This window comes from Dendrobates tinctorius, unplaced genomic scaffold (assembly GCF_039654945.1).
Source record: "Dendrobates tinctorius isolate UK_male_01 unplaced genomic scaffold, ASM3965494v1 ptg000162l, whole genome shotgun sequence".
Classification (NCBI taxonomy): Eukaryota; Metazoa; Chordata; class Amphibia; order Anura; family Dendrobatidae; genus Dendrobates; species Dendrobates tinctorius.
In genome coordinates, this window is record NW_027361829.1 from 12,859,679 (window position 1) to 14,013,111 (window position 1,153,433).

The 1,153,433-nt window shown below is 46.1% G+C and overlaps 2 protein-coding genes and 1 long non-coding RNA gene across 5 annotated transcripts in view; 1 reads left to right on the top strand and 2 right to left on the bottom strand.

Annotated features, from left to right (window-relative positions):
* Positions 1–83,055: 83,055 nt before the first annotated feature.
* Positions 83,056–141,572, bottom strand: LOC141052638 (uncharacterized). Its single transcript, XR_012220871.1, has 3 exons — positions 140,811–141,572; positions 127,865–127,955; positions 83,056–83,450 (listed from the first exon to the last, which is right to left on the bottom strand). It is a non-coding gene; the product is annotated as an uncharacterized lncRNA (long non-coding RNA).
* Positions 141,573–168,808: 27,236 nt separating this feature from the next.
* On the bottom strand, positions 168,809–844,237 carry RECK (reversion inducing cysteine rich protein with kazal motifs). Of its 2 annotated transcripts, XM_073549858.1 has the most exons (21): positions 844,083–844,237; positions 726,546–726,601; positions 681,386–681,460; positions 626,870–626,906; positions 612,629–612,714; positions 595,453–595,500; positions 569,219–569,252; positions 547,165–547,362; positions 504,921–505,188; positions 473,073–473,252; positions 471,815–472,027; positions 454,159–454,295; positions 421,444–421,584; positions 373,220–373,399; positions 314,436–314,558; positions 299,241–299,412; positions 296,651–296,843; positions 245,886–246,096; positions 242,737–242,810; positions 229,272–229,427; positions 168,809–180,910 (listed from the first exon to the last, which is right to left on the bottom strand). In XM_073549858.1, the coding sequence occupies exons 1-21, from the start codon at positions 844,162–844,164 to the stop codon at positions 180,695–180,697; spliced, it is 2,880 nt and encodes a 959-aa protein (XP_073405959.1). In that variant the 5' UTR covers positions 844,165–844,237; the 3' UTR covers positions 168,809–180,694. The 2 variants fall into 2 exon arrangements, with proteins under 2 accessions (XP_073405959.1, XP_073405960.1); XM_073549859.1 differs by lacking the exons at positions 168,809–180,910; positions 229,272–229,427; positions 242,737–242,810 and adding an exon at positions 296,501–296,547 and having other exon boundaries at positions 246,006–246,096.
* A 188,043-nt stretch (positions 844,238–1,032,280) lies between these two features.
* The window catches only part of LOC141052640 (TGF-beta receptor type-1-like), a 184,007-nt gene continuing 62,854 nt past the window's right edge, over positions 1,032,281–1,153,433 (top strand). Inside the window, exons 1-6 of one of the 2 annotated variants that reach the window (XM_073549860.1) lie at positions 1,032,283–1,032,529; positions 1,064,178–1,064,423; positions 1,125,258–1,125,497; positions 1,142,645–1,142,875; positions 1,144,410–1,144,577; positions 1,150,183–1,150,339. In XM_073549860.1, the coding sequence (XP_073405961.1) occupies positions 1,032,433–1,032,529; positions 1,064,178–1,064,423; positions 1,125,258–1,125,497; positions 1,142,645–1,142,875; positions 1,144,410–1,144,577; positions 1,150,183–1,150,339 (1,139 nt within the window). In that variant the 5' untranslated portion in view covers positions 1,032,283–1,032,432. Of the gene's footprint in view, positions 1,032,530–1,064,177; positions 1,064,424–1,125,257; positions 1,125,498–1,142,644; positions 1,142,876–1,144,409; positions 1,144,578–1,150,182; positions 1,150,340–1,153,433 lie in introns of both variants that reach the window. The other variant, XM_073549861.1, reaches the window with a different exon arrangement.

Below are 1,153,433 nucleotides of genomic sequence, written 5' to 3' on the forward strand. Positions count from 1 at the left end.
CTCCAGGGTGGTGTCTGGCTGTGGCTGCTGGTCCCACTCGGGGACAAGTCACTTTGACAGAGGCTATAGACAGGCAGGCAGGTAGACACGACAGGCACAGCGGAGACACAGGGCAGGCGGGCACGGCTTGGAGACACAGGACAGGCGGGCACGGCTTGGAGACACAGGACAGGCGGGCACGGCTTGGAGACACAGGACAGGCGGGCACGGCTTGGAGACACAGGACAGATTGGTGTGGTATGAGAAGGAGCAGGTAGGGACCTGTTCACACAGCAGATGTAGGCAGGAGGGAGTGGTGTATGCTGGAACAGGATCTGGACCTGTTCACACAGGAGGTGCAGGTATGGATATAGGTAGGAAGGAGTGGTATATGAGAGAACAGGTTTGGACCTGTTCACACAGGAGGTGCAGGTATGGATATAGGCAGGAAGGAGTGGTATAGGAGAGAACAGGTTTGGACCTGTTCACACAGGAGGTGCAGGTATGGATATAGGCAGGAAGGAGTGGTATAGGAGAGAACAGGTTTGAACCTGTTCACACAGGAGATGCAGGTAGGCAGAGCCGCAGGAGTGCGGAGCAGGCAGAGCCGCAGGAGTGCGGAGCAGGCAGAGCGGCTAAGGAGCCCTGCAGACAGAGCTGCGAGGGTGCAGATGCACAGATAAAGCTGCGAGGGTGCAGATGCACAGATAAAGCTGCAAGGGTGCAGATGCACAGACAGGGAGGACACAAGGAAAGACACGGCAGAGAAGGAACCACAAACAAGGAGACTGACAGACAGAGGTAAGACTGAGTTCTGACAGAGAGACAGGGACAAAGACACAAGAACCAGGATATTCAGCCTCCTGGCAGGCGGGCAGAGAACAGACAAGGCACTGGGAACAAGACTCAAGGGCCAGGATATACAGCCTCCTGGCAGGCAGACAAGGTACAAAGCAAAACTACGAGTAATCCTCCAGAGAAGGAGATACACAGAACAGGGCCTGGCTTCCTCAGCAGCAAGATACTAACTGAGATTAGACATTGCACAGGCAATGTTTCAGTGGGAGTGGCAAAACTAAATAGTCAAGGGCTCCAGGTGATTGGTCAGGGACAGATTACACAGGTGCACCCTGACTGCATAAGAACCAGAGAGTTCAGGCGCCGCCCCCCTATACACACAGTCTGGAAACATGGAGAGCAGAGGCACAGAGCTGGCAACAGACAGAAATCACAGCATGGCTTGAAGCAGAAAGTAAGTTGGTGTGCGGGGGATGGGAGGCCATACAGTGATGCCAGCAAGGTTGTTACAGTACCCCCCCTTTACGGCCCCTCTTCCTCAAGCCTGCCAGAATGACCTGAAGAAGGAGTATGGGGCCACACACAGTCCAGGTTGACACAACATCCTTCAGGTAGGGTGGAGTATGTGTGCCATCAGGAATCCCAGATTGCCCGGTTTCTTGGTGCCTAAGGGAGTCAGTTTCCAACACAGAGGGTACAAAGACTTCTTCCTCCTGATTGGCAGAGGGCAGGGACCTGGAAGCTTCAGACTTGACCCCTACATCAGCCGGCCAGCTGGAAACAGAAGAGACCTTCACTGAGTCCAACTTCAGCCCGAAATCCCAAGAAAATTGGACCTCCTCCTTAGGATCAGGAGGAAGCATCTCTGCCCAGGTATCTTCACCAAGTAGCCAAATGGAAGCTGGAGGCATACATACAGGATCCATCTTCTGCCCATGGCCTAAAGAAAAATTTTCAAGCGACAGGGATGCTTCTGGGAACTGGTCACAGGAGGTGTGTGGAGAGGGCGCCACTGCTTCCTTTTCTTCTGTAACATCAGCACACCATGACCCAATAGCCAGCAGAACAGATGGGGAAGGTAACACTGTAGCCTGACCTTGTAACATTGGAATTAGATACCTTTGGTGACTAGGTAGCTCCAAGTGTGGAACCACGCTGGGTCTTCGGACCAGAACGGGCAGTAGAGTATCCGGCTCAGAAGGACCGATGGGCAAACTGGTCATCAAGTGTAAAATGAACTTCTCCAAATATAATGCTCCGATTTGGAGCTGTAGTTGTCCCTTCGACACTCGACTGTTCATAAGTAGGGCACGACCATCACCAAACACCGTCACCGGATCCTGGAGCTGTGGAACAGGAACCCTACACAGACTCCGTCTGGCTTGCAGCTTTAACACATCTGCAGGGCCGAAGCTCCCACAAGGCACACGAACAGTCACCGATCTTAGTGAGGAGGAGGGACTCTTACCAAGGGCAGCCTCTCCCACTGACCCAAGGTTTTGGAGCTTGCGCTCCTTCGGACAGAAGCCGTCCGAGTGTTCCACACAACCGCATCAATACTGTATGCCCATCTTACGACTGGTTTCAGGCTGCTGCTTTGCCAGCCCACTCTTAACAGTCTTCTTGGGTTCAACTCGAGTAGCTGCTTTAACAGGTGGAGGAACTAGAGGGTTTCGGACGGTGGTCGCGGTCTGACGAGGCGGTTTCTTCACTGGTTTCGCCCGTCTGGCGCGCCTCTCAGATCTGGAAAGGGAAGACTTGGCAGACGTAGCTGGACTAGGTACTTCGAAGGCTTTACGGAAGGCCACTAGGAAGGCCTCTAGGTCCATGATGATAGGATCCCCTGCTTCCCAGAGGGGACAGATCCACATCAAAGCTTCTCCTGCTAAGTAGGACATTATATATCCAACTTTGACCCAATCAGAGGGGAAACAGGCTGAATTCCACTCAATGTACCACAGGCACTGCTCCAGGAACCCTTGGCACTCCTTAGGATCTCCATAGAACCTTGGAAAAATATTCAGGATTGAGAGTCCTCAGTAGTTGATACCTTTTAATGGATAACTGAAAAGATGGTAACACATTGCAAGCTTTCGAGACTACTCAGGTCTCATCAGGCTAGACTAATACAAAATCTGAAGTCACATATTTATGCACAATACAGCCTAGAAAAAATGCAATAGATAAGACAAGTGACGTGAAGCAGAACTATCAATATGGGAGAGGGAGAAACATAAATATAAACATTGGACCAGTTCATAGATAAGGAGTCTGGATGTTTTATGGTCCTCTGATTGGGGTCTAGTTCTGTGTTGTGATGCCCCCACGAGGTTTTAAAAGGAAATTCCTTAGTTGATGTAAAAAGACATAAATCCATGCGACACATTCATTCCAGCACTGAGAGTGTCAAAGTTTGTCATAAATTTGTACTCCCAAACTCGTCTCTCTCTCTCTCTCTGAGAATTGAAGTTACCTTTCAATACCAGTAATTTCATATCCATCAAATTTATGACGAACTTTGACACTCTCAGTGCTGGAATGAATGTGTCGCATGGATTTATGTCTTTTTACATCAACTAAGGAATTTCCTCTTAAAGCTTCGTGGGGGCATCACAACACAGAACTAGACCCCAATCAGAGGACCATAAAACATCCGGACTCCTTATCTATGAACTGGTCCAATGTTTATATTTATGTTTCTCCCTCTCCCATATTAATAGTTCTGCTTCACGTCACTTGTCTTATCTATTGCATTTTTTCTAGGCTGTATTGTGCATAAATATGTGACTTCAGATTTTGTATTAGTCTAGCCTGATGAAGAGACCTGAGTAGTCTCGAAAGCTTGCAATGTGTTACCATCTTTTCAGTTAGCCATTAAAAGGTATCAACTACTGAGGACTCTCAATCCTGAATATTTTTCTATCTACTGGCTAACACGGTACAAAGATATACATCTTTCCTGCATAGAACCTTGGAGGATCTTCAGGGTCAAGCCTCTCATAAGCCAGGAGCTGGTTGTAGATGGCATTGGAGACAATGATGGGTTCAGAAGTCTCAACAATCGGAACCACATAGGGTGGAACAAATTCTTCCAGATGCTCATACTGGCAGAGAGAAAGTCGCTCATGCTCTGCAAGCTGAAGGACATGGGACTCAGCGGGGACCATGGCCTGTGCAAACTGTCACGCTTGCGCCTTGGCTGAATGGCGCGAGCCGGGGATTTGTGGCCCCACTGTGTCACAGACCAGACTACCCTGGAAGGGGCGTGACTACGACAGCTACCTCGGTCTTCACTGGAGCCCCTGATGGTGAGGTCAGGCTTGTGCGGCAGATAGCTGTCGGGTGCCACTCCAGGGTGGTGTCTGGCTGTGGCTGCTGGTCCCACTCGGGGACAAGTCACTTTGACAGAGGCTATAGACAGGCAGGCAGGTAGACACGACAGGCACAGCGGAGACACAGGGCAGGCGGGCACGGCTTGGAGACACAGGACAGGCGGGCACGGCTTGGAGACACAGGACAGGCGGGCACGGCTTGGAGACACAGGACAGGCGGGCACGGCTTGGAGACACAGGACAGGCGGGCACGGCTTGGAGACACAGGACAGGCGGGCACGGCTTGGAGACACAGGACAGGCGGGCACGGCATGAGAAGGAGCTGGTAGGGACCTGTTCACACAGCAGGTGTAGGCAGGAGGGAGTGGTGTATGCTGGAACAGGATCTGGACCTGTTCACACAGGAGGTGCAGGTATGGATATAGGCAGGAAGGAGTGGTATATGAGAGAACAGGTTTGGACCTGTTCACACAGGAGGTGCAGGTATGGATATAGGCAGGAAGGAGTGGTATAGGAGAGAACAGGTTTGGACCTGTTCACACAGGAGGTGCAGGTATGGATATAGGCAGGAAGAAGTGGTATAGGAGAGAACAGGTTTGAACCTGTTCACACAGGAGATGCAGGTAGGCAGAGCCGCAGGAGTGTGGCGCAGGCAGAGCCGCAGGAGTGCGGAGCAGGCAGAGCGGCTAAGGAGCCGTGCAGACAGAGCTGCGACGGTGCAGATGCACAGATAAAGCTGCGAGGGTGCAGATGCACAGATAAAGCTGCGAGGGTGCAGATGCACAGATAAAGCTGCGAGGGTGCAGATGCACAGACAGGGAGGACGCAAGGAAAGACACGGCAGAGAAGGAACCACAAACAAGGAGACTGACAGACAGAGGTTAGACTGAGTTCAGACAGAGAGACAGGGACAAAGACACAAGGACCAGGATATTCAGCCTCCTGGCAGGCAGGCAGAGAACAGACAAGGCACTGGGAACAAGACTCAAGGGCCAGGATATACAGCCTCCTGGCAGGCAGACAAGGTACAAAGCAAAACTACGAGTAATCCTCCAGAGAAGGAGATACACAGAACAGGGCCTGGCTTCCTCAGCAGCAAGATACTAACTGAGATTAGACATTGCACAGGCAATGTTTCAGTGGGAGTGGCGAAACTAAATAGTCAAGGGCTCCAGGTGATTGGTCAGGGACAGATTACACAGGTGCACCCTGACTGCATAAGAACCAGAGAGTTCAGGCGCCGCCCCCCTATACACACAGTCTGGAAACATGGAGAGCAGAGGCACAGAGCTGGCAACAGACAGAAATCACAGCATGGCTTGAAGCAGAAAGTAAGTTGGTGTGCGGGGGATGGGAGGCCATGCAGTGATGCCAGCAAGGTTGTTACAGGTACTATATGAGGAGCGAACAGCTGTATAAGGTGTAGTGAAAATGTTAAATCTCCTTATATATTTCCTTATTCACAGACGCTCTCCCAGTATGTATTTGACCGTAATCCAACCAGCCGATATACGGTACTGTATCAAAAACTGACAGCTGTATAAAGTGTAGGGGAAATTTTAAATCTTCTTTTATATATTCCCTTACTCACACCCAGTTGCTCCCCCAGTATGTATTTGACCGTAATCCAACCAGCAGATATACAGTACAGTAACAGAAGCGGACAGCTGTATAAAGTGTAGGGGAAATTTTAAATCTCCTTTTATAACACTTGGTGAATGTTTTTCCCAGCAGTATGCGCTCCTGAAGGATGATGATGGAACTTGATATTTAGATTCCAGGATGATTTTTATTTTTTTATTTTTAATTCAAAAATAGAATACAACCGGTTTCGACTGCTAAGAGTCTTCCTCGGGTATAATGTCAAATAGCAGATATACGGTACTGTATCAGAAGGGAACAGCTCTATACGATGTATGTATGGAAAAATGTAACTCTCCGTCTTTTTTTTACGGAGTCATACACAGACGCTGTCTCACTATGGATTTGACCGTAATCAAACTAGCAGATATATGGTACTGTATCAGAAGCGGACAGCTCTATACAGTGTATGTATGGAAAAATGTAAATCTATGTCTATTTTTTTTCCAGAGTCTCACACAGATGCTGTCTCAGTATGGATTTAACCATAATCCAAATAGCAGATATACGGTACTGTATCAGAAGCGGACAGCTCTATACGGTGTACGTATGGAAAAATGTAAAGCTCCGTCTATTTTTTTCAGGAGTCACACACAGATAGGATGTATTTGTCCGTGATACCAGCCGGTACACGGTAGTGTGTGGGGAGCGTACAACCCCAATACAGTTTGGGAAAAAATGAACACTTGGTAACTGTTCAGAAAAAAAGAATAAAAGTAGGAGTGCTGTGTAAAATTCAGTCTGCACAGCAGTGTGCACACAGCAATGCAGCTATCAGGTAGCCTAATAAGGCAGCCTAATAACCAGCGCTGCTGCACACTGAAAAATACTCCCCTGTCACTACACACTAACTGTACAGCACAATTGCTATCAGCAGAAGCACAGATTCTTTTTTCTTCCCTGCCTATCTGTTTTCCTTCCTGCCTAACACTCTCCCTATTGAGAAGCAGCGGCAGCCAGCAACCTCTCCCTATGCTAAGATTGGCAGAAGTAAGATGGCGGTCGGTGGTCAGGGCTTTTATAGCCACTGTGACGCCACACAAAGCAAGCCAATCACTGAAATGCCCTTCTCTAAGATGGTAGTGGCCGCTGCACATGTCATTGCGTTGCCCACAGTGTGCGTCCTTGCTCATTGGCTGAGCAAAGGTGCCTGTAAGCATTATGGGAAACTCAACTTTGGCGCTCGGGTCGGTGACCGCATGGCTGACCTCACGCTATGGTTGGGTTTCGCTCGGCGAAACCCGACTTTAGCGAAAGTCGGCAACTTTTGAATTTGACCGACCCGTTTCGCTCAACTCTAGTGAAGAGCACAGGGCGTGGTGCCAGTGGCGAATTTGCAAATCCTGGCATTCTGTGGCAAATGCCAAGCATCCTGCATGGTGTTGGGCTGTGAGCACAACCCCCATCTGTGGATGTCGGGCACTCAGACCATCCTCATGGAGTTGGTTTCTAACCACTTGTGCAGACACATGCACATATGTGGCCTGCTGGAGGTCATTTTGCAGGGCTCTGGCAGTGCTCCTCCCGTTCCTCCTTGCACAAAGGCAGAGGTAGCGATCCTGCTGCTGGGTTGTTGCCCCCTCCACGTCACCTGGTGTACTGGCCTGTCTCCTGGTAGCGCCTCCAGCCTCTGAACACTACGCTGAGAGACACAGCAAACTGTTGTGAACACTTGTGACCTGATTTCTGAGTTTGGGCTCCCTCTGGTGGTTGCTGCGGGTAATGGAGCTGGTCGGGTTGACAGAAGTCAATCACCTGAAGAGGATGATTGGAGGTCAGGTGTTACAAACTGGGAAGATTTAAGTCAGCAAGCTTCCCTGTTATGATTGGGTCAACGAGGAGGAAAGGAAGACCAAGCTAAGCCACAGAAAACCAGAGAGGTTGGTAACTAAGCAGATTGCAGACCCCTGATCCTATCCACACAAGTAGAAGTAGCCGTGGAGCGTACCTACGATGATTCTCGACGCCTCGACACAGCCAGAGAACTAAATAAGCCTAAAGCAAGAAAGGGGAAATCAAAACTGCCCAAGAGCAGATCCCCAAAGGAATAGATAGCCCCCAAACATATATTGTCAGTGAGACAAGATGAAAACACAAGTGCAGGTAGGAAAATAGGCTGAGCAAACGATGGGGCCCAAACTAACTTGACAGGACAGGAAAGGAAAGACACTGTCTGCAATCACGCAAAAAACCCTGCAAAAAATGCCCAACAAGTCTGATAGAAAAAATACTGAAGTCACTAGACTTCGCCCACTACATCAGCACTCTGGTATATTCTAAAAGCAGAGCAAAGAGAGGCCAATCTAATAAGGGACAAAAACTAACTGGCACAAACAGTAACATAAGGATGGAAATTCAGCACAGCCCCAGCCGGGGCTGGCTGACCACACAAAACTGAAATAGACAAAACCAAATCAAATGTGAACAATAGCAAAAGAGCACTTAGCTTGAGCATGCAGGGACTGAGCTGGAAACTAAGACCTCTGGAGGCAGGAAAAAATCACCAGCAGGGATAGAGGCTGTCTTAAATCCAGTCAAAAACTCCCAATGTCCAATCGTCCTCCTCATTATCAGGTGGCAGACCTCTGTTAATTAGATCAGCTCCATTATCTCCTGCAACCACCAGAGGGAGCTTGGAAAGAGAAGTCGCGACCCCTCTGTCAATATAACCATCACCACTGCCTTCACCAGTAACCAGAGGTAGGCCAGAAAGTGAATTCACAACAGTACCCCCCCTTGAGGAGGGGTCACCGAACCCTCATCCACGCCACCAGGCCGATCAGGATGGGCCCGGTGAAAAGCACGATCCAATCTATCGGCATGAATGTCAGAAGCAGAAAGCCAAGAATTATCCTCCTGGCCATAACCCTTCCATTTGACAAAGTCCTGGAGACTCTGTCTAGCCAAACGAGAATCCAATATTTTCTCTACCTCATATTCCACATTGCCTTTAACCAATACAGGGTCAGGAGGTGCCGCCATAGGAACTACTGGCTCCACAAACCTCTTCAACACAGATTTTTGAAACACGTTATGGACCTTAAACGTAACTGGAAGAGCCAATCGAAAAGAAACAGGATTAAGAATCTCCAAAATCTTATAAGGTCCAATGAATCTTGGCTTGAACTTTGGAGACGCAACCTTCATGGGAATATTCTTTGACGACAACCAAACCATATCACCCACTTTAAACCGGGTCTAATGGTTCTGTTCCGGTTGGAAAACCGTTGAGCTTTTTCCTGAGAGAGGGACAACTTATCCAACACTTGGTCCCAAATCTGCTGCATTCTCTCTACCACAGTGTCCACACTTGGGCGCGTCGAAGATTCCACTTGCCCTGAAGAAAATCGAGGATGAAACCCAAAGTTACAGAAAAAGGGCAACATCAAAGTGGCAGAACTAGCTCTATTGTTTAGCGCGAATTCGGCCAAGGGCAAAAATGAGACCCCGTCATCCTGATCAGCAGATATAAAACATCTCAAATAGGACTCCAAAGTCAGGTTTCTTCTCTCAGTCTGCCCATTGGTCTGAGGATGAAACGCAGAGGAGAAAGATAACTGAATTGTCAAGTCGGACACTGTTCGCACCAAGGTGTCCGGCAGACAGCGGTAATACCCCATCCTACCACTTGGTTCTCAGCGGCGCTGGTTGGTCTTCTGATCCGGCTTGGATTGGGTTAACCATGTTGTCATTCTGGCTGAGGGCTTAGCCACGCCCTCTGTCTTTAAATTGTCCTGCTTGACTATGGGCGTCGCCGACTATAGCTCTTGCCTTGTGCTAGCGATACCGGTCTGGAGTGGTGGTCTAAGGAGCATACGGTTTCTGGTGTAGTATATTCCGTTGTTGCCATTTTGCCCCCCTGTGTTGTATTTTTTGGCTGCCCTTGCACATTATTGTATTCTCTTGTGTGTACATGGTGTGGTGCGTTTCCTTTATCCCTGTCCATACTTATTTGTGGGGTCTGGTGTTTGGTCTCCTCACTGGGTGGAGGGTGGTGGGTTCAGCTTAGGGCTGGACAGGAGACAAGGACAGGGTGGAGGCCCAGGCAGGCACACCTTCAGTGTAAACCCTGGGTTGAGGGACAGACAGGGTTTCCCCTAGTCTGAGGGACACCGCAGGGGCCCCAGGGTTTCAGCCTAAAGTTACATAGGCTTCCCATGACATTATAGTTGGCCCAAAAAAAAAAAAAAAAAGAATTATTTACCATGGATCCTATAGTCTCCATAACCAAGCAGCTGGAGGCTCTGTCCATACAGGTCACTGAACTGAGGGGGGCGGTCCAGCAACAAGGCCTGTCAGTTCCTGCTGTGCAAACTGAGGCAGCAGTCAGGGCAGCTGAACCCAAGTTACCTCTTCCTGAACGATTTTCTGGTGATCGTTGTAAGTTCGTTGTATTTCGTGAATCCTGCAAATTGTATTTTCGTATGCGTCCACTCTCCTCAGGAAATGAGGCTCAGCGTGTGGGCTTGGTAATTTCCTTGCTGAGTGGTGATCCTCAAGCATGGGCCTTTTCACTCCCTTCTGATTCACCTGCATTCGAGTCCTTAGACTTTTTTTTCTGCTCTTGGTTTAATCTATGACGATCCTGACAGACTGGCATTAGCAGAGTCTAAAATACGCTCTCTACTCCAGGGTGAGCGACTGGCGGAGGATTATTGTACGGAATTTCATCGCTGGGCTGTGGACACTCAATGGAATGACCCTGCACTAAGGAGTCAATTTTTGCATGGGGTTTCTGGAAGGGTTAAACAAGCTCTGCTTATGTATGAGACTCCCGCCTCTCTGGAGGCTGCTATGGTGCTTGTAGTACGCATTGATCGCCGCTTTCGTCAGAGGTCGCAGGAGACATTGCCTATGGGGGGGCAGTCTCTGGTGAGGTTGCCTCGGGTGAATCCGTGGAACCTATACAGATCGCTGGTATATCACATACACATAATAAAAAGCATAAATGTCCCTTGCCCAGAAAGCAAGGGGTCTGTTTTTTTTGTGGCAAAAAAGGACATTTTATTAATGCTTGCCCCCTGGTACCTAAGAGAGACGTGCCGGCGGAAAACTGCTAGGTTCAGAGGGTTTGGAGGAGTCTAGTCTGAGCCTTTGCATATCCTCCGTGGTGGTCTCCCAGTGTATGCTCCCTGCCAAGGTAGTAATCGGGGGCCAAGAGCTGTCGATTACTGTATTTGTAGATAGTGGTTCAGCCGCTCATTGATGAAAAGTTTGCGCGTACAGCGGGATTTAAGGTGGAGACGCTGCCTAATCCTATCCGGGTGGTTACCATCAATGCTTCCCCTCTCTCACAAGGGGAGATTAAAGAGTTTGTGGCTGATGTAAAACTCCACATTGGGGTCCTACACTCTGAGCGGGTAACATGTAAGGTGCTCAGTAATTTACCTGCTCAGGTAGTTCTGGGGTTTCCATGGTTGCCTATGCACAATCCGGTGATTGATTGGAAAACCCAGGACATAATCCAGTGGAGTAGATATTGCCAGGAGAGTTGTCTGGCCACGTGTATCTCTGCTGTGACTCCCAGCATCCCGGAGCCACTGCTGGACTTTGCTGATGTATTTTCTGAAAGAGGTTGTTCAGAGCTGCCACCGCACCGACCCTATGACTGTGCTATTAGGTTAAAACTGGGGGGCCAAGTTACCGAAAGCCAGGATGTTTAATATCTCAGGTCCTGAGAGGCAAGCTCTCAAATAATACATTGCAGAAAGTCTAAGCAATGGGCACATCAGGCCTTCATCAACTCCATTGGCGGCGGGGTTCTTCTTTGTCAACTTTGTCAAGAAGAAAGATGGCGGATTACGCCCGTGTCTGGATTTCAGGGAATTCAACCAGATTACGGTTCGTGACCCATACCCAATGCCACTGATGCACGATTTGTTCAACCAGGTGTCTGGTGCCAAATGGTTTTCCAAGCTTGACCTCAGGGGGGCGTACAATCTCATAAGAGTCCGTCAAGGGGATGAATGGAAGACGGCATTTAATACCCCTGAGGGTCATTTTGAGAATTTGGTGATGCCATTTGGGTTGACAAGCGTGCCAGCAGTATTTCAACATTTCATAAATGATGTCTTTTCTCATCTCTTGGGGAAATTTGTTATTATATACCTTGATTACATTCTTATTTACTCACGCGACCGTGATGCACACATAGAGCATGTTAGGCAGGTATTGCAGTTGCTCATGGAGAACAAGCTCTATGCCAAGCTTGAGAAATGTGTATTTGTCGTCCAAGAATTACCTTTTTTGGGTTACGTAATTTCCACCTCAGGGTTTAAAATGGACACCGCTAAGGTGCAAGCGGTGCTGCAGAGGGATCGGCCTGAAAATCTCAAGGCGCTTCAGCGATTCCTGGGCTTTTCCAACTATTATAGGAAATTTATTAAGAATTTTTCTATGATTGCTAAACCGCTCACCGACATGACTAAAAAAGGTACCAATTTTTCTGACTGGTCTGAGGCTGCTGTGCGCGCGTTTGAATTCCTCAAAAACAGTTTTGCTTCAGCTCCTATCCTGTTTCAGCCTGATGTCTCCCTACCATTTACCGTGGAGGTGGATGCATCTGAGGTTGGAGGGCGGTACTGTCTCAGGGTCCATCCTTGGGCAAATTGCATCCGTGTGCCTACTTCTCCAAGAAGCTGTCGCCTGCCGAGCGTAATTACGATATTGGTAACGGAATTGTTGGCCATCAAGTTGGCATTTGAGGAATGGCGACACTTCTTGGAGGGGGCTGTCCATCAGATTACTGTTATAACAGACCATAAAAATCTGCTTTATTTAGAGTCTGCTAAACGCCTGTCCCCCAGACAGGCTCGCTGGGCGTTATTCTTCACCCGGTTCAATTTTTTTGTGACATACCGACCAGGTTCTAAGAATACTAAGACGGACGCCTTGTCCAGATGTTTTCCGGGTGGAGAGCCACGTGAGGATCCGGTGCCGATCCTCCAAAAGGGAGTTGTGTTCTCGGCTCTCACGACAGAAGTTGAGGCAGAGATTGCTGAGGCTCAGGAGGAGGTACCGCCGGATCTGCCTCCTAATAAATCGTTTGTTCCACTACACCTACGCTTAAAGGTGTTAGGGGAACATCACGATACTGTCCTGGCGGGCCACCCAGGGGTTAAGGGCACTCTGGAACTTGTATCACGTCGTTTTTGATGGCCCAAAATCCAGCAGGACGTGGCCTCATATGTGTCAGCCTGTACTACGTGCGCACGGGCCAAGACACCACGCTCCCGTCCTGCTGGCACGTTGCATCCTGTCTGTGTGCCCAGTAAGCCATGGACTGAGATTTCCATGGATTTCATTATGGATTTGCCCTCCTCAGCTGGGAACACGGTCATTCTGGTAATAGTTGATCGAATCTCTAAAATGTCGCATTTCGTTGCTTTGCCATCTTTGCCCAATGCGAAGACCCTTGCTCAGGTATTTATTCGCGAGGTGGTCAGACTTCATGGTGTCCCGTCTGACATTGAATCTGATAGAGGTACACAGTTTGTGGCAAAATTTTGGAGAGCTTTTTGTTCACGCCTAGGGATTAAATTGTCTCATTCATCTGCTTTCCATCCGCAGTCGAATGGGCAGACTGAGCGTATGAACCAAAACCTGGAACAATACTTACGCTGTTTTGTGTCTGATAATCACGAAGAGTGGTCGGCGTTTCTTCCTCTGGCTGAATTCGCGATAAACAATCATTGTCAGGAATCGTCTGGGGAATCTCCTTTCTTTTGTGCTTATGGTCAACATCCCCAATTCTGTACCTTGCGCCAAGGGTGCTCTGCGGGACCAGTTGGGAGCACAATTGTCATCCGTTTGGAGGAGAGTAAAGCAGTGCTTGCTGAATGTAGATTCTAGGTACAAACGTGTGGCTGACAGTAGACGTGTGCCAGGTCCGGACCTGTGTGTGGGTGATTGGGTGCGGTTGTCTACAAGGAACATCAAACTCAAAATACCATCGCTTAAGTTGGGTCCCAGGTTCATTGGTCCGTTTAGGATCTCTGCAATTGTCAACCCTGTGGCATTTCGTTTGGAGTTACCTGCCGTATACAAGATACATAATGTTTTTCACAAGGCGTTACTTAAGAAAGTCGTGGGTGCTGTCGATGTTTCTCCCGTGCCACCACCTCCCGTCTTGGTGGATGGCACGTTGGAGTTTGAGGTGTCCAAGGTGGTTGACTCTCGGGTAGTGCGTCGCACTCTACAGTACCTGGTCCACTGGCGTGGCTATGGTCCTGAGGAGAGGACTTGGGTGCCGGCTTCGGACATACATGCAGACCGACTGATTACAGTGTTTCATCGCCGCCATCCGGACAAGCCGGGTCCTCGACATTGTGAGGTTCCTGGGGTCCCTCATAGAAGGCGGGGTACGGTCATGTCGGACACTGTTCGCACCAGGGTGTCCGGCAGACAGCGGTAATACCCCATCCTACCACTTGGTTCTCAGTGGCGCTGGTTGGTCTTCTGATACGGCTTGGATTGGGTTAACCAGGTTGTCTTTCTGGCTGAGGGCTTAGCCACGCCCTCTGTCTTTAAATTGTCCTGCTTGACTATGGGCGTCGCCGACTATAGCTCTTGCCTTGTGCTAGCGATACCGGTCTGGAGTGGTGGTCTAAGGAGCATACGGTTTCTGGTGTAGTATATTCCGTTGTTGCCATTTTGCCCCCCTGTGTTGTATTTTTTGGCTGCCCTTGCACATTATTGTATTCTCTTGTGTGTACGTGGTGTGGTGCGTTTCCTTTATCCCTGTCCATACTTATTTGTGGGGTCTGGTGTTTGGTCTCCTCACTAGGTGGAGGGTGGTGGGTTCAGCTTAGGGCTGGACAGGAGACAAGGACAGGGTGGAGGCCCAGGCAGGCACACCTTCAGTGTAAACCCTGGGTTGAGGGACAGACAGGGTTTCCCCTAGTCTGAGGGACACCGCAGGGGCCCCGGGGTTTCAGCCTAAAGTTACATAGGCTTCCCATCACATGAATTCCCAGATTGGAACAAAAAGTTCTCCAAAATCTGGAAACAAACTGGACTCCTCTGTCCGACACAATGTTCTCAGGAATCCCATGCAACTGAACCACCTGTTGTAAAAACATGGGCACCAACTCTGAAGAAGATGGCAACTTTGGGAGTGGTACAAGAAGGATCATCTTAGAAAATTTATCACAAATCACCCAGATAACAGTCATTCTCTGAGAGACAGGAAGATCAGAAATAAAATCCATTGAGATATGGGTCCATGGCCTCTTTGGCACCAGCAGGGGCATCAACAACCCACTAGAACGAGAACAGGGTTTAGACCGAGAACAAGTCCCACAGGACTGCACAAAATTCCTGACATCACGAGATAAGGCAGGCCACCAAAAAGACCGACTCACAAAATCTCTGGTACCAAAAATACCTGGATGACCAGCCAACGCGGAGCAATGAATTTCAGACAGTACTCTCTTCCTCCACTGGTCAGGAACATACTGTACAATTTTCCCATAGGGCAACACTCAGGTTTGTCCTCCTGAAATTCCTCCAGGGCACGTCTCAAATCGGGCGAGATGGTGGATAGAACTACCCCCTCACCTAGAATGGCAGTAGGCTCGGTCACAATAAGAGAATCCGCAAAGAAACTCCTAGAAAGGGTGTTCGCCTTAACATTCTTAGTGCCCGGAAGAAAAGAGACCACAAAATTAAAACGCGTGAAAAACAAGGCCCACCTAGCCTGTCTAGGATTCAAGCGTTTGGCTGATTCAAGATAAATCAAATTCTTGTGGTCGGTGAGGACCACAACTTGATGTCTAGCTCCCTCCAACCAATGTCTCCACTCCTCAAATGCCCATTTCATGGCCAACAATTCCCGATTCCCCACATCATAATTACATTCAGATGGGGAGAATTTTCGAGAAAAGAAGGCACAGGGATTCATTTTAGAAGTCACCGGATCTTTTTGGGACAAAACAGCTCCTGCACCAATCTCAGAAGAATCTACCTCCACCTGAAATGGAAGTGAGACATCAGGTTGCCGTAGAACCGGAGCAGAAGTGAATCTCCGCTTAAGCTCCTGAAATGCCGAGACTGCCTCTGGAGACCAATTCACCAGATCAGCGCCCTTTTTGGTCAGATCAGTCAGTGGTTTGACAACACCAGAAAAATTACCTATAAATTTACAATAGAAATTAGCAAAACCCAAAAACTTCTGGAGAGCCTTCAAAGAAGTGGGCTGAACCCAATCATAAATGGCCTGTACCTTGGCCGGGTCCATTTCAATAGCCAATGGAGACAAAATAAATCCCCAAAATGAAATCCTCTGTACACCAAAGAGGCATTTCGATCCCTTAACATACAGGGAATTTTCCCTCAAAATTCGTATCACAGTCCGGACATGTTCCACATGAGAATCCCAATCACTGGAAAAGATCAAAATATCATCCAGATAAATGATCAAAAACTTATCCACAAAGTCCTGGAAAATATCATTCATAAAGGATTGGAAGACAGAAAGGGCATTAGTGAGCCAAAAAGGCATCACCAGGTACTCAAAATGTCCCTCAGAAGTATTAAACGGTGTCTTCCATTCATCCCCGTGCTTGATGCGAATAAGATTATATGCCCCCCTGAGGTCAAGCTTGGTAAACCAGCAGGCACTTTAAACTCTGGAAAATAAATCAGAAATTAGGGGTAATGGGTACTGATATTTAACAGTGATTTTGTTAAGGGAACGATAGTCAATACAAGGCCTTAATGAACCATCTTTCTTGGTCACAAAATAAAAAACCAGCACCTAAGGGTGAAGAGGATGGTCTTATGTGACCCTTCTCCAACGACTCCTTGATATAAGATCGCATAACATCATGTTCGGGTACCGATAAGTTGAAAAGCCGACCCTTGGGAAATTTACACCCGGGCATTAACTCAATTGCACAGTCGTAACTCCTATGAGGAGGCAAAGACACAGACTTGCTCTCACTAAATACATCAGAAAAACCAGCCAAATAATCAGGAATATCATGAGACTGGGGAGAGGTGGAGAAAACAGGAGTGTCACTAAGAACACACTGACAACCCCAACTCACCAGAGACACAGATTTCCAATCCAAAACAGGATTATGAGTTTGCAATCAGGGAAAACCCAGAACAATAGTATCATGCAAATTGCGCAACACCAAAATTTTACAATTCTCTTGGTGGTCCGGGGCGACCCGCATTATCACCTGGGTCCAAAACTGGGGTTTATTCTCCACCAAAGGAGTAGCATCAATACCCCTCAAAGGGATAGAAGTCCGCATGGGTATCATGGGAAAACCACAACGATTAGCAAAGTCCAAATCAATCAGATTCAAAGCTGCTCCTGAATCCACAAAAGACTGTGACAACGAGCGGAAAATGTAGATAAGGAGCAGATCAGAGTAACTGCCAAAAGGAACTTAGGTTGTACACTGCCCACAGCAAATGTGTGCACAAAACGTTTCTCTCCTTTAGGGCAGGCAGAAATAGTATGAGAGGCGTCTCCACAGAAAAAACACAGCTTATTACGCCTTCTAAACTCCTGACGTTGCGCCCTAGACAAAACCCTATCACATTGCATGGGTTCAGACGTTTGTTCAAAAGGCGGCAACGCCTCTCGTGTAGTTTTACATTCACGTAAACGCCGATCAACTTGAATGGCTAATGACATAGAATCATCAAGACCAGGAAATCTCACCACAAAATCTGTTAAGGTTTCTGATAAACCCTTCTGAAAGAGAGCTGTTAAGGCCTCGTCATTCCATGTAGTAAGGACCGCCCACTTTTGGAATTTTTGACAGTATAACTCTGCAGAATCCTGACCCTGGTTCAATGCCAATAGGGTTTTCTCAGCTTGATCAATAGCATTAGGTTCATCATACAACAACCCCAAGGCATGAAAAAATGTGTCCACATTAGTCACAATAGGATTTCCAGGTGTCAGAGAAAAAGCCCAATCCTGGGGATCGCCGCGCAGCAAGGAGATGACAATTTTAACCTGCTGCACAGAGCTCCTCGATGAGCTAGGCTTCAAGGCAAGAAATAGTTTACAATTATTCTTAAAATTCAAAAATTTAGACCGATCCCCAGAAAACACATCAGGAGTAGGGATTTTTGGTTCAACAGCAGGTGATTGAGCGAGACAGGCGGAAATTCCCCACACTTCAGCAGCGAGCTGCTCAACACGATCAGACAATTGCTTAATCTCCATTAGAGAAAAAAAAAAATCCTCCTACGGCCCCAGAGAAAAAGAGGAAAAAAAATATATATTAAAAAAAAAATTCTGACTTTTTTTTCTTTCTTTTTCTTTTTTTTACAATTCTCTCCTGCTTTTGAGCATCCTAGAATCTGCGGTTTAGGCTGGTGATTCTGTTATGATTGGGTCACCGAGGAGGAAAGCAAGAACAAGCTAAGCCACAGAAAACCAGAGAGGTTGGTAACTAAGCGGATTGCAGACCCCTGATCCTATCCGCGCAACTAGCAGTAGCCTTGGAGCGTACCTACGATGATTCTAGACGCCTCGACACAGCCGGAGAACTAAATAAGCCTAAAGCAAGAAAGGGGAAATCTAAACTGCCCCAGAGCAGACCCCCAAAGGAATAGATAGCCCCCAAACATATATTGTCGGTGAGACAAGATGAAAACACAAATGCAGGTAGGAAAATAGGCTGAGCAAACGATGGGGCCCAAACTAACTTGACAGGACAGGAAAGGAAAGACACTGTCTGCAATCACGCAAAAAACCCTGCAAAAAATGCCCAACACGTCTGATAGAAAAAATAGCGAAGTCACTAGACTTCGCCCACTACATCAGCACTCTGGTATATTCTGAAAGCAGAGCAAAGAGAGGCCAATCTAATAAGGGACAAAAACAAACTGGCACAAACAGTAACATAAGAATGGAAATTCAGCACAGCCCCAGCCGGGGCTGGCTGACCACACAAAACTGAAATAAACAAAACCAAATCAAATGTGAACAATAGCAAAAGAACACTTAGCTTGAGCATGCAGGGACTGAGCTGGAAACAAAGACCTCAGGAGGCAGGAAAAAATCACCAGCAGGGATAGAGGGAGTCGGCTGTCTTAAATCCAGTCAGAAACTCTCAATGTCCAATCGTCCTCCTCATTATCAGGTGGCAGGCCTCTGTTAATTAGATCAGCTCCATTACCTCCTGTAACCACCAGAGGGAGCCCGGAAAGAGAACTCGCGACCCCTCTGTCAATATAACCATCTCCACTACCTTCACCAGTAACCAGAGGTAGGCCAGAAAGTGAATTCACAACACTTCCCTCAGTTGTTGCTGGTGCTTGGTTTTCTTCCTGTGCATTTTGAAGTCCGCTTGCCCCCTGCTTGGTCCTGCATCGTTCAGATAAGTTGTTTGTTTGCTGGAATCTTTTTGCATTTGATCCAGTTTTTGCCTTTCTCTGCTTTCTGCTTTGCGGGTTCAGCATTGTTCCCTGCTGGGACCAGTGCTTGACCCCGTTCTATATGTCACAGCTTATGTCAGTCTGTTCAGTATTGCTAGTCCCTGTTATATCAGTATCTTTTGTTTTGCTTCCAGTTCACACCAGAATGCTGATCTAGTGGGGGAGAGCTCGTGTGGCCTCAGTATGTTTTCATATCAGACGTGTTGGATTTTTCTTAGGGTTTTTTGCATGATTTGCAGACAGTACAATCAGGGAAATTGTTACCACCCACCTTTCATGTCTACCTTTCTTTCCTCATAGATTGTAAGCTTGCGAGAAGGGCTCTCATTCCTCTTGGTATCTGTTATGATCTATGTGATTATTGTTATGCTGTAATGTCTATCGTCTGTCCCCTCTGAAATGGAAAGTGCTGCGGAATTTGTCGGCGCTATAGAAATAAAATTTATTATTATTATCTTTCCTGTCCTGTTCTATCTAGACAGTTTGGGCCCCATTATTTGCTTACTCTATTTTCTGCCTGTGTTTGTGCCTCATCTTGTCTCACCGGCAATATATGTTTGGGGGCTATCTATTCCTTTGGGGTTCTACTCCGGGGTCGTTTAGCTTTCCCCTTTCTTGCTTTAGGCTTAGTTAACTCTTTGGCTGTGCCGAGGCATCTAGGGTATCGTAGGTGCGTTCCACGGCTAATTCTAGTTGGATTTTAAAATTTTGTTCAATAAAATTAATTTTTGGAATATACTCTTGTGTTCGTCGGTGTTAACATATATACAGTGTGTCTGTAAAGTCATGGTGCACTTTTGACCAGTCACTGGAAAGCATCAAAAGACTATAGAAAGACTATAGAAATGTGAAATCTCCTCCAAATAAAAGAAAAACTTTCCCAGTTTCATACCTATTCAGTGCAGTTTGATGTGGGCTCCATTTGTTGCCCTACACACATCCAAACGATAGTGAAGTTCTTGTCACACACGGGTAATGACGTCTGGTGTAACAGAGTGAATAATGTCTGTGATTCTCTGTTTTAAGGGATTAATGTCATTGATACGTTCAATGCACATGCTGCCACATCATCCTACAGAAACTGGGAGGGTTTTCCTTTTATTTGGTGCAGATTTCTATTTCAAAAGTGCACCATGAGTTTACGGACACACTGTAATATATATATATATATATATATATATATATATATATATGTCACCTTCAGCAGGTAGGCACCGATAGATTTTTCTAAATTTATTTACACCAGCAAATAAAATAATTAAATGCACATTATACAAGCGATGATGCTGCAGCACCGCTGCCTGCTGAAGGTGATTTAATTTTTTTTCAATATATAAAGTATTCAGTATGTAAAATAGGGGGCGGGTCACTGAGAGATCAGTGACCTGTCATAGGCCATCAGCAGAGGCGTATCTAGGCTTTCTGGCACCCGGGGCAAGAATTTGGTTCGGCGCCCCCCCCCCCCCCAAGTACATTTGCGACTTGCACACTAAGGCTGGTTTCACATTTGCGTTTTTTAGCGCTGGAAAAAAACGCACATGTGCGCATGCGTTTTTTCCCCTATATTTAACATGGGTGCGCATACCTGCGCGCTTGTAAGCGCATGTATGCGATTTTCATGCGCTGCGTTTTTTTGGGGTGTGCGATTGGATTTTCCAGATGCAGCATGTTGCATTTTTTGGCCCTGCAAAAAAGCGCATGCGCACATATGCGCACGTTTTGCGCTAAAAATGGCCATTATAGCCTATGTGCGCACTGGCATGCTCATGTATGCGTTTTTTTGCATATGCGTTTTTTTTTTTTAACCATGGAATTTAGGGGTTTGGGTTAGAGTTAGGGTTAGTTAAGGGGGTTTAGGGTTAGGGTTAGGGTCAGGGTCAGGGTTAGGGTTGGGTTTTGGGTCAGGGTTAGGGTTAAGTATGGTTTGGTTAAGGGTTAGGGTCAGGGTTAGGGTCAGGATTAGGGTTAAGTATGGTTTTGTTAAGGGTCAGGGTTAGGGTTAGGGTTAGGGTTAGGGTCAGGGTTAGGGTTAGGGTTAGGGTTAGGGTTAGGGTCAGGGTTAGGGTTAGGGTTAGGGTTAGGGTCAGGGTTAGGGTTAAGTATGGTTTTGTTAAGGATTAGGGTCAGGGTTAGGGTCAGGATTAGGGTTAAGTATGGTTTGGTTAAGGGTTAGGGTCAGGGTTAGGGTTAGGGTTAGGGTCAGGGTTAGGGTTAGGGTTAGGGTTTGGGTCAGGGTTAGGGTTAAGTATGGTTTTGTTAAGGATTAGGGTCAGGGTTAGGGTCAGGATTAGGGTTAAGTATGGTTTGGTTAAGGGTTAGGGTCAGGGTTAGGGTTAGGGTTAGGGTCAGGGTTAGGGTTAGGGTTAGGGTCAGGGTTAGGGTTAGGGTCAGGGTTAGGGTTAAGTATGGTTTTGTTAAGGGTTAGGGTCAGGATTAGCGTTAAGTATGGTTTTGTTAAGCGTTAGGGTCAGGGTTAGGGTTAGGGTTAGGGTCAGGGTTAGGGTCAGGATTAGGGTTAAGTATGGTTTGGTTAAGGGTTAGGGTCAGGGTTAGGGTTAGGGTTAGGGTTAGGGTCAGGGTTAGGGTTAAGTATGGTTTTGTTAAGGGTTAGGGTCAGGGTTAGGGTTAGGGTTAGGGTCAGGGTTAGGGTTAGGGTTAGGGTTAGGGTTAGGGTCAGGGTTAGGGTTAGGGTTAGGGTCAGGGTTAGGGTTAGGGTTAGGGTTAGTTAGGGTTTAGGGTTTGGGTTAGGGTTAAGTATGATTTGGTTAAGGGTTAGGGTCAGGGTTAGGGTTAAGGTTAGGGTCAGGGTTAGGGTTAGGGTTAGGGTCAGGGTTAGGGTTAGTAAAGTCATGGTTTGGGTAGTGTGAGGGGCCACCTAAAAATGTTGGAAAAAAACGCAAACGCGGTAAAAACGCACTAAAAACGCATACAAACGCTTAAAAACGCTGCGTTTTTTTCATGCATGCTCATAAAAATGCTTGAAAAAAACGCAGCAGTTGTATGCTTTTGTATGCGTTTTTTCAATGCGTTTTTTGCGGGAAAAACGCGCTGCAAAAAAAAGCAAGTGTGAAACTAGCCTTAGCCATGTACCCACGAGCTGCTCTCCCTAATGCTCTCAATGTTCAGTAAAAAACTGAAAGCAGGAAGAGAAGCTCGTTGTCACAGGACCATAAGTATGAAAATCGCATATGAGTGAAGTGTCTATGTGATGGCACTGGAACCTGCAGAGCTGAATCCTGACATTGCAGCTTCTGAATTCTCACAACGAATGCACTGCACACTTTTAGGATTCTCCCTTGTCGATGTACAGTCATGTCAGCACAAGTATGTGATTTATATACTTCTGGCCACATTCCGACTAGACGTGTCCGGCCTCGCTCCGTTCATTTTCATGGAGTGAGGCCACACATGTCTAGTCAGCATGTGACCGCATGTATGTAAATTACCGGCACAAGAGAATCCTGACAGCGTTCAGTGAGCACTGTGAGAATTCAGAAGTCTGCAGTCACATACAATGTCTGCAGACTCAGCGCAAACCTGGACAATCCCTTTAATGCTCCTAACAAATAAAAACATGAGACTTAGTCAGTGTCACAAATAACATTTACATCCAGGTACCTTATAGATGTCGTCGTCTCTGCAGTCGTTCTCCTTTTCTTCTTCTTGTCCAGAACCCATGATGAGTTTTCTCATCCACAGCCATCTCTGTAGACTTCCAACTTCTCCGGTCTTCTGCAGCAAATCCCTACACGATGCCCTTAAAGATAGAAGTGTCATTATAATGCTCCTGAATAAAAATATCTGCAATATACTGTCGCCTCACACTATTCCCCTCCCTCCTCATATATTTACCCCCTCACTCTCTATACTGTCTGCTCACACATATCCCCGACTCCCCATACTGTGTCCACATACATTCACCCGTTCGCACCCCTTACTGTCTGCACCCATCCCCCATACTGTTTCCTCATACTCTTCATTTTGTGTCCTCAAATCTCCCCACACACATTAAATACCATCCCCACTCCAAATCCCCCATCACTAATCCCCCACACACATTAAGTACCCCCATCCCCACTCAATAACCCCTCATCCCTACTCCCAAATCCCCCCACACATTATGTACCCCCACTCCAAATCTCCCCACACATTATGTACCCCCACTCCAAATCCCCCCACACATTAACCCCCATCCCCACTCATTAACCCCCATCCCCACTCATTAATCCCCCCACTCATTAACCCCCATCCAACCCCCACAGTCATTAACCCCATCTCCACTCATTAAACCCCCAATCATTAACCCCCATCCCCACTCATTAACCCTCCACATTAACCCCCATCACCACATTAATCCCATCTCCACTCATTAACCCCATCCCCACATTAATCCCATCTCCACTCATTAACCCCCATCTCCACTCATTAACCCCCACACATTAACCCCCATCTCCACTCATTAACCCCCCACTCATTAACCCCCATCCCCACATTAACCCCCATCTCCACTCATTAACCCCCACACATTAACCCCCATCTCCACTCATTAACCCCCCACTCATTAACCCCCATCCCCACATTAACCCCCATCTCCACCCATTAACCCCCATCTCCACTCATTAACCCCCATCTCCACTCATTAACCCCCTTCCCCACATTAAGCCCCATATCCACTCATTAACCCCCATCCCCACATTAAGCCCCATATCCACTCATTAACCCCCATCTCCACTCATGAACACCCCCATCTCCACTCATTAACCCCCATCCCCACATTAACCCCCTTCCCCACATTAAGCACTATATCCACTCATTAACCCCCATCCCCACATTAAGCCCCATCTCCACTCATGAACACCCCCATCTCCACCCATTAACCCCCCACTCATTAACCCCCATCTCCACTCATTAACCCCAATCCCCACATTAACCCCCATCCCCACATTAACCCCCATCCCCACATTAAGCCCCATATCCACTCATTAACCCACATCTCCCATCTTCGGTGGTTCTTCAGCTCCACAGTGGAGCACACTTACCACCAGGGTTCTCTCTGGGCGCCAGGGAGTGACATGACCTGATCACGCTGCTGACGTCGCTCTGGCCCGGCGGTCAGAGCTTCAATTGTACTGGCGTCTGTATAGACGCCAGTACAATTGCTGCCTGGGAGTCGGCGCGGCCTCCTTCTCTGCGTCGGCTGTCAGCTTGACAGCCGACACAGAGAACCGCCGACACACAGGACGGGGGGCGGCAGAACGCAGCCGCAGGGGGAGAGACACTGCCGACCGCTGCATTAGGCGGCCGGGCGGCCCGACTGCGCCCCCCTGCTGCCTGCGCCCGGGGCAACTGCCCCGGCTGCCCCCCCTGGATACGCCACTGGCCATCAGTATGAATACCTAATCAAAGCACCACATAAAGACCCTCCCACCCCTTCAGGCCTGCCCCGGGGCACGAGCATATCATTAACTCAAAACTGAAAATAAAGATTAAACAACCACAAGACGGATTTCACCAACCCAGGTATCATTTTAATCAGTATAACAGCGCCAACCTGACACTTTGTGTAGGTTACTGTGCACAATCCTATCTACCACAGTATTTATTTATCATCTACCTTCATCTATTTTATCTTCTATGTAGAATGTAGATGTTTTTGACTAATAGTAATGTTGAGGTAGCTCCTTCCAAGGAGAGCTTATTTCGTCTGAGATGTAAACTATACTTATTTTCCACCATAATATGCAAATAAAATGAAAAAAAAACAGACAATGTGATTTTCTGGATTTTTTTTTCTCAGTTTGTCTCCCATAGTTGAGGTCTACCTATGATGTAAATTACAGACGCCTCTCATCTTTTTAAGTGGTGGAACTTGCACTATTGCTGACTGACTAAATACTTTTTTGCCCCACTGTAGATAGATAGACAGATAGAGAGATATATAGAGAGATAGATATAGAGATAATAGACAGATAGATAGATAGATAGATAGATATGGAATAGATATGGGATAGATAGATAGATAGATAGATATAGAGATAGAGAGATAGATATAGAGATAGATAGATAGATATATAGATATAGAGATAGCTAGATATAGAGATAGATAAACAGATATAGAGGTAGATATGGGATAGATAGATAGATAGATAGATAGATAGATAAATAGATAGATAGATGGAGGTAGATATAGAGATGGATAGATATAGAGATAGATATAGAGATAGATAGATATGGGATAGATAGATATATATAGAGATAGATAGATATAGAGATAGATATAGAGATAGATAGATATGGGATAGATAGATATAGAGATAGATAGATAGATATAGAGATAGATATGGGATAGATAGATAGATAGAGAGAGATAGATGGTGATGATGATTTGTACATTTTAGTGCCAATCTTTTACATTCTCAGGGTAACACCAAAAAGTAGCTTAAAATGGTGCCTAAATGTGGCCCCTGGGTCCCATATTTGACTTATGGCTGGATCATATGCACTTGCTAACAATGGTGGGGATCAGTCTGGGCCGTAAGTGACTCACGCGTCAGCATGGGGTGGTGAGTCACATAGGGACCCCACATCCCGACCACCTCTGCAAGAAGGGAACGCGGCCACCGTCACCTAGCAACGGCCCAAGTCTGCATTCGGGATCCGGACCCTCCCATGTGACGCCAGAGGCGGGTGAGCAGCACTCCGGGCAGCAGGCACTGAGCGGTGAGCAGGCAGGTCCGGTGCACAAGACCATGGCACACACTGTCACTCTCAATGGCCCCTCTCCCCGAGGGTTCAGGCTGGTGGGAGGCAAGGACTTCAGCACTCCGCGCTCACCATCTCCTGGGTAAGTGCGCAGCTGTAGGAGCTGGAAACTGACAAGTAGAGGCTGTGGATGCCCAGCTGGCAGGGATCATTGTGCCGTCATGCCGTGCTCATCATCCTCCCTGGCATGGGCTCTGGGTCAGTTGAGGGCGGCGCCCTGATTTACGGCCGCATAGCAGCTTCCTGTGCTGGGGGGGCCGGGCCTCTGGGGGAGTGGAGACCATGAAATGATATTCACTGCTTCCCACGCCCATGTGGGTGTGGGAAGCAGTGAATATTCATTTCTCTTTAGCAGTGGGGACAGGAGCTCCTGCATCCTGTCACCCGCTGCTGCTCTGCTGGCACAGGGCCCCCACATCACTGGCTGGGGGCCCCTGGAACAGTGGGGGGCCCTAGGCAACTGCTGGCCCTTTATGCCAGCAGGTGCCAGGGCCCACCAAATGCCAGGGCCCACCGGAGAATCCTCCGGTTCTCCGGTGGGCCAGTCCGACGCTGCCTGTCAGTGTACAATTATGGATTGTGTCAAATTATTTTCAAAGCAGTTTTACCTAGATTACTATACTTTCAGAGACGAAGGATTGTTTAACACACACAGATGCCTCTGTATCAGAGATGACGCCCTGTGTAATTGCTATTATGAATAACACTTATAAAGCTAATACTAAAATACAGAATTATGGCAGCAAAGATATATAGGTAGATTTAAATCAAATCAAAGATTTAATCAAAGGAAAGTTTAAATATTTCCCATAATAATTCCTCCTTTTTATTATTACAGACAATTTGTCCATTAGTTACTTCCCCATGTTATGGTAGCCTGGAGGGGACAAATCCCATACACCGACAGATACCTTGTTTGTAAATCTCGTCATAACAAATATACCAGTTCTAGCGGTTACATACACTAGTAATACCAACATTTATGTAACGAAAGGGTAAATGAATATACTCTTATTCCCTATATCCATTTCCACTTTATGAGGTCTACCATTCGGGGCGACTGTCTGCAGCTCGTTTATATAGGGAATGTTAGGGGACAGCATTTATATCTAGGTCACCATACAGAAGTATGAAGGTAGCAGGCATAAGGCATGCTAAGGTGCAGGTTTCTTCTGCACTTGGGAGAAGCCATTTACAGTGAAGGAAATAATTATTTGATCCCTTGCTGACTTTGTTATTTTGCCCACTGACAAAGACATGAACAGTCTATAATTTTAATGGTAGGTTAATTTTAACATTGAGAAATAGAATATCAAAAATAAAATCCAGAAAATCACATTGTATAAATTATATAAATGTATTTGTATTTTGCAGTGAGAAATAAGTGTTTGATTTCTCTGGCAAACAAGGCTTAAACCCTTAGTGAGAGAGCCATTTTGCAGCTTAATGACCGGGCCAATTTTTACAATTCTGACTACTGTCACTTTATGAGGTTAAAACTCTGGAACGCTTTAACTGATCCCGTTGATCCTGAGACTCTGAGACTGTTTTTTGTGACATATTGTACTTCATGTTAGTGGTAAAATTTATTCTATATGACTTGTGTTTATTTATGAAAAAAATGGAAAAATGGAGAAAATTTAGAACATTTTGCAATTTTCAAACTTTACATTTTTATGCCCTTAAATCAGAGAGATATGTCACACAGATTTCTTAATAAATAAAATTTCCCACATGTCTACTTTACATTAGCACAATTTTGGAAACAATTTTTTTTTTCTTAGGAAGCTATAAGGGTTAAAAGATGACCAGCGATTTCTCATTTTTACAACAAAATTTACAAAACGATTTATTTTAGGGACCACATCATATTTAAAGTCATTTTGAGGGGTGTACATGACAGAAAATACCCCAAAATGACACCATTCTAAAAACTGGACCCCTCAAGGTGCTGAAAACCACATTCAAGAAGTTTATTAACCCTTTACGTGCTTCACAGGAACTGTAGCAATGTTGAAGAAAAAAATGAACATTTAACTTTTTTTTGCAAAAAATTTACTTCAGAACCAATTTTTTTTTATTTTCACAAGTGTTAAAAGAGAAAATGAACCATCAAATTTGGTGTGCAATTTCTCCTGAATACACTGTTACCCCATATGTGGGGGTAAACCACTTTTTGGGCGCACGGCAGAGCTTGGAAGGGAAGGAGCGCCGTTTGACTTTTTCAACACAGAATTTGCTGGAAATGAGATCAGACGCCATGTTGCGTTTGGAGTGCCCCTGATGTGCCTAAACAGTGGAAACCTCCAACAAGTTACCCCATTTTGGAAACTAGACCCCTTGAGGAACTTATGAAGATGTGTGGTTAGGACTTTGAAAAACCAAGTGCTTCACAGAAGCTTATAACGTAGAGCCGTGAAAATAAAAAATCATTTCATTTTTTTTCCACAAAAATGGTCTTTTTGCTCCCAAATTTTTATTTATACAAGGGTATCAGGAGAAAGTAGACCCCAAAAGTTGTTGTGCAATTTGTCCTGAGTACGCCCATACCCCATATGTGGGGGTAAACCACTGTTTGGGCGCATGGCAGAACTCAGAAGGGAAGGAGCACCATTTTGGAAACTAGACCCCTTAAGGAACTTATCTAGATGTGTGGTAAGCACTTTGAACCCCCCAAGTACTTCACAGAAGATTATAACGCAGAGCAGTGAAAATAAAAAGTCATTTTTTTTCCTCAAAATTGATTTTTTAGGCCACTATTTTTTCATTTTCACAAGGGTAACAAGAAAAATTGGACCACAAATTGTTGTGCAATTTGTTTTGAGTACGCTGATACTCTATATGTGGGGGGGACCACTATTTGGGCACATGGGAGAACTCAGAAGGGAAGGAGCGCCATTTTGGAATTCAGACTTCAATGGAATGTTCTCCGGGTGTCATGTTGTGTTTGCAGAGCCCCTGATGTGCCTAAACAGTAGAAACCCCCCACAAGTGACCCCATTTTGGAAACTAGACCCCCCAAGGTGCTTATCTAGATGTGTGGTGAGCACTTTGAACTCCCAAGTGCTTCACAGAAGTTTATAACGCAGAACCGTGAAAATAAAAATCTTTTTTTTCCACAAAAGTGATTTATTAGCCCGCAATTTTTTTATTTTCCCAAGGGTAACAGGAGAAATTAGACCCCCAAAGTTGGTGTGCAATTTGTCCTGTGTACGCTGATGCCCCATATGTTGGGGTAAACCACTGTTTTGGCACACGTCTGGGCTCAGAAGGAAGTGAGCACCATTTGACTTTTTGAACGCAAAATTGGCTAGAATCAATGGTGGCGCCATGTCGCGTTTGCAGATCCAACCCTAACACTAATCCTAATCCCTAACCCTAACCCTAATCCTAACCCTAACCCTAATTCTAACCCTAATGGAAAAATGAAAATATATATATATTTTCTTTATTTCATTATATTTCCCTAACTAAGGGGGTGATAAAGGGGGGGTATTTACTATTTTTTTATTTTAATCACTGTGAAAGGGATTTTTCCATCAACTGTGGCGATAAGCAGCCGTGATGGTGACATCCCTGGGGATACCTCACCATCTGGGATGCCGCATAACAGTAAGCGGACGACATGGCAACAGTTAATAGGAAGCGCTCACTGTGAGATAAGTTAATCATGCGCACAGGTGAGGCAGCTCGTCACTGAGGTAAAACCGTTTCCCTCAGGTCTCGACGGCGCGCACATTTACTTGCATTTAAATAAAATATTATTGGACTTTTACACTACATTTGAATGCGGAAAGCACTTCCAAATGGAGCGATGAGTAGAAGGCTTTCGTCGAACACATATAGGTGAACTTAGCTGCCACTAAAAGTTTGCGTTTAGAGCTCGGTACGGATGTACCTTTAAGCGGGGTTGTATGACTGTAGCCAAAGTGACATTTTTATTTCTGTTGCCCTCATAGCCACCAACAGACACTGCTTACTTGCCCCAAATACTACAGGGTAAACAAATATATGTCCACACATTTGAAAGAAGTATGCCTGAGACCCAAGAGTGATTCCGAGATAAAAAATGCCTTAGCTATAGCCAAGGATATGCTTAAATGTATTGCACAAAAGGGCACAAGTATCTAATTCAGCAAGCTCAAGCCTCTCCAATCCCAGAGGGAGACAGTTGCATTTGTGAAAGGTCGCGGCTTCTTAATCTTAAATAAGCCTAGTTTTGAATCACACGACATGCACTAACCTCTGAAGTTCCTGCTCCGGGACAAACAGACAGTTTGGAGCCCTGCTCCATGCCTCTGGTGGAGCTAGATTCATATTTGGCGGACGCGCCTGTCCATTTACAGCCGGCAGCCAGTCGGCGGTTTTGAGGGAGACCCATGTCCAGAGCCTGAGCACACAAGGAGCTTCTCTAACAACATAGACGATAAGGAGATCGTGGATGGCAGTGAGGATTCAGACTACACAGTGGAAAAACAAAAAACGCCAGGCTGCAAAGGCCACCGGCTTGTATAAGCGTCACTCAATAAATCACCCCATTCTGAAGGGGTTCCATTAATGTCTATTAGTTACACTTGGCGTCCCCGACTGTCAATAGGAGGTATCGAACTTGGCAAGGTTTCTGTTCTTTATCAACCCAAGAGCTCTAACTTTGGAGTATATTGCAAAGCCTAGCAAAGTAAATGAATATTTCGAAAAGCTTAGAAGCCTTCGACTATCGAACCAGACCTCCCTCAGGATACTGAGGCCTATTCGGAGATTCACCACCTATCGGATGAGAGGCATACAGCTGAGTACACGGGAACCTCAGCTATACAGAACCTGTGAGGTCTTCAGTCTGCAGAGAGTCGGCCAGCAAAAGGTACCCAGTTCACACGATCCTCTAATCTGCATGAATATTACACACAATAACCGTGAATTTCTTTTCCCCCACAGGTACGACATCTATCAGGAAGGTCATTGTTAATCCATCCATTGTCCTCAGACGGTACCACGCTAGGTAAGACAGTCTTCATGTCAAGTGACCCACAGCCATATGTAGTAATAGGTACTGACAATATTATACTCTCCTCCACAGTTACAAACTACCAAACATCACTAGCCAACTTGTACGAAGTATATACGAGACATGGACTCTGTCACGATACTCCGATTCCGGAAAGCGCCTGTTTGCCCATACTTGGCACATACGAATGACATGGCTGAGAGAGTTTATGTGTCATGCGCACGAGTTGGTAGTGAATTCAGGAAAGGCTGACAAGGCTGACTGGCAGCCACCAGTATTGGCTTCAACCAGTCTATCGGAGAACCAGCAGGGAGACAACACGGAAAGTGCCCCAGTCAGGAGAACCAGGGCCACTGTGAAAATGGCAAACATGTACACCCATTAATAAAATCATTCAACTACATGTACGGCTTTGCATATCTGTTCAGGCCTGTGGGGTAGAAAGTCAGAAAAGTATCCTCCCTCCTGGAGCCTCTCTCGGCCCGAGGCCTGCGGAGTCACCCTCCACCGACCTCCACAGGGCGAATATTAAGCCCTCCACCGCCCTCCACAGGGCGAATATTAAACTCTCCATCAACTATTTATCCCCCTTCCAAATCCACTCAGCCAGGGTATGAGCTGGGAGGTGGGAGTTCGCAGCCCAGCCGCGGCCAAAGTGCTTTGCCACGGTCAGCACTGTCTCCACCAAAGTGGCACATTGTTTGTTTGTACTGGGCCCATTTGTTGCAGGCCCAGAAGCCAGCAGCCGTACGGTTACATATTTGGAACGTGCTTCGACAGAGCCGCTCAGCCTGTGTTTTCATAGGCTCCAGCTTCAGCTGAATCCAAGAAATCCAGAAGTATAAGTTACTGTCAGCTCAGACTGGAGCCAGTTCTTGCCTGAGAAACCCGAGATTCAGAGAGTCTGTGATGCATTATGATGTATCGTCCATCCCCCTCATAGCATGGTCAGCCTGAAATGATCTAAGCAAAATGTAAGTGTTTCTTTTTTAATCCCTGTTATTTTGTAATTGCCTTGTACATACTTTAATTGTCTCATATTGTAAATTCTTTTTATACCTTATGTTAACACTGTCTACCTTTTTGGAGTAAAATATAAAATTACTAGATTCGTTTCACCTTGCTCTATAACAAATTTGCACGTGCCCTGAAGTGAATTACGCTACTAATTTGGGCTGGCTTCGGACCCCCTTTATTAATTAAGAAATATTAATAAAGAAATCGGAGCTGGTGGCAGCGAAGTGTGTTCTGGGCTAGTTGGGTAAATCTGGCAGTGACAAAACGGGTTTTATAAGCTTATTGTCTAGCTGCGACTAGGAGAAGTTATAATTCCCTCGCTGCAGCGCGCCTAATAGCGAGTCCACATTGAAGCAGGCCCATCCAGTGACCAATTATCCTAGGTGCAGTTCCCTGACTGACCTGAGGGTAAGGGGGGGGTGCCGGAGAGCTGCGAATTCCAAAGTGGAACCAAAAAGTGGGATATACATAAATCCCTGCAGTTCGGACTTAAGGCAGGTGCCCCCGGGGCGAGCAAGCCTTAAGGCACGTGCCCCCGGGTGTGCAAGGCTAAAGGCAGGTGCCCCCGGGGTGGGCAAGGCTAGAGGCAGGTGCCCCAGGGGCGGGCAAGGAGTAAATCAGGTGCCCCCGGGGCATGCAAGGCATAAGGCAGGTGCCATAGGGATTGCTAAGCTTAAGGCACATGCCCCAGGGCGGGCTAGTCATTAGGCAGGTGCCCCTGGGGAAGGCTAGGCATAAGGCTGGTGCCCCAGGGCGGGCTAGGTATAAGGTCAGTGCCCCATGGTGGGCTAAGCATAAGGCTGGTGCCCCAGGCCGGGCCAGCTAGGCATGAGGCAGGTGCACCAGGGTTTGGGTAAGCTTAACACAAGTGACCCTGGGGCAGGCTAGGCATAAGGCAAGTGCCCCAGGGTGGGCTATACATAAGGCTGGTAGCACAGGGTGGGCAAATTATAAGGCTGGTGGCCCAGGGTGGGCTAAGCTTAAGACTGGTGGCCCAAGGCGGGCTAAGCGTAAGGCTGGTGGCCCAGGGTGGGTTAGGCATAAGGCTGGCACCCCAGGGCAAGCTAGGCATAAGGCTGGTGTGAAAGGGCAGTCTAGGCATAACTATGGTGCCCTAGGGAGGCTAGGCTTAAGGCAGGTGCCGCAGAGCGGGCTACACCTAAGGCTGGTGCCAAAGGGTGGGCTAGGCATTATGCTGGTGCCCCAGGGTGGGCTAGGCCTAAGGCAGGTGCCGCAGGGCGGGTTAGGCATAAGGCTGGTGCCCCAGGGTGGGATAAGCTTATGTCAGGTGCCACAGGGTAAGCTAAGCTTAAGGAAGGTGCCTCAAGGCAGGCTAGGCTTAACAGAAGTGCCCACGAGGCGGGCTACATTTAAAGCAAGTGCCTACGAGATGGGACAGGAATAAGGCAGGTGCCCCAGGGCAGGCTAGACATAACACTGGTGCCCCAGGGTGGGCTAAGCAAAAGGCTTGTGCCTCAGGGTGGGCTAGGCATAAGGCTGATGCCCCAGGGAGGGCTAGGCATAAGGCTGGTGCCCTAGGGCGGGCTAGGCATAGGGTTGGTTCCCTAGGGCGGGCTAGGCTTAAGGCAGGTGCCCCCTGGGCAGGCTAGGACTAAGGCAGATGCCTCCGAGGCGGGCTAGGCTTAAGAAAGGTGCCCCAGAGAGGGCTAGGCTTGATGCAGATGCCTCCAAGGTGGGCTAGGCTTAACGCAGATGCCTCCGAGGTGGGCTAGTCTTAACACAGATGCTTGTGAGGGTGGCTAGGCATAAAGCAGGTACTGCAGGGTGGGCTAAGCATAAGGCTGGTTCAGCAGGGTGAGCTAGGCATAAGGCTAGTTCCCCAGGGCGGGTTAAGCATAAGGCTGGTGCCCCAGGGCAGGCTAAGCATAAGTCTGTTGCCACAGGTTGGGCTAGGCATAAGGCAGGTGCCCCCGGGGTCAGGCTAGGCATAAGGCAGGTGCCCCCAGGTTCAGACTAGGCATAAGGCAGGTGCCCCCTGGGTCTGAGGTCAGGGTAGGCATAAGGCAGGTGCCTCTAGGATCGGGCTATGCATAAGGCAGGTGCCCCTGGGGTCAGGCTAGGCATAAGGCAGGTGCCCCCGAGGTCGGGCTAGGCATAAGGCAGGTGCCCCCGGGGTCGGGCTAGGCATAAGGCAGGTGCCCCCGAGGTCAGGCTAGGCATAAGGCAGGTGCCCACATGGTCGGCGGACTAGGCATAAGGAAGGTGCACCCAGGGTCGGGCTAGGCATAAGGAAGGTGCCCAAGGGTGGGATAGGCATAAGGCAGGTGCCCCAGGGGTGGACTAGGATTAAGGTTGATGCCTCCGATGCGGGCAAGGCATAAGTCTGGTGCCCCAGGGCATGCTAGGCATAATGCAGGTGCCCCAGGATGGATTAAGCTTAATTTAGGTGCCACAGGGTGGGCTAGGCATAAGGCAGGTGCCCCAGGGCGGGCTAGGCTTAAGGCAGGTGCACAAGGGCGGCCAAGGCATAAGGCAGGTGCAACCGGGGTGCACTAGGCTTAAGGCAGGTACCCCAGGGAGAGCTAGGCTTAATGCTGGTGCCAAAGGGCGGATCAGGCATAAAGAACGTGCCCCTGGTCGGGCAAGGCATAAGCCTGGTACCCTAGGGCTGGTGTTGTGAGTTCATTTTCCCCTTCACCATTGAGGTCTGATGAACTCCCTCTTCTGGTGAAGGAAGGTAGTGAGACTGATTACCAAGCATCTGGGCAGGATGATGATGACTGGGTGACGGGAATTGCTGACTGGATACAAGGCAGCCGACGCCCTTCTGCCTTGCTGGTGATCTCTCTGAGGGATTCTAGGAGACCAGTCTGATTCCTGCTCCTCAAAAGCTAAGTTTTCTGCTCTGTTTTTTGCATTTGTGTTTTGGTTTTGTTTTTCCTTGTTTTTCTGTATTTCTGCCATTCCCTGCTGGGGTGTGCTGAATTCCTTTATGCTCTGTCTTCAGAAAATACCTGAGTACTGATATAGTCTTTTTGAAGCCTAGCGTCTTCAGGGCTTTTTTCCCTATCAGCTGTTGGCTCTTGTTTTGATAGGGTTTTGGCGGATTACAGACAGCAGCTTTTCTATCCTCTCCTATGTAGTTAGCTTGGGCCCCATCGTTTGCTCAGCCTATCTTTCTATCTGTGTGAGTGTTTTTTCATCTTGCTTCACCGTCATTATATGTTGGGGGCTGCCTATTGCTTTGGGGTCTGCTCTGGGGCAGTTTAGATTTCCCTTTCTGTCTTTAGGCTATGTAGTTCTCCGGCTGTGATCGAGGGGTCTAGGGCACCGTAGGAACCCCCCATGGCTACTGCTAGTTGTTGTTGATAGGTTCAGGGGTCTGTAATCCGATAGCTGCCAACTTCTCTGGTTTTCTGGACTTAGGTAGTATTTCTGTTTTTGCCTCCTACGGTGACTCATTCATAAAAGAATCACCAGCCATACCGCAGATCCTAGGGTACTCAATAGCAGGAAAGAATTGTGTAAAAAAAAAAAAAAAAAGTGTGTATATTTTTTCCTCTATATCTCTGAGGCCGTAGGGGGAATTTTTTTTCTTTCAATGGAGATAAAGCAATTGTCTGATCGTGTGGAGCAGCTCGCTGCGGAAGTGCGGGGAATTTCCGCCTACCTTGCTCATTCACATGCTGCTGAACCAAAGATCCCTACTCCTGATGTGTTTTTTGGGGACCGGTCTAAATTTTTGAATTTCAAAAATAATTGTAAATTATTTTTTGCCTTGAAGCCTAACTCGTCAGGGAGCTCGCAGCAGGTTAAGATTGTCACCTCTTTGCTGCGTGGCGATCTCCAGGATTGGGCATTTTCTTTGAAACCAGATGATCCTATTCTGACTAATGTCAGAATGACTAATTCTGACTAATGTGAACGCATTTTTTCAAGCCTTGTTGTTGGCATTGAGCCAGGGTCGAGATTCTGCAGAATTGTACTGTCAAAAATTCCGAAGGTGGGCGGTCCTTACTACCTGGAATGATAATGCCTTGGCAGCTCTCTTTCGGAAGGGTTTGTCAGAAGCCGTAAAAGATACTATGGTGGGATTTCCTGTTCCCTCTGGTCTTGACGATTCTATGTCATTAGCCATTCAGGTTGATCGGCATTTACGTGAACGCAGGACTGCACGAGAGGTGTTGCCACCTGTTGAACAAGTGTCTGAACCTATGCAATGTGATAGAGTTTTGTCCAGGGAGCAACGTCAGGAGTTCAGAAGGCGTAATAAACTGTGGTTTTTTTGTGGAGATGCCTCGCATATTATTTCTGTCTGTCCTAAACGAGAGAAACGTTTTGCACACACGTTTTCTGTGGGTGGTGTTCAACCTAAGTTTCTTCTGGCAATTACTCTGATCTGCTCCCTGTCCACATTTTCCGCCAAGGCTTTTGTGGATTCGGGAGCAGCCCTGAACCTAATGGACTTGGATTTTGCTAAACGTTGTGGATTTCCGATGACACCTTTGCGGACGCCTATCCCTTTGAGGGGGATTGATGCTACTCCTTTGGCGAAAAATAAACCTCAGTTTTGGACCCAGGTGGTAATGCGGGTCGCCCCAGACCATCAAGAAAATTGCAGATTTTTGGTGTTGCATAATTTGCATGATACCATTGTTCTGGGGTTTCCCTGGTTGCAAATTCATAATCCAGTTTTGGATTGGAAATCTGTGTCTGTGGTGAGTTGGGGTTGTCGGTGTGCCCTTAGTGAGGCTCCGGTTTTTTCCACCTCACCTCAGTCGCATGATGTTCCTGACTATTTGGCGGATTTTTATGATGTATTTAGTGAGAATGAGTCTGCATCTTTGCCTCCTCATAGGAGTTATGACTGTGCAATTGAACTGAGCCCGGGGTGTAAATTTCCTAAGGGTCGGCTCTTCAATTTATCTGTACCCGAGCACGAGGCTATGCGATCCTATATTAAGGAGGCGTTGGAGAAGGGTCATATTAGACCATCCTCTTCACCCTTAGGTGCTGGGTTTTTTTTCGTGGCCAAAAAGGATGGTTCATTAAGGCCTTGTATTAATTATCGTGCCCTCAACAAAATTACTATTAAATATCAGTATCCGTTACCCCTGATTTCGGATCTATTCTCCAGAGTTAAAGGTGCTTGCTGGTTTACCAAGCTTGACCTCAGGGGGGCGTATAATCTTATCCGCATTAAGCATGGGGATGAATGGAAGACGGCATTTAATACTCCGGAGGGACATTTTGAGTACCTGGTGATGCCTTTTGGGCTCACTAATGCCCCTTCTGTCTTCCAGTGCTTCATGAACGATATTTTCTGAGACTTTGTGGATACATTTTTGATTATCTATCTGGATGATATTTTGATCTTCTCCAAGGATTGGGATTCTCATGTGGAACATGTTCGGACTGTGTTCCGGATCTTGAGGGAGAATTCCCTGTATGTCAAAGGATCGAAATGCCTTTTTGGGGTACAGAGGATTTCTTTTTTGGGATTTATTTTGTCTCCGTCAACTATTGAAATGGACCCGGCCAAGGTACAGGCCATTTATGATTGGGTTCAGCCCACTTCTTTGAAGGCCCTCCAGAAGTTTTTGGGTTTTGCTAATTTTTATTGTAAATTTATAGCTAATTTCTCTGGTATTGCCAAACCATTGACTGATTTGACTAAGAAAGGTTCTGATGTGCTGAATTGGTCTCCGGAGGCTGTTTCTTCCTTTCAGGAGCTGAAGCGAAGGTTCACTTCTGCTCCGGTTTTGCAGCAACCTGATGTCTCACTCCCGTTCCAGGTAGAGGTGGACGCTTCTGAGATTGGTGCAGGAGCTGTTTTGTCCCAAAAGGATCCTGTAACATCTAAAATGAATCCCTGTGCTTTCTTTTCCCGAAAGTTCTCTCCATCTGAACGTAACTATGATGTGGGGAATCGGGAACTGTTAGCCATGAAATGGGCATTTGAGGAGTGGAGACATTGGTTGGAGGGAGCTAAACATCAAGTCGTGGTCCTTACTGACCACAAGAATTTGATTTACCTGGAGTCGGCCAAACGCTTGAATCCTAGACAGGCTAGGTGGGCCTTGTTTTTCACACGTTTTGATTTTGTGGTCTCTTTTCTTCCGGGCACTAAGAATGTCAAGGCAGACGCCCTCTCTAGGAGTTTCTTTGCTGATTCTCCTGTTGTGACCAAGCCTGCTACCATCTTAGGTGAGGGGCTAGTTCTTTCTGCCATCTCGCCCGATTTGAGACGTGCTCTGGAAGAGTTTCAGGAGGACAAACCTGAGCGTTGTCCCATTGGAAAATTGTATGTTCCTGACCAGTGGAGGAAGAGAGTGATGTCTGAAGTTCATTGCTCTGCATTGGCTGGTCATCCAAGTATTTTTGGTACTAGAGATTTGGTGAGTCGGTCTTTTTGGTGGCCCGCCTTGTCTCGTGATGTCAGGAGTTTTGTGCAGTCCTGTGGGACTTGCTCCCGGTCTAAACCTTGTTCTCGCTCTAGTGGGTTGTTGATGCCTTTGCCGGTGCCCAGGAGCCCATGGACCCATATTTCAATGGATTTTATCTCTGCTATGCCTGTCTCTCAGAGAATGACTGTTATTTGGGTGATTTGTGATAGATTCTCTAAGATGGTCCATCTTGTACCACTCCCTAAGTTGCCATCTTCCTCAGAGTTGGTGCCCTTGTTTTTGCAACAGGTGGTTCGCTTGCACGGGATTCCTGAGAACATTGTATCTGACAGAGGAGTTCAGTTTATTTCTAGATTTTGGAGGACTTTCTGTTCCAAGCTGGGAATTCAGTTGTCCTTCTCCTCTGCGTTTCACCCTCAGACCAATGGGCAGACGGAGAGAACAAACCAGACTTTGGAGTCGTATTTGAGATGTTTTATTTCTGCTGATCAGGATGATTGGGTTTCATTTTTGCCCTTGGCCAAATTTGCTTTAAATAATAGAGCTAGTTCTGCCACTTTGATGTCACCTTTTTTTTGTAACTTTGGGTTTCATCCTCGATTCTCTTCAGGGCAGGTGGAGTCTTCTGCCTGCCCAGGTGTTGACACTATGGTGGAGAGAATGCACCAGATCTGGGACCAAGTGGTGGATAGGTTGTCTCTCTCCCAGGAAAAGGCCCAGCGGTTTTCCAACCGTCATAGGGCCATTGGTCCCCAGTTTAAGGTGGGTGATATGGTTTGGTTGTCATCAAAGAATATCTCTATGAAGGTGGCTTCTCCAAAGTTTAAACCTAGATTTATCGGACCTTACAAGATTTTGGAGATTCTTAATCCTGTCTCTTTTCGATTGGCTCTTCCTGTTACATTTAAGATCCATAACGTGTTTCATAAGTCTCTGTTAAAGAGGTTTGTTGAGCCAGTAGTTCCTGTGGTGGCACCTCCTGACCCTGTATTGGTGGAAGGTAATGTGGAATATGAGGTTGAGAAGATACTGGATTCTCCCCTGGCTAGACGGAGACTCCAGTATTTGGTTAAATGGAAGGGTTATGGCCAGGAGGATAATTCTTGGGTCCCTGCATCCGATATTCATGCCGCAAGATTGGTTCGTGCTTTTCATCGGGCCCATCCTGATCGCCCTGGTGGCGTGGATGAGGGTTCGGTGACCCCTCCTCAAGGGGGAGGTACTGTTGTGAGTTCATTTTCCCCTTCACCGTTGATGTCTGATGAACTCCCTCTGCTGGTGAAGAGAGGTAGTGAAATTGATTGGGATGGGAAAAACCTGTCATCTGAACAGGCGGAGCGTGATTGGACACCCGGAATCACTGAGTGGATATAAGGCAGCTGATGCCCTGCAGGGTTGCAGGTGATCCTTTCTGCTCTGAGCTCTTGCAAACCAGTTCAGTACCAGTCTTCTGAAAGCTAAGTTTTTGCTCTCTTATTTTTCCATGAGATTGTGTCTGTTTACTTAGTGTTTGTGTTCTGCCTGCCCTTGTTGGTACAGGCTGAGCTCCATTTTTGTCTCTGGTCAAGTTGTTCTTTTGCTCAGTCTTCAGAATATACCTGAGTGCTGATATAGTGTTTTTGAAGTCTAGTGACTTCAGGGCCTTTTTTCTATCAGACGTGTTGGACATTATTTTGCCAGAATTTTTGCGGATTGCAGCTAGCATCTTTTCTGTCCTTTCCTATTTAGTTAGTTGGGCCCCATCGTTTGCTCAACCTGTCTTTCTGTCTGTGTTTGTGTTTTCATCTGCTTTTCACCGACAATACATGTTGGGGGCTGTCTATTGCTTTGGGGTCTGCTCTGGGGCAGTTTAGATTTCTCCTTTCTTTCTTTAGGCTTATTTAGTTCTCCGGCTGTGAACGAGGGGTCTAGGGCACCGTAGGAACCCCCACACGGCTACTGTTAGTTGTGTGAATAGGATCAGGGGTCTGCAATCCGATAGCTACCAACCTCTCCGGTTTTCTGGACTTAGCTTGTATTTTTGTTTTTTCCTCCTTCGGTGACTCATTCATAACAGTGACCCATTTATAACAGCAGACATGGAGTTGTCTGGTGTTCAGTGGTCGAAGCTGAAAGTCCTCTGTAAAGTCCTTCAGTGTTTTGAGGAATTCACACGGCTGGTAAGCGCAGACAACGCCATCATAAGCATGAGCATCCCACTTATGCGTCTGCTCATGCAAACTTTGACGCACATTAAGGAGCAGGCATCTGCAGCCGAGGAGGAAGAGGAAGAGGAGGGAAGCCTTGATGACAGTCAGCCATTGTCTGCTCAGGGAACTCTCCTGGACGAGGTGGAGGAAGAAGAGGAAGAGGAGGAGGAGGATGATGGGGATGATTATTTAGGGGAGAAGGATGCTTCTCAGGGGGCAAGAGAAAATGTTGGCGTGGCAAGGTCAGGTACAGGGTTTGTGTGTGACTGGAGGGATGTGGATTTGCCAGAAAGTGCTCCTCCACCCAGCACTCGCAGTGCATCATTGACACCTGGAACATTGGCCCACATGTCAGCATATGCCTTGCAGATCCTAAAAAGGGACCCCCGCATTGCCAAAATGATGAACGATGACGACTACTGGTTGGCCAGCATCCTGGATCCACGCTATAAAGGCAAATTCCAAAACATCATGCCACAGGAGAACCTAGAGTTAATATTGGCTATAAAACAAGCAACTCTGGTAAACCGTTTGTTTGAGGCATTCCCAGCACACAGCAGCGGTGATGGTTCTCACATGAGCCGTAGGGGGCAACATGGAAGAGGTGTTCGTGCTGCACACATCCAAAGTAGCGTTGGAGCAGGGGTTTCATGACCATGTTGTGGACTGATTTTTCAAGTACCGCTCACACGACTGGTAATACTGCATCATTTGAAAGTGACAGGAGACAGCAGTTGTCAACTATGGTTACAAACTACTTCTCCTCCCATATCAATGTTCTCCCTCACAAGTCATTCCCATTTGACTATTGGGCCTGTAAACTGGACACCTGGCCTGAATTGGCACAATATGCCTTACAGGAGCTCGCTTGCCCTGCTGCTAGTGTGCTATCCGAAAGAGTCTTCAGTGCTGCTGGATCAATCCTGACAGAAAAAAGGACCCGTCTGTCGCCCCAAAATATTGATGATCTAACCTTCATTAAAATGAACCATGCATGGGTTTCAAAGGATTTTGTCCCATCTTCCCCTGCTGACACATAGGTTGCCAGAAAAATGGCTTGCTTTTGTCTTCCTCTTCCTCGGACTTCTCCAATTCCTCCATTTGCAGCTGCTGAATGTCCAATATCAACATATGCCATTTTTTCAACCTCCCTAACTGGGCTGCCTCCCCCTCCAGGGCCGGGGTCACCACCTGGCGCACGCACCCGTGCGAGTGCCGTTGCCCTGGACAGGTGGGTGGGCCCACTTTTGGGCGACGGCACTGGCACAGGGTCCCTCATTGTACAATCAGGTGTCTCTGACGGTGGGGGTGCACACCCGCAGTCAGACGAACCGGCGTACTATGAGGGGTCCTGTGCCAGTACGCCGCCCACGAGTGGGCCCCCCCTGCTTGCTCAGGGCCCCAGCACTTGCAATACTTACCTCTCCCTGCTCCACCGCTGTGTAGTCTGGGCTGTTAAATCCTTCACTGGGACTGCCACTACAAATTTGGTGAACTGATAGATGATGGTTAAGACGTAGCTATGCCCTGTCCTGCTGGGCTCTATCTTCAGATGATCAATGGCTTCCATTTGTTATGAACATCGACTCACAATGAGATGCAGTGGTGATTTATCATCAGCTTTCACAGTTTTCCTACTCACAGACGTGTGACATTCCTGCCCACATTTTTAAATGTGTCTTCTCACGCCAATCCAGTAGAATTGCCTGTGGCTTCTGTCTTTTGCACTCCAAAGTTACCTGACAGATCATGATAGGCAGTGAGGACCATGTCTACATCTCTCCCTGTGATCACAATTTGATGGAGATGAGTAACGGTGATGGGATCCATGGTACTGTGATACAGCAACCCTTTCTTCACAAAGAACTGTTTTCGCTGTCTCCACAGACAAAGTAATTGAGGGTCAGCATCACCTCTGAGAATTCTCCCGGGAGTTTGTCCCGTGATTAGTAATTTCAACATTTTTGCAATCACTCGACTTTCCGTCTGTACTTGTATCCATCTCGTTTCCTCTTGCGGAGTGTCTGGACTGTCTTACTGAGACTGAAATATATATGAAGATTTAAAAATACCCCAACAGTGTATACTGGCGTACGCTTTGAATCCATTACCCTTTTTCTACTTTTTAGATTCTTGTCTAATCCATACTGAGGCTGTGAGTGTCTTTGTCGGACTCCGGAAATATACACAGAGATTTTTAATGTTTAAACTATGCTATATATACCTGTTATCCGGTGATACTGTACCCTTTCTCAACTTTCTACAATCTTGTCGAATCCATACTGGGCCTGAGACCATCTGAGTCTGCCTCCTGATATATACACATAGATTTTTAATGTGTAAACTATGCTATATATACCTGGTATCCGGTGATACTGTACCATTCTCAGTTTTCTACAATCTTTTTGAATCCATACTGGGCCTGAGACCGTTTGAGTCTGCCTCCTGATTAGAGATGAGCGGTGTTCGAGTCGAACTGTTCGCCAAGTTCAAATTCGAGCTGTTTTTTGCGGTGTTCAGGCCGTTCGTCGAACTCGAACGCTTTGCTTAAAATTCGGCTGTTTGAGGTTCCGTTCGAGAACGGTTCGTTCACCAAAAGTGTAACTTTATTTTCACATTAATAATGGTTTTCAATGTTAATAGACAGTTTCATGGCATAGTAGCGGTGTCTGGTAGCCAGCGGTGTAGTACACCTGTCAAGGAGCTACACCGTGTGTGTTTCTAATAATTTTTTACCGCATCTTGTCCAGAAAATCCATTTGGGCCTTGTAGCACTGTCTGCTACTCAGCAGAGGAGCCCACCCGTGAACCTAGCTATGCCGCCTGTTTATGAAAAAAACAGTTTTTGACTGCATTTAGCCCAGTTAATACTTTGGGCCTAGTAACTGTGTCTGCTACTCAGCAGAGGAGCCCACCCGTGAACCAAGCTGTGCCGCCTGTTTATGTAAGAACCATTTTTTAACTCCATTTAGCCCAGTCAATACTTTGGGCCTAGTACCTGTGTCTACTGCTCAGCAGAGGAGCCCACCTGTGAACCTAGCTATGCCGCCTGTTTATGTAAGCACTGTCTGCTACTCAGCAGAGTTGCTCACCCGTGAACCAAGCTATGCCGCCTGTTTATGTAAGAACTGTGTGCTACTCAGCAGAGGAGCCCAGCTGTTAAGCAAGCTACAGCACCTGTGGTTTGGACACTTAATTCTTGCACATTCTTTCTGGAATGCCGGTTAGGCCTAATTCCGGAACTCCGGTTGACCTGCACTTACTGGGAAATTCTCGTTCGCGGGGAAGAATTGGAATCCCAGATCCCCATCACTAACGGGGTTCAGCAGGTTATCCGCACCTGTAAGCGACACACACTGGTCCTTTCAGTGTAGCGCGCGTGCAGCCCCGGACATGTAAGGGCATGACAGACCTGTTATTGCTCGATCTTGCGTGCCAGAGCCTCGCGTGTCCCTCTAGTAAGCTGGACACGGACCACGGGGGCATGCCGGAGTCTCGTTCATTAACGGAATTAAGCTGACAAATCGCTAACACAACTAAAAACCGCCATGCACCACCACCCACAGAATTGAGAAAGCTTGCAATCTGTCCATCCTTTCCGTGGCTGGCATAGTTGAGGTTGCCCGTGTGGAGTCCAATTAAGCCGCAGGCTCCACTCCTTGTGGTGGGGCCCTTCTGGACATTCCTTTAAGGTTCAGCTTTGCAACCATACTGCCCCCGTAAACCAAACACTTTGCCTTCATGGACGCTGTTCGGAGGGTCGTGGGAATAACGCCGCCCGATCGGCAGTTGGCATAATTTATGGTGGGAAGTCCGACGGTAGATGATCGTCTTCGATTTTATAATTTTAGAATTTTTTTTACTCCTACACCTCTTTTCTATATGTAGTTGCCCTTTTCCATATGTTATTTGTGTCTTCTGAGCATTTTGTCTGCAATGGGACACCTTTTAAGGTGTTTAGCATGTGTTTTCTATGTGTTTGCATGTGTTTGTGTTTGTCTGCCATTGTTTTTAATGGGGTTCGACAGTGTTTGTCGAATGTTCGACGAATATTCGACGAACTTGCCTCCTGTTCGACGAACCGAACCGAACTCGAACACTAGTGGGGTGGCTCAACACTACTCCTGATATATAGAAATATATTTTTAATGTTTAGACTATGCTATATATACCTGGTATCTGGTGATACTGTACCCTTTCTGCCAGAAATTCCTCCTCCACCCACCACTCTAAGTGTATCATTGACACCTGGAACATTGGCCCACATGTGTGATTATTTCTTGCGGATCTTCTTTTTATATTGTGGTGTGATCCATCCTGAGCATGTGAGAGTCTGTGGGTTACTCCTGCAATTTATATGTAGATTTTAAAATTACCCCAACACTGTATACAGCTCTACGCTTGTGATACATTACCCCTTTACTGGTTTTTATATTCTGGTCTAATCCAAACTGACCAAGTGAGAGTCTGTTTCTGACTCTGGAAATAAATACTGAGATTGACAATGACCCCTACACTGTATACAGCTGTACGCTTCAGGTCCATTACCGTTTTACGGCTTTTTATATTGTGTTGTAATCCATACTGAGCCTGAGAGCGTCTGTGTCTGTGCCTTAACTCTGCTCATCCTCCAGCTCCCCTTCTCATGTCCACACACTTCCCCTTCCCTTCACAGACTGCCCTAACTTCCCTCATCCTGACCACAGAGAGCAGCTCCTCAGCAGTCAGGTTCAGAGTTCTCCCTGCTGGCCTGGAGTGGGAACTGTGTTGTGTGTTGGTTTAACTGCTAGAGAGATCCTTCGTTGCTCCCAAGCATGACATCACACTCCCTAGGAGGAAGGTAATGCCACTGTGGTGACCGTACTCCTGGGGGCGCCACAAGTGCACTGATGCCCAGCCACTGCTAGATGATTCTGCTGGTACATTGACCCAGACCACTACATTCCCCTCGCACTCTACACAGCCAGAATCTGACCCTGATGAAACTCAAGTTCCCCTTCTTGCATACTATACCACCTTACATGATGACAAAGAGGAAGGTGCAGATGAAAGTGCAGGTTCCTTGAGCAGGTGTGGGGGGGCATACTCATGGGCGATGGCCCTGGCACAGGGCCCCTCATAGTACGCAAAAGTGTCTCTGCCAGTGGGAACGCCCACCCGCCGTCAGACACACCGCCACACACCGCCGTACTATGAGGGGCTCTGTGCCAGTGCCGTCGCCAACGAGTGGGCCCCCCCTGCTTGCTCAGTATCACAGCACTTGCAAAGTTGAAATACTTACCTCTCCCTGCTCCACCGCCGTGACGTCTTCCGCGTTTCCTGACAGTGACATTCTGGTCAGAGAGCGCGATGACATCACGTCTGTACGCCCTCTGCCTAAACAGTCCAAGTGCAGAGAGATGGAAGATGGGGACGGCGAGGAGTCCAGACTAGTACAGGGATTTCCTAGCGAGGAGACTTATTTAATTGTTTTAAAGGTTGGGAGCAATTATGGGGGAGCACTAAACTCTGGAGAATGATATATGGGGCCCACCATACACTGGAGCATTCCAAAGGTGGACATCAGACACTGGGGCAGCATGTACAGGGCCCATTATACACTGGAGCATTAGAAATGGAGCCCATTATATATGGAGCATTATTTGGGCCCATAACACAGTGGAGCTTCATCCATGGGGACCAACATATACTGTAGCATTATGTGAAGCTCATCATATACTGTATCGAACATTATATGGGACCAATGATTCTGTATGGAGAAGTATATGGGCCTCATTACTCTGTATGGCGCACTATACGGTGGCCATAATACTATATGGAGTAATATACTGTCTGTTTTTGGAGCTATTGGAGAATTTAAAATGGATATCAGTCATGTGATGTAAGAAGTGAAGTATTTTTCATTGTACTATACCGCTATTTCTCTGTCGTATCAGAGGATCATGAATTATGGCATGTGTTAAAGGAGCCCAGTGACACTCTTTGGCCCTGGGCCCATGAAAATCTGGAGCCAGCCCTACCCCCCCACAACTTTAGCCAAATAACCCCCAGTTTTCAATGTCTAACTGTTATTATAAAGTAAATTAAGGTTGACAAGCTTAAGTAATAAGAATTGATGTTTTGGGCATTAAAATGGGCACTGTAGTTGTGTTTCTGTTAGGCATCAGGTTTCTGCGTCTGCTCTGCAGGAATCCAGAGCCTCACATTCTGCGGTCTCTTGCTGTCTATCTACTGCAGAAAAGATTACTTTGCAGCAGACCGCTCCAGAGACTAAGTTCCTCTGTGCTCATACTGGGCATGCTCATGAGACGATCTCCCATTGGAGATCGGGAGTCATGTGCCCAGGTCCTGCTCCAGATCTCATTGGTCCATCTCGGAGATCTGGAAGGTCCCGCACGGCTATAAAAAGCACGCATGACTGTTTGGCCATGCGCTAGTATAGACTATACTTGCTATGTGTGAATGGTGACGGATGTATGGTTCTGGTGACTGACTCATTATAAAACCCCTTCCCTCTGATATTACGCATGTTGATAGGGAATTAGTTTAGCAGTCAGCGCCAGTCAGTGAGAAGCCTTAAGCCACTGTGCACACCGCACCGCTACGCTAGCGTCCAACATTGCGCTTGCTTTCTGGCTTTGTCGTCGAGCGGCAGTGTCCTACGCCATGCTGCAGTTGCAGCCCTTCTTGGCGTTCGCAGATGCGATGCCGCACACACGGTAGGTCTAGAGGGACCCAGCTCCTCTGTCTTGGGTCCTGCTCCTGTGACCAGATACCGTGTGTGCATTTACCCGAGGCCTGTGTCTCTAACAGGTTCAGCATTTTGTATGTTTTGGTGCGGCACCTCTGTGTGTGAACAGAGCCCGCTCTGCACACTCCGGGTGAAGTTGAACCCATGCGCATCATACCGCCATATTGCTCCTCTGTCATTACCTAGCAGCGGTGTAACACCTACTGCACGGTGGACCCCGAGCGGCGAACGCACTTTATTATTTATTTTTATTTAGTGCGTTCAGCTGTTCCTAACATTATACTAGCGCCATGGTCTGGCTAGTAATGGCAGATCAACAGCAACTCCATCAATGCATTCGCCAGCTAGAGGGCCGGTTGACTACTCTTGAGAGTGTTATTGCAGCGGCGAAGTCTTCGGAGGCTGCTGTAAAGGCGATCGCAGAGGCGGTTTCACGTATGTCCACGTCCTCCCACGCACCGACAGTTACCCGATAAATTTTCTGACGATGGCGCCTCATGTAGGGGTTTCGTCAGCCAGTGCTCTATCCAGCTGGCGTTACTGGCTGTGCGATTCCCTATGGAACGGGCCAAGGTAGGGTTTATTGTTTCCCTTCTGTTGGGCAAGGCGTTGGAGTGGGCTACGCCACTATGGGAGCGTGGTGACCCAGAGGTTCGGACCGCTGCTCAGTTTCTAACAGCTATTAAGCAGGTCTTCCTGGGACCACGGGTCACACACGACACCTCTCTTCAGCTACTCGCTTTGACATCCGGGATCCCTCTCGGTTAGTCAGTATGCCGTTCGTTTTCGGACACTTCCGAGCTGGAGTGGTCTGACAAAGCCCTCATCCCTGTGTTTTGGAGAGGTTTGGCGGAGCATGTTAAGGATGCTCTCTCTACCTGAGAGGTTCCTGCAAGTTTGGAAGAGCTGATTACCATTTCCACGAGCATTGATCTCCGTTTTTCGGAGCGCAGCCTGGAGCGTGCTCAATCCAAACGGAAGGTTACCTCGACTCCCAACTTTTTTGAGCCTCTGGAACCACCCGAGCCAGAGACTCCACTCCCAGAGCCCATGGAGGTGTCTCGCGCCGTTTTCAAGGTGCGTCCGGCACAAAACTCTATTTGCAGTTACCATTGTCAACACGCTGTTCCCCAGGATAACGGGGCCCCGCAATGGCCAAACTCTGTGCCGCCGGGCAAGACCTTTGTCCCCCCTCGCCTTTGGCCGAAGGTTCTCGCGTGGGCACACGCGTCCAGGGCGGGTGGTCACTGTGGCTACATGCAGACCACAAAACTCCTGGCAGGGTCTTATTCGTGGCCGCACAGGGCTCGGGACATTAGAAAATATATTCAGGCATGCGCCTCATGTGCTCGGGTTAGCCTCCTTAAACAGAGAGTGGAGACGTCCGCCGACACACCATGGCGTTCCACTTCAACTTATGCTCCGGGAGGTTTTGCCGCTCCCGTTGTCTCCCACGTGTCCCTTCTTAAACCTGGTGATCTTGCCGCCTCTGATACCTTCCACGTGTCCCGGTTTTCTGTGTCACCTACCGGGACATCAGACTTGCCTTCGGAGGAGTCTGAGGCCTATGCCTCTGATGGGCACAAGGTGGTGGATTGGAAGGCTCACAGGGGAGGGGGCCCTAGGAGGGGGGTAATGTTAGGCGTCAGGTTTCTGCGTCTGCTCTGCAGAAATCCAGAGCCTCACATTCTGCGGTGTCCTGCTGTCTATCTACTGCAGAGAAGATTACTTTGCAGCAGACCGCTCCAGAGACTAAGTTCCTCTGTGCTCATACTGGGCATGCTCATGAAACGATCTCCCATTGGAGATTGGGAGTCATGTGCCCAGGTCCTGCTCCAGATCTCATTGGTCCATCTCGGAGATCTGGAAGGTCCCTTCCGGCCATGCGCTAGTATAGACTATACTTGCTATGTGTGAATGGTGAAGGATGTATGGTTCTGGTGACTGACTCATTATAAAACCCCTTCCCTCTGATATTACGCATGTGGATTGGGAATTAGTTTAGCAGTCAGCGCCAGTCAGTGGCCAGCCTTAAGCCACTGTGCACACCGCACCGCTACGCTAGCGTCCGACATTGCGCTTGCTTTCTGGCTTTGTCGTCGAGCGGCAGTGTCATACGCCACGCTGCAGTTGCAGCCCTTCTTTGCGTTCACAGAAGCGACACCGCACCCATGGTAGGTCTAGAGGGACGCAGTTCCTCTGTCTTGGGTCCTGCTCCTGTGACCAGATACCGTGTGTGCATTTACCTGAGGCCTGTGTCTCTAACAGGTTCAGCATTTTGTATGTTATTGTTGCGGCACCTCTGTGTGTGAACAGAGCCCACTCTGCGCACTCCTGGTGAAGTTGAACCCATGCGCATCACACCGCCATATTGCTCCTCTATCATTACCTAGCAGCGGTGTAACACCTACTGCACGGTGGACCCCGAGCGGCGAACGCACTTTTTTATTTATTTTTATTTAGTGCGTTCCGCTGTTCCTAACAGTTTCCTGCCCTCCACTCACTGCCACCTTTTCTTCCCCATTGACTTGCATTGGGTTTCATGTTTCAGTCGGCCTTCGACTTTTCATGATAATCGGCCGATTGCGTTCGACCCGACTTTTGCGAAAGTCGGGTTTCATGAATCCCGACTCGACCCGAAAAAAGGCAAAGTTGCTCATGTCTACCCAGAATGTCATTTTTTGTCAGGTTTCAGGTTTTCTTGTCTTCAGTCGTCATGTAGTAGCCATCCGGCTCTACGACCTCTCTCACTTTTCCATATTGTCTTCCTCTGGCTGCTTCTTTGACTGCCACGTCTGCCATGTCGATACCCCGTGCCTCTACTGTGTTCAGTTTTCCATGTGACTTGACCTTTAACACTGCCACCACTTTTAGAAGTTGGAGAGCATCCAGCAGGTCCCTGATGGCTCCATGATTCTTCACGGTTGTCCCGCTTGCTATGATAAAGTCTCTTGCAGCCCAGATGGGTCCAAATTCGTGTGCTATGCCTTTTGAGTACCTGGAATCGGTATAGACGTTTGCAGTTTTGTCCTTCATCATCTGCAAAACTGGAGCCCTCTACTGTATCCTGCAGATTTTGTTCTGAAGAGTCCGTATCTGCATCTCCCCTTGGGAGTGGGAGTAGAGTGGCGGTGGAAGATGTATCCACATCCCCCCTTGGGAGTGGGAGTAGAGTCAGGCAACAGCTGAGAGCACTGAAGGGCGGCGAAGAGATGTTTTGGTGGAGAGAGGATCTCTAGTGGTTGTCCAAGAATGACGTCAGCAACCTTGTCCAGGAGGGCGTGCGCTGCAAATACTGTTTTCATGCAGGAGGGGGCCCCCCTTGCAACTGGATCCAGGCGGGCTGAGAGGTAGCCTAGAGGCCTCTGATTTTCCTCCGTTGGTCTGTTTTAGGACGCCAGTAGCATGGCCTTCTTTTTCCATTTGGTAAAGACGGAATGGCTTCTCGTAGTCAGGGAGGCCTAGAGCTGGAGCAAAGACTATGGAGTCTTTCAGTTTCCTGTATGAGATGAAGGCTGAAAACAACAGGAGGAACGGGGTTGCGTTGATGCAATCGTACAGAGGCTGCATTAAGACTGGAGCACCAGGGATCCAAGTTCTGCAGTGCGAAACTAGACCAAGGAAGGCCTGCAGCATCTTCGGAGTCTTTGGGGGAGCCAGCCTCTCCTCAGTGGTCTTCCGGTCATCCATCAAGCGTTTCGTCTGGCGGGCAATACAGTATCTCAGGAACGTAACTTGCTTTTGACACCACTGGACTCTGTTTTCCAGGACTTGCGTTGCTGCTCCACCAGGTAGAGTAGAAGAGATAAGGAAAGGGCTGTGCAGGTAACGATGTTGATAACTTCTGCATGTTCTGCGATCCAGTTGACAAGAATGGAGGACAATGCTTTGGTGGGCTGTGAAAGGCTGTTCTGGGCCCTCTTGGGCATCACTGTCCATGTGTTCTGCAACCCCCTGGTGTGTGAAGGTAGACAGGAACTAGCCGTCCAGGTGAAGGGGGAACATTGAGGAAAGCATTGGACAGATCCATCACCGTGAGCACTGTTGCTGTGGCTGGCACGTTTGACAGCAGAGTGTGCAGATCTGGCACAACTGGGGTTTCAAACACGGTTGCTTCGTTCACAGCCCTCAGGTCATGCACCATTCTGAACCTGGCTGGTTCTCCTTTCACAGTCTTCCCCTTGATCAAGAAAAGCTGGGACTGCATGAGGATTCCTATGGATGAGGCGGCAGAGTCTGGCATTGCTCTTCACAATGCCGTGAGGGACTCCCATCTTCTGTCACAGAGCCGGCAGGAAAACTAGCCGTTTACTGGGGTCCTCTTCATCAGAGATGACATCCAGCTGAGCTTTCTTGCTCTCCACCAAGGTGGTCATTGTGGTAACCCCTGCTCTGATCACAGGGGGTCTTTTTGCTGGGATGTCTTCTTTACCAGCCAGCAGCCGTTCCTTTCACCCAGCTTGGCCTCAGGTCAGCATTTGTGTACCAGTTTGTAAAGCTGAGTGGCTGTCTTCTGGTCCAGGGCCGGGATAAACTTCAGGGAGCACCTTCAGAATCTCGTCCAAGATGATCCTCTGGCGCTGGAGCCGGAAGCAGCGCAGCCTTTTCACAAAGCGGGTAAGGTCCCTTTGGGTCGAAAATTTCTTGGCCCATGCCAAAGTTCTTAAGCCGTTTCTTGAACAGTGGTTCAACTTAGACCTCCAGTTGATCAGAGACAGTTTGACTCAGGGTGATGGACAGGGGTTGCTGGACCTTATGTGGGTACGGGGTTCCAGACTTGAGTGACACCCAAACTGGCGCAACTTGAAGTCTCCCTTGGGTCATAGGCTTTCGGGTACTATGTCCAGCACCTCCTTGGGTAGGCTTGCCCCAGTTGTTTTGAGGCTCTTGTAGGGCCACCAGCATGATTGATTCTTCTTGGGTCAGAGGTGGAGAAAATGTCATGTCACATCTCCTGCAACACTTTGGTCACCTTCAGCTCCTGCAGTAGGTCTGCTCCCATCAGGTTTACTGGGCAGGTCTCCATCATAAACTGGAATGGGATGGAGTGTCCTGGCTGTTTTTACAGCTCAGGGGCTTGTAAGCTGGGAATGTCTGACTTGACCTTCAATCCCCACACAAGACACAGAGTGTTCTGATAGGCAGGTGGGGTCGGGGCGTTCCACATGCCTCATCACACCTCTGACTGCACCAGTGTCCACAAGGAAAGATATGACAATCCCCAGTGATTTGAGGTATTGGGGTTTCACATGTCAGGGGCGTGATGTCTTGCGGACCTGGCTTGCCTCTGTCCTATGGACAGGGTTCTTCACTGCTTCCTGTGTTTCTTGCTTGGCCTATTCCTCTGCGTGATGTCCTGGGTTGCCGTGGTACTGTGCACTGGTTCCGGAAATGGCCAAGGATGCCACAGTTGTAACACCTGATGTGTCTCCTGTCCCTGTAGGGTGGTTGCTGTTCCACATCGGTGGCCATCATAGAAGGGGCTGTCTTCCGCACTCCTGGGTGGGACTCAATTCTTTTGGCTACTGTGAGCAGGGTCTCTACTGCTCTTGACCTGTACTCAGGCCTGGCCACTATCAGCAGTTTCTTGATTGGTTCTCTTAGTCCATGCACAGAGGCCTGTGCCAACATTTGTCTGTGTATCTGATCATGAATAGTGAAGCCTAAATCTTGGAATACTTGCCTCACTCTGCCATGAAACTTGTCTACAGACTCTGCCTTGGCTTGGCTCATGTCATGAAGGCTAAGTGCTTGACTGGCTTTGGCCCACTCTCTGAGCTGCTCATTTAGCTTTGATCCTGACTCCCAGGAGTGCACATCTAATTCTGATGGAAGCTTAAAGTGTTCCTTCATGATTGGCCAGAGTGTTTCACCTGCTTTTATTTCCATTATGGACCAGAGATCAATCCAGGTTGCAGCATATGTATGCTGCTCTGCTGCATTCTTTGGTAAAATGGAATGGGGTCCATATCTGGGTCTGGCAGATTATTTAGAATACTGAACACCTTACTAGGGGTGAAGGGCACATAGTGTATGGGTTCTGGCTCTATCTGCCCCTGCCTACTTGGTGCCTGAGGGTTTATTCCCCTAGTACTTGGCAGCATATATGATGTCACCTCTTTATATTCATCAGAGGAAAAACTGTGACATTGTGTGTTTGCCTTTTTGTGTGACGATGCTCCCCCCTTCTGAGGCTGCACTGATAGTGATGTAAATGCTGGCAGCTCTGTCTGGCACTTAGGTTCCTCATTTTCAGACCCAGCAGTTGCAGACACTGATGGAGCTGTGGGCTCTGCTGGCTGTTGTATCGGGGGGCACCTGTGGTGTTTTGTGTAGGGAGATTATCACTTTCTTCTCCCGGTATCATAGCTGGCTCTTTAGATAGGGACACCTCAGTGTCTGGATTTGGCACTGGCCCAGCTGGTGACAATGAACTGAGAGGTGGGGGGGAGAGCATAAGGAGCAGGGAGGGGTGGTGGAGAAAGTGGAAAGATGAGGAGGAGGAAAGAGAAATGAGGGAGGAGAGGAAGAAGGTGACAGATGAGGAGGAGAGAGAGAAGACGAGGGGGATGAGGAAGGAGGAGAGATAGACGAGGGTGGAGAGGATAGAAAAGGAGGAGAAGGAGAAAATGAGGGAGGAGAGGAGATGGAAGGGGGAGAGAGAGAGATGGGAGGAGGGAAGAGAAAGAGAGGGGAGAGAGGAGAGGGAGGGAGGAGCAGATTCCTTCCCCTTTTCTGCAGTCAAAGAGGGCATGCTTGGACTTGTGGTGCCTTCTCCCTGGGGGGGGGGAAGCGGGGTGCCTCACAAGCGGCACAGGTTTAAATTCCACTGAAAACACCTCTTCCTATCTTGTAAACGTAAAAATAATCCTTTCCTGTTCACATAACTCTTAGTACCTTCTACTGTAAGTCCGCTGCTACTTTATAAAACGCAGACAGCAATTCAGCTTCAACTAACTAGCTTCCCTTTTTCCTTTCAATACATCATGCCATGTGCAGCCTAAAAGCTGCCCCTGTAAATCAACATAATGTGATAAAACACTGCGGGATCGCCTTTGCTGGGGTCAAAGGTCACGTGGGTTCAGCATGAAACTCAGGCGCAGAGCTGGGATACGGGTGTAACTGACCCTGGGTCAGGTTTTTTAACGGTGAAAGCAATGCAAAAGGAAATAAAACATAAAACAAATCCTTGCCTGTCCGGCACTAACTAAACAATGGACAACCTAACTACCAACTGGCGGGCTTCTCCCGTCCAGCCAAACCACAGTTGCAGTGGGCACTGCTTTCACTCACATGTGTCTCTCACACAGACAGGCTCTCTGTGTTCCCAGGCTGAGACCCTCACACAACCACCTGGCATCCTTTTATATCCACCTCCCATTATTCATTAGCAAGCAGGTGCGATACTGACCAGACTAGGCCACATAGGAAAGGAATCTGGGCGAGATATACCTGCCCTCATCCACTATTCCCACATGATTCTCACATATCCCCCCCTCTGCTCAAACCTGTCACGTCTGCCATGTCTGTCTCAAGAACTCCTGGAGCGATGTGCATGCGCATGTTTTGTCTGCTGTCCTGCATGTTCCCTAGAGCAGTGTGCAGACTCACCTCATCTCTGAGCTGCAGGATGCCTGCGTTTCTGCTCTGCCTTCTGTGATCTTCTCGTCATGTCTGGAGTCCTTGATCATGTGATGTTTCTTAAGATCCTGCACTGTCTGGTTCTGCAATCATCTCGTCATGTCTAGAATCCCAGATCATGTGTTCTTCCTAGGATCCTGCACTGGTTGGTTCGGTGATCATCTCGTCATGTCTGAAACCCTGATCATGTGACGTTTCCTAAGATCCTGCACTGTCTGGTTCTGCTATCATCTCGTCATGTCTAGAATCCCGGAAGTTCTCCCCTGGTCCTGACCTGGAGGAGGAGGTGCTATGCCCTATATCAGGCCGCCTCTTCCTATGCTCAGGGCCTGATTATTGTGTTGCTTCCCTGCAAGGCTCTGGGTCTGTGGGGTCGCTCCCTCTATTCTGTGCCCTTGCACTTTGCTCTGTAGTGTGTCTCTGCACACGCTCCGTGCTCGTATTCCGCCTCTTGTCTTGTGTTGTCTCTCGTGCCATGTTTGTCTTTGCCTTGCTTTGCCTTGTAGTCCTTCTGCTGTTCTTTGTCTTAGTCTGTTTTGCTATGTCTCGCCTTAGCTATGCTTTGACTTGTAGTCCTTCCTTTGTTCTCTGCCTCGCCTGTTTTGCCATGTCTTGCTTTTGCTATGCTTTGACTTGTAGTCCTCCCTGTGTTCTCTGCCTTGCTATTCCTTGCTTTGTGTTCCTCCCTATGGTCTCAGTCTTTGCTTGCTCTGCCTCGCTCTCTCCTATGGTGCTCTGTAGTGCTCCCTGGCACACGCACCATTTCTCCTCTCCTTAGTCCTCGTTTCTTTGTCTAGTCCCAAGGTCTTTCCTTGGCCCGGCTCTGGGCTTCTGCCTACGCTCCGCTGCTAGACTCTGTCCTCGCTCTGACCTGGCTCTGTTTCTGCTTGTGTTCCTTGCCTTGTTCCCTGCCTTGTCCTTGCATTGAACCCCGGCGTGGGTTCCCCTTGGCCGTCTCCTGTGCCGTGGTAAGTGCCACGTGTTTGTGTACAGCTGTGTGTACTGGCCAGTGTGGCGTGCCCCCTGCGTGGCTCCTAGCACGCAGCCCTTCCTTGTGCCCCCTGCGTGGCTCCTAGCACGCACCCTGCCTTGAACCCTGGCGTCGCTTCTAGCACGCACCCTGCCTTGAACCTTGGCGTGTCTCTACACGCACTCTGTCTTGTACCTTGGCGTGTCTCTACACGCACTCTGTCTTGTACCTTGGCGTGTCTCTACACGCACTCTGTCTTGTACCTTGTACTTTGGCGTGTCTCAACACGCACTCTGTCCTGTACTTTGGCGTGTCTCAACACGCACTCTGTCCTGTGCCTTGGCGTGTCTCAACACGCACTCTGTCTTGTACCTTGGCGTGTCTCTACACGCACTCTGTCTTGTACCTTGGCATGTCTCTACACGCACTCTGTCTTGTACCTTGGCGTGTCTCTACACGCACTCTGTCTTGTACCTTGGCGTGTCTCTACACGCACTCTGTCTTGTACCTTGGCGTGTCTCTACACGCACTCTGTCTTGTACCTTGGCGTGTCTCTACACGCACTCTGTCTTGTACCTTGGCGTGTCTCTACACGCACTCTGTCTTGTACCTTGGCGTGTCCCCTACACACGCACCTCGCTTTGAACCCTGGCGTGTCCCCTACACACGCACCTTGCCTTGCACCTAGTCTTGAACCCTGGTGTGTCCCCCTACACACGCACCTAGCCTTGGACCCTGGCGTGTCCCCTACACACGCACCTAGCCTTGGACCTTGGCGTGTTCCCTACACACGCACCTAGCCTTGGACCTTGGCGTGTTCCCTAAACACGCACCCTGCTTGGATATCTGTCGTGCCTCCTTGCCTGAACCCTGGTTTGCCTGCCGGATGCCCGGAACCTGCCGACCGTTGCCAGAGGTCCGGAACCAGATGACTGCGGCCTGATGTCCGGAGCTGACGTCCGCAGCCTGATCCCTGGACCCTGTCGGTTTGCCAGCAGTCCGGAGTCCGATGCCATCATGCCATTACCTGTGCCTAGGCGTGCCATCTGGCACGTACCATTTTATGGACCATGTCGTGCCCACGCGCGCACCTTGCACGTTTTGCTTGTTTTCTCTGTATGTGATCTTGTGTTATTCTAATGAAGATACCTTGCACCTACGTCTAGTCTCGTCTTGCTTCCTGCTCGTCCTTGTCGTCAGACACTCGTCTAGTGTCCCCTGAGCCGGCCGTCTGGTCCCAGCAGTCGTGGTGGCTCACCCCCTTGGTCTTGCCCCTGACACTCCCTGTATAGGGGGTGGATTCTCACAAGGTCAGCTCGCCCTCGGTGGGTGGGTGCCACGACCCAGAGGGTCCACTCAAAAAATGGGCTCAGCAGGAGCTGAGTCCGTCACAAGACCACTCCGGTCGAGCAATGACACCCGCCAAACAGTGCACTCGAGACAGGGCATCTGCATTTCCCATCTGTACCCCTGGGCGGTGCTCCACCGTAAAAGTGTAGGCCTGCAGGGCAAGGAACCACCGGGTCACCCGGCTATTCCGTTCCTTGTTCAAGTGCATCCACTTGAGAGGGGCATGGTCAGTGATCAGCCTGAACTTTCGGCCCACCAGGTAATATTTGAGGGCCTCTAGAGCCCACTTAATGGCGAGGCACTCTTTTTCTACGATTGCATACCTTTGCTCGTGTTTATTCAGCTTCCTGCTGAGATAGAGGACTGGGTGTTCCACTCCGTCCCTCACTTGTGAGAGTACGGCCCCGATACCGGTATCAGAGGCATCCGTTTGTACCACAAACTCGCTGCGGAAGTCCGGAGTCACCAGTACGGGCTGAGAGCAAAGTGCCCGTTTTAGGCTATGGAAGGCTTCTTCAGCCGCTAAACTCCATTTAATCATGATGGAGTCTTTCCCTTTTGTAAGATCCGTCAGGGGGGCAGCGATGGCTGCAAAATTGGGTATGAACCAGCGATAATAGCCGGCGATCCCCAGGAAGGCTTGCACCTGCTTCTTGTTGACAGGTTGTGGCCAGTCCTGAACCGCCTGAATCTTATTAACCTGGGGTTTAACAACACCCCTCCCAATTACATACCCCAAATACCGGGCTTCTTCTAGCCCGATGTGACATTTCTTGGGGTTCGCGGTTAGACCTGCCTCCCACAGGTCGTCAATCACAGCTTGTACTTTCTGGAGATGAGTCTCCCAGTCCAAGCTGTAAATGACAATGTCGTCCAAATAGGCCGAAGCGTACTGCCTATGTGGCCTCAGGACTCGATCCATCAGTCTCTGGAAGGTCGCCGGTGCTCCGTGCAGTCCAAACGGCATATACACATACTGAAATAGACCCTCTGGGGTAGCAAATGCCGTCTTTTCTCTGGCATCCTCCGCCAGAGGGATCTGCCAATACCCCTTTGTTAGGTCTAGGGTCGTAATATACCAGGCTTTTCCTAACCGATCTATTAACTCGTCGACCCGGGGCATAGGGTAGGCATCAAATTTTGAGACCGCATTCAGTTTCCTGAAGTCTTTGCAGAACCGGATGGTGCCATCCGGTTTAGGAATTAGCACAATCGGGCTGGACCAAGCACTGTTTGATTCCTCAATGACACCTAACTCTAACATTGCCTTCACTTCTCGGGAAACGGCTTCACGGCGCGCTTCCGGGATTCGGTAGGGCTTTACGTGAACTGTGACACCAGGTTCCGTTACAATGTCATGTTTCATTAGCGTAGTCTGCCCGGGTTTTTCTGAGAAAAACTTTTGGTTGTGAAGTAGAAACTGCCTGACCTCAGTCTTTTGCCGCTCCGAGAGAGTCTCTGCAACCCGTACCTCCGGTACGGTATGCGAGCAGACGGGACGGGCCAGCTCCGCTGACAAGGCAGACCGATCTTTCCAGGGTTTTATCAGATTTACATGATAAATCTGTTCAGGTTTCCGTTTACCTGCCTGGTATACTTTGTAGTTTACTTCACCAACTCTTTCCTTAATTTCAAAGGGGCCCTGCCACTTTGCCAGGAACTTACTGTCCACCGTGGGGACCAGGATCAACACCCTATCTCCGGATGCAAACGTACGGATCTTGGCGCCCCTATCATAGATTCTTTTTTGGGCTCCTTGAGCCTGTATCATGTGTTCTTTGACGATAGGCATAACAGCCGCAATACGGTCCTGCATTTGTGTGACGTGATCTATCACTGTTTTAAACGGTGTGACCTGACCCTCCCAGGTTTCTTTTGCAACGTCTAACAGTCCGCGAGGACGTCGGGCGTACAATAACTCGAAAGGCGAGAATCCCATGGAAGACTGAGGTACTTCCCTGATGGCAAAAAGCAAATACGGAAGTAAATAGTCCCAGTTCTTCCCATCCTTGTCTATCACCTTTCTCAGCATCTGCTTCAGAGTTTTATTGAACCGTTCGACCAACCCGTCTGTTTGAGGGTGATACACGGATGTGCGTAACGGTTCGATTTGTAACAATCGGCAGAGCTCCTTCATTACCCTGGACATAAAGGGGGTCCCCTGGTCGGTGAGTATCTGTTTTGTTATACCGACCCGACTAAACACATGCACCAGTTCCTTGGCAATCGTCTTGGTGGCCGTGTTATGCAAAGGGATGGCCTCCGGGTAACGAGTGGCATAATCCAAGATGACCAGGATATGTTGGTGTCCACGTGCAGACCGTGGAAGGGGCCCAACTAAATCCATCCCAATCCTCTCAAACGGGACTTCAATAATAGGTAGGGGTACCAAAGGGCTACAGAACCGGGGCTTAGGTGCAGAGGCTTGACAGTCAGGACAAGACTCACAATATACACGAATATCGTGATGCATGCCTGGCCAAACAAAACAGTGTAATATCCTTTCGGTGGTTTTCTGGACTCCCAGGTGACCTCCCATCACATGTCCGTGGGCCAGGTCCAGCACCTGCCGCCGGTAGGGTTTTGGCACGAATAATAGTTGCTTCCCCCTTTTTCTCTATCTGATAGAGTAAATCATTCTCCAGAACCATGTAAGGATATACCAGCCTAGAGCCAGGTTCTACGGGTACCCCATTTATCACTTTTACATTTGTCCTAGCCTGAGAAAGGGTAGGATCCTTTATTTGCTCGCTTCGGAAGTCATCTTTCTGAACTTCTAAATCCGGCAAACGGGGAGGTGGACGGCTGTCGGCCTCCTCCTCTTCCCCGGTCTCCTCCGTATCACCCGCCATGACTGAAAACGGGAACTGCAGGTCATTTCCCGCAGACTCTTCCCCCGAGTCTTCCGGGGAGACATCTTCCAGGGGTTCGAGACCTCCACGTGCCCTAGGAGAAGAATCATGTACACTATTACCGGAGGGCATCAACTGATTCTCCCACAATTGCCAGAAGTGGGGAAAATCCCGGCCCAGGATAACATCATGCAATAACGCCGGGACGAGTCCCACTTTATGTTGCACAGACCCATAGGAAGTAGTAATGCATATGACCGTGGTGAGGTACGAACAGGTGTCTCCATGCACACACGTTACAGAAAATTTGTCTGATGGTCCAGTCGGGGCTGACACCAGACTGGCCTTCACCAGAGTCACCACACTTCCCGAGTCTAACAATGCCACCACATTTTTGCCATCAACAGTTAAATCACACAAGTGTTTTTCCACATCCTTTTGACCGGCATTCACACTCACTACCCGTGCAACCATAGACATGCGGTTTTTAGAGTCTGTGACGTCGCACTGCATGGGTTCAGTAGTGACCGGACAGTTTGCAGCAATATGTCCCATCTCTTGGCAGCGGAAACACCTAACGGGCCCATTACTTAGACCATAGTTCGTTACTCTCGGCCTCGCAATGCGGGCAGTCCCGTTTTCCTCCCCCACTGTCTTAGGGATTTTTCCATCTCCCCTACTCCCTGGAACAGTCTTACCGGTTCCACGTGGAGATGATGAAGAACGAGGTGGGGTAGCGTCGTCTCGGAGTCCTTCCGCCACGGAGTAACGTTCAACCAGATCCACCAGTTGATCTGCCGTCGTAGGATTTCCATGGCTTACCCACTTCCTCAGGGCTGGCGGTAGAGCTCTCAGATACTTGTCCATGACGACTCTCTGGATTATCTCTGGCGCTGTCAACACCTCGGGTTGTAGCCACTTCTTCGTCACATGGATCAGGTCGAACATCTGTGACCGCGGTGGTTTATCCGGCTGATAAGTCCATTGATGCACTCTCTGTGCACGGACAGCGGTCGTCACTCCCAGCCGGGCCAAGATCTCGGCTTTCAATTTGTCAAAGTCCTGCGCAGCTTCAGGTTCCAAGTCATAATACGCCTTTTGGGCCTCACCGGAAAGAAACGGGGCAATCAGGCCGGCCCATGGTGCCTTCGGCCATTTTTCTCGCACCGACGTCCGTTCAAACGTGGTCAGGTATGCCTCGACGTCATCTTCGGTCGTCATCTTCTGCCAGTACCGACTCACGTGAATCACTCTCGACTCTGCTTCCAGGTTAACCTCAGGTAAGGTTGCCAGGCGCTGTGCCACCTGCTGGAGAAGCGAACGATCGGTAGCTGTCATGTCCACCAACTCCTTCAGCTGGGCCATCATCACCCGATTAGCTTCTTGCTGGACGGCGGTGGACTGTACCAGCGCTTTCACCACGTCCTCCATGCTCATGCTTGCAACATGATGCCCGCATTCTCCACCACAATGTGATAAAACACTCCGGGATCGCCTTTGCTGGGGTCAAAGGTCACGTGCGTTCAGCATGAAACTCAGGCGCAGAGCTGGGATACGGGTGTAACTGTCCCTGGGTCAGGTTTATTAACGGTGAAAGCAATGCAAAAGGAAATAAAACATAAAACAAATCCTTGCCTGTCCGGCACTAACTAAACAATGGACAACCTAACTACCAACTGGCAGGCTTCTCCCGTCCAGCCAAACCACACTTGCAGTGGGCACTGCTTTCACTCCCGTGTGTCTCTCACACAGACAGGCTCTCTGTGTTCCCAGGCTGAGACCCTCACACAACCACCTGGCATCCTTTTATATCCACCTCCCATTATTCATTAGCAAGCAGGTGCGATACTGACCAGACTAGGCCACATAGGAAAGGAATCTGGGTGAGATATACCTGCCCTCATCCACTATTCCCACATGATTCTCACAATACTTAACCTTCTGAATCATACCTACTGTGTCTATTCCAAAAACTTAAAAAAAAAAGGTGATTAAAACTTCAAAAACTTTACAACCCTTTCTAAAACTTGCTTAAAAAAAGGAAAGAAAAAGGCAAAAAACCAAAATGTTTAGGAAAAGAAAACAAAAAGAATAATCAAGAAGTTGGTAAAACTTGGTAAAAACACTCCGAAAAGAAATAAAAAAAATCCAAAAATCAGTACAACCTCCAACAATGTATATTTTTATGTCTGTGCACAGATGCAAGACATACACTTCCCCTTTCCTCTGCCCCGTCTATCTCAGTTAAGCAGCTTCTCTGAAAACAAAGGGCACGCTGAACAATAGCATATACAGCTTATACAGCTCAAGCAACCAAGCTTTCCTCAAAAATCTTCACACTGTAGTTAAAACCCTCACCAAAAAGCAAAATTGATCACCGGAAAACACTGCACAAAAACAGATGTGACAATATGAAACATATCAGAGACACACCCTACGGGCAAGAGAGGAAGTGTAAAAAGAAAAAAAAACTTTTTCTGCTTCAGATCTTCATGGAGAGCAGCAGTGAATTCACAGGTTGGTGCACATATAGATGTCTGGGAAGAAATCGAGGTCCTCTTTGTTTTGTGACCCGTAGTACAAGCAGCTCTGGTAACCGATAACTGCCAATCACACCAGGCGCTTAGGTTGGCGCCGGGATGTATCACCCTCCGTCCTGGAAGACGGGCCCTGTGATACCCCACTAGATTATCACCATCCGCGTGCACTCGGGAACTGTGATAATCTCTCCAATGATCAGCCTGTGATATCTCTCCAAGCTGACACCATCCGTATGTGTGCGGGAACCATGACAGCCTATCCCGAGGGATTCACCTGTGATACCTCCTTAAAACTGACACTATCCGTGCCTGCACGGGGACCGTGACAGCTTACCCAGAGGGATTCACCTGTAATACCTCACCAAGCCAAAACCATCCGTACCCGGGCCTCACCTGTCCCAGTTATGTACGGGAACCGTCTTAACTTAACCAGAGAGATTCAACGTCCTGTTATCGGTTTCCCAGCAACCACAAGCACAATCAGCCACCGTTTCCACCAGCTCTCTCCTGGATCAAAACACATACAGGACACGCAGCAGACAACTTGGCTTATATCCCAGGGTTTGGATAAGGGTGTGAACTTTTTACACTAACTGGGATGCAGTGGTGACCACACCTGACCGGCTAGAGGTACAGACCCGGACTGGGCACTGGGGACATTCAGGTAAGATAACCAGATTTTCTTACCTTACTTTTGGAGTTGGGAGTTGCGCAAATCTCCGTCCCCATGAGCCAAGGCCTTAGCCAACACCTCCGTCTTTCCGGTCAGCAGGGTCCCCGTGCGTTTCGTCCACTGCCCCACGTCCAGACGCCAGATGTTATGGAAATTTGTATGGATATATATATCCCTGTGTGTGCTGCGGCCTGTCCTAATTAGAACAGAGTCTCATTGAGCGCTCAAAGGAAAAGAAGACGCTAACACCTGTTAGCAGCATCTCATTCGAGAGCTAACTAAGCCTAAAGCAAGAAAGGTGAAATCTAAACTGCCCCGGAGTAGAACCCCAAAGGAATAGACAGCCCCCAAACATATATTGTCGGTGAGACAAGATGAGGCACAAACACAGGTGGCAGACTTCTGTCAATCCGGCCAGCCCCACTACCTGCAGTAACCACCAGAGGGAGCCCCAACTCAGAAGTAAGAGAATTCACAACAGGAGACACCGGAGAGGAGTGATCCCTGAAGCAGGCTACAGCTGCCTGTCATGCGAGTGGAGTTCTACTTAAGTAGCAGACAGAGAGGAACTTGAATAGAGTTCATAGCAGCAAGTACCTCAGAGAATAGTGCTAGAAAGGACGCCTCCAGAACCGTCTGTAACCTGAGCCTCGGACTATAACTACACAGCTCATTAAAAGGTAAAGGAAACTGCACTCTGTTGTGTCCTCTAATTATTCCTGCATCACCTATCCAACTCTGCTGCATCTACCAACATTGCCAAAAACTACATCTCATCTATTACAACTGCCCTGGGACAAAGCTCTTCCTGTGGATAGCTATACCGACTCTGCTGCATCACCATCAGTCCCAGAGGATCTTCTCTGCAACGCTGGTCACCTCTGACCAGAAACCACAGGTGGCGTCACAAACACTTTATAAACTTTATTACAAATTCTTTATTTCTCCTGTAAATAACCCCTTTAATTGGATGTCCAGGGCCGCGGACCGAGTCACTGCCGCTGTGACACATCCCTTTAACCCCTTCCCGACCAGTGACACAGCGTATGCATCATGAAAGTCGGTGCCAATCCGACTAATGATGCATATGCTGTTTCATGACTTGATAGCCCCCCTGCGGGTCAGGTGACCGGGTCAATGAAAGGTCACCGGACCTGCAGGTACAGGGGGCTTTGTACTTCACCCCAGGGGAGGGTGGCTTTGCCCCCCCATGGCTACGATCGCTCTGATTGGCTGTTAAAAGTGAAACAGCTAATCAGAGTGATAGTAATATTTCATCAATGAAACTTGATGAAATATTACAATCCAGCCATGGCTGATGCTCTTTGACATGGGCACGGGAAAGAGTAATCGAGATAAATGGGGTGGATCAGCAACTGGGTGCAGAGATGGAGTTCCCACAGATGGTGATCAACCAGGAGTTACTGTCCAGGGTTGATAAAATCTGGGGTGAGGTGGTAGAACAACTGGAAGTACCCCAGTCCTATCGTCGAGTGTCGCTCATCATGGCTCACACGCACATGCTGGGAGGGCATTTGGGAGCCAAAAAGGCGCAGGAGCGCATACTGCAGCAGTTCTTCTGTCCAGGTGTCTACATTGAGGTCCAAAGGTATTGTGAGACGTGTCCGAAGTGCCAACTGACCTCACCCACCACGAACTACCGGAGTCCATTAGTGCCTCTGTCCATTATAGAGGTACCTTTTGAGCGGATTGCGATGGATTTGGTAGGGCCAATAGTAAAATCCGCTCACGTCACCAACACATATTGGTAGTCGTAGACTATGCCTCCCGGTATCCAGAGGTGATACCACTCCTCCACACATCGGCTAAACTAATATCCCATGAACTATTTGCCATGTTTTGTCTTGGGCTACCTAAGGAGATCTTGAGAGATCTGGGAACCCCTTTTATATCTAAGGTGACCAGGGAGCTGTGTAAACTGTTCCAAATTAAACAGCTACGTACATTGCTGTACCATCCACAAACCGACGGGTTGGTGGAAAGGTTTAATAAGACCTTCAAAGCCATGCTAAAAAAGGTGGCTGCCAAGGATGGGAGGGATTGGGACATGTTACTGCCCTATCTAATGTTCGCCATCCGTGAGGTACCACAGGAATCCACGGGGTTCTCCCCATTTGAGCTATTATATGGCAGGCACCAGAGGGGACTGAGCTGATACTACCTTATGCCCCCTGGTCGTGACATCACTGAAGGGGCTGAGTTATGGAAACCCTCCTCTTTTCTCAGAGGGGTTAATATGTACTGAAAACTCATAAGTATCATATCTCAGGGAGGGAAAGTCGTATGGTGAAGAACAGAGTATCATCTTACTCAGCATGACGTTGGTATTCATTTAAGTCCAAACTCAAAATACTTGTATGGATCGGCTAAGTAGGAAACCATTTCTTGGATTCTGCTGAAGCTGGAGTCTAGAAAATGACAGGGTGGGTAGCTCTATTGCAGTACATTCCAAATATGTAACTTTCATACTCATAACATCAACTGGGGTCAAGATATGCCCTAATGGTTAAATCCTAAATCAACTCTATCTTAGACAACAGAGCACATGTTTCTGACAAAGGACTGGTTTCTTCTAATTAACACATTCCTGAGGGAGGGGTAGGAAGGGTTTTGTATTACATGCAGGCGAAGTGAGCTAGGGAGAGAAAGAGCTCACAGTGTGATGGGTGAGCAGGAGGAGGATCACAAGCCCACAGCGTGTGTAGCAGAGCTCAGTGTGTGGAAAGTTCTAGAAAGGTACTTTGAAGGTGAGCATTTTCGTAGTATCATTACACCTCCCCCCTTTTGGATTGCACTACGGAGGCAGGACCTCTCAGTATTCCTCCATGCGCACCTCGGCAGGTTTGCCCCAGCGGGACAACCCATTTGTGTTGCCATGCTCGCTGCCCTTTTTGTGTTGCACGGTAAAGCCGTACTGCTGGATGGTAAGGCTCCAGCGTAGCAACCTTCCGTTGGTTCCAGACACGGTATGCAGCCAGCTCAGGTAGGGCTGCAAACGTTGCAGTGCCCAGACCATGGCCAGGTACTCCTTCTCAATGGTGGAATAGGCCACTTCCCTCAACAAAAGCTTCCAGTTCTGGTACAACACGTGGTGCTCTTGGTTCCCCAAGTCGACCTGGCTGAGCACAGCACCGAGGCCAAACTTGCTGGCATCGGTCTGTACTAGGAATGGTCGACTGCTGTCGACTGCTTTCAACACGGGAGAGCTGCCCAGGGCTGTTTAAAAATCTCGGAAGGCCGCCTCACAGCTGTCTGTCCAGTCGACTGTTTGGGGTAGCTTCCACTTGGTGAGGTCCATCAAAGGCTTTGCAAGGCTGCTATAGTTCTGTACGAATCGTCTATAGTACCCTGCAGTGCCCAAGAAGGACATCACCTGTTTCTTGGTCCTGGGGGTGGGCCAGGATGCGATCGCGTCCACTTTATCAGGCTCTGGAGTTCCCGCCAAACGGTACTCCAGGTAGTGGACCTCTCATGCCCAGCTGGCACTTTCCCGGCTTGATGGTCAGACCTGCTTCTTGGACCCACCTGAGCACCTCCTGGAGATGCTGAAGGTGTTCCTCCCAGGAGAGACTGAAGATGACAATGTCATCCAGGTACGCCAGTGCGTACTTCTCCAGTCCCTGAAGCAGGTGGTTGACAATCCACTGGAAAGTGGCAGAGCCATTTTTCATGCCAAAAACATGACCGTGGACTCGTACAGTCTGAAGGGGGTGATAAAGGCGGATTTCTCCTGCACCTTGGGGCTCAGGGGAATCTGCCAGTATCCCCGACTCAAATCCATGATGGATAGGTATTCCGCTTTTGCTAACTGTTCAAGTAGCTCTTCGATGCGAGGCATTGGGTACCCGTCAGAAGCTGTGATGGCGTTGAGCCCCCTGTAGTCCATGCAGAACTGGGAGGTCCGATCCTTCTTTGGCACGAGAACTACAACTTAGGCCCACGTGTTTTTGGACCGTTGAATCACCCCCAGCTGCAACATCTCATCGATCTCTTGGCGCATAACATGCTGCACCCTTTCAGAGATCCGATACCGTGTCCGGCATATTGGGGCATAATTCCCGGTGTCCACCTCGTGGACAGCTAACTCAGTCCTTCCAGGTCGGTTGGAGAACACGGCCCGGAAGGGTTCCAGCGTGGCCCGCAACTGCGATGGCTGGGGTTCGGTTAACAAGGCACTTACGTCCATGTCTTTGATGGACCCACCGGCCTTGGTTGGGCCAGCATGTCCAGGAGGGGGTCTTCCTCCCTGTCCTCGGGCAGGTTGCAGACCGGTAGGGTGCAGGCCTCACATTTATGATGAACCTTCATCATATTGACTTGGAAGGCCTTTCGCCTAAACCGAGTGTGGTGAAGCGTGATCACGTAGGTGACTGGGTTGAGCTGTTGGTGGACGATGTATGGGCCTTCCCAGGCTGCCTGAAGCGGAACGCACCTAATTAAATAAACATAGAGACTAGGTGCGTTCGCAGTCTGGGGTCCACCGTGCAGAGGTGTTAACTGCCGTTAGACAATAACGGACAGTGTATGGCCAAATTCACGCGGGTTAAAGTCACCCGGTGTGTACTAAGGCAGACTCTGTTACTATACAGAGACTGCGAGTAGGAGAGTGCAAGTGTGATGTCACAGGACGCTGCCCCAAGACATGGGGTCAGCGCCCCTCTAGACCCACTCGCGCACGGAACCGCTGCTGCGGTGCCAGGGGTAAACAATCACAGGGTGCAGCAAACAGTTGCTGACCACACAGAGTGTGTACAGCGCCGCACTGACGGACGCCACTAACCAGCCTAAGCTGGAAAGTGCACTATCTGCGCACGGCACCACTCTGACGGACACTGCGGTGAATGAGTCATTCATCAGTCTCAGACATCCATCATTATACACACAACTTTAGCAACAAGTCTCTATAATAGCGCATGGCCGGGCGGCCATGCGAACCTTTTATAGCTGCAGCCTTCCGGGACCTTTCTGGAAGTCCAATCGGAGCAGCAATAGTGCCTGAGCATATGACCTCCAATGTGAGGTTGTCCCACGGGCATGCTCAGTAGGGGAAAAGCAGGACTTAGTCCCAGGAGCGTCTGCTTGCTGCTGACTCATGATACAATAGCAGAGCCAGAAGGAGCAACCAGACACCTAGCATTAGCCTGGGCAAGGCGCTGAGACTGACGTCTCTGCTGAGCAGTCTCCTCTCCGGCTGGAGAGGAATGGGAGACCGCAGAAGGCAAGGCTCGAGTTCCCTCCTGTGCAGAGGCAGGAACCCAATGCCTAACAGTGTGTGGAAAGCTCTAGAAAGGTACTTTGAAGGTGAGCATTTTCGTAGTATCATTACAGTACCAACCTGGGAAAAGGAAACCTGAGCAGCTGTACCATGTAAACCTGCTAAAGGCCTAGAAGGACCGGGAATGTTTGATCACGGAGGTGACTCCGGTCGTACTAATAGGGGTCCCTTTGGCACTGGCCAAGAACACAGCAGGGGGTCAGTTTAAAATAAATGATGCTCTCACCAAATAGCAGCAGCAGGAGGCTTGGGCCCTTGTACAGAAGAATACGGACATATTCTCAGAGGTGCCGGGGCATACCTCAGTGATACAACATGACATTGTCACTGAGCCCTGGGTAAGAGTGCGAATGAAACCGTACTGAGTGCCGGAAGCCCGAAGGCAAGTCATTGCGGCCGAGGTGAAGCAAATGCTCCAGCTGGGAGTCATTGAGGACTCCCGAAGTGAGTGGGCCAGCCCCATTGTCCTAATTCCGAAACCAGATGGGTCATTATGCTTCTGTAATGACTTCAGGAGGTTAAATGAAGTGTCAAAATTTGACCTCTATCCCATGCCATGGTTGGACGAGCTAATTAAGAGACTGGGGGAGGCCTAGTACTTCACCACGCTGGATCTCACAAAAGGTTACTGGCAGGTCCCCTTATCCGAGTCAGCGAAAGAAAAAAATGCTTTTATAACACCAGAGGGTCTCTATCAATATGATGTCTTGCCTTTTGGGTTACATTGGGCTCTGGTCACATTCCAGAGGCTGATGGACATTGTGTTGGCGCCTCATCAGAATTACGCCTCGGCCTATTTGAATGACATAGTCATCTTTAGTACCGACTGGGATACCCATCTGTCCCAGGTACAAGCAGTGCTGAAGTCACTTAGAAACAGCAAACCCAAACAAATGCGCAATAGGTCTCACAGAGGCCTGGTACTTAGGAAATGTGATCGGCCGTGGGGTTATCAAGCCCCAAGTGAACAAGATTGAGGCCATTCAAAACTGTGAGGGCATTCTTTGGCATCATTGGGTACTACCGCTGATTTATACCCAATTTTGCTGGGAAATCAGCACCCCTAATGGACCTGTTAAAAGGGAAGAAGATGGTGATGGTCCGGTGGAATCCTCAAGTGGAGGAAGCGTTCTAGTCTCTGAAGTTGGCATTGTATGGACAGCCGGTTCTCATCAGCCCCAACTTTAAGAAAACCTTTATTGTCCAAACCGATGCCTCAGAGGTAGGCCTAGGATTGGTGCTGTCGCAAGAGGTGTATGGGGATGAGCATCCAGTCACCTATTTGAGCCGGAAACTGACCCCGGAAGAGAAAAATTATAGCGTATTGGAGAAGGAGTGCTTGGCGATCAAATGGACCTTGGAGTCCCTACGCTACTATTTGCTTGTTGGGCTTCAGTTTCAGTTGGTAATGGACCATTCACCCCTCGTCTAGATGAGAAATGCAAAAGAGAGGAATGCCCGAGTCATCAGATGGTTCCTGTCCCTACAAAACTTCAGTTTCTCATTGGAACGTCAGATAGGGAAATCACAGGGAAATGCGGATGCCCTGTCACGGGTCCCCTGTATGGTGACAAATATTCAACCCCACAAGTTTGAATTTGAACAGAGCGGGGGGTGTATGTGAGGCAGTGACCGGTGTCATATTTGAGGGTCCCTATGTGTCCCCCAGGATGTGCTCAGATGCGTATTAGATCCTCTGGAGTTCCTTGTGGTCACAGCAGTGTGCCTGTGACTCACAAGGCAGAATAAATGGAAGTTTGAACCTGGTCAAGTTATTTTGACCAAGGAGCTTGTTCAGGAAAACCTGGTATGGGCTTTTATTTTTTAAATGGACTGCAGGAAGGTAGTGTGGTCCGGTCTGCTTCCTCCAGCCCAGATCTTATAAGTGGCCTATGGCCACAGACTGGAGGAACGAAAAAAAAACCTGCAGGAAGAGTTTTGGGTGTGTCAGTTTTGCTCTGGAATAGAGACAGAGCAGTTGGTCTGCAGAGCACTCCCTGTGTGAGGCAACACAGGGCCAAACTGAGCCAAAAGGTCTGGAACCCCTGCATACCCAGCAGTGTGGTCGCTCACGGCAACCCGTCTCGGACTGTTTTGAGTTTTTCCCGGCTGCGATCTGGGGGATACAGCGTGCTGAGCACTGTGTGAGTTTTGAGCTTTGGACATTAAACATGTTTCTTTTGAACTTGCTTGGGTCACTGCCTCATCACTGCACAGTGTGGACACCGCTGCACTACTATATATATATATATATATATATATATTGTACATACAGTATATAATATGTGTACGTATATTATATTTGCATACTGCATGTGTGCACTATATTGTGTAAATATATTGACTTTATATGTATGTGAGCATACTGTATATAAACTGAATATTTGTATATACTTTATATATGTGCTTGTACACTGTATGTGTCTGTATACTGTATATACAGTATATAATGTGTTTCTACTATATATTTATAAAGTATATATAATGTGCATACATGTATAGTGTGTCTGTGTATATGTGCTGCATATATGGTTCTGTACTTGTAGTGTCGCCACAATAGGAATCAGTAGTTTACCGTATTTTGCAGATTATAAAATGCTCCAGCCGCACCCCAAATTATGAGGAGAAAAATAGTAAAATAACCTTTTTTTTTAATAAAATGGTGGTGCTTCTTATAATTCATGTGTCTTATTACTTACCGTGGGGGGGGGATGTGTGTGGCTGCGGTGAAGTGGGGTCCCACGGATGCTGCTGAAGGAGGCAAGAGAGGAGTGTTGCTGCGTTCAGCGATGAAGGGGTGTTCGGATGTGTGACGCGCCCCTGTGGGGGCTCTACCGACATTTTGTAAAAGGCAGAACCCCCGCGGTTTATTTTTACTCATTTATATAGCGCTATTAATGCCACAGCGCTTTACAGACATTAGCGGCACTGTCCCCAATGGGGCTCACAATCTAAATTCCCTATCAGTGTGTCTTTGGAATGTAGGAGGAAACCGGAGTACCCAGAGGAGACCCATGCAAACACGGGGAGAAAATACAAACTCCTTGCAGATGCTGTCCTTGGTTGGATTTGAGCCCAGGACCCTAGCACCGCAAGGCTGCAGTGCTAACCACTGAGCCACCGTGCCTTCCTAATTGCATAGTTTCCTAGGCGGTGGACTCCTGGGAAAATGGCTGCCGGGGGCGGCGCACGCGCAGATGGAGGTCTTGGCACCAAGATCTTGGGAGATGAGATTTCTGCCTACTCATGGCAAACAGAAAAAGAAGAAACGGGAAACAAGAACTCTCGTACTACCTCCACCCTCACCTCCCAATGTGTCTGTGTTGTCCAGCTTGTCTCTCCCTTCCAGTTTGCCACTCCCGTCCCATGCTTCCACTCCTAATGTGTCTACTTCCATCCTTGACCTCCCAGACCCCACAAATTTAGTAGGCCCTTCCCCTGGAACCCCTTCATTATCCACACCTAGCCAATCCTAGCCAATCCCTCCCATTTCATAAAAAAAAACATTTTTTTTGTTTGTGTTGTAAAATAAATTTGTGTCGTTTTTCCCGTATCATTGCTTGTTCTTTATCTCTTTTGTTGCCGTCAACACAAACGTCGCCATCTTCACACACACTGTGTTTTTGCCAGCTCATAGCTCCATGACACACAATCTGCTCCACCTTTTCTTTATTTGCTTTACACTGCAGCTTTGCTTCTTGTGTCTGTCATGGAGCTATGAGGTGGCAAAAACACAAAGAGGACTGAAAATGAAAAAATAATACAGCACAAAGGGTCAGGGGTCAGCAATGCTCACCTGCCCTGGTGTCAGCACTAGTGCACTCAGGATGCTGGGTTTTCGTTATCCTGAGTGCACTACAGTCATGGCCAAAAGTTTAGAGAATGACACAAATATTATATTTTCACATGATCTGCTGCCCTCTGGTTTTTATGTGTGTTTGTCAGATGTTTTTATCACATACAGAAATATAATTGCAATCATATTATGAGTAACAAAAGGTTATATTGACAGTTAGAATGAGTTAATGCAGCAAGTCAATATTTGCAGTGTTGACCCTTCTTCTTCAGGACCTCAGCAATTCTCCCTGGCATGCTCTCAATCAACTTCTGGATCAAATCCTGACTGATAGCAGTCCATTCTTGCAAAATCAATGCTTTTATTTTGTCTGAATTTGAAGGTTTTTGTTTGTCCACCCGTCTCTTGATGATTGACCACAAGTTATCAATGGGATTAAGATCTGGGGAGTTTCCAGGCCATGGTCCCAAAATCTCTATGTTTTGTTCCCTGAGCCATTTAGTTATCACCTTTGCTTTATGGCAAGGTGCTCCATCATGTTGAAAAAGGCATTGTTGAGCGCCAAACTGCTCTTGGACGGTTGGGAGAAGTTGCTCTTGGAGGACATTCTGGTACCATTCTTTATTCATGGCTGTGTTTTTAGGCAAGACTGAGAGAGCCCATTCCCTTGGCTGAGAAGCAACCCCACACATGAATGGTTTCAGGATGCTTGACAGTTGACATGAGACAAGACTGGTGGTAGCGCTCACCTGGTTTTCTCCGAATAAGCCGCTTTCCAGATGTCCCAAACAATCGAAAAGGGGATTCATCAGAGAAAATGACTTTACCCCAGTCCTCAGCAGTCCACTCCCTGTACCTCTTGCAGAATATCAGTCTGTCCATGATGTTTTTTCTGGAGAGAAGTGGCTTCTTTGCTGCCCTCCTTGAGACCAGGCCTTGCTCCAGGAGTCTCCGCCTCACAGTGCGTGCAGATGCACTCACACCTGCCTGCTGCCATTCCTGAGCAAGCTCTGCACTGCTGGTAGCCCGATCCCGCAGCTGAAACACTTTTAAGAGACGGTCCTGGCGCTTGCTGGTCTTTCTTGGGCGCCCTGGAGCCTTTTTGGCAACAAGGGAACCTCTCTCCTTGAAGTTCTTGATGATGCGATAGATTGTTGACTGAGGTGCAATCTTTCTAGCTGCGATACTCTTCCCTGTTAGGCCATTTGTGTGCAGTGCAATGATGACTGCACGTGTTTCTTTAGAGATAACCATGGTTAACAGAAGAGAAACAATGATGCCAAGCACCAGCCTCCTTTTAAAGTGTCCAGTGGTGTCATTCTTACTTAATCATGACAGATTGATCTCCAGGCCTGCCCTCATCAACACCCACACCTGTGTTAATGGAGCAATCACTGAAACAATGTTAGCTGGTCCTTTTAAGGCAGGGCTGCAATGATGTTGAAATGTGTTTTGGGGGATAAAGTTCATTTTCTAGGCAAATATTGACTTTGAAAGTAATTGCTGTTAAGCTGATCACTCTTTATAACATTCTGGAGTATATGCAAATTGCCATTAGAAAAAATGAAGCAGTAGACTTTGTAAAAATTAATATTTGTGTCATTCTCTAAACTTTTGGCCATGACTGTAGTTCTGACACACGGGCAGGTGAGTAAAGATATGAGGCGGATTTGCTCCATCATCTGTTCAGTCTGCATTAATCTATTGGACTATAGAACGTGGACTGGATGGCCTGTGGAGAGAAGCAGAAGGTCTAAGCGGTCTCCTCTCCCTAGCGGCCTCGCGTGCGCATTCCTGGAACCGGAGGTCAATCCGTGTAGCCAAGGAAATGAGATCCTCTAAGGTAGCCGGGGTATCTCGTCCCGCCAGTTCATCCTTAATCTTGCCCGAGAGACCACGCCAGAAGGCCCCGACCAAAGCCTCATTATTCCACCCCAACTCAGAGGCCAAGGTGCGGAACCGGATGTCGTATTGTCCGACCGTAAGAGAACCCTGAGTGAGGCAGAAAAGGGACTCGGTTGCGGAAGCCAACCGGCCGGGCTCATCAAAAACTTTACAAAAAGTGTCCGAGAAGCTCTGGAGACTAGAGACTAGGGATCGTCCCGCTCCCACAGAGGATTCACCCAGGAGAGGGACTCTCCCTCCAAATGGGACACTATGAAGGCCACCTTAGCCCGGTCATTGGGATACTGCTGAGGCAGGAGTTCAAAGTGCAACCTGCACTTCGGTCCCGAGGAGAGGTCTTGGGAACCATCCGAGAACATCAACGCTCCACGTATTCTTAAGCGGTTCCTTTCCAGACACAGTAGAGTGGGGTGTAAGGGAGGGGGTACTGTTAGCACCGCCGCAATGGGTCCCGCTGTCCCTGCCGTCCCCATACTCACCGCCACTGCTTCTGCCTCCGGTCCGGGTTCCTCCTGCCTCTCGGTCCCAACGCGCACCTCCAGTCATCCTCCGTTCCGGCGGGCGGCTTCCTGGAGCGCTCCTCCTCTGCCCTCGGCCGCGCGCACTGTGCCTCTGCGCACGCGCCGGGGTGCTAGACTGTGCGTCCCTGCTGTATGGGCGCCCGCTTGCCTGACCTGACCCAGACCCACCACCTGGCCTGTCGGGGGATACCATCAGGTATTTCAGGCCGCCCTCCCTTACGGGAGGCGCCTGACTATCGAGTTCTCCTCGCTGCGTCCAGGCCCTGCTTGCTCCTGCTGGTCTCCAGCTCTCGCTCGCTCTCCCGGCCCCCGTGTCTGCTCCCGCCTATGTCTCCCTGCTAACCCTCCTGTGTCTTCCTTTTGCAGCTCCCTGTACCCTGCTTCCGTCTGGTTCCCGCTGCTCTCCTTCACCCTCCAGCAACAACCTCCATTCCCTGGACCCTGGTTACCCCGGATCTCTCATTGGGTTCTCCACCTCCCCTCCGCTGCTCACCCTCTTGAGCCGACCCCTGGTCCTGGCCACCGTGACGTTTGAGCTTCCTGAGCCTGCTTCCAAACGGTCCCTGTATAGGGGTCGGTCCACCTGGTGCGCTCGCTCGGGGAGAATTCGGCGTCACGGTCCAGTGGGTCTACTCTTGCCCTCGTATCCAGCATCGTAACAGAATAGTCAGGCCATGGACCCCACCGGGGCCGCCGCCCAAAAGGAGCTAGTGTTCCTATGGGAGAACCAGACCCGCATAATGTCTTTTATGAAGACTATGGACTCCCTCCTCTCGGCCTTGCAGGCCGCAGATCCCAGCAATGCTTCCCAATTGGCCAGTCTTCAGCAGGAGCTGGGTCAACAGCGAGATACCCAGGCCCATATTCTGTCCTATATGGCTTCGGTCAACGATCGGCTGCTCTCCCTTCAGTCTGCAGCCGCACGAGACCCGTCTCGCAGTCCAGATCCTGTACCTGTCCCGTCCCCTAGGCTTGGAAAACCGCCGCGGTATGGCGGCGACCGAAAGCTGTGCAGGAGTTTTTTGAATCAGTGCAGGTTGCACTTTGAACTCCTGCCTCAGCAGTATCCCAATGACCGGGCTAAGGTGGCCTTCATAGTGTCCCATTTGGAGGGAGAGTCCCTCTCCTGGGTGAATCCTCTGTGGGAGCGGGACGATCCCTAGTCTCTAGTCTCCAGAGCTTCTCGGACACTTTTTGTAAAGTTTTTGATGAGCCCGGCCGGTTGGCTTCCGCAACCGAGTCCCTTTTCTGCCTCACTCAGGGTTCTCTTACGGTCGGACAATACGACATCCGGTTCCGCACCTTGGCCTCTGAGTTGGGGTGGAATAATGAGGCTTTGGTCGGGGCCTTCTGGCGTGGTCTCTCGGGCAAGATTAAGGATGAACTGGCGGGACGAGATACCCCGGCTACCTTAGAGGATCTCATTTCCTTGGCTACACGGATTGACCTCCGGTTCCAGGAATGCGCACGCGAGGCCGCTAGGGAGAGGAGACCGCTTAGACCTTCTGCTTCTCTCCACAGGCCATCCAGTCCACGTTCTATAGTCCAATAGATTAATGCAGACTGAACAGATGATGGAGCAAATCCGCCTCATATCTTTACTCACCTGCCCGTGTGTCAGAACTACAGTCATTGCCAAAAGTTTAGAGAATGACACAAATATTAATTTTTACAAAGTCTACTGCTTCATTTTTTCTAATGGCAATTTGCATATACTCCAGAATGTTATAAAGAGTGATCAGCTTAACAGCAATTACTTTCAAAGTCAATATTTGCCTAGAAAATGAACTTTATCCCCCAAAACACATTTCAACATCATTGCAGCCCTGCCTTAAAAGGACCAGCTAACATTGTTTCAGTGATTGCTCCATTAACACAGGTGTGGGTGTTGATGAGGGCAGGCCTGGAGATCAATCTGTCATGATTAAGTAAGAATGACACCACTGGACACTTTAAAAGGAGGCTGGTGCTTGGCATCATTGTTTCTCTTCTGTTAACCATGGTTATCTCTAAAGAAACACGTGCAGTCATCATTGCACTGCACACAAATGGCCTAACAGGGAAGAGTATCGCAGCTAGAAAGATTGCACCTCAGTCAACAATCTATCGCATCATCAAGAACTTCAAGGAGAGAGGTTCCCTTGTTGTCATCAGAGCTGACTGGAGGAGAAGAGTTCGGAGCCGGGTGGAAACAATTCAGGACAACTGGCTTAAGGAGAGAGACATGGAAGGTGTTGGGAACTCGGAGCGAGGCGGGCAACGCCAACCGGTAGGACACGTTGTTGATGCGTCTGAGAATCTTGAAAGGCCCAATGTAGTGGGGTCCAAGCTTGTAAGACGGGAGCTTTAGCCTAATATACTTGGCCCAAAGCCAAACTTGTTGTCCCGGGAGGTAAGTCGGAGAGTCCAAGCGTCTCTTGTCAGCATGTCTCTTCATGCGCTCCCTGGACTTCTTGAGAGCTTCTTTAGTCTCGGACCAGACCTTGGAGAATTCTATGGCCAGGGAATCCGCTGCAGGCACACCGGAGGCAGTGGATATCGGCAGTGGAATACCAGGATGCATCCCAAACGCCACAAAAAATGGAGACTTGGCTGAGGACTCGCTGGAATGATTATTGTAGGAGAATTCTGCCCAGGGGAGGAGATGGACCCAGTTATCCTGGTGCGCATTTGAGAACAGGTGTAAATATGATGCTAGCACCTGATTGACACATTCCACTTGGCCGTTGGACTGAGAGTGGTAGGCGGAAGAAAAGTCCAATCTGACCTCCAGAAGTTTGCATAAGGCTCTCCAAAATCGAGAGGTGAATTGTACACCACGATCCGAGACAATATGCTGCGGGAAGCCGTGAAGGCGGAAGACATGCTGGATAAAAATCTTCGCCAACTCTGGAGCAGAGGGCAGTGCTGGAAGAGGAACAAAATGGGCCATCTTAGAGAAGCGATCGACTGCCACCAGGATAGTCGTACATCCGGATGAGTTAGGCAAATCGGTGACGAAATCCAATGCTATATGTTGCCACGGAACCGAGGGGATCGGCAGAGGAAGCAGAAGACCGGAGGGTGGCCGTCTAGGAACTTTGACCTTGGCACACGAGGAACAAGATGCCGTGAAGTCAGTTACATCCTGACGAAGTGAAGGCCACCAATAAAAACGAGCAATGAGGTCCAGTGTCTTCTTGACTCCGACATGCCCGGAAAGTTTAGAGGAATGTCCCCAATGCAGCACCTCTTTCCTGTCCACCTCAGAAACGTAGGTCTTGCCTGGAGAAGGAGAGATTAGACTCACAGGGGCCACCGTGATGATCTTGGCCGGATCGATGATGTGAGTCGGTTCCTCCACCAAATCAGGCGACTGCAGAGAGCGAGACAATGCATCAGCCTTGACGTTTTTAGGTCCGGGACGAAAACGCAGCTCAAAATCGAACCGGCCAAAAAAGAGAGACCATCGGGCTTGTCGGGGATTCAGTCTGTGGGCTGACTGGAGGTATGCCAAATTCTTGTGATCGGTAAAGATGGTAAACGGGTGGACCGCTCCCTCAAGAAGATAGCGCCACTCCTCCATTGCCAATTTTATGGCTAACAACTCGCGGTCCCCGAAGGAGTAATTACACTCGGCAGGGGAGAAGGCCTTCGAGAAGAACCCACAGGAAACCAGTCGTCCAGAGGAAGATCTCTGAGAGAGAACTGCACCCGCTCCTGTGGATGAGGCATCTACCTCCAAAACGAATGGCTTGTTGGCCTCGGGTCGCTGGAGCACAGGGGCTGTTGCAAAGGCTTGTTTCAACCTGGAAAAGGCCTCTTCAGCCTCGGAAGGCCAGGACGAGGAGTTGGTGCCCTTGCGAGTAAGACTGGAAATGGGTTTGATGAGAGATGAAAATTGTGGCACAAACTGACGATAATAATTGGCGAAGCCGAGAAACCGTTGAATCGCCTTGACACCTACCGGACGAGGCCATTGAAGAATTGCCGACAATTTGTCAGGATCCATCTCCAGCCCAGAATCCGAAACAATGTAGCCTAAGAAGGGCAACGATGACTGCTCAAAGAGGCACTTCTCAAGCTTCGCGTAGAGGTGATTCTCCCGCAGGAGCTGCAGTACCTGACGAACACTCCTCCTGTGGGATGCCAGATCCGGGGAAAAAATAAGGATGTCATCTAGATACACGACCACGCAGGAGTACAGCAGATCTCGGAAGATGTCATTAACGAACTCCTGAAACACCGCGGGAGCATTGCAGAGACCGACGGGCATAACAAGATATTCATAATGCCCGTCCCGGGTGTTAAAGGCCGTTTTCCATTCGTCGCCGGAGCGGATGTGGACGAGGTTGTAGGCTCCGCATAGATCCAACTTCGAGAAGATGCGGGCTCCACGTAAGCGGTCGAAGAGTTCAGGAATGAGAGGCAAGGGGTATTTATTCTTTATCGTGATGTTGTTTAATCCTCGGAAATCGATGCACGGACGGAGCGAACCGTCCTTCTTTTTCACAAAGAAGAACCCGGCACCGGCAGGAGAAGAAGACTTCTGTATGAACCCTCTGGCAAGGTTATCACGAATGTACTTGGACATGGCAGTAGTCTCAGCTGGAGACAGAGGATAAATTCGACCCCTGGGCGGAGTGGTCCCGGGTCGTAGATCAATAGGACAATCATACGGGCGATGCGGGGGAAGTGTCTCTGCCTCCTTCTTATCGAAGACGTCCGAAAACGACCAGTATGCGGCAGGCAAGCCTGCAGGACCCAAGGGAACTGGACGAGGAGTGACAGGAAGAACGGAAGCTAGGCACCTCTCTTGGCAAGGATGCCCCCAGCGGAGAACTTCATCGGAACGCCAATCCAATACGGGTTCATGTGTCCTAAGCCAGGGAAGGCCAAGTAGCAGACGTGGGACAGGTTGGGTAGGACATAGAACGAGATCAGCTCCTGGTGCAATGCCCCGACGTGCAGACGCACCTCTTCCGTAACCAGGGACACCGACACTCGTAAAGGTCTCCCATCAACCGAGGCGATAACCCGTGGAGTCCTCAGAGTAATAACAGGAATCTGGTACTTCTTCACCTCCTTCAACCGGATGAAGTTCCCCGCCGCGCCCGAGTCCACATAGGCCACCTCCGAACCACGTCTCTGACCAAAAACAAGCTGCACAGAAAGAGTAAGAGGATGAGAGGAGTGAGACACACCTAGGACAGCCTCTCTTACCTGGCCTAGGTGGAGGAGTTTCCCGGCCTCTCAGGACAAGAACGCAGGAAGTGAGACGCGCTGCCACAATACAGACACAAGCCATCCGTCAATCTTTCCCTCCGGCGCTGTTCTGCTAACTTGACCCAATCTACTTGCATCGTCTCTGGCGCCGGACTGGAGGACGACCCAAGGGAACGTGGACTGGATGGCCTGTGGAGAGAAGCAGAAGGTCTAAGCGGTCTCCTCTCCCTAGCGGCCTCGCGGGCGCGTTCCTGGACGGCAGGGACAGCGGGACCCGTTGCGGCGGTGCTAGCATAGTGGCAGCATGCGGGTCCCACTACCTGACAGAATCCCCCTTGAGATGCTGTGAGATAGTCAAGCACCATAGAGTGCTAGTTAGTTATGACAATGAGCTGTCTCATATAAGCAGATTCTACATTAATGGCATCAAATAAGCACTCAGTCACATTATCAAAGATATCACCTAATTCTTCTATCATCTGAGCATTTCTTATGGTTATGAACATAACTCCCAGAGGACCAGTTAGGACCATTCCAGTTTTAAGATACCATGTAGTGTGCATTAAATGCTTGGGTGGCTGTGGAGAGGGTGCACTACATTTTGCTATCATGTGGCTAGGGACAATTTTATAAGGAAAATCACTTTCATCCCATACCCAGGTGGCTGGCTGTAATCTAGCCAGTGTACATGCACCTTCAGCTCCTTTAGGAATCCACCTATATGCATTGCTCCCGCATCTATATATATAAACGCCTTATCATGTCTGCCTGTAACCGAAATCGCGGGCCGCTGATTGTAAAGGTAAGCTGCGCCTGCCGCTGATTGGTCGCGGCCGCCAGGCCGTGACCAATCAGCGGTGGGCGCAGTCGGGCGCAGTGCTCAATAGGGCGGCAGGCCTTGATCTGTAAAAAAAGAGAATTAAAATAAAAAAAAGTTATTCTCACCTTCCGACGGCCTCCGATCTTCTTTCCACGCGCCCGGCCTCGCGGTCCCAGTAATGCCTTGCGCCTTAGACCGGAGATGACGTCACTCTTGCGAGAGTGCGACGTCATCAGCGGTGTTTTGCGCAATGCATTACTGGGACCGCGAGGCTGGGCACGTGGAAAGAAGATCGGAGGCTGTCGGAAGGTGAGTATATAACTATTTTTTTTTTTTAACAGAGACCACGCATACCAGGAAAGGGGGGTGAGGGGGACCATGCATACCAGGAAAGGGGGGTGAGGGTGACCATATATACCAGCAAAGGGGGGTGAGGGGGACCATGCATACCAGGAAAGGGGGTGAGGGTGACCATATATACCATCAAAGGGGGGTGAGGGGGACCATGCATACCAGCAATGGGGGGAGGGGGACCATGCATACCAGCAATGGGGGGAGGGGGACCATGCATACCAGGAAAGGGGGTGAGGGTGACCATGCATACCAGCAAAGGGGGGTGAGGGGGACTATGCATACCAGCAATGGGGGAGGGGGACTATGCATACCAGCAATGGGGGGAGGGGGACCATGCATACCAGCAATGGGGGGAGGGGGGCCATGCATACCAGCAATGGGGGGGAGGGGGGCCATGCATACCAGCAATGGGGAGGAGGGGGACCATGCATACCAGCAAAGGGGGTGAGGGGGACCATGCATACCAGCAATGGGGGGGAGGGAGGGGGACCATGCATACCAGGAAAGGGGGGTGAGGTTGACCATACATGCCAGCAAAGGGGGGTGAGGGGGACCATGCATACCACCAATGGGGGGAAGGGGGACCATGCATACCAGGAAAGGGGGGTGAGGGTGACCATGCATACCAGGAAAGGGAGGGTGAGGGTGACCATGCATACCAGGATAGGGGGTGAGGGTGACCATGCATACCAGGATAAGGGGGTGAGGGTGACCATGTTTAGCAGGAAAGGGAGGTGAGGGGACCATGCATACTAGGAAAGGGGGGTGACGGGACCATGCATACCAGGAAAGAGAGGTGAGGGGGCCATGCATACCAGGAAAGAGGGGTGACGGGACCATGCATACCAGGAAAGGGGGGTGTGGGGGACCATGCATACCAGGAAAGGGGGGTGAGGGGACCATGCTTACCAGGAAAGAGGGGTGAGAGGACCATGCATACCAGGATTGTAGGGTGAGAGGACCATGCATTCCCGGATTGGGGGTGAGGGAACCATGCATATCAGGATTGGAGGGTGAGGGGACCATGCATAATAGGATAGGGGGGAGGGGTACCATGCATATCAGGATTGGGGGGTGAGAGGACCATGAATATCAGGATTGGGGGTGCATTATTGCATTATTATTAAAACTTCATAAATAAATACATACATATTCTAGAATACCTGATGCATTAGAATCGGGCCACCATCTAGTACTATATAAACCCCCTTTGGTAATTCAAACTGAAAGTTAAAAAAAAAGCTATTGCTATTGAAACCAACCGGGTGGTGGCAGTGTAAAGACACCAAGAGTCTTCTAAATCTGTAGTGACTGCCCTATACTATCGTAATGGCTGGCACTGTGGGTCAGTGTTTATACTTATGGACATCTCAGCAGCTCCATCTCCATACTGACCTCTAGTCTCTTCATCCACAAAAACTGCCTCTCTCTCTGTGCACTGTGCTGTATTACCATCAATGAAAAAATTAATTCCTGGACCAATTAGAATCATGTAGAGTTCGTTCTAAACACACCTGGTTACTGCAGATTTGCTTACCTCCTAGAAAAAAAGGGGTTTTAACTGCAAAACTAAGCTTTGCTCTTGATCTGGCACTTTCCCTATATAATTTCTATCAGTTGCCTTATTTCCCCAGTTTCCATCATATTCCTTAAACTCAAACAAATTAATTGGCCGTTTACAGGTTCTTGTTTCCTAGTAAGATTTATTTGGAACCACGGCTGCTTTGTCCAACCGGTAATAGGTAAGACAGCAGAAGTTTGACTCTGCTGTTCAGCCAGATCCAGGGATCGCAATTCGCAATTCCCAGCATCTACCGCTGAACAGCTCTTCCTCTGCCAAAGGAGTTACAAGATACGGCATAGTTTTTGCTGCTATTGGGGCACGTGAACAAATCCAGCAATTGGATGGATTTCGGGCCTGGGCAATATAATTATGGTACTGGACAAATTTATTAGCCCACTGTTTTAACACATCACTATCCCATGGCTCAAAGACATCATTATCTTTTTTGCTTTTTTACATTGAATAGATACAGTACAATCACAGTGAGAAGCAAATTCCATTCTCCTTTAGTTCTTGTGAAATTTCTTGCAGTTAGATGCGTGAATCCACGTAGACTTTCCTTCCAGCTTAACAGAAGTAGGTGTGGTCAGCTGGACTTGATAGGGTCCCTCAAAGCGAGGATCTAGACTTTTCCTCAGGTGCTTTTGCGTCACCACCCAGTCTCCAGGCTTAAGGTCATGCGAGCCCGATAAGGAGGATGGATCTGGAAGGGAACTGAAAACATGTGTATGAATTTGCTGCAATACCTGTTGTAATGCACCTACATAGGCCGTCATATTTGAATGTGAGGCCTGCATCTGCTGGGGAAAGTACAATCCTGTCTTGGGAGGGCTCCCAAACAATACTTCATATGGACTCAAACTTGTCTTCTTGTTGGGAGTCACCCTAACAGTGTACAATGCAATGGGAATATACTCAGTCCATGGTTACCCGTTTCTGCCATTGCCTTTTGAATTTTCAATTTTAGAGTACTGTTTAACCTTTCCACCCTGCCACTGCTCTGAGGATGATAGGGAGTGTGAAATGATTGCTCTATCCTTAAAGCTAGGGTCATTCCTTGGCACACTTGTGAAGTGAAATGACTACCTCGGTCACTTTCAATTACCTCTGGTACTCCAAATCTGCAAACACCTTCTGACAGCAGCTTTTTAACCACAGTGCGTGCATTTGAATGAGCACAGGGCCATGCCTCTGGCCAATTGGAGAAAAGATCCACACATACCAGCTAGGCATGAGCGAGTATACTCATTAGGATTCGGTACTCGGCGAGTAATGCGGTACTCGAATCCTGGCGAGTATTTCACTACTCGCCTCACAATATTCGGCATAGCCCGCACAGTCCCCGCACAGCGCGGCACAGTCCAGGACAGCCTGGCACAGTCCCCGCACAGCCCAGCACAGTCCCGCACAGTCCAGTACAGTCCCACACAGCCCGGCATAGTCCCCACACAGCCCAGCACAGTTCCACACAGCCCGGCATAGTCCCCGCTCAGTACCTGCAAAGCCCAGCACAGTCCAGCACAGCCCAGCATAGTCCCCGCACAGTACCTGCACAGCCCAGCACAGTCCCACACAGGCCAGCTCAGTCCCACACAGCCCAGCATAGTCCCCGCACAGTACCTGCAAAGCCCAGCACAGTCCCACACAGCCTGGCATAGTCCCCGCACAGTACCTGCACAGCCTAGCACAGTCCCGCACAGGCCAGCACAGTCCCGCACAGGCCAGCACAGTCCCGACAGCCCAGCACAGTCTTCTCACAGGCCAGCACAGTCCCGCATGGCCCGGCACAGTCTTCTTACAGGCCAGCACAGACCCGCACAGCCCGGCACAGTTTTCTCACAGGCCAGCACAGTCCCGCACAGCCCGGCACAGTCTTCGCACAGTCCCCGCCCAGCCCAGCACACACACACACAGCCCATTACTCGCATTTCCCATAGACTTACATTGGACTCGCTACTCATTACGAGTACCCGAGTATTAGGAGGTACTCGTAACGAGTACAGCGAGTCCGAATACTTCACTACTCGCTCATCCCTAATACCAGCGCATATTCATAGTTGCCTACTCTTGGAAGCTGAATGAAATCAATCTGCAGTCGCTGAAAAGGGTACAATGGCCTGGGGGTGCACTTTGGTGGCACCTTCAGCGTTTTTCCTACATTATGGCATGCGCAGATTACACATCCCTGTACGAATTTTGCAGCAGAATAATGGAACCCTGGTGCAACCCAACTTGCTTTTACCTAGCTTACCATTGCATCCTTGGATTGATGTGTTAGTCCATGGGACAGGGAGCATACCATAGGGAACAGTGCCCTAGGCAAGCAATACTTATCATCCGCTCTCCACAATCCATCCTCTTCTTTCGCACCTGAGTGCCTTTGCCATTCTTCTTTTTCCGGTGCAGAGGCCTGTTCTTGCAGGCTCTGAAGCAATTGAAGATCCACTTCCCCCGACACTTGTACAGTGTATTTTTCTTTGGGAAGAGGGAACAAAGCAGCAGCCTTGGCTGCAATATCAGCTCAGTTATTACCTTCGGCTTTCTTAGTGCACTCTTTAGTGTGAGCTTGCACTTTCACTATAGCAACTTTTTAGGCAACTCCAATGCTCTGAGAAGCTGAGCCACCAATTCTGCATTTTTAATGGGCTTACCAGATCAACCAACAAACTTTCTTCTCTTCCACATGGGACTGCAATCATGGAAAATGCCGAATGCGTGACACTGTCGGTAAATGCTCCGCCATTATACATGCCTCAGCGAGTGCTTTCAATTCAGCTTCCCCGAGCAGACATCCTAGAAGGTATAGCTTTACTTTTTACCACCTTATGTTGATCAACCACTGAATAACCTGTATAAGGTACTTCATCTTGGTAAACCTGTGACATATCTACATAAAACTCTGGATCTGCATTAGGGATTGGTGTCTCTTGCACATTGGCAAGTAGCCGTGTTAAAAAAACAGTATACCCTTAGCGTGTCCCCCCCATTCATGACAGTACAAATGGAAGGGAAGCTCATAATTTGGGATTCCTAGAGCCGAGGCTGAGAGAATGGCTTCCTTCAGGTTCTTGAACCCCTCTTTTGCTTCCGGGGTCAGTTGGTATGGCTGTCCCTTGTTGTACATTGACAGCACATCAAAGAGAGGCTGCATGATTTGTGATGCAGAGGGAATCCATTCTCTATAGTAGCTGATCAGCCCCAGGAATGTCCTCAGTGTACTGATGGAAGTGAGCTCCATTGCTTGGCTTATGGCTTTTTTTTTTCCTTCTGGTGTTATGTGTTTCAGCTGAGGTGAAATGCAATGACCTGGGAAAACAACCTTTTCCTTTGCTATTGGCAGTTACCTCTTGACACCTTACATACTTCATGGAAGGAAGCTGTTTCCATTAGACATACCTGTTTTCTCTCTGCTCAGGGGATATCGTCTAATATGACCAGTACAGTTCCTGGTTTCAATTTGATGGATACTGGTGTTATCCTAAACCAACGTCTGTCTTATCCTTTACCCATACTGCAGGACGTACCTGCTCGAACATTTGCCAAATGTCCTCAACTTGGTCAGTTGCAGTTTTTCTCGTCATCTAGCTAAATTAGCAACATCATAATAGAGAGGGTTGCTTCAGACAACGGGCCTGTAACAGTAATGCCTTTCTTCCAAACTTAATTAAAAAAACTGCAAACTCAGGATATCTGCACATATTAAGCTTAGATGACATATATCTAAGACTAGCAATTGGGCACACAAGTCTGTGGTACGTGCTGTTCACACATTCATGGGTTCTGTTTCATACAAGGGATGAACTATTCCACCTGCTCCTAATCCCTCTAAACATGGGAAGGGATTGTATATACATTCTGGCCATAGTTTCATCACTTCTATGCTTAGATCTTCTTTCAATCCTGTCAGAAACATATTTTTACAAATCTGGCTTCTCTAGGGTTTTTCAAATCATAGTTATGAGGTGTAAGGGTTGTCTGCAAGTAAAATGTTTCCTCATTTCTCCACTCCATAAGAATTGTACAGAGGTTGAGGCTGCAGACACAGAAGAAATCTCAAGTCTGCACGTAGCTTCGTCCATCTTTGGGCTGCTTTCAAAAAGGGGGGCTAGTCTCAGCCCCTGCTCACACAGGGGCGGAGGGAGCTGTGGAAACACAGACTGACATTGCGAAGGGGGGGAACAGACTGTGTGTGGAGACGTTGCAGATTGCCTTCCATACATTCTCTCATACTAACTTCATCACATTCATCATTCTTAGTATTTAAAACAGACCATATCATTCAGAGGTTCTGATTCCCGCTGCAACTTGCAGACCATAGTCATATTTTCCAATCCATACAGCATTCTCCTTACTTAAACACTCGTTGTATCTCTCAGCATCCAAAATTCCATTCCTTGGCACTACTGCCTTTTCAAGAATTGTCAGCGGTATTGTTTACTGCTACATAATCCTGCCCAAGACGCACCAGGTCCTTTATCTTATATCTCGGATCCATGGTGTACCTAGCACCAATAACAGCTGTCAAAGGTAGCGAACCTTATCTTCAGCCCTGTTATGTAATAGCGGGATCCCACTGGTCTAACTACAATAGCCAGCAATCCTACTATCAAAGCAATAACCTGAACCGCAACTCTCTGTTCTATCCTGATGCTGATCCATACTCTCCCAAACAATCAGACAGAATACTATAAACAACACAGTTCCTAACATAAGCGCTATATACTCCTCATACATCTGGATCTGAGCCCTTACTAGACTCTGAATATGCAAGGTCTATTCCTGAATCCACTCCGGGTTCAATAAGATAATATTCGTGCGTGATATTATCTTGCCACCTTGGCATATACCAATGTGGGGAGGAGGACCCCCATGTAGTGATTGGCCAGAACCGGGGAGACCGCCATCAGGGTTATTGAAGGAGCCACACCAGGGGGATTACAAAGGGAGACATGCGACTGAAGTTGTCAGGGCAACAGGGGGCGGGGCTAGGAGACAAGGAGCAGGGGGCGCGCTGAGGTGGCAGTTGGGAGAGAGCCTGGGAGGAGGCAGGAAGCAGGGTGACTTGCTGGGGCACCGACGGGAGTCTGTGAGTAGAAAACTGCGCATTTACCATCAAGAAAGACGTGAGAGACTGATACCGGAAATTGCTCCCCGCCCCCGTTCTCAGAGAACCATCCCCGCCGCCACCCGCCTGTGTGGGAGAGAATCTTTACCTCAGGTTGAGGCCGTGTATACACGTAACCAGGCCACAGAGGCCTGGACACTTCCCCCCAGCCTTACCCCACCACAGCGACCCTGTCGTCACCGGCCTGAAGATACGCCACCTCGTCATAGGCGAGATTAAAGGCCTGCGACCCAGCTTTGGGGAGAGACTCCTTGATAAAGGACGGCTACGGGTGATCTGGGGAACTGCATCATCACCGCGCGCCACCATCAACGCTTTCTTCAGGGCCTGTTGCGCCCCACCGGCATCATTTCTTCAGGGCCTGTTGCGCCCCACCGGCATCGCTTTCTTCAGGGCCTGTTGCGCCCCACCGGCATCGCTTTCTTCAGGGCCTGTTGCGCCCCACCGGCATCGCTTTCTTCAGGGCCTGTTGCGCTCCACCGGCATCGCTTTCTTCAGGGCCTGTTGCGCCCCACCGGCATCGCTTTCTTCAGGGCCTGTTGCTCCCCACCGGCATCGCTTTCTTCAGGGCCTGTTGCGCCCCACCGGCATGGCTTTCTTCAGGGCCTGTTGCGCCCCACCGGCATCGCTTTCTTCAGGGCCTGTTGCGCCCCGCCGGCATCGCTTTCTTCAGGGCCTGTTGAGCCCCATTCCTTCCAGGAGTAGCGAAGGCGTCAGGACAGCCGCCTCAGTGACCTCTACGCGGCCACGCTCACGAAACCGACAGCCCCTGGAAGGCTAAGTTACTAAATAGTTTTGTTTAGATTGTTGAGTCCCTGCGTGGACTGTTTGTTTGTTCTTATTTTTAGGCTTGTTCAGCCAAGCCCCAGCGGCTACAGTTTTGATAAAAGTTATTTCACAATCCACCATCCGTCTAGTGTCTCGTCACTACATCCTGCGAACCTGCTCAACCCTACACTTGGCGTAGTCGGCAGGATGCAGACTCCGAGCGTGGACAGTGGTGGCCCAGGTCAGGGGGAAGCTGTAAACTCTGTACATAATGAGGGCCCCCGTACCAGCATTTCATTAGGGGCCATGCTGAACAACCTGCCTAGATTCTCCGGCTCCAATACTATGCTATGGAGCTGGACAGAGCGAATGCGGAGGCTCTTTCGGATGCACCCAATGACCCCTGACCTGCAAACTGAAGTGGCACTCATGGCCCTAGATGGGGAGGTGCGGAGGTCAGTGATGTTGAAACCTCCGGGGCACCGCAACACTTTTGAAAAGGTGTTACAGATAGTGGAACAGACCCACGGGGATCCCACTAATGTGGGAGAGTTAAGGACCCGTCTGTTTAGTCGGATGCAGGCAGAGGGGGAGACGATTACTCAGTATATGAATGTACTCCAAGAATTGCATACGGCTATTGAAAGAAAAGACGGGGTAGGGGTAGGACCTGTTGACATTACCCTACGTGACCTACTGGTGACTGGACTGCGAGATCCACTGATAAAGCAGGCATTACGGGAACAGATGAATCCCCAAATAGACTTTTCAGAAGTGGGAAGTCAGGCACGGGTTCGGGAGCAAGAGCAGGGGATGGCGGTCCCCGTGGGGAAGGTCCGAGGTGTGGAGGCCTCCTCGAACACAGTTGAGGAACCTCAGTGGGTGGCGGAGATGAAGCGAGAATTGAAAAATATTAAGAGCGAGTTGGCTGAAGTAAAGAGAAGAACCGAACCTGAGACTGGACGACCTAGCGTTAATCCCGGTCCCTGGGGGTCACGCTCTCCGCGGGGTGGTCAGTCTATACCGGCCCGGTGTTATGAGTGTGGAGAACCAGGCCACTTTGCCCGAGAGTGTCCGCGGCGTGGGAGATACCCACCCCGGCGGCCATTAAACTAAAGGGCTCTGGGCTGGGGGGACGCCGCTCGGAGCCGAAAACCACAACTAGGGGTGGTGGAAGTCCCGAAGATTTGGTAGCAAAGTGTCCGGTAGTTTGGCAGAAGTAGAGGGCCGGGCCGTCCGGTGCCTGGTAGACACGGGGTCACAAGTAACCACTATGCCCGTAACGTACTTTCAACAAAACTTTCCGGAGGCAGCAAGGCCTCAGTGGGGGCCCATGATCAGACTAGTAGCTGCTAATCAACTGCCGGTCCCGGTTGCCGGAGTAGTGTGGGTGCAGGTGACGTTGTGCGGTAAACCCCTTGGCCGCAGAGGGGTGGTGCTGACTCAAGGAGAAGCTGATCAACGACACCCCATCACCCTAGGCATGAAAATTTTAAAAGAGTTTGGTAACCTGTTGCTTAATGATCCCACACAAAAGGTACTGAAGCAGTGGGGTTCTCACACAGCTCAGGGACAGGTATTCCAGCAGCTGGTGCGAGGTACGCGGGTGCATCAGGACTGCCAGGAGGGTGAGGCTCTGGGTAAGGTCATCGCGTCAGCGGCTCCCCTGCTTGTGCTGCCTCCTGGACAGACAGTGGTGGCCCTGCGAATACGAGCCCCGATACCTTTGGAGGTCGTGGAGGTGCAGGTGGAGCCGTGTCACTCGGAGCACCTACCTCCTGGCATACTGGTGGCCCGTTCCCTCGCTACGGTGCAAAAAGGAACCGTCCTGGCACGCTGCGTTAATCTTGAAGACTGAGACACCGTTCTGAAAGCACGGACTGTACTGGCCAAACTAGTGAGGCCTTTAGAAGAAGTGCTGCCAGCCCCTGCGGTTCAATTACGAGTACACCCCGAGAATCCTTGGGAAGTAACAATACGAACCTTACAGGCCCACAAAGTCTCGGCACAAGAGAGGGGCCGAAATATTTTGGAGCAGATGCAGGCTGAGCTTTCTGGATTAACTGCAGCCCAACTCTCACAGATAAAAATATTGCTTGGACAGTACCATGACGCATTTGCTAGCCATGAGGACGACTTTGGGTGTACCACCACCATCACTCATGAGATCCCCACAGCAGGAGCGGCCCCTATCCGAAAACAATATCGACAGATTCCGCCACAACTCTATCAAGAGGTGAAAACTTTGCTGGCCCAAATGCTGCGAAAAGGGGTGATACGGGAAAGTCAAAGCCCCTGGGCAGCCCCAATCGTGTTGGTCCGGAAGAAAGATGGTACACTACGATTCTGTGTGGATTATCGTAAACTGAATGCTTGCACTATTAAAGACTCATACCCGCTGCCCCGCATAGAAGAGTCCCTGTCTGTGTTGGGGAAGGCAACATATTTTTCGACCCTGGACTTGGCCAGTGGGTACTGGCAGGTGCCCATGTCAGAAGAAGATAGAGCTAAGATGGCGTTCATTTTGCCCATGGGACTGTTTGAGTTTAATCGGATGCCATTTGGGCTGGCCAACACCCCCGGGACCTTTCAGCGATTGATGGAGCGATGTCTGGGGGATCTCAATTTTGAGGCCACGTTAATCTACCTGGATGACATCATTGTCTATGCCGCCTCCTTCGAGGACCACCTGAAGCGGTTGGGACAGGTACTCAGCCGGTTGCAAAAGTACGGGTTGAAGGTGAAGCCTCAGAAATGCCATCTATTTCGCTCTCAGATTGAGTATCTGGGTCATGTCGTTTCGGCAGAGGGTGTGAGGCCATCCCGGGAGAAGGTTGCTGCTATCCAAGAATGGCCTACCCCCGAGACGGTGAAAGATGTGCAGGCTTTTCTGGGGTTAGCTGGATATTACCGTCGCTTCGTAAAGAATTTTGCATGTCGAGCTCGAGCCCTGCATGACCTGCTGAAGGGGGCTCCCGCTGGGGCCAATGGGCGAAAAATCCAGTGGCAACACCCTCAGGAAGAGGCCTTTCGAGACCTCAAGGCTGCACTTTCGGATGCCCCAGTTTTGGCTTATGCGGATTTCTCTCAGCCGTTCATCCTGCACACTGACGGGAGTCTTCATGGGCTGGGGGCTGTGTTGTCACAGGTTCAGGATGGCCGGGAGAGAGTGATCGCATATGGAAGTCGCTCACTCAATGACTCCGAGCGTAACCCTGGCAATTACAGCTCTTTTAAGCTCGAGCTCCTCGCAGTGGTGTGGGCTGTGACGGAGAGATTCGCAGAGTAGCTAGCTGGCTCCGAGGTGGTAGTGCGAACTGACAACAACCCACTGGCACATTTGGAAAACGCCAAATTGGGGGCTTTGGAGCAGCGATGGGTGGCCCGGATGGCGAAGTACAATTATAAGATTATGTACAAAAGAGGGGCCGAGAATGTCCATGCAGATGCCCTCTCCAGGATTCGACATACAACTCCCGGACAGAATCGAGACGAAGAATTAGAAGGAGAGGAAATACCGTTCGCTCTTACTGCTGCCGTGCTCAACAATGTTGATTCAAAAGTATCCTCCCCAGAGGCCCACAGGGGCATCCTGGAACAATCTCGGGATAAGTGGTGTGAGGTAGCGCTGTCATCTTGTAGGGGGTCACGCGCTTGGCAGCGAACAAAACACATCCGACACCAGGTTTTCCATAAAAACATAGCAGTCCATGCGGTTTATTCACCCTCATAAACCACAGCAGCAATGTACAACAGCTTCATATCACCAGCATAGCGTCCATTAAACAGGCTATTCAGCCCCAGTGTTATCTCACCCATCAGGGTTCCTTATGCGGCTTATCAGGACGTTTTATGTTAGTTCCCTCCAGGGAGCTCTCAGGCACACATCGCCCTTGCACACGCCCAGCCGCTCCACAGGCTGTTAGTGAGGAGATCCTTCTCCTCACGGGACCTTCCAAACTGGACCAAACATGGCCTACCTGCGAGTGACTGGAAGGTAGAAACCCTTTTCTCTGCCTCTGGTGCACACACAGGCTGCAAAACGTTGCTGTGTGTAGCTCCAATTATGCAGATTCAAAAAATATAAGTTTCCTGCCTCTAGGATTGTGTGTTATTAAATTCAATCTGAAATAGACAAAGGGAATTTGAATTCTTGGTGGGAAGTGCTGCTTTTAACCAGTCAGATCATATGTTGAATGGAAGGGAGGGAGGGAGAGTGTCTTACAAAGCAGAGAGAGGGAGGGGGGAAGCTGCAGCTAGGTGCCTGCACATGGGCTTCATGTTTACACTGCACAGAGGGAGAGAATGGAGAAAGTTTTTGCAGGGGGATAGCTGCATGTTCAAATGCACAAACGCAAAGCACAAACCAACTGGGTGTAGGGCGACGGCAGTGTCAGAGGTGTACTTAGGACAGAAGGAAATACTCATATTTTTCTGACACCTCCCCCTTTTGAAGTGCGCTACAGAGGAAGGACCTCTGTGATAACCTGTCTGCATTACCATGCTCGCTGCCCTTTTTGTGTTTAACGGTAAAGTCGTACTGCTGGAGGGCAAGGCTCCAGCGTAGCAACCTTCTGTTGGTACCATACACGATGTGCAGCCAACTCAGGGGGTTGTGGTTAGTCACCATGGTGATGGTACGCCCGTACAGGTAAGGCTGCAAACATTGCAGGGCCCAAACCATGGCCAGGCACTCCTTCTCTATGGTGGAATAGGCCACTTCCCTCGGCAGGAACTTCCAGCACAGGTATAACACGGGGTGCTCTTGGTTCCCCGAGTTGACCTGATTGTATAATAGGGTGCAGGAGATGAGTATGTCACCACAGAACAGACGGACCAACAGTTAAAGGGAGGTTTATTTACAGGGGATAACACTGACAAAATTAACAGTGTAAATATGAATATAATGAATACGAGATAAGCAAGCAGGCAAAAGGCATGAACAGTATTGAACAGTAGTAAGGGTAGTTTTACTATGGGGAATATATCAGTCTGAAGGGGTCTTGATTGAAAGGTCACTCTTCTCCAACGTTGGTGCTGAATCACCGGCAGCGCTTGTAGTCTGAAGTACTCTGTATCCTTTGCCTTTAACAGTGTCCAGCCGAGATATGCGGGGTTACTGGGGGAGCCAGAGTGGCATGAGACAAACTATATCCCCTATGCTCCAGGTCCTTCTTTCCAACTCCGCAGTGGTGCTTTACCACCAGAATCAGGGGCTCTGCATTAACACAAGGGTCACCGGAACTTCGTACGTGGTACAGTTTCTCTAAGCAGGTCACAGCCTTGTCACTGGGCGCAGTGTCTTTGCAGGGAAAAATCTCAGCACAGAATGCAGTCTCTTTGCAGGAAAAAGTCTTAGCACAGAGCGCAGTCTCTTTGCAAGGAAACGTCTTATCACAGAACACAGTCTCTTTGCAGGGAAACATCTTATCACAGGGGTGACACTGCAGTACCCGGCTTCACGTACTCACGGTCTGCAGTCTTTGTCTGTGTCAGCATCCTCCCCGTCTGATGTCTGCGCTGCTCTGAGGAAAACCCGCACACTTTTTCCACTCTCAGCTCTCCTCCCTTCCTGTTCCTGGCTGCTGAACAGGCTGATTTTGTGTCTCCCGGGGAACCTGCTGCCCTGCTCAATGGTTCCGGGCACGGAGCAGAGGAGGCAACTCTCTCTTGGCTCTTCCTGTACTTCTCCCTTACATTCCCTCCTCTCTGTGAGCTCGACATTTCATGAGTGAGAGTTTCTGGAGCTCCTGTTGACAATCTTCCAGCCCTTGTACAATTTGCTGCCAGATGAATTTGTCCTGGTTGTAGCCTTTTCTGGGGTACACCCGCCGTTGATCGTTCAGAGCATCTTAATTCAGTAGAGGTTGTGGTATCAGTCACTGGAGGAGTGGAAGTCGAGGTCTCCTCTGTTACTTCTGTAGTTTCAGGCACCAGCTTTGCTTCTGGGTTCCCCAGGAGGGGTTGCAAGTCTCCCTCATCTCCGTCGTCAGCAGTGGACACTGGTTCAGCTGCCGGGGGCACCGGGGTAGATGGTACTGTGGCGCCCCTGAGGCTCAGTCGCCACAGAGGTACTGCACCTTCTCCTAAGGTGTAGTGCCCCACCACCTAGGTAAGTTGGGAGCTCCTATCCACACTCCAACACTCACACCCCACACAACAGGGTAGTTCTGCACAACCACATTGCGGCTCAGTGCTTAGAGAGTTGCAGAGCACCTCTGGTGGTTCCCTGCATGAGACACTGGATGTGCTGGGAGGTGGGTGGAGTTGAGATCCATATAAAAGGTTGGGATGGTTTAGAATTACAGGTCAGTCTGACGGGAGGTCAGGCGAGAGAAGGACAGTCAGTCAGGAGAGTCTGAGGACGGTCTGAGGAGAAGGAGTGCTGCAGCTGCCTCAGTGATCTGAGCCAGCTGGCACGGGAAAGGAACAGAAGGAGAAAGTCGTAGAACTGCAACCTAAGCTTCCATAAGAGAGAGAGAAAGAACAGTGCAGAACGAGTAGGAGAACAGAGAGGAGACGTGGGTTGGAAGAGGAACCCTGCCTATAGGTTCTCAGTGCAAGGCCGGAGCCCGGTCCCCGAGGTTGTATGGGCACTTATGGTTCTGCAGCAGACATCGGTGGAGTAGTTGGCTGTAAATGCACTACTCCCATCTAAGACTTGGGGCACAACAGCAACTGAATAGAGAGCCAGGGCTCCGGAGAAGGGAGTCCCCGAGAGAGGCTACAGCTGTCTGCCATACGAGTAGAGTTGTTAGGAACATCTGACAGGAGGAACTCCAGAGTAACACGGTACTGGAGCTCTTCACACTTTAAGGCGAAATAGAGAAGTCGTTCAGGAAAGGTACATGTTTGCGGAGTGTTGGAGAGGAGAATCCTGACTTGCCCAGGAGGTTGATTGAGTCTCTGCCCCGGAGGACACGGCACGGAGGCAGGCACCAGTGTGTACCACGGACTGTGAGTAAAGCTTTGGAACTGCAAGCCCTGGTGTCTTCCAGTCATTTGTGCGCTAACACCGTCAGCACCGCTACATCTGGGTACCAGTATTCCTCACACCACCTGCGCCTATCCTCATCTATTGCAATTACACTGCCCTGGGGTTACAGCTTCACCTGTGGGGAGCTACACCATCTATGCTGCATCACACCATCAGCCCCAGAGGATCTGCACGCAGCGTTGGCTTAACATCTTGCTTGCCAAACACCACAGGTGGCGTCATGAACTGTTCACATATACTATATCACAAACCACCATTGATTTGGGCGCCCAGGGCCATGGACTGGGTCACCGCTGCTGTCACACATTTCCCCCTGACACCGGCCTGGTACCGAGTACCCCATGGCCCTGGGAGGGCGACCCAGCACCACTCGAGGGTCCCGAGACAAGCAGGGATGCAGCATATTCTGATGCAGTGTACGGGTGGGAAGCTCTTCACCTGTTTCTGGTTGAATCTCATAGATGGGACCCCTTCCACCGAGCCGTCGCTTCACCCTATACAGCCTCTTCTCCCACCGGTACTCCAACTTGTTATGGGGGCGCTTCTCCCTTACCAAGACTCGATCCCCAGGTTGTAGGGCTGTCCCTGCTTGGGGAGTGACCTGAGGATGTTCCAATTCACGGACACGGTTTTGCACCAGCCGTTGAATGGTCCGCAGCCGACGTGGATGTTCTCGAACCCAGGAGTACACCCCCCTTCTGCGGGTAGTCCTCCTCAGGCTCCAGCACCAATTCTGTCAGTCCCTTCCCGAGCCAGCCAAAGAACAGTGAATAGGGTGTGAATCCTGTGGTACTGTGTTTACGGTTGTTGTACGCCCACACCAATTCAGGGACAGACTCAGTCCAGCGCACTTTCTGGTCCTCTTCCAGTGTCCTCAGCATCTGAATCAGGGTGCGGTTAAATCTTTCACAAGCCCCGTTCCCCTGTGGATAGTAAGGGGTGGTCCGGTACTTATCGATTTTGTACAGCTGATGCATCTCTTCCATCACCTTCCCCAGGAAGCAGGCTCCTTGATCAGAATGGATACGCTTGGGACACCCGTACACCTGGATGAAGTGTTTGCAGATGGCATAGGCCACAGACTTGGCAGTCTGGTCCTGAATGGACGTTACTACGGCAAAATTGGAAAAGTGGTGGATCATCACTAGGCAATGCTCGTAGCCCTGATGCGCTGGTCCAATCGTCAAGAAGTCTATGGCCAGTAGTTTCATGGGGCCAGAGGATCTCACCTTCTCTGTGGGATCTCGCTGCTCCTGCGGCTTGACTAGTTCACAATTCCGGCACTGCTGGCATACTCTCTCCACGATGTTCCTCAAGTGGGGGTGGTAGAATAAACGGTGCAGCCACTGGAATGTTTTTTTCTGGCTCGAAGTGTGCTCCTTTCTCATGCACCTCCTTAGACACCTGTTCTACCAAGGACGAGGGGATGATCGTCTGCCAAACGAGATTAAGTTCAAATTGTAGGTACACCATCCTGTACAGTATACCATCCCGCAACTGTAGCCGTTCCCACTGACGCAGTGTAGCGCCCCGGAGGGATCAGTCGCCACAGAGGTACTGCACCTACTCCTGAGGTGTAGTATCCCACTCTCCAGGTAAGATGGAACACCTGACCAGTCTCCAACACCTGCATCCCACACAAACACAGTAGTGTAGCAGAGCAGCCTTCATGGCTCCCTGCTTGGAACACGAAGAGTGCTGGGAGGTGGGTGGAACTTAGACTGCACAAGAGAGCTGGAGAATATTAGGAAAAGGGCAGTCTGGGAGAGAAGATCCCCTGAGAGGGATGGAGTGAAGGAAGGGCTGCAGCAGACTCCTGTGACCTGGAGCTGCTGGCACAGGAAAGAGCCATAGAAAGCTTGAGTCTTCAGAAGGAAGATAGTTTAGTACGGAACATAAGGAGAAGAGAACTAAGGAGTAGGGTCAGAGCAGAACCCTTCCTGAAGTTTGAAGCGCATGGCCGGGGTCCGGTCCCCGAGGCTGTTTGTGAAACTAATGTTCCAGCAGCAGACACCGGAGGAATAGGAGCTGTGACCACTCTATTCCCACAAAAGACTCGAAGACATGGTGGCAACCTATGTGTGAGCCGGGACATGACGGATGGAGTCCCCGAAGCAGGCTACAGTCACTTGTCATGCGAGTAGAGTTCCAAGGAACATATGAGAGGAGGAACTTGGGTTTAATACACAACCAGAAGTACTTCAGTTTAAGCGCTAGTGAGTAGACGTTCAGAACAGGCACACAAAAGGGATAGCTGGAAAGGTTAATTCCATCTGCCTGGGAGTTGGCTGAGCCCCTGATCTGGAGACAGCAGCATTGAAGCGGGCACCTGTCTGTGCCAAGAACGTGAGTAAAAGAACTGGAACTGCACTCAGCTGACTCATTGCCTTTTTCCTGCGCCAACCCACTCAGCACTGCTACATCTCTGTGCCAGACACTGCACCATCTACTTCTCATTATCTCCTCATTTGCCAACCTCATCTACTCTGCCCTGGGACTAACAGCCCTACCTGTGGAGGGCTACAACATCATTGATGCACCACACCATCTGTCCCAGAGAAGCAACCCTGCAGTGCTAGTCAAACTGACCAGAAACCACAGGTGGCGTCACAAATCATCTCAATGACTTCATCCCCATCACTCTACCCCTTTTACATGGACGCCCAGGGCCAAGGACTGGGTCACCGCTACTGTGACACTTCCCTCTGAGATACCGGCCTGGTACCGAGTACCCCACTGCCCTGGCGAGCGATCCAGCAGCATCCATAACATCTGACACTAAATCCTGTCTTGGAAGATTTCATCCAGTGTCTGCTGCTTAGGGCTAGTTCAGCTGGAAGGGAAGCCTGGCTACAGGATTGCTTACATCGTCTTGGTCCTGGCATTGCAGGAGCTTATCAGCCATCAGCCATTATTGACAAGGCTATTACCTCAGATTTGCTTGTCATAACAGCACCTGTCGGCTTAGTGAACTGTGAAAAGAGACAGTGCACTAGGAGAGAGATTTACTCACCTCCACTATCAGGGAGACGCCGGGCTCTGGAGAAGCAGCCGTCCACGTGAAAATTCTGACTGTTCAGGAAGAGCATCCAAAAGATGTCTGACGAAGTCCACAAGCATCTGAGCAGACCACAGCTAAAGAAACATGGGGAGTTCCTTTGCCACCGGAAAAAGCAGGACCACCAAACCACGGACCCAAAAACTGTCCTTCTTCTTCCCTCCTTCAGATGTATACTGTGACAGAGGGTGCAGCTAATCCAGATGGTAGACATCTTCAGTACATGGATGTTGGTGAGCATTCTGTTAGTTAATTTAATGTTGTTGAGCTTGATTTGATGCAGCCTTTAAAATATTTTATTTTCAAGTCTGTTTCTCAAGCTGTTAGTATTTTAGCTACTGAGCAGATGGCGAGTGGCTCAGTTAATAGTCAAGTTCCCCCAGTAATCTGGGCGGATTAATTTTGGTATTTTATGTTGTCAGTGGCCTGTATGAATGAGGCTCTGACTTGTGTTATGTCCCCATTGGGGTGTCATCTTGCAGATGCAGTGGTTCATATGTGGATGTGTTCTCTTCCTACCAGTGAAAGAGCAGTTTCTCAGTTCTGACAGGAAAGATGAGAAAGCTGTTTAGAGGCAAGATCGCCCAGTGATCTGGGTGGATTGGTTTTGGTATTCATTTATTATTTATTGTGGTTTGATCACAGGTAAAATCACCCAGTAATCTGGGTGGATTGGTTTTGGTATTCTATAAAGTTGATTATTTAATAATTATTTATTCCAGTTAAATCGTTTAATAATTAGTTGCAAGTGTTTGCAATTTATGAATCTGTACTGGGTGCAAGAAAACTGCACTGTGTTGTAGATTATTTCAGCATATCAGTGCTATTTTATCGGCTTATAGACATTTTGGTAGCATGGCGTGGCTCGTCTATGATGAAAGCTTTTGTTTTGCTTATAATGAGGCAGTATGTAAATAGCAAGCTGGTGCCAATACCGGCACGAGTGTTCCTTCTGTACAGGTATTCATCCTGCTTCCAAATGTTTTTAGCAAGTGAAATCAACACCTACATCCTTCATCCAAGGAGTACTGTTCTAAAGGGTCAGAGCCCAGTGATATTTCAAAACATGCTGACATGGCGAGACTGGTAACTTGTCAGCCGGTTATCTATTATGATTTTTCATGGGTTCAGTGATGGGTTCTATGTTCCTGAATATTTATTTGTGGGTTGTGTTGATCATGCTAATTTGCATTACGTGGGTAAATATCATGAAGCGGAGGCTGAAAGGTTGTTTTATGAAGTTTGATCCGGGAGGATGGTGGCCCCCCTTTTTTCTTCCTCTCCATGTGCCAATTTTTAGAGTGTCTGCTCTTGGTATTGAGTCAGAAAAGGAGGTTGGATCATTCTGCCTTATACATCGTTTTTACTACCTTTACGGTGATTCCCTTATTTTTCAAGTGGATTTTAATTCGGCTTCTGTGGTTTTTGCTGAGGGGAGCATGCGCTCACACATGGTTGTTTAAGACAGATGTTAAATCAGCGTTTAGGCTGTTACCTGTTCATTCATCTGGGTTTAATTCTTTAGGTTTACACTTTAGGAATTTAATATTCCCTGATAAGTCGCTTCCTATGGGTTTTTCTCTTCCTGTTTTTTATTTTGAAGGTTGTGCTATGTTTTTACAATGGTGCGTTCAGCAGGAAGTTACCAACGGTTTATTGTTCATCTGTCGTAGTTTGTTGGAATTTTTTTGGTGTACCATTACAGAGGATAAATGGTTTGCCATGTCGTCAGTTATAATTTCTTTGATTCTTGATTATTTCTGACAGTATGACGTGCTGGGTGCAATTTTTATTGTGTCAGTGAAAGTGACACTGCGGTAATGTCAGTCTGCTCTAGGCTTATTTAACTTTGTTTTAGGCAGTATTCTGATGGGTACATTGTTCTTGCGTGGAATGTAGGATGCCACAGTTTGTGTTAACTTCCTTAGGTTCACATATCTGTTTGATAGTTTTTGTTGAAATCAGATCTTTTGGTTTGGTTTCAATTTTAGATAATTACAAGGAATTTCTTGTTGGCAATACGCCTTTCAAGATCTGCTTTCTATCCCTTTATTTAATGCAGTTAGTGAGTTTGGCTTTGGTGTTATTTTTGATCATGAGTGGTGTGCTGCCTCTTGGCACCCGACTTGGCCTTCAAAAGGTTTTACTTTTAACAACTTAGTCTTTGAGATGTTCTGTAACTTGGTGTTTTTATTTTCTTTGGAATTCAAAATTATCAAATTAAAAAATTTGGTTTTCGATCCCTCAGTAAAGGAGGTTGTTTTTTTGCCATTAACACTCAGACTTCCAACATCACATGGGCCTTTTGTTCTCCTTAGGCATACATTTTGCATTATCTGACAATTAATATTTTTTTAAGGCTAGTTTCTGTTATCAAAATCGTCATTTTCCCTGTTAAATTGTTGTCTCATCAGCGTCGATCAGATTCTTGAGAGTCGTTGCTGTGTGGTTCTTAGGATGGTAGCCCATTTCTGTACCAATGGTGGTCCCTCACTTGATGTAAATACCAGATTTGGTCCCTGAATATGTGGCCGTTAACACCTGGGAGTCTTATTTTTACTCCTCGAAAGTATGGGGTAACTTTTGTAAAGGTATGGCTTTCCCATACTGAGGCGCATTCCTGAGTCATTTTTATGCTTTTTGATTTATTAGGCTAGAATCGGTAGGTTTCATATATTCAGACTACTTTAGCAGGGATTTTCATTTTTTCTACGTCTTCATGGTGAAGTGGGGTTGACCGATTTCTTTGTAGTGAAACACGCTATATAATGTTTCAAGTTGTCTTGTTTTTGCCCATGATGGGCATCATCACATTACTGAAGCCCATAGTCAGGTTATTCGGTGCCTTAACCCCTTAACGACCGCCGATACGCCTTTTAACGGCGGTAATTAAGGGTACTAAAACCACAGCGCCGTTAATTCACGGCGCTGTGATTTAAGTGAATAGCGCCCCCCAGTGTCGGATTTTCTCCGGGGTCTCGGCTGCCAGAGGTAGCCGAGACCCCAGAGAACATGAATCGGTCGGTTTTTACCGACCCCCGCTTTTGCGATCGCCGTTATTAACCCTATAACGGCGACCGCAAAAAAAAAAGCCGCGATTTTACATTTAATTTCTCTCTCCTCTGATGTGATCGCACATCAGAGGAGAGAGAAATAGGGTCCCCGATCCCCCCCCCGGGTACCTCTCTGTGGCCCTCCGTCCCCTCCCGGTGGTCCCACGTCCCGCCGGCATCCTCCGATGGGCGCCGCCATCTTGAAAATGGCGGGCGCATGCGCAGTGCGCCCGCTGGGAATCTGCCGGCTCCGGCTGGCAGATTCCATTCATTATTTTGATCACTATGATAAGCGATCATAGTGATCAAAATAAAAAAAATAGTACATAACCCCCCCGTTTACCACTCCCTTATATAGGCCAATATAATGAAATAAAGAAAATATTTTTTTTTTCAGTTTTCCATTAGGGTTAGTGTTAGGGTAGGGTTAGGGCTAGGGTTAGGGTTAGGGTTAGGGTAGGGTTAGGGCTAGGGTTAGGGTTAGGGCTAGGGTTAGGGTAGGGTTAGGGCTAGGATTAGGGCAAGGGTTAGGGCTAGGGTTAGGGTTAGGGTTGGGCTAGGGTTAGGGTTAGGGTTGGGCTAGGGTTAGGGTTGTGCTAGGGCTAGGGCTGGGCTAGGGTTAGGGCTCGGGTCATGACTAGGGTTAGAATTAGGGTTAGGGAGAACTAGAATTAGGGTTAGAATTAGGATTAGGGATTAGGGTTGGGATTAGGGTTAGGGTTGGGATTAGGGTTAGGGGTGTGTTGGGGTTAGGGTTGGAGCAAGAATTGAGGGGTTTCCACTATTTGCCAACTTTGGGGGTCTAAAAATTGGGGTCTAAAAAAATCACTTTTGTGGAAATAAAAAAAGACTTTTTATTTTCACGGCTCTGCGTTTATAAACTTTTGTGAAGCGCTTGGGGGTTCAAAGTGCTCACCACACATCTAGATAAGTTCCTTAGGGGGTCTAATTTCCAAAATGGGGTCACTTGTGGGGGGTTTCCACTGTTTAGGCCCATCAGGGGCTCTGCAAGCGCAACATGATGCCCGCAGACCATTCCATCAAAGTCTGCATTCCAAAATGGCACTCCTTCCCTTCCGAGCTCTCCCATGCGCCCAAACAGTGATTCACCCCCACATATGGGGTATCGGCATACTCAGGACAAATCGCATAACAACTGTGCGGGTATGATTTCTCCTGTTACCCTTGTAAAAATAAAAATTTGGGGGCGAAAAGATCATTTTTGTGGAAAAAAATAGATTTCTTATTTTCACGGCTCTACGTTATAAACTTCTGTGAAGCCCTTGGGGGTTCAAAGTTCTCACCACACATCTAGATAAGTTCATTAATGGGTCTAGTTTCCAAAATGGGGTCACTTGTTGGAGGTTTCCACTGTTTAGGCACATTAAGGGCTCTCCGAACGCAACATGGCATCCGATCTCAATTCCAGCCAATTCTGCGTTGAAAAAACGGCGCTCCATCCCTTGCGAGCTCTGCCGTGTGCTGAAAAAGTGGTTTACCCCCACATATAGGGTATCAGCGTATTCAGGAGAAATTGTACAACAAATTTTGTGGTTGATTTTCTCTTTTAACACTTGTGAAAATAAAAAAAATTGGTTCTGAAGTAACTTTTTTGTAAAAAAAAGTTAAATGTTAATTTTTTCCTTCCACATTGCTTTAGTTCCTGTGAAGCACTTAAAGGGTTAATAAACTTCTTGAATGTGGTTTTGAGCACCTTGATGGGTCTAGTGTTTAGAATGGTGCCACTTTTGGGTATTTTCTGTCATGTACACCCCTCAAAATGACTTTAAATATGATGTGGTCCCTAAAAAAAATGGTTTTGTAAATTTTGTTGTAAAAATGAGAAATCGCTGGTCAACTTTTAACCCTTATAACTTCCTAACAAAAAAAAATTTTGCTTCCAAAATTGTGCTGATGTAAAGTAGACATGTGGAAAATGTTATTTATTAAGAAATTTGTGTGACACATCTCTCTGATTTGAGGGCATAACAATTTAAAGTTTTAAAATTGCAAAATTTTCAAAATTTTCGCCATATTTCCGTTTTTTTCATAAATAAACACAAGACTTATCGAAGAAATTTTACCACTAACATGAAGTACAATATGTCACGAAAAAACAGTCTTAGAATCAGCGGGATCCATTAAAGCGTTCCAGAGTTATAACCTCATAAAGGGACAGTGGTCAGAATTGTAAAAATTGGCCCGGTCATTAAGCTGCAAACTGGCTCTGTCGCTAAGGGGTTAAAGAAGGTTTGCCTTGATGATTGTGAACTTGCTCGGTCAGTGTTTTGGTTTCAACTTCCCGCACAGTTTGTTTGGGTTTGTGTTTGTCGGATATCCAGGTTTCTGCATTTAATAGGTTGATTTTCTTATGAAAATCCAAGACAGACCAATATGATGGAGGTGCATCGGTCACTCTTTTTTCGATGTCCAGATTCTTCAGGTTTCCCAGTTAACAACGTCATAGCAACGTCATAGCAACGGTTGCCTTGCAACCGTTTATCAGTTCAATTTTATTTTAAAGAAATGCCTTAGTCAGCATCTTGTTGATGGTTTTGGGTCCACTTCCCTTTCATTCTTGATTGATTCGGCTACGACTGCTGCTAGTATAGGTTTATGTGATCATTGATTCAAAAACTTTGGGGATGTCAGTCTATTAAAAATAAAATCTTAAGTTGTACATTGGCCCTCATTTGCTTTTGCTGCAGTGACCTAACATTCTTTTCTCTATTTCCTCAGGCTCAAAGGTTGTATGGTTGGTGGGTTGCTAATTTATCCACTGTGCTCACTAGAGAGCTGAGAGTCGATGTTATTCCAATAACTTGGCTTTTCAAACATGTCAAGTGCGGGTATTATAGTATTGTTAAAGGTGCCTTCGTTGGGCTGACCTGCCTGAGTTTTTGATTGCACTTTCTGTTGTTTTTTTTTAATTCCATAGACATTTTAGTTATTCATTTAGGTAAGTTTCGGACTTGGGATTTATTGTCTTAAATGAAAAGAGGCATTGCTTAGATCTAATGTCAATTTCCGGCTTGCTGATTGGTATTTACCAAAATGGTCCAGAGGTTCCTGTGGCGTGCCTCCGAATTATGTTTCCAGGAGTGGATCAGGAAGCTTATTATTAATATTACATGCAAGTTTCCGTTAACTATTAAAGGGAATTACATAGATGCATTGTCTTGGAGGGCTTCATTTCGGGTCTCTATCAGACAGATTTAATTTGTCTTTCAAATGTGGATCTTGATATATTTAATGTAGGACTCCGGAGCATTTCTGAAAATTGGCTGAGGTGTTTGTGTGTGTGTGTGTGTGGGGGGGGGGTTAGTAAATTCTTGAATCCCCACCCTTGTGGCGGATTGGTTCTTGTATTTTATTAAATTGATTATTTAATTAATGATTATTTATCCCAGTTTATGGATTCATGAAATTAAACTCATACTAATATTTTCAGGTAATCTCTTAATAAAGGCACCTTGGCAAATTTTTGACACCACAGCAGTTGTCCTGTGTCTTATTTCGAATTAGAGTTAAATGGGGTTGGTGCAATAGGTCTTGTGTCATCATGCACTCGCTAAAACTTAGATGACACAGCTAATTATTCTTTTTACAAAAGAAAAGCGAACACCACCAACAGTGTGACGTACGCTCCCCTAATGCACTCGCTAAAACTTAGATGACGCAACTAATAATTTTTTTTGCAAAAGAAAATTGAACGCCACTAACAATGTGACGGAAATAGTGGCGCCGTACTAGTGCTGCGGCTGGCACAAATGCAGTTCACGCAGCGCAGTACGGCGCATGTCGCAAAGGGGTTAAGGATTAACTACACTGCACTTAAATCCTGAGGTGTAGCTATACTCACAAGGGGTTAATTAAGGGTGGGAGTTCATAATAAAGGGTTTTTTAAGTGGCAGCTGGTTGGAAGTTCCAGTCCTTTGGAAGTGCATTGAGCTGTAGGTTGGATTGCTGCTAAAGGGGGAAAACATTTTTTTAAAGGGAACTTGTCACCTGTTTTGGCCACTATAAGTTGCGGCCACTGCCTTTCAGGGCTTATCTACAGCATTCTGTAATGTTGTAGATAAGCTCCTGGTCTGACCTGAAAGATAAAAATACGTTTTATTATATTCACTGTGCGGACCGGTCCGATGGATTTTGGAGGTCCAAGTCTGGCACCTCCAATCTTCTTTCGTTGCCGCCCTCCTGCTTGCTTCATCGCTCAGGGCATCGTGCCTCTGTGCAGGCATATTTCTCTGCCCTGTTGAGGGCAGAGCAAATTACTGCAGGGCGCAGGTGCCAGGAAGGGTCAGAGAGACCCAGTGCCTATGCACTGCAGTACTTTGCTGTGCCCTCAACAGGGCAAAGAAGTATGCCTGTGCAGAAGTGTGATGCAGGGAGCGATGAAGCAAGCAGGAGGGCAGCGGCACAAAAAGATGGGAGGCGCCAGACCCAGACCTGCGACACCCATCGGACCGGACAGCACTGGACTGACCCCCCGGGTAAGTATAATAAAACTTATTTTTCTTATCTTTCAGGTCAGACCGGGGGCTTATCTACAGCATTATAGAATGCTGTAGATAAGCCCTGAAAGGCAGTGGCGGCATCTTATAGCGGCCAAAACAGGTGACAGGTGCACTTTAAATCTTCCTTGCAATGAAAATGAGCTGAGTGTGACTGGAGCGTAAGTGCGAGCTGAAGTAAGTGTGTGACTTGTGATTCAGTGACTTTGGATTCAGGGAGTTTACAAAGCAGGAATTACTGAATTGCTGTTTGTAGTTTATCAATACTTTGCATTTCTTTTTACTTAACATTTCTGTCTGCTGCAATCCCCATTAGGGGAAATGTGCTCCATTATTGACAATGCCATCCAGTGTACATCTTGCCACATGTATGCAATCCTTGAACAGTCAGTAAAGGGTACATACTGCTGTGTGAATTGTGAGCACGTTGTGCATTTGGAAGCCCAGGTACTGGATCTAAATGTGCAGCAGGCAACAATGAGATCCATAGACAATATGCAAAGCAGTCTGCTGATCACTGAGCAGCAGCTCACTGTCATAGATGAGGGAGAGGATGGTAGTATTGAGCTGCAGGACAGTAAGGCAGCTAGCTGGGTGACAGTTAGAAAGCGAGGTAGAGGAAAGAGTGCTAGGGAGGCTAGTCCTGATCTGGCACACCCCAATAAGTTTGCTAAGTTGGCATCTGAGGGGAGTGTCAGTACAGGGGTAGCACTACTGCAGCAAGGCATGTTCTCTGAAAGCCGACGGAGTGTCTGCTCCAGTAAGGGGGGGAAATAGGAGAGCAAGGCAGGCCAGACAGGTGCTGATAGTGGGGGACTTTGTAAGGAGATAGACCAGACCGCTGGTACCTGCTTGCCGGGTCCGGAACTAGAAAGGTTGCAACCTTTTTTGCCAGGGGGAATCCTGAGTGGGGTGGACCTTCCCTTGCTGCAGGAGGAAAGGAGGAGAGAGACAGAGCTTCCTGCTGACCCAGAGAGGCAGGGAGAACGAGAAAAGGGCACACAGCAGCAGAGGCATAAAAGGAAAAAGCGCACAAAGCCGTTCAGTGTGGCACCGGCGAGGAGCAGCACAGAGAGCATTGTGCAGAGTGGTGAACAGCGTGCTCTGCTTCCCCCACCAGAGAGTACCGGTGTGTCAACGGGCCGTATAGAAGGAGCCCCCGTCGCCTGCAGAGAGAGCTGTGCAGAGCAGAGTTGTGTCAGCAGAGCAGAGCCATGCAGAGCCGTGTTAGCGGAGCAGAGCCATGTACACAGAGCAGAGCTGAGCAGGGTGTTGTAGCAGCAAGAGAGAGAGAAGTGCTCTGTCCGGGGAGCACCAGCCCCACACAGACCAGTGACCGCCGTCGCCCGCCGTCTACCGCAGGGACCAGAGAGAGAGAGACGGGCAGTGTGTGCCCATTGACCGACATAAAGTCAGGAGTCAAGCACTTCAGGATTGTGAGTACCGTGTGTGTGCTGCCTGAAAGGGACCGGTAGCATGACCGTTACCTACACCCTGACTGTGCTAGTAAATCTCGGCCCCAGACACTTACAACTTGACTTGACCATTGTGTACTTCTACAGCCACTTTGGGCTTGTACAGGACTGTGGCCCTCACCGTTGTTTAGCCTCCACAGTATATGGACTGGGGCAGTGGAAGGTACCGGAGACTGACAACTGTCACCAGAAGATCCCCGTCTTGCTAGACCCCATTATTAAGGACACTGCATCGTTCGTTGCCAGCGCAATTGAGTTTGCTGCAGGAGTTGCCGTTCAGGAAGTTCCTTACTCCTGGTATAATGAATTGCCAATATTTGAATCATTGTTTTTCACCTCAAGTTATCGCCTGTCTTTATGTACTGTTTGTCTCCCCTATTTAACCCTTTATGTCCCTGAGTGTTGTATTCCCTGTAAATAAACCTGTTAACCCTTGCTCTGCCTGCACCCCATCACTGCATCCCGTGTTCCTGCTTGTTACCTTACAACTCAATTATTAGGGGAACAGATAGGGCAATTTGTCACAAAGACAGGGATTGTCGAACAGTGTGCTGCCTACCTGGCGCTCAAGTCTGACACATCGCTGATTGGGTTGACAAATTACTGGGAGGGGCTGGTGAGGACCCAGCAGTCACGGTGCACATTGGCACAAATGATTCAGTTAGAGGTAGGTGGAAGGTCCTTAAAGATGATGTCAGGGAATTAGACTGCAAGCTTAAAGCAAGGACCTCTAAGGTTGCATTCTCTGAAATACTGCCTGCACCACGTGCCATGCCAGAAAGGCAATGGGAGATTAGGGAGATAAATAAGTGGCTCAGGAATTGGTGTAGGAAGGAGGGGTTTGAGTTCCTGGAGAAGTGGGCCAACTTCTCAGTTGGCTACAAGTTCTATACTAAGGATGGGATGCACCTCAATGCGGAGGGTGCAGCTGTTGGCTTGTCTTTTCTGTGAAGGAATGTCTTGGTTTGGATAGCTCTGTGTTTAAACGGGCCTCTAGAATTCTGTTGCTGGGGGCTGAAGTTCTTAAGCAAGATGATTTGTATGACCGAGCATTGCGTTTAGATGACACTAACTGGTGCGATCTAGTTTCTTGCAGATGAGTGATACGAAGCTCTGCTTTATCTTTGGCATCTTTCAAGGCAGCGTCCCTTTCTCTGTGGAATCTGCCTTGTTTAACTCTGATAAGGCTTTGTCGATATTAGAGTCTTTTAGGAAGGCAATGTACCTTGTGGACAGTCTCTTGTATCTTCCGTGGGCCAAGTCTAGCCATAAACTCACTGCATCATTTTTGTGGTGTTGGACGCTTGACATAAGAGAGGCGACTCATTCCCATAGGTCATCCAGGTTGTCATTGAACTCCTCCCTTGTGGAACGGTAGTTCTTGTGGACCTTTAGCATTGTTTGAGGGAGCATACTGGTGCTGTGTCTTGGTCTGTTGTGGGAGCAGGCTCTTCTTCCCGTGCTTCATGATGTTCAAGGTCGGGCTGCGCCTGCAGAGGAGCGGCGCGGAATGTTCATCGGCCATTTTGTGGTATTATATACAGAGAGTCTCTATGCACAATGCGGTCTGAGGTAATGCTGCAGGAGATTTCTTATGGAACAAATTCATGGACTTTTAGTGTGCTGCTTGACAAAATGACGAATCCAGGTTATGATGAAGGATTTAACTATTTATTTACCAACGCGTTTCGAAGTGTACAGCACTTCTTCCTCAGGGGATGACATATATGAACAGTTAGCTCTGCCTCAGTTTAAAAACATTCATGATTTGAAAATTGGCGCCAATGATCACATGTCATGCAGCCAGAAAGGTCAAAGTTCAAACACACCAGTAAACATGAATTGTCATCATAGTTAACTTTTGATTATTTAAGAATTATTCTTTAATTATTCCACAGATAAAAAGCTCAAAAAAAATGAACAAAAAATATATATATAAATAAGAAAAAAAATATATATGTCTAAGACGTGAACTCACACAGAAAAAAAGAGGGGAAGTACCGATGGTCAGCACCTAAGCCGCCATACCAAAGCTGAATCAGTGTCCCGAAGGGAATATAAAAAGGATATATATATATATATATATATATATATAAAATAAAAGAAGAACATGTATACATTATAGTATATTATAATAAAAAAGTGTATATATATTTCTGTATTATAATAAAGGACAATCTATATATAAAAATTGAGTGGATTTCAATTAATTATCACCATGGTTTAATCACCACTAATTTACTTGCTCTATTGCTGAGACAGTATGTGACAGCCAACCAGAGAAACGGACCAGCAAAGGGTAATAGAAAAATGTCTAGAGAGACCATGTTGTAAAAAACCCCTTTTGATGTTATACCTATGTGAATTAACCCTTAAATGCAATGGTTGTGTTGTCCTTCCAACATACTGCTTTTTGCATTCACATTCTATCAAATATATGACAAATTCAGTGGTGCAACTAAGATACTCCTTGATAGGAAAACTTTCATTAATGCTGGAGGATTTGACATATTTCTCTTTATGTGTGATATTATTGTGTGATAATATTACAACAAAGACAATTTTTTCTCCCGCATTTAAAAATCCCTTTTAGAGGAGTATTGTTAATTGAGGTAGATTTATAATTAGTTTTTAATCGACTTGGGGCCACCAAACTTTTAATGGTTGGTGCCCTCCTAAAAGTAACCCCTGGATTGCTAGGAAGGAATTTTTGTAGTATAGGATCAATTAGTAAAATATGCCAATTATTATGTAGGATTTTTCTTATTCTTATGGGTTCAGCACAATATTGTGTGGTAAAATTGACCATAAATTTTTTATTATCCGGTTTAATTGTCTTAGGTCCATTAATAAGAGTATCTTGTGGTATATTAATACATTTACTATAAGCATTTTTTATCAGATCATTAGGATATTTTTTCGCCACAAACCTCTTTCTTAAAATATCCGCTTGTTCCTTAAAATTCTCCAAATTGGAGCAATTTTTTCTGATCCTCCTGAATTGGTTGTCAGGAATATTCCTCAACCATTTGCCAAAATGTCCACTATTAAAAGGTATATAACTATTAATATCCACGTTTTTAAAAAAAAGTTTTGGTTAAAATAGTATTATGCTTAATAAAAATAGAAATATCCAGAAAATTAATATTATTCTTATCATATATCGAGGAAAATGATAAGCTCCAATTATTGTTGTTAATATCATTAATGAAATCATTAATATTATTATTGGAGTTATCCCATATAAAGAACAAATCATCAATGAATCTCTTATAAATAATTATGTTGTTGCACCACTTGGAATTAAAAATATAAAAATCCTCAAAAACCCTCCTAAAAATATTTGCATAAGTCGGTGCGACTTTAGAACCCATCGCAGTCCCAAGGCGCTGATGATACAGAAATCCATCAAAGGTGAAATAGTTATTCTTCAAATAAATTCCATACCTTTTAATAAAAAGTTTTTTTGTTCTTTGGAAAGTCTATTATCTCTTATTAAAATTTTATTAAAACAAGCAAGACCTAAATTGTGCGATATATTTGAATATAATGAAGTAACATCCATAGAAAGGAACAGATAAGTAGGTTTCCATTCAACCTGCTGTAGAAATTGAATTAAATGAGTAGAATCTCTAATATAACTCTTCAAAGTAGGAACATGTACAACCATAATCCTATCGATAAAATGGGATAAATTACTGGTAAGAGAGCCAATACCAGATATGATTGGTCTTCCTGGGGGGTGTTCTAAATTTTTATGTATTTTGGGTAAATGATAAAAAAAGGGGTACGTGGATTTTGTATCATGAGAAATTTTAGTTCATTTTTATCAAAAATATTCAGATTTTTTCCTTCCTGAATTAATTCATCATAGTTCACTTTTATTCTCGCAATAACATCAAATGTTGTTCTACCATAATATTTCTCATCTGATAGTATTCTGTGCGCTTCATCACAATAATCAGTTCTATCTTGAATAACTATTCCACCCCCCTTATCTGCTGACGAATCACATTATTAGTATTAGTCTTCAGTGATTTTAGAGCTATTTTTTCTTTTTTGGTCAAGTTATGCTTATAATAATAATTATTATTATTAGTGAATGATATTTCCTTAAATTTCTTTTGAACAACATCATTAAATACATTCAGGTAGTGACTCTTATTTTCGATTGGATAAAAATTGGATTTTACGGGTACATCCAAATGAAATCCTAATTCAGTTGTATTCTCATTTATATTTACATTAATATTTGCACTGTTATTGGATATATAGTTAACACCATTATCTTTGCATGAGATTTGATTAATATCCTTCAATAAGAAATGTCTTTTTAACGTTAGTTTCCTAATGAATACTTGAAAATCCAAAAAAAATCAAAGTCATTTATTTTATATGTAGGACAAAAGGTTAATCCTTTGGAAAGGACTTTCTTTTCATCTATTGTAAGATCATAAGATGATAAATTGAAAATATTATTTCCAATATCGGAAGAATCATTATTAGCTTTCTATTTATTTTCCATTATTTTACTTTTCCTTTCTTTTTTTCTCCCCCTTCTTTTTCCTCTATAAAGCCTTTTCTTTTTCCATTTTTTGGAGAAAATTTTTTTTTTATTTGTGTGTTTTTCAGTGCCCGTGGTAAAAAAGGAACAATGGCTGTGTTATCAGTATTAGAATTATCTGTTAGGATCATATCACCATTGGGTGTATTTGGAATATCATTATCATAAACAGAAAATTCCAGTAGTGATTTCGGTGTGGGCTCAGGAAATTCAATAAGTGCAGGTGAAGGTGAAGGTGAAGTGCAATAGGTATAGGTGTAATAATATTACTTATATCAGTAATCGGATTTATTGTATCAATGAGGTTCTTTTTAGTCTTATCCTCATTAAGGCGTTTCATTTGTTCCTTAATACTTTCCAAATGTCTCATAGCCTCAATTAATGGTGCGGTCATTTTAGTAGTCTTTATTAGTGGTGGTTTAGAAAAAATATTATTATTTTCAATAGTCACCTCCTTGTTCTTTAACGATTTTGGAAGTGCATTGAGCAGCAAGGTGGTGTGCTGGTAAAAGGGGAAAAAAAACAAAAAAAAACTCTTAAATCTTCTTCCTGAGCGAGTGTGAACGAGCTGAGTGTGACCTGAGCGTAAGTGTGTGACTTGAAATTCAGTGAAGAGGTATTTGGAAAACCTATAACAAATACCTGTGTGAGTTGCTGAATTGTAAGTTGCTGAGTGCTTTCTACCTGTTCAATTTTTGTGGGGCTTTGGGGGCTTGTTTAACCTATATTTTCTCTCTTCAGGGTTAATCTCTTATTTTACTATCTGTGTTTTTAAGGGTAAACTATATTGCATTTAAATCTTGAGGTGTAACTATATTCACAAGGGGTTAATTAAGGGTGGGAGTTCATACAGTAATTAAGGGTTTATAAGGGGCAGCTGGTTGTGGCTCAACTCCTTTTGGAAGTGCATTGAGCAGCAAGGTGGTGTGCTGGTAAAAGGGGAAAAAAAAAACTCTTTTAAATCTTCTTCCTGAGCGAGTGTGAACGAGCTGAGTGTGACCTGAGCGTAAGTGCGAACTGTGGTAAGTGTGTGACTTGAAATTCAGTGACTTTAGATTCAGGGCGTTTCCAAGGGAGGTCTTACTGAATTGCTGTTATATTAATACTTTTTTTTTTTTTTTTTTATTTATTTTTGCTTATCTTATTGTCTGGTGCAATCCCCATTAGGATGTGCTCCACTATTGCCAATGCCATCCAGTGAACGTCTTGCCGCATGTATGAAATCCTTGAACAGTCGGTCGAGGGTGCATACTGCTGTGCAAGATGTGAGCACGTTGTGCATTTGGAAGCCCAGATACTGGATCTAAATGTGCAGCTGGCAACACTGAGATCCATAGACAATATGGAAAGGAGTCTTCTGCTCACTGAGCAGACGCTCAATGGGATAGATGAGGGGGGGGATGCTAGGTTGGAGCTGCAGGACAATGAAGCAGCTAGCTGGGTGACAGTTAGAAGGCGAGGTAGAGGGAAGAGCACCAGGGAGGCTAGTCCTGATCTGGCACACCCCAATAAGTTTGCTAAGTTGGCAGATGAGGGGAGTGTTAGTGCAGGAGTAGCACTGCTGCAGCAAGGCATGTCCTCTGAAAGCCGGAGGAGTGTCTGCTCCAGTAAGGGGGGAAATAGGAGAGCAGGGCAGGCCAGACAGGTTCTGGTAGTGGGAGACTCAATTATTAGGGGAACAGATAGGGCAATCTGTTACAAAGACAGGGATCGTCGAACGGTGTGCTGCCTACCTGGCGCTCGAGTCCGACACATCGCTGATCGGGTTGACAGATTACTGGGAGGGGCTGGAGAGGATCCAGCGGTCATGGTGCATATTGGCACAAATGACAAAGTTAGAGGTAGGTGGAAGGTCCTTAAAGATGATTTCAGGGAATTAGGCTGTAAGCTTAAAGCAAGGACCTCCAAGGTGGTATTTTCGGAAATACTTCCTGTACCACGTGCCACGCCAGAGAGGCAACGGGAGATTAGGGAGGTTAATAAGTGGCTCAGGAATTGGTGTAGGAAGGAGGGGTTTGGGTTCCTGCAGAACTGGGCCGACTTCTCAGTTGGCTACAGGTTCTACGCTAGGGACGGGCTGCACCTCAATGGGGAGGGTGCAGCTGTGCTGGGGGAGAAAATGGCTAGAAGGTTGGAGGAGTGCTTAAACTAGGGACGGGGGGGAGGGTATTCCTTTTATAGGAGGGGAAGACAGTGCAGATAGAGACCTGGGCACAAATAATGACATTGGGGGTGGGGGTGGCATGGGGGGTGGGGTTAGAACAGTTAATAATTTAAGAAAGAATAGAAGTACAGAGAGATACATAAAGTGCATGTATACTAATGCCAGAAGTCTCGCCAACAAAATGAAGGAATTGGAGTTAATGTTGTTGGAACATAATTATGACATGGTGGGGATATCTGAGACATGGCTGGATGAGAGCCATGACTGGGCTGTTAATTTACAGGGCTATAGTCTGTTCAGAAATGACCGTACAAATAAGCGAGGGGGAGGCGTGTGTTTATATGTAAAATCATCCTTAAAACCCATCCTTCGTGATAATATATATGAATCTAATGAAAATGTAGAGTCCCTGTGGCTAGAGATAAGGGGAGGGGGGAAAAATAATAAATTACTGATAGGGGTTTGTTATAAATCTCCAAAAATAATGGAAGCTACAGAGAATATCCTCATAAAGCAAATAGATGAAGCAGCGACTAAAGGAGAAGTCATTATTATGGGGGACTTCAACTACCCTGAAATACATTGGGGAACCGAAACCTGCAGTTCCAGCAAAGGTGACATGTTTCTGACAACGATGAGAGACAATTACCTTTCACAACTGGTTCAGGACCCAACAAGAGGGGGGGCACTGCTAGACCTAATATTAACCAACAGGCCAGACCGCATATCAAATGTAAGGGTTGAGGGTCACTTGGGTAATAGTGATCACAAATTAATAAGTTTTCATGTATCCTTTAATAAGATGTGTAGTAGAGGGGTTACAAGGACACTAAACTTCAGGAAGGCAAATTTCCAACAGATGAGAGATGATCTTGGTGTAATTAACTGGGACGATATCCTGAGACATAAAAATACACAAAGAAAATGGGAGACGTTTATTAGCATCCTGAATAGGACCTGTGCACAATATATACCGTATGGGAATAAACATGCGAGAAATAGGAGGAAACCACTATGGCTAAATAGAGCTGTAAGGGGCGCAATAAGAGATAAAAATAAAGCATTTAGAGAATTAAAGCAAGTAGGTAGTGATGAGGCATTAAATAAATACAGAAGATTAAATACATTCTGTAAAAAGCAAATCAAGACAGCAAAGATTGAGACAGAGAGACTCATTGCCAGAGAAAGTAAAAATAATCCCAAAATATTCTTTAACTACATAAATAGTAAGAAACTAAAAAATGATAGTGTTGGTCCCCTTAAAAATAGTCTGGGTGAAATGATGGATGAGGATGAGGAAAAAGCCAATATGCTAAATGACTTTTTTTCAACAGTATTTACACAAGAAAATCCCATGACAGATAACATGATCAGGGATAAAAATTCTCCATTAAATGTCACCTGCTTAACCCAGCAGGAAGTACGGCGGCGTCTACAAATCACTAAAATTGACAAATCCCCGGGCCCGGATGGGATACACCCAAGAGTACTGCAGGAATTAAGCACAGTCATAGATAGACCACTATTTTTAATCTTTAAAGATTCCATAATAACAGGGTCTGTACCACAGGACTGGCGTATAGCAAATGTGGTGCCAATATTCAAAAAGGGGACAAAAACTGAACTTGGAAATTATAGGCCAGTAAGTTTAACCTCAACTGTGGGTAAAATCCTGGAGGGTTTTCTAAGAGATACTATACTGGAGTATCTGGAGAAGAATAACCTTATGACCCAATATCAACATGGGTTTACAAGAGACCGTTCCTGTCAGACTAATCTGATAAGCTTTTATGAAGAGGTAAGTTCCGGACTGGACCAAGGGAATGCAGTGGACGTGGTGTACATGGACTTTTCAAAAGCTTTTTATACGGTGCCACACAAAAGGTTGATACATAAAATGAGAACAATGGGGATAGGGGAAAATATGTGTAGGTGGGTTAAGAGCTGGCTCAGGGATAGGAAACAAAGGGTGGTTATTAATGGAGCACACTCGGATTGGGTCACGGTTAGCAGTGGGGTACCACAGGGGTCAGTTTTGGGCCCGCTTCTTTTTAACATATTTATTAATGACCTTGTAGGGGGCATAGAGAGTAGAATTTCAATATTTGCAGATGACACTAAACTCTGCAGGGTAATTAATACAGAGGAGGACAATTTTATATTACAGGAGGATTTATGTAAACTAGAAGCTTGGGCTGATAAATGGCAAATGAGCTTTAATGGGGATAAATGTAAGGTCATGCACTTGGGTAGAACGAACAAGTTGTATAATTATGTGCTTAATTGTAAAACACTGGGCAAAACAGTCACTGAAAAAGACCTGGGTGTATGGGTGGATGACAAACTCACATTTAGTGGCCAGAGTCAAGTAGCTGCTGCAAAGGCAAATAAAATAATGGGATGCATTAAAAGAGGCATAGATGCTCATGAGGAGAACATAATTTTACCTCTATATAAGTCACTAGTGCGACCACACTTAGAATACTGTGTACAGTTCTGGTCTCCGGTGTATAAGAAAGACATAGCTGAACTGGAGCGGGTGCAGAGAAGAGCGACCAAGGTTATTAGGGAACTAGGGGGTCTGCAATACCAAGACAGGTTATTACACTTGGGGTTATTTAGTTTGGAGAATCGAAGGCTTAGGGGTGATCTTATTACAATGTATAAATATATGTGGGGACAATACAAAGACCTTTCTAATGATCTTTTTACTCTTAGACCTGTGACGGGGACAAGGGGGCATCCTCTACGTCTGGAGGAAAGAAGGTTTAAGCATACTCACAGACGCGGATTCTTTACTGTAAGAGCAGTGAGACTATGGAACTCTCTGCCATATGATGTTGTAATGAGTGATTCACTACAAAAATTTAAGAAGGGACTGGATGCCTTTCTTGAAAAGTATAATATTACAGGGTATATACACTAGTCTCCTTAATATTGCGTTGATCCAGGGAGCTAGTCTGATTGCCGTATGTGGAGTCGGGAAGGAATTTTTTTCCCCAATGTGAAGCTTACTGTTGCCACATGGGTTTTTTTTGCCTTCCTCTGGATCAACATGTTAGGGCAAGTTAGGATAGGATATGGGTTGAACTAGATGGACTCAAAGTCTCCCTTCAACCTTAATAACTATGTTACTATGTTACTATGGTGATGTCTTATCAATGGTGTTCACTAAAGATATATTTTGTTGATCCAGATCAATTTTATCATACTTTTTATTTTTTGTCCTATTCAAATCATGTTGGTCTCAATTGTTTTAATAATATCCATTTCCTTTGAAACATCCATAGCAGTTTCCTTCTTTTTAGTTTTATTATTCATTCTCCTGTAATCTTCTCTATCCCTTTGTAATTTTTTAGATTTTTTCAAAATAGTCTCATGTTCGACTTGCATAACATGAGTTATAACATTAGAATTAATCTTTTTATATTCAGGGTGATTATGGAAAGGACTCAGTTCCTTAGATTCATTACCTTAATAGCTACTAACTCTGCAAGTTTGGATCTTTTTTTATACAATAATAAAATCATCCTATGCATACAATTATTTAGATTAGTATTCCATTCACTGGTAAAGTCCAGATCATTATCAAAAGGTGAATCAAAAACTAACCTCAGTCCACGAGGGCAAATGTTCTCCTCTAAGTAGATGGATAAAAAGCGAGCGTCCATACTATAATGAAGTTCTTCTTTAATAGCCTCCTTAAAGTTTAGGAAGATTTTTCGGAAATTCCTCGTTTCCTCTTCATTGAAAGAATTAGTACTTTCCTCAGTATGAGTTGAAAAACCAATATTTCCAATGGTTTGTAATATCAATCGTTCCCTTGATGAAAGCAGATTCTGAAAATATTCCATCCTGGTACACAGTGACAAACCCTCTGCTGCTGCACGTTCCTATGCACCGACAGTGCTTTCCAAGGACTGTCAGAGAAACTTCAATGTAGATAAACTATAGGAAAAGAAAGCGCAATAGGGTCTTATCCGGATAAAATGTTAAAGGAAATAGTAGGAATACACTCACCCTTTCCAGGAGAGTTTAAGACATGTAAGATCCATAGTCAGCCTGCTGCACGTCCAAAGGTCAACTCTGTGACCGCCAAAACTTCAGTTTCTTATGGAACAAATTCCCGGACTTTTAGTGCACTGCTTGACAAAATGACGAATCCAGATTATGATGAAGGATTTAACTATTTATTTCCCAACGCGTTTCGAAGTGTACAGCACTTCTTCCTCAGGGGATGACATATATGAACAGTTAGATCTGTCTCAGTTTAAATACATTCATGATTTGAAAATTGGTGCCAATGATCACATGTCGTGCAGCCAGAAAGGTCAAAGTTCAAACACACCAGTAAACATGAATTGTCATCATAGTAAACCTTTGATTATTTAAAAATTATTCTTTAATTATTCCACAGATAAAAAGTTAACAAAAATCTGAATAAAAAATATATATATAAATAAGAAAAAAAATATATATCTCTAAGACGTGAACTCACGCAGAAAAAAGAGGGGAAGTACCGATGGTCTTGGGGCTTATCATTTTCCTCAATATATGATAAGAATAATATTAATTTTCTGGATATTTCTATTTTTAATAAGGATAATACTATTTTAACCAAAACTTTTTTAAAAACGTGGATATTAATAGTTATATACCGTATTTTCCACTTTGTAAAACGCACTTTTTTTCCCCAAACTTGGGGGGAAATTGGGGGTGCGTCTTACAAAGAGGATATACATTACCGGGTGTAGGCCGCAGGGGTGTCCGGCTGTCCGTCGGCACCGTGTCTCCACGTGCCCAGCGATGTCTCCGGTTCCAATCCCGGGGCTCTGGCGACATTTTGCGACAGGTCAGAGCCCCGGGGCTCCCCCTCGGTTCCCTCTGTTTTGGCTCCGACAATATGGCGGCCGCCGCCAGGGGCGGCGCATGCGCTGATGGTGATCTTGGGACAGATCTCGCTGAAATCTCATCTCTCGAGATCTCAGTCCCGAGATCACCATCAGCGCATGCGCCGCCCCCGGCAGCGGCCGCCATATTGCTGGAGCCCAAAACAGAGGGGACCGAGAGGGAGCCCCGGGGCTCTGGCCTGTCGCAAAATGTCACCAGAGCCCCGGGATTGGAACCGGAGACACCGCTGGGTACGTGGAGACATGGCTGGGCACCCGGAGACACCCACAGCGCCGACGGACACCCGGTAAATGTGGGCAGAGCCCCGGGCTGCTGCACAGACCCCCCTGACAGTAGCGCAAGCCCCCCCTGGTAGCAGCATGAGCCCCCCCTGGCAGCAGTACAGCCCCCCTGGCAGCAGCGCAAGCCCCCCTGGTAGCAGCACGAGCCCCCCTGGCAGCAGTACAGCCCCCCTGCCAGCAGCATGAGCCCCCCCTGGCAGCAGCACAGACCCTCCTGGCAGCAGTACTGCCCCCCTGGCAGCAGCGCGAGCCCCCCTGGTAGCAGCACGAGCCCCCTGGTAGCAGCACGAGCCCTCCTGGTAGCAGCACAAGCCCCCTGGTAGCAGCACAAGCCCCCCTGGCAGCGTGCTGCACATCGGAGCACCCTCTCATCCCTTCCTGCGGCCTGCAGTATCACCCCACTCCTGCCTCCTCCAGCAGCGACCCTGGGACCCCACTTCACCGCAGCCCCCACCCCCGGTAAGCAATAAGACACCTGGATTATAAGAGGCACCACCATTTTATTAAGAAAATGTTTTTTTCCTATTTTTCTCCTCAAAATTTGTGGTGCGTCTTATAATCCGGAGCGTCTTATAAAGCGAAAAATACGCTGCCTTTTAATAGTGGACATTTTGGCAAATGGTTGAGGAATATTCCTGACAACCAATTCAGGAGGATCAGAAAAAATTGCTCCAATTTGGAGGATTTTAAGGAACAAGCGGATATTTTAAGAAAGAGGTTTGTGGCAAAAAAATATCCTAATGATCTGATAAAAAATGCTTATAGTAAATGTATTAATATACCACAAGATACTCTTATTAATGGACCTAAGACAATTAAACCGGATAATAAAAAATTTATGGTCAATTTTACCACACAATATTGTGCTCAACACATAAGAATAAGAAAAATCCTATATAATAATTGGCATATTTTACTAATTGATCCTATACTGCAAAAATTCCTTCCTAGCAATCCAGGGGTTACTTTTAGGAGGGCACAACCATTAAAAGTTTGGTGGCCCCAAGTCGATTAAAAACTAATTATAAATCTACCTCAATTAGCAATACTCCTCTAAAAGGGATTTTTAAATGCAGGAGGAAAAATTGTCTTTGCTGTAATATTATCACACATAAAGAGAAATATGTCAAATCCTCCAGCACTAATGAAAGTTTTCCTATCAAGGAGTATCTTAGTTGCACCACTGAATTTGTCATATATTTGATAGAATGTGAATGCAAAAAGCAGTATGTTGGAAGGACAACACAACAATTGCATTTAAGGGTTAATTCACATAGGTATAATATCAAAAGGGGTTTTTTACAACATGGTCTCTCTAGACATTTTTCTATTAAACATAATAGAAACTTTAATGGATTGAAAATTAGCTCAATAGAGCATATCCCTGGTGATATTCCTGATAGAGTAGGACAATTGAATAGAAAAGAGGTTTTTTGGATATACAGGCTAAATACTTTGAAACCCAATGGACTGAACAAAATTACGGAAGTCTTTCTTTAAAATTTGTTAAAATTATCATTTTTTATTTGGAACAAATCTGTAATAAGTATTCACATTATTTATATATTCATTTTTAATTATTTGTGATTTTTAATGTAATTTATTATGTGCGACTTTTTTATTACATATGGATATTTATATTTATTTTATTTGTTATTTGTGTATATATTACCATGATATGAGTATTCATTTTATTATAACTCAGTGTCCTAAAGTGTCAGTATTGTTAAAATGTATTCAAGGTTTCTTCTTTTTCATTTTCCCTTTTCTGTTCTGTGCGGTGATACACGGGAGGCGATCCAGGAATGATTTCTGAGTCTTTTGTGGGTCCGTTTCTCTGGTTGGCTGTCACATACTGTCTCAGCAATAGAGCAAGTAAATTAGTGGTGATTAAACCATGGTGATAATCAATTGAAATCCACTCAATTTTTATATATAGATTGTCCTTTATTATAATACAGAAATATATATACACTTTTTTATTATAATATACTACAATGTATACATGTTCTTCTTCTTTTATTTTCTATATATATATATATATATATATATCCTTTTTATATTCCCTTCGGGACACTGATTCAGCTTTGGTATAGTGGCTTAGGTGCTAACCATCGGTACTTCCCCTCTTTTTTTTCTGCTTGAGTTCACGTCTTAGAGATATATATATATATTTTCTTATATATATATATATATATATATATATATATATATATATATATATATTATTCATTTTTTTGAGCTTTTTATCTGTGGAATAATTAAAGAATAATTTTTAAATAATCAAAGGTTAACTATGATGACAATTCATGTTTACTGGTGTGTTTGAACTTTGACCTTTCTGGCTGCACGACATGTGATCATTGGCGCCAATTTTCAAATCATGAATGTATTTAAACTGAGACAGATCTAACTGTTCATATATGTCATCTCCTGAGGAAGAAGTGCTGTACACTTCGAAACGCGTTGGGAAATAAATAGATAAATCCTTCATCATAACATGGATTTGTCATTTTGTCAAGCAGCGCGCTAAAAGTCCATGAATTTGTTCCATAAGAAAATGAAGTTTTGGCGGTCACAGAGTTGACCTTTGGACGTGCAGCAGGCTGACCACGGATCTTACATGTCTTAAACTCTCCTGGAAAGGGTGAGTGTATTCCTACTATTTCCTTTAACATTTTATCCGGATAAGACCCTATTGCGCTTTCTTTTCCTATAGTTTATCTACATTGCAGGAGATTTCTAGCAGAGCAGGGCTGCGGTATGTAAGCAGGAATAGTGTGGGCACGTGGGTAGGGATATAAGGCAGTTTTCGACTGTTCTGTCCCTGCATGAGGTGAATGGAGATGTGATTAATTGGTGATTAAATGGAGATTGATTAATAGAGGCTGTGAGAGATCCTACCTCCATTTCCTTGATGCAGAGCAAACAGGACCAATGCTGTTCAGCGTCTGGAAAGATGATGCATACCTGGGATTGTGCAATCCAGACTTGTTTATTTGTAAGTCTGGACATACAATGTTTGATCAGTAGTACAATAGCTTCTCCAAGAACGCAGATGTAAGCAAAATGAAGCAAGGTGCAGCAAAGTGTGGTCGATGCCTTCCTCAGCTCGGTTAAGGGTGTCTCTCACACAGAAAGTGAAAGTAAAAATGAAATGGCTGCTAGGAGGAAAGGTGATCCCTGAACTGGAGGTGAAAGGCACGCCATTAAGAAAATAATTAACTACAGACACAAAAAGGCCAGTAGGTGGCATCAGAGTAACATGTAAGAACAGATAGTATACATAGCATAAAAAATACAACCCATAAAAACTGGAGCGCTTAAATGCCCAAAAACCAGCCAAACGGAACAGCACAAAGAGTCAATAATCTGCACAGAGGGAGGAATGATCTGCAGACAACGGAGACCTGACACTCGCAGCCACCATAGTAATCATAGGAGGTGAGGGCACATCCACCCTCATATCGATAGAGAAGGGTGAACAATTTACACAGAGGGTAGAATTCTCTGCAGGCAGTGAAGATCTGACACTCGCAAACACCATAGTAATCATAGGAGGTGAAGCACGTCCTCCCTCATATCAATAGAGAAGGGTGGACAGCCTGCACAGAGGGAGGAATGGTCTGCAGGCAGCAGAGATCTGACACTCGCAGTCATGCAAGACAGAAGGGGTGTAATAATCAGGTGCTCAAATGTAGGTAGCAGGGTGTGTAGGGTTGGTGGGCCGAGCTGGGGGGGTGGTCCCTCTTCTTACCGCGCAGAGATATAAACAGAGACACGATGAGGCAGATTCTGGGTGCAACAGGTCCAAGTTTATTGTTCACCGTCCGACTGACGGCCCTCGCAGCACACCGCGATATCTCTCTCTCTCACAGCCCTCCGTGTCCAGGGCCGCTTCAACACCGTACGTTACACTAGGGACGTATTTATACGTACCGTCCCTTCTCACACTGTGACAATCCTGACAGCTCAGTCACTGTGGCCGCCTTAGGCCCGTACACCATCAGCACTTTACTGGCCAGTTTCGTCGTTACACATACGGTGTCCTTCACCCAGAGCCTCGTCTCTGCTGCGGTCCTTTCCTGTCAGGGCCACCCCCCTGACGTTCTCTCTCCTCAGTCCCCCTGGTCTGGATTCACCTCACAGCGGACAGACCGTCACAGTCCTCCTGTCACTGCGGCTCCCCCTGGGGACTGGAACCTTCTGGAACCCTCCCTCAGTATTTATAACTCTCCCGGGTCCTTGAAACTGTCACTCTAACTGTCACTCCGCCCCCCATGACCAACGGTTTCTAAAGCCCTAAGCTGATGTCACATCCTTTGCTCACACTCCACCCTGCCATCTAATGGTCATCCCAAGGTACTGCACGTCACCTACACTTTCCTAGCTGTTTCCCACTATATTACTGACACCTACCTAAACTGTGCAAACCTATCTTTCTTCACTCTGACTAGTCCGTCTGTCCGTCAGGTCACCTTCCCTACACTCCCCCTTCCTTTGTCCATTGTCGTCCTCGACAATCGTCATCCCTGCCTTCGTCGTTCTGAAGCTACACCTACATTCTGTTGTCGGACCAGCTGTTGAGCCAAACCCATTATCTGCAGGGGCCGAACCATACTGGGAGCACTATGCTCTGAGCAGCCTACTGCTACTCACCAGCGTGCACGCCACATGACAACGTCTTTCAAACTGGGCAAGGTACACCCGTATTCTCTCTACGGCGTGTATCTTTCCCCTACTCTCCCCTTCTGTTACCTTTCACTATCCGGTACGCCAGGATCGAGGCCACACACCTACCAGATCATTACCAGCGCCCGCCTTCCTCCTTCAGGGGTGTCCGTGGTGTTGGGGACCTGACCTAGGACGGCTGTCTTTCTCACGTCTTCCAACTCATTCTCCCTTCTTTCAATTACATGTCATGGTCGGCGTCCCGGTCTCCCAGACCTCAACTCTTAGATCCCTACCGGATCTCACACTTTCCTTTGGTCCCGCAGACCTTCCCTTACCCGGACCTGTTGCATTTTACTTTGCATATTATACATCAAACAACTTTATAATAGCACAAGTACCCATTTTTATAATTTTTTTTTTTTTCATTTTCTCTTGCTTTTAAAACCAACATATAACAGAAAAAAACAAAACATTGCAAGTCTTCTTTCTCCCCCCTTCCTTGGATATGGACACTCCCTCTCTTCTAAGTATCCCCCCTCTGTCAGTCTAACAAGTAAACATGGACTATCCTGTAAGAGAAACATAGAAAAAAAAACAGAAATAAAAATCACAGAGAAACAATTTTTTTTTTTTTAAAATCTGACCGCAAACTGTCCTTTTGACCTGCACAACGGTGCAACGAAGTCCTGACAGTTCAATCCTCCTTCCGGTGGTCAGTAGTAAGGGACCCCACAACCGTGGAGCTCCCAGGATGCAAGAAGTGTCCCTTTCTGCAAGTTAGTATAAACGAGCCGTCCCGGGGGTCGTGCAGCCGCCATGCCAACCTCTCCCCTCTCATGGAGCAGGTTCCAGACTTCTTGCTCCCTGGCCCTCTTCTTCTCTATAACTCCTGCGACCCAAACAGAGGGTCCGGCACGAGCCCTGGAGTCCGGTGGGCGGGACTCCGCTGAAAAAGACCGCAAGACAGAAACGGCCGAAGATTTCTGTGGCCCAGCAGCCGCTGGGGTCAGGTGGCAAATGGGGACAACCGGGTCCTCGGGGGCTGGAATCACAGGGCCCGCTAAGCTGGCCGCAGCCGACTCCAGCAGCGGCATAACCGCGGCCTCAGGACAGGCCGCATCCACTACTTCCAACGGAGCCGAAGTAACAGCCGATTTTAACGATGCAGCTGCTATTAGCAGGGGAAGCGCAGCAGCGTCTTCTTTGGGTGAGCTCTGCACTGGTGACTCCGGGCGGGGTAGTTCGGGGACATGAGCGGGGGCCTCACTCAGTTCTGCATACACCACAGGGCCCGATGTAACTAGGCCTTCTGGTGCGCAGGGGGCCGTGTGCTGTGACAGAATGGTGGGGGCCGCTTGCGGAGGCACTGGTGGGGCCGGGGGTACTCTCACCTTCCCCGACGCTGCGGCCTCCGTCTCACCATCACGCGGCTTTCCCCGCAGCCTCCGTTCCTCGGTCCACTGTCCTGCAGGCCTTTCCTCCAGACTCGGGGCCTCCGCGGAGAAGTCCTCTGCCGGTATTGGTGGTGGCCACTCTCGCTGACTCCGCTCAGGCTCCGCTCCCCGGCTCAGCATCCTGCTGCCTGCCCGTGGTTCTACAGATGACTTCTGGTGCAGCTCCATCTCCTGCCGCCATTGCCACTCTAGGCGGCTAATGCCCCGACACCCGCAGCATCTCGTACCGTCGGTTGGGCAGCAGTCGAATGGCGTCAGACAGCCGCAGCCAAGTTTTTCTTCTGTGCCACTCCCTCTGTGAGGTGGGGTGTCGGCAGGCCTCTCCACCCACCTGTCAGGGTCCAATATATGGAAGCGTCGATCTCCAGGCACATACTGCTCCTTTTTGGGGTACGTTGGAGGGGGTCCCAGTCCATTCTGAACAACTGCGAACACCCGGACCTCTCCTCTGCGCTGAAGCAATACCGCCATACTGCACAGTACCTGGTACCGCCCCGGATCCTCTGCTGGCCACACAGATCCGACACAGCGCTCCCAATTCATATTCCACAGGTAAGTTATTTGTAATCCACAGGTGTTTATAATCCATGCAGCATAGTCCAAGTCCTTTTCCATTACTTGAGGCAGGCCTGCCGCAGAAGATGATGTATTAGCGGCGGCGATCCTGCCGACTACGCCAAATGTAGGGTTGGTGGGCCGAGCTGGGGGGGTGGTCCCTCTTCTTACCGCGCAGAGATATAAACAGAGACACGATGAGGCAGATTCTGGGTGCAACAGGTCCAAGTTTATTGTTCACCGTCCGACTGACGTCCCTCGCAGCACACCGCGATATCTCTCTCTCTCACAGCCCTCCGTGTCCAGGGCCGCTTCAACACCGTACGTTACACTAGGGACGTATTTATACGTACCGTCCCTTCTCACACTGTGACAATCCTGACAGCTCAGTCACTGTGGCCGCCTTAGGCCCGTACACCATCAGCACTTTACTGGCCAGTTTCGTCGTTACACATACGGTGTCCTTCACCCAGAGCCTCGTCTCTGCTGCGGTCCTTTCCTGTCAGGGCCACCCCCCTGACGTTCTCTCTCCTCAGTCCCCCTGGTCTGGATTCACCTCACAGCGGACAGACCGTCACAGTCCTCCTGTCACTGCGGCTCCCCCTGGGGACTGGAACCTTCTGGAACCCTCCCTCAGTATTTATAACTCTCCCGGGTCCTTGAAACTGTCACTCTAACTGTCACTCCGCCCCCCATGACCAACGGTTTCTAAAGCCCTAAGCTGATGTCACGTCCTTTGCTCACACTCCACCCTGCCATCTAATGGTCATCCCAAGGTACTGCACGTCACCTACACTTTCCTAGCTGTTTCCCACTATATTACTGACACCTACCTAAACTGTGCAAACCTATCTTTCTTCACTCTGACTAGTCCGTCCGTCCGTCAGGTCACCTTCCCTACAGGTGAACAAAGAGTACAAAGGTAAAGCTAAATAAAAGTTGGTTAACTAAACAGTCTCTTGTTAACGGTTTCACTCATCGTGACTCCGCAGCCTATCACTCTCTGAAGGCCCCATGGGTAGCAGAATGCCGGTAGTGTTCTGTGTAATGTCTGCTAGCGTTCTCGCCTAGCACACGGTCCTTCTTCTGGCGGCAGTGGACAGTTTTCGGCAGAGGCATAGCTAGAGGTTCAGGCTCAGGGGGGTGAAACATTTGAGTGGGCCCCTAACAGTAGGACATATCATTGGAGCAACCTGCGCAACCGCACATGGGCGCAAGAGGTAAGGGGGCCCATATCTACCTCCAAAGAGTGTGCAATTTTGCATTTTTAGGAGCTCTTGGGCTGCAAAGGGCCCATATATTGTTCTTGCACAAGGGCCCTTTCTGTCTGTGTCTCCTTGTGGCCCCTAACCAGGAAATCAAGATTATAGCTATGGTGGTATAGGGGACCCTCAGGAGACCACACTTATTGAAATTAAATCTCCATACAAAGACCAGCACTGATATTATCGCCTTATGGTTACATATAGTGGTAGATACCAGTCCTGCAGAACATATAAGAGATTGCAGTACAGTTATAAATGGTGACTTACATATGACGTTGTTTCTGGTGGAGTCATTTACTTTTCCCGTCTTTTCCATCTGGCCCAGACCAACATGTCGACTTCTCCAGCCAGGACTCATCTGCAAAGTTTACAACAAAGACACATCTAAGTGCATTTCCAGCACCGTTCACATGTAGAATAATAATCCTCGTGTCCTACCCCCTGCTCAATGCAGGATTCACTAAATCATCCCAGACAGATGTCTGTCCAGCCTCTGTTTGTAGACCTCCATTGAAGGAGAACTCACCACCTCTCGTGGCAGCCTGTTCCACTCATTTATCACCCTCACTATCAAAAGATTTTCTATTATCTAATCTGTATCTTCTCCCTTTCAGTTTCATCCCATTGCTTCTTGTGTTTCCATGTGTAAATGTATTCACAACCTGCACAAACTCCTAATCCTGCTGATACCCCTATACTGAGCCACTGCTGTTATATGTGTCCCTATTACTGCACCTTCTGTGTGGTACAAAAACAGAGCTCCTCCAAGTGCCCCACATAGTAATGCCACCACTGTGCCCCTTACATCGTAATAATGCCTCCTTTGTGATCTCTAGATGGTAAAATTGCTTCCAAGAAAATATTAATTTCCTGTGTATGTGCCCTCCACATTTTGTCCCTAAAAAATAATAATACTCCATATGCAACTTTGATGGTCACAATACTGAGTGCCGGGGTGAGTGGCTTAGGCGCAGGTGATGTAGGTCGCAAACGTGCGAGCTCCTGAGGTAACCCTCTAACTCGACGTACACTGCAACTTTTTTGCTAATTTTTTGTTTCCATTTATATTTAAATTGGTTACAGAAGTTTTTGTGATCATTTTGAGACATTTCCCATCTTAGCATTAATTATCCTGTTTTCAAGATGACAAACTGTTAAAATGGCGTCATTCAACGGCTTGTCCCTGTGAGAGACTAATTCTCTGAGGTAAAATAAACTCCATAAATACAATTTTTCTTTTCAAAACTTTTTTTAATTATTATTAAATACATTTGTGTGACTTTCTGAAATTTTTAAGTCAATTTTTGCTATTTGCGTTTTTTTTGGGATTGCCTATTTTACCTTACAACTGTGAGGAAATTATATCTGTGTTGATAAACTGTACAGCTTTTCTGGGGGCATTTTCATTTCTTATTTTAATTTTTAAAATCCCTGTTAATGTGAAAGACTTTTCCATCTGTTTTTTTTTCTTGCTGTCTGGAATTTTCTTCTCACCTGAGGACATGACCACATAGGACTTGCAGCTGGACGTTGGTTGCGATAGCAATGCGGCTGCTACCTGCAAATAGTGAGTTCATCCATTGCTTGTTTTTTCCTTGGAACATAATCACAGACCCTCTTTAGTGTTGCCCCTTGTCAACCGGGGGTTTTCGCCCTCTTCTGATGATGCTAACACCGGGCACTCCGGCTGTGAAGTTCCTGTTGCGGGCCGCAGCTCTCCCACTTCATCTTTCCTCCTCCCAGTGACGTCCCCGCTGACTGCGGCCATTCTGTGAGCGGTGTGGAGAAATACCGCTGAGCACCTACGTGGAACTTCCTGGGAGTTGCCCCTTGCCAGACGAGAGGTATTGCTGCTTCTTTGCCTTTGTTTGCACTGGGCACACCGGTGGTGAGGATCCTGATATGGTCCGCTGCACGCGCCATCTTCCCTCTCTCCGATGAAGTCACCGCTGATATCAGACATCTTGGGGCTGGTACAGACTTCACTGTGGTTCTTCATTGCAGTTGCCCCTAGCTGACCGGGAGGCTTTGGACCTCATCTGACTGCGTAAACACCGGACACGTCATCAGTAAGGACTCTGTCATAGACTGCTGTGTGCGCCAGCTCTCCAATTCTATGGCATCTTTCTTCCTCCCTCCAAGTGACATCACCGCTGACCACAGCCATCTTGTGAGCGGTGTCTTCAGCTATACTGCTACTTTGTATTGCTTTGTTTGCCATATATTATCATTAAGAGAGGAGAGGGGGAGTGTTTCTAATTGTCTCAAAGGTAACTGCTGGGGGGCATTGGGGTCTTTTTGCTTATTATTATAAGAAAAGTTGTGCATATTATATTTCTTATTGCTTGCCTTCTCCTTGCTTTTGGTTGATCCCTTTTTGGCTCAAACAGCAAGGCAGGGGGGAGTATAGGTGTTTGTTGTGATGACTATAAATGGGGAATAACAAACAATAAAATAACAATAAATAATAAATAATATATCTATAGAAGGCACAAAAGAGGAAGGTGAGCTGTTTGGATTTAAAGGAGTCTATACTTTTCACCACAAATTCTGATGGTTCCGTACCTTGTTGTCCACTGATTCCTGAGGATCGGGATTTGGTTTTTCATAGTCATTATTCTTGATTAAATTTAAGGTCCAAGTTCGAACATAGTGTATTTTGGAGAGACCCTTTTTACATTTTACAGGTCTCTACATAGAATTCTATTGGGAGTACCTTGTTCTGTCATTTTTGTTCTTCTCAGTTTTCTTATAACAATATTTGACAGGATGAGTCATCTTAATTCAAAACTGCCTGGTACGAAATCTTCAGGTTCTTCTAAAATTCCAAAGCACAATAGGGACCTCAAGACTAATTTTGGTTCTTTAAGGGACTCGGTTGATTTATTGAGTCCGATCAAGTCTTGGTCTCCTATTGAGAGAGATCGCTCGCAGTCTTCTACCAAGACTCTGTCCCCTTCTTTGTCCACACATAAAGCTTGCTTGGCAGAGCTAAGTGGGGACCATCCTTCCTCATTCACTCATATGGAATCCATGGACCTTTCTTCCTCTTCAAAGAGGAAGGGTTACTCGGGTTGGGGAGTAACTCAGTCCTCCACTAACAATTCTTCAGAAGAGGACTTTAATAATTACTCCCCCAATCCCAGTCCAAAAAAATCCAGTCCGAGGACTGAGTAAACATCTGTGTCTTCCCCGTCTTCATGTGCCTGTCATGATGCAAATTCACTTGAGGCTTGTATGAATAGTCTCGTTGATAAAATTAGCACCAGGTTGTGTCTCGATATGGAGAACCGGACAAAAAATTTTCAGGAAACTTTTGAAATTTTCACTTCTCGGTTGGACAACCATGAAGTCAGGATAGGAAAATTAGGGAAAACAAATGCATTTTCCCTGAAGGAACAGACTGACTCCAAGTCAGACATATGACAATTGAAGCTTAAGTTGGCAGATTTAGAAGATAGATCTCGTCGTAACAACATTAAAAGCAAAGGTATATCTGGGGATATTTTGCCCATTAAGCGCCCTGATTTTTTTTAAAGTGATTTTTAGGAGGATGATCCCAAATCTTTCGGCTACTGATCCCATTATAGATCTTATTCATCGTCTTCCTAAGCCTTCATCTTTCCCTAAAGACCTCCCTAGGGATGTTATAATGAAAATACACTTTTACCATGTTAAAGAGAGAATACAAAATTTGGTAAAACTTAAAAGAGGATTCTTGGAACCCTATCAACATCTTAAATTGTTTGCTGACTTGTCCAAGGCGACCATAGAGGGTCAGAAACAATTTAAACCACTCACTTCCATTCTGAGGGAGAAGGACCTTGCTTATAAGTGGGGTTTCCCTCTGAAGCTTATTTTCAATTCCAGGGGTAAAACTACAATTTTTCTTACACCTGAAGTGGGTCTCCTTGTTTTGAAATCCAACGGAGTTGTTTCTTCTGCTCATGCCTCTACTTCCACACATCCAGGTCATGTCACTTGAGTCCAAAATGTCGCTTCATAAATTGAATACCTGGGTTTATTATTCTATCTATTAGGTATTAATATTGTATGATATTGCACTTCTGTTGTTCATTTGTTTACTCTGTAATTGGAATAGAGTTAGACATTTGCTATTGGTACTGAGGAGGGTCTCCTTAGTCTTGCGCTTCACGGACTTTCCCCCCGGTGCAAGTAGGAGAGCCTTTTTATTGGTTTCCCTCTAGTGTTCTAGTGCTTTAAAGTTTGTAGTTTTCTTTGTATTAGCATTTTTGGTAGTGGTCTATTTTTCTTGTTCATTTCCAGCTGGTGATAGCCAGCTAATACCAATTTTTTTCCTTTCTTTTTTTTCTTTCTAATGGTAATTAATTTGTTTACCTACAATGTGAGGGGCCTTAATAGACCACATAGACGCTTCTCCTTTCAGAGAGAAATTAATAAATTTGCTGTGGATATGGTGTGCCTGCAAGAGACTAAATTTAAGCTGAATAATCACCCTACTTTGGCCCTGAAAAATGACCCACATAGTTTTGAAGCCTCCGGCTCCTCTAAAAAAGCAGGGGTTATGACATTGATCAGAGATTCCTTGTCGTTTAAACTGTTGGAGGAGTTGGTTGATACAAATGGTCATTTTCATGTCCATGTTTGCAAGCTAAATTCACAAACTTACACAATTGTAAATGTTTATGCTCCCAATAAGGGTCAGGTTAAATTTTTAGATAAATTATTGAATAAAAATGAATCACTTAAAAAAGGCATTCTTTAACTTCTATGTGATTTCAATTTGGTCCCCGATAATTTGCTTGATTCCTCTTCCACACTGTAACAACCCTGCTGGCATCACTACATGGCCTCCCATCCCCGCACACCAACTTACTTTCTGCTTCAAGCCATGCTGTGAAATCTGTCTGTTGCCAGCCCTGAGCTCCATGTGCTATGCCTCTTGTTTTCCTGCTTGCTCTCCATGTTTCCTGACTGTGTGTATAGGGGGGCGGCGCCTGAACTCTCTGGTTCTTATGCAGTCAGGGTGCACCTGGGTAATCTGTCCCTGACCAATCACCTGGAGCCCTTGACTATTTAGTTTCACCACTCCCACTGAAACATTGCCTGTGCAATGTCTAAACTCAGTTAGCTCCTTGCTGCTGAGCCAGCCAGGCCCTGTCTTGCCTTCTCTGAAGGCTCTTACTGCGTACTCTTGTGTCTTGGTACCTTGCCTAGCATTTCTCTGTCCGCCTGCCAGGAGGCTGAATATCCTGGCCCTTGAGTCCTGGTCCTTGTGTCTTTGTGTCTCTGTCCGAACTCAGTCTTACCTTGTCTATCAGTTTCCCTTTCTCCTTGTCTGTGGCTCCCTTCCTTGCTGTGTCTTTCCTTGTGTCCTCCCTGTCTGTGCATCTGCACTCTAGCCGCTCTGTCTGCACTGCTCTTGCTGCCACTGCAGAACCTCTTGCTGCAGCTTCTCTCCACAGACCTTGTGGTTCAGCTTTGCTCCATTCCTGCTGCCACTGCAGAACCTCTTGCTGCAGCTTCTCTCCACAGACCTTGTGGTTCTACTTTGCTCCAGTCCTGCGGCCGCTGCAGAACCTCTTGCTGCAGCTTCTCTCCACAGACCTTGTGGTTCTGCTTTGCTCCATTCCTGCTGCCACTGCAGAACCTCTTGCTGCAGCTTCTCTCCACAGACCTTGAGGTTCTGCTTTGCTCCAGTCCTGCTGCTGCAGAACCCCTTGCTGCAGCTTCTCTCCACAGACCTTGTGGTTCTGCTTTGCTCCAGTCCTGCTGCCGCTGCAGAACCTCTTGCTGCAGCTTCTCTCCACAGACCTTGTGGTTCTGCTTTGCTCTACTCCTGCTGCAGAACCTATTTGTGCAGCTTCTCTCTCCACTCCTGCCTTCACCTGCACCTCCTGTGTGAACAGGTCCAAACCTGTTCCTTCTTATTTCACTCTTGCCTGCCTGCATCCATACCTGCACCTCCTGTGTGAACAGGTCCAAACCTGTTCCTTCATATTCCACGCCTGCCTGCATCCATACCTGCACCTCCTGTGTGAACAGGTCCAAACCCATTCCTTCATATTCCCTGCCTGCCTGCATCCATACCTGCTGTGTGAAGAGGTCCCTACCTGTTCCTTCTCAAGCCGTGCCCGCCTGTCCTGTGTCTCAAGCCGTGCCCGCCTGTCCTGTGTCTCAAGCCGTGCCCGCCTGTCCTGTGTCTCAAGCCGTGCCCGTTTGCCCAGTGTCTCCAAGCCACGCCTGCTTGCCCTGTATCTGTCGTACCTTCTTGCCCTGTGTCTCAGTCTGCCTGTCAGTCACATCTGTCCAAGTGACTTGTCTCCAAGTGGGATCAGCAGCCACAGCCAGACACCACCCTGGAGTGGCACCCGACAGCTATCTGCCGCACAAGCCTGACCTCACCATCAGAGGCTCCAATGAAGACCAAGGTAGCTGTCGCAGTCACGCCCCTTCCAGGGTAGTCTGGTCTGTGGCACAGTGGGGCCACAACCCCCGGTTCGCGCCATTCAGCCTAGGCGCGAGCGGGACACACAAATAGATTTAAATTCCCCTCATTAAATAATTGGATCTTTAAACACAAGCTTTTTGACATCTTTAGATGTTTACACTCTACTTCGAAGGAGTACACATATTTTTCTGATGCTCATTTGTCAGCTTCTCGAATTGATCTGATGTTGTCAGATGTTTTCTCCTTACCTAGATTTTCCTCCATATCTATAGGTAACAAATCTATTTCGGACCATGACCTTGTAGTTGCCAAATTGATAGAAGGTCATTCTATAAATAGTCAATTGCTGAGGAAATGTAATGCCTCTATTTTTCAAAATCCTAGATACCATGAAGAAATATCCCAAACTCTTAACCTTTATTTTTTTGAAAATGTGTATGACCCTTCAAAACCATTCCTCCAATGGAATGCAGACAAGGTAGTTCTTCGCGGCACTCTGATTCATATTTCCTCACGGATTAAAAATTTTAATCGAGAAAAGATTAAGCATTTGCAAGCCTTGATCAAGGAGAAGGTGACAGAGTTGGCATTAGCCAATAACCTTACCCCTTGTGCCAAAACTTTAGCTGACTTATCCAATCTTAGGAATGAATTGAGGGCCACGATTTTTTCATTTTATGACTCTGCGGTCAAATAGTCAAAATTCAATCAGTATATGTCCCTTAACAAGCACACTCGCTTTATGTTTAATAGGATTAAAAAGGCTAGAATACGTAATAGAATTGACAAGATTAATACTCGTAAGGGAATTTCTCTGACCCACATGCAAGACATTGCTAATGAATTCGCAAAATGTTTTAATAAGATATATAACTTGCACTCTGATCCCTCTCTGCCCGTTCCAGATGTGAAATCTTTTCATGACCTTTTGTCTTCTATCAATCTTCCAAAAACTGACTCCACAAATGCAGACTTTCTGGCGGCCCCTTTTACTGCAGATGAGATTAGTGGGACAATAAAACAATTGAAATCACATAAGGCCCCTGGTCCTGATGGGTATAACAATAATTATTATAAGTCATTTAGTGAAATTCGAGTCCCCCATTTGACTCAAATTTTCAATGCTGCTGCATCCGTTGGTTCTTACCCTAGGGAGAATTTAGAGGCTACGATTATTCTTATTCCCAAGCCTAACACAAATCCTGACCAAATACTTAATTACCGTCTCATTTCCCTGATTAATACCAATCTCAAAATATATTCCAAAGCCTTAGCTAATCGACTTAACCTTATTTTACCCAAATTGACTTCCACGGACCAGATTGGATTCATTAAACATCGGCAATCGATGGAAGGTACCAGGAGGCGGATAAATATTATTAAATTAATTAATTCCCAAAAACTCAACTCCACTTTAATTTCCTTAGACGCAGAAAAAGCTTTTGATCGTTTAAATTGGACTTTCCTCAAATGTTCCCTTCAAAAATTTGGTTTTGATTTGGATATTATAACTAAAATTATGGCCCTATATGCTGACCCTCAGGCTAAGAATTATGTTAATAACCATTTTTCTTCCCCATTTAGTATTTCTAATGGTACCCAACAGGGTTGTCCTCTTTCCCCATTACTTTTTGCCCTTGCCATAGAACCCTTAGCCCAACTCATTAGAGATAATCCCTCCATAGAGGGAATTAGAACAGACCATAAAGAATTTAAAATTATTTTATATCCCGATGATATCCTCCTCTCCCTTACTAATCCTTATCGTTCTATTCAACATTTACAGACTCTTCTTCGCGAATTTTCATCTTTTTCATATTTTAAAATAAATGAATCCAAATCAAAAAAATTTCATTTTAACCTTACTGATTCTCAAATCCAAAGTATAAAGGATGTTTCTCCTTGGGGATGGGCGGAGAGGGACATTGTGTATTTAGGCCTAAAATTTTCTAGAAACCTTAATTCCCTGATTCTCAGAAATTTGGATTCCCTTATTGCTTCTCTAAACAACTTAAATTTTATGATGATAAAGAGATATCTTGGTGGGGAAAGTGCCTTATTGTAAATTATTATTCCCAAGATCCTCTATGTCTTTAGGTCCCTTCCCTTACTTATCTCTACTTCCTATTTAACCAGTTTGCAGGCACACCTCAATCTTTTTATTTGGGGCAACAAGACTGTATAAACATAAATTACGTGGTGGTATGGGCCTCCCCAATATATCAGCCTATTATTTTTCTAACTTAATTAAACAAATATCCAATAATTTGGGCAAAAATATTAAGTTTCCCAACCAATAATTAAACTATCCTACAAAATAGCTTAGGAAACTATTAAAAAATAGACAATTCTTAATAATAATAATAATAATAATAATAATAAATTTTATTTCTATAGCACCGGATAGAAAGGAAAAATACAGGGCGCATCCACTGTGTAAAATCCGTATCAAAAAACACATTAACAGAGAAAAAGGAAGGTGCTCACCTATTGGGGTTGTGAGAAAGTCACAACACCCATAAACGCATGAGAAGCAGCAGCAAGTCTGCACAGGGTCCTAGGACAAATTTGCAAAAACGGCGTGAAAGTGCAATGAGGACTGCGCTTCCTTCTGGTGGAGTACAAGGTTCTTTATTCAGCCAACGTGTTTCCTGAGCCTACTGGCTCACTTCATCAGGGCAGATTACATTGAAAGATAGTGAAACATTCTTATAGAGAAAAAAAAAAAAGGAGGAATTGGCGCCAATGCAGGGTTAAATGACATCAACAAAGGTCAAAAACAAAAAAAAAAAAAAAAAAAAAAAAACTCAAAAACAATGAAATTTTATTACAAACATAAAAACACTACAATAAAAGTGTATTAAAATAAGAAAAAGTATAAAATTATGCAAAAATAAAAATAGAACAGAGTGCTATGGATCACGGGGTAAAAAGTGGCTAAGGTTAATGAAAAAAAAGGGGGGGGTGAGACCTCAAGGAGTATTAGAGCCTGGCTCATGAAGTGCAGATGTATACTGTAAAGTGCAAGTACCAGGTATTAGTCCACTAAACCATTGGATTTAGCTGAAGTGGTTTAAGAAAATTTTTTTAGAAATTATTTGTTTTATAGAAATCAAAATAACTTGAAGTGGTATTAGAACCTGACTAATAAAGTGCAAGTGCAGGTTGTAAAGTACGAGGTATTAGTCCACTGAACCATTAGAATAAACAGAAGTGGTTTGAAGAACATTAAAGGAATTGTTTGTCAATTTATTTTATAGGAATCAAAATTCAAAAAAATAACTTCAAATGGTATTAGAACCTGGCTCATAGCGGGCTATAAGGTGCAATTATAAGGTATTAGTCCACTCGACTATAAGACTGTAATGATGTTTTTTTTGTATGTATTAGTCCATTATACCATTAAACTTTAATGATGTTTTTTTTTTTGTAAAGAAATTGTCTTTTCATTTTATTTTGTAGAAAGAAAATCAAAATCGGACATCAGAAAAAAAAAAAAAAAAAAAAAAGGGGCATAAAATTGGGTAAAATGTAATAAAAGTGTATGAAAATCACAATAAGGATAAAATCAAATGAAAGCATCATTGATAATATTGAGGCCATAGGAGCCAATTGTCTTCAATTTATAGATCCAATAGACCTCTTTTCTGTTTAATGCTTGGGTTCTATTGGAAACGTGTTCAGGGATGTGTTCTATAGGAAAAATGATGGCTTTAGAGAAATTTCTTTAGTGAAATGAATCAAAGTGTCGTGACAGACCATGTTGTTGATATCCAGTTTTAGTGTTGTGTCTATGTGAGTTCATTCTACAATGAAGGGGTTGTGTGGTTCTCCCAACATACAATTTAGGACAAGGACACAGGATAACATAAATAACAAAGGCAGACACACAGGACAGGTGATTAGTGATGGTGAATTTTCCTGAGGTGAATGGATGTGAAAAGATGAAAGTATTATGGGCAATATTACTGCAAAGGCTACACCTGGGCCTCTGGCATCTAAAAATGCCTGGTGTCAAGCCGGTATGATTGTCGGGAGTATATTGGCTCAATCTGCTAGGGGCCAGATGATTTTTTAGTGATCTGGCCTTCCTAAATGTAACAGTAGGTTTGTCAGGAAGAACTTTATTAAGTACAGGATCTTTTTGGATAATGTACCATAGGTCCCCTAGTATATTTTTAATCTCCTTATGTTGAGAGTTGTAGGTAGTGATAAAATTGGTCTGATAGTTAGCATGTGTATCTTTTTCTTTAGATCTCCCACTTAAAAGAATTTGCTGGTTAAAATTTTTTGAAACATTATTAAAAGTAGAATGAACCAATTGGGAAGGGTATTTTTGAGCCAGGAATCTTCCCTTGAGGACCTCAGCCTGATTATTAAAATCCTCATCTTCTGTACAGTTCTTTCGGATTCTCTGAAATTGATTATGAGGAATGTTAAAAAGCCATTTAGAATAGTGGCTGCTCTTAAAATGGACATAACTATTGGAGTCTACCTTCTTAAAAAAAGTTTTGGTATAAATTTTGGAGTTTTTTATATAAAAGGTGATATCAAGGAAGTCCATCTGGGTATTACTAATGTGGGGGGTGAACTCCAAACCCCATATGTTGTTCTGTATGGAAGAAGTAAAGACATCAACTGGAATAAAACTGGTGTCAAAGATTAAGAATAAATCATCAATGTATCTTTTATATAAAACCACGCCCTCTAGAAATGAATCAATGGTAATAAAAGTATTCTCAAAGACCCCCATAAAAAGATTAGCATAAGTTGGCGCGACCCGTGATCCCATAGCGGTGCCTCTGATCTGATGATAAAAATCCCCAAGAAAAGTAAAAAAGTTATTATGTAAAATAAAATCCATCCCATTAAAAATAAAATCCTTTTGAGGGTCAGACAATCGACTGTCAGTAAGTAGAAATGTTTTAAAACAGCTCAAACCCAGTTGGTGATCAATATTGGAATACAAAGCAGATACATCAAATGAAATAAAAACATAAGAATTTTTCCAAGGTATATTGTTAGTTAGGTTGATCAATTGTGTAGAATCCTTTAAAAAACTGGGGAGCTGTAGGACATGAGGCTGCATGATTCTATCTATATAAAATGATAAATTGCTGGTGAGAGAGTCAATACCTGAAATAATAGGTCTTCCTGGTGGATTAATGGTACTCTTGTGTATTTTGGGTAAATGGTACAGGAAGGGAGTAGAGGGGTTCTTAACTGTTAAAAACTTCCTTTCATGGTCATTAAGAACCCCAGAATCATGCACCTTTTTGATAAAATCATTGTAAATAACGGTAGCTTGGGGGATGGGGTTCTGGGGGATGGGCAGATAACATTTTTTGGCAGATAAAATTCTAAAAGCCTCATTCACATAATCAGTTTTATCTTGGATCACTATCCCTCCACCTTTATCTGCCGATTTGATAACTAAATTCGTGTTTTTCTCCAATCTTTCCAATGCCATACGTTCTATTGAGGACAAATTCCGTTTTACTGGTATATTTTGTGTAGGTAGTGTATTAAGACGATCCAATAGAAGATCAGAGAATGTTTCTACATGATGTCCTCTACTTTCTAGTGGGTAGAATGAGGATTTCCCTCTGACATCAAGGTGGAAGGAAGAGACCACTGTGGTGTTCGAAGTGTCAGGGTTAGAATGAACTTTTTTGAGTTCAAAATGTCTCAGTAGGGTAAGTTTCCTAATGAATTTTTGGGCATCAAGAAATAATTCAAAACCACTGCTTTTATTTGTGGGGCAGAAGGAGAGTCCCTTGCTTAATAACCCTTCCTCATCCGGGGACAGGGGGTGAGATGATGAATTAAAAACATTTGATTTTATGGATTGTCGCTTTTCCCTTTTTTTCTTTGCTCCTTGGCCTCTGGCTCCTCTATAGGATTTTTTCTTTTTAGTGTGACCTTCTGAAAAAAAGAAGGGATATCTCTTTTTGCTTGGGGAATGGGATTGCATGCAGCTGGTAAAAAGGACACTGCTGCTGATGAACCAGCAGCTGAGTTGTCAATAATGACCTGGTCATTAATGATCAACCTCTTTTCAGTAGAAACAGCAGGGAGTTTGTCTATACAGGAGGTAGTAGGGTTGTCAATATTAAGAACAATGAGATCAGTGGTGACCGGAGGATCAAGATCAAAGACCTCAGTAGTGTCTAATTTTGCAGGGGTGAGCGGGGGGTCAAAGAAAGGTAGGGGGAAGGAGGAAGACCTCCTTCTATCAATAATTAGTGCTGCCATGTCATTGGCAGAATTAGGAGTGACATTAACAGTGGGTATGGAAGTAGGGCTTTCCCCACATGACTTGAAGGAATTGATGTTGGAGTCCATCAATTCAGAAAGGGTACGTGTGGGCATAGTAATGGTGGAAGGAGTAGGTGTAATAGGTACAGCTGGCCCAGGGGGATCCCTCGGTTTGCTTCTAGGGTGCTGGTTTTTCCCTCTATTGCTATTAATAAAGACTCTCCCTGGGTTGGTGTTCATGGAGGAGTGAGTCTGAGTGTTAGGAAAAAAAAGGGGGGGGTTTTTAATGTGAGAAAAATTTTTAAAGTGAGAAGAATTATTAGGAACTACAGAGCTTTCTTCTAGAATGGGTGAGTCAAGGGTAGGGGAGGAAGGGGACTCTCTGTCCCTGCTCAATTTCTTTGACTTTTTTACAATTGTATCATGCTCCAAATTAAGAGCTGCAATAGAAATACTAGAATTGATTTTTCTAAAGAGAGGGTGATCAGAGAAATTGGATAACATTGCATTAGTTTCCAGTACCTTTTCTGCTGCAATCTGAGCAAGAGTAGTCCTTTTCTTATGTAGGCAATGTAAAAGCCTCTGCATACAGTCATACTGAATATCCTCCCATTCATCTGAGAATGCAAGATCTTGCGGAAAAGGTGTCTGTAAAGAAATCCTGAGTCCTTTAGGACAGATGTGTTCGTCCATATATATAGCTAGAAATCTAGCGTGTAGGCTGTTGGAGATTTTTTCTTTGATGGAATCTTCTAAGGTGTGGAAAAGGGTCCTCATGGTCCTGGTGTCGTCCTCCGAAAAGGCTACTTGTGGGATCTCCTCCTGGTTGACCGGGTGGATTTTGCCAACCACCTGTAATATGAGGCGTTCTCTGGAGAGAAGGCGATGATTGAAATAGTCCATAACGGATCCTGGACAGTGGAGCAGCTCCTGAGAAAATCACCGAACGCTGAGCCCCCGCCAAGGGACACGAGTGAACTGTGAATAGAAAGGAAAAATACAGGGCGCATCCACTGTGTAAAATCCGTATAAAAAAACACATTAACAGAGAAAAAGGAAGGTGCTCACCTATTGGGGTTGTGAGAAAGTCACAACACCCATAAACGCATGAGAAGCAGCAGCAAGTCTGCACAGGGTCCTAGGACAAATTTGCAAAAACGGCGTGAAAATGCAATGAGGACTGCGCTTGCTTCTGGTGGAGTACAAGGTTCTTTATTCAGCCAACGCGTTTCCTGAGCCTACTGGCTCACTTCATCAGGGCAGATTACATTGAAAGATAGTGAAACATTCTTATAGAGAAAAAAAAAAAAAAAAAAAGGAGGAATTGGCGCCAATGCAGGGTTAAATGACATCAACAAAGGTAAAAAAAAACCTCAAAAACAATGAAATTTTATTACAAACATAAAAACACTACAATAAAAGTGTATTAAAATAAGAAAAAGTATAAAATTATGCAAAAATAAAAATAGAACAGAGTGCTATGGATCACGGGGTAAAAAGTGGCTAAGGTTAATGAAAAAAAGGGGGGGGTGAGACCTCAAGGAGTATTAGAACCTGGCTCATGAAGTGCAGATGTATGCTGTAAAGTGCAAGTACCAGGTATTAGTCCACTAAACCATTGGATTTAGCTGAAGTGGTTTAAGAAAAATTTTTTAGAAATCATTTGTTTTATAGAAATCAAAATCTAGCAAAATAACTTGAAGTGGTATTAGAACCTGACTAATAAAGTGCAAGTGCAGGTTGTAAAGTACAAGGTATTAGTCCACTGAACCATTAGAATAAACGGAAGTGGCTTGAAGAACATTAAAGGAATTGTTTGTCAATTTATTTTATAGGAATCAAAATTCAAAAAAACAACTTCAAATGGTATTAGAACCTGGCTCATAGCAGGCTATAAGGTGCAATTGCAAGGTATTAGTCCACTCGACTATAAGACTGTAATGATATTTTTTTTTGTATGTATTAGTCCATTATACCATTAAACTTTAATGATGTTTTTTTTTTGTAAAGAAATTGTCTTTTCATTTTATTTTGTAGAAAGAAAATCAAAATCGGACATCAGAAAAAAAAAAAAAAAAAAAAAAAAGGGCATAAAATTGGGTAAAATGTAATAAAAGTGTATGAAAATCACAATAAGGATAAAATCAAATGAAAGCATCATTGATAATATTGAGGCCATAGGAGCCAATTGTCTTCAATTTATAGATCCAATAGACCTCTTTTCTGTTTAATGCTTGGGTTCTATTGGAAACGTGTTCAGGGATGTGTTCTATAGGAAAAATGATGGCTTTAGAGAAATCTCTTTGGTGAAATGAATCAAAGTGTCGTGACAGACCATGTTGTTGATATCCAATTTTAGTGTTGTGTCTATGTGAGTTCATTCTACAATGAAGGGGTTGTGTGGTTCTCCCAACATACAATTTAGGACAAGGACACAGGATAACATAGATAACAAAGGCAGACACACAGGACAGGTGATTAGTGATGGTGAATTTTTCTGAGGTGAATGGATGTGAAAAGATGAAAGTATTATGGGCAATATTACTGCAAAGGCTACACCTGGGCCTCTGGCATCTAAAAATGCCTGGTGTCAAGCCGGTATGATTGTCGGGAGTATATTGGCTCAATCTGCTAGGGGCCAGATGATTTTTTAGTGATCTGGCCTTCCTAAATGTAACAGTAGGTTTGTCAGGAAGAACTTTATTAAGTACAGGATCTTTTTGGATAATGTACCATAGGTCCCCTAGTATATTTTTAATCTCCTTATGTTGGGAGTTGTAGGTAGTGATAAAATTGGTCTGATAGTTAGCATGTGTATCTTTTTCTTTACATCTCCCACTTAAAAGAATTTGCTGGTTAAAATTTTTTGAAACATTATTAAAAGTAGAGGAATGAGGGCCCTGCTCGCAAGCTTACAAGCTTTATTTGATATAATGACACATAAGACATGCACATTAAAAATGGTACATTATTAGACAACACATGGTACGTCTCTAGTTATTTACAAAGTTTTATTAAAAATTATTTGAGAAAATGCCTCATGTATAGAGTTGAGCGATACCGTCCGATACTTCAAAGTATCGGATCGGAATGGATCGGCCGATCTTAAAAAAAAGTATCGGTATCGCCGATTCCGATACCGGAAGTCCCATTCAAGTCTATGGGACTTCCGGTATCGGAATAAGAAAAACCCTATTTTTGCCTTGTACAGCCTCTCTGGGGTCTGTACGGGCCTTTCGGGGGGCTGTGCCGGCCTGCCAGGGGGTCTGTGCAGGCTCCGGTGGTCTGTGCCGGCCTGCCGGGGGGCTGTGCCGGCCTGCCGGGGGGCTGTGCAGGCTCCGGTGGGCTGTGCCGGCCTGCCGGGGGGCTGTGCCGGCCTGCCAGGGGGTCTGTGCAGGCTCCGGTGGTCTGTGCCGGCCTGCCAGGGGGTCTGTGCAGGCTCCGGTGGTCTGTGCCGGCCTGCCGGGGGGCTGTGCCGGCCTGCCGGGGGGCTGTGCAGGCTCCGGTGGGCTGTGCCGGCCTGCCGGGGGGCTGTGCCGGCCTGCCGGTGGTCTGTGCAGGCTCCGGTGGGCTGTGCCGGCCTGCCGGGGGGCTGTGCCGGCCTGCCGGTGGTCTGTGCAGGCTTCGGGGGTCTGTGCAGGCATCGTCCGATGGGACTACAAGTCCCATCGGGCGATGCCTGCTACCATGACAGTGATTGACACATTAGCCAATGATGGGACAGTAGTAGTCCCATCATCCGGCTAATGTGTTGAATGTAAAAAAAAAATAAAAAAAAAAAAATTACATGCTACATACATGCTACATACATACAACATGCATACTACATACATGCTACATTCATACTACATACTACATACATACTACATTCATACTACATATATACTACATGCAACATACATACTACATATATACTACATGCAACATACATACTACATATATACTACATGCATGGAACATGCATACTACATATATACTACATGCTACATACATACTACATATATGCTACATACATACTACATATATACTACATGCATGCTACATACATACTGCATGCTACATACATACTGCATGCTACATACATACTACATGCTACATACATACTACATGCTACATACATACTACATATACTGTATGCTACATACATACTACATATATACTACATGCATGCTACATACATACTGCATGCTACATACATACTACATGCTACATACATACCACATATATACTACATACATACTACATGCATGCTACATGCTACATACATACCACATACATACTACATGCATGCTACATACATACTACATGCTACATACATACTACATATATACTACATGCATGCTACATACATACTACATGCTACATACATACTACATATATACTACATGCATGCTACATACATACTACATGCATGCTACATACATACTACATGCTACATACATACCACATACATACTACATATATACTACATGCATGCTACATACATACTACATGCATGCTACATACATACTACATGCTACATACATACCACATATATACTACATATATACTACATGCATGCTACATACATACTACATACATACTACATGCTACATACATACCACATATATACTACATGCATGCTACATACATACTACATATATACTACATGCATGCTACATACATACTACATGCATGCTACATACATACTACATGCTACATACATACCACATACATACTACATATATACTACATGCATGCTACATACATACTACATACATACTACATACATACTACATGCTACATACATACCACATATATACTACATACATACTACATACAATACATTCATACAATACATACATAGACATACAGTACATATAACATAGAGTAACATACTTACCAATACTTGTCACATTGTTCCCCGAAGCCATTGTCTTTTACGGAATAAATATTAACATAACAAACCACAAAAATACTCACCCACGATCCGAAGCAGTCCACGAGTGTGTCCCACGACGATCTTGGGTAGAGAACTGCAGCATCAGCTGTTGCTGTCGTTCTCTACGGGCTGCAGGAATCCAATGACGGAAGGTAGGTATCCTTCCGCACTGTATTCCTCCGCCACTTAAAAAAAAAAAAAGTCCCTAGTCTCACTTTATGCCATTGCTGTGTGGGAATTTCCCACGCAGCAATGGCATAAAGTGAGACTAGGGACTTTTTTTTTTTTAAGTGGAGGAGGAATACAGTGCGGAAGGATACCTACCTTCCGTCATTGGATTCCTGCAGCCCGTAGAGAACGGCAGCAACAGCTGATGCTGCAGTTCTCTACCCAAGATCGTCGTGGGACACACTCGTGGACTGCTTCGGATCATGGGTGAGTATTTTTGTGGTTTGTTATGTTAATATTTATTCCGTAAAAGACAATGGCTTCGGGGAACAATGTGACAAGTATTGGTAAGTATGTTACTCTATGTTATATGTACTGTATGTCTATGTATGTATTGTATGAATGTATTGTATGTAGCATGCATGTAGTATGTATGTAGTATGTATGTAGCATGTATGTAGTATGTATGTAGCATGTAGTATGTATGTAGCATGCATGTAGTATGTATGTAGCATGTAGCATGCATGTAGTATATATGTAGTATGTATGTAGCATGTAGTATGTATGTAGTATGTATGTAGTATGTATGTAGTATGTATGTAGTATATATGTGGTATGTATGTAGTATGTATGTAGCATGCATGTAGTATGTATGTAGTATATATGTGGTATGTATGTAGTATGTATGTAGTATGTATGTAGCATGCAGTATGTATGTAGCATGCATGTAGTATATATGTAGTATGTATGTAGCATGTAGCATGCATGTAGCATGCATGTAGTATGTATGTAGTATGTATGTAGTATATATGTAGTATGTATGTAGCATGTAGTATGTATGTAACATGCATGTAGTATATATGTAGTATGTATGTAGCATGTAGTATGTATGTAGCATGCATGTAGTATGTATGTAGTATGTATGTATGTAGTATGTATGCAGTATGTATGTAGCATGCATGTAGTATATATGTAGTATGTATGTAGCATGTAGTATGTATGTAGCATGCATGTAGTATGTATGTAGTATGTATGTAGTATATATGTAGTATGTATGTAGCATGTAGTATGTATGTAGCATGCATGTAGTATATATGTAGTATGTATGTAGCATGTAGTATGTATGTAGCATGCATGTAGTATGTATGTAGTATGTATGTAGCATGTAGTATGTATGTAGCATGCATGTAGTATGTATGTAGTATGTATGTAGTATTTTTTTTTTTTTTTAACATTTAACACATTAGCCGGATGATGGGACTACTACTGTCCCATCATTGGCTAATGTGTCAATCACTGTCATGGTAGCAGGCATCGCCAGATGGGACTTATAGTCCCATCGGACGATGCTTGCACAAACCCCCGGACATCAGCACAGCCCCCCGGCAGGCCGGCACAGCCCCCCGGCAGGCCGGTACAGACCCCCACAGGGTGCACAGACCACCGGCAGGCCGGCACAGCCCCCCGGCAGGCCGGTACAGACCCCCACAGGGTGCACAGACCACCGGCAGGCCGGCACAGCCCCCCGGCAGGCCGGTACAGACCCCGGGCAGTCCACACAGCCCCCCGGCAGGCCGGCAGAAACCCCCGGAAGGCCCGAAATGACGGCGCATCATGATGCGCACACACCGCGCATCATGATGACGTCAGGCTGTCAATCAACTTTGAACTTCCGATTCCGATGCCGACTTCCGATATTGAAAAAATATCGGAAGTCGGTATCGGAATTCCGATACAGCAAGTATCGGCCGATACCCGATACTTGCGGTATCGGAATGCTCAACACTACTCATGTAGTCTTATATATATTTTTTATTGTTATGCTGCCACCTAGTGGTACAAAAAATACATTATCCTTCGAAAAATTCATGAGTATCCAACTTCATTTCTTTCTTACTAATCCTCATATATGGATTGTAAAGAGTGCCGGGCACTACTCAATTGCATAAAAATTAAAAAATCAATAAAGTGCATAATGCAGAAATAGTTTGTAGAAAAGTGCATACATAGTGCAGAAACGCTTGTTATAGATAGTGCCAGGCAGTCTTCACAACACAAACATACATGAGCCTCAGAACGAGATACCACAGGTTAAATATTGAAGGGCCACGTGTAGGAATCCCCGTAACGCGTGTTTCGCATTATTCCTGCGTCAGCTGACAAGATATGGTTTGTCTAAGAATCTGCTGATCTTATTCTTTAATGCTGTCATCAGATCTGTGATTTGTTCCTCTCTGATAGTCTGGTATGGGGGAGCCACTGCGCATGACAAACTCCGCTTACAAAGGACTTTCAGAACAGCAGAGAGAATTATAGGTTCCCCCCTGCCTAAAATCCAGGATCTTTATGATAAGAGTATTCGATCCCGCGCATTGAAAATTTCATCCGATCCCTCTCACCCGGGACACTCCTCATTCCAACTACTCCCTTCAGGACGTCGCTTCAGAGTCCCCAAATGCAGCACCAACCGCCATATGAACAGCTTCTATCCACTCTCTGTTCAACAATTAAATCGTCATGTGTAGACTGTATACTGTATCTGTCTTGTTGGATGTTACTTGTTGTATCTGTTGTTATATATTATGTTGCCTCTTTGCCACAAAGAATTCCTTGTATATATGTAATATGTACTTGGCGATAATAAATTTGATTTGATTTGATTTATTGTTTTGTCCAAAGGATAATGTATTTTTTTTACCACTAGGTGGCAGCATAACAATAAAGAATATATATAAGACTATATGGTGTATTTTCTCAAATAATTTTTAATAAAACTATGTAAATAACTAGATATATTTATAAAATGCACATCGCTTTTCCTTTTATTAATTAATGTGAATAATTAATTTCCAGAGGTTAATATACATGAATTAAGGACGACTTTATGAGAGGATAATTGTGTCCTGAAAAAATCTCTATAATGGATATCACGTTTTAAAAGGACGTACCATGTGTTGTCTAGTCATGTACCATTTTTAATGTGTATGTTTTATTATGTGTCATTATATCAAATAAAGAATTGTCTATTCCTTAATGAAACAAAGTCTGTATTGGTGGTCTACTGATCATACGTCTTCATGGTTGGAATTGGAATCATATATTAATAGAAACTCTCCGCCTTGTGATATTATTCTGAATTTATTCAGGAATAAGTCTTTGATTCAGTATGACCATCCAATCTTTATGGCTGTCCTTATGGCATGGCAAAAACTCCTAAAAATTGAAAGTGGTTTCATTAAGTCGGAGCTCCTACTGAGACTTCCCCTTTCCTTCGCAGCCACTGTTTTCACATTTGATCTGGATTCAAACTGGGCTGATTAGGGAATCTCCAAAATACATGACATTTTTGATGGTAATAATTTTGTTTCATTTGCTCACCTTAAGGATAGATTCAATATTCCCCCCATCGGCTTTTATGCCATTTATTTGTCATGATACCAGTGCTGGGTGACCGGCACTGCTGGGGTTAATGTTCTGACCTCAGTGCAGACTCTCACCTGCACACCTGGGACCTATTATGGTGGCCTCTCATTGGTTCTGGGTAGGCTTCTTATAGCCTCAGGAAGCTCCCATCCCCCGTCAGTTATACTTTCGCCCTTGGCATTGTGTGGTGACCCCTGAGTGTGTTAGTGCTGTGTTCTGGTTACTTGATTCTCTGTGTATGACTCGGTCTGTTCTCTGGATTTTGCTTTGGATTCTGCCTGGTACCTTCCACGTCTGTTTGGTTTTGATCTCTGCTTGGCCCTGACTATCCGTTCAGTCTCATCCCTGGTACTTTACTGATATCTTGTGTATGACCTTTGGCTTTGTCTGACTTCTCGTCTGTTTATCCCTCCTGTACCTCGCTTGCCTGTACTGTGCATGACCCCCGCTTTGCCCGTCTTTGAGTTTTCTACCTTCTTTGAAAGCAGGACGCTATGCCCCACCCCCTTGCAGTCACATGACCGTCCACATGACCGTAGGTCCTGTGTCGGCTTGCTAAACTTCTACATTCAGGTCCTGTGCATCATTATTTTCCGGATGTTCTTGTCCCAAGGGGTCCCTACGGTGCGGGTGAGTCCCTGCTTAGCGGAAGCTGTACGCCGGCGCTGTCAGGACCCTGACATTATTATTTTGAAAGATAGGCCATAGCATATTTTGGACCATTCTGTATGTATACCAGTGGTTTAATAAAGATTTTAAATTTGTAAAATCCCCATACATGAGCAAATGGGAATCTAATTTGAATCTTTCTATAGATTTGGATAATTGGGAGCTGGCCATATCCTTAACTTATTCTTTCACCATATCCATGGCTCTTCAGGAGTCTTATTTTAAAATCATTTCTCGATGGTATTACTCCCCATCTCGGTTGCCATTTATAAACCCTTCCAATTCCCCTCTTTTTTGGAGAGATTGTGGGCAATGCGGCAGTCTTTTACATTTGGTTTGGTTTTGCCCACGTATTAGACCTTTTGGGATGAGATCTCTTCTCTCATTGCAGTTCTATTAAGGGATTTGGATTTTTCGTCATCTCCCCAGTTGGTCCTTCTCTCTTTGAGTGCAGATCAATTGAATCCACCGTTAAGGAAAATTGTTTTGCATTTGCTTTTAGTTTCCAAAAATACTATTGCTCTATTTTGGAAATCTACTAAAGTGCCCTCCTCACAAGAGGTTATTGATAAATTGTCACTTCACCATTCTTATGAACGTAAATTAGCATTTATGAATAATTGTTTTCCTGCATTTTCTAAAAAATGGTCTCACTGGCTGGAAATATTTTCGTAAGATTGTATTTTTAGTTTTGTTTTGTTGTTTTTTTCTTCCATGCAATCTGAATGATTCATGTCATTGCGTTCACTATGTCTTGTTTTATCTTTTCTTCTTGAAAATGTTAATAAAATTATTTGGAAAACAATACTGAGTGCCGCTATGACAATAATGTTTAAGTTCCCACTTAACATTTAATTATGTCCCTTATGTTCCCCATGTACAACTCCCCTATATACAGTATGGTGGGCCCACAGCTCCCCTCTACACCATATGATGATCCCACAGCTCCCTCATACACAGTATGATGATCCACACAGCTCCCCTATACACCATATGATGATCCCACAGCTCCCCTATACACTGTATGATGATTCCTCAGCTCCCCTATACACCGTATGATGATCCCAGAGCTCCCCTATAAACAGTATGATGCTCCCACAGCTCCCCTGTACACTGTATGATGATCCCACAGCTCCCTTATACACAGTATGGTAGGCACACATCTCCCTTATATACAGTATGATGGGCCTGCAGCTCACATACATACAGTGTGATGGGCCTGCATGTTGTGAGTTCATTTTCCCCTTCACCATTGAGGTCTGATGAACTCCCTCTTCAGGTGAAGGAAGGTAGTGAGGCTGATTACAAAGCACCTGAGCAGAATGATGATGACTGGGTGACTGGGATTGCTGACTGGATATAAGGCAGCCGACGCCCTTCTGCCTTGCGGGTGATTACTCTAAGGGATTCTGGGAGACCAGTCTGATTCCTGCTCCTCAAAAGTTAAGTTTTCTGCTCTACCTTTTGCATTTGTGCTTTGGTTTTGTTTTGCCTTGTTTTTCTGGATTTCTGTCTTTCCCTGCTGGGTGAGCTGAATTCCTTTTTGCTCTGTCTTCAGAAAATACCTGAGTACTGATATAGTCTTTTTGAAGCCTAGCGTCTTCAGGGCTGTTGGCTCTTGTTTTTGAGAGGGTTTTGGCGGATTGCAAACAGCAGCTTTTCTATTCTGTCCTATTTAGTTAGCTTGGGCCCCATCATTTGCTCAGCCTATCTTTCTATCTGTGTGAGTGTTTTTTCATCTTGCTTCACCGTCATTATATGTTGGGGGCTGCCTATTGCTTTGGGGTCTGCTCTGGGGCAGTTTAGATTTCCCTTTCTGTCTTTAGGCTATGTAGTTCTCCGGCTGTGATCGAGGGGTCTAGGGCACCATAGGAACCCCCCACGGCTACTGCTAGTTGTTGTTGTTAGGTTCAGGGGTCTGCAATCCAATAACTGCCAACTTCTCTGGTTTTCTGGACTTAGCTAGTATTTCTGTTTTTGCCTCCTACGGTGACTCATTCATAACACCTGCAGCTCCTGTACATACAGTATGATGGGTCTGCAGCTCCCGTACATACAGTATGATGTCCCCCAGAGTTCCCCTATATATAGAATGATGTCCCCACTGCTCCTCCAGTACACAGTATAATTGTTAATAGTGTTCTGACACTGTGCGGCGCCTGCACTGAGAGCCCCTCTACCAGGAGGAAATTAACTTTATTCCTCCCAGAAGCCTTGCTCTTCCAGTCATAGTGGTTTCGCTAGCACGGTTTCAGTCACCACTCTGTGTATAGAAAGTGGCGGCTGTAACCTCACCACGGCACTGACTGACAGCCGCCTCAGCACCGGCTGCCATCCAGTAACTACCCTACTGGTGCCCCTATAAATAATAATGCTTTTTAAGTGCCCACTTAATATTTAACTGAGTCCACCTATGTACAGTAGTAATGGCCCCAACATCGCTGATGTGAACAGGGGGTGGTGTGATGACCGGTTTGGCTTCTCCCAATTATCTTCTATTGAGAGAAGTCAAACTTATCTAGTTGACATGTGCAAATAGCAAACGTGGTCACATGACCACCTGATTGCACCAGTGGTATTGGAGTCTCATGACAGCAGGTGCACCATATCATGATTTGGCTGTCTGTAGTCTCAGAGTGACTGCAGACAATTATCCGAGCCTTTAATAACTTTATAATAATAAATTAATTATGAAATTATTAAATAGAATACAGCTTGTGTTTACTGTATGGTTATACATGTTAAGAGACCGACAGACGGACATATTTCTCTAGCGAGGATTGTATTGCAATCCTAGGACTGACCGTCGTCTCTCCTGAACTGAGTGTGACAGCTGCATAGTAATCTATTACACTGTCACACTCATGTCAGGACCAGTACCGGCCACACCTTGGATTGCGGTGCGATCGTCGCATGAGTTATACGGCCGTCTGCCTGCGCCCTTATGCTTAGGCCGGGGTCACATTTGTGAGAAACTTGCACGAGTCTCGCACCTCAATACTCAGCACTGCCGCCAGCACTCTGGAGTGGAGTGTGTGGCTGCATGTATTACTATGCAGCCGTACACGCCGGTTTGAGTACCGGCGGCAGTGCCGGGTGTTGATGCACGAGTTTCTCGCTGTAGTGCTGACGAAAACTATGTCAGAGAGTGGACCCTCTGGATCGCGGATCCGGAGCCCCCGGGTCGAGCACGCCAGGTGAAGACCGACCCCTATACAGGGACCGTTTGGGGCAGGACCACAGAGGACGGAGGCGCGACAGCCGGAACCAAGAGGGACGGCTCCACAAACAAAAGGCCTAGAGAAACAGCGGACAATATACTAGCAGGGACAGGTGGCTCAGGGAAGGGCTAGATACGAAATGGCAAGAGGAGCAAACAAGGCAAACTGGAGACAGGGGACGGAACGAGGAATGGAGGAACCGGAGAACCTGGACCGACTGGGGAGAGCGGGAAGGACGACACAGAGACAGGCAGGAAGAATGGGCAGGGATAAGACTAAGTACAGAAGAACTGTAGGGGCCAGATGCTACACAATCATCAGGCGTCCTCCTAACAGCGAGGACGCCTGAAATATACCAACCCCCGGAAGTGCGTGTGCCTGGCCGACCCCTCAGCGCCGCCCACCGCTGGAGACAGAGGAGGGGAGGAGGCGCGCGCGTGACAGAGAGCGGAAGGCAGGAGCCGCCGTGAGGGAGCGTGGACGACGGGCGCGAGGCCGGACGGGGGCGCGCAGGTAGGGAAGCGCTGCGGTGCGCGCTGCTCTGGAAGGGGCATCGGCGGACATAGCCGCCGATGTCACAGTACCCCTCTACTTACATCCCTTCTTACTGAGATTGGCAAAAAACCTTTTCAGAATCCGGGGAGCATTGACATTCTCCCGGGGTTCCCAGGACCGTTCCTCGGGACCAAAACCCACCCAATCGATAAGAAAAAGGGTCTTACCCCGGACTCTTTTCATAGCCAGGATGTCTTTGACCTCGAAGACGTTGTCCGAGATAACAGGTGAAGGAGGGACGATGGAAACTGGTTGGAACCGATTCAGGACTACGGGTTTCAAGAGCGAGACATGGAAGGCGTTGGGAACCCGGAGCGAAGCAGGCAACCTCAGTTTGTAAGCCACCTCATTAATGCGTCCAATTACTTCAAATGGCCCAATGTACCGAGGGCTCAGCTTATAAGAGGGAACTCTCAGACGGATATGTCGAGTTGAAAGCCAGACTTTGTCACCTGGATGGTACGGAGGCACGTCCCTCCGTCTTTTGTCTGCATGCTTCTTGATTCGGTTGTTGGCACTCTTCAGCGCGTCCCTGGTCTCTCTCCAAATCTGCGAGAATTCTTTAGCGAGAGAATCGGCTGCGGGTACTCCTGTAGACGTGGAGAAAGGTAACGGAATACTTGGGTTTTGACCGGTTACCACAAAAAAAGGTGACTTGGTGGTAGATTCGCTGGGATGATTGTTGTGCGAGAATTCAGCCCAAGGTAAGAGCGCGACCCAATTGTCCTGATGGGCGTTGGCGAAATGACGTAGGTAGGTGGTTAACACCTGATTAATTCGCTCCACTTGCCCGTTGGTCTGAGGATGGTATGCGGAGGAGAAGTCGAGAGATGTTCCCATAAGCCGGCAGAGAGCCCTCCAGAAGCGGGAGGTGAACTGGACCCCCCGATCAGACAGAATCCGCCGAGGAAGACCATGCAGCCTGAAGATCTGGTGGATGAAGATCTCGGCCAACTTCGGAGCGGATGGTAGTCCTGGTAAGGGAACGAAGTGGGCCATTTTGGAAAAACGATCTGCTACGACTAAGATGGTGGTACATCCGGCTGAGCGGGGTAAATCAGTTACAAAATCCATGGCGATCTGCTGCCAGGGGGCCTCAGGAACTGGCAATGGGTGAAGAAGACCGGCGGGCAAGGTCCTAGCCACCTTGTTCTGGGCACAGATTGTGCACGAGGCAACATAGTCCATCACATCCTGGCGAAGCGTGGGCCACCAGTAATACCGAGACAGCAGTAGGAGTGTCTTTTTAGACCCAACGTGCCCTGCAATCTTGGAGGAATGCCCCCAGCCCAACACCTCCGTACGTCTGTTTTGAGGGACGAAAGTCTTACCGGGCGGAGGAGTAGCAAAATTCACAGGAGCCACGGTGATCATTTTGGTGGGCTCGATAATATGGGATGGGACTTCTTCCTTCTCCGATGACTGTAATGACCTGGAAAGGGCATCGGCCTTGATGTTCCTATTACCAGGACGAAAATGAAGTTGGAAGTCAAAGCGGGAGAAGTACAGGGCCCATCTAGCCTGCCGGGCATTGAGTCTTTGGGCAGACTGTAGGTACGCCAGGTTCTTGTGGTCAGTGAGGATGGTAAAGGGATGTACAGCCCCCTCGAGTAAATACCGCCATTCAGCCAAAGCCATCTTAATGGCCAGTAATTCTCGGTCTCCAATGGAGTAGTTGCATTCCGCCGGTGAGAAGACTTTAGAAAAGAAGCCGCAAGGAACCAACCGTCCGGATGAAGCCTGCTGGGACAGGACTGCTCCAGCTCCAGTGGAGGAGGCATCCACTTCCAGGACGAAGGGCCTGCTGGTCACAGGCCGATGCAAAATGGGTGCTGATGCAAAGGAACGTTTCAGGGCTTGGAAAGCGTTTTCAGCTTCAGGGGACCAGCTGTTGGGCTTCACTCCCTTGCGGGTCAAGGCCGTGATGGGTTTGGTAACCGTAGAAAAGTGAGGCACAAACTGACGGTAATAATTTGCGAACCCAAGAAAACGCTGGATGGCCTTAATCCCCACTGGACGGGGCCACTTGAGTACCGCACTGAGTTTTTCGGGATCCATCTTTAGGCCGGAATCGGTGACGACATATCCCAAGAAGGGCAGTGACGACTGCTCAAAGAGGCATTTCTCAATCTTGGCATAGAGTTGGTTCTCTCGAAGGCGGTGCAAGACCAAGCGTACGCTTTTGCGATGGGAGGACAAGTCAGGCGAGAAAACGAGAATGTCGTCAAGATAGATAACCACACAGGAGTAGAGTAGATCCCGGAATACCTCGTTGATAAATTCTTGAAATACAGCGGGGGCGTTGCAGAGGCCGAAGGGCATAACCAGGTATTCATAATGCCCGTCACGGGTGTTGAAGGCCGTTTTCCACTCATCCCCTGCACGGATCCGGACCAAATTGTAGGCTCCCCGCAGATCCAACTTCGTGAAGATCCGGGCTCCTCTCAGACGGTCAAAGAGCTCAGGAATCAACGGAAGGGGGTAACGATTTTTTACGGTGATATTGTTTAGGCCCCGGTAATCAATGCAAGGCCGCAGTGATCCGTCTTTCTTCCGGACGAAGAAGAAACCTGCGCCCGCAGGAGAGGAGGATTTCCGGATAAACCCCTTGGACAGATTTTCTTGGATATATTCCGTCATGGCAGAGGTTTCGGCAGGAGAAAGAGGGTAAGTTCTACCCCTGGGGGGAACCGCTCCAGGAATCAGGTCAATGGGGCAGTCGTAGGGCCGGTGCGGAGGCAGGGAATCCGCCTCCTTTTTGCAGAAAACATCAGCGTAGGCGTGGTATGGAGCAGGAAGGCCGGGGAGGTCCGTTGGCCTAAGCTGAGGATGGGAACGAACCAGGGTACGTAAACAGCTGGCATGGCAGGGGTGCCCCCAACGTAGGATCTCTCCGGAGCGCCAGTCGATGACTGGCTCATGCCGCCTAAGCCAAGGAAGTCCTAAGAGAATGGCATGGGATAATTGAGGCAGGACATAGAAGGCAATTTTCTCAGAATGGAGTGCGCCAATTTGTAGCTTTACTTCAATGGTAACCGTGGTAATGAGCCCAGGAAGAGGTTTGCCATCGACGGAGGTGATTGCTCGAGGGTTACTTAGGACGACCACGGGAATCTGGAGTTTGTCAACCTCCTCCTGGCGGATGAAGTTGCCTGCTGCGCCTGAGTCCACATACGCCTCCACAGAGCCACGCCCCCGACCTGCAATAAGCAGAGCTGAAAGAGTAAGTGGGAGAGAGGGGGTCAGATTACCTAGGGGGCCCTCTCCTACCTGGCCTAGGCGGATGCGTTTCCCGGTCTCTCAGGACAAGTGCGAACGAAGTGATTGGCCCCTCCGCAATATAGGCAGAGTCCCTTAGTCATCCTTTCCTTACGGCGTTGTTCGGACAGCTTGATGCGATCCACCTGCATAGGCTCGGGAACAGAGTTACTAGGAAGGGCAACGGTGCGCGGAATGGGAGCTTGGTATAACCTAAAGGACCTCCTCTCCCTGACTGACTCTCTAGCGCGTTCCTGAAAACGCAGGTCAATACGGGTAGCCAGGGAGATGAGATCCTCCAGGGTGGTTGGGAGATCACGCCCGGCCAACTCGTCTTTGATTTTACAAGAAAGGCCTCTCCAAAAAGCACCCACCAGGGCCTCGTTATTCCACCCCAGCTCCGAGGACAGGGTCCGGAAACGGATGGCGTATTGCCCTACAGTAAGGGACCCCTGGCAGAGGTTAAAAAGGGCCTCTGTAGAGGAAGCAAGGCGTCCGGGTTCATCAAAAACCTTACGGAACGTTTCCAAAAAACTCTGGATGTTAGTCACCACCGGGTCATCCCTCTCCCACAACGGATTCACCCAAGCCAGCGCCTCCCCTTCTAGATGGGAGATAATAAAGGCCACCTTGGCACGGTCCGTGGGGTATTGTTGGGGAAGAAGATCAAAGTGCAATCTGCACTGATTTAAAAATCCCCTACATAATTTTGGGTCCCCACAGTACCTGGGCGGCTTACCAAGACGGGGAGGGGGGAAAGAGACAGCGTCCCGGGCTTGGTTAGAAGCGGCCGCTGAGGACTGTAAAGAGAGCAGCCGATCATCCACGGACGCCATATACCCCAAAATGTGAGATTGCGCATCGCGCTGCTGTGCGAGCTCCTGCTGGAGACTGACTAAGAGGGGTGCATGCGCTGGGTCAGTGGTTTGCAAGGCGGAGAGACGGGTGTCCATGGACTTCATGAATGACATGATACGGGTCTGATTCTCCCTTAGGAAAAGCAGTTCCTTTTGAGTGCCTGCCGCGGCACCGGCGGGGTCCATGGCCTGATGATACTGTAGTGCTGACGAAAACTATGTCAGAGAGTGGACCCTCTGGATCGCGGATCCGGAGCCCCCGGGTCGAGCACGCCAGGTGAAGACCGACCCCTATACAGGGACCGTTTGGGGCAGGACCACAGAGGACGGAGGCGCGACAGCCGGAACCAAGAGGGACGGCTCCACAAACAAAAGGCCTAGAGAAACAGCGGACAATATACTAGCAGGGACAGGTGGCTCAGGGAAGGGCTAGATACGAAATGGCAAGAGGAGCAAACAAGGCAAACTGGAGACAGGGGACGGAACGAGGAATGGAGGAACCGGAGAACCTGGACCGACTGGGGAGAGCGGGAAGGACGACACAGAGACAGGCAGGAAGAATGGGCAGGGATAAGACTAAGTACAGAAGAACTGTAGGGGCCAGATGCTACACAATCATCAGGCGTCCTCCTAACAGCGAGGACGCCTGAAATATACCAACCCCCGGAAGTGCGTGTGCCTGGCCGACCCCTCAGCGCCGCCCACCGCTGGAGACAGAGGAGGGGAGGAGGCGCGCGCGTGACAGAGAGCGGAAGGCAGGAGCCGCCGTGAGGGAGCGTGGACGACGGGCGCGAGGCCGGACGGGGGCGCGCAGGTAGGGAAGCGCTGCGGTGCGCGCTGCTCTGGAAGGGGCATCGGCGGACATAGCCGCCGATGTCACACTCGCATCACACTCGCAAGTGTGACACCGGCCTTATACTTTTCCTGGTTATACTAATACTTAGATATTAACCCACTATCAATGTATTAATTCTTTTAACCTGCATGGTTATGCTTGTCATACTAATACTTAGAAAAGACCCAGCTCGCAAGTATAAAAAGCTCCGTAACTCCCTATCTCCAGCCCCCCATGACAGCAACTGTTACATGTGATGGGAGTGCATATAATTTCATATCAAAACAGTATAATAATCAGCCCCCTAGTGCCCTGTCCCCCTCCCCCACAAAACCTCCATCCTCTCACATTCACCCCTCAGTGCCCTATCCCCTCTCCATCACCCCAACACACACAATACTCCCATCCTCTCACTTTCACCCTTCAGCACCCTGTATCCTCTCCCCCATAATACCCGCATCCTCTCACATTCACCCTCCAGCACCCTGTCTCCTCTCCCCCATAATACCCCCATCCTCACACATTCACTCCCCAGTGCCCTAGCCCCCACAATACCCCATCCTCTTACACTAACCCCCCAGTGACCTAGCCCCCACAATATCCGATCCTCTCACATTAACCCCCTGTGCCCTAACCCCCACAATACCCCCATCCTCTTACATTCACCCCCAGTGCCCTAGCCCCCACAATACCCCCATCCTCTCACATTAACCCCCCAGTGCCCCATCTCCCTCTTCAGCCCCCATAATATCCTCATCCTCTTATATTCAGCCCGTGTTTTGTCTCCTCTCCCCTATAATACCCCCATACTCTCACATTAACCCCCAGTGCCCTAGCCCACACAATACCCCCATCCTCTTACATGAACCCCCCAGTGCCCTAGCCCCCACAATACCTCCATCCTCACACATTAACCCCCCCACTGCCCTAGCCCCCACAACACCCCCATCCTCTCACATTAACCCCTCAGTGCTCTGTCCCCACTTAAGCCCCCACAATACCCCCATCTTCTCACATTCACCCCCAGTGCTGTCTCCTCTCCCCCATAAAACCCCCCATCATCTCACATTCAACTCACAGTGACCATGACATGGCCAAACTAAATGAATTTAATCAATTCCATCCCCACTTACTGATGAAGTTTGCAGGCACAGTGAGGCAGGACCAGGAAGTGTCCAGATTAATGCGAGGAGGGCACTAGGACCCAGAGGGCCTGAGCCAATCAGAGTCTGCACAGAGAGAAAGTAACTGCAGCCAGGAAGGAGCTTCTCCCGTGAGATAGCAGCACACTGCAGGGACTGAGACTCTGGCTCTGCAACCGGCCGCTGTGCAGTCTGTCAGACAGGGGAGCCGGCATTGTGCTGCTCTCCCTGCATGTCAGACACGGCCTCATGACATAAGCGGCTGTGTCTCCTGGAGGGCCCCTTGTTGTGAATTCCCTTGCTCGGATTTCTGAGCCAAAGCTCCCTCTGCTCCCTCTGGTGGTTACTGAGAGTAGTGGAGCTGGCCAGGTTGATGGAAGTTCCCCATCTGATGACGATAATTGGGAACCTGGGATTACTGGCTGGGAGCATATACAGTTGTGGCCAAAAGTATTGACACCCCTGCAATTCTGTCAGAAAATACTCAGTTTCTTCCTGAAAACGATTGCAAACACAAATTCTTTGGTATTATTATCATCATTTAATTTGTCTTAAATGAAAAAACACAAAAAGAATTGTCCTAAAGCCAAATTGGATATAATTCCACACCAAACATAAAAAGAGGGTGGACAAAAGTATTGGCACTGTTCGAAAAATCATGTGATGCTTCTCTAATTTGTGTAATTAACAGCACCTGTAACTTACCTGAGGCACCTAACAGGTGTTGGCAATAACTAAATCACACTTGCAGCCAGTTGACATGGATTAAAGTTGACTCAACCTCTGTCCTGTGTCCTTGTGTGTACCACATTGAGCATGGAGAAAAGAAAGAAGACCAAAGAACTGTCTGAGGACTTGAGAAACCAAAATGTGAGGAAGCATGAGCAATCTCAAGGCTACAAGTCCATCTCCAAAGACCAGAATGTTCCTGTGTCTACCGTGCGCAGTGTCATCAAGAAGTTTAAAGCCCATGGCACTGTGGCTAACCTCCCTAGATGTGGACGGAAAAGAAAAATTGACAAGAGATTTCAACGCAAGATTGTGCGGATGTTGGATAAAGAACCTCGACTAACATCCAAACAAGTTCAAGCTGCCCTGCAGTCAGAGGGTACAACAGTGTCAACCCGTACTATCCGTCGGCGTCTGAATGAAAAGGGACTGTATGGTAGGAGACCCAGGAAGACCCCACTTCTTACCCCGAGACATAAAAGCCAGGCTGGAGTTTGCCAAAACGCACCTGAAAAAGCCTAAAACGTTTTGGAAGAATGTTCTCTGGTCAGATGAGACAAAAGTAGAGCTTTTTGGGCAAAGGCATCAACATAGAGTTTACAGGAGAAAAAAGAGGCATTCAAAGAAAAGAACACGGTCCCTATAGTCAAACATGGCTGAGGTTCCCTGATGTTTTGGGGTTGCTTTGCTGCCTCTGCACTGGACTGCTTGACCGTGTGCATGGCATTATGAAGTCAGATGGCTACCAACACACTTCAAAAAGCACTAGAAAATGGTTTGCGAGAAAGCACTGGAGACTTCTAAGGTGGCCAGCAATGAGTCCAGACCAGAATCCCATAGAACACCTGGGGAGAGATCTAAAAATGGCAGTTTGGAGAAGGCACCCTTCAAATATCAGGGACCTGGAGCAGTTTGTCAAAGAAGAATGGTCTAAAATTCCAGCAGAGCGTTGTAAGAAACTCATTGATGGTTACCGGAAGCGGTTGGTCGCAGTTATTTTGGCTAAAGGTTGTGCACCCAAGTATTAGGCTGAGAGTGCCAATACTTTTGTCTGGCCCATTTTTGGAGTTTTATGTGAAATAATCAATGTTTTGCTTTTTGCTTCATTCTCTTTTGTGTTTTTTCATTTAAAACAAATTAAATGAAGGTAATAATACCAAAGAATTTGTGTTTGCAATCATTTTCAGGAAGAAACTGAGTATTATCTGACAGAATTGCAGGGGTGTCAATACTTTTGGCCACAACTGTAATTGAGCTGGCTGCTCTTGAAGGTTGCTGGTGATTTTCCTCCTTGTGCATTTGGAGTTCTTTTGTCCCCTGCCTGATCTGTATGGTTCAGTTAAGTGATTCTTTTGCTAATCCTTTGCATCTAATCTGGTTGTGCCTTTTTTTGCTTTCTGCTTTGTTGCTAGGGTTCAGCGTGCTCCCTGCTGATGGCAGCGCTGGGCCCTGCTTCATATGTTACAGCTTGTTCAGTTCCCTGTTATGTTAGTATCTTTTTGCATTGCTTCCAGGTTATACCAGAGTGCTGATCTAGCGGGGGTGAGGTCGTGTGGCCTCAGGTTTTTTGTATATCAGAAGTGTTTGACTTTTTTAGGGTTTTGTGCGTGATTGCAGACATTATCTTTTCTGTCCTGTCCTGTCTAGGCAGCTTGGGCCCCACTGTTTGCTCAGTCTGTTCTCTGACTGTGTTTGTGTCTCATCTTGTCTCACCGACAATATATGTTTGGGGTCTGTCTATTCCTTTGGGGATCTGTTCTGGGGCATTTTAGGTTTCACCTTTCTGTCTTTAGGCTTAGTTAGTTCTCTTGCTGTGACGAAGCATCTAGGGCACTGTAGGAACGCTCCACGGCTACTGCTAGTTGTGTTTATAGGATCAGGGGTCTGCAATCCGCTTAGTTACCAACCTCTCTGGTCTTCTGGAGGCTTAGCCTGTTCCTGCCATCCTCCTCGGTGATCCATTCATAACATCCCCTTCATGTGATGGGCCCGGGGAAATAGCCCCCTCTGCCCTCCCCAGTAGCTATGCTACTGGTCTCTGGTTTTGTCCGCAGTCCATGTATCTGTAGAGTAAGAGAGCAGAACTTCTCACAAGATTCCTCTCAGCATGGGTCTCCTTGAGCAGCCGCCGTAACCTGAAGGGCTGCGCTGCAATGCTTTAACCAGCGTGCGCCTCTCTGGATATCAGCCGACACCCAGATGTTCATACTGTGATGCTCTGTCGATCGCACGCTCCCCTGTTCACCCGCCGGTTTTGGTGAGTCTCTCACTATACTGCCCTTTCTCTTCATGCAGCGGCCTGTCGCTCCCCTCACAGAGGTTGTGGTCTGACCCTCATCAGCGTTTTGGTGGGAAGCGCACTTCAGTTGCTGTGCAACCCATTTTACCTCACACTGACTGGTCACGCCCCCTTCACCCTGGTTACTGGCTCACTCTGGCTGCAATATCATTCCCCTAGGAACCAGAGGTTTGGTGCCCGCAGTTCCGGACCCGATGCTTCAGCAGCCGCAGCAGTCCGGTCCTCCCTTCTAAAGGGGAATGAGGGATACACCCATACCAACACTGATTGGATGATAGTAATGAGTGGTAAGAAATTAAAATATTGAAAACTACACCTCTGTTGAGTGATTGTCCCTTTTGACATTAAAGAATGGGAGAAGCTGGACAATCCTATAAATACATGCTGGTTTGGCCGCTGAACACGGCCTGCAACCGTGCAGACATGTTTAACCATAGACTATGAGCGTTAACCAACATAAAACTATTTGAACTATCTGAAGCTCAAATACTAAAGAAAACTGCTAGCCCTGATGATCATGGCAGTTACCATACATGATGAAACGCACAGGGCTTAGGTAGTTACTAAATGTAGGGAGACCGATTGTGTTATCACCACCCAGAGCTGATCACTGGCTTTGTACTTGAGACAGGAGGGCAAAAAGAGTATAGCTGAAAGCCTTCCTATCCACAGAAGTTTAGGGCTGTATAACTAGAATACCTGAAAAAGCATATTAGCACTTTATAAAAAATCCAAAGCAATGCACCACTGCTGATAACACACAATCAGCGTAATGGATGTAAAGCTCATGGATAGTGAATAATGTCCCATATATCACAGCTTCAGCCCATGAATAGTGATAATATTTCTGGGTCCACACCTGCAATTAGAATAGCTCCACTGGTGGAATGATTGTGAAACAATTCTGTGGACATTGAATAGTGTCCCAAATAAGACAGTTGATAATATCCCTATTCCACACTCACAACTTTAACCAGACTGCCAATGATTCGTTTGCTTGATAATAGAAAATTGTTAAGACGGTGAACAAATTTTAATCTTAGGAATAATCATTAAAAGTTACATTTTAAAATGTATTACTCCAATTGGATTAGTCAGTGAAATTTTGTTAATTAATATTGGGGACATTTTCTTATCACTTAAAAGTAGAGTTGAGCGACTTTGGTCAGATCGGGTTTCGTGAAACCCGACTGAAACAAAATTTGAGTTGGATGAAACTGGTCCGACTAGGTTAAAAAAAGTCGGAGTTTCGTCCGAAATCCGACCAAAAAGCAAGTCAATGGGGAATAAAAATCGGCATTGAGTGGATGAATGTCATCCGCTCAATGCTGACTTTTATTCCCCCATTGACTTGCATTGGGGTCAGGTTTCGGATGAAACTCCGACTTTTTTGCCCTTGATAGACCAGCCTATTTTTAGTGCAGCTGTTTTGCATTGTTGATCCTGGGGAAGGCAAAAAATCCACAGAGTAGAAGCCAATTTTCTCCATAGGGAAAAAAATTTCTTCCCCTAAGCTGGGTCAATCATCTACCTATAATATTATGTTATTCGCAACCTTCTATACTGTTACTCACAAGAAAAGCATCCATTCCTTTCTTAAATTCATTCAGTGAGTTGGCCATCACCACTTTCTCAGGAAGAGAATTCCAGAGCCTCACTGCTCTTACCGTGAAGAACCCTCTTCTGTGCTGGTGCAGAAATTGTCTTTCCTCCAAACGAAGAGAATGCCCCCTTGTTCTTGTCACAGTCCTTGGTACAAACAGTTCATTGGAGAGATCTCTGTATTGCCCTCTGATATACTTGTACATATATTAGGTCTCCCCTAATTCTTCTGTTTTCTAGAGTAAATAGACCTAATTTTGATAACCTTTCTGGGTATTGTAGTGAACCAACTCCATTTATCATTTTAGTAGCCCGCCTTTGAACCCTTTCAAGTTCAGTAATGTCTTTCTTGAGCACCGGCATCCAAACTAGCACACAATACTCCAAGTGTGGTCTGACGAGTGATTTGCATAGAGGGAGAATTATGTTTTCATCTCGTGTCCTCATACCTCTTCTAATGCATCCCATGACCCTATCTGCTTTGGTGGCAGCTGCCTGACACTGGGCACTCCAATTTAGCTTCTTATTGCCTAAGATGCCTAAATCTTTTTCCATGTCTGATTTCCCCAGTAGTTTCCAATTTAGTAAGTAATTGTAGCATCTGTTTCTCCTTCCCATGTGCATAACCTTACACTTATCTGTGTTAAACCTCATTTGCCATTTTTCAGCACAATTCTCCAATTTACTCAAATCTGTCTGTAGTTGCAAACTGTCCTCCTTTGTGTTAACTACCTTACATAGTTTTGTATCATCTGCAAATACTGATATTTTAATGTGTAAGCCATCCACTAGATCATTAATAAATATATTAAATAGTAGGGGGCCCAATACAGAACCCTGTGGTACCCCACTAGTAACCCTGGCCCAATCTGAGTATGCACCATTAATAACCACTCTTTGATTTCTATCACTAAGCCAGCTACCTACCCATCTACACACATTTTCCCCTAGCCCAAGCTTTCTCATCTTACTTACCAATCTTTTATGTGGGACAGTGTCAAATGCTTTAGAGAAGTCGAGATAAATGACATCCAATGATTCTCCTTGGTCCATTTGAGAGCTTACATCCTCATAGAAGCTGATCAGGTTAGTTTGACAGGAGCGATCCTTCATAAATCCATGTTGATATGGAGTTAAACATTTATTAACATTGAGATATTCCATAATGGTATCCCTTAGAAACCCTTCAAAAATTTTACCCACAACAGATGTTAAGCTTACCGGCCTACAGTTTCCATGTTCCCTTTTACACCCCTTTTTGAATACTGGTACCACATTTGCTTGCCGCCAATCAAAAGGAACAGACCCTGTTTCTATAGAGTCTTTAAATATAAGGAATAGAGGCCTGTCTATCACATTACTTAACTCCCTTAATACCCGAGGGTGAATGCCATCAGGGCCTGGTGATTTGTCAATTTTAATCTTACTAAGGCGGTTCACCACTTCTTCCTGGGTTAGGCAGGTAATACTTAATGGGGAGTTTACATTATCACTCTGCATTTCCCCTGGCAAATCCTTTTCCTGTGTGAACACTGTTGAAAAAAATGTATTTAAAACATTTGCTTTTCCCACATCGCTCTCTATGATTTCACCCTCATTGTTCTTTAAAGGGCCAACACCATCAATTTTAATCATTTTACTGTTTATATAATTAAAGAATAGTTTGGGGTTTGTTTTACTTTCCTTAGCAATGAGTCTCTCAGTTTCCACTTTTGCTAAATGTATTTGCTTTTTACACATTTAATTTTTTTCTCTATAACTTTTTAATGCTTCTTCATTGCCTTCTTGTTTTAGCTTCTTAAATGCCTTGTTCTTGTTATTTATTGCCCTTTTTACATCCTTATTTAGCCACATTGGTGTTCTCCTGTTCCTAGCCCTTTTATTTCTGTACAGTATGGCTAGCTCGCAGTGGGTGTGTAAAACTGATTTAAATATTTCCCATTTATTTTCTGTGCTCCTATTTTTGAGGACATTGTCCCAATTAATTTGGCGAAGGTCCTCTCTAAGCTGATCAAACTTTGCTTTCCTGAAATTCATCGTTTTCGTAACCCCCTTACAGGGCACCTTACTGAAGGACAAGTGGAATTGTATTATATTGTGGTCACTGTTCCCTAGGTGCCCATCGACTCGTATTTCTGTTATTCTATCTGGCCTGTTGCTTAAAATTAAGTCCAGAAGGGCTGTCACTCTAGTTGGGCCCTGCACAAGTTGTGACAGATAATTATCCTTCGTCACTGACAGAAATTGGTTTCCTTTCTGAGATACGCAGGTTTCAGTTTCCCAGTCTATGTTGGGGTAGTTGAAGTCCCCCATAATAATCACCTCATTGTGATTTGCTGCTTTGTCTATTTGTTTCAATAATAGATTTTCAGTGGCTTCTGTTATATTTGGTGGCTTATAACAAACCCCTATGAGGATTTTATTACTTTTCTTTCCTTGTATCTCCACCCATAGAGATTCCACCTCTTTGTTTCCCTCTTGTATATCTTCTCTTAGTGTGGGCTTTAAAGTGGACTTTATATATAGACAGACTCCACCCTCTTTCCTTTTTTTACGATACCTCCTAAACAAATCATATCCTTGCAAGTTAGCCACCCAGTCATAGCTGTCGTCTAACCATGTCTCAGTTATTCATACTATGTCGTATTTTTCCTCATACATTACCAACTCCAGATCTTCAATCTTATTGGTCAGGCTCCTTCCGTTGGTCAGCATGCAGGAAAGAAGTTTTGCTTCCTTTTTCTTAGCTTCCTTCTGAGTACCCTGTCTTGGGTCCTCTGTACCACATCTATGTAGTATCCTTGATTAGTTTGTCCTTCTGCTGCATGTTCTTGTCTGCTGTTTTTCCTCCCATCCCCTTTTCTTCTAGTTTAAAGCCCTCCTGATGAGTGTGGCAAGTCTTCTGGCGAATGTGTGTTTCCCAGGTTTTGTGAGGTGTATCCCATTTCTTGCGAGAAGTCCATCGTAGACGTAATTCATGCCATGGTCCAAGAATCCAAATCCTTGCTGCCTGCACCACCGTCGTAGCCAGTTGTTCACCTCTAGTATCCTATTCCATCTTCTGATGCCATGACCATCGACTGGGAGGATTGATGAGAAAACAACCTGTAATTTCCGTTCCCTTATTTTCTTCCCCAGAATTTCAAAGTCTTCGCAGATAGTTGGTAGGTCGTTTCTTGCCGTGTTGTTTGTGCCTACATGTATCAGTAGGAAAGGGTAGTCGTCCTTGGATTTGAGGATAGTTGGTATCCTGTTGGCCACATCCTTGATTTTTGCTCCTGGGAGGCAGCATACATCTCGTGCAGTTATGTCCGGCCTGCAGATAGTTGCCTCCGTGCCTCTTAGTAGTGAGTCGCCCATAACTACCACTCTCCTTTTCTTTCCGGACGCACTGCTTGTTGCTCGTGATTGTTTTTGAGTGTCATTTGTTTCCGCCTTTGTTGACAGTAACTTCTTTTGTTGATAGTGTGTCTTCTCTTGTAGATACGGTATCATCCTGAGCTGTGCCATTTTCGTTCTCCAGCATGAGGGCTTCATATTGGTTGCTAAGCTGTGTGGGTGGTGATGACCACTTGATCCGTTTGCTTCTTTTCATCACATGGCTCCACTTTTCAGCCTCTGTATGTGCTCTGAAGCTTTTCTCACTTTCCGTATCCTGAATGGTTGCTTCTGCTTCATCCAAGAAGTCCTCATGTTCTTTAATTACCTTCAATGTTGTGATTCTTTCTTCCAGTCCCTGCACCTTTTCCTCTAAGAGGGCAACAAGGTTGCACTTCTGACAGGTAAAGTTGAGTTTTTGGGCCGGAAGATCCGTAAACTAATTATTTATAATCTAATGTATCTAGTCAACTAATACTATACTAAACACCTAAGCTATATTACCCTATATCCTAACTAATAAATTGATGGGACTGAGAAAGGGGATAATCTATTGATTTGTCCGTGTGAGTTTTTACAGTATGATAAGGTCGTTCACTGACAAACCTCTTGTCAGAAGCTCTTGTCACACTATTTCTTTAATCGCTCACTGACAGAAGAGAAACAGTGTTTAATCTGAGGAAAATCACCTGGGAAAAGTTGTTATTATATTGGCTGGCATGACGGTGACATCATCAGGACCTGAACCAATCAGGTCTCGATGAGGTTAGGGGTCAAAGCCAGTGCTCTGCACCGGAATCCAGGTGTTTAGAGGTATGTGGGGTTCTGATCTGTGCAAGACCGCTGACCGTAGACAAACGTCGGCACTGTACGAAGCCCAGCGAGCGCAGGCGTTTATCTACAGTCGGTGGTCGTGAAGCCGTTAACACTTAAACATCTGTAATTTCTATTCTGCATTCTATTTTGGAATGTATCACACGAATGGCACACGCATACACATGGATGTCATGCAGATGGTGCACACATACTGTATACAGCCAATGGATAGTAAAACCGGTCCATCCAAAGCGTATTTTTTTAAGTGGACATGTGAAGAAGGTCTAATAGTTTCCAGTACAAGAGATTGTGCTGATGCTGTGTGATGCTTGGGGAGGAGAAGGAGGGGTTTATGCAAAATTACAGGTCTGTGCTGCTACCAGCTTGCAGCCCAGCACAAGGAATGATTGTAAATGTAGTCAGATGAAGCAGAGAATTGTGAAGAGGAAGTGATGGCTGTAGCAGCAGAGCTGGTGCCAGGGCATAGCAAACGAAGCAGTAAGGCTTAAAACCCATTAGTGAGTCAGGGAAGTGGATCACCTCCTTAACTTTCATGTTTAGTGTCATTGAGGCTTAGTCCAATTTGTAAGATATTCTACCAAACAAATTTTGAACAAATAAGAAGAAAAAAACACAGGGAAACTAGATTGTTACTGAAAACATTTTTACAGAGATGGTTTAGCCTTTGTAATAGAAGCTAAACATTCAATCTGGCAATATATCTGTTTTAGAAATAAGCTTACAAAGATTCTGTAATTGTAATGAAAGACAATACTGCATAAAACAGCCCATGTGCAAAGCAAAATGAAAAATGACAAATAAAAAACAGTAAACATTTATTTAAAAAAGAGACAATATTTACAAGTTTACAAACATTATGTAAGACAATGATTGTCATGTAATTGATTCAATACTGTTTATAATTGTATATTATGTTAGACATGCTAAAATGTAACTATATATACTTTGTATATATATATATATATAAATATGTATATATATATATATCCATATATATATTGTAGCAGCAGCTTATAGAATGGATATGTATCTGGAGCCTAGTATATACCATATATTTTTTGCATCCTGGTAAAAGGAGCATTTTTTGCTGAAAAATGTTCCATTAAAACAGTATACTACAGGGTATAACATAAGACAGGCGGAAACTTTCTCCCCTGCTAAAGAACAAGATGGTTCCTGTTCTCCATTTGTACTGTATATTAGAAAACAGCCACAGAAGGATGCAACAAGATCCCCATCAATTCTGTTTTAAAGGAGCCTTTTTTTCTATTGCAAAAAACAACACTTTTAATAGGGTGCAAGAACATGGTGTGAACAGAGCCTTAACCAAGCATTGCTATTTTTTTAGATTCTTAGCCCTTAAAAATGTTGAACTCAATATCAGTTCTTAACTTGCACAAACTACATTTAAAAAAATATTTTTTGTTCAATTTACTAAGACACATAATAAAAGCTCCTCTAAATATGCAATATGCATTTCTGTTTACCAAGTGCAAAATTCTGCCAATCCCTGTGGCACATTCCACTGTAGTGCACTCAATGTTCAAATGGAAAATGTAAGGAAACATTGTAAAGATACAATTTCCCAGTTGCACAAATAAAATTTATTAAAAATATAGTATTACCGTGATTTTCCAGTACTTACCCTTAGAAGTACTGTAATAAGAATTGACAATCAATCATAAGGTTGTGTAACCTCTGCCGCTGCCAGATGTAAGCAACACAGCCTCCTAAAGTGCCAATTGTGATTCTAGGAGACAGTCTAATAAACCTATATGCCCTTCCATGCAAGCACTTAGTCGTTTAGCAAAGCCAAATCTTGTCCCGCTCCTAAAGTCCGAGGATGGATTCTAGTTTTCTGAACCTTCATATATTGGAGTTTTAGAGGGGCATTTAGTGTGTGCAGCTGCCTGGTCATCGTTCATACACATAAAGGTGCCCTAATGTACAGATTAATACTGATTTTTCTTAACATACATAAGTTATATTTAAATGAGCCAAACAAAGTAATAAAAAAAAATATACAATAACAATGAGGTAACTTTAAGAATTATTTGAATAAAAAATAAACATAAGTTATAAAGTGTGCATACAAATATCAGCATAATGCTAAACAATGATTATCTGTATTTGGCAAAATTCAAGATTTCCAGATTTAACTAATACTTCTGCATAGAAAATCAAGCTTAATTGCAATATATCTAAATGATCCTTTGCATTTACGGTATATACCATACACAAGCAGGTGCGTTTTTTGTAGTTTGGATTTATGATTGGTGTCATGGCTTTTGTGAAAAGACAGGGTTACCATAATTTATCTACATATGCAAACCTGATGGATAGGGGAGGTTTTTTTGGTCTGAGTGAGGTCCGTGAAAAACGGGCAGCACGTGGGCCAATGTAATTCAATGGGGCAGTGCAAACAAGCTATTTTTTCACTAACCAAATTTGTGCGTGAAAACAACTCGCATGACGCACTGGTTTCTTCTGTGTCAGATGGGACTCACCCCTTCAAGTCCCAGGGTGAGCAAATAATTTGGATTCCATACGGACTCACAGTATAGCATCTGTTTTTATGGTGCAGTTTTTCAACATAGGCAGTTGTAAAAGGTCCTGTAAAGTACTAATAGCTGTTAAGTAAAAATAAAAAAAACGAGAAAAAAATCATTCAAGTTTCCTTGATGAAACTCTGACAATTTTTTATATGGTGGTGTGAACTTAGCCTTTTAAGCAGAGAAAGATCCAAACAGTCTGATCTGCATATTGATACCTATGAATATTCTTGTTATGATTGAAAAAAGGCCTCCATCTCAAGCCTCCTACCAGCCCAGTCTCCCCAACAGGGAGATCGAACAGTCCTCGGATGAACAGGTCCAGTCAATAAGACTGAACCTTGAGGAAGAGGGAGAAATTACCTCGGAACCTCCAGAAGGTGGTGAAGAGTTACCTTTCTTCGTCAGAGGACACGGACAAGCTTCTGCAGGCTGTAAGGAATACAATGCAGATTGAGGAATCCCCAAAACCTCAGTCAGTTCAGGACGAGATGTTCGGGGGCTTGAGGTCACAGATACGTCAAGTTTTCCTGGTGAATGACTGCAATGATTCAGGAAGAGAGGTAAGACACAGAAAAATGTCTAGTTATCCCTCGAGATTTCACACTCCGTTTACTGTTTGAACCGGAGGATATAAAGACTTGGGATGAAATTCCTAAAATTGATGTTCCAGTACTTAGGGTATCAAAGAACACTTCAATCCCCTTTGAAGATTCTTCTAGCGTCAGAGAGCCCATGGATAGGAAAGCTGATGGACTCCTTAAGAGGGCTTGGGAGGCTTCTGTGGCACTTATGAAGGCAAATATAGCTGCTACATCAGTTGCTACATCAATGCACTTATGGATCGATCAACTGGAGGACTAGATAAAAGGGAAAACTCCTAGGAGTAATATCTTAGAAAATCTTCCCCTTTTGAGACTCGCAACCAGGTTTTTAGTTGATGCTTCGGCTGAATCTGTGCGGTTTGCGGCCCAAAATAACTCTTTGTCCAATATGGCTCGTAGAGCCATATGGATGAAGACCTGATCGATGTCATGCTCGCACCTTAGCTGGTGCGAGCCGGGGGTTTGTGGCCCCACTGTGCCACAGACCAGACTATACTGGAAGGGGCATGACGAAGACAGCTGCCTAGGTCTTCTCTGGAGCCTCCAATGGTGAGGTCAGGGTTGTGCGGCAGGCAGCTGCCAGGTGCCACTCCAGGGTGGTGTCTGGCTGTGACTGCTGATCTCACTCGGGGACAGGACACCTGGTCAGGTCAAGCGACAGGCAGGCTGAGACACAGGGCAAGCAGGCACGGCTTGGAGATACAGAACAGGCGGGCACAGCTTGGAGACAGGACAGGCGGGCACGGCTTGGAGACACAGGACAGGCAGGCACGGCTTGGAGACACAGGACAGGCAGGCACGGCTTGGAGACAAAGGATAGGCGGGCATGGCTTGGAGACACAGGACAGGCGGGCATGGCTTGGAGACACAGGACAGGCGGGCACGGCTGGAGACACAGGACAGGCGGGCATGGCTTGAGACACAGGACAGGTGGGCACGGCTTGAGACACAGGACAGGCTGGCGTGGTATGACAAGAAACACGTAGGGGCCTGCTCACACAGAAGTTGCAGGTATCGGTATAGACAGAAAGGAGTGGAATATGAAGGAACAGGTTTGGACCTGTTCACACAGAGGGTGCAGGTATGGATACAGGCAGGAAGGAGTGGAATATGAAGGAACAGGTTTGGACCTGTTCACACTGCGGGTGCAGGTATGGATACAGGCAGGAAGGAGTGGAATATGAAGGAACAGGTTTTGGACCTGTTCACACAGGAGGTGTAGGTATGGATACAGGCAGGAGTGCGGAGTAGCCAGAGGTACAGGAGTCTGGAGTAGGCGGAGCTGCAGGAGAGCGGAGTAGGCGGATACGCAGGAGTGCATAGTAGGCAGAGACGCAGGAGTGCGGAGTAGGCGGAGCCGCAGGAGTGCGGAGTGAAGCTGCAGCAAGAGGTTCTGCAGCGGCAGCAGCAGCGGAACAAAGCTGAACCACGAGGTTTGTGGAGAGAAGATGCAGCAAGAGGTTCTGCAGCAGCAGAGCAAAGCTGAACCACAAGGTCTGTGGAAAGAAGCTGCAGCAAGAGATTCTGCAGCAGCAGAGCAAAGCTGAACCACAAGGTCTGTGCAAATAAGCTGCAGCAAGAGGTTCTGCAGCAGCAGGAGCACAGCAGGCAGAGCTGCAAGTGTGCAGAGCAAGGACGGGGAGGACACAGGGAAAGGCACAGCAGGGAATGAAGCCAAAGACAAGGAGGCAGGGTAAGGACAGAGTTCAGACAAGGTACAGGGGGGAAGACTCAAGGACCAGGATATTCTGTCTCCTGGCAGGCGGAAGGACAAGTAAACACAAAACTAGGACCAAGACACAGAGACCAGGATATGCAGCCTCCTGGAGGGTAGACAAAGAACACAAAGCAAGGCTAAGAGTATTCCTACAGAGAAGGAGATACATAGAACAGGGCCTGGCTTCCTCAGCAGCAAGATACTAACTGAGTTTAGACATTGCACAGGCAATGTTCCAGTGGGTGTGGCGGACCTAAATAGTCGAGGGCTCTAGGTAATTGGTCAGGGAAAGATTAGACAGGTGTACCCTGACTGCATAAGAACCAGAGAGTTCTGGCGCCGCCCCCCTATACACACATAGCCAGGAAGCATGCAGGAGAGCAGAGGCACAGAGCACAAAGCACAGGGCTGGCAGCAGTCAGAATTCACAGCATGACTTGAAGCAGTAAGTAAGTTGGTGTGCAGGGGATGGGAGGCCATGCAGTGATGCCAGCAGGGTTGTTACAATCGGGCGATTATCATTCAAAAAATAAGCTGTGTGCCATCCCTTTTTCTGGGTTAAAGGTATTTGGGCAGATCCTAGATAATATGCTAGAAAATGCCACTGATAAAAAGGGTTTCCTGAGGAAAAATCAAAAAGATACTATCCCTTTCAGAGATCCCGCCTTCCCCAGAGACAGGAATTTCGGGGAAAAGCAAAAATGGGTCGTTGGAAATACCCTTAAGGGGGAGAAAGTAGAGCCCCACCCTCACGCTTTGGAGCGAGTTCAAGTAACAGACGCCAATGATTCTTGGGGACTCATCTCTCAAAATCAGAGGGTCTTGAACACTATATCTCAGGGGTATACCCTTAAGTTTGCCAGACCTCCCCCAGTATGGTTCATGGTCACATGGTCATGGTCCCCTTTCCGGAACCTTCGACTCCCCTATATGGAGAGATGTAAAGGACCTGTTAAGGTTAAATGTAGTGGTCCTGTTTCCCCAGCCAGAAGTGGGTCAGGGTCATTACTCGACCCTTTTCACAATAAAAAAACCATCAGGGGAGAGTCGCACTATTATAAACCTGAAACCTCTAAATCAGTTGCTAAAATATAAGAGGTTCAGAATGGAGTAGCTAAAGACCACCATTCTCCTCATAAACAAGAATGCAGTAATGCCCACGATAGACCTGAAGAGCATGTACTACCATGTACCAAACCACCCTCGCTCTCAGAAATTTCTACAATTTGTGCTAAAAATAAAAAACAAGTGCTACCACTTCCAATTTTGAGCTCTTCCTTTCGGCCTTGCATCAGCGCCTCAGGTCTTTACGAAACTGGCTGCCGAGATCATAGCCTACCTGAGCCAGAAGGAGGTAGTCATTGTCCCATACTTGGACGACTTTCTCCCAATATCACGTTCAAGTTCTGAACTAGAAAAGCAGCTCAGCCTGGTGATTTCTACATTGGAAGATCTGGGTTGGATTCTTAACCAGGAAAAATCAGATTTACTACCCGGAACCAAGAAAAAGTTCCTAGGAGTCATTCTAGATTCCAGGCAAAGAATCTCGCTGTGGTCAGAGGAAAAGAAAAATGCAGTAGTAAGAGACATGGTCCATCATCTCCTTCGGAATCGAGTCTCCATAAGAAGAGCGATGAAGGTATTGGGTACGCTAACAGACTGCATATCGTGTGTCAGATGGGGTCAGTTCCACATGAGGAGACTGTAGAGAGCGATCCTTTCAGCATGGCACAGACGACACATTTCTTTCGACGGAGAGATTCGTCTATCGCCAGCATTAAAGTCATCACTCAAATGGTGGACCATTAACAGAAGCATCAGTCAGGAAGTTCCTTGAATCTTGTCGCCATGCGTGACTATCATCACAGATGCAAGGAAGGATGAGGAGCTCATCTGAAAGGGAGATATTTTCAAGGAGTTTGGTCACCGGACATCAGGTCCCAGTCCTCAAACTACAGAGAATTACGTGTGGTTTTGGAGACTCTGAAGCGAAATTAGTCATGCTTGCAGGGCCAGAATGTAAAGATTATGTCAGACAACGTGATGGCTGTATCATTTCTTCGTCAACAGGGGTGCCCAAGACTTGGGCCCTCCAGGATCTGGCCACACAAATTTTCATCTGGGCAGAGAAGAGAGTCTGGTCAATATCAGCTGTACATCTAGAAGGATCCAGGAACACGGTGGTCAATTACTCGAGCAGGCGGGAAATCCGGGCCACCGAGTGAGAACTGAAGGGAGAGATATTCAACTACCTGTGTCGTCAGTGGGGAACTCCTCAGCTGGATCTCTTCGCAACCAGGGAAAACGCCAAGGTGCAGAAAATCTATTCCATCAATCCAACAGATCACTCGAAAGGAATAGATGCCTTGAACCAGGTATGGGAAAGAGGTCTTCTATACGCCTTCCCTCCCACTGCCATGATCTCAAGAGTCCTCAGGAAGATTCAGGAGGAAGGTGTATTGGTGATGCTGGTGGTACCATTTTGGCCAAGACAAAGTTGATTTCCCTTGCTAAGGAAGATGGCCTGGGAAGACCCACTCCGATTACCGGAGACGGAGGATCTCCTCTCTCAGGGGCCAGTTCTGCATCCAAATCCAAAGACTATGCAGTTATCAGCATGGATACTGAAATGAAGATCTTAAGAGCTAAGGATCTCTCCAACCAGGTAATCTCCATGATCCAGGCCAGCCATAAACCCGTCACCTCCACAATCTACAATAAAATTTGGAAGTGCGGTTCTGCTTGGAAAGTGGAAGCTCTTCTATACACTGGTCCTGACCTGACATCCCTAGAATCCTCGATTTCCTCCAGGCAGTATTTAACAAAGGGTTGAGACCAAGCACGTTAAAAGTACAAATAGCGGCCCTAAGTATCTTCTTCGATTTCCCCTTGGCATCTCATCCATGGGTAGCACGATTTTCTAAAGCCATCCAGAGGTTAAGGCCCACAATAAGAAAATCAGTTCCCCCTTGAGGTTTAAATTTAGTCCTCAATGCTTTGTGCAAAGCCACGTATGAGCCAATAGACAGTTTAAACATAGCAAAACTCACGCTCAAGACAGTCTTTCTAGTGGCCATCACCTCTGCTAAGAGACATGGTGAAATTCAGGCTCTTTCAGTACAGAACCCTAATATTCTGATCTTCGATGATCATATAGTTCTAAAGCTTAACCCCGTTTTTCTGCTAAAGTGGTTTCTCCTCAAAATTTAAATCAGGAGATAATACTTCCATCATTTTACCAACACCCAAAAAACGCAAAAGAAAAATTCTTCCAATCATTGGATGTTAGACAGGCAGTCATTGACTACCTGGAGGCCACTCACGAGTGGAGGCAGGACATTAATCTATTTGTCCAGTATGTGGGCAAAAATAAAGGGAAAAAGGCATCCAAGCATTCTTTAGCTAGATGGATAACAACTACCATCTCCCTAGCATATGAGGCCAAAAAATTACCCATAACTGAAGGTCTTAGGGCCCATTCCACCAGAGCAGTAGCAACATCATGGGCCGAAAGGGCGGGGGCTTCGGTAGAGAAAATTTGTAGAGCAGCTACATGGTCTACTTTAAACACTTTCTGCAAACACTACAAGTTGGATATGTTGGCAGGCGGACAGATGGCCTTCGGCCGTTAGGTGCTGCAGGTAGCAGTCCCACCCTAGTGAGATCTTACTTTGGTATTCTCCATGGTGCGGTCAGGAGGGACATCCTGGAAAACAAAGATTAGACCTACCGGTAATATTGTTTCCAGGAGTCCATCCTGACAGCTCTGGTAATTCCCTCCCTTAAATTTTGTATTTGTGATGATAAACTTGTATAGAATTTCAATAAATAAGATTGCATTCATCCTGGTGTGGTACTTGGAAAAATCACTGGGGTGTGTGGGTGGGAGGGTTTCTTTTAACCTCTCGTGTGTTTCCTGTCCCTATAAGGATGGAAGGACAACCTCCATTGTGCTGTCAGGATGGACTCCTGGAAACAATATTACCGGTAGGTCTAATCCCCGTTTTTGATGGGTTGATGGGGCGTTTGTCCCCCAGACTAATCATCCCACCTAGCATGTTATCCTGCCCCAGTGTGTAATTAAAATGACTTTTTTAAAAAACTGGATGCACATGTACTAGTCTTAGGGGTTTAGAGATGTTTTAGCTATGGTACAATGGAGGATGATACTACCTGTTACAGGAGGTGCCTGAAGCTGGATGTGACAGTGCGGTGGAAGGCCTTGATGGGAGAATACTGAATTGGGGCATTGTGGGAACCCCTGGATCTCAGTGTACTGCTTTGGATTGATTTCTGTGGAAAAGCTTTGGTTATCATTATACCCGTAATGGGGGCTTCGGTTGACACTACTTTGAGGGGGATAGGAGCAGGATGTTGCTCGTGACCCTCTCTCAGAGCTGAATGTGGCTTGCACCTTCTCTCAGTGCTGAATGTGGCTCTCAGTGTCAGTAAGGTTGGGGACCGCTGCTCTAGACAGTGTACACGTGTATAATATATGTACAGTACATGTGTGTAATGCATCTTTGTGTCTGTATTTGTGCACTGAAATTCCTATATGTGTGCATTTGAATTTGTGTGTGTGAAATAGCATGTACATAGGTATGTACACATGTTAAGTATTTGCTGCAAATATTTCTGCACCAAAAACGTGTCTTATGGCAAGAAAAACATAATATAAAATACACATGGTTTTACCTCATTTTTACTTGCTTTTTTTCCTTCCTTTGTACTGGATATGGTAATCAACACTGAGGCCGGATGTCCATGATCCGGAACCAGCAGGGCTTTATACGCAGCGCATGTCCGCTGTCTCCAAAGCATTGCCATCTATGGAACGCAGGTAAATCCGCAAGTGTTCATTGAATCATGCGGATTTACTGCATTCAATACATTCTATCGCTGAAATTTCTGTTGCGGAGACTGGCCTCTCCGCAAGAGAAATTGACATGTTGAGGTCTGGACAGAAGCACCGCATGTCAGTCTCCACAGGGAAGCCATGGGCGCACATACACGCATAGTGGACATTGTAGAAATCCCATCCAGTATGCTGTCACAGATGGACACTGCAGGTTTGACGCTGCATAAATACGCAGCCTCAAACCCGCAGCACATACCCTAAAAGAATTGACATGGTACAGATTTGAAACAGCTTCAAATATTCAAGGCAAAACTGAGCAACATGTGCATGAATTTCATTCACTTAGTTGGTACTAAGAACTGCTGCAGTTTTTTTATTTCACCTCTGGAATGGTGCTTTAAATCCAAGTCCCCTGCCACCTGTCTAATACTCACCTTCCAGAATCTTCATGTATTATCACCACCGCTCTGGTCTGTCTCCAGCAGTTTGTGACCTGAGTTTTTTGCCCACTGCATGTGATATTATTCAGTCATTATATGGTCTGGTCATGATGTGAAGGTATTTGTCCCTTGTATATGGTAGTATTTGGTCACTAGATGGTGGTAATATGTGGTCTGGTCATGATGTGGTTTTTGTCTTGTATGTGGTATTATTCGGTCACTATTTGGTGATAATGTGGTCTGTTCATGGTGTGGCGGTATTTGTCCCTTGTATGTGATATTATGATGTATGTGGTATTATTGGTCTTGGTATACTGGATTATGTTGTGTATGGAGGTCACTTCTCTATGATATAAATAAGGGCAAGATTCTTTATTTTCAATAGAGATGAATTACTTGGATGGTTAACCCCTCCCTGTCCTGTGACTATTAGACAGTAGCAATTATACACAACACATTCAGAGGTTCTACAGTGAAAACAAGTAATCTTCTATTCCAAGGACACATTCACACGTTCAGTATTGTGGCCAGTGTTTTACATCTGTATTTGTAAGCAAAAACCAGGAGTGGGTGATAAATACAGAAGTGGTGACGTGTTTCTATTATACTTTTCCTCAGATTGTTCCACTCCTGATTTTGGCTTACAAACACTGATGCAAAATACTGAATGTGTATGGCCTAAGAATAAGTGATAAGTTATTGATTGTTGGGGGTCTGACTGCTGGGACTCGCACGGATCGGCATAATCTGGAACTTTTATCCCCATTAGAATGGAGCTCATATGCAACTCGAACACTGATCCATTCATTCCCTAAGTGGCTGCACTTGGATTTTTCTGGAAGCCCCAAAGAGGATGAATGGAGTTGCTGTCAGACATCCCACCTGCCACTGCATTTTAAAATGAGGATAAAAGTTCCCTTCTCTTCTGATCGGTGTGGTTTCCAATGGTCAGATTTTTTCCAAGAGTGGGTGGTAGGACTGTGGAAGGTTCGAAGAGTGGAGGTGGAGCGGAGCATAGTCTCAAGGGGGCATGAAAATTTTGCCAATATGGGGCCCTGAAATTCCTGGTGGCAGCTCTGAAGTAATCCTTATAAGATCAGTGGGGTCTGGCTTTTATCACCTTCAGTGGCTACCAGATTTATCCAGTGGACAGTGTGGAACAACACTATTTAGTGGTTACTGCAGATCAGCTCCTATTGAATAGATCATGCCCTGCAGATAACAGTTGATCTGTTGGGGAGCTTTATGTCAGATTCCCTATAAGTATTGATGCGTTATCCTGTGGATAAGTCATCATTATAAAAGTAGTGGACAATGCTTTAAGTTGTGAAAGGAGTGTTTCATAGCACTATTTTAAATTCTAGTGACAGATAATAAGAATAAATCCTCTAGCAGCAGCTGACAAATTCTAAGTATTGATCACTAAATAAAAAAACAGCATAAACTATGGCAGACATACGAACTGCTGGCTATAGACCAAAGATAATCAAAGTGGTGCATTACTTTCATGGGAATAGGTAATGTCAAAACGCTATTAACCGGCAGATTTGTGTTTAATAGCTCTGTTAATCTACCGGACGCCTGCACTGAAAGCCACGCTGACGGGAGGAAATGTACTTTAGCCTCCAGCTATCGGTTATAGGTGTGGGCTGGTGCAGCTTCAGTCAGCGCTCAATTTCATAGTGAGCGGCGATTGTAACTACAACCCATCATTGACTGACAGCCAGCTCAGCATCAGAGCTGGCTGTCAGTCAGTGCTGGGGCGCGGTTTCAGCACTGCTCACTATGAACTGAGTGCTGACTGAAGTCGCACCAGCAACCTGCACAACTAAAAACCTGAGGCTGTGAGAAGGAATAACATTTATTTCCTCCCTGCAACGAGGAGGATGACGGCCACAAGGCTTTCAATTGCTGTTAACCTGCAGACTAATTGCATATCGGAAGGTTAATAGCTTTGTTTTTAATATGACAGGTTCCTTTAAAAGGGGTTGTAATGTAAAAAAATTAATGATGTGTCTGAGTGCTGCAGCCAATCACAGGCCTCAGTGGTAATGCCAGAAAGTAAAGGCACTGAGGCCAATGATTGTCTGCAGCTGCTGTATGCTGTTATGGCATCCCAATGTTTCTGGATTGTGAATAACAATCAGCAATGGCCACTGCAGTATCTGCACTGGGGGATTCAACAAGTGAGTAATGGAGGGAAAGGGGAATTTGGGGTTTTATTTAGTTATATTTTGTTTTGTAACACTTGTTACCACCATTTTTAACTATTGGACATCTTTAAAACTAACTTATAAACTTTTTAAATAATAAAATATATATTTTTAATAACAGCATATATCATACATTGCTGAGTGAATACAAGAGAGTAATCAGAATATATATACATAAATAATTCATATGACATCTTATCATGTTACAGTTGGACTTAAGCGTTGGTGATATCTGAACCTCCGAAGTGATGAGGGCTGATAATGGCACCTGGGATGCCAGAGTTGGACTGTCAGAATTTATAAGTGAATTTATCTTCTCCGCCTCTTTATTACATGCTTCAATCTAGACAGAAAAAAAGGACATGCTGAGAACTTGGCTTTATCATGTGAGATATTTCAAAACTTATTTCCAGTGTTAAAAGATCTACAATAACTATTTTATATAATTAGAAAGAGCTGAGAAATCATTTGTATCATGTACTGGTTCCACCTACAATGCTGTGACAATTTATCCTCTGCACACAAATAGACTTTATTATGGCTTATTTATCACAATTTGTTTGTACTCTTAAACAGAACCAGTCAGAGCCATCGCCCCATATCATTTATATGACCGTGTAGCCCTTTAAAAGATAAGCCAGCCAATCCCATTTGGGACCCTAAATATCGCTCTAGCAGCAAGAAATCATGTTTTGATGTTGTGTCTGGAACTTTATTGGGACATGAAAATACACTTCCAGGGTGAAGGACAAATCATTTGTTCTGGTACTTGGCCATTGGCCTGTCATACAGCCAGGGGAGGGTGCTGCCAGGCAGGAAGCAAAATGGACATCATCAAAAGGACCAACTGACTTATCTTTTAAAGGGCTACTCAGTCATATTAATGGTTCGGAGAAGTAATAGGAAAAGTTTCTGACAGGTTCCCATTAAACTCTTTTGCTGCTGAGAGTTCAGTCGCCACGGGGGTACTGCACCTCACCCAGAGGTGTGGTATCCCATGACCAGGTAAGATGGAGACACCTGACCACAATCCACACCTGCATCCCACTCACACTTAGAACAGCAGAGCACCCAATATGGGCCCTGCTTGGTTCATGAAGGGTGTTGGGAGGTGGGCGGAGCTTAGGTTGAGAGCAGGAGAATTGTAAGAGGTGAGGAGAGTTCCCTCAGAGGGAGGGGAAGTGACAGGACCTGTCTGGAGCAGCTTCTGTCAGTAGGAGCTGTCGGACGGAATTGCTTTGAAAGGAAGCTCCCTGAATAGAAAAGGGGTTCTTCTAGAGGCACGGGAGGAGAGTACTCCCCGTGGGGCTCGTTCCACGCTGACAGACTTCAGGTGGGGGAAGGATCCAGGTCGCAGAAGTCTTGAAACGGCATTCAACTGTGTCATCTGCGTTCTTCCTGCATCACCAACCCAGCACTGCTACATCCTTTACTCCACACTACATCACCGTCTTTAAACTTCTCTCAACTGCCCTGGGACTACAGCTCTGCCTGTGGAGAGCTACTACACCTCAGCTGCGTAATACCATCTGTCCCAGAGGATCTGCACTGCAGCGCTGGTCGCCTCTGACCAGAATACCACAGGTGGCGTCACGAACTTATATACACATAAACTTTATTCCTTATCAATTCTTTAATTTTACATGGACGCCGAGGGCCACAGACTGGGTCACTGCCACTGCGACACATCCCTTTAAGACACCGGCCCGCTATCGAGTAACCCACGGCCCCTGGTGTGCTTCAATAGCCCTTTAACAGGCTTGACATCAGGCAACATAGTTTTTTACATCTGGTGATTTATAGAGACAGAGAAAACATTAAGACATGTGCCGCACCGCCTTGTGAAATGCAGGGCCTAGTACCTCGGAAGATGGTTCAATCACGGTGACTCCGATGGCTCTAACAATCCCTAGGTTAGGTGCAAATTATAAAGAGGGAGATGATGCGTATATGAGACTGAGAGTTTTGTTGATGCCCGCAAGAAATGAGGCAGCGGACGAAAAGAAGCATACACTGAGGGTCTCATACAAACTTGAAAGATGAATTTTACTGAAGACTGGTAACAATTCTTATATTTTTTCAATATAACAGTCATGGATAGCAGATACAATTTTCCTTACACATTGCGTCTGTCACGCTCGCACCTAAGCAGGTTGTCGCGAGCCGGGGGGTTGTGGCCACAGACCGGACTAGCCTGGAAGGGGCGTGACTAAGACAGCTGCCTTGGTCTTCTCTGGAGCCTCCAATGGTGAAGTCAGGGTTGTGTGGCAGGCAGCTGCCAGGTGCTACTCCAGGGTGGTGTCTGGCTGAGATACAGGGCAGGCTGGCATGGCTGAGACACAGGGCAGGCTGGCATAGCTGAGACACAGGGCAGGCTAGCATGGACGAGACAGTGCAGCCTGGCACGGACGAGACACAGGGCAGGCTGGCACGGACGAGACACAGGGCAGGCTGGCATGGACGAGACACAGGGCAGGCTGGCGTGGTATGAGAAGGAACAGGTAGGGGCCTGTTCACACAGCAGGTGCAGGTACCGGTATAGGAAGGCAGGAGTGGAGTATGACGAAACAGGTTTGGACCTGTTCACACAGGAGGTGAGGCACGGGTATTAACAGAAGAGAGTGGAGTATGACAAAGCAGGTTAGGAACAGAGATGCAGGAGTGTGGAGTAGGCAGAGCCACAGGAGTGCGGAGTAGGCAGAGCCTCAGGAGTGCAGAGTATGCGGAGCCTCAGGAGTGCAGAGTAGGTGGAGCCTCAGGAGTGCAGAGTAGGCGGAGCCACAGGAGTGTGGAGCAGGCGGAGCCACAGGAGTGTGGAGCAGGCGGAGCCACAGGAGTGTGGAGCAGGCAGAGCCACAGGAGTGCGGAGCAGGCGGAGCTACAAGGGTGCAGAGCAGGCGGAACTGCAAGGGTGCAGAGCAGGTGGAGCTGCAAGGGTGCAGAGCAGGTAGAGCTGCAAGGGTGCAGAGTAGGTGGAGCTGCAAGGGTGCAGAGCAAGCAGAGCTGCAAGGGTGCAGAGCAGGCAGAGCTGCAAGGGTGCAGATCAGGCAGAGCTGCAAGGGTGCAAAGCAGGCAGAGCTGCAAGGGTGCAGAGCAGGCAGAGCTGCAAGGGTGCAGAGCAGGCAGAGCTGCAAAGGTGTAGAGCAGGCGGATCTGCAAGGGTGCAGAGCAGGAAGAGCTGCAAGGGTGCAGAGCACAGACAGGGAGGACACAGGGAAAGACACAGCAGGGAAAGAAGTCAAAGACAAGGAGGCAGGGGTAGGACAGAGTTCAGACAAAGTACAGGGACAAAGACTCAACAATTAGGATATTCTGCCTCCTGGAGGTTGGACAGAGGTACTAGGCAAGACAAGGTCAGGAGCTATAGCACATAGACCAGGATATTCTGACTCCTGGAGGGCAGACAGACAGGCACAAGACAAAGCTAGGAGTGTAGCCTCCAGAGAATGAGAAACACAGAACAGGGCCTGGCTTACTTAGCAGCAAAACAATGAGTTTAGACATTGCTCAGGAAATGTTCCAGTGGGTGGGACAGCCCTAAATAGTAGAGGGCTCTTGGTAATTGGTCAGGGATACATTAGCCAGGTGCACCCTGACTCCATAAGAAGCAGAGAGTTCAGGCACCGCCCCCTATACACACAGTCAGGAAACATGAACATAGCAGACAGGAGACAAGGCAAGGAGCTGGCGGCAGAGAGAAACCACAGCATGACCTGGAGCAGTGAGTAATTTGGTGAGTGGGGGATGGGAGGCCATGCAGCAATGTCAGCAGGGTTGTTACAGCGTCAGTCAAAGCCTTTTCTCGGTCCCGGCCTTGGGAGGATGGCAATAACTTTTCCTTTGACTAACTGTGCTGTGTGAAGGGGAGGATCAGCCGAACTTAGGATTATCAGGGAAATGTGCCGCACAGTTTTGCAGTACCTTCTCTTATCCCAGCACTCTGTTGCTGTAAACGCGGCACTCTCCAAAAAGGGTGCTATTTGTACTCCCCGCCTGTCCCAATCGAGGAGCCACAATTTTCTACCTATTCTCACCACCAAAACCACCTGTAACTGGACCTTTTCAGTCCCACATGCACCATCTCCAACTGCCACTTATCTTCAAATCAGAAAAAACAAGTTGCAATGCCAAACTAAGGCAGAAGAGGGTAGCATAGTACAACAAGTTGTAATACCAAAACAAGGCATGAGAGGGCAGCATAGTATTAAATAATTTACCTCCTCCCAAGGCAAGACGGGGACCATTGTCACAAATGCAATCATGTAAGGAATAGAGAACACACTTACCATATGACATATAACATACTGTATATTAGTAATGGGTTTTCTGGTCACTACATATACCCCCCTAGTTTAAACAGAGCCATCCCCGGCGTTTGCCAACATATATATTTTTATAAAATCATACAGGTCAACGTCTAGTTTGAACCAAAGTGCTTTTATAGTCAAAATTCCCAAACAGCGGCGTGTGACACCAGCGTCTACACCTTCCCGGTACAGGGTGTAGACTGGTAACTGAGCAACATGTGAGTTACAGTGGGCTGCTAAGTGAGGGCAGAACCCCATATCTATAGCAAATCTATGGGGTCCATACAATACTTCCCCCCATAGGTCACATCGGAACTCCAAGATAGAGTTCCGTCAAAGGTTAATTGGCAGATCTGTAAATATATCGGTGGAAACCCGAATGACAGCAAAATATGAACCGAGGTAGATGTTGAGGTACCAGAAATAGAGTAATATTCTCTCTGCCCCCTGTACAAACTTGGGGGCACTAAATAATCATGAAAGTATCGAAACATCCGATAAACATGCATTTTAGTGCAACAATAAACTTTCGAACTCAAACCTTGGTTTCACTGTAATAGGATGACTTAACATTTCTTCATAACTCAAAAAAAAGTCTCTCCGGAGGTAGAATATCTTGTAGCAAATCTTCCTGCTTATAGACGTAACAGCCTTAAAGTAATGCGTAAAATGTGAAAGTGTTTTGGTCCGTGGGTGCAGGGTCGGGGCACACAGTCCATCAACGTGGCTGCACCATTTTTTTTTTGTTTCTTTTGTTTAAACAAAAAGTAGTCCCGGTGTTTCACTAAGAAGGGACATAACATGTGTTAGAACCAACAAAAATTAACCAAAAATTCTCTAACAAACTGAGGAAAAGTCACAGTAATGTCTCTGTGCTTAACAGGGGAAGAATGTAGTCTTTTCCAGAAGAAAACAGTAGTAAAAATGTGCAGTTCATTCTACAAGTTTAGACCAGATATCTAGCTGGTAACTGACCTTTGTTGTTCCTTTGAGAGCGTCGAACCAGAGTGAATTCCTCCATAGGGCCAGGATATATCTCTGCAGAGTCAGTTCTGAGATTAGTTGTTCTTGCAAGGAGCAATTCTTGATTAGGAGTCGTCTGTCTTTGTCCACAGGTAAGCATCACAGGACCAAAATACCATTGATATCGAATTCTGGAAAAGATGAACTGTGGGATCTTTTGGACCCTGGAAAAGGTTCGCACTCAAATAACTCGTCCACAGGTGTTGAATAAGGATGGAGGTATTCTGACCTACAGAGTTTTAGTCGATTCCTGTGAACAACCTTGGGTTGTTGAGTATCTCGCTGGATACAATAAATGTCATTCCCCGGGTATAGGATACTGTCTCTCCCATTGTGTCTCAAGCTTTCCTGTATGATGATTGTAGGTGATAAGATCTGGCTGAGAAACATTCAAAGGTGTAGCTTTCGCTTGTCTACCAAAATCATGTTGCTGTCTTTTGCGAGCTTCTTCCATACGGGTATCCATAATTTCTTGGGCTTCCACTAGGCGTCTTTGATGATCGCTCACCCACTCAGTAGCAGGCAGAGGATATTTAATCGGAGTCAGTAACTCCTAGAGCAAGGTCAGCGGGTAGTTTACCTTGGCATCAGAACATCAGCTAATAGAATCGTAGAATCGTAGAATCGTAGAATCGTAGAGTTGGAAGGGACCTCCTGGGCCATCTGGTCCAACCCCCTGCTCAAAGCAGGATTCGCTAAATCATCCCAGTCAGATGCCTGTCCAGCCTCTGTTTGAAGACTTCCATTGAAGGAGAACTCACCACTTCTCGTGGCAGCCTGTTCCACTCATTGATCACTCTAACTGTCAAAAAGTTTTTTCTAATATCTAATCTGTGTCTCCTCCCATTCAGTTTCATCCCATTGCTTCTAGTCTTTCCTTGTGCAAATGAGAATAAAGTTGATCCTTCTACAATGTGACAGCCCTTTAGATATTTGTAGACAGCTATTAAGTCTCCTCTCAGTCTTCTCTTTTGCAAACTAAACATTCCCAAATCCTGCAACCTTTCCTCATAAGACAGGGTTTGCAGACCGGTCACCATTCTGGTCGCTCTTTTCTGAACTTGCTCCAGTTTGTTGATGTCTTTTTTAAAATGTGGTGCCCAAAACTGGACACAATATTCCAGATGAGGTCTGACCAAAGAGGAGTAGAGGGAAATAATGACTTCACGTGATCTAGACTGTATGCTTCTGTTAATACATCCTAGAATTGCATTTGCCTTTTTTGCTGCTGCATCACACTGTTGACTCATATTCAGTCTGTGATCTATTAGTATACCCAAGTCTTTTTCACATGTGCTGTCACTTAGCCCTATTCCTCCCATTCTATATATGCTTTTTTCATTTTTATTGCCCAGATGTAGTACTTTGCATTTCTCCCTGTTAAAAACCATTCTGTTAGTTGCTGCCCACTTCTCCAGTTTATTTAAATCTTTTTGAATCCTCTCTCTCTCTTCTCTAGTATTAGCTATCCCTCCTAGCTTTGTGTCATCAGCAAATTTGATCAGTTTACCCTCAATTCCTTCATCTAAATCATTGATAAAGATGTTGAACAATACAGGGCCCAGGACAGAGCCTTGTGGTACCCCACTTGAGACATTCCTCCAACTGGATGTGCAGCCATTTACGACCACTCTTTGGGTCCGATCACTAAGCCAGTTATGAATCCACCTAACAGTTGCCTTGTCCATTCCATACTTAGTCATTTTTTCAATAAGGATTGTATGAGAGACTTTGTCAAATGCTTTGCTGAAGTCAAGATATACTATATCTACAGCATTTCCTTGATCCACCCAATCAGTGATACCGTCATAGAAGGAAATTAAGTTAGTCTGACATGACTTATTAGTTACAAACCCATGCTGACTCTGTTTAATCACTTCATTCTTATCCAGGTATTGACATACATGTTGTTTAATAATTTGTTCAAAGATCTTTCCTGGTATAGAAGTCAGACTCACCGGCCTATAGTTGCCTGGGTCCACCTTCTTCCCCTTTTTGAAGATAGGAACAACATTTGCTCTTCTCCAGTCTTCTGGCACTTCTCCTGTTCTCCAAGAATTTTCAAAGATTATGGAGAGGGGTTCAAAAATTTCTTCTGCTATCTCCTTCAGTACTCTGGGGTGTAATTCATCTGGACCTGGAGACTTGAATTCATTTAGGTTAGCTAAGTGTTTCCTCACTATCTTTCTGTTTATAGATATCCTGGATTCTTCTATTCCCTTAATAGGACAGTGAATAACAGTTGATGTTACATTTCCTTTCTGAGAGAAAACAGATGCAAAATAGGAATTTAAAAGTTCAGCCTTCTCAACATCCTGTCTTACCATGTCATCATTTTCATCCTGTAAAAATCCTATAGCATCTTTGACTTTTCTTTTACTTTTGACATATCCCCAAAATCCTTTATTATTGCTTTTGACATCTCTTGCAAGCCTCAATTCATTTTCAGCTTTAATAATCTGATTTGTGCCCTGCAGGTTCTGCAGACAGCATTATATTCTTCTTTAGATATGCCTCCCTCTTTCCATTTTATAAACATTTTTTTCTTCCTTTTTAGCATGTGCTTAAGTTCTGTGTTCATCCATCCTGGCTTCCTTAAATGCTTCCTATTCTTCCCTCTTTTCGGAATTGTTAACAACTGTGCTTTGAGAATTTCATTTTTCAAGATTTCCCATCCTTCCTGGACATTTTTGTCTTTAAGGATATCCAGCCATTGGATCCCTCCAATTCTCTTTCTGAATCCCTTAAAATCTGCCTTTCTGAAATCTAACCTTGATGTCTGAGTCTTCACAGGTCTTCCGCCTCTAGTTATCCAAAATTCTAAAATAGCATGGTCGCTACCTCCTAGGGTCCCAGCCACTTTTACCTCCTCAACCATTTCCTCCCTGTTTATAAGGATTAGATCCAAGGTAGCAGTTCCCCTTGTTTTCTCCCTTACCTTTTGGAAGATAAAGTTGTCAGCAAGAGAGGATAAGAATCTCCTTGACCTGTTAGTTTTGCCTGAGAGAGATTCCCAACAAATGTCTGGATAGTTGAAATCTCCCATGATATGGGGTGTAACCCGTAGAACATTGCGGTGTATTATTATACACATAGATGAGCTCTGGGAGTAGTGTTGGCCTGTCAGCCTTTCTGTGAGCTGGAATAGCTCTTAGCAAGTTCAGGATGGTTTGATTCATCTTCTCGCAAAGCCCATTGCACTGCGGGTGGTATGCTGTAGTCCTGAGCTTCTGACAATTGTAGTACTTGCACAATTCTTGGAAGAGTTGTGATTCAAAGGAGGAGCCTCGATCAGTCAATATCTTCTCTGGGCATCCATAAGGTAGACAGAAGGCTTTCCATAGGATAGCAGTGGTAGTCTGGGCAGTTAAATCCTTCACAGGGACAGCCACTACAAATTTGGTGAAGTGATTGATGATGGTTAAGACATAGCTATAGCCTGTCCTGCTGGGCTGTACCTTCAGATGACCAATGGCTACCATTTCTAATGGACGTCGACTCACAATCGGATGCAGTGGTGCTTTCTTATCAGCTTTCACAGTTTTCCTAGTCACACATGGGTGACATTCCTGGCACTATTTTTCAATGTCTCCCCTCATGCCAATCCAATAGAATTGCCAGTGGATTCGGTCTTTTGCACTCCAAAGTGGCCAGACTGATCATGATAAACGGTGAGAACCATGTTTACATTTCTCCTTGGCATCACAATTTGATGTAGACGACTACCTGTGATGGGATCTGTGGCACCCCTGAGGCTCAGTCGCCACAGAGGTACTGCACCTCCTGCTGAGGTGTGGTGCCCCACCATCCAGGTAAAGTGGAGACACCTGACCACACTCCAACACTTGCACCCCACACCACAAAGTAGTGTAGCAAAGCCCCTTCGGCGGCTCCCTGCTTGGAGTATAGCAAAGCACCCCTTGGTGGCTCCCTGCTTGGAACACGAAACGTGCTGGGAGGTGGGTGGAGTTTAGTTCGCACCAAAAGAGCGGGAAGAGTTGAGTTAGTCGGTCAGTCTTTCATTCAGTCAGTGAGTGAGGATGTAGAAGGACAGAGCGTGAGACAGAGAAGATCCCCGGGAGAGGGATGGAGGAAGGAAGTGCTGCAGCAGGCCACAGTGATCTCGGTCTGCTGGCACAGGAAAGAGACAGAGAAAGGAAGCTTGTTTCTCCATTGGGAAGAAGGATTAGCACGGAACGTGAGGAGAATAAGAGAACAAGGACCAGGGTTAGAAGAGAACCCTTTTCAAGTTCTAAGCGCAAGGCCGGGGTTCGGTCCCGAGGTTATACGGATACTAATGTTCCTGCAGCAGACACCGGAGGAATAGAAGTAGTGACCACTTTATTCCCACACAAGACTTGGGGGCACAACAGCAACATATTAGTGAGCCGGGACTTAATAGCAAGGAGTCCCCGAAGCAGGCTACAGCTGTCTGCCGTACAGCTAGAGTTCATAGGAACATCTGACAGGAGGAACTCCAGTGTAACTCAGTACTAGGAGTACTTCACTCAAAGGCGCTATAAGAGGAGACGTTCAGAAAAGGCACATATGTTGGCGGAGTGTTGGAAAGGAGTATTCCATCTGGCCTGGAGGTTGACTGAGTCCCTAACCCGGAGGACATGGCACGGAAGCAGGAAACTGTTTGCACAACAGACTGTGAGTAAAGCTTTGGAACTACATGCCCTGGTGTCCTCCACTTATTCCTGCGCCAACCTGCCCAGTACTGCTACATCCCTCGCGCCTGATACTACACCATCTAAGTGTCACTTCACCTACGCTGCCCTGGGACTACAGCCCTGCCTGTGGAGGGCTATAACATCACTGCTGCACCACACCATCTGTCCCAGAGGATCTGTCTGCAGCGTCGGCTTACATGTTTATTGCCGAATACCACAGGTGGCGTCACAAATCACTTATAAACTTTCACTACCATAAGCACACTGATCATTCTCCTTTTACAATGGGTGCCCAGGGCCACGGGCCGGGTCCCAGCTGCCGTGTCATCTCCCGTTAAAGCTCATCGGGCCCGGTACCAAGTACTCCACAGCCCTGGGTGTGAGGGTGTCCCATTTTGGTGTCACGAACAGGATGACGAGAGCCGATGCTAACGGGTTCTGTGTGCCTGAGATCTGTTGGACCTAATTTGATAGACTGTGAAATGAATGCTAAAAATGGTCGCCGGCGCAGTGAAGAAGGGCGTGACAACCTGGGTGGTCCTAAGAAAAGACCGCGAACTGTCCTGGGCCTCCCCTGTCTGAACTTCTATGCGACAGCGACATAGCCCACTCCCCCGAGCGGTTCGTATACTGGCTTTGTATGGAGGAGTTGGAAGAAGACGCCGCCCCCAGAAGGAGGAGCGGAAGCCAGTGGCGGGAAAAGGGCCGAGGCGGGAAGAAGAATGCCAGAACCCCATATTGTAAGGAGAAGGGAGGAGGCCTGCGGAACGCGAGGAGGTTGAGCTGAGTCTCCCTGGTGCAATGGCTGAAGGCTCTGACCCGGCTTCCAGGATGGACTGTCAACAGCTGGAGGAGGAGATTGCCCAGTTGACTCGCGAACTGCGGCTGAAGCAGGAGGCGTTCTGGAGGAAGAAGTGGCAGCCCGCCTTGGAGGGGCCTACACCCGCGGTACCCCAGTTACCGGTACCCGCCATCACTGCACCGGATCTCCCCCAGACAAACCCTGTAGAGCCTGCGACCGCTGCAACACCACCGGCAGCATCCCCTGCAATCTCTCTGTTACCACCGCCGCTGCGTGAGGCATTGGGAGCTGAAGCGGAGGAAGAGGAGCTCCCGCCTGGACCTGACGCGGCCGCACAGGTCCCACCAGGAACCCCCGCAGACCCGGAGCCGCTATCTGCTCCACCACCACCGGCATCTGGGCCCGCTACCCCGGTGAATACCCGTGCAGCTGCCCACCGTCTCAGGCCTGCACCGGAACCGCAACACCGCCGGGAAGCACCAGGTATGCCCGTCGGCCCTGAAGTCAGGGAAGCCACTGGGTGCCCGCCGGCTACAGCGGCCGGACAGGTGGTGCTGGACTTGGTTTGGGACCAGGATATCAGTCCCTGGGGGGAAACACCTGAACCCCTGACCGTGGTGCCGCGGTCCACAGTGAGCAGAGGCCGATCCCGGGAAGAGGAGGAGGAAACAAGAGTCTGATGCCAGGAGACCCTCCGCCAGCTGGCAACCGAGCAGCGGGAGAGAGAACAGCGGAGGTTGGCTGTGCTGGGCCCTGATCTGGACCGCAAGGAGAATGCCCGTGCTGGTCACTTTGGGTCCCGGGACTCGGCAGGATGGGGCCAGGTCCTTAATGTGAACCACGAGAGAGGGTTCGGTTTCATCGCCGACCCTACACGAATCTCCGACCTGTTCTTTAGCCAGAGAGACGTGGAGTCTCATCTCCGGAAGGGACACCCTGCTCGAGACTTACAACCGGGGGAATATGTGACCTTCCCACAGCATGAAGGACTTTGTGGCTGATACGCTTTAAACGTACGCCGGATACCAGAGGATTTCCTCGCCACCTTTAAGAAGGAAAAGGCCTGCGCTTCCCCGGTACCTCCCACCGTGATCACCAAAACTGTGTTGGTACCCACGCCCGTAAACCAAGCTACGTCTGTACCAATCCAGCGTCCCTTGGTACAAATCACTACTGAAGATCAGCGATTCCTCAACCCATCAAGACACCCAGAGCATCTCCCCTGGAAGCAGCCCAAGCAACCCGCTTCCGGAACCCCAGGAGGGGATAACTAGCCCTAATAACTAACTTTGTTACCCAGGAGGGTATTTGCACCCTTTGCTCTTGTTTTCTATTTTTCTTTTTGGTTATCATGTTTTTGTTTCTTCCCAGTTGTTGCCCAGTTTGGTTGGCAGCCTTTATACTTGAACTGTGGAGATCATAGACGCTGAGTGATCCCGAACTGTTACTGTTCATAGTTTGCACCTCTTTAGGTGCTTTCTCTTGGTTTTACATAGGAACCTGCCCTTGGAACAAGGACTACCTCGTTATAAGGACATTTCCAGACATGATGGCCGGTCCAATGTCTACTCTTAGCACGTATTGATGATGTTTAGTATTTTTGAACAAGAAACTAGAAAGTGAAAGTATTAATGACAGATTTCACAGGGTTTAATTGAGAAAGAAATACAGTGAATGTTTTACAATGCTTGAATAAAGATGTGAGATTTGAATAAAAGTATGCAGATGACAAATCAGGCAATAACGGTTGTCACTCCTAAGACGAAAGGAAAGAAGAGAGTAGAAAATGTGAAAGATAACAGAAAAGAAATGTGTTGCTAGAAAATGTGTTACTCAAGCTGATAGTGAATTTGCTTCTACACTGTGTTCCAAATTATTTTGCAAAAAATATTTCCTCATATTTTCTCTAAATTACCTATATGAATTGCAGTCATTGTTATTTTCCAGTCATCTACTATTCTAGTATTATTGCAATGTTTTTTAACAAACTGCCTATGAAAACAGTATATTTTTTAAAATAATAAACACTCAAAATGAATGTTCCAAATTATTATGCACAGCAGCGTTTTCAACCTTTTTATTTTTATTTTGAACAAAAAAATGGTCAATTGTGAAATTATAAGCATTATCAGCTTATTACAAAATGAAATCAAACAGTTTTCAAGTCAAAACTTTATTCTAGGTGATATTACATTTGAACATAGGACCCCTTGTTCGAAAGAAGCTTCTGAACGCTCTCGTCCATTGAATTTGTCAGTTTTTGGATGGTTTGTGCTTCAATTGTTTTGCATGTGGACAGAATACCCTCCCAGAGCTGTTGCTTAGATGTGAACTGCCTCCCGCCATCATAGACACTCCTTTTGATGATGCTCCAGAGGTTCTCAATGGGGTTGAGGTCAGGGGAAGATGGTGGCCACACCATAAGTTTGTCCTCCCATAGCAGCCAGAGATGCAGATGTGTTATTTGCAGCATGAGACGGTGCATTATCATGCATGAAAATTATCTTGCTTCGGAAAGCATGGTTCTTTCTCTTGAACCATGGCAGGAAGTGCTGTTTTAGAAACTCCACATAGATTATGGAGTTCATCTTGGAGTTCATCAGGGTTCGGTGACCCCTCCTCAAGGGGGGGGTACTGTTGTGAGTTCATTCTCTGGTTCACCAGTTGTGAGTTCCCCTTCTGGACTCCCTCTGGTGGTGACGGGAGGTGGTGTGGCTGGTTTGATCGGTGGAGATCTGCCACCTGAGAATGAGGAGGACGATTGGATCTCAGGATTCTCAGATTGGATTTAAGATAGCCGACGCCCTATTCAGTTGCTGGTGATTCCTGCTGGCTTGTCAGCTCTTGGTTTTCAGCTCTCTTCCAGTCATCTAAAGCTAAGTTTTTCTGCTAATGTTCACACTTGATTTTGTTGGTCTATTCAGTTTTTTGTGTAGTCTGCCAGCCCCGGCTGGGGGCTGAGCTGAATTTCCACTCTTATTTATCAGTATTTTGCCAATTGGCTTTTTGTCCCTTACTAGTTCGGTCTCTTTTTGCTCTGTTTCAGAATATTCCAGAGTGCTGATATAGTGGGAGAAGTCTAGTGACTTCAGGGTTAATTTTGTTATCAGAAGTGTTGGACATTATTTTTGTAGGGTTTTTTGCAGGTTGCAGACAGTGACTTGCCTTTCCTTTCCTTTCTATTTAGTTTGGGCCCCATCATTTGCTCAGCCTATTTTCCTGCCTGTGTTTGTGCCTTCATCTTGTTTCACCGTCAATACATGTGTGGGGGCTATCTATTCCTTTGGGGTCTGCTCTGGGGCAGTTAGTTTTCCTTTTTCTTGCTTTAGGCTTATGTAGTCCTCCGGCCATGATGAGGCATCTAGGAACATCGTAGGCACGCTCCACGGCTACTGCTAGTTGTGTGGTAAGATCAGGGATCTGCAATCTGCATAGTTACCAACTTCTCTGGTTTTCTGTGGCTTAGCTTGTTTTGTTTTTTTCTCCTCGGTGACCCATTCATAACAGAATCACCAGCCATACCGCAGATTCTAGGGTACTCAAAAACAGGAAAGAATTGTAAAAAAAAAAAAAAGTGTCAGAATTTTTTTTTTTATGTATATTTTTTCCTCTTTTTCTCTGGGGCCGTAGGAGGATTTTTTTTTCTTAATGGAAATTAAGCAATTGTCTGATCGTGTGGAGCAGCTCACTGCTGAAGTGCGGGGAATTTCCGCCTATCTCGCTCATTCACATGCTGCTGAACCAAAGATCCCTACTCCTGATGTGTTTTTTGGGGATCAGTCTAAATTTTTGAATTTTAAGAATAATTGTAAATTATATATTTCTTGCCTTGAAGCCTAATTTATCGGGGAGCTCTGCGCAGCAGGTTAAAATTGTCATCTCTTAGCCCCCACACATGCATTGACGGTGAAACAAGATGAAGGCACAAACACAGGCAGGAAAATAGGCTGAGCAAATGATGGAAAAACGTGGATAAGGAGCAGATCAGAGTAATTGCCAAAAGAAACTTAGGTTGTATACTGCCCACAGCAAATGTGTGTGCAAAACATTTCTCTCATTTTGGGCAGACAGAAATAGTATGAGAGGCATCTCCACAGAAAAAACACAGCTTATTACGCCTTCTAAATTCCTGACGTTGCGCCCTAGACAAAACTCCATCACATTGCATAGGTTCAGACGTTTGTTCAAAAGGTGGCAGCACCTCCCGTGTAGTTTTACGTTCACTTAAACACCGATCAACTTGAATGGCTAATGACATAGAATCATCCAGACCAGAGGGAACAGGAAATCCCACCATAACATCTTTTATGGTCTCTGATAAACCCTTCCATGTAGTAAGGACCACCCACTTTTGGAATTTTTGACAGTATAACTCTGCAGTATCCTGACTCTGGTTTCATGCCAACAGGGTTCTCTCAGCTTGATCAACAGCACTAGGTTCATCATACAACAACCCCAAGGCTTGAAAAAATGCATCCACATTAGTCAGAATAGGATTTTCAGGTGTCAGAGAAAAAGCCCAATCCTGGGGATGGCCACGCAGCAAGGAGATGAAAGGGTTGCTGTAACGCAGTAGCGTGGATCTGGGACGCCCTCACACCCAGGGCTGTGGGGTACTCGGTACTCTGCTGCACAGAGCTCCCCGATGAGTTAGGCTTCAAGGCCAGAAATAATTTACAATTATTCTTAAAATTCAGAAATTTAGACCGATCCCCAGAAAACACATCAGGAGTAGGGATCTTAGGTTCAGCAGCATGTGACTGAATGAGGTAGGTGGAAATTCCCTGCACTTCAGCAGCCAGCTGCCCCACACGATCAGACAATTGCTTAATCTCCATTAGGAAAAAGAGAAAAAAAATCCTCCTATGGCCTCAGAGAAAAAGAGGAAAAAATATAAAAAAACAAAATTCTGACATTTTTTTTTAACAACTTTTTCCTGCTTTTGGGTACCCTAGAATCTGCGGTATGGCTGGTGATTCTGTTATAAATGGGTCACCAAGGAGAAAAAAAGCAAAACAAGCTAAGTCACAGAAAACCAGAGAGGTTGGTAACTATGCAGATTGCAGATCCCTGATCCTACCACACAACTAGCAGCAGCCGTGGAGCGTACCTACGATGTTCCTAGACGCTTCGTCACAGCCGGAGGACTAAATAAGCCTGAAGCATGAAAAGGGGAAAACTAACTGCCCCAGAGCAGACCCCAAAGGAATAGATAGCCCCCACACATGTATTGACGGTGAAACAAGATGAAAACACAAACACAGGCAGGAAAATAGGCTGAGCAAACGATGGGGCCCAAACTAACTTGAAAGGAAAGGAAAGGAAAGACACTGTCTGCAACCTGCAAAAAACCCTACAAAAATAATGTCCAACACATCTGATAGCAAAATTAACCCTGAAGTCTCTAGACTTCTCCCACTATATCAGCACTCTGAAATATTCTGAGACAGAGCAAAAGAGAGACCAAACTAGTAAGGGACAAAAAGCCAATTGGCAAAATACTGATAAATAAGAGTGGAAATTCAGCTCAGCCCCCAGCCGGGGCTGGCAGACTACACAAAAAACTGAATAGACCAACAAAATCAAGTGTGAACATTAGCAGAAAAACTTAGCTTTAGATGACTGGAAGAGAGCTGAAAACCAAGAGCTGACAAGCCAGAAAGAATCACCAGCAACTGAATAGGGCGTCGTCTGTCTTAAATCCAATCTGAGACTCCTGAGGTCCAATCGTCATCCTCATTCTCAGGTGGCAGATCTCCACCGATCAAATCAGCCTCACTACCGCCTGTTACCACCAGAGGGAGTCTGGAAGGAGAACTCACAACTGGTGAACCAGAGAATGAACTCACAGCAGAGTGCCTCTCATATTGAGAAGATTAGATAAGAACTGTTTATTAGCAATATAAAAATTTGTGTGTTCCTGTATTGTCAACTTTGTTTCCTTGCCGTCCGCGGATGTGCTGTGTTTAACGGGGGGTATGTGGCACCTCTGAGGCTCTGTCGCCACAGAGGTACTGCACCTCCTCCTGAGGTGTGGTGCCCCACCATCCAGGTAAGGTGGAGACACCTGACCACACTCCAACACCTACACCCCACACCACAAAGTAGTGTAGCAAAGCACCTTCGGTGGCTCCCTGCTTGGAGTATAGCACAGCACCCCTTGGTGGCTCCCTGCTTGGAACACGAAATGTGCTGGGAGGTGGGTGGAGTTTAGTTCGCACCAAAAGAGCGGGAAGAGTTGAGTTAGTCGGTCAGTCTTTCAGTCAGTGAGTGAGGATGTAGAAGGACAGAGTGTGAGACAGAGAGGGATGGAGGAAGGAAGTGCTGCAGCAGGCCACAGTGATCTGGGTCTGCTGGCACAGGAAAGAGACAGAGAAAGAAAGCTTGATTCTCCATTGGGAAGAAGGATTAGCACGGAACGTGAGGAGAATAAGAGAACAAGGACCAGGGTTAGAAGAAAACCCTTTTCAAGTTCTAAGCGCAAGGCCGGGGTCCGGTCCCGAGGTTGTATGGATACTAATGTTCCTGCAGCAGACACCAGAGGAATAGAAGTAGTGACCACTTTATTCCCACACAAGACTTGGGGGCACAACAGCAACATATTAGTGAGCCAGGACTTAATAGCAAGGAGTCCCCGAAGCAGGCTACAGCTGTCTGCCGTACAAGTAGAGCTCATAGGAACATCTGACAGGAGGAACTCCAGTGTAACTCAGTACGAGGAGTACTTCACTCAAAGGCGCTATAAGAGAAGACGTTCAGAAAAGGCACATATGTTGGCGGAGTGTTGGAAAGGAGTATTCCATCTGGCCTGGAGGTTGACTGAGTCCCTAACCCAGAGGACATGGCACGGAAGCAGGAAACTGTTTGCACAACAGACTGTGAGTAAAGCTTTGGAACTACATGCCCTGGTGTCCTCCACTTATTCCTGCGCCAACCTGCCCAGTACTGCTACATCCCTCACGCCTGGTACTACACCATCTAAGTGTCATTTCACCTACACTGCCCTGGGACTACAGCCCTGCCTGTGGAGGGCTATAACATCACTGCTGCACCACACCATCTGTCCCAGAGGATCTGTCTGCAGCGTCGGCTTACATCTCTATTGCCGAATACCACAGGTGGCGTCACGAATCACTTATAAACTTTCACTACCATAAGCACACTGAACATTCTCCTTTCAAAATGGGCGCCCAGGGCCACGGGCCGGGTCCTAGCTGCCGTGACATCTCCCGTTAAAGCTCATCGGGCCCGGTACCGAGTACCCCACAGCCCTGGGTGTGAGGGCGTCCCAGATCCACGCTACTGCGTTACAGCAACCCTTTCATCACAAAGAACCACTTTCGCTGTCTCCACAGAAAATTCAATTCAGGGTCAGCATCGCCTCTGCGAATTCTCCCGGGAGGTTTCCCCGTGATTAGTAATTCCCAAATTTCTACAATAGCTCTACTTTCAGTCTATACTTGTATCCATCTAGTTTCCTCTAGCGGAGGGTCTGAACTAGCTCCCTGGGACTGGGAGGAGGAAGTCTCCTGCCAAAGGGCACTGGACACATTTTATTGAGGAAATCGTGTATAAAAGTTCGGCATCTCCACTTCCTCCCAGTGATCTTCGTCTGGCAGGGGATCTGAAAAATTTAGTAATTGGGACAAGGCATCAGCATTTTCATTGGACTTTCCAGCCCGATACTTGATGATAAAATTGTAATTAGCTAGTCTTGAGGCCCATCTCTGCTCTAAAGCTTCCAATCTAGCTGTGCTCAAATGAGCAAGAGGATTGTTGTCAGTGCAGGCGATAAATGGAGAGGCAGCTAGATAGTCCTTGAATTGCTCCATTACGGCCCACACAAGATTGAGAAACTCTAGTTTAAAAGAATTGTAATTTTGATCATCCCGTCCCTCTCATTTGAGAGATCTGCTAGCAAAAGTGATTACTCGCTCTTTTCCATCTTGCTTCTGGTTTAAGACTGCTCCTAGCCCCTTTAGACTGGTGTCGGTGTAAAGAAGGAAAGGCTTGCCGTAATCCGGGTAAGCTAGAATAGGTGGAGAGGTAAGCTTTTTCTTGAGATGCTGGAAGGCAACTTCCTGCTCTATCGAATGACTAATAATAGATTTTTTTCCTTCCTTTTTTTGGTGTTCTTGCAATGGTGCCGCGATTTGGGCATAGCTAGGTATAAAGCGTCTATAGTAGCCCGTAAATCCTAAGAAACTCTGGACTTCCTTCAAAGTAGTAGTCATGGGCCAATTAGTGATGGCAATGGTCTTGTCCGGATCAGGTCTCACTCCTTCAGCACTCACAACATGTCCTAGACAGCGTACTTGGGTCTGCAATAAGTGACACTTCGAAGGTTTGACTTTGAGGCCGTGTTTGATGAGAATCTGGAGAACTTTTGCCATGTGCTGTAAGTGGTCTTCATAAGATTTTGAGTAGACTATGACATCGTCTAGATAAAGCAAAACAGTCTCAAAGTTTTTGTAGCCCAAACAACATTCCATTAGAGTTTGAAAAGTTCCTGGGGCATTGCAGAGTCCGAATGGCATGTCATTGAATTCAAAAAGGCTCACTGGGGAGGTAAACACCATTTTCTCACGATCTTCCTCCGACATAGGCACTTGCCAGTACCCACTTGTTAAATCTAAGGTGGAGAAATATGCAGCAGACCCCAGAGCTGTTAGTGACTCTTCAATGCACCGTAATGGATATGCGTCTTTATGGGTAATGCTGTTTAACTTGCGGTAGTCACCGTCTTTTTTTTTCACCAAAGCTAAAGGTGCGGCCCAGGGGCTGTGACGTTTGTGAATTACCCCAGCATCTTTCATTTCTTGCATCATTTTTTTGACTGGATGATAGATGGCTAGTGGAATGGGTCGGTACCGCTCTTTAATGAGAGGATGAGAACCAGTGGGGATGGTATGCTTTATCTCCCACGCTTTACCATAATCCAGGGGCGGACCTACCACCCATGCAGCCGGTTCATTGCACGGGGGCCCCGGGGTAGAGGGGGCCCCTCCAGCCTCCAGCACCACATGGCTAATTATTCATGCAAATTAGCCATGTGGACTTGTGGAGAGCGAGCGCCGCGGAGCCAGCAAGGAGGAGAGGAGAGCAGCCCCCCTGCAGGAGGCAACGAGAGGGGTCTGACTCCTCCTGAGGCTGCGTGCAGCGCGGCCCATTGCAGAGGAGCCAGCCCTGAGGGCTGAGGTGAGATATCATCAGCGATCAGCCAGCAGCATCAGTACCGTGGAGGAGGAGAGGAGGGAAGACAGACTGTCTGTCACTCACACTGCCTGCCCTGTGGCGCTGGCCAGACGGTGGCTGCAGTTCAGCCGCAGGTCAGTGTGTGATATCACGTGTCTGTCTGAGTCTGTGTGGCCATGCCCCTGCCCATAGCAGCAGCTCAGTCAGGAGGAATGTACGGAGTGCAGACACTGTGACTGGAGAGTGGAGTGGACACAGTGTGGATCCTCTTGGTCTGGACACTGGCCTGCCCTGCCTGCCTGCACAAGGTAAGAGTACCAGATCTGAGCAGGACTGAGGGACTGGGACCGAGGAGGCAGGCATGATTTTGGGGGGCTCCTTGGGTGGGGGAGAAAACTGAAGCATGGCAGGCATGATTTTGGGGGGCTCCGTCCTGGGGGAGAACTGAAGCATGATGGCCTGGCTGCTCATGAATGGGGGGCTCCTGGCCTTGGGAGAAGCATGGCCTTGGCTGCTCATGAATGGGGGCCCCTGGGGAGAAACTTGGCTGCTCATGAATGGGGGGGCCCCTGGGGAGAAGCATGGCTGCTCATGAATGGGGGTCCCTGGCCTGGGGAGAACCATGGCCTTGGCTGCTCATGAATTCGGGGCCCCTGGGGAGAAGCCTGGCTGCTCATGAATAGGGGGGCCCTGGGGGAGATGCTTGGTGCTCATGAATGGGGAGGCCCTGGCCTGGGGAGAAGCATGGCCTGGCTGCTCATGAATGGGGGGGCACCTGGCCTGGGGAGAAGCATGGCACTGGCTGCTCATGAATGGGGGGCCCTTGGGCAGAAGCATGGCTGCTCATGAATGGGGGGCCCTGGGGGAGATGCTTGGCTGCTCATGAATGGGGGGGACCCCTGGCCTGGGGAGAAGCATGGCCTGGCTGCTCATGAATGGGGGGCCCCTGGCCTGGGGAGAAGCATGGCCTTGGCTGCTCATGAATGGGGGAGCCTGGGGGAGATGCTTGGCTGCTCATGAATGTTGGGCCCCTGGGGGAGATGCTTGGCCACTCATGAATGGGGCGGCTCATGGGGGGAGAAGAAACCTGAATCAGGCGGCCCACATAGGGGAAGAAGCAGCATAAACTGGGGGGGGCACATGGGGAGAAGCAGCATAAACTGGGGGGCCACATAGGGCGAGAAGCACTATGCCAAAAGTAGACCGCATTTGGGGGAGAGCATTATGAAACAAAGGGAAATGGGGGGGGCCTATATATATTACCTGTAGGCTGTCTTGGGCTATATATATTATTTAGAGGCTATGCTGGGCTGTATATATTACCTGAAGGCTATGCTGGACTGTATCTATTACCTTAAAGCTATGCTGAACTGTATATATTACCTGGAGTGGAGGCTATGCAGGCTGTGGTGGGCTGTATATATTACCTGAAGGCTATGCTGGAAGCATACCTGAAGGCTATGCTGGACTATATCTATTACCTTAAAGCTATGCTGAACTGTATATATTAACTGGAGGCTTTGCTGGGATGTATTATATATTACCTGGAGTCTGTGCTGGGCGCTGTATATATTACCTGAAGGCTGTTGCTGTACTGTATATATTAACTGGAGTCTGTGCTGGGCTGTATATATTAACTGGAGGCTGTGCTGGGCTGTATATATTAACTGAAGGCTATGCTGGGCTGTATATATCAGCTGAAGGCTGTGCTGGGCTGTATATATTAACAGAAGGCTATGCTGGGCTGTATACCATATTTTATTTGGAGGCTGTGCTGGGCTGTATATATTAACAACTAGAGGCAATGCTGGGCTAGTGGGCTATATATGTTATTTGGAGGCTGCAACTGGCAAATAATAAATACAGCCCAGCAGCACCCTACAGATATTATATCCAGCCCCGCATAGCCTCAATATTAGATATACAGTACATTTACGGTGGGAAAATCCGCAGCAAAAATTGACATTGTGTAGATTTTCCTGCTCTAAAAAACGCAGCATATCCGCTGTATATTTTAGTGGCACCATGTAACGCGGATCTAGCACAACTGCACTTGCCGCGGCCGGCCGCAAGCCCAATAGAGAATGAATGGGGCTTGCCGGTTCGGTACCACAAGTCGCCCTTTAGGCAGCAGAGGTGCGGAAGTCTGCCAGATCTGCTGCTAGTAGGGGGGGGGGGGGCGAAAAATTTCTTGCACAGGGGCCCACTACAGTCTGTGTCCGCCCCTGCCATAATCCATAGGATGTTTGCTTAAGGCTTGATGGAAGTCTCGAGCAAGCTTCAGTACTTCTTCGATTTGCTTAGATGGGGTGGTTACATCTCCTACATGTATGTCAGACATGGAGCTACACTGTACCCCTCTACTTCTTGAGTCGCCTGTTGCGCTTTTTTTTTAGTTGGACTCACTACATCCTGGTGTCATGATCTCAGTGCGGGTTTGACTCGCACATGTGGGGTTATTGTCTGGAACCAGTGCTGATGACTGGCATTTCTGGGGTTAAAGGTTGTGATCCCAGTGCAGGCTTACCTGCGCACCTGGGGCTATGATTGTGTCCTCTCCCAGGTTCTGGGAGAGGCTTCTTATAGCCTCAGGATGCTCCCATCCCCGTCAGTTATACTTTCGCCCTTGGCATTGTGTGGTGACCCCTGAGTATGTTTGTGCTGTGTTCTGGTTGCTTGATTCTCTGTGTATGACTCGGTCTGTTCTCTGGATATTTCTTTGGATTCTGCTTGGTACCTTCTATGTCTGTTTGATTTTGACTTCTCTGAAAGCAGGACGCTAAGGCCCACCCCCTTGCAGTCACATGACCGTAGGTCCTGTGACTGCTTGCTAAACTTCAGCATCCACAGGTCCTGTGTATCTGTACTTTCCGGCTGTACCTGACCCCGGGCCCCCCTACAGTGTGGGTGAGTCCCTGCTCAGCGGAGGCTGCACGCCGGCGCTTACAGGATCCTGACACCTGGTATAAAATTATGGATAATACCTTCTCAGTTCCACTGCAGTGTCACCTAGGTTTAACAGATGAATTGGTACCCTTCCTGCAGATACTGTAACAAGACTCCTTGTGGTCATAAGCGTAGGATGCTCTGCCATGGGTAGGGATTCTACTAGGGCATGATACTCTTGTCCTTGGATCCCTGGTCGAGCACGACACCACAGCATAGTTTCAGTGTTGGGTTGCAAAATGACAGGACGTACATCACAGATGCGTTCACGGCAGATCTCGCCTCGAGGATTACTGAACAACACTTTGATAGTTCGCTGCAAGGCTCTTTGCTGTTCTTGTGAAGCAGTGGGTACTGATTTGCGAACAGCCTCTAACATTTCTCTATAACAGTTGCGCAGGACGTTTATGCCTAGAATTACAGAGGTTCCTGGCTTTTCTGGGACATTTACAGCCAGAACTCCCTGTTGTGGAAGTTGGGTTTCTCCTGCACAAATGGTGGGTTCCCAGTACCCAGTTATAGGTACAGACTGTCCATTAGTGGCTATGACATCAAACCCACTGATCTGGAGGTTGCATTAGTAGGTTAGGGTCCCAATGTCTTTCAAAGGTGTCTTTGGTTATGGTGGTGACCTGGGAACCAGTGGCTAACAGTGCAGTAAATGGAACTCCATTAATTCGAATGGTCACTTCCGGACGAGGTCCAACATATCTAGAGAACAAAGTAACATTTTCGGGACCTACCGTCTGTCCTCCCGAGGGGCGGCCCTCTGCCTCGGGGGTTGCTCTTTTAAACGCCAACATTGACGTTCCAAATGTCCAGATCGATGACAATATCTGCAGATTGGCCTACCCTGCTTGTCAAAGCGGTTGGTGGATCTTTTCTCAGATGGGGTTTGATATTCCTGGCTAGTGCGTTCAGCAGGGAATTCCATTTGGGTTCTGAGTGTAGATTCTAGTAACGGGCTCTCTAGCTTTTCTATTTTCTTGCAGACCTCGGCTAGTTCGCTACCTAACTCTGCCATCTGTTTCTGTAACTCTATCATAGCATTAGTATTTGGAGCCTGCGTTTGGGCAGCTTGCGACAGCAGGATGTTACTTCTTGGAAAATTAGGCAACGATTGAACTGCTGTATCCACCTTTGTAACTGCTGCAAAGGTGAATAGTTTAAGTTTTTTAGCCACTGGGCAAAATTCTCTCCCTAAAATCCGAATAGCAAGTTCTTTGAATTCCTGGAAGGAGCTATCTGCATGCTGGAGCGCTAACATTTTTAGCTGATTGCGTAGGATTTCTGTGGCAGACCCTTCAATAAACTGCTCTTTCAGGACTTCATCTGTAACCCTGGCCTCCTGGGGTTCCACGTGTATTATAGCCCGCCAAGCTTCTTGCAAGGATAAAGCACAGTCTCTTAGTGACTTGATAACATCTTGTTTTTTCCCGAAAAAAACTCATTTTTAATTCTGATGCAAAGGGGACCTCAAATATGCTTTCTAACCGCTCCGGGATTTGTTCTACAGACCTTTTCTGAACTTTGGGCCAGGACTTGATTTCTCTCAAAGCTAAACCTCGGAATTGGCCACTCACGATTTCCACTTTTTGTCATTGGTCATGGGGTACAGGCGAAACAATGCAGTCATTTTTTCTCTAAAGTCTCGTAATGTGTTGGCTTCCCCATTATAATGTGGCATACAGGGAGCTCCCAAATAATATGGCATGGTGAGAGGCATAAATGCAGTGGAGGCTTTATCAGAAGTACTATTGCAAAGAGGCTCATTTTCACTTTTGTCTGCCATTGTGAGTTTCACTTTTAGAGTAGTGAGCTCCGTTAAAACAGTCTTAGTATACAGAGTACATGCAGGCACAGAAGGTTCATCCTGTTCGTGATGCCATTTTAATTGCTGCACCTCCTTGTGAGATGCAGGGCCTAGTACCTCGAATGATGGTTCAGTCATGGTGACTCCAATGGCTCTAACAATACCTAGGTTAGGTGGCAATTATAAATGGGGAGATGACAGATATATGAGACTGAGAGTTATGTTGAAGCCCGCAAGATATGAGGCCATGGACGAAAAGAAGCATACACCGAGGGTCTCGTGCAAACTTGAAAGATGAATTTTACTGAAGACTGATAGCAATTCTTATATGTTTTCAATATAACAGTCATGGGTAGCAGATAAAATTTTCCTTACACATTGCGTTGGTCAAAGCCTTTTCTAGGTCCCGCCCTTGGAAGGATGGCAATAACTTTTCCTTTGACTCACTCTGCTGTGTGAATGGGGAGGATCAGCTGACCTTAGGAGTATCAGGGAAATATGCTGCACAGTTTTGCAGTACCTTCACTTGTCCCAGCACTCTGTTGCTGTAAACGCGGGGCACTCCAAAAAGGGTGCTTTTTGTACTCCCCGCTTGTCCCAATCGAGGAGCCACAATTTTCTACTTCCTCTCACCACCAAAACTGCCTGTAACTGGACCTTTTCAATCCCACATGCACCACCTCCAACTGCCACTTATCTTCAAATCAGAAAAAACAAGTTGCAATGCCAAACTAAGGCAGAAGAGTTCAGCATAGTACTACAAGTTGTAATAGCAAACAAGGCATGAGAGGGCAGCATAGTATTAAATAATTTACCTCCTCCCAAGGCAAGACAAGGAGCCGTTGTCACAAATGCAATCATGTAAGGAGCAGAGAACACACTTACCATATGACATAAAATATACATTATTAATGGTTTTTCTGGTCACTACACATGCCCACTGTGGAAATTTATAACGGCTTCTGGAAATAAACATAAGTTAGTGCATTATAGAGATCCAGTCAATACATTTTGCCACCTAATCTGGGAGCAGCATAATGTAGAGGCAGATATCCTGATTTCAGTGATGTATCACTTACTGGGCTGCTTGTTGTAGTAAGTGACACATTGCTGGATTCAGGATCTCTGCCCCATCATTGTGCTGCTTTCAGACAGGGCAGCAAAAACCTGATGACTGATTCCCTTTAAGATTTGCTATGCTCAGACCAAATCTAAGATAGAGGTTCGATTTCGAAACCTATTTTAAGTCAACAGGATCCATTAAGTAACAGTGATATCTATCACATTTACTTATAAATCCACAATGCGGTTTCACAGACATAGGCCTTTTTTACATTTTGTTTACAGGGTAATAATGCAGAGCAGTCTAATAACACACCCTGAGAGACTCCCATCAGTCAGGCCTTCTTGGTAAACAACATAACTATTAGCACTGCCTTTTTGCCTATATTTCATCAACCATATGGTGGATACAACCTTTGCATCCTCAGACAATTTTCCTTTTGCACTTTTGTTTTTCTGTCAACATAGCAATACGAGGGCTTTTTTATGTTGTGACAAGTTGCAGTTATGAATGACACTGTTCATTTTACCATATAATGTACTGAAAAATGGGGGGGAAATCCAAATGAGCTGAAACGGTGAAACGAATGCTGTTCAGAAATAACGTTTGGGAGTTTTGTCTTTACAGCGTTCATTGTATGCTAAAAATTACCTGGATAACATGATTCTCCAAGTAACTAAGATTAAGTAATACCAAATGTGCATCATTTTATTCTGTTTAAGTGGTGAAAAAAAAATCAGAAGTTTGTTAAAAAAATAATGTTGCTTTGTTTCATCATTCTCCAGGACCCATAAGCTCAAATCACCCTCCTTTTGCACCATTCAAAATAAAACAATTTAAAAAAAAATCATTAAGAACACATATATTTGGTATTGCCGCACTCAGAAACGCCTGATCTATCAAAAACTAAGAATTAATCCGATCGGTAAATGACTTGATGAGAAAAAAAAATCAAAATGCCAGAATTACATTTTTTGTTTACACAACACTGCAGTTAAATGCAATAATGAGCGATAAAAACAACATATCTAACCCCAACTTTTATTAATAAAAATGTCAGCTTGGCGCTAAAAAGTAAGCCCTCACCTAGCCCAAGATCCCATAAAATAAAAACGCTACAGGTTTCGGAAAATTCCGCCAACTGTGGAATTGCACTTTTTTGTAATTTCACGGCACTTGGAATTTTTTTCCCGTTTTCCAGTACACTATATGGTAAAATCAATGATGTTGTTTAACCCCTTTACTCCCAAGGGTGGTTTGCATGTTAATGCCCGGGCCAGTTTTTAAAATTCTGACCACTGTCCCTTTATGAGGTAATAACTCCGGAACGCTTCCATGGATCCCGGTGATTCTGACATTATTTTCTCGTGACATATTGTACTTCATGTTAGTGGTAAAATTTCAATGCTATAACTTGCATTTATTTGTGAAAAAAAACTGAAATTTGGTGAAAATTTTGAAAATTTTGCAATTTTCCAACTTTGAATTTTTATACCCTTAAATCACAGAGATATGTGACTCGACCCAGAGGCTGTAGGGTACTCGGTGCCGGGCCCGTTGATTTCAATGGGAGATGTCACAGCGGCAGTGACCCGGTCCATGGCCTCAGGCGGTCAATGTAAAAGGGGTAGAGTGATGGGGATAAAGTTATTGAGATGATTCGTGATGCCACCTGTGGTTCCTGGTCAGTTTGACCAGCGCTGTAGGGTTGCTTCTCTGGGACAGATGGTGTGGTGCAGCAATGATGTTGAAGCTACCCACAGGTGGAGCTGTAGTCCCAGGGCAGTGCAGATGAGGTTGGCAAGTGGGGATATGATGTAAAGAAGCAGATGTAGCAGAGCCGGGTGTAAGGCGCAAAAATAAGTGGAGGACACAAGGGCATGTAGTTCCAAAGCTTTACTCACAGTCTGTTGCGCATACAGGTGCCCACTTTGGTGCCGTGTCCTCCAGGTCAGGGGCTCAGCCAACTTCCAGGCAAGGTAAAGTACACCTTTCCAGCACTCTTCCAACATGTGCCTTCTCTGAACGTCTCCACACTAGCACCTAATCTGAAGTACTTGTAGTTGCGTATTAAACTCAAGTTCCTCCTTCTTGATGTTACTTAGAATTCTACTTGTACGGCAGACAGCTGTAGCCTGCTTTGGGGACTCCTTGCTATCAAGTCCCGGCTCACTCACATTGCTGTTGTGCCCCCAAGTCTTAGGTGGGAATAAAGTGGTGACAACTTCTATTCCTCCGGTGTCTGCTGCAGGAACATCAGTATCCATACAATCTCGGGGACCGGACCCCGGCCATGCGCTTAGAACTTGAGGAAGGGCTCTGCTCTGACCCTAGTCCTTAGTTCTCTTCTTCTCCTTAGATTCCGTACTAAACTATCTTCCTTCTGAAGAATCAGGCTTTCTATGGCTCTTTCCTGTTCCAGCAGCTCCAGGTCACAGGAGTCTGCTGCATCACTTCCTTCACTCCATCCCTCTCAGGGAATCTTCTCTCACAGACTGACTTTTTCCTAATCTTCTCCCGCTCTCTTGTGCAGTCTAAGCTCCACCCATCTCCCAGCACTCTTCGTGTTCCAAGCAGAGAGCCACAAAGGTTGCTCTGCTACACTACTGGTGTGCGTATGGGATGTGAGTGTTGGAGTGTGGTCAGGTGTCTCCACCTTACCTGGATAGTGGGGTACCACACCTCAGGAGGAGGTGCAGTACCTCTGTGGTGATTGAACCCTCAGGGGTGCCACATATGCCACACAAAAAAATTAACAAGTAACATTTCCCACATGTTTACTTTGCATCAGCACAATTTTGGAACCAAAATTTTTTTTGGTTAGGGAGTTATAAGGGTTAAAAGTTGACCAGCGATTTCTCATTTTTACAACACCATTTTAATTTTAGGGACCACATCACATTTGAAGTCACTTTGAGGGGTCTATATGATAGAAAATACCCAAAAGTGACACCATTCTAATAACTGCATCCCTCAATTTGCTCAAAACCACATTCATGAAGTTTATTAACCCTTCAGGTGCTTCACAGGAATTTTTTGAATGTTTAAAAAAATGAACATTTAACTTTTTTTCACCAAAAAAATTACTTCAGGTCCAATTTTTTTTATTTTACCAATGGTAACAGGAGAAATTGGACTACAAAAGTTATTGTGCAATTTGTCCTGAGTACGCTGATACCTGTTATGTGGGGGGAACCAATGTTACGGCGCATGGCAGAGCTCAGAAGGGAAGGAGCACCGTTTGACTTTTTCAGTGCAAAAGCTATCAGTTTGGAGGCTTTTAGTTAAAGTTATCACCTGCAAGGTGTCTCCCAGCCAATAGCTGGTAGTTATCTTGTATAAAAGGCACCCTTCTCCAATAAGGTGGTTGCTGAGAAACCCCTATAGTTAGTCTTAGGCTAGTTTCACACTAGCATTCAGGAGGACTGCAGATGGCAGCCACGTCCTAATTTCTTCCTCCATGAAGCGCCGCCCAAGCTCCACCTACTGCCACATGCGTCCAGCATTTCCCTGCGTACCTATCTTTAACATTGGGTACGCAGGAACATGCATTTCCGTGCGGTCGCCACACACATCAAATCGCTACATGCGGATGCATCCACTTACAACACATATCCCTGTGTACCCAGTTTTAACCTCTTTACCCCCAAGGGTGGTTTGCACGTTCAAGACCGGGCCAATTTTTACAATTCTGACCACTGTCCCTTTATGAGGTAATAACTCTGGAATGCTTCCATGGATCCTGGTGATTCTGACAATGATTTCTCGTGACATATTGTCCTTCATGTTAGTGGTAAAATTTCATTCAAATAACTTGCGTTTATTTGTGAAAAAAATGGTACTTTGGCGAAAATTATGAAAATTTTGCAATTTTCCAACTTTGAATTTTTATGCCCTTAAATCACAGAGATATGGCACACAAAAAACTTAATAAGTAACAATTCACATAGTGTATGTTTACTTTATATCAGCACAATTTTGGAACCAAAATTTTTTTTGTTAGGAAGTTATAAGGGTTAAAAGTTGACCAGCGATTTCTCATTTTTGCAACACCATTTTATTTTTACGGTCCACATCACATTTGAAGTCACTTTGAAGGGTCTATATGATAGAAAATACCCCAAAGTGACACCATTCTAAAAACTGCACCCTTCAAGGTGCTCAAAACCCTTGGTTTATTAACCCTTTACGTGCTTCACAGGAACTGAAGCAATGTGGAAGGAAAAAATTAACATTTAACTTTTTTTGCAAAAAATTTACTTCAGAACCAATTTTTTTCTATTTTCACAAGTGGAAAATGAACCACAAAATTTGTTGTGCAATTTCTCCTGAATACGCCGATACCCCATATGTGGGGGTAAACCACTTTTTGGACGCACGGCAGAGCTCGCAAGGGAAGGAGCACCGTTTCACTTTTTCAATGCCAAATTGGCTGGAATTGAGATTGGAGGCCATGTCGCATTTGGAGAGCCCCTGATGTGCCTAAACAGTGGAAACCCTCAACAAGTGACCCCATTTTGGAAACTCGACCCCTTCAAGGAACTTATCTATATGTGTGGTGAGCACTTTGATCCTCCAAGTGCTTCACAGAAGTTTATAACGCAGAGCCGTGAAAATAAAAAAAATTATTTTTTTCCACAAAAATTATCTTTTCGCCACCAAATTTTTATTTTTACAAGGGTAACAGGAGAAATTAGACCCCCAAAGCTGTTGTGCAATTTGTCCTGAGTACGTTGATACCCCATATGTGGGGGTAAACCACTGTTTGGGGCACGACATAGCTCAGAAGGGAAGGAGCACCATTTGACTTTTTCAATGCAGAATTGGCTGGAATTGAGATTGGACGCCATGTCGCGTTTGGATAGCCCCTGATGTGCCTAAACAGTGAAAACCTCCCACAAGTGACACCACTTTGGATACTAGACCCCTTAAGGAACTTATCTAGATGTGTGGTGAGCACTTTGTACCCCCAAAGAGGTCATAAGTATGGTTTAATTGAGATTATTAAAGGAGTCTCTGTCATTTTTTCAGTTAAAGTACTGTATTCTGGATGTCTGTGTTTTCTTACAATGTGATTATGGGGTTAGTAATGGTGGCGTCTTATTGACCCCTCTCCATTACTAACCTCGGGGCTTAATGTCACCTGACAGTAAAAAGGTGACATTAACCCCCCAACTATCACCGCACTTGCTACTGATATAGAAGGGTTAATGTTTTTCCTTCTTTTGCTAGAATTTGTTCTTATATTGTTGTAGCCTTATAGTCTCCGGATTCAAGGATTTTATACTTCTTATCTCATATGCAATGTTTTCAAAAGTGTCTGAAAACATGTCCTCTCCCGACGCCTGCGCACTGCAGGACTCTGCTCTGCCCTCAACAGGGTAGAGCAGTGCGCCTGCGCCGGAGCCATTACAGGACGGGAGAAGAGGACGTCATCGCATGAAGAAGGGAGGCGCCGGACGGGATGGCGACACCCATCGGACCGCCCACCTCCGTGAGTATAATATAACGTGTTTTTCTTCTCTTTCAGGTTACATCGGAGGCTTATCTACAGCATTACAGAATGCTGTAGATAAGCCCCCGATGTCTATGCCGGCAGGTGAAAGGCCAAAAAAAGGGTGACAGATTCCCTTTAATCTCTTAATTCAGCCTCACTGGTGATCCGACATGTCTGACTTTGGGTCAGAACAAAAACAGCTACAACAGTTTTGGCTCCCAATGTGAGGCCGTAGAAACCAGCCTATTTGAAATCCGTATGTGAGAGTTTCCTGAGAGATTGGACATACAAATTCCAGCTGCAGCAAGGTAGGAAGCCTTATTCTTACACTTTTGTTTTTGTGCTCGCAATCTCTTTGGATCTCTCCATATCTCTGGGTAAAGGCTGCAAACACGGTTCAAGAACAGACATCACCAGTGAGTTTTCTGATTTTATGTCTGTTTATGTCTGTATGAGAGTTGAATAATAGAGTAATAAGATAATAAGTGTTATCTGTATTATCTGTCAGTTTATTAAATGGTTGTATAGTGCAGAGCTGGCACAGTTTCTATGCAGTTTTATTGGTTTGGTCATCTTGGGTTAGCAGTACATTGTATAAAGCTGTGTTTTGTATTAGGCTGTGTTTTATGTCTATGTAGTTGGTTTCAGCCGTTCTAGGGAGTGTCAGTGGGCACTGCAGTCCTCATAAGTTATGCAAATTTTTACGTACAGTAGGCAGGCTGTGTGAATTATTATTATTATTTATTGTTATAGCGCCATTTATTCCATGGCGCTTTACATGTAAGGAGGGGTATACATAATAAAAACAAGTACAATAATGTTAAACAATACAAGTCATAACTGGTACAGGAGGAGAGAGGACCCTGCCCGCGAAGGCTCACAATCTACAAGGGATGGGTGAGAATACAGTAGGCGAGGGTAGAGCTGGTCATGCAGCGGTTTGGTCGATCGGTGGTTACTGCAGGTTATAGGCTTGTCGGAAGAGGTGGGTCTGATATGTTGTGGTAGAGAGTTCCAGAGTAGGGGTGATGCGCGAGAGAAATCTTGTATGCGATTGTGGGAAGAGGAGATAAGAGGGGAATAGAGAAGGACATCTTGTGAGGATCGGAGGTTGCGTGCAGGAAAGTACCGGGAGACGAGGTCACAGATGTATGGAGGAGACAGGTTGTGGATGGCTTTGTATGTCATGGTTAGGATTTTGTACTGGAGTCTCTGGGCAATGGGGAGCCAGTGAAGGGATTGACAGAGGGGAGAAGCTGGGGAATAGCGGGGGGACAGGTGGATTAGTCGGGCAGCAGAGTTTAGAATAGATTGGAGGGGTGCGAGAGTGTTCGAGGGGAGGCCGCTGAGCAGGAGGTTGCAGTAGTCAAGGCAAGAGATGATGAGGGCATGGACTAGGGTTTTTGCAGATTTTTGGTTGAGGAATGAACGGATTCGTGAAATATTTTTGAGTTGTAGTCAGCAGGAAGTGGAAAGGGCTTGGATATGTGGTTTGAAGGAGAGATCAGCGTCAAGGATTACCCAGAGGCAGCGAGCTTGTGGGACTGGGGAGAGTGGGCAGCCATTTACTGTAATGGATAGGTTCGTTGGGGGGGGTCACGTGAGATGGGGGAAAGATGATGAATTCTGTTTTGTCCATGTTAAGTTTCAGAAATCTAGCAGAGAAGAAGGATGAAATAGTGGACAGACATCTTTGTATGTATGTTTATGAGAACCTCTGAATTACGTTAGTGATGAGTAACTGAATATAAGGAACAAATAAAGAAGTCCCTGATTGATGAAGGGTTCCTTTAGGTGTGGTTCTCTGTATGTGACAGATGACATTAGTCAACTCATTTTGAGCTGAATCAGGCGGAGTGAGTGACATAAGGGATTCTGTTCTTTTTTTGTAAAATGAGCTGATTTCAGATTGCTGGGAAATAATCCCTGAATCATCACACTCCATTCTGTGAAGGGTTTAAAGGTATCCTGGTGTAGTGTTTCAAGGGGCTGAGCCCTACAGGATTTTTTTTCATGGATCCCTGATACCTTTACTTTGCCAATAATTGCAGTTGGTCCAGGACGGATATGTTATAGATATCTGAGATTCAATGATGCCTATTTTGTAAATTGTATGACATTAGACAGGTTCCTGTATTTGTTTGGCTAGACGCATTCAGATTATTCAAATCTTCAAGTCGTGCAGTGATCTGCACTTATAGTGAGCTAGCTTGGTTTTCTGAGAATGAGGATGAAGATATTACATTACAGTATTTTTCGCTTTATAAGACGCTCCGGATTATAAGACGCACCCCAAATTTTGAGGAGAAAAATAGGAAAAAACTTTTTTTAATAAAATGGTGGTGCCTCTTATAATCCATGCGTCATATTGCTTACCGGGGGTGGTGGCTGCGGTGAAGCGGGGTCCCAGGGTTACTGCTGGAGGAGGCAGGAGTGGAACGATGCTGCTGAGATGAGGGGGTGTTTTGATGTGCGGCGCACCGCTGTGGGTGTCCGATGCTGCCGCTGTGCTATGTCCCTAGTGTTGCCAGGTGCTGTCACCATGCTCTGTCCCTGGTGCGGCCGCCGTGCTCTGTCCCTGGTGCTGCCACCCGCCCTGTCCCCCAGTGCTGCCGGGTGCTGCTGCCCGCCCTGTCCCCCCGGTGCTTGCTGCCACCATGCTCTGTCCCTGGTGCTGCCGCCCGCTCTGTCCCCCAGTGCTTGCCGCCACCGTGCTCTGTCCCTGGTGCTGCTGCCCGCTCTGTCCCCCAGTGCTGCCAAGTGCTGCTGCCTGCTCTGTCCCACTGGTGCTTGCTGCCGCTGTGCTCTGTCCCTGGTGCTGCCACCCACTCTGTCCCCCGTTGCTGCCAAGTGCTGCTGCCCGCTATCCCCCCAGTGCTTGCCACCACCGTGCTATGTCCCTGGTGCTGCCGGGTGCTGCCGCTGCGCTCTGTCCCCCGGTGCTTGCTGCCGCGCTCTGTCCCGTGCAACGCTGAAATCTCATCTCCCGAGATTTCAGTGGCGAGATCTCCATCTGCGCATGCATGGCGGCCATTTTCCCGGAAGGAATCCACTGCACGGGCACAGAAAGCAAGGATGGAATGGCAGAGCTCCCCCACGCAGCATGGGACAGAGCACGGCGGCGGCAAGCACTGGGGGACAGAGCGTGGCGGCAAGCACTGGACACCCACAGCAAATCAGGTATATCCGCATTGTAAGACGCACACCTATTTTCCCCCCAAATTTGGGGGAAAAAAGTGCATCTTACAAAGCGAAAAATACGGTAAGTCTGAAAACTGCTACATTTTGTTCTGCGTAAAAGATACTGTAAGTTCTTATCTCTGTTAGGCTGTGTGCACACGCTGCGGATTAGGTGCGGATTCATCCGCGCGGATTTTGTACAATCCGCAGGTGAAACCGCAGGTCAAAAGACCTGCGGTTTTACCTGCGGATTGCTCTGCGGTTTTGCCCTGCGGTTTTTCATCTCCTCAATGGAGGAGATGGCAAACCGCAGGGGAATCGGCAGAAAGAATTGACATGTCAATTCTTTCTGCGGATTGAAACCCGCAGATAATCCGCGCGGAAAATTCCGCACCGTCTGCACTGCGGTTTTTGATTCCCATAGGGAATCATGGTACTGTACACCGCAGCAAAATCCGCAGCGTGTGCACACAGCCTTAGTACATGAAGCTGCGTGCAAGTTCTCTGTATTCCGTGCTGGGTGTAATGTGCGCTGAGAGATTTGTGCTTTTAAAGCAACAGTACTGTATTGAATTGGAAAGTAATATTGTAATTTGAAGTTGGAAGTTTAAAGTAAAATATTGTGCATATTTTAGAAGAAAACTTGAAAGTGATTGTTTGGTCATTAGTGTGTTTGTACCTTCTTCTAGTTGTGTGATGTACAGATAGTTGAGGATCAGCAGAAGGGGGTAGCAAACTACACAGCTGGTCTAGTAAGTGAGAGGCCTATCACACCTGGGCCTTCCTACTTTAGTCAACAGTCTTTTTTTTGTGGGTGAAAGAGCCACATGAGCTTTCCCATTGTCCATGGCGCTGGTCTAATAGGTGAGATGCCTATCACACCTGGGCCTCCTTACTTTAGTCAGCTGGTCTAATGGGTGAGAGCTGAAAGAGCCTTCCCATTACACCCTGCAAATCTACTGGATGAAAGAGCTGAAAGAGCCTTCCAGCTACACTTTGACAAGCTCATTCTGACTTGCTAGAGTGTGGCCAGCACTGGCATTAGGGTTTGAAATGGATGAGAACACATGTTTATGTACCACATTGTCTTTTCTGCAAGGCCTGGACATAGGCTTTCATATAACAGTGTTGCATTTATATGCAAATGAATGGTGACATTTGGCTCCTCCTCCCCGCATGGTTCTGCCCAAAATGATCTAAACAATATGCAAGTTTATCTCTGTTTTTTAAATCCCTTTTATTTGTAGTTGCATTGTACATACTGTTATTGTCTTATATCGTAATACCTTTTTATCTTCTGTAAACACTGCCCATCTTTTGGGAATAAACCATAAAATTTATGATTTCTGTCTCCTTGCTCTGTGACGAATTCACGTGCCTATAAGCTAATCACGCTACTAATTTGGGTTAGCTTTGAACCCCTCTATTAATTTTAAATATTAATAAGTGAAATCTGAAGCTTGTGGCAGCGAAGTGTGTTCTGGCTAGTTGGGTAGTGCTGGCAGTGACTGAGTGGATTTTATAAGCTGATTGTGTGGCTGTGACCAAAGCATTTATAATTCCCTCACTGCACAGTGCACAACAAGTAGCCCGTCCGGCGACTAATTATCCTAGATGTAGTTCCCTGACTGACCTAAGGGTAAGGGGGGCACCGGAGAGCTGCAAGTTCCAAAGTGGAACTGGAAAGTGGGATATCCATAAATCCTGACAGCTTGCAACATATTGTGGCAGTGGTGGGATAACTAAACTAAACCCCCCCTGCGGTAAATTGTTAGGGCAAGACTAGCTTGCTGTTTTTTATCACAAGTTGCCAGCAGTGGGATAACTAAGATAAGCCCGCCTGTGATAGCCATGTGCGGCCAAAGGTCACACCCCCTGATCATGACACTTGCACTTAGTGGATACGCTTTACCAGTATAGAAGACCCACCATGGGTTTCTCTGGATCCACCTTCTAACTGAGGGAACCTTTTTTGAAACCAAAATAGCCAATGGGTTCTCTTAGTATATGATCCAGTGCCTTTTTGTAGGTTGTCAGGTGGTCGTCACATGAGTTCTCACACTGCATACAGGATTTCACAGCCGGGACAGTAAAGTTTGTAGAGTAAGAACAGAAGATCCTGGTATCCTTCATATGAGGGTAGGTAGATGCGAGACCGAAACACGCCACTATTTTCCCCAACAGGGTTGCTGAAATAACAGTCCTTGAGGCTGCTACATTAAACTAATTGCTTTTATCAGGGCTATTTCAAATAGATTCTATTCTGTTATAATAAGGCTACGTTCACACGTAGCGTAACTCTCGCGGAAGTTACCGTGAGAATTCCGGATTCCATTCCATGGGAAAATCACATTTTAAATTCCCGCGATTTTCCCGCGGAAAATCTAGCGATTTGCAAGCGTAATTAGCTTGCAAAATGCTAGCGTTTTCCAAGCGATCTGGAGCATCGCTTGGAGAACTGATTGACAGGTTGGTCACACTCGTCAAACATAGTGTTTGAAGAGTGTGACCAACTTTTTACTACTGATGCTGCCTATGCGGCATCAGTAGTAAAAGATAAAATGTAAAAAATAATAAAAACAATAAAAAATATTGTTATTCTCACCTTCCAGCGTCCCGCGCCGCCTTCCCGCCTTTGTCCACGCTCCCGATCCCAGTAATCCTTTGCGCGAATGACCGCGAGACATTCCGCTCCCGCGATGTCATCGCAAAAGACCGCGAGACGTCACGCTCCCGTGAGATCTCGATGTTGTCGCAGTCATTCTCGCAAAGGATTACTGGGACCGGGAGCATGGAGAGAGACGGGAAGGCTGCGCGGGACGCTGGAAGGTGAGAATAAACAATATTTTTTATTTTAATTCTATTTTTTACAGGGATATGGTACCCAAAGCCCGGAGGACAGTATCCTCTCCTCCGGGCCGTGGGTACCATCTGCAAATGTTCTGCTTACTTTACGCATGGTGGGCACAGCCACATGCGGGAAGTAAGCGGAACAATGCAATCCTATGGGTGCGGGATCGCCGCGATTCCGCTAAATTAATGAGCATGCTGCGTTTTTTTACCGCGAAGCGATTCCGCCGCGGAAAAAAACGCAGCATTAGCACAGCATTGCAGAATCCCATAGGATTTCATGGGATGCTTATTTTTCGCGTTTTTGTGGCAAAATCGCGCGTTTAAAACCGCCGCAAAAACGCGAAAAAACCGCCAAGTGTGAACTCAGCCTAATACTGCTATTATCTACAATTTGTATAGGGTGATGTGTGGCAGTCGGTGTAGCGTATGACAGACAACTAGTCAGGGATTATTGCATTAAAAATTCTAAGCCTTCCTTTTGCTTCTTTTTTTAATGGATTCATTGACCGATTCATGAGTTTTATGGTAATCTATACTCTGAAATTCATCCAGGCTGCCAATGTTACTTGTGTTCCTCCAGATTTTGTGGCTGACTGGCATTTAATCAGGGAATAAATTCTAAGGCTAGTTTCACACTAGTGTACTCGGGCGCAGCGCAGGACCGCCGCTAAGCCCCGCCCCCGTCCGCACTCCCTCCGCTCCGGTCAGTTACTCCTCTGATCGCATGAGGCTGCATGCAATCAGCGTATCCTATATTTGGTGTTGGATACGCTTCTCCCCTCTGCAAATCTCTTCGCTGGGTCCCATTCCCTCAGCATATCCAATTCATCTATAACCTGTCTCCTCCATATATCTCTGAACTAATCTCCCGATATGTTCGCTCACGTAATCTCCGGTCCTCTTAAAACCTCCTTCTCTCCTCCACAATTATTCGCCCCTCACCCAACAGCCTCCAAGACTTCTCCTGAAAATCCCCCGTCCTCTGGAATTCTTTGCCCCAACACGTCCGACTATCAACCACATTCAGATCCTTCAGACGGAACCTGAAAACCCATCTCTTCAGGAAAGCTTACAGCCTGCAATGATCCCCGCTGCCTCCCCACCACTACTGGAGCTATCGCCTCACCATCACTGGAGCTGCTGCAATCCCCCAACCTACTGTTTCCTTCCCCACCATCCTGTAGAATGTAAGCTGGAAAGGGCAGGGTCCTCTCTGCCCTCTATATCAGTCTGTGATTGTTAGTTTACTGTGATATCTGTAATTTATATGTAACCCCTTCTCATGTACAGCACCATGGAATCAATGGTGCCATATAAAAAAATAATAATAATAATAATAATTTCCTGTTGAATGTTTTTTTGACCATTGAAAGCAATGCAAACGTGCAAAACACAGCAAAAACTGTGAACATAGCCCAAGGTTTGGAGGAGCATTTTTTTCTCTCAATAATTTTTCTTTATATACAAGTCATTGTCCAGGAAAGAATGTTTCTTAACATTTTTTCCAGTCAAATCCAATTTAAGTGTGGTTTGGTATGTTTTCTTCTCAGTCTGTAGAAGTGGCGTAATACTCTGACAACATTGTTCCCACCAGCGACCTGGGATTCAGAGATGCTTCCAGGACTGTTCCTATGCCATTTCAGCACTGTTTACATTGTTTTCAGCAATTTTTTGATGCCCTCCAGACCTCCGGGGGGGGGGCACCCGGAAAAATGCTCCAGTTTCCCATTGACTTCCATTATACTCGTTATTTAGATCAAGCACCCAAGCATTCCGATTTGCATGACTTGTGTGACAAGTACCCGAACATTTTAGTGCTTGCTTATCACTAGACCCTAAGTTGTTTTTTTATTTATAGCATAGGCACCAGCCGATGAATACTTCCCTCATCGGCACCTGCTCTCACTGTTATCAGTGACAGCAGGCATAGGCTGATGGGAGTAGTACTGTGACTGGAGGTAACCTTTTTACCACTGTCACAGCTGCTGGCTGACGCTCTCATCAGACAGGGTGGGAACCACAGCTCTCTGGCAAGCGGTATTTGGGCCTAACATAGAACTTTTAGTCCTCACTGCTGTCTTAGAGAATGTACCATTTTTAACAACTGTTTGTTTTTGTCCCTTAACTGTAACAGAATGACTGTTCAAATCAAGTAAACACTTTGTGCATGTTTCACATCTTAAGCTGGCTTCACACTAGCACAATGGTCCCCTATCTTTAACATGGCGGGTGCAGGGTCTAGCGCTTGCACGCATTCATCATCGTTTTCGTGTGCTGTGCATTTTCCAGGTGTGCGCCCAGACGCACTAGACACTGCATGTTGCATTTTTGGATCCGCCCAACCTCGTAAAAAAAACACATGCACACGTGTGTCCACGGAATGAGCAAAAAAATAACATTACAGTCTATGGGGTCACATGCGTGCGCATGGAAGTGCGCACGTCAGCGCTTTTTGCGCAAATGCGATTTTTGAGTAAACAATGTCTAGACACTGGTTTAAACCACCCCCTACACAAGCAACATTGTTTGGGATGAGTGTACATAAAAGAAGGTGTCTGCAGTGCCAGACCAATACTCGTACTACAGACAGACTGCAAGACACAGCCTGCAAGACACAGCCTGCAAGACACAGCCTGCAATCTGCATCACCAAGAATGTGAGTATCCTTAAACCTAATGTCTGCCTCTCCTTTCAAATGTATTATGTACTGTTTTTTTTTTTTAAATTGCAGCACATCTTCTGGATCGGAACACTCACCATCCCAGCAATAACTGGCCCAAGCAGAGCGTGAGGTGAGCATCTTCCTGCCTTTGCTGCATCTGCAAATGTGTAATAATTTTTGTTCTTTTTCAGACATCATCATCGGACCCGGCAAGTGAAGCCGAACAGCGGGAGCAGTCTAGCCAAGTCCCGGCGAGGAGACGGATTGTAAGTATATAGTCTTTGAATATTTTTGAATGTCCCTTTTTTTAAATTTAGTTTTTCTCTTCCTTTTTTTCTGTCCTGTTTTTCATCTTCTATCTTGCTTCTTTTATTTCTATTTTTCTATCTTTATCCTTCAAAAAAATGTGCAAGATTTTAATGTATTTTTTTTTTCTAGGTTCCACAATGGGACAAAGACGTCTATCTGGACAACGAGCACCTGATCCGCCTGGTCCAGGAGCGTGTCCCATTGTGGTACAGCAGTGACCAGCAGTACAAGGACACTGTGGTGACCCGGCAGCTCTGGAATGAGGTGGCCGCAGCGTTGATGGATGGCTGGGACAGCGCCTCTCCAAGTTCAAAAAAGGCTTTTAGTAAAGTATTTCCATGCTCTGTGATGCCGCATTGACTCTTGTTACTGATGACACTGTTGTGTTTCCTGCTAGATATATTCTAGCAGGAAACACAACAGTGTTATCAGTATCAACAGTGACTGCATTGTCTATTGTATAGTTGTATTGTGCCACATTGACTCATGTTCCTGATGACACTGTTGTGTTTCCTGCTGGATATATTCGAGCAGGAAACACAACAGTGTCATCAGGATCAACAGTGACTGCATTGTGTATTGTATTGCTGTATTGTTCCTGCTTTGACTCTTGCGCCTGATGACACTGTTGTGTCTCCTGCTAGATATATTCTAGCAGGAAACACAACAGTGTCATCAGGATCAACAGTGACTGCATTGTCTATTGTATTCTTTTGTGATGCCGCATTGACTGTTTGCCAAGTTAACTCAGGTGTGTGTGATGATACAGATGTTGCCATCAGTGCATTGTATAAAGTTTTTTCTTTGTTTTTCCAACAGTGAACAAAGTCCGCACACGTTGGCGCTCAATGAAGGACCGCTTCAACACTGATGTTTGTGCTGAGGGACAGATTCGCTGTGGTTCAGCAGCAAGGACCAGAACAAAATACCGCTATCATCACGAGTTGGCATTCCTAAGACCGGTCTGTTATGATTGAGTCACCGTAGGAGGCAGACACAAAAATAGAAGCTACGTCCAGAAAACCAGAGAAGTTGGCAACTATCAGACTGCAGACCCCTGAACCTATCAATACAACTAGCAGTAGCCGTGGGGGGTTCCTACGATGCCCTAGACCCCTCGATCACAGCCGGAGCGCTAAATAGCCTAAAGACAGAAAAGGAAATCTAAACTGCCCCAGAGTAGACCCCAAAGTAAAAGGCAGCCCCCAACATATAATGACGGTGAAGCAAGATGAAAAAACACTCACACAGATAGAAAGATAGGCTGAGCAAACGATGGGGCCCAAGCTAACTAAACAGAACAGGAAAGGAAGGTTGCTGTCTGCAATCTGCCAAAACCCTATCAAAGACATAAGCCAACAAGCTGATATGGAAAAAGACCCTGAAGCAGCTAGGCTTCAAAAACTAAATCAGCACTCAGGTATTTTCAGAAGACAGAGCTAAAAGAATTCAGCACACCCCAGCAGGGAATGGCAGAAATCCAGAAAAACAAAGCAAAACAAAGTCAAAGCACAAATGCAAAAAGCCGAGCAGAAAACTTAGCTTTAGAAGAGCAGGAATTCAGACTGGTCTCCAAGGATCCCACAGAGAAATAACCCGCAGGGTAGAAGGGCGTCGGCAGCCTTATATCCAGTCAGTAACTCCACTCAGCCAGTCATCATAATCAGGCTCAGGTGTTTGATAATCAGGCTCACTACCTTTCTTTACCAGAAGAGGGAATTCCTCGGGCCTCAGTAGTGAAGGGGAAAATGAACTCACAACACCGGTCCTTGCCACCAGAGTGTAAGTATTTTTTTTTTTTTATCTGTGCTTTTCTATTCCACAGCAGTTGGAGCTTGTAAATGCATGATGCTAATGTTTTTCTTTTCTTTTCACAGCACCCAGAAAAACACCCTGCAACCTGTCCCTAGAGAGGTCCTTCATCGGACGACCTTGGACCAGTCCTAGCCATCCGACAGCCAGGAAGCAGCTTGCAGATCAGCAACACGGACAGCTGGTGACCAGGAAGCTGGTCAATCAGGTGTTCCCCTGTCCCAGGTCTCTGCCACTGGTTATGTGGGCACTTCCCGCCAGCAGCAGAAGGCCTCAGACAGGAGTGTCATGCCCGAGTTCATGCACTTGAGCGAGGCCTTTCATGCCAGCCTCAAGGCACTGTCAGACAGACTGGAAAGCAGTTTTTCACTCATGGAACGCGGTTTTACCCACGTGGAACACCGCTTCCACTCTGTCGACAGTCGCCTTGACCGTCTGGAGGCCGACCTCAACAGACCAGCGCACCATTTTTTCAGTAAAATTGAACGGGGCATGGCGGAACTCCTTAGTCCTGAGCAACAGCTGAATTTGTTGCAGGCCTGCAACACTGCTTACTTGCAGACTATGCAGCAGAATTGGTACGTGCAGCAGTCAGTGGTGTCATTTCCAACTGTGCCACCACTGACTCGCTACACCTCACTACCTACTTCTGCTGCATACCACTGCACGGCCACCTGCATTCCAAACCAAGCCGGACACCACTACACCATACCAATGCCGAGTGCTGCTGGATACTCCACCCCCGTCACCACCATGGCAAGCGCTGCTCCTGTCTGGAGCACCACCACCGCCACCAGTACACCATCTTGGAGCACCGCCACCGCAGAACATGCTTGGAACACTGCCACCTATTCTCCTGTTCAGAGCACCGCCACTTCTCCGTCTGGGAGCACCTCCACCACTCCTCATCATTCTAGGAGCACCGCCACCACTTCTCCTTCTAGGAGCACCGCCACCACTCCTCATCATTCTAGGAGCACCGCCACCACTCCTCATCATTGTAGGAGCACCTTCACCACTTCTTCGTCTAGGAGCACTGCCACCACTACTCATCCTCATAGGAGCACTGCCACCACTTCTCCTCCTAGGAGCACCGCCACCACTTCTCCTCCTAGGAGCACCACCACCACTTCTCCTCCTTCTAGGATCTCTGCCACCACTTCTCCTCCTTCTAGGAGCACCGCCACCACTTCTCCTTCTAGGAGCACTGCCACCACCGAGCATCAGAGGGTTGAACCACATTCCCTCTTTTACCAATCAAGGCCACTGTCCACCAGCTCAAGGTGGTCACGTACTGTAAGGCGGTCACACAGTGGCAGTAGGTCCAGGCAGAGACTCCGGCACCCAAGAAGAATAAAAAACAAATGCCTTTGTTTGTTCCTCCCCCTCTCCTCCTAATGTGTCTCACCCTGCCTCCAGTTCCATCCCTGATCTCCCTTCCCCCATTACTTTCGTCGCCCCTTCCACTAGAACCCCTTCCTCGCCTTCCAGCCGTTCCTCGTCTCTCCACACCCCCAAAGTAGCCCAATCTTCCCCCAAACGTCCTTCACAATAATTTTTTTTAAAAATAAATGTGCAATTCTGCTTCCACCAAATACGTTTTGATTAATGTGTCTTTCCCCGCGTACACACACTGCGCCATACACCCTGCATTTTTGCCCACACATAGCTCCATTATAGTGACACATGTTTCTTGTGTCATTCCTGGAGATATGTGTAGTCAAAAACAGAAATATATGACTTGTATTTTCCCAACCAGACTCTTCAGTATGCTAATATTGCACAGACTGAATAGAGGATGGTGTTGAGCGCAAGGCATATCTATTGTTACCTTGCCAGGTATCATAAAAAGTTAATTGAGGGTGGTGTGTTTTTACCATCATCAATTCACTTATTGTGAGACAAGGCCTGGGGCTTCTAGATATACCTTGTAATTAACCACATCCTCTATTCAGTGTGTGTTGAATAAACTGAGGAGATGATGGGGAAAATACACGTTACCTGTACAATACCCTGGCCTTGTATCATAACTATTTATCACACCTGGCAGGTGAATACACATATGAGTTTTAACCTGCAGCATCGCTTCAGTCTGCATATATTTCAGGCAGACTGTAGCGATGCTGCAGTATAACTCATATGTGTATTCTCCTGCCCATGTGTGATAACATTCTGAAGTCAGGATGCGTTAGTTTGGGCATCCTTACTTCAGCATGACACCAGGCCTGGGGATTGTAGAAGTTGTATAAACTTTATTATCTCTCCAGTCTGAGTTTAAACTCAAGCCACAGTGGTGATCCTACAAATAATATTTATAGTCACATGGTCAGGTATCATAAAGAGTGATGGATGCTAGTGCATCCCCAAATCACTATTTGTAACATCAGGCCAGGTGACACAAATATTAGTTGCATTATCTCCACCGTCACTGCAAATTGAACACAAACTGTAGAGATGATAAAGGTCATACAACTTGTGTGTGTGTATAGTCACCTGGTCAGGAGTGCTATTAAATTCATAATGCACAAAACACAGCATCATGAATTCACTGGTACACCTGGCCAGTTGATTATTGTATTGGAGTGTAAAAAGACAGAGTGCACTCTGTACAGGTAGCAAAACAGTTTTTTTATTAACATACACACAAGAAAACATTTTTATACCATTTGATCTTGCCATTCCACCCGTCCTACATCTGAGATGAAGTAGGCCGCAAATTGGTCCCTTATTTGACCAACTTCAATGGTGACCAGAGAGGGTGCTGAGTGAATTCAGGCAATGGGTTAGGAGCTGCATCATCGAGTTCAAAGTTCAGGTGCTCTTTAGCCATCACAAAATTATATAGAACCACACAGGCCTTCACCACCTCATCCACTGTTTCCAGTTTCAGATTAATGGTTGTGCCGAGAATGCGCCATCTGGAGACAAGTATACCAAAGGCACACTCTACAGTTCTTCTGGCCCTGGTCAGCCTGTAATTAAAAATGTTTTTGGTGTGGTCCAAGTCCCGTCTGGAGTAGGGTTTGAACAGGTTTTGGCACATCTGAAATGCCTCATCCCCAACCATTACAAATGGCTGTGGCGTACATTAGGTGTTGGGAAGAATCCGTGGCATGGGGAAATTGAAATTGTTGCCATACAACCTCCGGCCCATGTCCGAGTTCTTAAAAGCCTGAGAGTCATTCCCACGGTCAAATGCCCCAATGTCCACAGCAACAAACATACAGTCTGCAATTTGTAATTATAGTACTCAGAGCCTGTTCTTTTGGGTTTGATTATCCGGATGTTTCCCATCAACCGCTACCAAACAGTGGGGGAAATTGCAGACTGTCCAGAATTTTTTCGGCTATTTCAAACCACTTTTCAGTGGTGGGCTGGGGCATAAAATCTTGACAAAGAACGTTCCACAAAGCCCGGCAGGTGTCCGCAACAATTCCCGACAAGGCGGAGATTCCAATCCGGTACTGGAAGTTGAGTGAAGAAAGGCTTTCTCCAGTAGCCAGGAATCTGCAAAACAGAGAACAAAAATTAATATTATATACAGTACAGACCACAAGTTTGGACACACCCTCTCATTCAAAGAGTTTTCTTTACTTTCATGACTATAAAATTGTAGATTAACTCTGAAGGCATCAAAACTATGAATTAACACATGTGGAATTATATAGTTAACAAAAAAGTGTGAAACAACTGAAAATATGTCTTATATTCTAGGTTCTTCAAAGTAGCCACCTTTTGCTTTGATTACTGCTTTGCACACTCTTGGCTTTTTCTCAATGAGCTTCAAGAGGTAGTCACCGGAAATGGTCTTCCAACAGTCTTGAAGGCGTTCCCAGAGATGCTTAGCACTTGTTGGCCCTTTTGCTTTCACTCTGCGGTCCAGCTCACCCCAAACTATCTCGATTGGGTTCAGGTCTGGTGACTGTGGAGGCCAGGTCATCTGGCGTAGCACCCCATCACTCTCCTTCTTGGTCAAATAGCCCTTACACAGCCTGGAGGTGTGTTTGGGGTCATTGTCCTGTTGAAAAATAAATGATGGTCCAACTAAACGCAAACCGGATGGAATAGCATGCCGCTGCAAGATGCTGTGGTAGCCATGCTGGTTCAGTATGTCTTCAATTTTGAACAAATCCCCAACAGTGTCACCAGCAAAGCACCCCCACACCATCACACCTCCTCCTCCATGCTTCACGGTGGGAAACAGGCATGTAGAGTCCATCCGTTCACCTTTTCTGCGTTGCACAAAGACACGGTCATTGGAACCAAAGATCTCAAATTTGGACTCATCAGACCAAAGCACAGATTTCCACTGGTCTAATGTCCATTCCTTGTGTTCTTTAGCCCAAACAAGTCTCTTCTGCTTGTTGTCTGCCCTTAGCAGTGGTTTCCTAGCAGCTATTTTACCATGAAGGCCTGCTGCACAAAGTCTCCTCTTAACAGTTGTTGCAGAGATGTGTCTGCTGCTAGAACTCTGTGTGGCATTGACCTGGTCACTAATCTGAGCTGCTGTTAACATGCGATTTCTGAGTCTGGTGATTCGGATGAACTTATCCTCCGCAGCAGAGGTGACTCTTGGTCTTCCTTTCTTGGGGCGGTCCTCATGTGAGCCAGTTTCTTTGTAGCGCTTGATGGTTTTTGCCACTGCACTTGGGGACACTTTCAAAGTTTTCCCAATTTTCCGGATCGACTAACCTTCATTTCCTAAAGTAATGATGACCACTTGTTTTTCTTTACTTAGCTGCTTTTTTCTTGCCATAATACAATTTCTAACAGTCTATTCAGTAGGACTATCAGCTGTGTATCCACCAGACTTCTGCACAACACAGCTGATGGTCCCAACCCCATTTATAAGGCAAGAAATCCCAATTATTAAACCTGACAGGGCACACCTGTGAGGTGAAAACCATTTCCGGTGACTACCTCTTGAAGCTCATCAAGAGAATGCCAAGAGTGTGCAAAGCAGTAATCATAGCAAAAGGTGGCTACTTTGAAGAACCTAGAATATAAGACATATTTTCAGTTGTTTCACACTTTTTTTGTTAATTATATAATTCCACATGTGTTAATTCATAGTTTTGATGCCTTCAGAGTGAATCTACAATTTTCATAGTCATGAAAATAAAGAAAACTCTTTGAATGAGAAGGTGTGTCCAAAATTTTGGTCTGTACTGTATATGGTTTTTTAAAACAATACAAGAAAAAAAAAATATTAGTACATGGCATAAAAATAATTCTGCAGGTCTTTGTTTACTACATGGCAGAACAATAATTCTGCCAGCTTTGAAATAGTACATGTCACAACAAAGAAAATTATGCAGGCATTGGTTTTGCAATATTACGTACTGTAATGTGACCAGGAGCCGTTCCACAGGAGGAATTGCACGACGGAGCTGTGAGTCCTGTCTCCGGATGGATTCTTGGACACGACCAAGCAAATCCTTGAAGCTTTGTTGGAACATCCGGGTATAATCAGTAAATTTCTCCGGGTTTGCCTGGAGCTCGCTGTAGAGGGTGTGGTACGCTCCACGGCTCTCCCGGAGTTCAATAATCGGATGTATCCACAAATGCCGCCGCTGCCGTCTTCGCTGTCTCTCTCTCTCCCTTTGTTGATGGCAAGCAACTGCATAAGCCTGAGCCATCGCGATGTCCAGATCCAAGTTGAAGTGAAAACTCTTCCAGCGCAGATCCATGTTTCGCAAAGGAAAATGCAAGAAAATGTGAAGAATTTTGATGTAAACAGGGTCTATATAAAGAATTCCCATGACACACGCCCACTGATGTCCCATTGGTGGAGTCTGTTGCAAGAATTTTTCAAGGATTTTCCTCCTGTGAAATGTGACACCTAGACAATCCATGCGCATAAAAAACGCAAACGCATGGAAAAACGCTTGAAAACGCATACAAACGCTGCATTTTTTGGCGTAATGCACACGATGATGCGAAAAAATATCGTAGCGCTTACAAGCGTTTGCAAGCGCTTTTTGCATGCGTTTTATGTGCGCTCGAAATGGTGCGCAAAATGGCGCAAGTGTGAAACTAGCCTAACTCTGCCGTTCTCTGACTCTATGTAGTCAGAGCTGTCAATAAAAGAAGAGGAGGGGGTGAATATAGAGGTAAAACAAGCAGGGAGGAAGGTGCGCTTAAATGATTGGCCACACCTTTGTGCATCGAGCACCTGTACTTGATTTGGACAGTCTTTCTGCACTGAAAGAGTCCCTTCAACCAGTTCTTTACCTATCTGCATACAGTTTCTCCCAGCCCTTGCTTTTGAAGCTTCAGTACCAAGCTGTTGTATAGAACGGTATTAAATGCCTTTATATATTCCAGATAAATCACATCAGCTTCATGAACAACATCCATAATTGCACTTACCTCCTCACAGAAGCCAAGCATGTAGGTTACACATGACTGTTCTTTCATAAATCCATCATATTTAGATTTTAAAATATAATTTTTAAAATATAAATATAGCAAAATCATGGTTCAACAGTAATCGGTCACATGAGAATTGTAATAAGTTTATTTATCCTGACTAAATGACCCTAAAGAATAATATGCAATCTTACCTGTATTGTTTTCGTTTGATTGTCGACTGGTACAACAAGAACAATTATCTCTGACTCCACACTGAGATAACCAAAAACGTCACACTGGGGTACAGATATGTGAAGTCTTATTTTATGAAGTATATCCAAGATATTTATAGGCCATTTCTTTGTTGCCTGTGAAAATATACATTTTAATTTTACTTTAAAGAAAATTCATCAGACTAATGCTTTCTAAATCAGCATGAAACAAGGATAGGTCCTCCAAATTGCAAACATCTATGTTTACTCTAAAATGCTGCAGTGTTTCAAAGAAAACATTGTTCGAAATACAGTAAACTTCTATGAAACAGTTGTATATGAACAGCTATATGACTGGCTATATACAGTACAAATATGGAGAGACATTTCCCTGCTCTTAAAGGGGCAGCATGTGTGACATGCAGAAATAGTGCTAACTGCTGTTGCTTCAAAAGCATCCAGCAACTAGAGGGGTTAACATAGTCACAGGAGTCAGGGAGTGGTTAGCAGAGCCCCAGGGGGATTATGGAAAACTTGTTTACATTCTGGCAGCAGCCGAAAGGGATGAGTGGTGTATGATCTGTCTCTAAAATACATTCAGGCTAGTGAACCATAGGAACGCAGGATTCCATTACAGAATGGAGCTGGGCTACCCCTATACTGGGACTTGAGAAAGTCTATCAAGAGCAGGAAGATAAGTAGGATAAGAAGTTGTGTTACAGGGATAATCTCCCTCAGCAAACCCTCCACCTCCTCCATCTCACTGAGATAGAAGAAATGCTGAGTACTGCTGTGCCTTTGTAGACTCATGATCTATGCTGAACTGTGCTAACAAAAGAGACGGCTAAGGCAAGGCCCCGTTACATTTAGCAATACACCAGCAATCTCGACCACGATATGACCCGGTCAAGATCGCTGTTGCATCGCTAAGTGGTCGCTAGTGACCTGCCAAACAGGCAGATCTCACTAGCGATGCAGCAGCGGTCAGCGGTCGTACTCACCTGTCAGACGCGGCAAGGGTGACCGTCTTCCTCCTGCGTCCATGGCTCGCTCGTCAGCACCTGCAGGAAGCCGACGACGAGTAATGGACCAGGCTGATCTCGCGCGATCAGCAATAGCCAGCGGGGGAGCCGGTCGGAGGTGAGTATCACATGTAGCAATATCGCTAGTGATATTGCTGCTGCGTCACAAAATCGGTGACACTTTAGCGATATCGCTAGCGATATCGCTATGTGTAAAGGGCCCTTTAGTCAATGTGCCTCTAAGAAGCAGCTGTACTGTTTATGAAGTCTGTGCTTAAGAGACTTGAATTGTACTGAATGTGCTGTGACATTCAACTACACTGTTCATCTGTTCATGAGGACTAAGTGGATCCACCTTGTGCCTTAGGAAGCTGCAGTATATGGTCGCCCTGAGTAACCATTCCACCCAGAGTTCCAAAGAATTCATGAGACCTGTTCCACCCCTATCTGAACCTAGCGGCGTGCAACACATGCACATATAGTAAATGTCTTCAGCTTGTCACAAGATCACAAGCTCGAGATTCTTTTACACGCACCTTTTGATTTATTTTAGAATGGCGGTTATGCACAGGCGCACGAACATCATCATGGAAATGGGAGGGGTACGGTGTGCTGCAAATCTGAGTCCCAGGGAGATTTCCTAGATTGATGTTATTCAAATGGAGCAGTAGTGGAACGAGAGTATGTCATCACAGTAACCCGGAAATGTCTGGGCAGGCGACGTATTGATAGCTGAGTTTTATGATGAATACAGATGGACCAAAAAAAGAAATAGATAGGTACTGATGGGTCTGATGTCACTGTACTGTACTCCTAGAACACTACGTCATCCTTTTCATACCCATAGTAACTAGTCTTGCAGGATACTCACATATAGCTCAGCCTTGAGACCACCATCAATCGTGGTCAAGTATTCAATGCCTTTGGCTGTTAAACAACACCTTATTATCAGGCTTCCTCCCCTGAACTTGACAGTTCCTTCAATTTCTCAATCCTTTATTTCTTTCAGATACATTTGCACTCATCGGAACCTAGTCTATTGATTTTCTTCACTCCAAATCACTCGTTTCCAATCTTCTACTGTCCACTTTTTGTACTTTTTTGCAAACTCGAACAGAAGCTTATTGAAGCAGAGTTTTCTTCACTTTTTTTCAAGAAACCATTCCAGACTTGTGTAACATGCGTTGCAAGGTGCTAGCATGGACGTCTGTGATCTCACTATTGCAAAGCATACGAACCACCTCCACTGCCATGTTTGTTGATGCCGATATATTGCCTGGACGTCTACCTCTTGGTTTTTGAATGGATGGATGGACTTCATTTAGTATTTTTACAACTGTCATGGCACTCACATGATGCAGTTTGGCAATTTTCTTGAAAGAGAGACCACTATCGAAGAGCTGGATAATGAGGTTTCTCTTTTGTTAGGAATTCTTCTTCTTGTTTGCTCCTCATTTTGAACTAGTGACCTTTCGCTTAGGAATCAACCTAATAACACTCTGAGCTATTAGGTAAAGTGAGAACAGGTTGTATACATGAAGAAAAAGATTACCAGGTGGAAAACAATAATGCCGAGACATGACAAGAATCTGCATAACTAATTTCTGTATGTGTTAAACAGTTAAAAGCTAAATTTATCTGTGAGAAAGCCAAGATGATTGTCTGTAAAATGATGTAATATACAGCAATTAGTGAAATTTAAAACATAACTTTTACTAATATATAATATAAAAGATAGAAACAACATGTGTGTCACCAAAATTCATAAAAGAAATAGTCGATCAAGTAAAGATACCTGATAATACAGCAAAGAATCAGGCCCTAGAACGACCAATACAAGGATTTTTGTTACCTAAATGCAACTAGACAACAAACCATAGGAAATGGCGACCTATTAGTTCATTTTACACGCCATGACCAAAACCTTCACATATAAATAAATGCAGATGTTAAAAGCCTGTAATACTGGCTAAACATATGTATATATAATGCGAATGAGATCATAAACACAATAAAAAAAATAGAATGATCTCACCCAAGAGTTGAGAGAGAGACGGGAGTCTTCAGTGATCAAACAATGACCATATTTCCTGGAGGTTGGGAGGACAATACCCTGTCAATCCCTATGGGGCTAGCAATCATCTAATCCCCAGAACTCCCGCCCTGACAAGGGCAGTCCACAAAGGACACCCCCCGTTATAGGGAAAGTGCAGGGCATGTATAATAGGGTCAGTTGTGGACTGCCCTTGTCAGGGCGGGAGTTCTGGGGATTAGATGATTGCTAGCCCCATAGGAATTGACAGGGTATTGTCCTCCCAACCTCCAGGTTCACTGTGCCAGTGCGGGTGTCCTGAGTACAAAGACAGTACTCACAGATACCTGTGGAGCAGGGCAGCAGCGGTGACGATGCGTGCTTCAGAGTATCAGGACCTGAAGCACATGACTGCTGGGGGCGTGGCCTAAGCTCCACAGATCTAGGAGCTGCAGGGAAACTCCTAGAAAGGTAACTACGGGGCAATGTTACCAAGGGGCATAGACAGAGACAGAAACCAGACGAAGCCAGGGTCAAAGCACCAGATAGCAATACAGTACCACGGGGTTTAGACAGAAAGGATAGTCAGGACGTAGCAATAGGTCAGAAAACCAGAACGGGCAATAGACGGTACAATAGGGACAAACTGTAACGGAGTAACGATAGCCAAGCCAGGAGGTCAGAACCGGAGAAGACTGTAGTACGAAAGCGAGAGACGGAGTACAGAGTGAGGGAACAGGCCGGGTCATACACGGGAATCAAACAAGCAACGCAGAATACACGCACACCAGGGGTCAGACACACCAGAACAACAGTATAGCTGACAGAGAATCCTGGTAAAGAGTGAGTATAAATACCCCTCCCAGATCCAGAAAGAGGCCACGAACACTTAACCCTGTGAGTGCAGGGCAAGAACCCTGTTCAAACCATGACAGCCGGGGCCCGGTCCCCGAGGTTGTATGGACACTTATGGTTTTGCAGCAGACACCGGTGGAGTAGTTGGCTGTAAATGCATTACTCCCATCTAAGACTTGGGGCACAACAGCAATCGGATAGAGAGCCGGGACTCAGGAGAAGGGAGTCCCCAAAGCAGGCTACAGCTGTCTGCCGTACAAGTAGAGTTCTTGGGAACATCTGTCAGGAGGAACTCCAGAGTACCACGGTACTGGAGATCTTCACACTTAAAGGCGCTATAGAGGAGACGTTCAGGAAAGGCACATAAGTTGGCGGAGTGTTGGAGGGGAGCTTTCCATCTTGCCTGGAGGTTGACTGAGTCCCTGACCCGGAGGACACGGCACAGAAGCGGGCATTACTGACTGTGAGTAAGGCTTTGGAACTACATGCCCTGGTGTCCTCCATTCCTTCCTGCGTCCGTCTGCCTGACACAGCTACATCCCTTGCGCCGGACACTACACCACTTAAGTGTCCCCACTTCTACACTGCCCTGGGACAACAGCCCTGCCTGTGGAGGGCTATACCATCATTGCTGCACTACACCATCTGTCCCGAAGGATCTGTCTGCAGCGTCGGCTTAACACCTCCCTTGCCGAACACCACAGGTGGCATCACAAACTATTCCATTCTATTAACTACATTCCCCCATTACTTGGGTGCCCAGGGCCACGGACCGGGTCACCGCTGCTGTGACACATTCCCCTGTCACCGGCCCGGTAACGAGTACCCCACAGCCCTGGGAGGGCGACCCAGTAGCATACAGCTAACAACATACAATTTAAAGGTATGTTCAAAAAACGTTCACCAATCTCAAATTCGGCACGAACGTAGCACATTCGGATTCGTGTTAGCTTTCTCAAGAGTTTTTACTTAAAGTCAGAAAAAATCGGTCACAGTTCAGTAAATCATCACGTTTCCACTAAAGCTTTTGTTATTACTGTGGCTAGGATAGTAGTGCGGTATGATGAGTGGGGGGTAACGGGGGGACATGTTTGATGAGGGGAGGGGATGTGGAGAGGTTACAGGAGCGGCGCGCCATTTTTTTCTCTTAACTTTGTGTTGACTCCGGCAGCCAATCAGGGCGCCGAAACCATACACAACGTCATGACACATTCTGTGATTGGTTGCCGAAGTCACATGTCCCTGGCCATAAAAAAAGCAGAGATCTTGTTTTGCTGGCACCATTGTCTCAGTGTCACACTGCAGAGAGGTGCTGAAAATGAACTTGCCAGTTAAATAGATAGGATCCTGTTCTGTGTGAAATCGATCTTTTAGCATCTAAGTAGATTGTGCAAGACCTGCGTGGCAGTCTCCAAAAGCCCCATTTGCTGCTACCAATTGTTTGCGCTAAAACGGTGTTTCAGTGGCAAAAAAGAAGGCCAGATTTCCACTTAAAAATGTTAGGCCTAATATTGGGGTGCAGCCTGGATTGTCAATTAGCTTTTCCCAATAGTTTGTGCTAAAACTGTGTTTTAGTAGCAAATCAGAATTCAGATTTCCACTTAACCCTTTCATGACGGAGGAATTTTCATTTTTTGCTCCCATTCTTCCCAAAGGCATAACTTTTTTATTTTTCAGTCAAAATGGCCATGTTAGGGCTTGTTTTTGCGGGACAAGTTGTATTTTTCAACGACACCATTAGTTTTAACATATCGCATACTGGAAAATGGGAAAAAATTCCAAGTGCGGTGGAATTGCAAAAAAAGTGCAACTCCACAGTTGTTGTTTTTTTTTTTTTTTTTACCATGTTCACTAAATGCTAAAACTGACCTGCCACTATGATTCTTCAAGTCTGTACGAGTACATAGACACCAAACATGTCTAGGTTCTTTTTTAAAGTGGGGAAAAAATAATCCAAACATTGGTGAAAAAAACAAAATGCGCCATTTTCTGAGACCTGTAGTGTCTCCACTTTTCATGATTTGGGGCTGGGTGAGGACTTAATTTTTGTGGGAACAAGCCGATGTTTTTATTTATACCATTTTGGTGTAGATACAATTGACTGTAGCATCCCTGACTTAATCTTCCCTCTACAGCTATAGACCTCACTGACAGCATAAATATAGTGCGGTATCAACAATGTGGAGCAACAATACCTTTGCTCTGGAACCATCACTTTCATCCTGACCGTGGTTCCAGAGTAAAGGTATGCAGGCACATTATCTAAGAAAATAAATAGTGATTGTTCATTCAGTGATAGGTGACTGACAGTTGTAGGCCTAAGATTGTGAAAAAGCAGGTTACAAGAGGGGAAGGCTATTTACAACATGAGTGGGAAAAAACGAGGTTGTGGTGGAAGAAGGAATAGTGTTATGGATGACTCACCGAAGGAGGAAAAAACAAAAATAATAGCTAAGTGCAGAAAACCAGAGAAGTTGGAAGCAGACACCTGAACCTATCCACAACAACTAGCAGTAGCCGTGGGGGGTTCCTACGGTGCCCTAGACCCCTTGATCACAGCCGGAGAACTAAATTAGCCTAAAGACAGAAAGGGGAAATCTAAACTGCCCCAGAGCAGACCCCAAAGCAATAGGCAGCCCCCAACATATAATGACTGTGAAGCAAGATGAAAAAACACTAACACAGATAGAAAGATAGGTTGAGCAAATGATGGGGTCCAAGCTAACTAAATAGGACAGGATAGAAAAGCTGCTGTCTGCAATCCGCAAAAACCCTATCCAAAAGTGAACCAACAGACTGATAGGAAAAACAGGCCCTGAAGTCGCTAGGCTTCAAAAAAACTATATCAGCACTCAGGTATATTCTGAAGACAGAGCCAGAGATCAATAGATCAGAGACAAAAATGGAATTCAGCTCACCCCCGGCCGGGGATGGCTGAACTCCAAAAAACAAGGCAAACAAAACCAGAACTAAAGTGTACAAAAGGCAGAGCAAAACTTAGCTTTGAGAAGAGAAATCAGACTGGTCTCCAAGAATCCAGCAGGAAAATCACCGGCAAGGCAGCAGGGCGTCGGCTGCCTTATATCCAGTCATCAGTTCCTGTGACCCAGTCATCATCTACCTGCTCAGCTGTTTGGTAATCAGCCTCACTACCTTCCTTCGCCAGAAGAGGGAGTTCATCAGACCTCACTGGTGAAGGGAAAAATGAACTCACAACAGAATAGGCTTGTTCGACATGTACGTGGGTTAGCCATTAATGTAAATGAAAGCTCAACTGAACAAACACAGTCTTGTCCTGCCCAAAGACCACTGGCAATATCTGTTACAGGCCTGGCTACTTGACTGCCTTTCTTTGGCAGCTGCACAGCAGTACGCCTTGTAGATGAGGCTCAGAAAGAGCATGTGCTACAGTGGATGGCAATCGCTGCATCAAATGGCCTCCCCTCCTCTTCCACCACATAACACACAGTACAATCCTCAGAGGTGGCACCACAATTGCCCTTGTTTCCCCCATGCCAAAAATTTGCAAATGCCCAACTGACTGTGGTGAACCTCAGATGTGCCATTCTCCAGAGCTGTTCACACATTCTATTCCATGGGCATCAGAGGTCTGCTGCCAAGAATCACAGAATCGAAAGGAGGAAAAGATCTGCACCGATGCCCAAAATTTGTTTATGTTGGATCTGGGACCAGATGAAGTAGGGTCTGAGCAGAATTCAGCCCCTTGTCAAAAGACGTTAACCACCAAAGGTGGAGGTGATCCCGAGGAGACTCAGATACCAGAGGAGCATGTGGAATGTACAGTGGTGTCAGGGCAGGAAGAGGTGGAGGGTGACTCTCAGGGTGAGGAGTGTGAGAACAAGGAGGATGACGATCAGGTTGTAGATCCCACGTGGTGTGAACCCTGAGGTACACAGCTGAGTAGCTCAGCAGAAGAGGTGGAGGAGAAAGATGAAGAGGTTACATTGTGGTTTACCACACAGACACAAAGTGATGCAACCATAACAAGCACTGCATCCTCAGCCTTAACTCTGACTGTGGCCAGCACTTGTTCCGAGTGTGCAGTTTGCAGGATTAGGCAAGGGTTGCCTAGCCTGGGCCTTTTTTGAGACAAAGGCTGAACCAATACACATTATCTGTCAAATTTGCAAAAAAAAAAAAACTCATTAAAGGCAATAATTGAAATAATTTGACAACTACATGCATGAATCGACACATACGTGATCAGCATGCCTTAGTGTGGGAATCTCACTGCGCTAAAATGCGGACTAGCGGACCTCGCCAACCACAGGCCATCCCATCAACTCCATCTGCTGCTTCTTCCTCCTCCGTCACCATTCCAAGTCTTCTCACACAGGTCTCCGGCCGCAGAAACTACAATTATTTACCCATCACTGGGAGTCTGTCAGCTGTTATGGAAGTAGACATGACTGCTGTTTTTGTGTCACCTAGCACAACACATCTTGATCAATCCACCATAACATCTCCGCCTGCATCTCACTCACAATCCAGCAGTTTGTCCTGTTCTCCTTACTATGCCCTCTCTCAGCACAGCAGCCAGCCCTCGGTCCCACAATTGTGGTCACGAAAAAGAATGTTTCTCCTATGCATGGCAAAGCTAAGAACTTGAACTCCACCATCTTCAATTTGTTGGCCACGGAAATACTGCCTTTCCGCCTGGTGGATACAGATGGTTTCAGAAAGTAGATGGCCGTCGCAGTCCCCCAGTATCAGTTGCCCAGTCGCTATTACTTCTCTAAAAAAGCTGTGCCTGCGCTACACCAGCATTTTGCCGACAACATCACCTGCTCCCTGAAAAAAATCTATGTCTAGCAGAATGTATTTCACCACTGACACCTAGACGAGCAAACATTGACAGGGGTGTTATATCTCACTGACTGGGCGACTATGGGGCCTGGCAGTCAAGGGGCTGCTCCACAAGTCTTGGAATCCCCAAGACTTGAGGGACAAACCTCTGTATTTAACAGTTCCTTCACTGCTTCTGCCTCCTCCACCTCCTCTATATCCTTCACCTGTGCCCTCAACCACTCCTGTACTCAGACACGCATTCCAACATTGAGATAGAATCTCTCCCACCTCTATACTGGCAGCCATGGTTCACAGCAATCAGGCAATGTTTAAATTATTATGCATTGGAGATTGCAGTCACACAGCTCAAGAGTTGTGGACATGTATTCAGGCCAAGTTAGAGCAATGGCTGTCTCCACTAGAGTTGAGCGACTTTGGTCGGATCGGGTTTCATGAAACAAAATTTGTTTCAGATGAAACTCGTCCGACTAGGGCAAAAAAAGTCGGAGTTTCGTCCGAAACCCAACCCCAATGCAAGTCAATGGGGAATAGGTTTCAGACGAAACTCCGACTTTTTTTGCCCTAGTCGGACGAGTTTCATCTGAAACAAATTTTGTTTCATGAAACCCGATCCGACCAAAGTCGCTCAACTCTAGTCTCCACTAAACCTGGAGCCAGGGAAATCCGTATGCGATAACAGTGCAAACCTGGTGGTTGACCCTACACTGTGGCAACCTCACACACATGCCTTGCATGGCTCACATCCTCAATCTGGTGGTACAGCAAATTCTTTCCCACTATCCCAGCCTGGATGTGCTGCTGCAGAAAGCTTGGTCACTGTGTGCTCACTTTTGGCGATCGCACCCCGAAGGTCATCGACTTGCATTGCTACAGAGGTCTTTCTGCCTATCGGTTAACCGTTTGATTAGCAATGTTCCTATATGGTGGAATTCCACTCTCCACATGTGGCAGCGCAATGAGCCCTGGAGCAGTATATCCTTTTGCATGGCCTGGGCCAACGCAGTACGGACTGATGCAAATCACTCTTGCGGAGTGGGCACAGATGAAGGACCTCTGCACCCTTCTGCACAGTTTTGAAATGGCAAGTAAGGTGATTAGTGCTGACAATGCCATCATCAGCATCACTATTCCAGCTATCTACATGCTGGAGCACACTTTGAATAATCTGCGTGAGGAGGTGATGGTCCCAGAGAAAGAGGTAGAAGCAGAGGAGGATGCAGAAGGGACAATTTCCAGACTGTCGTCGTGTCGTCATACAGGCGAATGACATGGGAGGGTGGCTTACAGTGATCAAAGGGGGACTCATGGTACCAGATAAACTGTTAGTGAAGATGCAGGAGCCGAGGAACACATGCAGGAGGATGAGGTGATGGACACGCAACAGTCAGGAAATGAAGAGGATAATGAGCCTCACTCTGTTGTCTGTGGTTGGCAATAGGGGACAGAGGAAGAAACCTTGCATGTTACCCTGCCACCAACACACCATGGACATGAAACTCATTGAAGAGCCCGACACATGAGCAATTTCTTGCTTCAATATGATGCTCGTATTCTTAAGGTTAGAAATAGTGCTGACTACTAGGTTGCCACTCTGTTAGATCCACAGTACACGAGGAAATTTAGCCACATGTTTGGGATGCGCGCATGTTGGAGTATCGAAACACGCTTGTAGATAATCTTAAGTGTGGTTTCCCCAATACAGCAGTGAGGCACACAGTGTGCATCCCAGCTCTAGCCGTCCTACCCCAGGAATATCAAGGCGTAATCGCAAAAACATTAGAAGCAGCAGTGTAACTGGCATAAGCACTTTTTGTTATTCATTTAACACATTTTTTAGACCAGCCCGTGCACTAGCAGAACAGAGTACAAGTCTGACATGTTGTGAATGACTGGAAAGGATGGTGCAGGAGTATCTGGAGCTCAATATCAATGCCATCAGGGGGAATTTGGACCCTATTGCATTTTGGTCTTCAAAAATGGAAGAGTAGCCTGAGCTCGCCTGTCTAACTTTCATCAACATGAACAAGTCATGAATCTCCAATGACTTTTGCACCCGAGTCGCAGATTGGGCAGAGTAGGTGATGGTGTCATTTTTATTGTCTTGTATTGATCTTGCGTTATTGTAGTCTGCGCTATCTTTGTGGTGTCTACTGTGTCTGCTTTAACTACTGCTGCTGATGTTACAAACTTTTTTTTTTAAATGTGGAGACTCCAAGTTGTCTCCATCTGGTGGGTTTCCTATACTAGAAGGTTTGTCAGAGGCCTATTATACTGTTTCTACTCTGTGGAAGTTGATGCCACTTGAGTGGTGTGTGACAATTATTTTTTTGAAATGTGGAGAATCAAAGTTGGGTCTCCATCTAGAGGGTTGCCTGTAGTAAAAGGTGTGTCAGAGACCTATTATATTGTTTCTACTCTGTGGATGTGTGATGGTCCAAATGCTGGAACTCCAACAATGGTCAGAATGGGGCACTTTTTTTTCTTTCTTAGAATGAAGTGGCAGTCCACATGCATTACTGCTGTTCCATTCATTTTCAGTCTTGATCTGCATAAAAATGCTGCCATGGTGATGTCATACTGAAAAGAGATGGGGTTCGCTGATAAGTGAGTGCCTAAGGAAGCACAAACTGTAAATACGGTCTTTTAAATACAAAAAGAAGTTAGTATAGCTACTTGCTGTGTATCCATGATAAATATAGAGCCTACGAATATGATACACAGCCACATGTACATAACACACTATATGTGTATATATATATATATATATATATATATATATAAAAATATATGTTTATTAAATATATAATTAAAATTAACAATTCCAAATTAATTATGAAAAATGGAAAAGGGGTAAAGAAAACCTAATAGTGTCAATATGATTATAATAAAGCACCATGTGTGTACATTTTAAGTATATAATACATGATGGTTCAAACAGATTTCAAATTTTTTTTTAAATAAAAAAGCCATCGGCAAAACGCGTATCGGGCAGGTGCAATAGCAGTGGGTACTCATACTTTGAATCAATTACTTACCATCTGTCTGTATTTATTTCTTTACCTTGGTCATCTGTTGTCATTATATTCTATGTTTTTATGTAGATCTTAGTACAAACATTGTTTTTATGTGCACATTTATGTTTGGCCTTTTTGCCCACTTCTTTTGCTCACAGATGAGCACTATTACTTATAGAAATTGCTAGTCTATTTTAGCTATATACTTACAAACTGTGCATTTTCCTGTGGCCATTTGAGCCTCTTAACTAGCACTTTAATCATTCCTATTTTAAAAAAAATGTCGCCATCTGTTTGAATCATCATGTATTATATATTTATAATGTACACACATGGTGCTTTATTGTAATCATATTTTGACACTCTATAACCTTGATACTTACTATCCCTACATAAGCACTGTGATGCAGTGACCCCTGTTACAGCTAGGGGGCGCTGTATGTGCTCCTTAGGATATGCATGTGGGCGTTTCCTTGATTGTGATGGTGAAACAGTGACCAGCATGATTGCAAATGGCCGGTATGTGTCACAGAGATCATCTGTGCTGTAAGCCCAAAAATGATGTTGTTGTGCTGGGACTTGTAGTCCATGAGTTTATTTACCTATAAGGGGGCTTATAGGGCTAGTCGGAGAGCTGGGTGGGATCGGCTAGCCACACATACACCGCCCACTCATGGGGGTGGTTTGGGATATATAATGTGACTGAGGTCTGGTCACATGGTCATGTATTTTGAACCTGAGTGGTCAGAGTGCAAGGTCCTGGAAGGTCCTGGGAGCTGCTAACTTCCTGAAGAGCACATAGTGAGGCCTTGGACCTGGAGGCCAGTGTGTTTGGAGGTCCTGGCCATAGGATCGGATTCCTGAATAGCACCCAGTGAGGCTGGTGTGTTGGAAGGTTCTGGCCGAAGGATTGGATCCCTGAATAGCACCTGGTGAGGCCTGTGTGTTGGATGGTCCCAAGGGGGATGGACATCCTGAATAGCACCCGGTGAGGCCATGTGTGAGCAGAGTCTGTGAGGGCCCTGCATTGTTGGAGCTACCGACCTTCTGTGGGTCTGGACTGTCAGGAGTGCCCTGGTCACAAGGACAGTGATCCCAGCAAGGCAGCTTCCCCTGGGAAAGAGAGAACTGACAAGGAGTCGGCGTCTGGAGCAGGAGCTCCTGTAAGGTACCTCCACAGACTGTTGGTGCTTGTATTGTTCCATGAATGTTAAGAAACTGTTTGGTGTGCGGTCGCCCAGGGTCACTGGACAGAGAGGTCCAGCGTGTTTAGGGACTGCAAGGAAAAGCCATATGTTGAAATATTATGGACTGTGGTAGGCCCGTGACGTGCAACAGGGCTTACAGTGTGGGTTATGCTGTATAAAATAAACCTCATAGACTGTTTATGTGAGAAAAAAAGTGCCTGTCTACGTTAATCCTGTGCCAAGCGAATTTCCCCCAACGCACCCAGTGAGCGCTGCATTACAGCACTTTATGATGTTTTCTTTACCCCTTTTCTGTATTACTTAATTAATTTGTAATTGTTCATTTTAATTATATATTTAATAAACATGTATTTTAATATATATATTGTGTTTTGTACATGTGGCTGTGTATCATATTTGTAGCCTGAAAGTACGGTCTTGTTTATGTCAAAATATGAAAAACTTCTGAATTGCTATAAAATACTTATCTATACATGTATTCAATTTCTAGAGTAAATACTATACCTCAGCAAATCTGTCTAACTTTTCTTTGTCATATAAGATCCTTAGAACTCCAGCACATAAAGAACAGCATGCTCCTGTATGAAACAAAAAACAAACAAACCAACAAATCAAAACATTAGTTCCTGCATAATCCACAGCAAAGCATTACAAATGGCTAATTTTAGAGGACCTGTCACTTTCTCAAAAAATTGAGTTATATACCTTTGTAAGAATCCCTGATTCATCTGCTTATTCCATTTTGCGCTGCATTACTCTATTACAGAGAAATTCACATTTGTTTCTTCTGGAGCGCACTACATGAAACCTCTGCTTTGCTGTCCAATTGGAGCTGATTCTTCACAGACCTTTCTGGCTGAGAGCTGTAGTTGGAAAGGTCATGGAGGAATGGGATGATAGTACATGCCCCTGGAGAAGACTGTAAACAAATGCCCAAATGGACTGCAAGAAGATATTTCACATAGAGCATTCCAGAAACAAAATGTGATGCAGTGCAAAAAGGAATTGAACAGCAGAATCACTGGAGCTCAGAGATAATTAAAAGGCATTCAAAGTGAATCTGTCAGCAGGTTTTCCCAAAATTAACTAAAATCACCACCTCTTGTACCACAGTCCAGCAATCTGCATGTAAACCCCTAACTCTTGCTACCTATCCAAGCGCATTACAACACTGCCTGCCCAGGTCTCTGTGCTATCGGTGCGCAGATGTGAGATTTCCAGGTCTGGTGTGGATGATGTAAGATGTATGATCCACATCAATCAATACATGAAGATGCAACCGTAGGAAGAGAGAAGGTGCTGGGCAAAGACTAGCAACACGCCTCAGACCAAACCATTCCAATTACCATACGGCATGGGAGAATTATAAAAGATATTTCCTGGATATGCATGGGGCTTATATACAGATTCTGGACTACGGTACAGAGGAAATAGAGGTTGTGGCATTTGGGAAAACCTGCTGGCAAGTTCCTTTGAACTAAATGTTTTTGAGCAAGTGACAGATACTCTAAAAGATTATGATCTAATGCTGCATAACATAATCTGATAGAAGGTATAAGGGCTCATACTCACTTGCGAGAGACTCGCACAATTCTTGTGTGAGTCTCTCGCATGAAAACCTGGCACTGCCGCTGGCAATCGGACCGGAGCGTGCGGCTACATGTAATTCTATGCAGCCGCATGCTCCGGTCCAAGTGCCGGCGGCAGTGCCAGCTTTTCATGCGAGAGACTCGCAAGTGATGTGGTACAGTAAAGGGTGTTTTACTGGATGGGAGATACATTTCTCCCAGCAGATTAATATTTGGCCGGTTTTTCCCTAAAGACAGGACCTGCGATGATGTCATGGTCACGTGATCAGCCCATGTGATGTCTACCTCACTTGTGGGAGGGGCTAGGGGCTATGTAATGGAGGTTGGTACTTGGCACGTGGTGAGTATGTGTCTGGAAGTTAAAGGAACTTGGCTGGACTTAGCCTACTTTCAGACTTCAGTTTTTTAAATCCGGCGCGCTGCGGCGAAAAGTTGTCAAACCTGATCCGGTAGAAGCCGCAGCCCGCCGTATCATCTATTGAGGCCAGAGACGGTGCAGGAGAGGGAGAGGGCGAGAGTCTTCTGGCATGCGCAGTGGAGAAAAGCGGTCCGGCGCTGTCAAAAAACTTTGCAGGGAACGTTTTTTGCAGACGCCGGACAGGCATTTTTTGCCGTATCCGGCAAAAGCCGGACACGCCACATGGCGATCAGGCGCAATGTGGCGATAATGCTAGTCTATGGCAAAAAAGCCGGATACGGTGGCAACCGGCGCCGGATACGGCTTTTACATTTTTCGCCACATCGCGCCTGATGCAGAAAAACTGAAGTCTAAAAGTAGCCTTAGCCTGAACTTGTATACAGGATCCCCGTGCTGCAGGACTATAGCAGCAAGACTCTCAACAACCCTGGGAATGGCACCTGGTGGATGCCGCGGACCTGGCAGCCTCTTAATTAAGCCCGTCCTGTGCAAGGGGTGAGTCTGGGCCCAGTGGTTCTCCAAGCTGGAGTATATTTATGTTTTTCCTTACTTACTGTTAATCTGCTGTTTGCAAACATGGCATTAAACCACTGAAATTGGACTTTAAAGGGGTTGTCAGGGCTTTTCACATAATCTCAGTGCATATCTGGGCTGCAGAATGCTGACAATAAGTAATTTACCTTCTGTGGCCAGTTTGCAGCGTTTGCTAGATATCAGCTCTTGCTTGTAATAAAAACGTCCTGGGGGGGTGTGTTCTGGCATTGAAATGAGAACTGGTCGTTTCCTCCTACTCTACTAAAAACATGCTCTCTATAGCAACAACCCCACCCTCCATAGCAACAAGCCCTCCCCGGCCACATGAACAAGCCTATCCCTCCTCACACAGTAACAAATCCTCCCCCTCTAGCAGCCTCAGTGCAGAGAGCAGCACCACCCAGCTGCTCCTCCCTCAGACACACGCTGAACAGTGATCTATGGAAAGCTAGCAGCCTCAGTGCAGAGAGCAGCACCACCCAGCTGCTCCTCCCTCAGACACACGCTGAACAGTGATCTATGGAAAGCTAGCAGCCTCAGTGCAGAGAGCAGCACCACCCAGCTGCTCCTCCCTCAGACACACGCTGAACAGTGATCTATGGAAAGCTAGCAGCCTCAGTGCAGAGAGCAGCACCACCCAGCTGCTCCTCCCTCAGACACACGCTGAACAGTGATCTATGGAAAGGGAAACTAGTGAGGAGGAAACGACCAGTTCTCATTTCAATGCCAGAACACACCCCCCCCCGGACGTTTTTATTACAAGCAAGAGCTGATATCTAGCAAACGCTGCAAACCGGCCACAGAAGGTAAATTACTTATTGTCAACATTCTGCAGCCCAGATATGCACTGAGATTATGTGAAAAGCCTGGACAACCCCTTTAAGCCTGTGTGTTGTCTCATTACTGCAGCCCTGCCATTACCTACCAGAGCGAATCCCTACAGTGAGTATGAGCCGTAACAAAAATAAAAGTCTGAAGTAATGCAGATTTATTGGTCCCAAATGGTATTATTTCTTCATATGAAGATGATGTCAAGGTCAAATCCTAAAGTAATGACTTTACTATTATCAGGAGTCAGTAAGACGTCTCTCACTATAAATACACATACTTACCAGGAGGTATGACTGCTTTACAGCCAACCTTAGGTTTGGTAGGGCACTTAATGGAGGCACATTCTGAATGAAAACTGTGCTCTGATAATATCCCAACATCTTGACATCTGCCATAATAATCCACAGCAACGCGGTCGGAATAAGCACTGCATACATTAGCATATGTTTCCCCATTGTGTCCACAGACTGGTTCCATAGATTTGCAGAAAGCCTATAACATTTCAAAGCATTTACAATTACATAATATTAAATGATTACAATTAGATAATAAAAAAGTATTTGGACTCTAAGCCGAAAGAAAAATATGAACAAAGTCACAGATTTATTAATACTATTCTACTTTTAGACAGGCTAAAACTAGATTAGATAAGCAGAAACTTAGACAAATTTATCACAATGGTGCATGCTCGATGATAAATCTGGCACATCTTACTAGACTCATTAGACACTTTCCTATCTTAGGGTTAGTTCACACTGGGTGGTTTTTTTTTGCTGCTTTTTTATGCTAATATTCAGCTGCTTTCTACAGTACCAGCAAAGCCTATGAAATTTCAGAAATCTCATGCACATGCATTGGTTTTCTTGTCATCAGGATTTTGTGCTTTGCAGCGTTTCTTTGACATAGAGCATGTCACTTCTTTCAGCGTTATTTCAGCGTTTTTGCAGCATTTTTCACCCATTGACTTGAATGGATGGTGAAAAAACGCTGCAAATACACAGGTTAACTTTTTTGCAGCATGCTCGCTGCAGAAAAGTCAAGGACAGCAGGATGTGACCTCAACGTCAGCTCTGCTACATCTAGATGGCAGGCTGCATGGTTGCATGATGCATCCATACAGCCTGTCATCCAGCAGAGCGGATCCGAACCCGCTTTCACTTTAATGGGGGGGCCCGACAATACAGTGTTTGAAAAGCTGTCATATGCATGACAGCGCGGCAATCACCACTTCTGATCGGCAGTGAAACCATCCCCACCGGTCAGAGAGCCGTGGTTACTACGCTGTCCAAAGACAGCATAAGCACTCAGCTGTGATCGGAGGTATAAAGCTTACCTCCGGTCACTGGTGTCAGCTGTTGGGACTACCGCTCCCATTATCTGACACCTGCCTGCTGCTGCTAATAACAGTGAAAGCAGGAGAGTATGATGGGTGTATTCATCAGCTGCTCCTAAGCTGTAAATAAATCATTTAAAAAAAAACCTGCGTGGGGCGTGGCCTGGCTCTTGCTGTGTGGGGACGCAGAAGTTTGGAGCTTCTGCATAGATCCTTAAAACAAGAGACAAAAAGCAACATTTGAGATTCACAAACATTATCTATAGGCTCCTGCTCAAAAGCCTACACTACAAGGATCAAAACGAGACCAACACCGGGTCTCTAGCCCGCAGGGGACCAAGGATATCTACTTCTGAAGACAGCGGTGCTTCCTCAGCCCCTGGGTGATAGCTGCAACGGACCCGCCATCTTTAAGCTGAAGACCCTGAGAACAAGACCCATCTTCCAGAACCAGAGGCAGATCCACCCCATAATTATCACAAGCACAGCAACTGGAGCCTCCATACTTACCGGTGAGTCAAGGGTCTCAGCTCCGGCGTTATCTCCTGACACTGAGAAGCAGCCCCATATAAGGAAGTACTGCTTTCTGCTCTTGGGCGGGAAACCCCAGGCAGGGAAGGAGCCGGCCATTACATTCAAGCTCACAGAGCAACCTCAGACTCACTGCCGTCGGCTCTATTACAGTTTCAGTCAGAGCTCGCTGATCTAATTGCTTTGCCTCCACACTGTGTCCAGTGACCTGCGACGGTCGAGTGACATTAACTCTCACAGTGCCGGGCTTGCAGACTATCTGATCCTGGAGGTGGGTGACTTTCTGAGGCGAAGGAGAAGCCTGGGACCAATCTGGGGTGCAGGAGGGCAACGGGTACCATATCATTATTGCCTAAGAGAATTCTCCCCAGTCTGTGGAGCCCTGAAAGTGCTGAAGGTACCCTCCTGTTTACATATTAGAGGGTTATATATTTTACCTGTCTCCAGCTGGAGAAGAAGCCATAAGACTGCAAAACCTAGTGTAATCTCCAAAGCTGCCTCACTCTATATCTGAGGAGCTGGGACTCCATCTGTTGGTCATTCGACAATATTGCCTACATTGCAAATTTTTCTTTTTCTTCACCTCTTCTCTGGACCGACAATATTCCCTGGTGCTTAGACTTATTGGCCTGCCCGCCCTTATATTTCTGAAATATTAAAGGGGTACTACAACAGAGCTTTATTAGAGACATATTTTGCCCTACAAAGTCTACCCCATATTCTGCTATAATTCAACACAGAGGGCATAGACGTTACTGGTGGACTATGAAAATGAAATACTAGGTCTGTCACCACGGGCACAAAGATGCGCCCATTCTCATAGGAAGTTGTCATGTACTGACTTTCAGAACACAGGTGGTCTCTGAACAAAGCGCCCCAAAAAATCTGCCTCATCAGAAATCAATACCCGATCAATCACACAACTATTATCTCAGCGTACAAAACCATCTAGCCACACTATGTCGGCGTCAAGATCAACCTCTCTGAGCTCCAAGGGCTCTCCTCAAAGATCTCAGCAAACTGACCAGGCCACCTCAGCAAATATGATCCCAATGACAATGGAGGATCTTTTGGTCACTATTCAGAAAACGTTCAGAGCTGAGTTGTCATCTGCTGTGGATAATTTCACGCAACAAATTCAAGACATTGCTCAAAGAACCAATGATTTGGAGAGGAGAAAGGATGACGCTGCTGACGCTACTGAACATAATAGCGAACTACTCCAGGAACAAGAGGCCATAATCGAATTCCTGGAACTTAAATGTGAAGATCTGGAGAATCGCTCACGCCGAAGTAACATTAGAATTAAAGGACTTCCAGAAAGTTGCTCCAACCTAATGGAAATTACCTCAAGCCTCTTCCGCACACTCTTACCCCAGGCAGACCCTAGTTCCTTGAAAATAACCAGAATTCACAGGGCCCTGGGAGATACGAAATCTGATGCCTCCCCAAGAGATGTTGTCCTCAGAATGCATCATGAGGAATCCAGAGACCTAATTCTATCCGCTGCTCGCAGATTGAATAAGCTGCCAGACGTTCCAGACACTGTGTCCTTGTTCCCTGACATCTGCCCAGCGACTCTAATGAGGAGAAAGGCCATGAAAGACATAACAATTGCCTTAATAAAAGCAAATATCAAATACAGGTGGGGATTTCCACATGCTCTAATCTTCTCAGATAACAATTCCACCTACTTTCAAAGAAATCTTGAAAAAGGCAGAAAAGTACTGGAAAAAGCAGGCATCCCAGTCCCAGAACCAGGGGCTTTACCACAGAGAGAGAGGCCTCGTAGAGAATGGATAGAAGATCACCGTACCAGACCCAATAAAAACAGCATAACGAACAGTCTACTCCTTGAAACCATTGCCGGTGTTTGTACTGGAACAGATTCAAAGAGCAATCAAAATGCTGAGACATTGTTCTGATAAGTATTATTACTTGATATGATTTTTGACAATTTTCATATAATATTGTTTACTTTTTTCTTGTTTCTGGGCGCTGTGCCCCTGGAGTAAGTATGCCACTCCAATTTGGGCTGCTGTTGCTTCTGGTCCTCTTAATATTGGGCCGGCACACTTTAGCCCGCATACTGGTCATAGGTTGTGACCATTTCTCATGTTCTTATATTTTTTGTTGGTTTCCCTCCCTCCCTTCTACTAACAGAGTGCTGATGTTTTACAAACAGGTTCCTAGATCAATAGATGACGTGAAAGTATCCATCCTGGATGTTTTTTTACTCAGAGATTTACTTAGAATTTATTTTACCAAACCAAATGTTTAAGACTCTTTCACACAATGTTAGGGGGTTCAATTCACTGATAAAAAGAAAACGCGCCTTTATTGATTACCTGAAGCATTCCCCTGATGTGCTATTCCTACAGGAGACCCATTTTCTAATAATTCATCCCCCAAATTTTTCCATAAGCTTTACTCTAGATTTTTTCTTGCCTCTCATGATAAAAAAAACGAGGGGAGTAGCCATCTTCCTTCATAATTCTTTCCCATTTGTGCAGGAGGGTATGACTGTGGACGCAGAGGGAAGATACATAATCCTTTGGGGCACGGTACAGGAGAAGCGACTCTGTCTTGTTAACTGTTATGCACCCCCGACATTACAAATGAAGACAATTAAATCCATTTCAAAATCCCTGAGGTCCGTCCCCTATGATACTGTCATATGGGGGGGTGATTTCAATCTGATTTTAGACTCAACTCTTGATAGCTCTAATAATAACAGGTCAGATATGTCAAGGAAGGATAAAATTATACTTGAAAATATCCTTCAAGCTCATCATCTGGTTGATACATGGAGAGAGTCCCATAAACAGTCAAGAGGTTACACATATTTTTCTAGGATTTTTCATTCTTATTCCAGGATAGACTGGGTTCTCACCAACTCAGAGAATATACCATCACTGATGTATTCCAGACATATCCCCTCCTCTTGGTCTGACCACGATAGTGTACTCTCTGTATTAAACTGGGTGTAGCAAATACACGTTTGTACACATGGAGACTGAACGAATCCCTATTGTCTGATCCTCAGACTCGACTTTTGGTCGAACAAGAGCTTAATACTTTCTTTCTCTCTAATATCACCCCCGACACCTCTGTGGGTAATGTGTGGATGGCTCATAAAAAATATATCACAGGGGTACTCATTAGGGTGGCATCCCAAAAAAAGAAAAATCGTCTCCAGGAGCAATTGAGTCTCGAGAATGAACTCTATAAATTAGAAACCGCCAATCAGTTACACCCATCATTATACTTAACTAAGCAAATTTATGATCTAAAGCTAAAGCTAAATACTCTTTTAACGACCCGCACTGAAAGGGCAATTAGATGGACGCAAGCGACATTTTATCGGTTTTCTAATAAAATGGATAGAAAGCTTGCTCGAAAATTAAAACAGAAGGAACGATTAAACTCAATCTTTTCTATAAAAGACTAACAGTCTCAAACTACTTTTAATCCTAATAAAATCTATAAAACGTTTCAAAATTACTATCAAAAATTATACACTGACAGTGCAAATTTCTCAATGCCCAAACTGGAGGACTTTTTAACTAATGTGCCATTACCTTCCCTAACCTCGAATTACGCTGCCACACTACACTCTCCTATCTCCGAAGAGGAAATGTCATCCACAATAAACCACCTAAAAGTTGGGAAGGCTCCGGGGCCCGATGGGTTGACCGCACTATATTATAAAAACTACCTTGCTTAAACATATCCAAATCTATTGCAATAACATGCTAACAGGCCAAGCAATGCCGCCGGAATTTAACAAAGCACACATCACTGTTATCCCAAAACAAGGGAGGGACCCGTTACTCACCAAAAACTACAGGGCAATATCCCTATTGAATGTGGATCTCAAGATCTTTTCCTCTATAATAGCTAACAGGATAAATAAATGCTTACCTAGCCTTATTCACAAAGATCAGGTGGGTTTTATCCCAACAAGGCAGGCCCCAGATAATATCCGCAAAACCTAAACCTTATTCATAACGCCAATAAACGTAAAACCCCCTTAGCTATACTTGCTTTAGGTATAGAAAAAGCTTTTGATACTGTTTCCTGGTAATATATGTTTAATATAATGCACAAATTGGGGATGTCGCAACAATTAATCAACTCGCTCAAACTCCTCTACAACAACCCGGTAGCGTACAGTTGTGGCCAAAAGTATTGACACCCCTGCAATTTTGTCAGATAATACTCAGTTTCTTCCTGAAAATGATTGCAAACACAAATTCTTTGGTAATAATTGGAAATAATTCCACACCAACCATAAAAAAGAGGGTGGACAAAAGTATTGGCACTGTTCGAAAAATCATGTGATGCTTCTCTAATTTGTGTAATTAACAGCACCTGTAAGTTACCTGTGGCACCTAACAGGTGTTGGCAATAACTAAATCACACTTGCAGCCAGTTGACATGGATTAAAGTTGACTCAACCTCTGTCCTGTGTCCTTGTGTGTACCACATTGAGCATGGAGAAAAGAAAGAAGACCAAAGAACTGTCTGAGGACTTGAGAAACCAAATTGTGAGGAAGCATGAGCAATCTCAAGGCTACAAGTCCATCTCCAAAGACCTGAATGTTCCTGTGTCTACCGTGCGCAGTGTCATCAAGAAGTTTAAAGCCCATGGCACTGTGGCTAACCTCCCTAGATGTGGACGGAAAAGAAAAATTGACAAGAGATTTTAACGCAAGATTGTGCGGATGTTGGATAAAGAATCTCGACTAACATCCAAACAAGTTCAAGCTGCCCTGCAGTCCGAGGGTACAACTGTGTCAACCCGTACTATCCGTCGGTGTCTGAATGAAAAGGGACTGTATGGTAGGAGACCCAGGAAGACCCCAATTCTTACCCTGAGACATAAAAAAGGCTGGAGTTTGCCAAAACTTACCTGAAAAAGCCTAAAACGTTTTGGAAGAATGTTCTCTGGTCAGATGAGACAAAAGTAGAGCTTTTTGGGCAAAGGCATCAACATAGAGTTTACAGGAGAAAAAAAGAGGCATTCAATGAAAAAAACACGGTCCCTACAGTCAAACATGGCGGAGGTTCCCTGATGTTTTGGGGTTGCTTTGCTGCCTCTGGCACTGGACTGCTTGACCGTGTGCATGGCATTATGAAGTCTGAAGACTACCAACAAATTTTGCAGCATAATGTAGGGCCCAGTGTGAGAAAGCTGGGTCTCCCTCAGAGGTCATGGATCTTCCAGCAGGACAATGACCCAAAACACACTTCAAAAAGCACTAGAAAATGGTTTGAGAGAAAGCACTGGAGACTTCTAAGGTGGCCAGCAATGAGTCCAGACCTGAATCCCATAGAACACCTGTGGAGAGATCTAAAAATGGCAGTTTGGAGAAGGCACCCTTCAAATATCAGGGACCTGGAGCAGTTTGCCAAAGAAGAATGGTCTAAAATTCCAGCAGAGCATTGTAAGAAACTCATTGATGGTTACCGGAAGCGGTTGGTCACAGTTATTTTGGATAAAGGTTGTACAACCAAGTATTAGGCTGAGGGTGCCAATACTTTGGTCTGGCCCATTTTTGGAGTTTTGTGTGAAATGATCAATGTTTTGCTTTTTGCTTCATTCTCTTTTGTGTTTTTTCATTTAAGACAAATTAAATGAAGATAATAATACCAAAGAATTTGTGTTTGCAATCATTTTCAGGAAGAAACTGAGTATTATCTGACAAAATTGCAGGGGTGTCAATACTTTTGGCCACAACTGTATTTAAAACTACCCTCAACCTCTCAAGAACCAATAGTTATTAATAGGGGAACTAGGCAGGGTGGCCCCTTGTTACAGCTCTATTCGCTATGGTAATGGAACCATTAGCGCAAAAGATCCGCCTACACCCCAACATTAGAGGCCAAACTATAGGTATACGTGAATACAAGGTTAGTCTGTTTGCTGATGACCTTCTTTTGACTTTGACGAACCCACATGTGTCCCTGTCTAATCTTATAAATACACTTAAATATTTTGAGGAAATTTCTGGTTTGAAGGTCAACGTTGACAAATCAGAAATTATGTTTCTTAATACTCCCCCTTCCGAACAAACCATAATTTTGGAGAACTTCCACTTCCACCATTCGAAGCACTATATTACCTACTGAGGAATCAGCCTTACAGTATCCGAATCCATGCTATTTAAGTATAACTATACCCCTCTTCTCCAAAAACTAACGCAATCTTTATCAAAATGGTCCTCCGCGTCTCTTTCCTTTTTAGGAAGAGTCCACTCGATTAAAATGGTCATTCTGACTCAGTTCCTATATTTGTTTCGATCGTTGCCTATCCCAGTGCCTCTGTTGACCTTCAAAACGATAAACTCGCACATAACACGTTTTATCTGGAATAATAAAAAAACCCGTATTTCTCAGCAAATTTTGTACAGACACAAAAAACAGGAAGGAGTCTCTCTGCCAAACTTTTCTCTTTATTACAGGGTGGCCCAGATTGCCCAGCTGGCAGGGGTCAACGCAGAACAACACGCTCCCATCTGGCCACAAATAGAAAATTCGCTGATAGCACCTTATTCCTTGGAGAGCCTAATTTGGGCCACGGGACCTTTGCCGAAGGACCTAACTCTACATTCGCCGTATACTTCTCACTCCCTACGTCTCTGGAGGGCGAACAGATTCCAATTTGCACTACAATCTCACCCCTCCCCTCTTTTAAACTTGTTTAACAACCCCATTTTTTTGCCAGGAGTTACGTCTCGGAACCATACGTGGTGGCAGCAGAATAAATTAACTAGGCTGCAAAATCTATCTACCCACTTTAAGCTAATGTCAAAACAAGAGTTTGTCGCAAAATATCAAGTTCCGAGCTCTGAGGTCTTTAGACTGGAACAAATTTTCCACTTCCTGCAAAATCTTACAGTAGGTTCTCCAAACATAAAACCTACAACGTACGAGTTAAAATGTTTATATGACCCCCTTGGTAATGGCCTTATATCCCATCTCTATTCTATATTTAATCAACCTAGAGACGGCTTTAAATTGAAATTTATGGAGCAATGGGAAGTTGACCTACAAATTTCCCTTACACATCAAAGGTGGTACAGATGTTACGAGAACATATTGAGAGGTAATAATCAAGTTTCACTCACCGAAACATCCCTTAAATTGTTTCATAGGACTCATTACGTACCTAGTTTCTTGCACAATATTTACTCTTCTATCCCTGGCAATTGTTTTAGAGGGTGCACGGATAGTGGGGATACCCTCCACATATGGTGGACATGCCCGATAGTAAAGTCTCTGGAAAGATGTGGTAAAACTAATTGACACTATACTGGGTAAGAAATTGCTTCTGTCACCGTCAGTACTATTGCTGGGAGACAGACCAATCAATGCCAATAATGGGACCAGTCGTCTTATTGACTTTATTGCTATGGCAACGAGGAACCACATAGCTAGCAGATGGAAGACTAGTACGCTATCAATAACGAGAAAGAAAATAGAAGCCATTAGATCTGATTCACTTGATGTTTTTCGTAATATCTGGGACCCTTGGATTCGGGCACATGGGGATGATGACCTTTCCAGGATGATATCTTTATCCACATAGCGTGCTGACATGGTAGCTGTCGCCTACAATTATAGTATCTGAAGTGTACTCTCTGGTACCTCACGTCTATTTATTTACTTTATATTATCGGCACTCATTATACATTCCCCCTCTTTCCCTCCCTACTCTGTTAAGAATAGAGTGATATTACTAAGTCAAGGATAATGTACAACATATTGTGTTTTTTTTTCTTATATACTTCCCCCTGCGAGGGGATCCTTGAACTTTAATGTGAATGTACTTCATGTTTAATGATGTTTCCTTTTCAATAAAACCGTTGAACCGAAAAAAAACCTGCGTGGGTTCCCCCCTATTTTTGATAAAAAGCCAGGAAAAACTCACAGCTGAGGGCTGCAATCCTCAGATGTCAGTGTGGGAAGAAGGGCCCCCGCCGAGTGTCCGGGCAAGAACAAAGGGGACCGTCACCTAGGTTCCGGGGGAAACTGTTCCTGGGGGACAGAGTTCAGGGACGGATCGTTGAGATGGACAGATGGGCTGGGGAAGGAGCCAGTATAAAAGGGTGTGGGGAACGCTAGTCACGATGAGTCAGCAGACCGGGACAGAAGCAGCAGGAGACCGTGGGAGCGATTGAGAGCCAAAGCGACTTACCAGAGCCTGAAGAGACGTTCACCTAGGACATCAGAGGGACGGCGCCCAGATGGCCATCCGAGAGCCGCTGCCCTGCTTCAACCCGCGGCCGCTGTCGCCTCACCCCAGCCCGCAGCTGCGGCCTGCCCGCAGTCGCTCGCGGCCGTTGCCGCCTCACTCCAGCCCGCGGCTGCGGCCTACCCGCGGTTGCTCGTGGCCATTGCCGCCTCGCTCCAGCCCGCGGCTGCGGCCTGTCTCCCGCCACCTGCAGCCGCCCTGCTCTCACCCGTGGCCGCGGCAAGTCCAGTGCCATCGGCGGCCACCACTGTCCCGCTCCGGTCAGCGGCAAGGGCTGGGCCTTTGCTCGCCATGTATTCCCCTTTGCAGCTGTTAGCTGCACAGGTGGCCTGCCAATCGCCACCCCGCATCGCTGCCGCTTGCCCCAGTCCGACGTTACCCTGCGTGATCTGTTAGTGACTGGACTCCGGGACCCGTTAATCAAGCAGGCATTGTGGGAGCAGATCTGAGTGAACCCACGCATAGCTTTCTCTGAGGTGGGGAGTCGGGTCTGGAGCATGGAGGCTTCTGTAAACGTTGTCGGAGAGCCTCAGTGGATTGAGGATGTGAGACAAGAGCTGAAGAGTATCCGGGGGCGAGCTGGCTGAAGTGAAAAAGAGAACGGAGCCCGTGCCCGGCCTGCTTGGCTACAATCCCGGGCCCTGGGGACCTCACAATACCCGGGGTGGCCGGGCCTCACCGCCCCAGTGTTATGAGTGTGGAGAACTGGGCCACTCCGCACGAGAGTGTCCACGGCGTGGGAGATACCCACCCCGGTGGACATTAAACTAGAGGGCTCCGGGCATGGGGGACGCCGCTCGGAGCCGGAAGCCACAACAAGGGGTGGTGGAAGTCCCGAAGATCTGGTTGCTAAGTGCCCAATAGTGTGGGCCGAAGTCAAGAGTCATGCTGTACGGTGCCTAGTGGATACGGGGTCGCAAGTAACGACCATGCCTGCAACTTACTTCCTGCAGCATTTCCCGGAAGCGGCAAGGTCCCAGTGGGGGCCCATGATACAACTAGTAGCCGTGAACCAACTGCCGGTACATGTCGCCGGAGTGGTCTGGCTCCAGATGACGCTGTGTGGTAAATCCCTCGGCCACCGGGGAGTGGTCCTAACTAAAGGAGAAACTAACGACCATCATCCAGTTATCTTGGGCATGAACATACTGCGGGAGTTCGGCAATCTACTCCTCAACGATCCCACGCAGGAGACCCTGAGCCAGTGGGGTTCTCGCATGGGCCAAGGGCAGGTCTTTCAGCGGTTTGTGCAGGAGGCGCGAGTGCTCCAGGAGTGCCAGGAGGGTAAGGCGTTGGGCAAAGTCATTGCGCTGGTGGCTCCCCCGCTCGTGCTTCCTCCAGGGCAGACGGTGGTGGCCCTGCCGATCAGCGGCCCGATGCCACTGGAGGGCATGGAGGTGCAGGTGGAACCATGTTACTCGGAGCGCCTGCACCCTGGAATACTGGTAGCCCGCTCCCTGGCCTCGGTGTGGGAAGGGACCGTCCTGGTGCATTGTGTCAACCTGGAAGACCAAGATATCGCCTTGAAGCCCTGGGCCGAAATGGCCAAACTAGTAAGGCCTTTGGAGGAGATGCTGCCGGACCCTGCAGTCCAGTTGAAGGTGCAGCCCGAAGATCCTTGGGCAGTAACGGTACGAACCCTCGACCCAGGCGAAAGGTCAAGCCATCCGGGAGAGAATGCGGGCCGAACTTTACGGCCTAGCGCCAGTCCAACTTCTCCAGGTAGAGACACTTCTCTGACAATATTACAGTGTCTTCGCCAGTCATGAAGATGACTTCGGATGTACCACGGCCATCACGCATGGGATCCCCACGGCAGGAGCAGCCCCCATCCGGGAGCGATATCGGCAAATACCACCGCAGCTATACCAGGAAGTGAAAACCCTATTAGCTCAAATGCTTCGGAAGGGGGTCATACGAGAAAGCCAGAGCCCCTGGGCGGCCCCCATTGTACTGGTTCACAAAAAAGATGGAACTCTGTGTTTTTGTGTGGATTACAGAAAGTTCAACGCATGCACCATCAAGGACTCGTATCCACTGCCCCGCATAGAATAGTCTCTGTCCGCCTTGGGGAACGCGATGTACTTCTTGACTCTAGACCTGGCCAGTGGGTACTGGAAGGTGCCGATGTCGGAGGAAGACAGAGTCAAGACGGCATTTATCCTTCCCATGGGACTGTTCGAGTTTAATCGGATGCCGTTCGGGCTGGCCAACGCCCCAGGAACCTTCCAGCGGTTGATGGAGCGGTGTCTGGGAGACCTCAACTTTGAAGCCATGTTGATATACCTGTACAATATCATCATCTATTCTGCCACGCTCAAGGACCACCTGCGGCGGTTGGGGCAGGTGCTCGGCTGGCTGCAGAAGTACGGGTTGAAGGTAAAGCCCGAGATATGCCACCTGTTCCGCACCCAGATCGAATATATGGGGCATACCGTCTCGGCGGAGGGTGTCAGACCATCCCTGGAAAAGTTTGCTGCCATCCAGGGGTGGCCTACCCCCGAGACGGTGAAAGACGTGCGGGCCTTCCTGGGGTTGGCCGGCTCCGGCTACTACCGTCGGTTCGTGAAGAATTTTGCACGCCGAGCCCTGAAGGACCTGCTGAAGGGGACTCCAGCCGGGCGAATGGACGGAAGGTCCAGTGGCAGCAACCGCAAGAGGATGCATTTCAAGATCTCAAAGCTGCACTCTCGGAAGCCCCGGTATTGGCATATGCGGATTTCTCGCAACCATTCATCCTGCATAACGACGGGAGCCTCCAGGGACAAGGAGCTGTGTAGTCACAGGTGCAGGACGGCCGAGAGAAAGTGATCGCCTATGGTAGCCGGTCGCTGCATGACTCTGAACGCAACCCGGATAATTACAGCTCCTTTAAGCTCGAGCTCCTCGCGGTAGTGTGGGCAATGACGGAGCGGTTCGCAGAGTACCTGGCGGGCTCCAAGGTGGTGGTGCGGACTGACAACAACCCACTAGCCCATGTGGCTCGGATGGCCAAGTTCAACTACAAGATCATCTACAAAGCTGAAAACGTGCACGCTGATGCACTCTCCAGAAACCAACACATCACCCCAGGGAGGAATCGAGACAACAAATTAGAAGAAGAGACGCTGCTCGCCCTCACCACCGCCGCGCTTACAGCCAATGCGCAAGAAACGCCTCATCCGGGACCCTTAGGGGGAATGCTGGAACAGCCACGCGACAAGTGGATCCAGCAGCAACAGGAAGATGGAGAAATTGGACTCCTGCGCCGATGGGTGGCCACCGGCAAATTGTCCACTGGCTCACAGAGACAGACTTTGACCCAGGATATGTTGCTGATGTTGCGCCAGTGGGAGAAACTAGTCATCAAAAAGGGACTTTTTTATCGGAAAGCCGTGTCACGAACAACGTCTGCTACAATATGGCAGGTGATCGTGCCCTGAACCCATCTCAGCCAACTGGCTCGGGAAGCCCACGAAAAGGGGGCTCACTTTGGTGCTCAAAAGACTGCAATGGTTGCAGCAGATAGTGTACCATCCACGCTTGCACGCTGCTGTGGAAGAAGTTTGCCGAACCTGCTGCCCGTGCGAGCTCGCTAAACCTCCCGCGCAACGAGCCCCGGTGCAGACAATTGTAACATCAGCTCCCCTCGAGCTCCTCACGGTGGATTATCTGACCATAGGTCCTGCCTACCATGTTGGGGTATGAACATTGTCTCTGTCATGATCTGAAGTGATCTGACAGTTTTAAAAGCACTGTGTGAACTTTTTTTCCTTTTGGCAAGTTGCCAAGGTGACTTGACTGTCCCTGGTGGTGGTTAGTGGTATCGCACCTTAGGTTTCAGTTTAATGTGCACGTAATTAGGAATCAGGTGTGGGGCTCTATAAAGGAGTCTCAGGGTGTGCAATCACTGCTGGTGATATTCATTCATTCGGGGATTGATTCTGAGTTGGGGAGAGCCTGGAGGAAGGATGGAGCTGGTGAGGAGTCCTGCGCAGCTTAGCCAGGGGGGACGTGTTTCAGCTATGGTGTCTGGACGAAGGGCTGGCATGGCGTGGTGGGGTCGCAGTGATGGTGTCAGCGGGAAGTGTCTGCATGGGCTGGTGGAGTGGCGACTATGGAGAGTGGCACTCACCATGTGGGACTTGGCTGCTGAGCTGGACTCAAGCATGCTCGACTTCGTGTCAGAAGCTGAACTCATCCTTGGGACTCTGTTACTAAGCTGCAGCAACTGGTGGTGGACTCTGCTCCTAGGCAGCACTATGGTGCAGGATCCTGTTATGGTGATGGATCCGGGTGGAGAAGACGCACGCAGGTGGAGGGCTCTGTTGCAGGAGCATAAGCACAGAGCATAAAGCTAAGTGGTGTCCCCCTGTATTGTCTCTTCCCCTCATGTGTGTTATTAGTGCAGTGGTGGATTAGTTTCCGCACCGACCTATTCCCTAGTGAGGGTTTAGGGTCAGGGCGAGCTAGGGCGTTGAGGTACGCGTGCGGCGCCCGGTGCGAAACCGGCATAGGGAACGTTAGGAGTGCAGGGACACTGGCTCAGGGGAGCTCAGGAGGTCTCCAATTCCCTTTTCCCTATTGCAGGGCCCACCACTGTTAATGTTTCCCAGGTCCCCCTTATTATTTAAATTCACCGTACTGGAGGCGGGGTTTCCAGAATGTTTATTAACGTGTAATACCTAAATTCGCCAGGTGGAGGCGGTGTATCCATCTGCACGTTTTATTATTTAAATTCGCCCCACTGGAGGCGCTGTATCCAGGGTCACGTGTGTTATGGGTTCGCCTTGCGGTAACACCTGCGCCCAGACACACAGTGACCATGACAGTCTCGTTATGGTGGATCATTTCACCAAGTTCGCCGTGGTCACCCCCACCCGAGACCAGACAGTGGAGCCGGCCGCCTATGCGATTTGTAAAAACTTTATCCAAGTGTATGGCTTCCCGCAACGAATACATTCGGACCAAGGAGCGTGCTTCCTAGGAAGAGTCATGGAAGAACTACATCATCTCTACGGTATCGATAAGTCTCGGACTACACCATACCACCCGCAGGGAAATGGAGCCTGCGAACGATTCAATCGGACACTAATCCAAATGCTGCGTACCCTGGAGAGCGACCGAAAGGCCCGCTGGCCTGAATACGTCTCTGAGCTGGTGTGGGTATATAATAACCGGGTGCACCGGGTGACTGGTTACACCCCCTACTCATTGCTGTTCGGACGGGAAGGCAAAGGAATCACGGAAGTGGAGTTAAACTCGGAGGAACCCCAACCCTGGACCGGAGTATCCTCGTGGGTCCGAGACCAAAGGCTGCAGACCCTCCACCAAATCATCCATACAAAGCTCCAGGATCTAGAACACCCAGGGGGAGCACTGCCCCCACCAATTGACTTCCAGACTGGGGATTGGGTACTCGTACTAGATCAATGCCCCCAAAACAAGTTAGAACGACAATGGGAGGAGAACCCGTACCGAGTGTTGCGCCGGATAAGCCCCGACGGACCTGTGTATGAAATACAATCCGAAGGAAACGACGCACCTCTCACTCGTGTTGTGCACCGTAACATGTTACGGCCTTGTGAGTCCACTGATCCCATGCAACCCGAACCGATCCCTCAGGTCCCCGACCCCCCGCCCACGGTCTGGGACCTGTATGATGAAGAGGACTCCCCAACTGCATCCGCGGATCACCCAAGTAGTGACACTACAGTGGACTCGGGCATCCCACTAGAATTGACTATCCTACCACCATCCACCACCCCAGAAGACTCCAACATACCCAAACTTTGATGCTCCGAGCGATCAACAGCTGGCAAACCCCCTGAACGTTACGAACAGGATCAGTTCATATGGCGACAAGGACTGTCGTCTCGAAAGACTAACCCGAGTCTACCAAAACCCTCGCCCGAAGACTGGCGAGCATACAGGACGGGGGAGTGTGGAAAGAAGGGCCCCCGCCGAGTGTCCGGGCCGGAACCAAGGGGACCGTCACCTAGGTTCCGGGGGAAACTGTTCCTGGGGGACAGAGTTCAGGGACTGAATATTGAGATGGACAGATGTGCTGGGGAAGGAGCCAGTATAAAGGGGTGGGGAACGCTAGTCACGATGAGTCAGCAGACCGGGACAGAAACAGCAGGAGACTGTGGGAGCGACTGAGAGCCAAAGTGACTTACCAGAGCCTGGAGAGACGTTCACCTAGGACATCAGAGGGACGGCGCCCAGACGAACGTCCGAGAGCCGCTGCCCCACTTCAACCCGCGGCCGCTGCAGCCTCACCCCAGCCCACGGCTGCGGCCTGCCCGCGGTCGCTTGCGCCCATTGCCGCCTCGCTCCAGCCTGTGACTGCGGCCTGTCTCCCGCCACCCGCAGCCGCCCTGCTCTCACCCGTGGCTGTGGCAAGTCCAGTGCCGTCGGCGGCCACCACTGTCCCGCTCCGGTCCGCGGCAAGGGCTGGGCTGTTGCTCGCCGCAGATTCCCCGTCGCAGCTGTTAGCTGCACAGGTGGCCTGCCAATCGCCACCCCGCATCGCTGCCACTTGCCCCAGTCTGGCGGTTGCGGCCCATCCATCCAAGGACTCCTCCGGGGCCTGTGGTGACCCGGTGTCGCCGGAGCGCCGGAACGCTTGAAGACTACGTCAACTCTTCAGCAGCTGGGCCCAGCGGCTGCTATGCCGAAGAACCACCGTCCAGAACGCCGAGGGACGTCAGGACGGCTAAGTTGACTATATAGTTAAGCACCCATAGTTGGCCATACCGCGGCCCTATAGTGACCGGCTTTCGCCGGACATAGTCGTGTTCTACTCTGTTCGTGTTTGCTTGTATTGAGCCCCTGCGAGGGCAACTCTTGTTACCCCTTTGGTTGGTCAGGCTACGACTGAGGACAGTTACCTCTAGGCCTATAAACATTATTACTAAAAGCAATAAACCTTCTCGTGCCTCGTCACTACGTCCAGCATATCTGCTAGAACCACATCAGCTTCAGAAACTTTGATTATCATGAATAGAGGGGTCCCCCCGCTGTTTTTTTAATTATTTAAATAAATAGTTTAAAAAGCGGCTGGTTGTCAAAAATGGGGGAACCCCACGCCGCTTTTTAAACTTAGTTTTCAACCTGGATGGTGGCAAGATGCGAACGTCCAGGCTGAGAACCACTGGTGAATGAGCTACTGGGAGTGCAGCGTCAGTGACTAGCCATGATGTCACTGAGGCTGCGTTCCCAGCCGGACTGAACTGCGGTGAGCTCGGTGATATCCCCGCTAGCACCATGAGAAATTCGCATGGTGCATAGGCGAGTTCAATGCAGTTGAAATTCACAGCAGTGAAATTCTCCTGGGCTATAAACATCGTTCTCCAGCCATCGGCTTTCCCTCTGCTAGTTACGAAAATTACGCGGGAGTCCATGCCATTTTCTTCACAAAAATAATCTTTTATTAATTAAATACATGTCCAGTTAACTGCACACACACTGCACTAATTGTATTTGTCACTGACATCTATATATTTATCTATTCTATGTGTATTTTCTGTATGTAATCCATCTCTTCTATCCTGTCGGTTCCTGCTGTGATTTTACTGTACGCAGCTGCTGAATTGCCGTCTTTTCTTATATGAATCTATGTAATATACTTTATACTGCTCAAAAAAATAAAGGGAACACTTAAACAACAGAATATAACTCCAAGTAAATCAAACTTCTGTGAAATCAAAGTGTCCACTTAGGAAGCAACACTGATTGACAATCAATTTCACATGCTGTTGTGCAAATGGAATAGACAACATATGGAAATTATTGGCAATAATCATGACACCCTCAATAAAGGAGTAGTTCTGCAGATGGGGACCTCAGACCACATTCCAGTACCAATGCTTTCTGGCTGATGTTTTGATCACTTAAGAATGTTGGATGTGCTTTCACACTTGTGGTAGCATGAGACGGACCTTACAACCCACACAAGTGGCTCAGGTAGCAGCTCATCCAGGATGACACATCAATGCGAGCTGTGACAAGAAAGTTTGCTGTGTCCAGAGGCTGGAGGCGCTACCAGGAGACAGGTCAGTACACCAGGAGATGTGGAGGGGGCCGTAGGATGGCAACAACCCAGCAGCAGGACCGCTACCTCAGCCTTTGTGCAAGGAGGAACAGGAGGAGCACTGCCAGAGCCCTGCAAAATGACTGGCGTATGACGTTGCTGTCATATGTCAATGCTTTCGCTCCTCAAACGGTTCAGGAAGAGGACACCACTGCTGGGCAACAGCCAGTTAAGGAGAAACTTTTTTTTGTACTTAAATCTGCAATATGGGGAGACATATGGGGGGGCAGGATGAAGACATATATAAGGTTATGATAGAGACATACAGTGGGTATGGAAAGTATTCAGACCCCTTTAAATTTTTTACTCTTTGTTTCATAGCAGCCATTTGGTAAATTCAAAAAAGTTCATTTTTTTTCTCATTAATGTACACTCTGCACCCCATCTTTACTGAAAAAAAACAGAAATGTGGAAATTTTTGCAAATTTATTAAAAAAGACAAATATAACATGGTCATAGGTATTCAGACCCTTTGCTCAGTATTAAGTAGAAACACCATTTTTAAGCAAGTAGAACCATGAGTCTTTTTGAGAATGATACAACAAGTTTTTCACACCTGGATTTGAGGATCCTCTGCCATTCTTCCTTGCAGATCCTCTCCAGTTCCATTAGGTTGGATAGTGAATGTTGGTGGACAGCCATTTTCAGGTCTCTCCAAAGATGCTCAATAGGGTTTAGGTCAGAGCTCTGGTTGGGCCAGTCAAGAATGGTCACAGAGTTGTTCTGAAGCCACTCCTTTGATACTTTAGCTGTGTGCTTAGGGTCATTGTCTTGTTGGAAAGTGAACCTTCGGCCAAGTCTGAGGTCCAGAGCACAGTGCCTGGTTTTCTCCACACATACCGCTTAGAATTATCACCAAAAAGTTCTATCTTTGTCTCATCAGACCAGAGAATCTTATTTCTCATAGTCTAGGAGTCCTTCATGTGGGTTTTAGCAAACTCTATGAGGGCTTTCATATGTCTGGCACTGAGGAAAGGCTTCTGTTGGGCCCAACTGGTGGCTGCAGTGATAGCTGACTTTGTGGAACTTTCTCCCATCTCCCTACTGTATCTGTGGAGCTCTGCCACAGTGATCTTGGGTTTCTTCTTTACCTCTCTCACCAAGGCTCTTCTCCCACGATTGCTCAGTTTGGCTTGGACAGCCAGGTCTAGGAAGACTAGACAATTCTGTCTCTGAGCACAATTCTGTGTCTGAGCTCCTTGGCCTGTTCCTTTGACCTCATGATTCTCATTTGGTCTGACATGCACTGTGAGCTGTGAGGTCTTATATAGATAGGTGTGTGCATTTACAAATCAAGTAATCAAGTCCTATCAGTTTAATTAAACACAGCTGGACTCCAATGAAGGAGTAGAACCATCTCAAGGAGGATCACAAGGAAATGTATAGCATGGGACTTAAATATGAGTGTCTGAGCAAAGGGTAAGAATACTTAAGACCATGTGATATTTCAGTTTTTCTTTTTTAATAAATTTGCAAAAATGTATATATTTCTGTAGTAGTATATTTACTGTAGTAAATATTCGTCCCAGAAGTGGAGTGAAAGACTACAATAACAGGTAGTAAAAATATTACTACTTACAGAATAAGTAACAGTAGGTCAGACAATCAGAGGTCAGGTACAGGAAATGGCGCAGTACAACAAGGAGAAGACACAGACGAAATCCAATTCATGAGCCGAGGTCAGGAAAACCAGAAAGACAACACAGTTTACAGGGAGCAGGCACAAGAGAAGTCAGGTCACAAGCAAAGGGTCAAGGGAATCAAGTCAAGCTGGGTCAGGCACAGAGCATAGAGGGATCAGTCTTTCACTGACAGCAGCAAGTGTCCGATTGACACTGGGTGAAGGAGCTAGCATGCTTAAGTAGAAGACTAATCAAAGAAAGTGAGCACAGATGATTGCAGCACAGGCCCAGCACAACCAAAACATACTGACAGCCCCTACACAAAGAAACATATCAGACAGGAACAGAGTAGAGATCGTGACAATTTCTGTTTTTTTCAGTCAAGATGGGGTGCAGAGTGCACATTAATGAGAAAAAAATGAACTTTTTTGAATTTACCATATGGCTGCAATGAAACAAAGAGTGAAAAATTTAAAGGGGCCTGAATACTTTCCGTACCCACTGTATGAGGGGGCAGCATGGAGACATATTGGGCCAGAATGAGAGGACATATATGGGGGTAGGATGGAGACATATAGGGGCAGAATGGAGACATATAGGGGCAGGACAGAGACATATGGGGGACAGGATGGTGACATATGGGGCAGGATGGAGACATGAGAGGGCACGATGGATACATATGGGGGCAGGATGGAGACATATGAGAGGGCAGGATGAGATGACATATATGGGGCAGCATGGAGACATATGGGGCCAGAGTGAGAGGACATACACGGGCAGGGTGGAGAAATATGGGAGCAGGATGAAGACATATGAGGGGGCGGGATGAAAACTTATGAGGGGGTAGGATGAAGACATATGAGGGGGCAAGATGGAGACATATGGGGCCAGGATGAGAGGACATAAATGGGGGTAGGATGGAGAAATATAGGTGGGCAGGATGAAGACATATGGGGGAAGGATGGGAGAACATATGGGGGCTGGATGGAGACACGGTGGCAGGATGAAGACATATGGGTGCAAAATGCAGATATACAGTGCCTTGCAAAAGTATTCGGCCTCCTGGGACTTTTAAACCTTTTCCCACATATCATACTTCAAACATAAAGATACCAAATGTAAATTTTTGGTGAAGAATCAACAACAAGTGGGACACAATTGTGAAGTTGAATGAAATTTATTGGTTACTTTAAATTTTTGTGGAAATTCAAAAACTGAAAAGTGGGGAGTGCAATATTATTCGGCCCCTTTAACTTAATACTTTGTTGCGCTACCTTTTGCTGTGATTACAGCTGCAAGCCGCTTGGGGTATGTCTTTATCAGTTTTGTACATTGAGAGACTGAAATTCTTGCAAATTCTTGGCAAACAGCTCAAGCTCAGTGAGCTTGTTAGGGCTGGCGGAATGCACCAAATTAGAAAATAATAGTAGGTGCGTTCACAGCCCGGGGTCCACCGTGCAGAGGTGGTACACTGCTGCTAAGTAAAGGCAGAAGTATAAAGCGGTGTGTGAAGGTCACACGTGGGTTAACGTCACCCAGTGTGAACAGCAGCGACTCTGTTAACTCACAGAGCCGCACTATCGCTGAACATAAACACCGGAGCCTGTTTAGCTCACAGAGCCCGGCCAAGGAGCGCGCAGAAAGTGGTCACAGAACCCTGCTCCAAGGACACGGGGTCAGAGTCCCTCTAGACCTTCTGAGCGCTCGGCGCCACAATTGCGGACGCCGGTATAGACAATGACTTCAGTTTGTAGAGCACGTGCACTGGGGCGTGCCGAGCCACTGGTGGAGACCAATGCCTGTCACTGACTCTGACCTACCTACACCTAAGCTTGGGCGCTTAACAGGCTAGGCGGCACAACACATGTGTACCAAGGGTAGGGGTTCTTAATGAGTCATTCACCAGAGACATTCATACATGCATACGACACACACTCTTGATAGTCAGCTAATGCAGTCTATACTAGCGCATGGCTGAGCGGCCATGCGAACCTTTTATAGCCGCGTGCTTCCGGGACCTTCCTGGCCTTTCGGATAGACCAATCCTAGCTGGAGAAGGACCTGAGCACGTGACCTTCGATCTCCAATGGAAGATCACACCACGGGCATGCTCAGTGGACCGCAAGGAGGACTTATTCCCTGGAAAGACTCGCTGCTGGCCAGCCTGCGTTGCTAAAGGTGGACCAGAGGTGGCAGCAGCAAGCAAGCCCACAGTGCTGGTCTGAGCAGAGTGCTGGGAATGACGAGTCTGCTGAGCAGGCTCCTCTGCGGCTGATGAAGAATGGGAGACCGCCGAGTACAAAGCTCGGGATTCCTGCTGTGCAGCAGCAGAAACCTGACGCCTAACATTACCCCCCTCCTAGGGCCCCCTTCCCCTCCGAGCCCCACTACGCTCAAATGCCGCAATAAGGAACGGAGTGTGGATGTTCTCCACTGGCTCCCCGGTCCGAGCCTCTGGACCATGACCCTTCCAGTCCACCAAATAAAACTTTTTACCACGCACCACCCTACGTCCCACAATGGCATTGACCTCAAACTCGTCCAAAGACAGGTCTGATGTCCCGGCAGATGTCTCGGAGAACCGGGACATGTGAACAGGTTTAAGGAGGGACACGTGGAAGGCATCAGAGATAGCCAAGTGCGGTGGAAGGGCCAGACAATTGACCACAGAGCTGATTTGCTCGAGGACTTTAAAGGGCCCAATGTAGCGAGGAGCAAACTTAGTGGACTACTCGCAGCCTGATGTTACGGGCGGAGAGCCACACTAAGTCGCCAGGAGAGAAGGTTGGAGCAGGACGCCGATGTGCGTCCGTGGAGGACCTCATTCTCTCCTTAGAGGCCCGAATGGTATCCTGGGTGCGGTCCCAAATATCACGTGCCTCCACCACCCAGTCTGCCATTCTAGAGTCGGTGGACGACACGGGCATGGGCACAGGGACACGAGGATGTTGGCCGTAGTTAAGGAGGAATGGAGTCTTGCCGGTGGAATCGGCCACAGTGTTATTCAAGGCGAACTCTGCCCATGGCAACAAAGACGCCCAGTCATCCTGCCTGGCCGAGACAAAATGTCGGAGATATGTGACCAGGGTCTGGTTGGCCCTCTCTACCAACCCGTTCGTCTCGGGATGATAGGCCGAGGAGAGATTCAGCTCAATACTGAGCAAGCGACAGAGCTCTCTCCAGAAGCGAGATGCCAACTAGGGACCCCGGTCACTGACAATCTTGTCTGGCATGCCGTGTAAGCGGAAAACATGTTTGATGAAAAGCACTGCTAAACCCCATGTGGAAGGTAGCCGAGAGAGAGGCACCAAGTGCACCATTTTGGAAAAATGGTCGGTGACGACCCAAATAACTGTGTTGCCACTGGATTTGGGTAGACTCACCACAAAGTCCATGCTAACCATCTCCCAGGGCCTGTCCGCCACCAGTAAGGGGTAGAGTAACCCAGCAGGTCGTTGCCGGGAAGGCTTATTCTTGGCGCAGGAGACGCACGCCTGAATGTAGTCTTTGACGTCATGAGCCAGAAGCTCAACTGTCCGCTTAGTACCAAAGTGTCCACCCACCCTGGACACGTAAGCCCAAGAGAGGACCTCCGGATGCAATCGGGCAGGAACAAAAGTCTTGCCCGGGGGTACAGACTCAAGGGCGACCGGAGACACTGTCCTCAGACTCTCAGATGGTACGATTAACCGAGCCTCCTCCTCCTCCGCTGATACCACGGAGCGAGAGAGTGCATCGGCTCGGACATTCTTCTCACCGAAAAGGAAATGTAGGGTGAAGTGGAACCGGGAGAAGAGGGACTATCGAGCTTTGGCAACAATTTAACCGCTGGGCGGTTTGGAGATAGACCAAATTTTTGTGGTCAGTGTAAACTTGGAAGGGATAGCGAGCCCCCTCTAGGAGGTGTCTCCATTCAGAAAAGGCCAACTTCATGGCTAGCAACTCCCTGTCCCCAATGGAATAATTCCTCTCCGCCGGCGAGAAGGTCTTGGAAAATAAGAAGCAAGGATGCGTCCGACTTTGAGCATCCTTCTGAAACAGGATTGCTCCAGCACCGACGGACGAGGCATTCATCTCTAGAATAAACGGCTTATCCACATTGGGGCAATGTAAAATGGGAGCACTAGAGAAGTGAGACTTGATGGAGAGGAAGGCCTTAGATACCTCCTCTAACCACACTTTAGGATTCGCTCCCTTCTTGGTGAGGGCAACCAAGGGAGCTACCAAAGTCAAGAAGTGCGGGATAAATTCGCGGTAATAATTAATAAATCCCATAAAGCGCTGCACTGCTTTGAGGGAGTGAGGCTCCTGCCAATCCATTACCGCCTGCAGTTTGGCAGGATCCATGGCCAACCCCTGGGCCGAGATGATATAGCCCAGGAAAGGCAAGGACTCCTGCTCAAACACGCACTTCTCCAACTTAGCGTATAGGGCATTTGCCCGTAGGAGATCGAAGAGTTTGCAAACCTCTCTCCGATGGGATTCCAAATCTGGAGAGACGATGAGAATATCATCCAGATAGACCACCGAAGAGGAAAGCATATCTCGAAAGATATTGTTTACGAAGTCTTGAAAGACGACCGGAGCATTACATAGGCCAAAGGGCATGACCAGATACTCAAAGGCCATCCCTGGTATTAAAAGCCATCTTCCACTCGTCTCCCTCACGTATGGGTATCAAGTTGTACGCTCCTCGCAGATCGAGTTTGGTAAATACTCTTGCTCCCCGCAACCTATCGAACAGCTCCGATATCAGGGGCAGAGGGTACTTATTTTTAACGGTGATGGCATTAAGACCCCTGTAATCAATGCAAGGCCGCAATTCACCACTGTTCTTCTGCACAAAGAAGAATCCCGCCCCTGCTGGTGACACCGACTTCCTAATAAATCCCCTGGCCAGGTTCTCCTTGATGTATTGTGACATGGCCTCCATCTCCGGAAGAGACAGGGGATACACCCGATCACAGGGAGGCTCTGCACCAGGCAGGAGGTCGATAGGACAGTTGTAAAGGCGGTGCGGCGGAAGAGTCTCTGCCGCTCTCATGGAGAACACATCTGCGTACTCCTGATAGTGTTTAGAGAGTGAAGAGAGATCTGTGGGAGCCGCAGTGGAAGCAACCTGAACGCACTCGCTCAGCCATCTACCCTCACAAGACTTACTCCAATTAAGAATTTTCCCCGAGGACCACTCAATATGGGGAGAGTGGCAGCGCAACCAGAGAACTCCCAAGAGAACCTGATCGATACCCTCGGGCATAATAAGGAGGGACACTGTCTCGTGATGGGTCGGAGACAGTGAGAGTCTTAATGGAGCAGTCTGATGGGTAATCTGCGAGGGTAATGTCGAGCCGTTCACCACTCTGATGGTGACCGGTTGAGGTAATCTGGCCAAGGGTATCGCATGCTGAAGAGCGATGGCTGAGGACATAAAATTACCCTCCGCTCCAGAATCCACGCAAACCTCCACCGCCAGAGTTGAGGAACCGACCTCCAGCTCCCCCTTGAAGGTTAGCTTGGAGGAAAATGGTGTGGAGTCACGTAACCCTTCTGCTGTTGCCACTAGACGTGGGCATTTTTCTGAGCGCTGTGGGTACCTATTGGCAACGTGACCAGACTGTCGGCAGTAGGAATGAGCTTTGGAGGTTCGAGCAGGGCGGAACTTAGAGCCCGTGCGAGGCACCTCCATAACCACCGACGACTCGGATGCTCGATCGGGTGGCTCCAGAGGTTTAAAGAAAGTTGGAGCCAACCTAAACCTCTGTCTGGACTGGGAGCACTCCAACCCTCGCTCTAGGAAGCGGAGATTAATGCGCGTGGAGATGGTAATAAGCTCCTCCAGAGTACCGGGAACCTCCTGAGTGGCCAGAGCGTCCTTAACATGGTCAGCCAAGCCCCTCCAAAATATTGGTATTTGGGCCTTATCCGAACACTCCAACTCGGAGGCCAGTGTCTGAAAACGGATGGCATACTGGCTGACCGGGGACGAACCCTGTGTCAGGGCCAACAGCTGGAGCGTGGTATCGTGCGTGACCCATGATCCCAGAAAGACCTGCTTCAGAGAGCCTAGGAACTGAGAGGCTCTCTGAACTGTGGGGTCACCACGCTCCCACAGAGGGGTGGCCCACTCCAGAGCCCTGCAAGCCAGAAGGGAAACGATGAATCCGACCTTAGCCCGCTCAGAGGGGAATCGCGCGGCCAGCAGCTCTAATTGAATAGCACGCTGGCTAATGAATCCCCTACAGGAGGCACTATCGCCCGAGAACTCAGGCAGCGGGAGGTGGGATAACATCGGTGCAGGGATGGAAGTGGGAACACGAGAAACAGCCTCCACGGCTGCCTGGGCAGCGGCTGCAGTAACATTCGCAGCTGAGGTTGAACGCTCGAGAGCCGCCAACTTGCCCCCCAGCTGCCGAATGTGCTGCAGTAGTCGCTGTTTATCCGCCATTACTACCCAGACCCTGGAGCTAGTATAATGTTAGGGCTGGCGGAATGCACCAAATTATAAAATAATAGTAGGTGCGTTCACAGCCCGGGGTCCACCGTGCAGAGGTGTTACACTGCTGCTAAGTAAAGGCGGAAGTATAAAGCAGTGTGGGAAGGTCACACTTGGGTTAACGTCACCCAGTGTGAACAGCAGCGACTCTGTTAACTCACAGAGCCGCACTACCGCTGAACATAAACACCGGAGCCTGTTTAACTCACAGAGCTCGGCCAAGGAGCGCACAGAAAGCGGTCACAGAACCCTGCCCCAAGAACACGGGGTCAGAGTCCCTCTAGACCTTCTGAGCGTGCGGTGTCACAACTGCGGACGCCGGTATAGTAGCTGACTTCAGTGTGTAGAGCACGTGCACTGTGGCGTGCCGAGCCACTGGTGGAGACCAATGCCTGTCACTGACTCTGACCTACCTACACCTAAGCTTGGGCGCTTAACAGGCTAGGCTGCACAACACATGCCTACCAAGGGTAGGGGTTCTTAATGAGTCATTCACCAGAGACATTCATACATGCATACGACACACACTCTTGATAGTCAGCTAATGCAGTCTATACTAGCGCATGGCCGAGCGGCCATGCGAACCTTTTATAGCCGCGTGCTTCCAGGACCTTCCTTGCCTTTCGGATGGACCAATCCTAGCTGGAGAAGGACCTGAGCATGTGACCTTCGATCTCCAATGGGAGATCACACCACGGGCATGCACAGTAGACCGCAAGGAGGACTTAGTCCCTGGAGAGACTCGCTGCTGGCCAGCCTGCGTTGCTAAAGGTGGACCAGAGGTGGCAGCAGCAAGCAAGCCCACAGTGCTGGTCTGAGCAGAGTGCTGGGAACGACGAGTCTGCTGAGCAGGCTCCTCTGCGGCCGAAGGAGAATGGGAGACAGCGAAGTGCAAGGCTCGGGATTCCTGCTGTGCAGCGGCAGAAACCCGACGCCTAACAGAGAGTGGCGACACGCATCGGGTCTCTAGCTCTACCTGCCCCACCTCACTTCTCATGGGTTTTGTATTGTGCTGATTTGTATGTGTGGTTATCATTTGGGGTGGTTATGGAGATTTTCTCTGTTCACTTAGACCCTCTCTAGCCCCTAATGGTCTGGCTGATCTGGTCCTTGATGTTCCCTATGCCTGATCTTGGGCTGGGGTACCTCTACGCATATATGAGGTCTATTTAGCGTGCATTTCTATCTTTTTTGTACACCTCATAGTGATCAGCATCTTCTTGGGTTTATATTATCCCTTGTACTGTTTTTTGTAATTATTGGGTTGGAATTGCATCATTTTTTCATTGTATTTGTATATTATTGGTGTTTCTGACTCATATGCTCTATATTACCTATGTGTGGGCTTACTAATTCTCCTATTGAGAATCCTGTTTAAATCGACCTAGGAATATAGGCATCATTCTCGGTGAGGGTGATAGTTGGTAGCAGGTGGGTTGCTCTATTATGAGCATTGTATTATTTGTGTATGTGTCACATTTGTGACCATTTTTAATGTTTTTAAGAATTTTTGCTGTTTGCTGTGTTTAATAAAATTTGCACTATATATGCTATGTCCTATTCAGGGTGATCCCTTGCTCATGGCCTACTTCTTTCTCTCCTTTTTGAGAGACCATAGCCTGTGACTACATGAAGCTGGAGTCTGCAGTGACAGATGAGGTGTGTCCTGACCTCAGTGTAGAGACTGTGTCCAGTGCAGAGACAACAGCTCATGCAGAGACAGCAGCTCGTGCAGAGACAGCAGCCCGTGCAGAGACAGCAGCTAGTGCAGAGACAACAGCTCGTGCAGAGACAGCAGCCCGTGCAGAGAAAACAGCTAGTGCGGAGACAGCAGCTCGTGCAGAGACAGTGATCCATGCAGAGACCGTGACCCCCGAGCGTAGCCCTGGTACCCGCGGTGCTGGTGCAGAACCCCTGATTCCTGCTGAGATATCTAACAAGGGACGGAGTGTTGTTTCCCCTGGGAGAGGCTGTTGTGCTTAGACAAAAGACTCTGAACAGAGGGGACCCCGTTTGTCCAGTACCCCCTCTGCCTCCTACAGTAACCCATGAGACCCCAGCGGAGGATTGTAAAGGCCACAGAGTACAGAGAGTCTTCAGACGACAAGCGCCGCTGGTGATTCAGTGCCAACGTGGGAGAAGTACAACTCTTCAATAAAGACCCCTTCAGACTGATAAGTTCCTTCATAAGAAAACTCTGTATAATACTGTTTAATTCTGGTTATGCCTTTTTGACGGTTTTCCTATTACCAATATTTGCACTGTTATTTTGCCAGTGTTAATCCCTGTAAATAAACCTCCCCTTTAACTGTTGGTCCATCTATTGATGACATACGCAGCACCTGCACTTTATTACGCCACTGTCACTGGGTGCCTTGAATGTATGCAAAGCATCATGAAATCTGAAGATTACCAAAGGATTTTGGGTTGCAATGTAGTACACAGTGTCAGAAAGCTAGGTTTGTGACCTAGGTCATGTGTCTCCCAGCTGGACAAAGATCCCAACATACTTCAAGAAGCACCCAGAAATGGATGGAATCAAAGTGCTGCGGAATTCTGAAGTGGCCAGCAATGAGTCCGAATCTAAATCCCATTGATCACCTGTGGATGTCTTAAAATTGCTGTTGGGAGAAAGCACCCTTCAAATATGAGAGACATAGGAGGGTTTGCAGAAGAAGAGTAGTCCAAAATTTCAGTTGAGTGGTGTAAGAAGCTTGTTGACGGATATATGAAGCGATTGATTGTAGCTATTTATTCCACAAGGCGTGCAACCAAATTTTAAGTTGAGGGTGCCAACAATTTTATCCGGCCGGTTTTTGGGGTTTTGTGCAAAATTATGTCCAATTTGCCTTTTTTTCTTTGTGTTTTTTGTGTTGTTCCAATACACACAAAGGATATAAACATGTGTATAACAAAATGTGTAAATGCAATTATTTTCTGAGAGAAATACCTCATTTTCTGGAACAATTTCAAGGTTGCCAACACTTTCGGCCAACTGTATCTCTATATTTTATGTATGTATATACATACATATACACACTTCTTAAAGAGAAACTGTAAGCTGAATTTTCCATAGTAAAGTACAGACATGGCCATATTAGTGCTGTGATACTGATTAACATGATAACGGTGGCGAAGAAATTAGTTTTGTGTTTTTTGTTTAATCAGGGTTTGAAGCTCTCCTGTATCTTCATGCATCAGGGCGTGACTGTGGGCAGGGTCTTTTCCTGGTGCTCTTGTCCCTTATTAAGCCTCCAGTTTGAATGACAAGTCACTGATGCATCAGTGACCTGCCTCCTAGCTTTAATATTGCGCCGACACAGTAATTTCTGTGGTCTCCAAAAATAAATTATGTCTCCTGCAAAATTGTGTAGCCAGCAGCTCAAAACATCTTGGTAGTGAAGAGCGGTATAATATTCTAAAAAAAAAACAAGTTCAACCCCACTGTGCCACCAATCCATCAAACTATATAATGAATATTAGTGTTCATGTAACCTAGTTAGATAGGTACAGGGTGAGTAAATAACACAGAAAAGGCAGTTAATGAATAGATAGGTAGATAGATAGATAGACAGACAGACATGGACAGATGGAGGGTGACAGACAATAATAAATAGCATTGCTAAATATAAGATTTCATAGATATGCAGATAGATATAGTGCATATATAGACAGATTTGGTCATTAAATAATTCTGATAGATATATCTATTATATCTATATCAACCTAACTATATGTATCTTCTGATCAATGTCTTACCTTTCAAGCTATTTATTATCTATTATGTACCTACTTATTTATCTAGAATGTACAGATGCTTCTCACAAAATTAGAATATCATCAAAAAGTTAATTTATTTCAGTTCTTCAATACAAAAAGTGAAACTCATCTAATATATAAAGCTCAAGTGTGTGTATTTATGTATGTGTGTATGTCCGGGATTGGCATCCGCACCGTCGTAGCTACAGCCACAAAATTTGGCACAGTCACACGTCTGGAACCCGAGAGTGCCCTAGGCTATGTTGTGAGGTGAAATTTTAACCCCGCGCGTTCCAATTCACCAAACAATTTTGCCCTTATCTACATAATGGGGAAAAAGTGTGTGTGTGTATCAATAGCCGCCCCTCATTATGATGTCATAATGGTTGCCATGGCGATGCTGATGTCATCATAGGTTGCAAGCCCCGCCACTCATTATGATGTCATAATGGTTGACTATGGGATGGAGGATGTGTGATGGGTATATGGGCACTGGACTATGGGATGGAGGATATGTATGATGGGTATATGGGCACGGGACTATGGGTTGGCGGATATGTATGATGGGTATATGGGCACGGGACTATGGGATGGAGGATATGTTTGATGGGTATATGGGCATGGGACTATGAGATGAAGGATGTGTGATGGGTATATGGGCACTCGACTATGGGATGGCAAATACACTGTGTTCCAAATTATTATGCAAATGATATTTTTCTATGATTTTCCTAAATAGTCAGTACAAATGACAGTCAGTCTAATAAAAGTCATCACCCATTAGAGTATACATCAAATTTTATTGAAGAAACCTCCCAATGATAACAGTATACTCTCCAAAATGAATGAAAACTCAAATTGCACTGTTCCAAATTATTAGGCACAGTAGAATTTCTAAACATTTGATCTGTTTTAAAGAACTGAAAATGTTAATTTGTGGAATTTGCAGCATTAGGAGGTCACATTCACTGAACAAAAAAGCTATTTAACTCCAAAACATCCTAACAGGCCAAGTTACATGCTATCATAGGAACCCTTCTGTGACATCACCTTCACAATTCTTGCATCCATTGAACTTGGGAGTTTTTGGAGAGTTTCTGCTTGGATTTCTTTGCATGAAGTCGGAGTAGCCTCCCAGAGTTGCTGTTTTGATGTGAACTGCCTCCCTCATAGATCTTTTGCTTGATGATACTCCAAAGGTTCTCTACAGGGTTGAGGTCAGCGGAAGATGGTGGCCACACCATGAGTTTATCTCCTTTTATGCCTATAGCAGTCAATGACTCAGAGGTATTCTTTGCAGCATGAGATGGTGCATTGTCATGCATGAAGAGGATTTTGCTCCTGAAGGCACATTTCTGCTTTTTATACCATGGAAGACAGCTGTCAGTCAGAAACTCTATATACAGTACTTTGCAGAGGTCATTTTCACACCTTCAGGAACCTTAAAGGGCCCCATCAGCTGTTTCCCCATGATTCCGGCCCAAAACATGACTCCTCCTCCTCCTTGCTGAAGTCGCAGCCTTGTTGGGACATAGTGGCCATCCACCAACCATCCATCTGGACCATCCAGGGTTGCTCGACACTCATCAGTAAACAAGACTGTATGAAAAATAGTCTTCATGTATGTCTGGACCCACTGCTACAATTTCTGCTTGTGAACACTTTTTAGGGGTGGCCGAATAGTAGGTTTATGCACCACTGCAAGCCTTTGAAGGATCCTACACCATGAGGTTCGAGGGACTCCAGAGGCACCAGCAGCTTTAAATATCTGTTTGCTGGATTGTAATGGCTTTTTAGCAGCTGGTCTCTTAATCCGATGAACTTGCCTGGCAGAAACCTTCCTCATTCTGCCTTTATCAGCACAAACATGTCTGTGCTCAGAATCAACCACAAATCTCTTAACAGTATGATGGTCACGTTTAAATTTTTGGGAAATATCTAATGTTTTCATCTCTTGACCAAGGCATTGCACTAGTTGATGCTTTTCAGCAGAAGAGAGGTCCTTTTTCTTTCCTAAATTCCTTGAAACCTGTGCCCTGCTTAATAATGTGGAACATCATTCTTAAGTAGTTTTCCTTTAATTGGGCTCACCTGGTAAACTAATTATCACAGGAATTTGAGATTGATTTCAGTGATCCAAAGAGCCCTGATACACAATACCATCTATGAGTTTATTTGAAAAACAAAAAATTACATCTTTATGACACTTAAATCCAATTTGCATAATAATTTGGAACGCAGTGTATGTATGATGGGTATATGGGCATGGGACTATGGGATGGAGGATGTGTGATGGGTATATGGGCATGGGACTATGGGATGGAGCATGTGTGATGGGTATATGGGTACTCAACTATGGGATGGAGGATATGTATGATGGGTATATGGGCACGGGCCTATGGGATCGTGGATATGTATGATGGGTATATGGGCACGGGATTATGGGATGAAGGATAATTATAATTTGCTATAACTAACCACAGTTAGTTACTATGCCCGGGCAGCGCCGGGCTCTTCAGCTAGTATATTATATAGAGTCATTACAAAAAGAGTGATCTATTTCAAGTGTTTATTTCTGTTAATATTGATGATTGTGGCTTACAGCCAATGAAAACCCAAAAGTCATTATATATTCGAATTTACTGAAACAACAAAAAACACCTGCAATGGCTTCCTAGGCGTTTAAAAAGCTCCCTTAGTCTGTTTCAGTAGGCTCCACAATCATGTGCTGACTTGACAGATGTCCAGAAGGCAGTCATTGACACACTCCACAAGGAGGGTAAGCCACAAAAGGTCATTGCTAAAGAAGCTGGCTGTTCACAGAGTGCTGTATCCAAACATACTAATGGAAAGTTGAGTGGAAGGAAAAAGTGTGGTAGAAAAAGGTGCACAAGCAACCGGGATAACTGCAGCCTTGAAAGGATTAAGAAAAGGCCATTCAAAAATGTGTGGGAGATTCACAAGGAGTGGACTGCTGCTGGAGTCATTGCTTCAAGAGCCACCACAAACACACGTATCCAGGATTGGGCAACAAGTGTCGCATTCCTTGTGTCAAGCCACTCATGACCAATAGACAACGCCAGAAGAGTTACCTGGGCCAAGGAGAAAAAGACCTAGACTGTTGCTCAATGGTACAAGGTGTTTTCAGATTAAAGTAAATTTTGCATTTCATTTGGAAATCAAGGTCCCAGAGTCTGGAGGAAGAGTGGAGAGGCACACAATCCAAGCTGCTTGAGGTCTAGTGTGAAGTTTCCACAATCAGTGATGGTTTGGGGAGCTATGTCATCTGCTGGTGTAGGTCCACTGTGTTTTATCAAGATCAAAGTCAGTGCAGCTGTCTACCAGGAAATTTTAGAGCACTTCATGCTTCTCTCTGCCGACAAGCTTTTTGGAGATGGAAATTTCATTCTCCAGCAGGACTTGGCATCTGTCCACACTGCCTAAAGTACCAATACCTGGTTTAAAAACAACAGTATCAGTGTGCTTGATTGGCCAGCAAACTCATCTCACCTTAACCCCATCGAGAATCTATGGGGTATTGTCAAGAGGAAGATGAGACACCAGACCCAACAATACAGATGATCTGAAGGCTGCTATCAAAGCAACCTGGGCTTCCATAACACCTCAGCAGTGCCACAGGCTGATCGCCTCCATGCCACGCCACATTGATGCAGTAATTGATGCAAAAGTAGCCCGACCAAGTACTGAGTGCATTTACTGAACATACATTTCAGTAGGCCAGCATTTCAGATTTTAAAATAATTTTTCAAGCTGGTGTTATAAAGTATTCTAATTTACTGAGATAATGACTTTTGGGTTTTCATTGTCTGTAAGCCATAATCATCAACATTAACAGAAATAAACCCTTGAAATAGATCACTCTGTTTGTAATGACTATATAATATACAAGTTTCACTCTTTGTATTGAAGAACTGAAATAAATTAACTTTTTGGTGGTAATCTAATTTTTGGGAGATGCACCTGTATATGCATACGACCGATCAAACAATAGGACTGATGTCTACTAAACATTATTATTTTTGCCTTCTTAATTATTAAAAAAATTCATACATGTACATTTCTTTTCTTTATGAATAATTTACATCACAGAACAAGAATTAAACATACATAAAAAGTTGTCATTGGCACACACTGTTAATTTACTGAGATACCTTGCAAATGCAATGGTTTAAAGATTTCTTGCGGCCAGAGAAATCACTTTGAATAGAACAGCAGTAATTCATCATCATGTGGGGTTACCAATGTCCTCGGTATCTTTCTTATATAGTTCTTAAATCTTGGTGGAACCGTTCAACCTGCTCTTCACTAAAGGTACTGTCACACTTAGCGATGCACCAGCGATCCCGACCAGTGATATGACGTGGTCAGGATCGCTGGTGCATCGCTAAGGCCTCTTTCACACTTCATTTTTTTGCATCAGTCAAAATCCGCCAAAAGGACGGATGCTGGATCCGTTTAGAACTGATGACAACGGATGCCACCCATCCGTTTTTTTGATGGATCCGCAAAATGAAGAATTTTAAAGGAATCGCAGCCTGGAAAAGGAGAGAGAGAGAGAGAGAGAGAGATTTCTTTTTGGTCCGGCACCCAGAAAGAATTTCGGGTTAAATGAGTGTCTGGAGGATCCGCCAGAGAAAAAAACGTTGCAAGCTCCGTTTTCAAATCTTTGAGGATGGTGACGGACAGCAACTTTTGGCGGATCCTCAAAAAAAACGGATGCAACGGACGGCAATCCGTCACAATCCGCCATTAATGGAAGTCAATGGGGAAAAAAACGGATCCTCAAAAGAAAATTGAGGATCTGTTTTTTTTCAAAACCTGGCGGACTGTGACTGATTGCAAAAAACTGAAGTGTGAAAGAGGCCTAAGTGGTCGCGAGTGAGCTGCCACACAGGCAGATCTCACCAGCAACGAAGCAGGGGTCGGGGTCGCTACTTACCTGTCAGACGAGGTGATCCTGACGTCCTCCCGCCCGCGTCCACGCGTCGCTCGTCGGTGCCACAGGAAGCCCAGCAGGAATAATCAGCGGGGGAGCCGGTCGGAGGTATCAGACATAGCGATATCGCTTCCAATATCGCTGCTACGTCACAAAAACCAGTGACGTTATAGCGATATTGCTAGCGATATCGCTTAGTGTGATGGGGCCTTTAGGTCACCAAGGTTTTCTGAGAAAGGATTCATGTGGCTATGGAGATAATGTACTTTGATACTCATTGTACAGCCAAGGTGACGAAAAGAAGATAGAATTCTTTCTACTAGTTCAGTGTAATTATCTGCTTTAAAAATCCCAAGAACATTCTGTACAACTATAGTGAAAGAAGACCATGCATCTGCCTCAGCATTGTTTAATGAATCTTTGAAGTGTGGATCTTTCATGAGTACTCTGATTTGAGGACCGGCAAAAATACCTATAGTTTCTACATGGTCAGTGGAGGAAATTTTCTGCAGATATAGTTTAAGCATCTTCTCTCTTGGTTCAATTGTAGAACCCAATGGTTCTAAAGAACAATTACATTCTTTTCTCTAATCAACATATTTTCTGTCAGAGGCCACTGTTTTCTAACCCAGTGCTCACTTTTTATCTACTATCCCAGAGACAGATAAAACAGATGTCATGCTGGTGGATTGTGGACCCATTGCGCCACTGGCTGGGATTACCCTTGAGGGACTTAGCGAAGTGGCTACCTGATTTCCACTGGAGCCTCTGATGGCGAGGTAAGACTTTGGCTGCAGATAGCCACCAGGTACTTTTCCAGAGCAGTGTCTGGAACAGTAGCAGCTAGTTCAGGTTAAAAAAGTCCCAGGCAGGACCGGATACTGGTGTAAGTGCAGACAGAACGACCACTGATAGGGATTAAGACTGTGTGACTTCTGGATAGAAGACAGGACGGTCACTGGTACAGATTCAGACTATGCAATTTCTGGATACAAGACAGGAACGGACAAGACAGTTTCAGATTCGGGTTGGTACTGGCAGGAGAGGTACAGGAACAAGTTCAGATAGGACAGTACAGGATAAGGACAGGCAGGACAGACTCATTGCAAGACCTAGCAGCAAGGAAGCAAGTACAAACTGACCATATACTAAAGTTGCTCAAGCACCTTCCAACAGGGGAAGGTGCCGTAAAAATTAACTGTCTTCCAGCTATTGGCTGGAGACACATTAAGTGCACAGGCACTGTCTCTTTAAGAGTCAGAGAGCATGCATTCATCCTAGACATGCTCCCAGGACACCTGCATGCCGTGCACAGGCCCTGGGACACTGAAGCAGAAGAAATTGTTGGGCAGCCTGGGTGTTGAGCATAACTGCCTTCCTGCTAGAAGGGAATAGAAGCATGAAGGGATGCCAGTATTACAACAGGGATACCGAGTGTATCCACTCTGATGTCCCAGTAGAAAATTCACCATCTTTATGTCCAAATTGGCCACTCGTGATCATGGTATGTGTTAGGCATCGGATTTCTGTCGCTGCACAGCGAGAATCCCGAGCCTTACTTCCAGCGGTTTCCCATTCCTCTCCAGCCGCAGAGAAGGTTGCTCAGCAAACTCATCTGTCCAGGCGCTCTGCCCAGACCAGCTCCATGGGTTTGCTTGCTGCTGCCACCTCTGGCGCAGCTATGAAAATACATGCTGCTCAGCAGCGAGATTCTCCAGGGACTAAGTCCCCATGTTGGGCCACTGAGCATGCCCGTGGAGTGATCTCCCATTGGAGATCGAAGGTCACGTGCTCAGGTCCTGCTCCTGTTCGGATTGGCCCATCCAAGAAGCCAGGAAGGTCCCGGACGCTCGCGGCTATAAAAAGTTTGCATGGCTGCTCGGCCATAAGCTAGGATAAGACTGTATTTACAGACTATGTGGAGTGAGTGATGTATGAACGCATGAATGTCTCTGGTGAATGACTCATTAAGAAACCCCTACCCTTGGTACGCATGTGTTGTGCAGCCTAGCCTGCTAGCGCCCAGGCTTTGGCATAGGTAGGACAGAGGTTGAGTCAGGCATCAGTCCTCACCAAGGACTCGGCACGCCTCAGTGCACATGCTCCATAGCCAGCGTCTGTGAGCTTAACAGGCTCCAGGATTTACGTTCAGCGGTGGTGCGGCTCTGTGCATTAACAGAGTTTGCCACTGTTCACATTGGGTGACGTAACCCACGTGTGACTGGTTTCACACCGCTTAATTCTTCTGCCATTACTTAGCAGCAGTGTACCACCTCTGCACGGTGGACCCCGGGCTGCGAACGCACCTACTATTATTTTATAATTTGGTGCGTTCTGCTAGCCCTAACATTATCCTAGCGCCAGGGTCTGGCTAGTAATGGCGGATGAACAGCGACTGCTGCAGTACATCCGGCAGCTGCAGGACAGGTTGGCGGCTCTCGAGCATTCAGCTTCAGCTGCGGATGTTACTGCGGTCGCTGTCCAGGCAGCCACAGAGGCTGTCTCCCGTGTGACCACAGCCATCCCTGCCCCGACTTTGTCCCGCCTCCCGCTGCCCAAGAAGTTCTCGGGTGATAGTGCTTCTTGTAAGGGTTTCGTAAGCCAGTGCTCTATACAGCTGGAGCTGCTGGCCGCACGATTCCCCTCTGAGCGGGCTAAAGTGAGATTTATTATTTCCCTCTTGTCGGGCAGGGCTTTGGAGTGGGCCACACCGCTGTGGGAGCGTGGTGATCATGTGGTGCAGAGTGTCTCACGGTTCTTGGACACTCTGAAGCAGGTCTTCCTGGGACCACGAGTCACCCATGACACCGTGCTCCAGCTGCTGGCATTGTCACAGGGCTCGTCCATGGTCAGCCACTTTGCCATCCAGTTCCGGACACTGGCCTCAGAGTTAGAGTGGCCAGATAAGGTCCTCATTCCGGCATTCTGGAGAGGTTTGGCTGGCCATGTGAAGAACGCTCTGGCCACCAGGGAGATTCCCGCTACACTGGAGGAGCTTATCACTGTCTCCACCCGTATAGATCTTCGCTTCGCCGAGCGAAGGTTGGAGCGGGACCAGTGTAGGCAAGGTTTAGTTTGGCACCTAGTTTTACTAAACCTCTGGAATCTTCCAATCGGGTGTCCGAGCGTCAGGGGGCTTCCCGTGAGGGATCCAGGCGCCGGTCCGCTTGAGCTCCTGTGAGCTGTCATGTTTACCGGCAGTCTGGTCACCTTGCCAACAGAAGCTGGGAGAATGCTCGCGCCTAGTGGCCGTAGGAGGTGGCGCACTAGAATCAGCGACGTTTTCCTCTAAGCTGTCCTTTAAGGGGACACTTGAGTTTGATTCTTCCACTCTGGCGGTGGAGGTCTGCGTGGATTCCGGGGCAGAGGGCAATTTTATGTCATCAGCCTTTGCTCAATGGCACGCTATACCCCTGGTTATGATGTCTACACCAGTCACCGTCAGAGTGGTGAACGGCGCCACTCTACCCTCACAGATAACCCACCAGACCGTCACCTTGTTACTCTCAGTGGCTCCATCTCATCAGGAGACGATATCCCTCCTCGTCATGCCCGAGGGTATTGACCAGGTACTTCTAGGGGTCCCCTGGCTGCGGTACCACTCCCCCCATATAGAGTGGTCCTCAGGGAGGATTATTGGGTGGAGTAAATCATGTGAGGGTAGATGTCTGAGGGAGTGCATTCAGGTTGCCTCCACCGAGGTTCCCGCTGATCTCTCCTCGCACCCCAAACACTATCGACAGTATGCGGATGTGTCCTCCAAAAAGGCTGCAGAGACCCTTCCACAGCATCGCCCCTATGACTGTCCTACTGACCTCTTGCCTGGTGCTGAGCCTCCCCGGGGTTGAGTCTATACTCTATCTCTCCCGGAGACAAATGCCATGTCTCAATACATCAGGGAGAATCTGGCAAGAGGATTCATTAGGAAGTCAGTGTCACCAGCGGGGGCGGGATTCTTCTTCGTCCAGAAGAAGAGTGGGGAACTACGTCCTTGCATTGATTAGAGGGATCTTAACGCCATCACCGTTAATTATAAGTATCCTCTGCCCCTGATATCAGAGCTGTTTGATAGGCTACGGGGAGCGAGGCTGTTTTCGAAACTTGATCTGCGGGGGGCTTACAACCTGATTCGCATCCGTGATGGGGACGAATGGAAGAAGGCATTTAACACCAGGGATGGGCACTATGAATACCTGGTGATGCCCTTCGGCCTCTGTAATGCCCCGGCCGTCTTCCTAGACTTTGTGAACAATATCTTCCAGGATATGCTTACCACCTCGGTTGTAGTCTATCTGGATGATATTCTCATCTACTCTCCAGATATTGACTCCCACCGGAGAGATGTTTGCAGAGTTTTCGATCACCTGCAGACAAACTCCCTCTATGCCAAGTTGGAGAAGTGTGTGTTTGAGCAGGAGTCCTTGCCTTTCCTGGGCTATATCATTTCCGCCCGGGGATTGGCCATGGATCCTGCCAAGCAACAGGCGGTGATGGATTGGCAGGAACCTCATTCTCTCAAAGCGGTGCAGCGCTTTATGGGGTTCATAAATTATTATCGCCAATTTATCCCCCACTTCTCGACTTTGGTAGCACCCTTGGTAGCCCTCACCAAGAAGGTCGGAACCGGTCTCCAAGGCCTTCTCCTCCATTAAGTCCCATTTCGCTGGCGCTCCCATTCTACATCGCCCCGATGTAGATAAGCCCTTCATTCTGGAAGTGGATGCCTCTTCCGTCGGTGCTGGAGCGGTCCTGTTTAAGAAGGACATGCAAGGTCGGAAGCACCCATGCTTCTTTTTCTCCAAGACCTTCACACCAGCGGAGAGTAATTATGCCATCGGGGACAGGGAGTTGCTAGCGATGAAGTTGGCCTTCTCGGAGTGGAGACACCTCCTGGAGGGGGCTCGCCACCCTTTCCAGGTGTTCATCGACCACAAAAACTTGGTCTATTTGCAAACAGCCCAGCGGCTAAACTCTTGCCAGGCCAGATGGTCTTTGTTCTTTTCCCAGTTCCACTTCACCCTGCATTTTCTCTCCGGGGAGAACGTCCGGGCCGATGCTCTCTCCTGCTCCGTGGTGTCATCGGAGGAAGAGGAGGAGCCTCGGTTGATCGTCACATTCGAGAGTCTGAGGACTGTGGCTCCGGTTGCCCTTGAGTCAGTACCTCCGGGCAAGACATTTGTCCCTGCCCGTCTGCGACCGGAGGTCTTCTCTTGGGCTCATTCGTCCAGGGTGGGTGGACATTTCGGGACAAAACGGACCCCTGAGCTTTTGGCGAGGACATACTGGTGGCCGCATTTGGCCCGTGACATCAGGGATTATATTCAGGCGTGCGTCTCTTGCGCCCAGAATAGGCCCTCTCGGCAGTGGCCCGCTGGGCTTCTTTTCCCTCTGCCCGTAACGGACAGGCCCCGGGAGATGGTCAGTATGGACTTTGTGGTGGGGCTACCAAAGTCCAGTGGCAGCACGGTCATTTGAGTTGTCACCGACCATTTCTCTAAGATGGTGCACTTGGTACCTCTCTCCCGGTTACCTTCTGCGCGGGGCATGGCAGTGTTGTTCATTAAGCACGTTTTCCGCCTGCATGGCATGCCGGACAAGATTGTCAGTGACCGGGGTCCTCAGTTTGCGTCCCGGTTTTGGAGAGAGCTTTGCTCCCTGCTCAGCATTGAGCTGAATCTCTCCTTGGCCTATCATCCCGAGAGGAACGGGTTGGTAGAGAGAGCCAACCAGACCCTGATCACATATCTTCGACATTTTGTCTCGGCCAGGCAGGACGACTGGGCATCCTTGCTGCCGTGGGCAGAGTTCGCTCTGAACAATGCTGTGGCTCCACCGTTCAGACCCCATTCCTCCAAAATTATGGTCAGCATCCGCGCGTCCCTGTGCCCATGCCCGTGTCATCCACCGACTCCAGGGTGGCAGACTGGGCGGTGGAGGCACGCGACATTTGGGATCGCACCCAGGATGCTATCCGAGCTTCTAAGGAGAGAATGAGGACCTCCGCTGACGCACTCCAGCGCCCTGCTCCGACTTTTGCCCCTGGCAACTTGGTGTGGCTTTCCGCCCGAAACATCAGGCTGCGGGTAGAGTCCGCTAAGTTCGCACCGCGCTACATTAGCCCCTTCAAGGTCCTCAAGCAGATCAGCTCTGTGGTCTACCTTCTGGCCCTTCCACCACACTTGGCTATCTCTGATACATTCCACGTGTCCCTCCTTAAGCCTGTTCACTTGTCCCGGTTCTCTGAGTCATCTACCGGGACATCAGACTTGTCTTCGGATGAGTTTGAGGTCAATGCCATTGTGGGATGCAAGATGATGAAGGGCAAAAAGTTTTATTTGGTGGATTGGAAGAGTCATGGTCCAGAGGCTCGGACCTGGGAGCCAGTGGAGAACATCCACGCTCCTCTTCTCATTGCGGAGTTTGAGCGCAGCAAGGCTCAGAGGGGAGGGGGCCCAAGGAGGGGGGGTAATGTTAGGCATTGGATTTCTGTCGCTGCACAGCGAGAATCCTGAGCCTTACTTTCAGCGGTCTCCCATTCCTCTCCAGCTGCAGAGAAGGTTGCTCAGCAAACTCGTCGGTCCAGGTGCTCTGCCCAGACCAGCTCCGTCGGTTTGCTTGCTGCTGCCACCTCTGGCGCAGCTATGTCAATACATGCTGCTCAGCAGCGAGATTCTCCAGGGACTAAGTCCCCATGTCGGGCCACTGAGCATGCCCGTGGAGTGATCTCCCATTAGAGATCGAAGGTCATGTGCTCAGGTCCTGCTCCTGTTCGGATTGGCCCATCGAGAAGCCAGGAAGGTCCCGGACACTCGTGGCTATAAAAGGTTCGTATTTACAGACTATATGGAGTGAGTGATGTATGCACGCATGAATGTCTCTGGTGAACGACTCATTAAGAAACCCCTACCCTTGGTACGCATGTGTTGTGCAGCCTAGCCTGCTAGTGCCCAGGCTTAGGCATAGGTAGGACAGAGGTTGAGTCAGGCATCAGTCCTCACCAGGGACTCGGCACGCCTCAGTGCACGTGCTCTATAGCCAGCGTCTATAGCGGCGTTCGCGGCAGCGTCGCCGCACGTTCAGTGGGCCTAGAAGGACTCTAACCCCGTGTCCTTGGGGTAGAGTTCTGTGGCCGTACACTGTGCGCTCTTTTGGCCGGGCTCTGTGAGCTTAACAGGCTCCAGAATTTACGTTCAGCGGTGGTGCAGCTCTGTGCCTTAACAGAGTTCACCCCTGTTCACATTGGGTGACGTAACCCACGTGTGACTGGTTTCACACCGCTTAATTCTTCCGCCATTACTTAGCAGCAGTGTACCACCTCTGCACGGTGGACCCCGGGCTGCGAACGCACCTACTATTATTTTAGAATTTGGTGCGTTCCCCCAGCCCTAACAGTATGTGTGTTTTGCTCTTCAGTAATCTTAGTTGAGTGACCTATTCAGATTGATCCACATTTATTTTAATTGTTTAGCAAACATTTTAGGCTCTGCTTAGAACTGTCTATGAACAGCTGTCATTCACTTGGTTAATATTGTAAGATATGCCTGTTATAATAAGTAAGCCTAGGACATTGTTGCAATTAAAAAAATTACTTTCCTCCCAGAAGAATGGCAGTAAATCTTTTCCTCTGTTACGATAGTATGTGATTTTGGTTTCCAGATGTAATAAATTCCTCTCTTCTAGTCTATACGCCAACAATTCTGATAATTTCTTTGGGAGATTTAGCTCTCTATCTAGGTAATTGAGCTCTGGCTGATTAAAAACTTGTGGTACTGATGAAGTTCCTTCAAAATCACTACTGTTTATAAGGGAAAAACAGGATTCCTTTTCAGGGAGCTCTTTTAGCTTATTTAATGATGGGACTGGTATTTCATCTGAGTGTAAAATAAGTCGTTTTGCCGAGTCTTGTTCAGGATACATTCATTTACTTTGATTGCAACTATTGATGTCCTTTATGTTAACCCCATAGAATTAGCAATGATCACTGTGGTTACTCTGTTTTCTTCAGACTATAGGTATTTCAAATTTCAGACATTTCCTCCCTCCATTTTGTCCACTGCCTGAAGATGCCCCATACAAGGTTTACAGAAAATGTGTGGATCCTAGGTCTTATCTTGGTCCCCTATTTTTATTTTGAAATAGCTTAGGAACGCCTTTTTCACAAAATAAGAAATGGATTATCTTTGCTCCCTCAATATATGTTCTCCACAAATGCAGAGAATGCAATCAGGATGACTGAAACACTGTATTCGTGAGGAAGCTATGTTATCATCTGCAAGGGTGAAAAATATAAAGATTAGACAAAATTAAAAATAAATTTAAGAATGGTGTTCTGCTGAATCAGTAAGCACCATACCTTTACATTCTTAAGTAGGAAGGAACATACAGCATCTAGTTAATACCAACCTTTCATTTACAAAGCCAGGAGCACACTGACTCAGCTTGAAGTGACAAGTCATCAACAAGGTTGCCAAATGCTACATTGCCTCAAATTTCTGTGGAGCATGTTGCTGAAAGAGTTGGTATAGAATCACAGATGGTCAGTTATGTATTTGACCTTACTACATATTGAAATGCATTTTGCATTTAACAAGTATTCAAGTATTTGTCACATACCTTATAGACGATCTTTAACCCCTTCTTGACATGTGACGTACTATCCTGTCCACGGGACTCGGGCCCCTATGAGCGGTGACGGGATAGTACGTCATTGCGATCAGCGGCGCTCACGGGGGGAGCGCCGCTCATCATGATTATCACAGCTGACACCCGGCACTATGTATCAGGGGCTGTCACGGACCGCCCCTCGACACATTAACCCCTGGCACACTGTGATCAAACACGATCCCAGTGTATCGGGGGTATAGGGAAGCATCGGCAGGGAGGGGGCTCCCTCCGTGCGTCCCTGAGACTGGGGGCCTCCTTCCCTGCAGGTCCCCGGATCCAATATGGCGGCGGGGACCTTCGGGGGCCTGCAGGGAGGGGTCTTTCTCAGTGTCTTGCAGATGGCCGATCTGACACACTGCTGTGCAACCTGTCAGATCAACGATCTGACATATTACAATAATGTGCCCCCCCGGGACAATGTAATAAAGTAAAAAAAAAAAAAAAGTGTAAAAATAATTTATAAAAAAAAAAAAAATCGCTAAATAAATAAAAAATAAATAAATATTCCGTAATAAATTCATTTTTTGAAAATGAAAACAACAAAACAATAAAAGTACATATATTTAGTATCGCCGCATCCGTAATGACCTGCCCTATAAAACTGTCCCATTAGTTAACCCCTTTAGCGAACTCCTTAAAAGATAAAAATAAAAAACAAAGCTTTATTATCATACCGTCGAACAAAAAGTGTAATAACGCGCGATCAAAGAGACAGATATAAATAATCATGGTACCACTGAAAACGCCATCTTGTCCTACAAAAAATTAGCCACTATACAGCGTCATAAGCGAAAAAATAAAAAAGTTATAACTAGCAGAATAAAGCGATGCAAAAATAATTATTTTTTATATAATTATTATTATTATTATTATTATTTATTGTATAAAAACGCTAAAACATAAAAAAAGACATAAATGAGGTATTGTTGTAATCGTACTGACCTGAAGAATAAAACCACCTTATCAATTTTACCACACGCAGAATGGTGTAAACGCACACCCCAAAAGAAATTCATGAAATGCTGGTTTTTGTTCATTCTGCGTCCCAAAAATCGGAATAAAAAGCGATCAAAATATGTCACGTACCCAAAAATGGCACAAATAAAAACGTCAACTCGTCCCACAAAAAATAAGACCTCACATGACTCGGTGGGTCAAAATATGGAAAAATTATAGCTCTCAAAATGTAGTGATGCAAAAACTATTTTTACAATTAAAAGCGTCTTTTAGCGTGACAGCTGCCAAACATAAAAACCTGCTATAAATAGTAAATCAAACCCCCCTTTATCACCCCCTTAGTTAGGGAAAAATAATAAAATTAAAAAAAAATGTATTTATTTCCATTTTCCCATTAGGGCTAGGGCTAGGGTTAGGGTTAGGGCTAGGGACGAGATTAGGGTTAGGGGTGTGTTGGGGTTAGGGTTGGAGTTAGAATTGGGGGGTTGCCACTGTTTAGACACATAAGGTGCTCTCCAAATGCAACATGGCTTCTGATCTCAGTTCCAGCCAATTCTGCGTTGAAAAAGTCAAATGGTGCTCCTTCCCTTCCAAGCTCTGCCATGCGCCCAAACAGTGTTTTACCCCCACATATGGGATATCAGCCTACACAGGACAAATTGCAAAACAACTTTTGGAGTCCAATTTCTCCTGATATCCTTAGGAAAATAAAAAATTGGGGGCAAAAATATCATTTTTGTGGAAATAAATGAATTTTTTATTTTCATGCCTGGGTGTTATAAACTGCTGTGAAGCACTGGGGGGTCTAAGTGCTCACCACACATCTAGATAAGTTCCTTGGGGGGTCTAGTTTCCAAAATGGTGTCACTTGTGGGGGGTTTACACAGTTTAGGTACATCAGAGGCTCTCCAAAGGCAACATGACACCCGCAGACCATTCTATCAAAGTCTGCATTACAAAACGTCACTACTTCCCTTCCGAGCCCTGACATGTGCCTATACAGTAGTTTTCTCCCACATATGGGGTATCAGCGCACTCAGGACAAATTGGACAACAACTTTTGGGGTCCAATTTCTCCTGTTACCCTTGGCAAAATAAAAAAATTGGGGACTAAAAGATCATGTTTGTGGAAAAAATATGATTTTTTTATTTTCACGCCCGGGCGTTATAAACTTTTGTGAAGCCCTTGGGGGTTCCGAGTGCTCACCACACATCTAGATAAGTTCCTTGGGGGGGGTCTAGTTTCCAAAATGGTGTCATTTGTGGGGGGTTTCCATGGTTTAGGCACATCAGGGACTTTACAAATGTGGCATGGCGTCCGATCCCAATTCCAGCCAAAAAAGTCAAATGGCGCTGCTTCCCTTCCGAGCTCTGCCATGCGCCCAAATAGTGGTTTACCCCCACATGTGGGGTATCAGCGTACTCAAGACAAATTACACAATAACTTTTGGGGTCCTGTTACCCTTGGGAAAATAAAAATTGGGGGTGAAAAGATCATTTTTGTGGAAAAAATGTGATTTTTTAATTTTACGGCTGTACGTTATAAACTTCTGTGAAGCCCTTGGGGAGTTCAAAGTTCTCACCACACATCTAGATAAGTTCCTTGGGGCATCTAGTTTCCATAATGGTGTAATTTGTGGGGGGTTTACACTGTTTTGGCACATCAGGGGCTTTCCAAATGCGACATGGCGTCTGATCTCAATTCCAGCCCAAAAAGTAAAATGGCGTTGCTGAACTCTGCCATGCCCCGAAACAGTGGTTCCCCCCCACATATCAGGTATCACCGTACTCAGGACAAATTGCACAATAACTTTTGCAGTCCAATTTCTCCTTTTACCCTTGGTAAAATAAAAAAAACTGGACCTCAAGTAATTTTTTTGTGAAAAAAGTTAAATGTTCATTTTTTTTAAACATTCAAAAAATTCCTGTGAAGCACCTGAAGGGTTAATAAACTTCTTGAATGTGGTTTTGAGTACCTTGAGGGGTGCAGTTTTTAGTATGGTTTCACTTTTGGGATTTTCTATCATATAGACCCCTCAAAGTGACTTCAAATGTGATGTGGTCCCTAAAAATGAAATGGTGTTGCAAAAATGAGAAATCGCTGGTCAACTTTTAACCCTTATAACTTCCTAACAAAAAAAAATTTTGATTCCAAAATTGTGCTGATGTAAAGTAAACATATGTGAAATGTTATTTATTAAGACTTTTGTGTGCCATAGCTCTGTGATTTAAGGGTATAAAAATTCAAAGTTGGAAAATTGCAAAATTTTCAAAATTTTCACCAAATTTCCATTTTTTTCACAAATAAACGCAAGTTATATCAATGAAATTTTACCACTAACATGAAGTACAATATGTCACGAGAAAACAATGTCAGAATCACTGGGATCCATGGAAGCGTTTCAGAGTTATTACCTCATAAAGGGACAGTGGTCAGAATTGTAAAAATTGGCCCGTCATGAACATGCAAACCACCCTTGGGGGTAAAGGGGTTAATTCTATAATTAATACCCCTGTAGAGGAAAAAATCCCAATTTCATGTGTGAGCAACTGTACATTATCTCAAAAAGTAGAGTTGCTGCAAAAAATAATGACATATTCTGATTTTACCTGATTTCAGCGTTCTGTGAGCTGGATATCCTTCTTTCTTGTCAACTTGAGCGCCTGCACACAGTGGGCAGCACATACACAGATTAAGAATGTAATTGATAACTTGGAGATGAGACTGCACATGGGTCACTGCTGGGGATGCCATTTTGTTGGAGTCATAATGTACTTTTGGAGACCACAGTAGTTACTGCCACAGCGCGATATTTAAAATAGGAGTCAGGTCACTGACAGATCAGTGACCTGTCATTCAAATTGGAGGATGACTTAGGGCCCAGAGAACCAATAAAAAACCCTACCAACAGTCTCACCCTGATGCACAAAGATATCATTACAGGAGAGCTTCAAAACCTGATTACACAAAATGGATTTCTTGACCACAGGTATCGTTTTAATTTGTATCAAGGCGCTATATGACCATGTCTGTACTTTGCAAATCCAGCTGACAGGTTCTCTTTAACATTGAAATTGCAACACCGATAAGCAAAAGTTGTGGAATTAAGTAAATCACAGGATCAATAGACATGCTAATGATATGCAAATGATGACCACTGGAAAGAAAATTTTTTTTAAAATAACTCAATTTATTCAGTATCAAGTATGAGCTCCACACACAGAAATACATGTGCTTACATGCTTTGGCATGCTATCAATTAGGTGATTAATGGTTGTCTGAGGAATATTGTGTTACACTTAATGCACTTTATTTTCAAACTTCAAAACCAAAGTAAAGCGGGAATAGAGGTTTGTCACAGAAGCAATGATAGCTAGAGATTAGTCTGTAGACCATGTGGGCAGTGCCATAAAGATGCCGTTACAAGGGAATGTTACAAAAGTCCTATTTCGAGGCTTATGATGTGAGATGGCATAATGTATGGCAGCCGGACCCCCCCCCCGTCTTCAATCCATGTATACTAACTGTTCATCATTGTATTTGGTGGTGAAACCATTGATGCTGCAGAGTCCCAGGAGTTGTTTTTCAACACAGAAACGCCAGGCCGCATGTTGTTTGTACTAGTGTGAGAAGCCTGTACAGCCTAAACATGCTACTATAGTCTGCAGAATCAGTGGACTTCTCTCCCATTGAGCCTATCTGGGATGTCATTGGTTGGCAATTGCAAAGGGAGCTTGTAACAGCAGATCTTGAGGATTTGCGTTGCGTGCACAAGTGTATTCAACATGACACAACATTCCAACGGGGTGTCCTACATTTTTCCAGGGTAGGTTCAAACTGGGGCAGGACAGGTATCAGAAATTCTTTGGAACTCTGGGGGAACCATTACTCAGGGCGACCATGTACTGCAGCTTCCTCAAGCACAAGATGGATCCACTTGCTCACACAGAAACAATTGATGAAGTCCTCATGTAGTTGAATGTCACAGCACATTCAGTACAATTCAAATCTCTTAAGCACAGGCTTCATAAACAGGACAGCTGCTTCTTAAGGGCCTGTCACACTAAGCGAAATTGCTAGCAATATCGCTATAACGTCACTGGTTTTTGTGACGTTATAGCGATATTGCTAGCGATATCGCTATGTCTGATACTTACCTCCGACCGCTCCCCTGCTGGTTATCGCTGATCGCGCGAGAACGTCCTGGACCGTTTCTCGTCGTCAGCTTCCTGCTGGGGCTTCCTGCTGTGGAGATGAGCGACGCGTGGACGCGGGCGGGAAGACGTCAGGATCGCCTCGTCGGACAGGTAAGTAGCGACCCCCGACCCCTGCTATGTCGCTGGTGAGATCTGCCTGTGTGGCAGCTCACTAGTGACCACTTAGCGATGCACCAGCGATCCTGACAGCGTCATATCGCTTGTCGGGATTGCTGGTGCATCGCTAAGTGTGACAGTACCTTTAGAGGCACATTGACTATTTTGATAGCACAGTTCAGCACAGATCAAGACTCTTTACAAAACAAGTTTCCCACAATACCCCTGGGGTTCTGCTCACTGTCTCCTGTGACTGTGTTAACCCCTCTAGTTGCTGCATGTATTTGAAACAGCAGCACTATTTCTGCTTGTCACAGGATACATAAATGAGAATACATACAGAACAGCAGTGGTTTGTAGGTGCTTGTCTTTGTTAGGGTACACATTTCTCTGACTGTTTGTTTTATCACAGTAGTAAGTGTTTCTGCCATGTCATCAGTCCTCTAAGCTCATCATAAACCAAGTCAATGACATATAAACTCTTGCACTAATATTGTATGCCACTAACTTGATTTATGATAAGCTTACATGGCTATTGACATGGCAGAAACATTTGCTCCTGTGATAAAACACATAGACAAATGTTTCCCTAACACAAACAAGCTGCTGTGAGCCACTACTGTGTCATCTGTGTACTCACTTTTGATTTTACTCCTGGACAGGAGCTGTGGTGTACGCCGACAATAGTCCTGCATGATGGGACAGCAAATAAGACTGTATATAGCAGGAGCACATTTATAGGATTATTTCAGCACAGGAACATTTTTTAACATCCAATTGTGTAACTTATTATTATTTAAAGATCTATAGATTAAAATATATTTTGTTTGTGGGACAACCCCTTCAAAGGGGATGTCCATTACAAGGACAATAACTTCCTGACCTGAATGTTTGCCCCTATGAAAATTAAAACAGTTTCATGCTCTTTCTATGCCATCTCTGTTTCCGTAGCTCACGTGAGGTTGTTAAATCAGTTGAGCCCTTTGTCCAATCTCTGCTGGCGTCACTTTCCCCTGACTTCGGACATATTGGTAAGCAAGAGGAAGTGAATGGCCAGCAGTTGCTCTCACATCCTCTTGATTACTAATACGTCTGGTGGGGATAGTGACACCAGCAGTGATTGGGCGCAGGAATCACTTGTCATAATAAACGCACAAGAGTACCAGGAATGCAAGTGCCAACACCGCTGGAGCGGTGCTGCCATGGGAGGTGAATATGTGTGTTTATAATTTTCATAGGGCAAACATTCAGATCAAGAAGGGGTTGTTTTAGGTGTGGATAACCCCTTTCATAACCATATTGATAGTATGCCAAGGCATGTAAGTGTACAGTGCGCATACTTGTATCTGAATAAATCAAGATGTTCTAAAAATTTAGCTTCCATTCTTTCATCATTGCAAATCATTGATCCTGTGTCTTCCATAAGTCTACAACTTCACATTCTTGTTGCAATTTCAATGTTAAAGAGCATGTATACACACACACACACGCACGTGCATATATACATATAAATGCCTTATCCTTGATGATGATTTTCCTTTAAAATTTTGTTATTGGCAAGAACAAGTACTGAACATAAAATGAAAAATGAATTAATGTATTTTTGGACAACATCTGCAACAAACTTCAGATTACTACAGGTAAACGAAACATTCTTTGTGCCCAGTCAAACAATTCCAAAGAACATAACTCGACACTATAATTCATAATAATGGGATAATTTACATCTTTTAGGATTACTAAGGTCATCTGCACATGAAACCTGAAGTTGATTGCATTAAAAGCTGTTACATATTGAAACAGACATGAACTAGGATCTCATAAGCTCAGAAATGTATTTTTTATATTTATGGATGAGGATATGAGACAATGCAGACAAATAAATGGATGGAGACATGATGGGAGTTGTTTTATGGTAACAAAATTCCTTACTTAGGAACTTAAGCATTCGTGCCTGTTTCAGTGATATCCATTGCAGTCTTGGGAGAAAAAAAGTAACACATAGCGAGAATCAATAAATCAATAGATACAACAGCCTTTTATAAAAAAAATAGTACTTTTGCTGTGACTATATTACATTACCTGACATGAGCCTTTATAGGACAACTGTTTTCCCCTTTGGAATAGAGTACAAATGTTAGGGTGTTCTGTATTTTCAATGTCGCACACAGGCTCTCTCGTATGTTCACACTTCATCTGTTTTGGAATGCATTCATACTGTAGGCACTGAAACCTTTCAAAGCTGGTGAGGCACACTTGTCTTTTTGACACACACCTACATGAAAAAGATTTGGGGTTACAGCATTTGCCTATATTGTATCAGAGTCCTCAAAGGAAAAAAAAAATCAGTGTTCTAAAAAAAAGTATGAAATATTTACTATATTAGGAGAAAGAATAAGCTTACTTTCTACAAATCCCTTTAAGGCTATGGGCCCACGTTGCGTGTTAAAACGCACACAGAAAACCGGACTCCTTCACAGAAATCGCGTGTTTTTTTCCGCGCGATTTCACCGCGATTATGATCGCGATTTTGCCGCGATTTTCGTGTGCGATATTCAAGCACTTTCCAAGCGATTTGAAGCATCGCTTGGAAAGTGATTGACAGGTTGGTCACACTTGTCAAACATAGTGTTTGACAAGTGTGACCAGGTTTTTACTATTGAGGCCGCCTATGCGGCCTCAATAGTAAAAGATAGAATGTTAAAATGCTAAAAAAAATAAAAAATCGGGGTATATTTACCTTCCATCCCGGGCCTCAGCGTTCCCAGTAATGCCTTGTGAGACCTGTGATGACGTAGTCTTGCGTTGCTATAGCGATCTCGCGAGACCGCTAGGGTCACGCGAGACTACGTCATCACAGGGAACGCTTAGGCCACGAATGCAGCGCGGGATGCCGGAAGGTAAATATACCCCGATTTTTTATTTTTTATTCTTTTTTTACAGGGGTATGGTACCCAGGGCCTGGAGGACAGTCTCCTCTCCTCCACACCGTGGGTACCAACCGCACATGAGACGCTTAACTTCCCGCATGGTGGGCATAGCCACATGCGGGAAGTAAGCGATTCTCATGCATTCCTATGGGTGCGGAATCGCGGCAATTCTTTTGACGGTGCGCCGTGCGCGCCAATATCCGAAAAGTTTGATTTTGGCGCGCACGGCGCACCGTCAAAAGTGCGCAGCACAGGTCAAAGCGCAACTAGCGCACGGCCTGCGCACGATCTGCGCACCCTATGCTAAAGATAGGGTGCGCCGATCGCAGGCGCCGCTGTCCGCTAGTAGGCGGCGCTACAAGCAAAGGGCGGGCACGCCAGGCAGAGAGCCGGCTCGGGGGCGGAGCTACCCCCGGCCGTGCGCGCGCTGAAAATGCGCTAATGTGAAACCGGCCTAAGTCCTGGGAATATGGATTTACATTTCATCTCAATTATTCTTGTCCGTAAATGGTCTATATACAATAATATTACCTTTCCCTAATAAGACTGACAATTCAACTTCCCTTTATTAAATAAAAGCACTAGATGCGATTTATTAGAAAGGAAATTAACCTAATGTATAGTATCAGTATTTTTTCTTTTGGGTGTAAGTGTAAAGCAAAATTCCCAGAAACACAATCATGAAACTAAATAAGCATCCTACCAACAATCCAGTGTGAGCCAAGCACTAAAATGCTGCAAACAATAGAAGTAACCATTAAGGCCCCTTTCACACATCAGTTTTTTGTCGTCAGTCACAATCCGTTGTCTCGACGGATCTGTCGCAGATTGTGAAATACTGATGCGACAGATCTGTTTTTTCGACGGATCCGACTAGCGGATCCGGCAAAAAAACAAATCCGTCACGTCAGTTTTTTCATCCGTTTCTTCCGTTTTTCGATGGATCCGTTTTTTAAATCATGAATTTTTTCTATTTTAACCAAAGTTTTGTACCTTTTTGCCCCAAGTATTGTACCTTGCTACCCAAAGTATTGTACCTTGTTACCCAAAAATTGTACCTTGTTACCCAAAGTATTGTACCTTATCATTAAATAAATGAAAGACAATAAAGCTTTTTATCAAAAAAAATATTTTTATTTATTAATTAAGATAGTTTGGGGTGGAGATAGTAATCGGAGCATGCTCAGTTAAAAAAAAGGAATCCGGTGCCGGATTCCGTCCTTTGACAGATTACAACGGATCCTGTGCCCATAGGCTTCCATTCTAGCAAATGACGGACGGCGACAGATTCGTCGCTGTCCGATTTTTCGACTTAGACAAAAAACTTTACTTTGTCTGTCGTCTCCGGCAGATGGACAAACAATTTTCAATGGATCCGGTGAACGACAGATGAAACGTGAGGCCATCCATCGCATCCGTCGCTAATACAAGTCGATGAGGAAAAAAACGGATCCAGCGGCATCAGTCGCTGGATCCTTTTTTTCAAAATTCGACGGATTGCGACTAATAGCAAGAAAACTGATATGCCAGGCTTATCCAGAGAAAAGAGTGAAAAATATACCTCTACCATGTTTGGTTTTTACTGGGTACCATAAAGTAGTTACAATAACTAAACTATTCAATCCATCAAAAACTATAGAACTGTGATGGATTGGAACTGAATATACTGTATATCAACTAATGACCAAAAAAAATTTTCCCAGAGCATACAGATCTTACTTCCCAAAACTATAACCGCTTACCTTTGATTTCTGTGACAAGGGTTCGGATTACATGGATCTTTTGAGGAACACTGTCCAAACTCAAACTGATGATCCAACAATCCAACGCATCTTGCTATACATGCACTCGGATAGGTGCGTCCATTGTTACCACATACAGGAACAAACTTATCGGCACAGTTGCAGGGCAATCCTAAAATATTAGATTCACAACACTGTTACTAAACTGTCTTGTCTACATCTACAGTACTTTTCAGAAGGTCTATCACCAGAAATATGCTGTTTCCTTTGAAATATTTTTTGCTTTACCCCTCATAAGAAATAAATATTTTGCATATGTAAAATATTAAACAAAAAAAAATCAAAAGTAAAATAGATAAACATGCTGCAACTTAGCTTGCCTAGTATGTAGATGACCAGACTTCCTGCTGGATTTGGGTCTTAAATTCCAAGGAAGTTGCTTTCTGAAATCCTTGGGTTCTCTCTTCAAATCCTTGTCGCAGCATGAATTCTCTGAACATGAGATCTCATGGCTCCAACTAATAGTGCCCTGACTACTGAATTACCGTAATACATCAGGTATTGATTACTAACTGGGGTATGACTGCAGTCATTGATCAAAATACATTATTAGTGCAGTTATTTTAGTCAGAAGTGCAAGATTTTGAGATAACCAGCAAAACCTAACTGTCTAAGGCCTCTTTCACACTTCAGTTTTTTGCATCAGTTCAAATCCGCCAAAAAGTCAGACAAGCGGATACGTTCTCAACTGATGTGAACGGATGGCACAGGATCCGTTTTCAGACGGATCCTGAAAATGAGGAAATTTAAAGGAACCGCTGGCCGGGAAGGGGTTCCTTTAAATTTCCTCATTTTCAGGATCCGTCTGAAAACGGATCCTGTGCCGAGAGAGAGAGAGAATTTCGGGTTAAATGACTGTCTGGAGGATCCGCCAGAGAAAAAAACGTTACAAGCTCCGTTTTGAAATCTTTGAGGATGGTGACGGACAGCAACTTTTGGCGAATCCTCAAAAAAAACGGATGCAACGGACAGCAATCGGTCACAATACGCCATTAATGAAAGTCAATGGGGAAAAAAAACAGATCCTCAAAAGAAAATTGAGGATCCGTTTTTTTCAAAACCTGGCGGATTGTGACTGATTGTAAAAAACTGAAGTGTGAAAGGGGCCTAAGGCTGCAGTCACACATTAGGCTACTTTCACACATCAGGTTTTCGGCGTCAGGCGCGATCCGGCGTCGTGCCGGAACGCCGGATCCGGCAAATGTTTAGTAAAACCGGATGTGACGGATCCGGTTTTCTGCCGGATCCGTCTTGTTCTTGACAGACAAAACCGGATCCGTCTCATCCGGTTCATCCGTTTTTCTATCCGTTTTTCGACGGATTACGCCGGATCCGGTTTTTAAAATTGACCCTTGTGGCCTTCCGAACGGGATTGGCTACTGGAAAACTATATATAGAGTGTTCCTACAGCCCTTCTTTGACAGGTTGTCGAGGAGAAAGTGCAGGTTGGAGAGAAGAGCAAGTTACTGGCGAAGATGGATGTTGTGATTGGAAATATTTTGAAGAATTTGGCGGATTTTATAGCGGAGGCGAATCGTTTGAGGGTGATTGTTCTGGAGAAGGAGAGAGCGAGACAGCAGCGCATCAGGCATCGTAGACGACGTTTGTGGATCCACCCCATCACAGCCAAGAGAATGACGCGTGGGGTCTATTCTACACTCTGCATGGACCTTCGACGAAACCCGGATAAATTTTTTGGATATGTTCGGATGAAAATGGAGAATTTTGATTACTTGGTGGAGTGCATTGCACACCTCATAAGAAAAGCAGACACCTATTGCCGCTTCTCTGTTTCACCCGCAGAGCGTCTGATGGTGACTTTAAGGTAAGCCACATTTATTGGATGTGATCGCATCAGAGCACACTTTCACTGCAATCTTGTTGGTGGTAGTTTGCATCTCCAAGTGTTATAGCTGAGTTTTGGTATGTAATGCTGTGATTTTAAACTAATTTATTGTTTTTTAATTCCCCACAGATTTCTTGCAACTGGAGAATCCCTTTCGTCACTGCATTTCCAGTACAGACTCGGGATTTCCACCATATCAGGAATAGTGAAGTACACATGCCATGCACTGTGGGACTCCTTAGCTGAAGAGTTTTTACCAGAGCCCACAACAGAGAGGTGGATTGAAATTGCTGACAAGTTTCAACAGATATGTCAGTTTCCCAACTGCTTGGGCGCTGTGGACGGGAAACATATCCGCATTGTAAAGCCAGCCGGATCGGGATCGGAATATTTCAATTACAAGAAATATTTTTCAATTGTCCTCATGGCCATCGCTGACGCGGAATACAAATTTATTGCTGTGGATATTGGGGCCTATGGCCGCTCCAATGACTCTCAAGTTTTCAAACTGTCTGCCATGGGGCGTAAACTGTATGGAAACACCTTCCAGTTCCCACCCCCTAGACCGCTGCCGCAAACATCTGGTCCACCTATGCCATTTGTCTGTGTAGGGGATGAAGCCTTCCAGCTGTCAGAACACCTTTTGAAACCATACTCTAGCAGAGGATTGACAAGACAAAAACGCATTTTTAATTACCGCCTCACAAGAGCAAGAAGAATGGTTGAATGTACCTTTGGTATTCTGACAGCCAAATGGCGGGTCCTATTGACTGCGATCAACCTCAAGACAGAAACTGTTGACGAGGTGATCAAAGCTTGCGTGGTACTCCACAATTTTGTTATCTGCAAGGAACCCATTTCCATTGAGGACACCTCTGAAGAAACCACCTTGCAAGATTACCATGACATTACCACTAGAAGTTCTGTGACGGTTTCAGTAATGAGGGACAATTTTGCACTATACTTTATGTCACCTCAAGGCAGAGTACACTGGCAGGATGACAGAGTGTGAAAGATTTGTGCCCAACCAAACTTGTGTACCTTCTGTACCAACAGTATATACCTTTGCCAACCAAAGTTGGCTATCTTGTCATGGTCTCTATTTTTAGCTTTAGGCCACAGGTGTGTACCTGGTTGTGTTTTATGCAAAGTATTTCACCTTTTAACAAAAGTTGTGTACATTGTTATGAAATCACCAACAATAAACACAACTTTTTAGGTTAAATACTTTGCTTCAAACACAACCAGGAACACAACTGTGGCAAAAAGCTAAAATTTACCCACAGTTATATACCTGGTTTTGAATACCTTTTTACCTTTTAAATACCCTTTATTTAACCTTTTTTTTAAACATATTTCGCCGCAGAAAGAAATGACAGACAACCAGTGTAAACAATAATTTAACTTTTATTTAAAATATTTTTTTGTTTGTAAACTGTTTTTAAAGTTAAAAAAACTTTTTTAATAAAGGTTTGAAAAAAAACTGGGCATTTTTATTACAAAACACATCATAAATCTGTGTAGTGTGGGGTGGAAATACTGCTGGAGGGGCTGCGGGACACTTCGACACTGGGAGTGTGGAGAGAGGATTGGGATCGTGGTGGGGAAGGAACAGTTAGAGGTGATGGTGTGGAAAAAGCTACAGAATGGGTGGACATGTGGGAGGCAGAAGAGGTGGTGGGCGGTGGAGTGGAGGGTTGGGCAGGGACTGTAGGAGCAGATGATGTTGTATGGGGAAGGAGTTTGGTACGGGGAAGGAGTTTGGTACGGGGAAGGAGTTTGGTACGGGGCAGGTTGCTGGAAGTGGGGAGATGTCTGGTACTGGGGAGGTTGCTGGTACTGGGGAGGTTGCTGGTACTGGGGAGGTTGCTGGTATGTAATAGGAGGGGGAGGATGGAAAGTGGCTGGAGGGGGTGCAGATGTAATAGGAGGGGGAGGATGGAAAGTGGCTGGAGGGGGTGCAGATGTAATAGGAGGGGGAGGATGGAAAGTGGCTGGAGGGGGTGCAGGTGGAGGAACTACAGTGGTGGGAGGTGGAGGTTGGGAGGTAACCTGCTGTAGAGCACCGTGGCACGAATGCATTACATGCATCTGCTGGGTAGGAGATAGTGTTGCCATGCGCTCCACAACAGACCTGAAAAAGGTGTGGTTTGGCGAAGATCTTGCTTCTGAATACATGGTTTGCAGAAGTGTCTTCACCTCCAGAATGCTGGAGTTGATCTGCTGAAAGCCTGCGGAGATTTGCTCTGACAAGACTTTTAGACAGTTCTGGAAAGATGCATTCAGATGCATGAACTCTGGCGCATAACTCTTTTCCTGACCCCTCTGCCGCTGCCGCCCAGTACCCGCAGGTGTACTAGAGGTGGCAGGGGCAGAAGGGTGGGGTAAAGGGAAAGCGATCTCCTCACCAGCAGCTTCATGTAATGTAGGCGGCCACGATGCTCCTGTGCTGGTGGATGGGACAGATGGGTCGAATGTGTGGGAAGGCTGGGAAGGTGCAGATGTACCGGGGCGGTCGAAGTGTCCCTCGGTGCCGGTCTCCTCAGGGATCGCCTCAGAAGGGTCCAATCGTGCAGGCTCCCGAGTGCTGCTCACCGTGCTGTGGAATAAAGAGAAAAAAAAACAATTAAAATAGTGACATGGTATGGCCCTGGCTGAAAAAAAAAAGTTACATCTAAACATTTTTTTGTCACATGTGGTGTGTAATATTTACCTTCTGGTGAGCATTGTCTCCCGGAGGAACGACAGGGCTCGTGCGTACTTGTACTTGCTCCTGCGTCCTCCAGATCCACTCGGGGCCCGCATCTCTTTATTGAACTCCTTCTTGAAACGATCCCTCACAGACCGCCACCGCTTCACAATTCTCTCCCCTGAAACGAGAAAGGACAAAGTGGTTAGTATACAACATCAGTGTTTCCCAAACTCCAGTCCTCATGGTCCCCAGGGGTCATGTTTTCAGGATTTCCAAAGTAAATAGAAATCCTGAACACATGATCCGTGGGGACCACGAGGACAGGAGTTCGGGAAACACTGGTTTAAATCAAGCAACCGGTACTGTATATACTTACGCTCTTTAATCTGGGCCCGAGCTTCGAGGTCCTCCCAGCGGTCCACAAGGAGCGAACAGATTTCCTCCCAGAGTCGTCGGGTAACGATCAGGTCAGCGTGGCGGCGGTCAGCCATATTCCAGAGCGGCTCCCTTTCTCTGACGAGATCGATGAGGCGGTCCACATCAATCCCTCCATCCTCACCGTCAGAGTCGGGAGCACGCTGTGAAGGCTGTTAAAGAAAAAGACAAAAATAACATAATTAGCCTCCACAAAAGAAATGAAATAAAAAGTGCAAAAAAAACAAAGCAAAAATATTTATACTTACACGCTGGTGACCGCCGCGTTGCTGTCGCCGACGACCCTGGGAGGCACTGCGAGGACCTCTTGGCCGAGCACCAGATTGGGAAGACTAGAGAAGAAAACAAAAAATGTTATGTCTTTGGATGTAGGCATTTGTTTGCTGTGTGTGGTCTGCAGAACATTGTTTTCTATGTGTTGTGTGTAGTGTGATGTTGTGTTTCTGCGTTTGATGCAAAAAACTTACCAATTGTGAGCCCACTCCAAGTGTCTGTCCACCCCTTCCTTCTTCTTCTGGGAGCTCCTCTTCATCTTGTGATTCCTGTTTTGAAATAAAAGGCAATGAATACACATATATTACAGAGATGATGGATTTTGGAAATAAAAACTTACCGTCAAACGCTGACGATGCGAGGGAGGGCTCCCAGAAGAAGATGTGCTGTCTTCCTCATGGCCAGACTCCATTGCTGTGGGTGGTGTTTCTGCTGCTGCCATTGCTGCTGCTGCTGCATCTATTGGGCGGCTGTTGAATAAAGAGAAACAAAGGGCCAATGAATATCTTGATATTCCATAGCCCTAGTTTGGAGGAATGGGGGATTTGATAATTACCGTCTCTCATCTGCTGCTGGACTCCCCTCCCGTTGTTCAGCATGCTGCTCCATTTGGGGTGGTGCTGATGGTGCTGCTGCTGCAGATGTCTGCTGCCTTCTCCTGCTCCTGGTTCTTGGCTTGGGTGGCATGTTGGGTGTGGCTGAGGGTCCCACTGTCTTGCTTTTATATATGTCTTGTGGGCAGAGCTACTGAGCATGCTCAGACCAAAGAAACCGGATCCGGCCGCCGGATCCGGCTGTCGCCGGATCAGGCGCATTGCGGCGCTCATAGGCTTTCATTGTATGAAAAAGCCGGACACGCCGGATCCGGCGTGTCCGGCTTTTTCGCCGGAGACAAAAAACGTTACAGTAGCCGTTTTTTCCAGACGCCGGATCGCGTCACATTGCCGGATCCGGCGAAAATCGGATGAAACGCATGGCCATCCGGCTCGATCCGGCTCTAATGCAAGTCAATGGGGGGGAAACCGGATCCGGCATTGCATTTCGCCGGATCCGGTTTTAGTCAAAAGCGCCGGATCGCGCCTGACGCCGAAAACCTGATGTGTGAAAGAGGCCTTAGTTTGACACATCTTAGTGTTTTTCATTTTTTTCTAGAACAGCACATGGACTAATAGAGCTTCACTAATCAATGAGCACAACAGTTATAAAAACTGAACTTTACGGATCTCCATTACAAGAGACTCGGAGCAAGTCCTATTCTCATCCATTTTGTGGATCAGACTCAACACCAAAAGTTTGTGTGAATTTGTTAAAAATGAATGAAAAACAGAAGACATACTTTTTTACTTTAGTGTTCTAACTGTATTTAATTAGCTTTTACAGATTCATTGTCGGCGGATAAAAAAGTTCAGACTGTCTACCTCTTGCTTTTAAAATACGGAAGAGAAAAATGGATGCAACAATGGAGATAATACAAATGACACATGAGAAAAATGGCCAATTATTCATGGATATAAATATAGACCTGGATGTACGAATTTTAAGCATACAACGTTTGAAATAAGTATTGAGCACATCACCAATTTTCTAGGTAAATTTATTTTTAAAGGGGTTAGGCTAAGTGCACACGTACCGGAACTCTCGCGGAAATTACAGCGAGAATTCCGGAATTCCAGTCCGCGGGAAAATCGCATTTTAAATTCCCGCGATTTTCCCGCGGAAAAACTAGCATTTTGCAAGCGTATTTAGCTTGCAAAATGCTAGCGTTTTCCAAGCGATCTGTAGCATCGCTTGGAGAACTGATTGACAGGTTGGTCACACTCGTCAAACATAGTGTTTGACGAGTGTGACCAACTTTTTACTACTGAGGCCGCCTATGCAGCGTCAGTAGTAAAAGATAGAATGTAAAAAAAAATAAAAAATAGTGTTATTCTCACCCTCCGACGTCCCGCGCATCCGTTCCCAGTAATCCTTTGCGAAAATGCCCGCGATGACATCAGTTCTTGCGGGATCGCGACGTCTTGCGGTAATTCGCGATGACGTCGCGCGAATGACCGCGAGACTTCGCGATCCCGCGAGAACGGACGTCATCGCGAGCATTTTCGCAAAGGACTACTGGGAACGAGAGCGTGAAGAGAAGCGGGAAGGCTGCGCGGGACGCCGGAGGGTGAGAATAATATTTTTTATTTTTACATTCTATTTTTTATAGGGATATGGTACCCAAAGCCCGGAGGACAGTCTTCTCTCCTCCGGACCATGGGTACCATCCGCAATTGTTCTGCTTACTTTCCGCATGGTGGGCACAGCCACATGCGGGAAATAAGCGGAACAATGCATTCCTATGGGTGCGGGATCGCCGCGATTCTGCAAATTAATGAGCATGCTGCGGTTTTTACCGCGAAGCGATTCCGCCGCGGTAAAAACCGCAGCATTAGCACAGCATTGCGGAATCCCATAGGAATGCATGGGATGCTTATTTTTCGCGTTTTCGCGGCAAAATCGCGCGGTTAAAACCGCCGCGGAAACGCGAAAAAAACGCCACGTGTGAACTCAGCCTTATTAACATGAAATTCTCATCAAATGTAGGTAACAACCTATCCAATCCATGCAGGCAAATAAATCAAGCCATAGATGTTAATAAATTTAGCTATCTATAATAATCAGAAATGACACAGGGAAAAAGTATTGAACACGCTTACTGAAATTTATATAATACCAACAAAAAACGAGCAACTAAAAATCCCTTATAGAGAGACAAACCCTCTAAGGTAAATCAGAAAACCAACATGAGGACACAGAGTGCAAAAGAAGTCTCATAAACCATCACATTTTATTTCGATATACTTAAAAAATGAAATATATATAATCAGACATAAGTAAGATGCAGAGTATTGCTAAAAAGGGTGATGTCAGTACATACGTACAAAAATTTTTTTTTTAAGACAGAAATATATATATATATGACAATATATGAATAGCTGGGTCTAAAAACAAGAGCCCCTAAAAGTACACCCCAGTCAAGGACAATTGCTATGACTATTGCTAAATCCATTTCAGCTGAGAAAAAAGATCAAGTAAAGTACTTCCATCAAGCTGGTATGTAGATATTTAGGGGTAAAGTACAAATGTGCTTGTCCACCAGTCCCAATGCACGTTTCACCCAAGGCTTTGTCAGGGGGCGTTTGACGTGTTTTGTGCATATGTACTGGCATCACCCTTTTTAGGAACACTCTGCTTGCATTTTATTAATGTCTGATTATATATATTTCATTTTTTAAGAATATTGAAATAAAATGTGATGTTTTATGAGACCTGTTTTGCACTCTGTGTCCTCATGTTGGTTTTCTGAAATTTATTTAGTACTTTATACAAAAACCTTTGTTGATGATGAAAGCTTCAAGAGGTCTCCTGTATGGAGAAACTAGTTGCTTGCTTTGCTCAGGTGTCATTTTGGCCTATTTTTCCACACACTCTTCAAATCTTGAAGATTCCATTGGCATCTTTTATGAACTCTGGGCTTTAGGTCCCTCCATAAATGTTCTATTGGATTCAAGTCAGATGATTGGCTGGGTCATTTTAGCAGCTTTACTTTCTTTCGCTGAAACAAATCATTGTCTTGCTGAAATGTCCGCCCTTGTTTCATCGTCATCATCATGGTAGATGGTAGCAGATTGTCATGCTCGCCATGTCTGTTATGTCCGCCATGTCTGTTTTGCCTCATGACCCTGGAGCGGTGTGCACGCGCATCTCATGTCTGCTTTCCTGCTTGTTCCCTAGAGCAGTGTGCACACTCACCTCATGTCTGCTGAGCTGCAAGATGCCTGCATTTCTGCTTTGCCTTCTGTGATCTTCTCGTCATGTCTAGAATCCCTGATCATGTGTCTTTCATAAGATCCTGCACTGTCTGGTTCTGCAATCATCTTGTCATGTCTGAAGCCTTGATCATGTGACGTTTCCTAAGATCCTGCACTGTCTGGTTCTGTGATCACCTCGTCATGTCTGAAACCCTGATCATGTGATTGCGCTCTGTGATCCTGGAGCATCTGAACTAGGAAGTTCTCCCCTGGTCCTGACCTGGAAGAGGAGGTGCTATGCCCTATATTAGACCGCCCCTTCCTATGCTCAGGGCCTGAGTATTGTGTGGTGTCCCTGCATGGCTGCTTGGTCTGTGGGGCGCTCCCTCTATTCTGTGCCCTTGCACTCTGCTCTGTCGTGCATCTCTGCACATGCTCCGTGCTCGTACTCCGTCTCTTGTCCCGTGCCTTGTCTTATGTTTGTCCATTGTGCCATGTTCGTCCTTGTCCTGCTTGGACTTGTAGTCCTTCTGTTATTCTCTGCCTTGCCTGTTTTCGCTATGCCTTGTTTCGTAACTTGCCTTGCTCCTCCCTATGGTCTCAGTCTTTGCTTGCTCTGCCTCGCTCTCTCCTATGGTGCTCTGTAGTGCTCCCTGGCACACGCACCATCCCTCTTTTCTTTCCTTTGTGCTCTTTTCCATGTCTAGTCCCAAGGCCCTGCCTTGGCCCGGCTCTGGGCTTCGGCCTACGCTCCGCTGCTAGACTCTTTCCTATTATGCTCTCTTGCATGTTTCTAGGCTAGTCCCAAGGCTCTCCCTTGGCCCGGCTCTGGGCTTCGGCCTACGCTCCGCTGCTAGCTCTGTTCTTGCTCTGACCTGATTCCGTGTTTCTGCCTATGCTTCCGTTCCTGGTTCTGTACTCTGCTTAAGCTCTGCCTTGTTTCTCGTCTTGTCTTCCCTTGATCTGTTTCTTCATGTGCCCTCTGCATACGCCTGGCCTTCCTAGCCTCCTGTTTGTGCCTCAGCCGTGCCCGCCCTAGCCGTGCCCGCCTGCTTGTGCCTCAGCCGTGCTCGTCGGTCAGTGACAGCTGTGTCGCCTGCCATGCCTCAGTCGGGTTTGCTGGAGTCTTGCCCGTCTGTCAGTGCCGCAGCCCGATCAGCTAGCCAGTGCCCCAGCCGTGCCCTCTGTGCTCCCTTGCACTTCACGCTGTTTCCGCACTGTGCTCTGCGTGCTCTCTAAAGCACGCGCAGGCCCTCGCCTGCCCATGGCATACCTCCCCGTGCTTCTGTAAAAGTACGCGCAGGCTTTGCCATGTCCCCTGTCGTGCCCTCTTGCACGCACAGGCCCTAACCCTGTCCTGGAACCCTGACCCTGACGTGCCTCCCTGCACACGCAGGACTCTGCCTCGCCTGACCCTGGCGTGCCCCTTTGCACGCGCAGGACTCTGTCTAGTATCTTCTGCCTTGGCGTGTCTCTACACACGCACTCTGTCTTACCTTGTGCTTTGGCGTGTCTCCAAGCACGCACCCTGCCTTGAACCCTGGCGTGTCTCCAAGCACGCACCCTGCCTTGAACCCTGGTGTGTATCCAAGCACGCACCCTGCCTTGAACCCTGGCGTGGCTCCAAGCACGCACCCTGCCTTGAACCCTGGCGTGGCTCCAAGCACGCACCCTGCCTTGAACCCTGGCGTGTCTCCAAGCACGCACCCTGCCTTGAACCCTGGCGTGTCTCCAAGCACGCACCCTGCCTTGAACCCTGGCGTGTCTCCAAGCACGCACCCTGCCTTGAACCCTGGTGTTGCTCCAAGCACGCACCCTGCCTTGAACCTTGGCTTGCCTGCCGGATTTCCGTAACCTGCCGACCGTTGCCAGAGGTCCGGAACCAGATGACTGCGGCCTGATGTCCGGAGCTGATGTCCGCAGCCTGATGCCTGGACCCTGTCGGTCGTTGCCAGTAGTCTGGAGTCCGATGCCATTGCACCCCGTCTTGGATCCTGGCGTGTCCTAGCATGCATCCCTTCTAGGAACTCTTGTGTGATCCCTATCACGTATCTTGTCCTGGACCCTGGTATGTTTTCATGCACGTGTTATGCCTGGAACACTTGGCGTGCCCTTGCACGCATCCTGACGTGATTCCCTGTTATTCCTTGCACCTGAATAAAGTGTGAATCCACGTTTGAGGAAGAAACTGTGTGACTTTGCTTTGTTTGGTATCCTGTCCGTCCTGTTGTCAGACACTCAATAGTGTCTCCTTGAGCCGGCCGTCTGGTCCAGCTGCCGTGGTGGCTCACCCCCTTGGTCTTGCCCCTGACACTCCCTGTACAGGGGGTGGGGTCTCACTAGGTCAGCTCGTCCTAGGTGGGTGGGTGCCATGGCCCAGAGGGTCCACTCTAAAAAGGAAAATGGGCTCAGCAGGAGCTGAGTCCGTCACACAGATTTTTTATCAAGAATGTCATGGTACATTTGTTCATTCATCCTTTCTTCCATTATATGAAGTTTGTCAGTGCCATGTGCTGAAAAACAGCCCCATACCATAATGTTCCCACCTCCAAACTTCACTGTTAAGTATGGTGTTTTTGAGGTGATTTGCAGTGCCTTTTGGCTTCAAAACATTGTGTTTATTATAGCATCCAAGAGTGTTCAATTTTGGTCTGATCTGACCAGACTATATTCTCACAGTATTTCACATGCTTGTCTAAATGTTATAGAGCAAACACTAAATGCGCTTTAACATGCTTTTTGTTCAGAAATGGAGAGCATGCATACAGACCATGGAGGTTGGGTGCATCACTTATAGTTTTCTAATCCTTCTGATTCCAGGTCTTTCTGTAGTTCTCCACAGGTGGTCCTTTTCTCTTCAATAACTTTTCTGATAATTCTTTTCACACCTCTGGTGAAATGATGTTCTTTACACTTCTGGATTATAGCTTCAACAGCATTCACTGGAACCTTCAGTAGTTTAAAAATTCTTCTGTAACCAATGTCATCAGTATATTTTGCAGCAATAAGGTTAATCGTCATATTGTCACAGCTTTTGTCACCAGGCCCAGCCGTATTCATGGCACAAGGTGGTCAGACCTCAGCTGCTAATAAGAAACATTTTAGAGGCCAAAGCTTTGGAGTTGGGGACAAGGTATGATTGTCCACAAAAAAATTAAGCTTAATATTCCTTCTGATAAGCTGGGTCTCAGATTTTTTGGTACTATTGAGATAATCAAGGTCATTAACCATCCATCTTTTAAGATACCCAATGTATTTTATAAGTTCCTCCTCAAGCCATATCGTTCCCCGGCTCATCAAGTCAGAAATCATTTCCGCCTGTTCTAGTTAAAGGAAACTTAGAGTATGAAGTGGAGATAATTTGAGATTCTTGTATGGTAAGAGGGTCTGTACAATGTCTGGTGCAATGGAGGTATTATGGCCTAGAAGAGAGATCCTAGGTCTCAGCGAGTAATATTAGCACCAAAAATCGGATCTAAAAGTTTCATCTTTGGTTTCCTAATAAGCCTAGTTCTAAGGGTCAATAGGTGTCACGTGCCCCGTCCTGAGTGACGCGGCCAGAAGGCCGGTAACTGATACAACAGGACGCGGCACGTGTAATTGTCCTATGTGACACGGCCCGCAGGCCGCTAACTAATACAATAAGACAAAGGGAATAGGGAAAACCTGGGTAACAATAACAATGGTGGCCCTGAGATAGGGAATGGGGACGTGGAGACCTCCTGCACTCCCCTGAGTCAGTGTCTCTACACTCCTAGCAATCCCTAGGCCGGTTCCGCACCGGGCGACGATCAGGAACCTCAAAACCCTGACTCGCCCTGCACCTAAACCCTCACTAGGGAATTGGTCGGTGCAGAAACTAATCCCACCACTGCACTAAACACACATAAGGAAAAGTGACAAAACAGGGGAACACCACTTAGCTTTGCTCTGTTGCTTACGCTCCCAGCAACAGAGCCCACCACCTGCGTGCATCTTTTCCTCCACCGTGTCCGACATCTGGGTGCACTGTCCAGAAGCGGACCTTCTCAGCATCATAGTGCAGCCTTGGAGCAAACAGAGTCCACACCTGCGTGCAGCTGTCCAGAAACAGAGTCCCGCTAATGAGTCCAGCTTTTCTGCCAAAAAGTCCAGCATGCTTGAGTCCAGCTCTCAGCAACAACGTCCAGCATTTTGAGTGCAGATCTACACCATAGCCGCCACTCCACCAATCCATGCTCGAACACCTTGCCGACACCATAACTGCGACTCCACCACGCCATGCCAGCCCTCCTTGCAGACACCATAGCTGACACTCCCGGACTCTCACTGAGCTGCCCGTGACTCTCCTTTAGCTCCATCCTTCACCCAGGCTTGCTTGCAAATGAATACGTTATCACCAACAGTGATTAACACACCTGATACTCTCTTATAGAGCACTCACTCCTGTAACATAATTACGTGCACAAACTAAGGTAACCAGAGTGCAATGACCCTAATGGCCACCGGGGGGAAAACTACAACTGAAATCACCACAGTGCAATGACCCAAATGGCCACCGGGGGGCAAAACCACCTTTGGCACACAGCCAAGGGGAAAAAAAAGGTTACCTTGTGCATTTAACCAGTCAGATCCGACTTGGATCGTGACAATAGGCCACTCATAATAGGGGGTTACTGTCACATCTCCACAAGAACCTGCTACTGCGACTTCTGCTTATATCGCCAGGCGCCACCACATTTACTCTGTGGGTGACGCTGGTGATATAAATGTCAGAACCAGATGCTCCTGATGGCGGGAGCAACTAAGGTTTCAGTGGCTAGGACCTGTAGTGTCATCAGTCTGCCAGTGTGGGCTTGTGTGCTTCCAGCAGAAGTTATAAGCGCTCTTCTCCGGTCAATTGGAGAGCACCACACCCTACTAAGGAATCCAGCTTGCTGCTGAAAGCTGCCAGATATAGCTTAGTGTTTCCCTGGCTAGGTGTGTGGCTTCTGCTCCTATTTAATTTAGCATATCCCTTTTTTGACCCCTGCTTGTTTCTGACTATTCTTGCTGATCCTGATATTGTCCTTGATGTGACCTCTTGGCCCTACTGTAAAACCAAATCCCAGTACAGTGGTTAAAATGTATTGGGATTTCTCTGGAGTCTGCCAGATGGAGTGACTTGAGCCAAGTCTGTCCGAGGCAGCATTTTGAGACTTTTTTTTTTTCCTCCAATCTCATGAATACTAGAAGTTGAGTGCCAAGTTATTTTCATTATCTATGGTTTGATTGACATCTGGTAGGAATTTCAAATCAATAGCACCATTAGAAATATATTTACTAGAAAATTGGTGACATGTTTAATACATATTTCACCCGCTGCATATTCCAAAGAGCAAACCCAAATCAAAAGAGGGAACAACCGTAACTAAACCATAACACAGATGCATGAATATTATTTTGCTATTAGGGGGGTTGTTTGAAGGGTGGCCGGGATAACTTAACCAGACCTGACTCCTGCAAGAATTTAAGTTATCTACAAATCAGACAGGCAACATCCCCCCTCAATAAACATTCATCAAAACTTAAACCAGTTGAGAAGTCTTTTAGTGTTTTCAAGTCAGTAGATATACTTACAGGAATTTCAAGTTATTTGATTTTCACTACTTCTATATTTCTTATTGTTGCCTATTCTGTTTGGTACGGATAGGGTACATGCCCACGATCAGAAAGTAGCAGCACTTTGGAGGCAGTGTATCTTCGCTGTGTCCAAAGCACTGAGTTCTAATTAAGACGCTAAATCTGCCTGTGTTCACTGAACAATGTGGATTTACCGCATTCAATACATACCTATTGTGTAATTTCTGTTGTGGAGACAGAAATTAACATGCTGCAGCTCATAAAACTGCGCCATAGGTGAGTTTAAAATAGAAGCACAGTAGGCATGGGATTTCTATAAAATTCCATCCACTGTGCTTGTATTGTAGAACTGTGCTTGTTTTGGATGCAGTGCATGTGAGCTGCATCCAAACCGCTACTATTCCTGATCATGGGCACGTACACTTAGGTGTTTATTAACTGCTTGTGTCTCCTTTTATATTTGTTGTTTAACAGCAAAAAGTAACTTAAGATCTTACCAGTAAACATGTTGCGATCAGTGTCAGAGCTGAGTTCATTTATACACTGACGTTTAGAGCATTGGACTTTACCAGCAACACATGAACAGCTATTACAGGCAACTTTGAAGAATGTCCCATGATCTATTAAATAAGAGTTATACATTGAATCAATCAATATGCTTATGACTATACAAGGTATTTAACGGGTTAATGTTTATCTCATGACAATCTCTTCATCAAGCGCAGAGGAAAGCAAGGAACAGTAACTCAAATGTCATAACACATGTTACCTCTGCCGGCGCCTCTGCATGTTTCCCCTCCTCCTACCATGCGGGGGACACCAGCTTAGTCAATGCTCCAGCTGCAGCAGCGTCCTCCTTCCTTGTGTGTGGTGCACAATGATCCCGGTAGCGCACTCCCCTGCTCTTAAAGGGGCAAAGCATGCACATGGTAAAATGACCCCAGCTATCAGTTTGGAGGCTTTTAGTTAAAGTTATCACCTGCAAGGTGTCGCCCACCCAATAGCTGGTAGTTATCTTGTATAATAGGCACCCTTCTCCAATAAGGAGGTTGCTGAGCAACCCCTATAGTTAGTCTTAGGCTAGTTTCACACTAGCATTCAGGAGGACTGCAGATGGCAGCCACGTCCTAATTTCTTCCTCCATGAAGTGCCGCCCAAGCTCACCTACTGCCACATGCGTCCAGCATTTCCCTGCGTACCTATCTTTAACATTGGGTACGCAGGGACATGCATTTCCGTGCGGTCGCCACACACGTCAAATCGCTACATGCGGATGCATCCACATACAACACATATCCCTGTGTACCCAATTTTAACCCCTTTACCCCCAAGGGTGGTTTGCACGTTCATGACCGGGCCAATTTTTACAATTCTGACCACTGTCCCTTTATGAGGTAATAACTCTGGAACGCTTCCATGGATCCTGGTGATTCTGACATTTTCTTGTGACATATTGTACTTCATGTTAGTGGTAACATTTCATTCAAATAACTTGAGTTTATTTGTGAAAAAAAACGGTAATTTGGTGAAAATTATGAAAATTTTGCAATTTCCAACTTTGAATTTTTATGCCCTTAAATCACAGAGATATGGCACACAAAAAAACTTAATAAGTAACATTTCACATACAGGGGTTGGACAAAATAATGGAAACACCTAACGTTTTGGCATCATAATCTTCGAACATGTTATAAACATGCAAACCGTGACACATGGTAATGTTTTGTAGTTGATAATTTGTGTTATGTGATATGTGTATGTAAATTAGCTGTTTGTTTTGCAGAATTTTAAGAACATTGATGAAAACCTGATACCAATGGCAGACCTCTTGGATTTTCAACGAGGCCAAATTGTTGGTGCTCGTATGGAAGGCGCTAGTGTAACAGAAAGTGCCCGAATGCTTGGCGTGTCAAGAGGTACTATCTCCAAAGTAATGACTGCGTTTGAAAGAGAAGGAAAAACGTCCGCAGCAAAGCACAGGTCCGGCCGAAAGTCGAAGTTGACTGAGAGAGACTGTCGGACTCTAAAACGAATTGTGAGAGAGGATCGCAAGACCACAGCTCCGAAAATCACTGCTGAGCTCAATGAACACCTACAGAACCCAGTTTCCACAAAAAATGTTCATCGGGAGCTGCACAAATCTGGATTCCACGGAAGAACTGCAATTCGAAAACCACTGCTCTCAATGACTGTTTACTAGCGTTTAGAGTGGTGTAGAAACCTCCAGAATAGGTCCCTCGAGCAGTGGAAACATGTGATATTCTCAGACGAATCAACGTTTACCCTATTTCCGACCTCCGGCCGAGTGTACTTTTGGAGACAGACGAAAAAAGCATTCCATCCAGACTGCCTTCTCCCAACCGTAAAACATGGCAGAGGTTCTGTGATGATCTGGGGTGCTATTTTGTGGAGATCCACCGGGCCAATGATATCCCTTCATGGAAGAATTAACAGCCGCGATTATTTAGGCATTTTGGGTGACCAAGTGCATCCTATGGTTAAAGCACTGTTCCCCTCCATCCTATGGTTAAAGCAATAAAAAAGAAGAAAAAATGGTTGGTTCAAAAGATAAGCTGCTATACTGTACAGGCTCTCAGCAACGGATAAATGACAGGAGCTCTTGCCAACAATAATTGCAAAAAAGAGATAAATCCAGCGAGCCAAGTTTGAAGTACCTAAAAAATCTTTTCCTTTATTTCAAACGTAGATTAAAAATATTTATCCATAGCAGCATATTATAGATATAGGCAGAAATAGGAAAAATTACTGCTGTAAAGCGCACGGCAAGACGCGTTTCGGCTAGACCTTTATCATTGCCATAATACACATTGCTATTTTTCTGGGATATAAGAAGGAAAAGATCCTAAGATAGGTGGCGCTATAGTTGATTAAGCGTTAATAGATCACACTTGTGGGCATCCACCTATAAGATTAACTATTTAAAAACAAGTGTTAACCCTAACAAAAGCTAATACGCTAGCAGTAATTTTTCCATATATTTTACAAATATTTTACAATACATGATATAACAGAATATATATACAGAGATTTTATTCTCATGTTATCCTCCACAATACTTCTATAATATAATTTTCGCTCAAAAAAGTATATTTATAAACTTAGGACAGAGCAGGTTGTAATTATTAACATAAGAATCATAATTTTAGGATTTTTAATAAATTCTAATTAGATCTTGTCTATTGTTTAAGCCAATTGGCATCCTAGTTTCCAAAGTAAAAATCCAAGCAGATTCTCTGTTAAATAGTTTACGTTTTCTATCGCCCCCTCTGGTAGATCGTGTTACTAACTCTATTGCTTTAAACCTGAAACTATCAAAATTGCCAGAATGATATTGTGAAAAATGCCTGGAGACCGCTGATGGAAAGCTGGAGGGATTAATAGCATCAGAAATGTGTCTTCTAATTCTTTTCCTCAATTTTCCCGTTGTACAACCTATGTACTGTTTACAACATGATGTACAGTCAATCAAATATACTACATAGGTGGAATTACAGATCAAAAAACTGTTAATAGAATATTCTTTGTTGCTATGGAATGAGGAAAATTTGTTGATTTTATGTGCATATTGACAACAAGTACATCTCTTATTTCCACATTTGAAAAACCCCTTTAATTTCATCCAGGTGTCACTGGTTTCCAGCGAGGAATTCAAATACAGACTCGGCGATAGTTTATCCTGCAAAGTAGGTGCTTTTTTTGCTACATAAGTGATTTGGTTTTCTGCAATAATTTGTTTTAGTTTTGGATCCTGGCTTAACACTGGAATATATTTCTTTATAATGGAAACTATGTTGTTATACTGAAGACTATATGGAGTAGAGAAAACATTTTTTTTATTATTTGGAAATTGTGTTTTTTTTGTTGTTTTTTTTTATTTATTATTAAGTCCTTTCTATCAATATCCTTGACTATTTTAGTTGCTCGCTGTAACATCCAATTTGGATATCCTCTATTTTTTAGTCTCATATTAACTAATTCCTGTGCATTTTTATATGTTTTTGGATCAGTCGAGTTTCTTTTATACCTTATAAGCTCTCCTATGGGGATATTTTTTATCACATGTTGAGGATGGCAAGAATCAGCTGCCAGTAATGTATTTTTGGCAGTGCTTTTGCGGTAGGGGCTAATAAAGATTTTTTTATTATCATTTTCATCTAGACCTGCTGTTAATGTGACATCTAGAAAATTCACTGAATTTTTATTCCAAAAATGTGTAAAGGCTAAGTTGAAATCATTCACATTAATGCTGTTTATAAAACTGGAGGCTTCCTCCTGTGTTCCTTTCCATATAATGACCAAGTCATCTATATAACGCCCTGTCCACACCAGGCTTTTAGAAAAAGGATTGGAGTCAGCATATAGGACCAATTCCTCCCATCTGGCCATAACTAAATTTGCCAGAGACGGGGAGAACTTGGCCCCCATGTTGACTCCAGTCTTCTGCAGGAAAAATCTGCTGTTAAAAAAAAATAATTGTGACTAAGTAAAAACCTTACTGCCATTACCAAAAAATCCTTGATTTCTATAGCATAATTACTAAATGTTTCTAAGTGATAAATTAAGGAATCTATGGCCACCCCATGAGGGATCGATGGATATAATGAAACTACATCACTTGTAATCCAGGAGTATTGATCATCCCATACAAAATTTTCCATCATGGTAGCTAAAGCTTTGGTATCTCTGATGTAACTAGGGATTTCTTTCACCAGAGGCTGTAAGTAGTGATCCACCCATTCTCCTAATCTCTCTCCCAAAGATCCAATACCTGCCACTATAGGGCGTAGTGGAGGTGGAAATACATCCTTATGGACCTTAGGGAGGGAATGGTAAATAGGAACAATTGGACAGGTGACATGTAAATAGTCAAATAACCTCTGTGTTAGAGCCCCATTGAATAAGCCCTCCTCTAGCAATGCTTTAAGCTCCCCATTAAATTCAATAGTAGGATCATAGAATATTTCTTGATAAGCATGAGAATTCTCAAGGTCTAATAAATTCAACTTTTCATACAATCCTGCATTAAGAATAACTACTCCTCCCCCTTTGTCAGCCTCACGTACTAACAGATCTTTATTACTTATTAAATCCTTTAAAGCCATTCTTTCTTTTGTAGATAAATTATTTCTATTTATAGGGTTATTTCTAATTTCTTTATCCAGCTCTATAAGTTCACTTTCCACCAGCTCCTGGAAAGAATCCAGGACTGGTGGACGTGACTTCAGGGGATAAAATTGAGGATTTTTTGTATGAAAGGTTGAATTCAGATCTATATAACTATCTATGCTTTCACATTGTAGTTTTTTTTGCAGACAAAAGTGTTTTTTGTTCTTCATAGGACAACATGATATCTTCATCTATAATAGGCATATCATCATATAACTTTGTAACATTATCATCAGAAAAATGACATTTAATGGTAAAATTGCGTGCCAATTTGTTAACATCTAACAAGGTTTTATACAAATCAAAGTTATATGTCGGACAATAGCCTAGTCCTCTAGATAACAAGGAAATTTGATCTTCCGTTAGTATATAACTAGAGAGGTTCCATATAGGAACCTCTAATACCTCCGATTTTTGTTCCTTTGCGGATTTCTTCTTGCTGGCACTATGGTGTTCCCGCCCGCCTCTTTTCCTCCGTTTTTTGAAACCTTTCTAGAAAAATAGCAATGTGTATTATGGCAATGATAAAGGTCTAGCCGAAACGCGTCTTGCCGTGCGCTTTACAGCAGTAATTTTTCCTATTTCTGCCTATATCTATAATATGCTGCTATGGATAAATATTTTTAATCTACGTTTGAAATAAAGAAAAAGATTTTTTAGGTACTTCAAACTTGCCTCACTGGATTTATCTCCTTTTTGCAATTATGGTTAAAGCACTGTTCCCGGAGGGGAATGCCATCTTTCAGGATGATAATGCACCAATTCATATAGCTAGAATCGTTAAAGCATGGCACGAGGAACATTGTAATGCAGTTGAGCATCTCATCTGGCCCCCACAATCCCCAGACCTCAACATTATTGATCGTTTATGGCCGATTTTAGAGATTCAAGTTAGACGTCGATTTCCGCCGCCATCGTCGCTCAAAGAACTGGAGGGTGTTTTATCTGAAGAATGGGCTACAATTCCTTTGGAAACAATTCACACCTTGTATGAATCCACACCTCGGATAATTGAGGCTGTAATCGCCACAAAAGGTGGACCTACACCATATTAAACTAACTTTTGTTGATGTTTCCAGGTATTTCCATTATTATGTTCAACCCCTGTATGTTTACTTTATATCAGCACAATTTTGGAACCAAAATTTTTTTTGTTAGGAAGTTATAAGGGTTAAAAGTTGACCAGCGATTTCTCATTTTTGCAACACCATTTTATTTTTACGGACCACATTACATTTGAAGTCACTTTGAGGGGTCTATATGATGAAAATACCAAAAAGTGACACCATTCTAAAAATTGCACCCCTCAAGGTGCTCAAAACCACATTCAAGAAGTTTATTAACCCTTCGGGTGCTTCACAGGAAATTTTTGAATGTTTAAAAAATAAATGAACATTTAACTTTTTCACAAAAAAATTAATTCAGGTCCAATTTTTTTTATTTTACCAAGGGTAACAGGAGAAATTGTACTGCAAAAGTTATTGTGCAATTTGTCCTGAGTACGCTGATACCTGATATGTGGGGAGGAACCACTGTTTAGGCACATGGCAGAGCTCAGAAGGGAAGGAGTGCCGTTTGACTTTTTCAATGCAAAATTGGCTAGAATTCAGATCGGACGCCATGTTACGTTTGGAGAGACCCTGATGTGCCTAAACAGTGGAAACCCCCCACAAGTGACCCCATTTTGGAAATTAGACCCCCCAAGGAACTTATCTAGATATGTGGTGAGAACTTTGAACCTTCAAGGGCTTCACAGAAGTTTATAACGCACAGCCGTACAATTAAAAAATCATATTTTTTCCACAAAAATGATCTTTTCACCCCAATTTTTATTTTCCCAAGAGTAATAGGACCCCAAAAGTTATTGTGCAATTTGTCCTGAGTATGCTGATAGCCATTATGTGGGTGTAAACGACTATTTGGGCGCATGGCAGAGCTCGGAAGGGAAGCAGTGCCATTTGACTTTTATGGCTGGAATTGGGATTGGACGCCATGCTGCGTTTGGAAAGCCCCTGATGTGCCTAAACAGTAGAAACCCCCCACAAATTACACCATTTTGGAAACTAGACCCCCCCAAGGAACTTATCTAGATGTGTGGTGAGCACTTTGAACCCCCAAGGGTTTCACAGAAGTTTATAATGTAGAGCCGTACAATTAAAAAATCATATTTTTTCCACAAAAATGATCTTTTCACCCCCAATTTTTTTTTCCCAAGGGTAACAGGACCCCAAAAGTAATTGAGTAATTTGTCCTGAGTACGCTGATACCCCACATGTGGGGGTAAACCACTATTTGGGTGCATGGCAGAGCTCGGAAGGGAAGCAGCGCAATTTGACTTTTTGGCTGGAATTGAGATCGAACACCATGCCGCGTTTGGAAAGCCCCTGATGTGCCTAAAGAGTGGAAATGCCCCACAAATGACACCATTTTGGAAACTAGACCCCCCAAGGAACTTATCTAGATGTGTGGTGAGCACTTTGAACCCCCAAGGGCTTCACAGAAGTTTATAACGCCCGGGAGTGAAAATAAAAAAATCATATTTTTTCCACAAACATGATATTTTAGTACCCAATTTTTTTATTTTCCAAGGGTAACAGGAGAAATTGGACGCCAAAAGTTGTTGTCCAATTTGTCCTGAGTATGCTGATATCCCATATGTGGGAGAAAACTACTGTATGGGCACACGGGGCTAGGAAGGGAAGTAGTGACGTTTTGTAATGAAGACTTTGATGGAATGGTCTGCGGGTGTCATGTCGCATTTGGAGAGCCTCTGATGTGCCTAAACTGTTGAAATCCCCCACAAGTGACTCCATTTTGGAAACTAGACCCCCAAGGAACTTATCTAGATGTGTGGGGAGCACTTTGAACCCCCAAGTGCTTCACAGAAATTTATAATGTAGAGCCATACAAAATAAAGAAAATCATATTTTTTTCCACAAAAATGATATTTTTGCCCCCAATTTTTTATTTTCTCAAGGGTAACAGGAGAAATTGGACCCCAAAAGTTGTTGTGCAGTTCATGCTGAGTAGACTGATACCCCATATATGGGTGTAAACCACTGTTTGGGCACATGGCAAAGCTTGGAAGGGACGGAGCACCGTTTGACTTTTTCAACGCAGAACTGGCTGGAATTGAGATCAGATGCCATGTTGCGTTTGGAGAGAACCTGATGGAGAGAACAGTGGAAACCCCCCAATTCTAGCTCAAACCCTAACCCCAACACACCTGTAGCCCTAATCTCAGCCCCAGCCCTAGCCCTAACGCTAACCCTAGCCCTAACTCTAACCTTAGCCCTAGCCCTAAGGCTAATGGGAAAATGGAAATAAATACATTATTTTAATCTTATTATTTTTCCCTAACTAAGGGGGTGATAAAGGGGGGTTTGATTTACTATTTTTAGTGGGTTTTTATGTTTGGCAGCTGTCATATGCTAAAAGATGCTTTTTATTGTAAAAATAGTTTTTGCATCACCACATTTTGAGAGCTATAATTTTTCCATATTTTTACCCACCAAGTCATGTGAGGTCTTATTTTTTGCAGGATAGTGACACTTTTATTGGTACCATTTTCGGGCACGTGACATTTTTTGATCTCTTTTTATTCCGATTTTTGGGACGCAGAATGAACAAAAACCAGCATTTCATGAATTTCTTTTGGGGGATGTGCTTACACCATTCCGCATGTGGTAAAATTGATAAAGCGGTTTTATTCTCCGGGTCAGTATGATTACAGCGATACCTCATTTATGTGGGGTTTTTTATGTTTTGGCGCTTTTATGCAATGAAAACAATTTTATATAAAAAATAATTATTTTTGCATCACTTTATTCTGCGAGCTATAATTTTTTCGTTGATGACACTGTGTGGTGGCTCATTTTTTGTGGGACAAGATGACGTTTTCAGCGGTACCATGGTTATTTATATCCATCTTTTTGATTGCGCGTTATTGCACTTTTTCTTCTGCGGTATGATGATAAAGCATTGTTTTTTGCTTTGTTTTTTATTTTTATTTTTAAGTGGTTCGCTAAAGGGGTTAACTAGTGGGACAGTTTTATAGGGCAGGTCGTTACGTATGCGGCGATACTAAATATGTGTACTTTTATTGTTTCTTTTTTTTATTTCCCAAAAATTTATTAGGGAATATTTTTTTTTTACTTAGTGATTTTTTTTATAAATTATTTTTACACTTTTTTTTTTCATTTCATTTTATTGTCCCAGGGGGGACATCACTGTCATGTGTCAGATCGCTGATCTGACAGTTTGGACAGCACTCTGTGTCAGATCAGCGATCTGACAGGCGCTGCTGCAGGCTTCTTCGTGCCTGCTCTCTGCAGGCACTGAGGAAGTACCTCCCTGCAGGCCCCGGAGGCCCCCATGGCTATCTTGGATCTGGGGGCCTGCAGGGAAGGAGGCCCCCAGAGCAGCACACTGGGGGTCTCAGGGAAGCATGGAGGGAGCCCCCTCCCCACCGATGCTTCCCTAATCCCCCGGTACACCACGATCATGTTTGATCGCAGTGTGTCAGGGGTTAACATGCTGGGAGTGGTACATGACCACCCCTGACACATAGTGCCGGGTGTCAGCTGTGATAATTAGCTGATACCTGGCCGCGATCACTGAGACGTACTATCCCGTCCCCGGTCATAGGGGCCCGGGCACCGTGGATGGGATAGTACATCTCATGTCAGAAAGGGATTAATGGATGGTGAAATGTTATTTTCCTATAATTCTGTGCCTTTTTTTTCTCCACACATTTTATTCATTGTGGCCAAACAGTTCTATTTTAACCTTATCGCTACACAGGACTGGTTTCCAAAATGCATCAGGCTTATTTAGATGTTCTTTTGCATACTTCTGATGCTGAATGTTATGGGGCAGACACAGGAGAGGTTTATTTCTGATGACTTTTCCATGAAGGCCATATTTGTGCCGGTGTCTTTAAACAGTAGAACAATGTACCACAACTCCAGAGTCTGATAAATCCTGCTGAAAGTTTTTTCGCAGTCAAGCAGGGATTCCGATTTGATACTATAGCAATTCAACGAGCAGCTCTCACTGAAATTTCGCTTGGTATTCCAGACCTAATCTTGACCTCCACTGTTAACTGCCATTTCGCAATTACATTTCGAACTGAGGAAAGGGCAATTTGAAAATGCTTTGTTATCTTCTTATAGACTTCTCCTGCTTTGTGGGCCTGCATGACATTTTCATTTTCAGAGTGCTAGGCAACTGCTTTGAAGAACCCGTGTCAGTTGTTTTTTTGGCACAAGGGTAGAGGAGGATAGAAATTTGGCAAAAACTTAATTTTTTTGCTCTTTTTTTTTTTTTTTAAACCAGTTATTTTTATTTAGGTTTCAAAAGATTTTAAACAATAAACAGTGGATATCAATATACATGTAACAATTCACATATCTTGTAGTAATACAATCAAAGCCATCCCCCCCTCCCCCCTCCCCCAATACTCCTTATGCCGGGTATACTTGAGAGTCTTAGCAATCATATCACCGCCATCCAGGCGGACCATATTTTTTCGAAAGTGCTTTCACCATGCCTTCGCCTGTAAATGCTTTCCTCTAAATGCATTACCGTACGTGTCTGAGCAATAAATTCCCTCCTAGTGGGGGGTTCCGAATCCTTCCATTTTCGTGCTACTAGTTTGCGTGCCACATACAGCAACCTCGCTATTGCCACTTTGTAATGTTCTGAGACAGGTATCCCATCCACCTCCCCCAAAACACACAGCACTGGATTCCTGTCGAGCGTACATGCATAAGCTCTCTCAATTTTGTTGATAACGACCAGCCAGTATGCCACCAGCCGCGGACACGACCATAACATATGTAACAGTCCGGCCTGGTCTGTGCCACATCTAGGGCAGCTAGAGTCTCCCCTCAAGCCCACCTTGAATAGGACCAGCGGTGTTTTGTATGTTCTATGTATTACATATAATTGCGAGAGCCGTGCCTGCTCGCTTAGAGAGATCTTCGGGACATATTCAAGTATAGTCTCCCATTGTTCTGTTGTGAGGGTACCCACCTCCCTCTCCCATTTACTCTTTGCAGTGAGGTGATTGTCCCCCAGATAGGAGTGTAGTAGATCATGATATATGCTCGATATAACTCCCCTCGTCCCTCCTTTCATACACACAAATTCTAGTACAATGTCGCCCTGAACCGTCATGGCTCCCAATCTACACTGTGCCCTCCAAGCATGTCGAAGCATATAATATTGAAACCCCCATACCGAAGGCAAATCAAATTCCTCTCTCAATGTCTCAAAGGTCTTCAGGTCCGTTCCACTCTGCAGCTGGCACACATATCTTACTCCTTTCGCCTTCCAATTGCCCATTTGACGCAGCTTATTAAGTTCCGGCAGATGCTCATTGTCCCACACCGGTGAGTACCTAGTCAGCTCATCCACCCCTCTGATCCTTTTAATGGTATCCCATACCTTCTGAATCATGCCTATGGTAGGATATGGTGCTCCCAGTTTCTTAAAGGTACCATCCTCTAGACCCTGGATAAGTGGGCATCTCCCCGTCACATGTACCAGCACCCGGTGAGCTGCTCCTCCACAATCGAGCTCTCTCCATCCCCTGACATGCTGGCCCTGTACTGCCAAGAAATAGACCCATGGATTTGGTGCGGCCAGTCCTCCCTCTTCCTTTCCTTTTTTGCAGAGTTCCAAATTTAATCCGTGCCTGCTTCTTGCCCCATATCAAGGATCTGAAGATAGAATCAATGCCCCGAAACCGTTTTTTTGGTAGCCATATCGGCGAATTGTGCAAAACGTACATTAGTTGTGGCATAAGGACCATCTCAATCAGGTTAGTTCTACCCGTTACCGTTAAAGCCAATTTGCACCATGCACCTATTTTCCCTTTAAATTTCTCTAGCAGAGGAACCAAATTCAGATCCGTGAATCGGGACAGTGGAAGAGCTACCCATATCCCTAGGTATTTAAACTGTGAAACTAGCTGGAGTTGTTTCCCCCTCTCATCTATCTCCTCCGCTTCTATTGCTCTATCCACAGCCATGACATAAGACTTGTGCCAATTTATCTCCAGTCCCGAAATGCTCCCAAATTGTTTAATTACATCCATCGCGCACCCCAGTGTCTCTCCTGCACTTTCCAAAAACAACAGGATGTCGTCGGCATACAATGATATTTTTTCTTCCAGCTTCCCAAATTTAAATCCGACCACTCCCCTCTCAGCTCTAATCTTGGCCGCCAGGGGCTCCACTGCCACCGCGAACAATAGCGGGGACAGCGGACACCCCTGCCTTGTGCCCCTATGCAAGTCAAACATCTCGGACTGTTCTCCATTCACCTTAACTACCGCCTTTGGGGATGAGTACAATAACTTCACCCAGGCCATGAACGCGGGGCCGAATCCCATCAGTTCCATGATTTTCCATAAGTATTGCCATTCCACGCTATCAAATGCTTTCCTAGCATCCAATGACATCACTATTCTCCTGCCACCATTATCAGCAGGCAGTTGCATATTAAGAAATAATCTTCTTAAGTTAACAGCCGTGGAGCGGTTAGGCATAAAGCCCGACTGGTCCTCGTGTATAATGGTATGCGCAACCCCGATGAGCCGGGTGGCCAGGATCTTAGCGAGTATTTTGACATCCGTTGTCAACAACGAAATGGGCCTGTACGACTCCGCATCCATGGGATCTTTTCCCTCCTTCGGCAGAACCACTATCACTGCTTCCTCCATTGATCTCGGCAGTGCCCCCATCACTAAAGCCTCATCAAACACAGATTTCAATTTCGGAGCCAGCAGTTCCACTAACTCCCTGTACACCTCCCCAGGTAGACCATCAGCTCCCGGTGATTTGTTATTGGGCATAGACAGTATTGCACATTCCACCTCCTTCACACTCACAGGTTCTTCCAACCTCAACCTATCTTCCTCAGACAATTTAGGTAGTGAAATGCCTTCCAAAAATTTCTCCACATCCCCCTCTGTGTCCCGTGCTCTCGAAGTGTACAGTGCCATGTAATATGCCTTGAAGACCTCCAGTATGTCCTTTGTGTCTGTCAGAGTCGCCCCTGTTTGATCTCTCAGTTTATACACCCTGGAAGACTCCCTTTGTGCCGCAGATATCACCGCCAACAAGTGAACTACTCTCTCTCCTTCTTCAAAGAATTGAGCTTGCTGAAATGCCCTTTTCCTCTCAGCTTGCATCATGTGCAGTTTATCAACTGCCTCCTGAGCCAATTTTAGTCTATTGTGAGCTTCACTCGGCGCCAAAATCATGTCTGCCTCCGCTCTTGTCAGGTCATCCTTTATTTGTTGATCTGCCAATTTAGTTTTGGTCTTACACCTCGCAATCTCACTTATAAAAAGTCCCCTCATAAATGCCTTCATGGCATCCCATACCGTTGTGGCCTCAGTACTCCCTTCGTTCATTTGGAAGAAGTGCTCTAGCTCTTTGGTTATGCCACCCATGTCCACCACTTTAAGCCACGTCGGGTGTAGACGCCAACCTCCCCTCTGACCCCGAGCAGATCTCACCAGAAGCGTGACCACCATAGGACCATGATCCGAGAGAGTCCTCTGTAGGTATTCCACCTCCCCCACCATCCCGTCCATAGCGGTATCCCCCAAAGCCAGGTCTATCCTTGACAGTGTTCCATGTGTTGCCGAATGACATGAAAAAGTCCTCTTACCCTCATTTCGTACTCTCCACAGATCTACCAGCCCAAGTTCCCCTACATACTTGCCAAAGGCAGTCATCCTATCCTGTCCTGTCCAGCTTCCGTACCTGCCGGTCGTACTTTATCCCAAAAATCATTCATAGTGTTATTAACATCTCCCATAATCAACAATGGAGTCTCCCCCCATCTGCCCGTCAGTTCCAGTACTGCTTGTAGTTTCTTTTTAGAGTAAGGTGGAGGGATATATAAAGCCACTAAAATCATTTTGTGTCCGAACAATCTGCAAGCAATCCATACATACTGCCCTTCACTGTCTACATGCACTTCCAGCTCTTCATAATGTGTGTTTTTGTGTATTAGGACTGACACCCCCCTGGAGTACGAGGAATAAGTAGAATGATATGTCTTTAGCATCCAGGCTCTTGACAACCAGTGCATAGTGTCTCTAGTGAGATGTGTCTCCTGCAAGCACGCGATCATAGGTTCACAGGATTTGATATGATTCAGAACAGCCGCCCTCTTAACCTTATCAGATATACCACGTACATTCCAACTTAACATCCGAACAGTACGGTTACTCATTGTGCATAAGAAAGAACAATCCATCATCATCAAGTAACATCATTACATTGTGGTCCCAATCATACCCGGTCAAACAGCATGAAAACCCCCATCTCCCTACAAATCCACCCCACCCACCTCCCCCCATCCCTCTCCGCTTCCCCTCCCCCCACCCTTCCCCTTTTGCACTTGTCACTCTCTCCCCAACGTGAGAGTGGGAGCTCAAAGAACCTGAGCAACTTCTCAGTATTTCGCACTTCAACATGCGTCATGTCCTCCTCCATCATTGGCAGCCTCTCCGCCATATTGTCAACAGTATGCATAGTCCCGAACCATTAGTCAAACAATTAACCATAATACGTAGATCCCAGTGGGGAGTTCTCCCCCTCCTCTGCGCTCCTATTTCGCAGAGAAAAGCAGCGCCACAACCCTGTCCAGTGATCAGTCTAGCAGGGTCATGTGGTCATATTGCCATTATCTTCTCTCAATTTGCTCCGGTTGCGCTCCAACCACGAAGCAGCCTCAACCGGTGACGGGAAAAAAATGACCTTTCCAAAAGCTTCCACTCTTAATTTAGCAGGATAAATTGTAGAGTATTTCAAATGCAAAGAGCGGAGCTGTTTCTTCACTTCGCCATACCGCAGTCGCAACTTTTGCACCTCGGCTGAGTAATCCGGGTATATTTAGATTCGTTTGCCCTCCAGGTTAAGATCTGTCAACTTTGCAGCCTTTCGTAAGATAGTGTCCCTGTCTCTGCAATTCAGGATTCTGGCTAGCATCGTGCGAGGTCCATCTCCCGGCACTGGGGTTCTCATGGGTACGCGATGGGCACGCTCCACCGCAAACACTCTCGACAAGTTATCAGCACCAAACTTGTCCAGCAGCCAGGTTTCAATAAAGGTTGTGGGGTCAGCACCCTCAGCTCTCTCAGGGATGCCCACAATGCGCAAATTGTTCCTACGTGACCGGTTCTCCAGGTCATCATTTTTATTGGCTACTACCGTGATCCTCTGAGTGTGCTGTTGTTGTGTCTTTTGCACTGAGGTTAAGTGATCTTCTGTTACACCAACTCTGTCCTCCACCTCAGTTAATCTGGCTGTAACTTTCTGCATAGATGTTTTTATGCCTCCCATTTCTTCTTTCTTTTTTTTTTTTTGCTCTTTAATCAGAGAGTTATGTCACACAAAATAGTTCATAAAAAACATTTTCCACAAGTCTACTTTACATTAGCACAATTTTATAATCAATGTTTAGTTAGGAATTTATAAGGGTTAAAAGTTGACCTGCGATCTCTCGTTTTTTCAACAAAATTCATAAAACTATTTTTTTAGGCACCACATTAATTTTAAAGTGACTTTGAGGGGTCTATATGACAGAAAATACCAAAAAATGACACCATTCTGAAAATTCTACCCCTCAAGGTCCTCAAAACCACAATCAAGAAGTTTACTAACCCTTCAGGTAATTTACAGGAATTTTTAGAATATGAAAGTAAAAAAATGAACATTTAACTCTTGTTCACAAATATTTTATTTTAGATCCAATTTTTTTTTCACAAGGGTAACAGAAAAAATGGACCCAAAATTTGTTTTGTCTGTTTGTTGTCTGTTTGGGAACATGGCATGGAAGGGAAGGAGCGCCATTTGACTTTTTCAATGCAAAATTTGCTGGAATAATTAGCGGACATCATGTCGTATTTGGAGAACATCTGATGTGTCTAAACAGTAGAAACCCCCACAAGTAACACTATTTTGTACACTACACCCCTCAGGGAACGTATCTAGATGTGTGGTGAGCACCTTGAACCCCCTGGTGCTTCATAGAAGTTTATAACATTGAGCTGTGAAAATAAAACAAAAAATCACATTTTTTTCACACAAAAAAGTTTTTTAGCACCAGATTTTGCATTTTTATAAGAGTAACAGGAGAAATTGCACCATACAATTTGTAAGCCAATACCCAATATGTAGAGGAAAACTAATGTTTGGGAATGCACGAGAGCCTGGAAGACAAGGAGAACCATTTGATTTTTTGAATGCAAAATTTGCTGCAATAATTAGCGGATGCCATGTTGCATGTGGAGTGCCCCTGATGTGCCTGAACAGTGGAAACAGCCCACAAGTGCCAATTTTGGAAACTAGACCCCTCAAGGAACTTATCTAGATGTGTGGCAAACATCTTGAACCCCCATGTGCTTCAGCGAAGTTTATAACCCTGAGCCATAAAAATGAAAAAATCTCATTTCTCCCACCCAAATTTTTTTTTTAGTCCAACATTTTTCATTCTCACAAGGTAACAAGAGAAAATAGACCCCAATATTTGTTGTGCAATTTCTCCTGAGTACGCCGATACCCCAATATGTACAGAAAAACTACTGTTTTGGAACACAGGTTTTAATGGAATGATCTATAGGTGTTATGTCACGTATGGAAAGCCACCGATATGCCTAATCAGTGGAAACCCCAAACAAGTGAGCCCATTTTAGAAAGTAGACCCCTAAAGGAATGTATCTAGATGTGTGGCAAACACCTTGAAACCCCAGGTTGTTCGCTGAAGTTTATAACCTAGAGCCGTGAAAAAAAAAATCAAATTTTTCCCCAAAAAATGTTATTTCAGACTCAAATATTTTATTTTCACAAAGGTAACAGGAGAAAATGGAACCCAAAAATTGCAACTTCTCCTAAGTACGCTGATACTTTATATGTGGTGTATGATAGCACTCAATAAGTGCATTGGGGGACACTCGCTTGGCACGGGATTAATGTAGACAGGCACGGTTTTGCACATAAAACAGTCTATTTTGGTTTATTTTACACTGCATAAACCACACGGTAGGCCCTGTTGCACGTCACAGGCTGACCATTGTCCATAGTACTTCATAACATACGGCTTTAACTTGCAGTCTCTAAACACGCTGGACTTCTCGCTGTCCAGTTACCGTGGGAGATGGCATGCCGAACAGTTCAGTAACCTCCACGGAACCTCACGAGCACCAACAGTTATTTCTCCATGTCTGGGGATACCTAGCAGGAACAGGAACTCCTGCTGCAGATGCCGACTCTTACTTAGTCTTCTCTCCCAGGGAAGCTGCCTTACCGGGATCACCGTCCTTGTGACCAGGGCACTCCTGACAGTCCAGATCCGCAGAAGGAATGGTAGCTTCCCCAATGTAGGGCTGTCACAGACTCTGCTCACACATGGCCTCTCTGGGTGCTATTCAAGACGTTCGTCCCCTCCTGGGACCGTCCAACACACAGGCCTCACCGGGTGCTATTCAGGATGTCCGTCCCCTCCTGGGACCATCCAACATACAGGCCTCACCGGGTGCTATTCAGGGATCCGATCCTACTCCCAGGATCTCCCAACACACTGGCCTCACCAGATCCAGGGCCTCAGCATGTGCTCTTCAGGGATCCAATCCTACTCTCAGGATCTTCCAGCACAGACCTTACAGGACCTTGCACCATGAACTGTTATGAATGGGTCACCGAGGAGGATAGTAGGCCCAGGCTAAGCCACAGAAAACCAGAGAGGTTGGTAACTAAGCGGATTGCAGACCCCTGATCCTGTCCAAACAACTAGCAGTAGCTGTGGAGCGTACCTACGATGATTCTAGATGCCTCGGCACAGCCGGAGAGCTAACTAAGCCTTAAGACCTGAGAACAGACAGGGTGGAGGTGTTGGTTTGCTCCTTTCATCACAATGTGCTTTCCAGGTCATCCCCCCGGTTCCCTCACTTACATTTCCTTCCTTTGAAGTCCACGCCGTCAGACTCTTTAAGCCCTTCTCCTTACGAGTGGCGGTTGTTTATCGCCCTCCAGGCTCCTCCCGCCAGTTTCTAGACCACTTCACCACCTGGCTTACTCACCTTCTATCCTGTGACATCCCCACCCTCATCATGGGAGACTTTAACATCCCCATAAATGATCCGCTCTCCCAGTCTGCCTCTCATCTTCTTTCTCTAACTTCTTCATTCGGCCTCTCACAGTTTACTAATTCTCCTACACATGAGGACGGGAATACTCTGGACCTGGTTTTCTCCCGTCCCGGCTCGCTGCACGACTTTACTAACTCACCTCTCCCGCTCTCGGACCACAACCTTCTTTCCTTCTCTGTCAAGAATTGTCTCCTCACCCGGGACACCCCAGTAACCACCAGAGGAAGTCCAGAAAGAGAACTCACAACCCCTCTGTCAATCTGACCTCCCTCAGCAATCACCAGAGGGAAGCCAGAGAGAGAATTCACAACACTAAACCATTCAGGTACACACACTCTGCCCATGTGACCCACCTCAGGCACATTACATGGTACATAACCACACCCACAGCTGAGGTATAGATCACATGGTCATGACTACACTGCAGGTCCTTTTTACCCACATAGCCACACACACACAGGCTTTACTTTGGGCGTTCAGACACACGCCCCTGGGTGGGTTTGTAGAAGACTGGTCCCACCCATCTCACCAAGTCACCTGGAAACCTCCCCAATGTTAAGCAAAACCATCAGCAGTATATCATGCTGATTAAAACACGTTCCGGCTTCCATCACAGGGCACCCACCCCTGTGATACATATCAGCCATTTACCACGCTGTCGCTCACCATTTCCCCATCAAAATAAAGGAAATGCCTGCATGCATGTCCTGGGAAGCCCATACAGCGCCCCCTAGCTGTCACAGGGGTCACTGCATCACAGTGGTCAAAATCTACTTTTGTGGCTGTAGGAATTGCACTCACTCAGCTGCCATTGCGGTATTACTGGAATGTCCAAGCAAGTTTATTTAAATGGCATAAACTGCTCCGGGTAGAAAAACAAATTAACAGCCTTTTCCAGCACAAGGTAGCAAGCAGAAAAAAAAATACACAGCCCATGTATTACTGTGGGTCCGCCTGCACATGTCAGCATCTTTAGCACACAGACAATGGAGGTCTTCACACCTCCAGCCACAGACACTGAATAAAGCAATTGGCCTCCAATTCAGCAAAACACGTCACTGGGGTGGGGATATGTGAGCGGTCATTCCCACCAATCTCTTAAGACCACTCGTAAAACCCAGCCCTGGAGCGGCCCCAAACAGTCCTCTCAGCACTATATGTGATGGAGCACACTTTTGAGCTCACATCAACGCAGCAAATAGCCGCAATGACCCATATCTCCCCTCAAGGACTTGTCCGGTGGCCATCTTACAAGGCACAGTGCAAAGTTCAGAAAGGAAGAAGCGCCATATTGGAGTTAAGATTCGGCTGGAATGGTTTGAGGCTGCACTATCACATTGGCAGAGCCCCTGAGGTGCGAAAACAGCACAACCACCCTTAAGGGACACCTGTTGTGAACACTTTTGACCTGGCTTCTGAGTTTGGGCTCCCTCTGCTGGTTGCTGCTGGTAATGGAGCTTGTCTGGCTGACAGAAGTCAATCACCTGAGGAGGATGATTGGAGGTCAGGTGTTACAGACTGGAGAGATTTAAGTGAGCAACCTTCCCTCAGTTGTTACCGGTGATTTAGTTTTCTTCCTGAGCATTTTGGAAGTCTGCTTGCCTCCTGCTTTGTCCTGCATCTTTCAGATAAGTTATTTGTCTGCTTGAATCTTTTTGCATTTGATCAATTTTTTTGCTTTTCTCTGATTTCTGCTTTGCTGGTGTGAGTTCAGCCTTGTTCCCTGCTGGGACCTGTGCTAGACTCTGTTCCATATGCCACAGCTCATGTCAGTCTTTTCAGTATTTCTAATCCCCTGTTATATCAGTATCTTTTGTTTTGCGTCCAGTTCACACCAGAGTTCTGATTTAGTGGTGGAGAGGTCGTGTGGCCTCAGTATTTTTGCATATCAGACGTGTTGGATTTTTTCTAAGGGTTTTTTGCATGATTGTATCCTTTCTTGTCCTGTTCTATCTATACAGTTTGGGACGCATCATTTGCTTAGTGTATTTTCTGCCTGTGTTTTGTGCCTCATCTTGTCTCACTGGCAATATATGTTCTGGGGCTATCTATTCCTTTGGGGTTCTACTCCAGGGCAGTTTAGCTTTCCCCTTTCTCTCTTTAGGCTTAGTTAATTCTTTGGCTGTGCCGAGGCGTCTAGGGCATCGTAGGTACGTCCCACGGCTAATTCTAGTTGTGTTGTCAGTTTAGGAGTCTGCAATCCGCTAAGTTACCAACCTCTCTGGTTATCTGGTTGCCTAGCCTATTCCCTTGCTATCCTCCTCAGTTGCCTAATCATAACAGAATCACCGGCCCCACTGTAGATTCAAGGGTACTCTAAAGAAGGAAAGAATAGTAAAAAAAAAAAAAAAAAGGGTGTCAGAATTTTTTATATATTTTTTCCTCTTTTTCTCTGGGGGCCGTAGGAGGATTTTTTCTTTAATGGATACTAAGCAATTGTCTGATCGTGTTGAGCAGCTTGCTGCAGAAGTTCGAAGAATTTCTGCCTATCTCGCTCAGTTGTTTGCTGTAGAACCTAAAATCCCTATTCCTGATTTATTTTCTGGGGATCGGTCTGAATTTTTGAACTTTAAGAATAATTGTAAACTGTTTTTTTGCCTTGAAACCTAATTCCTTGGGGAAGTCGGTGCAGCAGGTTAAAATTGTCATCTCCCTGTTGCACGGCGACCCTCAGGACTGGGCTTTTTCCCTGACACCTGGGGATCCTGTTCTGGCTAATGTGGATGCGTTTTTTCAGGCTCTGGGGTTGTTGTATGATGAACTTAACGTTATTGATCAAGCTGAGAAAACTTTATTGGCATTGAACCAGGGTCAGGAAGGGGCAGAGTTATATTGTCAGAAATTCCAAAAGTAGGCGGTCCTTACTAAATGGAACGATGATGCACTAGTGGCTCTTTTTGGAAAGGTCTGGCAGAGACCGTAAAAGATGTTATGGTGGGATTTCCTTTCCCCTCTGGTCTCAACGACTCTATGTCATTAGCCATTCAAATTGACAGACGTTTACGTGAACGTAAAACTATGCGAGAGGCGGTGTTGCCTTTCGAACAAACTTCTGAGCCCATGCAGTGTGATAGAGCTTTTTCTAGGGCTCAATGTCAAAAATTTAGAAGGTGTAATAAGTTGTGCTTCTTTTGTGGGATCACCTCTCATACTATTTCCGTCTGCCCTAAGCGGGAAAAACGTTTTGCTCACTCACTGGTTTTGGGCAATATACAGCCTAAATTCCTTTTGGTGGTTTCCTTGATCTGCTCCTTATCTTCATTTTCTGCTAAGGCTTTTGTTGATTCAGGAGCAGCCCTGAACCTGATGGATTTTGACTTTGCCAAATGTTGTGGTTTTCCCATGGTACCCCTGTGGACTCCTATTCCTTTAAGGGGTATTGATGTTACCCCTTTGGCGGAGAATAAACCCCAGTTTTGGACCAAGGTGATAATGTGGGTAGCCCTGGACCACCAAGAGAATTGTAAATTTTTGGTGTTGCATAATTTACATGACATTATTGTATTGGGTTTTCCTTGGTTGCAGACCCATAATCCTGTTCTGGATTGGAAATCCTTGTCTGTGGTTAGTTGGGGTTGTCAATGTGTTCTTAGTGACACTCCTCTTTTCTCTATCTCTCCCCAGTCTCATGATGTTCCTGACTATTTGCCTGATTTCTCTGATGTATTTAGTGAGAGTAAGTCTGCGTCCTTGCCTCCTCATAGGAGTTATGATTGCACGATCGAGTTAGTGCCCGGTTGTAAATTTCCCAAGGGTCGGCTCTTCAATTTATCTGTACCTGAACATGATGCTATGCGATCTTATATCAAAGAGTATTTGGAGAAGGGTCATATCAGACCGTCCTCTTCACCTTTAGGTGCCGGCTTTTTCTTTGTGGCCAAGAAAGATGGCTCATTGAGGCCCTGTATTGACTATCGTCTCCTTAATAAAATCACTGTTAAATATCAGTATCCGTTACCCCTGATTTCCAATTTATTCTCCAGAGTGAAAGGTGCTAGTTAGTTTACCAAGCTTGACCTTAGGGGGCGTATAATCTTATTCGCATCAAGCAGGGTGATTAATAGAAGACGGCGTTTAATACTCCTGAGGGGCATTTTGAGTACCTAGTGATGCCTTTTGGCTCACTAATGGCCCTTCCATCTTCCAATCTTTCATGAACGATATTCTCCGGGATTTTGTGGACAAGTTTTTGATCGTTTATTTGGACGATAATTTGATTTTTTCCAATGATTGGGATTCTCATGTGGAACATGTTCGGATTGTATTCCGCATTTTGAGAGAAAATGCTCTGTATGCTAAGGGATCGAAATGACTCTTTGGCGTACAAAAAATTTCGTTTTTGGGATTCATTTTGTCCCCGTCCGCTATTGAAATGGACCCGGTCAAGGTCCAGGCCACTTATGATTGGGTTCAGCCCACTTCCTTGAAGGCTCTCCAGAAATTTTTGGGTTTTGCTAATTTCTACCGTAAATTCATAAGTAATTTTTCTGGTATTGTTAAACCACTGACTGATTTGAACAAAAAGGGCGCTGATGTGGTGAATTGGTCTCCAGAGGAAGTCTCAGCGTTTCAGGAGATTAAGCGGAGATTCACTTCTGCTCCTGTTCTACGGCAACCTGATGTTTCACTCCCATTTCAGGTGGAGATAGATGCTTCTGAGATTGGAGCAGGAGCCGTTTTGTCTCAAAGAGATCCGGTAACCTCTAAGATGAATCCTTGTGCCTTCTTTTCTCAAAAATTTTTCCCCATCTGAACGTAATTATGATGTGGGGAATCGGGAATTGTTGGCTATGAAGTGGGCGTTTGAAGAGTGGAGACATTGGTTGGAGGGGGCCAGAAATCAGGTTGTGGTCCTCACCGACCACAAGAACTTGAGCTATCTCGAATCAGCCAAGCGATTGAACCCTAGACAGGCTAGGTGGGCCTTGTTTTTCATGCGTTTTAATCTTGTGGTCTCCTTCCTTCCGGGCACTAAGAATATTAAGGTGGATGCCCTCTCTAGGAGTTTCTTTGCGGATTCTCTTGATGTGACTGAGCCTACTACTATTCTAAATGAGGGTGTGGTCCTTTCCACTATTTCACCCGATTTGAGACTTGCCCTGGAGTAATTTCAGGAGGAAAAACCTGAACGATGCCCTATGGGGAAATTGTATGTCCCCGACCAGTGGAGGAGAGTAATGTCTGAAATTCATTGCTCCGCGTTAGCTGGTCATCCAGGTATTTTTTATGTACCACAGATTTGGTGAGTCGGTCTTTTTGGTGGCCTGCTTTATCTCGTGATGTCAGAAATTTTGTGCAGTCCTGTGGGACTTGTTTTCGATCCAAACTCTGTTCACGTTCTAGTGGATTGTTGGTGCCACTGCCGGTGCCCAGGAGGCCATGGACCCATATCTCAATGGATTTTATTTCCGACCTCCCTGTCTCTCAGAGAATGACTGTTATCTGGGTGATCAGTGATAGATTTTCCAAGATGGTCCATCTTGTACCACTGCCGAAGTTGCCATCCTCTTCTGAGTTGGTGCCCTTGCTTTTACAGCAGGTGGTTTGTTTGCACGGTATTCCGGTGAACATTGTGTCTGACAGAGGAGTCCAGTTTGTTTCCAGATTTTGGAGAACTTTTTGTTCTAAACTGGAAATTCAGTTGTTCTTCTCCTCTGCGTTTCACCCTCAGACCAATGGGCAGACTGAGAGAGCAAACCAGACTTTGGAAACCTATTTGAGATGTTTTGTGTCTGCTGATCAAGATGACTGGGTCTCCTTTTTGCCCTTGGCTGAATTTGCTCTAAATAATAGGGCTAGTTCTTCCACTTTGATGTCTTCTTTTTTCTGCAACTTCAGCTTTCATCCTCAGTTTTCTTCAGGACAGGTGGAGGCTTCGGCCTGTCCAGGTGTTGATTCTATGGTAGAGAGAATGCAGCAGATTTGGGATCAAGTAGTGGATAAGTTGTCTCACTCTCAGAAGAAGGCCCAATGGTTTGCCAACTGGCATAGGACTATTGGTCCCTGGTTTAAAGTGGGTGACATGGTTTGCTTGTCCTCAAAAAATATTCCTATGAAAGTTGCATCTCCAAAATTTAAGCCAAGGTTCATTGGACCTTAAAAAATTTTGGAAATCCTTAATCCCGTTTCTGTTCGTTTGGCTCTTCCATGAACATTTAAGATTCCCAACGTCTTTCATAAATCTTTGTTGAAAAGGTTTGTGGAGCCAGTAGTTCCCATGACTGCGCCCCCTGATCCTGCATTGGTTAAGGGTAATCTGGAGTATGATGTAGAGAAGGTACTAGATTCTTGTCTGGCTAGACGGGGACTCCAGTACTTGGACAAGTGGAAAGGTTATGGTCAGGAGGAAAATTCTTGGGTGTTTGCTTCTGACATTCATGCTGAGATTGGTTCGCACCTTTCACGGGGCCCATCCTGATCAGCCTGGTGGCTTGGGTGAGGGTTCGGTGACTCCTCCTCAAGGGGGGTACTGTTGTGAACACTTTTGACCTGGCTTCTGAGTTTGGGCTCCCTCTGCTGGTTGCTGCTGGTAATGGAGCTGGTCTGGCTGACAGAAGTCAGTCACCTGAGGAGGATGATTGGAGGTCAGGTGTTACAGACTGGAGAGTGCTAAGTGAGCAACCTTCCCTCAGTTGTTGCCGGTGATTTGGTTTTCTTTCTGAGCATTATGGAAGTCTGCTTGCCTCCTGCTTTGTACTGCATCTTTCAGATAAGTTATTTGTCTGCTTGAATCTTTTTGCATTTGATCCATTTTTTGCTTTTCTCTGATTTCTGCTTTGCAGGTGTGAGTTCAGCCTTGTTCCCTGCTGGGACCTGTGCTGGACTCTGTTCCATATGCCACAGCTCATGTCAGTCTTTTCAGTATTTCTAATCCCCTGTTATATCAGTATCTTTTGTTTTGCGTCCAGTTCACACCAGAGTTCTGATTTAGTGGGGGAGAGGTCGTGTGGCCTCAGTATTTTTGCATATCAGATGTGTTGGATTTTTTCTTAGGGTTTTTTGTGTGATTGCGGACAGTATCCTTTCCTGTCCTGTTCTATCTATACAGTTTGGGCCCCATCATTTGCTTACTGTATTTTCTGCCTGTGTTTTGCGCCTCATCTTGTCTCACCGGCAATATATGTTCGGGGGCTATCTATTCCTTTGGGGTTCCACTCCAGGGCAGTTTAGCTTTCCCCTTTCTCTCTTTAGGCTTAGTTAATTCTTTGGCTGTGCTGAGGCGTCTAGGGCATCGTAGGTACGTCCCACGGCTAATTCTAGTTGTGTTGTCAGTTTAGGGGTCTGCAATCCGCTAAAATACCAACCTCTCTGGTTATCTGGTTGCCTAACCTATTCCCCTGCTATTCTCCTCTGTCACCTAATCATAACATATAAAGATGAACGGGGTGCTCAATGTTATATTAGGTGCTCAGAGGTAAAATCCAATACTGAATGTTGTGTGCCGAGGTTTTGTACTACACCTAATCATAACAGACACCATTTTACAAACTACACCTCTCAATGAATTAATCTAGGGGTGCAGTGATCATATTGACACCACAGGTGGGTCACATAATTTTATACCATTGGGCATTGCAGAACAAATAATTACATTTTTACTACCAAACATTTTCTGGCCCCAAATTTTACATTTTCACATAGAAAATAGGTAAAAATAGCAACAAAATTTGCCCCACAAATTCTGCAGAATGTAGAAATACTCTCTATATGGCTGTACAGTACTGCTTAGCCACACGGAGAGACTCAGGAGGGACGAAGTGTTATTTGCCTCTTGGAGCACAGATTTTCTTAGAATACTTTGTGGACTCCATATGCAGAGCCCCTAAGTGCTAGAAGAGCAGAATCCCCCCTCAAGTGATCCCATTTTGAAAATGATACCTCTTTGGGAATTTATCTACATGTGTAGTGACAAATTTGATTTCAATGGGTGTTTTCCAAAAACAAGCACATTGGAAGTTGATGAGTGAAAATTATAAACTGCCTGTCATGGTTGGTTTGTGTCGGACCTTCTGGGGTTAATTTCTGTGGTGTCACTCTGATGGGGGGAGGGCTTTTTATAGCCTGGCTCAGGCATTCCCTGCTGTCAGTTATACTTTTGCCCTTGGCTTAGTTAAGTGACCCCTGTGAGTTGTGCTGCGTGCCTGCTTTTCTGCCTGATTACTTGCTTTTGACCCGTCCGTTGCCTGTTGTGTTCTTGCCTGCTGATTCGGTACTGTGTGTCTGTTCTCCTGGTTTCTGACTTCGTCTATGTCTCTGAATATCCCTTTGTCTAACCCCCTGGTACTTCTGCTGCCCGTACGGCTTTGACCCTTGGCCTGTTTCCTGACATCCCTCCTGTCTAGCGCTCTTCGGCGCTTCTGTTTGTGCTAATACCTGTTGGTAAGGTCTTTATTTCAGGCGAGTATCTCTCTCTGCTCCTGCTCCCTCTGGGAGACCTGCGGCAGGCACCGCCCCTTGATAGTCACATGGTGCAGGTCCTGTTAGTACACAATCGCTGGGACGTGCTCCTCTCCCTAGGGACCAGGTAAACTCCTGCAGCAGCGAGGATTTATCAGGGTCCAGACACTGACTGATGTCAGTTCTGGATATCCTGACACTGCCATTGTAGTGCCCAGTACGTTGTAGAGACCAGTATGTTGTAGTGACCAGTATATTATGCTCAGTTCATGCTTCTGAAGACACATAGTCATTAATTAGGCGGGCTCTTATCGCTACAGAAATGCAAACATGTAGATGCTAAATGTGGTTTAGGCACACAGTGGGGCTCGGAAGGGAGGGGGGATTTGGATTTGGGAGCGCAGAATTTGCTGAATTTCTTTTGGGGGAGGCGAGGAGCCATTTCACTTTTCCAGAGCTTTTGTGCTACCAGTAATGTGGAAGCAACCTTATATTTCCATTGACAGATGAAGGACCTGAGTCGGGATTTATTTTGTGGATTGCGTTATATGTTTCATTGGGAAAATTTACATAACACTTGGGATCAAATTTATCCTGTGCGCTATGCTGAGCACTAACTTTGAGGTTTCCATCGAAATCTTCGAGTGACGTGATTCAGATGAAGCCCCTGAAAGATCCATTCACTATAATGAGGCAGCAGTTACCTCTGTTCAGCTATGTCCTTTTTTCAGAAGCGCATAAAACTGTGGCGGACCACAATTGGAAGGACTCTATTGGTAGATAGTTTCGACACTGGTCGATCCACTGAAGGGGAGGCAGTCCAGTTGGCGGTGATATCCTTAGGGAAGGGATATAGGATCCCATACCGGCTTCCTGTCTGAGACTGCCTGGTTGGGTTCTCCCTCTCCCTGGCCAATACTTCCTCAAAATCTCTGTGGGAAGCGAAGACTTTGGAGGGGGACTTATGCCACTTAAACAAAAACACCTGATCATCGGGTTTCGATGCAGAGTCCTTAATGTTAAAGGTCTCATTGACCGCAGCAATGAGGCCCTGGACCATATCCTTGATGTCCTGGGACTGCTCTGGCCCGTACCCCGAACCCTCCTCTGAGTGCATCTCTGATAATGCCTCGCCTGATTCTGGGGAGGATCGAGACGAGGCAGACTGCCAGACAAACTCTGGCGGTGAAATGGAGCGAGAAGAGGACCTGGGCTGGTGGTCCTGTCTGAACCTTTTACGGCCTCTAGAAGACCCAAAAAGGACGGAAGCCACTGGAGTTTGAAGTGACAATTTGTCGAGTGCCGTTACCAAGGTCGGTGATACCTTGGTAAGCTCGGCCATGGATTTAGACAAGGAAGAGGCCCAACCTGGGCAAGGAATCTCATGGTCCCCTGAGGCAAAGGATGCCCCCTGGGCGGCAGGCAAGGCAGCTTCATCAGACTCCTGGGATAATGCAGGTGTTCTGGCAGGGAAGGCAGGGGGCTACTCCTGCTTTCCTGCGTAGGTGATAGAGTGGCTTTACTACAGTCCAGGCACAGAGAGGAAGTCTGACCAGAAGGAAGCCTGCCATTACATGAGGTACATACAAAATATTTAACCATGGTAGCCGATGAAGAGGATGAGGAATGAGACCACTCTCCCTTGGACATACTGACTGAGCCGCTAACTGATGCTGGCCGTCAGGGGTTACAGAGCGGTGTGTGGAGAAAGTAACCGCTGTAGTGCAGCAACTCACGGTACCGGTGTCCTGTGTCCCCGATACGGCAGTCAGGAAGACCAGCTGAGTCCCGCTACAGAGAAAGCACCGCCAACCTGGAGAGAGAGAGGGGAGAGACGTGGACAGCATATGCCGCTGTCCAGAAGCCATGGGTAAGCACCTTTAAAAATTGTGACCTGGTTTGTGGTCCCTCTGGTCAATATGTGCGATACTATGCTGGATTGAATACTGTGTTGAAGTGGTCACATACTGGGTTACTAAACTATCTTCTGGATTGGACTTGAAGCACTGTCACTTTATTATAGTCTATATATCATTTTATGTACCCTTGCCTGGTTGTTTGGTACAGCTGCATGTGTGTTTTTTCTGCACCTGAATTCCTCTTCTTATAGGAGCTCTGTATTAATGTGACCTTGTTTCATGTATTTTGGTGTCTCATAACTTATGAATTAAAATAAAATTATTCTGATTTTATTTCTTTTTGGTGGAATTTTTTATACTCCTTTTTCTTTTTGTATATGGCTACTGCAGGTACTGCAGCATCCCTTATAGTGGAGCCGTGCGTGTCCTATGCACTTTCCAGTCCTAAGCTTAGGCTGGTTAGTGGCATCCGCTAGAGCTGCGCTGTACATACATAGTGTGGCAAAGGGGATGTGGAAACCACAAATTACGACCAAAAGATCCATTAGAAAAACATCTTTATTAAGGAATCACACAGAACGGGGCGAAATGGGGAGACACATACAAGGGAACAAAGTGCTACAGTGCAACAGACACGTGACCAGCCCTTAACCAAAATTTACAATATCAAATTCTACAAAATAAATTGATTCACATCATTCCTATAGCCTAAAGAGGCCTGGCAAGCCGATTATCTTCCTGTTATTACAATGTATTAATTTATGAATATTAATGGGCTACATTATATATGGGCAACCACAAATATTCAGGGCATATCCTCACCACTATAACAAGCCCAAACTATAAGTGCCCAATTAGGAAATAATACAATGACCATATATGAGGTCTAGTATCCACCATGTGTGTAACACGTAATCCGCCCGCCAACACACTGGTGGATGGCACAAGGCAGAGGTAATTACCTGCAAAAGGAATGAATGAGAGGCCTGGGCAGTCAACGCGTCACCCCGACGCGCGTTTCGGAGAAAATCTCCTTCGTCAGGGGGCGTGTGTAATCTAAAACCGGTGAGTTTAAATATCGCCAAACCGGAAGTGCCCGTGACGCGGACCGGAAGTGACGCGGGTGCAGTCATGGAAACCGGGAACGCCGGATGGGCATAGCGTCATGCGATAGGGAGGGGCCCAGCAACCTGAGACACTCCCACCGCATAGAGACACCAGTACCATCCGACGCACCGGGACATGACTCACGCGCGTGCAGGGTCAGCGCCACGTCAGATCCACCGTCACTAATCATGGAAGAGGAGGGGAGAGGAACCAAAATCAGACACCAATCAGGCTGATCAGATGTAGAATTACATTACATATATTATGCCACCCCGCATCATATTAATGCAAAAACAAATCACAGCCACTTAAAAAGTCAGCTAATATAACAATATGCATAGTCCATGACATAATGTCATACTAGATGTTCACATATAACAATGAAAATCAATCTCCTAATTTCGAACCTTAATGCATAGAAATAATGTGTCAGTAAACAACATGTACATCCATGTACCTATATACCCGCACATAATTGTAATCAACAATGTATACAATGAAAAAATACATATACAGTGTGGAAAAAAAGTATTTAGTCAGTCAGCAATAGTGCAAGTTCCACCACTTAAAAAGATGAGAGGCGTCTGTAATTTACATCATAGGTAGACCTCAACTATGGGAGACAAACTGAGAAAAAAAAATCCAGAAAATCACATTTTTTTTTTTTTTTTTTTTTCATTTTATTTGCATATTATGGTGGAAAATAAGTATTTGGTCAGAAACAAAATTTCATCTCAATACTTTGTGATATATCCTTTGTTGGCAATGACAGAGGTCAGACGTTTTCTGTAAGTCTTCACAAGGTTGCCACACACTGTTGTTGGTATGTTGGCCCATTCCTCCATGCAGATCCCCTCTAGAGCAGTGATGTTTTTGGCTTTTCGCTTGGCAACACGGACTTTCAACTCCCTCCAAAGGTTTTCTATAGGGTTGAGATCTGGAGACTGGCTAGGCCACTCCAGGACCTTGAAATGCTTCTTACGAAGCCACTCCTTCGTTGCCCTGGCGGTGTGCTTTGGATCATTGTCATGTTGAAAGACCCAGCCACGTTTCATCTTCAATGCCCTTGCTGATGGAAGGAGGCTTGCACTCAAAATCTCACGATACATGGCCCCATTCATTCTTTCATGTACCCGGATCAGTCGTCCTGGCCCCTTTGCAGAGAAACAGCCCCAAAGCATGATGTTTCCACCACCATGCTTTACAGTAGGTATGGTGTTTGATGGATGCAACTCAGTATTCTTTTTCCTCGAAACACGACAAGTTGTGTTTCTACCAAACAGTTCCAGTTTGGTTTCATCAGACCATAGGACATTCTCCCAAAACTCCTCTGGATCATCCAAATGCTCTCTAGCAAACTTCAGACGGGCCCGGACATGTACAGGCTTAAGCAGTGGGACACGTCTGGCACTGCAGGATCTGAGTCCATGGTGGCGTAGTGTGTTACTTATGGTAGGCCTTGTTACATTGGTCCCAGCTCTCTGCAGTTCATTCACTAGGTCCCCCCGCGTGGTTCTGGGATTTTTGCTCACCGTTCTTGTGATCATTCTGACCCCACGGGGTGGGATTTAGCGTGGAGCACCAGATCGAGGGAGATTATCAGTGGTCTTGTATGTCTTCCATTTTCTAATTATTGCTCCCACAGTTGATTTCTTCACACCAAGCTGGTTGGCTATTGCAGATTCAGTCTTCCCAGCCTGGTGCAGGGCTACAATTTTGTTTCTGGTGTCCTTTGACAGCTCTTTGGTCTTCACCATAGTGGAGTTTGGAGTCAGACTGTTTGAGGGTGTGCACAGGTGTCTTTTTATACTGATAACAAGTTTAAACAGGTGCCATTACTACAGGTAATGAGTGGAGGAAAGAGGAGACTCTTAAAAAAGAAGTTACAGGTCTGTGAGAGCCAGAAATCTTGATTGCTTGTTTCTGCCCAAATACTTATTTTCCACCATAATATGCAAATGAAATGAAAAAAAAACAGACAATGTGATTTTCTGGATTTTTTTTTCTCAGTTTGTCTCCCATAGTTGAGGTCTACCTATGATGTAAATTACAGACGCCTCTCATCTTTTAAGTGGTGGAACTTGCACTATTGCTGACTGACTAAATACTCTTTTTCCCCACTGTATATTATTGTATCCTAGTATATGAAAATCAAATAACACCAAAGAACAGGGCATAAAGATATAATATACATGTATGCACATATGAAATGAAGTCCATCCATAGGAGGGGGAGTGTGAGGGGATTTTGGGGAGGAAAGGAAAGGGGGGGGGAGAGGAAAGGGAGGGAAAAGATGGGGGGAAGGGGAAGGAAGAACCACTCTTCATCCATGACGGTAAGGGGGATCCAAGGTGTAATGGTATTGCCGGTCCGGACCAAAATAGAATCCTAAAAAGATTAAAATTGAAAACAAATTAAAATCAATAAGAACAAACAAACTGCAGCGCAATGCATCTCCGTGCATTGCTCCAACCACAGGGACATCACAAGAATGGAACATAAGATATATTTTCATTTAATCCTAGGGGGTGTACCGTGTCCAAAGTCCAAATCCAACGTGTCTCTCTCTGAGCCAATCGTTGAGACACACGTCCACCCCGAATACCCACATCAATCATATCTATGCCTTTCACCTTTAGGCCACTACTGTCGCAGTTATGATGGATCTTAAAGTGTCTTGGTAGAGTTTTAAGTAAATTAAGATCTTCCTCATTTGCTGCGGCCTGTATGCCAAGAACATGCTCCCTGATCCTCACCTTTAACTGATGAGTGGTCAACCCTATATAGATCAGGGAACAGGGGCATGTGGCATAATAAATTACATTGCGGGACGTGCAAGTAATGGCTTTCCTGATATTAAACATTTTCCGTCCAGAAGAATCGAAAAACTTATCATCCCTAACCATATTACTGCATGCCACGCAATGACCACAGGCCTTACTTCCACCACTCCTCTTTCTGGTAAAATTATCCAGAAAGGTCTTTGAAGATTCATCAGTATAATGACTGCGCACAATATGGTCCCGTAGGTTTTTGGCCCTCCTAAACGTGATCTGCGGTCTATCTGGAATAATTTTAGTGATAATGGGATCTGTCTTTAATATAACCCAAGACCTTTCAAGAATCCCACGCACTTGACCCGACCGTGCATTGAAATTTTTTATTAATTCTCAACACATCCTTCTTTTCCTGTACCTCCTTGGTTTTATATAGGAGGGAATTCCTACTGCTATGTTTAGCCCGGAGATATGCCCGTTTAATAGAACGATTGCTATATCCCCTTTCGGAGAACCGATTTCTCAGATCCAGGGCCTGGGATTCAAATTCTTGTTCTGTTGAGCAGATCCGTCGGAGACGTAAAAACTGGCCAACTGGTACAGAACGCACCATATGAGCTGGGTGGGAGGAAGATGCATGTAGGAGTGCATTCGTTGATGTTGATTTACGAAATATAGTTGTATGGATCAGACCCTCATCACCCCTAGTGAGAGAGACATCTAAAAACTCAATCTTGTCCCTATCAAAAGTACCTGTAAGCCGAATGTTCCAATCATTATTGTTAAGTGCTTCTATAAATTCATTTAATTGTCCAGCCTCACCTTGCCAGATAACAAAAATATCATCTATGCAGCGCGTCCATAACAGGGCGCGCTCCATAGATGATAGATGATCTGACATCAGGAGGTTCCTCTCCCACAGCCCAGGAACAAATTAGCATAGGAGGGCGCATAGGCCGCTCCCATAGCGGTGCCCTGGAGCTGTAGGAAGAAGGACCCCCTGAAAACAAAGAAGCTGTGCGTAAGAGCGAATTCCAGAACCTCTAAAATAAGGGCCTGGAATCCCAAAGATAAATTGGACATTGCTAGAAAAAATTTCGTGGCACGCAAACCATCACCATGGCGGATGCTCGTGTATTAGCGACTCCACGTCCATGGTGACCAGCAGCGTGTCATTATCCAAAAAAAGAGAATCCATCCTGCGCAACAGCTGATTGGTGTCTTTATGGTACGAGGGCATCAATTCTACAAGTGGCTGAAGAAGAGAATCCAGCCACTTGTTCACGCATTCCAAATAGCTCCCCCGTCCCGACACTATGGGCCTACCTGGCGGTGACTGTACATTCTTGTGAGTTTTAGGAAGTAGATAAAACGTCGGAATCGTGGGTTCCACCACAATCAAAGCTGACAAGAGCTCCTTAGAAATAATGTCATTTTCCATCGCTCTAGTCAGAATCTCCCTGAGTTGTCCACAAAAGGCGGAGAGGGGGTTATATGTCAATCTTTTATAACAAGTAGTATCAAAGAGTTGACGCATGGCTTCTTTTACATAAAGCTGTTTAGGCCATAAAACAATGTTACCCCCTTTATCCGCCGGTTTGATTACAACATCAGGGAGACTTTTCAAATAGACAAGGCGTCTTCTCTCTTCCCTAGTTAAATTATCCCTCTGGATACACTGAGGTACTTTCAGGAATTCCTTACTAACCACCTTAACAAAAAGATCAATGGCACTACAGCTTGAAAGTGGGGGGAATTTCTTAGAGTGTGGCCTAATTGACAGGGGTACCTTACCTCCCTCTGTGATTAAATGTTCTTCAGACAAGTCCTCTAATATCCTCAGGGCTGATCGTTCTTTCTCTGTGGGAAATAATTTATTTAGGTTGTCATCAAAGAAAAAACGTTTAAACAAAAGAGACCTGGCAAAAATGTGTAGGTCTTTAATGGCCATGAATCTATCGAAGCCTGCCACAGGCGAGAAAGACAGTCCCTTATGTAGAAGTGTGCAATCAGCTGATGTAAGGGTATGAGTGCTAAGATTAATTACCTTATTGTCCCTGTTCGGGCCTCCAAACGAGCGATTTCTCTGTCTTTTATATGGGTGGAAATTATAATTCCTCATCTTCCCATAGTTAGCTCTAGATCGAGTAGTCATTGAGGAGGCGGAAACATCTGACTGCGCACTCATTGATGACACCGAGGTATTGGAAATACTGCGATGCATAGATGGTAAATGTGAAGAAATTTTCTTCCATTGATATACTGTTTTCATTTGGTAATCTTTAAGATCCCTATTAAATTTAGAGGTCTGTGTTTCATTGATTTTCTTCACAATGGCATCCACTGACTTATCCAAATTTTCCTCATATAATTTCAACTGTTCAACTGAACAGATGGTCCGGAGATCAATCAAAGCCTGATCGATCTCTTTATCCAAACCGTTGATAATTTTAGTGTTATGTCCCACAAGTAATTTCATCAAGGTAGTTGAGCAGGTCCCACATGCATCCTCCCATCCAGTCATAAATTCAGCATCATCAATGGGAAAGGTGGGTAGAACTCGGACATGGAGACCCCTAGGTATCATGTTTTTTGTAATATATTTCTCTAAAAAAACTCTATTCCACCAAATTTTTGTACGTTTCGTCAATTTCTTCTTAATGGAATCAAATAACACATCATTCTTGAGATCACCAGCCTGTGTACCACTGGTCCCGTCCTGTCCAAAAACATCATCAATCTGTCCTAACCAGGCTTTTTCCCTGGCTTTATAATCCATCTGACCCGTGCCAGAACCTGTGCGAAACACAGAACAATAATATGACAACAAAGCAAGGGTAAATAGCAGCATCATATGTACTATAACTAAATAGGATGCCTGTATTATGGAGTAAACAAGGGATCAGTCGTTGATATGCATAGCAAAGGGGATGTGGAAACCACAAATTACGACCAAAAGATCCATTAGAAAAACATCTTTATTAAGGAATCACACAGAACGGGGCGAAATGGGGAGACACATACAAGGGAACAAAGTGCTACAGTGCAACGGACATGTGACCAGCCCTTAGCCAAAATTTACAATATCAAATTCTACAAAATAAATTGATTCACATCATTCCTATAGCCTAAAGAGGCCTGGCAAGCCGATTATCTTCCTGCCCAGGCCTCTCATTCATTCCTTTTGCAGGTAATTACCTCTGCCTTGTGCCGTCCACCAGTGTGTTGGCGGGCGGATTATGTGTTACACACATGGTGGATACTAGACCTCATATATGGTCATTGTATTATTTCCTAATTGGGCACTTATAGTTTGGGCTTGTTATAGTGGTGAGGATATGCCCTGAATATTTGTGGTTGCCCATATATAATGTAGCCCATTAATATTCATAAATTAATACATTGTAATAACAGGAAGATAATCGGCTTGCCAGGCCTCTTTAGGCTATAGGAATGATGTGAATCAATTTATTTTGTAGAATTTGATATTGTAAATTTTGGCTAAGGGCTGGTCACGTGTCCGTTGCACTGTAGCACTTTGTTCCCTTGTATGTGTCTCCCCATTTCGCCCCGTTCTGTGTGATTCCTTAATAAAGATGTTTTTCTAATGGATCTTTTGGTCGTAATTTGTGGTTTCCACATCCCCTTTGCTATGCATATCAACGACTGATCCCTTGTTTACTCCATAATACAGGCATCCTATTTAGTTATAGTACATATGATGCTGCTATTTACCCTTGCTTTGATGTCATATTATTGTTCTGTGTTTGGCACGGGTCAGATGGATTATAAAGCCAGGGAAAAAGCCTGGTTAGGACAGATTGATGATGTTTTTGGACAGGACGGGACCAGTGGTACACAGGCTGGTGATCTCAAGAATGATGTGTTATTTGATTCCATTAAGAAGAAATTGACGAAACGTACAAAAATTTGGTGGAATAGAATTTTTTTAGAGAAATATATTACAAAAAACATGATACCTGGGGTCTCCGTGTCCGAGTTCTACCCACCTTTCCCATTGATGATGCTGAATTTATGACTGGATGGGAGGATGCATGTGGGACCTGCTCAACTACCTTGATGAAATTACTTGTGGGACATAACACTAAAATTATCAACGGTTTGGATAAAGAGATCGATCAGGCTTTGATTGATCTCCGGACCATCTGTTCAGTTGAACAGTTGAAATTATATGAGGAAAATTTGGATAAGTCAGTGGATGCCATTGTGAAGAAAATCAATGAAACACAGACCTCTAAATTTAATAGGGATCTTAAAGATTACCAAATGAAAACAGTATATCAATGGAAGAAAATTTCTTCACATTTACCATCTATGCATCGTAGTATTTCCAATACCTCGGTGTCATCAATGAGTGCGCAGTCAGATGTTTCCGCCTCCTCAATGACTACTCGATCTAGAGCTAACTATGGGAAGATGAGGAATTATAATTTCCACCCATATAAAAGACAGAGAAATCGCTCGTTTGGAGGCCCGAACAGGGACAATAAGGTAATTAATCTTAGCACTCATACCCTTACATCAGCTGATTGCGCACTTCTACATAAGGGACTGTCTTTCTCGCCTGTGGCAGGCTTCGATAGATTCATGGCCATTAAAGACCTACACATTTTTGCCAGGTCTCTTTTGTTTATACGTTTTTGCTTTGATGACAACCTAAATAAATTATTTCCCACAGAGAAAGAACGATCAGCCCTGAGGATATTAGAGGACTTGTCTGAAGAACATTTAATCACAGAGGGAGGTAAGGTACCCCCGTCAATTAGGCCACACTCTAAGAAATTCCCCCCACTTTCAAGCTGTTGTGCCATTGATCTTATTGTTAAGGTGGTTAGTAAGGAATTCCTGAAAGTACCTCAGTATATCCAGAGGGATAATTTAACTAGGGAAGAGAGAAGACGCCTTGTCTATTTGAAAAGTCTCCCTGATGTTGTAATCAAACCGGCGGATAAAGGGGGTAACATTGTTTTATGGCCTAAACAGCTTTATGTAAAAGAAGCCATGCGTCAACTCTTTGATACTACTTGTTATAAAAGATTGACATATAACCCCCTCTCCGCCTTTTGTGGACAACTCAGGGAGATTCTGACTAGAGCGATGGAAAATGACATTATTTCTAAGGAGCTCTTGTCAGCTTTGATTGTGGTGGAACCCACGATTCCGACGTTTTATCTACTTCCTAAAACTCACAAGAATGTACAGTCACCACCAGGTAGGCCCATAGTGTCGGGACGGGGGGCTATTTGGAATGCGTGAACAAGTGGCTGGATTCTCTTCTTCAGCCACTTGTAGAATTGATGCCCTCATACCATAAAGACACCAATCAGCTGTTGCGCAGGATGGATTCTCTTTTTTTGGATAATGACACGCTGCTGGTCACCATGGACGTGGAGTCGCTATACACGAGCATCCGCCATGGTGATGGTTTGCGTGCCACGAAATTTTTTCTAGCAATGTCCAATTTATCTTTGGGATTCCAGGCCCTTATTTTAGAGGTTCTGGAATTCGCTCTTACGCACAGCTTCTTTGTTTTCAGGGGGTCCTTCTTCCTACAGCTCCAGGGCACCGCTATGGGAGCGGCCTATGCGCCCTCCTATGCTAATTTGTTCCTGGGGCTGTGGGAGAGGGACCTCCTGATGTCAGATCATCTATCATCTATGGAGCGCGTCCTGTTATGGACGTGCTACATAGATGATATTTTTGTTATCTGGCAAGGTGAGGCTGGACCATTAAATGAATTTATAGAAGCACTTAACAATAATGATCGGAACATTCGGCTTACAGGTACTTTTGATAGGGACAAGATTGAGTTTTTAGATGTCTCTCTCACTAGGGGTGATGAGGGTCTGATCCATACAACTATATTTCGTAAATCAACATCAACGAATGCACTCCTACATGCATCTTCCTCCCACCCAGCTCATATGGTGCGTTCTGTACCAGTTGGCCAGTTTTTACGTCTCCGACGGATCTGCTCAACAGAACAAGAATTTGAATCCCAGGCCCTGGATCTGAGAAATCGGTTCTCCGAAAGGGGATATAGCAATCGTTCTATTAAACGGGCATATCTCCGGGCTAAACATAGCAGTAGGAATTCCCTCCTATATAAAACCAAGGAGGTACAGGAAAAGAAGGATGTGTTGAGATTTATTACAAATTTCAATGCACGGTCGGGTCAAGTGCGTGGGATTCTTGAAAGGTCTTGGGTTATATTAAAGACAGATCCCATTATCACTAAAATTATTCCAGATAGACCGCAGATCACGTTTAGGAGGGCCAAAAACCTACGGGACCATATTGCGCGCAGTCATTATACTGATGAATCTTCAAAGACCTTTCTGGATAATTTTACCAGAAAGAGGAGTGGTGGAAGTAAGGCCTGTGGTCATTGCGTGGCATGCAGTAATATGGTTAGGGATGACAAGTTTTTCGATTCTTCTGGACGGAAAATGTTTAATATCAGGAAAGCCATTACTTGCACGTCCCGCAATGTAATTTATTATGCCACATGCCCCTGTTCCCTGATCTATATAGGGTTGACCACTCGCCAGTTAAAGGTGAGGATCAGGGAGCATGTTCTTGGCATACAGGCCGCAGCAAATGAGGAAGATCTTAATTTACTTAAAACTCTACCAAGACACTTTAAGATCCATCATAACTGCGACAGTAGTGGCCTAAAGGTGAAAGGCATAGATATGATTGATGTGGGTATTCGGGGTGGACGTGTGTCTCAACGATTGGCTCAGAGAGAGACACGTTGGATTTGGACTTTGGACACGGTACACCCCCTAAGATTAAATGAAAATATATCTTATGTTCCATTCTTGTGATGTCCCTGTGGTTGGAGCAATGCACGGAGATGCATTGCGCTGCAGTTTGTTTGTTCTTATTGATTTTAATTTGTTTTCAATTTTAATCTTTTTAGGATTCTATTTTGGTCCGGACCGGCAATACCATTACACCTTGGATCCCCCTTACCGTCATGGATGAAGAGTGGTTCTTCCTTCCCCTTCCCCCCATCTTTTCCCTCCCTTTCCTCCCCCTCCCCTTTCCTTTCCTCCCCAAAATCCCCTCACACTCCCCCTCCTATGGATGGACTTCATTTCATATGTGCATACATGTATATTATATCTTTATGCCCTGTTCTTTGTTGTTATTTGATTTTCATATACTAGGATACAATAATATATATGTATTTTTTCATTGTATACATTGTTGTTTACAATTATGTGCGGGTATATAGGTACATGGATGTACATGTTGTTTACTGACACATTATTTCTATGCATTAAGGTTCGAAATTAGGAGATTGATTTTCATTGTTATATGTGAACATCTAGTATGACATTATGTCATGGACTATGCATATTGTTATATTAGCTGACTTTTTAAGTGGCTGTGATTTGTTTTTGCATTAATATGATGCGGGGTGGCATAATACATGTAACGTAATTCTACATCTGATCAGCCTGATTTGTGTCTGATTTTGGTTCCTCTCCCCTCCTCTTCCATGATTAGTGACGGCGGATCTGACGTGGCGCTGACCCTGCACGTGCGTGAGTCATGTCCCGGTGCGTCGGATGGTACTGGTGTCTCTATGCGATGGGAGTGTCTCAGGTTGCTGGGCCCCTCCATATCGCATGACGCTATGCCCATCCGGCGTTCCCGGTTTCCATGACTGCACCCGCGTCACTTCCGGTCCGCGTCACGGGCACTTCCGGTTTGGCGATATTTAAACTCACCGGTTTTAGATTACACACGCCCCCTGCCGAAGGAGATTTTCTCCGAAACGCGCGTCGGGGTTACGCGTTGACTGCCCAGGCCTCTCATTCATTTCTTTTGCAGGTAATTACCTCTGCCTTGTGCCGTCCACCAGCGTGTTGGCGGGCGGATTATGTGTTACACACATGGTGGATACTAGACCTCATATATGGTCATTGTATTATTTCCTAATTGGGCACTTATAGTTTGGGCTTGTTATAGTGGTGAGGATATGCCCTGAATATTTGTGGTTGCCCATATATAATGTAGCCCATTAATATTCATAAATTAATACATTGTAATAACAGGAAGATAATCAGCTTGCCAGGCCTCTTTAGGCTATAGGAATGATGTGAATCAATTTATTTTGTAGAATTTGATATTGTAAATTTTGGCTAAGGGCTGGTCACGTGTCCGTTGCACTGTAGCACTTTGTTCCCTTGTATGTGTCTCCCCATTTCGCCCTGTTCTGTGTGATTCCTTAATAAAGATGTTTTTCTAATGGATCTTTTGGTCGTAATTTGTGGTTTCCACATCCCCTTTGCTATGCATATCAACGACTGATCCCTTGTTTACTCCATAATACAGGCATCCTATTTAGTTATAGTACATAAGATGCTGCTATTTACCCTTGCTTTGTTGTCACATACATAGTGTGGTAAGCAATGTTCAGCTGCACCCTGTGACTGCTAACAGGGCACAGCATTCTATTAGTGTCTGTCCATGCATCGCTGTGCGGTGCTGAGCACTAGTGGGACTAGAGGGGCTGTGTCTCAGCTCTAGCGCTCTCCTGCCTAGTCATGTGAGGATAAACAGGCTCTCGCACTTGTTCCAGCGGCTCAGTGAGGTAACTTAGTTAGCTTCTGTACACACCGGGACAGCGGTTAATCCGCCGGTGTCTAGTTAGTACTCCGCCATTACCAAGCAGCACTTAACATCTCTGCACGGTGGACCCCAGGCTGTGAACGCACCTCTATACCATCTTATATTATTTGGTGTGTTCCGCAAGCCCGTAACACCGGATGCTTGCGTGTGCTGAGCCTCGCGGGACGCTGGGGTCCAGTGCCGCCAGTAAAAACAGCGCCACCGCCCGGAAAAAGGGAGAGGGGGAGAGCGCTGGAAAGCGGCACTCCGGGGTTTGCTGGAAGGAAGCTCTGGACTCTGCATGGAGCCGGGATTTCTGGTGCCCCTACCACGGGGCTTCGGTGCCTGACCTGCTCCAAAGAACAAAAGGTAAACCTATTTTCTTCTTCCTCCCATCTGTGGCTTAAAAATAAAAAGGAGCAAAATATTTAAAATGCAAAATTCAAAATGCACAATATAAAATGCTGCAGTCTCTTGCCTCCTGCACACCTTATGAAAGGGAGCAGTTTTTTACCTGGAAGAAAAGATTTCTGTCCTAAATCTTTTCTGCAGGGCGTCTCCCTCAATCATGAGGCTCTGGTGGGCGAGTGATGGGAGACGGAGGTCAGGACCGGGTCGATCACCTAAACACGGTTCCATGTTAGGGGTTAAGGTCCTGCCTATGGGAACGATGAGGATACGGGGTGGCAGTACACGCCATACTCATAGTCCCTGTGCAGGAATACTGTACAGTAGTAACAGATCTACTCTGTATCCCTCCAATGGTTACCTGAAAAGGAATGACACACATTGAGGTAGGAATGGGACTGGTAAGAGACCCCTGTCCACCTCCTGCTGACACTAAGCAAAAACTGATTGTCCTACAGCCGGTCGGAGGGGTGTATACTGTAGACTGAGTTAACATTTTTTTCACGGCATAGTGTCAACCTCCTAGTGGCAGCAGCACACACCCATGGTTCCTGTGTCCCCCAATGAAGCGACAGGGAAAAGCCCTCATCCGGCCCCAGATCCCAAAATATAAAGACACTACGAGTCTCGGAAAATGGCAAAAAAAAATTTTTTTTCCAGACTTTAGAATTTTTTTTCACCAATGAAATAAAAAAGAACCTAGACATGTTTGGTGTCTGTGAACTAGTAATGACCTGAAGAATCATAATGGAATGTCGGATTTAGCATTTAGTGAACATGATAAACAAAAATCCCCCCAAAAATGTGAAAAAGTACAACTCGTCCCTCAAAATACAAGCCCTCACATGGCTACATGGCTATATTGACGGAAAAAAATAAAAAAGTTATGGCCGTGGGAAGAAGGGGAGCAAAAAATGGAAACGCAAAGTGGAAATACCCCTGGTCCTTAAGGGGTAAATTCTGTATTCAGAGAATTCATTGTGTATTAGCACAAGAGTCCTGTCTTTGGCGCATTATACTGATCTTTCCGTGTTATATATTTGGGAAGTGTCAGTTCTTTAGTATCAGAGCGAGTCCCTGCGCTCTCACTGTGTTCTGCCAGCAGGGGACTCGCACACAGCGTGTTTTCACAGTTTCTGCAGGATTAACAGTTAATGGTACAAAAATAAACCTAGTTTCTTTGCTTACACTGTGTTGTACTCCTAAAAAAACAGGTGTTCCCTATAGAAGCTGGAGTGCGACCGCCAGGAGTTCCTGCACTCCCTGAACTGTGAGTCCTGCTGGCTGGAGATGTCCTTTTCTCAGCGCACCGCTCACCGCTGACACAGATGGATCCTCTGATCTCCACAAACCAATGAAATCAATAAAAAATGATGCCAAATTGTACAGAGAAGTGATTATTCCTTCCCAAGGCTCCAGGAGTCAAATCTTCTGCTTTATCTTGCTGCGAGTCGTAGTGGGACATGTTCACCCTAACCTCCCATCCACACTGCCTGCTCCCAGAAACACCTAAGGCTGGAGTCACATCAGTGTTCATTCTCTCATCTGAGACAATCAGGTTGATCATGCACATCAAACTCTGCACATAGAATAGCCCCATAGAATAACATTGGTCCAACGGCGAACTGATGTTTTGTTGGCATGCACTCAGACCGAAAGTATGACCATATGCACACGCCTCTAAGGGCTCATCCCCATTTGCGAGAAAAAAAGGTCCGTTTTCTGGATGAAAAAAATGGGCCGATTCTATGCAATTGTCATGCGAGTGTCATGCGATTTCAGTGTGATTTTTCAGTATGACATGCGTATGACATCCGTATGCAATGCGGTTTTAACATGAGGTTTTACATAGAGCAGTTCTCTCCATGTAAAAACTCATGTTAAAATAGCATTGTAAACTAACACTGTACACATTGTTTAAGAAAAAAAAAAAACCTTCAAAACACACACACACACATATATATATATATATATATATATATATATGAGAAAAAGATAGCAGAATAGCCGTTAATTCATTTGTCGGCTTTTGTAAAATAATTGCAAAAGCCGACAGGATATGAGACATGGTTTACATACAGTAAACCATTTTATTTCATTTAGTTTTTTATATGTACATATATACACATGGAGTACATACATATACACTCACTGGCCACTTTATTAGGTACACCTGTCCAACTGTGTGTTAAGACTTAATTTCTAATCAGCCAATCACATGGCGGCAACTCAGTGCATTTAGGCATGTAGACATGGTCAAGACAATCTCCTGCAGTTCAAACCGAGCATCAGTATGGGGAAGAAAGGTGATTTGAGTGCCTTTGAACGTGGCATGATTGTTGGTGCCAGAAGGGCTGGTCTGAGAATTTCAGAAACTGCTGATCTACTGGGATTTTCACGCACAACCATCTCTAGGGTTTACAGAGAATGGTCCGAAAAAGAAAAAAAATCCAGTGAGCGGCAGTTCTGTGGCCGGAAATGCCATGTTGATGCCAGAGGTCAGAGGAGAATGGGCAGACTGGTTCGAGCTGATAGAAAGGCAACAGTGACTCAAATTGCCACCCGTTACAACCAAGGTAGGCAGAAGAGCATCTCTGAACGCACAGTGCGTCGAACTTTGAGGCAGATGGGCTACAGCAGCAGAAGACCACACTGGGTACCACTCCTCTCAGCTAAGAACAGGGATCTGATGGCTACTTTCAGCAGGATAATGCGCCATGTCATAAAGCTCGATTCATCTCAGATTGGTTTCTTGAACATGACAATGAGTTCACTGTACTCAAATGGCCTCCTCAGTCACCAGATCTCAATCCAATAGAGCATCTTTGGGATGTGGTGGAACGGGAGATTCGCATCAGGGATGTGCAGCCGACAAATCTGCGCCAACTGTGTGATGCCATCATGTCAATATGGTCCAAAATCTCTGAGGAATGCTTCCAGCACCTTGTTGAATCTCTGCCACGAAGAATTGAGGCAGTTCTGAAGGCAAAAGGGGGTCCAACCCGTTACTAGCATGGTGTACCTAATAAAGTGGCCAGTGAGTATATATATATATATATATATATATATACACACATGTCAGTGACACACACATACTGTGTATATATATATATATATCTAATATATCAATAAATCTAATATAATATATATACATAATATATATATTATATATGTAACATATAATATATATATGATATATATATATAGTTACATATATAATATATATATCTAATATATATAATATATATTATATATTTTATATATTTAATATATTAATATATATATACATATCATAATACATATATATATATATACACATGTTAGTGACAAATACAATTATTCTACACTATACTACGGTAATTGTACATGTATCTGACACATATATATATATTTTATATGTATAGATTATATATATATTATGTATCATATATATGAAATGTATGTATGTATACTGTATATAGCCTCATCCTGGATCTGCCCCATCCACCTTTCCTACAACCCCTTCCCAACATCCCTACAGTCCCTATCCCCATTCCCTTCTGTACACTTGCTTTGGCAAAACTAATGTGTATTTAGTCCTGCCAATAAAGCTTCTTTGAATATATATGTATATATATATATATATATATATATATATATATATATATATATATATTGCTAGAGTTGAGCGAAACGGGTCGAAAAATTTCAAAAGTCTAAAGTCGGGTTTCATGAAACGAAACCCGACCCTAGGGTGAGATCGGCCACGAGCTTGGCGACTTTATCGCCAAAGTCGCGTTTCAAAAGTTTGTTTTCCGCCCTTTTTCAGCCAATCAGGATCCACGGACACTGTGGGCAACGTGATGACATAGGCAGGGGTCACCACCATCTTTGAGAAGGGCATGCAAGTGATTGGCTTGCTTTAGGGGGCGTCACAGGGGGTATATAAGGGCGTGCACGCCGACCGCCATGTTACTCATGCTGATCTCAGAATAGGGAGAGCTGCTGCTGCTGCTGATTCTGTAGGGAGAGCGTTAGGCAGGGAAGAAGACAACAAAAACTGCTTCTGCTGGTAGCGATTTTGCCTGCACAACACACCAGTCACTGTGTGTGCAGTGCAAGTGGAGGCTATATTTTGCTGGATCAGCTGTGTTGGTTGTTAGGCTGCCTTATAAGGCTTCCTGATAGCTGCATTGCTGTTTTCCCACTGCTCTGCAAACTGCTTTTTTAAAAGCAATCCAAATTTTTTTTTGTCCTGTGAGGTACTGAGCGTGCATTTTTCCACACCATACAGCGGTGTACGCTCCTCACACAGTACCGTGTAACGGCTGTTATCAAGGCCACAGCAAAGCTATCTGTGTGTCACTCTGTAAGAATAAGTCGAGGACATGTTCCGTTCTTACAGACCTACACCTTCTAGTTTTGTCTGCTTTTCAAACAGTTAAGTATATTTGCTGTTTGATCACATTCAAAACTATAGAGAGACAGCGTGTGTCAGTCTGTATACTTAAAAAACACGGAGCTTGACAATTTTACGGACACCGGACAGCGGTGTACGTGCACGCTCCTCTCTCAGTACCGTGTAACGGCTGTTATCATGGCCACAGCGAAGCTATCTATGTGTCACTCTGTAAGAATAAGTTGAGGACATGTTCCGTTCTTACAGACCTACACCTTCTAGTTTTGTCTGCTTTTCAAACAGTTAAGTATATTTGCTGTTTGATCACATTCAAAACTATAGAGAGACAGCGTGTGTCAGTCCGTATACTTAAAAAACACGGAGCTTGACAATTTTACGGACACCGGACAGCGGTGTACGTGCACGCTCCTCTCTCAGTACCGTGTAACGGCTGTAATCACGGCCACAGTGAAGCTATCTGTGTGTCACTCTGTAAGGATAAGTCGAGGACATGTTCCGTTCTTACAGACCTACACTCTAGGGAGATTCCTATTCTGCCCAATTCTATATACACCTTGTAGTTTGTCATACACTAGCCAATTTCTGCCTGTGACATAGCGGTGTGATATTAACTGGGCCTCACACAATCCAACAGTGTCCACAAGTGTGTTCAGAAATTCTACATCTCCCCTGTCCTATAGTGACATTTTTCACACCTGCGACATTGAGCCTGTGACATAGCGGTGTGATATTAACTGGGCCTCACACAATCCAACAGTGTCCACAAGTGTGTTCAGAAATTCAACGTCTCCCCTGTCCTATATACACCTTGTACCTTGTTTTACATTACTATATAGTTTGTATGCAAATTGCCTCTTCAGAAAGAAAGAGGACTTTTACTCTACAGCGCCACCTATTGGTAGTAGCGATCCTACAAGTCACAATCAACCCTTTAACGAGTCTTGTAGTATGACTTAGGATACAAGCCAAATCAGATATATAGTTTAGTTTGTGGGATTTTGTGTACATTTTTACCAAAAATGAGGAAGGCTGGTGGAAGAGGCCATGGAATTGGGCGGGGGTTGCTAGCTGGTAATGATGGTGTTGGTGGTGGATCTGATGGTAGTGGCAAAAGCAAAATAGGACCGAATGCAGGAGGTATTGAGCCTGCGTCATCGTCTGGCTCCACAAGGCCTCGTAGGCTTAGTTTTCTAGGAGTTGGCAAACCGCTTTTAAAGCCAGAGCATGAGGAAAAAGTTTTGGCTTACATTGCTGACTCAACCTCCAGCTCTATCGCCTCCTCTTCTGAAGTTGTAAAAAATAAAAGCACTGAGTCGTCAGTGGAGGGTCATGTTCATGAACCACACCTTTCCTTGTGTCCTTCACCCCAACCAAGATTGAAGGATGATGTAGGCCATACAACTGATTACTCCATAGAGCTGTTTTCACATACCATGCCTGGGTTATCAAGTGAAATGGTGAATTACCCAGGCCAAGATGAATCTGACATGGAGTGCACTGATGCACAGCCACTGATAGATGATTCTGCTGGTACATTCAGTCAGAGCACTACATTGTCCTCGCAGTGTAATGAGCCAGATTCTGACCCTGATGAGACTCAGGTGCCCCTTCCCGCATACTATACCACCATACACGGTGACACAGAGGAAGGTGCACATGACATTGAAGAGGAGGTGATGGATGACCCAGTTGTTGACCCAGATTGGCATCCATTGGGGGAAGAGGGTGCTGCTTCCAATAGCTCAGATGAGGAGGAGGAGCATCCACAGCAGACATCGACATCGCAACAGCTGTTATCTGGCAGGCCCGGAGCACTCCAAAGACAGGTTTCAAAAATCAAAAGAGTTGCTGGACAGCTTGTCCAGACGGTCAAAATAGCACAGCGTGCTAGGCCGCAAAATGTCTTCCAAAGTAGGAAGAGTGCAGTGTGGCACTTTTTTGGACAAAATCCTCATGATCAGGCCAAGGTTATCTGTAAGAAGTGCGCAAAGACCTTTAGCCGAGGGAAAAATCTGAAAAATTTGAATACCAGTTGCATGCTTAGACATTTAACCAGCATGCACTTGCAAGCGTGGACACAACACCAAACCTCAAGTACCACATGTGCAACTGATCACAAAGAAGGTAGTCAGCAACGCTACATTGTTTCCCCCACTGTAAGCCCACCGGTTAGCACAGCAGCAAATGTTGAGGTGTCGTTGCAAGGCCAAAGCAGTCAGGGAATCCCACTGTTATATCAACGAAAGACTGAATCTAGGCATCAGAAAGAACACCAACTCCATCACCATCATCAACCCTCTCTCAGTCCGCCCTGTCCACCGCTAGTTCCACCATATGCAGCTCTCAAGTCCAGCTCACCCTCCCAGATTCTATGAGTAGGTCAAGAAAGTACTCAGTCTCTCATCCGCGTACACTGGGTTTGAACGCCCACATTGCCAAACTAATCTCGTTAGAGATGATGCCCTATCGGTTGGTGGAAAGCGCAGCTTTCCGCGAACTCATGGCCTATGCAGTACCACGCTTTGACCTACCCAGTCGCCACTTCTTCTCTCGCAAAGCCATCCCAGCCCTCCACCATCATGTGAAAGACCGCATTGTCCATGCACTCAAGCAGTCAGTGAGTGGAAAGGTGCACCTCACAACAGATGCATGGTCCAGTCGGCATGGCCAGGGCCATTACGTGTCCATAACTGCGCACTGGGTTAATGTGGTGGATGAAGGGTCCACAGGGGACAGCGGTGGTGGGACAGTGCTGCCTAGCCCACGGTATAGGAAACAGTTGGCTGTAGGCGTTCGACCCTCCTCCTCCAGAAGCAAAAGCTCATCCACAGAGCGCAGTCGTACGAGCACTCCATCTGCAGCTGGCACTGTTGCACACGAGGTGTCCCCCTATCGAGCAGCTAGTGGAAAGCGTCAGCAGGCTGTGTTGCAGATGATGTGTTTGGGCGACAGACACACCGCGGAGGTGCTGGCCGAGTACTTTCAGCGACAAACTGAGTCATGGCTGGGCAGTATACATCTTGAGGCAGGCAAGGTAGTTAGTGATAAGGGCTGTAATTTTGTGGCAGCCATAGCCCTTTCAAAACTCAGCCACATACCTTGCTTGGCTCACACCTTGAACCTGGTGGTGCAGTGCTTCCTCAACAATTATCCGGAGTTAACAGCCCTGCTCCAGAAAGTGCGAAGACTGTGCGCGCACATCCGCCGGTCGCCTGTACAATCCATTCGTATGCAGAAGCTGCAGCGATTGCTCCTCCTTCCCAACCACCGCCTCATTATCGACATTGCAACAAGGTGGAACTCCACCCTGCACATGGTTGAGCGGCTGTGCGAACAGAGACAGGTCATAATGCATTTGTGGGAGGATACACGGCCAGGCAATTTGAGAGCAGACATGGAGTTGACAGGTGTGCAGTGGTTGAAGCTGAAAGACCTCTGTAAAGTCCTTCAGTGTTTTGAGGAATGCACACGGCTGGTAAGCGCAGACGACGCCATCCTAAGCATGAGCATCCCACTTATGCGTCTGCTCATGCAAACTTTGACGCACCTTAAGGAGCAGGCGTCTGCAGCCAATGTTGACGAGGAGGAAGAGGAGGAGGGAATCCTTGATGACATTCAGCCATTGTCTGCTCAGGGACCTCTCCTGGATGAGGTGGAGGAAGAAGAGGAGGAGGAGGATGATGATGGGGATGATTACTTAGGGGAGGAGGATGCATCTCGTGGGGCAAGTGAAAATGTTGGCGTGGCAAGGTCTGGTACAGGGTTTGTGCGTGACTGGAGGGATGTGGATTTGACAGAAAGTGCTCCTCCAACCAGCACTCGCAGTGCATCATTGACACCGGGAACATTGGCCCACATGTCAGATTATGCCTTGCAGATCCTAAAAAGGGACCCCCGCATTGCCAAAATGATGAACGATGACGACTACTGTTTGGCCAGCATCCTGGATCCACGCTATAAAGGCAAATTACAAAACATCATGCCACACGAGAACCTTGACCTAATATTGGCTAATAAACAAGCAACTCTGGTAAACCGGTTGGTTGAGGCATTCCCAGCACACAGCATCGGTGATGGTTCTCACACGAGCCGTACGGGCCGGGGGCAGCTTGGCAGAGGTGTTCGGGGTGCACACAGCAGAAGTGGTGTTGGAGACAGAGGTTTCATGACAATGTTGTGGACTGATTTTTCAAGTACCGCTCACACAACTGGTAATACTGCATCGATGGAAAGTGACAGGAGACAGCAGTTGTCAACTATGGTTACAAACTACTTTTCCTCCCATATCGATGTTCTCCCGCACAGGTCATTCCCCTTTGACTATTGGGCCGCTAAACTGGACACCTGGCCTGAATTGGCACAATATGCCTTACAGGAGCTCGGTTGCCCAGCTGCAAGTGTGCTATCGGAAAGCGTCTTCAGTGCAGCTGGATCAATCCTGACAGAAAAAAGGACCCGTCTGTCAACCCAAAATGTGGATGATCTAACCTTCATTAAAATGAACAATGCATGGGTTTCCAAGGATTTTGTCCCACCTTCCCCTGATGACACATAGGGTGACAGAAAAATGGCTTGCTTTGGTCCTCCTCTTCCTGGGACTTGAACAATTTCACCTTTTGCATCAGCTGAATGTCCAACATCAACATATGCCACTTTCTAAAACTCCCTAACTGTGCTGCCTCCCCCCCCATGGCCGGGGTCACCACCTAGCGCACAAAACCGTGCGAGTGCCGTTGCCCTGGACAGGTGGGTAGGCCGACTCTTGGGCGCGGGCACTGGCACAGGGTCCCTCATAGTGCAGTCAAGTGTCTCTGACGGTGGTGGTGCACACCCGCCGTCAGACACACGGCCATACTATGAGGGGCCCAGTGCCAGTACCGACGCCCACGAGTGGGCCCCCCTTGCTTGGGCAGGGCCCCAGCATTTGCAATCTTTACCTCTCCCTGCTCCTCCGCTGTGTAGTCTGGGCCGTCAAATCCATACTGGGCCTGACACCGTCTGAGCCTGCCTCCTGATCTATAGACATATATTTTGAATGTGTACACTATGCTATCCATACATGTTATCCGGGGATACGGTACCCTTTCTCACCTTTGTGCAATCACGTGTAATCCATACTGGGCCTGACACCGTCTGAGCCTGCCTCCTGATCTATAGACATATATTTTGAATGTGTACACTATGCTATCCATACATGTTATCCGGGGATACTGTACCCTTTCTCACCTTTGTGCAATCACGTGTAATCCATACTGGGCCTGACACCGTTTGAGCCTGCCTCTTGATCTATAGACATATATTTTGAATGTGTACACTATGCTATCCATACATGTTATCCGGGGATACGGTACCCTTTCTCACCTTTGTGCATATCACGTGTAATCCATACTGGGCCTGACACCGTCTGAGCCTGCCTCCTGATCTATAGACATATATTTTGAATGTGTACACTATGCTTTCCATACATGTTATCCGGGGATACGGTACCCTTTCTCACCTTTGTGCAATCACGTGTAATCCATACTGGGCCTGACACCGTCTGAGCCTGCCTCCTGATCTATAGACATATATTTTGAATGTGTACACTATGCTATCCATACATCTTATCCGGGGATACGGTACCCTTTCTCACCTTTGTGCAATCACGTGTAATCCATACTGGGCCTGACACCGTCTGAGCCTGCCTCCTGATCTATAGACATATATTTTGAATGTGTACACTATGCTATCCATACATGTTATCCGGGGATACGGTACCCTTTCTCACCTTTGTGCAATCACGTGTAATCCATACTGGGACTGACACCGTTTGAGCCTGCCTCCTGATCTATAGACATATATTTTGAATGTGTACCCTATGCTATCCATACATGTTATCCGGGGATGCGGTACCCTTTCTCACCTTTGTGCAATTAAGTATAATCCATACTGGGCCTCACACCATCTGAGCCTGCCTCCTGATCTATAGACATATATTTTGAATGTGTACACTATGCTATCCATACATGTTATCCGGGGATACGGTACCCTTTCTCACCTTTGTGCAATCACGTGTAATCCATACTGGGCCTGAGAACAGCTGGCGAGCTGTTAAGCAAGCTACAGCACCTGTGGTTTGCACACGTAAGTTTTTCATTTTTTTAGGAATGACGGTTAGGCCTAATTCCGGAACTGCGGTTGACCTGCACTTACTGGGAAATCATCGTTCGCGGGTAATAATTGTAATCCCAGATCCCCATCACTAACGTTGTTCAGCGGGTTATCTGCACCTGTAAGCGACAAACGCTGGCCTTTTCAGTGTAGCGCACATGCAGCCACGGACATGTAAGAGCATGACACACCAGTTATTGGCCAATCTCACGTGCCAGAGCCTCGCATGTCCCTCTAGTAAGCCGGAATCGGACCGCGGGGTATGACGGAGTCTCGTTCGTTAACGGAATTAAGCTTGCAATGTGTGCATCTTTTTTGTGGCTGGATGGTTGAGGTTGCCCATATTGAGTCAAATTACGCCGTAGGCTCCACTCCTGGTGGTGCCCTTCTGGACATTCCTTTAAGGTTCAGCTTTGCAACCATACTGCCCACGTAAAACAAACACTTTGCCTTCATGAACGCTGTTTGGAGGGTCGTGACTCGTGGGAATAACGCCGCCCAATAAGTTAACCTGCTAGAGAGATCCTTCGTTGCTCCCAAGCATGACATTACACTCCCTAGGAGGAAGGTAATGCCACTGTGGCGACCGTACTCCTGGGGGCGACACAAGTACACTGATGCCCAGCCACTGCTCAGGTTACTCTTCCCATATACAGTTCCATCTTACACGGTGACAAAGAGGAAGCTGCAGATGAAAGTGCAGGTTCGGCACACCCGCCGTCAGACACACCACCGTACTATCAGGGGCCCTGTGCCAGTGCCGTCACCAATGAGTGGGCCCCCCCTGCTTGCTCAGGATCACAGCACTTGCAAGGTTGAAATACTGTGCAGTGAGATGGAAGATGGGGACGACGAGGAGTCCAGACTAGTACAGGGATTCCCTAGCGAGGAGACTTATTTCATTGTTTTCAATGTTGGGACAGCAATTTTTGGGGAGCACTATACTCTGGAGAATGATAGATGGGGCCCACCATACACTGGAACATTCCAAAGGTGGACATCAGACACTGGAGCAGCATTTACAGGGCCCATTATACACTAGAGCATTAGAAATGGGGCCCATTATGTTTGGAGCATTATTTGGGCCCATAAGACAGTGGAGCTTCATCCATGGGGACCAACATATACTGTAGCATTATGTGGAGCTCATCATATACTGTTTCAAACATTATATGGGACCAATGATTCTGTATGGAGAAATAGATGGGCCTCGTCATGAGATGTAAAAAGTGAAGTATTTTTCATTGTACTATACCGCTATTTCTCTGCCGTATCGGAGCATCATGAGTAGTGTTGAGCGATACCGTCCGATACTTAAAAGTATCGGATCGGATGGTATCGGCCGATCTAAAAAAAATATCGGGTATCGCCGATTCCGATACCGGAAGTCCCATTCAAGTCTATGGGACTTCCAGTATCGGAATAAGAAAAACCCTATTTTTGCCTTGTACAGCCTCTCTGGGGTCTGTACGGGCCTTTCGGGGGGCTGTGCCGGCCTGCCGGGGGGTCTGTGCAGGCTCCGGTGGTCTGTGCCGGCCTGCCGGGGGGCTGTGCCGGCCTGCCGGGGGGTCTGTGCCGGCTCCGGTGGTCTGTGCCGGCCTGCCGGGGGGCTGTGCCGGCCTGCCGGTGGTCTGTGCAGGCTCCGGTGGTCTGTGCCGGCCTGCCGGGGGGCTGTGCCGGCCTGCCGGTGGTCTGTGCAGGCTCCGGGGGGCTGTGCCGGCCTGCCGGGGGGCTGTGCCGGCCTGCCGGTGGTCTGTGCAGGCTCCGGGGCCGGTGGGAAATTCCCACGCAGCAATGGCATAAAGTGAGACTAGGGACTTTTTTTTTAAAGTGGTGGAGGAATACAGTGCGGAAGGATACCTACCTTCCGTCATTGTATTCCTGGAGCTGGTAGAGAACGGTAGCATCAGCTGATGCTGCTGTTCTCCACGCAAGATGGACGTGGGACCGTCGTGGACTTCTGCGGATCGGGGTAAGTATATTGGTGTTTTTTTATTTTGATATTTATTCCTCAGGCGACAATGGCTTCGGGGATCAAAGTGACAAGTGACGGTGAGTATGTACTCTATGTTATATGTACTGTATGTCTATATGTATGTATTGTATGTAGTATATATGTATGTTGCATGCATGTAGTATATATGCAGTATGCATGTTGCATGCATGTGGTATATATGTAGTATGCATGTTGCATGCATGTAGTGTATGTATGTAGTATGTATGTAGCATGAATGTAGCATGTATGTAGTATGCATGTAGTATGTTGCATGTATGTAGCATGTAGTGTGTATGTTGCATGTATGTAGCATGTAGTATATATGTAGTATGTATGTTACATGTAGTAAATATAGTATATATGTAGTATGCATGTTGCATGCATGTAGTATATATGTTGTATGTATGTTGCATGCATGTAGTATATATGTAGTATGTATGTAGTATGTATGTTACATGTAGTATATATGTAGTATGCATGTTGTATGTATGTAGCATGTATGTAGCATGTATGTAGCATGTCAATTTTTTTTTTTTTTTTTTTTTTTTTACATTCAACACATTAGCCGGATGATGGGACTACTACTGTCCCATCATTGGCTAATGTGTCAATCACTGTCATGGTAGCAGGCATCGCCCGATGGGACTTGTAGTCCCATCGGACGATGCCTGCACAGACCCCCGGAGCCTGCACAGACCACCGGCAGGCCGGCACAGCCCCCCGGCAGGCCGGCACAGACCACCGGAGCCTGCACAGACCACCGGCAGGCCGGCACAGCCCCCCGGCAGGCCGGCACAGACCACCGGAGCCTGCACAGACCACCAGCAGGCCGGCACAGCCCCCTGGCAGGCCGGCACAGACCACCGGAGCCTGCAAAGACCACCGGCAGGCCGGCACAGACCCCCGGAGCCTGCACAGACCACCGGCAGGCCGGCACAGCCCCCCGGCAGGCCGGCACAGACCACCGGAGCCTGCACAGACCACCGGCAGGCCGGCACAGCCCCCGGCAGGCCGGCACAGACCACCGGAGCCTGCACAGACCACCGGCAGGCCGGTACAGACCCCCCGAAGGCCCGAACTGAAGGCGCATCATGATGCGCACAGACAGCGCATCATGATGACGTCATTTCGGCAGCCAATCAGAGCCACAAAAGTGGCTCATTGCATTTTGGACTTCCGATTCCGGTATCCGATACGAAAAAAGTATCGGTACTCGGTATCGGAATTCCGATACGGCAAATATCGGCCGATACCCGATACTTGCGGTATCGGAAAGCTCAACACTAATCATGAGTTGTGGTATGTGTTAAAGGGGCGCTCTTTTGCCCAGGGCACATGAAAACCTGGAGCCAGCCCTACCCCCCCACAACTTTAGCCAAATAACCCCCATTTTTCAGTGCGTAACTAGTATTATGAAGTTAATTAAAGTTGAAAAGCTTAAGTAAGAAGAATTGATGCTTTTGGCATTCAAATGGGCACTGTAGGTGTGTTTCCTGTCCTTCTCTCACTGCCGACTTTAATTCCCCATTAACTTACATTGGGTTTCATGTTTCGGTCGGACCCCCGACTTTTCCCTATAGTCGGCCGATTTTGCTCGACCCGACTTTTCCAAAAGTCGGGTTTCATGAAACGAAACTCGACCCTAAAAAAGCAAAAGTCGCCCAACTCTATATATTGCATAGTAACATTGAACAAAAGCTGCAAATTCAATTGCCGACTTCTGTAAACTCAATACAAAACCTGACATGAAATAACACATGGTTTACATACAGTAAACCATTTCATTTCATGTATTTTTTATATGTCCCTGACTAATAATTAGATTAGGGTTTGTGTGTAAAATCTGGGAAGCTGGCAATTGAATTAACGGCTTTTGTTCAATCTTACTGTGCAATATAAATCTCTCTCTCTCTATATATCTGTAAAAGAGATTATATATGTATATATATATATATATATATATATACACGTATATATACATATTATATATATATGTATATAATATATAATTATAAAATATATATTGTTAAAAAATATATATATATTAATATATATATATGTCAGTGACAAATACAATTAGTATAGTGCTGCGGTCTATAAATTATAGAGGGACCCTACGCCATTTTGTTCCTGGAAATAATCATTTATTTAGTAAATACATGCCCATAATTTAGAACAACACTATACTAATTGTATTTGGCACTAACATGTATATATACAGTTGTGGCCAAAAGTATTGACACCCCTGCAATTCTGTCAGATAATACTCAGTTTCTTTCTGAAAATGATTGCAAACACAAATTCTTTGGTATTATTATCTTCATTTAATTTGTCTTAAATGAAAAAACACAAAAGAGAATGAAGAAAAAAGCAAAACATTGATCATTTCACACAAAACTCCAAAAATGGGCCAGACAAAAGTATTGGCACCCTCAGCCTAATACTTGGTTGCACAACCTTTAGCTAAAAAAAACTGCGACCAACCGCTTCTGGTAACCATCAATGAGTTTCTTACAATGTTCTGCTGGAATTTTAGACCATTCTTCTTTGGCAAACTGCTCCAGGTCCCTGATATTTGAAGGGTGCCTTCTCCAAACTGCCATTTTTAGATCTCTCCCCAGGTGTTCTATGGGATTCAGGTCTGGACTCATTGCTGGCCACCTTAGGAGTCTCCAGTGCTTTCTCTCAAACCATTTTCTAGGGCTTTTTGAAGTGTGTTTTGGGTCATTGTCCTGCTGGAAGACCCATGACCTCTGAGGGAGACCCAGCTTTCTCACACTGGGCCCTACATTATGCTGCAAAATTTGTTGGTAGTCTTCAGACTTCATAATGCCATGCACACGATCAAGCAGTCCAGTGCCAGAGGCAGCAAAGCAACCCCAAAACATTAGGGAACCTCTGCCATGTTTGACTGTAGGGACCGTGTTCTTTTCTTTGAATGCCTCTTTTTTTCTCCTGTAAACTCTATGTTGATGCCTTTGCCCAAAAAGCTCTACTTTTGTCTCATTTGACCAGAGAACATTCTTCCAAAACGTTTTAGGCTTTTTCAGGTAAGTTTTGGCAAACTCCAGCCTGGCTTTTTTATGTCTCGGGGTAAGAAGTGGGGTCTTCCTGGGTCTCCTACCATACAGTCCCTTTTCATTCAGACGCCGACGGATAGTACGGGTTGACACTTTTGTACCCTCGGACTGCAGGGCAGCTTGAACTTGTTTGGATGTTAGTCGAGGTTCTTTATCCAACATCCGCACAATCTTGCGTTGAAATCTCTTGTCAATTTTTCTTTTCTGTCCACATCTAGGGAGGTTAGCCACAGTGCCATGGGCTTTAAACTTCTTGATGACACTGCGCATGGTAGACACAGGAACATTCTGGTCTTTGGAGATGGACTTGTAGCCTTGAGATTGCTCATGCTTCCTCACAATTTGGTTTCTCAAGTCCTCAGACAGTTCTTTGGTCTTCTTTCTTTTCTCCGTGCTCAATGTGGTACACACAAGGACACAGGACAGAGGTTGAGTCAACTTTAATCCATGTCAACTGGCTGCAAGTGTGATTTAGTTATTGCCAACACCTGTTAGGTGCCACAGGTAAGTTACAGGTGCTGTTAATTACACAAATTAGAGAAGCATCATATGATTTTTCGAACAGTGCCAATACTTTTTTCCACCCTCTTTTTTATGTTTGGTGTGGAATTATATCCAATTTGGCTTTAGGACAATTCTTTTTGTGTTTTTTCATTTAAGACAAATTAAATGAAGATAATAATACCAAAGAATTTGTGTTTGCAATCATTTTCAGGAAGAAACTGAGTATTATCTGACATAATTGCAGAGGTGTCAATACTTTTGGCCACAACTGTACTATCTATTCTATTCTAACATGTCAGTGTGATTGTACAGTAGCCGTAGATGAATTGTCGGCTTTTTTCAAAGGACACGGGTGCGTATCAATCGGACAGCACTTGCATGGTGCGAGTGCTGTCAGATATTTTATCGCACCCATTGACTTGTATTGGTGATTTTCACGTGAAAATCGCAGCAAATCGCAGCATGCTGCGATTTTTTTCTCAGTCCGATTTCGGCTGAGAAAAAAATCGCAAATGAGATGTGACACATTGCCTAACATTGGTCAGAGTGCAATCCGATTTTTAATCGGATTGCACTTGTCCGATTTTCGCACCAGTGAGTATGAGCTCCAAGCAAAGAAGTAGATGAGAACGAGTGCAGGTAGTAAATACGCTAGAATGGAGCTCAGCTGTAGTGAGGCTTTCCAGAAACTGACCCTGGAGCTTCTTATGCTTGGAGTTGGGATTCAGCCATGTGGCATTAAGCATATTCTCAAAAAAACCCTGGTCGTGAAAGGTTTGAAAGTCATGAAAAAAATGTTAGCTTAATATAAAGAAAATAGTAAAAATAATTTGATTGAAATCATAGAATCGTAGAGTTGGAAGGGACCTCCTGGGCCATCTGGTCCAACCCCCTGCTCAAAGCAGGATTCGCTAAATCATCCCAGACAGATGTCTGTCCAGCATCTGTTTGAAGACTTCCATTGAAGGAGAACTCACCACTTCTCGTGGCAGCCTGTTCCACTCATTGATCACTCTAACTGTCAAAAAGTTTTTTCTAATATCTAATCTGTGTCTCCTCCCATTCAGTTTCATCCAATTGCTTCTAGTCTTTCCTTGTGCAAATGAAAATAAAGATGATCCTTCTACAATGTGACAGCCCTTGAGATATTTGAAGACAGCTATTAAGTCTCCTCTCAGTCTTCTCTTTTGCAAGCTAAACATTCCCAAATCATGCAACCTTTCCTCATAAGACATGGTTTGCAGACCGGTCACCATTCTGGTTGCTCTTTTCTGAACTTGCTCCAGTTTGTTGATGTCTTTTTTAAAATGTGGTGCCCAAAACTAGACACAGTATTCCAGATGAGGTCTGACCAAAGAGGAGTAGAGGGCAGCAATGACTTCACGTGATCTAGACTGTATGCTTCTGCTAATACATTCTAGAATTGCATTTGCCTTTTTTGCTGCTGCATCACACTGTTGACTCATATTCAATCTGTGATCTATTAGTATACCCAAGTCTTTTTCACATGTGCTGTTGCTTAGCCCTATTCCTCCCATTCTGTATATGCTATACTGTTTATCTGATATTAAGTGTAAAAGATAACTTGTATTGCACGTACTTCTTTGTTGCCCACCAACATTGCACGATATCTGATCAACACAATTCATTTCCATGCAGGATTCCAATGTTCCACTTTGTCTACAAGCACAGATCTTATAGCAGCCCACTTTCCCTGATGGTACTTGGATGAGTTCTCCTTGCCGGACAAGGAAGTCAGATGCTTCTCCCAACTTACAACCTATGTGAAGAAATATACATAAGAAAACTGAAAATATTTTCAAACACAAAACACATGTGAGAATTCTGAAGACGTACAGTATATATGATACTATGTGAAAATCATCATCCATTCTGATTCATTTTTATTATAAAGGCTCATGCACATATTGAGTATTTGTTGAGTTTTTACCCCAGTATTTTTAAGCCAAAACCAGAAGGTCAGAGGAAAAGCATAAAACCGGGGTCAGACTTGCGAGAAACTTGGACGAGTCTTGCACGTTAATACCCAGCACTGCCACCATCACTCGGGACCGGAGTGTGCGGCTGCATAGAAATACATGCAGCTGAACGCTCCGATCAGAGTGCCAGCGGTAACGTGCGATACTCGTCCGAGTCTCTCGCAAGTCTGACCCTGGCCTAATAAAAACATTTGCACCCCTTCTGCATTTATCACCCACTCCTGGTTTTGGCTTACAAATACTGGGGTAAAAAAGTCACCACATACTGAATGTGTGCATGAACTCTTAGTCATTTTTCGCTTAGAGTTTGTTCACACGGGGTGGTCATAATGTTACTGTTATATGACTGCAGTGTGTGAATATCTATATATATAAAACTGAATGTACAGTATGTATGTGTGTATCACCAACCAATCAGGAAGCATCTTTCATTTCACCAGAGCTGTTCAAAAGAAGCTGAGCTGTGATTGGTTGCTATGAGCAACAGTTTTACTTGCAACCAATCACTAAGCATCTCTCATTTCACCAGAGCTGGTTAGAGGAAGCTGAGCTGTGATTGGTTGCTATGAGCAAGTTTTCCCACTTGACAACACCTCAGCAGACACTGACATGGTGGGAGAAATCTAGCATCCCTGGGAACATAAGCTCCCAGCCATTGTCTGCCCCCCAAAAAGGAGCAGAGAGCACATGACAGAAATGAATCCCCCCTACTGTGCCCATATACCATCACACATCCTCCATCCTATAGGCACATCTTCCCTCTTAAAGGGATCATTGGTATGGACGGCAGAGCAAATCCATGCAGCGCTTTGGTTTTGACCCCAGGCCTCTCTTAAAGGGATCCCCGGTATGGAAGTTAGGACCGTTCCACTCAGCTCTGTGGTTCTGACCCCAGGGTCTCTTAAAGGGATCATTGGTATGGAAGTTAGGGCAAATCCACTCTGCGCTTTGGTACTGACCCCAGGCTCTTTTAAAGGGATCTCCTGCATGGAAGTTAGGGCAAATCCCTCAGCACTTTGATTCTGACGACAGGGTTCTATTAAAGGGATCATTGGTATGCAAGTCAGGGCAAATCCACTCAGCGCTCTGGTTCTGACCCAAGGCCCCTCTTAAAGGGATCATTGGTATGGAAGTGAGGGCAAATCCACTCTGCACTTTGGTACTGACCCCAGGCCTCTCTTAAAGGGATCTCCGGTATGGAAGTTAGGGCAAATCCACTCTGCGCTTTAGCTCTGGCTGACGGGATGATATGGGAGATCAGGGGGAGTAGTCTGGTGGCTCTGGCTGACGGGATGATGTGGGATATTAGTGGTAGTTGTCCGGTGACTCTGGCTGATGGGATGATGTGGGATATTGGGTGTAGTAGTCCGGTGGCTTTGACAGGATGATGTGGGATATTAGGGGTAGTAGTCCGGTGGCTCTGGCTGATGGAACGATGTGGGATATTAGGAGTAGTAGTCCGGTAGCTCTGGCTGACGGGATGGTGTGGGATATTAGGGGTAGTAGTCCGGTGGCTTTGACAGGATGATGTGGGATTTTAGGAGTAGTAGTCCGGTGGCTCTGGCTGACAGGACGATGTGGGATATAGGGGTAGTAGTTCGGTAGCTCTGGCTGCCGGGATGATGTGGGATATTATAGTGAATGTGGCTATGCGGAGTGGGTGGGGCTCTGTACTCAGCTTTATATATATATAGATATAATCATTATAATTTATTATAACTAACCGTAGTTAGTTACTATGCACGGGCAGCGCCGGGCTCTTCAGCTAGTATTTTTACAAAACCGACAAATAAACAATGACTCTCCTGAGACCTAACAATATATGCAGTAAGATACAGGATCCTGCATAGTCAAGCAACACAGCTGACTTCTAACCACTACAAGAAATTACTTGTTTGCTTGGAAAGGAAAGAGTGAAAAAGAAACAAGTTTTGTAGAGTAATATCTATAAAGTCATAAAACTTAAAAGGTGTGTTTACCGTTTGTCAATCTCAGTTTATTCAACTCAGGACCCCATATAAAATAAAGCCAGAATGCACTCACTTTCTGCTTCAGCGCCATTCCAGTGATGTCAGCGCCACTGTTCCTGGAGAGTGAGATGACACCGATTCATGTGCTATATCACACCACGGAAACAGCAGCGGCAACATTGCTGGAATGGCAGTAGCGAATGAGTATACACTGCTTTTATTTTATATTACGGTAAGTCCAGAATTGGTTAAAGTGAGGTTGTCCAGTAGTGGAAAACACCTTTAAAAGATTTTTTACTTTTAAATATTACATTTCTTTGTTGGATCTTATAAACACATAAAAATATATTTTTATTTAGACTAATTAGAAAAAAAGCTCTTTTGTCTATATATTTCTTTCTCATTATTGTTGTGGCATTCAATGGTATTTTTTGATCCTTTTAGACCATCAATCTAATGTAGGACTGCACAACATACAGCTCGCGGGCCACATGTGGCCTCCCTAAGGATGCGGTGTGTAACCAGCAGGGAATCGGCAGGCTTCAGTTCTCAAATCAGTATTTGTGCAATTATATTCATGTCTTTTAGACACAAATACAGTTGAAGACTTCGACAACGGGACTGGGACAGAGCAGAGGAATACTTGTCAGCCAGTGCCCTGACATGCAGCAGCATGAGGAGGTCATCACACCACACAGTAATCTCATCAGACTGCTGCTGTCACCAATGCTGTATCGCAGAGGAGACAAGGTTTGCGAGCCAGGAGAAGGCAAACATTAAATATCCTATTAAAGGGTAGGAGGATAAGAGTGGGTGTCACTATTAAAGGCATCTTATGGGGCATTGTGGGGGAGATTGTGAAGAACACATAGTATGTAGAGGGTCAGGCTGTGTGAGGGACATTACTGAAAGGGGCATTGTGAGGGACAGGACACAATGGAGAGGAGCTGTGTGGGGGACACTATAGAAATGAACAGTGTGGGGAGACATCATGCAGAGGAGCTGTGTGGGGGGAAATTACAGAGATGGGCAGTGTGGGAGAAGCATTATGGAGAGAGCATTGTCAGGTAGACATTATGGAAAAGAGCTGTATTGGGTGACATTACGGAGAGGGGCAACGTGGGGAACACTACACAGAGTGGCAATGTGGAGGACATTATAGAAAGGAGTTATGTGGGATGGATATTATGGAGAAGGGCAGTATGAGGGGAAATATTATGGTGTGGAGCTGTCTGGGGGACATCATGTAGAGGAGCAGTATGGGTACATTATGGAGAGTAGCTGTGTGGGAGGGACATTATGGAGAAGGGAAGTGGGAGGACATTATGGAGAGGGGCAGTGTGGGGGACATTATGAGGAGGAACAGTGTGTGTTTGGGGGGCATTAAGGACAGGAGCAGTGTGGGGGGACATTAAAGAGAGGAGCAGTGTTGGGGAATATTTTAAAGTAGGGCAGTGTGCGGAAAATATTACAAAGTGGGGCAATGTGGAGAATATTATGAAGGAGGACAGTGTTAGCGGATAAACCGCTCAGAAGCCTGCAATGAACTGCATGTTGGCTAATGGGTTAATGTCACCTTACAATTGGAATGTGACATTAAGTCGATTAATAATGGAGAGGTGTCAATAAGACACCAATTCATTATTAACCCTAGACTTTTAAACAGTTAAAAAACTCACACAGACATTAATGAAAAATTATTTTAATGAAATAAAGACACCTAGTTTTTGACCATATTTATTCCTCTGTTAATCTAAATAAAAGCTATCAACCTGTAACAAAAATTAAACAAAAAAGCAACCATATCTTTACCTCTCCGCTGCTCAGTCACGTCCCCAGCTGCAATCCATCAGAAAGTGTTAAGTGGTTTACACAGGGACCGGTGCTAATGCAACCAGCCCCATATAAACCACTGCCAGAATGAATTATTTCATCTCTGCGCAGCCTCCCTGGCTGCCCGGAGATGAACTAATGAGCATGGGAAAGTTTCTGCATTTTTTCCCACCCTCATTAGTTCACCTCAGGTCAGCCAGGGGACTCCGCGCAGCCTCACTGACGTCAATGGCTGACCTGACATGTGTATATTTATATATATGTATATATATATATATATATATACACTCACTGGCCACTTTATTAGGTACACCATGCTAGTAACGGGTTGGGCCCCCTTTTGCCTTCAGAACTGCCTCAATTCTTCGTGGCAGAGATTCAACAAGGTGCTGGAAGCATTCCTCAGAGATTTTGGACCATATTGACATGATGGCATCACACAGTTGGCGCAGATTTGTCGGCTGCACATCCCTGATGCGAATCTCCCGTTCCACCACATCCCAAAGATGCTCTATTGGATTGAGATCTGGTGACTGAGGAGGCCATTTGAGTACAGTGAACTCATTGTCATGTTCAAGAAACCAATCTGAGATGATTCGAGCTTTATGACATGGCGCATTATCCTGCTGAAAGTAGCCATCAGATGTTGGGTACATTGTGGTCATAAAGGGATGGACATGGTCAGCAACAATACTCAGGTAGGCTGTGGCGTTGCAACGATGCTCAATTGGTACCAAGGGGCCCAAAGAGTGCCCAGAAAAAATTCCCCACACCATGATACCACCACCACCAGCCTGAACCGTTGATACAAGGCAGGATGGATCCATGCTTTCATGTTGTTTACGCCAAATTCTGACCCTACCATCCGAATGTCGCAGCAGAAATCGAGACTCATCAGACCAGGCAACGTTTTTCCAATCTTCTACTGTCCAATTTCGATGAGCTTGTGCAAATTGTAGCCTCAGTTTCCTGTTCTTAGCTGAGAGGAGTGGTACCCAGTGTGGTCTTCTGCTGCTGTAGCCCATCTGCCTCAAAGTTCGACGCACTGTGCGTTCAGAGATGCTCTTCTGCCTACCTTGGTTGTAACGGGTGGCAATTTGAGTCACTGTTGCCTTTCTATCAGCTCGAACCAGTCTGCCCATTCTCCTCTGACCTCTGGCATCAACATGGCATTTCCGGCCACAGAACTGCCGCTCACTGGATTTTTTTTCTTTTTCGGACCATTCTCTGTAAACCCTAGAGATGGTTGTGCGTGAAAATCCCAGTAGATCAGCAGTTTCTGAAATACTCAGACCAGCCCTTCTGGCACCAACAATCATGCCACGTTCAAAGGCACTCAAATCACCTTTCTTCCCCATACTGATGCTCGGTTTGAATTGCAGGAGATTGTCTTGACCATGTCTACATGCCTAAATGCACTGAGTTGCCGCCATGTGATTGGCTGATTAGAAATTAAGTCTTAACACACAGTTGGACAGGTGTACCTAATAAAGTGGCCAGTGAGTGTATATATATATATACATATATGTGTATTCTATGTGTATGTATCTATTCTTTCGTTTGGGTTTTAACCTGTCATTGGGCTCCATTATATGTCCACTTTGCAAGCCTGCGAGAAATCTCAGCAAACGGATGCCATACGGATTACATACGGATGATTACATGCGCAAAATACGCGGTCACACCTTGACATCTGATGACATACGAATCACTATTCAGGGACCATTTCTGCGTATTACGACAGTACAATACGGTCCATATTTTTTTTACGTTAAGTGTGACTCCAGCCTAAATGTTAAACTGCAACCTCATACAATCTTCTCCAAATTTCAAGACATTTTATTAACCCTTTCAGCCCCCCAGCCTGTTTTCACCGTCATTACCAGGCCAAATTTTACAATTTTGACCAGTGTCAATTTATGTCTTAATAACTCTGGAACGCTTCAACCGATCTGTGGGATTCTGCGACTGTTTTTCCTGACATATTCTACTTCACAAGAGTGGTAAAATTTCTTCAATATGACTAAATTTTTATGCCCTGGAATCAGAGCGTTATGTCACACAAAATAATTCATAAATAACATTTCCCACATGTCTACTTTACATCAGCACAATTTTTGAAACTATTCTTCTTTTATTAGTTATAAGGGTTAAATGTTGACCAGCGATTTCTCAATTTTTCAAAAAGATTTACAAAACCATTTTTTTAGGGACTACATTACATTTGAAGTGTCTTTGAGGGGTCTGTATGACATAAAATATCCAAATTTGACACCATTCTAAAAACTGCAAACCTCAAGGTGCTCAAAACCAAATTCATGGAGTTAATTGACCCTTCAGGTGCTTCACAGGCATTTTTAGGATGTGGAAGAAAAAAAACATTTAACTTTAATTTTTATGCCCTGAAGTCAGAGCGTTATGTCACACAAAATAATTCATAAATAACATTTCCTACATGTCTACATTACTTTTGAAGCGACTTTGGAAGAAAAAAAAAATGTTACTTTAGACCCAATTTTTTCACAAGGGTAACAGGAAAAAGTGGGCCCAAAGATTGTTGTGAAATTTCTATTGAGCATGCCATATGTGGGGGAAAATCACTGTGTGGTGAGCACCTTGAACCACCAGGTGTTTCATAGAACTTTATAACACTGAGCTGTGAAAAATCAAATTTTCCCTACAAAAATTAGCCCCAATTTTTTTTTATTTTCACAAGGGTTACAGGAGAAATTGCACTGTACAATTTGTTTTGCACATTCAGCATCTCCCACTCCCAAACTACCTCCTCATCCCACCCTCTCTGTTGGAGTCCCCCAAGGCTCTGTTCTAGGACCCTTCTCTTCTCAATCTAAACACTTGGCCTGTGGTAACTCATAAAGTCCCATGGATTCCAGTACCACCTTTATGCCAATGATACTCAGATCTACCTCTCTGGCCCAGACATCACCTCTCTGCCCTCCAGTGTCTATCAGCCATATGCTCCTTCTTCTCCTCTCGCTTCCTCAAACTGAATGTGGACAAATCTGAACTGATCATCTTTCCCCCATCTCACAGATCTTCCTTACCCGACCTATCTATAACAATTGACAACATCACGCTTTCCCCAGTACCAGAGGTCCTCTGCCTCAGAGTAACTCTTGACTGCTTTGTCCTTCAAACTGCACATCCATGCTCTCTCCACTTCCTGTCGCCTCCTGCTCAAAAATATTTCCAGAATTCGTCCCTTCCTTAACCATCAATCTGCTAAAATGCTTGTGCATGCCCTCATTATCTCCCGCCTCAACTATTGCAACATCCTTTTCTGTGGCCTCCTTTCTAACACCCTTGCACCACTCCAGTCCATCCTTAACGCTGCCGCCTGACTAATTCATCTCTCTCCTCGCTACTCCTCCGCTTCTCCCCTCTGCAAATCTCTTCACTGGCTCCCATTCCTTCCAATTTGAATGACTAATACTGACCTACAAAGCCATCTATAACCTGTCTCCCCCATATGTCTCTGAACTAATCTCCCGATATCTTCCCTCATGTAATCTTCGGTCCTCCCAAGACCTCCTTCTCTCCTCCACACTTATTCGCTCCTCACCCAACCGCCTCCAAGACTTCTCCCAAATATCCCCCATCCTCTGGAATTCTTTGCCCCAACACGTTCAACTATCAACCACAGTCGGATCCTTCAGACGGAAGTTGAAAACCCATCTCTTCAGGAAAGCTTACAACCTGCAATGATCCCTGCTGCCTCCTTATGTGGCGCCCCCAGGAGTATGGTCGCCACAGTGGCATTGCCTTCCTTCAGGGAGGGTGATGTCATGCTTGGAAGCAAGGAAGGGTCTCTCTAGCAGTTAATCAATTTCATGCAACACAGTTCCCACTCCAGGCCAGCAGAGGGAGCTCTGAACCAGGATTGGGGGAGGAGCGTGCTCTGAGGGCCAGGAGGGGAAATAGTTAGTGTGAGGAGGGCAATGTGTGTAGACGTGTGGAGAGAAGCTGAAGGTTGAGCTGAGGAAAGAGAGCTCCCTCCCAGTGAAAGCGCATGATCTGGAGCCTGGTCTCCACGGTTGTATGGATACTGAAGGTCCTGCAACAGAAACCAGAGGAATAGGAAGCTGTAACTGCTCTATTCCCAACTAAGACTCGGAGGCACAACAGCGACCGGTGAGCCAAGAGAGATAGAGGGCTACAGCTGTCTGCCATACGAGGTAGTTCTAAGAAACAATAAGAAGGAGGAACTTCAGTGTAACACTGTACTGCATGTACCTCAAGCCAGCGCTTGGAAGGAGACAACACAACCCATCTGATAGAGAGATCCCTGAGTTGCTTCCAGGCTAGCCTGCTCCTGTGCCATCTGTAATCAGGACCCTGGACTTCCTTTGCCAAGTAAAGGTAAAGAAACTGCACCCTGTTGTGTCCTTGCCTCCTTCCTGCAACATCCTCAGCACTGCTACATCTCTGTGCCAAACACTGCACCCTCTTCCTATACATTCCGCTACACTGCCCTGGGACCAACAGCCCTACCTGTGGAGGGCTACAACATCATTGCTGCACTGCACCATCTGTCCCAGAGGATCTGCTGGCAGCGTCGGCTTAACACCTCCCTTGCCGAACACCACAGGTGGCGTCACGGATCACTTATAAACTTTATTCCCAACTCAACCCCTTTTACATGGGCGCCAAGGGCCACGGACCGGGTCACCGCTGTTGTGACAATCCCCTCTGAGAGACCGGCCCGGTACCAAGTACCCCACAGCCCTGGGAGGGCGTCCCATTTTGGCGTTACGAACAGGATTACGGAGCCGGGTATCCCCGGGTGCTGTGTGCCAGAGACTGTTGTGTGCTATAGACTGTGTGCAAAATTGGCGTCATCGCCGCCATTTTCCCGCTGATTGGCGCACGTGGGAAGAAAAGGGGCAGGCCTTCATGGGCGGAGCCTGCCGCAGAGCGCAAAGAAGTGAAGTGCCGCACGGGAAGAGAGGACAGCGCTTGAGAAGGGGTGGAGCTGAGGCCTACAGCCGGTAAGCCGCTCAACCCCGGGGCCTGGCAACCGTTAACTAGGGGGGAAGGAGGATGTCTCAGGTAAGCATCGATGCAGCGGCGAATGCCCCCGCCAGCCCCTCAGCGCCGCAAGCTGCAGTGCCCAACGTGGCTGCGGCTCCGGTAGCACCAACCGCAATGCCACTGTCTATGCCCTACATACCGGGAGCGGCCTGGCTACCGCAGTACTCGGATGAGTCCCATACCCTGAGTGAATTTAAAGAGAGACTGTGCAGTTTGTTTGAGGTGTATCCTCTATCTGAAAGCCAGAAGGTGAACATCCTGATTGGGCAGCTAACAGGTGCAGCACAAAGAGAAGTAAAAGCCTGGCAGGACACTGATAAAGAGACTGTTAAAAAGATTTTGGCCAAGCTAAAAAGCACCTTTGACACCCGCACTGCAGCTGAAATCAAGATGAGGTTCTTTGGATGCAAATAGAAAGTGCAGGACAGTATAAGGGACTATGCTCTTAACCTGCAGGAGGCGCTGCGAGCCGTCAAGCAAATTGATCCTGACAGTGTGAAAGAGGAAGACAAACTGTTAAAAGAGCAGTTCATCGAAGGACTCCTATCCAGTACCCACAGAGCGCAGCTGCGCATCATAACCCTACAAAACCCTGACCTGGACTTTGCTGATTTCAAGGACAGGGCTATTCGGGTACTGCAGGAATCAACTGTCAGCCGTCCAGCGCCCCCTAGGCGCCCAGCGATCACCTACCACCAGGAAGCAACATCTTTCCCTTCCATTCCTGTGGAGGCTGATGCATAGACTCTGGATAAAGATCAAACAGAAGAGCTGCATCTTCAAGTCCAGGAGTTGACCAAAGGTATGGCTGCACTTACTAAAACCGTGCAGTCCCTGCAGGTGTCCTCCAAGGAGAAGATCCAGCTTGCTTCCAGTCCAGAGGATGTCCTGTGGCTCCGGAAGAGGAGAACCTCGCCACTCCGAGGGAGGAACAACGATCGCTATGACCAGGACGGACGTCCCACCTGTTGTCGCTGCTACAAGGCAGGTCATCTTGCTAGATTTTGTCCTTTAAACAAGCAACCCCTGGGGCAGAGGGCCAACCCCCAGGAGTAGGACCACAAGGCCCAAGGAACTGGCGAGCCAAGTATGTGGGAGGGAGACCGGTCCTTCCTGTGGTGATTGACGGCATCCCCATGAACGCTTTGCTGGACACAGGCTCCCAGGTGACCACTATGCCCTATATCCTCTACAAGCGGTATTGGACTGATTCTGAACTCACCCGTGGCCCAACTGATGAACTAACAGCAGTTGCCAGTAATGGTCAGTCTTTACCACAAGTGGGATGTAAAGAAATTACTGTTAAAGTGGGGAGGGTGGAGTTAAAATCTCAAGGTGTGATAGTTGTGGATATTGATCGACGAGAATGTAATCCCATGATGACTCTTGGTACAAATGTAATTGAAAATTGTCATTCCGAGGTTATTGTCTTGTTGCAACAGGTGGCTGAGACTGCTGGTTCCAGTGAACAATGAGTCCTGCAGAAGGAGATCAAGGCCCTGATGCAAAGACAGCAGGTAGAACTCTCTGGCGGAGAAATTGGCAGCGTCAGAGTGAGTGATGCTTTTCCCATTGCAATACCCCCCAGATGTGAAATGTTGGTTTGGTGTCGGGCAGCCATAGGCCTCAGAGGGAAATATTACCAGGTATTGGTAGAGCCAGTATACTCTGATAGCAGGCCCACTGTCCTGACAGCCAGAGGGGTAGTTGATGTACGAAAAGGGAGAGTACCTGTACGCCTTTTGAATTGTGGGGAGGAGGAGGCCACAATACCTCGGTATGCCACAGTTGCTAAGCTGCTCACTGTCAGTAACAATGCAATGCAGGCAGCAGAGCCCTTGGTCTCATCCGACCAGGTGGAGGACAATGGCTCTGTCAAGCAGCTGGAGGAGTGGTGCCAGCAACTGCAGGTGGGTACTGACTCTACACATTCATACCAAAAAAATGGGGTTTACAGGGTGACCCAGGAGTATGAGCGGGTATTCAGCAAACACCCTCTAGATTTTGGGAAGGCAAAAGGGGTTCAACATCATATCCCCACTGGAGATCATCCACCCATTAAAGAAAGGTACCGGCCTATACCGCCAACACAATACCAATGTGCCAAAGGTATGTTGAAGGAGATGAAGGAAGCAGGGATCATAAGAGACAGTTGTAGCCCCTGGGCCGCCCCAATAGTTTTTGTAAAGAAAAAGGATGGTACCATGAGAATGTGTGTTGATTACAGAAAAATTAACAGCATTACACATAAGGATGCCTACCCATTACCCAGAATTGAAAGGTCATTAGCTGTACTTAAAACTGCTAACTACTTTTCCACCTTGGATCTCACTAGTGGGTATTGGCAGGTTCCCGTGGCAGAGGCAGACAAGGAGAAAGCCGCATTTACTACCCCAATGGGTCTCTGTGAGTTCAATTATATGCCATTTGGGCTCTGCACCGCCCCAGGAACATTTCAACGGCTGATGGAGTGCTGCCTGGGACACATGAACTTTGAGAGAGTCCTGTTGTACCTTGATGATGTCATTGTTTTCTCTAAGACTTATGAAGACCATCTGGAGCACCTGGCTGAGGTGTTTGAAGCCTTGTCCAATTTTGGCCTAAAGGTGAAGCTTTCCAAATGCCACCTCCTGAAGCCCAAGGTACAGTACCTCGGTCATGTAGTGAGTGCAGAAGGTGTGGCACCAGATCCTGACAAAGTCACAGTCATCCGGGACTGGCCGAAGCCCAGCAACCTCCATGAAGTACGCCAATTCCTCGGGTTGGTAGGCTACTACCGAAGGTTCTTCAAAGGCTTCACTGAAATAGCCACTCCTATGCAAAATCTTCTGGTGGGGCAGTCCAAGAAAGCCAAACAGGAGAATTCCACATTTGAATGGACTGAGGAGTTGGAGAGGTCCTTCACCCATCTGAAGATGGCTCTCACAGGAGATGAAGTTCTGGCCTACCCAGATTATGACAAACCATTTGTGTTGCATACGGATGCCAGCAACGTGGGACTGTCGCAGGTACAGAATGGCAAAGAAAGAGTGATCTCCTACGCCAGCAGGAAGCTTCGCCCCACTGAAAGGAACCCAGACAACTATAGTTCCTTCAAGCTGGAGTTCCTCGCCATAGTCTGGGCTGTGACTGAAAGATTCAAGCATTACTTAGCTTCAGCCAAGTTTACCATCTTCACGGACAACAACCCGTTGACTCACTTGGACACTGCAAAACTGTGTGCACTGGAGCAGCGATGGATGGCTCGGCTGTCTAACTATGAGTTTACCATCAAGTACCGAATGGGGCACAAGAATGCCAATGCTGATGCTCTGTCCAGGATGCCTAATCTGCCAGATGCAGGAGAAGACCCTGAGGCTCTTGAAGAAATAGAGTTACCTCCCTTCCACCGGCCAATTGCAGCCCAACGTGCTCAAGGAGTGAGAAACAGACGGTCTTGCTTGAAAGAGGTCACCCTAAATCCATTGCCCCATCATGACTGGGCAGAAATGCAGGATAGTAACCCCGCAGTCCGCCTGGTGAAGGAGCTACTGTCACAAGCTGACTCACGCCCAGAGTCGGATGCTCTTGAAGAAACCCAGCAGTTGTGGAAGGAAAGAGGTCGGCTGTTCATTTATGAAGGAAAGCTGTGTCGGAGGAGTATCAATGCCTGCACTCATGAGCTGGTTTGGCAGGTGATAGTCCCAAAGAGGGAGGCATCAACGGTCCTGGAAGCATACCACAATGGAGCTGGCCACTTCGGATGGAAGAAGTTGGAAGTATTGCTCCGGGAGAGGTTATACTGGGCTGATATGAAGAAAGCCATTGAAAAGTGGTGCCGGGAGTGTGGACAATGTAACCTGCACAGAAAGGATCGAAACAGCCAGAGAGCTCCTCTGCAGCCCCTAGTGACCAAGCAGCCACTCGAGTTGGTTGCCCTGGACCATGTGAAGTTGGTCCCTAGCCGGTTGGGCTACATCTATGCTCTTACCATCGTGGATCACTACTCAAGATTCCTGGTAGTTGTGCCTGTCAAAGATCAAACAGCCAGGACAGCAGCCAGAGCCTTTCAACAGCACTTCTGTAGACCACATGGATATCCTGAGCGAGTGCTTACAGATCAAGGTCCTGCTTTTGAGGCAGAAGTGTTCCAGGAATTCTGTAACTTGTATGGTTGTAAGAAGATCCGGACAACACCGTACCACCCACAGACCAATGGCATGTGTGAGCAGATGAACCAGGTAGTGATTGACCTACTGAAGACCTTGCCTTTGGAGGCGAGGAATCTGTGGCCAGAAAAGTTGCAGATCTGGTAGACCTCTACAACCACATTCCTGTGAATTCCACCAACTGTACTCCAGCCTACCTAATGAGAGCGAGGCCTGGTAAACTGCCTATTGATTTGGACATGGGAGTCCTGACACCTGAAGTAACGTCACCAGATGCTGACTGGGATACAGAGAGGCAGCAACAGTACAGAAGAGTACAAGAATGTGTGGAAAAGAGTTTAACCCAGGCAAGACAAAAGCAAGAAAGGCACTACAATCAGCATGCACCTGCAGTTCCCTTGTCACCAGGAGAACAAGTCCTCAAGAGGAAAAGAAGACTGCATAAGCTGGATGATCAATGGGAAGCTGAGCCCTACACCATTCTACCCTCAAACTTTGACAATACCAAGGTGTGCCTTATCAGTAAAGATGGAGGAGAAACCTCAGCAGCAGTATTAAGGGATCATTTGAAATTATGCCCTGATCAGTTAAAAGAAAGAATGGAAGTGTTATGGTCGGCGGAACGCACCAGATATAAAATAATAAGAGGTGCGTTCGCCGCCCGGGGTCCACCGTGTGGTAGTTGGTAAGACCGCTGCTGGGTAATGGCAGATGCACCAGAAGGTGACGTAGTGCGCACGGGTTAACGTCACCCGAACGCTAGGAGCGGCTCTGTTCAGACACAGTCGCTTGCCAGAAATATATGCAAAGGCGCTGGCCCTGTTAGCGTCACAGGAGTCAGCGTGTGGCGTCGCAGCCGCGAACACCAATAGCTGCAGTTAATGCAGCGCAGCGGCAACTATAGCCGCAAGCGTCGGCGCCGAGAACCGGGCACCGACGGACGCTAGTGTAGGCGAGGGAGCACTGTGGCGTAGCTTGCCACTACCTGGTGCTGACCTAAGAACACACTGTCACCAATCGTATTATCCGAGGGAAGGGGTTTCATAATGAGTCAGATACCAGTCCATGCATCAGTCACCATTCACACACATAGCAAGATAAGTCTACACTAGCGCATCGCCGAGCCGCCCTGCGGGCTTTTTATAGCGATGCACTTCCGGAACCTTCCATTAGCTTGGGAAGGGCCAATCAGATCCGACACAGGACCTGAGCATGTGACCCCTGCTCTCCAGTGAGAGGTCAAGTTGCGGGCATGCCCAGTAGCACGGCATGAGGACTTAGCCTCAGCAGCGGTTCCCTGCAAAGCAGGTTGCGCTACCATTGCTGCACCAGAGGTGGCAGCAACATCCAGGCTGTCAGAGCGAGTCTGAGCAGCAAGCCTGGCTCGCCGTGTTTGCTGAGCAACACCCGGAGCAGTTGAGGAAGAATGGGAGACCGCAGGATGCCTGGCTCTGGATTCCCGCTGTGCAGTGCCAGGAATCCGACGCCTAACATTGGCCCCCTCCCCTCTGAGCCTCACTGCACTCAAAAGCCGCGATCAGGAGCGGTGCATGAATGTTCTCCACCGGCTCCCAGGTCCGAGCCTTGGGACCATGACCCTTCCAGTCCACCAAATAAAATTTTTTGCCACGGACAAACCTGCGCCCCACGATGGCGTTAACCTCAAACTCGTCAGACGATAAGTCTGATGACCCGGTGGATGGCTCAGAAAACCGGACCATGTGAACTGGTTTGAGGAGGGACACATGAAACACGTCCGATATGGCCAAATGTGGAGGAAGAGCCAGGCGGTAGACCACTGAGCTAAGTCGCTCGAGGACCTTGAACGGTCCAATGTAACATGGTGCGAATTTAGGAGACTCGACCCGCAGTTTGATATTCCGGGTGGAGAGCCACACCATGTCGCCAGGGGAGAAGCTTGGTGCGAGTCGCCGATGCGTGTCGGCGGACGCCCTCATCCTTTCTTTAGATGCCCGGATAGCATCCTGCGTGCGATCCCAAATGTCCCGGGCCTCCACTGCCCAGTCTGCCACCCTGGAGTCAGTGGAGGACACCAGCATCGGGACAGGGACGCGTGGGTGTTGACCATAATTTAGGAGAAAAGGCGTCTGACCAGTGAAATCAGCCACCGCATTGTTTAGAGCAAATTCAGCCAAAGGCAGCAAGGATGCCCAGTCATCCTGCCTGGCAGAGACAAAATGCCGTAGATAGGTGACCAAGGTCTGATTGGCCCTTTCGACCAAGCCATTCGTCTCGGGATGGTAGGCGGAAGACAGATTTAGCTCGATGCTGAGTAAGCTGCAGAGCTCCCTCCAAAATCGAGACGCAAACTGGGGACCTCGGTCACTTACGATTTTGTCTGGCATGCCATGTAAACGGAATACATGCTTAATAAACAGGACGGCCAGACCTCGGGCGGAAGGTAGGCGTGCGAGTGGCACCAGATGTACCATTTTGGAAAAATGGTCGGTAACCACCCAGATGACCGTACTGCCACCGGACTTGGGCAGGCCAACTACAAAGTCCATGCCCACCATTTCCCATGGTCTATCCGCTACTGGCAGGGGGAACAAGAGCCCCGCCGGCCTCTGTCTAGAGGGCCTGTTCCGGGCACACGAGACGCATGCTTTCACGTATGCCTTAACGTCTCGAGCCATATGTGGCCACCAATATGACCTTGCCAGGAGTTCGGTGGTCCGTTTATTACCAAAATGGCCACCTAACCTGGAGGCATGTGCCCAGGCAAGAACCTCCGGCCGTAGCCAAGGGGGCACCAAGGTCTTGCCTGGCGGTACCGACTCGAGAGCGATAGGGGCCACGGTCGTAAAACGCTCCGGAGGGAGAATTAACCGAGGCTCCGCTTCTCCCTCCTCCACTGAGACCACCGAGCGTGAGAGGGCATCTGCTCGGATGTTCTTCTCCCCGGAGAGGTAGTGTAGGGTGAAGCGGAAGCGAGAAAAGAAGAGCGACCACCTGGCCTGACGGGAATTCAGGCGTTGGGCCATCTGAAGATAGACCAGGTTTTTATGATCCATGAAGACCAGAAAGGGGAACCGGGCTCCCTCCAGGAGATGTCTCCACTCGGAAAAAGCCAATTTCATGGCCAGCAGCTCCCTGTCGCCGATGGAGTAATTTTTCTCCGCCGGTGAGAAGGTCTTAGAATAGAAGAAGCAGGGATGCTTCCGACCTTGAGCATCCTTTTGGTAAAGGACTGCTCCTGCACCGACGGAAGAAGCGTCTACCTCAAGGATAAACGGCTTATCCACATCGGGATGGTGTAAAATGGGAGCGCCTGCAAAGTGGGACTTTATGGAGGAAAAGGCCTTAGAAACCTGTTCGGTCCATGCCTTAGGATTAGCTCCTTTTTTCGTGAGAGCAACCAAAGGAGCTACCAGGGTGGAGAAGTGGGGTATAAACTGGCGGTAATAGTTAACGAACCCTAAAAAGTGCTGCACCGCTTTAAGAGAATGGGGTTCCTGCCAGTCCATAACCGCTTGCAGTTTGGCCGGATCCATAGCCAACCCCTGGGCCGAGATGACGTAGCCCAGAAATGGCAAGGACTCCTGCTCGAACTGACACTTCTCCAGCTTGGTGAACAGGGAATTCGCCCGTAGGCGGTCAAATACCCTGCAGACATCTTTCCGGTGGGTGGGCAAATCTGGCGAAAAGATGAGGATGTTATCCAGATAGACCACCACCGAGGTAGAAAGCATGTCACGGAAGACGTCGTTGACGAAGTCCTGGAAGACAGCGGGCGCATTACAAAGGCCGAAGGGCATGACCAGATATTCATAATGGCCATCCCGAGTATTAAAAGCTGTCTTCCACTCGTCTCCCTCGCGAATACAGATCAGGTTGTATGCCCCTCGTAGATCTAGCTTTGTAAAGAGTCGCGCCCCACGCAACCTGTCGAACAACTCGGAGATCAACGGGAGAGGGTACTTATTCTTTACCGTGATGGCATTGAGACCCCGGTAGTCGATGCAAGGGCGTAACTCTCCGTTCTTCTTCTGAACGAAGAAGAAGCCTGCCCCGGCCGGTGACACCGACTTCCTGATAAAGCCCGTGCCAGGTTCTCCCGGATGTATTGGGACATTGCCTCCGTCTCCGGGAGAGATAATGGGTAGACACAACCTCGAGGAGGTTCTGTGCCTGGCAGGAGGTCAATCGGGCAGTCATAGGGACGGTGCGGCGGGAGTGTCTCCGCGGACTTCTTAGAGAAGACGTCCGCATATTGATGGTAAGGTTCAGGGAGCGTGGAAAGATCTGTACGCAGCTCCGTAGACGCTACCTGAAGACTGTCCCTGAGACACCTACCCTCGCAGTCCTTGCTCCAGCCCAATATTCTCCCCGAAGCCCAATCAATGTGAGGGGAGTGACAACGAAGCCAGGGAACCCCAAGGAGTACCTGATCGATGCCATGAGGCATAATAAGCAAGGACAGGGTCTCCCGATGTGAGGGGGACATGGTGAGACCGAGTGGGACCGTCTGATGGGTCACCTGAGACGGCAATGGTGCCCCATCCACCACCCTGATGGTCAGAGGTTGTGGGAGTAATACCAGAGGGATAGTGTGACTCTGGGCAAAACTCGAGGACATAAAGTTCCCCTCGGCCCCGGAATCCAGAGTGACCTCTGCCTCCCAGGTGGAGGAACCGTTATCTAGGGTACCCCGGAATACCGGCTTAGGCAAAAAGGACTCCATCTGGGACTGGCCACCACCTACAACCATGGAGCGGGGTCGTCCCTTCGGCCGCTGAGGACATGTGCCAGCCGAGTGGCCAAAGTGTTGGCAGTGATAACAGCGCACGGAGCCCCGCACCTGACGTGGCTTAGTGCCGGTACGAGATACCTCCATGGGCTCGGTGGAGGGAGACTCCTGTGCGGAATGGCTCAGCGGTTCGGTAAAGGTGGGAGCCAGGTTAATTTTACGTCTGGATTGAGTCCTCTCCAACCCGCGCTCCGTGAACCGGAGATCAATACGGGTGGAGACGGTGATCAATTCCTCCAGAGTTGTGGGAATATCTCGGGTAGCTAGAGCATCCTTGACGTGCTCAGCTAGGCTTCTCCAGAACACTGGGACTAATACTTTGTCCGGCCACTCCAGTTCGGAAGCCAATGTCCGAAACCGGACAGCATAATGGCTAACCGAGAGTGACCCTTGTGTTAACGACAACAGTTGGAGAGCTGTATCGTGCGTGACCCGTGGTCCCAAGAAGACCTGCTTCAGAGCCGCGAGGAACTGAGCAGGACCCTGAACCACGGGATCATCACGTTCCCACAGTGGCGTGGCCCACTGCAATGCCCGGCCAGACAACAAGGAGACAATGAAGCCCACCTTAGCCCGCTCTGTAGGAAACCGTGCAGCCAGCAACTCCAGGTGAATGGAGCACTGACTGACGAATCCCCTACAGGTGGCGCTTTCATCCGAAAACTTATCGGGGAGCGGGAGGGAGGAGATTGTCGGCAAGGGCAAGAGTGTGGGCACACATGAGATGGCCTCAGCGACCGTCTGGGCGGCAGCTAGCGCAGCATTTGCAGCTGAGTTGGTGCTCTCGATAGCCGCCAACCTGCTCTCCAGCTGCCGAATGTAGCGCTGCAGCTGCTGCACATCTGCCATTGTCAGCCAGACCCTGGCGCTAGTGTAATGTTATGGTCGGCGGAACGCACCAGATATAAAATAATAAGAGGTGCGTTCGCCGCCCGGGGTCCACCGTGCGGTAGTTGGTAAGACTGCTGCTGGGTAATGGCAGATGCACCAGAAGGTGACGTAGTGCGCACGGGTTAACGTCACCCGAACGCTAGGAGCGGCTCTGTTCAGACACAGTCGCTTGCCAGAAATATATGCAAAGGCGCTGGCCCTGTTAGTGTCACAGGAGTCAGAATGTGGTGTCGCAGCCGCGAACACCAATAGCTGCAGTTAATGCAGCGCAGCGGCAATTATAGCCGCAAGCGTCGGTGCCGGGAACCGGGCACCGACGGACGCTAGTGTAGGCGAGAGAGCACTGTGGCGTAGCTTGCCACTACCTGGTGCTGACCTAAGAACACACTGTCACCAATCATATTATCCGAGGGAAGGGGTTTCATAATGAGTCAGACACCAGTCCATGCATCCGTCACCATTCACACACATAGCAAGATAAGTCTACACTAGCGCATCGCCGAGCCGCCCTGCGGGCTTTTTATAGCGATAAACTTCCGGAACCTTCCATTAGCTTGGGAAGGACCAATCAGATCTGACGCAGGACCTGAGCATGTGACCCCTGCTCTCCAGTGAGAGGTCAAGTTGCGGGCATGCCCAGTAGCACGGCATGAGGACTTAGCCTCAGGAGCGGTTCCCTGCAAAGCAGGTTGCGCTGCCATTGCTGCACCAGAGGTGGCAGCAACATCCAGGCTGTCAGAGCGAGTCTGAGCAGCAAGCCTGGCTTGCCGTGTTTGCTGTGCATCACCTGGAGCGGTCGAGGAAGAATGGGAGACCGCAGGATGTCTGGCTCTGGATTCCCGCTGTGCAGTGCTAGGAATCTGACACCTAACAGGAAGAACAAGATAACATCCAACCCATAGAAGAAGATAAGGTCAGTACCATACTTGGTGAATTGGACTGAAGAAAATGATGCAATGGTGGTGCCAGTGTTGACCTTTCCCCAGCTGGTAGCACAGGAAGAAGTGACTCAAGATAATCCTGAAGATCAGGCAGCAGAAGCCACACCAGCAGTGGAGCCGGAGAGTCCTCGCCCTGCCAGTGGTGAATCTGTTATACCCATGGTGAGTCTAAGAGTTTGCAGACAATCTAGTATCCCTGTTCCCTGTGCCATGCAGGACCACCAGTAGTGTATCCAGTACACTACACCAGTAGTTAGCCCCAGACAACCAGTGCTACGCAGGTCTACCCATACTACACAAGGTATACCACCCATCAGATATTGTATATAGCTAAGTTTATGTGAATGTTGAAATTGTGCATATATGCAACTGCTTTCAAGTTTTGTGCCTACAGGTAATCTGTAAGAGTTTCCTTTGAATTTGCCAGTTTTGTTTTATGGACATTGTACCACAGGACTTGTGTGGTCACCAATTTGTATATAGTTCACCATTTACTCAGGAATGGACCATGGACATTGATGTTTGGACTTGTCATCATAGGACTGTTTTTGGAGCTTTTGATTTTTGTACATTTTTCATTTTTAAAAATCTTGTAACCTTCATTCTGTTTACATGTTTTATATGTTATTCATGTTTTCTTTTATCAGCCCAGGAGTGCTGACTTGCACTAGGGGGGGAATGTGGCGCCCCCAGGAGTATGGTCGCCACAGTGGCATTGCCTTCCTCCAGGGAGGGTGATGTCATGCTTGGAAGAAAGGAAGGGTCTCTCTAGCAGTTAATCAATTTCATGCAACACAGTTCCCACTCCAGGCCAGCAGAGGGAGCTCTGAACCAGGATTGGGGGAGGAGCGCACTCTGAGGGCCAGGAGGGGAAATAGTTGGTTAGTGTGAGTAGGGCAACGTGTGTAGATGTGTGGAGAGAAGCTGGAGGTTGAGCTGAGGAAAGAGAGCTCCCTCCCAGTGAAAGCGCATGATCTGGAGCCTGGTCTCCACGGTTGTATGGATACTGAAGGTCCTGCAACAGAAACCAGAGGAATTGGAAGCTGTAAATGCTCTATTCCCAACTAAGACTCGGAGGCACAACAGCGACCGGTGAGCCAAGAAAGACAGAGGGCTACAGCTGTCTGCCATACGAGGTAGTTCTAAGAAACAATAAGAAGGAGGAACTTCAGTGTAACACTGTACTGCATGTACCTCAAGCCAGCGCTAGGAAGGAGACTACACAACCCATCTGATAGAGAGATCCCTCAGTTGCTTCCTAGCTAGCCTGCACCTGTGCCATCTGTAATCAGGACCCTGGACTGCGTTTACCAAGTAAAGGTAAAGAAACTGTAGCCTGTTGTGTCCTTGCCTCCTTCCTGCAACATCCTCAGCACTGCTACATCTCTGTGCCAAACACTGCACCCTCTTCCTAAACATTCCGCTACACTGCCCTGGGACCAACAGCCCTACCTGTGGGGGGCTACAACATCATTGCTGCACTACACCATCTGTCCCAGAGGATCTGCTGGCAGCGTCAACTTAACACCTCCCTTGCCGAACACCACAGGTGGCGTCACAAATCACTTATAAACTTTATTCCCAACTCAACCCCTTTTACATGGGCGCCCAGGGCCACGGACCGGGTCACCGCTGCTGTGACAATCCCCTCTGAGAGACCGGCCCGATACCGTGTACCCCAGAGCCCTGGGAGGGCGTCCCATTTACCACTACTGAAGCTACTGCCTCACCATCACTGGAGCTGCTGCAACCCCCCAACCTACTGTCTCCTTCCCCACCATCCTGTAGAATATAAGCCTGAAAGGGCAGGGTCCTCTCTCCCCTCTATATCAGTCTGTGATTGTTAGTTTGTTTACTGTAAGAGATATCTGTAATTTGCATGTAACCCCTTCTCATGTACAGCACCATGGAACCAATGGTGCTTTATAAATAGATAATAATAATAATAAGAGACATGTTACAAACTACACCTCTCAATGTACTCCTCTAGGGCAGGGTTCCCCAACTCCAGTCCTCAAGGCCCACCAACAGATCATGTTTTCAGGATTTCCTTAGTATTGCTCAGGTGATAATTGCTTCACCTGTGCAATACAAAGGAAATCCTGAAAACATGATCTGTTGGTGGGCCTTGAGGACTGGAGTTGGGGAACCCTGCTCTAGGGGATGATCATATTGACACAAAAGGTGTGTCACAGAATTTTATACCATTGGGCAGTGAAGAAAAAATATAATTAAATTTTTACTGCCAAAATTTTGTTTTAGCTTCAGATTTGACATTTTCACATTGGGAAATGGGTAAAAATGGCACTGAAATTTGTTCCACAATTTCTGCTGAATGTAGAAATATCCTATATATGGCAGTACAGAGCTGCATAGCCACACAGCAAGACTCAGGAGGGACGGAGTGCTATTTGCCTCCTGGAGCTTGGGTTTTAATAGAATAGATGTGCTAGATAAGCAAAATCCCCCCTCAAGTGACCCCATTTTGGAAATTATACCCCTTTGAGAATATAGCTACACGTGTAGTTACAATTTTGACTCCATGTAGCAGTGAATGTTGTTGCTGAGTGAAAATTGCATACTGTCGTTGAAGTGAGCAGTACATTGCAGTGACCAGTACATTATGGCCAGCTCATGCTTCTGGTGAAACGTACCCGGAAATTAGGCAGACCCTCATTGCTACAGAAATGCCAAACATGTGGACACTAAAAGAGGTTTGTCTGAATCATGTATTTCAGAGATTTACACAGAAACCCCGGTATAAGGCTAGTTTCACACTAGCGTTTTTTTGCGCTGCGCATCATGCGCATACCAAACGCATGCAAAAAACATATCATGCGTTTTGCATGCGTTTGCTGTTTTTTTGCGCAAGCGATTTAACCAGTTTGTCACCATGTTAACTCAAAAAACGCATGCAATTTTAAACGCATGAGTGCGCATTTCCTAGCGCACGCGTGCGCTCCTATAGACTGTAATGCTGTTTTTTGCGCATTCAGTGCGCTAACATGCGCATGCGTTTTTTTGAGACAGGTTGGACGAGCAAAAAATGCAACAGGTTGCGTCCGGCGTGCCTAGGTGCACTCTACAGAAAAACGCATGCGAGCAAAAATGCATACAAACACGTGCATGCGTTAGACCATGCGCCCCCATGTTAAATATAGGGGAGAAATGCGCATGCGCACGATAGCGCACGAGGCGCAGCGCTAAAAAACGCAAGTGTGAAACCAGCCTAAGTGCTCAGCGTAGAGCACAGGATAAATGTGAACCGAGCCTTACTGAGATCTTTGGGAAGGAGAATTAACAAATTAACAGCAGGTGATGAATTTGTTTTATTTATTCTTTATGTGTTTCCTCGTGAATGATTAGTCAACTTTATTCTTTTGGTCGGTGCGATTACAGCGATACCAGATTTATATAGTTTTTTTCATTTCAAGAGCTAAAACTTTTCCATATTTCAGCCAACACAGTCATGTGAGGGCTTGTTTTTTGCGGGACAAGTGCACGTGACATTTTTTGATCACTTTCCATTCCGATTTTTGTGAGGCAGAATTAACAAAATCGTGCAATTCAGGAATAATTTCTTTAATTTTTTATGTCGTTCCGCATGTGGTAAAATTGAGGCAGCTTTATTCTTAATATTTTATATAAAAATAATTAGTTTTACATCATTTTATTCTGAGAGCTATACTATTTTTAATTTACTGCTTATGGAGCTGTATGGTGGCTTGTTTTTTGCGGGACAAGATAATGTTTTCAACTATACCATTTTTATTTACCGTATTTTCCGCTTTGTAAGACGCACTTTCTTTCCCCCAAACTTGGGGGGAAAATGGGGGAGCGTCTTACAAAGAGGATATACCCGATATACCTTACTGGGTGTAGGCCGCAGGGGTGTCCAGGTGTCCGTCGGCGCTGTGGGTGTCTCCGGGTGCCCAGCGGTGTCTTCAGTTTCCATCCCGGGGCTCTGCCGACTTTTTGCGACAGGCCAGAGCTCCGGGGCTCCCTCTCGCTTCCCTCTGTATTGGCTCCGGCAATATGGCGGCCGCCGCCGGGGGCGGCGCATGCGCTGATGGTGATCTCGGGACTGAGATCTCAGCGCTGAGATCTCATCTCTCGAGATCCCAGTCCCGAGATCACCATCAGCGCACGCGCCGCCATATTGCCGGAGCCAATACAGAGGGAAGCGAGAGGGAGCCCCGGGACTCTGGCCTGTCGCAAAATGTCGGCAGAGCCCCGGGATGGGAACCGGAGACACCGCTGGGCACCCGGAGACACGGCTGGCCACCCGGAGACACCCACAGCGCCGAGAGACACCCGGACACCCCTGCGGCCTACACCTGGTAAACGTCGGCAGAGCCTTGGGCTGCTGCACAGACCCCCCTCGCAGCAGTACAGCCCCCCTGGTAGCAGCACGAGCCCCCTGGTAGCAGCACGAGCCCCTCTGGTAGCAGCACGAGCCACCTCCCTGCAGGCCTCCGAAGGCCCCCACGGCCATCTTGGATTCGGGGGCATGCAGGGAAGGAGGCCCCCAGAGCAGCGCAGCACATCGCGCTGCTTCGGGGGTCTCAGGGAAGCACGGAGGGAGCCCCCTCCCTGCCGATGCTTCCCTAATCCCCTGGAACACTGCGATCATGTTTGATCGCAGTGTGCCAGGGGTTAACATACCGGAGGGTGGCCCGTGACCACCCCTGACATAGTGCCGGTGTCAGCTGTGATAAACAACTGACACCCCGCCGCGATCAGCGGAGCCCCCCCCCGGAGCACCGCTGATCGCTTCGACTATGTGCACAAATTGGCGAAAATTGTGGTGACCCAAGACTCCATTCCATGAAAAAAGGAATAGGGAATGGGAAAAGTCAACTCACCATTTGCAGTCTTTTTCCAAGAATGAGTTCCACACACGGAGCCGCCTGGTCTTGGGCGTGCAAGTTCCAAAAATGAAGAAAAAAGGCACTCAGCATAGAAAAATACGTTGTCTTTAATGGAAAAGTTCATAAAAGCAGGCACAATACGGACAACATATAGATCCCAGAGAGCTACCAACCAACGTGTTTTGACACTCTGATCTTAACCCTATTACCCTCATGGGTGGTTTGCACGTTCTTGACCGAGCCAATTTTTACAATTCTGACCACTGCCCCTTTATGAGGTAATAACTCTGGAATGCTTCAATGGATCTTGGCGATCCTAAGATTGTTTTTTTTCGTGACATATTGTACTTCAAGTTAGTGGTAAAATTGTGTGTACGAGGCATACAAAGCGGAGCCGTGCATGTACAAGGTGTATGGTTGGGAGCATTTATACCTCCCGAGTCCCAACTGTCCTGGATCCAGCGAGAGAGTCCCGATTTTGAGAGAGAGACTGCCCCAGCCGGGAGCTTTTCCCGTGGACACAGGAGTACACGGCGGAGCCCCAAGGAGCAATTTAAAACTCGCACGTAACGTTTTACCAGAAGTGACGTGCTGGAAGCTGACCAGAAATGAGGTAATTTCGGGAGGAGATTGTGACGGAACCATGGAGGCACTGCAGGGAATGCATCAGATCCATCACTGTGTCCTCCTCTGACAGAGCGGACAGCGGGATCGCCTTGGAATCAGGGATGTCGGCCATGTGAGCGGATCATGATATGTCCTGCACCAGGAGACTCTGGTGGGCACTACAATGGGAGCTGGGCTGCTATGGTATCTTTGTAGAATTTTTCTTTCTCTGTTTCTTTCTCTCTAATCTTTTTTTCTCTCTCTCTGTTCTCTTTCTTTCCCCTCTTCTTTCTTTCTGTCTCTGTTCTTTCTCTCTCTCTCTGTCTGTTTTCTCTTTCCTCTCTTTCTTTCTCTCTCTCTGTTCTTTCTTTCCCTTCTTTCTTTCTTTCTTTCTTTCTTTCTCCTTTCTTTCCCCTCTTTCTTTCTTTCTCTCTGTTCTTTCCCCTCTTTCTTTTTCTCTCTACCTCTCTGTTCTTTCTTTCCCCTCCTTCTTTTTCTCTCTCTCCCTCTCCTTTTTTCCTGTCCACTCTTTCTTTCTGTTTTTTCTTTCTTTTTTCTTTCTCCCTCTTCCTTCTTTCCCCTCTTCCTTTCTCTCTCTGTTCTTTCTTTCCCCTCTGTCTTTCTCTCTGTTCTTTCATTACCCTCTTTCTTTCTCTTTCTCTCTGTTCTTTTCCTTCTCTTTCTCTCTCTGTTCTTCCTTTCTTTCTCTTTGTTCTTTATTTCCCCTCTTTCTTTCTTTCTCTGTTCTTTCTTTCTCTCTGTTCTTTCTTTCTCTCTCTGTTCTTCCTTTCTTTCTCTTTTCTTTCTTTCTCTGTTCTTTATTTCCCATCTTTCTTTCTCTCTGTTCTTTCTTTCTCTTTCTGTTCTTTCTCTCTCTTCTTTCTTTCATGCGTACACTACTAATCAGTAGCCTCCTTCACATGAGCGTGTTTTGCCACAGAGCAAGTGTCCATGTGGATCACATGCATGTCCGTGTGATCCACACAGAGACAAGTCCGTTTTTGGCCGTCACCACGGATGTCACACGGCATGAATTGTGGTATGTGTTAAGGGGGGGGGCCACTGAGACTCTTTCACCCGGGGGGCTCAAAAACCTGGAGCCGGCCCTGCCTAGTACCTCCGTCCGCCTTCTAGGAGGCAGTATATCCTGGTCCTTGAGACTTTGTCCCTGTACCTTGTCTGAACTCTGTCCTACCCCTGCCTAATTGTCTTTGGCTTCTTTCTCTGCTGTGTCTTTCCCTGTGTCCTCCCTGTCTGTGCTCTGCATCCTTGCAGCTCTGCCTGCTCAGCACCCTTGCAGTTCTGCCTGCTCGGTACCCTTGCAGCTCTGCCTGCTCGGCACCCTTGCAGCTCGGCCTGGTCGGCACCCTTGCGGCTCCACCTGCTCTGCACTCTTGCAGCTCCGCCTGCTCTGCACCCTTGTGGCTCTGCCTGCTCTGCACCCCTGTGGCTCCGTCTGCTCGGCCCCCCTGTGGCTCCGCCTGCTTGGCACTTCTGTGGCTCCGCCTGCTTGGTACTCATGTGGCTCCGCCTGCTTGGCACTCCTGCGGCTCCGCCTGCTCGGCACTCCTGTGGCTCCGCTTGCTCGGCACTCCTGCAGCTCCGCCTAATCTGCACTACTGCCTGTATACATACCTGCTCCTCCAGTGTGAACAGGTCCAAACCTGTCCCATCATATTTCACTCCCTCCTATCAGTACCCGTACCTGCACTTCCTGTGTGAACAGGACCCTACCTGTTCCTCCATATTCCATTCCATCCAGCCAGCACTCACTCTTGCTGTGTGCTTGGCACTCCTGCGGCTCCACCTGCTCAGCATTCCTGCGGCTCCGCCTCCTCAGCACTCCAGCGACTCCGCCTGCTTGGCACTCCTGCGGCTCCACCTACTCTGCACTACTGCCTGTATACATACCTGGTCCTCCCATGTGAACAGGTACAAACCTGTCCTGTCATATTCCACTCCCTCCTATCAGTACCTGTACCTGCACCTCCTGTGTGAACAGGACCCTACCTGTTCCTCCATATTCCATTCCTTCCGGCCAGTACCCGCTCCTGCTGTGTGAACAGGTCCCTACCTGTTCCTTTGTATACCACACCTGCCTTCCCTGTGTCTCCAAGCCGTGTCTGCTTGCTAAAGTATCAAGCCGTGCCTGCTTGCCCTGTGTCTCAGCCATGCCAGCTTGCCCTGTGTCTCAGCCGTGCCTGCTTGCCCTGTGTCTCAGCCGTGCCTGCTTGCCCTGTATCTCAGCCATGCCTGCTTGCCCTGTGTCTCAGCCGTGCCTGCCTGGGTACCAGCCGTGCCTGCTATGCCTACCTGCCTGCCTGTCTGTAGCACCTGTCCAAGTGACTTGTCTCCGAGTGGGATCAGCAGCCACAGCCAGACATCACCCTGGAGTGGCACCCGGCAGCTACCTGCCGCACAAGCCTCACCTCACCATCAGAGGCTCCAGTGAAGACCGAGGTATCTGTGGTAGTCTTGGGTAGTCTGGTTTGTGGCACAGTGGGTCCACAAACCCCCGGCTCATGCCAATCAGCAAAGACACAAGCGTAACACCCTGTGTCTGCTCCCAGAATGCTGCGATCATATTTGATCGCAGTGTTCCGGGGTTAAAGTGCTGTCGGGTGTCAGCTGTGAGAATCAGCTGACACCCGGCAACGATCAGCCACGCTCCCCCCATGAGCGCGGCTGAACGTCTATGAAGTACTATCCCGTCCATGGGCATTAAGGCTCAGGGCACATGGATGGGATAGTAGGTCATATGTCAGAAAGGGGTTAATAATGGTTACTGATAAATTGTTGTTTTACATGATTTAATAGAAAAATGCATAATTGCAGACAATTAATTTAAGGGGTTGGTCTGTTACCTTTACTTAGTTTACAAATGGACCCTTGTTGGGCCTAACCCACCAACCAGAACCATACTGCTTCTCTTCCTCCAGTATCTCCCCACCAGTCTAATGGTTGAGGGCTGTTACAGTAACTACTTCCATATGAGTTAGAAGAAACAGTCTCCTATCTCTTATTTTTTTTATTAGGACCAGTGTAAGCAGGTTTCGGGATGCAGTGACAAACAGGAGGTAGCGCGAGGGTTAACAAATTTAACTAACAATAAAGGTACTCCTCGCAGGGAGATTAACAGTTAAACTGGAAAAGAATAACGGCGAATAGCAAAAATAGCAACAGTTCACTCGGTAAACTTATCGTGTATATGGTTTCCTCAGCTACAAATGTTCCAATGAGGGTAGTAGTCCTTGTAGCTGTCGACAAAATGTCCTCAAGGGGGGTCCAAGGTTAGCGATCCATTTCTGACAGTAGCGGTCCATCTCCGGTACCTTCTGCTGAGCCCCTAGTCCTTAAGCTGGTGCAGCCAACGCAACAATAGCTGCACCAATCCGGGGGTTAGACGAGGGTTGTGGTACTCTGTCCGGTAGTAAGGTCCGCAAGGTACTGTCCTGTAACTTGCCCTGGGCTCTCTGCACGTGCACCAACTTTACTGTCACTGGGCGCGCAGTGCCTCCTACACTAGCAGTCCCGCTGGTGGCATCGGGAGCTTCGGGCGCCAAGCGCAATGCCCACCTTGCTGCTCGCACACTGACGGCGGGAACCCCACTGCTGCTTCGCATGCTTTTCTCTCAGCATCCAGCCAGGTAACCTGTCTAAACACATCCCCACTACCCGGGTCATTGGGGCCTGTCCGGTCCCCTATGTCTTCCCCTGGGAAACATGGGACATAGCCTCAACAGTTCAGGACTCGGCCCAGTACAGGTACCCGCAGCCCGGTCTTCCTCCTTATACCACCATGGTCTTATTTTTAAACTATACTAGCTGAAGAACCCGGCGTTGCCTGGGCATAGTACCTAACTGTGGGGCCCGCTGTCTTCCTCAACAGCCCCGCTCTCCTCCCGCCATCACGCTCTCTTTCACAGCCCCGCTCTCCACCCGTCATCACGCGCTCTCCTTCCGGAGCCCCACTCTCCACCCGCCATCACGCTCTCTCCTTCCGCAGCCCCACTCTCCACCCGCCGTCCCGTTCTATCCCTCTGCAGTCGTGCTCTACATCCGTGTCCCGGTGTCCGTCCACAGCCCCGCTCTCTCCAGCCCTACTGTCCCTCTCTCCCTCCTGATTGGGCGGCCTGAAGGGGGCGTGGCCTAGCACGGTCGTCCGGAGTGGGCGGAGCTGGCCAGAGTGGGCGAAGCTAGAGCGAAACTGCAGCGCGTGTGATTGGGCGGCCTGTGGGGGCGTGGCCTAACGCTGTAGTAGGCCGCAGTAGAAGCCGGGGACTAAATTTAGGCTTCCCGGAGTGGGCAGAGCTGGCTGGAGTGGGCGGAGCTAGAGCGGAGCTGCAGCGCGTGTGATTGGGCGGCCTGTGGGGGACATGGCCTAGTGCTGTAGTAGGCCGCAGTAGAAGCTGGGAACTAAATTTAGGCCGGGAAGCTGCAGGGGAGAGGGGGGATAGCGCAGTTAGCGACAGGGAGAGCCGACAAAGCCGGGACAGGGCTGGGAGGGTGCCGGCACTATTCGGCCCCTGTCCTGAAGACTGTCTTCCTTCACAGCCCCGCTCTCCATGCACTGTCCTGCTGTATCTGTCCTCAGCCCCGCTCTTCATCCGCGTCCCACTCTGCTGCTTCGTGATTGGTTGGTGTCCCACTCTGCTGCTTCGTGATTGGTTGGTGATACACACACACACATTCAGATTTATATATAGAGATAACAGTAGAAGACAGGCCCTTTTTAAGGTACATTTACATTGGTAATAATAAATGGACAGTATGAGTGAAAGAGAAAATCAAATATCTCATCTCTGTCTGTTTAACCATATTTTTTTTGCCTCAGTGGCAATGTGTTTGTTAGCGTGGCTGGTCTGGAGCCGGAATCTCCAGGAGTGGACCCTCTGGGCCGTGGCACCGAGGGGCCCTGGGCGAGCTGCCAGGTGGAACCAACCGTTAGGAGCAGGCCCAGGGGTTTGAGTACCACGGTAGCCGGTACCGAGAGGGGCGGCTCAGGATGGACTGGAGTAGGAGTGTGGGACTGAAGTATAGATGACAGATCAGAGCTGGAACACAGGAGACAGGATTAGAGGAAGATGGAAGGACTGGAGCAGGATGGAACAGGAACACCGGAGGCAGGACTGGAGTAGGATGGCAGGACTGGAGCAGGAGTGAACAGGAACACCGGACTGTGAGGCTGCTGCAGGGAGCACACGAGAACGGGACTGTAAGACTGCAGAGAGCACACGAAGAAGCGAGGCCCAATGTGCTAGGAAACACAACGATCAGGCGCCTCCCTCAGGGGGAAGCGGCCTGATATGCCCCTGTCCGGTCTGCCATTGGTCAGGGGGTGCTTCCGGGTCAGGGCATAGCTGGAGCACAAGAAGCAGAAGGGAGGCGTGGCCGCGGCCTATGGCGCAGAGAAGCCGTCAGCCGCGCGCCTGTCAGAGGTGACCGCCGCGGCCGTCGGGCGGCGAGGGGCTGCGGCGTGGGAGCGATGGCCGGGTGAGTATGCAGAGACGGCATGGGAGCTGAGGCCGGGTGAGTATGTCGGCACAGCGTGACAGTGTTTAGAATAATAAAAATTATTTTCACCTGCCAATAACTGGAGTCATTCAATTTTTGGTCTAAATTCATGTACAGACTTAACCACTTAACTTTCTTAATACATTATTTTATTGCCTAAGACATGGAAGCAGCCCAACCAGAGTCATTCTGAAGTGACTCCTACACTTCAAGAAGGGCTAAAGAAGACAGATGCGTGAAAACTTTGTTGCTATATTTAAAAAATCACACCTCTCTGTGCACAATACCGCCCGATCCAAGAAGTCATGTGTCATACTGTATATACTACTGGAGGGGAAAAATAGAACAAAGCAGATGAAGGACCAAAAGGATATAGTACCCCAACGACTAAACACAGTCACTCCAAGATGGCAGACAGCAGGTCTTAGGCTAGGTTCACATTAGCGTTTGAGTCCGCAGCATATCATCCACATCCGCAAATGCACACAAAAACGCATGCATACGCATGTTTACGCAGTGTTTTTTTCATCTTACGCATGACGCCAAAAAACGCTACGTTTGCATGTGTTAGCGTTGTTTATGCGCTCGATATGACATCAGACAAAAATGGGCGTGTCTCATGGAATTTCTATTTACATTTTGAAGAACGCATGCGTTCCCATAGACAGTAACGCACTCATCCGCATGCGCATGGCTGCGCATATTTGACGGATTTTTGCCACTTCCAAAAATGCAACATGTTGCGTTTGCTGGACCCCACCGCACATCAAAAAACGACGCATGCGTACGCAGACACATGCGAACTGATGCAAACGCATGCCCCTGCGAACACCATGTTAAAGATAGGTACACATGACGCATGCGGATCTATGCGGACGATACGCTGCGCAAACAGGCGCAATGTGAAACCAGCCTTACTAAGCTGATATGAGTACAGGTCCATCACAAACCAAAACCCAGCTGATCAATCATCCTGTCCCCAGTAGTGGAGAAAATAGCCTCATTGTTTCTGTGCTAATGGGCAGGATGACCAGGAAATTAATATTAATAACATACACAAATTAAGTCTCCCCAAATTTCTAATGGAACGCACAATAAAGCTTTTCTTGTCTAGTATAGTAAGCAGTAAACAAAAATACATAGATAAATACATAAGTTATAATACAGGTCTATGCCCAAAGGAAGCAATATTTAAACCTCTAAGTATTACATGCAACCAGAATTTAATGAAAACCAATTCAGAAATTTATTAATATATAGCATCAATACATACACTTAAATAAGATGTTCAAGGGAAAGAGACTACACAAATAAATATATTAAAAATACATGATGTGGGAATGAAGTGAATCTAGGAATAGCATAATAACAAGGAGATAAAGAAAAGTAAAAAATCAAGTACTGTGATGTATTCCATTATTAAATAGCATTCAGGTCTAATGGGACTAGTGCCAGAGAAAATATATATGTTTCAGAACAATAGGGTGATATGAAAACAAGATAGTGTAAAATAAAGTGACATGCTCATTAATAAATAAACCAATACATAACAGAGGCAGACAGTGAAAATGTAATAGAAAAAATAGATAAATTTGCTAAACGCGGGTCGGTGTCTGGAGGATCAGCTTGTCACTGGACATTACACATTGTGGGGACCACCATCTCGGGTATGAATAATTGAACTGGGCTTTTCACTTTCCTTTAGCTATGTAGCTGTATTGAGCGCCACATTGGCTCTCTTTTAGACTAGAGACGTATGGCATGTTCCAGATAGTTCGCTCTGGACATGTGGAAGTTACCCATATACTGTGAATTATGCATTTGCACTTTTGCTATTTATTAATAAAATAGCATTTGGAATCATGGACTTCATATCTTGAGCTCTATTAGCCTATTCAGCATATTTTGTGCAATATATTTTTTAAAAAAATCTTTTTTTGTACTATGTGCATAAAATGCTAAGCCCTGTTCCATGAGAACTGTGGTTGTTAATTGTTCCCCTTAATCTGATTCCTTCATTTTGTCTGGTTTGAGGCACCAATGTACTTTTCTTGTATGAATTTTATTGACATTTTGCAATAAAAATCTATTTTTTAGTATTTTTGTGTCAGACACTATTTGATCTTGTCTATGGTTTAATAACTATGGGATCAGTATGTTGATCTATAATGTCTAGTGTTACCCATCCTATATTCTAGGAAATGGGTTTGGGTAGTATGTTTATAAATATAAATATGTAGAATAACCTCCAATAGATTAGTCAAAAGTTCACATGAGGAGCAGTGGTACATCAAGAGACACAAGTATATTATGGAGAACAATTCAGGATACTCTCCAAGCATGTGACAACAGAGCTTCTTTATTCAGGAACAATATATGATAAGCTTAATAGATCAGGAATAAATCATTTGTGTGTCTCTATCTGTGCATCATCTACAGCAGGCTGCTTCTCTCATACACAGACACAGGAAAACAGGAAAATACAGTCACATGCTCTCCCTGTGTGACCCTCTGGGAGTTTTTTTTTGTCAAACTTTATAAACAGCATACAAATTTAGCAACTAAACATGCATAGACAGGAATGGAGTTGTTGCACCAAACATTCCAACACCCCTACTCAATAACTACTTATCACTGTTAGTCCCACTGCGGTTCTGAAGTCCACAAACTTGGCTCTTGAAAATGGCTTTGTCATACCATCAGCTTTCATCTTGTCAGACTCGCCATAAACACACTTGAGTACATCACGTTCCACTAAGTCACATAATGTCATGATCCAGCGTGGATCTGACAGTTTAAATGGATACAGTCATATGTTAAAGTTTGGGCACCCCTATTAATGTTACCCTTTTTTCTTTATAACAATTTTGGTTTTTGCAACAGCTATTTCAGTTTCATATATCTAATAACTGATAGACTCAGTTATATTTCTGGATTCAAATGAGGTTTATTGTACTAACAGAAAATGTGCAATCTGCATTTTAACAAAATTTGACCGGTGCAAAAGTATGGGCACCCTTATCATTTTCTTGATTTGAACACTCCTAACTACTTTTTACTGACTTTCTGAAGCACTAAATTGGTTTTGTAACCTCATTGAGCTTTGAACTTCATAGCCAGGTGTATCAAATCATGAGAAAAGGTATTTAAGGTGGCCACTTGCAAGTAGTTCTCCTATTTGATTCTCCTATGAAGAGTGGCATCATGGGCTCCTCAAAACAACTCTCAAATGATCTGAAAGCAAAGATTATTCAACATAGCTTTTCAGGGGAAGGATACAAAAAGTTGTCTCAGAGATTTAACCTGTCAGTTTCCACTGTGAGGAACATAGTAAGGAAATGGAAGAACACAGGTACAGTTCTTGTTAAGCCCAGAAGTGGGAGGCCAAGAAAAATATAAGAAAGGCAGAGAAGAAGAATGGTGAGACCAGACAAGGACAATCCACAGACCACCTCCAAAGACCTACAGCATCATCTTGCTGCAGATGGTGTCACTGTGCATCGGTCAACAATACAGCGCACTTTGCACAAGGAGAAGCTGTATGGGAGAATGATGCGAAAGAAGCCGTTTCTGCAAGCACGCCACAAACAGAGTCGCCTGAGGTATGCAAAAGCACATTTGGACAAGCCAGTTACATTTTGTAAGAAGGTCCTGTGGACTGATGAAACAAAGATTGAGTTGTTTGGTCATACAAAAAGGCGTTATGCATGGAGGCTAAAAAACACAGTGTAATACTAGAGGGAACCTAAGTTAGAGAGTGGACCCTCTGGATCGCGGATCCGGAGCCCCAGGGTCAAGCACACCAGGTGAAGACCGACCCCTATACAGGGATCGTTTGGGGCAGGACCACAGAGGACGGAGGCGCGACAGCCGGAACCAAGAGGGACGGCTCCACGGACAGAAGGACAGGGAAGGCAATGGTACGAAGAACGAGCAGGGACCAGAGGAGCAGGACAGAACCAATACGGAAGACAGGCACGTGGAAAGACCTAGGTGGACTGAAGACGGAGGACGGCACCGGGGATGGAAGACAGCGCCCAGGCAGGCTGGAAGGGAAGGGAGCAGGAGACAGGGAGCGACAGGGCGAGTCAGGCGGAAAGCGGTTAAGCTACAGGAGAACTGTAGAGGCCAGAGGGTGCAGGAAAACTACACAATCATCAGGCGTCCTCCTAACTGCGAGGACGCCTGAAGTACAGCAACCCCCGGATGTGCGTCACCCAAGCCCGCCCCTCAGCGCCGCCCATCGCAGGAGAGAGAGAGCGGAAGGCGGCGAGCGCGAACCAGGGGGCGGCAGCCAGGGGCCGCCGTAAGGAGGAATTGACGGCGGGCGCGTGACCGGGCGGGAGCGCGCAGGTGAGGGAACGCTGCAGCGGCCGCCGCAGCAGAAGGGGCATCGGCGGGCATAACCACCGATGTCACAGTACCCCTCCCCTTACGGCGTCCCTTACCGAGATTGGCCAAAAACTTTTTTAGAATGCGAGGGGCGTTGATATTCTCCCGAGGCTCCCAGGACCTCTCCTCGGGACCAAAACCCACCCAATCGATAAGAAAAAGGGTCTTACCCCGGGCTTTTTTCATAGCCAAGATGTCCTTGACCTCGAAGACGTTGTCCGAGATGGCAGGAGAAGGAGGGACGATGGAAACTGGTTGGAACCGATTCAGGACTACGGGTTTCAGGAGCGAGACATGGAAAGCGTTGGGCACCCGGAGCGAAGCAGGCAACCTCAGTTTGTAAGCCACGGCATTAATACGTCCAATCACTTCAAACGGTCCAATGTACCGAGGACTCAGCTTGTAAGAGGGAACTCTCAGACGGATATGTCGAGTTGAAAGCCAGACCTTGTCACCTGGATGGTACGGGGGCACGTCCTTCCGTCTCTTGTCTGCATGCTTCTTGATTCGGTCGTTGGCACTTTTGAGCGCCTCCCTGGTCTCTCTCCAAATCTGCGAGAATTCTTTAGCAAGAGAATCGGCTGCGGGTACCTCAGTAGAGGTGGAAAAAGGCAACGGAATACCTGGGTTTTGACCGGTTACCACAAAAAAAGGTGACCTGGTGGTAGATTCACTGGGATGATTATTGTGCGAGAATTCAGCCCAAGGTAAGAGCGCAACCCAGTCGTCTTGATGAGCGTTGGTGAAGTGACGTAGGAAGGTGGTTAACCCCTGATTAATTCGCTCCACTTGCCCGTTGGTCTGAGGATGATATGCGGAGGAAAAGTCGAGAGATGTACCCATAAGCCGGCAGAGTGCCCTCCAGAAGCGGGAGGTGAACTGGACCCCCCGATCCGACAGAATCCGCTGAGGAAGACCATGCAGCCTGAAGACCTGGTGGATGAAGATCTCAGCTAACTTCGGGGCGGACGGTAGTCCCGGTAAGGGAATGAAATAGGCCATCTTGGAAAAGCGATCTGCCACGACTAAGATGGTGGTACATCCGGCCGAGCGGGGTAAGTCAGTCACAAAGTCCATGGCGATCTGTTGCCAGGGGGCCTCAGGAACTGGCAAAGGGTGAAGAAGGCCGGCGGGCAAAGTCCTAGCCACCTTATTCTGGGCACAGATTGTGCAAGAGGCCACGTAGTCCATCACATCCTGGCGAAGCGTGGGCCACCAATAATACCGGGAAAGCAGTAAGAGAGTCTTCTTGGTCCCAACGTGTCCAGCAATTTTGGAGGAATGTCCCCAGCTCAACACCTCTATACGTTTGCTTGGAGGGACGAAGGTCTTACCGGGCGGAGGGATAGCAAAATTCACAGGAGCCACGGTGATCATCCTAGTAGGCTCGATGATACAGGATGGGACTTCCTCCCTCTCTGAAGACTGCAACGACCTGGAAAGGGCATCGGCCTTGATGTTCCTATTACCCGGTCGGAAGTGAAGTTGGAAGTCAAAGCGGGAAAAAAACAGGGCCCACCTGGCTTGCCGGGCATTGAGCCTTTGGGCGGATTGCAGATAGGCCAGGTTTTTGTGGTCCGTGAGGATGGTAAAGGGATGTACAGCTCCTTCGAGTAAATACCGCCATTCAGTCAAGGCCATCTTAATGGCCAGTAATTCACGGTCTCCAATGGAGTAGTTGCACTCCGCCGGTGAAAAGACTTTAGAGAAGAAGCCGCATGGAACCAGCCGTCCGGACGAAGCCTGCTGGGACAGGACCGCCCCAGCTCCAGTGGAGGAGGCATCCACTTCCAGGACAAAGGGTCTGCTGGTCACAGGCCGATGCAAAATGGGTGCTGAGGCAAAAGAACGTTTCAGAGTTTGGAAAGCGTTTTCCGCTTCAGGGGACCAGCTGTTGGGCTTTGTTCCTTTACGGGTCAGATCCGTGATGGGTTTGGTAACCGTAGAGAAGTGAGGCACAAACTGACGGTAATAGTTTGCGAACCCAAGAAACCGCTGGATGGCCTTAATCCCCACTGGACGAGGCCACTTGAGTACCGCACTGAGTTTTTCGGGATCCATGCTTAGACCGGAGTCGGTGACGACATATCCCAAGAAGGGTAGTGACGACTGCTCAAAAAGGCATTTCTCGATCTTGGCGTAGAGTTGGTTCTCTCGAAGACGGTGCAAGACCAAGCGTACACTTTTGCGATGAGAGGGCAGATCGGGGGAGAAAACGAGGATGTCGTCCAGGTAGATGACAACACAAGAATAGAGTAGATCCCGGAATACCTCATTGATAAATTCTTGGAACACAGCGGGGGCATTGCAAAGGCCGAATGGCATGACTAGGTATTCATAATGCCCGTCACGGGTATTGAAGGCCGTCTTCCACTCGTCCCCAGCACGGATTCGGACCAAATTGTAGGCTCCCCGCAGGTCTAACTTCGTGAAGATCCAGGCTCCTCTCAGCCGGTCAAAAAGCTCCGGAATCAACGGAAGAGGGTAACGATTCTTGATGGTGATTTTGTTCAGGCCCCGGTAATCAATGCAAGGCCGCAGTGATCCATCTTTCTTCCGGACGAAGAAAAAACCCGCGCCTGCAGGAGAGGAGGACTTTCGGATAAACCCCTTGGACAGATTTTCGTGGATATATTCCGTCATGGCAGCGGTCTCGGCTGGAGAGAGAGGGTATGTTCTACCTCTGGGAGGAACCGCTCCAGGAATCAGGTCGATGGGGCAGTCATAAGGCCGGTGCGGAGGCAGGGAATCCGCCTCTTTCTTGCAGAAAACATCAGCATAGGCGTGATATGGCTCAGGAAGACCAGGGAGGTCTGTAGGCTTGCGCTGAGGATGGGGACGGACCAGGGTACGTAAACAGCTTACATGGCAGGCGTGCCCCCAGCGCAGGATCTCTCCGGAGCGCCAGTCGATAACAGGCTCATGCCGCCTAAGCCAAGGTAGCCCCAAAAGAATGGCGTGGGATAACTGAGGCAGGACATAAAAGGCAATCTTTTCAGAGTGAAGTGCGCCAACTTGCAGGTTTACTTCAGTGGTTACCGTGGTGATGAGCCCAGGAAGAGGTTTGCCGTCAACGGAGGTGATTGCTCGGGGATTACTTAGGACGACCACGGGGATCTGGAGTCTGTCAACCTCCTCCTGGTGGATGAAGTTGCCTGCCGCGCCCGAGTCCACATACGCCTCCACGGAGCTACGCCCCCGACCTGAAATAAGTAGAGCTGAAACAGTAAGTGGAAGAGAGGGGGTCGAATCACCTAGGGGGCCCTCTCCTACCTGGCCTAGGCGGATGCGTTTCCCGGTCTCTCAGGACAAGTGCGTATGAAGTGATTGGCCCCTCCACAATAGAGACAGAGTCCCTTGGTCATTCTCTCCCTACGCCGTTGTTCAGACAGCTTGATGCGATCAACTTGCATGGGCTCAGGGGCGGTGTTACTAGGAAGGGCAACGGTGCGCGGAATAGGAGCTTGGTATAACCTAAAGGGCCTCCTCTCCCTAGCTGACTCTCGGGCGCGCTCCTGAAAACGCAGGTCAATACGAGTAGCCAGGGAGATGAGATCCTCCAGGGTGGTGGGAAGGTCACGCCCGGCCAACTCGTCTTTGATTTTACCAGAAAGTCCTCTCCAAAACGCACCAACCAGGGCTTCGTTATTCCACCCCAGCTCCGAGGACAAGGTCCGAAAACGGATGGCGTATTGCCCTACCGTAAGGGACCCCTGGCTGAGGTTAAAAAGGACCTCTGTGGAGGAAGCAAGGCGTCCGGGTTCATCAAAAACCTTACGGAATGTCTCCAAAAAACACTGGATGTTGGTCACCACCGGGTCATCCCTCTCCCATAATGGATTCACCCAAGCCAACGCCTCCCCCTCTAGGTGGGAGATTATAAAGGCCACTTTAGCACGGTCCGTAGGATACTGTTGGGGCGAAAGATCAAAGTGCAACCTGCACTGATTTAAAAATCCCCTACACAATTTTGGGTCCCCACAGTACCTGGGCGGTTTACCGAGACGGGGGGGGGAGAAGAGACGGTGTCCCGGGCTAGGGTGGAAGCGGCCGCAGAGGACTGCAAGGTAAGCAGCCGATCATCCACGGACGCCATATACCCCAAAATGTGGGACTGAGCATCGCGCTGTTGTGCGAGCTCCTGCTGGAGACTGACTAAGAGAGGTGCGTGTGCTGGGTCTGCGGTCTGAAGAGCGGAGAGCCGGGTGTCCATGGACTTCATGAATGACATGATACGGGTCTGATTTTCTCTAAGGAAGAGCAGTTCCTTTTGAGTGGCAGCCGCGGCACCGGCGGGGTCCATGGCCTGATGATACTGTAATACTAGAGGGAACCTAAGTTAGAGAGTGGACCCTCTGGATCGCGGATCCGGAGCCCCAGGGTCGAGCACACCAGGTGAAGACCGACCCCTATACAGGGATCGTTTGGGGCAGGACCACAGAGGACGGAGGCGCGACAGCCGGAACCAAGAGGGACGGCTCCACGGACAGAAGGACAGGGAAGGCAATGGTACGAAGAACGAGCAGGGACCAGAGGAGCAGGACAGAACCAATACGGAAGACAGGCACGTGGAAAGACCTAGGTGGACTGAAGACGGAGGACGGCACCGGGGATGGAAGACAGCGCCCAGGCAGGCTGGAAGGGAAGGGAGCAGGAGACAGGGAGCGACAGGGCGAGTCAGGCGGAAAGCGGTTAAGCTACAGGAGAACTGTAGAGGCCAGAGGGTGCAGGAAAACTACACAATCATCAGGCGTCCTCCTAACTGCGAGGACGCCTGAAGTACAGCAACCCCCGGATGTGCGTCACCCAAGCCCGCCCCTCAGCGCCGCCCATCGCAGGAGAGAGAGAGCGGAAGGCGGCGAGCGCGAACCAGGGGGCGGCAGCCAGGGGCCGCCGTAAGGAGGAATTGACGGCGGGCGCGTGACCGGGCGGGAGCGCGCAGGTGAGGGAACGCTGCAGCGGCCGCCGCAGCAGAAGGGGCATCGGCGGGCATAACCGCCGATGTCACACACAGCTTTCCAAGAAAAACACTTGCTACCCACAGTAAAATTTGGTGGAGGTTCCATCATGCTTTGGGGCTGTGTGGCCAATGTCGGGACCGGGAATCTTGTTAAAGTTGAGGGTTGCATGGATTCAACTCAGTATCAGCAGATTCTTGACAATAATGTGCAAGAATCAGTGACGAAGTTGAAGTTACGCAGGGGATGGATATTTCAGCAAGACAATGATCCAAAACACCGCTCCAATTCTGCTCAGGCATTCATGCAGAGGAACAATTACAATGTTCTGGAATGGCCATCCCAGTCATCAGACCTGAATATCATTGAACATCTGTGGGATGATTTGAAGCGGGCTGTCCATGCTCGGCGACCATCAAACTTAACTGAACTGGAATTGTTTTGTAAACAGGAATGGTCACAAATACCTTCATCCAGGATCCAGGAACTCATTAATAGCTACAGGAAGCGACTAGAGGCTGTTATTTTTGCAAAAGGAGGATCTATGAAATATTAATGTCACTTTTATGTTGAGGTGCCCATACTTTTGCACTGAGTCCATCAGTTATTAGATATATGAAACTGAAATAGCTGTTGCAAAAACCAAAATTGTTATAAAGAAAAAGGTTAACATTAATAGGGGTGCCCAAACTTTAACATATGACTGAAAGTTAACTTTTTTTCCTTTGGCTAGGTGCCAAAGTGATGTGATTGCCCCGGTGGCCATTAGAATTATTACACGTGGTGTCGTTCATTCTAAGTTGCCCCGGTGGTGGTGAGTGGTATCGCACCTTAGTTTTAGGGTTAATGTGCACGCAATTACAAATCAGGTGTTAGGCTCTATAAAAGGGAGCCAGGTGGGTTCAATCACTGTTGGTGATATTGATTGTGTGTTCATTTGGCAAGGAAGCCTGGGTGAGGAAGTTGCTGAACATGAGTCCTGCGCAGCCCAGCCAGAGGGGACGAGTGGCAGCTAAGAGGTCTGCAAGAAGGGCTGGCATGGCGTGGTGGAGTCACAGTCTATGGTGTCGGCAGGAAGTGCTTGCATGGCTTGGGGGAGTGATGACTATGGAGAGAGTTGCACTCGGGACTTGGTTGCTGAGAGCTGGACTCAAGCATGCTTGACTTTTTGGGCAGGAGCTGAACTCATCTTTGGGACTCTGTTACTGGACTTCTGCAATTGGTGGTGGACTCTGCTCCAAGGCTGCACTATGGTGAAGGATCCAGTTATGGTGATGGATCCGGGTGGAGGAGAAGATGCAAACAGGTGGTGGGCTCTGTTGCTAGGAGCGTACGCAACAGAGCAAAGCTAAGTGGTGTTTCCCCTGTTTTGTCATATTTCCTCATGTGTGTTTTAGTGCAGTGGTGGGATTAGTTTCCGCACAGACCAATTCCCTAGTGAGGGTTTAGGTCAGGGCGAGCTAGGGTTTTCAGGTTCATGTGCGCGCCCGGTGCGGAACCGGCATAGGGAACGTTAGGAGTGCAGGGACACTGGCTCAGGGGAGCACAGGAGGTCTCCACTTCCCTATTCCCTATCGCAGGGCCCACCATTGTTAATGTTACCCAGGTTCCCCCTTATTATTTAAATTCGCCTTACTGGAGGCGGGGTTTCCAGACTATTGTACATAACGTGTATTACCTAAATTCGCTAGTTGGAGGTGGCGTATCCAGCTGCACGTTTTATTATTTAAATTCGACCCACTGGAGGCGGTGTATCCAGGGTCACATGTGTTATGGGTTCGCCTTGCGGTAGTCGCTGCGTCCAGACACACGTGACCGTGACACCGTGACACATAAGCGGTGATGTTTTACATCAATGTGCTTAGTCCTTGCACTAATCTTCTCACTGATGGCAAGTTTAATGCATCCTTGGATGTCCTCATAGATAACTGTTGGTTGAGCTAATGGCTTGCCGAAATCTTCCAAAAGTTGTTTCAACCAAATTACTTCTTGACTTACATAAGCAGCAGACATATATTCTACTTCTCTAGAAGATAATGCGACTGACACTTATTTTCTGCTGAAACAAGAAAATGAATTTTCTCCTAACTTCACCAAGTAACCACTTGTTGATTTCTGATCACTTGAATCTCCAGCCCAATCTGCATCCGCAAAAAATGTGAGAGTGAGATCTCCTGATGCAGATATCTTAAGATTTAGCCTTTGATTTTCTTTAAGATACTGAAGAATTCTCTTAATTGAATTCCAGTCTCTTTGGCGTGGCTTGCTTACACGTCGGCAGAGAATTCCAACTGTGGCTGTGATATCTGGATGAGTTGTGGTTGCTATATACAGAAGCACCCCCACTGCTTGTCTGTAACTCTCGTTGCTGGGTAGCAGATCTTCTTCTCCTTCCAACTTTTTAAGTAGGACAGATCCATTGGTGTTGACGCACCTTTGGCTTCTGACATTCCAAACTAGTTTAGTATTGCAGAAATTTTAGAACTTTGGTTTTGAGTCTATGTATTAATAAACTTTTTTTTGTTTGTGTCTAGGGCGGCACGGTGGCTCAGTGGTGGCTCACGGTGGCTCAGCTGGGGTCCTGAGTTCAAATCCCACCAAGGACAACATCTGCAAGGAGTTTGTATGTTCTCCCCGTGTTTGCGTGGGTTTCCTCCGGGCACTCCGGTTTCCTCCCACATTCTAAAGACATACTAATAGGGAATTTAGATTGTGAGCCCCATCGGGGACAGTGATGATGATGTGTGCAAAATGTAAAGCGCTGCGGAATATGTTAGCGCTATATAAAAATAAAGATTATTATTATTATAAATTCTGGTTGCATGTCATACTTATAAGTTTAAATAGTAAACAGTAAAAAAAATCTTGAATTCTTGAATTTTCCATTTTAAAAAAGTAATAAACTAAAACATTAATTCAAAAATAATGTCTAAAATAATGTCTAAAAAGATCTACCAAGTAGTCTTCCAGAAAAACAATAACAAACAGCAATGAAGATGTAAAAAATATAAAAGCACAGACTTAGGCATTTTATGAGGCAAAATAAAAAATGACGTTATTCTACTATTATTTATCAGTTTAATTATATGATGCATAAATGACTATGTTATTAAACCAATGAATTATTGCCTCCTACATACCTTTCTCTAAGGATATGTGCACACGTAGTTTTAGGTGCTGCGGATTTTTCTGCGCGGATTTGGAAAAATACACAGGTAAATTCTCAGGTCAAAAGACCTGCGAATTAACCTGCGGTTTAGCCCTGCGGTTTCACACCTCTACAATGGAGAAGGTGTGAAACCGCTGCGGATTCCGCACAAAGAATTGACATGCTGCAGATTTGAATCCGCAGCAAATCCGCATGAAAAAATCCGCAGCATGTGCACAGCGTTTTTCAGTTTACCATTGAAAACAATGGTACTGTACAACGCAGCTAAATCTGCTGCGGACCCGCAGAGCCTGAAACTCTGCAGATCCGCAGCAGAATCCGCAGCGTGTGCAAATGGCCTAAAGGTGAAGAGATAGAAAGAGACTTAGGCCAGCGTCACACTAGAGAGAAATGCAGACGAGTGAGAGGCGTTAAAAAAACACATTGCACACGGACCAATGATTCTTTATGGGGTAGCACCCTTCAGCCGTAATATTGTCGTGTATTTTTTACGGGCCTAGCCAATCGCAGCATGCTGCGATTGTCAGCGTACTACCACCGTAGTACGCCAATGCAAGTCTATGGGTGCGCAAAAAATACGGATTACACACGGACCACACGTGTGACTTGCGAGAAATACGCAAGACTTCTCCTGGTGACAGAAAATGGGCCAATCCATCATCAGGAAGCTTAGACATGCAAATTAGCTCAAAAAAGCGCTCCAGACATCCAGGAAGTACGCCTCCACGGAGTACAGCAGCATGTCTACCCACATTAATGTTTACTGTTTTGGTCCAGGAAAGGCCCGAACTTTGGGACCAATGGGATGGCCATTATTCCGACAGGGCCAGAAAAGAGGTGGCATGGAGGCGCATCTGTGTGCAGATGTTTCCAGACTTTTCCCAATGGCCACGTGAGGAGCAAGAACAAATTCGTAAGTAATTGCCTTTTTTTACCAATCATCTTAAAGGCCAGAAGTGAGCTTTTTTAAGTAGCCCCTACAATCCTATACTGTGTATGTAGGTATCCCTGTTAGCTAACAAAAACTTTTGCTAAAAAGCACCCCCTACTAGACCACATGACTATGTGAAGTGTTAGGAATATTGCTTGGCACATTTCCCAAAGGTTAAATTCCATTTTCCCTTCACATTGCAGTTGAGGATGTGAAGGGACGCTAGCGCAGCATCCGCGACCAGTACCAGCGGGAAAGACAGCAGAGGGCCAGTAGTGGGACAGCAGCACTGACCAAGCTGAAATACATATATTTTGACCGCTTGTCATTTTTGGCACCCATTATGGATCTCAGACCGTAAGTACAGACATCACACCACATGACACATGTGCTGTTTAGGGTCAGAGCTACATTTTTTTTTTATTACATTTCCTAACAGAACTCAGTCCAACCTCACAGAGAGGGAGACAGGGTCGGATACTGAGGCCATTATAGACCCAGACGGGAGATGTGAAGAGGTGGCTGGCCCATGTTCTGACCCGAGCATTTGCAACCCCCAACCTCCACCAGCACCAGGACCAGCATCAGGTTCTGGACCTGGTCCAGAATCAGCAGAGCCAACAGCACCCAGCAACGTCGAAGACCCCGGCAACAGCAGCAGCCCTACTGGCCATGTTGGGGGGGCTAACCCAGCCTGCAGCCGTAGGCTGCTGTGGGAGACGGAGAAGAGACAACACTGCCTCTGATACCCGGAGGCATGTAGACACAGGTGTCCTCAATTACCTGTCTAGGGCTGCCCAGGATGAGGGTGAAGAGCCATATTCCCGAAGCCTGGCCTGGTACTTCCGTTCCCTACCCCGTGAGGTGAGGCTATGCGTGCGAGGTTCCATTCAGATCCTAATTGATGCATGCACACACCCCAATGACCCATATGCGTTGCTTGAGTATCTTGAGATGTGGCAGCTCTCACCCCGTAACCGTCTCCACCTTGCCCGACAACCAGATGTGCATACTCAATTAGGATCTGAAGTTCCGCCTGTACGTGTGCCTATACCTCCACCCATTCCCCCCCCAAACCAACCTTGGCCACAACAGGGCCAAATGGCAGCCGATAACCAACCTACCCAATATGGCCACTTGTACAGACCCGGTGTTGGAGGCTGGCCCCAACCTGGGTTTGGACGCCATGGTCATATTAGGGGGTATGATGGATGTGGCTACAATCAGCCACAGGATTTTAATCGCCATTATCCTTATGGTCTCTTTGGAGCGCAGCTACATGACCATGGCCACATATTACCACAGGGCCAAGAATATCGACCCCAACAGGGTGATGGTCAAGCTGGGCACCTCAACCTCCAACAAAGAGATGAATGCCTCCTGCCATCATCTCCACCAAGCTACCAGCAGTTCTAAAACCAAAAAGTTGTTTATGTTTTTGCGTTAGCAAATGTTTCTTTCTATTTACCTATTGGGTGTCCAAATAATATAATGTGCTATACAGAAAAGCCTAAATGGCCAGGGCAATATCTGCCATATGACAAAAATATGGTAAACAGTATTCTAAGTTACTTTTTGCCTTTATAAAAATTTTGAAAATGCAACTTTGGGCCTCTTCTTTCATTATTTTAGGCATTTGAATAAGTAAGACAACTTTAGGCCATGTAAACAGAACACACAAATCATAGGACAATAAAAAATACTATATATATACAGTACACACACATAAGAACATCACAACATAGATATAGCCTGATCTTGCCAGGTAGTAACACCATGAGGTGAAACAAAATACTGGGTGAACACATCACGTACTTTGAGTCCTGAGAGAGGACGCCGTAAAGGGAGCACATGTGGCCTAGGCCTATCCCCATTGTCCACCACACCTTCAGTCACATCAGATGAGGAGCAATCATGCAGTCTAGTGAAGTTATGGAGGACCACACAAGCTTTGATGACCTCATTGACGTTGGCTTCACTCAGCTGAATGGCAGACTGGAGGACACGCCATTTGGCACAAAGAATGCCGAAGGCGCACTCCACGAGTCTTCGGGCACGTGAAAGGCGCAAATTAAAAATCCTGCGCCGGTGGTCAAGGTTTCTGCGCAGGTATGGCCTCATTACATGCCTGGTCAATTGGAAGGCTTCATCCCCCACTAGGACATAAGACACCGCTTCTTGATTTGAGCCTGGCAGCTGACGTGGTGGTGGTAGGTCAAACTGGTTATTGCGCAGCCACCGACCCATAATGGAAGAATTGAAGACTCGAGCGTGTCCAGTTCTTCCATAAGCCCTAATGTCTACAATTATAAACCTGTAGTTACTGTTAACCAGAGCCAACAAAACTACAGAAAAATATTGTTTATAATTATAGAATTGGGATCCTGAGTTTGGCGGCTTACGCACAAAGATGTGCTTCCCATCAGGGCTCCAATAAAATTGGGGAATTGGCAGTGCGACTCAAATCACCTGGCAATCCTCAGCCAGTCTCCCATCTTGGGCTCTAGCATGACCAGTTGATTAAGTCTGGACCAGATTTCCGACCATATAGCCCGAACGATGCCAGATATTGTCGATCGCCCAATCAAAAACTCCAGATGGAGTGCGGCATAAGAAAGGCCAGTTGTGAGGAACCTATAATTAAACAAATGTAGAAAATATATACATTACTACATGCTAAAGGATGCACACATTACATATAGATCACCAGAACAGTGGGTAAGTAAGAAGATAGGCGAACAATACATACACACATGTACCGCGGCTATGTAATGTGGAATAACACAACAAAGTCTTCTAACTTAGGGCATATATTTGGGAACAATTTCATAATGTCACTCAGCCAAAAAGGTGTCACTGAGTAAGAGAATTATTTTTTAAACTAATCATCTACATTCATTCTGTGGCTGAGGAATACATACCATAACGTAAGGAGAAGCCGCTCCTCCGTAGAGATACATTTGCGCATCCGGGTGTCCTGGAATCCTGGAAGGTGATCCCTGGGCGCAGTCTCCAACAAAACATCAAAGGTTGAAACGGTCATCCGAAAATAGAGGAAAAACTTGTCAGGATGTGTCCTCAGAGCTGCATAAAGCCTGTGATAATGGCCTTTATTGAGGCGTTGTCTCAAATGTGGATGCACCCACATTCGTCTCTTCCTCCTCGGATCCACAATCACTGGGTATGGCTGGCCAAAGTGGCGGGACAAAACCCAGTTGAACAGAACACGGTCAGTTGGGGTGAACTGAAGTGTGTCTGACATGTTTACTAACAACCACCAAGACACCAACACAAGCACAGCACCAAAATGGGCAGATTGAAGGCTGCCACCTGATACAGAGCCAATAAATAGGGCTGGTGATGATGATTTAAATTATGTGCAGGCTTCAAAACCATTAAATGTCCATTTTGTAAGGTTGCGAGAAAAAAATGCTATACAGATCACATACGAATGCTTACATGGGAAAAATACGCGGCCACACCCTGACCCCTGACAGCGGATGACTTACAGATCACTATTTAGGGACCATTTATGCGTATTACAGTTGTACAATACGGTCCGTATTTTTCTACATTGTGTGTGACACCGGCCTTAGAGTAAACTAAAGTGGATGCTCCTCACCTGGTTGAGTCCCTGGTCCATTGGTGGTGTGAAGAACTGTAACAAGTACACTCATTTTTCCTTACAACATAATGTGCAGAACAGATGTAAATACTTTATTTTGATTTAAATTTGATTGCTGATAGTATGTACCTTTAATGACATTTATGTATTACCTTTAGTGCAAACATATGGAAGACACGGTTCTTCAAGAAAACATTCTTTTCTGTTCACCTCACACAGGTGATTAGCCGGACATGGATTTGGGTTGCATGGATGAGTAACATCCTCAGTAACGTTATCCAGTGGACTTGATCCTAAGTAAATGTAGAGAATACCCCAGGTAACATTGCCATTTATACTATTACGAGAACTTAATATAATAACGTGGCAGAAGCAATCATCTAACAAAGAAAAAGGTGGTATGATGCAAGAAAAAAGAAAAAAAATGACTTTATACAAATCTCGCAAACAGGTTCGTCAAGAATAGTAAATTAAGGAGCTGTGTGAATATCCTTATGTTCACACAGCTCCTTAGTTTATTAGGAAGGAAGCATCTTAAACCTTTTCTCGCACTGCACTGTAAGGCCGGGGTCACACTCGCGAGAAACTCACACGAGTCTCATGTCTTAGTACCCAGCACTGCTGCCAGAACTTGTGTATTTCTATGCAGCTGAATGCTGCGAGTGCCGGCAGCAGTGTCGGGTATTGAGAAGCGAGACTCGTGTGAGTTTCTCGCAAGTGTGCCTCTGGCCTAAATGTATAACGCTGGAGCCTAGGTCTTAGCACAAAGCACTGCACGTTCATGGCACAGGGAAGAACCAGACTGAGCTCCCATTCTGACTGATTGACCTTTAGATGCTGTGGTAAATCGACAGCAGGACATTTAAGGCTACGTTCACACGTAGCGGAACTCTCGCGGAAATTACCGCGAGAATTCCGAATTCCATTCCGCGGGAAAATTGCATTTTAAATTCCCGCGATTTTCCCGCGGAAAAACTAGCATTTGCAAGCATTATTAGCTTGCAGAAATGCTAGCGTTTTCCAAGCGATCTGTAGCATCGCTTGGAGAACTGATTGACAGGTTGGTCATACTCCTCAAACATAGTGTTTGACGAGTGTGACCAACTTTTTACTATTGAGGCTGCCTAATAATTAAAAAAAAAAAAAAATTGTTATTCTTACCTTCCGGCGTCCCGCGCAGCCTTCCCGCCTCTCTCCACACTCCCGGTCCCAGTAATCCTTTGCGAGAATTACCGCGATGACTTCCGTTCTCACGGGATCGCGACATCTCCCAGTCATTAGCGATGACGTCGCGCGAATGACCACGAGACTTCGCGATCCCGCGAGAATGGACGTCATCGCTCGCAAAGGATTACTGGGACCGGGAGCGTGTAGAGAGGCGGGAAGGCTGCGCGGGACGTCGGAAGGTGAGAATAACAATATTTTTTATTTTAAATTCTATTTTTTACAGGGATATGGTACCCAAAGCCCGGAGGACAGTCTTCTCTCCTCCGGACCGTGGGTACCATCCGCAAATGTTCTGCTTATTTTTCGCATGGTGTGCACAGCCACATGCGGAAAGTAAGCAGAACAATGCATTCCTATGGGTGCGGGATCGCTGCGATTCCGCTAAATTAATGAGCATGCTGCGTTTTTTACAGCGAAGCGATTCCGCCACGGTAAAAACCGCAGCATTAGCACAGCATTGCAGAATCCCATAGGAATGCATGGGATGCTTATTTTTCGTGTTTTCACGGCAAAATCGAACAGTTAACACTGCCACGAAAACGCGAAAAAAACGCCACGTGTGAACATAGCCTAACAGTCAGAGGGAGGGGGTTTTATCAGCCATTTGTGAATTATGTTAAAAAATGAAACATTTTATGACTTTAAAACAAAGAAAGTACATAATTTTGTTATTGCAACCTTCATTGCCCATATAACAAATTGATCTATAAATTTATCATGTTAATTATCTGATATGGTGATTGCCAATAAATACAACTCTACACCAGGAAAAAGCATTTTTACTGTGTAAGATTAGCAAAACATTAAAACAATATAAATTTTGCATCGCAGTAAGATAAAACTCTGCTGGGATCACACATGCGAGAAACTCGGACGAGTCTCGCATCTTAATACTCGGCACTGCCGCCGGTACTTGGAAGCTGAGCGTGCGGCTGCATGTACTGCTATGCAGCCCCAAGCTCCGCTCCCGAGTGCTGGTGGCAGTGCCAGGTATAAAGATGAGCGACTCGTCCAAGTTTCTCGCATATGTGATCACAGCCTTAAAAAAATAATTGCTTCCAATAGCCCGAAAACTGTTGTTTCTATTTTTTGCAACATTTATATGTCATTATCGTGTCTAGCGATCCAGTGATGTCCACATTTCCCTCACATTACCTTCTGGGGTTGCAATTCCAAAACATGGCAAAACCATGATATTTTAAAGATTTAATTGCAGATACTAGAAGTACTTAACCCGTTCACCCCTGGACCTTGCATTCACCTTCATGACCAGGCCAAATTTTACAATTCTGACCACTGTCACTATATGTGGTAATAACTCTGGAATGCTTCAATGGATCCCAGCTATTCTGAAAAAGTTTTTTCATGACATATTATATTTCATGATAATGGTCAAATAAATATTTTTTATTGAACTTTTGATTATTAATAATAGGAAAGGAGGGGAAGGGATAGGGAGGTAGGAAAGGGGAAAATTTATAAAAATTAGAGAACCCAATGACATGGATTAATTGTAGCAAAAATGTGTAAATGTAAAATACAAAAAATAAAGTGTACTGTACATAGAAATCACTTACAATTATGTAATAACACAGTAAAATAATATAGTCTATCTAACTATACAAAGTAAAACTTTAACTAACTAATAAGTTACCCAGACCCAGAACAAAACAAAAATAAAAAACAGACATTTCTGGTTTAAAGTCCCATATATTTAGCGTTTCATTTGTCTCATTTTTTATTGTATTTACTCAGCAAATCATTGTTTATAGCAAATCTATAATGGTCAAATATTTTAAACCCCTTTCTGACATTTTTCATAATAATATGTCCTTGTGCCTTGGGCCTATCTGACCAGGGATGTATTATTACTGCATGGTGATCACCGGCCCACACAGTCAGTGCACAGGCGTTCGCTGCCGGGTGTCAGCTGATTCAGATAGCTCACGCCCAGCACTAAGTGCCATGAGTCACAAACCACTCCCGGCACTTTAACCCCCTAAATGCTGCGATCGAAAGCAATCGCAGCATTTCGGGAGCCGGCAGAGGGATGACAGCCGTGGGGTCCCGATTGTTGCCATTGTCACCTGATGTCATCACGACAACAGCCAGGTCACCAGAGCTAGGAAACTTGCTGATCATGTGCAATGCAGTGAAAATAAATCACATTTTCCCTAAAAATATTATTTTGGCCACAAATTTTGTATTTTCATAAGGGTAACAGGAAAAATTGCACTATATAATTTGTTTTGCAATTTCTCCTGAGTACGCCGATACTCCATTTGTGCAGGAATACTACTTTTGAGGCAAAGTGCAAAGCTCAGAAGGGAAGAGGTGCCATATTGGAGTTCAGATTTTGCTAGAATGGTTTGAGGGTGCCATGTCACATTTTCAGAGCCTTTGATGTGCCAGAACAACAGAAACCCCTATATGTGAACTCATTTTACAAACTACACTCCCCAATGAATTAATCTAGTGGTGCAGTGATCATATTGACACCACATGTGCCTCACACAATTTTACTTCACTGAGCAGTGAAGAAAGAATATGTCACGACTGCAGCCGCAGACGCGGCCCAGCAGGCGCCTCCACACCGATGGCGAGGGACGGGCATCCCCCGGGGACGCAATATGGACCCTCTATACCAGAGAGGGGGACCCGGGCCTACCCGAACTAGGGAAGGGCAGCGTCTGGGATTTTGTGGCAGCTGAGCATGTGGACAAAGAAGACACGTAGAAGTAGATAACACCGCACAACTTCAGGTATAAATAAAGTTGAGTTTACTTAAAGTCAAGTCACTGTACATAGACAAAACAGGGCTAAACCAGGCTCCCGATTCCACACCTCCCAGAAGGGTACCACCCAGTGGACCCCAAGGCACCATCGGATCACCGAGGCACTCATAAGCGGGACATTGGGACACAGGCAGGACATCAGGACACACGAGGTCATCAGGACATCAGGACACACGAGGTCATCAGGACATCAGGACACACAAGGTCATCAGGACATCAGGACACACGAGGTCATCAGGACATCAGGACACACGAGGTAATCAGGACATCAGGGAACACGAGGTCATCAGGACATCAGGGCACACGAGGTCATCAGGACATCAGGGCACGCGAGGTCATCAGGACATCAGGGTCACCGGCAGACATCAGACGGGAGTTGTTTGGTTCCGGACATCCAACACGACCTACAGGCACCACTGCAGTCATCCATCTCCAGGCAGCGGTCATCAGGTTCCAGACTGCGGTCGACAGGCTCCGGGCATCGGACCTTGGAAGCAACTCAAGCATGATGGTGCTAACACCGCAGGATTGCTCGTCCTATGTGGCGCCCCTGAGGGTTCAGTCGCCACAGAGGTACTGCACCTCCTCCTGAGGTGTGGTGCCCCACCACCCAGGTAGGGTGGAGACACCTGACCACACTCAAACACCTGCACCCCACACCACAAAGTAGTGTAGCAAAGCACCTTCGGCGGCTCCCTGCTTGAAATGTAGCATTGCACCCCTTGGTGGCTTCCTGCTTGGAACACAAAACGTGCTGGGAGGTGGGTGGAGTTAGTTCACATAAAAGAGCGGGAAGAGTTGAGTCAGTCTGTCAGTCTTTCATTCAGTCAGTGAGTGAGGATATAGAAGGACAGAGAGTGAAAAAGAGAAGATCCCCGGGAGAGGGATGGAAGAAGGAAGTGCTGCAGCAGGCCACAGTGATCTGGGTCTGCTGGCACAGGAAAGTGACAGAGTTAGGAAGCTTGATTCTCCATTGGAAAGAAGGATTAGTACGGAACATAAGGAGAATAGGAGGACTAAGGATCAGGGTTGGAAGAGAGAACCCTTCCCAAGTTCTAAGCGCAAGGCCGGGGTCCGGTCCCCAAGGTTGTATGGATACTAATGGTCCTGCAGCAGACACCGGAGGAATAGAAGTAGTGACCACTTTATTTCCACACAAGACTTGGGGGCACAACAGCAATGATAGTGAGCCGGGACTAGGTAGTAAGGAGTCCCCGAAGCAGGCTACAGCTGTCTGCCGTACAAGTAGAGTTCATAGGAACATCTGACAGGAGGAACTCCAGTGTAACTCAGTACTGTGAGTACTTCACTCAAAGGCGCTATAAGAGATGTTCAGAAAAGGCACATATGTTGGCGGAGTGTTGGGAGTACTTCATCTTGCCTGGAAGTTGGCTGTGCTCCTGACCCGGAGGATATGGCATGGATGCGGGCACCTGTACCACAACAGACTGTGAGTAAAGCTTTGAAACTACATGCCCCGGTGTCCTCCACTTATTCTGGTGCCAACCCATCCAGCACTGCTACATCCCTTGCGCCCGACACTACACCATCTAAGTGTCACTTCACCTACTCTGCCCCGGGACTACAACCCTGCCTGTGGAGGGCTATAACATCACTGCTGCACCACACCATCTGTCCCAGAGGATCTGTCTGCAGCGTCGGCTTACATCTACATTGCCGAACACCACAGGTGGCGTCACGAATCACTTATAAACTTTCCCCTTTTTACAATGGGCTCCCAGAGCCACGGGCCGGGTCCCAGCTGCCGTGACATCTCCCATTGAAGCTCATAGGGCCCGGTACCGAGTACCCCACAGCCCTGGGAGGGTGACCCAACTTTGGCGTCACGAACAGGATGATGAAGCCTGGTGCCACCGGGTTCTGTGTGCCTACGATTTATTGGACTTAAAAAGTTTGTGGAAATGTGCAGAATAACCAATTTGATAGACTGTAAAATGAATGCTAAAAATGGCCGCCAGCGCGGAGAGGAAGGGCGTGACAACATGGGTGGTCCTAAGAAAAGACCACGAACTGTCCTGGGCCTCCCCTGTCTGAACTTCTATGCGACAGCAACATGGCCCACCCCCGAGGAGTTTGTATACTGGCATGGTATGGAGGAGTAGGAAGAAGACGCCGTCCCCAGAAGGAGGAGCGGAAGCCAGTGGCGGGAAAAGAGGCGAGACAGGAAGAGAAAGGATAGAACGCCATGATGGAAGGAGAGAGGAGGCCTGAAGAGCGAAGGGAGGTTAAGCTGACCCTCCCCGGCACAATCGCTGAAGGCTCCGATCTGGCTTCCCATCTGGACCGTCAGCAGCTGGAGGACGAGATAGCCCAGCTGACCACCCGTCTGCGGCTGAGGCAAGGAGCCCTATGGACGCTGAACCTGCAGCGCGCCCAGGAGGGGCCTACACCCGCGGTACCTTCACCACCAATACCCGTTGCCACTGCACAAGCTCTGTGAAGGATTAAAACTAAAATCAGAGTTGAAGTTTCATTTTATCCATTCTCTGAAGGTTTTGTTTCTCCATTTTTGTTGCTGTAAGATAAATTTTGGTAATTGGGATGGGCTGTCATGAAACCAGACTGTTCCCATCAGGTGCAAGATAAGGGAACCGGGGGTGTACTACTCTGAAGAATATGCCATTATACTACTTTCTATTTGGATACGGACATATATGTAGTTTCCGGTTTTCTTGCAATATTATTGGCTTATAAAGTGAAGTATTACCATGATGCTATAGGTAGCTGATAACTTTACATAATTAAGCAAAATGTTATAAAAGAAGTGACTAAAATAAAGGGGCTTGGTGATCTGTCTCAATCCTCCCGTACAGAGACCCCCGTCTCCGTGTGGTCATTTGAGTTGCTAGCAACACTCTGTGGAATAATTTGGACATCACTGGCTCAACCGTGAAGGGTTAATTTGGCCCTCCCTCAATAGCTACCCTGACAGCTCTACCCCAGGCAGCGCCCCTGGAGCCAGAGGAGGCTGCAATATCACCGGCAGCGCCCAACACCATCTCTGCACTGCAACTGCCGCTAAGCGTTGTCTGCCCAGAGGAGTCATCTGAGGGCCTGTGGCCTGAAGCGGAGAAAGCTGAGCCCCTGCCTGGACCTAGCGTGGCTGCGCAGGTCCCACCGGAGATCCCCGCGGATCCAGGGCCACCATCTGCTCCACTGCCGTCTTCAGGACTTAACCGGGCAGTTCCAACTGCCACTGCTGCCACCGGGAGCCGCACCGTGCCTGAACCAGAGCCAAGACCGCAGCGCCAGGAGGCCCCAGGTATGCCCGTCGTCCCTGAAGCTAGGGAAGCCACTGGGTGCCCGCCGGCTACAGCGGCCGGACAGGTAGTGCTGGACATGGTCTGGGACCGGGATACTAGTCCACGGGGAGAGACACCCGAACCCCTAACAGTGGTGCCGCGGTCCACGGTGGGCAGGGGCCGATTCCGGGAAGAGGAGGAAGAACCTTACTGTCAACAGACCCTCCGCAAACTGGCAGCCGAGGAGAGGGCACGAGAGCAGAGGAGGCTGGCAGTGCTGGGTCCTGATCTGGGCCGTAAGGAGAAGGTCCGTGCTGGACATTATGGCCCCCGGGATTCAGCGGGATGGGGTAAGGTCCTCAATGTCAATCTCGAATGGGGCTTTGGGTTCATAGCAGACCCCCAGAAGATCTCTGACCTATTTTTCAGCCGGAAGGATGTTGAGTCTCACCTCCGGAGGGGACACCTAGTGTGTGACCTACAGCCAGGGGAATATGTCACCTTTACCCGGCATGAGGGGCTATGCGGCTGGTACGCCCTAAATATACGCCGCATACCGGAGGACTTGTTGGCAACTTACCTGAAGGAGAAAGCGTGTGTTCCCCCGGCAGAAAAACCTCCCACAGTAGTTACCAGAACTGTGTTTATACCCACATCAGCGGGCCAGGCTACGTCGGTACCAATCCAGCATTCCTTGGTACAAGTCACCACCCCTGCTGTACCTCAGGCAGCAGCTATGCCAGCTGAATACTGGCAATTCATCAACCCACCAGGAGGTGGACACCCAGAGCATCTCCCCTGGAAGCAGCCCAAGCAACCAGCTTCCAGAACCCCAGGAGGAGACTATTAGCCATAATGTTTACCTGTACTAACTGCTACCCAGGAGGGTATTTGCACCGTTGTGCTTTAAAGTTATTTTTGGTTATGTATCATGCTTTTCCAGTTGTTGCCCAGTTTTATTGGCAGCGTTTTTCATGGCTGAACTGTGGAGATCATGGACGCTGAATGATCCAGAACTTTATTGTAAATAGTTGCACCTCTTTAGGTGCCATTTCTTGGTTTTACATAGCCCCTTTTATGGATAAGAACTACCTCATCGTGGAGCATGGCACTACATGAGATCCCGGCTGGGAGCGGTGTCCAGCACTTACAAGAATTATTGAAGTTTTGATGTGAAGTATTTTATAATGTGCCTTATGAAAGTATTACTAGAGAATAGCTTTTACAAAGAATCTAGTTCATAGAATGTTTTAATAAAGAGATGTGAATAAAGATGAAGATTTGAAAAATGCAGGTGGCGAACCAGGCATTAACGGTTGTCACTTAAGGTTAATAAAAGAAAATAGTAAATGTGAAAGAAAAGAGAAAGTGAAGAAGTGTGTTAATGATGTTAATTGAAGTGATAGTGAGTTATTGCTAAAAGCACTTTTGAATTAGGTACTATAGTAAAGTATGGATAATTAGTAAGAATTGTTTTGCAACGTTCAAGAGACAACGCCTCTCATATTGAGAAGATAAGATAAGAACTGCTTATTAGCATTGCAAAAATGTTGTATGTTCCTGTATTTGTCAACTTCTGTTTTCTTGCAGCCCGCGGACGTGCTGTGTTTAACAGGGGGTATGTGGCACCCCTGAGGGTTCAGTCGCCACAGAGGTACTGCACCTCCTCCTGAGGTGTGGTGCCCCACCACCCAGGTAAGGTGGAGACACCTGACCACACTGTAACACCTGCACCCCACACCACAAAGTAGTGTAGCAAAGCACCTTCGGCGGCTCCCTGCTTGGAGTGTAGCATAGCACCCCTTGGTGGCTCCCTGCTTGGAACACGAAACGTGCTGGGAGGTGGGTGGAGTTAGTTCACATAAAAGAGCGGGAAGAGTTGAGTCAGTCAGTCAGTCTTTCATTCAGTCAGTGAGTGAGGATATAGAAGGACAGAGAGTGAGAAAGAGAAGATCCCCGGGAAAGGGATGGAAGAAGGAAGTGCTGCAGCAGGCCACAGTGATCTGGGTCTGCTGGCACAGGAAAGGAAGCTTGATTCTCCATTGGAAAGAAGGATTAGCACGGAACGTAAGGAGAATAGGAGGACTAAGGATCAGGGTTGGAAGAGAGAACCCTTCCCAAGTTCTAAGGGCAAGGCCGGGGTCCGGTCCCCGAGGTTGTAGGGATACTAATGGTCCTGCAGCAGACACCGGAGGAATAGAAGTAGTGACAACTTTATTCCCACACAAGACTTGGGGGCACAACAGCAACGATAGTGAGCCAGGACTAGGTAGTAAGGAGTCCCCGAAGCAGGCTACAGCTGTCTGCCATACAAGTAGAGTTCATAGGAACATCTGACAGGAGGAACTCCAGTGTAACTCAGAACTGTGAGTACTTCACTTAAAGGCGCTATAAGAGGAGACGTTCAGAAAAGGCACATATGTTGGCGGAGTGTTGGAAGGGAGTACTTCATCTTGCCTGGAAGTTGGCTGAGCTCCTGACCCAGAGGACACAGCACGGATGCGGGCACCTGTACCACAACAGACTGTGAGTAAAGCTTTGGAACTACATGCCCTGGTGTCCTCCACTTATTCCGGCGCCAACCCGTCCAGCACTAGAGTTGAGCGAAACGGGTCGGTCAATTTAAAAGTCGCCGATTTTCGCAAAAGTCGGGTTTCATGAAACGAAACCCGACCATAGCGTGAGGTCGGCCACAAGGTCGGCAACCAGAGTGCCAAAATCGCGTTTCAAAAGATGCTTCCAGCGCCCTTTTTCAGCCAATGATGGAGGACGCACACTGTGGGCAATGCGATGACATAGGCAGCGGCCACCACCATCTTTGAGAAGGGCATGCAAGTGATTGGCTTGCTTTGTGTGGCGTCACAGGGGCTATAAAAGGGCGTGCACGCCGACCACAATCTTACTTCTGCTGATCTCAGAATAGGGAGAGCTGCTGCTGCTGATTCTGTAGGGAGAGCGTTAGGCAGGGAAGAAGATACAAAAAACTGCTTCTGCTGCTAGCGATTTTGCCTGTGCATCACACAAGTTAGTGTGCACTGCAAGTGGAGGCTATATTTTGGTGCATCAGCTCTGTTGGTTATTAGGGTGCCTTATAAGGCTCCCTGATAGCTGCATTGCTGTTTTCACACTGCTGTGCAAACTGCTTTTTTAAAAGCAAAAATACTTTACATCCTTTTTTTTGCCCAGTTATCAAGCGTTCATTTTTCCACACTTTTGTGTGCAGCAGTCCTGCTTAGGCCTTATTTCTCACATCAGTTTTTTCAAATCAGTCAAGATCCGCGGTTTTGCAAAAAAAACGGATCCGCCATTTTGCTTGGCGGATCCGTTTTTTTTCCCATTGAGTTGCATTACCGGCGGATCTTGACGGATGGCCATCCGTTGGATACGTTTTTTTGCGGATCCGCCAAAATTTTGGCGTCCGTCAACATGTCTGGACGGACCATGCAACGTTTTTTCGGGCGGCCGGATCCGCATTTTACATTGCGTATGCCCAGAGGATTTCCTTTGGCTGGAAATTTAACCCTGTTCTGGCGGCTGAAAAAAATTCTCTCTCTCTCCTTCTCCCCCTCCCTCCCTCCCCTTCCCCAGGCAGCGGTTCCTTTAAAATTCTTCCTTCGACGGAACCGTTAAAACAACGGTCCAGTGCCAAACGTTGTGGTCCGTACAGGAACGGATCCGTTGTCCGCCATTTTAGCAAATTTTAACTGACCACAAAAACTGATGTGTGAAACAGGCCTTATTAGGCTGCCTGCTGCCATACTTGGGACTGAGCATCATTGTCAGCTTGCTAAAATCTCTAGGAAGATTCAAATTCTCCCCAGTCCTATATAGACATTTTATACACCATCCAATTTCAGCCTGCTATATTGAGGTGTAATCTACACTGGGCCTGAGATAATAGTTCAGTGTCCTCAAGTCTGTAGGGAGATTCAAATTCTCCCCAGTACTAAATACACCTTGTACCTTGTTTTACAGTACCATATAGCTGGTGGTATTTTGGGTACATTTTCCCAAAAATGAGGAAGTGTGTTGGAAGAGGCCGTGGAAGTGGGCGGGGGTTGCCAGCTGGTAATGATGGTGTTGGTGTTGGATCTGCTGGTAGTGGCAAAAGCACAATAGCACCTAATGCAGGAGGTGTTGAGCCTGCGCCATCGTCTGGCTCCACAAGGCCTCGAAGTCTCCCTTTTCTGGGAGTAGGTAAACCGCTTTTAAAACCGGAGCTTCAGGAACAAGTTTTGGCTTACATTGCTGACACAGCCTCCAGCTCTCTCGCCTCCTCTTCTGAACTTTCAAAAAATAAAAGCACTGAGTCGTCAATGGAGACTCATGGTCAGGAACCACACCTTTCCTTGTGTCCTTCACGCCTACCAAAAGTAAAGGATGCGGCAGGCCACACTACAGATTACTCCATGGAGCTCTTTTCACATACCATGCCTGGGTTATCAAGTCAAATCGTGAATTACCCAGTCCAAGAAGAATCTGACATGGAGTGCACTGATGCACAGCCACTGCTAGATTTATCTGCTGGTACATTCACTCAGAGGACTACATTGTCCTCGCAGTGTACTGAGCCAGAATCTGACCCTGATGAAACTCAAGTGCCCCATCCCGCATACTATACCACCTTACATGGTGACACAGAGGAAGGTGCACATTACAATGAAGAGGAGGTGATGGATGACCCAGTTGTTGACCCAGATTGGCATCCATTGGGGGAAGAGGGTGCCACTGCCAATAGCTCAGAAGAGGAGGAGGAGCATCCGCAGCAGGCATCGACATCGTAACAGCTGTTATCAGGCAGGCCCGGAGCAGTCCAAAAACGGGTTACAAAAACCAAAAGAGTTGCAGGACATCTAGTCCAGACGGTCAAATTAGCACAGCGTGCAAGACCTCAAAATGTCTTCCATAGTAGGAAGAGTGCAGTGTGGCACTTTTTTGAACAAAATCCTAATGATCAGGCAAAGGTTATCTGTAAGAAGTGCGCAAAGACCTTTAGCCGAGGGAAAAATCTGAGAAATTTGAATACCAGTTGCATGCTTAGACATTTAACCACCATGCACTTGCAAGCGTGGACGGACTACCAAACCTCACATACCACATGTGCAACTGCTCCCAATGAAGGTAGTCAGCAACGCTACATCATTTCCCCCACTGTAAGCCCACTGGTTAGCACACAACCAGAAGCAAATGTTGAGGTGTCGTCGCAAGGCCAAAGCAGTCAGGCAATCACAATGTTATTGCTACGAAAGACTGAATCTAGGCCATCAGAAAGAACCCCAACTGCATCACCATCATCAACCCTCTCTCAGTCCGCCATGTCCACTGCTAGTTCCACCATATGCAGCTCTCAAGTCCAGCTCACCCTACCAGAGACTATGAGTAGGACATGAAAGAACTCATCCTCTCATCTGCATACACTGGGTTTGAACACCCACATTGCCAAACTAATCTCATTAGAGATGATGCCCTACTGGTTGGTTGAAAGCGAAGCTTTCCGCGCACTCATGGCCTACGCAGTACCACGCTATGACCTACCCAGTCGGCACTTCTTTTCTCGCAAAGCCATCCCAGCCCTCCACCTTCATGTGAAAGACCACATTGTCCATGTACTCAAGCAATCAGTGGGTGGAAAGGTGCACCTCACAACAGATGCATGGTCCAGTAGGCATGGCCAGGGCCGTTACATGTCTATCACTGTGCACTGGGTTAATGTGGTGGATGCAGGGTCCACAGGGGACAGCGGCGGTGGGACAGTGCTGCCTAGCCCATGGTATAGGAAGCAGTTGGCTGTAGGCGTTCGACCCTCCTCCTCCTCCTCTAGAAGCGAAAGCTCGTTCACAGAGCGCAGTCGCACGAGCACTCCATCCGCAGCTGCCAGTGCTGCACACTCGGTGTCCCACTATCGAACAGCTAGTGGTAAGCGTCAGCAAGCTGTGTTGAAGATGAAGTGTTTGGGCGACAGACACACCACGGAGGTACTGGCCGAGTACTTGCAGCGACATACTGAGTCATGGCTGGGCAGTCTACATCTTGAGGCAGGCAAGGTAGTTAGTGATAACGGCCGGAATTTTGTGGCAGCCATAGCCCTTTCAAAACTCCGACACATACCTTGCCTGGCTCACACCTTGAACCTGGTGGTGCAGTGCTTCCTCAATAATTATCCGGAGTTAACAGGCCTGCTCCAGAAGGTCCGAAGACTGTGCTCGCACATCCGACGGTCGCCCGTACACTCCAGTCGTATGCAGAAGCTGCAGCGATTGCTCCAACTTCCCAAGCACCGCCTAATTATCGACGTTGCAACAAGGTGGAACTCCACCCTGCACATGGTTGAGAGGCTGTGCGAAAAGAGGCAGGCTGTAATGCATTTGTGGGACGATACACAGCCAGGCACTTTGAGGGCAGACATGGAATTGTCGGGTGTGCAGTGGTCGAAGCTGAAAGACCTCTGTAAAGTCCTTCAGTGTTTTGAGGAATGCACACGACTGGTAAGCATGAGCATCCCACTTATGCACCTGCTCATGCAAACTTTGACGCACCTTAAGGAGCAGGCGTCTGCAGCCGAGGAGGATGAGGAAGAGGAGGAGGGAAGCCTTGATGACAGTCAGCCATTGTCTGCTCTGGGACCTCTCCTGGACGAGGTGGAGGAAGAAGAGGAGGAGGATGATGATGGGGATGATTATTTAGGGGAGGAGGATGCTTCTCGTGGGGCAAGAGAAAATGTTGGCGTGGCAAGGTCTGGTACAGGGTTTGTGCATGACTGATGTGGATTTGCCAGAAAGTGCTCCTCCACCCAGCACTCGCAGTGCATCATTGACACCTGGAACATTGGCCCACATGTCAGCTTATGCCTTGCAGATCCTAAAAAGGGACCCCTGCATTGCCAAAATGATGAACGTTGACGACTACTGGTTGGCCAGCATCCTGGATCCACGCTATAAAGGCAAATTCCAAAACATCATGCCACAGGAGAACCTTGAAGTAATATTGGCTAACAAACAAGCAACTCTGGTAAACCGTTTGTTTGAGGCATTCCCAGCACACAGCAGCGGTGATGGTACTCCAACGAGCCATAGGGAGCAACATGGAAGAGGTGTTCGTGGTGCACACATCAGAAGTGGTGTTGGAGACAGGGGTTTCATGACCATGTTGTGGACTGATTTTTCAAGTCCCGCTTACACGACTGGTAATACTGCATCGATTGAAAGTAACAGGAGACAGCAGTTGTCAACTATGGTTACAAACTACTTCTTGTCCCATATCGATGTTCTTCCTCACAGGTCATTCCCCTTTGACTATTGGGCCTCTAAACTGGACACCGGGCCTGAATTGGCACAATATGCCTTACAGGAGTTCGCTTGCCCTGCTGCTAGTGTGCTATCGGAAAGAGTCTTCAGTGCTGCTGGCTCAATCCTGACAGAAAAAAGGATCTGTCTGTCGACCCAAAATGTTGATGATCTAACCTTCATTAAAATGAACCATGCATGTGTTTCAAAGGATTTTGTCCCACCTTCCCCTGATGACACATAGGTTGCCAGAAAAATGGCTCGCTTTTGTCCTCATCTTCCTCGGACTTCTCCAATTCCTCCATTTGCAGCTGCTGAATGTCCAACATCAACATATGCCACTTTTTAAACCTCCCTAACTGGGCTGCCTCCCCCCCATGGCCGGGGTCACCACCTAGCGCACACAACCGTGCGAGTGCCATTGCGCTGGACAGGTGGGTGGGCCGACTCTTGGGCGCCGGCACTGGCACAGAGTGCCTCATAGTGCAATCAAGTGTCTCTGACGGTGGGGGTGCACACCTGCCGTCAGACACACCGGCGTACTATGAGGGGCCCAGTGCCAGTACCGACGCCCACGAGTGGGCACCCCTTGCTTGGGCAGGGCCCCAGCATTTGCAATATTTACCTCTCCCTGCTCCTCCGCTGTGTAGTCTGGGCTGTCAAATCCTTCGCTGGGACTGCCACTACAAATTTGGTGAACTGATAGATGATGGTTAAGACGTAGCTATGCCCTGTCCTGCTGGTCGGGCTCTAGCTTCAGATGATCAATGGCTTCCATTTCTTATGGACGTCGACTCACAATGAGATGCAGTGGTGGTTTATCATCAGCTTTCACAGTTTTCCTACTCACAGACGTGTGACATTCCTGCCCACATTTTTAAATGTGCCCTCTCATGCCAATCCAATAGAAACGCCTACAGCCTGTGGCTTCTGTCTTTTGCACTCCAAAGTTACCTGACAGATTATGATAGGCAGTGAGGACCGTGTCTACATCTCTCCCTGTGATCAAAATTTGAGGAAAAGATGAGTAACGGTGATGGGATCAACGGTGCTGCGATACAGCAACCCTTTCTTCACAAAGAACTGTTTTCGCTGTCTCCACACACAAAGTAATTGAGGGTCAGCATCGCCTCTGAGAATTCTCCCGGGAGTTTTTCCCCTCATTAGTAATTAGTAATTCCTAAATTTCTGCAATCACTCGACTTTATGTCCGTACTTTTATCCATCTCGTTTCCTCTTGCGGAGAGTCTGGACTGTCTTACTGAGACAGAAATATATATGAAGATTTAAAAATACCCCAACAGTGTATACTGGTGTACGCTTCAAAAACATTTCCTTTTTTCTACTTTTTAGATTGTTGTCTAATCCATACTGAGGATGAGAGAGTCTTTGTCGGACTCCGGAAATAAACACGGAGATTTAAAATGTTTAAACTATGCTATATATACCTGTTATCCGGTGATACTGTACCCTTTCTCAACTTTCTGAAATCTTGTCGAATCCATACTGTGCCTGAGACCGTCTGAGTCTGCCTCCTGATTACAGATGAGTGGTGTTTGAGTGGAACTGTTGGCCAAGTTCATATTCTAGCTGTTTTGGGCGGTGTTCGTCGAACTACAACACTTTGATTAAAATTTGGCTGTTCGAGTTTCCGTTCGAGAACGTTTTGTTAAACAAAAACGTATCTTTTTTTTCACATTAATAATGGTTTTCAATGATAATAGACAGTTTTAGGGCATAGTAGTGATGTCTGGTAGCCAGCGGTGTAGTACACCTGTGAAGGAGCTACATCGTGTGTGTTTCTAATAATTTTTTACTGCATATTGTCCTGAAAATCCTTTTGGGCCTAGTAACTGTGTCTGCTACTCAGAAGAGGAGCCCACCCGTGAACCGAGCTATGCCGCCTGTTTATGAGAGAACCAGTTTTTGACTGCATTTACACCACTTAATACTTTGGGCCTAGTAATTGTGTATGCTACTCAGCAGAGTTGGCCACCCATGAACCAAGCTATGCCACCTGTTTATGTAAGAACTGTGTGCTACTCAGCAGAGGAGCCCAGCTTTTAACCCCTTCACCCCCAAGGGTGGTTTGCACGTTCATGACCGGGCCAATTTTTACAATTCTGACCACTGTACCTTTATGAGGTCATAACTCTGGAACGCTTCCATGGATCCCAGTGATTCTGACAATGTTTTCTCGTGACATATTGTACTTCATGTTAGTGGTAAAATTTCATTCAAATAACTTGCGTTCATTTGTGAGAAAAATGAAAATTTGGCAAAAATTTTGAAAATTTCGCAATTTTCCAAATTTGAATTTTTATGCCCTTAAATCACAGAGATACGGCACACAAAAAACTTGATAACTAACATTTCCCACGTTTACTTTACATCAGCACAATTTTGGAATCAAATTTTTTTTTGTTAGGAAGTTATAAGGGTTAAAAGTTGACCAGCGATTTCTCATTTTTACAACACCATTTTATTTCTAGGACCACATCACATTTGAAGCCACTTTGAGGGGTCTATATGATAGAAAATACCCAAAAGTGACACCATTCTAAAAACTGCACCCGTTAAGGTGCTCAAAACCACATTCAAGAAGTTTATTAACCCTTTAGGTGCGTCACAGGAATATTTTTGAATATTTAAAAAAAAAATGAACATCTAACTTTTTTTCACAAAAAAAATACTTCAGGTTCAATTTTTTTTATTTTACCAAGGGTAACATGAGAAATTGGACTGCAAAAGTTATTATGCAATTTGTCCTGAGTACGCTGATACCTGATATGTGGGGGGGAACGACTGTTTCGGCGCACGGCAGAGCTCAGAATGGAAGGAGCGCCGTTTGACTTTTTCAATGCAAAATTGGCTGGAATTCAGATCGGACGCCATGTCACGTTTGGAGAGTCCCTGATGTACCTAAACAGTGGAAACCCCCTACAAGTGACCCCATTTTGGAAACTAGACCCCCCAAGGAACTTATCTAGATATGTGGTGAGAACTTTGAACCCACAAGGGCTTTACAGAAGTTTATAACGTACAGCGGTACAATTAAAAAATCATATTTTTTCCACAAAAATGATGTTTTCACCCCAATTTTTATATTCCCAAGGGTAACAGGACCCTAAAAGTTATTGTGCAATTTGTCCTGAGTACGCTGATACCCCACATGTGGGGGTAAACCACTATTTGGGCGCATGGCAGAGCTCGAAAGGGAAGCAGCGCCATTTGACGTTTTTGGCTGGAATTGAGATCGGACACCATGTCACGATTGGAAAACCCCTGATGTACCTAAACAGTGGAAACCCCCCACAAATGACACCATTTTGTAAACTAGACCCCCCAAGGAACTTACCTAGATGTGTGGTGAGCACTTTGAACCCCCCAGTGCTTCACAGAAGTTTATAACGCCCGGGCGTGAAAATAAAAAATTCGTATTTTTTCCACAAACATGATCTTTTAGTCACCATTTTGAAATTGGACCCCAAAAGTTGTTGTCCAATTTGTCCTGAGTATGCTGATACCCCATATGTGGGAGAAAACTACTGTATGGGCACACTTCGGGGCTCGGAAGGGAAGTAGTGACATTTTGGAATGCAGACTTTGATAGAATGGTCTGCGGGTGTCATGTTGCCTTTGGAGAGCCCCTAATGTACCTAAACAGTGGAAACCCCCACAAATGACCCCATTTTAGAAACGACACCCCCTAAGGAACTTATCTAGATGTGTGGTGAGCACTTTGAACCCCCAAGGGCTTCACAGAAGTTTATAATGCCCGGGCATGAAAATAAAAAAATCGTATTTTTTCCACAAACATGATCAATTAGTCCCCAATTTTTTTATTTTCCCAAGGGTAACAGGAGAAATTGAACCCCAAAAGTTGTCCAATTTGTCCTGAGTACGCTGACGCCCCATATGTGGGAGAAAACTACTGTATGGACACACGTCGGGGCTCGGAAGGGAAGTAGTGACGTTTTGGAATGCAGACTTTGAGGGAATGTTCTGCGGGTGTCATGTTGCCTTTGGAGAGCCCCTAATGTACCTAAACAGTGGAAACCCCCCACAAATGACCCCATTTTGGAAACGAGACCCCCTAAGGAACTTATCTAGATGTGTGGTGAGCACTTTGAACCCCCAAGGGCTTCACAGAAGTTTATAATGCCCGGGCATGAAAATAAAAAAATCGTATTTTTTCCACAAACATGATCAATTAGTCCCCATTTTTTTCATTTTCCCAAGGGTAACAGGAGAAATTGGACCCCAAAAGTTGTTGTCCAATTTGTCATGAGTACGCTGACACCCCATAAGTTGTTGTCCAATTTGTCATGAGTACGCTGACACCCCATATGTGGGAGAAAACTACTGTATGGACACACGTCGGGGCTCGGAAGAGAAGTAGTGACGTTTTGGAATGCAGACTTTGATGGGATGGTCTGCGGGTGTCATGTGCTTTTGGAGAGCCCCTGATGTACCTAAACTATTGAAACTCCCCATAAGTGACCCCATTTTGGACACTAGACCCCCCACGGAACTTATCTAGATGTGTGGTGAGCACTTTGAACCCCCAAGTGCTTCACAGAAGTTTATAACGCTCGGACGTGAAAATAAAAAAATCATTTTTTTCCACAAAAATGATATTTTTGCCCCCAATTTTTTATTTTCCTAAGGGTAATAGGAGAAATTGGACCCCAAAAATTGTTTTGCAATTTGACCTGAGTAGGCTTATACCCTACATGTGGGGGTAAAACACTGTTTGGGCGCATGGCAGAGCTTGGAAGGGAAGGAGCACCATTTGACTTTTTCAACTCAGAATTGGCTGGAATTGAGATCAGACGCCATGTTGCATTTGGAGAGCCCCTGATGTGCCCAAACAGTGGAAACCCCCAATTCCAACTCCAACCCGAACCCCAACACACCCCTAACCCTAATCTCAGCCCTAACCCTAACCCTAACCCTAGCCCTAACCCTAATGGAAAAATGGAAATAAATACATTTTTTTTATTTTATTATTTTTCCCTAACTAAGGGGGTGATAACGGGGGGTTTGATTTACTATTTATGGCGGTTTTTATATTTGGCAGCTGTCGCACGCTAAAAGACGCTTTTTATTGTAAAAATAGTTTTTGCATCACCACATATTGAGAGCTATAATTTTTCTGTATTTTGACCCACCGAGTCATGTGAGGTCTTATTTTTTGCGGGACGAGTTGACATTTTTATTGGTACAATTTTCGGGCACGTGACTTTTTTTATCGCTTTTTATTCCGATTTTTGGGACGCAGAATGAACAAAAACCAGCATTTCATGAATTTCTTTTGGGGAGTTGCGTTTACACCGTTCCGCATGCGGTAAAATTGATAAAGCGGTTTTATTCTTCGGGTCAGTACGGTTACAGCGATACCTCATTTAGGTCGTTTTTTTATGTTTTGTCGGTTTTATGCAATGAAAACTATTTTATATAAAAAATAATTATTTTTGCATCGCTTTATTCTGCGAGCTATAACTTTTTTATTTTTTCACTTATGATGCTGTGTGGCAGCTCGTTTTTTGCGGGACAAGATGACGTTTTCAGTGGTACCATGAATATTTATATGCGTCTTTTTGATCGCGCGTTATTACACTTTTTGTTTGGCGGTATGATAATAAATCATTATTTTTTGCTTCGTTTTTTATTTTTATTTTTTAAGCGGTTCGCTAAAGGGGTTAACTAATGGGACAGTTTTATAGGGTGGGTCGTTACGGACGCGGCGATACCTAATATGTGTACTTTTATTGTTTTGGGTTTTTTTTATTTCCAAAAAATGGATTTATTTGGGGGAATATTTTTTTTTTTCTAATTTATTTGGCGATTTTTTAAAATTTATTTTAACACTTTTTTTTAATTTTTTTTTAACTTTATTAAATAGTCCCAGGTGGGACATCACTGTCCTGTGACAGATCACTGATCTGTCACATCACAGATCACTGTGACAGATCAGCGATCTGTCACAGGCAGTGCAGAAGGCTTCCTCATGCATGCGCTTTGCAGGCACCGAGGAAGCCAGCTTCCTGCAGGCCTCCGAAGGCCCCCGTCGCCATCTTGGATTTGGGGGCTTGCAGAAAAGGAGCCCCCCGCAGCAGCGCTGCACATTGCGCTGCCGTGGGGGGCTCAGGGAAGCACGGAGGGAGCCCCCTCCCTGCCGATGCTTCCCTTTAACCCCCGGTACACCGCGATCATGTTTGATCGCGGTGTGCAAGGGGTTAACGTGTCGGGGGCGGTCCATGACTGCCCCTGACACATTGTGCCGGGTGTCAGCTGTGATAATCAGCTGACACCCGGCCGCGATCAGCGGCGCTCACCACGTGGGCGCCGCTGATCGCGGTAGACGTACTATCCCGTCCATGGGCATAGGGGCCCGGGTCCCATGGACGGTATTGTACGTCGGATGTCAGGAAGGGGTTAAGCAAGCTACAGCACCTGTGGTTTGGACACTTAATTTTTTCACATTCTTTCTGGAATGCCGTTTAGGCCTAATTCCAGAATTACGGTTGACCTGCACTTACTGAGAAATGTTTGTTCGCGGGGAAGAATTTTAATCCCAGATCCTCATCACTAACGGGGTTCAGCGTGTTATCCTCACCTGTAAGCGATACACGCTGGTCCTTTCATTGTAGCACGCGTGCAGCCCCGGCCATGTAAGGGCATGACAGACCTGTTATTGGCCGATCTTGCGTGCTAGAGCCACACGTGTTCCTCTAGTTAGCTGGACGCGGACCGCGGGGGCATGCCAGAGTCTCGTTCGTTAACGGAATTAAACTTGCAATCTGTGCAGCTTTTTTGTGGATGGCATGGTTGAGGTTGCCCGTGTTGAGTCCAATTAAGCCGCAGGCTCCACTCCTGGTGGTGCCCTTCTGGACATTCAGTTAAGGTTCAGCTTTGCAACCATACTGCCCCCGGAAACCAAACACTTTTTCTGACAGTGACATTCTGGTCAAAGAGCGCGATGACATCACGTCTGTACGCCCACTGCCTAAACAGTCCAAGTGCAGAGAGATGAAAGATGGGGACGACGAGGAGTTCAGACTAGTACAGGGATTCCCTAGCGAGGAGACTTATTTAATTGTTTTAAAGGTTGGGAGCAATTTTTGGGGAGCACGATACTCTGGAGAATGATATCTGGGGCCCACCATACACTGGAGCATTCCAAAGGTGGACATCAGTCACTGGAGCAGCATTTACAGGGCCCATTATACACTGGAGCATTAGAAATGAGGCCCATTATATATGGAGCATTATTTGGGCCCATAAGACACTGGAGCTTCATCCATGGTGAACACCATATACTGCAGCATTATGTGGAGCTCATCATATACTGTATCGAACATTATATGGGATCAATGATTCTGTATGGAGAAATATATGGGCCTCATTACTCTGTATGGCACACTATGCGGTGGCCATAATACTGTATGGAGGATTATACTGTCTGTTTTTGGAGCTATTGGAGAATTTAAAATGGATATCAGTCATGTGATGTAAGAATTGAAGTATTTTTCATTGTACTGTACCGCTATTTCTCTGCCGTATCAAAGGATCATGAATTGTGTCATGTGTTAAAGGAGCCCAGTGACTGTCTTTGGCCCTGGGCCCACGAACATGTGGAGCCAGCACTACCCCCCCACAACTTTAGCCAAATAACCCCCAGTTTTCAATGCCTAACTATTGTTTTAAAGTAAATTAAGGTTGACAAGCTTAAGGAATAAGAATTGATGTTTTCGGCATTAAAATTGGCACTCTTGGTGTGTTTCCTGTCCTCCACTCACTGCCGACTTTTCTTCCCCATTGACTTACATTGGGTTTCGTGCTTCAGTCGGCCTTCGACTTTTCACGAAAATCGGCCGATTTCGTTCGACCTGACTTTTGCGAAAGTCGGGTTTCTCGAAACCCTAGTCGACCCGAAAAAAGGCAAAGTCGCTCATCTCTATCCAGCACTGGTACATCCTTTGCGCCCGACACTACACCATCTAAGTGTCACTTCACCTACTCTGCCCTGGGACTACAGCCCTGCCTGTGTAGGGCTATAACATCACTGCTGCACCACACCATCTGTCCCAAAGGATCTGTCTGCAGCGTCGACTTACATCTACATTGCCGAACACCACAGGTGGCGTCACGAATCACTTATAAACTTTCCCCTTTTTACAATGGGCGCCCAGGGCCACGGGCCGGGTCCCAGCTGCCGTGACATCTCCCATTGAACCTCATCGGGCCCGGTACCGAGTACCCCACAGCCCTGGGAGGGCGACCCACCTGCATGGAGCTAGCACCGCATGGTAGTCAGAGCACAGCATAGTAGATGCTCAGCAGGAACACCAGTTACAAGAGTCTCAGAGTCACTGGGTGCGGGGCTCCAAACACAGAGGGATTCCAGGAACATAACACAGCAGACAGTTCAGACATAGTCAGGTACGGGATAGGTACAGGATCAAGGATTCAAGCCTGGAAACTCCGCCTCCAGGCCAGGGCGAATTTAGACAGGGTCAGGTACAGGATCAAGGATTCAGGCCCGGATATACCGCCTCCGGGGCAGGGTGAGGGTACAGAACAAAGCAGGAATCAAGGCAGGGACTTTTGTACCATAACCGAGACAGCCGAGGTCCAGAGACACAGACACGAGACACACATGGCAAAGTCCAGGAGCGTTGTGAGTAGCTCTGGCCCTGCCCATAGGGCAGGGTAAGTTTATAAAGGAGCTGCCCCTCAGCAACTGGCTGGGGACAGCATTTCAAGTACACACACTAACCCTGATAAAAGCAGGGGAGGTGTGGCCGCGCACACCCTAAGCACACACAGAAACCAGTGCAGCACAATCAGTGCAGGAACTGCAGCTTAGAGCACCTGGCATCGTCTGCAAGCCTAGACAAAGTGGAAAGTCATGCCCCAGATGCAAATGACCTCACAATCCATGTACAGCTTCCACAGCGGTAACCAGGGACCGCACATGCGAATGGTCAAACAGCAGAGCAAAGACCTAACATCACATGTGCAGCTACGCCGCAGAGCAGGGAACTGAGCAGGCTCCATACAAGTAACAGCCAGCAGTATCCCAGCTCAATTAGGGGGAAAGGAGTAAGGGGTTAGAGCAGACATGCATTGTCACGCCGACAAGCAGATACAGACAGAACGGCGTGACATTATCCCCTCCTAAAGCCCCCTCTTCTGAAGTCCCAAAAAAATACACAGAAACTTTTCTTGGGATAGGCGGTAAGTCCCAGTTCACAAGCAGCAGAGTTCATTGCTCCAGAAATCCAAACTGGTTACCAAGCGCAGGGTTGAGCAACCTAGTCCACCACCAGCTGGGATCTGAGCCATCTCATCCGCTAGCCAAGCGGGGCTCGGAAAAAGTCCTACCGTCCATACATGCTCAGCTGAGTCCAAGGCCAGAGCTTCTGTCATGACTGCAGCCGCAGATGCGGCCCAGCAGGCGCTTCCACGCCGATGGCGAGGGGCTGGCATCCCCCGGGGACGCAATATGGACCTTCTATACCACAGAGGGGGACCTGGGCCTACCCAAACTATGGAAGGGCAGCGTCCGGGATTCTGTGGCAGCTGATCATGTGGACAAAGAAGACACGTAGGACTAGACAACACCACACAACTTCAGGTATAAATAAAGTAAAGTTTACTTAAAGTAAAGTCACAGTACATAGACAAAACAGGGCTAAACCAGGCTCCCGATTCCACACCTCCCAGAAGTGTGCCAGTCAGTGGACCCCAAGGCACCATCGGATCACCAAGGCACTCATAAGCGGGACATAGGGACACAGGCAGGACATCAGGGCACACGAGGTCATCAGGACATCAGGGCACACGAAGTCATCAGGACATCAGGGCACACGAGGTTATCAGGACATCAGGGTACACGAGGTCATCAGGACATCAGGGCACACAAGATCATCAGGACATCAGGGCACAGGAGGTCATCAGGACATCAGGGCACACGAGGTTATCAGGACATCAGGGCACACGAAGTTATCAGGACATCAGGGTCACCCACAGGACATCAGAGTCACCAGCAGACATCAGATGGGAGTCGTTTGGTTCCGGATATCCAACACGACCTACAGGCACCACTGCAGTCATCCAGCTCCAGGCTCCAGGCAGCGATCATCAGGTTCCAGACTGGTCGACAGGCTCCGGGCATCGGACCTAGGAAGGAACTCAAGCGTGATAGTGCTAACACCGCAGGATTGCTGGGCCTGCATGGAGCTAGCACCGCATGGTAGTCAGAGCACAGCATAGTAGATGCTCAGCAGGATCACCGGTTACAAGAGTCTCAGAGTCACTGGGTGCGGGGCTCCAAACACAGAGGGATTCCAGGAACATAACACAGCAGACAGTTCAGACATAGTCAGGTACGGGATAGGTACAGGATCAAGGATTCAAGCCTGGATACACCGCCTCCAGGCCAGGGCGAATTTAGACAGGGTCAGGAACAGGACAGGTACAGGATCAAGGATTCAGGCCCGGATATACCGCCTCCGGGGCAGGGTCGAGGGTACAGGACAAAGCAGGAATCAAGGCAGGGACTTTGGTACCATAACCGAGACAGACGAGGTCTAGAGACACGAGACACACATGGCAAAGTCCAGGAGCGTTGTGAGCAGCTCTGGCCCCGCCCATAGGGCAGGGTAGGTTTATAAAGGAGCTGCCCCTCAGCAATTGGCTGTGGACAGCATTTCAAGTACACACACTAACCCTGATAAAAGCCGCACACACCCTAAGCATACACAGAAACCAGTGCAGCACAATCAGTGCAGGAACTGCAGCTTAGAGCATCTGGCATCGTCTGCAAGCCTAGACACACATGTAAAGTCATGCACCAGCTGCAAATGACCTCACAACCCGCAGACAGCTTCCACAGCGGTGACCAGGGACCGCACATGCGAATGGTTAAAGAGCAGAGAAAAGAACTAACACCACATGTGCAGCTACGCAGCAGAGCAGGGAACTGAGCAGGCTCCATACAGGTAACAGCCTGCAGTATCCCAGCTCAAATAGGGGGAAAGGAGTAAGGGGTTAAAGCAGACACATGCATTGTCACGGCGACAACCAGATACAGACAGAATGGTGTAACAAAATAAATTACAATTGTTACCACTAAAATTTTGTTTTAGCACCAAATTTTAATATTTTTCAGGCAAAGTGCAAAGTTCAGAAGGCAAGGAGCACCAGATTTTACTGCTATGGTTTGCAGGTGTCATGACCCACTGGGAGAGCCCATGAGGTGCCAGAACAGCAGAACCCCCCCATAAGTGACCCCATTTTAACTACATCTATTAATGAATTCATCTAGGGGTGCAGTGATCATATTGACACTACGCGTGTGTCACAGAATTATTTACCATTGGTCATTGATGAAAACATAACTACATTTTTACCACCAAAATTTTATTTTAGCCCCAGATTTTACATTCTCACCTAAGAAGGGGATAAAAATGGCACCAAAATTTCTCCTGAGCATGTCAATACCCCATATGTGGCTGTATAGTACTACTTAGCCATATCTAGAGACTCGAGAGGAACGAATTACTATTTGCCTCCTGGAGCGCAGATGTTTCTAGAACAGTTTGCGGACTCCATATACAGAGCCCTTAATTGCTAGAAGAGCAGAATCCCCCCTCAAGTGACTCCATTTTCGAAACTGTAGTGTAGTGACAATTATTACTCCATGGGTGTTTTTCAGAAACAAGCAGCATTGAATGTTGCCGAGGGTAAATTGCAACATTATGCTGTATGTTTTGAGCTCTCTTGATACGACTTTTGAGGCAAGTCTCCCTCTGGTGGATACTGCTGGTAGTGGTGCTGGTCAACATGATGTTAACCCAACAGCTGCAGAAGATAATTGGAGGAGTGGTGGTAGTGACTGGGACTACATAAGCGAGCAGACTTCTCTCAGTGACTGCCGGTGATACTCCTTTCTTTGCTTACTGAAGATTCCTGTCTGCTGCCTGATCCTGCATTTTTTCAGCTAAGTGTCATTTGCTAAACCCTTTGCATCTGTTTTTGCCTTGCTGCCAGGGGTCAGCTTGCTCCCCCTGGGGCTGCTGGCTCCTGCCCTGTACTTTTGTATCTTGTGTTTGTTTGCTCAGTCCCCTGCTGTATTAGCCTGTTGCTAGCCGCCAGTTCACACCTGAGTGCTGATATAGTGGGGGGAGGTTGTTCAAACCTCAGTATTCTTGTACATCAGTCGTGTTGGAATTATTAGGGTTTTTGCGTGATTGCAGACAGTACCTTTTCTGTCCTGTCTAGTCAGTGTGGGCCCCATCATTTTTCTGTCTGTGTTTGTGCTTCATCTTGTCTCTCCGACAATGTTTGGGGGCTGTCTATTCCTTTGGGGATCTGCTCCAGGGCAGTTTAGATTTCACCTTTCTGTCTTTAGGCTTAGTTAGTCCTCCGGCTGTGACGAGGCATCTAGGGCAATGTAGGAATGCTCAATGGCTACTGCTAGTTGTGTTGTTAAGATCAGGGGTCTGCAATCCGCTGAGCGACCAACCTCTCTGGTGTTCTGGTGCTCCTCAGTGACCCATTCATAACAGCTGTAGTCATGTAAAGCCCAGCCCGTGCTTCTGGAGGCATGCACTCGTAGGTTAAGCGGGCTCTCATCGCTTCAGAAATGCCAAATGTGGACACAATATGTGATTTAGGTACAATGTGGGGATCAGAAGGGAGGGGGCATTTGGATTTGAATGCGGAGTTTCTTTTGACTTGTGAGGAGCCATTTTTCTTTTCTACCAATAATGTAGAAGCCCCCTTTTTTTTTTTACTCATTTATATAGCACCATTAATTCCCCAGTGCTTTGCAGACATTATTGGCACTGTCTCCTGATGGGGCTCACAATCTAAATTCCCCATCAGTATGTCTTTGGAATGTGGGAGGAAATCAGAGGAAACCCATGCAAACACGGGTTCATGCAAACTCCTTGCAGATGTTGTCCTTGTTAGGATTTGAGCCCAGGACCCAGCGCTGCAAGGCTGCAATGCTAACCTCTGAGCCATCGTGCCGCCCATATTTTCCATTTACAGATAACAAACCTGTGTGAGGGCTTGTTTTTTTTTTTTGTGGATTGAGCTGAAGCTTTTATTCAGGACATTTTACATAATGTTTGGGATCACAGTTATCCGTCGCTCTACGCTGATCACTTACTTTGGGGTTTCCATCTAAATCTCTGAGTGACGTGATTAAGATGAAACCCCCCGAGAGATCCATTCACTATAATGAGGTAGCCAAGTAACTCTGGACTCCGTCTGGCATCTGTTCAGCAGTGTCCTTTTCAGAAGTGCACAAAACTTATTTTCATGGTTCAACGATAAAAACTTCTGTGAGGCACCTGACAGTTTAATATGCTCACCACATATCTAGATCAGTTCCCTGAGAGGTCTAGTTTCCAAAATGGTGTCACTTATGGCACATCAGAGGGGCTCTCCAAACACAACATGGCATCCGCCAATTGCTCCAGGCAATTTTTTCATTCAAAAAGTCAAATGGCGCTCCTTCCCTTCCGAGCTCTGTCGTGCGCCCAAACATTTTTTCCTGTTACTCTTGTCAAAATAAAAACATTTGTATCAGCAGTAATTTTTGTGAAAAAAAAGATAAATGTTAATTTTTTTTCCACATTCCAAAAATTCCTGTGAAGCACCTGAAGGGTTAATAAACTTCTTGAATGTGGTTTTGATCACCTTGAGGGGTGCAGTTTTTAGAATAATAATGATAATTTTATTTCTATAGCGCCAACATATTCCGCTGCACTTTAAATTTTAGAGGGGGCTTGTACAGACAATAAAAACAATAATCACAAAAATCAACAGATACCAAGAGGAGTGAGGGCCCTGCTCGCAAGCTTACAATCTATAAGGAAATGGGAGAGACACAAAAGGTGGATGGTAACAATTGCTTTCATTGTTCTGGCCAGTGATAATGTAATAAATCTGGTGTTCATGTAATGCTGCATGAACCAGTTATCAGCAAGAATGTGTTAAAGTACAGACACAGAGGGCTATTAAATGCATAAAGCATGTGAGAACATGATACGAGGGTCCTGGTTATGATGAAAAGTTTGAATGGGCAACACAGGGATAGTTAAATAAATGTGTTGAGGCGGTAGGCCAGTCTGAAGAAATGCGCTTTTTGATAAAATACAGTATTAGTAAGAACTCTGTATTACTTAAATGCACTTTTGCCTTTTATTTAGTTAATTACAGCAGGGTTTTTCTCCTTTTGTCTTTTGTAGGTTTTGTATGCTTTATGGCCAATGTAAACATGCGTTTATATGCTGCATGTATACCAACTCAAACCAAGCTCAATTTTTGTGTTTTTGTTTTCTATGAACCGGTTATCAGCCAGAATGTGTAAAAGTACAGACACAGAGGGCTATTAAATGCATAAAGCATGTGAGAACATGATGGGATTGTCCTGGCTATGATGATAATTTTGAATGGGCAACACAAGGACAGTTAAATAAATATGTGGAGGTGGTAGGCCAGTCTGAAGAAATGCATTTTTAGGGCACACTTAAAACTGTGGGTATTAGGGATTAATCAAATTATCCTGGGTAGTGCATTCCAGGGAATTGGCATAGCACGTGAGAAGTCTTGGCAGAGGTGTATCTAGGCTTTCTGGCACCCGGGGCAAGAATTCGGTTCGGTGCCCCCCCCCCCAGCAAACATGCAATTTGCACACTTAGTCATGTACCGACGAGATGCTCTCCCTATTGGCCTCAATGTTCAGTGAAAAACTGAAAGAAGCAGGAAGAGCTCGTTGTCACAGGATTATAAGTATGAAAATCAGATATGAGTGGAGTGTCCATGTGATGACTACTGGAACCTGCAGCGCTGAATCCTGACATTGCAGGCTTCTGAATCCTCACAACTAATGCACTGCACACATTTGGGATTCTCACTTGCCAATGTACAGTCATGTCAGCTCAAGTATGTGATTTATATACTTCTGGCCACATTCCGACTAGACGTGCCCGGCCTCGCTCTGTTCATTTTCATTGAGTGAGGCCACACATGTCTAGTCAGCATGTGACCGTATGTATGTAAATTACAGGCATGAGAGAATCCTAACAGCGTTCAGTGAGCACTGTGAGAATTCAGAAGTCTGCAGTCACATAGAATGACTGAAGACTCAGCACAAACCTGGACAAACCCCTGTAATGTTCCTAACAAATAAAAACATGAGAATAAGTCAGTATGACAAATAATATTTATATCCAGGTACCTAAGGCTACTTTCACACTTGCGTTTTTTTGCTGCGTGCTTTTTGCGCTCACAAACGCATGAAAAAACCACATCATGCGTTTGTGTGCGTTTTTTTGCAGGTTTTGGTGCGTTTTTTTAAAAAACGCATGCTTTTTTTGCGCATTACAATGTGCACCAATAGACTATAATGGGTGTTTTTCTGTAAAAAAAACGCATTGCGTGCGCATGCGTGTTTTGGGGGCAAGTCGGACGCACAAAAAATGTAACAGGATGCATTTTGTGCGCCCGAGCGCACACTACAAAAAAACGCATGGGCATACAAACGCGTACAAACGCATGTGTATGCGCACCTATGCGCACCCATGTTAAAGTATAGGGGAAAAAAACACATGCGGTTTTTTGCGCAAAAAAAATGCAAGTGTGAAACCAACCTTATAGATGACGTTGTCTCTGGAGTCGTTCTTCTTTTCTTCTTCTTGTCCAGACCTCATGAAGAGTTTTCTCATCCACATCTCATCTCTGCAGACTTCCATCTTCTCTGGTCTTCTGCAACAAATCTCCACATGATGCCCTTAAAGACAGAAGTGTCATTATAATGCACCTAAATAAAAATATCTGCAATATACTGTTGCCTCACACTATTCCCCTCCCTCCTCATACTGTCTCCTCTAACATCCCACCTGTTCATCATACTGTCTCCTCATATATTTACCCCCTCACTCTCTATACTGTCTGCTCACACATACCTGACTCCCCATACTGTTTGCACACATCCCATCACCCTCACTCCCCATACTGTATCCATATACATTCACCCGTTCGCTCCCCATACTGTCTGCACCCATCTCCCATACTGTTTCCTCATACATGCCCTCATACATACTCTTCATTTTGTGTCCTCAAATCTCCCCACACATATTAAATCCCCACTCCAACCCCCCACACACATTAAATCCCATCCTCACTCCAAATCCCCCCATCCCCACTCCAAATCCCCCCACACATTAAATAACCCCCCCATCCCCACTCTAAATTCCTCCCACACATTAAATAACCCCCGTCCCTATCCCGAATCTCCAAACACATTAAGTATCCCCCATCCTCACTCCAAATCCCCCACACATTATGTACACCCCCACTCCAAATCCCCCCCACACATTATGTAAACCTCCCTCCTCCTCTTCTAAAAAATCCCCCCTCCTCCTCTCCAAATCCCCCCTCCTCCTCCTCCTCTTATCCAAATCCCCCTCCTCCTCTTCCCCAAATCCTCCCCTCCTCCTCTTCTCCAAATCCCCCCTCTTCCTCTTCTCCAAATCCCCCCTCCTCCTCCTCATCCAAATCCCCCCTCCTCCTCCTTCTCTTCTGCCCGTGACGTCAGCGACACCGGCGGATCAAGCCAGTACAGAGCCGACTGTGCCGCCGGCGCCTGCTTGAACACCAAGCACTCGGGGGACCCGTGGACAGTGCTTCCACCACTCGAAGGCCGGTGCCACAGATACGAGACCTGCTCTTCCCATGCTGGGACAGGCCGGGTACTTTTCCTTTCATCCATTACAGGTTACTGTCCATTTTTCAGCATGGGAATCCCATCAAGAACAGGAACCCAACTGAAGCAGGGGAGAGGTACCACCCTTATGTTTCAGTAGGTTCCTGTCCTGGCTGGGCTGATCCCTCTCTCAGGTGTGCTGTCATGGGTGAAGGGAAAAAAGTACCTTATTTTTCGGAATATAAGACGCACTTTTTTCCTCCAAAAATGTGGAGGAATATGGGGGGGTGCATATTATAGTCTGGATGTCCCTGCTCTGGCTGAGGTGGGTGAGTGTCAAGGGTGGGGAGGTGGGGTAGCGACAGCAGCGGAGCAACGGGTCACAGGAGGCTGGAGCCAGCTGCTGGGGCTAATTTCTGTGCCCGCTGCTAATAGAAAAGAATATTTGCTCCATTCCACTCCCAGGGAATCTGTGAGCAGGGTTTTGATATGTAATCTGCAGACAGCAGGAGATAGCGGCTAAGACACAGAATACAAGGAAGTGTCACTTGTCAAAGTGTGTGATGTTGATGTTATTTACTAACTACGAAGGATTTATCACTAAGAGATTAACATCAGTCTAGCAAAACCCTCTCCTGGAAAGCCTTGGGAGTGGGGGTGGGGTTAGCTTTCTCAGCTCTGCTTCATTCTAAATCTAAAAGTTCTGATTGTGTCAGAATGGCAGTAAACTAAAGGCTCCGTCACACACAGGAATCTCGCTAGCGAGATCGCTGATTTTGTGACACCACAGCGATCTCACCAGTGAGATCGCTGTGTGTGACTGGGATCAGCGACCGGCCCCCCTGCTGGGTATCACTGATCGTGCACTATCGTGCACAGCCGTTTTTGATCGTTGCTCTCCCGCTGGCCAGCGTGCATCGCTGCGTGTGGCAGCGGGAGCCAACGATCAGTGAGGCTCCCAGCACTCTAAGCAGGTGCTGGGAGCTGGTATCTAAGGTAAATATCGGGTTACTAAGTGACGCACGTCACTTAGTTACCCGATGTGTACCTTAGAAACCTGCATGCTCGCAGCTCCTGGCATGAGCACGCAGGTTTCTAAGGTACACATCGGGTAACTAAGTGACACGCGTCACTTAGTAACCCGATGTGTACCTTAGAAACCAGCGTCCTCGCTGGTGCTTCTCGCTGGTGAAGCTGCCTGTTTGGCTGCTCACCAGCGATCATGTAGCGACACACCAGCGATCCTGACAAGCTCGTATCGTTGTCGGGATCGCTGGTGCATCGTTTAGTGTAACAGGGCCTCAAGTGAGACATTGCTGGATTCAGCTTCTTTTTACCTACATTACATTGCTCTCAGATGAGGTAGCAAAAACCTACCAACAAATTCCCTTTAAAAGAAATAAACTACAGTAGGTACCACAAAATAAATACAGGAGGGATTGGTACAGCTCACCCTTCCAGGAGTAATATTTAATACCTTGAAGCTGGATTTTCAATATATCTTTGGAGGCAAATCAGGTGCTTAAAAAGATTTTACTCAAAATTACTAAAATGATGATTAACTTACGGAGATACGTATCCAGTGGAATACAATCATCTGTGTCATCAGTAGAAGACAGACGTTCACATATACTTTCTGCAGTGTCACTTTCTGAGAATTTGTTGTGGTCACCACACATTTTCAGTATTTCAACACAGTCTGTTCTTTAAGAAAAAAATGTTTAGAATACAACATTAATTTCCCTTTGCACACAAGTCCATAAAAATATTAAAACAAGAAAGATACAGTTGTGGACAAAAGTATTGACACCCCTGCAATTCTGTCAGATAATACTCAGTTTCTTCCTGAAAATGATTGCAAACACAAATTCTTTGGTATTATTATTTTCATTTAATTTGTCTTAAATGAAAAAAACACAAAAAGAATTGTACTAAAGCCAAATTGGATATAATTCCACACCAAACATAAAAGAGGGTGGACAAAAGTATTGGCACTGTTCAAAAAATCATGTGATGCTTCTCTAATTTGTGTAATTAACAGCACCTGTAACTTACCTGTGACACCTAACAGGTGTTGGCAATAACTAAATCACACTTGCAGCCAGTTGACATGGATTAAAGTTGACTCAACCTCTGTCCTGTGTCCTTGTGTGTACCACATTGAGCATGGAGAAAAGAAAGAAGACCAAAGAACTGTCTGAGGACTTGAGAAACCAAATTGTGAGGAAGCGTGACCAATCTCAAGGCTACAAGTCCATCTCCAAAGACCTGAATGTTCCTGTGTCTACCGTGCGCAGTGTCATCAAGAAGTTTAAAGCCCATGGCACTGTGGCTAACCTCCCTAGATGTGGACGGAAAAGAAAAATTGACAAGAGATTTCAACGCAAGATTGTGCGGATGTTAGATAAAGAACCTCGACTAACATCCAAACAAGTTCAAGCTGCCCTGCAGTCCGAGGGTACAACAGTGTCAACCCGTACTATCAGTCGGCGTCTGAATGAAAAGGGACTGTATGGTAGGAGACCCAGGAAGACCCCACTTCTTACCCCGAGACATAAAAAAGCCAGGCTGGAGTTTGCCAAAACTTACCTGAAAAAGCCTAAAACGTTTTGGAAGAATGTTCTCTGGTCAGATGAGACAAAAGTAGAGCTTTTTGGGCAAAGGCTTCAACATAGAGTTTACAGGAGAAAAAAAGAGGCATTCAAAGAAAAGAACACGGTCCCTACAGTCAAACATGGCGGAGGTTCCCTGATGTTTTGGGGTTGCTTTGCTGCCTCTGGCACTGGACTGTTTGATCGTGTGCATGGCATTATGAAGTCTGAAGACTACCAACAAATTTTGCAGCATAATGTAGGGCCCAGTGTGAGAAAGCTGGGACTCCCTCAGAGGTCATGGGTCTTCCAGCAGGACAATGACCCAAAACACACTTCAAAAAGCATTAGAAAATGGTTTGAGAGAAAGCACTGGAGACTTTTAAGGTGGCCAGCAATGAGTCTAGACCTGAATCTCATAGAACACCTGTGGAGAGATCTAAAAATGGCAGTTTGGAGAAGGCACCCTTCAAATATCAGGGACCTGGAGCAGTTTGCCAAAGAAGAATGGTGTAAAATTCCAGCAGAGCATTGTAAGAAACTCAATGATGGTTACCGGAAGCGGATGGTCGCAGTTATTTTGGCTAAAGGTTGTGCAACCAAGTATTAGGCTGAGGGTGCCAATACTTTTGTCTGGCCAATTTTTGGCGTTTTGTGTGAAATGATCAATGTTTTGCCTTTTGCTTCATTCTCTTTTGTGTTTTTTCATTTAAGACAAATTAAATGAAGATAATAATACCAAAGAATTTGTGTTTGCAATCATTTTCAGGAAGAAACTGAGTATTATCTGACAGAATTGCAGGGGTGTCAATACTTTTGGCCACAACTGTATATATCTTTGTACCGTGTTAGCCAGTAGATAGAAGAATATTCAGAATTGAGAGTCCTCAGTGGTTGATGCCTTTTAATGGCTAACTGAAAAGATGGTAACAAATTGCAAGCTTTCAAGACTACTTAGGTCTCTTCATCAGGCATAGACTAATACAAAATCTGAAGAATCACATATTTATGCACAGAAAGAAATGATGCAATAGATAAGACAAGTGACATGACGTGAAGCAGAAATGCCATTATGGGAGAGTGATTGTCATGATCCAGTTTGGATGATGACAGTTAAAAGCACATGTAACCTTTTTTTTTCTTAAAGCTGGGTGCTTATGTGTGGTTTTTGCCCCCGGTGGCCATTGGGATTATTGCACTGTGGTGTCCTTTGTGCTAAGTTTGCCCCCGGTGGTGGTGAGCATCATTGCACTCTGTTTCTTTAGTTAAGTGCACATGTTTGTAATGCAGGTGTGATTTGTTGTGAGTTCATTTTTCCCTTCACCAGTGAGGTCTGATGAACTCCCTCTTCTGGCGAAGGAAGGTAGTGAGGCTGATTACCAAACAGTTGAGCAGGTAGATGATGACTGGGTCACAGGAACTGATGACTGGATATAAGGCAGCCGACGCCCTGCTGCCTTGCCGGTGATTTTCCTGCTGGATTCTTGGAGACCAGTCTGATTTCTGCTTCTCAAAGCTAAGTTTTGCTCTGCCTTTTGTACACTTTAGTTCTGGTTTGTTTGCCTTGTTTTTTTGGAGTTCAGCCATCCCCGGCCGGGGGTGAGCTGAATTCCATTTTTGTCTCTGATCTGTTGATCTCTGGCTCTGTCTTCAGAATATACCTGAGTACTGATATAGTCTTTTGAAGCCTAGCGACTTCAGGGCCTGTTTCTCCTATCAGTCTGTTGGTACATTTTTGGATAGGGTTTTTGCGGATTGCAGACAGGAGCTTTTCTATCCTGTCCTATTTAGTTAGCTTGGGCACCATCATTTGCTCAACCTATCTTTCTATCTGTGTTAGTGTTTTTCACCTTGCTTCACAGTCATTATATGTTGGGGGCTGCCTATTGCTTTGGGGTCAGCTCTGGGGCAGTTTAGATTTCCCCTTTCTGTCTTTAGGCTAATTTAGTTCTCTGGCTGTGATCGAGGGGTCTAGGGCCCCGTAGGAACCCCCCACGGCTACTGCTAGTTGTTGTGGATAGGTTCAGGGGTCTGCAATCCGATAGCTGCCAACTTCTCTGGTTTTCTGGACTTAGCTATTATTTTTGTTTTTTCCTCCTTCGGTGACTCATCCATAACAGTGATTGCTGGCTCTGCTATAAAAGAGTCACAGGTGTTGCAATCAGCATTGGTGATAGTATTCATTTCCAACCATCCCTGGTGGAGGAAGGAGCTGGAGAGAGCTCCTTGCAGCACAGTCAGAGCCCTGGTGTGGAAGGAGTCAGAGGGGATTTCCTTGCAGCTCTGACAGAGCTTGGTGGCAGCGTTTCAGGAGGAGAGCTGAATTCTGGTGGTGGACTCTGTTGCCAGGAGCTAGTGCAACAGAGTAAAGCTAAGTGGTGTTTCCCTGTGTGTGCCTTTCCTTTATGTGTGTTTCAGTGCAGTGGTGGGATTAGTCTCTGCATCGGCCATTTCACTAGAAAGGGGTAGGTGCAGGGTGAGCTAGGGTTTAAAGGCATCCTGAGTGGCGCCTGGTGCGGAACCGGCCTAGGGATCGGTAGGAGTGTAGTGACACTGACTCAGGGGAGTGTAGGAGGTCTCCACATCCCCGTTCCCTATCACAGGGCCCACCATTGTAATTGTTTCCCTGGTGTTTCCCCTTATTTAAATTCGCCCTGCTGGAGGCGGTGTATCCGGTTTACGTGTATTTCTGAAATTTGCCAGCTGGAGGCGGTGTATCCAGGGTCGCGTGTGTCACATAAATTCGCCCTGCTGGAGGCGGTGTGTCCAGTCACACGTAACCATTACAGTGATAAGTAGTTATGGCCATAAATATTAGAGCAGTTTATAGATAAGGAGTGAGAGCTTTATAGTCCTCTGATTGGGGTTTGGTTCTGTGTCCTGATGCCCCCATAAGGTCTGAGGGGAAAATTTCTTAATTGATGTAAAAAGACATAAATCCATGCGACACATTCATTCCAGCATCGAGTGTGTCAAAGGTCTATGGTGCTGTGATCCGGCATACAAAAGTGTTTGGCCACAGGTAGATACATTCTTTTTTCTCATTGTGTGGCGATGAGAATTAATTCTTGTTCTAAGCTTTTGCCCTGTCTGCCCTATATACAGACCCCCAGCTAGACATTTAGTACAAATAATTAAGTACACCACATTAGATGTGATGCAGCTTAAATTACCTGGGATCTTGTAGTACAAGGTTGGCACACACTGTTGGTGGTATGTTGGCCCATTCCTCCATGCAGACCTCCTCTAGAGCAGTGATGTTTTGGGCCTGTCGCTGGGAAACACGGACTTTTAAATCTCTCCAAAGGATTTCTATGGGGTTGAGATCTGGAGACTGGCTAGGCCACTCCAGGACCTTAATATGCTTTTTACGAAACCACTCCTTCTTTGCCTTGGTAGTGTGCTCGGGATCATTATCATGCTGAAAGACCCATCCACGTTTCATCGTCAATGCCCTTGCTGATGGAAGGAGGTTTGCACTCAAAATCTTACGATACTTGGCCCCATTCATTCTTACATGTACACGGATCAGTCGCCCCGGTCTCTTTGCAGAGAAAAAGCCCCAAAGCATGATGTTGCCACCCCCATGCATCACAGTAGGTATGGTGTTCTTTGGATGCAACTCAGCATTCTGTCTACTCCAAATACGACGAGTTTTGTTTCTACCAAACAGTTCTACTTTGGTTTCATCAAACCATATCACATTCTCCCAATACTCTTCTGGATTATCCAAATGCTCTCTAGCAAACTTCTGACAGGCCTGGACATGTACTGGCTTAAGCAGAGGGACACGTCTGGCACTGCAGGATCTGAGTTCCTGGCATTACTGATGGTAGCCTTTGTTACGGTGGTCCCAGCTCTATGCAGGTCATTCACTAAGCCTTCTCATGTGATTTGGGGATTTTTGCTCATCGTTCTTGTGATCATTTTGACCCCATGGGGTGAGATCTTGCGTGGAGCCCTAGATCGAGGGAGATTATCAGTGGTCTTGTATGTCTTCCATTTTCTTATTATTGCTCCCACAGTTGATTTCATCATACCAAGCTGCTTGCCTATTGCAGATTCAGTCTTTACAGCCTAGTGCAGGGCTACAACTTTGTTTCTGGTGTCCTTCGACAGCTCTTTGGTCTTCACCATAGTGGAGTTTGGAGTGTGACTGTTTGAGGTTGTGGACAGGTGTATTTTATACTGATAACAAGTTCAAACAGGTGCCATTACTACAGGTAATGAGTGGAGCACAGAGGAGCTCCTTAAAGAAGAAGTCACAGGTCTGTGAGAGACAGAAATCTTGCATATTTTTAGGTGACCAAATACCTATTTTCCACCATAATTTGCAAAATAAATCTTGCCAAATCAGACAAGGTGATTTTCTGGATTTGTTTTCTTATTTTGACTCTCATAGTTGTGGTCTACCTATGATGTCAATTACAGGCCTCTCATCTTTTTAAGTGAGAGAACTTGCACCATTGGTGGCTGACTAAATACTTTTTTCCCCACTGTATGTGGTCTCTTGGGCGATAGTCACACAGACCTCCAACCTCTTTAACCAGTGTACCAGTATTGCTGCCAATTGCAAGTATTGTGTTTTTGTTGGGACTTTTTACCATGTTTTTGTTCCCACAATGAGTATTTAGTGCATATTTCCATTTTCTGCACAATTTCTGCACCAATTTGGTTACTTGCATTTTTTCATTGCGTTTTTCTTGTGTTTTTTTTACATGCGTTTTTATTCCTTTTTGGTATGTAAGGCTTTAAATAAAACTGCTTTGGTTAATTCCTGTTATTTAGTTTTGATTAAACTTTATTGATAAAGTCAAGTGTGGATAGCATTCATATGCTTTTCTTAGCTGCTGATTTTCCTCATGTCATTCAAGTCTATGGAGGAAATATGCAAATAAAACACATATTTACAGAATGAGAAAGCACAGTGAGCATAAGAATTCGAGAAATCCCATACACTTTGCTGGAACTGAAATATGCTGTGTTTTTTGAGCTTCCAAAATATGTAGCATAAAAACACACCAAATACTCATTGTGGGAGGTTAGCCTAATATATTGTCATGCTAATTATACCATAAAATGTGAAAAATTAATTAAAAAACTCCATATACAAACACATACAGTGGTGTGAAAAAGTGCAAGACCTTCATTTTACAAACTGCATTTTATGTTTACTTGTGTTATCTTTGTCTAATATTTACATTTGTTTTGTGATCTGAAACATTTAAAAGTGACAAACATGCAAAAGAATAGGAAATCAGGAAGGGGGCAAATGCTTTTTCCCACCACTGTATACTAGGGGAACACTAGCTCCAGTTAAGAACTTGTGACACTGCACAAGCTACAACTTTTTGTTTTTGTGATGACATAGTTCTTTGAATTTTTGTGCAACAAGCCTGTTTTAAGCGAAATTGTGTAATATCACTAGTGTTTAATCTATGTTAAAAAATGTTTTAACTTTTTTCACAATATTTTTAGTCCCTAAAAGGAACTTGAACATGTCAAATATTACACCATAATTCTTATGCAATATACTGATTTAATAAGCTTTGATAAATGGATGACACAGAGGTCTCCAGTTTCCGTATACATACAGAGAGGATAAAATGCACAGGATATCCTATAGACTTTGATTGTGCAAGAATAAAAGGGAATAGACCTGAATGCTTCTAGAAGACAATAGTGTCATTGGGAACTTGGATACCCTGTACCCTGACCTATGTAAATAGTGACAATGTTCCTTTCCCAGAGGTTTGTTTTTTGGAATATGCCATAGCTAGTGTTGAGCTTTCCGAAACCGCAAGTATCGGGTATCGGCCGATATTAGCTGTATCGGAATTCCAATACTGACTTCCGATACTTTTTTCATATCGGATACCGGAATCGGAAGTTACCATAATGCTATCATCCCGCTCGCTTTGATTCAGCCAATGGGAATCCTCAGAAGTGTGGGCACATCCTGTTAGGCATGTAGGCATGTTAACTATTGGCATGGCTGTGATTGGCTGCTGAAATGATGTCATGATGCACTATAAAAGCCACTGCCGCCGCCATTTCTGGTCACTCTGCTGTGAATTCAGTTAGGGACAGGCTGCTGTTGAAGACCGTGAGGGACAGTTAGAAATAGCGATTCTTAAAACAATATTGTGCTTTACCCAGGCTACATAAACCACCACTGTAGCTTGCTTTTCCCTAGCAGCAGTGTTCACAGCTGTCTGCAAGGGCTGTGTGAGTGCAGCTCACACTGTGGAGTGGGTCCTGCAGCCACGTCTGGTTGTAGGCCGCCCAGCGTGCCTCACTGCTGCCTCATACATATTTTTCTTTTTGAGCTGCTAATTTTAAAAAAATTCTATCTAGTGTGCTTCCATCCGTATCCATATACGTTGGTTGCAAACACTAGTAGTAGACAGCGGAGCCTTTCTGCAGCCTTTCAGTGCTAGTGCCCACTTAGCTGCACTGTTCACGGCTGTCTGAGAGGTCTCTGACTGTGTGTGAGTGCAGCTCACGCTGAGTAGTGTGTCCTGCAGCTACGTCTGGTTGTAGGCCGCTCAGCGTGTCACTGGATCACACATTTTTCTTTTATTGCAGCTCATTTTTTCTCCTATTAGTGTGCATCCATCCGTATCCATATACGGTGGTTGCAAACACTCTAGGAGTACACAGCGGAGCCTTTCTGCAGCCTGTCAGTGCTAGTGCCCACTTAGCTGCACTGTTCACGGCTGTCTGAGAGGTCTCTGACTGTGTCTGAGTGCAGCTCACACTGAGTAGTGTGTCCTGCAGCTACGTCTGGTTGTAGGCTGCTCAGCGTGCGTCACTGCCTCACACATATTTTTCTTTAATTGCAGCTCATTTTTTCTTCTCCCATTAGTGTGCATCCAACCATATCCATCTACATTGGTTGGTTGCAAACACTATATAGGAGTAGATAGAGGAGCCTTTTTTCTGGCTTGTGCCCTTCAGCTGCAACCAGATTAGTATTACCCAATTTTTTTTGAGCCTCATCGTTTGAATTGTAGGTTACCTGCCTGCATTGCAATAGCTCCAGAAAGTTGGTGATACTCTGACTTTCAAATCTTTGGTCACATCCTGTTAGTTTTTTTTCCCCCCCAAAAAAACAACAAAGTTCACCAAACACTACATTTGAAAGTTGTGTAGGCCACATTAGCTCCCATTAAAGTGTAGTCGACACACACACTTCATAAAATTAGTGTTTCTTATACCTGTAACCAGCTGTTCAGGAGTAAGCACACTAAGGCCCCCCTTTGTACTTTTCTGCCTATCTTTCTCAGTCTAGCAAGATGAAGAAGGCAGGGAGAAAGGCACGTGGCCGTGGGCGTGGAGTTTCAGCAGGGAGAGGACGTGGGGATTCTGCAGGGAGAGGACGTGGGGATTCTGCAGGGAGAGGATGTGGGGATTCTGTGCCTGCTGTTGGCACCAGTGAGTCAGCATCCCCCAGTTTTAGCAGGGAACAGTCCTTTATGCGCAGCTTTGTAGGACCTCACCGTACCCCGCTGCTGCGGGAGGAACAAATTGAAGCCGTTGTCAGATGGATGGCAGCTAACGCATCGACTTCAATGACTTCCACATCCTCTCAGGGTCAGAGCACCGAAGAGCAACCATCTGTCTCTTCACCACCTGCCAAAGTGCCCAGGCAGTCAGAGAGCCCTGGACAGGAGCCATCACAGTCTCTACTTTTGTTCTCGGAATCTGTTGGTTTGGAAAGAGGGGGCCAGTCAAGCAGCATTCCAGAATGTGAAGAAGAGGGAGTATGCAGTGATGCGCAACTTCTTTGTCCCTCTGAATCTGAAGAGGCGGGTGGGCCAGAGCCTATGGTCAGCACACCTCAGTACGCATCAGATGATGACGAAACGCAGTTACCACTTTCTGGTGCGTACGGTGCTGGCGAGACAACCCAGGAGAAGCAGGTGTTTGAAGAGGGGAGTGTAGATGATGAGGTCCTTGACCCATCATGGCATGAGGAACAGGAAGGTGGTGGGAGAAGCTCTGAGGAAGAGATTCCCCGAACGGCCAAAACCGGAGGGAGAGGGAGGGGGCAGACTTGGTTGCCTGTAGCCTCCACTTCGGCACCCGTTAGGAGCATTCCACTTTCAAAAGGCAAAAAGGGCGCTCCCAAGACTTGCAGTGCGTGGTCCTTTTTTGACACAGTTGCAGATGACATTTGCTTTGTCAAATGCAAGCTGTGTCATCAGAGAGTCAAAAGAGGGAAAAATGTCAGCAACCTCAATACCACTAATATGTGGAAACATGTGCAGACCAAGCACGAGCTGGAGTTACACAGACACACTGAAGACGTAGGCCAATGTACAGCACCACCTACCACCTCTTCAGCTCGTGTTGGGGCCTCTTCCTCCAGCTCACACACAGCTGGTTCGGCTTCCTCACAGGATCGCCAAGGAAGAACCTCTGGCACTGTTGTCCGGAGACCCTGTGACATTCCACCCACAGCACCACGTTCCAAGTCATCCTCACACTCCCAGGCCACTCGGCAGCCATCGGTAGCACAGGCATGGGAGAAAAGGCGGCCATACTCGGCAAACCATCCCCGAGCACAGGCTCTGAATGCTGGCATTGCCAAACTACTGGCCCTTGAAATGCTGTCATTCAGGCTGGTGCAGACTGACACCTTCCGGGATTTCATGGCATTGGCAGTCCCACAATACACCGTGCCCAGCCGCTTTTATTTCAGCAGGTGAGCCGTCCCTGCCTTGCAGAAACATGTGGAGGCAAACCTAAAACATGCGCTACTAAACGCCGTCAGTAGCAAGGTCCACCTGACCTCTGATGCGTGGACCAGTAACCATGGACAGGGACGATACCTTTCCCTCACTGCCCATTGGGTCAATGTTGTGGAGCCGGGTACAGATCTGGAGAGTGGCGCTCTACGTGTTCTGCCAACTCCACGGATTGCAGGAATCCAGTCTGTACATATTGACTCCTCCTCCTACTCCAGTTCCTCTGAAACAGCACAGCAGGAGCCTGTTACGACCGATATGAGCACAGCCGTGGCCAAACGTCAACAGGCCGTACTGAAATTAATTTCATTGGGGAATCGAAGCCACACAGCGCAGGAGCTCTGGAATGCCATCAAGCAGGAGAGCGACGTGTGGTTTGCGCCAGAGAATCTCCAGCCGGGCTTGGTAGCGTGTGACAATGGCCGAAATCTGGTGGCAGCTCTTGGCCTAGGCAACTTCACTCACATCCCATGTCTGGCACATGTGCTGAACTTGGTCGTGCAGAGCTTTCTGAGGGACTATCCGGATCTTGATGCACTGCTGCACAAGATCCGCATAGAGTGCGCTCACTTGCGTCGTTCCAGCACGGCAAGATCGCGCCTTGCTGCTCTGCAGCGCCGATTACGCCTTCTGGAACATCGCATCATATGTGACCTACCCACCAGGTGGAATTCAACGTTACATATGTTGGAGCGGTTGTGTGAGCAGCAGGCAGCAGTCATGGAGTACCAGCTACATCAGGCGCAAACAAGTCGCAATGTGCGCCGGTCACACTTCAGCACCACTGAGTGGGCCTCTATGAAGGACATCTGCTTCGTTTTGCGTGCCTTCGATGATTCCACGCGGATGGCGAGTGCAGATGATGCACTAGTCAGCATGACTGTCCCCCTTATCTGCATGCTTCAAAAAACACTGCAAGCACTAAGGGATGAGGTTTTGGAAGAGGTGGAGGATGAGGAGTCCCAAATGCCATCTGCTTCTGGACAGTCTGCGCTACGTGCTTCCTCACAAAGGCCTAGGCAGGGGACACTTTGTGAGGAGGATGAGGAGGAGTCGATGGAGGAGGAAGACATCTCTCCACAGGAGGGAGGTACACAAAGCTCTAGTCAGTATGTACAGCGAGGGTGGGGTGATGCAGAGCAGGCAGAGATCACGCCTCAAGAAGGGGACAGCGGTTCTTTGGCAGTTGGGAGTCTGCAGCACATAGTTGACTTCATGCTGCAGTGCCTGAGAAACGACCGCCGCATCGCCCACATTCTCTACACGGCTGATTATTGGGTGTACACCCTCCTAGATCCTCGCTACCGGGACAACTTGCAAACCCTCATACCAACGTTGAACAGGGAGCGTAAACTGCGGGAGTACCAAGACACACTGGTGCAGTCCATCATGTTTTCCATTCCACCCGACAGCAGTGGTGCTAGTGCTTTACAAAGCACCTCTGTGCGTCGAGCCAGTGGAGGAAACTCGGCACAAAGAGGGAGCAGAGGCAGCGCCTCAGCACAAGGCAAGACCACTATGGCCCAAATGTGGCAAAGTTTTGTGTGTCCGCCACAATTGTCTACACCATCACTGACGGCTCCAGTCAGCAGGAGGCAACGTTTCCGTCAGATGGTGACAGACTACATGTCTTGCCCTGTGACTGTACTCCCAGATGTCTCTTCCCCCTTCAAGTTTTGGGTCTCTAAGCTGGATACATGGCCAGAGCTTAGCCAGTATGCATTGGAGGTGCTGGCTTGCCCTGCTGCCAGTGTATTATCGGAACGCGTCTTTAGTGCCGCAGGTGGTGTACTAACAGACCGTCGCACGCGACTTTCTTCCGATAACGTCGACCGGCTTACTTTTATGAAAATGAACAAGGCCTGGATCTCCCCAGAATTTGCCAGTCCTCTTCTCGACTAAATAATCGGTTGGCAACTGTATCCAGGTCTCCTGTTGTGCTCATGTTTCTACCACCTGAACTATAATCCCTGGGCTTCAACACAGCCAGTTGTCGCTCAGATGTGTCGTCTGCACAGAGAAAAACACTAGCTCCTGTGTTAGTGGGGTTCAGTAACACCAGCTGCTCCCCTGCTGTGTGGACGGCAAAGTCTCCTGCTCCATCCACATTCAAACTACTACTGATTTTTAACCCTGCTCCACTTAGGCCTCTGGCTCCACTGTCTCTAGTATTTCCCCTGGCCTCCAACCCCGCCAGTGACAGCTCTTAAGTGGCGTCTGCATAATCCACACTTGTTCCAGTGTTACTTGGCCTCAGTCACGTCAGTTGATCCCCTGATGTGTGTCCGGCAAGGTCTCCTGCTCTGTCCACATTCCCATTACTAGTAGTGTGAATGAGGACAGAGCAGGAGACCTTGCCGGACACACATCAGGGGATCAACAGACGGGACTGCGCCCAAGTAACACAGGAACAAGTGTGGATTGTGCTGACGCCACTTCAGAGCTGTCACTGGCGGGGTTGGAGGCCAGGGGAAATACTAGAGACAGTGGAGCCGGAGGCCATAGTGGAGCACGGTTACAATCAGTTGTAGTCTACTACCTCTATAAAACGTGCTGCAAGTTGGCCTCAGCCAGCTCCATGCCTCATCCTGGGCTCCAACAACGCCAGTTGGTGTTCAGAAGTGCCGTCTTCACAGAGAAAAACACACTAGCTCCTGTGTCAGTGGGGTTCAGTAATGCCAACTGTTCCCCTGCTGTGTAGACGGCAAAGTCTCCTGCTGCCTCCACATGCCAACACCATCAGGCCTCAGCCTGCTCCATGCCTCATCCTGGGCTCCAACAACGCCAGTTGGTGTTCAGAAGTGCCGTCTTCACAGAGAAAAACACACTAGCTCCTGTGTCAGTGGGGTTCAGTAATGCCAGCTGTTCCCCTGCTGTGTAGATGGCAAAGTCTCCTGCTGCCTCCAGATGCCAACACCATCAGGCCTCAGCCTGCTCCTTGCCTCATCCTGGGCTCCAACAACGCCAGTTGGTGTTCAGAAGTGCCATCTTCACAGAGAAAAACAAACTCGCTACTGTGTCAGTGGGGTTCAGTAATGCCAGCTGTTCCCCTGCTGTGTGGCCGGCAATGTCTCCTGCTCCATCCACATGCAAACTACTACAGATTTGTAACTTTAGTCAACTTTGGTCTTCTGCTCTGTCCACATTCACATTACTAGTAGTGAAGACTTAGCAGGAGAGCTTGCCAGACACACATCAGGGGATCAACAGACGGGACTGAGCCACAGTTACACAGGAACAAGTGTGGATTGTGCAGACGCCACTTCACAGCTGTAACTGGCGGGGTTGTTGGCCAGGGGAAATACTAGAGACAGTGGAGCCGGAGGCCATAGTGGAGCACGGTGACAATCAGTAGTAGTCTACAACCTCTATAAAACCAGCTGCAAGTTGTCCTCCGCCTGCTGCATGCTTCATCCTGGGCTACAACACAGCCAGTTGTAGCCTGGAAGTGCCATCCGCACAGATAGAAACACTCGCTCCTGTGTCTGTGGGGTTCAGTAACGCCAGCTGTTCCCCTGCTGTGCGGATGGCAAAGTCTCCTGCTGCCTCCAACATCACAATACTACTGACTTTTAACCGTGGTCCACTTAGGCCTCTGGCTGTACTGTCTCTAGTATTTCCCCTGGCCTCCAACCCCGCCAGTCGCTGCTCTGATGTGCCGTCTGCACAATCCACACTTGTTCCTGTGTTACTGGGGCTCAGTCACGTCAGTTGATCCCCTGATGTGTGTCCGGCAATGTCTCCTGCTCTGTCCCCATTCCCATTAATAGTTGTGGGAATGTGGACAGAGCAGGACACCTTGCCGGACACACATCAGGGGATCAAGTGACGTGACTGAGCCCCAGTAACTCAGGAACAAGTGTGGATTGTGCAGACAACTCTGCAGAGCAGCAACTGCCGTGGTTGGAGGCCAGGGGAAATACTAGAGACAGTAGAGCCAGAGGCCAAAGTGGAGCACGGTTACAATCAGTAGTTGTGTACAACCAATATAAAACTTGCTCCAAGTTGGCCTCAGCCTGCTGCATGATTGACCCCTGGGCTTCAACATCGCATGTTGCTGCTCAGAAGTGTGTTTGCCACGGGTACTCCCTCCTGCCCAGCCGGGTTCCAGCACCGTCAGCTGTTTCTCGGCAGAGCCTTTGTCCTAGCTGCCTCCTTCTTGGTATCCGAGTTACAGCAACGTCTGCTGGTCCTTGGTAGTGCTTTTTAGCACAGGTACCTCCTGCTTAGAAATCGTGTTCCAGCACCGTCAGCTGGTCCACGGTTGTGCCATTGGCTCTTGTTCCTTTTGCTGCCCCTCCGGGTTCCAGCACCATCAGCTGGTTCTCGGCAGTGTCTTTGGCACGGGTACTCCCTCCTGCCCAGCCTGGTTACAGCACACCTGCTGTTTCCGGGTAGTGTCAACGTTACTTTGCCACTGATACGTTGTCCTGTCGTGTTGCGGTCGGGTTAGCGGAGTCTATGGTGCCTGCAGTTTCAGTGCTTCCTATGTGGGCTGCGGGTTCTGGTAACAAAGGCTGGTTCCATAGTGCCAATAGGACAAGCACTCCCTGTAGGACTGTGGGTTTTGGTAACTGCGGCCGGCTCGCGGCCTTGCAACTGTGTTTTTCATGGGTACTCCCTCCTGCCCAGCCGGGTTCCAGCACCGTCAGCTGTTTCTCGGCAGAGCCTTTGTCCTAGCTGCCTCCTTCTTGGTATCCGAGTTACAGCAACGTCTGCTGGTCCTTGGTAGTGCTTTTTAGCACAGGTACCTCCTGCTTAGAAATCGTGTTCCAGCACCGTCAGCTGGTCCACGGTTGTGCCATTGGCTCTTGTTCCTTTTGCTGCCCCTCCGGGTTCCAGCACCGCCAGCTGGTTCTCGGCAGTGTCTTTGGCACGGGTACTCCCTCCTGCCCAGCCTGGTTACAGCACGCCTGCTGTTTCCGGGTAGTGTCAACGTCACTTTGCCACTGATACGTTGTCCTGTCGTGTTGCGGTCGGGTTAGCCGAGTCTATGGTGCCTGCAGTTTCAGTGCTTCCTATGTGGACTGCGGGTTCTGGTAACAAAGGCTGGTTCCATAGTGCCAATAGGAAAAGCACCCCCTGTAGGACTGTGGGTTTCGGTAACTGCGGCCTGCTCGCGGACGCGACACTTTGTTAATCATGGGTACCTTCTGCTACCCATCCGGGTTCCAGCAACGTCAGCTGGTTCCCGGCAGAGCCTTTGGCCTAGGTGCCTCCTTGTCGGTATCCGAGTTCCACCAACGTCTGCTGGTCCTTGGTAGTGCTTTGGAGCACAGGTACCTCCTGCTTATTAACCGTGTTCCAGCACCGTCAGCTGGTCCACGGTTGTGCCATTGGCTCTTGCTCCTTCTGCTGCCCCTCCGGGTTACAGCACCGTCAGCTGGTTCTCGGTAGTTCCATTGACTCTTGTAGCTAATGCTACCCATCCAGGTTCCAGCACCGTCAGCTGGTTCTCGGAAGTGTCTTTGGCATGGGCACTCCCTCCTGCCCAGCCTGGTTTGAGCACGCCTGCTGTTTTTCGGGTAGTGTCAACGTCACTTTGCCACCAATACGCTGTCCTGTCGTGTTGCGGTCGGGTTAGCCGAGTCTATGGTGCCTGCAGTTTCGGTGCTTCCTATGTGGGCTGCAGGTTCTGGTAATAAAGGCTGGTTCCGTAGTGCCAATAGGACAAGCAGCAAGCACCCCCTGTAGGACTGTGGGTTTCGGTAACTGCGGCAAGCTCACGGCCTTGCAACTTTGTTTTTTTCCTGGGTACCTTCTGCTACCCATCCGGGTTCCAGCACCGTCAGCTGTTTCTCTGCAAAGCCTTTGGCCTAGGTGCCTCCTTCTTGGTATCCGAGTTCCAGCAACGTCTCCTGGTCCTTGGTAGTGCTTTGTAGCACAGGTACCTCCTGCTTAGAAAGCGTGTTACAGCACCGTCAGCTGGTCCACGGTTCTCCCATTGGCTCTTGTTCCTTCTGCTGCCCCACCGGGTTCCAGCACCATCAGCTGGTCCTCGCTAGTGTCATTTGCTCTTGCAGCTTCTGCTACCCATCCGGGTTCCAGCACCGTCAGCTGGTTCTCGGCAGTGCCTTTGGCCTAGGTGCCTCCTTCTTGGTATCCGAGTTCCAGCAACGTCTGCTGGTCCTTGGTAGTGCTTTGGAGCACAGGTACCTCCTGCTTAGTAACCGTGTTCCAGCAACGTCAGCTGGTCCACGGTTGTGCCATTGTCTCTTGTTCATTCTGCTGCCCCTCCGGGTTCCAGTACCGTCAGCTGGTTCTCGGCAGTTCCTCAGCCTTCTTGTACCTTCTGCTACTTTTCCAAGTTCAAGCTTGTGGAAATGGTTTTTGATCCTCACTCTGGATCTCCCTGACAATGACCCTGAAGCTGACGACCCTGAAGACCACACAGAAGAATACCTAAAAGATGACCCTGAAGAAGATGACCAAGAGGACAAAGAACAGGAAGACAACCACCAAGATGCAGAAAAATAAGAGACAGAAGACCAAGAAGCATAAAAACCAAAAGCTGAAGAACATGAAGCATAAGACTAAAAATCAGAGCAAATGATATTATCTAATTTATAAGCAGAAGAAGACTAAGCAGTGTATGGGGGTGAGTCCGTTCCTCCTCGTGGTGCCCCTGGAAAAGGCCTGCTGCTGCAGGCCAAACTGAACGCGGACAAATCCTGTTGTAAATCTTTTGTGACAGGCTGAACGGAAGGTGTAATCTTCAAACTTTTATAGATAACAACTACAGGAATGCCTGACACAAATAAGAATATGATGAAGAAGAATAGGAAGAAGATGAAGAAGTAGAATATGAAGAAGAATAAAAGAAGAAGAAGAAGAAGATACTGCTGCTGCTGAAGATGATGAAGGAGAAAGTGTGGGAGAAGTAAAAAAGAAGGTGAAAAGCATGGAAGTAGTGAAACATACATATCTGACAAAAAATTAAAGACTTTAACATAGTCAATATCTTTGTAACTACGAACGTCTTTAAAAAAAAAAAATCTTGCTATTCCATTTGATTGGGCTAAAGCTCAATGGCTTTAATGTCTCCTACACCTCCCACAATACATTCTACATTATTATTAGTTTTTTTTCTCCATGTAGAATTAACCAACAGGGAAAGAAAGGGTTTTTTTTAGTTCCATTGACTTGAATGGGACTTCCAGGATCGGAATCGGCGATACCCGATACTTTTTTTAGATTGGCCGATCCATTCCGATACGATATTTTTCAGTATCGGGTGGTATCGCTCAACACTAGCCATAACTCATGTGTAAAGTATATTGTTAAGGACACCAACTGATTTGATGCTTTGTGACCGCTGTGATGTCAATTCATCAACATAACTGATCCACGCAGCGTGACAAACATTTATACATTGTCATATCTGCTACGGTAGGTCTGACAACTGTCAGGACCCTCAATCTATTCTGATCTCAGATGGTTAATTCCATACTTATATTGTAGTATCTGTTTCTTTTTCCGCTGCCACTGATAGGATACATACTGGTACTGTTGAATTGATGCTGAATCCCTTTCTAGCTCTGTCAGATAAATTCTATTTTTTTAATCATCTTTTCAATTAATTTTTAGCTTATTGTGGCATTTATTTCTATTGATTTATGAAGGAAAACGTATGTTTTAATCTAACGCTTTCAAACTACTGCTGTCAATTTATTTTTATGAAAGCATGATTGGTTATTGTTCAATGTCACCTGATGTGGTTATCAGCTGTATTCTGCACAGTATACTTTTTTTGCAAGATTCCTTGAAGACTTGTTCAAAATGGCGCCCTGAAAAATGTTTTCACTATGCTACAACTGAGATTGCCCACTATAAATCTAAAAGGAATAATTTGGTTCGTACAGTAATGAGCACCACTTACTTGCAGATGATGCTCCCTCTAGATTTACTATGACACGGTTTAATCTGGAGTGAGCAAGCAATAGCCTTCCACATTTCAGGATGACATTTCCTAATATCTAGAACAGGAATATTCATGAAAGGCATCTTGATGCTCCCTTTCTCCCACAACTTCATGTCATTCATTGCTCCCTGGTCTGATTGAGCATTACAGCTTCGAAATAATTCAGTAGGCCTAAATAGAAATGTAAACAAAAAAATAAGTTATATATATTTTGCTTAATAGATGTTTTTTGTATTTTCACTAAAAAAGAATCTCAGTCATATCTGCATGCACATGTATTGACATCAACTACAGGGATAAAGGAGCACATTTTTTAGAGTGGAGGCTAGTTTTCCAGTATCATGTTACCACATGATGTGCTTAAAAATGGAAAATCCAAGTGAGGTGGAATATAAAAAAAGTAAAACAATTTTGATGATTTTTTTTGCTTGTATGGGTTTCTTTACATTCAATTTGCAGTAAAAATCAGTTGGGAACTTTGTTGTATTAGTTAGTATGGTTAATGCTATCCCAAATTTCTATAGGTCTTTTTTGCAACACTAATCAAAAAGATGTAAAAAAACAAATTCTGAGAGCCAAAACTTTTTTGTTGACAAAGTTGTACGAGTGGCTATTTATTACTGCACATGCTGTAGTTTTTATTTTCACTACAATGTAATTCATAATTTTTTTTTTGGGGGGGAGGGTGGAGTTGAAGGTCAAAAATCAACAATTCTGTAACTTTCAATATTTTTCCATTTTGGAGTTGATTGTATGGGATGCATATTTTTTATATTTTATTTGTTTAGGCAATTACACATGCAGTGATGCCAAATGTTTTTTGGTTTTTTTTACATTTTGTACTAGTCCCACTAGGGGATTTGATCCTCTGATTGCTTCATAGCCTATACTGCACTATACTAATGTAGTATTGTAGTCTATTGAATAATTACCATTCTTCTGTTCCAAACTTCCTAAATGTCACTGTTGGTGCAATTGACAGGAACATCCATGAGGTTGAACTGTCACGGTCAGAGATAGTTCTGTTCCCAGAGGATACTCTCAGGTGCTGGCACTCACACTGTTTGGAGCAGGCTTAGCTCCTGACCTGCACCATGCAGTTCATAGGCAAATCCCCGTACAAGTATAGTAGAAGTTGCCAAAGTACAAGATGATACTCGACCCTTTTTAAATGTCTCTTAAAACAAGTTGGAGAATATTAAACAATTATTTTTACCGGTTGTTAAAATTGGTACAGTATGTAAGATTTCGGCATCCCAGTTGGCAGGGTTCTCGAACATCTGATAGGCATGTCAACATTTGTGTCTCCATAGGATTGTATTCACATGAATGGTCAAATTCTTGCCAGTTCTGGGTGTTTCCCCAGCTTGTGTTGTACAGTTTTGTACACAAATCTCTAAAATCAGAGAAAATAATGAAATATAATAATATGCATCAATAGGATATTGAAATCTGTTTTGTTTATACATGTCATGAGAAAAATACACTGATAAATAGTTATAAATGTTCAAAATTATACAACTTGGAATGTAAATACATTTAATAAATACTGAAATACCTTCTTAATGATACTGGATAATTTCACAAACCAATAATCATTTTTTTTTACGCTTGAATAATTCAGATATATTTTAGTCTTTCATACTTGAATACACATGTGGATGGTCTAAAATATATAATTTATATAACTCTAATAATCCAAGGGATATCGTTTCTCCTTGAGGAGAGTGACATGTCAAGCATGCCGAGATGAGGAGACTTTCAAGCTGCCATGCTACTCTGAGAAATATGCAAATTGTCTCTTCAGAAAGGAAGAGGACTAGAACTCTAGTGTCACCTATAGGAAGTAGCAATTCTAAAAGTCAATATCGACCCTTTAATGAGCCTTGTCACATGACTTGGGATAAAAGCCAAAATCAGCATCTCAATTTGCAGATGCTGTGTTTTGGGGTACTGCCCCGATATATGATAGAAGAGTGGAGGTATGTCCCCACATTATAGAGCTCCCAGATGCAACCCTTCATGCCATCTGAAACTGCACATTACATTGTACCCAGTGTCGGACTGGTATGCAAGGGCCCACCAGTAACACTGACTTTGGGGGGGCCCACTTTTCACCTGCATACAAATATTACACTACCCTTGTTCACACTTTTACCTATATCTCTATATAATAATACACTGTGTAGTTTGGTTAGTGAATGATGAGATGTTGGTTTTCTCTTTACAGATTGAATCAAGTGAATTGTGCCAAGCAATGCCCATACAGTGAGGTTGGAGGCCAAAATCTGCACTGGTACCCACCGGGGGATTTCCCTGTTAGGCCGGGGTCACACTAGAGAGGAATTCGGACGAGTGAGAGGCATTAAAAGCACGCATTACACACGGACAAATGATTCTCTATGAGGCAGCTCCCAACAGCCATATATTTCTCGTCCGTATTCTACGGTCCGTGCCAATCGCAGCATGCTGCGATTGTCAGCGTACTACACCTGTAGTACACCAATGCAAGTCTATGGGTGTGCTAAAAATACGCATTACACACGGACCACACGTGTGACTTGCGAGAAATACGCACCCGGTGTCTTTTAGAAAAGCCGGCAATTCAGTGCGCTATACAGCAAACTCACACTGACAGGTTTAATAAAGAAACAAAAGAATAGATATATACATATAGAGTATATATATATATATATATATATATATATGCATACACACGTCATTGAGACACACACATATATTTATATTTCAGAGTTCTTCAAAGCAGAATAGCCGCTAAGGCAGGTTTCACATTTGCGCTTCAGGGCGCAGCGACGGCCTGCGCACGGCCGCCGCTAAGCCCCGCCCCCTGCCGCACCTCTGCCGGTAGCTCCGCCTCCGGGCGCATGACGCTGCATGCGTCCCCTATCTTTATCACTGAGGACGCAGGCCGTGCGCAGTATGCGTTTGGTGGCGCCTGCGTCCTTTTGACGGTGCACCGAGCGCAACCAAATTGCAACAGGTTGCGTTTGGCACTGGTCGGCGCACCGTCAAAAGGACGCAGGTGCCGCCAAACGCATACTGCGCACGGCCTTCATCCTCAGTCATAAAGATAGGGGACGAATGCAGCGTCATGCGCCCGCAGGTGGAGCTACCGGCGGGGGTGCGGCAGAGGGCGGGGCTTAGCGGCGGCCGTGCGCAGGCCGTCGCTGCGCCCTGAAGTGCAAATGTGAAACCGGCCTAATTCAATTGCCGGCTTCTGTCAAATCATTCCCCAACCCGACATGAAATGACACATGGTTTACATACAGTAAACCATTACATTTCATGTTTTTTTTCTATATGTCCCTAATAATTAGATGAGGGTTTGTGTGCAAAATTTGGGAGGTGTAGGTGTTATTTTAAGGGGTTAATTCATTGTAAAAAATGCGTGGGCTTCCGCTGTAATTTGTCAACCAGAGAGGTTAAGCAGGTGAGTGAGGGCAGATTTTAATAGTCATGAGAGGGACCATTGTTTTTGGCCCCCCCGGCTACAAAAATCTGCCCCCAGACCGCCCCAGAAATGGCGCATCTATAAGGTGTGCCAATTCTGGCACTTATCCAGTCTATTCCCATTGCCCTGTAGCGGTGGCGAATGGGTTAATATAACAAAGGGTTAATGTCACCATTCGATTATAAGGTGACATTAAGCCGATTAATAATGGAGGGGTGTCAATAAGACACCGATCCATTATTAACCCTATACTAAGAAAGGGTTAAAAACCACACACAGACATTAATTAAAAAGTCATCAAATGAAATAAATACACCAAGTTTTTGACAAATTATTATTAGTCTGGAAATCCCCCAAAAAAATGACCTGCAAAAAAAACATAAAAAATCACCAATATCCTTACCTCTCCGCCATTCAGTCATGTCCCACACTGCAATCCATCAGAAGGGGTTATTAGTTTACAATGAGGACCGGTGCTAATGCGACCAGCCTCACTGTAATCTACTACAAAATGAATTGATTCAGCTCTGCCCAGCCTCAATGGCTGCCTGTAGATGATCTATTAACCGTGGGAAAGTTTCTGACTTTTTTCCCACGGTCATTTGTTCATTCACAGATCAGCCGGGGGACTCCCACTGACGTCACTGAGGCTGCAGGGAGTCCCCGGCTGATCTGTGTGTGTGTGTGTGTATATATATATACAGTATATATATATATATATATGTCTCAATGACGTGTGTGTGTAATATATATATAATATGCATTCTATGTGTCTATATCTATTCTTTCGCTTCTGTTAAGGGCCTGTCACACTAAGCGATATCTCTAGCAATATAACTATAACTTGTGACGTTATAGCGATATTGCTAGCGATATCGCTGTGTCTGATACTTATCTCCGACCCGAATCAATGGTGGTGCCAAGTCGTGATTGGAGACCTCCTGATGTAACTAAACAGTGGAACCCCCTCAATTCTAACTCCAACCCTAACCCCAACACACCCCTAATCCCAATCCTAACCATTACCTTAACCACAACCCTAACACACCCTTAACCCTAATCCCAACCCTAACTGTAATCCCAACCATAACCCTAACCACAATCCTAGCTCAACTCTAACTTTAGCCCAACTCCAACTTTAGCCCAACCCTAGCTCTAGCCCCAACCCTAACCATCGCTCTAGCCCCAACCCTAACCCCTAATGGAAAAATGGAAATAAATACTTTTTTTTTTCAACGCAAAATTGACTGGAATTGAGATCGGACGCCATGTCGCATTTGGAGAGCCCCTGATGTGCCTAAACAGTGGAAACCCCCCAAAAATGACCCCATTTTGGAAACTATACCCCCAAGGAACTTATCTAGATGTGTGGTGAGAACTTTAAACCCCCAAGGGCTTCACAGAAGTTTATAACATACAGCTGTAAAATTAAAAAATCATATATTTTCCACAAAAATGATCTTTTCATCCCCAATTTTTATTTTCCCAAGGGAAACAGGACCCCAAAAGTTATTGTGCAATTTGTCCTAAGTACGCTGATACCTGATATGTTGGGGGGAAAGCACTCTTTCGGCGCATGGCAGAGCTCGGAAGGGAAGGAGCGCCGTTTGACTTTTTCAAAGCAGAATTGGCTGGACGCCATATCGTGTTTGGAGAGCCTGTGATGTGCCTAAACAGTGGAAACCCCCCCACAAGTGACACCATTTTGGAAACTAGACCCCCCCAAGGAACTTATCTAGATGTGTGGTAAGAAGTTTTAAACCCCCAAGGGCTTCACAGAAGTTTATAACGTACAGCCGTAAAATTAAAAAATCATATTTTTTCCACAAAAATCTTTTCACCCCCAATTTCTATTTTGCCAAGGGAAACAGGACCCCAAAAGTTATTGTGCAATTTGTCCTGAGTATGCTGATACACTATATGTGGGAGTAAACCACTGTTTGGGTGCATGGCAGAGCTCTCAGCAGGCACTGAGAAAGCCACCTCCCTGCAGGACCCAGAAGGACCCTGTGGCCATCTTGGATCTGGGGGCCTGCAGGGAGGAGGCCCTCAAAACAACGCGAGCACATCAAGTTGTTCCCTGCGCGATTCTTCCCTATGCCCCCGGAACATTGTGATCAAGTTTAATCGCAGTGTGCCGGGGGTTAATGTGCCGGGAGTGGACCGATCCTGGCATACTGCCGGGTGTCAGCTGTGATAATCAGCTGACACCTGGCCGTGATCAGTTGCACTCCCTCCGTGAGCACAGCTGATCGCGTATGACGTACTATATCATCCATGGGCATTAAGACCCAGTGCACATGGATGGTATAGTACAGGGGTGAGGAATCTTTTTTTCTCCCAAGGGCCATTTTGATATAAATGGCCCTGGGGCCTGAGGCTCCCCACCCCTGGTATAGTATGTCATATGTCAGAAAGGGGTTAATGAAAAGGGTGCCAATACCAGTGTCACAACAACCTTTAGGTTTTTCTATAGTTCTATTTGTTTTAAATTTTCTTTTATCATTTGTTCTTTTGCATTTAACATGAGTGCTCTATAGAAAAAAATTGTTTCACTTGATTCATTTTTTTCATAAGATTCCACATTAAGTACTTCAACTTAATAGGTGTCAATAACGATAAGCAGGACTGTACATAGAATAGATAGCTACAAATATGTGAGTGATATATATAATTAGTGCATTGCTTGTTTAATGATAATATATTTAATAAATAAATTACAGAATAAATGGAGTGGTATTCCCCTCAAATTTCTTAACCAGCAGAGGTAAAGTGGACAGCTGGTGGCTGATATTTATAGCCTGGGAAGGGTGTAATATCATGGAGCTTCCAAGGCTATTAATGTCAGCTCACAGCTGTATACTTAGCTTTTACTGGCTAATAAACTGTGGGACCCCCCAAAAAAATCACGCAGGGTCCCCCTATAATTAACCTGCAAAGCCAAGGCAGACAGCTGTGGGCTGATATTTATAGGCTGGGAAAGGGCCGTAGATATTGGCCCCTCCCAGATTTAAAACATCAGCTCTCTGCCCCAGAAAAGGCATATCCATAAGATGCGCCAGTTCTGGTACTTAGCCTCGCTCATCCCGGTTGCCCTGGTGCATTGGCAAGTGGGATAATAGTAATGGGGCTGATATCAGCTTAGTATTGGCAACTGACATCAAACCCAGGGTTTAGTAATTGACTGGCATCTATAAGATGCGCTCATTACTAACCTATAGTCATATTGTAAATAAACAAAACACCTTGAATAAAGTCATTTAATTGAAATAAAGACACTGACACCTTTTATGTAATTTAAAAATAAAAAAGCAAAACTATACTTACCTTGATGCCCAATCCACTGAAGCCCATGTCCTCTGTAAAAGAATTAAAATACCATATTTTTCGGACAATAAGATGCACTGGACCATAAGACGCACCAAGGTTTTAGAGGAGGAAATTAGGGAAAAAAATTGAAGCAAAAAATGTGGTCAATTCTGCACTTAATATTCCCCTATACTGGTATATATGATTCCCCCATCCTGATACACATGGTCCTCTCATCTCTATCCTGGTATGCAGGGCCCCCCTCATCCCTATTCTGGTATGCATGGCTCCCTCATCCCTACCCTGGTGTGCATGGACCCCCTCACCCCTACCATTGCATGCATGGCACCCGTAATTTCTACTCTGGTATGCATGGCCCCCTCATCCCTATCCTGGTATGCATGCCCCCGTTATCTCTACCCTGGCAGGCATAGCCCCCTTATCTCTACACTGGTAGGCATGGCCCCCTCATCCCTATTCTGGTAGGAATGGTCCCCCTCATCCCTATCCTGGCAGGAACGATAGCCCTCATCCCTATCCTGGTGTACAGGGCCCTCATCTCATCCTGGTATGCATGGCCCCATCCCTATCTTGGTATGCAGGGCCCCATCCTTAACCTGGTATGATTGGCCCCCATCCCAGTCCTGGTATGAATGGTCCCAACCTTATCCTGGTATGAATGGCCCCCATCCCGGTCCTGGTATGCATGGTCCCATCCTTATCATGGTATGACTGGTCCCCATCCCAGTCCTGGTATGCATGGTCACATCCTTATCCTGGTATGATTGGCCCCCATCCCGGTCCTGGTATGCATGGCCCCATCCTTATCCTGATATGATTGGCCTCCATCCTTGGTATGCATGGTCCCATCCTTATTTTGGTATGATTGGCCCCCACCCCCATTCTGGCATGCATGGCCCCATCAGAAAACATTAAAAAAAAACAACCCATTACATTTACCTTCCCAGTGCTCCCTCACAGCGCTCTGCTCTGATGCTAGCAGCTGCTTAATGCTCGTAAACAGCGCATGGCAGGAACGTCATGCACTGCTTGCAAGCCAAAGGGCAGCTTCCGGAATACTCAGTGCTCTGCACACCGGGACTGTGTGCACGTAAAGCAGTGAGTATTCATTGCTCTCTAGAGAGCACAGTGTCAGCTGGAGCCTGCCTGCTGCTGCCGGTGGTCACGTGTGGCAATACTTAAGAGAAATTAATATTCACCCCATTCCAAGAATATACATTTCTCTTAAGTATCGGCACACGTGACCGCCGGCAGTAGCAGGAAGGCTCCGGCTGACACTGTGTACGCTAGAGAGCAATTAATACTCACGGTTTTGCATGCACATAGTCCCGGCGTGAAGAGTTTTGAGTATTCTGGACGCTGCCCTTTGGCTTGCATGCAGCACATGACGTACCTGCCATGCAATGCTTACAAGCATAAAGCAGCTGCTGGCATCAAAGCAGGTCAATGTGAGGGCTCACAGGGAAGGTAAGTAAAATGGTTTATTTTTAAATGTTTTGTGATGAAGCCAATGATAACAAGATAAGGAAAGGATGGGACCATGCATACCATGACTGGGATGGGGGCCAATCATACAAGGATGCCAATAAAGAGAAATGAATATTCATTACCCTCCATGCCCATGGTCGTGGAATGCAGTGAATTTTCCTTTATCTTCAGCAGCGGGTACAGGATTTAGCCGCAGCAGCCGGCTCCTACCTCTGTGACCCGCTGCACTGCCGAAACTGCTCCCCCACCTAACCACCACAGCCAGAGTCGGTACATCTGGACTATAAGACACCCTCCCCTATTTTCCTCCACCTTTTTGGAGGCAAAAAGTGGGTCTTATAGTCTGAAAAATACAGTAATAAACAGCCATATCTATCACCTGTCCAACGTGAAGATAATCCTCCGATGTCCATGTCCCCTGTAAATGTCACAAGGGTGTCACCTCCCCTATAAGACCGGGAGTTAGATGGTCATGCTGAGTAATGAATCGCAGGTCTTCTTTAGAGATGGTGTGATTTGTGCCCCATATTTATTGGATTTATTTTTTTCTGGTGCTGAAAAGGTTAACGACCCATTGTATGCTGGTCAGAAACATGCAGCTCCATTTCTGCTTCTTCTAATCTGGTCATTACCTCTATCTATATAAACTTCTTGTCCCTGCTGGTGAAAGATTCGTCTTCCTGTACCGTGTGCTAAAGCTAAGTGCTTGTAGTAGAGTTGTTGTAGAAGTGTTCTGTGGTTTGCTGTAGTTCGCATGTATTAACATCCTGCTTCCTGTTTCCATTTAGTTTGTTCCTCCCTGTTCCTATCCTCCCTACTGTTGGTTCGTGCTTTTGAATGATAGAGGCTTTCATTTATCCCTGTTTTGTCTTTTGTGAATTTTTTACATTACATTTCTGTCCCATGCCTCATGGGGTAAGAGAGGGGTCAGACCGGGATTTAACAGGAGCATAATAGGTTTGGAAACTCGGGCCTCTCTACCTTCAAGAGTACCCCAATGACAGGGACAGTTAGGTTTCCAGTTCCAGGGACATTTTGAGGCCTCTTTTCCTCCCCAAAGACCGTCACAGCGTGACATTTTCACAGGACCCACATTTTGTATTTAGGTATGGATCCCGTTGCAGACCTTGCCAAACATTTGCAGGGTCTGTCGCTTGAACTGTCAGACCTGTAATCTAGGGTCTCACAACAGCAGACTGTTTGTCTGGCGGTCAGTCAGGCTGAACCAGAACCTAAGGTGACCCTCCCAGATAGGTTTTCTGGAGGACGAGATAACTTTGTTGTGTCCCGTGAAGCCTGCAAGCTTTATTTTAAGCTTCTTTCTCCTTCATCTGGGAGAGAGGAGCAACTGGTTGAGATTGTTATTTCTCTCAAGGAGAACCTCAATCCTGGGCCTTTTTACTTCCATCAGCCTCACAGTTTCTCCGGTTGGTTGATGGGTTTTTTGAGGCTCTAGGCCTCGTGTATGTTGATCCAGACTGTCTCTCTTGCCGAGTTTCAGGTACGTAAGCTCCAGCAGGGAGGTCGTCCAGGAGAGGAATTCTGCTCAGAGTTCTGACACCCGGTGGAATAATTCTGCTCCTAGGAGACAGTTTTGTCAGTGCCTGTCTGAACGATTAAAAGACACTAGCGCTTAACGAATTTCCTGAATCATTGGAGGCCACCATGGCACTGGCCATACGCATAGCCTCAGGGATAGACTTATTATGACTCTGCCTCCCATGGTACTCCCTACAACCGAAGTTCTCACTGTGTGTTCTGAAGAAATTATGCAATTGGAATGGGCCTCCCCTCGGTATGAGGCTTTGCTGTTCGATGCAAAAACGGGGTTGTGTTATTTTGTGTGGTCAAAAGGGGCATTTCATTGGGGTTTGTCCTCCTTTACCAAAGCACAAAAAGTCGTCGTAAAACTTAACCCCAGCTTGTGTGGAAGATAACAACCTGGGTGTATACAGTGGGTAGGAAAGCATTCAGACCCCTTTAAATTTTTCACTTTTTGTTTCATTGCAGCCATTTGGTAAATTTAAAAAAGTTAATTTTTTTCTCAGTAATATACACTCTGCACCCCATCTTGACTGAAGAAAAACAAAGGTAGAATTTTTGAAAATTTATTAAAAATGAAAAACAAATTTCCCTGAAGGATAAGAAGAGGCGTCATATGTACATAATAGTTTAACTCTCGCTGGTCATCCAGTTAGTAAAGCAACCTTACACCTCCTTTCTAATTGCTTTTGGTGGCCAAAATTGCATTGGGATGTAGTTGACTTTGTGTCTTCCTGTAATGTCTGTGCACGATTTAAGGACCCGCATACTTGTTTGTCTGGGGCATGTCTACCATTAACCAAACCAGACCAGCCATGTGTTCCTTCCTCCTCTGGTAAGACTGTTATCTTCACTGTGGTGGATATGATCAGAAAAATGGCAAACTTCATTGCTTTACCTGCTCTCCCTAAAGCTAAAACCCTGGCTCAGTTGTTTGTCAACGAGATTGTGAAGCTTCACAAGGTGTTCCCTCCGATGTGGTGTCGTATCGGGGGGACTCAGTTTGCATCTAAATTCTGGATGGCATTTTGTTCTTGCCTAGGGATGCATCTATCCTTTTTTTCAGTGTTTCATCCTCAAACCAATGATCAGATTGAACATCTAAACCAAAGTCTGGAGACATACCTCTGATGTTTTATGTCAGCTAACCATTGGTCATCTTTTCTACCATTAGCAGAAATTGTCTTAAACTTAAACTTAATCGTTGTAGTGAGTTCACTGATAAGTTGCCATTTTTTGATGCATATGGCTTCCATCCTCAGTTCTGTACCTTCTGTAAGGAGGGGTCTTCATTGGTTCCTTCCTTACTCTGATCTGTATGGCAAGGGGTTCAGAACAACTTAAAGATACAAACGCAACTATGATAAACACTTATCAGGTCTGGTTCTGGATGTGAATTATTTACTATGGCTGTCTAAATATTAAACTAAAGAAATATTAAACTAAAAATTCCTTCCTGGAAATTAGGTCCTAGGTTCATTGGTCCTTACAAGGTGGTCCCCATAATTAACCATGTGGGTTTTATCTTGAGCTTTCTCTAACTCTTAAAATCCGTAACGTTTTCCGCACAACATTGCTCAAAAAATACCGTATTTTTCGGACTATAACACACACTTTTTTTCCCCAAAATTTTTTGGGGACAATGGGGGTGCGTCTTATAGTCGGAATATACCGTACTTACAATTAGCGAGGTGGCAGCAGGAGTCAGGCGATTCTTCCTGTGGTCCGACCCTGATCTCACTCTCATCCCGGGGTGGCAGGTTTAGCAGTGCTCACCGGTGGTCAGACTCTGGTGACATTTTGTGAAAGCCCATCTCTGGGGCCATTTTCACAGAGGCCACAGCATCAAGGCAATGGAAGTATGTGGGCTCTGGGCTTTCACTGTCAGCGGAGCCCCCGCACCGCCAAACCTGCCACAGGTTTGGCGGTGAAAGCCCATCTCTGGGGCCATTTTCACCGAGGCCACAGCATCAAGGCAATGGAAGTATGTGGGCTCTGGGCTTTCACTGTCAGCGGAGCCCCCGCACCGCCAAACCTGCCACACCAGTCTGGGTCATATCATTGCCGAACCACAAACACCCCCTGTGACTCCGCTCCACCAGCGCTGCTGATCCCCCCCCCCCCCCGGGTAAACAGGATTCAGGACTGTAAGAAGGACCCCTATTTGACTCATTAATTTTTTTCCCCATTCTCTTTATGAAAATTTGGGGTGTGTCTTATGGTCTGGTGCATCTTATGGTCTGGTGCCTCCTAGTCCGAAAAACGCGGTACATCTTTTTAGGTGTGCACAGATCTGTAGTCGACCACACTTGTGTGCTAAAAAGACACCTAAAATGATGGGACACCGCCGGGACAGAAACCACTCCAAATTTACTCCATCTCCCTCATAAGTGAGGGTTTTGGCTGAATCGTGGTTTGGGGGAATTTTCACAGAAGCCTCGACATAAGCACTCAGCGGGGAGAGCAAAATAAATGTGGGGCAAGCCTCATTCAAATTTTTGGAAGGCAGAATGAACAAATAGTCAGCAGTTTTGCACAGTTCACCATGCAGTATAAGTGATGTGGTGGATTTATTCTTCAGGTAGGTGCGATTACAGTGATACCAGATTTATATGTTTTGAGGTTTCTTTTACAGGTTTTGCTGCTATCACAAAGTAAAAATGCTTTTTTTTAAATAAAAAGTAGGGTTTTCTTGTTGCCATATTCTGAGAGCTGTAACTTTTTTTAATTCTTTTTGGCTAACAGAGCTGTATGAGGGCTTATGTTTTGTGGGACGAGTTGTAGATTTTTTTGGTAGTGTTTCGGGGCATATAATATTTTTTGATCGCTTTTTATTCGAATTTTTCATACAAAATGAACAAAACTCAGCAATACAATTATTGTTTTTTTATTTTTTTTTGCACTGTTCACCATGCGGTAAAAGTCATAAGACCAATTTGTTCATCAGGTTGGTACGATTACAGCGATACCAGATTTATAACAGTTTGTTTTTTTTTACATATTTTTTGTAACTTTTAGGCCGGTTTCACATTTGCACTTTATAGCGCAGCGACGGCCTGCGCACGGCCGCCGCTAAGCCCCGCCCCCTGCCGGCTCCCTGCCCGCCCCTTCCACTTTTGAAGGTGCGCCCGTGTGCGCCGAACGCAGCATGTTGCATTTCGGCTTCGCTCGGCGCACCTGCAAAAGTGCGCAGCGCATGGCAAAATCCTGCTAGCGCACGGCCAGCGCACGATCTGCGCACCCTATGCTAAAGATAGGGTGCGCAGATCGCAAGCGTCCTTGTGCGCTAGTAGGCGGTGATGACCGGAAGGGGCGGGCAGGGAGCCGGCAGGGGGCGGGGCTTAGCGGCGGCCATGCGCAGGCCGTCGCTGCGCTATAAAGCGCAAATGTGAAACCGGCCTTACACTCTTTTACTTAGTACCACTGTGGAACATGCATGTTTTTTAGTTTCATCACTGGTCTCACAGTACTTGTGAACTGCAGTGCATGAGAGCAGTCAGTGAGTCACGTTATCAGCCTGTGAGATCCAGCTTATAGCTGGATCTCACAGGCCACCGTACCCAGGATACCTCAGGATACTATGGTAACCATTTGGACCTGCGATTCTGATCGCAGGAGTCCGATGTTTATTAAGGGGGTCTTGTGGCTCCCTTACATTAACTTAAATACCGCTGTTGTGATTGACTGGTATTTAAGGGGTTAATTTGCCCCGATCGGCTTCAAAACCAGCCGGGACCAATATTGCATGCTATCAGCTGTCATGTACAGTTGATTCCCGTGGGAATTGCGGCCGCCAGGTGGCGCTACCCTCTCACTCCTCAGTGCTGCTAAAAAGCGGTGATGAGGAATAAAGCCCCTTAACGACTGCCCTTAAAAGGCGTATCGGAGGTCGTTAAGGAGGGAGTTGCTGTTTACAGAATTGATTGTTGATTCTTTATTATTGATTATTATGGTTTATTTATTAATGATTAAAACCCATAATAAAACATAGTGGACTGTTTTCCCACAACTTGGTTCATGTCTATTATTTTAATAATTTAATTCAGTTATTGGTTGCAGTTAATGTATAGCCATTATAATCCCATATTAGCCCCCGTGTATTAAACTAAGGGGGCAGATGGGATTTGTAAGGCTTTTGGTGTACATACAGTGGGTACAGAAAGTATTCAATTGAGCATCTCTGGAGAGACCTGAAAATGGCTGTCCACTAGAGTTGAGCGACTTTGGTCGGATCGGGTTTCGTGAAACCCGAATGAAACAAAATAAGTTTCAGATGAAACTCGTCCGACTAGAGCAAAACAAAGTCGGAGTTTCGTCCGAAACCCGACCCCAATGCAAGTCAATGGGAAATAAAAGTCGGACGAAACTCCGACTTTTTTTGCTCTAGTCGGACGAGTTTCATCTGAAACTTATTTTGTTTCATTCGGGTTTCACGAAACCCGATCCGACCAAAGTCGCTCAACTCTACTGTCCACCATCGTTCACCATCCAACCTGACGGCACTGGAGAGGATCTGCAAGGAAGAATGGCAGAGGATCCCCAAATCCAGGGGTAAAAAACTTGTTGCATCATTCCCAAGAAGACTTATCGCTGTACTAGCTCAAAAGGGTGTTTCTCAATACTGAGCAATAGGTCTGAATACTTATGACCATGTGATATTTCAGTTTTCTTTTTTAATAAATTTTCAAAAATTTCTACATTTCTGCTTTCTTATTAATCAAGATGGGGTACAGAGTGTACATTAATGAGAAAAAATGAACTTTTTTAATTTACCAAATGGCTGCAATGAAACAAAGAGTTAAAAAGTTAAAGTAGACTGAATAACTTTCTGTACCCACTGTAAATGGTTAAGATCAGTGTGACTAATATGGTTTGTGTCTCTCAGTTCCTTCAAGGGTTAACCCTGTTGAGATTTGGTTGGTATCTCAGTTGCTGGGCAGATAAGAAACACCCACAGAATCTTTTCCCACCAGAATCCAGGAATCCCAGGGCTGGTGGATCAGCAGGAAGGAAGCAATGGTCTTTGACATTTAACCCTCCGTGATGGCCCGCGATGGAGCATTGCTAACCTGACGTTTGAAGAAAAATCAAATGTCTTCATTTTGTTATATTTTAAGTGTCACGTGTTTTATTAGAGGGAGGTTACATCCATCCTTGTGGCTGGGTTGTGTTTAAATATTTCTGGTGCGGCTCGGGTCAAATAAGGACTGAGTCGCTGTTTACAGAATTGATTATTATTTACTATTATGGTTTATTTATGAATTGTCGATTAAAACCCTTAACCCTTTTCCGATATGTGCCATATATATAATGCTCTGCTGGAGCGGTGTTCCCGCAAAGAGAAGTACATATACAGCGCCTAGATCGTGCGGGCTCACGCTGAGCACTGCAGCAATCACGTGAGGGTGTCAGCTGTGGGTGAGACCTGACACCCTGGAGCAACACCCACAATCAGTGCTAGCACTGATCGCAGACATTTAACCCCTCTGATGCAACTGTCAGTAGTGACAGTAAAATCGAGGATGCATCGCACAGGGAGTGAGCTCGCTGCCTGCTGCCATTGGCAGAACATGATACGATCACATTGTGTCGATGGTTTTCATGGTGACCCCAGGCCACAAGATGACTGTGGGGTCCTTCAGGGAAGGTGGCCTGTGAGCGCCTGCTCAGTACAAGAGCTGACACGCCTCCTCCCTGCTTGTCAGACGATGCTCTGATGACCTGCAGTACAGAAGCATTGCAGAGTATCAGATCAGCGATCTGTCACTGTAAGCATGATGTCCCATAGTGGGACAATGTAAAGAAGTAGAAAAAAAAAGAAGTTATTAAATTGTAAAAATATTTTTTTTAAATCCTAAATAAAGAAAAAAATTTTTTAATCCAATAAATACATTTATTTACGCAAACAAAAAAAAGTAAGTTTGGTATTGCTGCAATTGGAACGACCCATAAAACTGTCCCACTAGTTAACTCCTTAAGTGAACACTGTAAAAAAAAAAAAAAAAAAAACCAAGGCAAAAAACTATGCCTTATCATACCACCGAACAAAAAGCGCAATAAAAAGTGATCAAAAAGATGAAATATAAATAAAATAGTAGCACTGAAAACATCATCTTGTCCCTCAAAACACAATGCGCCATAGAGGTCAATGGAAAAATAAAAATAGTTATAGCTCTCAGAATAAAGCGATGTAAAATATTTTTTTCGATAAAAGTTTTTATTGTGTAAAAGCGCCAAAACAATAATAAAAAGATATAAATGTGGTATTGCTGTAATCGTACTGACCAAAGAATAAAGCTGCCTTATCAATTTTACCACACAAAGAACGGCATTTAAAAAAAATCCTGAATTGCTCTTAATTGTTCATTTTGCATCCCAAAAATTGGAATAGAAAGCGATCAAAAAAATGTGATGTGCCAGAAACTGGTACCAATAATAATGTAAACTCGTCCAGCAAAAACAAGCCCTCACATGACTCTGTTGGACAAAATATGGAAAAATTATAGCTCTTAAAATATGGTGGTGCAAAAACTATTTTTTGCAACAAAAAGCGTCTTTTAGTGTGTGATAGCAGCCAAACATAAAAACCTAATATAAATCTGGTATCGCTGAAATCGTACCGACCTAAAGAATCCCTTCTACCACATGAGGAATGGTGTAAAAAGTAAATAAAACAAATTTTTCACCTATTGACTTTTTCCTTCTGCCTCCAAAAGATCGTAGTATGGCTTGGCTCACATTTATCCTGAGCTCTGAGCTGAGCACTTACACCAGGGTTTCCTTGTAATTATCTGAAATATATGATCCAAATGGAACCCACGGTGAAAGACTCCCTATAGTCAGGCAGATGGAGGTACTGTGGCTGCTATAGGACCTGTGAGCTGGTGGTGTCCATCTTTTTAAGTGCGCATGATAGCACGGTCGACCACAGTTTTGTGCAATTCTCAAAAGAAGGACAACACAGAACAGAGGCCAGACGTAGTCCAGAGTTACTCTGCTGCCTCATTATGGTGACTCCCATGATAGTTTCATCTGAATCACGTCACTCGGATATAGATGGAAACCCCAATGTAAGTAGTCAGCATAGACCGACGGATAAATGTGATCCTAAATGTTATGTAAAATGTTCCCAATAAAAGCTTCAACTCAATCCAGAAAATAAACAAGTACCCACTCAGGTTTGTCATCTGTTAAAGGAAATATAGGGGGCTTCCACATTACTGGCTCTGGAAAAGCGCTATGGCACCTCATTCCACACAAGAAATCCAATCAATTCTGCACTCCCAAATCCAAACTCCCCCTTCATTCTGAGCCCCAGTATGCCTAAACCACATTTAGTGTCCACATGTTTTGCATTTCTGTAGTGATGAGAGCCCACCTAACTTACAGATGCTTGACTCCAGAAGCTGTGCAATACATACTGGTAACTACAACATACTGACACTATAATGTACGGGCACTATAATAGCAGATTAGCAATTTTCACTCTGCAATATCCACTGCTGCTTGTTTCTGGAAAACACCATGGAATCAAAATCGTCACTATACCTGTAGATAAATTCCCAAAGGGGTATAATATCCAAATTGAGATCATTTAAGGAAAGAATCTGCTTTTCTGACACTTAGAGGCTCTGTATATGGAGTCTGCAAACTCCAGTATGACCATTTATTGAAGTGCTTGGAATGGGAATAGTTAGCTAGGGCGAATCTGAGTTCGAATGATCTGTGGAGGGCTATTTGGTCAGTTAAGTCTTTAAAGTTAGGGAGAGCTTGGTTTTTCCAGTTGAAGGCAATAGCTTTTTTAGCTTCTAGCAGAATGTGGATAATTAGAGCGCTGAGGTTGGGTCTAACGTTTACTAAAGGGCCTTTCACACATAGCGAGATCACTAGCGATATCGCTAAAGCATCACCGATTTTGTGACGCAACAGTGATATCACTAGCGATCTCGCTTTGTGTGACACGTACCTGCGACCGGCCCCACCCGCTGGATATCGCTGATCGCACTCGAATGTCCTGGGCCATTTTTCCTCATTGGCGTCCCGCTGGCGCCGACTAGCGATGCATGGACGCAGGCGGAAGTCGTCATCATCGCTGTGTGACAGGTAACAGCGATCGCCGACGGATCGCTTATCGCTGCTGCGTTGCTGGAGAGATCTGCCTGTTTGGCAGCTCACTAGCGACCATTTAGCGATGCACCAGTGATCCTGACCAGGTCGTATCATTGTCGGGATCGCTGGTGCATCGCTAAATGTAATGGGACCCCTAGTCAAATGATAGCAATGCCATCTGCAGGGAGAGATAGATGTTTTGATTGGAAATTTTGTTAATAAGAGACGAAATCCGAGACCAGAAAATGCAGCGGATTGGGCAGGATCAGAAGATGTGGAGTAGGTTGCCCCTGAGACCGCAATTTCTCCAGCATAGGGGGGAGTTATGTAAAGCCATTATAATCCCATATACACAGGCTATACCTCCAGAAAACTAAAAGTTTGCATTTCCGAACATTTAACTGATAGTTAGTGTTGAGCATTCCGATACCGCAAGTATCGGGTATCGGCCGATACTTGCTGTATCGGAATTCCGATACCGACTTCCGATATTTTTTCAATATCGGAATTCGGCATCGGAATCGGAAGTTCAAAGTTGATTGACAGACTGACGTCATCATGATGCGCGGTGTGTGCGCATCATGATGCGCCGTCATTTCGGGCCTTCCGGGGGTCTCTGCCGGCCTGCCGGGGGGCTGTGCCGGCCTGCCGGGGGGGCTGTGTGGACTGCCCGGGGTCTGTACCGGCCTGCCGGGGGGCTGTGCCGGCCTGCCGGTGGTCTGTGCACCCTGTGGGGGTCTGTGCCGGCCTGCCGGGGGGCTGTGCCGGCCTGCCGGGGGGCTGTGCAGGCTCCGGGGGGCTGTGCCGGCCTGCCGGGGGGCTGTGCCGGCCTGCCGGTGGTCTGTGCAGGCTCCGGGGGGCTGTGCCGGCCTGCCGGGGGGCTGTGCCGGCCTGCCGGTGGTCTGTGCAGGCTTCGGGGGTCTGTGCAGGCATCGTCCGATGGGACTACAAGTCCCATCGGGCGATGCCTGCTACCATGACAGTGATTGACACATTAGCCAATGATGGGACAGTAGTAGTCCCATCATCCGGCTAATGTGTTAAATGTTAAAAAAAAAAAAAAAATACTACATACGTACTACATGCATGCTACATACATACTACATGCTACATACATACTACATATATACTACATACATACTACATACATGCTACATACATACTGCATGCTACATACATACTACATACATACTACATGCATGCTACATACATACTACATGCATGCTACATGCATACTACATGCATGCTACATGCATGCTACATACATACTACATGCTACATACATACCACATACATACTACATACTACATATATACTACATGCATGCTACATACATACTACATGCTACATACATACCACATACATACTACATACATGCTGCATGCTACATACATACTACATGCATGCTACATACATACTACATGCATGCTACATACATACTACATGCATGCTACATACATACTACATGCTACATACATACCACATACATACTACATACATACTACATACATACTACATGCATGCTACATACATACTACATGCATGCTACATACATACTACATGCATGCTACATACATACTACATGCTACATACATACCACATACATACTACATACTACATACATACTACATATATGCTACATACATACTACATGCTACATACATACCACATACATACTACATACATGCTACATACATACTACATATATACTACATGCATGCTACATACATACTACATGCATGCTACATACATACTACATGCTACATACATACCACATACATACTACATACTACATACATACTACATATATACTACATGCATGCTACATACATACTACATGCTACATACATACCACATACATACTACATACATGCTACATACATACTACATATATACTACATGCATGCTACATACATACTACATACATACTACATGCATGCTACATACATACTACATGCATGCTACATGCTACATACATACCACATACATACTACATACATACTACATACATACTACATATATACTACATGCATGCTACATACATACTACATGCTACATACATACCACATACATACTACATACATGCTACATACATACTACATATATACTACATATATACTACATGCATGCTACATACATACTGCATGCTACATACATACTACATACATACTACATGCTACATACATACCACATATATACTACATACATACAATACATTCATACAATACATACATAGACATACAGTACATATAACATAGAGTAACATACTTACCAATACTTGTCACATTGTTCCCCGAAGCCATTGTCTTTTCCGGAATAAATATTAACATAACAAACCACAAAAATACTCACCCACGATCCGAAGCAGTCCACGAAAGTGTGTCCCACGACGATCTTGGGTAGAGAACTGCAGCATCAGATGATGCTGCCGTTCTCTACGGGCTGCAGGAATCCAATGACGGAAGGTAGGTATCCTTCCGCACTGTATTCCTCCGCCACTTAAAAAAAAAAAAAAGTCCCTAGTCTCACTTTATGCCATTGCTGTGTGGGAATTTCAAAGATATTGACTATGTTAACCTTTGTTACATTTTGTCAGATATGTATATTTCACTACTTCCATGCTCTTCACCTTCTTTTTTACTCTCCCACATTTTCTCCTTCATGATCCTCAGCAGCATCGTTTTCATCAACTTCTTCTTCACCTTCTTCCAATTATTCTTTTTTTTACATTCTTCATATTCTTATTCAACTATTATTCTTCTTCATATTCTACTTCTTCATCTTCTTCAGATTCTTCTTCTTCATCATATTCTTATTTGTGACAGGCATTCCTGTAGTTATCTATAAAAGTTTGAAGATTACACCTTCCCTTCTGCCTGTCACAAAATATTTACAACAGGATTTGTCCGCGTTCAGTTTGGCCTGCAGCAGCAGGCATTTTCCAGTGGCACCACGAGGAGGAACGGACTCACCCCCATACACTGCTTAGCCTTCTTCTGCTTATAATTTAGATAATATCTTTTGCTCTGATTTTTAGTCTTATGCTTAATGTTCTTCTGCTTTTTGTTCTTCTGCTTCTTGGTCTTCTGTCTCTTGTTGTTCTGTATCTTGGTGGTTGTCTTCATGTTCTTTGTCCTCTTGGTCATCTTCTTCAGGGTCATCTTTTTGGTCTTCTTTGGGGTGGTCTTCAGGGACGTCATCAGGGAGATCCAGCGTGATTACCAAAAACCATTTCAAAAAGCTTGAACTTGGAAATGTAGCAGAAGGTACAAGAAGGCTGAGGAACTGCCAAGAACCAGCTGACGGTACTGGAACCCGGATGGGTAGCAGAAGGAACAAGAGCCAATGGCACTACCGAGGACCAGCTGACGGTACTATAACCCGGCTACTAAGCAGGAGGTACCTGTGCTAGAAAGCACTACCAAGGACCAGCAGACGTTGCTGGAACTCAGATACCGAGATGGAGGCACCTAAGCCAAAGGCACTGCCGAGAGCCAGCTGATGGTGCTGGAACCCAGAGGGGCAGCAGAAGGAACAAGAGCCAATGGCACTACCGAGGACCAGCTGACGGTACTGGAACCCGGTTACTAAGCAGGAGGTACCTGTGCTCCAAAGCACTCCCAAGGACCAGCAGACATTGCTGGAACTCGGATATCGAGATGGAGGTACCTAAGCCAAAGGCACTGCCAAGAACCAGCTGAAGGTGCTAGAACCCAGAGGGGCAGCAGAAGGAACAAGAGCCAATGGCACTGCCGAGAATCAGCTGACAGTGCTGGAACCCGGAAGGGTAGCAGAAAGTACCCCTGAAAAACAACGTTGCAAGGCCGCGAGCCGGCCGCAGTTACCGAAACCCACAGTCCTACAGGGGGTACTTGTCCTATTGGCACTACGGAAACAGCCTTTAATGCCAGATCCCGCAGCCCACATAGGAAGCACCTAAACTGCAGGCACCATAGAGTCGGCTAACCCGACCACAACATGACAAGACAACGTATTGGTGCCAAAATGACGTTGACACTTCCCGGAAACAGCTGGTGTGCTATAACCAGGCTGGGCAGGAGGGAGTACCCATGCCAAAGACACTGCCGGGAACAAGATGGCGGTGCTGGAACCCAGGGTAAATACTACAAACAGAGTGGAGACAGAGGCCTAATTGGAGCAAATTTAAAATCTGTAGGTGTGAGTGTGGACAGAGCAGGAGAAATTGCCGGACACACAGCTGGGTATCAGCTGACCTTACTGAACCCCAATAACACTGGAGCATATGTTGACTGTGCAGACGGCACTTCTGAGCAGCAACTGGCGGTGCTGGAGCCCAGAGTCAATAGTACAAACAGAGTGGAGGCAGAGGCCTAAATGGATCATGATTAATATCTGTTGTAGACTACTACTGATTTTAAACTTGCTCCAATTAGGCCTCTGGCTCCACTCTGTTTCTAGTATTTACCCTGGGCTCCAACACCACCAGTTGCTGCTCAGAAGTGCCGTCTGCACAGTCAACAGTTGCTCCTGTGTTATTGGGGTTCAGTAACGTCAGCTGATCCCTGGCTGTGTGTCCGGCAATTTCTCCTGCTCTGTCCACATTCCCGTAGCACTGCTCTCGGGTGGAATGGAGAACATGATGGAATGCACCAGTGTGTCTTGGTACTCCCGCATTTTACGCTCCCGGTTCAACGGTGATATGAGGCTTTCTAAGTTGTCCCGGTAGCGAGGATCTAGGAGGGTGTACACCCAATAATCAGCCGTGTTGAGAATGTGGGCGATGTGGCGGTCGTTTCTCAGGCACTGCAGCATGAAATTAACCATGTGCTGCAGACTCCCAACTGGCCAAGAAACGCTGTCCCCTGCTTGAGGCGTCATCTCTGCCTGCTGTGCATCACCCCACCCTCGCTCTACATACTGACTACTAGAGCATTGTGTACCTCCCTCCTCTGGAGAGAGGTCTTTCTCCTCCATTGACTCCTCCTCATCCTCCTCACAAAGTGTCCCATGCCTAGGCCTTTGTGAGGAACCACGTTGCGCAGACTGTCCAGAAGCAGATGGCATTTGTGACTCCTCATCCTCCACCTCTTCCAAAACCTCCTCCGTTAGTGCTTGCAGTGTTTTTTGAAGCAGGCAGATAAGGGGGACAGTCATGCTGACTAGTGCATCATCTGCACTCGCCATCTGCGTGGAATCATCGAAGGCACGCAAAACATGGCAGATGTCCTTCATAGAGGCCCACTCAGTGGTGGTGAAGTGTGAACGGCGCGCAGTGCGACTTGTTTGCGCGTGATGCAGCTGGTACTCCATTACTGCTGCCTGCTGCTCACACAACCGCTCCAACATATGTAACGTTGAATTCCACCTGGTGGGTAGGTCACATGTTCCGGAAGGCGGAATCGGCGCTGCAGAGCTGCAATGCGAGATCTTGCCATGCTGGAACGCTGCAAGTGAGCGCACTCTATGCAGACCTTGTGCAGCAGTGCATCAAGATCCGGATAGTCCCTCAAAAAACTCTGCACGACCAAGTTGAGCACATGTGCCAGACATGGGATGTGAGTGAGGTTGCCTAGGCACAGAGCTGCCACCAGATTTCGGCCATTGTCACACACTACCAAGCCTGGCTGGAGATTTGCTGGCACAAACCACACGTCGCTCTCCTGCTTGATGGCATTCCAGAGCTCCTGCACTGTGTGGCTTCGATTCCCCAAAGAAATTAATTTCAGTACGGCCTGTTGACGTTTGGCCATGGCTGTGCTCATATCGGTCGTAACAGGTAAGCGTTCACGGGTCCATGTGGAGGTAGACCGTGACGGCTCCTGCAGCGCTGACTTGAGTATGAGGAGGAGTCAATGTGTACAGACTGGATTCCTGCAATCCTTGGAGTTGGCAGAACACGTACAGCGCCACTCTCAAGATCTGTACCCGGCTCCACAACATTTACCCAATGGGCAGTGAGGGAAAGGTATCGTCCCTGTCCATGGTTACTGGTCCACGCATCGGTGGTCAGGTGACCTTGCTACTGACGGCGTTTAGTAGCGCATGTTTAATTTTTCCCTCCACATGCTTTTGCAGGGCAGGGACGGCTTGCCTGCTGAAATAAAAGCGGCTGGGCACGGTGTGTTGTGGGACTGCCAATGCCATGAAGTTATGGAAGGTGTCAGTCTCAACCAGCCTGAATGAGAGCATTTCAAGGGCCAGTAGTTTTGCAATGCCAGCATTCAGAGCCTGTGCTCGGGGATGGTTTGCCGAGTATGGCCGCCTTTTCTCCCATGCCTGTGCTACCGATGGCTGTAGAGTGGCCTGGGAGTGTGAGGATGACAGGGAACGTGGTGCTGTGGGTGTAATGACACTGGGTCTCAGTACAACAGTGCCAGAGGTTCTTCCTTGGTGATCCTGTGAGGAAGCCGAACCAGCTGTGTGTGAGCTGGAGAAAGAGGCTACAACACGATCTGAAGAGGTAGTAGGTGGTGCTGTAGGTTGGCCTACGTCTTCAGTGTGTCTTTGTAACTCCACCACGTGCTTGGTCCGCACATGTTTCCACATATTTGTGGTATTGAGGTTGCTGACACTTTTCCCTCTATTGACTTTCTGATTACACAGCTTGCATTTGACAAAGCAAATGTCATCTGCAACTGTGTCAAAAAAGGACCACGCACTGCAAGTTCTGGGAGCACCCGTTTTGGGTTTTGGAAGAGGAATGCTCCTAATGGGTGCTTAAGTGGAAGCTACAGGCAACCAAGTCTGCCCCCTCCCTCTCCCTCCTGTCTTGGCCGTTTGGGGGAATCTCTTCCTCAGAGCTGCTCCCACCACCTTCCTGTTCCTCATGCCATGATGGGTCAAGGACCTCATCATCTACACTACCCTCTTCAAACACCTGCTTCTCCTGGGTAGTCTCGCCAGCACAGTACGCACCAGAAAGTGGCACCTGAGTCTCGTCATCTGATGCGTACTGAGGTGTGCTGACCATAGGCACTGGCCCACCCGCCTCTTCAGAGTCAGAGAGACAAAGCTGTTGCGCATCACTGCATACTCCCTCTTCTTCACATTCTAGAATGCGGCTTGGCTGGCCCCCTCTTTCCAAACCAAGAGATTCAGAGAACAGAAGTAGAGAATGAGATGGCTCCTGTCCAGGGCTCTCTGACTGTCTGGGCAATTTGGCAGGTGGTGAAGAGACAGATGGTTGTTCTTCAGTGCTCTGGCCCTGAGAGGATGTGGAAGTCATTGAAGTCGATGCGTTAGCTGCCATCCATCCGACAACGGCTTCAATTTGTTCCTCCCGCAGCAGTGGGGTACGGCGAGCTCCTACAAAGCTGCGCATAAAGGACTGTTCCCTGTTAAAACTGGGGGATGCTGAGTCACTGGTGCCCGCAGCAGGCACAGAATTCCCACGTCCTCTCCCTGTTGAAACTCCACGCTCACGACCACGTGCCTTACTCCCTGCCTTCTTCATCTTGGTAGACTGATAAAGATAGGCAGAAAAGTTCTAAGGGCTTAGTGTGCTTATTCCTGAACAGCTGCTAACAGGTATAAGAAACACTAATTTTATAAAATGTGTGGACTACACTTTAATATGAGCTAATGTGGCCTACACATATGTAAAGTGGAGTGTTTGGTGAACTTTATTTACGTGTTTTGTTTTTTTCTAAAAAACAAAAAGGATGTGACCAAAGATGTAAAAGCAATAGTATCACAAACTTTTTGGAGCTATTACAATGCAGGAAGGTAACCTACAATGCAATAGATGAGGCTCCAAAAAATAGGCTAATACTAATCTGGCTGGGGCTGCAGGGCATAGGCCAGCAAAAAGGCTCCTCTATCTACTCCTATATAGTGTTTGCAACCAATCTAGCTGGATACGGATGGAAGCACACTAATAGGAGAAATTCAGGAAAAATAAGCAGCACTACAGCAAAAAAAGGACAAGTGCAGTGACGCACGCTGAGCGGACTACAACCAGAGGTGGCTGCAGAACACACTCACACACAGAGACCTCACAGACAGCCGTGAACACTACAGTGCAGAGAACTGTGCACTAGCAATGAAAGGCTGCAGAAAGGCTCTGCTATCTACTCCTATATAGTGTTTGCAACCAATGTAGATGGATACGGATAGATGCACACTAATAGGAGAAATCGGTAAAAATGAGCAGCTATAAAAAAAAAAAAATATGTATGAGGCAGTGACGCACGCTGAGTGGCCTACAACCAGAGGTGGCTGCAGAACACACTACACCGTGAGCTGCACTCACACACACACTGACCTTGCAGACAGCTGTGAACAGCGCTGCAAAGGAAAAGAAAGCTTCACACAGGGGTTGCTACAGTAGCCTGGGTAAAGCACAATATACCAAATCGCTATCTCTAACTGTCCCTCAGAGTCAGAAGGGCAGCGTCCTGTCCCTAACTGAATTCACAACAGAGTGAACCCAAAATGGCGGCGGCGGCGGCTTTTATAGTGCATCATGACATCATTTCAGCAGCCAATCACAGCCATGCCATTAGTTAACATGCCTACATGCCTAACAGGATGTGCCCACACTTCTTAAGATTCCTCATTGGCTGAATCAAATCAAACTGGCTCATAGCATTATGGGAACTTCCGATTCCGGTATTCGATATGCTAAAAGTATCGGAACTCAGTATCGGAATTCCGATACCGCGAATATCGGCCGATACCCGATATTTGCAGTATCAGAATGCTCAACACTAGTCTCAACATAAGCAAAGAAAATCATGTTCCATCGTTAATTTTGTAAATTTTTTCTTTCTCTTTTAATTATCTGTTGTACCATGTGATCCGCAGAGACCTATCCTTAGGCTCTAACTCTGTATATAAATATCATGAGACCAATTGTTATTTAGATCAGACAAAACACTGAAGGGCGTTTGAAACGCGTTGCTCTGTATTTGTCACATGGAATCTAATTTTATTATATTTTAATAAAATTTTGAAATTTTAAGGAGCTTGAATCAATTCCTTTTTTCTTTGCAGTTACACATTTGGTCATAACAATTTCCTTGGCTCCTGCATGCCCTGAGCTGCGCAGATGAGGTGGTTTCATTACTTTTCTCAGCAATTGTATTCTCACCATGAATATCAACTTCATTTTAGAATTAATATACTGAAATATTAATTCATACAATCATTGTGTTGTCATTCCTTAAACAAAAGCTCGGGTGTTCCAGTATCTGGCTATTATCTAATCTATTGAGGATCAATATGTTAGAGTATCACGTTGCCATTATCTATAAAGAGCACCCTAACTTAATGATACCCTTAGGCCTCTTTCACACATCAGTTTTTTGCCGTCAGGCGCGATCCGGCTTTTTTTTGTAAAACCGGATCCAGCAAAATGCAATGCCGGATCCAGTTTTTCCCCATTGACTTGCATTAGCGCCGGATCGCGCCGGATGGCATTGCGTTTCATCCGTTTTTTGCCGGACCCGGCTACTTGTCTCATTCCGGCGTCTGGAAAAAACGGCTACTGTAACGTTTTTTGTCTCCGGCGAAAAAGCCGGAAGCGCCGGATCCGACGCTTCCGGCTTTTTGCTACAATGAAAGTCTATGGGCGCCGGAATGCGCCGGATCCAGCAGAAAAAGACGGATCCAGCCACCGGATCCGTTTTTTTAAGTCTGCGCATGCTCAGATCCAATTGGCCAGCCCCCAGGAAACAGATATAACCTGCTAGACGGATCCAGCAGAAAAACGGATCCGTTTCTACTGTTCTCCAAAATTTATGCCGGATCCATTTTTTCTAAAAATAGCCGGATCCTGCCTGAGGGCAAAAAACTGATGTGTGAAAGTAGCCTAAGGAAGCAACGTTATGTGATAAGGAAATATATTAACACAATGCTATCAGAAACTTCTAAAGTATATTCCTATCAATCACCAAAAATTATTTGAAAAAGATGATTGATTACATTGAAAAACCGCTAATGCTTTTAGCAAAGCCAGACGGCCATTGGACACAGTTCACATGCAAGAGGTAATTATTTGATTGTAAGATTATATGACTTATTGGACAAAAGATGAAACTATTAAAAGTTATAAAAAAAAGGCCTCCCCTAAACATACACTACAAACAATCAGAGAACACAATAATGTTGCAGGAGTGCCACGCTCAGTAATCAACACATTACTTACTTGTAGCCATGGAAGTGTGCATGTCTGTCAGAATCTACAATTAAAGGCAATTTTCCATCACGATTAACCCTCCCAGACCACTTATGAGGTCATGTAGCTGTCTGAAAGATATGCCATTCTCAAACTTTATTTATAATATCCAAAAATCCATTTCTGAAAAATGCTTGTTTTCATACAAATGGAAATGAGACAAAAGTCTTTTGGGCATGATCACAGCATTTCCTGAGCCACCATGACTCCAGCTCCACCTTCTGATTGAATGACAGCTCGTTGGCTTGACTACATAGTCAGTGAGCTATCAGTCAGGCAGAAAAAGGTGACGCTAGTCAAGGATTATTAGAGGCAATGAAGCAGAAGCACAGAAGGTGCTCCAAACACACCCGAAGCACTTCTGCGTCATCTACATATGGATTAAACCGTGGATTTTTGAGCTATGGAGCAGCAGATTTGCTGCACAAAGGTTTAGATTGGCTTTTCTTCAATTTAGGTTAAGGGGTTTCATAGCGATAATAGATCCTCATTAACCCCTTAACCCCCAAGGGTGGTTTGCACTTTCATGACCTGGCCAATTTTTACAATTGACCAATGTCCCTTTATGAGGTAATAACTCTGAAACGCTTCCATTCTGACACTGTTTTCTTGTGACATATTGTACTTCATGTTAGTGGTAAAATTTTATTCAAATAACTTGCGTTTATTTGTGAAAAAAACTGAAATTTGGCGAAAATTTTTAAAATTTCCCAACTTTGAATTTTTATGCCCTTAAATCACAGAGATATGGCACACAAAAAACTTAATAAGTAACATTTCACATATGTTTACTTTACATCAGCACAATTTTGGAACCAAATTTTTTTTTTGTTAGGAAGTTATAAGGGTTTAAAGTTGACCAGCGATTTCTCATTTTTGCAACACCATTTTATTTTTACGGACCACATCATATTTGAAGTCACTTTGAGGGCTCTATATGATAAAAAATACCCAAAAGTGACACCATTCTAAAAACTGTACCACTCAAGGTGCTCAAAACCACATTCAAGAAGTTTATTAACCCTTCAGGTGCTTCACATGAATTTTTTGAATGTTTAAAAAAAATGAACATTTAACTTTTTTTCACAACAAAATTACTTCAGGTCAAATTTTTTTTATTTTACCAAGGGTAACAGGAGAAATTGGACTGCAAAAGTTATTGAGCAATTTGTCCTGAGTACGCTGACACCTGATATGTGGGGGGAACCACTGTTTCGGCGCATGGCAGAGCTCAGAGGGGAAGGAGCACCGTTTGACTTTTTCAATGCAAAATTGGCTGGAATTCAGATCGGACGCCATGTCACGTTTGGAGATCCCCTGATGTACCTAAACAGTGTAAACCCCCCACAAGTGACCCCATTTTGGAAACTAGACCCCCCAAGGGACTTATCTAGATATATGGTGAGAACTTTGAACCCACAAGGGCTACACCGAAGTTTATAACTACAGCCGTACAATTAAAAAATCATATTTTGTCCACAAAACTGATCTTTTCACCCCCAATTTTTATTTTCCCAAGGGTAACAGGACCCTAAAAGTTATTGTGCAATTTGTCCTGAGTATACTGATACCCTATATGTGGGTGTAAACGACTATTTGGGCGCATGGCAGAGCTCGGAAGGGTAGCAGCGCCATTTGACTTTTTTGGCTGGAATTGAGATTGGACACCATGCAGCGTTTGGAAAGCCCCTGATGTACCAAAACAGTGGAAACCCCCCACAAATGACACCATTTTGGAAACTAAACCCCAAAGGAACTTATCTAGATGTGTGGTGAGAACTTTGGACCCCCAAGGGCTTCTCAGAAGTTTATAACGTACAGCCGTACAATTAAAAAATCATATTTTTTCCACAAAAATGATCTTTTCACCCTCAATTTTTATTTTTCCAAAGGTAACAGGACCCCAAAAGTTATTGTACAATTTGTCTTGAGTACGCTGATACCCCATCTTGGGGGTAAACCACTATTGGGATGCATGGCAGAGTTCAGAAGGGAAGCAGCTCCATTTGATTATTTTGGCTGGAATTGGGATTGGAAGCAATGCCGTGTTTGGAAAGCCCCTGATGTGCCTAAACAGTGGAAACCCACCACAAATGACAACATTTCGGAAACTAGACCCACCAAGGAACTTATCTAGATGTGTGGTTAGCAGTTTGAACCCCCAAGGGCTTCACAAAAGTTTATAATGCCAGGCGTGAAAATAAAAAAATCCATATTTTTTCCACAAACATGATCTTTTAGTTCCCAATTTTTTTATTTTTCCAAGGGTAACAGGAGAAATTGGACCCCAAAAGTTGTTGTGCAATTTGTCCTGAGTACGCTCATAACCCCATATGTGGGAGAAAACTACTGTATGGGCACACGTCAGGGCTCGGAAGGGAAGTAGTGACGTTTTGGAATGCAGACTTTGATGGAATGGTCTGCGGGTGTCATATTGCCTTTGGAGAGCCCCTGATGTACCTAAACAGTGGAAACCCCCCACAAGTGACCCCATTTTGGGAACTAGACCACCTAAGGAACTTATCTAGATGTGTGGTGAGCAGTTTGAACCCCCCCAGTGCGTCACAGAAGTTTATAACGCCCGGGCGTGAAAATAAAAAAATCATATTTATGAGGGGGTAAAACATTGTTTGGGCGCATGGCAGAACTTGGAAGGGAAGGAGCACCATTTGACTTTTTCAACGCAGAATTGGCAGGAATTGAGATCAGACGCCATGTTGCGTTTGGAGAGCACCTGATGTGCCCAAACAGTAGAAACCCCCAATTCTAACTCCAACCCTAACCCCAACACACCCCTAACACTAATCTCAGCCCTAGCCCTAACCCTAATGGGAAAATGGAAATAAATACTTTTTTTAATTTTATTATTTTTCCCTAACTAAGGGGGTGATAAAGGGGGGTTTAATTTACTATTTTTAGCGGATTTTTATATTTGGCAGCTGTCGCACGCTAAAAGACGCTTTTTATTGTAAAAATAGTTTTTGCATCACCACATTTTGAGAGTTATAATTTTTCCATATTTTGACCCACTGAGTCATGTGAGGTCTTATTTTTTGCAGAACGAGTTGACGTTTTTATTGGTACCATTTTCGGGCACGTGATATTTTTTGATTGCTTTTTATTCCGATTTTTGGGACGCAAAATGAACAAAAACCAGCATTTCAAGAAATTCTTTTGGGGGGTGCGTTTACACCATTCCATGTGCAGTAAAATTGATAAGGCGGATTTATTCTTCGGGTCAGTACGGTTACAGCGATACCTCATTTATGTCTTTTTTTGTGTATTGGCGCTTTTATGCAATGAAAATAATTTTATATAAAAAATAATTATTTTTGCATCGCTTTATTCTGCGAGCTATAACTTTTTTATTTTTTGGCTGATGATGCTGTGTGGTGGCTCGTTTTTTGCGGGACAAGATGATTTTTTCAGCGGTACCATGGTTATTTATATCTGTCTTTCTGATCGCGCGTTATTACACTTTTTGTACGGCGGTATGATAATAAAGCATTATTTTTTGCTTTGTTTTTTATTTTTATTTTTTAAGCGGTTCGCTAAAGGGGTTAACTAATGGGACATTTTTATAGGGCGGGTTGTTACGGAGGTGGCGATACCAAATATGTGCCTTTTATTAAATTCATTTTTTGGAAAAAAAAATTAGGGAATTTTTTTTTTTAATTTATTTATGGATTTTTTCTTATAAATTATTTTTACACTTTTTTTCTTAACTTTATTATACTGTCCCAGGGGGGACATCAATGTCATGTGGCAGATCACTGATCTGTCACATGACAGATCGCTGTGACAGATCAGCGATCTCACACAGGCACTGCACAAGGCTTCCTCATGCCTGCGCTCAGCAGGCAGTGAGGAAGCCGGCTCCCTGCAGGCCCCCGAAGATCCCCGCCACCATATTGGATCCGGGGACCTGCAGGGAAGGAGGCCCCGGGAGCAGCACAGCACATCGTGCTGCTCCGGGGGGGCTCAGGGAAGCACGGAGGGAGCCCTCTCCCTGCCGATGCTTCCCTAAACCCCCGGTACACTGCAATCATGTTTGATCGCAGTGTGCTAGGGTTTAATGAGTCGGGTGCAGTCCGTGACCACCTCTGACACATAGTGCCGGGTGTCAGCTGTGATAATCAGCTGACACCCGCCGCAATCAGCAGCGCTCACCCCGTGAGTGCCGCTGATCGCTATGACGTACTATTCCGTCCCTGGGTATTAAGTCCCAGGGCACATGGACGGGATAGTACGTCATATGGCAGAAAGGGGTTAAGGCCCTCAAACACATAAAACTAAAATTGACTGAGCCTGTCCATATTGGCAAGATCTCATGTGCATATTAAAATTGGTCATTTGAATTTAAAAAAGATTGACAATTTTGTTCTCTGAGGGATAAGTCTCCACTGGAGGGGTGTGGGGCATCTCTCTCTGTTTTTCACATTAAAAGCATGTGAATTCTCACCAAACTAAACGTTCATATCTAATCAACAGTCTAAACACAGTGTTTCCAAAACTTCAGTCTTCATGTCCCCCAATAGGCCATGTTTTCAGAATTTCATTATTACTGCACAGGTGGTGGAATTATCATCAAGGTACCAGGGATTCTCTCACCCGTGCAAAACTATGTAAATACTGAAAACATGACATGTGGGGGGCCGGAAGCACTGGAGTTTGGGAAACACTGGTCTAACAGCTATTGCAGGTGTACGGCTAGTTTATCTCAGAATTTAGTTGCACTACAGTATTTGCCCATGTTTCAAAGAAATAATGTAATGCAGTGAAAAATAAAAAAAATTAATACATTTTCCCCCTAGTTTAGCAACAGCTTAAAATATAAGGAATATAAATCTATTAAGCTAAAATAAATGAATACTGTAACTACAGACATAGACGGATAAATTACTGTGTATTTTCACAGAGTAAAAATACATTTGCATAGAATTCTGTTTTGAAGCAAGACCTACCTACATAATGATGAGTTTGCTTTTGAGCAGCAATGAAGTTTTGCACCATCAAGTCCTGTGGAAGGTTGATGAGCAACAGTGACCCCATTTTGGACCGACCTAGAACTCTCCAGGAAGCACTGCCAGAGCGGATCTTGTGGTAATGGGGACTTTTTACACTCTCTAATGAGGTCTTCAACAATGTCATGTTCTGATTTATTGGACATGAGAATCATTTTACAAGCTGTTTGGCATGCCTTTTCTTCAGCTCTGTCACAGCAGTGAACACCTAAAAAAGTAAAGATTCAAGATTGAGTATATATTTAGTGTATGTGAAAAAAGGGGAATTGTAAGATGGGAAAAATAGAAAATTCAACACTGCGTTAAATGAATGATAACATTTTGAAATGACTGACATATAATTGGCGCAACCTCCATCCCACACAGGTGCTTAAGAGGTTCTGGCACAGGGGCCTCTTCTGTTTGTGTCTGCCAGTGATATTTTGTATACAGCCACCCAATAATTCCATGTGACTGTATGCAGATTATAATTACTAAAAGGGAAACAAACCATCACCTCCTATATAGTTTAATCTCTGAAGGGCCGGCGGCATATTGTAGTTAGAGACACACTTATTTCAACATACGGTAGCTCCTAAAAGGTCCCAAATTTAGTAGAACTGTCCCGATTTCAGGGTCAGACCTGCTGTCCTGGCAGGCAGCTTCCACTCTTGTGAATGGCTGATTTGATGTAGTCTAACTGCACATATTTGTGATGCCCTGCGTCTTTACCACCACAAAAGGGTTAAATATGTACTGTTTTGTATGTGTGTTTTGTGAGCAATGGGAGTTATGCTTTCTCTGCTAGAGACCACAACACACACACACAATTTACCTCATTCCCTTACTTGTCTGAAGCTTTGAGCTTTGCAGACACACCCTAACTGGGAGGGGTAGGAGCAGTGTTGTTGTTTTCAGTGAAGAAGAAGGAAAGATGGAGAATGCTCTTGGAAGCCATGCCATGCGCTTCCTTCAGGGCCAAAGCTAAGAAGCATCAGGGAATCAGCCCCTAGGCCATCCATGCTTTCAGAGCAGGGTGGTAAGCTGAGAGACTGTTTGAGTTTATACAATCAATAGCGCAGTGTTTTCCTCTGGGAAGACTGCAGCAAGCTAGGATCAGTGAAGGATTGTGCAAGAAGGAACGTGAGCTTCACACAGGATCCAAGCTGCAAGTTGCCAGAGGAGGAATGAAAGTTCTAGACTCCGGGAAGCTTTGGTCCCAGAAGGGATTGGAATAGCAGGAAGCATACACCAATTCACAGCAGAGTGAAGGATAACTCCCATTCTGCAGAGCAGACTGTAACCTGGTGAGAGTTGTAATATCTCCTCTGAACTGCACCTGAACAACAGTAAATGGTAAAGTGACTTCCCTTGTCTCCTGCCTTATTACTCCGTGCCTTCTACTTCCATCACAATCTCTGGGGGTCAGCCCTGGTTGGAGAGGATTAAACATCTGCACTGCCATCACCATCTACTTCCCCAGGGATCATCTGCAGTGCCAGCTATACTACAGTTCAACACTCCAACTGGTGTCACGAATCACTACATAAACTTTATTCCCATTCAATTCTACCCCTTTTACATGACCGCCTGGGACAACGGACCGGGTCACTGCCACTGTGACACATCCCATTAACCCCTTCACGACAAATGACGCCACATAGGCGTCATGAAAACTGGTGCCAATCTGACCAGTGACGCCTATGTGGCGTCATGACTTTAAAGCCCCCCTGCGGGTCGGGTGACCTAGGTCACTAAAAGGTCACCCGACCCGCAGATACAGGGGGCTTTGTTCTTCACCATAGGGGGTGTGGCTTCACCCCCACGTGACTACGATAGCTCTGATTGGCTGTTAAAAGTGAAACAGCCAATCAGAGCGATAGTAATATTTCATCAATGAAAATTGATGAAATATTACAATCCAGCCATGTCCGACGCTGCTGTAGCATCGGACATGGCTGGTGACAGCGATCCAACACCCCCCACACCTGTTAACGGGGGCGATCTGCCCCCCACCACTGAATGACAGCAGCGATGTGCCGCCGCTGTCATCATCTCCCCCCTGGCTTCCGATTGCCCCCCCTCGCACCCCCCGGTACTCACCGAGTGCCGTTATGGCTCCCAGTGTCCCGCGGTCCCGGACCATGGGCTCCGCCATATTGGAAAATAAACCCCCCGTTTATCACCCCCATAGGCAGGATCAACTAATAAAATAAAGAAATTATTTTCATTTTTCCATTAGGGTTAGGGTTGGAAAGAGGGTTAGGGTTGGAAAGAGTGTTAGGGTTAGGGTTGGAAAGAGGGTTAGGGTTGGAAAGAGGGTTAGGTGTTGTGAGTTCATTTTCCCCTTCACCGTCGATATCTGATGAACTCCCTCTTCTGGTGAAGGAAGGTAGTGAGGCTGATTACCAAACACCTGATCTGGTAGATGATGACTGGGTAACAGGAAATTCTGACTGGATATAAGGCAGCCGACGCCCTTCTGAGTCGCTGGTGATTTCTCTGCTGGATTCTTGGAGACCAGTCTGATTCCTGTTTCCCAAAGATAAGTTTTTGCTCTGCTATTGAACGTATTAGTTTTGTTTTGTTTACCTTGTTTTTTGGAGTTCAGCCATCCCCGGTCGGGGGTGTGCTGAGTTCCATTTTTGTCTCTGATCAGTTTGTCTCTTTGCTCTGTCTTCAGAATTTACCTGAGTGCTGATAGTCTTTTTGAAGTCCTAGCGACTTCAGGGCCTGTTTTTCCTATCAGACGGTTGGGACATTTTTTGGTAGGGTTTTTTACGGATTGCAGACAGCAGCTTTTCTATCCTGTCCTTTTTAGTTAGCTTGGGCCCCATCATTTGCTCAACCTATCTTTCTATCGGTGTTAGTGTTTTCATCTTGCTTCACCGTCATTATATGTTGGGGGCTGCCTATTACTTTGGGGTCTGCTCTGGGGCAGTTTAGATTTCCCCTTTCTTTCTTTAGGCCTATTTAGTTCTCCGGCTGTGTTCGAGGGGTCTAGGGCATCGTAGGAACCCCCCACAGCTACTGTTAGTTGTTGTGGATAGGATCAGGGGTCTGCAATCCGATAGCTACCAACCTCTCCGGTTTTCTGGACTTAGCTTGTATTTTTGTTTTTTCCTCCTTCGGTGACTCATTCATAACAGTTAGGGTTGGAAAGAGGGTTAGGGTTGGAATTAGGGTTAGGGTTGGAATTAGGGTTAGAATTAGGGTTAGGGTTGGAATTAGGGTTAGGGTTGGAATTAGGGTTAGGCTTGTGGTTAGGGTTATGGTTAGGATTAGGGCTGTGGTTAGGGGTGTGTTGGGGTTAGGGTTGAAGTTAGAATTGTGGGGTTTCCACTGTATAGGCACATCAGGGGGTCTCCAAACGCGACATGGTGCAACCATTGATTCCAGCCAATTTTGCGCTCGAAAAGTTAAACGGTGCTCCCTCCCTTCCAAGCCCCGACATGTGCCCAAACAGTGGTTTACCCCAGCATATGGGGTATCAGCGTACTCAGGAAAAATTGCACAACAACTTTGGGGGTCTAATTTCTCCTGGTAGTACCCTTGGGAAATTAAAAAATTGGGGGCTAAAATAATATTTTTGTGGAAAAATTTTTTTATTTTCACGTCTCTGCGTTATAAACTTCTGTGAAGCACTTGGGGGTTCAAAGTGCTCACCAGGCATCTAGATAAGTTCCTTGGGAGGTCTAGTTTCCAAAATGGGGTCACTTGTGGGGGGTTTCTATTGTTTAGGCACATCAGGGGCTCTGCAAACGTAACGACGACCGCAGTCCATTCCATCAAAGTCTGCATTTCAAAACGTCACTACTTCCATTCAGAGCCCTTACGTGTGCCCAAACAATGGTTCCCCCCCATATATGGGGCACCAGCGTACTCAGAACAAACTGTACAACAACTTTTGGGGTCCAATTTATCCTGCTACCCCTGTGAAAATAAAATTTTTTTTTATTTTTTATTTTCACGGCTCTGCATAAACTTCTGTGCTGCGCTTGGGGGTTCAAGGTGCTCACCACACATCTAGATAAGTTCCTTGGGTGGTCTAGTTTCTAAAATGGGGTCACTTGTGGGGGGGTTCCACAGTTTAGGTACATCAGGGGCTCTACAAATGTTATATGATGCCCGCAGACCATTCCATCAAAGTCAGCATTTCATAATGTCACTACTTCGCTTCTGAGCCCCGATGTGTGCCAAACAGTGGTTCCCCCCCACATATGGGGTACCAGCATACTCAGGACAAACTGGACAACAACTTTTGGGGTCTAATTTATCCTGGTACCCTTGTGAAAATAAAAAATTGTGCACTTAAAAAACTTTTTGAGGAAAAAAAATATTTTTTATTTTCACGGCTCTGCGTTATAAACTTTTATGAAGCACTTGGGGGTTCAAAGTGCTCACTATGCATCTAGATAAGTTTCTTAGGGGGTCTAGTTTCCAAAATGGGGTCATTTGTGGGGGAGCTCCAATGTTTAGGCACACAGGGGCTCTCCAAACATGACATGGTGTCCGCTAACGATTAGAAGTAATTTGCATTTCAAAAAGTCAAATGGTGCTCCTTCCCTTCCGGACCCTGCCGTGCGCTCAAACAGTCGTTTATAACCACATATGAGGTATCGGTGTACTCAGAAGAAATTGTTTAACAAATTTTAGGATCCATTTTATCCTGTTGCCCATGTAAAAATGAAAAAACTGAGGCTAAAAGAAAATTTTTGTGAAAAAAAAGTTCTTTTTTATTACAGATCAATTTGTGAAGTACCTGGGGGTTCAAAGTGATCACTATGCATCTAGAAAAGTTCCTTGGGGGGTCTAGTTTCCAAAATGGGGTCACTTGTGGAGGAGCTCCAATGTTTATGCACACAGGGGCTCTCCAAACGTGACATGGCAACTGCTAAATATTCCAGCATATTTTCCATTCAAAAAGTCAAATGGTGCTCCTTCCCTTCTGAGCCCTGCCGTGCGCCCAAACAGTGGTTTATGACCATATACACTCACTGGCCACTTTATTAGGTACACCATGCTAGTAAGGGGTTAGACCCCCTTTTGCCTTCAGAACTGCCTCAATTCTTCGTGGCAGAGATTCAACAAGGTGCTGGAAGCATTCCTCAGAGATTTTGGACCATATTGACATGATGGCATCACACAGTTGGCGCAGATTTGTCGGCTGCACATCCCTGATGCGAATCTCCCGTTCCACCACATCCCAAAGATGCTCTATTGGATTGAGATCTGGTGACTGAGGAGGCCATTTGAGTACAGTAAACTCATTGTCATGTTCAAGAAACCAATCTGAGATGATTCGAGCTTTATGACATGGCGCATTATCCTGCTGAAAGTAGCCATCAGATGTTGGGTACATTGTGGTCATAAAGGGATGGACATGGTCAGCAACAATACTCAGGTAGGCTGTGGCGTTGCAACGATGCTCAATTGGTACCAAGGGGCCCAAAGAGTGCCCAGAAAAAATTCCCCACACCATGACACCACCACCACCAGCCTGAACCGTTGATACAAGGCAGGATGGATCCATGCTTTCATGTTGTTTACGCCAAATTCTGACCCTACCATCCGAATGTCGCAGCAGAAATCGAGACTCATCAGACCAGGCAACGTTTTTCCAATCTTCTACTGTCCAATTTCGATGAGCTTGTGCAAATTGTAGCCTCAGTTTCCTGTTCTTAGCTGAGAGGAGTGGTACCCAGTGTGGTCTTCTGCTGCTGTAGCCCATCTGCCTCAAAGTTCGACGCACTGTGCGTTCAGAGATGCTCTTCTGCCTACCTTGGTTGTAACGGGTGGCAATTTGAGTCACTGTTGCCTTTCTATCAGCTCGAACCAGTCTGCCCATTCTCCTCTGACCTCTGGCATCAACATGGCATTTCCGGCCACAGAACTGCCGCTCACTGGATTTTTTTTCTTTTTCGGACCATTCTCTGTAAACCCTAGAGATGGTTGTGCGTGAAAATCCCAGTAGATCAGCAGTTTCTGAAATTCTCAGACCAGCCCTTCTGGCACCAACAATCATGCCACGTTCAAAGGCACTCAAATCACCTTTCTTCCCCATACTGATGCTCGGTTTGAACTGCAGGAGATTGTCTTGACCATGTCTACATGCCTAAATGCACTGAGTTGCCGCCATGTGATTGGCTGATTAGAAATTAAGTCTTAACACACAGTTGGACAGGTGTACCTAATAAAGTGGCCAGTGAGTGTATGAGGTATCGGTGTACTCAGGAGAAATTGCCCAAGAAATTTTAGGATCCATTTTATCCTGCTGCCCTTGTGAAAATGAAAAAATTGATGCTAAAAAAAATTTTTGTTAGAAAAATTAAAATGTCCATTTTTTCTTTCCACGTTGTTTTAGTTCCTGTGAAACACCTGAAGGGTTAATAATCTTCTTGAATGTAGTTCTGAGTAGCTTGAGGGGTGCAGTTTTTAGAATGGTGTCACTTTTGGGTATTTTCTGCCATATAGATCCCTCAAAGTGACTTCAAATGTGAGGTGGTCCCTAAAAAAAATGGTTTTGTAAATTGTATTGTAAAAATGAGAGATCGCTGGTCAACTTTTAACCCTTATAATTTCCTAACAAAAAAATATTTTGTTTCCAAAATTGTGCTGATGTAAAGTAGACATGTGGGAAATGTTATTTAGTAACTATTTTGTGTCACTTATCTCTCTGGTTTAACAGAATAAAAATTCAAAATTTGAAAATTGCAAAATTTTCTAAATTTTCGCCAAATTTCTGATTTTTTCACAAATAAACGCAAAAATTATCTAAATTTACCACTAACATGAAGCCCAATATGTCACGAAAAAACAATCTCAGAATCGCTAGGATCCGTTGAAGCGTTCCTGAGTTATTACCTCATAAAGGGACACTGGTCAGAATTGCAAAAAATGGCCTGGTCATTAATGTCAAAATAGGCTTTGTCATGAAGGGGTTAAGATGACCGGCCCGGTACCGAGTATCCCACTGCCTCTGGGGTGCATCATTTAGGCATCACAAATAGGATTCGAACAGGATTCCGTGCGAGCCTAAAGTCCTACAGGAGCAACGACCTGCAGCAACTGAAGCGGTGAGTAGCACTCCTGCAAGGGTTAACTAGGGGGGAAGATGTCTAATCCCAGCGACGCTCAGGGTGCAGCAGCTGCAGCTCCCATATTGCCTCTCACCATGCCTTATATACTGGGTGCGACATGGCTGCCACAGTACAATGGCGAATCGCACACCTTAAGTGACTTCAAAGAGAAGCTGCGCAGCATGTTTGAAATTTACCCTATGTCAGAGCAGCAGAAAGTCAGTATACTTACAAGTCAGCTCAGTGGTGCTGCTCAGAGAAAAGTTAAATCTTGGCCAGCGACTGATAAAAGGATTGTAAAAGACATTTTTTCTAAATTAAAGGATACTTTTGACACCGATACTGCTTCAGAAATAAAGATGCTATTTTTCAGCTGCAGACAGAAATCACAGGACACTATTAGAGACTATGCCTTAAACCTGCAGGAGGCGCTGTGCGCCATTAAACAAATTGATTCAGACAGTGTAAGAGATGAGAACAAAATGCTGAAAGAGCAGTTCATTGAAGGTCATTTGTCTGATTCCAGTAAGGCACAACTGCGCATGATGTCATTGCAGAACCCTGACATGGACTTTGTTCAGTTTAAGGACAGATCCATCCATATCTTAAGAGAATCTACCTATGTCTGCACTGAGCCAGTTAATCATCCAGCAGTAACACACCACCAGGGGGCAGTATCCTCACCCCAAGTGCCTGCAGTACAGCATGTGTAGATTCCAGTTGATGATTCTACTGCAAATTTTCAACTGCAAGTGCAGGAACTGACTAAAAATATGGCTGCTCTATGTAAAACGGTTCAGACTCTCCAGACTTGTTCCCCCACAGAGAGGATCCAACTAGCATCAAGCCCGGATGATCTCCCATGGCGACGGCCAAAGAGGATGCCGCAACATCAGCAACGACAGATTCACACTGACATGAGAACAGACCGATTTGACTGTTCTGGGAGACCCATCTGCAGACGGTGCCATAAGGTTGATCATATTGAAAGGGAATGTCCTTTAAATGGGCGACCCCTGGGGCTGAGGACCACCCCCCAGGAGTAAGACAATCTGGCCCAACTAACTGGACAAACAGGTATGTTGGTGGACGTCCACTTATACCCATGGTAGTGGATGGTGTCCTCTTCACTGCCCTCATGGACACTGGATCACAGGTAACCACCATGCCTCACACACTGTACCAGAGATATTGGACTGATGCAGATATCACCCAACTTCCTGATGGTAACTTGTCATTAATAGCAAGTAATGATCAACCTCTGACACAGGTGGGGTACAAAGAGGTTGTCATTAAAGTGGGAAAGGTGGAGCTCAAAGCTCAAGGTCTCGTGGTGGTAGAGGTGGACAGAGCAGAGTGTCAACCTATCATAACATTGGGTACAAATGTGATTGAAAATTGTTTAAATGAGGTCATCACCATTTTGAAAGATATAGCCGAGTCGGCCCTGTACAAAGAACAGCATGTCCTCAATAAAGATATCAAGGCCCTTGTGCAGCAACAGCAGTAGTGTTAACTGGTGGAGAGATTGGTAGCATAAGGGTGAGTGATCCCTACTCCATTTTGCCTCCCCCTAGGAGTGAGACCCTCATCTGGTGGAGAGCAGCCATAGGCATCAGAGGACGGGACTACCAAGCCCTCCTTGAACCAGTCTATTCAGATAGCAGACCTACTGTACTGACGGCCAGTGGAATTGTTGATGTTAAAAGGGGCAGGGTCCCGGTACGTGTTCTGAACTGTGGAGCGGAGGAAGCTTGTTTGCCCCGTTATCCAACCGTAGCCTAACTATTCACAGTCAGCAACAACGACATTCGATATATGAGGTGGGGGCCAGGATTGGGGAATATGTCGCCAGCAGTGAGAAGCAGAGAAAAGGAAAGTAGGTGGGTGAAGGAGAGTGACTGGCTCATATTATATTTTAGTAGGAAAGGACTGAGATTATGGAGCAGGTCTGCAGATGACGCGAGGTAGGGGGGTAAAAGAGAGGGTGAGATAGTGATTTGGTTCAAGGGTGCAGGGGTTTGCAGATAGCGAAGGAGAGTGAGGATTAGTGGAGTAAAAACGGTGAGAGCAAATGTGAGCATGGTTAAAGGGCAGGGTAAGAAAAGAGAGGCAAGTAAAATTAGAAGGCAATGATTATTCTTACCTTCTGACTGATTTCTGGATTATTTCTGGTATATTTCTGATGTTACAATTTAAAGATGTCACACTTCAAATGATGTCACATCTGACCAAGGTCATAATATCTGGTCAAGGTCATAATATCCCCTTCCCCATAATATCCACCCCCACAATGCCCTTCTTCTTAATATCCCCATCACCTACACACTGTGACCCCATAATATACCCCCGACATTTGAGTCATAACCCGAATCCTTTCTCTCCAGCCCCTACCATGTAAAATGATTATACATTTAATCTTTAGTTCCTACTTGGAGCACTTACCATTGCCTTACTTGTCCATTGATACTGCTGCATCAGCGATAGCAGCAGTGTGATGTCAACATCGTGCTAACCTCCCTATGCCCCTTGCGTGTTGGGGCTGATGGCGTTCCTCTGCCCCAGTCTTGGAGCGCAAGTGTTCAAATGTAATCACATCTGAATGACGCAAATATATTTGAATATAAGGAGGGAGCGGCGTCTCCTGGTCAAGTCTGCAGACATCAGTAAATCCTTTGGTGGCACACCTCATGTGCAGGCCTGCTGTAGACTGACAGATTCTGCAATCATTTTGTGTTGAACATTACTAGAATCTGGTATCTGGCTATGTATTGCATATATAGCAGTTCATAACAGTCAACGGGACTCTACTAAGTACCAGCGATATATGTTATGAAGACAGGTGCAGGCTGGGCAGAGGGACATTTGCTCCTTGGGCAGGTCTTGGAGTTGATTTTAAGGACTGGAATGATTACATATGACCAGTGGTTTAGTCAGCTGCACGGGGCGAAGGCTCACTGAGGACTTGTGGCAGTCCAAACCACTGATCATCTTAATGTAGTTCAAGTAAATGACAGGTGCTCTGCAGCTGTGAATACACCGCTGCTGAGGGTCGCACTCAACCTCAGCAGACTTGGGGTGGAAATCATCCTGTTATCCAGGAGACTGCCTATAGCTGTGTATCTGCATAGAAGGTTGCTTATGTGTGTATATGTACTATTTGTAAGCTAGCCTGTATGTATGTACAGTTGGTACCTAAAGTATTCAGACCCCTTTAAAATTTTCACTCTTTGTTTCATTGCAGCCATTTGGTAAATTCAAAGAAGTTCATTTTTTTTCTCATTAATGTACACTCTACACTCAATCTTGACTGAAAATAAAAACAGAAATGTAGAAATTTTTGCACATTTATCAAAAAAGAAAAGCTGAAATATCACATGGTCACAAGTATTCCATCCCTTTGCTCAGTATTGAGTAGAAGCATCCTTTTGAGCTAGTACAGCCATGAGACTTCTTGGGAATGATGCAACAAGTTTTTCACACCTGTATTTGGGGATCCTCTGTCATTCTTCCTTGCAGATCCTCTCCAGTTCCGTCAGGTTGGATGGTGAACGTTGGTGGACAGCCATTTTCAGGTCTCTCCAGAAATGGTCAATTGGGTTTAGGTCAGGGCTCTGGCTGGGCCAGTCAAGAAAGGTCATAGAGTTGTTCCGAATCCACTCCACTTGTTATTTTAGCTGTGTTCTAAGGCTATGTGCACATGGATCGCCTGCCAGGGCAGTGGGGTACTCGGTACCGGGCCGGTATTTCACTGGGAAGTGTCACAGTAGCGGTGACCCGGTCCGTGGCCCTGGGCGTCCATGTAAGGGAGTGAAGTGATGGAATAAAGTTTATGAATAGATGATTCGTGACGCCACCTGTGTTGTTCGGCAAATGTTAAGCCGACACTGCAGACAGATCCTCTGGGACAGATGGTGTACTGCAGCAATGATGTTATAGCCCTCCATAGGCAGGGCTGTAGTCCAAGGGCAGTGTAGGTGGTTGTTGGGAAGGAAGGTGCAGTGTCAGGCACAGAGATGTAGCAGTGCCGGGGAGGCTGCAGCAAGAAGGCAAGAACACAATAGGTTGCAGTTTCTTTACCTTTACTTGGTAAATGCAGTCCAGGGTCCTGAGTACAGATGGCACAGGAGCTGGTTAGCCTGGAAGCAAATCAGGAATCACTTTGGCAGATGGGTTGTGCAGTCTCCTTACTAGCGCTCTCTATGAAGTACTCCCAGTACTGAGTTACACTGGAGTTCCTCCTCTCTGATGTTATCCACACTCCACTCGCATGGCAGACAGCCGTGGCCTTCTATCTCTCTTGGCTCACCCGTCGCTGTTGTGCCTCCGAGGATTATGTGGGAATAGGGCATTTACAGCTTCCTATTCCTCTGGTTTCTGGTGCAGGACCGTTAGTATCCATACACCCTTGGAGACCAGGCTCCAGATCATGCGCTATCACTGGGACTGAGCTATCCACTTTTCTCAGTCTCTTCTCCTCCACGTCTGCACACGACGCCCTCCTCACACTAACTAACTAATTTCCCCTCCTGGCCCCCAGAGAGAAGCTCTTCCCCTTAGTATTGGTTCAGAGCTCCCTCTGCTGGCCTGGAGTGGTAACTGTGTTGCATGTTATGGTTAACTGCCAGAGAGACCCTTCATTGCTTCCAGGCATGACATCACTCCCCCTAGGAGGAAGGCAATGCCACTGTGGCGACCATACCCCTGGGGGCACCACACTCCCCCCTAGTAAAATTCAGCACTCCTGGGCTGAAGAAAAACATGTAAACAACATAAACAAATAAACAATTATAGGTGTACAAGATTCAAAAAGGAAAAATCTACAAAAAACCAAATGCTCAAAAAGAGTCCTATGATGATAAGTCCATGCGTCAATGTCCATGGTCCCATTCCTGGGCAATTTGTGAACTATATACAGGTTTTTACAGTCTCTGTAGGCACAAAACTTGAGAAAGGTTACATATTTGCATTTTTATTAAACCATTCACTATTACTAAAGAACATTAGACACTATCATTATTTACTTTAACTTATTTATATGCGAAATCTGATGGGCGGTATACCTTGGGTATCACGGGTAGACCTACGTAGCTCTTGTGTGGGTAAACTTGAAAGTAGCCGTCGGCGAACTCTTAGACTCACTGTGGGCATGACAGATTCACCACTGGCAGGGCGAGGATTCTCTGGCTCCACTGCTGGTGTGGCATCCGCTGCCTGAATTTCCTGATTTTCAACGTTCTCTGGAGTCTCTGCTACTTCAGTTGCAGTAGGCTGGGGAAAGGTTAGGACAGGAACTACAATGGCGGGACCCATTCTTGTCCAGTTTGCAGGGAATTCACCAAGTACAGTGCTGACCTTTTCTTCCTCTTCTTCAATGGGCTGAAGATTGTTTTGTTCTTCCATCCTTTCTTTTAACTGGTCAGGGCACAGTTTCAGATGATCCCTTGATACTGCTATACTGCTGCTGAGGTCTCACCTCCATCCTTACTGATAAGGCACACTTTGGTGTTGTTGAAGTTCGATGATAAGACGGTGTAGGATTCAGCTTCCCATTGGTCATCCAATTTATGCAGCCTTCTTTTCCTCTTGAGGACTTGTTCTCCTGGTGACAAGGGAACTGCAGGTGCATTTTGGTTGTAGTTCTTTTCTTGTTTTTGTTTTGCCTGAGCTAGACTCTTTTCCACACACTCTTGTACCCTTCGATATTGCTGTTGCCTTTCTCCATCCCAGTCAGCATCTGGGGATGTTACTTCAGGGGTAAGGACTCCCATATCCAAATCAATAGGTAACTTGCCAGGCCTCGCTCTCATTAGGTAGGCTGGAGTGCAGTTGGTGGAATTCACAGGAATGTGATTGTAAGAGGTCTACAAGATCTGGCAACTTTTCTGGCCACAGATACCTCTCGCCCAAAGGCAAGGTCTTCAGTAGGTCAATCACTACCTGGTTCATCTTTTCACACATGCCATTAGTCTGTGGATGGTACAGGGTTGTCCTGATCTTCTTGCAACCGTACAAGTTACAGAATTCCTGGAACACTTCTGCCTCGAAAGCTGGACCTTAATCTGTAAGCACTCTCTCAGGGTAACCGTGTGGTCGGCAAAAGTGCTGTTGGAATGCTCTGGCTGCTGTCCTGGCTGTTTGATCCTTGACAGGCACTACTACCAGGAATCTCAAGTAGTGGTCAATGATGGTAAGTGTAACACCCCTTTATGGCTACCACTGTACCCTGGGTGTTATGGGGGGTCTCACCTCTTCTGTACGCAGTGCCTCCACCCGAATCTTGATTGGAGCTCTGTCTCTGGGCTGCAGAAGGACAGTTATCTTCTGCCAGGGACTGATTCAGGAAACCCCTGCCACAGCTCAGTACACACTCAGGAAGCAGGAGTAAAACAGTTTAACAGATTTATTGCTATGAAGCAGAATTAAAATGGATTTACAGGAATAAACATACAATGCGATTAATTGTGCTGTATAAAAGTCATATACCCATCACAGACTAATTAAACCCCAACCCTGTAAATATAATGTGGCCAATTCCCCCTCTTTTGCATTTACTCAGTCCGACCGTTGGGGCCCAGTTGCCGCAGATGTTGGCACGCAAAGGAAGGTTGGCGCGCAGAGTAGACAATGTAGGTGCACTTAAATGAATGTTGCTGTCAATAGTCTCGGTTGCAGTGTACTCACTGTAAGTTGCACTGATAGAATCACAAGTCTCAGCAGAACACTCACTGTGTCTCCAACAATCGGAGGATTCTTTAGACTCCAGCTGAGGGCTGCAGGTTTTAGACCTTTATTCGATGGGAGTGCCGACAGAACTCTCTGGATCTTTGCTCTCTCCGGCAACACTGGTATCTCCGCGGGGTCCCCCACACTCGGCAACTTAGGGGAATCAAGATCCACACCACTCTGTTTCTCATAACCAGCAGCAGCAGCCATGTTTTCTCTCCTCTCCCTCTTTACTTTCACTTTCTCCTCAGCGTCCTCCCCCAAGTCCCTCCTCCTCCCTTCTTCTATCATCTCTCTGGAACAAGGATCCCTGGGAGTTGTAGTCTTCTGCCACTCAGGAGAAAAACGATTAGTGTCTGTAAGCTCCAGCATGCTGGTAGATGCTATGACAGTTCCCTGTGCATGTGTTACATAAGAGCATAAATGTAGCCGGAACGTCTTGGGACCAGCTTCACATGGTCCAGGGCAACCAACTCAAGTGGTTGCTTGGTTATTATTGGCTGCAAAGGAGCTCGCTGGCTGTTACGGTCCTTTCTGCGCAAGTTACGTTCTCCACACTCCCGCCACCAATTTTCAATAGCCTTCCTCATACCAGCCCAGTAGAATCTCTCCCGGAGCAAGGCTTCCAACTTCTTCCATCCGAAGTGTCCAGCTCCATTGTGGTATGCTTCCAGGACCATTGATGCCTCTCTCTTTTGGACTACCACCTGCCATACCAACTCATGAGTGCGTGCATTGATACTCCTCCAACACAGCTTTCCTTTATAGATGAACAGTCTGCCTCTTTCCTTCCACAACTGCTGGGTTTCTTCAGGAGCATCTGAATCCGGGCGTGAGTCAGCTTGTGACAGTAGCTCCTTCACCAGGCGGACTGCGGGGTCGCTATCCTGGGTTTCTGCCCAGTCATGGTGAGGCAATGGATTTAGGATAGCCTCTTTCAGGATAGACCGTCTGTTTCTCACTCCCTGGGCAAGTTGGGCCGCAATTGGCCGGTGGAAGGGAGGTAACTCTACTTCTTCGAGTGCCTCAGGGTCTTCTCCTGCATCTGGCAGATTAGGCATCCTGGACAGCGCATCAGCATTGGCATTCTTGTGCCCTGCTTGGTACTTGATGGTAAATTCATAGTTAGACAGCCGAGCCATCCATCGCTGCTCCAGTGCACCTAGCTTTGAGTTTCCAAGTGAGTCAACGGATTGTTATCCGTGAAGATGGTAAACTTGGCTGAAGCTAGGTAATGCTTGAATCGTTCATTCACAGCCCAGACTATGGCAAGGAACTCCAGCTTGAAGGAACTGTAGTTGTCAGGGTTCCTTTCTGTGGGACGAAGCTTCCTGCTGGTGTAGGAGATCACTCTTTCTTTGCCATTCTGTACCTGTGACAGTACTGCTCCCAGTCCCACGTTGCTGGCATCAGTATACAGAACAAATGGTTGGTCATAATCAGGGTAGGCCAGAATTTCATCTCCTGTGACAACCATCTTCAATTGAGTGAAGGACCTCTCCAGCTCCTCATTCCATTCGAATGTAGGACTCTGCTTTCTGGCCTTTTTGGGCTGACCCACCAGAAGATTTTGCATAGGAGTGGCTATCTCAGTAAAGCCTTTGATGAACCTTCGGTAGTAGCCTACCAGCCCGAGGAATTGACGTACTCCATGGAGGTTGCTGAGCTTCTGCCAGTCCCGGATGACTGTGACTTTGTCAGGATCCGGTGCCACACCTTCTGCACTCACTACATGACCGAGGTACTGAACTTTGGGCTTCAGGAGGTGGCATTTGGAAGGCTTCACCTTCAGGCCAAAGTTGGACAAGGCTTCAAACCCCTCAGCCAGGTGCTTCAGATGGTCTTCATAAGTCTTGGAGAAAACAATGACATCATCAAGGTACAACAGGACTGTCTCAAAGTTCTTGTGTCCCAGACAGCACTCCATCAGCCGTTGGAATGTCCCTGGAGCGGTGCAGAGCCCGAATGGCATGTAGTTGAACTCACAGAGACCCACTGGGGTGGTAAACGTTGTTTTCTCCTTGTCTGCCTCTGCCACGGGAACTTTCCAATACCCACTAGTGAGATCTAAGGTGGAAAAATAGTTAGCAGTTTTAAGTGCGGCTAATGACTTCAATTCTGGGTAATGGGTAGGCATCCTTATGTGCAATGCTGTTAATTTTTCTGTAATCAACACACATTCTCATGGTACCATCTTTCTTTTTCACAAATACTATTGGAGCTGCCCAGGGGCTACAACTGTCTCTGATCACCCCAGCTTCCTTCATTTCCCGCAACATACTTTTAGCACACTGGTATTGTGTTGGGGGTATAGGCCGGTACCTTTCTTTTATGGGTGGATGGTCTCCAGTGGGGATATGGTGTTGAACCCCTTTTGCCTTCCCAAAATCTAGAGGGTGTTTACTGAATACCCGCTCATACTCCTGAGTCACTCAGTAAACCCCATTCTTTTGGTATGAAGGGGTGGAGTCAGTCCCCACCTGCTGTTGCTGGCACCACTCCTCCAGCTGCTTTACAGAGCCATTGTCCTCCACCTGGTCGGATGAGACCAAGGGCTCTGCTGCCCGTATTGCATTGTTACTGACAGTAAGCAGCTTAGCAACTGTGGCATACCGAGGTATTGTGGCGTCCTCCTCCCAACAATTCAAGAGGCGTACAGGTACTCTCCCTTTGCGAACATCAACTACCCCTCTGACTGTCAGGACAGTGGGCCAGCTATCAGAGTACTCTGGTTCTACCACTGCCTGGTAATCACCAATCAGCGACAGGTGCAGTCCACCCGCGAATTACCGCAGGATTTGAACCACGCTTTTCTGATTGGTCGCGCCTGGCGACCAATCAGCGATATTGGCGCGGAATTTAACCCTCAGATATTCATGTAATGGTATATATTTTGATAATCTGTTTAATAATTTCGTTCAGTTGTATTAATTTCTATGAGCAATAACATTTAATGATAATGTATATATTTTAACTGGAAAATCCTGTGTATTCATTGCATTATTCTTAAATCTTCATAAATAAACTACATACATATTCTAGAATACCCGATGCGTAGTGCAATAATAACCATGTTAAACCAAAATATTTTGAAAGTGTAGATGATGAACTTATACAGTTATAAAGGCTTTGCATAAAGTACAATGCAAGACAGAAAATATAAGGGTCATCATAGACCCCTGAAAGCAACAACTGGGGGGTCTAATTCAAATATTGAATATTACCAACACTTTATGTGCCGCTGTCATCTGGTGGTATGAAAAAGTGTGGGCTAATCAAGGCTTTATGTATTTTTATGACAGTGAGCCTGTCTGCATTCTCTGTTGACAGGAGAAATGTTTGTCTGTTATGACTCCCCGGCGGCACTAAAAACCCACTCAGGCAAGAAGATAGCGGCAAGGATGCACAAATCCAAGGCACAGAGGGACAGCTCATGCCAGGTGTCCAGCTTAGAGACCCAATAGTTGATAGCTGCAGCAGAATTATGGAGTACGCTGGTTTGGTCGGGCCAAGTATTGTTTGACTATCTTCAAAAACTTTTCCCTCCTTGTCAAAAATACCCAGTCATCAGGCCCTGGGCTGGTGTCATGAAATTGGCCAACACCTTTTGACAGTGTACCCCTGCCTATGTTGTGTGTCTACCTGGCCTCTCCTCCTTGGTTTGGCAAGGAAGCTTGCCCCCTGCCACTAGCATTGTCTGATGGGAATGTTTTCAACATATTTTCCACCATTTTAGAAGACCTCTCCACCTCAGGAACATATGCAAAGTTCTCCTTTTAGCATGGGTCTAGCAGGGCTAACAACCAAAAACATCCTTTTTTGCCAAGATGAATGTAACGCAAGGGTCAAAGGAAAGGCACCGGTACATAAAGTCGTCCATACGTACCAAACTCCATACAGCCAACACTTTCCTGTCTCCACCATGATGACTACTCTCCATCTCCTCCTCCCTCTCTTTATTCTCATTGCAATCCTCAGCCCATTCACGTAGGAGAGACAGGACAAAGGCTACTAGCCTCCTTTGCCCTAGTCACCAGCTCCTGTTTCTCCTCTTCCTCCTCCTCAGCATCCAACTCCTCATTGTTACCCAATCTGCACTGAGCAGATGAGATTAGGCTGGGCTGGCTACAATCTCTCTGTGTTATGCTTCCTCCATCCCCACCTTGTACGCATGCTAAGCTTAATATTTAATTGTGAGCAGCGACTGTTTAAGTAGGCACAGAAGCGGGCTAGTTTCACTGACAATGGCTTCATTGCTACTCACCATCTTTGTGAAGTTCTCAAAGTCTTGGTGAAACAAACAAATGTCAGACATCCATGTCCACTCTTCAGTTGTTATGTGCAGAGGCTGACTAGAATACCGACAGTATTCAACCACTGGCCTCTTTTGCTCACTAAGGATAGCCAGCATGTGATGTGTGGAGTTCCAGTGCATGGTGAGGTCGCACATCAGTTGGTGTGCTGGCACTTTTATGTGCTGCTGCTGTTATGGAAATGTATATGTATTTCATATAGATCTCACTCCATATACTGCTATATACTCATGTATTCTTATATAGCCATAATGCACACAGACACATATTTACAGTTTGAACTCTATAACTAGTTGGTGGAAATAACCTGCTACCCCCCCCCATGAGAGAGTCTGGGGAGGTGATGTGATCTCATGATAGCATTGTCTTGTGACGTTTGTCCCAGACATACAGAAGAGGAAGAAAGGCCAGATGTGCCAGCCGATACCAGAACATGCTGAGACAGCAGGAAAATGGGCCGTAAATTATATTGTTAGAATCAGCTTTTCGGTAAACTCTCCCATATATGTTCATGTAGTCAAACTGACCAATTAGATAAGAAGTAAAGCCTTTATGTTAATGAATAACCACTCCTTCTGTACGAACTGATAAAAGACCATGAATGTGAATAAAGTTTCCAGAGTTTGCTGGAAGGTATTGCCGCTAACCAGGTGTGGCGTCTTTCCTTCCTTGAGCGCTCAATAAGACTCTGTCTAATTAGGACAGGCCACAGTACACACAGGGGTAAATCTACCCAAATCAAAAATATTTCCACATCAAGTGGCGCCCAACAGCTGTGGACGAAAACGCACGGACCGGAGAGGACAGAGGTGCCGGCCAAGGTCTTGGCTCATGGGAACGGAGATTTGCTCAACTCCATAAGTAAGGTAAGAAAATCTAGTAATCTTACCTGAATGTTCCCTGTGCCCAGTCCGAGTCAGCAACTCTAGCCGGTCAGTGTGGTCACCAAACCCAGGTAGTGTGAGAAAAAAGTCCACCCTTATCCAAACCCTGGGATAAGCTAAGTGTCTGCTGTGGTCCTGTGTGTCTGTGATCCGGGTGACAGAGTTGGTGGAAAAATTGTGACAGATTTGTGCTTGTGGTTGATGGGAAACCGATAACAGGGGAGTTTGACCCACTCAGATAGGTCCTCACAAATACACCTGGACACAGGGAGAGGACAGGAGAAGCCTTGCCCAGGGACAGGTGGTGGGGTCTTACGGAGTTATCACAAGGCAAATCTCACATCAAGCTATCACAACAAATACCCGTGCACAGGAAGGGACAACAGCGCCCACGCCAGGCCACGCGGTGGTGTTAGCTTAGGGGGGATATTGCAAGCCAAACCACTTGACAGGTTGCCACCAACACACCTGGTCACAGGGAAGGACAGGAGAAGCCGGCCCAGGTATCAGGTGGTGGCAACATTGTGGGAGTTATCACATTACTGATACCGACGAGCCAGCCAGGACGTCCGGTACAGCGTGTTAACATTCCCGGGTCAACAGCGTAGTGCACCCAGTGTGGTTGGCAGTTATCGGTTACCAGCAGCTGTTTCACATACGCGTCACAAGACAAAGGCTTTCGATTTCTCTCTCCAGATGTCTATATGTGAATTCTTTCCAGGTTTCCACAAAGATCTGAAGATTGTACACTTCCTTTTTTTTTGCCTACAGGGTGTGCCCCTGATATATATTTTTCATATTGTCATATTTGTACTGTGTTTTTCCCTATTTTATGTTTTATCTTGCATTTTTGGTGGAGATTTTTTTATTCTTGTTACTGCAGTGTTAGAAGTTTTGGGAAAGTTGAGTCTTTGGGCACTAGCCCCCCTCCCCTTACATTGTTCTCAGAAGATTTCACTGAGAGACGCAGGCAGAGAAAAAAAAAGGGAAGTGTGTGTATCCTACATCATTTCTGCATTAACCCTTTTATTATTGGAAGTGTACTCGTATTGTATTTTTTTAATTTTTCCAAGTGGTTTTATATACTTTTTGATTTTATCAACTTTTTGGGGTTTTTATCCTTCTAAAATCTTTTAAAAATCATTTTTCCCTTTTTATTTCTTAAGTTTTCTTCCACTTTTTGTGACATTTTATCGGGTTTTTTTTAGGTTTTAGTTTTCACTTCTTTCTTTCAGTCTTTTTTGTTAAAAAGAGAAATTTTTTTTACTACTTTTGGAGGTTTTTTTCACTAAATATACTGGTTTTGTTCTTTTTCCCTTCCTTTTTATGCAAAGTGTTTTTTTTAGGTTTTAGTCACCCTTTTTTTTTAAGTTTTTGGAACAGACACCGTAGGTGTTATTCAGAAAGTCAAGTACGTGTTTTTTTCCAAGGGCAGCTTCATATGCTGCAGCATGGTATGATGTATTGAAAGGAAAAAGGGAAGTAGCTAGTTGAGCTCAATTGCAGTCTGCATTTCTTAAAGTGATAGAGGATTTTACAGCGCAGAAGGTGCTAGCAGATAGTGTGAACAGGAAAGGATTGTTTTTGTTTTTTTTATGTGAAGGAAAAGTGTTTTCAGTGGCATACTAATCTGTGCCGTCTGAGAAGGACCACAGGTCCAAGAATGCCTTCCGTGATGGCAGAGGGGGGAAGCAGTCCACTCCCCCCATCTTCTCTCTCCTCACTCTTCCCTCCTCCCATATCTCTCCTCCCTCTATCTCCGCTATTCTCACAATCTCCTCCCCTCTCTCACCTATCTCTCCTCCTATCCCTTCTCCTCCTCCTCCTCCTTTTCTCTCTCCTATCTCTCCTCCTTCTCTATCTTCATCACCAACGCCCACCTCTCATCCCTCTCCTCTTCCCTTCTCCTCCTCCTTGTCTTCACCATCTCCTCCCCTTTTGTCTCCTCCCCACTGTCCTCCACTATTTCCCACTTCTCCTCCTATTCCAAATCTTTCCTCCACCCTTCCCTCTCTTTCTTTTCCTCACCCACCTCTCAGTTCATCGTCACCCGCTGGCCCAGTGCCAGATCCAGACAATGAGGCGTCCCTATATCCACAGGACACCCTCACTAGAGAGACAACTGTGACACCGGGAGAAGAAAGTGAATCACTCCCCACACATGACAACACAGGTGCCCTCCTGATACAACAGCTAGCAGAAGGGAGGTGTGGGCCATGAGACACTGCACCTGCTAAGACTGAAGATCCTATGTGCCACACTGAGCTGCAGTCTCAGGGGGGAAGTATACACACACAGAAAGACAATCACACAATGGCACAGTTCCTCCTCTGATGAAAATGAAGGAGGGACAGACATGCTGCATAGTACTAGGGGAAACTCACAGACACCAAGAAGGCAGGGGCAGATAGAGCCAGAACTCTTGCACTATGTGCCCTTCACCCCTAGTCAGGTGTTCAGTATTTTAAGAAATCTGCCAGACCCAGAGATGGACCCCATGCCATTTTACCGAAGAATGCAGCAGAGCCAGCAGACATATGCTGCAACCTGGAGTGATCTCTGGTCCATAATGGAGGTAAAAGCAGGTGAATCACTCTGGCCAATCATGAAGGAACACTTCAAGCTTCCATCAGAATTAGATGTGCATTCCTGGGAATCAGGATCAAAGCTAATTGAACAGCTTAGAGAGTGGGCCAATGTCAGACAAGCGCTCAGCCTGCATAACATGAGCCAAGCCGAGACAGAGTCTATAGACAAGTTTCATGGCAGAGTGAGGCAAGTATTCCAAATTTTAGGCTTCACCATTCATGATCAGATACACGGACAAATGTTGGCACAGGCCTTTGTGCATGGACTAAGAGAACCAATCAAGAGACTGCTGATAGTGGCCAGGCCTGAGTACAGGACAATAGCAGTAGATGTCCTGCTTGCAGTAGCCAGAGGAATTGAGTCCCTCCCAGGAGTACGGAGGACAGGCCCTCCCATGATGGCCACTGACATGGAGGAGCAACTATCACACAGAGTTAGGAGAGCTGGCAGGTGTTTCAACTGTGGCAACTTTGGCCATTTCCGGAACCAGTGCACAGCACCCCGGCAACCCAGGTCATCCCGCAGAGGAATAGGCCAAGAAAGAAACACAGAAGACAATGAAGAACCCTGTCCATAGGACAGAGGCAAACCAGGTCCACCAGACGTCACACCCCTGACATGTGAACCCCATTAGCGGACCCAATACCTCAGATCACTGGGGGCTGTCATATCTCTCCTTGTGGACACTGGTGCAATCAGAAGTGAAAATCCCCGACCCCACCAGTCTATCAGAGCACTCTGTGTCTTATATGGGGACTGCAGGTCAAGACAGACGTTCCCCAGCTCGCAAGCCCCTGAGCATGTGGACACAGCCAGGATACTCTATCCTGTTCCAGTTTATGGTGGAGACCTGCCCACCACACCTGAAGAGCGCAGACCTACTGCAGGAACTGAAGGTGACCAAAGTGTCCCATGAAGATGTGACCTTGACTAAACCTGACCTCTTCTTCACCCCAGACCCAAGAAGAATCAATCATGCCCATGCTGGTGGCCCTACAAGGGCCTCGCTCGAACAACCGGTGCAAGCCTACTTGTTATGGATGAGTGTTGTGAGTTCATTTTCCCCTTCACTACTGAGGCCCGAGGAACTCCCTCTTCTGGTGAAGAAAGGTAGTGAGCCTGATTGTCAAACACCTGGGGCTGATGATGATGACTGGCTGAGTGGAGTTAATGACTGGATATAAGGCTGCCGACGCCCTTCTGGCCTGCGGGTGATTTCTCTGTGGACTTCTAGGAAACCAGTCTGATTCCTGCTCATCTAAAGCTAAGATTTCTGCTTTGCCTTTTTGCATTAGTGTTTTGTTTTCCTTGCTTTTCTGGATTCTGCCATTCCCTGCTGGGGTGAGCTGAATCTCCTTTTGCCTGTTGCTCTGTCTTCAGAATATTCCTGAGTACTGACATTGCTTTTTTGAAGCTTAGCGTCTTCAGGGCCTTTTTTACTGTCAGTTGGTTGGCTCTTATTTTCATAGGGTTTTTCACGGATTGCAGACAGCAGCCTTCCTGTCCTTTCCTATCTAAGCTAGCGTGGGCCCCATCTTTGCTCAGTCTATCTTTCTGTCTGTGTTTTGTTCTTTCTTCTTGCTTCACTGTCATTATATGTGGGGGGCTGCCTTTTGCTTTGGGGTCTGCTCTGGGGCAGTTTAGATTTCCCTTTCTGTCTTTAGGCTATGTAGTCCTCCGGCTGTGATCGAGGGGTCTAGGGCATCGTAGGAACCCCCCACGGCTACTGCTAGTTGTGTTGATAGGTTCAGGGGTCTGCAATCCGATAGCTGCCAACTTCTCTGGTTTTCTGGACTTAGCTAGCATTTATATTTTTGCCTCCTACGGTGACTCAATCATAACAGATGAGTCACCGAAGGAGGAAAAAACAAAAATAATAGCTAAGTCCAGAAAACCAGAGAAGTTGGCAGCTTTCGGATTGCAGACCCCTGAACCTATCCACAACAACTAGCAGTAGCCGTGGGGGGTTCCTACGGTGCCCTAGACCCCTCGATCACAGCCGAAGAACTAAATTAGCCTAAAGACAGAAAGGGGAAATCTAAACTGCCCCAGAGCAGACCCCAAAGCAATAGGCAGCCCTCAACATATAATGACTGTGAAGCAAGATGAAAAACACTAACACAGATAGAAAGATAGGTTGAGCAAATGATGGTGCCCAAGCTAACTAAATAGGACAGGATAGAAAAGCTGCTGTCTGCAATCCGCAAAAACCCTATCCAAAAATGTACCAACAGACTGATAGGAGAAACAGGCCCTGAAGTCGCTAGGCTTCAAAAGACTATATCAGCACTCAGGTATATTCTGAAGACAAAGCCAGAGATCAACAGATCAGATACAAAAATGGAATTCAGCTCACCCCCGGCCGGGGATGGCTGAACTCCAAAAAAACAAGGCAAACAAAACCAGAACTAAAGTGTACAAATGGTAGAGCAAAACTTAGCTTTGAGAAGCAGAAATCAGACTGGTCTCCAAGAATCCAGCAGGAAAATCACCGGCAAGGCAGCAGGGTGTCAGCTGCCTTATATCCAGTCATCAGTTCCTGTGACCCAGTCATCACTACCTGCTCAGCTGTTTGGTAATCAGCCTCACTACCTTTCTTCGCCAGAAGAGGGAGTTCATCAGACCACACTGGTGAAGGGAAAAATGAACTCACAACACCTACCCAAGGAGGTGCTGGACATAGCACCCAGAAGCCTATGGCCCAAGGGAGACTTCAAGTTGCGCCAGTACGGGTGTCACTCGAGTCAGGAACCCCAGACGCTCAGAAGGCCCAGCATCCGCTGCTCATCACCCAGAGCTAAACTGCCTCTGACCAACTGGAGGTCTGAGTGGAACTGCTGTTCAAGAAATGGCTTAAGAACTTTGGCATGGGCCAGAAAAACTCTCAACCCAGAGAGACCACACCTGCTTCATGAAATGGCTGCACTGCTTCCAGCTCCAGCGCCAGAGGATCATCTTGGACAAGATTCTGAAGGTGCTCCCTGAAGTTAGTTCAGGCCCTGGACCAGAAGACAGCCACTCAGCTCCTCAAACTGATTAACAAATGCAGACCTGAGATCAAGCTGGGTGAAAGGAACTGCTGCTGGCTGGTAAAGAAGACGCCCCAGCAAAAAGACCCCCTGTGAGAGCAAGAAAGCTCAGCTGAATGTCACCTCTGATGAAAAGGACCCCTTCAAACGGCTTGTTTTCCTGCCGGCCCTGTGCCAGAAGATGGGAGTCACTCACGGCACTGTGAAGACCAAGGCCAGATTGAGCCGCCTCACCAACGGGAATCATCATGCAGTCCCAGTTTTTCTCGATCAAGAGGAAGACTGTGGAAGAAGAACCAGACTGGATTGAATGGTGCATAACCTGAGGACTGTGAGCTAAGCAACCGTGTTTGAAACCCCAAGTTGTGCCAGATCTGCACACTCTGCTGACAAACCTGCCAGCCACAGCAACGGTGCTCACGGTGATGGATCTGCCCGAAGCTCCCCTCAATGTTCCCCCTCACCTGGACGACCAGTTCCTGAAAACGCACAAGGGGGGTGCGGAACAAATGGACAGTGAGGCCCAAGAGGGCCCGGAACAGCATGTCACAGCTCGCCAGAGCATTGTCCTCCATCCCCGTCAACTGGATTGCGGAGCATGCAGAAGTCATCGACATCGCTACCTGCACAGTGGTTTCCATGTCTCCCCTACTCTGCCTGGCGGAGCAGCAACGTAAGTTCTGCAAAACAGAGTCCAGTGGTGTCAAAAGCAAGTTCCTGAAGACACCGTATCGCCCACTAGACTAAACACTTGACAGATGACCGGAAGACCGCGGAGGAGAAGATGACTCCCTCAACAACTCGGAAGATGCAGGTCTTCCTTGGTCTAGTCTCGTACTGCAGAACTTGGATCCCTGGTGCTCCAGGCTTAATTCAGCCTCTGTACAATTGCATCAACGCATTGAAGCCTTCATCTCGTACAGGAAACTGAAAGACTTCATAGTCTCTGCGCCAACTCTAGGCCTCCCTGACTACGAGAAGCCATCTCGTCCTGACTGAACAGAAAAAGAAGGACAAAGATGGAGAAGGTCATGCTACTGGCCAGGCTTAAAACAGACCCGCCGAGGAAAACCAGAGGCCTCTAGACTACCTCTCAGCCGGCCTGGATCCAGTTGCATGGGGGGGCCTTCCTGCAAGAAAACAATATCTGCAGCACACGCCCTCCTGACAAGGCTGCTTGCCACCACTTTTCAGTGCCCTCAGCCGTTACCTGTCTCTACTCCCACTCCCAAGGGGGGATGCGGATAGGGACCCTCAGATGAAAAATCTGCAAGATACCGTAGATGATGAAGGAAGATTCCACACGGGATGTGCAGTGACCAGCAATCAAGACATCCTATGGTCCAGAAGTTTGTCAGCCAAGAGCCCAAGAAGCGGAGCTGATAGAGCTGACGAAAGACCTGCCAGATTGCGAAGAACAAAAACTTCCAGGTACTCGCATGACATGGCACCCGACTTCGGACCCATCTGGGCTGCAAGAAACTTCATCACGGCAAGCGGATCGACCGTGAAGCACCACGGAGCCATCAGAGACCTGCTGGACGCTCTTCAACTACTAAAAGTGGTGGCAGTGTTGAAGGTCACGGCACACGTAAAACTGAACACAGTAGAGACACGGGGCATCAACATGGCAGACGTGGCAGCCAAAAAAGCAGCCGGAGGAAGACAATATGGAAAATGGGAGAGGTCGTAGAGCTGGATGGCTACTACATGACGACTGAAGACGAGAAAACCTGGCAAACAGAAATCAATGGGAAAACCGTTGAAGATGCCATCTCTGAATTGGACAGAAGTGCTGCCTCCTCCTCCACCAGCCAACAAGCTGAATCACTTCCAGGATGAGGACTCTGACGTGGATATGAATTCTGAGGCAGAAGAATGGTGCCCACCTTTACCAGAAAGGACGTATTTGATGGAGAACATTCCAGAAGATTGTCCTCCACCACCCTCTCGTGGGGAAGCTTCTTCTCCAGCACAGTCCTACGATCGGCAGTTCACAACAACACTTTCCGAGACGAGATGCATGAGTCCGAAGGCATCCCAAGGCTACAACAGTTTGACCTTCCCCCTCATTCCCGAAGAATGTCGTCTGGATCTGTACCAATGCAAAGAGTCCCATGTCCTTCTCTGACACAGTCTAACCCGAGTCTTCATACAGAGGGCGGGGAGACTCCGCGGCATGGACATAGATGAAACCTCAGCTAAAAACCCACAATCAGCTCAGAGAATGTCAATTACCACAACCCAGTCACTAAACCTGACAAAATAACTTCCTGAAACCTATACAAGAAGTAACAGGATCAGACTCGGAAGGAGGAGAAGGAAAGCTGGATCCTGAAGGCCAAAAGCACTGGGCTCCAAGAAACCATCTACCTCACAACGTCTACCTCAAGACAGACCTAGTCTACCTCAAACCGTCTACCTCAAAACGTCTACCTCAAAACAGACCCAGTCTATCTCAAAGTGTGTACCCTACGGTGGTTCAATGGGCACATGGCCCTGCACAGAATTGAAGACACAAATGAATGACCTGATTGGACTCAACTCACACCTTAACAGCCAAATTCCCAGCAGCTGTTTGGCCTCCGACAAATTTAACATTGGACAAGCGGGAAAAGTTCCCCCACATCGTCTGGCCTGAAGACTTCCCAGTAAGGAACGGGTTGGCGAAGACTACTGCAAAGAAGCTACTCTCAAAAATAGTGTGCAGATATGGGGGTTCAAGAAGCAATAGCAAGTGATCAGGGACCCGCATACACAACAAACCTGACACAAGAGATCTGATCAGCAGTAGGGTCAGACTTAGGCCTACACACACTACCCACCATCCCACACCATAGACTAGGTGGGACACTTAAGAGCAGCATGTTAAAGAAAAATCTGCCCAAGAGACAGACAAACCCTGCCATTAGACACTCCCATAGGCTCAGAAAAAGCTGTTACCAATATGAAACTTTATTTGGGTCTAAACCCAGGTTAGGGGTATTCTTTACTTAGCAGTTGACTATGCAATATGATACTTTGTCTGCATGTGTAATTGAATTTATCAAGAATCTTGCTAATGTCCATTCTTGAGTTTCTCTCCTTCATTGCCAGGTCGAGATTGGGTGCCTGGTATGCACGCCCTGAAGTCAGGAGACTGCTGAGTGTTGGTGAAAAAAGTCCGTAAATAGAAGCACTCAATCCCAGATCCGATGGCCCTTCTCCAAGTGCCGACGTCACCAACTTGGAGGAAAAAACCCCACCTGGATTCACGCACCGTATTGCAGGAAAAAGCCTTCATACCAGAGGACACACGTGAGCTGGAATGATGCTGTGGATGGCCTACCTGACAGAATAAATTACCTACCTGACAGAGAATACACATGCACTGACTGCATAGACTGCTAACTAAGAGACTTTGATTACATTGCACCACACCACCTTTAGGGACAGATCTCCTGACCGCCCATTTGCGAAAGTCTGTACAGAGGAGGATGTATGCACTAGGCATATGTCAGTCCACTGGAAGCATAAAAGAGTTGCAGCGCTTTGGGCCAGGAGCAGGATTTTAGGGCAAGTGGTATCTAAGGGGGGATTGTTATGGAAATGTATATGTATTTCATATAGATCTCACTTGCCTACTATAGGCTATATACTCCATATACTGCTATATACTCATGTATTCTTATATAGCCATAATGCACACAGATACATATTTACAGTTTGAACTCTATAACTAGTTGGTGGAAATAACCTGCTACCCCCCCCCCATGAGAGTCTGGGGAGGTGATGTGATCTCATGATAGCATTGTCTTGTGACGTTTGTCCCAGACATACAGAAGAGGAAGAAAGGCCAGATGTGCCAGCCGATACCAGAACATGCTGAGACAGCAGGAAAATGGGCCGTAAATTATATTATTAGAATCTGCTTTTCGGTAAACTCTCCCATATATGTTCATGTAGTCAAACTAACCAATTAGATAAGAAGTAAAGCCTTTATGTTAATGAATAACCACTCCTTCTGTACGAACTGATAAAAGACCATGAATGTGAATAAAGTTTCCAGAGTTTGCTGGAAGGTATTGTCGCTAACCAGGTGTGGCGTCTTTCCTTCCTTGAGCGCTCAATAAGACTCTGTTTAATTAGGACAGGCCACAGTACACACAGGGGTAAATCTACCCTAATCAAAAATATTTCCACATCACTGCAGCACTAGCCAGATTGGCATCCAACTTGCTGAAATGGGCGCTGACAAGACATACCTTGACCAGAAGCTCTGGCAAATCTGGGTATGTTTTTAGAACCTCCTGAACTACCAAGTTGAGCCCATGTGCCAAACATGGTATGCGTGTGAGCTTTGCAAACTTCACAGCTGCCACCAAGTTATGCCCATTATCACACACAACCATGCCTGGTTGTAAGTTTAGCAGCAAAAACCACAGATCTATCTGATCTGTTATTTCTTTAAGTAACTCAGCAGCAGTTGCCGTTTTGTTTTGTCAGAGCTTCCAGCTTCTGGCTGATGTGGACGACATGCTCTGAGATACCACATCGAACATGGAAGATGAAGAGGAGCAGGAGGGAGGTGCAGGAACTGTTGTAGAAGGTGGATGAAATTCTAATAGAAGTAGGGCCAGCAATCCTTGGTGTCGGGAGCACATGCACTGTGTCAGGGTGTGACACAGTCCCAGCCTTCAAAATGTTCCCCGAGTATGCTGTCAGGGAAATGTAGCATACTTGCCCACAAGCACTTGTCCATGTTTCGGTCATGAAATGAACAATGCTAGTAAGTGTGTTGGTAAGGGCACAGGTGATGTTCCTGGTCACGTGCTGGTACAAGGCAGTGACGCCACACCAGGAGGAAAAAGTGGTGGATGGGGACGGAGTACCGAGGGACAGCTGCCGTCATGAGTCTACCAGCGAAAAATGGCAACATTTCCACTGGAAATGTGCCTGTTTAACATTTGGACCTGTGGGTTTTTGGCTGGGAACTTTCTTTTTCATTCCAAGGCCTAGTTTAGAGACAGCTGAACGCTGTGCCAGGACAAGGATTTGGAAGTCCCTGATGATGGCAAGTCAGAATATGCAAGGATAGGTGCATCTGTGCCAGTGTTTTTGACAGGGGACTGGGAAACACCAAGCACAGGGGAAGAGGCAGTTTTGTCACCCGATGTGTTGTGAGTTCATTCTCTGGTTCACCAGTTGTGAGTTCCCCTTCTGGACTTCATCTGGTGGTGACGGGAGGTGGTTTGATCGGTGGAGATCTGCCACCTGAGAATGAGGATGACGATTGGATCTCAGGATTCTCAGATTGGATTTAAGACAGCCGACGCCCTATTCAGTTGCTGGTGATTCCTTCTGGCTCGTCAGCTCTTGGTTTTCAGCTCTGTTCCAGTCATCTAAAGCTGTTTTTCAGCTAATGTTCACACTTGATTTTGTTGGTCTATTCAGTTTTTTGTGTGGTCTGCCAGCCACGGCTGGGGGCTGAGCTAAACTTACACTCTTATTTATCAGTATTTTGCCAATTGGCTTTTTGTCCCTTACTAGTTCGGTCTCTTTTTGCTCTGCCTCAGAATATTTCAGAGTGCTGATATAGTGGGAGAAGTCTAGTGACTTCAGGGTTAATTTTGCTATCAGAAGTGTTGGACATTATTTTTGTAGGGTTTTTTGCAGGTTGCAGACAGTGTCTTCCCTTTCCTTTCCTGTCTAGTTAGTTTGGGCTCCATCATTTTCCCAGCCTGTTTTCCTGCCTGTGTTTGTGCCTTCATCTTGTTTCACCGTCAATACATGTGTGGGGGCTATCTATTCCTTTGGAGTCTGCTCTGGGGCAGTTAGTTTTCCCTTTTCTTGCTTTAGGCTTATGTAGTCCTCCGGCCGTGATGAGGTGTCTAGGTTCATCGCAGGCACGCTCCACGGCTACTGCTAGTTGTGTGGTAAGATCAGGGATCTGCAATCTGCATAGTTACCAACCACTCTGGTTTTCTGTGGCTTAGCTTGTTTTGCCTTTTTCTCCTCGGTGACCCATTCATAACACCGATGATGCCTATCGTGTAGCCATAAATTTGGCCCACTAAGTCGGGTGCTTAGATGACATGTGCCTGATCATGCTGGTGGTAGTTAGGTTCTTAGTGGTCAGGACCCTGCTGATTTTGGCATGGCACCAGTTGCAAATTGTTTGTCTCAGAACTCTCTTTTATAAAGTCCCATACTGGGGAACACTTAACTCTTTGACATAAAAATTCAGGACTGTCGGTACTCTGTAGAACAGTTGCCCAAATTTCTCCCTTGGGTCACCCCAAAACATCTTCCTGTCTGTTTCGGTGCTGCCATTCTCTTCCCCCTCAGTGCTGCTGGACTTGCACTGCATGCCATCTTCCTAGGTTGTGTCGGTGATTTTGTTATCCACCACCTCGTCTTCATAGTATCACCTTCCCCACGTCCTCAATATCTGCTTGCACCATCATCAGCACTTAAACTTCCCTGTCCCTTGCGCCTTACACATTTTGTGAATGCTAGGTCTCTTGAAACCAAGTTTATTTTTAATAAAATAAAAAATTAGCCACCAGAAGCAAAGTGTTTTTGTGAGTTTACTCCACCGGAATGTAACAGAAAGAACACAAAAGTGTATGAATGACAATTACATTCAATCCAGAAAAAATGTTTCAATGCTTTTTCTCAGTTTTAGAGATCACAGAAATGTTTACAGACTATACACAACACGGTCCCCCGAAGAAGGCAACGCGAAACGTGCGTTGGGGGCTGCGGTACTGGGTGTCCTGGACGGAGGCACTATGGATAAGAGCAAGTCCTTTACTAGATTATGATTATCTTAATATCTGTGGGTGTTTAGCTGAATGGATAACAAGAGTGTTATTGGGTCTCCAGTACTTATGGAATGTAGCCAGCAACTGCAATATTGCACCTTAGATATTTTTCTTCTATATACTACAACTAATTGTTTTTTGCTCCCCCACCTCGTCTTATAATGTCTGGACACACTGTACATTGTGCATAAACCTTCTGTCTTTATTGTAAAGACCTTCTGTCGGATATTAATGAGTTTATTATATATATTGAACTGTTGTGCTATCTAATAAAATTGTATATTTTTCACACAAAAAATCTTGTGGACATTTACTCTGTGTGTATCAAGTGTTTCAATGTTTACAGACCATGTAACACTGTATGGTTGAAAAATGAAAGGCTATTGTCATGATCCAGACAGGGTTTTGTGTCTGGCTTCTCCTTTCCCAGTCTGGTCATGTCAGGGGCTAAATTTCTCTGCCTTGTTCCGGGGTCAGGTCTGCTATTTCTTTACGCTGCATCCTGCAGGCTGTGCCATTTATATTTCCTGCCTACGGTGTGTGTAGCTGGCTCTGGTGAAACCCTGATTTGTTCTGCTGCGTTTAGCTGACCATGCCCGTGTCTGTACACTCCTCTCCTACCCGTCCTGACTCTGTATGTCCCTGTGTGTTTGGATGTCCTGGTACTCGACTCTGCTTTGGCTCTGACCTTATTCTGTCTTTCTTCTGGTACTTCTGCTACGGACCGGTACTGACCTTTTCGGCGCTCCTCTGACACTGTGTTTGGGACTCCCCTTGGTACTACGCTACTCTCTGGTATCGAGCCGGCTTGTCTGGCTATTCTGCTGCCACATGGTGGTAGCCTCGCTCCAGTTCTTCTGGTGTGCTCTGAGCAGGATTTTAGCCCTCTCTCCACTCTTCTGCCATCTAGTGGAGTTTGCGTTACTCTGTACTTACCTGCAGTGCTGCAGCATGACAACTTTTTAAAAGCTTTTGTTCACTTTTAGAGATTACAGAAATATTCACTGACCAAGTAACACTGCATGTATGAGAAATGGAGGCGTACAAAATGTTTAAAAGCTTTTGTTCACTTTACAGATCACAGAAATTTACTCCACACTACAGAATTTTGTCGGGGAGGTGTGGCCATCCACATGTTTGCTATAAGATCCTGGCCACAGTGACTGCTTCAGGCTACCTACTTGTAGGGAAGAGGACTGACCCGTGGACCTGTCTGAAGAGGAAAAGTGAATGTAAGATGGGCAGTAAATATACTTGACGTGAATTTGTATATACGTATGGGGAAACAGCTGGAATTAGGAAGAGATGGTGTAGGACTGGGTTTTGGCCACTAGGGGGAGACAAAGAATAGCAGGAAAAGGAGATGGTGCAGTACTGAGGTTTGGCCACTAGAGGGAGACAAAAGAAAGCAGGGAAAGGGCATAACGGCAGCTAATGCTTAAGAAACCGCAAAGTCATGGTGGGCGGAGTTACAGGGACTTGGGAGGGGAATTCCCAGGCAGGGGAATAAAAAGGAGAGAGTCCTGGGGAGGAATCCAGTCCAGGAGGAGTTCAGTGCAGACGTAGACTGAAGGACGAGCTCCGGAAGGGACTGGAAGGAGAGACAGTCAGGGGGGGCCCTGACAGGATAGCCGCAGGACAGAGGACGCCCAGGGGTACCAGATGGACTCGGCCAGGGGAAGCGCTGTGTGTCTTCCACACAGGGCAGCCAGACCACAGACCAGGACTTCACCAGCTGCCTGTTCTAATTTTGGACGGCTCAGTCCACATACGCTTTCCAGACGTCAGCCATTTAACATTTCTACTGGCCATCCAGATTCTCTACTTTGTCCTTCTTTTGGCTACCATTGCAAGGATTTATTTATTTCAGTAAACGAGATTTTTCTGATGAAGATCCTATGCTGGACCGAAAACATTTAAACCTTTCTGTCTGGATGCACAAAATAAAAGTGTCTGAATATTTCACATATTGAGTGTCAAGATTTTTGTCATTTTTGATTGATGGGTTGGATACCCAACTTGAGCACCAACAACCAAACTATTCCTGAGTGCCGTGCTCTCTTTATAGGACTGGAAGGAGAGACAGTCAGGGGGCGCCCTGACAGGATAGCCGCAGGACATAGGACACCCGGGGGTACCAGATGGACTCGGCCAGGGGAAGCGCTGTGGTGGTGGGCCTAAGGCAGCCACAGTGAAAGAACCACGAGGGATGTCGCTCTAGGAGAGAGAAGGAGATGAAAGGTACCGGGCCTGTGCGTAGAAGCTGTCGTGGTGCTGTGGTCATCGGGAGGACGGCCAATAAAGAGGACCTGTTTGAACGCACGTTGATTTCTGTCTCCAGTCTGTTCGCGGCGAAAAACGACCACCCTTAGTCGGCACACGTACCTACATACTCACTATATATCTTTGGTACTATATACTGCATCTTTGATGCTTTAATTGTTTTACCACTTAGGTGGATACTGCATTCATATATGTGATCTTCAGTATTATCCATTGTATTATGAGTAGAATTCCCTGTTACACCGCTCCGCCATACTCACCCGGCCTCCGCTCCCACGCCGCAGTCGCCCTCCGCTCCCACGCCGCAGCCTCTCTCCACCCGACGGCCGCGGCGGTCACCTGAGACAGACCCGCGACCGATGCCTTCCCTGCATGCTATGCGCATGCGCCATAGGCCGCGGCCGCGCCTCCTTCCTGCTTCTTATGCTCCGACTGTGCCCTGACCCGGAAGCACATTTGGACCAATGGCTGACCAGACGGGGCCATATCAGGCCGCTTCCCCCTGAGGGAGGCACCTGATCGTTGTGTTTCCTGACACTCTGGCCTCGCTCCATCGTGCACACTCTGCTCCTGCAGTTCCTGTCTCGGCTGCTCCTCACAGCAGCTTCTCAGTCCTGCTACCCGTGTTCCTGTCGTCCTACTCCAGTCCTGCCTTGTGTTTCTGCCGTCCTACTCCAGTCCTGCCTTCACTGTTCCTGCCGTCCTACTCCAGTCCTGCCTTCACTGTTCCTGCCGTCCTACTCCAGTTCCGCCTTGTGTTCCTGCTGTCCTACTCCAGTCCTGTCTTCTGTGCTCCTGCCGTCCTACTCCAGTCTCAGTTTTACTCCGGTCCATCCTGAGCCGCCCCTCTCGGTACCGGCTACCGTGGTACTCGAACCCCTGGGCCTGCTCCTAACGGTCCCTGTATAGGGGTCGGTTCCACCTGGCAGCTCGCCCGGGGTCCCTCGGTGCCACGGCCCAGAGGGTCCACTCTCGGAGCTCCCGCTCCTGACCACCCACGCTAACAGTACGATCAGGCCATGGACTCCGCCGGTACTACGGCTGCTACCCAGAAAGAGTTGCTATTCCTACGGGAGAATCAGGGGCGCATTATGTCAATCATGAAGTCGATGGACACCCGTTTGTCGGCCTTACAGGTGGCCGATCCTGGAAATGCCACTCAGCTGGCCAGTCTCCAACAGGAGCTGGGCCAGCAGCAAGATACTCAAACCCACATTTTGTCCTACATGGCCTCCTTTGATAGTCGCTTGTCGGCCCTCCAGGCTGCCGCTGCAGTGCCGACTCCTCCCCCTGCATCTGCTGCTCATCCGACGCCCCGCCTCGCCAAGCCGCCTCGTTTCACCGGGGATCCCAAGCTCTGTAGGGGGTTCTTAAATCAGTGTAGTCTCCACTTTGAATGGCTGCCGCAGCAATATCCCTCGGACCGGGCCAAAGTGGCCTTCATCATGTCCCATCTGGAGGGAGAGGCCCTTTCTTGGGTAAACCCGCTCTGGGAACGTGACGACCCGGTCGTTTCGAGTCTCCCGGTTTTCCTGGATACGTTTCGTAAGGTTTTCGATGAGCCGGGCCGGTTAGCCTCTCTCACTGAGTCACTCTTTAACTTACACCAGGGCTCTCTCACGGTCGGACAGTACGCTATTCGCTTTCGCACTATTTCCTCTGAGCTCGGCTGGAATAACGCAGCTTTGGTGGGGGCATTCTGGCGCGGTCTTTCTAGTAAAATAAAGGATGAACTCGCTGGTCGAGATACCCCGTCCACCTTAGAGGACCTTATCTCGCTGGCTACCCGCATTGACCTGCGCTTCCTGGAGCGCGCTCGGGAGTCAGTGAGAGACAGGCGCTCCTCCAGGTCAGTTCCTCCTTTCACTCAGTCGGCCAGCTCACGTTCAGTCGGATCTTCTTCCCTCTCTTCGGGTGAGCCCATGCAGATAGATCATCTCAGGTTGGCCGAGTTACGTCAGAGAGAGAGACGGGCACAAGGTCTGTGCCTCTATTGCGGTCATTCGTCACACTATATCCGCACCTGTCCTAAGAGACAGGGAAACGACTCCACCTAGGTCAGGTAAGAGAGGCCTTCCTAGGTGATGATGATGATTCCTCTCAACCCCTTACGATTTCTGTGCTTTTGGTCTCAGGAGGGAGGCGTGGTTCCGAGGTGGCCTACGTGGATTCGGGCTCAGCGGGTAACTTCATTCGGCCGGAAGAGGTAGACAAATACCAAATTCCTGTAGTCACTCTATCTAACCCAATTCAGATTGCCACCGTGGATGGCAAACCGCTACAGGTGACCGTCACCTTGGTCACTGAAGAGGTGGAATTGCAAATCGGAGCCTTACATCGAGAGAAGATAGCCTTTTACGTTTTACCTAAGCTCTCTCATGCCATTCTACTCGGTCTTCCATGGTTAAGGACTCATCAGCCTGTTCTCGACTGGTCTTCTGGGGAGATACTCCGCTGGGGGCACCCGTGCCAAGCTCGCTGTCTGACTCCTGTCCGCCTGGCGGCCGCTCCACGGTCACCTCCAGACCTCCCGGGTCTTCCTCCAGCTTACAGCTCCTACGCCGATGTTTTTGATAAGAAGGAAGCAGAGGTCCTCCCTCCACACCGGCCGTTTGACTGCCCAATTGAACTTGTTTCTGGTTCAACCCCCCCAAGGGGCAGAATCTACCCTCTGTCTCCCGTGGAGACCACCGCCATGTCCGAGTACGTCCGAGAGAACCTCGCCAAAGGCTTTATACGGAAATCCTCTTCGCCCGCGGGAGCCGGGTTCTTCTTCGTCAAAAAGAAGGACGGGACTCTACGGCCATGCATTGACTATAGGGGCTTGAATGAGATTACCATCAAGAACAGGTACCCTCTTCCACTCATTCCGGAACTGTTTGACCGTCTCAGAGGGGCTCGGGTCTTTACCAAGCTGGACCTCAGAGGAGCCTACAATCTGGTCCGTATCCGTGCAGGTGACGAGTGGAAGACCGCTTTCAACACTCGAGATGGCCATTACGAGTACCTGGTCATGCCCTTCGGTCTTTGCAATGCTCCTGCAGTCTTTCAAGAGTTCGTCAACGAGATCTTCCGGGATCTCTTGTACTCCTGTGTGGTCGTGTACTTAGACGACATCCTCGTCTTCTCGCCGGACCTCTCATCCCACAGAAAGAGTGTCCGCCTGGTGCTTCAGCGTCTTCGGGAGAACCGTCTGTATGCAAAGATCGAGAAATGTCTCTTCGAACAGACCTCTCTGCCATTTCTGGGATACATTATCTCCGACGCTGGTCTAAGGATGGATCCCGAGAAGTTGTCTGCCATCCTCAAATGGCCTCGCCCCGTCGGATTAAAGGCGATACAACGATTCCTCGGGTTCGCCAACTATTACCGGCAATTTGTCTCCCACTTCTCCGCGATCACAAGACCCATTTCTGTGCTCACCCGTAAAGGGTCTACTTCCAAGGATTGGTCTCCTGAGGCAGAGGAGGCCTTTCTGTCCCTAAAACGGGCTTTCTCCACGGCTCCGGTCCTGCATCGCCCTGAGAGCGATCGACCTTTTGTACTCGAGGTGGACGCTTCCTCGACTGGTGCCGGGGCGGTGCTGTCCCAGAGAACCGCCTCCGGTCGCCTGCACCCTTGTGGCTTCTTCTCGAAGGCCTTTTCTCCATCTGAGTGTAACTACTCGATCGGTGACCGGGAACTTTTGGCCATCAAGTTGGCCTTGGAGGAATGGCGCCACCTCCTGGAAGGAGCTGTCCATCCTTTTGTCATCTTCTCGGACCACAAGAATCTGGCCTATCTCCAGTCTGCCCAGAGACTAAACCCTCGCCAGGCCAGATGGTCTTTATTTTTTGCCCGATTTGATTTCGAGCTCCGATTCCGTCCCGGCAGCAAGAATTCCAAAGCCGACGCCCTGTCCAGGGTCTTCCAACCACACGAATCCACGGAGGAACCGTCACATATCATTGATCCCACTAGGATCATCACCGTGGCTCCAGTGAACTGGCTTACTCCTCCGCCTGGCAAGACGCTTGTGCCAGAGAATCTCAAGCAAAAGGTTCTTCTATGGGGGCACTCCTCCAAACTGGCCGGCCATGCCGGAACTAAGAAGACCCTTGATCTTATCAAACGTCACTACTGGTGGCCCTCACTTCGCCAAGATGTACTCGATTTTGTGGCTTCTTGTCCATCCTGTGCAAAGAACAAGGTACCACGGAGATCTCCGTCTGGCTTGTTGCTTCCGTTGCCTGTCCCTACGGTTCCTTGGGAGAACATCGCCATGGATTTCATCACCGACCTACCCTGCTCTGCGGGCTGCTCAGTCATTCTGGTGGTGGTGGATCGTTTTTCCAAGATGGCTCACTTCATCCCTCTGCCCGGTCTTCCCTCAGCGCCGGAGCTGGCCGAGATCTTCATTCATCAAGTCTTCAGGCTTCATGGACTACCTCGACGCATTGTGTCTGACCGAGGGGTTCAGTTTACCTCCAAGTTCTGGCGTTCGCTTTGTAAGCTTATGAACGTTTCCCTCGACTTCTCCTCGGCCTACCATCCACAGTCCAACGGACAAGTAGAGCGTACCAACCAGACGCTTACGGGATACTTACGCCACTTCTCTAACGCCCACCAGAACGATTGGGTCAGCTTACTCCCCTGGGCAGAGTTCGCTTATAACAACCATGCTGGTGAGTCTTCGGCCAAGTCTCCGTTTTTCATTGTTTTTGGCAGACATCCTGGTGTCCCTCTTCCGATAACCCCTGCCTCTGAGGTACCCGCGGCCAATGCCTTGTCCTCGGAATTTTCTAAGATTTGGGCTGAGACCAACACATCACTCAAGAGATCCGCTGATCAGATGAAGAACTATGCAGACAAAAAGAGGTTGGATTCTCCTCCGTATCGTGTTGGCGACAAGGTCTGGCTCTCCTCCAAATTCGTCCGACTAAAACTGCCCTCCTACAAGTTGGGTCCACGCTACATCGGTCCGTTTGAAATTCTGGGACGTATTAACGAAGTTGCCTACAAATTGAGGTTGCCTGCTTCGCTCCGGATCCCGAACACCTTTCACGTCTCTCTCCTGAAGCCTGTGGTGCTGAATCGTTTCCATTCCTCGCTTGATCTTGGTCCTCAGCCGGTGGGTGCCAACGACGTTTTTGAAGTGCAGGACATCCTCGCTGTGAAAAGGGTTAGAGGTAGGACTTTCTTTCTCGTTGATTGGAAGGGCTTTGGTCCTGAGGAGAGATCCTGGGAGCCTCGGGAGAATATTAATGCTCCCCGTATCCTCAAGAGGTTTCTTGTTAATCTCCGGGGGGGGCGGCTTAGGGGAGGGGGTACTGTTACACCGCTCCGCCATACTCACCCGGCCTCCGCTCCCACGCCGCAGTCGCCCTCCGCTCCCACGCCGCAGCCTCTCTCCACCCGACGGCCGCGGCGGTCACCTGAGACAGACCCGCGACCGATGCCTTCCCTGCATGCTATGCGCATGCGCCATAGGCCGCGGCCGCGCCTCCTTCCTGCTTCTTATGCTCCGACTGTGCCCTGACCCGGAAGCACATTTGGACCAATGGCTGACCAGACGGGGCCATATCAGGCCGCTTCCCCCTGAGGGAGGCGCCTGATCGTTGTGTTTCCTGACACTCTGGCCTCGCTCCATCGTGCACACTCTGCTCCTGCAGTTCCTGTCTCGGCTGCTCCTCACAGCAGCTTCTCAGTCCTGCTACCCGTGTTCCTGTCGTCCTACTCCAGTCCTGCCTTGTGTTTCTGCCGTCCTACTCCAGTCCTGCCTTCACTGTTCCTGCCGTCCTACTCCAGTCCTGCCTTCACTGTTCCTGCCGTCCTACTCCAGTTCCGCCTTGTGTTCCTGCCGTCCTACTCCAGTCCTGTCTTCTGTGCTCCTGCCGTCCTACTCCAGTCTCAGTTTTACTCCGGTCCATCCTGAGCCGCCCCTCTCGGTACCGGCTACCGTGGTACTCGAACCCCTGGGCCTGCTCCTAACGGTCCCTGTATAGGGGTCGGTTCCACCTGGCAGCTCGCCCGGGGTCCCTCGGTGCCACGGCCCAGAGGGTCCACTCTCGGAGCTCCTGCTCCTGACCACCCACGCTAACATTCCCCTTATATTTAATTGTAGGGACAACACTTTTCATCTTATGTTGTGAACATTTACTGTGCTCTAATGGATGCAATAATATTGGTAGAGACTGCTCTATAACTTAGGAACAATGCACTTTATTTATTGTAATAGCAGTTTTTCTCTGCCTTGCATAACTTTCACTTCTACCATTGAGTATTGCTCACTTATTCTATAGCGATTGTTCTGCAAGTATTTATATATGTATAGCAGGTTTACATTTAGGGACCTGAGGTAACTCAGCCCTACTCTTTGTACCTCCTCCCTTTGGAGGTCTTTCCCACCCTGTTTTTTTTCTGTTTTTACATTTATGTATTAATAAAAGGATACTATTTTATTTTAGATAGAATCTCTTTTGTGTCCTGTGGTATCATTCATAGCGTCAGGGACTGTTTGTGTTTATACTTCATTGGAAGTGTCTAGCATCCTATGTGTTGCATTTGGGACATAAGTGATTACTCACGTAATGGTGTATGACTTAGAAATAGAAGCCTACAACTTTTTTAACAGCTTTTTCTCACTTTGAGATCACAGAAATATTGACCGACCAAGTAACACTGTATATCTGAGAAATGGAAGCCTACAACATTTTTAAAAACTTTTGTTCACTTTTAGAAATCACAGAAATCTACTCCACATTACAGAATAGTGTATGGCTGAGAAATGTTACCCATGAAAATGTTTCAAATATTTTTGGGTGCGTTATATAACACAAAAAATAACCTCTAATCACGTAATACTTGATGGATCAAAATATATTCAATTTTTCCAGCACCCACAAAAAAATTACAGCTCTTTATTTACCAATGGACTGCATAGGCATAATCCCGGTCTGCAGACTGGATTCTGTCACTCTTCCTGCTCCTGCGCCTCTCTCTTGCCCCCAGGCTAAACGAAGATTGTATGTGCACCAATTGATTAGCGCTTAAAAGGGCTGTTAGCATGATGGCTCATCTTCAGCACCGGTATCTACACTACAGGTCTTTGATTCATTATACTGTACACACAGGCCTAGACAAGCTCACTCTCCCTCCAATATGAAGTGTCCCAGACCTGTACAATGGTGTCAGTGTGTTGAGCCGGGCGGCGTCTGTCCTTTTATCATCTCTGCTCATGTCAGATGGCCAGCCAATCACAGCAATGCCACTACCAAGATGGCTACGGCATTACCGTGACTCACAGGCAATCCTTGCATGCTTATTAGCTGCTCAACAGGTGTTAAAGATTCGGGGCGGGGATTTAAGTTTTAAATCGAGCACCGCAATTGTTCACTGAGTAACGAGCCCATCCAAGCACTGTGATACTCGCGTGAAAATATTAACATAGTAACATCTGGTTTCATTAAAAAATGCAAAAGCACTGCAAAGTTCTGTATGTCAGTTTTCTTGTACACATAAGTTAAGAACCAGTTCTATTCAGCACACAACCAGCTATGTAGTCTAAAAGAAGACAAAGGAATCTGCAACAAGGGATGGGCTCAACACAATAATGTATTAACCTTAAACCTGACATCTGATACATGCTTCTCAATCCGTGAACAGAATGTACCAGGATGTGGTGTTTCAATGAAAAACATACTTTAATAGTTGCCGAGGATCGAGCCACAAGAATGATTACCGTAGTTGGATAGGTGGGTCCCTGGCAGCTTCTCCTCACCCACTGTCCTGCATTGATCTGTCTTTGCCTACATGTGCGAATAGGCAGAAATCTGTCATTCACTGACAGAGGTGGGCAGCTATTAAGGCATATTTTTCTCTGGAATGCTTCAATGTTTCAAAGTCACACATGCCAGGCTGAGAATACAGCCAATGTCCAGTCCAGGCTGCCTAAGGATTGGGCAGCATGTAAAAGTTGACTGTGACAGGCCAAAGATTGCTAGGTATTTCACAGTGCATTGTGACTCCCCGGGGGTTCTGCAACCACGTCAAGGAAGTTACAAGAAGTCAAATTGCATCAGAGTTTTTGCGACTTGCTTGTTGCATAGGATGTACCCTCGGTGTCGCAACGCAACAGAATGCATTCGGTGCAATTTAGTAGCAACACCTAGCAAACTTTGGCTTAACATCGGGTGTCATGTCCGAAGTCTTTGTGTGGTGTCTGTAAGCTCTTACGAGCTGGGTCTTCATTATTTTTGCTTTAATTATTATATTATGTTTAACGTTGCTACTTATGGCTTGTATATGAACTGATGAATTGTAAAACGCTGCGGAATATGTTGGTGCCACATAAATAAAGATTATTATTAAGTGTTAAAAACTAAGATTTGTCATTTGAGAAATACAATATTCTGTATATTCAGCTCTTTTTCTCTACGTGTAGTAATTTTAATTTCCTGATAGAAATGGACCCATCAATAATGTTTAACAGCTCAATAGTGCAAAATGATAACTTACTGTCGCTTGCATTTCTCACTGGGTAGGACTGTGTATAGTTATTTACACACTCCAGGAGTGGCGGACTGATGGCTGCACAGTAATTTTCCACTGCTTTTATCTGTGATGGTCCTGGAGATGAATCAGTTCGAAATATAGCTTGGCAGTATTCTCGACAGTTAGTGTGCCGACCAGCATAACTACAGCACACAGAACCCACTGAAAAGTAAAAAAAAAAAACAATAATACACTTTTAATTCATCACTTTTATACCAAGTATCTAGATTAGTTACCGTAAATATGGAGAATACTATTATACCATGTTGTCCACAATAATCATTTTCTAACATATAGTACAGTATATTAAAGCTATGAAATTATTACAGAATCTTACATTAAAGTCACAAATAAAATGCTACACCAGAGTACAAAGGTCAAAAACAAGAAGCGCTGGGGAAAAAAGGTCTATACCCGTCACACCTACAGTGATTACCAAATTATTCACAATGGCACGTATTAATTTTTAATTTGGAGAAGTAAAAGGTTACAAATGTGTTTATTATACCTTTTCTTGAATTTGTTAAAGGGATGGTCCAAAGGCAAAGTAATGTTCCTCATAAATCTCTATTTGAAGCCATTATCCATACAATTTTCCACATACTTGCATTAAAAATTCCCTATCCTTACCTAGCTACACTATCTAACTGCGATTGTACTTTTTTCGCTACTTCCTTTTTGAGGATGCTTCATTTGAGAATCCAAGTGCATGCTGGGTTACTCAAACAAAGTGGTATCAGGGGGCATAGGCTGCGGTTACTGCCGCAGCCCGAGCCTTGAAACGGAGCGTCATAAGTGACACTTGTTTCAGGGGCCTATCCCTGTTCAGTATGCGATGTGCCCAATCACAGAGTGCTCTGTTCTTGGTTCACATCAGCAGTAGCGAGCATGCAACACAACATTGTTGGAATACCAGTGTACAGAGACCAGCGCCACCACTCACAAGTGATGTCACTGGTCTCTGCACGCCGATTATTCCGTTACCAGTTAATTACTAGGTTAGGGAATTTTTAATGCAATTATATTAGAAAACAGTTTGGATTATGGCATCAAACAAATAGGGATTTGGGAGGAAAATTACTTTATCTTCGAACCACCACGTTAACAAATTCACATCACGACTTGTGGGTGGCCCCACATAGAAATATATTGTTAGGGACGGCAGAACGCACCAAATATAAATAATAGGAGGTGCATTCGCCGCCCGGGGTCCACCGTGCGGTAGGTGTAAAGACCGCTGCTGGATAATGGCAAACTCGCTAGATGGCAAAGTAGAGCACTCGGGTTAACGTCACCCGAGGTAGTTAAGGCAGACTCTGTTTACGACACAGAGACACCCTAATATAAAAGAGAAAGTAACGCTGGACCTGTTAACTCCACAGGCCAGCCGGCGTGTGGCGTCGCAGCCGCGAACGCCAATAGATGCTGCTACTGCAGCGCGGTGGTAACTGTAGCCGATAAGCGACGGTGCCGGAGAGCCGGACACCGATGGACGCTAGTGTAAGGTGCGGTAAGCACAGTGGCGCCTAGCTTGCCACTACCTGGAACTGACTATGACCAACACTCTGTCACCATTCATAATATCAGAGGGAAGGGGGTTTCAAATAAGTCAGTCACCAGACACATGCATCCATCACCTTTCACACACAGCATAATAGTCTACACTAGCGCATGGCCGAGCCGCCATGCGGGCTTTTTATAGCCATGCGCTTCCGGGACCTTCCAGTACTCTGGGAAGGACCAATCAGATCCGACACAGGACCTGAGCATGTGACCCCTGCTCTCCACTGAGAGGTCATCTTGCGGGCATGCCCAGCAGCACAGCGAGAGGACTTAGCCTCTGGAGTGGTTCCCTGCAGAGCAGGTTGCGCTACCATTGCTGCACCAGAGGTGGCAGCAACATCCAGGCTCACAGAGCGAGTCTGAGCAGGACGCCTGGATCGCTGGGATTGCTGAGCAGGTCCCTGAGCGGTCGGAGAGGAATGGGAGACTGCTGGATCTATGGCTCTGGATTCCTGTTGTGCAATCCCAGGAACCTAACGCCTAACATGGGCCCCCCCCTCTGAGCCTCGCTGCACCCAAAGGCCACAATCAGGAGTGGAGCATGGATATTCTCTACCGGCTTCCAGGTCTGAGCCTCTGGTCCATGACCCTTCCAATCCACCAAATAAAATTTTTTGCCACGGACAATCCTGCATCCCACAATGGCGTTAACCTCGAACTCGTCAGACGACAAGTCTGATGACCCGGCAGATGACTCGGAGAACCGGGCCATATGAACTGGTTTGAAGAGGGACACATGGAAAACGTTCGAAATGGCTAAGCGTGGCGGAAGAGCCAGGCGGTAGACCACTGAGCTGATATGCTCGAGAACCTTAAAAGGTCCAATGTATAGCGGCGCGAACTTGGGGGACTCGACTCGCAGCTTGATATTTCAAGTAGAGAGCCACACCATGTCGCCGAGGGAGAAGCTTGGAGCGGGTCGCCGATGTGTGTCGGCGGACGCCCTCATCCTTTCTTTAGAGGCCCGGATAGCATCCTGAGTGCGATCCCAAATGTTGCGAGCTTCCACTGCCCAGTCTGCCACCCTGGAGTCAGCGGAGGACAATGGCATCGGGACAGGGACGCGTGGATGTTGGCCGTAGTTTAAAAGAAATGGCGTCTAACCAGTGGAATCAGCCACTGCATTATTCAGGGCAAACTCAGCCCATGGTAGCAAGGATGCCCAGTCATCCTGCCTGGCAGAGACAAAATGACGCAGGTACGTGACCAAGGTTTGGTTGGCTCTCTCAACCAAACCGTTCGTGTCAGGATGGTAAGCGGAGGACAGGTTTAGCTCGATGCTGAGTAGACTGCAGAGCTCCCTCCAAAACCGAGACGTGAACTGAGGACCTCGATCACTAACGATTTTGTCTGGCATGCCATGTAAATGGAATACGTGCTTTATGAATAGAGTGGCAAGACCACGAGCGGAAGGCAACCGTGCGAGTGGCACCAGATGCACCATTTTGGAAAAATGGTCAGTGACCACCCAGATGACCGTACTGCCGCCAGACTTGGGCAGGCCAACCACGAAGTCCATGCCAACCATCTCCCAAGGTCTATCCGCCACTGCCAGAGGATACAAAAGCCCCGCCGGCCTCTGTCTAGAGGGTCTGTTCCGTGCACACGAGACGCATGCTTGTACGTATTCCTTAACATCTCGAGCCATATGCAGCCACCAATATGACCTTGCCAGGAGTTCAGTGGTTCGCTTATTGCCAAAATGACCACCTACCCTGGAGTCATGTGCCCAAGCGAGAACCTCCGGCCGTAGCTGGGGAGGCACCAAGGTCTTGCCCGGTGGCACTGACTCGAGAGCAATTGGAGCCACGGTCGTAAAACTCTCCGGCGGGAGAATTAGCCGAGGCTCAGCCTCTCCTTCTTCCACAGAAACCACCGAGCGTGAGAGAGCATCCGCACGGACGTTCTTTTCCCCTGAGAGATAATGCAGGGTGAAGCGGAAGCGGGAAAAGAAGAGCGACCACCTAGCCTGACGAGAGTTCAAGCGCTGGGCCGTCTGTAAATAGACCAGATTTTTATGGTCCGTATATACCTGGAAGGGAAACCGAGCTCCCTCCAGGAGATGTCTCCACTCGGAAAAGGCCAACTTCATGGCTAGCAACTCCCTGTCACCGATGGAGTAATTCTTCTCCGCCGGTGAGAAGGTCTTTGAGAAGAAGAAGCAGGGATGCTTCCGACCTTGAGCATCCTTCTGGAAAAGGAATGCTCCAGCACCGACGGAAGAGGCATCAACCTCCAGAATAAATGGCTTATCTACATCGGGACGATGTAAGATGGGAGCTCCAGCAAAATGAGATTTTATAGACGTGAAGGCCTTGGAGACCTGTTCAGACCAAGCGTTGGGGTTAGCTCCTTTTTTAGTGAGAGCAACCAAAGGAGCCACCAGTGTGGAAAAGTGCGGTATAAACTGACGGTAATAATTTACGAACCCTAAAAAGCGCTGCACCGCTTTGAGTCAATGGGGTTCCTGCCAATCCATCACCGCCTGCAGTTTGGCAGGATCCATAGCCAACCCCTGGGCCAAGATTATATATCCCAGGAACGGCAAGGACTCCTGCTCAAACTGGCACTTCTCCAGCTTGGCAAAGAGAGAGTTCGCCCGCAGACGGGATCATCACGTGCCCACAATGGCGTAGCCCACTGTAATGCCCTGCCAGACAACAGTGAGACAATAAAGCCCACCTTAGCCCGCTCTGTAGGGAACCGTGCAGCCAGTAACTCAAGCTGAATAGAGCACTGGCTCACGAATCCCCTACAGGTGGCACTGTCACCCGAAAACTTGTCGGGAGCGGGAGGCGAGAAATTGTCGGCATAGGCAAACATGCGGGCACACGTGAGACAGCCTCTGCGACTGTCTGAGCAGCAGCTAGCGCAGCATTCGCGGCTGAGTTGGTGCTCTCAATAGCCGCCAACCTGCTCTCCAGCTGCCGAATGTAGCGCTGCAGCTGGAGCAGGTCTGCCATTACCAGCCAGACCCTGGCGCTAGTGTAATGTTAGGGAAGGCAGAACGCACCAAATATAAATAATAGGAGGTGCGTTCGCCGTCCGGGGTCCACCGTGTGGTAGGTGTAAAGACTGCTGCTGGATAATGGCAAACTCACTAGATGGCGAAGTAGAGCACTCGGCTTAACGTCACCCGAGGTAGTTAAGGCAGACTCTGTTTATGACACAGAGACGCCCTAATGTAAAAGAGAAAGGAACGCTGGACCTGTTAACTCCACAGGCCAGCCGGCGTGTGGCGTCGCAGCCGCGAACGCCAATAGATGCTGCTACTGCAGCGCGGTGGTAACTGTAGCCGATAAGCGACGGTGCCGGAGAGCCGGACACCGACGGACGCTAGTGTAAGGTGCGGTAAGCACAGTGGCGCCTAGCTTGCCACTACCTGGAACTGACTATAACCAACACTCTGTCACCATTCATAATATCAGAGGGAAGGGGCTTTCAAATAAGTCAGTCACCAGACACATGCATCCAGCACCTTTCACACACAGCATAATCATAGAATAGAATCATAGAATCGTAGAGTTGGAAGGGACCTCCTAGGAAATCTGGTCCAACCCCCTGCTCAAAGCAGGATTCGCTAAATCATCCCAGTCAGATGTCTGTCCAGCCTCTGTTTGAAGACTTCCATTGAAGGAGAACTCACCACTTCTCGTGGCAGCTTGTTCCACTCATTGATCACGCTAACTGTCAAAAAGTTTTTTCTAATATCTAATCTGTGTCTCCTCCCATTCAGTTTCATCCCATTGCTTCTAGTCTTTCCTTGTGCAAATGAGAATAAAGTTGATCCTTCTACAATGTGACAGCCCTTTAGATATTTGTAGACAGCTATTAAGTCTCCTCTCAGTCTTCTCTTTTGCAAACTAAACAATCCCAAATCCTGAAACCTTTCCTCATAAGACAGGGTTTGCAGTCCGGTCACCATTCTGGTTGCTCTTTTCTGAACTTGCTCCAGTTTGTTGATGTCTTTTTTAAAATGTGGTGCCCAAAACTGGACACAATATTCCAGATGAGGTCTGTCCAAAGAGGAGTAGAGGGAAATAATGACTTCACGTGATCTAGACTGTATGCTTCTGTTAATACATCCTAGAATTGCATTTGCCTTTTTTGCTGCTGCATCACACTGTTGACTCATATTCAGTCTGTGATCTATTAGTATACCCAAGGCTTTTTCACATGTGCTGTTGCTTAGGCCTATTCCTCCCATTCTGTATATGCTTTTTTCATTTTTATTGCCCAGATGTAGTACTTTGCATTTTTCCCTGTTAAAAACCATTCTGTTAGTTGCTGCCCACTTCTCCAGTTTGTTTAAATCTCTTTGAATCCTCTCTCTCTTCTCTAGTATTAGCTATCCCTCCTAGCTTTGTGTCATCAGCAAATTTAATCAGTTTACCCTCAATTCCTTCATCTAAATCGTTGATAAAGATGTTGAACAATACAGGGCCCAGGACAGAGCCCTGTGGTACCCCACTTGAGACATTCTTCCAACTGGATATGCAGCCATTTACGGCCACTCTTTGGGTCCGATCACTAAGCCTGTTATGAATCCACCTAACAGTTGCCTTGTCCATTCCATACTTAGTCATTTTTTCAATAAGGATTGTATGAGATACTTTGTCAAATGCTTTGCTGAAGTCAAGATATAATATATCTACAGCATTTCCTTGATCCACCCAATCAGTGATTCCGTCATAGAAGGAAATTAAGTTAGTCTGACATGCCTTATTAGTTACAAACCCATGATGACTCTGTTTAATCACTTCATTATTATCCAGGTACTGACATACATGTTGTTTAATAATTTGTTCAAAGATCTTTCCTGGTATACTGTAGAAGTCAGACTCACCGGCCTATAGTTGCCTGGGTCCACCTTCTTCCCCTTTTTGAAGATAGGAACAACATTTGCTCTTCTCCAGTCTTCTGGGACTTCTCCTGTTCTCCAAGAATTTTCAAAGATTATGGAGAGGGGTTCAAAAATTTCTTCTGCTATCTCCTTCAGTACTCTTGGGTGTAATTCATCTGGACCTGGAGACTTGAATTCATTTAGCTTATCTAAGTGTTTCCTTACTATTTTTCTGTTTATAGATATCCTGGATTCTTCTATTTCCTTAATAGGACAGTGAAGAACAGTTGATGTTACATTTCCTTTCTGAGAGAAAACAGATGCAAAATAGGAATTTAAAAGTTCGGCCTTCTCAACATCCTGTCTTACCATTTCATCATTTTCATCCTGTAAAAATCCTATAGCATCTTTGACTTTTCTTTTACTTTTGACATATCCCCAAAATCCTTTATTATTGCTTTTGACATCTCTTGCAAGCCTCAATTCATTGTCAGCTTTAGATAATCTGATTTGTGCCCTGCAGGTTCTGCAGACAGCATTATATTCTTTTTTAGATATGCCTCCCTCTTTCCATTTTATAAACAATTTTTTCTTCCTTTTTAGCATGTGCATAAGTTCTGTGTTCATCCATCCTGGCTTCCTTAAATGCTTCCTATTCTTCCCTCTTTTCGGAATTGTTAACAATTGTGCTTTGAGAATTTCATTTTTCAAGATTTCCCATCCTTCCTGGACATTTTTGTCTTTAAGGATATCCAGCCATTGGATCCCTCCAATTCTCTTTCTGAATCCCTTAAAATCTGCCTTTCTGAAATCTAATCTTGACGTCTGAGTCTTCACAGGTCTTCCTCCTCTAGTTATCCAAAATTCTAAAATAGCATGGTCGCTACCTCCTAGGGTCCCAGCCACTTTTACCTCCTCAACCATTTCCTCCCTGTTTATAAGGATTAGATCCAAGGTAAAAGTTCCCCTTGTTTTCTCCCCTACCTTTTGGAAGATAAAGTTGTCAGCAAGAGAGGATAAGAATTTCCTTGACCTGTTAGTTTTGCCTGAGAGAGATTCCCAACAAATGTCTGGATAGTTGAAATCTCCCATGACAACTATGTCATATTTTTTGGAGAACTTGGCCATTTGATGCATAAAGAGTTCATCCATATCTTCAGCTTGCACAGGCGGCCTGTAGTAAATGCCTACAATGGTGTCCTTTCCATTGTTCTGTCCTTGTATTCTTACCCAAACAGTTTCCACAGAACTCCCAGTCTCCGAAGCTTCAATCTCTGTGCAGATATACGCGTTTCTAACATACAATGCGACACCTCCTCCTCGTTTATCAAGTCTGTTTCTTGCAAATAAGTTATATCCTTCTAGTCTTGTATTCCAATCATGTGTATTGTCCCACCAAGTTTCAGTGATTTCAATGAAATCATATTTATTTTCCTTTGTTAGTAGTTCCAATTCTCCTTGTTTGTTGCCCATGCTTTGTGCATTAGTATAGAAACATTTTAGTTTGTGATTGGTTTCTCTTTCTCTAATATTTTTATTAATTAGATTCTTTTGTCTTTGTTCTTCCTTTCCACTTCTAATAGCAGAGTTCTCAATAGCATTTGTCAGGTGTATGGCTTTATCTGGTCTTTTGCTTCCCTTCCCATGTTGTTCTAGTTTAAATCTCTCCTTACAAGTGTAGCAAGGCGACTTCCAAATACATGTTTTCCAGTCTTCGTAAGGTGCACCCCATCTCTAGCAAGTAGTCCATCGTAAAGGTAATTCACTCCGTGATCCATAAATCCAAACCGTTGCTGACGGCACCATCGACGTAGCCAGTTGTTCACCTGCAGAATCTTATTCCACCTCCTTGTTCCATGGCCATCCACTGGGAGGATGGAAGAGAAGACCACCTGCGCTCCTAGTTCTTTCACTTTCTTGCCTAAGTCTTCAAAGTCTCTGCAGATGGTTTCCAGGTTGTTTCTTGCGGTGTCATTTGTCCCCACATGTAGTAGCAGGAATGGGTAGTCATCTGTAGGTCTACACTAGCGCATGGCCGAGCCACCATGCGGGCTTTTTATAGCCATGCGCTTCTGGGACCTTCCAGTACTCTGGGAAGGACCAATCAGATCCGACACAGGACCTGAGCATGTGACCCCTGCGCTCCACTGAGAGGTCATCTTGCGGGCATGCCCAGCAGCACGGCGAGAGGACTTAGCTTCTGGAGCGGTTCCCTGCAGAGCAGGTTGCGCTACCATTGCTGCACCAGAGGTGGCAGCAACATCCAGGCTCACAGAGCGAGTCTGAGCAGAATGCCTGGATCGCTGCGATTGCTGAGCAGGTACCTGACCGGTCGGAGAGGAATGGGAGACCGCTGGATGTACGGCTCTGGGTCCCTGTTGTGCAGTCCCAGGAACCCGACGCCTAACATGTATAATCATAAGCATCTTGCAATAGAGTATAATGAATTTTTTTTATTAAAAAAAATAGTTATTCCATGCCATGTATCTAGCAAATTGTTGAGCCTTGAACAAAGAAAAATAAGGAGGCTTGTTAGTGCTAACTTTTAATACCAACTTATAGTACAGTGATAGTCACTGACAGTTATAATATGGGTGTTAAGGTAAAAGGTGCTTCATGTTCCTGGGCAACCTACCTGGGGTATTGGAGATTTATATTTACTCTTACATAAACAAAGGCCGTCTGGCTGTGCCTGGCTTTGAAAGGAGGATGACATGACAGGGTTTTGGGTGGGAATAGAGTGAACAAGGGGATTAAGGATAGGAAGGATTAATGGAAAGGGGAGTTAATAAGGGTGATATCAGAGTGGGGTGGGCCACTGAAGGAAGGAGGGCTTTAAAAGGTTGTGAGGAGTCAGCTATTTCAGGTACAGCTCTGAGGAAAGCAATTTTCCTGCTATCCCTGTCTCTGGCTGTTTTTTCATATGATACAGTCCGAAAATTAGATGCTGCAGCAGCCTAGAAATACTGCCGGCGTCAGAGGTGCAGACTGGCTGCAGACCTCTGTCCAGAGCATGCTGCATGGGATAAGGGAGGGATATGCTCAGTCACCCCTTGAAGTATGCCAGCTGAGAAGGACAAGACATCCAGTGATTTAGAGTCCAGAAGAAAAGCATAAGGAGTCCCTCTCGGGAACCTCCAGGTTGGGTAATGGTGTAGGTACGTGTGCCGACTGAGGGGTGGTCCCTTTTTCGCCGCAGACAGACTACAGACAGAAACCGATGTGAGTTCAACAGGTCCTCTTTATTGGCCATCCTCCCGACGACCACAGCAACACGACAGCTTCCGTACACACAGGCCCGGGTACCTTGCACCTCCTTCTCTCTCCTACAGTGACGTCCCTCGCGGTTCTATCGCTGTGGCTGCCCTAGGCCTACCACCACAGCACTTCGCCTGTCCGAGCCCGTCTGTTTGGTACCCCCGGGCTTCCTCTGTCCTGCGGCTCTCCTGTCAGGGCCACCCCCCTGACTGTCTCTCCTTCCAGTCCCTTTCGGAGCGCTTCCTCTTTTAGTCTCTTCCTCCTTCAGTCTTCCCCTCCGCTGAACTCTTCCTCCTGGACTGGCTTCCTTCTGGAACTCTGGCTCCCTTTTTATTCCCCTCCCTGTGAATTCCCCTCTTGAGTCCCTGTAACTCCGCCCACCTTCACTTTGCAGTTTCTTTAGCTTTAGCTGCTGTTAAGTCCTTTTTCTACTTTCTTCTGTCTCCCTCTAGTGGCCAAACCTCAGTCCTGCACTGTCTCCTACTCCTGCTTTTCTTTGTCTCCCCCTAGTGGCCAAAACCCGATCCTGCACCATCTCTTCCTAATTCTAGCTGTTTCCCCATATATATACACCAGTCCATGTCAAGTACACATCTTACATTCACTTTCCTACTTCAGACAGGTCCATAGGTCAGTCCACTTCCCTACAATGGGCTTGCCACCTCCAGTTGTTACCGACCTCAGAGGAAAGCAGGGAGGAAGGAGCAGGCTTCCAACACATTAGTGATGTCACAAAAGTTGTCCAGACTAGAAACGGTGGGCTCCCCGGGCACCCAGGGACTTGCCCAGTGAAGTGTTCACATTGGTGAGTGTAGGATGGACAAGAAGTAGGGGGTCACAGCCCATTGACTCTCAGTGCCAAGAGAAAAGCAGGCAACTTTTGCCTGTCCCCAATACTTAAAGTACGGCTAAGCAAGCACTGAGTCCCTTTCCTGTGAAAGGGGGTGCTGCTAGAGAAAGATGAAGTCCTCTTTCTGAATCATGTGATGGACATCGGCATCAGAATCCTGGACACACAGTTGTTGGGGAAACAGCATCCAGGCAGATAGGTTGAGTATTATCATATTTTTCTTGTAGGTATCTACTACCTGTTCCTGAAAATAGTGGGCTAGGGGTTTTTTTGCTGCATGGATGCAATTGGAGAGGCTTAGGCTGGTTTCACATTTGCGTTTTTTAGCGCTGGAAAAAAACGCATACGTGCGCATGCGATTTTTCCCCTATATTTAACATGGGTGCGCATACCTGCGCACTTGTAAGCGCATGTATGCGATTTTCATGCGCTGCGTTTTTTTGGGGTGTGCGTTGGTATTTTCCAGACGCTGCATGTTGCATTTTTTGGCCCTTGAAAAAATCGCATGCGCACGTATGCGCACGTTTTGCGCTAAAAATGGCCATTATAGCCTATGGATGCGCATACGTGCGCACTGGCATGCGCAGGTATGCGCTTTTTTAGCGCAGCGTTTTTTGGGTGGTGTCCACTTTTTATCCTAGTTAGAATCTTCTAAAGTCCAAAAAAAAAAGGCTATATAAAGGAGGTGCCTGCCAAAACTCTGCCACTACTACACTAGACAGATTGAAGAGCAGACATTCAACCAAGAACCCATTATATCAGCGAAGAATGTGAGTATATTACATTATATGCCTGTCCTTTTAAATTATGTATGTACTAATGATTTTTATTATTTTTACATGCAGTATGTCTTCAGAATCGGAGTATTCCCCATCGCGGCAGGAATTGGCGCAAGCAGACCGTGAGGTGATTATTTTCGTGCATCTGGTAAGTATATCTGCTGCTTCTCCAAATCTCTTACGTTTTTTTCAACTTTCAGACATCGTCATCATCATCTGCGGACGGGAATAGTGAGGGCGAACAGCAGGAGCAGCGAAGCCAAGTCCCGGTGGTGATACGTAATGTAAGTATCAAATGATTTGTAATGTTTTTTTTTTTTTTTTATCTTCTATTTTTACTCTTTTTTTTTTTTCTTTTTTTGTAACTTTTTAGTCAATTTAAATTTGATTATTCTAATGAATGTGTTTTGTCTAGGTTCCACAACGGGATGAAGACGTCTACCTGGATAATGAGCAGCTCATCAGCCTGGTCCAGGAGCGTTCGCCGTTGTGGGACAGCCGTGACCGGCTGTACAAGGACAATGTGGTGACACGGCGGCTATGGAATGAGGTGGCCGCAGCGTTGATGGATGGCTGGGACAGCGCCACAGCATCCGCCAAAAAGGCGTTTAGTGAGTATTTCCCTGCTCTGTATTGTGCCGCAGTGACTGTTGTCCTTGACGGCACTGTTGGGTTTCGTGCTAGGCGTATTCTAGCAGGAAACCCAACAGTGTCATCGTGGTCTACAGTGACTGCTTTGAGTATTGTATTGCTACATTGTGCCGCAGTGACTGTTGTCCTTGACGGCACTGTTGGGTTTCGTGCTAGGCGTATTCTAGCAGGAAACCCAACAGTGTCATCGTGGTCTACAGTGACTGCTTTGAGTATTGTATTGCTACATTGTGCCGCAGTGACTGTTGTCCTTGACGGCACTGTTGGGTTTCGTGCTAGGCGTATTCTAGCAGGAAACCCAACAGTGTCATCGGGGTCTACAGTGACTGCTTTGAGTATTGTATTGCTACATTGTGCCGCAGTGACTGTTGTCCTTGACGGCACTGTTGGGTTTCGTCCTAGGCGTATTCTAGCAGGAAACCCAACAGTGTCATCGGGGTCTACAGTGACTGCTTTGAGTATTGTATTGCTACATTGTGCCGCAGTGACTGTTGTCCTTGACGGCACTGTTGGGTTTCGTGCTAGGCGTATTCTAGCAGGAAACCCAACAGTGTCATCGTGGTCTACAGTGACTGCTTTGAGTATTGTATTGCTACATTGTGCCGCAGTGACTGTTGTCCTTGACGGCACTGTTGGGTTTCGTGCTAGGCGTATTCTAGCAGGAAACCCAACAGTGTCATCGTGGTCTACAGTGACTGCTTTGAGTATTGTATTGCTACATTGTGCCGCAGTGACTGTTGTCCTTGACGGCACTGTTGGGTTTCGTGCTAGGCGTATTCTAGCAGGAAACCCAACAGTGTCATCGTGGTCTACAGTGACTGCTTTGAGTATTGTATTGCTACATTGTGCCGCAGTGACTGTTGTCCTTGACGGCACTGTTGGGTTTCGTGCTAGGCGTATTCTAGCAGGAAACCCAACAGTGTCATCGTGGTCTACAGTGACTGCTTTGAGTATTGTATTGCTACATTGTGCCGCAGTGACTGTTGTCCTTGACGGCACTGTTGGGTTTCGTGCTAGGCGTATTCTAGCAGGAAACCCAACAGTGTCATCGTGGTCTACAGTGACTGCTTTGAGTATTGTATTGCTACATTGTGCCGCAGTGACTGTTGTCCTTGACGGCACTGTTGGGTTTCGTGCTAGGTGTATTCTAGCAGGAAACCCAACAGTGTCATCGGGGTGTACAGTGACTGCTTTGAGTATTGTATTGCTAAATTGTGAAGCAGTGACTGTTGTACTTGACGGCACTGTTTTTTTTTATCAACAGTGGACAAAGTCCGAACACGTTGGCGTTCGATCAAGGACCGCTTCAACAGTGATGTTCGTGCTGAGGGCCAGGTTCGCAGTGGATCTGCGTCAAGGACCAGAACTAGATACCGTCACTATCACGCGTTGCAGTTCCTAAGACCGGTCCTTGCCACAAGATCGTAAGTATTATACATTTTGGGTTTTTATTTCTATTAATCTGTGTTTTTCTAATCCACAGCTGATGCTTCTTGTAAAGGCATGGTAGTAATGATTTTCCTTTCTTCCACAGCACCTGGAGCAGCACCCTGCAACCTGGCCCTGGAGCGGTCCTTCGTCGGACGTCCTCTGACCCGTCCCAGCCATCCGACAGCCAGGAAGCACCTTGCAGGTCCCACACACACACAGCTGGTGACCAGGAAGCTGGGCCATCAGGTGTTCCCCTGTCCCAGGTCTCTGCCACTGGTTATGCGGGCACTACCCGCCAGCGGCAGAGGGCCTTGGACAGGAATGTCTTGCCCGAGTTTATGCATTTGAGCGAGACATTTAATTCCAGCCTCAAGTCACTGTCCGACAGAGTTGAAAGCGGTTTTGCACTGATGGAACGTGGTTTTAACCACTTTGAACACCGCTTCAATTCTGTAGAACAGCGCCTTGACCGTCTGGAGGCCGACCTCAACAGACCAGCACACCATTTTTTTAGTAAGATTGAAAAGGGCATGGCGGAACACCTTAGTCCTGATCAACAGCTGAATGTTTTCAATGCTTTCTTGCAGGCTATGCAGCATAATCGGTACGGTCAGCAGTCAGTGGTGTCCTTTCCACCTGTGCCACCATTGACTCGCTTCACCTCACTACCGACTTGTGCTGCATACCACTGCACGGACACCTCTCTTCAAAGGCTGGACACCCACCGTTACACCACCACAAGTCTGAGTGCAGCTGGTCACTTCACCGACACCACCATGGCAAGCGCTGCTCCTGTCTGGAGCACCACCGCCAATCCCATGCATGCGTGGAGCTCAGCCACCACTAGGCAAACATGGAACAGCCCTGCCGCTACAACAACATGTAGTAGCCCTGCCACCACCACTCTGCAAACCTGGGCCATCACTGCCGCCACCAGTCCTCCTGCAAGGACGAGCACTGACCAAGAAGAGCAGCATCAGCCACCTCAGCAGCAGCAGCCAACTCAGCAGCCGCCACCTCAGCAGCAGCAGCCACCTCAGCAGCAGCCGCCACCTCAGCAGCAGCAGCAACCACCTCAGCAGCAGCCGCCACCTCAGCAGCAGCAGCAACCACCTCAGCAGCAGCAACCACCTCAGCAGCAGCTGCCACCTCAGCAGCAGCCGCCACCTCAGCAGCAGCCGCAACCTCAGCAGCAGCAGCCGCCACCTCAGCAGCAGCAGCCATACCAGCAGACGGGGGACCTACATTCCATATTTGCCCCTACTTCAAGGCGAAATCAATCAAGGCGGGCATTGGGCCAAAGTCGGTCCAGGCACACAAGCCTACGGCGACATGCCATTACAACTAATGTAACTGAACAGATTTCCTCTCCTACAAGTGTTCCAAGTTTAATTCCCTTAACTGGACTACCTTCCCCCACAAGTTTTGTTGCCCCTTCCCCTCAAACACCGTCTTCAACTGCAAGTGTTGCATATTCCCTGCACACCCCCAAATTGAAACCATCTGCCCCCAAACGCCGTAAAAAATAATTTTTAAATTTTTTTTTTGTGATAAAAAATAAATTTACATTTGTGGTTCACCATTAATAAGTTTCATTAATGTTGTTTGCGCCGCTCACACACACTGATGGGTAAATACATGTTAAAAACCAACCCAAGGGCTAGTATAGTCATATGTGAAATAACATGGACTAGTATAGTCATTCAAAGGCCTAGTGTAATAACTCTAGTTTTACCAAATAGAATCTGGTTTCATGAAAAACAAATTGTTGAAACTTGTCTAAAAAATAAAGTTTCTTTCTAGTTTCACCACTTTGTTTTTGGTGAAACAAGATGCTAGTTGTTTAAAATGCTAGTTGTTAAAAATCGAGTTATTACAGTAGGCCTTGGTATGACTATACTAGGCCGTGGTATTTCACATATACTACTAGCCCCAAGGCCTAGTATACTCATATTTGAAATACCACGGCCTAGTATAGTCATTCCAAGGCCTAGTGTAATAACTCTAGTTTTACAAAATAGAATCTGGTTTCATGAAAAACAAACTGTTGAAACTTGTCTAAAAAATAAGTTTCTTTCTAGTTTCACCAGTTTGTTTTTGGTGAAACAAGATGCTAGTTGTTAAAAATCGAGTTATTACAGTAGGCCTTGGTATGACTATACTAGGCCGTGGTATTTCACATATACTACTAGCCCCAAGGCCTAGTATACTCATATTTGAAATACCACGGCCTAGTATAGTCATTCCAAGGCCTAGTGTAATAACTCTAGTTTTACAAAATAGAATCTGGTTTCATGAAAAACAAACTGTTGAAACTTGTCTAAAAAATAAGTTTCTTTCTAGTTTCACCAGTTTGTTTTTGGTGAAACAAGATGCTAGTTGTTAAAAATCGAGTTATTACAGTAGGCCTTGGTATGACTATACTAGGCCGTGGTATTTCACATATTACTATACTACTAGCCCCAAGGCCTAGTATACTCATATTTGAAATACCACGGCCTAGTATAGTCATTCCAAGGCCTAGTGTAATAACTCTAGTTTTACAAAATAGAATCTGGTTTCATGAAAAACAAACTGTTGAAACTTGTCTAAAAAATAAGTTTCTTTCTAGTTTCACCAGTTTGTTTTTGGTGAAACAAGATGCTAGTTGTTAAAAATCGAGTTATTACAGTAGGCCTTGGTATGACTATACTAGGCCGTGGTATTTCACATATTACTATACTACTAGCCCCAAGGCCTAGTATACTCATATTTGAAATACCACGGCCTAGTATAGTCATTCAAAGGCCTAGTGTAATAACTTTTAATGGAGCAGATTACATTCATCCACTCAATGCTGACTTGTATTCCCCATGGACTTTCATTGGGGTTGGGTTTTGAGTGTTGTGTTTTGAGAAAATCACATACTTTGTTTTAAACTATTTGCACAATTTTATCTTGAAAAAAAATGGTTTCCTGATTCATGGCCTGCAGCTTTGCTCATTCCAATATATTTAACGCAGACTAGCAATGCTGCATTTTAACTCGTATGTGTATTTACCTGCCCAGGTGTGTGAACATAACAAAATTCAGTTATACATGGGAAGTTTTTTAATTAATCGGAGTTTAAAAAATATAGTGCACTCAGTAATGGTATCAAATAAGGATTTTTATTACCATAAACAACAACATTACACCATTTCATCTTGCCAGTGCACCCGTCCTACATCAGAAATAAAGTAGGCCGCAAATTTGTCCCTCATTTGGCCAACTTCAACGGATGACCTGAGAGTGTGCTGAGTGAATTCAGGCAATGGGTTAGGAGCATCATCGTCCAGTTCAAAGGTCGGGTGCTCTTTAGCCATCACAAAGTTATGTAGAACCACACAGGCCTTCACCACCTCATCGACTGTTTCAAGTTTAAGATTAATGGCCGTGCCCAGAATTCGCCATCTGGAAACAAGAATCCCAAAAGCACACTCGACAGTTCTTCTGGCCCTGGTCAGCCTGTAATTAAAAATTTTTTTGGTGTGGTCCAAGTCCCGGCTGGAGTAGGGTTTCAGTAAGTTTCCGCACATTTGAAAAGCCTCATCGCCAACCATTACAAAGGGCAGTGGCGGAGCTTCGGTGTGAGGAAGAGGCCGTGGCATAGGGAAATTAAATTGGTTGCCATACAACCTCCGGCCCATGTCTGAGTTTTTAAAAGCCTGCGAGTCATTACCACGGCCAAATGCTCCAATGTCCACTGCTACAAACATACATCCGGCATCCGCAATTGCAATGAGTACTATTGAAAAGTACTTTTTGTAATTATAGTACTCAGATCCCGTTCTTTGGGGTTTGATGATCCGTATGTGTTTCCCATCAACAGCTCCCAAACAGTTGGGAAAATTGCATACTGTCCAGAATTTGTCAGCAATTTCCATCCACTTTTCAGCGGTGGGCAGGGGCATAAATTCTGGGCAAAGAACATTCCAGAGAGCCCGGCAGGTGTCAGCAACAATTCCAGACAAGGTAGAGATTCCAATACGGTACTGGAAGTGTAGTGAGGATAGGGTTTCTCCAGTCGCCAGGAATCTGTGAACAGACAAAGAAGTAAAATTAATATTTATGTATATTATTTTTAAAAACTATAAAAAAAATATTAGTACATTCACGAAAACTAATTACCCAAGGTTTTGAATACTAAATTTACAAAAAAAAACATCAGACCACACCCCTTTGTTTTTAAAACATACCGTAATGTCACCAGTAGCCGTTCCTCAGGAGGAATCGCACGACGGAGCTGTGTGTCCTGTCTCCGGATGGATTGTTGGACACGAGCAAGCAAATCCATGAAACTTTCGTGGGACATCCGGATATAATCAGTAAATTTCTCCGGGTTTGCACGTAGCTCGCTGTAGAGGGTGTGGTATGCCCCACGGCTCTCCCGGAGTTCAACAATCGGATGTATCCACAAACGCCGCCGTCTTCGCTGCCTCTCTCTCTTCCTTTGTTCATGGCAAGCAACTGCATACGCCTGAGCCATCGCGATGTCCAAATCCAAGTTGAAGTGAAAACTCTTCCAGCGCAGATCCATGGTCACGAGAAGAATCAAGCAAATGTGAAGAATACTGTAGACAGGGTGTATATATATTAACATACCACACCCACAATGAAGTCCCATTGGTCTTGTGTGTTGTTGAATGGTTGTTTTTTCTTTTTTGTGGGGTTTTTCCAAAATCTGTAAAAAAACGCAAACGCACAAAAAACACATACAAACGCGCAAAAACGCTGCGTTTTTTTCCTGCATGCGCATTAAAATGCTGGAAAAAAACGCAGCGTTTGTATGCATTTGTATGCGTTTTTTTAATGCGTTTTTTTGCGGGAAAAACGCGCTGCAAAAAAAAGCAAGTGTGAAACTAGCCTTACAGTGTAAATGAAGTCATGGGGTGGTTGTGCTATGAAGAACAATTGTCGTAAAGATATCATCTTATGACTAAAGGTGACTTCTCAGAATAAGTTGGGTCAAGGTGCTGCCCAGTTCTTTCCAGGGAACATCGAAGGATCAGGATTATCAGGGCATTTTGTAGGCATGCCAAAAGGACTGTGCTTCCTATTTAATTAATGGGCTTGTAAGTTTGGAGCCAACTGCAAATTTAAGCACGAATGCTCCCCTGGTGGAGGGGATTACAGCACATCAAAATGATTTCAGAGAGTGAAACAAAAAGGGGGTAATAGTGCTGAAAAAAGGAGTGACATTGGTTCAACTGGCAGAGATGGAACACTTTCTAAATAGATACCCAGATATGGTGGCGGTGGTTTTGTTAGATAATGGTTTTCAATAGGGTTTTAGGATTCCCATTCATCGATGGTGAAGTTAAGATGTCAACAAAACTTACAGTTGGGTGTTACAAATTCCTGAAGTAGTTTCAGAGAAATGAAATAAGGAGGCATTATTGGGTCGAATAGTGGGGCAGTCGAGTGAATTCAGTCATTTGGAAGAGGGGCTCTATTGACAAAAATGGATATTGAGGTGGCATTCAGGATGTTACCAGTACATCAAGGTAGTATGCACTTGTTGAGTTGTTTCTGGGAAGGGGGTTTCATAGTTGATATGCATCTCCCAATGGAGTGTTCATTATCTTGTGCATATTTCAAAATGTTTAGCACCTTTTAGGAGTGTGTAGTGAAAAATGTTTCTAGTGTCCAGTCTTTTATTCACTACCTGGATGATTTTGTGTGTGTAGGTCTAGCTAATTCTTTTGAGTGTTCACCGTTGTTACATACTATGGAAGGATTAAACAGAAACAGAACAAATTTGTACAAAATCAATAGGGGTCATGCACAAAAATAGATAGAGATTATATAGAAAAAAATGATGCAAAAAAAGACCACATAGAAAGAACGTAATAATATAAAATGCAAAATTTTTATTACGGATAATATATAAAACAGAAATGAAAAACAGCTAAAAAAGTTGGTGGAGCACGTTACAACAAAGGGGAGTAGAGAAAGGTATAATCTCCTATGAGATTGCTATATTACAAATTGCCCCAAAAATAATATAAAGACTACAATCAGCTTAATCATAGTATAGTGCAAATATCATAGTAGTACCTTAGATAAAATATATAGTACAGATTATAAGCTATATATATTTACAGATGCATACACCAGTTATATATAATGTCAAAGGAATAGGTCCACATCAGTGTGTTAGTATAGTCTAAACAAGTAGTAAGGTGCTGGGGTGCATAAGTCAGATAACTGATCAGGCTTATGAACACATTAAGTTCTGGCAGATAAAGTAAAGTGCATGTGCAATGGGCACAAAGTAAGGTCAGAATATCATTTTTACCTGATATAGGAACGTGCTGCCAGGTCCTCTATGCGCGTTTCGGCGCTTGCCTTCTTACGGGGGGAATAGGGAACCTGGCAGCACATTCCTATCACCTCCTAGGAGATTATGCCTTTGGAAGTGATCTCTACTCCCCTTTTTTGTAACGTGCGCCACCACCTGATTCAGCTGTTTTTCTTTTCTGTTTTAATACATTATCCTTAATACAATTTTGCATTTTATATTATTACGTTCTTTCTATATTGTCTTTTTTTGCATTTTTTTACGGTATATGATCCATGCTATGGAAGGAGTAGTCTGGAAGTCTGGCTACTGAGGCTGCAAAAATGGGGTTAGGTGATGACTGATTGGAAGTTGGTAGATTTAGGTCTTATGTGTGACCTACCTGAGTGTAATTTTTGTTTGTTTTTTTTATTAAAAAAAAAAATTATTAGAGAAATTAATTTACTGTAAGTACTGTTATTGATGGCCGTCAGCTTGTCTGGATCATGGGCCATTCTTTTGTATTTTGGGCGACATTGAGAGCAGCGGTTTGGCTAGTTTGGTGGCAGCTGGGCATAGCAAGGGAGGGAGCCATACTCTGGTGGATTGCTTAATGGGGCATGGTGTGGAGTCAATTTCTCCTGGAATTACATTGTTTTGCAAATCTAAATCGTTCCCCGATATACTGGTGATTCACATCGGGGGTAACGATTTGGGGCAAGGCTGTTTCATGAGTTGATAATCTACATCAAATTTGATCTATTAAGGTTATAAGCAATGTTGCTGAGAGTAACCATAGTTTAGTTGGACATTACTCCAAGAAAGTTGTGGTGCGGGGTCTCAATCTGTGGATATATTTTACCTATCGTAAGTCTGAAGCTTCGAGGACTGCCTTCCATTTTTCCCAAAGCGGTTTGTTTTGCTATGTATGATGTTTGCTTATTAAAAGGCTGCTGTGGCCAATTGAATACAATTCTGTGTGTAATCTGATAATTTCTAAGACAGGGGTAAGATATAGGTTACATCACACATGGCTTGCCAATAGCCTTTGTCATGATTCTGACAATTTTATTTTTCCAAATATTAGTAAGTCTTTGTAATTAATTTAGGGGTGGGCATACAGTCAAACAAAGGCCCAAGTGGTAAGGAGGTCTGATTCCACCTCCAAAGCAGTAAGCAGCAGATTTCACAGACACATAAATGGGTGCATTGTGTGGAGCTATTGGAATGCAGAGTCCACCTACTGTTTTTGCACAGGGGACCCTCTTGGGACTATGTCCGCCCCTGGATTAATAATTATGTACCATAAATTATTTAGTAAAACCCTATATATTTCATGGCAGAATCCAATTAGTTAATAAAAAACAGTGCAACAATATTTTTATTGTACTTTAAATAAGTAGCAAAAATAGTAAATTGCAAAACAGGATAAAAGAACAATTACCATATTTTTCGGACTATAAGACGCACTTTTTCCCCTCAAAATTTTTGGGGAAAATGGGGGTGCGTCTTATAATCTGAATATACTTACAAATACTGTGGTGGCAGCAGGAGTTGAGCAGTTCTGCGGCGGTCTCGGTCCGTCGCTGCAAGGTGATTATCACACTCCCTTCCCCGGCTGGTGCAGCAAGTGTGGCAGGTTCGGTGGTGGTGCTCTGTGGTGCGGGGGGGCTCCGCCAGAATTTTGTGAAAGCCCGGAGGCCCCGCACATTCATTGCTGCAATGTGACGGACTCCGGGAAAATGGTCACCGGGCTCGGGACGAGATCTCGTTGCCGAGATCTCAATCTGAGCATGCGCCATCCCCCGCTGGCCATTTTCCTGGAGGCCACTGCATCGCAGCAATGGATGAGCGGGGCCTCCAGGCATTCAGAAGATGCCGGTGGAGTCCCCAGCACTACAGAGCACCACTTCCAAACCTTCCGCACCAGCCTGGGATGGGATTTCCCAGAAGCCACCACATCGCAGCAATGGATATGCAGGGCCTTCAGGCTTTCACAAGATGCTGGCGGAGCCCTGAGCATCACCACCGAACCTGCCACACCAGCCTGGGATGGGATTTCCCGGAGGCCACTGCATCTGCCGTACCAGCCTGGGATGGGAGTCATATCGCTGGACCACCGAACACCCCCTGTGACACCGCTCAACCAGTGCTGCTGATCCCCCCGGGTAAGCTGAATTTGGACTGTAAGACAGACCTCCATTTAACACATTAATTTTGTTTCACTATTTTCTTTCTGAAAATTTGGGGTGCACTTTATGGTACAGTGAGTCTTATAGTCTGATAAATATTGTAACATACAGGACCCACTACAGTTACCTGTAAATATATATAATACTTACTTTCATTCCTACTGACACAGCTAATTAGTGCATTCTAAAAAGAAAAGGAGAAACATTAGTGCTTTTAAATATTTCCTATACTCAAGTTAGGCCCTGTTCACCCCAGTGTTGTGTTTTGTTTCATGTAGCGGGTTTGATAGCAAAAATAGAACATACTGCCATAATTCGTGGCATTCTAGACACAGAAATCCTGTCCATTATGCTGTATGCTAACGGAAGCTTTTAGGATTTGCTAAGTATGTTTGTCACTTAAAAAGACATAGATCCATTTACACATGAAAATTACTGTTGAGTGAAAAGTGTTTGCCCCCTTCTGGATTTCCTATTCTTTTGCATGTTTGTCACACTTAAATGTTTCAGATCACAAAACAAATTTAAATATTAGACAAAGATAATATAAGTAAACACAAAATGCAGTTTTTAAATGAAGGTCTTTATTATTAAAACAAACTCCATAATTTATTTCTTCTTAATGCGATGATGCACCATATGTGGTCAACACCTTCTGCTTGGGCACATGGCAGGGCTAGGAAAGGCAAGAGCACTATTTGCCTGGAATAGATATAATGTTAGTAACAGATGGCAGCCACTAGGCCAAGAGACGCAGCAATTACTGTTATGTAGTTTCTCATTGTCGTCAGTTTACGAAGTGCCATCTTTTTTATTTTACACCTTGCTATGCTCAACTTGTATAGTTAATAAATACCTTGTTTTACTGTACCACTGAATCTTTCCTCTCTGTGCCGCTTCATTCCTGCACCTGTTTACGCTAGTCTTATTCTTACAAGCCACTGTCTTCAGCTCTTTCGAGCGCCACTCTGGTCCAACGCTGCCATCTTGCAATCACAACTGCTGTCTGATTATCGGTCAGAGGTAACAGTCACAAGCTCTCAATGCAGATCTAAGAGGTCCTCTCACACACTTATATTGAGCTGTAGCTCCCGAATCAACCAGCAAACACTAAAGCAATCCAGCAGGTAACAAACTGCTGAAGGCAGACAGGAGTAGCCCAGGAAACCGCTGAAGACGACGGCTGATTAGCATGGGACTAAATGCATGGAACTTAGATTAGAAGTACCACTCCAGAGCTGCAAGAAAAAAAATGCCTGGCAGATCAAGACAACACTGATCTTGATATATCAGGCCCTTAGAGTTTGAAGAATTATATTAAAGGGAATCTGTCAGCAGGATTTTGCTATGTAATCTGACGACAGCATGCTGTAGGGGTTAAAACAAAGATTTCAGCAATGTCTCTCTTATAATGCTCAATGCTGTTTTTTACTTGTAATGACTGTTTCTGCACCAGCTAACAATTATTGGCACTCCTTAATTTTTTCATACACTATACAATATCTTCAGAAATAAGTTGAAATCTACCATAGTTATATCCTCAGGATTTTTTATTTAGTGGTGCCTGTATAAGCCGAGATTTTCATGCATGCATACACGGGGGAGGATGCTGAGCCATGCATACAGCAAGGGGAGGACGGAAGAGTTATGCATACAGCAGGGGGAGGACAGAGGAGCCATGCATACAACAGGTGGAGGATGGAGGAGCCATGCATACAACAGGGGGAGGACGGAGGAGCCATGCATACAACAGGGAGAGGACGGAGGAGCCATGCATACAGCAGAGGGAGGATGGAGGAACCATGCATACAGCAGTGGGAAGACGGAGGAGCCATGCATACAGCAGGGGGGGGATGGAGGAGCCATGCATACAACAGGGGGAGGACTGAGGAGCCATGCATACAGCAGGGGGATGACAGAGGAGCCATGCATACAACAGGTTGAGGATGGAGGAGCCATGCATACAGCAGGAGGAGGACGGAGGAGCCATGCATACAACAGGGGGAGGACGGAGGAGCCATGCATACAGCAGGTAGAGGACGGAGGAGCCATGCATCCAGCAGTAGGGAGCCACACATTGCAGGACAGGGATGAGGGGACAATGCATACCCGGCTTATACTTGAGTCAATAAGCTTACCCAGTTTTCCGTGGCAAAATTAGGTGACTCGGCTTATACTCGGGTCGGCTTATACTCAAGTATATACTGTACATGTTGTAATTTCAAAGAAGAACAGAATAAACAGCATGTGCAGCAATAAAGGCACTACTAATTAATGCCTGGTTGTACACCCTTTAGCATTGATGACAGCCTCCAAACATTTCTTGTAGCCATTTACATTTTATTTTCTCCCAATCTTCCTTTGCAGTTTGTTCAAGCTCTTGAATGTTTGCAGTGTTCTTTTTTTCCAGTGGCAATTTTCAGCTCACCCCAAAGATTTTAAATGTGATTGAGGCCAGGACTCATTGCTGGCCATTTTAAAACAGTCCATTTATTCTTTTTCAAGCATTCCTGAGTACTTTAGGATATGTGCTTTGGATCATTGTCTTGCTGGAGGACCCATAATCTACATATAAAACCAAATGTTCTTACATTCTTTGGGTAGGACATTTCACTCCACAATCTCTTGATAGTTCTCTGATTTTATGATTACTGTGATATGGTCAATGCCTCCAGTACCAGACGAAGCAAAGCAACGCCGCAGCATTATGGATTCTCCACCATGCTTAACTGTTGGTAGGGTGTTGCTTTACATTGCTAAAAAGTGCTATTTTTGTTTCATCCATCCACAGAACATTTCCCAGAAGGGTTATAATTTGTGAAAGTACTATTTGGCAAAGCTCAAACGTTCCTTTTTATGTCTTTTCTTCAGCAATGGTTTCTTCCTTGGCCTTTACCTATCAAGCTCTGCTTAGTTTAGTGTTCAGCGTATGGTACTTGTTGAAACCATGAACGCACTGTTCCCGGTTGGCCTACAGGTATTTGGATGATTGATATGGTATTTTTTTCGACCATTCGCACCAACCTTTGAAGATATCTCTTGTCACTTTTCCTCTTTCCCCCATGTCCAGTGAGGTTCTTGATTGTTCCATGCTTGGCAAACTAGGGTGAGTCACCATGGAGCGGGGGCGCCAAATCCCATATTATTAGGGTGCCAACCTCTGCTACTAGGCAGGTGCAGCCTAGTATTTTTCCAAGGGATACCTAAGCCTTATACATTTTGTGATATGACCTGAAGTTATTTCCATTAATCTGCAACACTGGAATTATGAATTATTTGGTTCATTTCTTGATGGTGATAGCAATTTCTAAGTACCATGTTATCGATATAATATTATCATTCATGCATTTAGTGGCTTATATTGGTACCCAAATAGTTTCTTGTCCTATTATTACCGTGCACAGGGCCGCATGTTTTTTTATTGATAATTTAATAAATTGATGTTTTAAAGGGTTTGTTTGATGTACACTTGCAAACTTCTTTTTTTTATAACTCTATTGAATTTTCAGTAACAAACTCAATACAATACATATTGGTAATACAGACGTCTCCAACATTAAGGATAAATAAAATATAAAAACTACAAGCTTTTTGGACACATATCTTACAGGTTCATGACGAATTTTCAAGAGTAGAAAGCTTGTGGTCTGGGACCACATCAATAAATGTTCCCAGTTTATAGGATCTGTGCAAACTTCTTAATAACATTTCTGACTAAAACTGGGATAACAAGATCTTCAGAGAAGGCCTTATACCCTTTGGCAGTCTTGTGTTTGCTAATAGCAGTTCTGACGTCCTCAGACAGCTCCTTTTTCTTCGTCATTGTGACAAAGGAACAGGGCCTACCATGTGGCTTTTAAAACACCAAAGTCATCATTCATCGAATAATGTCACGTGGGCACCAACAATCACAGGTGATTCTCATTTGTGATTTACCATAGGTGAGTTAAAATGTGTTTCCATACTATTTTATTGTAAAGGGTGCCAATACCAGTGTCACAGCAACCTTTTGGTTTTGATTAGTGATGAGTGAACGTGCTCGCCACTACTACTACTTTTTGGTGTGGTATCTCCGTGTCAGCTCATAGCTGTGCGTGCTGAAAGTTTGGCCAGTTTACGGCTTTTTTCACTTTTTTGCCTGGCTGTTAGTTTTGGTTAAATAAAGCAGTATTTAGTCCCCCCAAAAAACTATACAGGCCACACATGTTTTGGTGTGGTATCTCCATACAGCTCATATCTGAGTGTGTTGAAAGTTTGGCCAGTTTACGGCTTTTTTCTCTTTTTTGCTTGGCTGTCAGTTTTGGTTAAATAAAGCAGCATTTAGTCTAAAAAAAAAAAACATACAGGCCACAAATTTTTTGTTGTGGCTTCTCCGTGCCAGCTTATATCTGTGCGTGTTGAAAGTTTGGCCAGTTTACGTCTTTTTTTTCTTTTTTGCCTGGCTGTCAGTTTTGGTTAAATAAAGCAGTATTTAGGCAAAAAAAAAATACAGGCCACACTTTTTTGGTGTGGTTTCTCCATTCCAGCTCATATCTGCGCATGCTCAAAGTTTGGCCAGTTTACGGCTGTTTTCTCTTTTTTGCCTGCCTGTCAGTTTTGGTTAAATAAAGCAATATTTAGTCCAAAAAAAACCATACAGGTCACACATTTTTTGTTGTGGTTTTTCCGTGCAGCTTATATCTGTGCGTACTTAAAGTTTGGTCAGTTTACGGCTTTTTTCTCTTTTTTGCTTGGCTGTTAGTTTGGGGTAAATACAGCAGTATTTAGGCCAAAAAAAAAATACAGACCACACATTTTTTTGGCTTGGTTTCTTCGTTCCAGCTCATATCTGTGCGTGCTCAAAGTTTGACCAGTTTACGGCTGTTTTCTCTTTTTTGCCTGCCTGTCATTTTTGGTTAAATACAACAGTATTTAGGCAAAAAAATACACGCCACACATTTTTTGGTGTGATGTCTCAGTGCCAGCTCATATCTGTGCGTGCTCAAAGTTTGGCCAGTTTACGGCTATTTTCTTTTTTTTGCCTGGATGTTACATTTGGTTACACAGCACTAATTAGCACAAAAATAAAATAAAAACAGGGCACATTTTACAGTGGAGTCTATCTCTGACACGCCTCATGCATCCGTGTGTCGAAAATTCAGGCATTTAGGCCAAAAGTCCCTTTTTTAGGCAGTCTGTCACTCTTGTTATATCCAGCAGTCTTTTGCATCCACCATTAAAAAAACAAACATATTTTATGGTGTGGTATATCTGTGACAAACCTCATATGCCCGTGTGATAAAAATTTGCCAGCCAGTACTTTATTGTTTGGCTGTCTGGTACTCAAGTTATAAACAGCACTATGTTGCATTTTTGCAAAAAAAACAGGCCACATTTTACAGAGGGGTCTATCTCTGACACGCCTAATACATCCATGTGCCAAAAATTCAGGCATTTAGGCCAAAATACCCTTTTTTGGGCAGTCTGTATGTTAGGAACGGCGGAACGCACTAAATAAAAATAAATAATAAAGTGCGTTCGCCGCTCGGGGTCCACCGTGCAGTAGGTGTTACAACCGCTGCTGAGTAATGGCAGACGAGCAATATGGCGATATAATGCGCACGGGTTCAACTTCACCCGAAGTGCGCAAAGCGGACTCTGTTCACACACAGAGGCGCTGCAACAAAAACATACAAAAAGGCTGAGCCTGTTAGAGTCACAGGCCTCAGGTAAATGCACACACGGTATAAGGTCACAGGAGCAAGAACTAAGACAGAGGGGCTGTGTCCGTCTAGACCTACCATGTGTGCGGCATCGCTACTGCGAACGCCAAGAAGGGCTGCAACTGCAGCGCGGCGCAGGACACTGCCGCTGGATGACACAGCTACAAAGCAGGCGCTATGTCGGACGCTAGAGGTGCGGTGTGCACAGTGGCCTAAGGCTTGCCACAGACTGGCGCTGACTACTGAACTAATTCCCTAACCACATGCGTAATATCAGAGGGAAGGGGTTTCATAATAAGTCAGTCACCAGAATCATACATCCGTCACCATTCACACATAGCAGTATATTCTATACTAGCGCATGGCGGAAGGGCCGTGCGCACTTTTTATAGCAGCCGGGACCTTCCGGAAGCTTCCAGATCTCCGAGATGGACCAATGAGATCTGGAGCAGGACCTGAGCACATGACTCCCGATCTCCAATGGGAAACCGTCTCATGAGCATGCTAAGTAGGAGGACAGAGGGACTTAGCCCCTGGAGAGATTTGCTGCAAGGCAATCTCCTCTGCGGTAGATAAAGAGCAAGAGACCGCAGAATGTAAGGGTCTGGATTCCTGCAGAGCAGACGCAGGAACCTGACTCCTAACATTACCCCCCTCCTAGGGCCCCCTCCTCTCTGAGCCTTCCAATCCACCACCCTGTGCCCATCAGAGGCATAGGCCTCAGACTCGTCCGAAGGCAAGTCTGATGTCCCGGTAGGTGACACAGAAAACCGGGACACGTGGAAGGTATCAGAGGCGGAAAGATCGCCAGGTTTAAGAAGGGACACGTGGGAGACAACGGGAGTGGCAAAACCGCCCGGAGCATAAGTTGAAGTGGGATGCCGCGGTGTATCGGCGAAGTCTCCACTCTCTGTTTAAGGAAGCTTACCCGAGCACACGAGGCGCATGCCTGAATATATTTCTTAATGTCCCGAGTCCTGTGCAACCACCAATACGACCTTGCCAGGAGTTTTATGGTCTGCATGTAGCCACAGTGACCACCCGTCCTTTAAGCGTGTGCCCACGCAAGGACCTTCGACCAAAGGCGAGGGGGACAAAGGTCTTGCCCGGCGGCACAGAGTTTGGCCATTGCGGGGCCCCATTTTCCTGGTGAACAGAGTGCTGACAGTGGCAGCCGCAAGTGGAACTTAGTGTCGGACGCGCCTCGAGACTGGCGCGAGACACATCCATGGGCTCTGGGAGTGACCACTCTGGCTCGGGTGATTCCAGAGGTTCAAAGAGGTTGGGAGCCGGAGTAACCTTCCGTCTGGATTGAGTACGCGCTCCGAAAAACGTAGATCAATACAGGTGGCAATGGCAATCAGCTCCTCCAGACTTCCAGGAACCTCTCTGGTAGAAAGAGCATCCTTAACATGCTCAGCTAAACCTCACCAAAACACAGGGATGAGGGCTTTGTCAGACCACTCCAGCTCGGAAGCCAGTGTCCGAAAACGAACGGCATACTGACTAACTGAGAGGGATCCCTGAGTCAAAGCGAGTAGCTGTAGAGAGGTGTCGTGCATGACCCGTGGTCCCAGGAAGACCTGCTTAATAGCTGTTAAAAACTGAGCAGCGGTCCGAACCTCTGGGTCACCACGCTCCCATAGTGGCGTAGCCCACTCCAACATCTTGTCCGACAGAAGGGAAACAATAAACCCCAGGCATTTAGGCCAAAGTTCCCTTTTTTGGGTAGTCTGTCACTCTCGTTATATCCAGCAGTCTTTGGCATCCACCATAAAAAACAAACATATTTTACAGTGTGGTATATCTGTGACAAGCCTCATACGTCCGTGAGATAAAAATTTGTGGATTTTAGGCCGGTGCTCCATTGTTTGGCTGTCTGGTACTCAAGGAATATACAGCATTATGTTGCATTTTTAAAAAAAAACAGGCCACATTTTAGAGTGGGGTCTATCTCTGACACGCCTCATATATCCGTGTGCCAAAAATTCAGGCATTTAGGCCAAAATTCGCTTTTTTGGGCAGTCTGTCACTCTCGTTATATACATGCAGTGCCTGGGCGGACAAAGATTTCCCCATGGGGGGTACATTTTTTTAAAATATACCATGGGCATCATAGACACCCTTGCCAAAAATTGAGTGACTTTTGCATCACGAAATATGTTCACCCTGGTGTTCTACTGGTTGTGGATGATGAGGATGAGGATACGGAGGAGGATAACACGAAACAGACCAAATCAGGGTCTGAGAAAACTGTCCCAGAACTTTGCCATTGTTCCCCCACCTGAGCTGGACTGTACTTCTGTCTCTCTCGCTTGGACTCCTTGGTTGTACAACAAACTCTGACGTCTGCTGCCAGCGTTCTCACATGGGAATTTTTTCAGTAATTCCGCTACTAGGGCCCTCTGGTACAGCAACATTTTTGTACACCTCTCTGCCTCTGGAAGAAGAGATTGAACGTTGTCCTTGTAGCGTGGGTGTTAAGAATGGGTCACCGAGGAGGATAGCAGGACCAGGCTAAGCCACTAGAAAACCAGAGAGGTTGGTAACTAAGTGGATTGCAGACCCCTGATCCTATCCACACAACTAGCAGTAGCCGTGGAGCGTATCTACAATGCCCTAGACACCTCAGCACAGCCGGAGAGCTAACTCAGTCTAAAGCAAGAAACGTGAAATCTAAAATGCCCCAGAGCAGACCCCAAAGGAATAGATAGCCCCCAAACATATATTGTCAGTGAGACAAGATGAAAACACAAACGCAGGCAGAAAAATAGACTGAGCAAATGATGGGGCCCAAACTGACTAGACAGGACAGGAAAGGAAAGACACTATCTGCAATCACGCAAAAAAACACTGAAAAATCCAACATGTCTGATGCACAAAAAAAACACTGACGTCACAAGACTTCGCCCCCACTATATCAGCACTCTGGTATATACTGAAAGCAAAGCAAAAAGAGACCAATATAACAGGGGACAGAACAAATTGACACAAGCAGTAACATATGGGCGGTGATCCCGTACAGCCCCAGCAGGAGCAAGCTGACCCGCACAAAGCAGAGATAGACAAAACCAGATCCAATGCAAGAAGATTAGCAAATGAACCACTTAGCTGAACCATGCAGGAACAGAGCAGGAGACATCACACCTTAGAAGGCACAGGAAGAAAATCACCAGCAGGGATTGAAGGAAGTCAGCTGTCTTAAATACAACAGTCAGAAACCCCAGATCTCCAATCGTCATCATCATTATCAGGTGGCAAGCCTCTGTCAAACTGACCAGCTCACTACCTCCAGTAACAAGCAGAGGGAGCCCAGAAAGAGAACTCGCAACATCTCTGTCAATCTGACCAGCTCCACTCTCTTCAGTAACCACCAGAGGGAACCTAGAAAGAGAATTCACAACACGTAGGTCTAGAAGTGTCACCCACCAGTAATGAGTGCACAGAAAATTTTGATAATGCGAGGGTCACGGGGAATGCAGCGCAACATAAAGTCAGCCCAATGCATCCCAGACTGCTAACAGGCAACACTTTCGTGTCGTCACCAAGGGGATGACTGACCATGCTGTCCTCCTCCTCTTCCTTGTCCTCAAGCCCACAACACTTACAACGAACCTCAGTAAGATCATAGTACAAACATCATTGTAAATAACTTCTTGTAAATACACCCCTGTATTTTTAAGCTCCCCCACCTCATTTTAGATTTTTTAGTTGTGACAAGCAAGATTGTTTTGTTTGGGTTAAATTTTTGTTATCGTTTTGTAGATTGTAAGCGGTCATGAGCAGGGTGGTTTTATTTGAGCAAAATTATTGTCATTGTTATTTAGGACTGTTGTGTTTGAAACTGTTAAACTGTAAATATGTTTTCGCTCTAATAACTTTCAATAACTTTCAATATTCAAATTAGAACAAAGATAAGCAGGATGAAGACATTAATTATGGTATCATTGGTGCTCATCCTCTTAGTGGAGTCCTCAAAGTTTTGGAGGATGGTACACATGTCAGACATCCATGTCCACACCTCAGATGTTATGTGTGAAAACAGAACTGAATACCGACAAACTTGTTGATGCTGGTAGATTAGTCACCAACTGCCCTCTTCTGCTCAGAAATCCTTTCCTACATCTGCAGTGTAGAGTTCCAAGGCCAGGGGGCATCACACACCAGTTGGTGAGCCAGAAGCAGCAAGCGCTGCTGAATCATGGCAAGGGTGGATGAAGCTGTAGCTGACTTTCTAAAATGGAAATTTAGGGCGTTGTACTTTTAACAGCAGATCTACCAGCTCTGTGTCGCTTTTCAAAATTTGACCAATTTGGTTAAGCGCATGAGCCAGGCATGGCACACCAAAGAGATGCCACCAGGTTCCACCCATTGTCAAACACAAACATGCCAGGCTGTGGGTTCAGCGGTCTCATCCACCGATATGCCTGCTGTTTCATAGCTGTCCACAACTCTTCAGCATTGTGGCGTTTTCCACAGAAGCATATTAGCTTCCGCACTGCCTGTTCCTGCTTTGATTAGGCAGTGCTGCAGTGCTTCCAGCTTGTGACTGATGTTCTACCTTTTTGAGCTGGAGGCTGAAGAGGAGGCGAAGGGGGGCACTATGCACCCGAAGCGCCGACGCTGCGTCAAAATGCAGCAGACAGACCCTGTGAACTAAATTAGAGGCATGGGGCCAGCTTAAGAGAAATCGGGCAAGACATCAAAGATTTGTGGCGTGGACAAGCAGCACATAGGAGGCTGAGTAGTGTGCTCTGTCCTTAGAGCTGTGGTGCTGCAAAGGACAGTTCCCATTGTCTCCCGCCACTAAAAGAGGTACTGCCATTTACCAAGACACAGTTTGGCCAGTAACCTCCAGAGAACGAGGCGCCGTGCACTCTTTGACGTGTGCAATAGAAAGAGTCAGTTCACTCCACGTTTTCAGCGTTGATAACCAATAATTTGAAGGCACAGAGGAATGACAGAGGACATTGGCATGGTCAGCAAGGTACTCTCTCAGCATTTTCAAAAACTTGCACTCCATGTGAGAGTCCCCTGTGCCTCAGGGACAGGGCGATGGGAGGTGTAATGTCCACACGGTATAAAGAATTCAAGAGAGAACACATTAATTGTATTTTATTCTTCTCCTTCTTCCTCCAGCACACAGCATAACATTTCTCTCCTCAGGCTAAACTGAAACTGAAACTCTCCTGACCCACTTCCTGTCTATAGCCTTCTAGTCACAAGATTTCCTTTCTTAAAGGGACAGGTCAAATCATTATACATTACAGGAGGGTCTGAGAAAACTCTCCCCAAACTTTGCTAGTGTTCCACTGCCTTTGCTGTCTTGGAGTTGTGTCTCTCTCACCTGTACTCCTTGGTTGGCCAACAAACTTTGACCTCTGCTGGCAACGTTTTCAGATGTGAATTTTTTTAAGCATTCTGCAAGAAGGGCCCTCTGTTCCTGCAACATTTTAGTACACCTGTCTGCCTCTGGAATAAGAGATGTCAAGTTCTCCTTGTAGCATGGGTCTAGAAGTGTGACCAATCAGTATTGGCTGTCACCCAAAATTTTGATAACGCGAGGGTGACAGGAAAAGCAGCGTAACATACACCATGTTCCAAATTATTATGCAACTGATATTTTCCTCTGATTTTCCTAAATGGTCGGTGCAAATGACAGTCAGTCTAATAAAAGTCATCACTCGTTAGAGTATACATCGAATTTTATTGAAGAAACCTCCCAATGATAATAGTATAATCTCCAAAATGAATAAAAACTCAAAATACACTGTTCCAAATTATTAAGCACAGTAGAATTTCTAAACATATGATATGTTTTAAAGAACTGAAAATGCTCATTTGTGGAATTTGCAGCATTAGGAGGTCACACTCACTGAACAAAAAAGTTACTTAACTCCAAAACATCCTAATAGTCCAAGTTACAAGTTAACATAGGAACCCTTCTTTGATATCACCTTCACAATTCTTGCATCCATTGAACTTGTGAGTTTTTGGAGAGTTTCTGCTTGTATTTATTTGCATGAAGTCAGAATAGCCTCCCCGAGCTGCTGTTTTGATGTAAACTGCCTCCCACGCGCATAGATATTTTGCTTGATGATATTCCAAAGGTTCTCTATAGGGTTGAGGTCAGGGGAAGATGGTGGCCACACCATGAGTTTATCTCCTTTTATGCCCATAGCAGCCAATGACTCAGAGGTATTTTTTTGCAGTATGAGATGGTGCATTGTCATGCATGAAGATGATTTTGCTCCTGAAGGCAAGTTTCTACTTTTTATACCATGGAAGAAAATTGTCAGTCAGAAACTCTATATACTTTGCAGGGGTCATTTTCACATCTTCAGGAACCTTAAAGGGCCCTACCAGCTGTTTCCCCATTATTCCGGCCCAAAACATGACTCCTCCACCTCCTTGCTGACGTCGCAGCCTTGATGGGACATTGTGGCCATCCACCAACCCCATCCACTACTCCATCCATCTGGACCATCCAGAGTTGCTCGACACTCATCAGTCAACAAGACTGTTTGAAAATTAGTCTGCATGTATGTCTGGGTCCACCGCAACCGTTTCTGCTTGTGAGCACTGTTTAGGGGTGACCGAATAGTAGGTTTATGCACCACAGCAAGCCTTTGAAGGATCCTACACCTTGAGGTTTGAGGGACTCCAGAGGCACCAGCAGCTTCAAATATCTGTTTGCTGGTTTGTAATGGCTTTTTAGCAGATGCTCTCTTAATCCGATGAACTTGCCTGGCAGAAACCATCCTCATTCTGCCTTTATCAGCACGAACACATCTGTGCTCAGAGTCAGCCAGTACGGTGATCACTTTTAAGTTTTTGGGAAATATCTAATGTTTTCATCCCTTGACCAAGGCATTGCACTATTTGATGCTTTTCCGCAGCAGAGAGATCCTTTTCCTTTCCCATGTTACTTGAAAACTGTGGCCTGCTCAATAGTGTGGAATATCCAGTTTTCCTTTTATTGGGCTCACATGGCAAACTAATTATCACAGGTATCTGAGATTGATTTCAGTGATCCAAAGAACCCTGAGACACAATGGGTTTCATTTAATAAAAAAAAAACGTTATGACACAACACCTATTTGCATAGTGATTTGGAACATGGTGTAAACTCAACCATGCGTGCAGCACTGCTAACAGTCAATACATCCATGTAATCAACAAGGGGATGACTGACCATGCTGTCCTCCTCCTCGTCCTCAGGCCTACAACACTTACAACAAACCTCAGTAAGATCATAGTACAAACATCATTGTAAATACCTTCTTGTAAATACGCCTCTCTCGGCCTTTCACAGCTTACTAACTCTCCTACTCACAAAGAATACAATGTACCTGTGTGATGCTAGTCACTTCTCATGGCCAAGTCTTGAGTCAGGATAGTCAAGAAGTCCAAGGTCAAAAGCCAGGAGGGTATGTCATAAACAAAAGGAAGAGACAAAAGTATAGTCAGGTAAGGTTTCGAGGTCAGATTACCAGGAGATAGTGGTTCAGACTAGAGAGGGTTAAACAGATGGATGGTCAGAACGCAGTCCAAGGTCAGGCAATGAAAGATCAACATACAGAATGCAAGGTACAGAGAGAGAAAAACCACACTTAACTGAATGTGCGTCTGGCAGAGGTCTGTGAGAAACAGCTCACTTAAGTAGCCTGGCAATGACCTGGAATAATGAACATCTGGAGAGAGTTAACATCTCCCAATCTCAGACTGGACAGCTGAGCTGTCAATCAACACATCAACAGCTCAGCACGCCCCTGCACCAGATTGGATGACTGAGCTGTCAATCAAAGTACTGACTGCTTCAGCAGGTCCCTGTACCAGATTGGATGGTTAACCTGTCACACTGAGGGGTGGAACCGTGACAACCTGGTCTTCAACAGGCTCTGCTCAGTGTATGAATTTACTAACTCCCTTCTCCCACTTTTTGACCACAGCCTTATTTCTTAGATCTTTCTAAGATCTTATGCATCAGCGTTGGTAGTGCCTAGTGTCCCCTACTCACTCTCATTCTGGACACAGCGACTATTTGATATAGATTTTGGACGGGTTGAAACGTTCTTCTTGAATTTGTAGCTTTATGCTCTGATGATTTTCATGCCCTCACACTTTGATGTGTTATTGCTATTTTCACAATAAAAAATGCAATTTAACTTTTGAGAATGCAGTGAATACTTAACCCAGACTTCGCATTGTGAAATTACATAGAAATTGGAAAAGGATTCAGGGCTGTTAGATTCAAATACACTGAGAGCCAAAATAAAAAACTTGGACAGTCACCAGCCAACCTTGATATTTATTAACCCCTTTACCCCCATGGGTGGTTTGCACATTAATGACCGGGCCAATTTTTACAATTCTGACCACTTATGAGGTAATAACTCTGGAATGCTTCCATGGATCCTGGTGATTCTGACATTGTTTTCTCATGACATATTGTACTTCATGTTAGTGGTAAAATTGAATTCATATAACTTGCGTTTATTTGTAAAAAAAAAAAATGGAAATTTGGCGAAAATTTTGAAAATTTTGAATTTTTATGCCCTTAAATCACAGAGATATGTCACACAATAAACTTAATAAGTAACATTTCCCGCATGTCTACTTGACATCAGCACAATTTTGGAACCAAAATTTTTTTTGCTAGGAAGTTATAAGGGTTAAAAGTTGACCAGCGATTTCTCATTTTTACACCATTTTATTTTTAGAGACCACATCACATTTGAAGTCACTTTGAGGGGCCTATATGATAGAAAATACCCAAAATTGACAACATTCTAAAAACTGCACCCCTCAAGGTGCTCAAAACCACATTCAAGGAGTTTATTAACCCTTAAGGTGCTTCACAGGAATTTTTTGAATGTTTAAAATAAAATTAACATTTAACTTTTTTTCACAAAAAAAATTACTTCAGGTCCAATTTTTTGTATTTTACCAAGGGTAACAGGAGAAATTGAACTGCAAAAGTATTTGTGCAATTTGTCCTGAGTACGCTGATACCTGATATGTGGGGGGAAAACAACTGTTTCTGCGCATGGCAGAGCTCAGAAGGGAACGAGCGCAGTTTGACTTTTTCAGCGCAAAATTGGCTGTAATTGAGATTGGGCGCCATGTCACGTTTGGAGAGTCCCTGATGTGCCTAAACAGTGGAAACCGCCCACAAGTGACCCAATTTTGGAAACTAGACTCCCAAGGATCTTATTTAGACGTGTAGTGAGCACTTTGAACCCCTAAGGGCTTCACAGAAGTTTACAACGTACAGTTGTAAAATTAAAAAATCATATTTTTTCCAAAAAAAATGATCTTTTCACCCCCAATTTTCACTTTCCCAAGGGTAACAGGACCACAAATGTTATTGTGCAATTTGTCTTGAGTACGCTGATACCCCATATGTGGGGGTAAACCACTATTTGGGCGCATGGCAGAGCTCAGAAGGGAAGCCACGCCATGTGACTTTTTTGGCTGGAATTGAGATCGGACACCATGTTGCATTTGGACAGCCCTTGATGTGCCTAAAGTGTGGAAACCCCCCACACGTGACCCCAATTTGGAAATTAGACCCCCCAAGGAACTTATATAGATATGCGGTGAGCACTTTGAACCCCTAAGTGCTTCACAGAAGTTTATAAAGCCCGGGCTTGAAAATAAAAAAATCATATTTTTTCCACAAACATGATCTTTTAGTGCCCATTTTTTATTTTTCCAAGGGTAACAGGAGAAATTGGACCCCAAAAGTTGTTGTACAATTTGTCTTGAGTATGCTGATACCCCATATGTGGGAGAAAACTACTGTATATCAATGGCATAAGTAAAGGGGAAAAGGAAAATAGTCAGCTCACCAGTCTTCTGCAGGTTTCTCTGATTGAGCACACACGGAGCCGCCTTGATCAGAGGCGTGGTTCACAATGAAAAATGGAAGAGGAAACAAAAATTCTCCAGCATGTAATCCAATAAAATCAATTCTTTAATTCAAGACATATTAAAATTTAAGTATCAAAAATACAAATGAACAAAGGAAAGGAAGGCTGGGGTCCCCGTAACAACCAATGCGTTTCAACCTCTTGCGGTCTTAGTCATGGTATGAAGTGAAATCCCTTGTCCAAACCTTAAATGATTAACTGCACATGACAAAACAGGTGCAGTAATTAAAAATCTTAAGAACACACAATCAAATCCACTTGGACAAGAAAATGCCAAAAATACAAATATACATATCATAGGGAACCTATGGCTTATAATGAAATGCATTCATTAGAATCATATTATGACATCTTAGGAAAGCGCACTTAAGGATGAAAAAAAAAACCTGCACAAAAATGTTTTTCCTCCCCCTTTGAGGGCTATTGTGTCGGGCATTGGGTCCCTTATGGAAAATTTGGGTGAGTGGGTTGATTTTTACCTGCAACCCTTGGTTGTAAATTTACCTGGTTACATCAAAGATACTAAAGCGATTATCTCAGCACTAGATGGATACACTGGGTCTCCCTTATATTCTTGGGTAACTTGTGATATTGTTGGTCTTTACCCTTCCATTCCTCACCACACTATAATGTTGAGTCTCTCATTTTTTCTTCAAAAGTACAGTCCGTATAAAGAGGAAGTTATTCATTTTGGATGCGTTTTTTTTCTCCTTACACATAATAATTTATCCTTTTATGGTTCTTTTTTTTTCTTCAAAAACAGGGAGTTGTATGGTTGTACGTTATAAACTTATGTGAAGACCATGGGGGTTCAAAGTTCTCACTATTACTTAATAAAGGTATTTTAATCGTATATCTGTTTTATGACTTTTTTATTATTCATATATCTTATTTAATTTTTATATACATTTTTTGACCAAAATTTGGGTTTTTCTTTGATTCGGTTTACAAATCTTTTCTCGAATGGTCTACCATTCTTCCAGTGGCACACACTTATACACATTGAAAAAGGTATACTAATAGAATTATAACCATTTCATTATTATTGTTATATATATAAAAAATATATAATTTTTTTTTTTTTTTTTTTTCTTTCTTTCACGTGTTTTTTGTGGTATTGCCTTAAAATCAGGTTAATTTGAGTTATCACACTATAATGTTGAGTCTCTCATTTTTTCTTCAAAAGTACAGTCCGTATAAAGAGGAAGTTATTCATTTTGGATGCGTTTTTTTTCTCCTTACACATAATAATTTATCCTTTTATGGTTCTTTTTTTTTCTTCAAAAACAGGGAGTTGTATGGTTGTACGTTATAAACTTATGTGAAGACCATGGGGGTTCAAAGTTCTCACCACACATCTAAATAAGTTCCTTGGGGGGTCTAGTTTCCAAAATGGTGCCATTTGTGGGGGGTTTCCACTGTTTAGGCACATCAGGGGCTCTCCAAATGCAACATGGTGTCAGCTCTCAATTCCTGCTAAAAAAGTCAAATGGCGCTGCTTCCCTTCTGAGCTCTGCCATGCACCCAAATAGTGCCAACATAGTTGAAAATGCAATGCCGCTCGGGTGAAGGGAGGGAGGCGATGCCATCATCATGGGCCAACAATAATCACCCTACTGGATAGAGTTTGACATGTTTGCCGTACATGAAGCAACACCTGGTACACGCAGAAAAATCCAACTCAGACAATGGCAACCTTGACACAAGCTGCAAGCACGGTTTCTCCAGTGGTGCTCTCGGTGTGAAGAAAATGTTAGTGTGAAGAAAATCACTTTCAGCAGCTGTAAGTCAATGCTTAAAGCTTACAACTCTGCTCTTCATCTAGCCAAATAAGTCTACTTCATCACCCTACTCTGTGTATTACCAGCTCCTTCTCAATACACTTTGATCTTTCCCCCTCAAGGACACTGTCCTCTCTTGGTTCTCCTCTTTCTCCTCTAACCACTCCTGCACTGTATCGTTTTCTGACTCTTCTTCCTCTAATCTTCCTCTTACTGTTGGAGTTCACATAGGCTCAGTCTAAGGCCCCCTCCTCTTCTCTCTATATAATGTATACATCTTAGATGTCGATATAGTAGAAAGCATTGATGGAAGATATTGGCATTGGGTTACACTCCCTCTCCCATCATTTCCTCTCTGTGTCTGACATATCAGCCAGCAGACACAATGATGTTAATTTATCATGCCACGCTGTGATGGGCAGTGGAGCTGCTGAGACGCGTTGCAGAAATCAGAGCAGCGAGGGAACAGGGAGAGGTGAGCATTGTTTTTTTTATTAAGTCAGCGACTTTGTGGTGGCCATAATAATGGAGGACTATGGGGCTACATTATACCATGTGATGGCCATAATAATGGAGGACTATGGGGGCTGAATTATACCATGTGATGGCCATAATACTGGAGGACTATGACAGTTGAATATACCATATGGGGGGCTGCATTATACCATGTGGTGTCTATAATACTGGAGGGCTATGGGGGTTACAATATACCACATGATAGGTTGCATTATACCATGTATAGGAGTTGCATTATAACATATGGGGGTGCATTATACCATATGGGGGCTTGTCATGTCCCACGACTTGGGAAATCATTTAATATTTGCATTGTTTGTGTTGCATCTCTGTTGCTAGGCAGAAGTTTGCCTTTCCCTGTATTTTGTTCCAACTCTCTCCCTGTAGTCCTGTGATGTATGTTTGTTCCCTCCTTTATTCTCCATTTTGTGATCGTCCCTCCATCTGTATGCTTCCTGTTACATGTCCTCTGAAGAATATTCCTTTTTACCTGCTGCTTTCATCATAATACAAGAATTTCAGTTAAAGCATCCCTCTTTTCCTGGAGTCTTCTTACATGAGATCGTGGCTGAGTTAAGCTGTCTGATTAATCGGTATGAACGTGAGTACAGGTCAATACTGTAACGTCCGCCTGCGGTTCTGGGCTGCAGCCAGACAACACCCCGAGAAACACTGATACCCTTTACCCCTATACAGGGATCTGGATTTACAACAGAGCCCAGGAGGTAGCTGTCTGAATAAGAGCAGCGGCCAGAGCAGGACGGTCGTCAGAGGGAAGTACAAAAACGGTAGGCAATAGCAGAGTCAAATTCAGGCCAAGGTCAGAGTAAAAAACCAGGAGGGCGGCAGAGGTACAGAATCGTTAGGAAGTAGCAGAGTCAGAATATCCAGGCCAAGGTCACAAACCAGGAGAGTAGCAGAAGTACAAAATCGTCAGGCAATAGAGGGGTCAGAAATCCAGGCTGAGGTCAGAGTCAAACAGAAGTCAATCACTAAGTAGCACACAGGGGAACCAAGAATATATCCGGCGGCTTGCAAGACCAGTCCCAAGGTATTTGAGGGATCAGGTCATCCCTCACAGGTTCCTGGACTGGTGATGTCATTAGGGCCGCCCCCAGGACCAGGCTAGATGGTGATGCAGTAACCCCCGACGACTGACAGAGGGGCGGAGCCTGCGCCCACCAGATGCCTGCGCAGGAGCCACTTCTCTGTCGCCACCATAACTCACGGGCGAACCACGGCGCCTCCCAGTGGCCGAGGCAGGAACAGCCGTCCCCGAGTCTGACGGCGAAGTGGCGGTCCGACGCCTCCTAGTGGCTGCGACCGGAACAGCAGGCCTCAAATCTGACGGAGACGTGACAAATACGGAAGGGGCGCAGAAAGAGAGGTCTATCCAGGTACCATACATTCTACATATCCATGAGTCAGAATAGTAAAAAGGAATAACCTGCCTTCAGAGACAGTAACTCAAGGTCTGTGCTAAATCTCAGCGGAAAAGGACATTTCTCAGATAGACTGTAACCCAGTTCCAGCCAGACCCCAGCGCGCATAGAAGCCACACACTGCAGCTGAACAGAGAGGAATATAACTCCCATCATTACACAGGACCCTGCAGCTGCTCCAGCATTAGATACAAAGTATCAACTCCGTGCAGATTTACTGTGTATTTCCTGTTGCTGAACAGTAGGAAGTATAACCCCCATCATCAACTCTTCCTGCCTGCAATCTAATCATGTCTGAAGCAAGGAATACAATGTCCCTACCAGACTTACAAGCACAGGAAAGAGACCCAGACCCCCATCCACCATCTAGCGAAAGGGGAAAACGTACAGTCAAACCCACATGGAAAGTCATGGAGAATTTAGAGACTGCAAAATGTGAATTATATAGTGATGTGTCTTCAGTATGGAAGAAAGTGCTGAGTCACATAGACACTGTATCAAGGCCTGCTTCTCATGAGTTACCACCAGAGGGAGTCCTAGAACAATTATGCACAGCATACCAAATGTATATGGAGAAGAGTGACCAATACATTATTCTCCTGAAGAAACTAAATCTCCCAGAGACTTTAAACGAATTGCAAGGTTTCCAGCAGCTTAATTCTGAAAGAGACTGCACTGTACGTGACATTAAAGCCAAGATAGAGGCTAGAATCGCACGAACACCAGATGCATCAACTCGCTCATCCAAATCGTGTAAGCACTCAAAACGTTCATCTAGGTCAAGTTCATCAAAATATTCTACTCTTACTGAGCAGCTTATAAGAGCACGTGCTAAGGCTGAAACTACTAAGGTACAAGCTGCCTTTGCACAAAAGAGAGCAGAAATGGACGCAGCTGCTGCACAAGATAGAGCAGAAATGGATGCAGAAGCGGCACGCGTGAAAGCGGAAATGGAAGCTCTAGAGAAGGAATGTGAGCATGCAACAGCCGTGGCAGAGTTAAAGGTACTCGAGCAGGCTATCAGTGGGAGTCAAAGAGACAGCGTCAGTTTGTGTGAAATGGAGGCAGAAGACCCTATTGAACGCACAAGAGACTACGTGCTAAGCCAAGATGGCGAACCGCAGATCATCACTAACACTCTTGATGGTGTTGACGTTTCTCTAGAGCACCAGGATGCCGATCCACTTACAGAATCCTGCATTCAAGGTCATTATACCCTCGACAACCACACAGTGCCACCTCCACATGTAGCAGAAACTATACCCACCAAACCAGTTGCTGGACTAAATGCATCTGCCACTCCATACTTCCCCATGTTTCAAGGCCAAGATGTCTCCACCCCTATGTACAACACCGCTCAGCCTACAATTGTGCATCCTAAGTCAAAAAGAACAGACATGTCCGACTTCGCAAGGTACATGATTCGCCGTGAACTTACTAAAACCGGTCTCACAAGGTTCGACGACCAACCTGAAAATTACAGAGGTTGGAAAAGTGCCTTTAGAACCGTAACTGGTGACCTCGGCATCACTGCTGTGGAAGAGCTGGACCTGCTGATCAGATGGTTAGGACCACAATCCACAGAGCGTGTCAAGAGACTCAGGTCTGTACATATCAGTAATCCAACGGCTGGTCTCATGGCTGCATGGGAAAGACTAAAGAGAAACTTTGGCAGTCCAGAAGCCATAGAGGATGCACTGTTCAAGCGACTACAGAATTTTCCAAAGATATCAAGCAAGGACAGTTCAAAGTTCCTAGAGCTCAGTGACCTGCTGTTAGAGCTCCAGCTGGCCAAGGCAGACACCCACCTACCTGGCCTTAGCTACCTGGACACTGCTCGTGGAGTAAACCCCATTATCTCCAAGCTATCATACAATGTACAAGAGAAGTGGACTGCAATAGGGTCAAAATACAAGAAAGACCATCAAGTGTCATTTCCTCTGTTCTCCTACTTCTGTGAGTTTATAAAAGACATTGCAGAACGTAAGAACGACCCAAGCTTTTCCTACGGAGAATCCAGTGGCCCAGTTTCACCTCCCTCTAAATACGTGAGCACACGCTCGAATGACAGAAACTGCAGGGGTTCAGTGTCAGTGAAGAAGACGGATATTCTTCCCTTACCAACATCAGCCCCAGGCAAGAGCAACAAGGGTGAAAAGATAGAGAACCCAAATCATGAGTGTCCCATCCACAAGAAGCCACATCCCTTAAAAAAGTGCATCGGCTTCAGGAAGAAACCGCTCCAAGAACGCAAGGAACTTCTAAAGAAGTTCGGGGTATGCTACAGATGTTGTGCTTCTACTGAACACCTTGCTAAAGACTGTAAAACTACAATTAAGTGTATGGAGTGTGACAGTGAGGATCACGTACAAGCACTCCACCCATACCATCCTGACTCTACACGTACTCCTTCCCCCACTACGAGCCATGGCGGGGAGGACGCAGCTCAAACTGCAAGTCATACCACAATATCTTCTTCGTGCACAGAAGTCTGCGGAGAAGGTCTCTGGGACAAGTCCTGTGCAAAGATTTGCCTGGTGAATGTATATCCCAACGGTCACCCAGAGAAAGCCGTGAAGGTGTACGTCCTCTTGGATGATCAGAGCAACTGATCACTTGCAAGGTCAGAACTCTTTGATATGTTTAACTTAAAGGGAAATGCTTACCCTTACACCTTAGGTACCTGCAACGGTGTTACAGAGGTCTCTGGGAGAAGGGCCAGTGGTCTTATAGCGACATCCCTCGACAGCACCGTGGAGATACCCTTACCCACACTTGTCGAGTGCAACCAGATTCCATCCAATCGAGAAGAGATCCCAACGCCAGAGGCTGCTCTTCATCACCCACATCTCAAGGGGATAGCAAACAAGATACCAGCCCTCAACAACAGCGCAGATATCCTGATTCTGCTTGGCAGAGACATTCTCCGGCTGCACAAGGTACGTCAGCAAATTAACGGACCACACGACGCACCATTTGCCCAACGCTTTGATCTAGGCTGGGTAATTATAGGCGATGTTTGCATACATAAGATGAAGAGACCTAATAACATCTCCTCTTACAAAACACACATCTTGCCAAATGGTCGCAGCACTCATTTTCAGCCATGCCCACATCATTACTGGGTGAAAGAGAAAGTGAGCAACACCAAGAGGCAACAGGAATCCTTCAACAACATGAACATGCTCCAGCCCTGGGACGAAAACCTCGGGTCAACAGTGTTCGATTCCACAAGTGAAGACAACAAGTTAGCACCCACAAGGGAAGATAAAGAATTCATAAAGGTTATGGACAAAGAATTTGTTCAAGATGACTCCAACAGTTGGGTAGCTCCCTTACCCTTTCGTTTCCCAAGAGCGAGGTTGCCAAACAACCTGCAGCAAGCAACTGCAAGGTTCTCATCCTTAAAACGTACCCTAAAGAGGAAACCAGAGATGGAGAAGCATTTCATTGACTTTATGCAGAACATCTTTGACAAAGATCATGCTGAACCTGCGCCACCACTGAAGGAAGGAGAAGAATGTTGGTACATTCCTTCCTTTGGCGTCTATCACCCTCGCAAGCCTAACCAGATCAGAGTGGCGTTTGACTCCAGTGCTCAGTATGAAGGCCTCTCTCTCAACAACCTGTTACTAACTGGACCCAACCTGAACAACAGCCTCCTTGGAGTACTGATCCGCCTCAGACAAGAACCTGTTGCTATAATGGCCAACATCCAGCAGATGTTTCATTGCTTCATCATGAAGGAAGACAGCAGAAACTATCTTAGGTTCCTATGGCACAAAGACAACAATGTCAACAATCAAGTCATAGACTACCGGATGAAGGTCCATGTCTTCGGCAACAGTCCTTCACCTGCTGTGGCGATCTACGGACTGAGCACAGACCAACCATTCTCATACGTTGGTGTAGACGTCTTCGGCCCATGGTCGGTTGTTGCCAGAAGAACCCGTGGAGGAGCCGCAAACAGTAAGCGGTGGGCTGTCCTGTTCACATGTCTCAGTATCCGTGCAGTTCACATCGAGGTAATTGAATCCATGGATATCTCTAGCTTCATCAATGCCCTAAGAAGATTCTTTTCCATCCGGGGACCTGCCAAGCAACTCCGGTCCGACTGCGGCACCAACTTTGTAGGAGCCTGCAAGGAATTGCAGTTTGACAATTTCTTGTCCGACAATGGATGCACTTGGGTATTCAACCCTCCACACTCTTCACACATGGGTGGATCCTGGGAACGCATGATTGGGGTTGCACGAAGGATCCTTGACTCCATGTTGCTGGACCATAAACTTCCTCTTACTCATGAAGTTCTGGTCACTTTCCTCGCAGAAGTGTCAGCCATAATAAATGCTAGACCTTTGGTCCCAGTATCATCTGACCCTGATGCTCCAATGATTCTTACCCCAGCTACACTTCTTACACAGAAGATTGGAGCTGCTACAGTTCCTCTCGGGAATTTCGATAACAAGGACATTTATAAACGTCAGTGGAAGCAAGTACAACACATAGCCAACGTGTTTTGGCACCGTTGGAAGACCGAATACTTGCACCTGCTTCAAAACCGTCACAAATGGCAGACACCCAGTCCCAATCTCCAAGAAGGAGACCTTGTTCTCTTAAAAGACAAAGAGGCTCATCGTAACGACTGGCCAATGGGTCTTATCACCAAGGTCATGCCCAGCGAGGACGGAAAGACTCGTAAGATAGAAGTTAAGGTGACAAAAGGGGGCTCTACCCGAACCTTCCTCCGTCCGGTCACCGATCTCGTGCTGCTACTGCCAAAGGAGGACGTCACATGAACTGAACATTGCTCCTGGACGTTGCTCACGGCGGGGAGCATTCCTCCTCATTCCCCAGTTTTTTATTGAACATTGACATTTTCCATTGGATTGCTGGGTTGGTGGAATAGTTGGCATGTTTCCGGCTTCCCCAATCCGAAGATGGGTTTATAGTCTTGGACTTATCTCCCGGTGTGGTCTACGGGTCAACAACAACGAGTTGGGCTTTAAAAATGCTTGATGTTTATTATTGCATACATGTTTTTTTTTCTCTTTTTTCTTGTTTTTCAGGTTCGAACGACTTCGAAGAATTACGGACATCGTGAAATCCAAGGATTTCAGACGGGGAGTGTCATGTCCCACGACTTGGAAAATCATTTAATATTTGCATTGTTTGTGTTGCATCTCTGTTGCTAGGCAGAAGTTTGCCTTTCCCTGTATTTTGTTCCAACTCTCTCCCTGTAGTCCTGTGATGTATGTTTGTTCCCTCCTTTATTCTCCATTTTGTGATCGTCCCTCCATCTGTATGCTTCCTGTTACATGTCCTCTGAAGAATATTCCTTTTTACCTGCTGCTTTCATCATAATACAAGAATTTCAGTTAAAGCATCCCTCTTTTCCTGGAGTCTTCTTACATGAGATCGTGGCTGAGTTAAGCTGTCTGATTAATCGGTATGAACGTGAGTACAGGTCAATACGGAAGGGGCCCAGAAAGAGAGGTCTATCCAGGTACCATACGTTCTACATATCCATGAGTCAGAATAGGGCTACATTATACTCTATCAAGGACTATAGGCTAGGTATTATACTATATGTACTATATGAGGAGTGAATCATGCTCTATCAAGGACTACGTGATATGCATTATACTATAAGTATATAGAAGCTGCATTATACTCTATCAAGGACTATGCGGAGTGCATTATACTATATATACTATATGGGGGCGGCATTATACTCTACAGGGCACTATACTTTATGAAGGACTATGGACTGCATTATACTATGGGGAGTGCATTGTACTATATGGAGTACTATGGGGTGCATTATACAATATAGAGGACTATGGAGCGCATCATACTATATGGAGGACTATGGGTGTGCATTATACTATGTGAAGGATTATTTAGGGCATTATTCTAAACTAGCAAAATGCTGCCTATTCATTGAGTGATTGGATTGTTTATGCCAGAACAAATATCATTGTTCTCAGCAGCACATCACCAAGTGAAAACTGCAGGTATGCTGCTGATAACATTATACTGTATGGGAACAGATTGGTCTACTAGTGATCATTCTGTGCCCATCATTCTTCCTCAGGTGGTATAAAGAGGCTGGGAAACAATCACTGAACGGCTTCAATATTGTCGCTCACGATTATTTAACGGCCTGAACTGAGAACATGTAAATACAACCAAAATGTTTCTGTGTGATGGTGCAATATGTGAGCGTTTGGTGCCCCACTTTAAACTTTTGTCCAGGGCCCCACTTTGTCTAAAATTGTTCCTGCATGTCTTGATGTCATATTTGACATGGAACTTTCCTTTCCTATATCCAATCACTCATTTATGTTACCTGTATCTTAAAAACTTCTCCAGAATTCGACCTATTATCACCTTTAAACATGCAAAAACTCTTATAGTGGCTTTTATTGATTCTCATCGGGACTACTGCAATTCTCTATTGATCGGTCTCCCTCTTACCAAACTTTCTAATCTTCAATCCATCCTGAATGCAGCAACCAGGTTCTTATTTCTGTTCAGCTGCTTCACCAACGCCTCCACATTGTGCCAGTCATTGTATTCGTTACCAATCCAGTAGAGTACAATATAAACTTATTTCTCTCAGTTCTACACCACCCTACATCTTCTCATTGATCTCTGTCTATCAACCTATCCATACTCTCTATTCTGCAACTGATCTAAGACTAACATCCTCCATAATCTAATACTCACACTTTCGTCTCTAAGACTTCCTTTGTGCTGTGCCAGTTTTCTGGAATGCACTACCCCAGACGAAACGATTAATACTTTAACCCCACATTTTTAAAACTGCTTTAAAAACATGTTTCTTTAGACAAGCCTATGATCTCATTTAGTTTATCCAATTCTTCCCATGTCATTCTTCCTAAATTTTTAGTAGAATCTGGTAGCTTCCAAACTATTTGTCTCAACATCCTCCATGCACCCAACAGCACTTGGTAACTATACTTAAACAGATACTGCTCTTACCTCGTATTCTTTTCTGCAGCTTTTTAAAATGTCATTTGTGGACGATGCCTAAATAAAAATAACAAAATGACATATTATGTTGATCAGTATAAAAAAAGTACAAATCAGAAAGAAGGAGAAACTTACTTGAAAATATTGTTCACATACAATGGTATATTTATCAACTGTCCTTTCTTTATTAGTCCTATATACAGTTAACATCAAATTACAATGTTTTTGCAATGCATTTGCATGGTTTGCAAAGGTAAAATACATATTACATCCCACCCCAGCACACTCCTATCTACCATGCATGCAGAAATCTACAAGCCGTTAACCCTCATATACTTAAAGATTCCCTGAACTCATCACTGTTCCCAGTGTCCTATTTTTCTTGTCCTAATTTAGCTGAACACCACTCCAGTGACACTCAGAAGCACCCTGGACCAAGTAGCGCCCCTCACACTCAGAACCTCCGAACACAGAGTAAAACAGCCCTGGCTCACATCACAAACTCGACTGCTCCAGCGATGCTCTAGGATTGCTGAACGCCTATGGAGGAAAACTCGCACAGCAGAAGACTTCACCGACTATAAATTTATGTTAATGACCTATAACTCTGCCCCTCACGTCGCCAAACAGACCTACTACACCACCCTGATCTCCTCACTATCTAACAACCCGAAAAAACTTTGACACATTTCACTCCCTCCTCAGTCCGAAAGCACAAGCCCATATCACAGACATCTGCGCTGATAACCTGGACCTTCAACTTTATTATTTATTATTATAGCGCCATTTATTCCATGGCGCTTTACATGTGAGGATGGGTGTACATAATAAAAGATAAATACAGTATTCTTAAACAATACAAGTCAGGACTGGTACAGGAGGAGAGAGGGCCCTGCCTGCGAGGGCTCACAATCTACAAGGGATAGGTGAAGATACAGTAGGTGAGGGTAGAGCTGGTCATCCAGTGGTTTCCTTTATAGGGAAAATAGATGATATCCGTCAGGAAATCCGCTCCCAGCCACCAAGTGCTGTGACTTTCATCCCTCCCCGCACCTTCCCTGGTTCACTCTCCACATTTGATCCCATCACAGAAGAAGAAGTCTCCAGGCACTTTTCTTCTTCTCACCCGACTACATGCACTACCGACCCCATTCCCAGTCTCTCTCTCCAGTTGTCACTACTCACCAAACTACAATCTTCAATCTCTCCCTCTTCTCTGGCATTTTCCCCTTCTCTTTCAAACATTCTATCATTACTCCATTATAGAAAAAAACCCTCTCTCGATCCATCCCGCATAAATAACTACAGACCAGTCTCCAATCTCCTCTTCATCTCTAAACTCTTGGTGCGCCTGGGCTACTCTCGTCTTACCCGTTACCTCTCCACTTACTCCCTCCTAGATCCCTCACAGTCCGGCTTCCGCCCCCTACATTCGACAGAAACTGCACTCATCAAAGTGACCAATGACCTTTTGACAGCAAAACGTAACGACGACCACTATCTGCTCATTCTTCTCGACCTCTCTGCAGCTTTTGACACTGTGGACTACCTCTCTATGCTCCAGTCAATAGGCATAAAGGACACTGCTCTCTCCTGGTTCTCTTCCTATCTTTCTGACCGCTCCTTCAGTGTATCGTTCGCTGGCTTCACTTCATCTCCTCTTCCTCTCACTGTTGGGGTCCCTCAGGGCTCAGTCCTTGGCCCCCTTCTCGTCTCTCTCTATACGGCCCCAATTGGACGGACCATCAGAAGATTTGGCTTTCAGTACCATCTTTATGCTGATGACACACAACTATACACATCAAAAATTACCTTACCCCTGCTGTACTACAGAACACCTGTGACTGTCTGTCCGCAGTCTCCAATATCATGTCCGCTCTATATCTGAAACTCAACCTTTCCAAAGCTGAACTTCTGCTGCTCCCGCAGTCTACTAACCTCCCTAAATCTGACATTTCTCACTCACTGTGGGTAGCACCATAACACCCCAGCAGCAGGTGCGCTGTCTGGGTGTTATGTTTGACATCAATCTCTTCTCCATCTCCCATATACAGTCTCTTGCCCGCTCTTGCCGCTTACAACTAAAGAACATCTCTAGAATCCGCCCCTTTCTCACCATGGAAACAACAAAAACCCTCACTTTCACCCTGATCAACTCCCGCCTGGACTACTGTAATGCTCTATTAACTTGCCTCCCCCTCACCTGACTTTCCCCTCTCCAGTCCATCCTTAATGCAGCAGCCAGGGTCGTCCATCTGACTAATTGGTACTCGGACACGTCCGCTCTTCGCCAGTCGTTGCACTGGCTGCCCATTCACTATTGGATCCAATTCAAACTGCTTTTTCTCACCCACAAAGCTCTCCATCATGCGGCACCCCCCTACATCTCCTCTCTCATTTCTGTTTATCAACCTACCCGCTCGTTACGCTCTGCAAATGACTTTTGACTAATCTCTGCACTAATCCGCACCTCCCACTCCCGGCTCCAAGACTTAGGGTACCGTTACACCTAGCGATGCACCAGCGATCCCGACCAGCAATATGACGCGGTCAGGATCGCTGGTGCATCGCTAGGTGGTCGCTAGTGAGCTGCCACACAGGCAGATCTCACAAGCGACATCGCAGGCGTCAGGGATCGCTACTTATCTGTCAGACGCGGCGATCCTGCGTCCTCCCGCCCGGCTCCATGCGTCGCTCGTCGGCGCCACAGGAAGCGCCGCAGGAAGTGGCCGACGAGGAATGGTGCAGGAGCTTCTCGCGCGATCAGCGATAACCAGCGGGGGAGCCGGTCGGAGGTAAGTATCACATGCAGCGATATCGCTAGCAATATCGCTGCTACGTCACAAAATCGGTGACTTTACAGCGATATTGCTAGCGATATCGCAGTGTGTAACGGGGGCTTTATCCCGTGTTGGGCCAATCCTCTGGAATGCTCTACCCCAAGAAATTAGGACTATCCACATCTTGCACAGTTTTAGGTGCTCCCTCAATACACATCTGTTCAGAGCGGCCTATCACGTTCCCTAATCAGTCATTTTACATGTGTGTATGTGTGTGCAGCCAAGGGGTGGGAAATTAATTTTTCAAAAGGGCCACATAAGAAACTGGGACTGTTGTGGAGGGCCAAACCAATTGGCTGATCATAATTCTCCTTAAGGCTGTTCACATGCAGCGTTCTTGCTGCGTTTTGTTTCTGAAGCCAAAACCTGCTCTCTTGGTAGAAAACTACTGTGTTCAAAATGCCAGTTTTGCTGCATTCGTTTGCTACATTTTATTGGATGTTGATTACACATGATCTTTGTCTACATAAAGTGTTTAATAAAGTTATTTTTCTTTCCCAAAAATGCTTATCAGTTTATAAGAAGCAGTAAGTTATATGTTTTTAATTTGCTGCTAAGACTCATAGTAACATGTATTAGCCATTAATTAAAGGGGTTTTCCAATTTCAGAAAACCTTTCTCAGCTGCAGTTATAAAAAATATGTTTTTCTCCCCTCCCAGGACCAGCCCTGAGTCTCTGTGACAGTTCTTGATGCCTGTTAGGCCGGAGTCACACTGGCGAGGAATACGGGTGCGTGAGAGGCGCAAAAAGCACGCATTAGACACGGACCAATGATTCTCTATGGGGTCACTCGCACCAGGCGTATATTTCTCCTCCGTATCCTCCGCTCCGTGCCACTCGCAGCATGCTGCGATTGTCAGCGTACTACGCCCGTAGCACGCCAATGCAAGTCTATGGGTGCGCAAAAAATACGGATTACACACTGAACACACGTGTGACCTGCGAGCAATATGCAGGTCATTTGGCTGGTGAACAGGAAATGGGCCAATCCATCATCAGGAAGCGTAGACATGCAAATGAGCTCAAAAAGCGCTCCAGACATCCAGGAAGTCAGCCTCCACGGAGTACAGCAGCAGCATGGCGTCCACTTACATAAATGTGGAGATGCTAATTGTGCTGGTGCAGGAGCATCCAGAAATATGGGACCCACGCGACGCAAACTATGCGAACCGCACAAGAAAGGAGGCGTCATGGAGGCGCATCTGTCGCCAGATGTACCATGACTTCGGTGACAGACCACGTGATGACCAGCAGAAAATTTGTAAGTGCAACCATAAAAATATAATTAACGTTAGCGCGCGCTATAAAATGACTCTACAATCAGCCCCCCCCCTTCCTGGGCATGTAATTTTAGCCTCATGAGGCCGTTACATTAGGATGTGACACGTGGCTTCACACAGCCATAATTAGGGGTTAGGCCACAAGCTCCTCATCCTCCTAGCCACTAAAATTAGTTTCAGGGGAGCTAATGAGACCCTGGGTATCGGCCCAATTACATATGCCACCATGGGTAGAACGCACACCCCATAAGGCCTCATGCCTAGACTACTGTTTGAAAATGTGACCTCTCAAATATGTGATTTTGACAATCTTTCCTGTCACATTGCAGTGGAAGATGTGATGAAACGGTGGAGAAGCATCCGGGACCAGTACCGCCGGGAACGCCAGCAGCGGTCCAGGAGTGGGGATGCTGGCCATGTAAAGCGGAAATATATACAGTGGGGAAAAAAAGTATTTAGTCAGTCAGCAATAGTGCAAGTTCCACCACTTAAAAAGATGAGAGGCGTCTGTAATTTACATCATAGGTAGACCTCAACTATGGGAGACAAACTGAGAAAAAAAAATCCAGAAAATCACATTGTCTGTTTTTTTTTCATTTTATTTGCATATTATGGTGGAAAATAAGTATTTGGTCAGAAACAAAATTTCATCTCAATACTTTGTGATATATCCTTTGTTGGCAATGACAGAGGTCAAACGTTTTCTGTAAGTCTTCACAAGGTTGCCACACACTGTTGTTGGTATGTTGGCCCATTCCTCCATGCAGATCTCCTCTAGAGCAGTGATGTTTTTGGCTTTTCGCTTGGCAACACGGACTTTCAACTCCCTCCAAAGGTTTTCTATAGGGTTGAGATCTGGAGACTGGCTAGGCCACTCCAGGACCTTGAAATGCTTCTTACGAAGCCACTCCTTCGTTGCCCTGGCGGTGTGCTTTGGATCATTGTCATGTTGAAAGACCCAGCCACGTTTCATCTTCAATGCCCTTGCTGATGGAAGGAGGTTTGCACTCAAAATCTCACGATACATGGCCCCGTTCATTCTTTCATGTACCCGGATCAGTCGTCCTGGCCCCTTTGCAGAGAAACAGCCCCAAAGCATGATGTTTCCACCACCATGCTTTACAGTAGGTATGGTGTTTGATGGATGCAACTCAGTATTCTTTTTCCTCCAAACACGACAAGTTGTGTTTCTACCAAACAGTTCCAGTTTGGTTTCATCAGACCATAGGAAATTCTCCCAAAACTCCTCTGGATCATCCAAATGCTCTCTAGCAAACTTCAGATGGGCCTGGACATGTACAGGCTTAAGCAGTGGGACACGTCTGGCACTGCAGGATCTGAGTCCATGGTGGCTTAGTGTGTTACTTATGGTAGGCCTTGTTACATTGGTCCCAGCTCTCTGCAGTTCATTCACTAGGTCCCTCCGTGTGGTTCTGGGATTTTTGCTCACTGTTCTTGTGATCATTCTGACCCCATGGGGTGGGATTTTGCGTGGAGCACCAGATCGAGGGAGATTATCAGTGGTCTTGTATGTCTTCCATTTTCTAATTATTGCTCCCACAGTTGATTTCTTCACTCCAAGCTGGTTGGCTATTGCAGATTCAGTCTTCCCAGCCTGGTGCAGGGCTACAATTTTGTTTCTGGTGTCCTTTGACAGCTCTTTGGTCTTCACCATAGTGGAGTTTGGAGTCAGACTGTTTGAGGGTGTGCACAGGTGTCTTTTTATACTGATAACAAGTTTAAACAGGTGCCATTACTACAGGTAATGAGTGGAGGAAAGAGGAGACTCTTAAAGAAGAAGTTACAGGTCTGTGAGAGCCAGAAATCTTGATTGCTTGTTTCTGACCAAATACTTATTTTCCACCATAATATGCAAATAAAATGAAAAAAAAACAGACAATGTGATTTTCTGGATTTTTTTTTCTCAGTTTGTCTCCCATAGTTGAGGTCTACCTATGATGTAAATTACAGACGCCTCTCATCTTTTTAAGTGGTGGAACTTGCACTATTGCTGACTGACTAAATACTTTTTTTCCCCACTGTATATTATGACCGGCTGAACTTCCTCGCCCCAATTCTGGCTCTGAGACCGTAAGTACATACCTCACACCACATGACACAAAAACATTACACAAATACTTTACAGGGACAAAAATATTGATGTATTTTTGCCTCAGTTCTATTTCATAACAGAACTCAATCCAACCTTACGGATCGAGGAACGGCCTCAGAGGCAGAGCCCATTATTGATCCTGTAGGGGATGAGGTGGCTGGCCCATCTTCTCCCCCTACAAGAAGGATGTCTGAAGAGGAGGCATCACAAGACCACACAATGGCTGCCCGACACAACACACCACCAGGACGGTCTGCAGCTGCAACCTCACCCATCCTGGAAGAGATGGGCAACTTGAGCAGCAGCCCAACTGCCCAGATCAGGCCCTCCCCACAGGCTGCTCTTGCATCACGGCGAATAAGAAGAAGGCGCCAGGTTGCCATTCAAGAGAGCCGGACCCATGTGGACACTGGGGTGCTGAATTACTTGTCCAGAGTCACTACAGATGATGGTGAGGAGGCCTATGCACGTAGCCTCACCCTTTATCTCCGTGCCCTTACCCGTGAGGTCAGGCTCCGTATTAGGGGGTGTATTCAGATCCTGCTTGATGCAAGCACCCCCCCCCAATACCCCATATGAGGTGTTTGAATTTCTGGAGAGGTGGCAGCTCTCACCAAGAAATTTAATGTGCATGAGACCATCCACACAGATGCTTGCTCAAGCAGGGTCTGAACAGCCCCTAATACGTGGGCCAACACCTCAACCCCTTCCTCCCCCTACCCATCCTTCTATTCCGCAGCCCCAAATGTCTTCATCAAGCCAACCCCACCAATATGGCCACTTGTACCCACCCAGTGTTGGAGGCTGGTCCCAACCTGGTTGGGGACGATCTGGCTATCTTGGTGGGTATGAGCCACGGGCCTACCAGAGCCAACAAGAAGCCCCTCACCATCATCATTATTACTCTGGGCAGTATCACCAACAGGCCCAGGAGGCTGGACAACAACAGCATCATGGGCAACAGTATGGCCCCACACAGGGCGATGTTGTCCACAATGTCCAGCAGCACCCACAGGCTGTTCCTCCCCGTTCCCCTTCCCCTACATATGAGGATTTATGACTCAAAAATTTGGAGATGTCCAGTGACATGTAACTGGTGATTCTAATCTAGACAAAAAAAGGTGTTCTCCTTCACCAACATTTAGAACATAATTTAACACTCACATTTTTAAACAATGTTTTCCAAACATATGAAACAATCCATCATAACAGGCAACGCTACCTCACGCCTTTCACACAGATATTACATGTGTGTATAAAAGAGAATATTTAAATGCGCTATGCTGTTTTACCTGAAAAGATGAAAATACACTAATCACTTGCTAATGCATAGGAAAGGCGTGCTTGCCTTTAGTTAAGTAGTCAACTTTGTTATTAGCATTCTCTAGTAAACCAATTTGAGGCGACCAGCATTCACAATATCACGCTCTCTCAATGTCTTAACAAGTGATTTTTGTATTTTCATCCTTTCCAGTATAGCATGCTTAAATATTGTCTGTTCTACAGACAGGTAATATCTGTGTGAAAGATGTGAGGTAGCCTTGCCTGTCATGGTGGAATCTTTCTATGATTGGAAAATATTATGAGGAAATGTGAGTGTTATCTTATTCACTTTATTTAGGTGATGGAGCTCACCCTTTGTTGCCTAATCAAGGTTAATGTAGGCATGCAGCAATGTTGTAATTGCATAATGTTTGGTGCATTTTTTTTCCGTAATGTTAATGTTACACCAAGTTAAAGAAGGCCCAAAAGGTCATTTTGGCCATTGCCAAATTTGTGTTCTGGCAAAATTATGTTTGCCTTTAAGCAAAACAAACAAAAAAAAGGCAAAACTAAAAATTTGTCTACTCTAGTTAACGTCTCTGTGTGATTTCTCACTATCCATCACAACATACTTACAGACACCAACCAATGCAAAGAAACACTCATAGAATCATAAAAAGGCTTGAGTAATATATATTTAGACACACTTTGAAAAAAAGAAATTATAACATAGACACAGCATTCTCTTGCCAAGACGTTGCCCCCTCAGGTGAGATAAAGTAATTCGTGAATATATCACGCACTTTGAGGCCAGAGAGCGGTCTACGTTGAGGGATGATAGGTGGTCTCACCCTACGCACATTGTCCGGCCTACGCACAACACCATCAGAGGAGGAACAATCATGGATCCTGGTGAAGTTATGCAGAACAACACAGGCTTTCACAACTTCATTCACATTTTGCTCACTCAACTGAATGGCAGACTGGAGTACCCGCCATTTGGCACAAAGAATCCCAAAGGAACACTCCACCAGTCGCCTAGCACGTGATAGGCGCAAGTTAAAAATTCTGCGCCTGTGGTCAAGGTTGCGCCGGGGATATGGCCTCATGACATTACGTGATAACTGAAAGGCCTCATCTGCCACAAGGACATAAGGGACTGATTGTTCGGGGGAGCCTGGTAGCTGGCGTGGTGGTGGTAGATCCAACTGGTTGGTGCGTAGCCGCCGACCCATTATGGAAGTATTGAAGACTCTAGAGTCTCCCGTCCTTCCATAGGCCCCAATGTCAACAATTATAAACTTGTATTGAGGGTCTACCAGAGCCAACAATACAACAGAAAAGTATTGCTTATAATTGAAGAATTGGGACCCTGAGTTCGGCGGCTTACGCACCCTGATATGTTTGCCATCCAGGGCCCCAATACAATTTGGAAACTGGCAGTCCTCCTCAAAGTCCCTTGAAATCCTTAACAAGTCTTCCATCCTGGGCTCGGGTAGGACCACCTGATGGAGTCTTGTCCAGATTTCTGCACATGTAGACCTCACTATGCCTGAAATGGTGGACTTTCCAATGAGAAACTCATGGTGGAGGGCGGCATAAGACAGGCCAGTGGACAGGAAGCTGTAGAACAACAGAAATAGTACAGGTTAGAATGGCAAAAGTAAAAAAAAATCAGTTACATGCCGACCAAACTTGGTAGGAAATGAGAGATAACAACACACACATATGTGGTGGCACAATGACTAAGTGATATGCAGTACATATTAGATGTAACATTCTGCTGTGTCAGGTGAAACATATTTTGAGTAAGATGAGGGTATTAAACATTGTCCAAGAAGGCCAAAAAACATAAATTAACACACACATTATGAACATAGAGAATGTGGTTGTGGAGTACATACCGTATTGTGAGTAGAAGTTGCTCCTCTGCAGATATGGCTTTGCGCATCCTAGTGTCCTGAAAGGTGATCCCAGGGCGCACTGTCTCCAAGAGGCGATCAAATGTGGAAATGCTCATTCGACAGTACTGGTAAAATTTGTCCGGATGCTCCCGCAGAGACGAATAGAGGCGGTGAAAATGCCCTCTTGTGAGTCGTTGCCTCAAAAGTGGATGTACCCACATGCGTCTCCTCCTCCGCGGATCCACTATCACAGGATATGGTTGCCCAAAGCGCCGTGACAAAAGCCAGGTAAAGAGAACCTGCTCGGTTGTATTGAATGTCAGACCCTCTGCCATGCTGCACAAAGAACACCAACACACCTCGTGAAAGCAAGGTGAGAAATGTACAGAATGTAGGCAGCCACCTGTTTCTGAGTGTCTAAATAGGGTGCAGGCTAATGATTTAAATTGTTTGCAGGCCTCAAAACCGTTAAATGTCCATTTTGCAAGGCTGCGAGAAAATCTCGCCATACGGATTGCATACGGATTACATACGGAGACACACATGCGCAAAATACGCGACCTCACCTTGCTTACGGATGACCTACGGACCACTATTTAGTGGTCATTGATCCGTATTACGCATGTAAAATACTGACCGTATTTTGCGCAGGTTAGTGTGACTCCAGCCTTATTGTCTGCAGTGCTCATGTCACATCTACAACGCTGCAGCCAGTCGGTGAGCTCATTGACTATGGGCGACTCATGGCATCAACCCACGTGAGGCTGCTGAGCTCAGTTATTGGATCTAGTGGTGTCGACATGATGTCAGTTGTGCAGACAATAACAGGCACCGGAATCAGCAGCTGAACCTGGGAAGGGCGAGTAAGGGCCACGCCTCACATAGCGAGATCGCTAGCGAGATCGCTAATGCCTCACCGATTTTGTGACGCAACAGCGATCTCGCCTGCGATCTCGCTACATGTGACACATAGCGGTGACTGCCCCCCTCCCCCGCTGGATATCGCTGATCGTGCTCAAATGTCCTGGGCCATTTTTTCATCGTCGGCGTCCTGCTGGCCAGCATGCATCGCTGTGTTTAACGCCGACGAGCAACCTCCTTGGTGACGCAGAACTCAGGGACGCAGGCTGGAATCGTTTAGAAGAGCTGCTGTGTGACAACGCACCAGCGATCCTTACCAGGTCGCATCGTTGTTGGGATCGCTGGTGCGTCGTTGAAGAGATCTGACTGTTTGACAGCTTACTAGCGACCATTTAGCGACGCACCAGCGATCTCTACAGGTCGTATCATTGTCGGGATCGCTGGTGCGTCGCTATGTGAAACGGGACCCTAAGAGATTCAGATGTGCATTTTTTTCATGTATCAGAAAAACAGTCCTTGTTTCATTATAATTATGTTCAGACTTTCATCAGATCTTCCAGTGTCAACATTTCATCTGAGTTTGGCCTGAGTTTCATCATTTTTTTTTTCAATGAGGAAAAGTTTTTTTTTTTCTAGCAGCCGATGACACCTCAAGGCTGGCAGATTTTTTTTTTAACAGACTTGCATTGCTGATTTTTATAACACGCTCAATCAATACCAGACATGTGTCTGTGATTTTGCAAAGACCACTCAGTATGCAAAAATAAGGCTGGGGTCACACTGGCGAATAAAACGGACGAATGCAATGCGATAAAAAATCGCATTGCATTCGAACCCATGTTATTCTATGGGGCAGCTCCCATCATGCGATTTTTTATCGCATCCGATCCTCTGACCGAGACAATCGCAGCATGCTGCGATTGTCACCGATTTTCGGATCGGATTCGACAATGCAAGTCTATGGGGGCGAGAACAAATGGGAGTAAAAACGGACCCGATGTTTGAGTTGCGATAAAAATCGCACCAAAAGCCAGCAATTTTTTTTCCTAAAGACAGTAAAATCACAGTGTCCAGTTAAATAAAGCAACAAATTAATAGATATAGACACAATAAATAAATATATATATATATTTTTGATATATATATACACTCACTGGCCACTTTATTAGGTACACCTGTCCAACTGTGTGTTAAGACTTAATTTCTAATCAGCCAATCACATGGCGGCAACTCAGTGCATTTAGGCATGTAGACATGGTCAAGACAATCTCCTGCAGTTCAAACCGAGCATCAGTATGGGGAAGAAAGGTGATTTGAGTGCCTTTGAACGTGGCATGATTGTTGGTGCCAGAAGGGCTGGTCTGAGTATTTCAGAAACTGCTGATCTACTGGGATTTTCACGCACAACCATCTCTAGGGTTTACAGAGAATGGTCCGAAAAAGAAAAAAAATCCAGTGAGCGGCAGTTCTGTGGGCGGAAATGCCTTGTTGATGCCAGAGGTCAGAGGAGAATGGGCAGACTGGTTCGAGCTGATAGAAAGGCAACAGTGACTCAAATTGCCACCCGTTACAACCAAGGTAGGCAGAAGAGCATCTCTGAATGCACAGTGCGTCGAACTTTGAGGCAGATGGGCTACAGCAGCAGAAGACCACACTGGGTACCACTCCTCTCAGCTAAGAACAGGAAACTGAGGCTACAATTTGCCCAAGCTCATCGAAATTGGACAGTAGAAGATTGGAAAAACGTTGCCTGGTCTGATGAGTCTCGATTTCTGCTGCGACATTCGGATGGTAGGGTCAGAATTTGGCGTAAACAACATGAAAGCATGGATCCATCCAGCCTTGTATCAACGGTTCAGGCTGGTGGTGGTGGTGTCATGGTGTGGGGAATTTTTTCTTGGCACTCTTTGGGCCCCTTGGTACCAATTGAGCATCGTTGCAACGCCACAGCCTACCTGAGTATTGTTGCTGACCATGTCCATCCCTTTATGACCACAATGTACCCAACATCTGATGGCTACTTTCAGCAGGATAATGCGCCATGTCATAAAGCTCGAATCATCTCAGATTGGTTTCTTGACCATGACAATGAGTTCACTGTACTCAAATGGCCTCCTCAGTCACCTGATCTCAATCCAATAGAGCATCTTTGGGATGTGGTGGAATGGGAGATTCGCATCAGGGATGTGCAGCCGACAAATCTGCGCCAACTGTGTGATGCCATCATGTCAATATGGTCCAAAATCTCTGAGGAATGCTTCCAGCACCTTGTTGAATCTCTGCCACGAAGAATTGAGGCAGTTCTGAAGGCAAAAGGGGGTCCAACCCGTTACTAGCATGGTGTACCTAATAAAGTGGCCAGTGAGTGTATATACACTCACTGGCCACTTTATTAGGTACACCTGTCCAACTGTGTGTTAAGACTTAATTTCTAATCAGCCAATCACATGGCGGCAACTCAGTGCATTTAGGCATGTAGACATGGTCAAGACAATCTCCTGCAGTTCAAACCGAGCATCAGTATGGGGAAGAAAGGTGATTTGAGTGCCTTTGAACGTGGCATGATTGTTGGTGCCAGAAGGGCTGGTCTGAGTATTTCAGAAACTGCTGATCTACTGGGATTTTCACGCACAACCATCTCTAGGGTTTACAGAGAATGGTCCGAAAAAGAAAAAAAATCCAGTGAGCGGCAGTTCTGTGGGCGGAAATGCCTTGTTGATGCCAGAGGTCAGAGGAGAATGGGCAGACTGGTTCGAGCTGATAGAAAGGCAACAGTGACTCAAATTGCCACCCGTTACAACCAAGGTAGGCAGAAGAGCATCTCTGAATGCACAGTGCGTCGAACTTTGAGGCAGATGGGCTACAGCAGCAGAAGACCACACTGGGTACCACTCCTCTCAGCTAAGAACAGGAAACTGAGGCTACAATTTGCCCAAGCTCATCGAAATTGGACAGTAGAAGATTGGAAAAACGTTGCCTGGTCTGATGAGTCTCGATTTCTGCTGCGACATTCGGATGGTAGGGTCAGAATTTGGCGTAAACAACATGAAAGCATGGATCCATCCAGCCTTGTATCAACGGTTCAGGCTGGTGGTGGTGGTGTCATGGTGTGGGGAATTTTTTCTTGGCACTCTTTGGGCCCCTTGGTACCAATTGAGCATCGTTGCAACGCCACAGCCTACCTGAGTATTGTTGCTGACCATGTCCATCCCTTTATGACCACAATGTACCCAACATCTGATGGCTACTTTCAGCAGGATAATGCGCCATGTCATAAAGCTCGAATCATCTCAGATTGGTTTCTTGACCATGACAATGAGTTCACTGTACTCAAATGGCCTCCTCAGTCACCTGATCTCAATCCAATAGAGCATCTTTGGGATGTGGTGGAATGGGAGATTCGCATCAGGGATGTGCAGCCGACAAATCTGCGCCAACTGTGTGATGCCATCATGTCAATATGGTCCAAAATCTCTGAGGAATGCTTCCAGCACCTTGTTGAATCTCTGCCACGAAGAATTGAGGCAGTTCTGAAGCCAAAAGGGGGTCCAACCCCTTACTAGCATGGTGTACCTAATAAAGTGGCCAGTGAGTGTATATATATTTGATACATGTTATAGAGACAAATTAATATATATATTTCTAGTTCATACAGTTCTTAATTGCAGAATAGCCGCAGACACATTAGCCGGCTTTTGTATAACATTCTCCTGCCCGACATGAAATGACACATGGTTTACATATAGTTAACCATTTCATTTCATGTTTTTTATTTTATGTCTCTCACTATTAATTATATGAGGGCTTGTGGGTTAAATTTTGGGCTTGTAGGGGTTCATTTAAGGGGTTAATTCGTTGTATTAAATTACGGGGACTCCGTGCAGCCTCAGTGACGTCAGCGGGAGTCATTTCCATGCAGCTGAGCGATCCGGCCCAAGTGCCGGCAGCTGTGCCGGGTATTGAGACGTGAGACTCGTGCAGAAATTCCAAACTTTATTAAAAAAAATTGTGCCATTTTCCGGTACCCGTAGTGTATCCATTTTTCTTGATCTTTGGGTGGTTGAGGGCTTATTTTTGTGTGCCGAGCTGACGTTTTTAATGATACCATTTTGATGCAGATACGATCTTTGAATTTGCTCCTTATTGCATTTTAATTCAATGTCGCGGTGACCAACAAAAAAAGAATTCTGATTTTTTTTTTCTCGCTATGCCGTTTAGTGATCAGGTTAACTTTTTTTTATTGATAGATCTGGTGATTCTGAACGTGGCGGATACCAAATATGTGTATGCTTGTTTTTTTATGTTTATTTTGAATGGGGCGAAAGGGGGGTGATTTGAACTTTTTAATTTTTTATATTTTTAAAATCATTTTCCTTTTACTTTTGACATACTTCAATAGTCTCCATGGGAGACTAGAAGCTGCCGCAACTCAGTAATTCAGTTACATAGAGGTGATGATCAGTTTGCCTCTATGTAGATGAATTACTAACTTGCTATGAGCACTGGGTGGCTCTCACAGCAAGCCGGCACTGATAAACATAGAGGTCTCCAGGAGACCTTGGGTTGTCATGCCTACACACCGGTGACCCATGATCACATGACGCAGGTCAACGGTGAAGCGTATTGCCGAAAGCGCCATTTAAATGCCGCTGTCAGCATTTGACAGCGGCATTTAACTAGTTACTAGCTCCGGATGGATCTCGATTCCACCCGCAGCTATTGCGAGCACATGTCAGCTGTTCAAAATACGGGAAAGATGTGGGCTCACCAGCGGAACCCACATCAAAGGGAGGGAGTCCGACATTGGCGTAAATGTATGCCCGATGTCGAAAGGGGTTAAACTTGTTTTTCAAGATTTATTTTTATTTGACCATCGGAATTAAAAAATAATGAACCCACTAATAATAACCCTCCCGAAGTCCAATGTCGCTTCTCCAACAACAGGACAGGAGAAAAATATATAATAATAAAGATAATGAGAATTGCAGCCAATATACAAGACCGGACAAATGGTACAGTGTACTGTATCTATACATACTAAGGTCACGTTCAGACATTCAGAATTTGGTATGTGTTTTACATCAGTATTTGTAAGTCAAAATCAGAAGTGGAACAATCAGAGGAAAAGTATAACAGAAACACGTGAACCACTGAGAATGACACTCAGTATACAGCACAGCAAAAGTGGCAATGTGCAGTATATATTGCACATATATACACTGTTAAAAAAATAAAAGGGAACACTTTAAAGCCTTAGTGACCAAGCCAATTTTGACCTTAATGACCAAGACAATTTTTACAATTCTAACCACTGTCACTTTATGAGATTATAGTAACATAGTAACATAGTTATTAAGGTTGAAGGGAGACTTTAAGTCCATCTAGTTCAACCCATATTCTATCCTAACCTGCCCTAACATGTTGATCCAGAGGAAGGCAAAAAAAACCCATGTGGCAAACAGTAAGCTTCACATTGGGGAAAAAAATTCCTTCCCGACTCCACATACAGCAATCAGACTAGCTCCCTGGATCAGCGCAATATTAAGGAAACTAGTGTATATACCCTATAATATCATACTTTTCAAGAAAGGCATCCTGGCCCTTCTTAAATTTTAGTAGGGAATCACTCATTACAACATCATACAGCAGAGAGTTCCACAGTCTCACTGCTCTTGCAGTAAAGAATCCGCATCTGTGAGTATGCTTAAACCTTCTTTCCTCCAGACGTAGAGGATGCCCCCTTGTCCCCGTCACAGGTCTAATAGTAAAAAGATCATTAGAAAGGTCTTGGTATTGTCCCCGCATATATTTCTACATTGTAATAAGATCACCCCTAAGCCTCCGATTTTCCAAACTAAATAACCCCAAGTGAATTAACCTGTCTTGGTATTGCAGACCCCCTAGTTCCCTAATAACCTTGGTCGCTCTTCTCTTCACCTGCTCCAGTTCAGCTATATCTTTCTTATACACCGGAGACCAGAACTGTACACAGTATTCTAAGTGTGATCGCACTAGTGACTTATATAGAGGTAAAATTAAGTTCTCCTCATGAGCATCTATGCCTCTTTTATTGTATCCCATTATTTTAATTGCCTTTGCAGCAGCTGTCTGACACTGGGCACTAAATGTGAGTTTGTAGTCCACCCATACATCCAGGTCTTTTTCAGTGACTGTTTTGCCCAGTGTTTTACAATTAAGCACATAATTATACATCTTGTTTGTTCTACCCAAGTGCATGACCTTTCATTTATCCCCATTAAAGCTCATTTGCCATTTATATCATCCCAAGCTTCTAGTTTACATAAATCCTCCTGTAATATAAAATTGCCCTCCTCTGTATTGATTACCCTGCAGAGTTTAGTGTCATCTGCAAATATTGAATTCTACTCTCTATGCCCCCTACAAGGTACCTTTTCCAGCCAGGTAATATCAGACCCCAGGTATCTGCTTTACATTGGCTGGTTATCAAAAATTGAGGAGACCCCACGTCATTTTTTTAAATTAGTTATTTGCTTACTTCCCACCAGAGACCTGGGAGTCAGAGATGCATCCAGGCGTCTTCCCCATGCTATTCCCATTACATTTGAGCGCTTGTTCCATCTATTTCAGAGGTTTTCCTGCCCTCCCAGACTTACTGCTAGAGTCTGTAGGAAAATGCTTGAGCTTCTCATGGACTTCCATTGTACTCGTTACTCAAGTCAAGTCCATCCGATTGTCTGACCTGCCTGATTCGAGTCACGAGCACACAAGCATTTTAGGGCTCGCTAATCAATATTAGTTATACATGTGCTCTAATGCATCTCTGTTAGTGGCTTATTACTGTTTTGCACAAAAAGACTTCAAGTATAAACTGTGTGCTTTCTTTTTTTTCTAGACTGAAAACCCTATTGATACAACTGAGAAAAATAAGGGTGCTATCTAACCTGTTTGCAGGTTCGTCGGCACTCTGCCGCAATTGCTAATTCACAGCATCCAAGGCCAACCCAGCCATCTGACTTCTTAGAGGCACCTGTTAGGGGGATAGTGAAAATTAATGAATATGTAATTTAAGATATGGATTAACAGCAGCTATAGCAAAACAATTATTCTTGTGTGTAAGGTAATGATCTCTTCTGTTTGTACCACTCTGTTAATAACACAAGTGGAGTGAGATAAGCAATTTATACAGTTTTTAAGTACAGTTTGAAAAAAAAAACCCATTAGGAATCATTTACTAAAAGAGTCTTAAATTTAAACAGCACAGAATGGGTCTCAAATATTACAAATCTGATATCTCAAATTAATAATCATTTTTATTTTTATAGCACCAACATATGCGAGTGGAACTTTATATTTTAGAGGGGACTTGTACAGACAATAAGACATTACAAAATAACACATAAATCAATAGATACAAAAAGGAGTGAGGTCCTTGCTCGCAAGCTTACAATGTATGAGAAAATAAGGGAGACACGAAAGGTAAATGGTAAACAAATGCACGTACTGTATGGTTCGGCCATCAATAAAATACTTGGGAGAATTCTCATAATGCTGCATGAACCAGTCATCAGCCGGTATTAATACAGTTGTGTGAAAAAGTGTGTTAAATAGTGTTTGCCCCTTCCTGATTTCCTATTCTTCTGCAGGTTTGTCACACTTTAGGCTATGTTCCCACGTTAGCGTTTTTAAACGCTCAGGAAACGGGTCTCCTTCCCAGAAAACGTGCGCTTTTTGCCGCGATTTTTTGCGCAAAAAACGCGCGTTTTTGATGCGTTTTTTCCGTGCGTCTTTTGGACTATAGGAAATAGCCAAAAACACGGACCTAAGCGGAAATTATTGAACATGCTGCGTTTTTTACCGCTAAGCGCTTCCTTAGCGGTAAAAAACGCATCCATTGGCACAAAAAGGCCAAAATGCATTCAAATGAATGGGATGCTTCTTTTAAGCGTTTTTGATGCGGTTTGACCCCGAAAAACGCATCAAAAACGCTTAAAAAAAATGCAACGTGGGCACACAGCCTTAATGGTTCAGATCACCAAACGAATGTAAATATTAGACAAAAACAACCCAAGTAAACACAAAATATAGTTTTTAAATTAAAGTCTTTATTATTAAAGGAGGAAGCAATCCAAACCTCCAGAGTCTTGTTTGAAAAAATGAATGCCCCACCCCCCTTAAAATATAAATTAACTGTGGATTATCACATCTTTGGGAAGCTGAGTAGTGATGAGCGAGTATACTCGTTACTCGAGATTTCCCGAGCATGCTCACGTGATCTCCGAGTATTTGGATGTGCTCGGAAATTTAGTTTCTTTCGCCGAGGCTCCATGATTTGTGGCTGCTAGCCAGCCTCAATACATGTGGGGATTGCCTATTTGTTAGAAAATCTCCACATGTATTCATGCTGTCTAGCAGCCGCAAGTCATGCAGCTACTATGACAGAAACTAAATCTCCGAGCACATCCAAATACTTGGAGAGCACCCAAGCATGCTAGGGAAATCTCGAGTTACAAGTATACTCGCTCATCACTAAAGCTGAGTTAAAATTTCAAAACCAAACCCAGGCCTGATTACATCCACACTTGTTCTCAATCAACAAATCATTTAAATAGCACCTTCCTGACAAAGTGAAGTAGAACAAAAGATCCTCAAAAGCTAGACATCAGGACACAATCCAAGGAGATTCTGGATGAAATGAGAAAAAAAAGTAAGTGAGAGCCATTATCCACAGAGAGTGAAAACTTAGAACAGTGGTGAACCTTCCCAGGAGTGGATGGCCAACCAAAATTACCGCTATAGCACTGCAACAACTGTTCCAAGAGGTCACAAAAGACCCCACCAACAACATCAAAGAACTGCAGGTCTCATTTGCCTCAGATTAGGTCAGTGTTCATGACTCCAACATAAGAAAGACACTGAGCAAAACTGGCCTGCTTCGAAGAGTTCCAAGACAAAAAACACTGCTGAGCAAAATGAACATAAAGACTCATCTCCGTTTCACCAGAAAACATCTTGATGATCACTCACTGGGAAAATTCTCTGTGGACTCACGAGACAAAAGTTGAACTTTTTGGAAGGTGAATGTCCCACTACATCTGGCGTAGAAGTAACACGGCATTTCAGAAAAGGAACATCATACCAACAGTAAAATATAGTGAAGGTAGGGTGATGGTATGGAGCGGTTTTGCATTTTTAGGACTTGGAAAACTTGCTGTGGTAAATGGAACCATGAATTCTGCTGTCTACCAAAGAATCCTGAAGGAGATTGGCCATCTGTTTGTGACCTCAAGCTGAAGCGCACTTGTGTTATGCAGCATGACAATGATCCAAAACACACCAGCAAGTCCACCTCTGAATGGCTTAATCCCTTCAAGACCCTGCCCTTTTCCGTTTTTGTGTTTCTGTTTTTGCTTCCCTTCTTCTCAGAGCTATATTTTTTTTATTTTTCCATCAATATGGTCGTGTGAGGGCTTGTTTTTTGTGGAACAAGTTGTACTTTTGAACAATATCATTGGTTTTACCATATTGTGTACTGAAAAATGGGAAAAAATTCCAAGTGTGGTGAAATTGCAAAATAGTGTAATTCCACAACGGTTTTTTGGATTGTTTTTTACCATGTTCACCAAATGCTAAAACTGACCTGCTATTATGATTTTCCAGGTCATTACGAGTTCATAGACACCAAACATGTCTAGGGTCTTTTTTATTTAAGTAGTGAAAAAAAATCCAAAGTTGTTAAAAAAAAATTGAGCCATTTTCTGAGATCCGTAGAATGTCCATTTTTCGTGATCTCAGGTTGGGTGAGGGCTTATTTTTTGCTTGCTGAGCTGACGTTTTTGTTGATACCATTTTGGAGCAGATACGATCTTTTGATCGCCCGTTATTGCATTTTAGTGCAATACCAAAAAAAGTAATTCTGGCGTTTTTACTTTTTTTCCCCCATGCTGCTTAGCGATCAGGTTAATCCTTTTTTTTAACAGAGCGGGCGATTTTGAACGAGGCGATAACAAATATGTGTGTTTGATTTTTTTTTATTGTTTTATTTTGAATGAGGCGAAAGGGAGGTGATTTGAACTTTTATATATTTTTCATTTTTTAATATTTTTAAAAACCTTTTTTTTTACTTTTAGCATGCTTCAATAGTCTCCATGGGAGACTAGAAGCTGCCACAACCCAATCGGCTCTGCTACATATAGGCGATGATCAGATCGCCTCTATGTAGTAGAATTACTCACTTGCCACAGTTGTGGCCAAAAGTATTAACACCCCTGCAATTCTGTCAGATAATACTCAGTTTCTTCCTGAAAATGATTGCAATCACAAATTCTTTGGTATTATTATCTTCATTTAATTTGTCTTAAATGAAAAAACACAAAAGAGAATGAAGCAAAAAGCAAAACATTGATCATTTCACACAAAACTCCAAAAATGGGCCAGACAAAGTATTGGCACCCTCAGCCTAATACTTGGTTGCACAACCTTTAGCCAAAATAACTGCGACCAACCGCTTCCGGTAACCATCAATGAGTTTCTTACAATGCTCTGCTGGAATTTTAGACAATTCCTCTTTGGCAAACTGCTCCAGGTCCCTGATATTTGAAGGGTGCCTTCTCCAAACTGCCAGTTTTAGATCTCTCCACAGGTGTGTTCTATGGGATTCAGGTCTGGACTCATTGCTGGCCACCTTAGAAGTCTCCAGTGCTTTCTCTCAAACCATTTTCTAGTGCTTTTTGAAGTGTGTTTTGGGTCATTGTCCTGCTGGAAGATCCATGACCTCTGAGGGAGACCCAGCTTTCTCACACTGGGCCCTACATCATGCTGCAAAATTTGTTGGTAGTCTTTAGACTTCATAATGCCATGCACACGGTCAAGCAGTCCAGTGCCAGAGGCAGCAAAGCAACCCCAAAACATCAGGGAACCTCCGCCATGTTTGACTGTAGGGACCATGTTTTTTTCATTGAATGTCTCTTTTTTTTCTCCTGTAAACTCTATGTTGATGCCTTTGCCCAAAAAGCTCTACTTTTGTCTCATCTGACCAGAGAACATTCTTCCAAAACGTTTTAGGCTTTTTCAGGTAAGTTTTGGCAAACTCCAGCCTGGCTTTTTTATGTCTCGGGGTAAGAAGTGGGGTCTTCCTGGGTCTCCTACAATACAGTCCCTTTTCATTCAGACGCCGACAAATAGTACGGGTTGACACTGTTGTACCCTCGGACTGCAGGGCAGCTTGAACTTGTTTGGATGTTAGTCGAGGTTCTTTATCTAACATCCGCACAATCTTGCGTTGAAATATCTTGTCAATTTTACTTTTCCGTCCACATCTAGGGAGGTTAGCCACAGTGCCATGGGCTTTAAACTTCTTGATGACACTGCGCACGGTAGACACAGGAACATTCAGGTCTTTGGAGATGGACTTGTAGCCTTGAGATTGCTCATGCTTCCTCACAATTTGGTTTCTCAAGTCCTCAGACAGTTCTTTGGTCTTCTTTCTTTTCTCCATGCTCAATGTGGTACACACAAGGACACAGGACAGAGGTTGAGTCAACTTTAATCCATGTCAACTGGCTGCAAGTGTGATTTAGTTATTGCCAACACCTGTTAGGTGCCACAGGTAAGTTACAGGTGCTGTTAATTACACAAATTAGAGAAGCATCACATGATTTTTCGAACAGTGCCAATACTTTTGTCCACCCTCTTTTTTATGTTTGGTGTGGAATTATATCCAATTTGGCTTTTTGTGTTTTTTCATTTAAGACAAATGAAATGAAGATAATAATACCAAAGAATTTGTGTGTTGCAATCATTTTCAGGAAGAAACTGAGTATTATCTGACAGAATTGCAGGGGTGTCAATACTTTTGGCCACAACTGTATGAGTGCCGACCACTGGGAGGTGCTCATTGCAATCCGTCACTGACAACCATAGAAGTCTCCAGGAGACCTCTGGTTGTCATGCCAAAGAACCGATGACCCGCGATCACGTGACGGGGGTCACCGATGCGGGGAATTCCGTCCCGATGGCCGGAGCTGCGCGCTAAATGCCGCTGTCAAGAGTTTGACAGCGGCATTTAACTAGTTAATAGCCACGAGTGGATCACGATTTCAACTGCAGTTATTTCGGGCACATGTCAGCTATTCAAGACAGCTGATATCCCGGGAAAGGTGTGGGCTCAGCATCGGAGCCCACATCAAAGGGAGGGAAGCGACTTCTGCCGTACTAGTCCGGCGGAGGTCGTAAAGGGGTTAAGAGAAACAAAATTAAGACTTTGGAGTCAAAGTCCTCACATTAATCCGATTGAGATACTGTGTTATGACCTTTAAAAGGTGGTTCATGCTCAGAAACCCCCAAATGTGGCTGAATTACAACATTTCTGCAAAGATGAGTGGGCCAAAATTCCTTCAGAGCATTGTAAAAGAATCATTGCCAGTTATCATGAACACTTTATTGCAGTTGTTGCTGCTAAGGGTGGCCCAACCAATTATAAGGTTTAGGGACAACCACTTACACACTGGGCCCTGTGGGTTTGGATTTCTTTTTCCCTTAATAATAAAAGCCTTCATTTAAAAATTGCATTTTGTGTTTACTTGTATTATCTTTGTATAATATTTAAATTTGTTTGGTGATCTGAAACATTTACCTGTGAAAGACATGCAAAACAATAGGAAATCAGGAAGGGGTTAAACACTTTCACACAACTGTAACTGAGTGAAGGGTGTGTGAGCAGATGCTAGGAATGTCCTGATTTTGAAGAAAGTTTTGTATGGGCAAAACAAGAATAGTTAGGTAAATGTGGTGTGGCGCTAGGCCAGTCTAAAGAAATGCGTTTTTAGGTTCACTTAAAACTGTGGATATTGGGGATTAATCAAATTGTCCTGGGTAAAACATTCCCAAAAATTGGCGCAGCACAGGAGAAGTCCTACTAATGGAAGTGGGAGATTACAGAGGATGTTAGTCTTAGGTCTTTAGCAGAACAGAGGGCACGGAGAGGGTGGTAAACAGACATAAGGGAGGAGATATAGAGTGGTGCTGAACCGTGGAGAGCTTTGTAGGTGAGAGTGATAAGTTTGTGCTGAACTCTGTAGCGATGGGCAGCCAGTATAGTAACTAAGTTAAGGTAGAGGCATCGGTATGGAGGTTGGAATTGAATATGATCCTGACTACTGCATTCAGGACAGATTGGAGAGAAAAAAGTTTAATAAGAGGGAGCCCGATCAGTAGAGAGCTGCAATTGTCCATATGAAAATGAGTAATAGCTACAGTAAGAGATTTTGCAGAGGTAAGAAAAGGTCGAATTCTAGAGATATTTTTGAGTTGTAGGTAACATGATCGAGCGAGTGACCGGATATAGAGGCTGAATGAAAAATCTGAATCAAGTTGTGACTCCAAGACAGCGAGCATGTTGCTGGGGATTAATGGTAGAACCACACATGGAAATGACATAGGTAGGTCAGTAGAAGGCGGAAACGCAAGGAGTTCAATGTTTGATAGATTCAGTTTTAGACAGAGCAAGGACATAATGTTAGAGACAGCGAAAAAAACAATCAATGGTATTTTATAGTAATGCAGGGGTAATGTCAGAAGACGATGTGTATAATTGGATGTCATCTGCATAGACATGGTACTGAAAACGAAATCAACTGACGGTTTGTCCAATAGGAGCAGTATAGAAGGAGAAGAGTAGGGGGCCTAAGACTGGGCCCTGATAAACCCCGACTGTAAGGGGAAGAGGAGATGAAGAGGGGCCAGCAAAAGACAGCAAAGGAGTTGTCAGAGAGGTAGAAGGAGAACCAGGATAGAATGTTATCTTTGAGATGGACAGAGAGGAGCCTAGTTAGCAGTAGCTTGTGATCAGTGTCGGACTAGGGTGACAAGAGACCACCAGTAACATTGACTTTGGGGACCTACTTTTCACCTGCATACAAATATTAAGCGACCCTGGTTCACAAATTTACCTATATCTCTATATAATAATAAACTGGGTAGTTTAGTTAATGAATGATATGCTGCATTTTTCTGTACAGAGTGAATCAAATGAATTATGACAAGTACTGCCCATACAGTAAGGTTGGGAGTCCAAATCTGCACTGAGGCCCACTGGGGGATTCCCCTGTTCCCCTATGGGCTAGTCCGAGCCTGCCCCTGGCTGCCTATGGGGTGCTCATCGTTTTGTGCTTACTTTGAATCCTTTAGCATCTTTTTGGAGTGGGTAGTGAAAGATGTTTTCGTGGGTTAAATACCTCATACATTAATTGACTGACTTTTTGCATATAGGCCCAGCAAACTCTTGAGTGTTCTTTGTTGCTGCATACTATGGAGGGATTAACCCGCAAGTTTGGGTCTCAGTTGGCAGAGGATAAGACAAAAGAGCCAGTTATAGAATTGAGTTTTTTAGGCATAGTTAATCACACATGCGCTTTAGACTGTAGGCTACTGCAAGAAAATTTAGTGGATCTCATGGCTGAGGTAAAAAGGGTCAGAGAATTGAAGAAAGTAAAGCTGAGGGCAGTACAGTACTTGATTAGCAAATTAAATTTTGCATGTCACATTATGTCAATGGGTAATGTTTTCTGCCAAAGGTTGGCTAGGGTCAGGGCCCCGTATCATTTTGTTAGATTGAAAAAGGAATTAAGTGATCACTTGCGAGTTTGAGCCAAATTTTTAGGAACATAACGAAAGGTCCTTGAGGATGAAACCGGTAATTAATGCTGGTGAGTTGGAGCAATTCACAGACGCATCTGGGCAGAATGGCTTCGGAGATTATTGTCAGGGTAGTTGGACTTTCGTCAAATGGCTCAGGGTTTAGTTAAAAACTTAACATAACTCAAACGAATATTGACGAGGAAGGTTCGTTGTTGCTATTAGTAGGTCATTACTGGGAAAAACGATAGTCAGTTCCAAAAATCAACAGGTTTGTGGTGGGATTAGCATTTGGTTTTAAGCTTAGAGGCATTAATGACACTGCGCAACAAATTTCAGGGAAGTTGTTGTCTCCTGAGAAAATTTTATTGTATCTTATAGATTTTGATATGCTGAACATGAATATGTGCTCCAAAAGTCTGTATCACATAAGGTTTTAAACCCCTTCATGACCGGGGCTTTTTTCGATTTTTCGTTTTTGCTTTTCGTTCCCCTTCTTTCCAGAGCCATAACTTTTTTATTTTTCCGTCAATATGGCCTTGTTAGGGCTTTTTTTTTGCGGGACGAGTTGTACTTTTGAACAACACCATTGGTTTTACCATGTCATGTACTTGAAAACAGGAAAAAAATTCCAAGTGCTGGGAAATTTCAAAAAAGAGCAATCCCACACTTGTTTTTTGTTTGGCTTTTTTGCTAGGTTCACTAAGTGCTAAAACTGACCTGCCATTATGATTTTCCAGGTAATTAGGAGTTCACACCAAACATGTATAGGTTCTCTTTTATCTAAGCGGTAAAGAAAAATTCCAAAGTTTGCTAAGAAAAATTGCGCAATTTTCCGAGACCCGTAGCGTCTCCATTTTTCGTGATCTCGGGTTGGGTGCGGGCTTATTTTTTGCATGCTGAACTGACGATTTAATGATACCACTTTTGTGCAGATATGTTCTTTTGATTGCCTGTTATTGCATTTTAATGCAATGTCGTGGCAACCAAAGAACTGTAATTCTGTCGTTTTGATTTTTTAGCGCTACGCCATTTAGCGATCAGATTAATTCTTTTTTTTATTGATAGATCAGGCGATTCTGAATGTGGTGATACCAAATATGTATAGGTTTGAATTTTTTTAATTGTTTTATTTTGATTAGGGCGAAAAGGGGGTGATTTGAACTTTTATGTTTTTTTATTTTTTTATATTTTTAAACACTTTTTTTAACTTTTGGCATGCATCAATAGCTTCCATAGGAGGCTAGAAGCTGCCATAGCGTGATCGTCTCTGCTACATAGAGGTGATGCTTAGATCACATCTATGCAGCAGAATTACAGGCTTGTTATGAGTGCCGACCACAGGGAGGCGCTCATAGCAATCTGCCATCAACAACCATAGAGGTCTCGAGGAGACCTCTGGTTGTGATGGCAATGCAGTGATGACCCCCGATCACGTGACATCTTCATGTATTTGCGGACCGGCGTCCGGAAGTGCATTTAAATGCCCGCTGTCAGAGTTTGACAGTGGCATTTAACTACTTAATAGGAGTAGCGGATCGCGATTCTGCTCGCGCCTATTGCGGGCACATGTCAGCTGTTAAAAACAGCTGACATGTCGCGGCTTTGAGGTGGGCTCACCGTCGGAGCCCACCTTAAAACGGGGGATACTGCCAGCTGACATACTATTCTGTCAGCTGGCAGTAAGGGGTTAAGAAACAACAGTTTATAATCTACATTATGACATCTGAGACACTACATTCATGAGCATCGATGTCAGTAGCAAAAGCAATTGTTCAAAAGTGTTTTGCAGACGACTTTTGTTTATAATCCATGTCAGATGCTTCTTGAATAAGATTCCAGCAATAGTCAGCCAGCATTGATGTACTCCACATTCCCTGGTACCTTTTCTCCATCAGCGCAATGTCTTGGTGAAATCATTCACCGTGTTCATTGCTAATGGCACCAAGACTGGCTGGAAAAAAGTCCAAGTGAGAATGTAGAAAATGCATTTTTAGTGACATATTGCATTTCATCAAATGATGTGAGCATGTTGCCCACGACTTGATCAACGCTCGGTGCTCTGCTGTTGCAAAGGAAGTTGAAGGTCATATCTTTAAAGGCTCTCCATGCCAATTGTTCAGCACCTTGCAAAAGACCATCTAAGCTACATCAATCATTATATCTCTGATCTGTGGGCCAATAAAAATACCTTCTTTAATCTTTGCATCACTTATTATTGGAAATTTCTGTCGCAAGTGAGAAAAGGCTTCCGATTCTTTGTTCATTGCTTTGACAAAATTCTTCATAAGCCCAAGTTTAATATGCAAAGGAGGGAGAAATAGCTTTGCTGGATCAACGAGAGGATTATGTTTAACATTCTTCTGTCCAGCAACCAGGTTTTCACGGAGTAGCCAGTCCTTTCTGAAATAGTGCATTTCTCTTGCACGACTGTCCCACTCACAAATAAAACAACAATACTTGGTATATCCAAGCTGCAGTCCAAGAAGAAATGCAACAACTTTTAGATCACCATATATGTTCCAGTTATAATTTCTATAATTAATTTGAGTCAATAGTAACTCCATATTCTCATACGTTTCTTTCATGTGTACGGTATGTCCAATAGGTATAGAAGGATAGATATTTCTGTTGTGTAGTAAAACAGCCTTCAGACTTAAAACTGACGAGTCAATGAACAGTCGCCATTCCTTTGGGTCATTTTCACATCCAAGAGCACCAAACAACCCCAAGATGTCATTGCAAATGGTTAAACTGTCGACATGGCTGAAAAATTGATTAAGGTCTTCTTGACGACTGCGAAAAACAGAAACTCTTGTTCCTGGTAATAAGAGATTCCGTTCTTGTAGCCTTGATCCCAATAATTCTGCCTGCCTCTTTGACAATTTCAAATCTCTGACCAAGTCACTCAGATCAGCTTCACTGAACAGATGTGAATTAGATGTAGAAGGCTCAAAGTCTGGGTCTGCAGCAGTTTCATTTTCCACTGACATTGTTAGTTAATCTTCGTTGTCCTCCATTGTCCATACTTTGAGTGGCTTTGGAACACGAAGGCTTTGCACTGGTCTTATGGCTGAAGGAAGATTAGGATATCCTATTGATTTCTTGTTCTTTGCTGAATATCGCGTTACATTTGTAAGGCAGAAGTAGCAATCTGTTACATGATCTCTCTGCTCTCCATATCATTGGGACAGCGAACGGCATTGAAGGTTCTGATCCATTCAGCCACGCTGTAAGTATGTCAATATTGTCTTTTGAATCCCCCCCTGCCCAGGAGTTGTGGTATGCTCCGTACATGGACAGCCGAATGATTCACTGCGCCTGCGTGGAATTCGCATAATAAGTGCTTGCATATGTGTAGATCAGTGATTTATGTCATTTCAGTGGAAAATTCAGAATATACTGTTTCATAAAAAGTTCATATATGAATTTTTAGAATTATAACAGAATATTATAATGTTTCGTATCATTTCTCAAAGACCTTACGTGATAGGAAAAACCTGATGTCATTTCTGAAGTCAGCATGAAAAAATCTATCAGGAACACTCAAAATTGTCGAAGGGACAAAACCTTGGCCACACAGTGTGATCTGACAAAATCCTTCCTAGTGTCACAGGCCTTAGGGAGATGGAAGAAAGACTGGAAGGTATCCGGTAGAAGATAGCCAGATTCGTATGAACTGTTTCACCTTTTGGGTAGGTAAGCAGAGGTGGTTTTTAAACCCCTATGGGAGCTTCGTCTATATAAACTGTTTTTTTTATTGTCTTTCTTTGCAGCTTTGAGGCTGGGGGAACTGGTGTCATGTCACCGTCAGACTTGGGGACTGCTGTTCTGGCCTCAGCCACTGGGAGGCGCCATGGTTCGCCCATGGGTGATGGTGGTGACAGAGAAGGGGCTCCTGCGCAGGCATCTGATGGGTGCAGGCTCCTCTCCTCTGTCAGTCATGAAGGGGTTGGTGCATCGCCATCTGGCCTGGTTCTGGGGGCGGTCCAAATGAGGTCATCAGACTGGACTGTGAGCCTGTGAGGGATAGCCTGATCCTTCAAATACTTTGGGGCCTGTCTTGCAGGCTGCCAGATATAGTCTTGGTTTCCCCAGTGTGCTAGTGTGTTATTTCCTATTGCTGACTCTGAGCTTAGCCTGGATTTTGACTCTGCTACTGCCCGCCGATTTTGTACCTCTGTTGCCCTCCTGGTTTAAGACTCTGACCTTGGCCTGGATTTTGACTCTGCTACTGTCTGCCGATTTTGTACCTCTGTTGCCCTCCTGGTTTAAGACTCTGACCTTGGCCTGAATTTTGACTCTGCTACTGTCTGTCGATTTTGTACCTCTGCCGCCCACCTGGATTAGACTTGGACTCCTGACTACTCCTTCGGTTCCGTTAATTTATCCCTTTCTGGCGACCATCCTGCTCTGGTCCGCTGCTCTTATACAGACAGCTACCTCCTGGGCTCTGCTGTAAATCCAGATCCCTGTATAGGGGTAAAGGGACTCGGGTTGCTCGGGGTGCTGTTTCAATTGCAGTCCAGACTCGCACCAGACGGTCGTCACAACTGGTCAGCCCCTCAAAAACAAAGAAGGGGGGTTTGCTGAGAAAAGACACGGACTTAAAGTATGACAGTATTGAGTTAGTTATTCGTTCAGCCAAAACAGATCAGTCTGGAAAAGGTCGCAGAGTAGAGATTTTCCCGGTGACGGGGTCAGCATTGTGCCCAGTGAACTGCTTAAGGGGATTCGGCAAATATGGTGGGGGACTTTTTCGACACTGTTTGCAATCAGGTGGGATGTCACCAGTGGCTAATGAGGTTGCGAGGAGAAGGATAGGCGATGAGGTGATGAAGCAGATTGACAGGTGGGAATTAGCTAGATTCAGGTCTTATGTGCGGCCTAACTGATGAGTTTTTTGACTATGAGTTAAGTTTTGATTAAAAAAAGGGGATCATTTCAGAGGAATAGAAATTATTCTTGTTTTTACTCTTGCAGGTGCTGGGCCCCACCTAGTGTGGATTATGGGTCATCCCTTTATATTCTGGGCAGCGCTGCAGACTCTGGTTCGGCAATCGGGCAGGCTACTTCAATGGAGGAGGCCACTCTCCTGTAGATCGATAATCGGGGGATGGTTTGGAATCAATTTCTTCCTGAATTTCACCAGTTTGTGGGGTTATATGGAGCTTCGGATGTACTAATACTTCATTTAAACACTTGCACTTTAGGTCAGGTTTCCTTGATTACATCCTGGCATTATAAGTTTCTCTTATTGGCTTAATAGGGTGTCAAAACCAATCTCATTAGCAACCAGAGTGTTATAACAGGATACTTTAATATTTGATTATATCTTCAGCATTTTTTGAGGATATTTTTAATGTCCGGTGGGGTATGTACACTTTGTGTTGTTTTAAATGTTTAAATGTTTGGTGCCGTGTTGACTCTAATGAAACTTTATATTATATACTCAATCGGTGGTCCCTGATGATAGCATGTTTCTTTTCTTTGTCTTTGTACACTACTTAGACATGCTACAGGTTGATCCCCTTTGCTGATTCTGTTTGATGGTGCCCTCCTTCTTCATTTTAATAAATTCAGTGCATCGTACTTCAGTGAGCCATCCATTAAGGCTAGTATGCACAATGTTAGTCTTAAAGAGGTTTTATAGGATAGGTAATCTACATCTGATCTGCTGATATGCTGAGTTGCAGAGCTACACAGCAAAGCTCCATCGTGGGCACGGCCAGGTAATGGTCATCCACCACCTATTCAAATCAGCTCCAAAACTCAACATATCTCTCAGGCTCTGGGAACAGGTGATTGTTGGAGGTGTCGGGGTGTTGATATTGATGATATTTTCAAAGTAGAGGCCATCAATAGAAACATTCTGCACAATCCCTTAAGTGAATCAACTCCAAAATGTATTCGTAAATAGAATTCTTGTGAAACTCATGTCTGTTGTCGTTTTTATTTTTGGCTTTTTGTATTTGTGTTATTTCTGCCTGTTTCAAATGCTGGCCATCCATATTCAGCCTAATATTGAGCTGTATATGGTATAATATTTTCTCTTGTCAGATTTGAAGAAAGATGTTACATTATTCTTTTCTAATGGTCTGAACCTGGGAGGACCTCACATAATTTAGTAAAGATCTGCAATATCTATTTGGTTGTGTAATATGGATGTGACATTTTCACCATTTTATTGAGGCTTTACTTAGCTTTGGCTATATTTATTATAATTAAACATGCTGTACTGCCCACTGATGTTAATTTAGTGTGCTGATTCCCTTTTCATTTTGATGAGACCATTTATTACATCAAATATCAATAAAGATTAAAAAAAAATTATTGTCTGCTGTCTCTCGTTTAACTACTGGCTCCATAACTGGTTTTCTAGACACAACAGTGGTACACGTTTCCTGGCTTGTCTCAATTTAGCTAGTGTATACAATCAACTGAAACTACAAGTTGTTAAAATATAACCATTACTATAATTACACTATTTATTTAATCAAAAAGTCTCAGAGAAGAAACATAAAAAAGGACAAGGAAGAATTTAGTCTTACCTGGTAGTGATGAATTCATACAACTCCAAAATTCAGTCTAAAAATAAGCAAAATTCAAAAAATGCAGTATAAACATATGCTTTCTACTGAAATCAAATAAAATTACATACTAAAATTGGGAGCAAAAATACTCAGCTCTTCATTTAAATAATTAAAAGTTAAAGAAGCACTACCATTAACGTTTTTCCAAATAAATATGTGTATATGTATAGTAATCATCTGATAAATTGAAAGCTTGAAAGCAGGTCCCTCTCTCCTCTAGGTATGTCTTGAACTACATGTGTTACTTAATAATGTTTTTTGTTTAAGTTCCCCCTGAATTGTAAAATGTTGTGGAATATATTGGTGCTAAAGAAATAAAAATTATTCTTAAAATTATTCTAGTGTGAATGTATATGTGTTAATCTACTCGTTTACCTACCTTCTTCAGTATCCAGCGCCGTTCCGTTAATTTTCTGAGTAATGTCATCGGTCTTTAGACAATTCAGCTCAATCTATACTCTAGGCGGGAGCTGAAAGTCTCTTTTAAAGCTTATAGATCCTCATTGTTACTCTCTACAGAATAACACTATAAAGCCACTGCCAGGTCACACAGATTCCTGTTTTAACTGCAGAAAAGGACAGGAATGGCGCTGGATACTGGAGAAGATAGTAGGTAAGTAGATTAAAACACATACACACACACTGCAGTGCATACAGTTGAGTGAAAAAGTGTTTACCCCTCCTTCCTGATTTCCGATTCTTTTGCATGTTTGTCACAATTAAATGTTTCAGATTCTCTATTATTTAATTTTTTGGCAAAGATAACACAAGTAAACACATAATTCAGTGTTTAAATGAAGGACTTTATTACTAAGGGAAAAAGAAATCCAAACCTACAGGGCCCTTGTGAAAAAGTGATTGCCCATCCCCCCAACCTCTTAAAAACATAAAGTAACTGTGGCAGAGGCATAGCTAGGGTTTTGGTTCAGGGGGGGCGAAACTTCTGAGTGGGCCCCTAACCAGAGAACCTAAGCAGATGACCGCGCTGTTGCCAAAAATAATCTATACATAAATAGACCAATATTGATATTATGTCCTCGCTGTGCGCTGGTCTGACTGCAGCGCAGCTCCTGACATCGGAGCAGAGTTGCCGCCAAAATCAGCGTGGGAGCGAGGAGGAGAGGTGAGTACAGTTTTTTTTTAAATTTATATAGTAAGTCCTGGTTGCATGATTATGATACCACATAAGGGGGGGCCACATGATATACCCCGTATGATGGGGGGCAGCATGATACCCCGTATGAGGGGGTAGTATGATACCCCACATGAGGGGGGCAGCATGATACCCCATATAAGGGAGGGCAGCATGATACTCCATGAGGGGGGCAGCATGATACCCTATGAGGGGGGCTGCATTATATTCTGAAGGGGCTACATTATATTCTTTGGGGGGGCTGTATTATACCATATGAAGGGGGCTACACTATAGAGAAAGAAAGAACAGAGAGAGAGAGAAAGAGAGGAAAGAAAGAACAGAGAGAGAAAGAGGGGAAAGAAAGAGAACAGAGAGAGAGAAAGGAAGAACAGAGAGAGAAAGAAAGATTAGAGAGAGAAAGAAAGCGGGGAAAGAAAGAAAGAAGAGAGAAAGAAAAGAAAGATTAGAGAAAGAAAGAACAGAGAGAGAAAGAAAGAAAGAACAGAGAGAGAGAGAAATAAACAGAGAGAGAAAGAAAGATTCTATAAAGATAGATTCTATAGCAGCCCAGCTCCTATTGTAGTGCCCACCTGAGCCTCCATACACCTCGTACACACATGGCTCCGTACACCTCATACACACACAGCTCCACTCTGTACACCTCGTACACACACAGCTCCGCTTCGTACACTTCGTACACACACAGCTCCGCTCTGTACACCTCGTACACACATGGCTCCGTACACCTCGTACACACATGGCTCCGCTCTGCACACTTTGTTCACACAAGGCTCCGCTCCGTACACCTCGTACACACACGGCTCCGCTCCGTACACTTTGTACATACACGGCTCCGCTCCGTACACTTTGTACACACACGGCTCCATACACCTCGTACACACATGGCTCCGTACACCTCGTACACACACAGCTCCGCTCCGTACACTTTGTACACACACGACTTCGCGCTGTACACCTCGCTTGTACACACACGGCTCTGCTCCGTACATCTTGTAAACACACATCCACCCTGTAAACCCCTCCTGACCCCTCACATAAACTTTACCCGCATCCAGCACCACCAATGCAACCAGCACAGCAGAGTCCTGCAGACACAGAGGCCTCTGATCATGTGACCCCTGACTCCTCCCCTCCTGTGACCTCATCACAGGTCCTGTGCACATAGAAGAGAACATTGCAGAGCAGGGAGATGATCGATTCTCCCTGCTCTGCCGCAGATACAGTTACATAGTGTAGCTCCAGGTGGGCCCCCTCAGAGCGCGGGGCCAAGGGCCACTGCCCCCTCTGCCCCCCCGGTAGCTACGCTACTGAACTGTGGTTTATCACATCTTTGAGAAGTCTAGTTTAAATTCTATAGCCACATGTAGCCTAATTACTGCCACATCTGTTCTCAATCAAGAAGTCACTGAAATAGGACCTGCCTGACAAAGAGAAGTAGACCAAAAATCCTTAAAAGTTAGACATGTCGCCATTTAAAAACATTTTGGAACAAATGAGAAACAAAATTATTGAGATCTATCAGTCTGGAAAGGATTAAGCTATTTCTAAAGCTTTGAGATTCCAGTGAGCCATAGTGAGAGTCATTATCCATAAATGATGAAAACATGGAACAGTGGTGAACCTTCCTAGGAGCGTCCAGCAGACCAAAATTACTTCAAGAGCGTAGCAACGACTCATCCAAGAAGTCACAAAAAAACAACAACAACATCCTAAGAACTGCAGTCCTCACTTGCTTCAGTTAAGATCAGTGACACCACCATAATAAAAAGATTCTGCAAAAATGGCCAGCATGAGTTGTAAGCTGAAAACCATTGCTGAGCAATAAGAACATAAAGGCTTGTCTCAGTTTTGCCGGAAAACATCTTGCTGATCCTGTTTTGCTGCTTCAGGACCTGGAACACTTGCTGTGGTAAATTAATTCTGCTGTCTACCAAAAAATCATAAAGGAGAATGTCTGGCGATCTGTTTGTGACCACAAGCTGAAGCACACTTGGGTTATGTGGCAGGACAATGATCCAAAACACACTAACAAGTCCATCTTTGAATGGCTTAAGAAAAACAAAATTAAGACTTTGGAGTGGCCTAGTCAAAGTCCTGAACTTTCAATTGAAATGCTGTGGCATGACCTTAAAAAGGCAGTTCAAGCTCAGAAACCGTCCAATGTGACTTAATTCTGCGAAGACGAGTGGGCCAAAATTCCTCCAGAGCATTGGAAAAGACTCAATGCCAGTTATCAAACGCTTGATTGCAGCTAAGGCTTCTAAGGGCAGCTGTGAGGCTAGTCACTTCTCACTGCCAAGCTCTGAGTCAGAGTGGTCAAGAAGTCCAAGGTCAGAAGCCAGGAAGGTACGTCATAAACAGAAGGAAGAGACAAAAGCATAGGCAGGTAATGTTCCGAGGTCGGAGTACCATGAGGATATCGGATCAGAGCTGAAGGAGATAAACAGGCGGATTGTCAGAACAAAGTCCAAAGTCAGGCAACAGATCAAGCTTAAAGAACTCAAGGCACAGGAGAGCACAAACCTCACAAAATGAACATGTACATCTGGCAGTGTTTTGGGAAACTCAGCTCAGCTAAGAAGCATGGCCATTAATTGGAATAATGAACACATGAGACAGCAGATGCCCCGCAGTCACAGATTGGTTAGCTGAGCTGTCAAAAAACAAACCGACAGCTCAGCTGGAATCAGACTGGATGGTCATGCTGTCAATCACAGTACTGACTGCTTCAGCACGTCCCTGTACCGGATTGGATGGCCGAACTGTCAGTAACTGCATCCTAGACACCCTGAGGGGTGGAGCTGTGACAGTGGCCCAACCAGTTATTAGGTTTAGGGGGCAATCACTTTTTCACACTGGGCCTTGTAGGTCGGAATTTCTTTTTCCTTTAATAATAAAGAGCTTAATTTAAAAATGTAATTTTGTGTTTATTTGTGTTATCTTTGTCTTATATTTAAAATTCTTTGGTGGTGTGAAACATTTAAGCGTGACAAACAGAAAATAATAGGAAATCAGGAAGGGGCAAACATTTTTCACACAACTGTATGCACAGATTTGGTGAAAAAAAAATCACGAAAGTGCTTCTGACATGGGGTCAGAAACCACACATGCCTAAGATAGACATACTGCACCTTTTATGGGTCCTTAAGGACTTAGAAAGAATATAGGAATTCTACACACACCTGTTAAAATACATACCAAGAAGAATGTTACATTTTTCACCCTTGAGCGACTTCCTATAATTGGGGATGTGATTGTGTTCGGTTTTAGACAATCACATTTAACCCCTTTCCCATCTTAGATGTACAGTTATGTTAGGTAGGCTCCCCCTTCTTGCTGTGGGCTCTAGCGGTGAGCCTGCAACTTTTCCGGCACATGTTAACTGATATGAACAGCTGACATGTGCCCCTAACAACCGTGGGTGGAATCGCGATCCACCCGTGGCTGTTAACATGTTAAATGCCGCTGTCAATCTCTGACAGCGGCATTTATCATCCTCGCGCTAGAAGTGAGTCACTGATCCCGCCCATTGGCGCCCATGTCACATGACCACGGGTCGACAATGGGTTGACATGACAACCCAAGCTCTGCAGCACACCCCTGTGGTTGTCATAGCATGTGAGTATTTCTGCTACCCCAAAAAATACAGATTTGGTATCACCACGTTCAGAATCACCTGATCTATCAATATATATCAATATATAAAAATAATTAATTCGATTGGTAAACTGTGTAACGAGAAAAAGTCAAAATGCCAGAATTATGTTATCTTGGTCACCGCAACATTGCATTAAATCGGGCGATCAAAAGATCATATCTACACCAAAATGGTATCAAGAAAAATGTCAATTAGGCACGCAAAAAATAAGCCCTCACCCAGCCCAAGATCACAAAAAATGGAGACGCTATGGGTCTCGGATTTTTTTTTTTATAAGGAAACTTTGGATTTTTTTCACTATGTAGACAAAAATGAACTTATACATGCTTGTTATCTACAAACTTTTAACCCCTTCATGACCCAGCCTATTTTGACCTTAATGACCTGGCCATTTTTTGCAATTCTGACCAATGTCCCTTTATGAGGTAATAACTCACGAACGCTTCAACGCATCCTAGCGATTCCGAGATTGTTTTTTCGTGACATATTGGGCTTCATGATAGTGGTATATTTAGGTCGATAATTTTTGCGTTTATTTGTGAAAAAAATGGAAATTTGGCGAAAATTTTGAAAATTTTGCAATTTTCAAATTTTGAATTTTTATTCTGTTAAACCAGAGAGTTATGTGACACAAAATAGTTAATAAATAACATTTCCCACATGTCTACTTTACATCAGCACAATTTTGGAAACAACATTTTTTTTCGTTAGGAAGTTATAAGGGTTAAAAGTTGACCAGCAATTTCTCATTTTTACAACAAAATTTACAAAACCATTTTTTTTAGGGACCACCTCACATTTGAAGTCACTTTGAGGGGTCTATATGGCAGAAAATACCCAAAAGTGTCACCATTCTAAAAACTGCACCCCTCAAGCTACTCAAAACTACATTCAAGAAGATTATTAACCCTTCAGGTGCTTCACAGGAACTAAAGCAACATGGAATGAAAAAATGGACATTTTAATTTTTCCAACCAAAATTTTATTTTAGCATCAGTTTTTTCATTTTCACATGGGTAACAGGATAAAATGTATCCTAAAATTTGTTGGGCAATTTCTCCTGAGTACACCGATATCTCATATGTGGTCATAAACCACTGTTTGGGCGCACGGCAGGGCTCAGAAGGCAAGGAGCGCCATTTTACTTTTTGAATGTAAAATATGCTTGAATGTTTAGCGGTTGCCATGTCTTGTTTTAAGAGTACCTGTGTGCCTAAACATTGGAGCTCCCCCACAAGTGAGCCCATTTTGGAAACTAGACCCTCCAAGGAACTTATCTAGATGTATAGTATGCACTTTGAACCCTCAGGTGCTTCACAAATTGATCTGTAAAAAAAAAAATCCTTTTTTTTTTCACAAAAATTTTATTTGGCCTCAGTTTTTTCATTTTCACATGGGCAACAGGATAAAATGGATCCTAAAATTTGTTGGGCAATTTCTCCTGAGTACATCAATATCTCATATGTGGTCATAAACCACTGTTTGGGCGCACCGCAAGGCCCGGAAGGGAAGGAGCGCCATGTGACTTTTTGATTGGAAAATTAGCTCCAATCGTTAGCGGACACCATGTCGCATTTGGAGAGCCCCTGTGTGCCTAAACATTGGAGCTCCCCCACAAGTGACCCCATTTTGGAAACTAGACCCCCGAAGGAACTTATCTAGATGTGTGGTGAGCACTTTGAACCCCCAAGTGCTTCACAGAAGTTTATAACGCAGAGCAGTGAAAATAAAAAAATAATTTTTTTTCCTCAAAAATGATTTTTTAGCCCGCTATTTTTTATTTTCCCAAGGGTAACAGGATAAATTGGACCCCAAAAGTTGTTGTCCAGTTTGTCCTGAGTACACTGGTACCCCATATGTGGGGGAAAACCACTGTTTGAGCGCACGGCATGACTCAGAAGGGAAGGAGCGTCATTTGACTTTTTGAATGGAAAATTAGCTCCAATCGTTAGCGGACACCATGTTGTGTTTGCAGAGCCCCTGTGTGCGTAAACTTTGGAGCTCCCCCACAAATGACCCCATTTTGGAAACCAGACCCCTTAAGGAACTTATCTAGATGCATAGTGAGCACTTTGAACCCCCAGGTGCTACACAGAAGTTTATAACGCAGAGCCGTTAAAATAAAAAATTTTTTTTTCCCTCAAAAAATAAATTTTTAGCCTGCTATTTTTTATTTTCACAAAGGTAACAGGATAAATTGGACCCCAAAAGTTGTTGTCCAGCTTGTCCTGAGTACGCTGGTACCACATATGTGGGGGGGACCACTGTTTGGGCACACGTTGGGGATCAGAAGGGAAGTAGTGACGTTTTGAAATGCCGACTTGATGGAATGGTCTGTGGGCGTCATGTTATGTTTGCAGAGCCCCTGATGTACCTAAACAGTGGAAACCCCCCACAAATGACCCCATTTTGGAAACTAGATCACCCAAGAAACTAATATAGATGTGTGGTGAGCACTTTGAACCCCCAAGTGCTTCACAGAAGTTTATAACGCAGAGCCGTGAAAATAAAAAAAAATTTTTTTTTCCTCAAAAAATTATTTTTAGTCCACTATTTTTTATTTTCACAAGGGTAACAGGATAAATTGGACCCCAAAAGTTGTTGTCCAGTGTGTCCTGAGTACGCTGGTACCCCATAAGTGGGGGGGGACCACTGTTTGGGCACACGTTGGGGCTCGGAAGGGAAGTAGTGACGCTTTGAAATGAAGACTTGATGGAATGGTCTGTGGGCGTCATGTTACGTTTGCAGAGCCCCTGATGTACCTAAACAGTGGAAACCCCCCACAAGTGACCCCATTTTGGAAACTAGACCCCCCAAGGAACTTATCTAGATGTGTGGTGAGCACGTTGAACCCCCAAGTGCTTCACAGTAGTTTATAACGCAGAACCGTGAAAATAAAAAATCTTTTTTTTCCACTAAAATAATTATTTTAGCCCCCATTTTTTTATTTTCCCAAGGGTAACAGGAGAAATTAGACCCCCAAAGTTGTTGTGCAATTTTTGACTTTTTGAACGCAAAATTGGCTGGAATAAATGGTGGCTCCATGTCGCGTTTGGAGAGCCCCTGATGTGCCTAAACAGTGGAAACCCCTCAATTCTATCTCCAACCCTAACGCCAACACACCCCTAACCCTAATCCCAACCCTAATCATAACCCTAACCACAACCCTAATCCCAACACACCCCTAACGAAATCCCAACTCTAACCCTAACCACAAGCCTAACCGTAATCCCAACCCCAACCCTAATCCCAATTCCAACCCTAACCCTAAATTCAACCCTAACCCTAAATTCAACCCTAACCCTTAGTGCAACCCTAACCCTTAGTCCAACCTTAACCCTTAGTCCAACCCTAACCCCTAGTCCAACCCTAACCCCTAGTCCAACCCTAACCCCTAGTCCAACCCTAACCCTTAGTCCAACCCTAACCCTTAGTCCAACCCTAACCCTAACCCTAGCCCTAACCCTAGCCCTAACCCTAGCCCTGGACCTAACCCTAATGGAAAAAAAAAAAAAAAAAAAATTTATTATTTGTCCCTACCTATGGGGGTGATAAGGGGGGCGGTGATTTACTTTTTATTTATTTTGATCACTATGAAAGTTTATCATAGTGATCAAAATAAATGAATGAATCTGCAGCGTTGCAGATTCGATTCGGCGCACTGCGCATGCACCCGCCATCTTGCAAGATGGCGGCGCCCATGACGCTGGACGGCAGGACACCGGGACGGATAGCGGGAGATCGGAGGCACAAAGGAGGGTGAGGGGGTGATCGGAGGGTGAGAAAGGATGATCGGAGGGCTGGGGGGGCGGAGGGAAGGCGGGGGGGCAGATCATGACGGCGGCTGCCGATCGGTGCCGTCAGAAGGTGGCGGCAGCCGATCGGTGCCGTCAGTCGGTGTGGGGGGGGTCGGGTCTCGATGTTCAGCCATGGCCGATGCTATTTCAGCATCGGCCATGGCTGGATTGTAATATTTCACCAATTTTCATTGGTGAAATATTACAATCGCTCTGATTGGCAGTTTCACTTTTAACAGCCAATCAGAGCGATCGTAGGCACGTGGGGGCTAAGCCACACCCCCAGGTGTTAACTCTGAAGGGTCCTTTGTGTGCGGGTCGGGTGACCTTTCAGTGACCCCGGTCACCCGACCCGCAGGGGGGCTATTTATAGCATGGCGCCTACGTAGGCGTCATAGGTCGTTTGGGCACTGCTTTTCATGACGCCTACGTAGGCGTCATAGGTCGTGAAGGGGTTAATGGCCTGTAGAATCATAATGGCGGGTCAGTTTTAGCACTAAGTGAACATGCACTTTTTTTGCGATTTCACTGCATTGTTTCCCCATTTTTCAGTACAATATACACTCACTGGCCACTTTATTAGGTACACCTGTCCAACTGTGTGTTAAGACTTAATTTCTAATCTGCCAATCACATGGCGGCAACTCAGTGCATTTAGGCATGTAGACATGGTCAAGACAATCTCCTGCAGTTCAAACCGAGCATCAGTATGGGGAAGAAAGGTGATTTGAGTGCCTTTGAACGTGGCATGATTGTTGGTGCCAGAAGGGCTGGTCTGAGTATTTCTGAAACTGCTGATCTACTGGGATTTTCACGCACAACCATCTCTAGGGTTTACAGAGAATGGTCCGAAAAAGAAAAAAAATCCAGTGAGCGGCAGTTCTGTGGCCGGAAATGCCTTGTTGATGCCAGAGGTCAGAGGAGAATGGGCAGACTGGTTCGAGCTGATAGAAAGGCAACAGTGACTCAAATTGCCACCCGTTACAACCAAGGTAGGCAGAAGAGCATCTCTGAACGCACAGTGCGTCGAACTTTGAGGCAGATGGGCTACAGCAGCAGAAGACCACACCGGGTACCACTCCTCTCAGCTAAGAACAGGAAACTGAGGCTACAATTTGCACAAGCTCATCGAAATTGGACAGTAGAAGATTGGAAAAACGTTGCCTGGTCTGATGAGTCTCGATTTCTGCTGCGACATTCGGATGGTAGGGTCAGAATTTGGCGTAAACAACATGAAAGCATGGATCCATCCTGCCTTGTATCAACGGTTCAGGCTGGTGGTGGTGGTGTCATGGTGTGGGGAATTTTTTCTTGGCACTCTTTGGGCCCCTTGGTACCAATTGAGCATCGTTGCAACGCCACAGCCTACCTGAGTATTGTTGCTGACCATGTCCATCCCTTTATGACCACAATGTACCCAACATCTGATGGCTACTTTCAGCAGGATAATGCGCCATGTCATAAAGCTCGAATCATCTCAGATTGGTTTCTTGAACATGACAATGAGTTCACTGTACTCAAATGGCCTCCTCAGTCACCAGATCTCAATCCAATAGAGCATCTTTGGGATGTGGTGGAACGGGAGATTCGCATCAGGGATGTGCAGCCGACAAATCTGCGCCAACTGTGTGATGCCATCATGTCAATATGGTCCAAAATCTCTGAGGAATGCTTCCAGCACCTTGTTGAATCTCTGCCACGAAGAATTGAGGCAGTTCTGAAGGCAAAAGGGGGTCCAACCCGTTACTAGCATGGTGTACCTAATAAAGTGGCCAGTGAGTGTATGGCAAAACCAATGGTGCCTTTCAAAAGTACAACTTGTCTCTCAAAAACAAGCCCCCATATGGCCATATTAACGGAAAAATAAAAAAGTTATGACTCTGTGAAGAAGGGGAGCAAAAAACGGAAACTGAAAAACCCAAGGTGTTGAAAGGGTTAAACTGTAGGGAGATGCCCTCCCAATCTGCCAGATTTCCTAACTGCGCAGCTTGAATTTTGCAGTGGATATAAAACGTCTAACACACCCCTGTTAAAATGCCCGTTTTTTGCCATGTAAAAAATTATACCAAAAAGAATAATTTCAGAATATTTTCCACCTTTAATACCACCAATTATCTAATGTTATGTCATTCGGGTGCAGTTTGATGTTTTCTATGCACCCATTTAAATTGAATGCCACTCACCTATTCTAGTCTAAGTGAAATCAGATCATGATGTGATTTTTTTCACTGACAGATACTATCAGTGAAAAAATTTGTCCATCAGCACTACCCCATTGGATAACATTGGTCTGAGTAGTATCCTACCGCAAATCACACAGCACTCATCTAATGTTTACGCTGGTGTGAGTGAGCCCTTACACTCAGAATTCTTCTATGGCGGGGGCAAGTTCTTCATTCCTTAGGGTGTTGTAGGGACGGTGGGCCAAGCTGGGGGGTGGTCCCTCGATATACCGCGCAGTGACGTACAGACACACGAGGCAATTTCGGGTACAACAGGTCCAAGTTTATTCTCTTGCCGTCCACCTGACGGCCTACGAAGTACACCGCACTTCAATTCACTTTGCTTCACTTCACTTATCGGCCCTGTGATAAAACACTCCGGGATCGCCTTTGCTGGGGTCAAAGGTCACGTGCATTCAGCATGAAACTCAGGCGCAGAGCTGGGATTCGTGTATAACTGACCCTGGGTCAGGTTTATTAACGGTGAAAGCAATGCAAAAGGAAATAAAACATAAAACAAATCCTTGCCTGTCCGGCACTAACTAAACAATGGACAACCTAACTACCAACTGGCGGGCTTCTCCCGTCCAGCCAAACCACAGTTGCAGTGGGCACTGCTTCCACTCACGTGTGTTTCTCTTACACAGACAGGCTCTCTGTGTTCCCAGGCTGAGCCACTCACACAACCACCTGGCATCCTTATATATCCACCTCCCATTATCCATTAGTAAGCAGGTGCGATACTGACCAGACTAGGCCACATAGGAGAGGAATCTGGGCGAGATATACCTGCCCTCATCCACTATTCCCACATGATTCTCACATATCCCCCCCTTCTGCTCAGACCACTCTGGTCGAGCAATGACACCCGCCAAACAGTGTACTCGGGACAGGGCATCTGCATTCCCCATCTGTACCCCTGGGCGGTGCTCCACCGTAAAAGTGTAGGCCTGCAGGGCAAGGAACCACCGGGTCACCCGGCTATTCCGTTCCTTGTTCAAGTACATCCACTTGAGAGGGGCATGGTCAGTGATCAGCCTGAACTTTCGGCCCACCAGGTAATATTTGAGGGCCTCTAGAGCCCACTTAATGGCTAGGCACTCTTTTTCCACGACTGCATACCTTTGCTCGTGTTTATTCAGCTTCCTGCTGAGATAGAGGACTGGGTGTTCCACTCCGTCCCTCACTTGTGAGAGTACGGCCCCGATACCGGTATCAGAGGCATACGTTTGTACCACAAACTCGCTGCGAAAGTCTGGAGTCACCAGTACGGGCTGAGCGCAAAGTGCCCGTTTTAGGCTATGGAAGGCTTCTTCAGCCGCTAAACTCCATTTAATCATGACGGAGTCTTTCCCTTTTGTAAGATCCGTCAGGGGGGTAGCGATGGCTGCAAAATTGGGTATGAACCGGCGATAATAACCGGCGATCCCCAGGAAGGCTTGCACCTGCTTCTTGTTGACAGGTTGTGGCCAGTCCTGAACCGCCTGAATCTTATCAACCTGGGGTTTAACAACACCCCTCCCAATTACATACCCCAAATACCGGGCTTCTTCTAGCCCGATGTGACATTTCTTGGGGTTGACGGTTAGACCTGCCTCCCACAGGTCGTCAATCACAGCTTGTACTTTCTGGAGATGAGTCTCCCAGTCCAAGCTGTAAATGACAATGTCGTCCAAATAGGCCGAAGCGTACCGCCTATGTGGCCTCAGGACTCGATCCATCAGTCTCTGGAAGGTCGCTGGTGCTCCGTGCAGTACAAACGGCATATACACATACTGAAATAGACCTTCTGGGGTAGCAAATGCCGTCTTTTCTCTGGCAGCCTCCGCCAGAGGGATCTGCCAATACCCCTTTGTTAGGTCTAGGGTCGTAATATACCGGGCTTTTCCTAACCGATCTATTAACTCATCGACCCGGGGCATAGGGTAGGCATCAAATTTTGAGACCGCATTCAGTTTCCTGAAGTCATTGCAGAACCGGATGGTGCCATCCGGTTTAGGAATTAGCACAATCGGGCTGGACCACGCACTGTGCGATTCCTCAATGACTCCTAACTCTAACATTGCCTTCACTTCTCGGGAAACGGCTTCACGGCGCGCTTCCGGGATTCGGTAGGGCTTTACGTGAACTGTGACACCAGGTTCCGTTACGATGTCATGTTTCATTAGCATAGTCTGCCCGGGTTTTTCTGAGAAAAACTTTTGGTTGTGAAGTAGAAACTGCCTGACTTCCGTCTTTTGCCGCTCCGAGAGAGTCTCTGCAACCCGTACCTCCGGTACGGTATGCGAGCAGACATGACGGGCCAGCTCCGCTGACAAGGCAGACCGATCCTTCCAGGGCTTTATCAGATTTACATGATAAATCTGCTCAGGTTTCCGTTTACCTGCCTGGTATACTTTGTAGTTTACTTCACCAACTCTTTCCTTGATCTCAAAGGGGCCCTGCCACTTTGCCAGGAACTTACTGTCCACCGTGGGGACCAGGATCAACACCCTATCTCCGGGTGCAAACGTACGGATCTTGGCGCCCCTATCACAGATTCTTTTTTGGGCTCCTTGAGCCTGTATCATGTGTTCTTTGATGATAGGCATAACAGCTGCAATACGGTCCTGCATTTGTGTGACGTGATCTATCACTGTTTTAAATGGAGTGACCTGACCCTCCCAGGTTTCTTTTGCAACGTCTAACAGTCCGCGAGGACGTCGGGCGTACAATAACTCGAAAGGTGAGAATCCCGTGGAAGACTGGGGTACTTCCCTGATGGCAAAACGCAAATACGGAAGTAAATAGTCCCAGTTTTTCCCATCCTTGTCTATCACCTTTCTCAGCATCTGCTTCAGAGTTTTATTGAACCGTTCGACCAACCCGTCTGTTTGAGGGTGATACACGGATGTGCGTAACGGTTCGATTTGTAACAATCGGCAGAGCTCCTTCATTATCCTGGACATAAAGGGGGTCCCCTGGTCAGTGAGTATCTGTTTTGGTATACCGACCCGACTAAACACATGCACCAGCTCCTTGGCAATCGTCTTGGTGGCCGTGTTACGCAAAGGGATGGCCTCCGGGTAACGAGTGGCATAATCCAAGATGACCAGGATATGTTGGTGTCCATGTGCAGACCGTGGAAGGGGCCCAACTAAATCCATCCCAATCCTCTCAAACGGGACTTCAATAATAGGTAGGGGTACCAAAGGGCTACAGAACCGGGGCTTAGGTGCAGAGGCTTGGCAGTCAGGACAAGACTCGCAATATACACGAATATCGTGATGCATGCCTGGCCAAACAAAACAGTGTGATATCCTTTCGGTGGTTTTCTGGACTCCCAGGTGACCTCCCATCACATGTCCGTGGGCCAGGTCCAGGACCTGCCACCGGTAGGGTTTTGGCACGACTAATAGTTGCACCGTATCTTCCCCCTTTTTCTCTATCTGATAGAGTAATTCATTCTCCAGAACCATGTAAGGATATGCCAGCCTAGAGCCAGGTTCTACGGGCACCCCATTTATCACTTTCACATTTGTCCTAGCCTGAGAAAGGGTAGGATCCTTTATTTGCTCGCTTTGGAAGTCATCTTTCTGAACTTCTAAATCCGGCAAACGTGGAGGTGGACGGCTGTCAGCCTCCTCCTCTTCCCCGGTCTCCTCATTATCACCCGCCATGACTGAAAACGGGAACTGCAGGTCATTTCCCGCAGACTCTTCCCCCGAGTCTTCCAGGGAGACCTCTTCCAGGGGTTCGGGACCCACACGCTCCCTGGGAGAAGAATCATGTACACTATTACCCGAGGGCATCAACTGATTCTCCCACAATTGCCAGAAGTGGGGAAAATCCCGGCCCAGGATAACATCATGCAATAACGCCGGGACGAGTCCCACTTTATGTTGCACAGACCCATAGGAAGTTGTAATGCATATGACTGTGGTGAGGTACGAACAGGTGTCTCCATGCACACACGTTACAGAGAATTTGTCTGATGGCCCAGTCGGGGCTGGCACCAGACTGGCCTTCACCAGAGTCACCACACTTCCCGAGTCTAACAATGCCACCACATTTTTGCCATCAACAGTTAAATCACACAAGTGTTTTTCCACATCCTTTTGACCGGCATTCACACTCACTACCCGTGCAACCATAGACATGCGGTTTTTAGAGTCTGTGACGTCGCACTGCATGGGTTCAGTAGTGACCGGACAGTTCGCAGCAATATGTCCCATCTCTTGGCAGCGGAAACACCTAACGGGGCCCTTGCTTAGACCATAGTTCGTTACTCTCGGCCTCGCAGTGCGGGCAGTCCCGTTTTCCTCCCCCACTGTCTTAGGGATTTTTCCATCTCCCCTACTCCCTGGAACAGTCTTACCGGTTCCACGTGGAGACGATGAAGAACGAGGTGGGGTAGCGTCGTCTCGGAGTCCTTCCGCCACGGAGTAACGTTCAACCAGATCCACCAGTTGATCTGCCGTCGTAGGATTTCCATGGCTTACCCACTTCCTCAGGGCTGGCGGTAGAGCTCTCAGGTACTTGTCCAGGACGACTCTCTGGATTATCTCTGGCGCTGTCAACACCTCGGGTTGTAGCCACTTCTTCGTCACGTGGATCAGGTCGAACATCTGGGACCGCGGTGGTTTATCTGGCTGATAAGTCCATTGATGCACTCTCTGTGCCCGGACAGCGGTCGTCACTCCCAGCCGGGCCAAGATCTCGGCTTTCAATTTGTCAAAGTCCTGCGCAGCTTCAGGTTCCAGGTCATAATACGCCTTTTGGGCCTCACCGGAAAGAAACGGGGCAATCAGGCCGGCCCATCGTGCCTTCGGCCATTTTTCTCGCACCGCCGTCCGTTCAAACGTGGTCAGGTATGCCTCAACGTCATCATCAGGCGTCATTTTCTGCCAGTACCGACTCACGTGAATCACTCTCGACTCGGCTTCCAGGTTAAGCTCAGGTAAGCTTGCCAAGCGCTGCGCCACCTGCTGGAGAAGCGAACGATCGGTAGCTGTCATGTCCACCAACTCCTTCAGCTGGGCCATCATCACCCGATTTGCTTCTTGCTGGACGGCGGTGGACTGTACCAGCGCTTTCACCACGTCCTCCATGCTCATGCTTGCAACGTGATGCCCGCGTTCTCCACCACAATGTGATAAAACACTCCGGGATCGCCTTTGCTGGGGTCAAAGGTCACGTGCATTCAGCATGAAACTCAGGCGCAGAGCTGGGATTCGTGTATAACTGACCCTGGGTCAGGTTTATTAACGGTGAAAGCAATGCAAAAGGAAATAAAACATAAAACAAATCCTTGCCTGTCCGGCACTAGCTAAACAATGGACAACCTAACTACCAACTGGCGGGCTTCTCCCGTCCAGCCAAACCACAGTTGCAGTGGGCACTGCTTCCACTCACGTGTGTGTCTCTCACACAGACAGGCTCTCTGTGTTCCCAGGCTGAGACACTCACACAACCACCTGGCATCCTTATATATCCACCTCCCATTATCCATTAGTAAGCAGGTGCGATACTGACCAGACTAGGCCACATAGGAGAGGAATCTGGGCGAGATATACCTGCCCTCATCCACTATTCCCACATGATTCTCACAGCCCCCTGTTTCCAGGGCCGCTTCCTGCACACCGTACTTTGCACCGGGGACATACATTTACACACCGTCCCCTCTTCACTCTTCAACGCTCCTGTCAGATCCGTCACTGTGGCCACTTTAGGCCCGTAAACCAACAGCACTTTTAATGATCAGTCGTCTCTCTCTCTATGCGGTATGCTTTAGAGAGAGAGTGCCTCGTCTATACTGTGGTACTCTAGTGTCAGGACCACCCCCCTGACTTTCTCTCTCCTCAGTCCCCCTGGTTCAGTTTTCCTCACAGTGCACAAACTGTCGTAGTCCTCCTGTCACTGGAGCTCCCTCTGGGGACTGGAACTTTCTGGAACCCTCCTGTCAAATTTATATCATTCCCGGTTCCCTGTAACTCTGCCCCCATGACCAACGGTTTCCTAAGCCTAAGCTGATGTCAAGTCCTTTGCTCACACTCCTCCCTGCCCTCTAATGGTCAACCCAAGGTACTGCACGTCCACTACACTTTCTCAGCTGTTTCCCCACTGTAGTAACTGACACCTGTCTAAACTGTGCAAACCTTCCTTTCTCTGTTCTGACACGTCTGTCCTTCCGTCAGGTCACCTTCCCTACACTCCCCCTTCCTTTGTCTATTGTCATCCTCGACAATCATAATCCCTGCCTTCGTCGTTCTGAAGCTTCATCTACACTCTGTTGTCGGACCAGTTGTTGGGCCAAACCCAATACCTGCAGGGGCCGAATCATACTGGGAGCACCATGCTCTGAGCAGCCTACTGCTACTCACCAGCGCGCACGCCACATGACAACGCCTTTCAAATTGGGCTAGGTACACCCATATTCTCTCTATGGCATGTACCTTCCCCTACTCTCCCCTTCTGTTACCTTCCACTGTCCAGTATGCCATGATCGAGGCCTCACACCTACCAGATCATTGCCGGCATCCACCTTCCTCCTTCAGGGGTGTCCGTGGTGTCGGGGACCTGATCTAGGACGGCTGTCTTCCTCACATCTTCCACCTCTTTTGCCTTTCTATCAGTTACATGTCATGGTCAGCGTCTCGGTCTCCTAGACCTTCTCTACACATAGACCCCTGTCGGATCTCACACTTCCCTTTGGTCCCTCAGACCTTCTCTTACCCGGACCTGGTGCATTTACTTGTGCATATTATACACCAACACAACTTTACAATATCACAAGTACCCCATTTTTTATATTTTTTTTTTTCATTTTCCTTTGCTTTTAAAACCAAAATATAACAATATAACATTGCATATCTTCTTCCCCCCCTTCCTTGAACATGGACACTCCCTTGTTTCTTTGTATCCCCGCTCTGTCAGGTAAACATATCTACGTATACTTTCCTAGAAAAGGTACACAGAACGGAGAAGGAAAGAAAAAAAAATAAAAACAACAGATAAACAACAAAAGAAAATTTCCTCTACATACAACTGTCCTTATAACTTGCACAACGGTGCTACGAACTCCTGACAGTTCACTCCGCCTCCTAGCGGTCAGTCGTGAGGGGCTCCACAGCCGTAGAGCTCCTAGAATACCGAGGGTGTCCACACAAGTCCTCTTTACGGGGGTTCACATCCTTCAGGCTCCGCCAGAACGGCCACTGCATAATAACCGCGGGGACAGTACTCTTTGTAGTAAGACACATAGTCTCCTTCTTTCAAAGCCCGGCCGTGACGAATGGAAGCCACATTTACGTAAACTTTCTGGCCAGTCTCATCCCAAATAAAGCTGTATCCTTGAGCGATGTTGGTATACACCAGCCGTCCCTTAGACCTCTTAGCCGCCATTCCAGCCTCTCCCCCTGCATGGAGCTGGTTCCATATCTCCCGCTCCCGGGCCTTCTTCTTCATTATAACCTCTGCGACCCAAACAGAGGGCACACTACAGGCTCGGGAGTCCGATGGGCGGGACTCCGCCAAAGAAGGGAGTGGGACAGAGGCGGCCAATGATGTTAGTGGCCCAGCAGCCGCTGGGGTCGGGTGGCAGATGGGAGCGGCCGTGTTCTTAGGAGATTGGGCCACAGGGCCTGTCACACAGGCCGCAGTCGATTCCAGTGCCGGCATAGAAGCCGTGGCCGCAGGGTAGGCCGCACCTGAAATTTCATCCGGAGCCGGGGCAGCAGCCGCCTTTGAAGATGCTGTCGCTAGCAGCAGAGGGGATGCAACAGTGTCACCTACGGTCAGACTCCACACCAGCGACACCGGGCGTGGCGCCACCGGGTGGAGTGGTTCAGAACCAGGAGCGGAGGCCCTACTCAGTTCCGCGTATATGGTAGGGCCCTCCTTGGCCGGGCTCTCGGGGACACAGGATGCCGTGCGCTGCGGCCGAATGGTAGAGGCTGCTTGCGGAGCCACTGTCGGGGTCGGGGGAACTCTCACCTTCCCCGGTGCCGTGGCCTCCGTCTCCCCATCACGTGGCTCCTCCCGCAGTCTCCACTCTTCATCCCGCCTTCCGGCGGGGCTAGCCTCCAGGCTCAGGGGCTCCGCAGGGAGGCTCTCCGCTGGTAACTTAGGTGGCCGCTCCCGGTGGTTCCGCACAGGCTCCGCTTCTTCACTCACCATCCAGCTGCCTGCCCGTGGCCCTGAGAGGAACGTTTCCTGGCGTGACTCGACCTCCCGGCACCACCGCCACTCTAGGCGCCCGATGCCCTGACATCCACAGCGTCTCATATTGTCCGATGGGCAGCACTCGAATGGTGCCAGACAGCCGCAGCCAAACTTTTTCCCTGTGCCACTCCCTCTGCTGGGTGGGGCGATGGCAGACCTTTCCACCCACTTGTCAGGGTCCAGTACATGGGAGCGCTGGCCTCCTGGTACATATCGCTGGCTCCAGGGGTACGTAGGAGGGGGCCCCAGTCCATTGGGAACAACAGCAAACACCTGGAACTGTCCTCTGCACTGAAGCAGCACCACCATCTTGCACCAGTTCTGGTACCTCCCCGGATCTTCTGTTGGCAACGCAGATACGCCACAGCGCTCCCAAGTTGTAATCCACAGGTGGGTAATTTGTATTCCACAGGTGCTTATAATCCACACAAAGCAGTCTGAGTCTTTTTTCCACCCCTTGGGGCAGGCCTGCCGCAGAAGATCTTGTATTAGCGGCGTTGATCCTGCTGACTACGCCAAGTGTAGGGACGGTGGGCCGAGCTGGGGGGTGGTCCCTCGATATACCGCGCAGTGATGTACAGACACATGATGAGGCAATTTCGGGTACAACAGGTCCAAGTTTATTCTCTTGCCGTCCACCTGACGGCCTCCGAAGTACACGGCACTTCAATTCACTTTGCTTCACTTCACTTATCGGCCCCCCGTTTCCAGGGCCGCTTCCCACACACCGTACTTTGCACTGGGGACGTACATTTACGCACCGTCCCCTCTTCACTCTTCAACGCTCCTGTCAGATCCGTCACTGTGGCCGCCTTAGGCCCGTAAACCAACAGCACTTTTACTGATCAGTTATCTCTCTCTCTATGTGGTATGCTTTACCTCAGTGCCTCGTCTATACTGCGGTACTCTGGTGTCAGGACCACCCCCCTGACTTTCTCTTTCCTCAGTCCCCCTGGTTCGGTTTTCCTCACAGTGCACAAACTGTCGTAGTCCTCCTGTCACTGGAGCACCCTCTGGGGACTGGAACTTTCTGGAACCCTCCTGTCAAATTTATATCACTCCCGGTTCCCTGGAACTCCGCCCCCCATGACCAACGGTTTCCTAAACCATAAGCTGATGTCAAGTCCTTTGCTCACACTCCTCCCTGCCCTCTAATGGTCAACCCAAGGTACTGCACGTCCACTACACTTTCTCAGCTGTTTTCCCACTGTAGTAACTGACACCTGTCTAAACTGTGCAAACCTTCCTTTCTCTGTTCTGACACGTCTGTCCGTCCGTCAGGTCACCTTCCCTACAGTGTTGCTACCTGTTAATGATTGGTCAGCATCATATAGGGTTAAGAAGCACAAACAGTTGGACTAATTTTTCCACAATAGAGAGGTTATGTTAAAGAAAACATTTTATTCCGTTCATCTGGCAACTATCACATGTCTAGTTCAACATAAAAATGGTCAAAGGTCCTGTTTAATTTTTCACCAACCTTTTCGTCACCATTTTTTAGTTTATTGGGTTGGGGATAGCAGTCTAGAAGGTTTCCTTCAGTGCACAGCCTGACATACGTATACACAACTGGGTGAAAACTGCCTGTTACAGATGTTATGTTGCCCACTTAAAAGCTCGTACCTGACAGAGCAAAATGGAACATAGAGGGTGATTGATAATCTCAAGAGGAGCATGTTGCTTACTGAGTAAGCAATTAATGTAGTAATGGGAAGTGGAAAAGGGTCTAAGAAAAGGAAGGCCACTAGTGTTGCTGTACTTCCAAACAAAATTGACAAAATGGCTTTTGATGCTGTCAGTCTCAGAAATGGTAACCCTAGTGGATACTGCTCTTCCTAACAACCAAAAGACCTCAGCTAATAGACAGTTGAAGGATAATGTAGGAAGAGTTACAGTTGGTGGTTATAGGGGATTCTGTAATTAAAAAGAAGGATAGAATAATTTGTGGTCAAGATTACCTCAATAGAATGGATGTCTGTCTCCCTAGTGCCAGAGTTTGAAACATGTGATCTAAAGGTGTTGATACATTACTGTGGGGAACTAGTGATGATCTAGCTGTCCTTATGGGAACCAGGATAAGTGGTAGGTGGAAATACCTTAAAATAATTGAAAGAATTAGGCCTCTTTCACACATCAGTTTTTTTGTATCAGTCGAAATCCGGTGTTTTTAGAAAAAAACGGATCCTGCGTTTGTTGCTGCTGGATCCGTTTTTTCCTCATAGACTTGCATTAGCGACGGATTGAGATGGATGGCCACACGTTTCGTCCATCGTGCGCTGGATCCGTCTGAATGTGTTTGTCCATCGTCTGGAGACGATGGACAAAGTAAGGTTTTTTGTCTGCGTTGAAAAGACGGACAGCGACGGATCCTGCACCATCCGTCGTTGGCTATAATGGAAGCCTATGGACGCAGGATCCGTTGTTGTCCGTCAAATGACGGAATCCAGCAACGGATTCCGTTTTTCATTTTTTTTAAACTGACCATGCTCCAAATTGTTGCTAATTGGCCAGACAGCCCCAAATCTATATAAATCAGCTTCACTTGCTTCACTTCTTATGTGCCAGCAAGACTACAGCCAGCCACACTACTGCCAGCAAGAATATGTCCTGCCAGCCAGCAAGCCAGAGTCCTGCCTGCCAGTCAGCCAGCCAGAGTCCTGCCTGCCAGCCACAGTCCTGCTTGCCAGCCAGCCACAGTCCTGCTTGCCAGCCAGCCACAGTCCTGCCAGCCAGCATGAGTCCTGCCAGCAAGTATGAGTCCTGCCAGCGCGTGTGCGGCGTGGGTGGGAGTGCGGTGCCGGTGGGAGTGCGGCGTGTGTGTGTGTGTCCAGCCATGCATTTTTTTTTCATATGTACATGTATTTCCAACAAAGTGCTGCGGAGTGTTTGTGTGTGAGTGTGGCGTGTGTGTGAGTGTGTGTCCAGCCATGCATTTTTTTCATACTGTACTTGTATTTCCAACAAAGTGCTGCGGCGTGTGTGTGTGTGGCGTGTGTGTGAGTGTGTGTCCAGCCATGCATTTTTATACAAATGTTATGTTACATCAGTATGCAAAAGAAATCATTGCAGTAGGGAGGGAACTAGTACTGCTGTTAGGATGTATTCCTGGAAATACAATTACCGGTGGTTCTAATTACCGTTTTCCAGTTCACCATCTGACAGCACCATGGAGAAGTACCAAAAGATGGTAATTTTAGGGCAGGACTACTGCATGTAAGACTTTCCTGGCAAAAGCTAATTGCTCTGAGACAACATCTAGCTTATAATGTTTAGCGAAAGTACTAAGACTAAACCAAGTCGCGGCCCTGCAAATTTGTTCTGTAGAGGTCCCCCCTCTCTGCCCATGATGTAGCCATAGCTCGAGTGGAATGGGCTCTAAGAATATCCGGGGGATCTTTCCCTTGTGCTTTATAGGCTAAGTTTATAGTTGTCTTTATCCACCTCGCAATCGTTGCTTTTGCCGCTTTATTGCCCCTATTTGGCACCCCATACTGTATAAACAGATTTTTATCTCATCTCCAACCCTCGGTTGCCTTCAGATACTTCAGTACTGTCTCTTTGACATCTTAATTATGATAGCATCTTTCTTTTGGATTTCTGGGGTGCTGGCAGAATGAGGGGAGGACTACCTCCTGGTTCATATTTGTGGATGATACCACCTTGGGGACAAAAGCTGGGTCAAGTCTCAGAACTATTCTATCATCAAACACCTGCAGGTATGGATCCTGAATAGATAGGGCCTGCATTTCCCCCAGCATTTTTGCCGACGTGATAGCCACGAGGAAGGTCGTCTTTAATGAGAGTTTGGCTATATCCATCTCCTCTGACAGGAAATACAGGGGTTTACACAGGGCATTAAGGACCAGGTTAAGATCCCATGGTGGAGATGACCTTCTTACGAGGGGTCTTAATCTCTGTATGGCTCTAGAAAACCTCGCTATCCAGGGATGTGCGGCTAGAGAATAGTCAAAGAATATGCTAAGGGCTGAAATTTGTACTTTTAATGTACTAGGCCGAAGGCCCTTCTTAAAGCCTAACTGGAGAAAATCAAGGATTTTGGGAATGTCTGGACTTGCAGTGTCTACTGGAGCCCCTCCTCAAAAGGTACAGAACCGTTTCCATATTTTATTGTAGATTGCCGAAGTAACCGGTTTTCTACTTGCTTGAAGTGTGGTGATCACTTCATCGGACAGGCCTCTGGAACTCAAGGTTTGGCGTTCAGGATCCAAGCTGATAGTTGAAGTGAATCTGGATTGGAGTGGAAGAGCGGACCTTGGTGTAGGAGATCTTGTCTCTTCGGTAAAAGAATGGGCCTTTGTGCTGCTATTCTGCTTAACAGAGGAAACCTGCTTCTTTTTGTCCAAAATGGTACTACTAAGATTACTGTCGCTACATCGTCCAGTATCTTCCTGAGTGTTCTTGGAATCAGCGGAAGGGGCGAAAAGGCGTACAGGAGCCCTTCTCCCCAAGGTTGAGATAGAGCATAGACCGCCGCTGCCCCGTCTAGGGGATTTAATGAAAATAAGGTTCTGACCTTTTCATTTGTTCTGGTGGTGAAGAGATCCACTTGTGGTGTTCCCCAATGTTTGCACAGCATGCTGAATACTTCCGCATTCAATTCTCATTCTGTGGGATTTATCTTTGCCCTGCTCAGGGAATCCGCCACCTGGTTTCTGGCTCCTTCTAGGTGTACCGCCGAGATAGATTCGACCGAGTTCTCTGCCCACTTGAAAATTCGGTTTGCCAGATGTTGCACTGATGGGTGTTTTGGGCCTCCCTGGTGCCTTAGAAATGCAACTGCTGTCACATTGTCGGATAGTACCTTCACAAGTTTGCCTCTGACCCTTGACCAAACCAGGTAGAGTACTTTCCATACTGCATACAACGCCTTGAAGTTTGATGATCTGGACTTCATTCCTGGATTCCATTGTCCCTGGTAGTATCTTCCCTCTACATGTCCGCCCCATCTGAACTGACTGACATCGGTGGTAACGGTGATACATGAAGAAAGAATCCACGGCACTCCTGCTCTTAGGTTCTCCGGGATGGTCCACCATTTTAGTGCTTTCTTTACTGAAAGAGAAAGTGTCATCTTTTTGTCCAATGAACACTGTCTTCTGTCCCAGGTCCGCAAAATCTTCTTCTGCAACTTCCGTGAGTGAAACTGACTTCACTTCATACTGGGGATACATGCCGTCATCAGACCCAGTATCTTCATTGCTTCCCTTATAGAACAAGGCTTCTTTCTGAACCGGTGTATCTTTTCGATTAATGTGACCTGTGTTTCCTCTGGCAGAAAATATGTTCTGGTGTGAGAGTCTAGTATGACTCCCAGAAATTTTATTCTGGACTGTGGGACCAATTTTGATTTTTCCCAATTTATGATCCACCCTAGCTCCTGTAGTATGGAGATTGTGAGGTGGCAATCGATCCTGAGCTGTTCTTCGGATCTTGCTACTACCAGAAAATCATCCAAATATGGTATTATGGTTGTCCCTTGGTTTCTTAAGTAGGCGAACACTTCTATCATCAGCTTGGTAAAAAATCTGGGGGCTGAGGCAAGGCCAAAAGGAAGGCACCGGAATTGGTAATGATGGCTAATAATAATAATAATAAATTTTATTTCTATAGCGCCGACATATTCCGCAACACTTTACATTTCAGAGGGGATTTGTACAGACAATAGACATTACAGCATAACAATAATCACATAGATTATAACAAATACCAAGAGGAATGAGGGCCCTGCTCACAAGCTTACAGTCTAAGAGGAAAGAGGTAGACACGAAAGGTGGGTGGTAACAGTTGCCCTGATTGTATGGACCAGCCATAATGTTAAGTGTGCAACAGTACAGACACAGAGGGCTAATGGATGCATAAAGCATGTGGGAACATGATGCGGGGCACCTGGTTATGGTAAAAATTTTGGCTGTGCCACACAGGGATAAATTAGGTTAATGTGTTGAGGCGATAGGCCAGTCTGAATAAATGCATTTTCAGGGCACGCTTAAAATTGTGGGGATTGGGGACTAATCATTTGACCTGGGAAGTGCATTCCAAAGAATTGGCGCAGCACGTGTAAAGTCTTGGAGACGGGAGTGGGAGGTTCTGATTATTGAGGATGCTAACCTCAGGTCATCAGTAGAAAAACAGTCGCACTCAAGTGTGCAGGTCCAGGCTGCTCCCATGCCATCAGCCCCTGTTTGGGACTTCTGAAAATGCTCTAATTAATCTTTTCCTTGACACTACTTGAGTATGGTTTGAGAAAGGCCTCTTAGTAGGTCGAAACGTAACCATAGTATACTCATATCCTGGATTACGATATTATACCCACATTTTGGATACTTCTTTTGTCTGCGGTGTTACACTATTTGATGCATTTGAAATAAAATAAAAATCCAAAAATTTCACAAAATCTTCAAGATTTTTTGCAAGATTAATCCACACTTGAGTGCGACTGTTTTTCTACTGACTACTGTTTGTGGACCCTCCACGTATAGTCAGCACCTATCTCCTCCACAGCAAGAGTGCGCGTCTTTCTTCTTTTGCTTAACCTCAGGTCATCAGCAGAACGGAGGGCGCGGGTAGGGTGGTAAACTGAAACAAGGGAGGAGATGTAGGGTGGTGCTGAGCCATGGAGTGCTTTGTGGGTGAGGGTAATAAGTTTATACTGAATTCTGGAGTGGATGGGTAGCCAGTGTTATGACTGGCACAAGGTAGAGGCATCTGTGTAGCGATTGGTGAGGAATATGATCCTGGCTGCAGCATTCAAGACAGATTGGAGAGGGGAGAGTTTGGTAAGAGGGAGACCGATTAGAAGAGAGTTACAATAGTCGAGGCGAAAATGAATAAGAGAAACAGTAAGAGTTTTTGCAGAGTCAAAAGTAAGAAAAGGTCGAATTCTAGAAATGTTTTTGAGGTGCAGATGACAAGAGCGAGCCAGTGATCAAATGTGGGGGGCAAAGGAAAGCTCGGAGTCAAGTATGACCCCAAGACAACGGGCATGTTGCTGGGGAGTAATAGTGGAACCACATACAGAAATGGCAATGTCGGGTATAGGTACATTAGTAGCGGGAGGAAACACAAGGAGTTCAGTCTTTGACAGGTTCAGTTTCAGATATTGTGAGGACATGATGTTAGACACAGCGTTTAGACAATCGCCGTTGTTTTCTAGAAAGGCTGGCGTGATGTCAGGAGAAGAAGCGTATAATTGGATTATCCCCTGGTTTCTCAGGGCGAATCTTAGATACTTTGGATAGGAAGTGTGGATTGGGACATGGTAGTATGCACTTTTCAAGTCTAAAGTGCACATAACCATGTCCTTGTCTATCAGGGGTGTTGTGGATTTTATGGATTTATCCACTTGTTCAGGGGCTTGAGGTTTATGATTGTCCAGGAATCTCCTGATGGTTTTTTTTATTGAGAAGAGACTCGAGTAATGACCCTTGCCTCTCTCTAGAGTGGGAACCGGGACAACTGCGTTTATTCTTAGTAGCTCCCGGATGTCTGTCCACATGGGGGAGGCTAGTAGAGGTTAGGACCAGGTTATTATGAACCTCTCTGGAGGTACATCAGTGAATTCTAGCCTGTAACCTTGACCGATTGTGTGTAAAATCTAAGGATTCTGTGATATTTTCTGCCAACCACCTAGAAACTCTTTTAACTGACCCCCCACTCTGATGGCGTCTTTTTCTGTGTGTCCCTGAGCCGGAACCAGAGAAGATGGAGTCTCTACCCTTACCCCCTTTGGGATAACTCCATCTTTCTGACTTCTCTTTCCCCTTGTAGTCTGTTTAATGACTAGGACGGGATCTACGAAAGGGCTGGTATCTCTTTGCTTGCATTTTTTCCTCAGGGAACCACTTTTTCTTATCTAAGGCCTTTTCTAGTATGTCATCTAAAACTGGCCCAAACACTTTACCCCCTGAGAAGGGAATGGCACAAAGTTTATTTTTTGACTGGGTATCTCCTAACCAAGTCTTTAGCCAGATTGCCCTTCTGGCCGCATTAGATAACGACTCATTTCTGGCTGTGAATCATACTGACTCTGCTGACGTGTCCGCCATGAACCCTGTTGCGAGTTTTAACAAAGGTAGAGATTTAAGTATGACATCTCTGCGAGTTTTGACTTTAAGATGCTCCTCCAGATCGTCCACCCATAAATGCATGGACTGGGCCACAGAAGTTGCTGCGATGTTGGCCCGAATTATGGCTGCCGAAGCTTCCCAGGATCTTTTTAACAATGCATCTGCTTTACGGTCCATCGGCTCTTTCAGGCTGGAGGAGTCCTCGAACGGGATTGCAGTTTTTTTCTCCACCTTGACCACTGGTACATCTATCTTGGGTACTTCATCCCAGGTTTTTATATCCTCTGGGTTGAAAGGCAATCAGAGCCTGAAATCCCTCAGTACGACTAGTCTCTTTTCTGCATCTATAGTCAGTCAAAGAAAAAAGAAACATCCGGCACTGTCCCTGAGGAAGAAATACCCACAAAGCCACTTATAACCGCTATCAGTGTGACACCTGTAACCCTTGCTGAACGGGTGCTCTATCCATGTGAAGAAAAAACATGAACTATCATGGTAGAAAAAGTCAGCAGGATGGCACTCACCGTTCTCTTGAAATGATTCACTTTATTTCATGTTAATAAAGCATAGGCAATGTGCCATGTGGGAGAAATGCAAAAAGACGGACGACAGCCGTTTCGTGCACAATGCACTTCAACAGGTCCCAACAGGTCCCATGATAGTTCATGTTTCTTCTCTGCATCTTCCTACTCCTCTAAGATCATGGACCGGATATGGTTATTAACCGGGAACATCCTAGTGATCTGGGTACGCAGGCCGCCGAACATTTCATCCTGTATTGACATTTCTTCCGGGGTGTTCTGCAATTGCATTGTGTCCCGTACTGCCTGCAGGAGCTCATCCATGTCTGCAGATGAAAAGAGATATCTCTTTCCCCTTCCTTTTCGTCCTGTTGTGAATCTTCCGATTCTTCGTCTTCCGTGGAGGGGCTATATTCAATAAGCCTTTTCCGTGACCTCTGGGGTTCTGCTTGGCTGGTCTGAGGAAGACCCAGGCTCGAGATGGAAGCCTGGACTTCTTGCCTTATCATTGACCTCATGTTGGCCATTAATGATATCTGCTCCTCCACGACAATTTTAAATGTACAGGACTGACAGAGCGGCTTCCACCAATTTTCCGTGAATTTAGAGGTTCAAATGGGACATTTATTCTTCCCGGACTTCTTTTTTGCTGCTGACAGGTTGGCTGGCTCTCCCTAAAACACACAGAGATCTTGATATTATCCCAGTGTGTATAGGGTACGAGCATGGGTACGGCGGTATGGCTTTGTGAGAGCCTACTCACGTGCCACGGGCTCTGCTCTGGCCCCTCTGGCCTGGCTGTCTCCACCATTGCTACAGCCATGTGACTGGAGCCTGTTCCCTCCATTCAGGATGGCCGACGGTGGGTATAGAGCCCTCCCCCCTTATATCCTCTTCTTACCTGGTTGATCCTGCTCATCCCCAGTCACGCACCTGCGCGCCATGACTGTGCCCGGAAAAAACCCTCCACAAGGCTGGCGCCGCGGCTAGGCTCTGCTGCCGATTGGCAACGACGCAGCCTCCATGACCCGGAAGTAACACGCTGCCAATCCCGGAAGTGATGCAGGCCCTGCGGCCAGAAGTGACGCAGCTGCTGGATCCTAGACGCTTCGCCGGCCTGTTCCCCACCGGCTGCCCCGAGAGACTGTGTGCTCGGCGGTATGGTGCTGGGACTGAGAGCCCCTACGGAGGAGGAAGCGGACCCATCCCCAGGAGCAGCGCTACACTGGGGCTGGCTGAGGGACCCCCATAGCAGGTATCAGCTGCAGACTTCTTGAGGCAGGAAGGGAAAGGCTGGGCCCCACGATCCTCACCATCTGCACAACACAGTCCGAGGACAAGGCTCGCCATTCCTATCCGCAGTGGTACAGGAAAACACTGATGGGTGGTAAGGGGAGGGTCCTTTTAACAGCTCATTGTTCCTGTCCCACTGAGGGTGAGAAGGATGTCCTCCATGGTGCTGTCAGGTGGTGAACTGGAAAGTTATATTTTGATAATCACGCAAGGTGGTTTCAAACACATTGTCATCCATGGCAACCTGTTCCTTGCATATGACAAAATTTTGCAGGACCACACAAGCCTTCACCACCTCATCCACTATATCAGTCTTAAGTTTAATAGCGGTCAACAGAAATCGCCATTTTGATGTTAGAATGCCGAAAGCACACTCCACCACTCTTCGTGCTCGTGTTAACCGATAATTGAAAACTCTTTTTGTTGGCGTCAAGCCACTACTTCCATATGGCTTGAGCAGGTGTTGCGAAAGTTGGAAGGCTTCATCTCCAAAACACACAAATGGAATTGGTGGCCCAGAGGTTCCAGGGAGTGGTCTTGGAGGTGGAAATTGGAATGTGTCTTCGTATAAATGACGCCCCATTGCAGACATTTTAAAAACCGGAAAATCATTGGAGGGGCCATAGGCACCAATATCCACCGCTATAAACTTGCATTGGGCGTCTGCAATGGCCATCAGCACAACTGAAAAATATTTTTTATAATTAAAAAATTCTGAGCCAGATGCAGCTGGTTTGTCAATCCTTACATGCTTTCCATCCACTGCACCCCCACAATTTTTTAAACTGGCAAATCTTTTAAAAGTTTTCTGCAATCTCCAGCCACCTCTCCGTTGTTGAATGTGGGAAATACTCCTCCTGTAAACAGTCCCACAATGCCCCGATATTGTTGAAATCCCAAGCCTGAATTGATAATGTAGTGAGGAAAGGGATTCGCCAGTTGCAAGGAATCTGTTCAAAAAGGCAAAGATAATAATTAATACAAACTACCAGCAACAACATTACATTTATAAGTCTGCTGGAGGAGAAACTATAAAAAAGGCTTACCGAAGAGTCACTATCAGACGCTCCGCCGGTGATATGGAAAAGCGGCAATAGATGTCATTTCTCCTGATTAGTTCTCCAACACGTTCCACCAAAATATCAAAATTTTCCACTCTCATGCGTACATAGTTGAAGAACTTCTCAGGGCTTACTCTCAATTCCATATACAGAGTTGACTAGACCCCACGTGTCATTCGCAGTGCAGTGATCGGGTGGATCCAAACACATAGCCGCCGCAGATGCAGGATGCGCTGTCTTGCTTCCTCCTTTTCTCTAACAATCACTGCCAACCGATTTGCCTCTAAAGCAAAATCCACATAGATGTTCAAAATCTTCGCTATAACTCCTTCCATTTGCTCTACAACCTTTCAAAGATGGGGTGTTAAAATGCTCTATATATAGGTTTCCAGTAGTTTCCAGTAGCCAATCATGTTTGGGAGCCTCCCATTTGGCATTTTAAAAAAACAGATCCATCGAAAAATGGAAGAAACGGATAAAAAAAATGGATGCTACGGATCCATTTTTTTATGGATCCGCTAGTCAGATCAGTCAAAAAAATGGATCCGTCGCATCAGTTTTTCACAATTTTCGATGGATCCGTTGATCCGTCGCAACGACGGATTTTGACTGATGCCAAAAAACTGATGAGTGAAAGAGGCCCATCAGAGACTCTCCAAACGCGACATAGCGTTTGATCTCAATTCCAGCCAATTATGCGTTGAAAAAGTCAAACGGTGCTCCTTCTCTTCCGAGCTCTGCCATGCGCCAAAACAGTGGTTTACCCCCACATGTGGGGTATCAGCGTACTCAGGACAAATTGCAAAATAACTTTTTGGGGTCCAATTTCTCCTGTTACTCTTGGGTAAATAAAAAATTGGGGGCAAAAATATAATTTTTGTGAAAAAAATATGATTTTTTATTTTTATGGCTCTATGTTATAAACTTCTGTGAAGCACTTGGGAGTTCAAAGTTCTCACCACACATCTAGATAAGTTCCTTGGGGGGTCTAGTTTCCAAAATGGGGTCACTTGTTGGGGGTTTCCACTGTTTAGGCACATCAGGGGCTCTCCAAATGCGACTTGGCGTCCAATCTCAATTCCAGCCAATATTGCGTTGAAAAAGTCAAATGGCGCTCCTTCCCTTCTGTGCTCTGCCATGTACCGAAACAGTGGTTCCCCCCACATATGGGGTATCAGCATACTCAGGACAAATTGCACACTAACTTTTGGGGTCCAATTTCTCCTGTTACCCTTGGGAAAATAAAAAAAAATTGGACCTGAAATAATTTTTTTGTGAAAAAAAGTTAAATGTTCATTTTTGTTTAAACATTCAAAAAATTCCTGTGAAGCACCTGAAGGGTTAATAAACTTCTTGAATGTGGTTTTGAGCACCTTGAGGGGTGCAGTTTTTAGAATGGTATCACTTTTGGGTATTTTCTATCACATAGACCCCTCAAAGTGACTTGAAATGTGATGTGGTCGCTAAAAAAAATTATGTAAAATTGCTTCACGTCACTTGTCTTATCTATTGCATTTTTTCTAGGCTGTATTGTGCATAAATATGTGACTCTTCAGATTTTGTATTAGTCTAGCCTGATGAAGAGACCTGAGTAGTCTCGAAAGCTTGCAATGTGTTACCATCTTTTCAGTTAGCCATTAAAAGGTATCAACTACTGAGGACTCTCAATCCTGAATATTTTTCTATGTAAAATTGAGAAATCGCTGGTTAACTTTTAACCCTTATAACTTCCTAATAGTGTTGAGCATTCCGATACCGCAAGTATCGGGTATCGGCCGATATTAGCGGTATCGGAATTCCGATACTGACTTCCGATACTTTTGTCATATCGGATACCGGAATCGGAATCGGAAGTTCCCATCATGCTATGAGCCTGCTTGCTTTGATTAAGCCAATGGGAATCCTCCGAAGTGTGGGCACATCCTGTTAGGCATGTAGGCATGTTAACTATTGGCATGGCTGTGATTGGCTGCCGAAATGATGTAATGATGCACTATAAAAGCCACCGCAGCCGCCATTTCTGGTTCACTCTGCTGTGAATTCAGTTCTGTCCTATTAAGGGAATAGAAGAATCCAGGATATCTATAAACAGAAAGATAGTGAGGAAACACTTAGCTAGCCTAAATGAATTCAAGTCTCCAGGTCCAGATGAATTACACCCCAGAGTACTGAAGGAGATAGCAGAAGAAATTTTTGAACCCCTCTCTATAATCTTTGAAAATTCTTGGAGAACAGGAGAAGTGCCAGAAGACTGGAGAAGAGCAAATGTTGTTCCTATCTTCAAAAAGGGGAAGAAGGTGGACCCAGGTAACTATAGGCCGGTGAGTCTGACTTCTATACCAGGAAAGATCTTTGAACAAATTATTAAACAACATGTATGTCAATACCTGGATAAGAATGAAGTGATTAAACAGAGTCAGCATGGGTTTGTAACTAATAAGTCATGTCAGACTAACTTAATTTCCTTCTATGACGGTATCACTGATTGGGTGGATCAAGGAAATGCTGTAGATATAGTATATCTTGACTTCAACAAAGCATTTGACAAAGTCTCTCATACAATCCTTATTGAAAAAATGATTAAGTATGGAATGGACAAGGCAACTGTTAGGTGGATTCATAACTGGCTTAGTGATCGGACCCAAAGAGTGGTCGTAAATGGCTGCACATCCAGTCGGAAGAATGTCTCAAGTGGGGTACCACAGGGCTCTGTCCTGGGCCCTGTATTGTTCAACATCTTTATCAACGATTTAGATGAAGGAATTGAGGGTAAACTGATTAAATTTGCTGATGACACAAAGCTAGGAGGGATAGCTAATACTAGAGAAGAGAGAGAGAGGATTCAAAAAGATTTAAATAAACTGGAGAAGTGGGCAGCAACTAACAGAATGGTTTTTAACAGGGAGAAATGCAAAGTACTACATCTGGGCAATAAAAATGGAAAAAGCATATATAGAATGGGAGGAATAGGGCTAAGTGACAGCACATGTGAAAAAGACTTGGGTATACTAATAGATCACAGACTGAATATGAGTCAACAGTGTGATGCAGCAGCAAAAAAGGCAAATGCAATTCTAGGATGTATTAACAGAAGCATACAGTCTAGATCACGTGAAGTCATTATTTCCCTCTACTCCTCTTTGGTCAGACCTCATCTGGAATATTGTGTCCAGTTTTGGGCACCACATTTTAAAAAAGACATCAACAAACTGGAGCAAGTTCAGAAAAGAGCGACCAGAATGGTGACCGGTCTGCAAACCCTGTCTTATGAGGAAAGGTTGCAGGATTTGGGAATGTTTAGTTTGCAAAAGAGAAGACTGAGAGGAGACTTAATAGCTGTCTACAAATATCTAAAGGGCTGTCACATTGTAGAAGGATCAACTTTATTCTCATTTGCACAAGGAAAGACTAGAAGCAATGGGATGAAACTGAATGGGAGGAGACACAGATTAGATATTAGAAAAAACTTTTTGACAGTTAGAGTGATCAATGAGTGGAACAGGCTGCCACGAGAAGTGGTGAGTTCTCCTTCAATGGAAGTCTTCAAACAGAGGCTGGACAGACATCTGACTGGGATGATTTAGCGAATCCTGCTTTGAGCAGGGGGTTGGACCAGATGGCCCAGGAGGTCCCTTCCAACTCTACGATTCTATGATTCTATGATTCTAGGGACAGGCTGCTGTAGAAGACTGTGAGGGACAGTTAGAAATAGCGATTCCACCAAACATCTAGTGCTTTACCCAGGCTACATAAACCACCACTGTAGCCTTCTTTGCCCTAGCAGCAGTGTTCACAGCTGTCTGCAAGGGCTGTGTGAGTGCAGCTCACGCTGTGGAGTGGGTCCTGCAGCCACGTCAGGCTGTAGGCCACCCAGTGTGATCACTGCTGCCTCATACATCTTTTATTTTTTGAGCTGCATTTTTTACATAATTTCAATCTAGTGTGCTTCCATCCGTATCCATATACGTTGGTTGCAAACACTAGTAGTAGACAGCGGAGCCTTTCTGCAGCCTTTCAGTGCTAGTGTCCACTTTGCTGCACTGTTCACGGCTGTCTGAGAGGTCTCTGACTGTGTGTGAGTGCAGCTCACGCTGAGTAGTGTGTCCTGGAGCTACGTCTGGCTGTAGGACGCTCAGCGTGCGTCAGTGCCTCACACATATTTTTATTTGAGTGCAGCTCATTTTTTCTTCTATTAGTGTGCATCCATCCGTCTCCATCTACGGTGGTTGCAAACACTATATAGGAGTACACAGCGGAGCCTTTCTGCAGCCTGTCAGTGCCAGTGCCCACTTAGCTGCACTGTTGACGGCTGTCTGAGAGGTCTCTGACTGTGTGTGAGTGCAGCTCACGCTGAGTAGAGTGTCCTACAGCTACGTCTGGTTGTAGGATGCTCAACGTGCGTCACTGCCTCACACATATTTGTCTTTGAGTGCAGCTCATTTTTTCTTCTCCTATTAGTGTGCATCCATCCGTATCCATCAACATTGGTTGGTTGCAAACACTATATAGCCACACAGCGCAGGAGCTCTGGAATGCTATCAAGCAGGAGAGCGATGTGTGGTTTGGGCCAGCGAATCTCCAGCCGGGCTTGGTAGTGTGTGACAATGGCTGAAATCTGGTGGCAGCTCTTGGCCTAGGCAACCTCACACACATCCCATGTCTGGCACATGTGCTTAACTTGGTCGTGCAGAGCTTTCTGAGGGACTATCCGGATCTTGATGCACTGTTGCACAAGGTCCGCATAGAGTGCGCTCACTTGCGGCGTTCCAGCACGGCAAGATCGCGCCTCGCTGCTCTGCAGCGACGATTTGGCCTTCCGGAACATTGCATCATATGTGACCTACCCACCCGGTGGAATTCAACGTTACATATGTTGGAGCGGTTGTGTGAGCAGCAGGCAGCAGTCATGGAGTACCAGCTGCATCAGGAGCAAACAAGTCGCACTGTGCGCCGTTCACACTTCAGCACCATTGAGTGGGCCTCTATGAAGGACATCTGCCTCGTTTTGCGTGCCTTCGATGAATCCATGCGGATGGCGAGTGCAGATGATGCACTAGTCAGCATGACTGTCCCCCTTATCTGCCTGCTTCAACAAACACTGCAAGCACTAAGGGATGAGGTTTCGGAAGAGGTGGAGGATGAGGAGTCCCAAATGCCATCTGCTTCTGGACAGTCTGCGCTACGTGTTTCCTCACAAAGGCCTAGGCAGGGGACACTTTGTGAGGAGGATGAGGACGAGTCGATGGAGGAGGAAGACATCTCTCCAGAGGAGGGAGGTACACAAACCTCTACTCAGTATGTACAGCGAGGGTGGGGTGATGCAGAGCAGGCCGAGGTCACGCCTCAAACAGGGGACAGCGGTTCTTTGGCAGTTGGGAGTCTGCAGCACATGGTTGATTTCATGCTGCAGTGCCTGAGAAACGACCGCCGCATCGCCCACATTCTCGTCTCGGCTGATTATTGGGTGTACACCCTCCTAGATCCTCGCTACCGGGACAGCGTACAAAGGCTCATACCAACGTTGAACCGGGAGCGTAAACTGCGGGAGTACGAAGAGTCACTGGTGCAGTCCATAATGTTTTCCATTCCACCCGACAGCATTGTTGCTACTGCTTTACAAAGCAGCTCTGTGCGTCGAGGCAGTGGAGGAAACTCTGCACAAAGAGGGAGCAGAGGCAGCGCCGCAGCACAAGGCAAGACCACTATGGCCCAAATGTGGCAAAGTTTTGTGTGTCCACCACAATTGTCTACACCATCAGCGACGCCTCGAGTCAGCAGGAGGCAACGCTTCCGTCAGATGGTGTCAGACTACATGTCTTGCCCTCTCACTGTACTCCCAGATGGCTCTTCCCCCTTCAAGTTTTGGGTCTCTAAGCTGGATACATGGCCAGAGCTTAGCCAGTATGCATTGGAGGTGCTGGCTTGCCCTGCTGCCAGTGTATTATCGGAACATGTCTTTAGTGCCGCAGGTGGTGTACTAACAGACCGTCGCACGCGACTATCTTCCGATAATGTTGACCGGCTGACTTTTCTGAAAATGAACAAGGCCTGGATCTCCAAAGACTTTGCCATTCCTCTTACAGACTAAATTAGTGGTTGTCAACTGTATCCAGGTCTGCTGGTGTGTTCATTTTTCTACCACCTGAACTATAATCCCTGTGCTTCAACACAGCCAGTTGTCGCTCAGATGTGTCGTCTGCACAGAGAAACACACTAGCTCCTGTGTTAGTGGGGTTCAGTAACGCCAGCTGATCCCCTGCTGTGTGGACGGCAAAGTCACCAGCTCCATCAACATTCAAACCACTACTGATTTTTAACCGTGCCCAACTTAGGTCTCTGGCTCCACTGTCTCTACTATTTCCCCTGGCCTCCAACCCCGCCATCTACATCTCTGAAGTGTCGTCAGCACAATCTACACTTGTTCCTGTGTTCCTGTGGCTCAGTCCCATCAGTTTATCCCCTGATGTGTGTCCGGCAAGGTCTCCTGCTCTGTCCACATTCCCATAACCAGTAGTGGGAATGAGGACAGAGCTGGCGAACTTGCCGGACAAACATCAGGGGATCAACTGACGGGACTGAGCACCAGTAACACAGGAACAAGTGTAGATTGTGCTGACGCCACTTCAGAGATGTAGCTGGCGGGGTTGGAGGCCAGGGTAAATAGTAGAGACAGTGGAGCCAGAGGCCTAAGTGGAGCATGGTTAGAATCAGTAGTAGTCAACAACCTCCATAAAAACCACTGCCCATTGGCCTCTGCATGCGGCATGCGTAATCCTAGGCTCCAACAGTGTCAGTTGGTGTTCAGAAGTGTCGTCTCCACAGAGCCAAACACATTCGTTCAAGTGTTAGTGGGGTTCAGCACTGCCAGCTGTTCCCCTGCTGTGGAGATGGCAAGTCTCCTGCTGCCTACACCAGCCAAAATCCAGTAGGCCCCAGCCTGCTCCACGCCTGATCCTGGGCTCCAACAGCGTCAGTTGGTGTTCAGAAGTGTCGTCTCCACAGAGACAAACACATTCGTTCAAGTGTTAGTGGGGTTCAGCACTGCCAGCTGTTCCCCTGCTGTGGAGATGGCAAGTCTCCTGCTGCCTTCACCTGCCAAAAGCAACAGGCCCCAGCCTCCTCCTCACCTAATCCTGGGCTCCAACAGCGTCAGTTGGTGTTCAGAAGTGTCGTCTCCACAGAGCCAAACACATTCGTTCAAGTGTTAGTGGGGTTCAGCACTGCCAGCTGTTCCCCTGCTGTGGAGATGGCAAGTCTCCTGCTGCCTACACCAGCCAAAATCCAGTAGGCCCCAGCCTGCTCCACGCCTGATCCTGGGCTCCAACAGCGTCAGTTGGTGTTCAGAAGTGTCGTCTCCACAGAGCCAAACACATTCGTTCAAGTGTTAGTGGGGTTCAGCACTGCCAGCTGTTCCCCTGCTGTGGAGATGGCAAGTCTCCTGCTGCCTTCACCTGCCAAAAGCAACAGGCCCCAGCCTCCTCCTCGCCTAATCCTGGGCTCCAACAGCGTCAGTTGGTGTTCAGAAGTGTCGTCTCCACAGAGCCAAACACATTCGTTCAAGTGTTAGTGGGGTTCAGCACTGCCAGCTGTTCCCCTGCTGTGGAGATGGCAAGTCTCCTGCTGCCTACACCAGCCAAAATCCAGTAGGCCCCAGCCTGCTCCACGCCTGATCCTGGGCTCCAACAGCGTCAGTTGGTGTTCAGAAGTGTCGTCTCCACAGAGCCAAACACATTCGTTCAAGTGTTAGTGGGGTTCAGCACTGCCAGCTGTTCCCCTGCTGTGGAGATGGCTACACCAGCCAAAATCCAGTAGGCCCCAGCCTGCTCCACGCCTGATCCTGGGCTCCAACAGCGTCAGTTGGTGTTCAGAAATGTCGTCTCCACAGAGCCAAACACATTCGTTCAAGTGTTAGTGGGGTTCAGCACTGCCAGCTGTTCCCCTGCTGTGGAGATGGCAGTCTCTCCTGCTGTCTCCGCATTCCAAAGACAGTAGGCCTCTGCCTACACCCTCCTATTTCCTGGGCTTCAACACAGCCAGTTGTAGCTCGGAAGTGCCGTCCACACGGAAAGAGACACTTGCTGCCGTGTCTCAGTGGGGTTCAGTAACGCTAGCTGATCCCCTGCTGTGTGGATGGCAAAGTCTCCTGCTGCCTACACAGTCCTACTACTACTGATTTTTAGCCATGCTCCACTTAGGCCTGTGGCTTCACTGATTTTCGTATTTCCCCTGTCCTCCAACCCCGCCAGTTACAGCTCCGAAGTGGTGTCTGCACAATCCACACTTGTTCCTGTGTTACAGGTGTTCAGTCCGGTCAGTTAATCCCCTGATGTGTGTCCGGCAATGTCGCCTGCTCTGTCCACATTCACTAGTTATGGGAATGTGGACAGAGCAGGCGACATTGCCGGACACACATCAGGGGATTAACTGACCGGACTGAACACCTGTAACACAGGAACAAGTGTGGATTGTGCAGACGCCACTTCGGAGCTGTAACTGGCGGGGTTGGAGGACAGGGGAAATACGAAAATCAGTGAAGCCACAGGCCTAAGTGGAGCTTGGTTAGAATTAGTAGAAGTCTACAACCGATCTTAAAATTTCTTCAATGCAGCCTCAGCCTGCTCCGTGCTTGTCCCTGGGCTTCAACACAGCCAGTTGTAGCTCGGAAGTGCCATCCACACGGAAAGAGACACTTGCTGCCGTGTCTCAGTGGGGTTCAGTAACGTCAGCTGTTCCCCTGCTGTGTGGATGGCAGTCTCTCCTGCTGTCTCCGCATTCCAAAGACAGTAGACCTCTGCCTACACCCTCCTATTTCCTGGGCTTCAACACAGCCAGTTGTAGCTCGGAAGTGCCGTCCACACGGAAAGAGACACTTGCTCCCGTGTCTCAGTGGGGTTCAGTAACGCCAGCTGTTCCCCTGCTGTGTGGATGGCAGTCTCTCCTGCTGTCTCCGCATTCCAAAGACAGTAGGCCTCTGCCTACACCCTCCTATTTCCTGGGCTTCAACACAGCCAGTTGTAGCTCAGAAGTGCCATCCACACGGAAAGAGACACTTGCTGCCGTGTCTCAGTGGGGTTCAGTAACGTCAGCTGTTCCCCTGCTGTGTGGATGGCAGTCTCTCCTGCTGTCTCCGCATTCCAAAGACAGTAGACCTCTGCCTACACCCTCCTATTTCCTGGGCTTCAACACAGCCAGTTGTAGCTCGGAAGTGCCGTCCACACGGAAAGAGACACTTGCTCCCGTGTCTCAGTGGGGTTCAGTAACGCCAGCTGTTCCCCTGCTGTGTGGATGGCAGTCTCTCCTGCTGTCTCCGCATTCCAAAGACAGTAGGCCTCTGCCTACACCCTCCTATTTCCTGGGCTTCAACACAGCCAGTTGTAGCTCAGAAGTGCCGTCCACACGGAAAGAGACACTTGCTCCCGTGTCTCAGTGGGGTTCAGTAACGCCAGCTGTTCCCCTGCTGTGTGGATGGCAGTCTCTCCTGCTGTCTCCGCATTCCAAAGACAGTAGGCCTCTGCCTACACCCTCCTATTTCCTGGGCTTCAACACAGCCAGTTGTAGCTCAGAAGTGCCGTCCACACGGAAAGAGACACTTGCTCCCGTGTCTCAGTGGGGTTCAGTAACGTCAGCTGATCACCTGCTGTGTGGATGGCAGTCTCTCCTGCTGTCACCACATTCCAAAGACAGTAGGCCTCTGCCTACACCCTCCTATTTCCTGGGCTTCAACACAGCCAGTTGTAGCTCGGAAGTGCCGTCCACACGGAAAGAGACACTTGCTCCCGTGTCTCAGTGGGGTTCAGTAACGCCAGCTGTTCCCCTGCTGTGTGGATGGCAGTCTCTCCTGCTGTCTCCGCATTCCAAAGACAGTAGGCCTCTGCCTACACCCTCCTATTTCCTGGGCTTCAACACAGCCAGTTGTAGCTCAGAAGTGCCGTCCACACGGAAAGAGACACTTGCTCCCGTGTCTCAGTGGGGTTCAGTAACGTCAGCTGATCCCCTGCTGTGTGGATGGCAGTCTCTCCTGCTGTCACCACATTCCAAAGACAGTAGGCCTCTGCCTACACCCTACTATTTCCTGGGCTTCAACACAGCCAGTTGTAGCTCGGAAGTGCCGTCCACACGGAAAGAGACACTTGCTCCCGTGTCTCAGTGGGGTTCAGTAACGTCAGCTGATCCCCTGCTGTGTGGATGGCAGTCTCTCCTGCTGTCACCACATTCCAAAGACAGTAGGCCTCTGCCTACACCCTCCTATTTCCTGGGCTTCAACACAGCCAGTTGTAGCTCGGAAGTGCCGTCCACACGGAAAGAGACACTTGCTCCCGTGTCTCAGTGGGGTTCAGTAACGTCAGCTGATCCCCTGCTGTGTGGATGGCAGTCTCTCCTGCTGTCACCACATTCCAAAGACAGTAGGCCTCTGCCTACACCCTCCTATTTCCTGGGCTTCAACACAGCCAGTTGTAGCTCGGAAGTGCCGTCCACACGGAAAGAGACACTTGCTCCAGTGTCTCAGTGGGGTTCAGTAACGTCAGCTGATCCCCTGCTGTGTGGATGGCAGTCTCTCCTGCTGTCACCACATTCCAAAGACAGTAGGCCTCTGCCTACACCCTCCTATTTCCTGGGCTTCAACACAGCCAGTTGTAGCTCGGAAGTGCCGTCCACACGGAAAGAGACACTTGCTCCCGTGTCTCAGTGGGGTTCAGTAACGTCAGCTGATTCCCTGCTGTGTGGATGGCAGTCTCTCCTGCTGTCACCACATTCCAAAGACAGTAGGCCTCTGCCTACACCCTCCTATTTCCTGGGCTTCAACACAGCCAGTTGTAGCTCGGAAGTGCCGTCCACACGGAAAGAGACACTTGCTCCTGTGTCTCAGTGGGGTTCAGTAACGTCAGCTGATCCCCTGCTGTGTGGATGGCAAAGTCTCCTGCTGCCTACACAGTCGTACTACTACTGATTTTTAACCATGCTCCAATTAGGCCTGTGGCTCCACTGTCTCTCGTATTTCCCCTGTCCTCCAACCCTGCCAGTTACAGCTCCGAAGTGGCGTCTGCACAATCCACACTTGTTCCTGTGTTACAGGTGTTCAGTCCGGTCAGTTAATCCCCTGATGTGTGTCCGGCAATGTCGCCTGCTCTGTCCACATTCCCATGGGAATGTGGACAGAGCAGGCGACATTGCCGGACACACATCAGGGGATTAACTGACCGGACTGAACACCTGTAACACAGGAACAAGTGTGGATTGTGCAGACGCCACTTCGGAGCTGTAACTGGCGGGGTTGGAGGACAGGGGAAATACGAATATCAGTGAAGCCACAGGCCTAAGTGGAGCTTGGTTAAAATTAGTAGAAGTCTACAACCGATCTTAAAATTTCTTCAATGCAGCCTCAGCCTGCTCCGTGCTTGTCCCTGGGCTTCAACACAGCCAGTTGTTGCTCGGAAGTGCCGTCTTCACAGAGTAAAACACTAGCTCCTGTGTTTGTGGGGTTCAGTAACGTCAGCTGTTCCCCTGCTGTTTTGATGGCAATCTGTCCTGCTGCCTCCCAACTGACAGCACATCAGGCCTCAGCCTGCTAAGTGCTTGTCCCTGGGCTCCAACATCGCCAGTTGCTGCTCATAACTGACTTTGGCACGGGTACTCCCTCCTGCCCAGCTTGGTTCCAGCCCTGCCTGCTGTTTCCGGGAAGTGTCAATGTCAGTTTGCCACCCCAAGTTGCCATGTCGTGTTGCGGTTGGGTTAGCCGAGGCTAGGGTGCCAGCAGTTTAGGTGCTTCCTATGTGGACTGCGGGTTCTGGTAAGAAAGGCTTGTTCCGTAGTGCCAGTAGGACAAGCACCCCCTGTAGGACTGTGTGATTCGGTAACTGCGGCCAGCTTGCGGCATGCCAACTTTGCTTTTCAGGGGTAACTTCAGCTGCCCCTCCGGGTTCCAGCACCGTCAGCTGGTTCTTGTCAGAGCCTTTGGCCTAGGTGCCTCCATCTCGGTATCCGAGTTCCGGCAACGTCTGCTGGTCCTTGGTAGTGCTTTGTAGCACAGGTACCTCCTGCTTAGTAACCGGGTTCCAGCACCGTCAGCTGGTCCTCGGTTGTGCCATTGGCTCTTATTCCTTCTGCTGCCCCTCCGGGTGCCAGCACTGTCAGCTGGTCCTCGCTATTTCCATTTGCTCTTGCAGCTTATGCTACCCCTCCGGGTTCCAGCACCGTCAGCTGGTTCTCGTCAGAGCCTTTGGCCTAGGTGCCTCCATCTCGATATCCGAGTTCCGGCAACGTCTGCTGGTCCTTGGTAGTGCTTTGTAGCACAGGTACCTCCTGCTTAGTAACCGGGTTCCAGCACCGTCAGCTGGTCCTCGGTTGTGCCATTGGCTCTTATTCCTTCTGCTGCCCCTCCAGGTGCCAGCACTGTCAGCTGGTCCTCGCTATTTCCATTTTCTCTTGCAGCTTATGCTACCCCTCCGGGTTCCAGCACCGTCAGCTGGTTCTCGTCAGAGCCTTTGGCCTAGGTGCCTCCATCTCGGTATCCGAGTTCCGGCAACGTCTGCTGGTCCTTGGTAGTGCTTTGTAGCACAGGTACCTCCTGCTTAGTAACCAGGTTCCAGCACCGTCAGCTGGTCCTCGGTTGTGCCATTGGCTCTTATTCCTTCTGCTGCCCCTCCGGGTGCCAGCACTGTCAGCTGGTCCTCACTATTTCCATTTGCTCTTGCAGCTTATGCTACCCCTCCGGGTTCCAGCACCGTCAGCTGGTTCTCGTCAGAGCCTTTGGCCCAGGTGCCTCCATCTCGGTATCCGAGTTCCGGCAACGTCTGCTGGTCCTTGGTAGTGCTTTGTAGCACAGGTACCTCCTGCTTAGTAACCGGGTTCCAGCACCGTCAGCTGGTCCTCGGTTGTGCCATTGGCTCTTATTCCTTCTGCTGCCCCTTCAGGTGCCAGCACTGTCAGCTGGTCCTCGCTATTTCCATTTTCTCTTGCAGCTTATGCTACCCCTCCGGGTTCCAGCACCGTCAGCTGGTTCTCGTCAGAGCCTTTGGCCTAGGTGCCTCCATCTCGGTATCCGAGTTCCGGCAACGTCTGCTGGTCCTTGGTAGTGCTTTGTAGCACAGGTACCTCCTGCTTAGTAACCGGGTTCCAGCACCGTCAGCTGGTCCTCGGTAGTGCCATTGGCTCTTGTTCCTTCTGCTGCCCCTACGGGTGCCAGTACCGTCAGCTGGTTCAAGAGGACAAAGAACAGGAAGACAACCACCAAGATGCAGAACAACAAGAGAGAGAAGACAAAGAAGCATAAAAAAACAAAGCAGAAGAACATTAAGCATAAGACTAATACTCTGAGCAAATGATATTATCTTATTTATAAGCAGAAGAAGACTAAGCAGTGTATGGGGGTGAGTCCGTTCCTCCTCGTGGTGCCCCTGGAAAAGGCCTGCTGCTGCAGGCCAAACTGAACGCGGACAAATCCTGTTGTAAATCTTTTGTGACAGGCAGAACGGAAGGTGTAAACTTCTAACTTTTCTAGATAACAACTACAGGAATGCCTGACACAAACAAGAATATGATGAAGAAGAATAGGAAGAAGATGAAGAAGTTGAATATGTAGAATAATAATTGTTGAATAAGAAGAATATGAAGAATGTAAGAAAAGGAAGAAGAAGAAGAAGAATGTAAAAAAAGGAAGTAGAAGAATGTAAAAAAAGGAAGAAGAAGAAGAATGTAAAAAAAGGAATAAGAAGAAGAATGTAAAAAAAGGAAGTAGAAGAATGTAAAAAAAGGAAGAAGAAGAAGAAGAAGAATGTAAAAAAAGGAATAAGAAGAAGAAGAAGAAGGTAAAAAAAGGAAGAAGAAGAAGAAGAAAGAAGAAAGAAGAAGAAGACATACATGTCTGGCAAAATATAAATGAGGCTAACATAGTCAATATCTTTGTAACTCCTAACGTCTTTAAAAAAAAAGTTTAATTCCTGCTATTCCATTTGATTGGGCTAAACCTCTATGGCTTTAATGTCTCCTCCACCTCCCACAATACATTCTACATTATTCTTAGTTGTTTTTCTTCATGTAGAATTAACCTACAAGGAAAAAAAGGGTTTTTTTTAATTCCGATATTTTGGCCCCATTGACTTGCATTGGTTCCCGGTATCGGAATCGGCGATACCGATACTTTTTTTTAAGATCGGCCGATCCATTCCGATCCGATATTTTCAAGTATCGGCTGGTATCGCTCAACTCTACTTCCTAACAAAAAAAAAAATTTTGGTTCCAAAATTGTGCTGATGTAAAGTAGACATGTGGGAAATGTTACTTATTAAGTGTTTTGTGTGCCATATGTCTGTGATTTAAGGGCATGAAAATTCAAATTTGAAAAATATCGCGTGAATGACCGCGAGACTTTGCGATCCCGCGAGAACGGACGCCATCGCGGGCATTTTCGCAAAGGCTTACTGGGAATGGGAGCGTGGAGAGAGGCGGGAAGACTGCGCGGGACGTCGGAAGGTGAGAATAACAATATTTTTTATTTTAAATTCTATTTTTTACAGGGATATGGTACCCAAAGTCTCCTCTCCTCCGGACTGTGGGTACCATCCGCAATTGTTCTGCTTACTTTTCGTATGGTGTGCACAGCCACATGCGGAAAGTATGTGGAACAATGCATTCCTATGGGTGCTGGATTGCCACGATTCCGCAAAATTAATGAGCATGCTGCCGTTTTTACCGTGAAGCGATTGCGCCGCTGTAAAAACCGCAGCATTAGCACAGCATTGCGGAATCCCATAGGAATGCATGGGATGCTTATTTTTTGCGTTTTCGCGGCAAAATCACACAGTTAAAACCGCCATGGAAACGCAAAAAAACGCCACGTGTGAATTCAGCCTTAGCCTCCTATATATTCAGACACAGCTTGGGGATCCCAAAGTGGGTCGTGCAATTTCCTCCCCTGGGCAACTACTGTTCCTTGGAGGGGGAACTGAATTCACGGTAGACCACTGTGCGGGTCTCACACTGGCTGGATATACCACTTTGATGGTTTCAATGTGACCTAACATGGTATTTGGATCCAATCTAATTTCTTGTTTTGTGGTATTCATCACTGGCACTGGCACTCGGGCAAACCTACCAGTAGAAATTGTAAGCACAGTCTCACCTTGAACTAGGCCTTCTGGAAGTTCAGAGGAGTCTATTGGCATGAACAGTCTCTTCTAGACTTTTCTTCCTAGTTCCACCTGGACTCCACACCTCACTATCACCATTTGGTTTGCAGGAATGATGGTTGGGGGCAGGCCTACCTTGATTTCATTCAGGTCCATTGTATTCTGTGCTTTCTTTGCTCTTATGAATCACGTTTTCTGCCACAGCATTGAGTATGGTGAATGATGTGGCAATTGCATTCACCATCAGTGTCCCTGACTTGTATTTCGTGATGACCTGACTGATTACATTATAACCCAGGATAGGATCCTCTGCCACGTTCTGATTACTGGTCACGAGAAAAGGTACCAAAAGCTCAATGGTGTTGCTGTTCTTTATGGCCCAGAGTTGGAAAGTCACTTCCAAACAGCCTATCAAAGGAATTTCAGTCTGGTTGATGGCTTTGCCGTGGAGTTCCACTGGTCCTAAGAGTTCCTTTAGCGACCTAACACAGGTATGTGGCAGGTGGCGCCTTCTACATTCTTCATTTAAAAGGCTTGCTTGGGCTCCTGTGTCCCACAATGCTTTTACCAGGAGTCCAATCAGCTGGCACTGTACATAGCACCTTTCACGGATTAGGCTAATGAGTCTATCTTTACTGGCCGAGGAAATCTCCTCAAAGGAGTATGACATTAGACCTCTGCACTGGGCATTAAGTAACTGATGCCTCTGTGTCTCTTGCAGCTGTATTAGACAGGAACACACTTGGATAGTGCTGACGCAGCCGTTTTACCTTGGCATAATGTCCTTCTTCACCACATCTTAAACAGTGGACACATACCGCACTCTGATTTGATGAACGGCACTCCTCACAAGCCAGGTATCTTCTGTTTTGGAACCCACTCCTGTGTCTGAGAGATACAGATTCTGGCCTGGAACAAATCAACTCTTTCACCTCCATAAGCTCAGCTCGCAGTTCTACTATTACCTCTTCAAAGTCAGCTCTGGCTGACCTCCCTTTTGTTGGTGGTTTAAGGTTCACTCTCGGCGGTGGTACTGGAGAGTCTTCATCATGCTCTTCGGACTGGCAACCTGGGGTCTCCAACTTCAGCAGATTCGTTATGGTGGTTTTAGGAGCAGAGCCCTTCTTTAACTTCTTTGCACTCTCTAACTCCAAACTAGCTGCCTGATTCATTTTTTCAATTAGGACTTCATTCAGAATCCCAGGATTTTCTAGGTACTGTTTCAGCTGTAACTTAATATCTTTGCTGATTAAGCCCTTTCCCAAAAATCTTAAGAACTTCTTCTGGACTAGCCCAGGATCAAACTTCTCCTCTGCCCCTATATCTCTGCATGCAAACAACAAGAAAATTTGGGGTAATTCACTATTGTTCTGTGAGATGTCAATGAGTCGATGGAGCAATTCTGAAGGACTCTCTTCGATATAGTGCCCTTTTAAAATCATCTTCAACTGTGGTAGGATCAATTGATTTTTCATCTCTAGCACACTGCGGAGGTTCAGTCATGGGCTGATCGCTTTCACCACCCTCACAATGATCTCATCTAGCTGGTAGCCTTGCAAGAATCCTGCATTGATCTGGTGCAACAAGTTCACATAAGACAGTTTCTCTTTCTGCTCACACTCTCCAATCTGTCCCAGGATCTTGAATTCTTTTCTTATGGTGATTTGTATTGTTGGAGAGTACCGTTTTCCAGATTTATCAAACCCAAGCAGGTTAAAGGTTCTGTCAGAGTCTGTCACATGTTCAGAGGGTTGGACGGATTTCTGCAGGGCTGTTGTCAAGGCTTTGAATTGTTCTTTCAATTCCAGTAGTTCTGTCTGCGGAAGGAGATTCCCGCTCTTTGTAATTGGCTCCGCCCATCCATCTTCCGACTTCAACCCAGTTAGAAACTGTGTTAACTCCTGGAGGAACATCCCCATTACATCTTCAGCTTCTTCCTCCCTCAACTCATCCATCTGTGTATTACTGGCGGCTACAAGTTGTCTGCGGGAACGTGCTTTAGAGATCTGTTCTTCTGACATCTTTATATGTTCTGCCACTGCTCTCAACTCTTCACACGCAACAATAACTGAAGAAGCAATTCACTGATCCTGTCCATTTGTATTTCCACATTCATTGCTGCTAGTGAGTTTTCTTTAGGGCTGGTCCCCTTTAGCTGGGGTAGCAGAGTTTAGGTGCTGTGCTGCTTTAGGGCTGGTCCTCTTTAACTAGTGTAGCAGAGTTGAGGTGCTGTGATGCGTAATTTTCCAGTCACTTTGCCTCTTTTCCCTCTACACGCTAATTCCCGCTCAGAATTCTGCGTACGGGCCACCAATGTTACGTGCACACTGCTAGGTTCAGATAGGGGCGGTGTAACAACCCTGCTGGCATCACTGCATGGCCTCCCATCCCCCGCACACCAACTTACTCTCTGCACCAGGTCATGCTGTGATTTCTGTCTGCTGCCAGCTCCATGCTCTGTGCCTCTTACTTTCTGTCTTCTCTCTGCATGTGTGCATATGGGGGCGGTGCCAGAACTCTGGTTCTTATGGAGGGTGCACCTGTCTAATGTGTACCTGACCAATTACCAAGAGCCCTCTAGTATTTAGGGCAGCTCCACCCAGTGAAACCTTGCTTGTGCAATGTGTTAACTCAGTTAGAGCCTTGCTACTGAGCTGCCAGGTCTTGCTCTGTGTTTCTCCTTCTCTGGAGACTTTAATCCTAGCTTTGCTTGGTACTTGTCTGTTTGCCCTCCAGGAGGCAGAACATCCTGGTCTCTATGTCTTTGTCCTAGCTTTGTCTTGTACTTGTCTTGCCGCCCTCCAGGAGGCAGAATTCCTGGTTCCTGTACTGTTGCTCCTAGCCTTACTTTGTATCTGTATATACTCTGGTCCCTGTATCCTTGGTCCTGTACCTGGTCTCGTACTGTTACCCTGTCTTAACTCTGTCCTACCTCTGTCTGTCTCCTTGTCTTTGGCTTCTTTCCCTGCGGTGTCTTCCCTTGTTTCCTCCCTGTCTGCTTTTGTTACGCACTCTTGCGGCTCTGTTCTTGCTCCACTCTCTTGCCTGCTCTGCACTCTTTAGGCTCTGCCTGTGCTTCGTACCCTTGCGGTTCTGCTTGGTTCTGGTTCTGCTGCTGCAGAACCTCTTGCTGCTCTCCAGCACTTCTCCGCAGCCTTGCAGTTCTCCTCCTGTGTGAACAGGTCCAAACCTGTTCCTTCATACTCCACTCTTTCCTGTCTGTACCCGTACCTGCTGCTCCAGTGTGGACAGGTCTAAACCAGTTCCATCATACTCCACTCTTTCCTGTCTGTACCCGTACCTGCTCCTCCTGTGTCAACAGGTCCAAACCTGTTCCGTCATACTCCACTCTGTTCTGCCTGTTCCAGTACCTGCACCTGCTGTGTGAATAGGTCTCTACCTGTTCCTACAACTCTTACCTACCCTGTGTCTCAGCCATGCCAGCCTGTCCTGTGTCTCAGCCGTGCCAGCCTGCCAGTGTCTCTGCCGTGGCAGCCTGCCAGGGTCTCTGCCGTGCCTACCAGTGTCTCAGCCGTGCCCGGCTGCCAGTGTCTCTGCCATGCCCGCCTGCCAGTGTCTCTGCCGTGCCCGCCTGCCAGTGTTTCTGCCGTGCCCGCCTGCCAGTGTCTCTGCCGTGCCCATCTACTACTCATGCCTGTCGCCCGTACCGTCTCCTCAAGTTGGATCAGCAGCCACAGCCAGACACCACCCTGGAGTGGCACCTGGCAGCTGCCTGCCGCAAAAGCCTGACCTCACCAGAGGCTATAGTGAAAACCAAGGTAGCTGTCTTAGTTATGCCCCTTCCAAGGTAGTCTGGTTTGTGGCACAGTGGGGCCACAACCCTCTGGCTCACGCCCACCAGTCAGGGCGTGAGCATGACAGGTAGAACAAGTTTCATGAATTCTTTGGAACTCTGGGGGAACCATTACTCAGGGCAACCATGTACTGCAGCTTCCACAAGATGGATCCACTTGCTCACATAGATACAATTGATGGAGTCCTCATGAACAGATGAACAGTGTAGTTTAATGTCACAGCATATTCATTACAATTCAAGTCTCTTAAGCACAGGCTTCATAAACAGTACAGCTGCTTCTTAGAGGCATATTGACTAAAGCCCCCGTTACGCATAGCGATATCACTAGCGATATTGCTGTAATGTCACCGATTTTGTGACGTAGCAGCGATATTGCTAGTGATATCGCTATGTCTGATACTTACCTCCGACCGGCTCCCCCGCTGCTCATCATTGATCGCACGAGAAGGTCCTGGATCATTTCTCGTCGTCCACTTCCTGCTGGGCTTCCTGTGGCGCCGACGAGCGACGCGTGGAAGCGGGCGGGAGGACGTCAGGATTGCTGCGCCTGACAGGTAAGTAGCGACCCCCGACCCCTGCTATGTCGCTGGTGAGATCTGCCTGCATGGCAGCTCACTAGCGACCACTTAGCGATGCACCAGCGATCCATATCATTGTCGGGATCGCTGGTGCATCGCTAAGTGTAACGGTAGCCTAACAGTCTCTTTCGATAGCACAGTTCAGCACAGATCAAGACTCTTTACAAAAGCACAGTAGTACACAGCATTCATTCTACTGCAGTGTAATGGAGGAGGGGGAAGGGTTTGCTGAGGGAGGTTATCCCTATGACACAATTCCTTAGAGTACTTATTTTCCTGATAGACTTTTTCAACTAGCAGTCCAGGAGTTAGCCCATCTCCACTCTGTAATGGAATCCTGTGCCCCCCTCGTTCACTTGCATGAACATTTTTGAGACAGATCACAGACAAACACCACTAATCCCTTCGGCTGCTGCCAGAACAGTAAACAAGTTTCCCACAATCCGACCTTGGGCTCTGCTAACCACTCCTTGTCTCCTGTGACTGTGTTAACGCCGGATGCTTTTGAAGCAACAGCACTTAGCACGATTTCTACATGCCATAGTTACCTAGACCAATTCTTACTACAAGAAGAATGTAGATATATATTTAAGTTAAAATCTCGGAGTCCCCGTGGACTCAATGAGGGATTCTCCTTTACCGCTTTTCTGGAGGATTAAGATTTATATGTTCCTATATATTTTCCTGTTTACAATGTAGGGGTATATAAATGACCCCATGTTTGATGCTGAGCACCTTCGGTTCACCTCTCATCTCTCCTTCCCCTTTCCCCGCTTTCCTCCATCTTCCCAATTCCCCTTCTACCCTTTCTTCTCTTCCCTTATTCCCCTTTTAAGTCATAAACTAATAAATTTGGACTTCATTTAATAATAATGTGATAGTATACCTGGGTACCTGTCATTATATGGAACTATTGGGATATTTTTGTTTTAGTGTTTTTGGACCTTTTTTTCATGTTTTGTTTAAGGTGGAGGAGATAACATATTAGTCTCTATAGTATGTATTAAATATGTGGAAAATAAGGCTTTATATAATTAGGAACCTATTATTCTTATTCAATAGACTAAATGATGTATATCATGAGTATGGGGATAAGTATTCCTTTAAATGAAATATATGGATGGTCCATAATCAGATATTATCTACCATCTACCTCTTGTCGTGATAAATTATATAATAGTGATTGTGCTCCCATATAAATAGGTTAAGCCTCTACTTTTAGAGCGAATTTGTTATCTTTAGAGTAATGCTATATATTATTAGGGTCTGCTTATAAAGTTGTAATCATAGGGGTAGTAAATTAAGTACCTCCTCACTGCCTTAATACCCTGATGACGCCAGTGGTACTGGTGAAATATGTTGGGGAGGCTTAGGGCAGCTTTGAATAGCACGTCAGTGAACTATAATGGGGCAATAGGTAGCAGCCACACCTGAATCCACATGCCTGAATAAAGTGATATAAGTATATAGGTACAGTGGGAACAGAAAGTATTCAGACCCCTTTAAATTTTTTCGCTCTTGGTTTCATTGCAGCCATTTGGTAAATTCAAAAAAGTTCATTTTTTTCTCATTAATGTACACTCTGCACAGAAAAAACAGAAATGTAGAAATTTTTGACAAATTATTAAAAAAGAAAAACCAAACTATCACATGAGTATTCAGACCCTTTGCTCAGACACTCATATTTACGTCACATGCTGTCCATTTCCTTGTGATCCTCCTTGAGATAGTACTACTCCTTCATTGGAGACCAGTTGTGTTTAAACTGATGGGACTTGATTTGGAAAGGCACACACCTGTCCATATAAGACCTCACAGCTCATAGTACATGTCAGACCAAATGAGAATCATTAGACCAAAGAAACGGGCCAAGGAGCTCAGAGACATAATTGTGGCAAGGTACAGATCTGGAGATCTGGCCAAGGTTACAAAAGAATTTCTGCAGTACTCAAGGTTCCTCAGAGCACAGTGGCCTCCATAATCCTCAAATGGAAGAAGTTTGGGATCACCAGAAGTCTTCCTAGACCTGGCCATCCAGGCAAATTGAGCAATCGTGGGAGAAGAGCCTTGGTGAAAGAGGTAAATAGGAACCCCAAGATCACTGTGGCTGAGCTCCAGAGATGCAGTAGGGAGATGGGAGAAAGTTCCACGTCAACTATCAATGCAGTCTCCACCAGTCGGGCATTTATGGCAGAGTGGCCCGACGGAAGCCTATCCTCAGTGCAAGAAATATGAATACCCACATAGAATTTGCTAAAAAACACATGAAGGACTCCCAGACTTTGAGAAATAAGATTCTCTGGTCTGATGAGATGAAGATAGACCTTTTTGGTGATAAATCTAAGCGGTATGTATGGAGAAAACCAGGCACTGCTCATCACCTGCCCAATAGAATCCCAACAGTATAACATGGTGGTGGCAGCATCATGTTATGGGGGTGTTTTTCCAGCTGCAGGGACAAGACGACTGGTTGCCATTGAAGGAAACACGAATGCGGCCAAGTACAGAGATATCCTGGATGAAAACCTCTTCCACAGTGCTCTGTACCTCAGACTTGGTCGGAGGTTCACCTTCCAACAAAACAACGACCCTAAGCACACAGCTAAAATAACAAAGGAGTGGCTTTGGAACAACTCTTTGACCATTCTTGACTGGCTTAGCCAGAGCCCTGACCTAAACTCGACTGAGCATATCTGGAGAGACCTGAAAATGGCTGTCCACTAACGTTCATCATCCAACCTGAAGGAACTGGAGAGGATCTGCAAGGAAGAATGGCAGAGGATCCTAAAATCCAGGTGTGAAAAACTTGTTCCATCATTCCTAAGAAGACGCACGGCTGTACTAGCTCAAAAGGGGGCTTCTACTCAATATTGAGCAAAGGGTCTCACTACTTATGACCATGTGATTTTTAAGTTTTTCTTTTTTAATAAATGTGCAAAAATTTCTACATTTCTGGGTTTTTTTCAGTCAAGATGGAGTGCAGAGTGTACATTAATGAGAAAAAATGAATTTACCAAATGAAACAAGAGTAAAAAATATAAAGGGGTCTGAATATTTTCCCTATCCACTGTAGGACTATTAGCAGTAGATACAGGATGGAAGTTTACTCCATTATTAGCATGCTAGTGTCCCCCAAGTGAAACTGACTGTGCGATTTTCAATGGTTTTGGTTTCCGTTAATAATAATAAAAGTTAATTTTTAGGTCTTTAGATAAGGGATTTGTTGCCTTTTGACAAATTGTTAAATACTGTATATACTCGAGTATAAGCCGACCCGAGTATAAGCCGACCCCCTAATTTTGCCACAAAAAACTGGGAAAACTTATTGACTCGAGTATAAGCCTAGGGTGGAAAATGTAGCAGCTACTGGTAAATTTAAAAAATAAAAATAGATACCAATAAAAGTAAAATTAATTGAGACATCAGTAGGTTAAATGTTTTTGAATATCTATATTGAATCAGGAGCCCCACATAATGCTCCATACAGTTCATGATAGCCCCATAAGATACTCCATAGAATAATATGCCCCAAATGCTGCTCCATAAAGGTTATGGCCCCATAAGATGTTCCATATATTATGCCCCATAAGATGCTCCATAGATTATGCCCCCATATGCTGCCCCTATAAGATGCTCCATAGATTATGCCCCAATATGCTGCCCCCATAAGATGCTCCATAGATTATGCCCCCATATGCTGTCCCTATAAGATGCTCCATAGATTATGCCCCATATGCTGCCCCTATAAGATGCTGCATAGGTTATGCCCCCATGTGCTGCCACTGCTGCATTTAAAAATAAAATAAACAACATACTCACCTCTCCGTCGCTGGGCCTAGGTGCCGGTGTCACTGCTGGCACCTTAGATATTCACCTGTCCCCTGGTCCATCGCTGCTTGTTGCTGTCTGGCACGTCATCTGTCAGTGACGTTCAGACTGCAGGGGGTGTGGCGCGCACTAACCACGTCACCGCACCCTCTACTGTCTGAACGTCACTGACAGAAGACATGCCAGACAGCAGCAAGCAGCGATGGACCGGGGGACAGGTGAGTATCGCTATACTTACCCGTCCTGGCACGGTCTCTGCAGCCCCCAGCTTCTCCACGATCTCCCTTCCTGCCTTCAGTGGTCACGTGGTACCGCTCATTACACTCATGAATATGCGCATATTCATGAGTGTATTGAGCTGTACCATGTGACCGCTGAAGGAAGGAAGGGAGATCGAGGAGAAGCTGGGGGCTGCAGAGACAGTGCCAGGACGGGTAAGTATGACCTGACACCCCCGCCCCCCTTCCCCCTGCGACCCCCTGGTGTACATGACTTAAATATAAGCCGAGAGGGGGACTTTCAGCCCAAAAAAATGGGCTGAAAATCTCGGCTTATATTCGAGTATATACGGTATATTTGTTACCCCACGCTGACCTTGGACAGCAATTTGTGTGTTAATGAAGGAGGGACAGTGACACCAGGGCTGATTGGAAGCAGGGCTCAAATGTCAAAACAACCACACATGAACCCCTGTAACGTGAGTGCCGACACTGCTGGAATGGCGTTGGCATGGGAGGTGAGTATAGATGTTTTCATTTTCACTGGGGTATTCAGATCAAGAAGGGGTTGTCCTAATATTGGACAACCCCTTTTAGCTACATTGTCTGAAGTTTATCTAAAGCTCACCAAGAAGCCGGCATTAAAAGCTAACTTCTACAATAGCAACGACCTTCTAAATGTTACTATGATTGTTCATCCTCACTTAGTATACATTCAAATCAGCAGCATGACTCTATTTACACAATAGAATATAGCATGCAGCAAACAATTCATGATACTTATGCCCATATAAAATATGTGATCAGATGACAAATAAGCATTTGGTTTGTTATAACATATGGTTTAATACCATACTGAAGCGTTAAACAGATTTTACATTTATTTAAACTTTGTTAAGCTAATAATTTACCATTGATGATGGACAAAATTCTGGAGCCCTCTGCAATAAATGTTTTTGATGTGATTCACTTTTTGATGACAAAATCTGCACAAAAAATAGTACAATAAAAGAAGGTAAATGAGAGAATCGATCATAGAGCAAACAACGTGTTATTTTTAAAAATGAAACACCCTCATTATATAAAACTCACTGTTTTCTTTCTCTAAACAATAGTTCAACTGTGAGATAAATGTTTTCTTCCCTTGAGATTTCCATTCAAAAGACTTTGAGTATGGCAAGTCAATAAGGATTCAGGCTGTGTGCCCACGATGCGATTTTTAAGCGTTTTTGCAGCGATTTTCGGCACGAAAACGTTTAAAAAACTCGTACAGAATGCCCCCCATGCATTCCTATGGCATTCCGCACATGCTGTGCTAATGCTGTGCTTTTTTCTGCGGCGGAATCGCATCGCGGAAAAAAACGCAGCATGCTCATTCTTTTTGCGGAATCGCAAAGAATTGCCACGATTCCGCACCCATAGGAATGCATGAGAATCGCTTACTTCCCGCATGTGGCTATGGCCACCATGCGCAAAGTTAAGCGTCTCATGTGCGGATGGTACCCACGGTGTGGAGGAGAGGAGACTGTCCTCCAGGCCCTGGGTACCATACCCCTGTAAAAAAAGAATAAAAAATAAAAAAATCGGGGTATATTTACCTTCCGGCGTCACGCGCAGCCTTCCCAGGCCTCAGTGTTACCAGTAATGCCTTGCGGCAAGGACCTGTGATGACGTAGTCTCGCGTTACTGTAGCGGTCAGTAACGCAAGACCAACGTCATCACAGGTCTCGCAAGGCATCACTGGGAACGGGAGAGTCGCAGAGGCTGCGCGGGATGTCAGAAGGTAAATATACCCTGATTTTTTATTTTTTTTATCATTTTTAACATTCTATCTTTTACTATTGAGGCCGCATAGGCAGCCTTAATAGTAAAAAGCTGGTCACACTTGTCAAACACTATGTTTGACGAGTGTGACCAACCTGTCAATCACTTTCTAAGCGATGCTTCAAATCGCTTGGAAAGTGCTTGAATTTTGCAAGCGAAAATCGCGGCAAAAACGCGAACATAATCGCGGTAAAATCGCGCGGGGGAAAAAAACGCGCGTTTTCTGGGAAGGAGTCCGGTTTTGAGTGTCTGGTTTAAAACGCTATGTGGGCACATAGCCTGAAAGTGTAAATACCTTTTAAGTTATCACCTCAAAGCTTGTTTTCAGCTTCCTGACTAGGCAAAGTTTCTCAATTCTGACCACTATCACTTTATATGAGGTAACTCTGGAACACTTCAACGGATCCCACTGATTTTAAGAATTTTTTTTGACTTATTATACTTCACGATAGTGGTAACATTTCTTTGATGTGACTTACGTTTTCTTGTGAAAAAAAAAATTGGAAATTTGGCAAAACTTTAGAAACTTTTGCAATTTTCAATCTTTTAATTTTTATGTCCTTAAATCAGATAGTCATGTCACACAAAACAGTTAATAAATTTAATTTCCCACATGGCTGCTTTACAACAACATCATTTTTTAGACACTTTTTTTGTTATGAAGTTGTAAGGGTTTAAAGCTGACAAGCGAATTCTAATTTTTACAACAAAATTTACAAATCTACTTTTATATAGGGACCACATCACATTAGAAGAGGCTTTGGAGGGGCCTATATGACAGAAAATACCCCAAAGAGACACCATACTAAAAACTGCACCACTCAAGGTGCTGAAAACCACACTCAAGAAGTGTATTACCCTTCAGGTGCCTCATAGGAATTGGTAGAATGTGGAAGGAAAAAATAAACATTTAACTATTATTCACGAAAATTTTCTTTTAGACTTAATTTTTTTACCTTCACAACGGTAATAAGACAAAATGGGCCATTCAATTTGTTGTCCAATTTCTCAATAAGTATGCAGATAACCCATATGTCGGGGAAAACCACTGTTTGTGTGTACGGCAGAGCTTGGAAGGGAAGGAACCTTATTTGACTTTTTGAATGTAAAGTTTGTTGGAATAATTAGCAGATGCCATGTCGCGTTTGGAGAGCCCCTTAGTTGCATAAACAGTGGAAATCCCCTACAAGTGACACCATTTTTGAAACTAGGCCCTTCAGGAGTCTTATCTAGATGTTTATTGAACACACTGAACACCCAAGTGCTTCACAGAAGTTTATAATGTTGAGCCGTGAAAATAAAAAAATCAAACTTTTCCAGTTTTTTTAGCTTCAAATTTTGCATTTTCATAAGGGTAATAGGAAAAATTGCACCAATTTGTTGTGCAATTTCTTCTGAGCATGCTGATACTCCATATGTGGGGAGAAAAAACACTGTTTGGGTGCACAGCAGGGCTTGGAAGGAAAGGAACACCATCTGACTTTTTGACCGTAAAATTTGAACCATTCAGAGAACTTTTCTACATGTCTGGTGAGCACCTTAAAACCCCAGGTGCTCCTCAGAAGTTTATAACGTCGAGCCGTAAAAAGAAAATAAGATAAAGAAAAAAAAATTACCTTTTACCCACAAAAATGTTTTCTAGTCCCAAATTTTGTATTTTCTCAAGGGTAACAGGAGAAAATAGACCTTAAAGTTTGTTGTGCAATTTTTCCTGAGTTCACCAATACTCCATATGAGGTCAAAACGACTTTTGAGGCACAGTGCAAAGCTCAAAGGGGAAGGAGCATCATATTATTTTGCAGATTTTACTGCACTGGTGAAAGTGACATGTCACATTTGCAGGGCCTCTGAAGTGCCAGAAAAGCAGAACCCCCTAAGTATACCTATTTTACAAACTACGCCTCTTAATGAATTCATCTAGGGGTGCAGTGATAATACCAACACCACAGGTGGGTCACAGAATTTTATACCATTGGGCAGTGAAGAAAAACCAAGATTGTGTGTTAGCACCAAGGTTTAAATTTTCATATTGGGAAATATGGGGCAAATTTTGGTGCAATTTTTACCCAATTTCTGCTGAATGTAGGAATAACCTATATATGGCAGAAAAATACTGCTTAGCCACACGGCGAGCCTTAGGAGGAACGATCGCTACTTACCTCTTGGAGCACAGATTTTCCTACAATAGTTTGCAGCCGTCATGTACAATGCCCCTAAGTGCTAGAGAAAAGCAGAATTCCCCTTCAAGTGACCCCATTTTGGAAATTATATCCCTTTGAAAATTTATCTACAGGTGTAGTGCTGATTTTGCCTATGGGTGTTTCCAGAAACAAGCAGTAGTGGATGTTGCTGATTGAAAATTGCAAACTGCCATTGTAGTGACCAGTGCATTCTATTGCACAGTATGTTGTAATGACCAGTACATTATGACCAGTTCATGCATCTGTAGACATGCACCCGTAAATTAGGCGAGTTCTCATCACTACATAAATGCCAAACGTGAGGGTACTAAATGTGGTTTAGACACAATGGGGCTCAGAAGGGAGGGGGGCATTTGGATTTGGCAGCGCAGAACTTGTTGAATTTCTTTTAGGGGGGCGAGAGCCATTTTGCTTTTTCAAAGAATTTGTACTGCCATTAATGTGGAAGCCTCCTATGTTTTCGTTAACAGATGACGGACCTGAGAGGGGTCTTGCTTTTTTTGTAGATTGAGTTTAAGCTTTTATTGGGAACATTGTACATAACATTTAGGATCACATTTATCTGGCGCTCTACACTGAACACTTACTTTGGGGTTTCCATCTAAATCTCCAAGTGACATGACAGATGAAACCCCCAAGGTATCATCGACTATAATGAGGCAGCAGAGTTACTCTTGAATAAGTCTGGCCACTGTTCAACATTGTCCTTTTCAAAAGGTGCACAAAACTGTGGTCGACTGCGCTTATGCTAGCCTAAAAAGATGGGACACCACCGGCTCACAGGTCTTATGGCATCCACATTGCCTCCATCTGGCTCATTATTGGGAATCTGCCACCAGGGCTTATGTCTGAATCACATATTTCAAAGAATAACACGGAAACCCCGATGTAAGCGTTCAGTACAGGATAAATATGCGCCATGCCTTACTGTGATCTTTAGGAGGCAGATTGAACAAATCAACAGCAGGTCAAGGTTTTATTTATTTTTTACTCTATTCCTCGTGTGGTATAAGTGATTAGACAACTTTACTCTTCGGGGTGGTGCAATTACAGTGATACCAAATATCTACCTTTTTTATGCTTGGCAGCTGTCACACACTAAAAGATGCTTTTTATTGCAAAAACTAGTTTTTGCATTACCATATTTAGACAGCTACAATTTTTCCATATTTTGGCCAACAGAGCCATGTGAGGACTTGCTATTTGCGGGACTAGTTGATTTTTTTTATTGGTACCATTTTCGGGCACATGACAGTTTTTGATTGCTTTCAATTTCGATTTTTGGGAGGTAGAATAAACAAAAAGCAGCAATTCAGGAAATGTTTTTTTATACAGTTCCACATGTGGTAAAATTGATAAGGCAAAAAAATTGATAATGCAGCTTTATTCTTCGGGTCAGTAAGATTACACCATTTATATCTTTTCTATGTTTTGGTGCTTTTACAGAAAAACTTTTACAGAAAAAATTATTTTTGAATTGTTTTATTCTGAGAGCTATAACTTTTTTTATTTTTTCCGCTGACAGAACTTTATATCTGTTTATTTTTGTACGACAAAATGACGTTTGATTGCGTTTTATTGCACTTTTTGTTCAATGTATCGTGTGATAAAGCATTTTTTTGCCTTGTTATTTATTTTTTATGGTGTTCCCATAAGCTAGCGAGACAGTTTTATAGGTCAGGTCGTTTAGGACACGGCGATACCTAATATGTACTTTTTTTGTTTATACTTTTTTTTTTACATAAATGTATGTATTAGAATTATATATATATATATATATATATATATATATATATATATAGTGGTGTAGTGACCACTGTGTCCGCTAGGGGGCGCTGTGTGGGTGTCCCAGGACAGGCGTATAAGCATTTCCAGTGTCCTGATTGGAGTAGGATGCTGAATGATCGTAATGTATCTCAAGGTGGGTGGCCTTGAGATGAAGGCTTGATTATGTGCTGATCAGCAGAGCTGATCTTTCGTGCCAATGTGTTAGGGAGAGCTACCTACAAATCCACCCAGGGGTGTGTTTAAAAACGCCTATAGTAAAGACTATGAGAGTGTGAATGAGTGAAGGACCTGTGATGAGGTCATAGCCATGTGATCTGGGGGGCGTGGCTACGGACCATATAAGGTGGCCAGGGTAGGTCACATGAGTGAATGCTGGGACCCGGTTGGTCCGTATGAAAGGTCTCGTCTGGGCTGACCAGAGACCAACTGAAGGAAGATGGGTCTGCCTTCCTGTACACGTGAGACGTGTGTGTGAGAGTTCCCTGGAGGGAATGAATGTCTGCACTGAGAAGCAGCCATGAGGTAAACCCGGACTGGGGATATAACTCTGAGGCTAGAGAGCCTGTGTGCTGGATATTGCACAACCTGTATGACTACAGGATAAACAGAGTGAAGCTCTGTCATGGACGCTATGCTGTTTAGATGAACTTTATATTGCTGTTGTGGGTTTATAATGTCTGAATAAACAGCATGGATTGTTATTGTTTTATGGAAAACCCGTGCCGGATCTGATTATTTGCCTGCCAAGCGAGTATCCTGTACCCGAATGACGGCACTACCTTACTATATATATATATACACTGTATATTGTTTTTATTTGGGGATTTTTAAAAAAAATATCATTACACTTTGTATTTTTTCACTTTTTACATTGTCCCAGAGCATCAGAGCAGCGTCTGACAGGTCGGGAAGAAGGCGTGTCAGCTCCTGCTTTTAGCAGGCGCTCACAAGCCACCTTTCCGGCAGGACCCTGAAGTACCCCACGACCATCTTGCAGCCAGGGATCACCTAATGGAAGCACAGAGGGAGCTCACTCCCTGCCCGATACTCCTTGATGTCAATGTCACTAGTAACAGCTGCACTAGAGGGGTTAAACACCCACGATCGATACTAGTACCAATTGTGGGCAAACAAATACTATGCAACGCTGTACATATACAGTGGGAAAAGGTAGATCACAACTATGAGAGTCAAAATGAAAAAACAAAATCCAGAAAATCGCCTTGTCTGATTTGGCAAGATATATTTTGCAAATTATGGTGAAAAATAAGTATTTGGTTACCTAAAAACATGCAAGATTTCTGGCTCTCACAAACCTATAACTTCTTCTTTAAGAGGCTCCTCTGTCCTCCACTCATTACCTGTAGTAATGGCACCTGTTTAAACTGGTTATCAGTATAAAAGACACCTGTCTACAACCTCAAACAGTCACACTCGAAACTCCACTATGGTGAAGACCAAAGAGCTGTCGGAGGACACCAGAAACAAAATTGTAGTCCTGCACCAGGTTGGGAAGACTGAATCTGCAATGAGCAAGCAGCTTGATAATCTCCCTCAATCTGGGACTCCACGCAAGATCTCACCCCGTGGGGTCAAAATAATCGCAAGAACAGTGAGCAAAAAATCGCAGAAACACACGGGGGACCTAGTGAATGACCTGCAAAGAGCTGGGACCACCGTAACAAAAGCTACCATCAGTATCACATTATGCCACCAGGGACTCAGATCCTGCAGTGCCAGACGTGTCCCCCTGCTTAAGCCAGTACATGTCCGGGCCCATCTGAAGTTTGCTACAGAGCATTTGGATTATCCAGAAGAGTACTGGGAGAATGTCATATGGTCTGATGAAACCAAAGTAGTACTGTTTGATAGAAACAAAAATCGTTGTGTTTGGAGGAGACAGAATGCTGAGTTGCATCCAAAGAACATCATACCTACTGTGAAGCATGAGGGTGGCAACATCATGCTTTGGGGCCATGAAAGATTGAATGGGCCCATGTATTGTGAGATATTGAGTGCAAACCTCCTTCGATCAGCAAGGGCATTGAAGATGAAACATAGATGGGTCTTTCAGCATGCTAATAATCCCAAGCACACTGCCAGGGCAAAAAAGGAGTGGTTTCATAAGAAGCATATGTAGGTCCTGGAGTGGCCTAGCCAGTCTCCAGATCTCAGCCCCATAGAAAACCTTTGGAGGGATTTGCCAGTCCATGTAGCCCAAAACATCACTGCTCTAGAGGAGATCTGCATGGAGGAATGAGCAAACATACCACCAACAGTGTGTGCCAACCTTGTGAAGACTTATAGAAAATGTTTGACCTCTCTCATTGCCAACAAAGAATATAGCAAAATATTGAGATGAAGTTTTGTTAATGATCAACTACTTATTTTCCACCATAAATTGCTAATTAAATCTTGCCAAATCAGACAAGGTGATTTTCTGGATTTGTTTTCTCATTTTGACTCTCATAGTTGTGATCTACCTATGATGTCAATTACATGCCTTTCATCTTTTTAAGTGGAGAACTTGCACAATTGGTGGCTGACTAAATACTTTTTTCCCCACTTTACTTCTCTTTGTAGGAACGCAGCTTCCACAGAGCATTGTATGAATGGTGCCTGTTTGGAAGGGGTTAAAATCTATTATTCTAAAATATATTTTACAAACATAAAATTAATCTACATAAATTAATTACAATGCATAACACAACCATAAATGAGGTATCAACAGAATATAATAGAATAAAACATTGTGTAAATCAGGTCTTTATGTTGACCCCTTCAGGACATGTGCCATACATGTACGGTGCTACGGGAAATGCAATCTTGCAAACTGCCATACTCGCCATCGTGCTGGCTCACTAGCAAAGCCGACACCCTGGAGTAACGCCCACAAACTGTGCTTTCGGCAATAGAGGGCACTTAACCCCTCTGATGCCACTGTCCATAGCGATATGCTTATACAGGCTGTCCCTAAAGTCTGGACACATAGGACACAGGCAAAAATACATACATACAATAAGTGAAATTAACAACATTTTATTCAATTTGAATATTAAATAACTTCTTCAATATGATTTCCATAATTTGCAATGCAAAGGTTGATGCGCTTGGCAAAATTACGGTATATGATAGTTAACTATATTACTTGCGGCCCCCGGTGACTTTTGATGTGGCCCACGGGCAGGTCCCCGGAGTCTGGAATGCTCGGGTGGCAGCCGTATCCTGCCTGCCAGCTGCCGGCCCTTTAACCCCCAAGTACACGGTAGGCAGCATTCAGTACAGAACGCTGCCTGCAAATGAATGATGATGTCATCAGGGTGGGCAGGGTTAGCGCCCAGTATGCTCCCGTCCTCATGTCCCGGAAGAGGAGCTGCTGACAGAGTCCAGAGCGATGTCTGTGACGGCAGCTCTGTGCCTGTCTGCTGGGGATCTGTGCCCCTCAGCTATGTGCCCCCCTGTGATCTCTGTGCCCCCATGTGATCTCTATCCCCCCAACTATATGCCCCCCATGATCTCTGTGCCTCCCAGCTATGTGCCCCCATGTGATCTCTGTGCCTCCCAGCTATGTGCCCCAATGTTGCGCCGCTTTCGCCGCGTACCTTCGGAGCGGGTGCAAGCCGCCCGACATCTTCGCTTCCGGTCTCATGGCCGGCACTGGGATCCCGTGGGGTGCACATGCGTGCCACGTGCTCTTGACTCTGCGGCTGCGCGCCTGGCTCCACGTTCCATTGGCCCGCTTGCGCACAAACCCGCAGCCCCTGCTGCGCCCGCACGGGTGCTGGCATCTCTGTAGTCCTGGAGGACCTGTCCCGGAGGTCCCGGCGAGAATCCCCTGTGTCGGGCTGCCTCTTCCTGTGCGCGGCGCCTGGTTGTCGTTTGGACTTCCTTGCTAGGCTTGCTTGGTCCCTGCATGGCCGCTCTCTGTACTCAGGTCCACTACCTTGAACTCTGGCGTGCTTCCTAGTACGTGCTCTGTCCTGCGTTGTGCTCTGGCATGCTTCCTAGTACACGCTCTGTCCTGCCATGTGCTCTGGCGTGCTTCCTAGTATGCGCTCTGCTCTACCTTGTGCTCTCGCCTGCTTCCTTGTACGCGCTCTGTCCTGCCTTGTGCTCTGGTGTGCTTCCCGGTACACGCTCTGCATTGCCTTGTACCCTGCATGCCCCCGTGCAGACGCTCTATGCACTCCTGTATCCAGCGTGCTCCGTGTGCATGCTCAGCACAATCCTGTACCCTGCGGGCCCCCGTGTGCACACTTTACACACTCCTGTACCCTGTGTGCCCCCCCGTCTTCGCCCTGCTTGACACGCTCTCTCGTGCCTCCTTCGAGCCGGCCACCTGGTTCCAGCAGTCATGGTACTTTATCCCCCTGGGTCTGCCCCTGATGCTCCCTGTATCCTCACTAGTTCAGCTCACCCAGGATGGTTTGGTATCACGACCCAGAGGGTCCACTCCAGGAGTTGTCATACCCAATATGATCTCTGTGCCCCCTGTGATCACTGTACCCAACTATATGCCTCCTGTGATCTCTGTGCCTCCAAGCTATGTGCCCCCATGTGAACTCTGTGCCTCCCAGCTATGTGCCCCTATGTGATCTCTGTGCCCCTCAACTACAGTATGTGCCTCCCGTGATCTATGTGCCCCCCAGCTCTGTGCCCCCATGTGATCTCTGTGCCCCCAACTATGGGCCCCCTGTGATCTCTGTGCCTCCCAGGTAGTGATCTCGCTGTGTGTGACGGGGCCCTTAGACCTACTAGTTGAAGGTCGCAGAAGAATTCAGATCTTTAAAAAAAATTCCCACTTTGTCAAAAATACCCAGTCATCAAGTCCTAGATGTTGTGATGGTGCCATGAAAGTGGCCCAGGTCTTTGACAATGTATCTGTGCTTCTGGTGTGCGTCTCCTTCACCTCTTAACCTTGGTTGGGCAAGGAAGCTTGCCCTCTGCAACTAGCATTGTCTGATGGGATTTTTTTCAACATATTTTCAACTATGGCCTGGTATAGTACCATTTTAGAAGACCTCTCTACCTCAGGAAGGAGAGATGCAAAGTTCTCCTTGTAGAGTGGGTCTATCATGGGGAACAACAAGTACTCTTTTTTGGCCAACATGAATGTCAACGTGAGGATCACGGGATAGGCAGCAATACATAAAGTTGGCCATATGTGTCAAGCTCCCTACAACCAACACTACAACCAACACTTCCCTGTCTCCAACATGATGACTACTCTCCATGTCAAGTGAGGGGTTGCACGCATTGAGCAAAGCATCGCATTAGCTAAGCATCCAGCAAAAGACAGTTACGACATGACAAGGAAATAACATCCACCTTCTCTCTTCACACAGGTAACCATGTCATTCAACTATTAATCTGAACCAGCCTGCGTGTATTTCACTCCATTCAATGTTATCAAGCAGTGTGAATGGTAACCATGTCATTCAACTTCTTTGCTATAATTCATCTGTTAAATTGTTGTCAGTACTTACTGTTGTATATCCATGGGAGGGGAACTCTGTAGATGTTATCTCAGGAGAGGTGTTTTAGCATAGAGATGGAATGAGGACTGCATATTTGATCATCTATTGCACACCAGGATGTGTGGAGCAGTTGTTGCTAATTTATAACTAAGCAGCTCCCACAATCCCTCTCTCCTGACCCTGTATTGGGGTGTATAAATTTAGACTAATTCTAAGGGGAACACGGATGTGAGGGGTCGCACGCATCTAGCAAAGCATCGCATTAGCTAAGCATCCAGCAAAAGACAGTTACTCCATGACAGTTAGTCAGGGCAGGAGTCAGGTAAATCACACTCTGCTCTCCTTTTTAACCATGTCCATTATTTCTATTCTCCTGTGTTCCCTTGCCATCCCCATTCACAGCCCCATCCCCCCTCCATCACCACTCATACACATCAGCCCCTCTATACTTTCCTCTCCCATGTACAGCTCCCATGCACTTTTCTCACCTTCCTGAAAAACCTCAGCCCTTCTTGCCCAAACACATTGCACAAAAAAACTTCTAACATTTCAAAGAACTACTTGCTCTTTATGTTCCTACTTCTACTGATTTCAGGGGACATCTCCCCCAACCCCTTACCACCATCCCCCAACCTCAACCCCTACCCTACCCCATATCAAAACCATAATAATCTTATTAATATTACTTGCACTCCTTCATCTCCTTCTTTCAATTGTGCCCTCTGGAATCCACGGTCTGTATGTAACAAACTTCCTTTCCTGCACAACTACTTTCTGAACAACTCTCTGAATCTGTTGGCCCTGACTCAAACCTGGATTCAGGATTCTGACACTGTCTCCCGTGCTGCCATTTCCCATGGTGGCTTACAATTCACCCATTCCCCGAGACCCACAAACAGACCTGGTGGTGGAGTCGGCATACTCCTGTCCCCACAATGCACTTTCCAGGTCATCCCCCAGTTCCATCACTGTCATTCCCTTCTTTTGAGGTCCACACCATGAGGCTCTTCCGTCCCCTCCCCATCAGAGTAGCGATCATTTACCGTCCCCCAGGCTCACCCACCCACTTCCTTGACCACTTCTCAGCCTGGCTGCCGCACTTCATGTCCTCAGGACCACCAACCCTTATCTTGGGAGACTTCAACATCCCCATTAACAGCCCCACTTCCACAGCTGCATCCCAGCTTCTATCATTAACCACTTCTCTTGGCCTCTCACAGCTGTCAACCTCTGAGACACACAAAGACGGTAACACCCTTGACCTGGTGTTTGTCCGGCTCTGCTCAATCTCCTACCTAAATACCTCACCGCTTCCCCTCTCTGACCACAACATTCTCTCCTTCACGCTCACAAATCCTCGCCCACCCCAGCACACTCCTACCTATCACACATTCAGAAATCTTCAAGCCATTAATCCTCAGACACTTTCAGACTCCCTACAATCTTCCTGTCCCCAATCTCCTCTTTTTTCCTGTCCCGATCTGGCTGTTCATCACTACAACAGCACTCTTAGAAGCACCCTTGACCAGGTAGTGCCCTTCACCTTCAGAACCTCCAAACACAGAGTAAAACAGCCCTGGCTCACATCGCAAATTCGAATTCTCCAGCGATGCTCTACGAGTGCTGGACGCCGATGGAGAAAAACCTGCACACCAGCAGATTTCATGTACTTCAAATTTATGTTAAGAATCTATAACTCTGCCCTTCACCTCGTCAAACAGACCTACAGTACTTCACCATCCTGACCGCCTCACTAGCCAACAACCCCAAGAAACTTTTTGACACCTTTCACTCCCTCCTCAGGCCAAAAGCACAAGCCCCTACCACAGACATTTGTGCGAATGACCTGGCCTCCCACTTTATAGAGAAAATAGATAATATCCGTCAGGAAATTCGCTCCCAACCACCAAGTACTGTGACTCCCATCCCTCCATGCATTTCCCCTGGCTCACTTTCCACATTTGATCCCATCACAGAAGAAGAAGTCTTCAGACTCCTCTCTTCTTCTCATCCGACTACATGCACTACCGACCCCATTCCCTCACATCACCTCCAGTCTCTCTCTCCAGTCGTCACAACTCACCTAAATACAATCTTTAATCTCTCCCTCTACTCTGGCATTTTCCCATCCTCCTTCAAACACTCTATCGTTACTCCATTACTAAAGAAATCCACTTTCGACGCATCCTGCACAAGCAATTACAGATCAGTCTCCAATCTCCCCTTCATCTCTAAACTTTTGGAGCACCTAGTCTACTCCTGCCTTACCCGTTACCTCTCCACTCACTCCCCCCTAGACCCTTCATAATCTGGCTTCCGCCCCCTACATTCAACTGAAACTGCACTCATCAAAGTTACCAATGACCTTCTGACAGCAAAATGTAACAGTGAACACTATCTGCTCATTCTTCTCGATCTTTCTGCAGCTTTCGATACTGTTGACCACTGTCTCCTACTCTCTAGGCTCCAGTCACTAGGCATTAAGGACACTGCTCTCTCCTAGTTCTCTTCCTATCTTTCTGACCGGTCCTTCAGTGTTTTGCTCGCTGGCTCCACGTCATCTCCTTTTCCGCTCGCTGTCGGGGTACCTCAGGGCTCAGTCCTTGACCCCCTTCTCTTCTCTCTCTACACGGCCCCAATTGGACAGACCATCAGCAGATTTGGCTTTAAATACCATCTTTATGCTGATGACACACAACTATACACGTCATCCCCCGACCTTACCCCCGCGGTACTACAGAACGCCAGTTACTATCTGTCCGCAATCTCCAACATCATGTCCGCTTTCTATCTGAAGCTTAACCTCTCAAAATCTGAACTTCTTCTGATCCTGCCGTCTACTAACCTCCCTAAATCTGACATTTCCCTCTCTGTGGGTGGCACCATAATAACACCCAGGCAGCAGGTGCATTGTCTGGGTGTTATGTCTGACACCAGTCTCTGCTTCACATCCCAAATACAATCTCTTGCCCGCTCTTGCCGCTTACACCTAAAGAACATCTCCAGAATCCGCCCTTTTCTCACCATGGAAACAACAAAACCCCTCACTGTCGCATTGATCCACTCCCACCTGGACTACTGCAACGCTCTATTAATTGGCCTCCCCGTTACTCGACTTTCCCCTCTACAGTCCATACTTAATGCAGCAGCCAGGGTCAGCCATCTGGCTAATCGGTACTCGGATGTGTCCGCTCTTCGCCAATCATTACACTGGCTTCCCATTCATTATAGGATCCAATTCAAAATACTTGTTCTCACCCATAATGCTCTCCACAGTGCAGCACCCCCTACATCTCCTCCCTCATTTCTGTCTATTGACCTAACCAACCGCTGAGCTCTGCAAACGACTCTCGACTAACCTCTGCACTAATCCGCACCTCCCACTGCTGACTCCAAGACTTCTCCCGCGCTGTGCCAATCCTCTGGAATGCTCTACCCAAAGAAATTAGCACTATCCACAATTTACACAGTTTTAGGCACTCCCTCAAAACGCATCTGTTCAGAGTGGCCTATAACTTTCACTAATCAAAGTCATTTTATGTGTAAGTGTGCGTGTGTAGTTCATTCACTATATCTATCCCCCACTCCCTCAAGATGGCTGGACCATCATTGTAAATACATCCTTGTAAATACACACCTGTACTTTGTATCTCCCCCACCACATTGTAGATTGTAAGCTCTCATGAGCAGGATCGTCTTATTTTGCTTTAATTATTGTATTGTTAATGTTATTACTTATGACTTGTGTTTTGAAACTGTTAAACTGTAAAGCGCTGCGGAATATGTTGGCGCTATATAAATAAAGATGATTATTATTATTATTATTATTATTATTATTATTATTATTATGTCCTCCTCCTCCCTTTCTTCCTCCTCCTCAGCCCATCCACACTGGAGAGACCAGACGAAGGCTGTGCGGGTACTAGCCTCTGTTGCACTAGCAACCAGCTCCTGTTCCTCCTCCTCCTCACTGTTACCCAATCCACGCTAAGCAGATGAGATGAGGCTGGGCTGAGTAGTGTCTCCCTTTCTCATGTCTTCCTCCATCTCCACCTGGTCTTCATGCATAGCTTCATGTTTAATTGTTAGCAGCAACTGTTTAAATAGGCACAGAAGTGGGATCATTGTGCTAACTATGGCACCATCGCCGCTCACCATCTTTGTGGAGTCCTCAAAGTCTTGGAGAACCAAAGAAATGTCAGACATCCATGCCCGCTTCAGTTGTTATGTGCGGAGGCGAACCAAAATACCGACGGGCATATTGGAGGTGGTATTCGACAACTAGCCTCTGCTGCTCACAAAGCCTTGCCAGTATGTGCAGTGTGGAGTTCCAGTGCCTGGAGACAGTGCACACCAGTCGAACTGGCACTTGCACGCAACACAGTCAGAGCTGCGGCAGCTGTAGCCATCTTGTGGAAATGAGCGCAAATGTGGCGTACCTTGAGCAGAAGCTCTGGCAAATCTGGATATGTTTTCAGAAACTGCTGAAATACCAAGTAGAGCACATGTGCCAAGCATGGTATGTGTGTGAGCTTGCCGAACTTCATAGCCGCCGCCAGGTTATGCCCATTATCACACACGACTATGCCTGGTTGAAGGTTCAGTGGCAAAAGCCACAGATCTGTCTGATCTGTTATTCCTTTAAGTAACTTTGCCACGGTTTGCATTTCTCCCTAGACAAATTAGCTTTAGAAGAGCCGCTTTGTTGAGACAGTGCTGCAGAGCTTCCAGCTTCCTGCTGATATAGACGATGTGCTCTGACATAACACATCGGAGATGGAGGATGAAAAGGAGCAGAAGGGGGTGCAGGAATTATTGCAGGAGGTGGAGGAACCCTGAAAAAATTAGGACCAGCAATTCTCGGCATCGTGAGCACATGTGATGTGCCAAGGTGGGACTCAGCCATAGCCTGTCACGGGTGTGTCAGAAGCCGCAGACAGTCGCACTGCATCTGGCTGCAGAAGGTCTCAGCGGTTGGCCTTGCAGATTAGTGGCCACCTCCCCCGGCCTTAAAGGTGTCACCTGGATCTGGATGTTTATAACTCCCAACTTCCTGTTGGGAGTTGCGGATGTTATTTTCTATTTGCACTTCCCTGTTGAGGCTTGGAGATTCAGCAGTCCGCTAGCGTCCTCTTGGAATTTGAAAGATGACTGTTTTGTCTCTGTGTCTACTCAAGCTAAGTGTTACCTTGTTTTGTGTCTACTGGCTGTCTTTAGCGGTAGTGGGGATTGACTAACGTACATCCTGACCATCCAGATGCCGGGCTTATCGCCAAGGTCAGGCAGGGATAAGTTATCCTGCTCGGCGAAAGGTGCCTAACCTATATATGGATGATAGGACAGACAGTGGTGTGACATTACATCTGTCTAGGGGTCTCCACTGACCCCTTCCCTAGTGTTTGGTTCCCCTTCCCTTATCTCTTTGTCTTGCACTTAGTCTGTCTTACACTGTGTGTGACACAGCCTCCACAATGTTCACCCAGTGTGCAGTCAGGGAAATGTAGCGTCCCTGGCTGCAAGTGCTTGCCACGTATCAGTCGTTAAGTGGATAATCTGAGTAAGTGCATTGGTATGGGCACAGGTGATGTTCCTGGACAAGTGCTTTTACATGGTAGGGACGCCATACCAGGAGAAGTGGCTGGGGACCGAGTACTGAGAAACAGCTGCCGTCATGAGTCGGTGGAAATCCTCCGTGTCAACAAACCTCAACATTTTCAAGGCAAGCTGCCTGGAAATGTGCCCATTTAGCTTTTGGTCCTGTGGCTGGCTGTAAATTTTCTCTTTCGTTCCAACGCTTGGGATAGGGACAGCTGAACACTATGCTGGGACCACAATTTGGAAGTGCCTGATGATGGTGCCATAGAATGTGCAAGGACAGGTGCAAAGCAGGTGGCATCTGTGCCAGTGTCATGGAAAGGGGATTGGGAAGAGGCAGTGGTTTCAACAGCTTGCATCAATCATGGACCCAGTCGTTCAGCCCACCGAGTCGAGTGCTTAGATGACATGTGCCTGATCATGTTGGTAGTGGTTAGGCCCTTAGTGGTCAGGCCCTTGCAGATCTTGGCATGGCAAAGGTTGCAAATGACTTTTATTTTGTCTCAGTAATCTCTTTAAAAAAACTCCAAGACTGGTGAACACCTAAGTCTTTGACAGAGAAATTAATGAGTGTTGATGTTCTGCGGAACAGTTGCCTGCCTTTTCTCCCTGTGGTCACCCCACTGCCTCTTCCTGTCTGTTTCTGTCCTGCCAATCTTTCCCTCTCAGCGCTGCTGCCTTTGCTCTCCATGCCAGCTTCCCAGGTTGGGTCGGTAGCGTCATCATCCACCACCTCCACTTCAACTGCCACATCCTGGCCCTCCTGACTTGGTAACTTAACAACAACCTGACTTATCGGCAACTGTGTCTTATCTACCTCCTTAGATTAAATTTACAGTTCCCCACCATCATCTTCTTATGGCCGTAGCTGCTGGAAGTTTTGTGCATCACCTCCTGTCCCTCTTGGACCGTGCAGGGTGAGAGGCCACAATCAAGAAATTATGTAAAAAGCTCAATAAAGTGCAACAAATCTTTTAACCCCTTAACGACCGCAGATACTCCTTTTAACGGCGGTAGTTAAGGGTACTTATGCCTCAGCACCGCTGTTTAACGTCACTGAGAAATAAGTATAGTGCCCCCCAGAGTTGGAATTTACTGGGGGTAGCCGAGATCCCAGAGAACATGATTTGGGTGGTTCTTACCGAGCCCAGTGTTGCGATCCTCAATTTCCCATTTAATTTCTCTCATCACATCGCACATCAGAAGAGAGAGAAATGGGGTCCCCTGATTCACCCCTGGTACCTTCAGTGTCCCTGGACCCTCCTGCATCTCCCCCTGGCTTCTTCTTCCGGGAAGAAAATGGTGGGCGCATGCGCAGTGCGCCCACCAGGCTCTGCCGGCTGGCATCCGGCAACAATAGGAAATTTTTCCTATTGGTTCATTTTGATCACTGTGATAGACCCTATCACAGTGATCAAAATGACAAAAATAGTAAATCAATCCTCCCTTTATCACACCCTTAGTTAGGTAAAAATAATAAAATTAAAAAAAGTATTCATTTCCATTTTTCCATTAGGGTTAGGGTTATGGTTGGGCTTGTAGTTGGGGTTGGGCTAAAGTTAGGGTTTGGGCTATGGTTGGGGCTAAAATTAGGGTTGGGCTAAAGTTAGGGTTGGGATAAAGTTAGGGTTGAGCTAATGGCAGAGTTAAGGCTAAAGGTACGGTTGGGCTCAAGTTAGGGTTGGGCTAGGGGTAGGGTTGTGGTTATGGTTGTGATTATGTTTAGGGTTGGGATTAGGGTTAGGGGTGTGTTAGGGATAGGCTTGTGGGTATGGTTATGGTTAGAATTAGGGTTAGGGGTGTGTTGGGGTTAGGGTTGTGGTTATGGTTAGGGTTGGGATTAGGGTTGGAGAGTTGGGGTTAGCGTTGGAGTTAAAATTGGGAGGTTTCCACTGTTTCGGTACATCACGGGGTTTCCAAACACGACATGGCACCACCATTGATTCCAGCCAATTTTGCATTCAGAAGTCAAACGGTGCTCCCTCACTTCTGAGCCCTGCCATGCACCCAAACAGTGGCTTTACCCCACATACTGGGTATTGATGTACTCAGGAGAAATTGCACAACAAATTTTGTGGTCTATTTTCTCCTGATTCCCTTGAGAAAATAAAAAACATTGGTTCCAAAGTAAATTTTTTGTGAAAAAAGTAAAATGTTATTTTTTTTCCTTCCACATTGCTTTAGTTCTTGTGAAGCACCTGAAGGGTTAAATAAACTTCATGAATGTGGTTTTGCGCAAGTTGAGAGATGCAGTTTTTAGAATGGTGTCACTTTTGGGTATTTTCTGTTATATTGACCCCGCAAACTCACGTCAAATGTGAGTTGGTCCCTAAAAAAATGGTTTTGTCAATTTTGTTGGAAAAATGAGAAATCGCTGGTCAACTTTTAACCCTTATAACGTCCTAACTAAAACAAAAATATGTTTCCAAAAATGTGCTGATGTAAAGTTGACATGGGAAATGTCATTTATTAACTATTTAGTGCGATATGACTCTGACTTAAGAAACAAAAAAGCCAAGAAGCCAGCGCTGCCTAAGGTCAGCATGCAATGCATAAAGTGCACATGCACATATTAGTTTCTAACTGTACTTTAAAATGAGACATTTAGCAAACAATTGATCAATTCTTTGAGCCTCCCCGCCATGCCAAGGCATTCTCATATGGGGCAGTCCTACTCTACGTTTTTATATTTGCTGTGCCATTACAGCCTCCTAAATGTATTAAAAGCGAAACTGTATAAAATGCAAACGTACCCGAAGCATTTCTGAATCACTCCTGTGGTGCCAGAAGGGCAAGCACAGATAAAGGCCGACCAGGCCCGGACATGGAGTCTTCAGATCTGACCTCCACACTGCCAAACCAGTAACCATAGATGAAGGGTGAAACAGGCCCAGACACAGGTGCATAATCAAATAGAGCCTGGGGGAGAGGAGGGTTGCCATATGTGTGTACAGCAGCTGGTTTGGCTCTGTCACTAAGGGGTTAATTCAAAGCAGACATGTGAAAAACAGACATATAGTTCCAACGTTTTGGTATACAAGTCTTTTTCAAGGTTATCTGCATATATAGGATAATAGCATAAGAGACATGGTATACATTGTCTTTGTTATTGTTCTATTGCAGATAACCTTGAAAAAGGCTCATATGCTGAAACATTGGAACTATATGTCTGTTTTTCACATGTCAGCATTGAATTTGTTGCACTTTATTCAACTCTACATGAAGTGTAAAATTTGAATTCAGAAGACATATTTGAGTACCTTTTAGAGTTTGATGGTAATATTTCCTTCAGTGCATCATCAGTACTTCCACTTTCCAGTCCCTTACCACATGACTTATGCATTTTCTAATTGCTAGGTATATTGAAACCAAGTTTATTTTTAAATATTTTTAACTAGCTGAAAAGCCTGGCGCTGCCCGGGCATAGTAACTAACTGTGGTTAGTTATAACAAATTATAATTATCCTCCATCCCATAGTCCCATGCCCATATACCCATCATACATATCCACCATCCCATAGGCCCGTGCCCATATACCCATCATACATATCCTCCATCCCATAGTCCCATGCCCATATACCCATCATACATATTCTCCATCCCATAGTCCCATGCCCATATACCCATCATACATATTCTCCATCCCATAGTCCCATGCCCATATACCCATCATACATATTTGCCATCCCATAGTCGAGTGCCCATATACCCATCACACATCCTTCATCTCATAGTCCCATACCCATATACCCATCACACATCCTCCATCCCATAGTCCCGTGCCCATATACCGTCATACATATCCACCATCCCATAGGCCCGTGCCCATATACCTGTCAGTACATATCCTCCATCCCACAGTCTAGTTAGTGCCCATATACCCATCACACATCCTCCATCCCATAGTCAACTATTATGACATCATAATGAGCGGCGGGGCTTGATGACATCAGCGTCGCCATGGCAACCACTGTGACATCATAATGAGGGGCGGGGCTTGATACGCACACACTGTTTCCCCATTATGTAGATAGGGGCATTATGACATCATGTCATGAGGGGCGGGGCTTGACGCGCACAAACTTTTTCCCCCATTATGTAGATAGGGGCAAAATTGTTTGGTGAATTGGAACGCGCGGGGTTAAAATTTCGCCTCACAACATAGCTTAGGACGCTCTCGGGGTCCAGATGTGTGACTGTGCCAAATTTTGTGGCTGTAGCTGCGACGGTGCGGATGCCAATCCCGGACGTACACACACACACATACATACATACATACTTTGAGCTTTATATATTAGATTACTGTATATACTCGTGTATAAGTCAAGTTTTTCAGCACATTTTTTTGTGCTAAAAACGCCCCCCTCGGCTCATACACGAGTCATTGTCCCAGAAGCTGGAGGGGGGAGGGGAGTGGCAGAGCAGCGGGTCACAGGATGCAGGAGCCGGCGGCTGCGGCTAAAGCCTGTGCCCGCTGCTACAGAGAAAAGAATATTCACTGCATTGGCAGTGAATATTCAGTTCTCTTATAGTGTGCAAATGTCAGGTGGAGCCGCCAGCTTCCAGCAGCTGGCGGGCTATCATGGGTGCCCGTTCATTAAGGTAATGAATATTCACCTCTCTACACTCCCATAAGCGTGGAGAGAGGTGAATTTTCATTACCTTAATGAGTGGGGAAAACGTGATCGCTCGGCCGCAGGACCTGCTGGCACCAAAACAAGATGCTGCAAGGCCGCACAGGGAAGGTAGGTAGGATGTTTTCTGTTTTTTTATGCTTTTCTCATGGGGGGGCATGCATACAAGGGTAGGGATGAGGAAGCATGTGTAAGGAGGTGGCAGGATCCTCCTTGTTGACAAAACTTGTATATAATATGTCTCACATATTTTCTCACTGTTGTTGTAGTCCACTGTAAATACCATGTGAACGTCTTGAATTGCCTTATCTTGTAGTGTGCTATATACATTGTGGTTGTCATGACTCTGGACAGGATAGTTCCACCTCCATCCTGGTCAGGTCAGGGTTAACTTTAGTTCACCTCTCTTTGGTTCTGGGGTGGCTATTTAATGTTGGCAGTTCCTGGATTTGGTGTCGGTGATACTTCCGAATTCTCGGTTTGTGGTTGCTGACCCAGATTTACTCGTCAATAAACGTGCCTCTGTTCTTGTATTCTTTGCTTTAAATGACCCAGTTTGTCCCGTAACTTTTGTCTCTGCATCCTGCCTTGTACTGTCCTGTCTCTCCTGGTTATCTGACCCCTTGGCTTGTCTCCGTTTACTCTTTGTCTTATCCCTAGGTACTACACTCTCATCTGGCTTCCGACCTTCGGCTCTCCTTGACAACGTTTACTATCTGTGTCCTGCACTCTGCATGCCCAGTTTCATTCCCTGTACTCACGTGCAGTGACTCTGCCCCCTGGTCACGTGACTGCTTAGTGCCAGGTCCTGTGCTCACTGCTAAGTGTCAGGTCCTTGTGCACTGTGTGACTTGTTCTTGCACTCCCTGCACTCATTCATGTGCCCCCTGATAGCGCCACCTAGGCAGCGCCAGTGACACCATGGTGTCATCACATTTTCACCGACCTATACAATTTGTCAGGGTTTTTTTTGTGTGTGTGTTTGTTATGGACCCGCTGTGTGCTCTATCAGATCAGGTATCTAACCTGACCAAGATGATGCAGAACCTATCTATTGAGCAAAGAGCGTTGGTTGCTTCTCATCAACAGGTACAGAGGGAGTTGACAGAAACAGTTAATGCTGTTCGGGGTGCCTTTTCCTCATCTGGCAATGAGGAGGGTACTGTAACTGATGTTTCCTTATCCTCTCTTGAACTCTCTGTCAAACTTCTGGATACCTTTTCTGGGGATAAGAAAAAATTCCATGTATTTAAAGAGAGTTGTAAATTACTTTTTTCCCTGTGTCCTCGGTCCTCGGGTGATGAGAGTCAAAGGGTGGGGATAGTAATTTCCCTGTTATGTGAGGGGCCGCAATCCTGGGCTTTCTCCCTATCTCCTACCTCCCCTGAGAAAATGTCTGTTGATCGGTTCTTCAAGGCCTTGGGTCTTATTTACAATGACCATGATCGAGTGAGATTGCCAGAGGACACAATTATGATTCTTACCCAGGGAAAGCGCCCAGCTGAGTGGTACTATTCTGAGTACAGGCGATGGGCACTCAAAGTTTACTGGAACGACTCGGCACTCAAGGAGCTATTCTGACGGGGTCTCTCAGAGCATTTAAAGGATGCCTCGGCCCTGCACCCACCGCCTGACTATCTGGAGGAGGCAATGACCCTGGCCGTCTGTAAGAACCGCAGGCTGACAGAGAGGTGTTGTACAATGAGATGCTCCTCTGTTGCCAGTGAAACTGAAGCCTTCGTTGTCTTTTGAGCCCACGGAGGTGGGTGCTGTCTCCATGATGGAAAAGGAAAGGAGACGCCACAGAGAGAAAAATCTCTGCTTCTATTGTGGAAAGCCGGGTCACTGGATAAAGGACTGTCCCTCCTGTCCCCCAGATTTCAAGGTCTCGGGAAATGACTAGGTCTGGGTAACTGCTGAGGAGGTTATCCAGACCCACAGGTACTTTTTTCCTCAGTCTTCAAACTATTGTTGAAAGTGGAAGTCGGAGTGAACAATTGTTTTTTCCCCTCTTCTGCTTTTGTGGATTGCGGGTTCTCAATTAACTTGATTGACTTGAGGTTGGTGGCCCACTGTGAGATAGGGACAGTCAGGTTGGACAAACCCATGAGAGTGGTGGCTATTGACTCAACCCCATTCACCAAGGACGGCATCCACTCTGTTACTAAAGAATTCATCCTTAAGGTGGGGTCTGTTCATCTGGAGCATATAGCCTGCTTCGTTCTACCTCCCTGCTGGTTTGGTTTTGGGGTTTCCATGGCTGCAATGTCATAATCCAGTCATTGACTGGGAGGCCCGGGAGATTGCTAAATGGGAATCCAACTGTGAAAACAAATGTCTGAATTCTGTGTCTGTGTTGTCCGTCGGTCTGGAGGGTATTCCGGATTACCTGAAAGACTTCGAGGACGTGTTCTCCGAAAGTCAGGCCAAGGGGTTACCACCGCACTGCCCTTTTGATTGTGCCATTGACCTGATTCCTGGGGCTAAATTACCTAAGGCCCGATTATTTAACATTTCTGGTCCCGAGTGGGTCGCCATGAAGGAGTACTTTTCTGAGAGTCTCCACAAGGTGCATATCCGCCCTTCCGTGTCTCCTGTTGCTGCAGGGTTTTTTTGTAAAAAAAAAAAAAAAAGACGGTGGTCTCCGCCCATGCCTTGACTTTCAGGAACTGAATAAGATTACTATAAGAAACACATATCCCCTCCCACACATTCTCGATTTGTGTATCCAATTATCCGGGGCCAAATGGTTTTCAAAACCTTAAAATTTAGTTATGCCGTTTGGACTGACCAATGCCCCTGCAGTTTTCCAAAACTTCATGAATCATGTGTTCTCTGATTTTATTGGGAGGTTTGTTGTCATATACTTGGATAACATTCTAGTTTATTCACTTGATAAGAAGACACATATTGGTCACCTTCGGTCGGTTCTTCAGAGACTCAGGGCGAACCAACTTTTTGCTAAATTAGAGAAATGCTCATTTTTCATCCAGAAACTGCCTTTCTTGGGGTTCATTGTCTCTAGTGAGGGATTTCGTATGGATCACAAAACGGTGCAGGCCATTGTAGATTGGGTCCAACCTCGGGACCTGAAGGGCATTCCGCACTTCTTGGGATTCGCCAATTACTACTGGAGGTTTATTAAAGGGTTCTCTCAGGTGGTCAAGCCCTCACTGAATTGACACAGAAGGGGGCTGATGTTAAATACTGGTCTGCTTCTGCAGTAGCGGCAATCTCACTCTGAAAAAATGTTTTAGGACTGCCACGATTCTAGTTCAACCTGATCCATCTGAACCTTTTGTGGTGGAGGTTGACGCCTCGGAGGTGGGAGTGGGGGCGGTGTTGTCCTAGGGCCCCGCCACCTTGACCTATTTGAGACCATGCGCCTTCTTCTCCAAGAAGTTCTCCCCGGTGGAAAGAAATTATGACATGGGTAACTGGGAACTTCTTGCAATTAAGTTGGCCTTTGAAGAATGGAGACATTTTTTGTAGGAGGCGGTTCATCCCATTACTGTAATTACGGACCACAAAAACCTGGCGTATATTGAGTCTGCTAAAAGATTGACCCGCAGGCAAGCCAGATGATCACTTTTTTTTCCTGGTTCCAGTTCTCGATCACTTTTCGTCCGGGATCCAAGAATGTGAAGGCCGTTGCCTTGTCTCGAAGTCTGGACACAGTTTCTCTCCCCAAGCCTCCATCCTCCATTCTTCAACCCAGGGTGGTGGTGGCTGATATGTCTGCAGGTTTGTAATGGGAGATTCAGGAAGCCTAGGCTCAGGCTCCCCCGCCCAAGCTGGTGGGAAAATTGTTTGTCGGGTCCGGCGGGGGAGGTCCTGGCGGCGGCAAGCCAGCAGGAAAGACCACGGCTTGCGGGGGGGTCCGGCGGTGTTGGGGGTTCCCGGTGGTGTCCTGCTGGTGGTACTGTGGAAGGGCCTGGTACCACCAGCGGGTGGCATATTGAAATACCCATCACTTTTAATATGGCGGTCGGCGTACTTCCGGTCGGCGCGGTGGATTGTGGGATTCGGGGACATCCAGACGGAAGTGGATGACAGAGAATTTAAGGCAATTATATATATCGATACTATATGTGCTATTCTATATGCACAGACATTCCATATTACATATTTATAGGCATATGGTAAAATAACTGATGTCTGTATCACAGTATATATACGCCTGTCATATATTCTCCTGTATAGTGTATGTGCTGTACTGTGTACAAAGGCATGCAATGTTATTGTCACGGACCGTGTAACGGGTACCCACTGGTCCATACGCGTCCAGTGTAGAGCAGCCAAACGGGGTTCACAGCATCCGGGGAATAGACGGGACAGTATGCGACCACTGGCGAACAGGACCTGTGGCACGTGACCGCAGGGGGGCGGGACTGGGACGGAGCCAACAGCAATATGCCTGGAGGAGCTAGCGGGACGCGTCAGGGTCCGACCGGACCGCAGAAGGGTAACGCGAGCCGGAGTCACCGGGAAAGAGCACAAGGAGCAGGAGAGTAGTCAGGGCTAAGCCAAAGGAGTCAGAAAACCGAGAGAGGCAATAACGGTGCCAAGGGGGCATACAAATCGGATAGTCAATAACCTAGCAAAAGTCCAAGAACCAGGCGAGCAAACAGACAGTACCAAATCAGCAGGCAAATACACAATGGGGAAACAGACTGGGTCATAACCAAATAATCACACACAAGAATAGGCACAAGGCACAGACACACAAGGGTTAACTTAACTCAGCTGAGGGCAGGAGTATAACTGACAAGGACTAGAGCAACCGGAGGCGATAAAAAGCCCTCCCAGGTCCATAGAGAGGCCACAATGATTAACCCCTGACACCCAGTCCCAAACCAACCATAGGATCATGACAGTTATATATACAGGATAATATGTACTGTAACTGGTGTAGTATCTGATGTCTGTAGTCAGAGTGTAATATATACCAGTCACATGCTATCCTGTATATAATATTTGATGTATACATAACAAAGTATGTATACAGTCACATATACTGTAAATATACTATGTGCACAGACAGCCCCTAGTATATACAGGATACTATGCGGCTGGTGTATTGTCTGATGTCTGCAGTCCTAGTATAATATATATGATCACATATCCTGTATAAGACATCTGACATCTTTATCACAGTATATATACCAGTCATGTATATCCTGTATACTGTATGCGCTGTACTGTTGATAACTTGTGACTGGTGTAATATCTGCTGTCACATACTATCCTGTATATAATATCTGATGTGTAGTCATAATATGTCATATACAGTGGGGAAAAAAAGTATTTAGTCAGTCAGCAATAGTGCAAGTTCCACCACTTAAAAAGATGAGAGGCGTCTGTAATTTACATCATAGGTAGACCTCAACTATGGGAGACAAACTGAGAAAAAAAAATCCAGAAAATCACATTGTCTGTTTTTTTTTCATTTTATTTGCATATTATGGTGGAAAATAAGTATTTGGTCAGAAACAAAATTTCATCTCAATACTTTGTGATATATCCTTTGTTGGCAATGACAGAGGTCAAACGTTTTCTGTAAGTCTTCACAAGGTTGCCACACACTGTTGTTGGTATGTTGGCCCATTCCTCCATGCAGATCTCCTCTAGAGCAGTGATGTTTTTGGCTTTTCGCTTGGCAACACGGACTTTCAACTCCCTCCAAAGGTTTTCTATAGGGTTGAGATCTGGAGACTGGCTAGGCCACTCCAGGACCTTGAAATGCTTCTTACGAAGCCACTCCTTCGTTGCCCTGGCGGTGTGCTTTGGATCATTGTCATGTTGAAAGACCCAGCCACGTTTCATCTTCAATGCCCTTGCTGATGGAAGGAGGTTTGCACTCAAAATCTCACGATACATGGCCCCATTCATTCTTTCATGTACCCGGATCAGTCGTCCTGGCCCCTTTGCAGAGAAACAGCCCCAAAGCATGATGTTTTCACCACCATGCTTTACAGTAGGTATGGTGTTTGATGGATGCAACTCAGTATTCTTTTTCCTCCAAACACGACAAGTTGTGTTTCTACCAAACAGTTCCAGTTTGGTTTCATCAGACCATAGGACATTCTCCCAAAACTCCTCTGGATCATCCAAATGCTCTCTAGCAAATTTCAGACGGGCCCGGACATGTACAGGCTTAAGCAGTGGGACACGTCTGGCACTGCAGGATCTGAGTCCAGGGTGGCGTAGTGTGTTACTTATGGTAGGCCTTGTTACATTGGTCCCAGCTCTCTGCAGTTCATTCACTAGGTCCCCCCGCGTGGTTCTGGGATTTTTGCTCACCGTTCTTGTGATCATTCTGACCCCACGGGGTGGGATTTTGCGTGGAGCACCAGATCGAGGGAGATTATCAGTGGTCTTGTATGTCTTCCATTTTCTAATTATTGCTCCCACAGTTGATTTCTTCACTCCAAGCTGGTTGGCTATTGCAGATTCAGTCTTCCCAGCCTGGTGCAGGGCTACAATTTTGTTTCTGGTGTCCATTGACAGCTCTTTGGTCTTCACCATAGTGGAGTTTGGAGTCAGACTGTTTGAGGGTGTGCACAGGTGTCTTTTTATACTGATAACAAGTTTAAACAGGTGCCATTACTACAGGTAATGAGTGGAGGAAAGAGGAGACTCTTAAAGAAGAAGTTACAGGTCTGTGAGAGCCAGAAATCTTGATTGCTTGTTTCTGACCAAATACTTATTTTCCACCATAATATGCAAATAAAATGAAAAAAAACAGACAATGTGATTTTCTGGATTTTTTTTTCTCAGTTTGTCTCCCATAGTTGAGGTCTACCTATGATGTAAATTACAGACGCCTCTCATCTTTTTAAGTGGTGGAACTTGCACTATTGCTGACTGACTAAATACTTTTTTTCCCCACTGTACCAGTGGAGATCAGCAAATTTATTTGCAGGACACTGATCAAACTGTCACGTCATCAGCTGACATGTGCCCCTAACAGCCGCGTGTGGAATCGCGATCCACCCGCTGCTGTTAAAATGCACGCGCCAGAGGTGTGTCACAAACGCTGCTCCATCGGCACCTGTGTCACATGACTGCGGGTCGCCGATGAATTGATATAACAACCCGAGGTCTGCAGGAGACCCCTGTGGTTGTCATATCCGATCTGCTATGAGCGCCACCCAGTGGCCGGCGCTCACAGCAGATAAGCATTTCTGCTACACAGAGCAGGGCTGTTAATAAAAAAATTAACACCAGAATTATGACTTTCTTTTTGGTCACCACAACATTGCGAAAAAATACAATAACAGGCGATCAAATCACTATTTCTATCCCAAAATGGTATTGATAAAAACATCAGCTCAGCGAGCTAAAAATAAGCTCTCGTTCAGCCCACGATTCCGAAAAATGGAGAAGCTACGGGTCTCGGAAAATGAAACAATTTTTCTTTTTCCTTTTTTCAAACAATTTTTTTTTTCAACACTTAAATAAAAAATAACCTAGATATATTTGGTATCTAAGAACCCGTAATGACCTGGAGAATCAAAAAGTCAGGTCAGTGTTAACATTTGGTTAAGATGGTAAAAAAAATGTGGAATTGCATTTTTTTTTTTGCAATTTCACTTCATTTGCAATTTTTTTCCCATTTTACAGTACACTATATGGTAAAACCAGTGATGTCGTTCAAAAGTACAACTCGTCCCACAAAAAACAATCCCTCATATGGCTCTATTGATGGAAAATTAAAGAAGTTATGGCTCTAGGAAGAAAGAGAGCAAAAAGCAAATGCAAAAATGGAAAATGGCCAAGGCATGCAGGGGTTAACCCCTTTACCCCCAAGGGTGGTTTGCACGTTAATGACAGGGCCAATTTTTCCAATTCTGACCACTGTCCCTTTATGAGGTAATAACTCTGGAACGCTTCCATGGATCCCAGTGATTCTGACACTGTTTTCTCATGACATATTGTACTTCATGTTAGTGGTAAAATTTCTTTCATATGACTGCTGTTTATTTGTGAAAACAATGGAAATTTGGCAAAAATTTTGAAAATTTCACAATTTTCCAACTTTGAATTTTCATACCCTTAAATCACAGAGATATGTCACACAAAATACTTAATAAGTAACATTTCCCACATGTCTACTTTACATCAGCACAATTTTGGAACCAAATTTTTTTTTGTTAGGAAGTTATAAGAGTTAAAAGTTAACCATCAATTTCTCAATTTTACAACATCATTTTTTTTTTAGGGACCACATCACATTTAAATTAACTTGACTTGATAGGATAGAAGATACCCAAAAGTGACCCCATTTTGGAAACTAGACCCCCCAAGGAACTTATCTAGATGTGTGGTGAGCACTTTGAACCCCCAAGTGCTTCACAGAAGTTTATAACGTAGAGCCAAGAAAATAAAAAATCATATTGGCAGAACCCCTGAGGTACCAGGATAACAGAAACCACCAATAGCACCCCCTATAGCATCCCCTCACGGTGCTAGCAGGGATCTCACTTAGGTGACCTCAGTTCAGCCCGTCTGGGAACGTAGTGTCACTGTCCGGCAGTAACCTCGATGACGTCACCGCCAGTCACTGACACTGCGCTCTTAGCAGCTCAGTCACCAGTGGTTCTCAGCACGGATGGTCGCATCTTGGCATCGTCCAGGTTGAAAACTATTTATGCTCCAGACATGGATTACGGCGTGGGACAGAACGAAGGAGAGGTGAGGGATAGTGTTGGTTTTTTATTTTTGTTTTATTACAGGAGAACAAGGGCTTCGGTGGAATTAGGCGTTAGGTGAGTATAACTGAGTTTGTTATTTTTAAATAAAAATGAAAAACTGTTTTGTTTTAGTTCTAAAAGACTTTATTCTGTCTGTGTCTTTATTTACTATACAACTATAGGATTAGTAATGGAGAGGTGTCTTATAGACACCTCTCCATTACTAAGCCATGGGCTTGATGTCACCTGATAATACAAAGGGGACATCACCTCCACAAATATGAACCCCACTTGTCACTGCTACAGGGCAAGTGGGAAGAGCTGAGCAAAGCACCAGAATTGTCGTATCTAATAGATGCACCTTTTCTGGGCGACTGCGGGCTGCTAGTTTTAAGCGGGGGGGTCAAATCCATGGCCCCTTACCAGCCTGATGTTAGCACCAGGCCAGAGGCCTGCTCCGACAGGCGGGGTCTCCAGCATGTCTCTTCACTCACCCGTACTGCGGTCAGTTCTTCCCTTCCCCATGCTCTGCATGCTTCCAGCCAGCTTCTAGCCTTATCCTTAGGGTGCGCGTGCGTGCACTCCTGCCCTCTTAAAGGGTCATCACTTGCTATTTCCTCCCCAGCCAATAGTTGTGGGACATTAGGTATATATTACTTCCTCCCCACTGGCGAAATGCCTGAGCAACTTTCCTGTTTCAGTCTAAGTTGTGTAAGGTTGCATACCAGTACAAGTCCTGTTTACTATACTCTAGTGCAAATCCTGCTTGCTGCACTTTGATGAAAATCCTGCCTGCTGCACTTTGATGCGAATCCTGCCTGCTGCACTTTGATGCGAATCCTGCCTGCCGCACTCTGATGCAAATCCTGCCTACTGCACTCTGATACAAATCCTGCCTGTTGCACTCTGATGCAACTCCTGCCAGCTGCACTCTGATGCAAATTCTGCCTGCTGCACTCTGATGCAAATCCTGCCTGTTGCTCTCTAGTGCAAATCATGTCTGCTGCACTCCGACGCTAATTATCGGCTGAACTCTGACACAAACTTTGCTGCACTCCGATGTGAACTTGGTCAGCTGCATTCTGATGCAAGCTCTGCCTACTGCTCCATCCAGCCTGTCCTTCTGGGTCCAGCTGCTGCGCAGGACAAGATGTTTTCAGTGGTACTGTGTTTATTTATATCTGTCTTTTTGATTGCGTTATTTTACTTTTTTTTTTCAGTGGCATGATGATAAAGCATTTTTTTTGCCTTGTGTTTTATTTTTCAATGGTGTTCACTAAAGGGGTTATCTAATGGGAGAGTTTTATAAGTCAGGTCATTGCGGACGCGGCAATACCAAATATGTGTACTTTTATTGTTTATATTTTTTTCATTCAAATATTCATTTAGAGAAAATACTGTATATTTTGACTTTTTATTTTTTTTTAGATATTTTTTCAATTATTTAAAAAAATGTTTTTACTTTTTTCTAACTTTTTTACTTTGTCCCAATATGGGACTATCATTTTTTGCAGTCTGATCGCTTCTATAGCATGGAGATGTAGCAGCATCTCCATGCTGTAGAAACTGTCTGCTCTGCACTGACAGGGAAAGTTTCTTATCTTGCACTGTGCATGATCAGCAAGTTTTATAGCTCTGGTGACCCGAATGTCGTCATGATGACATCAAATTTCGGAATAAATTCTTGGACTTTTGTGCGCTGCCAGATAAATTCACTAGTCCAGTTTATGAGAAAGATTAATCCATTTATTTCCCAATGCGTTTCGAAATGTATACCATTTCTTCTTCAGGGGATGACATATATGATCAAATAGAACTGTCACAGATTATATACACCAAGAATTCAAAAAACGGCGCCAAAGGGTCACATGTCATCTGGTGCAAATGTCAGAGTTCAAAGTACCACAAATGAACTATTGTATTAGTTAATCTAGATTCATTAAAAACATATTATTTTTATTATTTCATAGATAAAAAAGGAAGAAAGAAGGAAAAAAAGGAAGAAGATAAAAAAACGAAAAAATGGGGATATATATAAAACGAACTCTTGGCATCTGGGAAAAAATAGCACATTAAGTGTCTTAGACCATTATCCCAAGGTCAGGTCATAACTGACAAGAGAGAAGAAAAAGACTTGAAGAATGGATAAAAAATGATTAAAAAATGATCGAATTACTATTAAAATGATATGTATAATTTATGACAATAAAAGAAACTTACTCTTTTTATTAAAATAAAAATGTGTATGAATCACCATTAATTAATAAAAACATCAATGTGGCCAATTATAAAGATGTGGCCGAAAAAATCAATCAATGCGATCGATTATAAGAAATTCACACGCCACTCGAGAGGGGGTGTTGATTTCATTCACAATTCATCAGAGTGCTTGATGGGAAATGTACAAAGACACCGACTATGGAGAGTTCAAGTGCGCTTAATGAAGAAACCAGGATCGCTACCCGTGATGTTTCAATATGAAGAGAAGAAAATGAAGGAGGAAAAGGAGAGACCGCTCACTTATAATATAATAAAACTGATATCTTTTTCTTGAAACACTATAGTATAAAAATATATATAAAAGAGATATGCACATTGAATATTATAAAAAGTGTATAAAAAATGATAAAATGAATTAGTTCAACCACATTACAGGAATAAAAAGTCGCATACAGAAAAGGGGTTAACCATACAAGATACAACAAAAATCAATATAAATGACATATGTATGCATAGTTAAAAATTATTCAAAAGGAAAATTATTAAATTTATCTTATTTTAAAGAAAAACCTCTGTAATTTCGTTCAATCCATATGGCTTAAGTGTATTCAACCTATAAATCCAAAAAACCTCTTTTCTATTTAGTTGCCCTATTCTATCAGGAATGTCAACAGGAATATGTTCAATTGGACTGATTTTTAGTCCACTCAAATCCTTATTATGTTTAATAGCGAAATGTCTAGAGAGACCGTGTTGTAAGAAACCCCTCTTAATGTTATATCTATGTGAATTAACCCTTAGGTGTAAGGGTTGGGTTGTTCTTCCAACATACTGTTTTTTGCATCCACATTCAATTAAATATATAACAAATTCCGTGGTACAGTTCAAATAATTTTTTATAGGAAAGATTTCATTGGTGGTATATGATTTTACAGATTTTTCTCTGTGTGTAATAATATTAAATAAATATTAAATAAGATAAATTTAATAATTCTCCTTTTGAATAATTTTTAACTATGCATACATATGTCATTTATATTGATTTTTGTTGTATCTTGTATGGTTAACCCCTTTTCTGTATGCGACTTTTTATTCCTGTAATGTGGTTGAACTAATTCATTTTATCATTTTTTATATACTTTTTATAATATTCAATGTGCATATCTCTTTTATATATATTTTTATACTATAGTGTTTCAAGAAAAAGATATCAGTTTTATTATATTATAAGTGAGCGGTCTCCCCTTTTCCTCCTTAATTTTCTTCTCTTCATATTGAAACATCACGGGTAGCGATCCTGGTTTCTTCATTAAGCGCACTTGAACTCTCCATAGTCGGTGTCTTTGTACATTTCCCATCAAGCACTCTGATGAATTGTGAATGAAATCAACACCCCCTCTCGAGTGGCGTGTGAATTTCTTATAATCGATCGCATTGATTGATTTTTTTCGGCCACATCTTTATAATTGGCCACATTGATGTTTTTATTAATTAATGGTGATTCATACACATTTTTATTTTAATAAAAAGAGTAAGTTTCTTTTATTGTCATATAAATTATACATATCATTTTAATAGTAATTCGATCATTTTTTAATCATTTTTTATCCATTCTTCAAGTCTTTTTCTTCTCTCTTGTCAGTTATGACCTGACCTTGGGATAGTGGTCTAAGACACTTAATGTGCTATTTTTTTCCCAGATGCCAAGAGTTCGTTTTATATATATCCCCATTTTTTCGTTTTTTTATCTTCTTCCTTTTTTTCCTTCTTTCTTCCTTTTTTATCTATGAAATAATAAAAATAATATGTTTTTAATGAATCTAGATTAACTAATACAATAGTTCATTTGTGGTACTTTGAACTCTGACATTTGCACCAGATGACATGTGACCCTTTGGCACCGTTTTTTGAATTCTTGGTGTATATAATCTGTGACAGTTCTATCTGATCATATATGTCATCCCCTGAAGAAGAAATGGTATACATTTCGAAATGCGTTGGGAAATAAATGGATTAATCTTTCTCATAAACTGGACTAGTGAATTTATCTGGCAGCGCACAAAAGTCCAAGAATTTATTCCGAAATTTGATGTTTCAAGCGGTCGCAGAGCTGACCTTTGGACGTGCAGCAAGCAGATTACTGATCCCACATGCCTGAACCTCTCCTAAAAAGGGTGAGTAAATTCTAATCTATTTCTCCTGAAATAACCCGGATAAGACCCTATTGCGCTTTTTTGTTCCTTTAGTTTGAATACATTGTCATGATGACATCGGGTCACCATGGCAACGATCTCCGATCCTAAGGCAGAGGGGCTGTCAGCCATCTGCTGGCTTCCAGAATGCTGCGATCGTGTTCGATCATAGCATTTTGGGGGTTAAAGTGACCGCTCCTGGCACTTAGTGTCAGCTGTCAGAACGTGTGTGCGGACGATTGCTCGGACATAATATTCCGTCCATGGTCAAATAAGCCCAGGGCACATGGACGGAATATTATGTCTGATGTCAGAAAGGGGATAAGGATGAGACGCTACTCATGGGCCACTGCTGTGTGCTTTGCCCCCAAGGCTAAAATTTGCCAGCCAGCCCCTGGATGGTGGGCACACCTCAAGAATAGTAACATAGTTATTAAGGTTGAAGGAAGACTTTAAGTCCATCTTGTTCAACCCATATCCTATCCTAACTTGCCCTAACATGTTGATCCAGAGGAAGGCAAAAAAAAACCCATGTGGAAAACAGTAAGCTTCACATTGGGGTAAAAAATTCCTTCCCGACTCCACATACGGCAATCAGACTAGCTCCTTGGATCAACGCAATATTAAGGAAACTAGTGTATATACCCTGTAATATTATACTTTTCAAGAAAGGCATCCAGTCCCTTCTTAAATTTTAGTAGGGAATCTGTCATATGGTATACAGTCTATCTAGAGTCTAACGCATGGGTATAATAAGACACATGAGACATAAGCTTCTTAAGCATTTCTTGTATTACTTCATACAAGTAGTGCAGTAGCAGGATAGTTGCAGAGTTAGGCAAACAACCAACGATATTCAGAGTCCATTACTTTCCTGTCAGAAGTAGCTGGCAAGCAGAAGGGTTCTGTGTCCACAAATGGTTCCAAGCAGAGGAGATCCAGGCTTCACAGACCAAGTCACAAACTGGGAATAGAGCTGATTCAGGAGCACAGGTGAATCAGCTGGAGCTGATTAAAAGGACAATTGGCAGGAAACAGGGCAGGGACATCATAGCTGAGTACTCCATGTTATTTGAGGGCAAAGTCACTGCACATGCCAGGAAACAAGATGGCCAACGACAAGCTGAGGACTCCATATTGGTTGAGGGCAAAAGTCAATGCACAGTCCAGGAAACAAGATGGCCGACACACTAAATGCGAAGATAACGGATCTAGCATAAAAGTCCGAAAACATTACATTACTCCCCCCTTAAGGACAGCCTCCGGATGGCCCCAGTCCAGGCTTTCCCGGGTACCTCTGATGGAACTGGCGGAGTAAACGAGGCGCATGGAGATTGGAGGCTGGTTCCCACGAGTTGTCCTCAGAAGAATAGCCTTGCCACTGTACCAGGTATTGCACCCCGTTTCTACGCAACCTGGAGTCCAGGATCCTTTCCACGACAAACTCCTCCTGGCCATCGATGAGGACCGGAGCAGGAGGGGAAGAAGAACGACCAGGGAAAGAATTGGGAGTTGCAGCCTTCAGTAGAGAAACATGAAACACAGGGTGAATCCTCATAGATCTCGGCAGTTGAAGGCGACAGGCAACGTTACTGACAAGCTTAGTAATCTTATAAGGCCCGATGTACTTATGACCCAATTTGGATGATGGTACTCTCATCTTAAGGTTCTTAGTTGACAGCCAAACCAAATCTCCTACCTTGAAGGTTGGTGCAGGTTTACGAAACCTATCTGCCGATTTTTTATACCTGTCCTGAGCGGATTCCAGATTCCTCTTAAGTAGATCAAGGTTCTGTTGTAGAGATGTGATTCTGTCGGCTACAGCTGGGAGAGGTGTGTCTATGGGAAATCGAGGAAGGATGTTAGGATGATAACCCAAATTGGCATAAAAGGGTGACAACTTAGTGGAAGCGCTCTGCGAATTGTTGTAAGAGAATTCAGCCAGTGGGAGCAAATCCACCCAGTCATCTTGTAGGTGGCAGATAAAACAGCGGAGATACTGTTCTAGGGTCTGGTTAGTCCGCTCAGTTTGTCCATTTGTCTGCGGATGAAAGGCAGAAGATAGATTAACTTTGATGTTTAACGCAGCACAGAAGTGCTGCCAAAACTTTGAAGTGAATTGCACCCCTCGATCAGATACAACCTCATCCGGTACGCCATGCAGACGAAACACATTTTGGATGATCAAGTCCGATGTGTGTTTCGCAGTGGGTAAACCCACACACGGAATAAAATGGGCTGCCTTTGTTAACCGATCCACCACCACTAGAACTGTGTTCTTCCCTTGAGAGGTTGGCAGCTCCACAATGAAGTCCATTGATATGGATCCCCATGGACGGGTGGGAATGGGTAGGGGTTGTAAAAGACCTGTAGGCGACGAACGTGGAGTCTTGCATCTAGCACAGACTTCACAAGAAGTGACATAATCCAGAACGTCTCTTCTGTACGTGGGCCACCAAAAGAAGCGAGACAGGAATTCTTGAGTCTTCAGAACTCCTCTATGCCCCGCTATTTTAGAATCGTGGACGAGTTGCAGTACTTTCCCTCTGGCCGCTTCAGGAATATACAGGCGTTGCCCCTGAATCCACACACCATTCTTATATACAAGACTTACTTCACAAGATGGTTGTGCCAACCAGGGATCCGTATGGTATGCTTCCTTGATATCGTTAAGCAAGTCTTGATTATGGATCACCCCCAGGAACCTGGAATCAGAGATAACAGTCTTATGAAACGTGAGTGGGATAGTTTCATCTGAGTAGAGTCTAGACAACGCATCGGCCTTTCCATTACGCGATCCTGGTCTATAAGAGATAACAAAACTGAATTGGTTTAAAAAAAAGACTCCAACGAGCCTGGCGAGGAGTCAAACACTTAGCCGATCTGATAAACTCGAGATTGCGGTGGTCAGTCAAGACGATTATCTGCTGTGCAGCTCCCTGAAGGTGGTGTCTCCATTCTTTGAAGGCTGCGATGATGGCCAACAATTCTCTATTACCCACGTCATAGTTTCGTTCTGCAGGAGACAACCGCCGAGAAAAGAAAGCACAGGGATGTAAGACTTCTTTCTCGCCTGTCCTCTGGGAGAGGATAGCTCCAATGGCACTGTCTGAGGCATCCACCTCTATTATGAAGGCACGTTCAGGGTTAGGATGCACCAGAATAGGTGCCGTGGTGAATTTCTGTTTCAGGCGGGAAAATGCTTCTTGAGCCTGGGGGGTCCAGGTAAAAGCAGAGTTCTTGCGGGTAAGCTGTGTGATGGGAGACACTACCTCAGAAAAGTTCCTGATAAAACGCCTATAAAAATTAGCAAACCCTATAAAGCGCTGGACCTCCTTTACATTCTTGGGGACCGGCCAGTCTTTAATGGCTTGGATCTTACTCTCATCCATACTAATTCCTCGTGACGTCATTACATACCCCAGAAATTGGATCTCCGTCCGATGGAATTCGCACTTTTCTAGTTTGATATACAGATGGTTTTGTCGAAGGCGTTCTAAGACCATCTTCACATGTCTGTGATGTTCCTCTGTGGAGTTAGAAAAAAATCAAGATATCATCCAAATAAATTACAATGAATGTATCCAGGAGATCTCTAAAAATGTCATTCACCAAATGTTGGAAAGTTGCTGGGGCATTACATAAACCGAATGGCATTACCAGGTATTCAAAGTGTCCGTAGCGTGACCTGAAAGCAGTCTTCCATTCATCCCCAGGTCTAATGCGGACCAAGTTATAGGCCCCACGGAGATCCAACTTAGTAAAGAGCTTTGCATGCCGTACTCTCTCCAATAATTCCGGAATCAAAGGTAGTGGGTAACGGTTTCTGATCGTGATCTTATTGAGCTCCCGATAATCTATGCAGGGCCTAAGAGATCCGTCTTTCTTCTTCACAAAGAAGATTGGTGCACCAGCGGGAGATGAAGAATGGCGTATGAAGCCCTTGGCTAGCTGTTAATCTATATAGTCCTTTAGCGCCTTTAGCTCTGGCCCTGCCAAAGGGTAAATCTTGCCAAACGGTATCCCTGCACCTGGTAATAGGTCTATTGGACAGTCATATGGACGGTGAGGGGGTAGTAGGTCTGCGTTCTTTTTGTCGCACACATCAGCATACTCACGGTATATTGCTGGTAGCTCTGAGACTGATGGTGGTCCCTTAGGGATGGAGCAGACTGAAGCTTCTGGACTTATCTGTGTCTTCGGAAAGTGCAGTTCTTTAGTCTCCCAATTAATCGTAGGATTCTGAGCCTGCAGCCAAGGCAGTCCTAGAATAATAGGGAAATGAGGAGAAGAGATGAGCATAAAGGACAGACTCTCTTGATGGTCATTACCCATGAGGACCTTCAGGGGTTCCGTCTCCTGGTCCACTGGTCCCGAGTTTAACAGTGAGCCATCCAAGGTCTCCATCTGTACAGGAGTAGCCTTCTTTACTGAATGTACGTTATGTCTCTGGGCAAAGGAGATGTCCATAAAATTGCCGCTTGCCCCTGAATCGATCATAGCGGAGGTAGATACCCAAACGGAGTGAACCCTGAGTTTGAGGGGAATGAAGCAATGAGAATTGTTGTTCTTGCAGCTCAGCTGGGAAACCGCTGAGAGGACCGGAAAAACTGCTGCAGTAACACCTGCATCGGGCTCAGAGATAACAGAGTTCAAGTCCGAGTAATCAATGTCTGTATCTTCTACTCCCTCTGGGGTCTGTAGTGCGGACCTGACAGAACCCCTCTCACAGCACTCGCAGTGTATGATGGCTGCAGTTGTCTTACGAGAACGACTGGGGCAGTTGATGATGAAATGTCCTGACTTACCGCAATAGAAACACAGATTTTCCTTTAGTCGCTGTTCCTTACGTGCATCACTGACCCGTCTCTGTAAAGAGTCCACCTGCATAGGCTCGGGTTTTGGTTCTCGTATAATCCTGCTCAAGGACTCCTTGGCTGGAGAGGGAGAGAATAAATGATTAGAGTGCCTTAGCTCCGACCACCTCTCCTGTCTGCGTTCAGTAAGCCGAGCATCGATCCGAATACAGTAGTTGATAAAATCTCCTAATGCTGTAGGTGGGTCGACACGAGCAAGTTCGTCCTTAATTACAGAGGATAATCCTCTCCGAAAAACCGATCTTTTAGCGGAGCTATCCCAAGTGGTGTCGAGGGCCCATCTCCGGAAATCCAGAGCATATTCTGCTACTGAGCGCTTACCTTGGCTTAAAGTCAACATAGCTGATTCCGCTGTAGCACCGCGGTTCGGATCATCGAATGCCTTCCCCATAGCTGAAATGAAAGCATCAAGGTTATTTAGACAGTCGTCAGTCTCAATTAGAGGGTTTGCCCATGCGAGAGCTTTGTTGGAGAGCAGCATAATTATTGTTAATACTTTAGATCGCTCAGTAAGGAACTGAGGCGCATGAGCCGCAAAGAACAGTTTGCATTGATTAATGAATCCTCTGAATCTTTCCCGTTCACCGCCAAAGCGGAATGGTGGTAGCTTGGGGATTCCCATTGCCGGGGTGGAAGTTTGGGTTTGGACTTGTCGCTCCAGAACCTCAATCCGGGTTCGTAAGTCCTGAGTGGTCTGTCCGAACACCTGTAGATTATGATCACTCCGATCCCGCAGACTTGCAAAGCTGTCCTTTACTGCCTGTAGATCGGCAAGGATTGAATTGGTTACTTCGCACAGATGTTTAACAGAGTCCTCCATATTCCCCGAAGATGTATGGCAGAGAGGCTGGAAAGAAAGAAAAGGAGCACAATAGTGTTTACCTGTGGTAACACTCCTGACTTAAAAGAAGGGAATGTGCTCACCTGGAAAGGTTGTGAGAAGCCACAACCACTATCACATATATCGATATCTTGGATCCACAGCCTGCAGCGGCTCCCCAACGGCAAAGATCCAAAAAAAAAAAAAATAAAATAAAAAATCTCTATACAGGTTGCAGCGGTGTCTCAGACCCAGCAGACTCTATCATGGCTCCTGAATCTGTCATATGGTATACAGTCTATCTAGAGTCTAACGCATGGGTATAATAAGACACATGAGACATAAGCTTCTTAAGCATTTCTTGTATTACTTCATACAAGTAGTGCAGTAGCAGGATAGTTGCAGAGTTAGGCAAACAACCAACGATATTCAGAGTCCATTACTTTCCTGTCAGAAGTAGCTGGCAAGCAGAAGGGTTCTGTGTCCACAAATGGTTCCAAGCAGAGGAGATCCAGGCTTCACAGACCAAGTCACAAACTGGGAATAGAGCTGATTCAGGAGCACAGGTGAATCAGCTGGAGCTGATTAAAAGGACAATTGGCAGGAAACAGGGCAGGGACATCATAGCTGAGTACTCCATGTTATTTGAGGGCAAAGTCACTGCACATGCCAGGAAACAAGATGGCCAACGACAAGCTGAGGACTCCATATTGGTTGAGGGCAAAAGTCAATGCACAGTCCAGGAAACAAGATGGCCGACACACTAAATGCGAAGATAACGGATCTAGCATAAAAGTCCGAAAACATTACAGAATCACTCATTACAACATCATATGGCAGAGAGTTCCATAGTTTCACTGCTATTACAATAAAGAATCCGCGTCTGTGAGTATGCATAAACCTTCTTTCCTCCAGACGTAGAGGATGCCCCCTTGTCCCCGTCACAGGTCTAAGAGTAAAAAGATCATTAGAAAGTGTTTGTACTGTCCCCGCATATATTTATACATTGTATTAAGATCACCCCTAAGCCTTCGATTTTCCAAACTAAATAACCCCAAGTTTAATGACCTGTCTTGGTATTGCAGACCCCCCAGTTCCCTAATAACCTTGGTCGCTCTTCTCTGCACCCGCTCCAGTTCAGCTATGTCTTTCTTATACACTGGAGACCAGAACTGTACGCAGTATTCTAAGTGTGGTCGCACTAGTGACTTATCTAGAGGTAAAATTATGCTCTCCTCATGAGCATCTATGCCTCTTTTAATGCATCCCATTATTTTATTTGCCTTTGCAGCAGCTGCCTGACACTGGCCACTAAATGTGAGTTTGTCGTCCACCCATACACCCAGGTCTTTTTCAGTGACTGTTTTGCCCAGTGTTTTACAATAATTATACATCTTGTTTGTTCTACCCAAGTGCATGACCTTACATTTATCCCCAATAAAGCTCACTTGCCATTTATCAGTCCAAGCTTCTAGCTTAAATAAATCCTCTTGTAATATAAAATTGTCCTCCTCTGTACTGATTACCCTGCAGAGTTTCGTGTCATCTGCAAATATTGAAATTCTACTCTCTATGCCCCCTATAAGGTCATTAATAAATATGTTAAAAAGAAGCGGGCCCAATACTGACCCCTGTGGTACCCCACTGCTAACGGTGACCCAGTCCCGAGTGTGCTCCATTAATAATCACCCTTTGTTTCCTAACCCTGAGCCAGCTCTAAACCCACTTACACATATTTTCCCCTATCCCCATTGATCTCATTTTATGTATCAACCTTTTGTGTGGCACCATATCAAAAGCTTTTGAAAAGTCCATGTACACCACGTCCACTGCATTCCCTTGGTCCAGTCCGGAACTTACCTCTTCAGATTATCAGATTAGTCTGACAGGAACGGTTCCTCGTAAACCCATGTTGATGTTGGGTCATAAGGTTATTCGTCTCCAGATACACCAGTATAGTATCTCTTAGAAAACCCACCAGGATTTTACCCACAGTTGAGGTTAAACTTACTGGCCTATAATTTCCAAGTTCAGTTTTTGTCCCCTTCTTGAGTATTGGCACCACATTTGCTATACGCCAGTCCTGTGGTACAGACCCCCCTGTTATTATGGAATCTTTAAAGATTAAAAATAATGGTCTAGCTATGACTGTGCTTAATTCCTGCAGTACTCGGGGGTGTATCCCATCCGGGCCCAGGGATTTGTCAATTTTAGTGATTTTTAGACGCCGCCGTACTTCCTGCTGGGTTAAGCAGGTGACATTTAATGGAGAATTTTTATCCCTAATCATGTTATCCGTCATGGGATTTTCTTGTGTAAATACTATTGAAAAAAAGTCATTTAGCATATTGGCTTTTTCCTCATCCACATCCACCATTTCACCCAGACTATTTTTAAGGGGACCAACACTATCATTTTTTAGCTTCTTACTATTTATGTAGTTAAAGAATATTTTGGGATTATTTTTACTTTCTCTGGCAATGAGTCTCTCTGTCTCAAACTTTGCTGTCTTGATTTGCTTTTTACAGAATTTATTTAATTTTCTGTATTTATTTAATGCCTCATCACTACCTACTTGCTTTAATTCTCTAAATGCTTTCTTTTTGTCACTTATTGCGCCCCTTACAGCTCTATTTAACCATAGTGGTTTCCTCCTATTTCTAGCATGTTTATTCCCATACGGCATATATTGTGCACATGTCCTATTCAGGATGCTAATAAATGTCTCCCATTTTCTTTGTGAATTTTTATGTCTCAGGATATCGTCCCAGTTAATTGCACCAAGATCATCTATCATCCGTTGGAAATTTGCTTTCCTGAAGTTTAGTGTCCTTGTAACCCCTCTACTACACATCTTATTAAAGGATACATGAAAACTTATTATTTTGTGATCACTATTACCCAAGTGACCCTCAACCCTTATATATTTGATATACGGTCTGGCCTGTTGGTTAATATTAGGTCTAGCAGTGCCCCCACTCTTGTTGGGTCCTGAACCAGTTGTGAAAGGTAATTGTCTCTCATAGTTGTCAAAAACCTATTACCTTTGCTGGAACTGCAGGTTTCGGTTCCCCAATGTATTTCAGGGTAGTTGAAGTCCCCCATAATAATGACTTCTCCTTGAGTCGCCGCTTCATCTATTTACTTTATTAGGATATTCTCTGTTGCTTCCATTATTTTTGGAGACTTATAACAAACCCCTATTAGTAATTTATTATTTTTCCCCCTCCCCTTATCTCCACCCATAGGGACTCTACATTTTCATTAGATTCACATATATTATCACGCAGGATGGGTTTTAAGGATGATTTTACATATAAACACACGCCTCCCGCTCGCTTATTTGTACAGTCATTTCTGAACAGACTATAGCCCTGTAAATTAACCGCCCAGTCATGGCTCTCAACCAGCCATGTCTCAGATATCCCCACCATGTCATAATTATGTTCCAACAATAACTGCAATTCCACCATTTTGTTGGAGAGGCTTCTGGCATTAGTATACATGCACTTTATGTATCTCTCTGTACCTCTATTCTTTCTAAAATTATTAACTGTTCTAACCCCACCCCAATTTCATTATTTGTGCCCAGGTCTCTATCTGCACTGTCTTCCCCTCCTATAAAAGGAATACCCTCCCCCCGTCCCTAGTTTAGACACTCCTCCAATCTTCTAGCCATTTTCTCCCCCAGCACAGCTGCACCGTCCCCATTGAGGTGCAGCCCATCCCTAGCGTAGAACCTGTAGCCAACTGAGAAGTCGGCCCAGTTCTCCAGGAACCCAAACCCCTCCTTCCTACACCAATTCCTGAGCCACTTATTAACCTCCCTAATCTCCCGTTGCCTCTCTGGCGTGGCACGTGGTACAGGAATTATGTCCGAAAATGCCACCTTGGAGGTCCTTGCTTTAAGCTTGCAGCCTAATTCCCTGAAATCATCTTTACGGACCTTCCACCTACCTCTAACTTTGTCATTTGTGCCAATGAGCACCATGACCGCTGGATCCTCACCAGCCCCTCCCAGTAATCTGTCAACCCGATCAGCGATGTGAATAGGCCCGGTTGCAGTTGCACTCTCTGTGACCACAATCGTTACTCCCCTACTTGTAGCCTAATGTCATGCATTCTGATGATTTCTGTAAACATTTTTTTGACGTTTTAGGCTAGGTGTGTGACTTCCAATCTAACTTGCAGTATGAATGGATCAAGAATTGAACCCAGGGTACGGCCATATCTCCAAAGTGTCCCACGAGCCGTTTCTCATCACAACAAATTCACTGCAACTCCTATATTCTTGCACATAAAATGTATTTTATTGTTTTAGGTTAAAATTCACATGATTAAAAGGAGATAATTCAGTACATCAATGAAGACATTTAGACTCCCAAATATTGGTCAAAATGTTGCAGCATTCTTGTGAATAGAAGATCAGAATAGTGAGAAGTGTGGTACACTTGCTTGGTTGCTTTCACAGCACCAGGTGAATTGAATTATCACTTCGATTCATGTGAAGCGTAAATTACAACAATAAAATATGCTTCATGTGCAACAATACAGTAGTGTGCAGTGAATTTGACTACATGCATTACAAATCTCACCCTAATCTAGCACCTCCACCCTGTACAAAGTGAGTGCACTCCCAATTACCTCGGGATTATAAGAGGCACCCCAAATTTTGAGGAGAAAAATAGGAAAAAAACTTGTTTTAAATAAAATGGTGGTGCTTCTTATAATCCATGCGTCTTATTGCTTACCAGGGGTGGTAGCTGCGGGGAAGCAGGGTCCCAAGGTCGCTGCTGGAAGAGGCAAGATTGGAGAGTTGCTGCAGGCTGGGATGAGGGGGTGTTCGGATGTGCGGCACGCTGCTGTGGGTGTTCGGTGCTGCGAGGGGCTCTGATGACATTTTGTGAAAGGACAGAGCCCCCCGCAGTTAAATGGTTTCCTATGCGGTGGACTTCGGGAAAATGGTTGGCGTGGGCGCATGCGCATATGGTGATCTCGGCACCAAGATCTCGGGAGATAAGAATAGGAAGCTGTGGGGGCTCTGGCCTTTCATAAAATGTCGGTAGAGCCTCGCAGCACGGAACACCCACAGCACCGAACACTCGCAGCACTGAACACCTGCAGCGGTGTGTTGCACATCCGAACACCCCCTCATCCCAGCCTCCAGCAGCGACTCTGCTCCACTGCGGCCAGAAAGTTATATCCGCATTATAAGACACACCCCCACTTTCCCCCCAAAATAAAGTGGGGGAAATAAAGTGAATCTTATAATATGGTACTTCCACTCTTGCTAATGTGAGCAGCCTGTGTGATCTAACTGTATCGTCATGGCCAGCAGGGTCTCAGGACATGGTCGGCAATTGCAAAAGGAGCTGCTAGCAGTGGATCTTTATTATTTGTGTGCCCAATTTCAATCAGCGTGGCAGAACATTCCTCAGACAACCATTAAACTTCTGGACAGCATGCCAAGGCTTGTAAGTGTGGGGATTTCTGAGCATGACACTCATACTCAATACTGAATAAATAGAGATGTTTTGAAAATGTTCAATTTCTTCATAATTTGCACATCATTAACATGCCTATCAAACCTGTGATTTACTTCATTCTGTGAATTTTTTTTGTACTTCTTGCTTGTATTGCAAATTCAAAGTTGATGAATCTAAGTACAAACTCAAAACTGGTGCAGAAAGGTGAGAATTCAGTTATGTGTTAGGATCAAAAGTAAAATCACAAGAGGAAATATATACCTGCTCACAGGTCTCGCGGCACATTAGTTCCTTTGCCTGATAGCAGCATGATGCATCTACAGATAGAAAAAAAAAAGGATGTTTAAGTTGTCGGATTAGTATTGAGAATACATAGATGGGAGAGAGCAGTAACATGACCTAATAATAAGACAGTCGTTAGTTAAGTTGTCAGTCCAAAGTATTGTATGATCCCAGATCTGACCTAATAAAGCTAAGCTGAAAATCAGCTGATCATTAACGGGGCTGTTTGTCACTTTTACATTGATGACCTATCCTATCTGTCGGGTAAAAACAGAACCTAACAGATGATATATGCTATACAATCCATGGGCAGCATGTATCAGTCTGGCTGAATGGACCCGCCTGTATGACTAGCATCCAGTGCGACTTAGTCCATGTCCCCTGTCCCGTTTTTCTCTGAAACCCCGCAGTGCCTGGCTCATATCAGTGTCTGATACATGCTGCCTGTGGATTGAGCAGCATGTATCAGTTGTCAGGTTCTCTTTAACAGATTTAACCCCTTCACCCAAAAGCCTGTTCTCACTTCATAAGTCATAACTCTGTAACGCTCCATTGATTCCACTGATTCTGAAGCTGTTTTCTTGCGACATATTGTACTTCATGGTAGTGGAAAAATTTATTTGCCATGACTTGCGTTTATTTCTTAAAAAAATGGAAATGTGAAAATTTTAACTTTTTATGCACTGAAAGTCATATCGCACTAAATAGTTATTAAATAACATTTTCCACATGTTTACTTTACATCAGCACAATTTTTGAAACAATTTTTCTTTTGTTAAGAAGGTATAACGGTTAAAGGGAACCTGTCACCAGTTTTTGCCGATATAAGTTACGGCCATCACCTTTCGGGGCTGATATACAGCATTCTATAATGCTGTATATCTGCCTCCAACCCGACCTGTAAGAGAAGAAATATAACTTTTATTATACTCACCTGCGGGGCGGTCCGATCCAGTGGGTGTTGCTCTTCCTGGTCTGGCGCCTCCCATATTCTTACGATGCCGCCCTCCTGCTTGCTTCGTGTGGATGACGCGTCCTTGCATCATCCACACAGACTCCTCGGCACCACGCTCCTGTGCAGGGGTACTTATCTGCCCTGTTAAGGACAGAGCAAAGTACTGTAGTGTGCAGGTGTCGGGAAAGGTCAAAGAGCCCCGGCACCTGCGCACTGCAGTACTTTGCTCTGCCCTCAACAGGGCAGACAAGTATGCCTGCACAGGAGCATGGTGTGTGATGCCGAGGGACGTGTGGATGATGCAGGGACGTGTCATCCACACGAACCAAGTAGGAGGATGGCATCATAAGAAGATGGAAGGCGCTGGACCATGAAGAGCAATTCCCACTGGACTGGACCACCCCAGAGGTGAGTATAATAAAAGTTATTTTTCTTCTCTTACAGGTCGGGTTGGGGGCAGATATACAGCATTATAGAATGCTGTATATCAGTTCAGAAAGGTGATGGTCATAACTTATATCAGCCAAAACTGGTGACAGATTCCCTTTAAAAGTTGACCAATGATTTCTCCTTTTTCCAACAAAATTTACAAAACCATTTTTTTAGGGACCACCTCACATTTGAAGTGACATTGAGGGTCTATATGATAGAAAATACTCAAAAGTGACATCATTCTAAAAACTGCAGCCCTCAACACCACATTCAAGAATTTTATTACCCCTTCAGGTGCTTCACAGGAATTTTTGTAATGTGGACGGAAATATGAACAGTTAACTTTTTTTCCACAAAAAATTTACTCCAGATCCAAATTTTGACAAGGGTAAAAGGAAAAAATGGACCCTAAAATTTGTTGTGCAATTTCTTCTGTGCATGCCGATACCCCATAAGAGGGAGAAAACCACTGGTTGGGCACATGGCAGAGCTCGGAAGGGAAAGAGTGCCATTTGACTATTTGAATGCAAAATTTGCTGGAACAATTGGCGGACGCCATGTCGCGTTTGGAGAGCCTCTGATGTGCCTAAACACAAAACCCCCACAAGTGACACCGTTTTTAGAAACTAAACCCTTCAGGTAACTGATCTAGATGTGTGGTGAGCACATTGAACCCTCAGGTGCTTTTTCAGAAGTCTGAAACATTGAGCTGTGAAAATTAAAAAAAAATAAAATAAAATAACATTTTCCGTTTTTAGCCCCAAATTTTGAATTTCATAAGGGTAGCAGGAGTAATTACAACATACAATTTTTAGTGCAATTTCTTCAGATACACCAACACCCCATATGAGGGAGAAAACTATTGTTGGGAAGCATGGCAGAGCTCGGAAGAAATGGAGCGTCATATGACTTTTTGAATGTAAAATTTCCTCGAATCATTAGCAAACGTCATGACCCATTTGGGGAGCCCCTGATGATCCTAAACAGTGGAAACCCCCCATAAGTGATCCAATTTTGGAAACTAGACCCTTCAAGGAATGTATTTAGATTTGTGGTGAACCCAGGCTCGGTCTCGCCTGCTGGGGTACTGGGTAAATGCCCGGTGGGCCCAGAGGGTCGCGGGGGCCTTTTAAAATTGCTGCCCCTTTAATAATGATGGCCCTTTAAGAGCTTCAGCATCGCGCCACGCACGTGCACATACCTTAGCGAGCGGTGCAGTCGGGCGGTGACCTCCTGGCTGGCTCCGGCCGCAGGCGGCTCCTGTCTGTGATGACTCATCCACTCACCAGCGCCGCTGCGTGACCGTCAGCAGCCTGCTCTTGATGGGCGGTGACAACCGCCCCGCCCGACTGAGTTCCCGTTCTGTAGCTGGCTGCTGCTGCCTGGCTAACAGCAGCGCCAGCACACAGACAAGAGGAGGCCGCCGCGCTCTGCAGTGCACTGTGCTCACCCTGCTGCTCCCGCTCCCTCTGCGCCTCAGTGTGTGTGTAAACACAGCCCTCTGGGTCCGGTGAGTAGTAGAGGCCTGATTATACCCCTAGGCCCTGTATAAGGATCTAGTGACGCAGTGTAGAGTGTTATCAGAATTGCTGTTCCCTCAGATTGTCAGCTCTTGTGATCAGGCCCCGGCTCCGCGCTCCGGTCTCACCTGTACAGTGAGGCCTCATTATACCCCTGTATAAGGATCTAGTGATGAAGTAGAGACTGTTATTCAGCATTGCTCCTTCCTCAGATTGTCAGCTCTTGTGATCAGGCCCCTGCTCCTCGCTCCAGTCTCTCCTGTACAGTGAGGCCTCATTATACCCCTGTATAAGGATCTAGTGACGCAGTGTACACTGTTATCAGCATTGCCGTTTCCTCAGATTGTCAGCTCTTGTGATAAGGTCTCTGCTCCTCGCTCCGGTCTCTCCTGTACAGTGAGGCCTCATTATACACCTGTATAAGGATCTAGTGACGCAGTGTAAACTGTTATTCAGCATTGCCGTTTCCTCAGATTGTCAGCTCTTGTGATCAGGCCCCGGCTCCTCACTCCGGTCTCTCCTGTAGTGAGGCCTCATTATACCCCTGTATAAGGATCTAGTTACACAGTGAATACCATGTGGGGCTGTGCTGTATACCATGTGAGGCTGTGCTATATACCATGTGGGGCTGTGTTATATACCATGTGGTGCTGTACTGTACACCATGTAGTGCTGTGCTATATACCATGTGGTGCTGTGTTATATACTGTGTGGGCTGTGGTATATATTATGTGGCTGTGTTATATGCCATGGGGGGGTACATTATACATTATATTCTAGGAGGCTGTGTTATATAATATGGGGGGCTACGTTATATTCTATGGGGAGGTGGACTGTATTATATTCTATTCAGGGTTACATTATATTCTATGGGGGGGCTGTATTATCTTTATTATATTCTATGGGGGGTGATCGCATCATACTCTATGAAGGGGCTACATTATACTATATGAGGAGGCTACATTGTATTCTATGGGGGGCTGCATTGTATTGTATGGGGACTTTAGTATACTTTTTAAGGGGGCTACATTATATTCTATTTGGGCTGCATTATACTATGAGGAGGGCTACATTGTATTCTATTGAGGGGCTACATTATACTATATAAGGGGCTGCCATATATTCTATGGAGGGGCTGCATTATACTATATGAGGGGGGCTGCATTATATTCTATGGGGGGTTACATTATATTCTGTGGGGTGGCTACATTATGCTCTAAGGGGTGGCTGCATTATACTATAAGAGGGGGGCTGCATTATATTCTATGGGGGTTACATTATATTGTATGGCGGGGCTGCATTATACTCTGTGGGGTGGCTGCATTATGCTCTATGGGGTGGCTGCATTATACTGTATAGAGGACTATGGGGAATACATTATACTATATGAAGAACTATGGGGTGCATTATACTATGGGAAGTGAATTGTACTACATGGATGACTGGCGGTGTATTATACTATATGGAGCACTATGAGGAGTGTATTATACTATATGGAGGACTGAGTAGTGCATTTTAATATATGGAGGAGTGTTTTATATTCTATGGAGGACTGAGTGTATTTTAATATATAGAGGGCTATGAGGAGTGTATTATACTATATGGAGGACTATGGGGCACATTATATTATATTGAGGACTATGGGGTGTAAACTGTAGATGTGCTGCTGATAACATGATACTGTATGGGGACAGATTGATCCATTAGTGGTTGTTCTGTCTCCATCATTCTTTCTCAGACGGTGGAAAGAGGCCGGGAAACAAGTGTTGAACGACTTCACTATTGTTAATCACACTCATTTAGCATCCTGAACTCAGCACATGTGAATACAATTGAAATGCTTCTGTGTGATGTGTAATATGTTAGCATTTGGGGCCCCATTTTAAACTTGGCCTTGGGCCCCAGTTTACCTAAAACCGGCCCTGCTCATACACATGACATGATGCAGCATCACAGTTCACAATCTCTGCCAGTGCCACCTATATAAGATACACACACACCACACTCTTATATGGCTTAATATGTCATATGAGGCCTGTATACCGACTGTACAGACCGCACTATCATCCTCCTGTATGCCGTACCTAGGCAGAGTGCGGTCTGCACAGTATCTAAGAGGCCAATACTCTGTATGTCTTATAGGGGGCCTAATAGGAGGCTGACACTCAGTATGTCTTATAGGGGGCCTGTGGTACTTGCAGGTACGCAGGATGCAGTGACGAGTCGCGAGACGGTTTAGTGCTTTTATAATAATGTTTATAGGCCTAGAGGTAACTATCCTCAGTCACAGCCTGACCAACAAAAGGGGCAACAAGGGTTGCCCTCGCAGGGGCTCAATACAAGCAAACACAACCAGAATAGAACACGACTATGTCCGGCGAAAGCCGGTCACTGTAGGGCCGCGGTATGGCCGACTACGGGTCCTTCACTATATAGTCAACTTAGCCGTCCTGATGTCCCTCGGCGTCCTGGACGGTGGTTCTTCAGCGGAGCAGCCGCTGGGCCCAGCTGCTGAAGAGTCGACGTAGTCTTTGAGCATTCCGACGCTCCTGTGACACTGGGGCACCTCCTTGGATGAGTGGGCTGCGGGCCCCGGCCTGGGGTAAGCGGTAGCGGTGTGGGGTGGCAAGTGGCAGGCCACCTGTGCAGCTAGCAGCTGCGATGGGGAATCCGCGGCAAGCAGAGGCTCAGCCCCTGCCGCGGATCGGAGCGGGACAGTGGTAGCCGCCGACGGCGCTGGACTTGCCATGACCATGGGTGAGGGCAGAGCGGCTGCGGGTGGCGGGAGACTGGCCACAGCCGCGGGCTGGAGCGAGGCGGCAGCGGCCGCTGGTGACCGTGGCCAGGCCGCAGCCGCGGGCAGTAGCAAGGCGGCAATAGCCGCTGGTGACCGTGGGCAGGCCGCCGCCGCGGGCTGGAGGAAGGCGGCGGCCGCTGGTCGACGCGGGGCAGCGGTTCTCGGACGGTCGTCTTGGTGCCGTCCCACTGATGTCCAGGGGAAGTATCTCTCCTGTCTCTGGCCTCCTTCCTGGCTCTGGTGAGTCGCTCTGGCTCTCAGTCACTCCCATGATCTCCTGCTTCTTCTGTCTCGTTCTGCTGACTCACTGTGACTCGCGTTCCCCACCCTTTATATTGGCTTCTCCCCCAGTCCACCTGTCCGTCTCCACGGTCCGTCCCTGAACTCTGTCCCCCGGAAAGTTTCCCCCGGAACCCAGGTGACGTCCCCTTGGTTCCGACCCGGACACTCGATGGGGACCTTCTCTCCCACACTCCCCCACCCTGTATACACGCCAGTCCTTGGGCGAGGGCTTTAGTAGACTCTTTGGATACGACAGTTCTTGTCACCATACGAACTGGTCCTGTTCGTAACATTCAGGGGGCTTGCCAGCCGTTGACCGCTCGGAGCGTCTAAGTTCGACCGGGGTGGAGCTTTCTGGGGTGGTGGATGGTGGTGGGTTGGTCGATTCTGGCAGGCTAACTGGGTCTGCTGCAATGTCATTACTTGGAGGGCCCGTGGATGTGGCTGGGAAGTCCTCTTCATCATCCAGGTCCCAGACCGTTGACGGAGGGTCGGGGACCTGAGTGATCGGCTCGGGTCACATGGGATCAGTGGACGCACAGGGGCGCAACATATTTCGGTGCACAGTACGAGTGAGAGGTGCTCAGTCTCTTTCCGATTGTATTTCATACACAGGCCCATCGGGGCTTATCCGGCGCAACACTTGGTACGGGTTCTCCTCCCACTGTGGTTCTAACTTGTTTTGGGGGTGTTGATCTAGTACGAGTACCCGATCCCCAGCCTGGAAGTCAACTGGTGGGGGCAGTGCTCCCCCTGGGTGTTCTAGATCCTGGAGCTTTGTATGGACGATTCGGTGGAGGGTCTGCAGCCGATGCCGGTGGTTTCGGACCCACGAGGATACTCCGGTCCAGGGTAGAGGTTCCTCCGAGTTTAACTCCACTTCCGTGATTCCTTTGCCTTCCCCATCCAAACAGCAATGAGTAGGGGGAGGAGCCAATATAAAAGGGTCGGGGAACGCGAGTCAGTGAGTCAGCAGAACGAGACAGTCTCCACGGTCCATCCCTGAACTCTGTCCCCCAGAAACAGTTTCCCCCGGAACCCAGGTGACAGTCCCCTTGGTTCCGACCCGGACACTCGACGGGGACCCTCTCTCCCACAGGCCTAATAGGAGGCTGACACTTAGTATGTCCTATAGGAGGCCGACAGTCTGTATGTCTTATAGGGGGCCTAATAGTAGGCCGACAGTCTGTATGTCTTATAGGAGGCCGACAGTCTGTATGTCTCATAGGAAGCCTAATAGAAGGCAGACAGCCTGTAAGTCATATACGAGGCCAATATGCCTTATATACCACAATATCAGAATCCTATATACTGTACATACCACATTTTCAGCCTCTTATAGAAAGTATCTGTTATAGGAGACCGAAAGTGCGGTCTGTATGTGATATACAGTAGGATGCCAAGAGTGCAGTCTGTACTATATATAGGAGGCGTCTGTACGATATATAGGAGGCTGAGAGTGCAGTCTGTACGATATATAGGAGGCTGAGAGTGCGGTCTGTACGATATATAGGAGGCTGAGAGTGCGGTCTGTACGATATATAGGAGGCTGAGAGTGCAGTCTGTACGATATATAGGAGGCAGAGTGCGGTCTGTATGATATATAGGAGGCTGAGATTGCGGTCTGTACGATATATAGGAGGCTGAGAGTGCGGTCTGTACAATATATAGGAGGCTGAGATTGCGGTCTGTACGATATATAGGAGGCTGAGAGTGCGGTCTGTACGATATATAGGAGGCTGAGAGTGCGGTCTGTACGATATATTGGAGGCTGAGAGTGCGGTCTGTACAATATATAGAAAGCTGAGAGTGCGGTCTGTACGATATATAGGAGGCTGAGAGTGCGGTCTGTACGATATATAGGAGGCTGAGAGTGCTGTCTGTACGATATATAGGAGGCTGAGAGTGCGGTCTGTACCATATATAGAAGGCTGAGAGTGCGGTCTGTACAATATATAGGAGACTGAGAGTGTGGTCTGTACAATATATAGGAGGCTTTGAGCGTTCTCTTTTGCACACTGTACAGCTTGCTAAAAGACACTTTTTAGTGGGAGAGGCCAAAAAATGAACACGTAATAAAACCGTTTATGGTAGCCATAGGGTGGGCCCCTAAAGTCAATTCCCCTGGTGGGCCCTAGGCACCCCAGTCCAACCCTGGGTGAACCCCCATGTGCTTCACAGAAGTTTATAACATTGAGCCGTGAAAAAAAAAAAACAAACACATTTTCCCCACAAAAAAAGTTATTTTGGCCCCAAATTTTGCATTTTAATAAGGGAGAAATAACAGGAGAAATTGCACCAAACAATTTGTTGTGCAATTTTTCCTGAGTGCGCCAATACCCTATATATGGGGGAATACAACTTTTGAGGCAAAGTGCAAACCTCAGAAGGGAACAGGCTCCAATTTGAAGTTCAGATTTTGCTGGAATAGTTTGAGGGTGCCATGTCACATTGGCAGAGCTACTGAGGTGCCAGAACAACAGAAACCCCCCCACATGTGAACTCATTTAAAAAACTACGCTCCCAATTAATTCATCTAGGTGTGCAGTGATCATATTGACACCACATGTGCTTCAAAGAATTTTAAACCATTGAGCGGTGAAGAAAGGATAAATTAAATTTTTACCACTAAAATGTTGTTTTAGCCTAAAGTTTTTAATTTTTCTAAGGGCTAATGGGAAATTTTTTATAACAAACTGAGGTCCATTTTTTTTCGTGAGTGCACCAATACCCTACAGGTAATCGAGAAATATTTTTCCATATTTTTCAGACACAGTGCAAAACTTAGAAGGCAAGGTGCGCCATACTATAGTACAGATTTTACTGTTATGGTTTAAGTGTGCCATGATCAACTGGGAGAGCCAATGAAGTGCCAGAATGACAGAATCCCCCATAAGTGACCCCATTTTACAAACTAGACCTCGGAAACCCCAGTATAAGCACTCAGAGCACAGGATGTGTACCAAGTCTTACTGCGATCTTTGGGAGGCAGAATGAAAAAATCAACAGCATGTGAAGAATTGGTTTTATTTATATTTTATGCCGTTCTTCGTATGGTATAAGCAATAAGGCAACTTTATTCTTTGGGTCCATGCGATTACAGCAATACCAGATTTATATCAGGCTTTTATGTTTGGATGCTGTCACACACTAAAAGACACTTTTTATTGAGAAAGTTAGTTTTTGCATCAAGATATTTTGAGAGCTATAATTTTTCCATATTTTGTGTCGGGGGGTGTGTGTGGTATTATGTTGTTCCGCCTGTGGTAAAATTGGTAAGGCAGTTTTATTCTTCGGGTCAGTACGATTACAACGATACCTCATTTATACAGTTTTTATTTTTCTTTTAAACAATAAAAAACATTTTAAAGAAAAAAGAATTATTTTTGCATCGCTTTATTCTGTGAGCTATAACTTATTTTCCAGCTGATGGAGCTGCTGTATGGCGGCTTGTTTTTTGGTGGGACAAGATAGCGTTTTAAGTGGTACCATGTTTATTTATATCTGTCTTTCTGATTGCGTCTTATTTCAGGTTTTGTTCGGTGGTATGATAAAGCATTGTTTTTTTGCCTTTTTTTATGGTGTTCACTAAAGGGGTTAACTAGTGCGACAGTTTTATAAGTCAGGTCGTTACGGACACGGTGATACCAAATATGTGTACTTTCATTTTTCATATATTTTTTTCACACAAATATTTATTTATGGGTACAATATCGTTTTATTTTTTAAAAATATTTTTACAATGTAAAACTTTTTTTTTACTCTTTCCGTTTTCTGCCTGCTCCAGGAATGCTGCGATCGAGTTCGATCACAGCATTTAGGGGGTTAAAGTGCCGGGTGTCAGCTGTCAGAATCAGCGAGCACAAAGGCCTGGATGTATTCATCCATCCCAGCTCAATGTCAATAAAGCCCAGGTCACAGGAAAGTAAGAATAAGTCCAAGGTGGGAAAGGGGTTAAAGTTTGATTATACCTTTCAGTCAACCCATCTGTGGATGATAGGGAGTAGTTTTGAGGGGTTGAATACCCAGGTGGTTATAAACTGACAGGAAAGAGGAGGATAAGTTAGTACCTTGATTAGTCAGGTAATCCAACCCTGCAAAACACATTCAAAAAGGTTTCTGCAACCCTTTTAGCAGTAAGGCTATGTGCCCAGGTTGCAGAAATGCTGCCGAAATGTCCACAGCATTTCCGCAGCTCCCTGCCGTGGGTAAAACGCATGCGGAATTCGCATGCATTTTCCCACAAAACAAGCATTTTGCAAGCGTTTTTAGCTTGCAGAATGCTTGAGCTTTCCAAGCAATTTGAAGCATCGCTTGGAAAAGCGATTGACAGGTTGGTCACACATGTCAAGCATAGTGCTTGACAAGTGTGACCACCTTTTTACTATTGATGCTGCCTAGGCAGCATCAATAGTAAAAGAATATTAAAAATAATTAAAAAAATAAAAATAGATATACTTACCCTCCGTCAGCCCCTGAAGTCGTCCCGCCCCTCATTGGCGCTGCCGGCAACTTCCGTTCCCAGGGATGGCTTGCGACAATGACGTCTGATGATGTAGCATCACGCGAGACCACTACGTCATCAGAGGTCATTCGCGCAATGCATCCCTGGGAACGGAAGATGCTGGCAGCGTGGCTGAGAGGCGGGAGGACTCCGGGGGCCGACAGAGGGTAAGTATATCCCGATTTTTTATTTTAATTCTATTTTTAACAGGAATATGGTACCCAGGGCATGGTGGACAGTCTCCTCTCCTCCATACCCTGGGTACCATCCGCACATGAAGCACTTTACAGATGGTGGGCATAGCCACATTCGTAAAGTGAGCGTTTCAGTGCAATTCTATGGCGGCGGAATCGTCGCGATTCCGCTGAAATAATGGACATGCTGCGGATTTTACTGCTTTGCGATTCCGCAGCGGTAAAATCCGCAGCATGGGCACAGTAACTGCGAAATCCCATAGGATTGCATGGGGATGCATTTTATTAGCGGTTTTTATGCGTTTCTGCTGCGGCAAAAACACGGCGGAAAGGCATAAAAAATGCAATGTGGGCACACACAGCCTAACTGTTCTCATTGCGAGCATTTGCCTTAGTCTACAATGGTAAGTATGAAACGGTTACATATAGAACTTCTTTAATGGACCAATAATAACCATACCAATAGTATTAAATGGTTCATCAAATACTGGCAATGCTATAAGTTCAGCGTTAAGAGGGATGGAAGAAGTGTGCAACAATACTGTGCAACTATGACAATATTTGGTTATCTCATCATTTTTTTGCAATTATTTTAAGCAGTCCTTTTACCTCAGCAAATGAAAATAAAATTTCGCATTTTGCTCAACATAAGTGTTTTACCTCAGGCTGCTGCACATCCATTCCCCAAGGTCACAGACAAAACCTCACAAATATCAACCCTTATTGCTGCTATTTGTTACCTTTTATGCACATGGAAAGTGCAGTACTTGGCTCTGCCCTAAAAAAGGCAGATCAGTACGCCTGCTCAGGAGCCACAACACGATGCAAGGAAGATGACGACATCGCATGAAGATGGGAGGCGCCGGACCCAGACCTGCAACACCCATCGGACTGGACCACCCCGACGTGAGTATAATATAACTTATTTTTCTTATCTTTCAGGATAGATCGGGGGCTTATCTACAGCAGGGTTCCCCAACTTCAGTCCTCAAGGCCCACCAACAGATCATGTTTTCAGGACTTCCTTTGTATTGCTCAGGTAATAATTGCTTCACCTGTGCAAATACAAAGGAAATCCTTAAAACATGATCTGTTGGTGGGCCTTGAGGTTAATCTGGATGGCCTCACTCTGGGATTCTGGGAGGCTTCTTATAGCCTCATTGTGGGGTCATTCCTCGTTGCTTATACTTTGATCCTTGGCTGAGTGTGTGTGATCCTGTTGTGCCTGTGCTTTGTGCCTATGCTACTTTATGCTTGTTTGGTTTTGATCTGGTTCTGTCCCCGTTATGAGTTCTGCCTGTCCCTTCTGTACTGCGCTGCTATCTCCGTGTATGACTCCTTGCCTACGTTCTGACTATTCTCTTCTCGCCCCTCCTGTACGGCACTGCTATCTCCGTGTATGACTCCTTACTACGTTCTGACTATTCCCTGCTCGCCCCTCTTGTACCGCGCCACCCTCTCCATGTATGACCCCTATTTGTTCCACCTGAGTTCCCCTCTCCTCTACTCCAGGGTCCCTGTAGCATTCTGCACTCATCTCCAGCAGCAGGACGCTAAGCCACACACTAAAAGATGCTTTTTATTGCAAGAAGTAGTTTTGCATCACCACATTTTGAGAGCTATCATTTTTCCATATTTTGGCCCACAGAGTCATGTGAGGTCTTGTTTATTGCAGAACGACTTGACGTTTTTATTGGTATCATTTTCAGGCACATGACGTTTTTTGATCGCTTTTATTTTGATTTTTGGGAGGCAGAATGAACAAAAAACAGCAATTCATGAATTTCTTTGGGCAGTTCCGCGTGTGGTAAAATTGATAGAGAAGTTTTATTCTTCGGGTCAGTACGATGACAGCGATACCTCATTTATATCTTTTTTATGTCTTGGCGCTTTTATACAATTAAAACTATTTTATAGAAAAAATAATTATTTTTGCACCGCTTTAATTTGAGAGCTAAAACTTTTTTATTTTTCCAGTGATAGAGCTATATGGCAGGTTGTTTTCTGTGGGACAAGATGCTGTTTTCAGTGGTACCACATTTATGTATATAAGTTTTTTCTTATGATGATAAACCATTGCTTTTTTGCCTTTTTTTACTGGTGTTCACTAAAGGGGTTAAGTAGTGGGACTGTTTTATAGGTTGGGTCGTTATGGACGCGGCGATACTAAATATGTGTACTTTTTGTTCAGTTTTTTTTATTTAAATATTTATTTGATTGAATAAATATTGATTTTTTATTATTATTATTTTTTTTAATATTTTTACAATTATTTAATATTTTTTTTATTTCATTCTAACATTTACACTGTGTCCCACTATATGACACTCATTTTGTGCAGGCTGATCGCTTATATGGCATGCAGATCTGCATGCCATTTAAGCTGTCAGCGCTGCACTCTGTGCACACTGACCTCAGAGACTTCCTGACATGCACTGCGCATGACAGGAAGTCTCTGAGCTCTGGTAACCCGGATGTCATCATGACGACATTGGGGAGCGATCGTGACCCTGCGTCATACCACGGGGTCTCCGATCCAAAGGCAGAGGGGCTGTCAGAGCACATGCCCCGCTGGAGGGGGTGGAAGTCCAATTGGAACCCCCGATAGTACAACAACTGCCTGAAGGACTATTAGTGGTCCGCAGGCTGGCCGTGGTGTGAGAAGGAAAAGTACTGGTACGCTGTGTGAACCTCACTGATCAGGAGATTGTCATCCCACGCAGAAGCAAAATAGCTTGGGTGGTGGGCATGCCTGAAGAATACGGCCCCAGGACATACAGCTAGCGGTGAGTCTGTAGGACTCATGGCCGGGGAAGGTCACCACCTTCCCAATGGCTGAACCGCAATACATCCAAGAGGGTCGGCACGTCTTAAACAGATGTATGCTGAACTGGCTGAGCTAACGTCCACCCAAGTGCAACAAGTGGAGGCATTACTGTGGCGATACTGGTCTGTTTTTTCAAACCACGAAGATGACTTTGGCTGCACCACGGCAGTTACTCACAAAATTCCCATGGGGATACAGCATCTATTCGAGAGCGCTACCGGCAGATTCCCCCTCAATTATACCAAGAAGTGAGAGAAATGCTCGGTCAAAAGCTGCAGGCGGGTGTCATTAGGGAAAGCCAGAGTCCGTGGGTGGCCCCCATTATACTGGTGCGCAGGAAGGACAGGACCCTGAGGTTCTGCATGGACTACCGTAAGCTTAATGCCTGTACTGTATGTGATTTATATCCTCTGCCCCAGAATGAGGAGTCTCTGTCTGTGCTGGGAAAGGCCAAGTTCTTCTCAACGCTAGATCTCGCCAGTGGCTACTGGCAAGTGCCCATGTTGGAAAAGGATCGGGCAAAGACGACCTTTATACTCCCTATGGGCCTCTTTGAGTTGAACAGAATGCTGTTCGGCTTGGCCAATGCCCCCAGTACGTTCCAACGGCTAATGGAGAAGTTTCTAGGCGACTTGAACTTTGAAGCCACCTTTATCTACTTGGATGACATCATTGTGTATGCTGCCTCATTTGAAGACCATCTATGGAGACTAGAGCAAGTGCTGAGCCATCTACAGAAGTATGAGCTGAAAGTGAAACCCCAAAAATGCCACTTGTTCCGGACTCAGATCGAGTACCTGGGTCATGTCGTTTCTGTCGAGAGAGTGAAGCCATCACAGGAAAAGATTGTGGTGATCAGAGACTGGCCAACACCAGAGAACATGAAGGATGTACAGTTGTGGCCAAAAGTATTGACACCCCTGCAATTTTGTCAGATAATACTCAGTTTCTTCCTTAAAATGATTGCAATCACAAATTCTTTGGTATTATCTTCATTTAATTTGTCTTAAATGAAAAAACACAAAAGAGAATGAAGCAAAAAGCAAAACATTGATCATTTCACACAAAACTCCAAAAATGGGCCAGACAAAAGTATTGGCACCCTCAGCCTAATACTTGGTTGCACAACCTTTAGCCAAAATAACTGCGACCAACCGCTTCCGGTAACCATCAATGAGTTTCTTACAATGCTCTGCTGGAATTTTAGACCATTCTTCTTTGGCAAACTGCTCCAGGTCCCTGATATTTGAAGGGTGCCTTCTCCAAACTGCCATTTTTAGATCTCTCCACAGGTGTTCTATGAGATTCAGGTCTGGACTCATTGATGGCCACCTTAGAAGTCTCCAGTGCTTTCTCTCAAACCATTTTCTAGTGCTTTTTGAAGTGTGTTTTGGGTCATTGTCCTGCTGGAAGACCCATGACCTCTGAGGGAGATCCAGCTTTCTCACACTGGGCCCTACATTATGCTGCAAAATTTGTTGGTAGTCTTCTGACTTCATAATGCCATGCACACGATCAAGCAGTCCTGTGCCAGAGGCAGCAAAGCAACCCCAAAACATCAGGGAACCTTCGCCATGTTTGACTGTAGGGACCGTGTTTTTTTCTTTGAATACCTCTTTTTTTCTCCTGTAAACTCTATGTTGATGCCTTTGCCCAAAAAGCTCTACTTTTGTCTCATCTGACCAGAGAACATTCTTCCAAAACGTTTTAGGCTTTTTCAGGTAAGTTTTGGCAAACTCCAGCCTCGCTTTTTTATGTCTCGGGGTAAGAAGTGGGGTCTTCCTGGGTCTCCTACCATACAGTCCCTTTTCATTCAGACGCCGACGGATAGTACGGGTTGACACTGTTGTACCCTCGGACTGCAGGGCAGCTTGAACTTGTTTGGATGTTAGGCTACTTTCACACTTGCTTTTTTTTGCAGCGCGCTTTTTGCGCAAAAAAACGCATGGAAAAAACGCATACAAACGCTGCATTTTTTTCAAGAATTTTTATGTGCATGCAGGGAAAAAACGCAGCGTTTTTATGCGTTTGTATGCGTTTTTAGTGCGTTTGCGTTTTTTTCCACATTGTTTGTCTTCACCCAAAAAAGGATTTGGGGTAGGGTTAGGGTTTATGGTTAGTAGGGTAAGGGTTAGGAGTAGGGTTAGGGTAAGGGTTAGGGTTAGTAGGGTAAGGGTTAGGGTTAGTAGGGTAAAGGTTAGGGGTAGGGTTATGGGTAGGGTTAGAGTTAGGAATAGGGGTAGGGTTAGGGTTAGTAGGGTAAGGGTTAGGGGTAGGGTTAGGATTAGGGGAAGGAGTTATGGTTATGTTTAGTAGGGTTAGGGTTAGTAGGGTTATGCTTAGAGTTAGTAGGGTTAGTGTTAGGGTTAGTAGGGTTAGGGGTAGGGTTAGTGGTAGGGTTAGGGTTAGTAGGGTTAGGGGTTATGGTTATGTTTAGTAGGGTTAGGGTTATGGTTTAGGGTAGGTAGTCAATATAGTAAAGCTCATCCCTAATGTTGACTTAAAAAACGCATGGTTAGGGTTACTAGGTTTAGGGTTATGGTTTTGGGTTAGTAGTCAATATAGTAAAGCTCATCCCTAATGTTGACTTAAAAAATGCATGCTTAAAAAAACGCATACGTGCGCATGCCAGCGCGCACGTATGCGCACCCATAGACTGTAATGTTAATTTTTTGGCAATAACGTGCGCATGCGTTTTTTTTTAAGCAGTCGGGTGGACCAAAAAATGCAACATGTAGCATCTGGACTTTATAGACGCACACCTTAAAAAAACGCAGCACACGAAAAAAACCCATGTTAAATATAGTGGAAAAAAGCGCATGCGCACGTATGCATAAAAACGCAGCGCAAAAAAAACGCAAATGTGAAACCAGCCTAAGTCTAGGTTCTTTATCCAACATCCGCAAAATCTTGCGCTGAAATCTCTTGTCAATTTTTCTTTTCCGTCCACATCTAGGGAGGTTAGCCACAGTGCAATGGGCTTTAAACTTCTTGATGACACTGCGCACGGTAGACACAGGAACATTCAGGTCTTTGGAGATGGACTTGTAGCCTTGAGATTGCTCATGCTTCCTCACAATTTGGTTTCTCAAATCCTCAGACAGTTCTTTGGTCTTCTTTCTTTTCTCCATGCTCAATGTGGTAAACACAAGGACACAGGAAAGAGGTTGAGTCAACTTTAATCCATGTCAACTGGCTGAAAGTGTGATTTAGTTATTGCCAACACCTGTTAGGTGCCACAGGTAAGTTACAGGTGCTGTTAATTACACAAATTAGAGAAGCATCACATGATTTTTCGAACAGTGCCAATACTTTTGTCCACCCTCTTTTTTATGTTAGGATACTACTGTCGCTTCGTGAAGAACTTTAACCGAGTGGTGCAACCGTTGCTCGAAATCCTGAAAGGGGTACCCCCGAATGCCAATGGTCGATCCATTCGCTAGGAAGAAAGGCAGGAGAGAGCGTTCTGTGAGCTAAAAAAAGCGCTGACCAAGGCCCTGATAATGGCTTATGCAGACTTCTCTATACTGATCATTCTTCACACTGACGGCAGCTTGTACGGACTTGGGGCTGTGTTGTTTCAGGTGCAGGACGGAAGAGAAAGGGTGATCGCCTATGCTAGTCATTCCCTTCATGATTCCGAACGCAATCTGGACAATTACAGCTCCTTCAAGCTGGAGTTGCTGGTGTTGGTGTGGGCTATGATAGAGAGGTTTGCAGATTACCTGTCTGGCTCGGAGGTGCTAGTACGTACCGATAATGCGTTGGCACACCTGGAGAACGCCAAGTTAGGGGCATTCGAACAGAGCTGGGTGGCTTGAATGGCAAAGTTGCAGTACAGAATCGCCTACAGGAGGGGGGCAGAGAACACGCACGCTGACGTTCTGTCTAGAGCCAGACATGCACCATCGGGGAAGAGTAGAGATGAATTGTTAGAAGGAGAAGGGGATCCTCAATTCCGAAGGACCGCTGGGACGGTGGCAGCCACGCTGGACCAAATACAGACCTCGTATCATGAAAGAGTATTGGGAAGATCTCAGGATGAATGGGTCCAGTTGCAGCAGGAAGACCGTGAACTCGCTCTGTTCAGACATTGGGTAATATTGGAGAAGCTGCCTAGTCATGAACAGCGGAGTGCTCTGACTCCAGAAGTATTGAAGATCCTCCGGCAGTGGGAGCACCTCCAGATGAGAAACGGACTGTTATACCAGAAGGTTCAACTCAGGGGACAACTGGGGGCGCCCTGGCAGGTAGTGATACCGGAGGAAATCCTGCCTACTCTGGCCACCAAAGCCCATGAAAAAGGGGCCCACTTTGGCCTTGAAAAAATGTTTCAGTGGCTCAGTTCGTTTACCACCCATGGCAGAGAGCAGAGGTCGAGGAAGCTTGTAGACTCTGTCGGGCCTGTGAGTTGGCCAAGTCCCCGGAATAAAGAGCTCCTGTGCAGACGATAGTAACCTCCGCTCCTCTGGAACTATTGACCGTCGACTATTTAACGATCGGGCCAGCTCATCAAGGATATGACCATTACTTAGTGATGGTAGATCATTTCACGAAATTTGCGGAGGTGACACCCACCCAATATCAGACGGCTGAGACTGCTGCGTATGCTATCTGTAAGCACTTCATTCAGGTGTATAGATGCCCATAGCGGACCCATTTGGATCAAAGGGCTTGTTTCTTAGGCAAAGTGATGGATGAATTGCAGTGGATCTACCAATTCGACAGGTCACATACCACGCCATATCATCCTCAGGGAAATGGGGTCTGTAAATGATTTAACTGCACATTGTTTCAGAAGTTAAGAACTCTTGAAGATGATAGAAAAGCTAGGTGGCCAGAATATGTCTCCGAACTTGTGTGGGTCTACAGATCAGGGTCCTGAGACGCCAGAAGCAAACGTTACGGCGGATTCAGATTCGGCTTTTGTCTCCACATGAAGACTCCACTATTCCTCTCAATCTATGTCGCTCTGAACGAGCAACGGGTGGACAGCCCCCCATTCAGTATAATCAGGATCAATTCATTTGGCAGCAAACCGCTATACCTGTAAAGAAACTCTCCAGTTATGCTCAAGATGCCTCACCTGTGGAATGGCGAATGAAAAGAGAGCGGTGAAAGAAGATGAGTCAAGATGGAGTCAGCGGTGTGCGGTGCCCTTTAAGGCCGGAACTATCGGGGCTGTCACCACTGTTGGCTGGAGAGATTTCCTCTGAAAGGGAGAGACCTTTCTGTCTGACAGTAGGGGGCAGTACAAAAGGAGACCTGAGCACGGGAACAGGGCAGATTTGGCGGGAAGGCGACAGGAGACGGTTGACTCCCTCTTCAGTGCTTATACTGACAACTCCACTCTTTCCAGAACTCCGTGTGCTGACCTTGAGACTTCTCGTGACGCTATTAAGTTACCATCTGTACCCGCACTGTTGGATATCCCTGTTCTACCCAGGATACCAGTTCAACTGCTTAGAGACTATTCTGAGACCGCGAACTGTTGCGGCTTGTACACGTGCTCACGACCCGTACCTGGCGCCATTTCTGAGGAATCCACATAAAGGACTGTCTCCACATTCCAGCGCACCCAAGCCAAGCAGGACTGAATCCATCGGTACTGTCAGGTGTGGAGAAACTGAGTCAGTGGGTGCTCTTGTCCGCTAGCCTGGCTGCCTTTAGAAAGACTGCATGGACCAGGGCTCATACCACTGAATGCCCGCCCTATCTCCCTGTGGGCAACATACTACACAGACAACACAGGGTTAAGATACAACAGTGTGGCAATACTTTATTGAACCACAACACCCAATAGCAAACAGAACAATCCCAGCAATTATCCCCCAACATGGTTCACATTACAGGGCCTAACCCTTCCGCTGACTCGCCTGGATAATAGTAGATGTTAAGTCAGAGCTCCCAGAGTCGATATTCTACCTGTGATATACACACAGAGAAGAGATATTGACAAGCATAGGGAGATGACCGAGAACAGTCCATAGAGTCCGTACAAGGTCCAAAGCCAGTTGACACAACATCAGAACTCCCAAGGTCGCTATTCCACCTGTGATATACACACAGAGAAGAGATAATAACAAGCGTAGGGAGGTGACAGTCCATACTGTCCATACAAGGTCCAAAGCCAGTTGACACGAGAGTCACCACCTGGCTTATCCGACCATCTCCATAGAACCAGGTGACCAGTGGGTCCCAAAACCTGGCTTTCTCCAAACACATCCATGGTTCAGAGATGGTCACTGGATCAGATCTGTGTCTTTCCAACCGGAGCCGATCACTCCTAGGTTGTTTCCCTTAGAATCATAGATCCGTGTCCCTCGTGATGGTGCCATGATGAATTGGCTGTCATCTTCTCTCTTGTCCGTTGAGTGTTGTGCAGACTGGTAGCTCTCTGTGTGATGAGATGAGATCTGGTCTCTCCTTCACAGGATCTTTTTATACCCCAGGCAGGTAAGCTATTTTTAGAATTACCCAGTGTCCTTCAGTACACCCTCACATTCTGTTGCCTCTTTACTTTAGAAGCCAACAAACTAGTTTCATAATACAATGCACAATTAGCATATCAGTACACATCAATAGACAAAGATAAACACACACTATGTACAGTCACTATTACAGACTTACACAGCATGTTAACTAGTATATCAGCTTGCAAGACTGTCTTTTTGACCCACCAGACATAAACACTTAAATCCACAAGCCAATATACAGATAGAAAAACCAACTCCCCTCCCTGCAAAAACACAGTCATCTGGGTAATTAAGATATACTCTGGTTTCTTCACATTGGGCGATTAGCTACTGTCAGTGTATCACCAGAGGCTTTGTAGAGCAGTCACATCTCTCAGTGTGACTGTTCCACATGTGAGATCATCGTGGGGCACTCTGTAAATGGACTACATCGGACAGGGAGTATTTATGTTGGTTTATTATTTTATTTTTGTTGCAGGAGACGAGGGATTCAGGGATTAGGTGATGGATATCGAGGACTGTGCACGGCTGTGAGTAGAGACTGTGATACAGTGGTGCAGCAGTGTAGGACTAGCGTGTGTAGTAACTGCAATCTAAAGGACGCGGTGTACTATATAGTGCTATGAACTGGTGTGACGTGAACACCGATAATATACACTGAAGTTATATGCATTTGTGTGAATTGGAACCTTTTCTGTGTGAAAATAACACATTAAAGAGACTTTTATGGGGGCATGGCCTGAACGGGATGTGAGCAGATGTCTGAGGCAGGAACTCCCGCTCACCATCAGCTATTATATTGATTGCAGCCTTTAAACTCTGGGTCAAATACCCACATTTATCAGGGGAAACCGTGGCTAGTGCGGTGCATACAAAGGCCCATACCTGCAGAGCAATGACAGGCAGAAAGAGCTCCAGAAGGGCTGTGGGGGAGCAGGAGAGAAGGATCCAAGATGGCGCTGGACGGGAAGAAACGTTGCCAGTAGAGCTGGAGGAGGCAGGGGAGAACTTCAAGGGAGCTGATGCTGTGGCTAAGCTCTGAAGATTTTCACGACAGGTGGTTGTGACCTGGAGCCCGGCGGTGATTAATGGGACACAAAACAAGCCTGAGCGGTATGTGGAGCAGGAGGAGATGGGGGAGGAGGAGGGAGCAGAAAGTGATGGAGGAAGCTGTGCTGAAACGAGGGAGGAGGATGAGGGGGACTGTGGAGAGACTGAGAGGGGTACTGAAACATGCATAGGTGGGCTTCATATTCCTGAGGAGCCCACTTTCAAAGATGTGTTTAAGGTGGTCCTTCACAGTCATACTACTATCACCAATGTGGCTGCACAACTAGGGGTCCTGCAGGCGGACATGTCTAAACTGCAGCATTCAATGCATCTAAGACTAGAAGAGGCTGAAAAGTGCATTAGCAATGCTGTGGACTATATAGCAAAAGCCGAAAAGGCCACTAAACACATGAGTGCTGCGATTTCTACCATACAGGTGAAAACGAATGACCTCGAGAACAGGTCTAGGCGCAACAAGGTGCGGCTGATTGGAGTGCCAGAAAAGACGGAAGGAGCAATGCCGACAGTTTTTTGAAAAATGGCTACTAAACATCATTGGCTCTGACAAGTTGTTCAGCATGTAAGCAATTGAAAGGGCCCATCGTGTTCCTACACATCCCCTCCCTCTGGATGCCCTCCCAGATAAGTGCTGGTTAAGGTCCTGCACTACCGTGATAGAGACGCAATTCTTAGAAATACCAGAGAGCATCCGGATTTCAAGATAAATGGCTCCAGGATCTCTATATTTCCTGACTTTTAAATAGAAGTACAGATACAAAGGGCCAAATTTGTGAATATCAAGAGGAGGCTGAGGGAGCTGGGTGTCACCTATTCGATGTTCTACCCAGCCAAATTGAGAGTTGTCGCAGAAGGGGCAGTACAATTTTTTACGGAGGATAAGGAGGCACTCAGATGGCTGGACAGCAATGAGCAACACCTGTGCCAGGCAAAATGAAAGGACTCAGTGGGTTGACAGGGATGCTCTCCTTTTCTACTGCTGTATTTTTCAGAGTGATCCGATGGCTTTTTTTTCCTCCTTGGTATTGATACTTTTATCTTCAGGTTTTTTGGGATCGCGTTTATGGATCTCTGTTGGTTGTGAGTTCTCTTTGGAAGAATTGGAAACTGTGGTGACTTACTTGGCTGCAATCTACAAGTCATGAGGAAGTCCCAATATATTGGGATAAGTGGCGGGACTGTTGGATGGGGTTAGCAGACTGTTTTGCTAAAGTGCGCTCTCTCCTTCATGTTAGGAGATGGAAAGATGGGATTGGAATTTATTGGGGGAATTTTTTTGTTGTTTGGGATGAGGGGGGTGGGGTGGTAAGGGTACAAACATTTAAATAATGTACGTCACTTTGATCACTGTTGCTTCGGCTTCAGATGTACTTGGATGAAAGATTGCGGGGCAATATGTACTGAGGAGGGAAAATGTCGGGAAGAATGAGAGTGGTGAGTTGGAATGTCAGGGGTTTGGCGTCTGGTGTGAAATGTCAAGCTGTTTAAGCTTTTGTGTGATGCCAAGCCATCAGTGATTTGCTTGCCGGAAACTCACATGGTTAAAGAGAGAACACATTTTCTTGCTAAGAGATGGGTACAGACAGGATATCATGCCACACATTCAACATATTCTAGGGGGGGCAGTATTCTCATTTGTGCTGGGGTACCTTTTGAGTATCACAAAGTTATTATTAACCAGACGGGTAGATTTGTATGCCTACTTTGTAAATTGTATGGATCCTTGATGAGGCTGGTGTCATGATCCAGGATGGGCTTTGTCTTTGGCCCATCCTGGTCAGACAGGGGTTAATTGTTTCTGCCTCTCTCTGGCAGAGGGCGGCTATTTAATGCTCACTTGACCTAGGTCCGGTGTCAGTTATACTCCTGCCCTCGGCTGAGTTAGTTGAATTCATGCGTACGTGTGCCTTGTGCCTGATATCTTGCTTGCTTGCTTGGTTTTGATCCGGTTCTGTCCCTGTTACGAGCTCTGCCTGTCCCTCTTGTACTGCGCTACCTCTCTGTGTATGACCCCCTGCCTGTGACTTGACGATTCTTTGCTCGTCCCTCTGGTACCGCACAGCCCTCTCCGTGTACGAACCCTCACTTGTCTGACCTGCGTTTTCCTCTCCTCTTCTACAGTTTCCCTGCAGTAGGTACATTATATCATCTGCAGCAGTAGGACGCTAAGCCCCGCCCCCTGCACTCACATGATCTAGGTCCTGGGACCCCTTACTATTTTCATTGCCGCAGGTCCTGTCTGCTTGAACGTCACTACTGTATTGGACCCCGCGCTCTCCCATAGTGTGGGTAAGTCACCCTGCTCGGCGTGGCAGTTTGCCGACACCGACAGGGTCCTGACATTAGAGTCCTGACATTATAACTGACCGTTACCATTTTTTTTTCTCTGCTCCCTTTCTCCTGTGTGTGTGATGGATCCTATGCATGCTCTTTCTGAGCAGGTAAAGCACCTGACTCAGATGTCTCAGAGACTCCTGGGGAAACAACTCGCCCTGGCTCAGTCTCAGCAGTTGATCGCTGACACTGTGCAGGGGGTTTTATCATCGGGGGCTCGGGATGTTACATTAATTTCCCCTGAGTCTCCGGTTGAGTTACCAGATACCTTTTCTGGAGATAAAAGGGAATTAAAAGTGTTCAAGGAGGGCTGTAAGCTTTTTTTTTCATTGAGACCACACTCTTCTGGGGATGAAAGTCAGAGAGTGGGGGTCATTATGTCTCTATTAAGGGGAGCTCCCCAGGCTTGGACTTTCTCCCTTCCAACCACTGCCCCTGAGCGTATGACTGTGGATGCATTTTTTGAGGCCCTGGGGCATATTTATGATGAGCCTGATCGGATGCGTATGGCTGAGGACAGGTTGATGAGTGTGCGCCAGGGGAAGCACTCAGTCGAGTGCTTTTGCTCAGAGTTCAGATGCTGGGCTGCTGAGGTCTGCTGGAATGATGCCGCCCTCCGGGGTTTGTTCCGTAGAGGCCTGTCTGAACGTCTGAAGTATGCCTTGGCTCTCCACCCTCCGCCTGATTCCCTGGAGGATGCTATGACACAAGCCATCCGAATGGATCGCAGGCTAAGGGCCAGGGGAGTGATGCAGATTGAAACCCAGTTATTTTCCCAAGGAAGGGGAGCCAGTCCTACATTGGAAACCATGGAGATGGGAACCTTCGACGTCAAAGAGAAAGAAAAGAGACAACGGCGCTTGGGAAAATGCTGTTTTCACTGTGGTGATTCCGGACATTGAAAAAAGGATTGCCTCTCCTGTTCACTGACCAGCAAGCGACTGTGCCCAGGTGATTGTCGTGGAGGTCACCCAGGCTCTCAGGTACCTTTTTCTCCATTTTCAAAAATGTTGTTGCAAGTGGAACTTTGTTGTGGGAGTGTCTCCACACTCACTTCTACTTTCGTGGATTGCGGATCTTCGTTGAACTTTATTGACTCTGACTTGGTGTCCAGGTGTAAGTTAAGGACAGTTAGGCTGGAGTGTTGTGAGTTCATTTTCCCCTTCACTACTGAGGCCCGAGGAACTCCCTCTTCTGGTGAAGAAAGGTAGTGAGCCTGATTGTCAAACACCTGGGGCTGATGATGATGACTGGCTGAGTGGAGTTAACGACTGGATATAAGGCTGCCGACGCCCTTCTGGCCTGCGGGTGATTTCTCTGTGGACTTCTAGGAAACCAGTCTGATTCCTGCTCATCTAAAGCTAAGATTTCTGCTTTGCCTTTTTGCATTAGTGTTTTGTTTTCCTTGCTTTTCTGGATTCTGCCATTCCCTGCTGGGGTGAGCTGAATCTCCTTTTGCCTGTTGCTCTGTCTTCAGAATATTCCTGAGTACTGACATAGCTTTTTGAAGCCTAGCGTCTTCAGGGCCTTTTTTACTGTCAGTTTGTTGGCTCTTATTTTCATAGGGTTTTTCACGGATTGCAGACAGCAGCCTTCCTGTCCTTTCCTATCTAAGCTAGCGTGGGCCCCATCTTTGCTCAGTCTATCTTTCTGTCTGTGTTTTGTTCTTCCTTCTTGCTTCACCGTCATTATATGTGGGGGGCTGCCTTTTGCTTTGGGGTCTGCTCTGGGGCAGTTTAGATTTCCCTTTCTGTCTTTAGGCTATGTAGTCCTCCGGCTGTGATCGAGGGGCCTAGGGCATCGTAGGAGCCCCCCACGGCTACTGCTAGTTGTGTTGATAGGTTCAGGGGTCTGCAATCCGATAGCTGCCAACTTCTCTGGTTTTCTGGACTTAGCTAGCATTTCTATTTTTGCCTCCTACGGTGACTCAATCATAACAGAATCACCCGCCATACCGCAGATTCTAGGGTACTCAATAGCAGGAAAGAATTGTATAAAAAAAAAAAAAAAAGGTGTGTATATTTTTTCCTCTATATCTCTGAGGCCGTAGGGGGAATTTTTTTTTCTCTCAATGGAGATAAAGCAATTGTCTGATCGTGTGGAGCAGCTCGCTGCGGAAGTGCGGGGAATTTCCGCCTACCTTGCTCATTCACATGCTGCTGAACCAAAAATTCCTATACCTGATGTATTTTTTGGGGATCGGTCTAAATTTTTGAATTTCAAAAATAATTGTAAATTATTTTTTGCCTTGAAGCCTAACTCGTCAGGGAGCTCCGCGCAGCAGGTTAAAATTGTCATCTCTTTGCTGCGTGGCGATCCCCAGGATTGGGCGTTTTCTTTGAAACCAGATGATCCTATTCTGACTAATGTGAACGCATTTTTTCAGGCCTTGGGGTTGTTGTATGACGAACCTAATGCCATTGATCAGGCTGAAAAGACCCTGCTGGCATTGAACCAGGGTTGTGATTCTGCAGAATTGTACTGTCAAAAATTCCGAAAGTGGGCAGTCCTTACTACCTGGAATGATAATGCCTTGGCTGCTCTCTTTCGGAAGGGGATGTCAGAAGCCATAAAAGATACTATGGTGGGATTTCCTGTTCCCTCTGGTCTTGACGATTCTATGTCTTTAGCCATTCAGGTTGATCGGCGTTTACGCGAATGCAGAGCTGCACGAGAGGTGTTGCCACCTGTTGAACAGATGTCTGAACCTATGCAATGTGATAGAGTTTTTTCCAGAGAGCAGCGTCAGGAGTTCAGAAGGCGTAATAAGTTGTGTTTTTTCTGTGGAGATGCCTCGCATATTATTTCTGTCTGTACTAAACGCAAGAAACGCTTTGCACACACGTTTTCTGCTGGTGGTGTTCAACCTAAGTTTCTTCTGGCTATTACTCTGATCTGCTCCCTGTCCACATTTTCCGCCAAGGCTTTTGTGGATTCGGGAGCAGCTCTAAACCTAATGGACTTGGATTTTGCTAAACGTTGTGGATTTCCGATGACACCTCTGCAGACGCCTATCCCTTTGAGGGGGATTGATGCTACTCCTTTGGCTAAAAATAAACCTCAGTTTTGGACCCAGGTGGTAATGCGGGTCGCCCCAGACCATCAAGAAAATTGCAGGTTTTTGGTGTCACATAATCTGCATGATACTATTGTTCTGGGGTTTCCCTGGTTACAAATTCATAATCCAGTTTTGGATTGGAAATCTGTGTCTGTGGTGAGTTGGGGTTGTCGGTGTGCCTTTAGTGAGGCTCCGGTGTTTTCCACCTCTCCTCAGTCGCATGATGTTCCTGATTATTTGGCGGACTTTTATGATGTATTTAGTGAGAATGAGTCTGCGTCTCTGCCTCCTCATAGGAGTTATGACTGTGCTATTGAACTGAGCCCGGGGTGTAAATTTCCCAAGGGTCGGCTCTTCAATTTATCTGTACCCGAGCACGAGGCTATGCGGTCCTATATTAAGGAGGCGTTGGAGAAGGGTCATATTAGACCATCCTCGTCACCCTTAGGTGCCGGTTTTTTTTTTGTAGCCAAAAAGGATGGATCATTAAGACCTTGTATTGATTATCGTGCTCTCAACAAAATTACTGTTAAATATCAGTATCCGTTACCCCTGATTTCTGATCTATTCTCCAGAGTTAAAGGTGCTTGCTGGTTTACCAAGCTTGACCTCAGGGGGGCGTATAATCTTATTCGCATTAAGCATGGGGATGAATGGAAGACAGCGTTTAATACTCCGGAGGGACATTTTGAGTACCTGGTGATGCCTTTTGGGCTCACTAATGCCCCTTCTGTCTTCCAGTGCTTCATGAACGATATTTTCCGAGATTTTGTCGATAAATTTTTGATTATCTATCTGGATGATATTTTGATCTTCTCCAAGGATTGGGATTCTCATGTGGAACATATTCGGACTGTGTTCCGGATCTTGAGGGAGAATTCCCTGTATGTCAAAGGATCTAAATGCCTTTTTGGAGTACAGAGGATTTCTTTTTTGGGATTTATTTTGTCCCCGTCAACTATTGAAATGGACCCGGCCAAGGTACAGGCCATTTACGATTGGGTTCAGCCCACTTCTTTGAAGGCCCTCCAGAAGTTTTTGGGTTTTGCTAATTTTTATCGGAAATTTATAGCAAAATTTTCTAGTATTGCCAAACCATTGACTGATTTGAGTAAGAAGGGTGCTGATGTGTTAAATTGGTCTCCGGAGGCTGTTTCTTCCTTTTAGGAGCTGAAGCGAAGATTCACCTCCGCCCCGGTTTTGCGGCAACCTGATGTCTCACTTCCATTCCAGGTAGAGGTGGATGCTTCTGAGATTGGTGCAGGAGCTGTTTTGTCCCAAAAGGATCCTGTAACATCTAAAATGAATCCCTGTGCTTTCTTTTCCTGAAAGTTCTCTCCATCTGAACGTAACTATGATGTGGGGAATCGGGAACTGTTAGCCATGAAATGGGCATTTGAGGAGTGGAGACATTGGTTGGAGGGAGCTAAGCATCAAGTCGTGGTCCTCACTGACCACAAGAATTTGATTTACCTAGAGTCGGCTAAGCGCTTGAACCCTAGACAGGCTAGGTGGGCATTGTTTTTTACACGTTTTGATTTTGTGGTTTCTTTTCTTCCTGGAACTAAGAATGTCAAGGCTGACGCCCTCTCTAGGAGCTTCTTTGCTGATTCTCCTGTGGTGACCAAGCCTGCTACCATCTTAGGGGAAGGGGTAGTTCTTTCTGCCATCTCGCCCGATTTGAGACGTGCTCTGGAAGAGTTCCAGGAGGACAAACCTGAGCGTTGTCCCAGTGGAAAGTTGTATGTTCCTGACCAGTGGAAGAAGAGAGTGATGTCTGAAGTTCATTGCTCTGCTTTGGCTGGTCATCCAGGTATTTTTGGTACTAGAGATCTGGTGAGTCGGTCTTTTTGGTGGCCCTCCTTGTCTCGTGATGTCAGGAATTTTGTGCAGTCCTGTGGGACGTGCTCCCGGTCTAAATCGTGTTCTCGCTCTAGTGGGTTGTTGATGCCTTTGCCTGTCCCCAAGAGGCCATGGACCCATATTTCAATGGATTTCATCTCTGATATGCCTGTCTCTCAAAGGATGACTGTTATTTGGGTGATTTGTGAAAGGTTCTCTAAGATGGTTCATCTTGTACCACTCCCTAAGTTGCCGTCTTCCTCTGAATTGGTGCCCCTGTTTTTACAACAGGTGGTTTGCTTGCACGGGATTCCTGAGAACATTGTATCTGACAGAGGAGTCCAGTTTGTGTCTAGATTTTGGAGAACTTTCTGTTCCAAGCTGGGAATTCAGTTGTCCTTCTCCTCTGCTTTTCACCCTCAGACCAATGGGCAGACAGAGAGAACAAACCAGACCTTGGAGTCATATTTGAGATGTTTTATTTCTGCTGATCAGGATGATTGGGTTTCATTTTTGCCCTTGGCCGAATTTGCTTTAAATAATAGAGCTAGTTCTGCCACTTTGATGTCTCCTTTTTTTTGTAACTTTGGGTTTCATCCTTGATTTTCTTCAGGGCAGGTGGAGCCCTCTGCCTGCCCAGGGGTTGACACTGTGGTGGAGAGAATGCACCAGATCTGGGACCAAGTGGTGGATAAGTTATCTCTCTCCCAGGAAAAGGCCCAGCGGTTTTCCAACCGACATAGGACCATTGGTCCCCAATTTAAGGTTGGTGATATGGTGTGGTTATCATCAAAAAATATTGCTATGAAGGTGGCTTCTCCTAAGTTTAAGCCTAGATTTATTGGACCTTACAAGATTTTGGAGATTATTAATCCGGTCTCTTTTCGTTTGGCTCTTCCTGTCACATTTAAAATCCATAATGTGTTCCATAAATCTTTGTTGAAGAGGTTTGTTGAACCTGTTGTTCCGGGGGTTGCACCTCCAAACCCTGTATTGGTTGAAGGTAACATGGAATATGAGGTAGAGAAAGTACTGGATTCCCGTCTGGCTAGACGGAGACTCCAGTATTTGGTTAAGTGGAAGGGTTATGGTCAGGAGGATAATTCCTGGGTCTTTGCCTCTGATATTCATGACAAAAGATTGGTGCGTGCCTTTCATCGGGCTCACCCTGATCGCCCTGGTGGCGTGGTTGAGGGTTCGGTGACCCCTCCTCAAGGGGGAGGTACTGTTGTGAGTTCATTTTCCCCTTCACTACTGAGGCCCGAGGAACTCCCTCTTCTGGTGAAGAAAGGTAGTGAGCCTGATTGTCAAACACCTGGGGCTGATGATGACTGGCTGAGTGGAGTTAATGACTGGATATAAGGCTGCCGACGCCCTTCTGGCCTGCGGGTGATTTCTCTGTGGACTTCTAGGAAACCAATCTGATTCCTGCTCATCTAAAGCTAAGATTTCTGCTTTGCCTTTTTGCATTAGTGTTTTGTTTTCCTTGCTTTTCTGGATTCTGCCATTCCCTGCTGGGGTGAGCTGAATCTCCTTTTGCCTGTTGCTCTGTCTTCAGAATATTCCTGAGTACTGACATAGCTTTTTGAAGCCTAGCGTCTTCAGGGCCTTTTTTACTGTCAGTTTGTTGGCTCTTATTTTCATAGGGTTTTTCACACATTGCAGACAGTAGCCTTCCTGTCCTTTCCTATCTAAGCTAGCGTGGGCCCCATCTTTGCTCAGTCTATCTTTCTGTCTGTGTTTTGTTCTTCCTTCTTGCTTCACCGTCATTATATGTGGGGGCTGCCTTTTGCTTTGGGGTCTGCTCTGGGGCAGTTTAGATTTCCCTTTCTGTCTTTAGGCTATGTAGTCCTCCGGCTGTGATCGAGGGGCCTAGGGCATCGTAGGAGCCCCCCACGGCTACTGCTAGTTGTGTTGATAGGTTCAGGGGTCTGCAATCCGATAGCTGCCAACTTCTCTGGTTTTCTGGACTTAGCTAGCATTTATATTTTTGCCTCCTACGGTGACTCAATCATAACACTGGAGACTCCTATCCACGTTGTTGCCATTAACAAAACACCAATGGCTAAGAATGACGTCATATTTCTTACAGAGGAGTTTCTCCTTAAAGTGAGTTCTTTGCACCAGGGACATATTTCATGCTTTGTTATGGACAACCTGCCTGCGGGACTGGTGTTGGCGTTCCCCTGGTTACAATTACATAATCCAGTGATTAATTGGGAATCTCGGGACATTGTTAAATGGGGTCCCTATTGTTCTGAAAAATGTCGCTACTGTGTCTGTGTCGTCCATGGGTCTGGAAGGTATTCCGGAGTACCTAAAAGACTATATGGACGTTTTCTCCGAAAAAGGGGCTGAGGTTTTACCACCACACTGCCCATTTGATTGTGCCATTGACCTGGTTCCAGGTGTTAAATTGTCCAAGTCCCTCTTGTATAACCTTTCGGGTCCTGAATGGGCTGCTATGAAGGAATACATTTCTGAGAGTCTCCGTAAGGGACACATTCGTCTTTCTGTCTCTCCTGTGGCGGCGGGGTTCTTTTCGTAAAGAAAAAGACGGTGGTTTACGCCCATGCCTCGATTTTCGAGAGTTAGATAAGATAACTGTAAGAAATACGTATCCCCTGCCACTTATTCCTGATTTGTACAACCAGTTGTCCGGAGCTAAGTGGTTTTCGAAATTAGGTCTACGGGAAGCGTATAACCTTATCCGAGTCCGGGAAGGAGATGAGTGGAAAACTGCTTTTCTCATTACTGAAGGGTTGTTTGAAAATTTGTTCATGCCTTTCGGTCTGACCAATGCTCCAGTGGTATTCCAAAATTTCATAAATCACGTGTTCTCTGATTTTATTGGACGTTTTATGGTGGTGTATTTGGATGATGTACTGATCTACTCTCCTGATAAACAGGCTCACATTGGTCATATTCGAGCTGTCCTCCAAAGGCTTCGGGAGAACTGTCTCTTTGCTAAACTAGAGAAATGTTTATTTTTTGTACAGGAACTGTCTTTTCTGGGGTTCATTGTGTCTGCTGAGGGGTATCGCATGGATCCTAATAAGGTGCAGGCCATTGGCGATTGGATCCAACCTTGTGATCTGCAGCGTTTCCTAGAATTCACCAATTATTATCGCAAATTTATAAGGGGGTTCTCACAGGTGGTTAAACCCCTCACAGACCCGACTCAAAAGGGGGCCGATATCAAGAATTGGTCAGCCGCAGCGACAGCGGCGTTTCAGTTTTTAAAAAAATGTTTCATGTCTGCTCCGGTTCTTATTCAACCGGACCCGTCTGAACCATTTATTGTTGAGGTGGACGCCACAGAGGTGGGGGTGGGGGCGGTATTGTCCCAGGGACCTGCCACTTTGACTAATTTGAAACCTTGCGCCTTTTTCTCGAAGAAATTCTCCTCTGCGGAGAGAAACTATGATGTTGAGAATCGAGAACTTCTGGCCGTGAAGTTGGCCTTTGAAGAATGGAGGCATTTTTTGGAGGGGGCTGTCCATCCTATAACAGTAATTACAGACCACAAGAACCTAGCTTACATTGAGTCAGCTAAAAGGTTGACTCCTAGACAGGCTAGATGGTCACTTTTTTTTTCCCGATTTCACTTCTCTATCACTTTTCGGCCAGGATCCAAAAACGTCAGAGCTGATGCCTTGTCACGCAGTCTAGATCCGGTTTCCCCCCTGAACCTCCATCCTCCATTCTTCAGCCCGGGGTAGTGGTGGCAGGTATTTCTAATATGTTGGAACGGGAGATTCGGGAAGCCCAGTCTCTTGCACCTCCGGCTAAGCCAGTGGATAAACTTTTCGCACCAGCTCAGTTTTGTCTCAAGGTCCTTCGGGAGTTCCATGACTCAGTTCTGGGTGGACATCCAGGGATCTCAGCTACCCGGAAGGCCATTGCTAGAATATTCTGGTGGTCTTCTTTAGCGTCTGATGTTAGGGAATATGTGTCTGCGTGTGATGTTTGTGCCCGTACAAAAATCCCCCATAACCGTCCGGCCGGGAAATTGGTACCACTGCCAATTCCTGAGAGACCATGGACTCATTTGTCCATGGATTTCATCACCAACCTTCCCCCCTCCAAGGGTAAGACCGTCGTTTGGGTTGTGGTGGACAGGTTTAGTATTAAGGCACATTTTGTACCTTTGGCAGCTCTACCTAATGCGGAAACGTTGTCCAGATTGTTTGTTGAGCATGTGGTGCGGTTGCATGGGGTACCCTTGAATGTGGTGTCTGATAGAGTACAATTTGTTTCCAGATTTTGGAGGGCATTTTGTAAGAGGTTGGGTATTGGTCTGTCTTTTTCATCCGCTTACCATCCAGAGACTAATGGGCTGACCGAGCGGACCAATCAGTCTCTGGAGCAAATTCTGCGTTGCTTGACCTCAGCCCGACAGGATGATTGGTGTACTGCATTACCTTTGGCCGAGTTTGCGTTTAACAGCCGCATTAACCAGTCTACGGGTACATCTCCCTTTTTCTGCAACTATGGGTTTCATCCTCATTTCGGAGTTTTCCCGTTTGAACTCTGGGTGTCCTGGGGCGGATGAGACTATCCAGCGGTTGGGTGAGGTATGGCGGGAGGTCCAGAGTAACATTACGAAGGCCCAGGATAAATATCATTTTTTTACAGACAAAAAACGGTCCGCGGGGCCGGTGTTCCAGATTGGGGATAAGGTATGGTTATCTACCAAGAATATAAGGCTCAAGGTCCCCTCTGCGAAGCTTGGACCTAAGTTTATTGGTCCCTATGAAATTACCGAAGCGGTTAACCCGGTGGCTTTTCGGTTGCGTCTCCCGCCATCTCTACGGATCCCCAATGTTTTCCATAGGGCCCTTTTGAAACCTGTGAGGTCCTGTGGGGAAGGATCGTCTTCTCCACCACCGGTTTTGGTAGACAGGCAGTCTGAGTATGAGGTGGAATGAATTGATGACTCTAGGTTGGTCCGTCGTGCCCTTCAATATCTTGTACATTGGAAAGGCTACGGTCCTGAAGACCGGTCGTGGGTTCCTGCTCGATCGGTTCAAGCGGATCGGTTGGTCTGGGCCTTTCACGCCAAGTATCCTGAGACCCGGGGGTCCAGTGGCCCCCCATTGAGAGGAGGGTACTGTCATGATCCAGGATGGGCTTTGTCTTTGGCACGTCCTGGTCAGACAGGGGTTAATTGTTTCTGCCTCTCTCTGGCAGAGGGCGGCTATTTAATGCTCACTTGACCTAGGACCGGTGTCAGTTATACTCCTGCCCTCAGCTAAGTTAGTTGACCTCATGCGTACGTGTGCCTTGTGCCTGATATCTTGCTTGCTGGTTTGGTTTTGATCCGGTTCTGTCCCTGTTACGAGTTCTGCCTGTCCCTCTTGTACTGCACTACCTCTCTGTGTATGACCCTCTGCCTGTGACTTGACTATTCTTTGCTCGTCCCTCTGGTACTGCACAGCCCTCTCTGTGTACGAACCCTCGCTTGTCTGACCTGCGATTTCCTCTCCTCTTCTAGTTTCCCTGCAGTAGGTACATTATATCATCTGCAGCAGTAGGACGCCAGGCCCCGCCCCCTGCAGTCACATGATCTAGGTGCTGGGACTCCTTACTATTTTCAGTGCCGCAGGTCCTGTCTGCTTGAACCGTCACTACTGTATTGGACCCTGCGCTCTCCCATAGTGTGGGTGTCACCCTGCTCGGCGTGGCAGTTTGCCGATGCCGACAGGGTCCTGACATTAGAGCCCTGACAGCTGGTCTCAATATATATTCCACCACCATATTGTGGGAGACTGCTCTACAGAGTTCTAGAGATAATGGATGAAACCCCGGGGGTACCAGTTATGATTGTGGGTAATTTTAGCAACATTCCAGACACAAATTGGAACAGGGGCAGACGGGAGCCGTTGAGACCGGGAGGTAATTGTACACCATTTGGAGCGGTCCTGAAGGAAACGGCTCTGCATGATTTATGGAGGATTTCACATCCTGGTGTGTATAAGTATTCCTGTTTCTCGTCCTCCTTTGCATCCTTGTCGAGGATTGACCTGGCATTGGGCAATACTCAGATGCTGGGCCTTGTTGGGGAAGTAACATACATGGCTAGAACGATATTGGATGATTCCCCCACGAGTGTGACACTTGAGGGAGTGGGATCTGTACCTGCTAGAGGGTGCATGTGGAGGCTGAACCCATTCTGGTTACAACTTATTGACCTGGACAAACATATAGGAGGCGATATTAGAGAGTACTTTAGAATTAATGCTGGGACAGTGTCGTTTTGACGGTTTGGGAAGCTATGAAGGCTTATTTTAGAGAGCTCTGCATTAAGGAAATATCCCGGGTAAAAGCAGAAACTGGCAGGAAGGATCAGATGTTGATTAGAGAATTGGAAGAGGAGGCCCTAATCAATGATCTGTCCCCGGAGGCACAGGGAAGGTTGAAAGAAGTGCAGACTAGTGTGTCAGATTGCAATGAAAGTGTCAGAGCGCAAGAGAATGTTTCAGAACATTAAATATTTTGAGGAGGGGGAAGGGGTGGGCCATCTCCTTTCTAGGATAGTGGCAGCACAGAGGGATTCCACACATATAGCTGTTCTGAGGGGAAGGGATGGGCGTGAACATACTGGTAGGAGAGCAGTTTTGGAGGTGATGATGGGTTATTATTCAGATCTCTACAAATCACAGGTGTGGCCAACGGAGGAGGAGATGGATGGTTATTTGGCAGAAATACAGCTCCCCAGACTCCCGGCAGATAACCAGGGGCTTCTTGAGGAGCCATTTAATTTGGAGGAACTTGATGCCGCACTGGCCTCTATGCCTAATGATAAAGCCCCAGGGGTGGATGGGATCCTGGGGGAGGTGTATAAAAATATAGAGGCATTTCTTCCTGCTTTGCTGGAGATGAACGGTGCCGGTTTGGTGAAGGGGGAGCTGCCACGGTCCATGCAAGAGGCAATAATTGTACTGCCGAAGCAGGGTAAGGATCCGATAGATCCAGCCTGCCCTGTTGAGGGCATAGCAGAATACTGCAGTGCGCAGGCACTGGACCTCTCCCGACACATGCGCACTGCAGGACTCTGCTCTGCCCTCAACGGGGCAGAGCAGTGCACCTGTGCAGGAGCCACGACAGGAAGAAAAAGAAGAGGATGGCATCGTATGAAGATGGGAGGCGCCGGACCAGACGGCGACACCCATCGGGCCGGACCGGACACCGGGGTGAGTGTAATATAACTCATTTTTCTTATCTTTCAGGTTACATCGGGGGCTTATCTACAGCATTACAGAATGCTGTAGATAAGCCCCTGATGCCGGTGCCGGCAGCTCATATTCGAAAAAGGGGTGACAGATTCCCTTTAATGGCAGATGTTAAAATCTTGGCTAAGATGTTGGCTAACCGCCTAAATAAAGTAATAACAACAATAATACATAGGGATCAATCTGGGTTTATGCCCAATCGTTCTACAGCACGTAACCTCAGGCGATTGTTTCTTAATTTGCAGGCAAAGGTGGACAATATGTGTTTGATGGTTGTGGTGTCTTTAGACGCTGCTAAGGCGTTTGATAGTGTGGTTTTCGTGGGTGGTCCTGAGGGCTATGGGTTTTGAAGAGAAATTCATAAGTTGGGTGCAGCTGTTATACGCATCGCTGAGTGCTAAGGTGCGGGTAAATGGCCTTCTGTCTGATGATTTTCCTTTGTATAGGGGAACACGACAGGAGTGTCCTTTGTCTCCTCTGCTGTTTGCGATTGCTATAAAGCCTTTGGCGGCGGCGATATAGAGGGATAGGGATATAAAGGGTTATAGATATGGAAGTCATGAAGAGAAGGTAGCCCTGGATGCGGATGATGTATTATTATTTCTGGAAGATGCGCGGGGGTCTTTGAGAGTGGCTATGCATAGCATTACTAAATTTGGGGCTCAATCAGGACTATCTATTAACTGGGACAAGTCTGTGTTGCTGCCCTTGGATGTGGCGGCTCCTCTGACACTTGAACCTGGGATTCCCTTAAGGGTGGTACAAGAGTTTAAACATTTGAGTATCGTGGTTTCGGGCAAAATAGAGGACTATGTGCGGCTCAACCTGACTCCTTTGCTTGGGAAATTTCAGCAGAAGATTGGGGCCTAGAAGAAACTATTTCTGTCTGTGGCAGGTAGAGTCAATCTGAAACGGGAGCAACTAAATAACCTCAGACAAGAAGGCCGTGAGCCAGTGTACAAGATAGCTGTTGTCCAGAGAGATCAAGCCAGAAGTAAATACATGCACGTGATAAATAATCAACCTGTAAACAGAAACCAACCTATCTGTAGTGTGGGCTGCGGACCCAACGTGCGTTTCGCTTCTTGCTTCTTCGGGGGGCTTGAACTTCAGCATATAAAGGAGGGAGGGTGGGACAACAGCTTCCAAGGGTCAGCCGGAGGGGGAAAGAGAAGGAACTGACCCTTGGCACCTGGAGACTGTGATACAGCGGTGCAGGACACCCACAGGAACTAGTCAGTGGAGGACTAGCGTGTGTAGTGACTGCAATTTAAAGGACGCCATGTACTTTATAGTGCTATGAACTGATGTGACGTGATGTGAAGTGAATTCTGATAATATGCACTGAAGTTAAATGCATTTGTGTTGATTGGAACCTTGTCTGTGTGAAGATAACACATTAAAGAGACTTTTATGTTTGAACTTTGCGGGTCACTGCCTCATCACTGTGTACGGTGCTACCACTTCTTTACAGTATATATTATATTCACTTATATTTGTTTGTGTGTGTAAACATTATATTTGAACATGATATGTAATGATATTATGGTCTTCAATGGAGAATGTAGAAGAAGAGGTTAGACAAGGAAATGACATCACAATTCTTTTTTTTTTTTTTTGTTAAATATATCTTTATTTAGCTTGCAAATCCGCATCAAAATCCGCATCAAAACCGCGCGGATTTTCAACTGCGTTTTCTGCCAAGAGAGGAAGAATCTGAGCAGAATTTTACAACAGCAAATCCGCAACGTGAACACATACCCTTATTCTCCCTGGCACCATTCAGTTTGTCACGGGCCAAGCCGATGCTGGTTCAGTCACTGCTTTGAGAATATAGCCAACACAGAAATGAAGGCAAAACCACGTGTGAAAACCTTCAGGAAAATGACTGTCGGCATATCAGTGGGCTGCTGGGTGTCTGAAAGTATACCCACACACATTTTCTTTTGTAAAGCAGCTTAGGAATACAGAAAAAAATAAGATCTCTAGATATTATTACCCTTTACCATATATTTAAAATGCTGGTGGTTGGTAATTAACACAACACAACACAATGTAAATGTGCCATTAGCAGTCTGTCAGATGTCACATATGATTGACACCAGTGGTGGAAATACAGAAGAGGGCTCCTGTGCAAAAACAGTACGTGGGTCCTTGGAAGTCCAGTCACTCATCATAATACACAATTCCACCTGCTTTGGGGGGGTAAGTGGGATCCCTTTTCTTATGCAGCTGAAGAGGTTGCACCAATGATATGTCCCCGATTGACACCCTGTAGCAATGGCTGATCAATAGTGACCGCAGCTTATAAGCAGTTAAATATGGGGATAGGGTTCTTTTTGTCACCCGATTGTGACACAATCTTGGGTTGGTGATGAGTCGCCGACACAGATGGTGACACCTGTGATTGCCTTTCCTATTGACCAGGGCCTGACCTGAAGTAGGGTTAAACACAATGGCTGTTAGGGACACACGGTCAGGCAGTTAAGGCTCTGCGTTACAGTAGTTTAAGGGTATATGTCCACGTTACGGATTTGCTGTGCTTTGGATGCAGCGGATACCGGCTCCGTCCAAAGCGCCGACCCCTGTTGTACGCACGGTGATTCCGCCTGTATTCATTGAACACAGGCGGAATCACAGCATCCTATTCGTAGAAAGACGTGCCACATGTGCATACACGCAGGGATGCCGGAGGCATAGTGGATATGGTATTTCATAAAATCCCCTCCACTGCGGAGGGGATGCGGCTGTAAGGCCAGATTCACATAGTGTTATGGCAGTCCGTTTAACGGATGCATTAAATGGACTGCGCTAACGCTAGTCTTCTTTTGATAGTGTTGGAGCGATCACGTTAGCGCAGCTGCTCCTTCTGCATTAGTCGCCTCCGACGGTGCATCACAGCATAACGGGACATCGCTAACGCATGCCGATTTTGACATGCATTAGCGATGCGCTAGGTTATGGCAGTCTATGGGTGCGTTAACGGTTGCGTTGCATCGCGCTAATGCCGATTTGTAACGCATCTGTCATGATCCAAGGTGGATCTGACAAGTAAATGGACAAAGTGAACTTTTTTCCTTTGGCTTGGAGCCAAAGTGGGTTGATTGCCCCGGTGGCCATTAGAATTATTACACATGGTGTCGTTTGTTCTAAGTTGCCCCGGTGGTGGTGAGTGGTATTACACTTTAGTTTTAATGTGCACGTGTAACAAATCAGGTGTGAGGCTCTATAAAAGAGTTTCAGATGTGTTTGATGAGCGTTGGTGATATTGATAGTTCGTCATTTGGGAAGGAAGCCTGGGTGATGAAGGAGCTGAATGAGAGTCCTGGGCAGCCCAGCCAGAGGGGTGGAGTCAGCTGTGGAGTCTGCAAGGAGTGCTGGCATGGATTGGTGGAGTTCAACGTTGGTGTCTGCAAGAAGGGCTGGCATGGCGTGGTGGAGTCGCAGTTTATGGTGTCAGCTGGAAATGCTTGCATGGCTTGGTGGAGTGGCGACTGTGGTGAGAGTTGCACTCAGCATGCTGGACTTGGTTGCTGAAAGCTGGACTCAAGCATGCTTGACTTCTTGGCAGAAAAGTTGGACTTGAGCATGTTGGACTTTTTGGCAGAAGCTGGACTCATCTTTGGGACTCTGTTTACTGGGCAGCTGCAACTGGTGGTGGACTCTGCTCCAAGGCTGCACTAGGGTGATGGATCCGGTTGGAAAAGATGCACGCAGGTGGTGGGCTCTGTTGCTAGGAGCGTACGCAACAGAGCACAGCTAAGTGGTGTTCCCCTGTATTGTCATTTTTCCTTGTGTGTGTTTAGTGCAGTGGTGGGATTAGTTTCCGCACCGACCAATTCCCAAGTGAGGGTTTAGGTGCAGGGCGAGTCAGGGTTTGAGGTACGCGTGCGTCGCCCGGTGCGGAACCGGCATAGGGAACGTTAGGAGTGCAGGGACACTGGCTCAGGGGAGTACAGGAGGTCTCCATGTCCCTACTTCCTATCGCAGGGCCCACCATTGTTATTGTTACCCAGGTTTCCCCTTTATTATTTAAATTCGCCTTACTGGAGGCGGGGTTTCCAGACTTTTGTGTATATACGTGTAATATCTAAATTTGCCAGTTGGAGGAGGTGTATCCAGCTGCACATCTTATTATTTAAATTTGCCCTACTGGAGGCGGTGCATCCAGGGTCACGTGTGTCATATGGGTTCGCCTTGCGGTACTCGTTGCGTCCAGACACACGTGACCGTGACAGCATCTGTTAAACGGACTGCCATAACGCTATGTGAACCTGGCCTAAGCAGTATCCAATCCGCAGCAAATCCTGACCATGGAAACATACCCTAATTGTATCCAAAGAGTGCACAGTTGTATACCATAGTTGGTAAAAAGTAATTTAAAAAGTAGTTTTTTTTAATGTAAAAAAGAACAGTAAAATCAATATTCTCATTAAAAATTCTCATGTAGTGCAAAAAAGGTAAGGTGGGTCTTCATGACCCAGCCTATTTTGACCTTAATGACCTGGCCATTTTTTGCAATTCTGACCAATGTCCCTTTATGAGGTAATAACTCAGGAACGCATGCTAGCGATTCTGTGATTGTTTTTTTCGTGACATATTGGGCTTCATGTTTTTATTCTGTTAAACCAGAGAGTTATATGACACAAAATAGTTAATAAATAACATTTCCCACATGTCTACTTTACATCATTTTTTGTTAGGAAGTTATAAGGGTTAAAAGTTGACCATCGATTTATCATTTTTACAACAAAATTTACAAAACCATTTTTTTAGAGACCATCTCACATTTTAAGTCACTTTGAGGGGTCTATATGGCAGAAAATACCCAAAAGAGACAACATTCTAAAAACTGCACCCCTCAAGCTACTCAAAACTACATTCAAGAAGATTATTAACCCTTCAGGTGCTTGACAGGGACTAAAGCAACATGAAAGGAAAAAATGGACATTCTAATTTGCCAACAAATTTTCTTTCAGCATCAATTTTTTCATTTTCACATGGGTAACAGGATGAAATGGATCCTAAGATTTGTTGGACAATTTCTCCAGAGTACACCGATACCTCATATGTGGTCATAAACCTCTGTTTGGGTGCACGGCAGGGCTCAGAAGGGAAGGAGTGCCATTTGGCTTTTTGAATGGAAAAATATGCTGGAATATTTAGAGCTTGCCATGTCGCGTTTGGAGAGTGCCTGTGTGCTTAAACATTGGAGCTCCCCACAAGTGACCCCATTTTGGAAACAAGACCCTCCAGGGAACTTATCTAGATGCATATAGTGAGCACTTTGAACCCCCAGATGCTTCACAAATTGATCCGTAAAAAAAAGTACTTTTTTTCACAAAAATTTTCTTTTAGCCTCAGTTTCTTCATTTTCACATGGGCAACAGGGTAAAATAGATCATAAAATTTGGTGGGCAATTTCTCCTGAGTACACCGATACCTCATATGTGGTCATAAACCACTGTTTGGGTGCACGGTAGGGCCCGGAAGGGAAGGAGCGTCATTTGACTTTATGAATGGAAAATTAGCTCCAATTGATGCGGACACCATGTCGCGTTAGGAGAGCCCTTGTGTGCCTATACATTGGAGCGCCCCCACAAGTGACCCCATTTTGGAAACTATACCCCCGAAGGAACTTATCTAGATGTGTGGTGGGCACTTTGAACCCCCAAGTGCTTGACAGAAGATTATAACGCAGAGCAAAGAAAATAAAAAATAATTTCTTTTCCTCAAAAATGATTTTTTAGCCCACTATTTTTTATTTTCACAAGGCTAACAGGAGAAATTGGACCACAAAGTTGTTGTGCAATTTGTCCTGAGTACACCGATACCCCATATGTGGGGGGGTACCACTGTTTGGGCACATGGGAGAGCTCAGAAGGGAAGGAGCACCATTTTAGAATGCATACTTTGATGGAATGTTCTACGGGTATCATGTTGCGTTTGCAGAGCCCCCGATGTGCGTAAACAGTAGAAATCTCCCAGAAGTGACCCCATTTTGGAAACAAGAACCCCCAAGGAGCTTATCTAGATGTGTAGTAGCGAGCACTTTGAACCCCCAAGTGCTTCACAGAAGTTTATAAACGCAGAGCCATGAAAATAAAAAATCATTTTTTTTCCTCAAAAATGATTTTTTTTAGCCTGCTATTTTTTATTTTCCCAAGGGAAACAGGATAAATTGGAACCCAAAAGTTGTTGTCCATTTTGTCCTGAGTACGCTGGTACCCCATATGTGGGGGGAACCACTGTTTGGGCGCACGGCAAGGCTCAGAAGGGAAGGAGCGCCATTTGACTTTTTGAATGGAAAATTAGCTCCAATCGTTAGTGGACACCATGTCGCGTTTGGAGAGCCCCTGTGTGCCTAAACTTTAGAGTTCCCCAACAAATGACCCCATTTTGGAAACTTGACCCCCTAAGGAACTTATCTAGATGCTTAGTGAGCACTTTAAACCCCCAGGTGCTTCACAGAAATTTATAACGCAGAGCCGTGAAAATAAATTTTTTTTTTCCTCAAAAAATGATTTTTTTAGCCCTCTATTTCTTATTTTCACAATGGTATCAGGAGAAATTGGACCCCTAAAGTTGATGTCCAGTTGCTCCTGAGTATGCTGGTACCCCATATGTGGAGGGACCACTGTTTGGGCACACGTCAGGGCTCAGAAGGGAAGTAGTGACGTATTGAAATGCCGACTTGATGGAATGGTCTGCGGGCGTCATGTTACGTTTGCAGAGCCCCTGATTTACCTAAACAGTAGAAACCTCCCCACAAGTGACCCCATTTTGGAAACTAGACCCCCAAATGAACTTATCTAGATGTGTGGTGAGCACTTTGAACCCCCAAGTGCTTCACAGAAGTTTATAACGCATAGCCATGAAAATAAAAAATCATTTTTTTTCCACAAAAATTATTTTAGCCCCCAATTTTTAATTTTCCCAAGGGTAAAAGGAGAAATTAGATGCCCAAAGTTGTTGTGCAATTTTTCCTGAGTATGCTGATACCCCATATTTGGGGGTAAACCACTGTTTGGGAACACATCGGGGCTCGTAATGGAGGGAGCACTGTTTGACTTTTTGAACGCAAAATTGGCTGGAATAAATGGTGGTGCCATGTCGGGTTTGGAGACCCCCCTGATGTGCCTAAGCAGTGGAAACCCCTCAATTCTAACTACAACCCTAACCCCAACACATCCCTAACCCTAATCCCAACCCTAATCATAACCCTAACCCCAACACACCCCTAACCCTAACCACAAGCCTAACCCTAATCACAACCCCAACCCACCCCTAACCCTAATTTTAAACCTAATTCCAACCCTAACCCTAATTCCAACCCTAACCATAATTCTAACCCTAACCCTAATTCCAACCCAAACCCTATTTCTAACCCTAACCCTATCTCTAACCCTAACCCTAATTCCAACCCTAACCCTTATTCTAACCCTAATGGAAAAATAAAAAAAATTTCTTTATTTTATTATTTGCCCCTACCTAAGGGGGCGATAAAGGGGGGGTTATGTACTTTTTTATTTTGATTACTGTGAGAGTTTATCACAGTGATCAAAATAAATGAATGAATCTGCCGGCCGGCATATTCCGGCGGGCGCACTGCATTTTCCAAGATGGCGGAGCCCATAATACGGGGTGGTGGGACGCCGGGACGGGCAGAGGGACATAGGAGGTACCAGGGAGTGTGAGGGGGGATTGGAAGGCGGGGGGAGCGTAGGGAAGGGGAGCAGATGATGACGGCGGCGGCCAATCGGCGCCGTCAGTTGTGGGGGGGTCTGATCGGTGTCTCCAGCCATGGCTGATGTTATTGCAGCATCGACCATGACTGGATTGTAATATTTCACCAAATTTCATTGGTGAAATATTACAATCGCACTGCACATGCGCCCACCATTTTCCAAGATGGCGGCGCCCATGATCCGGGATGGCGGGGCACTGGGAGCCAGAGCGGGACTCGGAGGCACCATGGAGGGTGAAGGGGGTTATCAGACTGTGGGGGGGAGCGGAGGGAAGGGGAGGGGGAGCAGATCGTGACAGCGGCGGCCGATCGCTGCCATCAGTCCGTGGCGGGGGCCGATCGCCCCCGTCAGCTGGTGTGGGGGTGGTCAGATTAGTGTCTCCAGCCATGTCCGATGCTACTGCAGCATCGGCCATGGCTGGATTGTAATATTTCATCAAATTTCATTGATAAAATATTACTATCGCTCTGATTGGCTGTTTCACTTTCAACAGCCAATCAGAGCGATCATAGCCACGTGGGGGCTAAGCCACCCCCCCTGTGGTGAAGTATAAAGGGTCCTGTGTGTGCGGGTCGGTGACCTTTCATTGACTCCAGTCACCCGACCCGCAGGAGGGTGATTTATACCATGACGCCTACGTAGGCATCATGAGTCGTATTGGCACTGCTTTTCATGATGCCTAGATAGGCGTCATGGGTCGGGAATGGGTTAATTTAACCCATTTCCAACATACGCCATACGTGTACTGCTGTGTGGAAGCTGCGTTGCCACAAACAGCAGTACATGTAAGGTGGCATGATCGCGCGGCCTCACGCCCAGTGCCGCGGCGATCTGGTGCTGGTGTCAGCTCTGTATGAAAGCTAACACCCCGCACCAATGCCCATATACCGTATTTCTCGGACTATAAGATGCAACGGACCATAAGACTAGGTTTTAGAGGAGAAAATTAGAAAAAAAAAAACTAAAGCAAAAAATGTGGTCAATTCTGTACTTAATATCCCCTATCCTGGTAAATATGGTCCCCTCATCCCCATCCTGAAACACATTGGCCCCTCGTCCCCATACTGGTATGCATGGCTCCCTTATTCCTATCCCGGTATGCATGGCTCCCTTATCCCTATCTTGATATGCATGCCTCCTCATCCCTAGCCTGGTATGCATGCCTCCTCATCCCTAGCCTGGTATGCATGGCCTCTTCATCCTTATCCTGGCAGGAATGATCACCCTCATCCCTATACTGGCATGCAGGTTTCCCATCTCGTCCAAGTATGCATGGCCCCATCCTTAACCTGGTATGCCCATCCCAGTCCTGGTATGCATAACCCGATCCTTACCCTGGTATGATTGGCCCCTTCCCAGTCCTGGTATGATTGGCTCCATCTCAGTCCTAGTATGCATGGCCCCATCCTTATCCTGATATGATTGGCCCCATCCCGTTCCTGGTATGATTGGTCCCATCAGAAAAGATTAAAAAACAAACTATTACACTTACCTTCCTCCTTTCCCTCGCAGCATCTTCTTCTGATGCCAGCAGCTGCTTAATGCTTGTAAGCAGCGCATGGTAGGGACGTCATACGCTGCTCACAAGCAGAGCACAGCTGCCGGAATACTCGCCGGGACTAATCATCGCAGACAGCAGTGAGTATTCATTCTAATCGTACTGACCCAAAGAATAAAGCTGCCTTACCAATTTTACCACACGTGGAACAATATATAAAAACAAACAAAAAGCAATTCCTGAATAGCTGTTTTTTGTTCATTCTGTCTCTCAAAAATCGGTATAGAAAGCGATCAAAAAATGTCATGTGCCTGAAAATGGTATCAATAAAAACGTCAGCTCTTCCAGCAAAAAAACAAGCCATAGCATGACTGTCGGCAAAAATATGTAAAAATTATAGCTCTCAAAATATGATGATGAAAAACTAGTTTTCGCAACCAAAAGCGTCTTTTAGGCTGTGTGCCCAAGTAGCGATTTTTAAGCGTTTTTGCTGCGATTTTCGGTGCGAAAACGCTGCGAAAATGTTTAAAAATCGTGTACAGAACGCCCCCCATGCATTCCTATGGCATTCCGCACATTCTGTGCTAATGCTGCGCTTTTTTCCGCGGCGGAATCGCATCGTGGAAAAAAATCGCAGCATGCTCATTCCTTTGTGCGGAATCGCAAAGAATTGCCGCGATTCCGCACCCATAGGAGTGCATGAGAATCGCTTACTTCCCGCATGTGGCTATGCCCACCATGCGGGAAGTTAAGCGTCTCATGTGCGGTTGGTACCCACGGTGTGGAGGAGAGGAGACTGTCCTCCAGGCCCTGGGTACCATACCCCTGTAAAAAAAAAAGAATAAAAAATAAAAAATCGGGGTATATTTACCTTCCGGCGTCACGCGCTGCCATCCCGGGCCACAGCGTTCCCAGTAATGCCTTGCGGCATGGCCCTGTGATGACGTAGTCTCGCGTGACTCTAGCGATCTCGCAAGATCGCTATAGCAACGCGAGACTACGTCATCACAGGTCTCGCAAGGCATCGCTGGGAACGCTGAGGCCCGGGATGGCAGCGCGGGACGCCGGAAGATAAATATACCCCGATTTTTTTATTTTTTTTAGCATTTTAACATTCTATCTTTTACTATTGAGGCCGCATAGGCGGCCTCAATAGTAAAAACCTGGTTACACTTGTCAAACACTATGTTTGACGAGTGTGACCAACCTGTCAATCACTTTCCAAGCGATGCTTCAAATCGCTTGGAAAGTGCTTGAATATCGCACGCGAAAATCGCGGCAAAATCGCAATCATAATCGCGGTGAAATCGCGCGGGGGAAAAAACGCGCGATTTCTGGGAAGGAGTCCGGTTTTCTGTGTGCGTTTTAACACGCAACGTGAGCACATAGCCTTAGTGTGTGACAGCAGTCAAACATAAAAGCCCAATATAAATCTGGTATCCTTGTAATCGCACTGACCCGTAGAATGAAGTCGACATATCACTTATACCGCACAAGGAGCAGCATAAAAAATAAAATAAATTCTTCACATGCTGTTGATTTTTTTCATTCTGCCTCCCAAAGATTGCAGGCTCGGCACACAATTATTCTGCGCGCAACGCTGAGTGCTTACACTGGGGTTTCCGTATAATTCTCTGAAATATGTGAGTCAGACAGAACCTCTGGCAGAAGATTCCTTTTAATGAGGCAGATGGAGGCACTGTAGACCTGTGATCCGGCGGTGTCTGTCTTTTTAGGTTGCATAAAAGTACTGTTTGCCACAGTTTTGTGCACTTCTGAAAAGGACACCGCTGAACATAAGCCAGATCGAGTCCAGAGTAACACTGTTGACTCATTATCGTGAATGGATCCATTGGTGGTTTCTTCTGTCACATCACTTTGAGATTTAGATGGAAACCCAATCTAAGTGCTCAGCTTAGAGCACCGGATAACTGTTCACAGCGTCGGACTGGAACACCTTGGGCCCACCAGAGAAAATCATTCTTGGGGCCCACTATGTAGCTGCATAGAGTTAAATACCAGACCACCAATTATGCGGTAAAACACGCTAATATCCGGGTATAATATAAGGTTGTACATGTCTTAATTATGTAGCAGGAGTTGGGGTAGCCCCCTCATAGAATATAAAGCAGCCCCCTCACATAGTATAATGCAGCCATCTCATAGAATATAATGCAGCCATCTCATAGAATATAATACTGCCCCCCTCATAGGGTATAATACTGCCCCCCTCATAGGGAATAATGCACCCCCTCATAGGGTATAATGCACCCCCTCATAGGGTATAATGCACCCCCTCATAGGGTATAATACTGCCCCCCTCATAGGGTATAATACTGCCCCCCTCATAGGGAATAATGCACCCCCTCATAGGGAATAATGCACCCCCTCATAGGGTATAATGCTGCCCCCTCATAGGGTATAATACTGCCCCCCTCATAGGGTATAATACTGCCCCCCTCATAGGGTATAATACTGCCCCCCTCATAGGGTATAATACTGCCCCCCTCATAGGGAATAATGCACCCCCTCATAGGGTATAATGCTGCCTCCTCATAGGGTATAATACTGCCCCCCTCATAGGGAATAATGCACCCCCTCATAGGGTATAATGCTGCCCCCTCATAGGGTATAATACTGCCCCCCTCATAGGGTATAATACTGCCCCCCTCATAGGGAATAATGCACCCCCTCATAGGGTATAATGCACCCCCTCATAGGGAATAATGCTGCCTCCTCATAGGGTATAATGCTGCCTCCTCATAGGGTATAATACTGCCCCCCTCATAGGGAATAATGCACCCCCTCATAGGGTATAATGCACCCCCTCATAGGGTATAATGCTGCCTCCTCATAGGGTATAATGCTGCCTCCTCATAGGGTATAATGCTGCCCCCTCATAGGGTATAATACTGCCCGCCTCATAGGGAATAATGCACCCCCTCATAGGGTATAATACTGCCCCCCTCATAGGGTATAATGCTATATAGATATATAGATATAGAGTTAGATAGATATAGATAGAAAGATAGATGTAGAAATAGATAGATATAGAGATAGTAGATAATGGATAGAAAGTAGATAATGGATAGATATAGATAGAAAGATTCATAGAGATAGATAGAGATAGATATAAAGATAGATATAGAAAGAAATATAGATAGATAGATAGATAGATAGATAGATAGATCGTTAGGTAGATAGATATAGAGATAGATAGAAAATAGATAATGGATAGATAGATAGATAGATAGATAGATATAGAGATAGATAGCTATAGATAGAAAGATATAGAGATAGATATATAGATAGAGATAGATAATAGATAGAGATATACAAATATAATAATAATAATAATAATAATAATAATATAGACATATATAGATAGATATAGAGATAAATATATATAGATAGATGGCTATAAATAAAAATAGATATAGAGATATATAGAGATAGATAGATATAGAGATAATAGATATAGAGATAGATAGATAGATATAGAGATAGATAAAGAGACAGATAGATATAGAAAGATAGATATAGAGATAGATATAGAGATAATAGCTAGATATAGAGATATGTATAGAGATAGATAGATATAGAGTTAGAAAGATAAATATAGACAGATATAGAGATAGATAGAGATAGCTAGATAGATAGCTGGATAGATAGATATAGATAATAGAGATAATAGATAGATATAGAGAGATATAGAGATAGATAGAGATAGATAGATAGATAGATGGATAGATAGATATAGATAATAGAGATAATAGATAGATATAATAGATAGATATAGAGATAGATGAATAGATAGATAAAGAGAGAGAGATAGAGATTGATAGATAATGAGATATAGAGATAGATATAGAGATATAGTGTTAGATAGAAAGATAGATATAGAGATAGATAGATATAGAGATAGATATGGATATAGAGATAACAGATATAGAGATAGATAGATATAGAGATAATATATAGATATATAGATATAGAGATACTATATAGATAGCTATAGAGAGAGAGATATAGAGATAGATATAGAGAGAAACAGATATATATATATAGAGATAGATATAGAGATAGATAGGTAGATAGATATAGAGATAATAGATATAGAGATAGATAGATATAGATATAAAGATAGATAGAGATAGAGAGAGCGGTAGATAGAGAGATAGATATAGAGAGAGATAGATACAGAGATCGATAAATAGATAGAGAGATAGATATAGATATAGATAATAGATAGAGATAGATAGATAATGATAGATAATAAATATAGAGATAACAGATAGATATAGAGATAGAGTAAGATAGAAAGATATAGAGATAGGTAGATATAGATAATAGAGATAGCTAGATAGATAGACATAATAGATATAGATAGATATAGAGATAGATGTAGAGATAGAAAGATAGATATAGAGATAGAGCGATAGATAGAGATAGATAGAGATAATAGATAGAGATAAATAGATAGATAGATAGAGATAATAGATAGAGATAAATAGATAGATAGATAGAGAAAGATAGATATAGAGATAGATATAGAGATAGATAGATAGATATACAGAGAGATAGATATAGAGATAGAGATAAATAGATAGATATAGAGAGAGATATAGAGAGAAATAGATATAGAGATAATAGATATATATATATAGAGATAGATAGATATAGATATAGAGAGAGATAGATACAGAGAAAAGATATAGAGATAAATAGATAAAGATAGATATATATATAGATATAGAGATAGAAAGATAGATATAGAGATAGAGCGATAGATAGATATAGAGATAGATAGAGATATAGAGATAGATAACTATAGAGATATAGAGATAGATATAGAGAGAAATAGAGATAGATATAGAGATAGATAGAGATAGATATATAGATATAGATATAAAGATAGATATAGATATAGAGATAGAGCGATAGATAGCGAGAGATATAGAGATAGATAGATACAGAGAAAAGATATAGAGATAGATAACGGATAGATAAATAGATAGATAGGTATAGAGATAGATAGATATAGATATTAGATAGAGATATATATAGATAAAGATAGATAGATATAGATGGTAGCTAGATAGATAATAAATATAGAGATAATAGATATAGAGATAGAGTAAGATAGATAGATATAGAGATAGATAGATAGACATAATAGATAGATAGATATAGAGATATATATAGAAAGATATAGAGATAGATAGATAGATAGATAGATATAGAGATAGATGTAGAGATAGAAAGATAGATAGAGCGATAGATAGAGATAGATATAGAAATAGATAGATATAGATAATAGATAGAGATAGATAGAGATAGATAGATAGATATAGATAATAGATAGAGATAGAAAGATAGATAGATATAAGAGAGATAGAGAAAGATATATATAGAGATAGATAGATAGATAGATAGATAGATAGAGACAGATAGAGAGAGCGAGAGAGATATAAAAAAAAAAAAAACAAACACAATACTCACCTCTCCTCCTCGCTCCCACGCTGATCCCGGCTTCAGTGTCAGGAGCTGCCCCCTCTGCCAGACACACAGCGGGTGCGCGATGTAGTGACGTCATCGCGCACTGGCTGTGAGCCAGGAGCAGAGAGGACTGAGGGCGGCGCCGGCCCTGATTTACAGCTGTAGTCTGAAAAAGCAGCTTACTGGGCTGGGGGCGTGGCCTCTGGGGGGTGTGGAGACCTGAAATGAGATTCACTGCTTCGCAGTGAATATTCATTTCTCTTTAGCAGCGGGGACAGGGGCTCCTGCCTCCTGACACCCGCTGCTGCTCCGCTGGCAGGGGCCCCCATAGCAGCTGCATGGTGTGCGACACACCACTGGCTGGGGGCCCCTGGAGCAGCGGGGGCCCTAGGCAACTGCTGGCCCTGTATGCCAGCAGGTGCCAGGGCCCACCAGATGCCAGGGCCCACCGGAGAATTCACCGGTTCCCCGGTGGGCCAGTCCGACGCTGACTGTTCATAAATGCTATGTAAAATGTTCCAATTAAAGCTATAACTCAATCCACAAAAATAGCAAGCCCTCACTCACGTCTGTCATCTCTTAATGGAAATATAGGGGCTTCCACCTTACTGACAGCACAAAGGCTCTGGAAAAGCTAAATGGCTCCTCGCTCCCCAAAAGAAATTCAGCAAATTCTCTGCTCCCTAATCCAAATGTCTCCCTCCCCTTCTGAGCCCTAGTGTGCCTAAACCACATTTAGTGCCCACATGTTTGGCATTTCCGTAGTGATGAGAGCCCACCTAATTAACAGGTGCGTGTTTTCAGAAGCATGAGCTGGGGCATAATGTACTGGGCACTACAATGCACTGGCGACTACAATGGCAGTTTGCAATTTTCACTCAGCAACATCCACTACTGCTTGTTTCTGGAAAACATCTATGGAGTCAAAATCGTCACTATATCTGTAGATAAATTCTCAAAGGGTTATAATTTCCAAAACTGGGTCACTTGAGGGGGGATTTTGCCTTTCTATCACTTAGCAATTCTTTATATGAAATCTGCAAACTATTCTAGGAAAATATGCGTTCTAGGAGGCCAATAGCACTCAGTACCTATCATCCACATATGGGTTATTGTCAAGTTATAAATTGTGGGACAAATTTTGGTACCATTTTTACCCATTTCCCAGTATGAAAATGTAAATCTTGGGGCTAACACATAATCTTTGTGGTAAAAATGTAAAAAAATTTTCTTCACTGTTCAATGGTATAAAAGTGACACACCTGTGCTGTCAGTATAATCATTGCACCCCTAGATGAATTCATTGAGAGGTATAGTTTGTAAAATGGGGTCACTTATGGGGGGGTCCTCCTGTGTTGGCACCTCAAGGGCTCTGCCCAATGTAATATGGCACCCTCAAACAAGTGTAGCAAAATCTGCATTGCAATATGGCATTTCTTCCCTTCTGAGCTCTGCACTGTGCCTCAAAAGTAGTTTTCAACGACATATGGGGTATCGGTGAACTCAAATGGTGCTCTTTCCCTTCCGAGCTCTGCCGTGCGCCCAACCAGTGGTTTTCTCACTCATATGGGGTATCGGCATGCTCACGAGAAATTGCACAACAAATTTTGGGGTCCATTTTTTCCTGTTACCCTTGTGAAAATACAAAATATGGAGTTAAAATATTTTTTGGGGGGGAAAATGGGACTTTATTTTCACGGCTTAACGTTAAAAAATTCTGTGAAGCATCTGGGGGTTCAAAGTGTTCAATACACATCTTGATAAGTTTCCTAAAGGGTCTAGTTTCCAAAAATGGGGTCACTTGTGGGAGGTTTGTATTGTTTAGGCATATCAGGTGCTCTCCAAACATGACATGGCGTCCGCTAATTATTCCAGCAAATTTTACATTCAAAAAGTGAAATGGTGCTCCTTCCCTTCTGAGTCCTGCCATGTGCCCAAAAAGTAGATTTCCCCCACATATGGGGTATCGGCATGCTCAAAAGAAATTGCACAACAAAGTATGGTCCATTTTCCCCTATTACGCTTGCAAAAGTGAAAAAAAATTAGGCCTACAGGAAACTTTTTGTGAAATAAAAGTAAATGTTTATTTTTTCCTTCCACATTCCAAAAATTCCTGTGATGCTCCTGAAGGGTTAATAAACTTCATGAATGTGGTTTTGAGTACCTTGAGGGGTGCAGTGTTTAGAATGGTGTCACTTTTGGTTGTTTTCTGTCAGAGGCCCCTCAAAGTCACTTCAAATGTGAGTTAGTCTCTAAAAAAATAGATTTGCAAATTTTGTTGTAACAATGAGAAATCGCTGGTAAACTTTAAACCCTTATAAGTTCCTAGCAAAATAAATGTTTCAAAAATTGTGCTGATTTAAAGTAGACATGTGGGAAATGTTATTTATTACCTATTTTGTGCGATATGACTCTGATTTTAGGGCATAAAAATTAAAAGTTTGAAAATTGCAAAATTTTTGCCAAATTTCCGTTTTTTCACTACTAAACTCAAGTCATATAAAATAAATTTTACCTCTATATGAAGCACAATATGTCACGAGAAAACACTCTCAGAAACAGTGGGATCCATTGAAGCATTCCAGGGTTATGACCTCATAAAGTGACAATGGTCAGAATTGTAAAAATTGGCCGGTCATTAAGGTGGAAACAGACTGCAGCTTCAAAAATATAACTTGTGTAACAAAAAACAAGCCCTAAAATAAAGCAAGATACAGAGTAGACAGAGCATTGTGTTCTGCAATTCATATTTTAGGCTTTTATCTCAAAATTAAAGGCACTATTGAAATACTAAAATGTTTGACAAAGCAATCAACATAATCATGTTAGAAATATGTAAAAATATTTCCTGATTTTGGAAGCGGTCAGTCACATTATGTTCTATTGTACGCTCCCATGCCCACTAGAATTGCTCTGCTTATGACTATAAATACAGACTGAAATGTCTGTCCGAGGACCGCACCCAAGTCCACATCACACAGGAAAACAAGTATATGTGGCAGATTCATTGCAACTACACAGATAAAGCATGAAGTGCCAGCACTTCCAAATGTTGCTATGAAAGATTTCAAAGAAAGAACACAGAGGCAGCCAAGCAGCTCACTGAGGAAAGATGTGGAGGTCACGCGGCCCACAGATGTTTGTTGATGGAAAGAATTGGACTGTATGTCCTCAAGATAAAGAAACAAGATAGCTTTGAAGCTAGACATGTGATTTATGTTATTATATTATTTGCAAATGTCTTTCACATAAGCACATTAAGGGCTCATACCCATCTGCGAGAAAAAAAAACAGTCCGATTTCCAGACCAAAAAAACGGATGAGTGCCAAGCGATTGTTATGCGAGTGCAATGCGATTTCTGTGCGATTTTTAAACACAACATCCATATGACATCGATATGACATGCGTATACAATCCGTATGCAGTGCGATTTTAACATGAGCTTTTACATACAGCAGTTCTCTTTATATAAAAGCTCATGTTAAAATCACATTGTAATACACAACTGTACACATCGTTTTAAAACAAAATATTCTTAAAACACACACATACATATATATATATATATATATATATATACACTCACTGGCCACTTTATTAGGTACACCATGCTAGTAAGGGGTTGGACCCCCTTTTGCCTTCAGAACTGCCTCAATTCTTCGTGGCAGAGATTCAACAAGGTGCTGGAAGCATTCCTCAGAGATTTTGGACCATATTGACATGATGGCATCACACAGTTGGCGCAGATTTGTCGGCTGCACATCCCTGATGCGAATCTCCCGTTCCACCACATCCCAAAGATGCTCTATTGGATTGAGATCTGGTGACTGAGGAGGCCATTTGAGTACAGTGAACTCATTGTCATGTTCAAGAAACCAATCTGAGATGATTCGAGCTTTATGACATGGCGCATTATCCTGCTGAAAGTAGCCATCAGATGTTGGGTACATTGTGGTCATAAAGGGATGGACATGGTCAGCAACAATACTCAGGTAGGCTGTGGCGTTGCAACGATGCTCAATTGGTACCAAGGGGCCCAAAGAGTGCCCAGAAAAAATTCCCCACACCATGACACCACCACCACCAGCCTGAACCGTTGATACAAGGCAGGATGGATCCATGCTTTCATGTTGTTTTCGCCAAATTCTGACCCTACCATCCGAATGTCGCAGCAGAAATCGAGACTCATCAGACCAGGCAACGTTTTTCCAATCTTCTACTGTCCAATTTCGATGAGCTTGTGCAAATTGTAGCCTCAGTTTCCTGTTCTTAGCTGAGAGGAGTGGTACCCAGTGTGGTCTTCTGCTGCTGTAGCCCATCTGCCTCAAAGTTCGACGCACTGTGCGTTCAGAGATGCTCTTCTGCCTACCTTGGTTGTAACGGGTGGCAATTTGAGTCACTGTTGCCTTTCTATCAGCTCGAACCAGTCTGCCCATTCTCCTCTGACCTCTGGCATCAACATGGCATTTCCGGCCACAGAACTGCCGCTCACTGGATTTTTTTTCTTTTTCGGACCATTCTCTGTAAACCCTAGAGATGGTTGTGCGTGAAAATCACCGTAGATCAGCAGTTTCTGAAATTCTCAGACCAGCCCTTCTGGCACCAACAATCATGCCACGTTCAAAGGCACTCAAATCACCTTTCTTCCCCATACTGATGCTCGGTTTGAACTGCAGGAGATTGTCTTGACCATGTCTACATGCCTAAATGCACTGAGTTGCCGCCATGTGATTGGCTGATTAGAAATTAAGTCTTAACACACAGTTGGACAGGTGTACCTAATAAAGTGGCCAGTGAGTGTATATATATATATATATGTATATATATATATAACATGGTGGCCCGATTCTAATGCATCGGGTATTCTAGAATATGTATGTAGTTTACTTATGAAGTTTTAATAATAATGCTATAATGCACACCCAATCCTGGTATGCATGGTCCCCTCACCCCTCAATCCTGATATGCATGGTAACCCTCCCCCCCAATCCTGATATGCATGGTCCCCTCATCCCCCTATCCTGGTATGCATGGTCTCCTCACCCCCCAATCCTGATATGCATGGTCCCCTCACCCCCCAATCCTGATATGCATGGTCCCCTCACCCCCCAATCCTGGAATGCATGGTCCTCTCAACCTCCAATCATGGTATGCATGGTCCTCTCGCAAAGGGGGCCGAGGGTGACTATGCATACCAGGATAGGGGGGAGAGGACCATACATACCAGCAATGGGGGTAGAAGACCATAGAGGAATACAGGGGGTTCATTCATATACCTTTGAGGGTCACCACGTCCCCCTGATGATGAAGACCTAACAACCTGGTCTAAGGTGCCTATAGTAGACGCTGCAGTAGCTTCAACCTGGAAGCGCTCCACCCTGTCGGTAGAGGATTCCGGGACTTTGGCAGACCCCGAGGACCGAAAAACTGACTTGCTTCTTAAGAGATCGTGGGAGTTGTGTACAGGGGCCTTCAAGCCAGCTATCTCAAGCACGTGTATGGCAAGATCAATGCTGGTTTGGGTGGATCAATTGGAGCAGATAAAGAACGGGGTCTCTAGAGACAGGTTGCTGTCCTCTATCCCTCTGATCATGGGAGCTACAGCTTACTTGGCAGAAGCCTCTGCTGACTCCTTACAACTGGTGGCCAGATCGGCTGGTCTGGCTAATGCTGCTCAGCGTGCTTCGTGGCTAAAGGGCTGGAAAGGGGATGAGCAAGCTAAGTCAAAGCTATGCGCGATTCCATGTCAAGGTGAGTACTGTTCGGCAGGTGCTTGATGATATCCTCACCAAGGCAGGGGAAAGGAAGAAGGGGTTCCCTAACCAGTCTCTCCCGTCTTATAGGAGGGCCTTCAGGAAACAGCCATTTGGTAGGAAGAGAATCTATAGGAACCAGGATCACTGGAGCAATAGAGAGACAAAACAGAAAGGTGCCCTTTTTAGTGGGTCTTCCTCCAAGGGCGGAGACAAGTTCCCCTAGTCCTGACCCTCCAGTGGGTGGCAGATTGTCATTCTTCTTCCTTTAAATTGACTTCTCTAAAGTCTTCTGTGCAACAGGAGGCATTGGAGTTGGAGATTAGGGGTCTATTATCTAAACATTTTCTTATGGAGGTCCCGGTGGACCAAAGGGGGAGGGGATTTTATTCTCCTTTATTTCTGATTTCTAAGCCACATGGTTCATATAGAACCATCATTAATCTAAAGAAGTTAAATAACTTCCTGCAGTCCCAAACCTTCAAGATGGAATCTATAAGATCAGCCATTAAACTTTTATTCCCAGATGCTTCATGGCTGTTCTGGACTTGAAGGATGCCTATTATCATCTGCCAATACATGCCGAGTTCCAGCAATATCTCAGAGTGGTGGTCATCATGGAGGGTCACATCTGTCATTTTTAGTTTATGGCAACGCCTTTCGGTCTATCCATGGCTCCTTGGGTCTTTACCAAGTTGATGCTGGAGGTGATGGCTTATGTGAGGCTGAAAGACACATTGATAGTTCCATACTTAGCTGATTTCCTGGTAGTGGGAAGATCTGCCTCACAATGTGAAGATTGACTTGCTGACACAATTTCATCCTTGCAGGCTTTAGGATGGATAATCAACTGGGTCAAGTCCAGACTGGTCCTGGTAAATCTTCAGTCCTTACTGGGACTGTATCTAGATCATGTAAGTCAGAGATGTCTCCTTCCAGAGGTAACAATATTGGCAATAATGCATAAAGTGAGGGCTGCAAAAGATGACCCTCAGGTGTCTCTGAGAGAGGCTATGTCCTTCCTGGGCTCCCTTACATCCTGCATTCCAATGGGCCCAGTTTCATACTAGACAGCTGCAGCATGAGATTCTTGAGGAGGAGCGGCTGCAGGGTTGGCTGGATATCCAGATAACATTGTCATTGGAGGTAGTTAACTCCCTATCATGGTGGCTAGATCGAGATCAAGGGTGGTTACCACTGATGCTAGTCCCTTTGGTTGGGGGGCTTATTTAGGTGATAGCTTAGTAGAGAAACAGTCGTCCATACAAGAATCCAATGACTCCAGTAATTTAAGAGAATTAAAAGCAATCCGTCATACATTACATGAATTTCTCCCACAGCTGCGTGGGTCTCATGTGAGAGTCATGTTGGACATTGCCTCATCTGTCACGTATTTAAATTAACAAGGCGGTACGCTATCAAGGACTCTGATGTCTACTACACAGATCTGTTAGGCGTCGGGTTCCTGCAGCGGTTCAACAGGAATCCGGAGCCTCACATTCTGCGGTCTCCCATTGTCTTTTGACCACAGAGGAGATTGCTCAGCAATCCTGGCTTCCAAGACGCTCTGTGAGGCAGGATATTGCTGCCACCTTTGGGTCAGCAATGGCAATGCAGGCTGCTAAGCAGCAAATCGCTCCAGAGGCTAAGTCCTTCTGTTGCTCCACTGAGCATGCTCACAAGACGATTTCCTATTGGGAGATCGGGAGCCACATGTCCAGTTCCTTCTCCAGATCTGATTGGTCCATCTCAGGGATCTGGAAGCTTCCGGAAGGTCCTGGCTATAAAAGGTTTGCATGGCCGCTCGGCCATGCGCTAGTATAGACTCTAGTGGCTAACTGTGTGAATGATGGTGGATGCATGTACCTGCGAATGACTCATTAAGATCCCCTCCCTCTGATATTACGAGTGTGTATAGGGACTTAGGTTTAGAGTCAGCGCCAGCCAGTGGCAAGCTACAGCCACAATAGCATCCTCCACAGTGCTAGCGTCCGACAGTGCATCTGCTACCGGGCATTGTCGATTAGCGGTAGTGTCTGTCGCCGCGCTGCAGTCTGCAGCTCCTCTTGTCGTCTACAGTAGCGACACCGCATGCACGGTAGGTCTAGACGGACGCTGACCCTCTGCCTAGGGCCCAGCTCCTGTGACCATATACCGTACATGCAATTCTCTGAGACCTGTGACGTTAACAGGCTAAGCCTTTTGTGTTTAGCACTTAGGCGTCTCTGTGAATAAACAGAGATCACTCAGCGCACCTGGGTGACGTTCAACCCGCGTGCGTTATACCGCCATATTGTACGTCTGCCATTATCTAGCAGCAGTGTTAACACCTTCCGGGCGGTGAACACACTTTACATTATTTAATATTTAGTGCATTCCGCCGTCCCTAACAAGATCCTTGGACTGGCCGAATCCCATCTCTTGTCTCTATCAGAACCTCATATCAGGGGAGTTCTGTTGTGAATTCCCTTGCTCGGATTTCTGAGCCGAAGCTCCCTCTGGTGGTTACTGAGAGTAGTGGAGCTGGCCAGAGTGATGGAAGTTCCCCACCTGACGACAATAATTGGGAACCTGGGATTACTGGCTGGAAGCATACAATTGAGCTGGCTGCTCTTGGTGGTTGCTGATGATTGCCTCCTTGTGCATTTGGAGTTCTTTTGTCCCCTGCCTGATCTGCATGGTTCAGTTAAGTGATTCTTTTGTTAATCCTTTGCATCTAATCTGGTTGTGCCTTTTTTTTTGCTTTCTGCTTTGTTGCTAGGGTTCAGCGTACTCCCTGCTGGGGGCAGCGCTGGGCCCTGCTCCATATGTTACAGCTTGTGTCAGTTTGTTCAGTCCCCTGTTATGTTAGTATCTTTTGCTTTGCTTCCAGTTTATACCAGAGTGCTGATCTAGCAGGGGTGAGGTCGTGTGGCCTCAGGTTTTTTTGTATATCAGAAGTGTTGGATTTTTTTAGGGTTTTGTGCGTGATTGCAGACAGTATCTTTTCTGTCCTGTCCTGTCTAGACAGCTTGGGCGCAACCATTTGCTCAGTCTGTTTTCTGCCTGTGTTTGTGTCTCATCTTGTCTCACCGACAATATATGTTTGGGGGCTGTCTATTCCTTTGGGGATCTGCTCCAGGGCAGTTTAGATTTCACCTTTCTGGCTTTAAGCTTAGTTAGTTCTTCGGCTGTGACAAAGCGTCTAGGGTATCGTAGGAACGCTCCACGGCTACTGCTAGTTGTGTTGATAGGATCAGGTGACTGCAATCTGCTTAGTTACCAACCTCTCTGGTTTTCTGGTGGCTGAGCCTGTTCCTGCCATCCTCCTCAGTGACCCATTCATAACAGAGTTCCTCAGTCATCATACCTTGCATCGGGGGAATAGATGCTCAATCATCACATCTTTAAAAAGATAGTGGACTTCCAGAAATAGACCTGTTCGCTACCAGAGCCAACAGACAAGTCAGAAGGTTTGCCTCTCTGAACAGAGAAGACCGGCCGGATATGGTTAATTCCCTCCAATCCCGGTGGCCTTACCATCTGGCATATGCGCTTCCCTGATGGTGGCACTCCCTTTGGTCATCAGGAAGATCAGGGAGGAGAGGGCGAGGGTGATCCTCATTGCTCCATTTTGGCCTAAGAGACCTTGGTTTTCATGGCTCAAAGCCATGTCCATCTGCGACCCATGGATCCTCCCATCAGATTCGAGCCTGCTCTATCAGGGCCCATTCCTTCATCCCCAGGTGAAGGGTCTACACTTGATGGCATGGAACTTGAGAGGCAGTTTTTAAGGCTTAGGGGGTTTTCTAGTAACCTGATTAATACCCTTCTGCAGAGTAGGAAGGAATCCACAACAAGAATTTATAGTAGAGTGTGGAGGAAGTTCCTTAATTTTCATACGGGGACCTACTCTAATGAGGTGCCTATTACCGCCATTCTGGAGTTCCTGCAGAGAGGTCGGGAGCTGGGTCTGTCAGATAATACACTAAAAGTTCAGATTTCAGCGCTTGGAGTCCTGTGTGGTCACAATATTGCGGGGGATAGGTGGGTTGTACGATTTATTTCAGCATGTGAGTGTAGTAACCCGGTGTACATTACTCGCTTACCCCCTTGAGACTTGAACCTGGTCCTTGATGCCCTGACAGGCCCTCCGTTTGAACACTTAGACTCTGTTTCATTAAAACATATTTCATTGAAGACAGCTTTTAAAGTCTGCTAGGAGAGTGAGCGACATTCAGGCTCTCTCAATTGACCCTCCCTTCTTGTTAGTATTTCAGGATAGGGTAGTTTTGAAGTCAGACCCTTCACACCTCGCTAAGGTAGCAGCCAGATTTCATAGAAGTCAGGAGATCTATCTTCCCTCCTTTTTTGATAATCCTTCAACTCTCGAGGAAGAGAGATTTCAGACCTTAGATTTGAGGAGAGCTATCTTGAGTTATATAGACAGAACTCGTCCCTGGAGGCAGAGCAGGGCTCTGTTTGTGTCCTTTCAGGGCCACAGGAAAGGGTCTGGAGTCACGAAAAGCACCATATCCTGAGATGCAATTTGTCTTGCCTACTCAGCAAAAGGTGAAAGTCCTCTGGATGGGATAAAGGCACATTTGGCACGGGCTATAGCATCCTCCTGGGCTGAGAAGGTGGACGTTCCGATTGATCTCATATGTGAGACTGCAACATTGTCTTCGCCTTCTACAGTTTGTAGTCACTATAGGCTTGATTTATCGTCATCCTCTGACTTAGTTTTTGGGAGATCTGTCCTCAACACGGTGGTCCCTTCCAGGTGATGGTTCTCTGAAAGTCTCTCAGTGGGTGCTCTCGTGGCGAGGAGAAAAAGTCGGATTACTTACCGGTATTACTCTTTTATGGAGCGCACGACAGCACCCACTCACTTCCCTCTCATAGTCTTTTATGGTTGTACATGGTTCACTCTGGGTGGTGATTGTATGTTTGTACATAGGTATATATACATATATATATATATAGATGTAAATGGTTAGATACTTTAAATGTCTTGCTATGGCAATGGATTGAATCTTGTTAGGCGATTCCACTCATTCTCTGTAATCCAACTGAGGGGGCGAGGGGGACCGCCCCTTTTTTATTTCTGTAGGTTTCCTGTTCCTAGGGGCGGATCCCCTCTCTCAGTGGGTGCTGTCGTGGACTCCTTAAAAGAGTATTACTGGTAAGTAATCCAGCTTGTTGCACATAAAACATTTCGCACCATATATTCAACACTACAGATTTGCAACACAAATTAACTAAACGATTACCCAAGTATTGACAGTATTTTATTTTCGACTCATTCAAGAGCCTTTTGATAACCAACATTTTTGGTTTTTCCTTTTGGTGCAAAGATGAACAGATTTTTGGCAGTTCCAACTCTTGAACAGGCCACAGAAAGTTGACCATGAGAAAAGCATGGAGATTGCAAATCAATCCCTACGACTTTCAAGTACTGTCCCTGAGCCTTGTTAATGGACATTGCAAATGCCAGTCGAAGTGGAAACTGGAGGCGTTTAAACTCAAAAGGCAAATCAGATGGAATGAGTGGAATTCTTGGAATGAAAATGTCCTCTCCTTTGGCACATCCTGTTACTGAGCTGTGTATCTAATCCTATCCTGTGTGATACTGTCTGCTGAGCTGTGTATCCAATTCTGTAATGTGTGATACTGTCTTCTGAGCTGAGTATCTAATCCTGTCCTTTGTGATACTGTTTGCAGAGCTGTGTATCTAACCCCATCCTGTGGGATACTGTCTCCTGAGCGTGTAACTAATGCTATCCTGTGGGATACTGTCTCCTGAGCTGTGTATCTAATCCTATCCTGTATTAGAAAGTTTGTGTCTGCGTGTGGAGTCTGTGCTCGTACTAAGAGTTCTCATAGCCAGCCGGCCAGGGAATTGGTGCCTTTGCCAATTAATGATAGACCATGGACTCACCTGTCCATGAATTTTATCACCAATCTCCCTCCATCCAGAGGTAACACTGTTGTGTGGGTGGTGGTGGACAGGTTCTCTAAGCAAGCCCATTTTGTACCTTTATCTGCACTACCTTCGGCAGAGACATTGTCCAGGTTGTTTATGCAACATGTGGTGTGTTTACATGGCGTGCCGATGAATGTGGTGTCTGACAGAGGTGTCCAGTTCATTGCTAAGTTCTGGAAGGCGTTTTGTAAAAAGTTGGGTGTTACTTTGTCCTTTTCCTCTGCATATCATCGAGTCGAATGGCCAGACCGAACGTACAAATCAGTCTCTGGACCAAATTTTGCGATGTTTAGCCTCCACTCAACAAGATGATTGGTGTGATGCTTTACCCTTAGCTGAGTTCTCCTTTAATAATCGTGTAAGCCAGGCCACTGGCATGTCGCCCTTTCTTGCCAATTAGGGGTTTGTTTGTTTTTTATTTCGTTTATTGACCCTCAAAACAAAATGTACAACATACATATTTGCAAACGGTAGTAAGCATTATACATAGCATACACACTTCCCAAATGAGTGGCATCGTAAACATTCTGATGATTGAAATCGACCCATCCTAAAGAGTTGTGTCGGAGTCAAATATGATTGGTTTATTATATATAACTGTGTCATTCTATTATTAATAGACGGAGACACCCAGAAGGGAGACTCCAGAATCTCTCTCCACTCCTCGCCCTGCATATCAGGGATGAGCCTTTCCCACTTCCTCTTAATAGAGATTATGGCAGATTCCGCTCCCACTGATAGCATGTATGTATACAAGGAGGAGATAAGGCTCTGGGGACCTTGCGAGTTGAGGATTCCTATCAGAGGCAGAGACGAGATAGAAAGGCCCACGCCCATACACCTCATGTGTGACTGAAAGGCTGACCTCAGCTGCAAGTTGTAGTTGTTCAAAAGACATTGAGGTCCCATGATCATACAAATCACCTATCGAGGAAACATTATACTGAATCCAAAAATCATTGGATAGGTGGTTTAGTAGTAATTATTATTCCACAAGGGCATATCAGCTATAATGTCCTTAAATCCAATTACTTTATTAATTTGCCTCCATACTGAGCGTGCCAGTCAGAGCAGGGGCAATAGACGAGGAACATTATTCTTTTCCAACTCCCGGAAACCCAGTGGGCAGTCAGCTCGTGCGGCATGAAGTTGATAACTTTCAGAAATGGGAAGATAATTGCCAGGCATCCATTTACTTAGGGCTCTAGCCGGCCCAGCTAGATATTATAGAAAAAACTCTGGTAACACCACCCCACCCCCCTTATTAGGCCTCTGCAGAGTGGATAACCTGAGTTTGGGTCTAGTTTTCCCCCATATAAAAGACGTAATTTGGGAATTCAAATTCGCAAAGAAGGATTTGGGTACCATTACAGCACTGTGCTGAAGGGAATAGCTAAGCTTAGGGAGAAACATCATTTTGATCAGGTTAATGCGCCCGGCTGCAGATAGCGGAAGTTTACTCCAGGTTTAATTTAACTCTAACTAGTTTCAGCAGTGGGTGAACATTGTTGTAAGTCAAGCGCACTGCATTAAGACATGTGGACACCCAGATATTTAAAGCTAGATACAATAGACAGCGAGGAGAGAGTCCCAAGTCGGGGCATCGGGGCATGGTAGAGGGATAACAGGGCAGACCTCTCCCAATTTATATATAAGCCCGAATATTTACTGAATCTATCTATGGTGATGCTCACTTGTGTCAATGTTTCCTCCACCCTATCCATAAATATCATCATAATGTCAGCATATAAGCCTATGGTGTCTACAAGGCCCGCTATATCTATACCCTTAATATCAGGGGAAGACCTTATGTGTATTGCTAATGCCTCGATCGCAAGGGCAAAGAGGGTCGTGAAAGGAGGCACCCCTGATGAGTCCCCCTATGTAATGAAAAAGACTCATATATGGAATTATTTACAATAATACGGGGTTTGGGATTCATACTGTATATAGCACATTGACCCATTTTAAAAACTTATCACCAAAGCCATACCTCTGCAAGCATGCAGAGAAGGCCACTCAAGAGAGTCAAAGTCCTTGGCCGCGTCTAGCGATGCCAATGCCCACTTGTTGCCTGGCATCAGGGAGCTATATTGGACCACCGATTGGACTCGCCTGATATTAATAGAAGTACTCTTACCAGGCATAAAGCCGGTCTGGTCAGGATGTATAAGGTCCAATATAATTGAATTCAATCTGGTGCCCAGGACCTTAGTAAAAATTTTATAGTCCACATTTACTTACAATATGGGGCGATAAGATCTACATTCCAAAGGGTCCTTCCCCTCCTTCCTAAGCACTATAATATTTGCCTTGTAAAAGGACTCTGGCATAGACTCCCCCTCCCAAATTCCCCGAAATACCCGTAACAGAAGTGGCGCTAATATATCCCGATATTGCCTGTATAATTCAATGGGAAACCCATCCGGCCCAGGGGCCTTTGTTGTGAACTCTCTTAATCCAACTTTTGAGGCAAGGCTCCCTCTGGTGGATACTGCTGGTAGTGGAGCTGGTCAACATGATGTTAACCCAACAGCTGCAGAAGATAATTGGAGGAGTGGCGGTAGTGACTGGGACTACATAAGCGAGCAGACTTCTCTCAGTGGCTGCCAGTGATACTCCTTTCTTTGCTTATTGAGGATTTCTGTCTCCTGCCTGATCCTGCATTTTTCAGCTAAGTGTCATCTGCTAAACCCTTTGCATCTGATTTTGCCTTTCTGTCAGGGGTCAGCTTGCTCCCCCAGGGGCTGCTGGCTCCTGCCCTGTATTTTTGTATCTTGTGTTTGTTTGCTCAGTCCCCTGCTGTATTAGCCTGTTGCTAGCTGCCAGTTCACACCTGAGTGCTGATATAGTGGGGGCGAGGTTTGTGCAAACCTCAGTATTTTTGTACATCAGTCATGTTGGAATTGTTAGGGTTTTTGCGTGATTGCAGTCAGTACCTTTTCTGTCCTGTCCTATCTAGTCAGTGTGGGCCCCATCATTTGCTCAGTCTACTTTCTGTCTGTGTTTGTGCTCCATCTTGTCTCACTTACAATATATGTTTGGGGGCTGTCTATTCCTTTGGGGATCTGCTCCGGGGCAGTTTAGACTTCACCTTTCTATCTTTAGGCTTAGTTAGTCCTCCGGCTGTGACGAAGCATCTAGGGCAGGGGTGGGGAACGTCCGGCCCGCGGGCCGTATACGGCCCGCCATATCATTTGATCAGGCCCGCAGCCGCTCCAGAGCCGCGATCGGGTACCTTGCTGCAGGAGCCAGAGGAGCAGAGGAGCACTCTTGCTCTGCTTCCTAGCCCCGCTCGCTGGATACCGCGCACTGATATATGCACGAACTGACGGGGACTGAGCACACCCCGCTGGACCCCAGCGGCCCCTGCACACTGATACTAATGAAGAGGATGAGTAACCGCATGCCAGAGTGTGAGCTGCACTGGACTGGTCAGCGGCCTGCCTCCCCGGCCTGCCTTCTTCATCACCCCAGCCTGCCATCTTCATCACCCCGGTCACCGGTGCGGTGGTGACCGTGTGCTGCTATGTGTGCGGTGCGGGGCCTGGGGGCCATCCAGGAGTCACTGTGTTCAACACCAGGTCAGTATGTGCTGCCTAATGGGGACCTGTGCTGCTTAATAGGGATATGTGCTGCCTAATGGGGACCTGTGCTTCCTAATGGGGACCTGTGCTGCCTAATGGGGAGATGTGCTGCCTAATGGGGACCTGTGCTGCCTATTGGGGAAATGTGCTGCCTAATGGGGACCTGTGCTGCCTAATGGGGACCTGTGCTGCCTAATGGGGACCTGCGCTGCCTAATGGGGACATTTGCCTGCCTATTGGGGACCTATGCTGCCTATTGGGGACCTGAGCTGCCTATTAGGGACCTGTGCTGCCTAATGGGGACATTTGGCTGCCTAATGGGGACCTGTGCTGCCTAATGGGGACCGGTGCTGCCTAATGGAGACATTTGCCTTCCTAATGGGGACATTTGCCTGCCTAATGGGGACCTATGCTGCCTATTGGGGACCTATGCTGCCTAATGGGGACCTGTGCTGCCTAATGGGGACCTGTGCTGCCTATTGGGGACCTGTGCTGCCTAATGGGGACATTTGCCTGCCTATTGGGGACCTGTGTTGCCTAATGGGGACATTTACCTGCCTATTTGGGACATTTTCCTGCCTATTGGGGACAGTTACTTGCCTATTGGGGACCTGTGGACCTATGCTGCCTCCTGGGGACCTATACTGCCTATTGGGCACCTGTGCTGTGTAATGGGGACATTTGCCTGCCTATTGGGGACCTGTGTTGCCTAATGGGGACATTTACCTGCCTATTTGGGACATTTTCCTGCCTATTGGGGACAGTTACCTGCCTATTGGGGACCTGTGGACCTATGCTGCCTCCTGGGGACCTATACTGCCTATTGGGCACCTGTGATGTCTAATGGGGACCTGTGCTGCCTAATGGTGACATTTGCCTGCCTATTGGGGTCCTATACTGCCTATTGGGGACATTTTCCTGTCTATTGGACAGTTACCTGCCTACTGGGGACCTGTGTTGCCTATTGGGGACCTATACTGCCTATTGGGGACCTGTGCTGCCTAATGGTGACACTTGCCTGCCTATTGGGGACCTATGCTGCCTAATGGGGACCTGTGCTGCCTATTGGAGATATTTTCCTGTCTATTGGACAGTTACCTGCCTATTGGGGGACCTTTGCTGCCTATTGGGGACCTATGCTGCCTATTGGGGGACCTGTGCTGCCTATTGGGGACCTGTGCTGCCTATTGGGGACCTGTGCTGCCTATTGGGGACCTGTGCTGCCTAATGGGGACCTATACTGCCTATTGGGCACCTGTGCTGTCTAATGGGGACCTGTGCTGCCTAATGGTGACATTTGCCTGCCTATTGGGGACCTATGCTGCCTAATGGGGACATTTTCCTGTCTATTGGGGACAATTACCTACCTATTGGGGGACCTGTGCTGCCTATTGGGGACCTGTGCTGCCTAATGGGGACCTGTGCTGCCTAATAGTGACATTTGCCTGCCTATTGGGAACATTTACTTGCCTATTGATGACCTCAGAGATGTAGTTTTCGTCGCCTCAGCTGCATGATTTATGGCTGCTGGACAGCCTGAATACATGTGAGGAATACCTGTTTATTAAGGAATCCCCACATGTATTCAGACTGACCAGCAGCTGCAAATCATGCAAATGCGTCGACAGAAACTAAATTTCCGAGCACGCCAAAATACTCAGAGGACACCCGAGCATGCTTGGAAAAACCCGAGCAACGAGTATACTCGCTCATCATTATTAATAATTTTATGTGGCCCCCAAACGCTATTATAAAATTCCAAATGGCCCTCGGCAGAAAAAAGGTTGCCCACACCTGGTCTAGGGCAACATAGGAATGCTCCACGGCTACTGCTAGTTGTGTTGTTAAGATCAGGGGTCTGCAATCCGCTGAGCGACCAACCTCTCTGGTGTTCTGGTGGCATAGCCTATTGCGCTCTCGTCGGTGACCCATTCATAACAAAATCACCAGCCAAACTGTAGATTCTAGGGTACTCAAAAGAAGGAAAGAATTGCAAAAAAAAAGTGTCAGAATTTCTTATATATTTTTTCCTCTTTTTTCTCTGAGGCCGTAGGAGGATTTTTTCCTTAAAGGAGACTAAGAAATTATCTGGTCGTGTTGAGCAGCTCACTGCTGAAGTGCGGAGAATTTCTACTTATCTCGCCCAATCATCTGTTGTAGAACCAAAGATCCCTACTCCTGATGTGTTTTCTGGGGATCGGTCTAAATTTCTGAACTTTAAGAATAATTGTAAACTATTTCTTGCTTTGAAGCCTAACTCCTCGGGGAGCTTGGTGCAGCAGGTTAAAATTGTCATTTCCCTGCTGCGCGGTGATCCCCAGGACTGGGCCTTTTCTCTGACACCTGGAGATCCTATTTTGGCTAATGTAGATGCATTTTTTCAAGCCCTAGGGTTATTGTATGATGAGACTAATGCTATTGATCAAGCTGAGAAAACCTTATTGGCATTAAAACAGGGTCAAGATGCTGCTGAGTTATATTGTCAAAAATTCCGAAAGAGGGCGGTCCTTACTAAATAGATAGATGATGCCCTAGCAGCTCTCTTTCGGAAAGGTCTGGCAGAATCCGTAAAGGATGTTATGGTGGGATTCCCTGTCCCTTCTAGTCTTGATGACTCTATGTCGTTGGCCATTCAAGTTGATCGATGTTTACGAGAACGTAAAAGTACGCGAGAAGCGGTGCTGCCTTTCGAACAAACCTCTGAACCCATGCAATGTGATAAGGTTTTGTCTAGGGCGCAACGTCATGAGTTTAGAAGGCGTAATAAGTTATGCTTCTTTTGTGTAGATGCTTCTCATGCTATTTCAGCCTGCCCTAAATGAGAGAAACGTTTTTCTCACTCATTTACGATGGGCAGTGTGCAGCCTAAGTTTCTTTTGTCTGTTACCTTGATCTGCTCCTTGTCCACATTTTCCGCTAAGGCATTTGTGGATTCAGGAGCAGCTTTGAATCTGATGGATTTTGACTTTGCTAAGCGTTGTGGTTTTCCTATAGTACCCCTGCGGACCCCTATTCCTTTGAGGGGTATTGATGGCGGAGAATAAACCCCAGTTTTGGACCCAGGTGATTATGCGGGTTGCCCCGGACCACCAAGAGAATTGTAAATTTTTGGTGTTGCACAATTTACATGATATTATTGTACTAGGTTTTCCGTGGTTGCAGACCCATAATCCTGTGTTGGATTGAAAATCTGTGTCTGTGGTGAGTTGGGGTTGTCAATGTGCTCTTGGGGACACTCCTGTTTTCTCCACCTCTCCCCAGTCTCAAGATGTTCCTGACTATTTGGCTGATTTTTCTGATGTATTTAGTGAGAGTAAGTCTGCGTCTTTGCCTCCTCATAGGAGTTATGATTGAGTTGATGCCCGGGTGTAAATTTCCCATAGGTCGGCTTTTCAATTTATCGGTACCTGAACATGATGCTATGCGATCTTATATCAAGGAGTCATTAGAAAAGGGTCATATAAGACCATCCTCTTCACCTTTAGGTGCTGGGGGGTTTTTTTGTGGCCAAGAAAGATGGCTCATTAAGGCCATGTATTGACTATCGCTCCCTTAATAAGATCACTGTTAAATATCAGTACCCGTTGCCCCTGATTTCTGATTTATTTTCCAGGGTCAAAAGTGCTTGTTGGTTTACCAAACTTGACCTTAGGGTATAATCTTATTCGCATCAAGCACAGGGATGAATGGAAGACGGCTTTTAATACTCCGGAGGGACATTTTGAGTACCTGGTGATGCCTTTTGGGCTCACTAATGCCCCTTCCGTCTTCCAATCTTTTATGAACGATTAGAGCTAAGTGAAACAGGTCGGTCAGATTCAAAAGTCGCCGACTTTCGCCAAAGTCAGGTTTCATGAAACGAAACCCGACCACAGTGTGAAGTCGGCCATGCGGTCGGCGACCCAAGAGAGAGAGAGGGAGAGGGAGAGAGGGAGAGGAAGAGGGAGAGAGAGAAGAGAGAGAGATTTTGCCGCCTCTAGGGTTAAAATTCATGCCAGGTGTGTTTACAGTCCTCCACTCACTGCCGACTTTTCTCCCCATTGACTTGCATTGGGTTTCATGTTTTCCGACTTTTCCCTATAGTCGGCCGATTTCGTTCGACTCGACTTTTGAGAAAGTCGGGTTTCATGAAACCCGACTCGACCCTAAAAAAGGCAAAGTCGCTCATCTCTATGAACTATATTTTCCGAGACTTTGTGGATAAGTTTTTGATCATTTATCTGGATATTTTGATTTTTTTCCAGTGATTGGGATTCTCATGTGGAACATGTTCAGACTGTGTTCCGGATCTTGAGAGAAAATACTTTGTATGTTAAGGGATCGAAATGTCTCTTTGGTGTACAGAGGATTTTGCTTTTGGTATTCATTTTGTCCCCGTCTGCTATTGAAATGGACCCGGCCAAGGTACAGGCCATCTATGACTGGGTTCAGCCCACTTCTCTGATGCTCTTCAGAAGTTTTTGGGGTTTTCTAATTTCTATCGTTAATTTATAAGTAATTTTTCTGGTATTGTTAAACCACTGATTGATTTGACCAAAAAAGGCGCTGATGTGGTGAATTGGCCTCCAGAGGCAGTCTCGGCGTTTCAGGAGCTTAAGCGGAGATTCACTTCTGCGGCAACCTGATGTTTCACTCCCATTTCAGGTGGAGGTAGATGCTTCTGAGATTGATGCAGGAGCCGTTTTGTCTCAGAGGGATCCAGTAACCTCTAAGATGAATCCCTGTGCCTTCTTTTCTCAAAAATTTTCCCCAGCTGAACGTAACTATGACGTGGGGAATCAGGAGTTGTCGGCCATGAAGTGGGCAATTGAAGAGTGGAGACATTGGTTGGAGGGAGCTAGACATCAAGTTGTGGTCCTTACCGACCACAAGAATTTGATTTATCTTGAATCAACCAAGCGCTTGAATCCTAGACAAGCTAGGTGGACTTTGTTTTCACGCGTTTTAATTTTGTGGTCACCTTTCTTCCTGGCACTAAGAATGTTAAGGCGGACGCCCTTTCTAGGAGTTTCTTTGCGGATTCTCTTGATGTGACCGAGCCTACTACCATTCTAGGTGAGGGTGTGGTTCTTTCCGCCATTTCACCAGATTTGAGACTTGACCTGGAGGAATTTCAGGAGGACAAACCTGAACGATGCCCTTTGGGGAAATTGTATGTCCCTGACCAGTGGAGGAAAAGAGTGATGGCTGCAATTCATTGCTCCACGCTGGCTGGTCATCCGGGTATTTTTGGTACCAGAGATTTGGTGAGTCGGTCTTTTTGGTGGCCTGCCTTATCTCGTGATGTCAGGAATTTTGTGCAGTCCTGTGGGACTTGTTCCAGGTCCAAGTCCTGTTCTCGTTCTAGTGGTTTGTTGATGCCCCTGCCAGCGCCCAGCAGGCCATGGACCCATATTTTAATGGATTTTATTTCTGATCTCCCTGTCTCTCAGAGAATGACTGTTATCTGGGTGATTTGTGATAGATTTTCCAATATGGTCCATCTTGTACCACTCCCGAAGTTGCCATCTTCTTCTGAGTTGGAGCCCCTGTTTTTACAACAGGTGGTTCGTTTGCACGGGATTCCTGAGAACATTGTGTCAGACAGAGGAGTCCAGTTTGTTTCCAGATTTTGGAGGGCCTTTTGTTCTAAACTGGGAATTCAGTTATTTTTCTCCTCTGCATTTCATCCTCAGACCAATGGACAAACTGAGAACAGACCAGACTTAGGAATCCTATTTGAGATGTTTCATATCTGCTGATCAGGATGACTGGGTCTCATTTCTGCCATTGGCCGAATTCACTCTAAACAATAGAGCTAGTTCCGCCACTTTGATGTCTCCGTTTTTCTGTAATTTTGGTTTTCATCCTCGATTTTCTTCGGGGCAGGTGGAGGCTTCTGCTTGCCCAGGTGTGGATTCTGTGGTGGACAGAATGCAGCAGATTTGGGACCAAGTAATGGACAAGTTGTCCCACTCTCAGGAAAAGGCCCAACGGTTTTCCAACCGGCATAGGACCTTTGATCCCCTGTTGTGAGCTCATTTTCTCGTTCACCTTTGATGTCCGATGAACTCCCTCTGCTGGTGAAAGGAGGTGGCGAAACTGATTTGGATGGGAGAAACCTGTCACCTGAACAGGTGGATTGCGATTGGACATCCGGAATCTCTGAGTGGATATAAGGCAGCCGACGCCCTGTAGGGTTGCTGGTGATTTCTCTGCTCTGAGCTCTGGCCTCCAGTTCAGTTCCTGTCTTCTAAAGCTAAGTTTTGCTCTGTTATTGTTCCATGAGATTTTGTCTGATTTGCTTAGTTTTGTGTTCTGCCAGCCCCGGCTGGGACTCTGCTGAATTTCCATTTTTGTCCCTGATCGGTTAAATCTGTTTTGCTCTGTCTTCAGAATATATCGGAGTGCTGATATAGGGATTTTGAAGTCTAGTGAGTCCAGGGCCGTTTTTCCTATCAGACGTGTTGGGACATTTTTGGTAGGGTTTTTGTGGATTGCAGCCAGCATCTTTTCTGTCCTTTCCTACCTAGTTAGTTGGGCCCCATCGTTTGCTCTGCCTGTCTTTCTGTCTGTGTTCACCGACAATACTTGTTGGGGGCTGTCTATTGCTTTGGGGTCTGCTCTGGGGCAGTTTAGATTTCCCCTTTCTTTCTTTAGGCTTACTTAGTTCTCCGGCTGTGAAGAGGCATCTAGGACCACCGTAGGAATGCTCCACGTCTACTGTTAGTTGTTGTGAATAGGATCATGGGTCTGCAATCCGCTAGCTACCAACCTCTCCGGTTTTCTGGACTTAGCTTGCATTTTTGTTTTTTCCTCCTCCGGTGACTCATTCATAACAGTCCCCGGTTCAAAATGGGTGATATGGTTTGGTTGTCCTCAAAAAATATTCCGATGAAGGTTGCATCTCCAAAATTCAAGCCAAGGTTCATTGGACCTTATAAGATTTTGGAAATCCTTAACCCCATTTCTTTCCATTTGACTCTTCCAGGTACGTACAAGATTCATAATGTTTTTCACAAATCATTGTTGAAAAGGTTTGTGGAGCCAGTAGTTCCTGTGGCGGAGCCCCCTGACCCTGTATTGGTTGAGGGTAATTTGGAGTATGAGGTAGAGAAAATACTGGACTCTCGTTTGGCTAGATGGAGACTCCAATACTTGGTCAAGTGGAAAGGTTATGGCCAGGAGGACAATTCTTGGGTCTCTGCTTCCGATATTCATGCCGAGAGATTGGTTCGTGCTTTTCACCGGGCCCATCCTGATCGGCCTGGTGGTGTGGATGAGGGTTCGGTGACCCCTCCTCAAGCGGGGGGTACTGTTGTGAACTCTCTTAATCTGACTTTTGAGGCAAGACTCCCTTTGGTGGATACTGCTGGTAGTGGAGCTGGTCAACATGATGTTAACCCAACAGCTGCAGAAGATAATTGGAGGAGTGGCGGTAGTGACTGGGACTACATAAGCAAGCAGACTTCTCTCAGTGGCTGCCGGTGATACTCATTTCTTTGCTTATTGAGGATTTCTGTCTCCTGCCTGATCCTGCATTTTTCAGCTAAGTGTCATTTGCTAAACCCTTTGCATCTGATTTTGCCTTGCTGTCAGGGGTCAGCTTGCTCCCCCAGGGGCTGCTGGCTCCTGCCCTGTATTTTTGTATCTTGTGTTTGTTTGCTCAGTCCCCTGCTGTATTAGCCTGTTGCTAGTCGCCAGTTCACACCTGAGTGCTGATATAGTGGGGGCGAGGTTTGTGCAAACCTCAGTATTTTTGTACATCAGTCATGTTGGAATAGTTAGGGGTTTTGCGTGATTGCAGACAGTGCCTTTTCTGTCCTGTCCTATCTAGTCAGTGTGGGCCCCATCATTTGCTCAGTCTATTTTCTGTGTTTGTGCTTCATCTTGTCTCACTGACAATATATGTTTGGGGGCTGTCTATTCCTTTGGGGATCTGCTCTGGGGAAGTTTAGATGTCACCTTTCTGTCTTTAGGCTTAGCTAGTCCTCCGGCTGTGACGAAGCATCTAGGGCAACGTAGGAATGCTCCACGGCTACTGCTAGTTGTGTTGTTAAGATCAGGGATCTGCAATCCGCTGAGCAACCAACCTCTCTGGTGTTCTGGTGGCATAGCCTATTGCGCTCTCCTCCTCGGTAACCCACTCATAACAGGCCTTCCCAGAGGCCATGTCCGTCATGGCGTTCTCTATCTCCTCCAAAGTAAACTCAGCATCCATAAAGGTCCGCTGGGCAGGACTCAATGTGGGACATGTTACATCTAACAGGTAATCCAAACATCCCAAATTATCAGTGCCTCTTTTAGAGCTATATAATGACTTGTAGTAATCATGAAAGCAGCCAAGTATTTCTTCAGTTGAAAACACCAATGAACCTTCCAATTTGCGAATCTGTAGTATTGTATTAGAGGTATTATGTTGGCGCACCAGATAGGCCAAAAATTTACTTTCCTGGTTCCCTAATTCAAAATAGGACTGACGGGCAAAGAATAATTTACGCTTATACTTACCATTGAGCAGCTAGCCATTCGACCCTATTGCCATTAGTCTGATTAGATATGTATGCAGCCTCCAAATCTTTCAATCGTCGGTCCATCTAATCATCCTCCCTCGAGGTTACCCGCTTGATATAAGAAATCATAGAGCATAAGCAACCCCTCAAATATGCCTTAAGGGCATCCCAAAATAAATTGATATTCTGGGGTTCTGGGTGGGACGAGATGAAGCAACGCAACAGATCAATCGTTCTATCGGGAGATTTTACTAACTTCAGCCAGAAAGGGTTCAGCTTCCAGACCATCCCATTATTTAGTTGCCCATATTTAAGTTTAAGAATAACCGGGCTATGATCCGAGATCCCCCTACTGCAATGCTCTATATTATCCACCCACATCACTAGACCACTGGATCCGAGTATATAATCTATGCGCAACAGAGAGCACTTAGTGGATGAGTGACAAGTATACGCCTTCATCTCAGGGTGACGCACCCTCCACATATCCAACCATCCACTACCCTCCATGAACTGTGACAGTTGGGTTGGAGCTGGTGAGGGGGACTCCCCAGGCATCCCATCACCCAATCTCAGTCTATAAAGGCAGTTGTTCATGACTAAATTAAAGTCTCCCATGCAGATAACATCTGCATCCGGATATGAAAACAAAACGACCCTCAGGATCTTTCTGGGCCTCCCTGGCCTCCCACCTAACATCTCTATGTATCAACAAAGAAACCACTCTCGAGTAACTAGTATGAAATGTGTGGATAAACCATTGTACCCATAGTTTCTGTACGCACCGAGCTGTATCTCCGGTCAGGTGCATCTCCACCAAGGCCACAATGTGAGTGTGATAATGCCTAATCTGCGAAAATACCTTGATCTTCTTCCGGGGGGGGGGGTTTAATACCCCTCACATTCCAGGTCATGCATATTATTTCAGACCCCATGCTTACTCCTCTGTATATGGTGCACATTATTACGCGAGTATAACTTAGAGACATCACACAGAAAATGAGATTGCTGTTGGCTGCGACTTCTTCCTAAATAACAATTAAAACCACTGTAAAAGAAAAAACAGAGTAAGAACCAAATGATATAGGAGCAAAGTCCCGCACTCCCATCATAAAACAAACAAGGGGATACCATCACTGAACTCAGTGTCCGGTATTGTTGGTAAACTGGACACCTGCGGAAAAAGCTCCAATCAAACCATTAGTAAAAGAATTCTGGTTAACAGTAGGTACATTAGGATTCCTTTGCAATAGACCCCTTATGGGACCGCACTCAGCTGCTTCCGCTGGATCCATAAAAAACACGGAAGAACCCTTGTGGACAACCCGGAGTCGGATAAATCAATGAATACATAACGTTCTTCTCTCTAAGTTTCCTCTTGATTTCCATGAACTGTGCCCGCTGTTTCTGAAGTTCCATAGAAAAATCCAGAAAGATTGAGATTGAACTTAATGGGGATTTTTTGCCGTGCTAGACGTAGAATAGTATCCCTGTCCTTACAGTTGAGGAGACGTGCCAGGAAAGGGCTAGGTGGGGCTCCCGGAGAAAGGGGTTTTGTAGGGACCCTGTGAGCCCTTTCTACAGCGAACGTTGGAGAGAATTCATCCCCCAGAGAAGTTTTAAGCCAGCCTTCCAGAAATTGCTCAGGATGCTGACCTTCCAAGGGTTCCGGCAGACCAATGACTCGGATATTATTCCAACGCAGTCTATTCTCCAGGTCGTCCACTTTTTGCCTCCAGGTGTTTATAGAGCCTGCCACTTTTGTTAGCTTAGCCTCCATAGGTGTAATGGTATCCTCTCTCTGGGACACTCTTGTCTCCACTTCCGTAATGCGCCCCTTCATGGCCTGCATGTCTTGCCGAAGATGCCCCACCTCAATGTGCACATCCTCTATTTTCCCAGTCAGGGATGTCCTGGATAAGGAGATGGCCTGCATCAACTGTTCGGACACCTGTTTGAGGGTCAATTCTTCCTGCTCACTCCCCTCCTCACCCCCAGAGGGACAGTTTTTACGCCGAGCATGTGAAGAATTATTTCTGAGAGACCGTGCCATATCAGAGGGATCAGTTCTGGCAAACTCTATTAATTTTTTGGCTGCTCCTGACCCCCTGGGGCAATTCATGATCAATAGCAATATGGCACAGCAAGATGACGGAAATTATATGCTCTGGGGATTCCCACTCCAAATTATAAACATAGCAGGACTATTATATGATGATAATGTCCCAAGAACAGCTCAAAGCAGAAGGGCCATGTAAAATTGTAGAAGTAATGACTGGTACTGAGTTATTAATAGGATGTCCTGTGGTCAGGGGGATCCACAGCACCCGCAGAGACAGCAGCGAGGGGGGGCATCCAGAGGCCCCTAAAGTAATGGCGCCGGTGGGTTAAGTGACTTATGAGCGGGGGAGTGCGGGGCCCAATCTTGCAGAGCACTCACCGCGTGTCCGCCTCATATCCTCAGGATGTGTGCTCACCTCCCGGGTAGCGCTGCAGTGATGGGGGCTGGCGCCACGTCTCTCACTGTTAGAGCGCGCGCCTTAGAAGATGGCCGCAGCCTCATGCAGGCCTCACTGTCCACCCCGGCCTCCTCAGCAGCCAGCTCACTAGAGCCTTTTAGCGTCCTCCTGCAGGGGACAAGGAGCGTCCTGGAGTCCAAGGGGTCCCGAAACTGGCAGGTATGCCGCGGTAGCAGGGGTCTATCAGCAGGATGGATGCAGGATGTCAAGAGCTCTGCAATGTGCGTCCTCACTCCATCGCTACATAGCCAAGCCCCCACCAATTATGGGTTTAATCCACATTTTGGGAGTTCTCTCATTTGGACTCTGGTTGTCCTAGGGCTGAGGGGACTGTGCAGTGTCTAAAGGAGTTGTGGACAAAGGTTCGACAAAACATTACCAATTTTTTGCGGATAAGAAGTGAGTGTCTGGTCCTACTTTTCAGGTATGGCAGAAGGTCTGGTTGTCCACTTGAAACATTAAACTTAAGGTTCCCTCTGCTAAGTTAGGCCCTAAGTTTATTGGCCCATATGAAATTGTTGAGATGGTTAATCCAGTTGCCTTTAGGTTACCTCACCCAGACTCCATTAAGATTTCCAATGTGTTTCACAAATCTCTTTTGAAGCCTTTGGGATCTGTTGATGAGGGGTCTTTGTCTGCTTCTCCCCCGGTACTAGTTGATGGTCACATGGAGTACGAGGTGGGACGCATTGTGGATTCTCGGAGGGTACGTGGTACTTTGCAGCATCTTTTACACTGGAAGGGATATGGTTTAGAAGATTGCTCTTGGGGGCTGGCTCGTTCTGTACATGCTGATCGGTTGGTTCGAGCATTTCATGTCAGACATCCTGGGAAGCCTGAGGTTCCGTGACCCCCCCGTTGAGAGGGGGGTACTGTCATGGCTCTGGACGGGAATTCCTTTCCTCGTCCTGGGCTCTATGGAGTTAACTTTGCTGGCCTTCCTTTGGTCTGTGGAGGGCTATATTAATCCACCCCTCTGTTGGGTTTTTGTCAGTGATAGTTCTGTCCTCGGCTGAGCAGCTGACCTTGCTATACTTGTGTATACCATTTGCTCCCGTGTGCTTGTCCTGTGTATGATCCGGCTTGTCCCTCGTTTTGTGCCTGCGCTCTGATTCTGTACCTATGCTAGCCTCTGGTTCTGATCTTTGGCTTGCCCTCTGACTACCCTCCTTGATTGTGCCCTTGGTTATTACGTTCCTGTCCAGGTTTTCTGACTTCAGCTTGTGTTTGACAATTCTTCACCGATTTTGTGACACATCAGTGATCTCGCTGTGTGTGGCAAACATCAGCGACCGCCCCCCCGCCGGGTATCGCTGATCATGCAGGAATGTCCTGGGCCATTTTTTGATCATTGGTCTCCCGCTGGCCAGCACGCATCGCTGTGTGTGGCAGCGGGAGACCAACGATCAGCGAGTTCCCAGCACAGACACTGGGAGCTGGTATCCAGGGTAAATAGCGGGTAACTAAGCGCGCGCATCCCTTAGTTACCCGCTGTGTACCCTGGATACCAGCGTACTTGCGCTGGGAGCTGGTATCCAAGGTAAACAGCGGGTAACTAAGTGCCGCGCGCGTTTAGTTACCCACTGTTTACCTTGGATACCAGCTCCCAGCGCGAGCACGCTGGTATCTAAGGTAAACAGCAGGTAACTAAGCGCCGCACGCGCTTAGTTACCCGCTATTTACCCTGGATACCAGCGTCCTCGCTGGTCCTGATCGCTGTTGAGTCTGCCAGTTTGAGAGCTCACCAGTGATCATGTAGCGACGCACCAGCGATCCTGACCAGGTTGTATCGTTGTCGGGATCGCTGGTGCGTCGTTTAGTGTTTAGTGTAACGGGACCCTTAGACATAGGGACGGTGAATAAAGTGTGCTTTGTTTTTTTTAGAACCTTGCATAATTTTAGCAATGATTTTCTGTGACCATGTCTGGTTATCATGAAGCCAAACAACTCTTCCCCCCTAATCTAATCTAATTGGTTGCTTGGTGATGATCTTGAGTCCTACCCATGACTCTCCAGTATCCTGTTGGAATACATATATAGCTGTTATCATGAACAACGCCAGCCTAATTGAAACAGCTTTCAACTGCTGGACACTGTATTAAAGGGTATATCCTGGGACTTTACAAAAAACACAAAATATGCCTAAGCACATATAGCTATTTATGGATGGAATAAGAAAACTTTCGGATTTAATTTGTACATTCATGCATTGACTATTGAGGTAATGCTTGCCATTTCCCTTGGCCCTATACCTGACATGGCCTAAAATTTAAATCTTAGTGAAAGTAATGATTCCTTAAAGAGAAGCTGTCACGTCCTTTTTTGCTATAAAACTGCCCCCAATGTCTTGTTAGTGATGCACATTTCATCACAAACATGTTTATCTAAAGCAAAACATCACAATATTTAGCGCAAAAATCACTTTTTATACTTTGCCCCACATACCTTCTGTTTCAGTCATAGGGGTGGGAATCTCCAGCTTTCCAGTTCGTCAAATGCCTTTTTCACATTCTCCATGCCCATGGCATGAAAATTCCTTCCTTTCAAAGCTCCCTACATCACCGCATTCTCCCAGCAGATCCCGCGCTTGCGCAATGACACTGGGCATGCGCACTGAATCTGGGTTTACGTCCCAGCTTCATATCCTATGTGCAAATGCTCAGGAGCCACACATAGGATATACCCTAACTAAATCTTCTATTTTTGTGTTCCGGACGATAGCTTCGAGTATGTAGTCATCTATATATATAAAACTGAGTGTGTGTGTGTATATCAAGCCATGCCCACTCCATATAACCCCGCCCACTCCACATAAGCCACACTCACTTCACACACAAAGTCCCTTCTAATAAATATCTAATATAATCATATACAGCTCTGGCAAAAATTAAGAGACCACTGCACAGAATTATAAAATTCAGCTTCTCTACCAGGGCTGTGGAGTCGGTAAGCCACAGTTGCGACTCCGACTCCGACTCCTGGATTTTATCAGGCTCCGACTCCGACTCCGGCTCCGACTCCTTCATAAATGGCCAATTCATAACAACAAATTTACTGTTGTAAAATATTAAACATCGTGCTTATTCAGTTTCTCACCATCATATAAGTAATCAGACCACTTAGAGCAAAAACTACATTTATTAGAATACAATTAGAATATAGCAAATAACTTTTATAAACTTTTCTAAACTGTAAGTAAATATGCAATAAACACTTTTATGCAGTTAATAAGAATTAATCTAGAAATTTGTCCTCAGAAAAAGTATTGCCTCTGTCAGATCCTCCTTCATGGATGCCCTCAAATCTGATCTAATTATTTTGAGAGCAGAGAACAACCTCTCTACACTAACTTGTGTTGGTGGCAAAGCAGTAACCACTCGGGCAACATCTCTGACAATGTCAGGATACAGAGGAATCGCTTGTTGCACTGTTATTTTTGATGAACGGTCAAATTTCTCAATTTCTTTTAGTGCACATGAAAAATTCTGCTGAAATGTACTGGCTGTGTTCCTTGATGGGGATGACTCTTCTTCTATGCGGGAACGCTTTGCACGGTCCTTGTGATCCAAATATTTTTCGAAATTAAATTCTTCATCAGTTGATGATGAGGGTGAAGATGTGGCAGGACGACCAAATTCTTCTTGTTCCTCCTGACTGTTCTGCAACCCTTTCACCCTTACTGCTATTTCAAACAGAGCTTCTTTTCCTTTACTTAGCTGTTGATCATCTAGAAGAATCCGATGCATTGGGTCTACATAAACAGCTGCCAAAAGAATGTTATTTTGTAATAGTAGCTCCTCTCTCCGTTTCATTGATGTAGCAATGCCACTTGCAATTAACCCTCCTCTTTGGGACAGGCGAAACATCAGGTTCTTCCACTCCTTTAAGAAAATACCTGGCGTTAAGTCCTCTGCTTGTAATTTTTTAGTCACTGTAAATGGATGCTCTAGCAATTTTTCCAGCTCAGTCACCTGATTCCACTGACTTTCATTTAGAGTCAGTTGAGGGTTAGCCATGTCTACAAGAAATGTTTTCAGTTCAACCAAGCGCTGAATCATTAAGTAAGTACTGCCCAATCGTGTGGCTTGATTAATAATTGCCCCTTTTCCAGCACGTCTCTTCAAAATTGAGTCAACTTTAGGGGTTCTGGCAACAGTAGCCAATTTTCTCACATTGCCAATCAGTGCAGCAGCATGTCCTTCTTGCAGACTGTCTCTTATAGCCAGCTGTAGCGTATGCACAACACAGCGCATGTGATGAATGAAAGAACATATTGACACAGTTTCAACAAGATCATCTAAACTATCATGTTGCTGTTCATCTGAAGCAACTTCAGTTTGCTCCTCAGTTACAATACTGTGTTCCTCTATTTCAAACATTTCTGTGTCTGTGGACCTAGAATGTTCTTCTAGCTGCTGGTCACCATCATTACTCTCATTCATTAGCTTAATAGTACTTATCATATTTGAAGCATTGTCAGTTACGACAGAAAGAACTTGCTCTTTTTTAAGTTCATAGTCTTGCAGAACCTTTTCCACCAAGACTTGGAGAAACTCACTGGTGTGATGAGCTTTGGTGTCTTTTACTGCCAATGTCTTGGTAACTATTTCATTTTTGTCACAAACAAATCGGACATTGATGGCAAAATAGTTCACTCTGTGATGTGTGCAGGCATCCATTTTAAGAAACAGAAAGCGTCCCTTGAGCGTTTTTTAAGTTCTTCCTTTTGTTTAAAAGCTTCTTCGATTACTAATTTTCTAATACTCTCTCTCTCCAGAGAAACACCAAGCTTGCGGGCCATTTCCCCATTCAGACACATAAAAGCTGGCCGTGAAAATAATGAAATAGGCACACTATCCTTTACAACAAGCTCTATGATCTGTTTTTTAAATGTATCTACTGTCATTGTCACAGTAACTTTGTCACTGACAAAATATCTTGCAACTGATGGCTGCAAAGTTCTCTGCTCCTTTGTTTGGCTGGAAGAGCTGGGCACTGGTTCATTGGTTTGGATGCAGTCTTTCTCATCCACTGCTTTCAGTACTTCTGGATGAAAGCGCTGCAAATGTCTCTTTAGATTAGAAGCTCTGGTAGGAGCATTTTTATCTTTGCCTGAATATGCACTCATCTTGGCTTCACAGCATTTGTTTTCGTCTGGATCATTTGTCATACACTGACAGACATAATGTTTTCTATCTTGAGTGATGGTGAAATGTTCAAATACAGCTGATTTAATGTGATGCTTCTTTGACATTCTCAGGTTTTTAATTCTGCATTCACAATCCAAATGACAATTGTTTTTCCTAAAAACAATTGTACAAAATTATTGCCAGGTCGTACAACTGATATAGTGGTCAGTAATACTGTTATTATTCCTCATGTACTCACAGTTAACTGATGCAAAGTTTGTTGAAAGGATAATACTTCTTACAGTCTTCCTCTTCTGAGTAGCAGGCAGCTGTGAGATGCTTGGAAGATGCACACCTAGTATGATCTAGTCTAGAGGAGGAGCTTTACTACTAAGAATTTGCAACACATTTTCACTTTCAGTTTCATACATTGTAAGTAGGGGGGTTGGGGCAGCATGAGGTTAACCAAGTATAAGATTAGATAAGGGCAGTGGAGAACAGTGACACACAAGAAGTAAGAAATGTCTCTATCTCCAGCAGAACTGCTTATCACTGCTGTTCATAGTTTGATAGAACATATATATTTGAGTAACATTTATAAAATTCATATGAAAGTTCAATTATGAAATATTAATACATTTTTTTTAAAGCTGGAGTCGGAGTCGGTACATTTCTACCGACTCCGACTCCGACTCCAACCAAAACTAACTCCGACTCCACGACTCCGACTCCACAGCCCTGTTCTCTACATGTCTGACAGCCATTCCTTTCCAGTGTCAGTTGAATTCCAACCAGAGTACACCTCTTTCTACTTAATGTGCTTCTGATTAGGTGATCACCTGAGCCAAATCGTGTTTAATGAAGAAAAGCATAAAAAAAAACCTGCTGTGGTGTTCACAATCCTCTTGCAATAGGACAAGCTGGATGGCAAAATAAGTGCTAGAAATATCCCAAAAGTAATAGGACTGAAAAAATAACTTTTAATCATGCCAAAGGAATTGAAAAGTCTTGAATGAGGAAAAGAAGGGCTCAATTTTTGCTTTATTAGCAGAGGGATACAGTGAGCGTCCATCCTTAAAATTTCTAAGACGGCAGTCCATTACAACAAGGTCAAGCGGCAGACATTGGGGACAACAAAGCTACAGACCGGTAGAGGGCAAAAACGACTCTCCACTGACCGGGATGACTGTCATCTTATTCGAATGTCACTCAGCAACCGAAGGATGACATCAAGTGACCTACAAAAGGAATGGCAAATGGCAGCTGGGGTGAAGTGCACAGCAAGAACAGTTGGTAACAGGCTCCTAGAGGCAGGGCTCAAGTCATGTAAAGCTAGAAAAAAGCCTTTCACCAATGAGAAGCAAAGGAGAGCGAGGCTGAAGTTTGCCAAAGACCATAAGGATTGGACCATAGTGGACTGGAGTAAGGTAATCTTCTCTGATGAGTCTAATTTTCAGCTTTACCCAAAACCTGGTCATCAAATGGTTAGACAGAGACCTGGAGAGGTGTACAAGCCACAGTGTCTTGCACCCACTGTGAAATTTGGTGGAGGATCGGTGATGATATGGGGATGCTTCAGCAAGGCTGGAATTGGGCAGGTTAATCTTTCCAAAGGATTTAGGAATCAAGCCGCTTACAAGGTTATCCTGGAAAAACAGTTGATTCCTTCTGCTCAGGCAATGTTCCCCAACTCTGAGGACTGGTTTTTCCAGCAAGACAATGCGCCATGCCACACAGCTAAGTCAATCAATTCCTGTCATGGGCAGCCCAATCTCCAGAACTGAACCCCAGTGAAAACCTCTGGAATGTAATCAAGAGGAAGATGAATAGTCACAAGCCATCAAACAAAGAAGAACTGCTTAAATTTTTGTAGCATAAGGTTACCCAAAAGCAGTGTGAAAGACTGGTGGAAAGCATGCCAAGACACATGAAAGCTGTGATTAAAAATCATGGTTATTCCACAAAATATTGATTTCTGAACTCTTCCTGAGAAAAAATATTAGCATTGTTGTTTCTAAATGATTATGAACTTGTTTTCTTAGCATTATCTGAGGTCTGCAAGCACTGTATTTTTTTGTTATTTTGACCATTTCTCATTTTCTGAAAATAAATACAAAATTTAGTGCTTGGAAATTCAAAGACATGTTGTCAGTAGTTTATATAATAAAAGAGCAATTTACATTTTACTCAAAAATATTCCTATAAAGAGAAAAATCAGACAAACTGAAAATTTTGCAGTGGTCTCTTAATTTTTGCCAGAGTTGTACATAATATAATATAATATAATATAATAGCTCTGGCAAAAGTTAAGAGACCACCACATCAAAACCCTGTCATGGCCAGCCCAATCTCCAGACCTGAACCCCATTGAAAACCTCTGGAATGTAATCAAGAGGATGATGGATAGTCACAAGTCATGAAAACAAAGAAGGACAGCTTAAATTTTTTGCGCCAGGAGCAGTGTGAAAGACTGGTGGCAAGCATGCCAAGATGCATTAAAGATGTGATGGTTATTCCACAAAATATTGATTTCTGAACACAACCAATCAATAAACATCTTTCATTTCACCAGGGCTGTATAAAAGATGAAAGCTGAGCTGTGATTGGTTGCTATGAGCAACAGTTTTCCTTGTAGACAGCTGTGGTAACTGAGGCCTATTATTTTTATCATTTCTATGGTGTTCTATTTCGTCCTTCTGTAAAGCTGGAAATAATGCAATTTATTACCGTGCCGACACAGACCACCCTCTGACACGGACTGCAGGGGGAGTCCAGAATCAGGAACTTCTTTGTCTGGCATGAAGCATCTCATTAACTTAAAAATTCAAACACAGATTAAAAAATGAAACACAAGACAAGATTTCTCCAACCCAGGTATCATTTTAATCAGTGTAACAACGCCAACCTGACAATGCCTGGTTCGCTTTCAACTTATTTATACAGCTACAACTAATGCCACTCTAAATTAGTCCTTCTTTACAATTTCTAAATAAATGGTATTGCACTCAGGGGGTGGAGCCGCCACACTCAAATGCTCTGTGCTGCGGGGACACTGCGCCTCCACTGTGTACAGACAGGAGGGAACCTGGAGATGACATACAGATATATGCTATATACAGGGGGAAATGACACAGGTATATACTATATACAGGGGGAAATAACATATAGGTATATACTATATACAGGGAGAGATGACATACAGGTATATACTATATACAGGGGGAGATGACATACAGGTATATACTATATACAGGGGAGATGACATACAGGTACATACTATATAAAGGAGGAAATGACATACAGGTATATACTATATACAGGAGGAGAAGACATACAAGTATATACTATATAGAGGAAGAGATGACATACAGGTATATACTATATACAGGAGGCGATGACACAGGTAAACAGGTCTGATGTATATACAGGGGCTGGGGGCTGGCTATGTCTGATGTATATACAGGGGCTGGCTGTGGCTGATGTATACATAGGGGCTTGTGGCTGGCTGTGGCTGATGTATATACAGGGGCTGGCTGTGGCTGATGTATATACAGGGGCTGGGGGCTGGCTGTGGCTGATGTATATACAGGGGCTGGGGGATGGCCTGATGTATATACAGGGGCTGGCTGTGGCTGATGTACAGTATATACAGGGGCTGGCTGTGGCTGATGTATATACAGGGGTTGAGGGCTGGCTGTGGCTGATGTATATACAGGAGCTGGCTGGGCTGATGTATACAGGGGCTGGGGGCTGATGTATATTCAGAGACTGGCTGGGATGATGTATATACAGGGGCTGGGGGCTGGCTGTGGCTGATGTATACACATGGACTGGGGGCTGGCTGTGGCTGATGTATATACAGGTGGTGCTGGGCTCAGTGGGCTGGGGCTGGTGATGATGTATATACAGGTGGTGCTGGGCTCAGTGGGCTGGTGATATATACAGGTGGTGCTGGGCTCAGTGGGCTGGGGCTGGACCTGGTGATGATATATATACAGGTGGTGCTGGGCTCAGTGGGCTGGGGCTAGTGATGATATATACAGGCGCTGGGCTTAGTGGGCTGGTGATGATGTATATACAGGTGCTGGGCTTTAGTGGGCTAGGGCTGGTGATGATTTATATACAGGTGTTGGGCATAGTGGGCTGGAGCTGGTGATGATATATACAGATGCTGGGCTTAGTGGGCTGGGGCTGGGGATGATCTACATACAGGTGCTGGGCTTAGTGGGCTGGGGCTGGTGATGATGTATATACAGGTGCTGGACTCAGTGGGCTGGAGTTGGTGATGATGTATATACAGGAGCTGGGCTTAGAGGGCTGGGGCTGGTGATGATGTATATACTGGTATGGGTTCGCAGTTTCATTCGCGTTATTTTGTTCTAAAATTTTACAACCTGAATGACCATGGCTTGCCCCCCTAGTTTTTATCCTGGGTACACCCATGCTCGGACCACTGTTAATCTATGGGGCAGCTCCCGTCACCGTTTTTTTTCTCGGCCGTATTATACGTGAGAGTGAAATCGCAGTATGTTGCAATTTGATGCATATATCAGCCGAGACTCGCCAATGCAAATTTATGGGTGCAAGAAAAAAATCACACACCACACAGACTATCCGTGTAACTTGCGAGAAACACGCACCGGTGTCCTCTGAAAAGCCGGCAATTCATGTCAGGTTAGAAAAGAATAGATATAAACATATAGAATACATATATACATTTATACAGTATATAGATGTCAGTGACATATATATATAATGTATTTATATTGCAGAGAGAGATAGAAGAAAAGCCGGTAATACATCTGCCGGCTTCTGTAAAATCACTGCAGGAGCAGACAGGATAGGAGAGATGGATTTACATAAAGTAAATCCATATAGAATAGATAGATACAGTATATAGATTTCAGTGACAAATCCAATTAGTATAGTGTGTGTGAAAAATTCTGGACCTGTATTTAATGAATAAAAGATTTTTTTACGGAAAAAAATGGCGTGGGGTCCCCCTATTATTAATAGCCACTAATGGCTATGCAGACAGCTGAGGGCTGATGTGAATAGCCTAGAAAGGGGCCATGGATCCTATCCCCCCTGGCTAAAAACATCAGCTCTCAGCAGCAACAGAAAAGGTGCATCTCTAAGATGCGCCAATTGTGGCACATAGCCTTGCACTTTCCACTGCCAGCAGCGGTGGCATATGGGGTAATAGTTGGGGGGTTGATGTCACCTTTTAGAAATTCTCACAGTGATCTGCTATGAAGACACTGAGCATGAACTGCCGTGACCTAATCACTGGCATTTTCCCACGGTCCTGAGGTCACAGCAGTTCAGCCCGGCTGCGAGAACAGCTTCAGTGACTAGCGATGGTGTCACTGATGCTGCGCTCCCTCACAGCCTGACCTGTGCTGAAGTCTGGAGCGTGGGAAAATGAACTGGCATTTTCCCATGCTCCAGAGTTCAGCACGGGTCAGGCTGTGAGGGAGCGCAAACTCAGTGACATCAGCGCTAGTCACTGAGGCTGTACTGGCCACATTTCCTCATTCACCAGTGGTTTTTCAGCTGGGACGGTCGCATCTTAGCACCATCCAGGTTGAAAAATGTATATCCCCCAGATATTGATTACGGTGTGGGACACAACGACGGACAGGTATGGTATTTTGTTGCTTTTTTATTTTATATTTATTACAGGAGAACAAGGGCTTCGCATGGATTAGGTGTGGTTGTAAGTATGGTTTAATTAAGAATAAAAAAAGAGTCTGTGTCTTTATTTCAAATAAAGCATTTTTTAATGGGTGTCTGTGTTTTATTTACTATTTGACTATATGGGGTTAGTAATAGGGGCGTCTTATTGACGCCTCTCCATTACTAACCTTTGAGCTTGATGTCACCTGAAAGGTAACATCAACCCCCCAACTATTACCCCATATGCCACCGCTACATGGCAATGGGATGAGCAAAGCTATGTGCCAGAATTGGCGCATCTTAGAGATGCGCCTTTTCTGGGGCAGCTGAGAGCTGATATTTTTAGCCAGGGGGGACCACTATCATGGTCCCTTCTTTGGCTATTAACATCAACCCTCAGCTGTCTGCATAGCCATTGCTGGCTATTTATTATAGGGGAACCCCACGCCATTTTGTTCCGTGAAATATTCTTTTATTAATTAAATACATGTCCATAATTTTGCACACACTATACTAATTGTGTTTGTCACTGACATGTATATATCTACCTATCCTATATGGATTTACTGTATGTAATCCATCTCTCCTATCCCGTCAGCTCCTGTCCTGTCCTCCTTCCCACTGCTCCTTTTGGGCTCATTTAGATTAGCCCAGGATCACACATGCGAGAAATTCGGACAAGTCTCGCATCTTAATACCCGGCACTGCAGCCGGCACTCGAGAGCGGAGCATGCGGCTGCATAGAAATACATGCAGCCGCATGCTCCGTTCCCGAGTGCCGCCGGCAGTACCGGGTATTAAGATGCGAGACTTGTCCGAGTTTCTCGCATGTGTGATCCCGGCCTTAGGCCACATGCACACATTTAGTATTTGGTGAGTTTTTCACCCCAGAATTTGTAAGCCAAAACCATTAGTGGGTGAAAAATGCAGAAGTGGTGCAAATGTTTCTATTATGCTTTTCCTCTGACCGTTCCATGCTGGTTTTGTCTTACAAATACTGGGGAAAAAATCTCACCAAATACTCAATGTGTGCACATAGCTTTAGGGTAAGTGCACACGCTGCGGATTCGCAGGTAAAACCGCAGGTAATGTGACCTGCGGATTATCTGAGGATTTGCCTGGACAATGGAACAGGTGGCAAACCGCTGTGGAATCCGCAGAAAGAACTGACATGCTGCGGTTTTAAAACTGCAGCAAATCCACGCGGAAAAAGACGCACCGTAGGCACTGCGGCTTTGAAAACCTATTGACTTGCATTGTACTGTACACTGTCTGCGGAACTGCTGCGGATCCGCAGGGCCACATCCGCAGGGGATCCGCAGCAGAATCCGCAGCGTGTGCACATACCCTTAGGGCAGAGTCACACTGCCATTATTCTCGCGCGAGAATCGCATCATAAAACTTGCCCTGGCCGGCAACTCACCTGACCTGAGCTTGACAGCTGCATAGTAATCCATCATGCTGTCTTGCTCAGGTCAGGAGAGGTGTTGGCCAGTCTGTGAAGTGCGATGCGATTATCACACGAGAATTATGAAAGTGTAACTCTGCCCTTAGCCTGGAGTCACACACAACCATTAAAAAATCGGTCCGATTTTAACGGTACGAAATTGCACAAAGAATTCTTGTCCAGGGATCCGTCTGTCATCCCATTTTCCGGCGATGAACCGATTTTATTCGCATCTAAGCATCAAATTGACATCCAATGCCAATACCTGATGCTCTTTCCTGTGACCTGGAGAAGTCTTGCGATTTAATCGCAAGTCACACATGTGGTGCATTTTCAATGCGATTTTTAATCGCATCCATAGGCTTGCATTGGCGAATCCGATCCGAAAATCGGTGACAATCGCAGCATGCTGCGATTGTCTCGGTCCGAGGAATGGATCCGATAAAAAAACGCATAATGGGAGCAGCACCATAGAATAACATTGGGACGAATGCAATGCGATTTTTTTATCGCATTGCATTTGTCCGATTTAATCGCTAGTGTGACTCTGGCCTTAGGCCGGGGACACACTGGCGAAGAATACGGCCGAGTGAGAGGCGCTAAAAGCACGCATTAGACACGGACCAATGATTCTCTATGGGGTCCCTCGCACCAGCCGTATATTTCTCATCCGTATTCTACGGTCCGTGCCAATCGCAGCATGCTGCGATTGTCAGCGTACTACGGCCGTAATACGCCAATGCAAGTCTATAGGTGCGCAAAAAATACGGATTACACACGAACCACACATGTGACTTGCGAGAAATACGCACCCGGTGTCTTTTAGCAAAGCCGGCAATTCAGTGCGCTATACAGTAAACTCACACTGACAGGTTTAATAAAGAAACGAAAGAATAGATATATACACATAGAATACATATATATATATATATATATATGCATTCTTTGTGTCTATATCTATTCTTTGGTTTCTGTTAGAAACCCTGTCATAGGGCTCCATTATATGTCCATTTTGCAAGCCTGCGAGAAAATCTCGCCATACGGATGCCATACGGATTACATACGGATGCTGACATGCGCAAAATACGCGACCACACCTTGATTAAGGATGACATACGGAGCACTGTTTAGGGGCCATTCATCTGTATTACGCATGTAAAATACTGACCGTATTTTGCGTCGGTTAGTGTGACCCCGGCCTTAGAGTAAAATCAGTCTGTGTAGCAGGGAATGCATACGATGCTCACACGGATCCATTATCGTCAGTGTGCCAGTGCACATGGCCAATTTCTCATGTAAACAAATGACAGCATGGACTCCTTTGGGTATATGCAGAATATTCCATACAATACTCATATAAAGGCAGTCTGCAGACACAGCAGCCTTGTTTTTCCTTGTGGCTGACTGAACCCAGCCTGAACAGAGTTTATGGGAAGCAGCTGTAACCATTTCAGGTTCTCCAAAGAAGGATTATATCAGTACAGGATGAAGAAAGAAAACGTTATGTGCAGAAAAAAAACATTTTTTTCATTGCTTTTAACTATTGATTTATGATGAAAAGTGAAATGATAATAGTATGGATCTGTGGAGGATGTGTATTGTTTGTTACTCTATACAGCTGCTACCCTATACATAACCTTTAAGGGGTTGTATACAATTGCATTTTAAGTTGCCACCATGAGTTTTGGTGAGTATTTGATGTGTATTTTGCGCCAAAAACACAGCGCCTTACAGTTTCAACAAAGTGAATGGCATATAAAGAAATCTCAAGCCCACTTTGCTTTTTTTTATGCATTGACCTGCGGTGCATGATTTAAATCTGCAACATGTCAATTTCTCCAGTGTACAATTACAAGTTATATTGTGGTAGCCAGAAAAATCAATACTTTAATGCCCAAATGATGACAAAAAGTATGCTGAGTGATAGCTTTATATTGCTAACTGAAGAAGGATATTCCCACTGCCTCTCCATTTGTAATAAAACGCCTAATTTGATTTCCTTGGCCTATTTTTAGGAGGCATCATCGCTCCCACCTCATGGACAAATGTCATACTGTAGTATCCCTTAAATGTTGTGCCTTTTTCTTATTAATTTATTTGTAAACCTGCCTGAAGAAGGAGCCTCTGTGTGCTGAAAGCTTGCAAACATCCGTATTTTTCGGACTATAAGACGCACCGGACCATAAGACGCACCCCAATTTTCAGTAGGAAAATAGGGGAAAAAAAATAATGTGTCAAATGGGGGTCCGTCTTACAGTCCGAATTCAGCTTACCTGGGAAGGGATCCGGCACAGGTGGAGAAGTAGTCACAGGGGTCATTCAGTGGTCCAGGCTCGTGCGGTGGCTGCTCTGTGCTGGGGCAGGTTGGTTGTGCTGGGGCAGCTGCGCTGGGGTAGGGGCAGCTGTGCTGGGGCTGGGGCAGCTGTGCTGGTGCAGGGGCAGCAATGCTGGGGCTGGGGCAGCTGTGCTGAGGCAGGGGCAGCAGTGCTGGGGCAGGGGCAGCTGTGCTGGGGCAGGGGCAGCAGTGCTGGGGCTGGGGAAGCTGTGCTGAGGCAGGGGCAGCTGTGCTGGGGCAGGGGCAGCAGTGCTGAGGCAGGGGCAGCTGTGCTGGGGCTGGGGCAGGTGGGCTCTGCGGTGGTGGCAGCGGGCGGCGCTCTGCGGTGCGGTGGTGGCAGCGGGCTGTGCTCCGGTGCAGGGCCGGCGGCTCCGCCGGCATTTCTTCGAAGCCCGGAGGCCCCCGCAGCCCGGAAAGGCCAGCCGGACGGCGCATGCGCGGGATCAGATCTCGTCCCGGGATCAGATCTCGTCCCGAGATCTCGGGGGACGAGATTCAAATCTCGGCAACGAGATCTCGTCCCCCGAGATCTCGGAACGAGATCTGAAGCTGCGCATGCGCCGTCCCCGGACCGGCGGCCATCTTCCCGGCGTCCATGCTCCCGGAGGCCACCGCAACATGGCCAGCAAGGGAAGTGCGGGGGCCTCCGGGCTGCGAAGAAAATGCCGGCGGAGCCGCCCCTGCATCGGAGCACAGAGCGCCGCCCGCTGCCACCACCGCACCGCAGAGCCCCGCCCGCTGCCACCAGGTTAGTACCGTGTATTGCAACCACAAGACGCACCCCCCACTTTCCCCTAGTTACATGACTTAGGATAAAAGCCAAGCCAGAATCTCCATTTGCAGACACTGTGTTTCGGGGTACTGCCCCTCATCAGTGCAAAGTGGGAGATCTGGTTTGGCTGTGAGAGAGGCGTCTGACCGATATCCAAGAAGTATCATTTCTCCTTGCGGAGAATGACATGCTAAGCATGTCAAGGTGAGGAGACTTAAAGCCGCAATGCTCCTCTGGGAAATATTCTAATTATGCAAATTGTCTCTTCAGAGAGGAAGAGGACTAGAGCTCTAGTGCCACCTATTGGAGGTAGCAATGTCTGCAAATGGAGATTCTGGCTTGGCTTTTATCCTAAGTCATGTAACTAGGCTCGTTAAAGGGTCAACATTGACTTTTAGGATTGCTACCTCCAATAGGTGGCACTAGAGTTCTAGTCCTCTTCCTCTCTGAAGAGACAATTTGCATAATTAGCATATTTTTCCCAGAGGAGCATTGCGGCTTTAAGTCTCCTCACCTTGACATGCTTAGCATGTCATTCTCCGCAAGGAGAAATGATACTTCTTGGATATCGGTCAGACGCCTCTCTCACAGCCAAACCAGATCTCCCACTTTGCACTGATGCGGGGCAGTACCCCGAAACACAGTGTCTGCAAATGGAGATTCTGGCTTGGCTTTTATCCTAAGTCATGTAACTAGGCTCGTTAAAGGGTCAACATTGACTTTTAGGATTGCTACCTCCAATAGGTGGCACTAGAGTTCTAGTCCTCTTCCTCTCTGAAGAGACAATTTGCACATAAGGATGCCTACCCATTACCCAGAATTGAAGAGTCATTAGCTGCACTTAAAACTGCTAACTACTTTTCCACCTTGGATCTCACTAGTGGGTATTGGCAGGTTCCCGTGGCAGAGGCGGACAAGGAGAAAACAGCATTTACCACTCCAACGGGTCTCTGTGAGTTCAACTATATGCCATTCGGGCTCTGCACCGCCCCAGGAACATTTCAACGGCTGATGGAGTGCTGCCTGGGACACATGAACTTTGAGACAGTCCTGTTGTACCTTGATGATGTCATTGTTTTCTCCAGGACTTATGAAAACCATCTGGAGCACCTGGCTGAAGTGTTTGAAGCCTTGTCCAATTTTGGCCTAAAGGTGAAGCCTTCCAAGTGCCACCTCCTGAAGGCCAAGGTACAGTACCTCGGTCATGTAGTGAGTGCAGAAGGTGTGGCACCAGATCCTGACAAAGTCACAGTCATCCAGGACTGGCCAAAGCCCAGCAACCTCCATGAAGTACGCCAATTCCTCGGGTTGGTAGGCTACTACCGAAGGTTCATCAAAGGCTTCTCTGAAATAGCCACTCCTATGCAAAATCTTCTGGTGGGGCAGCCCAAGAAAGCCAAACAGAAGAATTCCACATTTGAATCGACTGAGGAGTTGGAGAGGTCCTTCACCCGACTGAAGATTGCTCTCACAGGAGATGAAGTTCTGGCCTATTCAGATTATGACAAACCCTTTATGTTGTATACTGATGCCAGCAATGTGGGACTGGGAGAAGTACTGTCACAGGTACAGAATGGCAAGGAAAGGGTGATCTCCTACGCTAGCAGGAAGCTTCGCCCCACTGAAAGGAACCCAGACAACTATAGTTCCTTCAAGCTGGAGTTCCTCGCCATAGTCTGGGCTGTGACTGAAAGATTCAAGCATTACCTAGCTTCAGCCAAGTTTACCATCTTCACGGACAACAACCCGTTGACTCACTTGGACACTGCAAAACTAGGTGCACTGGAACAGCGATGGATGGCTCGGCTGTCTAACTATGAGTTTACCATCAAGTACCGGGCAGGGCATAAGAATGCCAATACTGATGCGCTGTCCAGGATGCCTAACCTGCCAGATACAGGAGAAGACCCTGAGGCTCTTGAAGAAATAGTTACCTCCCTTCCACCGGCCACTTGCGGCCCAGCGTGCTCAAGGAGTGAGAAACAGAAGGTCTGGCTTGAAAGAGGTCACCCTAAATCCATTGCCCCATCATGACTGGGCAGAAACTCAGGATAATGACCCTGCAGTCTGCCTGGTGAAGGAGCTACTGTCACAAGCTGACTCATACCCAGAGTTGAATGCTCCTGAAGAAACCCAGCAGTTGTGGAAGGAAAGAGGTCGGCTGTTCATTTATGAAGGAAAGCTGTGGCGGAGGAGTATCAATGCCCGCACTCATGAGCTGGTTTGGCAGGTGATAGTCCCAAAGAGAGAGGCATCAATGGTGCTGGAAGCATGCCACAATGGAGCTGGACACTTCGGATGGAAGAAGTTGGAAGCATAGCTCCGGGAGAGGTTCTACTGGGCTAGTATGAGGAAAGCCATTGAGAGGTGGAGCCGGGAGTGTGGACAATGTAACCTGTGCAGAGAGGATCAAAACAGCCAGAGAGCTCCTCTACAGCCAATCATCACCAAACAGCCACTTGAGTTGGTAGCCCTGGACCATGTGAAGCTGGTTCCAAGCCGGTCAGGCTACATCTATGCTCTTTCCATTGTGGACCACTACTCAAGATTCCTGGTAGTTGTGCCTGTCAAAGATCAAACAGCCAGGACAGCAGCCAGAGCATTCCAACAGCACTTCTGTAGACCACATGGATATCCTGAACAAGTGCTTACAGAGCAATGTCCCGCCTTTGAGGCAGAAGTGTTCTAGGAATTCTGTAATTTGTATGGTTGTAAGAAGATCCGGACAACGCCGTATCACCCACAGACCAATGGCATGTGTGAGAAGATGAACCAGGTAGTGATTGACCTACTGAAGACCTTGCCTTTGGAGGAGAGGAATCTGTGGCCAGAAAAGTTGCCAGATCTGGTAGACCTCTACAAACACCACCAACTGCACTCCAGCCTACCTAATGAGAGCAAGGCCTGGTAAACTGCCTATTGATTTGGACATGGGAGTCCTGACACCTGAAGTAACATCACCAGATGCTGACTGGGATACAGAGAGGCAGCAACAGTACAAAGAGTACAAGAATGTGTGGAAAAGAGTTTAGCTCAGGCAAGACAAAAGCAAGAAAGGCACTACAATCAGCATGCACCTGCAGTTCCCTTGTCACCAGGAGAACAAGTCCTCAAGAGGAAAAGAAGGCTGCATAAGCTGGATGATCAATGGGAAGCTGAACCCTATACCATTCTACCCTCAAACTTTGACAATACTAAGGTGTGCCTTATTAGTAAAGATGGAGAAACATCAACAGCAATATCAAGAGATCATTTGAAATTATGCCCTGATCAGCTAAAAGAAAGAATGGAAGAACAAGATGACATCCAACCCATAGAAAAAGAAAAGGTCAGCACCATACTAGGAGAATTCCCTGCAAATTGGACTAAAGTAAATGATGCGATAGTGGTGCCAGTGTTGACATTTCCCCAATTGGTAGCACAGGAAGAAGTGACTCAAGAAAATCCTGAAGATCAGGAAAATCAGGCAGCAGATGCCACACCAGCAGTGGAACCAGAGAACCCTCGCCCTGCCAGTGGTAAACCTGTTATGCCCCTGGTGAGTCTAAGAGTTCACAGACAATCTACTGTAGTATCCCTGTGCCATGCAGAACCACCAGTAGTGTATCCAGTACATTACACACCACACCAGTATTACGCAGGTCTACCCGTACTACACAAGGTATACCACCCATCAGATATCGTATATAGCTAAAGTTAACCTGAATGTTGAATTTGTATGTATATATGTAACTGTTTTCAAGTTTGGTGCCTACAGGTAATCTGTAAGAGTTTCCTTGGAATTTGCCAGTTTTGTTTTATGGACATTGTACCACAGGACTTGTGTGGTCACCAATCTGTATATAGTTCACCATTTGCCCAGGAATGGACCATGGACATTGATGTTTGGACTTGTCATCATAGGACTGTTTTTGGAGCTTGTGGTTTTTGTACATTTTTCATTTTTCAAAACCTTGTACAACTATGTTTGTTATATATTTATATGTTTTATGTTGTTCATCAGCCCAGGAGTGCTGGCTTGCACTAGGGGGGATGTGGCACCCCCAGGAGTATGGCCGCCACAGTGGCTTTGCCTTCCTCCAGGGAGGGTACTGCCAGGCTTGGAAGCAGTGAAGGGTCTCTCTCGCAGTTAACCTATACATGCAACACAATTCCACTCCAGGCCAGCAGGGGGGACTCTGAACCGGAATTGACAGGAGGACTGCTCTCTGAGGGCCAGGAGGAAGGAGTGGTCAGTTAGTGTGAGGAGGTCCATGTGTGCAGACGTGTAGAGAGAAGCTGGAGGTTGAGCTGAGAAAAGAGAGCTCCCTCACAGTGAAAGCGCATGAACTGGAGCCTGATCTCCACGGTTGTACGGATACTAATGGTCCTGCAACAGACACCAGAGGAGTAGGAGGCTGTAAATGCCCTACCCCCATCTAAGACTCAGAGGCACAACAGCACGGAGTGAGCCAAGAGAGGAATAGCGGCTACAGCTCTCTGCCATACGAGGAGTGCTAGTAGAAGAGAATTAGGAGGAACTTAAGTGTAACTCAGTACTAAGAGTACTTCACTCAAATAAGCGCTAAGAAGGAGACTGCACAGTCCATCTGCTGAGAGAGAATCCCTGTGCTGCTTCCAGGCTAGCCTGCTCCAGTACCATCTGTAATCAGGACCCTGGACTGCATTTATCAAGTAAAGGTACAGAAATTGCACCCCGCTGTGTCTTTGTCTGCTTCCTACCCTTCCGGCACTGCTACATCCCCATGCCAACCACATCTACACTGCCCTGGGACTACAGCTTCACCTGTGGGGAGCTTTTACATCTTTGCTGCACCATACCATCAGTCCCAGTGGATCTGCATGCAGCGTCGGCTTAACATCTCACTTGCCGAACACCACAGGTGGCGTCACGAACTATTCCATTAACTACATTCCACCATTCAACTTCCCCTAATACTTGGGTGCCCAGGGCCACGGACCCGGTCACTACTGCTGTGACACATCCCTGACACCGGCCCGGTACCGAGTACCCCACGGCCCTGGGAGGGCGAATCACATGCTTACCGCAACATGATTGCTGAAAGCATGCTGCCTTATTTTGATGTTTGGCATGAGAATAACCCTTTAATGCAGGCCATGTATGGAAGCAGGGGGACTGTTGACTGACTACAGGGTTAATTCCACCAACCATCTCTGTATGACTGAGATATTGGCTTTGCTGAACTAAAGTGGTGGTTAACCAGCTTCTACAGAACCCCTTTATCAGGTCTTCAGAAGGAGGGTTTTGGGATTAGCCCTCACAGAACACTCTGCCAGTATACCAAAGAATGAAGCAGCAGAAAAAAGTGGTATTCTCACTTCAGGATCCCTTTTTCTGTTGATGCCCATTCCTCAGATTAGGCCAAAAATAGGGTCCAGTTGTATTCTGCATTGAACCAGCTTTTTATCAGCAGCTTTCAGCACCAACGACAAGGACAAGTGACTGGAATCTGCAGCCATAGCGCTCCATGATTTCAGTGAGATCCAGGGAAGAAGTGACAACGCTTGGTAAAGAGCTGATCCACCGTGACATGCCTTATACAAGTGCATGCACTGCTCTGTGCAGAGAAATACATGTTCTGGACGGGACTCGGTTGTGTACATCTGGTCTTTCAGTAACAAACGGCCCTTTGGGGACAACCATTACATTTGTGTGGCCCTTGGTGAATATGAGTTTGACACCCCTGATCTAAGACAAGTGACCATCATTTTATTGTAATGTACTAGTGGTGTTACACTTAATGGCTTCTTTTTGTCATCCATTACATATCCTACTGTATCTAGTGATGAGCAAACCCGATCTGGAAAGTTCAGGGTTCGTATCGAACATTGCCTGCTCGGGTTCAACCACACCAACCCCAAAACAGGCAATGTTTGGAGTTTGCTCATCAGAAAATAAAAATCACTTTTCTCCCCTTTGCTGAGGTCCCAACCTGTGTGGAGAGTCTTCTTGACCAAGGGAATCCCTAGCTAGGAATCCTGAAAGGGATTCCGTCGGGTACGATGACATATTCACACAATGTGGAAGTGCATGTAAGAGGACTGAAGAGGACCCTCTGCGTCTGCCGGTACCTCAGCAAAGGGGTAAGTAGCAATATATATATTTTCTTTTTACTATCTGGTCAGTGATGAGGATGTGGTGGACAGATCCTCCACTCCTCTGAGTCTCCATACCCATTGAGTTCAAAGGAGATGATAGTCTGGGGGTGCCGGACCTGAACCCGGATTTTCTTGTGTGTTTGGGACGGAACTGCCCGAACTGAACTTTGGCAGGTTCACTTCTTACTAATCATATTTTGGGTATAAGATGTATAAATGTGATCAAGTTACAGTTTTTTTTTTACTTCCAAAACTTTGAGTTTTCTAGATAAGTTCACAAAATGTTTTGATTTTAGAGTGGTTTACATTCCCCACCTAAATCAGGCCTCATTCACACTACATTTTTTTGAATCCTTTTATTTTTTCGTGGTATGTTTTTGTAACACAAAAACGTTTTAGAAACGTTTTGGAAAATGTCTTGTTAAAATTGCAGGCAAAATCCTCTGACACTATAATGCAATCAGTTGTGAGGTTTACAGATGGAAACAGCTGATTTAACATGTCACAAAAGTGCAGCACTCTGTACAGTACATTTTTGACATGTGGATTGATGACGGACAGTTTTCTCCTGTCAGATAACTGATCCTTCACCCCAATCCCACTGCCACCCTCTGTTACCCTCCCTTCCTTTGAGGTACACTCTGTGCGCATCTACTCCCCTTCAACCTCCAACTAGCTGTCATATACCACCCTCCAGGGCCAGCCACCACCTTCTTTGACCACTTCACCACTTGGCTACTTCATTTCCTTTCCACTGATATCTCCACTATCATCTTGGGCGACTTAAACATCCCCATTGACACTTCCCTCTCAGCTGCCACTAAACTTCTATCTCTCACTTGCTCCTTCGGTCTCACTCAATGGTCTTCTGCAGCCACTCACAAAGATGGCCACACACTAGACCTCATCTTCACCCGCCCCTGCTCCCTATCTAGCTTCTCTAACTCACCTCTTCCTCTCTCTGACCACAACCTACTTACATTCTCTTCCCTCTCCTCCTCAGGTCCACAATCCCCACCTTAAAAACTTGCACACCCTCGCAGAAATCTTCAACGCCTCGATCTACACTCACTGTCTGAATCCCTCCTCCCTCTTACAGACATAAGTTCCCTACAAAATGCGGACATCGCTGCCGCTCTATATATCACCACAATAGCTGTAGCTTTGGAGTCAGTTGCCCCTCTCAAACATACCAAAGCTGGCAAAATCAACAGACAGCCCTGGCACTCCAGTCTGACCAAAGAACTGAGGCGGGCTTCCAGGGCTGCAGAGCGGAAATGAAAAAGATCCCACTCCAATGAGGACTTTATCGCATTCAAACAGTCCCTCACAACTTTCAAGACCATACTCGCTGCAGCAAAACAAACCTACTTCTCATCTCTCATATCCTCCCTGTCTCACAACCCTAAACAGTTATTCAACACCTTCAATTCTCTCCTCCGCCCCCAGCACCTCCTCCCTCCCCACTCATCTCAGCTGAGGACTTTGCCTCATTTTTCAAGGAGAAGATTGATAACACCAGAGACAGTCTTGGTCAACAACCCCCAGTGCCCTTCCTCCTAACTGCCCTGCCATCCTCCTCCAAAACCAACTTCTCCACCATTACAGAAGATCGACTCTCCACTCTACTCTCAAGATCACATCTCACTACCTGTGCACTTGACCCGATCCCATCCAACTTCATCCCAAAACTCACCACAGTCTTCATCCCAACCCTAACCCACCTCTTCAACCTATCACTAACAACTGGTGTTTTCCCCTCAAGCTTTAAACATGCCTCAATCACACCTATCCTCAAAAAGCCCTCTCTTGACCCATCCACTGTATCTAGCTATTGCCCTATATCACTTCTCCCCTATGCCTCAAAACTACTGGAACAACACGTCTATCTTGAACTGTCCTCCCACCTCTCTTCTTGCTCCCTCCTTGACCGATTACAATCTGGCTTCCTGCCACACCACTCCACTGAAACTGCCCTAACTAAGGTCACCAATGGCTTACTAGCCGCCAAGGCCAAGCGACACTACTCTGTCCTTCTCCTCCTGGACCTGTCCTCTGCCTTTGACACAGTGGACCATTCCCTATTACTACAGACCCTCTCATCTCTTGGTATCACAGACTTGGCCCTATCTTGGATTGCGTCATACCTAACAGACTAGACATTAGGCGTCTCCCACTCGCACAACACCTCCTCATCGCGCCTCCTATCCGTCAGAGTCCCGCCAGGTTCAGTCCTTGGGCCCCTGCTCTTCTCCATTTACACCTTCGGCCTCGGAGAGCTCATAGAATCTCATGGATTTTAGTATCACCTCTATGCTGATGACATACAGATCTACATCTCTGGACCAGATATCACCTCTCTACTAAACAGAATCCCTCAATGTCTGTCTGCTATTTCATCCTTCTTCTCCGCTAGATTTCTAAAACTTAATATGGACAAAACAGAATTAATCATCTTTCTCTCTCACCCATGACAGCACCACGGAGAGAGGGGGTCCGCCCCTCAAGGACAGGAACCTACAGATAAAAAGGCGGCACCTCTCCTCCGCCCCCAGTTGGGTTCCTGTCCTTGACGGGTGACCCGTGGAACCAACAGCAGCGGCAGCAGCTTACCTGGGGAGAGGAGTCCAGGGCCGACTTGTCCAGTACACCGGCAGCGGGGAGGCCCCTGCCGCGGTGGGGTCAGTGCCTGAAGCCGCCACCGCTGTAGCCGAGGGGATGTACAGGGTAAGTGGGTGGGGAGGACTGAGCCGCCGCTCCGGAGAGGAGATGGGGCTGGAGGGACGCCGGTACACGCGGGGGCAGAGCGTGGTACAGAGGTGTACCAACATGGCGCTGCCCTGGAAATGGAGGAGATGACTTCTGGGTCCCTGAGGTCGGCGCAGGCGCATTGCGCGCTCCCCGGGGCACAGAGCGGTGCAGGCTGGGAGAGGAAGTGATGTCACGGCCGGGAAAATTTAAAAGAGAACGCTGCAATTACTCCTTGCTGGAAGCGTCCTGTAAGTATGGAGGACAGCGACCAGCACGAGGAGCAGCCAATGCAGCAGCATAAGCAGCAGCAGCACAGGCAACACCACCATCGCCGAGAAAAGGACGGCGAGGACCGGTCCGGTAGGCACTCCACGCAGCGGAGGAAGTCGTCTGCGAGGAGCAAGTCATCTTCCGTGGATCAGCCCGTGAGGGATCCGAATCCACCTCCCGAACCGGGAAAGAAGAAAGAAAAAACAAAGAACCGGGAATGCCCCACCTGTAGCAGACCCCTACCACCAGCTTGGGATAAAAAGCTCTGCGATTCCTGCATACAGGAAGTTCTTTGCGATGAAACCCCGGATTACGCCTTGGATCTAAGAGCGGTAATCCGTTCGGAATTTCAAAGTGCCCTTTCATCCCTAAAACACAAAGGAAGGGGAAGAAAAAGGGACACAATAGTAGTCTCCCAGTCAGAGGCCTCGACGTCAGGGGAAGTCACATCACATACCTCAGACACAAAAGGCGTCATTATCAGATGAGGAAACAGAAGGTCGGCATTGCTTTCCTCTGGACGAGGTAGACATGCTCGTAAAGGCAGTAAGGTCTACCATGGGGGTAGCAGACCCTCGGCCAGATAGATCAGTCCAGGACATAATGTTCGGGGGACTAGGCCAAAAGAGGCGCAGAGTATTTCCGCTGAACGAAAATGTACAGGGCCTGATAAAAAAAAGAATGGGAGAGACCAGATAGGAAGAACTCCACGGTTCCCTCTCTTAAAAGAAAATACCCATTCGATGAGGAGGCGTCCACATATTGGGACAGAGTCCCGAAGTTAGACGTGGCGGTCGCCAAAGCCTCCAAAAAATTTGCGCTCCCCTTTGAGGATATGGGTACTTTAAGGGACCCATTAGACAAAAAAGCTGATACTTTCCTCAAGGGCACTTGGGAATCAGCAGGAGGAGATCTTAGGCCAGCAATAGCGGTAACTTGTACCTCCAGAGCCCTCATGGTGTGGGTGGATCGATTAGAGAAACAGCTAAGGGAAGGTACACCCAGGGAAAAGATCCTGGAATACATTCCAGTGATAAGGGGAGCGGCGGCCTTCCTAGCCGACTCATCGGCTGATTCGGTAAGGTTGTCATCCAAAACGGCAGCCCTATCAAACGCAGCCCGAAGAACGCTGTGGCTTAAATGTTGGCCTGGGGATTTACAAACCAAGATGAAACTATGTGCCATCCCTTGTAAAGGATAATTCCTTTTTGGAGAGACTTTGGATGACATCCTCGAAAAGGCGGGGGACAAAAAAAAGGGATTCCCAAATTTAGGCCCTACAGGCCCCACAGGCTTTAAGAGGTCCTTTCGGAACAAAAAATTTTTTCAGAGGAGACCCCCGAGAGAACAGAAATGGGACGACACAAGGAGAGACAGGGGGTTCTTCTTTGGTAAGTCGTCCCGAGACAAGAAACCCTCCAATTGACTGTTTGCCCAGGGTGGGAGGGAGGCTAAGCTTTTTTCTCCCAGCCTGGAGGAAAATATCGAACAACCCGTGGTTACTAAATCTGATAGGATCAGGGTTAAGAATAGACTTTCTCTCTCTCCCACCTCAAAAATATATAGTGACCCCACTAAGATCATCAGCGTCGGAACAGGAAGCACTCGAAAAGGAGGTCATAAGCCTATTGAACAAAAGGTTCCTCCAGGAGGTTCCCCCACGGGAGAAAGGCAGAGGGTTCTACTCGCCTCTCTTTCTGGTAACTAAACCGGACGTACCTTCCGGACAATTATAAATCTAAAGAGGCTAAACGACTATGTCAAAAACGAGAAATTCAAAATGGAGTCGATCAAGTCGACCATCAAAATTCTCTTTCCACATTGCTTCATGGTAGTATTAGATCTTAGCGATGCGTACTATCACGTCCCCATCCACAAAGACTCCCGAGAATACCTCAGACTGGCGGTCTCCACAGGAGGCAAAGTAAGGGAGTTTCAGTACAGAGCCTTGCCATTTGGGATTTCGATAGCTCCGCGAATCTTCACGAAACTGGTAGCAGAGATGATGGCTCACATAAGAGAACAAGACGTTCTAATAGTTCCATATCTGGACGACTTTTTAATAGCGAGCAACTCGGCCCAAAGATGCAGGGAACAGAGGGACAGAGTGATGGCCACTCTACAAAACCTCGGCTGGCTCCTGAACCTGAAAAAATCAAGGCTTGAGCCCAGAAAAGTCCAGGAATTCCTAGGTCTGACTCTGGACTCAAACACCCAGGAGTGTTACCTACCAGATCACAAAAAAGAGAGGATCGCTCAGATGGTAGCAAGAGCGACACAGAACCCTTCCATGACGCTAAGAAAAGCAATGTCGCTATTAGGGTCCCTCTCCGCCTGCCTGCCTGCGGTCCAGTGGGCGCAGCTACATATGAGAGATCTCCAATGGGATGTATTGGCCAACCAGTTAGCATTAGGAGGTCACTTGGAAGGTCACGTCACACTAAACTCCAAAACTATTCGTTCCCTAGCTTGGTGGGCGAACAGAGACAACCTGTCGAAAGGGATTCCCTGGGTGATAAATATCACACACATAATCACCACGGACGCCAGTCCCAAGGGATGGGGAGCACACATGAGCAACAGAGTGGCTCAGGGGGAATGGGGAGGTCAGGAACTAAAATCCTCCTTGAACCAAAAGGAACTGTTGGCAGTAGGCTACGCCCTAAAACACTATCTACCGATATTAAGGGGCCATCATGTCTGAATATTTTCGGACAATCGGGTGACGGTGGCCTACATAAATCATCAGAGGGGAACCAGATCCCAAACACTAATGAACACATCCTCCGAAATATTCACGCTAGCCGAGGAAAACCTACTATCCCTATCTGCACTACACATACGGGGAGTAGAGAACCAGACAGCAGACTTTCTAACTCGCACCCAGCTACATCAAGGGGAGTGGGTTCTAAAACAGTACATTTTTCGGAAGATCGTAAAAATGTGGGGGACCTCGGACATAGATTTGTTTGCCGACCACAAAAACAAAAAAGTGCAAGCATTTTGTTCCCTAGACCCCAGGGGGAATCCCCGGACCCTGGATGCGTTTATGCTTCCGTGGACACGGGGCCTAATGTATGCCTTCCCGCCGCCCATTCTCATCCCGGCAGTAATAAGGAAAGTCAGAGAAGACAGGGCACGAATGATATTGATAGCCCCGTTTGGCCAAAAAGAACTTGGTTTTCATGGCTGAGGATTCTGTCAATAACCGACCCCTGGGTTCTACCAGATCTCCCCACCTTCTGTCCCAAGGTCCCGTGTTACACTCTCGGACAGTGAACCTCCATTTAACAGCATGGAATTTGAAAGGACACTGCTGAGGGGGAAGGGGTTCTCAGAGAACCTGGTTTCCACGCTACAAAAGAGTAGAAAACCGATCACAACCAGGGCCTATGGTAGAACTTGGAAGACATTTCTATCCAGCTCCGGGGTAAGGGTTCAGGATGGAGTACAAATCGACAAAATTCTCGAATTCTTGCAAAAAGGGTTAGAACAGGGGCTGGCGACTAATTCGTTGAAGGTACAGGTAGCGGCTCTAGGCACCCTTTATAACCTGAATGTGGCGGGCAACCCTTGGGTAGCACGGTTTATGAGGGCCACAGCCAGATCTAGACCAATAACCTCCCAGAAATTACCATCATGGGATCTAAAGCTAGTGTTATCTGCCCTAACAGGGCCCCCATTCGAGCCCATCCAGTCAGCACCCCTGAAAACCTTGTCATTAAAGACTGTACTCTTAGTGGCCCTAACATCCGCTCGCAGAGTGAGCGATATTCAAGCCTTGTCAGCGATACCCCCGTTCACTAAAATCTTGGACGATAGAGTCATATTAAAACCTGACCCAGCATACCTACCTAAGGTGTCAACACTCTTCCATAGGTCACAAGAAGTAGTCCTTCCTTCCTTCTGCCCAAACCCTAGGAATAGGGGAGAGGAAAAATTTCACACCCTAGATGTGAAGAGATGCCTAGTTCAGTACTTAGAGGCCACCAAGGAGTGTAGGAAGGAAGTGTCTCTCTTTGTGTGTTTCCAGGGACCTCGGAAGGGACTCAAGGCATCCAAGAGTACCCTAGCAAGGTGGATAAGGGATGCGATTGCCCTGGCGTATTCATCCAGTGGGAATACCATCCCGGAGGGTCTAAAAGCTCACTCTACAAGGGCAATGGCGACCTCATGGGCAGAAAGATCAGAGGTATCAATAGAGCAGATCTTTAAGGCGGCCACCTGGTCAACACCTTCTACCTTTTTCAGGCACTATCGTTTAGATCTAGCCTCTACGTCTGACCTGACCTTCGGGAGAAGGGTCCTTGAGGCGGTGGTCCCTCCCTAAGCTGCCAATCTCTGAAATTCTCTCCGTGGTGCGGTCGGTGAGAGAGAATAGCTTAGTTACTCACCGAAAACGGTGTTTCACGGAACCCATGACAGCACCCGCTTATTCCCCCCCTTTCACGTGCGCGGTGAGCACGAGTTAATGTGTGTAAAGTGTTTTTGTTAAGACACGGGGCTTCTCCATAATATGCAATATTATAATGTTATGTATATACTTTTGTTGTTAACTAACCGGGAGACCCTCTGATGCTCTGAATCCAACTGGGGGCAGAGGAGAGGTGCTGCCTTTTTATCTGTAGGTTCCTGTCCTTGATGGGCGGACCCCCTCTATCCGTGGTGCTGTCATGGGTTCCGAGAAACACCGTTATCGGTGAGTAACTAAGCTATTCCCCATCTCACGTGATCCCCCCCCAACGGACCTATGCATTAAAGTAAACGGCTGCCCACTCTCCAGTCCCACAAGCTCACTGCCTCTGGGTTATCCTTGACACTGATCTCTCTTTAAAACCACATGTCCAAGCCCTTTCCACTTCCTGTCGACTTCAACTGAAAAATATTTCATGGATTCGTACATTCCTCAGTCAAGAATCTGCAAAAACTCTAGTCCATGCCCTCATCATCTCCTGCCTTGACTACTGCAACCTCTTGCTCTGTGGCCTCCCCTCTAACACTCTCGCACCCCTCCAATCTATTCTAAACTCTGCTGCCCGACTAATCCACCTGTCACCCCGCTATTCCCCGGCCTCTCCCTTCTGTCAATCCCTGCACTGGCTCCCCATTACCCAAAGACTCCAGTTCAAAACCCTAACCATGACATACAAAGCCATCCACAACCTGAGTCCTCCATACATCTCTGACCTCATCTCCCGGTACTTACCTGCACGAAACCTCCGATCCTCACAAGATCTCCTTCTGTACTCCCCTCTTATCTCCTCTTCCCACAATCGCATACAAGACTTCTCCCGTGCATCCCCCCTACTCTGGAACTCTCTACCACAACATATCAGACTCTCCCCTACCATGTAAACCTTCAAAAAGAACCTGAAGACCTACCTCTTCCGACAAGCCTACAACCTGCAGTAAGCACCGATCCACCAAACCGCTGCACGACCAGCTCTACCCTCGCCTACTGTATCTTCACCAATCCCTTGTAGATTGTGAGCCCTCGTGGGCAGGGTCCTCTCTCATCCTGTACCAGTTGTGACTTGTTTTATTTAAGATTACTGTAATTGTATCTATTATTTATACCCTTCCTCACATGTAAAGCGCCATGGAATAAATGGCGCTATAATAATAAATAATAATAATTCATGAACCACAAGGACAAACCGGCGAAACATCCAAACACAAAATTCAGGGGGCAAAATAGGGTACAAATATCCGGGGGCGAACTGCCAGGGATTAAATGATGGGGGGCGAAACATCCGGGGGTGAACTGCTGGGGGCGAAACATCCGGGGACGAACTGCTGGGTGCGAAACGTGCTGGGGTGAAATGTGCGGGGGCGAAATGTGCGGGGGCGAAACATCCTGGGGTCCAAATGCTGGGGACAAAATGTGCGGGGGTGAAATGTACCCAGGGGGAACTGCTGGGGGTGAACTGCTGGGGGCGAAACATCCAAATCCCCAATCACAGACTGATATAGAGAGCAGAGAGGACCCTGCCCTTTCAGGCTTACATTCTACAGGATGGTGGGGAAGGAGACAGTAGGTTGGGGGGTTGCAGCAGCTCCAGTGATGGTGAGGCGATAGCTCCAGTAGTGGTGGGGAGGCAGCGGGGATCATTGCAGGCTGTAAGCTTTCTTGAAGAGATGGGTTTTCAGGTTCCGTCTGAAGGATCTGAATGTGGTTGATAGTCGGACGTGCTGCGGCAAAGAATATCAGAGGATGGGGGATATTCGGGAGAAGTCTTGGAGGTGGATGGGTGAGGAGAAAATAAGTGTGGAGGAGAGAAGGAGGTCTTAAGAGGACCGGAGATTACATGAGGGAATATATCGGGAGATTAGTTCAGAGCTATATGGAGGAGACAGGTTATAGATGGCCTTGTAGGTCAGTATTAGTAATTTGAATTGGATACGCTGAGAGAATGGGAGCCAGTGAAGAGATTTACAGAGGGGAGAAACGGAGGAGTAGCGAGGAGAGAGATGAATTAGTCAGGCGGCAGAGTTAAGGATGGACTGGAAAGGTGCAAGGGTGTTAGCAGGGAGGCCACAGAAAAGGATGTTGCAATAGTCGAGGCAGGAAATTATGAGCGCATGCACAAGCATTTTAGTAGATTGAGGATTGAGGAAGGGACGGATTCAGGAAATATTTTTGAACTGGAGGCGACAGGAGTTGGAGAGAGCTTGGATGTGCGGTTTGAAGGACAGGGCAGAGTCAAGGGTTACTCCGAGGCAGTGGACCTCTGGTACTGGGGAAAGCGTGATGTCGTCAATTGTTATAGATAGGTCGGGTAAGGAAGATCTGTGAGATGGGGGAAAGATGATCAGTTCAGATTTGTCCACATTGAGTTTGAGGAAGCGAAAGGAGAAGAAGGAGGATATGGCTGATAGACACTCTGGGATTCTGGAGAGCAGAGAGGTGACGTCTGGGCCAGAGAGGTAAATCTGAGTATCATCGGCATAAAGGTGGTACTGGAATCCGTGGGACTTTATGAGTTTCCCCAGGCCAAGTGTGTAGGTTGAGAAGAGTAGGAGTCCTAGAACAGAGCCTTGAGGGACTCCAACAGAGAGAGGGTGGGATGAGGAGGTAGTGTGAGAGTGGGAGACGGTGAATGTGCGGTTGGAAATGTATGAGGAGATCCAGGATAAGGCGAGGTCTTTGATGCCAAAGGAGGAGAGGATCTGTAGTAGGAGGCAGTGGTCAACTGTGTCGAAAGCAGAGGGCAGGTCTAGAAGGAGGAGTATAGAGTTTTGTCCGTTTATCTTTGACTGTAAGTAGGTTGTTGGTAATTTTGGTCAGGGCTGTCTCAGTGGAATGATGGGGACGGAAACCAGATTGTAGATTGTCAAAGAGCAAGTTAGATGAGAGGTGGGAGGAGAGTTCAATGTGGGCATGCTGCTCCAGGAGCTTAGAAGCGAATGGGAGCAGCGATATTGGGCGTTAGCTGGACGTGGCTGTTGGGTCGTGGGTTATTAGCAGTAGCAGGGGTAAGCTGATGGGATTAATAGTCCCATCAGCCACCACCTGCTGTCATTTATCACTTAAATATAACTCTCATCATTCTCCCCTGCTCGCGCCGATCACCGGCAGAGCAGGGGAGAATGAGAGCCATGTTCAACACCCGGCGCCGGGGAACCGCGCTTACTGTAATGCTTCTTCCCTGGTGCCCGTCCGTGTGGTACTGATGTGGCACACGCATTCCACACATGTGCCACAAGTATTACACGCACGGACACTGACATCTCCGGTACTGGAAAGATCAGGACGTGTGAAAGAGGCCTTATAGTGCACACTCGGACTGGGTCACGGTTAGCAGTGGGGTACCACAGGGGTCAGTTTTGGGCCCGCTTCTTTTTAACATATTTATTAATGACCTTGTAGGGGGCATAGATAATAGAATTACAATATTTGCAGATGACACTAAACTCTGCAGGGTAATCAATACAGAGGAGGACAATTTTATATTACAGGAGGATTTATGTAAACTAGAAGCTTGGGCTGATAAATGGCAAATGAGCTTTAATGGGGATAAATGTAAGGTCATGCACTTGGGTAGAACAAATAAGATGTATAATTATGTGCGTAATTGTAAAACACTGGGCAAAACTGTCACTGAAAAAGACCTGGGTGTATGGGTGGACCACAAACTCACATTTAGTGGCCAGTGTCAGGCAGCTGCTGCAAAGGCAAATAAAATAATGGGATGCATTAAAAGAGGCATAGATGCTCATGAGGAGAACATAATTTTACCTCTATTTAAGTCACTAGTGCAACCACACTTGGAATACTGCGTACAGTTCTGGTCTCCAGTGTATAAGAAAGACATAGCTGAACTGGAGCGGGTGCAGAGAAGAGCGACCAAGGTTATTAGGGAACTAGGGGGTCTGCAATACCAAGACAGGTTATTACACTTGGGGTTATTTAGTTTGGAGAATCGAAGGCTTAGGGGTGATCTTAATACAATGTATAAATATATGCGGGGACAGTACAAAGACCTTTCTAATGATCTTTTTACTCTTAGACCTGTGACGGGGACAAGGGGGCATCCTCTACGTCTGGAGGAAAGAAGGTTTAAGCATACTCACAGATGCGGATTCTTTACTGTAAGAGCAGTGAGACTATGGAACTCTCTGTCATATGATGTTGTAATGAGTGATTCCCTACTAAAATTTTTGAAGGGCCTGGATGCCTTTCTTGAAAAGTATAATATTACAGGGTATATACACTAGTTTCCTTAATATTGCGTTGATCCAGGGAGCTAGTCTGATTGCCGTATGTGGAGTCGGGAAGAAATTTTTTTCCCCAATGTGAAGCTTACTGTTTGCTCTTTACATGGGGTTTTTTATGCCTTCCTCTGGATCAACATTTTAGGGCAAGTTAGGATAGGATATGGGTTGAACTAGATGGACTTAAAGTCAACCTTAATAACTATGTTACTATGTTACTATGTTATAGTGGGTTTTTATGCTTGGCTGCTGTCTCACAATAATGTCATGATCCAGGTGTGGATCTGTCAGATTAAATGGACAAAGTGAACGTTTTTTCCTTTGGCAAGGTGACGTGATTGCCCCCGGTGGCCATTGGAATTATCACATGTGGTGTCATTCATTCTGAGTTGCCCCGGTGGTGGTTAGTGGTATCGCACGATAGTTTGGGTTTAATATGTACATAATTATGAATCAGGTGTGGGGCTCTATAAATGAGTCTCAGGGTGTGTAATCACTGCTTGTGATACTGATTGATTGATTCATTCTAAGTTTGTGAAGCCTGGGTGAACATGGAGCTGAAGAGGAGTCCTGCGCAGTCAGCCAGAGGAGACGAGTGGCAGCTAATGGTGTCTGCGGGAATTGCTGGCATGGCGTGGAGGAGTCGCAGTTTGTGGTGTCGGCGGGAAGTGCGTGCAAGGCTTTGTGGAGTGGCGACTGTGGAGAGAGTTGCACTCGGCATGCTCGACTTGGTGGCCGAGAGCTGGACTCAGGCATGCTTAGAATTTTGGCAGAGGCTGACTCATCCTTGGGACTTTGTTATTGGACTGCTGCAACTGGAGATGGACTCTGCTCCAAGGCTGCACTATGGTGTAGGATCCAGGATGCTGATGGATCCGGGTGGAGGAGAAGACGCACGCAGGTGGTGGGCTCTGTTGCAGGAGCATAAGCACAGAGCCTAAAGCTAAGTGGTGTTTCCCCTGTGTTGTCTTCTTTCCTTGTGTGTTGTTAGTGCAGTGGTGGGATTAGTCTCCGCACCGACCAATTCCCTAGTGAGGGTTTAGGGTCAGGGCGAGCAAGGGTTTAAGGTTCGCGTGCGGCGACAGGTGCGGAGCCTGTATAGGGAACGTAAGGAGTGCAGGGACACTGGCTCAGGGGAGCTTAGGAGGTCTCCACTCCCCTATTCCCTATCGCAGGGCCCACCATTGTTAATGTTTCCCAGGTTCCCCCTTATTATTTAAATTTGCCGTACTGGAGGCGGGGTTTCCAGAATTTATATTAACGTGTAATACCTAAATTCGCCGGGTGGAGGCGGTGTATCCATCTGCACGTATTATTATTTAAATTCGCCACTGGAGGCGCTGTATCCAGGGTCACGTGTGTTATGGGTCCGCCTTGCGGTATCATCTGCGTCCAGACACACGTGACCATGACATTATCACCAGCCCTACAGTTTTTTTTTTTGTTTTTTTTCTGGTGAGCTTTTGGCCATGTGGAGTCCTGTGAGCAATTGTCAGGGTCTAGGGCCTTTGGCCATGTGGAGACCTGTGAGTAATTGTCAGGGTCTGGGGCCTTTGGCCATGTGGTGACCTGTGAGCAGTTGCTGCTGGGCTTCACTGAGGTGACTGGGAGCGGCATGGTGTGTTTAAGCCGCTGCAGCAGCAGTTATCTGGGTCTGGGGCCTCTGCTGGAAAAAAAAAATTAAAAAAAAATGGCGGCTGTGATCTGGCTAAAAGCCCCTAGTGTCGCTGCTGGGGAGCAGGACTTGCACGTGGGCGTACCCAGGCAGGTGGGAGGAATGGTGCCCCACGGAGCTGCTTGGTATTCCCCGAGGTGAAGGGGTACGTTCTAGTGATGAGCAGACTGGTGTAGAGTCTGCGGGGCTCACGCCAAATCTTTAATGCCGCCCCCTCCTGGTCGTGTGGAGGTGACCAGCGAGTTGATGTTCCTCCATATCCGGTCCCCTCTCCTCCTGGTGTGAGCAGCAGGTGTGCTGGGGGGAGTAGGGACAAATCTCAACCCTCGCCATTAAGCAACCCTAGGAGGCGTAGACCTCATGGTAAAGAGGGTTGGAGGGTGGTGTCCCGTGGTGAATAGCGGGGGTGTGAGTGTGGTGACACAGGGGGACGCCTCTGCTGTCTAGTTCAGAATGAGTTCACCAATTATGACAAACAAATGTGTGCAATGAACGTTCAGGTCCGGACCTGTGTGTGAACGAGCGTGTATGGGTGCCACCAAAAAAAATCTTATGGAAGGGTGTTGTGGAGCCTGATCAGCTCATAACAAACATACACATACATAAACTCGTTCCCCAGGTCGGCGCTGTGGAGATGAGTGGTGCCTCCAAAATGAACTTTATTGCCAATACCAGCGGTGTGTTTGTCATAAACCTGAATTCCGGTAGTGGTGGAGTGAACTCAGGATCTGGGCGTCCCCGCTGTAGGTGTTTCCCTAATTAGGAGTGGTCTTGAGGGTCCAGAGGCCCCTCATTAAGGAGGGGGTACTGTCATGATCCAGGTGTGGATCTGTCAGATTAAATGGACAAAGTGAACGTTTTTTCCTTTGGCAAGGTGACGTTATTGCCCCCGGTGGCCATTGGAATTATCACATGTGGTGTCATTCATTCTGAGTTGCCCCGGTGGTGGTTAGTGGTATCGCACGATAGTTTGGGTTTAATATGTACGTAATTATGAATCAGGTGTGGGGCTCTATAAATAAGTCTCAGGGTGTGTAATCACTGCTGGTGATACTGATTGATTCATTCTGAGTTTGTGAAGCCTGGGTGAACATGGAGCTGAAGAGGAGTCCTGCGCAGTCAGCCAGAGGAGACGAGTGGCAGCTAATGGTGTCTGCGAGAATTGCTGGCATGGCGTGGAGGAGTCGCAGTTTGTGGTGTCGGCGGGAAGTGCGTGCAAGGCTTTGTGGAGTGGTGACTGTGGAGAGAGTTGCACTCGGCATGCTCGACTTGGTGGCCGAGAGCTGGACTCAGGCATGCTTAGAATTTTGGCAGAGGCTGACTCATCCTTGGGACTTTGTTAATGGACTGCTGCAACTGGAGATGGACTCTGCTCCAAGGCTGCACTATGGTGTAGGATCCAGGATGCTGATGGATCCAGGTGGAGGAGAAGACACACGCAGGTGGTGCTCTCTGTTGCAGGAGCATAAGCACAGAGCCTAAAGCTAAGTGGTGTTTCCCCTGTGTTGTCTTCTTTCCTTGTGTGTTGTTAGTGCAGTGGTGGGATTAGTCTCCGCACCGACCAATTCCCTAGTGAGGGTTTAGGGTCAGGGCGAGCAAGGGTTTAAGGTTCGTGTGCGGCGACAGGTGCGGAGCCTGTAAGGAGTGCAGGGACACTGGCTCAGGGGAGCTTAGGAGGTCTCCACTCCCCTATTCCCTATCGCAGGGCCCACCATTGTTAATGTTTCCCAGGTTCCCCCCTATTATTTAAATTCGCCGTACTGGAGGCGGGGTTTCCAGAATTTATATTAACGTGTAATACCTAAATTCGCCGGGTGGAGGCGGTGTATCCATCTGCATGTATTATTATTTAAATTCGCCACTGGAGGCGCTGTATCCAGGGTCACGTGTGTTATGGGTCCGCCTTGCGGTATCATCTGCGTCCAGACACACGTGACCGTGACAAATAATAGATGCTAATTATTGCAAAAAATAGTTTTTGCATCACCACATTTTGAGAGCTATAATTTTTTCATATTTTGGTCCACAGAGTCATGTGTGGTCTTATATTTTGCAGGACGAGTTGGCATTTTTATTGGTACCATTTCCGGGCACATGACATTTTTTGATCGCATTCTATTCTATTTCTATTCTATTTTTGGGAGGCAGAATGAACAAAAACCAGCAATACATGAATTTCTTTTTTGGGGGTTTATAGCGTTCTGTGTGGTAAAATTGATAAAACAGTTTTATTCTTTGGGTCAGTACGATTACAACGATACCTCATTTACATCTTTATGTTTTTTTGCTTTTATACTATGAAAACTATTTCATAGAACAAATAATTATTTTTTGCATCGCTTTATTCTAAGAGCTATAACTTTATTTTTCTTTTGATGGAGCTGTATGGAGGCTTGTTTTTTGCAGGACAAAATTACATTTTCAGCAGTACCATGTTTATTTATATCCATCTTTTTGATCGCGTGTTATTCCACTTTTTCTTCGGCGGTATGATGATAAAGCATTGTTTTTTACCTTTTTTATGGTGTTCACTAAAGGGGTTAACTAGTGGGAGAGATTTATAAGTCAGAATGTCAAGGATGCGGTGATGCTAAATATGTGTACTTTTATTGTTTAGATTTTTTTTTCATTCAAATATTTATTTAGTTATACACTCTATATTGATTTTTTTATATATAATTTTTGACTTTTTTAAATATTTTTACAATTATTTAAATTTTTTTAAAACTTTTTTTCACATTTTTTTTTTAATTTAATCCCACTATGGGACAATCATTTTTTTGCAGGCTGATCGCTTCTATAGCATGCAGATGAAGCAGCATCACCATGCCATAGAAGCTGTCAGATCTGCACTTGCAGAGACTTGCTGTTCATGCACTGCGCATGAGCAGCAAGTTTCCTCTCTCTGGTGACCTGGATGTTGTCATGACATCGGGTCACCATGGCAACGATCGGGACCCCGCGTCACGCCATGGAGTCTCCGATCCAAAGGCAGAGGGGCTGTCAGCTCTCTGCCGGGTTCAGGAATGATGCAATCGTGTTTGATCGCAGTATTTCAAGGATTAAAGTGCCGGGACAGGTCTGTGACCACTCCTGGCACCTAGTGCCGGGCATCAGCTGTCAATCAGCTGACACCGGGCAGCGATTGCCCGTGCACCACCCGTGTGTATGAGCGATCACGATGACGTAATGATCTGTCCATGGTCTAGTTGGCCCAGGTCACATGGACAGATCATTATGTCCGATGTCAGAAAGGGGTTAAATGCCAGAAAGTATCAAAAACAAAGCAGCTTAGTTTAAAACATGACACATCAAAGAGAAGAAAAACTGCAGCGTCAAAGAACGAGAAAAAAACGCATGTACAAAGAAAGCACAAAAATGCAATGAAAAACCACAAGTAACTTAATTTATCTAAGGCTAAGTCCACCTTGAAACAACTGGAGGCAGGGTAATACAGAATTTCATGTTACCAATGCAGCCAAAACACAGAGGTCAAAGCAGTGGCAGTGCAGTGTAGGGAGGTAAAGGGTCAGCCCCTTCAAAATGCAAATCAAATACAGAATTAGATTTGGATACAAAGAAAGTTTGAGGGCCCAGCCCAAAGTGTATACAGAACAAGAATATTAGCAACTTAGTAGTTTTGCTAAATATTCCAAAATAGAATGACTTATTAAAATGTATTTACCTTTGAAATTCTAATAGAGTCCCGACAACCTGCATCTGCTTTTTAACCTCTTGGCAACGTTGGGCATAAGAGTATGCCCATGTAGGACTCCCTCAGCGCCGGAGCCCACACCTTTCCAGGCATGACAGCTGACATTTCCCCGCAACAGCCGTGAGTGGAATCACAATCCACTTGCGGCTGTTAACTAGGTAAATGCCGCTGTCAATCTCTGACAGCGGCATTTAACTTGTGCTTACCAGAAGTGCATCGCTAATCCCGTCGGTAACACCAGCACATGATTGCGGGTCACCGAAGGGTCGGCATGATAACCAGAGGTTTGCAGCAGACCTCTACGGTTGTCATTGCCAGATTGCTATGAGCGCCGCCCCGCATTTCTGCTACACACAGGTGATCAGATCATCGCCTGTGTGTAGCAGAGGCGATCAGTCTCCCATGGAGACTATCGAAGCATTCAAAAAAGAAGAAAAAAGTTTTTAAAAAATATAAAAAAAAGTAAAAGCTCAAATCACCCCATTCAAATCACCCCCATTTTGCCCCATTCAAAATAAAACAATAAAAAAATCAAATATACACATTTGGTATCGCCGCATTCAGATTCACCCAATCTATCAATATGAAAAAAGAATTAACGCGATTGCTAAACGGCGTAATGGGAAAAAAAATTAAAAACGCCAGAATTACATTTTGCTGGTCGCCGCTACATCAAAAGATCGTATCTGCACCAAAATGGTATCAATAAAAACGTCAGCTCGGTGCGCAAAAAATAAGCCATCACCCAGCCCCAAATCACGAAAAATGGCGCCACTTTTTTTTTTTTTTTTTAAACAAATTTTATAATTTTTTTTCACCACTTAAAGAACCCATGTTTAGTGTCTGTGAACTCGTAATGACCTGGAGAATCATAATGGCAGTTCAGTTTTAGCATTTAGTGAACATGGTAAAAAAAGAAAAAATACTGTGACATTGCACTTTTTTTTGCAATTTCACCACACTTGGAATTAATTTTTTTCTTGTTTTCCAGTACAAGATATGTTCATGAAACCAATGGTGTCGTTCAAAAGAAGAACTTATCCTGCAAAAAACAAGCTCTAACATGGCCATATAAATCGGAAAATAAGTTATGGCTCTGGGAAGAAGGGGAGCAACAACAGAAATTCAAAACCTGAAATACCCCTGGTCATTAAGGGGTTAAACTCCTGCTAGACCACGTTCACGCGCTTTGGACTCAGCGGACATGTACTGGGTCCAATTCCTGAACTTGTGCCCATCCCCCCACACTGATTGTTGCACTCCTGGTTATGGCTTACAAGTACTGATGGAAAATACTGACTAAATACTGAACGTGTGAATGTGGCCTTACGATGCTCGATCACCTTGGCTGCAGTGATCATCATGTATGACGCAAGTAAACCCAGGCATGCCTACGCTCCACACAGGCTTCCGATTATCTGACGTGGTTCCCCGTGATATAATGGCGCGGACACGGCGGACTCCTATGACCCACGGCGGACTCCTATGACCCACGGCGGACTCCTATGACCCACGGCGGACTCCTATGACCCATGGCGGACTCCTATGACCCATGGCGGACTCCTATGACCCACGGTGGACTCCTATGACCCACGGCGGACTCCTATGACCCACGGCGGACTCCTATGACCCACGGTGGACTCCTATGACCCACGGCGGACTCCTATGACCCATGGCGGACTCCTATGACCCACGGCGGACTCCTATGACCCACGGTGGACTCCTATGACCCACGGCGGACTCCTATGACCCACGGCGGACTCCTATGACCCACGGTGGACTCCTATGACCCACGGCGGACTCCTATGACCCATGGCAGACTCCTATGACCCACGGCGGACTCCTATGACCCACGGCGGACTCCCTGAGGCGCACACTTGGGCTCCGGTGGGACATTCTGACCTCATCCACGCCCATGGTTGACAATTATTGGATGGTCAGATTCTGATATGACAGAACTCAGGAGCGATATTTCTTCTTTTGTGGGCAGAATGTAATGGTTGGAAATTGCAGACAGCCGATGAGGGAACAAGCATCTGGCACATTTCCTTCTTGTTATCACAAAGTACAATGGGGGAGGGGGCAGCGCGACTTCCTAAACTATGCAGCCCCCGATCCCGAGCTGCAGCCATCTGCGCCCTAGTCACTGGGCTCTTCCTGCCTGACCTGAGGTTCAGCGCTGGAATCCTCCGCTAGCCGGCCCCGGGACTACTGCTAGCCACGCCATGAGCCCATCACTGGGCACTCACCGAGATATCCCAGCCAGCAGACCTGAGCCCATCCACACGTCCCATAACAAGCTCCACATTACACAGCACTCACCCACAGCCTCAGCGAGCCACACTGCGAGCAGGAGCAGGGAAAGCCCGGACAGTCCTGAGGTGGCAGCTGCCGACATGACCATCACATCACCTCTGCTGCTCACCCTCCTCCAGTCCTGGCTGTCAGGGTCCCCTCTTGCTTCCTTCCTTCTCCTCCTCTTCCCCTTCCCCTCTCTCCTCCTCTCAGTCTGGATTTCTTCCTACCCACCCCCAATTCTCCCCCTTCATCTCACTTTTCTACAAGATGCTGAAGTTGCTTTCTTCTTCAGAACCTTATTATTCCCTATAAAATGTACATTTTTTGTTTTTTTACAAGTTGATGGATGCAGTCAGACGGCGTATAACAGGGGCGACGCTCACATCACAATGCTAGGACTGGCCGGCGGCTCCCTGACCATGACAGATGCATAGACATACATGCACTCACACTCCGCTCAGGAGAGCCGCCAGCCAGTCCTAGCATTGCAATGTGAGCGTCGTCTGTGCTATTTAGCCATCTGACTGTGCCCTAGTAATGAGAAAAAATGATTGAAATAATAAAAAAAAATGTGGCCATTAAGCCAATGATTTTGAAATTTGCTTTAAAAAAACTGACATAAAAATAGTAAGATATGTGCCCACGATCAGTAAGCGCTGCGGGTTGGACACTGCGTGCTTATTCAGCGTCGAACCCCCAGTGTCCAGATGTTACAGCATAGTGGATATGGGATTTCAAGAAATCCCATATCCACTATGCGTCTAGAGACGGCCGCGGCTCATCCGCAGAGACAGGCATGTGGTGCGTCACTCCAGATCACAGCATGTCTATTTATCTTGCAGAGATGCGAGCCCCTGCAAGATGAATTTCACCCGTACACTGTATTGGACGCCATGAATCCGCACGGTTCAGTGAACATACGCAAATTCACCTGCGCTTAATAGACTGCAGCAGTGTCGGACTAAGGTGCCAAGGACCCACCAGTAATATTGAATTTTCACCTGCATACAAATATTACACTACCCTCATTCACAAATTTACCTATCTCTCTCTCTCTCTCTCTCTCTCTCTCTCTCTCTCTCTCTCTCTCTCTCTCTCTCTCTCTCTCTCTCTCTCTCTCTCTCTATAAAAACTGAGTGTATGTACAGTATTGTAGATTGTAAGCTCTCACGAGCAGGGTCGTCTTATTTTGCTTTAATTATTGTATTATGACTTGTGTTTTGAAACTGTTAAACTGTAAAGCGCTGCGGAATATGTTGGCGCTATATAAATAAAGATTATTATTATTATGTATGTGTGTATCAAGCCACGCCCACTCCACATAGCAACCAACCACTAAGCATCTTTCATTTCACCAGAGCTGTTTAAAAGATGAAAGCTGATCTGTGATTGGTTGCTATGAGCAACAGTTTTCCTTGCAACCAATCACTAAGCAGCATTCATTTCACTTGAGCTGTTTAAAAGATGAAATATGATTTAATTATTTATCATTAGTATCTTTCTCTCTTGTGGGCCAATATTGGCCTTATGGGCTAAATGCACCTTCTGGCTATCTAGCTTTTGCTATCCTTATTTAATTTATCAGTTATATCAGGGACTTCAGGGATAGCTGTCGTGGAGCGGGGGCACCATTCCGCTGACAAGTAGGGTGCCAACCTCCGCTGACAGGAAGGTGTTCAGTCAAAGGGAACAATATAGTCAGGTACTCATTTGTTTGTGTGGTGCCCCTGAGGCTCAGTTGCCACAGAGGTACTGCACCTTCTCCTAAGGTGTGGTGCCCCACCATCCAGGTAAGTTGGGGGCTCCTGACCACGCTCCAACACTCGCACCCCCACACAATAGAGTAGTTCAGCAAAACCACATTGCAGCTCCTTGCCTAGAGAGAGGCAGAGCACCTTTGGTGGTTCCCTGCTTGGAACACTAAACATGCTGGGAGGTGGGTGGAGTTTAGAACACATAAAAGAGCGGGATGTTTTAGGATTACAGGTCAGTCAGGCAGGCTGAGAGAGGAAGCCACTCGGAGAGGAGTGGGGATCCCTGGAAGAGGGATGGAGGAAGGAGTGCTGCAGCTGCCTCAGTGATCTGAGCCAGCTGGCACGGGAAAGAAAAGAAGGAGAAAGACATTGAACTGAAGCCTGAGCTTCCATAGAAGGGAAAGACAAGTACGGAACGTAGGAGTAAAAGGGAACACAGAGGATGTGGGTTAGAGGAAGAACCCTGCCTAGAAGTTCTAAGCACAAGGCCGGGGCCCGGTCCCCGAGGTTGTATGGACAGTAATGGTTCTGCAGCAGACACCGGTGGAGTAGTGGGCTGAAAATGCACTACTCCCATCTAAGACTTGAGGGCACAACAGCAACATGGATAGAGAGCCGGGACTTAGGAGTAGAGAGTCACCGAAGCAGGCTACAGCTGTCTGCCGTGCAAGTAGAGTTCTTGGGAACATCTGTCAGGAGGAACTCCAGTGTAACTCAGTACTAGGAGATCTTCACACTTAAAGGCGCTATAGAGGAGACGTTCAGAAAAGGCACATAAGTTGGCGGAGCGTGGAAGGGAGCATTCCATCTTGCCTGGAGGTTGACTGAGTCCCTGACCCGGAGGACACGGCACAGAAGCGGGCACTACAGACTGTGAGTACAGCTTTGGAACTACATGCCCTGGTGTCCTCCATTCCTGCCTGCGTCTGTCCGCCTGGCACTGCTACATCCCCTGCACCGGACACTACACCATCTAAGTGTCTCTTCACCTATCCTGCCCTGCCTGTGGAGGGCTATAACATCATTGCTGCACCACACCATCTGTCCCAGAGGATCTGTATGCAGCGTCGGCTTAACACCTCCCTTGCCGAACACCACAGGTGGCGTCATGAACTATTGATCTAACTACATTCCACCATTCACAACATCTCCCCTATTAATTGGGCGTCCAGGGCCACGGTCCGGGTCACCGCTGCTGTGACACGTCCCGCTGACACCGGCCCGGTACCAAGTTCCCCACGGCCCTGGGAGGGCGACCCATTTGCACTTGTCATTTATGTCTCGTGTTTACAGCACTTTTTTTGCACCTTTTCTATTGTTGCCTAAACCTACCCTTACCGGCGACACCTTTACACTCCTTTCCTGGTTAAATGGTGATTGTGTGTTGCACCAGTCCAGGGTTATCTAGGAGTAACAGGGTCAGCCATCGTGGAGCGGGGCGCCAATCTCGATTGTGTTTAGGGTGCCAACCTCCGCTGGTAGGTAGCTGTTATCAGGGCCCCGATTTAGGGCCTATATAGGTGACATGGTTGTTTGTGGATTTCTGTGTGTTTGTTTTGTTTTTTGATTCAATAAAGGTTGTACTTTACTTATAAATAATTAGTAATGCTCCCCTCATACTCCAAATTGAATTTTTGAGCTTACGTTTCCAACTCTGATATAATAATTGGTTGCTATGAGCAACAGTTTCCTTGTAGACAGTTGTGGTAACTGAGGACTATTCTTATCATTTCTATGGCATTATCGTCCTTCTCTAAAGCTGGAAATAACACAATTTATTACCGTGCCACACAGACTGCAGGGGGAGCCCAGTATCACACAGGATAGGATTAGATACACGGCTCATCAGACTGCATCACACAAGATAGGATTAGATACATGGCTCAGCAGACAGTATCACACAGGATAGGATTAGATACACGGCTCAGCACAGCATCACACAGGATAGGATTAGATACACAACTCAGCACACAGGATAGGATTAGAAACACAGCTCAGCAGTCAGAATCACACAGGATAGGATTAGATACATGGATCAGCAGATAGTATCACACAGGAGAGGATTAGATACATGGCTCATCACACAGTATCACACAGGATAGGATTAGATACATGGCTCAGCAGACAGTAACACACAGGATAGGATTAGATACACGGCTCAGCAGACTATCACACAGGATAGGATTAGATACATGGATCAGCAGACAGTAACACACAGGATAGGATTAGATACACGGCTCAGCAGACTATCACACAGGATAGGATTAGATACATGGATCAGCAGACACTATCACACAGGAGAGGATTAGATACACGTCTCATCACACAGTATCACACAGGATAGGATTAGATATATGGCTCAGCAGACAGTAACACACAGGATAGGATTAGATACACGGCTCAGCAGACTGTATCACACAGGATAGGATTAGATACATGGATCAGCAGACAATATCACACAGGAGAGGATTAGATACACAGCTCAGCAGACGGTATCACACAGGATAGGATTAGATACACGTCTATGCAGTCAGTATCACAAGGATAGGATTAGATACATAGGTCAGCAGACAGTAATATACAGGATAGGATTAGATACATGGCTCAGCAGACTGTATCACACAGGAGAGCAGGGGCGGGCTGGGGCGGGTGACAGAGAGGCAAATGCCCCCCGGGCCGCTCCCCCAGCAGCTGTACAGGGCCGGCCGCACAGCAAATTGTGCGCGGCCGTGTCCGATGTACGTGACGTGGCCAGCAGCAGACACAGCCGCCCACATCACAGTCCTATCACACCGGGGCCGGGAGCTGTGCACGGCCGTCTAACCTTAATGGCTACGCAACTCCCGTTCCCTCCATGTTCTCTGTACTTCTGTGTTGTCCATCGACCGGACTCCGATAAACAATTTTTTCTCGAGGTAGATGTTTCCTCCATAGGCGCTGGAGTGGTGTTCTCTCAAAAATCGTCTACCGGTCGTATGGTCTCTTGTGTTTTTTTTCTCAAAGGTTTTGTCCACTTCCGAAAGAAACTTCTGTTGGAGATCGGAAACTGTTGGCAATCAAATTGGCTTTGCAAGGGTGGCGACACCTCCTCGAGGGAACTGTTCATCAGGTTTTCATATTCACCGATCATAAAAGCCTCATTTATCTCCAGTCTGCACAGACTGAATCCCCGCCAGGCCAGGTGAGCCTTGTTTTTTGCTCGATTTGATTTTGTGCTTCATTTTCGTCCAGCTGACAAGAATGTCAAGGCTGATGCAATCTCCAGAGCTTTCCTGCCCCCTGACTCGGAGGAAGAACCTAAACACATCATTGAGCCATCCAGGTTAGTGCCAGTAGACTCTGTCAAATTCTCTCGGCTTCCCCCAGAAAAAACTCTTGTGCCTACTTCGGACAGAAATTGTGTCCTTCGGTGGGGTCATTCTTCCAAGTTGGGTGTCCATGCCGGTCATAAAAATACTTTGCAGCTTATCTCCCATTACTACTGATGGCCTACCATGGGAAAAGATATCATGGAATATGTCGCAGCCTGTCCTTCGTGTGCCCGTAACAAGACTGCAAAACCCTTGCCGTCGGGGCAGCTTCTGCCACTTCCTGTTCCATCCGCTCCCTGGCAGCACAAAGCGATGGACCTTATTACGGACCTTCCCATCTCTACTGGCTGCTCTGCTGTCTGGGTTATGGTAGATTGTTTTTCAAAGATGGTTGACTTTGTTCCTCTGCCAGGTCTTCCGTCTGCTCCTGAGCTTGCTGACTACTTCATACAGCACATCTTCCGTCTTCATGGGTTTCCTCTCCCTATTGTGTCTGACAGGGGCATCCAGTTCACTTCAAAGTTCTGGAGGGCGCTCTGCAAACTAATGAAGGTAGAACTGTACTTTTCTTCTGCTTACCATCCTCAATTCAATGGGCAAGTGGAGAAAACCAATCAGATCTTATCCGGCTTCCTGCGTCACTTCGTCAATGCGCATCATGATAACTGGGTCAAGTTACTGCCCTGGGATGAATTTTCGTATAATAATCAAGTAAGTGAATCCTCTGGAAGGTCTCCTTTCCTGATTGTATTTGAACTGCAACCCAGAATCCCTCTTCCCATCTCTGGGCCTTCAGGCGTCCCTGCAGCGGACACCTTTGCAGAGGAATTCTCTAAAGTATGGAGTGATACCAAGTCCGCCCTGGAAACACATCACAACATATGAAGAGACATGTGGACAAAAGACGCCTGGATGCTCCAATCTTTCGGCCAGGAGACAAGGTGTGGCTCTCCTCCCAGTATATCCTTCTGAAGATGCTCTCCTACAAATTGGGTCCCCGCTTCATTGGTCCCTTTGAAGTCTTGAAACAAATTAACGCAGTCTCGAATCAATTGAAATTGCCTGCTTTTTTACGTGTGCTTAACTCTTTCCATGTTTCCCTCTACAAACAAGTAGTATTCTTCTTTAAGGACCCGGGTACCACTCCCGATCCCGTCAATGAGAAGGGTGTCTTTGAGAAAAAAAATATCTTGGCCACAATGAGAGTAAGGGGTAATACCTATTTCTTGGTGGATTGGAAGGGCTTCGGCCCTGAGAAGAGGTCTTGATGAATAGAGGGTGGGAGAGAAAGACATGACAATGATTTGGGGCAGGAAGGGCATGTAAATATAATGAATCAGGGTTAGGGTTAGAGTGAGAGGTACATACTGGGGGGTGTTGATGATGAAGTGACTGGTAATGAATTAGGGGAAAGAGTACAGGTGCTAATTAATTTGTAACACCAGCATCCTCGTCCTCTTACTGTGGTGCTCGTACCTCCGCGAGGCCCCCGGTGGGGTCCCCACTCGCAGTCTGCTTCCTGACGCTCTGCTCCTGCCCCTGCTTCCTGGCGCGCGGTCAGCACATCCCCGGGTATGAGACAAAGGCCGCGCACGTTCTCTCGGTCTCTTAAAGAGACAGTGTGCATCAAAATGTGATTAACCAATGATAGCATTGTGTGTACTACTTCTGGCCCCTCTGCCATAGAGAGGGCGCCGGAGCAATAAGTGTTTCCTGTTGCTAGTTTCCGATTCAGTGATCTGACGTTCCTGTGATCTGTTGTGCTTTGCCTGTGTCATGCCAGTACCCAGCTAATACTGCTTGTCTTCTTAAAAACCTACAACTAGTTGGCTTAGATTATTATTATTATTATTATTATTATTATTATTATTATTATTTATTTATAAAGCACCATTGGTTCCATGGTGCTGTACATGAGAAGGGGTTACATACAAATTACAGATATCACTTACAGTAAACAAACTAACAATCACAGACTGATATAGAGGGGAGAGAGGACCCTGCCCTTTTGGGCTTACATGCTACAGGATGGTGGGAAAGGAGACAGTAGGTTGGGGGGTTGCAACAGCTCCAGTGATGGTGAGGCGGTAGCTCCAGTAGTGGTGAGGAGGCAGCGGGGATCATTGCAGGCTGTAGGCTTTCCTGAAGAGGTGGGTTTTCAAGTTCCGTCTGAAGGATCCGAGTGTGGTTAATAGCCGGACGTGTTGGGGCAGGGAATTCCAGAGGATGGGGGCTATTCGGGAGAAGTCTTGGAGGCGGTTGGGTGAGGAGCGAATAAGTGTGGAGGAGAGAAGGAGTTCTTGGGAGGACCGGAGATTACGTGAGGGAAGGTATCGGGAGATTAGTTCAGAGATGTATGGAGGAGACAGGTTGTAGATGGCCTTGTAGGTCAGTATTAGTAATTTGAATTGGATACGCTGAGGGAATGGGAGCCAGTGAAGAGATTTGCAGAGGGGAGAAGCGGAGGAGTAGCGAGGAGAGAGATGAATTAGTCGGGTGGCAGAATTGAGGATGGACTGGAGAAGTGCAAGGATGTTAGCAGGGAGGCCACAGAAAAGGATGTTGCAATGGTCAAGGCGGGAGATGATGAGGGCATGCATAAGCATTTTAGTAGATTGAGGGTTGAGGAAGGGACGGATTCTGGAAATATTTTTGAGCTGGAGGTGACAGGAGGTGGAGAGAGCTTGAATGTGTGGTTTGAAGGACAGGGCAGAGTCAAGGGTTACTCCGAGGCAGCGGACCTCAGGTACAGGGGTAAGCGTGATGTTGTCAATTGTTATAGAAAGGTCAGGTAAGGAAGATCTGTGAGATGGGGGAAAGATGATCAGTTCAGATTTGTCCACATTGAGTTTGAGAAAGCTAGAGGAGAAGAAGGAGGATATGGCTGATAGACACTCTGGGATTCTGGAAAGCAGAGAGGTGATGTCTGGGCAAGAGAGGTAGATCTGAGTATCATCGGCATAAAGGTGGTACTGGAATCCGTGGGACTTTATGAGTGGCCCCAGGCCAAGTGTGTAGGTTGAGAAGAGTAGGGGTCCTAGAACAGAGCCTTGGGGGACTCAAACAGAGAGAGGGTTGGATGAGGAGGTAGTGTGGGAGTGGAAGATGCTGAATGTGCAGTTGGAAATGTATGAGGAGATCCAGGATAGGGCGAGGTCTTTCATGCCAGAGGAGGAGAGAATCTGTAGTAGGAGGCAGTGGTCAACTGTGTCGAAAGCAGAGGACAGGTCTAGAAGCAGGAGTATAGAGTATTGTCCGTTAGCTTTGGCTGTATGTAGGTCGTTGGTAATTGTGGTCAGGGCTGTCTCAGTGGAATGATGGGGCGGAAGCCAGACTGTAGATTGTCAAAGAGCAAGTTATATGAGAGGTGGGAGGAAAGTTCAGTGTGGACATGCTGCTCCAGGAGCTTAGAAGCGAATGGGAGCAGCGATATTGGGCGATAGCTGGACATGGTTGTTGGATCGAGGGTTGGCTTTTTAAGGATAGGCGTGATTGTAGCATGTTTGAAAGCAGAAGGGAAGGTACCAGAAGTTAGTGATAGGTTGAAGAGGTGGGTTATGGATGGAATAAGAGTGGTGGTGATGTTGGGGAGGAGGTGGGATGCGATAGGGTCAAGTGCACAAGTGGTGAGGTGTGATTTGGAGAGAAAATGAGCAAGCTCCCCTTCAGTGATGCTAGATAAGGAGGTTATGGAGTTTGGGCATTGGTCTGGTATACAAAGGGGTTGTGGTGGTTGAGCAGTAAAGACTTGCCGTGTTTGGTCTATCTTGTTTTTGAAGTGTGCGGCAAAGTCCTCGGCAGAGATTAGGGAAGTCGGAGGGGCAGTGGTGGGCGGAGGAGGGAGTTAAAAGTATTGAACAACTGTTTGGGGTTGTGGGATAAGGAAGATACAAGGGATGTAAAGAAGGCTTGTTTAGCAGAGGTGAGAGCTGATTTGAATGCAAGTGTTGCTTGTTTGAGTGCAGTGAAGTCGTCTTGCGAACGCATTTTCTTCTAGCGCCGTTCTGCAATTCCGGATGCTTGCCGAAGCTTTTTAGTGGTGTTATTGTGCCAGGGTTGTCTATTGATTCGTCGCACTCTGTTATGCATGACAGGGGCGACTGAGTCGATGGCTGATGCAAGAGTGGCATTGTAGAAACTAGTGGCAGTGTCAGTGTCGTGGAGTGAAGCTATGGAGGACAGTGGTAGAAGAGAGTCAGAGAGTGTGCAAGTGTCTATGATCAATGGCACTTCCAAAATCTAACACACATCCAAGTCGAACAAGGAATCATAAGCCATAAGGTAAAAGGCATATATCTTTATTGAAAAAATACACAAGAACTATTAAATCTAATATAAAAAGCTCAAGTGTGTGTATGTATGTATGTATGTATGTATGTGTGTATGTCCGGGATTGGCATCCGCACCGTCGCAGCTACAGCCACAAAATTTGGCACAGTCATATGTCTGGACCCCGAGAGTGTCCTAGGCTATGTTGTGAGGCGAAATTTTAACCCCGCGTGTTCCAATTCACCAAACAATTTTGCCCCTATCTACATAATGGGGAAAAAGTGTGTGTGTGTCAAGCCCCGCCTCTCATTATGATGTCATAATGGTTGTCATGGCGACGCTGATCTCATCATAGGTTGCAAGCCCCACCGCTCATGATGATGTCATAATGGTTGACTATAGGATGGAGGATGTATGATGGGTATATGGGCACTTGACTATGGGATGGAGGATATGTATGACGGTTATATGGGCACGGGACTATGGGATGGAGGATGTGTGATGGGTATATGGGCACGGGACTATGGGATGGAGGATGTGTGATGGGTATATGGGCACTAGACTATGGGATGGCGGATATGTATGATGGGTATATGGGCACGGGACTATGGGATAGAGAATATGTATGATGGGTATATGGACATGGGACTATGGGATGGAGGATGTGTGATGGGTATATGGGCACTCGACTATGGGATGGAGGATATGTATAATGGGTATATGGGCACGGGCCTATGGGATGGAGGATATGTATGACGGGTGTATGGGCACGGGACTATGGGATGGAGGATGTGTGATGGGTATATGGGCATTGGACTATGGGATGGAGGATATGTATGACGGGTATATGGGCACGGGACTATGGGATTTGAAGTCACGCTGCCCTGGCCTGCCTCCCCTATGCGCAGGAGTGTAACTACAACAGGTGCAGGGGTTGCAATCGCACCCGGGCCCTGGAGCCTAGGGGGCCTTAAAAGTCCCTTTGGCCTATAGAAAAAGACTATTGCTATAAAAGATTTAAAATATTTGGGGGCCCCGTTGGAGATTTCGTATCGGGGCCCTTGAGTTTCAAGTTACGCCACTGCCTACGCGCGTTACGCCACAGCTTCTTCAGGACAGCGTGCCACTTGGTGTACAGATCAATTATGCTCTAGGCTCAGGTAATATGTGTTTGGCCTTTTTCTTATATTCATCAATTCACAGTGACGGTGTGTTGTTCCAGACACGGGAGGTTATGGCAGCGTAGCAGTAGATGTGTCTGCATATCATTTGATTGCTGCTGGAAAAATGTCTATGATGGTCATACTTGGATTTCCATTAACTATTGAGATGAACCCTGGTGGGCAAAATATCTTTATTTGGGTTACCAATAACCATTTTTTTGTACATTTTTGATTAAGGATTTACTCTCTGTGGCATGAATCTTTGAGCAATGTGGTATACCATATATATATATGTAAATATTCAAATTTTTGCACTTGGCACTTCATTGATAGTCAGTACCCATATTTAGTTGTATTTTTTGGTGGCCTTGATATTTATTGAACAAAATTATATTTAGCCATCTAGAAAAAGGAGGATTGCCTCATTTTAGCCCTAAATAAATTGATTTTTGTTTGAAAAAAATTCTATCAGCCCTGTGTCTAATGATTGTTGCCAACATGGTGAATAAGCCTATGAGTGGACATAATATTGTGGATACTTTATAAATTTGAGCAGAATATTGAGATATTGTATAAAAATCATTGTATCCTTCTTGTTAATGCTGTTCTCCCTGCCTATGTATCATTTGGTTTGAGGCAACGTTTTTTATGTTTGTTTGTTTAAATTGTGAAAGAAAATATTCTTCAAATTTTATAAACAATGAGTGACACTCTTGGTTTATTTGTCACTTAAGAGTGACATGACCTTTGTGATATATGGGTTTGTGGAGTGTAGCCCGTTCCTTTGTTGGGATAAAGGGCTTGGGTATTATGCTTACAAATTTAAAAGAATGCGTAATATTTACATAAACTGACTGTGATATTATGGCTTCTTTAAGGCTGTGTGCACACGTAGCGATTTTTAAGCGTTTTTGCCGCGATTTTCGGAGCGAAAACACTTAAAAATCGTGTACAGAACGCCCCCCATGCATTCCTATGGTATTCCGCACATGCTGTGCTAATGCTGCGCTTTTTTCCGCGGCGGAATCGCATCGCGGAAAAAATCGCAGCATGCTCATTCTTTTGTGCGGAATCGCAAAGAATTGCCGCGATTCCACACCCATAGGAATGCATGAGAATCGCTTACTTCCCGCATGTGGCTATACCCACCATGCGGGAAGTTAAGCGTCTCATGTGCGGTTGGTACCCACAGTGTGGAGGAGAGGAGACTGTCCTCCAGGCCCTGGGTACCATACCCCTGTAAAAAAAAAAATAAAAAATAAAAAATCGGGGTATATTTACCTTCCGGTGTCCCGCTCTGCATTCCCGACCTAGCGTTCCCAGTAATGCCTTGCGGCAAGGCCCTGTAATGACGTAGTCTCGCGTGACTCTAGCGGTCTCGCGAGATCGCTATAGCAACGCGAGACTACGTCATCACAGGTCTTGCAAGGCATTACTGGGAACGCTGAGGCCCGGGAATGCAGCGCGGGACGCCGGAAGGTAAATATACCCCGATTTTTTCTTTTTTTTTAGCATTTTAACATCCTATCTTTTACTATTGATGCCGCATAGGCGGCCTCCATAGTAAAAACCTGGTCACACTTGTCAAACACTATGTTTGACGAGTGTGACCAACCTGTCAATCACTTTCCAAGCGATGCTTCAAATCGCTTGGAAAGTGCTTGAATAACGCACACGAAAATCGCGGCAAAATCGCGATCATAATTGCGGTAAAATCGTGGTGAAATCGCGCGGAAAAAACCGCGCGATTTCTGGGAAGGAGTCCGGTTTTTAGTGAGCGTTTTAAAACGCTACGTGTGCACATAGCCTTAGACTTCTCTCTCTTATGGAATATTTGATTAATTGGCCCCTGACCAAAATATATACAGTATAATGTATAATTAGGCTTGCCAACTACAATGTTGTCATGATTCCCTTTCTAACAGATATTTTCGAAACTACTAGGCATAATAAGCAATACAACTTGCTTTTCTGAGAATGAGATTTCTGATGTAACTTGGTTTAATATCTAGATTACCCACATCACGTTTATGTGTGGATTGATCAACGTGCCTGTTAATCATGACAGGATGTATAAATATCTTGAGGAAGTGGCCGACCCTGATGTATTGGTTATAATAATACTGATACACAGTATAATTTATTACATACAAGCTGAAGAGCCGGGCGTTGCCCGGGCATAGTAACTAACTGCTATTAGTTATAGCAAATTATGATTATATTGCACATAAATTGTCACTGTATGTCATCTCCTCCTGTATATAGTATATACCTGTGTGTCATCTCCTCCTGTATATAGTGTATACCTGTGTGTCATTTCCTCCTGTATATAGTATATACCTGTATGTCATCTCCCCTGTATATAGTATATACCTGTGTGTCATTTCCTCCTGTATATAGTATATACCTGTATGTCATCTCCTCCTGTTTATAGTATATACTTGAGTGTCATCTCCCCTGTATATAGTATATACCTGTGTGTCATCCCCCCTGTATATAGTGTATACATGTGTGTCATCTCCTCCTGCATATAGTATATACCTGTATGTCATCTCCCCTGTATATAGTGTATCCCTGTGTGTCATCTCCTCCTGTATATAGTATATACCTGTGTCATCTCCTCCTGTATATAGTGTATACCTGTGTATCATTTCCTCCTGTATATAATATATACCTGTATGTCATCTCCTCCTGTTTATAGTATAAACCTGAGTGTCATCTCCCCTGTATATAGTATATACCTGTGTGTCATCCCCCCTGTATATAGTGTATACATGTGTGTCATCTCCTCCTGCATATAGTATATACCTGTATGTCATCTCTGCCAGCATATAGTATATACCTGTGTGTCATCCCCCCTGTATATAGTATATACATGTGTGCCATCTCCTCCTGCATATATTATATACCTGTATGTCATCTCCCTTGTATATAGTGTATCCCTGTGTGTCATCTCCCCTGTATATAGTATATACCTGTAAGTCATCTCCGCCAGCATATAGTATATACCTGTATGTCATCTCCAACCGGTATATAGTATATACCTGTGTGTCATCTCCCCTGTATATAGTATACTAGCTATGAACTCATTCTATGCCCGGGTGGTGAGCATTTTTATTGGTACATGGTACATGGTCTCCCATCCTGGTATGTGCTGCCCCCTCCTGAACTGGTATGCATGGCACCCCTCATCTGTATCCTGGTATGCATGGTACTCCCTCATCCCTATCCTGGTATGTATGGTCCCCTCACCCCCCAATCCTGGTGTGCATGTTTTCTCACTCCCCAATCCTGGTATGCATTGTTCCCTCACCCCCCAATCCTGGTATGCATGCTACACCTCACCCCCCAATCCTGGTATGCATGGTCCTCTCACCCCCCAATCCTGGTATGCATGGCCCCCTCACCCACCTTTCCTGGTATGCATGGCCCCCTCACCCCCTATCCTGGTATGCATGGTCCCCTCACCCCCTTATCCTGGTATGCATGGTCCCCTCACCCTCCTTTCATGGTATGCATGGTCCCCTCACCCTCCAATATTGGTAAGCATGGTCCTCTCACCCCCTAATCCTGGTATGCATGGTCCTGTCACCCCCCAATCCTGATATGCATGGCCCCCTCACCCCCCTATCCTGGTATGCATGGTCCCCTTACCCCCCTATCCTGGTATGCATGGTGCCCTCACCCCCAATCCTGGTATGCATGCAACCCCTCACCCCCCAATCCTGGTATGCATGGCCCCCTCACCCCCCTATCCTGGTATGCATGGCCCCCTAACCCCCTATCCTGGTATGCATGGCTCCCTCACCCCCTTATCCTGGTATGCATGGTCCCCTCACCCCCCCTTTCATGATATGCATGGTCCCCTCACTCCCTTTTGTGGTATGCATGGTTCCCTTCCCCCTCGTGTTTCGTGATATGCATGGTCCCCATACCCCCTCTTTTGTGGTATGCATGGTCCCCTCACCCCCTCTTTCATGATATGCATGGTCCCCTCACTCCCCCTTTCGTGGTATGCATGGTCGCCTCACACTCCCTTTTGTGCTATGCATGGTCCCCTCACCCCGTTTGCTGGTATGCATGGTCCCCTCACCCCCCTTTGCTGGTATGCATGGTCCCCTCATCCCCCCTTTCCTGGTATGCATGGTTCCCTCACCACCCTTTCATGGTATGCATGGTCCCCTCACCCCCCTTTCATGGTATACATGGTCCCCTCATCCCCTCTTTCATGGTATGCATGGTCCCCTCACTCCCCCTTTCGTGGTATGCATGGTCCTCTCACCCCCCTTTTCTGGTATGCATGGTCCCCTCACCGCCCTTTTCTGGTATGCATGGTCCCCTCACCCCCCTTTCGTGGTGTGCATGGTCCCCTCACCCCCATCCTGGTATACATGGTCCCCTCACCCCCCTATCCTGGTATGCATGGTCCCCTCACTTCCCCTTTCGTGGTATCCATGGTCCCCTCACCCCCCCTTTCCTGGTATGCATGGTCCCCCTGACCCCTATTAAACTGCACACACAAAAAAATTTTACTCACCTTTCTTCCCTGTGCTCCAGCGCTGTCACGTTCTGATGGAGGCCGGGGGAGGAGTCTGGCGCAGGAGTTTGCGCATGCCCATACCACGCTGTCCGGTGCCATATTGCTGAAGACACACTGCAAATGTGTCTTCAGTAAAATGGCGCCGGATAGCGCTATGCGCATGCGCGATTCCCACGCGCACTCCGGCCGAAGAGAAGCGCCGTGGCAACGCTCCTCCCGGTCAAGTATGTAAGTATGGCGCTGGACATAGCGGTATGCAGTGTGTACGCGTACCGCCATCTCTGCTGCCATACACACTCCTCTTACCGCTGGATGCCTAATTCTGCCTGGAGCCAGACTGCGCAGGCGTGTCACTCCCCTGTATATAGTGTATACCTGTGTGTCATCTCCTCCTGTATATAGTGTATACCTGTGTGTCATATTCTCCTGCATATAGTATATACCTGTATGTCATCTCCTCATGTGTATAGTATATACCTGTATGTCATCTCCTTCCGTATATAGTGTATACCTGTATGTCATCTTCTCCTGTATATAATATATACCTGTATGTCATCTCCTTCCGTATATAGTGTATACCTGTATGTCATCTCCTTCTGTATATAGTGTATACCTGTGTGTCATCCTCTCCTGCATATAGTATATACCTGTATGTCATCTCCTCATGTGTATAGTATATACCTGTATGTCATCTCCTCATGTGTATAGTATATACCTGTATGTCATCTCCTTCCGTATATAGTGTATACCTGTATGTCATCTCCTCCTGCATAGTGTATACCTGTGTGTCATCTTCTCCTGCATATAGTATATACCTGTATGTCATCTCCTCATGTGTATAGTATATACCTGTATGTCATCTCCTTCCGTATATAGTGTATACCTGTATGTCATCTCCTCATGTGTATAGTATATACCTGTATGTCATCTCCTTCCGTATATAGTGTATACCTGTATGTCATCTCCTCCTGTATATAGTATATATCTGTATGTCATCTCCCCTGTACTGTATATAGTATATGCCTGTTTGTCATCTCCTCCTGTATACAGTATATACCTGTATGTCATCTCCCCTGCATATAGTATATACCTGTATGTCATCTCCCCTGTCTATAGTATATACCTGTATGTCATCCCCCCTGTATATAGTGTATACCTGTATGTCTTCTCTCCCTGTATATAGTATATACCTGCATGTCTTCTCCCATGTATATAGTATATACCTGTTTGTCATCTCCTCCTGTATATAGTTTATACCTGTGTCATCTCCCCTGCATATAGAATATACCTGTATGTCATCTCCAGGTTCCCTTCCATCTGTACACGGTGGAGGCGCAGTGTCCCTGCAGCACAGAGCATTTCAGTGCGGCTGCTTCACTCCCTGTGTGTAATACCATTTAGTTAGAAATTGTAAAGGACTAATTTAGAGTGGCATTTGTTGTATCTGTATAAATAAGTATAAAGCGAACCAGGCATTGTCAGGTTGGCGTTGTTACACCGAATAAAATGATACCTGGGTTGGAGAAGTCCGTCTTGTGTTTCTTTTTTTAATCTGTGTTTGAATTTTTAAGTTAATGAGATGCTTCATGCCAGACAAAGAGAAGTTCCTGATTCTGGGATCCCCCTGCAGTCTGTCAGAGGGTGGTCTGTATCGGCATGGTAATAAATTGTGTTATTTCCAGCTTTACAGAAGAACAACAACACCATAGAAATAAGATAAGAATAATAGACCTCAGTTACCACAACTGTCTACAAGGAAAACTGTTGCTCATAGCAACCAATCACAGCTCAGCTTTCATCTTTTAAACAGCTCTGGTGAAGTGAAAGATGCTCAGTGATTGGTTGCTATGGGCAACACAGGCAGTTTAACCTGTTGTGGTCAAGAAGATGTGCCTATGAAATATTCATCTGTGAAGAGCACAGGGCGCCAGTGGTGAATTTGCCAATCCTCCAATCCTGGTGTTCTGAGGCAAATGCCAAGCGTCAGCGTTTGGCACTCAGACCATCCTCATGGAGTCGGTTTCTAAATGTTTGTGCAGACACATGCATATTTGGGGCCTGCTGGATGTCATTTTGCAGGGCTGTGGCAGTGCTCCTCCTGTTCTTCCTTGCTCAAAGGCAGAGGTAACAGTCCTGCTGCTGGGTTGTTGCCCTCCTATGGCCCCCTCCACATCTCCTGGTGTACTGGCCTGTCTCCTGGTAGCGCCTCCAGCTTCTGGACACTACGCTGACACAGCAAACCTTCTTGCCACAGCTCGCACTGATGTTCCGTCCTGGATGAGCTGCACTACCTGAGCCACTTGTGTGGGTTGTAGAGTCCATCTCATGCTACTGCACCACGAGTGTGAAAGCACAACCAACATTCAAAAGTGACCAAAACATCAGCCAGAAAGCATTGGCACTGAGATATGTTCTGTGGTGCCCACCTGCAGAACCTCTCCTTTATTGAGGGTGTCATGATAATTGCCTATAATTTCCATCTGTTGTCTATTCCATTTGCACAACAGCATGTGAAATTGATTGTCAATCAGTGTTGCTTCCTAAGTGGAAAGTTTGATTTCACAGAAGTTTGATTTACTTGGAGTTATATTCTGTTGTTTAAGTGTTCCCTTTATTTTTTTGAGCAGTGTAGTTAGCACCGGTGACTACAGAACAAAAACCGTCTGGTGTGACTGAAGAAATAGTCCAACTTGGTGGACACTAATGCCCTGTAGTCATGCCAAGGGCCTACGTTGAGGGTTTGAGACGAGTTCCCTCATATTGTACTTTGTAGGGTGAAAAGGACACCCCATTTCAGGCCTTTGCCGAAGTTATGTATCTGTTGTTAAAATTCTGCAAAAAGTTATGCTTTATTTCATTTGCTGTTTCCTCAGTCCGGGAGTACTGAATTGTACTAGGGGGGATGTGGCACCCCAGGAGTTCAGTTGCCACAGTGGCCTTGCTTCCCTCCAGGGGGAGTGATCTCATACAACTATACCACGAGTATGAAAGCACAACCAACATTCAAAAGTGACCAAAACATCAGCCAGAAAGCATTGGTACTGAGATATGTTCTGTGGTGCCCACCTGTAGAACCTCTCCTTTATTGAGGGTGTCATGATAATTGCCAATAATTTCCATCTGTTGTCTATTCCATTTGCACAACAGCATGTGAAATTGATTGTCAATCAGTGTTGCTTCCTAAGTGGACAGTTTGATTTCACGGAAGTTTGATTTACTTGGAGTTATATTCTGTTGTTTAAGTGTTCCCTTTATTTTTTGAGCAGTGTGTGTATATATATATATATATATGTACACACACACTGTATATATTGATATATATATATATACTATATTTTATATATAGATATAAGATAATTATTATACAGGGCTTTGCATGTGGAGTGAATGTGGCTATGTGGAGTGGGCGGGGCTATGTGGGGTGGGTGTGGCTTGATACACATATACATACACTCAGTTTTATATATATAGATTAACTTGCATGCAAGCATTGAATATTCACATGTAACAATCCATTGCAATGTGTTAATAAAATAGTAATTTTTACCAACTGTTGAACTGAGAACTACAGTGGTTAAACTGAGTGTATGTCACATATTTTCAATCAATCAGGGATATGTTGATTTCCCATATAATATATGGGGCACACATTAATTTGCTCCCTACAATTGAGATTATTGGAAGTATAATAACCTGACCCTTATTATAAGGGACCGTGACCAGGCTTTCAAATGAAAATATATATTTCTCACAGCCAGCATATCATAGGGATCTAGTGGGTCATGGCAGTGATTACATACCCAAGAGCAGTAACCTTTTATACATCTAACCAATGTATTAAAACTTTTAGGTAACTACAATTTTTTATTTATGATCGAAAAGGTTACATTTTATTTATTCACACTTTTTTCTTTCCTTTCCCATTATTCTACAAAAAAAATCCCCACAGCATGATGCTGCCATCACCACATTTTACTGCAAGGATGGTGTTCTTGAGGTGATGAGTTATGTTGGTTTGGCGTCAGACATAGCGTTTACCTTAGTGGATAAAAAGTTACATTTCAATATCATCTGACCACAGCACCTGCCTCCATACATTTGAGGAATCTCCCACGTCTTTTAAAAAACTTAAAACAAGCCTTACAATTTTTGTGTGCAAGTAAAGGCTTTTCTCTGCCCACTCTTCCATAGAGGCCATTTATGGAGTGTATGGCATATTGTTGTCCTATGGACAGATATCCCAGTCCCTGCTTGTGAACTCTGCATCTCCTTCAGGTTACCTTTGGTTTCTGTGCTGGCTCTCTGATTAATCCTAGCCCATACTGAGTTATGGTATGGTGGATTGCCCTCAACGTGGGATGCATTATACCAAATGGAAGACAATGAGGGGTGCATTATACTATATGGAGGACAATGTGGGGTGCATTATACACAAGGAGGGCAATGTGGGGCGTATTATACTGCATGGAGGGCAATGTCGGGCGCATTATACTACTATGGAGGACAATATGAGGCGTATTATTGTACATGGAGGACAATATGGAGAGCACTAAACTATATGGAGGACTACGTGGGGCAAACTATACTACATTGAGGGCATGGAAGGCGAGGCCCATTATGCTTCATGGAGGGTTATGCAGGTCCTATTATATTATATGAAAGGTGATGTGCGGGCCATTGTAATATTTGGAATGCTCTGTGGGGCCATAATACTATTTAAAGGGCTATGTGGGGCCCATTATACTATGTAGGAGCCACTATAATACAGTATTTGGATGCCTATATGGGTGCATTATACTAAGTTGAAGGCTATGTGAGGGCCGTTATACTATATAGAGGGCTATGTCGGAGCCTTGTGTACTTTATGGAGGGCCATGAGGGGGAGGGACGTTATATGGTTTGCAGGGCTAAATGGGGACCATTACACTGGGATGGGGGCCACTATACTGTACCAAATATACAGTGTAAAGGTTTGGGAGGGGGATATTATGCTGTTTGGAGGGCTGTGTGGGGGCCATTATGCTGTTTGGAGGGCTGTGTGGGTGTTATTATGCCATTTTGAGAGCTTGTGGAGGCAATCATAGTGTGGAGGGTTGTGCTGTGGCTGTCATTGTTAGGCGTCGGGTTCCTGCAGCGGCTCAGCAGGAATCCAGAGCCTCACATTCTGCGGTCTCCATCGACCGCAGAGGAGATTGCTCAGCAGTCTCGACTTCCCAGATGCTCTGCCCAGACCTGGTCTGTGGGTCTGGCTGTTGCTGCCACCTTTGGGTCAGCAATAGCAATGCAGGCTGCTCTGCAGCAAAACGCTCCAGAGGCTAAGTCCTCTCGTCACGCTACTGGGCATGCTCACGAGACGATCTCCTATTGGAGATCGGGAGTCATGTTCTCAGGTCCTTCGCCTGATCTGATTGGTCCATCTCAGAGATCTGGAAGGTCTCGGGTGCGCATGGTTATAAAAGGTCCGCATGGCCGCTCGGCTAGGCGCTAGTATAGTCTCTAGTTGCTACTGTGTGAATGATGATGGATGCATGAACCTGCGAATGACTCATTAAGATCCCCTTCCTCTGATATTACGAGTGGTTATAGGGACTTAGCTTTAGAGTCTGCGCCAGCCAGTGGCAAGCTACAAGCCACAACAGCATCCTCCACAGTGCTAGCGTCTGACAGTGCGCCTGCAACCGGGCATTGTCGATTAGCGGCAGTGTCTGTCGCCGTGCTGCAGTTTGCAGCTCCTCTTGGCGTCCGCAGTTGCGACGCCGCACGCACGGTAGGTCTAGATGGACTCTGACCCTCTGCCTAGGGTCCAACTCCTGTGACCACATACCATGAGTGCACTTCTCTGAGACCTGTGAGTCCAACAGGCTCAGCATTTATGTTAATACCTTAGGCGTCTCTATGAAGCTAACAGAGTACGCCCAGCACACACCGGGTGACGTCCAACCCACGTGCAATAATACCGCCATATTTAGTGTTCGCCATTATCTAGCAGCAGTGTTAACACCTTCTGCACGGTGGACCCCGGGTGGTGAACGCACCTTCCGTTATTTAATATTTAGTGCACTACGCCGTTCCTAACAGTCATACTGTATAGAGGACTGTGTTGGGGTCATAATTGGGGCATCATACTGTGTTGGTAACCATATTTTTATGAAGGTCGGTATTGCAGAGTCATCATACTGTGCATGTTGGAGGGTACTAGTGAGGAATTCACTCTGAAGGTATACTGTATTTGTGAGGCACTTTTGTTGGTATCATACTTCATAGAGGCAATGAATCTATGGGATTCACTATTTGGAAAATTACTTTGCAAGGGCTGCAAAGTTGTGATATATGCTCTTCTGTGACCCAGATTTTTTTTATTTTTTTGAGGTGGGGACCCATGATATAAATATCGCATTTTTCAGATTATAAGATGCACTTTTTTCCCCAAAAATTTGGGAGTGCGTCTCATAATGTGGAAATGTCTTACTGGTACCATTGCTGCAGGTCGCAGGATGGGATGAAGGAGTGTCCAGCGGTGCTGTGGGGGTGTCCGGCAGTGCTGCGGGTGACTCCGGTGCTGTGGGAGCTCTGCTGACATTTTGTGAAAGGCCAGAGCCCCCACATTTCCATGGTTTCCTATGAGATGGACTCCGAGAAAATGGCTGCCGGGGGCAGCGCATGCGCAGATGGAGATCTCGGCACCAAGATCTTGGGAGATGAGATCTCAGCGCTGAGATAAAAATGTCGGCAGAGCTCCCGCAGCACTGGAGACCCCCGCAGCAGTGCCGGACATCCGCAGCAGAAATGGACATCGGAACACCCCCTCATCCCAGCCTGCGGCCTGCCCCCACTCCTGCCTCCTCCAGCAGGGACCCTAGGACCCCGCTTCACCGTAGCCACCACCCCCGTAAGCAATAAGAAAGTTATAAGAAACACCACCATTCTATTTTTTTTAAAAAAAAATTTATTTTTCACCTCAAAATGTGGTGTGCGCCTTCTAATCCTAAAATACGTTACATAATATATATATATATATATATATATATATATATATATATATATATACATACACAGTACAGACCAAAAGTTTGGACACACCTTCTCATTCAAAGAGTTTTCTTTATTTTCATGTCTATGAAAATTGTAGATTCACTCTGAAGGCATCAAAACTATGAATTAACACAGTGGAATTATATAATTAACAAAAAAGTGTGAAACAACTGAAAATATGTCTTATATTCTAGGTTCTTCAAAGTAGCCACCTTTTGCTTTGATTACTGCTTTGCACACTCTTGGCATTCTCTTGATGAGCTTCAAGAGGTAGTCACCGGAAATGGTCTTCCAACAGTCTTGAAGGAATTCCCAGAGATGCTTAGCACTTGTAGGCCCTTTTGCCTTCACCCAGCGGTCCAGCAAGATGCTGTGGAAGCCATGCTGGTTTAGTATGCCTTCAATTTTGAATAAATCCCCAACAGTGTCACCAGCAAAGCACCCCCACACATCACACCTCCTCCTCCATGCTTCACGGTGGGAACCAGGCATGTAGAGTCTATCCGTTCACCTTTTGTGCGTCGCACAAAGACACAATGGTTGGAACCAAAGATCTCAAATTTGGACTCATCAGACCAAAGCACAGATTTCTCTTCTGCTTGTTGCCTGTCCTTAGCAGTGGTTTCCTAGCAGCTATTTTACCATGAAGACCTGCTGCACAAAGTCTCCTCTTAACAGTTGTTGTAGAGATGTGTCTGCTGCTAGAACTCTGTGTGGCATTGACCTGGTCTGTAATCTGAGCTGCTGTTAACCTCAGTTGCCCTTAGCAACCAATCAGATTCCACTTTTCATTCTTCACAGACTCTTTGGAAAATGAAAGGTGGAATATGATTGGTTGTTAAGGGCAACTGAGTCAGTTTCACAGATCCAGTTTTCACAGATAAATCTCCCCCAAATCTGTTTTCTTTTCAGATAATCCATAATGGCAAATAATTTAAATACAGATCAAAGAAAATGGATTTTAAAAGAGTATTGGAAATCTCAAAATGCTGAAACAGAGCAAAGTGGGTTGAAACATTTGGTACTCAAGCCCCAAAGAGACAAACCATTTTCTGTATTCGTGACAAATTCGATGCCACTGGCTCAATCCTTAATGCTCCAAAAACTGGTTGACCCAAAACAGCCTGTACAGAAAATATTAAACAACTTGTTTCTGAAATATTTGTTCAGAGTCCAAAAAAGCCCACCAGAAGTCTCTTTAGAATTGGGAATTTCACGAGCTTCCATCATGGGAATCCTGAAATCTATTGGGTGGAAAGCTTATCGTCCACATCAAATTCATGGTTTATTGGAGGATGATCCAGACAGGCGGCTGCAATTTAGTGAGATTATGCTTAACGAAATTGAAGAAAATCCAGTAATTTTAGATAACACTATGTGGAGTGATGAAGCTTCTTTCAAATTATCTGGCCATATTAACAGACATAACTGTATTTACTGGTATAATGAGAACATGCATTTAACATTAGAGCAACAACTAAATGAGCCTGGTGTCAATGTTTGGGGTGGTACTTCAAGTTTTGGTGTTTTTGGACCATTTTTTTTTTTATGGAACAGTCCCAGGAGATAAGTATCTTGAAATTCTAATGAATCAAGTTGTTCCCCAGTTACAGCAACAGCCTAATTCAAATGACCTTTATTTCCAACAAGATGGGGGCCCTCCACATTATTCAAGAGTAGTCCGCGAATATCTTGATGAAACATTTCCTAATAAATGGATTTGCCGAAGAGGCCCACTTGATTGGCCGGCACGTTCACCAGACTTGACCCCAATGAATTTTTTATTTTGAGGAGTACTCAAGGACAAAGTTTATAGTCGAAAACCAAAAAGTGTCAGTGATTTGAAAAATTACATAAGAGATGCATTTCAAGAAATTAACACCCATAGAGACTTGTGCAAAAATGATAGTCGAAGCGTAAGAGGCAGACTTCAAAGCTGTGCAAATTGTGATGGAAAACAGTTTGAGCACCTGCGTTGATAAAATTTAAGGGCTTTTGTATTATTGTTTAGAATAAAATGTAATTGTCAATGTTATGCTTGTGTTAGTAAATATAATTTTATATATAAATCAAAGTAAATGTTATTATTTTCTGTCCACCTCCTTTTGAACCACCTTGTGTGTGTGTGTGTATATATATATATATATATATATATATATATATATATATATATATAAATTGTGGTGTAGTAACCACTGAGTCCGCTAGGGGGTGCTGTGTGGATGTCCCAGGAGAAAGGATGAATGGCAGAATACGGAATGGCCGTTATGTATCCCAAAGTGGGTGGCTTTGGGATGGTGACTTATGTGTTGTTCAGCAATGATATTGCAGAGGTGTTGCTTCAATGTGTAAGGTAGAAGTGTCCAGGTAACTAGAGAGATGGGTGGGCCTGGTTACCTACAAACCCACCCAGGGGGTGTGTTTAAAGCACTGTTGGAAAGAGTGTGGAAATGCTTGAAGGACCTGTGATGAGGTCAGAGTCATGTGACCCAGTGGGTGTGGCTATGAACCATATAATGTGGCCTGGGTAGGTCACAGGTGGTGAATGCTGGGACCTGATTGGTCCAGTGTGGAAGGTCCCGCTGAGATGGAGCTTCCTGGCTAACAGCCTGTGAAGTGGCTGTGGTGAATGGCTGCACATGTCTGAGAGTTCCCAGGGGAGGGAATGAACATCTGCAGTAAGCTGAAGCAGCCATGAGGAAACCCGGTCGTGGGTGAGATAAGTGAGGCTAAGAGAGCCTGTATGCTGGACATTGTACAACCTGTGTGAACACAGGGTTTACAGAGTGAAACTCTGCCATGGACGCTCTGCTGTTTATATGAAGTTTTGTTGCTGCTGTGGGTTTATGATATTGAATAAACTGCATGGACTATGCTTGCTTTATGGAAAATCTGTGCTGGATCTGATTTTGTGGCTGCTGAGCGAGTGTCCCCTACCCGAATAACAGCGCTACCTCACAATATATATAAAAACATATATATGAAGTGCCTTGCGAAAGTATTCGGACCCCTGGAGGAACTTTTCAACCTTTTCCCACATATCATGCTTCAAACATAAAGATACCAAATGTAAATTTTTGGTGAAGAATCAACAACAAGTGGGACACAATTGTCAAGTTGAACGAAATTTATTGCTTATTTTAAATTTTTGTGGAAATTCAAAAACTGAAAAAAAGCGGGGCGTGCAATATTATTCGGCCCCTGTAACTTTATTACTTTGTTGCACCACCTTTTGCTGTGATTACAGCTGCAAGTCGCTTGGGGTATGTCTCTATCAGTTTTGTACATCGAAAGACTGAAATTCTTACCCTTTCTTCCTTGGCAAACAGCTCGAGCTCAGTGAGGTTTGATGGAGATCGTTTGTGAACAGCAGTTTTCAGCTCTTTCCACAGATTCTCGATTGGATTCAGGTCTGGACTTTGACTTGGCCATTATAACACCTGGATATGTTTATTTGTGAACCATTCCATTGTAGATTTTGCTTCATGTTTGGGATCATTGTCTTGTTGGAAGACAAATCTCTGTCACAGTCTCAGGTCTTTTGCAGACTCCAACAGGTTTTCTTCAAGAATGGTATTGTATTTGGCTCCATCCATCTTCCCATCAATTTTAACCATTTCCCTGTCCCTGATGAAGAAAAGCAGGCCCAAGCCATGATGCTGCCACCATATTTGAATGTGGGGATGGTGTGTTCAGGGTGTTGAGCTGTGTTGCCTTTACGCCAAACATATCGTTTGGCATTGCTGCCAAAAAGTTCAATTTTAGTTTCATCTGACCAGAGCACCTTCTTCCACATGTTTGATGTGTCTCCCAGGTGGCTTGTTGCAAACTTTAAATGACACTTTTTATGGATATCTTTGAGAAATGGCTTTCTTCTTGCCACTCTTCCATAAAGGCCAGATTTGTGCATTGTACGATTGTTGTCCTATGGACAGACTGTCCCACCTCAGCTGTAGATCTCTGCAGTTCATCCAGAGTGATCATGGGCCTCTTGGCTGCATCCCTGATCAGTCTTCTCCTTGCTTGAGATGAAAGTTTAGAGGGACGGCCGGGTCTTGGTAGATTTGCAGTGGTATGATACTCCTTCCATTTCAATATGATCACTTGCACAGTGCTCCTTGTGATGTTTAAAGTTTTGGAAATCATTTTGTATCCAAATCCCGCTTTAAACTTCTCCACAACAGTATCACGGACCTGCCTGTTATGTTCCTTGGTCTTCATGATGCTCTCAGTGCATGAAACAGAACCCTGAGACTATCACAGAGCAGGTGCATTTATACGGAGACTTGATTACACACAGGTGGATTATATTTAGCATCATTAGTAATTTAGTACAACATTGGATCATTCAAAGATCCACAATGAACTTCTGGAGTGAGTTTCCTGCACTAAAAGTAAAGGGGCCGAATAATATTGCACGCCCCACTTTTCAGTTTTTGAATTTCCACAAAAATTAAAAATAACCAATAAATTTCATTCAACTTCACAATTGTGTCCCACTTGTTGTTGATTCTTCACCAAATATTTACATTTGGTATCTTTATGTTTGAAGCATGATATGTGGGAAAAGGATGAAAAGTTTGAAAAGTTCCAGGGGGCAGAATACTTTTGCAAGGTACTGTGTGTATATATACAGTATATATATATTGTATGTGTGTGTGTGTATATATATATATATATATATATATACTCCTGCAAATCGGCGTATGGGACAATGTAAAAAAAAAAAAGTTAATAAAACTTGTAAAAATGTTTTTTAAAAACACTAAATAAAGAAAATATTATTCCCATAAATACATTTAAAAACAAAAATAAACAAAACAAAGTACACATTTGGTATCACCTATTCGAGAACGACCAGCCCTATAAACTGAACCACTAGTGAACCCTTTCAGTGAACATTAAAAAAATAAAAAGAGACAAAAAACTATGCTTTATCATCATACCGCCAAAGTAGAACAAAATGCGATCAAAAAGACAAATGTAATTAAAAATGGTATCTCTGAAAATATCATCTTGTCCCACAAAAAACAAGCTGCCATACAGCTCTACCAAAGGAAAAATAAAAGTTATAGCTCTCAGAACCAAGCAATGCAAAAATAATTATTTTCCTGTCACCCATGACAGCACCAATGAAAGAGGGTATCCGCCCTTCAAGGACAGGAAACCTTCAAGATAAAAAGGGTGACGAATCAGTGGTTTCCTGTCCTCGACAGGGGATCCTTCTTGATGGCAGCAGGATAGAAAACAGAAGTGGATGCATTCCCAGACCTGGGCTGTCCGGTGTTCCAGCATGGCACAGTCTCTGCCACGGGGGCCCGATGGGGTCTCGTCGGTCAGACACAGCGTGGGCTGCAACACCATCACAGTGTGCAATGGAGTCACAACAGCCCCCTATACAGCAGAATACCATGCAGTAGCAACAACTGGAGGAGCCTCAGGCACAACGTCTCCCATCTCGGCAAAAGCATCCCCGGGGTAATCAGCAGCCACACTCAGAAAGAAGTGGTTGATCCAGTAGAGTACGCAGGACCAAGGTTTCCAGGGATTCCAGATCTAGCAGGCACAGCTCCAGCAGGGCTGAAGAGTCCGCTGTCTCCAGAGGAGAGATTTCATTTGACATACTGCCTCCCCCCTTTGAAAACCTCTGAGTGGTGAATGATCTACAAGAAAGTTCAGCTTGTTAGTAAGGTGTTATCTTTCTTCCCTTCTTTCTCTATATCTGAAGGATGTCCCTAGGAGGCACAACACAAAATCAAATGGGGCCTGTCCTCTATGTGGTCAGGGGTTAGCTAGAGCATGGCCAAAAAAATTGTTAGGCCTGTATAGAGGAAACCTTTTTGGAGGAGTCTCCTAACCTCTCTGCTAGCCTAAGGTCCCTCATTAAAACGAAGGTGCAGAATTACCTTAAAGCTCTGTCCCACTCAGGGGAAACGTCCCGAAGCTGTAAGAAGTCTCCGGTATTGTCTTCAGACTCAGACAAGGGGGTTTGGCAGGACTCTGCTTCAGATTCCTCCTCGTCAGAGAGTGACTCAGGAATGGGACATTGCTTTCCACTAGAGGAGGTAGATAACCTAATGAAAGCAGTAAGAGCCACGATGGGGTTAGTCAATGAGAAGGAAAAAAAATGGGTCCAGAACAAAATATTTGGGACTCTGGATCAAAAAATGCAAAACCTTTAACTCTGGATCAAAAAATGCAAAACTTTTCCCATTGAGAGGATACAGGACCTCATCAGTAAGGAGTGGGAAAAAACAGAGATGAAGCACACCTTCATCCATCTGCCTTTAAGAGGAAGTACACCTTTGATGAGGCAACAATGCTCTGGACAAGGCCCCCAAATTAGAGGTTACTGTTTCTAAGACCTCAAGAAAGTGCTCTCTGCCCCTTGAGGATACAGGGTTATTGAAGGATCTCTTGGATAGGAAGATCAATACCTTCCTGAAAGGTACATAGGAGTCATATGCAGAGGCATTAAGACCAGCAATAGCAGTGACTTGCACTGCCAGATCTCTGATGGTTTGGTTGAGCAAGCTAGAGGACCAGCTGAAAGATGACACTCCTCAAGACTCCATCTTAGCTGCACTCCCGGTGATGAAATGAGCAGCAGCTTTCCTGTCGGACGCCTCGCCAGACTCAGTCAGGTTGGCAGCCAAGGCTGCGGCTTTATCCAACTCAGCCCACAAAGATCTGTTTGAAGTGCTGGCCAGGGGATAGTCAGATGAAAGTAAAGTTGTGCTCTCTACCATGTGAAGGAGGCTGTCACGGTCACGTGTGTCTGGACGCAGCGAGTACCGCAAGGCGAACCCATATGACACACGTGACCCTGGATACACCGCCTCCAGCTGGGCAAATTTAAATAATAGGACGTGCAGCTGGATACACCGCCTCCAACTGGCGAATTTAGATATTACACGTATATATAAAGTAGTCTGGAAACCCCGCTTCCAGTAAGGTGAAGTTAAATAATAAAGGGGAACCTGGGTAACATTAACAATGGTGGGCCCTGCAATAGGGAATAGGGAAGTGGAGACCTCCTGTACTCCCCTGAGCCAGTGTCCCTGCACTCCTAACGTTCCCTATGCCGATTCCGCACCGGGCGACGCACAGGAACCTAAAAACCCTAGCTCGCCCTGAACCTAAACCCTCACTAGGGAATTGGTCGGTGTGGAAACTAATCCCACCACTGCACTAAACACACATGAGGGAAAATGACAATACAGGGGAAACACCACTTACCTTTGCGTACGCTCCTCGCAACAGAGCCCACCACCTGTGTGCATCTTCTCCTCCACCCGGATCCATCACCATAACTGGATCCTTCACCATAGTGCAGCCTTGGAGCAGAGTCCACCACCAGTTGCAGCTGCCCAGTAAACAGAGTCCCAAAGATGAGTCCAGCTTCTGCCAAAAAGTCCAGCATGCTTGAGTCCAGTTTTCAGCAACCAAGTCCAGCATGCTGAGTGCAACTCTCACAATCGTCGCCACTCCACCAAGCCATGCCAGCACTTCCTGCTGACACCATAAACTGTGACTCCATCACGCCATGCCAGCCCTTCTTGCAGACCACATAGCTGTCACTCGTCCCCTCTGGCTGGGCTGCGCAGGACTCATGTTCAGCTCCTTCTTTCACCCAGGCTCCCTTGAGAATGACTAACTCACAATATCACCAACAGTGATTGAACACACCTGGCTCTCTTTTATAGAGCCTCACACCTGAATTATAATTACTAAACCAAAGAAACTAAAGTGCACTACCACTCACCACCACCGGGGAAACTTAGACTGGACGACACCACGTGAAATAATTCTAATGGCCACCAGGGGCAATCACATCACGTTGGCACCTAGCCAAAGGAAAAAAAGTTCACTTATCCATTTAATCTGTCAGATCCACGCTGGATCATGACAGAGGCTTTCTATTTGGTACTATTTGGTACAGCTCTGGATGATATCCTAGAAAAGGCGAGTGATAAGAATGCATTTCAACAAGTCCCCTTTTCTTTCTTTAAGTAGCCCATTCGGAGGAAGAAAAATTTCCAGAGGCGGGCATTCAGAGAGCAGGGAAGATGGGACGACAGATCCAAAAGTATTCATGTTCAGTGGTCCCTCCCAGGAGAGCAGAAGATCCCCTCAAATTACTCCCTTTCCCAGATAGGGGGTTGTCTCTCTCCCTTTCTTCCAGCCTGGGAAAATATTTCCTCTAGCCCCTGTTTCCTCAGCACAGTAAAATCAGGCCCAAAGCTGGAATTTCTCAGGCATCTATAAGGTACTAGCAGGAACGCAGGATGTAGTGATGAGCAGGAGGCAGAACAAGAGTAAATGGGTATTTTATGCAGTGATTAATCAGCACACGGTTCTCCACGCAGGGAGACTGCAGGAACACAATAATACAAATACCGGAAAGATGAACAGTGTAGATATAATGTTAATAATGATCGTTAAAGCTTTAGTTCAACTTATCAGTCTGTAGCTCCCGGAAGGTCAGGATTACATGATCCCCTGATGTCGACGCAGGTGAAACGAGAATTCTCTGAAGCAATCCCGGATGAAGTCAAAGCAATGTCTCTTGAACGAAACGGCGGTTCCTGGCTTTTCCAGGAGCGGGCTTCTGGTTCTGATACACGGAGTTGCACGGGGAGTAGCAGATGGAAAAACAAGTGGGTCACAAAGTTCCGGAGATGAGGCCGCAGCGTGGCCTGTGGAGTCAGCGTGCTGCGCGTGGTCATGTGGTAACGACCATCAGGAACCGCAAAGGGTGCTGTCAAATTAGAGCGAGCAGGTATGGAAGTCTGCCAGCTGCTCGGCTGTGCCTCCACACAGGCAGTGTGTGTGGAGGCGGTTAAGCTGCGGCGTGACCCAGCTGAAAGGCGGGGAACCGAGATGGAGACAGAGTCAACCTTCCCTCTGCGTGTCCCCCCTGTCTTCCCACCAGTAGTCCCCTTTTCGCGCGCTCAGCTCCTTTTATCCCTACCCTGCCCCCTGCAGTTGCAAAAGTCTGCTGTGGTCAGAGAGTGCTCCCCCCCCCGCAACAATGGTGACACCCCGATGGTTCCAGCCCAGACAAATAAGAAGCTGCCCCAGCCGGGTCCATTTCCCTTCACATCCTCCAGAGGAATTTGTGATGACAGCACCACGTGCATCTTCGCCAGAACAGCGGGCGTTAGTCAGAGATCGTGACCCCATTGAACAAGAACAGTCTGCTAGAGGCAACCTGGAGGAGCGGGGGAAAGGTTTTCATTCACCCCTGTTCCTGATAAAGAAACCGGACAGTTCTTGCAGGGTGATAATCAACCTGAGAAATTTGAACAGGTTCTTGAAGATCTCCACATTCAAAATTAAGTCAATAAAATCTGCAGTGAGTCTACTCTTCCCGGGATGTTATAATGTACAGTATATTTATAACGAATGGAAGCGGAGGCATAGGTGATGAAGTTCACATTCGTCTTTTATTTTTTGAATGGAACCTCGGGACCACTGTCCAAGGGGGATCTGAAGGGGGCGTGACTAGTGAGCCCCAGGTACCCATAGTAAGATGAACTTATGGTACAGATGTCGTCTGGAATAGTGGTGGAGCGCCAGCCAGGGCAGAGGGGATACTCGGTACCGGGCTGCTTCTTAAAGGGGCAGTGTCATGGCAGCGGTGACCAGGTCCGTGGCCCTGGGTGTCTAATAAAAGGGGAATATTTACAATGGATGATAAAGTTTATAATGACGATTGTGATAACGTGTTCATGACGCCACCTGTGGTTTCTGGTCAGAAGTGACCAGCGCTGCAGGGCAGATCCTCTGGGACTGGTGGTAATGCAGCCAAGTTGGTACAGTTCTCCACAGGCAGGGATTTGTCCCAGGGCAGTTGTGATAGAGAAGATGTTGTATTTGATGATGATAAATGTAACAGAGTTGGATAGGTGACACAGGAATAATTAGAGGACACAACAGAGTGCAATTTCCTTTACCTTTTACTGAGCTGTGCAGGTACAGTCTAGGACTCAGGTTACAGATGGTTCTGGAGTCGGTCAGCCTGAAAGCAATTTGGGAATCTCCTTATTCAGGTGGGTTGTGAGGCCTCCTTGCTAGCACTATTCTCTGAGGTACTTGCTGCTGTGAACTCTATTCAAGTTCCTCTCTCTGTCTGCTACTTAGGTAGAACTCCACTCACATGACAGGCAGCTGTAGCCTGCTTCAGGTATCGCTCCTATCTGGCGTCTCCGGTTCACACATGCTGCTGTGTCATCAACTATCTGCGGTCTTCTGTCTTCCGGATTCTGCTGCTGGGGCTTTAGTACCCACACAGCCTCAAACTCTGGGGTCCAGTCTCTGGTGCTCAAGCCTGGGGGTGAGCTCAGCTATAGCTCCTTAACCCAGCTTCTCTCCACATGTCCTGTCTCTACCCTGTTCAGGCACTAACTCCCACTAACTTCCTCCCCCTGACCAGAGAGAGCAGCTCCCCTGAAGTCAGATTTAGAGCTCCCCCTGCTGGCCTGGAGCAGGAACTGTGTTGTATGCTAGAACTACCTGATAAGGGAATTCTTTCTTTGCTTCCAGGCATGACATCACTCCCCCCTGGAGGGAGGCAAGGCCATTGTGGCAACTGAACTCCTGGGGTGCCAGATTCCCCCTAGTACAATTCAGTACTCCCGGACTGAGGAAACAACAAAAGAAATAAAGCATAACTTTTTGCAGAATTTTAACAACAGATACATAACTTCGGCAAAGTCCTGAAATGGGGTGTCCTTTTCACCCTACAAAGTAAAATATGAGGGAACCCATCTCAAACCCTCATTGTAGGCCCTGGACATAACTACAGGGCTTTAGTGGTCACCAAGTTGGACTACTTCTTCGGTCACGCCAGACGGCTTTTGTTCTGTAGTCACCGATGCTAACTACACTGCTCAAAAAAATAAAGGGAACAGTTAAACAGCAGAATCTAACTCCAAGTAAATCAAACTTCTGTGAAATCAAACTGTCCACTTAGAAAGCAACACTGATTGACAATCAATTTCACATTCTGTTGTGCAAATGGAAAAGACAACAGATGGAAATTATTGGCAATTATCAAGAAACACTCAATAAAGGAGTGGTTCTGCAGGTGGGGACCACAGACCACATCTCAATACCAATGCTTTCAGGCTGATGTTTTGGTCACTTTTGAATGTTGGTTGTGCTTTTACACTTGTGGTAGCATGAGACAGACTCTATAACCCACACAAGTGGCTCAGGTAGTGCAGCTCATCCAGGATGGCACATGAATGCGAGCTGTGGCAAGAAGGTTTGCTGTGTCTGTCAGCGTAGTGTCCAGAGGATTGAGGCGCTACCAGGAGACAGGCAAGTACACCAGGATACGTGGAGGGGGCCCGTAGGAGGGCAACAACCCAGCAACAGGACCGTTACCTATGCCTTTGTGCAAGGAGGAACAGGAGGAGCACTGCCAGAGCCCTGCAAAATGACCTCCAGCAGGCCACAAATGTGCATGTGTCTGCACAAACGGTTAGAAACTGACTCCATGAGGATGGTCTGAGAGCCCAACGTCCACAGATGGGGGTTGTGCTCACAGCCCAACACCGTCCAGGACACTTGGCATTTGCCACAGAAAGCCAGCATTGGCAAATTCGTCACTAGCACCCTGTGCTATTCACAGATGAAAGCAGATTCACACTGAGCACATGTAACAGATGTGACAGAGTCTAGAGACGCTGTGGAGAGCGATCTGCTGCCTGCAACATCCTTCAGCATGACCAGTTTGGCAGTGGGTCAGTAATGGTGTGGGGTGGCATTTCTTTGGAGGGCCGTACAGCCCTCCTTGTGCTCGCCAGAGGTAGCCTGACTGCCATTAGGTACCGAGATGAGATCCTCAGACCCCTTGCGAGACCATATGCTGGTGTGATTGGCCCTGGGTTCCTCCTAATGCAGGACAATGCCAGACCTCATGTGACTGGAGTGTGTCAGCAGTTCCTGCAAGATGAAGGCATTGAAGCTATGGACTGGCCCGCCCGTTCCCCAGACCTGAATCCGATTGAGCACATCTGGGACATCATGTCTCGCTCCATCCACCAACGTCACATTGCACAACAGACTGTCCAGGAGTTGGCGGATGCTTTAGTCCAGGTCTGGGGGGAGATCCCTCAGGAGACCATCCGCCGCTTCATCAGGAGCATGCCCTGACATTGTACAGTAGGGAGGTCAAACAGGCATGTGGAGGCCACACACAATACTGAGCATCTTTTCCTTGTCATGAGGCATTTCCGCTGAAGTTGGATCAGCCTGTAATTTGATTTTCCACTTTGATTTTGAGTATCATTCCAAATCCAGACCTCCATGGGATATTTATTTTGATTTACATTGATAATTGTTATGTTTTATTGTTCCGAACACATTCCACTATGCAATGAATAAAAATTTTCAGCTGGAATATTTCATTCAGAGATATCTAGGATGTTGTATTTTAGTGTTCCCTTTATTTTTTTGAGCAGTGTATTTACAATCATTGTCCTGGTCACTACGAGTCCAGTGACCCAATCGTCCATAAGAATGCTCAAAAGTTCATACAGTAGTCTCTGTAGGCTCATATGCTTAACGGTTGCAATTATAAACATTTTTAACTTATTTACATTAGCATTACACTTATATTTTAGTCCTTATACATGGCTTGGACCAGACCTTTGGTACTACGGGTAGATCTACTCAGTACAGGTGTCTGTAGTGATCTAGCCTGGTCTAGTGCATTTATTGGTAAGCTGGGCATTAGCCGTCTGTGACTTCTTAGACTCACCACTAGCAGGGGGCAGATTTTCACGTTCCACGTTTCACGTTCCACTGCAGATGTGACTTCTGTTACTTGAGCTTGCAGATCTTCAGGCTGGTCTTGAATTGCTTCTCTTTCTGGCACTTCCTGCTGGGGAAAGGTTATGATGGGCACAACTATGGCTTGCTTCACTCTTGTCCAATTTGAAGGGGACTCATCAAGTATAGTGCTGACCTTTTCCTCCACTTCTACTGGCTGAAGAATGTCTTTGTCTTCAATGCTTTCCGTCAGTTGATCAGAGCATGGTTTAAGGTGATTCCTTGGCATTGCTGCAGATGTTTCTCCTCCATCTTTGCTGATAAGGCACAACTTGGTATTGTCAAAGTTTGAAGCATTGGCGTTCTTATGTCCTGCTCGGTACTCGTAGTTGGACAGCCGGGCCATCCATCGCTGCTCCAGCGCACCTAGCTTTGCGGTTTCCAAGTGAGTCAGCGGATTGTTGTCCGTGAAGATGGTAAACTTTGCCGCAGCTAGTTAGCGTTTGAATCGCTCAGTCACAGCCCAGACTATGGCGAGGAACTCCAATTTAAAGGAGCTGTAGTTGTCAGGGTTCCTTTCAGTGGGACAAAGCGTCCTGCTGGCATAGGAGATTACTCTTTCTTTGCCTTTTTGTACCTGCGACAGTACTGCTCACAGTCCCACGTTGCTAGCATCAATATAGAGGATGAATGATTGGTCATAGTCTGGGTATGCCAGAACTTCATCACCCATGAGAGCCAACGTCAATCAAGTGAAGGATCTTTCCAGTTCGTCATTCCAGTCACAAGTAGTACTCTTTTTCCTGGCCTTCTTGGGCTGGCGCACAAGAAGGTTTTGCAGGGCTGCGGCTATTTCAGTGAAGCCCTTGATGAACCTTCGGTAGTAGCCTACCAACCCGAGGAACTGACGTATTTCATGAATGTTGCTGGGCCTCTGCCAGTCCCGGTAACAGTGACTTTTTGTCGGGGTCCGATGCCACGCCTTCCGTGCCCACTATGTGGCCCAGGTACTGCACCTTGGGCTTCAGGAGCAGGAGGTTTCATTTTCAGGACAAAGTTGGACAGGGCCTCAAACACCTCGATCAGGTGCTCCAACTGGTCTTCGTAGGTCTTGGAGAAGAAAATGACGTCATCTAGGTACAACAGAACTGTCTTGAAGTTCTTGTGTCCAAGGCAGCACTCCATCAACCTCTGGAACGTTCCTGGCGCGTTGCAAAGCCCGAACGGCATGTAGTTGAATTCTGAGAGGCCCATTGGTGTTGCGAAGGCAGTCTTCTCTTTGCCTGCCTCTGCCACGGGAACCTGCCAATAGCCACTGGTGAGATCCAAAGTAGAGAATTAGTTAGCAGTTCTCAGTAAATTAATTACTGCAAACACTTTAAGAGCATACATAAAACAGCCCAAACAAATATACAGAGATGTGCACCAAAAGATCAAATCCACAGAAATAAACCATTAATAAAATATATAAATATATAATTTATATGAAAAAGTGCTGAAGTGCATAAGATAAAGCACAAAGGTGCTAATGTGCAAAAGAAAATTCAGTGCAAAACACCTAATTAAACAGAGCACTATAAAAAGTGCTGCAGTGCAAAGAACTAAAGTGCAAGGTGCTGCGAAACACATGTTGGGGCTGCTATACGACATACACACTGGCAGCCTATTTATGGGTAAGACATGCATACCTCTATTTTTGTCTCTCCAACAGGATTGGGTCTGTTACACTAACCGCTGTGATATCTATGGAGACCACCACTTAATCCTGTTTTCCTTGCATCTTATTTGCACTAAGCACTTTGTTTACACTATTTTTGAGCAAAACAATTTTCTATGGAGGTCTGCTAGTTCTGTCTATGCTGTTACAACAGTGTTGCCCTTTTGTCCTAACACACATGAGCTTTTTGAATTACGCTTTGTCATTTTGAGTCTGTCTACTATGTGATATTTATTTGGATTAATAAATCACTTTCTATTAAATTTTGGATTTCAGTACTCCGTGTTTTTTTGTAGGATTTAAGTCTTAGAGATGTGCAGGAGAAACAGTGCTGTTACAATAGTGTTGCCCTTTTGTCCTAACACACATGAGCTTTTTGTATTACGCTTTGTCATTTTGAGTCTGTCTACTATATGTGATATTTATTTGGATTAATAAATCACTTTCTATTAAATTTTGGATTTCAGTACGCCGTGTTTTTTTGTAGGATTTAAGTCTTAGAGATGTGCAGGAGAAACAGTGCTGTTACAATAGTGTTGCCCTTTTGTCCTAACACACATGAGCTTTTTGTATTACGCTTTGTCAATTTGAGTCTGTCTACTATATGTGATATTTATTTGGATTAATAAATCATTTTCTATTAAATTTTGGATTTCAATACTCCATGTTTTTTTTTGTAGGATTTAAGTCTTAGAGATGTGCAGGAGAAACAGTGCTGTAAAGGGGTGAGCTATAAATGGAGTTGACAGGTACCTTCGTGGGCTGAAGTCGGTCGCAGGAAGAGGAGTCCAAGTGCCGTGTTCACCGTGTTCTGTGTGGCATGCTCACTTGTTTGTGTGTTCCAACCGTGTGTAACAGAAGAAGAAGTAGAATGCTGCTGTAGATGAAGATGTATTGCTGGTACCGTGTAAAGAGTCCGGAAGCCATTGTGGACATGCTGTGCCCTGAAGAGAATAAAGTTGAACTATTTAAGTTGTTTCCAGCCTCTATCTGCAGTCATTTGAGTCTCAAAGGTGAACAGCATACTGGAGATGGAACAGCCTCCAGCATAGTGAGTACTGGAGTGGCCAAAGAGGCTACCGCCCGGCGGCCGTGGTATAACAATAATCTCCCACATCGTCCCGTCTGCCAGAGCCACCGGACTACTACCCCTAATATCCCACATCGTCCCGTCAGCAAGAGCCACCGGACTACAACCCCTAATATCCCACATCGTCCCATCAGCCAGAGGCACCGGACTACTATACTACCCCTAATATCCCACATCATCTCGTCAGAGCCACCGGACTACTACCCCTAATATCCCACACCATCCCATCAGCCAGAGCCACCGGACTACTACCTCTAATACATCATCCCATCAGCCAGAGCCACCGGACTACTACCCCTAATAAACCACATCATCCCATCAGCCAGAGCAATCGGACCACTACCCCTAATATCCCACATCATCCCATGAGCCAGAGCCGCCGGACTACTTCCCCTATTATCCGGCATCATCCCGTCAGCCAAAGCCACTTGACTACTACCCCTAATATCCCACATCATCCTGTCAGCCTGGGGTCAGAACCAGAGCGCTGCGCTAAGTGGAACAGTCCTAACTTCCATACCGGAGATCCCTTTAAGAGAGGTCTGGAGTCAGAACCAGAGCACTGAGTGGATTTGCCCTGACTTCCATACCAATGATCCCTTTAATAGAAGCCTGGGGTGAGAATCAGAGTGCTGAGGGATTTACCCTAACTTCCATACCGGAGATCCCTTTAAGAGAGGCCTGGGGTCAGGATCAAAGCACAGAGTGGATTTGCCCTCACTTCCATACCAGGGATCCCTTTAAGAAAGCCTGGGATCAGAACCAGAGTGCTGAGTGGATTTGCCCTGATTTGCATACCAATGATCCCTTTAATAGAACCCTGGGGTCGGAATCAGAGCGCTGAGGGATTTGCCCTAACGTCCGTAAAGGAGATCCCTTTAAGAGAGCCTGGGGTTAGTACCAGAGCATTTGAAGGCAATTGCCCTGACTTCCATACCGGAGATCCCTTTACAAGAGGCCTGGGGTCAGAACCAAAGCACACATTCACTATAATATCCCACATCATCCCGTCAGCCAGAGCCACCCGACTACTACCCCTAATATCCCACATCATCCCGTCAGAGCCACCGGACTACTACCTTTAATATCCAACATCATCCCGTCAGCCATTGCCAGCGGACTAGGACTACTACCCCTAATATCCCACATCATCCCGTCAGCCAGAGCCACCAGACAACTACCCATAATATCACACATCATCCCGTCAGCCAGAGCCACTGGACTACTACCCCTAATATCCTACATCATCCTGTCAGCAAGAGCTACCGGACTACTATCACTAATATCCCACATCATCCCATCAGAGCCACCGGACTACTACCCCTAATATCCTACATCATCCCGTCAGAGCCACCGCACTACTATCCCTAATATCCCACATCATCCCGTCAGCCAGAGCCACCAGACTACTACCCCTAATATCCCACATCATCGCATCAGAGCCACAGGACTACTACTCCTAATGTGCCACATCATCCCATCAGCCTGGGGTCAGAATCAGAGCCCTGAGTGGAAAGGTCCTAACTTCCATACCGGGGATCCCTTTAAGAGGGGTCTGGGGTCAGAACCAAAGTGCTGGATGGATTTGCCCCGACTTCCATACCAATGATCCCTTTAAGAGGGAAGATGTGCCTATGGGATGGAGGATGTGTGATGGGTATATGGCCACGGGAGGGGGTGATTCATTTCTGTCATGTGCTCTCTGCTCCGTTCTAGGGGGCAGACAATGGCTGGGAGCTTATGTTCGCAGGGATCCTAAATTTCTCCCACCATGTCAGTGTCTGCCGGGGTGTTGTCAAGTGGGAAAACTTGCTCATAGCAACCAATCACAGCTCAGCTTCTTTTGAATAGCTCTGGTGAAATGAAAGATGCTTCGTGATTGGTTGGTGATACACACATACACACACACATACATTCAGTTTTATATATAAAGATTTGTTCCATCTCTGATAATTGTCAGAACAGTGGGCCTACTATCAGAGAACACTGGTTCTACCAGGGCTTGGTAATCTCTTACCCTGAGGCATATGGCTGCCCGACAACAAATTAACGTTTCACTCTTTGGGGGTATTGCAATGGGGAATGAATCACTCACTCTGACACTTCCGACTTCTCCGCCAGATAGCTCTACCTGTTGTCTTTGCAGCAGGACCTTCATCTCCTTTTGCAGGACCCGTTGCTCACTGGAACCAGCAGTTTCGGCTACCTGTTGTAATAAAACAATAACCTCGGCAAGACAATTTTCTATCACATTAGTATCTAAGGTTATTATTGGGTTACATTCTCGTCGATCAATGTCTACAATTATTAGGCCATTGCTGGCGACTACTGTCAGCTCATCATCAGGGCCACTAGTAATATCTAAGTCAGCCCAGTACCGTTAGTAAAGAATATATGGCATAATCGTCACCTGAGAGCCGGTGTCCAGTAAAGCGTTCATTGGGATGCCATCAATCACAACTGGAAGGACTGGTCGTCCTCCGACGTACTTAACTCGCCAGATCTGGTCGGCCTACTCCTGGGGGTTGGCCCTCTGCCCCAGGGGTCGCTCGTTTAAATGGCAGAATGTTGCAATGTGCCCCACTTTGCTGCAGCGGCGGCAAATGGGTCGTCTGTCTTGGTCATAGCGATCGTTGTCTCTCCCTCTCATTGGTGGGATCCTCTTCCGCCGTCACCACGGGACTTCATCTGGACTGGAGGCCAACTGGATCTTCTCCTTAGGGGGCACTAGTATGGACTGCATGGTTTTTGCTAGGGTAGCCACACTTTTGGTCAGCTCCTGGACCTGAAGACGTAGTTCTGCAGATCGATCATTATCCAGGGTCTGTGAGTCGGCCTCAACAGGGGCCTGAGGGAAGGATGCCACCTCCTGGTGGTATGTAGTTGCTGGGCGCCTAGGGGTCGCTGGGAAGCTGACATTTGGTTCGTGCAGCACTCGGATAGCCCTGTCTTTAAAGTCTGCAAAGTTCAGGTCAGGGTTTTGTAGGGCTGTGGGAGGGAGGAGTACCTGCCGTGTGTCTGGGCCGTCACCAAGGTTCCTAAAGGGACTGTTCCCGGGGGACATAATTAGGGGGCGGACCGCAGAGACTTCTAGAAAGGTTGGGGGAGGAGCTAATATAAAAGGAGCGGAGGAAGCCAACAGACGGCAGACGACGGAGCAGCAGAGAAGCAGCAAGGACGTGAGAGGGAGCCAGAGAGCCTCAGGGGGAGCCAAAGCCCTGAGAGGACAGCTGCGACTGCAGGGACGGAAGAGGGACTCACCACCAACAGGAGGGAGACAGCACTGCACCACTCAGCAGAGGAACACCGCCAACCTGTCCTCGCTCCAGCCTGTGGCCGCTACCGCCAGATTCCAGCCCGCGGCTGCGGCCTGTCCGCTGCTGCCCGCGGTCGCCGCTGCGTCACCCCAGCCCGTGGCTGCGACCTACCCACTGCCGCCCGTGGCCACCGGTGCCTCACTCCAGCCCACGGCTGCGGCCTGCCCGCTGCTGTCCACGGCCACAAGCGCCTCACTCCAGCCCGCGGTTGCAGCCTACCCGCTGCCGTCCACAGCCGCCTCACTCCAGCCCACGGCTGCGGCCTACCCGCTGCCGTTCGCGGCCCCTGCAGCTCGGCCCCGGCCTACGGCTGCTGCCTCCATCGCCCGGTCCCTGGGCATCACCGCATCATCCCAGCCCGGAGGCGCCTCACAGGGGAACCCACCAGAGGCCCGCTGTGCCTCCACTTTACCAGGGTGCAGGAATGCCCGAAGTCTTAACCAGATCCTCGTCGGCTGGGCGATCCTCCCTGGCTGGGCCCAGCGGCTGAAATGCCGAAGCATCATTGAACAGCACCCCGCCGGACGTCAGAGAGGATAAGTGACATGTTGTAGCTAAGGACCCGTAGTCGGCCATACTGCGCCCCTATAGTGACCGGTCTTTGCCCGGTTAGTCGTGTTCACATTACTAGTGTATTCTTGTCTTAATCCCTGCGAGGACAATTATTGATAGTTTGTTTTGGTTGCTCAAGATAGCCCCTATAGGTATCTATATATATATATAAAAGTTACACTTTAAAGTTCAACCCGTCTAACGCCTCGTCACTGCATCCCGCGTACCTGCAAGTACTATATTTGGTGTAGTCGGCAGGATGCAGTCTCCAAGCGGAGATGCCACCGACCAAGGAGGAGCTGTAGACTCGGGGGGGCAACGGTGGCCCCCGGTCCAGTATATCCTTTATCCTTGGGGGCTATGCTGAGCAACCTGCCTAAATACTCCAGCACCAATACCATGCTGTGGAGCTGGACGGAGCGGATGCGAGGGCTGTTTAGAATGTATCCGATGACCCCCGACTTAGAAGCAGAGTTAGCCCTTATGGCATTGGATGGGGAGGCCCGGGATTGCGTAATGTTGAGACCCCCAGGACAGCGTAACAAATCTGTTAGGGTCTTAAAGATATTGGAGGAGACTCATGGGGATCCAACAAATGTGGGAGAGCTGAGAACCCGGTTGTTCAGTTGTATGCAGGGGGAAGGGGAGACAGTCACCCAGTATATGAACGTCCTTCAGGAGTTGTACACTGCCATCAAGCGAAAGGACGGCGTAGGTGTGGGGCCCATCTACATCACCCTATGCGACTTATTAGTGACCGGACTCCGAGACCCTCTGACTAAGCAGGCATTACGGGAGCAAGTCCGGGTAAACCCGCGTATGGCTTTCTCCAAGGTGGGGAGTCAGGCACGGGAGCAGGGGCAGGGGCTGACGGTCCCCGTGGGGACGGTTCGGAGCATGGAAGTCTTTGTGAATGCCAGAGAAGAGCCGCAATGGGTGGAAGAAATGAAACGGGAGTTGAAGGACATCAGGGGTGAGCTGGCCAAGATGAAGAGAAGGGCCGCGGCCACAAGTGAAAAGCCTAGGGCTGGCCCGGAGCCCTGGGGTCCTCACCATCCCAGTTATGAGTACAGAGAACCTGGCCACCAAGCCCGAGAGTGCCCGCAGCATGGGAGATGCCCACCCCGGCGGCTATCTGGGCTGGGGGGACGCTGCTCGGGGCCAGAAACCATGACGAGGGGTGGTGGGAGTCTCAAAGATTTGATTGCGAAGTGTCCAGTGATATGGGCAGAGGTCGAAGGTCGTGCCGTACGATGCCTAGTAGATACGGGGTCGCAAGTAACAACCATGCCAGCGATTTATTTCCGGCAGCATTTTCCCGACGCCGTGAGGCCCCAGTGAGGAGCCATGATAAAGTTGGTAGCCGCCAACCAGCTACCGGTTCCTGTCATCGGAATAGCCTGGATGCAAATTATGCTCTGCGGCAAATCACTCGGCCGCCGAGGAGTGATCCTAACCCAGGGAGACGCAGACAACAAACATCCGGTTACCCTGGGTATGAACATGCTGTGAGAGTTCGGCAGCCTACTCCTCAATGAGCCCACGCAAGAGACCTTGCGCCAGTGGGGCTCCCGCACGCCCCAAGGGTGGGTCTTCCAGCAGTTGGTGCGAGGAGCGCGATTCCTCCAGGACTGCCAGGAGGGCGAGGTACTAGGAAATGTGATTGCGCCGGTGGCTCCTCCACTTGTGCTGCCGCCCGGGCAGACAGTAGTGGCCTTGCCTATCCGGGCCCCTGTGCCCCTGTGGAGGGATTGGAGATACAGGTGGAGCCGTGCTTCTCGGAGTGCCTACCCCCTGGAGTCCTGGTGGCCCGCACCTTGGCCAGTGTGTGGCAAGGGACCGTCCTGGTGCGCTGTGTCAACCTCGAAGATCGCTCTGAAGCCACGAGCTGAAATGGCGAAGCTGGTAAGGCCTCTGGAGGAGATGTCCCCGACCCCTGCGTTCCAACTAAAAGTGCAGGCAGGGGACCCTTGGGCGGTATCCATTCGATCTCTTCAGACCACCGGGCCCCCGGCCGACGAAAAGGGCCGAGCCATCCTGGAGAAAATGCGAGCGGAACTCTCTGGCCTGACCCCGGCCCAATTATTCCAGGTAAAAACGCTTCTGGGCCAGTACCAGGAGGTATTCGCCAACCATGAGGACGATTTTGGATGTACCACAGCCATCACACACTGCATTCCCACTGCAGGAACAGCTCCCATCAGAGAACGATACCAACAGATTTCCCCACAACTATATCAGGAGGTAAAAACACTACTGGGTCAGATGCTGCGAAAAGGAGTAATCTGTGAAAGTCAAAGTCCCTGGGTAGCCCCCATCGTGTTGGTCCGCAAGAAAGATGGCACCTTGAGATTCTGTGTGGACTATCGAAAATTAAACGCCTGTACCATCAAAGACTCTTACCCGCTGCCTCGGATAGAGGAATCCCTATCTGCCCTGGGGAAGGCAAGGTACTTTTCAAACCTAGATCTGGCCAGCGGGTACTGGCAGGTGCCAATGTCAGAAGAAGACCGCGCCAAGACCGTATTCATCTTACCAATGGGACTGTTTGAATTTAATCGCATGCCGTTCGGGTTGGCCAACGCCCCGGGGACCTTCCAATGGCTAATGGAGCTGTGTTTGGGAGATCTCAACTTCGAGGTCACATTGATTTACCTAGACGATATCATTATCTATGCTGCCACATTTGAGGACCACCTGCGGCGGTTGGGGCAGGTGCTCGGGCGGCTGCAGAAGTACGGGTTGAAGGTAAAGCCCCAGAAATGCCACCTGTTCTGCACGCAGATCAAATACCTGGGACATACCGTCTCCGCCAAAGCTCCTAGCGGTAGTGTGGGCCATGACGGAGCGGTTTGCAGAGTACCTGGCGGGCTCTGAGGTGGTGGTACGGACTGACAACAACCCGCTGGCCCACGTCAAAAATGCCAAATTAGGGGCTCTGGAGCAACGATGGGTGGCCCGGATGGCCAAATTCAAGTACAAGATCGTCTATAAAATGGGAGCGGAAAATGTACATGCTGACGCCCTCTCCAGGATCCGGCGTACAACCCCAGGGCAAGTCGAGACAACGAACTGGAAGGAGAAGAGGCGCCGTTCGTGCTGGCCCCCGCCGAAATCACAGCCACCACCCGAGAACAATCCCATATAGGACTCCCAACAGGTATGCTGGAACAATCCTGTGATAAATGGATCCAGCAGCAACAAGAAGATGGCGAGATTGGACCCCTGCGCCAATGGGTGGCCAGCAGCAAAATACCTAATGACTCCCAAAGGCAGACCTTGACTCAAGACACGTTGTTAATGCTACGCCAATGTTAGGGTGCCCGAAGGTGAACCCACTGGACCACGGCAACGAACCTCCCCTGGGCGAGTGCACCAGGTGGACCACCCCCTATACAGGGAGTGTTAGGGACAGTGAGACGTCCATAAACTTGCAGATCGCCCTCCAAAATCGGGAGGTGAACTGGACTCCTCTATCAGAGACAATACGTTGAGGAAGCCCGTGGAGACGAAAAATATGGTGGACAAAAATCTTCGCCAATTCGGGAGCCGAGGGTAATCCAGACAGAGGAACGAAATGAGCCATCTTGGAGAACCTGTCCACGACGACTAAGATGACCGTATATCCAGAGGAACGAGGCAGGTCAGTGATGAAATCCATGGCAATGTGCTGCCAGGGAGCCGAAGGGACTGGTAGCGGGTGCAGAAGACCAGAAGGTAATTGCCTGGGGACCTTGTTTTTGGCACAGGATGGACACGAGGCTAAAAAGTTACGAACATCCTGGAGAAGAGTAGGCCACCAATAATAGCGCGAGACCAGAAGAGTCTTTTTCAACCCCACATGGCCTGCAATCTTAGAAGAGTGGCCCCAATGTAAGACTCGTCTCCTGTTGGTTACCGGAACGAAGGTCTTACCCGGTGGCAGGTTAGACAGAGTGAGAGGAGCCACCGTCATGATCTTGGAGGGATCCAGGATGTGCGCAGGGGCCTCCTCAGTGTCGACGGCAAGAAAGGATCTGGACAATGCATCAGCCTTAAGGTTCTTCCTACCCGGGCAGAAGTGCAGTTCAAAATCGAAACGGGCGAAAAACAAGGACCATCTTGCCTGTCGTGGGTTAAGTCTCTGTGCCGATCGGATGTAAGCCAGATTTTTATGGTCCGTGTAGACTTTAAAAGGATGCACTGCTCCCTCCAAAAGGTAACGCCATTCCTGCAATGCCATCTTAATGGCCAGAAGCTCCCTGTCACCATTAGAGTAGTTCCGTTCGGGAGCAGAAAATGTTTTCGAGAAGAAGCCACAGGTGACTAGATGCCCGGAGGGGGATCTCTGACAGAGGACGGCTCCGATGCCGATGGCAGAGGCGTCCACCTCCAAAATGAAAGGTTTGTTAGTCTCTGGGCGGTGAAGGACTGGAGCAGAAGCAAAGGCTCGCTTTAGGGCTAAGAAGTTAGAGTTGAGCGAAACGGGTCGAAAAAATTCAAAAGTCGCCGACTTTTGGCAAAGTCGGGTTTCATGAAACGAAACCCGACCCTAGGATGAGGTCGGCCACGAGGTCGGCGACTTACGCGCCAAAGTCGCATTTCAAAAGTTTGTTTTGCGCTCTTTTTCAGCCAATCAGGATCCACGGACACTGTGGGCAACGTGATGACATAGGCACGGGTCACCACCATCTTTCAGAAGGGCATGCAAGTGATTGGCTTGCTTTGGTGGGCGTCACAGGGGGTATAAAAGGGCGTGCACGCCGACCGCCATCTTACTTCTGCCGATCTTAGCATAGGGAGAGGTTGCTGCTGATTCTGTAGGGAGAGCATTAGGCAGGGAAGAAGAAAAAAAAAACTGCTTCTGCTGCTAGCAATTGTGCCTGTACAACACACCAGTCACTGTGTGTGCAGTGCAAGGGGAGGCTATATTGTGGTGTATCAGTGGTGTTGGTTGTTGGGCTGCCTTCTAAGGCTTCCTGACAGGCTGGCATTGCTGTTTACCCACTGCTCCGCAAACTGCTTTTTTAAAAGCAATCCAATCTCCCTTATCCTCTAGTCACTTTGGTCACAGCTGCGCCATCGAGCCTGTCACATAGCGCTCAGATATTCATTGGGCCTCACACAATCCAAAAGTGTCCAGTGTCCAAAAGTGTGTGCAGAGATTCAAAATCTCACTTATCCTCTAGTCACTTAGGTCACAGCTGTGCCATCGAGCCTGTCACATAGCGCTCAGATATTCATTGGGCCTCACACAATCCAAAAGTGTCCAGTGTCCAAAAGTGTGTGCAGAGATTCAAAATCTCACTTATCCTCTAGTCACTTAGGTCACAGCTGTGCCATCGAGCCTGTCACATAGCGCTCAGATATTCATTGGGCCTCACACAATCCAAAAGTGTCCAGTGTCCAAAAGTGTGCGCAGAGATTCAAAATCTCACTTATCCTCTAGTCACTTAGGTCACAGCTGTGCCATCGAGCCTGTCACATAGCGCTCAGATATTCATTGGGCCTCACACAATCCAAAAGTGTCCAGTGTCCAAAAGTGTGTGCAGACATTCAAAATCTCACTTATCCTCTAGTCACAGCTGTGCCATCGAGCCTGTCACATAGCGCTCAGATATTCATTGGGCCTCACACAATCCAAAAGTGTCCAGTGTCCAAAAGTGTGTGCAGAGATTCAAAATCTCACTTATCCTCTAGTCACTTAGGTCACAGCTGTGCCATCGAGCCTGTCACATAGCGCTCAGATATTCATTGGGCCACACACAATCCAAAAGTGTCCAGTGTCCAAAAGTGTGTGCAGACATTCAAAATCTCCCCTGTCCTATAGACACCTTGTACCTTGTTTTACATACTATATAGTTTGTTGGATTTTGTCTACATTTCTACCAAAAATGAGGAAGGCTGGTGGAAGAGGCCGTGGAATTGGGCGGGGGTTGGCAGCTGGTAATGATGGTGTTGGTGGTGGATCTGATGGTAGTGGCAAGAGCAAAATAGGACCGAATGCAGGAGGTGTTGAGCCTGCGTCATCGTCTGGCTACATAAGGCCTCGAACGCTTAGTTTTCTAGGAGTTGGCAAACCGCTTTTAAAGCCAGAGCATCAGGAAAAAGTTTTGTCTTACATTGCTGACTCAGCCTCCAGCTCTATCGCCTCCTCTTCTTCAGTTGTAAAAAGTAAAAGCACTGAGTCGTCATTGGAGGCTCATGTTCATGAACCACACCTTTCCTTGTGTCCTTCACCCCAACCAAGATTGAAGGATGACGCAGGCCATACTACTGATTACTCCATGGAGCTGTTTTCACATACCATGCCTGGATTATCAAGTGAAATGGTGAATTACCCAGGCCAAGATGAATCTGACATGGAGTGCACTGATGCACAGCCGCTGATGGATGATTCTGCTGGTACATTCACTCAGAGCACTACATTGTCCTCGCAGTGTACAGAGCCAGATTCTGACCCTGATGAGACTCAGGTGCCCCTTCCCGCACACTATACCACCATACACGGTGACACAGAGGAAGGTGCACATGACATAGAAGAGGAGGTGATGGATGACCCAGTTGTTGACCCAGATTGGCATCCATTGGGGGAAGAGAGTGCTGCTTCCAATAGCTCAGATGAGGAGCATCCACAGCAGACATCGACATCGCAACAGCTGTTATCTGGCAGGCCCGTAGCACTCCAAAGACAGGTTCCAAACATCAAAAGAGTTGCTGGACAGCTTGTCCAGAGGGTCAAAAAGATCACAGCGTGCTAGGCCGCAAAATGTCTGCCAAAGTAGGAAGAGTGCAGTGTGGCACTTTTTTGAACAAAATCCTCATGATCAGGCCAAGGTTATCTGTAAGAAGTGCGCAAAGAACTTTAGCCGAGGGAAAAATCTGAAAAATTTGAATACCAGTTGCATGCTTAGACATTTAACCAGCATGCACTTGCAAGCGTGGACACAACACCAAACCTCAAGTGCCACATGTGCAACTGATCACAACGAAGGTAGTCATCAACGCTACATTGTTTCCCCCACTGTAAGCCCACCGGTTAGCACAGCAGCAAATGTTGAGGTGTCGTTGCAAGGCCACAGCAGTCAGGGAATCCCACTGTTATATCAACGAAAGACTGATTCTAGGCCATCAGAAAGAACACCAACTCCATCACCATCATCAACCCTCTCTCAGTCCGCCCTGTCCACCGCTACTTCCACCATATGCAGCTCTCAAGTCCAGCTCACCCTCCCAGACACTATGAGTAGGTCAAGAAAGTACTCAGTCTTTCATCCACGTACACTGGGTTTGAACGCCCACATTGCCAAACTAATCTCGTTTGAGATGATGCCCTTTCGGTTGGTGGAAAGCACAGCTTTCCGCGAACTCATGGCCTATGCAGTACCACGCTATGACCTACCCAGTCACCACTTCTTCTCTCGCAAAGCCATCCCAGCCCTCCACCATCATGTGAAAAACCGCATTGTCCATGCACTCAAGCAGTCAGTGAGCGGAAAGGTGCACCTCACAACTGATGCATGGTCCAGTCGGCATGGCCAGGGCCGTTACGTGTCCATCACTGTGCACTGGGTTAATGTGGTGGATGCAGGGTCCACAGGGGACAGCGGTGGTGGGACAGTGCTGCCTAGCCCACGGTATAGGAAACAGTTGGCTGTAGGCGTTCCACCCTCCTCCTCCTCCTCCTCCAGAAGCGAAAGCTCGTCCACAGAGCGCAGTCGTACGAGCACTCCATCTGCAGCTGCCACTGTTGCACACGATGTGTCCCCCTATCGAGCAGCTAGTGGAAAGCGTCAGCAGGCTGTGTTGCAGATGATGTGTTTGAGCGACAGACATACCGCCAAGGAGCTGGCCGAGTACTTGAAGCGACAAACTGAGTCATGGCTGGGCAGTGTACATCTTGAGGCAGGCAATGTAGTTAGTGATAACGGCCGTAATTTTGTGGCAGCCATAGCCCTTTCAAAACTCAGCCACATACCTTGCTTGGCTCACACCTTGAACCTGGTGGTGCAGTGCTTCCTCAAAAATTATCCGGAGTTAACAGCCCTGCTCCAGAAGGTGCGAAGACTGTGCGCGCACATCCGCCGGTCGCCTGTACACTCCGTTCGTATGCAGAAGCTGCAGCGATTGCTCCACCTTCCCAACCACCGCCTCATTATCGACATTGCAACAAGGTGGAACTCCACCCTGCACATGGTGGAGCGGCTGTGCGAGCAGAGGCAGGCCATAATGCATTTGTGGGAGGATACACGGCCAGGCACTTTGAGAGCAGACATGGAGTTGACAGGTGTGCAGTGGTCGAAGCTGAAAGACCTTTGTAAAGTCCTTCAGTGTTTTGAGGAATGCACACGGCTGGTAAGCGCAGACGACGCCATCCTAAGCATGAGCATCCCACTCATGCAAACTTTGACGCACCTTAAGGAGCAGGCGTCTGCAGCCAATGTTGATGAGGAGGAAGAGGAGGAGGGAATCCTTGATGACATTCAGCCATTGTCTGCTCAGGGACCTCTCCTGGACGAGGTGGAGGAAGAAGAGGAGGAGGAGGATGATGAAGGGGATGATTACTTAGGGGAGGAGGATGCATCTCGTGGGGCAAGTGAAAATGTTGGCGTGGCAAGGTCTGGTACAGGGTTTGTGCGTGACTGGAGGGATGTGGATTTGCCAGAAAGTGCTCCTCCACCCAGCACTCGCAGTGCATCATTGACACCGGGAACATTGGCCCACATGTCAGATTATGCCTTGCGGATCCTAAAAAGGGACCCCCGCATTGCCAAAATGATGAACAATGACGACTACTGGTTGGCCAGCATCCTGGATCCACGCTATAAAGGCAAATTACAAAACATCATGCCACAGGAGAACCTTGACCTAATATTGGCTAATAAACAAGCAACTCTGGTAAATCGGTTGCTTGAGGCATTCCCAGCACACAGCAGCGGTGATGGTTCTCACACGAGCCATACGGGCCAGGGGCAGCTTGGCAGAGGTGTTCGTGGTGCACACAGCAGAAGTGGCGTTGGAGACAGGGGTTTCATGACAATGTTGTGGACTGATTTTTCAAATACCGCTCACACAACTGGTAATACTGCATCGATGGAAAGTGACAGGAGACAGCAGTTGTCAACTATGGTTACAAACTACTTTTCCTCCCATATCGATGTTCTCCCACACAGGTCATTCCCCTTTGACTATTGGGCCGCTAAACTGGACACCTGGCCTGAATTGGCCCAATATGCCTTACAGGAGCTCGCTTGCCCAGCTGCAAGTGTGCTATCGGAAAGAGTCTTCAGTGCAGCTGGATCAATCCTGACAGAAAAAAGGACCCGTCTGTCAACCCAAAATGTGGATGATCTAACCTTCATTAAAATGAACCACGCATGGGTTTCCAAGGATTTTGTCCCACCTTCCCCTGATGACACATAGGGTGACAGAAAAATGGCTTGCTTTGGTCCACCTCTTCCTGGTACTTCACCTATTTCGCCTTTTGCATCAGCTGAATGTCCAACATCAACATATGCCACTTTCTAAAACTCCCTAACTGTGCTGCCTCCCCCCCCCATGGCCGGGGTCACCACCTAGCGCACGACACCGTGCGAGTGCCGTTGCCCTGGACAGGTGGGTAGGCCGACTCTTGGGTGCGGGCACTGGCACAGGGTCCCTCATAGTGCAATCAAGTGTCTCTGACGGTGGTGGTGCACACCCGCCGTCAGACACACCGCTGTACTATGAGGGGCCCAGTGCCAGTACCGACGCCCACGAGTGGGCCCCCCTTGCTTGGGCAGGGCCCCAGCATTTGCAATCTTTACCTCTCCCTGCTCCTCCGCTGTGTAATCTGGGCCATCAAATCCATACTGTGCCTGACACCGTCTGAGCCTGCCTCCTGATGTATAGACATATATTTTGAATGTGTACGCTATCCATACATGTTATCCGGGGATACGGTACCCTTTCTAACCTTTGTGCAATCACGTGCAATCCATACTGGGCCTAACACCGTCTGAGCCTGCCTCATGCTGTATAGACATATATTTTGAATGTGTACGCTATCCATACATGTTATCCGGTGATACGGTACCCTTTCTAACCTTTGTGCAATCACGTGCAATCCATACTGGGCCTAACACCGTCTGAGCCTGCCTCATGCTGTATAGACATATATTTTGAATGTGTACGCTATCCATACATGTTATCCGGTGATACGGTATCCTTTCTAACCTTTGTGCAATCACGTGCAATCCATACTGGGCCTAACACCGTCTGAGCCTGCCTCCTGAGACATATATTTTGAATGTGTACGCTATCCATACATGTTATCCGGGGATACGGTACCCTTTCTAACCTTTGTGCAATCACGTGCAATCCATACTGGGCCTAACACCGTCTGAGCCTGCCTCCTGAGACATATATTTTGAATGTGTACGCTATCCATACATGTTATCTGGGGATACGGTACCCTTTCTAACCTTTGTGCAATCACGTGCAATCCATACTGGGCCTAACACCGTCTGAGCCTGCCTCATGCTGTATAGACATATATTTTGAATGTGTACGCTATCCATACATGTTATCCGGGGATACGGTACCCTTTCTAACCTTTGTGCAATCACGTGCAATCCATACTGGGCCTAACACCGTCTGAGCCTGCCTCATGCTGTATAGACATATATTTTGAATGTGTACGCTATCCATACATGTTATCCGGTGATACGGTACCCTTTCTAACCTTTGTGCAATCACGTGCAATCCATACTGGGCCTAACACCGTCTGAGCCTGCCTCCTGAGACATATATTTTGAATGTGTATGCTATCCATACATGTTGTCTGGGGATATGGTACCATTTCTCACCTTTGTGCAATCACGTGTAATCCATACTGGGCGTGAGAACGGCTGGCGAGCTGTTAAGCAAGCTACAGCACCTGTCCAGACAAGTACAGGGATTCCCTAGCGAGGAGACTTATTTGATTTTCAATGTTGGGACAGCAATTTTTGGGGAGCACTATACTCTGGAGAATGATAGATGGGGCCCACCATACACTGGAACATTCCAAAGGTGGACATCAGACACTGGAGCAGCATTTACAGGGCCCATTATACACTAGAGCATTAGAAATGGGGCCCATTATGTTTGGAGCATTATTTGGGCCCATAAGACAGTGGAGCTTCATCCATGGGGACCAACATATACTGTAGCATTATGTGGAGCTCATCATATACTGTTTCAAACATTATATGGGACCAATGATTCTGTATGGAGAAATAGATGGGCCTCGTCATGAGATGTAAAAAGTGAGGTATTTTTCATTGGACTATACCGCTATTTCTCTGCCATATCGGAGCATGATGAGTTGTGGTATGTGTTAAAGGGGCGCTCTTTCGCCCAGGGCACATGAAAACCTGGAGCCAGCCCTGCCCCCCACAGTTTGTAGCCAAATAACCCCCATTTTTCAGTGCGTAACTTGTATTATGAAGTTAATTAAGGTTGACAAGCTTAAGAAAGAAGAATTGATGCTTTTGGCATTCAAATGGGCACTGTAGGTGTGTTTCCTGTCCTCCTCTCACTGCCGACTTTTATTCCCCATTGACTTACATTGGGTTTCGTGTTTCGGGACGACCCCGACTTTTCCCTATAATCGGACGATCTTGCTCGACCCGACTTTTGGAAAAGTCGGGTTTCACGAAACGAAAAGCGACCCTAAAAAACCAAAAGTCGCTCAACTCTACTAAGAAGGACTCCTCGGCCTCGGGCGACCAGACGTGCGGGTTGGCCCCCTTACGAATCAGAGAGGTGATGGGAGCGGTCAAGGAAGAAAAATGGGGGATGAATTGCCGGTAGTAGTTGGCAAAACCCAGGAATCGTTGGATTGCCTTGACTCCATCCGGTTGTGGCCAGTTGAGTACGGCTGACACCTTCTGTGGATCCATGCTCAGGCCGGAATCTGAAACAATGTACCCCAGGAACGGAAGAGAGGTCTGTTCAAAGGAGCATTTCTCCAGTTTTGCATAAAGATGATTCTCCCGTAGGCGAGAGAGGACCAGACGAACACTCCTCCTATGGGCCGCCAGATCCGAGGAAAAGACCAGAATATCGTCCAGATATACCACCACACAAGAGTAAAGGAGGTCTCGGAAAATGTCATTCACGAATTCTTGGAACACTGCGGGAGCGTTGCAGAGGCCGAAGGGCATGACCAAATATTCATAGTGACCGTCCCTGGTGTTGATTGCAGTCTTCCATTCGTCACCAGGGCGAATGCGGATAAGATTGTAGGCCCCACGCAGGTCTAGTTTGGTGAAGATTCGTGCCCCCCGCAACCGATCAAACAGCTCAGGAATGAGAGGAAGCGGGTACTTGTTCTTGATAGTGATGTCATTCAGGCCCCTGTAGTCGATGCACGGGCGAAGAGTCCCATCCTTTTTCTTCACAAAAAGAAGCCCGCACCTGCGGGTGAAGTAGACTTCCGAATAAAGCCTTTATCCAGGGCCTCCTGGACGTACTCGGACATGGCTTGAGTCTCCAGAGGATTCAACGGATAAATTCGGCCCCGGGGTGGAGAAGAGCCCGGAACGAGGTTGATGGAGCAGTCATAGGGACGATGGGGTGGCAGGCATTCGGCACCCTTCTTGTTGAAGACGTCAGCAAAGGACCAATAGGCAGAAGGCAAGCCCACGGGGGCCACTGGAGTTCTAGGAGACTTGATGGGCAGAACTGGAAGAAGGCACGAAGAGTGGCACGACTGACCCCACCGAAGGATGTCTCCGGATCGCCAATCAAGAACGGGTTCATGGGTCCTTAACCATGGGAGGCCTAAGAGTAACGTGTGAGAGAGCGAGGGCAATACCAGGAAGGTTATCTTCTACCGATGTAGAGCTCCGATTTGTAACTCCACTTCTTCGGTGACCAATGTTACGACCTCCCGCAGGGGAGCACCGTCGACAGAAGCTAACTGCTGAGGAGACGCCAAGGATCTGACAGGTATCCGCAACTTTTCGACCGCCTCGAGCTGGATGAAGTTCCCGGCAGCTCCCGAATCAATGTAAGCCAGAGCGGACATGCGGGAGGTACCCAGATGGAGTAAGACAGATAGAGTCAAGGGTGGAGAGGTATCTCTAACACCTAGGAGGGCCTCTCTTACCTGTCCTAGGCGGAGCCGTTTCCCGGCCTCACGGGACATGAACGCAGAAGATGGGAAGAGCTGCCGCAGTAGAGACAGAGACCTTTGTCGAACCTCTCCTGGCGACGTTGCTCTGCTGGTTTGAGACGATCTACCTGCATGGGTTCCGAAGCCAAGGCAGTGGAGGTAGAGGCCAACCGCAGAACAGAAGGACTGTGGGTTGCTAGGGAAACGCAGGGGAATCTTCTCTCCCTGGCGGACTCGTGGGAGCGCTCCTGGAAGCGCAAGTCAATGCGCGTCGCCAAGGAAATGAGATCCTCCAGGGTCGTGAGAGTGTCACGACCCGCTAGCTCATCCTTAATGCGAGGGGATAGGCCGCGCCAGAATGCTCCCACCAACGCCTCATTGTTCCAGCCGAGCTCCGAGGACAGGGTGCGAAACTGGATAGCATATTGCCCTACAGAAATAGTACCCTGGCGAAGATTAAAAAGGGACTCCGTAGTTGAGGCCAAGCGTCCAGGTTCGTCAAAGACCTTGCGAAAGGTCTCGAGGAACGTGGAGAGCTGGGAGACCACCGGGTCATCCCGCTCCCAGAGAGGGTTTACCCAGGCCAAAGCCTCACCCTCCAAGTGGGATACGAGAAAGGCCACCTTGGCACGGTCCGTAGGATATTGGTGAGGCAGCAATTCGAAGTGCAATTGGCACTGAATCATAGAATCATAGAATCGTAGAGTTGGAAGGGACCTCCTGGGCCATCTGGTCCAACCCCCTGCTCAAAGCAGGATTCGCTAAATCATCCCAGTCAGATGTCTGTCCAGCCTCTGTTTGAAGACTTCCATTGAAGGAGAACTCACCACTTCTCGTGGCAGCCTGTTCCACTCATTGATCACTCTAACTGTCAAAAAGTTTTTTCTAATATCTAATCTGTGTCTCCTCCCATTCAGTTTCATCCCATTGCTTCTAGTCTTTCCTTGTGCAAATGAGAATAAAGTTGATCCTTCTACAATGTGACAGCCCTTTAGATATTTGTAGACAGCTATTAAGTCTCCTCTCAGTCTTCTCTTTTGCAAACTAAACATTCCCAAATCCTGCAACCTTTCCTCATAAGACAGGGTTTGCAGACCGGTCACCATTCTGGTCGCTCTTTTCTGAACTTGCTCCAGTTTGTTGATGTCTTTTTTAAAATGTGGTGCCCAAAACTGGACACAATATTCCAGATGAGGTCTGACCAAAGAGGAGTAGAGGGAAATAATGACTTCACGTGATCTAGACTGTATGCTTCTGTTAATACATCCTAGAATTGCATTTGCCTTTTTTGCTGCTGCATCACACTGTTGACTCATATTCAGTCTGTGATCTATTAGTATACCCAAGTCTTTTTCACATGTGCTGTCACTTAGCCCTATTCCTCCCATTCTATATATGCTTTTTTCATTTTTATTGCCCAGATGTAGTACTTTGCATTTCTCCCTGTTAAAAACCATTCTGTTAGTTGCTGCCCACTTCTCCAGTTTATTTAAATCTTTTTGAATCCTCTCTCTCTCTTCTCTAGTATTAGCTATCCCTCCTAGCTTTGTGTCATCAGCAAATTTAATCAGTTTACCCTCAATTCCTTCATCTAAATCGTTGATAAAGATGTTGAACAATACAGGGCCCAGGACAGAGCCCTGTGGTACCCCACTTGAGACATTCTTCCAACTGGATGTGCAGCCATTTACGACCACTCTTTGGGTCCGATCACTAAGCCAGTTATGAATCCACCTAACAGTTGCCTTGTCCATTCCATACTTAGTCATTTTTTCAATAAGGATTGTATGAGAGACTTTGTCAAATGCTTTGCTGAAGTCAAGATATACTATATCTACAGCATTTCCTTGATCCACCCAATCAGTAATACCGTCATAGAAGGAAATTAAATTAGTCTGACATGACTTATTAGTTACAAACCCATGCTGACTCTGCTTAATCACTTCATTCTTATCCAGGTATTGACATACATGTTGTTTAATAATTTGTTCAAAGATCTTTCCTGGTATAGAAGTCAGACTCACCGGCCTATAGTTGCCTGGGTCCACCTTCTTCCCCTTTTTGAAGATAGGAACAACATTTGCTCTTCTCCAGTCTTCTGGCACTTCTCCTGTTCTCCAAGCATTTTCAAAGATTATGGAGAGGGGTTCAAAAATTTCTTCTGCTATCTCCTTCAGTACTCTGGGGTGTAATTCATCTGGACCTGGAGACTTGAATTCATTTAGGTTAGCTAAGTGTTTCTTCACTATCTTTCTGTTTATAGATATCCTGGATTCTTCTATTCCCTTAATAGGACAGTGAATAACAGTTGATGTTACATTTCCTTTCTGAGAGAAAACAGATGCAAAATAGGAATTTAAAAGTTCAGCCTTGTCAACATCCTGTCTTACCATTTCATCATTTTCATCCTGTAAAAATCCTATAGCATCTTTGACTTTTCTTTTACTTTTGACATATCCCCAAAATCCTTTATTATTGCTTTTGACATCTCTTGCAAGCCTCAATTCATTTTCAGCTTTAGTTAATCTGATTTGTGCCCTGCAGGTCCTGCAGACAGCATTATATTCTTCTTTAGATATGCCTCCCTCTTTCCATTTTATAAACATTTTTTTCTTCCTTTTTAGCATGTGCTTAAGTTCTGTGTTCATCCATCCTGGTTTCCTTAAATGCTTCCTATTCTTCCCTCTTTTCGGAATTGTTAACAACTGTGCTTTGAGAATTTCCCATCCTTCCTGGACATTTTTGTCTTTAAGGATATCCAGCCATTGGATCCCTCCAATTCTCTTTCTGAATCCCTTAAAATCTGCCTTTCTGAAATCTAACCTTGACGTCTGAGTCTTCACAGGTCTTCCGCCTCTAGTTATCCAAAATTCTAAAATAGCATGGTCGCTACCTCCTAGGGTCCCAGCCACTTTTACCTCCTCAACCATTTCCTCCCTGTTTATAAGGATTAGATCCAAGGTAGCAGTTCCCCTTGTTTTCTACCTTACCTTTTGGAAGATAAAGTTGTCAGCAAGAGAGGATAAGAATTTCCTTGACCTGTTAGTTTTGCCTGAGAGAGATTCCCAACAAATGTCTGGATAGTTGAAATCTCCCATGACAACTATGTCATATTTTTTGGAGAACTTGGCCATTTGATGCATAAAGAGTTCATCCATATCTTCAGCTTGCACAGGCGGCCTGTAGTAAATGCCTACAATGGTGTCCTTTCCATTGTTCTGTCCTTGTATTCTTACCCAAACAGTTTCCACAGAACTCCCAGTCTCTGAAGCTTCAATCTCTGTGCAGATATACGCGTTTCTAACATACAATGCAACACCCCCTCCTCGTTTATCAAGTCTGTTTCTTGCAAATAAGTTGTATCCTTCTAGTCTTGTATTCCAATCATGTGTATTGTCCCACCAAGTTTCAGTGATTCCAATGACATCATATTTCTTTTCCTGTGTTAGTAGTTCCAATTCTCCTTGTTTGTTGCCCATGCTTTGTGCATTAGTATAGAAACATTTTCGTTTGTGATTGGTTTCTCTTTCTCCAATATTTTTATTAATTAGATTCTTTCGTCTTTGTTCTTCCTTTCCACTTCTAATAGCAAAGTTCTCAATAGCATTTGTCAGGTGTATGGCTTTTTCTGGTCTTTTGCTTCCCTTCCCACGTTGTTCTAGTTTAAAGCTCTCCTTACAAGTGTAGCAAGGCGACTTCCAAATACATGCTTTCCAGTCTTCGTAAGGTGCACCCCATCTCTAGCAAGTAGTCCATCGTATAAGTAGTTCACTCCGTGATCCAGAAATCCAAATCGTTGCTGACGGCACCATCGACGTAGCCAGTTGTTCACCTGCAGAATCTTATTCCACCGCCTTGTTCCATGGCCATCCACTGGGAGGATGGAAGAGAAGACCACCTGATTGAGGAACCCCCTGCATAATCGGGGGTCACCGCCATACCGCGGAGGCTTAGCTAACCGGGGGGCTGGATGTGGAGACGGGGCCGGAGCAGGGACAGCCGCAGCAGACTGGAGCGCAAGGAGTCGGTTATCCACCGAAGCCATATAGTTTAAAATATGACCCAGGGTATCGCTTTGCTGGGCGAGCTCCTGCTGGAGACTGGCCAGCTGCGACGCACTTCCGGGATCCGAGGGCTGTAGGGCTGATAACCGGGACTCCATGGATTTTAGGAAGGTCATGATCCGGGCCTGATTGTCTCGGAGGGTCGCCAGCTCCTTCTGGGTGGTTGCTGAGGTACCAGCGGGATTCATGGCCTGATCGTACTGTTAGGGTGCCCGAGGGTGAACCCACTGGACCACGGCAACGAACCTCCCCTGGGCGAGTGGACCAGGTGGACCACCCCCTATACAGGGAGTGTTAGGGACAGGCCCAGGGAAGACTATTACCGCGGCAGCTGGTACCTGGACAGCCGAAGACACAGGGTAGAACGGCCAGGTGACCGGATACTGGACCGGGGTAGCACGGCAGGAACACTGGAGACTGGACCAGGGTAGGACGGTAGGAACACAGCAGACTGGACCAGGGTAGGGCGGTAGGAACAGAGCAGACTGGACCAGGGTAGGACGGCAGGAACACAGGAGACTGGACCAAGGCAGGACGGCAGGAACACAAGAGACTGGACCAAGGCAGGACGGCAGGAACACAGGAGACTGGACCAAGGTAGGACGGCAGGAACACAGGAGACTGGACCTGGGTAGGACGGTAGGAACAAAGCAGACTGGACCAGGGTAGGACGGCAGGAACACAGCAGACTGGACCAGGGTAGGACGGTAGGAACAAAGCAGACTGGACCAGGGTAGGACGGAACACTGAAAACACAGGAGATAAAAGGTAACAGCGCCGGGAGAAGGTAGGCTGGCGCCACACAGAGGAGTCAGGAGAGGACGCCAGCAAGTGTGGGGCCAGAGTCACGGGGAGTAGTACCAATGACGATCAGGCAACGTCACTAGGGAGCGACGGCCTGATGTAGGAGAGTGGGGAGGGCTTCCGGGTCAGGGACCTCCTACCAGCAAGAGAGGCGACGGTTCAGAGGGGCAGTGCGCGCGCCCGTCGGGAGCCACGGGGAGCGCGTGCCCGGGAGGCCGCAAGCGGCGCCAGAGGAGCAGAAGCACCGACGGGAACGCGCCGGGGAGCGGTGGCCCGGTGAGAAGGATGGGATGCGGGCGGCGGTGAGGTGACAGCCAATGGGAGAAATTAGTACTCAGGAAGGGACTATTGTACCGCAAGGCAGTATCGCGGATGACCTCAGCAACAGCTTGGAAAGTAGTCGTACCAGGAGCCCAACTTAGTGAACTAGCTCGGGAAGCCCATGAAAAGGGGCTCATTTTGGGGCTCAAAAGACTTTTCAGTGGTTACAACAAATGGCGTACCATCCTCGCTTACAAACCGCAGTGGAAGAGGCTTGCCGGATGTGCCGCCTATGCAAGCTAGCTAAACCACCCGCACAACGGGCCCCAGTACAGACAATAGTAACATCAGCACCCCTCGAACTCTTGATGATTGACTATTTGACCATTGGGCCCGCGCACTAGGGGTATGAGCATTTTCTCGTCATGGTGGACCATTTCACCAAGTTCGCCATGGTAACCCCTACCCGAGATCAAACTGCGGATTCAGCCGCCTACGCGATCTGCAAAAACTTTATCCAGGTGTACGGCTGTCCCCAACACATACATTCAGACCAGGGGGTGTGTTTCCTGGGAAAAGTCATGGATGAACTACACCGTCTATATGGTATCGACAAATCCCGGACCACTCCGTACCACCCGCAGGGAAATGGGGCCTGCGAACGATTAAATCAGACGCTAATCCAAATGTTACGCACCCTGGAGAGCGACCGGAAGGCCCGCTGGCCTGAGTACATTCCTGAACTAGTGTGGGTTTATAACAACCAGGTACACCGAATCACCGGCTACATCCCTTACTCGCTGCTATTCGGTTGGGAAGGCAAAGGGATCACGGAAGTGGAATTGAATCCGGAAGAACAACAACCACGGACAGGGGTTTCGTCGTGGGTCTGAAACCATTGGCAACGGCTACAAACCCTACACTGAATCATTCAAACAAAACTCTAGGACCTGGAACATCCAGGGGGGACTCTGCCTCAGCCCATTAACCTCCAGGTCGGGGATCAGGTACTTGTACGACATCAGCGCCCTCAGAACAAGCTGGAACCTCACCGGGAAGAGAGCCCAAATCGAGTGTTGCGCCGAGTATGCCCCGACGGGCCAGTGTACGAAATACAAATTGAAAAAGACTAGGGCCTCCCTACCAGTACTGTGCACCGTAATATGTTACGGCCCTGTACTTCCACCGACCCCATACGACCCGAGATCACTCCTCAGGTCTCTGAACCTCTGCCAACAGTCTGGGATGAGGACGACGAGGAAGACCTCCCAGCAGTACAAACGGATATTTCAAATAATAATATCCCAGCGGACCCAGTCGACCCGCCAGGTCCGACTGACCAGCCACCCTCCACCACCTCAGAAAACTCCACCACTGTCGAATCAAGACGCTCCGAGCGGTCGACAGCTGTCAAACCCCCCGAATGCTACGAACAGGATCAGTTCGTATGGCAGAGGAAACTTTCGTCTCGGAAAGCTGACCCAGGCCTTCCCAAACCCTCATCCGAGGACTGGCGAGCATACAGGATGGGCGAGTGTGGGAGGAGGAGTCCCCACCGTGTGTCCGGGCCGTCACCAAGGTTCCTAAGGGGACTGTTCCCGAGGGACATAATTAGGGGGCGGACCGCAGAGACTTCTAGAAAGGTTGGGGGAGGAGCTAATATAAAAGGGGCGGAGGACACCAGCAGATGGCAGATGACAGAGCAGCAGTGAAGCAGCAAGGACGTTAGAGGGAGCCAGAGAGCCTCAGGAGGAGCCAAAGCCCTGAGAGGACAGCTGTGACTGCAGGGACGGAAGAGGGACTCACCACCAACAGGAGGGAGACAGCACTGCGCCACTCAGCAGAGAAACACCGCCTACCCGTCCTCGCACCAGCCTGCAGCCGCTACTGCCAGATTCCAGCCCGCGGCTGCGGCCTATCCGCTACCGCCCACGGTTGCCGCCGCCTCCCTCCAGCCTGCGGCTGGGGCCTACCCGCTGCCGTCGGCGACCCTCGCAGCTCGGTCCCGGCCTGCAGCTGCGACCTCCATTGCCCGGTCACCGGGCATCACCGCATCATCCCTGCCAGGAGGCGCCTTGCAGGGGTACCCACCAGAGGCCTGTGTGCCTCCACTTCACCTGGTTGTAGGAACGCCCGAATTCTTCACTAGATCCTCGTCGGTTGGGCGATCCTCCCCGACTGGGCCCAGCGGCTGAAACGCCAAAGCATCATCGAACAGCACCCTGCTGGACGTCAGAGAGGATAAGTGACATATTGTAGCTAATGACCCGTAGTCGGCCATACCACGGCCATATAGTGACCAGTCTCTGCCCGGTTAGTCGTGTTCACATTACTAGTGTATTCTTGTCTTGATCCCTGCGAGGACAATTATTGTTAGCTTGTTTTGGTTGCTCAAGATAGCCCCTATAGGCATCTATATATATAAAAGTTACACCTTAAAGTTAAACCCGTCTCACGCCTCGTCACTGCATCCCACGTACCTGCAAGTACTACAGGGCCATGATGCGCAGCTGTGTCTTGTGGGTGCTGGATAGGAGTCCCTCAATAAATTACTCCTTTAACAATCTGTCTGCATCCTGCACACTGTCTGTGTGCTGTTCCATTTGAGTTGTGCTTTTGTGGTTTCTATAGATTATTATTTCCATTCTGTGTATAATCGTCTTGCATTTGCTCTGCTGCCACCTGCTGGTCTTTTTTCTGTATGGCAGCCTGCAGCTAATTGCTCCTCATGTATGCCTTTCACTCCTGGTACAAAGTTCACATCTTCTCTTCCTGCTAGCACCCATTGTTAGTTTCACTTCCTTCTGGGAGAGACATGCTTGTACCGAGCTGTGAAAGGCATCAGTTTTTTGACCACGCGCACACTTCATTGCTCACACCTTGTTGTTGACACTACATTTCTGGAGAACTTATTGTACTGCCAATCATACGCTGTATGTCCAGATTTCCAATTAAACAAGTCTGGACTGTACAATCCCTGGTGTGCATCATCTCTCTGGACGTTGAGCAAAATATTGGTCCTGTCTGCCCTGCATTGAGGAAACGAAGGTAGGATTTCTCCCAGACCCTTATTCATCAGCCACATCATCATTCACCTCATGTGGCGACAGAACAATCAAAAGACTGCCTTGAAGCCCGGCAAAATCACCCTTATATCCCAACCCATCTGCCTGCTCACATACTGCAGCTCTGCTCTTCTAAGAAACTATCTGCAGGGTCACCCCAGACCGCATTGTGCATAGAGACTCTCTGTATATTATACAACATCGCTGAAGATTGTCGGACTGCAAAACCCCACAATTCTCCAAAAACACCTTGGAAATATTTTCAGGACGTCTTAACTAAGCTGCACTGCGATTTCCAGCCTCCAATTCAAAGGTTCAGTTTCTTAAAGAGACAGTGCACCTGAAATCAAAATGGCCGAAAAAGACCCTTCACAGTCTCCTACTGCTGAAACAAGGCAAATACAACCCGATACTGCCCATTATGAAGAGCGGGAAACAAGCCAAAACTAATGACCAGTACTCTACGGTAAAGGTCCTCGAGAACTACCGTTCCACGAAGGATGAGTTCAATGACAACCTGGACAACCTATAGGAACGAGTCACCTCCCTCATGTCAAGCATCCAATGCCACAAAAAAGTCTAAAGGACACTATAAAACGGCTAGACACGGCCCACGGAAGATACAAGAGACTATTCGCAAGGTACGCTGCCTTCCTAAAAGACTCTAATATTTATGAAGCCTAATCAGAGTTAAGCAAAGTAGATTCCACAGACAGAGATAAGAACACTGCCTTGCAAGACGCCAAAGATAAAGCGGTGCTCCGTATTGCTCATCTGCAAGAATCAAGATCCCACAGGTCAGGCTCATCCAGACACTCTTCTTGGTAATACAAATCATCCTGCTCAAGAACTTCAACCCTCAGCGACAGAATTCTAGAGGCCTGTTTAAACACAGAGCGATGCAAACTAAGACGTTCCTTTACAGAAAAGAAAACAGAAGCCAAGAAAGCTGAAGCAGAGGCAGAAGCCAAGAAAGCTGAAGCACAGGCAGAAACCAAGAAAGCTGAAGCACAGGCAGTTGCCAAGACAGCTGAAGCAGAGGCAGAAGCCAAGAAGGCTGAAGCACACGCAGAAGCCAAGAAAGCTGAAGCAGAGGCTCAAGAAAAGATTCTTCTAACACAAATGGAGGAAGAAATCGCGCTAGCCGAAGTAAAAATACTTGAGCAAGCATTGAACCAAACCCTCGAACCGAATTGCCTACCACCACTAGAAGAAGATGGGTCATCTTCTTCTAGTGGTGGTAGGCATCTGTACCAGTGATTACATGCAGAAGCAGATACAGTTAGGTCCATATATATTTGGACAGAGACAACATTTTTCTAATTTTGGTTCTAGACATTACCACAATGAATTTTAATCAAAACAATTCAGATGCAGTTGAAGTTCAGACTTTCAGCTTTCATTTGAGCGTATCCACATTAAAATTGGATGAATGGTTTAGGAGTTTCAGCTCCTTAACATGTGCCACCCTGTTTTTAAAGGGACCAAAAGTAATTGGACAATTGACTCCAAGGCTATTTCAAGGACAGGTGTGGGCAATCCCTTCATTATGTCATTCTCAATTAAGCAGATAAAAGGCCTGGAGATGATTTGAGGTGTGGTGCTTGCATTTGGAAGGTTTTGCTGTGAAGGAAACATTCGGTCAAAGGAGCTCTCCATGCAGGTGAAACAAGCCATCCTTAAGCTGCAAAAACAGAAAAAACCCATCCGAGAAATTGCTACATTAGGAGTGGCAAAATCTACAGTTTGGTACATCCTGAGAAAGAAAGAAAGCACTGGTGAACTCATCAATGCAAAAAGACCTGGGCGCCCATGGAAGACAACAGTGGTGGATGATCGCAGAATAATCTCCATGGTAAAGAGAAACGCCTTCACAACAGCCAACCAAGTGAACAACACTCTCCAGGAGGTAGGCGTATCAATATCCAAATCTACCATAAAGAGAAGACTGCATGAAAGTAAATACAGAGGGTTTACTGCATGGTGCAAGCCACTCATAAGCATCAAGAATAAAAAGGCTAGACTGGACTTTGCTAAAAACCATCTAAAAAAGCCAGCACAGTTCTGGAAGAACATTCTTGGGACAGATGAAACCAAGATCAACCTCTACCAGAATGATGGAAAGAGAAAAGTATGGCGAAAGTGTGGTACAGTTCATGATCCAAAGCATACCACATCATCTGTAAAACACGGCGGAGACAGTGTGATGGCTTGGGCATGCATGGCTGCCAATGGCACTGGGTCACTAGTGTATATTGATGATGTGACACAGGACAGAAGCAGCCAAATGAATTCTGAGGTATTCAGAGCCATTCTGTGTGCTCAGATCCAGCCAAATGCAGCCAAACTGATTGGCCGTCGTTTCATACTACAGATGGACAATGACCCAAAACATAAAGCCAAAGCAACCCAGGAGTTTATTAAAGCAAAGAAGTGGAATATTCTTGAATGGCCAAGTCAGTCACCTGATCTCAACCCAATTGAGCATGCATTTCACTTGTTAACCCCTTCACCCCCAAGGGTGGTTTGCACGTTCTTGACCGGGCCAATTTTTACAATTCTGACCGCTGTACCTTTATGAGGTCATAACTCTGGAACGCTTCCATGGATCCCGGTGATTCTGACATTGTTTTCTCGTGACATATTGTACTTCATGTTAGTGGTAAAATTTCATTCAAATAACTTGCGTTTATTTGTGAGAAAAACGGAAATTTGGCGAAAATTTTGAAAATTTCGCAATTTTCCAACTTTGAATTTTTATTCCCTTAAATCACAGAGATACGGCACACAAAAAACTTGATAACTAACATTTCCCACATGTTTACTTTACATCAGCACAATTTTGGAACCAAAATTTTTTTGTTAGGAAGTTATAAGGGTTAAAAGTTGACCAGCGATTTCTCATTTTTACAACACCATTTTATTTTTAGGACCACATCACATTTGAAGCCACTTTGAGGGGTCTATATGATAGAAAATACCCAAAAGTGACACCATTCTAAAAACTGCACCCCTTAAGGTGCTCAAAACCACATTCATGAAGTTTATTAACCCTTTAGGTGCGTCACAGGAATTTTTTTGAATATTTAAAAAAAAAATGAACATCTAACTTTTTTTCACAAAAACAAATACTTCAGGTTCAATTTTCTTTATTTTACCAAGGGTAACAGGAGAAATTGGACTGCAAAAGTTATTGTGCAATTTGTCCTGAGTACGCTGATACCTGATATGTGGGGGGAACGACCGTTTCGGCGCATGGCAGAGCTCAGAATGGAAGGAGCGCTGTTTGACTTTTTCAATGCAAAATTGGCTGGAATTCAGATCGGACGCCATGTCACGTTTGGAGAGTCCCTGATGTACCTAAACAGTGGAAACCCCCTACAAGTGACCCCATTTTGGAAACTAGACCCCCCCAAGGAACTTATCTAGATATGTGGTGAGAACTTTGAACCCACAAGGGCTTTACAGAAGTTTATAACGTACAGCGGTACAATTAAAAAATCATATTTTTTCCACAAAAATGATCTTTTCACCCCAATTTTTATTTTCCCAAGGGTAACAGGACCCTAAAAGTTATTGTGCAATTTGTCCTGAGTACGCTGATACCCCACATGTGGGTGTAAACCACTATTTGGGTGCATGGCAGAGCTCGGAAGGGAAGCAGCGCCATTTGATGTTTTTGGCTGGAATTGAGATCGGACACCATGTCACGATTGGAAAACCCCTGATGTACCAAAACAGTGGAAACCCCCCACAAATGACACCATTTTGGAAACTAGACCCCCTAAAGAACTTATCTAGATGTGTGGTGAGAACTTTGAACCCCCAAGGGCTTCACAGAAGTTTATAACATAAAGCCGTACAATTAAAAAATCATATTTTTTCCACAAAAATGATCTTTTCACCCTCAATTCTTATTTTTCCAAGGGTAACAGGACCCTAAAAGTTATTGTGCAATTTGTCCTGAGCACACTGATACCCCACATGTGGGGGTAAACCACTATTTGGGCGCATGGCAGAGCTCGGAAGGGAAGCAGCGCCATTTGACGTTTTTGGCTGGAATTGAGATCGGACACCATGTCGCGATTGGAAAACCCCTGATGTACCTAAACAGTGGAAACCCCCCACAAATGACACCATTTTGTAAACTAGACCCCCCAAGGAACTTATCTAGATGTGTGGTGAGCACTTTGAACCCCCCAGTGCTTCACAGAAGTTTATAACGCCCGGGCGTGAAAATAAAAAATTTGTATTTTTTCCACAAACATGATCTTTTAGTCACCATTTTTTTATTTTCCCAAGGGTACCAGGAGAAATTGGACCCCAAAAGTTGTTGTCCAATTTGTCCTGAGTATGCTGATACCCCATATGTGGGAGAAAACTACTGTATGGGCACACGTCGGGGATCGGAAGGGAAGTAGTGACGTTTTGGAATGCAGACTTTGATGGAATTTGTCTGCGGGTGTCATGTGCGTTTGGAGAGCCCCTGATGTACCTAAACTATTGAAACTCCCCACAAGTGACCCCATTTTGGACACTAGACCCCCCACGGAACTTATCTAGATGTGTGGTGAGCACTTTGAACCCCCAAGTGCTTCACAGAAGTTTATAACGCTCGGACGTGAAAATGAAAAAATCATTTTTTTCCACAAAAATGATATTTTTGCCCCCAATTTTTTATTTTCCTAAGGGTATCAGGAGGAATTGGACCCCAAAAATTGTTTTGCAATTTGTCCTGAGTAGGCTGATACCCTACATGTGGGGGTAAAACACTGTTTGGGCGCATGGCAGAGCTTGGAAGGGAAGGAGCACCATTTGACTTTTTCAACTCAGAATTGGCTGGAATTGAGATCGGACGCCATGTTGCATTTGGAGAGCACCTGATGTGCCCAAACAGTGGAAACCCCCAATTCTAACTCAAACCCTAACCCCAACACACCCCTAACCCTAATCTCAGCCCTAACCCTAACCCTAGCCCTAACCCTAGCCCTAACCGTAGCCCTGACCCTACCCTAACCCTAGCCCTAACCCTAATGGAAAAATGGAAATAAATACATTTTTTTTACTTTATTATTTTTCCCTAACTAAGGGGGTGATAACGGGGGGTTTGATTTACTATTTATGGTGTTTTTTTTATTTGGCGGCTGTCGTACGCTAAAAGACGCTTTTTATTGTAAAAATAGTTTTTGCATCACCACATATTGAGAGCTATAATTTTTCCGTATTTTGACCCACCAAGTCATGTGAGGTCTTATTTTTTGCGGGACGAGTTGATGTTTTTATTGGTACCATTTTCGGGCACATGACATTTTTTGATCGCTTTTTATTCCGATTTTTGTGACGCAGAATGAACAAAAACCAGCGTTTCATGAATTTCTTTTGGGGGGTGCGTTTACACCGTTCCACGTGCGGTAAAATTGATAAAGCGGTTTTATTCTTCGGGTCAGTACGGTTACAGCGATACCTCATTTAGGTCGTTTTTTTATGTTTTGTCGGTTTTATGCAATGAAAACTATTTTATATAAAAAATAATTATTTTTGCATCGCTTTATTCTGCGAGCTATAACTTTTTTATTTTTTCGTTGATGATGCTGTATGGTGGCTCGTTTTTTGCGGGACAAGATGACGTTTTCAGCGGTACCATGGATATTTATATGCGTCTTTTTGATCGCGCGTTATTACACTTTTTGTTTGGCGGTATGATAATAAATCATTATTTTTATTTTTTAAGGGGTTCGCTAAAGGGGTTAACTAATGGGACAGTTTTATAGGGCGGGTCATTACGGATGCGGCGATACCTAATATGTGTACTTTTATAGTTTGTTTTTTTTTATTTCCAAAAAATGGATTTATTTGGGGGAATATTTTTTTTTTTTTCTAATTTGGCGATTTTTTTTAAATTATTTTAACACTTTTTTTTATTTTATTTTTTTTACTTTATTAAATAGTCCCAGGTGGGACATCACTGTCCTGTGACAGATCGCTGATCTGTCACATCACAGACGATCTGTCACATCACAGATCACTGTGACAGATCAGCGATCTGTCACAGGCAGTGCAGAAGGCTTCCTCATGCCTGCGCTTTGCAGGCACTGAGGAAGCCAGCTTCCTGCAGGCCCCCGAAGGCCCCCATCGCCATCTTGGATTCGGGGGCCTGCAGGAAAGGAGCCCCCCGCAGCATTGCTGCACATTGCGCTGCCGTGGGGGGCTCAGGGAAGCACGGAGGGAGCCCCCTCCCTGCCGATGCTTCCCTTTAACCCCCGGTACACCGCGATCATGTTTGATCGCGGTGTGCAAGGGGTTAACATGTCGGGGATGGTTCGTGACCGCCCCTGACACATTGTGCCGGGTGTCAGCTGCGATAATCAGCTGACACCCGGCCGCGATCAGCGGCGCTCACCACGTGGGCGCCGCTGATCGCGGTAGACGTACTATCCCGTCCATGGGCATAGGGGCCCGGGTCCCATGGACGGGATAGTACGTCGGATGTCTGGAAGGTGTTAAAGACTAAACTTCAGACAGAAAGGCCCACAAACAAACAGCAACTGAAAACCACCGCAGTGAAGGCCTGGCAGAGCATCAAAAAGGAGGAAACACAGCGTCTGGTGATGTCCATGAGTTCAAGACTTCAGGCAGTCATTGCCAACAAAGGGTTTTCAACCAAGTACTAGAAATGAACATGTTATTTACAATTATTTAATCTGTCCAATTACTTTTGATCCCTTTAAAAACAGGGTGGCACATGTTAAGGAGCTGAAACTCCTAAACCCTTCATCCAATTTTAATGTGGATGCCCTCAAATGAAAGCTGAAACTCTGAACTTCAACTGAATCTGAATTGTTTTGTTTAAAATTCATTGTTGTAATGTCTAGAACCACAATTAGAAAAATGTTGTCTCTGTCCAAATATATATGGACCTAACTATCTGCAGCACACACCTTCTCCAGCGACGTACAACCCAACAATGTGGAAACGTCCAAGTCAGCCCAACTTACGGTGCCAGTGTTACCCACAGCATCTGCAGAGACCCAAGACCAATGCCATAATGTGTCCCTTGAGGAGCAGCAATCATCACAAGACGACCACAAGACGCACTCCTGTCCATCTCCACAGTTCAAGCCGCAGTCATTGAAATCTCCAGAGGTTAAACCACAGCTTAACCCTGCGGCAACATCATTCTACCCGGGAGCAATTCACCCATCCACACCACACAGCTTATACGCCCGAGGGGCACCACAAGCTAACACGGTAACAAGGAGTGAAGGATCAGACATGTCCGAGTTTGCCAGGTTTATGGTGAGCAAAGAGCTAATCAGCACCAGCCTCTCAAAGTTTGACGACTGTGCAGAGAACTACAGAGCCTGGAAAGCAACCTTCAAGGCCACCATTGCTGACCTCAACCTATCAGCGGAACAGGAGATCGACCTTATGGTTAAATGGTTGGGTCCTGACTCCACAAACTGCATGAAGAGTCTTCGGACCATTTACGTGGGGCAAGCTGAAGCAGGTCTCACTGCTGCCTGGCTGAGACTCGAAAGAACCTATGGCAGCACTGAAGCCATAGAAAAGTCCCTATTCAAGAGACTGCAGAACGTTCCAAGGATCAACCTTAAGGAAGCCGACAAGCTTCTGGACTTAAGTGATCTGCTTATGGAGCTGGAACTTGCAAAAAGAGACCCTCGTCTGTCTGGATTGTGCTACCTGGACACCACTCATGGGGTGAACCCAATCATCTCAAAGCTGCCACATTGTCTGCAAGAGAAGTGGGCAGTATGCGTTTCAAGGTACAAAAGGTCACATGATGTCACCTTTCCTTCGTTCACTCAGTTCTGTAAGTTCGTTGACGAACAGGCCCAAATGAGGAATGACCCTAGCCTAGACTTCCTGGAGTGTAACACTGCAGCTCCAGCAACACCCTCATCAAGGTATGAAAGCGTCACACATAGACGCAAGGACTTGAGGAGCAGTGTAATTGTAAGAAAGACTAACCTGCCACCACCTGCGGTACCCGCTGATAAGCAGTACACTATTCCGTTGAGGGATAAATCTTTCAATCGTGAGTGTCCCATTCACAAAAAAACACACTCGTTGAACAAATGTAGAGGCTTCAGGTCCAAAACCATGCAGGAGCGCAAGAAAATCCTCAGTGAACTTGGGGTGTGCTTCAAGTGCTGAAGAGTGTCATAGTGACAAACACCCATCAGCTTTGCATCCAACCTCAGCCACCAGCGATCCAGCAGTCGCAGTTACCTCTAGTCCGGCTACAAGCCATGGCAGGGAGCTACAGAATAACGCCAAGTCTACCATGGCTGTCTCCTGCTTATGCTCAGAGGTATGTGGGGAGAGCCAAACTGATAAATGCTGTGCCAGGATATGCCTAATCAGAGTTTATCCAGAAGGGCAACCAGAGAAAGCAGTAAAAATATATGCCATCATTGACGATCAGAGCAATCGATCACAAGCTGGACCCAAGTTCTTTGAAGCCTTTGGAATCAAGGGACCAACAATGCCATATACTCTGAACACTTGCTCAGACTGCATAGAGACTAGTGGCAGGAGGGCACAAGGTTTCATTGCTTCTCCTGTCAACGGAGGGGTAGAAATACCCCTACCTACGCTAATCGAATGCGATCAAGTACCCAGCCAAAGGGATGAGATTCCTACCCCAGAAGCTGTGTTCCACCAACCACACCTAAGGCACCTAGTCAGCGTTATCCCACCTATGGACACAGATGCTGAAATCCTTCTTCTGCTCGGCAGAGACAATTTAAGGATACATAAGGTCTGCCAACAGTGAAATTGTCCTGACTATGCCCCCTACGCACAGAGACTCGACTTGGGGTGGGTAATCATAGGAAATGTGTGCTTGGACCGAACAAGAGTTGATTCCTTTAAGATCTACGTACGCCGAGACGGACGAACTACTTTCTGCAAACCATGCCCTCATCACTATGAGGTGAACTAGAAGCCTCCAGATCCCATACAGCTGCCTGATGTCATTCCTTCTCCCTATGCAGACGACTTGGGAAGATTGGTGTCTCGTACAACTAAGGATGACAACAAAGTAGCCCTGTCAATGGAAGACAAGGAATTTTTCAGGATAATGGACAATGAGTTCCTTATGCATGAGACCAATCACTGAGTTTTTCCCCTACCCTTCCGAGCTACCAGGGTAAGACTCCCGAACAATCGCGAACAAGCCTCGTCCAGATTCAACTATCTCCAGTGCACACTAAGCAACTGTCATGATCCATGCTGGATCATGACAGGTAAAATGCACTAGTAACCTTTATTTTTCCTTAAGCTGTGGTGCTTAAAGATAGTTTTGCCCCTGGTGGCCGTTAGGGTCATTGCACTCTGGTTTCTTTAGTTTAGTGCATGTAGTTATAATTCAGGTGTGATTGCTCTGGCTCTGCTATAAAAGAGTGTCAGGTGTTGCAATCACTGTTGGTGATAGTGATCATTTCCAACCATCCTTGGTGGAGGAAGGAGCTAGAGAGTTCCTTGCAGCACAGTCAGAGCCCTGGTGTGGAAGGAGTCAGAGGGGATTTCCTTGCAGCTCTGACAGAGCTTGGTGGCAGCTAGTCAGGAGGAAAGCTGCATTCTGGTGGTGGACTCTGTTGCTGGGAACAAGAGCAACAGAGCAAAGCTAAGTGGTGTTTCCCTGTTTGTATTTTTCCCTGGTGTGTATTAGTACAGCGGTGGGGCCAGTCCCTGCACCAGCCAGCTCCCTAGCAAGGGATAGATGTAGGGTGTGCTAGGGTGACAGGTTCCGGCTCGGCGACAGGTGAGGAGCCTGAATAGGGAACGTTAGGAGTGTGAGGGACACTGACTCAGGGGAGTGTAGGAGGTCTCCACGTCCCCGTTCCCTATCGCAGGGCCCACAGTTGTAACTGTTTCCCCTTCCCCGTGTCTTGTTGTTTTAGTTACCGGCCTGCGGGCCGTGTCACACAGGACAGTTTCACGTGCCGTGTCTTGTTGTTTCAGTTACCGGCCTGCTGGTCGCATCACACAGGATGGGTCCACGTGACAGCAACAAATCGGAGATGATAGAACACATTGTCACCTTTATGAGCAAGATATTCCATAATAACCATGCGTAGCCAGCACCTCCCTTAAAGGAAAACGAGGAGTGCTGGTACCTACCCTCATTCGGAGTATATCACCCACGGTTACCTAAGCAAATTAGAGTTGTCTTTGATTCAAGTGCCAAACATCAAGGCATGTCTCTCAACGATGTCCTCCTCACAGGTCCTAATCTTACAAACAACCTAGTAGGAGTGTTGATGAGGCCACGGAAAGAGCCTATTGCCATCACCGCTGATATTGAACAGATTTTCCACTGTTTCATAGTCAGAGAGGACCATAGGAATTTCCTCAGGTTCCTGTGGTACAAGGACAATGACCCCAGCAAAGAGATGGTGGAGTATCGCATGAGGGTGCACGTATTCGGGAACAGCCCTTCCCCCGGAGTGGCAACCTATGGCCACAAGAAGGAGAGTCTGAATATGGAACAGACGCCAGAGACTTTGTAGAGAAAGACTTCTACGTAGATGATGGATTAAAATCTCTACCCACAGAAGAAGTGGCGATCGACCTACTCAAGAGGACCCAAGGTATGCTGTACTGAGCTAAGCTTAGATTTCACAAAATTGCTTCAAACAGCCTGGCTATACAAGAAGAAACTGCGATCAAAAATTCCAATGCAAAAATCAAAAATTTTATTAAATACAAAGGTAATAGGAGGGGAAGGGGTCCACAAAACAGCACATGTTGAAAAAAGGGGCGCTCACAGGAACATCATAATCATATACAGTGGGGCAAAAAAGTATTTAGTCAGTCAGCAATAATGCAAGTTCCACCACTTAAAAAGATGAGAGGCGTCTGTAATTTACATCATAGGTAGACCTCAACTATGGGAGACAAACTGAGAAAAAAAAAAACAGAAAATCACATTGTCTGGTTTTTTTTTCATTTTATTTGCATATTATGGTGGAAAATAAGTATTTGGTCAGAAACAAGCAATCAAGATTTCTGGCTCTCACAGACCTGTAACTTCTTCTTTAAGAGTCTCCTCTTTCCTCCACTCATTACCTGTAGTAATGGCACCTGTTTAAACTTGTTATCAGTATAAAAAGACACCTGTGCACACCCTCAAACAGTCTGACTCCAAACTCCACTATGGTGAAGACCAAAGAGCTGTCAAAGGACACCAGAAACAAAATTGTAGCCCTGCACCAGGCTGGGAAGACTGAATCTGCAATAGCCAACCAGCTTGGAGTGAAGAAATCAACTGTGGGAGCAATAATTAGAAAATGGAAGACATACAAGACCATTGATAATCTCCCTCGATCTGGTGCTCCACGCAAAATCCCACCCCGTGAGTTCAGAATGATCACAAGAACGGTGAGCAAAAATCCCAGAACCACGCGGGGGGACCTAGTGAATGAACTGCAGAGAGCTGGGACCAATGTAACAAGGCCTACCATAAGTAACACACTACGCCACCATGGACTCAGATTCTGCAGTGCCAGACGTGTCCCACTGCTTAAGCCTGTACATGTCCGGGCCCGTCTGAAGTTTGCTATAGAGCATTTGGATGATCCAGAGGAGTTTTGGGAGAATGTCCTATGGTCTGATGAAACCAAACTGGAACTGTTTGGTAGAAACACAACTTGTCGTGTTTGGAGGAAAAAGAATACTGAGTTGCATCCATCAAACACCATACCTACTGTAAAGCATGGTGGTGGAAACATCATGCTTTGGGGCTGTTTCTCTGCAAAGGGGCCAGGACGACTGATCCGGGTACATGAAAGAATGAATGGGGCCATGTATCGTGAGATTTTGAGTGTAAACCTCCTTCCATCAGCAAGGGCATTGAATATGAAACGTGGCTGGGTCTTTCAACATGACAATGATCCAAAGCACACCGCCAGGGCAACGAAGGAGTGGCTTCGTAAGAAGCATTTCAAGGTCCTGGAGTGGCCTAGCCAGTCTCCAGATCTCAACCCTATAGAAAACCTTTGGAGGGAGTTGAAAGTCCGTGTTGCCAAGCGAAAAGCCAAAAACATCACTGCTCTAGAGGAGATCTGCATGGAGGAATGGGCCAACATACCAACAACAGTGTGTGGCAACCTTGTGAAGACTTACAGAAAACGTTTGACCTCTGTCATTGCCAACAAAGGATATATCACAAAGTATTGAGATGAAATTTTGTTTCTGACCAAATACTTATTTTCCACCATAATATGCAAATAAAATGAAAAAAAAAACAGACAATGTGATTTTCTGGATTTTTTTTTCTCAGTTTGTCTCCCATAGTTGAGGTCTACCTATGATGTAAATTACAGACGCCTCTCATCTTTTTAAGTGGTGGAACTTGCACTATTGCTGTCTGACTAAATACTTTTTTGCCCCACTGTACATATGTGTGTGTTCATTCTTAAAAAGCACAGGTGGGGATACATATACAAGAGTACTTATCTAATAAAAATATTGCACATACCCCACTTGGCCTAAAAAGTCATAAGAGCACCTATAATGCCCGCATTAATAGTAATTAATCATCCTGATATAACATTACCAAAACAGTATGCGGGAGCACGTCCTGGAGCGTCCACCCTCAACGCGCGTTTCGGCTGACTGTGCCTTTCTGTCATGAGAGCCTTTGAGTCAAGTGACCACGCACCAGGATTCAAGGACATAGACCTGGGACCAGACTGTCCGCCTGTGCAGAGATGCTTAGGCTTGAGGTGGAACCTGTCAGTCGACACCTTCAGTTTCCAAATCAACTGTGCAGACAAAATATTCACTAAATGTGGTGTTCTGTCAGTGGTGAATAGCTTATATGACCCACTGGGATTCGTAGCACTAATAAAAATACAAGGTAAATCCCTTCTGAGACAGCTTTAGGAAACCGTCAAGGAATGGGATGCCCCACTCCCTCCTGATAAGGAACCAAAATGGGAAACCTGGAAGCAGTCTTTGTGTGCCTTGGATGAGATCCACATACCGAGATGCTACGCCAGAACCTCACTTGCTGCTAGCACTAGGAAGGAACTCCATGTGTTCTCAGACGCATCCACAAAAGCCATTGCAGCTGTCGCCTACTTGAAGGTGACGGGACCCGACAATCAAGATCATGTTGGGTTCGGCAAGGGTAAGTTGGCTCCCAAACCTGACCACACTATTCCCAGGCTTGAACTCTGTGCAACCGTGCTTGCAGTAGAACTCGCAGACTTTATACAGCATGAGCTGTATACCAAAATAGACGACGTTCAATACTACAGTGACAGTAAGGTTGTCTTAGGCTACATCTACAACCAAACAAGGCGATTCTACGTGTATGTCAGTAACCGTATCGAGAGAATAAGGAGGTCTTCCAAGCCTGAACAATGGCACTATGTCCCATCTGAACTTAATCCAGCTGACCATGCCACTAGACCTATGTCTATAAGTTCCTTTGCTAACTCTTCTTGGCTTTCAGGTCCTAAGTTTCTGTTGGAACAGAAGGGAAGTGAACGTGTCCAGGAAGTCTTCAGCATCAAGGATCCGGATGGCGATCCAGAAGTCCGCTCCGAGGTCAGTGCTTTGGCCATGAACACTAAACCAACCTCCAGTCTCGGTTGCCAGTGCTTCGAATGCTTCTCCAATTGGATGAAACTCGTCAAGACTATCACAAGGTTAGTCCACATTGTGAGATCTTATCACAACTCACGTGGAGACAAAGTCTGTCACGGTTGGCACGTCTGCCATGAATCACTACCAATTGAGGACATTCCGGTAGGATGAACCATGAACAGAACACTGCCCTAGTACTTCGTCCATTGGATTACCGTTGAAGTTATTATTGCATTGCATGCATATTTGTGTTTGTTTTCTAGGTTATTGAACTTTATTTGAAAAAAAAAACCATTAATATAGTGAAATCCCTTACGGAATTTCAGACGAGGAGTGTGCTGTTCCGTTTGAGTGGTGCTTTTGTGGTTTCTATAGATTATTTCCATTCTGTGTATAATTGTCTTGCATTTGCTTTGCTGCCACCTGCTGGTCTTTTTTCTGTATGGCAGCCTGCAGCTAACTAATCCTCATGCATGCCTTTCACTTCTGGTTCAAAGTTCACATCTTCTCTTCCTGCTAGCACCCATTGTTAGTTTCACTTTCTCCTGGGAGAGACATGCTTGTACCGAGCTGTGAAAGGCATCAGTCTTTTGACCACACACACACACACTTCTTTGCTGACACCTTGTTATTGACACTGCATTTCTGGAGAACTTATTGTACTGCCAATCATACGCTGTATATCCAGATTTCCAATTAAACAAGTCTGGACTGTACAATCCCTGGTGTGCATCATCTCTCCGGACGCTGAGCAACATATTGGTCCTGTCTGCCCTGCATTGAGGAATCGAAGGTAGGACCTCTCCCAGCCCCTTATTCATCAGCCACATCTTCATTCGCCTCATGTGGGGACAGAACAGTCTGGGTCAATCTGTTTTACGGCCCGCAGCACCTCCTGAAGGTTAAGAGCATAGTCCCGTATACTGTCCTGCACACTTTGTTTCCACCCAAAGAACCTCATTTTTATTTCTGCCGCAGAGCGGGTGTCAAAGGTGCTCCTCAGCTTAGCCAGAAGTTGCTTAACAGGCTCTTTATCAGAGTCCTGCCAGGACTTTACTTCTCTTTGAGCTGCACCAGTTAACTGTCCAATGAGAATGTATATTTTTTGGCTTTCAGACAGGGGGTACACTTCAAATAAACTGCACAGTGTCTCCTTGAATTCGCTCAGGGTATGTGACTCCCCTGAGTATTGCTGTAGCCAGGCCGCTCCCGGTATATATGGCATTGATAGCGGCATTATAGGGACTGCAGCGGTGGTCGCCAGATCTTGCTGCACTCTGGGGGCTGTGGCTGCGCCAGCCGCTGGATTTTGCTGTGCTATGGGGGCTGCAGCTGCGCCTGCCACTGAATCTTGCGGCACTATGGGGGCTGCGGCTATGTCTGCTGATCTCCAACTGCGCTGGACATTTTCTTCCCCCTCAAGTGAATCTTATCCAGGCTCTGAGTTTCCGCTGGCTTACTAAACTGTTGCTCTGTCGGCAGGATGAACTGTGCCTCAGCTCCCTGTTCTCTGCCAGCTGAAGTCTGAACGCGCGCAGCACTTCTCTTTTTGCGCTCTTTCTCTGGCTCTGCCCATGACAGCACGCCCCTTCTGCTCCTGCGCACCTCGTGGCGCTGTAATGGCGGCAATCACACAGTTCAATACAGTCTATGGCACACAGTAGCTGGCAATACCGGGGTATGGATCCTGTTCGTGACGCCAAATGGGAGCGCCTGCCAGGGCAGTGAGGATACTCGGTACCGGGCTGGTTCTTAAGGGGGCAGTGTCACTGCAATGGTGACCCAGTCCGTGGCCCTGGGCGTCCAATAAAAGGGGAATATTTACAAGGGATGATAAAGTTTATAATGAAGTTTGTGATAAAGTGTTTGTGACGCCACCTGTGGTTTCTGGTCAGAGGTGACCAGCGCTGCAGGGCAGATCCCCTGGGACTGGTGGTAATGCAGCCAAGTTGGTACAGCTCTCCACAGGCAGAGCTTTGTCCCAGGGCAGTTGTGATAGAGAAAATGTTGTAGTTGATGATGATAGATGTAGCAGAGTTGGATAGGTAACGCAGGAATAATTAGAGGACACAACAGAGTGCAGTTTCCTTTACCTTTTACTGATCTGTGCAGGTACAGTCCAGGACTCAGGTTGCAGATGGTTCTGGAGTCGGTCAGCCTGAAAGCAATTTGGGAACCTCCTTATTCAGGTAGGTTGTGAAGCGTCCTTTCTAGCGCTGTTCTCTGAGGTACTTGATGCTGTGAACGCTATTCAAGTTCTTCTCTCTTAGGTAGAACTCCACTCGCATGACAGGCAGCTGTAGCCTGCTTCAGGGATCGCTCCTATCTGGCGTCTCCGGATCACACGTGCTGCTGTGTCGTCGAGTATCAGTTGGGGAAAGAGGATCTGCGATCTTCTGTCCTCTGGATTCTGCTGCTGGGGCTTTAGTACCCACACAGACCTGGACTCTGGGGTCCGGTCTCTGGCGCTCAAGCCTGGGGGTGAGCTCAGCTATAGCTCCTTTCACCAGCTTCTCTCCACACATCCTGTCTCTACCCTGTTCAGGCACTAACTCTCACTAACTTCCTCCTCCTGACCAGAGAGAGCAGCTCCCCTGAAGTCAGGTTTAGAGCTCCCCGTGCTGGCCTGGAGCAGGAACTGTGCTGTATGCTGGAACTATCTGATAAGGGAATTCTTTATTTGCTTCCAGGCATGACATCACTCCCCCCTGGAGGGAGGCAAGGCCATTGTAGCAACCGAACACCTGAGTTGCATCAGTCGAACCACTGGTCACTGATATTCTGCAGAGACAAAGAGTATAAGCAGAGTGCAAAAACGGAATGCTATACAGCATAGGCAGAACAGAGAAAGAACTGGGATTAGAAAGAGTGGATACTCGTTGCAGCGGCACTCTCCCTATGGCGGAGGGGTCAGAAATTGCAGTGCGCTGCAATTGGTTAATTTATATTTTCAAAAAATGCACGCTGTCCCTTTAAGAGACCGGGGTAAGCGCGCGGATGTCCTAATCACTCTCCCTGGAGGCCTGCTGGCACCGCGCCAGGAAGTAGAGGAGAGAGAGGCAGCAGCAGGACGTTGAGGGACAGACAGAGAGCGAGGATCCTGGCAGGGACCTCACAGAGGTACAGGGGCAGCGTCAGGAGCAGGAACAGGTGAGGGACCAGAACTGAAACCAGCATCAGCACCGGGTCCAGAACCGGGTGTAACAATATTATCATGTGCCAATATACACAGACTTCCAAACATTTCTCAGAGTAACAATAGATGGTGATCACACAACACTTCCAGTACAGTGCTCTACCCTTTGGCTTAGCAGTAGCACCTTGTGTTGATATCAGAAGTCACGGCCCACCTCAGGGAAAAGAACAGACTGATTGTCCCCTATCTGAACGACTTCCTCATAGTGGGGAATTCATACAATCACTGTCAATATCAATATGCAAATTGCCTCTTTAGAAGGAAGAGGACTTGAACTCTATAGCGCCACCTGTTGGCAGTAGTGATCCTACAAGTCACAATCATCCCTTTAACGAGTCTTGTAATATGACTTAGGATAAAAGCCAAATCAGAATCTAAGTTTGCAGACAATTTGCAGACCTCAGTCCAGAGCCTCTCACCTAGCCAAATCAGTTCTCATACTTTGCACTGACGAGGGCTAATAGCCCGAAACACCGTGTCTGCAAATTGAGATTCTGATTTGGCTTTTATCCTAAGTCATATTACAAGACTCATTAAAGGGTTGATTGTGACTTGTAGGATCGCTACTGCCAACAGGTGGTGCTAGAGTCCAAGGCAATTTGAATAGGCAATTTGCATACTAAATTTCCCAGAAGAGCATTGCACGGTGAATAAGCCTCCTTACCTTGACAAGCCAGAGCTGGTATGTCACTCTCCACAAGGAGAAACCTTACTCCTTAGGGCAGGGTTCCCCAACACCAGTCCTCAAGGCCCACCAACAGATCATGTTTTCAGGATTTCCCTTGTATTGCACAGGTGAAGCAATTTTCACCTGGGCAACACTAAGGAAATCCTGAAAACATGACATGTTGGTGGGCCTTGAAGACAGGAGTTGGGGAACCCTGCCTTAGGGTATGTGCACACTTTGCGGATTCTACTACGGATCTGCAGCGGATTTGGCCCTGCGGGTCCACAGCAGAATTTCCTGCATTGCACAGTACCATTGTAATCAATGAGAAATGAAAAACGCTGTGCACATGCTGCAGGTTCATTTCCGCAGCATTGTCAATTCTTTGGGTGGATCTGCAGCGTTTCTGAACCCATTGACTTGCATTGATCCGCAGCAAAACCGCAGGTCTTAAAAAGATCTGCGGCTTTGCTGCGAATGAAACGCTGCAGATCAGGAGGGGGGGAAGAGTGTCGGCGGAGTGAGGGTGGTGACTGTGTGCGTGTATGGTGTGTGGGTGGCGACTGGGTGTGTATGTGTGTGCAAGCTATGTGTGTGTGCGGGGGTGTGCGGGGCTCATCGGGCTGTTGAGGGGTCTGTGTGGGGGGTTACCAGGGCTGTGTGCGGGGTTCATCGAGCTGTCCAGAGGTCTGGCGGGGCCTGTGCGGGATTCACTGGGCCTGTGCGGGGGTCATCGGGCTGTCGGGGGGGTCTTGAGGGGGGGTTACCTGGCCTGTGTGGGGGTCATCGGACAGTCGGGGGGTCTGGCGGGGCCTTGCGGGGGGTTACTGGGCCTGTGTGGGGGTCATCGGGCTGCTGGGGGGTCTTGCGGGGGGGTCTGCGGGGCTGTGTATGTGTATGCAGGCATCGTCCGATGGGACTACAAGTCCCATCGGGTTATGTCTGCTACCCTGGCAGTGAGTGACACATTAGCCAATGATGGGACAGTAGTGGTAGTAGTAATGTGTGTAAAACCAAAAAAACATACAGAACATACAACATATAATATACAGAACATACAACACAGAACATACAGAACATACAACATATAACATACAGAACATATAACATACAGAACATACAACACAGAACATACAGAACATATAACACAGAACATACAGAACATAGAACATATAACATACAGAACATATAACATACAGAACATACAACACAGAACATACAGAACAAATAACACACAGAAGATACAGGACATATAACATACTGAACATACAACATACAGTTAGGTCCATATATATTTGGACAGAGACAACATTTTTCTAATTTTGGTTCTAGACATTACCACTATGAATTTTAAACAAAACAATTCAGATGCAGTTGAAGTTCAGACTTTCAGCTTTCATTTGAGGTATCCACATTAAAATTGGATGACAGGTTTAGGAGTTTCAGCTCCTTAACATGTGCCACCCTGTTTTTACAGGGACCAAAAGTAATTGGACAGGTTAAATAATTGTAAATAAAATGTTAATTTCTAGTAATTGGTTGAAAACACTTTGTTGGCAATGACTGCCTGAAGTCTTGAACTCATGGACATCACCAGACGCTGTGTTTCCTCCTTCTTGATGCTCTGCCAGGCCTTCACTGCGGTGGTTTTCAGTTGCTGTTTGTTTGTGGGCCTTTCTGTCTGAAGTTTAGTCTTTAACAAGTGAAATGCATGCTCAATTGGGTTGAGATCAGGTGACTGACTTGGCCATTCAAGAATATTCCACTTCTTTGCTTTAATAAACTCCTGGGTTGCTTTGGCTTTATGTTTTGGGTCATTGTCCATCTGTAGTATGAAACGACGAAAAATCAGTTTGGCTGCATTTGGCTGGATCTGAGCACACAGTATAGCTCTGAATACCTCAGAATTCATTCGGCTGCTTCTGTCCTGTGTCACATCATCAATAAACACTAGTGATAAAATGAAAACCTGGCACTCAACTTAATGCTTGGTGAGGCAGTTTATTGTAGTACCAGAAAACATTTCGGTCAATATAGACCTTCATCAGTTACGTGCTAGTATGTTTGAAAGTAGCTTGAAGGGGGGCACTTTTTATGTTATTCACTGATAACGCCAATAATCAAATGGTCAGAATGCTGCTGTAACGCAGGCAATCTAAATAGTTGAAAATATCAGCGCAGCCTGGTCCTCCTGGAAGTGGGTAAACACCACTTGTCCCTGAGCCATGAGCTGTACCACGCCTTCGCCATACTTTTCTCTTTCCATCATTCTGGTAGAGGTTGATCTTGGTTTCATCTGTCCAAAGAATGTTCTTCCAGAACTGTGCTGGCTTTTTTAGATGTTTTTTTTAGCAAAGTCCAGTCTAGCCTTTTTATTCTTGATGCTTATGAGTGGCTTGCACCGCGCAGTGAACCCTCTGTATTTACTTTCATGCAGTCTTCTCTTTATATTAGATTTGGATATTGAAACGCCTACCTCCTGGAGAGTGTTGTTCACTTGGGTGGCTGTTGTGAAGGGGTTTCTCTTCACCATGGAGATTATTCTGTGATCATCCACCACTGTTGTCTTCCGTGGGCGCCCAGGTCTTTTTGCATTGATGAGTTCACCAGTGCTTTCTTTCTTTCTCAGGATGTACCAAACTGTAGATTTTGCCACTCCTAATGTTGTAGCAATTTCACGGATGGGTTTTTTCTGTTTTTGCAGCTTAAGGATGGCTTGTTTCACCTGCATGGAGAGCTCCTTTGACCGAATGTTTCCTTCACAGCAAAACCTTCCAAATGCAAGCACCACACCTCAAATCAACTTCAGGCCTTTTATCTGCTTAATTGAGAATGATAAAACGAAGGGATTGCCCACACCTGTCCTTGAAATAGCCTTGGAGTCAATTGTCCAATTACTTTTGGTCCCTTTAAAAACTGGGTGGCACATGTTAAGGAGCTGAAACTCCTAAACCCTTCATCCAATTTTAATGTGTATACCCTCAAATGAAAGCTGGAAGTCTGAACTTCAACTGCATCTGAATTGTTTTGTTTAAAATTCATTATGGTAATGTCTAGAACCAAAATTAGAAAAATGTTGTCTCTGTCCAAATATATATGGACCTAACTGTATAACATACAGAACATACAACATATAACATACAGAACGTACAACATATAACATACAGAACGTACAACATATAACATACTGAACATGCAACATATAACATACAGAACATACAACATATAACATACAACACATAACATAGAGTACGTACTCACCGCACACACCTAATTCCCTGAAGCCATCGATCACCTGTAATAAAAACAAAATAATAAACCAACCTATACTCACCTTTCCGGCGTAGTCCAATTAATAACGAGGTTCCCACGACGATCTCCCGTAGAGAGCTGCCTCATCAGCTGATGCGACCGCTCTCCAGGGGCTCCAGCAATGAAATGAGAGGCGCAGGTAATCCTCCGCTGTGTATCCCTTCGCCGGGAAAAAGTCCCGTAACCCTAACCCTAATTCTCACGCAGCATTGATGTAAAGTGAGACTCTGAACTCAGGTAACCTCAGCGATGCACTGCAGGAGGCATTGTCTCCTGTCACTTCATCACTGGGAGACCCTATAGAGCAGTGACATCACCTGATGTCACTGTTCTATAGGGGAGATCATCGTGGGACACTCGTTATTAATTGGACTGCATCGGACAGGGAGTATATGGTTGGTTTATTATTCTTTTTTTTCTAGGAGATCAAGGGCATCGCTTGGATCTAGTAGATAAATAAAAAGATGAAAAACGTGTTGTGCTTTATTTCATTAAAAGACTTTATTCTGTGTGTGTTTTTTTAACCCTTTCAAAAGATTAATAATGGATAGGCGTCTTATTGACACCTCTCCATTATTATCCGGGCTTAATGTCACCTTACAATAGCAAGGTGACATGAACCCCTTATTACCCCATATCCCACAGCTACACAGGAGTGGGAAGAGAGGGGCTAAGTACCAGAATTGGTGCATCTTAGAGATACGCCATTTCTGGGGCGGCTGCAGGCTGGTATTTGTAGCTGGGGGGGCAATATCCATGGCCCCTTCCTAGGCTATGTGTCACGATCCGTTTCTTGGATCTGTGTCAGGTCTGGATTTCCTCACATTTATCCGTCACATTTTATTTTTACCCAGTCTGTTGTATCTTTCCTTTGGGTTTTTTGTGTAGTACACTTTCCCCTGTCTCACCTCCTGGGGAGGGGGTTGGGGGTTTAGCTCAGGGCTAAACAGGAGATAGGGACAGGTCGGGGACTTGGGCCTCACTACCTTTAAGTGTACCCCCAAGTTAAGGAAAGACAGGGCAACCACTTAGCCTGAGGGGCAGTTTAGGGGACCCGGTTCCACATCTTCTGTTTTCCCCTTATTGCCCTGTGACATTATAACCAAGCAACTCATTCTGCCTGCTAAGCCATGGCCCAAATGCAGGCCTTCCCCCAAATGCTACAGTCTCTCACCGATGAGTTTAAGCTGTTGCGAGGTGAGATGGTGCAACAACTGCAGCAGTTGGTGGGGACCTGGGACTCAGCTCAGGTACAGGCCCAACCAGAACCTAAGATCTCTCTCCCGGACAAGTTTTCTGATGGGAGAGACAAGTTTATGGTGTTTCAGGAGGCCTGTAAATTATATTTTAGGCTTTGCCTCCGCTCTTCAGGGAGTGAAGAACAGTGCGTGGGAATTATTGTCTCCCTGCTTAGGGGTGATCCCCAGGCCTGGGCTTTCTCCCTGCCGACCGGTTCACCATCTTTACGGTCAGTAGACGGGTTTTTTACTGCTCTAGCGCTGGTGTATGGCGATCCTGATGGCGTCTCCCTGGCGGAATCCCAACTCCGTAAGATCAAGCAGGGAGGCCGGCTTGTTGAGGAGTACTGCTCAGAGTTCAGGAGGTGGGCCACTGTCACGCAATGGAATGACCCTGCACTGAGGAGTCATTTTGTGCAGGGTCTGTCTCCGAAGTTGCAGGATACTCTGGTGCAGTACGCCGCCCCCAGGTCGCTGGAGGCCACTATGTCCCTTGCCATCCGGGTGGATAGACGCCTCAGTGAGAGACATGCACCATATGTGCCCCCTATAGTCCTTGCTAGGGAGGAGGACACACCGGAACAATCAGAGGAACCCATGCAGCTTGGAGTAGTGGTTTCCAAAAAGGGGTTACCTGCGGTTCGCCGAGGTGTGGGGGCATGTTTTTACTGTGGGCAGACTGGCCATTTTATAGGAGTCTGCCCAGTACGCGCCAAATCTTCCGTACCACCGAAGAAGCAGCCCCCCCTGGTCGTGTGGAGGGAGACAACCAGGGAGTGTATATTTCCTCCATTTCTTCCCCTCAGTGTACCCTATCAGCAGAGGTTACGGTGGGTGGGGAAATTGAGGGCCTTCCGGTACTTGTGGACAGTGGAGCTGGAGTCAGCTTTTTATAGCCTCATTGTGGGGTCACTCGTTGTCGCTTATACTCAGACCCTTAGCCGAGTGTTTGGTGTGCTTTGTGACTGTGATACTTTATGCTTGCTTGGTTTTGATCCGGTTCTGTCCCTGTTACGAGTTCTGCCTGTTCCTTTTGTACTGCGTTACTATCTCTGTGTATGACTCTTGGCTTACGTTCTGACTATTCTCTGCTTGCCCCTCTGGTACCGCGCCACCCTCTCTGTGTATGACCCCCCCGTTTGTCTGACCTGAGTTTCCCTAGTCTCTACTCCAGGATTCCTGTAATAGAATCTTAGTCATCTCCTGCAGCAGGACGCTAAGCCACGCCCCCTGTGGTCACATGATCGTAAGTCCTTGTACTCTTTACTACCTTTAGTGTAGCAGGTCCTGTTCTCGGGAACTTTCCCTGCAGTAACGGACCCCGGGCCCTCCCGTAGTCTGGGTGAGTTACCTTGCTCAGCCGCGGCAGTCCGCTGGTGCTGACAGGATCCTGATATGGGGGCGCACAGTAGATGTGCAGGAGCCGCCTGTGTTTTACAGCCGATGCTCCACTATAATGGGGATAACGACTGACAGATATTTGCATATAACTGTAGGGTGGGCCCCTAGAGTCCATTCCCCTGGTGGGCCCCAGACACCCCAGTCTGACCCTGCCTGTTTATATGGGATATGTGTTCATTCTCCTAGTATCTACTTATAATTCATCTTCATTCCCCACCTATAAAGCTCAGGGAATATAATATATACCTGTTTATATGGGATGTGTGTTCATTCCCCTATTATCTACATATATTTCATCTTCATTCCCCACCTATAAAGCTCAGAGAATATAATATACACCTGTTTATATGGGATATATGTTGATTTCCTAATTGTCTACATACAGTCATATGTTAAAGTTTGGGCACCCCTATTAATGTTAACATTTTTTCTTTATAACAATTTTGGTTTTTGCAACAGCTATTTCAGTTTCATATATCTAATAACAGATGGACTCCGTTATATTTCCGGATTCAAATGAGGTTTATTGTACTAACAGAAAATGTGCAATCTACATTTAAACAAAATTTGACCGGTGCAAAAGTATGGGCACCCTGATCATTTTCTTGATTTGAACACTCCTAACTACTTTTTACTGACTTCCTGAAGCACTAAATTGGTTTTGTAACCTCATTGAGCTTTGAACTTCATAGCCAGGTGCATCAAATCATGAGAAAAGGTATTTAAGGTGGCCACTTGCAAGTAGTTCTCCTATTTGATTCTCCTATGTAGAGTGGCATCATGGGCTCCTCAAAACAACTCTCAAATGATCTGAAAACAAAGATTATTCAACATAGCTTTTCAGGGGAAGGATACAAAAAGTTGTCTCAGAGATTTAACCTGTCAGTTTCCACTGTGAGGAACATAGTAAGAAAATGGAAGAACACAGGTACAGTTCTTGTTAAGCCCAGAAGTGGCAGGCCAAGAAAAATATTAGAAAGGCAGAGAAGAAGAATGGTGAGAACAGTCAAGGACAATCCACAGACCACCTCCAAAGACCTGCAGCATCATCTTGCTGCAGATGGTGTCACTGTGCATCGGTCAACAATACAGCGCACTTTGCACAAGGAGAAGCTGTATGGGAGAGTGATGCGAAAGAAGCCGTTTCTGCAAGCACGCCACAAACAGTCGCCTGAGGTATGCAAAAGCACATTTGGACAAGCCAGTTACATTTTGCAAGAAGGTCCTGTGGACTGATGAAACAAAGATTGAGTTGTTTGGTCATACAAAAAGGCGTTATGCATGGAGGCTAAAAAACACAGCTTTCCAAGAAAAACACTTGCTACCCACAGTAAAATTTGGTGGAGGTTCCATCATGCTTTGGGGCTGTGTGGCCAATGCCGGCACCAGGAATCTTGTTAAAGTTGAGGGTCGCAATCTCCTAGTGAACTAGAACTAGCTATTCAGCAATTGAAAATTAATAAAAAACCAGGTCCCGACGGATTTACGGCCCTCTATTAAAAAAATATGCATCGGTACTAATTCCCCACCTCACTAACTACTTTAACTCTTTAAGGGACGGTAACAATCCAGGAGGAGCCTCTTTAATGGCCACTATATCCATGATACCAAAACCCAACTCAGTAGACCTTAAAATACTAGCTAAAATTCTATCTCAGCGGTTGAACTCAGGTTTGGGAACCCTAATACATAGAGATCAAGTAGGCTTTGTCCCTTGTAGACAAGCCTCAGACAACATACGGAGGGTCTCCCACCTGCTGCACCTCTGCAAACAGCGCAACATATCACGCATGTTACTGTCACTGGATATTAAAAAAGCCTTTGACTCCATTTCCTGGCCTTATCTGTTTGTAGTCTTGCAGAAGTGGAAGTGCCCTGACCACTTTCTTTCTTGGATTCACGCTCTTTACAGCTCCCCATCCGCTTACGTACGCTACAATGGCTTTTCCTCTGCACTTTTCCCCATTAGTAGAGGCACTCGGCAAGGATGCCCTCTTTCGCCCTTATTATTCCTTTTGGCATTCGAACCATTAGCTATTCATCTTCGCCTCAACTCTAATATACAGGGTGTAGAAATAGCGTCAGTTTCTCACAAGTTCTTTTGTTCGCAGATGACATGCTACTTCTTCTATCAACCCCTCAGATATCTTTGCCGGCCCTACTTCAAACCCTTAGTAATTTTGAATCTATCTCCGGTCTACAAGTTAATCCTTCAAAATCTTATGCCATGAATATATCCCTCCCTTCACCTATTGTTTCACAGCTCCAACACGACTTTCCGTTTCAATGGGCCACTAACCATCTGGATTACCTAGGGGTGAAACTGACTGCCAGTTTAGACTCCCTTTATGCAGCCAATTATCCTCACATGCTCCGCAAACTCCGTCTACTACTTCAGTCATGGGAGAAGCTACATCTCTCCTGGTTCGGCTGGGTACGAGCACTAAAGATGACCATTCTCCCCAAATTACTTATTTCGTGTCTTGTCAGTCCCTGTCCCTTCACACTACCTCAAAATAGCCCACCGATAGTAGATGCTTTTGTTTGGAGAGGTGGCCTCCCCAGGGTTAATAGAGCTACCCTCTACCGTCACCGTTTGAAAGGAGGCTTGGGAGTTCCCAATCTTTCTAAATATTACCATGAGGCCCAATTGGGTCAACTGACCCTATATCATGCCTACTCCGAACCCCCACTGTGGCTATCTCTAGAGGCCCCTGAATTTCACTCAGGTACCCTCGACACACTACTATGGATTCTCCCAGCCCAGCGAAAACACATCTCGAATCCTATTATAACGCACTCTCTTAGGATTTGGGACTCGTTGAAATATTCCTCGCAGCTAATCTCACCATTTTTACCCCTCGCCCCCCTTTTGGGCAATCTCCAGTTTCCCCCAGGCATGGAATCCCTTAGGAACTTTTGTTTATGGGTCGCTGCAGGGATAACCAGAGTCCACCATCTTTTTAAAGTTGACGGAATTATTCCATTCTCGGTCCTGAGTGAAAAATATAATTTCCCCCCTGGAGAGATATTTCGCTATCTACAACTTAAAAGCTTTGTCAACACATTACTAAAAAATTCTAATCCTCCCTTCTCCTTTACTCCCTTCGAACAAAAATGCCGTCAAAATCCACATGCTCCAGGTACTATATCTCTCCTCTTCTCACATATCAACTCCTTCTCTCATAGGCGCTGCTTAAAATACACTTCTCGCTGGGAGTCCGACATTGGTTCCACCTTGACAGATTCGGAGTGGTCCCAAATTTGGTCCTCATCTACTGGAGGAATATTAAATACCCTTATGCTGGAAACTAACTATAAGGTGTTAACCCGATGGTACCTGACCCCAGCCAGAGTGGCTAAGGAAGTCACCAACTATTCTCCAAATTGCTTTAGAGGGTGCAACTCCACAGGAGATATGTTCCATACATGGTGGCTATGCCTGACCGTACGTAGATTTTGGATCAGAATCTACCATTTGGTTTCCTCTATAACAAATATAAACCTTAAAAAAAACCCTTGGGAGGCCTTACTCAACAAACGCATCCCCAACATCATTAAACACACTCAAACCCTCATTGCATTCATATTCCTGGCAGCCAAACAAACCATAGCTATGGCATGGATAAAACCAAATTTAGATTTATCTGCGGTTACAACACGCCTTTCTTGGTATATGATCAACGAAAAATTATCTGCCATACTTACAGAAAAAGTCGGTAAGTTTGAGAAAATATGGCTTCCCTGGGCGGAGTACGCCAACCACACCCCCTTTGCCACACCTGTATTTCATCTAACCAACCCAGATCCCCCTGATTCTGATTGAATCATTAACGATAATTGGACACAACATACCCCCCTCCTTGGGGTTCCCCCCTCCCCTCCTTTACCTCCTACCCTGTTGTTAGTTTGTCTGTTTGTTTGTCAACCGTTTACATGCTCTCTTATGCATATTGCAAATACAGCTCTGTAGTGAGATTTGCTATCACCTTATTTGTAAAATGTAAACTTTCAATAAAAATTTATTGTTCAAAAAAAAAAAAAAAAAGTTGAGGGTCACATGGATTCCACTCAGTATCAGCAGATTCTTGACAATAATGTGCAAGAATCAGTGACGAAGCTGAAGTTACGCAGGGGATGGATATTTCAGCAAGACAATGATCCAAAACACCGCTCCAATTCTACTCAGGCATTCATGCAGAGGAACAATTACAATATTCTGGAATGGCCATCCCAGTCCCCAGACCTGAATATCATTGAACATCTGTGGGATGATTTGAAGCGGGCTGTCCATGCTCGGCGACCATCAGACTTAACAGAACTGGAATTGTTTTGTAAACAGGAATGGTCACAAATACCTTCATACAGGATCCAGGAACTCATTAATAGCTACAGGAAGCGACTAGAGGCTGTTATTTTTGCAAAAGGAGGATCTACAAAATATTAATGTCACTTTTATGTTGAGGTGCCCATACTTTTGCACCGGTCAAATTTTGTTTAAATGCAGATTGCACATTTTCTGTTAGTACAATAAACCTCATTTGAATCCAGAAATATAACTGAGTCCATCAGTTATTAGATATATGAAACTGAAATAGCTGTTGCAAAAACCAAAATTGTTACAAAGAAAAAAGGTTAACATTAATAGGGGTGCCCAAACTTTAACATATGACTGTAAAATTCATGTTCATTTCATATCCAAGATGCATAAGAAATCTATAATACCTCTCCATCTCTTTGGACCTATAAGTTATTATGTTCATTCCTTTTTTTCATTCTTTTTAGTCCGTCCCCTGGGTGGTCGCTGGTGGTGAGTGTGGAGCTGGCATGCGGTGGCCATTTTTGAGATCTACCTGACGTGTGGTGGAGGAGTCTGGACCGGAGGAGAGGGGCAGGGGTGCGGATGCAGGCTCAGGACTCAGTCCGGAAGAGTGTCTGTCTGGCTGGCTTGGTGGCTGCTGAGGTACAGGGATTTGCAGTGCTGCTCTGAGCTCTTTCTGATGCTGATAAGATAATAGAACTGACTGTGCAGTAGCAGTCTATACACTCTGCATAACCGCTAGTACACTGCTGCCACCTACTGTTCTTTCTGAAAACAGCACCTGTTGCATATATTATACAGCAAGACTGTGTAGGGAAATGACTCTGTGATCTTCTAAATATTACTATCTGAGCCACTGACATTATCCTGGAACTACATACTGCATAACCAATTATAAGTTCTTCCCTTATATTGCATATATTTCTCGGAGACAGCACTATGATTCCTAATAAGTCACAATCTGCAGCTGAGAACTTAAAGTCCTATGCCAAGAGGGAACAACTCAGCGACAGCTCAGAGACCCTCAAATAAATTGTCTCAAGGGCAGGTATCAATATCACAAGAACCAGAAGATATGGATTCAGAGCCCACTCTGAAGCAGGTATCTACGCAGCTGCTGACTGCCATCCAAAGCTGCACTACCTTTCTGACTGGGAAGATTAAAGAGGATAAAACTGATTTAGGACTCCTCCGCAATGACATGTCAAATATGGGAGAGGAAGTCAGACAAGCAGAGGATAGAGCTTAAAGTCTGGAGGACCAAACAGCTCCCTTGCCAGAAAGTATCAAAGTAATAGAACAAAAAAATGGAACTGTGCTTACAAAAAATTATGATTTGGAGAATAGACTGAGGCGAAATCATATCCCTATCATTGGATTGCCGGAAAGGGCAGAAGGGAACAACCCCAGGGACTTTGTGGAGAAATGGATACGCGAGTTGCTCCCGGACGCCACCTTTTCTGCTGCATATGCAGTGGAGAGGGCACACTGTGTACCTGGAAAGCCGAATCCTCTGGGAGCTCCTCCAAGACCCCTACTGGCCAGATTTCTTAATTGGAAAGACAGAGATTATATCCTGCAACTGGCATGGAAGGCCCAAGTGATTAAACATGAAAATGTCACTCTAATGTTGTTTCCTGATTTTTCATATGACTTGCAGAAGCAAAGAGCCTCATTTATATCATTCAACAGACGTTTGAAGAGTTCCAATGCGATTTATTCAATGGCGTACCCAGCCAGTCTATGGGTCGTAGACGGCGAGAGGGTAAATTTCTTTCAGAATCCGACAGAAGCGGAGGAGTGGATTTCCAGAAGAGAGAGGCGTCAGAGGCAGAACTGACTGTGCATGTGAATATGAAAAGTTTATTGTATTGATACTGTGTTTCGATCTGTTTTAGATAGAGGTCATCAACCTGAACCCCACAGGTTACTATTCAAAATGCTTGGCAATATATATGTTTATTTCTGTGCGGGATTATCAGCACGGCTGCTTGAAATACCTCTTTGAATTTAAAGGGAACCTGTCAGCGCCCCCCCGGCATTTTTAAGTAAAAGAGCCACCTTGTGCAGCACTAATGCTGCATTCTGTCAAGGTGCTCCTTTTATTTAGGGTACCTTCCACTGCAGAAATAATAGTTTATAAAATTGATCAGACATACCTGATATTTGACAGGGGGCAGGTCTTTCCCCATCTGTCAGAGACGCCTCACATCTGTCACTCATGTCTTCCTGCATTTTTGGGTCTGCCTCCAAATCGCTCTTTTCAAATTCTGGCACCTGCGCGGTCATATTTATTCTTGGGCATGCGCAGTTACCGCGGTGGAAGGTACCCTTAGGCTGGAGTCACACTAACCGACGCAAAATATGGTCCGTATTTTACATGCGTAATACGGATGAATGACCCCTAAATAGTGCTCAGTATGTCATCCGTAAGCAAGGTGTGGTCGCGTATTTTGCGCATGTCAGCATCCGTATATAATCCGTATGTAATCCATATGGCATCCGTATGGCGAGATTTTCTCGCAGGCTTGCAAAATGGACATTTAACAGTTTTGAGGCCTGCAAACTATTTAAATCATTAGCCTGCACCCTATTTATTGGCTCAGGAACAGGTGGCTGCCTCCATTCTGTCCATTTGTGACCTTGCCTTCACTAGGTGTGTTGCTGTTGTATGTGCAACATGGCAGACAGTCTGAGTTTCAACACAACTGAGCAGGTTCTCTTCAACTGGCTTTTGTCACGCCGCTTTGGTCACCCATACCCAGTGATAGTGGATCCGCGGAGGAGGAGACGCATGTGGGTCCATCCACTTTTGAGGCAACGACTCACAAGAGGTCATTTTCACCGCCTCTATTCTTCTCTGCGGGAGCATCCGGAAAAATTTTACCAATACTGTCGCATGAGCCTTGCAACATTTGATCTACTCTTGGAGACAGTGCGCCCTGGGATAACCTTTCAGGACACAAGGATGCGCAAAGCAACAGTTGTGGCCAAAAGTATTGACACCCCTGCAATTTTGTCAGATAATACTCAGTTTCTTCCTGAAAATGATTGCAAACACAAATTCTTTGGTATTATTATCTTCATTTAATTTGTCTTAAATGAAAAAACACAAAAGAGAATGAAGCAAAAAGCAAAACATTGATCATTTCAAACAAAACTCCAAAACTGGGCCAGACAAAAGTACTGGCAGCCTCAGCCTAATACTTGGTTGCACATCCTTTAACCAAAATAACTGCGACCAACCGCTTCCGGTAACCATCAATGAGTTTCTTACAATGCTCTGCTGGAATTTTAGACCATTCTTCTTTGGCAAACTGCTCCAGGTCCCTGATATTAGAAGGGTGCCTTCTCCAAATTGCCATTTTTAGATCTCTCCACAGGTGTTCTATGGGATTCAGGTATGGACTCATTGCTGGCCACCTTAGAAGTCTCCAGTGCTTTCTCTCAAACCATTTTCTAGTGCTTTTTGAAGTGTGCTTTGGGTCATTGTCCTGCTGGAAGACCCATGACCTCTGAGGGAGACCCAGCTTTCTCACACTGGGCCCTACATTATGCTGCAAAATTTGTTGGTAGTCTTCAGACTTCATATGCCATGCACACGGTCAAGCAGTCCAGTGCCAGAGGCAGCAAAGCAACCCCAAAACATCAGGGAACCTCTGCCATGTTTGACTGTAGGGACCGTGTTCTTTTCTTTGAATGCCTCTTTTTTTCTCCTGTAAACTCTATGTTGATGCCTTTGCTCAAAAAGCTCTACTTTTGTCTCATCTGACCAGAGAACATTCTTCCAAAACATTTTAGGCTTTTTCAGGTAAGTTTTGGAAAACTCCAGCCTGGCTTTTTTATGTCTTGGGGTAAGAAGTGGGGTCTTCCTGGGTCTCCTACCATACAGTCCCTTTTCATTCAGACGCTGATGGATAGTATGGGTTGACACTGTTGTACCCTCGGACTGCAGGGCAGCTTGAACTTGTTTGGATGTTAATCGAGGTTCTTTATCCAACATTGACACAATCTTGCGTTGAAATCTCTTGTCAATTTTTCTTTTCTGTCCACATCTAGGGAGGTTAGCCACAGTGCCATGGGCTTTAAACTTCTTGATGACACTGCGCACGGTAAACACAGGAACATTCAGGTCTTTGGAGATGGACTTGTAGCCTTGAGATTGCTCATGCTTCCTCACAATTTGGTTTCTCAAGTCCTGAGACAGTTCTTTGGTCTTCTTTCTTTTCTCCATGCTCAATGTGGTACACACAAGGACACAGGACAGAGGTTGAGTCAACTTTAATCCATGTCAACTGGCTGCAAGTGTGATTTAGTTATTGCCAACACCTGTTAGGTGCCACAGGTAAGTTACAGGTGCTGTTAATTACACAAATTAGAGAAGCATCACATGATTTTTCGAACAGTGCCAAAACTTTTGTCCACCCTCTTTTTTATGTTTGGTGTGGAATTATATCCAATTTGGCTTTAGGACAATTCTTTTTGTGTTTTTTCATTTAAGACAATTTAAATGAAGATAATAATACCAAAGAATTTGTGTTTGCAATCATTTTCAGGAAGAAACTGAGCATTATCTGACAAAATTGCAGGGGTGTCAATACTTTTGGTCACAACTGTATATCTGCAGAGGAGCAGATTACGGTATGTACTACACAAACACATTCTCTATGTTCATGATGTGTTGGCCAAAGTATGTATTTTTTTATTTTTGGACTAACTTTAATGCCCTCATCTTATTCCAGATATATTTAAACTTACAGACCAGAATATGTGTAATATGTACTGAATATCACGTAGTCCTTGTGCAACCAAATATATGTGTGTTAGTAGATATGAATCACTAACAAGTTTGGTATGTATGTACCTGGTGTTTTGTTAATTTGTACATTCTAAAATGTTCCATTTCTGTTGTTCTTCAGCTTCCTGTCCACTGGCCTGTCCTTTGCCGCCCTCCACCATGAGTTTCTCATTGGAAGATCTACCATTTCTGGCATAGTCAGGTCGACAAAGACTACATCAACTCGTCATGCCCGAGCCCAGGATGGAAGACTGATTGAGGATATCAAGGGACTTTGAGGAGGAATCCCAGTTTCTTAATTGTATTGGGGCCCTTGATTGCAAACATATCCGGGTGCGTAAGCCGCCGAACTCTGGCTCCCAATTCTTCAATTATAAACAATACTTTTCTGTTGTATTGTCGGCTCTGGCCGACCCTCAATACAAGTTTATAATTGTTGACATTGGGGCCTATGGAAGGACGGGAGACTCTAGAGTCTTCAATACTTCCATTTTGGGTCGGCGGCTACGCACCAACCAGTTGGATCTACCACGACCACACCACCACGCCAGCTACCAGGCTCCACTCAACAATCAGTCCCTTATGTCCTTGTGGCAGATGAGGCGTTTCAGTTAACGCGCAATGTCATGAGGCCATATTCCTGGTGCAACCTGGACCACTGGCGCAGAATTTTTAACTTGCGCCTATCACGTGCTTGGCGACTGGTGGAGTGTTCTTTGGCATTCTTTGTGCCAAATGGCGGGTACTCCAGTCTGCCATTCAGCTGAGTGAACAAAATGTAAATGAAGTAATTAAAGCATATGTCGTTCTTCATAACTTCACCAGGATACATGATTGTTCCTCCTCTGCTGGTGTTGTGCATGGGTCGGACAATGTGCATAGGGCGAGACCACCTATCAATACTCAACGTAGACCGCTCTCTGGGCTCAAAGTGTGTGAAATTTTCACAAATTAAATCATATATACTGTATATCCCTACAAATTATCTTTATTGATTAAAAAACTATATGCAATGGTTCACACCAAAAAAAGTGCACAAACAAAAACAACCGTGTTCCAAAATTACCAATTAAAAATGGATAAGCTAGAAGTCCCTCTTACGTCAACTAGGCTGTCGCCTGCCTGGCTGCAGTGGTTGGCACCCTAGGGGGGGAGCGTTGTGGCGCCCCCCTCCATGATGGATGACCCTGGGAGCCCTATATTCCCTGCAGCCACTTGGGGAACCCTCCTACCCGATGTCTTAAAGGAACCTCTATCAATAGACATAGACGATCCTATATCTAAGAGGATCCTAGACACCAATTAAAAACAAAAAAGAACACAATGGGCAATTGGTGACGATTGACATAATTTCACAACGTAGTCAAAGGATAACAATACTCCAGGGGTTTCGGCCCTTGGTTTGCCAAAATAGACTATAGTCTCTTAACATGCAGACTAAATTTCAAAAGTTGCTACAGAAAATAATTACTGCTTACACTGCCAACTAATAGATGGCATAGATGAAAAAATAGTGCTCAGAAAACTATTAGAACCAACTCAGATGTGGTCACTGTAGGAAAAACCTAATGTTGGTTAAATCAGTGTTTTCTAAGCATGTAGTGTATGTTCACACTCTTTCCAATAGCAACAAAAAGACCAACAATGCCACATTTCAAATGTGACAAAAAATGCTGCATGATATTGCCCAAAAGAAGTTATAACCCCATCATTAACCACGTATATTATTATTTATTATTATTTATTGTTATAGCGCCATTTATTCCATGGCGCTTTACATGTAAGGAGGAGTATACATAAAAACAAGTACAATAATCTTAAACAATACAAGTCATAACTGGTACAGGAGGAGAGAGGACCCTGCCCGCGAGGGCTCACAATCTTCAAGGGATGGGTGATAATACAGTAGGCGAGGGTAGAGCTGGTCGTGCAGCGGTTTGGTCGATCGGTGGTTACTGCAGGTTGTAGGCTTGGCAGAAGAGGTGGGTCTTCAGGCTCTTTTTGAAGGTTTCGATGGTAGGTGAGAGTCTGATATGTTGTGGTAGAGAGTTCCAGAGTAGGGGTGATGCGCGAGAGAAATCTTGTATGCGATTGTGGGAAGAGGAGATAAGAGGGGAGTAGAGAAGGAGATCTTGTGAGGATCGGAGGTTGCGTGCGGGAAAGTACCGGGAGACGAGGTCACAGATGTATGGAGGAGACAGGTTGTGGATGGCTTTGTATGTCATGGTTAGGGTTTTGTAATGGAGTCTCTGGGCAATTGGGAGCCAGTGAAGGGATTGACAGAGGGGAGAAGCTGGGGAATAGCGGGGGGACAGGTGGATTAGTCGGGCAGCAGAGTTTAGAATAGATTGGAGGGGTGCGAGAGTGTTTGAGGGGAGGCCACAGAGCATGAGGTTGCAGTAGTCAAGGCGAGAGATGATGAGGGCATGGACTAGGGTTTTTGCAGATTCTTGGGTGAGGAATGAACGGATTCGTGAAATATTTTTGAGTTGAAGTCGGCAGGAAGTGGAAAGGGCTTGGATATGTGGTTTGATATGTGGTTTGATCAGCGTCAAGGATTACTCCGAGGCAGCGAGCTTGTGGGACTGGGGAGAGTGGGCAGTCATTTACTATAATTGATAGGTTCGTAGGGGGGGTCACGTGAGATGGGGAAAGATGATGAATTCTGTTTTGTCCATGTTGAGTTTCAGAAATCTAGCGGAGAAGAAGGATGAAAAAGTGGACAGACATTGAGGGATTCTGTTTAGTAGGGAGGTGATATCTGGTCCAGAGATGTAGATCTGTGTGTCATCAGCGTAAAGATGATACTGAAAGCCATGAGATTCTATGAGCTGTCCCAGGCCAAAGGTGTAAATAGAGAACAGCAGGGGCCCAAGGACTGAACCTTGTGGGACTCCGACAGATAGGGGGCGAGGTGATGAGGTGGTGTGTGAGTGAGAGACGCTGAATGTCCGGTCTGTTAGGTATGATGAGATCCAGGATAGGGCCAAGTCTGTGATGCCGAGGGATGAGAGGGTCTGTAATAATAGGGAATGGTCCACTGTGTCAAAGGCAGCCGACAGGTCCAGGAGGAGGAGGACAGAGTAGTGTCGCTTGCTCTTGGCGGTTAAGAGGTCATTGGTGACCTTAGTAAGGGCAGTTTCAGTGGAGTGGTGTGACCGGAAGCCAGATTGTAAGCGGTCGAAGAGGGAGCAAGAAGAGAGATGGGAGGACAGTTCAAGGTAGACGTGTTGTTCCAGTAGCTTGCAGGCGTAGGGGAGAAGTGATATAGGGCGATAGCTAGATACAGAGGATGGGTCAAGAGAGGGCTTTTTGAGGATAGGTGTGATGGAGGCATGTTTAAAGCTTGAGGGGAAAACACCAGTTGTTAGTGATAGGTTGAAGAGATGGGTTAGGGTTGGGATGAAGACTGTGGTGAGGTTTGGTATGAAGTGGGATGGGATTGGGTCGAGTGCACAGGTGGTGAGATGTGATCTTGAGAGTATATAAAGTGTATAAAATGGAAGTGGTTTCTAAGCATGCAGACTGAGTTCAAATAAATGCTGCAATAGATACTGCTTTTTTATGCCAATTGTTAATGACACAGATGAGTACCAATGCTAAACCAACTTAAAATTACAATCAGGTCAATGAAGGACCTGAGATACAACACATTAATGGCAGAGAAAAAAAAATGTGGTTTGCACACATATAGATACAATTAGCAGGTCTACTGCAGATTATACAGTCTATACTCTGTATTGTAGTGGCACAGATACCAACATATCCTGACACAGTGTGTAACCCCACAACTGATAATCGGGAAAGAAAAACAGCCACATACAGTTGTGGCAAAAAGTATTGACACCCCAGCAATTCTGTCAGATAATACTCAGTTTCTTCCTGAAAATGATTGCAAACACAAATTCTTTGGTATTATTATCTTCATTTAATTTGTCTTAAATGAAGAAACACAAAAGAGAATGAAGCAAAACATTGATGGTTTCACACAAAACTCCACAAATGGGCCAGACAAAAGTACTGGCACCCTCAGCCTAATACTTGGTTGCACAACCTTTAGCCAAAATAACTGCGACCAACCGCTTCCAGTAGCCATCAATGAGTTTCTTACAATGCTCTGCTGGAATTTTAGACCATTCTTCTTTGGCAAACTGCTCCAGGTCCCTGATATTTGAAGGGTGCCTTCTCCAAACTGCCATTTTTAGATCTCTCCACAGGTGTTCTATGGGATTCAGGTCTGGACTCATTGCTGACCACCTTAGAAGTCTCCAGTGCTTTCTCTCAAACCATTTTCTAGTGCTTTTTGAAGTGTGCTTTGGGTCATTGTCCTGCTGGAAGACCCATGACCTCTGAGGGAGACCCAGCTTTCTCACACTGGGCCCTACATTATGCTGCAAAATTTGTTGGTAGTCTTCTGACTTCATAATGCCATGCACACGGTCAAGCAGTCCAGTGCCAGAGGCAGCAAAGCAACCCCAAAACATCAGGGAACCTCCGCCATGTTTGACTGTAGGGACCGTGTTTTTTTCTTTGAATGCCTCTTTTTTTCTCCTGTAAACTCTATGTTGATGCCTTTGCCCAAAAAGCTCTACTTTTGTCTCATCTGACCAGAGAACATTCTTCCAAAACGTTTTAGGCTTTTTCAGGTAAGTTTTGGCAAACTCCAGCCTGGCTTTTTTATGTCTCGGGGTAAGAAGTGGGGTCTTCCTGGGTCTCCTACCATACAGTCCCTTTTCATTCAGACGCCGACGGATAGTACGGGTTGACACTGTTGTTCCCTCGGACTGAAGGGCAGCTTGAACTTGTTTGGATGTTAGTCGAGGTTCTTTATCCAGCCTGGCTTTTTTATGTCTCGGGGTAAGAAGTGGGGTCTTCCTGGGTCTCCTACCATACACTCCCTTTTCATTCAGATGCCGACGGATAGTACGGGTTGACACTGTTGTTCCCTCGGACTGCAGGGCAGCTTGAACTTGTTTGGATGTTAGTCGAGGTTCTTTATCCAACATCGACACAATCTTGCGTTGAAATCTCTTGTCAATTTTTCTTTTCTGTCCACATCTAGGGAGGTTAGCCACAGTGCCATGGGCTTTAAACTTCTTGATGACACTGCGCACGGTAGACACAGGAACATTCAGGCCTTTGGAGATGGACTTGTAGCCTTGAGATTACTCATGCTTCCTCACAATTTGGTTTCTCAAGTCCTCAGACAGTTCTTTGGTCTTCTTTCTTTTCTCCATGCTCAATGTGGTACACACAAGGACACAGGACAGAGGTTGAGTCAACTTTAATCCATGTCAACTGGCTGCAAGTGTGATTTAGTTATTGCCAACACCTGTTAGGTGCCACAGGTAAGTTACAGGTGCTGTTAATTACACAAATTAGAGAAGCATCACATGATTTTTCTCACAGTGCCAATACTTTTGTCCACCCTCTTTTTTATGTTTGGTGTGGAATTATATCCAATTTGGCTTTAGGACAATTCTTTTTGTGTTTTTTCATTTAAGACAAATTAAATGAAGATAATAATACCAAAGAATTTGTGTTTGCAATCATTTTCAGGAAGAAACTGAGTATTATCTGACAGAATTGCAGGGATGTCAGTACTTTTGGCCACAACTGTATAGGCATCCCCAGTTGTATTTCTTTGGCCATTATTGGTGTCATGATCCAGCGTGGATCTGACAGTTTAAATGGATAAGTGAACTTTTTTCCTTTGGCTAGGTGCCAAAGTGATGTGATTGCCCCGCTGGCCATTATAATTATTACACGTGGTGTCGTTCATTCTAAGTTGCCCCGGTGGTGATGAGTGGTAGTGCACTTTAGTTTCTTTGGTTTAGTGCACGGAATTATAAATCAGGTGTGAGGTTCTATAAAAGAGTTCAGGTGGGTTTGATGACTGTTGGTGATATTGTGTTCGTCATTTGGGAAGCAAGCCTGGGTGAGGAAGGAGCTGAACATGAGTCCTGCGCAACCCAGCCAGAGGGGACGAGTGGCAGCTATGTGGTCTGCAAGAAGGGCTGGAATGGCATGGTGGAGTCACAGTTTATGGTTCCGGCAGAAAGTGCTGGCATGACTTGGTGGAGTGGCGACGATGGTGAGAGTTGCACTCAGCATGCTGGACTTGGTTGCTGAAAACTGAACTCAAGCATGCTGGACTTTTTGGCAGAAGCTGGACTCATCTTTGGGACTCTGTTTACTGGGCAGCTGCAACTGGTGGTGGACTCTGCTCCAAGGCTGCACTATGGTGAAGGATCCAGTTATGGTGATGGATCCGGGTGGAGAAGATGCACACAGGTGGTGGGCTCTGTTGCTAGGAGCATATGCAACAGAGCAAAGCTAAGTGGTGTTACCCCTGTATTGTCATTTTCCCTCATGTGTGTTTAGTGCCATGGTGGGATTAGTTTCCGCACCGACCAATTCCCTAGTGAGGGTTTAGGTTCAGGGCGAGCTAGGGTTTTTAGGTTCCTGTGCGTCTCCCTGGGCGACCGGCAAAGGGAACTTTAGGAGTGCAGGGACACTGGCTCAGGGGAGTACAGGAGGTCTCCACTTCCACATTCCCTATTGCAGGGCCCACCATTGTTAATGTTACCCAGGTTCCCTCTTTATTATTTAAATTCGCCTTACTGGAGGCGGGGTTTCCAGATTTACGTGTAATACCTAAATTCTTCTTTCATGGAACATTAGGTGGTTGGGAAATGCCAGGAAGCAGAATATGGTATTTTCCCAGATACGTAAGTCGCAGGCACAGATAAAAGGGGTAGTCACCATTGTACATAAGTCACTGAGGTTGTCGGTTCAAGCGGTCAAAAGAGACCTGGAAGGTAGTAGATTTATTTTTATATATGCATTTATAGATATGGTGCCTTATGTGTTACTTAATATTTACAACCCACCACCAGCCAAAATGGATGTGCTCTAGCAGGCAGTAATATTTGTATCACAGTATCCTGATGCTAAAATATTATGTATGGGAGACTTTAATATGGTTCTCAATGTACATTTAGATAGACTGAGCGCTGCAAATTCTAGGCCTGGTAATCAGGACAACACTGCCTTACATACGTTTATAACGGAGATGGGCTGGATTGATCTGTGGAGGCAGCAACATCTACTCAAGAAAGAGTTTTCCTGTTATACACAAGCTGCTCGATGTTTGTCTAGAATAGATCATGTATTTGGGAATAATGCTGTATTATGCTGCTAATTTCCCTCGGGATCAATCCATAATTTCCCTCGGGATCAATCCATAATTTCCCTCGGGATCAAAAAAGTGTATTGTATCGTATTTTCAGATTTGAGTAAAATTGAATATCTCCCTAGAGATGTATCAGACTTTGCTCCGTTGGTGGCATGCCTTTATCTATGGGGCCCTAACAGACCTAAGAGGTTCCGCATACATCCGTTTTGGCTATCCCTTATAGGGGAGCATGATAGAATAACAGATCAATTGGAGGTTTTTATAGCAGATCATGGTGACTTCCCTGATAGATTGCTAGGTGGGATGTGTCAGGTCCACAATTTCATATATTAAAAGGGAGTCCTCTATTGGGGAATAGAAGCTTGCTGAGGAATGTAAGTCACTGGAGGCTGAGTATGTCAACAATCCCTCTGATAATTCTTTACATAATTGGCTTGGGTAGGGGAGGGAGTACCTGACACACTTACAGGAAAAGGCACAGAGAAAACTTTTTTTTACTAAGCAGACTTATTTTGAGCTAGGTAACCAATCAAGTAAATTTCTGGCATACATATTCCAACAAAATCAAATGTCCCCATCAATTTTGGCCATTAATACAAAGGAAGGCAGCCCATCGCTTAAATAAGATCAGATTGCAGGTAGATTTGAAGAATACTTTAGAGAGCTGTATGGCTCCCTATTAAACCACACTGGAGGAAATTGATGAATATTTAAACCAGATTGAATTTCCCAAGCTCTCTTGTGAGGATCAGGCATTCCTGGATAGGGATATCACCTAGGAAGAAATTTGGGAAGCAGTTATGTCTCTCTCTCTAATGGGAAGGCTCCTGGGCCTCATGGCATGCAAATAGAACTATACAAAAGATATATAGATCATATAGGCTCGGTTCTCTTGTAAACTCTCTCTGAAGCCCAAGGCACTTGCTTCCTCAATCCTTCTATGAAGCCACTATTGTGGTAATCCTTACGCCAGATAAACCAGCTGAAGTTCTTATCGCCCCATATCCGTAAATAATGTTACGCCGTCTCTGCGTACTCACCCAGCCACCGCTCCCACACCGCAGCCTCCCGCCGCCCGACATTCACGGAGGTCGCCTCTGACAGGTGCACGGCCGGCGGCGTCCCTGCATGCAATGCGCATGCGCCATAGGCTGCGGCCGCGCCTCCCTCCGGCTTCTTGTGCTCCTGCTATGCCCTGACCCGGAAGCACCTCCCTGACCAATGGCAGACCAGACAGGAGCATATCAGGCCGCTTCCCCCTGAGGGAGGTGCCTGATTGTTGTGTTTTCTAGCATGCTGGGCCTCGCTTCATCGTGTGCTCTCTGCTCCTGCAGTTCCGTTCTTGTCTGCTCCCAGCAGCAGCCTCTCAGTCCTGCTACCCGTGTTCCTTGCTGTCTTCTGCAGTCCTGCCTCCGGTGTTCCTGTTCCATCCTACTCCAGTCCTGCCGTCCTACTCCAGTCCTGCCTCTGGTGTTCCTGTTCCATCCTACTCCAGTCCTGCCTCCGGTGTTCCTGTTCCATCCTGCTCCAGTCCTGCCGTCCTACTCCAGTCCTGCCTGCAGTGTTCCTGTTCCATCCTACGCCAGTCCTGCCGTCCTACTCCAGTCCTGCCTCCGGTGTTCATGTTCCATTCTACTCCAGTCCTGCCTCCAGTGTTCCTGTTCCATCCTGCTCCAGTCCTGCCGTCCTACTCCAGTCCTGCCTGCAGTGTTCCTGTTCCATCCTACGCCAGTCCTGCCGTCCTACTCCAGTCCTGCCTCCGGTGTTCCAGTTCCATCCAGCTTCAGTCCTTCCTTCCTCCTCTAATCCTTTCTCCTGTGTTCCTACTCCTGTCATCCCTCCTCGTCCCAGTCTACTGTCTTACTCCATTCCTGCCTCCTGGTTCCAACTCTGTTCTGTCATCTATTCTTCAGTCCCACAGTCCTACTCCGGTCCATCCTGAGCCGCCCCTCTCGGTACTGGCTACCGTGGTACTCGAACCCCTGGGCCTGCTCCTAACGGTCCCTGTATAGGGGTCAGTTCCACCTGGCAGCTCGCCCAGGGCCCCTCGGTGCCATGGTCCAGAGGGTCCACTCCTGGAGTTCCGGCTCCAGACTACCCGCGCTAACAGTACAATCAGGTGATGGATCCCGCCTGTTCCACAGCTGCCACCAAGAAAGAGTTACTCCTCCTGCGGGAGAATCAGGGACGCATTATGTCCGTCATGAAGTCCATGGACACCCGTTTGTCTGCCCTGCAGGTGGCTGATCCTGGAACTGCCACGTTACTGACCAGTCTTCAACAGGAGCTGGTCCAGCAACAAGATACTCAAGCCCATATTTTGTCTCACATGGCCTCCTTTGATAGCTGCCTGTCGGCCCTACATTCTGTTGCCACAGCTCTGACTCCTCCCTCCGCTCCTACAGCTCTCCCGATGCCCCGCCTCGCCGCCCCGCCTCGCTTCACTGGGGATCCTAAGCTCTGCAGGGGGTTCTTAAATCAGTGTAGCTGTGGTGCCCCTGAGGCTCAGTCACCACAGAGGTACTGCACCTTCTCCTAAGGTGTGGTACCCCACCATCCAGGTAAGTTGGAGGCTCCTGACCACGCTCCAACACTCGCACCCCACACGATAGAGTAGTTCAGCAAAGCCACATTGTGGCTCCTTGCTTAGAGAGAAGCAGAGCACCTTTGGTGGTTCCCTGCTTGGAACACTAGACATGCTGGGAGGTGGGTGGAGTTCAGAATATATATATAAGAGTGGGACAGTTCCAGGATTCAGGTCAGTTCAGGGGAGTTGAGTCCAGAGGTGGAGTAGAGAGGAAGCCACTGGGGAGGAGTGGGGATCCCTGGAAGAGGGATGGAGGAAGGAGTGCTGCAGCTGCCTCAGTGACCTGAGCCAGCTGGCACGGGAAAGGAAAGAAGGAGAAGGACTTTGAACTGAAGCCTGAGCTTTCATAGGAGAGAAAGGACAAGTACGGAACGTAGGAGTAAAAGGGAACACAGAGGACGTGGGTTAGAGGAAGAACCCTGCCTAGAAGTTCTAAGCGCAAGGCCAGAGCCCGGTCCCCGAGGTTGTATGGACACTAATGGTTCTGCAGCAGACACCGGTGGAGTAGTGGGCTTTAAATGCACTACTCCCATCTAAGACTTGAGGGCACAACAGCAACACGGATAGAGAGCCGGGACTTAGGAGTAGAGAGTCCCCAAAGCAGGCTACAGCTGTCTGCCGTGCAAGTAGAGTTCTTGGGAACATCTGTCAGGAGGAACTCCAGTGTAACACAGTACTAGGAGATCTTCACACTTAAAGGCGCTATAGAGGAGACGTTCAGGAAAGGCACATAAGTTGGCGGAGTGTGGAAGAGAGCATTCCATCTTGCCTGGAGGTTGACTGAGTCCCTGACCCGGAGGACACGGCACAGAAGCGGGCACTACAGACTGTGAGTAAAGCTTTGGAACTACATGCCCTGGTGTCCTCCACTCCTTCCTGCGTCCGTCCGCCTGGCACTGCTACATCCCCTGCGCCAGACACTGCACCATCTAAGCGTCTCCACATCTACACTGCCCTGGGACAACAGCCCTGCCTGTGGAGGGCTATACCATCCTTGCTGCACCACACCATCGGTCCCAGAGGATCTGTCTGCAGCGTCGGCTTAACACCTCCCTTGCCGAACACCACAGGTGGCGTCACGAACTATTCATCTAACTACCTTTCACCATTCACAGCTCTCTATTACTTGGGCGCCCAGGGCCACGGTCTGGGTCACCGCTGCTGTGACACATCCCACTGATACCGGCCCAGTACCGAATACCCCGCAGCTCTGGGAGGGCGACCCAATTTGGCGTCACGAACAGGATGACGAGACCCGATGCCATCGGGTTCTGTGCGCCTAGGATTTGTTGGACTTTGAACTTTTGAGAATGTGCAGAAGACCCAATTTAATAGACTGTGAAATGAACCTTAAAAATGGCCGTTGGCATGGAGAAGAAGGGCATGACGAGATGGGAAGTCCTAGGAAAAGACTGCGAACAGTCTTGGGCCTCCCCTGCCTGAATTACTATGTGACAGCAACATGGCCCACCCCCCCGAGGGGTTCGTATACTGGCTTGGTATGGAGGCGCTGGAAGAAGGTGCCGCCCCAAGAAGGAGGGGCAGAAGCCAGTGGCGGGAAAGGGGCTGATAGAGGAGGGAGAAGAACGTCAGAGCGCCATCTTGGAGAGAGAGGGAAGGAGACCTGCGGAGCGCGGTGGAGTAGTGGGCTTTAAATGCACTACTCCCATCTAAGACTTGAGGGCACAACAACAACACGGATAGGGAGCCGGGACTTAGGAGTATAGAGTCCCCGAAGCAGGCTACAGCTGTCTGCCGTGCAAGTAGAGTTCTTGGGAACATCTGTCAGGAGGAACTCCAGTGTAACACAGTACTAGGAGATCTTCACACGTAAAGGCGCTAGAGAGGACATGTTCAGGGAAAGCACATAAGTTGGCGGAGTGTGGAAGGGAGCATTCCATCTTGCCTGGAGGTTGACTGAGTCCCTGACCCGGAGGACACGGCACAGAAGCGGGCACTACAGACTGTGAGTAAAGCTTTGGGACTACATGCCCTGGTGTCCTCCATTCCTTCCTGCGTCCGTCCGCCTGGCACTGCTGCATCCCCTGCGCCGGACACTGCACCATCTAAGTGTCTCCACATCTACACTGCCCTGGGACAACAGCCCTGCCTGTGGAGGGCTATACCATCCTTGCTGCACCACACCATCGGTCCCAGAGGATCTGTCTGCAGCGTCGGCTTAACACCTCCCTTGCCGAACACCACAGGTGGCGTCACAAACTATTCATCTAACTACCTTTCACCATTCACATCTCTCTATTACTTGGGCACCCAGGGCCACGGTCTGGGTCACCGCTGCTGTGACACATCCCACTGATACCGGCCCGGTACCGAATACCCCGCAGCCCTGGGAGGGCGACCCATAACCTCCACTTTGAATGGTTGCCGCAGCAATATCCCTCTGACCGGGCCAAAGTAGCCTTCATTATGTCCCATCTGGAGGGAGAGGCCCTGTCCTGGTTGAATCCCCTCTGGGAACGTGATGATCCCGTTGTCTCGAGTCTTCCGGTTTTCTTGGATACTTTTCGCAGGGTCTTCAATGAGCCGGGTCAGTTAGCTGTCCTCACTGAATCACTCTTTAATCTACATCATGGTTCTCTCACGGTCGGTCACTACGCTATTCGCTTTCGCACTATCTCCTCCGAGCTCGGCTGGAATAACATGGCTTTGGTAGGGGCGTTCTGGCGCGGTCTTTCAGGCAGAACAAAAGATGAACTCGCAGGTCGAGATACCCCAACCTCCTTAGAGGACCTTATCTCGCTGGCTACCCGCATTGACCTACGCTTACAGGAGCGCGCACGGGAGTCAGCGAGAGAGAGGAGATCCACCAGGCCAGCCCCCTTTTTCATCCGTTCTGCCAGTCCTCGGTCGGTCGAGCCCATGCATATTGACCGTCTCAACTTGACTGAGTTATGTCAGCAAGAGAGGCGGGCACAAGGTCTGTGCCTCTATTGCAGAGCTTCATCGCACTATATCCGCACCTGTCCTAAGAGACAGGGAAACTCCTCCGCCTAGGTCAGGTAAGAAAGGCCTCCCTAGGCGATGATGATTCCTCTCAACCTCTTACTATTTCTGTGCTTCTGGTTTCAGGGGAGAGACGTGGGTCCGAGGTGGTCTACGTGGATTCGGGTTCAGCAGGTAACTTCATTCGGCCAGAAGAGATGGACAAATACCAAATTCCCGTGGTTGCCCTATCTAACCCTCTCCAGATTGCCGCAGTGGATGGAAAACCGCTACAGGTGACCGTCACCTTGGTCACTGAGGAAGTGAAGTTGCAAGTCGGTGCCTTACATCGAGAGAAGATAGCCTTTTACGTTTTGCCTAAGCTCTCCCACGCCATTCTACTCGGTCTCCCATGGTTAAGGACTCATCAGTCTGTCTTCAATTGGTCTTCTGGGGAGATACTCCGCTGGGGGCACCTGTGCCAAGCTCGCTGTCTGATTCCTGTCCGCCTGGTGGCCGCTCCTCGGCCACTCCCAGACCTTCCGGGTCTTCCTCCAGCCTACAGTTCCTACGCCGATGTCTTTGATAAGAAGGAAGCGGAGGTCCTTCTTCCACACCGGCCTTTTGACTGCCCAATTGAACTTGTTCCTGGTTCAACTCCCCCAAGGGGCAGAATCTACCCCCTGTCTCCCGCTGAGACCACAGCTATATCCGAATACGCCCGAGAGAACCTCGCCAAAAGTTTTATACGGAAATCCTCTTCACCCGCGGGAGCCGGGTTTTTCTTCGTCAAAAAGAAGGACGGAACTCTACGGCCGTGCATTGACTATAGGGGTTTGATTGAAATTACCATTAAGAACAGGTACCCTCTTCCACTCATTCCGGAGCTGTTTGATCATCTCAGAGGAGCCTATAATCTGGTCCGCATCCGGGCTGGAGACGAGTGGAAGACGGCCTTCAACACTCGAGATGGCCATTACGAGTACCTGGTCATGCCCTTTGGCCTCTGCAATGCTCCTGCGGTGTTTCAAGAGTTCGTCAACGAGATCTTCCGGGACCTCTTGTACTCCTGTGTGGTCGTATACTTGGACGACATCCTCTTCTTCTCGCCGGATATCTCGGCCCACAGAAAGAGCGTCTGCTTGGTGTTACAGCGTCTTCGGGAGAACCGACTGTATGCGAAGATTGAGAAATGTCTCTTCGAACAGACCTTCCTGTCGTTTCTGGGATACATTATCTCTGACGCTGGACTGAGGATGGATCCCGAGAAGCTGTCTGCCATTCTCAAATGGCCTCACCACGTTGGAGTAAGGGCGATTAAACAATTTCTCGGATTTGCCAATTATTACCGGCAATTCATCTCTCACTTTTCCGCCATCACAAGACCTATTTCTGCTCTCACCCGTAAAGGGGCTACTCCCAAGGATTGGCCTCCGGAGGCTGAAAAGGCCTTTCTGACCCTAAAATGAGCCTTCTCCACAGCTCCGGTTCTGCATCGCCCCGAGAGCAACCAACCTTTTGTACTCGAGGTGGACGCTTCCTCGACAGGTGCCAGGGCAGTATTGTCCCAGAGATCCGCCTCCGGTCGTCTGCACCCTTGTGGCTTCTTCTCGAAGGCCTTTTCTCCATCCGAGTGTAACTACTCGATCGGCGACCGGGAACTCCTGGACATCAAGTTGGCCTTGGAGGAATGGCGTCATCTCCTGGAAGGAGCCGTCCATCCCTTTGTCATCTTCTCGGATCACAAGAATCTGGCCTATTTCCAGTCTGCCCGGAGACTTTACCCTCGTCAGGCCAGATGGTCCTTGTTTTTCGCCCAATTTGACTTCGAGCTCCGTTTCCGTCCAGCAACAAAAATACCAAAGCCGACGCTCTGTCCAGGGTCTTTCAGCCACACGAAACCAAGGAGGAACCCTCGCATATCATTGACCCCACTAGGATCATCACAGTGGCTCCTGTGAACTGGCTTGCTCCTCCTCCTGGCAAAACGCTTGTGCCTGAGAACCTCAAGCGAAAAGTCCTCCTGTGGGGGCACTTTTCCAAACTGGCCGGCCATGCCGGGATCAAAAAGACCCTGGATCTTATCTTGTATCACTATTGGTGGCCCACGCTTCGCCAAGATGTACTCGATTTTGTGGCCTCCTGTCCATCCTGTGCAAAAAACAAAGTGCCACGAAGACCTCCGTCTGGCTTGTTGCTGCCGTTGCCCGTTCCTGCGGTCCCTTGGGAAAACATCGCCATGGATTTCATCACCGACCTGCCCTGTTCTTCTGGCTGCACAGTCATCTTGGTGGTGGTGGATCGTTTTTCCAAGATGGCCCACTTCGTCCCTATGCCCGGTCTCCCCTCGGCTCCGGAGATGGCCAAAGTCTTCATCCACCAAATCTTCAGACTCCATGGACTACCTCAACGCATTGTGTCAGACCGAGGGGTTCAGTTTACCTCCAAGTTCTGGCGATCACTTTGTAAGCTCATGAACATTTCCCTTGACTTCTCCTCAGCCTACCATCCACAGTCCAACGGGCAGGTGGAGCGCACCAACCAGACGTTGACTGGGTACCTACGTCATTTCTCCAACGCCCACCAGAACGATTGGGTTGACTTACTTCCCTGGGCAGAGTTCGCTTACAACAACCATGCTGGTGAGTCCTCGGCCAAGTATCCGTTTTTCATTGTGTTCCGCAGACATCCTGGTGTTCCTCTTCCGATAACTCTTGCCTCCGAGGTACCTGCGGCCAACGCTTTGTCCTCCGAGTTTTCCAAGATCTGGGCCAAGACCAACACGTCACTCAAGAAGTATGCTGATCGGATGAAGAATTTTGCAGACAAGAAGAGATTGGATCCTCCACCCTATCGTGTTGGGGACAAGGTCTGGCTCTCATCCAAATTCATCCAGTTGAAACTGCCCTCCTACAAGTTGGGGCCACGCTACATCGGTCCATTTGAAATTCTTGGACGTATCAATGAAGTCGCCTACAAATTGAGGTTGCCTGCTTCGCTCCAGGTCCCAAACACCTTCCATGTCTCTCTCCTGAAACCTATGGTGCTGAATCGCTTCCATTCCTTGCCTGATTCCAGTCCTCAGCCGGTAGGTGCCGATGATGTCTTTGAAGTGGAGGACATTATCGCCATGAAGAAGGTTAGTGGTAGGACATTTCTCCTTGTTGACTGGAAGGACTTTGGTCCTGAGGAGAGATCCTGGGAGCCTCGGGAGAATATCAAGAAATTTCTTGCTAATCTCCGGGGAGGGCGGCTTAGGGAAGGGGGTTGTCACGTTTCCTCCAGACTTAGGGCCTGCTGTTCCGGTCGCGGCCTCTAGGAGGCGCCGGACCGCCACTTTATCGTCAGACTCAGGGACGGCTGTTCCTGCCTCGGCCACTGGACAGGGCCGTGGTTCTGTCACGTCAGGCTCAGAGCCTACTGTCCCGGCTTTAGCCTCTAGGAGGCGCCGGTCTGTCACGTCGCCGTTAAATTCTGGGTCTGCTGCTCCTGTCGCGGTCACTAGGAGGCGCCATGGCTCGCCCGGGAGTTATGGTGCTGACAGAGTAAGGGCACCTGCGCAGGCATCTGGTGGACGCAGGCTCCACCCCTCTGTCAGTCATCAAGAGGTTACTGCATCTCCATCTGGCCTGGTCCTGGGGGCGGTACTGATGACATCATCAGTCCAGGAACCTATGAGGGGTGACCTGATCCCTGAAATACCTTGGGACTGGTCTTGCAAGCCGCCGGATATATTCTTGGTTCCCCTGTGTGAATTGCTTTCTGACTGACTTTGGCCTGGACTTCTGACTCTCCTTCTGCCTAACGATTCTGTACCTCTGCGACTCTCCTGGTTTATGACTTTCGGCCTGAATCTGACTCTGCTTCTGCCTAACGATTCTGTACCTCTGCTACTCTCCTGGTTTATGACTCTCGGCCTGAATCTGACTCTGCTTCTGCCTAACGATTCTGTACCTCTGCTACTCTCCTGGTTTATGACTCTCGGCCTGAATCTGACTCTGCTTCTGTCTACCGTTTTTGTACCATTGCTGCCCGACTGGTTTAGACTCGCATATCTCCACGTTTGTGTCCTGTATTGGAACACCTTTCTGGCGACCGTCCTGCTCTGGTCACTGCTCCTATTCAGACAGCGCCTCCTGGGCTCTGCTATAAATCCAGATCCCTGTATAGGGGTAAAGGGTATCAGTGTTTCTCGGGGTGTTGCCTGGCTGCAGCCCAGACCCGCAGGCGGACGTCACATTATATCCGGCCATATAAAAAAAAAACTGCTTCTTGTGTATATATCCAGCATATACAAAAGCAGTCTCCCTGAACTTTTTTTTTTTCTCTCCCTTCTTCTGACTGAGCTGATTTCTGGCCTAAACACCTGGTTCAGTGCACAGCCTGAAGGAGCACTTTCATCTTCCTGCACCAGTATGCTGCAGTCTGGAGCCTTCAGAGAGAGAGCTGAGCGTCAGAGATCCATACTACTGAGACATCGGCCTCTGGGCAACTCTGGCTATGGTTGCCCAGGGGCACAGGTATTGCCCGCAGATGCGGCTAAAGTTTTATTGCCTATTGCCCTTTCTTTTGGTCAGAAATCTCAGTGTGTGAATGCATATGTGGATTGTGGATCTGAAGGGAATTTTATGGATTCTTTGGTTGCTAAAAGTCTCGGTGTACCCCTATTAAGACTTAATGCCCCTATAAAAACTACGGCTATTAATGGCACATCTATTGTCCAGGAGGGGGTTAAATTTGTTACTGACAAAATCACTATGTCGGTGTGAGCATTGCATACCGAGGTTATGTCATTTTTTGTGATGGATAATTTGTCTGCTGCAGTCATTTTGGGGATGCCATGGCTACGCCAGCATAATCCAGTCATCGACTGGCACCTAGGCGATGTTATACGCTGGAGTTCACACTGTCAGGAAAACTGCATGTCGCTAACAGTAAACCAAGTTAAAGTTAAACCCCTCCACATACCGTTTGCCTTCAGAGATTTTGAGGATGTCTTTTCTATTGCAAAATCTGAAAAGCTACCCCCTCACAGAAAGTATGATTGCCCTATAGATCTGATTCCAGATGCCCGTCTCCCAAAAGGGAGAATATTTAATCTCTCAGGTCCAGAGCGTCAGGCTATGAACGAGTACATAGCTGATAGCTTAAAAAAGGGGTTTATTAGACCGTCCATTTCACCAGTTGGAGCTGGCTTCTTCTTTGTAGAAAAGAAAGATGGTGGTCTCAGACCCTGCATTGACTACCGGGAATTGAATGCAATCACTGTAAAGAACCAGTACCCGCTTCCACTCATCCCTGATCTTTTTAATCAGCTAATGGGAGCCCGTTGGTTTACTAAACTGGACCTCCGGGGGGCATACAATCTAGTCCGCATAAGAGACGGGGATGAGTGGAAAACAGCCTTTAATACCCCTCTTGGCCACTTTGAGTACCTGGTAATGCCCTTCGGACTCAGTAACACACCTGCCGTGTTCCAGCACTTTGTAAATGACATTTTCAGGGACATTTGTGGGGTGTATGTCGTCGTGTATTTAGATGACATTTTGATTTATTCTGCTGACCCTGTGACACATGCTCAGCACGTTCGCTCTGTACTGCAGAGACTGCGAGAACACTCCCTGTTTGCTAAACTGGAGAAATGTGTTTTTTGCGGAGGAGGTACAATTTTTAGGATATGTGGTTTCAAGCACAGGCTTCCGTATGGATCCTGCCAAGATCCAACCTATTAAAACTTGGGTGCAACCCAAGTCGCTAAAAGCGCTGCAGCGATTTTTAGGGTTTGCAAATTATTACCGAAAATTCATCAGGGGTTTCTCCGAAATTGCTAAACCACTCACGGATTTGACCCGAAAAGGGGCAGACGTGACCAATTGGAACCCTGAGGCAATTCAGGCTTTTGCTACGTTAAAAGAGTGCTTTGTAGCCAACCCAGTTTTGGTTCAGCCTGATCTGGACCGCCCGTTTATTGTAGAGGTGGACGCCTCTGAGGTCGGAGTTGGAGCAGTGCTGTCGCAAGGCACTGCATCACTCACTCAGCTTCGCCCATGTGCCTTTTTCTCCCGCAAATTCTCTGCCACTGAGAAGAATTACGATATAGGTAATCGGGAGTTATTGGCGATCAAATGGGCCTTCGAGGAATGGCGCCACTTCCTCGAAGGCGCCAAACATAAGATCACTGTGATTACAGATCACAAGAATCTGACTTACCTGGAGTCAGCTAAAAGATTAAATCCTAGACAAGCGAGGTGGGCCTTGTTCTTCTCTAGGTTTGATTTCTTAATAACCTTTCGTCCTGGTACCAAAAATGTGAGGGCTGATGCTCTCTCTCGAAGTTTCTGCCCCTCACAGGCTGAGGACTCGGAGCCAGTTCCAATACTGGCCAATGGTATTGTTGTGTCGGCTGTGTCTCTGGACCTTCTGGAGGAGATCCGTAGGTCCCCAGAACCAGCCCCTGACTCGACGCCCCCCCAGAAATTGTTTGTTCCAGCGCCGTTTCGCCTACAAGTTCTGAAGGAGTCGCACGACTCCGTCCTGGCAGGCCATCCTGGGGTCAATAATACCGCCAGGCTTGTGACTAGGAGTTTTTGGTGGCCAACGGTAGTTAAGGACTGCAAGGATTATGTACTAGCTTGTGAAATCTGTGCTCGCGCCAAGTCCCCTCACAATCGGCCTGCCGGCTGGCTCCAGTCCTTGCCCGCTCCAGAGAGTCCATGGACCCACATCTCCATGGACTTCATTACTGACCTACCACCCTCAGAGGGGAAGACATGTATCTGGGTGGTGGTGGACAGGTTCAGTAAGCAATGTCATTTCGTTCCCCTCTCTGGATTACCTAATTCAGAAACTCTGAGTAAGTTGTTTATTGTTCATGTAATAAGGCTGCATGGCGCTCCAGAGAATATCGTGTCCGACCGAGGTACCCAGTTTGTTTCCAAATTCTGGAGAGCATTCTGCAAACGTATTGGTATTGAATTATCCTTCTCCTCCGCTTACCACCCTGAGACCAATGGTCAAACGGAGCGTACCAACCAGGCTCTAGAGCAATATCTTCGCTGCTATGTCTCGGAACATCAGTCTGATTGGGCGGAACATCTCCCATTAGCTGAGTTCGCTCTAAATAACCAGTACCAGGAATCTATCAAAACCACCCCGTTCTTCTGCAATCATGGTTTGCACCCACGTTTTGGTTCATTTTCGGCCAAGATGTCGGAGCTCCCGGGAGTAGAGAATTCCATACGTCACTTAAGGACAATCTGGTCGGAGGTGAACACAAACTTGAAAGGGTCCCAGGTCAGGCAGGCTTCTGCCGCAAATAAACGGAGGTCCACGGGGCCGCACCTAGGAGTTGGGGACAAAGTTTGGCTGTCTACCAGAAACATTAAGCTTAAGGTGCCATCTGCCAAACTGGGGCCCAGGTTTATTGGTCCCTACGAGATATTAGAAGTAATTAACCCGGTAGCCTTTCGTTTAAGGCTCCCTCAGTCTTTTAAAATTCCTAATGTTTTCCACAAATCCCTTCTCAAGGTGTACCGCTCCCCAATTCATCCCGTCCAGTCCCCTCCTCCTCCAGTTTTGGTCAAGGGTGCCTTGGAGTACGAAGTCCAGGGCATCCTTGATTCCCGTTTAGTGAGAAAGTCTGTGCAATATTTAGTTCATTGGAAAGGCTATGGCCCAGAGGAGAGGTCCTGGGTCCCCGCTAGTGACATTCATGCCAAGGGGTTGATTAGAAGGTTTCACCTCCTTCACCCTGATAAACCGGGTTTTGAGGGTCCGGAGGCCCCTCTTGGAGGGGGGGGTACTGTCACGTTTCCGCCAGACTTAGGGCCTGCTGTTCCGGTCGCGGCCTCTAGGAGGCGCCGGACCGCCACTTTATCGTCAGACTCAGGGATGGCTGTTCCTGCCTCGGCCACTGGACAGGGCCGTGGTTCTGTCACGTCAGGCTCAGAGCCTACTGTCCCGGCTTTAGCCTCTAGGAGGCGCCGGTCTGTCACGTCGCCGTTAAATTCTGGGTCTGCTGCTCCTGTCGCGGTCACTAGGAGGCGCCATGGCTCGCCCGGGAGTTATGGTGCTGACAGAGTAAGGGCACCTGCGCAGGCATCTGGTGGACGCAGGCTCCACCCCTCTGTCAGTCATCAAGAGGTTACTGCATCTCCATCTGGCCTGGTCCTGGGGGCGGTACTGATGACATCATCAGTCCAGGAACCTATGAGGGGTGACCTGATCCCTGAAATACCTTGGGACTGGTCTTGCAAGCCGCCGGATATATTCTTGGTTCCCCTGTGTGTTACTGTGTGAATTGCTTTCTGACTGACTGACTGACTGACTTTGGCCTGGACTTCTGACTCTCCTTCTGCCTAACGATTCTGTACCTCTGCGACTCTCCTGGTTTATGACTTTCGGCCTGAATCTGACTCTGCTTCTGCCTAACGATTCTGTACCTCTGCTACTCTCCTGGTTTATGACTCTCGGCCTGAATCTGACTCTGCTTCTGCCTAACGATTCTGTACCTCTGCTACTCTCCTGGTTTATGACTCTCGGCCTGAATCTGACTCTGCTTCTGTCTACCGTTTTTGTACCATTGCTGCCCGACTGGTTTAGACTCGCATATCTCCACGTTTGTGTCCTGTATTGGAACACCTTTCTGGCGACCGTCCTGCTCTGGTCACTGCTCCTATTCAGACAGCGCCTCCTGGGCTCTGCTATAAATCCAGATCCCTGTATAGGGGTAAAGGGTATCAGTGTTTCTCGGGGTGTTGCCTGGCTGCAGCCCAGACCCGCAGGCGGACGTCACAGGGGTACTGTTATGCCGTCTCTGCGTACTCACCCGGCCACCGCTCCCACGCCGCAGCCTCCCACCGCCTGACATCCACGGAGGTCGCCTCTGGCAGGTGCGTGGCCGGCGGCGTGCCTGCATGCAATGCGCATGCGCCATAGGCCGCACCTCCCTCCTGCTTCTTGTGCTCCGGCTATGCCCTGACCAGGAAGCACCTCCCTGACCAATGGCAGACCAGACAGGAGCATATCAGGCCGCTTCCCCCTGAGGGAGGTGCCTGATTGCTGTGTTTCCTAGCACACTGGGCCTCGCTTCATCGTGTGCTTTCTGCTCCTGCAGTTCCGTTCTTGTCTGCTCCCCGCAGAAGCCTCTCAGTCCTGCTACCCATGTTCCATGCTGTCTTCCGCAGTCCTGCCTCCAGTGTTCCTTTTCCATCCTACTCCAGTCCTGCCTCCGGTGTTCCTGTTCCATCCTACTCCAGTCCTGCCTCCAGTGTTACTGTTCCATCCTGATCCAGTCCTGCCATCCTACTCCAGTCCTGCCTCCGGTGTTCCTGTTCCATCCTACTCCAGTTCTTCCGTCCTACTCCAGTCCTGCCTTCAGTGTTCCAGTTCCATCCAGCTTCATTCCTTCCTTCCTCCTCTAATCCTTTCTCCTGTGTTCCTACTCCTGTCATCCCTCCTCGTCTCAGTCTACTGTCTTACTCCATTCCTGCCTCCTGGTTCCAGCTCTGTTCTGTCATCTATACTTCAGTTCCACAGTCCTACTCCGGTCCATCCTGAGCCGCCCCTCTCGGTACCGGCTACCGTGGTACTCGAACCCCTGGGCCTGCTCCCAACGGTCCCTGTATAGGGGTCGGTTCCACCTAGCAGCTGGCCCGGGGCCCCTCGGTTCCACAGTCCAGAGGGTCCACTCCTGGAGTTTCCGGCTCCAGACTACCCACGCTAACATAATACGGATTACAAAATACTTACGAAACTTATAGATAATAGGTTGAAAACAGTAATATTGAGCATTATACATGAGGATCAATCCGGCTTTATGCCAGGAAGGTCCACCTCATCTAATATTAGAAGAGTTCAAATTTTAACTCAGATAGGCCATAAGTATGGGGAGCCTTGGGCAATAGCTTTTTAGATACGGCTAAAGCCTTTGATTCTTTGGAGTGGAAATTTCTAGTGTGTACTTCTGAAATTTGGATTCTCTGATAAATTTTGTTGTTGGATTAAATTACTTTACTGTATGCCAAAAACTAATTTCCTTGTAAATGGAATACTGTTGGAATACTTTGACCTGAGTAGAGGAACCAGACAAGGCTGCCCTTTGTCCCCGATGCTCTTCGCTCTAGCAATAGAGTCTATCGCCCTTAAAATTAGACAAACGAAAAAATACGAGAAGTCAGCTCATCACTTTTAGTCCATCTAGATGTCCGGCTTGCTTCATAGTACTCCACATGGACAAGGGTGAAGCAACCACAGCAGGATCCAGTAATGAAGTGTAATGTCCAGCGAATAATCAAAAGATAAAATGTAACTTTTAATGCAAAAAATGGTTAAAATTCCATTTAAATAATGTCCAGCACAATACACACACTGGTTCAATGCCACTAATGATCAACGCGTTTCGACCTGTGGGTCTTAATCATGATCTAGTGCTTTAGCACTTTGGCCATGAATTTATAGTTCCCTGTAAAGCTTTCATTCCTGCTTAATTTGCATACAAACAGCTGTGCTCATTAAAGCTAACAAGGGTATGCATATGTGTTGTTACACAGAACAAAAAAAAAGGGAAAAGAAGTATATACAATAAGCAAATGAAACAAACAAATGCGTTAAAAACAATAAAATACGAGCAGACTCAAATGCTTATTATTCCGTAATTAAATCATATCTAGCATTTAATCCATGTGATATGCGAGTGTCTAAAGTGAACATCCAATAGGAGCCCTATTCATTAATTTTCTTTTATAATCCCCACCTCTATGCGGTTTTTGCACCTTTTCTATCCCATAAAACGTAAAAAAAAGTTGTATTGCCTTTGTGTTTTAAATACCGTATATACTCGAATATAAGTCGAGATTTTCAGCCCAAAAAATTGGGCTGAAAGTCCCCCTCTCTATACAAAGGGAGTCGGAGGGGGCGGATGTGTCAGGTCATATTTACCCATCCTGATGCTGTGTCTTGAGCCCCCAGCTTCTCCCCGTGCTCTCTCTTCCTGCCTTCAGCGGTCACGTGGTGCCGCTCATTAAAACTCATGAATATGCGCATATTCATGAGTTTTAATGAGCGGTACCACTTGACCGCTGAAGGCAGGAAGAGAGAGCGCGGAGAAGCTGGGGGCTCAAGACACAGCGTCAGGACGGGTAAGTATAGTGATACTCACCTGTCCTGCGTCCATGGCTGCTTGCTGTTGTCTGTCATCGGTCAGTGACTTCAGACAGCAGAGGGTGCGGTGACGTGGTTAGTGCGTGCCCCGCCTCCTGCAGTCTGAACGTCACTGACTGATGACGTGGCAGATAGCGGTGAGCAGCCATGGACGCAGGACAGGTGAGAATCTGACACCCAGCGACGGAGAGGTGAGTATGTCTTTTTTTATTTTTACATGCAGCAGCAGCATGGGGGCAGCATATGGGGGAACAATCTATGGAGCTTCTTATGGGGGCAGCATATTGGGGAATAATCTATGGAGCTTCTTCTGAGGACACCATATGGGGGAATAATCTATGGAGCATTTCCCACCCTAGACTTATACTCAAGTCATTAAGTTCTCCCAGTTTTTTGTGGCAAAATTAGGGGGGTCGACTTATACTCGGGTCGACTTATACTCGAGTATATACGGTAATACAAAGCAAAATAAACCAGCGGCGCTAGTGTATAAAATTGATTCAGCAGCAAGTAAAAATCCCCACACCACAAGGGATAAAATTAAATGATAAATAATACAAATAATACTCGCGCTGTGAATCAAAAAGTAGAAATAAATACCTGTATTGTTAATGCAGTAGACTCATGAACATTAGATGTTAAGGAGATAAAAAATGGAGTTTGGTTGATCAAACTACGAAAAAAAGGAGACAGACATATTATATGTGAATATACAGAACCAAATTACCCAGTAAAATAAAGATAATAGAGTTGCGCTCTACTATTTAAAACAGCTACTACTAGTATTAATGTGCTGATGTGCTTAGCGAATAAAATCAAATATAATGGATGAACCGTATGCAATAAAGGTGCTTTAAATGTGGTCCAAGTTTATCTAACCCTAATATATCAAGTAACTCTAAAGAGGAGTGCAGTAAGAAAGGCCAAATAGTTCACCACTAATGGTGGTCTTTTGAGCAGTGACACTTGAGTGTCAATAGATGGAAGCCGATAGCATGTACTTAGCTTGAGGAGAATCCCGGTTATTGGGAGTGAGCAGTAAGTCCCAGAGCTCTGTTCCGGCTGGTAACAGGCTCTATGTACGAGCAAATGTCTGGTGATCCTCAGAGAATAGCGGACCCCACGTGGATGGCGTAGAATCGGGTAGTAGATGAAAATGCTGAACACTCACTGGAGTTAGCGGTGTCAGGCTGCGGCGATCACGCCAGCCGCGTTGCAGGATGCAGGCACACGTTGATAGCATGGTGTGTGCCTAGCAGGACCATCGATAACCATTCGGGTCACGTGACGCGCCCAGTCACGTGATACCCAGCTGCAGAGTGCTGCGTGAGCCAAATTTCCAACTAGTTTCGGAATAACACGGATTCCTTCTTCAGGGTTGCTTCAGGGAGTCTTATGCCTTTGTGTTTTATTGCAAAATGTTTGGATGCTGCTGAAATGACTGTAGTTGTAATACTAGCAGCATCAGAAAGGTGTCTCCTTATAACGTTTTTTTAAGGGACATGTAGTGCATCCTGTGTATTGTATATTGCATTGAATGCACTCTACAATGTACACCACGTGAGAAGAATTGCAATTCATAAAATGACGATTTGGGTAAACAGATCAATTGTAAGCAGATTTAAATTCCCTTTTTTTAAGTGCATGTTCACATGATATACAGCAGTTTGCTCCACATTTAAAAAAAAACCAAAACATTTGTGTGGAGCCAAGTTCCTTCACTAGACAAATTTTCTGTGGAGCTGGAAAATGAGCTAGGGGATAAAATGGAACCTAAAGTGGGGGCCTGTGTGGCTACATATTTTTTTATAGAATTTTTTTAAGTTTAGCATCCTGATTTAACCCCTACATGACCCAACCTATTTTGATCTTAATGACCTGGCCATTTTTTGCAATTCTGACCTGTGTCTCTTTATGAGGTAATAACTCAGGAACGCTTCAATGCATCCTAGCGATTCTGAGAATGTTTTTTCGTGACATATTGGGCTTCATGTTAGTGGTAAATTTAGGTCGATAATTTTGCGTTTATTTAAAGGGTCCTGTGTGTGCGCGCGCGAGTCGGGTGACCTTTCAGTGGCCCCGATCACCCAACCTGCAGGGGGGCTATGAATTCATAATGCCACGTAGGCATCATGGGTTGGATTGGCACGACTTTTCATGACGCCTACGTGGCGTCAAAAGTCGGGAAGGGGTTAATATGGGTGTATTTTTTTTATAATATCCACTATTTCTTTATTATCTGTGCTATAATTAGTAGAGAAAGTAACAAAATTGCTGTTTGTCAAATTATTTCTTTTTTTATTATTCAGTAAATTTTCTATATCTATCCTAGAAACTTTTTTGTGCTTTTTTCCAAGAGCCATTTTGGATAGCCTCTTTCATTATATGCCGAAGAACTGGTGCTTTTCCTAAATGTAAAAGAACAATCCCTTCCGAGAGCAATGGCCCTTATTAACTGTTATGGGGAACTATCAGGTCTCAAAATTAATTGGGGCAAATCTGTGGTTATTCCAATTATAGATAACTAGCTATGAATCCGTTCTACGCCCGGGTGGCGGGCATTTTTATTGGTATTTGGTCTCCCATCCTTGTATGTGCTGCACCCCTCATCCCTATCCTGGTATGCATGGTCCCCTCACCCCCAATCCTGGTATGTATGGTACCCCATTATCCATATACTGGTATTCATGGTTCCCTCACTCCCCAATCCTGGTATGCACGGTACCCCCTCATCCCTATCATAGTATGCATGGTGCCCTCACCCCCCAATCCTGGTATGCATGGTCCTCTCACCCCCCAATCCTGGTATGCATGGTCCTCTCACCCACCTATTGTTAGGGACGGTGGAAAGCACTAAATATTAAATAATAGAAAGTGCGTTCGCAGCCCGGGGTCCACCGTGCAGTAGGTGTTAAAACCGCTGCTAGACAATGGCAGACGCGCTATATGGCGGTATAGCACAGGCGGGTTATACGTCACCCGATGTGCGATGAGCGTACTCTGTTGATTCACAGAGTCGCCTAAGGCATGAACATAAATGCCGAGCCTGTTGACCTCACAGGACTCAGCGAAGTGCACGCACGGTATGTGGTCACAGGACTAAGCCCAAGACTCAGGGTGATGTCCGTCTGGACCAACCGTGCGTGCGGCGTCGCTACCGCGGACGCCAACTAGTGCTGCTACAGCAGCGCAGCGACTGACCCAGACGCAATGCGACAGTGCCCAAGAGGGGCGCACTGCCGGACGCTAGCACTGTGGTGGATGTGCCGTGTGGCCAGTAGCTTGCCACTGACGTGCTGACTCTATAACTAGATCCCTAAACGCACGCGTAATATCAGAGGGAGGGGAATCTTAATGAGTCATTCACAGTTCATACATCCATCACCATTCACACAGTAGCAATTAGAGTCTATACTAGCGCATGGCCAAGCAGCCATGCGGGCCTTTTATAGCCGTGCGCTTCCGGGACCTTCCAGATCTCTGAGATGGAACAATCAGATCAGGAGAAGGACCTGAGTACGTGACTCCCGTTCTCCAATGGGAGATCGTCTCGTGAGCATGCCAAGTAGCGCGATGAGAGGGCTTAGCCTCTGGAGTGGCTTGCTGCAGGACAGCCTGCGCTGCTATTGCTGACCCAGAGGTGGCAGCAGCAACCAGTCCTACAGAGCTGGTCTGAGCAGAGCACCTGGGATGCCAAGATTGCTGTGCAGGATCCTGAGCGGTTGGTGGAGAATGGGAGACCGCTGGATGCAAGGCTCTGGATTCTCGCTGTGCAGCTGCAGGAACCTGACGCCTGACACCTATCCTGGTATGCATGGTCCCCTCTATCCTGGTATGCATGGTCCTCTCACCCCCGAATCCTGGTATGCATGGTCCTCTAACCCCCAATCCTGGTATGCATGGTCCCCTCACCCCCCTATCCTGGTATGCATGGTACCCCCTTATCCATATACTGGTATTCATGGTTCCCTCACCCCCCCAATCCTGGTATGCATGGTACCCCCTCATCCCTATCGTGGTATGCATGGTCCCTTTACCCCCCTATCCTGGTATGCATGGTCCTCTCACCCCCAATCCTGGAATGCATGGTCCTCTCATCCCCCTATCCTGGTATGCATGGTCCCTCACCCTGCTTTCGTGGTATGCATGGTCCCCTCACCCCCCTTTCGTGGTATACATGGTCCCCTAATCCTGATATGTATGGTCCCCCTCACCCCTATTAAACTGCACACATTAAAAAAAAACATTTATACTCACCTTTCTTCCCTGTGTCCAGCCCTGTTCTGGGCGTGTTGTAGCGCCGGAATCGGTGTCTGCACTCACCGACGCCATTTTCTGGAAGACACGGCAGCGTGATGAAGGAAAAGTTTGAGAATTGGTCTCAACTTCCCCTATCTGTGGCGGGCAGAATTAACTTAATCAAAATGAGAATTCTTCCAAAATGCTTGTATGTGTTGGAACATTCAATTAAAATCCAAAAAGGATTCTTTAGAAACATGCATAGTATGATGGCAACCTTTATATGGGGTTCATCAAGGCCCAAATTAACCAAAAATACGGAGAAAAATGAGTTACCATATACTATGAAAAATAGGCATTTATTTGTACAAAATTCATTACTGCGGACTGCGGGGAAGGGGAGGGCGAGCAGATAGTGACGGCGGCGGCCAATCGCCCCGCCAGCCGGTGTGTGGGGGGGTCAGATTAGTGTCTCCAGCCATGTCCGATGCTACTGCAGCATCAGCCATGGCTGTACTGTAATATTTCATCAAATTTCATTGATGAAATATTATTATCGCTCTGATTGGCTGTTTCACTTTTAACAGCCAATCAGAGCGATCGTAGCCACGTGGGGGCTAAGCCACCCCCCTTGTGGTGAAGCACAAAGCCTCCTGTGTGTGCGGGTCAGGTGACCTTTCAGTGACCCGGTCACCCGACCTGCAGGAGGGTGATTTATACCATGACGCCTACGTAGGCATCATGGGTCGTATTGGCACAGCTTTTCATGTCGCCTACGTAGGCGTCATGGGTCGGGAAGGGGTTAAGTGTTGTTATTTCGTATCTCTTCCAGAAAATTGGGTCCTGTATATTTTTGAGGTGAGGAAATTCGTAATTATCCCATATTTGAGTCTCTCCCAGTTGGTCAGTAAATTTCAAGACACCTTTACCCTTTCGCCACACCTGTATCGTCAAACTGTGTGCAAATAATAAACCTTGTGGTATTCTGTAGGATCCTTCTAATATTGCCCATGGTGTATACCCACCCAAGAAATGTATAAGATGAGCTTCTGCATTAGTGAGCTCGTCACCATTTATCCAGTATTTCAAATAATGTATCCGGCCAGCTAAATAATACAAAAATAGGTCAGGGACCACGTATCCACCCTGATTTTTGGGTCTTTTCAGGGATCCAATACTTAATTTGGGCCTTAACATGAAAGAAACCAGCACTAAATCATGACAAAATTCACGTATATAAACTCAAAAACACATAGCCCAAAATACGGATAAAAATCAGTTACCATATACTAAGAAAAATAGGTATTTATTTGTACAAAATTCATTACATCAATAGAAAAACATTCAATTAATGAGTATGGATATAAATAACCCACAAGAATAGTGACCGCAGACTACGAGCAAAGCAAAATAGCAGAACAGAGCATGGAGCAACTATAACAGAACAATGGTGTCAGAAAGAGTTAGGGTCCCGTTACATTTAGCGACGCATCAGCGATCCCCACAACGATACGACCTGGTCAGGATCACTGGTGCATCACTAAATGGTTGCTAGTGAGCTGCAAAACAGGCAGATCTCACCAGCGACGCAGCAGTGATAAGCGATCTGTCGGGGGTCGCTCTTACCTGTCACACCGCAGCGATGATGACGACTTCCGCCTGCGTCCATGCGTCGCTAGTCGACGCAAGCGGGACGCAAACGAGGAAAAAATGGCCCAGGATGTTCCAGTGCGAGCAGCGATATCTAGCGGGGGGCGGTCGCAGGTACGTGTCACACAAAGCGAGATCGCTAGCGATATCGCTGTTGCGTCACAAAATCGGTGACGCTTTAGCGATATCGCTAGCGACCTCGCTATGTGTGAAAGGCCCTTTAACCAATAGAAAATACCAAACAGCTGATCTTATCAATGTAAAATAGCTCAGGTTACCAATCCTATAATGGTGAGCTGAATGGATGTACTCGGATAACAGACACAATGTAGGGATCTTAGGAAACTTAATTAAAAGGCCTTCAAGATTTTTTTTAGGGATGATGCCTCTTTCAAAAGCAGTGGTTAAAATTCCTTCAAGTTTACTTTGGTAAACACTGAGAGGGTTACCATCCAATTTAAGATAGGTATCCTTTAAATGTCTATTTGCCTCTCTTTCATACATGGCCCTTGGCCAAAGTACCACGCTTCCCCCCTTGTCTGCTGGTTTAATTACAATATCATCAAAGGACTTTAACTCACGCAGAGCATCTCTCTGTTTAGATGTCAGATTATCAAACTTACCCGCAGCACCAGCCAGCAACCGCCGGACACCCGGACACCCCTTGATCACGGCTTATGGTAAGTCATGTCTGCTTTGTAAGATGCACCCCCATTTTCCCCCCTAATTTGGGGGAAAAAAAGTGCATTTTGCAAAGCGAAAAATACAGTACGTCTTGTTGAAATGTTCTGAAAATCCTGAGCAACAAGATTCGTAAAAATTTCCACTGCAAGAACAGACAAGGGGGAATCCTGGTTGATTTCTGACAAATATTGTATGGAAACATACCCTCAGTATTGGCAGATTGCTCATCCAGGAGGTCCTCAAGAGCCCTTAACGCCTCCTGTTCCACCACATCACTTGTTGGAGGATACATCTTATCTTTGGTCATTCATTTTTTCATTATCAATTTCCTTGAGAAGAGGAACAGGTCCTTAGTAGCTGTAAACAGATTAAAATTATTAGTTGGGGAAAATGTCAATCCCTTCTGAAGGACTTCTAAATGAGCCTTCGTCAAAATGTGTTCAGATAGATTAATGACATTCTTGTTCCTCTTATCCTGGACATTGACCTGTGATATTTTATGTTTGACTGTTGTCCTGTCACGACTGAAACCTATATCCCGAATCTCCGATCTGTTGGTTTTAGATCTAGAAGATTCCTCACTAGAAGATAGTAAAATAGTGGAGGCAGACCAGACCCGAAAAGGCCTCCTGCGTTGATTAGACCTTCTATTCCATTTGTATATGGAGTTGGATTGATAGTCATTCACATCACGTTGAAATTTATTTGCCTTATTTTCACAAATTTCTTTTTCCCATTTCATAAAGTCATTATCCAAATCTTTATTCAGCACAATTAAAGCCTCATTTGATAATTCTTGTTTGAGTTTAGTTTGAATATCCTCAATGTTCTTATCAAGATCCTCCAGTGATGTTTGATTCAATTGTGCCAAAAGCCCCATGAACCCCCTTGAACATGTGTTAGCTAGATCCTCCCATTTCTCCCAAAAAACAGTGTCCTCAACCTCAAAGGACGGCAACACTTGGACCCATAACCCTCTAGGTATGAGTCCTCTCTCCAGATAATTATTCAGAAAAGCACGATTCCACCAAATTCTGGTACTTATTTAATAATTCCTTTAATTTTTTAATCAAATCCTGTGTCTCTTTACCACCTCCTGTAAAGGTATTCTTGGGATCATCACAAAATACATCTTTTAGTTGCGTTAGCCATACCTGTTCACGGGCTTTGGAATCCATACTTGAGCTGGATTTATTTGCTGTGAAAAACACAGAAAAGACTAGAACATGAAAGAAACCAGCACTAAATCATGACAAAATTCACGTATATAAACTCAAAAACAGACCCAGTCCTTGCTATGCACCTGACTAATCAACCTCTCATGACTTCAAGACGCAGTGACAACTTGAGAGATCATTTAACAAAAAGTCATTATGTCTCAGTGATAGATAAAAAGAAAAATCCTTTCGGTTCTAGTGGACTGATTAACGGATGTTTCTCTTGTGCAGTGGCGTAGCAACTGTTTGTGGCGCCCGGGGCGGTCGAAAAATTTGCCGCCCCTTTGGTTGTTGATAATCCGGAAGCATCCAAAGAGCCCACACTACACTCAAAGATCTAATTTTTAGTCTGCTACTAACTCTGTGTTATTATTTCTAGACTTTCATCTTCTTGCAGTTCTTTATATATATGTATGTATTAGCTTGATGATGCTGGATGAAGACCTAATGGCTTTTTTAATAATAATTTTTAATAATGTGACAGACCTTACATATTGGATTATATAGAGCCCTGTTTTTTATTACATACCGTCCTGTCTTGTTAGCTGTATAATGCAATGATGGCTGATGGAGCATGGGAAAGCTTCCTTTCTAATGGAGGAGCTGATGGACTGGTAGTTTGGTCACCGGCTCCTCGATCAGCAGTCATTTTATATCTAAAAAGAGAGGGGACTATGTAATAAAAGAGGGTGCTGTAAATAACAAAATTAACAAGAATACACTATGTAAGAGACAGCACTATACATAACAGCAGAGGAAGCTATATAATAAGGGACGGCATCATATATAACTAGAGAGGATGGTGCGTAATAAGGGATGGTGTTATACATAATAAAAGAGGAAACTATGTAACTAAGGATGGTGTTATACAGAGTTAGTGAGTACACTATATACTACGGGACTGTGTTAGACATAGTGAGTACACTATATACTAAGGCACTGTGTTAGACATAATAAACGATAATGTCTTCCTCCACCTCCCCCTGTTCCTAAGGCCATTATAAGTCCCCCTTCCTCCCATCCCAATCCCCCACACCCCTCATTGTCCTCCTCCCCTCACATCCCATTATTGTCCTCTCCCCCACCCCATCATTGCCCTCTTCACCAACTCCATCATTTTCTTCTCCCCCACCACTATCTTTGCTTTCTCCCCCACCACTCCCATCATTGCCCATTCCACCACCTCCATCATTTCCTCCTCCTCCACCACCCCCATTTATTGCCCTTTCCACCACCACCGTCATTGCATTCTCCCCCACCACCCCATCATCATTTATTTTTCCCCCACCACCCCATCTTTGCCCTCTCCATCACCCCCATTATTGCCTTCTCCCCATCACCCCCACCCTTGCCTTCTCCCCATCATTGCCTTCTCCTTCACCCTATCACTGCCTTCTCCCCATTACTCCCATCATTGCCTGCTCCATCACCCCATCATTGTCTTCTCCCCATCACTCCCATCATTGCCTGCTCCATCACCCCATCATTGTCTTCTCCCCATCACTCCCATCATTGCCTTCTCCATCACCCCATCACTCCCATCATTGTCTGCTCCATCACCCCCATCATTGCCTGCTCTATCACTCCCATCATTGCCTTCTCCTTCACCCCATCACTGCCTTCTCCCCATCACTCCCATCATTGCCTGCTCAACACCCCATCATTGTCTTCTCCCCATCACTCCCATCATTGCCTTCTTCATCACCCCATCATTGTCTTCTCCCCATCACTCCCATCATTGCCTTCTCCATCACCCCATCACTGCCTTCTCCCCATGACTCCCATCATTGCCTGCTCCATCACCCCATCACTCCCATCATTGTCTGCTCCATCACCCCCATCATTGCCTGCTCCATCACTTCCATCATTGCCTTCTCCTTCACCCCATCACTGCCTTCTCCCCATCACTCCCATCATTGCCTTCTCTGCATCACCCCCATCATGGCCTTCTCCCATTACCCCCTCATGGCCTTCTCCCATCACCCCAGACCCAGGCATTATGGCCTTCTCTCTCCCCATCACAGTCTTCTCATGTCCCCATCTCCTCCAGGGCCAGGCTAACCTACACACACACAGACACACACAGACATACACACACACACACACACACAGACAGACATACACACAGACACCACCTCTCTCCTCTCACCTGTCCGCAGCATCGCCGGCCGCTTCCTCGCTCACACAGCAGCGGCCTCTGAATGATGACGTCATTCAGCGGCGCTTCTGTATCAAACAGGAAGCGCGGCCTCCGGGCAGGTAGCAGGACGGACCCTTGCAGCTCCGCTCCTGCTATTCCCGCTTGCAGGCAGCGGAGCTGCTGTGATTGCTCCCTGCCTGCCGCTGCACTGCACTGTGCCTCACTGCCTCCGCACTTCACCCACAGAGAGAAATTGCTGCTGCTGCGCCGCCCCCACACATGTGCCGCCTGGGGCGGACCGCCCCCCCGCCCACCTCATGCTACGCCACTGCTCTTGTGGTCATTGTGTTGCATGTAAAAACATCTAATGGTAAGTAGAAATTCTCCATCAAAGAACATACAGTATAACATGCAACACGACCCAAGTAGTCTACTATGCCATGTGTACTTGTCCTAAAATATATATCAGACAAACCTCTAGGTGATTAGGCACTCGGACATGGGAACATGTACGTGACATCATGGCAGTTAAAACGGAAACTGATGTGTCACAATTAAAAACATTGCCCCACCATTTCTATAAGTTCCATAAATGCAATCCCAAATTGCTAACAGTCCGCGGTATTGAGCATGTACAATGTGGAATAAGGGGAGGTGACGTTAGACGTCTCCTCACCCAAAAAGAATGCCAATGGATCTTTTACATTGGGCACTATGGTGCCCAATGGTTTAAATGAAGTCAATGGGTTTTCATCAGTACCTTGGTGCGTTAATCCTCTCTCCAGATGCTACATCGCCTTTTTGTTTGGTCTCTGTTTTTATTTTAATATATATTTCTTATTAAGTTTTAGTTTTGTATTTTATTTAGATGTTGTTATACGTTGTTTAGTATGTATATATGATGGTGAATGATGGCCGCTTCTGGGTTTCGTATTTTGGGAAACAAGAAACTGACTACAGTGATTTCGTCATACAAGCTATAATAAGAAATCAAGAGTGATTGCGATATTGGACTTTTGCATTCATGAGGATGCAATTTTACATATATATTATACACATATGTATTTTAATTATATCATATGCGTTATTGTATATGAACTATATATAACAATGTATGAAGATGTCATTAAGCACTTGTATAATGCACATATTTATGCATGCTTTGTTATTTATTCATTATATATATTAATATATTATGCACATTTATATTGCAGTATATTATGTATGCACATTATTTGTTTATTATTTGTTTCCTTTTCTTGTCACATATATTCATCACCATTCATTCACATATCACACTATTTATGTCACTATTTTATTTCTTTCATCTCATGATTTGATCCCGTGGTGCGTCTCTTAAACGCCCCTGGTCCTCCTGCGGTTTCCTAGTACTTCCCGTCATGGCTGTCGGCGATGCGTGTTATGAATGAGTCACCGTAGGAGGCAAAAGCAGAAATACAAGCAAAGTCCAGAAAACCAGAGAAGTTGGCAACTATCAGATTGCAGACCCCTGAACCTATCAACACAACTAGCAGTAGCCGTGGGGGGTTCCTACGAAGCCCTAGACCCTCGATCACAGCCGGAGAATTACATAGGCCTAAAGAAAGAAAGGGGAAATCTAAACTGCCCCAGAGCAGACCCCAAAGCAATAGGCAGCCCCCAACATATAATGACGGTGAAGCAAGATGAAAATACTAACACAGACAGAAAGATAGACTGAGCAAAGACGGGGCCCGCAACTATCTAGATAGGAAAGGACAGGAAGGCTGCTGTCTGCAATCTGCCAAAACCCTATCAAAGACATAAGCCAACAAGCTGATATGAAAAAGGCCCTGAAGCAGCTAGGCTTCAAAAACTAAATCCGCACTCAGGTATTTTCAGAAGACAGAGCTAAATGAATTCAGCACACCCCAGCAGGGAATGGCAGAAATCCAGAAAAACAAAGCAAAACAAAGTCAAAGCACAAAAGCAAAAGGCCGAGCAGCAAACTTAGCTTTAGAGGAGCAGGAATTCAGACTGGTCTCCAAGGATCCCACAGAGAAATCACCCGCAGGGCAGAAGGGCGTCGGCAGCCTTATATCCAGTCCGTAACTCCACTCAGCCAGTCATCATCATCAGCCTCAGGTGTTTGATAATCAGGCTCACTACCTTTCTTTACCAGAAGAGGGAGTTCCTCGGGCCTCAGTAATGAAGGGAAAAATGAACTCACAACAGTACCTCCCCCTTGAGGAGGGGTCACCGAACCCTCAACTACGCCACCAGGGCGATCAGGGTGAGCCCAATGAAAGGCACGCACCAATCTTTTGGCATGAATATCAGAGGCAGAGACCCAGGAATTATCCTCCTGACCATAACCCTTCCACTTAACCAAATACTGGAGTCTCCGTCTAGCCAGACGGGAATCCAGTACTTTCTCTACCTCATATTCCATGTTACCTTCAACCAATACAGGGTCTGGAGGTGCCACCCCCGGAACAACAGGTTCAACAAACCTCTTCAACAAAGATTTATGGAACACATTATGGATTTTAAATGTGACAGGAAGAGCCAAACGAAAAGAAACCGGATTAATAATCTCCACAATCTTGTAAGGTCCAATAAATCTAGGCTTAAACTTAGGAGAAGCCACCTTCATAGCAATATTTTTTGATGACAACCACACCATATCACCAACCTTAAACTGGGGACCAATGCTCCTATGTCGGTTGGAAAACCGCTGGGCCTTTTCCTGGGAGAGAGATAACTTATCCACCACTTGGTCCCAGATCTGGTGCATTCTCTCCACCACAGTGTCAACACCTGGGCAGGCAGAGGGCTCCACCTGCCCTGAAGAAAATTGAGGATGAAACCCAAAGTTACAAAAAAAAGGTGACATCAAAGTGGCAGAACTAGCTCTATTATTTAAAGCAATTTCGGCCAAGGGCAAAAATGAAACCCAATCATCCTGATCAGCAGAAATAAAACATCTCAAATATGACTCCAAGGTCTGGTTTGTTCTCTCTGTCTGCCCATTGGTCTGAGGGTGAAAAGCAGAGGAGAAGGACAACTGAATTCCCAGCCTGGAACAGAAAGTTCTCCAAAATCTAGACACAAACTGGACTCCTCTGTCAGATACAATGTTCTCAGGAATCCCGTGCAAACGAACCACCTGTTGAAAAAACAGGGGCACCAACTCAGAGGAAGACGGCAACTTAGGGAGTGGTACAAGATGAACCATCTTAGAGAACCTATCACAAATCACCCAAATAACAGTCATCCTCTGAGAGACAGGCATATCAGAGATGAAATCCATTGAAATATGGGTCCATGGCCTCTTGGGGTCAGGCAAAGGCATCAACAACCCACTAGAGCGAGAACACGATTTAGACCGGGAGCACGTCCCACAGGACTGCACAAAATTCCTGACATCACGAGACAAGGAGGGCCACCAAAAAAACCGACTCACCAGATCTCTAGTACCAAAAATACCTGGATGACCAGCCAAAGCAGAGCAATGAACTTCAGACATCACTCTCTTCTTCCACTGGTCAGGAACATACAACTTTCCACTGGGACAACGCTCAGGTTTGTCCTCCTGGAACTCTTCCAGAGCACGTCTCAAATCGGGCGAGATGGCAGAAAGAACTACCCCTTCGCCTAAGATGGTAGCAGGCTTGGTCACCACAGGAGAATCAGCAAAGAAGCTCCTAGAGAGGGCGTCTGCCTTGACATTCTTTGTTCCAGGAAGAAAAGAAACCACAAAATCAAAACGTGTAAAAAACAAGGCCCACCTAGCCTGTCTAGGGTTCAAGCGCTTAGCCGACTCTAGGTAAATCAAATTCTTGTGGTCAGTGAGGACCACGACTTGATGCTTAGCTCCCTCCAACCAATGTCTCCACTCCTCAAATGCCCATTTCATGGCCAACAGTTCCCTATTCCCCACATCATAGTTACGTTCAGATGGAGAGAACTTTCGGGAAAAGAAAGCACAGGGATTCATTTTAGATGTTACAGGATCCTTTTGGGACAAAACAGCTCCTGCACCAATCTCAGAAGCATCCACCTCTACCTGGAATGGAAGTGAGACATCAGGTTGCCGCAAAACCGGGGCGGAGGTGAATCTTCGCTTCAGCTCCTGAAAGGAAGAAACAGCCTCCGGAGACCAATTTAACACATCAGCACCCTTTTTAGTCAAATCAGTCAATGGCTTGGCAATACTAGAAAATTTTGCTATAAATTTCCGATAAAAATTAGCAAAACCCAAAAACTTCTGGAGGGCCTTCAAAGAAGTGGGCTGAACCCAATCGTGAATGGCCTGTACCTTGGCCGGGTCCATTTCAATAGTTGACGAGGACAAAATAAATCCCAAAAAAGAAATCCTCTGTACTCCAAAAAGGCATTTAGATCCTTTGACATACAGGGAATTCTCCCTCAAGATCCGGAACACAGTCAGAATATGTTCCACATGAGAATCCCAATCCTTGGAGAAGATCAAAATATCATCCAGATAGATAATCAAAAATTTATCGACAAAATCTCGGAAAATATCGTTCATGAAGCACTGGAAGACAGAAGGGGCATTAGTGATACCAAAAGGCATCACCAGGTATTCAAAATGTCCCTCCGGAGTATTAAACGCCGTCTTCCATTCATCCCCATGCTTAATGTGAATAAGATTATACGCCCCCCTGAGGTCAAGCTTGGTAAACCAGCAAGCACCTTTAACTCTGGAGAATAGATCAGAAATCAGGGGTAACGGATACTGATATTTAACAGTAATTTTGTTGAGGGCACGATAATCAATACAAGGTCTTAATGATCCATCCTTTTTGGCTACAAAAAAAAACCCGGCACCTAGGGGTGACGAGGATGGTCTAATATGACCCTTCTCCAACGCCTCCTTAATATAGGATCGCATAGCCTCGTGCTCGGGTACAGATAAATTGAAGAGCCGACCCTTGGGAAATTTACACCCCAGGCTCAGTTCAATTGCACAGTCATAACTCCTATGAGGAGGCAGAGACGCAGACTCATTCTCACTAAATACATCATAAAAGTCCGCCAAATAATCAGGAACATTATGCGACTGAGGACAGGTGGAAAACACCGGAGCCTCACTAAAGGCACACCGACAACCCCAACTCACCTCCGACACAGATTTCCAATCCAAAACTGGATTATGAATCTGTAACCAGGGAAACCCCAGAACAATAGTATCATGCAGATTATGCAACACCAAAAATCTGCAATTTTCTTGATGGTCTGGGGCGACCCGCATTACCACCTGGGTCCAAAACTGGGGTTTATTTTTAGCCAAAGGAGTAGCATCAATCCCCCTCAAAGGGATAGGCGTCTGCAGAGGTGTCATCGGAAATCCACAACGTTTAGCAAAATCCAAGTCCATTAGGTTTAGAGCTGCTCCCGAATCCACAAAAGCCTTGGCGGAAAATGTGGACAGGGAGCAGATCAGAGTAATAGCCAGAAGAAACTTAGGTTGAACACCCCCAACAGAAAACGTGTGTGCAAAGCGTTTCTCTCGTTTAGGACAGACAGAAATAATATGCGAGGCATCTCCACAGAAAAAACACAACTTATTACGCCTTCTGAACTCCTGACGCTGCTCTCTGGAAAAAACTCTATCACATTGCATAGGTTCAGACATTTGATCAACAGGTGGCAACACCTTTCGTGCAGCTTTGCGTTCGCGCAAACGCCGATCAACCTGAATGGCTAGTGACATAGAATCGTCAAGACCAGAGGGAACAGGAAATCCCACCATAGTATCTTTTACGGCTTCTGACAACCCCTTCCGAAAGAGGGCAGCCAAGGCATTATCATTCCAGGTAGTAAGTACTGCCCACTTTCGGAATTTTTGACAGTACAATTCTGCAGAATCACGACCCTGGCTCAATGCCAGCAGGGTCTTTTCAGCCTGATCAATGGCATTAGGTTCGTCATACAACAACCCCAAAGCTTGAAAGAATGCGTTCACATTAGTCAGAATAGGATCATCTGGTTTCAAAGAAAACGCCCAATCCTGGGGATCGCCACGCAGCAAAGAGATGACAATTTTAACCTGCTGCGCGGAGCTCCCTGACGAGTTAGGCTTCAAGGCAAAAAATAATTTACAATTATTTTTGAAATTCAAAAATTTAGACCGATCCCCAAAAAATACATCAGGTGTAGGAATCTTTGGTTCAGCAGCATGTGAATGAGCAAGGTAGGCGGAAATTCCCCGCACTTCCGCAGCGAGCTGCTCCACACGATCAGACAATTGCTTTATCTCCATTGAGAGAAAAAAAAATTCCCCCTACGGCCTCAGAGATATAGAGGAAAAAATATACACCTTTTTTTTTTTTTACAATTCTTTCCTGCTATTGAGTACCCTAGAATCTGCGGTATGGCGGGTGATTCTGTTATGAATGAGTCACCGTAGGAGGCAAAAGCAGAAATACAAGCTAAGTCCAGAAAACCAGAGAAGTTGGCAACTATCAGATTGCAGACCCCTGAACCTATCAACACAACTAGCAGTAGCCGTGGGGGGTTCCTACGAAGCCCTAGACCCCTCGATCACAGCCGGAGAATTACATAGGCCTAAAGAAAGAAAGGGGAAATCTAAACTGCCCCAGAGCAGACCCCAAAGCAATAGGCAGCCCCCAACATATAATGACGGTGAAGCAAGATGAAAATACTAACACAGACAGAAAGATAGACTGAGCAAAGACGGGGCCCGCAACAATCTAGATAGGAAAGGACAGGAAGGCTGCTGTCTGCAATCTGCCAAAACCCTATCAAAGACATAAGCCAACAAGCTGATATGAAAAAGGCCCTGAAGCAGCTAGGCTTCAAAAACTACAGTCATATGTTAAAGTTTGGGCACCCCATTAATGTTGACCTTTTTTCTTTATAAAAATTTTGGTTTGTGCAACAGCTATTTCAGTTTCATATATCTAATAACTGATGGACTCAGTTATATTTCTGGATTCAAATGAGGTTTATTGTACTAACAGAAAATGTGCAATCTGCATTTTAACAAAATTTGACCGGTGCAAAAGTATGGGCACCTCAACATGAAAGTGACATTAATATTTCGTAGATCCTCCTTTTGCAAAAATAACAGCCTCTAGTCACTGTCATGTCGGACACTGTTCACACCAGGGTGTCCGGCAGACAGCGGTAATACCCTGTTGGGTATTCTGTTCCAGTCGGGATAGGGTTAACCAGGTTGTCATGCTGGCTGAGGGCTGGGCCACGCCCTTGGTCTTTAAATAGTTCGTCCTGACTATGGGCGTCGCCGACTATAGCTTTAGCCTAGTGCTAGCAATACCGGTCAGCAGTGGTGGTGTTGGAGCGTCTGATATCTGGTGCAGTATATCCCTCAGTGGTTCTTTCTCCAATCTGTTATATATATATATTTGGTTGCCCTTGCACATTATTGTATTCCCTTGTGTATTAACTGTGTGGTGTTTCTTTTACCCCTGTCCATACGTATTTGTGGGGTCTGGTGTCTGGTCCCCTCACTGGGTGGAGGGTGGTGGGTTCAGCTTAGGGCTGGACAGGAGACAGGGACAGGGTGGAGGCTCAGGCAGGCACACCTTCAGTGTAAACCCTGGGTAGAGGGACAGACAGGGTTTTCCCTAGTCTGAGGGACATCGCAGGGGTCCCGGGGTTTTTGCCTAAAGTAACCTAGGCATACCATGACATTATAGTCGGCCCAAATAATAAAGTGAGAGAAAAAAAAATAAAAAAGGTATAGATAGGGAATATAGGGGTTACTTACTATGGATCCTATACTTTCCCTAACCAAGCAGCTGGAGGCTCTATCCATACAGGTCACTGAACTCAGGGGGGCGGTCCAGCAACAAGGCCTGTCAGCTCCTGCAGTACCTGCTGAGGCAGCAGCCAGGGCAGCTGAGCCCAAGTTTCCCCTTCCTGAACGATTTGCTGGTGATCGTGGTAAGTTCACGGTGTTTCGTGAATCATGCAAATTGTATTTCCGTATGCGTCCACATTCCTCAGGTAATGAGGCTCAACGCGTGGGCTTGGTGATTTCTTTGCTGAGTGGTGACCCACAGGCCTGGGCCTTTTCGCTCCCTTCAGACTCACAGGCATTTGAATCTGTAGATTTTTTTTTCTCTGCTCTGGGTTTGATCTATGACGATCCGGATAGATTAAACTTAGCAGAATCTAAGATACGCTCACTGCTACAGGGTGATCGACCAGCTGAGGATTACTGCACGGAATTCCGGTGCTGGGCGGTGGACACGCAGTGGAATGACCCTGCGCTTAGAAGTCAATTTTTGCATGGGGTTTCTGGAAGGGTTAAACAGACTCTCCTAATGTACGAGACTCCCGCCTCTCTGGAGGCTGCGATGGCACTTGTAGTACGCATAGACCGACGTCTCCGTCAGGGGGCGCTGGTTTCGTTGCCTCCAGGAGGTGGGGGAGTGGTCGGTGAGGTTGCCGCGGGTGAATCCGTGGAACCCATGCAGATCGCTGGTATAGCACAGTCACCGAGTAACAAGCCTAAACGTCCTTGGCACAGAAGGCAGGGGCTCTGTTTTTTTTGTGGCAAAGGAGGACATTTTATTAACGCTTGCCCCCTGGTACCTAAGAAGGGCGCGCCGGCGGAAAACTGATAGGCTCAGAGGGTTTGGAGGAGTCTAGTCTGAGCCTTTGTGTATCCTCCGTCATGGTTTCCCAGTGTATGCTCCCTGCTAGGGTGGTACTTGGGGGGCAAATGCTCTCTATTACAGTATTTATTGATAGTGGCTCAGCTGCCAATCTCATTGATGAGAGGTTCGCGCATACAGCGGGATTTCCGGTGGAGAAATTGCCGAACCCCATCCGGGTGGTTACCATCAATGCTTCCCCGTTGTCTCAAGGGGAGATCACAGAGTGTGTGTTGGATATACAACTCCACATCGGAGTATTACACTCAGAGCGGGTAACTTGTAAGGTGCTTAGTAACTTACCGGCTCAGATGGTTCTGGGCTTTCCATGGTTGTCAATGCATAATCCTGTTATTGATTGGAAGACCCAGGACATAATTCAGTGGAGCAGGGAGTGTCAGGAGAGGTGCCTGGCTACATGTATTTCCGCTTTGACCCCCAGTATCCCGGAGCCGTTGCTGGATTATGCAGATGTATTTTCTGAGAAGGGTTGTTCGGAACTACCACCGCATCGCCCCTATGACTGTGCTATTAGGTTGAAACCAGGGGCCAAGTTACCTAAAGCTAGAATGTTTAATATCTCAGGTCCCGAGAGGCTAGCTCTCAAGGAATACATTGAGGATAGCCTGAGCAAGGGTCATATTAGACCTTCCTCTTCTCCTCTGGCTGCTGGCTTCTTCTTTGTTAAAAAGAAGGATGGCGGTTTACGCCCGTGTCTGGATTTCAGAGAACTCAACCAGATTACGGTCCGTGATCCTTACCCTATGCCACTTATACCCGATTTATTCAACCAAGTGGTTGGTGCCAGGTGGTTCTCCAAACTGGACCTCAGGGGGGCGTACAATCTTATAAGAGTCCGTCAGGGGGATGAGTGGAAGACAGCGTTCAATACCCCTGAGGGTCACTTTGAGAGTTTGGTAATGCCGTTTGGGTTGACTATGGCACCGGCGGTCTTTCAACACTTCATTAATGATGTCTTCTCTCAGCTGTTGGGGAGGTTCGTTATAATTTATCTTGACGACATCCTCATTTTCTCTCGCGACCATGATACACATATAGAGCATGTTAGACAGGTTCTGCAGTTGCTCAGAGAGAACAGGCTCTATGTCAAGCTTGAAAAATGTGTGTTTTTCGTACAGGAGCTACCGTTCTTGGGTTATATAATCTCCGCCTCAGGTTTTAAGATGGACACCGCAAAGGTGCAGGCGGTACTACATTGGGATCGGCCTGATAATCTTAAGGCGCTTCAGCGATTTCTTGGCTTCTCCAATTACTATAGGAAATTTATTAAGAACTTCTCTATGATTGCCAAACCACTGACTGACATGACTAAGAAGGGTACCGACTTTTCTGACTGGTCTGAGCCTGCGGTACAGGCGTTTGAATTCCTCAAGAATAGTTTTGCCTCTGCGCCCATTCTGGTGCAGCCCGATGTCTCCTTACCGTTTGTCGTGGAGGTGGATGCGTCGGAGGTTGGAGTGGGGGCTGTACTGTCTCAGGGCCCTTCTTGGGCCAAGTTGCATCCGTGTGCCTTCTTCTCCAAGAAGCTGTCGCCTGCGGAGCGTAATTATGATATTGGCAACAGGGAACTATTGGCCATCAAATTGGCATTTGAGGAGTGGCGACACTTCTTGGAGGGGGCTGTTCATCAGATTACTGTGATAACCGACCATAAGAATTTGCTTTATTTAGAATCTGCTAAGCGCCTGTCCTCCAGACAGGCTCGCTGGGCATTATTCTTCACCCGGTTCAACTTCATTGTTACCTATCGACCTGGGTCGAAGAATGTTAAGGCAGACGCTTTATCCAGGTGTTTTCCGGGTGGAGAGTTATGTGAAGAGCCGGTGCCTATTCTCCAAAAGGGTGTGGTGGTATCTGCCATCACGACAGAGATTGAGGCAGAGATTGCGGAGGCTCAGGAGGTGGTACCGCCGGGGTTGCCTGCTAATAAATCTTTTGTGCCGCTACATCTACGCTCTAGAGTGTTGGGCGAACATCACGACACGGTACTGGCAGGTCATCCAGGGGTTAAGAGCACTCTGGAACTGGTATCGCGTCGTTTTTGGTGGCCTAAAATCCGGCAGGATGTGGCCTCATATGTGGCTGCCTGTACCACGTGCGCACGGGCCAAGACTCCTCGTTCCCGTCCCGCTGGTAGCTTGCAGCCTCTCGGGGTGCCCAGTAAGCCATGGACTGAGATTTCCATGGATTTTATTACTGACTTGCCCGCCTCGGCAGGGAACTCGGTCATTTTGGTAATTGTTGATAGGTTCTCCAAAATGTCACATTTCGTTGCTTTACCGTCTTTGCCCAATGCTAAGACTCTTGCTCAGATATTTATTCGCGAGGTGGTCAGACTTCATGGTGTCCCGTCTGACATTGTGTCTGATCGAGGTACGCAGTTTGTGGCAAAGTTTTGGAGAGCTTTTTGTTCTCGCCTTGGAATCAAATTATCTCATTCATCGGCTTTCCACCCTCAGTCGAATGGACAGACTGAGCGGATGAACCAAAACCTGGAGCAATACTTGCGCTGCTTTATTTCCGACAATCAGGAAGAGTGGTCAGCGTTTCTTCCTCTGGCAGAATTCGCAATAAACAACCATTGCCAGGAATCGTCTGGGGAATCTCCTTTTTTTTGTGTGTATGGTCAACATCCTCAATTTTGCACCTTGCGTCAGGGGTGCTCAGTTGGCGTCCCTGAAGAGGACCAGTTGGGAGCTCAATTGTCATCTGTGTGGAGGAGAGTCAAGCAGCACTTGTTGAAGGTGGGTTCCAGGTACAAACGGGTGGCTGACTGCAGACGTGTGCCAGGTCCGGACCTGTGTGTGGGAGATTGGGTGTGGTTATCTACTAGGAACATTAAGCTCAAGATACCGTCACTTAAGTTGGGTCCCAGGTTCATTGGCCCATTTAGAATCTCCGCAGTGATCAACCCAGTGGCATTTCGTTTGGAGTTGCCGGCTGTGTATAAGATTCATAATGTATTTCACAAAGCATTGCTAAAGAAGGTCGTGGGTTTGGTGGATGGTTCCCCCGGGCCACCACCTCCCGTCTTGGTGGATGGCGCGTTGGAATTTGAGGTGTCCAAAGTGGTGGACTCTAGGGTTGTGCGTCGCACTCTACAGTACCTGGTCCACTGGCGTGGCTATGGTCCTGAGGAGAGGACATGGGTGCCGGCCTCTGACATTCATGCTGATCGACTGGTTACTATATTCCATCGTCGCCATCCGGACAAGCCAGGTCCTCGACATGGTGAGGTTCCGGAGGTCCCTCGTAGAAGGCGGGGTACTGTCATGTCGGACACTGTTCACACCAGGGTGTCCGGCAGACAGCGGTAATACCCTGTTGGGTATTCTGTTCCAGTCGGGATAGGGTTAACCAGGTTGTCATGCTGGCTGAGGGCTGGGCCACGCCCTTGGTCTTTAAATAGTTCGTCCTGACTATGGGCGTCGCCGACTATAGCTTTAGCCTAGTGCTAGCAATACCGGTCAGCAGTGGTGGTGTTGGAGCGTCTGATATCTGGTGCAGTATATCCCTCAGTGGTTCTTTCTCCAATCTGTTATATATATATTTGGTTGCCCTTGCACATTATTGTATTCCCTTGTGTATTAACTGTGTGGTGTTTCTTTTACCCCTGTCCATACGTATTTGTGGGGTCTGGTGTCTGGTCCCCTCACTGGGTGGAGGGTGGTGGGTTCAGCTTAGGGCTGGACAGGAGACAGGGACAGGGTGGAGGCTCAGGCAGGCACACCTTCAGTGTAAACCCTGGGTAGAGGGACAGACAGGGTTTTCCCTAGTCTGAGGGACATCGCAGGGGTCCCGGGGTTTTTGCCTAAAGTAACCTAGGCATACCATGACAGTCACTTCCTGTAGCTATTAATGAGTTCCTGGATGAAGGTATTTGTGACCATTCCTGTTTACAAAACAATTCCAGTTCAGTTAAGTTTGATGGTCGCCGAGCATGGACAGCCCGCTTCAAATCATCCCACAGATGTTCAATGATATTCAGGTCTGGGGACTGGGACGGCCATTCCAGAACATTGTAATTGTTCCTCTGCATGAATGCCTGAGTAGATTTGGAGCGGTGTTTTGGATCATTGTCTTGCTGAAATATCCATCCCCTGCATAACTTCAACTTCGTCACTGATTCTTGCACATTATTGTCAAGAATCTGCTGATACTGAGTTGAATCCATGCGACCCTCAACTTTAGCAAGATTCCCAGTGCCGGCATTGGCCACACAGCCCCAAAGCATGATGGAACCTCCACCAAATTTTATTGTGGGTAGCAAGTGTTTTTCTTGGAATGCTGTGTTTTTTAGCCTCCATGCATAACGCCTTTTTGTATGACCAAACAACTCAATCTTTGTTTCATCAGTCCACAGGACCTTCTTCCAAAATGTAACTGGCTTGTCCAAACGTGCTTTTGCATACCTCAGACGACTGTTTGTGGCGTGCTTGCAGAAACTGCTTTTTTCGCATCACTCTCCCATACTCTCCTTGTGCAAAGTGCGCTGTATTGTTGACCGATGCAGTGACACCATCTGCAGCAAGATGATGCTGCAGGTCTTTGGAGGTGGTCTGTGGATTGTCCTTGACTGTTCTCACCATTCTTCTTCTCTGCCTTTCTGATATTTTTCTTGGCCTGCCACTTCTGGGCTTAACAAGAATTGTACCTGTGTTCTTCCATTTCCTTACTATGTTCCTCACAGTGGAAACTGACAGGTTAAATCTCTGAGACAACTTTTTGTATCCTTCCCCTGAAAAGCTATGTTGAATAATCTTTGTTTTCAGATCAGTTGAGAGTTGTTTTGAGGAGCCCATGATGCCACTCTTCGTAGGAGAATCAAATAGGAGAACTACTTGCAAGTGGCCACCTTTAATACCTTTTCTCATGATTTGATACACCTGGCTATGAAGTTCAAAGCTCAATGAGGTTACAAAACCAATTTAGTGCTTCAGGAAGTCAGTAGAAAGTAGTTAGGAGTGTTCAAATGAAAAAAATGAAAAGGGTGCCCATACTTTTGCACCCGTCAAATTTTGTTTAAATGCAGATTGCACATTTTCTGTTAGTACAATAAACCTCATTTGAATCCAGAAATATAACTGAGTCCATCAGTTATTAGATATATGAAACTGAAATAGCTGTTGCAAAAACCAAAATTGTTATAAAGAAAAAAGGTTAACATTAATAGGGGTGCCCAAACTTTAACATATGACTGTAAATCAGCACTCAGGTATTTTCAGAAGACAGAGCTAAATGAATTCAGCACACCCCAGCAGGGAATGGCAGAAATCCAGAAAAACAAAGCAAAACAAAGTCAAAGCACAAAAGCAAAAGGCCGAGCAGCAAACTTAGCTTTAGAGGAGCAGGAATTCAGACTGGTCTCCAAGGATCCCACAGAGAAATCACCCGCAGGGCAGAAGGGCGTCGGCAGCCTTATATCCAGTCCGTAACTCCACTCAGCCAGTCATCATCATCAGCCTCAGGTGTTTGATAATCAGACTCACTACCTTTCTTTACCAGAAGAGGGAGTTCCTCGGGCCTCAGTAATGAAGGGAAAAATGAACTCACAACAGATGCGGTTTGGTGCCACCCACCCCCCTGCGACTGTGTACGTGGGAGGAAGATGGTATGTTGTAGGACCTTGTGGGCGTGCTAGAGTGCATGCGCGAAGACAAAACATGCTATTGGCCTTCCTGCGGTCATATGACCTGGAAGGTCCTGTACTTATAGTAGATTTCTGCCACTCTGAGGCCACGCCCCCTGAGGAAGCGACGACACAGCTCGCGAAACGCGCTTCGGGAAGCAACTACAGTACCTATGGGTAATAAACCCCTTTATATCTATTTTTTTTATATAGCAGACCTTGCATATATGCGTATTTCTCATATTGCGGTGGTGTCTGTTATCTGAGTACATCCATTCAGCGCACCATTATAGGATTGGTAACCTGAACTATTTTACATTGATAAGATCAGCTGTTTGGTATTGTCTATCGGTTAATTCTTTCTGACACCATTGTTCTGTTATAGTTACTCCATGCTCTGTCCTGCTATTCTGCTTTACTTGTAGTCTGCGGCCACTATTCTTGTGGGTCATTTATATCCATACTCATTAATTGATTCAAAAATATTTTATTGAATGTTTTACTATTGATGTAATGAATTTTGTACAAATAAATACCTATTTTTCATAGTATATGGTAACTGATTTTTATCCGTATTTTGAGATATGTGTTTTTGAGTTTATACATGTGAATTTTGTCATGATTTAGTGCTGGTTTCTTTCATGTTAAGGCCCAAATTAAGTATTGGATCCCTGAAAAGACCCAAAAATCAGGGTGGATACACGGTCCCTGACCTATTTTTGTATTATTTAGCTGGCCGGATACATTATTTGAAATACTGGATAAATCGTGACGAGGTCACTAATGCAGAAGCTCATCTTATACATTTCTTGGGTGGGAATACACCATGGGCAATATTAGAAGGATCCTACAGAATACCACAAGGTTTATTATTTGCACACAGTTTGGCGATACAGGTGTGGCGAGAGAGTAAACGTGTCTTGAAATTTACTGACCAAGTGGGAGAGACTCAAATATGGGATAATTACGATTTTCCACACCTCAAAAACATACAGGACCCAATTTTCTGGAAGGGATACAAAATAACAACACTTAACCCCTTCCTGACCCATGACGCCTATGTAGGCGTCATGGTATAAATCACCCTGCTGCTGGTCTGGTGACCGTGGTCACTGAAAGGTCACCCGACCCGCGCGTGCACACACAGCAGGCTTTGTGCTTCATAACAGAGTCGGTGCCTTAGCTCCCATGTGGCTACGATCGCTCTGATTGGCTGTTAAAAGTGAAACAGCCAATCAGAGCGATAGTAATATTTTATCAATGAAATTTGATGAAATATTACAATTCAGCCATGGCCGATGCTGCAGTTGCATCGTACATGGCTGGAGACACTAATCTGACCCCCCACACACCAGCTGGCGGGGGCGATCGTCCGCCGCCGTCACTATCTGCTCGCCCTCCACTCCCCCCCCGCAGTCCGCAGTAATGAATTTTGTACAAATAAATACCTATTTTTCATAGTATATGGTAACTCATTTTTCTCCGTATTTTTGGGCCTTGATGAACCCCATATAAAGGTTGCCACCATACTATGCATGTTTCTAAAGAATCCTTTGTGGCTTTTAATTCAATGTTCCAACACATACAAGCATTTTGGAAGAATTCTCATTTTGATTAAGTTAATTCTGCCCGCCACAGATAGGGGAAGTTGAGACCAATTCTCAAACTTTTCCTTTATCATATCACATAGGAGATATAGTAGCATCAGACATGGCTGGAGACGCTAATCTGACCCCCCCACACACCGGCTGGCGGGGGCGATTGGCCCCGGCCACGAACTGACAGCAGCGATCGGCCGCCGCCGTCACAATCTGCTCCCCCTCCCCTTTCCTCCGCTCCCCCCACAGTCCGATCACCTCCCCTCCCCCTCAGGTACCCTCCGAATCTCGCTCTGGCTCCCAGTGTACCGCCGTCCCGGATCATGGGCGCCGCCATCTTGGAAAATGGCGGGTGCATGTGCAGTGCGCCCGCCGGAATCTGCAACGCTGCAGATTCATTCATTTATTTTAATCACTGTGATAAACTCTCACAGTGATCAAAATAAAAAAAGTACATAACCCCCCCTTTATCACCCCCATAGGTAGGGACAGATAATAAAATAAAGAAAATATTTCTATTTTTCCATTAGGGTTAGAATTAGAGTTAGGGTTGGAATTAGGGTTAGAGTTGGAATTAGGGTTAGGGTTAGAAATAGGGTTAGGGTTGGAATTAGAACTAGGGTTGGAATTAGGGATAGGGTTTGAATTAGGGTTAGAGTTGTAATTAGGGTTGGGATTAGGGTTAGGGTTGTAATTAGGGTTAAGATTAGGGTTAGGGGTGGGTTGGGGTTGGGATTAGGGTTAGGCTTGTGGCTAGGGTTAGAGTTGGGATTAGGGTTAGGGGTGCGTTGGTTATGGTTGTGGCTAGGGTTATGATTAGGGTTGGAATTAGGGTTAGGGCTGTGTTGGGGTTAGGGTTGGAGTTAGAATTGAGGGGTTTCCACTGTTTAGGCACATCACGGGGTCTCCAAACGTGACATGTGAAAAATGAGGATGAATGAACTCATGGAGATCAACATCCAACACTGCGGAGACACCATCACGTGTTTCTCAACGCAGTGATTCTAGAGCACTGCCCCCATCCCTTATGGGAAATATGAAAAACATGCAAAACAGAAGCCGCGGAGACACCATCACATGTTTCTCAACGCAAGCAATGACAAGCCAGGTCTTTCCCCGGGAAGGAACAACCACGGGAAGGGCAGTCTCCAGTGAAGGAAACCACCTATGCCAAAACATGGTATCCATCCACAGACAGCTGTTTCGGGGTATTGCCCCTCATCAGTGTGGAGTAGGAAACTGGCTGGTAGGAGCAATGCCTAGTAAAAGACTGTGAAAAATGAGGATGAATGAACTCATGGAGATCAACATCCAACACTGCGGAGACACCATCACGTGTTTCTCAACGCAGTGATTCTAGAGCACTGCCCCCATCCCTTATGGGAAATATGCAAAACATGCAAAACAGAAGCCGCGGAGACACCATCACATGTTTCTCAACGCAAGCAATGACCAGCCAGGTCTTTCCCCGGGAAGGAACAACCACGGGAAGGGGAAAGACCTGGCTGGTCATTGCTTGCATTGAGAAACATGTGATGGTGTCTCCGCGGCTTCTGTTTTCCAAACGTGACATGGCGCCACCATTTATTCCAGCCAATTTTGGGTTCAAAAAGTCAAACAGTGCTCCCTCCATTCCAAGCCCCGACGTGTGCCTAAACAGTGGTTTACCCCCACATATGGGGTATCAGCATACTCAGGAAGATTGCACAACTTTGGGGGTCTAATTTCTGTTTAGGCACATCAGGGGCTCTGCAAACGTAACATGACGCCTGCAGCCCAATCCATTAAGTCGGCATTTCAAATCGTCACTACTTCCCTTCCCAGTCCCGACGTGTGCCCAAACAGTGGTCCCCCCACATATGGGGTACCAGCGTACTCAGGACAAACTGGACAACTTTTGGGGTCCAATTTATCCTGTTACCCTTGTGAAAATAAAAAATTGTGGGTTAAAAATCATTTTTTAAGGAAAAAAAATGATTTTTTATTTTCGCGGCTGTGTTATAATCTTCTGTGAAGCACTTGGGGGTTCAAAGTGTTCACCACACATCTAGATAAGTTCCTTGGGGGGTCTAGTTTCCAAAATGGGGTCATTTGTGGGGGAAGCTCCAAAGGTTAGGCACACAGGGGTTCTCCAAACACGACATTGTGTCCCCTAACGATTGGAGCTAATTTTCCATTCAAAATGTCAAATGACGCTCCTTCCCTTCTGAGCTCTCATATGCGCCCAAACAGTGGTTCCCCCCACATATGAGGTACCAGCGTACTCAGGACAAACTGGACAACAACTTTTGGGGTCAAATTTATCCTATTACCCTTGGGAAAATAAAAAATAGTGGGCTAAAAAATCATTTTTGAATAAAAAAATGATATTTTATTTTCATGGCTCTGCGTTTATGAACTTCTGTGAAGCACTTGGGGGTTCAAAATGCTCACTACACATATAGATAAGCTCCTTGGGGGTTCTAGTTTCCAAAATGTGGTCACTTGTGGGGGGTTTCTACTGCTTAGGCACATCAAGGGCTGCAAACGCAACATGATGCCCACAGAACATTCCATATGACCACATATGAGGTATTGGTGTACTCAGGAGAAATTGCCCAACAAATTTTAGGATCCATTTTACCCTGTTACCCATGTGAAAATGAAAAAATTGATGCTAAAAGAAAATTTTTGTTGGAAAAATTAAAATGTCAATTTTTTCCTTCCACATTGCTTTAGTTCCTGAGAAGCACCTGAAGGGTTAATAATCTTCTTGAATGTAGTTTTGAGTAGCTTGAGGGGTGCAGTTTTTAGAATGGTGCCACTTTTGGGTATTTTCTGCCATATAGACCCCTCAACGTGACTTCAAATGTGAGGTAGTCCCTAAAAAAAACGGATTGTAAATTTTGTTGTAAAAATGAGAAATCGCTGGTCAACTTTTAACCCTTATAATTTCCTAACAAAAAAAATTTTGTTTCCAAAATTGTGCTGATGTAAAGTAGACATGTGGGAAGTGTTATTTATTAACTATTTTGTGTCACATAACTCTTTTATAATTTCCTAACAAAAAAAATGTTGTTTCCAAAATTGTGCTGATGTAAAGTAGACATGTGGGAAATGTTATTTATTAACTATTTTGTGTCACATAACTCTCTGGTTTAACAGAATAAAAATTCAAAATTTGAAAATTGCAAAATTTTCGCAAATTTCCGTTTTTTTCACAAATAAACGCAAAAATTATCGACCTAAATTTACCACTAACATGAAGCCCAATATAACACGAAAAAACATTCTCAGAATCACTAGGATGTGTTGAAGCATTCCTGAGTTATTATCTCATAAAGGGACACAGGTCAGAATTGCAAAAAATGGCCAGGTCATTAAGATCAAAATAGGTTGGGTCATGTAGGGGTTAAATCAGGATGCTAAACTTAAAAAAATTCTATAAAAAAATGAAATAAAATATGTAGCCACACGGGCCCCCACTTTAGGTTCCATTTTATCCCCTAGCTCATTTTCCAGCTCCACAGAAAATTTGTCTAGTGAAGGAACTTGGCTCCACACAAATGTTTTTTTTTTTAAATGTGGAGCAAACTGCTGTATATCATGTGAACATGCACTTAAAAAAAGGGAATTTAAATCCGCTTACAATTGATCTGTTTACCCAAATCGTCATTTTGTGAATTGCAATTCTTCTCACGTGGTGTACATTGTAGAGTGCATTCAATGCAATATACAATACACAGGATGCACTACATGTCCCTTAAAAAAACGTATAAGGAGACACCTTTCTGATGCTGCTAGTATTACAACTACAGTCATTTCAGCGGCATCCAAGCATTTTGCAATAAAACACAAAGGCATAAGACTCCCTGAAGCAACCCTGAAGGAATCCGTGTTATTCCGAAACTAGTTGGAAATTTGGCTCACGCAGCACTCTGCAGCTGGGTATCACGTGACTGCGTGCGTCATGTGACCCGAATCGTTATCGAAGGTCTTGCCAGGCACACACCATGCTATCAAAATTATCGACCTAAATTTACCACTAACATGAAGCCCAATATAACACGAAAAAACAATCTCAGAATCACTAGGATGTGTTGAAGCGTTCCTGAGTTATTATCTCATAAAGGGACACTGGTCAGAATTGCAAAAAATGGCCAGGTCATTAAGGTCAAAATAGGCTGGGTCATGAAGGGGTTAAAGGGAAGGTGCCATCAAAAAAATTTTTTTTCCAATAATTGAAAAAATGTAAAGAATTAATGTTTTCATTTTCTTAAAAAAATTATCATTTGTTTATAATTTAGCAAAATATTAAAAATAATTTTAAAAGGTTTGGTATTTTCACTTTTAAACACTAGGGGGAGCAGCTATTGAAATTTGACAAAAACCTAGTGTACAACTAGCTCACATTACTGCCCTGCAGTAAATATACGCTGAGTCTGCTGACATGGGTGTGATGTCACTCATCCCCTCCCCTTCTGGGTGTTTGCTAAGGGATAAGAGAGGATGACATCTAGGAACACAGTGAGCAGCCATTTTGTTGGTGACTGCATAGTTATACGGACAAGTAGATGGTCACTGAGGATGGCAGGCAGCAAGGATTCTGGGAGATATATGGTGGAGGGAACAGGGTGACAGCAGCACAGAGTATTTCAGGAGAGCAGTATGCTGGTCTATGGGGGAATCACAGAGGGAGATGTATGGTGGAAGGAGCAGGGTGACAGCAGCACAGAGTATTTCAGGAGAGCAGTGTGCTGGTCTATGGGGGGGCACTCTGTTTGGTGCGCGGAGCAGCCTGGGATTGTACATAGAGCGCTGTCTTTTATACACATGGATGGACCGTCGGCTTGTCCGCTCCACAGAAATCCAGGAAACGTTTCTGCTGATTGATGGCCTGTTCTGATCCAGACTTTGCATGCAAAGACCCCATTCCCCTCCTCGGATCCTGTCTTCTCCATCCTGTCCTGGCGATGTGTGAAAGCGAGGTGACAGGCGCAGTCCACGGTGACACTGGGAAGCAGGCTGGGGGGGAAATGTAGACATACAGTAACGATAAAAATGAGACCCCTCTCTTCAGCTGCCTCACCAGCTTTCCCCTGACTGCACCTAACTGGAGAAAGAGGGGAAACACGGCACTCCTGAGATCAAGGAGGTGGATTGGTGCTCAAGTTAGGTATCCAACCCATTGAGTATGTAAAAATATATACTTGCCACTCAATGGTGGAGAAGCATTATTTCTTTTATTGTGCATTCAGACAAAAATAGACTCATATCATATGAATGTTTTCGGTCCAACAAGGGACCTTCATCAGAAAATTCCTTTCAATTCTTTGACGAGAACTGTAAGAGAAATATATTTGGAGGGAAGAGATATCCTGTGGCAGGATTAAAGTCAATAATGCTGGTTACTCTGAGGTTTTGCCAGTAAGCATCTATTTAACTGGGGCTGGAAGTGGTAAGTGTATAATACTGGGTCTAGCACGGCACGGAGTAGAGTGTGTGCTGCAGCGCTTTAATAGCAATGCTTGCAAAGGAGACCAGCTCTGCATGCCCGCAGGAGAGATCCAGGGAACCACCGTTCAGCGTGGACCACAGGATATCTCTTCCCTCCAAATATATTTTTCTAATCCTATCCATCGTATACATGCTCAGCAGACAGCATACCTCCCAACTTTTGAAGAAAGGAAAGAGGGACAAAGGCTGAGGTGCAAATTTTAGGCCACGCCCCACAACCACACCTATTTCACAACTAGTCACACCCATGTCCACGCCCAACCAAACCCATTTAGCACTGCTGATCACACTGACTGGTACTGAGGGCACAGTGGTTGGCATAATGGGCACAGTGGCTGGTACTGTGGGCACACTGACTGGTACTAAGGAAAAGTAAGAAAGAAAACAGAGAGAGAGAAAAAAGAAAACAGAGAGAGAGAAAAAAGAAAACAGAGAGAGAGAAAGGAGAACGAGAGAGAAAGAAAGAACAAACAGAGACAGAGAAGAACAGAGATAGAAAGAAAGAGGGGAAAGAACAGAGAGAGAGAAAGAAAGAGGGGAAAGAAAGAAAGAACAGAGAGCGAAAGAAAGAACAGAGAGAAAGAACGGGGAAAGAAAGAACCGAGAAAAATAAAGAGGGCAAATAAAGAAAGAACAGAGAAAAAGAAAGAACACAGAAAGAAAGAAAGAGGGGACAGAAAAAAAGAAGAGAGAGAGAAACAAGAAAGAAAGAACAGAGAGAGAAAGAAAGGGGAAAGAAAGAAAGAGGGGAAAGAAAGAACAGAGAGAGAACAGATAGAAAGAACAAAGAGAAAGAGAAAGGAAGAACAGAGAGAAAGAAAGAGGGGAAAAAAAGAACAGAGAGAAAAAAAAGGGAAAAAAAGAACAGAGAAAGAAAGAGGGGAAAGAATAAAAGAAAGAACAGAGAGAGCAAAAGAACAGAGACAGAGGAAGAAAGAGGGGAAAGAACCAAGAGAGAAAGAAAGAGGGGACAGAAAAAAAGAACAGATGGAGAGCGAAAGAAAGAGGGGAAAGAAAGAAAAAAGTAAAGAAAGAACAGAGAGAAAGAAAGAGGGGAAAGAAATAGAAAGAAAGAGGGGAAAGAAAGAACAGAGAGAAAAGGGAAAGAAAGAACAGAGAGAAAGAAAGAGGGGAATGAGAGAAAGATAAAAAGAACAGAGAGAGAAGAAAGAGGGGACAGAAAAAAGAGCAGAGAGAGAGAGAAATAAAGAACAGAGAGGGGAAAGAAAGAACAGAGAGAGAACAGATAGAAAGATGAGAGAGAAAGTTAAAGGAAGAACAGAGAGCGAAAGAAAGAAAAGAGAGAGAAAGAAAGGGGAACAAAAGAACAGAGAGAAGGAAAGAGGGGAAGAAAAAAAGAATGAATAAAGAGAGAAAGAAAGAACAGAGAAAGAAAGAGGGGACAGAAAAAAAGAACAGAGAGAGAAAGAAAGAGGGGAAAGAAAGAAAGAAAGAGAAAAAAAGAAAGAAAGGACAGAGAGAGAAAGAAAGAGAAAAAAGAAAGAAAGAACAGAGAGAGAAAAAAAGAAAGAGGGGAAAGAAAGAATATAGAGATAGAGAGAAAGAACAGAGAAAGAACAGAGAGAGAAAGAAATAGAGGAAGGAAAGAAAGTAAGAGATAGAAAGAGTAAAGAAAGATTAGGGAGAGAAAGAAAGAACGAACAGAGAGAAACAAAAAAAGAGGGAAAGACAGGACAGAGAATGAGAAAGAAACAGAGAGAAAGAACAGAGAAAGAAAGAAACAGAGAGAGAGGAAGAAAGAAATAAAGATACTATAGCAGCCCGGTTCCCATTGTAATGCCCACCTGAGCCTCCCAGTGTAGGACATATCATGATCCACTCACATGGCCATCTTCCCCTATTCCAAGGCAATCCTTCTGTCCGCGCTGTCGGAAAAGGACATGGTGATGGATCTGAAGCATTCCTGGTTCCGTCACAATATCCTCATGAAATTACCTCACTTCCGGTCAGCTTCCAGCACATCACTTCCGGTGGATCGTCATGTGCGAGTTTTAAAGTGCTCCTCGGGGCTCCGCTGTGTACTCCTGTGTCCGCGGGAAAAGCCCGCTTTGTATGCCTCATACACACTTGACTCTGCTCCGTACATCCCGTACACATATGGCTTGTTACAACTGGTCCCTGTCCTGGCGCGGCGCCCAGGTCTGCCACTGTTACACTTGGTCCCCGTCCTGGCGCTGCGTCCAGGTCTGCCGCTGCCCTCTGTTATGGGCACTCACCTAGAGCCTCACGTGCTGTCCTTAGGTAGCAGCCGGCCTCCTCTGGATCTCATGCTGCTGCTCAGCATTCAGGCCGCCCTCCTGCCTCCACCTCCTGGCGTCCTGTGAGGAGATCTGTAGCTAAGGCTATTAGGGCACGCCCGCCCGCTCTCCTGCCTTCTTAAAGGGACGGCGTGCATTATTCAAAAACTGCAATTAACCAATGGCAGCGCACTGGCTGCTATTTCTAGCCTCTCCTCCACAGGGAGAGCACCGCAGCAACGAGTATCTATCATTGCTACATCCAGTTCTCATGCTAACCTGTCTGCTCTGAGTCTGTAGTCTCTGTGCATTTTCTAATGCTCTCTGTCTCCACAGCATATCAGTATCCTGTGCTTCCTGGTTATATCTGCAACCATCTGGGCGAAAGCCATCCCGTTCCTCCAACAGCTATCCATGTCTGAAGACTGTGTGAAGGTCACTGGAACCGACTCCTTACCATCTACCCGGATCCAGGACCTGGCTCATTACGGACTCTGCTGTAACTACTGTTATCCCTTTTGGTCCCGCTGGGACAGCTTCCATGTGTTCGGGGTCTAACTGGAGGTAGCACCTGTGTCCTCCGGGTATTCCATTCTGGCTATGTCTGAGGGGCTTTACTACGGGTGCCCGGGGCTCACTAGTCACGCCCCCTTCGGAGCCCCCCGGACCGTGTTCCCGAGGTTCCACTTTAAAAATAAAAACGAATGTGAACTTCACCATCTCTGCCTCCGCTTCCATTCGTTACAGATTGCTCCGGCCATGGAATCTGCTGGACCCCAGAGGCCTCCGACTATGGAACTGTGCCAAGAGGTGACCCGCTTAAAAGATCAACAGGACAAGATCACGTCTTACCTACGTAACCTGTCCACCTGCATGGATTCTCTGCTGAACCCAGCTGCTTCTGAATCACCTATCAACACACAGGTATCTGCTGTCACGGCAAGCAAGGGTCCTCGCCTGGCGGCTCCTCCCCGCTTCCATGGTGACCCCACTCAGTGTCGGGGTTTTCTCAATCAGTGTACCCTACACTTCGAAATCTTGGGGCACATGTTTGCTTCTAACCGTGCCAAAGTGGGCTTAATTATGTCACATCTAGCCGTAGAGGCTCTCGCCTGGCTAAACCCGTTATGGGAGAGAGGAGAACCGCTGGTTAATGATCTTCAACCTTTCCTAGAGACTTTTCGCAGGACCTTCGATGAACCTGGCCGGGTCACGACGACAGCTTCTGCCCTGCATCGTTTACGCCAAGGAACCCTCACGGTGGCTCAGTATGCTGTTCAGTTCCGCACCCTCTGGTCTGAGCTGTCCTGGAACAATGAGGCCTTGCTGGCTACCTTCTGGGAGGGCCTATCTGGAAAAATTAAGGATGAGCTGGCAGGACGGGACAGGCCTACCATCTTGGATGACCTGATTTCCTTGGTAACCCGCATTGACCTGCGTTTTCAGGAGCGTTCCATGGAGATTAAGCGAGGCGAGGTCCTACCACCTGGACTCTAGGTCTCCCAAAATGGCTACCTCATCTTCTCCTGAAGCTATGGAGGTAGATCGAGTAAGTCTGGCCAGCCGCCGCCAGGAGGCGCGTCGCAAAGACGGAAGCTGTCTATATTATGGTAGTTCCGAACACCTGATCCGCTCCTGTCCAAAGAAGTCGGGAAACTCCTGTGCCTAGGTTCGGTAGGAGAGGCCACCCTAGGTAGAGAACATTCCTCTCCTTCATTGCAGATCTCAGTCTCCGTGACCTGCGGAGCAATAAAATTTTCTGGACTCTGTCTGTTGGATTCCAGGGCCGCTGGGAGTTTTATCCAGCAGACGCTTGTGGATCGTTACCACTTACTAGTTCAGGCTCTTCCCAATCCGCTGCGGGTGACTGCTGTCAATGGCCAGCCACTGACTGAACCTGTCGAGTTCCAGACTGTGCCAGTGGAACTCCGGGTAGGTCTTATGCATTCTGAAAGAATCCGTTTTTATGTGTACCCTGGTTTGTCTCACCCCTTGCTTCTAGGTTTGCCTTGGTTTCAGGAACATGAACCAGTTCTTAATTGGAGAACAGGTGAAATTCTACGTTGGGGAGATTCCTGCTCGGACCGTTGCTTAACCCGGATTGAACCAGTTTCACCCCCGGTCCAACCTGCTACCCTGCCTGGATTACCATCCGCTTACTGGCCCTTATCGGATGTCTCGAGGGAAAAAGGAGGCTGAAAAACTCCCCCCCCCCCCTTACAGGTCGTATGACTGTCTGATAGATCTTCTTCCTGGAACATCTCCTCCCCGTGGGAGAGTTTACCCTCTTTCCCAGGCAGAGACTCAGGCTATGTCGGACTACATCCAGGAGAATTTGGCCAGAGGGTTTATCCGAAAATCACCATCACCGGCAGGAGCAGGCTTCTTCTTCGTGAAGAAAATGGACGGATCTTTGCGGTCCTGTATCGACTACCGGGGACTGAACCAGATCACGGTAAAAAACAGGTACCCTTTGCCTCTATTTTCAGAACTGTTTGACCGTCAAACAGGGGCCAAGATCTTCACCAAGCTGGATCTCAGAGGTGCCTACAACTTGATCCGAATCAGGGATGGAGACGAATGGAAAACAGCCTTCAACACCCGTGATGGTCACTACGAGTACCTGGCAATGCCTTTTGGTCTAAGCAATGCACCCGCTGTTTTCCAAGAATTCGTCATTGACATTTTCAGGGATCTTCTTTACACCTGTGTTGTTGTCTACCTGGACAACATTCTGATTTTTTCCACTGACTTGGTCTCGCACCGGAGGCAAGTACGCCTAGTCTTACAGAGGCTCAGGGAGAACAGACTGTATGCCAAGTTTGAAAAATGCCTTTTTGAACAATCCTCTTTGCCTTTCCTCGGTTACATTGTTTCCTCCACAGGATTAAAAATGGATCCAGAGAAATTATCGGCTGTACTCAAGTGGCCTCGTCCATCTGGGCTGAAGGCCATACAGCGATTTCTGGGCTTCGCCAACTACTACAGACAATTCATTCCTAACTTCTCCACCCGAGTGGCGCCCATCTCGGCTCTGACCCGGAAAGGTACAAGTCCCAAGGATTGGCCCCCTGATGTGGAGGAGGCTTTTGTTTCTCTGAAAAAGGCCTTTGCTGTCGCACCTGTTCTTCATCATCCTGACTCTAATGAACAATTTTTTCTTGAGGTCGATGCCTCTTCAGTAGGTGCGGGAGCCGTACTAACCCAGAAATCGTCCACCGGGCAAATGCACGCCTGTGTTTTTTTTTCCAAGGTTTTTTCTTCCGCAGAGAGAAATTATTACGTTGGAGATCAGGAATTGTTGGCTATCAAGTTGACTCTGCAGGAGTGGAGGCATCTTCTAGAAGGAGCTCTTCATCAGGTAGTCATATACACCGATCACAAAAACCTTGCTTACCTCCAAACTGCGCAAAGGCTGAATCCTCGTCAAGCTCGCTGGGCTTTGTTTTTTGCTCGCTTTTTGTTATTCATTTTCGCCCAGCTGACAAAAATGTCAAAGCAGACGCACTTTCCAGAGCCTTTCTACCTCCTGATCAGAAAGAACCGCAGCACATCATTGAACCCTCAAGGTTAGTCGCTGTTGCTTCATCTGACCTTACTCGGCTTCCCCCTGGGAAGACCTTTGTGTCAGCTTCTGAACGTACTCGTGTCCTTCGGTGGGTTCACTCATCCAAGTTGGCTGGTCACGCCGGTCAGAGAAAGACTCTGCAACTCATCTCCCGGTACTATTGGTGGCCTGCTATGGCTAAGGTCATTCAGGAGTACTTCACAGCCTGTCCTTCTTGTGTCCGTAACAAGAAGGCCAAGCACCTACCCGCAGGTAGGCTTCAGCCCCTACCAATTCCGTCTGCTCCCTGGCAACACATCGCGATGGACTTCATCACAGATCTTCCAATCTCATCTGGCTGTTCTGTGGTGTGGGTAGTGGCGGACCGCTTCTCTAAAATGGCCCACTTCGTTCCGCTACCCGGTCTTCCAACTGCTCCTGAGTTGGCACATCTGTTCATCCGGCACATCTTCTGTCTCCATGGTTTCCCTCTCCACATCGTTTCTGACAGAGGAGTCCAGTTCACCTCAAGATTCTGGAGAGCAGTTTGTAAACTGGTAAGAATTGAACTGGATTTTTCCTCAGCATACCATCCTCAGTCCAATGGACAAGTGGAGAGGACAAATCAAATCCTGGCTTGATTCCTGTGTCACTTTGTCAACGTGCATCATGACGACTGGGTAGACTTACTGTCCTGGGCCGAATTGTCTTACAACAACCAAGTATGTGAATCTTCTGGAAAGTCTCCCTTTCAGATTGTCTTCGGACTGCAACCCGGGATACCTCTTCCTATCTCAGGATCATCTGGCGTTCCGACTGCCGATACTTTCTCCAAAGATTTTTCTAAGGTCTGGAGGGACACCAAAACAACCTCCCAGCATATGAAAAGGCATGTGGACAAGAGACGTTTGGATGCGCCTATCTTTCGTCTCGGAGACAAGGTATGGCTCTCTTCAAAGTATATCCGTTTAAAGATGTCATCCTACAAATTGGGTCCCCGGTTCAAGAAAAAAGGTCCAGCTTAGCAAATTCAAGTCCAATTTATTGTTAAAAGCAAGTCCAAAACAGAGCAAAAAATGGTGTGTTCACATGAGTAACAAGTAGTAGATTACGCGTTTCGAACAGTAGCTTGTTCTTTCTCAAGTTTCTGAGTTTTGAGAAAGAACAAGCTATTGTTCGAAACGCGTAATCTACTACTTGTTACTCATGTGAACACACCATTTTCTGCTCTGTTTTGGACTTGTTTTTAACAATAAATTGAACTTGAATTTGCTAAGCTGGACCTTTTTTCTTTTACCTTGGCTACTGCGTGAAGACTGCACGTGGTCCGGGCTATCCACTACACATGCCTTCAGGTGAGCTGGCTTCTTTTTCTCTTTTTGGGTCCCCGGTTCATCAGACCATTTGAGATCTTGAGACAAATCAATCCAGTCTCGTACAAGCTGAAGTTGCCTACTTCCCTACGTGTGCCTAACTCCTTTCATGCTTCTCTCCTCAAACCGGTAGTTTTGAGCCCTTTCTTTAAGGATCCGGGTACCACTCCTGACCCTGTCTCGGACGATGATGTTTTTGAGGTAAAACATATCTTGGCCGTAAAAAAAGTAAGGGGTAAGACCTACTACCTGGTGGACTGGAGGGGTTTTGGTCCTGAGGAGAGATCTTGGGGGCCTAGGGAGAACATCCAGGGTCCTCTTCTCCTTAAACGGTTCTACGCAGGCTTGAAGAAGAGGGGGTGTAAAGAGGGGGATACAGTTACACCCAGTCCCTGTCCTGGTGCGGCGCCCAGGTTTGCCACTGTTACACCTGGTCCCCGTCCTGGCGCTGCGTACAGGTCTGCCGCTGCCCTCCGTTATGAGCACTCACCTCGAGCCTCACATGCTGTCCTTAGGCAGTAGCCGGCCTCCTCTGGATCTCATGCTGCTGCTCAGCATTCAGGCCACCCTCCTGCCTCCACCTCCTGGCGTCCTGTGAGGAGATCTGTAGCTAAGGCTATTAGGGCCCGCCCGCCCGTTCTTCTGCCTTCTTAAAGGGACGGCGTGCATTATTCAAAAACTGCAATTAACCAATGGCAGCGCACTGGCTGCTATTTCTGGCTTCTCCTCCATAGGGAGAGTGCCGGAGCAACGAGTATCTATCATTGCTACATCCGGTTCTCATGCTAACCTGTCTACGCTGCGTCTGCAGTCTCTGTGCATTTTCTAATGCTCTCTGTCTCCACAGTATATCAGTATCCTGTGCTTCCTGGTTATATCTGCAACCATCTGGGCGAAAGCCATCCCGTTCCGCCAACAGCTATCCATGTCTGAGGACTGTGTGAAGGTCACTGGAACCAACTCCTTACCATCTACCCGGATCCAGGACCCGGCTGATTACGGACTCTGCTGTAACTACTGTGATCCCTTTTGGTCCCGCTGGGACAGCTGCCACGTATTCGGGGTCTAACTGGAGGTAGCACCTGTGTCCTCCGGGTATTCCATTCTGGCCCTGTCTGAGGGGCTTTACTACGGCTGCCCGGGGCTCACTAGTCACGCCCCCTTCGGAACCCCCCAGACCGTGTTCCCGAGATTCCACTTTAAAAATAAAAACGGATGTGAACTTCACCATCTCTGCCTCCGCTTCCATTCGTTACATGGCTCCACTCCGCATACCCCATACACATGCGGCTCCGCTCCGTACACCTCATACACGCACGGCTCCGCTCCGTACACGTGCGGCTCTGCTCTGAAAGCCCCGTACATGCACGGCTCCACTCCGTAAGCTCCATACACGCGCGGCTCCGTACACGCGCGGCTCCGCTCCGTAAGCCCCATACACGTGTGGCGCCCCTGAGGCTCAGTCACCACAGAGGTACTGCACCTTCTCCTAAGGTGTGGTGCCCCACCGCATAGGTAAGTTGGGAACTCCTTTCCACACTCCTACATCTGCATCCCACACACAGGATAGTTCAGTAGGTCCACATAGCAGCTTCAGGCTGGGGGTTGCAGAGCATGCTTCGTGGAACCCTGCTTCGTAACACAAGATGTGCTGGGAGGTGGGTGGAGTTAGTATAAAAGAGAGGCAAAGTTTAGAATTGTAGTTCAGTCTGACGGGAGGTCAGTCTGGGGTGAGTCCCAGAGAAAGAGGTGTTCAGTTCTGAAGTTAGTTTTGAGTTCAGTTTAGAAGGAGTGCTGCAGCTGCTTTAGTGATCTGAGCCAGCTGGCACGGGAAAGGAACAGAAAGAGAGAGATGTAGAACTGCAACCTAAGCTTCCATAAGAGAGAGAAGGAACAGCGTGGAACGAAGGAGTAGGAGAACAGAGAGGAGTTGTGGGTTGGAAGAGGAACCCTGCCTATAGGTTCTCAGTGCAAGGCTGGGGACCGGTCCCCGAGGTTGTATGGACACTTATGGTTCTGCAGCAGACACTGGTGGAGTAGTTGGCTGTAAATGCACCTCTCCCATCAAAGACTTGGGACACAACAGCAACTGGATAGAGAGCCAGGACTTCTAAGAAGGGAGTCCCCGATAGAGGCTACAGCTGTCTGTCATAAAAGTAGAGACTAGGAACATCTAGAGAGAGGCATTCCAGGGTAACTAAGTACTGGAGTGCTTCGCCCTAAAAGGCGCATTGGAGGAGTCGTTCAAGAAAGGCACATGTTGGCGGAGTGTTGGAGAGGAGAACCCTGACTTGCCTGGGAGGTTGATTGAGTCTCTACCCCGGAGGACACGGCACAGAGGCAGGCACCAGTGGGTACCATGAACTGTGAGTAAAGCTTTGAAACTGCAAGCCCTGGTGTCCTCCATTCATTCGCCGCTAACACCTTCAGCACCGCTACATCTGGGTACCAGCGTCTATACCCTTCTGTGCCTCTCCTCATCCATTGCACCTACACTGCCCTGGGACTACAGCTCCACCTGTGGGGAGCTACACCATCTTTGCAGCACCACACCATCAGTCCCAGTGGATCTGCATGCAGCGTTGGCTCAACATCTTACTTGCCAAACACCATGGGTGGCGTCACGAACTATCCATATAAACTAAACTATTAACATCACCGCCACTTATATTGGGCTCCCAGGGCCACGGACCGGGTCACTCCTGCTGTGACACATCATCCTGACTCCGGCCCGGTACCGGGTACCCTGCTGCCCTGGGTGTGAGGGCGACCCAATTTTGGTGTCACGAACAGGATGACGAGACCCGATGCCATCGGGTTCTGTGCACCTGAAATTTGTGAGACTTTGTACTTTTGAAAATGTGCAGAAGACCAAATTTAATAGACTGTAAGATGGACATTAGAAATGGCCGCTGGCGCGGAGAAGAAGGGCGTGAAGAGATGGGAGGTCCTAGAAAAACACCGCGATGAGTATTGGGCCTTCCCTGCCTGAATTACTATGTGACAGCAACATGGTCCACCCCCCGAGGGGTTCGTATACTGGCTTGATATGGAGGCGCTGGAAGAAGACGCCGCCCCCGGAAGGAGGGGCAGAAGAAGCCAGTGGCGGGAAAGGGGCCGAGGCAGGAAGAACGCCAGAACACCATTTTGGAGAGAGGGAAGGAGGCCTGCGGAGCGCGGGGAGACGAATCTCCCTGGCGCCATGGCTGACGGCTCCAACCCGATCTGCGAGAAGAACTGCCGGCATTTGGAAGAAGAAATAGTCATGCTGACCACCCGGCTGCGGCTGAGGCAGGAGGCCTTGGGGAGACTGAGCCGGCAGCGTGCCCCGGAAGGGCCTACACCTGCGGTACCCGCGACACCGGTACCCGCCGCTGCTGCACCGGATCTTCTCCTGACAGACCTTGCGGAGCTTGGAGCCGCTGCCATGCCACCAGCAGCGTACTCTGTCCCCTCTTTGCCGCTAATACCGGAGGAGCTGTACACAGCCCAGGGAGCTGAAGCGGAGGAAGAGAGGCCCCTGCCCGGACCTGGCACGGCTACGCAGGTCCCGCCAGCGACTCCCGCGGAACCGGAGCTGCTATTGGCTCCGCCTTCCCTGGTGTCTCACCGGACAGCGCCTATTGCCATCACGCCTGAACTGGAGCAGAGGTTGCACCGTCTGGATCTCCCAGGTATATACCCCGGCCTTCCTAACGGGTTGATGGGGAGGTGGAGGAGGACTCTGCTGTTGGTGGTGATATAGAAGAGTTAATGGTTTGCTTTTATATCCCTTTAAATGCCTTTAAGACTTCAATTGCCTTTTGCCTTATTATTGCTAGAATTATTCTTATGTAGACTAGTAGTCTCTGTCTTCAAGGAAACTATACTTGTTATCATATTTGTTCTCAACAACGTGTTCTGGGTATATTGTAAACAAGGTACGTACGACCCTGAGGTGATGGTGGGGGCCAAATGAGTTCCAGAGTCACATATTGTTGTAAATGGTATAAAAACATGTCTTATATTTCATTACATCAGATAAAGTGATTTGACCACGGCTTGTGTGTTGAAGTCTCTTTGTCTCCAAGCGCTTGCAACAGAAAGGGCGAAAAACCTCACGATTCGGACTCACTGGTGATCTGGACAGCTGACGCTTGGTCAGAACAAAAGCAGCTACGACAGTGGTACGGTTGGAGCAGGCACGCCCGATCCGACATCTACAGGCCAGAGGGGGATCTGCATCGTTTTGGGACGGTGATTTCGGGATCCCTTCACTGCCCAGTCCCCAGGCAGTTGCTTGTCAGTGCCGCCAAGATGTAGAAGGCCTAGGAGCTAGACCTCGTACCAGAGCAACGGAGTCATCTATTGTGGAAGAGCAGTTGATGGGCATTGAGATACATCATGGGTTCCATTTGCCACAGCTTCAAGGTCCTTTAGAGAGAAACCAAAATCAGGGTGAGGACAGTTCCAGTTCTTCCAGAACCCCAGGAGGGGACAACAATTAAGAAATAATTTCCAAATCTCATTACCCAGGAGGGTTTGTTTGCACCAGTTGTGCCTTGTTTTGCTATCGTGTTTTGCGGGAGCACTTTTGTTGCCCTGTTTTTGATTGGCAGCATTTCTACATTTGGAACTGAGGAGATCATGAACGCTGTATGATCCAAAACTTTTATTGTAGATAGTTTGCACCTCTTTAGGTGCCCTTTCTTGGTTTTACATATAAAGACACTTTGTGAAGAAAATATCAAGTTTTACATATAGAGACACTTTGCGAAGATAATGTTTTTGCATGGACACTTTTCGAAGATGATGTCTACCTCAAAGGACACTGCAAGAAATCCCGGCTGGGAGCGGTGTCCAGCACTTACAAGAATAACTGTTGAATGTTTTACTGTGAAGTATTTGATAATGTGTTTTACAAGAGTATTAGTAACTGAGAAATGGCTTTTATAGAAGAATTAGGAATGTCTGATCTAGAGATGAGTGATGTGAATGAAGAATTGAAAGTAGACAGGTGACGGACAAGGTACTTGCGGTCAGCGTCTTGCGTCTAGAAGAGACAGTGAAAGTGGAAAAATAAATGTGTACTAGAGAAGAAAATGAGAGAAAATGTGTTATAGAGAATAGCACTTTGAATTGAGAATTGCACTTAGAATTAAAAATTTTAGATAGGATTTAAGATAGAATTGTGTTATGAATGAGTCACCAGAGGAGGAAAAAACAAAAATACAAGCTAAGTCCAGAAAACCGGAGAGGTTGGTAGCTAGCGGATTGCAGACCCCTGATCCTATTCACAACAACTAACAGTAGCCGTGGGGTGTTCCTATGGTGGTCCTAGACACCTCGTTCACAGCCGGAGAACTAAATAAACCTAAAGAAAGAAAGGGGAAACCTAAACTGCCCCAGAGCAGACCCCAAAGCAATAGACAGGCTGAGCAAACGATGGGGCCCTCACTAACTAGATAGGACAGGAAAGAAAAGCAACTGTCTGCAATCACGCAAAAACCCTGCCAAAAATAATGTCCAACACGTCTGATAGAAAAGGCCCTGAAGTCACTAGACTTAAATCACTATATCAGCACTCAGGTATATTCTGAAAACAGAGCAAAGAGATCAACTGATCAGAGACAAAAATGGAGTTCAGCCAGTCCCAACCAAGGCTGGCTGAACACAAACACTAAGTAAACAGACAAAATCTCATGGAACAATAGCAGAGCAAAAACTTAGCTTTAGTAGACAGGACTAACTGGAGGCCAGAGCTCAGAGCAGAGAGGATCACCAGTAACCCAGCAGGGCGTCGGCGGCCTTATATCCACTCAGAGATTCCGGATGTCCAATCACACTCCACATGTTCAGATGACAGGTTTTTCCCATCCAAATCAATTTCACTACCTCCTTTCACCAGCAGAGGCAGTTCATGGGACATCAAAGGTGAAGGAGAAAATGAGCTCATAACATAATTGTTTGTAACTTTCAAGATGAGTACCTCCTATGCTAGGAAGATTAGTATAAGAAAAGTTTGTTATGCATTACAAAATTTTTGTATGTTTCTTTGCTGTCTGCTTTGTTATCTTGCAGCCCGCAGACGTGCTGTGTTTAACGGGGGGGTATGTGGTGCCAGGCTCAGTCGCCACAGAGATACTGCACCTTCTCCTAAGGTGTGGTGCCCCACCGCCTAGGTAAGTTGGGAACTCCTTTCCACACTCCAACATCTGCATCCCACACACAGGATAGTTCAGTAGGTCCACATAGCAGCTTCAGGCTGGGGGTAGCAGAGCACCCTTCGTGGAACTCTGCTTCGTAACACGAGATGTGCTGGGAGGTGGGTGGAGTTAGTATAAAAGAGAGGGAAAGTTTAGAATTGTAGGTCAGTCTGATGGGAGGTCAGTCTGGGGTGAGTCCCAGAGAAAGAGGTGTTCAGTTCTGAAGTTAGTTTTGAGTTCAGTTTGAGTTCAGTTTAGAAGGAATGCTGCAGCTGCCTCAGTGATCTGAGCCAGCTGGCACGGGAAAGGAACAGAAGGCGAAAGACGTAGAACTGCAACCTAAGCTTCCATAAGAGAGAGAAGGAACAGCGCGGAACGAAGGAGTAGGAGGACAGAGAGGAGTTGTAGGTTGGAAGAGGAACCCTGCCTATAGGTTATCAGCGCAAGGCCGGGGCCCGGTCCCCGAGGTTTTATGGACACTTATGGTTCTGCAGCAGACACCGGTGGAGTAGTTGGCTGTAAATGCACTACTCTCATCAAAGACTTGGGACACAACAGCAACTGGATAGAGAGCCAGGACTTCTGAGAAGGGAGTCCCCGATATAGGCTACAGCTGTCTGTCATACAAGTAGAGACTAGGAACATCTAGAGAGAGGCATTCCAGGGTAACTAAGTACAGGAGTGCTTCGCCCTAAAAGGCGCATTGGAGGAGTCGTTCAAGAAAGGCACATGTTGGCGGAGTGTTGGAGAGGAGAACCCTGACTTTCCCGGGAGGTTGATGGAGTCTCTACCCCGGAGGACACGGCACGGAGGCAGGCACCAGTGGGTACAACGAACTGTGAGTAAAGTTTTGAAACTGCAAGCCCTGGTGTCCTCCATTCATTCGCCGCTAACACCTTCAGCACCGCTACATCTGGGTACCAGCGTCTATACCCTTCTTCGCCTCTCCTCATCCATTGCACCTACACTGCCCTGGGACTACAGCTCCACCTGTGGGGAGCTACACCATCTTTGCTGCACCACACCATCAGTCCCAGTGGATCTGCATGCTGTGTCGGCCTAACATCCTACTTGCCAAACACCACGGGTGGCGTCACTAACTATCCATATAAGCTATACTATTAACATCACCGCCACTGATATTGGGCGCCCAGGGCCACGGACCGGGTCACTTCTGCTGTGACACATCCTCCAGACACTGGCCCGGTACAGGGTACCCCGCTGCCCTGGGTGTGAGGGCGACCCACACGCGCGGCTCCACTCCGTACGCCCCATACACACATGGCTCCGTACACCTCGTACACACACGGCTCCGCTCCGTACACCTCGTACACACACGGCTCCGCTCCGTACACCTCATACACACGTGGCTCCGCTCCGTACACCTCGTACACACGCGGCTCTGCTCCGTACATTTCGTACACACGCGGCTCCGCTCGGTACACCTCGTACACACGCGGCTCCGCTCCGTTCACCTCGTACACACGTGGCTCCGCTCTGTTCACCTCGTACACACGCGGCTCCGCTCTGTTCACCTCGTACACACGCGGCTCCGCTCCGTACACTTCGTACACACGCAGCTCAGCTCCGTACACCTCGTACACACGACTCAGCTCCGTACACCTTGTACACACAGCTCCGCTCTGTCCACCTCATGCACGCGTGGCTCCACTCCGAACACCTCGAACACAAACAGCTCTGCTATATCCACACTGTAAACCCTTCCTGACCCCACACAGAAACTTACCTGCATCCATCAGTGTATCATGACAACCAGCACAGCAGAGTCCTGCAGATAGACACGGAGGCTACTAATCATGTGACCCCTGACTCCTCCCCTCCTGTGACCTCATCACAGGTCCTGTGCGTGCAGCCACAGAACATCATTGCAGGCTGCGGTGGCTCTCTGGGACGGTGAGAATGGGATCGGTGCATGGGGGGGTGGCGGCTCAGTGCAATGCGGGAAAAATAGAATCCTGGGTGGGACGTGGGTGGGGGTGTCAAATTCAAAAATGGGACTGTCCCGCAAGAATCGGGACGGTTGGGACCTATGAGACAGTATCACACAGGATGGGATTAGATACATGGCTCAGCAGACAGTATCACACAGGAGAGGATTAGATACACAGCTCAGCATACAGTATTACACAGGATAGGATTAGATATATGGCTCAGCAGTCAGTATCACACAGGAGAGGATTAGATACATGGCTCAGCACAGTATCATACAGGATGGGATTAGATACATGGCGATACTGAAGAAGCAAATGGTTCCAGCTGCGTATAAAAATTCTTCTTCATTCAGAAACGTGTTAAAATACACATATGTGCTCTCCAAGTGCTAATACAGACAGAGGCTACGCGTTTCGACCTAGATCGGTCTTTAACCAAGCCATACTAGTACCTATGCAGCTTGTCAATATGTAGAGAATTACAACCAATCACGGCACAATTTCACATCACATGACAAATTCGGCAGGTCCTATATACATTTTGTTAAAAGCATTAACCACGATACATTATAACAAGACAAAAAGAGTAAAAAACATGGTTATCTAACAATACACATTTTGCATGACCAGATTCACATTGGTAACAATAAAAATCAAAGAAATTTTTCTAAAAAACAACATATGGCGCTGAATCAATTAAAACAGATGTCGGATCTGGTCATAAAAATGTCCGATAAAGGAGGAGTAGTGGTGGTGCTAAACTCAGTGGATTACTATGTAAAAATGATGGAATTACTGTCAGATCAAATGGTGTATGAAAAATTAAAAGCTAATCCCTTAAATGAATTTAAAAAGGAATGCAATTTGGTTATTGAAGAGGGTCTTAGCTTGGGAGTTTTAACTACAAAAGAGGCTGAATTTTTAGAGGTAAAAAACTCTGTCCTTCCCATAATACATGGAGTACCTAAAATCCATAAAACGGATGGCATTACCCCAATGCAACCCATTGTATCAGGTATTGGCTCTACAAATGAGCACCTGTGTCAATGGGTCGACTCACTACTACAACCTCTAGTTCAAAGAACCCCAGGGTATATTAGGGATTCGAAACAAATTTTAGAAATTTTTTCTAAAATTGTGGTCATCATCGCACACTTGGCTGTGTTGTGATGTGGCATCTCTCTATACCTGTATCCCTCATGACCTAGCGATTAGGGCATTACATTTTCATCTTCATAAGTATAGTAATTATTCCAGTGATCTAAAGAATTATATCTTATGTGTGGTGCGGTTTTTGCTAGTACACAATTTTTTTGCGTTTAATGGTGAATTTTTTTTTACAGAAAACAGGTGTGGCAATGGGGGCCAAATATTCACCTTCCCTAGCCAACCTAGTTATGTCCTTTTGGGAATATGAATTTATTTTTTCTCCCAGTAATCCATTTCCTGATTATTTAAACTGGTATGGTAGATATATTGATGATACCCTCATTGTGTGGGGTGGCGATATTTCTGCCATACCAGGGTTTATCAATTATCTTAATTCTAATACATATAATATTAAGTTTATGCACAAACTTGATTCTAGGACTATTTCTTTTTTAGATCTGCAGTTAACTGGAATAAATGACCAAATTGTATCCACCAGAACCTATCATAAACCATTGAGTGGAAACACCATATTCCACGCTACGAGTAGCCACAGTAGGCACACAATAAAATCTATTCCAGTAGGAGAATATACAAGGGTTAAATGTAACTGCAGTGTGAATGGGGACCTTATTGGGAATTTGATCATGTTTCACATAAGTTAAAAAAACGCAAATATCCATGTTGGGCACTTAACAGAGCACAGAAGATTGTAAAACAAAAAAATCGTGCTGATCTAATTAAATCAATTAATAATAGATCAAATGAAACTATAACGAATAAACCATTTATTTGTTTCCAATATAGTCCCCAGTTTTCACAAATTAAACATATTGTGGATGAATACCTGCCTATTTTATTTGAAGATGACAAATTAGCTAAAATCCTAACTCCTGGCATCAATGTAGTGTCCAGGAGAGCTCCAACACTAGGCAATAAATTGTCACCAAGTTGTTTTTTTCTTGACACTAAAAAATCGCAGGGAAATTGGCTGAACTGTACAGGACTCTATAAGTGCGCGGATCCAATAACTGCAAGACATGTAAACATGCATTTATTTCTAAGAATTTTTCCAACATTGATAATACACAAAATTTTAAAATAAACAGCTATATTAATTGCAACTCTACTAACGTAGTGTACAACATAGATTGCATGATTTGTGATTTATCATATATTGGTTGCACATCTAGGACTCTGAAAACAAGAATCAGGGAACATCTTAGTGATATCACTAATACTAACAGTAGAAATCGCAATGTTTCTGCAGCCTCTTATCATTTTATATCGCAACATGCCCGCAATACAGCACAATTTCGGGTACAGGGAAAAGAACGTGTCTCAGTACCATTTCAGGGGGGAGATGCCAGGCGTCGTCTCCTTACCCGAGAAGCTTACTGGATTCAATAAAAGAAACGATCTAATGTTACATTATTGTTAGATCACCATGTTTTTTACTCTTTTTGTCTTGTTATAATGTATCGTGGCTAATGCTTTTAACAAAATGTATATAGGACCTGCCGAATTTGTCATGTGATATGAAATTGTTCCGTGATTGGTTGTAATTCTCTACATATTGACAAGCTGCATAGGTACTAGTATGGCTTGGTTAAAGACCGATCTAGGTCGAAACGCGTAGCCTCTGTCTGTATTAACACTTGGAGAGCACAAGTGTATTTTAGCACGTTTCTGAATAAAGAATTTTTATACATAGCTGGAACCATTTGCTTCTTCAGTATCGCTATCTCCACGTTTGTCCATACAGGGTTCCGAGGATCTGCGCAGGTGGCTGGTGAGCTGGCATACTTTTACTGTTTTTTCATTAGATACATGGCACAGCAGTCAGTATCACACAGGAGAGGATTAGATACATGGCTCAGCACAGTATCATACAGGATGGGATTAGATACATGGCACAGCAGACTGTGTCACAGAGGATGAGATTAAATACACAATCCCAAACAATAGGACTGAGCTGTGCAGACTCCTCACCCACAGCTGCGGGAGCTGAGACAACTCACTGCTGTGTGTGTGTGAAAGGAGGTTCACAGCTCCCCGATAATTACCTCACTAACCACTCTGCTCCTTCCCCCCACCCTCCAGTCCTCGGTCTTCTCCTATAACCGCGTGGCTCCTGCGATTATAGGGGCAAAGGGGAGCTCACAGTATACACTGTGGGCTCCAGAAAAATGGCGCCGATCTCCTCCCTTCTCTGTGATCTGGACAGTCCAGGGGGTGCCCAGATCACAGCAGGGAGCTTCTCAATGCTAGGTATAGGGTGGGCAGGCAAGTACTGTCTCCTATGCCAGGGCAGCCATATTTGCAGAGTGTAAGTGTCTCTTACACTCCTGCAAAGCAAAATGGCAGCGTCCAGTGGCTGCAAAAATAATTAAAAATAAAAAAATATTAACGTTAAGAAATTTAATTTTGTATTAAAAATAATTGTTTATATAAATAATTATTTTTAATACAAAACAAAAATCTCAGCACCTTCCCTTTAATCAGATTTTTGAAAATTAGATTTTACTATCATTTGAATCATTTCTCCTTGCGGAGAATGACATGCTAAGCACTAGCTTTCTAGTCCTCTTCCTCTCTGAAGAGACAATTTGCATAATTAGCATATTTCCCAGAGGAGCATTGCGGCTTTAAGTCTCATCTCGACATGCTTAGCATGTCATTCTCCGCAAGGAGAAATGATACTTCTTGGATATCAGTCAGACGCCACTCACACAGCCAAACCAGATCTCACACTTTGCACTGATGAGGGGCAGTAACCTGAAACACAGTGTCTGTAAATTGAGATTCTGGCTTGGCTTTTATCCTAAAGGCCCTTTTACATTTAGCGATGCACCAGCGATCCGACGAGCGATCCGACCCGGTCAGGATCACTGGTGCATCGCTAAATGATCGCTAGTGAGCTTTCATACAGAAAGATCTCACAGCGATGCAGCAGTGACGCAGCGGACAATACTCACCTTTCACACACAGCGATCCTGACGTCCTCCCGCCCGCGTCCAGCGTCGCTCATCTCACACAGCAGGAAGCCCCAGCAGGAAGCAGACGACGAGAAATGGAGCCGGACATTCTTGCGCGATCAGCGATGGACAGCGGGGGAGCCGGTCGGAGGTAAGTATCACACATAGCGATATCGCTATAACGTCACAAAATCAGTGACGTTATAGCGATATTGCTAGCGATATCGCTATGTGTAAAACCCCCTTAAGTCAAGTAACAAGGCTAGTTAAAGGGTTGACATCGACTTTTAGGATTGCTACTTCCAATAAAGTAGGTGGCAATAGAGTTCTAGTCCTCTTCCTCTCTAAAGAGACAATTTGCATAATTAGCACTATCATTTGAACAAATTCATATAAAGTTTGGGATCCCCCCTTAGGAATTTTTACAGATACTTGCAAATGAGAGATGCCATGGTGCACCAGTTTCCATATCCTAGAATGCGAATATCCAGATATCCATTGATAGGAGTGTTAATGACTCAGGGACCCACGGGCGTAATATCCTCCCTTCAAACTTTTCTACTAAACTCCAGAGTTGCTTCTACTTAATTTGGTGTAGACAGTAAATTGCGGCAATTAATTCCATGTATCACTGATGATCAGTGGATTGATGCCCTAGAGGCACATACAATCACCAGCCGCAAATAACAAATTAATTTAACTACATTTCCTACATCAGTCTTACCTGACTCCGATCAGATTACATAGATTTGGCAGACTAACTTATTATTTATTTATGTTAGGAACGGCGGAACGCACTAAATAAAAATAAATAATAAAGTGCGTTCGCCGCTCGGGGTCCACCGTCCAGTAGGTGTTACACTGCTGCTAGGTAATGACAGACAAGCAATATGGCGGTATAATGCGCACGGATTAGACTTCACCCGAAGTGCGCAATGCGGGCTCTGTTCACACACAGAGGCGCCGCAACATAAACATACGAAAACGCTGAGCCTGTTAGTGTCACAGACCACAGGGAAATGCACACACGGTATCTGGTCACAGGAGCAGAACCCAAGGAAGAGGAGCTGCGTCCGTCTAGACCTACCGTGTGTGCGGCGTCGCTACTGCGGACGCCAAGGAGGGCTGCAGCTGCAGCGCGGCGTAGGGCACGGCCGCTAGTCGACAAAGCTAGGAGGCAGGCGCAATGTCGGACGCTAGAGTAGAGGTGCGGAGTGCACAGTGGCCTAAGGCTTGCCACTGACTGGCGCTGACTGCTGCACTAATTCCCTATCCACATGCGTAATATCAGAGGGAAGGGGTTTCTTAATGAGTCAGTCACCAGAATCATACATCCGTCACCATTCACACATCTAGCAAGTATAGTCTATACTAGCGCCGAACGGTCATGCGCGCTTTTTATAGCCGTGCAGGACCTTCCAGATCTCCGAGATGGACCAATGAGATCTGGAGCAGGACCTGGGCACATGACTCCCGATCTCCAATGGGAGATCGCCTCGTGAGCATGCCCAGTAGGAGCACAGGGGAACTTAGTCTCTGGAGCGGTCTGCTGCAAAGTAATCTTCTCTGCAGTAGATAGACAGCAGGAGACCGCAGAATGTGAGGCTCTGGATTCCTGCAGAGCAGGCGCAGAAACCAGACGCCTAACAATTTATATGGCACGTACATGAGAAGGGGTTACATACAAAGTTATAGATATCGTTTACAGTAAACAAATTTACAATGACGGACTGGTACAGGGGGAGAGGACCCTGTCCTTACGGACTTACATTCTACGGGATAATGGGGAAGACACAGAAGGTCGGGGGTGAAGCAGCTCTGGTGGTGATGAGGCGGCAAAATGGTTATTGCAGGCTGTAAGCTTTCCTGAAGAGATGGGTTTTCAGGTTCCATCTGAAGGATCCAAGGGTGGTGGATAATCGGACGTGTTGAGGTGTGGAATTCCAGAGGATGGGGATTTTCGGAAGAAACCTTGGAGGCGGTTGTGTGAGGAACGAATAAGTGTGGAGGAGAGCAGTAGGTCTTGGGAGAATCGAAGATTACGTGAGGGAAGATAGTGGGAGATAAGTTCAGAGATATAGGGAGGGGACAGGTTGTGGATGGCTTTGTAGGTCAGTGTTAGTAGTTTGAACTGGATTCGTTGGGGAATTGGGAGCCAGTGGAGGGATTTGCAGAGGGGAGAAACAGGGGAGTAGCGAGGAGAGAGGTGGATTAGTTGGGCAGCAGAGTTGAGGACAGACTGGAGCAGTGCAAGAGTTGGCGGGGAGGACACAGAGGAGGGTGTTGCAGTAATCAAGGCAGGAGATGATGAGGGAGTGTATGAGTTTTAGTAGATTGAGGGCTGAGGAAGGAACGTATTCAGGAAATATTTTTGATTTGGAGGCGACAGGAGGTGGCAATTGTTTGGACGTGTGGTTTGAAGGACAGGGCAGAGTCGAGAGTTACTCCGAGGCAGCGGATTTCAGGTGTTGGAGAGAGCGTGATGCCGTTTACCATAATAGATAAATCGGGTAGGGAAGATATGCAAGATGGAGGAAAGATGATGAGTTCGGTTTTGTCTACATTGAGTTTTAGTAAGCCAGAGGTAAAGAAGGAGGATATGGCTGATAGACACTCCGGGATTCTGGACAGCAGAGAGGTGATATCTGGGCCAGAGAGGTACTTTAGATCTGAGTGTTGTCCGCATACAGGTGGTACTGGAAGCCATGAGACTTTATGAGTTGTCCTAGGCCAAGAGTATAGATGGAAAAAAATAGGGGCCCCAGGACAGAACCTTGAGGGACTCCAACAGAGAGAGGGCGGGATGAAGAGGTAGTGTGGGAGTGGGAAACGCTAAATGTGCGGTTGGAAAGGTAAGAGGCGATCCAATACAGGGCAAGGTCTTTGATGCCAAGAGAAGAAAGAATCTGTAGCAGTAGGCAGTGGCCGACTGTGTCGAAGGCAGAGGACAGGTCGAGAAGGAGGAGGATGGAAAACTGTCTGTTAGCTTTGGCTGTGAATAAGTCATTAGTAATTTTGGTCAGGGCAGTTTCTGTGGAGTGGTGGGGGCGGAAGCCAGATTGGAGGTTGTCAAGGAGAGTGTTAGATGAGAGGTAGGAGGAAAGTTGAGCATGGACATGCTGCTAAAGGAGTTGAGTAAGCTCTCCTTTAGTGATGTTGGAGTGGGAGGTTATTAGGGAAGGGCAGAGGTCTGGTGTATGGAGTAGTTGGGGTGGTGGAACAGTAAAGGTTTGCCTTGTTTGGTCAATCTTATTTTTGAAGTAGGTGGGAAAGTTCTCGGCAGAGATGAGGGGGGTTGGAGGTGGCATTGGTGGGCGGAGGAGAGAGTTGAATGTGTTGAACAGTTGTTTTGGGTTGTAGGATAATGAAGATACAAAGTTTGTAAAATAGGTCTGTTTAGCAAAGGTGAGCGCTGATTTGAAGGCAAGTGTAGCTTGTTTGAAAGCAGTGAAATTGTCTGGCAAGCATGCTTTCTTCCAACGCCGCTTCGCGACCCTGGATGATTGTCGAAGTTTTTTGGTGAGGTTGTTGTGCCAGGGTTGCCTATTGATATTTCGCATTTTGCCATGTGAGAGAGGGGCGACTGAGCCTATTGGCTGATGTGAGGGTGTTATAGAAAGCGGTGGCGCTGTCCGTTTTGTAGACTGAAGATATGGAGGACAGAGGTCCAACAGAGTCTGTGAATGTCTAGGTGTGCGAGGCTTCTGCGAGGATGTGCTAGTGGCTGGACATGGGGGGCAGGTGAGGAGGACAGGGATGAGAAGGTGAGTAGGTGATGGTCAGATAGGGGGAGGGGAGAGGTTGTGAGATTAGATCGGGAACAGAGGTGGGTGAAGATGAGGTCTAATGTATGTCCATCTGTGTGGGTGGCTGTGGAGTAACAACTAAGTCCAAAGGATGAAGTAAGGGACAGGAGTTTGGAGGCTGCTGGCTGGCGGGTGTCGGTAGGGATATTAAAGTCACCCATGATGATGGAGGGGATGTCAGCAGAGAGGAAGTGAAGAAGCCAGGTGGAGAATTGTTCGATGAAGGCAGTGGCTGAGCCCGGTGGTCGGTATATGACAGCCATTTGGAGATTAGAGGGAGAGTAGATACGGACAGAGTGGACCTCGAGTGGGTGTTGGATAGGGTTGAAGGAGCAGTTTTTAGAAAGGAAACCCACTCCTCCGCCATGTCTGTTGCCAGAACGAGGAGTGTGGGTAATGTGGAGTCCGCAGAGGAGGCCGTTTCAGGGGGTGTCAGCCAGGTCTCAGTGAGGGCCAGGAATAAAAAGGTTGCGGGAAGTAAAGAGATTGTGGATCACGTGGAGCTTGTTGCAGAAGGAGCGGGCATTCCAAAGTGCTCCAGAGAGAGGAAGCAGGGGGATGTGGGTCAGTGGGACAGATTTTAAGAGTTAAGGTACTGTCACACTTAGCGATGCACCAGCGATCCCGACCAGCGATATGACGCGGTCAGGATCGCTGGTGCATCGCTAAGTGGTCGCTAGTGAGCTGCCACACAAGCAGATCTCACCAGAGACATAGCAGCGGTCGGGGGTTGTTACTTACCTGTCAGACGAGGCGATCCTGACGTCCTCCCACCCGCGTCCACGCGTCGCTCGTCGGCGCCACGGGAAGCCCAGCAGGAAGCTGACGACGAGAAACGGTCCAGGACGTTCTAGCGCGATCAGCGATAACCAGCGGGGGAGCGGTCGGAGGTAAGTATCAGACATAGCGATATCGCTAGCAATATTGCTATAACGTCACATAAACCAGTGACGTTATAGCGATATTGCTAGCGATATCGCTTAGTGTGACAGGCCCTTTAGGGATTGTGGGATGTATGAAGCGGGGGGGGGGGCAGGATTGGGGGATATGTCGCCAGCAGCGAGAAGCAGAGAAAGGGAAAGCAGGTGGGTGAAGGAGAGTGATTGCCTTATATTATATTTTAGTAGGAGATGTCTGAGGTTAAGGAGCAGGTCTGCAGATGAAGCGAGGTGGGGGGTAAGAGAGAGGGGGAGATAGTGATTTGGTTCGAGGGTGCAAGGGTTTGGGGATAGCGAAGGAGAGTGAGGATTATTGGAGCAAACACTGTGATGGCAAATGTGAGCATGGTTAAAGAGCAGTGTGATAAGAAAGACAAGTAAAATTAGAAGGCAGTGATTATTCTTAAGGCCCCGTGAGATCGCTGATTTTGTGACACCACAGCGATCTTGCCCACGAGATTGCTGTGTGTGACGGGGATCAGCGACCGGCCCCCCTGTCGGTTATCGCTAATCGTGCAGCATCGGCCAGGGTTGTTTTTCGATTGCTGGTCTCCCGCTGGCCAGCACGCATCGCTGCGTGTGGCAGCGAGAGACCAGCGATCAGCGACGCTTGTTTCCAAGGTAAACAGCGGGTATCCAGGAGTCGCGCGGCTCTTAGATACCCGATGTTTACCTTGGAAACCAGCGTGTACGCCGGTTTCAAAGGTAAACAGCGGGTATCCAGGAGCTGAGGCTCCTGGATACCGGCTGTTTACATTAGAAACCAGCGTCACTGGTCCTGGTCGCTGGAGGGGCTGTCTTGTGACAGCTCACCAGCGATCAGCCTAATGATGTCCCAGCGATCCCATCATGTCAGATCGTTGGTGGGATCGCTGGGACATCGTTATGTGTAATGGGGCCTTTACTTTCTAACCGATTTCTGGACTATTTCTGAAGTTACACTTCAAAGACGTCACATCTGACCAAGGTCAAATCTGACCTGCTCCTTTCAACTTATACCATTCAAATGCCTGTGAAATTTAAGCCAGGTGAGGGAGAGGGGAGGAGGAGAGAGCAGGAGGACAGTTCACAGTAGGGAGTAATTAACAGATTGCAGTTAATGAAACATTTCACTAGTATCAAAGCTGAAGAAATACAAACAATAAGATGGAAGGATGGGGCTAGATGTGAGGAGCAGAGACATATCAATATGAATTCAGTAAATTTGGAATATGATGCATGGAATTAAAGTCAGGAAGAAAGTATCAGCGTACTGTCATGATCCAGGTTGGATATGACAGGTTTTGAATAAGTAACCTTTTTTTTTCCCTTTGAGCTGTTTGCTCAGGGTTGGTTTTGCCCCCGGTGGCCATTAGGGTCATTGCACAGTGGTGCCTTTTGTTCTAGTTTGCCCCCCGTGGTGGTTAGTGTTATTGCACATGATAATGAAGCAGGTGTGATTCCTTGGGTCCTGCCTATAAAGGTGTAGCAGGTGGTTTCATTCACGGTTGGTGATATTGGTCTTTTCCAACCATCCTTGGTGAAGGAAGGAACTTGAGAAGAGTCCCAGGCAGCTCAGTCAGAATCCTGGAGTGGCAGCTATGGTGTCAGAGAGGAGTTCTTGCAAAGCTTGGTGGAGTGGCAGCTATGGTGTCAGCGAGGAGTTCTTGCAAAGCTTGGTGTAGTGGCAGCTATGGTGAAAGCTGCACTCAGATGCTGGACTCTGTTGCTGGAAGAGAGCTGCACTCAGATGCTGGACTCTGTTGCTGGAAAGCTGCACTCGGATGCTGGACTCTGTTGCTGGAAAGCTGCACTCAGGTGTTGGATCCGGTTGGAGGAAAAGATACACTCAGGTGTCGGACTCTGTTGCTGGGGGAATTAGCAACAGAGCAAAGCTAAGTGGTGCTTCCGTTTGTCACTTTCCTCAATGTGTGTTTTAGTGCAGTGGTGGGATTAGTTTCTGCACCATCCACTTCACTAGTGAGGGATTTCAGGTATCCTGATCGGCGCCCGATGCGAAACCGGCCTAGGGATCGTTAGGAGTGTAGACACTGACTCAGGGGAGTGCAGGAGGTCTCCACGTCCCCGTTCCCTATCGCAGGGCCCACCGTTGTAACTGTTTCCCCTTCCCCCGTGTCTTGTTGTTTTAGTTACCGGCCTGCGAGTCGTGTCACACAGGACATTTACACGTGCCAGTTTTGTTGTTTTAGTTACTGACCTGCGGGTCGTGTTACACAAGACGGGTCCACGTGACACGTACCACTTAAAACAGAGGAAGAGGAGTACATGGGATTCTGGGGTGCAGTGGGTATTCTGGAGTTAGAGATAGTTCAGATGTACCTGTGGATGCCAGAGGTGTGGGGAACCAGGAGCGGATTTCTGGCATCTTATTTGGAATTGTGGTTTAATACAAAGATACTGGAGTGAAGTGATAACTACATTGGAATGGATAATTGCATACCACCCAACTTTTGAAGGGAAAGAGGGACAAAAGCTGCGGCGCGCAGTAGCAAATTTTAGGCCACGCCCCCAACCACACCCATTTCACAACTAGTCACACCCATGTCCACGGCCAACCGCACCCATTTAGCACTGCTGATCACACTGACTAGTACTGAGTGCACAGTGGCTGGCATTATGGGCACAGTGGCTGGTAATGTGGGCACACTGACAGGTACGGAGGAAAAGAAAGAAAACAGAGAGAGAGAGAAAAAAGAAAACAGAGAGTGAAAGAAAGAACAGAGAGAGAGAAAGAACAGAGAGAGAAAGAAAGAGGGGACAGGAAAAAAGAACAGAGGGAGAGTGAAAGAAAGAAATAAAGAAAGAGGGGAAAGAAAGAACAGAGAGAGAGAGAAAGAAAGAACAGAGAGAGAAAGAAAGAGAGAAAGAAAGAGGGGAAAGAAAGAACAGAGAGACAGAGAAAGAACAGAGAGACAGAAAGAAAGAAGTAAATATAGAGAAAGAAAAGAGAAAGAAAGAGGGGGAAAGAGAGAAAGAAAAAGAAAGATTAGAGAGAGAAAGAACACAGAGAGAGAAAGAAAAAGAGAGGGAAAAAAGAACAGAGAGAATGAAACAGAGAAAGAACAGAGAAAGAAAAAACAGAGAGAGAAGGAAAGAACAGAGAAAGAAACAGAAAGAGAAAGAAATAAAGAAAGATTCTATAAAGATACTATAGCAGCCCGGCTCCCATTTTAATGCCCACCTGAGCATAATATCATAATCCGCTCACATGGCCGGCATCCCCAATTCCAAGGTGATCCTGCTGTCCGCACTGTTGGAGGAGGACATGGTGATGGATCTGAAGCATTCCCTGAAGTGCCTCCATGGTTCCGTCACAATCTCCTCATGAAATTACCTAATTTCCAGTCAGCTTCCAGCACATAACTTCCGGTGGAACGTCGTGTGCGAGTTTTAAAGTGCTCCTCAGGGCTCCGCCGTATACTCCTGTGTCCACGGGAAAAGCCTGCTATGTATGCCTCGTACACACTTGGCTCCACTCCGTACATCCTGTACACACATGGCTCCACTCCGTACACACACGGCTCCGCTCCGCATGCCCCATATACACGTGTCTCTGCTCCATACACCAAGTACACACACGACTCCACTCCGCACACCTCGTACACACACGGCTCCGCTCCGTACACCTCATACATGCGCTGCTCCGCTCCGTACACCAAGTACACACATGGCTCCATACACCTCGTACATGCGCGGCTCCGCTCCGTACACACGCGGCTCCGTACACCTCGTACATACATGGCTCCGCTCCGTACACCTCATACACATGTGGCTCTGTACACCTCGTACACACGCGTCCGCTCCGTACACCTCGTGCACACGCGGTTCCGCTCCGTACACCTCGTGCACACGCGGTTCCGCTCCGTACACCTCGTGCACACGCGGCTCCGCTCCGTACACCTCGTGCACACGCGGCTCCGCTCCGTACACCTCGTGCACACGCGGCTCCGCTCCGTACACCTCGTGCACACGCGGCTCCGCTCCGTACACCTCGTGCACACGCGGCTCCGCTCCGTACACCTCGTGCACACGCGGCTCCGCTCCGTACACCTCGTGCACACGCGGCTCCGCTCCGTACACCTCGTGCACACGCGGCTCCGCTCCGTACACCTCGTGCACACGCGGCTCCTCTCCGTACACCTCGTACACACGCGGCTCCTCTCCGTACACCTCGTACACATGCGGCTCCTCTCCATACACCTCGTACACATGCGGCTCCTCTCCATACACCTCGTACACACGTGGCTCTGTACCCCTCGTACACATGGCTCCGCTCCATACCATACACCTCGTACATACATGGCTCGGCTCCGTACCGTATACCTCGTACACACACAGCTCCGTACACCTCATACACGCGTGGCTCCGCACACCTCGAACACGCGTGGCTCCGCTCCGTACACCTCGAACACGCGTGGCTCCGCTCCGCACACCTCGAACACGCGTGGCTCCGCTCCGCACACCTCGAACACGCGTGGTTCCGCTCCGCACACCTCGAACACGCGTGGCTCCGCTCACCTCGTACACACACGGCTCCGCTCCGTACACCTCGTACACATACGGCTCCGCACACCTCGTACACACGGCTCCGCTCCGTACACCTCGTACTCACGGCTCCGCTCTGTACATCTCGTACACACATGGCTCTGCTCCGTACACCTCGTACACACACGGATCCGCTCCATACACCTCGTACACACACGGCTCCGCTCCGTACACCTCGTACACACACGGCTCTGCTCCGTACACCTCGTACACACACGGCTCTGCTATATCCACACTGTAAACCCCTCCTGACCCGACACATAACCTTTACCTCATCCAGCACCATGACAACCAGTACAGCTGAGTCCTGCAGACACGGAGGCTCCAAATCATGTGACCCCTGACTCCTCCCCTCCTGTGACCTCATCACAGGTCCTGTCCGCACAGCCACAGAACCGAGTGCATCATTGCAGGCTGCGGTGGCTCTCTGGGACGGCGAGGATGGGGTGGGTGCATGGGGGGGCGTGGCAGCTCAGTGCAATGCGGGAAAAATAGCGTCCTAGGCGGGACGCAGGTGGGAGGGGGTCAAAAACGGGACTGTCCCGCTGGAATCTGGATGGTTGGGAGCTATGTAATTGGGATACCTACTGAGTGTCCCAGAGATATGTATCTTGGGTATTGTGGATGAAGAATTGTGGTCACATTATGATAGGATATTTCTCCGGGAGGTTATATTTATTGCTAGGAAAGCAATAGCACTAAGGTGGATGCGGGGGGAAGCCTACCACTATCAACCAGTGGAAAAAATAGTTAATAATATAATATCATATGAGAATATATTATATAGATATAGAGGATGTCCCCAGAAGTTTCACAGGATTTGGGAGAGATGGTGTGACTCACCCTTAACACATTTAACCCCTAATGCCATGACTTCGTCAATTTCACATTACGAGCCCTGATGTGTGTGTAGGGAAGGTGACCTGACGGACGGACTGACTGGTCAATTTAAAAAGGGAAAACAGTTAGGAAAGTGTAGGTGACGTGCAGTACCTTGAACTGACATTAGAGGGCAGGGAGGAGTGTGAGCATAGGACTTGACATCAGCTTAGGGCTAAGAAAGCGTTGGTCATGGGGGGCGGAGTTATAGTGAACCGGGAAAGTTATAAATTTGACAGGAGGGTTCCAGAAAGTTCCAGTCCCCAGGGGGAGCTCAAGTGACGAAGAGACTGTGACAGTTGCTGCACTGTGAGGAAAACCCAACCAGGGGGACTGAGGAGAAAGGAAGTCAGGGGGGTGGTCCTGACATCAAGTGCCGCAGTATAGACGAGGCTCCGGCTGTAGGACACCGTATTTGGAACGACGTTTGACCAGTAAAACTATTGTTGGTGTACAGGCCTACGGTGGCCACAGTGACGGAGCTGTCAGAAGCGTCGCAGAGTGTAAAAAGGGGAAGGTACGTACATATACGTCCCCGGAGAAAGTACGGTGTCGCAATGTGTTCTGTAACCGGAGAGCTGTGAAGAGAAGTGCGGTATGCTGTGAGGCCGTCTGGCGGACAGCGAGAGAGAACAAACTTGGACCTGTTGCACACGAAACTTGCCTCCCGGCCCAGCAACCCTGCATGTGTTCCTTCAAACACATGGACTGTGATATATGATATGCATAGACTAAAAAAAGTGTACTTCTGATATGGCCCGAATTGGTACGTGTTCTAAATTTTGATAAGAAACTAGCTGATTTAGGTGAGAGTGCAATGCTTCATGACGGAACTTGTTCTAATACACTATGTTCCAACCTGTCCTTTCTTCTGTAATTGTTCACTCTATTGTTCAGTGTGATGTTATGTTCATGTTATTGTATTGAATGGATAAAGGTAAATGTTAGAATCATTCTGACATTATACTATGATATTATATCCTTGTAACTTTTATCCTATGGAATATTTCAATGAAAAAGAGTTTAAACAAAAAAAAAAAGAAGTCCTTGAATGCATGGGAACTTCTGGCAGTGGAGAGAACTAGAGGTTTTTACCAAACTTGCACAGCCACCATGTAAAGATACTCTCAGACAACCAGGTCACAGTGGCATATGTGAACCATCAGGGAGGTACTCGCTCCAAGACCTTGATGCAGATATCAGGACGGATCTTTGCGCAGGCAGAGGCAAACATCCAGTCTTTGTCTGCCCTACACATCAACATCAAGGCAGACTTTGAGTCGCTGGCAGCTGCATCAAGGAGAATGGTCCCTAAAAGGGTCAGATTTCATCAAGATTGTGGCCATGTGGTGTCGTCCAGAGATCGATCTCTTTGCCACTAGGATGAACAGGACTGTGAAGTTTTGTTCTCTAAACCCGAAGAAGATTCCTCACAAAGTGGACGCTTTTCTGATCGAATGGGACTTCAGTCTAGCATATGTGTTTCCTCCAGTCTGTCTGATTCTAGCAGTGTTGAGGAGATCAGAGAAGAGGGAGCGAGAGTGGTCCTCATTAGTGGTGAGCGAGTATACTCATTGCTCGGGTGTCCTCCGAGTATTTTGGCGTGCTCGGAGATTTAGTTTGTATCGACGCAGCTGCATGATTTGTGGCTGCCAGACAGCCTGAATACATGTGGGGATTCCTTAATAAACAGGCAACCCCACATGTATTCAGCTGTCTAGCAGCCGCAAATCATGCAGCTAAGTCGACACAAACAATCTCCGAGCACGCCAAAATAGGATACCCCAGCATGCTTGGGAAAACCTGTGCAACGAGTATACTTGCTCAACACTAGTCCTCATAGCTCCCTTCTGGCTCAAAAGAACTTGGTTCTTTAGGTTCAAAAGGATGTCAGTCACAGAGCCCTGGATTCTCCTGGAGAACCTAGACCTTCTATCTCAGGGGTCTATATTCCATCCTCTGGTTAAGAGCCTACATTTAACCCCCTGGAACTTGAAAGGTCGTTAATAGAAGAAAAGGGTTCTCTCCAAATTTAGTCTCCACCCTGCTGGGCAGTAGAAAGCCGGCTACCACTAAAATTTGTTAGGACCTGGAAGAAATTCCTGTCATCCACAGGGTCAGCTTTAGGAGGGAAGTTACCTATCAAAGCGATCCTAGAGTTCCTCTAGAAGGGGCTAGAACAGGGGTTTCAGTCAGTACCCTAAAGGTTCAGATGTCAGCCCTGAGAGCACTATACAACTTGGCAGGGAACAGGTGGTGGCAAGGTTTATAAAGGCGTGAACTAGGGCCAGGCCAATCTGTCAGAGTTCCACCGTGGGACCTGAATTTAGTATTTGAAACCTTGACAGAACCCCCTGTGAACTCCTGAGTTTAAGCTTCCTAAAATAGATTACCTTAAAAACCATACTACTAGTAGCCTTAACTTTGGCACGTAGGTCGAGTGATTTGAAAGTTCTGTCTGCAGATTCTTCCCCCCCTTACCTTAGATTTAGAGGATAGCATAATCTTGAAGTCTGACCCGGAGGTCATATCAAAGTTTCATTGGTCACAAGTAATATTACCATACTTCTATCAAGTCCCTAAAAATCCTAAGGAGGAAAGATTTCACACCTTAGATGTCAGGAGGGCCGTTATACGATATTTCACAGCCACAGAGTCATACAGGAAGCATAGGGCTATATTCATCTACTTCCAGGGGTCCAGAAAGGGGTTCAAGGTTTCCAAAGGTACCCTGTCAAGATAGATGAGAGAAGCCATCGGGATAGTCTACACAGAGGCAGGTAGAACGGTGCCAGAAAACCTTAAAGCCCACTCTGCAAGATTTGTAAGGCTGAATCTTGATCCTCTCTTACGTTTTATAGGTACTGGATCTATCTGCCTCCTCTGACCTCACGTTTGGGAGAAGGTTCTTCAGGCTGTGATCCCTCCCTAGGTTGCACTGGTTTTCTGTAAATCTTTCGTTGGTGCTGTCATGGGTGACAGAAAAGCATGCATGTTAGGCTAGTTTCACTCTAGCGTTTCCTGGACCTGTGGAGGGATGCGCACGGACACCATGAAGCTCTGCCCACAGCCACGCCTCCTCCAGTCAGCTCCGCCTATGGGCGCATGATGCTGCATGCGACCTGCGTATCCTATCTTTAGCATTGGGTACGCAGGCCGTGCGCAGGTATGCGTTTCCTTTTGACGGTGGGCCGATCGCACCAAAATGCAACACGGTGCGTTTGGTGCAGGTCAGAGCATTGTTGCATGCAGCGTCATGCGCCCATAGGCAGAGCTCACCGGAGGAGGCGTGGCCGTGGGCGGAGATTGACAGTGGCTGTGCGCATCCCTCCGCAGCTCCAGGAAACGCTAGTGTGAAACTAGCCTTACTTACCGGTAATGTGTTTTTTCATAAGCCATGACACACTTATATCCCCCCTTTTTGTTCCTTTAACTACTTTATTACCTTCCTGGGTGTGGTTTAATTTATACACAAGTGGGGAGAGTAAATGTAATAATAATGTTGGCATTTAAAGCTGTGTACACTATTCTGGGAGGTCCTCTCGTGCTCTGTAATCCACTGATGCAGGGAGAGACTAAATATAAAAATCTAAATATAGCTATAACAGTAGTTTTCCTCCATATGTTGGGTATTGGGAGTATTCAGTAGAACTTGCACAGCACATTGTATGGTGCAATTTCTCCTGTTACCCTTGTAAAAATAAAAAATGGGGTTAAGAGAGATTTTTTCAGGAAAAATTTGATATTTTTATATAAAAGGGCATAATTCAAAGTTTGAAAATTGTAAAATTTTAAAAAATAAACGCAAGTCATATCAAATGTTAGAAGTGTTATGAAGTACAATATGTGATAAAAAAAAAGTCTCTGCATCAGTGTGATTGGTTGAAGTGTTCCAGAGTTTTTACTAGAGATGAGCGAATTTGATTAGGTCCCTGCTTATTCGGCAAGCTATAGCGCTTACCGAAAAAGTTGCAGAGGGAACCCGGATATCTGGAGCACGCCGGCTGATCAGTTGTCTGGCGCTGCAGCTGCACGTGTCGCGGCTGTGTCACAGTCACTGGCGCACTGCGGTTTCACACACCAAGCAGGCAGGCGCTGTACGTCCACCAGGCGCACTGCGTTCTCACACACCAGGCACGGCAGGCGCTGTACATCCACCAGCCGCACTGCGGTATCACACACCAGGCACGGGAGGCGCTGTACGTCCACCAGCCGCACTGCGGTATCACACAACAGGCACGGCAGGCGCTGTACGTCCACCAGCCGCACTGCGGTATCACACACCAGGCACGGCAGGCGCTGTACGTCCACCAGCCGCACTGCGGTATCACACACCAGGCACGGCAGGCGCTGTACGTCCACCAGGCACATTACGGTATATCACACCAGGCACGGCAGGCGCTGTACGTCCACCAGGCGCACTGCGGTATCACACACAAGACACGGCAGGCGCTGTACGTCCACCAGGCGCATTGCGGTATCACACACCAGGCACGGCAGGCGCTGTACATCCACCAGCCGCACCGCAGTATCACACACCAGGCGCATTGCGGTATCACACACCAGGCACGGCAGGCGCTGTACGTCCACCAGCCGCACTGCGGTATCACACAACAGGCACGGCAGGCGCTGTACGTCCACCAGCCGCACTGCGGTATCACACACCAGGCACGGCAGGCGCTGTACGTCCACCAGCCGCACTGCGGTATCACACACCAGGCACGGCAGGCGCTGTACGTCCACCAGGCACATTACGGTATATCACACCAGGCACGGCAGGCGCTGTACGTCCACCAGGCGCACTGCGGTATCACACACAAGACACGGCAGGCGCTGTACGTCCACCAGGCGCATTGCAGTATCACACACCAGGCACGGCAGGCGCTGTACATCCACCAGCCGCACCGCAGTATCACACACCAGGCGCATTGCGGTATCACACACCAGGCACGGCAGGCGCTGTACGTCCAGCAGGCGCACTGCGGTCTCACACACCAGGCACGACAGGCGCTGTACGTCCAGCAGGCGCACTGCGGTCTCACACACCAGGCACGACAGGCGCTGTACGTCCACCAGCCGCACTGCGGTATCACACACCAGGCACTGTACGTCCACCAGCCGCACTGCGGTATCACACACCAGGCGCTGTACGTCCACCAGGCACATTGCGGTATCACACACCAGGCACGGCAGGCGCTGTACGTCCACCAGGCGCACTGCGGTCTCACACACCAGGCACGGCAGGCGCTGTACGTCCACCAGCCGCACCGCAGTATCACACACCAGGTGCATTGCGGTATCACACACCAGGCACGGCAGGCGCTGTACGTCCACCAGGCGCACTGCGGTCTCACACACCAGGCACTGTACGTCCACCAGCCGCACTGCGGTATCACACACCAGGCGCTGTACATCCACCAGGCGCATTGCGGTATCACACACCAGGCACGGCAGTCTCACACAACAGGCACGGCAGGCGCTGTACGTCCACCAGCCGCACCGCAGTATCACACACCAGGTGCATTGCGGTATCACACACCAGGCACGGCAGGCGCTGTACGTCCACCAGGCGCACTGCGGTATCACACACCAGGCACGACAGGGGCTGTACGTCCACCAGCCGCACTGCGGTATCACACACCAGGCGCTGTACATCCACCAGGCGCATTGCGGTATCACACACCAGGCACGGCAGGCGCTGTACGTCCACCAGGCGCACTGCGGTCTCCCACAACAGGCACGGCAGGCGCTGTACGTCCACCAGCCGCACCGCAGTATCACACACCAGGTGCATTGCGATATCACACACCAGGCACGGCAGGCGCTGTACGTCCACCAGGCGCACTGCGGTATCACACACCAGGTGCATTGCGATATCACACACCAGGCACGGCAGGCGCTGTACGTCCACCAGGCGCACTGCGGTCTCACACACCAGGCACGGCAGGCGTTGTACGTCCACCAGCCGCATTGCGGCTTCACACACCAGGCACGGCAGGCACTGTACATCCACCAGGCACATTGCGGTATCACACACCAGGCACGGCAGGCACTGTACATCCACCAGGCACATTGCGGTATCACACAGAAGGCACTGTACATCCACCAGGCACATTGCGGTATCACACACCAGGCACGGCCGGCGCTGTATGTCCACCAGGCACATTGTGGTATCACACACCAGTCACGGCAGGCGCTGTACGTCCACCAGGCACATTGCGGTATCACACACCAGACACTGCAGGTGCTGCATGTCCACCAGGCACTTTACGGTATCACACGGCAGGCGCTCTACGTCCACCAAGCACATAGCGGTATCAGACACTAGGCGCGGCAGGGATGTACGTCCACCAGGTACATAGCGGTATCACACAACAGGCACGGCAGGCGCTGTACGTCCACCAGGCACATAGCGGTATCACACACCAGGCACGGCAGGCGCTGTACGTCCACCAGGCACATTGCGGTATCACACACCAGGCACGGCAGGCGCTGTACGTCCACCAGGCACATTGCGGTATCACACACCAGACACTGCAGGTGCTGCATGTCCACCAGGCACTTTACGGTATCACACGGCAGGCGCTCTACGTCCACCAAGCACATAGTGGTATCAGACACTAGGCGCGGCAGGGATGTACGTCCACCAGGTACATAGCGGTATCACACAACAGGCACGGCAGGCGCTGTACGTCCACCAGGCACATAGCGGTATTACACACCAGGCACGGCAGGCGCTGTACGTCCACCAGGCACATAGCGGTATCACACACCAGGCACGGCAGGCGCTGTACGTCCACCAGGCACATAGCGGTATCACACACCAGGCACGGCAGGCGCTGTACGTCCACCAGGCACATAGCGGTATCACACACCAGGCACGGCAGGCGCTGTACATCCACCAGGCACCTGGCGGTATCACACACCAGGCACGGCAGGCGCTGTACGTCCACCAGGCACATAGCGGTATCACACACCAGGCACGGCAGGCGCTGTACGTCCACCAGGCACATAGCGGTATCACACACCAGGCACTGTACATCCACCAGGCACATAGCGGTATCACACACCAGGCACGGCAGGCGCTGTACGTCCACCAGGCACATAGCGGTATCACACACCAGGCACGGCAGGCGCTGTACGTCCACCAGGCACATAGCGGTATCACACACCAGGCACGGCAGGCGCTGTACATCCACCAGGCACATAGCGGTATCACACACCAGGCACGGCAGGGCTGTACGTCCACCAGGCACATAGCGGTATCACACACCTGGCACGGCAGGGCTGTACGTCCACCAGGCACATAGCAGTATTACACACCTGGCACGGCAGGGCTGTACGTCCACCAGGCACATAGCGGTATCACACACCTGGCACGGCAGGCGCTGTACGTCCACCAGGCACGGCAGGCGCTGTACGTCCACCAGGCACGGCAGGCGCTGTACGTCCACCAGGCACATAGCGGTATCACACACCAGGCGCTGTACGTCCACCAGGCACATAGCGGTATCACACACCTGGCACGGCAGGCGCTGTACGTCCACCAGGTACGGCAGGCGCTGTACGTCCACCAGGCACATAGCGTCCACCAGGCACATAGCAGTATCACACACCAGGCACGGCAGGCGCTGTACATCCACCAGGCACATAGCGGTATCACACACCAGGCACGGCAGGGCTGTACGTCCACCAGGCACATTGCGGTATCACACACCTGGCACGGCAGGCGCTGTACGTCCACCAGGCACATAGTGGTATCACACACCAGGCACGGCAGGGCTGTACGTCCACCGAGCACATTTCGGTATCACGCTCCAGGCGACCACTTCCCCACTCAGCTATGAATCCCACTCCCCTCACTACAGTGGCGCGCTCTAGTCTGCACTGCCCCAGCAGCACAGCAGTCCCTGTACGTTCTGACGTCACCAGTCGTGCTCGCACAGGTCCATGATGGGTGGAGCGCGGTGCTTTACGTCACAGCTTGTGTTGTGATGGGCGAGGACTGCCGGATACTTGTCCTGGCTCACTCGTCCAATAGGAAGCAGTCAGAGAGGGAGGGGTGACTCCATAGCGGAAAAGTGCGATGCAGTAAAACGGAGGAAGACCCCGAGACAACAGCCAGGAAGGAAGCGATCGAGCGCAGCGGTAATGTTATGGGCACGGCCGTTGTCCGGATGATGGCTGGGCCTGCTTATTTGGGGCTGCCCTGGCTCTGCCTGCTGCTGGCACTATGGCTGCCTGACAGTGCGGGTGAGTAATCCGGGTTGTGGTGTCCGGGGCTACATGGCCGTGGCCCAGGCGGGGATAAGGCTGTGTTTGGGGTCTGCTTTGTGTGAGGGGCTTCCTGTGGCAGTGCTGTGTGGCGATGGCACGTATGGGGGGGATCTGTTAGTCACATGCTGTGGAGACTGTCCTCCTCATCCAAGAGGATTAACTCTTCAATCCACTTAAAGGGGGTTTCCACTATGCAGAAACGCTGTAAAGTTGCAGACAGCAAGCACTGTCCCTCCTGCTATGAGCTTGGTGGTCGGCTGCTCACATGTAGCACACACACACTGTCCCTAGTGGGGATCACAGTATAAGGTATGGAGGACCCCACACAAACCCGGGGAGAACTTCCAAACTCCTGCAGATGTTGCCCTTGGTGGGATTGAACCCATAAGTGATGTCATCACTGCGGTAACCCCTGATCTGGCGGTGAGGTGGCTGGTACAGCTGCGGAGCTCACTGGCAGGGCCTATTTTAGGTAAAGGGGGGCCCTTGGCAAAGTTTAAAATGGGGCCCAAATGCTATCATATTGCACACCACGCAGAAACATTTCGATTGTATTTACATGCGCTGAGTTCAGGACGCTAACTGAGTGTGAACGACAATATTGAAAACATTCAACACTTGTTTCCCGGCTGAGAAAGAATGATGGGGACAGAATGATCACTAATGGATCAATCTGTCCCCATACAGTATCATGTTATCAGCAGCACATCTACAGTTTACACCCCATAGTCCTCCATATAGTATAGTTCACTCCCCATAGTCCTCCATATAGTATAGTTCACTCCCCATAGTCCTCCATGTAGTATAGTTCACTCCCCATAGTCCTCCATGTAGTATAGTTCACTCCCCATAGTCCTCCATGTAGTATAGTTCACTCCCCATAGTCCTCCATGTAGTATAGTTCACTCCCCATAGTCCTCCATGTAGTATAGTTCACTCCCCATAGTCCTCCATGTAGTATAGTTCACTCCCCATAGTCCTCCATGTAGTATAGTTCACTCCCCATAGTCCTCCATGTAGTATAGTTCACTCCCCATAGTCCTCCATGTAGTATAGTTCACTCCCCATAGTCCTCCATGTAGTATAGTTCACTCCCCATAGTCCTCCATGTAGTATAGTTCACTCCCCATAGTCCTCCATGTAGTATAGTTCACTCCCCATAGTCCTCCATATAGTATAGTTCACTCCCCATAGTCCTCCATATAGTATAGTTCACTCCCCATAGTCCTCCATATAGTATAGTTCACTCCCCATAGTCCTCCATATAGTATAGTTCACTCCCCATAGTCCTCCATATAGTATAGTTCACTCCCCATAGTCCTCCATATAGTATAGTTCACTCCCCATAGTCCTCCATATAGTATAGTTCACTCCCCATAGTCCTCCATATAGTATAGTTCACTCCCCATAGTCCTCCATGTAGTATAGTTCACTCCCCATAGTCCTCCATGTAGTATAGTTCACTCCCCATAGTCCTCCATGTAGTATAGTTCACTCCCCATAGTCCTCCATGTAGTATAGTTCACTCCCCATAGTCCTCCATGTAGTATAGTTCACTCCCCATAGTCCTCCATGTAGTATAGTTCACTCCCCATAGTCCTCCATGTAGTATAGTTCACTCCCCATAGTCCTCCATGTAGTATAGTTCACTCCCCATAGTCCTCCATGTAGTATAGTTCACTCCCCATAGCCCTCCATGTAGTATAGTTCACTCCTCCGTATATTAAAATACACTGCTCAGTCCTCCATATAGTATAATACACTCCTCATAGTGCTCTATATAGTATAATACACCGCCAGTCATCCATGTAGTACAATTCACTTCCCATAGTATAATGCACCCCATAGTTCTTCATATAGTATAATGTATTCCCCATAGTCCTTGATACAGTATAATGCTGCCACCCCATAGAGCAGGGGTGGGGAATCTTTTTTCAGCCAAGGGCCATTTGGATATTTATACCATCCTTCGGGGGCCGTACAAACTCCGCCCACATATTACATCCTGACTGGCACTGGTGTCAGGATGTAATCTTTCATTGCATGCCCTTCAGTGTTCATTAATGAACACTGCGTGTGTGTGCTAACAGACAGAGCAAGAAGAAATTAATGCGTTTGTGGCAATCAAAATAAAACTCCCGGCCCAAGAATGCGTTACCTGAGAATCTGCCCGGGGGCCTGATAAAAGGTCATCGAGGGCCGTAAATGGCCCTGGGGCCTGAGGTTCCCCATCCCTGCCATAGAGTATAATGCAGCCCCACCATACAATATAATGCAACCCCCATAGAATATAATGCAGCCCCCTCTTATAGTATAATGCAGCCACCCCACAGAATATAATGCAGCCCTCCTCATATAGTATAATGCAGCCCCTTATATAGTATAATGTAGCCCCTCCATAGAATACAATGTAGCCTTCCTCATAAAGTATAATGAAGCTTCCATACAATATAATCTAGCCTCCCATAGAATATAATGCAGCCCCATAGAATACAATGTAGTCTCCTCATATAGTATAATGTAGCCCCCTCATAGAGTATGATGCGGTCACCCCCCATAGAATATAATGAATATATTGTAGCCCCAAATAGAATATAATACAGCCCACCTCCCCATAGAATATAATGTATCCCCCCCCATATTACATAACACAGCCTCCCCCATAGAATATAATGTGCCCCCCATGGTGTACGGACAGCACAGCCCCCCATGGTGTACGGACAGCACAGCCCGCATCCCCCCCCCCCCCGAAAATGGCCCCACAGTCACTGTTACATTAGAAAAAGAAAACAACACTCCTCGTGCCTGCGCTTCTCCTGTCTCCTGCGCTTCTCCTGTCTCCTGCGCTTCTCCTGTCTCCTGCGCTTCTCCTGTCTCCTGCGCTTCTCCTGTCTCCTGCGCTTCTCCTGTCTCCTGCGCTTCTCCTGTCTCCTGCGCTTCTCCTGTCTCCTGCGCTTCTCCTGTCTCCTGCGCTTCTCCTGTCTCCTGCGCTTCTCCTGTCTCCTGCGCTTCTCCTGTCTCCTGCGCTGCCTGGTACACACAGTGAGTGTGCGATGACGTCCCACTGTGTCAAAGGCAGAGCGGAGAATGATGGGAGAGGTAGCGGTCAGCTGACGCTCTCTCCTCCATCAATGCGGTGGCGGGGGGAGTCGGCGCAGGCGGCCCCCCTGCCTCACAGGGGCCCCATAGCGGCTGCATGATGTGCCGCTAACTGGGGACCCCTGGGGGAGTGGGGGCCCTAGGCAGCTGCCTTGTCTGCCTGCCCCTAACGCCGGCCCTGCTCACTGGTTGCAGCTGGGATGCACGTTGTAGTTGTGACGTGCCACACCACAGGACCATCCAAGAGAGAGGACCTGCCCGGTGTGGGGTTGTAGTGAGCTTGGCGCAGCTTTCCTGATGGTGGAAACCTCATTTAAAGGGGTTGTTGCATTATTCCATATCACATTAGTTACAGGTGCCATGTTCATATGTCCGGGCCTCTACTTTCTAGATCCTATAAAGATGTTCGTTCTGGTACCTCCTGCCCCCAGTGTAAAAGAACTGATAAAAATATAACTCTCATAGCAAACATTGTGATAAACAGTCATTTAGTTACTAATTACAAATGTCACCATATTGTTACTTAATAAGCCTGATAGCCCACAACTAATACAGCAATAATAAACCACCCAAAGGGATAGATGCCGCCACACACAAGGGCCATATGTAATGCAGTGAATATGGCCTAGATGTCTTGCGTGATGCTGCACCACTGTGCATCCAATGGAGACCAAATCCTGATTCATCCTTTTTGAAGCATCTCAAAATGCCTTTCGGTGTGCAGGGCCTTCACTCGGTCTACTAGGAGTATAACCACCATCATGTTACTGAACAGGATCCAATGTACAAGGGATAAATACGGCACTGCATCATAACCGAATAATTCCGCTATACTGAACACTATCAAAAACTACAGCACTAACTTAAAGCGAACCTACACAAACTGTCAGGTCGGTGCCATTATACTGATTAAAATGATACTTTGGGTGATACATCCGTCTTGCAGTAGTTAAATGTTTATTTTCAGTTAATGAAATGCTTGTGCTCGGGGGGGTGGGATCTGCATGTGGTGCTCTGCTAAATAACACAATGCACATTATACATGCGATCATGCTGCAGCGCAGGCGCCGCTGCCTGCTGAAGGTTTATTTTTTTTTTTTCCCCTCTCAATACATATAATAATCAGTATGTAAAATAGGGGGCAGGTCACAAAGGATCACTCAAACTAATAAAGCTGCAAATATGAAATGTGAAAATTGAATTGCATTACTGCACTAGAAATATGAAAAACTGAGAATGCTTAGCTCATAAATTGGCCAATTCATGTGTACTTGGTAGCCACGGTAAGGCGATTCTCGTATACCAGGACCTAATAATACCAATCATCTCTTAGTCTACAGCTCTCTGGGAACCTAATGTGAATACTCTCCTAAAGTCTAAATATCAATGAAGGGTTATGATCCTGTTGCAATTAAAAACGCCTGTGGCTAAGGGATGGAGTGCTCAGTCAGAATAATAAGGCCGGTTTCACACGTCCATGGCTCTGGTACGTGTAGTGACAGTTTCCTCACTTACCGGAGACACTGACACATATAGACACATTAAAATGAATGTGTCTCTGCACCTCCGGACATGTCAGCGTGTTTTCATGGACACACGGTCCGCGTGCCAAACATAGAGACGAGTCCGTGTTTGTGGGAGTGCACAGTCCGCAAAATGTGCTGAACGCGGCACATGGAGAACAGTTCACACTGTCCTCCGTGTTCACGGACGGCCGCCGGGGAAGAAGCACTACTGTAAGCCGCTGTTCCCCTGTGGCTGGTGCTGAACGCGGCTGTCATTCTTCTCTCCTGCTCTGCCGGCAACACCGAACAGAAGAGAAGAATGAATGAAAACCCAACGTGGGGTCCCCCTCTGTTTGTGAACCAACCCGGCAAAACTCACAGCTGGGAACTGTTATTCTCAGGCTGGTAAGGGGCCATTGATCTTGCCCCCCCCCCGCCTAAAAACAGCAGCCTGCAGCTGCCTAGAAAAGGCGCATCTATTAGATGCGCCTATTCTGGAGCTTTGTCGGGTTCTTCCCACTTGCCCTGTAGTGGTGGCAAGTGTGGTCATAAGGGGTTAACGTCAGAGGGGGACCCCACGTCGGGTTTTCATTCATTCTTCTCTCCTGCTTGCTGTTGCCAGCAGAGCAGGAGAGAAGAATGACAGCCGCGTTCAGCACCAGCCGCCGGTGAACAACGCTTACTGTAGCGCTTCTTCCCCGGCGGCCGTCCGTGTGGTCCTGATGCGGCATACTTGCGGCACATGGTTGTCACACGGAGGTACCACGTATCCACACAGATATCTCCGGTACCGTTTTTTCCGGTACCGGAATTATCTGGACTTGTGAAACTGCCCTTAGGCTGGTTTTACACTTACCGTATTTTTGCTGGCCATTTTTGCGGCCCCAATAGATTTATATGGGGTCGCAAAATCGGCCCACAAAAATTAGTAGGATTGCTGTTCTCCGTATGGCTGTGAGGGCCGTATTTGCAGCCGTGAAAAAATATCAAGCTTGCTTGATATTTTTCACAGCTTACGGACACGGCCGCAATGCATTTCAGTGGTACCGCAAAAACAAAGTTAAGTTGTTTTTGCGGTACACCATATTTGCGGATCGCCGTTTTTTTCCCTGGTATTTGTTATAGTAGGGAAAAACGGCGGTCCGAGAGAGGTTTTTGTGGGAGACCACAAAATCATGGCAATAAAGCCCGTAAATCGGGCCGCAAAAAGCACGGCAAGTGTAAAACCAGCCTAATACAACTTTTCTGTCTCCGACATTTAATTCATGATCTTTGACTATCTGCTTGTTTATATATTTACAATGATTTGCTGTGAATATCCAGAATATTCAGTTTCTACCATAGATTTAATGTTTTCATTGTTTTTGGCTCCATCTAGTGACTAGAGTCATAACTGCAGTGTTATTGTGTGTTTTTAGTTTCATTTTCTATTTCCCTCTGGCATGGCTAAGGATTGTATAGTTGATGGGAGGTATGTGTCTCAGAGACGACTTGTCTCTTTAATGTAAGCCCTAAGTAATATCACTATGTTGCTAATGTATGGCAAAGACCTGTGGTGAGGTCACGTGACCAGTCAGCTGCTGGGTTCGTGGGTGTGGCTATACCCTTATAATGTAGACTGCTCCTGAAACACGGGGTTGTATGTGGGGAGGGGGAAGTCTCCCGTGTGGGTTCTGGCTCCAGGACTGAGCCTAAAGGACTGGACATTTGTTATGTATTTTGCCTGAGCTAAAGGCTATTTCTTTTGTTTTATGGGTTTATGATGCAATAAACCCCATGAACTTTAAAGGCACCTGCCTCCTGATTGTCTCCCGCTGCACCTGAGCGAGTAGAATCCCTACACCTCCCTTCACAATGCATTTTGGGAAAGTTGCAAGGCACCCTGGTAAGTTTTGCAAACTATCATGGTTAGTCCACCCCCAGTTTTTCCCTCCAGTTCGCCATTTTTCCTTCTGCCTGCATCCTGGAAACATCTCATTCCTCTCCTCCCCTTGTGTCAGCATCACTGTTTCATCGCATCGATATACCACCACGTTCAATAAAATACAGATTCAACTACAGTCTCCCTTATTGGACCCTCGGTATAGCAGTTTAGCTGCATGTATAGCTACATGAAGTCTGCTTCATTAGTGAGGACAGAACAACAACTAATCAAAAAAACTGACCGTCACATCCAAACAAAAATCAGGTCTGAACATGTGCTTACCTAGAATAGCCAACTCAATCCTCAATCTTTCATAGTTCCAGTGCAGTAATGCAATTCAATTTTCATATTTCATGTTTGCATGCTATAGTGCTACAGAGTGCAGCCTTGCTTGATTGTATATGAGTTGGCGACTCTAGGTAGGCACCTGTTCACACCTGATTTGTGTTTGGATGTGACGAAGGATCACTGACCTGTCAGAAGCCATCAATGTGAATACCTAAGCAGAGCACCACATAAAGACCTCCACCACAGGCCACCCCAAAGCACGAGAATCTCATTAAAGGGAACCTGTCAGCAGGATTGTGCTCGGTGACAGTGTCAGGTTGGCGCCTTTGCACTGATTAATATGATACCTTAGGTGATGAAATCTGTCTTGTGGTTGTTTAATATTTATTTTCAGTTAATGATATGCTTGTGCTTCAAAGTATTCCAATCGGTAAACGGTGTAATGAGAAAAAAAAGTCAAAACACAGAATTACTCTTTTGGTCACCGCAACATTGCATTGAGACATTACATTAAAATGTAATAATGGGCGATAAAAGATGGTGTCAATAAAAACTAATCTCAGCGTGCAAAAAATAAGCCGTCACCCAACCCCAGATCACAAAAAATGGAGATGCTACGGGTCTCGGATAATACAAACACATGGGCAATGCACACAGTGAGCAAGTCTGTAGGACAGTGTTCACACCACCAAAAGACTGAAACATAGAAAGCACAGTAAATCAAACGTATAAAAATACTCTGTTGTAAAGAAGTAACAGTAAACAGCAAGTGCTAGTAAAAAGATGATAAAAAAACAGGGTATTTGGTTGATACTTTTTTTGCAAAAAATGTATACTAAGCCGCTCTACCCAACGTCAAAGTAACCCATCTCAGAGCAGTCCCTAACTGATGTATTTAAAAACCTGGTCATGTGTACAGTACCTATATGAGCAGGATTCAGACAGGTAATGTCTCAGATAATGTAATACAATTTCTTAAGAACAGAACACATTATGAAAGCTGTGGCTCTAGGTTAGAGTTCCCGAACCACCAGTAGCAATAGCTATGGATATACTCCCACAGAATTGTAGACCTGCAAGAATAATCAATCCACCAAAAGATAAAAATCTAATTTTTATTAATACCGTATATACTCGAGTATAAGCCGAGGCTCCTAATTTTGCCACGGGAAACTAGGTAAGCTTATTGACTCAAGTATAAGCCAGGTATGCATTGTCCCCTCATCCCTGCTCTGCTCTGTGAGGCTCTCCCCACCTCCCAGTATGCATGACTTGGCTCCCCGGTCCCATCCTTCTATGTATGGCTCAGCTCCCTGTCCTCCTCCATGCGTCTCCCGTCCTGCTCCGTGCTCTTCTGTGCTCCCCCAGTCCTCCGAGCTCTTCTGTGCTTTCCTGTGATCCCCCATCCTCCTCATTCATACTCGCCCTCCTGTGCCGTCGCTGATCCTCCCTGCATCCTCCGTGGTACCGCCCATTAAGGTCATGAATATTCTTCCATGCCCATAGGAGTGGAGTCACGTCCATATTCATGACCTTAATGAGCGGTACCATGTGACTGCTGAAGACAGGAAGAAGCCACCAGCCCTGGGACAATGGAGGATGCAGGGGACGTTCAGCGACTGCAAAGGAGGGCAAGTATGATGTCACAGCCACCTTTTCCTGCCACCGCTCCCCCTCCCCTGCTGGCTTTCTTCACAATGACTCGTGTATAAGCTGAGGGGGCATTTTCGGCACAAAAAAATGTGCTGGAAAATCTCGGCTTTTACACGAGTATATACGGTAATTACTATAAAATGACACTAAAAAGGTATCATTTTATTTTCATGACAGTTTAAACAAGAGCAGGTGCAACAAGGGTACAACACCAAACAGTGCAGCAACTGGGAACAAGCTTAGTAATGAATTACCATATAAATAAATAAAGTGACAGTGCAAGTAATAAATGCCAGAGAAGTCACAGCAGTATAAACATAGTGAAACCCCAAGTGAGGTAATTATATATATAAATACACCCCTGACCACGATGCCCTAAAGTCATATTTTTCAGTACTGCGCTTAACCATTACTGCCAGATGTGTCGCACGCGCCGCCCCAGTTGTGAGCTGATATTAATAGCCTGGAAAGCTCCTTGTGTATTACCTCCTTCCCAGGCTATAAACATCTGCCGTCAGCCGTCGGCTTTCCCTCTGCTGGTTACGAAAATTGCGCTGGAGTCCACGCCATTTTTTCCAAAAAATAATCTTTAATACATGTAAAGTAATTTGCACACACTATACTAATTGTATTTGTCACAAACATCTGTATTCTATTTGTAATTACTGTATTTAATCCATCTCTTCTATCCTGTCAGCTCGTGCATTGATTTTACAGAACACTTCAGATGAATTGCTTGCTTTTATTCTGTGTGTATAAATCTATTCTATTCCAAGTTGTCACTCTGATTTTACTGTATGCAACAGATGATTTTCTGGATTTTAATCTATCTAATACAAATAAATTTATTTGTGTGTGTGTGTATATATATATATATATATATATATATATATCTATCTATCTCTCTATTAGTCCTGTGCCCATATACCCGTCATACATATCCTCTATCCCATAGTCCAGTGCCCATATACCCATCACACATCGTCCATCCCATAGTCAACCATTAGGCTAAGTGCACACGTACCGGAACTCTCGCGGAAATAACCGCAAGAATTCCAGAATTCCATTCCGCGGGAAAATCGCATTTTAAATTCCCGCTTGCAAAATGCTAGCGTTTTCCAAGCGATCTGTAGCATCGCTTGGAGAACTGATTGACAGGTTGGTCACACTCGTCAAACATAGTGTTTGACAAGTGTGACCAACTTTTTACTACTGAGGCCGCCTATGCAGCATCAGTAGTAAAAGATAGAATGTAAAAAAAAAAAAAAAAATTAAAAATGGGGTTATTCTTACCTTCCATCGTCCCGCGCATCTGTTCCCAGTAATCCTTTGTGAAAATGCCCGCGATGACGTCCGTTCTCGCGGGATCGCGATGTCTCGCGGTAATTCGCGATGACGTCGCGCAAATGACCACGAGACTTCGCGATCCCGCGAGAATGGACGTCATCGCTCGCAAAGGATTACTGGGGCCGGGAGAATGGAGAGAGGCGGGAAGGCTGTGTGATATTGACTGCTGAGCTGTGTATCTAATCTTATCCTGTGTGATACTGTCTGCTGAGCTGTGTATCTAATCTTATCCTGTGTGATATTGACTGCTGAGCTGTGTATCTAATCCTATCCTGTGTGATACTGGGCTCCCCCTGCAGTCTGTGTCAGAGGGTGGTCTGTGTTGGCACGGTAATAAATTGTGTTATTTCCAGCTTTACAGAAGGACGATAACACCATAGAAATGATAAGAATAATGGGCCTCAATTACCACAACTGTCTACAAAGAAAACTGTTGCTGATAGCAACCAATCACAGCTCATTTTTCATCTTTTAAACAGCTCTGGGACAGCGTGGCGAGTTTTTAGTGGCGACTTTTGTGTTTTGACTTTTATGTGGCGAGGTTGGTGTATGTGTGGTGAAATGTGTGCTGAGGGTGGTATATATGGTGAAGCACGTGGTAGTGTGTGGCGCATTTTGTGTGTGTGTTCATATCCCCGTGTGTGATGAGTATCCCACGTCAGGGCCCCACCTTAGTAACTGAGCGGTATATACTCTTTAGCGCCATCGCTCTCATTCTTTAAGTTCCCTTTGTTCACATCTGGCAGCTGTCAATTTGCCTCCAACACTTTTCCTTTCACTTTTTCCCCATTATGTAGATAGGGGCAAAATTGTTTGGTGAATTGGAAAGCGTGGGGTTAATATTTCGCCTCACAACATAGCCTATGACGCTCTCGGGGTCCAGACTTGTGACTGTGCCAAATTTTGTGGCTGTAGGTATGACGGTGCAGATGCCAATACATATGTATACTTTTTCCCCTTTATGTAGATAGGAGCCAAATTGTTTGGTGAATTGGAACGCGCGGGGTTAAAATTTCGCCTCACAACCAGGGCTGTGGAGTCGGTATAAAATGGACAGACTCCTAAAATAGATAATAAATTGGGTACAGTAATTCAATGCAGAATGTGCTGAATATTTTTTCATAGAAATTTGGGAAAGTTATGAAATGTCCTATAAATGACTGTTCTATTCTTGATCTAAGGCTACATTCACACACAGCGTTTTTCCTGCATTTTTTGAGGATACGTTTTTCAGCTGCAAAAGCAGATCAGCTTTTTAAAAAACCGCATCACCTGAAAGGTTTTTGAGCTCATAGATAATGTTTTCAATAGCAAAAGCAGATTAGAAATCTGCTCCTATCTATCTATCTCTATCCATCCATATCTTATCTGTACCAAAAAGAATGAAAGCCAGGTAGCACACAGACTAACACTCATTATATTTTTTTTTTTTATTTTTTTTTTTTTTAAGCACCAGTCAGGTACACCTCATAGCTGCCCAAAAGGACGCCCAGGACAGGCATTGCTCGTCTTAAGTAACACATCAACATCAATTGATAGTTGGAATAAATAGACTGCATTCATCACCACCACATCTTCTTTAGCTGCAGGCTTTATTTTCAAGTGTAGGGGTGTGCAGTATGAGGTTCTGCAGCAGCTGAGGTGTGCAGTATGAGGTTCGTCCATGGTGTGAATGTAGTCTGAGGATCTAGACTTTGTCTTAGCTGAGATAAGTCAGTGTTATATATATATACACACACACAGTACAGACCAAAAGTTTGGACACACCTTCTCATTCAAAGAGTTTTCTTTATTTTCATGACTATGAAAATTGTAGATTCACTCTGGAGGCATCAAAACTATGAATTAATACATGTGGAATTATATAATTAAGTGTGAAACAACTGGAAATATGTCTTATATTCTAGGTTCTTCAAAGTAGCCACCTTTTGCTTTGATTACTGCTTTGCACACTCTTGGCATTTTCTTGATGAGCTTCAAGAGGTAGTCACCGGAAATGGTTTTCACTTCACAGGTGTGCCCTGTCAGGTTTAATAAGTGGGATTTCTTGCCTTATAAATGGGGTTGGGACCATCAGTTGTGTTGTGCAGAAGTCTGGTGGATAAACAGCTGATAGTCCTACTGAATAGACTGTTAGAATTTGTATTATGGCAAGAAAAAAGCAGCTAATCAAAGAAAAACGAGTGGCCATCATTACTTTAAGAAATGAAGGTCAGTCAGTCGGAAAATTTGGGAAAGCTTTGAAAGTGTCCCCAAGTACAGTGGCAAAAACCATCAAGCGCTACATAGAAACTGGCTCACATGAGGAGCGCCCCAGGAAAGGAAGACCAAGAGTCGCCTCTGCTGCAGAGAATAAGTTCATCCGAGTCACCAGCCTCAGAAATCGCAGGTTAACAGCAGCTCAGATTAGAGACCAGGTCAATGCCACACAGAGTTCTAGCAGCAGACACATCTCTACAACAACTGTTAAGAGGAGACTTTGTGCAGCAGGCCTTCATGGTAAAATAGCTGCTAGGAAACCACTGCTAAGGACAGGCAACAAGCAGAAGAGACTTGTTTGGGTTAAAGAACACAAGGAATGGACATTAGACCAGTGGAAATCTGTGCTTTGGTCTGATGAGTCCAAATTTGAGATCTTTGGTTCCAACGACCGTGTTTTTGTGCGACACAGAAAAGGTGAACGGATGGACTCTACATGCCTGGTTCCCACCGTGAAGCATGGAGGAGGAGGTGTGATGGTGTGGGAGTGCTTCGCTGGTGACACTGTTAGGGATTTATTCAAAATTGAAGGCATACTGAACCAGCATGGCTACCACAGCATCTTGCAGCGGCATGCTGTTCCATCCGGTTTGCGTTTAGTTGGACCATCATTTATTTTTCGACAGGCCAATGACCCCAAACACACCTCCAGGCTGTGTAAGGGCTATTTGACCAAGAAGGAGAGTGATGGGGTGCTACGCCAGATGACCTGGCCTCCACAGTCACCAGACCTGAACCCAATCGAGATGGTTTGGGGTGAGCTGGACCGCGGAGTGAAGGCAAAATGGCCAACAAGTGCTAAGCATCTCTGGGAACTCCTTCAAGACTGTTGGAAGACCATTTCCGGTGACTACCTCTTGAAGCTCATAAAGAGAATGCCAAGAGAGTGCAAAGCAGTAATCAAAGCAAAAGGTGGCTACTTTGAAGAACCTAGAATATAAGACATATTTTCAGTTGTTTCACACTTTTTTTTGTTAATTATATAATTCCACATGTGTTAATTCATAGTTTTGATGCCTCCAGAGTGAATCTACAATTTTCATAGTCATGAAAATAAAGAAAGCTCTTTGAGAAGGTGTGTCCAAACTTTTGGTCTGTACTGTATATATGTAATCAATATTACATAGTGTATTACATATTTGTATTCCAATAAATATATATTATGTTCTGTCTAAATATCTTGATTATTGTATCATAAAAATGATTAAATGTCTGATGTTCACATTGTACTACAATAAATTTTTCACTTAAATCTAAGCAATATATGTGGGAGTCGGAGTCGTGGAGTCGGTGTAAGGGAAATTGAGGAGTCTGAGTGGCTGGTTTGGCTTACCGACTCCACAGCCCTGCTCACAACATAGCCTATGACGCTCTTGGAGTCCAGACGTATGACTGCCAAATTTTGTGGCTGTAGCTGCGACGGTGCGGATGCCAATCCCAGACATGCATGCATGCATACATACATACATACATACATACATACACACACACATTGAGATATATATATATAGTTGTGGCCAAAAGTATTGACACCCCTGCAATTTTGTCAGATAATACTTACTCAGTTACTTCCTGAAAATGATTGCAAACACAAATTCTTTGGTATTATTATCTTCATTTAATTTGTCTTAAATGAAAAAATACAAAAGAGAATGAAGCAAAAAGCAAAACATTGATCATTTCACACAAAACTCCAAAAATGGGCCAGACAAAAGTATTGGCACCCTCAGCCTAATACTTGGTTGCACAACCTTTAGCCAAAATAACTGCGACCAACCACTTCCGGTAACCATCAATGAGTTTCTTACAATGCTCTGCTGGAATTTTAGACCATTCTTCTTTGGCAAACTGCTCCAGGTCCCTGATATTTGAAGGGTGCCTTCTCCAAACTGCCATTTTTAGATCTCTACACAGGTGTTCTATGTGATTCAGGCCTGGACTCATTGCTGGCCACCTTAGAAGTCTCCAGTGCTTTCTCTCAAACCATTTTCTAGTGCTTTTTGAAGTGTATTTTGGGTCATTGTCCTGCTGGAAGACCCACGATCTCTGAGGAAGACCCAGCTTTCTCACACTGGGCCCTACATTATGCTGCAAAATTTGTTGGTAGTCTTCAGACTTCATAATGTCATGCACACGGTCAAGCAGTCCAGTGCCAGAGGCAGCAAAGCAACCCCAAAACATCAGGGAACCTCTGCCATGTTTGACTGTAGGGACCATGTTTTTTTCTTTGAATGCCTCTTTTTTTTCTCCTGTAAACTCTATGTTGATGCCTTTGCCCAAAAAGCTCTACTTTTGTCTCATCTGACTAGAGAACATTCTTCCAAAACGTTTTAGACTTTTTCATGTAAGTTTTGGCAAATTCCAGCCTGGCTTTTTTATGTCTCGGGGTAAGAAGTGGGGTCTTCCATACAGTCCCTTTTCATTCAGTTGCAGATGGATAGTATGGGTTGACACTGTTGTACCCTCGGACTGCAGGGCAGCTTGAACTTCTTTGAATGTTAGTCGAGGTTCTTTATCCAACAGCCGCACAATCTTGCGTTGAAATCTCTTGTCAATTTTTCTTTTCCGTCCACATCTAGGGAGGTCAGCCACAGTGCCATGGGCTTTAAACTTCCTGATGACACTGCGCACGGTAGACACAGGAACATTCAGGTCTTTGGAGATGGACTTGTAGCCTTGAGATTGCTCATGCTTCCTCACAATTTGGTTTCTCAAGTCCTCAGACAGTTCTTTGGTCTTCTTTCTTTTCTCCATGCTCAATGTGGTACACACAAGGACACAGGACAGAGGTTGAGTCAACTTTAATCCATGTCAACTGGCTGCAAGTGTGATTTAGTTATTGCCAACACCTGTTAGGTGCCACAGGTAAGTTACAGGTGCTGTTAATTACACAAATTAGAGAAGCATCACATGATTTTTTGAACAGTGCCAATACTTTTGTCCACCCTCTTTTTTATGTTTGGTGTGGAATTATATCCAATTTGGCTTTAGGACAATTCTTTTTGTGTTTTTTCATTTAAGACAAATTAAATGAAGATAATAATAACAAAGAACTTGTGTTTGCAATAATTTTCAGGAACAAACTGAGTATTATCTGACAGAATTGCAGGGTTGTCAATACTTTTGGCCACAACTGTGTATGTGTGTGTATATATATATATATATATATATATATATATATATATATAATGTGTGTGTATCACCAACCAATCGCGAAGCATCTCTCATTTCACCAGAGCTGTTCAAAAGAAGCTGAGCTGTGATTGGTTGCTATGAGCAAGTTTTCCCACTTGACAACACCTCAGCAGACACTGACATGGTGGGCGAAATCTAGCATCCCTGGGAACATAAGCTCCCAGCCATTGTCTGCCCCCCAAAAAGGAGCAGAGAGCACATGACAGAAATGAACCCCCCCACCTCCTGTGCCAATGTACACCTCACACATCTTCCCTCTTAAAGGGGTCATTGGTATGGACGGCAGAGCAAATCCATCCAGCGCTTTGGTTTTGACCCCAGGCCTCTCTTAAAGGGATCTCCGGTATGGAAGTTAGGACCGTTCCACTCAGCTCTGTGTTTCTGACCCCAGTTTCTCTTAAAGGGATCATTGGTATGGAATTTATGGCAAATCCACTCTGCGCTTTGGTACTGACCCCATTATTATCATTGGTACTGACCCCAGGCTCTCTTAAAGGGATCCCCGATATGGAAGTCAGGTCAATTGCCTTCAAATGCTCTGGTACTGACCCCAGGCTCTCTTAAAGGTATCTCCTTTATGGAAGTTAGGGCAAATCCCTCAGCGCTCTGATTCTGACCCCAGGGTTCTATTAAAGGGATCATTGGTATGCACGTCAGGTCAGGGCAAATCCACTCAGTGCTCTGGTTCTGACCCAATGCCCATCTTACAGGGATCCCCAGTATGGAAGTGAGGGCAAATCCACTCTGCGCTTTGGTACTGACCCCAGGCCTCTCTTAAAGGGAACTCTGGTATGGAAGTCATGGTAAATCCCTCAGCGCTCTGATTCTCACCCCAGGCTTCTATTAAAGGGATCATTGGTATGGAAGTCAGGTCAAATCCACTCAGCGTTCTGGTTCTGACACCAGGCCTCTCTTGAAGGGGTTCCCGGTATGGAAGTTAGGACTGTTCCACTCAGCGCTCTGGTTCTGACCCCAGGCTGACGGGATGATGTGGGATATTAGGAGTAGTTGTCCGGTGGCTCTGGCTGACGGGATGATGTGGGATATTAGGGGTAGTAGTCCGGTGGCTCTTGCTGACTGGGATATTAGGGGTAGTAGTCCGGTGGCTCTGGCTGACGGGATGATGTGGGATATTAGGGGTAGTAGTCCGGTGGCTCTGGCTGACGGGATGATGTGGGATATTAGGGGTAGTAGTCCGGTGGCTCTGGCTGACGGGATGATGTGGGATATTAGGGGTAGTAGTCCGGTGGCTCTGGCTGACGGGATGATGTGGGATATTAGGGGTAGTAGTCCGGTGGCTCTGGCTGACGGGATGATGTGGGATATTAGGGGTAGTAGTCCGGTGGCTCTGGATGACTGGATGATGTGGGATATTAGGGGTAGTAGTCCGGTGGCTCTGGCTGACGGGATGATGTGGGATATTAGGGGTAGTAGTCCGGTGGCTCTGGCTGACGGGATGATGTGGGATATTAGGGGTAGTAGTCCGGTGGCTCTGGCTGACGGGATGATGTGGGATATTAGGGGTAGTAGTCCGGTGGCTCTGGCTGACGGGATGATGTGGGATATTAGGGGTAGTAGTCCGGTGGCTCTGGCTGACGGGATGATGTGGGATATTAGGGGTAGTAGTCCGGTGGCTCTGGCTGACGGGATGATGTGGGATATTAGGGGTAGTAGTCCGGTGGCTCTGGCTGACGGGATGATGTGGGATATTAGGGGTAGTAGTCTGGTGACTCCGGCTGACGGGACGATGTGGGATATTAGGGGTAGTAGTCCGGTGGCTCTGGCTGACGGGACGATGTGGCATATTAGGGGTTGTTGTCCGGTAGCTCTGGCTGACAGGATGATGTGGGATATTATAGTGAATGTGGCTATGCGGAGTGAGCGGGGCTCTACACTCAGCTTTATATAGATATATAATCATTTGTGATAGAACACTCCGGGATCGCCTTTGCTGGGGTCAAAGGTCACGTGCGTTCAGCATGAAACTCAGGCGCAGAGCTGGGATTCGGGTGTAACTGACCCTGAGTCAGGTTTATGAACAGTGAAAGCAATGCAAAAAGGAAATAAAACATAAAACAAATCCTTGCCTGTCCGGCACTAACTAAACAATGGACAACCTAACTACCAACTGGCGGGCTTCTCCCGTCCAGCCAAACCACAGTTGCAGTGGGCACTGCTTCCACTCACGTGTGTCTCTCACACAGACAGGCTCTTTGTGTTCCCAGGCTGAGACACTCACACAACCACCTGGCATCCTTTTATATCCACCTCCCATTATTCATTAGCAAGCAGGTGCGATACTGACCAGACTAGGCCACATAGGAAAGGAATCTGGGCGAGATATACCTGCCCTCATCCACTATTCCCACATGATTCTCACATATCCCCCCCCTCTGCTCAGACCACTCTGGTCGAGCAATCACACCCGCCAAACAGTGCACTCGGGACAGGGCATCTGCATTTCCCATCTGTACGCCTGGGCGGTGCTCCACCGTAAAAGTGTAGGCCTGCAGGGCAAGGAACCACCGGGTCACCCGGCTATTCCGTTCCTTGTTCAAGTGCATCCACTTGAGAGGGGCATGGTCAGTGATCAGCCTGAACTTTCGGCCCACCAGGTAATATTTGAGGGCCTCTAGAGCCCACTTAATGGCGAGGCACTCTTTTTCTACGACTGCATACCTTTGCTCGTGTTTATTCATCTTCCTGCTGAGATAGAGGACTGGGTGTTCCACTCCGTCCCTCACTTGAGAGTACGGCCCCGATACCGGTATCAGAGGCATCCGTTTGTACCACAAACTCGCTGCAGAAGTCCGGAGTCACCAGTACGGGCTGAGAGCAAAGTGCCCGTTTTAGGCTATGGAAGGCTTCTTCAGCCGCTAAACTCCATTTAATCATGACGGAGTCTTTCCCTTTTGTAAGATCCGTCAGGGGGGTAGCGATGGCTGCAAAATTGGGTATGAACCGGCGATAATAGCCGGCGATCCTCAGGAAGGCTTGTACCTGCTTCTTGTTGACAGGTTGCGGCCAGTCCTGAACTGCCTGAATCTTATCAACCTGGGGTTTAACACCCCTCCCAATTACATACCCCAAATACCGGGCTTCTTCTAGCCCGATGTGACATTTCTTGGGGTTCGCGGTTAGACCTGCCTCCCACAGGTCGTCAATCACAGCTTGTACTTTCTGGAGATGAGTCTCCCAGTCCAAGCTGTAAATGACAATGTCGTCCAAATAGGCCGAAGCGTACCGCCTATGTGGCCTCAGGACTCGATCCATCAGTCTCTGGAAGGTCGCCGGTGCTCCGTGCAGTCCAAACGGCATATACACATACTGAAATAGACCTTCTGGGGTAGCAAATGCCGTCTTTTCTCTGGCAGACTCCGCCAGAGGGATCTGCCAATACCCCTTTGTTAGGTCTAGGGTCGTAATATACCGGGCTTTTCCTAACCGATCTATTAACTCGTCGACCCGGGGCATAGGGTAGGCATCAAATTTTGAGACCGCATTCAGTTTCCTGAAGTCATTGCAGAACCGGATGGTGCCGTCCGGTTTAGGAATTAGCACTATCGGGCTGGACCAAGCACTGTGCGATTCCTCAATGACGCCTAACTCTAACATTGCCTTCACTTCTCGGGAAACGGCTTCACGGCGCGCTTCCGGGATTCGGTAGGGCTTTACGTGAACTGTGACACCAGGTTCCGTTACGATGTCATGTTTCATTAGCGTAGTCTGCCCGGGTTTTTCTGAGAAAAACTTTTGGTTGTGAAGTAGAAACTGCCTGACCTCAGTCTTTTGCCGCTCCGAGAGAGTCTCTGCAACCCGTACCTCCGGTACGGTATGTGAGCAGACGGGACGGGCCAGCTCCGCTGACAAGGCAGACCGATCTTTCCAGGGTTTTATCAGATTTACATGATAAATCTGTTCAGGTTTCCGTTTACCTGCCTGGTATACTTTGTAGTTTACTTCACCAACTCTTTCCTTGATCTCAAAGGGGGCCTGCCACTTTGCCAGGAACTTACTGTCCACCGTGGGGACCAGGATCAACACCCTATCTCCGGGTGCAAACGTACGGATCTTGGCGCCCCTATCATAGATTCTTTTTTGGGCTCCTTGAGCCTGTATCATGTGTTCTTTGACGATGGGCATAACAGCCGCAATATGGTCCTGCATTTGTGTGACGTGATCTATCACTGTTTTAAACGGTGTGACCTGACCCTCCCAGGTTTCTTTTGCAACGTCTAACAGTCCGCGAGGACGTCGGGCGTACAATAACTCGAAAGGCGAGAATCCCGTGGAAGACTGGGGTACTTCCCTGATGGCAAAAAGCAAATATGGAAGTAAATAGTCCCAGTTCTTCCCATCCTTGTCTATCACCTTTCTCAGCATCTGCTTCAGAGTTTTATTGAACCGTTCGACCAACCCGTCTGTTTGAGGGTGATACACGGATGTGTGTAACGGTTCGATTTGTAACAATCGGCAGAGCTCCTTCATTACCCTGGACATAAAGGGGGTCCCCTGGTCGGTGAGTATCTGTTTTGGTATACCGACCCGACTAAACACATGCACCAGTTCCTTGGCAATCATCTTGGTGGCCGTGTTACGCAAAGGGATGGCCTCCGGGTAACGAGTGGCATAATCCAAGATGACCAGGATATGTTGGTGTCCACGTGCAGACCGTGGAAGGGGCCCAACTAAATCCATCCCAATCCTCTCAAACGGGACTTCAATAATAGGTAGGGGTACCAAAGGGCTACAGAACCGGGGCTTAGGTGCAGAGGCTTGGCAGTCAGGACAAGACTCACAATATACACCAATATCGTGATGCATGCCTGGCCGAACAAAACAGTGTAATATCCTTTCGGTGGTTTTCTGGACTCCCAGGTGACCTCCCATCACATGTCCGTGGGCCAGGTCCAGCACCTGCCGCCGGTAGGGTTTTGGCACGACTAATAGTTGCACCGTATCTTTCCCCTTTTTCTCTATCTGATAGAGTAAATCATTCTCCAGAACCATGTAAGGATATGCCAGCCTAGAGCCAGGTTCTACGGGTACCCCATTTATCACTTTTACATTTGTCCTAGCCTGAGAAAGGGTAGGATCCTGTATTTGCTCGCTTTGGAAGTCATCTTTCTGAACTTCTAAATCCGGCAAACGGGGAGGTGGAAGGCTGTCGGCCTCCTCCTCTTCCCCGGTCTCCTCCGTATCACCCGCCATGACTGAAAACGGGAACTGCAGGTCATTTCCCACAGACTCTTCCCCCGAGTCTTCCGGGGAGACATCTTCCAGGGGTTCGAGACCCCCACGCGCCCTGGGAGAAGAATCATGTACACTATTACCCGAGGGCATCAACTGATTCTCCCACAATTGCCAGAAGTGGGGAAAATCCCGGCCCAGGATAACATCATGCAATAACGACGGGACGAGTCCCACTTTATGTTGCACAGACCCATAGGAAGTAGTAATGCATATGACCGTGGTGAGGTACGAACAGGTGTCTCCATGCACACAACGTTACAGAAAATTTGTCTGATGGTCCAGTCGGGGCTGACACCAGACTGGCCTTCACCAGAGTCACCACACTTCCCGAGTCTAACAATGCCACCACTTTTTTGCCATCAACAGTTAAATCACACAAGTGTTTTTCCACATCCTTTTGACCGGCATTCACACTCACTACCCGTGCAACCATAGACATGCGGTTTTTAGAGTCTGTGACATCGCACTGCATGGGTTCAGTAGTGACCGGACAGTTCGCAGCAATATGTCCCATCTCTTGGCAGCGGAAACACCTAACGGGCCCCTTGCTTAGACCATAGTTCGTTACTCTCGGCCTCGCAGTGCGGGCAGTCCCGTTTTCCTCCCCCACTGTCTTAGGGATTTTTCCATCTCCCCTACTCCCTGGAACAGTCTTACCGGTTCCACGTGGAGATGATGAAGAAGGAGGTGGGGTAGCGTCGTCTCGGAGTCCTTCCGCCACGGAGTAACGTTCAACCAGATCCACCAGTTGATCTGCCGTCGTAGGATTTCCATGGCTTACCCACTTCCTCAGGGCTGGCGGTAGAGCTCTCAAGTACTTGTCCATGACGACTCTCTGGATTATCTCTGGCGCTGTCAACACCTCGGGTTGTAGCCACTTCTTCGTCACTTGGATCAGGTCGAACATCTGTGACCGCGGTGGTTTATCCGGCTGATAAGTCCATTGATGCACTCTCTGTGCACGGACAGCGGTCGTCACTCCCAGCCGGGCCAAGATCTCGGCTTTCAGTTTGTCAAAGTCCTGCGTGGCTTCAGGCTCTAAGTCATAATAAGCCTTTTGGGCCTCACCGGAAAGAAACGGGGCAATCAGGCCGGCCCATCGTGCCTTCGGCCATTTTTCTCGCACCGCCGTCCGTTCAAACGTGGTCAGGTATGCCTCGACGTCATCTTCGGTCGTCATTTTCTGCCAGTACCGACTCACGTGAATCACTCTCGACTCGGCTTCCAGGTTAACCTCATGTAGGCTTGCCAGGCGCTGCGCCACCTGCTGGAGAAGCGAACGATCGGTAGCTGTCATGTCCACCAACTCCTTCAGCTGGGCCATCATCACCCGATTAGCTTCTTGCTGGACGGCGGTGGACTGTACCAGCGCTTTCACCACATCCTCCATGCTCATGCTTGCAACGTGATGCCCGCGTTCTCCACCACAATGTGATAGAACACTCCGGGATCGCCTTTGCTGGGGTCAAAGGTCACGTGCGTTCAGCATGACACTCAGGCGCAGAGCTGGGATTCGGGTGTAACTGACCCTGAGTCAGGTTTATTAACGGTGAAAGCAATGCAAAAAGGAAATAAAACATAAAACAAATCCTTGCCTGTCCGGCACTAACTAAACAATGGACAACCTAACTACCAACTGGCAGGCTTCTCCCGTCCAGCCAAACCACAGTTGCAGTGGGCACTGCTTCCACTCACATGTGTGTCTCTCACACAGACAAGCTCTCTGTGTTCCCAGGCTGAGACACTCACACAACCACCTGGCATCCTTTTATATCCACCTCCCATTATTCATTAGCAAGCAGGTGCGATACTGACCAGACTAGGCCACATAGGAAAGGAATCTGGGTGAGATATACCTGCCCTCATCCACTATTCCCACATGATTCTCACACATTATAATTTGTTATAACGAACCGTAGTTAGTTACCATGCCCGGGCAGCGCCGGGTCTTCAGCTAGTGTGTGTGTGTGTATGTGTGTGTGTATATATATATATATATATATATATATATATATATATATATATATATATATATATATATAATGTGTGTATCTATATTGTATATAAAATGTGGGTTTTGAAGAATACTTCCTTTGAAATCGATGTGTAAATTACATAGAGAACTGCTGTATGTAAAAGCTCATGTTTAATATCGCATTGCAATCGCACTGCATTCGTATGTAAATCGGATCATAGGTGTGAGAAATCGGATTGTACTCGCATTACACTCCAGCGACTCCTGGCCGAGAGACTCGGACTGATTTTCCATAGGTTAAGTGTGACTCCAGCCTCACAGTAGACATGTCCCCCTACATAGCCCAATACACCAAATACAATATTAATGCATTAGGCCCCCGTAATAGAAAAATTCCTATTTATGCCTCTGTATAGTAGTAATATTTGTCTTTATACTCCCTCCCCAGTAGCCCCAATAAAGTAGAAACGTGCACCATTTCTGCCCCATACAGTAATAGCATCGACCTTTTATTCTTCCATGCAGTTGGACTATCCCACACTGTGAACAGACAACATTTTGCCACGACATAGTGACAAAATAATACCACATACAAGGGTCAAATGCCTTGCTCCCTGCCTAGCTGTTGTGCCTGACACCGTTCTCCACCAGCACAGAGCGGTCAGAGTTCTGCTGGTGTCACTTGAAAAGCGCACATTCAGTTGAAATGGGGTGCACACAGAATCAGATTTGGGGCACTGCTGAACTGGACAGAACCGGACGAAACCCGCCCCTGTTTACGTCCTTTTCTGACAGCCTGTAGCATTATAGGCTGCAGCCAATTGAAAAGTACACACAATATTACATTCAATTTATTTTAATCCCTTAAGGATCAGGGGTACAGTGGGGGAAAAAAGTATTTAGTCAGCCACCAATTGTGCAAGTTCTCCCACTTAAAAAGATGAGAGGCCTGTAATTGACATCATGGGTAGATCACAACTAAGAGAGAGACAAATTGAGAAAACAAATCCAGAAAATCACCTAGTCTGATTTGGCTAGATTTATTTTGCAAATTGTGGTGGATAAGTATTTGGACACTTAAAAACATGCAAGATTTCTGGCTCTCACAGACCTGTAACTTCTTTAAGAGGATCCTCTGTCCTCCACTCATTGCCTGTAGTAATGCCACCTGTTTGAACTTGTTATAAATAAAAAAAGAGACCTGTGCACAACCTCAAACAGTCACACTCCAAACTCCACTATGGTGAAGACCAAAGAGCTGTCGAAAGCAGGGGCGGGCTGGGCCGGGTGGCAGGAATGCATATGCCCCCCGGGCCGGTGCCTAAGCAGTTGCACAGGGCCACTGGAGGACCGTCAGTGATTTTAATACATAGCGCACCTGTAGTGCCCAGTCACGTCATCCAACAGCCGCCCCAACATGCAGGCTGCAGCAGTATGTCATGAGCACGTCTAGACCGGCAATAGGCTGAAGGTAAATTGGGCTGCCGCGGTCCCTTTAAATCTTTCTGCGGCCTGGCACAGCCAGGGAGCTGCATAGAGGAGTTGCAGGGAAGCTTCCGGCTCTGTTCCTGCAGCCGCTTCTTGGAGAAGGAGTATGACAGCTCCACTCCTCAGCGGCTCAAGCTGCTGGATGGCTTCTGCTGTAAATTCTGCTGCCTTGGGCCATAAATTTCCTGCACTGCTTGCAGGTGAGCACCTTCACATGATTCATCTCCTTCCTGTCTGCTTCACCTCCTGCGTGAGCTTCTTCATCCTGGGTGGTAAGAGGGTCTATTATGCCAGATTGCCAGCTATCATAGACATTACTGCAGATCTCCCCATTACAGGTGCAGTAATGCTGTCACTCAGGCTGTAGGGAAAGGCTTCTTCACACTGGATTCCTCATATTCCTCTGGAAGCTTTGTGCATAGACTAGTGAGGAGAAGTCTGGATTCTGTCTTGTGGTTGTTGTTGATTTATGGCAGCTGCTTGAACCTTCTCTGAGACCCCCCCCACCCCCCTACACGTACCGCCATCTCCGGCGCCATACACACTCCTCTTACCTGTAACCGCTGGATGCTTCCTTCTGTCTGGAGCCAGACTGCGCAGGCGGGTTGCGCTTGCACAGTCTATAAAGGCTTCAGACAGAGTGACGCTCCCAGCGTTATATTATAGATATAATATACTTTATGATTGTGCGTGTGGTACTGTTCAGACCCTGTATTGGTTTTGCTGAGGCACATTATGGTGGTATTAGTAAAGCATTGTTAATTGGTCTAAGTGAGGCAGTGTACTGTTCTGTTGAGAAACTGTATGGTGGACAAGGTGTTATCGAGGAACTGTATGGTGGTGTAATGGAGGGAGCGTATGGTGGTGGGAGCGTATGGTGGTGTAATGGAGGGAGCGTATGGTGGAGTAATGGAGGGGACCGTATGGTGGTGGTATGGAGGGACCGCATGGTGGTGGTATGGAGGGACCGTATGGTGGTGGTATGGAGGGACCGTCTGGTGCTGTTATGGAGGGACTGTATGGTGCTGTTATGGAGGTACTGTATGGGAGGCGGACGGCGGGAATGGTGAGCAGAGATTCACATAGGAAATGAAGATTACATGGCCTGACAAGAGGAGAGGAGGGAAGGGAGTATTGGGCCAAGTGTTTTACTGCTAGAGTAGATTCAAGGACTGTGGTGTGTGTGTGTGTGTGTGTCATTATACAGTGGGGCTGTGTTTGTATTATTCGGAGGGTGTGTGACTGCAAGTTTGTGATTTGCATACATGCCGACTAGACTTGCATGGCCTAATGCAACTGTATTGAGCAAGGCCAGAAACAGTCTAGTCGGGATGTGGCTGGGAATATACAGTGGGTATGGAGAGTATTCCAACCCCTTTAAATTTTTCACATTGTTTCATTGCAACTATTTGGTAAATACAAAAAAAATTCTTTTTTTTCCTCATTAATGTACACTCTACACCCCACCTTGACTGAAAAATAACAGAAATGTAGAAATTTTTGCAAATTTATTAAAAAAGAATAACTGAAGTGTCACTTAAGTATTCAGCCCCTTTGCTCAGTATTTAGTAGAAGCACCCTTTTGCTAGTACAGCCATGAGTCTTCTTGGGAATGATGCAACAAGTTTTTCACCCCTGGATTTGGAGATCCTCTGCCATTCTTCCTTGCAGATCCTCTTCAGTTCCATCAGGTTGGATGGTGAATGTTGAACACCATACCTACTGTGAAGCGTGGGGGTGGCAACATCATTCTTTGGGTATGTTTCTCTGCAAAGGGATGAGGGCGACTGATCTGTGTACAAGAAAGAAGGAGGCTTGCTCTAAAAATCTCACGATACATGGCACCATTCATTCTATCAGCAAGGGCATTGAAGATGAAATGTGGATGGGTCTTTCAGCATGATAATGATCCCAAGCACATCACCAGGGCAACGAAGGAGTGGCTTCGTAAGAAGCAAATGAAGGTCCTGGAGTGGTCTAGCCAGTCTCCAGATCTCAACCCCATAGAAAACCTTTGTAGGGATATGAAAGTCCGTGTTGCCAAGTGACAGGCCCAAAACATCAGAAGAGATCTGCATGGAGGAATGGGCCAACATACCATACCACCAACAGTGTGTGCCAACCTTCTGAAGACTTAGAGAAACCGTTTGACCTCTGTCATTGCCAACAAAGGATATATAACAAAATATTGAGAGATGAACTTTTGTTAATGACCAAATACTTATTTTCCACCATAATTTGCAAAATAAATCTTGCCAAATCAGACTAGGTGATTTTCTGGATTTGTTTTCTCAGGATTTGTTTTCTCATTTTGACTCTCATAGTTGTGGTCTACCTATGAAGTTAATTACAGGCCTCTTTCATCTTTTTAAGTGGGAGAACTTGCAAAATTGGTGGCTGACTAAATACTTTTTTTTTTCTCCACTGTATTTCTGTTTTTGCGTTTTCATTTTTGCTCCCCTTTTTCCCACAGCCATAACTTTTTTTTTTTTTTTTTTTCCGTCAGTATGGCCATGTGAGGGCTTGTTTTTTTGCACTTGTACTTTTGCATGGCACCATTGATTTTACCATATCATGTGCTGGAAAATGTGAGCCAGTTTCTTTGTAGCGCTGATGGTTTTTGCCACTGCACTTGGGGACACTTTCAAAGTTTTCTCAATTTTTTGGACTGACTGACCTTCATTTCTTAAAGTAATGATGGCCACTCGTTTTTCTTTGATTAGCTGCTTTTTTCTTGCCATAATACAAATTCTAACAGTCTATTCAGTAGGACTATCAGCTGTGTATCCACCAGACTTCTGCACAACACAACTGATGGTCCCAACCCCATTTAAAAGGCAAGAAATCCCACTTATTAAACCTGACAGGGCACACCTGTGAAGTGAAAACCATTTCTGGTGACTACCTCTTGAAGCTCATCAAGAGAATGCCAAGAGAGTGCAAAGCAGTAATCAAAGCAAAAGGTGGCTACTTTGAAGAACCTAGAATATAGGACATACAGTATTTCCAGTTGTTTCACACTTTTTTGTCAATTATATAATTCCACATGTGTTAATTCATAGTTTTGATGCCTTCAGAGTGAATCTACAATTTTCATAGTCATGAAAATAAAGAAATCTCTTTGAATGAGAAGGTGTCCAAACTTTTGGTCTGTACTGTATATATACATACAGTGTATGTGTGTGTGTATATATGTATATATGTGTGTGTGTGTATATATATATATATATATATATATATATTCGCTCAAGAAAAAAGGGCAGCACTACCAAAATAATACAGCAGGTGCAAAACCTATTCAGCAGTGTCCAAACAGCCATTTTTCCTTTTGTCATAAAAGGAAAAAAAATAGTCAGCACTCAAATTAAATGTGAAAAAAGTGGATACTTTACTGATCCTCAGATGGCAACGTTTCAACGGTGACCCGTCTTTTTTTTTTTTTTTTTTTTAATATATATATATATATATATAAACACTTTGACTTATCTCAGCTAAGACAAAGTCTAGATCCTCAGGCTACATTCACACTATGGGCGTAGCCAGGATCAAACCTGGGGGGGGGGGGGCAGAACCTCATACTGCACACCTCAGCTGCTGCAGAACCTCATACTGCACACCACTACACTTGAAATTAAAGCCTGCACCTTAAGAAGATGTGGTGATGAATGCAGTCTATTTATTCCAACTATCAATTGATGCTGTTTTTTACTGAAGACGAGCAATGCCTGTCCTGGGCGTCCTTTTGGGCATCTATGAGGTGTACCAGACTGGTGATAAAAAAAAAAAGGAGTGCTAGTCTGTGTGCTACCCGGCTTTCATTCTTTTTGGTACAGATAAGATATGGATAGACAGATATGGATAAATGGATAGAGCAGATTTCAGCTGATGTGGTATTTTAAAAAGCTGATCTGCTTTTACAGCTGAAAAAACGTGTCCTCAAAAAACGCTGTGTGTGAATGTAGCCTTAGATTAGGAATAGAACAGCCATTTATAGGACATTTCTTAACTTTCCCAAATTCCTATGAAAAAAATATTCAGCACATTCTGCATTGAATTACTGTACCCAATTTATTATATATTTTAGGAGTCGGAGTCGGTCCATTTTATACCGACTCCACCAAAATGAGCACCGACTCCACAGACCTGGGGCGTCGTCACAAGAAGATAGGAGGCGCCGGACCTGCGACACTCATTGGACCCGACAGCATTGTAGAATGCTGTAGATAAGCCCAGAAAGGCGGTGGCCACATTTTATAGCGGCCAAAAGAGATGACAGGTTCCCTTTACGGGCACTGCAAATGAAGTGTGCAAACTACTCTAGAATATCTTCAGCGCAAAAGTCAAATGGCTCTTCTCTCCAGAGCCCTGCTGTGTGGCCAAACAGTACTGTACTGCCTCATTCAAGAGGAAGTGTGTAGCGAATAATGGGGCTATTGTTACCCATTTTTATGTGTGAAAATGAAAACTGAGGAAAAAAAACTGTATTTTAGTGATAAAAATGTATTTATTTTTTCTTCACCGTCCAATAGTATAAAATTTTGTGATGCACCTGTGGTGTCATTATGATCACGTTTTATTGGCTGCGTTTTCCTGCCAAGAGATGAAGAAATGGTGCAGAAATATCTGCAATCAAATGATCAACATGTTCATATACTGTTAAAAGTAAAAGGGGAAATAATCAAAAAGCGGGAAGGAGAATCAGTTCAGGTTTCTAACTGTGCGAATCAGATGGAAGGTATAGCTGGCAAATATTAATTTTACAGTTATTGTCTCAAAATCTGGATCTATTCTCTGACTAGCCAGGGCCGTGGAGTCTGTGTAGAATGGAACGACTCCTAAAATACCTATATAAGAAATTGGGTACAGTAATACAATGCAGTATGTGCTGTAAATGTTTCCATAATAATCTGGGAAAGTTATGAAATGTTCCTGATCGAAGGATCTAGGCTTTTGGTTCAGATGAATCTGCTGCACTTTATGTACAACCTCCTCTCCAACAGTCTAACCCAATGTGTAGTAATAATATTAGCAAATACCTCCAATTAGAAATGTAGAATAGTTCTGATATAGCTTACCCCCAATGCAGGGCATTGCTGCCATAACTGGGTATCCATGATTACAACCACTCATAGTAAGTGGATAGTGGATATCTAAGCTACGGCAATGCCCTGCACTTGGGGTAAGCGACATAGGTTATCAGAAGAACTTTACTACATTTCTAACTAAAGGTGTTTGCTGTTATTATTATTACACCTACTGCATATTGGCAGAAGATCTTTGAGATGGAAATACTGCTTTTAAGGCCTGTTTCACACTTCCGTTTTTGACCATCAGTCAAAATCCGCCTTTTTTGCAAAAAAACGGATCCTCCGTTTTTTTTCCCCATTGATTTGCATTACCGGTGAATCTTGACGGATGGGCATCCGTTGGATCCGTTTTTTTGCGGATCCGTCAATTTTTTTGCGTCCGCCGAGATGCCTGGACGGACCATGTAACGTTTTTTTGTGCTGAAGGATCCGCATTTTTATAGTGCGCATGCCCGGAGGAATGAAGTCAGCCGGAAATTTAACCCTGAAATCATTTCAGGGTTAACCCCACATGTGCCCGGCGAGAGAGATCTCTCACAAGCGTCCGGGTGAGAGAGAGTGAGATCTCTCTCTTGCCGGGCACTTGTGGGGTTAACACTCAGTGTCCGGGCACGCACTGTGTAAAAAGCTGTTCCGGCGCTGCAAAAAAACGTTGCAGGGAGCATTTTTTGCAGACGCCGGACAGGCATTTTTTGCCGTATCCGGCAAAAGCCGGACACGCCGCATGGCCATCAGGCGCAATGCGGCGATAATGCTAGTCTATGGGATAAAAGCCGGATCTGGTGGCAACCGGCCCCGGATCCGGCTTTTACATTTTTCACCGCATCGCGCCTGATGCTAAAAAACTGATGTCTGAAAGTATCCTTATACATGCAACTGACCTTCACAGAATGCACCGTATGCAGTAAGGCTGTGTGCACGGTGCGTTTTTGCAGCCTTATTCAAGCTAATTTAATGACCATCCTGAAGTGTTGTGCACATAATCAGTAAATTTCCTTTGAGTATTTGCAGTGAGGTTTTTTTTGCAGCATGCCAATTCTTAGTGTGTTTCTGCAGCGTTTTTCATCCATTGACTTCAATTGAGTCAGTCAAAACTCCAGCAGAAACGCAGGTGTAAAAATATTTGCTAATTTGCTGAGTCTTGTTTGCGTTTTTACCAGCTTCCTATGGTATTTTCCACGCTGTCATTTGTATGACAGCGTGGAAAACACCAGCGTAGAGGTTCTTATTGGTGGTAATGCTACAGTCGGTCAGAGCGCTGCGGGTTCATGCTGTCAGTTGTCAGTGTGACCCCACAGCTATGACTGTGACCCGAGGTAGCGCTACCGCCGGTAAGACTGTCGGGCATAGTGCTGCTGGGCCTTGCTTTCAGATATCAGAGTGACCCCACAGCTGTGGTCTGCGGTAAAAAGCTTACCGCAGGTCAGCAGTCGTGGGCTGATGAGATTACTGCTCCCAAAGGGCTACGTCTGCTGTCACTGATAAAAGTGATGGCAGGAGCCGCTGATGTGAGACGTAGTGTCATCAGCTGGTGTTTGTGCTCAGTTACATATTCAAATAAAAATAAAAAAAGTCATTATATTCACCTAACACCAAATCGCCGATGCCCCTGTCTCCTAGAAAAAATGTAAAATAATAAACCACTATATACTCACCTGTCTGCCGTGGTCCATGTAATCCCGAGTGTTCCACCGCGATCCCGCATGTAGAATAGTCACATCGGGAGATGTGGTTGCTCTACCCGGTCGCCGGCGATACACTGACAGGATGTGATCACTCCTGCAGTGAATCGCTGAGCTGCCCTGAGAGAGTTCACTGGAGTTCATTAGTTGATCAGCTCCGGTGCTCTCACTTTCGGCACTGCTGCGTGAGAACTTTCTCACAGCTGCTCAGTGCTTTACACTGCAGGAGCCATTACTTCCTGTCAGTGTGTCGCCGGCTGTCTTTGAGCACAGTCACATCTGTGACTGCTCTCAAAGTCATGAGGATCGTTGTGGGACATTATGGATTATCTTCTAGGCGGACAGGTGAGGAATACTGTGGTTTTATTTTTGTTGTAGGAGACATTGGCATCAGTGGATTAGGTGTTCAGTGAGTATAGTTTAATTAAGATTCATTAAAGGAGTTTGTTTGATTACAGCCTATGTACGTTTGTTCTGTTAATTTCCTACATAGGTTGGTGATAATGTGTGTTTTGTGTTTACTTATCGGCTTAGTAATGAGGATGTCAGGCAATCAACTTTTCATTACTAAGCCTAGGGATAGATTTCAGTGACAGCTGCTGACACCAAGCCCTAATCCCATTACCCCTGATGCTACTGCATCAGCGTGAAAAAGGTGGTGTTGAACTACGAAATATCACAAAACTTTTTTTTTTTTCAAAGTGCACCAAAAAAGCGGCAAAAACTTGTGTTTTTAATGCAGCATTTTTCCTGCCAAGAGATGCAGAAATTTCTGCAAGCAAATACTTAATGTGCGCTCATAGGTTAAAGCTCTGCATAGAGTGCTGTTATCTAACCAACTGAACCGTTTTTTATTTTTGTTTTTTCAGCTTTGAAATGTCATTGTGAACAATGTGTGAAAGACAACCAGACTTGTGAGACTGATGGATTATGCATAGCGACTCTTCTGATCCAAGATGGCAAGGAAACCCATAATAGCTTGTGTGCTGCCAAGTCAGAACTTGTTCCTCCAGACAGACCGTTCATGTGTGCTTCCAACATTAATAGTGCTGTACATAATGCTGCATCTTGCTGTAGCCAAGATTTCTGCAATACCAGAATTCCATCTCCCACAGGTAAGCAAAAGATGAGACCATTGTTTCTAAAACTTTGTATTTCAAGTACCCCATAGTGACAAGATCTTCCAACAAGGAAATGATCAGCTATACATGTTAAAAGGGAACCTATCAGCAGGATTGTGCACAGTAACCTACAAGCAGAGTCACGTCCACGCTGTTACACTGATTAGAATGATACCTTGGTTGATGAAATTCGTCTTGTGGTTGTTTAATCTTTATTTGCAGTTTTCAGTTAATGATATGCTCGTGCTCCAGGGTGGCCTGTGGGGTCTTTATGTGGTGCGCTGCTTACATATGCATCAGTATTGGCTTATGGCAGGTCACTGATCCCTCAATGACCTGTCCCCTATTTTACACACACTTTTTTTTTACGACAATTGACTGACCTAGCATGTCATGAGCAGGTGTCAGTTCCTGCATCATGATGTGCCATGTCCATCATGACTCAAAGTTGTTTCTGTGTGAGAACACACAATAACGGCTCTGTGCTGACAGAAGTCGCTGACAGCTGAGTAGCACGGGCAGGGACCCATTTCGTCGGTCTCCACTCTGACTGATCGCAACAGTCTGACCGACCACAGCACAGATTTGTGCCGGAGGTGCTGAAATATTAGCACTTCCCTGCACGATCACCGCCTGAGCTAGTCTCAGCTGACAGCCGAGCTCAAGCGGTATCCGCCACGGCCTGCACTGCTCTGGCTGTTTAACCCTCCAGATACCATCATCGATGGCTATTGCAATATTTAGAAGGTTATGAGGGCTACTACTGTCACTCCTTAGGCATCTCCGTGACAAAATCACAGAGAGCCAATAGGTGTCATGGCACCCAGAGATCAATCAATGACTTCCTGGTATGCCAGGTACGCTGGTCTGTTAGAAGCAGCCATAAACGCGGTGTAACAGGTGATCTGTCTATGTAATAGCACAGGTCTCATGCATTGCAGTGCTGGTGCATTACATACATGAGACCAGTGATCAGAGTAATAAAAGTTAAACTCCCATAGAGGGACTGAGAAAAAAAAAAAAGTTAGATTGAAAAAATTCTTAAAACAAAAACAATATTGCATGAATAAATACACATATTTATGTAAAAACAAAAATAAACAAAAGTACACTTTTTGTATCACCATATCCAGAATGACCCTATGTATAAGGCTGCGTTCACACGTTGCGTTTTTTTTTTTCGTTTTCGCGTCGGTTTTTAACGCGCGATTTTGCAGCGAAAACGCAAAAAAAAGCATCCCATGCAATACTATGGGATTCTGCAATGCTGTGCTAATGCTGCAGACTTTTCCGTGGCGGAATTGCATCACGGAAAAATCCGCAGCATGATCATTATTTTGCTCAATTGCGGCAATTCCGCCCACATAGAAATGCATTGTTCTGCTTACTTTCCGCATGTGGCTGTGCCCACCAGGGCTGTGGAGTCGGAGTCGTGGAGTCGGAGTTAGTTTTGGTTGGAGTCGGTAGAAATGTACCGACTCCGACTCCAGCTTTAAAAAAAAATGTATTAATATTTCATAATTGAACTTTCATATGAATTTTATAAATGTTACTCAAATATATATGTTCTATCAAACTATGAACAACAGTGATAAGCAGTTCTGCTGGAGATAGAGACATTTCTTACTTCTTGTGTGTCACTGTTCTCCACTGCCCTTATCTAATCTTATACTTGGTTAACCTCATGCTGCCCCAACCCCCCTACTTACAATGGATGAAACTGAAAGTGAAAATGTGTTGCAAATTCTTAGTAGTAAAGCTCCTCCTCTAGACTAGATCATACTAGGTGTGCGTCTTCCAAGCATCTCACAGCTGCCTGCTTCTCAGAAGAGGAAGACTGTAAGAAGTATTATCCTTTCAACAAACTTTGCATCAGTTAACTGTGAGTACATGAGGAATAATAACAGTATTACTGACCACTATATCAGTTGTACGACCTGGCAATAATTTTGTACAATTGTTTTTAGGAAAAACAATTGTCATTTGGATTGTGAATGCAGAATTAAAAACCTGAGAATGTCAAAGAAGCATCACATTAAATCAGCTGTATTTGAACATTTCACCATCACTCAAGATAGAAAACATTATGTCTGTCAGTGTATGACAAATGATCCAGACGAAAACAAATGCTGTGAAGCCAAGATGAGTGCATATTCAGGCAAAGATAAAAATGCTCCTACCAGAGCTTCTAATCTAAAGAGACATTTACAGCGCTTTCATCCAGAAGTACTGAAAGCAGTGGATGAGAAAGACTGCATCCAAACCAATGAACCAGTGCCCAGCTCTTCCAGCCAAACAAAGGAGCAGAGAACTTTGCAGCCATCAGTTGCAAGATATTTTGTCAGTGACAAAGTTACTGTGACAATGACAGTAGATACATTTAAAAAACAGATCATAGAGCTTGTTGTAAAGGATAGTGTGCCTATTTCATTATTTTCACGGCCAGCTTTTATGTGTCTGAATGGGGAAATGGCCCGCAAGCTTGGTGTTTCTCTGGAGAGAGAGAGTATTAGAAAATTAGTAATCGAAGAAGCTTTTAAACAAAAGGAAGAACTTAAAAAAACTCTCAAGGGACGCTTTCTGTTTCTTAAAATGGATGACTGCACACGTCACAGAGTGAACTATTTTGCCATCAATGTCCGATTTGTTTGTGACAAAAATGAAATAGTTACCAAGACATTGGCAGTAAAAGACACCAAAGCTCATCACACCAGTGAGTTTCTCCAGGTCTTGGTGGAAAAGGTTCTGCAAGACTATGAACTTAAAAAAGAGCAAGTTCTTTCTGTCGTAACTGACAATGCTTCAAATATGATAAGTACTATTAAGCTAATGAATGAGAGTAATGATGGTGACCAGCAGCTAGAAGAACATTCTAGGTCCACAGACACAGAAATGTTTGAAATAGAGGAACACAGTACTGTAACTGAGGAGCAAACTGAAGTTGCTTCAGATGAACAGCAACATGATAGTTTAGATGATCTTGTTGAAACTGTCAATATGTTCTTTCATTCATCACATGCGCTGTGTTGTGCATACGCTACAGCTGGCTATAAGAGACAGTCTGCAAGAAGGACATGCTGCTGCACTGATTGGCAAGGTGAGAAAATTGGCTACTGTTGCCAGAAACCCTAAAGTTGACTCAATTTTGAAGAGACGTGCTGGAGAAGGGGCAATTATTGATCAAGCCACACGATGGGGCAGTACTTACTTAATGATTCAGCTCTTGGTTGAACTGAAAACCTTTCTTGTAGACATGGCTAACCCTCAACTGACGCTAAATGAAAGTCAGTGGAATCAGGTGACTGAGCTGGAAAAATTGCTAGAGCACCCATTTACAGTGACTAAAAAATTACAAGCAGAGGACTTAACGCCAGGTATTTTCTTAAAGGAGTGGAAGAACCTGATGTTTCGCCTGTCCCAAAGAGGAGGGTTAATTGCAAGTGGCATTGCTACATCAATGAAACGGAGAGAGGAGCTACTATTACAAAATAACATTCTTTTGGCAGCTGTTTATGTAGACCCAATGCATCGGATTCTTCTAGATGATCAACAGCTAAGTAAAGGAAAAGAAGCTCTGTTTGAAATAGCAGTAAGGGTGAAAGGGTTGCAGAACAGTCAGGAGGAACAAGAAGAATTTGGTCGTCCTGCCACATCTTCACCCTCATCATCAACTGATGAAGAATTTAATTTCGAAAAATATTTGGATCACAATGACCGTGCAAAGCGTTCCCGCATAGAAGAAGAGTCATCCCCATCAAGGAACACAGCCAGTACATTTCAGCAGAATTTTTCATGTGCACTAAAAGAAATTGAGAAATTTGACCGTTCATCAAAAATAACAGTGCAACAAGCGATTCCTCTGTATCCTGACATTGTCAGAGATGTTGCCCGAGTGGTTACTGCTTTGCCACCAACACAAGTTAGTGTAGAGAGGTTGTTCTCTGCTCTCAAAATAATTAGATCAGATTTGAGGGCATCCATGAAGGAGGATCTGACAGAGGCAATACTTTTTCTGAGGACAAATTTATAGATTTCTTCCTATTAACTGCATAAAAGTGTTTATTGCATATTTACTTACAGTTTAGAAAAGTTTATAAAAGTTATTTGCTATATTCTAATTGTATTCTAATAAATATAGTTTTTGCTCTAAGTGGTCTGATTACTTATATGATGGTGAGAAACTGAATAAGCACGATGTTTAATATTTTACAACAGTAAATTTGTTGTTATGAATTGGCCATTTATGAAGGAGCCGGAGTCGAAGCCTGATAAAATCCAGGAGTCGGAGTCGCAACTGTGGCTTACCGACTCCACAGCCCTGGTGCCCACCATGCGAAAAGTAAGCAGAACATTTGCGGATGGTACCCACGGTTCGGAGGAGAGGAGACTGTCCTCCGGGCTCCGGGTACCATATCCCTGTAAAAAATAAAATTAAAATAAAAAATTCCGATGTCCCGCGCAGCGTCACCAGGCTTCAGCGATGCTGCTGGCAGGTCCCGTTCCCAGTGATGTATTGCGGCAATGACCTTTGAGACCGCGACGTCAACAAAGGTCATTGGCGTAAAGCATCACTGGGACGGGACCTGCCGGCAGCATCGCGATGATCGAGAACACTGCTCGGGACGTCGGAAGGTGAGAAAAACACCATTTTTTATTTATTTTTTTTATTTTTAACATTAGATCTTTTTACTACTGATGCTGCATAGGCAGCCTCAATAGTAAAAAGTTGGTCACACTCGTCAAACACTGTGACAGGTTGGTCAAAGTCGTCAAACAATCAGTTTTCCAAGCGATGCTACAGATCGCTTGGAAAACGCTAGCATTCTGCAAGCTAATTACGCTTGCAAATCGCTAGTTTTTCCGCGGGAAAATTGCGGGAATTTAAAATGCGGTTTTCCTGCGGAATGTAATGCCGGAATTCCTGCGGGAGTTGCACAACGTGTGCACTTATCCTTAAACTGTCAAGCTGGTGAATCCCATAAAAAAACAGTACTGAAAAGTAGCAAAAAACTATGGTTTTAACCCTTTTCTGACATGTGGCCCGGGCCAATTTGACCATGGATGGAATATTAAGTCATCGCGATCGGCTTGCCACAGTCCGCTCCCGACACTTTAACCCCCGTAATGCTGCAATCGAACACGATCGCATCATTCTGGACGCCAGCAGAGGGCTCACAGCCCCTGTGCCTTTGGATCGGAGACCCCGGGACGTGACGGCGGGGTCCCAATCATTGCCATCGTAACCTGATGTCCTCATGATAACATGTAGGTCACCAGAATGAGGAAACCTGCTGATCATTTGCAGTGCATCAGTACCACACTGGTGGGCGCCAGAGATGAAGCATTACAGTAAGTGCTGTTGCCCGGCACCCGGTGGTGAACGCAGTTCTCCTCATTCTCTCCTGCTTTGCCAGCGATCTCGCCGGATCTCGCCTCAGCTCAGCACAACTGGGAGCAGAGCCCAGTGACCGGAGGTAACCTCTATGACGTCACCCCTGGTCACTGAGCACTCGCTGTGCTAGCGGGGACCTCGCCGTATTTCACCGCAGCTCAGCCCGGCTGGGAATGGAGCCCAGTGACCGGTATTTACCATACAGCTATAGGATTTGTAATGGATAGGTGTCTTACAGACACTTCTCCATTACTAAGCCGTAGGATTTCTGTCACCTGACAATACAATGGTGACATCAACCCCACAAATATGAACCCCATTTGCCACCGCCATTGGGCAAGTGGGAAGAGCCAGGAAAAGTGCCAGAATTGGCGCAGCTAATGAATATTCCTTTTCTGGGCAGCTGTGGGCTGCTATTTTTAGGCTTGGGGGGGCAAATATCCATGGCCCTTTACCAGCATGGGAATACCAGCCCCCAGCTGTGAGCTTTAGCAAGGCTGGTTGTAAAAAATAGGGGGACCCCACAACGGTTTTTTTAATTATTTATTTAAAATAAAAAAAAAAAAATAAATAAATATATATATATATATATATATATATATATATATATATATATATATATATTTATTTAAAGCGTAGGGACCCCTCTATTCTTGATAACCAGCCTTGCTGAAGCTGACAGCTGAGGGTTGCAGCCCCCAGCTGTGAGTTTTGCCTGGCTGGTTATAGAAAATACAGGGGTACCCACGCCGTTTTTTCATTTATTTATGATGAATACCCCCTCAGCCGCTCTTGCTGTCACTGTTATTAACAGCAGCAGGAGTAGGCTGATGGGAGGAATAGTCCCATCAGCCACCACCTGCTGTCTATTTTATCACTTAAATGTAACTCATCATTCTCCCCTGATCGTGCAGATCGCCAGCAGAACAGGGGGAATGATGAGAGCCGTGTTCAGCTCCTGCCTTACTGTAACGCTTCTTCCCCAGTGGCAATTCGGGTTAGGCTAGTTTCCCATTAGCGCTTTTGAGCGCAGCGACGGCCTGCGCACGGCCGCCGCTAAGCCCCGCCCCCTGACACGCCTCCGCCTACCGGCGCATGACTCTGCATGCGTCCTGCATCCCCTATCTTTATCACTGGGGGCGCAGGCAGTGCGCAGTATGCGTTTGGCGGCGCATGCACCTTTTTGACGGGGCGCCGAGCGCAACCAAAATGCAGCAGGTTGCGTTTGGCGCAGGTCGGCGCACCGTCAAAAGGACGCATGCGCCGCCAAACGCATACTGCGCACGGCCTGCGCCCCCAGTGATAAAGATAGGGGACGCATGCAGTCTCATGCGCTGGTAGGCGGAGCTACCGGCGGAGGCGCGGCAGGGGGCGGGGCTTAGCGGCGGCCGTGCGCAGGCCGTCGCTGCGCTCAAAAGCGCTGATGTGAAACTAGCCTTAGACGGATGACATCCAATTGTGTTATGCGTATGCACATGTGCGGGACCTTTTGTGGCCCGTTCTGACCTTAAAAAAACAGACATGTCAGCGTGTTTTATCCACGGGCACATGGTCCATGGAACCACACTGACATGTGCACAGACCCATTCACTTGAATAGGCAAATAGTGCTCCGTTCCTCTCGAGACTCTCCATATAGCTTAGTACTGTACAGTCACAAATGAGCTATTGCCACATTCAGTAGTAATTGTGGGACAAATTTTGGTGCCTTTTTTGCCCACTTGTGTGAAAATGTAAAATATCTGGCTAAAACAAAATTTTGGTGGTAAAAATGTAGTTATTGTCTTCACTGCCCAATGCTATAAAATTTTGTGACACACCCATGGTGTCAATATGATCACTGCACCCCTAGTTGAATTCTTTGAGAGGTGTAGTTCGTAAAATTGAGGGCGAAAAGATCATTTTTGTGGAAAAAAAAAAGATTTTTTATTTTTATAGCTCTACGTCACAAACTTCTGTGAAGCACTTGGGGGTTCAAAGTGCTCACCACACATCTAGATAAGTTCCTTGGGAGGTCTAGTTTCCAAAATGGTGTCACTTGTTGCGGTTTCCATCGTTTAGGGACATCAGAGGCTCTCCAAACGCAACATGGCCTCCGATCTGAATTCCAGCCAATTTTGCATTGAAAAGTCAAACTGCGCTCCTTCCCTTCTGAGCTCTGCCATGCGCCCAAACAGTTGTTTACCTGCATATATAGGGTGTCAGCGTACTCCGGAGAAATTGCACAACAACTTTTGGGGTCCACTTTCTTCTGTTACCCTCGGTAAATTAAAAAAAAATTGTATCTGAATTAAATTTTTTGTGAAAAAAAAAGTTAAATGTTCTTTTTTTTATTTTTATTTTTTTCCTGTGAAGCACCTGAAGGATTAATAAACTTTTTGAATGTGGTTTTAAGCACCTTGAGGGGTGCAGTTTTTAGAATGGTGTCACTTTTGGGTATTTTCTATCATATAGACCCTCAAATTGACTTCAAATGTGATGTGGTCCGTAAAAATAATATGGTGTTGCAAAAATGAGAAATCGCTGGTCAACTTTTAACCCTTATAACTTCCTGACAAAAAAAATTTTGGTTCCAAAATTGTGCTCATGTAAAGTAAACATACAGCATGTGAAATGTTACTTAAGTTTTTTGTGTGCCATATTTCTGTGCATTCATCAGTCGCTCCTGCGCTGTAAATAAATAATAAAGCAAACGGCGTGGGTTACCCTGTATTTCTGATAACCAGGCAGAACTCACAGCTGGGGGCTGCACCCCTTAGCTGTCAGCCTCAGCAAGGCTGATTATCTAATATATATAAAAATATGTGTGTGCATGTATATGTGGATCAGCCACGCCCACTCCACATAGCAACCAAACACTAAGCATCTTTCATTTCACCAGAGCTGTTTAAAAGAAGCTAAGCTGTGATTGGTTGCTATGAGCAACAGTTTTCCCACTCAACGACAACACCTCAGCAGATACTGACCAGGTGGAAGGAATCTAGCATCCCCGGGAACATAAGCTCCCAGCCATTGTCTGCCCCCCACAAAGGAGCAGAGAACACTTGACAGAAATGAATCCCCCCCCCCCCTCCCGTGCCCATCACACATCCTCCATCCCATAGGCACATCCTCTTAGGCTGTATGCACACGTCCGGAACTCCTGCGGATTTTATGCGTTTTTGCCACTTTTTTTCGCCGCAAAAACACATAAAATAAGCAGCCCATTGAATTCAATGACAATCCGCACATGCTGTGCTAATGCTGCGTATTTTTCCGCGGCAAAATCACATCACGGAAAAATACGCAGCAGGCTCATTCTTTGTGCGGAATCACGGGAATTCCGCACATATAGGAATCCATTGTTCAGCTTACTTTCCGCATGTGGCTATGGCCACCATGCGCAAAGTAAATGGAAAATGTGTGGATGGTACCCACTGTCTGGAGGAGAGGAGACTCTCCTCCAGGCCCTGGGTATCATATCCCTATAAAAAAAAGAATTAAAATAAAAAAATGGTGGTATTCTCACCTTCCCGTGTCCCACGCAGCGCCCCCAGGCCTCAGCGATGCTTCAACCAACTCCCGTTCCCAGTGATGCCTTGCGACAATAACCTTTGATGAAGTCGCAGTCTCATTGGACTGCTACGTCGTCAAAGGTCATTGTCGCAAGGCATTGCTGGGAACGGGAGTTGCCGGGAGCATCGCGAGTATCGGGAATGCTGCGTGGGACGCCGGAAGGTGAGAAAAACACGATTTTTTTTTTCTATTATTTTTAACTTTATCTTTTTACTACTGATGCTGCATAGGCAGCCTCAATAGTAAAAAGTTGGTCACAAGAGTCAAACACTATAAATCAGTTTTCCAAGCGATGCTACAGATTACTTGGAAAACGCTAGCATTCTGCAAGCTAATTACGCTTGCAAAATGCTAGTATATCGCGGGAAATACGCAGGAATTAAGCATGCAGAATTCTAGCGTATTTCCTGCGGCAGGGAGTTACGGAATTCCCACAGAAATTTTCACGGCAATTCCGTAACATGTGCACATATCCTTAAATAGATCTGCGGTATGGATGTTAGGGCAAATCCCACAGCGCTCTGATTCTGACCCCAGACTTCTATTAAAGGCATCATTGGTATCGAAGTCAGGGCAAATCCACTCTTTTCTCTGGTTCTGACCCCAGGCCCCTCTTAAAGGGATCCCCAGTATGGAAGTCAGGGCAAATCCATTCAGCGCTCTGGTTCTGACCCCAGAACTCTCTTAAAGGGATTCCTGGTATGGAAGTGAGAGCAAATCCACTCTGCCCACTGGTTCTGACCCCAGGCCCCTCTTAAAGGGATGCCCAGTATGGAAATTAGGACCTTTCCAGCAGGGCTCAGGTTCTGACCCCAGGCTGATGGGATGATGTGGGGATATTGGGGGTAGTAGTACAGTGGCTCTGGCTGACGGGATGATGTGGGATATTAGGGGTAGTAGTCCGGTAGCTCTGGCTGATGGGATAATGTGGGGTATTGGGGGTAGTAGTCCAGTGGCTTTGGCTGACGGGATGATGTGGGATATTAGGGGTAGTAGTCCGGTAGCTCTGGCTGACAGGATGATGTGGGATATTAGGGGTAGTAGTCCGGTGGCTCTGGCTGACGGGATGATGTGGGATATTAGGGGTAGTAGTCAGGTGGCTCTGGCTGGCGGGATGATGTGCGATATTATAGCGAATTTGGCTATGCGGAGTGGGCAGGGCTATACACTCAGATATACAGTGTGTGTATATGTATATATGTGTGTGTATGTGTGTAATAAATATATATATATATATATATATAATAAATATATAGGCACATCCTGATTATCTAATATATATAAAAATATGTGTGTGCATGTGTGTGTATGTATATGTATATATACACTCACTGGCCACTTTATTAGGTACACCTGTCCAACTGTGTGTTAAGACTTAATTTCTAATCAGCCAATCACATGGCGGCAACTCAGTGCATTTAGGCATGTAGACATGGTCAAGACAATCTCCTGCAGTTCAAACCGAGAATCAGTATGGGGAAGAAAGGTGATTTGAGTGCCTTTGAACGTGGCATGATTGTTGGTGCCAGAAGGGCTGGTCTGAGTATTTCAGAAACTGCTGATCTACTGGGATTTTCACGCACAACCATCTCTAGGGTTTACAGAGAATGGTCCGAAAAAGAAAAAAAATCCAGTGAGCGGCAGTTCTGTGGCCGGAAATGCCATGTTGATGCCAGAGGTCAGAGGAGAATGGGCAGACTGGTTCGAGCTGATAGAAAGGCAACAGTGACTCAAATTGCCACCCGTTACAACCAAGGTAGGCAGAAGAGCATCTCTGAACGCACAGTGCGTCGAACTTTGAGGCAGATGGGCTACAGCAGCAGAAGACCACACTGGGTACCACTCCTCTCAGCTAAGAACAGGAAACTGAGGCTACAATTTGCACAAGCTCATCGAAATTGGAAAGTAGAAGATTGGAAAAACGTTGCCTGGTCTGATGAGTCTCGATTTCTGCTGCGACATTCGGATGGTAGGGTCAGAATTTGGCGTAAACAACATGAAAGCATGGATCCATCCTGCCTTGTATCAACGGTTCAGGCTGGTGGTGGTGGTGTCATGGTGTGGGGAATTTTTTCTGGGCACTCTTTGGGCCCCTTGGTACCAATTGAGCATCGTTGCAACGCCACAGCCTACCTGAGTATTGTTGCTGACCATGTCCATCCCTTTATGACCACAATGTACCCAACATCTGATGGCTACTTTCAGCAGGATAATGCGCCATGTCATAAAGCTCGAATCATCTCAGATTGGTTTCTTGAACATGACAATGAGTTTACTGTACTCAAATGGCCTCCTCAGTCACCAGATCTCAATCCAATAGAGCATCTTTGGGATGTGGTGGAACGGGAGATTCGCATCAGGGATGTGCAGCCGACAAATCTGCGCCAACTGTGTGATGCCATCATGTCAATATGGTCCAAAATCTCTGAGGAATGCTTCCAGCACCTTGTTGAATCTCTGCCACGAAGAATTGAGGCAGTTCTGAAGGCAAAAGGGGGTCCAACCCGTTACTAGCATGGTGTACCTAATAAAGTGGCCAGTGAGTATATATATATATATATATATATATATATATATATATATATATATATATATATATATATATATATATATATATACACACTCACTGGCCACTTTATTAGGTACACCTGTCCAACTGTGTGTTAAGACTTAATTTCTAATCAGCCAATCACATGGCGGCAACTCAGTGCATTTAGGCATGTAGACATGGTCAAGACAATCTCCTGCAGTTCAAACCGAGCATCAGTATGGGGAAGAAAGGTGATTTGAGTGCCTTTGAACGTGGCATGATTGTTGGTGCCAGAAGGGCTGGTCTGAGAATTTCAGAAACTGCTGATCTACTGGGATTTTCACGCACAACCATCTCTAGGGTTTACAGAGAATGGTCCGAAAAAGAAAAAAAATCCAGTGAGCGGCAGTTCTGTGGCCGGAAATGCCATGTTGATGCCAGAGGTCAGAGGAGAATGGGCAGACGGGTTCGAGCTGATAGAAAGGCAACAGTGACTCAAATTGCCACCCGTTACAACCAAGGTAGGCAGAAGAGCATCTCTGAACGCACAGTGCGTCGAACTTTGAGGCAGATGGGCTACAGCAGCAGAAGACCACACTGGGTACCACTCCTCTCAGCTAAGAACAGGAAACTGAGGCTACAATTTGCACAAGCTCATCGAAATTGGACAGTAGAAGATTGGAAAAACGTTGCCTGGTCTGATGAGTCTCGATTTCTGCTGCGACATTCGGATGGTAGGGTCAGAATTTGGCGTAAACAACATGAAAGCATGGATCCATCCTGCCTTGTATCAACGGTTCAGGCTGGTGGTGGTGGTGTCATGGTGTGGGGAATTTTTTCTGGGCACTCTTTGGGCCCCTTGGTACCAATTGAGCATCGTTGCAACGCCACAGCCTACCTGAGTATTGTTGCTGACCATGTCCATCCCTTTATGACCACAATGTACCCAACATCTGATGGCTACTTTCAGCAGGATAATGCGCCATGTCATAAAGCTCGAATCATCTCAGATTGGTTTCTTGAACATGACAATGAGTTTACTGTACTCAAATGGCCTCCTCAGTCACCAGATCTCAATCCAATAGAGCATCTTTGGGATGTGGTGGAACGGGAGATTCGCATCAGGGATGTGCAGCCGACAAATCTGCGCCAACTGTGTGATGCCATCATGTCAATATGGTCCAAAATCTCTGAGGAATGCTTCCAGCACCTTGTTGAATCTCTGCCACGAAGAATTGAGGCAGTTCTGAAGGCAAAAGGGGGTCCAACCCCTTACTAGCATGGTGTACCTAATAAAGTGGCCAGTGAGTGTGTGTGTGTGTATATATATATATATATATATATATATATTATAATTTGTTATAATTAACCATAGTTAGTTACTATGCCCGGGCAATGCCAGGCTCTTCAGCTAGTTATGTATAGAGGGGTCCCCACGCAGTCTTTTTAATTATTTAAATAAAGATAAACCGGAGTGGGGTCCCCCCCATTTTTGACAACCAGCCTTTCTAAAGCTCACGAGAGTATATAAATTCCAGGCTCTACCACACACTGAAGGTGCTCTGGGGGTAAAGAATCGTAAGTAGGCAATAAAGTAAACCCCGGCACTCAAATGAGGAAAAGAAGGAATGTATATGCAAACGTGAATTTATTAATTGACACACTGCAAAGGGAACCTAACCAAAGCAACAGCACCAACGTTTCGGCATAGAGCCTTTCTCAAGGTTGTTGCATCACTGGTCAGAGCAGGGAAACATGGGTCTCAAAGGACTACCGGATTATTCAAAGAGAGGTGAGGTTCCATACGGTCTGCAGAGTGTGCATGGGTGAGAGATGTGATAAGGTCACTATGGAGACCCATGTTTCCCTGCTCTGACCTCATTTGAGTGCCGGGGTTTACTTTATTGCCTACTTTCTAAAGCTCACAGCTGGGGGCTGGTATTCTCAGGCTGGTAAGGGGCTATGGATATAGGGCCTCCCAGCCTAAAAATAGCAGCCCGCAGGTGCCTAGAAAAGGCACATCTGTTAGATGAGACAATTCTGGCGCTTTTGCCCGACTCTTCAAACTTGCCCTGTAGTGGTGGCAAGTTGGGTTCATATTTGTGGGGTTGATGTCGCCTTTGTATTGTCAGGTGATATCAAGCCAACGGTTTAGTGATGGAGAAGCGTCTATAAGACACCTATCCATTACTAATCCTATAGTTACATAGTAAATAAAGACACCGCCAGAATAAAGTCTATTATTAGAAATATGACTAAACAGTTTTCCATTTGATTTAAAAATAACCACCAGTTATGCTCACCTAACGCCTAATTCCACTGAAGCCCTCGTCCTTTTGTAATAAAACAAAAATAAAAAAAACACAATATACCATACCTGTCTGTTGTTTTTTCCCACGCTGTAATCTTTGTCTGAGGGATTAATAGTTTTCAGTCTGAACAGTGCCATCTGGTGGGAAAGTCACTGTGCTTGAACTGTGGTGACTTCATCACTGACTTTTCCCACGATGCTGAGGTCACCTGTCAAACCGTAACATGGGTGTTCTAAGGCGAGCTCACGGATGCCAGTAACCTCCCGTGGAGCAGAAGGGCATTAGGTCAACTTTTTTTTTTTTTCCAGCTGTGTTGCCCACCCTCGCCAGTCCATGCCTTATAATGTATCATTAATGCACTTCCTGGACACCAGAACCAGCTGTTACCGACAATAATAACCTCCTCTTCTCTGTAGCAAACCCCTTGGCGACCAAAGTTTGGGGTGTGTATATGAAGTGCTGTGTAAAGACTAGTGTTGAGCATTCCGATACCGCAAATATCGGGTATCGGCCGATATTCACGGTATCAGAATTCCGATACTGAGTTCCGATACACTTAGCATATCGAATACCGGAGTCGGAAGTTCACATAATGCTATGAGCCAGTTTGATTTGATTCAGCCAATGAGGAATCCTCAGAAGTGTGGGCACATCCTGTTAGGCATGTAACTAATGGCATGGCTGTGATTGGCTGCTGAAATGATGTCATGATGCACTATAAAAGCCGCCGCCACCGCCATTTAGGGTTCACTCTGCTGTGAATTCAGTTAGGGACAGGCTGCTGTTCAAGACTCTGAGGGACAGTTAGAGATAGCGATTTGCAAAATAATATTGTGCTTTACCCAGGTTACATTATCAATCACTGTAGCTTTCTTTTGCCTTGCAGCGCTGTTCACAGCTGTCTGCAAGGTCTGTGTGAGTGCAGCTCACACTGTAGTGTGTCCTGCAGCCACCTCTGGTTGTAGGCCGCTCAGCGTGTGTCACTGCCTCATACATATTTTTGTTTTATTGCTGCTCATTTTTCATTAATTCTCCTATTAGTGTGCATCCATCTGTATCCATATACATTGGTTGCAAACACTATAGGAGTAGACAGCGGAGCCTTTCTGCAGCCTTTCAGTGCTAGTGCCCAGTTCTCTGCACTGTTCACGGCTGTCTGTGAGGTCTCTGTGTGTGAGTGCAGCTCACGTTGTAGTGTGTTCTGCAGCCACCTCTGGTTGTAGTCCGCTCAGCGTGCGTCACTACCTCATACACAGTCCTTTTTTGTTTTATTGCAGCTCATTTTTCCTAATTTTTTTTTTTTTTTTCTCCTATTAGTGTGCTTCCATCCGTATCCATCTACATTGGTTGGTTGCAAACACTATATAGGAGTAGATAGAGGAGCCTTTTTGCTGGCTTGTGCCCTGCAGCTGCAGCCAGATTAGTATTAGCCTATTTTTTGGAGCCTCATCTATTGCATTGTAGGCTACCTTCCTGCATTGCAATAGCTCCAAAAACTTTGTGATACTATCGCTTTCACATCTTTGGTCACATCCTTTTTGTTTTTTTGAAAAAAAACCCACGTAAATAAAGTTCACCAAACACTCCACTTGACAGTTGTGTAGGCCACATTAGCTCATATTAACCCCTTCATGACCTTTGACGCCACATAGGCGTCATGAAAAGTCGTGCCAGAACGACCCATGACGCCTATGTGGCGTCATGACTTTAAAGCCCCCCTGCGGGTCAGGTGACCTAGGTCACTGAAAGGTCACCCGACCCGCAGATACAGGGGGCTTTGTTCTTTGCCACAGGGGGCGTGGCTTCGCCCCCACGTGGCTACGATCGCTCTGATTGGCTTTTAAAAGTGAAACAGCCAATCAGAGCGATAGTAATATTTCATCAATGAAAATTGATGAAATATTACAATCCATCCATGGCCGATGCTGCTGTAGCATCGGACATGGCTGGAGACACCGATTCCACCCCCCCACCGGCGATCGCCCCCCCCGCAACTGAATGACAGCGGCGATCTGCCGCCGCTGTCATCATCATCTGCCCCCCTCCCATTCCCTCTGCTCCCCGCCAGCTTCCGATAACCCCATCACCCCCTCTCCCCTCCCCCGGCACCTTCTAAGTCCCCCTGTCGCTCCCGGTGTCCGGCGGGTCCGGTTCATGGGCGCCGCCATCTTGGAAAATGGCGGGCGCATGCGCAGTGCGCCCGCCCGGATCTGCCGGCTGCAGATTCCATTCTTTCACTTTGATCACTCTCACAGTGATCAAAATGAAAGAAAAAGTAAATAAACCCCCCGATTATCACCCCCATAGGTAGGCACAACTAATAAAGTAAAGAAAATATTTTTATTTTTCCGTTAGGGTTAGGGTTGGAAAGATGGTTAGGGTTGGAATTAGGGTTAGGTTTGGAATTAGGGTTAGAATTAGGGCTAGGGTTGGAATTAGGGTTAGGCTTGTGGTTAGGGATGTGTTAGGGTTAGGGCTGTGGTTAGGGGTGTGTTGGGGTTAGGGTTGGAGTTAGAATTGAGGGGTTTCCACTGTTTAGGCACATCAGGGGGTCTCCAAACGAGACATGGTGCAACCATTGATTCCAGCCAATTTTGCGTTCAAAAAGTCAAACGGTGCACCCTCCCTTCCAAACCCTGACATGTGCCCAAACAGTGGTTTACCCCAACATATGGGGTATCGGCGTACTCAGGAAAAATTGCACAACAACTTTTGGGGACTAATTTCTCGTGTTACCCTTGGGAAAATAAAAAATTGGGGGCTAAAAAATTATTTTTGTGGAAAAAAATGATTTTTTCATTTTCACGTCTCTGCATTATAAACTTCTGTGAAGCACTTGGGGGTTCAAAGTGCTCACAACACATCTTACATACGTTCCTTGGAAGGTCTAGTTTCCAAAATGGGGTCACTTGTGGGGGGTTTCCACTGTTTAGGCACATCAGGGGCTCTGCAAACGTAATGACGACCGCAGACTATTCCATCAAAGTCTGCATTTCAAAACGTCACTACTTCCATTCCGAGCCCTGACGTGTGCCCAAACAATGGTTCCCCCCCACGTATAGGGTACCAGCGTACTCAGGACAAACTGGACAGCAACTTTTGGGGTCCAATTTCTCCTGTTACCCTTGTGAAAATAAAAAATTGCGAGCTAAAAAATCATTTTTTGAGGAAAAAAAAACTATTTTTTATTTTCATGGCTCTGCGTTATAATCTTCTGTGAAGCACTTGGGGGTTCAATGTGCTCACCACACATCTAGGCAACTTCCTTATGGGGTCTAGTTTCCAAAATGGGGTCAATTGTGGGGGGTTTCCACAGTTTAGGTACATCAAGGGCTCTGCAAATGTAACATGACTCCCGCAGACCATGCCATCAAAGTCAGCATTTCAAAATGTCACTACTTCCCTTCCGAGCCCTGACGTGTGCCCATACAGTGGTTTCCCCCCCACATATGGGGTATCAGCGTACTCAGGACAAGCTGTACAACAAATTTCGGGGTCCAATTCATCCTGTTACTCTTGTGAAAAAAAATTGCGGGCTAAAAATCTTTTTTTTGAGGAAAAAAAATGATATTTTATTTTCACGGCTCTGCGTTATAAACTTCTGTGAAGCACTTGGGGGTTCAAGGTGCTCACCACACATCTAGATAAGTTCCTTGGAGGGTCTAGTTTCCTAAATGAGGTCACATGCGGGGGGTTTCTACTGTTTAGGCACACAGGGGATCTGCAAATGTAACATGACACCCTCAGACCATGCCATCAAAGTCAGCATTTCAAAATATCACTACCTCCCTGCTGAGCCCCGACGTGTGCCCAAACAGTGGTCCCCCCCCCCCCCACATATAGGGTACCAGTGTACTCAGGACTAACTGTACAACAACTTTTGGGGTCCAATTTATCCTGGTACCCCTGTGAAAATAAAAAATTGCGGACTAAAAATACTTTTTTTAAGAAAAAATATTTTTTATTTTCACGGCTCTACGTTCTAAACTTCTGTGAAGCACCTGGGGGTTCAAAGTGCTCACTATGCATCTAGATAAGTTCCTTAGGGGGTCTAGTTTCCATAATGGGGTAATTTGTGGGGGAGCTTCAATGTTTAGGTACACAGGGGGTCTCCAAACACGACATGGAGTCCGCTAACGATTGGAGCTAATTTTCATTTCAAAAAGTCAAATGGCGCTCCTTCCCTTCTGAGCCCTGCCGTGCGCCCAAACAGTGGTTCCCCCCCACATATGGGGTACCAGCGTACTCAGGACAAACTGGACAACAACTTTTGTGGTCCAATTTCTCCTGTTACCCTTGTGAAAATATAAAATAGCGTGCTAAAAAATCATTTTTGAGGGAAAAAAAATGATTTTTTTATTTTCACTGCTCTACGTTATAAACTTTTGTGAAGCACTTGGGGGTTCAAAGTGCTCCCTACACATCTAGATAAGTTCCTTAAGGGGTCTAGTTTCCAAAATGGTGTCACTTGTGGGTGAGCTCCAATGTTTAGGTACACAGGGGCTCTCCAAACGCGACATGGTGTCCGATAACGATTGGAGCGAATTTTCCATTCAAAAAGTGAAATGGCGCTCCTTCCCTTCCGGGCCCTGCCGTGCGCCCAAACAGTGGTTTATGACCACATATGAGGTATTGGAGTACTCAGGAGAAATTGTCCAACAAATTTTAAGATCCATTTTATCCTGTTGCCCACGTGAAAATGAAAAAACTGAGGCTAAAAGATAATTTTTGTGAAAAAAAAGTACTTTTTTTTTTTTTTTTACGGATCAATTTGTGAAGCACCTGGGGGTCCAAAGTGATCACTGTGCATCTAGATAAGTTTCTTGGGGGGTCTAGTTTCCAAAATGGGGTCACTTGTGGGGAAGCTCCAGTGGTTAGGCGCACAGCGACTCTCCAAACGCAACATGGCAAGCGCTAAATATTCCAGCATATTTTCCATTCAAAAAGTCAAATGTGCTCCTTCCCTTCCGAGCCCTGCCTTGCGCCCAAACAGTGGTTTATGACCACATATGAGGTATCGGTGTACTCAGGAGAAATTGCCCAACAAATTTTAGGATCCATTTTATCCTGTAGCCCATGTGAAAATGAAAAAAATTAATGATAAAAGAAAATTTGTGGTGCAAAAAATAAAATGTCCATTTTTTCCTTCCACGTTGCTTTAGTTCCTGTGAAGCACCTGAAGGGTTAATAATCTCCTAGAATGTAGTTTTGAGTAGCTTGAGGGGTGCAGTTTTTAGAATGGTGTCACTTTTGGGTATTTTCTGCCATATAGACCCCTCAAAGTCACTTCAAATGTGAGGTGGTCCCTAAAAAAAAAATGGTTTTGTAAATATTGTTGTAAAAATGAGAAATCGCTGGTCAACTTTTAACCCTTATAACTTTCTAACAAAAAAAAAATTGTTTCCAAAATTGTGTTGATGTAAAGTAGACATGTGGGAAATGTTATTTAGTAACTATTTTGTGTCACATCACTCTCTGGTTTAACAGAATAAAAATTCAAAATTTGAAAATTGCGAAATTTTCAAAATTTTCGCCAAATTTCTGTTTTTTTCACAAATAAACACAAAAATTATCGACCTAAGTTTACCGCTAACATGAAGCCCAATATGTCACGAAAAAACAAGCTCAGAATCGCTAAGATGCGTTGAAGCGTTCCAGAGTTATTACCTCATAAAGGGACACTGATCAGAATTGCAAAAAATGGCCAGGTCATTAAGGTCAAAATAGGCTGCGTCATGAAGGGGTTAAAGTGTAGTCCACACACTTTATAAAATTAGTGTTTCTTACACCTGTTAGCAGCTGTTCAGGAATAAGCACACTAAGCCCCCCCTTTGTACTTTTCTGCCTATCTTTATCAGTCTACCAAGATGAAGAAGGCAGGGAGTAAGGCACGTGGTCGTGGGCGTGGAGTTTCAGCAGGGAGATGACGTGGGGATTCTGTGCCTGCTGCGGGCACCAGTGACTCAGCATCCCCCAGTTTTACCAGGCAACAGTCCTTTATGCGCAGCGTTGTAGGACCTCGCCGTACCCCACTGCTGCGGGACGAACAAATTGAAGCCGTTGTCGGATGGATGGCAGCTAACGCATCGACTTCAATGACTTCCACATCCTCTCAGGGCCAGAGCACTGACGAGCAACCATCTGTCTCTTCACCACCTGCCAAATTGCCCAGGCAGTCAGAGAGCCCTGGACAGGAGCCATCTCATGCTCTACTTCTGTTCTCTGAATCTGTTGGCTTGGAAAGAGGGGGCCAGCCAAGCAGCATTCTAGAATGTGAAAAAGAGGGAGTATGCAGTGATGCGCAACTGCTTTGTCCCTCTGAATCTGAAGAGACGGGTGGGCCAGTGCCTATGGTCAGCACACCTCAGTACGCATCAGATGATGAGACTCAGGTGCCACTTTCTGGTGCGTACGGTGCTGGCGAGACTACCCAGGAGAAGCAGGTGTTTGAAGAGGGGAGTGTAGATGATGAGGTCCTTGACCCATCTTGGCGTGAGGAACAGGAAGGTGGTGGGAGCAGCTCTGAGGAAGAGATTCCCTGAATGGCCAAAACAGGAGAGAGAGGGATGGGGCAGACTTGGTTGCCTGTAGCCTCCACTTCGGCACCCATTAGGAGCATTCTTCTCCCAAAACGGGAGCTCCCAGGACATGCAGTGCGTGGTCTTTTTTTGACACAGTTGCAGATGACATTTGCTTTGTCAAATGCAAGCTGTGTAATCATAAAGTCAAAAGAGGGAAAAGTGTCAGGAACCTGAATACCACAAATATGTGGAAACGTGCAGACCAAGCACGTGTTGGAGTTACAAAGACACACTAAAGACGTAGGCCAACCTACAGCACCACCTTCCACCTCTTCAGCTCGTGTTGTAGCCTCTTCCTTCAGCTCACACACAGCTGGTTTGGCTTCCTCACAGGATCGCCATGGAAGAACCTCTGGCACTGTTGTCCAGAGACCCAGTGACATTCCACCCACAGCACCACGTTCCCTGTCATCCTCACACTCTCAGGCCACTCTACAGCCATCGGTAGCACAGGCATGGGGAAAAGGCGGCCACACTCGGCAAACCATCCCCAAGCACAGGCTCTGAATGCTGGCATTGCAAAACTACTGGCCCTTGAAATGCTCTCATTCAGGCTGGTGGAGACTGACACCTTCCGTAACTTCATGGCATTGGCAGTCCCACAATACACCGTGCCCAGCCGCTTTTATTTCTGCAGGCAAGCCGTCCCTGCCCTGCAAAAGCATGTGGAGGGAAAAATTAAACATGCGCTACTAAACGCTGTCAGTAGCAAGGCCCACCTGACCACCGATGCGTGGACCAGTAACCATGGACAGGGACTATACCTTTCCCTCACTGCCCATTGGGTCAATGTTGTGGAGCCGGGTACAGATCTTGAGAGTGGCGCTGTACGTGTTTTGCCAACTCCAAGGTTTGCAGGAATCCAGTCTGTACACATTGACTCCTCCTCATACTCCAGTTCCTCAGAATCAGCGCTGCAGGAGCCTGTTACGACCGATATGAGCACAGCCGTGGCCAAACATCAACAGGCCGTACTGAAATTAATTTATTTGGGGAATCAAAGCCACACAGCGCAGGAGCTCTGGAATGCCATCAAGCAGGAGAGCGACGTGTGGTTTGTGCCAGCGAATATCCAGCCAGGCTTGGTAGTGTGTGACAATGGCCGAAATCTGGTGGCAGCTCTGGGCCTAGGCAACCTCACTCACATCCCATGTCTGGCACGTGTGCTCAACTTAGTCGTGCAGAGCTTTCTGAGGGACTATCCAGATCTTGATTCACTGCTGCACAAGGTCCGCATAGAGCGCGCTCACTTGCGGCGTTCCAGCATGGCAAGATCGCGCATTGGAGTTCTGCAGCGCCGATTCCGTCTTCCAGAACATCGCATCATATGTGACCTACCCACCAGGTGGAATTCAACGTTACATATGTTGGAGCGGTTGTGTGAGCAGCAGACAGCAGTAATGGAGTACCAGCTGCATCAGGCACAAACAAGTCGCACTGTGCGCCGGTCACACTTCAGCACCACTGAGTGGGCCTCTATGAAGGACATCTGCCACGTTTTGCGTGCCTTCGATGATTCCACGCGGATGGCGAGTGCAGATGATGCACTAGTCAGCATGACTGTCCCCCTTATCTGCCTGCTTCAAAAAACACTGCAAGCACTAAGGGAGGAGGTTTTGGAAGAGGTGGAGGATGAGGACTCACAAATGCCATCTGCTTCTGGACAGTCTGCGCAACGTGGTTCCTCACAAAGTCCTAGGCAGGGGACCCTTTGTGAGGAGGATGAGGAGGAGTCAATGGAGGAGGAAGACATCTCTCCAGAGGAGGGAGGTACACAATGCTCTAGTAGTCAGTATGTACAGCGAGGGTGGGATGATGCAAAGCAGGCAGAGATGACGCCTCAAGCAGGGGACAGCGTTTCTTGGCCAGTTGGGAGTCTGCAACACATGGTTGATTTCATGCTGCAGTGCCTTAGAAACGACCGCTGCATCGCCCACATTCTCAACACGGCTGATTATTGGGTGTACACCCTCCTAGATCCTCGCTACCGGGACAACTTACAAAGCCTCATAACACCGTTGAACTGGGAGCGTAAAATACGGGAGTACCAAGACACACTGGTGCAGTCCATCATGTTCTCCATTCCACCCGAGAGCAGTGCTGCTAGTGCTTTACAAAGCAGCTCTGTGCGTCGAGGCAGTGGAGGAAGCTCTGCACAAAGAGGGAACAGAGGCAGCGCCTCAGCACAAGGCAAGACCAGTATGGCCCAAATTTGGCAAAGTTTTGTGTGCCCGCCACAAATGTCTACACCATCACAGACGGCTCCAGTCAGCAGGAGGCAACGTTTCTGTCAGATGGTGACAGACTACATGTCTTGCCCTCTCAGTGTACTCCCAGATGGCTCTTCCCCCTTCAAGTTTTGGGTCTCTAAGCTGGATACATGGCCAGAGCTTAGCCAGTATGCATTGGAGGTGCTGGCTTGCCCTGCTGCTAGTGTATTATCGGAACGCGTCTTTAGTGCCGCAGGTGGTGTACTAACTGACCGTCGCAAGCGACTATCCGATAACGTTGACCGGCTTACTTTTCTGAAAATGAACAAGGCCAGGATCTCGCCGGAATTTGCCAGTCCTCTTCCAGAATAAATAATTGGTTGGCAACAGTATCCAGGTCTCCTGTTGTGTTCATGTTTCTACCACCTGAACTGTAATCCCTGTGCTCCAACACCGCCAGTTGCTGCTCAGAAGTGCCGTCTAAACAGAGAAAAACACTAGCTCCTGTGTTAGTGAGGTTCAGTAACGCCAGCTGCTCCCCTGCTGTGTGTACGGCAATATCTCCTGCTGCCTCCACATTCAAACCACATCAGATATTAAACTTGCTCCAATTAAGCCTCAGCCTACTCCTTGATTGACCCTGGGCTGCAACACGCCAGTTGTTGCTCAGAAGTGCCGTCTGCACAGAGAAAAACACTACAGTTCTGGTCTCCGGTGTATAAAAAAGACATAGCTGAACTGGAGCGGGTGCAGAGAAGAGCGACCAAGGTTATTAGGGAACTAGGGGGTCTGCAATACCAAGACAGGTTATTACACTTGGGGTTATTTAGTTTGGAGAATCGAAGGCTTAGGGGTGATCTTATTACAATGTATAAATATATGCGGGGACAATACCAAGACTTTTCTAATGATCTTTTTACTCTTAGACCTGTGACTGGGACAAGGGGGCATCCTCTACGTCTGGAGGAAAGAAGGTTTAAGCATACTCACAGACGCGGATTCTTTACTGTAAGAGCAGTGAGACTATGGAACTCTCTGCCATATGATGTTGTAATGAGTGATTCCCTACTAAAATTTAAGAAGGGACTGGATGCCTTTCTTGAAAAGTATAATATTATAGGGTATATACACTAGTTTCCTTAATATTGCGTTAATCCAGGGAGCTAGTCTGATTGCTGTATGTGGAGTCGGGGAGGAATTTTTTTCCCCAATGTGAAGCTTACTGTTTGCCACATGGGGTTTTTTTTGCCTTCCTCTGGATCAACATGTTAGGGCAAGTTAGAATAGGATATGGGTTGAACTAGATGGACTTAAATTCTCCCTTCTACCTTAATAACTATGTTACTATGTTACTAGCTCCTGTGTTAGTGGGGTTCAGTAACGCCAGCTGCTCCCCTGCTGTGTGTCCGGCAATGTCTCCTGCTGCCTCCACATTCAAACTACATCAGATATAAAACTTGCTCCAAGTAGGCCTCTGCCTACACCATGATTGATCCTGGGCTCCAACACTGCCAGTTGTTGCTCAGAAGTGCGTCTGCACAGAGAAAAACACTAGCTCCTGTGTTAGTGGGGTTCAGTAACGCCAGCTGCTCCCCTGCTGTGTGTACGGCAAGATCTCCTTCATAAACCAGAAAAGAGGCATGTAAAAAAGAGGGATCACCAATAAAGTATAATAAAGTAAAAGATAATAAACTTTTATTAGACATCCAAAAACAAACAACATGCAGTGCAAAAAAATATATAAAATCAGTTAAAACCGCACAATTGCATACATTTTACATACCCAAAGAAAGGGGGTAATAACCTCTGCACAAACCCTTCATAATTCTATGTATCGCACAGGTCCTTACAATACAACTGGTATAGGTATATGAAGTCTATCAACAAATAGTGAAGAAGAGTTACATATATTCCACCATCCTCCTAATAAAATAATAATGGATTCAAACTGTCTGATGCGTTTAGCAAAGTGTTTGAACAAGCAGACTGTTCAAAGAGGCCCAAATCCTGGTTGTCAAAATGCCCCCAGCAAAAAATACTCCAACCCAATTGGAAGCTTGGAGGATTTGAAAAGATTATATGCTGCTCATGCAGTAGGACCAGACCAATGGTCAGGGGACCCAATAGCAGATGGCCCCCGCTATACAACCTGTAAGAAGCAAAATAATGCTGGCAGGTTGAGCTGCTCCTGATGAAGCCAGTTGCTCTGGCGTAACGCGTCGGGCGTTTCTATTGCCTCTGCCTCACCTTTCTCCACTCCTTCCTCCATAGGCTACTGGACTAAGGCTCAACCTGCCAGCATTTTGACAACCAGGATTTATTGGTGATCCCTCTTTTTTACATGTCTCTTTTCTGGTTTATGATGTTGGTTTATAGCATGTAATTGGTGATCCCATACAGTGGTGCCCTCCATTATTCTCTTAAACTACGGCAAGATCTCCTGCTGCCTCCACATTCAAACTACATTAGATATAAAACTTGCTCCAATTAGGCCTCAGCCTAAACCCTGATTGACCCTGGGCTCCAACATCGCCAGTTGTTGCTCAGAAGTGCCGTCTGCACAGAGAAAAACACATGCTCCAGTGTTAGTGGGGTTCGGTAACGCCAGCTTCTCCCCTGCTGTGTGTCCGGCAAAGTCTGCTGCCTCCACATTCAAACTACATCAGATTTTACACTTGCTCCAATTAGGCCTCAGCCTAAACCCTGATTGACCCTGGGCTCCAACACTGCCAGTTGCTGCTCAGAAGTGCCGTCCACGCAATCAACACTTGCTCCTGTGTTACTGGGGTTCAGTAACGTCAGCTGATCCCCTGATGTGTGTCCGGCAATGTCTCCTGCTCTGTCCACATTCCCACTTTCCCAGGGTAAATGCTAGAGGCAGAGTGGAGCCAGAGGCCTATTTGGAGCACGTTTAAAATCAGTAGTAGTCTACAACAGATATTAAACTTGATGAAATTAGACCTCAGCCTACACCCTGTTTGACCCTGGGCTCCAGCATCACCAGTTGCTGCTCAGAAGTGCCGTCTGCACAGTCAACATATGCTGCAGTGTTATTGGGGTTCAGAAATGTCATCTAATCCCCAGCTGTGTGTCTGGCAATTTCTCCTGCTCTGTCCACACTCGCACAACTACAGATTTTAAGTTTGCTCCTATTAGGCCTCTGTCTCCACTCTGTTTGTAGTATTTTCCCTGGGTTCCAGCACCGCCAAATGTTTCCCGGCATTGTCTTTGGCACAGGTACTCCCTCCTGCCCAGCCTGGTTCCAGCACGCTAAATGTTTCCGGGTATTGTCGACGTCACTTTGCCACCAATACGTTGTCCTGTCGTGTTGCGGTCGGGTTAGCCGAGTCTATGGTGCCTGCAGTTTATGTGCTTCCTATGTGGGCTGCGGGATCTGGCCACAAAGGCTGGTTCCGTAGTGCCAATAGGACAAGCACCCCCTGTAGGACTGTGGGTTTTGGTAACTGCGGCCGGCTCGCGGCCTTGCAGCTTTGTTTTTCATGGGTACCTTCTGCTACCCATCCGGGTTCCAGCACCGTCAGCTGGTTCTCTGCAGTGCCTTTGGCTTTGGTGCCTCCTTCTCGGTATCCGAGTTCCAGCAACGTCTGCTGGTCCTTGGTAGTGCTTTCTAGCACAGGTACCTCCTGCTTAGTAACCAGGTTCCAGCACCGTCAGCTGGTCCTCGGTAGTGCCATTGGCTCTTGTTCCTTCTGCTGCCCCTCCGGGTTCCAGCACCGTCAGCTGGTCCTCGCTAGTTCCATTGGCTCTTGCAGCTTCTGCTACCCATCCGGGTTCCAGCACCGTCAGCTGGTTCTCGGCAGTTCCTCAGCCTTCTTGTACCTTCTGCTGCATTTCCAAGTTCAAGCTTTTGGAAATGGTTTTTGGTTATCACTCTGGATCTCCCTGACAACGACCCTGAAGACCACCCCAAAGAAGACCAAAAGATGACCCTGAAGAAGATGACCAAGAGGACAAAGAACATGAAGACAACCACCAAGAAGCGGAAGACCAAGAAGCGGAAGACCAAGAAGCGGAAGACCAAGAAGCATAAGACTAAAAATCAGAGCAAAAGATACTATCTAAAGTATAAGCAGAAGACAACTAAGCAGTGTATGGGGGTGAGTCCGTTGCTCCTCGTGGTGCCCCTGGAAAATGCCTGCTGCTGCAGGCCAAACTGAACGCGGACAAATCCTGTTGTAAATCTTTTGTGACAGGCAGAACGGCAGGTGTAATCTTCAAACTTTTATAGATAACTACAGGAATGACTGTCACAAATAAGAATATGATGAAGAAGATGAAGTAGAATATGAGGAAGAATAATAGTTGAATAAGAACATGAAGAATGTAAAAAAAAAAAAGAATAATAGGAAGACGGTGAAGAAGATGAATAAGGTGAAGTTGATGAAAAAGATGCTGCTGCTGCTGAGGATCATGAAGGAGAAAGTGTGGGAGAAGTAAAGAATGTGAAGAGCATGAAAGTAGTGAAGCATACATATCTGACAAAATATAAAAAAGGTGAACATAGTCAATATCTTTGCATCTCCGAACGTCTTAAAAAAAAAAAAAAAAAATTCCTGCTATTCCATTTGATTGGGCTAAACCTCTATGCCTTTAATGTCTCCTCCACCTCCCTCAATACATTCTACATTATACTTAGTTGTTTTTCTTCATGTAGAATTAACCTACAAGGCATTGGTTTCCGGTATCGGAATCGGCGATACCAGATACTTTTTGGGTATCGGTCCGATCCGATATTTCACGATATCGGATGGTATCGCTCAACTCTAGTAAAGACACAAACCTTTTTACTAATTTGTTTTTAAAAGATAAATCTAGATTAAACAATTTTTTTTTTTTTTTTTTCAAAAAAAAAAATGGCCAAAGTGGCAGATTTTGTGCATCTGTAAATGCTGTTTGTTCCCATCCCTGTGAGGAATGAAGCCTCAGTGACCATAGGTTACCTAGATGACGTCACCGCGAGTCACTGAGACTGCACCCTCAGTAGCTCATTCACCAGTGGTTCTCAGCCTGGACGATCGCCATCCAGGTTGAAAACTATTATTCCTCCAGATTTACCTTCTAGCTGTTGCAGTCACTCACATCTAAGTCCTTTCACACACTCTGTGCACTCCATCCAGAGCAGCCCCTTTCTCCTCTCAGATGTTAAGCTCTCATGCTCTCTTCAGTGTTAAACTGCACAGATCCATTCTCTCCCACCATACAACACAAGAGAGATGCACAGATATGTAACCGCTTCACACTGAAGCATGATTTCACCTTCCTGTCCAATTTTTACAATTCTGATGAGTGTCACTTTGAGTTAATAACTCTGGAACATTTCAATCAATCCCTCTGATTCTGAGACTTTCTCATGACATATTGTACTTCATGATAGTGGTAATTTTTGTTCTATATGACCAAATTTTATTTGTGAAAATAAATATAGGAAATTGGGTGAATGTGTTTGCAATTTTCAAACTTTTAATTTTTATGCCCTTAAATCAGTTATGTCACCAAAATAGTTAATAAATAATATTTCCCACATGTCTACTTTTACATGAGGCTGGACAGACATCTGACTGGGATGATTCTTGATTGATTCTGACTGGGATGATTTAGCGAATCCTGCTTTGAGCAGGGGGTTGGACCAGATGGCCCAGGAGGTCCCTTCCAACTCTACGATTCTATGATCAGCAAAATTTTGGAATTACAATTTTTTTTTTTTTGTTAGGATGTGAAAAGGGTTAAAAGTTGACTAGTGAATAGCACAGGACATGCTATTCTGAAGGAGCAACAGACATTAACGTAACTTGATATACAAAGTTTGGAGGTTGTGTATGGATAATTGTTTTCATTTGCAGAGTTGGAGTGTGTTATCACTATAATAAGGTATAGGGGTTAAAGTAATTTAAAGTGCCCTTGCATGGTGAGCCGGTGATTCATACTAAGCTCATTTTATAACAGTTGTGATAAAATAATTCTAGTTTAATCCTCTGAGTTAATCTCTGGAAGATAAGAGTTTGGTATTCACTTGGTATTTATTGGAATACCCGTAAATAAGAGTACTTCTTTGTGCTAATTTGTTAAGTAAGGGTTCTTGATAGAATTTGCAATCTCACTTTCATATAAGTCAAAGCTTATATACCGGATTTTATAGCTAACATGCTGTATAACAGTTTAGAAACGCCATAATAAGATATACTATGGAAACAGGAGGTGCTAGATCCAAAACCAATAATAAAACAGGAGAACCCCACTCCAGTAAGACCAAAAATTCAAAAGAGAAAGAAATCCCAAGACAATCAACTATGAAACCAAATGAGGATTTTTCGAACTTACTAAGTCCTCCAAGGTCTCAGCCACTCCCTGAGAGAGAGGACCCGATTCTCAAACCGACCAAATCTTCCTCGATACCCATTTTTAATAAAACTTCCAAAAATGACAGCGATTTGAATCATATAGTGTCAAGATCTTGCCATCAAAGTACGACTAATAGAGGAAGTGATAATATCGAGCCACATATTTCTACAGTGGAAAGCAACACACCAGAAAATATGGACCTTTCAAACACTACTAAAAGGAAAGGTTCTGACAGCAGAGCCCCTGATAAAAACTCCTTAAATGCCGATTCAGATAGCTTATCGGACGAGTTTTCTCCTAACATGAGTCCAAATAAACAATATCCTAAAAAAATACGATCAGAGCCCACGAGTCCACCATTTGCTCCATTCCCCAAGATGAACTATGAGGATTTCATTTCCTCAGACAGACAAGTAACAGAAGGTTTTATGGCCAGACTATGCAAATCTTTTAATAATTCCATCAAGATGGGTTTTGAGGCACAAAGCAAAACACTCCAGGAAATGCAGGGTACTTTCTCTCAGAGATTTTAAGTTAATGAAAAAAGAATCTCAGAGGTGGAAACAAAAACCAACTCCCTTTTGGCGGAAAACTCTGTCCTTAAACAAGAAAGATGTATATCTTTGTACCGTGTTAGCCAGTGGATAGAAAAATATTCAGGATTGAGAGTCCTCAGTAGTTGATACCTTTTAATGGCTAACTGAAAAGATGGTAATACATTGCAAGCTTTCGAGACTACTCAGGTCTCTTCATGTAGCCTGATCATCATGTAGCCTGTATCATGTGTAGCCTGATGAAGAGACCTGAGTAGTCTCGAAAGCTTGCAATGTATTACCATCTTTTCAGTTAGCCATTAAAAGGTATCAACTACTGAGGACTCTCAATCCTGAATATTTTTCTGTCCTTAAACAAGAAATTCGTTCTCTGATGGTCAAACTCATAGATTTAGAGGATAGGAACAGAGGCAATAATTTAAAAATAAGGGGGGTCTCTGAAAACATAGTGCAGACTGATCTCTCTAGTTACGTTAAAAACTTATTTAAGAAAGCTATCCCAAAATTGTCGGCTTTAGACCTCACTATCGACAGGATCCATAGACTCCCTAGACCAAAGAATATCACTCCAGACAAACCAAGAGACATTATATTACACATGCACTTCTTTGACACAAACCAAAAAATTCTGAATTATATCAGAGAGAGGTACTTTCCCGGAACCTTACACACACTTAAAAATTTTTGCTGACCTCTCCAAAGCGACGATGGAAGCTAGGAGGGATTTTCGAGAGGTGACCACAAAATTAAGTTCTATAGGAGTATTATACAGATGGGGATTCCCCACCAAAATTCTGATGTGGCACAGGGGTAATACTACATCATTATATACTCCTGAAGAAGGGATACATTTTATTTCTTCTCTTCAGAGGTCTCACAGTAATAAAGAAAATGGCTGAGCTTTAAATTTCTGATGACATCGCTTCAATTTGGTTCCTAAGTTATAGTGATTATCACTTTGTTCAACAGTTAAACGGTCTAATTAAAAGATGGGTGTGCCCATTTTCTTTGCCCCCAAGGTAGGAGAGACATCACATGATATCCTCCAGGGGAATTCACTAATTTGTATTTGTTCTGTTTCATTTTTTTTTTTTTTTTTTTTTTTTTTTAGTGATAAGTTAACTTTTTTTACTCTCATCTTTAGTTGCTATTGTGTAATCAGGAGAGACTAGAATAGTCCATATGAAATTAAAAGTTCTCTCATATAATGTTAAAGGTCTAAATAGCCCATACAAACTATTTATCACCTGGAAGGAAATGAAAAATTACCAGGCTGATATCGCTTGCAAGAAGTAAGATTTGCAAGAGATAATCATCCAATATTTAAAAATAAGCACTATCCCCATATTTTCAAGTCACTGCGAGAAAACAAGAGGGCTGGGGTTATCACCTTAGTTAACATTAGTGTCCCATTCCAATTGATAAATGAAGTGATAAACCCTTTAGGAAGGTTCCACATCCTCTTAGCCAACTCAAATTCTAAGGTGTGCACAATTGTCAATGTCTATGCACCAAATAGGAGGAAAATCAGCTTTTTCAGCAAACTAATAAAAAAGGTCAGGAGAGGAGATCTAATAATGGCAGGGGACATTAATGTGGTGCCAGATGCCCTCTTGGACTCCTCCTCCTTGGCACGTCGACACACAGTCCCTTAATTGGATCAATAAAAATGAATTGTTCGACGTATACCGTTGTCTCAACGCGTCTTCCAGGGAATTTACGTTTTACTCTACTGTCCATAAATCATTCTCGAGAATTGACTTGTATCTGACCAATATATTTTCGTTATCCAAATTTACAAAAATTGATATCATTTTCAGACCACTCCCCAATTATAGGTGAATTTATGCTCGGACCCTCCCTCAATAACTTTTTTTATGGAAATTGAATCCAATCCGCTTTAAAATTCCAGAATATAAGGACATCTTAGAGAAGACAATAGTCCAATTATTTTGAAAAAAAAACTCATCAGAGGACAAAGACCCATTTGTCCTATGGTGTGCCCATAAGGCGGTTTTGAGGGGATGCATGATCCATCTTTCATCTAGGCTTAAAAAGAAAAACAGAGAATTGATTTCCTCCTTACAGTCTCAATTAAAAATAAGAGGATTTACAGAAAAACTTAACAACCCCCTCCCCAGAAACCCACCGGGAGATTCAAGTTTTAAGGCAGAAACTCAAGGCGGCCATTCTTGCCAAGGTATGACGCCTTAATAAGAACCTCAAAATTCAACTATTATTCAGCAACCAACAAACCAACTAAACATATTTAGATAGATTGAAACAAGATCGCATAAGGAAAAAGATTCTTCAAATTAAAACACCCTCAGGGGTCATAAAAACCCACCCTGCAGAAATTGCAAATGTCTTCGCAGACTTTTTCTATAAACACAATAATCTAAAACGGGACCCTTCAACCCCTACTCCAGATTCGGAATTCATAAATTCCTTCCTATCTCACCTTAAGCTCCCACAGTTAGAGACCCCTGATTTGGTACTCTTGAATCAGCCATTCACAATAGAAGAAATTACAAATGTCATCATCAAACTCAAATCTCAAAAATCCCCAGGGCTGGATGGATTCACAAATGACTATTTCAAGACTTTCTCTAACATTATCTCCCCTCAATTAAAATTGTTGTATGATCACGCTTCCTCATCTGAATCCTTCCCCAGAGAAATGCTACAAGCCAATATAATTATGATACCCAAAAATAAGGGGGAATCAGACATGGTCCAAAACTATAGGACCATATCCTTAATCAACGGGGATATCAAAATCTACTCCAAAATCTTAGCTGATTGAATGAAAAATCTTCCCTCACTCATTAAAAATGACCAAATCGGATTTATTACTGGAAGGTAGGCCTCAGATGGCACAAGAAACATAATAAAATCCCTGAATACCACCTCACTTTTTGTAACATTAGACGCGGAAAAGGCCTTTGTTAGAATTAATTGGAATTGCCTAAAAGCAACACTATATTTAAATTTGGATTCAATGATAAATTTATATCTTCTATTTTTGCACTATACTCAGACCCAAATGCTAAAGTTTATACTAATAATCATCTCTCTAAATTGTTCCCCATAACCAATGGTACTAGACAGGGGTGCCCTTTATCACCTTTGCTCTTTGCCCTAGCAATGGAGCCATTGACTGAAAAGATTAGATTGAATAATTTGATCACGGGCTTTAATACTCCACACCAACAACATAAAATTACCTTATTCGCTGATATTTTTTTGACAATCAAAGACCCTGTAAAATCAATTGTGCCCTAAAAATAGATTTGGACTCTTTCTGGAAAATTTCTTATTTTAAAATGAACCTCCAGAAATCTAAAATCCTGCATTTTTGTTTAAACCAAGACTTAGGCTATGTGCACACGTATGCAGATAATTTCTGCATAAAAACAGGACTCCTTCCCAGAAAACGCGCGTTTTTTCCACGTGCTTTAAAAAACGCACGGTTTTTATGCGTTTTTTTCTGCGCGTCCCCAGAAAGTAGCCAGAAATGCAGAATTTACAGCGAAATTAATGAGCATGCTGCGTTTTTTACCACAAAGCGTTTTTTCACGGAAAAAAAACCGCATCAATATGCACAAAAAGTGCAAAATGCATTAAAATGAATGGGAAGCTTTTAAGCGTTTTTTTGAGTGGATTTTTTGGTAAATCCGCAAAAAAAATGCAACGTGTGAACACAGGCTTAGCCCAAGAAATTAAACAACAAACTGACTATGGCAAGACAGAGATAACATACTTGGGAATCACACTAACAAATAAATTCCACTTATTAATTCCTACAAATGTAGACAATCTGATTAAAACTATATCCAAAGATTTTGCCCACTTTAAACTTTTAAACTTGTCCCTACTAGGTAAGATCCTGGTGGTGAAATCCATTATTTTGCCTAAAGTTCTATACGCATTTCGAACTCTGCCACTGGTGATTCATTCTTCCTTCTTAACAAAGATTCAAAATCTAATAAAATCCTTTACCTGGAATAACAGAAAGGCGAGGGTAGCTAATGATGTTCTATACAAAATTTAAAGTAAGGGAGGCGTAGCCTTGCCAATTGTCCTGGCCTATTACCAATCTATGATCAGGCATAGCCAAAACTGGTTTTGTGATAATTCCCAAGTAGCCTAGCTCGACCTGGAAATGGCCCAAAACAATAACACGCCTGTACAAGACTCCTTTTTTTAGATATTTATTAGGACTAATCCAAAGGGAGCATCATCAACCCATTTTTCAAGCGGTTCTGTCAGCATGGAAGTGGCTGCCTGGGCGGGGGAGGGAAAGTTCGAGACTAAGCCAGATTAAGAATTGCCCCATCTCTTTAATAGCTATAATTTACAAAATTTCAATTCCATCTATTTGGTCGGAAGTTGGAATAAATACTGTAGGCAACATTTACAATGGTGAATCATTCTATTCATATAGTGAAATCAAACGTACTTGTAATTTGCCTTCCTCCCAATTTTTATTTTATTTAATCTTAAAAGAAAACATCCAAAAATTATCAAGTAGACCCCTAAACTTATACATAGTCTCTTCCTTATTAAAAGATACCAAGCATAAAAACAGGTGGAGCCTTAAAAACATCTATAGCCACTTCAATAAAGACACTAATGAAATTAAAAATATCTACCTACAAAGATGGCAATGTGATTTAAATAGATCTTTTTCAATTGAAACATGGGAAAATGCCATCAAACACACCTACGCGTCAAATATTTTCCATTCCCCTCCATGAGTCCTTTTATAAACTGATTACGAGGTGGTATTTCACACCAATACAACTTTGACACATAAATGGAGATACCTCCCCTCTTTGCCTCTTTGTTGGAGAGGATGCGGCTCACCCGCTAACTTATATCATATCTTCAGGACATGTACAAAAATAAAGAAACTCTGGAAAGACGCTATATTGCATATCAATTCAAACTCATAGTTACTCCACAAATGGAGCTTTTCTCGATAGGACTTGAGGGTGTTGATCCTTCAATTAAATATTTAATTCATATCTTCCTGGTGATTAAAAATTCAATTGCACTGTGGTGGGAAAAAACCCAAACACCAAAATTCTTAGATATTAATACAATTCAACTCCACAGTTTCATTGAAAAAAGGTTTGCTATGAACAATAATTTCCTGCAAAAATACCATATAAAATGGGATTTGTGGAACGAAAAACATCCTACATTGTAGAGAGAACTTGGCTACTGGGCTCTTTAGTTGTATTAGATTTATAATAGATCTTGAGTTTCATTTACTCATCCTGTATCATCACATATACCAATGGCATAATTGGCTAGTCTTAGGTTTAAATATGTTTGCAAATAGTTTGATTAAGATACCCTGCCCTTGTTTTACCTCGTTTCCCCATTCTTCTTTTCCTTCTATAAAAATGTTTGAAAATTTAATAAAAATATTTGAAAAGAAAAGTTGACTAGTGATTTCTAATTTTTCCAACAAAAATTACAAAACCATTTTTTTAGGCATCACATTTGAAGTCACTTTGAGGGGTCTATATGACAGAAAAGACCCAAAAGTTACACCAAGGTGCTCAAAACCACATTCAAGAAGTTTATAAACCCTTCAGGTGCTTCACAGGATTTAAAGGGCAAATATGATTTTTTGTTTGTTTGTTTTTTTTTTTTCAAACAAAAATTTTACTTTTAGACCCAAACTTTATTTTCCCAAGGGTAACAGGAAAACAAAATTTGTTGTGCAATTTTTCCTGAGCATGCCGAACCCCATATGTGGTGGGAAAACTACTGTTTGGGCTTGCAGTAGAGCTCTGAAGGGAAGGAGCGCAATTTCACTTTTTGAATGTAAAATTTGCTGGAATAATTACCGTAGTGGACGCTGTGTCGCACTTGGAGAGCCCCTGATGTACCTAAACAGTGAAAACCCCTCACAAGTGACCCCATTTTGGAAACTGGACCTGTCAGGGAACTTATCTAGATGTGTGCTGAGCACCATAAACCCCCAGGTGCTTCACAGAAGTTTATAAAGTAGAGCTATGAAAAAAAAAAAAATCAAAACACATTTTTCCATCATACATGATGGCACCACGAGAGAGGGGATCCGCCCCACAAGGACAGGAAACCTTCAAGATAAAAGGGGCGGCTCCTCTCTCCACATCAGTTGGTTTCCTGTCCTTGATGGGGAACCCTCAAGATGAAGACTCTGAAGATTCTTGAAGAAAGAAGAGGATGCCTGGGCCTGGGTCGCATCATTACTGGCAGGCACCGGTCTGCTACATCCGTCACCAGGTACCAGTAGTCGCCTCGGGGGCCATGTATTCCCATGCCCCCCCTGAGCGAGTGCATGGCCACAGCCCGTGAGGCAAATGCCCGGGTGATGTTAGAGCCTCGGAGGCCACGTTGGGTTTACCCTCCCTGATGCCGACATACCCCATAGAAGTCCACGGCGGCCACTTTCTGTGCTCCCTCCCTGTTGACGTGTGGTGGCCCTGCAACCCGTGAGGCACATCGGTGCCCGGGCAGAGGTAAAACTCCTCGGATGGGTGCCCTCCATGTTGAGGCCAGACCCCACTGGACGTGAGCCCTGGAGAGAAGTTTGATACCTTTTTCAAGGGTGGCCAGGGTGATGTCCATGTTCCTCCGGTGAGACTGGGTCCGGTGAGATCACAGGTATGAGGGGGCAGCAGGTGTCATGGCGTTGGTGGCGTGAGAAATTGAGCGGGCACGTGCAGCGGAAGTTACCCAGGCGCGCACCAGAAGTAGAATCCAGGAGCGCGCAGGCAGCGCGTACACCCGGGGGAACGTAGGCGCCGACTAGACAGCAGCATACCTCAGGTAGCAGCGTGCACCGGAAATGCTCCAGCATGCTCCGGAAGCAAAGGGACGGATGCAGAGCACACAGGCCAGGGCAGAGTGTCAGCAGCGCGCATCGGAAGTGGTTGGGCGCACACGTGATCCTCGGCCGGGTGTGTGCAGAGAGCGTATACACCCGGGTAATAGACTGGGGGACACGTACACTAGTCAAAGTAGCGTGCACCGAATGTGGTTGCCGGGTGCGCGCATAGGCCAACGGCAGTGCGCATGCGTGGGGGTACATTCAGGAAGCGCAAGTGGCCAGCAGGTGCAGGATCAACCAGCTGGTCAATTAAAAAAACAAACAAAAAAAGAATGCTGTTATTTATAGGCAAACAGGAGTGCTGGTGGGCATCACCAGGCCTTTACTGGTTTAAGTGTGACTGCTCTCATCAGATAGCAGCAATAGCTGAGTAGCTTATGCCAGACGCACCGCAGCAGCATTGGGAGCCGCTCGGGCAGCGCACGGGTGGATCGTCACCGTTCTAAAAAGGAGGTGTCCTTAGTCTCTCTCTGGGAGACAGTGAGAAGACCAGTCAGCCTCCACATGCGGTACCCGTTCTGTGAAGCGTCCGAGTGGTGAGTGAGCTCCGAGAAAGTCCAGCACGATAATGTCTGTTCTCTTTCTCTATCTCTTGTCTCCTCTCTCCCCTCTTTTTAGATACATTGGTGGGGTGGAGTATAGGAGGTCCCTAAGAAGAGTAGATCAAAATCTAAGAATAAGGAATGTCCCTTATGCAATAGTCCCTTGAAGCATCCTGGAATAAAAAATTGTGCCAGGATTGTATTAATAAGACAGTAGTGGAAGATACACCCTCTTTTGTTGATAATCTGAGATCCCTGATTCAGCCGGAGGTCTGTCACAGTGAGAGCTTTACAATCAACGGATATGGATAGCAAAGTAAGAGAGAGATCCAGCCCCTCAGTAGTCTCGCAGGAGAACTCCACAGGATCAGAGGAGGACTCAGATAAATCCCGCTATTCAGATAGCAGTTCTGATGAGGAAGACTCATTCCCAGTGAAAGCTACAGATAAGCTTATAAAAGCAATCCGATCTACTATGGGACTGGTAGATGAGCGAGCAAAAGAGACGGCTCAGGAACTCATATTAAGCGGTTTGCAAAAGAAGAAACGTAGAGCCTTCCTTATTAACGAACAGCTGGAAGGGCTCATAAAAAGGGAATGGGAAAAACCACAGAAGTCCCAGATAATTCCCTGAAAAGGAGGTACCCCTTTGATGAAGAGGCATCCTCATCCTGGGATAGAGCTCCAAAGATTGATGTAGTGATCTCAGAGGCAGCTGAACCTCAAAAAATCCAAACTGGAACCAGCAATGATCCAGAATTTCTTGGGGTTAACAATGGACTTGGTGGTGCAGGAGTGTTTCCTCCCAGAGGAGAAAGAAGAAAAGATCAAAAAATTAATCGTAACAATAAAAAAAAACCCAAATGACTCTGAGAAGGGCCATGTCAGTGTTGGGGGTCAGTGTTCAGGGACAGTTAAGCAGAAGCTCACCGTCCCAGACCCTGTACTCCAGTCACTCAGGTGGTGGTTACAGATAGCATCATCTCCGAGAGGAGTACCCTGGACATACACGGCCTCCAAGGTGGTCACAACGGACACCAGTCCTTGGGGGTGGGGAGCCCAACTAGACACAATATGGCTCCAGGATCCCTGGGCCCAGGAGGAAAGAAATCTATCCTCAAACGATTGGGAACTGCTAGCAATCGAAAGGGCACTGAAAGGGTTGTTGACACACCTAAGAGGACACCATGTGAGAGTCCTATCGGACAACCGAATGGCGGTCGCATATGTAAACCATCAGTGGGGTACTTGTTCTCAGTCCTTCATGCAGATAGCAAAAAGGATCATGACTCTGGCGGAACATCAGTTCCTCTCATTATCAGCCCTGTATATCTGAGGTGTAGACAACCTGAAGGCTGACTTTCTGAGCAGGAACCACTTGAGGCAAGGAGAATGGTGCCTAAAAGAGTCCACTTTTCAACGGATAGTGCACATGTGGGGAAAACCCAGTATAGATCTCTTTGCCTCAAAAGCCAACAGGAAGGTTCAGAAATTCTGCTTCCTAGTCCAGCAGACAGGCCATTGGCAGTAGACGCCTTCAGGATAGAGTGGACATCAGGTCTCCTGTACGCCTTCCCTCCAATATGCCTCATTCCAGCAGTTCTGAGGAAGATCAGGGTGGACAGAGTCAGAGTGATTATGATAGCTCCCTTCTGGCCAAAAAGACCATGGTTCTACTGGCTGAGAGTGATGTCGGTGACGGACCCATGGGTGCTCCCGGAGGACCACGACCACCTAACACAGAGTCCCTTCAATCACCATCAGAAGTCCGGGCTGCATTTGACAGCCTGGAATTTGAAAGGTCACTACTGGAGAAAAAGGGATTCTCAGCGGTTTTAATATCCACCTAACTCAGTAGCAGAAAACCAGTGCCTGCAAAAATTTATGGCAAAAAATCCTTATCTACCTCAAGCCCAATACGGAAAGGGGAAGTCCCGATAGTGGCAATACTGGAATTTCTGCAGAAAGGTTTAGAGTTGGGGTTAGCAGTCAGTACCCTCAAAGTACACGTCTCAGCCCTGGCAGCCTTATTCAACTGCGACCTGGCAAACAATAGGTGGGTGGCCAGGTTTTATCCGTGCCTGTACTAGAGCTGACTCTGTCCCTTCCCCTACTCCTCCTCCTCCTTGGGACCTAAATTTAGTCCTATCATCTCTGACAGAGAGTTCGTTTGAACCACTAAACACAACATCAGATAAAGTTCTAACATTACAAACAGCCTTATTAGTGGCACTCGCATCGGCCCGTAGACCCTCCCTACACTCAGGTCATGGACGATAGTTGTGTTAAAACTAGATCCAGCATACCTTCCCAAAGTGGTATCAAAATATCATAGGGCTCAGGAGATAGTCTTACCATCCTTTTGTCCTAACCCTAGTAACCAGAAGGAGGACAGGCTTCATTGCCTAGACGTTAGAAGATGTATCCTGCAGTATTTAAAGGTAACGAGACCTTGGAGAAAACAGAAGGCCTTATTTGTCTCATACCAGGTGGCAAAAAAGGGCCTTAAAGCCTCTAAACAGACTATAGCTAGATGGGTGAGAGAGGCCATTATGCTAGAGAATAGTAGTGCAGGCAAGGCTGTTCGAGAGGGTCTAAAAGCCCACTCCACGAGGGCCTTGGCGACGTCTGGACGGAGAGAGCAGACGCCTCCATCGACCAAATCTGTAAGGCGGCCACGTGATCCTCTGTCTACCTTTTTCAAACATTATAGGTTAGACCTTTCTGCTACCTCTGATCTGACATTCGGGCGAAGAGTGTTACAAGCAGTGATCCCTCCCTAAGAGAATACAAATCTCTGTACCTCTCTCGTGGTGCCGTCATGTATGATGGAAAAACACGGGTATTACATAGTGTTTTTTCATGAGACATGACTGCACCCTTATATTCCCTCCCTATTGATCACATCATTAGTTGGGTGCATTATTAGCATTATACACTCCCTTGGGTGTTGGAAGTTTGGTAGTGTAAAGGATTTATATTTATATGTACACTGACCGGCGGAGTTCCTCTCCTGCTCTGTAAAACAACTGATGCGGAGAGAGGAGCCGCCCCTTTTATCTTGAAGGTTTCCTGTCCTTGTTGGGCAGATCCCCTTTCTCGTGGTGCCGTCATGTCTCATGAAAAAACACTTTACTAGGTATGTAATACCCGTGTTTTTCACACAATGTATTTCAGCCCCCAATTTTGCAATTTCACAAGGTAAATAGGAGAAACTGCAGCATACAATTTTGTTGTCCAATTTCTCCTGAGTACACGGATACCCAATATGTGGAGGAAAACTGCTGTTTTTGCACACGGAGGGTTCAGAATGGAAGATCCGTCATTTGTCTTTTTAAATGCAAAATTTGCTGGAATGATTAACGGATGTCATGTCGAGTTTGGAGAGGCCTTGATGTGCCTAAACAGTGGAACCACCCCACAAGTGACCTCCTTTTGGAAACTATACCCCTCAGTGAACTTGCCTAAAGGTGTTGTGAGCACCTTCAACCCCCAAGTGCTTCACAGAAGTTAACCCTGCTATTCTGTTCGTTACCACTATACACTTGTTATGTTCCGGTCATTTTTGACCGAACCTAATAAAGTCTTGATTTTTAGCTAATTTAAGTGTTGTAATTGAATAATTTTTGCAATATTATAGTGTATGTGAACTTGGTTGTTTATAAACAAATGAAAAATGGAAAGAAAAACTTTTATTTATTTTTTTTTGAGTCAAAACATTTAACATGGCTTTATTGGAATATTTATGCATATTGCATATTTAACGATGATCCTTCAGAACTGTTGTCTGTATATGTCCTCTCTGCTCTCTCCAGTTGGACTGAAAATGAAACTGGATAGACTTCTATGGCAATTGTCTACTGATGAGATTATATAAAACACCCCCCACCCTTTAGGATAAGAGCTCAGAGTAAAGTATTAGTACTCTTTCAGGTCAGCATTTCACAGAAATTAGATCAAGGAACACAAGTAAAAAAAGAGAATATGTTCATTTACAATATGAAATGTTGAAAACTGAATTGAACTATTTTACATGAACAGCAGGGTAAAAATATCTGGCACATAACTATACTGGAAGGTAATCCATCAGCAGTATTGTAATGAGAAAATGTATGTATGTGTAAATCTGCATGGACCAAAAGGACCTAAATAAATTGATAAATAGTAGTAGATGTAATATATAGTCCAAAATGAGATTATAGCTCCTTTATTTTACTCATAAAATGGCTGGAGATCACTATAAAAGTCTATCGGTCATTTTTGACCGAACACTACGTGTATAAAAAAATCGTGGAGCAAAAAGGTTTTTTTTTTTTTTTCTTTATAGGTGTAATTTTGAGTAAAATGTAAATTGTTCTTTTAGTCTACAAACTTCTGACATGTCTCCAAATTTCCAAGCAATAAATTTTGTTTCTTTTTCTGAAAAGGAGAAATGGTCAAAATTTAAAAAAAAACAAAAAAAAGTTCTTTCAGACCTCAAATAATGCTAAGAAAACAAGTTCATTATCATTTAGAAACAACAATACTAATGTTTTAACTCCAGGGAGAGTTCAGAAATCAATATTTTGTGGAATAACCATGATTTTTAATCACAGCTTTCATGCGTCTTGGCATGCTTTCCACCAGTCTTTTACACTGCTTCTGTCTCAAAACTTTAAGCAGTTTTCTTTGTTTGATGGCTTGTGACTGAGTGTCCATCAACCTCTTGATTACATTCCAGAAGTTTTCAATGGGGTTCAGGTCTGGATAATGGGCTGCCCAAGACAGGGGTTTTGATGTGGTGATCTCTTAATTTTTGTCCTTAAGTTGTATTTTTGGTTTTGCATTTTCATTTTTTGCTCCCCTTCTTCCCAGAGCCATAAGTTTTTTTTGTTGTTTGGTCAAAATGGCCATGTGAGGGCTTGTCTTTTGCGGGACGAGTTGTATTTTTGAACGACACCATTGGTTTCACCATGTTGTGTAAGAGAAAACGGGAAAAAAATTCAAAGCTCGGTAAAATTGCAAGAAAGTGCAATCCCACACTTGTTTTTTTTTGGCTTTTTTTACTAGGTCCTCTAAATGCTAATGCTGACCTGCTTATATGATTCTCCAGATCATTACGAGCTCATAGACCCCAAACATGTCTAGGTTCTTTTTTTATCTAAGTGATGAAAAAAAAGTCCAAACCTTGCAAAAAAAAAAAAAAAATTGCCATTTTCCAAGATCCTTAGCGTCTTCATTTTTCGTGATCTCTGGTTAGGTGAGGGTTTATTTTTTGCATGCCGATCTGATGTTTTTATTGATATCATTTCGGTCCAGATACGATCTTTTGAACGCCTGTTATTGCGTTTTATTGCAATGTTGCAGCGACCAAAAAAAGTAATTCTGGCGTTTCGATCCTTTTTTCTCGCTACACCGTTTACTAATTTGATTAATTCTTTTTTTTATATTTATAGGGCGATTTTGAACGCGATGATACCAAATGTGTGTATATTTGATTTTTTTTTTAAATTGTTTCATTTTGAAAGGGGGGTGATTTTGAACTCTTTTATATTTTTTATTTTTTTTAAAATATTTTTAAAGGGAACCTGTCACCTGTTTTGGCCGCTATAAGATGCGGCCTCTGCCTTTCAGGGCTTATCTACAGCATTCTATAATGCTGTGACAAGCCCCCGATCCGACCTGAAAGATAAGAAAAATAAGTTTTATTATTACTCACCTGGGAGGGGGAGGGCGGCGGTCTGGTGCGGTTCGGTCCGATGGGTGTCGCAGGTCGGGGTGCGGTGCCTCTCATCTTCTTGCGATGCTGCCCTCCTGTTGCTTCATGCCTCCCTGGCATTGCACTTCTGCGCAGGCGTACTTGTCTGCCCTGTTGAAGTTCCAGCACTGTGCAGGCGCTGGGTCTTCTGACCTTTCCCGGTGCCTGCACACTACACAACAGGGCAGAGAAGTACGCCTGCCCTGGAGCGCGATTCTGAAGAGCGATAAAGCAAGCAGGAGGGCGGTGGCGCAAGAAGATGGGAGGACCGGACCGGCGACACCCATCAGACCGGACTGCCCCCCTGGGAGAGTATAATAAAGCTTTTATTTTTCTTATCTTGCAGGTCGTATCGGGGGCTTATCTACAGCATTATAGAATGCCGTAGATAAGCCCTAAAAGGCAGTGGCCGCATCTTATAACGGCCAAAACAGCTGACAGATTCCCTTTAAAAACTATTTTTTTTTTTTTTACTTTTGGCATGCTTCAATAGTCTCCATGGGAGACTAGGAGCTGCACTTGACCAATCTAGGGCTGCTCTATGTAGCAGAAATGCTCCCTTGCTATGAGTGCCAACCACTAGATGGTGCTCATAGCGATCCAGCATTGACAACCACAGGCGTCTTCTCCTGACCCCGGGTTGTCATGCCAACCCATCGGCATCCTGCGGTCATGTGACACGGGCGCTGATGGGAGGACGAAATGATGCAATTCCTGCGCGTGCATGTTAAATGCAGCTGTCAGAATTTGACAGCGACACTTAACATGTTAACAGCCGCGGGTGAATCACGATTCCACCCGCGGCTATTAGGGGCACATATCTGGTCAGATCAGCTGTCATGTCCCGGAAAAGGTGCGGGCTCATCGCCGGAGCCCGCACCAAACAGGAGGATGCGTCCAATGACAGACTATGCCCGTCATTGGACATTAAGGGCTTAAATCAAGAATATATAAAAGCATTTAAAAAATGGTGATATACTGCAGAATGAAACGACTGGTATTTAAATAAAGGTACACACTACATGAAATGTTCAATACATTACAAATAGATTGATCCAAGTGGAGAACAGACATTCATATATACATCATTATCTCTGTTTACTAAAAAACAATACAATATTGCCACCTAGTGGTGCTTGACAGGTATATATATTTCTCAATATAAAGGATCTATATAGATGTGTACACACATGTACCAGTATATTGGAAAATGTATGATTTAATGCATATAATAGCATCTTCAGAAAGCACTTTCCCTATCAGCGAAACGTGCGTTAGAGGGTTCAGGCTTGTAATTATGCTCTACATACAATATTACAGATTAGCTAAAGCTGAAAATGAACTGAGGCTTGCAAGAGATGTCAAAAGCAATAATAAAGGATTTTGGGGATATGTCAAAAGTAAAAGAAAAGTCAAAGATGCTATAGGATTTTTACAGGATGAAAATGATGAAATGGTAAGACAGGATGTTGAGAAGGCTGAACTTTTAAATTCCTATTTTGCATCTGTTTTCTCTCAGAAAGGAAATGCAACATCAGCTGTTATTCACTGTCCTATTAAGGGAATAGAAGAATCCAGGATATCTATAAACAGAAAGATAGTGAGGAAACACTTAGCTAACCTAAATGAATTCAAGTCTCCAGGTCCAGATGAATTACACCCCAGAGTACTGAAGGAGATAGCAGAAGAAATTTTTGAACCCCTCTCCATAATCTTTGAAAATTCTTGGAGAACAGGAGAAGTGCCAGAAGACTGGAGAAGAGCAAATGTTGTTCCTATCTTCAAAAAGGGGAAGAAGGTGGACCCAGGCAACTATAGGCCGGTGAGTCTGACTTCTATACCGGGAAAGATCTTTGAACAAATTATTAAACAACATGTATGTCAATACCTGGATAAGAATGAAGTGATTAAACAGAGTCAGCATGGGTTTGTAACTAATAAGTCATGTCAGACTAACTTAATTTCCTTCTATGACGGTATCACTGATTGGGTGGATCAAGGAAATGCTGTAGATATAGTATATCTTGACTTCAGCAAAGCATTTGACAAAGTCTCTCATACAATCCTTATTGAAAAAATGACTAAGTATGGAATGGACAAGGCAACTGTTAGGTGGATTCATAACTGGCTTAGTGATCGGACCCAAAGAGTGGTCGTAAATGGCTGCACATCCAGTTGGAAGAATGTCTCAAGTGGGGTACCACAGGGCTCTGTCCTGGGCCCTGTATTGTTCAACATCTTTATCAACGATTTAGATGAAGGAATTGAGGGTAAACTGATTAAATTTGCTGATGACACAAAGCTAGGAGGGATAGCTAATACTAGAGAAGAGAGAGAGAGGATTTAAATAAACTGGAGAAGTGGGCAGCAACTAACAGAATGGTTTTTAACAGGGAGAAATGCAAAGTACTACATCTGGGCAATAAAAATGAAAAAAGCATATATAGAATGGGAGGAATAGGGCTAAGTGACAGCACATGTGAAAAAGACTTGGGTATACTAATAGATCACAGACTGAATATGAGTCAACAGTGTGATGCAGCAGCAAAAAAGGCAAATGCAATTCTAGGATGTATTAACAGAAGCATACAGTCTAGATCACGTGAAGTCATTATTTCCCTCTACTCCTCTTTGGTCAGACCTCATCTGGAATATTGTGTCCAGTTTTGGGCACCACATTTTAAAAAAGACATCAACAAACTGGAGCAAGTTCAGAAAAGAGCGACCAGAATGGTGACCGGTCTGCAAACCCTGTCTTATGAGGAAAGGTTGCAGGATTTGGGAATGTTTAGTTTGCAAAAGAGAAGACTGAGAGGAGACTTAATAGCTGTCTACAAATATCTAAAGGGCTGTCACATTGTAGAAGGATCAACTTTATTCTCATTTGCACAAGGAAAGACTAGAAGCAATGGGATGAAACTGAATGGGAGGAGACACAGATTAGATATTAGAAAAAACTTTTTGACAGTTAGAGTGATCAATGAGTGGAACAGGCTGCCACGAGAAGTGGTGAGTTCTCCTTCAATGGAAGTCTTCAAACAGAGGCTGGACAGACATCTGACTGGGATGATTTAGTGAATCCTGCTTTGAGCAGGGGGTTGGACCAGATGGCCCAGGAGGTCCCTTCCAACTCTACGATTCTATGATTCTATGAATTTGTTTTGTGAAATGTTTTATATATTTATATGGATTAAATCATAAATTGTCCAGTGTGTGTATTGAGTAATATATACCTTTCATTTAACATAATCATCATCATTATATTTGATAATGATGTCTGCATGTTGGTTCTCCACATGGATCAACCTATTTTTAATGTATTGAGCATTTCATATAGTGTGTACCTTTCTAGTTGTACCAGTCTTTGAATTTTGCAATATACAATTATTATTTATATAACACCATTAATTCCATGGTGATGTACAGTAAATTAGACTTGGTTACATCAAAATACAAATATCACTTACAATAAACAAACTAACAATGACAGACTGGTACAGAGGGACCCTGCTCTTGCGGGCTTACACTCTACAGCAGGGGTCCCCAACCGCCGGTCCGCGGCCCAGCACCGGGCCGTTGCAGTGCCCTTGCCGGTCCGCGGACACAAGGGGAGCCGGGGGGCGGTGCAGCAGCTGATACTCACCCTGCATCCCGCGGCGGCTTCATCCCGCGGCGGCTTCATCCAGCGCTGAGCGGTCACGTGCTACCGCTCATTTAAGGTCATGAATATGGACGCCACTCATCTCCCATAGGCGTGGCGTCCATATTCATGGACCTTAATGAGCGGTATCACGTGACCGCTCCGCACAGGAAGAAGCTGAAGCGCCGCGAGATGCAGGGACGTGCAGCGACGGGAAGGAAGTTCAGCGACGTGAGGGTAAGTATGATGGGGAGGATGGGGGAGCCGAGCGGAGCCATAAGGGAGGGAGAGAGAGTGGGAGCGGAGCCATATACACAGGGGAGGGAGAATGGGAGCGGAGCCATATATACAGGGGAGGGAGAATGGGAGCGGAGCCATATATACAAGGGAGGGAGATTGGGAGTGGAGCTATATATACAGGGGAGGCAGAGTGGGAGCGGAGCTATATATACAGGGGAGGGAGAGTGGGAGCGGAGCCATATATACAAGGGAGGGAGAGTGGGAGCGGAGCCATATATACAAGGGAGGGAGAGTGGGAGTGGAGCCATATATACAAGGGAGGGAGAGTGGGAGCGGAGCCATATATACTAGGGAGGGAGAATGGGAGCGGAGCCATATATACAAGGGAGGGAGATTGGGAGTGGAGCTATATATACAAGGGAGGGAGAGTGGGAGCGGAGCCATATATACAGGGGAGGGAGAGTGGGAGCGGAGCCATATATACAGGGGAGGGAGAGTGGGAGCGGAGCCATATATACAGGGGAGGGAGAGTGGGAGCGGAGCCATATATACAAGGGAGGGAGAGTGGGAGTGGAGCCATATATACAAGGGAGGGAGAATGGGAGCGGAGCCATATATACAGGGGAGGGAGAATGGGAGCGGAGCCATATATACAAGGGAGGGAGAGTGGGAGCGGAGCCATATATACAGGGGAGGGAGAGTGGGAGTGGAGCCATATATACAAGGGAGGGAGAATGGGAGCGGAGCCATATATACAGGGGAGGGAGAGTGGGAGCGGAGCCATATATACAAGGGAGGGAGAGTGGGAGCGGAGCCATATATACAGGGGAGGGAGAGTGGGAGTGGAGCCATATATACTAGGGAGGGAGAATGGGAGCGGAGCCATATATACAGGGGAGGGAGAGTGGGAGCGGAGCCATATATACAAGGGAGGGAGAGTGGGAGCGGAGCCATATATACAGGGGAGGGAGAGTGGGAGCGGAGCCATATATACAGGGGAGGGAGAGTGGGAGCGGAGCCATATATACAAGGGAGGGAGAATGGGAGCGGAGCCATATATATAAGGGAGGGAGAGTGGGAGCGGAGCCATATATACAAGGGAGGCCGGGAGAGTGGGAGCGGAGCCATGCATACAGGATGGGACAGGGGAGCCATGTATACAGGATAGAAGAGTGGGAGCAGAGCCATGCATACAGGATGGGAGGATGGGAGCGGAGCCATGTATACAGGATGGGAGAGTGGGAGCAGAGCCATGTATACAGGATGGGACAGGGGAGCCATGCATACAACAGGGGGAGCCACACAGAGCTGGACGGGGGGGACCACACATACATTTTCTGATGATTAGAAAATAATCAGCATGTACAGTACTCCAGTACAATTTTTCTTAAGTGCTCAATGCTCCATTTCCTTGTAGGTTCCAATCATCATTAGCAGTGACGGTCATCAGTAGAAGTAGCCCAGTGCTCCCACTGAAACAGAGAAACAAGCCAGGTGCTCACACTCATTCAAAACCTATGGTGAGTTGAGTCACATTAAAAATGTTATAATTAAATGATAAATATGCACTGCTAAACTACAACCGCGTCCATAGCCCCGCCCCCTTATGACCAAAGCCCCGCCCCTGTCACACCTCCATCCCCGCCCTTCCGGGCCATGGAAGAATGGTCTTGGTTCAAGCCGGTCCCTGGTGCAAAAAAGGTTGGGGACCACTGCTCTACAGGATGATGGGGAAGGAGACAGTAGGTCGGGGGGGTTGCAGTAGCTCCGATGGTGTTGAGGTGGCTGGGTGATCATTACAGGTTGTAAGCTTTTTTTGAAGAGATGGGTTTTCAGGTTCCGTCTAAAGGATCCAAATGTGGTGGATAACCGGATGTGTTGGGGCACAGAATTTCAGAGGATGGGGGATATTCAGGAGAAATCTTGGAGGTAATTGGGTGAGGAGCGAATAAGCGTGGAAGAGAGAAGGAGGTCTTGGGTGGACCGGATGTTACGAGAGGGAAGATATTGAGAGATTAGTTCGGAAATATACAGAGGAGAAAGGTTATGGATGGCTTTGTAGGTCCGTGTTAGTAGTTTAAACTGGATTCGCTGGGAAATTGGGAGCCAGTGAAGGGATTTGCAAAGAGGAGAAACAGGAGTGTAGCAGGGGAGACAGATTAGTCTGGTGTCAGATTTCAGGACGGACTGGAGGAGTGCGAGAGTGTTAGAAGGTAGGCCACAGAGGAGGATAATGCAGTAGTCGAGGTGGTGAGATGTTTAGAGCATGCACAAGCATTTTGGTAGAGTGTTGAGGAAAGGACAGATTCTGGAATCATTTTTGAGCTGGAGGCGACAGGAGGTGGCGAGAGCTTGGATGTGCAGTTTGAAGGACAGAGCAGAGTCGAGGACTACTCCGAGGCAGCGGATTTCCCAGACGGGGAAAGTGTGATTTCTTTTATTGTGACAGATCAGGTAAGAAAGGTATGCCAGATGGAGGAAAGATCATTAGTTAAGATTTGTCCACACTGAGCTTGAGGAAGCGAGAGGAGGAGGATATAGCTGATAGACACTCTGGGATTCTGGACAGCAGAGAGTTGACATCTGGGCCAGAAAGGTAGATCTGAGTGTCTAGCGGAGGTGAGAACCGATGTAAATGCAAGTGTTGCTTGTTTGAATGAGGTGAAGTCGTCTTGCGAATGTGTTTTCTTCCAACGCCGCTCTGCAATTCTGGATACTTGCCAAAGCTTTTTAGTGATGTTATAGTGCCAGGGTTGTCTATTGATTCGTCGCACTCTGCGATGCATGACAGGGTTGACGGAGTCGATGGCTGATGAAAGAGTGGCATTGTAGAAATTAGTGGCAGTGTCTGTGTTATGGAGGACAGTGGTAGAATAGAGTCAGAGATGTGCGAGGTTTCTGCAGGGGTGCACCTTTTGCCTCCTATAGCCGTCGTATTACAGAATGCAATGAGGAGGCTGGCCACTTGATCTTTATCATATCAGTTGTGTTGGGAACATGATTTGGTGGCACTTATTACCATACTTTGCGGACTAAGATGCGCCAGACCTCAACTTTTTTTTTTTAATAGGTTGGAGCATCTTATGGTCCGATTTTACGGTAGCTTATGGGTTGGGGGTGGGGTGCGGCTGCCGTGGAACGGGATCTCAGGAAACAGGGTTGCTGCCTCAGGAGGACTGCAGCGGCAGGAGCGAGGCAATGCTGCAGGCCCTGAGTTATGAGGAGGGGGGAGTCCTGGCGGTGCAAGTCTGCGGGCCCTGGACTTTCTTAAAATGTCGACCATGAGCGTAGTCCCCTTCCCATTGATTTTCATATTGCGAATTCCAGTAAAATGGGCAGCACGGTGGCTCAGTGGTTAGCACTGCAGCCTTGCAGCACTGGAGTCCTGGGTTCGAATCCCACCAAGGACAACATCCGCAAGGAGTTTGTATGTTCTCCCCGTGTTTGCGTGGGTTTCCTCCAGGTACTCCGGTTTCCTCCCACATTCAAAAGACATACTGATAGGGAATTTAGATTGTGAGCCCCATCGGGGACAGTGATGATGATGTGTGCAAACTGTAAAGCGCTGCGGAAAATGATAGCGCTATATAAAAAGAAAGATTATTATGAAAAAATGGCCGCCAGAGACGGTGCATTCGCAGATTCAGATCTCTGGACATGAGGTCTCGGCTCCCGAGAGCTCAATCTGTGCATGAGCTGCTTTCGGCTGCCATTTTCCTGGAGCCCACTATAGGGAAATCAATGGGAAGGGGACCCCACTCAACGCTGACGTTTTATGAAAGCTCAGGGCCCACAGCCTTATACTGCCACTTAACCCCTCCCAGCACAAGGTTCATAAAATCTCCACACTCTTGCCGCTGGCCTCATGCAGCAATGACCCATTTCCACCACAGCCGGTAAGTTGCATTCTGTTTAATGCATCTTATAATGTGAAAAATACATCCTGCTCTTGTTATTGCAGCTTTCCTCAGACTGCACAGCTCCCCGTCCATAAAATGGCTGCTAGTGGAAGAAAATGTGACCAGATTTGCTGGAGACTGACAAATATCATCTAACTTTTTTTTGTTTGTTTGCTTTACATTTTTACCTAGTTCCTCAGTTTTTTACTTTGATTACTCTCATACTACGCAATACTTTAAACAATATTTTTAAGCTTTGAGTTTACTGTAAATTAAGCAGTTAAGCTGCAGATAAGTTGTACATCTCGCGTTCGCCTTGCATTGAAGTCCGTGGTAAATTTTGTGTGTGACTTGTGACCATTAACAGAACAGCTTTGGATACATGTTCGACTCTGCGTTGCAGGTGAGAATGGGACCCCATAGGAAGTAATTACATTTAATGTTGCAGTGTGTCGCTGTGATATCAGTGTTGTGCAACACGTCTCCATGTAGCTTAGCCTTACACTGGCAGGGCCTTACACGCCATGTATTGGCCTTGGGTTGCCATGGCGACTAACGGAACCCACAATCTGACTTGATAGAATTAAAGAGACTGCCCTCTCCCTCTGTTATTTAGATGCTGCTGTCTCAGCTGACATTGCGGAGTGTCAGCTTTAATATGTAGCTGACACCTGCTGCATTTTCGCTCATTGGGGGGCTCTACATACTTAGGCTGGTTTCACACTTGCATTGGGCAGGGCTGCGTACTTCCTCCGTTAAGCCCCGCCCACTGCTGTACCTCTTCCATTCAGCTCCGCCTACGTCTGCCTGCCTCCTGCATACCTATCTTTAACATTGGGTACGCAGGCCATGCGGATGTATGCGAATGCCTCCGCTTGCGTTGTGTTGACGCTGCGCAGACCGCGACAAATTACAACATGTTGCGTTCTACGCAGTTCGGCGCAGCGTCAAAACGACGCAAACGGAGGCGTCCGCAGGCCTGTGTACCCAATGTTAAAGATGCAGGACGTAGGCAGAGCTGAATGGAAGAGGTGCGGCAGTGGGTGGGGCTTAACGGAGGAAGTACACAGCCCTCCATAGCTCTGCCCAATGCAAGTGTGAAACCAGCCTTAATCTTCAGTGCCTTAGGATTAAGGCCCCTTAAAGAGGTTTTACCAAAAAGTTAATTTTAAAGTGGATTTCGATCGATAGATCTTTGAATAATCATAATACCGTATCTACTTGTGTATAAGCCGACCCAAGTATAAGCTGAGGCACCTAATTTTGCCACGAAAAACTGGGAAAACTTATTGACTCGAGTATATCCCCATCCTTGTCTGCATGGCTCCTTATCCCTATCCTTGTATGCATGGTTACTCATTCCTCACCATGTATGCATGGTTCATCATCCCTTTCCTTGTATGTGTGACCCCCATGAGAAAAGCATGAAGAAAAAAAAACATACTGCTTCCCTTCCTTGCGCGCCTTTGTAGCCTCTTCCAGTGCCAGCAGCCCCTGCGGCCGAGCGATCACGTGTCCTTGCTCATTAAGGGAATAAATATTCACCTCTCCACGCCTATGGGAGAGAGGTGAATATTCATGACCTTAATGAGTGTGCCCCCGTGGCTACAGCTGTAACTGTGTATGCTATAAGAGAAATTAATACTCATTGCCAGTGCAGTGAATATTCCTTTCTCTGTAGCAGCAGGCACAGTTGCAACCGCTGCCTCCTGTGAACCTCTGCTCTGCCGCTCCCCCTCCCCTGTCGTCTTCTGTCACAATTACTTGTGTATAAGCCAAGGAGGGCGTTTTCAGCACAAAAAAGTGCTGAAAACCTCGACTTATACACGAGTATACAACCCCTGGCACAAATTGTGGAATCGCCGGCCTTGGCGGATGTTCATTTATTTGTTTAATTTTGTAGAAAAACAGCAGATCACAGACATGGCACAAAACTAAAGTCATTTCAAATGGCAACTTTCTGGCATTAAGAAACACTAAAAGAAATCAAGAACAAAAATGCGGTAGTCGGTAATGGTTACTCTTTTAAACCAAGCATAGGGAAAAAATTATGGAATCGCGCAATTCTGAGGGAAAAAATTATGGAATCATGAAAAACAAACCAACAAAAAAAACACTCCAACACATCACTAGTATTTTGTTGCACCACCTCTGGCTTTTTATAACAGCTTGCAGTCTCTGAGGCATGCACTTAATGAGTGTCAAACAGTACTCTTCATCCATCTGGCTCCAACTTTCTCTGATTGCTGTTGCCAGATCAGCTTTGCAGGTTGGAGCCTTGTCATGGACCATTTTCTTGAACTTCCACCAAAGATTTTCAATTGGATTGAGATCCGGACTATTTGCAGGCCATGACATTGACCTTATGTGTCTTTTTTTCAAGGAATGTTTTCACAGTTTTTGCTCTATGGCAGGATGCATTATCATCTTGAAAAATGATTTCATCATCCCCAAACATCCTTTCAATTGATGGGATCAGAAAAGTGTCCAAAATATCAACATAAACTTGTGTATTTATTGAAGATGTAATGACAGCCATCTCCCCAGTGCTTTTACCTGACATGCAGCCCCATATCATCAATAACTGTGGAAATTTGCATGTTCTCTTCTGGCTGTCATCTTTATAAATCTCATTGGAACGGCTCCAAGCAAAAGTTCCAGCATCATCACCTTGCCCAATGCAGATTCGCGATTCATCACTGAATATGACTTTCATCCAGTCACCCACAGTCCACAATTGCTTTTCCTCAGCCCAATGTAACCTTGTTTTTTTCTGTTTAGGTGTTAATGATGGCTTTCATTTAGTTTTCCTGTATGTAAATCCCATTTCCTTTAGGTGGTTTCTTACAGTTCGGTCACGGACGTTGACTCCAATTTCCTCCCATTCGTTCCTCGTTTGTTTTGCATTTCCTGTTTTGGAGACATATTGCTTTAAGTTTCCAGTCTTGACGCTTTGATGTCTTCCTTGGTATACCAGTATGTTTGCTTTTAACAACCTTCCCATGTTTGTATTTGGTCCAGATTTTAGACACAGCTGACTGTGAACAACCAACATCTTTTGTAACATTGCGTGATGATTTAACCTCTTTTAAGAGTTTGATAATCCTCTCGTTTGTTTCAATTGACATCTCTCGTGTTGGAGCCATGATTCATGTCAGTCCACTTGGTGCAACAGCTCTCCAAGGTGTGCTCACTCCTTTTTAGATGCAGATTAACGAGCAGATCTAATTTGATGCAGGTGTTGGTTTTTGAAATGAAAATTTACAGGGTGATTTCTATAATTTTTTCCTCACAATTGAGTGACTCCATAATTTTTTCCCTATGCTTGGTTTAAAAAAATAACCATTACTGACTACCACACTTTTTGTTCTTGATTTCTTTTAGTGTTTCTTAAAGCCAGAAAGTTGCCATTTGAATTGACTTTTGTTTTGTGCCATGTCTGTGATCTGCTTTTTTACTACAAAATTAAACAACTGAATGAACATCCTCCAAGGCTGGTGATTCCATAATTTTTGCCAGGGGTTGTATACGGTAATAATTTCCACAATTGGATGGGTTATCGCAGCACAAGAACATTTCTTTTAAACACATCCAATTGTGGATATTGTTATTCCAAGACGTATTAATTAACATGAACTTTGTTCGTGGGAAAACCTGCTGTAAAAAGGGGTTAATATAATATACTTTTTAGTTTTACATGAATTTGTGTTTTTAATTCTTGCTTCTGGTATGGTAGGTTTGGAAAAGCAGACAGGAGTACCGATAGCGTTCCTAATATAGGGAAAAATATCCTGTTAAACAAAACTCTTAATAATAAAAGCTGCAGTTATCTCGTGTATCAGCTCACCAAGTAATTCTAGCAGCAACAAACAATCCATAGCACTGTTACCAAGATTTTGTCCTTCGGACCATTTTGAGTGGTCCTGATAGATTTTTTTCATGCTGATTTCAGCAATTACTTCAGATTTTTCCTATCACATAAAGGCGATTCCATGGTAACTTACGTTACATTCACAAGCCAAAAACTGAGTTAATGGCTACAGACTGTTCTTTGAAGGCAGGCACAAAAATGAGTGAATGTATATTGTACATTAAACTATTCTCAATAGATTTCAACACAGTTTGATTATTCAACAATACAAATTAAATACAAAATATGGTGTTATTACTTGGTAACTTACGTTACACAAAAAGGAAAGGCAATTGTCCATATCATGAGACTGCCAAAATTTTTTGTTCTGGTAAACAGGGGAGAAGCACTCTTTTTATTGTATTAAAACACCATATTCTAAGCAACTTTAACAAATTTATTTTAACCTCTCAAGTTAAATGCAACAGTTTTTATTACAAGAAATGTAGGTAACTTACGTTACAAAACAAAGAATTTGTTCAACTTTGTCAGTGTTCATATTTGAGAAGGCAAACTGACTTTATTTAGACAAAACATAGGCTGCATGTGAATTCATTGGTGTGAACTACATATGTAGACTAAAATTTAGTATAAAAATATAATCCATCAATATTCATACTTCAGTTGTCAACATTTTTGCAGAGTGGAAATTTTGACTACAAAATATGACCGTTGATCAATTACATAACGTAGACTAAATTTTAATCTAGGCCTACATATGTGGTCCAGTCCAATGATTTCAGACACAGCTAATGAAGAACTCGCTGCTCATTTAACTTCCTGGCTAATAAAAAATTCCCAAATGTCCCTAGAACCCATTTTCAGGGGAGGATCAACCTTTCTTAAAATTTGACAGACCTCATAATAAATTTCATCATCTTTAGATGGTCATTTCCAGGTATTTTTGTTGAGGAGAGCCTTAAGGTACTGTCACACTTAGCGATGTACCAGCGATCCCGACCAGCGATATGACGCGGTCAGGATCGCTGGTACATCGCTAAGTGGTCGCTAGTGAGCTGCCACATAGGCAGATCTCACTAGCGACATCGCTGGGGACGGGGATCGCTACTTACCTGTCACACCAGGCGATCCTGCGTCCTCCCGCCCGCGTCCACGCGTCGCTCGTCCTCACAGCAGGAAGCGTCACAGGAAGCTGACGACGAGAAACAGTCCTGAACGTTCTCGCGCGATCAGCGATAACCAGCGGGGGAGCCGGTCGCTGGTAAGTATCAGACACAGAGATATCGCTAGCAATATCGCTATAACGTCACTAGTTATAGCGATATTGCTAGCGATATCTCTTAGTGTGACATGCCCTTTAAGATCAAATACTTAATTAACCTCAAGATATAAGAGATTGAGAGGAACTACCCAAAAAGTGTATTATCTCACCTTACATGAGCTTTTTCAGATCAAAGTGTGACACTAAAGATGGCTGCCATTTCCTGTTTTTCACCACACACCATGTGCTCATGGATCTGGAATTTCCTGTCTTCACACACCACGTGCTCCATGGATCCACGCACGACGACGCCCACTCTGATGACCTCATGGACCAACCCAGCCTGATGACCTCATGGATCTGCCCACGGACTAGCTCACTGCCCAACCCACTAACCAATGGAATACATCCGAACACTCCCATTTTAGAGTTAACCAAGCCCCCTCACAGGGGATATATGAACCTATGTTTGAGTCAATAAAGCTCTCTCTTGGAGCTGTGCCATAGATTTATCATAGAGGTTACATCCGACTGTGTGGTGCGATTCTTTTAGTGCGCACTGATCAATACCCTTTGGGCCAGGAGCAGGCAACTAGTGAACATTTCTTATTATTCAACCTAACATTTTTATTCTTGCCATAGAGTTCCATCGTCTTCACTTTCATCTCATTGCGTGCCACCTCAGTAACCACTCCATGATACTTTCTGCCATCATACATTACTTCAACCCAGTCATCAACTTTGTATTCAATATCAGGTTACTTGCAGTTATTAGCATTGTAATAGACCATGGTTTTAGTGGTTCTAAAGCCAATCAATTTGCCTGCAAAATACCCTATGGAATGAAATTTGGAAATTCCTTTAACAGGCTTTGCATTGCTTACCAACTGTTTTAAATCCAGAGCCAAATTTTTGTAATCCCAGTGTAGCTTATGTCTAGGACCTCTACATTCTTCAGTTCATTTGCAGCTTTGAAATTGAATTGAAAGGCAGGTAAATTACATTGAAAATCTGAAGTAACTTGCGTTACAAAGCTGATGATAACTTGCGTTACAATAATTTACTTCATACAGAAACTGAAACTTTTAGCAGCAACATGAAACTTAGTGAATAGTTAATACATTATGCAATATAAGAACTTTGAAAGTTACAACTTAATTTATGCTTAGTTCTCAATCCTACAAAACCTTTTTATCTTTTTGGTAGCTTACGTTACTGACAATGTCTACAATGGATATGTGCAAAATTTAAGGTGAACAATAATCTTACAGAACCAAAGATATTATAGTATTTTGGTTTCCTAACAATACTTTTATATTTACTGAACTTAAGTTATGCATGTTGCTAGTTAATAGTAATCCACTTACCAATATAGCCTGTTACTGTATGATTCCAGTATGAACAGTAGGTGTTCACATGCAACCCTCTGCCATCTTGGAAATATATGGAATTTGAAAGAAAGTGTTGCAACCGTATGCCTTGTGAAATGAAGTACCAACTTACAAAAAATTAACTATTTCCAAAATATTTGAAAATTTTGAAAATATTCCTTCTCAGCATGGAATCGGCCATAATGTTTGAGAAATGATATGAAAAATTATATTCTGTTATAATTCTAAAACCTCATGTGAACGTTTTCTGAAACAGTATATTCTCAATTTTCCACTGAAAAACCATAAATCGCTGATCTACACATAGGCAAGCCCTTATTATGCGAATTCTGCGCAGGCGCAGTGAATCATTTGGCTGACCAGCTACAGAGCATACCACATCTCCTGGGCAGGGAAGGAATCAAAAGACAATACTGACATACTTAGAGCATGGCTGAATGGATCAAGACCTCCAATGCCATTCGCTGTCGCAATGATATGGAGAGAGCAGAGAGATCATGTAACAAATTGCTACTTCTGCCTTACAAATGTAACAGGATATTCAGCAAAGAACAAGAAATCAATAGAACATCCTAATCTTCCTCCTTCAGCCATAAGACCAGTGCCAAACGATGAAAATCTTCGTGTTTCAAAGCCGCCCAAAGTATGGACAATGGAAGACGACGAAGATGAACTAACAATGTCAGTGGAAAATGAAACTGCTGCAGACCCAGACCTTGAGACTTCTACATCTAATCCACATCTGTTCAGTCAAGCTGATCTGAGCGACGTGGTCAGAGATTTGAAATTGTCAAAGAGGCAGGCAGAATTATTGGAATCAAGGCTACAAGAATGGAATCTCTTATTACCAGGAACAAGAGTTTCTGTTTTTCGCAGTCGTCAAGAAGACCTTAATCAATTTTTCAACCATGTTGACAGTTTAACCTTTTGCAACGAAGACTTGGGGTTGTTTGGTACTCTTGGATGCGAACATGACCCGAGGGAATGGCGACTATTCGTTGACTTGTCAGTTTTAAGTCTGAAGGCTGTTCTTCTACACAACAGAAATATCTATCCTTCTTTACCTATTGGACATGCCGTACACATGAAAGAAGCGTATGACAATATGGAGTTACTGTTGACTCAAATTAATTCTAGAAATTATAACTGGAACATATGTGGTAATCTAAAAGTTGTTGCACTTCTAGGACTGGAGCTTGGATGTGCCAAGTATTATTGTTTCATTTGTGAGTGGTTCAGTCGTGCACGAGAAATGCACTATTTCAGAAAGGACTGGCCACTCTGCAAAAACCTGGTTGCTGGACAGAAGAATTTTAAACATAATTCTCTCGTTGATCCAGCGAAGATATTTCTCCCTCCTTTGCATATTAAACGTTGGCTTATGAAGAGTTTTGTCAAAGCAATGGACAAAGAATCAGAAGCCTTTTCTTACTTGTGGCAGAAATTTCCAAGAATAAGTGATGCAAAAATTAAATAAGGTATTTTTATTGGCCCACAGATCAGAGATCTAATGAATGACAGTAGCTTGGATGGTATTTTGCAAGTTGCTGAACAAGTGGCATGGAGAGGAGAGCCTTTAAAGATGTGACCTTCAACTTCCTTGGCAACAGCAGGGCACCGAACTTTGAACAACTCGTGGACAACATGCTCACAGCATATCATTTGGTGAAATGCAATATGCCACTAAAAATGCATTTTCTACATTCTCACTTGGACTTCTTTCCAGCCAGTCTTGGTGCCGTTAGCAATGAACATTGTGAAAGATTTCACCAAAATATTGTGCTGATGGAGAAAAGGTAGCAGGGAAAGTGGAGTAAGTCCATGCTGGCTGACTATTGCTGGAATCTTATTCAAGAAGCATCTGACACGGATTATAAACGAAAGTCGTCTGCAAAACACTTTTTGAACAATTGCTTTTGCTACTGACATCGATGCTCATGTATGCAGTGTCTCGGACGTCATAATGTAAACTGTTGTTTCTTAACCCCTTACTGCCAGCTGACGGAATAGTACGTCAGCTGGCAGTATTCCCGCCTTGAGGTGGGCTCCGGCGGTGAGACTACCTCAAAGCCACAACATGTCAGCTGTTTTTAACAGGGGCGAGCGGAATCGCGATCTGCCGCTCCTATTAAGTAGTTAAATGCCGCTGTCAAACTCTGACAGCCGGCATTTAAATGCACTTCTGGACACTGGTCCGGAAATACGCGCAGTGACGACCCCGTCACATGATCGGGGGGTCATCGCAGCGTTGCCATCACAACCAAAGGTCTCCTCGAGACCTCTATGGTTGTTGATGGCAGATTGCTATGAGTGCCACCCTGTGGTCAGCGCTCATAGCAAGCCTGCAATTCTGCTGCATAGAGGTGATCTGAGCAAAGAAATCAAGCCTACGCATATTTGGTATTGTGGCGTTCAGAATCGCCTGATCTATCAATAAAAAAATAATTAAGCTGATCACTAAACGGCGTAGCGATAAAAAAAAAAAAAATATCAAGCACCAGAATTAAAAAAATTTTTGATCGCCGTGACATTGCATTAAAATGCAATAACGTGCAATCAAAAGAGCTTATGTGCACAAAAGTGGTATCATTAAAAATGTCAGCTCGTCACGCAAAAAATAAGCCCCACCTAACCCGAGATCACAAAAAATGGAGACGCTATGGGTCTCGGGAAAATTGCGCAATTTTTTTTGGAGTTTTTTTTTTCACCACTTTGATAAATGAGAACCTAGACATGTTTGGAGTTTATGAATTTGTAATGACCTGGAGAATCATAACAGCAGGTCAGTTTAGCCAAACAAAAAACTATGTGGGTTTTCTCTTTTTTTTGCAATTTCACCGCACTTGGAATTTTTTTTCTCGTTTTCAAGTACACAACAAGGTAAAACCAATGATGTAATTTAATAGTACAGCTTGTCCCACAAAAAATAAGCCCTCACATGGCCATATTGACAGAAAAATAAAAAAAAGTTATGGCTTTGGAAAGAAGGGGAGGAGGAAGAAACGAAAACAAAATATAAAAAAAAGCTCTGATCGTGAAGGGGTTAAAAACCTTACGTGATACAGACTTTTGGAGCACATATTAGTGTTCAGCATATCAAAATCTATAAGATATAATAAAATTTTCTCAGGAGCCAAGAACTTCCCTTCCAGTGTAGTCGTCACTGTACTCGGTGAGGCCATCTGCTGGCTTGCGCTCTAGTTTTATAATCACACTTTCCAAATGGTCTATATCCAGGCTAGCAATGTACGCGTCAATGACAAGGTATAACCCCTATGTACTAAGCTTGCATACTATTGTGTTGCTTTTGAAGATCGAAAATCTAAAGGAAATCTCTACTTTAGGCAGTCACCAGTATTTGACAAAACTGCCACCTCTCTTTAAAAGTATTAATGTCCATGTTTTTAGAACTTTTGTGTTTTCTACTTATAAATTGGTGTCTATCATGGTATTTGATCCTTTTAAATTCTAATACTGTATTGCTACATGTTATTTTATCCTTCCCAATACACCCATAGGTGTAAAATGCATGTTCTTGCAGCACGTCTTTTAGCAGTTCTTTTTAGATGTATATTTTTAGCCAGCAACAATACACAGAAGAAAACATTTGAACATGAGCCGAATTCTATATTTACAGAATTATTCTAGTTTTGGGGTACCTGTTAAATATGGAAGTATTAGATAACGTAGGTACAAATGCTAGGATTTCCTGCATTCTTAAGGAAAGTCGCAAATTTCACATTGGTTTCACCCTCAGCGTTTCAGAGGGGCAATGCTGCATCGGGAGTATGGTGCACATGTATTTGTGTGATCAAAGCCGTGATGTAAAATGGAAAGTTGTATGTCTTGTGTTTCCTTACAGTTACATCACACAAGCCTTCAACCATGTTTACACCCGTGGAGTTGGCAGCCATCATTGCTGGTCCTGTATGTTTCATCTGCATTCTACTGATGATCATCTTGTACATTTGCCATAACCGTACAGTTATCCATCATCGGGTTCCTAATGAAGAAGACCCTTCTTTAGATCGTCCGTTCATATCTGAGGGGACAACGCTTAAAGATTTAATATACGATATGACCACTTCCGGATCTGGCTCAGGTATATTTTCTTATATTCTTAATGGGATAAAATATAGCTGAAGAATGCATGTATTTGGGGGGCACTTTTTTTTTTTTTTTTTTTGAATTCATGTGGTCTAGAAGTGATGTTTAAAAAAAAATAAAATATATTTAGTGGTTAAAAGTTGACCAGCGAATTCTCATTTTTCCTGCAAAATTTACAAAAACATTTTTTTAGTACCCATATCACATTTGAAGTGACTATGGGGGTCTGTTTGACAGAAGATACTCAAACGTGACACCATTCTGTACCCCTAGGCTGTGTGCGCACACAGCGGATTTGCCAAAAAAATCCGCTCAAAAAACGCTAAAAATAAGCTTCCCATTCATTTCTATGCATTTTGCACTTTGTGCATATTGATGCGTTTTTTACCGCGAAAAGCATGCTCATTAATTTAGCGGATTTTTCCGCATTTCTGGCTATTTCTATGTGTCAGGAACCGCGCGGAAAAAAACGCATAAAAACCACGCGGTTTCTGGGAAGGGGGTCCGGTTTTTAAGCAGAAATTTTCTCCTATCTGTGCACATAGTCTTAAAGTCCCCAAAACCACATTCAGTAAGTTTCTTAACCCTTCAGATGCTACACAAGAATTAATGCAAAGTGGAATGAAAAAAAAGGACTTTTAAATTTTATCTCTAATATCTTGCCAAATTTCTCACTGATGCAAGAGGTAACACCACAAAGTGGACCCCACAGTGTGTTAACCACTTTCTTATGAGCGTTGATACCGCACATGTAATCAAAAAGTTCTGTTTGGACAAACAGCAGGGCTCAGAGCTGCAGGAGCAGGCAATATTTGAATTTTGGAACATATATTTGCCTGAAAGGATCCTACATCCTCCTCCCCCTACACACAAACACAACTTGACCGCATTTTGAGCATTTTTAACCCACAAGTACAACAGAATTTGCTAAGATTAGTTTGTCATATTGAAAAAGTTACTTTTTCTCACCAAAATCTTACTTTAGCCCCATATTTCTCACTTTTGCAAGCGGTAATTCCAAAAAGCGGACCCCACAGTTTACCCACTTTCTTAAGGGTGCAACAATACCCCACATGTAGTGAAAAAAATATGTTAGGACAAACTGCAGAGCTCAGAGCATTGGGATCAATATTTGATTTTTGGAACACAAGTTTGGCTCAATTTGGAATAAATTGTATATTTGCAGAGTCTGTGTGGTTCAAAAGCAACAGATATCCCCCATAAATGTCTTTAGTAAATTATACCCTAATCAGTGATGATTGCGTGTGCCCGGATAAGGTGTAAGAAAATATGTTATGCGTGCTCGAATGCAATGTTCGAGTCGTTACGGCTGTTGCAGCCGCAAAACATGCAATGATTGCCTGCCTGTTTGTTAGTTAATCCCTGCATGTGTTGCAGTTGTTTAACAGCTGCGAGACATGCAGTCGCAGCATCTCGAACATAGTATTCAAGCACGAGGAAGATACTATATTAGCACGTGAGCGTGCTCAGATAACACCTAATTCGAGCATGCTTGCTCATCACTGCCTCTGATGTTTTTATCTAATGAGTTAGTGAGTAGTTTGATACCATTTCATTTATGCAGTTGACACAACGCAAGTTTGAAATTTTACCATTTGCTATTTTGTCACTGTCTTTTATGAAGCTTTTTTATACTTTGAGGAAGACACCTTCAAATTTTATTACACTAGTTTTTCAGTGTTCAGAAATGCATCTAATATGGCACCAATGTGACTACTGGACACACGACTGTGCCTATAATAATAGGTCTTTAGGGTAAAATTGACAGAATTCCAGGATTCATGTGATTCATTTAAAGTTTACAGATACGGGGGGGGCGTGGCTATGTAGCGTGCAGGAGAGGACGCTGCTGTGAGAGCTTCTCAGAATCCTGGAAAAAATCCTGGCATCTGGACCCCTTTTTAAGTAAATTACTGGTGGCGATCTGGACCCCCCTGGTGCCCCGCAAGAGGACGTGAGGTGGTTTCTGCGGGCTGCTGAGGAGACTGGAGCGGGCGGCTGACCCTGCTCCTCCACGAGGCGGCGGCCATCTTGGGCGCGCGGCTCTGCTGCTGAGAGCTGCGGCGCTGATCCACACCGCTGCACCGCAGGCAGTGAAGATGCTGGCAGACCGATAGAGGGGACACGCGGTGAGTTCCCTGAAAAATTGGGCGCTGCGTGTTTTCCCCCTCCGTTAACTCCTCACTGCATCGGCTGGTGCCATTACTGAGGGAGGCTCTGAGCTCCCTCCCCCACTGCTGCTGTCTCTGTGGGGCTTCCTCTCCCTCCCCTGGCCGCAAGGGACTCTCCTGAATAGTGCTCACAATTGTATGTAGCCTCCCATCTGTGGCCTGTGCTGGAGCTATAAAAGTCTATTAATAACCCCGCTGTGATTGCCCTCTGCGGTGGGAATTGTCTGAGGCACGCATTTCTGGCTGTCTCACCGAATCCTATTGTAATCAGTCATGAGTCGATTTAAGGGGCCAGGAGCGGCAGAAAAACTAAGAGTTTGTAAGATCCGATCCCTCCGAAAGTGCACGACCCCTTAGGAATGCCTCCTCTCAAGTTCAACGCAAAAATCGCCATTCCGGGGGTGAGGAGGAGACGGAGCAGGAGGAGTTGACCCTTAAACAGGCGTCTTAGCAGTTGATGCAGGCTATCTCTCTGACCAGGACATCCCTGACTGAGAAGATCGAGGATGTCTACACGGAGGTGGGGAGACTTCGTCACGATATACAGGCCATGAAGGGACGTATTACGGAGGTGGAGACGAGGGTGACCAGGGTGGAGGATTGACGAAGGTGGCAGGCTCCATGAATGCTTGGAAGCAAAAAGCGGATGACTTCGAAAATAGAATGCGTCGGAATAATATCCGCATTATTGGTCTGCCTGAGCTCTCGGAGGGTCAACATCCTGAGCAGTTTCTGGAGGACTGGCTTAAGACATCCCTGGGAGATGAATTCTCAATGTTCGCTATTGAAAGAGCCCATAGGGTCCCTAAAAAAAACCCTGCCTCCGGGGGCTCCGCCTCGGCTTTTCCTGGCGCGTCTGCTCAATTGTAAGGACAGAGACACCATTCTGCGTCTTGCACGACTAAAAAGTCCCATCAAGTTTAATAATCTTGTCATCCCCATCTTTCCGGACTTTTCCATGGAACTCCAGAAGCAACGGGCACAATTCATCGAGGTCAAGAAACGGCTCAGGGACAGAAACATTGTGTACTCGATGATATACCCGGCCCGGCTCCGGGTTGTTCACGGAGGTACCTCCGTATTTTTCACGGATCCGGCAGAGGCGGCTGAATGGCTGCGGTCCCATGGGGGGTCCCCTGCGAAGGATTCCTAATGTAACGGCTGTTGATTTGGATCCTCTCAGTTACAGGTCTAATTAGAGCCATTAGAGTTAAGCTTTCTCGAGCCATTGGTAGGATTTCTCCATGTCAGCCACCTCCATTATCTGTCGATGGTACATCCCATGCAGCTGCTTGTCTTGGCATGGTGCTTCATGTTCCTTTTCTTCATTCCAGATCTGTTGTTCTTGCTGCCTTAGACTTTCTCTCAGCATCTCATCTTTTTGTGCCATTTTTCTGATGTATTCCTGGATACTCCTTGTTTCATCCGTGATGGTGGCTTGGATGCTTCGACTACCCTCCTTTCTGTTGGTATACAATCTTTGGTGCTAGACTTAGGATGGAGACCTCCATGCATTGTGAGGAACTTTTGTGTCTTCCCTCCTTCAGCTTCTATATATATCCCGCCCACCATTCCAGGAGTAAGCAGCATTGAACATGAGCTCCTGAACTTTCATCATTTTATACCTTGTAATGAGGAAACTTTAGGACACAACCTGGAAAAAATGATCCCCATGAATTAAAGAAGTGAGCTGGACTGAGCCAGACGAAAGATTTTTAGGAAAAATAAGTTTTAAAGGACAAAACAAGAACCTCATGAAGGACAGACAGTAGACACCAGGCAGCACCAGGTCTGACATCCAGAGGACAGCACCCTCAGGTAGGACCTTCCTCAGCCTCACCACCACCATAGTCTTTCCTAGAACATAACGATCAGAAATAAGGATTAGAATTCTAAAAATGGAAAATTTAAATTTGGAACAAAACAAAAAGAATGACGTAAATGCAGAGAGCTGGGGACACATGCCAGCGGGGGGTTAGGGATCCTGGAGATCACATACCCTGAAGTGCAGAAGAGCACTCCTGCAAGGAAAACCATAAAAACTGCCACAATTGGAGAAAACCCAGAGACCCTCTGCTGAATTTACATCTACTGAGGAAGATAAAAGAAAAACCAATGAGTTATTGTTCACAGAGCATCGCCTGGCCTGGCAAACCGTTCTGTGCAAGCTATATACAGTATGTATATAGTAAAGTCTGATGGCAGTAAGGGCTGGCAGATCAGAGAAACCATTAAGATGACAAGTGCAGCTCACTTACCATCACTCTGTACAACAGTAGCACTTTCATGGTACAAGGGACTGAGGACAATCTGCAGGAATTTCAAGACAGATTCCCTCATATTAAGTACCATGCCCAAACTCACAAAGAACAACAAACCCCAGCCACCTGTGATGTCCGCACCCCTACAGCCACCTGTGATGTCCGCACCCCTACAGCCACCTGTGATGTCCGCACCCCTACAGCCACCTGTGATGTCCGCACCCCTACAGCCACCTCTGAAGTCTGCACCCCTACAGAGACACCACTGCCCCCAATGCTTCTCACCCCAGTCCCTCAGAGACTGTCTATCTCAACTAGAAAGAGACTGTACAATTTATAGAAGAACATCTAAGAAACACTGAAGACAGAAAAGCTAATGACCAAGTAATTAATGAGAGAAACTGAAATGTGAATACAGGTCAGCTCTGCATTTACCAAGAGCCGCAATGTGTGAACTGCAGCAAATCAATGCCAGGCTGAGACTGGAGATAGAAAAGTTACAACCACCGACCCCTGGACATCTGAGCAAAGAGGGGGCCCTGTAAACGAGGAGTGCAGAAGACCTGATCTCCACTGGCCAGGAGGCTGAGAGACCAAATAACCCCAATATGAAGGAACCTCAGTCTAATAAAAGTGAGCCAGAAATAAGATCCATAGAAACGAGAATAGAATCTGCCACCAGCATAATTTTAAGCACAGACCCCCATCAGCAGCCCCATCACCCACCCACAACGTCACAAAGTCCTGATACCGTCCTCATAATGGACTCAAATGGGAAATACCTGAATGCACGGTGGCTATTCCCAGGGAAAAGGGTCAATAAAATCCGCTGTTCAACTATTGAGCAGGTGACAGGGGTCCTCAATAATCCATGGTTTACCAACCCAAGCCATATCATTATACACACAGGCACAAACAATCTGCCAGACCAGCACCAGCAGATCTCAGGACAAATGGCCTAACTAGCAAGGACCGCACAATTAAAATTCCCTGTCAGCAAAATCATTGTCATCTCTGCTCCCAAGAAAGGATATATCCAACCACACCATCCAGAATATCATCATAGACCTAACCTCAAGAATGAAATCTATGCCAGGAGTGACTCTGGCACAACACCCCTCCATAAATCACCATCACCTCTATGACAGCAAGCACCTGAACAAAGTAGGGTTCACCATTCTGGCCAAAGAACTGAAGGACATTGTACTAAACAGGGACCCTAGGCCTGGATCCAACACCAACCAGAATCCCATGGAAAGACCCCCAACAATGAAAAGGCAAGAAACCACAACTATAAGGAAGCTGGAAACAAACACCCTCACCCAAAATCAGACCATCAGAGGAGGAGATCATCATGGAAAAGACCAACAACCTAACAAAGACACACAAAACAGAGGCATTCAGGGCAGAGATATGCAGAGCAGAGATATGGAAGAGATAGACTCTGCTCAGCACAATGTGCAGGAAACAAATGTGACTGGATGGAATCAACATCATTAATAAAACAGTCAGAGATCCGGTTTGTCCTACACAGCCACACTCATTACAAGGTAAACACACAAGATATATATATAAAATTTGACTTCACTTAAAATTAGCAGCTGGAACATCCAAGGCCTGAACACCTCGGCCTTTGGATGTAAAAAATGACCCAGATTTTATACAAAGACTGAAAAACATAGACATTCAGATTCTCCTAGAAACATGGACCAGGGCCGAAAACGAATCCCTAGTGCCCATCGGATACAAGGAAATCTGTGTCCCTGCCCTGAAAAATAAAAACATAAAACAGGACTGCTGCTTAGGAGGAATATTTATCTGGCATAAAGAAGAGCACCAGTATATCAAACCGGTGAAGAGAGGAGAGAGCCACATATGGTTTAGAATCAGCAGCTCCTTCTTCACCGCTCAGTCTGATTGTCTATGTCTGTGCCACCTATATACCACCACCAGAGTCACCCTACTTCAATCCAGAGAGCTTTGAGATCTTACAAGGAGAAACCGCCTATTATCAGGCCCTGGGCAAAGTTCTCTTCTTTGGAGACCTCAACGCAAGAACTGAGGGAGAAAAAGACTTTCTGACCACGGATGTAAACATCTACATATTTGGAGCAGAGACCAAAAAGTGGATACAAAGTATCCTGAGCACACCACTCACAGAGCTAGATCATAAATAAAAAATAAATTTTATTAAGTAAATTCATATCATAGATAAATAGACAAACAAAATACAAGTAAGAGTAAGGAATGTATACCCAAGTGAAATAAACACAAATACAGGAATAAAGGAATGGATATAGGTAATGGTAAAGTGCAAAAATATATCAGCATATATCCACCTGTGTGTTGACACACACAATTTCCTTGAAAAAGCTAAAAAGGCGAAACGTGCGTCAGACTCCAGGAATTCTGTGAACAGGCGATTAAATGGGTATGTGCTCATGTTATGTGTGATTACCAGCATAGGGATTTTTTCCTCTATATGGCACTTTGCACTTTACAAACCACTATGGGTCTTGGTGGATATATGCTTATATGCTGATATATTTTTGCACTTTACCATTACCTGTATCGATTCCTTTATTCCTGTATTTGTGTGTATTTCACTTGGGTATACATTCCTTCCTCTTACTTGTATTTTGTTTGTCTATTTATCTGTGATATGAATTTACTTAATAAAATTTTTTTATTTATGATATATCTCTCTTTGTGAGTGGTGTGCTCAGGATACTTTGTATCCACTTTTTGGTCTATGTATTTCACACGCCCCTGTACTTTATGCATGCTGGGAAGTCCCTTATGGTGAAGGTTACCCTACCGTATTAGTATGTTTTTGGACATTTTTGTAGTTATATTTGGAGCAGAGACTGACGGCCATGACTCAGTGCATGTGGTGAGAAACAGCTACAACAGTACAGTCAACAAAAGTGGCAAAAAGATCTTGCACCTATGTAGAAGTTTAGCACTTCATATTCTTAATGGCCGTACCAAGGGAGACTCCCTAGAAAGATATACATTAAACTCCCAAGTAGGAAGGAGTGTAGTAGACTACGCTATTACTGATATGGACATGGTTAATATCGGTGGCTTCATAGTCATCATACAAATTTACCTGTCAGATCACAGCTAACTTTTCCTATACATGAAATCTACAAAGAAACAATCGGCACAAAAGCCTCAGCAAAGCAGCCTCTCCACCCTGCCGCCATCCTATAAATGGTCCAAGATGTCAGCAATAAAATAACAAGAGGCTCCCAGCAGACCCAGAATACAGGAGCTGCTCCACCACTTATACAACTACGAGTACAAGACTAACCCAGGAGGAGTGAACCAAGCTACAAAAGACCTCAGTGATATATTCTACACCATGGCCGAATTGTCTGACCTTAAAAAAGTCAACTATAAAAGTCCCCATGTGCAGTATGACACCCCCATATTCTCCCCATGTGCAGCACAACAACCCATAGCCTCCCCATGTGCACCCCCATAGCCTTCACTTGTCTCTCCACTCATCCCATACAAAAAAAACACTACATACTCATCTCCGTCCCATTCCCCGGTGCTATGCTTTTTTTCCTGTCTTGGTGTCTCCGGTTCGCTGACTCGCCACAATTAACGCGAAGAAATGACATCATTGTGTCAGCTCCTCCACTAATGAAGTAAGCGCATGTGGAGACAGCAAGCTGGCGGGCACAGTGCGGCCCGTGGGCCTCTGTTTTCCAGGTCCTTGACTGTCTTGGTCCGTGGACTGGAATGAGACAGCCAAATGGCCAGATGTGGCCTGCTTGCCGTACTTTGCCCAGGTCTGATCCAGAGCATCAAAGATACCTGAGTAGTCCTGTACATTGAGGGAGAAATTAAAGCGAACCTGTCACCAGATTTGGCTGATATGAGTTACGGCCACTGCCTTTGAGGGCTTATCTACAGCATTCTATAATTCTTGGTCCGGTGCTTCCCATCTTCTTGTGATGCCGCCCTCCTGCTTGATTCATGGCTCCCTGGCATCGAGCTCCTGTGCAGGCATACTTATCTGCCCTGTTGAGGGCATAACAAATTCCTGCAGTGCACATGCGCTGGGTCTCTCTGACCTTTTCCGGTAAGGCTAAGTTCACACGTAGCGAAACTCTCGCGGAAATTTCTGCGAGTATTCCGGAATTCCATTCCGTGGGAAAATCGCATCTTAAATTCCGGCGATTTTCCCGCGGAAAAACTAGCATTTTGTAAGCGTAATTAGCTTGCAAAATGCTAGCGTTTTCCAAGCGATCTGTAGCATCGCTTGGAGAACTGATTGACAGGTTGGTCACACTCGTCAAACATAGTGTTTGACAAGTGTGACCAATTTTTACTACTGAGGCCGCCTATGCAGCATCAGTAGTAAAAGATAAAATGTAAAAAAAAAATAAAAAAATGGTGTTATTCTTACCTTCCGACGTCCCGCGCAGCCGTTCCCAGTAATCCTTTGCGAAAATGCCCGCGATGACGTCCGTTCTCGCGGGATCGCGACGTCTCTCGGTAATTTGCAATGACGTCGCGCGAATGACCGCGAGACTTTGCGATCCCGCGAGAACGGACGCCATCGCGGGCATTTTCGCAAAGGATTACTGGGAACGAGAGTGTGGAGAGAGGCAGGAAGGCTGCGCGGGACGTCGGAAGGTGAGAACAACAATATTTTTTATTTTAATTTCTATTTTTTACAGGGATATGGTACCCAAAGCCCGGAGGACAGTCTCCTCTCCTCCGGACCGTGGGTACCATCCGCAAATGTTCTGCTTACTTTTTGCATGGTGGGCACAGCCACATGCGGGAAGTAAGCGGAACAATGCATTCCTATAGGTGCGGGATCGCCGCGATTCCGCAAAATTAATGAGCATGCTGCGGTTTTTACCGCAAAGCGATTCCGCCGCGGTAAAAATCGCAGCATTAGCACAGCATTGCGGAATCCCATAGGAATGCATGGAATGCTTATTTTTCGCGGTTAAAACCGCCGCGGAAACGCGAAAAAAATGCAACGTGTGAACTCGGCCTAAGCCTGATGCCGGGGAGCATGTGTACATGACACAGGGATGCGTTATCCACATGAAGCATGCAGGAGGGCGGCAATTATAAGAAGATGGGAGGCGCCGGACCAAGACCTGCGATACCTATTGGACCGGACCACCCCGCAGGGGAGTATGTTATTTTTCTTCTCTTGCAGGTCGGATCAGGGGCTTATCTACAGCGTTATAGAATGCTGTAGATAAGCCCTGAAAGTCGGTGGCCGTATCTCGTATCGGCCAAACCTGGTGACAGGTTCCCTTTAAGCATTCTCAATTCAGGGCTCTTCCACACGGGTGGCTCTGAGGATTTTCTCCAAGATAATATCAGAGCTGGGGGCCTACCTTCGCTCTCTGAACACAGTTATTGTCCCTTACCTGGACAACTTCCTTATAGTCAGAAAATTGAAAGACCACTGTGCATCACAGCTGAGAGATGTGAGAATCGTCCTAGAGGATCTTGGCTGGATTGTGAACTCTCTCAAGTCAAGGCTAAGACCAGAGTGGATACAGTTCTTTTTAGGCCTCGTTTAGATTCCCCACTCCAGACCAAACCCGTCTCTTACCCGAGGACAAAATAGACAAGATCGTGAGCCTGGCCTTGATTGCTATAGATCATCAAAGAAAGACCCTAAGGAAGAAAATGTCCCTGTTAGAATTCCTGACGTCCTGCATCCCAGCAGTAAGTGGGGCTCAATTCTACATGAGACAGCTTCAGTGGGAAATTCTCTCTGCACAGTGATTGCTAAGAGTACATTTAGAAAGGAAGATGGAATTTTCTTTAAGGGTTAGAAACTCCCTCTCTTGGAGGGCAGACAGTAAACTTGACATCAGGGGTCCAATGGGTAAGTACGGTAGATGACATACTGATAAACCGATGCGTGTAACTCGGGTTGAGGGGGCACACCTGAGAAATTACACAATTCAGGGGACGTTTTCATCTCTTTAGAGAAACCAGGCATTGCACCTGAAAGGGTTGGGGCTGTGGAAAGGGCTCCAAGAGGCTTTCTACCCTTCCTTCTGGCTTGCCATGTCCGGATCATGTCGGACAACCAGGCTATGGTGGTATATATCAATCACCAAGGGGGGAACAAGGTACCACTCCCTTATAATGGCAGCAGCAGACTCTTGAGTACCATTGCAGACTTCATGATCTGCAAAAGACTGAAACGGGGGAATGGACTTAGAACTCCCATGTCTTTCATTAGATAGGTCTATATCTGGCTGTCCCCATGCGAGAACTATTTGCCAACAAGCAGAACAGGAAGGTAAAAAAGTTCTGTTCTCTAAACCCAGGTGACAAGCTGTACGCAGTAAATGCCCTTCAGATTCCCTGGAACTTCAGTATTGCCTATGCCTTCCATCTGATGGCAATGATTCCAACATTCGTGAGGAAGACCAGGAAAGATTAGGCAAAGGTGATGCTGATTGCTTGATTTTGGCCGAAAAAACCATGGTTTTCATTGATAAGGTCAATGTCAGTGTCAGATCCATGGTTCCTGCTGTCGATCACAGACCTTCTCACTTAGGGTCCCTCTCTCTGATGATGGTGGCAGAAGAGATCATTCAATTTGCGGAACAATATCATTTGATTCTGACAGCACTTCACATAAAGGGGAAGGAAAACGAAAGAGCATATTTCCTTAGTCGGAACCGACTAAAACAGGGAGAATGGTAACTAAATCAGACCATATTTCAACAGATCCTAGATCGTTGGGGCTAGTCAAATATAGACCTGATGGCATAACAGGCAAAACAGAAAAATAGGTTCTGCTTTCCGGACCCAAGAGAAAAACCGTCAGTGGATACACTTTAGATTCCTTTGGACTTTGACCTGGACTATGGCTTTGTTGATCTTGATCCCTGCAGTTCAGAGGAAAGTCAGGGAGGAGCAAGTGAGGATCATCCGGATTGCTCCATTTCTGCCCAGAAGGCCACGGTTCTCATTGATGAGGACAATGTCTGTATCGGATCCGTAGGTCCTCCCAGATGTTCTGGATCTCCTTCTGACAGGGTCCAATTTTCCATCCACAGAGGGAGAGCCTTCATTTGACTGCCTGGAGTCTGAAAGGGCATTATTGATTCGGAGGGTTCTCACCAAACCTAGTCTCTACTCTGCTTAAGAGCGGAAAACCAGTAATAACTAGAATATATCGTTTGGGTCAGAACTTGGAAGGTAAAATACCAATAAAGGCCATATTAGAATTTCTCCAGAGAGGTATGGAAATGGACTTATCCACTAGCACTCTAAGGGCCCCGTCACATACAGCGAGATTGTTGATTTTGTGACGCATCAGCGATCTTTCCAGCAATATCGCTGTGTGTGACGGGGATCAGTGACCGGCCCCCCTGCCGGGTATCGCTGATCGTGCAGGATCGTCCTGGGCCATTTTTTGAGCATTGGTCTCCCGCTGGCCGGCACGCATCGCTGCGTGTGGCAGCGAGAGATCAGCGAAGCGATGCTGGTATCCAACGTAAACATCGAGTAACTAAGAGCCGCGCGGCTTAGTTACACGATGTTTGCGTTGGATACCAGCGTGCACGCTGGTATCTAGGGTAAACAGCGGGTATCCAAGAGCCGCGAGGCTCTTGGATACCCGCTGTTTACGTTGGAAACCAGCCTGCTCGCTGGTCCTGATCGCTGGAGGGGCGGTCTAACGATGTCCCAGCTATCCCATCCATGTCGGATCGTTGGTGGGATCGCTGGGACGTCGTTGTGTAACGGGGCCTTTAGGGTGCAGGTGTCGGCCCTAGGTGCCTTTATACAACTATAATGTTACAACTGATTGATTATTAGATTCATCAAGGCATGTGACAAATCTAGGCCTGTACCTGCCCCAGGGATACCACTCTGTGATTTAAATCTGGTCGGGAAGGCATTACTTAGAGCCCCCCCTTGAGCCACTTAAAGGTTTGCCAATATAGACACTCATCTTTAAAGATGTTAATATTGGTGGACCTAACTTCGGCCCCCGGAGTCAGCGTCATGCAGGTATTATCAATTAATCACCCGTTTTAACAATTAATCACCCATTTATACAGATTGCTGAGGACAGGGTTATTTTAGGCTGGGTCCGGTCTTATCTCCCAATAGTGGCCACCAAATTAAATAGAAGCCAGGAGATTGTTCTCCCTTCCTTTGTAAATAATACTAAAACTGCAGAGTAGCAGAAACTTCACACCCTAGATGTTAGAATGGTCCCGGTAGAGTACATGACAAGACATTGTAGGAAGAGTGAAGCCTTGTTTCCTTCCAGGGGGTTAGGAAAGGCCTCAAGGTGACAAGGGAGAACCTAGCAAGGTGGATCAGGGAGGCCATTAGGTAAGCCTACTCCTCTAGTAATAGGTTAGCCACAGAGAACCTGAAGGCTCATTCTACCAGGGCCATGGCAACTTCCTGAGCAGAAAAGGCAGAAGTGTCTGTCCACCGAATATGTAAGGCGACCGCATGGACTTCTCCTTCCACCTTCTGTAAGCATTACCGAATTGGTCTGTGCTCTTTTGACAATCTGTCCTTTAGGGGAGAGCTTTTGCAAGCGGTAATCACTCCTTAAGGTGTTTTTGTTCTCTATAAATCTTTCAGAAGGGGAAAAATCTTAGTTAGTTACCGGTAACTGGATTTTACAGCGCCCATGACAGAACCCTTATATTCCCTCCCTACCCACGTGGTCAAAATTGTTGGTACCCCTTGTTTAATGACAGAAAAACCCCAATAGTGGCAGAAATAACTTGAATCTAATAAAAGTAATAATAAATTAAAAATCTATGAAAATGAACAAATGAAAGTCAGACATTGCTTTTCAACCATTCTTCCACAGAATTTAAAAAAATAAAACTCATGAAATAGGCCTGGACAGAAATGATGGTACCCTTAACTTAATATTTTGTTGCACAACCTTTTGAGGCAATCACTGCAATTAAATGATACCTGTAACTGTCAATGACCTGTCTGAACCTTTTGACAGGTATTTTGGCACTCTCCCCAAGAACAAACTGCTCCAGTTGTCTCGTGTTTGAAGGTTGCCTTTTCCAGATGGCATGTTTCAGCTCTTTCCAAATATGCTTAATAGGATTTAGGTCAGGGCTCATAGAAGGAAATTTCAGAATAGTCCAATGTTTTCCTCTTAGCCATTCTTGGGTGTTTTTATCTGTGTGTTTTGGGTCATTATCCTGTTGCAAGACCCATGACCTGTGACTGAGACCAAACTTTCTGACACTGGGCAGCACATTTCTCTCTAGAATCCCTTGATAGTCTTGAGATTTCATTGTACCCTGCACAGATTCTAGACACCCTGTGCCAGATGCAGCAAAGCATCCCCAGAAGATAACAGAGCCTCCTTCATGTTTCACAGTAGGGGGACAGTGTTCTTTTCTTGATATGCTTCATTTTTCCGTCTGTGAACATAGATCTGATGTGCCCTGCCAAAAAGTTCCATTTTTGTCTCATCTGTTCATAGGACATTCTCCCAGAAGCTTTGTGGCTTTTCAACATGTAGATTGGCAAATTCCAGTCTGGCTTTTTATGTTTTTTTTCAACAATAGTATCCTCCTTGGTCATCTCCCATGAAGTCCACTTTGGCTCATACAATGACGGATGGTGCGATCTGACACTGACGTTCCTTGAGCTTGAAGTTCACCTTTAATCTGTTTAGAAGTTTTTCTGGGATCTTTTGCTACCATTTGTATTATCCATCTCTTTCATTAGTCATCAATAATCCTCCTGCAGCCACGTCCAGGGAGGTTGGCTACAGTCCAATGGAGCTTAAATTTCTGAATAATATGTGCAATTGTAGTCACAGGAACATGAAGCTGATTGGAGATGGTCTTATAACGTTTACCTTTAACATGTTTGTCTATAATTTTCTTATCTCCTGAGACAACTCTTTCCTTCGCTTCCTCTGGTCCATGTTGAGTGTGATACATACCATGTCACCAAACAGCACAGGGAGTATCTGTAGCCCTCTACACAGGCCCACTCACTGATTACAAGATTGTAGACACCTGTGATGCTAATTAGTTGACACACCTTGATTTAACAAGCTCCTTTGTCACATTATTTTCAGGGGTACCATCATTTCTGTCCAGACCTATTTCATGAGGGTTTTTTTTTTTTTTTTTTTTTTTAATTCTGTGGAAGCATGATTGAAAAGCAATGTCTGTGTCATGGTCCAGTCCGGAGTTTATCTTCTGCTGTTTTCACTCCGGACTGGTCATGCGGGGGTTAATCTCAGCCTCGTTCTGGAGCTAGCTGGGCTATTTCAATCCCTCACAGCCTGCTGACCAGTGTTAGTGATAGCTCAAGCTTGCAGTTTAGAGCCGCTGACCCTTGTACCCTGGTGATCCTCCTGCCTTGGACTGATATTCACGTGTATGACCCGGACTGATTTCTGACCCCGTCTCTTGGTATTCCTTTCTGCTGTTACGTTCCCTCTCTGGCATCTGACTCCCTGGCTTGTACCCCGACCACGTATTTCGTCTCACGTTTTGGACCCTGTGCTCATGTTCTGGCTTTCTGACTCTCGGCTTTGGTATTTTGACTACGTGTATTGCTGCTCCTTCTGGTACGTCTGCTCCTGTTAGTTTCTGACTCGGTTCGTCTGACTATTCTCTCTCGTTACCTGTGGCACCTGTGCTGTTGCTCAGGGTTGCTGCTCTTAGTGTATAACCTCTCTTCCCTCACCAGCTCCCCCTGGTGGAGGTTTCACTACAGTCTGACTTTCATTTGTTCATTTTCATAGATTTTTTATTTATTATTACTTTTGCCAGATTCAAGTTATTTCTGTGACCATTGTGAGTTTTTCTGTCATTAAACGAGGGGTAGAAACAATTTTGACCACGTGTGTATGTTCTCTCCCTAAATTCCCAATTCCTAGATGAGGCCAATTTGTACAATTCTGACTACTGTCACTTTATGAGGTTATACCTCTGGAATTCTTCAACGGATTCCAACGGAGATTTTTTCGTGACATATTGCACTTCATGTTAGTGGTAAAATTTTTGATATGACTTGCATTTACTTATGTAAAAAAAATGGAAATTTAACAAAAATGTTGACAATCTTGCAATTTTCAAACTTTTCATTTTTGTGCCTTTAAATCAAAGAGTCGTGTCACACAAAATAGTTAATAAATAACATTTTGACCGTCTACTTTACATCAGCATAATTTTGGAACCTTATTTTTTTTCTCATTTTTTCCAAAAAACTTGCAAGACTTTTTTTTTTTTTTTTTTTAGTGACCACCTCACATTTGACTTTGGGCAGTCAATATGACAGAAAATACCCAAAAGTGACACCATTCTAATAACTGCACCCCTCAAGATGCGCAAAACCACATTCAAGAAGTTTATTAACCCTTCAGGGGTTTTTCACGAGAACTAAAGCAATGTGGAAGGAAAAAATTAACATAACATAACTTTTTTCAAGAAAAATTTACTTTAGACCCAAACATTATTTTTACAAGGGTATCAGGAGAAAATGGACCACAAAATTTGTTGTGCAATTGTACGCCGATACCCCGTATCGCCTGATGTTCCTAAACAGTAGAAACCACCCAATTTTAACTCCAAGCCCAGCACACCCTAACCCCAGCACCCAGATAAAATTACAATTTTTATTTTTATCTAAGGGGGGTGACAAAGGGGTTTTGGTTTAAAATTTCCTATTGTTACCGGGTACCGGCACGTGCCCACCATTTTCTTCCAGGAGGATGACAAGGAGGGCAGTGAGACAGAGTAGAAGGGTCTTGGGATGGAGGTGTGTGACCACCAGGTGAGGAGGTTGGAGCACATAGTCTGGCAACAGTAGCGTGACTATGCGCCCAAACCTCCTCACCTGGTCACCACATGGATAAGCCTAAGGTCCCCAACATTATCCCTTATTTCTGCCGCTGTGCACTGGTACATGAGACAGTCAAGATGTATAGAGTGGTTTAAAAAAGACCTTCATTGGTCGAAATGTCACAAACAACGCATAAGCTATATTTTTTTGTCACCTTGCACTGTTTTGGCGGTGTTATTTTTCTTTCCAATTATTAAAGAATATTCTTGCAAAGCATAATATTGAGTGCAGCTTATTTAACTCTTTATCTACTGTATTGGTTCAGCCTGCACCACGTTCTGACTGTGTGCACATCCTTCACCTGTATTGAAGATCCTGTCCCAAGGCAGTTCTTTACCGACCACTGTAAGTGGATGGCCACTGTTACTGGGTGATCCTGTGACAATTTTTTGGCCTGAGGTCACAATGGAGACCATTGTCATGACACGTTTGCAATCACGTTGTGCTGATCAGAGCGGCAATGGAGTCCCCTCCTTCTACTAGCAGATTGATGACTCTGTCGCTATTGACAGTAGCATCAGAAGATTTAAACGCTCGTGATTGGCAATTAGCACCAATTGTGGGCGTTACTGCAGAGTGTCTGATTTCTCAGCCTCTCCATGTGAGCTGGAATGATTGTCATGATGTACATGTACGGCTGTTTGTGGCAACACATTTCCCGCTGCACCATACATATATGGCACGTGTTGTGAAGTGGTTAAGAAATTCTGTGCTCAAAACTTTGGATTCTTTCTGGATAGTTATGCCAGAATAACGGACAGCCCTAAGTTTGTTTCAAAAGCTGGTTTGTAATGTGACATTGATTTTTGTAATGCCAGGTCTCCCATTACTTGTGCAAAGAACTATTGCCCGAACAATCGTTTTGCAAGAAAGCATTGGAAAAGGTCGCTTTGGAGAAGTATGGCGTGGAAAGTGGAGAGGTGAAGAAGTAGCAGTGAAAATTTTTTCCTCAAGAGAAGAGCGCTCATGGTTCCGAGAGGCCGAAATCTACCAAACTGTGATGCTACGTCATGAAAATATCCTTGGCTTTATTGCGGCAGACAACAAAGGTCTGTAAACTTTAGTTTCTTCTACATATAATAAGGGATAGCTGAAAGGCAAACAAGTGTTTAAAGAGGCTTAGTTTGAACAGTCATTCCGTGCTGACAAAGTCCTACTGTTTGGTGTTTCACTGCGGAACCTATCATTTAAATACAACTTGCCACTTGTTTTATGACCCTCTATCTCCAACCTGCCCCCTTACTCGATTGACAACTGTGGCGTCATATAGCCAAAGAAGGGTGGAGATAGAGGGAATCGAAGCAGGTGGGAAGGTGTATATAAATTATTGGCCCCGCCGTGAAGCATTGAGCGCCTGTACTTGGTTTCAACCTTAAAAAAGTTGCCCTCTACTTGGACAACGATTCTCCTACCCCTTGCTTGGCACCCTATAATATAATAAAGCATATACTCTCCTCCCGTGCCGATGCAGTTTTGGTGGTGTCGGCACTCTTTCCCTGGGGCTCTCTTGCGGTGTGGTGATGGCGCTTAATCAGCACTGGTGTCTGTCTCCGCCTTCGGACGTTTTGAGCATGAAGAGGTAGTTAAAGATCAGCTGTAGCCCGGACTTCCTCTTTACGCTGAAAACGTCCAAAGGTGGAGACAGTGACATCAGCGCTGATTTGGTGTTGGCATCACGTGTCACAACACCGCACGACAGCCCTGGGGATAGCAACTGCCAATACCACAGGAATGGCGCCAGCACGGCAGTTGAATATAAGCGTTATGTTATTGGGGCCAAATGTTTTAATCAAGAAGTGGTTGTCCTGGTAGTGGACAATTCCTTTAATTTTATTCTCAGTCCCTTTAAGCTGTCTATTGCGTCCACATATTGTGTTTCCATAGGTGATACTTACATTCCTCCCGATAGACAAGTGAAAAGGTAAACCTCCTTAACACTTACTCGCCTCTCCGCTGTCTCTTTATTCTTTTCACACTCTGATATATGCTATCACTATTTATTATTTATTCATACATTCATATTTCCCAGAGAATAAAGACTACCCAATGCTGATCTCCCCTCGTTAAACATTAGGTTGTTACCCAATCCAGTGCCTATCTCTGTGTTTGGACCTCTAAAATATAATGTGTATTGGAGGCCTTTGGACTACAGGGTACTCTGATTTGCAGCAATGGTTAGCAGTCAATCAGTGATGGCTGGTGTACTAGGCAGAGTGCACCTGAATCTGGCTGAGCTAAGTGCACCTGCGTACCTCCGATGATGAAGAAGCGAAGTTCCCTGTGCTCGCAGCGCTGGAGACCATACAGTTTGGACCAGTAGTGTACCCTTGCCACTGAGCCCAGATTTCAATTGATTTGGTGTGCTTTTGCTCAGCAACATAAGACATCTCATTTAAAAAAAAAAAAAAAAAAAAAATTAAAAATCCATTGCAAACCATTATTTTAAATCAGTAAATTTTGGTTTGTTCTAAGGAGCAACATTTCTGGTTACTACAAAAAAAGGTCTTGGAGGCTATGTATTCACATCAGAATAATGTTTTAACATGTAAAGACTGCTTCTTGATTCTGAATTTGTTTTTACAGATAATGGAACATGGACTCAACTTTGGCTTGTGTCAGATTATCACGAGCATGGCTCGCTTTTTGATTATTTAAACAGGTATACAGTAACTGTGGAAGGAATGCTAAAGCTCTCGTTATCTACAGCAAGCGGCTTGGCTCATCTTCACATGGAAATAGTTGGGACACAAGGTATGGCTAGACAAAAGACCTTGTAAAGGATGCCTAAGTAATAAGAAACATGTATTGCAGTCTTTGTGTGGATTATTCTTTATTAAATGTTTAACCCCTTAGTGACAGAGCTAAAGATCTGTCAAAGCCAAATACCAGGAAGTATCAAAAACAAAGCAGCTTTATTTAAAGCATGATATACCAGAAATAAATAAAAACCGGCAAAGATGAGGGAAAAAAATGTAAAAAACGAAGGTAACCTAATTTACTTAATATGTGCAAAAATGGTGGAGAACATTTCCAACATCAAAAGCTCATCATGGGAACATAGTCTTCAAAATTGCACCCCTCAAAGTGTTCAAAACTGCTGTCAGAACGTTTAGTGCTTCACTAGAATTAATACAAAGAAAAATGAAAACATTTTTTCCTCTAAATTGTTTTTGGCTCCAAATTTATGTTTTTCACAAGGCATAATATAGCGAAAATGCACCTCACAATTTCTCCCAAACGTGCGTTGAGGTAGCCCCTTCCAAGGAGAGCTAATTTCTGCTGAGATAGTTTATATCTCCATTCTTTCATTACTGGTTCACATTAGAATTAAATAAAATAAATCGGAGGCAAGAAAATACACACAGCCAGTGTCTGTCCGTGTACAATTCTTGTCTGGTTCTCAGAAGCCCAGTCACAAGTCTTTGTTACAACTACAGAGATAAGAAAGTGGGAATGGCTTCTTACATTACACTACCTAAGACAGAAGATGTTTAATTTGGGAAAAACAAAATCGTAAATTAAGGATTCTGTCAAATTATTTTCAAACCAGTTCTACCCAGATTACTATACTTTCAGAGACGTGGGACTGTTTAACACAGACACCTCTACATCAGAGAGAACACCCTGTGTTATTGCTTTTATGAATAACACTTATAAGGCTAATACTAAAATACAGAATTGGCAAAGCTATATAGGTAGATGTATTTGTCCAAAATAATAATCAAAGCAAAGTATAAATATTTACCATAACATGTGGCACAATCCCATATGTTGTTGGAAACTACTGTTTGAGACACGGTAGGGCTCGAAAGTTGGCTGTATTTGGAATAGATTCCCATTTGCTGAGCCCCCTGAGGTACTAAATGACATAAGACCTCCCCATAACTGACTGGTTTGAAATTTAGTTTCTATAATGCACTTATCTAGAGGAGTAGTAAGTGTTATGATACCAACAAGTTTAATGCAACACAGGTTAAGTAAAGAATAAAATTTTGCATTTTATTTTCCACATTCTAGGCCACTTTTTTATTCATTATTTTTGTGTATTCTGAGAAAAGAACATCACATTTTCTTTGCATTGATTGTATTCCGAAATCTTCATTTAGCAAGGCCCAAATATGATCACTGGACACACAGCTGTGCCTTAAGTGGGAATACCTTGTGGTTTTCAGAAGAATTGATTCAATCCCAGGCCCCACAATAAGCTTACAAAGGTATCTGAGCAGTAAAATCCTTCCAGGAATTAATACTTCTAAATGAAGTCTTGGCCCTAAAAATGCATTTTCTAGATACATAACTTCTGTCTTGTTAACATAGCAGTTAGCAGTTTTTGGACTTTGTTATGGTAATATTTAAACTGTCCTCTCTTTTCAAGTATGGAGACAAAGGTCTCCAACTGTGTGGCAAACCTGAGTTTGTTCCCAAGATGAAAGAACATTAGATAATTTCTGTAAAGCACTGTGGAATTAATGGCGCTTTGTAAGTGCGTAAAATAAATAGTACGACTGTCACGCCCGTAGCACTATAAGTAATATAAATTGGAAGAAAGTCTTTGTAACAAGACAGAAAAATATTTAGGATTGAGAGTCCTCAGTGGTTGAAACCTTTTAATGGCTAACTGAAAAGATGGTAACACATTGCAAGCTTTCAAGACTACTCAGGTCTCTTCATCAGGCATAGAAAATAACACAACATCTGTATTAGTCTACAACTCTGACAAAAATTAAGAGATCGCTTCCAAATGTTCATTTTTTCTGATTTTTCTCTGTATAGGTATATTTTTGAGTAAAATGTAAATTGTTCTTTTAGTCTATAATTCCCCCACCAATTTAAAGTTTGTATATGTTTTTTTGTAAATACCTCTTGTTGTCCTCCCTGCCTGTGAGTGATGCTATCGCTGACAGCTCACTCGGCATCAGATGAAGCGGGCTGCAGCCGCCACTGATGTCACGTCAAGTACCAGAAAGCCTTGCATCACCTGGGCGTGACCCAGCTGCGCGCATCCCTCTTGAGTGACTGGGCTGTGGGTGGTGTTTCACTGCGCGTCATAGCCCAGTATCCAGCGCACGCTTGCCACTAATGAAAACAGATAAGAGAGGGAAAGCGCGCTCTGGAAACAGGGCTGTGACATGCAATGAAACTCCACCCACAGCCTAGTCACTCAGGAGAGGTACGCGTAACTGGGTCACGCCCGGGTGAAGCAAGGAATTCTGGTACTTGATGTGACATCAGCAGATGTCAGTGGTGTCACGTGATGCTGAGTGAGCGGTGGGGAATTATCAAATATAGGGGCCAACCTCTTTCTTTTTTTTTTTTTTTTTTTTTTTTTAATGCACACACTGCTTTTTGGAGATGGTATTGGTTGTTCTGCATGTCTGTGGACATCCTCGGACTACACGGCTCCCTCATTTGCCATAGAATTAAAATAAAGACACTAAACAACAATTTTCTCCTGGATTTGGACAAAAGAGAGTGCTCCTTTTTGTCTTTTTGTAACAGGACAAAGCTTTTTGTAGGCAGCAAAATAAATAAGGTAGCTTTATACACCAGGCCCTTGTTATCCACTTCATCTAGCCCATCTCCCAATAGTGTTAGTCTGTTCCACATACTGGTTTCTGCTTTTCCCTATTAGCCTCCTTTTCCTATCACAATGGAGTCCATAGCCGCTCATTCGGCATGCATCTTTACGGTCATTCCACCTTGCTGCAAGAAGTTGCTCACTTGCAAGTGCAAATGATGCCCCCTTCTCCAAATATCTGGACCCTAACTGTGATGGCGTATTTAAAATGCCTCCGGACTCCTAATCATTATTTCCTAAGCCGTCGGACCCACTGTTAGATCTTTGGCGTTGTATGTTCCCAAGCAAGCATCATATCACTGACCTCTCCAGTTGATCTATACTCTGCAATTCTCTAAATATACCGTAAATAATTAATAGTGCAAAGCCTATTGTATTTAGAAATTACCTTGTTTTCTATAGTTATCACCTGTGCATTACAGGGGTTGGCCTGTCAGAACTGAAAAGCCTGCAGTCCCTCTGTGTGACTGCAGATTTATTAATGCCCAGCGCACGCACTGTGCTCGGTGGGATTTCGCTGGTTTCAGACGTGGGACCAGTGGATATGTATAAGTTATGCCTACCACCATCCAGTGGGCATGGACTCGCTCACCATACACTTGTATTGAGCAAGACTTTGCCCTCTAGTCGGTCGCCCACCGACCGTTCACGTCGCTAGACGGGAAAAAAAAAAAATCATAAATCTGTTGCAAAAAAAGTGTGTGACTGTAACGTTTCCAATTTTCCGGATATGGGGCTTGGTGACGGCTTATTTTTTGTGCCTCAAGCTGACGTTTTTATTGATACCATGTTGGGGTAGATACAATGTTTTGATCTCCTCTTATTGCATTTTATTGCAATGTTACTGCAGCCAAAGGAAAAAAAAAGTTTCTGGTGTTTAGATTTTTTCTCGTTACTCTGTTTACCAATCAAATTTAATTTATTTATTTTATATTTTGCTTGAACTTTTCCGAACTCAGCGATACCTAATGTGTTTTGTTTTTTTTTAAATTGCTTTATTTTTACTGGGACATAAGCGGAATGATTTCAACTTTTTTATATTTTATTTTTTCATGTTTTTAAACTTTTTTCCTTTTTTTTTTTTAACTTTACTTTAGTCCCTCATGAGACCTGCGAATGTCAGAACACTTGCAGTATTCATAGCCGTGCATTAGCACTGTTGGGTACAGTGAAAATCAGTCTCTTGTGAATGCCAGCTGAATGCTGACTCTCACAGGAGAATCGTCATGACACAGTCTTTAGCAGACCCCATGCTGTCATGGCACCATGCAATCACGTCACTGGGGCACCGATAGGCGCATAGAATAACGTGTCCCTCTGCCAGCATGCATTAAATTCCACTGTGAAACAGCTGGGGGCGGAGCAAGGCTCCAACGCTGCTAATAGAGGCAGATGATTGCTGAGTAATTGAACCATCTTCAGCCGGAAAAGATGTGAGCTCGACTTGTGAGCCTGCATCAAGCCGTGGACACAACATATGACGTAACTATGTCAGGAAGGGGTTAAAATCAAGCTGATCTATATAAATGTTTTTCTCTTGTCTGTCTGAAACTTATTTATTTAGACAAATATTTATATATCACACAAGTGCCCAGGCTTTTACTTTTTCATTATCATGTACTATGAAAAATACTATGTTACTAAATTGTCCATAGCTTAAACAAAGGTCAGAATACCCTCTCAAATGCCAAAATAATAAAAAAAAAAGTAAAGTGTGCTACAGAGTGCTACAGCACTATGAAAATGTCAATTTCTGGGTGACAGTGAAAATTTTACTTTAGCTACCATAACCAACAATTTAACATTTTCCGCGAGCTAAGCTGCGGGTATTCTACTAGTATCTAATAAACAGTAGTTTGGTTTGTGTCTGGCATTGGGCCCATCTTTCTCTGTAACTGAAAATCCCAAAAGTCTTGATGTTTGGGAGAAACCGTATTAGAAATCAAGGGGGAGAGCACTGATAGGGCATCACAATATGACTGGCAGGGTGAATAATTTATGGCTGTATCGTTCTGAGGGGTGGCCTGCTCGCCTTCAGATGTCGTGTAGAGAAATAAGCAGATTACCTTTGGAGGTAGCCGCTGCCTAGTCTCATAAGGAGAATATAGACACAAGCATATTAGAAAGCAGTGAATCTTGCTAAACCATGGGACTGCAATTGGATGCGCTGCTGTAGATGTGGTAGGTATCTTGTATGGACTTTTATTGGCCATTTCATCCACACACTGACACCCTTCAGAAGGATCTTCCATTAGCAGCAGCTCAGCCAACTTTTGAAATTTAGTCCTGTAACACTTCACCACATGCAACATGTCTCATGTGTGGCAACCCCCATAGAAAAAGTCACGATCCCAAATAATGGCAACATTTCCATTCCGTTCTTAAGGCCATGTGCACACGCTGCGGATTCTGCTGCGGATTTGGCCCTGCGGATCCGCAGCAGTTTCTGCTGCGTTGTACAGTACCATTATCTATGAAAAACAAAAAACGCTGTGCACGTGCTGCGGATTTGCTGCGTGTTGAAATACGCAGCATGTCAATTTTTTGTGCGGATTCCACAGCGGTTTCACACCTGCTCCATTGTAGAGGTGTGAAACCGCAGGCTAATCCGCAGGTCTTTTGACCTGCGGATTTTGCAAAATTCGCGCAGACAAATCCGCAGACCAATCCGCAGCGTGTGCACATAGCCTTAGACAGCGGGTATGCAATCTCATTGGCTGGCAAATGTCACTTTTGGATGTATACATTTTAATTTAATGTTTTATTTTCAATTATTAGGGAAACCAGCTATTGCACACAGAGACCTTAAATCAAAAAATATACTGGTTAAGAAAAATGGAACTTGCTGCATTGCAGATCTTGGATTAGCTGTGCGGCATGATTCCGCTACAGATACAATTGACATCGCACCAAATCATAGAGTTGGAACAAAAAGGTATGTTTGCTAAGAAAATGTCCTTGATAAAACATAATGCTGATGGTTGTATTGATTGCAGTCATGGTTTTTCAAAATAAACCGTACAGTAAATCTGCTGAAATAAAAGCTTCATGTGGAAATACATCTTTATAAGTTGTCCTGAGCGTATGCTCGAAGAGTTTAAAGGTGGTTTCTTGTTTGAAGTGGTATTTGTGTAAACCACAGTACAATATGTCGTCATTAACCCGAATGCTATTGCTCCCTGCACAGTGAGGGTCTGTCAGCACCCTGAGACAGGGAAATGACCAAAAGACATTTTGGTTTTTTTTCTTACTTGGGTCACTGGTATTGCAATCACAGATATGAATTCCCCCAAACTATTGCTTAAAGGGGTATTGCCATCTCCAAGATCCTATTACAATATGCAGTAGGTGTGGAAGTAGTAGCAAACATATCATCAAATACCTTCAATTAGAAATGTAGTATAGTTCTTCTGATTCTCTAGGTCCTTTCATGTGCAGGACCTTCAGTATCCATGGCTACGACCACTGATACAGTGTTAGCTAGTTGCTAGTGGCCGTAACCTAAGGTCCTGCAATGCCTGCACATGGTGAAAGGTATAGTGAATTGGAAAAACTATATTACATTTCTAATTTGAGGTACAGTGCCTACAAGTAGTATTCAACCCCCTGCAGATTTAGCAGGTTTGATAAGATGCAAATAAGTTAGAGCCTTCAAACTTCACACAAGAGCAGGATTTATTAACAGATGCATAAATCTTACAAACCAAAAAGTTATGTTGCTCAGTTAAATTTTAATAAATTTTAAACATACAAGTGTGGGTCAATTATTATTCAACCCCTAGGTTTAATATTTTGTGGAATAACCCTTGTTTGCAATTACAGCTAATAATCGTCTTTTATAAGACCTGATCAGGCCGGCACAGGTCTCTGGAGTTATCTTGGCCCACTCCTCCATGCAGATCTTCTCCAAGTTATCTAGGTTCTTTGGGTGTCTCATGTGGACTTTAATCTTGAGCTCCTTCCACAAGTTTTCAATTGGGTTAAGGTCAGGAGACTGACTAGGCCACTCCAACACCTTGATTTTTTGCCTCTTGAACCAGGCCTTGGTTTTCTTAGCTGTGTGCTTTGGGTCGTTGTCTTGTTGGAAGATGAAATGACGACCCATCTTAAGATCCTTGATGGAGGAGCGGAGGTTCTTGGCCAAAACCTCCAGGTAGGCCGTGCTATCCATCTTCCCATGGATGCGGACCAGATGGCCAGGCCCCTTGGCTGAGAAACAGCCCCACAGCATGATGATGCTGCCACCACCATGCTTGACTGTAGGGATGGTATTCTTGGGGTCGTATGCAGTGCCATCCAGTCTCCAAACGTCACGTGTGTAGTTGGCACCAAAGATCTCGATCTTGGTCTCATCAGACCAGAGAACCTTGAACCAGTCTGTCTCAGAGTCCTCCAAGTGATCATGAGCAAACTGTAGACGAGCCTTGACATGACGCTTTGAAAGTAAAGGTACCTTACGGGCTCGTCTGGAACGGAGACCATTGCGGTGGAGTACGTTATTTATGGTATTGACTGAAACCAATGTCCCCACTGCCATGAGATCTTCCCGGAGCTCCTTCCTTGTTGTCCTTGGGTTAGCCTTGACTCTTCGGACAAGCCTGGCCTCGGCACGGGAGGAAACTTTCAAAGGCTGTCCAGGCCGTGGAAGGCTAACAGTAGTTCCATAAGCCTTCCACTTCCGGATGATGCTCCCAACAGTGGAGACAGGTAGGCCCAACTCCTTGGAAAGGGTTTTGTACCCCTTGCCAGCCTTGTGACCCTCCACGATCTTGTCTCTGATGGCCTTGGAATGCTCCTTTTGTCTTTCCCATGTTGACCATGTATGAGTGCTGTTCACAAGTTTGGGGAGGGTCTTAAATAGTCAGAAAAGGCTGGAAAAAGAGATAATTAATCCAAACATGTGAAGCTCATTGTTCTTTGTGCCTGAAATACTTCTTAATACTTTAGGGGAACCAAACAGAATTCTGGTGGTTTGAGGGGTTGAAGAATAATAAATGACCCTCTGAATAAACTTTTCACAATTTAAAAAAAAAATTAAACAAAGAAATAACATTCTTTTTTGCTGCAGTGCATTTCACACTTCCAGGCTGATCTACAGTCCAAATGTCACAATGCCAAGTTAATTCCGAATGTGTAAACCTGCTAAATCTGCAGGGGGTTGAATACTACTTGTAGGTACTGTATATTGTTGTTGTTGTTGTTATTATTGTTATTACTACATAGTGGAATAGGATTTTTGTAGAATTTTGTAGCGGGAATACCCTTTTGAGACCAAAATGATTTCTCCAGACTGGCTAATCCCATTTAAGTAATTCCATTTAATAGCCACACTTTTCCAGATGGTCTTGTATGCGGTGCTTAAAGAGAACCTGTCAGCAGGATTTTGCTCTGTAAACTACAGGCACTATCAGGTTGGCGCTGTTACACTGATTAAAATGATAAGTTTTTCAGTTAAGGAGATTCTCGTGCTTCGGGGAGGCCTGTGGGGTGGGGCGGTCTTTATGTGGTGCACTGCTTACATATTCATTTGTATGGGCTTATGACAGGTCACTGATCCTTCAGTGTATTGCCTCCTATTTTACATATTGCATATACTATGCAGTGTTTTAGAAAAAATAACTTTACGTTGAGCAAAATAGCGCCTGTGCACTACCATGTAAAGCACTATGCCTATAATATTACCAGATTAAAAAAAGAAAAACCTAATCAAAATGGCGGGGGCACATGCGCAGTAGCATCTGTCACGTTCTGCTAGATGTTACTGTGCAAGCGCTGCCGGCGCGATTTTGCTAGAGAAAAAAAATTGTCTGCAGTAAAATGGCAGCGCTTGCGTAGTGGAATCTATCAGAACGTGATAGATGCTACTGCGCAAGCGCCGGCACCATTTTGATGAAGGTAATTTTTTTTTTTTTTTTTTTACTTTTTAATATTATAAACCTATTGCTTTACATGCTAGTGTGCAGCTGACAGCACAATTTTGCTCAATGTAAATGTATTTTTTCTAAACACACCATAGTAATGCAGTATGT

What these genes read in the sequence shown, in the direction of transcription:
- RECK (XM_073549858.1), bottom strand. Translation starts at nt 844,164, where the DNA reads ATGGTCATGTCGGCAGCTGCCACCTCAGGACTGTCCGGGCTTTCCCTG. An exon ending in GCCGCGAGACCTGTGAGCAG is followed by an intron (nt 681,461 to 726,545) that starts GTATATATTTCC and finishes TTTTTTGTGCAG; the next exon opens with ATTTTGTCATCAAAAAGTGA. An exon ending in GCCGACGAACCTGCAAACAG is followed by an intron (nt 595,501 to 612,628) that starts GTTAGATAGCAC and finishes ATTTTTATTTAG; the next exon opens with GCATCGTCCACAAATGACAT.